Below are 1,153,433 nucleotides of genomic sequence, written 5' to 3'. Positions count from 1 at the left end.
CATATCCTGAAGACTTGGTTAAAGGACAAAAATATTTTGTCTTTGAATAGGAAGTTTCGATAGTATCTACAGGTTAATTTAGTGCAAATTGTAATATTTTAATGCAATCTGAGTAACAATCCTAATGAATTTTTTTCCAATTAGAAAAAAAAAATTAAATCTACTGGAAGAGTTGGATGCAATGGCACAGGCCTGTGATCTCAGTGGCTCAGGAGGCTAAGGCAGGAGGATCACAAGTCAGAAGCCAGATGCAGCAATTTAGCGAAGTCCTAAGCAACTTAGTGAGATTGTGTCTCAAAATAAAAAATAAAAAGGGCTGGGGATGTGGTTCAGCAGTTGAGAGCCCCTGGGTTCAATCCCTGGTACAAAAGACAAAAACAAAAACAATCTACCTGGAAGAATATGCATGTAAATAAAATAAAATAGAATAAGACATTTTTGAATAGGAGTTATGAAAAGGATTACCCTATCAGATATGAAAACATTTTAATTTATCATTTTTTTAATTTTTACAGACTGCATTTTGATTCACTGTACAAGCTTTAGAAATGAGAACTGAAATCTTCAATTAGAATATCAATAAAATTAAGCAAGTCACCCAGAAATGGGTTGGTATAGTTCATTTACATAACTTCTGTGCATCTGACTCTCCTCATCTGCAGACATTTGAGAGATGCCTCTCTCACTGGCTTTTTATGAAGTACCCACTGCATACAAAGTTTTTAGATCCATGCCTGGCTTTTAGTAGGTGCTCTGAAATTGCTTGCTCTTTTGTTTTGTTACATAGTGATAACTTACCAGTCAAAACTAATTTGGTTTAATATTGAATCCTATTTCCTAGAACATTTACTTACTGTAGTTACTCTTTTGTAATATTATGTTGGAACAATTCCCTAGTGTCTATGAGACCTCTTTGTTCTTGATAACTGTGGTTCTTTCAACCATGGTAAGTTTCAAGAATATAAATTTGGTATTATAAATACCATGTCTGATGAAAAATTATTCTATGTAGGGTACTTTCTAATCAGTGTTGGGAAAAGTAAATAACTATTGGAAAAAAAGTTAACATGATTACAAAATAAATTTCAGATACATTTAGAAATTGAAATGTATGAAAAAGACAAAATCCATACCAAAACAATATAAAATCTAAAAGAAAACATAAACTTTTAATAAAACACTTCAGTGTTTACAAAATGAGTAATATAACATTTTCATATACTGTTAGTTGGAGAATAAATTGAAATAATGTTTTTGGCAGGAAATTCGACAAATACGTATCAAGGAAAAATTGGAAGAGTTTTCATAACATACAAAATAAAGAGAAACTTTCTAACTCACTCTATACTACCATTGCCCCAAGAGCAAAACCATGCAATGAAAAGGGCAAAAGGCTATAATCTGTTATTATATATGAGAGAAGTACTTTTAGATAAAATTTTAGAAAACAGAATCCAAATAGGATGTTAAAATAATAACTTGTGACTTAGTAGGATCCATCACAGGATGCCTGGGAGTTTGAACATTGATTTATCTATAAATATAGAAAAGAATATGATTATCTGAATATCTAAAAATACCCAAAACATTTGTTTGTTGATTGCTTGTAGATCTTCTTCTGTGAAGTGTCTATTCATTTCCTTAGCCCATTTGTCGACTGGATTATTTGAATTCTTGGAGTAGAGTTTTTTGAGTTCTTTATAGATTCTGGAGATTAGTGCTCTATCTGAAGTATGATTGGCAAAGATATTCTCCCACTCTGTAGGCTCTTTCTTTCCATTGCTGATAGTTTCCTTTGCTGAGAGAAAGCTCTTTAGTTTGAATCTATCCCAGTGGTTGATTCTAGCTTTTATTTCTTGTGCTATGGGAGTCCTGTTAAGGAAGTCTGATCCTAGACCAACAAGGTGAAGATTTGGACCTACTTTTTCTTCTATAATCTGCAGGGTCTCTGGTCTGATTCCGAGCTCCTTAATCAACAAACATATGGAAAAATGCTCAACATCTCTAGTAATAAGAGAAATGCAAATCAAAACCACCCTAAGATTCCATCTCACCCCAATTAGAATGGCAATTATCAAGAATACGAGCAACAACAGGTGTTGGCGAGGATGTGGGGAGAAAGGTACATTCATACATTGCTGGTGAGGCTGCAAATTAGTGCAGCCACTCTGGAAAGCAGTATGGAGATTCCTTAGAAAACTTGGAATGGACCCTCCATTTGACCCAGCTATCCCACTCCTTGGCCTATATCCAAAGGACTTAAAATCAGCATACTACAGAGATACAGCCACATCAATGTTCATAGCTGCTCAATTCACAATAGCCAGACTGTGGAACCAACCTAGATGCCCTTCAATTGATGAGTGGATAAAGAAACTGTGGTATATTTATACAATGGAATATTACTCAGCCATAAAGAATGATAAAATTATGGCATTTGCAGGCAAATGGATGAAATTGGAGAATATCATGCTAAGTGAGATAAGCCAATCTCAAAAAGCCAAAGGACGAATGATATCGCTAATAAGTAGAGGATGACACATAATGGGGGGGAGGGAAGGGTTAGTGTTAGGGTTAGAGTTAGGGTTAGGGAGGGGGGCAAGTATGGAGGAAGGAACTACTGTATAGAGGGTAAAGGGGTGGGAAGGGTGGGGGAAGGGAAAAAAATAACAATGAATCAAACAACATTGTTCTATGTAAATTTATGATTACACAAATGGAATGCCTCTACGCCATGTACAAACAGAGAAACAACATGTATTCCATTTGTTTACAATAAAAAAAAGATTAAAAAAATTATGTAACAATCTCTGATAAAAAAAAAAAATACCCAAAACATTTGAAATACTTAGGATTCATTTATAGTAGCACTTACAACAACAATAAAAATGTCTAGTTGTAAACCAGGAATATAAAGAAATTTCTCAATCTGGTAAATATTGTACACTAGAAATTTGCTGTGAATTAATCTTCCTGGTGAAACACAGATTCATTTCTATTAGAGTCACAACAAACTTGCTATCTACTTCTAGTTAGCATTTTGTTGGGCTTCTTAGTGTCATGAAACACAGAAAGGAGGAACAATATTGAAAAGAAAGAATCTCATGGTCACTATTTGCAAGTGATATTTTCTTATCCAGAAAATTCAAGACATGATAAAGCTATTGGAATTTAATATAAAAGTTCAAAGTAGGGGAGCAATGTGCAAAACTCAATTAGAAATTAACAATTAGAAAAACATGATGGAAAAATGATATTACTTACAATGGCATCAAGCCTCATAAATGACCTCAAAATAAATTTAATAAGAAATATGCAAGACTTTTATGAAGAGAAATATAAAACTTGCCAGGATTATATATGTGTGTGGGGAAACTGGAATAAATGGAGAGATATAACCATGTTCCCAGATGGGAAGACCCAATGTTGTATAGCTGTCCAGTATCTCAGATTAATCTGTTAAATCAAAGTAATCTCAGTAAAGTAGCAGGTTACAAGATCAATGCTCATAAATCCAAGGCATTTTTATACATAAGTGATGAATCTTCAGAAAGAGAAATTAGGAAAACTACCCCATTCACCATAGCATCAAAAAAAATAAAATACCTGGGAATCAATCTCACAAAAGAGGTGAAAGACCTCTACAATGAGAACTACAGAACACTAAAGAAGGAAATTAAAGAAAACCTTAGAAGATGGAAAGATCTCCCATGTTCATGGATAGGCAGAATTAATATTGTCAAAATGGCCATACTACCAAAAGTGCTATACAGATTCAATGCAATTCCAATTAAAATCCCAGTGATGTACCTTACAGAAATAGAGCAAGCAATTATGAAATTCATCTGGAAGAATAAGAAACCCAGAATAGCTAAAGCAATCCTCAGTAGAAAGAGCAAAGCAGGGGGTATCACAATACCAGATCTCCAACTCTATTACAAAGCAATAGTAACAAAAACGGCATGATATTGGTACCAAAATAGACAGGTAGATCAATGGTACAGAATAGAGGACATGGACACAAACCCAAATAAATACAATTTTCTCATACTAGACAAAGGTGCCAAAAATATGCAATGGAGAAAAGATAGCCTCTTCAACAAATGGTGCTGGGAAAACTGGAAATCTATATGCAACAGAATGAAACTAAATCCCTATCTCTCACCCTGCACAAAACCCAACTCAAAATGGATCAAGGACCTCGGAATCAGACCAGACACCCTGCATCTTATAGAAGAAAAAGTAGGTTCAAACCTTCAACTTGTTGGCTTAGGATCAGACTTCCTTAACAGGACTCCCATAACATAAGAAATAAAAACTAGAATCAACAACTGGGATAGATTCAAACTAAAAAGCTTTCTCTCAGCAAAGGAAACTATCAGTAATATGAAGAGAGAGCCTACAGAGTGGAAGAATATCTTTGCCACTCATACTTCAGATAGAGCGCTAATATCCATAATCTATAAAGAACTCAAAAAACTCTACTCCAAGAATACAAACAATCCAATCAACAAATGGGCTAAGGAAATGAACAGACACTTCATAGAAGAAGATCTACAAGCAATCAACAGATATATGAAAAAAGGTTCAACTTCTCTAGTAATAAGAGAAATGCAAATCAAAACTACCCTAAGATTTCATCTCACACCAATTAGAATGGTGATTATCAAGAACACAAGCAACAATAGGTGTTGGCGAGGATGTGTGGAAAAAGGTACACTCATACATTGTTGGTGGGGTTGCAAATTAGTGCAGCCACTCTGGAAAGCAGTATGGAGATTCCTCAGAAAGCTTGGAATGGAATCACCATTTGACCCAGCTCTCCCACTCCTTGGCCTATATCCAAAGGACTTAAAATCAGCATACTACTGAGATACAGCTACATCAATGTTCATAGCTGCTCAATTCACTATAGCCAGATTGTGGAACCAACCTAGATGCCCTTCAGTTGATGAATGGATAAAGAAGCTGTGGCATATATACACAATGGAATATTACTCCGCCATGAAGAATGATAAAATCATGGCATTTGTAGGCAAATGGATGAAATTGGAGGATATCATGCTAAGTGAGATAAGCCAATCTCAAAAACCTAAAGGACGAATGATCTCGCTGATAAGCGGATGAGGACATATAAGGGGGGGTAGGAGGGGTTAGCGTTAGGGTTAGGGTTAGGTTTAGGGTTAGGGATAAGGTGGGTGGTAAGAATGGAGAAAGGAAGGACTGTATTGAGGGAAAAGAGGGGTTGAGGGGTGGGGGGGAAGGGAAAAAACAACAGAATGAATCAAACAACATTGCCCTATGTAAATTTATGATTTTTAATTAAAATAAAATTTAAAAAAAGCAAAAAAAATTATAAAAATGAAAAAAAAAAAAGTAATCTCAGTTCTAATCCCACTGAAGTTCTTTATGGAATTTGAAAAGTGTCTTTTGACAGTCATAAAGAAGGGCAGAAATGGCCATGAAAATGTTGGGGGCAAATTAGTTTTAATGGAGATTTGCTTTATTAAATGGCAAAAATGCACTATAAAACAATGTGTATTAGTTATCTATTGCTGTGTAACAAAGCTCCTCCAAATTTGGCCTCTGAAAACAAATGCTTATTGTCTCACACAGTTTCTGAAAATCAGGAATCTGGAGTGGCTTCCTGATTCCGAGTATCCCATGATGTTTCAGTCAAAATGTTGACCAGGACTGTTGTCATCTGAAGGATTTGGAGATTCTACTTCTTAGCTCAAGCAGCTAGATGTTAGCAGAAGGCTTCTGTTTCTTGCTGCTCAGTGCACATGACACCTGCTTTGGCCCAGAGCAAATGATTTTGTTATTTCAAAATGGAGGTGACATACAATCACTTCTGCATATGCTGTTAGTCACACAAACCAACACTAGTACAATAAGAGAGGGGATTACAGAGGCGTGAATAACAGGAGCCACAAATTACTGGGAGCCATCATAGAAGCTCCCACCATGCATAGTTCCATCAACAGTGTGGTATTAGCACAGAAGAGATCAATGGACCAATAGAATAGCATAGAGATTCAGAAATTGACCATGTGTATATGGGAATTTGGTTTATTTTAAAGATACAAATTCAAATCAGTGAGGAGAACTCACATTTTAATTCATTATGAAATTCACTGATTATAGATTTTACCCGTACTTTATACCATACCCCCAAGTAAATTTCAGAAATGTTAAAGAGGTAAAAAGCATATACACATGTATTTAAAATATAGGAATATTTTAAACCAGCTTCTAGTAGGGGTGATTTTTCTGAGTAATGTGTAAAAATCAATAGCATTGAAGTAAAATATTGACATAGTTTATTATAGTAACAAAACAAACTTCTACAGAAGCGAATAAACACATATAAAGGCAAGTGAAAACCTTGCCTTAAGATACATTTTATAGAAAACATATGTTCTCCAGATTGTATAAAGAACTCCCATAATCCATAAAGTACAGGGACAATATCAGTAGTAAAAAGGACAAAGAATGTAAACAAAACGATTCATGAAAGGAGAAATACAAATGTCAAATGAACACAGGACATAAATTTCATTAGGAATCAGAGCAACACAACTTTGACAGGAGATTGCTTGATCTATTAGAATGGCAGAAAATAAAAATACAGCTATGACCAAAGGATGGCAGAATAAAAGCAAATGAGCACATTTTAGTTATTGGAGGAATGTGTGTTTGGTTGGACCTATCAAAATTTTAAATGTGAGTAACTCTGAGGTAACATTACATATCTAGGAATCTATGATATGAAAATAGATGTGTACAAAGATGCAAAATCTATTCACTGCAACATTGTTTTAATTTGAGAACAAACTAATTGGAAGGTCAATTGATATAAATTGACTTTTTAAAATTTTAATTTTTAAATTTAGATTCATTGTACACAAATGGGGTACAACTTTCATTTCTCTGGTGGTACATGAAGTAGAGTCACACCTTTGTGTACTCATACATGGACACAGGGTAATGATGTTTGACTCATTCTATTATCTTTCCTGCCCCCCACCCCCTTCTCACCCCTCATCTTCCTCTATACAATCCATCCTTCCTCCATTCTTGCTTTCCCTCCCTATTATGTATCATCATCCACTTATCAGAGAAATCATTCAACCTTTGGTTTCTTGGGGATTGGCTTATATCACTCAGCATGATATTCTCCAACTCCATCCATTTACCTGCAAATGCCATAATTTTATTCTTCTTTATGGCTGAATAATATTCCATTGTATATATATACCACAGTTTCTTTATCCATTCATCTATTGAAGGCCATCTAGGTTGGTTCCACAATCTGGCTATTGTGAATTGAGCTGCTATTAACATTGATGTGGCTGTGTCACTGTAGTATGCTGATTTTAAGTCTTTTTAGTATAGGCCAAGGAGTGGGATAACTGGGTCAAATGGTGGTTCCATTCTAAAGAATCTCCACACTGCTTTCCAGAGTGGCTGCACCAATTTGCAACCCACCAGCAACGTATGAGTGTACCCTTTTCCCCACATCCTCGCCAACACCTATTGTTGCTTGTATTCTTGATAACAGACATTCTAATTGGGGTGAAATAAAATCTTATGGTAGTTTTGATTTGCATTTCTCTTATTACTAGAGATGTTGAACATTTTTTTTCATATATTTGTTGATTGCTTGCAGATCTTCTTTTGTGAAGTGTCTGCTCACTTCCTTAGCCCATTTGTTGATTGGGTTATTTGTATTCTTGGTGTAGTGTTTTTTGAGTTCGTTATAAATTCTGGAGATTAGTGCTCTATCTGAGGTGCATGTGGCAAAGATTTTCTCCTACTCTGTAGGCTCTCTCTTCAACACTCATAAATCTAATGCATTTCTATTCATAAATGATGAATCCTCTGAAAGAGAAATTAGGAAAATTACCCCATTCACAATAGCCTCAAAAATAAAAATAAAATACTTGGGAATCAATCTCACAAAAGAGGTGAAAGACCTCTACAATGAGAACTACAGAACACTGAAGAAGGAAATTAAAGAAAACCTTAGAAGATGGAAAGATCTCCCATGTTCTTGGATAGGCAGAATTAATATTGTCAACATGGTCATACTACCAAAAGTCCTATACAAATTCAATGCAATTCCAATTAAAATCCCAATGAGGTACCTCATAGAAATAGATAAAGCAATCATGAAATTCATCTGGAAGAATAAGAAACCCAGAATAGCTAAAGCAATCCTTAGCAGGAAGGGCGAAGCAGAGGGTATCAAAATAACAGATCTTCAACTATACTACAGAGCAATAGTAACAAGAATGGCAGGGTATTGGCACCAAAATAGACAGGTAGATCAATGGTACAGAATAGAGGACATAGAGACAAACCCACATAAATACAGTTATCTCATACTAAAGAAAGGGCCAAAAATATACAATGGAGAAAAGACAGTCTCTTCAACAAACGGTGCTGGGAAAACTGGAAATCCATATGCAGAAAAATGAAACTGAACCCTTATCGCCCACCATGCACAAAACTCAACTCAAAATGGATCAAGGACCTCGGAATCAGACCAGAGACCTTGCACCTAACAGAAGAAAAAGTAGGCTCAAATCTTCATCCTGTTGGCTTAGGACCAGACTTCCTTAACAGGACTCCCATAGCACAAGAAATAAAAGCAGGAATCAATAAATGCGATAGATTCAAACTAAAAAGTTTTTCTCAGCAAAGGAAACAATTAACAATGTGACTTTTAATAAATTATAGAACATTTATGTTATATAATACTATGTAGCCATTAAAAAACGAAATAAATTATATCCATGGAATGGGTATGACTATAAGAAGTACAGAAAAAAAGTCACAGAACAGTACTTATAGTATGATTACACTTACCACATATATGTATGTGTAGAGAAAAATAACTAAAACACTGCCCACGGAACTTTAAAAGTAGTAATCTCCTGTGAAGAGTTTGGGAGGGAATGGTTATGTTCATGTTTTAGTCTGTATATTTATACAATTTTTACAATAAGAAGATTCATATATTGTTTATAAATTTTTAAATCAAAAGTTTATACTTAATCAGATTCAAGATGACAGAAAGTATTCATTGACTGCCTGTTTTAAGTTTTTTTTAAAAATTATAGCTGATATATAATAATCATACATATTTAAAGGAGACAGTGTGATATGTCATACATGTAAACAATGATCAAATTGGAGGTACATTTAATTAGCATTTCCATCACTTCAAACTTTTATCACTTTCATGTTGAGAAGATTCAAAGTTCTCTCTTCTAGCTATCTTGAACATATAATAAATGACTGTGGGACACTAGAACTTATTTCTCCTTTTTAAAAGCATTTTGGTACCTGTTATCCAACTTCTGTGTATGTCCCCTGCTCCCTACCCTCCCTAGCCTCAGGTAAACACTATTCACTAACTTTATTGAGACCAGATTGTTTTTAGCTTCCACAATATGGAAAAATTCATTTTTTAAAAGGAATAGAATCATAGTAGCATGACAAAACAAGTAGACCAGACAATTTGAGGAAGTCCTAGGAGATAGAAATCAGATAGGTTCAATATATAAATTGGCAGAGAAACCAGAACAATAACAAAAACCAGAACCAAACCTCTGAGATAACATATGTTCTTTCCAAGATACACCCCAGGGGGGCTCTAAAGTCAGAATCTGTGAATATGAATAGCAGGGATGGCCTGTAAAGTTGTCACTGGGGCAATAAACTGGTATCAACAGGGCATTCAGAACATGGGGTCAGCCAGATTCCAGACCCTCCCCAAACAGTGCATATGGAATGGCTACTACTGTGTCCAAACCCTAAGTACTGCACTCTGAAGGAGAGGGCAAGGGCTGGGATAGATGTTGGGCCTGATGAATAAGTAGAACTGAGTTTGAGCTAATACCAGATGTTCACGACAGACACTAAAGAAAAGAGCAATTAGAATGAATGTGTGTTTTACTCAAAGTTTTCTCAGCTTTGTTATTCCTTGACTATGAACCTACAGGAGAGTCAGCCTAACAAGTACCCTAACAGGAAGCCTGTGATCAGTCTTCCAGTAAAGCATGCTGGTCTACCTTGCTGCAGGGAAATCCAGACCACCGGCATGGGTGAATCTACCTGGCTCTTCACTGATGAACAGTTACAGACAAATGGGACCTCTGGAGCAGCTGCATCCTTGTGTAACAGTAAAAAAGGAATGGGTGGATGAATGAGTCAAGTACACAACCAGAATCTGCATCAACAGGGAGTGCTTGGATGGGATATAGTATGCCCTTATGAACTCTATAGTCATTAAAACCCAGACATTTCTGTATGTACTGATACAGAAAGATATCTGTACTATTTTACTAAGTGAAGGCAGGTTGTGGGATACTATGCATATGCGATGCTGTTTTTATTTTAGTTTTTGAGGAGCCCATCTGAAAAGGACTGAAAGAATATGCCACAAACCATGCACGATAGTTACCCCTAGGGTGCAGGAGTTTGGGGAGAGGGTATCAAAGGGCGAAGATGGGTTTGTAATTTTTACTTCAAACACTGATATTGTTCAAATTTATTCTATTAACAAATATGTTATTTTGTTTTGTAAATAAACATAAAAATAATTGCATTAGGAAACCGTGGTTACACACACACACACACACACACACACACACACACACACATCCACATGCAATGTCTGGAAAAATATGTATAAAAATACCAGCAGTGTTGATCTCTAAGGCAGTAGATCTGCATTTGTCATAATTTTTTAATATTATCTAGATCATGCTTTTGGAAATAGCTTTTAGGGCATGATGGAGGTTATTCCTGGGCCGAGGATCTGGTGGACTTCTTTTTTTTTTTACATTTTAGAAAATATGAGTTGGGACTTCTTGATTCAGACTCCTTGACTTGATTTTCAACTCTAGCACCTTCTTCGTGGTCACATGGAAAGCCAGCCTAGAGAAGAGGTGAAGGTGGGAGGCACAGCCGCCAGATGAACGTGGAAGGGGTGACAGGCAGCTGCACCTGCTGGCCTCGCAGATGGAGCTGGTCCCGGCAGGGTGCAGACAGGAGCCTCCATTTTGGTTTTTGTTAACAGAACATTAGACTGATTGATCCTTCTCTCCACAACCCTGGTTCTGGACGGCAGCGCCTTGAGGGTCTGGTTAGAGTGAAGGTGCTTAGGAAGTGGAGCTGTGGATGTGAGGGGAAGACAGGTGAAAGGAATAAAAGCTAACTTGCGGCCCACCTGTACTCAATTCCAGCAAAGGCAGGTGGTCTGCTCAGGTAGAGGTCTCAGTCACCCCTCTTTTATTATGACCACAAGCCTCCTGTACTCCCTGGCTACATTCTGGTCATGCTTAGCTCATGGTGTTGCCTTTTGTTTAAAAGGAAAAGGAAAATGAAGTAAGCTGAAAAGTCAGACTGTCTGTGCCTTTCAAAAGTATAAAAGCAGGAAAGAGAACTTGGCCACAATTCCCTTCCCTGTGTGACTGTTTACTGCCAGCCACCCCCAACTAGTGGAAATCTCTGAATTTCTGTTGACTTTGTGCCTCGGGTGACATGCACACAGAACCACTCACCATGATGTATTCCCTCGCCTCAACGGAATATCATAATCAGTGTCTTCATTGCTCCTGTACATTCTTCAATGTAGCCAAAGACGTGAGAGAAGATGATCCCTGACCATAAAGCAGAGGTAGGGAGAAGTGGTTAGGACCTTGATTATTTCCATAGAAGAAAACCACAAGGTAAAACAATGGCTGTGGTTGACTTCTGGGGAGTTGTAGCTCTAGTTTAAAATAAGCAAAAAAAAAAAAAAAAAAACTTTGCATTTTTCAACATGTAGATTACATGTAAAAATCATTGAGATCAATAACAATTTTTACAGCTTTGTTACTTTTTAAAGGGAAGCATGGATGCAAAGTCAATGGGTTGATAAATGTATGTATGCATTTATATAAATAGAAACATTTTTATCTATATACACATTATATAGATATGAATATGTTTATATATAAATGTGATTTTTGCCCCTAATTTTAATTTAGATTCAAGTAAATTCATCATCAGTGAATGATGGAGGGAGTCAAAATGCTTTTTGCAGTTTAAAAATAGATTTCTACAGAGCAGCTGCATTTCTTTGATAGAAATGGTAGACCATTTCCAAAATGTGATGGTGATAGCAAGAGTTCTGAATCAGTAGTTTTCGTCTTATTTTCCTCCCGAGCACGTAGGAAAAGTATGACCTCCAGAATGGAGGGTCCACCCTCATAAGAGATTCTCAGGAGGTGGTGCATGGGGTCTGGCATGAGAAATTCTTGTTTAAGGTAGCTTAATAGATTAAGGTGAGTGAGGCTGAGGAGAAAGGGGAATATTAAAACTCAATTTCATCCTAAAATAGAGAAAAGCTTATTAATGTATATGTGGGTTGACTGGCATGCATGAAAATATTTTACATGTTAGTTTAAGACATTTTTATTCAGATCCTACTATTATTCTCACATAAGTAATAAGCAACTGATGTAAAAAGGAAAAACAAATCTAATGCAGTCTCTTATTTCTTATGTGGATGGGTCACTGAATCTGGCCAGGGAGGATCCAGGCAGGTTTCCTGGCTTGGCTGCCAGTAATAGTGTGTGGCAGGTGGTAGGATACAATAGTGGACAAACCAGGAGAAACTATCATGGAGTTTCTGTGCTGGTTGTGTGGAGGTGAGGAAAGAGAGAAATTTATCTGATGGGAATAAGATCAGGAAGACAAAATAGCTGGTTAAAGGGGGATCCTTATTTTTTGTGGAAGGGTTGGGAAGCAGCCTCCTGACCATAGAATGAATTTGAGCAGAGATTTCAAGAAAGGGAGCAAACAAACCATGCAGGTATCTGGAGGAGGTACTTTTTAGATATGGGAATCAGCAAAATCAAAGATCTTCCTGTGGCATAAACTTGATATATTTTAGGAATAGCCATGAGGCTGTGTAGCCCAGGAGGGTTGGAGTGGTGTAGCAGAACTGAAGTTGGAGAAGGAACTGGTCTCCAGATCATGTCCTGAGCTCATTGCCATGACTTTAGCTTTTATAAAAAAAATTATTTTAACAAATACATAAAAACATAAATAAATATATAAAATAAGTATATTTACATATATAAACATATTTGTTTATATCTCTATATATGAATAAATGGGGTAACAAGATGTTTTGACACGTGTATACATTATGTAATGTTTAAACCAGGTTAAATGTAGCTCCTCAAATATTTATCATCTCTTTATGGTGAAAACTTTTAAAATTCTTTATTCTATTTTTTTCTTAGCTTTCTAAAATACACAGTACATTATTATTACCATCTAGAGTTACCCTACTGTGCACTAGCACTCCAGAACTTCCTGCTCCTATCTGACTATAACTTAGGACCTATTGATCAACTTCCCCCACCCATCTCTCATCACCAGCTTTTGCTTTGAGCTGAGGAAAAGTCAGGGAGGGATTATGGTTTGTACATCAGGGGTCCCCACTAAGCTCAAGTGATAGACAATGCACGAATGTTCATATTGCAAGAACTATAACCTAATCTTGATGGATTAGTAATTTGAATGGGTTACTAGATGGTAACAGTAGGCAAGTGGGGTGTGTGGCTGGAGGAAGTAGATCCCTGGGCACATGCCCTTAGGGATCTATTTTGTCCCTGACTCTCCTCTCTCTTCTTCCTAGCTGCCATGAGCTGAGCAGCTTTCCTTCACTGTGTCCTGTCCCCACTATATTCTGCCCTACATCAGGCCCAGAACAAAGGTATCTCTGGCCATGGACTCAATCTCCAAAACTGTGAGCCAAAATAAACTTTTTCTCCTCTAAGTTGTCCTTATCAGATGTGTAAAACACAGTGACAAAACACTAATTCAGGAGGGTTTTGAGTAAAGAGTGGTCTGATCTGACTTATATTTGAAAAGGTTTGGCTCAATTGTGTTGCAATGAGACAGTGAGACAGTGATGTAGAAAGACAAGCTAGTAATCCATTAGCCATGGGAGTGATCATTCTCATTGAAACCAGGTCTGCAGCAATAGAGATGGTGAGAAGTGGTCAGATGCTTCTAATTTTTTTTTAAAGTTGTGCCAATAATTAGAGTCAGAATTTGGTGAGGCAATGGAGGCACGTAAGGTACATAACTTAAGGAACTCACCTGGAGATGTCATTGAGTAGGTGAGAGAGGACAAGATTTAGTGCACTGTCTTATCAGAGCACAATTACTTGATTCATAGCAGAGTATATGAACACAGCTGGTAGCTTGGTTGAGGCAGGTGTCAGAGGAAGTGGAGGTTCTTTTCTGATTACTTTTCCGTGAATTAGAAAGCAGCCAAGTGAGCTGGAGAGAAGTAGAGGTTTGAGGATAGGGAAGAAGGGGTGGTGAAAACATCTAGGAAAGTGGAACTTAATGACCCAAGGTCATGTAGCAGGATTTCTGGATGTTACTAAGGGTTGCCTGGAGTCAGCAGTCAGGACCTGACATTGCAGCTTCATGCTCAGAACTGTTAGGGCTGCTTGTTCAGAGTTACTTAGCTATTTGTTTGTTTTAACCCATAGAGAAGCAGATGTAAGATGTATCTAACTAAATGGTAAATATAGGATCTCTAGATATAAAATCTGCTAAATTGGCTTTAAAATGCACACTTGGAAACTAAAGGGTCCATGTATTCTCTCATATGGAAGCTAGAAGAAAGTTCAAAAAAATAGGGGGCACCTCATGAAAATAGGAGACCAGCAGAAAAGAGAAAGGGGCTTAGGGAAAGCAGGTAGGGGAGGGAAAGGGGTGGCACTTCAAATTTTATAGTTCTAAATTGATCAAATTATCTTATGTGCATGTGTGAATGTGTCACAATGAGACCCACTTATGTATAATCATAATGTACCAATGAAAAACCAACTATGGCTGCCACTCTTGTGAACAATCATATTTCAGGATAATCATTTAACAATAATTAGTCTGAAAAACAAATCATGAACGTAACCCCATTTACAATAGAATCAAAAAGAAGAAGTACTTAGGAATACATTTAACCAAGAAAGTGAAAAAAAATCTGTATATTGAAAACTGTAAAAACAATGGTGAAAGAAACTGAGGACAAAAATGAATGGAAAGATATTCATAGTGTTTGTGGGCTGGAGGAATTAATATTGTTAAAATGTTCACAGTACCAAAAGCAATATGCAGATTCAGTACAACCCCTATCAAAATTGCAATGGCTTTTTTTCACAGAAATTGAAACGACAATTATAAAATTCATATGGAAGTACAAAAGACCCCAAATAGCTAAAACAAAGTTGGAGAAAGAAAAACAAAGTTGAAAACATCACACTTCTTAATTTCAAATTACATTACAAAGTTATAGTAACCAAAACAGCATGGAAATGGCATAAAAACACATAGATCAGTAGAACAGAATGGAGTGCCCAGAAATAAGCCCAAACATATATTCAACTCATTTTCAATAAGACTGTGAGGAAGACACATGAGTTCTATATTTTACAACTAATAACACTGACATACAATATGTAGAGGAAAATGCAAATAGACTCAAACTCAGTTTCTCCTACTGTAAAATCACAAATATCAGCATAATACATCATCAGCCAAATGCAAGAAGGGAGAAGGATAGTCACTTCAATAAATGGTGCTTGAAAAACTGGATATTCACAATTAAAAGATTGAAACTGGACACTTATACCATATGAAAACATAATTAAAAATGATCTGAATACCCAAATGTAAGACTATAAAACTTGTAGAAGAAAACATGGGGAAAATCTCCTTGATATTGATATTGGCAATGATCTTTTGGATATCACACCAAAAAATAGGCAGTAAAAGCAAGAATAAATATGAGGGAATATCTCAAAGAGCTTTTTCAAGGCAAAGGAAATAATCAACAAAATGAAAAGTCAGTGTGTGATTGGGAGAAAATATTTGCAAATCATATACTTGTTAAGGAGCTGATATCCAAAATACATAAGGAAATCATACAGCTCAGTGTCAAAACAAATAACGCCACCAACAAAAAATAACTCGATTTAAAAATTAGCAAATGAGGTTGGAGCTTAGTGGTAGAGCATGTGCCAAGCCTGGTCTTGGATTTAATCCCTAATACCAATTAATAAAAAAAAAAAGCAAATGACTTCAATAGCCATTTCCTCCAAGAAGACAAAAGTAGCCAACAGGTATAGGGGAGAAAAATGATCAGCACCACTAATTTTCAAGGAAATGCAAATCAAAAACCACAGTAAGATGACTTTTATAAAAAAGACAAGATAACAAGTGCTGGTGAGGATGTGGAGAAAAGAAAGCTTTGCACACTGTTGATGGGATATAAAGTAGAATAGCTGTTATGGAAAACAGTATGGAGGTTCCTCGGAAAATTAAAGCTAGAACTACCATATGCTATAGCAATCCATGTGCTGGACGTATGACCAAAGGAAATGAAATCAACAACTTGTATATTTATCTGTGCTGTCATGTTCATTGTAGTATCATTCATAATGGCTAAGAAATGAAAACAACATAAGGGAGGAGATACTGCCATTTGCAATAACATGGATGAATCCGGGGGATATTATGCTTAAGTTAAATAAGTCAAACAGTAAGAAAAATATTTCAGGATCTCACTTATATGTGGAATCTTGAGAAGAAGGTGGGGGGAAATGAATACATAGAAAAAGAGCAGTATGGTAGTGACCAGGGGAAGGGAGGGGAGGAAATGAGGAGAAGTAGGTCAAAGGGAACAAACTTGTAGTTATGTAGGATGAATAAACCTAGGGATTTAATGACAGTATGAGGGCTATAGTTAATAATATAGTGTTGTGCTTTGGATCTGAAATGTCGGCCAAAGACCATGTGCCAAAAGCTAGGTTGCCAGTTTGTGATGCTCTAGGAGATGGTGCAAACTTTAGGAGGTGGGACCTAGAGCAGGTCTTTGAAGGGTATATTTTGTCTCCAGCTCTCACTCTTCCCCCACCCCATGTGATAAGCAGCTTTACCACATGCTTTATACCATGTTTTACTATTTTGCCTCAGGCCCAAAGGGATAGAGTCAAACAAACATTAAAAACTCTGAAATCATGAGCCAAAATAAATCTTACCTCCTTTAAATTGATTTTCTCAGGTATTTTGTCACAGCAATGAAAATATAACACAATTGTATATTAAAAAACTTACTGAGAAGATTTTAAGTGCTCTTACCACATGGAACACCAAGTAACTATAGAAGATGATGGATAGGTCAATTTGTTTGACTTAGTACTCATTATACTATATTTATAGCAAAATATTATGTTGTACACTTCATAAAACAACAAAAAATCATTGTTCAGTACCAGGGTATCTGTATACATGTTTGGGCTTCAGATATAAATAAAACCACAGGATTGTATTAGGGTTCTTTAGAGGAACAGAATCAAATGTCTCTATATACATACACACACACATATGTATGCATTTAAGGTATATACATATATACACATATATGTATACATAATTATAAAAGGGGATTCACTGAATTGGCTTACGCAGTCAGGCTGGATGGCTCCACAATGATCATCTGCATGCTGGAAAACCAGAGAAACCAGTAGCTCCTCAGTCCAAGAAGCTGGGAGCCTCAGAACAAGAGGAACCAATAATGCAGCCCAAGTCCAAGGATGAAGACTTGGAAGATCCCTGGAGAGTTACTGGTGTGAGTTCATGTTGAAAGACTGAGAAAGCTGAAGTCTGATGTTCACAGGCAGTGGCAGTGGACACGCACGCTCAAGGAGAATCAAGCTTGCCTGGGCTGGTGGGCTTTCTCTTTCTGCTTTCGTCCTCCCTGGGCCCCCAGCCTGCTTGTTGGTGTCACACACATTCAGGGAGCACCTCCCCTCTCAGTTTGCTGTTTCATATGCCAACTGTCTTTGGAACACCTTTACAGACATCCCAGAAATGTGTTTTGCTAATTTCCTGGGCATCTCTCAATCCATTCAAGTTGACAAACACGATTAACCATCACAGAATCCCTGAATATACTGTTACATCACTGAGATGGTCTTCTAAAACCTTACAAAAATTCATAGAGGTTCTCACTCTCCCTTAGGACCTAGACTTGCCTAGATAACCTCTGCCTGTACTTTGCCACCAAGTCTTCCAAAAAGTCCATCATAGTGTGGGCATACAATTGAGAATCATCACCTTATTACTGAATGTATGAGATTCATGACTTTTCTTAGATTCTTGTGTATCAATTAAGAATGTTTGTAGTCTGCTAATTTCAGGCCTGCGAATTTCCCCCTTAACGATAAATTTAATCTTACCTTAAACCTCCATTTCTGCTGATGGCAAATGACTAGGAAATAACCTAATCTTTTCCAATTAGATTCAGTCACTAGGGGTTTCTCAGTTAATTCAGGAAACCACCCTTCTACTTCTCCCTGGAGTCCTGCCCATATGGGGAGATGGGAGTAGGCAGGTGCTTTAAGGCATCACTGGGAGGGAGCATCGGATACTTGGTGGTTGTCTGTCCACTCCAGTCTCTGCAGAGATGTGTAACTTGTCTATTTTCAGTCAGTAGCATCAATTGTACTGCAGAAACCAGAGGTCCTGATGGACTATAGCCTGTATCACCCAAGCCACTCACTCTGATGGAATCCCATCCTCAGGGCCACAAAGTCCTTCTTCATACTCCCTCTTTTTGTCACTTCCAAAGCCTATCTGGAGCTGTGGGAAACCTTGGAAAGTCTACATACCTTGAGTCCAAGATAAACTATTTGTAGACACACTGCTATTTCTGTCACTCAGGTACTGTGCTGCTATGGGAAGCCTGTCACCTTCCTGGGCTTTACCAGGATATTGACTTAAACCTGTCTCAAGTTTCTCTTGGGTCTCCTCCCATGGCTGTGCAGATAAGTTGCAGCATAATATCCTTTCTTGTAGACCCAGCAGTTCCATCTTCTCCATCCCTTGTTGCCAGACTAACTAGCTCCTTTTAGGTGGAAACATTGGCTCTTCAGGGATTGAACCCAGGGGCATTTAACCTCTGAGTCACATCTCCAGCCCTTTGTTATATTTTACTTAGAGACAGGGTCTCATTGAGTTGCTTAGGGCCCCGCTAAATTGCTGAGGCTTACTTTGAACTCACAATCCTCCTGCCTCAGCCCTGTGGCCCTTTTAAAGGAAACACTCCCAAGCCCCACTTTGAGAACTGCTAATTCAGAAAATAACATATTGCTTTAAAACTTCAAATATTGACCCTTCTGATTTTGATGTGTAGATACCACTGGAAGACATGGGTTAGGAAGTTGCTGCAGCCTGAAGACCAGTCATAAAAGCATTATCTAGAGCAGGATCTAGAAGTGTCTAGAGTCAGGTAATTTGGACTTGGGGTTCATCCATCACCACTGCTTATAGCAGAACACACAACTAGTCCCATGTATAGGATTAGGAGACAGAGGGAACACTTAGCAGAGAATCTTCCAGAACAAGGAACAGGTGCCAGCAAAATCATGAGACACAGGAGAGTACAGAGGACTTGGTAGGCTAGAGCATCAAAGCAAAACAAAACAAAATATCAGAACCAAGGAATCCAGAACAAGGAGCAATTGATTCTCTGTTGTTCTGCTCCACAGCAAGGAAGATTTTTTTTTTTTCCTGCTAAATCAGGGACCAGTTCCAGGAAATTTTAGTCAAAAATTTACCACTTCAGAGGGTCACTAGCATGAAGTTATTCAAATGCCTAGTGTCCCATACCTGGTGTGCTTTTGGATAAAAGGGAGAAAGAACAGTTGGGATTAAGGAAATGGGGAGATGTGAAGCTGACCTAGATTTGAGTAGGTTGACAGGTAAAGGAAATCATTTCAAGCTATAGGAATTCTATATTCAATGCCTGGCTGATATAACCAAGCACTGCACCCCCTGCCTTCTGCATATACCACAGAGTGAAAGTACTCATTATGAGTATATTTTTTTGACATTTTTTTTGGAGTATGAGTGGTATTGCAAGGTCTTCTTTTTTTTTTTTTGTAGCTTTATTGAGATAAAATTTAAGTACAATAAAATGACTTATTTGAAGTATACAATTTGATCAGTTTTGATATGAATGTAACCAATACAATCTCTATAAAAAGAATTTCCTTTTTTTAAAAAATTTGAAATCATGCAGACTGTATTTCTTGAATGAGTTATTACATTTGAAATCAGTCACCTTAAGATATGTAGAGCCCCACCCGCACATGCCAACTATTTCAAAATTAACTGGCACACTTACAACTATCTCTTAGGTCAAGGAAGAAAGCACAAGAAAAGTAAACTTTTGAACTGAATGATAATAAAAGCTTAAAATATCAGGGTCTCTGGAATGAACCAGTACTCAGATGAGCATTTATAACTTAAAGTACGTATATCAGAAAGAAGCTAAAATGACAATCAAATTATTTTCAAATTTTGTAATAGGAAGGAAAAGTAAGAGTAGGTGCAGAAATATATGAAATGGAGAAGAAATAATACAGCTAAAATTTGATAAAAAGTAAACAAGTCTAATAAGAAAAAAGCAGGAACAATATCAATGGAAAGGGAGCTATAAAATAACCCTTCAGATACTAAAAATATATTAAGGTAATATTACAATTGTATGCCAACATGTGATAGCTTACATAGCATGGTATACATTAGAGAAGCACCCATGCGCTGCTGAGAAAAAGGTGTATTTAGTCATTGGTGGATGAAGTAGTCTATATATGTCTGTTAAGTCTAAATTATCAATTGTATTTTTACTTCTATAGCTTCTTTATTTAGTTTTTGTTTAGAGGATCTATCTAGTGATGACAGATGTTAAAGGTATCCAGTATTATTGTGGTGTTGTCTATTTAATTCTTGAAATTGGAAAGGGTTTGTTTAATGTACATAACTGCTCCATTGTTTGGGGCATAAATGTTTATGATTGTTATATCTTGTTGATGTATAAATCCCTTGAGCAGTATAAAATGTCCTTCTATGTCCCTATTCATTAACTTTGGCTTAAAGTCCACCTTATCTGATATGAGGCTAGAAACCCCAACTTGTTTATATGATCCATGTGAGTGATATGATTTTTCCCATCCTTTCACCTTCAGTCTGTGGATGTCTTTGCCTATAAGGTGAGTCTCTGGTAGACAGCATATTGTTGGGTCCTGTTTTTTAACCCAACCTGCCAGTCTGTGTCTTTTGATTTATGAATTTAGGCCATTAATGTTCAAGGTTATTATTCAGATATGATTTGTATTCCTGGTCATTTTATTTCTAGTTTTAAAGTTGAATTAGTTTCTCCTTTGATTGACTATTCCTATAATGTAATTCCTCCCTTTGCTGGTTTTTACCTTTTTTTTTTTTTCATTTCATCTTCATGGAATATGTAGTTGAGAATGTTTGGAAGTACTGGCTTTCTAGTTGCAAATTCTTTTTAACTTTTGTTTATCATGAAAGGTTTTTATTTCATCTTCAAATCTGAAGCTTAATTTTGCTGGATATAGGATTCTTGGTTAGCATTCATTTTTGTTTTTTCAGAGCTTGGTATATGTTATCCTAAGACCTTCTAGCTTTGAGGGTCTGGGTTGATAAATCAGCTGAGATCCAAATTGGTTTCCCCTTATGTATAGTCTGATATGTAATCTGATATTTTTATCTCATAGACTTTAAAATTCTATCCATATTCTGTATGTTAGGTATTTTCATTATGATGTGCCTTGGTGTGGGTCTGTTGTAATTTTGTACATTTGGGGTCCTCTAAGCCTCTTGTATTTCATTTTCCATTTCATTAAGTTTGGGAAATTTTCTGGTATTATTTCACTGAAAAGATTGTGCATTCCTTTGGTTTGTATCTCAGTACCTTGATCTATCCTAAAAAATCTTAAATTTGGTCTTTTCATATTATCCCATTATTCTTGGAAGTTCTGTTCATGGTTTCTTAACATCTTCTCTCCATGGTGAACTCTATTTTCAAGATTATATATTTGGTCTTCATTGCCTGAGGTTCTGTCTTCTACGTGGTCTAGTCTGTTGGTGATGCTTCCTATTGAATTTTAAATTTGGTTTATTGTTTCCTTCATTTTGAAGATTTCTGCTTGTTCCTTTTTTTCAGGATCTCTGCCTCTTTATTGAAGTGATATTTTACTTCCTATATTTTTTCTCTGGTTTCATTTCTTACACTATACTTTAGTTCACAATTCAGTTTAACTATGTACATTCTAAATTTCTTCTCTAACATTTCTTCCACTGTGGTGTTGATGGATTTTGTTATTGAAATATCTTGGTTTGTTTGGAGCAATTTGTTTCCTTGCTTTTTCATGTTGTTTGTGTGTCTACCCATCTAACAGTATGGATCTGAGGCAGTAGAATTTCTAGCCTGTGGATTTAATAGTGTCCCTGAAGGTTTCTAATACCTCACTATAGAGGGGGAGACAAATAAAGATACAAACAATATACAGTTTTAAACCAAGTATTTCCTACTATGATGTCTACAGTGTTAATTATCACACTAAACAGAAGTGATATGGTCAGTTATTGCTGACAATAAAAACAGCAAGTTTGCCAAAGGGTTTACATTTTCAAATGGTGAACAGTGAGAGAACAGAAGTGATACGAGATGTGATGATTATGAGGGAGGAGGAGAGAAGAAGAAGTAAAAAAATTAAAGGAAGACTGAAAGAGAACAAGAGTGGTTATCAGTCGAAGAAAATAGAGAAGGGAAACAGTTAGGAGAAAAATATGTATAAAGTAAAAATTAAATAAAAATTACAAATAAAATAAAAGACTACAAAACTAAAATGTACTAATCAAACATCCTCATTCACAAAAAACTCATCCATGAAAAATAACTGGCTTCAAAAATGCTAGAAATGAGAAAAAAACAAATCTGAATATGTATAAGTGTCCATGTACCATTAAGGTCATAATTAAATGGAGAAAATGAATAAAAAAAAAATGATGAAAAATTAAAAAAAAAATTTCATTGGAGTTCGAACTATCCCCAACAGTATTAGGTGGGATCATCAGAGTGAGAGGCTCCACCCGGCGGATTGCTGGAGTGAGTGGTAATTCCATAAGTAGATTTCCTGGAGGCAGGGTTTAGGCTTAAGTGGGCTCCAGGCTCTTTGCTGAATGCCAGTTGGTCTGGAGATTTTAAATCAGCACACCTCTCTCTGGTGCCCAGTATTTGCTGGTACATGCTGGAAGCCCAGAGATCTCCCCTGGGTTCCACTCATGTGTTGGGGGAGCCAATTCTTAGTCCCCTAGGCCACCTTTGGAACCCAAGTTTCCTGTCTTTTTGAATTCGGTCTCCAAGCAATTTCTCCTTCCCCCACCCTTCCAAATTCCTGGCCAGACATGTCTCTTCCAGCTGGTCCTGCAGGCAATTGGGTTGGAGGGGGAGGGTTAGAGCCAGGTGGGCTTCCATGATCAGTTGTCTCTCCTGGTCCCTTAAGCACACTCTTTGTCTGTAGTGTGTGTTTACTGGGCCTGTATTTCAGGCCAAACTCGGGTTTGCCAGGAATCAGCCCCCTCAGCTGATTTTTGCAGCAGCTGCAAAATTGTTCCTTCGTTTGTCCTTGGCATGCCGCCTGGAGAGATGGTGGCTTCCTTCCCTGCACACACATAGTGTGCAGCGCATCTTTCAGGTTTGCTGGGCAACATCCTGGATCTCTAAACGTTTGGTACCCAGACACGCCCTGGGCCTCCACAAAATGTGGGTTCCTTTAATTCCCTTATCCCTCCGCTATGCACATGCAGAGACTGCGCTGGCTGATGCTTCCCGCCAGGCAGATGCAGTGGCTTCACTGCTGGGGATTTCTCCTTGTTTTATTATATCCAAACTTTCAGTGTCCCAGTTTTAAATTTCAGTAATATTCCTCTGCTTTTTTTGTTCACCCATCCTCTGAGGAGCTGCCTGTCTGCTTTCTTGGTTTCACTCCATGGAGCAGCCAGGAAAGCGCCCTCTTTTATTTCGCCATCTTGAAAACCAACGTAAGGTCTTTATTTATGTTAAGTGTAGCATATACTGTTCCGTTTAAAAAGTACTACACAGAGCTACTTTGAAAGGGTAGAAGAATCTGCTCAATGTAAGCCAACTCACTTCCTTGTTTTTTAAGTAACAGTTAAGCCAGTGAATGATGAATCTCTTACCCCAACTCTAACCAGCACATATGGATTTGGGTTTTTTTAAATTTTTAAATTTTTAGTTTTTTAGTTGTTGATGGACCTGTATTTCATTCATTTATTTATATGTGGTGCTGAGAATTGAACCCAGTGCCTCACACATATGAGGCAAGTGCTCTACCACTGAGCCACAACCTCAACCCCATGGATTTACTTTTGATGTTATTTTTAATTGTGGTAAAATAAACACAACAAAATTTATCATATTAATCCTTTTAAGTGTATTGTTCAGTAGTGTGAAGTATATTTTCATTGTGCAATCAACCTCTCATTTTCATTTTATAAAACTGGAACTTTATACAAATTAAAGAATTCCCAATAATCTCCTATCCCAAGTCCTCGGAAAGTACCTACTTTCTGTCTCGTGGAATGTAACTATTCTAGGAACCACATACGAATGGAGTCATATGGTTTTTGCTTTTGTGGCTGACTTATTTCACTTAGTATTATGTCTTCAAGATTCATCAATGTTGTAGCATATTTCAGAATATCCTTTTCAAGGGTGAATGATATTCCACTTTGTGTATAAATATCATGTTTTGTTTAATATGTATACATAGATGTACCTTTTACCTGCATGATTAGTGCTGCTCTGCACAGATGTGCAAATATCTCTTTGACACTCTGCTTTCAATTCTTTTGTGTACATAGCCAGAAGTGGTGCTAGATCCTATGATAATTCTATTTTTACTTTTTCTGCAGAATCATCATATTGTTTTCCAATGCTGTAACTCAGCATTTTGCATTCCCATCAACACACAAGGGTTCAATTTCTCCACATGTTGGCCAACCCTTGCTATTTTGTGTTTTCTTTCTTTCTTTTTTTTTCTGATAATAGTTATCTTAATAGATATGAGGTGATATCTGCCTGTGGTTTTGATTTGAAATCCTCTAATGATTAGTGATGTTAAGCTTCTTTTCATATGCTTGTTAGCCATTTGTATATCTTTTTTGAAGAAGTATCTATTCAAGGCCTTGGCCCATTTTAAAATCTGGTTGTTATTTGTTGTTAAGTTGTAAGAATTCTTAATACATTCTGGATATTAACCACTTATGAGACATATGATATGCAGATATTTTCCTCTGTTGTGTAGATTGTTTTCACTTTGTGAATTGCCTTTTGATATATATAAAATTTTAGTTTTAATGTAGTCCAGTTTATCTGTTTGTACTTTTCTTGCTTGTACTTTTGGTGTTGTACCTACACAATCATTTCCAAATTCAATACTATTAAGCTTTTCTTCTATATTTTCTTCTAAGGGTTTTATAGTTTTAGGTTTAGATCTGTGCTCCATTTTAAGTTTTTTTTTTTTTTTTTTTTGGTTTGGTATTTATCATAAGGTAATGGTCCAACTTCATTCTTTTGCATATAGGTGTCTAATTTTCCCAGTACCATTTGTTGAGGAGACTGTACTTTCCTCATTGAATGGTCTTGGCATTTTTGTCAAAAATCATTTGTATATGTGAGTGTTCATATATGATTTAAAAAATAGCTTTGTTGAAGTATCATTTATGTGTCACAGTCCACCTGTTAAAGTGTTAATTCACTGGCTCTTATTATATTCAAAAAGTTATGCATCCATCACCACAATCAATTTTAGAATATTTTCGGACCCGCCCCTCCAAAAACAAACAAACTCTATACCTCTTAGCTATAAAAATCGTCTAACCCCACTTTTACCCTTTGACCCTGGGAAAGCATTAATATACTTCCTGTATTTACAGATTTGCCTATTCTGGACATTTCATATATATATAATCAGATAGTATGGGTCCCTTTGTAACTGACTTCTTTCACATACCATAATGTTTTCAAGCTTCACCTACATTGTAACATACATTAGTACTTTATATTACTTTTGTGGATGAATAATATTCCATGACATGGATATACATGGATGTTTTGTTCATCTATTCATCTGTTGATGGATTTTTGATTAGTGTTTGGCTACTATGAATAATGTTTGTTTTAACTGTGCACGATAATGTGTTTTTATGTGGGCAAATATTTTTGTTACTCTTATATTTGTTACTCTTATATTTTGTTACTCTTGGAATATATACCTAGGACTGAAATTGTTGGGCCTTATGGTAACTGTGTTTCTTATGTGGATTTTAAATATGAGAGAAGATCTTATTTCCAGGAAAAGGAAGCAAAATCTAAAAAAGTATAGAGAACAAAATATTGATGGGTCTCATAAATTTTAACAATGTATGAAATTGAGTAAGGAGCCAGGAATGATTAGTTCTCAAACTATTTTAAAATTCATACCCAGTAGTACTAGTTTATCAGGTTGCATTCCTAGGACATGGTGTAATACAAAGGAGCTAGGCTAGAGATGATGTAATATGAGAAATTTTTAGTGAAAAAGGAAATAACTGATGTGGGGAATCCCATAGTAAAAACGAAAGAATTTTTTAAAAAAAGGGATTGGTCACTGGCAGTACTTTGATATCCTTTAAAGTAGGGGATTATAAACTCTTTAATCCTGAAGTTCTTCCATAGCTGGAAGAAAAAGGAACATGGGTTGATTCACAGGCTCAGATGCCCATAAAGGCCAGGGAAATAATGTTAATTTATTCACTAATTTGTGAATCATGCTGGGCTTGGTGCAAGACAGTAGGGAGTGGTGGGGAATTTGTGGTGTGAGAGAGGACATGTCTATCTAAAGCCATTTGAATTCAGATATTCTTGAAAATACAATGCCAGCCAATTGAAACATGCCTGCAGGTGAACCTAGCCCTGAGCAGCGTAACCCCTGCACTAAAGGAATGAAGAAGGAAGAGAGAAGAGATCAAGAAAAGAAAGGGCAGGGGGAAAGAAAGGAGCCAGAGGAGAAAAATGAAGTGATTCTATTGGATAAAAATTAGAGAAAGGAGTAGGACAAACACAGAACAGGACTGGAACTGAACACAAGCAACCTCCAGTGATGACTCATTTCTTGTTTGTTTTCTTTCTTTTCCTCCTCCTCTTCTTCTTTTCTTCCTCCTCTTCCTCTTCCCTCTGCCTTTTTCCCTCCTTTCCTCTTTCTCCTCCTATTCCTCCTCCTCCTTCTTTTGAATTCTGCTGAGCTACATCCCCAGCCCTTCTACTTTTTAATTTGGAGACAGGGTCTTTCTGCGTTGCCCAAGCCAGGATCAAGGTTGGGTCGTCCTGCCTCAGCTTCCTGGATAGCTGGACCACAGGTGTGTACCGCCATGCCCAGGGACGCCTCCTTTTTCTCACTCGGCTCTTATTACCACAAGGTTTTATGTTTTCCCCAGAAACCACTGCTACCCTGAAGCCCTCTTTTCTAAAGCATGGATTGAATGGGTGAGGGTAGGAGGGCGGCTGCTGCTTCTACTTCAGGACCTGAAGGTAGATCTCTGACTTCCAAACCACTACTTCTTGTTTAACATGTAGATTAATATAGATTTTAGTTCAGTGGGTCTGAAGTTGGTCCTAACCTGCTGTTTTTTTCCAACAAGCTGTCTTGGTGGCTGTCTTGTGGATCCTCATAGATCACACTTTGAGTAGCAAGGCATTAACTTCTGGTTAGAAGAAGAAATGAAAACTACAATCTCATTGTATTTAGAAATAAGTAGTAAGGGATATAGCATACTCAGGGATGTTTCCCCTTTTAGGCCAGACCATTCTCTGAGTTTTGTAATCATGGTAAGGTATTTCAAGCTATCAAGAGGCGAGGACTAGTCAAAAAGGGGTGGGTATTCCTGGCAGTCAAGTGTGACCATGTGACTCAGTTCTGGCCAATGGGATGAGATCATTAGAAAGGTGAATTTGGGTTATGCCTTCTAAAAAGAATGTTCTTCCTCTTTCTCTCCCTTCTCTGTGGCTGGAATTCAGACAGTGGTGAGCTATTTTGGACCACATAGATACAAAAATCAACCTATGGATGACTAAACAAAAAGATAGAAAGGACCTAAACTTTCTGTGTTTGTGTGGTACTAGAAATTGAACCCAGGGACACTCAACCACCAATCTATATCCTTGTCCCCCTTTTTTCTCCCTGGGGATTGAACTCAGGGGCATTTGGCCACTGAGCCACATCCCCAGCCCAATTTTGTATTTTTTTTAGAGACAGCATCTCACCGAGTTACTTAGTGCCCCACTTTTGCTGAGGCTGACTTTGAACTCTTGATCCTCCTACCTCAGCCTCTCAAGCTACTGGGATTATAGGCATGTGCCTCAGTGCCCAGCTCCCTGGATCTTTTTATTTTTCATTTTGAGACAGGGTCTCACTAAACTGCTGAGGCTGGCTCTTGAACTTGTGATCCTCTTACTTCAGCCTCCCGAGTCCCTGGGATCACAGGCATGTGTGATAGGCCCAGCTAGAAAGGACCTAAACTTTGTGGAGCAGGACAGCCTTTTTAATGCCTGCTCATACATTTCTTCCAGAGAGAAAGTTCTAACATTTTGGAGATGATACAATTTTGGGTCTAGCAAATACAATCAGTTCTATATCATCAGCAGTATAGAACCACACAGCTAATTTTATTTATTATAATAATCAAGTTCAGTCACAGAGAATAGAATTCACTCTGGTCAGTTTAGGAAGATTATTATGGGGAATTAAATCGCTTATAGAAATGTTGAGAGTGCGCTGGAGACCAGATGCTAGGAGGAGCTTTCAGAAATGACTCAGAAAACCACATTCAAAATGGTGTCCCCAAGGCAGCTGCTGTGTCTTCTGCATCAGAAAGCCACTGCTACAGAGAAATATAGTCCTACTGAGGATGCCACCGTGATCAGGCATTACTGATGCAGTTACAGCCTCTGCTATGATCTCCATGAGTAAAGTGATTCCCTATGCCTGCCTTACCATATCCACAAACCTGGTGACTGGCACTGAGACCTCTGCTAATTCAGCTGCAGAGAAATTAATGATTTCAACTGTGCCTGCCAGAAAACGTACAACAAGCCCTGCCTCTGCCTTTCCTCTGCCATCCAAAACTTGCATGCATGCATCTGATTGGGTAAATCTAAATCTCCTTTAAAACCCTGTCTGCTAGGGAGTCTGGGAAATATAGTTTTTAGTTTTCTGGGCCCTACAGGAAGGCGAACAAGAAGAAGGGGAGAATGAATGTTGAGCACCAGTCTACCATCAGTATTTACACACACACACACACACACACACACACACACACACACACACACAAGAGTGATGTACTTCAGTGCAGTTTTGAGTACTAAAAGTGTACTCAAGCGGAAATTCATAGCTGTAAGTGCTTTAATTAGCAACCAGAAAGTGAATTGAACACTCAATTCAAGGAGCTGGAGAAAGAACAACAAAATTGACCTCTTTAAAAAAAAATTCAGCAGGGCTCAAGACAAAAGAAATGAGACACACAGCACTCATCTGCTGCTCCATGGGATGGAAACAAAGGTGAGCGACTGTGTGTGAACACTAGAAATCGACAGCATAGAAGATGAAACTAGATAAATTTCAGAGATTAGGGAGAATAAAAGAAAAAGAAGAGGAATGCCCTAGCACCTGGTACCTGGCACCTAAGTTGGGGGACAGGGATCTCCCTTCTGAGGGGTAAGGGTGAAAAAGAAAAGCGTCAGTGTGGTGCAGAAGGCGGCGCCCTGCTGACACACTGCCATTAAATGAATGGATGACGTGAGGTCTGCACAACAAGCTAGCTTCAGAGAGGAAATTCACTGCATCTCTCAGCAAACTCCCAGAATGCCAAAGCCAAGAACTATCTTTAGACGGGTCCTATCATCAGGGACCGAGCTGCTCTGAGGGGGGATGTGTGAGCATAATCCCACCTCAGGATCCCACCAGACACCCACCGCATTGACTGGGCAGGTAGTAGCCACACAAGGCAGTCCTGGCTTGGGTGAGTGGAGTGTCTCTGACACACACCTGAGGAGAGACTTGTGCCTCAGGAACGTGGACTGTGATAGGGAGGAGAGTGGGAACATGGCAAGTCAGTGACTCTGCCCCCTGTGACATGGAATGACATTAGTCACATGTGGTTTCTTGCAGGGGCCAGGTCTGAAGGCACCAGGATTGAGGCTAACTAGTCACTGAGTCCCTGCACCCTCCTCCAGCACAGAACTTGGTAATTCAATTGCTCCTCCCCATTGGACATATTCCAGGGACCCATGTATGCAGACTGAAAACAGCTGGAGAGAATGTACCTTGGTATGATCAACATTCTGCTTCAACCTGTTCTGTGAGAAACTTGAGTCACAGCTTGAATACTGCCCGAACTCATTTGGAAGAGGAGTTACAACAAGCCGAAGTTGTGATCAATTCCCTCCTCCCATTCTTGGGTAGTTCCAACCTTAGGAAACATGGAAAGAGCCCCTTGGTTTGGAGGTATTTCTGCCTTTTTTCCCCTCTCTCTCTTCTTTTGTCATTACTATTATTTCCTTTAATTTTTTTCTTTCCTTTTTATTTTTATTTTTAAAAATTTCTGCTTTCTCATTTTCCCCCTTCTTAATTTTTTGTCTTCCTTCTCCTTTTTGTTTTTTTTTTTTTATTTATCTATTTTTATTTGTTATTTTCTTCTTCTTATTATTTTTTCTTTCCTGGTGCTAGAGATCAAGCCCAAAGCCTCATACACATTGAGCAGAAGCTCTGTCTCTGAGCTGCACTTCCAGCTCAGTTGGAAGAAATTAGTCCAGCTCTGGCTACAACTCATTCCTGTTCAAAACCTAGTGAACACTTCTATTTAAATAAAAGGTGTAACATAAGCTCCCAGCTGTTGATGAATCCCCTGGTGAGCACAGATGGGGGCAGTTGAAGTCCAGCTCCTGGGCAGATAGCCCCACAGTAGAAGAAGAGAGAAAAACACAATGATTTATGACATCACATCTACATGGTCCTCTGTAGCTATTGCAGCCACACCTGGTCAGATCTCATAGTGCTGATAAGTCTGAAGTTGAGTCCCACAGAGGGGGAGATATATGCTGGCCCCCACCCCTTCTGTGAAGCACCTGGATCTCTATCAGTATATAATCAGAGGACAAGAACTTCAGGCCCTTCTTCATGACTGGAACAACCAGCATCAGAATTGCTTTCAAGTTACAGAGATCATTAATAGTGCCTATGGAAATCCCCAGCTCCTGATGGGGGCTACCACTCCTAGAACAGGAGTAACCACAAAAGATGTATCCCACATAACTCTGCTGCCTACACTACATCTGTCTGAAGTATGAGAGTACAAGCCTACAGAGACGGTGGGTTTTTCCAACCTTGGTATAATACACTTTGTGCTTAGATCCATGTATCACAACCAAAGAAACTACAGGGAGATTACACTATGAGGTCCAGTTTGAAATAAACTAAACATTACACAACAAACTGGTACCCCAAGTCACACTGGCAAAAGACAGCTATATACCCAGAGTCTACTGCATAAAAATCAAATAGCTCTCCATCCCAACATATGCATAACAATTCTCAACATAGACACAAGATGTATGAAAAAAAGGCAGATGACACTTTCTAAAATTCAGAATTTCATAATAACAGATTCAAAAATGAAAGGCCAAAGAATTAAAAAGAATGATTTTTCAAAAAACTCAATGAACTCCAAGAGAATACAAATAAACAGTTGTATGAATTAAGGAAGACAATGCAGGATATGAATGAACAATTCAATAAACAAATTTTTGAAAAAGAAATAAGTGAATCTTGGATATGGAATGCTCAATAAGTCAGATAAAAATCTCAGTTTAAAGCCTCAAAAACCAGACTACATCAAGAAGAAGTAAGAATATTAGAATTTAAAGATGACTGCCAAAATATTATATTCACACAGCAATAAAGAAAAAAAATGAGAACATACATCTTCAAGATCAGAGCTTGATTCTGATAAAAATGATTCTGCCAAATATTACATTCAAACAGTATAAGAAAAGAAAGAAAGAATGAAGAAAACATAGAAGATCTCTGGGACATCATCAAAAGATCAAACACCCATACATTCAGCATACAGAAGGAAGAGCGGTACATATTGAGGGCATAGAAAATGTATTCAGTAGGGAAATCAAAACCTTCCTACATTTCCTACATGTACTTCCAGGTATGGGAGGTATTTAGAACTCCAAATAAACATGACCAGAAAATAATCTCTCTATGATACAGTTAAACTGCCAAAACCACAGCAGCAAGAAAGAATATTAAAAGCTGTAAGATAGAAGCACCAAGATTGCATTTAAGGGCAATTCCAGTAGACTAACAGCAGTTTTCTCAGTAGAAACTGTGAAGTCCAGGAGGGCATGGGATTGCATATTTCAAATCTTGAAAGAAAACAACTGCCAAACAAGGTAACTGCATCCAGCAAATCTATCCTTCAGAATTGAAAAATAAAGACCTTCCAAGATAAGCATAAACTTAGGGCATTCATAACCCCACAATATTACAGAAGCTGCTTTAGGAATTCTCCACCCAGAAAGGGAAGGAAGACAAACAATCATAAGAGTGCATGAAAGAAAAAAATCTCATTAGAAGAACAGAAAGGCAAATGGGAAGTAGGAAAAAAATCAAATAGTGATACAATAAACCATCAAAACTCTTAATATGAATAAGAGGAAAAATGAAGATAATATTCAAAACAACCAATAAAATGATAGGAACAAGCACATACTTTTCAATAATAATTCTGAATGCAAATGGTCATAATTCTCTGATTAAAATACAGACTGAATGGATTTTTTAAAAAAAACCCAACAGCATGCTTTGTACAAGAAACTCACCTCACCTGCAAAGACACACACAAACTGAAAGTGAAAGTCAGAAAAAAGCGATTCCAAGCAAATGGAATCAAAGCAAACAGGAGTAGTTGTATTTATATTACAAAAGAGACTTAAAGACACAGTCAATTAGAACAGACAAAGAAGGTCACTGTAAATTGATCAATGGAACAACATATCAGTAAAATGTAACAGTTATATGTTCAGTGAATGTTGAAGCATCAAATTTTATTTAAATCCTCGATATAAAGGACGAGATGGGCACCAGTACAACAGTAGCAGTTGACTTCACTACCCCACTATCACCAATAGATAAATCATCCAGACAGGAAACAAATAAAGAGCCATCAGAGTTAAATCACTTTGTAGATCAAATGATCTCAACAGATATCTATGGAATATTCCATTCAACAGCTGCAGGATACACTCTCTTTTCATCCCAAAATAGACCAAATATCATGCTACAAAGCAAGTCTTAAACAAACACAAAACAATTATCTCTTGCATCTTAATTGATCATAATGGAATGAAACTAGGAATAAGCAGCAAGAGGAACTATAGAAAATAAAACAATGCATGAAGATTGAACAACACACTATTGAATAAACATGGGTTCTTTGAAGAAATCAGAGGGTGTTTTAGTCAGCCTTTTCACTGCTGTGACCAGAAGACCTGACAAGAACAATTTTAGGTGAGGAAAAGTTAATTTGGCATTCATGTTTTCAAACGTCTCAGTCCAAAGATGGCCAACTGCACTGCTTTGGGCCTGAGGTAAGATAGGATATCATGGTGGAAGGAGGAAAGAAGCTCAGGACACGGAAAGAAGGAAGAAGAAAGAGTGAACTTCACCCATCAGGGACAAAATAAATATCTCAAAGGCATGCATCTAGTGACCTACCTCCTCCAGCCACAGCCTACCTAGCTACAATTACCATGAAGTTAATCTATTCAAGTGAATTAATGCACTGATTAGCTTCTCATAACAAAATCATTTCACCTCTAAACTTTCTTGCATTATCTCACGAGCTTTTGGGGAACACCTCATATCTAAGCCATAACAGATGGAAACTTTTAAAATTTATTAAATCAAAAGAAAATGAAAACATAACATACCAAAACCTATAGGATACATCAGAAGTAATACTAAAATGAGAACTTATAGCCCTACATTAGCTCGAGAGAGAGAGAGAAAGATATCTCAAATAAATAGCCTAATGGTTCACCTCAAGGTATTAGAAAAACAAAAACAAACCAAACCCCAAACTAGAAGAAGAAAAGAAATTATACATGTCAGAGCAAAATAAATGAAATAGAGACTAAAAGAATACAAAGCAACATAGAAACTAAGAGTTGGTTCACTGAAAAAAATAAATAAAATTGACAAACCTTTATCTAAACTAACCGAAATAAAGAGAAGATCCAAATAAATAAAATTAGAGGTGAAAAAGAGACATTAAAACAGATGCCACTGAAATTCAAAGGATTATTAGGAAATATTTTGAGAAATTTGTGTGATAGAAAATCAGAAAATATAGAAAATTTTGGACATATCTAACCTACCAAAATGGAACCAAGAGGATATAAAAAAACCTAAGTAGATCAAGACTTTTTCTTCATCTATTATCATGTGATTTCTATCCAAGCAAGTAATGAGACTTGGCTCCCAATAATGGGAAGTCCAAGACCAGATGGATTCATTGCTGAATTATATCAAACTTTTAAAGAAGGACTAAACTAAGAGTTTGCTCCTCAAAGTCTTCTACAAAATAGAAAGGGAAGAAACCATTCCAAACTCATTCTGAGAAACCAATATGACCCTGTTATTGAAACCTGCAAGGTCACACACATGCACACACTGTAGACCAACATGACTGATGAACATTGGTGCAAAAATCCTCAATAAAATACTTGCGAATTGAATTCAACAGCACATTAAAAACCATACACCATCATCAAGTTGATTTCATTCCAGGGATACAGATGTTATATCATATGCAAATAAATAAACATGATATGGCACAAATAGAAACAAAAATAGAAATCATAATAGCATAAAAAATACTTGGAAATCAATCTAACAAAAGAGGTGAAAACTCTACAATAAAAATATAGAACCCTAAAGAAAAAAATTGAAGAAGACCTTAGAAGATGGAAAGGTCTCCCATGCTCTTATATAGGCAGAATATTGTCAAAATGGCCATACTGCCAAAAGCACTATGCAGATTTAATGCTTCCTTAAAATCCAAATGATGTTCTTTATAGAAATAGAAAAAGCAGTCATGATAATTCATTTGGAAAAGTAAGAGGTCCAGAATAGCTAAAGCAATGCTTAGAAAGAAGAATGAAGCAGGAGGCATCAAAATACAGACCTTAAATTATATCACAGAGCTCTAGTAAGAAAAACAGCATGGTATTGGCATCAAAACAGAAATGGAGACCAATGGAACAGAATAGAAGACACAGAGACAAACCCACATGAATGCAGTTATCTCATACTAGCCAAAGGTGCAACAAACATACATTAGAGAATAGATAGCCTTTTCAACAAATGGTGCTGGCAAAACTGTACATCCACTAGAATGAAACTGAACACCTAAGTCTCACCCTACACAAAACTCAACTCATAGTGGATTAAGGATGTAGGTATTAGATCAGAGACCCTGTGCTTACTAGAAGAAAATGTTGTTCTAATTCTCCATCATTTTGGCTTAGGAACTGACTCCCTCAATAAGACTTCTAAAGCACAAGAAGTAAAATCAAGAATCAATAAATGGTATGGTATCAAACTAAAAAGTTTCTTCACAGAAAAGGAAACAATCAATAATGTAAAGAAAGAGCCTACAGAATGGGAGAAAATCTTTGCCACCTGCACCTCAGATAGAGCATTAATCTCCAGGAATATCAGACACAACAAATAATCAGAAAAACAAATAACCCAATCAATAAATGGGCAAAGGAACTGAACAGGTACTTCACAGAAGAAAAAATATGAATAGTCAACAATTATATGAAATGATATTCAACATCTCTAGAAATTAGAGAAATGCAAATTAAAGCATCACTGAGATTTCATCTCTCTCCAGTCAGAACGTCAATTATTAAGAATACAAGTAACAATAAATGTTGTTGAGGATGTAGGGGAAAGGTTCACTCATACATTGCTGGTGTGATTGCAAATTGGTGTAACCACTCTGGAAAGCAGTATGAGATTCCTCAGGAAACTTGGAATGGAACCACCATTTGACTCAGTTATCCCACTTCTTGGCATATACCCGAAGAATTTAAAATCAACGTACTATAGTGACATGGCCACAACAATGTTCATAGCATCTCAATTCACAATAGCTAAGCTATGGAATCAGCCTAGGTGCCCTTCAACAGATGACTGGACAGAGAAAATGTGGTATACATATATATACACATAGTGGAGTATTACTCAGCCACAAAGAAGAATGAAATTATATAATTTGCTGGTAAATGGATGGAACTAGAAACTATCATGCTAAGTGAAATAAGTCAATCTCAAAAAACCAAAGGCTGAATGTTCTTTGATATGCAGATGCTAACACACAGTAAAGAAGCAGGAAGGAAAGAATAGAAGTTCATTGGATTAGACAAAGGAGATTGAAGGGAGGAATACACAACCAGTGTAACTCCATGTCATGTACAACTGCTAGAATGGGATCCTAATTAGATCAAGTTATACTCCATGTATGCAAACTACACTCTACTGTCATGTATATCTAAAACAAACAAACAAAAGAAATCACATGACAAATGCAGAAAAAGTCTTTAATAAAATTCAACATTCCTTCATGACGAAAGCCCTGAATGAATTATATATAGAATTATTATATATTACAACATAATAAAGGTCATGTATATGACAAATCATAGCCAAAATTGTACCAAATGGGGAAAACCTGAAAGCATTTCTTGTAAGATCAAGAACAAGATAGGGGTGTCTACTTAATATAGTCTTTGAAATTTTAGGGATAGCAGCAAGACAACAAGCATCTTCAGCCAAATGATTTCCAACAGGGTTGGGAAAACATACATTGGAGAAAGGATAGCCTCTTCAACAAACGGTGCTGAGAAACCTGGATATTCACAAGGAGAAGACTGAAATTAGGCCTTTGTTAAAAATGACTTCAAATTATACCAGTGACCTTAATATAAGACCTGAAACTCTGAAACTGCTAGAAGAAAACATACAGTAAACACTTGAAGATACTGGCAAAGAATGATTTCCTGAATAGGTCTCCAATAAGCCCAGGAAACATAGGCAAGAATTGAAAAATGGAATCATATCAAATCAAAAAACCTTCTTCCCATCAGAGGAAACAATCAAAAGAGTTAAGGGCCGACCTATAGAATGGGGTAAATCTTTGGCAGTTAATCATCTGACAGAGGATTAATATCCTGAATATATAAATGACTCCTTAATCTTAACAACAAAAATAATTTGATCAAAAAATGAGCAAATGATCTGAGTAGACACTTCTCAAAAAGAGGAAGTAGAAATGACCAGTAAATATACGAAAAAATGCTCGATGTCTTAGCCATCATGGAAATGCAGCTCAAAACTGCACTTACAGTCCATCTCACTCAGTTAGAATAGCTCTTATCAGAATCAAAACAAAGCAAAAAGACATGTTGATGAGAATGCGGAAAAAAAGAAATTCATATGCTCTTGGTGGAAATGTAAATTAGTATGGACACTATGAAAAACAGTATGAAGTTCCCTCAAAAAGCTTAAAAAAGAAATGCTGTATGATCCAGCTATACTGCTCCTGGGTATATATCCAAAGAACATGAAGTCAGCATATAAAAGATCCCCTACATACCTGTGTTTATCATGGCAGTACGCATAGTAACCAAGATATGGAATCAATATAGGTGAATAAATCTAGATGGGTAAAGAAAATATATATTTACCCCAATGACCTATTATTCATCCATAAAGAAGAATTAAATTCTGCCATTTGTAAAGTAATGAATGGAAATGGAAGACACTATGTTCAGTGAAAGAAGCAAGACACAAAAAGACAAATATCATGTTCTTTTTGAAATAATTTTTTAGTCGTCAATGGATCTTTTATTTTATTTCTCTACATGTGGTGCTGAATCTCAAAACCATTGCCTCACACATGCCAGGCACATGCTCGACCACTGAGCTACAACTCCAGCCCCTCTTCATTTTTATATGTGGAAATTAAAACGAAACAAGACAAAAGATGACCTGAGTGTAGAAGAGGAACTATTAGGGTCTGGAAAGGTGTTCCTGTCTTCAGGGGAAAATATAAATATAGCACTTTATTTTTCCCTTTAGACCCCATTACTGGATTCCATTCCCTGCCATCCAAAAGACACATCTCTGTTCCCTTCACCTGGGAGATTATTTTCCCACCTTTTTGTACTGTTAGCTAATTTATTGTTCCCCTGTAAAACTTTGTCTCTAATTCATGACTTATATGAAGTTCTTGACACATTGTAAGTTTCCCTATCTTTCTTCTTCTATTTTATCATTTTAGTGTTAATGATTAGCTAGTACAGGGTAGTAACATGAGTGAGAAAAGATATGATCGAGTTCCTTGATAATTTGTCTTATTTAGAATGTCTTCTTTCTGTATTTGAAACAAGTTCTGATCTGAATGGAAAATGACATCTTATAACCCACCTGCTTTGCACTTTCTTTGAGTCTTACCAAACTAGGCACTGAGGATCCCTCAGAATTCTGGGATCATGGAGTATGGTGAATGCTGTATGCAAATGGAGCAGCAATGATAGACACATGTATTGTGCCTCTTCTCTTTGCTTATGTACATGTGCATCAGTCCCACTGAACTTCACTTACAAAAGTTCAAAAATAAGTTTATTAAAAATGTTAAGACAGTGATAGCAGACAATTAAGCCAAATGTGGGGTCCATCTAAGTGCAGGGGCACGTCACAGGTCACATATCCATGAAGCTGGCTCTGAGACTAGCTAAGCATTTTTTAAAGGAAGAGTAATGATGGAGAGGATTTGCTATGCAAATTTTAAAATAATACTATGTAATAAAGATTTTGTCCACTATTGGTCTGAACTATGTAATAAAGATTTTGTCCACTATTGGTCTGAACTTTTTCCTTGGTTCTGGAAGGTTCTGTATATCTGTTAGGAATGTCTGTGTTGAGGGTGAGAGTAACCACTCTTGTCTTGGGGATGGGATGGCAATGCCAGAGACACCAACCATATGATTTAGGGTGGGGGTTTTCGGGTCACGTAGTATCAGTCCATCTAGAGACTGAGTTCAGTCACATAGGGAATCAGTCAATCAATCATGCCTACATAATGACCCATATAAACTATGGATGCTGATCTTTTCTGACTGGCAATATTCCATACATATTCCTGGCATTGATGCCAAGAGAGTAAAATGTCCTGTCCCCATGAAGAGGACAATAAAGTTTTACTTTTCTGTGGGGAGGAGGATCACTGGGGATTGAACCCAGGGGTCCTTAACCACTGAGACACATCCCTATTACTTTTTTTTTTTTTTAATTTTGAGACAAGTTCTTATTAAGTTGCTTAGGGCCTTGCCATGTTGCTGAGGCTGGCTTTGAACTTGCAATCCTCCTGCCTCAGCCTCCTGAGCTGATGAGATTACAGGATTGAGTCATCATTCTTGGGTTTGAAAGTTTTACATTTGGAACACTTCCAGACACTGCCCTTTGTGTTTCTTTCTTTGACTAAATTTAGTGTGTATTCTTTTTGTTTAACCAACTAAAACCATTAACGCAATACTTTGAGTGAATTTTACTGCACTCCAAAATTAGCACAAATTAAATTCAGCTATAGTGAAATGGTATGAAGATAAATTTCACTTTATCTCATTAGCTCTTTGCCCAATCCAGCACAGCTCAGTGACTCTAACATTATGGGTAGTGGAGGGATTGTGGGGAGAATGCCCAATGTCCTTGGCCTTTCAGTAGGCTCCCTATGGTACTGCATTACCCCAAACAAAGTGCTGAAAGAATTATCTTATCCCAGACACCTGGGGAAGCCCAGGAAAATAGGCACTTTACGTGAATGGAATGGTTCTATGAGCCGTGCAGAAGGTGTAGGACTGAGACCTCTCCTCCAGAAGGAAGTAAGGAACAGAGCGTGGCTCCCACATTCTTGACATTTCAGTGTGCTTCCCAAGGGACTGGATTTTGCTCTGTATCACACAGAGTGCCAGAGAAACTGGAGTTGTCCAGATGAATGAGGAAGCTCCAGTTGGCATGGCTTTGCAAGGTTGGAGTAATGCAGGTAACTGAGGCTTCTCTCTCAGGAGAGAGGCAACAGGGGGGGCATGCCCCCAACTAGTCTGGTGGAGGATCCAGTTTCTATCTTTCCCCACACAGTGCTGGTATAATGAATATCATTAAATACCAGGGAGAGCGAGATTTCTGTGGGGGCAGGGGGGAAGACTGAATTCCTAGAACAGCTAGGGACAAATGCCCAGAATCTCTAGGTACATTGATTGGGTGAAGGTATTTCCTAGTGAAATCCATTCCATAAAGACTGGGAGACAGGGCTATTTCTTCAGATGTGTAAATACCTGTGCAAAACTCTAAGGAACATAAAGAATGAGGAGAACATGACACAATTAAAAGAACACAATAATCTTCAATTATCAGTCTTAGGGCAAAAGGAAATCTATGAACTACATGGTAAAGAATTACAACTCTTTTAAAGAAATTCAGTAAGTTGCAAAACAACAAAAACAACTAAACAAAATCAAGAATATGATAGGTGAACAAAATGAAAATATGAATAAGAGAAATGGTAATAAAGAAGAATCAAAAAGAAATTCTGAAACCGAAGCAGACAATGACTAAAAAATAACTGAAGGCATTCAACAGCAGACTTAATCAAGCAGAAGAAAGAGTATGATTCAGATTGTTAAAAGTCAAAGATGAAGAGAATTTTAAAAGCAGCAATAGAATGGTAATCTATTAGAAACAAGAGACCCTCCATAAGATCATCAGTAGATTTCACAGAAGAAACCTTGCAAGTAAGAGAGATGATGATCTATTCAAAGTATTGAGAGAAAAAAACCTGCCAGGTAGAAAATTTTACCCAGCAAAACTTCCCTTTAGAAACAGAGAAGAAATGAATACCTTCCCAGACAGACAAAAACTGAAGTTCACCACCACTAGACCTGAGATACAAGAAATGTTAAAGGGAATTCTTCAAGTTTTTAAAATGAAAGGACACTACAGAGCAATGTGAAAACATATGAAAGATTTAACTCATTGATTAAGGTACATATGTAGACAAATTTCTGAAAACCATAATAATGTAATGTAAATCACTTTCACTTTAGTATAAAAGTAAAAAGAAATATTTTAAAAATGACTATAAATACAAAACTTTGTTAATCAATACACGATATAAGATGATGTAAAATGTGATAAAATGTGTTTGTGAGAGGAGAGGTAAAAATGTAGTTTCTGTATGCAGTTAAAGGTTATCAGCTTACAATAGACTGTTATAATTGTAAGATGTTTTATCTGGGCATGGTGACCACAAACAAAATATCTATCCACACACTACACACACATACATACACAGAGAAATCAGAGCATTTCATTATAAAACTCAGCACATCACAGGAAGATAGCAAGAGAAGAAAAAAGACCAAAGAACTATAAGACAGAAAACAACAAAACAGCAATAGTAAGTTCTTACCTATCAATAATTACTTTACATGAATGGATTAACATCTACAATGAAAAGTGATTGGGTGAACAACACAGACAACAAAAAATGAGATCCAATTATATGCTGAATACAAGAGACTCATTTTAGAATAAGAGATATATTTAGGCTAAAAGAGAATGAATGGAAAAAGATATTCCTTTTGAATGGTAATCAGAAGAAAGCAGGGATAGCTATCCTTATATCAGACAAAGTAGACTAAGTAAAATACTGTCACAAGAGACAAAGTCATTATATAATGATAAACGGGACCATTTTTCAGTAAGCTATAGCAATTATATTTGCATCCAACATCAGAGCTCCTAAACATAAAAAGCAAATGTTGGCATATATGAAAGGAGAAATAGACTACAACGCAATAATAGTGTGTGACTTTGATACCTCATTTTCAATAATATCTAGAATATACAGGCAAAAAAATCAATAAGGAAACAGTGGACTTAATAATATAGACCAACGGACCTAATATATATATTTTTAAATATATATATTTATATATATACTGATATATACTTATATATGCGTATATATGTGTATATATGCATATATATGTGTATATGTACATATATACATACTTATATATGTGTGTATATATATATATATACAGATCTAAAATATATATACATATATATTTCCACCCAGCAACAGCAGAATACACATTCTTTTCAAGTGTACATGAACCATTTTCTAGAATAGATAACATATTAGGCCACAAAACAAGTCTTAACAAATTTAAGAAGACTGAAATCATACCAAGTGTCTTTTCTAACCACAGTGGAATCAAACTAGGAATCATTAACAGAAGGAAAACTGGAAATTCTTAAATATGTGAATTTCCTTTAATCCTACAAGATTAAATTTAGGGGACAGCTTCTATGGGTTATTTATCTTCATCTTCCATGCCTGTACTGTGTGTTTCCATAACCTTCCCTTCTTGAGGAGGTTCTGGATAGCCAGCACAACCCCTGAACACATTTTTTAGAATGTAAAATATTTGAAGGCAGGAACTGAGATTATCAGTTTTGTGTTCACGGTGCGTCACAAGTACTAGATGCTTGATTCTGTGAATGTTTGCTGAAGAAAAGAAGCATTCTTATTGTTAAATACCACATTCCTATGTAAGAACTTTTAAGTTCAACTTCATCTTATCTTCTCTGAAAAATTCTACCATTATTCCAAACTCAAAATTAATGCCTAAGGGGCCTAGCAGTTTATTTAAACACGTCAATCAGGCTATAGTAAAGAGTGTTGGGCCTGCGGTGAGCTAGTGAGTCCCTCAAAAGACAAATTTTAAAATAAAAAAAAAATTTTCAAGTGTGTTAAAGGTGGGGCATGGTGGTGCATGTCTGTATTCCAATGGCTCAGAGGCTGAGGTGGGAGGATTGCAAGTTCAAGGCCAGCCCCGGCCATGTAGTGAGGCCCTAAGCAACTTAATGAGAACTTGTCTCAAAATTAAAAAAAAGTAAAAAGGGCTGGGGTGTGGCTCAGTGGTTAAGCAACCCTGGATTTAATCCCTGGTACCAAAAAAAAAAAAAAAAAAAAAAAGCAGGAGTTGGTGGGTTGGAAACCCCACATGATGATATAAAATTGACCATCTTAACACTTTGAAGTCTTAAATTTAGTAGAATTGAGTGCATTCACATTCTTGTACAACAGATACCCAGAGCCTTTTCATTTTGCAAAACTGAAACTGTATGGTTAAACTATTCTGTATTTCCCCTCTCCCATCAGCTCATGGTAATCAGTATTCTACTTCTACTTTCTGTGATACTATTTTAAATACCTCAAATGAGTGGAATTAGATGGTCTTTTTCTTATGACTGGCTCAGTGCAGTCATTATAATGTCCTCAAGCTTCATTCATGGTGTAGGATGTGACCAGATTTCCTTCTTTTTAAAGGGTACATAATATTCTGTATACATATATAATACATTTTGGTCATCCATTGATCTGGGGATGAACATTTGGGTCGCTTCCATGTCTTGCCTTTTGTGAGTACTGTTGCAATGAACATGGTGCATGCAAATGTCTCTTTGAGATTCTGTTTTGAATTCTTTGGGGGAAAAAGTGGTTTTTAAAAACCTTCTGAAAGCCAAATAAAATATAGCTTCTAGCCAGAGTCAAACTGTAAGCTGCCAATTTGCAATCCTTGTTATTTTTTGCATTTTTTTTTCTAATGGGGGACGATGGAAAACCAATGATTGAGCTGACAAAGAAGGAAAGGCTCTGAGCTGTGTCTAGTAAGATGAGAAAGAGATGAGAAGTTACCCAAATGAAGATGTCTAAGGGCAGTTTATTCTGGGCAAAATGAGCAGTATTAGGAAGAAACTGTGGGGAAAGATGGGTGCCTAGAGATATCCGAATTTGGGCTGGCAGTGGAAACAGTAACGAGAGGCAGGAGGGTGCTACTGTCTTGGAAGGTAATTATCATCAATGTTACGTGTCTTTGGAATTTGAGGGTATCATCACTCAGATTCCTAGGCTAAAGGACTCTTGGGGTAAGGTGCAGGTGTTAGAGCCAGGCATGGAAGCTCCCAAAGAGTGTAGCGGACAGAACAGCAGACACAAATAACAGAAGCAAGTGACTGGATAAAATGATCAGACAGCGTTTCACATAGATGGAGGTGGGGAGAAGGGTGACTGGTCTCCAGGGGGCAGTACTCTTGGAGGATCATTTGTGCACCACGCAGACCTCTGGTGAATGGAGCTTCAGCAGATCTTGTCTTGCAGAGATGCCCACTCTTCACATAGAACAAAGAGACATCATTGATGGTACCCTGCAGGTAGGGAACAGGAGCCATCAGAGAGGGAAAATGGGTTCATCAACGTCTGATGTGTGAGGGTCAAGACTGCAGGGGTTGGTATGGAGTTATCTTGTGGGCATCCCTCACGGGCAAAATGGACCTCCCAAACAAAATTTAGTTCAGATGTCAAGACCAATGATGCCACACATTCACGAGAAGGTATATAGAAGTCTTTCATTATGAGACTTTCTGGGTGAGCAGGGTAGGCTCCCAGAGAGGTCTGAAAGTGCCCTCAGAAGGCAGGGAGGGGAGGCTGGTGTGGGGTTTTCTAATGACTAGGAAGTGGGGCTTGGGTGAGTGCTCCCTCATACTGACCAAGGGTTGCATGGGCTGGATGTCACATCAGTGCCAAAGGAGGGAACACCCAGACTTTCTTGTTAGCTAGTTCAGATGTGGGCCACAAAGGGAAGGGGGAGGACAGGACTTGAAATCTGTCAGCCCTCATGCGGCAAACATGGACCTGACTTTAACAGAATTAAAGCATAGGGCTGCCTATTGGACATCCACTTAATTCCTCAGAGGAAGCCAGTAACCAGGGACTTTTGAGGCCATGACTGTACAGCTGCTGTGAAATTTTAGAGTGTTTTTAAGTTTTCCGTGCTTCTCATTTATATTATTTCTGGTCTGTTTCCTGTTTGGATTATCAGAAATATTTTATATAACAAAAAGGACCAGTAATATTGTCATCTGGGGTAGCGTGTGTGCCCGTTTGTGTATGTGTGTGTTTGGGTTTTGGGTACAGCTGAGTGGTACTCAGTAGCTATTCTAACCCCACCCCCCCTTTTTTTTGGTGTCATCCTGTACTGTAGAGGCTGGCAAGCTGGTAACCACATTTCCCCAACTCTCCTGGATGAATTTATTATACACACTCTGATTTTAGCCTACAAAATAGAAGTGAAACAGAAACCACCTTCCTTCCAATTTTTTACTTTTCCTTCTGGCAAACAAGATCTTGGACCATTTCCAAAATCTTGAGGTTTCTCTGAAGTGGTCTGGTATCCAGTCACTGGCTTTATGGGTGTTGGGAGGCAGTTGTGGTGTGGCAGTGGTTGCTTCCTGGTCCTGACTTTCTGATTCCAGGATCACAGCTATGCTTGTAGGTTCATGAACTCAACAGATGCAGTGTTAGCCAACGAATTGCTCACCATCCTGTCTGCTGCACAGCCAGTAGCTTGCCTGGACCGTCAGTTCTGCACTGCTCTGGGACTATTCTTGTAGCCACTACCTAGAGCCAGTTCTCCTTAGGAAATCACTCAGTGCTTAATATAACTACACAGGATTCTATATCCTGCCTTGAACTCTTACTGTGTGTCTTAGTGTGGGGACAATGCAACTGAAGAAATGATACTCGAATCCAAACCATATTTGGAGACTGGAGAATGTAGGGACCCCACAGGTGAGAGTGAATGGTGGCTTCTAAGAAAAATCATTTGGGACCTGAGAAAATCTTCTGGGTCTGAGTGGTGAGGGGGAAAAGTCAATGGGGGTTCCCAGAAACTCTCCCTCTGACTCTACTAATCTTGAGGCTACAAAAGGAAGATGATCTTATGTGAATTTCTTGAATCAGTTGATAAAGGTGCTCAGTATTTTATTTATTGTCTTGTGTATTCATTGCTTTTTTTTTTTGCTTATCAGTTAAATTTTTTTAATTAAAATTTTTATTTTTACAGACTGCATTTTGATTCTTTGTACACAAATGGGGTACAACTTTTCATTTCTATGGTTGTACACAATGTAGATTCACACCATTCATGTAATCATACATATACATAGGGTAATACTGTCTGTTTCATTCTACTATCTTTCCGTCCCCCACCCACTCCCACTCCCACTCCATTTTCCTTTATACCATCCACTTCTCTCTGCCACTACTCTCCTTGTTATATATCATTATCCACTTATCAGAGAAAACATTCGGCCTTTGGTTTTGGGGGCTTGGCCTATTTCACTTAGCACGATATTTTCCAACTTCATCCATTTACCAGCAAATGCCATAATTTTATTCTTCTTTATGGCTGAGTAATATTCCATTGTGTATATATACCAGTCTCTTTATCCATTCATCAATTGAAGGCGTCTTGGTTGGTTCCACAAGCTAGTTATTGTGAATTGAGCTGCTATGAACATTGATGTGGCTGCATCCCTCTAGTATGCTGATTTTAAGTCCTTTGGGTATAAACCAAGGAGTGCGATAACTGGGTGAAATGGTGGGTCCATTCCAAGTTTTCTGAGGAATCTCCATACTGCTTTCCAGAGTGGCCGCAAAACTTTGCAACTCCACCAGCAATGTATGAGTGTGCCTTTTTCCCCACATCCACAACAACACTGTTTTGCTTCTAAATTTCTGGAAGCTTATTCTAAATATATTTTTTTAAACATTCTTAGTGTAATTATAGAGTACTTGGAAAAATCTCATTTTTGTTTCCTTTCCTTTTTTCTACCACAGGTAAGAAGTAACTTGAGTATGGTCTTCTTTCAAATTCATACAACTATCCCTGAATTCAGTAGAATGAAAATAAAATTTGCCTAAGGAAAACATAGTGATTATTTTTAAGACTTTAAAAGTTAATTGATGTTTTAATACTGCCTGATACAGTACTAATGAAGAAGCAATTCCTTGATTCAATCGAGCAAATACTTCTGGTTATATTAAGCTCCGTGACTTTCCTGGCCCCTGGTGACTTCCTCCACTCCACCTCAGCCACCCACTCTTAAGCCACACCTGGGAGCTCGTCCTTACCTGGAATTGTACCACCTCTGCAGTATTTGTGTCTGACACATCATTTTCTGATAGATGGCAGTGCTAGAAAGGCTATTTCAGTGAGAAAGTAGACATTTTTAGTCGGGAATTTCCTCAACTATTTTAGTTAGATGAGTGGACTCATTTTTATTCACAACCTTTTCCACTTCTTTTACTGTTTTAGAAGTTCTTCATTTAAAAGAACACATCTATTTTGGGATATAATTTACATATCATACAGTTCACCCTTCCCCCCTTTTTTGTGGTGCTGGGGATTGAACCCAGGACCTTGGGCATGTGAGGCAAACACACTACCAACTGAGCTACATCCCTAGCCCTAGTTCACCATTTTAAAGAACATGATTCAGTGGTTTTTAGTATGTTCAGAGTGGTGCAACCATTGCCACGATGAATTTAGAGCCATGGAAAGAAACCCCTTAGCCATCACACTCCATTCCCTCCTGGCCCCCAGCCCCAGAAAAACACAAATCTCTGTCCCTGCAGACCTGCCTGTTCTGGGCGTTTCATGTAATGGAATCATCCATGTGGCCTCTTGTGACTGGCTTCTCCCACATAGCATGATTTTTATGAGTGCATAATAACTACACAGGACAGTGAGTTCGGTTGTGGTGTATTTGTACACACACACTACATACTTGCTTCGTTCCATTCCTCAGCCCCTAACCTGCCCTTCCCTCATCCTTCTCCCATCCCCTTTCTCTACTCTATGGCTTTTTCTTCCATTTTCATGAGATTCCTTTCTTCTTCCCTTTTTTCTCTCACTTCCACATATCAGAGAAAGCATATAGCCCTTTACTTTCTTAGTTTGGTTTGTTTCACTTGAGATGATGTAAATTACATAATTTCATTCTTCTTTATGACTGAATGAGAGACTCCATTCAGTCATACATAAATGTGTATATATCCCACATTTTCGGTCCTTCACCTGCCTTTCACCTATTTCCATCACCCACCATCTGAAGTTCACCTCCCAATCATCCAACAGCAGTCAGCAAACTAACCACAGACCACAAGTGGAGCACCAGCTGCCTGCTGTTGCCTGGGAGTTCACTGTTACAGTACCTGCAGGTTTGATTACATGTGGCTGCCGCCATTTTGAGACAACAGCCAGGCCCCGTAGGACCCCTGGCCGAACTGACTGAGCCCCGTCTCCAGGACCCCTCAGCCTGACCCATCACTCCCTGCCTCCAGGGCCCTCACATTGACTGACTGCTCCCCGCCACCAGGACCCCCAGATCGACCGATTGCATCCCGCCTCCAGGAGCCCACAACCAGACCAACCACACTCCACCTCCAGGACCCCTGCCCGACCATCCACACCCCACTTCCAGGACCTCCAGCTGACCATGCCCACACCCCGAGCTGCAGCTCCCCCCATTTGCCAACACATTTGGAAGCCAGAGTGGCCATCTTGGATAATCCTGGAAGCTGTAGCTCCGATCTTTAGGTGGGACAAATCCCATCCTGAGACGCCTGCTGGAGGCTTGAAGCTCATTGTCAGGTACCTCTCATGCATCAGGCTACCGAAGACTGGGAGGTTTGAATACTATATGACTGTTACAGTGTAGATTTTCTTTTTTCTCCTTATTGAAAAATTTTAAGTTTTTATTTCTTTACTTTTCTTGCTCTCTTTTCCTTTTTTTAAAACCTGTTCCCTCAGAGTCTCTTTCTCCCTTTTCCCATGCTAACAACCAACTTCTTTTGATTACACTCTGAATCTTTCTATTATCTAGGATTTCTATATATTCTTTTCTTATCCCATTAACAGCTACATCCTACACCCCTCTGCATCCTCTTTGTCCTCCATTAGAAACTGTAGACCTTATGGTAAATCTATTTTTTATACTGAAGATAATAATTGAGCTCATTCTGTTTATTATGACAATATTGTTAACATCCTCATAGGGGCTATTTGGTTTTGGGTTGCATATTGTCTGAACTGGGCACTGCTAATATTGATCTCCCCCTTAAAGAAAAGGTTTTGGAAACCTATAGGGTCACTATAAGCCTATAGGGGGGAAACTGCAATACCCCAGATCTGCACTGCTAGAAGAGAAGATACATGAACAACATGAAAAAACAAAGGACAAAAATGATCCAAACAAATCTAGATTCTATATTAATAGAATCCAGTGACAGTATGGTAGAAGAAATGTCAGAAAAGGACTTCAGATTATACATGATTAAGATGATTCATGAAGCAAAGGATGAGATAAGAGAGCAAATGCAGGCAGTGAATGATCATACCAGTAAGCAGTTGAAAGAGTAACTGGAGGAAGCAAAAGGTCATTTCAACAGAGATAGAAATTCTGGAAAAAAAACAAAACAAAACAAAACAAATGGAAATCCTTGAAATTAAGGAAAAAATAAACCAAATAAAAAACTCAATGGAAAGCATCACCAAAAGATTAGACCACTTGGAAGACAGAACCTCAGACAATGAAGACAAAATATTTAATCTTGAAAATAAAGTTGCCCAAACAGAGAAGATGGTAAGAAATCATGAACAGAATCTCCAAGAACTATGGGACACCATGAAAAGACCAAATTTAAGAATTATCAGGATTGAGGAAGGCACAGAGATACAAACCAAAGGAATAAACAACCTATTCAATGAAATAATATCAGAAAATTTCCCAAGCCTGAAGAATGAAATGGAAAAATCAAATACAAGAGAACACCAAATGCACAAAATCACAACAGATCCACACCAAGGCACATTATAATGAAAATGCCTAACATACAAAATAAAGATAGGACTTTGAAGGCTGTGAGAGAAAAGCATCAGATTACATATAGGGGGAAACCAATACAGATATCAGCAGATTTCTCAGCCCAGACTCTAAAAGCTAGAAGGGCCTGGAACAACATATTTCAAGCTCTGAAAGAACATGGTTGCCATCCAAGAATCCTATACCCAGCAAAATTAACCTTCAGATTTGAAGATGAAATAAAATCCTTCCATGATAAACAAAAGTTAAAAGAATTTACAAATAGAAAGCCTGCGCTACAGAATGTTCTCAACAAAATATTCCATGAGAAGAAAATGAAAAACAACAATGGAGGTCAGCAAAGGGAGAAACTACCTTAAAGAAAAATCCATTCAAAGGAGAAACCAAGCCAAGTTAAAAACCAAAAATAAGTCCAAATGACTGGGAATATGAATTGTATCTCAATGATAACCCTGGATGTTAATGGCCTAAACTCATCAATCAAAAGACATAGACTGGCAGAATGGATTAAAAAGAAAGACCCAACAATATGCTGCTTTCAAGAGATGCATCTCATAGAAAAAGACATCCACAGACTAAAGGTGAAAGGATGGGAAAAAACCTACCATGCACATGAACTCAGTAAAAAAGCAGGCGTTTCCATTCTTATTTCAGATAAAGTGGACTTCGAGCCAAAGTTAGTCAGAAGGGATAAAGAAGAACATTTCATACTGCTTAAGGGAACCATAAGACATAATGATCGTAAATATTTATGCCCCAAACAATGGTGCTTCCATGTACATCAAACAATTCCTTCTCAACTTCAGGAATCAAATAGACCACAACACAATAATTCTGGGTGACTTTAATACACTGTTGTCACTACTGGATAGATCTTCCAAACAAAAGCTAAACAAAGAAACCACATTTTCTTTATCCATTCATCTGTTGATGGACACCTAGACTGTTTCCATAATTTGGCTATTGTGAATTGTAGCATGTTTTTAAGGTTCATACACATTGCAACATGTATCAGTTACTCATTCCTTTTTATGGTTAAATAATATTCCAGCATAAGAATATTCCAAATTTTATTGATCTGTTCTTCAGTTGATGGATGCTTTACTTGTATCTACCTTTTGACTATTATGAATAATGCTACTACAAATATTCACATACAAAGTTTTGTTGGGGGGCACATGTTTTATTTCCCTTGGGTTGTATATCTAAGAGTAGAAGAGCTGGGTCATATGGTAATGCTATATTTAAATCATTTGAGGAACTGTCAGACTATTTTCCAAAATAGTCATGCTATTTTACATTTCTGCTACCAGGGTCTAAGGGTTCCTATTTCTTTATGTTCTTGCTAATACTGGTTTACATGTGACTTTTTAAATTATTGCCATCATGATGGATGTGAAATTGCATCTTATTATGGTTTTGATTTGCATTTCTCTGATGGACAATGATGTTTTTTTCATGCACATATCAATCACTCATATGTCTTTGAAGTAACAATGTCTTTTCAGATCCTTTGCCCATTTGGAAATTGGTTTTCTTTTCATTGCTGAGTTGTAAGAGTTCTTTACATATTCTAGATCCAACTCATTTGCCAGATAAACGATATGCAAAAATTTTCTCCCATTCCATGAATTGCCTTTTTATTTTCATATCTTCTTGAAGCACAACAGTTTTTTCTTTTAGTTCTATATCTACTTACTTATTTTTTTTTCATTTGTGGATCATACTTTTGTTGTCATATTGAAAAAAAATTGCCTAATCCAAAGCCCATATATTTATATCTGTGTTTTCTTCTTTTCTTCTAAGACCTTTATAGTTTTAGATATATGTCTTTGATCCTATTTGAGTTGGGTTTTGAATGTAATATGAGGTAAGGTCCAACTTCATTTTTTTTTTTTTTTCAGATTTTATCAGTACCATTTTTTCCATTGAATTGTGTTGGTTCCCTTGTTGAAAATTGGTTGACTCTAAATGTGATGGTTTATTTCTAGATTCTCAATTTTATTCCACTGATCTATATGTCCAACCTCATACCACTACCACAGTGGTTTTGTTTGTTTGGTTATTCTTTTTTTGTTTCGGGCATAACTAAAATACATTTTGACATGTCATACAAACATGAATTATAACTTCCCAGTTTTTGTGGCTATACATGATTGTGGAATTACATTGGTTGTGTATTAATGTAAGAACATAGGAAAATTATGTCCAATTTTTTCTATTATCTTTCCTATTCCCATCTCCTCTCCCTTCCTTTCATTCCCCTTGTCTGATCCAGTAAACTTCTATTTTTCCTTCTCCCTTGTTTATTGTGAGTTAGCATCTGCATATCAGAGAGAACATTTGGCATTTGGTTTCTTGGGATTGGCTATTTCACCTAGCATGATAGTCTCCAGATTCATCCATTTGTGGGCAAATGCCATAATTTCATTCTTCTTTATGGCAGAGAAATATTCCATTGTGTGTATATATAATATAAATGTGGTATATATATATATCAGAGTTTCTTTACAAGGGCACCTAGGTTGGTTCTATAGCTTAACTATTGTGAATTGAGATGCTATAAACATTGATGTTGATGTATCACTATGGTATGCTGATTTTAAGTCCTTTAGGTATATACCAAGGAGTGGTATAACTGAGTCAAATGGTGGTTCCATTCCAAGTTTTCTGAGGAATCACCATACAGTTTTCCAGAGTCATTGCTCCAGTTTGCAGTTCTATCAGCAATGTATGAGTGTACCTTTTCCCCCACATCCTCACCAACATTTATGATTACTTGTATTCTTAGTAATTGCCATTCTGCCTGGAAGGAGATGAAATCTCAGTGTAGTTTTAATTTGCATTTCTCTAATTGCTAGAGATGTTGAACATTTTTTCATGTTTTTGTTGACCAGTCATATTTCTTCTGGGAAGTGACTTTTCAATTCCTTTGCCCCTCTATTGATTGGGTTATTATTATTCTTTTGGTGTTAAGTTTTTTGAGTTCTTTATATATCCTAAAGATTAATGTTTTATCTGTTTTATCTGAGGTGCAGGTGGTATTTTCTTCCATTCTATAGACTCTCTCTTCATATTCTTGATTTGTTTTAGTCAGCTTTTTTGCTACTGTGACTAAAAGACCCAACCAGAACAATTTTAGGGGAGGAAAGATTTATTTAAGGCTTAGTTTCAGGAGTCTCAATCCTTAGACAGCTGGTTCCATTCATTGGGACTCTAGCTGAGGCAGGAACAACATAGTGGAAGAGTGTGGCTGAAGGACAACATGGTGATCAGAAAGCAGACAGCAAGGTCTCCACTTGCCAGATACAAATACGTACCCCCAAACCACACCCCAATTCCCACCTCCTTCAGCTACATTCTATCACTTCAGTTATCACTCGGTTAATCCCTATCAGGGAATTCATTCACTGACTGGGTTAAGATTTACAATCCAATCATTTCTCCTAGGAACCTTCTTGCTCACATGTGAGCTTTTGGGGGATACCTCACATCCTAACCATAACATGATTGTTTCCTTTGTTGTGAAGAAACCTTTAAATTTGATAACATCCCATTTATTGATTTTTTATTTTACTTCTTGTGCTTAGGAGTCTAGTTGAGAAATTGTTTGCTTTTATTAGTACTGGGGATTGAACCTAAGGGCACTTTTCCACTAAGCTACATCCCCAACCCTTTTTACTTTAAAATTTTAAGACAGGGTCTTGCTATGTTGCCAAAGTTGGCCTCAAACTTGTGATCCTCCTGCTTCAGTCTCCTGAGTAACAGGGATTACAGGTGTGTGCCACCACACCCCACATATTGTCTTAATTACTGTAACTTTTGTAGTAAGTTTTTAAATTGAAAAACGTGAGCCTTCTTTTGAACTTTTTTCTTTGAATTCCCATATGAGTTTTAGGATCAGATGCCAATTTCTTCAAAGAGACTAGCTAGATTTTGATGGGCATTGTATTGAGTCTGTGGGTCAATTTGGGGAATATTGCTATCTTAATAATATTGAGTCTTCCAATCCATGAACATAAGATACCTCTCCATTTATTTAGGTCTTCTTTAATTTTTGTCAATAAGGTTTGTATTTTTCAGAGTATAAATTTTATATTCTTTCTTAAAATTTATTCCTAAGTATTTTATTTTGTTAATGTTATTGTAAATGGAATTGATTTATTAATTTCCTTTTCTGTGTGTTCATTGCAAATGCATAGAAATACAATGGATTTTTGTAAATTGATCTGATATCCTGCAACTTTGCTGAACTCATTTATTAGTTTAAATAGCATTTTAATATGTTCCTTAATTTTTCTCTAGGGATAAGACCATGTCATTTATAAATGGACATAATTGGATCTATTCACTTTTAAAAACAAACAAAAAGAATTAAAATTTAGTTATTATGACTCAGGCAGTATGGCAAAGAGATCAGTTATTGAAAACCCATACCATTTCTTTTGTGGTGTAGTTTGGCTCCAATAGGCTAGGAGATACAATCTTTTATTCCAGAGGGATGAGCAACACCATGCTGATAGGAAAATGATTATTTATCAGTATGAGATTAGATCATGTTTGACTCATCTGAATTGGGAGAGTTTTGATCTTAGGCAATGGTTAAGGTCAAAGGACAAGTCAGTTTTCCCTAGTGGAAATGACATGTGTTCAGAGTTCTCCTATTCACTGGTATTCACAGTTTGAACCCAAGCCTTTTTGTTCTGCTCTCTCACATGTTGGTGGTGACCAACAGAGGAGAGCCTTGACAAGTCTCTACCTGGAAGATTTACGTGTGGTAGCAGTATGGAATGTATCCAGCGGTGATATAGCCTTCTGTGGAATGGAAGGGATTATTTTTCTGAGGGAGATGAGTTGAGTCACCAAATTGATAGCCTTAAAACTGAGCCTGGGCAATGGGGGATACGAGATCAAATTAAGGTAGAGAGGTGGGGGAGCAGGTTTACTGGCAGAGTGGAAGGAGCCTCCTTATGAAAGTGGGTGTGGAAGACTTCCTCTTTGGGAAGGGAAAAGTCAATAGCTATGCTTACCATAAATTTAATCTTTATCTGCCCTACACTGTTGTTGGATGTGGGGTTCTCTGGAACCTGGTGAAGGGATGGAGTTTGGGATGAAAAAAAAAAAAAAAAACCTTTAGAGAGCAGCATCTATAAAATGAAGAGAGAGGAAGTAATATGAGGGGAAAGGTAATTTGCATAAAGGGCCCCAGGAAGGCCTCAGCAAACCTACAATAGAACAAACTGACATCTGACTAAAATGGCCAGGATAGTGTATCCCTTCTTTACTTAGTCACTGTATGGTGGCTCCTTGGGAATCATCTGAAGTCAGGTGGGGAAATGCTGAAGTTTAGGCAGACTATAAAACATGTCAGTTGGAGATGATGTGATGTTGGTACTTGTGCCTGTTGCTGACAAATCCTTTCTTAAAGTGGAATTTGGGTCCTTCTATATCTCTGTATCTACCATATTGTATCCTGATTGAAGATCGAATCTATTGAGTTACTAGTCTAGAAGGGCTAGTATGGCAAAGCCTGTTGGGTCAGGCTGCTTTCCCATTCCTCTCCTTGTGAGCTTTGGTGGCAAATGAAGAATATGCCAGAGGGAAGCCATTCACCACCATGTTGCCCTTCCACAACTGGGTTATAATGTAAAAGCCATCTTGTTTATGGGCCATGAGAGACCCTGGCCTTCGGTCAGGAAGAACCTCTCTCTTCTTCTATATGGTTTCTGGAAATACTTTTACAATCTGCAGGAATTATCATGGAGGAAAAAATCCATTGTTCTTTCCATTCCCTTCTTGGTTCCACCTATTTTCCTGCCAACCAGGGTGTTCTGCTTTATCTCTCAGCTCTGCTCCCTGGGTACCAGCACGAAAAATGAGTGAGGACTGGGCCCCTTCTCATATCTCTTTTCCCATGTACCAAGTAGGCTGGGAAGAATATCCCCTTCTATCTCTTCTGCCTGGCTGGGAGTTCCAGTTCTGTCCAGGGGAAAAACATTTTGACCTCAAGCCCAGACTGTTTTCTTCATTCCTGCTTTACCACTAGTAAAGCTGATACTTTGATATCCATCATTCTCATGAAGCTGTTCTCAATTTGGAAGAAATGGAAATGTGAGTTGGTGAATAACTGACCCCCACAAAACCCAGCTCCCAGGAGGTGAGTGGAGAGATCCCAGGTGCAAAAGTAAGGCTCATTCTTTTGATTTCTGCTGTGGTAGTGAAGGCTAGGTTATACTGACAGCAAACCTACAAGGTAGGTATATCAATCTGTGTACCAGATGAGGACATTCAGGTCTTTAGGTGTAATTTCACATTAAAGATGAGGATAAATTCCTTGAAATCACAGTCTTCATTTCCTACTCACCTTTTGACCTATTTCAAATGAACATCTTCCTTAAGTACTTGACTGAAATTGTTCTTGCCACTATCAAGGGGGGATTTGGGTTTCTGCTAACTCTACCAGATACTCCTCAGACCTTATCTGGTTGATTTTAATCACTTCTTAGAAGCTTCTGAGCACTGCGTCCTCTCCCCTCTCTGTTCTTCAGATCCCTTTTCCCACTCACTCCCCTGCTGTGGGCTCACTGGAGCGCTCACCGCTCTGACCAGGCCTCCTGCTACTAACGTCTCACACTTTCATTGCTCATCTTGCCCAAAGTTCTGTTTTTGGCTTTCGTGGTAAGCAATGTGGTTCAGTTCACGCCACATCTCAGTTCAACTTCCTCCTAACATGTAGAGTATAGAAAGCTCAACAAAGTTAAAACACACACACACACACACACACACACACACACACACACACGAGTATTTTTTTTTTTTCAGATGCCAGAGAATTCTGGATGTAGTCTATGTTTTACATTCAGACATTGTGAGAGACACATATTATATTTGGAGCTAATTTGGGAAGAGAAATTCAAGATATGGGGTCATTCGGATTTTGGGGTTTTCTTTTTTTTTGAATGTTTAGTTTTGGGGCAGGTAGTTGAACAGTAGTTTCTGCTGAGACAGGAGATGTCCTGATTTTATGGATCTTATTATTTTAGAGGCAGCAGCTCCTTAGGCAACCCACTTCTGCAGTGTAGCTTTGGGAGTTGTTTCTTGAAGCTTAGGATAGAGTTTTTTGTTTTTTTGTTCATTAGCTAACTATGTAACCCACTTAATATTCTATAATAAATTCCTTTCCTTTTAATCTAGCCACAGTAGCTTCTGTTCTTTTGAAATGAACACTGACCAATACAGTATTGCTTTTCTTGGAGTTTCTTGTTTTTGACTTAAATTCAATGTGTTGTCAACAGACAGTATCATGTGGTACCAGACTGAGATCTCCTTGTTTTATAGCAGATGAGGTAACTCTTTTAGGCTTCAGATTTATATATCCATGTGCCTACTGGACTTCTATATCTGGATGTCAAATAAAACCCAAAATTCAGTGTGCCTAAAACTGAACCAGTTTTGTCTCTTGACACTTTCTTTGTTCCCGATCCAGATGAATGACCTAGAAACTTTGGAGTCACCCTCTACTTCTTTGTTGCCCTTGCTCTCACCTTCCCATCGGTACCAACACCTGTGGGTACTAGTTTCTAAATATCCAACCCCTTTCTCCCTCCCCACCACTCATTCTTTAGTTCCTGTCTGGATTATTGGAGTAGCCTTTTCTTCTCCTTTCCCACATCGTTCCCCTTCTGTTCTTTTGATTTTGAAATACATATTGAAGATAACTGCTTTTTGTTTTTATATATGAACACATTCAAAAATAGGTGTGCATCTTGTAATTGATGGCGACTTCCACTTGCGGTCAGCTAGAATGCTCTCTTAGCATAGTGATTGTTATCTGCTTGTACAAACTTGATTGTAATTTAGAGTGACTTGAATGGATAACTACAACTTCTTGAGTTTTAGTCAACAATCATTGAAGGGCCATTTGAGGAAGGAATATGACTCCTGGCTCTTCTATACTAAACACCACTGGCTAAAATTCGTGAGCATCAAAAGCTGTAGAGTGGGTACCAGAAGCTTAGAAGAAAACCTGTATGCAATATTGGAGTTTTCTGTTAATAAGAGCTGTAAATCACTAGAGGTCTGGAGAGCAGTGGTTGATATCAGGCTGTGGAATGAGTGAGGTGAGGAAGAGGAGATAGAAGTCAAACAGTGAGCAAAAAGACCTTTTCTCTCAGACAGCTTAAGTCTATCCAACTCCAAACATTTATAAAACTTAATTTTTTAAACAAAATCATGACTTAGTTTTGTCTTTTGCTTGTGTGCTTTAAAATATTTTAAGAATGATCTCAAGTATTCAGAAAGGCAGGGTGTCTCCAGTTAGGTGAACATTCCCTTGTTTGAGAATTTTCAGTATTGATGGCCTCGTTCTCTTCATTTCTAGTAGACAGATGTGACAGCTTGGCTGCTTGAGTTGTAACATTTGGAAAATGAAAATGAAATGATATATAGTGTGCCTTGCACAACAAAAGTGGAGGATGTTAAATATTTTTAAATGGAGCAAAAGTATTTATCCCTAATTGCCAACAGTTGTGCATGGTAATTTCCTCCCTGCCCTTGCTCTGCTTGGATAACATTGACAGAATGCTCTAAACTTTTATAACTCATTATGAAGCTGAACATGTTACAGCATAAGAAAAACAGTGCTGCTTTCTAACCATGGGAAAGGGTATTTTTAAAATGTAATTCTTATAAACATTTGCTTATCTTTTTTCATCTTCTCCCTAGTTCTGCACCCTTCCCCCACAGGTGACTATTCACTAGCTCGAGTGAATCTTCCTCCCGCTTCCTGCTCAGCTGAATCAACACTTCCGGAGGTTGTGAGTAAGAAAAGCCGCAGCCCATGATTATGCTTGACTTCTGAAAATCCTGGTTAGTGTTAAGGACATAATTATAAGTACCCATGCTTATGAAATAAGTAAGTTGATTTTAGCTTTGTCTATAAATTACATCCCCCCAAAAGTACAAAAATAATTCAGACTTCATTAATGATAACTTACTTGGCTATTTTTAAAAAATTGTATTGACTAATTACTTAGATATTATGAGCTCATGATAATATAAATTCAAGAATTTGGTTTATAGAATCCTTAATGGTCCTTTGCTTTCCTCTTCCTGGCTCAAAGTCATGAGAACTATGAAAGAGGAAAGATATAACCTCAGAAAGGCAATGTGATAGATACTGTGTCTCTGACCATTATTTTGTCAGCTAATTACCATGGAGATCAATTAATCTCCAAGAAAAAGAGAAGTGCTTCATAACTCTAAAACCAAATAAGAATTTCCTCTAAGTGTCATTTTGTGGGGGTCACTGAACTATGAGTAGGCTTTTAATTTTTCCCAGAAAGAGGTTCCATCATGAGAAGGCAAACTGTATTACTTTGGGTCCTCCATCTTGATGTGTGTATTATTTTTAAAAATTTTAAATATTTTAACAGGTCTGAAATTTAGGATGGTGACTTCTAGTTGCTGTACCCATCAGGTTCATTTTCCTTGGCTTAGTGCCCATCCCTGTCCAACAAAGAGAACAAGGTCACTGGTAGACAGGCCACTCAGAGGAGACCATGGATCTAGCAGAGATGATATGCAGGTGTAAAGAATTTATCTTCTTCTTCCATTCACAGTCAAGTGTTCTGAAAACATCATCTTAGGCTTTCTGTTTTCAGTTTTCTGTATTCCCTTAGATTCTCTTTTGCTTTTGTTTCTGTCACTGACATTTAATTGAACCTGTCAAAAAACTTTACAGATGTCCTAATTGTCAAATATAACAGACTGTTCTCTGTTCTTGCTTTTGTTGAGGTTTTTTTTTTTTTTTTTTTTTTTTTTTTTTTTTTTAAAGCTGGTGGTTTAGTTGACAATCTCCTCTTCCATAAATATACCTATTGATTTTCCTTCTGATACTTCAGTTTTCTCTTTAGTTATCTCTCTTTCTTTTTTTTCAATTTATTACCTTTGGGATCTCAGGAGCATTTAACCTTGCTCTATCTTCTATCATATTAAAGGAATAGTCTTTCCTCCAATCTTGTAATCCACCTTAGAGATCACCCTGTGTTTTCTTCCTACTAAAAAGAATTGAAGCTTCTCTGCACCTCTTCATTGCTCATTTACTTTAAAGCACTTCATAATTAGGTTTATACCCCATCAATCTAGTGAAACAGCTCCTGCAAAGTCATTAATGACTTTCTAACACTTTAAAATCCTCACTGTTCTTAGCTTTTCAATCCTGCACTTGACCATCTTGATCATGTCCTTCATGCAACTCTCTCCTCTTTGGTTTGTGTGACATTTGCTTTTAACTGGCTCTCTTCTTGCTTTTCTAAACATTCTCTTTTGGACTTCTCTAGTTCTGTTGTTGATTCCTTAAACACTGATGTTTCTCATTACTAGATCCCTTTTCTCCTCTCACCCATAGGCAATCCTAAATCAAGCTCACCCTTTTTCATCGCTTTAACCATGCCACACATGCTGATGACCAGTTTGTAGTCTGCAGAAGTCAGCATATTTTATTTTTTTCTTTTCCTACACAGTATTGTCTTTGACAATTGACCTTGGGCCTGCTTTGGGGCATGGCTCTGGGAGAGATATAGAGATGTCCATCATAGAAACCCTCTTTGTTGATGCAAAATTTGCTTCAGGGCGAAGGTCATGACATTTTATGCTTAGTTCCTCTCTTAACTCCCAGGGATCCTTTTCTCACTTTGCCAAATATAACTCTGGTGCTTCAATGGACTGAACTTTGAAAACAACATCTTCCTAACTCTTTTCTAAGTCAAGGAAATATCAGACCTTTAAGACACCCTGCTTGTTTTCTTGGGTAGCTGTATGAGGTATATACTAAGAAATATATCTGTCTAATTGGATGTTCTACCACTACTTCCAGTTTGACAGGTCTGCCAGTTAGTAAATATTATCTCAGGCTAGAATCCTGGGTGCCATCTTATGCTCCTGAGTCTTCTGCTTTCCTTGTTCAGTCAATCCTGTTGATTCTGGTATTGAAATGTCCCTTAAGGTCACCTTCTCTCCATATCCTTGCTGTCATTGCCTCTAGTCACCTCTTTCCCCCATGTTTTCTCCAGGTTGCTTCCTTAAGATTGCCTTCTATACTGTTGTCAAAAGGATCATTTAGTCTTAGGTCTGGTTACATTTGTTTCTTACCTAAGTCAACTGGTGGTTTTATGAGCAGCTCCACCTTCTCAGGGTACGGGACACTTACACTCCTTTTGTACTCCTCTTGTGTTCTCTCTTGCACACCTTTCATCATCCTCTATGCCTACCATACACATTCTCTCTTAACTTCTGGGCCTTCTTGTTTTTGTTGGTTATTCTGTCTATGGTGCCTCTTCCTCCCTCCACCGTTCCCTACTTGTTGCCTTTATAAACATCTACTCATCAGGGAGATGCAAACTAAAGCCACAGTGAGGTACCATGACATATCTTCCAGGATGGCTAAAATTAAGAAGACTTATAGTGACAAGTGTTGACAAAGATCTGGAATAGCTAGCACTCTCATATCTTGCTGGTGAGAGAATAAGATGGCAAAACCACATTAGCAAACTGTCATCTATGAAAACTGAACATACTTTAAAGCATTTAAAAATTAGCTCCTGTTAGAAATAGTTGGCTTTAATGTTATGGTCCCATAGTATTAGGGTACTGTGGCATTTAGCTCATTTTTTGGTACTTGCTTCCTTTTTTGTTCTTTTGTGATGCTGAAAATTGAACTCAGGGGTATTTTGCCACTGAGCTACATCCCCAGACCTTTTACAGTTCTTTTTTTCTTTTTTTTTTTTTTAATTTTGAGACAGGGTCTTACTAATTTACTGAGGCTAGCCTTGAACTTGTGTTCCTTGTGCCTCAGCCTCCTGAGTTGCTGTGATTATGGGTGTGTGCCACTGCACCCAGCTGTACTTGCTTGTTTTCTTATTTGTTTTCCCCAGGAGATTGTTTCATCTTTAAAAACAAGATTTAGTTTTACATCTGTATTCTGACAGACTAGTAAATTCTGGCAGATGATGGGTATTCAATATATGCTTGCTGAATGAATTACATATGTACTTAGAAGACATAGAAATAAATTCTTGATGGCAATTCTTTGTCAAATTCACTGGTTTATGAACTTGTATGATTTCTTTTGATAGGAAATGAAAACTATATAGTTTGATGTGCTTCCTCTCCTGCATTAATTTCCAGAAAACTGTACAGCTTTAAAAATAAGACTTCCAAATGTCTGTACCAACCCACTTTTTTTCTATAGAAGGAGAAAATAAAATTAAATGAAGCCAGCACATCATGCCACTCACCTAGCAAAAAGTGTCAGAGATAGTGAAGGTGCTTTAAGAACCACCTAGAGACAAGTCAGCCTAGATTAGTAAAAGGAGCATCAGGGACACAAAAACTATTTTAGATTCATACTCTATGATTCTGTCTGGCTCCAAATCAAAACTAAAATACAAAATGAGACATTGACAATCAAACACAGTAAAGATCATCTAAGGAAACAAGGGGAGGAATTTTACCAGCTACCCCAATTGAGTCATCTGATATATACAATACAGTGCGGGATTTAGCTCCAAATTTTCTAAAAATGGTGACAAAGAAAGGGAGAAATTAACATATATTTTTCAGATTCTATTGAAAGGATGTGTAAATTCTCACACTCAAACAAAACCAACTGGTCTTGAATGGCAGGGCTGAAAGTTGAACTTCTCTGCCCCCATGGAGTTCCCTGGGGTGGGATGTGCTCTGTGCACCCTCACTGGCCAGCATGCTGCAGATCTGGGGAATGAGATGGCTTCCCCAAATAGCTATGCTGGTTATGCAAGTTTCAGACTTGATCAGTGATAGGAGTTTATTTTGAAAATTTTAAGGAAATCTTATAATTGATAAGAAAAGTCTATAAAGTTTACTTAACTACTTCCATAATGTCTGATGAAAGAATGGTCATGAAATTTTGTGGTCCCTTGAGTCTTTCTAACTTTTCTAAGGGTGAAGGAAGGACTTGGGTAAAACACCTTGTTTCATGATCCCACTGAGGAAGAGTGATTCTCTCTGGTCAGTGTTGAGGAAAGAGAAGGAACCATTTGTCCAGAGATGTATTTCTCATACAGTTCTTGCTTAAGAATTCTACTCAGGTCACTCATGTTTTGCCCATATTATTCTGCTGCTTCTGGAAGATTGTGATTAATAAGGAGGTTCAGACACTGAGTCAGAAAATCTCTCCCTCCTCTCTACTTCCTCCTTCTCCTTCTCAGGACCCTGGACCTGAAGGCAACGAGAGGGCTCTTCTGATGTAACCTTGGTAAAAGTATAGTGAGAAAAGGGTGTCAGTAAAGCACTGAAGCCCTTTCCTGACATAGAAAGTACACACAGACTGATGGCAAAGCGGTCTTTCAGATAAATGCATCAGAAACCTTTTTATTCTACTGTACTGTCATCGGTGTTCTCCTTCAGAAAAGTGCCCTGTTATGCTTGGGGCGTAAGTATGCTTGGGAACAGAGTGTCAGGCTATAGGCATGGGGAAGGAATGGGGAGGAAAGGAAGAACATACACTTCTGTGTAATCCTGCTTTCCTGTTATTGACCATTAAATGGAATTTTGTAGTTCAATTGGATTAAACTAATTCTGTAATGAATTAGGTTAAAGTACCATATTGATAATCTAGTTCCAAACTGGATTTTAAATTGGCATGTAAAAAACATGCCAATTTAAGCTCCTAATATTAGCTTCCCTAAATTTATTGCATGACTTTGAAAATAATGTATAAAACACTAAATTACATTTAGCCATTTAAAAAGCTCAGAAAACATGACATCCTTTAGCCCTTGCTAATTTCACTGAAATACCCATAAAGAATTTTAAAAGCACAAACTCAAAATACAAAGAGAATGCAAGTAAAAATTACAATAAAATTGAGAGAGTATAAAAGCAAATGGTGAGACAGAGAAAGCCAAAGACAAAGTGAACAGTGAGGAATGCCCAGGAGCAGAAAAAATTGTGCTGTAGAACCTTGAAAAGATCCAGAGGTTAGCTTTGAAAGTGGATTGTGTTACAAAACCAAATGAGAATCAGTTAGGTCCTTAGATCCTGTTCCCAAGTCTCTTCTAGGACAATGACTTCTTCCAAACTGGCAGAAGATAGAAGGTGATGCTCTGAATCAGCAGGGATCTCACCTTAGGACAGCAGACACAGCTATAGGTAGAGCATTGCCCTGAGAATAAAGTGATTCTTTGTAGTAAATGAACAGAATCTTTTCATCCTGCAGCCTATCTTCCTTTTCTTGGCACCAAGAAAATGTTGACAGACAGACTTACATACCCCAAGAAAGAATTTGGAGGATTCCTCTTCCAAGGAATGATTAAGTCATTAGAAAAACCAACAGATACTGACGGTTTGGGACTCCAAACAAATGACTGGGTCCTTGTCCAATCAAGGAAATTCAAAAGCCCCATCTGTTCATCTTCTTTTTTCAGTGCATCATCCTAAGCCATGAGCAAATAATCAAGGATTATCAGACAACTGAGGAAACTGAAAAAGAGTGTATAAAAGAAAAAAAAAATCATAAAAGTAACTTGGAGAGTATATAGATAACTCAGGAACAGAAAATATCAGAAAATTAGAGACATAAGAGAATATAATGCATCCATGAAAAGAAACATTCAGAAAACAACAATAAAAAATCTTAAATACATGATAGAAAAGGTGAAAATTTAATAGAAGAGTTAACAGATAAGGATGAGGAAATCTTTCAGACTACTGACAAATAATAGAGATAGGGAAAAAAACCTAAACAGATAAGAATGTTAGCCAAAGGAAATGAATACCTGAAGTGGGAGTAGGAAAACAAAAAGGAGAAAATTAACTAAGAAATAGTACCAAAGAAATTCCCAGAACTGAAAGACTTGGAACAGAGTGCCCATGTAAGATGTCCAGCACAATTTCCTGGGGGTGGGGAATTCAACATGACAAGTAGTTATTAATTTTTAGGCCTCTAAGAACAAAGTGAAAATGGTAAAGTTTCCAGTGGGGTAGGGGGTCGGGGAGGAATGAAACCAAAACAAAACAAAGAACCAAAACACATAGCTTAAAGTTTGGGAATCAGAATGGCATTAGGTTGCTCAATAGCAATATTGGAAGCTAAACAAACAAGCAAACAAACACAAAACTTGAGTAATCTCCTTAAGAATGCTGAGGGAAAGTGATGAGCAACTCAGGGTTCTGTATCTAGTTCAACATAATCAATTGTCAGCATCAGGTAAGAAAGCTCTCAAAATTTTAGCTCTTATACATCTTTTTCCAAGATAGTACTAGAGGAGATATTTCACTAAATGAAGGAGTAAACTGAGAAAGATGATGTTGTAAGATTTCAGGTATTCAAAGACACCCCAAACAGGAGAGAAATGAAGGGAATTCCCAGACTGGTTGCAGAGAAGCAATCCAGGATGACAGCAGAGAAGGTCAAGAGAGACACAAATTCAGATTGGCACAAGATGCTTAAGGAGGTCAAGTAGGAAGTCCCAAAAAGGAATGAAACTGGCATTTATCAAATACTTTGAAGGTTTTGAGTATTAATTGTTCTATTCAAAAGTCTGGATATGAATAAGAGATATATGTAGAAAACTGAAAAACTATCAAAAACTCTAGGGACAGAAAAAAATTAAGCAAGCAAGGAACTATAATCATATTATACTACATATTCAGCTGAAAATTATAATCATAAAATCATGAAATATAAGTAGATATTAAATCATAATTATAAAAGTAATGGGATTAGATATTGGATTAGGTGAAGTTTGTGTGTGTGTGTGTGTAACAGAAGAAGGTTAAATACTCATCTTTCATTGGAGAAACTCAATAGATAATATTTAAGGTGAAAACACCAAAAGTACCTATTTAGAAATAAGGTGATAACCACTAGAATAATAACTATGAAGTGGAAAACTAGTGTCTTTCACTTCAGAATTAATGTGAACATTTACTACTTTCCCTAGTGAGTAGAAATTTAGAAAAGGCAGCATTTGGAATTTTGATTTTTTAAGAAAGTATTCTGTTGAATTATTGAATTTAAAATTACATTCAGCATCCAGTTTTTGATCCATTATGGCAGAAGGTTGGAATTCATCACTGCATCCTAACAAGTAAAAAATTGAACACATTAAAAAACTAGTCTTAGATCCATAAGAAAAGTGAGGTCACAGGGAAAACCTCTGCTTCACAAACTGGAGAGACTGAAAGGAGAATACAGAAGCACTGACTGGAGAAAAATACCTCTGCAGGAACAGAACTGGGGTAGAAAAAAGGAATTGCAATCAAGGAATTGCTAGAGGCTTAGTGTGAACAAATCTGAGATAAAACCTCCAGGAGAACTCAGCCATCAGGGGATCCTGTACTTCTGTGAGTTAACCTCCTGGCATTCTACCAGTTTTTTTAAATGAATGTCAGAGAAATATCCCCTCACACTTTTACCAGAGGGAGGAAAACAATGGATAATTTTGAAATATGCCAGAGCATTCTATTCTTAACAAGATCTTCTTTCAGGAGAAACTGAACAGTGCCTAAAGTGATTTTATCAAAGCCTAACCAAGCTGAAGCCCAGCTCCAGCTGACTTTAGCTATACTGTCCCACCCAAGGGCGAAAAAACTGTGAAGACCTTGTAAAGTTCAGAGGCTCACTAAAAGACTGAAACTTAAATAATTGTGGGACTACAGAATGCTTCACCCTCACCATACTTAATTACAAATTATTAAGGCCTATTTGTAGCAGTTTCTTTCATCTAGTAAGTTTTGTCTGTTATCAACAAAAATTTGTAAGACACATGAAACCAACAAATAGAGTTTGAAGAAACAGAGCAAGCATCATAACCAGCCTCAGATATGGTAGTGTTGTTGGCATTCTTACACAAGAAATTTAAAAGAACTATGAATAAAGTAGTAAAAATTTTAATGGATAAAGTAGACAGAATGCAAGAAAGGGGCAATGGAGACAGAGAGATTGAAACTGTAAGAAAGAATAAAAAAGAAATGCTAGTGATCAAAAGTCCTGTAATAGAAATGATGAATGCTTTTGATGGACTTGTTAGTAGACTGGGCATGGCTGAAGAGAGAACTTATGAGCCTGAGTATATATCAATAGAAACCTCCAAACTGAAGAGAGAAAAAAAAAAAACCTGAAAAAAAAAGAGAATAGAATATCCAAGAAATCTGTGACAACTACAAAAGTTATGCATAATGGGAATACCACAAGAAGAAAGAGAGAGGAAATATTTGAAACAGTAATAACTTAGGATTTCCCCAAATTAATGTCAGTCATGAAACTTTAGAATTTAAAATCTCAGAGGACACAAGGAGGATAAATACCAGAAAAACTGAACCTAAGCATATTATTTTCAAACTACAAAAAAATCAAAGATTAAGAGGAAAAAAATTCTGAAAGTAACCAAAGAAGGAAAAATCATACCATTAAACTACAAAAGATAAGAACTACATCTAACTTCTCCAAAACCATGTATGAAATAAAAGATAAGAGTGAAATATTTTAAGTTTTAAGGGGAAGAAAAATCCCATTAACCTAAAATTCTGTATCCTGTGAAATAATCCTTCAAAATTGAATAAGAAATAAGACTGTCTCAAACAAAAATCAGGGATTGTTGCCATTAGATCTGCCTTTCAAGAGATGTTAAAAGAAGTTTTTTAGAAGGAAAGTGATACAGGATTTTAGAACCATCAAAGGAAGGAAGAACATTGAAGAATAAATAAGTGAAAGCAAAATAAAACCTTTTTCTTGATTGGTCCCCAGCTGGATGCCACCATCCTTAGTCCCAGTAGCTCCCTTTCTGGGGGACACCCCGTTACCAAGTACTTCTCATGCATCAGGCTACTGAAGAATAGGAGGTCGGAATAGTATATTATAGTTTTATTGTAGATTTTTAAATTAGTATTACTATTATTTCTACTTTTATATTTTTTATTATTTTTTTTCACTCTATTTTCCTCTTATCTCTCTGTTTCCTTGGAGACTCTTTTTCTCTTTTCTCATGCTAACAACCAATTTCTTCTCATTCCACTTTCACTTTTCCTGTGATCTAGTACCTCTATATAGTCACTTCTCATCTCATTAATGTTACATCCTACATCCCTCCCCATCCCCTTTATCTACCATTAGAAATTGTGGACCTTATTGCAAATGTATTGTTTATGCTGTAGATAATAATCAAACTCATCCTCTTGGTTTATTGTGACAATACTGTTAATGTCTTCATAGGGACTATTTGGTTTAAGGCTGCATATTGTTTGTATTGGGTACTGCTAATATTGATCTCCCACTTTAAGGTGAGGTATTACTAACCAGCAGGGACGCTATCAACCTACAGGAGGGAAACTGCAATACCTCAGATCCATACTGCTAGAGGGGAAGATACATGAACAACATGATAAAACAAGAGAAGAAAGGGCCCCAAACAAACCAAAATGTTATATTAATGGAATCCAAGAATGGCATGGTAGAAGACATGTGAGAAAATGAGTTCAGAATATACAAACTTAAAATGATTTGAGAAGCATAGGATTAGATAAGAGAGCAAATGCAAGCAATGAATGATTACTTCAGTAAACAGTTAAAAGAGCAACTCCAGGAAGCAAAATATCATTTCAATAAACAGATAGAGATTAAAAAAAAACCCAAACAGAAAACCTTGAGATGAAGGAAACAATAAACCAAATAAAAAACTCAATAGAAAATATCATCAACAGACTAGATTACTTGGAAGACAGAACCTCAAACATTGAAGACAAAATATTTAATCTTAAAAATGAAGTTGAGCAAACAGAAAAGATGGTAAGAAATTATATGCAGAATCTCCAAGAATTATAGGATATCATGAAAAGATCAAATTTAAGAATTAATGGAATTGCAGAAAGCACAGAGACAAACGAAAGGAATGAACACTCTATTCAGTTATATAATATCAAAAAATTTCCCAAAACTGAAGGATAAAATGGAAAATCAGATAAAAGAGGCTTACAGAACACCAAATGTACAAATTTCAGCAGATCTACTGAGGCACATTAAATGAAAATACCCAACATACAAAATAAAGATAGAATTATAAAGGCTGTGAGAAAAAGTATCAGATTACATCTACGGGGGAACCAATATATATATATATCAGCATATTTCTCAGCTCAGACCCTAAAAACTAGGAGAGATTGGAATAACATATTTCAGGCTCTGAAAGAACATGGATGCCAATCAAGAATTTTATATTGAGCAAAACTTACCTTCAGATTTGTGGGCAAAATGAAATCCTTCCATGACAAACAAAAGTTAAAAGAATTTACAAATAGAAAGTCTGCACTACAGAACATTCTCAGCAAAATATTCCATGAGGAGAAAATGAAAAACAACAATAAAAGTCAGAAAATGGAGGAACTACCCTAAAAGAAAAGCCAATCAAAGGAGAAACCAAGTCAAGTTAAAAACCAAAAATAAGCCAAATGACCAGGAATACAAATCATATCTCAATAATAACTCAATGTTAATGGCTTAAAATCATCAATCAAAAGGCATAGACTGGCAGAAAAGAACCCAACAATATGGTGCCTTCAAGAGACTCATCTCATAGAAAGAGACACTCACAGACTAAAGGTGAAAGGATGGGGAAAAACATACTGCACACATAGATTCAGTAAAAAAGCAGGAGTCTCCATCCTTATATCAGGTAAAGCGAAATTCAAGCCAAAGTTAGTCAGAAGGCATAAAGAAGGACATTTCATACTGCTTAAGGGAAGCATAAATCACCAAGACATAATGATCATTAATATTTATTCTCCAAACAATGATATATCCATGTACATCAAACAAATCCTTCTCAATTCCAGGAACAAAATAGACCACAACACAATAATACTAGGTGACTTTAACACACCTCTCTCACCACTGGATAGATCTTCCAAACAAAAACTGAACAAAGAAAGTATAGAACTCAATAATATAATCAATAATTTTGCCTTAACAGACATATATAGAAAATTCCATGCATCAAGGAGCAAATACACTTTCTTCTCAGCAGCACATGAATCCTTCTCTAAAATAGACCATATTTTACACCACAAAGCTATTCTTAGCAAATATAAAAAAATAGAGACACTACCTTGTATTCTATCAGATCCACAACAAAATGAAAGTAGAAATCAATGACAAGATAAAAAACAGAAACTATTCCAACACCTGGAGACTAAAAATATGCTACTGAATGATGCATGGATACCAGAAGACATCAGGGAGGAGTTAAAAAATTCTTAGAGGTAAATGAGAACAATGATAGGACATATCAAAATCTCTGGGACATTATGAAGACAGTAGCAAGAGGAAAATTCGTTGCACGGAGCACATTCAATAAAAGAAGAAAAAGTCAACAAATAAACGACCTAACAATATAGCTCAAAACCCTAGAAAAAGAAGAATAGATCAATACCAAAAGTAGAAGAAGAGAGGAAATAATTAAAATCAGAACTGAAATCAATGAAATTGAAACAAAAGAAACAATTCAAAAAATTGAACAAAACAAAAAGTTGGCGCTTTGAAAAAAATAAAAGTGATAAACCCTTAGCCATACTAACAAAGAAAAGGAGAGAGAAAACTCAAATTACTAAAATTCCTGATGAAAATGGAAATATCATGACAGACACTATTGAAATACAAAACATAATTAGAAGCTGTTTTGAAAATCTATACTCCAACAAAATAGAAAGTCTCGAAGATTTCTAGAGACAGGTTTCTAGAGACATAGGATCCACCCAAACTGAATCTGGATGACATATACAATGTAAACAAATCAATTTCAAGCAATGAAATAGAAGAAGCCATCAAAAGTCTACCAACAAAGAAAAGTCTGAGACCAGATGGATTCTCAGTTGAGTTCTACAAGAACTTCAAAGAACTCATTCCAATACTCCTCAAAGTATTCCATGAGATAGAAAAGGAGGGAACCCCCTTCCAAATTCATTCTATGAGGCTAGTATCACCCTGATACCAAAACCAGACAAAGACACATTAAGGAAAGAAAACTTCAGACCAATATCCCTGATGAACATAGATGCAAAAATCCTTAACAAAAGTGGCAAATCCCATACAAAAATATATTAAAAAGATAGTGCACTATGATCAAGTGGGGTTTATCCCAGGGATGCAAAGTTGGTTCAACATCTGGAAATCAATAAATGTAATTCACCACATCAACAGACTTAAAGTTAAGAATTATATGATAATTTCAATAGATGCAGAAAAAGCATTTTATAAAATATAGCACCCTTTTATGCTCAAAATCACTAGAAAAAATAGGGATAGTAGGATCATATCTCAACATTGTAAAGGCTATCTATGCTAAGCCCATGACCAACATCATTCTAAATGGAGAAAAATTGAAAGCATTCCCTCTAAAAACTGGAACAAGACAGGGATGCCCTTTTTCACCACTTCTGTTCAACATTGTCCTTGAAACTCTAGCCAAAGCAATTAGACAGAGCAAAGTAATTAAAAGGATATGAATAGGAAAAGAAGAACTCAAACTACCACCATTTGCCAACGACATGATTCTATATGTAGAGGATCCAAAAAACTCCACCAGAAAACTTCACGAACTCATAAATGAATTCAACAAAGTAGCAGGATATAAAATCAACACTCAAATCTAATGCATTTCTATTCATAAGTGATGAATCCTCTGAAAGAGAAATTAGGAAAACTACTCCATTCACAATATCTTCAAAGAAATAAAATACTTGGGAATCAATCTAACAAAAGAGGTGAAAGACCTGTACAATGAAAACTACAGAACACTAAAGAAAAAAATTAAAGAAAAACTTAGATGATGGAAAGATCTCCCATGTTCTTGGATAGGCAGAATTAATATTGTTACAATAGCCATACTACCAAAAGCACTCTACAAACTCAATGCAATTCCAATTAAAATTCCAATGATGTGCCTCATAGAATTAGAGAAAGCAATCATGAAATTCATCTAGAAGACTAAAAGACCCAGGATAGCCAAAGCAATCTTGGGCAGGAAGTGTGATGCAGGAGGCATCACAATAGAAGAGCTTAAACTCTACTATGGAGCATTAGTAACAAAAATAGGATGGTATTGGCAAAAAAAAAAAAAAAAAAAAAAAAAAAAGATAGGTAGACCAATGGTACAGAATAGAGGACACAGAGACAAACCTGCATAGAGTTATCTCATACTACACAAAGGTGCCAAAAACATACAATGGAGAAAAGATTGCCTGTTCAACAAATGGTGCTGGCAAAACTGGAAATCCATATGCAGCAAAATGATCAGGGACCTAGGAATTAGACCTGAGACCCTGCATCTAATAGGAGAAAAAGTAAGTTCGAATTTTCATCACGTTGACTTAGCACAAGACTTCCTTAAAATGACTCCTAAAGCACAAGAATTAAAAGCAGGAATCAACAAATGGGATGAATTCAAACTAAAAACTTTTTCTCAGCAAAGGAAACAATCAACTATGTGAAGAGAGAGCCTATAGAGTGGGAGAAAATCTTTGCCACATGAACTTCAGATACAGCACTAATCTCCAGAATTTATAAAGAATGCTTAAAACTTTACACCAAGAATACAAATAGCCCAATCAATAAATGGGCTAAGGAATTGAGCAGACACTTCACAGATCTACAAGCAATAAACAGATATATGAAAAAGTGTTCAACATCTGTAGTTAGTAGAGAAATGCAAATAAAAACTACCCTAAGATTTCATCTCAACCCAATTAGAATGGCGATTATCAAGAATACAAGCAATCATAGTTGTTGGCAAGATGTGGGGAAAGAGGTACACTCATACATTGCTGGTGGAGTTGCAAACTGATGTAGCCACTCTGGAAAGCATTATGGAGTTTCCTGAGAAAACTTGGAATGGAACCATCATTTGACCCACCTATCGCTCTCCTTGGCCTATACCCATGTAGTATGTAGACTTAAAATCAGCATACTACAGTGACGTGGCCACATCAATGTTTATAGTAGCTCAATTCGCAATAGCTAGATTGTGAAACCAACCTAGATGCCCTTTTTCAATAGATGAATGGATAAAGAAACTGTGGTATATATACACAATGGAATATCATTCAGTCATAAAGAACAATAAAATTATGGCATTTGCAGGTAAATGGATGGAGTTGAAGAATATCATGCTAAGTGAAATAAGCCAATCTCAACAATTCAAATGTCAAATGCTTTCTCTGATAAGTGGATGCTGATACATAATGGGGGTGTGGGTTAAGGCAAGAATGGAGGAAGGATGGATTGTGCAGAGGAAAATGAGGGGTGGGAAGGGGGCAGGGGAAGGAAAAGATAATAGAATCAGACAAACTTCATTATCCTATGTACATGTATGATTACACAAATGGTGTGACTCTACTTCATGTAAAACCAAAGAAACGAAGGCCATACCCCATTTGTATACAATGAATGAATGAATCAATCAATAAATAAAACTACAAAAGGCAGAAAAGAGTAAAATCCCAAAATAAAAAAAAAGAGAGCAACAACCACAAAACAGTAACAAATTCAGTAGATATAAATTCAAGTATATCAATGTAAATGATCTAAATGAACCAATTAAAAGACTGTCAAAATGGATAAAAAAATCAAGACCCAACTATATATTTTATATATGAAACCCACTTTGAAGGCACATGCACTGAAAGAAAATGGATGGAAAAAGCTATACTTTTATAAAACTAATAAAGAGAAAGCAGGGATGGATATATTACTTTCAGAGAGAGAAATTTCTACATTTTCTTCAGAGCAAGGAAATTTATCAGGGATAAAGGGGGGCACTATATAATAACAAATGAATCAATTCTCCAAGAAGACTAAACAATCTTTAAAGTATTCACAACTAGCAACAGAGCATCAAAATTTGTGAGGTAAAAATTGATAGATTACAAAGGAGAAAGAGGTGAATTCTCTTATGTATTATAATTGAAGACTTCAACACTCCCACCTCCATCAGAAACAAATGGATACAGCAGGCACAAAGTCAGTAAGGATATAATTGAACTGAAATCCACCATCAATTAGTTGTACATAATGGGAATCAATACAATGCTTCATCCAACAACAGAAAATATATATTCTTCTCAAGATAGTATGGAACATTCACCAAGATAGAACACATTCTGATCCATAAACCAAATTCCAAGAAATGTAAAAGAATAAAAATCATACAATGACTGCTGTCAGACACAATGGAATTAAATTAAAATTTGATTACAGAAAGATAGTTATATCAACTTTAAATACCTAGAAACTAAACAATGTACTTCTACATAACATATTTAGAGAAATATTTATAGTGCTGAATGTTTATATTAGAAAACAAAAGATCTGAAATCTGACATCCAAGTTTCACTTTAGGAAACTTGAAAAAGAAGTGCTAATTAAATCCAAGTTAAGCAGAAGAAAAGAAATAATAAATATTAAAGCAGAAATCAACGAGAATGAAAACAGACATGCAGAAAATAACAACCAAAAGTTGATTCTTTAAAAAGATAAGGAAAATGGATAAGCATTTAGCCAGTCTAAGGAAAAAAGGGATGTAAAACACGAATTACTAATATCAGGAGTAAAACAGAAACCATCACTATAGTTTCTGTACATATTAATAGTACCATAAAGAATACTATGATTAGATGCAGAAAAAGCATTTGACAAGATTCATCATCCATTCATGCTGAAAACACTAGAAAAACAGGAATAGTAGGAACACACCTCAACATTGTAAAAGCTATATATGCTAAACTCAAGGCCAACATCATTCTAAACGGAGAAAAATTGAAAGCATTCCCTCTAAGAACTGGAAGAAGACAGTGGTATCCTCTTTCACCAATTCTAGCCAACATGATTCTTGAAACCCTAGCAGAGAATTAGATGAAAGAAATTAAAGGGATAGGAATAGGAAGAGCTCAAAGTATCCCTATTTGCCTATGACATGATTCTATATTTAGATGACCCATAAAAAAACTCCACCAGAAATCTTCTAGAAGTTATAAACAAATTCAGCAAAGTATCAGGATATAAAATTAACACCCATAAATTAATTGTACTCATATACACCAATGAAGAATCAGCTGAAAGAGAAATTAGGAAAACTATCCAATTCACAATAGCCTCAACAAAAAAATATTTGGAACTCCATCTAACAAAAGTGGTGAAAGACCTCTACAATGAAAACTATAGAAGATCTAATAAAGAAGTTGAAGATGGAAAGAACTCCCATGTTCTTGGATAGGCAGAATTAATATTTTCAAAATGGCCAAAAGCATTATACAGATTTAATGCAATTCCTATTAACATCCCTGTGACAGTCTTCATAGCAAGAGAAAAAGCAGTAATGAAGTTCATTTGGAAAAATAAGAGGTCCAAAATAGCCCAGGAAATCCTTAGCAAGAAAAGTGAAGCAGAAGGCATCACAATACCAGAACTTGAATTATAACACAGAACTATAGGAACAAAAATGGCATGGTGTTGGTACCAAAACAGATATAAAGACCAATGGAACATAAGACACAGAGAGAAACCTACATATATATGGTTATATACAGTTATCTCACACTAGATAAAGGTACAACAAACATACGTTGGAGAATAGATAACCTCTTCAACAAATGGTGCTGGGCAAACTGGAAATCCATATGTACTAGAATGAAATTGCACACCTGTCTCTCACTTTGCACAAAATGCAACTCAAAGCAGTTTAAGGACCTAGGCATTGGATCAGAGACCCTGGGCTTACTAGGAGAAAATGTAGGCTCAACTCTCCATCATTTAAGCTTAGGGACTAACTTCCTCAAGACTCCTAGAGCTCAAAAAGTAAAATCGGGAATCAATAAATAGTATGGTATCAAATTAAAAAGCTTCTTCACAGCAAAGGATACAATCAATAACATGAAGAGAGAGCCTAAAGAATGGGAGAAAATCTTTGCCACCTGCACCTCAGTTAGAGCATTAATCTCTAGGATATACAAAGAACTCAAAAACCTTAACATGAAAAAACCAAGTAACACAATCAATAAATGGGCAAAGGAATTGAACAGGTACTTCACAAGAAGAAAAAATATGAATGGTCAACAATTATATGAGAAGATATTCAAGATCTCTAGCAATTAGAGAAGTGCAAATTAAAACTATAGTGAGATTTCATCTTGCTCGGTCAGAATGAAAATTATCAAGAATACAAGTAGGGGATTCTGGCCCACCTACCCAGAATTTCAGGACCCTGGCAAGCCCACCAGTGCAGATTCAGTGCCTGCCCCCACACACAAGTGGTGTACTATGGCTCCCCATCTACCAATACATTTGAAAATCTCTGCAGCCATCTTGGATTATGCCCAAGCTAAATCTGCCATGTTTAGTTGGGGCAACTCCCATCCTGAGATACCTACTGGAGACTAGAAATTCCTTGCAGTACCGCTCAACCATCAGGCTACTGAAGACTGGGAGGTTTGAAGAGCATATGACATTTACAGTGTAGATTTCTTTAAATTTAAATTTTTAATTTTTATTCTCACTCTGTATTTTCCTCTTATTTACCTGTTTCCTCAGTCTCTTTCTCCCTTTTCTCATGCTGATGACCAATTTCTTTTCATTCTGCTTTCACTTTTCCTGTGATCTAGTATCTCTGTGTACTCTCTTCTTGTCCCATTAACAATTACAAAATACAAAAAAATAGAGATACTACCCTGTGTCCTATCAGACCATAATGGAATGCAATTAGAAATGAACGATAAAATAACAAACAAAAACTACTAATACACCTGGAGACTAAATAATATGCTATCGAATGATGCAATGATAACAGAAGACATCAGGGAAGAAATAAAAAAATTCCTAGAGGTAAGTGAGGACAATAACACAACATATCAAAATCTCTGGGACACTATGAAAGCAGTACTAAAAGGAAAATTCATTGCATTGAGCTCACACATTAAAAAAAATAAAAAGTCAACAACTAAACGACCTAACATTACATCTCAAAGCCCTAGAAAAAGAACAGATCAACACCAAAAATAGTAGAAGACAGGAAATAATTAAAATCAGAGCTGAAATCAATGAAATTGAAACAAGAGAAACAAGTAAAAAAATTGACAAAACAAAAAGTTGGTTCTTTGAAAAAGTAAACAAAATTGATAAACCTTTAGCCACACTAACAAAGAGGAGAGAGAAATTCAAATTACTAGAATTTGTGATGAAAAAGGAAAGATCACAACAGATAACATAATTAGAAGTTACTTTGAAAATCTGTACTCCAACAAAATAGAAAATATCACAGACATTGACAAATTTTTAGAGACATATGATCCTCCCAAACTAAATCAGGAAGACATACACAATCTAAACAGATCAATTTAAAGCACCAAAATAGAAGAAGCCATCAAAAGCCTACCAACCAAGAAAAGCCCAGGTTCCAGGAAATAGAAAAGGAGGGAACCCTTCCAAATTCATTCTATGAGGCTAGTATCACTCTGATACCAAAACCAGACAAAGACTCATCAAGGAAAGAAAACTTCAGACCAATATCCCTGATGAACATAGATGCAAAAATCCTTAACAGAAGTGGCAAATCCCATACAAAAATATATTAAAAAGATAGTGCACCATGATCAAGTGGGGTTTATCCCAGGGATGCAAAGTTGGTTCAACATCTGGAAATCAATAAATGTAATTCATCACATAAATAGAATTAAATTTAAGAATCACATGATTATTTCAAGAGATGTTGAGAAAGCATTTGATAAAATATAGCACCCCTTCATGCTTAAAACCCTAGAAAAATAGGAATAGTAGGAACATACCCCAACATTGTAAAGGCTATCTATGCTAAGCCCATGGCCAACATCATTCTTAGGGGAGAAAAACTGAAAGCATTCCCTCTAAAAACTGGAACAAGACAGGGATGCCCTCTTTCACCACTTCTATTCAACATTGTCTTTGAAATACTTGCCAGAGCAATTAGACAGACCAAAGAAATTAAAGGGATACAAATAGGAAAAGAAGAACTAAAGCTGTCACTATTTGCTGATGACATGATCCTACATTTAGAAGATTCCAAAAACTCCACTAGAAAACTTTTAGAACTAATAAATGAATTCAGCAAAGTAGCAGGATATAAAATCAATATGCATAAATCTAATGCTTTTCTATTCATAAGTGATGAATCCTCTGAACGATAAATTAAGAAAACCATTCCATTCACAATAGCTTAAAAAAAATACTTGGGAATTAATCTAACAAAAGAGGTGAAAGTCCTCTACAATGAAAGCTACAGAACATTAAAAAAGAAATTGAAGAAAATCTTTGAAGATGGAAAGATCTCCCATGTTCTTGGATAGGCAGAATTAAGATTGTCAAAACGGCCATTCTACCAAAGGCACTATACAGACACAATGCAATTCCAATTAAAATCCCAATGACATTCCTCATAGAAATAGAGAAAGCAATCATGAACTTCATTTGGCAGAACAAGAGACCTCGAATATCCAAAGCAATCCTGAGTAGAAAAAGTGAAACAGGAGGTATCACAATACCAGACATTAACTATACTACAGAGCAATAGTAACAAAAACAGCATGGTATTGGCAGCAAAATAGACAGGCAGATCAATGGTATAGAATAGAAGACACAGAGACAAAACCACATAAATATAGTCACCTCATAGTAGACAAAGGAGCCAAAAACATACACAATGGATAAAAGATAGCCTGTTCAACAAATGGTGCTGTCAAAACTGGAAATCCATATGCAGTAAAATGAAATTAAACCTCTATCTCTCACCCTGCACAAGACTGAACTCAAAATGGATTAAGGATTTAAGAATTAGACCTGAGACCCTGCACCTAATAGAAGACAATTTAGGCCTGAATCTTCATCATGTTGGATCTAACTTCCTCAACAAGACTCCCAAAGCACAAGAAATCAAAGCAAGAATCAATAAATGGGATGGACTCAAACAAAACAGCTTTTTCTCACAAAGGATACAATCAAGAATGTGAAGAGAGAGCCAGCAGAGTGGGAGAATATCTTTTCCACACGCACTTCAGATAGAGCGCTTATCTCCAAAATTTATAAAGAACTTACAAAACTTTACACCAAAAATACAAAGAACCCAATCAATAAATGGGCCAAGGAACTTGACAGACACTTTACAGAACACATAGAGACAGTTAATAAATATATGAAAAAGTGTTCAACATCTCTAGTAGTTAGAGAAATGCAAATTAAAACAACTCTAAGATTTCATCTTACTCCAATTAGAATGGCTATTATCAAGAACACAAACTATAATAGATGTTGGTGTGGATGTGGGGGAAAAAGGCACACTTCTAACATTGCTGGTAGAGTTGCAAATTGGTGCAGCCACTCTGGAAAGCAGTATGGAGAATCCTCAGAAAATTTGAAATGGACCCACCTTTTGACCCAGTTATCCCACTCCTTGGTTTATACCCAAAGGACTTAAAATCAGCAAAATACAGTAGTAACACAGCCACATCAATGTTTATAGCAGCTCAGTTCACAATAGCTAGATTGTGGAACCAACCTAGATGCCTTTTAATGGCATCTAGGCATCTAGATGAATGGATAAACAAATTGTGGTATATATACACAATAGAATGTTATTCAGCTACAAAGAAGAATAATATTATGGCATTTGCAAATAAATGGACAGAATTGGAGAATAGCATACTAATTGAAATAAGCCAAACCCCAGAAAAACAAAGGCCAAATGTTTTCCCTGATAAGTAGAGAATGATATATAATGGGGGTGGTGGGGTTGGGAGTAAGAGAAGAATGAGGGAACTTTAGATTATGTAGAAGGAAATGAGAAGGGGGATATGAAAGATGGTGGAATGAGACAGACATCATTACCCTATGTACATGTATGATTACACAAATGGTGTGAATCTACCTTGTGTACAACCATAGAAATGAATTGATGTACCCCATTTGTGTACAATGAATCAAAATGCAGTCTGTAAAAAGTTAAAAGATAAACAAATAATTAATTTTAAAAAAAAGTTCTGGGGATGTGGCTCAGTGGTTAAGCACCCCTGAATTCAATCCCCTGTACAAAAAAAAAAAAAAAAAAGTGCTGGAAACTTGGATAGGTGGGGCATGTGCAAATTAATTGGGATGTTGGGTGCTCTACCTTTGGAATGGATTAATGAACCTCTAATGAAAGCAAGTTAAGTTAGTCCTTGTAGTGCTGGATTGTTTACCATGAATGTGGGTTGTTATAAATCAAGTTTGGTTTTCTTGGGTCACTTTCTTGCTTCTTCTCTCACCCTATGACTTGTCTTCTGTACTTGCTGCTTTCGCATGCGTTCCAGCCATGAGAATCAGTTTTCATGTTGTGACATAGCATAAGGCCCTCATCAGATGCGGTTGCTCAATCTAGTCTTCAGGAAATGAACCAAAACACAAAGTGCATGGATAAATAAATTGGGGTACATCCAGACCAGGTATTATTATTCAGCACTAAACATCAAGGAACCATCCAGCCATGAAAAAACATGGAAGACTCTCAAGTACATACTGCTAATGGAAGAAGTCCATCTGGAAAGACTAGATAACGTGACCCCAACTATGTGACATTCTGGAAAAGACAAAACTGTGGAGATTGTAAAGAGGCATTAGGGAAGAGGGAGACATGAATAGCAAGAATAGAGATTTTTAGGGCAGCAAAACTACACTATATGTTATTATAATGGTGACTATATGTCACTATACATTTGTCCAAACCCATAAAATGTATATTACCAAGAGTGGAGCCCGAATATAAACTATGGACTCTGAGTGATAATGATATGTAGGCTCAGCAAAGGTAACAAATGTATCATTCTGGTGAGGGATGTGCATATTGGTGGAGGCTATGCTTGTGTGGGAGTCGAGAGCTTATGGGGAATCCCTGTATCTTCCAGTCAATTTTGTGAACCTAAAACTTAAAACTGTTCTAAAAAAATAAAGTCTATCTTTAAAAAACACATAAACAGACACACATATACACACACACACACAGATAACATAGAAATTCTTTTAAAAACACAAAAATAGAAAATTTTAGAACTGTGGGATCACTGTTGGAAAAATATTAGTAGATCATTCATTCAGCGGTTTTCAAACTTTTTGGACCACTACTCACCATCAGAATATATTTCATATAACAGCCTAGGCATGCCTTTATTCATCTCTCTCTCTCTCTCTCTCTCTCTCTCTCTCTCTCTCTCTCTCCCCCTCCCCCCTCTCCTCTTTTCAACTCTCCTTCCCAATTGTAATATGTATTCCATGAAACAATGATTAGACTTATTGTGTTGTGCTGATACTTTCTATGTTTACATGTTTCTTGTTATTTCAATTTGAGATATACTAAACTGGGTCTGTCATTTGATGTTTTGGACCCAAACTGTCACTGAAAACTTCCTGATTCTCAGTAGTAATCTTTGACCAGTAGCTCCAGTAGAACTTCCAAGGAGGTTTAGGGTGCTAGAGTCCAATGGGACAATCTCACATTGGACCAGAAAATCTCCTCAAGTCCTCCACGACTAAGCCTGGAGGCTAGAATATGTCTCAGCGAAGGGAATAGCTTTTTAGATCCTACAGTGATACACATTTTCATCAACCTTCTTGCTCTTGGAAGGAGCTCAGTAAATACTTTCTGATTCAGCTTGACTTGTTCATAAAAGTCCACTAAAACCTCATCATAAGCATGCACTTACTCGCTTTTTTGCATTTCTGGCCATTTAAATAGAGCAGGATGTGTTACATTTTGTGTTCGCATTTGACCTGGCGGAGCTTGCTTCATTGCATCTTCAAGGGTTCGATGTTCAGAATGACACTGAAGCGCTATCATGGACACTGTTCTTTTTAAGGGTCTTCATACATCATTGCCCACTGAAGTGCATTCAACTTCATTCACAGGGGATGGAGTCTGGCAGACCAGCCATGCAGGGCTTTTTGTTAAGCACACCCAAAGGATGCACGTTTCAGACATCTTAATGGACCAGATCCTCACAAAAGAATGAAAAGCATTTGAAAACAGGAAACAATGGAAGCATGAAAGAGTTGGGCTTAATGAAAATGTAGACTCCTCTAAACTCTACTTTGTTCTATTTCCTTTCATTCTTTTAATTCTCATACCTTAAACATAACAGATGAAGTCAGAACTCCTAATATTATAAAGATTAGACCTTGCCCTCAGAGAGGAGGAGTGTCTACAAAGACTTTGAAGATTTATTGGAAACTGAACTGTTGTATGATGGACGAAGGACAAAAAAGCTTATTCTTTGGTCTGTGAATTTTCTTGGAAATATTTTAGAGGAATACACTGATCATAGTTCTTAAGGTTTCTGTTAGTTTTGTTTTTAAAGTAAAGAAATATTCATAAACATTTATTCTAAGATTGTCACCCATTTTAGAGGCTTTTTATTTTGTTTATGTTGTTTTCAAGGTTTTAGAGATTGTACATATTTTTAGACCTCCAAATAAAACATGCATCAAAAGAAAAAATTCTTCCCCTGTGAACAACTTAAAATCCCTTTGAAAAGCTTTGTACAATCCTAAATTCCCATGGAACACACCATAAAAACTCTTGGTCAAGAGGAAAGCACACTGGAGACATTGAAAAACAGAAGGGTAGTGGTAATGGCTATTTTCTGTGCCTATTTTATATGGAAAATTGGTTACAACTAAAGAAACATACCTAAAGATTGTGTGGAGATCTGGGATGTGGAAGTGAAAGGTTGCCAGTGGATTGCTATCATTGAAAAGATGCATAATGAAGCATAATTCAGTTTCTGATGAAACAGCTCTCAACATCTCATCTGTGGGCTGGTTTCATCAGAAACCCATGAAGTGTTTGTTCCCATCTGAGGTAACTGACTCTATCCCAGACCCACTAAATTAGAATATCTGGACGTTGGGTCCAGATATGCCTGTTCAACAAGTTCTCCCAAGTGATTCCAATGAAAACTAAAAGAACCACTGCTCTGATAATGCGGGTGTGTGCATGGGAGGAAGATAGAGAGGTACAGAGGGAGAGGGAGAGAGAGGGAGGGGGAGGGAGAGAAAGAACCTGGACACTATTGATAAATGTAACTCAAATAAATATTTGGTATCACTCTGAAAACCTGAGAAGAAAAGTGATCATTGTTCAAGGTTTTCTAGTTAGAGGCTTGCCTGGCAGATTTATACACTGTATCCAAAATCTTCCCTGGAATCCTGGGCTTCTCAAAAAGCTACTAGAATTCTCTCCTGCTTTTTTTCATTGTCAGACCTCACTTGTATGCCATGTTCTTTGTTTTCTTCTTGGTCCTATGTGTCATAGTACTCACATAACTCTTCACACTCACATAACTCATCAGTATTCCTGAACATCTTTTCATATAATGAACAAACTCCTGAGAAGTGCAATTCTATTTTAAAAATTATTTTAATCTATACTATATATCATCATATAAGCCATATAACAATAAATGATAACATTACATATCAGAAGAGTTACAGGTCATATTCTTTATGGATTATGAATTACCCAAATCTACTGCAGAAATACTGTCTTATCCTAAAAGTGAAGTACTAATAGTTTAGAATAAAATCTTATCCCAAATACTCCACCTTGTGACTCACAGTATGGTTTGTAGACTGACAGGATTGTACCATCTGGGACATCATTAGAAATGCAGAATCTTAAGGTCCCCCCTCCAGACCTACTTAGTGTGACTCTGCATTTTAAAAAGATCCCCAGATGATTAATGTGCACTCTCAGTTCTAGAAGCACTGTTTAACATGCAGCTTAGTTTGAAAGAATGAAAAGTCCTGCCACCACACAACAGCACACTTTTCTCCTGGAATAAAGGCACAATTTTTAGACTTGTAGGATTTAACTGCAGCTGTATGAAATGTTAGACTGGGATGAATAATATAATTTCAAACTTGCAACTGGTGGCCCTGAACCTTTTGCAAGCTTTGGGTCAACATCAAATGATCAATTTGTCAAATCACCAATTCTCTAGACTTGTTGCAAATCATCCATATAGTTCAGAGAAATTCCCACTGATGGATCAGCAGGGAATCCAATCTTTTCTTAGATCTGAGGCCATCAGATTCTCTCTCCAGTCTTCAGGTTTTTCCTTTCTCTTCCTTTTTTTCTTTTTTCTTTGTGCCTCCCCTTGTTCTCTACAATAGTGGAAATTTGGAAAGAAGCAATTTAAACATTCTTTAAAATGCTGTAACTATTACAAAATAGAAACTTGTCAACCAAAACATTGCAGAAAATTTCAGAAGCTGTTAAAACCAGAAAGTTATTCTTTCACCAAAGTGACTTCTTTTTCCAGAGCAGTAGTCTTCTGGAATTGCAGTGAATGCTTCTCCACCTTGCTATAGGAATATGCTCTGGATGTGCTACCCAAATCCAGACCCTCCCTCGCCTTGCAGGAAAACGAATATCCACACACAGGTCACTGTTACAAATTCAACTGGCATAAGTTATGTCTGGTCACTTACTATTCAGCAGATAGATAATGTAGCAGGAAAGCCCTAGTAGCATTAGTAAGAAATGGTTGGACATCTAAATGGGAGGGCCAGTGAACTGCCTTGGGAAATGCAGCTTTCCCCTGAAACCATTTAAAGCAATTATACTGGAGTTTCAGAGTGACATGATTGGAGGATGTAAGAGGCTTGGTTAGGTCTCGGTGTTTTCTAAAGCTGGTAGGACCTCAACTGGGATAGGCAATTTGTCTTTGCCATTATGAAGTCTCCTGCTGTCAGGCACAAGAAACCACACTGCAGTCCTGGTGCTCTTGGCTAATAATCTACTTTTCATGCTTACTGCAGTGAACTGTAACCTCTATAAACTTCATGGGCATTTTGCCAAACCTAAGACGCAGTCTTCCATGGAATGACTTCAGCCACATAAATATGCCAAGCAAACAAAGACTTATTTATCTTCTCAAGATGGTAGAGAGAACACACACACACACACACACACACACACACACACAACTAAAGAAGAAATCAATTATTTTGATTATTTTAGGATCCAAGTTTTAAAAATTTGACCCCTTGAGTAGCAATAGTAATAAACCCTCAAATTGCCTATTACCTAGTTAGTGAATTGATATATTCATTCAATGGATATTTACTGTATGCATAAAAATCAAACGTTCTGTTAAGAACTGGTGATTCAAAGGAAATTGGACTTGAGTTATGATTTCAGACTCATAAGAAAGAAATTTGTAGACAACTACAAATGATGTGATACTGCAAGTATGGGTTTTAAAAAGTTACATGGGAGTCTTAATGAAACAAGATGATAGTTCCTTTTTTACTATAACTCCACCTACTTTAGGCAGGTAATAATGCTTAACTTTCTTTTTACCATTAAAAATGTATTGAGGAGAACCGTCGTCTATTCATTAGTTTTCAGATCGTTAGTTGTAGATACCTCAACTTTGAGGTTGGTCAAAAGGCATCTAAAAACTGTTATTAATAATACTCCATGTTATATTTACTAGATTTATATTTTCTAGGATTGACTGGTGTTCAAAATGAGACCTAGATGTTTATAGTGACTTATAAAGGTTCTCAGGGAATCAGGGAAACGGCATCCAGTGGTTTTAATCCTGTAATGTAGTGATCCTTTTTATAACATGAGTTAATCATTCACTCAATTTATTTCTCTTTGATATCCTACCAAAGAATATTTCCTCCACTGAGTCTGTCCTCCCTTTTGAAAGGAAAAGATGACTGAAGGGACTTTGACCTCATACTACTGATCAATATTGTTTGCAATGACAATAAACAAACAACAGAAGACCAGTTCCAAGATAAAAGACTAAAAAATGAAACATGCTACACATCACCACAAGAAAAGGTTATCTTCACTGAAGAGTGGAAAAGTATTCTGTTATTATTTCTAATATGTAATTGTTCTTCAAAGCTCTCAAATATAGCTTCAATTCTCTGAAGCTATCCAAAGTCAGATAAATAGCAAAGCGTGCGCGCGCATGTGTGTGTGTAAGGAGGGCGTCAAATTTTATTTATTTATTTTAGTACTGTCAGTACTAAAACCAAAACCTTTGATTTAAAAAATCTGAAATTTCACCGAGTCTAAGGACTGAAAGTTTAAATATGTTACTGGGGCTACACAGGTTCTTAAAACAAAACAAGTAACAACAACAAAAAAGAACTACTCAGCTGTAGACTGGGTGATCATCTTGGAATGAGAACCTACTGATGACCAAAGTAACAGTTTTTGAAGAAGAGCCAGAGATCCATAATTTCTTGTAAACTTTTATGATCATTAAAATTTTGTGCAAATTCAAACAAAGCATTTCTATGAGTGTTTAAACCTTAACCAAGGCCATCATCTTATATCAAAGCAGGGATTCCTCCTATTAAAAAATCTGGAAAATTCACGTTCTTTCACGAAGACCAATCCTGCAACTCAAATTCCAGAGTGTTTTGATTGGTTTTCCCTTGCTTTTCATGATGTAGTTCTTAAACTAATGTGGCAAAATATCCTACTCATTCTTTTACAGTGCTAAGTGAAAGATAACATTATTCTCTCCTTCTCCATTTTATATTATAGCAGAAATTGATGGACTGAAAAAATATAGTTTCAAATAAATAAAGGTCTCATTATATATAAAGAAAAGTGAAATAATAATTGAAATATAAGACTCCAGTAATAATTATTATCACAAAGATGATAATTTTACAAATCAAGGTGATATCCTTTTAGGTTGGTATACCTCTTAATTATATAAAATTTTATCTGATTCTACAAAGAATTCCATTTCCTACTCCACTCCTGTTGCTCCCTGTGGGGCAACAAGGTCCGATGTACCTACTCAGGGCCTACCTGAGACTACAGGCGAGCAGGATGATGAGTGTCTGTGGCAAAGGAAACACACCAGAGCCGGGAGGTCTGTCAGCGCAGGAGGCACAGCAGGAATCTCGTTTATTGAGGAAATTACACAGCTTTTATGTAGGGTGGGGGCTAGGCGGGAACCAATCAGCTTAAAGGTCAGCAAGGCATGGGGGTTCATGCAGGTCAGGTTTGGGGAACTGTTGTTAACCAATCCCTGACGGTGGTCCGATTTATTAACTATTCAAACCGCCTTTGAGGCCTTGATCTTGCTCACTCGCCAGGGAGTAAGGAGTCAGCCTGAGTCATTAGTCCCAACACACTCCTAATTTTTTCTGATTATTAAGTAACCTCTGTTATAATAATAATAGCAAACAACAAAAATCAACAGAAGTAAACATATCCTAAATTAGGATATTTTTCTCAATATTTATCATCTTGGAAAAGATTGAACCACCATGTTCTTATGCTGTGAAATATGTGTGCAAAACTCACCTATCAGGACCTCTAAATGCCCCTTTGGAAGTTGGAAGCACTGAAAAAGGTTCAATGCTTCTCCTCCTATTTACTACTGTCTATAAACTAAAATAGCGATAATACTAAGTTGCTTAATACGGTATAAGGAAATTAAATGAATTCTAGCTTTGATCCATCATGAGCACTTTGATGCTTTTTTGAGAAATATTAATGCCACACCTTTTATAATACATGCTCATATCATTTATGGGCCCCTCTCTGCATTGTCATAAGCAATGCTTAGTCTGTTATTCTGGATATGCTTTACTTTGTACTATACATGTCCCCAAAAATGTGGCTAAGCTGAAATATGAATTATATAGGATAACATGATGGTGAATTATTTTATAAAAAATAATTTTATAATACGGTATTTCCCAATTTTCAGTTTTTGAAGTTTGGATTTTAAAATGCCAGGTTTTCTCAAATGGATCTCACCTACACTGAGGTTGACCACAATCAAGCTATCAGTGGATGGATATAGCCATGGAATGGCACTGTAATGGAAGCCAGGGAATTCAGTAGAAGACACAGCCTTTTCCAGTCAAGTGATGAGAAATACATGTGTTCACATACACCCCTAACAAAACCAAGTTATTCACAGTGAGTGCCAGATGATTGACACATATCAATTTAGAGACGAGAGTGACCACTCAGTAGAGAGGAAGTCTAAGAACAATTTAACCATAGATCAAGACAGTAGTTGGCACCAAAATGTCTACAGGGAACTGACAAGTAATATATAAAATACACTGATTCCTTCATTAATCTACTTCTTAATGATTTATTGGATGAATGTCTACTCTTTACCATGTACTATATTTGATCCTAGGAATTCAAAGTTAAAAATGATATAGTCCTTCTGAGGACATGTCATAATAATATGAGGTAACTTAAAGTCATGGTTTTGATAGATCATAGAACTATAAAATTTTCAGATGTATGCAATCTAATCTCTCATCCAATGCAAAAATCCTCTATGATAGATTTCTTCAAAATAGTAATCAAGATCTATTTGAACACTTTTATTGACATACATTCATTCAATAAGCATTTAAAGATTACAGCACATATGCTGGCTTTGCAGAAGTTACTAGAGATATAAAGTAAACAAGATTAGACATTCATCCTCCAGAAATTTACAGTTTGAGGAACTTGCTAACCTTGCAAGACATTTTTCCACTTTTGGAAGACTTTGACTGTTAGAAAATTTACTTTATTTACATAACCATTGCAATGTAAATGCCAAATATAGATTTTGCAAAAATTATGTATCATCTTCCATAGTAAGAACTATATAAAATATCTGGGTTGGTGACACATGCCTATAATCCCAGCTAATCAGGATTCTGAGGTGGAAGGATCTCAAATTTGAGGCCAGCCTTGGCAACTTAGTATGACCCTGTCTCCAAATAAATAAATAAATAGGGCTTGGGGTGTATCTCAGTGGTAGAGCACCCCTGGGTATAATCTACTGAGAGAGAGAGAGAGAATAATAAGTATGTTACTTATAAACTTGAACAGAAGAAACGCTAGAAGAGTTGAAAATAGTTGCTTTTAGGAAATGAAAATCAAAGAGTAAGGTGCAATGGACAGGGGGCTACTTTTTCAATTTAAGCCTTATATAACTGGATGGATTTTAAAACTGTGTTAGTATGTAAACTCATAGATTAATTTTTGTCACAAAATGGAATAAAATACATTAGATGTTGTGTTAGCCAGTTTTTCAACATTATAGTGAAATACTTGAGGCAGTAAGTTATAAGGAAAAGAGATTTATTTGGGCTATAGTTCTGGAGGTTTAAAGTCCAAATAGCATGATACAGGCTCTTGCAACGTCTCCCCCAACCCCATTGGCTGCACCACATTGTAGCAGGAGAATATGTGTACGTGCTTTTGTTTTTATCCCTCTCCTTATAAAGTCACCAGAATGAAGAATGAACTGTACTCTAATGACCTTATTTAATCACTTCCCAAAGGCCCCTAAATATTATAGTGAGTAAATTTCCACCTTCTTAATACCATTAAAATATGATTTGGGGGATTCAACTCCTGCATAAGTTCCTTGGAAACAACCATATTCACACCATAGCAGAAGCACAGAAAAAAGCAGAAATAGGAAATGGAGATCAAAGAACTCTAGCCTAATTGCAAGTTTCAGTCCTTGCTGTACCTTTTCCATCGGATTCTCAGAGATACCAAGCTATCTTCTCAATATCCTCTTCCTATTTAATCAAAATCAAGTGAGTTCCGATATTCTCAAGCAGAAATTTTCTAATGCATACATCTCTAATAATGATGGAAGGTTAAAGGATAAACAAATAGTGTAATAATTGAAAAGTCAATTTTTTTCCAAAATTTTCTTTTTAAAAATGAGTACTCACCCTTCAAATCCCTAATGCCACTACCAATCCTGATATTTTCCAATGGGTTATTAAAATCATTATAGAGCAGGGGTTGGCAAACTTTTTCTGCAAAGGGTCAGGCACTAAATATTTTAGCCTTGTGGGTCATACAACCTCCGTTCCCACTACTCAGGTCTGCTATTATAGCTGGAAAGCAGACTAAACAGTTTGGATAAATGTGACTGTATTCCAACAAAAATTTATTTACAAAAGCAGGCAGTGGGTTGAATTTGTGTATGATGATAATTTATTGACCTTACTTTATAGCTAGGGCCACTGCATGCTGTTGAACAACTGCTGTACAAAAGTGAGTGACCAAGTGGGCGAGTGAGTACTGAAACAGAGCTCCACTCTCCTTGTCATACTCTGCTCTGGCGAGTGACACTGTGTTTACCCCCAAAGGAGAGAAATTTTCTCTTCATTCATTTTCCTTAGTGACAGTGCATTTTTCTAATTATAAAATAGCTATAACCAGTTACTGCTCTGCTTGGAACCGCAGAGAATGTGCAAAGATTAAAATGTTTGCAGGTTATTAATAAAATCCTATGTCCAGGCAAAACATCTGAAGCCCGCTATCCATTCTTCCCACGACCCAGTGTGGAGTCACTTCCTCTTCCCAGTCATTCCTCTGAGGAGGGCCTCCAGTGCACCAATGTCCAAGAACAATGGCCTAAGGAGTGCAGAGCACAGCAACTAGTAATAAGCTAGAAAGTCACATTCATTTGGGGGCTACTGAAGCCTACTGTGGATGCATATTAAGCTTGCTGCTGACTAAACCCCCTGGTTCTTTAAACATCTGCTGCTATCAAGATGTAGTTCTTTCATGTTATACTTCTACAACTGAGTTTTTGGACCCCAGGTTTAGACTTTATACTTGTTTCTATGAAATTACATTTTTAAGAATTGGTTCACTGTTCAAGGTAGTTCAGATGGAAATATTCCCTCTCTGCTATTGCTCCATAGGAGTTCTAAATTTGATAAGCCTGCTTAGCAAATTATCCATATCACCTATCATTTTATTCAAACCACAGAACAAAATGTTGAAAGTGGTAGAAACCAAAGAATGGGGAGAGATAATGAAAGTACAACTGAAATAATAAGTCAATAAAGCAGTATGGAGATTCCTCAGAAAACTTGGAATGGACCCACCATTTGACCCAGCTATCACACTCATTGGCCTATACCCAAAGGACTTAAAATCAGCATACTTCAGAGATACAGCCACATCAATGTTCATAGCTGCTCAATTCACAATAGCTAGATTGTGGAACCAACCTAGATGCCCTTCAACAGAGGAATGGATAAAGAAACTGTGGTATATATACACAATGGAATATTACTTAGCCATAAAGAAGAATAAAATTATGGCATTTGCTGGTAAATAGATGAAGTTGGAACATATCATGCTAAGTAAAATAGTCCAAGCCCCCAAAACCAAAGGCCAAATGTTTTCTCTGATAAGTGCGTGACGATATATAACGAGGGGGTGTGATGGAGGTAAGAGAAGAATGAAGGAAACTTTGGATGGTGTAAAGGAAAATGGGGTGGGAGGGGGATGGGATGGAAAGATAGTAGAATGAAGCAGACAGTATTACCCTATGTATGTGTATGATTTCATGAATGGTGTGAATCTACATTGTGTACAACCATAGAAATGAAAAGTTGTACCCCATTTGTGTACAATGAGTCAAAATGCAGTCTGTAAAAATAAAAAAGATTTTAATATTAAAAAAACAAAAAAAAGTTCACTTTCACTAGCAACAAAATGAATGCAAGTTAAAATGATAATTAATGACAATATGTTTAGTATATATACATACCTAGTGCTGAAAAGGTTAAGGTAAAACATACATGTACTCATATATTTGCTGATAATATTGTAAGTTGTTATCATTTCCTTAGAAATCACTATGGCAATGCATATTGAGGAGTTACATATTTTCATTTTATTTTTTGACCCAGGAAATTTATCCTAGGAAAGAAATTAAAAGAAGGAAAAAATGCTTTAAATGTGTATTTGAACATTCTTCCTAATCCTTAAAAGCCAAAAACAATGTCCTAGTGATACATATGTAATATATATATATACACATATATATGTAATTGTGTACGTAATTACATATATATGTAATAGTGTGTGTGTGTGTGTGTGTGTGTGTGTGTGTGTTTGTATAGGAGATCACCATTGACTTGCTGGCAGATATTTAGTGCCAGCACAGATTTGAGCTTAGATTGTAAGGTTCTTTGGTGGCTGTTTCAGAGGGCTACAACTTGGATCTAACTAACTTCCTCTTTTTTCTTTCCCTAGTCATACTACATGTTATTCCCAGAGACTTCCCCTCCAGTTGTGCACCCAGACCAGGATGTAGTTGCCACTGAGTGAAGGAAGCAAGGCTGAGGAAGCCCTTGGCCCAATTGGGTGGTGTGCACCTGCCACACTGGACACACTGTGAGGGGCCCCAAGGCACAGACCCTGGGCACTACACCATTTGCACTGGGTTGGTTTCATAACTGGTTGAGAACCACTGATCCATAATATTTTTCTTTCTATGTCTTCTCATACTTAAAAATTGTTTATTTTCTCCCCTTTTTGTTTGAAGAATTTTATAGTATGATGGTTCCTTAATTCAGCATTTAATTTGTTTGTGTCAGTCAAGACTGAGAAGATAAAAATGAAAAAGGTGAAGTTTTAAAGATAGACAAAGAAGATTCTACCATCTTCAATCTTAAAAGATTTACTTCAAAATAATTGTTAGTACTTTTACTATGAGCAAGGAGAAATAGGACTGAAAAGTATTCTGACATTTTAATAAGAAAACTTTGGTTTAGGAGCCAGCCTTTAACCTTCAACACACCAGTTAACCTTACTAGGCTTCAGTTCCTCATCCATGAATGAGAATTACATTTCCCCCTTAATTTCCCTTACCTGATTCTTTGAGGATCAAATAAGATGACATTTAAAAAAAAAAAAACTTTAAAGTACCCATATGCATATAAAATATCAAGACCTTATTGCTATATACAGTGACAATAAAAAGGTCAATAAGATACAGCATGCCGCAAAGAAATTTATAATCTAGATGGTTCACAATTTTTCTCCTGATGCAATACAACTGAGAGATACAACACATCCCCCTCAGTGATGGTGGTTTTCCTGAGGTAAGGATAAAGTCAGGACATGAGTGAGGGTAGGAAAACATGCTCTCAGGGAGATAAAAGCAAAATTATACAGCCTTTGTAGAATAAAAAAAGAGTATGGGGACCAATGGCTTTGGTGAGGGGCATCAAAGGGTGGGTAAAAAGATGGAAAGGGGAAAACAGGGGAAGAACAAAGATACGTAGGTGTGAAAAAGCAGTACTAATAGACTCATCTGTGAAGGGGAACATGCATACTGCATGGAACTGTTGAGAAGATTGAATGAACTATGTTAACTCGTTAGCTCATGGTTGGACATAAAACATGAGTCTTCAGTATATGTTAAGCCTGTGTTATCACTATCTACAGCTTTAATTCTGTAGGTAGAAATATGCCCCCCAGGGATGCTTATATCCGAATCTCTGGAACATGCAAATATGTTACTTGAAAAGAGGGAATTAAGGTTGCTAATCAGATAATTTAAAATAGGGAGATTATCCAGGTAAGCCTAATTTAATCACAAGGGCTTTCAAAGTGTAAGCGGGAAGCAGATGAACAGAGTCAGAGGGAGAGGTGACTGTTCAAGTGTGGTCAAAGAGATTTAATGATAGTGGCTTTCAGGATGGAGAAAGTGAACCATAAGCCAAGGAATGTGAGCAGTGCCTAGAAGATGAGGTGAGGCAATAGATTTACCCTTGAACTCCAGAAAAGAACAGCCCTGCCAACACCTTGATTTCAGTCCAGTGAGATACAAAGAGACCTCTGACTCCCAGAACTATAATATAATAAATCAGTATTATTTTGAGTCAAGGTTATGGTAATTTGTTACTGTAGCATTAAGTAAGTAATATAGTACTAGTCTGTAAGCATCATGGGGCAAATTATTGACATAGTTCTGTTCAGTTTCTTCCTAGCACTCAGCTTGATATATAGTAGATAAATTATTTCTCAGGTCTAGTGTGTTTGAGGCATTGGGTTCAAGTCTCAGCACCACATATAAATAAATGAATAAAATACAAAAGGTCTATCAACAACTAAAAATATGTAAAATTGTTTCTCAATAAATATTTGGATGATTGAATAAATGGAAATTCTAGGAACATGTTGTGGTGACATTTGGCAGAAAGTTTTGCTGTAGCCCAGGTATAAATGAGGTCTGAAGCTTGAGTAGGGCCATAATTTGAATATTTTGAACATTAAGTTGCAGAATTTGCCCTTATTTGTTAGCCAATAGAGATCCACTGGATATTTTTGAGCACTAGAAGAACAGGATTGAAGCTGTGTGCTAGAAGTTTAATCTTGGCAGCATTAAGTAAAAAAGTTTAAAAAGATTACCTCATGTTTCTGGAATTTTACATGCTTATGCATTCTACTAATGTGCCAAAAAAGCAACTTTTACAACTTTTGAAAAAATTAGACGAATTTGTTCTCATTCATCTGGTTATATATTATAATACTTAGCTCTCTTTTCCACATTTATAATTCTATGTGCTAATATTCTTCCAATATGGTACTAATGGTCGAACAGACTAATCAAGTAATTAGAGCTGAGTTCCAAATTACTAAGCAAATTATTCTTGCACAAGTGGGGTCTACACTTGACATCAGTCTGAGAGCTTATAAAAATACTAAATGGTGATTTCATCTGATTTTTGATAGGGATATCAGGTTTGGTAGATTAGGGAAAGGTCCATAGTCACAGTATATTTTGTATTTAATAAAAATGTGATGCTTCTTTTAATATATTCCCTGATAAGAGATTACAACTGGGTGATAACACCATAAAACAATCTTGAAACAGATGGGCCAGCAGTACCCAGAAAGTGGTTACAAGTGGTTGTGTACCAGGATGTTCAAGTCTCCGGAAGGCTGACCTAGGTCTTTGTCATCGAGTCTGTTCCAACTGGTAGTGGCATTGATGATTTAGTGTAAAGTGTAAGGATGCTTGTTTAATTTGATGAAAGAATTCATCAAAATCAGACATTACAGAATTCACATTCAAAACTGTGTAGGGCTGTTGGACTGAAACTAACAAAACTGAATTTAACAGGGATAAAGTGAAAGTCCTCCAAGTATGGCAAAGTGCAAGGCACACATAATTTTGGAGTAATTCATATGGGGAAGAAAAGAGCCTTTTGCTGACTTTAAATTTAATGTGCATTAACAACATGAAGAAGTTGTTTACACTGATATTTTGATATGATCTAAATTTAACATTTCAAGATTGGTTATATGAAGCATTAGAAGACAGGTCAATGGTTAAGAGAAAAAAAATGGAAGTAGATATTTGCTACACATGAGAAAAATCTTTTAACTAGACCAGCAGATCAAAGAATTTTGGTTAATTTTAGGTCTAGATAAATTTGTGATTTGGCCAATTTCTTGGTTCACTCCCAACTGGGCAATTTCTGATCTAACCAATCATTTGTCAATAAGTACTGGTACACATTACACTATAGATTTAGCTTTTGTTTATTTTACATTTGTTCTGTTTTTCTTTTATGTTTTCTTCCCTTTCTGTTCATTTATTTAAACAGTTTTTAGAAATTCTACTTTGAGCTATAATGTTTTTGAGTATCTCTCCTTATGGACAGCTTTTACAGTGGTTACTTTTTGTGTAAATAACACATTCCAGTCTAAGGGTGTCACTGTTACCATTTATAGTGAAATACAGAAATCTCATCTCCCTTTATGTCCCTTTATTCTGATAACCCCCTTGGGGAGTAGGGATTCAAAATATGAATTTTGTGGGGACACAAACATTCGGTTTATAGCAGTCATCAGACATAATTTAGAAAATTCAAAAGGAGAAGTATTTATACTCATTTTTTTGCCCATGGTGTTCTTTCTTCCCTCCCAATGTTCCTAAGAATACTTTTATTGTTTCCTTTCTATTTAGAGAACTTCCTTTGGCTATTCTTTAGAGTATATCTGCTGGTAACAAATTGTTTTCCTTCATGTGAGAATGTCTTGATCTCTTTTTCATTCTCAAAGGATGTTTTCACTGGATGTAGGAATTCAGGTTGACAGTTACATTTTCTTTTAGCAAATGAAAAAAGATGAAACCATTGTCTCCTGGCCTCTCTAGTTTCTGAGGAGGAACTTTTTGTCATTTAAATAGTTTTTCCTTTAAAAGTGTCATTTTTAATCAATCTGATTTCAATATTTTTCTTTGTCTTTAATGTTCGAAGTTTGACTATGATGTGCCTTGATGTAGAATTCATTGCATTTATTTTGTTTAGTTTTGTTCTTAAATCTGTGGATTTATGTTTTTGCAAATCTGAAACATTTTCAGCCATTATTTCAGTGTTTTTTTCAGCCCCATTTTCTTTTTTGAGAATCTCTTTCTAGATTTGCAATGACACAAATATTAGGTCTTATATTCTCACAGGTCCCTGAGACTCTTTCTTCCTCCTCCTCCTCCCCCTCTTCTTCTTCTTGCTCCTCCTCTTCTTCTTCTTATTCCTCCTTCTCTCCCCTCCTCCTCCCCTCCCCCTCCTTCTTTCTTCCTCCTCCTCCTCCCCCTCCCTCTTCCTCCTCCTCCTCCTCCTCCTCCTCCTCCTTCTTCTTCTTCTTCCTCCTCCTCCTCCTCCTCCTCCACTTCTTCCTTCCCCTTCTTCTTCCCCTCCTGATCCTTTTTTTTTCAGATAATTTCCCTCTGTTCAGATTGAATGATATCTATTTTCTATCTCCACGTTCACTGATTCTTTCCTTTTTTCCCTCCATTTTAATGTTGAACCCATCCACTGAGATTATTATTTTGGTGGTTATATTTTTCAAATCTAAAATTTCCATTCTGTTCTTCATTGTACCTCCTGTTTATTTTGTGAGATTTTTCTATATCTTTAGCTCATTTAAAAATATTATAATTGCTTATTTTTATGATGGTTACTTTAAAATATTTCTCATTCTCCTTTTTCTCATTCCTGTGTTGGCATCTATTGATTCTTTTTTCATTGAGTTTGAGATCTTCCTGTTACATGATTTTCAATGGAAAACTGACATTTGGGTACTACATTATAAAACTCTGGATCTTACTTAAATCTCTCTAGCTATTTTTCTCTGACACTGTTCCACTGGTACTGCTAGGAAGGAGTTCAGATTTCCCATTCTGCTTCCTATGACACCAAAGTTGGGGAGAGGAGCTCCTCATTACTGTTGGATGGGGGTAGGAATTCTGGCTTCCCAGTAGGGACAGGAGGAGGAGTAATGCTTTGTTACTGCTCTCCACTGTGAGTGAGGAATTGTCTCTTTACTGCCTAGCAGGGATAGAAGTCCTGATTCCAAAGCTAGTCTGGGGTGACACCACCCCTGCAGAGGTTTTGGGGTTACTTTTATAGGCTGGCAAGTGTAGAAGTCATAACTTTTAATCTGTGATGTTTTTCAGGAGGTGGACAATTATTTTCTAATAGGTTTCTATCTTTCTAGGCTGCCCTTACCTGGTCTCATGGTTATAGGAAACAAGATTTTCTTGGGGCTTTTTATATTTGCATCTGTTGGCATTTTTGGACTGCTCGCTTCTCTAGTACCCAGCCTCAAATGGATGTGGAAAGGAGTGAAAAGAAAACACAAGGAACTCACTGCAATGCCCTTCCTTGGATTCTGAGATTCCAAACCTGTTTGCCTTCTTTCCATTTTCAGTCTTCTCCTATTTACTTTATATATAATGTCCAGAGGTTTTACTTTCAGTTTGTGGGTATAGGGAAAGTACATGTATTTCATCTTTCTGTAAGTTCTATCCCCTCGGTTTATATGGTCCTCATGTATTTCACATTAAGCCTATAAAAGATTTGAGATAACATTTGTAGAAAAATCTCAGTTGATTTAGAATGGGTCTAATAAAAAGAATGAATTTTTCCTTAATGTATCATTTTGTATTTAATATCATTTATACTAACATTAACACTAATTTCTTGGGTTAAATACAAAATTTAGAATGTTAGAAACAACTGTGGACTAATAGAGACCTAGATTCTAGTTCAGTGTCTTCCACTCTCTAGATCTGTGACCTTGGGCAGATCTCTTGGCATCTCAGTATTCTCATCTGAATTAAAATTATTGGACTCATTAGATAATCTCTAAGTTTCCTTTAGCTCTTAACATTTTGATTTTCACCTCGTCGATTCTATCACTTTAAAAAAAATCTACTGTTATACAGTTTGAAATATATTGGTTAAATCAAATACAATCTTCAAAATTAGCTAAGATAAATAAGCAGAGCTATAATTTATTGAATGCTTACTGTGTTCCAGGCACTATAGAGTCTTACAGATATAATCTCATCTAATCCTTGAAGTAGAGGTTACACCTGTTTTGTAGATGAGATAACTGAGACTCAAACAGGTTAAAAAAAAGGTTAAAAGGTTTCCAAGAATATTTTATGTAAAGATGTATTGATTCTACATCTATTTGATTATAGAGCTGATGTTTGCAACATACTTTTAAAAACTTTTCTATTGAGGTACAACATTCACATAGTAAGTAACATGCAAAAATATTAAAGGTACAGTTTGATTGAACTTGATGTATGTATGCACAATTGTAACAAGATCAAGATATAGGTCAGACACGGTGCCACATGCCTGTAATACTAGCAGCTAGGGAGGCTGAGACAGGAGGATCATGAATTCAAAGCCAGCCTCAGAAACTTAGTGAAGACTTAAGCAACTTAGCACTTAGTTAGGGTCTAACTTACTTTAGACCCTGTCTCTAAAGTATAAAAAAAGGCTGGGGATGTGGCTGGGGATGTTAAACACCCTTGGGTTCAATCCCTGGTTCCAAACTAACAAACAAATTCAAAAAAAAAAAAAAAGAAAAAAATTTCCATTACTTTATAAGGTCACCTCATGCCCCTTCCCAGTTAATCCTCACCCCCACAGGTAACTACTAATCCGATCATTATAAATATTATTAATTTGCACTTGCTAGACAATTATGTAAATGGAATAATAAAGTATTGCATATACTTTTTATTGTTTTTGGTCTCAAGATGCAAATTATTTTTATAAAAATGAAATATCAAAGCAAAGGTCCTAGGTAGCTATGAGATACATTTTATGTTTAACTTTTTTTTTTTATTGTAAACAAATGGGATACATGTTGTTTGTCTGTTTGTACATGGGTTAAAGGCATACCATTTGTATAATCATAAATTTACATATGGTAATGTTGTTTGATTCGTTCTATTATTTTTCCCTTCCCCCCCACCCCTCCCACCCTTCTTTTCCCTCTAAACAGTCCTTTCTTCCTCCATTCTTGTCCCCCTCCCTAACTCTAACCCTAACCCTAACCCTAACACTAACTCCCCCCACCCTCCCCCTTATGTGTCATCATCCACTTATCAGCGAGATCATTCGTCCTTTAGTTTTTTGAGATTGGCTTATCTCACTTAGCATGATGGTCTCCAATTTCATCCATTTGTTTGCAAATGCCATAATTTTATCATTCTTTATGGCTGAGTAATATTCCATTGTATATATATATATCACAGTTTCTTTATCCACTCATCAATTGAAGGACATCTAGGTTGGTTCCACAATCTGGCTATTGTGAATTGAGCAGCTATGAACATTGATGTGGCTGTATCTCTGTAGTATGCTGATTTTAAGTCCTTTGGGTATAGACCAAGGAGTGGGATAGCTGGATCAAATGGTGGTTCCATTTCAAGTTTTCTAAGGAATCTCCACACTGCTTTCCAGAGTGGCTGCACTAATTTGCAGCCCCACCAGCAATGTATGAGTGTACCTTTCTCCCCACATCCTCGCCAACACCTGTTGCTTGTATTTTTGATAATTGCCATTCTAATTGGGGTGAGATGGAATCTTAGGGTGGTTTTGATTTGCATTTCTTTTATTACTAGAGATGTTGAACATTTTTTCATATGTTTGTTGATTGCTTGTAGATCTTCTTCTGTGAAGTGTCTGTTCATTTCCTTAGCCCATTTATCGATTGGATTATTTGTATTCTTGGAGTAGAGTTTTTTGAGTTCTTTATAGATTCTGGAGATTAGTGCTCTATCTGAAGTATGATTGGCAAAGATATTCTCCCACTCTGTAGGCTCTTTCTTCACATTACTGATAGTTTCCTTTGCTGAGAGAAAGCTTTTTAGTTTGAATCTATCCCAGTTATTGATTCTTGCTTTTATTTCTTGTGCTACGGGAGTCCTGTTGAGGAAGTCTGGTCCTACGCCGACATGTTGAAGATCAGGACCTACTTTTTCTTCTATAATCTGCAGAGTCTCTGGTCTGATTCCAAGGTCCTTAATCCATTTTGAGTTGAGTTTTGTGCAGGGTGAGAGATATGGGTGTAGTTTCATTCTGTTGCATATGGATTTCCAATTCTCCCAGCACCATTTGTTGAAGAGGCTATCTTTTCTCCATTGCATATTTTTGGCACCTTTGTCTAGTATTAGAAAGTTGTATTTATTTGGGTTTGTGTCCGTGTCTTCTATTCTGTACCATTGATCTATATTGGTACCAATACCATGCCGTCTTTGTTACTATTGCTTTGTAATAAAGTTGAAGTTTGGGTATTGCGATACCCCCTGCTTCATTTTTCCTGCGAAGGATTGCTTTAGCTATTCTGAGTTTCTTATTCTTCCAGATGAATTTCATGATTGCTTGCTCTATTTCTGTAAGGTACATCATTGGGATTTTAATTGGAATTGCATTGAATCTGTATAACACTTTTGGTAGTATGGCCATTTTGACAATAACTTTTCTAATCATTTTATTTTGCTTGGATTTGCTCCCCCCCCTTTGGTACTGGGGATCAAACCCTGAGGGGTTTAACCAATGAGCCATATCCCCAGCCCTTTTTGTATTTTATTTAGAGACTGGGTTTCATTAAGTCGCTTAAAGTCTTGTTAAGTTGCTGAGTCTGGCTTTTGACTTGAAATCCTCCTGCCTCAGCTTTTTGAGCCACTGGGGTTACAGGTGTGTACCACCATGCCCAGCTTGGATTCTCTTTAACAACATAAATTATAAATACAGAAAAGAGATGCACATAGGTTTTTGGCTTATCCATATTATCTGTCATTTATTTATCAGTTATAGGAAGCATTATCCTTGAGAGGTAAAGGGATAAACTGAGGATTGTAAACTATCATTCCTCAAGAATTAAAATTTCATTTGTCAACTTTAAACTTGATGTCTCAGGAACTAGAAGAAATATATTTTCTGTATAAATTTTACTATGAAGAATGAATAGGAACCATTTATAATACTTGAGCTAACCAAAATGTGGAACTCAAGAAGAAATTAAAAAAGGAAAAGGAATAGAGCAAATAGATAAATTTAAAAGTGTAAAATAGTGTAAGTAGTTTAACATAACGCTGGTTCCTAAAAGTATTTCACAAAAATATTGTTTAGTGTTAAGTAAATTCAATGAATGAACATCACAAAGTAAACTCAATATGCAACAATTTATTGTGATCTTATTTTCTTAGAATCAAAATTGTGTTGAAAAAATGTATTTAATTGATGAGAGTTCTGTAAGTCTTCATACATATTTATGTGGCAAAAGACCTAAAGAACTTATAATTAACATGGAAGGGTGAGAATAGCAATATAAGAAGCACAGACTATATTTAACCTAATTTTTTCTTTCATTTTGTTTACTTTCTTTTTATTTAGTTTACTTGTTTGCTCTGTGAGATTTTCTGTGTCAATCCAGGGATATTCCAATGGAAGTTATTTTAATTTCATATTACTATGTATTCTCAGAAATTCTAAGACAACTAATTGTGCAGTAAAGAGCTGTTGCAATATCACTTTTTATAAGGGGTTGGGAAGTTGGTAATTGGCTCTGAAATCAGAGTATGCTTTTCTAGGGAAATGATTTTCTCTTCAGAAAGTTATCATGATTTTGGTAGGTCGAGAACTGTTTTGAACTCAAAAGTTTTATTTTTGCTGTAAGCCCACTGTGTGGAGAAGGTGTTCTGGGGTAGAGAAGCAACTTTCAAATTATTTTGCTTTAGTTTTTATTGAACTAACAAAGTGTTATCTGCTCCAAACAAAATATTATCAAAATCCAATATAAGAGATAAAAACTGCTCAATTCTGGGTGGAGTAGAAGTAGGAATAGGGGTATAGTTCTGTCCCTTGGTCACCCTACTAGTGCATGAAGCATTTTCTATTGATCCCCCTTAAGTTACGACAGCATAATTTGAAAAACCACCAGTGAAATATAAAGATCACCAGATTAGGAATCGAAAGACCTAGAGTCCCAGTCCTGCTATCAGCAAGCTGTATTAATGAAACTCCATGGGTTTAAATTTCTTCATCTGTGAAATAAGGAGATTGAACTAGGTCTCTTTCTGCTCACATAGTCAAGGGAACCATCAGCAACTAGGGGTAAGTCACAAAAATTCTGTACTTTATTCATTGTCTACTGCAAAATAATATGCTTACTGAAGGGTAAAATTTAGCTAAAAACTCTGAGTATAAGGAGATTTTTTTTTTCTTTTTTTAACCTTAAAAACTTAAAAGAAATCTTGTGGGTTGCAGGGGTGGGGATGGGGTTGAGTGGAGGTGTTATATAGCTGGATTTTAGAACACTTGTCTTGCACCTGTGAGGCCCTGGATCTGATCCCCAGCATTGGAAGAAAAAAATTCTTAAGAGTTCTGAGAAAATAGTAATATAAATGCCAAATATGGAATTATCCTTTCAAAGCAATTTCAATACTTTCTTTCTCATTCCATTTCAAATAATCAGTGGTATTTCATTAAGTCATTCAACAAACTGAGTGCCCACTATTTGACAAGCACTGGGTTCAGTATGGAGATTATTAGAAAAGACAACAAAGGAACATCTACCATTCTCCCCTCAAATACAAAAGGAAATGAATTCTTAACAATGCGTTCCTTTCAACAAAATTTCATTGATTATATGTGATGATCCATTCTTTCCAAATGATAGGGATTGTGCTTTAAAGAGACATTTTAAAACCAAATGAAATATGAAGTGGTATTCTGACAACTATATTTTAAAAAATAAGGATATTTGCTTTAAGTAGAATGGCTTTATTGTAATTGATCTTTGATCAACTTGAATACAGTTCTTATTTTCATAAAGCGTGAGAGGCTTTGCTTTCCTGATTAGCAGAATCTCTTTCAAATACCAGAATGGTTCCATTGCCCGGAGGAGCCAATCCTGCCAATGCCACCCACATTACCTGAATGTTTACTGGTTTCTTGAGATGGATTGGATCAAGAAAGGGAAGAGTTTAGAATGAAGGTGCCAATAGAAGCCTTTGAAGATCTAGATGGAAATTGTGAAAGGTCCATCTTCTCTAGACTTAAGCCCAAATTCCCTAGCTGTGATACTAGTCATTCTTTGGGGACATCTTCCTTTGTTATTCAGACTGGTAGATCTTCGAGCTCAACCCACAACTGCACATCCACTCACTCCCCAAGATGTGGCTGACATCCACTCTTACTCTACCTATGGCAACTCTCATACGCCCACCCAACTGTTGACTGGCATTCAGGGGCCACCACCACCAGCCACCCCAGCACCATCTCCCAGCAACTGGCCTCTCCCCCCTCAGTCCCCGCCCCTCTTCTGAGCACCCAATGGGTGGAGTCGGGGCTGCGGTGGGAGGGGCCTGAGGCGGGCACATTTAAAGAAAGGCAGAGGGTGAAAGGAGGCAAGAGAGGAGAAGAAAGAGAAACCAGGGGGGCGAGGCGCCGTCCAATGACAAAGCCCAGGGGTGGGCGCCGGCCGCCATCTTGAACCGGGCGGCAGGATATCCACCCGCGTCCTCCGCCCTCGGAGGGGGAGGGGCGGCGGAGGCGAGAAAAGTAGCGAGAGACGCGCCGGGCGGGAGGCGCCAGCAGCGGCCGCCGCTGCCGAGCCAAGCCAGACGCGGGCGGGCACGGCGGCGACAGCGGGACCAGGCGAGCGCGGGCGGCCCCGAGTGGCCTCCGATGCGGCGCAGCGTGAAGAGGCGGCGGCGCCGGCCCCCGGCCGCGGCCGCCCAGGGCGGCGGCTTTAGAACGGGAGGAGGGGCCGGGCTGGAGGCGCGGGAGGAGAAGGTGGTGTACTCGCGGTCGCAACTGTCGCTGGCCGACAGCACCAAGGCGCTGGGCGATGCCTTCAAGCTGTTCATGCCCCGCAGCACGGAGTTCATGAGCTCGGACGCGGAGCTCTGGAGCTTCCTCTGCAGCCTCAAGCACCAGTTCTCCCCGCACATCCTGCGCAGCAAGGACGTCTACGGCTACGCCTCCTGCCGGGCCCTGGTGCCGGACCCCCCGGACCCCCCTACCGCCCGCGGCCTGACGCGCCGGCCGGCCCCGCGCGCGGCCGCCAGGAGGAGGCGCCGCGGAGCCCGGGCGGCCGCCGCGGGCAGGAGGCGGCCCCGGCTGCCCCCGCCGCCGCCGCCGCCGCCTCCGGCCCCCGAGGATTCCTGCCCGGTGAAGCCCGTGGCGCCGGGGCCCTGTTTCGGGGGCCGCACCCTGGAGGAGATCTGGAGGGCGGCCACCCCGACGCTGACCACCTTCCCCACCATCCGCGTCGGCGGCGACGTGTGGGGCGAGCGCAGCCTGGCGGCGGCGCGGCGCAAGGCGCGCCAAGTCCTGCGAGTGGACCTGGAACCCGTGGTGAGGCTCCGCCGCTTCCCGGTGCCCCGGGCTTGAGGCGCCGCCCCGAGGGCGCCTCCTGCCCGCCCCCGGCCCTGGACGGAGCTTCCGCCTGGAGAAATGAACAAGTGTCAGTCGAGTGTTTACAGACCCCGCCAGGACCGTCCCCTAGTGCACTTTACGCGCGAGGAAGTCCCCGGATGCTTTCCCTGCCCCGAGCCCCGGGGAGCGACCCCGCCGTCTGGAACTCCGGGACAGGTGTACCCCGTGCTGCCTCCCCGCATCGCGTCTGCGAAGGAGGAGACCGCTGGACCCGCAGGGGAGGTCCCTTTGCTTCCTAACCCCAGATTGAGACGTTTCCAGGACTACAGGGGCAGATTGGTTTTCTCCCTTTCGGACTCTACCTCACTGGTCTGGAAGTCCTCCGAAGAAGTCATTCTTTTCCAAAGGAATTTGTTTTCGTGCTTGTGTAATAAAGCCAGAATTTGCTTGCTCTTTAACCCCCGCCTCCATTTTTCTTTTTGACTGCCACCCCTCTTTCTGGACGGAAGATCAAACATGTTTTGTGGTGTTGCACTAGTTTGTGCTCAGGGTATTCTGAATCCCACTCGTTTCTGAATTTTTACTGAATTTCAAAGCTTTGACCAAGGATTTTTTTTTTTTTTTTTTGAGAGGATCAAGCTTGATTGTTAGTAGTGCAAGGATTTATATGGCTTTGATTTTTATGGGCTCAGTGATTACAAACAAAGAGATGTAAAGTCCAATTGGTTAAACATTTTAAAGATGTTTCTAAAGTTTAATGTTTTTATTTACTGAGCTCCTAAAGAAAATGGTATAATACACAAAGTTTTGTTTATGAAAAGTTGACTTGTTGAATTTTTTTTAATTGAATAAAATTTGAAGTGCATTGAAACCACATGGCTTGTGATTGGGAAAAAAAAAAACAGTGAAGAACTGGTGTTGGTTGCAGGAATGACTGGAATTCAATTGGAGATGATCTGGCCTCATGAAGTGGTCTAACATAAAAATCGAGGACTAATGAGAGGATAATATGTTTTAAAATTGCAGTTGCATAGAAGAGATGAATGTGTGTCAATGTTGTGAATAAAGTGACAGAATACCCATTAGAAACCTCAACATGATCTAGGAAAGGGTGGAGGCATTTCTTGGTATCAAGTAACTGGTTGAAGTTACTTTGGGCAAAATAGATTTCTTTCTTTGTTTTTGTTGTTGGATAACAAGAAATGTCAAGACTAATATTCATCAAATTTGTAAACATTATGACAATTAGTTGACTTTTTTTGTCCTGAGTTTTTTTTTGATCTTTTTTCCATTCATAATTATGTTTGCAGTCTTTGTTTGATAGCTGAAGGCCACAGAAATCAAACAGGCAAGCCACCCAGAGTACTGACCCTTCTTTTACACTTTTGTAATAGTGTGTATACCATATGGCCTAGTGTGGAATTCTTGATTATCCAAGTGCCTTTGGTCAATGGTGGCAGCAAGACTCAATGGTTATTAGACAGTGGTGCCACAGCCAGCTTTTACTGCAATACCTAAAGGGTCAAGTAGTGTTTTTATACCACAGTTATTTCAAATTCAAGTATTCTGCCATGGAACTAAGCATACAGGGCTGGAACTTGGCATGTGAAACCCCCAATACTAAGGTTTATCTCTGCTTGGCAGCTTATTAGGAAAATAATGAGAGTTGTGATTTTGACTCTTGTGTTCCTAGAATTCAAATGGCATAGCTTTCTGATGATTATTTTAAGTTTAATAGTTCATAGTAGGAATGTTGTGACTTTCACTTCTGTGTTCTTGTTTTGTAAAAAAAAAATTATATCTATACATATATATATATGACTTAATGCCAGTTTCCCAGTAAGCCTCATAGTCTTTTATTCACTACTCAATGATGATGCATTGTTTCAAATACTGTCACATGAGTAAATAAAAAAGTGAATAATTACTTAGAAGATGGAGAGTGTTAAATTATAGTTGTGTGATAGGAAGCTGAGACATATTTTGGGTCATTAGCTTCCATTGCCATTTGTATTTCAGATACATAGCAGTTTCTTTCCAAAAATATATTGTTAACTTTTATAGCTAAGTAGCACCTGAATAAAAGTATTTGTACCATTTCACTATTGTATATAGTTTTATAATGATTAAAAAAGAAAATCCAATGGCCATATTAGAATGTAATTTCAACATATAACTTATCTAGATAGTTTCCCAGAGGATTTTGAAATTAGCTGAGAGAATAACTTCTCAGCACACAACTGAAACATAACCAGTGACACCTTGCATTTATTTTAACTGATAATGGACATTTTTTCCTCTCATGCCTTGTTACTTTAGTGCACTTGAATGTGCATAAATGCTTTTTTGGCTTATTTGGGCTATCTGATTTCAGTTTGGATTTGATTGCCCATCTTGAATTCAATGTGGTTCATGTGGACGATTAAAAAAATCATGCTGTTTCTAGTTTATGAAGTAAGATGTAAGAAATATTTTTGCCAAGTTTTCTTTAGCAAAGCCTATCTTGCAACTTCTAAAATGTGGAAAACATCTGATAGTTGACTAGTATGTTAATAGGAAAGTGAAAGTATTTTATGGGTACCTACGGGCAGAGTGTGAAAAGAAAATTGGCATAGTGGCCTTTATGATGAGGCATCCATTAATTGTCTCTAAAGTGAGTCTGTAGCTTAGCTTGTGTATAGTTTTTTTAAAAAAGAAGTCCCATGATCTTTATTTGTTCTCTTGCCTTCACATATCTCATATGGCACAAGCAGAGGAAGCTAGGAGGAAATTTATCACCTTGCCATACTTCTGATTTTTGACTTTTGAGTGCCTAAATGTGACTGGCACATCAAATAACCTTTTGATTTTTTTTTTTATCCTCCTTCCTATCAACCAGTAACGCATTTTTATGTCACTAAAACCAGTAATGTCATGATTGTGAGGGCAAGCTTCATTGATAGTGCAAAGTGTTGCTGTTGTGGCGTGTATTTATTTTTTGTCTGTTTGAGTACTCTATTGGACAAATGTAACTTAAGCTGGTGGCACATACCTGTTGATTTGCCATGTGCAAATGTTAGTGCTATTTTTCAGAAATCTCTTCAATAAAATATCTTTAAAATAGTTGAATACAAAAAGTCTGAGCAACTTTGAACTCAAAAGGTTTTTTTTTTTTTTTTGGGGTTGTTTTAAGGGTTGCAACAGCACTCCTTAAATTGGTGATTTTTAATGATCATATATACCTAACATTTGCTTTATTGGTGTGTTTAAATATTTTTTGATAAACTGTTATGTCTTAATTGCATTAGAAAGCAATTGTTTGTAGTAGAACTGAAGTGTTTCCCTGGAAAGTTTAATGTGCATATGATTAAGATTTACAATTTGGTTGTACTTTGCTTTTTAACTTATTAACTGTAAATAAATTTTAGAGAATACACAATGTCTAGTTTTTCTAATTAGGTTGAAATTTTTTGAAATGGGATTTTGTGCTTAAAGTAAATCAGAAAACAATTTATAATTTGATAAACTTTGACTTTTATCAACTTAAAACTCCTAGAAATCTCAAGATTTTTGTTTTGTGCTGTCTTGGGAGTCTTATCTTCCATTGATTCATTGGTTATCTTGTGAATCTCTAGTATGGTGCTTCAATTGCAAGCCATTTACCCATTCAGCCAGCAATAGACCCCTTTAAGAATGCGTCATAATTCAGGGTTCTAAATCCTTTGTGGTGGTGATAAAAGATCTAAATCTCCTATTCTTTCATACTGTAAATGAAAGTAAGAGTGGTCTATATGAATAGCAGTAAAGACTTCCACAAATAAGGGTAGCGCCAGAATTTTCATTATAGTCTAGAAGGCAGATATGGAGTATTAGCAAACTCTACAGCAAGGTCAGGATTCATAGTACTGTGTAGGCTGAACTGCCTTCATACCCAAGTTCTTATCAGTAGATGGAGGTAGCAAAATGAATAGCTGTGGTGTCATAGTGCCAGGCCTGGAATTATCATGAGTGGTTTCATGGCTCACAAGTGTTGGGACTCTAGGTAAATAATTATTTGTGCCTTAGCCTCTTCATTAGCAAATGTAGTTAGTAAAATATTGAGTTATTGTAAGTATTGGAAGGGATGATAATTCTAGAGACCTAGGAAGTGCTTAATCAATGCTATTAACTGGAAGTATACATGCTGAGCATAAATATGTATACTGAGAGTGATCCCTTGGGAGTTTAGTTCTCCAGTTTTTTCAGCATACCAACCAAGAACAGATCACGGACTAGGAAAGCTGTGAGACAAATTAAGATAAGGTAATTCATGGGTGAATTAAATTGAAAACAAATTATATTTTTAGCCCTGCCAAAATGGTTTTTTAGCAGCAAAGTTTAGGTAAAATCAATTTATTATAATTTTTGCTCTTAGAATTTTTCTTTTAGAATTTTGATTTTTTTTATCATATCACTGAAAGACGTTTAAAATGTGCCATCATATATTTTAAAATGTCTGAGAATTAAGCCAGGCATGGTGGCATATACCTATAGTCCCAACACTCAGTAGGCTTAGGCTGGAAGATTGCTTGAGTCCATTAGTTCAAGACCAGCCTGGACAACATAGAAAGACCCTATATCAACAAAACAACAACAACAACAACAAAATGAAGTATCTGAACATGTATAAAAGCAATAGAACAAAGCTGCTGATCCAAGAAATTTTAAAACAAAATTTTAGAGTAAGTTCAGTAGGGAGTGTTCAATAACCTTGTTAATATTTCTGCATAGAACCAACATAGAATTTGTTTTTATGAAGTTAGTGTTCAGGTTTTAAAGGAAAAAAAATACAATAACTGTGCTTGAAACAGCAGAGAATTATTATTAAAAGTAAAAATATCCTCATTTTCAAAGCACTGGCACACTCAGTTTTAGATGTTGGATAAAAGCCAGTAATTTAGCTTTGATTCCTCCTAACACAAAGAATAACAGATCATGGTCTAAATTGGTGAGCAAGCCCAAGGTGCAGTATCTGAAGTTGACACAAAATAATTTCTTGGAAAAGCATAATATGGAAGTAGTGAAGGTACAAAAACCTCAAAATTGAGACTGATTGCAGATTTCACAAAAGCAGTGGGTTTTTGCTGTCAGTGCTCTTACATCTTAGTAAATATTCTAAGTCCTTATCTGTAACACAATAAACACACTCAAGGCCCGATTTGAAGGTGATGATCATGACCCCAAACAATATGATTAGCCCTGCACATCTGAATAAATATTCTATTGGACTGACTTAGCTTCTGAAAGTACTCATAGGAAAGTTAGATTCATTCAAGTTGTAAAATTAACTATGAAGTGTATATGTATTTCTCTCAAGATGTTTTTCAACTATTTATTCTTTCAATGTTTAAAGAGTATAGGAAAGAACGGATATAATTTATTATCCTGAGTCTCACAGATTCAAAGAAGTACTGAAGCAAAATATATGTGCAAAAGTACACATATTGTTAGTGTACAGTTTGGTGAATTTTCATAAATTTAATAGACTTGTGGAACCTGTACTCAGATTAGCACAAACATTACTAATACCCCAGAAGTACCTCCTAATGCCTCTGTCAGTCACTCTTGCTTCCTCCCTGCAACTCAATAATCATTATTCTGACTTCGTACAGCATAAATAACTTTTGACTATTTTTTGGCTTTATATAAATGGGATTATGTGTCATGTGCTTAGTTTCTTTCATTTAAAATTATGCTTGTGAGTTCCATCTGTATTGTTGCATGTAATTATAGATCAGTTATTGGCATGTAGAATTCTGTTGTGTGAATATTCCAAAATAAATGCATTAAACTCTCAATGGGCATTTGAGTAAATTCCAATTTGGGGGAATTGTGAATAAAGCTTCAGTGAATATTCTAGGACATGTCTTTTACATGTTCAAGTATCCACTCCCCTACTCTCTTCTCTCTTTCAGCATATATTATAGGAATGAATTTGTCAGATCACAGGATCATAGTAAGTGATCAGCTTTGTGAGATACATTTTCCAAAGTGATTGTAACAATTTATGTGAACTGTCTTAAAATTTGTCTTCTTTAAAAGTTTGCTTTTCAGCTGTTATTCTTTTTATGCTTCCTTTATTCTTCAAAGCTAAAGAAATTTTATTCCTTCTGGTTTTATCATGAAACGAAAGACATTCTCTCCACCCCACATTCTTTTCTCATCATTTTAAAACTGAAACTTTTAAAGAAATCTTTTATGTATTAGTAAAAGTAAAATCTCTTACTTTCTTTTCCATCCTCTGTGCAAAACCAACTCGGAGACTGGGAATCATGTTGACTTTTGTTAACCCAAGCCCCATGAATTTAAATGGCCATAAAACCATATATTTGAGGAAAGGGGCTTCACAGTGTTTCTTTTCTACTCTGTGGGCATAACTGCACTGAAATGATCTCTAACATAGTAAAGACCTTGCCTACAGAAAGAACTTGTTGATTATTCTAGAAAGCAAGGCATTGAAAGGATTGGGAGTTGGTGGCAGGAGAGGGAAAATTGGTAAAAGTACAGTGCATGAAGTCAACTGAGAAGAGGAAAGGTTATGTCTTGGGATGGCTCAGTGGGGCTCAATTCTTGTGGAATTAATGAAGAAATGTGCCCATGAGGGTCCACATGAGGGATACACCAGAACTTGAGAAGTGAATTGTTCTTTTTTCTTAAGTGAAGGAATTTGGAGGATATTTAATTCACCTATGCATGTTCACAATACTTCACACCAAGCTCACCTCTTTGGGTATCTCTTCCCTCCTGGATTGTGAACTGCTCACTGGCAGGACTTATCTGTCTTATCTTAGCATCACTACAACATTGTATATACACAGCAGCTCAGTGATACTGAGGGAGAGAATTGTGTTCGTGGAGTTCACACAAACTGGGAACACTTGTCTTCCAAATTTTATAGAAGTAGCTGTGTTGCTTTGTAGTCAAAGAAATTTGTAATAGAGATATGTTTTTTTACTAAAACTTATTAAATAAACTTTTGATGAATTCATGGCATTTTGCAATCCAATTAAGTGGCTGAAGAATTTGATGTCTCTTGTGATTGTATGTTGCAATACCACTTGACAATCATTACATCTGAGACCCTCAGCAAGAGGCATTGTAGTACAGTGGTTAAGAAGCTGGCCCTGGAGCCAGGCTGCCCGATTAAAATCCTTCCTTTCTCTCTGATTAGCAGCAGACCTTTCAACAAACTACTTACCCGCTCTGTTCCTCAGTTTACTCAGCTGTAAAAACAGGCACAATATAGCACCTACCTCATAGAGCCCTTATGAGAATTTAATGAGGTAACACATATACAACACTTAGAATAGTGCCTGGAACCTGGTTAGCCTCAGTCAATAAATATTAACTTTTATTAGTAGTAATGTAAAAAAAAAAACTTTATAAAGTCTCAGTTTGTTTACTTGAAATTTTTATATTGGCAGGTGTTGAAAGCAAAGACCAACAGCTGTAGTCCATAAAATGTCAATTAGGCAAACTGATGCAGGAGGATGAGGTCAGATTCACTAGAAGTAGCATGTGCAAAAGGATGCTGTGGGTCTTGTGAGGAGCGCCCAGTTGCCCAAGACCCAGTACAAACTGACAGCCAGAAGACCAGAAAGACCAAGTAATCCCATTCAAATCCAGCCATGTGTCTGTGTTGTTGGCATGGTACTGGCATAGCTACCTTCCAAATCCCATCATGCTCTGGGTACTCTATGTGCCTGTTTTTCTTTGAAGAAAACTCAACAATCCTATGAGCTATGTATTATAATTTGTACTTAATAAGTGCATAAACTAAAGCTTAGAGAGGTTAAGAAATGTACCAAATAACATAAGTCTAAGTAGCAGTAGCTTGGATTTGAAGTCTCCTCTGTCTTATCCCACATTCTCTACTAATCTTTTCAGAGGAAGTAAAATAAATTATCAACCCCTTGAGAAACCTACTTTAAGGACTATCAAATCCCAAGGTGGTAAATAAAGATTATTTTAAGAACCCTGCTTTGTTCACCTTTTGTAGTTCTCATGATGTACAGCATAGGTGTTTATTCCGTGTCTGGAAAATGAATAAGTATGAGTGAATGAGCAAAAGCAGGAACTCCTTTGCTCTTGTAATTAGATCATTTAATTTGATGGTGGATGTCAGGGCACTCTGGCTTATGGTCCAAAGACATTTCATATGTCTTCTCTTCTAATTGCCACAAATAGGTGTAAGCAGTTATTTAATATAACATTTTTCTCAAATTATTTGCAAGACAATAACAAGCAGACTTCATAAACCAAAACTGGAGGGGTCTTATGTAGTTTTCAGCCCTCATGCACTCTGGTTGCCAGCATATAACTTCTATATTGGAAGCTCCCACTCAAGATACCTCTTCCAATTTATGGTGGTATCCACTGTGTGGACAACTTCAAGACAAAGTTAACAAGATCCTCAAGATATTATAATTTCCTTTTTCCATCCTAAACATCTTTATAAAGTTCTCTTGTTTTATTTAGATATGCTACAGAACTGATAAACAAAAAAACAAAAACCAGAATAGTGGACACAGACTTAAATATATGCTGAAATAAGGTCAAGGTATGAAAGGAGTAAATGTGGTGAGACAGGTATGTGTGTGAGGAGCTCCAGGAATTGACATCCCAGCCCAGGTCAGGAATTGGCCCTTGAATTCCTTTGTGCCATAACTAAGTTCTTGTCTCTTGCCCATGGTATCCACTGATACGTGCTTCATAGTTGTAGGGTGGAGCAGGTGACCCTGGCTGGGAGAAAACACCACCAATAAAATTTGCTCATTCTACTGCCCTGTGATGTTTACCTGTTGGCTGAATTTGCAAAAAGCACCTATTTTCCTTAAAATGCTACCTAACAGGTACATTTACCTCAATCACACTTTACTTACTTTCTTTTTCTCAGTTCATGGATTGATTCAGTACTTCACAAAATTTGAGGCCTCCTGCTTTAACATTCATATGTTAACGCCCTAACCATCAAGGTGATGGTGTTTGGAAATGAGGAATTTGGAGGTTCAGATGAGATTATGAGGATGGGACTCTCATCATGAGATAAGTGCCCTCATGAGTCTGCTTGCTCTCACTCTCCAAGGTGTGAGGAGTGAGAAGTGGGCCATCTGCAAGCCAGGAAGAGAGCCTTTTCTGGGGCCCGACAATGCCAGCATTCTGCTCTTGGACTCCAACCTCCAAAACTGAGAATTAATTAATTAATTTGTTTGTTTGTTTATTTATTTATTACCGTATTGGGAATTAAACCCAGGGGCACTCTACCACTAAGCTACACCCCCATCCCTTTTTATTTTTTATTTTGAGATAGGGGTGTCTCCCTAAGTTGCTTAGGGCCTCCCTCTATTGCTGATTGTTTGCTTCAAACTTGCATTTCTTCTGCCTCCTGAGTCGCTGGGATTATAGGCAGGTGCTGCCACACCTGGCTTAATTTTTGTTGTTTAAACCACACAGCCTATGATGTTTTGTTACAGCAGCCTAAAACTAGGTCTCTAGAATGGGTTTTAGGAGGTAAGTGTTCCTGTCCCCATAGCTTTTACAGACTGGTAAGTTATTCTTCTTTATGTCCTATACTTGGCAGCTACTACACCAGATGGGTCACTCTGTGTCCTTCGTTTGCCTTTTCATTGGCATTTGGTGGATATCTGCCTCCTTTTCTCTATGTATAGTCTGTGGGATAGGGATGGTTAGAGTGAAAGGACTATTATCGTGGTTAATCAGACATATTTTCTTTTTTGATATCTAATTTATTCTTGGGATGGATATTTAAAACAAATCATCAAAATTGTATGTCTAAGTATTTGACAAACACTTTGGTGAAGAGTTTGGTTAAGGAACAAATAAGTTGGGTAAATACCTAAAACCATGGGACAATGCAGGTTGGTCTATAGGGCCTGAGTGTAGAGCCTGATGGTTGGCTGACAGCCCCATTGCATGTCCTCAAGATCAAGGCAGGAAGGACTGCTTCCAGGGTATACCTGCCACAGCCACCATACCCGAAGTGTCTCCATCACTCCTTGACTCCTTGTGCTTGAAGGCTCTTCATTCCACTTTAAAGTGTAACCTTCCTAGATCTTCAAAAGTGTGGCTCAGAACATCTCTAAAAACAGCTGATATAAGCCACACCTTCCTCTTCACTGTTAATGGTCCAGAGAACCACAGGACTTTGCCCAGGATTGCTTAGCTAAGGTGTAGATGGAAAGAACCCACATTATTCAAATCTCCAACCAGTCATTTATTTATTTTTGCTGATCCATTGCTTGGGAAGGATTAGATTTTTAAGAAATTTGTTGTGACAATCAAACATGAGGTAGGTTTCTCAGGTAGTCAGAGCTGATGGGAGAGGTAAGAGGTCAGGAGACTGGAGTGAGAGAGGACACTAGACACGAGGAGATAAGAGTAGGTTGACACTCTGCCTCCTTCAAATTTGCTTTGGGCTGATTTTATTAAAAATATCTGGGCAGCCTGGTCCTGAATGCATGGTAGGACATGACAGCCCTGGAAGGAAGGGCTTGGCTTCATACAAAATCCAACAGTTGACTGATGGAGATTTGTCTATCAGCAGTAGGATTACTGACACTGTTGGTAGGTCCCCTGGTGCTATGCCTGCCAATAGTTTATGGGAAATGAGGGTTTGTGTGTGTATACATGTGAGTGAGAGAGAGAGGGAGGGAAAGAGATGAGGAGAGAAGGAAGGAGTATTACTGTGGAGGGATGAGATGTTGATTGCTTATTCAAAAGGCAGCATTTTCCCTAAAAAATAAACCCTAAATAAAAACAATGATAATGAATAGAATTAAGTGTACAAATTGACATGCTATTGTGTGTGGTAGTAAAAAATCTTCAGTGTTTCTTTGATTTTGAAATTTGGCTTTGCCCTTCCTGAATCCTGGAAGATGGAATGGAATATTAAGGATGGTTTGGAAAAGCACTTTCATTTGTATGATTCTAATTCATTTCACAGATTGAGCATTCTGGCAGGAGAAATCTGACATGTACAGTCAAATGTGTTACCCCGGCCAAGGCAGAGCAGAGAGTGAGGCATAATGGGGTGAGCTGGAGAGTGTAAGGAACCCAATTTCACCATCCACAAAATTACCAACTAGCTGTGAGGTCTGGGGAATCATGGTCCTTCTGTGCTGAAGTTGTGTGATATGGGTTAAAGTTCTATATGGATCTGTACAGTCAAAAGTCTTGTCTACATGAATAATTCAGGAAAGATGGCATCAGATGGAAGGAGCTATTCAGATAGACAAGTGTTCATCTTTCTAGTCAATGATGAAAAGTGAAGATCAGAACCCCAGATCACATAAATCACATGATTTATTTATTTTCCATGAGTACTTTTAAAATGGAATTTAACTTTGTAAAGATTTTCTAGTATAGTCATTTTCTAGTTAAAATGTTAGATAAGCAACACGTTTATCTCAGTTATAGCAGAGCTAATGTGTGAATAGGGTCATTATCAGATAATTAATGAATAAATTTTTCTGTTTCTATTGTAAAGAAGAATCCTCTATTACTAGAAACTCTACCTTTTCTATAGATTCCAGTACATGAAAGAATATTGTGAGTCTAGGATTCTGTTGTGAGATACAGCATTTGCAACATTGAAAGATTCTTATGAAAATTTCAAATCTAATATCTTTTACTCATTGTGAACACTGATAGTTAAAATATGGGGGGACTTTTTGTTGAAATAAATGATTGCTCCTGAAAATAGAAGTATAAATAGGTTCCTGAAGAATTATTTCTTAAATTGTTCTTCATTATGCAAAGTAATATGCTATAAATGGAAAAACTCATCTCTCTTCTAGAGGAAAAATATTCAAAAATTTTGATTAGGGAGGCCCCTGGAAATTTCACAGAGGACTCTTCTTTCTGTAGATTTATTCATTTTCCCACTAACTCAGGCCTTTTTCTACTGTTTTAATTTGCTGTCCTAGTTCTAAGAGTTATGTTATGTTTATCTCAAATACTTGGAATAAATCTCTTCTTGTATTATTGCTTCATGTTAAAAAAGATAATATTTAAATTTTCTATCATAAGACCCACTCTTTTGATGATAGGTATGTAAGTTGTTTTGGGGAAGCAAGTTGGCAATAAATATTCAGACTTTAAACTGCTGCTCATGTACTACTGTCTCAGTAATTTCACATTTAGGTTTTTTTTTTTTTTTTTTTTTTAACTGGAGATTGAACCCAGGGGCACACTACCTCTGAACTACATCCTTAGCCCTTTTCATTCTGGGACAGGGTCTTGCTAAGTTGCTGAAGCTGGCCTCAAACTTGCAATCCTCCTGCCTGAGCCTCCCCAGTTGCTGGGTTTACAGGCATGTGCCACCACACCTGGATTTCACATCTAGAATCTTGTTCTAGTATGATAAAGAAATGAAAGGAAAAATTACTATACAAAGATGTTTATGTAAGAATATATGTAAAAACTGGACATAAACAATACTAATAGAATAGTTAAATGAATTACAATATGCCCACCCAGTAAAATGTGCCATCATTAAAGTCATGTTTTCCTGGCACATTTAGAACTCTGTTGTTAGAGGGAGGGAGGGAGAGAGAGAGAGAGAGAGAGAGAGAGAGAGAGAGAGAGAGAGAGAGAGAGAGTGTAACATAGTACAGAAGATATGAACCCAGTTTAATTTTTTAAAATTCTAGTTTAGATATACATTTGGATTCGTTTTTAACAAATGTGTGCATCATGTGACCATTACTACCATCAGCATGGAAACTCCATCACCCCAGAAAACTTCTTTGTGTCCTTTCTGTAGTCAGTATCTTTTCTCTACTCCCTGTTCCAGGCTGTTATAATAAAACGTCTTAGATTAGGTAACTTATAAACAACAGAAATTTATTTCTCTTAGTTCTGGAGGCTGGAAAATCCAAGATCAAGGTGCCAGCAGTTTTGGTGTCTGGTGAGAGCCAGTTCCTCAGACTACGTCCTTATATGGTGGAAGTGACGAGCTAGCTCGCTGGAGTGTCTTTTATAAAGGGGCTAATCATACTCATTAAAGTGGAGCCATCATGACCTGATCACCTTCCTAAGATCCCATCCTCTAATAATATCACTTTAGATATTAGATTTCAACATAAAGTAGGGGGAGTCGGTGGTCACGAACATTCAGACCATAATGATGGCAAAATGTAGTTCTGCATTGACCAGGATGTCAATCCTGGATGCCCTTTGCATCTGCATTTGTATACTTTTGAAGTTCGTTGATGTTGTTTGTATCAATACCCCAATCCTTTTATTGCTGAGTGGCATTGCATTGTATGGGTGTGTCACAATCTATTCATTCAGTTGATAGACATAGGGGTTGTTTATAGTTTCTGATGATCATGAGTATTTGTATACAGGACTTAATGTTTTTATTTCTTTTGAGTAAACACTTAACAACTGGAATTACTAGGTCATATAGCAAGTGTATGCTTAAAAAAACAGTTAAAATCTTTTTCAAAGTGTCTGTTCTATTTTGCATTCCTATCAGCAACACATGAGAATTCCAGGTGCTTTGTACTTATCTCAGCTAGCAATATTGTCTGTTTTTAAGTTCTGGCCTTTCTAACATTGCTGTGAAGTCATATTCATTTCCCTAATATCTAATATGAAGCATCTTTCCCTGTGCAACTTAGCTTCCTTATATCTTTTCTATTGAAACATCTATTAAAATCTTTTAAAATTGAAGTTGTTTTCTTATTATTGATTTTTGAGAGTTCTTTATGTATGCATCATATAATTCCTTTGTCAGGAATGTGATCTGCAAATATATGTTCCCTGAGTTATAACTTGTCTTCCTATTTTCATAGTAGTGTCTTTCAAAGAGCAAGTTTTAAAATTTACCAATTTATCGACTTTTATTTAAACGTTGGTACTTTTTAGAATAGTTTTAGATTTATATAAAACTTGCAAAAATAGCATAGAGGGTTCTCATATACTTCACACCCAGCTTTCCCTATTGTTAAGATGAGTATGGTATATTTGCCACAGTCAATAAATATGGTTTATGCTTTTAGTGAACTAAGAGGTCTTTGGCTATCCCAAAGTCAAAATGATAGTCTATGATCTTATATAGAAATTTTGCTCTTTTTGCTTTTAGGTATAGGTCTATGATACGTTTTAATCTATTTTTTGTATTATCTGAGATAATGTTGAAGTTTTTGTTGTTTTATCTTTCTGTGTGGAAATTCAGTTGTTCTAGCACCATTTACTGAATAAAAGAAATACTGGAGAAGATCCTTCAATGTTGGTTTTACTTTTCTTTTTTCTTTTCTTTTTTTTTGTCTTCTGTACTTCCATGTCATTACAATTAGCATGAGGAGGCACAAGTTTTGAATGAGCAGATACAACATAGTGAAGAATGTTAGGGGAAATAAATGCAGTAGAAGTAAAAACCAAGAAAGGCTGGCTGAAAGAAGAGCCAGCAGGTCAATAACTCCGTCACTCTTTGGCAATTTCTGAACTATACTGTGATATCTGGGAGGCATGACTCTGTTGCAATTTTTCTTTTTCTATGTCGTCTGGTCCAGTAGTTGAGAATCTTGTATTCTTCCACATCCTCCTGTTACTTAAGAGATACAGAAGAGAAGGCCATTCTTTATGCGGTGAGGAAAATGATTGAAGAGAAACATGTGCTGGTCCCCAAACTTCTCATCTATGATTTGGGCTCCTTGTGTGAAATTAGAGCTCTGACTTGCTATCATAACATTATTATTTCTGATGGTTGTAAATGAATTGCTAAGATCAGAGGATAACATATGAATACATTAACCCAATTATTTATTTTTCAAATAAAAAAAATTCAGGTTATTTTAACGCAGGGATCAGAGTTCTGAAAACAAAATTTGAATTCAGGGAGAAAGAGAGAGAGAGAGAGAGAGAGGGCTGTAATTAAGAAATTTCTGAACACAGGTCAAGACCTTCCTGTAAAAATGGTTAGCAGAGATGGCAGAAAGTTCTCCAACACTTGATTTTGCATACATGAGTGCTCTATAGTTGGATCTTGAATGTGCCCCTATGTGAATGCTTGGTTAACAGCCTGTGTCACTGTTAGGAGTTGATGAAACCCTTAAGAGGTGGGGCCTAGTGGGAGGAAGTTAGGTTGTTAGGGCATCAGGAAGGGATATTGGGACCCTGGACCCATTACTTCTCTCTTTGCTTCCTAGCTGCCTTTAAGCGAATAGGCTTCTTCTGTCACACGCTTCCACTATTAAGTATTGCCTTTAGTTCTTCAAGCCCCAAAGCAATGGAGCCTACCAACTACTGACTGAAATCTCTGAAACCATGAGCTACAATAAGCTTTTCCTCCTTATAAATTGTTTATATGAGATATTTTGACAAAGTTATGGAAAACTGACTAACACAATGGAGCATAGCACAGTTAAAGTCATGGACTTAAGGATTTACAGGCCATCTCCACAAGATGAACTGTGTGATGTTGGTAGATTACAAAGTCTTGTTAAGCTTCAATTCCTTCTTCTGAAACTGGTGATGATTCTGCCAAATAATAAACCTGGCATGGAGTCAGAACTTGTTGTGGTTTAGGTATGAGGTGTCCCCCAAAAGCTCAAGAGTGAGTCAGTGCAAGAAAGTTTAGAGGTGAAGTGACTAAGTTGGAAGAGCCTTAACCTAATCAGTGCCTTAATCTAATCAGCATGTTGCTCTACTGATAGGGATTAGCTAGGTGGTAATTAGGCAGGTAGAGTGTGGCTGAGGAGGTAGGTAGTCCCTGGAGGCACACTTTTAAGCTATATATTCTGTCCCTGGTGAGTCAAGCTTATTCTCTTCTCTGCTTCCTGGTGGCCATGTCCTGAGCTACTTTCCTTCACCACACTCTTCCACCATGATGTTCTGCTTCACTTGGTACTAGAGCAATGAAGCTAGTTGTCTATGAACTGAGACTTCTGAAACTATGAGTCCCAAATAAACTTTTCTTCCACTGAAATTGTTCTTTTAAGTATTTTGGTCACAGCAGTAGAAAAGCTGACTGAAATAGAACTTCATAACCATTAGCTCTTCCCATTGCTCCCTAATATTCCCCAGCATTAGTGCAGGGACCTGGAGGCCTGTTCTCCATCCTGAATTTTCAGGCTAATTGTTCACTCTGCAGCAAAGGCCTCCTGTTTCACTGAGCCCCTAAGCCACCCCATCTGTTCAGCCATCTTTCTCCCTATGTGATTTTCCTCCCCCTTTTTAATACCCTTAATTGGTTTTGGTGATAGAATGATCAGCACCACCTGAGCATCAGCTATTACAAATAAATGCAGCTCCTCCAAGTAGCTATGGCATGCTAATGACTTCCAAATAAAAATAGTGTTCTGCTGCAGCACTGATTATCTGCTACATTATACCAGTGCATATTTTACAATTGTTTTTGTTTTGTACTGAAATCGCTTGCCTCATGGCCAGCTAGTCAATTCAGGAGCACCTGCAATAACATTCAAATAAAATGTCTTTGTTTTGTTTTTCTTTCAATTTTTAACTGCAATGCATTTTTTTTAGCATCCCATTGGGAAGTTCTATTTCTTCTATTTTCTGGCTCATGTTTCCTAAATAGCCAATTAATTTTTTAATAGATGCTATCTCTGGGATGTTGTTGCTCTTTGCCAGGCATTAGTATTATCACGCCAAGCCTGGCATGATAATTCCTTCACTGTCTCTCCAGGTCCATGTGACAAAGGCAATGGGCCAAAGGAGCTACTGCACTGAAATTCAATTCAACTAGGATTAATTTAGCACCTTCTAGACAGCAGTAGGTATAGGGATTAGGTCAGGAGACATGGAAATGAAGCAGAATGAGTAAAGTGGGCTGGGTATAAGAAAAAAAAAAAAAAACACTCCATTTTCAGTACTATAATAAAGCTTGCTTTATTTTTGTTAAACTATGGTATAAGTGTATAACATAATACAAACACATATCCTTTGGATGCTTTTGTTAATTTTCACATTGAGTCTCAGTGTTGGGCTCTCATAGGGAGTGATATATATGCCCAGTCTCAAGGGGCAAAGCTATTTAGGTATTATTTTGTTTTTATCTATAACTTTTTTGCAATTGTTATAATTTTATAATTAATAAAAAAGACAGATTGGAAAATTGTAATTAGAGGGAAATCTAATCAGAAATCCACTGCAATACTCCAGAAGAGGTGACAATGACAGGGATTAGAATGAGGGGCAGGACCTGTAGAGATAAGGACAGATTTGAGATTTTTTTTTAAAATGCTTATTTGTTGTTTATTTTACTACAAAATTAACTCTTTGGTGGATAGTGCTATGAGTTTCAATAGGTGTACAGAGCCATGAAAGCATTGCCCTAACCCAAATATAGGGCAGTTCTATCACCCCTCCCTAAGCCCCTTAAGCTGCCAACTTTGTAGGCAACCCCAGCAGCCGCTGATTTCCCATGTACGGTTTTACACCTTCTGTGATATCATAGAACTTTGTTGTCATTTCACACAATGAAAGTTTTAATTTTAGTAAATTCCTGTCTATTGTTTTTCTTTTCTTTTAAATAAATCCAATTTACAAAGCTTAAAAACTTCAGACAGGAAATTTGTACTCTATGTCACATGACTTTCTAATTTTATACTCATATCAGATTGTTTTTAGGTTTTTGGCTTATAGTTGCACAAATGGTGCCCTGCACATATGATTTATACAGAGAGCAACCCCTAGAGTCGTAAAGGATACAGTTTGTACAACATACATTATCTCTCTGGTTTACTGGACAGATTGCTGTCATCACCATGGTTCTGATTTACGTCCTTTGTTATGTGGGATTTTATTTGTTATGTGGGATTTACAACGAAGATCTGTTTAGGAAGCTCCTGGATGTGAATGATTTAAAGTTAACTTGTTCCCACTGATGCTTGGGCTGGCTGATGGTCCATCCTTGAGGCTCCAGTGCCGTCATGACTTCAGGCTGCTGACATTGGCCGGCTCCATCAACTCGCATTTGTGAAAATTGGAAATTCTCCACACTCAGCCAATTTTAGCTCTCTAGACAGCCATGGTTTTGAAGTTTTTATCTAAACAAATGACTAAAAACTGAAGATTTGTGGCATTATCCCTTATATATGTATCTCTGTATTTAATCCTGATGAAACAAACAAACAAAAAAAATCAACAGAATATAAAGATGCAAATCCCATATACAATGAGGCATGGAGAGGCAAAAGAAACAAGTGTCCTATTCATGAGTTGTTTTTATAAAAAACCAGACTGTGTTCTTATGTAGTGATGACATAGAATCTGATTGTATCTTGGAAATGAGTGTAAGGTACTTGGGGAATTATTAAGAGGATAACTTGAAATGTATAGTCTTTGAAAGTTGAAGGTTTGGGAGGAATGAGTGTGTCCTATCACAGGTAGGTAAAAAGATTGCCCATGCATGCATCCATGCTTACAGAGCCCAAATAATTGTCTGAGGGGAGAGGGAAGGGAATGATTATTTTTATTTCTTATAATGTCTTTATTTGGTTTTGTTATCAGGGTCATTCTAGTCTCAGAATGAGTTGTAAGTGTTCTGCTTTTGTTTTCAGAAGCATGTTGTAGAGAATGGCATCATTTTTTACTTAAATGTTTGGAAAATTCCACCAGGGAAACCATTTGAGTCTGGTATTTTTTTTTAAAGATTGTTAATTCTTATTAACTAAATTTAATAAATATAGGCTTATCTAGATTATTGTCTTCCCTTGTGTGAATTTTAGTAGTCCCTGTCTTTTAAAGAAGTGATCCATTTCACATAAGTGATTGGATTTGTGGGCACCGAGTGGCATTCTTTTATGATTGGATTTGTGGGCAGCAAGTGGCATTCTTTTATTGTCCTTTTAAAGTTCATGGGATCAGTAGTGGTTGTGTGGTTGTCCCTTTTTCATTTCTGATAGTTGCAATTTGTACCTTTTATTTCTTCATTAACCTGGCTAAAAGCCTATCGATTTCATGGATCTTTTCAAAGAACCATCTTTTGGTTTTATTGATTTTTCTTTATTGAATTTCCTACTTTCAATATCATTGATTTTTGCTCTAGTTTTTATCATTTCTCTTCTTCTACAAGTTTCTCTTCATTTACACTCCTTTCTCTAGTCCTAAAATGCAAGTTTAAGCTACTAACCCTTCTCCTTTTCTATTATCTATGCATTCAGTGCTATAAGTTTCACTCTAAGAAATGCTTTTACTGCAACCAATACAATTTAATAGGTTATATTTTCATTTCTATTTAGTTCAAAGTTTCAATTTTTTTGGGACTTCTTCCTTGACCTGTGTGCCACTTAGAATTGTGTTGCTTAATCTGCAAGTATTTTGGAATTTTTCCAATTTTTTCTATTGTTGATTTCTAGTTTAATCCCATTGTGGTCTGAAAGCATACTTTGTATGATTTTTTCCTTTTAAATTTGTTAATATATGTTCTATAGCCCAGAATGTGGTCTGTGTTGATGAATATTCTATAAGTTTATGAGGAAATGTTTAATCTACTGTTATTGAAATATTCTATAAAATCAATTAGATTCAGTTGATTCTTGGTGCTGTTTACTTTAATTAATCCTTACAGATTTTCCACTTTTTGGATTTGTCAAATTCTCATAGAAGGATGTTGAAGTTTCCAACTATCATAGCAAATTTTCCCTTGATGCTCTGTTGTTGGATATGTTATATGTTAGGAATTGTTACGTTTTCTTGGAAAGTTGACCTCTGTATCATTTTTTTAAATTATTTTTTTATTTTTACAGACTGCATTTTGATTCATTGTACACAAATGGAGTACATCGTTTTGTTTCTATTGATGTGCATGATGTAGATTCATACCAATTGTGTAATCATATATGTACATAGAGTAATGATGTCTGTCTCATTCCACCATTTTTCATACCCCTGTTCCCTCTCATTTCCCTCTACGTATCTAAAGTTCCCCCATTCTTCTCTCACTCCTCACCCCACCCCAACCCCATTATATATCATCATCCACTTATCAGGGAAAACATTCGGTCTTTGGTTGTTTGGTATTGGTTTATTTCACTTAGTATGATATTATCCAATTCCATCAATTTATCTGCAAATGCCATAATATTACTCTTCTTTATTTCAGTGCCCCTTTATCCCTCATAATTTTTCTTGTTCTTAAGCTGGATTTGTCAGAAATTAATATAACTAGTACAGCTTTCTTTTGAATAGTGTTAGCATGGTCAATCTTTCTTCAGCTCTTTACTTTAAATCTATCTGTATCTTTATATTTAAAGTGGGTTTCTTAGAGACAACGTATAGTTGGGTCTGGTTTTCTTATCCTTTTTGACCATTTCAACTTTTACTTGATGTATTTAGACCCATCACATTTGAAATGACTATTTATATAATTAGATTAATATCTACTGTTTATAACTGTTTTCACTATGCCTTCTTTTCTCTGCCTTCTCTGGTTTTAATTTAATGTTTATATTGTTTCATTTTTCTCTCTCTTCTTAGCATATTAATTATAATTCTTTAAAAATTTTTTTTTGTGATTTTCCTAGAGTTTGCAACATGCATTTACAGCTAACCCAAGTCTACTTTTGAATAATAATCTGTAGGACTAGGGATGTTGCTCAGTGGCAGAGCACTTGCCAAGCATGAGCTCAGTCCTGGGTTCAATCAAAGCAAAACAGATTAATCAAATAATACGGCACTGCTTCACAGGTAATCCATCTAACTTAGGGCAGTGTGGTCCCAGTTCCTCCCTCCTATTTTTAATAATACTACTGACATTCATTTCACTTATCCATGTGTTCTAAACACCCAATATGTTGTTATTGCATTCACACTCTGTCATTGCTAATATTACTATCACTACTTTGAAATATTTGCTTAGCATTGAGTTTAGAAGACACTAAGATGTGACTCCATATCATCTATTAAAACTTCCCAAACAAATTGACATATGTTATAGTAATTTAGAAAAGTCTAGTTTTAAAACAGAGTGGTAAAAACCCTAGGACCAGCAGGAGCACTATAGAACTTCTCCACTCACCCCTCTATCCCTGCTTTGAGAATTAATTGTTCTCCTTAGGCTCAGACATCAGCTTTTAGTCTTTCATTTTATTCCTTCAATTTGTCTAGATTGGTGATTCTCAAACCATAGCATGCATTATAATTACTATAGCATTGGAGTTGATGGTGAAAAGGGGACTTGAACTTCATCTATAATATATTACTTTATCTTTAAAAATGAGGCAAATAAGATGAACTATTAACAGGACGATGAAAACAGGTGTTGATTATTTTAAATTTTTTTCAAAAGAAAGAATAGCATTTAAGTAATCTCAATTCAGGATGAACACACTAATGGGGACATTTAGAGATTTTCAGGGCGTAACTGTGACTCCCATAGTTTTGCCTAATGCATAGACTTTATGTCTTACTCCTAAATAAAATGCAACTGCACTCTTAAACATCCTTAATAAGGGGCTTGCGGGAGCACTGGCCAAAATGTCTGGGTTTTCCAAGAATTGGCATCTCTGCCTCCACCTCTGACTGGAGGACGACAGGGTCAATGTCTTCCTGCAGTAGTAGTAGATCAACCCCCAGATGGTCTATAACATGCACACTGATGGTTCTCTGGACCCGAACCCATTCCTGTGAAATTCCATCTGAATGCAACCTGCTCCTCACTATTTAAAAGAGGTCCCACTTTCATGAGATTGCCAGAGACAACAAAATGCTGAGGGTCTTCTGGAATGGGCGTGCTCTCTCCCGAAGCCACTGAGTTCTCTACAGTTTCACCTACTGCCACCTTGGAACAAGTCTTGCTCTATTGTTGATATAGGAGATTTGGTGCTATGTTGGAGAGTCCCTAGGCTATAACTTCCGGAATCATTAAAAGCCTTTTTCCCCCTCTCCGCTTATGTAAGACAGGAAGGCTAGAAGGGGCTTCAATTGTGAGGTTGCTATTTCCTCAAGTGGCTGCTGGTAAAGTAGTTTCCCTTGAGGAGAGGTCCTTGCGAAGAAGCTCTGAGTTCATTTCAGAATGTTTGCCTCTCTCCCTCTCCCCCTCCCCTCCTCTCTCTCTCCCCCCTCTTTCTCCCTTCTCTTTCTCTCTCTCTCTCTCCCCCACCCTCTCTTTTTCTCCCTTCTCTTTCTCTCTCTCTCCCCTCCTTCTCTCTCTCTTTCTCCCTTCTCTTTCTCTCTCTCTCTCTCCCCCACCCTCTCTTTTTCTCCCTTCTCTTTCTCTCTCTCTCCCCTCCTTCTCTCTCTCTTTCTCCCTTCTCTTTCTCTCTCTCTCTCTCCCCCCCCCCCTCTCTCTCTCTCCCCCCTCCTTCTCTCTCTCTTTCTCCCTTCTTTTTCTCTCTCTCTCCCCCTCCCTCTCTCTCTCTCTCTTTGTCCCTTTCTTTCTCTCTCTCTCTCCCCCCTCCTTCTCTCTCTCTTTGTCCCTTTCTTTCTCTCTCTCTCTCCCCCTCCCTCTCTCTCTCTCTTTGTCCCTTTCTCTCTCTCTCCCCCTCCCTCTCTCTCTCTCTTTGTCCCTTCTCTCTCTCTCTCTCTCCCTGCCCCTTTCTCCTTCTCCCTTCTCTTTCTGTCTCATTCTGTGCCAGAAGCATGGGGAGATAAGTTTTTATTTTCCGCAATCTTTACTTCGAGAACCTGGTAAAGCTCCTGGAGGTAAAAATTCATGAAAATGTAGAGTCCTCCTTTAAGACCAGGCCTCCAGGAATTTTTTAACTCTTAATCTGTACTCACAGGAATTCATTAATTATGGTTTCGATCATAATTCCCACTAGTTATTGACTCCATTGGCTTCTGCTCCCACTAAGCTATCAACTAACCGTGATTCTCTACACTCCCCTTTCTATGCAGTTTGTGGGGTGGCAGTTTGCCATATGACTTCAATTTTCTGATGTATCTAAGAAAAATCATTGGCTTCCATTTGTTTAGTTTTTATCTCGTTTGTGAGGACAGTAAGGATTATTTCCAAGTTCTTTATGTGTTGGAACTAACACTTAATGTCCTGCTGCATTTTTTTACTACTTACTTTTGAAATTTACATATAATCAAATTTACTCTTTTACTAAAATCAATGTGAGTTTTGGCAAACATATAACCTCTTATAGCCATCTCCACCACCAAAATATGGGTGAATCTGTTACTATCCCAGACCATTGGTGATACAACACTACAGCTCCCAACTCTGGACTTTTTTATAAATAATAATAAAAAAAAAAAAAACAGTAAACTATTAGTAAAGAGAAATAAATTAAAAATAAGACCAGCAATAGTAAATAAAAATAAATGAAATGTTAAAAAAAATCAATGTTCAAACAAACTATGTAGTCTTTTCTTTGAAAGATTCGGCTAACAGTAGTGTCCAGGTGCCCAAGGTCATGGCTAGAATGATACTCTCTCAAGGACATCATGTGACCACAGAGCTGGATGAGCTTTGTGACACAGGAGTCAGCAAACCATAGGTCCTCAGTCACATCTGGCATATCATCTGTTTTTGTATGGTCACAGGCTAAGAATTATTTTTATATTTATAGATGGGGGAAATAAAGATAGACTATTTCATGATACATGAAAATTTTTATTCAGATTTCACTGTCCACAAAGCAAGTTTCACTGGGGCCCAGCCATGCTCATTTCCCTTTCCTTTCCTTCCTTCCTTCTTTTTTTCCTTCTGTCTTTTCTTATTTTCTTTCTCCTCCTCCCTCTCCTCATTTATTTCTTATTAATTAAAAAAATTAATTATCCTTTAAGTCAAGACAAAAAAGGAAAATGAGACTTTGAATGCCACACTTTTAAGGCACAGTGGAATGTGGATTAGCTTGTTATATAATTTGATGAAAAAGCATTTTGCTTATTATGCAGTGACTTTAGAGTTGTGCTAAAAGCATACAATATAAGTTAACATAACCAGACTGAATAATCATCTCAATATCGCCAGTTCATGGAGAAAGTCGTGATCAGAAAAATTTAAAATAGCATTTCTCTTCATGGAGGAATTTCTTCACAAAAATAAATAATGAAAATAAGATTGCAACCAAAGAAAGTTTCTGAGTGGCTCATTTGTTAGCCAAGAAAGGAAAGCTGATTGCCATTGGTGAGTTAGTTAAGTAGTGATTGATTACAGCAGCCAAAGCGATGTGTCAAGAGAAAATGAACTTATTGAGACTTGTAGTCTTTCAGCAAAAACACTTGCTCAGAAATTTTAGGACATTGGAAGCAATATCAAGAATAATTAAAAATCAAGACAATTTAGAGCAATTTTCCTTGGCTCTTGATGAACTTACAGATATTGTTGAGATTGCTCGGTTGTTATTTATTCAAGAAGCCAGTGCCAGTTTGGAAGTAACTAGAAAATTGGTTTCTACAACTAGTCTTCATGGAACAACTGGAAGTGAGAATATTTCAAAGAATTTGAGAAAATGCTAATTTAGTACAACCTGAGGTGGAATCTGCTATGATATGTTACACTCAATGGTGGCAGAAATATATATGGAAAAGTAAAAGATTTAGTTGGGTAAATTTACAAAGCTGAAGAAAATGTAAGACATTTAAAGTCTGTGGTTATTTATTGTAACATTTATCCACAGATACTCTGTGGAAAATATTTGAATCTATCATGTGCCATAATAATTTCAATGGTGAGCTTATTCACCCTCATGGACATAACAATGGTCAGTTCCGTGAATTTTTGTCAGAAAATGAAGCTAAATGTCCTGATTTAGTACTTCAATAGCTTGGCAGTGATGAATTTTTATTGTGATTTTTTTGAGCTGAGGGCTGAGAATGAATATTTTTCTTTTAATGAGAAGAACTGTCCTTACTACTGAACACTGAATGGCTTTGGAAATGAGTTTTTGCTACAAATTTGATAGTGTTTGTTAATGAATTCCACATAAAATCACAAGGCCTGATATTGCTCATTTGAAAACTTACACTATGGTAAAGTCGTTTTGACAACAAACTAACATCATTTGAATATCAAGCTGCCTTATTCATTTCCAGTGCTGTTAAAAGATAAGAAGTGAGATCTGCATGCAATTTTTCATGCAGATTTTCAATGTACTGTATATATTTTCTGAGTTCAAACTTCAGTTCAAGCAGCATTTTTTGGATCTTACTGCAGAAGCAAGGGAAATTTCCATACTTCAAAATCCTTTGAACTGAGCAATTGAGGAGCTTTCACCTAACCTTCAATTGAAAGTGATTAATCTGCAATGTAATGATATGCTAAAAGACAAATATCAAGAGAACTCTGCAAATGCATTTCATATTATCAATATGCTCAATTAAAATCATATTCTCATGAATTGATAACAGTATTCAGTAGTACTTATCAGTGTGAAGACATTATCGAAGATGAAATGCTCTTTCATCATTGAATTGAAATATTCAATGAGAAAAAAATCTCATTAACAGATCTCAACATTAACAGATGAACATTAACGATCTATGATGGTGATAGACCAATCACATTTGAATCCCAATTAAGTGAAATATTATCACTCCAAAAAGAATTCCATTCTTCTCATTACTGTACCTGTGTTATTGTAGAAAAAATACCATATTGTTATTTTGAGTTTTGTCAGTGAAAAAATATGAAAATTTGTTTTCTTTTTTGTTTTGTAAGTACCTATAGAATATTTTTGCCTTTTGGTCTGAAAAACCTAAAATGTTTATTATCTGTCCCAAGCTGTTTTCCAGGTCCTGATTTAGACCATTCTCGATTTCCTATATGCTAGAAGACAGTCTGAGGTCCTCACTTAGTGAAGCCCTAGGCATTGAGCCAATAATCTGCAAGGATTCTTGCATGTTATAAATTGAATAAAGAAAGTTTTAGGGGCTAGTCAGCTGACATGTCAGTTAAATTTTTCCCTACATAAAATCTGGAACATGAACAAAATAGTGTCTCCTTACCAACATATTCTATTAGTCTCCTAGGGCTACTGCAGCAAAACACCACAAACTGGGGATAGTTGGGAATCTTGAGATGAGGAGATATTCCTGGATCATCTGGATGTATCAATGTAATCGCAAGGGGCCTGATATAGGAAGGCAAGAGGGTCAAAGAGAAAAGAATGAGATGGAATGATGGAAGCAGAAATCGGATAGGTGGCAATTTGAAGATGGAAGAAATAGCAATGAGCCAAGGAATGCTGACAGCCATTAGAACCTGGAAGACACAGGAAATAGATTGTTCCTTGGAGTTTCCAGAAGGAAGGCAGCCCTGTGGACACTTTGATTTTAGCTTCACAAGCATCACTTTGGACTTCTGATACCCAGAATCATATGAGAATATAATTTTGTTGTTTTAAACCATGGTATTCATGGTAATTTGTTACAGCAGCAACAGGAAGCTAATGCCTACCCTTTGGTATCTGCAGGGATTGGTTCTAAGACCCCCAGAGATACCATAATCTTTGGATCCCCAAGTCTCTTTATATTAAAAGGTGTGGTGTTTGCATATAACCTATGCAATCCTCCTGTATATTTCAAATCTTCTCTACATTACTTACAATACATATACAACACTGTGATAGCTGTTATGCTGTATTCATTAGGGAATAATGTCAGGAAAAAAGTATGTACCTGTTCCGTATAGATGCAATTTTTTTTTCAAACATTTTTGATCCTGGGTAGGTTGGATATGTAGATATGAAATCCATGCAAAGAATGGATCCACCAAAGTCAATTCCTACAGCTGATGCGAAGTTTCTGGCAAGTGCAGGGTGGAGACGTGGAGGAAGGAACTGTTATGAAAAAGATCGTAGGAGAATGGGTGCATGTCTCTGCCACAAATGAGAAATGAAAGAAGTCTTGTGCTTTTGCACTGTTACAGAATATGTTGTCTAGCAGATGATTGAAAGGGGCAGGCAAATTCTGTTTGGGGCATGGTATTTAAAAAAAATGAAGTTTGTAGAAAAAGAGGTGATATTTTCTTAAATTGATGAAAGTATTTAGCCTTTATGAGTAGTTGTTCAGATTCAAGACCCTCTCGAGTAACCTCATGATCATTGTTGCTCCCAGGTGGCACCCCAAGGATCCCTCTTTCACATTCCAAAACACAGGAAGGCACATAGACCTCTCAAAGTTTCACATTGGTGGGCAGTAAAAGGTACACTTTGGCCTGGGGAACTAAGAAATATTTGTAGCTAAATGAATGTTTAATAGGTGGGGTCTTCCCTCCAAAGAAGTATTTACCAAGATCATAGAAAAATGCCAGAGCAAGACAAAGAAGTTGTGCGTTACTTTTAGCTATTGGAATCTCTAGGATAAAAATAAACTCTTTGCTAGCCAGCTTTTTCCATCACAATCCACACTTCTTAGGAAACAGTAATGCAATAACTATTTCTCAAAGATGTAGTAAATTAAGAGAACATCTGCCAAACAGGGGATAAAAGAACAGATGCCCAGAAAAGGACTTGAAACCCATTTAAAAATCATAAAGATAATTTTTATTTGAAAAATAAATTATGATAGCTATGTTTCTTTTACCACTTGATTTTATTTATTTGTTTTGAAGCAGAAAACTACGCTTTAGAAAGGAAGGGAGATTCTAGAATGGTATTCCCAGAGATTCTTAAAAAAAAAAGTAAGAATAATGAGATGTCTATCTTCTTGGAATGGAGGTAGGAAGTTACTTGCAAGTGAGTAGACAAGATTGGATCTTGTCAACCTTGGCTGCTCTTGGTTTTTAAATTCTTTTCTACAGCCAGAGAACTTAAAAAAATTCCTACTGTTGTCCAGTAGGAATTACTAAATTCTGATACTTTGATACAATTGGCTGACAAATCGATCAAATGTTACCTGGGTTTCTTGAATTTTTTTTGAAAACACAAATTTATAAATTTATAATGATCAAAGCTTTAGTGGATGAATTCTTTAGCAGATTTCATGCAGCAAACATATATCATAAGCACTAAGTATGCAGTCCTACTCTAAAAATTTCCAATCACATAGGGAAATAGGCATTAAAAAAAAAAAAACAAAAAAAGAACTTTCATGTTGTGTAATGAGTACCAGCATAGAATTTTGTTTAAAGAGGTAGGAGACAGAGAGAGAAAAAGAGAGCGAAAGACAGAAAAGGTTAACTTAATTCAGGGGTGGGATATGATGTATGTAAAGATAAAAAAAAGTCTCTGGTCTCTGAGCTGAGATGGGAAAGCTAACTAGAGTTTGCCAGATTGGCAAGCCAAAAGAGTATTTCCCAACCTAGGGAAAGCGTACAAAAAAATTCACAGACATGAGACAGCATGTTCAGAAGAGTAATATTGCTGGAGAGTAACATCTGGGGATAAAGTAGGAGTTGGCTTTTATAGAAGCAGTCATACAGGACAGATATCTTAAGGCTTAGCTCAGTAGCATATAAAGTAAACTATGTTTTTTCAGGTCACCCCAGTCTTTGAATGTGTGGCTGGGGAGGTGGAGTGGGAGGGCATGTGTAAATGGTAATGAAGCATTGGCTCCTTATTTTAGATTCCATTAGCTAAAGCAATTGCAACCCTCAATTCATTCTATACGGTTAAGGGACCCATGACATTTTTCTAATGTACCCTCTAACTTGTGCTCTTCCCTTTGGTTTTTCCTGATCATCATTGGGATGTCCCTCCTAGACATGGATGATGCTTTAGTGGTGAGTCAGTGTCCAACAAGGCTGCACTAGCCAAGGATCGTGGCTCATTCTTGCTCTGCTCCAACAGCCATCCAGTCGAGTGGGGCAATGACCCACCTCACATCTGTCAATCAGCTCCCAACACAGCCTCACTCTCACAGCCTCTTCTCCGTTGCGGGACTTAATCAACCATTTAACTTTCATTTCATTCTGCTGCTGCCCTATCCCCAGCTACCTGATATAAGGGTGAGGGCCAGAAAATAAGGCAGAAGATACAAAAGGGGCTGCACTCCAACAGGTCCCCATTTCTGGAGGAAGCCAGATCCACTTCACTCTTCCCCAGGAGTAAGTTCCATCTGCATCCTATACATTGTCTTGGACCTGAAGGAAAGGCCCCTGGATTCTACCTACTCAGAGACTGAGCCCTGGAGGATGACTGCCAGCTCCCCAGGATCCAAACACTGTCCAGATAAGTCTTATTAGACTTTTCTGCAGATAAAACCCTGGTACCCTACTCGGGAATCCTGAATTCACCAATGGTATGAGTATAATCTTTGGCCCCTCACTGTAATTTCATAAAGATTTTAGGAAAGATTGCTAGAATTTAAGCATAGTTTTTCTAATATAGAATTACTCAGTTTCAAATGTTATGTAGGGCTTAGCCAAACAGGTTCCATAGTAGGGCAAAGTAATCATCTCTATAAGGTATTTTCTTTTTATTTCTATGCTCAGACTCAAGGCAGGGGGTTATATTGGTTTTCTGGATTTGCTACAACAAATTACCACAAACTGGGTGGATTAAAACAATAGCCATTTATTCTCTCACAATTCTGGAGGTCAGGTATGAAATCAAATTGTCAGGAGGATTAGTTCCTCCTGGAATCTCTGAGGAAGATTCTGTTCCATGCTCCTCTTCTAGCTGTGGTGGCTGCTGGTAGCCCTTGGCAACCTGAGCGTGTGGCTGCTAACACCAATGACTGTTCAAATTTCACACAGTCTTCTTTCCAATGTCTCTATGTTAAATCTCCTTCTCCTTTCCCTTAAAAGTGCAGCAATAATTGAACTTCAGCCCTGCCCTAAATCCAAGACAATCTCATTTTACAATCCTTAACTTAATTACATCTTTAAGATCCTATTTCCAAATAAGGTCACATTCACATGGGCAGGGGATTGAGACTTTGATGGATCTTTTTGGAGCTACTCTTCAACCCAACAACATCTCTGCATTGGTTGTTCTGTCAAGGTGGTGACCTAGAAAAAAGATTTACCTGATAAGTAATTGGTAGGATAAGCAGGAAGATTAACTCCATTCTTCCATTAGCTTAGGAAGATCATATTTGGTGTTCTGAAGAGTATTTATTATTAACAGGAGTATAGACACACACACACACACACACACACACACTCCAGAAATAGTATTATTTTTGTTTTACATTTTAAATAAACCTTCCATTTAGAGCTGAATTCCTCTTTCAGTTTTCCACATTATTCTTACACCTTCCCCCAAAACTTGACAAATGATTTACCTTTTCAAAGAGTGTCTCCTACTTGAATTCCTTAAGCACAAGCTGCTCTGGCATAGGAAATGCCCCTTATCAGCATTTTCTTTCCCTGATTTTGCTCTTGAAAGGATCCCTGACTATTCCCAGCCACTTGATAGCCATGGCCACGTGCTTCTGCTGCTCAGCAGGAAATGGAAGTTGGGATGCTGGAGCTATTTGGAGAGGTGTGGTTAGTTCTCGTGTCACTTAACTCACAGGCTTTGTCATTTGATGAGCTCATAGCATCATTTGTACATATCAGTTTTTCCTTAGTATCTAAGATGGATTATTACCCACACCATCCTGAATCAATGACTTAGGACCTCTTCAGACAAAAACTTGGAGATAAGATATATTGTCATTCTCAAGCACTTCCAGAGAGAAATCAAATACTCAGTCCTGGAAAAGTGTATGAAATAAGATACTCCTTGACGGGAAGAGAATAATCTAAAGTCTATAGAGATAAGACACTAATACCATAAGGAAGCAGAGACTTCTGGGAGAAGAGAGATAAGGCCACGTGGACAACAGAGACAATGGGCAGCAATGCCAGCTCTGTGTCCAAGGACACCTGTCCTGCTTACCCCAAGGGGACAGAACCAATATGAAGGTGATGTCCCTAGTTTCTTTCCTCCAGTTCTCTTATCTGTGCTAAGTGAGGCAACAGCAATGACTAGCACAAAGATATTGGGTCCCTTGGCTTCAGTGATGACACTAATATGAAGTTTGCTTCAAATAACTTCAGAATCAGTTGGGCAACTTGAGTCTGTGAGACTGAGTTGAATAGACATTGGAACTAGCTTCTCAGGACTAAGAGTCTATGGGACTTTGCCAAAAGGTGTGAGGTCACAAGGGGAGGTGGAACACCTTAAAGAGGCACGGTCCTTCCTCTAAGTACTGTATTGAAGCAACAGCAAGTGAATGAAGGTGGTGAGAAGCAGGTGAATATTTCTTATCTTCATAGGAACTAAATAACTACAATAACCTAAACGTGTATTTAATATGCCAGAAAAGTAGCTAAAAAAATTAGTGACAAATTGTTACAGAAACCTTTTCCCATTTTACCTACCTGAGTTTGCCTAGAGGAATGGAGCACAAACAATATCACACTATTGTGTTCTGTCTGCTGTCCTCTGAAATATGGTCTTTCAATATGGAAAAGACAGTCAGTCTGAAGAGCCTTGGGGTAGGGAATTCATCCATCCACCCACATGCCTATCCATATGTCTGTTCATCCATCATTCTATCAACACACTGGGTATCCATGATGTATTGGAGATGTAACGATGGTACGACATGGAGTTAAGAAAAATCACATCTTTCACTCTCAGGAAACTGTGATTCTGTCATTTTTTTCCCATTAGATGAGAAATCTACTAATCTTCTCTGGGCATGCTAAACAGTTTTCCACCAGAGAAAGAGAATCTGATGTCAAAACTTTTAGGTTCAAATCCCAGCCCCATCACAAGTTGTGTGATTGGGTAATCAGTTAAAGTTTCTGGACAATAGTTTCCTTATCTATAATCTTTCCAACTTTGGGAAATTATTATATAAATAAAATGTATATAACTCCTAGATAGAGTAGCTCTCTTCCTCCTAATTCTCATAGGAAGAACTTTCCCTCCAACAGAAATGTGGCATTCCTCTCTAAAACAGTCTGTGGTATTTATAACTTTAGTTTAAGGCTCATAAAGAAAGGAATTTAATGGTATACCCTATGCCAGGTTACCTGGCAGTTCTCCTAGGTTTTTTTTTTTTTTTTTTTTTTCCACAATAGCTGCCTTCCAGGGTTCTTAAAATGTTCAAGTTTGAAGAGGTTTCAGAATTCTCCTGCTTCATGCCAGTTCCACTTGGATTTCTCTTCTTAACAGTGCTGCATCTCCTTGAATACTTGTGGTTGAGAGCATGCTAGTGCATTGAGAATTTCCAAAGAAACCAATGCAGCTCTTATTCATACTCATATGCTTGCTTACTCAGCCTACAAGCTCAGTGACATGTACCATGGAGCTACATGCATCTCCCAAGTATTTGGGACAAAGACTTTGCTTATCATTTGGGTTGAACACATACTATTTATTAAACTTATTTTAAGTTATTTTTTTAAATTAAAAGACTAATCAAAACTTGAGAATCAGAAGACATTTACTTGTGAAAAATATTCTTTATTAATCACTTGTCTCATTTCACATTTATGGTTATTATGAAAAATAAGACAAACATTGACAAATATCATTTCAACCAAGATGGAAAATAGCAACAGAGATGGAAATTCCATCATTTGTTGATAATTTCACAGAGATTATATTCCGTAAATTGTAGATTCTTTAAAGAGCTTGCATCACCCTTTCTCCCCTCCACCTACTGGTGCTCTGTGATTGTGGAGCAAATACTCTCTCAGAGCTTTCATTTGTGAAATGGGCAATCATAGCAGGAAAACAACCAAGGAAAATTGTAAGATCACAGGTGTAACAGAAACAAACCCTGGTAAATCACTCTCAGTAAAACACTATATTATGATGATTTCTTTTCCAAACTGATTTTTCACTGCTTTTGTATATCACTGCCTCTTGAAGGTGGGGACTTTTGTGGTCACAATGTCATCTATGGGGGATGTAAGAATGTAATATTTTCCCTCTATCCTGGGGCTAAGTAACCCTTCTCTTTTTAAAATATATGCATAAAAGGCTTTATGCAAGTAACCAATCAAGAGAGTTACTAAATTTGTTGCTGAGATGACTGAGGACTGGAATCCCCGTGGCAGCACAGCACGCAGAGCTAGTTGTTGTTGTCAGAGTAGCTGCCTTCCAGCCTTCTTACAATGTCCAAGTGTAAAGATATATCCAAATATCATTAGCAAATGAGTTGGGAATTGAGTTTCAACTCATGAAACAGAAAGAATGAGGGTGCATGAAAACTGAGAAGGAAAACTGGGAGCCCAGATGGAAGGTGATGAGAACCGAGCTGACTTGGCCACGGGTGGTGGTGGGTGGGAAGCAGCAGACGGGGCACAGAGCTCTTGGTGGTGGATGGATAAGGAGGGAGGTTGACGAGGAAGGGATGTAGGATGCGTTCCAGATTTCCTATTTGAGCAACTGAGAAGAATGCCCTGTTAGCAGGACTTAGAGTGATCTTAATTTGGTTGTAGATTTTAATTATCCTTATGTTTGATATTGATTCATATATTCAGTCAAGTTTTCTTAAGATTTCTTTCTTGATTGTTTTGTTCATATCCAATTGCTTACTTGCTACTACCTTGATTGGTCAGCTCATCTTTAGTTCTTTGCTGTCACCAAGGTCTTTTCCCTCTGGAATATAGAACTGGTAGGTTATTTACATCATCTTTTTCTCTGCTTCTAGGTACAGTCACAAACCATTAATAAACATACTTTAGAAGATTCACTCCAGAAGAACTGGTCTCCCTGTTGCTCTCAGAGAACAACATCTTTACTCTTCTGTGAAAAGCCCTTCCCCTTCCTGCTTACCTAAGAAGGCTAACATCCCCTGAGAGTCAGCTCCTGCCCAGTGCTTATGAGAAGCCTTTGCCAATCACTCAGCCCACTGGGCTTTTTTTGTATTATGCTTGGCCTTCAAATCACCCCAAAAGATTGGAAGGCCCTCGAAGACAAGGGTAAGTCTTTATAGGCCCTACAGAACCTTGCAGGAAGACTACACAGTCAAAGTTCAAGTATTGTTTCTTGGTAAAATAGTTGAATTCATGTCAATTAGGAAGGAAAGTAGTGGAAGAATTATTACAGACCAGGTGGAACCTTAAGAGTCTCATTACACTGTAAGCTGAAGGCATTTGACTACCTGACTACAAATCAAATAAATCTGGAACATATTTTTCACCTATGTAAAAGAAATATTTATGGCCCACATTCTTGCCTACCTACCAATGCATTTGGGAAACTGAATTGGGAGAAAATGATTTTTAGAGCTTTGTGATGTTTCCATGCTATTTGTTGCTATATTTCTGGAACTACATTGTCCATTTTTGCTTTTCATTCTCTGAGATCCATTCATCAAGACAGCTCCTGGGCATGAATCCAAAAAAACAGTTTCAAGAAACCAGGAAATCAAACTGTACCAACCAAATTTTCAGCTGTAGCAGCAAAATGGATCTCATTTAATTCCAGGATATGATCTGGACCATAGAAAATAAACTCTTGCCCTTTTGAAGTCTTCTTCTTTATGAAGATACTAAACCAATGTCTGTCTAAATATTCTAATCCCCCACACAAAGTATGCTTAATCATAACATATATCTTTAAAACATGTCTAAAGTAACTTTCTTTGAGAATTTGTGGTATTCTCAAAATTCTCCAAAGATCACTTAAATTATCATAAAAACAGTACATATAATCTTTGGGTTTTGGAGTCTGATGTTAAAAAAAAAAGCAAAGACAAAGTCAATATGGACCCAACCTAATTTTTACATTGCATTTAAATGTCCTCTTTCTAGAAAACAGTTTATTGAGAATTTCTGGAATGGGATCACTCTTGTTTTTTTGTCTCAGGATCTTGACATCTAGCACAGTAGTTCTCAATTCCAGCTCAGATTAACTTTACCTGTGCCTCTGGAACCTAGGCAACCAGCATGATTCTTGAAGTACAGCCAGGTCTTAAAACCAAGGCAGCTCATGGAACAATAGATACACTAGCATGGGTAGGCTTCCATCTAAATACAATGGAACAGGAATGTTCATGGCAACCTTCATTATAACAGCTGCAGCTGAGAAACTGCTAGAATGTCTACCTCATGGAATGGAGAACTAAATTGTGGCATCCTTACACAAGGGAATAAATAGGAAGTAGCAATGAAAATAACAGAGTTACTGCTATTCTAAACAGTGTGGATGAGCCTCATCATGTTGCTTGCAAGGAGCAAGGCACAAGGGAATGCATACTGCTTCATTTTACTTCTAAACTTCAAACACTGGTAAATCTAATCATCAACTCGCGAAGTCAAGATATTGGTTAAGTTTGGGCAGGGAGGTGGTGGCAATGATTGGAAGCCAGTGAAAGGGAAAGATTCTATGGTGCTTGTGTTATTCTGTTTTTTTGATCCTTGTGGAAATTAGAATCCAAAGGCTATACGGAATAAAATAAATATTTGCTTTATCATTTCAGCATGTTCTAAAATCTATATGCTGAAGTAATTAAAGAGGCTCATCTATAATATCAAATAATATAATCTTTTGGCAGATGTTTGGTTAAAAAATAATAATGAGATTTTACAGTTACGTTTGTCATTGTGGGTCTTGATTTTCTACTAGTCCTTGGTCTTTTGATATAATATGATTTTTGAGATAGAGCTACTTAAGATAATATTTATGAAGTTAATATATTAATCCCAGTAAATGAGGTCCAAGATGAATCTGTTCATTTAATTCTGCTCTAAAGCAAGTAGCATATGTCATGAAGTCATTTATATAATTCTTAAAGGATTTTAGTATCTCATAGACTCAAATCACAATCTAGGCCTTAACAGTGCTAACACTGGACTATTTAAAACTTCCTTCATATCTTGAAGGTACCTAATAAATTTATGAGCTGAAATATTTCATTGAGGATGAAGTGACACTGGACTGAATTATTTAATTCACTTCTGAATGTTATTATTTTCTAATTTTAACAGTAATAAAGATTTATTGTAGAAAAGTTAGAAAATAATGAGAGAATTAAAATGCTAATAATTCAGCCACTTGGAGGTATAATTCTCTGGGGAGGAGAAAGGATGCATATATGAATGCTCTTAAACAAAGCAGCTTTGGTCCCTATTTTTTCCATTTAATGGTAGAAACATTTTCCTAAGTCAAAATGTTATGCATAGGTATGAATTTTAAAGGTTAATTGCTTTAAACTCTATATTTGGATATTTAGGTTATTTCCATTTTCTTGCTTCCATTAGATGCTAAGAATGGGTTCAGCATTGTTTGGTGGAGAAAACATGCCCCTGCCCCAAGACAGCAGGGAACGTGATGGGGAGGAGCCTGCGAGGCCAAGATGGCTATGGCTCTGTTGCTGGCAGTGTGCACAGCCTCTCCCCTTCACCTTCCTCTTCCTCTCCTCCTCCCCATCCTGCTCCCCCTCCTCTTCCTCCCACCCCTCCTCCTCCACTGCAGCTGCCCTGACTTCCTTGGTGTTTCTCAAAACACCAGGTTCTCTCCTGCCTTGGAGATTTGGGGCTCTTTCTGCCTAAATTACTTTTCTCTCCCGTCACCAGTGTCTCTGTCACTTCCTTGAGGTCTTCATTTAAATATCGCCTTTAGCGATATTCTCTTGTCACCCATTTTGCACCCAAAGTCCCAATTCCTCTATCCCCTTCCAAGATTTACTTTTCTCCCTCTAGCATTGATCGCAATCGTCAACCTAAAATAACAACAGAGAGTGACTCTCCAAAGAAACGAGATTACCCAGGAGTATTTAAAGGGATTATAATCCAGGATATGTGTGCTGGTGACATAGGCTATCCAGGGAGGTTGAAGTAAGAGGAATCTTAAAGGCAAAAAAAAAAAAGTAGATGTAGTTTGAAGTAATCTTTCATTTTTTCATTGGTTACAGGGCTTATCACAGGTGGGTGGCAAGGTGTGTGCTGCATATTGCTGTGAGAGAGTGCTTTGCTTTGGATCTGGTGTAAGCGTGCCCCCCAAAAGTTCATGTATAGGAGGCTTGGTCCCCAGGGTGGTGGTATTAGAAGGTGGTGAGACCTTTAAGGAATGGGGTCTGGTGGGAGTCCCCAGGTCCCTGGGGTATGCACCTCACAAGGGGTCCTGGGACCCCAGCCTCTGTGGCTTCCTGTTTCAAGATGTAATCTTTCTTTTCCATGCATGCTCCTACTTTGATGTGAGGCAGTCAAGGTGTCATCACTAGAGTTGAACTGATGCCAGGGCCATGCCCTTGAACTTCCAAAACTGAGCTAAGTAAACCTGCTTTCCTTATAAGTTAAATTGCCTCATAAATTTCATTAGACTATGTAGGGATGTCAGGCCAGTCAATGTACAGAGGAGCAAGGTCCTCGAGTAATAACACGTGGACTCATACAGAGGGTCTTCATAGAAGCAACCCTGACTATAAGGCTGTGGTTTAGTAAGGCTACTTGCAAGGTTCCTGTTAACTGTTACTGGATAGATGTCTTATAGAAGTTGCCTTAACTGCAAGGTGGTTGTTTTGGCAGAGCCTTTTGTAATAGTTCCTGTTATTGGACAAATATGCATGAAAACCCCTCTCTCCCAACACTTGAGATTAGTGATTTCATTTTGATTCTGCCAACTTTCACACTATCTACTGTAGCACAGGAATGTAGAGTTGGGTTCTTTGTCTCACAAATTGGAAGAGTGAAATTCATGGAGACAAGGATGAGAGCAAAGTAACAGGATTTATTGGAGTAATAGAAAGAAAGAAAGCAGAGCTCCCAAAGTGGAAGGGTCTCAAGAGAGGGACACCAAAGTGGCTGTTGTCTAGGGGTTTATGTGGATTTACAGGGTTAAAGGAGCTGGCCTCCTACCCAATCCTGGGTAAAGCACTCAGTGTCCATGAACTTTCAGGCACTCTTTGGTCTAATCAGGTTATCCTGCCCCCACCTCCCCTTTTTGATGGGGGTCCAAGTACAAGGCAGATGCCTCACTATCCATTTCTCCTGCTTACATGGGAGTCAGCCTGACCTGATTAAGCCTGTCTTATGTTTGCAGTTTCTCAACCTTGCTGAATAGAAACCTGACCTTGAAGGAACCCAAGTTTCCTGCCTGTTTATTTTAACCCTTTCTCCTGTCTCACTACAATACACAATGTGTATTTCACTTATTAGTATTATTATTAATTTATTTTTGGTGTCCTACACTGGAATGGGAGTACCAAGAGGGCATGGATTTTGCCTCTGCTGTCCAATGCTGGATCCTCAGTGTCAGGACAGGACCTGTGTTTTCTAAATGCTCAGTAAGTATTTGTTGGACAAATCAGTGCATCAATATCAGTGTTACCCCCATCATCAATAGCTCATCTTCATCAGGAATCCTTTGGTGAATATCCAAGCTGTAGAGAAATTTGTAATCTGGTCAGTCATCAGATAGATGCTTAACATACCCCATAATGTAAAGTGACCTAGGAATGTCTCAACAGAGACATATTGAACCATAAAGTCAATTAATTGGTCTCTATTTATGTCACTGAACATAACAACTGGATCATAATGAGATTGAAGGAAGCTGGGCATGGCCAGATGCAGTAGTGTACACCTGTGATCCAGAAGAATGGCAAGATCAAAGTCAGCTTCAGCAATTTAGCAATGCCCTAAGCAACTTAATGAGGTCCTGCCTCAAAACAAAAAAATAAAAAAATAAAAAGGTTGCAAATATATTTCAGTGGTAGAGTGCCCCTGGGTTCAGTCCCCCACAATTAAAAAAAAAAAAAAAAAAAAAAAAAAAGAAAGAAAAAAAAAGGAAAAAGAAAAAGAAAAATCCAGGCATAGTGACACACGCCTGAAATCCCAGGACTTGGGAGGTTGAGGCAAGAGGATTGCAAGTTGGACACCAGCCTCCACAATTTAGTGAGGTCCTGTTTCAAAATAAAATAAAAAGGACTGGGTATGTAACTCAAAAGTAGAATACTACTGGGTTTAATCCAGTATTGCAAAAAAAAAAAAAAAAAAAAAAAAAAAAAAAAAAAAAAAGAAAAGAAAAAAGAAAGGAAAAGTTGGAAAAACTATTTGAAGTCTGTGATTAAAATAATCCAAAGGGGATTTGTGAAGGAACAGGAAGTTCAGTATTAAAATACCTCATAATCTTCCCATACTTGCAAACTGTGAAGATTAATCTATTAAGGCGACACGTTTATCCTCCTTATCTGTAGGAATAAGACAGCTTGACCTATTCTAACCACAGCAATTTTGCCAAAACTCCAGTATTGGATCAACTGAATAATATATTTTCTTTGTTTTCCCTTCTTCTCCAAGGCAATAAATGCTGTTGAAGAAAACTGAGTTACCAGCTCCAGTGTGGATATGTGATGTCCAGCCTCAAGCATGCTGTCAGTTCTCCTAAATAAGCTTGGAATGCAGCGATTCTCAGTTTGGTCTCAGGGTCCCATTTTATAATTATTGAGGACCCTACAGAGCTTTTGTGAATGTACATCGCTTCTATAGATGTTGCATCAGACAACAAAATTAAGAAATTTTAAATAATTGTAAAATATTTTAAAATAGAAATAATAAAGTCATTACATATTAACATAAATAGCATCCTTTTATGAAAGCAAATATTTTCCAAAACAGAAAAAAAATGAAAAGAGGAGCACTGTTTCAGATTTTTGTCGATCTCTTTAATGACTGGCTTAATAAAAGACAGATGCTGGATTCTCACATTTGCTTCTGCATTCAATTCATTGAGATACACATGCCATGCAGTCTCTGGAAAACTCCACTGTCCACTCAAGAGAGAATGAAAAGGAAACAATGTCTTGGTATTATTTTGCAATTCACCATTCTTTCTGCTTGAGTGAATTTGTCTTCCCCAAAACCCTTGCTAACTTCTTCATTATTGTTAAATCTGAAGAGAATTGTCATTGGCTGGAGCAATTGGGGAAGGCTTCCTGAGAGCAAAACTGGGTATTGAAGAATGAACTTGAGTTTGCTGGCCTTGAAATTCTGATCCTCCTACCTCAGCCTCCCAAAGTTGCTGGGATTACAGGCATGTGACCACAGAGCCCAGCTTATCTATCTTTTTGATTATAGCCATCCTTGTGGATTTGATTTGAATTTCCTAATAACTCATGCTAGTAAGGTATAGAAAGGTATAGATCTAAACCTTTTCTTTGGTGATGTGTGTTCCCATTTTCTGTTAGGATTGTTTTTTTTTTTTTTTTACTGTTGAGTTTGGAGAGTTCTTAAGATATTCTGGATCTAAAGCTTTTTCAGATATGTGATGTTCCATAGTAATTTTCTTGTCTTTTCATTTTCTCTCTCTTTTATTTGTTCTTTTTAGATATGCATGACAGTAGAGTGTAATTAGACATATTATACATACATGGAGTGTAATTTTTTCTCATTGGAATCCCATTATTGCCGTTGAACATGATGTGGAGTTTCACTGGTCCTGTATTCATGTATGAACATAGGAAGATTATGTCCAACTCATTCTACTGTCTTTCCTATTCCCATTTCACTCCCTTCCCTTCATTCTCTTTGTCTAATCCAATCGACCTCTATTCCACCCCTTATTTTATTAGCATCCACATATCAGAGAGAACATTTGGCCTTTGGATTTTGGGGATTGGCTTATTTCACTTAGCAGGATAGTCTCCAGATCCATTTATTTACTGGCAAAAGTCTTAAAGTCATTCCTTTTAGGGCTGAGTAATATTCCATTGTGTATATATACCACATTTTCTTTATTCATTCATCTGTTGAAGGGCACCTAGGTTGGTTCCATAGCTTAGCTATTGTGAATTGAGATGCTATAAACATTGACGTGGCTGTGACACTGTAGTGTGTTGATTTTAAGTCCTTTGGATATAAACCAAGGAGCGGGATAGCTGAGTCAAATGGTGGTTCCATTCCAGGTTTTCTGAGGAATCTCAACTGCTTTCGAGAGTGGTTGCACCAATTTGCAGTCCCACCAGCAATGTATGAGTGTAAACTTTTTCCCTACATTCTCACCAACATTTGTTACTTGTATTCTTGATAACTGCCATTCTGACTGGAGTGAGTTGGAATCTCAGTGCAGTTTTAATTTGCATTTCTCTAATTGCTAAAGAAGTTGAACATTTCTTCATATATTTGTTGACCAATCATATTTCTTCTTCTGTGAAGTGCCTGTTCAGCTCCTTTGCCCATTTGATTTGGTTATTTGTGTGTGTGTGTGTGTGTTAAGTTTTTTTTAGTTCTTTATATATCCTAGAGATTAATGCTCTATCTGAGGTACAGGTAGCAAAGATTTTCTCCCATTTTGTAGGCTCTCTTTTCACATTCTTGTTTCCTTTGCTATAAAGAAGCTTTTTAGTTTGGTACCATTCCATTTATTGATTCTTGATTTTACTTTTTATGCTTTAGGAGTCTTACAGTGTCTTTTACTAAGCAGAAACTCAATTTTGTTGAAGCCTCAATTTTTTTTTATGTCAGATAGTGATCCCAGGGGTGCTTTATCACTGAGCCACATCCCCAGCCCTTTTTTTTTTCTTTTATTTTTATTTTGAGATAGTATCTCACTAAGCGCCTAGGGTTTCACTAAGTTGCTGAGGCTGGCCCAGAACTTGCAATCTTCTTGCCTCAGCCTCCCATGTCACTGGGATTATGGTCATGTACCACCACACCTGATTCAACTTTATGACTTTTTAAGAATGTATAGATCATGATTTTTCATGTCATGTCTAACTATTCATCACCTAACTCTAGTTTCTAAAGATTTCTTCCTAAAAGTTTTATAGTTTTATACTTTATGTCTACATCCATTTAAGTTAAGTTTTGTATCAGGTTTGAATTTAGGTCAAGGCTTATTTATTTATTTTTCTTTTAACTATGTAATTGTTCTAGTAACATTTATTGAAAACACTATTCTCTTTTCCATTGAATTGATTCTGCACCTTCATCAAAAATTGGTTGGAAAAACCAGGTATAATAGTATACACCTGAAATTTTAGCTCCTGCGGAGAAGGCAGGAGAATCACACATTCAAGGCCAGCCTGGGAAGGTTTTAGTGAGATCCTGTCTCCAAACAAGAAAATACAAGGGGCTGGGGATATAGCTCAGTGGTAAAGCACCCCTGGGTTCAATATCCAGTACTGCAAAAAAAAAAAAAAAAATGGTTGAATATATTTGTGTTCAATTTCTGGACTCTCTGTCATGTCTAATTGATCTTTCTTCCACCTTTACTTAATACCACATTGCCTTTATTGCTATAGCATTGTAGTACAAAATTGGGTTGTATGAGTTCCCCAACTTTATTCTGCTTCAAAACTATCTGGCTGTTCTAGTTCCTTTGTTTTTCCATATGCATTTTAGAATAAGCTTTTTGGTATCTATGAGAAAATTACTCTAGCATCTTGGTTGGAATTATGTTTAATCTGTAGATCAACTTAGAGAGAACTGGTATCTTAACAGTTTTGAATCTTCCATCCATGAACATGGTATCTCTCTCCATTTACTTAGGTCTTTTGTGATTTATTTCATCAGCCCTCTGTAGTTTGCAGCATACAGACCCTATACACATTTCATTGATTTACATCTAAGTTTTCCAGTTTTCAGTATTATTTTAAATGGTGCTTTTTTCTTCAAAATTTTGTGTTTTAATTGTTCATTGCTAGTAAATAGAAAAAAGTTGACCTTGTATCCTATGACTTTATTAAACTTGTTAGTTCTAGGAATGTTTCTTATATATTTTTTAGGATTTTTTAAATGTAGGGAATCATGCCATCTTTTAGTAGAGTTAGTTCTGCTTTTCTCCTTTCTGACACACAGGTCTTTTCTGTTCTGCATTGTGTTTATGTTTTGCATAAGAGACTGAGATTGGTGTGAATTAAGATGCAGAATCCGGGAATTTCCTTCTTTGGTTTTCTCCTTTTTTAGTTTTCTCCCAGACTCCACATTCAGAAGACCAGGGTTCCTGGTCCTTTGCTGAGACAACCAGGATTTTTTCCCTTTGGAACTTTGGCTGCTCTGCTCTTACACATTTCTGCTGGATACTTTCTTCAGGTCAAAACATCTAGAAAATAAAAAAAAATAACAGGGATTCCCCTCACACCATACGGGCCACAGGTTAGGATCTCTTTTCTTGGGTCTTCTGGCCATGAATGTGAATTTTTCTTGAGTTTCAGGGGCCTGTTCTCCTACAGTGTCACTCTGTAACTGAAACTTCTCTTGGAGCAGGACAAGAAGGAGACAAGAGAAAAATAGCAAGAAAACAAGTACAGACTCCTCCCACCTCTCTGGCTAACAGGAGCCCCCTTTGCCAGTCTTCCTGCCATTTTTGTTGCCCGTGCCCCTTCACAGTTCCATATAGGAGTCACTTCAGGTCATCCCTAGCAGATAAAAGGAGGAAAAACACAAACTTCAGCATATAAGCATACTTCTTCAAGTTTTGTTTTCCTTCCTTTATTTGTTTACCATTGTGCTCAGATAGTTGACTTTTGCATTTTGACCAGTTTCTAGTTGTCCTCAGGGAGACAGATGGGCTACAGTGGGCTTGCTCCCTTTTGACCTCCAGAAATCTGAGGTAGCTTTCTGAAGTGGGCCAAAGTCAAAGGAAGTTGACTTGAGTGTTAGGTAGATCATGAGTGAAGATGTTGAATTATCTAGATGATGACAGGAATCTGGGTGGTGAATGCCTGGGAGTCAGCTACCAGCATTTTAATGAGTAGAGAGGTGAGTGACTTAGTAGTGGGGAGATACCAGGAATGAGAATGGGTAGAGGGAGTCGCAGGGACAATTCACTCCTGAGCCTCCCCGGAGTTGTTCAAAGTGATTCAATAGGGTAGAGCCATAGTGGACCTGTGTCAACAGAATTCTAGATGAAAGGCCCCTCACTGTCAAAGGAATAAGAGACCGGCAGGTTATATGACAGTGATCAGGGTGGGAAGCAGTGTTGTATGGGGAGTGATGTTTCAGTTAATGTGGGAATTCAGTGGGCAAGGGAAGAGGAACTTAGCCTGACACTATGCCACATGCTACTTGATACTTAGCTCACGGAATACTTAAATGAAAATGAGAGAACTTCTATGCACCTAGGCATAGCAATAGAGTTGTTGCTCATCCCAGTCTTGCCACTTGAGTTGTGTGTGGCTTTACACAAGTTACTTAACCTTTCTGATTCGCAATTGCATTGTCTATAAAATAGAGATGATAATCATAAAGGGTTATGAGGATTAAATGACAGAGTGTTCAAAGGCATTAATGCAGTACCTGACAGTACAGAACACGTGCTAATAAAGGATAGCTGTTATTATTATAATTTGGACAGTTAAGAGGTGCTATAGAATCTTCCTAGGGTCAGGTATCTAAGTGGTGAGTCTCAGGGCAATAAGCTGGTCTTTGTCCTCCTTTTATCGGAGACATCTAGCTCTCACCCAAAAACTGTTCTCTGAGTGTCTTGAGATTGTCACGTAGCCAAGATTTTGGTGTTTGTCTCTCTAAGAAATGACAGATTTCCTAAATTTTGTCTTTGTTGGTCTACTGGGAGGACCAGTAATGATTAGTAAATCTCCCTGACAGATTAAGGTTACCTAGTTGAAGAGAATGGTTTAAATTCTTCTCTAGCCACATATTAGGCTTTTTATAAGTAGTGGCTGAGTAAAGTTTCCAGGCCATGGTGCAGAAAGGAGGAAACCAGGCAGGCCCCAGGAATTTCCCTGATCTGTAAAGATGGAGTCAGCAGTTCAGGAGGCTGCCAGATTGCACATCTCATGTGTAGAAAGAAATTGAGATCAGAAATATTAACACCCGAAAAGATTAGAAGTAATAACACCTAGGACCAGAAGTAGTGACACACACCTGTAATCCCAGCTACTTGGAAGGCTGAGGCAGGAGGATCAGAGCTCAAGCCAGCCTGGGCAACTTGGTGAGATCCTTTCTCAAAATAAATAAATAAATAAATAAAGGACTTGGGGGGGAGCGTAGAGAGCAGTTACCTAGCATGTGCAAAGTCCTGGGTTCAATCTGCAGCACCACAACAAAACATTTTAAAAAGTAAAAGTAAAAGATAGAATTTCAAATGACCTTGATAATCTTTACCAACTCATTTTCCTGGGACCTAACTACTTGTTCTCATTTCATCTCTAATTCTTTTTCCTTTTTTATAACCATTCTTTTTTTTTTTTTTTTAACCATTCTATCAATTCATTCTCTTCAGTTTCTCCCCATGTCTAGCAATTGTCATTCCCCATATGTCCACATAAAATTTACCATCTAAGAAGGAAAAAAAAATACCAGAAAACAAAACCAGATAAGTAACACTCAACATTTAAAACATTAAAAAATGTAATTTGGAGTTAACACTTCCATTTTTAACAAAAATATAATACTAGAGACCAGATTTACATTCTTGCTGGAAATAACTGAAAAGGCAGATGAAATATATCAAACAATTGTTTTCAAGATGTCAGACATTAGTCAATGTAGGCAATGATCTTCTAGATGTGGGAGATAAATGAATTAGTCCCTAGAATTGTTTTCACTTAGTGATTGAATAAAGTTTCCAGGCCATGGTGCAGAAAGGAGGAAACCAGGCAGGCCCCAGGAATTTCCCTGATCTATAAAGGTGGAGTCAGCAGTTCAGGAGGCTGCCAGATTGCACATCTCATGTGTTGAAAGAAATTGAGATTAAAAAATATTAACACTCAAAAAGATTGGAAGTAATAACACCTAGGGTAGGTCAGAACCAGTTATCAATAGCCTGTGTGGAAGACCTCATAACTCATATGCCATTTGGTAGAACACAAGAGTCTTGTCTCAGTGGGGACAAATTCTCCACTAACTACTGTTCTGTTCCTGCCTGAGAGAAGCTTAAGAGTAAGACATGAAAGGCAAACTATTTCCAAGTAATTCAACTGTGTCCCTGAACAAAGATCAAGGATGCAAAAATAGGTATGTGAAAATATTCACGACCCTACCACACAAAATTCATATTTGGTACCAGGTGGAAAATTACCAGGCACACAGAGAAGTACGAAAATAAAACATAATCAGGGAGAAATCAATCAAGTGAAACTGATCCAGAAATTATGCAGATGATGGAATTAGTAGATAAGAACATTAAAATGGCTATTATAATTCTACATGGTCAAGATGTTAGAGTGCAGAGGGAGCATGTTAACTAAAGACATGAAAAGAACAGACCCAAGTTCAACTTCCAGAGGTGAAAACTATAATGACTAAAATGAAAAATCCAGCATAAGAGTACTGAATGGGATTAACAGACTAGATATTTCAAAAGAAAAGACCAACAAATTTGAAGACATAGCAATGGAAAGCATCTAAAATGAAACACACAGAGATATGAGGATTTCAAATAGTCTAATATCCATGTAATTGGATCACCAAAGGCATGGAGCGTTCAGGAAAGATAACTGAATAAATAATAGGCAAGAATTGTTAAAGTTGATGAAAACTATAAACCCATAGAATTCCCCAAGTACAGGAAAATATGAAAAAGACTGTATCAAGGCACACTGTATCATATTGCTTAAATGCAAAGATAAAGAGAAGATTTTAAAAGAATCCAGAGGAAAAACACACAAATGAAAGTAGGTTTCTCTCAGAACTGATGCAATCCAGAATACACTGGAGCAACATCCTTAAAGTACTTGGAGAGATCATCTTTGTGACCTTGGATTAGACAAAGATTTCTTAACTACCTCCAAAAGCATAAATCATTAAAAGAAAAAAAATTGGAACTTCATAGCTGTTCATATCATAAGGTATTAGGTAGGGGAAATGAAAATAAAAACTTTAATAAGACAATACTAAACACTTATTTGAATGCCTAATATTAAAAGACTGGTCTGCTGGGCATGGTGGCACACATCTGTAATTACAATGACTTGGGAGACTGAAGAAGGAGGATCTCAAGTTTGAGGCCAGCCTCAGCAATTTATTGAGACCTGTCTCAAAATAAAAAATAAAGAGGGAAATGCAGCTCAGTGGTAACTCCTGGGTTCAATTCCCAATATCCAAAAGAGGAGGAGGAGGAGGAGGAGGAGGAGGAGGAGGAGGAGGAGGAGGAGGAGGAGGAGGGGAGGAGGAGGAGGAGGGGAGGAGGAGGAGGAGGAGGAGGAGGGGAGGAGGAGGAGGAGGAGGAGGGAGAAGGATGATGATGAGGAGAAAATAAGAAGAAGAAGAAGGAGGAGGAGGAGGAAGAGAAGAAGAACAGGATGAGGAGGAGGAGGAGGAGAAAGCAGGAGGAGGAGGAGAGGAAAGATTGGCCTATTAAGTGTTAGCAAGGTTGTGTATGAACTCTCATACATTGCTGACCGAAAGTAAAAAGGAACAACTGCTTTGAAGAATAGTCGGGGAGTGTTTTAAAAAGGTAAGCATCTGCCCAGTAAATGACCCAATCTATCTCCAGATAGTTTCATGAAAGAGATTAAAGCATATGTCCTTACAAAGAATTTTACACAAATGTTCATGGAAGCTCTATAATTGGCCAAATGTGGAAACAACCACAATGTCCATAGAACTATTCATGGATAAACAAGATCTAATGAGATATTCATGCATATAATATGAAATAATAGAGACAGGGAGAGAGACTATGTCTTCATGACTTAATTTATATAATATTCTAGAAAATATAAGATCATCCATGGTGACAGAAAACAGACTCGTAATTGCCTAGGAACAGGCTTTGAGAAGTTGTGGGATAGAGGGACAGCAAAGGGGCAAAGGGAAACTTTTAGAGGTGACAGATACATTCTTTACTTTGACATGGTGGTGTTTACATGGGTGCATACTGGTGTCAGAATTTATCAAATTTATAAAATATTAAAATATTTTATTTAAATATGTGCAGATCATCGTATGTCAATTATACTTTGACTAAGCTATTTCAAAAACAAAAGCTACACTATTAGATGTTCTGCCTCTCAACCCTCAGGGTTGCTAAGCTATTGGCTTAATTTTCAAAACTGGCTCCTGACCATCCACTAATTCTCTGAATTCCCACTATCCTTTCAGCAAATTATACTTTTTCTTTAAATATAAATGTAAATGGGAGAAAGGGGAAATCCTCTGGCACTTATGACATGTGGCAGCTGGAGGGATGTGTCATAGTTCTTGTAACTGTGATCCACAGATGAAATGTGGGTTAGAGTCTGGCAACAGGTCCCAGAGGCTGAATCCCACTGTGCCCTTTATCTTGTCCATCCACCGATGACCTGTTTACCAGTTGTCCTCTGCTTCCTGTTTCTAATTACTGAGTGGGACTTGGTCTCTTTTGATCACTTCTGCATTTATAGAACTATAAATATCATATTGCAGGGACTCATTAAGTCATTATTAAATGAATAAATGAGTGTAGAGCAAATATCCAGATAATTGACAGTCCTGATAATGAGTCCCCAAGCCATCACAGTTTCACTGATATCAAGATTTTTCTAGTCTTTAAACACTTTGTAGGTTTTATTACAATAACCACAAGTTAGCCCTAAAGCTTCACTTCCTGCATCTACAACACCCTGATTTCCCCTCATTTGCACTCTTAACATAACTAAATGAGGAAGACTCCATAATATGATTAGGGAAGCGAAACTCTCTACTTTTTTTCTCATACGGAATGAACACTGAGCATGTGACGCTCTGCCGTGATGTGGCAACAGAGATAAAGGATTAATTCAAGTTGAGCTCAGGACTGATCTTCCGGGCTGTCCAGAGCTTGAGTGCAGTTAAATGAAAAGGCTGCATTCATGAATATGTCCACTGTTTATTCAATAGTCCCAGCCAAGCATTTAAACAAGACATTTCACCTAAGAGCAGTTTTGTAACAGAGATTGGTGGAAACTTGATGACTTTACTAGTGCCTTTTCTTTTTGCAGAGACTCAGCTCACCGTCTGTAGAAAGTGGGGTGAGGGTGTGTGTGCAGAGGAGAGTAAGAGAAATCGGAAACCTGGGCAGTTGCTGAAAGGGCTGGGTTGTCTTAGTAACAACATTCTGAAACTGTGCTATAAGCATTGACTGGTGTTCAAAGTCAGTCATTAAACTCTTATTGTAAGTGGCTCCAAGCTGACAATTTTTACGTGCTTTGACACCTGTTTATGATATTTAATCATGTGTACACTTTGAACGTGAACGCCTCTTTGTAAATCACCACCCCCATAAGCGTGTGCCTATCTAGTGGATTTGCAAGCTTTACCTCCCTGAATGGGGTAAGGGAAAGGGCCAGCAAAAGGGCATCCCTTGAAGGCCATCTTTTATTTTATTAGACAGTTAGGGACCTACCTTCTAAAAGGATTCATATTTTTCTCAGTCTGTTTCCAGATTAAATTGAAAACTCATTGTGTATATGCAATTCAGCTGAACAAATGTTATTTTCCAGACATTGTAAGAAAATTTGCTGAAGAAAATTTGCTTCTCAAAGGTTGCTTAGAATGACTATAATAGATTTACCCTCCAAATCAGTCCACCTTGTTGTTTGAAAGATCATGAAACCATTAAGCGGATCTGGATCAGCATGGTTGAAAATTAAATAGAATTCATTTCACAATGCATACAAATATCAACACATCAAGTGTATACAGTACATTTATACAGTTCCTATTGATCATTATACCTCAATAAAACTGGAATTTTTTTCAAAGAACCATAAAGAAAATATCATAATATATTATACATATATATTATTATCATAATAAATTGCCACAAAAAATTTGTTTCATGTATTTTTCTGTATGTGCACTTACATTGGGCATGATGAAATAAGTTTCTTATAGTTGAGTGAAGTCAAATATTTGAAAGACTGTTCCAATGCAGTTTTCTGAACTACCTGACACCCTTGTTATTGAGGCTCTGGATGGATGTTATTGAGGCTCTTGCATGAGATTTAAAAGGTGTGCTGGTTAATTTATGTGTCCAGGTATTTGATCAGATATTATCCTGGGTATCTGGTGAGAGTGTTTTTTGGATGGTGTTAATATTTTAATTGGTGAACAGTGAAACAGATCATCTACCTAATGTGGATGGACCTCATCCAGCTAGTTAAAAATCTTATTGGAACAGAAAACTGATCCCCTCGCACCAAGGAAGAGAGAATTGCTCCTGTCTAGTTGCCCTGTCTAACCTTCAAACTGGGACACTGATTTTTGTCTGACTTTGGACCTAACTGAAACACTGGTAATTTCTGGTCTTTGAGACTGCTGAGCTTCAGACTAGAACTATGCCTTCAGCTCTCTTGGGTCTCTAGCTTGCTGACTCAAATGCAGACCTTGGGACTTCTCAGCCTCCATAATCCCGGGAGCCAATTCCTTTAATAACTCTCTTTCTATATAGATACACAGCTTATTGGTTTGGTTTCTCTGGAGAACCCTAACAGCAGTCTATTGGTTATCCTGCTTTTTCTGGCAAATGCAGTGTGGTAAGCAGAATTCTAAAAATAGCCTCCAAGCTTCCAGATCCTAATCCCGGAGCATGTTAAACATACCATTCCTGTGATCATGTTGTTATGTGGCACAGTTGATCTTAAACTAGAGTGATGAGCTGGGTGGTCCTAAATCTTGTCACTTGAGCCCATTTAAAAGCAGGAATTTTTCTCTGACTGAAGGGAATAAAGGAAGTCAGAAATATTTGTGTTGGGGATATGTGGATTCCACAAGAGATCTTGCTGACAGCTTCTATGTTGTGAGGGCCTGTGATAAGGCTCATGGAGGGAATTGTGAGTGGCCTCTAGAAGTTGAGAGCAACCCCTGGCCTACTACCAGGGAAGAAAACTCAAAATTCTGCCAAACCTGAATTCCAGCCTTAGAACCCAGCCCACTGACACCTAGACTTGTGCCTGGTGAGGCCCTAAGCATAGAAACCCGCTGAGTCCTCCTGGACTTTTGACCTACGGAATTGAAATAATAAATTTGTATTATTTTATCCCACTAAATTTGGGTGAATTGTTACACAGCAATAGAGACTGTAGTGTGCATGCATAGTTATGGGGAGAAGTGTTTTTCTGTGACATCATTAGCAGTGATCCTAGGGGACAGTCATTATATTAGGTGGCCACATGCGGGGCACCTGTTTTGGCTGGTGCACTTCTAAAAGATGCAGTGGCTCTGGAGTTGCTGACTCCAGTTATTGGTTCTGCCATCTTGTTTCCAGCTCTCCCTTATGGTTGAGGTTGGGGGGTCACTCTGGCAGGATAGTTGTTCAGTATTGTTCTAGGACTTCAGGAGGCACAGCCTAAAGTCCATTTATCAAGTCCTTGTAATGATGTTATGAGCACCTAATTCCCCATATTAAATCACTTTCTGCTTAAATAGAAAGTGATTTCTGTCATATGCTACTGAACCTGAATTACTGCATCTCTAAATCTCTCCTATCTGCAAAAAACAATGATACTGAGGTAGGAATTTGGGGATACAGAATAAGAAAGACACTGATTCTCCAAAGAGAAGGACTCATGAACTATTGGAATTCAGTAAATGACCATGCACCTTTGAAATGCAAAGCAAGTATTCTGTGAGCAACCAGTCCATGATGTCCTTAGTCCATGTCCTTGGCACTTACCCATGGTCCATGTTGTTGTCTGTAAAAAATTACATGACACAAAAGTAATGGGCAAGTGCTAGAAAAACTGGAATGAAATTGCATAACTCTACTCCGACTCCACCTCTAATTCAACCCCTAGCTACTGTCCCTCTATAAATATTAACATCTCATTCCCAGGGGTAGCTGTCTCTCTCTTTCAGAAGAATGGCTCATATTCTCTCTTGAATGTGTATCTCTTTCCTAAATAAGTCTGTCTGTGACTGGCATATATTGAAATTCTTTTCTGTCAAGGAAAGGGGGTCCTTGGCATATATGACAGTCAAGTTTCCCTTCTCTGGGAACTTTTCCAGTGACAATACCTGTCAGTTATTTAAAACTCTGAAGTATTGATCACCCCTTATTTCTTGAAAAATTCCTCCTCTTTTTAAAAAAATTAATTTAAAAAGTGATCATAAAAATATAAAAAATCATATTAACTCATGGGGTACCATGAGATGTTTTGCTTGTTGGTTTTGAATGACACCTCTCTCTCTGGTTTCTCTTACACATTTTAATCTACTATTTTTTATTTCATTTTGGTTGTTCCTTTTCATTCAAAAAACACATAGAGAGCATCTACTGGGTTGAAGATGCTGTGTGAGCAAATTGCAGGGGACCAACAAGAACTGATCATGAACCTTGTCCTCCAGGGACTTGCCTTGAAAAAATAATTATAGTGATATGATAAAATCTGTACTAGAAGTGGGTGAAATGTGCCTTGGAAGCCTGAAGAAGAAAACATGCAATTCAACCTCAGGGCGGTTAGGGAAGGTTCCAAGAACAAGATGGTACTTGAGGTAAGTCTAGAAAAACCAGTAGCCATGTTTCAGACAAAGTAGGAAAGGGCATTCCAGCCAGAGAAAAAGAATGGAAAAAGGCATAGAAGTTTGAAAATGTGGCACACCAAGAGAATAGCAAGGAGTTTCCTGTGGTTGAATTTCTGGGTACAAATGGAAGATTTATAGGGAAATGAAGTTGAGAATTTTATAGAAGTTAACAGGTGGGTTGGAGCCTAGAAATAGAATTTACTGGATTACTTAAATTCATAGAACTACTAAAATTCTTAAAATTACTGAATTCTTAGATTTTGATGACTATTGATTGTATGCAAAGTCTGAACTCCTTACTTGGCTAGAAATGTTGTCTAGCATCACTCTCATCTCAGCTTCCTCTCCCTTACCACCTCCTCACTTAGAGAGGAAGTGGAAGGGTAGATCATGTGAGATGTGCAGGTCATTGTAAAGACTTTGACTTTTACTCTGGATGAGATGGAAAATCAGTTAAGTGGCCTGACCTGATTTATACTTTAAAAGAATCATCCTGGCTACAATCTGGAGAGTAGAATAAACAAAGAGACAAATGAGGAGTGTATTATAATATTCCCGAAATGCTCACAGCTTGAATGAGGATGGATGTTGTCGAGATGGTAAGAGGGATTATAATCCTGCATATAGTTTAATTGGGAGGTTATGGGAAGTGCTGCTGGACTGAGGATGGGGAGAGAGAGAGAGCAGGGAGGAGGGAACCAAGGATGACACCAAAGGTTTTGCCTGAACCACAGATGGAAGTAGTTTCCACTTACTGATAGAATTCATGGAAAGAGTAGATTTTTTGAAAAAAACTTAGGTATTTTTAACATCTGATTTTTGAGATGCTATCATACATACAAGCTCCATTGTGAACTTGGTTGTAGGAGACTATAGTTCAGAGAGTGGGGATTTAAATGAGAGTCATCAGTTGCTCACTTGCTATTTAAAGCTATGAGACTGGATGAGATCATCTAGGGGATGAGAGTGGTGGATGAGGAAGAGAAAAATGCAAGGACTAAACCCTGGGAGCTCCAGTTCTTAAAGTTCTGGCACCTTCAGAGGAACCAACAAAGAAAAGTGGTAGGAGAGAACTCTCTGGAGGACATCAATTCCTGACATGAAATGAAGGACATATTTTAAAGAGGAAGTAATTAAATGTGTCTAGTGCTGGTGGTTGGTCAAGTAGGGTGAAGTCAAATGAAGAACCACTCTATTTTATAGTGTGGACATCATCAGCATATGACAACAGCAATGTCCCTCGCATTAGAAAGAAGCCTAATTGGAATGGGTTTGACAGAGAATTGGGGGTTAGGCATCATAGTAGTGGGTAAGACCATTTTTCAAGGAGATTTGTTATGAAATGAAGGAGAAAATAAGATAGTTGCAGGGGTTGGAGTTGGGAATAAGGTCAAGGGGATTTTTGGGTAAGATTTGAGAAATACCATTTTTGTCAGCTGGTATAAATGATATGGGAGAGAGTGGGGGACAATTGCTTGCAGCAATGTTGTTGAGAAGGCAAGAATATCTAAAGTGTAGTGTCCAAGGAAGAGTTATTCCAGAGAGGGATGAACAATTCTCCATGCTGCCTTGGTGAGTAGCGTACATGGGAATAGTAGATGGAATGGTAGATGTGGTGATGGGTGATTTTGCAACATCTCAGCTCACTGGTTTAATATTCTCAGTGAGATAGTAAGCAAACTTACCAGATGAGAGGCAAGAAGGATTGGGAAGACTTGGAGGTCCTCAGAGAAAAAAGGTGTGAAGTAGTAATCGATGGGCATGAGTAAGTGGCCTAGTGACCTCAGTGGCCTTAAAGTGTCTTTTTTTCTCCATCGCATTGGGTGTTAATACAGATACAGATGAGAGATGAATCAATTGAAGTTCTTACCCTCTCCCACTCCTTTACCTTTGCACACTATTCATCCTGTGTCAAATGCTCTGTCTACCTTGTTTACTCATCTTTCAACCTCAGGCCAAATGCTACGTAAGCCTATCAGGCAGAGTTAATTACTCCCTTCTTAGAGTTACTGGGGTTCTTGTGCATTCCTTTATTATAATAGTGGTTGTATTATGATAATTTACTTCCCTGTCTCCCCAGCTAGTCTGGTCACTTCTTGAAGGTGTCTATTAGGTAATCTCCATTTCTAGCATGGTGCTTGGCCGTGGTTGGCATTCATTAATTGCCTAAGGAATTGAATTGAATTCCATGGGGAGAATTGTCAGTAAGAGTTGGCTGGTGGGAAGTGGTAGGGTCTAAGAAAGAGTGGCGACAGTCAGTACCAGGCTCAGCAGTTCTACAAAGAGAGGAGCTCCTGTCCCCCAGGATGGATAATATAACTGCTTACTCTACTCTAGAGAAATGGGACCTGAACCTGAAGTGAGACCTGTGTAAATTAATAAGAAATACTCCTATGGAGTTTGCTTTGAAGATTAAAAAAAAATGTTCATACATCTGGAAGAATTTTGTAAAATTGTACTACACAAGGTAAATATAAGATATTAAAACACTCTACGGCAAGTGTTGAATTCAGGTATTTTACCAGAGCATAGACAGTATATCAAAGGAAGAGGAGGATGGGTTAAAGATAAAAAGAAAGATTATACCTGTAATCTTGTTGGGCCTTTCTACTCTTTAAAGTCTCTGTACAAGATTTTATCACATGTTCTTTCAGTTACAACCTGTTCAAGGGCCTCTCATTGTCTCTGAGCTAAGAGCCCTGATGTGACCTACTTTTTAAGCCAGGTGGTATCATGGACAGATAAAAGTGCCAGCAATTTTGCAGCAAGTGGAAGATGGAGTGCCTGCTGATCTGACCAGCAGGTGTCCTAATGCAGAGGTCTGGGAAATGTCTGTGTCAAGAAGCCAACCTTCTAAAACATCCCAGTACTGAAGGGAACTTTTTAACACATTGGTAATATTGACAATTCCAAAGCAATGTAGTGGCAGATCCTTGAGGTGGACAAGAAGTTGTATTGCTTTAACACAGGTTTCGATTGTTAGTTTATGATTCATATCTATTTGTCTTAGCTCTCCTTAAGTTTAAAGTTTCTTGAGGATGGGGGCCATGTTGTCCTCACTCCAAGTACTCACCCTCTAGACTCCAGTCATTATTCTTTGAATTCAATGGAACCCTGTTCCTACTCTTCTTCTAATGTGGGCAGCTTCAGAATCCTGGTACACTATTCCAATAACATAGATTCAAAGTTCTCTAACTTTTGAATTCCTACAACTTTCACTTCCAGATCCTTCTAGCAACCTGCTTCCAAGGTTATACTCTGGACTCTATAATCATCCAGAAGAAGAGAACCAACCCTATAATTTCAAACCTAACATCCTAGTTATTCAAAAGAGCCTCCATTGACCAGGTGCTCTACTACCTTACCCCTACCTTCTCTTCTTGAGCTTTTAAGAATGGTGGTCCCTAACTCCCTCATTTCTGTTGCTTTCAGACCATTTTCCCTCATGGCTCCATTCCCCTTCCCATTCCAGTCTGGACTCCACAGTATCTTTGTGCTCTGCTGAGTCTGGCTTACGGACCTTGAACCTTGGGGATGTCATCCTGTCATCAGCCCTCTCCTCACTCACATTCAGCCCACTGACCTGCTAGAGGGAAACATGCAACCATTGGGGGGTCCCTGCCACTCCAACTTTATTACCAATGCCCATGGGACCTTTAAGACTCCTGAATAGTCTTAAGCAATTCTTTTTATCTTCCATTTCTACTCCTCACAGCAGCTCTTCAAAACTTCTTTCCTCAACCTACTTTTCTCTTGAGAAACGGCTTTGACCTAAGATAAAACTTAGGCTACAGATACCTTCAAATTTTCACTGAGCCCCTAATACCTAATGACCATAACCTTCAAAACTCTCATCTAAGAGAAAGATGTTGCTTCTTCCACTCAAGACGTTCACTCATTCAACAATCACTGAGGTCTATTATATTCTAACACACACTGTGCTATATGTTGGGGATATTAGAGATAAAGGAGATGTAGACCCACCCACAAGAAGCTTAAAATCAAGTTAGGTGAGGTGAGGTGGACCTGAGAATGAATTATAATTCAATGTGCATGATGGTATAATGATAGAAATATGCACAAGACATTATAAGATCGTGGGAGTAAAAGCCACCTGACTCAGCCTTCATGGGAAGGAGATGAAATATCATGAGGAACAACATTCTTTTTGGGGGTGGGATGGATAGGTGATTGAACCCAGAGGCACTTTACCACTGAGCCACATCCCCAGCCCTTTTTATATTTTATTTTGAGACAGGATCTCACTAAGTTGCTTAGGGCCTCACTAAGTTGCTGAGGTTAGCCAGGAACTTGAAATCCTCCTGGCACACACCTGTAATCCCAAATCACTGGGATTACAGGTCTGTGCCACTGCACCCATCATGAGGAACATTCTGAATGGGGTGTTGTTTGAGCTAATACTTGAAAAGATATTAGGCATTAACTAGGCGAAGTTGAGGTGGGAAGGATACAAGAGTGCCAAGGATTGGCAGGTGGGGTAGAGAGAGAATATATGGGTATAAGTAAAAGCATGAAGTAAAGTCCACATCACAGGTAACTTCAAACTTTTTCAAAGCTTTTTCAAGTTTTTTTCTTTTTTAATTTTTATTCTAGTGTATTGCATTACAATCTGTTTGGTCTCCAGAAATGTAGCTTTCTTTGATGCCTCCCACTCCCTCATCCCCATCCTTCAACTACTAATCAACTTTCATTTTTTTCTACAGCATCAACATTTCCTAGGTGCCTCTTCTTTCTCCAGCTCTGCTCAGGATCAGGACAATGGTCTCATAATTGACTTTGTCCCAATACTCTTTCTAGAATGATCATTCTAACATGCATAACTACAACAGCCCAGCCCCAAACAGGCTGTTCCAACATGATAGGAAAGAACTTTGTCATACAACCTCTGCTCCCGCCTCTTATCTCTTATCATTCCCTGGCCATTCGGCATGCCCCTAGACTCCAGCATGACAAACTAGCAGCAGTTTCTTTAACATGCCTTTTTATTTCATGCCTGTCTTTCTGCCCACAGGTACAAGAACATTTTATGTAGCCTCTTAATATGGGCACATTTTCATACAGTCTAAAGCAAAATCAGACATTTAGCTGCTTTTTTTTTTTTCTTTCCCAAAGAATGACTATAATGATCCCTCTTAACCCATTCCTTTACCTTTCACTTTTGATTTTTCTGAAGGATGATGATGATACCAATGACCAACAGATTGACTCCCCACTTTAATCTCCTATCAAGAGTCTTAAGTTTCCTTATGTGTCTTGCTTCAAGCTGCTGTAATTCTGCAGCTTTAAATGCCCTTCTGGTTCATTTACCTGCCTAGGGCACACCTATTCACCTTTCATTATCACCCCCTCATCTCTCCTCTCTCAGGAAGTCTTTCCAGTCACCCATCTCAGTCAATGAATGAAAGAAGGAACAGAATACGAGGACAAGAACCTCAGCCAAAGACCCTGAGGCTTTTGAGTTCACCATAGAGCAAGATCCAAGTTTTTAAATTCAACTAGAAGGTCCTTTTGGCCAACCCTAGAAGAATCCACCATGTTTCAAGAGCCATGATCTGAGAAAAAAGATCTTGTCTAAACCTGAAAAGTGGTATAATTTACTAAAAGGCAAGACCTTGAAAGTGTTAAAATAATTCTTTGGGAGGCCATCTGACTGAGGTGGCTCCAGCCCTCCAAATTCCTACGTGAGCAAACTAAAACCCAACTCAGTGAAAAAAAAAAAAAAAAAAGGTCATATTCTGGGAAAATGAGTCTTAGGTTTGGCCAATCATAAGCAGCAAACGACAACAACAAAAACAGAGATTTCCCACTGGAGTGACTCAAATAAGGCTATGCCTCCACTTTAACCCTTCAGATATTTTCTTTCCTTTGCTCCCACATTCCTCTTAGAAGATCCTTCCCCTCCTGATCCTGAACCACTTCTGGTTTGGAGCTGCTGTCAAGGCATCGGAAGTGCCAAGTAAGGCCCTTGGGAACTCTGAAGGTGAAGTATCATTTGGGAGGAGTGGACATGGCGAGTAGGCAGAAGCTGTGAGGAGGAGAGATTAAAATCCCAATTACAGTAATGGAATCTCAAAGGAATGCTATTGTCTTGTTCCTGCACCTCCCTATATGTGTCCTAAGAAAAGGATATTTTTTCCCTAACTAAAATTTTTAAGTTACTATATACACAGTACAAATTCATATAGTTTAAAAGTGTATTGAATGTTCTACCCTAGTCCTCCATTATTCTTTTCCAGGGGTGACCACTGTTACCAGTTTCTAGTTTTTCTCCCCAAACCTCTAAGCATACAAGCATACATGCAAAATATATCTAAATGGATTGAAATCTTATATATATCTATGTCTTTTTTCTTTCAGAAATTTTTATATAATGCATATATATTATGATTTTTTTGAGCATAGCGCTAATGATGTACATAAACTTATTAGAGCATTTTTTCTGTTACAAATACTTCTATTTATATACAAAACTGTGTGTGCATTACCCAGTCAAGAATAGAAGGATGTTGACTATCTTATATAAGCATAAAAATTTAATATTAATAGATTTGTTACTAGCACCTATTATTATCTTTAAACATATGTCTATATTTCTAAACATAGTTTATAATATCCTATTAAGAGGCCTGTATTTTAGCTAATAGACATTATTATAATTTATCATTATTAATATTATTTTATTGTTTAAGAACACTTAAAATGAAATCTACTCTCTTAAAAATTTAAATATAGAGTACAGTGAGACATTATTTTGTAAACTGCTCCATAATATATCTACTCTATCTGCATGATATTTATTTAACCAGTCCCCACCAATGAATATTTAATTTGTTTTTTAGTCTATTGCTATTTCAAGCGATGCTGCAATGAAAATCCCTATACATATGTGATCAGCTAGAGTCCAGCAGAAGCAGATGGTACATCCAAAGCTTAACTGACGAGTTTAATAATGGAGGGACTATTTACACAGGTGCTGACAGGATTAATGAAAAGCAATAATAAATAGTTAAGCCCTCAGGAACTAGCAACAGTGAGAAGCCTTCAACACCCCTAGGCACAAGGGACAGAGAATGGAACAGTGTCACTAGAAGCCTGGAGACCATAACCATGGGAGAGAGGCCACACAAAAGGAGCTGTGGTCATAGACAGAGGAATTAGCCACTGCCATATCTGCAGCCATCAGAGTAGTAGCAAGAGAAATAAATAACTTAGTCACTGTTCTCTTGCCCTCTGGTTTCCTGCTGGCACTTCCCAACTCCAGAATATAAGTGGAAAACAGAGGAGGAAGGAGTCAAGTGATATAGTCCTTGGAGGTCAGTCTCCAAAGCACAGTGTAAGCACAGCAGGGTCAAAAATATATTTGGATAAGTGGTGAATAATTAGTCTAATTTTTTTTTTGCACAAATGTGCCATAACTCTGCTGTAAATTTTCCTAGAAATGGAATTTCAGTGTCAGTATGAAGGAAAGAGCTGACTGAACATCCCCTCAGCATCCATTCCCCATCTCTTCCATGGTAATGCAATGTTTAGTCCTGCTTGTGGCTACTCACAATTAAGACTACATTTCCCAGTCTCCTTTGCAGCCAAGGTGATGTAAGAGGAAGTGCCATGTGGCAGCTTCTGAAAAACTTCTCTGAGGACAGCTGACTTGTGCCTTTTGTCCTTTATGTTTATTCTTTCCTGTAATTTATGTGGTTCACAGGGTCACACCATTTGGATGGGCGGTTGTAAGATGAAAGAAGACAGGTTCCTGAGGATTTCATAGAGTTAGAAACTGCCCTATTGGTTTTGAATGAAATACCTCTAGATAGCATTTTTTGGGAGTTAAATTAACTTGTTCAATTCATAGTTATTTTCTTTTCTGTGTTGTATAGCTGAACCTAAACCTAACATATATAAGGGGTGTAAGCATTTTGAATTATTATGGGTGTTGTCATGTTTGGTGATTGATTTTTCAAATTTAAAATATTTAATCAATAAATAAAATATATTCAAGGTGTACAATGTGATGAGTTGATATACATAGATGTTGTGTTGATTACCATAATCAAATTAATTAATACATTCATTATTATGATAGTTAACATTTTGTGCCTGTGTGTGTGTGTGTGTGTGTGTGTGTGTTATTTTAAACTTAATTTTTCATACTCTCTGGGTTGGAATCCTAGTTTTTCCATTTACTAGACATGTGATCTTGAATAAATTTCTTAATTTTTTTTCTCTCTTCCAGTTCTGGGGATTGAACCTAGGGCCTCACACATAATAGGCAAGTGCTCAATCTACATCCCCAGCCCTTTTCTCCTGTTTTTTAAAAGCTCTTCAGTGTATTCTGGAAACTAGCCTTTTGTCAGCTATGAATAGTGCAAATATTTTCCCAAATTTTCATTTGCCTTTTGAATTTTTTTTTCCCATACCAAATATTTAAATTTTAATAAAGTAAAAATGATCCTTTTTTCCTATTATAACATCTGACCTTAATGTCCCATCTTAGAAAGATCTTTCTCACTTTGGAGTATAAAATATAATTCCCCTGTGTTTTCTTCTAGGAATTTATAGCTTGATTGTTATAAAAAAATATGTTTTCCATCTGGAATTTAACTTGGGGGTAGACAGTGAGGAATGAATTGAAGTAATTCTGCAGACAGGCTGGAGAGTTAACAAAAATGAGTCCTCTAACAATAAATCCTGTAGCAAAAGTTGACTATCATCCACATAATTGATATATTTTAAACACAGTACGCCAGGAATCATCAGGCATGAGATATCTGGGTATCCTGCCTCCTCAGCTTTTCCTTCTTCGTGGAAAACATGGGAGTAGTGTCTGATAGTACTTTGTGTTTCCGGGGTAGGATCCTGTCAGGTCTAGCAGGTTGCAGAACTGCCATTCATGATCATATTATTTGGTTCTTACAGGTGATAGTTACAGTTTATTCCTCTGTCACTAGGGCCATCTTGCTGTGTTCACAGATTAGATAATAAAGTCAGAGAATTTCATGCCTGTGCTAAGATAACTCATCTGTGGGCATGTGCAGTCGGGTACTGTTCATGTATCATGGCCAAGGAGAGACTGAACCATCAGGCTGGGGCATACCTACCATTATGCTCCACCTACATCTTTTATCCTGATGGTCTGTCAGTTAATTCAACAGGCAGTTTATCATAATGGTTAAAACCACAAAATCTAGAGTAAAATGTTTAGGATTTGTACTTCTACTCTACTCCTGAGCTCCTGGGCCAAGGGCCCAGTTTACTTAATCTCTATGTGCTTTGGATTCTCATCTATAAAACAGGGATTATGGTATAGTACAGAGAGTAAGTGAAAAATATATTGTAAGGTACTTAGAAGTTGCCTGGCAACAAGTGCTCAGTAAATATTAAAAAGGCCCTTTCCAAATCCAAAATATAAGATGATTCCCCTGTGTCTTCTTTTAGGACTTTACAGATTCATTTATATAAAAAATATAAAATTATGCTGGGTCTGGTGGCACACACCTATAATCCCAGTGACACAGGAGGCTGAGGAGGAAGATCACAGGTTCAAGGCCATCCTCAGAAAATTAGCTAAGCCCTAAGCAACTTACTGAGACCCTGTCTCAAAATTTAAAAAGTAAAAGGGCTGGGACTATAGCTCAGTGGTAAAGCATCCCTGGGCTCAATGAGTTAAAAAAAAAAAAGTATAAAATTATGACAAATTTTAAAATGTATAATATATGTATATCATTATTACAAAAATCAAAACATTTATATGAAAAGGTTTTATAATTTTATAAATAATATCCCAATTATTTGAAAAATGCATATATTTTGAAATGTCACCTTTATCATATACTAAATCTTCATATGTGTTTGAGTCTAGTTCTGGATTCTTTATCATGACTCATTCATCTAGTTTAAGTACATTTGCTTTATAATATGCTTTACTATCTGGTAGACCTTAGCTAGTTCATTAATTCATTTTTCTTCCTTTGCAGAAATTTTTTTTTCTGGCTAAACTTCAATTTTCATATTTATATAAAATCTTAGAAGGAACTACTCTGATTTTTAAAATTAATTAACATTTTATTGGGGTGGCAACAAATTTACATATTCATTTAGAGAGGAATTTCAGTCTTAACTTTTCTTACTCCAATAAAAGGAATAGCTTTCCATTTATATTCCAGATGTTTTTCTTTTTATCTCTCAGAAAACTTTTAAGGTTTTCTGAAAGTCTTTTTTTTTTAGGTAGTTTTGGACATTTCTGTTTCCTTTCTTTCCTTCAACTTTGTCTCCTTCCCATCCTTTTTCCTCCTTCTTCCTCTTCCTTCTCTCCCTCCTGTTGTGGTAAATGGCACCAATTATTTTATTATATTGCCTCTTCATAAGCCTAGATCCTGTAACTGGATCAGAGATACTGAAGAAAATCTAATCTCATGTCCCTTGTTGCAATTATAATCGCCATATGTTGGAAAAAGATAAACTGAATCAAGAGAATACCTGCTCTAGAAGAGAAGTCCAGAGGGAAAAGTAGCCTGAGATGGCAAATGGAGAGGGAATAACTGTGACTGAGAAGAAGGTTGACTGTCAATGAGGTGACTGGGGTGACACCCCCAAAGCAGGGTAATTACGAGTAGCACAAATAAAAAATGATTGAACATGGCTAAAACAGTGCACAGGCCAATTTACAGTGTTGGATGCTTTCCATTATTTTAAAAGATTGAATTAAAATTAGATGAATGAAACATTCTACTCAAGAAGATAGACATAAAAATCAGAGAATATTTATAAGATTGAACATTAATAGCATTTTATTTTTTATTTGTTTTCTTTCTTCTTTTTATTTTCTTTTAATTTTTTGATTTATACAAGCAGTTCAGAAACTTCATTTCTATTACAGAAATTTATCTCTTTGAACTTCATAGACATGGAGGTCAATTTTGTTAAAATATATTTTCCTAGAAAAATTTTCACTTCATCTAGTTTTTAAAATGTATTTTTTTTTATTGTAAACAAATGGGATACATGTTGCTTCTCTGTACGTGGCATAAAGGCATACCATTTGTGTAATCAAAAATTTACATAGGGTAATGTTGTTTGATTCATTCTCTTATTTTTTCCCTTCCCCCACCCCTCCCACCCCTCTTTTCCATCTATATAGTCCTTCCTTCCTCCATTCTTGCCCCCCTCCCTAACCCTAACTCTAACCCTAACACTAATCCCTCCCACACCCCACTATGCGTCATCATCCACTTATTAGCGATATCATTCGTCCTTTGGTTTTTTGAGATTGGCTTATCTCACTTAGCATGATATTCTCCAATTTCATCCATTTGCCTGCAAATGCCATAATTTTATCATTCTTTATGGCTGAGTAATATTCCATTGTATATCTATACCACAGTTTCTTTATCCATTCATCAACTGAAGGACATCTAGGTTGGTTCCACAGTCTGGCTATTGTGAATTGAGCAGCTATGAACATCGATGTGGCTGTATCTCTGTAGTATGCTGATTTTAAGTCCTTTGGGTATAGGCCAAGGGGTAGGATAGCTGGGTCAAATGGTGGTTCCATTCCAAGCTTTCAAAGAAATCTCCACACTGCTTTCCAGAGTGGCTGCACTAATTTGCAGCCCCACCAGTAATGTATGAGTGTGCCTTTCTGCCCACATCCTCGCCAACACCTGTTGTTGCTTGTATTCTTGATAATCGCCATTCTAATTGGGGTGAGATGGAATCTTAGGGTGGTTTTGATTTGCATTTTTCTTATTACTAGAGATGTTGAACATTTTTCCATATGTTTGTTGATTGCTTGTAGATCTTCTTCTGTGAAGTGTCTATTCATTTCCTTGGCCCATTTGTTGATTGGATTATTTGTATTCTTGGAGTAGAGTTTTTTGAGTTCTTTATAGATTCTGGAGATTAGTGCTCTATCTGAAGTATGATTGGCAAAGATATTCTCCCACTCTGTAGGCTCTTTCTTCGCATTGCCGATAGTTTCCTTTGCTGAGAGAAAGCTTTTTAGTTTGAAACTATCCCAGTTATTATTCTTGCTTTTCTTTCTGTGCTATGGGAGTCCTGTTAAGGAAGTCTGGTCCTAAGCCGACAAGTTGAAGGTTTTGACCTACTTTTTCTTCTATAAGATGCAGGGTCTCTGGTCTGATTCCGAGGTCCTTAATCCGTTTTGAGTTGAGTTTCGTGCATGGTGAGAGATATGGGTTTAGTTTCATTCTGTTGCATATGGATTTCCAATTCTCCCAGCACCATTTGTTGAAGAGGCTATCTTTTCTCCATTGCATATTTTTGGTACCTTTGTCTAATATGAGAAAATTGTATTATTTGGGTTTGTGTCCGTGTCCTCTATTCTGTATCATTGATCTACCTTTCTATTTTGGTACCAATACCATGCCGTTTTTGTTACTATTGCTTTGTAGTAGAGTTAAAGATCTGGTATTGCGATACTCCCTGCTTCACTCTTTCTGCTAAGGATTGCTTTAGCTATTCTGGGTTTCTTATTCTTCCAGATGAATTTCATAATTGCTTGCTCTATTTCTGTAAGGTACATCATTGGGATTTTAATTGGAATTGCATTGAATCTGTATAGCACTTTTGGTAGTATGGCCATTTTGACAATATTAATTCTTCCTATCCAAGAACATGGGAGATCTTTCCATCTTCTAAGGTTTTCTTTAATGTTCTGTAGTTCTCATTGTAGAGGACTTTCATCTCTTTTGTGAGATTGATTCCCAAGTATTTTATTTTTTTTTGATGCTATTGTGAATGGGGTAGTTTTCCTAATTATTCTTTCCAAAGATTCATTACTTATGTATAAAAATGCATTAGATTTATGTGCATTGATCTTATATCCTGCTACTTTACTGAATTCACTTATGAGTTCTAAAAGTTTTCTGGTGGAATTTCCTGGTTCCTCTAAGTATATAGTCATATCATCAGCAAATAGGGATAGTTTGAGTTCTTCTTTTTCTATTTGTATCCCTTTAATTTCTTTGGTCTGTCTAATTGCTCTGGCTAGAGTTTCAAGGACGATATTGAATAGAAGTGGTGAAAGAGGGCATCCCTGCCTTGTTCCAGTTTTTAGGGGGAATGCTTTCAGTTTTCCACCATTTAGAATGATATTAGCCATGGGCTTAGCATAGATGGCCTTTACAATGTTAAGGAATGTTCCCACTGTCCCTATTTTTTCTAGTGTTTTGGGCATGAAGGGGTGCTGTATTTTATCAAATGCTTTTTCTGCATCTATTGAAATAATCACGTGGTTCTTGACCTTAAGTCTATTGATATGGTGAATTACATTTATTGATTTCCTGATGTTGAACCAACCTTGCATCCCTGGGATGAAACCCACCTGATCATGGTGCACTATCTTTTTAATATGTTTTTGTATGCAATTTGCTAAAATTTTGTTGAGAATTTTTGCATCGATGTTCATTAAGGATATTGGTCTCAAATTTTCTTTCCTCCATGTGTCTCTGTCTGGGTTAGGTATCAGGGTGATATTGGCTTCATAGAATGAGTTTGGGAGAGTTCCCTCCTCTTCTATTTCATGGAATACTTTGAGGAGTATTGGAATGAGTTCTTCTTTAAAGGTTTTGTAGAACTCGGCTGAGAACCCATCTGGTCCCGGACTTTTCTTTGTTGGTAGGCTTTTGATGACCTCTTCTATTTCATTGCTTGAAATTGATTTATTTAAGTTGTGTATGTCCTCCTCGTTCAGTTTAGGTAATTCATAGGTCTCTAGAAACTTGTTGATGTCTTTGAGGTTTTCTGTTTTGTTGGAGTATAGATTTTCAAAATAGCTTCTAATTATGTTTTGTATTTCACTCATGTCTGTTGTGATATTTCCTTGTTCATTCCGAAATTTAGTAATATGTGTTTTCTCCCTCTTTCTCTTTGTTAGTGTGGCTAAAGGTTTATCAATTTTGTTTATTTTTTCAAAGAACCAACTATTTATTTTGTCAATTTTTTGTATTGTTTCTTTTGTTTCAATTTCGTTGATTTCAGCTCTGAGTTTAACTATTTCCTGTCTTCTACTACTTTTGGTGTTGGTCTGTTCTTCTTTTTCTAGGGCTTTGAGCTGCAGTGTTAGGTGGTTTATTTGTTGAGTTTTATTTCTTTTATTGAATGCGCTCCATGAAATAAATTTTCCTCTCAGTACTTCTTTCATAGTGTCCCAGAGATTTTGATATGGTGTTTCTTTGTTCTCATTTACCTCTAAGAATGTTTTTTAATTTCCTTCCTAATATCTTCTGTTATCCATTCATCATATAATAGCATATTGTTTAATCTCCAGGTGATGGTGTAGTTTCTGTTTTTTACTCTTTTATTTATTTCTAACTTCAACCCATTATGATCTGCTAGAATACAGGTAGTGTCTCTGTCTTCTTGTATTTGCTAACATTAGCTTTGTGGCATAATATATGGTCTATTTTAGAGAAGGATCCATGTGCTGCTGAGAAGAAAGTGTATTCGCTCTTGGTTGGATGGTATATTCTATAAATGTCTGTTAAGTCTAAATTATTGATTGTGTTATTGAGATCTATGGTTTCTTTGTTCAATTTTTGTTTGGAAGATCTGTCCAGTGGTGAGAGAGGCATGTTAAAATCACCTAGTATTATTGTGTTATGGTCTGTTTGTTTTCTGAAATTGAGAAGGATTTGTTTGACATACATGGATGAGCCACTGTTTGGGGCATTGATATTTATGATTGTTATATCTTGCTGATTTATGCTTCCCTGAAGCAGTATGAAATGTCCTTCTTTATCCCTTCTAACTTTGGCTTGAAGTCCACATTATCTGAAATGAGGATGGATACGCCACCTTTTTTGCTGAGTCCATGTCCATGGTATGTTTTTTCCCATCCTTTCACCTTTAGTCTACGGGTATCTTTTTCTATGAGGTGAGTCTCTTGCAGGCAACATATTGTTGGATCTTTCTTTTTAATCCAATCTGCCAGTCTATGTCTTTTGGTTGATGAATTCAGGCCATTAACATTCAGGGTTATTATTGAGATATGATTTGTATTCCCGGTCATTTGGCTCATTTTTGTTTTGACATGACTTGGTTTCTTCTTTATTTGGCTATTCCTTTAGGCTAGTTCCTCCCGTTGCTGATTTGCATTGTTGTTTTTCATCTCTTCCTCATGGAATATTTTGCTGACAATGTTCTGTAATGCTGGCTTTCTTTTTGTAAATTCTTTTAGCTTTTGTTTATCATGGAAGGATTTTATTTCATCGTCAAATTTGAAGGTAAGTTTTGTCGGGTATAAGATTCTTGGTTGGCATCCATTTTCTTTCACGGCCTGAAAAGTGTTGTTCCAGGCCCTTCTAGCTTTTAGGGTCTGGATTGAAAAATCTGCTGATATCTGTATTGGTTTCCCCTGAATGTAATTTGGTTCTTTTCTCTCACAGCCTTTAAATTTCTGTCTTTATTTTGTATGTTAGGTATTTTCATTATAATGTGCTTGGTGTGGGTCTGTTGTAATTTTGTGTATTTGGAGTCCTCTAAGCCTCTTGAACTTGATTTTCCATTTCATTGTTCAGATTTGGGAAATTTTCTGATTTTATTTCATTGAATAGTTTGTTCATTCCTTTGGTTTATTTCTCTGTGCCTTCCTCAATCCCAATAATTCTTAAATATGGCCTTTTCATGATATCCCATAGTTCTTGGAGATTTTGTTCATGATTTCTTACCATCTTCTCTGTTTGGTGAACTTTGTTTTCAAGGTTAAATATTTTGTCTTCAATATCTGAGGTTCTGTCTTCCAGGTGTTCTATCCTATTGGTTATGCTTTCTATGGTGTTCTTAATTTGGTTCATTGTTTCCTTCATTTCAAGGATTTCTGTTTGTTTGTTTTTTTCAATATCTCTAACTCTTTATTGAAATGATCTTTTGCTTCCTGTATTTGCTCTTTTAACTGTTGATTGGTGCTATCATTCAATGCTTGCATTTGCTCTTTCATCTCATCGTTTGCTTCTCTGATCATTTTAATAATGTACATTCTGAACTCCCTTTCAGTCATTTCTTCTGCCATGCTGTCATTGGATTTTATTAATGAACATCTACATTTGTTTGGGGCATTTTCTTCCCTTGTTTTCTCATATTTTCAGGTATCAGTGGACTGCTAAGATATTGCAGATTTCCTCCATTGACTTATAATGTCCCTGAAGATTTCTAGTATATCCCCTCTTATCCTTCAGTAGCCTGAAGTCTTGGAGGAAGTTGATAGTGCGGTGCTCCACAAGGAAGCTGCCTCTCTAGGGCTGGTGTCCTTCAGGTGGGGTATATTTCCTGCTAGTGGGCAGAGGTGCCTCCACTTGTTGACCAATGATCATCCAAAGGGGAACTAGGCTGTGGGCTGAGGCAAGGCCTATTTGGGCCTGTGTCTCTTTTTTTACCGTCCTTGTGGGAAAACCTCACCCAGCAGGGAAGACTCACCCAGTGGGGAGGTCTCGCTGGTCAGTTCCCCTCCTAGAGGTTCCCCTCAATCTACAACTACCACCTGGGCTGGTCTGCCTTCCTCTGCAACGTTCCCAGGGGCCTGGACCTACCTCCTGGGCCTGCAGCCCCACCCTTTGCAGATGAGTCTCCTTAGACTGCCCCTCCTCAGAGAATCTGCCCGCAGTCCTGGAACCTTCGCTCCACCCCTAAGCGTGTCTCTGTGCGGCTCTTCCACCAAGAAGCCTCCTAGGTCCTGGGACCCTGCTCTGCACCTAATCGCCTGGCTATGCAGCCCCTCCTCTGAGCAGCCGCCTGGAGCCCCGTACAGTCCTCCGAGTCCCAGTGACCCACCACACGCCTCTTCCTCTGGACAGCCGCCTGGTGTTCCCGTGCATTCACTATGAGTCCAAGCAACTCACTGCACACCTCATCCTCCCGCCAACCGCCCGTAGCCCTGGGCAGTCACTCCAAGTCCAGGTGACCCGCCCCGTTCCTCCTCCTCCTCCGGGCAGCCCCCCCCGGGTGTTCAGGAGTGGTCGCTCTGAGTCCAAGCGACCTGCTGCACGCCTCCTCCAGGCAGCCCCCCAGTGTTCAGGAGCAGTCGCTTTGACTCCAAACAACTTACCACTCGCCTCCTCCTCTGAGCAGCCGCCTGGAGCTCTGATGCAGTCACTCCGAGTCTAAGCGACCCGCCACGTTCCTCCTCCTCCTCCTCCGGGCAGCCCCCCCCCGCCCCCCTGGTGTTCAGGAGTGGTCACTCTGAGTCCAAACAGCTTGCCGTGCAGCTCCTCTTCTGGGCAGCCTCCCGGAGCCCCAGTGGTTGCTCCGAGTCCAAGCGCTGTGCTGAGCAGCCTCCTCTCCGATGCTCCCAGTTGTCCGAGTTCACTGCTTCAGCGGGGGAGGGGTGTCTTGTTGGGCAACTTTACTTCACAAAGTTCCCTGCGTTCCGGGACTACGGCCCATCCAGGACGCCTCCCCAATGGTAGAGACTCACCCGGTGGCTTTGAGTTTGTCCCAAGTCTCTCAATATCTCCTCTTTTGAATCCTGAGTCCTAGAGCAACATGAAATGCAGCCACCCTCTAGTCTGCCATCTTGAAACCCTCAGCATTTTAGATACTAGGTTATTGGGGGGGGAAATCCAAAATGAAATAAATAAAACCAAAACTAGTGTTTTGTAAACAGAGAAAAATCTAAATAAACTAGAGGACTAAAAAATAACAGTATAGAGCTTTTTATTTTAAAAAATCTTTGTACCTATACCAATAAAATTTAAAAATGAATGTTTTTTGAGAAAATGTAAATGGCTAAAATTGATTTAATAAATAATAGGAAGCTGACTTGCAAATAACTATGGAAGAGTTTATTGAAGTAATTAAGGAGTTTTCTCCAATAAAGATTCTGGGATCAGCAGTTAAGAAAGCTATTCAAGACACTTAAAAAAAATCTAGCATAACCCTGATATCAAAGAGGCAGTGATAAGATGCAGGAGCCAGATTGCCTGGCCAGGGTCTGTTTAACAAACACATACTTCATTCTTGTTCAATGCCAGGCAATATCCTGAGGTTTCACAAGTATTAACTCACATAATCCTCCTAAAATTCTGTGAGGGAGGGGTAACTATTATCCTCATTTTACAGGTGGGCAAATTGGAGAAGCAGGAGCTAAGGAACTTCTACCCAATGTCACACAAGTGGCATGTGATGGCATGGAGAGACATGAAATAGTGCCTAAAGCATGTCCTGTAGCATGGAACCACCCACGTTCAAATCTGGGCTCTCCCAGGTTCTAGCTGTATGACCTTGGCAAGACATTTTATCCTTTTTTTGTTTGATATTTTATCGTTTTATGATTCAGTTTCCTAAAGTAGGACAGAGACTACATAAAAAGGCATCATTCGAAATGATAACTATAAATGCAAACTGAACCAAACAATACAATAAAGGAATTAGCCCTGCATGACCAAATTGAGTTGAATTGAGGAATACAAGCATTTAACTTATTGTCTTAATATATCCAATAACAAATACATAAACTATATAATCCAGTCATCTCAGTAGATCATTGCAATACTATTTCTAAATAATCAAACTTTAGAAACTTAAGAATAACAAATTCTTCCTAAATATGATGAGGAGATTATTTATATTAAATAAGCAACCAACATCATACTGCATGGTAAATTACCTGGAACTGAGGGTCTCTACTCTCTGAACATAAAAACCACCTGGGGAGCTTTAAAAAACTACTGATGCCCGAGACCTATTGTAGGTCAATTAAATCAGAAAATCAGGGTGTTGGGATACCAGCAACAAAGTAGGAATTACTAGTCTAGAAGAAAGCTGATTAAAATCAAGAACAAATCAAGATATACACTAAGATCATTTTTATTAACATTATTTTGGAAGTTTTGGTGCATACACTAAAGCATGAAGCAAAATATTGACCAGGATCATCATTTGGAACCAATGAGATTATATACTTGGAAAATTCCAGGAGAATAAACTGAAAAACTTGAAGAATTTTTATGAGAATCTACTTATCTACAAAGGGAACTTTCCAATGTATCAACAACAATATAAGTTAGAAATGCAATGATAAGGATTTCATTTAGATTGCTAACAAAAAGGAAAGTAGAACAAAAAATAGGTGGAATGCAGATAAAGGATATCAGTTATGATAAATAGCCTAGCTCTGTGGTTTTAAAACTGTGTTCTGAAGTCCTAGGGCAAGGGTGACATGGTAGGCAATGATAAATAGTCCTGAGCTAGAGGATCACGGGAACCCCACCCTGCTTAATCTGAAGCAGTTCCATTTTTTCTTGTTTTCAGTGTTGACTTTATGCATAAATTTTACTCAAAGAAATGTTTTGACCACTAACAACAACTTAATGTTTAAAAATCTGTAGCCTGGACAAAATGTTGTTTAGGAATATCTGATTCCCTTTGTTCTCCAGGAAAAGTTTGTTCATTCTCATTTATTCTGTTTATTGAGTATCCACATTATACAAAATATACCAACACTTGTTGAGCACATACTAGGTGCTGTGTTGGGTTCTTTACATACTTTACCTCATTTTTTTTTTTTTTTTTGGTACTGAGAAGTTCAATCCTTAACCACTAAGGCACATACCTAGTCCTTTTTTTATATTTTATACAGAGACAGGGTCTCGCTAAGTTGCTGAGTACCTTGCTAAGTTACTGAGGCTGGCTTTGAACTCTCAGTCCTCCTGCCTCAGCCTCCCAAGCTGCTGGGATTTCAGACTTGCACCACTGTGCACGACTACTTTACCTCACTTAATGCTTGCAAATACCATTTCAGGAAGGTATTACTCCGATTTTACACATAAGGAATAATATTCAAAGTAAAACCTTACCCAAGTCTCTCACAAATGGTGAGAGCTACAGCTATAATTTGAGAGTTTTTTGGTTTAACTTCAGAGATCCTTTTCTTTTCCCAAATTACCACACCATTTCTTAGCACATGGGAAATTCTGATAAGGTTTGAGATCATAGCAATTATGTTGGTGTTCTTGACCCATTGAAATATTGCTGAGGATGCTGATGTTGGTGAACGTGGAAGAGAAAATGAAAAAGACATTGATACCGATGAAGCTGATACATGTGGTGGGTGTCTGACTCTTGTGGTAGAGGTAGAGCTCTTCTCTGTAAGACCTTATCATTCTGCCAATTAAGATGGAATGACAGTGGTCAGAACTGCCTGGGACACCCTGGGTTAAATACCTTCTGTCCAGAAGAGAAGTAGGCCTTCCTTTTGGGATGGGAGTAGAGGAGTTTTGAGTTTGGAGAGGAGGGAGGTGTTGAAGGACAGGAGATATGCAGTAAGGGGACTCAGGTCGAAACTGAATCACCAGCAAAGACTGATTGGGCATGCATACAGTATGCCTAGTCACGCTTTCTGGAAGTTCTCAGAATTACTTTGCTCCCACATCTTTTACATAGATAGACTATGCCCCTGTGCTTACATGGAAAGAACAGAAGCATGTGGTATCAAAGGCCATTCTGATCACCGATTGAATTAGTCTGGAACCTTGAAATGAGGCAAGACATACTTCATAGAGTAGACACTAAGGTTTTCACGGCTTGATGGTGTCTTTTGTTGTAAATAGCTACTGACATCTGGCTTGTGCCAGGGCCTGATCATTTTAAAAATAAACTATCTACAGAATTTCTAGGTCCATAAAATTGTACCAGCAACCTCAGTTGGTGGTACTGGAACCAATGCAAAAGACCAGAGTACGCTAAGATCCTGCTAAAGCAAAAAGTCCTCATATTTTCATTACATATGACACAGAAAAAGTACAGAATACAATATTTTCAGATTAATCAAAAATATGAAATAGAAAACATGATGTTGTAGACTCTGAATTAAATTTTGCAATTTTTAAGGAAAAATCTGCCCCCATTTCAGACCTGCATGAAGTTGAAATAAACACTATGAACAAATATTAAGAACTAACAACTTGGAGTATGAGGAATCAAATGTAATCAGATGATTTAGTCATATTCCAAGCAAAATTTCCTCATTACAAAATTACTTATGTACTCAAAGCAACAGAATAAATGCTCATTCTATTTCAGAGGTGGTGGTTCTTTCTACCCAAGTAAAATTGCAGCACACACACCAAATTTTGGACTGAAAATAGATAATTATTAGTATTATAATTTATGTAAATGGCCACCCTATTCAAGTGAAGGTAATTTGTATCTTAGTCTTATGCTAATTATTTTATAAATAGATTATAATCATGTGCGAGGATTCTAGTTGAAATCCTACTTGTTTAAAGGGCACTATTTTATCATATAAAACTTACAAAGAATGATGTCACATAAGTTCTAATACTTAAAAAATAAAAACTTTGGTGTTCTAAAAATTACGTTTTTAAGGTTCAGTAGGCTTAAGATAAAAATTAAAATTTAGTATGGTCATTCCTAGTCTTTTTTGAACTCACTGAATATGTTTGTCTTAGTGACAGTCCTTGGAAGGAAAAATGGGCATAGCTTTCTCCAACTGGAGGGCACAAGTGGGCCACCTGGAGATTTTGTCAGCACATCTGGACCACCTGGGGTTAAAGTGGGAGCTGAGTTCCACCTCCAGAGTTCCTGATTCAGTGGGTCTGAGAGAGTAGGAAGCAAGACCAATGAATTTGCATTTCTAACTCCCAGGTGATGCTTGAGCTGTTGGTTCTATCCCCACACTTTGAGAGGCAAGCACTGTAAGTGACTATAGGAGAAACTGGACTTGGCTATCTGGGTGCATCTTGTGATGGAGAGGTGAGTGGGCCCAGCCCAAGGATGTCCCTGTCTAAGGCTTTGTCTCTGCCCCTGCTGGGTGCAGCAGTGTCTTGTTAATCAGGTGCTTCGTTTATATTTATCAATTTGCTGTTGTCTGCTCACTCTAACAAAGCGAGGGGAGGCCTTTATTTATGAATCCCACAGGGACCTTTTGTTCTCAACCGAGAACCAGACCCAGACAGGCAGGTTTCTTTGTCTTTTTGCCAGTGGACAGAATTTTTTCTAGCTCCCTTTTACCAAGGAAGTTGTACATCATCAAGAGTTTTAGCATTAGGTGGCATGCATATGTTTTTGTTGTTGTTAATAACTGCTTTTTATTTCGTTCAACTCTCTTTGCATTTCAATGGTTGTTCTTTAATTTCTCAACATGGCTACTGAGCTCAGTGACTTTTCAATCTTGCTTCCTGTCTAATACATTTAAGTTAGTATTTAAGTTTCACCTTTCTACCTGGAGTGGGCTGAAGACTTAGTCTCTTTTCCCAACTGCCTATTAGAATTCAAACCCCTTGCAGTCAAATGTTTTCTCTTCTATGTGGACACTAGAGAGGAAGAAGGAAAAGAAAGGTTGGAGAAGGGGCTCTTAGAAAATCAAAAAGAGATCCATAGAGGAAAGGGACCAGAAGTGGGAGGAAGAAAGGGAGGGGGGAAGTGCTGGGGAGTGATGTTGGCCAAATAATATGGTCATATTGTGTGCATGTACATCATTATGTAGTATAATGCACAATAAAAAATGTGGGGGAATACAAAGAATTCAAATCCCTTGGTTGGGAAGAGCATTCAACACACTAGGGCAGTGAAACCATTGGGGCTTGCCGAACACCTTGGCTTTCAGCTTCCTAGTTGTCTTTTCTTTCTCACCAGCTCAGATTTGCATTTACAAATCTGCTTGTTATATTTGATGGATCAGTTCTCAGTGTTTTGTGGTAAGGCTTTTCAGGATCTTTTGTCATATTGCTAGAATTAGAAGTCAAGGGTAACATTGAGAGATTAAGAGAATAAAATGAAAATACCTGTAAAGCCCTTAGTTCAGTGCATGCCAGATAGGAACATTGGCTGCCATTGTTATTATTATAGTTGCATGCCTAGAAAAGAAGCTTATTAGTGACAGAAGTAAGAAATAGTGTGCACAGGAAACAAACCCTGCCAGAGGAATAGTGAGAAAAAGAGGAAGGATCATGATAAAGTCATATTTTAACAAAGACCATGATAACTGGTTGAGAATATATTGTATGTTCTCTGAAAAGACCCAGAAAACTAGGCCAATCAGGAAAAAATTCCTCACAGAGAGAGAAGTCCTGGAATCAAATACAGCTGCAGAGGCTTGGCAAGCACAACTTTGGGGCCATCATTCAATAGACCAAGCTGTCACAGTGGCTGTGACCAGATGGAGATACACTCCTCCAAGATATGCTTGGGTGTGCATCTTGGCAAAGTGAAACAGGAGGCCAAGATGTGCAAATGAGCAAGACATTTTTTAAGGCAATTATTAGAATAATCCTTGCTGTTCTACAAGTGGATACCCTATGCCATAAATAAAGTAGTAGCTGAGAAGCAACACCTGGTGTAGACACTGTCACATGAGAAAAGGTCTCTCTGAAAAGGGGTCCTGAGAATTCCTGGAGAGAAGGGGGAATTCAATGCAGAACCAACAAAGTTTTGTAATATGTGACAGAAAAGAATTTCAGCACATGCCAGTCTGGTATAGACAGAGATTTGTTTAGGAAAGTAGACACACATTCAAGGAAGAATGTAGGCAATTTCAAAAGAGAGACACCTTTGGGGGTAAAGCAAAGAATACACATTAAAGAAAGAATGTGGGCTCTCTTGAAAGGGAAAAATGGGTTCTAGGGTATCCCAACTCTTCTTTTAAAGGCAATGCAATGATGTGGAGACACGTTTAAGTGGCTCTAGGATGGCAGCTGGCGCATAATTAGTGTTAACGCGGCGTGACCTCTCATGACCTTTTGCCTGATTGGTTGATGGCTCTTCAGCACTCATGGTCGACACGTGTTCCTCATTCTTTCTTGATTGGTACCGTGGTGCGTGCTCTAATCGTGCTATTAATCCTAAGATGATTGGCTGCCTTAGTGTATATAAGAGATTCTCCTCACCTGGGAGAGGGACTAAGAACACACCTATAGGAAGCACCTCTGATAAGCAGCACCTCTGGTAGGATGTAGGACGCACCTCTAAGACGCACTTCTAAGAAGAAGCAGCAGACCTCTAAGAAGTAGCCTCTCCGAAAGCATAGGACCTCTAAAAGCAAGCAAGCCTCTCTTCCTCTATAAACTAGCGAACAAGCAAGCAAGCAAAAAAGCAGCCCAGAAAAAAGATAATAGAAGTAGTTCATTCCCAGTCCGCCTCCGATAAATTCCCGTGGGATTGTTGCTGCGGGTGGCAACACAATGAGGGGTGGGTATGGACAGTTGAATAAGGAATAAGCTCAGTTCAGTGATCTCAAGACAGTTTCTGGTGGTCTGGTCAGTCTAGGGATCCTCTGGCTGATGTTCTTTGTTATCAAGAGATAGTCCTGGAAAGTCCCCTAAATTATAGATTCCTTAAGCTATTTCTCTTTGGTTTTTCTATTTATTGGGGGGAGGGTTAATTACCATTATACAGGTAGATTTCTAGATTTCCCAGAAATTTGGGAATAACAGGCTTGGAAGAGAGACTGACTTGGGAAGTGAGACCTGGAAGAATATGCAGAGCTTCTGAATTAAAATTTTTATTTTTCTGTTCTTTCATGTCTCCTTTCTACCTATTTCCTGTTCCTTCTATGCTACCCCAATGCTACTTTATCTCAAAGCCCTGGGAGTACCCCCAATGAATCAGGTAGGTAAAATCACATTTGTATTCAGTCCCTCAAAGTGATTTGAGCTGTGTGATGGTGCAGGCCTAAAATCCCAGCAACTCAGGAGTCTGAGGCAGGAGGATCAGAAGTTAGAGGCTGTTCTGGGTAACTTAGTGAGACCCTGTGTCAAAATAAAAAATAAACAAGGGCTGGGGATGTAGATCAGTTTTGTAGATGTCCCCTGGGTTCAATTCCCAGTACCAAACAAACAATAACAAAAAAGCCAATTTAAGGCAGAAGAACCAAGTTCTAGATTTCCAACAGCAGTGCCATGTGGTTCTCCTAGCTTTTCATTTTTTCCGAATGTTCTTTTTCACTCTTTATTCCCCTTCTGTGCCTTTTCTCTCTTTTCTTGTTCCTTCTCTTCTGCCACATTTCCTCAATCTTCCAGTAGTGAACACCAGTCCCTTCCTGCCCTGTACCATGGCATTTGGCAGACGGTTCCTTGAGTAGCTATTCTCTCCAGTTCTGGTTGGGCTTTAAGATGGAGGGCATAGTCCTTTGAAGCAAGGTACCCTCCAACACACACCTTTATAACTGAAATATCAGGCAAAAAAATCAAGACAGTGGAAAAGTTGGGTCTATTTTCATCACCACGTGGGAGCCAGTTAGTAAAAAAGAGCACAATGTTAGGAAAAGCAAGAATGAGGAGTCATCTCTGCTACTGACAGGCTCCTAGGATTTGCCTAGCCTAGGTACCAGATGGGTCCACTGCTGAAACTGGCGATTGCAGGAGGAAGGGGGTCAGGAGTGAGATGTCTGTAGAGTGGGGATGCAGCCATGCCCACAGGTTTGTGGCTGGGGCAGCTTAAGCAAGAAGCACAGGTCTTGGTCTCCCTCACTGATCACCCGCTCCAACCAGAGCCAGAGAAAGCCTAGCAGGAGAGGGCACACTCTTATGTAAGCCTGCACTGTGGTTTCACCGTACCTGGGCATTGGATCATATTGGGCAATGTGGGTCTTCCTCTCTTCAAAGTAAAGCCTTTCAGAATGATAAAAGATACACCTCAGAATCAGAGAAGAGAGCTGTCACCAGGCCATTTCTGAAGTAGATGAGAGGAGAACCACTTGTTTCAATCCTATGAGCACTTGCTAAAGGATCAGGGAAGGGGGAACAGTAAGAGATTGACTTAAAAAAATGTTTTAAGATGCTGCCTGTTGGTATCTTTTTCTGTGTAGCACTCAGGAGAGTTAGCAGATGAGGGACTGAGGTGACCTAGACTTGGAGTTCCATGTGACCTTGTAGACTGGGGATCGATTCAGGAGCCATCTCACAGAGCAGCATAGTCATCCTGTGATGACCTCACCAACCAGGATGGTTTTACTGCAGTCTCTCAAGTTAAATCCCCTCCTAGCCCACCAGTCCAAGCATGGCTTCTTGAATGCCTCTTTGACTTTTTCAGGAGTTAGTGGGAATCAAAGAGAGAGGATGAGGCAGCCTCTGGGGTGCCCAGTGATTCCGTTCCAGTGTTTGAGGTTATAATCATGGCACATGGATAATGCAAGAAGGAAGAAAAAGGGAGGAAATAACAAGTAGATATATCCCACTCAGGATTCTGGTTGATACTAAAAGAGATTGAGGGCTTTTAAATGGGAAGAAAGGTATTCTTTAGCAAATTTAGCATCCAAAGATGATGTTCTTCCACAAAGCAATCAGATTGCAAATTAATTGTATTGTTAAGCTATGCACAGGGTAATTAAAATTAATTTATGTATTTTACAAAGTGAGCCACATACATCATATTTGGTGTTCATAGTAACTGCCATTTAGAAAGTGTTTACTGTGAACTTGGCTCTTTATGCAAATTATCTCATTTAATTCTCACAACTTCCCCATGAAGAAGGCATTGCTATTATCTCCAGTTTTATAGATGAGGAAATGGGGACTCAAAAAGGTCAAATAATTTCTCTGAACTCACATACAGTTAGAATTCAGAGCTGGAAGTCTAAGTCATTTCTGAGTTCACCACCCAAGGTTTTAACCATGATTTTAAAGCATCTTACAGTACACTTGGCAAGTGGACACTAACCTGCATTTCAAAGAGATTTTGTTTACACAATTATACTAGGTTGAAATGTGTGAAACCACTGATGTTCTATCATTACCAACTTACAAAATAACAATATCATATGCTGCAACTGAATAAATACCAGGTGAATTTAACCAAGATCAACCCAGTGAATGTGTCCTCCTAGGACCCTAAACTAGCATTCTTCTTACTACTCCACTCATCTGGAAATAAATGCCTACTTTATTTCCAAAGTTCTAAAGGTTACCACCCTTTGGGTCCTCACCGCTTTGTGGGGGTGGGTTAGAGGTATTGTAACAAAGAGGAGGTGCCATTTGTAAAGAGGACCTCAGAAGAAGTCTTTAGATGAGGTTCTAGAGATCAGAGGCATTAGAGAACAAGAAAGGCTTCCAGATCAAGGAGCATCATACACAAAGTTATTTGAGTGGAAGAGCTGTGCCTTCCAGGGATTCTTAGATAACTGGGCTTGGCTGGAGTGCAAGCCTTGGATTGGGAAGCAGGGGGAAGATCATGGGAGTGCATCACAAAGTGCCTGGGAATGTCAGAGTTTGAGTTTTATCACTGAAACAGCACCTTGATATGTTAAGCAGTGAAGTGACACAGTCAAATTTGTGCATAGAAGTCATCTCTGATTAGAAGCGCACACCTAGAAGCAGGGGGCCTTGACCTGAGAAATTCAAGCAAGTATGACAAGTGCTTGACTGAAATGGCAGAGGGGGCAGACGGCAGGGGAGTTTTAAGACTGTTTAGGAGGTGGAATGGACAGCTCTTGGAGACTGACTGGAAGCAGGCATTCTACAAGTGATGGATGTTTTTGGAATTTACAAATAGATTTTCCACCCACCAAATCTTAGAAAGACTGTCACTCAGACCTCCTGCTATAGTTTGAATCTGGAAAGTTCCCCCAACTGCCATGTGTGAAAGGATTGGAACTTTTAGGAGGTGGGGCCTACTTGAAAGAAGTTAGGTCATTGTGGATAGATCTGTGAAGGGGATATTTTGGGACTCCAAACCCCTTTCTCTCTTTTCTTGCTTTCCAGCTGCCTAAGGTAAACAGGTCTCTTTTGCCACAGTCTTCTGCCACCACGATATACTGTGCCACTATAGACCCAAAGCTACCAGGCCAAATGACTCTGGACTAAAACCTTTGAAATCATGAGCCAAAACAAACCTTGTCTCCTTTTAAGTTGATTATCTCAGGTATTTTGTCACAGTGATAGAAAGTTCACTGAAACAGAATCCAAAGAAAGAAGACTCCTATAAAAGAAAGAATGCCAGGCCACAAGGAGTTATAACTTCATTTTAAGTACAAGAAGAATAAAGAAATCTTCTAGTCTGCACTGTGATTACCAGGTGATTACCAGGTGAAGCCCTGACTCTGGACAAGGCCAATATTATGCACTATGTACTGAACTGACTTGCTGTCCAGCACCAATTTTTACTGATGACTGTCATGCTGTATGGGTTGTCAAATCCATCATCATCCCTTCTTTTTTATTATTGTCCCTGCTTTTTCATCAAGAGACAAACCAATTAACCAATTTCATTTATATAACAAAAGTGTATATTCTGAAGTCTTAGTTTCTTAATGGAAAACATATTTTTTAATATCCCTAAATCCTTAAGAGGAAATGAAGGTTAGACATCTAAGAACTGGTTTTGCTGGATGATATCAAATTCATGGGGAAAGAGGATGGTTCAGGAACAGCTTGGGCAGAGTCCTGGTGCTTATTTAATGTCTGGAAGAGAAGGCAAGCCTAGTTTTGCTGGAAACAGCCTGATTCTTACACCGTGTAACCCAGTTGCTCTGAGTCCTTTGCCCAGATTCATTGTCCTGAATCTGTGCAAATTGTTCCAAGTCCTTTAAGTGGTGTATACAGTATTGTAGCCTTTCCCCAGGAAATGGCAGGAAGGCTTATGGATGGGTTTGTCCCCATGACTGCCAATTAGGTAAAAAACAATAGAAAAAGACATTTTGTATATAACTAAGGAAAAATTCTGAGGACATTCCTTGAGGTAACTGAAATTGAGTCAAAACCAACCTCTTGAAAGAAACTTAGTCTGCTTATGACATGAAACACACACACACACACACACACACACACACACACACACACACACAGCCACCCAGCCCTTCCCTGTTGGAAAGTCCATTTAAAAGATGCTGTTATCATTAGGTGTGTCCTTTGGCCAGATTGGCAAAGAAAATTTCTGAAAAGAAGACCAAAAAGTCAAACCCATTTAAAATCTGTCCCTGGAAAGTTTTATCCCCCTGCATACAGTCTATCTAGCCTTGTATGGATTTTCACAGATCTTGAAAATAGGAAGAAAACTTTTAAATCAACTCTCTCCAGCAGTCTAGTGAAAGGTTTCCAAGGCTGGGAAGACAGATGCATTAATCAATAGCTTTCAAAGTAGCAAGGCTCCCAGTGATAATCAGGAAAGACATCTGTCAGCAATGGTGAACTGCTTGATGGGAGCAGAGAACAACAGTTCCTGCCAAATTGAATCATTCCAATAATCTCTGTGTTGGAAATGCCTCATGGTCCTTGTCCCTTATGATTTAGATATCTCAAAATGATATAATTTAACTGCTATTTTCAAATTTCACTTTGTTAGCTTTGTTTTGCTCTGTTCTTCTGTTTCTTGGTATCTGTTTCTGGGGTTGTTTGTCACAGAGTCAGGAACTTCTCAGAAGAGGTCAGTTGTTGACTTGGTCAAGGACTGGTCTTCATGGGAGGCTGAATGTTTGAGCCATTGCATTTAGTGAAAGATGGAACTGGGGTTGAGTGAGGTTGAGGTACTTCCCTTGGCTCAACACTGCCCTTTATGTGTTTTGTAAGTACACCTAGGGTCACAAGGACTTCAGGAGCACAGACCACCCCCCCCCAAAAAAAAAAACAAACAAACCAGGATGAGTCAGCTAGAATGTACAGAATATGATCTTGATATGTCTTTCTCCACTAGGGACCTGCATTCCCCAAGTCAGACCTTAGAGAATGACTAATGCCTTAGAAAGGAAAGTTTATTCTCTGATACAAATAAAGGGTATTCTCATGGCCCCAAAGGGTCTCCCTTACTCTTCAGCCTTTTCTGTGTTAGAAGTATCTTTAAAATTCCAGAGTTAGAGATAAACCTGCAATCACTTGGAATACATTTCTCCCCCTCAAAATTATGGAATAAGGGATTATTGAGTATAGATGAAAACCTATTTCAAGGACATAGTAGGCTAAAACAGGTTCTGTTTATTGAACTAAAAAAATAGAAATAAGAGTGTTTCTATGAGGAATTGCTTTCTGAGTTACAAACAACTATATAAACAATTCAGAACCCAACTAATTTGAAAGTTAGAGGATACCCTTACTGACCCATAGCAGACACTTAAAATGGATGGTATTAAGTATCCATGACAGAGACTGCTAGTCGTCTTCCTAATTCCACACTAATCCAGTGTAATCCAAGCATCTGGTCTTTCCAAGTAAGGATTCCCTTTGTGACCGTTCCGTAGCTTGGCATGGTAGACAGCTAATTTGCCAAGATGATGGCAAATTACCTCATGGTGTGTATATGTGGTATGTGTTAGGGGGTCTTGGGTGTGGGAGCCCTTTATCTTTTCCCTTGCTCCACCCTGCTGCTTGGACTGTACATATTGCCATTGTGGTCCACAGGGTCAAAGCCATCTATGGTGGCGCAGTCAGACAGAAGAAGCCTGGGCTCTTGGCACCATGAGTCATCCAGTCCTAAATGCCTTTGCTGGATGTTGGTATAAAAGCAATTAACTGCAATTCTGTTGAAACTACTGTAAATTTGGGAGTATCACTCACTGATGAACCTAATTCTAATTAATTGACATATATTAGCATTATAACTTAGTAGTGACACTTATTTCTGCTATTTTGTTATTAACTCAGAACCTAGATTAAGCTGTTTTTGTGAATTAGCTTTGCAAACATGCTTGAGTGTTTAGTATAAAGGAGCTCAGTTAGTGAAGTATTTGATTGGCATGCTGCTCTAACACCTATTTCTTTTATTAGTTGCTTCCAGTTGCTGGGAAGCCTAGAAGGAACCAATCAATTTGGCAAAGAGATGGATTCTTTTGAGCCCAGCCTCAAAGTCAGTGTGAAGAAAAATATGAAGACTTGATTATTTTTCCCTTTGGAGCTTTTAAAATATGAAAGTAATTGAGGGACTGGCCTGACTAAAAGTAGGATTTAACTATCAGAGTTAGTGACTAGGGCAGAAAAACAGCTTTAAAACATTCTACATGCATCAGATAGCTAGTTGTGGGCTGACTGATCTAGGATGGACTCACAAATCTGGCGGTTGGCTGACTGTCAGCTGAGTCAATGGGTGGCCAAGCCACGTGTCTTTCATTATCCAGCAGGCTAGCCTGGGTTTGTTTGTATAGTGGTGGCATGGTTCCAAGAGAGAAATATGCAAGATCTCCAGAGGCCCAAGCTTGGAACCAGCACACCGTCACTTCTCACATTCTGTGTCAAAGTGAGAGTCACAAGGCTACTCCAGATTCAAGGGGTGGGGAAGTGGACTCTACTGGGTAGAAGGAGCCAGAGTAGCATTGCAGTGGGTGTGTGGATGTAGGGAAGAGTGAAGAAGGAAACTCTTTCTGTAACCAGTCTAAAATATGATTCTTGCATAAAAACTCTGATAACGCTGATTAAAAAGGATAGGATACTCCCAAGAAGGCAGATCCATTCCTCCATGGATTAAAGAAGAGAATGGAGTAGTTGTGATTTCTTAGTTTATAATTGGGATATTTAAGTTTTAGTCTCTCAGGTACTGTTCCAAATCATTACAATTATTTTGTAACTCAGTTTCTAATTTAGTCTCTTTTTATCACAGACTATACCAGCCATGACAGTGGTGACAATTAAGAGATGTATGTAACAGGGGCTGGGGAGGTAGCTCAGTGGTAGAGTGCTTGCCCAGCATGTGTGAGGTCCTGGGTTCAATCCCTAGTACTGTGAATAAACAAACAGACATACATTTTTTTAAAAAAGGAGATGTATACAACAGTACAAGTGGTAATTGGTTTTTGCTTCTTAACCCCACTACTCATTAAACAAAAATTCATGAAAGTCTAGGCTCTCTACTAGATGGCAGGAATGCAAAATGAGTAAGACTACCTCAAACCCTCATGGAGCCATGGATGGGAAGCAGGGAGGAGTTGGAGTAAATAAAACATTGTGGTTGATACAGACAGCAAATGCATTACTAGGGACAAAAATGACACAGGAGGGTTCTTGCTTCAGCTGAGTCAGGAACTATTGCCTGATACACTTCTCTCTCTCTCTCATTCATATATATATATATATATATCTCACTGTGTTTTTGTATCCATTATTCAACCTCACTGTAACCCTTCTCCCCCATGACCTTCCCAATCCCTATTAATGACTATTCTGCATTCAGAATGACTCTTTAAACTTCCACTTATGAGAGGGAACACGTTGTATTTGTTTTTCTGCACCTCGAATTATTTTACTTACTATAATTTTATATTTTGCTACAAATGAAAAAATTCCATTCTTCTTTATGGCCAAATAATATTCTATTGTAAATATATTCCACATTTAGTTTATCTGTTCATCTATAGATGAACACTTAGGTTGATTGCATACATTAGTTCTTGTGAATAGTGCTGCAATAAATTTGAGAGTATGGGTATCTCTTTGGTATGCTGATTTCATTTCTATTGTATATATGCCCAGCAGTGAGGTAGCTATATTTAATGATAGTTCTACTTTTAGGTTTTTTGAAGAACTTCCATATTCTTCTCCATCATGGCTATACTAAGTTCCAGTCCCATAAACAATGTACAAGAAGTCCTTTTACTCCATATCTTCACCAGCATGTAATATTTTTGTCTTTTTGATAATAGCCATTCTAACTGAGATGATAGAGTATCTCATACTTGTAGTTTTGATTTTTATTCCCTTGATGGTTGATGATATTGAGCATTTTTTTCATGTATTTGTTGACCATTGGTATATCATTGTCTAGTCAGATAATTTGCCTATCTGCCCATTTTAAAATTTTTTGTTGGTGTTATTAAGTTTGAGTTCCTTATATATTCTGGATATTAATCCTTTGTCATATGGACAGTTGGCAAGTATTTTCTATCATCTGTAGGTGTCTCTTCATTCTGTTGGTTGTTTACTGTACAGATGCATCTTATTTTGGCACAATCCCATTTGTCTTTTTCTACTATTATGTCCTGTGCTTTTAGGAATATATAGATGTGTGTGTGTGTGTGTGTGTGTGTGTGTGTGTGTGTGTGTGTATACACACACACACATATCTCTCTCTATATATGTACATATTATATATAATCATATATATATACATATATTCTCATTATAAAATCATTGCCTACTTTGATGCCTTGAAGGGTATAGTATAGGGTATGCTTTGGTATAGTAGTTTCATGGTTTCAGGTTTTGCATCTAGGTCTTTGATCCATTGTGAGTTGATTTTTGTAATGGGTAAGAGGAGTAGCATTTCAATATTCTGTATATCTAGTTTTCCTAGCATCATTTATTGAAGAGACTGTTCTTTCTCCAGTGTATGTTCTTGGCACTTTCGTCAGGAATCAGTTGGTCATAGATTTGTGTGTTTATATCTGGGCTCCCTATTCTGTTTCATTGGTCTAGGTTTCTGTTTTTATGCCAGTACCATTCTACTTTGATTAATAGTGCTCTGGTGTGTGTCTTGAAATCAGGTACTGCAATACCTCCAGCTTTGTTCTTTTTGTTGTAAATTTCTTTGTCCATGTGGAGTTTTTTGTGATTCCATATAAACGGTAGGATTGTTTTATCTAGTTCCGTGAATAATGTCATTGGTATTTTTATTGAAATTGCATTGACTCTGTAAATCATTTTTGGGTAGCATAAACATTTTAACAATGTTAATTATTTCAATCTATGGACATATTTTTGATCTTCAATTTTCTTTTTGATCAGTAGTTTTATAACTTTCACTGCAGTGGTCTCCCACTTTCTTGATTAAATTCGTTCCTAGGTATTTTATTAAATTGTTTTGTAGCTTTTGCATATGGGATTGCTTTCATGATTTCTTTCTTGGCAAGTTTATTATGATATATGAAAAAATGCTGATTTTGTATGTTAATTTTGTTTTCTACAAGTTTTAAAACTCATTTTTCAGTTCTAATAGTCTTTTGGTGGAGTTTGTTTTTTTCTCTATATGGAATTATATATTCTGCAAACAGGGATAACTTGTATTCCTCCCTTTCTATTTGTATACCTTTTATTTCTTTCTCTTGCTAATTGATCTGGCTAAAACTTCCAGTACTGTACAGATCTTAGAAGAAACAGTTTCAGCTTTCCCCCATTCAACATGATATTGGCTGTGAATTTATCCAGTATAGCTTCTATTATATTGAGGTATGATCTGTCTATATTTAATTTATTCAGGTTTTTTCTTATGAAGTGATGTTGAATTTTCTCAAATGCTTTTTTCTGTATCTATTGAGATTTTTTTCTGTATCTATTGAGATGATCCTATGATTTGAATCTTTCATTCTATTGATGTAATATAGATCTTTCATTCTATACATGTTGACAAGGTTGATCTTGAATTTGCAATTGTGCTGCCTCAGCCTCCTGCAGAGCTAGAATTACAGGAACATGCCACTGTGTCAGCATGGTGAATGATATTTATGACATGCAGTTGAATTTGGTTTGTTAGTATTTGTGTATGTGTGTGTGTGTGTGTGTGTGAGAGAGAGAGAAAGAGAGAGAGAGAGAGAGAGAGAGAGAGAGAGAGAGAGAGAGAGAGAGAGAGAGAGAGAGAGAGAAAGAGAGAGAGAGAGAGAGATATTGGGGATTGAACCCAAGGCCTTGAGCATGCTAAGCAAGGAACTGACCTACATCCCTAGTCCTGATTTGCTAGTATTTTGTTGAGAGTTTTTGCATCTATGTTCATCAGGGATATTGGTCTATTGTTTTCTCTTATGTGTGTGTGATTTCTTTCCTTGTCTAATTTTGGCATGCGGGTAATGCTGACCTCACAGAATAAGTTTGGAAGGGTCCCATTTCTTTCAATTCTTTGAAATAGTTTAGGAACAGACATTAGTTCTTCTTTAAACTTTTGGTAAAAATTGATCAATGAAGTATTTAGTCCTGAACTTTTCTTTGTGGGGAGACTTTTTATTACTGATTCAATATTGTTATTTGTTATTAGTAGGGTCAGGTTTTCTGTGTCCTCATGGCTCAATTTTGGTAGGTTATATGTGCACAGAAATGTATCCATTTCTTCAAGATTTTTCAATTTGTTAGCATATAATTCATAATGATCCCTCACTATCCTTTGTATTTCTGTTATTATCAGTTTTAATATCACCTTTTTCATCTTTTTTGTTTTTTCTTGGTTAGTCAAAGTTTTGTCAGTTTTGTTTAGATTTTTTAAAAAATTCAACTCTTGCTGGGAGTGGCAGTATACATCTGTAATTCCAACTACTCAGAAAATTCAGGCAGGAGGACTGTGAGTTCAAGGCCAGGCTAGGCAACTTACAGAGACCCTGTCTCAAAAAGTGTTCCACATAGTTCATTGGTATGGCACTTGTCCAGCATATGTGAAGCCCTGGACTCAGTCTCCAGTAATGTGAAGAGGAACAAGCTCTTCATTTAACTGATTTTTCATATTGCCTTTGTCCCAATTTTATTTATTTCTATTCTGATCTTCATTATTTCCTTCTATTAATTTGGGGTTTGGTTTGTTCTTCTTTTTCCAGGTTCTTGAGATGCATTGTTAGGTTGTTTATTGGAAATATTCCTATTGTTTTGTTGTAGGCTCTTGTTATAAAATTCTTCTTTAGTACTGCTTTTGCTGTATCCCATACATTTTGGTATGCTCCATTTACATTTTTGTTTCAAGAAATTAAACTTCCTTTTTGTTTTCATCAATGACCCACTATTCATTTAAAGTCTGTTGCTCATTGTCCATGTTTTGTATAATTTCTAAAATTTATTTTGTTGTTGATTTCCAGATTTATTCCACGTGATCAATAAGGGTACATGACATGATTTCAACTTCTTAAAATTTGTCAAGATTTGTTTTATGACGTAATAGATGTTCTATTCTAGAGAATGTTCCACATATTAATGAAAAGAATGTGAATTCTATAGCTTTCACAAGAAATGCTCTGTAAAGGTCTATTGGATCTATAGTATTATTTGAAATGGGTTTTGTTAATAATTTTCATCTGGATTATCTGTCCACTGATGAAAGTAAAATGTTGAAATCCCCTAATGATTATTGTATTGGAGCCTATTTGTCCCTTTAGATCTATTAGTGTTTGTTTTCTAAAATCAGGTGCCCGTCAGTAGGTGTATATATATTCACAAACATTACGTCTTGTTGAACTGTTGCCTTGATCACTGTAGAGTGACTTTATCTCTTTTTATAGTTTTTGTCTTAAAGTCTATTTTGTTAATACAAGTATAGTTACTCCTGCTTGCTTTTGGCTTCCAATTGCGTGAAATATATTTTCTAACACTTCACTTTCAGTCTTGTGCCTTACTGGTTGAATGAGTTTCCTATATAGTATATTGTTGGGTCTCTCTCTCTCTTTTTTTTTTAATCCATTCAACAAGTTTATATCTTTTAATTGCTGAATTTAGTTTGTTTACATTCAAGGTTATTATTGATAGGTAAGGATGTCATTTTAAAATTTTTCTTCTAATTGTTTTGAATAATCTTTGTTCTTCCTCTCATGTTCATGTTTGTGGTTTGGTGGTTTACTCTATTGATAAGTTTTGATTCTTTCTATTTCTCTTTTGTGTATCTGTTCCTTTAGTGGGTTTTATACTTTCATGTGTTTTTATGATTATCTTTCGTTTTTATGATTTATCTTTCTTTTGCCTGTGGATGTAGGATTTCCTTAAGCATACTTTGTAAGACTGGTCTGGTATTGATGAATTTTCCCAATTTTTGCTTATCTTTGAAGGTCTTTTCTTTTCTGAAGAATAGCTTTGTTGGATAGGGTATTCTTGGTTAGCAGGCTTATTTTTCTTTCAGGACTTAGAGTATATAATTCCATTCCCTCCTGGCTTTTAATGTTTCCACTGAGAAATACACTGTTAGTCTAATGGAGGTACTCTTACATGTGACTGTGATTTTCTCTTGAAGATTCTTAGAATTCTCTCTTTGCCTGGGATGTTTTATAGTTTGACTATAATATGCCATGGTGAAAATCCTTTCTGGTGATATCTATGTGAGATCCCATAGCTTTTTATATCCATATCTTTCCCAAGGTTAGGGTAATATCACCAAATAGGCTTTCTATGCCTTTCCCCTTTTCTTTACCTTCAAGTGACTTCAAATGAGAATGTTTTTCATTTAATGGTATTCCAAAGTTCTAAGAGGTTCTCTTCATTCTTTAAAATGTTTATTTTTTTGCCTGACTGCAATATTTCTGAAGACCTGATTTCAAGTTTGTATGTCATTTCTCCTATTTGATCTAGTCTTTTGTTAAGGTTTTCAAACATATTTTTTCTTTCCCCTCCTTCCTCTTCTTCCTCCTCCCCCTTCCCCTCCTCCTCTCTTTCTTTCTCTCTCCTTCAGTGCTGTGGATTAAACCCAGAGCACTCTACCACTAAACTACATTTTAATGTCAATTTGGTACACATCTTTCTCCATAGCTTCTTTAGCTATAATTGATGAGTTTGTGGTGCAGTGTGTGTAGCAACGTGGTCAGAGAGCCATTCTGTCTCTAGGGGTCATATGAAGGAGGAACTTCTCTAGCAGCCCACCTACTATATTCCAGTATGAATAAGGGATGGCAGCATTTACAATACTGGTCATTGTCCTACAAGGTAATAAACATTTGATAAATCTATTGACTTGATCCAATGACTGGTGAGGCACATATTTCCTAAGGTGAAACGAACCCTCCCAAACCTGTTCAAGCCAACCGTTTTTAGATACCTGGGACATGTAATAAGAACTTATGAACTGGTTTGCCTAATACACTATTCCTATTAAAGCAAGAAATCAGAGAAGATAGGCTTCTGGACTATCTGAACTTTCTGGAGGCTTTCCTTGAGATAACTGTCAAGAAAGTCTTTAAAATCTGAAATATTAGCAGGATTGTACCATATGTTTGTGTAGTATACAACCCATGCAAACATACGTGCAGTGAAAATCAAAGGAAGACTGTAGAGTTGAGGAAGGGGACCAAGGGGAGGACAGAGGGTAGAAAATGGGGAAATATCAGGGGGAAATATTGGCTAAATTATATTTTTATATTGTGTGCATGTATGGATATGTTATAATAAATCCATTATAAGTAATTATAACACCAATAAAAATATGAAAAAAACCCACATTTTATGATCATTTTAATAAAGAAAGAAAAAAAATTGACAAAATTCAACTTCCAAAAAAAATTCTTATAGGTTTTGGTGATTCAAAATGACAAAAACTTTGGGGCTGGGATAATGGCTCAGTGGTAGAGCACTTGCCTTGAATGTGTGAGACACTGGGTTCATTCCTCAGTGCCACATACAATGAATAAAATAAAATAAGGGTATTGTGTCCATCTACAACTAAAAATATTTTTTAAAAAGAAAAAAAAAGGTCAAAAACTTCAAATCCAGAAATGCTAAACCATGTTACATAGAAGGAATCATTTCATTTTTGGTGTTCCTCATTCCTTTCTGGTAGATCCATATTCCCATGTGATATGATTGTCCATCTGCATGAAGCACATCTATTTATATCATTTCTTATAGTGTGGATATGCTGATGATAAATTTTTTTTCAAACTTACATGTCTGGAAGCATCTATTCTTTGTTTTAGAACAATATTGTCATAGGATGTAGAATTATAGGTTGACTTTTTTTTTTTTTACCCCAGTAACATAAAGATGTTATTTTACTGTTGTTTTGCTTGCATTGCTTCCTATGAGAACTCTCTCACATTTTGTTTCTGGCTGGTTTTAAGTTTTTCTCTTTATTAATGTTTTTGAGCAATTTGATTATTGTATACTTTGGTGTAGTCTCCTTCATGTTTTTTATACTAGGGTTTTCTTGAGATTCATGGATCTGTGGGTTTATAATTTTCATCAAATTTGGAAAACTTTGACCATTATTTATTCAAATATTTTTCTGTTCCTCCCCTTTTTTGGGAATGTTGAGTTATCCAATTATATGTATATTAGACCATTTGAAGTTGTCTCAAAATTCAGTGATATTTTTCCAATTTTTTTCTGTGTTTCATTTTGAATAATTTCTATTGCTGTATCTTCAAACTCATATCTCTTCTCTTTGGCAGTATCTAATCTGTCATTAATCTCATCAAGTGTATTTTTTTATCTTACATATTGTATTTTCTTCTCAGAAGTTCAATTTAGGTCTTTACTAGATATTTCATGTCCCTGTTTAACATGTCTAATCTTCCCTTTAGCTTTTAAGAACATGGAATATGGGTACAATACCTAATTTAATGTCCTTCATTCCTGTTTCTACCTCTATGACAATTCTGGCTCAGTTTTGATTGATTGGTTTTTCTCTTCTCTTTGGATCAGATTTTTCTGCTTATTTGGATACCTACTACTTTATTTATTAGCAGGCGCTGTGAACTTTACCTTCTTATGTAGCTAGATACTTTTGTATTCTTATAAGAATTTATCTTTGTTCTGGGATACAAAGTTCTTGGGAAACAGTTCTCTCTTAAGTGTCCCCCCCACCTCTGGTACTGGAGATTGAACACAGGGGCACTCTCACTGGGCTATATCCCAGCTCTTTTGTTTTTATTATTATTTTTTTAAATTTGAGACAGGGTCTGGCTGCGTTACCCAGGCTAGTCTCAAATTTGTGATCTTCCCACTTCAGCCTCCCAATAGCTGGAATTACAGGCAAGTGCGACCATACCTAGCCTCACTTTTAAGCTCTTTAAGGCAGGACCAAAGTAGCATTTGGTCTAGACCTGATTATTTCCTGTTAATGAGTCAAAACTCCTTGTGGGCTCTACCAGGTGGTCCACGTATTTTGAGACTTTCCAGTCTGGGTGATAGGAATAGGTACTCTTCCTTGTGTGAGTCCCTCTAATCATTTCCCCAGCTTCAGACATCCTTCTCACATGCATTCGAGTGGCCCACTGACTACTTAGGCTCCTGGCAATCTCTAGTATTTTCTCTTGCAACAGTCTTCTCTGCAGTTCTCTGTACTGCAGACTCCCTCTGACTTCCCAGACTCAGCTCTGTCTTTTCAACTCAGGTAGTCCACTGCGATTCCCCAATAAAGTCAAGGAAGTAAGGAGGGGCATTTGTAGGACTCACCTATTTTCCCCCTCTCTCTTTAGGTCACCATCTTTCATTGCCTGATGTCCAAGCAAATAAAGAGTCAGGTAAAATACGTAAAACAGTGGTTTTCAAGGCAACCACTAATTTACATATTTTGCCTGGCTTTTTATTTGTTTCACATGGGAGAGAAAATCTGGTCTCTGCTTCATGTTGTTCAGAGGCAGAAATTTCTTTAGTAACATTTTGAAACTTGGTTTGTACCCCTGGCTTACCCCTTTTGGGTCTTTTTTCCTTATTTTTAAAATGAAAGGATTGGGACAGAAGCAAGACTTAAAGCATTCCAGTTCTAAAATTCTTTGAGTACATGACATCATCATACTCCATACTTCCTACATCATAGCCTTGCAATTACATGAACTCAAACTGCTTCAGTGAATGGGGAGAAGTTACCACTCTGTTTCTCTTGCCCTCATCCATCTATTCAGTCTTCTCACAAGTATTTAATGAGCACTTACTCTGCTGGACACCGTGCTAGGCACTGGGGTACAGAAATGAATAGCTGGGCCAGTAAAACACATTCTGGTGCATGCTTATTAAGCATTTTTTTATGCCTCTGATAGCACCTGCCCACATTATCTCATTTAATCCTCACCTCAGTTCTATGATGTAGGAACCACCTACAGATAAGGAAGCTGAGGTCACAGAACCACTGAATGGTGAAGCAGGGATATGAACCTAGCCCAGTCTGGCTAAAGATCTCCTCCTTTTGTCTCTTGGTGGAAGATTCTAAATGGGGGCCAGCTTTGCAGGTGTATTTGCTTTGGCTCACACCAATGTTTCACAAAAAAATTAAATTTGAATTTCCTAAAACTTTCCAGTTCAACATAGGTACCACTATTTCCTCTCCTTTCAAATCCAACCTGCTCTTTATCTGTTTGGCCCTGAAAGACATTTGGATTTGGACTTCTGTTCACTTCTCATCTGCCTTCCTCCTAGGGTAACCTTGTGCATCCACCTTGTATCTCAGCTACATTAACCATACTTCAAGTAACTTCTTTATCATGAGCCCCCATACACTTTGACTCCTTTTCTTCCTTCCCATTCCTCTTTAATTTGCTCATAAGTTTTTTCACTTTATCTCAGACAGTTCTCATTCTTTTGTTTTTGATCCCTATCCCCCATTGGCTATGATTGTGCTAATAGTCCCTGAGATCATTGCCAATGATGATTTAGCATTAAGAACAAGGAAGGAAATGAAAATGAACATCAAAAAATAAACAAACTCCCTAAAAGTTAAAGCCTTTGGAAACCTAATAAACTTCTTTGGATCTCCAATAAAACTAAACAAAATAAAGCTATAGTTTTATGAGACTCTCCTTTCAATTAAAATGGCATTAAAGAGAAATACAAAATTTTGATGTCTGCGTGTGCCAAAGTTTGGGTCTGGAATGTCACCCAAAGTTCCATCCAAGCTTGGTTCCCAGCTTGACACTATTGGGAGTAGTGGAAAGTTTAAGAAGTGGCACCCTCTAGAGGTTTTAGGTCACTGGGGTTGTGCCCTCAAAGGAACCGTGGGACTCCAGCCACTTCCTCTTTCTCTTTTTTTGTGCCTCTGAGTTGCCACATGTGGCACTATGATGTTCTGTCACAGACCCAAAGCAATGGGGCCTATCAGTCATGGACAAAACCGCAAAGCTGTAAGCCAAAATAAACTTTTCCTTATGAGTTTATTTTTATTTTTTTCTATATAAACACTTCATAAGTTGAATTTGTTAGAGTAACAGAAAGCCGACTAACATATTTTGCCGTTTTATTTTAACCATAGTGTCTCTCAGCTTCCTTGGGATGCAAACTATGGCTTTTAATGTTGCTTTTAGGAAAAAAGAATGCATTTCATATTCCAATTTACTGAAAAATACAATTTTGAAATAACCCATTTTTAAGTTTTTCTGGGCAGAGTGTTTCAGAATTTGAATCTTCTTTCCAACTGAACTATGAATTCCTTGACACTTCCCATTGGATATTCTTGAATCTCTATGCCATATACAAATTAAGATAAACCTGTTAGAAATTGTTTGTGCTTATTGTACCCCTCCTTCCTTCTGCCATTTCTGTAACAGGAATCTCACTGAGGTGAACACGCTAAGTAGTTAATGATGACTCTATTTCTGAGCCATTCTGGTCAAATTAAAAAAAAAAAAAAAACTACTTTCTATTTGTTAGATAAAGCAATAGGAAACAAGATCAAGCAACCTCACTGAGTATATATCCAAAGGGTATAAAGTAATATGTCAAATAGAGATCTGCATCCCTTTATTCATTGCAGCATAATCAGAATAGCCAAGATATGGAATCAACTTAAATGTCTATCAGTGGATTCAGAGATGAAGGAAATGGGGTATATTATACACCAATGGAATGCTATTTGGTCTTTAAAAAAGAGGAGAATTTTGTCATTTGTGACAAAGATGAAGCTGAAGTACAGGGAAAGTGAAATTATCCTGGCATAGAAAGACAAATACTTCATGATCCCCCTTATATGTGGAATATAAAAAAATTAACCTCATAGCAGTAGAGAATAGAAGAGAAACTGCTGTCTGGGAAGTGTGGGTTTAGGGATACGTTGGTCAAAGTAACAGAATTTCTGTCATGTAGGAAGATTAAAAAAAGAACGTAAACTTTTAAATTTAAACTGTGTATTGTAATCCCAAAAGAAGGCAAGCAAGTACATTAATCATTAAGTTCCTTTTCTTTTTCTCAAATTTCCTTACCTGTTCTAAGTCCAGTAAAGAGTTAAAAATTTTTCACTTAAAAAATACATACTATTATTTCTTCTTTATTAGGAGGAAGGAAAACCAATAATGTGCACTTAAACTATCAATATCCAGACCTTGGGTTCTGTTAGGGAATAGGGGAGATTAAGAATCACAGAGGAAAATGATGTAATACTTTCTGTTCCTTGACTGTTTTTAGAAAAACAAACAAAATTTGTTAGCTGATTGGTCAATATAATGTTTTATCAGTTGCCTTCATAAATAACAATATCTCTGGTGCGCAAGAGAATCTTTCTAGGCCATTAGTCTTTTCTATCACTGCATCTATATGGCCAGTTCAGGTACCAAGGTCTGAGTTCTTCAATCCTCCTGAAGGTGTCTGTCTTACCCAAAGCAGGTGTGCCTTTTAAGTCTGCTGATTCTGTTCCCAGCAAGTTCAAGTCCCCAACTTGGCATTTTCCCATTCTGAGAGAATTTCCACCATAGAGAGAGAAAAGAGGTGGCCAGAAAGAATGTTGGGAATTATTCTTAATCCCTACCACCAGCAGAAATAGCCACGGCAATAGTCAGACTCAAATATATGATGCTGACAGGGCCACAAGCCACTACTAATCAATCATAGAACCTGAGATCTAGAGTGGAAATAGTCCTTGGAGACAGCGTGATGCCTCTTGATTTTTCAAAAAGAGAAGACCAAATGACATCAACCAACATATCCACAGTCCTATCACTGGTTGCTCTCACAGTTAAAGGCTGCAGGCTTCTTCTGATACCCAGCCTTGTGTTCTTGCTATCCAGTTAAAACTGAATGACAGCCATGGCTCAACCAGGTGCCACTAATATAGCAGAAACAAGTAAATCAAGCCTGGTGGTGAACAATCAGAAACAGTGGGGGCTACCATGGGCAGTGCCTGCCCTGCCTAAGCACATTCTAATCTATCTCCTTGTTATGGGTTGGCTGTGAGGTGTCCCGGAAAAGCGCCCATGTGAGATAATGCAAGAAGGTTCAGAGGAGATTGGGTTATGAGAGCCTTAATCCAATCAGCAAATCAATCACCTGATGGGATTAAATGAGTGGAACTGAAGGCTGGTGGGGTGTGGACATGGGGGCATGGCTTTGGGGTATATATTTGTATCTGGCCAGTGGAGTCTCTCTCTCTGCTTTCTGATCACCATGTGAGCTACTTCCCTCTGCCACACTCTTCTGCCCTGATGTTCTGCCTCACCTCAAGCCCTGAGGATTGAAGCTGGCCTTCTATGGACTAGGACGTCTAAAACTGTGAGCCCCCAAATAACACCCCCCACAATTGTGCTGATCAGATCATTTAGTCATACCAGCGAAAAAGTTGACTAAAACACCCCTGTATTAGTTTCCTGTTGCTGCTGTAACAAACTGCCATAGGTTTGGGGGCTTAAAATGACACAAATGTATTAAATTGCACTTCTGGAGGTCAGAAGCCTGAAAAGGGTTTTGCTGGGCTAAAGTCAAGGAATTGGCAGCTGTGTTCCTTCTGAAGGCTCTGGGGGAGGATTCGTTTTCAGCTTCTGGAGGCTATCTGCATTTCTTGGCCCAGGGCCCTCTTCCTCCATCTTCAACCAGTGAGTTGAGTCTTTCTCATGATGCAGTCCCTCACATCTTCTGTCTCTCTTTCCTGTTGTTAAAGGATCATGGTAATGATCTGTGCTCACCCAAATAATCCACAATAATCTCCCTATTTAAAAATACTTAATCATATATGTAAAATCCCCTTTGCCACATAAAGTAACATATTCTTAGGTTCTGGGGATTAGGGTATAGACATTTTTAGGAAGCTATTACTATTTTTATACTCTACAGAATAAGCCAAATAAATACCATTGCACAGCCAAACTAAATACCCCATGAGCTGCCAGTCTGTGATCCTCAATTTATTGCCATGCTGTCATGGAGGCACATAATAAACACGATAGTCTCTAACCTTATGGATGATCAGTCTGAACAATGAAGACTAACACACAAAGTAATGAGGCACTGTGAGCCAGAAAGTGAGGCACCTTCTGTTATGGAGGCTGTGAGTGCTGTCAAGGGCTCTCTCTGTCCATTAGATGCCTGTGAGCCAGATCCTGAATTTTTAGATGAGGAAGGAACCCAAACTATGATTTACTATGAGAAGAAACTAAAGCCTTCAATGGGAAGTGAAGGAGTGAATTAGTGGTTGAACTGGGCTCAGAGTTCTTGTATCTTAGTGTCCAGCTCAGTTCTCCTGCCCATGCACAGGCTATGTGCTACCAACACTCTTGCTTAACATTCAGGGCTGTTCATTATCTGACTCCACTGTAACCATTCACTGCCACCTTCACCTGTAACCCTAGGAGATCTTTCTCTTAAGATTCTCCCCTCATTATCCTAAGAATATTCCAAACTTGTTCCCACTGGTACCCTTGTCCATTTATCTCATTGTCTATCATTCATTACTCACATATTGTGCACCTACTATTGCCAGACTGAACCAAAACTCTGCAAACACAAGAGCAAATAAAACCCAACACCTCCCTTCAAGAGGCTTTGAGGACAGTGCAGTGACTGTAACCCTGGTTATGCAATGGAACACAAGATGCATAATTGCTTTACAATTTGTCAGCTTGCTGGCTTTAGTCCTGAGTACATCCAATTCTTCCCTTCTTAAGAAGAAGAGCAGAAGTCCAGTGGGTGAAAGTGCTAATATTCAAGGGAAATTTTCTATCTTTTCTAAGTTATTTAAAATTATTTTAAAAGTACATTACTTACAGGCATATAGATATGATAAAAGTACTCCAAAAGTACAACCAGTAAAAGGTATAGGTTAAGAGAGTCCAAAAGATGAATGGGATGCCAGCAGACACAGATCTATGTGGACTAGGTACAGGAAACTCCAGGGGAATCAACACTGGGAAATGGTAGCCAAAAAATGCAAGACCATTGCAGGCAGCTTTGACAAGGGAGTGAACAGCCACAGCACTCTAGGGTTCCAGTCACAGCTGGAATGCTGCACATGGTTTTGGGAGATATTCATTGAAAGAATGAAAGACAAATTTAATCCTGTTCAGAAGAACATGCACTGAGAACACAGCATAGGGCTGCAGAAAAGCATGAGCTCTGGAAGCTCCCAGAGGAGTTTGAGTCCATTTGTCAGTGACAGGGGTAGTGACCATGAAAAGGTTACTTAACTCTCTAGTGCACAATTTTCCCACCTATAAAATAGTATGATGTGAAGTTTGCATGAGTTTAAGTGCTTAGAATGGTGCTTTAGATAGAATGAGATGTGGGTAAAGGATACTTGAAAAGAAAGGTGAAAGACTCAACACTTATACTGTGAAAAGCATTTAGAGGATGAAAGTGTTAAAAGGGAAACTGATGGGAGTTGCCTGCCTGAAAGAAGAGATTCGTTTTGTTGGTTTCAAGGAGAAACAACAAGAGGAAGCCACAAGTAGGTGTGCTTCATCCCCAAATGGCCCAGCTCCCAAGGTGACATGTCAAAATACTGTTGAACCAACCATGGAACTTTCAGTTACAAGGATCAGAACCCCAGCACAAAGCAGCACATAAAAAAATAAAGAGGGAATTTCATACCACAACTGAATAAAGCCAGAGAGAGTGTGACTTGAATCACCCCTGGATTCACATCATGGTGCTAGAAATCTGTCTCCATCCCTGGCCTCTGTGCCTGATTGCTATACCATCCTGGGGAGTGGGTAAGTTTGAGAGTCTGTGTAGGGAAAATCCTGCTCACTGGAGTCCCAGACATTAGCCATTCACAGTCTCTCTACTAGACTCTACGGATCAGCTTTCATTGAACCAAACTCTAACCCCAGAAAATGGTGCTCATTGCCTGAGCTAATCATGAGCTCCTGGTCCAAACCAGAGTCTAAGGCAAAGGTGACTCCCCAAAAGAAAATTAGGTTGCTGGACTGAGGAAGAGAGAATTGGATGAGGGACAGGTAAAAAGAGCACGAGGCCACTAAGATATTATCTGTGCCACTGTAATAGGGGCTTAGAAGATGCTTTTGCTAAAAAGCACTATTCTGTAGATGTCTGATGGGTGACTAAAAGCAGGATAAAATTTTGGCATCCCTGTCTTTATTTTGTGTCTGTCTCCTTTACCATCTTAAACTTTGGGTTACATTCCTGTCCAACTCTGCAAACAGACATGTTAATCATTTAAGGAGTGTTTGTCTAAGGACAGTAATCCTCTGTCTTCAAGGCTGAAGGCAACTGGATAAGAGTGACTAAGATATTTTCATGGTTTTCAGGGACCTTGTCAACTACCAGTTTTCACAATGTCCTGTTCCAGATCACTGGAGCAGCACCTAAGAGTCTCCAGCCAGTTCCCTAAACCCAAAGGAACCAACTGCACCTTGCCTTTCTGACTTATTCTTTTCTTCTGAGTCATTCTCTCCCTCAGTCACCTTGGGTTTCAGGAACAGCGAGACCATGATAAGACTGTTCCCTAAGTGGGAGCACTTACCCCATGAGGGGAACGCAGGCTGCCCCTGGAGCATGATGAACCGGTCACCCCCTCAAGTGATAACTACTTCCCTGGAGCCAGCAGGACCTCAGAGGACCAGCCCTGAGATAATGACCGCCAGGCAACAGCTTGACCAAGGCTGGGGAACTATGCTCACTTTCTGCTCTCCACTTTTGTTGCTTCTGTTGAAACCTGAAGCTCTTGTTGATACCCCAGAAAATAAGGTTGAGGAAGCTAGTTCCCCTGCTCCCTGGCACAGTTATACTGAACAAATTCCTTTCCCACTTCACCATTACTTTTCCATTTGCTTTTTGGGGAAATGGCTGGACTGGTTCTGTTGGGACTCCCCAAAGTGAAGTCCCCCTCTGGTCTAGGAGTCTGAAGACACTTCCAGCACAGTTTAGGATAAATAAAACCTTATTTCTCTCATTCCACATGAGGACCATGCAGAAATCTTCAGCCATACTTCTTGAAGTGCCATGTTATTGGACCTAGTTCTGTACTCTCACATGCCATCCCTGCCTCAACACCACTCTGCCCTCCTCCTTTGTCTTCCTACCTGATTCTCTTACACAGAACAAGAGAACCGGTCTGACAGGTAGCACTGGGGAGAGGATGGGGCAAGTTCCATGGGGGAGGGAGTGGGAGCTGGGAACACATGCAACTTTAGCACACCAGGAAAGTCTGATTTCTCCCGAATTGGGAGGTCTGCTTGGTAAATACTCAGTTCCCAATCCTGGAGGACAGGACATTGGGGACCCAGAGGTTTTTAGGCTCGCTTTGCTGCCCCCATTTGAACTTTATGCAAGTTCACTTCCTATGACTTGAAGAAGAAGTTTCTAAACTGCTATTTTGGGTATCACAAATAATTTAAAGTAGTTTTCTAAGTTTTTCTGTGTTGTAGTCTGGCACATTCGAGACTCAAGCTTCAAGTGCTGGGTTTTATAAGACTGTTCTGTAGCAAACAAGTAGGAAAGGGGAAGAAATAGTAAGAAGCAAAAACCAATTCTAAACAAGTGGGAAAAAAAAAAAAAAAAAACAGCAAAAAACACCCAGTCGGCCTCATTAAGGGATTAAGACCTAAGATCGTTCTGATGCAGCCACCTAGAAGGGATAAAGCCCTTTTGAGTCTATCCTTTTCTGGACCTAAACATTGGATTCACTATGAGTAATTTTAAAATTCCAAAACTAAAGTTATAATTTTGGGATGATACCTCCAATATTTCACAAGATATTTTTTTCTACACAGTTTGCCTTGGACTGTACAACAGGAAGCTCTATTGTATCTCTCTAGGTCAAAAGACCTGAGGGAACTTTATTGTGATTTTATTGTTGGTTTAATGGCCAAGGTGGATATGTGAGAACACCTGTTTTAAAACGTTCAAGACTGAAATGACTAGACCCCCGATAAAGTAAAACCCTACAGGCTCAAATTCTGTTTGGTAATGGAGAACTCCAGAATTGCTCTATCCCAGCTTGCCTCCCACACCAGACATTCTTGGTCCTGATTCTAGCTGTCAACCAGTGCCCCCAGACCAGGAGGTATGGCCTTCCATTCAGACCTCATGAGATCCTCCAGCTGTCATTAGGAGAGGTCACCCTTCTGCAACTCAAATGTAGAGCTTTGGCTTTCACTGATTTTATAGATCATCTCAAACTCAGGGAGGATTCATAAAGTTTTCAGTTGGGAGGAATGCTGTTTCCAGGAAGATCACCTAAAGCACATGCAGTTCTGACACTCTAAAATGTACCTGTGGGTTTATAGCCCCTCAGAAGCAGCCTGTCTGCAACACTAAATTCAGGCCTCCCACTGAGGGAGTGTTATGGAGCCCAGTTTTGGCATTTTGCCATTTTGATACTCTGAGGGCAGTATGGGAAACCGGGCCAAGAAATGTGAGGCTGTCTTTACCTTAAGAAGGCTTGGTAAAACTATTCACCCCTGTTTTAGAGTTCTTCTTACCTAAGCTAGAATTGATTTACTGACAACCACCACTGAGTGGGGTAAAGGTGGTGGTGGACAGTGTAGAAGGTTTGGGTCCAACACACTAAGGTGATGCACCAGGTGGAGGAGGAGGACAGTGGGCCCAGGTTGGGGCTGCTGCTGCTGGGAACTCATCCAGCTATCTTTATTTTAGGTTGTAGGCAGCAGTGGATGTCACAGACTTACTACAGGAGCTTCATTGGGGCTGAGGATTGTTCTATGATTTTAAGACTTTAACCACCCTTGTCATTTAAGGACAGATGCTGTGGGCCCTGGGGTTACTTTTATGTAATTTGAATATGCTCTCTAATCATCAGTGTGAACTACTAGGTTAAGCATTGAAGTTCATGCCAGCAATTAAGCTGCTGTGGAACCACAGGCAATTATTGCATCACTTCACACGTTTCAAACAGTACACTCAACCATAGTAGTTATTGCATCAGCTCAGCAACCTGCTCTTCCAATCAATTAACCTCCTCGCCCTTGAATGAGCAGTGCCTGCCAATCACACTTTAAGTCACCACCACACACCCATTTCACAATGAGCTGTCTGAATGAAATGACTTCTTAAAACTTAATCAGCCCCACCCTGGACAAGCTGGCCTTTAAAGAGATTTTTTTCCCGTGGCTCCAGCTCTGGAACAGCCCTATTATGTTTCTCCCTGAGGGTGAAACCTTCTCACGTCTCCAAGAATAGTAGTGCTGCTTCCTAGTTACCCATTTGTTTTTGTCCTGGGACACTATGAATGGTGACACTAATTGTGTTCACTGATCCCTCAGTTTGTTTATTTTTGTTACACCAATAAATCATACTCACTAGAAAAATGTGGAATATATGACTGAACAAAGTGAAGAATAATTGACTTACCTAAATTCTCACCAACCAACAGCAATCATAGCTAAAATGTTGATTGTTCTTCCAGTCTTTTGTGTGTCCTTTTTGTAGTGGTTGCTGGAAAGTCAGATACAAATCCCAATATCAATGAAAACTTACAGCAACAGAGAAAAAAATGTAATATATAACAGATAGTACTGACACAGTTTTTTATTTGGAAAAAAAAATGACCACGAACACATGAAAATGGTCTATTTCCTACACAACATAGAAGAATCCATTTCAGATCAATTACATTTTTCAATGTAAAAAATATAACAATAAAGTTTTGTTTAACAATCTGGTAGGCTACCTGTACATTCTGAGGTGGGAGAGAAGTTTACAAACTGACACTAAAAACTAAAAAAGAAAAATACAGTTACATTGATTATTTTTTTTTTAACATGATCAAGTCAAAGGTAAATGGTACACAAGGAAAATGCATCACAATGCAACTGAAAAAGTTCACGTCGAAAATGCAAACTTAAATTGGGTGGGAAAAGGACAAAGTGGTGAGAAAAGAAAGATGCATGAAGCATACAGATAAAAATGTGGCAGAAAAACAAATTCAAACTGCCAGCAAACATGAGAAGATGCTCAAATTCACTAGTTGTCAGAAGAAAGCAAAATAAAATGGATGACAGAAAGCTGTTTATGCTTAGGCTGGTAAACTGATGGGGCAGAGGAGGGAGAGGGACAGGGGACTGGGTGACGATGCTTTGCTGTTGAACTGCAAGGTGCTGAACTCCTTTGGAAAAAAAAAAACGCTTAGCACATTTATTAAAATTAAAAGTACAGGTGTCCCTTGACCCAGAAATTCCCTCTCTAGGAGTGTAGTTCGAATAGAAATAAAAGCATCAGCTTTAAGGATATATGTACAAGGGGGTTCACTGTTGCTTTGTTCAGAGGGAATAAGCAGAAACAAAGGGAATGCCCATCAACCTAGGAGGAACTTGATAATTTATGTAATATCTCACACAAAGGAATGTTTTTGCTATCAATGAAAAATGAATTACAACTAAACCAGACAAGTTGCAGGTATTCCCATGAGATACTGTTGAATTAGAAAAGATAGAAAAAAGTTCACACAAATCCTATTTTTGAGGGACAATAAGCAATGACATAAAGATGTGTGCTTCTGTCCATCTCTATGGGATTCTACAAATATGGAAAATAGCATGAAGGATACATGCTAGCTTGTAAAAAATCGATTACCTTAGGGAAGGAAGGAGGAAAAGGGAGAAACAGAATTAAGTTTTTAAAAAGTAAAAAACACCACTAAAAATGAATGAAAATTTAAGCATATGGTCATATTTGTGCTTTTACATAAAATTATCTCTATGTGTGTTTTATGCATTGACTTGTATCCCCTTAAAGAATGTGTGTTGAAGTCCTAACTCTCTGTACCTCAGAATGTTACCATACTGGAAAACAGATTACAGAACTAATCAAGTTAAAATAAGGTCGTTAAGATGATTCCTAAAATAATAGGACTGCTAGTCCTATAAAAAGGGGGAAATTTGAACAGAGCCTGATACACAGAGGAAGATGATGTGAAGGCACACAGGGAAAGCACCCTGTGAGGATGGATGAGTGAAGTGATGTATCTACAAATCAAGGAATGCAAAAGGTTGTTGGAAGCCCAAGCCAGGAACAGGTAAATAGCACCCCTACAGGTTTTAAGAGGGAGCAGGGCCCTGCCAACACCTGGAGTTCAGACTTTGAGCTTCCAGAAAATTCTGTTGTTTTAAGATACAGCTTCTGATATCTTGTTATATCAGTCCTAGAAAATGAATTCATTCATATTCCCTATTTTTTAATATTTTTCCTTATCTAAGACAGAAAAAAGAATTCCTGTAAGTTCAGAACCATATTTTATACTTCAATTTGAAAGAATAGTGTTATCACATTTATTTTTACTCTCATTTTGTCTGTTTATCTAGCTATCTATCTATCTATCTATCAATCTATCTATCTATCTTTGGTACCAAGGATTGAACCCAGGGTTATTTAACCACTGAACAACACCCTCAGCCCCTTTTATTTTTTTATTTTGAGACAGGGCCTCAGTAAATTGCTGAGACTGGTTTTGAACTTGTATCCTGCTTCAGCCTCAGGAGTACAGGCATGCACCGCAGTGCCTGGCTGTCCCTTACTTATACAAACATCTTGATAACTCATTTTGAAAGACTAGCCAACCCCTCAGGAACTCAGAGTACAAGTTCAGGAGTCACTTACAAGTTCTAGTTCCAGTTCACCTGTAGCCAGCTCCTGTTAATTTCTTTGAGAGGTAATCATCTGAGACTCCTTCCTCTTCCTTAGCTAATTTAAGTAGATGTCTGATTCTGTAACCATAAGTTCATGCTGACTAAAGGAAAACCTCTGGATGGTGAATTCCAAATTAAAGAGTTCAGTTGTGGATCCCCTCTTCACAATACTGCCCTTGATAGTTTTGTGAGACTGCCCAATATTATGTGAGGATGAATTTTGATCTATCATTTGATGCAAAGATAATTGAAAGAGCAAAATAGTAAAAGAGAACCTAGAAGTAAAGTTATTTTCTGAGACTGAAATTTGGGAAGAACCCATGGGGAAGACATTACATCAAGGATTAGTAGAAGTAATTCTCCCTGAAGAAATTGCTCACTGGAAAGTCACAGGCTAAGGTCAAGTTGCACGAGCTAGAGTATCTCAATAGAGGTCAGGCATCCATGGAGTCTGGAAGAGAGAGCTCAGGACCTTTACCAAGGCACGGAGAAGCCTTGACTCTCTGGGTCCCTCATGTTCTTGTTGGATGTGTCCAGAGTGAAAATGTAGGTAACAGTCTGAGAAAACTTGAGGGCATCCATACTTAATCCCATCAAGACAACCCCTCAAGCTTAAACTCGATGGTTATCCATTAACCATCTGATTGTAAATCTTCTCTTCAAGTAGATTCCTCTATAGGGAGAATATTTTGAGTATTGATCAGCTCTCCTGGACATCCTGCTCACTGGGCAATTGTATTTTCTCTGATAAGGAATAAATGAAGGGCAACATTATAAGTTAACTTCTGGTGACCCCTGCCTGAGTTCACTCAGATATAGGTAAATTGACAGCACAGTTAATGACCAGCTGTTTTCCTATACTACAGATCCAGGCACTGTTGTTTTCTCTAGATGTATCATTTAGCAGATGAACAATTGGGGCTATAAGTACCAGAAGGAAAAGTCGGTAAACTGTGGGATTATCTTGATGTGCTGTGTGTATGTGTAGGCAGGGGAAAGTTGTTTAGGCTCACTTGCTCTGATGGTGGGTTGACTAATTTTGGAAACAATACTGGGGAAAAATCAACAAAATTCTATACATTTGTCTCAGAACTATTTCCACACAAACAGTAAATGATACAGTAAATAAATGTTACAACTTTCAGAATATGAATTTGGGGTTCCTAGGCAATACAAATAAATATTTGGGCCACCAAATAAAACTCTTCAATTAATTGCTGCCCTTAGCTAAAATAGGAAGACCTATGCAGGCCAGTCAAATAAAATGTATCCCTCCAGACTAATCCCCTCCCTATTGGCTAAGAATAGATTTATACATTGATTTATGTGAAAATCTCCTAAATAGATAAAACCCAAATCCCCTGAGCCATACACACTTCTGGAAAACACAAGGCCCAGTTATAGTTTAATTAAGTTCAATCATGTAATTAAGTTTAATTGGTTCATTCCTGTACCAATGATCGTGTGTCTTGTGGCATGCAGACTTGGCCCATATATCCAACAACTTTTGACCCCATAGTTCTTGGTCCCATTTAACTTGTAAAGTCAACTTTCTCTTGGATAACACCTCACTCTGGCTTTCTGTGCCTGGATCTTCCCAGTCCACTCTGTGGGTCATGGATATGCCAACCCAAAGGGAGGTCCTGCCCTTTCAATACTAGTTTTCTCCTTCACTTACCAGAATTTTGCTTTTGAGAACCATATGTAAGAAATCATCAAGCTGGACTTTCCTCTTTTTAGAAACTTCTGGAAGCCCCAGATAAGCCATGTGCTTTTCGCTCTTGGCTCTCTTTCTCTTATCTCAGGTGGGTTCTCTGCATCTCCCTAAGGATTTCAGGACCATGACTACTACTCTTTTGTTCCAAATATGTCAGATGTCATAATGAGGCCCAGACTCCACCTCAAAGGATACAGAGGAAGGTGGGCTAACAGCTCTTGTAAAAAGTAGTCTGGGCAAGTGTCCAAATTAAGTCAACCTGTCACCTTAGCTACACAAATGGTATGAAGAGGAGACTCGTTAGACTCAGTATCTGAAAGGCCTTAGGTTTGGTGTTGAGTCTCTGCATTTTGAGTGTTTGTGGTTTTGGGGAGATGCTGTGCCCACTGTTTTGACATTTAGGAAAGAGAATGATGTAATTTATTCATGATAAGTTCCAAGTGTACTAACATACAAGCATTCTGTAATTCTGGTCTGAAGCCAAAATTTCGATGTAATCTGAAAAGAGAAAAGAGAAAAGGTCTTTAATGCTCCTATATAATTGATTTTTCAGATTAAATTGCTTATTCTAACTTTCCGAGATCTGTCTAGGGAGGTAATATGACTGCTGTTTTCACTAACATTTTTCAAAAATTTGATTAAATTCTGGTTAACTGTTTGAAAGAGAGTGTTTAAACTAGACACAGCAATTGTGGCTGGATGCAATAATGCCAGCTTATACTTTATTATGGAAAAAGGAAAAAAGAGTTCTCTAAAAATGATGCAAAACTGACACAGATTTGTATTTTCCTTTTTCTGGGTGTTAGTGCCTTTCTGGAGAGGAAATAAAAGAGTCGAAGAGGAGGAGTAACCAACCCAGGATAGACAGAGGCCACTGAGAGTGGAGAAACACTTGGTAAATAGGTAGGACCCCTGGGCTGAATGGGTAGGACCTCACCAGCCTGCACTTGACCCACCCATGAGAGACATGCAGCCAGGTGGAGGAGGTGGGCAGACCCTCTTCTAAAGACTCCCTCATAACCTCAGTTGGAATGGTCCAAGCTGCCTGTCCCCCTCATCCTTCATATGGACATACACAAAGTGTCAGCATGTTGGTTAATGAGGGGGATAAGTTCTGAGTAATTCATCATTAGGCAATTTTGTTGTTGTGCAAATATCATGGTGTATTCTTATACAAGCTAGGTCAGCTATGACATCACTAGGCAATATAATCCTATGGGACAACTGCCATCTCTGAATTCCATAGTTGACCAAAACGTCGTTATGTGGCGCATAACTATATCTGTCCAATTGTCAATTTCTATGAAGCTGTCTCAGACTTTTTCCTTAGATATATGTTCCCTATCTTCTCCACTTATGTGCCCTCCCTAGAAGCGAGAGGAACCGTGCCTGGGGTGACAAAAGGAGAAGGAAAGAAGGTAAGATACGCAGAAAAGGAAGGAAAGAAATATCACCAAGCTGTTCTCTTCGCATTCTCCAGAGACTTGGCTCATTAGTTACTTAATTGAACAAACACTTTTATAGTCTTTATTATGTGCCAGCTGCTGTTTTAAATGCCATATGAATATTAACTTACTTAAATAAAGTGACAATGACACTGATAACAACCCTAGTATTGTCCTCAGTTTTAAAGAAAAGTAGAAATGAGTCCCTTGCTGGAGGTCTCAGCTAATAAGATTCAAACCCAGGTAGCCTGGGGCCTGGGACCTGCTCTTAACCACTGCATTCTGCTGTCCCATTTTTAGTATTTTATCTTTTGAGATTTTAACCTAAGTATTTTATGATTATGTGAACAATATAATCTAACTATAGGAAATCTGGAAAACAGTGAAACAGGAGGAAAATAGCTCCAGCAATTCCAAGCATCCGGAGACAACTGCTGTTAACAATTTCATATTTTAAGTCCCTTCCTATGAATTATTTTCCCCACATATGGAGATCAATCCATGTACACTGCAGTATCCTGGTTCTTTCCTTAACATCGTATAATACGCATTTGTCTAGGAGGATCTTAAGGTGCCTACATACTTTTTTAGATATAATTTCAAAGACATAATCCTAGGTATTCAAACTGATAATTTTTTGCTCATAATTCTAAACACATTTTATCTTATTTTTTCCTTTTTAAAAAGGGGAACTACTTGTGTTTTTAAAAATACTATTTGCCAGATTATAAAAAGGACATATAGAAAGAAAACTATTCAATCTTGAATTCCATTAAGGTTGGCTGAGTACCTTCTCCATGCCAGGCCCTCTAGAAAACCAGAGACGACAATGAGTGACACATGGTTCCTACCTCAGGGGGTTGTTCCTCTGGTTTAGACCACTGATGTTGCCTAAAGTATGGAAAAGAACAGAAAAAGAACCTCTGAGTTCACCACCCAGAGATAACCACCACTTAGAATTAGGCCTACAATCTCTCAAACATATGTTATGTTCACACAGAATTTTAAACAAAACTGAAATCACAATAATTATGGTTTTATATCCTGCTTTTCACTTGACAGTATCATGTCACTAAGTGAATGGTCAAAAAGTTTACTTTCAGAATAGGACCATGTAGTTTTCCATTTTATGAGAGGTACAGTCGTGCTTCCATTGTTAAATATTTGAACTGTTACCAGTGTTTTGAATTACAAACAGTACTTCAATAAATATACATAAGATTTCTTCACATCTTCCTATGAAATAATCTCTGAAAGTGGAATTTCCAGTTCACAGAGAATGAACTTGTTGAAAACCCTTATTTTTAACAAATTATATTTTAGCAGTTTCAAATATTTTTCACACCCAGTAGGAGTACAGGAAAATGAATCTTAACTAGGCCCTACCAACACTGTTTATTATTACAAAAATAAACCTTTACCAACGTGTTGCCTGCCTCTGGCCTCTGCAGGCTGCCAGCCATCCTTGGCTCCTGCTCTCTTTCCTCCCGCTTCAAAGCCAGGAATGCTGCCTCTCTCTGATCCTTTTTCTAAAGCTTCGTTCCCTCTGATTCTCCTCTTCTGCCCTTCTAGTCTACTTTTTAAGGACTTTGTGATAACACCGAGCCTACCTGGGTAATTCAGGCTGATCTTCCCAGCTCAAGGTCATTTGATTTAGCCAATCCAATTTCATCTGCAAACTCAGTTCCCTTTTTGCCATGTGATACAATGTTCACAGGTTCTGGGGATTGGGATGTAGACATTTTGGGCAGCCATTATTCTTTCCATCACAATATTTCACTGTGGTACTTGTCTCTGGTGGGGTGGGAGTAAGGGTTTTCTGGGAAGAAGCAAGAAGGATGATCTTAAGGTACCACTCTTTGGTATACCATTATGCTACACATCTTCTCTCTATATCTTTCTCTCTGTTCATCAATCCATCTTATTTTTGTGTATTCAAAGTACATTATAGTCATCAATTTTTTTAAAAAAATTTTAACTTGTTCTAATTAGTTGTACATGACAATAGAAAGCATTTATACATTTTGATCAGTCATACATAAATGGAGTATAAGTTCTCATTTTTCTGATTGTGTTGTAGGATCACGTGGGTCATGCAGTCATATATGTACATGAGGTAATAATGTCTGTCTCACTCTACTGTCCTTCCTACCCCCGTGCCCCTTTCCCTCCCTTTACTCCCCTCTACCTAAAGTAACTCTGTTCTTCCCTATTCCCCTATGCAGATGCTAATTCACCAGCATGACTCTTGCAGTCAATCCCCTCCCTAACCCACTCAACCACTGTGCTGATTTTCTTCATATGATTTATGAGTTTTACCTGTTCTAAAAAATTCATATAAATGGAATTATTCAGCATGTACTTTTTTTGTAGAAGGCTTCTTTTCATTCGAGCTCTTTTTTCCCCCCCTAGATTTAGCTACATTATTGCATGTATTGGTAATTCATTCCTTTTTATTGCTGATATTCCACTATTGAATATCACTGCCACTCAATTCATGAATACTTGGGTTGATTTTAGTTCTTGCTATTATCAGTGACGTGGCTATAGAAATTCTTGCATAAGTCTTTTTGTGGGCATATTAAATTCGATTATATATATTTATGATGTACAACTTATTTTGAGATATATATATATATATACATACACATTGTAGAATGGCCATATTAAGATAATTAACATATGCATTTCTTCATATTTATTTTTTGTGTGTCCGAGAAGAATTAAAATCTCTCAGCTATTTTCAAGTATACAATATGTTGCTATTAACTATAGTCAACACCTTGTATGAAAGAGCTCTTGAACTTATTCTTCCTAATTGAAATTTTGTATCCTTTAGCCAACATCCCCCAATCCATTGCTCTCTCCTCTTCAGCCCCTGGTAACTACCATATTCTGTTCTCTGCTTCTGAGTTTGACTTTTTTTAGACTCCACATGTAAATGAGATCACGAGGTATTTTTCTTCTAATGCTTGGTTTGTTTCACTTAAGATAATGTTCTCCATGTTCATCCATGTTGTCACAACACCAGAAGTTCTTTGTTTTTAAAGGTTGAATAGTATAAGAACCCAGGAAACCACGCCAGACACTGGAATTGACGTAAGAGGGTTTATTAAGCAAACAGAGTGTCTCCCTGCAGGGTGAGAGAGAAAATGAGAGGAAAAGAGAAAGGGTACGCGCAAGAGAGAGTGTGAAAAGTGAGGAGGAAAGAGAAAGAAAGTGAGTAGGAGAGAGAAAGCATGAGAAAAGATGGCAGGGAAGCTATCCTTAAGCAGTTGAATTCTGCTGGGCTAACAGGGGACCAATAATGGAGAGGGATACTTGCAAGCTGACTGATGAACCAATAGCTAGCTAGGATGTTCACAGACTGACAAGAAGTTGGGAGGCGGGGAAAATGACTGCAAAGTAAAGGGTAGGGGAGCAGCTTTATATTACATTATATTCCCCTGTTTATGTTTTTATAAGAAGATATTTTGATCTCCAGTTCTTTCCCCCCTTATCTCTCCTTCTTGCCTATGTGACTAGGCCTGGTTTTGCAGGTGAGATGTAAAAAGTCCATTCTCCCAGGGGCAGTCTTCAACTTTCAGACTTCCAGAAGCACATGGCTTTCATGGACTTCATTTCCTCGATTTGACTGCTCCTCTATTTCTACACTAACTGCCTGTCCCCAATTCTGGCTTCATTCCCCCTTCTAGTTTTAGGAACTCCTTTACTGCTGTAGGGAAAAGGGGATGATGACTGCTCTGGCTTCTTAGAGCTGGAAGAGGGCAGCGTGGGGCAAGCAGTTTGGTGTTCCCTTTTTAGAAATCGGGTCAATCGAGGGGTCCATGGTAGAAGTCTGGTTGGGGAAGAGCCGGTTGTAAAGGCATCTGGGCATGAGTGCTTCTATGAGAAAAGAACAAAAAGACATGAGTACTGAAATGAGATTGATACAATATAAATGTTGCAGAATCTGGAACATGCCAATGAATATCATAAAGATGACAGAAGTCAATAATTCCTCACCAGGGGGTGGAAGAACTGAGAAGTTGTTCCCATAACAAGGCCTGGCAAAGGCTAGAGAGGACAAGGCCTTTATTTGGGAACTTTAACATTGTCCAGGTTATCAGGAATGTAAACACAACATTTAGTAGAGATCTCTAGGCTTCTGTTAGTAGTAAACATAGATTAAGCCTACCTGTGTCTATAGGCCTTAAACTGACTAAAAACTTCTGACTCTGGCAGTTTCTCTTGATAGTTATTAGGCACATTTGCCTAAGAATATCTCTTTTGTAGCTTCCAGTCTTTATTCTAGTGGGCTAACACAAGTGTACATCTTAAGTTACATTTAACTATTATTTCTTTTAAATGCCCAAGAATGGCTATATTTTGGGCTTAACTGTTTTGCTATGTGTCTAAGATCAAGCTGGTCAAAGTGACCTGTTCCTGTCTGTTAAAGAGTCAGCTGAGTTCCCACAGGGGTCACTCATAGAGAACTTAAGAGCAGCTTCTTAGCTTTAGTGCCGTCTGTTAGGCAGGGTCTCCTCGATGTGGTGGCTTCCCTTGAAAACACTGGGGATGTCTCCCTTTTTCCTTGACCCTCCTCTGCAGCAGGTGCACTGATTGGCTTTTCAACCTCTAGTGACCTCATCAATCTCCGTGATCAAGAGGTTATGTGACCCAGAGTTTTAAAGCTCCTTAGAAAAGTCCTCTTATTCCCTGGAATCAGGCTGACTGAGGGCAAGATACTGGTTTTTCTTGGCCTCTGTATTTAATTTCAATCTCAAAGTTTTATCTTAACCATCCAGCAAGCCAGTCTCACCAGTCATAAAGTAAGAGTGCTGGGCTTTAATTTCAATGTCTATGACTTTATAGTTATTTACCCCCTTTTATCTAATGGGGTCTACATTATCTGTGATGGCTTACTATTTCAAGTTAATTTACGATGTTTGCTTTTGAAGTAGTACTTCTGCAAAACATTAATCAGGCAACAATTAGGGTTTACAAGGAAAATACAAAATGGAATCACCAACAGTAAAACATTCAGTTTGTGTAATAGCTATCTTGATTTTTGGCTGAGTTATTCATTATATCCCCTGTTTGAGATCACAGTAATCTTTACAACAAACATCAAACTTTTGAACACAACTTTAAATGAGTTAAAGTCTGGCTTACTTTGGAGCCATTCTAACGTGCAGCAAGGTTGTGAGGCAGAGCCTCATCTCAGGTAAGGCGGGGCTTTTCACAAATCTTAGGTAAAATGTTCTAATCCTGAAGTAATTTTTTCCTCTTTTGCCATGACCAGCATGACCAAATTCTCAAGTTCAATGAGGGGCAAAGCAGTATTAGAAAATAAAGTTTTATAAACACAGATTTTGAAGATTAAGCTGAGATCAGACGGAGCTCTGTTCTCTGATGGAGATGCAGATCTAAAGAGTTATGTCAGCAGTCTTTATATATGTATGTAAGCATTATTCTTTGTTTTCAGGAAATTTACAGAAACTAGGACATCTACGTAATGTTTTTCACAGCTGCAAAGTGCAATGTTAGGAGCTCTGTGTAGCTCTCGAGGAAGTCCACTGTCCAAAGTTACTGTAAGGTGGGCAGGAACCAGAGAAGGGAGCTGATGAAACACTTGTTATCTAGCAAAAGAATTCCTTCCTGCCCAAGAGCTGTGTGCCTGAGATCAATGTCAGAGCTGATAGGACTCCTATATAGAGCCTCCCCAGGCAGGGTACTGCCACAGCAGTTAGACATCTTGTGCCCTGCATAAGAACACTCCCAGGCACCAGGCACACCACAGTCATGAGTTCAGAGACCCCAATCTCAGTCACTGTTGTCCCATTTTTGCTACTGTGCATTACACTCTCTCCTAAATGTCATTTTAAGAAGTTTACATATATTGATTCCTGAGTATATATGAACATTAGCACAATTTAACATTATATGTAAAATATGAATTAAAGAAAGGCTGAGAGAGCTGTTAACTTTTCTTTTGTATGCCAAAGTAGCAAAATGCTTTCATGTTTCATATTAACCTTTAAACAAATCAGACTCTCACTAACTTTTAAAAGTACGTTTACATTTAAAAATTTTTTTATCTCACTTTAACAAATTTTACATATACCCTATTGATGACAGGTCTTATAATAGAACATTAAATGATAAGTTTATTTATTTTATTTATTTTTTTATTGTAAACAAATAGAACACATGTTGTTTCCCTATTTGTACATGGAGTTAAGGCATACCATTTTTGTAATTATAAAATTGTTTGATTCATTCTGTTATGTTTCCCTTTCCCCCACCACTCCCACCCCTCTTTTCCCTGTATACAGTTCTTCCTTCCTTCACTCTTGCCCCCTCCCTAACCCTAACACTAACCCTAACTCTAACCCTAACACTAATCAATCCCACACCCCATTATGTGTCATCATCCGCTTACCAGTGAGATCATTTGTTCTCCCGCTTTTTGAGATTGGCTTACCTCACTTAACATGATACTCCTCAATTTCATCCATTTGCCTGCAAATGCCATAATTTTATCATTCTTTATGGCTGAGTAATATTCCATTGTATATATATATATATACCACAGTTTCTTTATCCATTCATCAATTGAAGGGCATCTAGGTTGGTTCCACAATCTGGCTATTGTGAATTGAGCAGCTATGACCATTGATGTGGCTGTATCTCTGTAGCATGATGATTTTAAGTCCTTTGGGTATAGTCCAAGGAGTGGAATAGCTGGGTCAAATGGTGGTTCAATTCCAAGCTTTCTAAGGACTCTCCACACTGCTTTCCAGAGTGGCTGCACTAATTTGCAACCCCACCAGTAATGTATGAATGTATGTATGAATGTACTTTTTTCCCCACATCCTCACCAACACCTATTGTTGCTTGTGTTCTTGATAATCACCATTCTAATTGGGGTGAGATGGAATCTTAGGGTAGTTTTGATTTGCATTTCTCTTATTACTAGAGATGTTGAACATTTTTTCATGTCTGTCGATTGCTTGTAGATCTTCTTCTGTGAAGTGTCTGTTCATTTCCTTAGCCCATTTGTCGATTGGATTATTTGTATTCTTTTTGTAGATTTTTTTGAGTTCTTTATATATTCTGGAAATTAGCACTCCATCTGAAGTATGAGTGGCAAAGATTTTCTCCCACTCTGTAGGCTCTCTCTTCACATTGCTGATAGATTCCTTTGCTGAGAGAAAGCTTTTTAGTTTGAATCTATCCCAGTTATTGATTCTTGCTTTTATTTCTTGTGCTATGGGAGTCCTGTTAAGGATGTCTGATCCTAAGCAAACAAGTTGAAGATTCGGACCTACTTTTTTTCTGTAATCTGCAGGGTCTCTGGTCTGATTCTGAGGTCCTTGATCCATTTTGAGTTGAGTTTTGTGCAGGGTGAGAAATAGGGGTTTAGTTTCATTCTGTTGCATATGGATTTCCAGTTTTCCCAGCACCATTCGTTGAAGAGGCTATCTTTTCTCCATTGCATATTTTTGGCACCTTTGTCTAGTATGAGAAAATTGTATTTATTTGGGTTTGTGTCCATGTCCTCTATTCTGTACCATTAATCTACCTGTCTATTTTGGTGCCAATACCATGCCGTTGTTCTTACTATTGCTTTGTAGTATAGTTGAAGTTCTGGTATGGCGATACCCCGTTTCACTCTTCCTGCTAAGGATTGCTTAAGCTATTCTGGGTTTTTTATTCTTCCAGATGACTTTCATAATTGCTTGCTCTATTTCTGTAAGGTACATCATTGGGATTTTAATTGGAATTTCATTGAATCTGGATAGCACTTTAGGTAGTATGGCCATTTTGACAATATTAATTCTTCCTATCCAAGAACATGGGAGATCTTTCCATCTTCTAATGTTTTCTTTAATTTCTTTCTTTAGTGTTCTGTAGTTCTCATTGTAGAGGTCTTTCACCTCTTTTGTTAGATTGATTCCCAAGTTTTTTATTTTTTTCGAGGCTATTGTAAAAGGGGTAGTTTTCCTAAATTCTCTTTCTGAAGATTCATCACTTATGTATAAAAATGCATTGGATTTATGAGCATTGATCTTGTAACCTGTTACTTTACTGAATTCAGTTAGGAGTTCTAAAAGTTTTCTGGTGGAATATCCAGGTTCCTCTAAATATATAATCATGTCATCAGCGAACAGGGATAGTTTGAGTTCTTCTTTTCCTATTCGTACCTGTTTAATTTCTATGGTTTGTCTAATTTCTCTGGCTAGAGTCTAAAGAATGATATTGAATAGAAGTGGTGAAAGAGGGCATCCCTGCCTCGTTCCAGTTTTTAGGGGGAATGCTTTCAGTTTTTCACCATTTAGAATGATATTGGCCATGGGCTTAGCATAGATGGCCAATGTTAAGGAGTGTTCCCACTATCCCTATTTTTTCTAGTGTTTTGAGCATGAAGGGGTGCTGTATTTTATCAAATGCTTTTTCTGCATCTATTGAAATAATTATGTGATTCTTGACTTTAAGTCTATTGATTTGGTGAATGACATTTATTGATTTCCAGATGTTGAACCAACCTTGCATCCCTGGGATAAAACCCACTTAGTCATGGTGCACTATCTTTTTAATATATATATATATATATATATATATATATATATATATATATTTTATTATTTAAACAAATGGGATACATGTTGTTTCTCTATTTGTACATGGAGTCAAGGCATACCATTTGTGTAATCATAAATTTACATAGGGCATAGTTGTTTGATTCATTGTGTTATTTTTTCCTTCCCCCCCCCACCCATCCCACTCCTCTTTCCCCTCTGTACAGTGCTTCCTTCCTCCATTCTTACCACCCTCCTTATCCTTAACCCCAAACCTAACCCTAACCCTACCGCTACCCCCTCCTACCCCCCATTATATGTCCTCATCCGCTTATCAGCGAGATCATTCGTCCTTTAGTTTTTTGAGCTTGGCTTATATCACTTAGCATGATATTCTCCAATTTCATCCATTTTCCTGCAAATGCCATAATTTTATCATTCTTCATGGTGGAGTAATATTCCATTGTATATATATATATATATATATATATATATATATATATATATATATGCCACAGTTTCTTTATCCTTTCAACAACTGAAGGGCATCTAGGTTGGTTCCACAATCTGGCTATGGTGAATTGAGCAGCTATGAACATTGATGTGGCTGTATCCCTTTAGTATGCTGATTTTAAATCCTTTGGGAATAGGCCAAGGATTGGAATAGCTGGGTCAAATGGTGGTTCCATTCCAAGCTTTCTTAGGAATCTCCATACTGCTTTCCAGAGTGGCTGCACTAATTTGCAAACCCACCAGCAACGTATGAGTATACCTTTTCCCCCACATCCTCGCCAACACCTATTGTTGCTTGTGTTCTTGATAATTGCCAATCTAATTGGGGTAAGATGGAATCTTAGGGCAGTTTTGATTTGCATATCTCTTATTATTAGAGATGTTGAACAATTTTTCATATATTTGTTGATTGCTTGTAAATCTTCTTCTGTGAAGTGTCTGTTCATGTCCTTAGCCCATTTGTTGATTGGATTATTTGTATTCTTGGTGTAGAGCTTTTTGAGTTCTTTATATATTCTGGAAATTAGCGCTCTATCTGAAGTATGAGTGGCAAAGATTTTCTCCCACTCTGTAGGCTCTCTCTTCACATTACTGATAGTTTCCTTTGCTTAGAGAAAGATTTTTAGTTTGAATCTATCCCAGTTGTTGATTCTTGCTTTTATTTCTTGTGCTATGAGAGTCCTGTTAAGGAAGTGTGATCCTGAGCAAACAAGTTGAAGATTTGGACCTACTTTTTCTTCTATAAGAGGCAGGGTCTCTGGTCTGATTCCAAGGTCCTTGATCCATTCTGAGTTGAGTTTTGTGCAGGGTGAGAGATAGCGGTTTAATTTCATTCTGTTGCATATGGATTTCCAGTTTTCCCAGCACCATTTGTTGAAGAGGCTACTTTTTCTCCATTGCATATTTTTGGCACTTTTGTCTAGTATGAGAAAATTGTATTTATTTGGGTTTGTGTCCATGTCCTCTATTCTGTACCATTGATATACCTGTCTATTTTGGTACCAACATCATGCCGTTTTTGTTACTATTGCTTTGTAATAGAACTGAAGATCTGGTTTTGCAATACCCCCTGCTTTGCTCTTTCTACCGAGGATTGCTTAAGCTATTCTGGGTTTTTTATTCTTCCAGATGAATTTCATAATTGCTTGCTCTATTTCTGTAAGGTACACCATTGGGATTTTAATTGGAATTGCATTGAATCTGTATAGCACTTTAGGTAGTATGGCCATTTTGACAATATTAATTCTTCCTATCCAAGAACATGGGAGATCTTTCCATCTTCTAATGTTTTCTTTAATTTCTTTCTTTAGTGTTCTGTAGTTCTCACTGTAGATGTCTTTCACCTCTTTTGTTAGATTGATTCCCAAGTATTTTATTTTTTTCGAGGCTATTGTGAATGGTGTAGTTTTCCTAATTTCTGTTTCTGAAGATTCATCACTTATGTATAAAAATGCATTGGATTTATGAGCATTGATCTTATAACCTGTTACTTTACTGAATTCACTTATGAGTTCTAAGAGTTTTCTGGTGGGATTTCCAGGTTCCTCTTACGGAAAATGGTTGCTTCCAGCCCAGGTTGCTCCAAGTGGCTCACGCCTCTGCTTGCTCTTTCGGCCCGACCAGCGGGACAAAAGACATGTACTCTTCCGAAGTTCATCAAGCAGCTTTCCATTTATTCAGATAACACCCTCAATATATGAGAAGTCTCATGCATAAGCAATTGTAACCAGATATGTCCATCCAATCCTGTTAAAGGTCAAGCGATCACTCGCTCAAGCATACATGTAAAGTATATCTGTCCACGCGCTAGGCGGCTGAACTGATTATCATACAGCCAATTGTAAATGCTTCCTGCCTTTCTCCCGGCATAATCAGGATGCCGTTTGCTCTCTGCCAGTTACCATCATTAGATGCATGTGGCGTAACCCTGGGCCCCGGGTTTCGCCCCCCACAACTCCCCCTTTCTGTTTATAAAAGGGACTCTGCCTGTCTTAGGTTGTCCACGGCAGAGCAACATCCTTACCCGTCATTGGACAATGAGGCTCTAGCCTTCATTTCCTGTCTTAGGTTGGTATGAGCTCCCCATGAATCTTACCCGTCATTGGCTACCGGTCCAGCATATTTAACCAGACTTGGGGGGATGGGCCAGCATCAATTGCGATGAGAGCTTGGCGAATAATGGCTGTTTCTCTGTGTGGATGTATATGCATTTTGTATATGCACAGGACAGATACAGCACACAAAAGACCTCCCCTGGACAAAAACCCAAACCATTCTTTTCCCCATAGAACAGCGGACTGCAGAAATGTGGCCAAATGTTGTAAAAATAGGAGGATATAGAATAGAGGAGTTGGTAAGGGGTACAGGAGAGGGCCACATCTTCACTATCCCCCATAGTTCACACGAGTCTCCTCCATTAACTTGGCAAGAATTCGCCAGCACCATCAGCGGGAGAAGCCTCCTCATCTTCTTCCTGTTTTTGGGTCTCTGTTGACGCCTTGTCCAATCTCTCCGGCACCCAAATTGGCGATTGTGCGTCCTGTGGGAAAACACAAACAGACCCTCGGGCCCAGATTAATACCGGATCTGGGCCTTTCACTTCTCCTGATAGAATGTCCTTCCAGATGGCCTTTAAAATGTTAAGGAATGTTCCCACTTTCCCAATTTTTTCTAGTGTTTTGAGCATGAAGGGATTCTGTTTTTTTTTTTTTTCAAATGCTTTTTCTGCATCTATTGAAATAATCATGTGATTCTTATCTTTAAGTCTGTTGATATGGTGAATGACATTTATTGACTTCCAGATGTTGAACCAACTTTGCATCCCTGGGATAAAACCCACTTGATCGTGGTGCACTATCTTTTTAATATATTTTTGTATGCGATTTGCTAAGATTTTGTTGAGAATTTTTGCGTCGATGTTTATTAAAGATATTTGTCTGAAATTTTCTTTCCTCAATGTGCGTCTGTGTCTGGTTTAGGTATCAGGGTGATATTGGCTTCATAGAATGAGTTTGGGAGGGTTCCCTCCTCTTCTATTTTATGGAATACTTTGAGGAGTATTGGAATGAGCTCTTCTTTAAAGGTTTTGTAGAACTCAGCTGAGAACCCATCTGGTCCCGGACTTTTCTTTGTTGGTAGGCTTTTGATGACCTCTTCTATTTCATTGCTTGAAATTGATTTATTTAAGTTGTGTATGTCCTCCTCCTTCAGTTTAGGTAATTCATATGTCTCTAGAAACTTGTTGATGTCTTCGAGGTTTTCTGTTTTGTTCGAGTATAGATTTTCAAAATAGCTTCTAATTGTTTTGTATTTCACTCATGTCTTTTGTGATATTTCCTTGTTCATTCCGAATTTTAGTAATTTGAGTTTTCTCCCTTTTTCTCTTTGTTAGCGTGGCTAAGGGTTTATCAATTTTGTTTATTTTTTCAAAGAACCAACTATTTATTTTGTTAATTTTTCTGATTTTTTTTTGTGTCACTTTCTTTGATTTCGGCTCTGGTTTTAACTATTTCCTGTCTTCGACTACTTTTGGTGTTGGTCTGCTCTTCTTTGTCTAGGGCTTTGAGCTGTAGTGTTAAGTCATTTATTTGTTGATTTCTACTTCTTTTGTTGAATGCGCCCCATGAAATAAATCTTCCTCTACGTACTGCTTTCATAGTGTCCCAGAGATTTTGATATAATGTGTCTTTGTTCTCATTTACTTCTAATAATATTTTTATTTCCCTCCTGATGTCTTCTGTTATCCATTCATCATATAATAGTGTATTATTTAATCTCCAGGTATTGGAGAAATTTCTGTTTTTCATTCTGTCATTGATTTCTAATTTCAATCCATTATGATCTGATAGAATACAAGGTAGTATCTCTATCTTCTTGTATTTGCTAACAGTAGCTTTGTGGCATAAAATATGGTCTATTTTAGAGAAGGATCCATGTGCCTCTGAGAAGAAAGTGCATTCGTTCTTTGTTGGATGGTATATTCTATATATGTCAGTTAAGTCTAAATCGTTGATTGTGTTATTGAGATCTATGGTTTCTTTATTCAATTTTTGTTTGGAAAATCTATCCAGTGGTGAGAGAGATGTGTTAAAATTGCCTAGTATTATTGTGTTGTGGTCTATTTGATTTCTGGTATTGAGAAGGATTTGTTTGATATACATGGATGTGCCAATGTTCAGAGCATAGACATTTATGATTGTTATGTCTTGCTGATTTATGCTTCCCTTAAGCAGTATGTAATGTCCTTCTTTATCCCTTCTGACTAGTTTTGGCTTGAAGTCCACATTACCTGAAATGTGGATGGATACTCCAGCTTTTTTGCTGTGTCTGTGTGCATGGTATGTTTTTTCCCATCCTTTCACCTTTAGTCTGTGGGTATCTCTTTCTATGAGATGAGTCTCTTGCAGGCAGCATATTGTTGGATTTTTCTTTTTGATCCAATCTTCCAGTCTATATCTTTTGATTGATGAGTTCAGGCCATTAACATTCAGGGTTATTATTGTGATATGATTTGTATTCCCAGTCATTTGACTCATTTTTGTTTTTTGACATGATTTGGTTTCTCCTTTATTTGGCTATTTCTTTAGGCTAGTTCCTCCTGTTGCTGATTTGCATTGTTGTTTTTCATCTCTTCCTCATGGAATGTTTTGCTGAGAATGTTCTGTAGTGCCAGCTTTCTTTTTGTAAATTCTTTTAACTTTTGTTTATCATGGAAGGATTTTATTTCATTGTCAAATTTGAAGGTAAGTTTTGCTGGGTATAAGATTCTTGGTTGGCATCCGTTTTCTTTCAGGGCTTGGTAAATGTTGTTCCAGGCCCTTCTAGCTTTTAGGGTCTGGATTGAAAAATCTGCTGATATTCTTATTGGTTTCCCCCTGAATGTAATTTGATTCTTTTCTCTCGTGGCCTTTAAAATTCTGTCTTTATTTTGTACGGTAGGTATTTTCATACTAATGTGTGTGGGTCTGTTGTAATTTTGTATATTTGGAGTCCTATAAGCCTCTTTTGCCTGGTTTTCCATTTCATTCTTCAGATTTGAGAAATTTTCTGATATTATTTCATTGAATAGATTGTTCATTTCTTTGGTTTGTTTCTCTGTGCCTTCCTCATCTCAATAATTCTTAAATTTAGCCTTTTCATGATATCCCATAATTCTTGTATATTCTTTTCATGATTTCTTACCATCTTCTCTATTTGGTCAAGTTTGTTTTCAAGATTAAATATTTTGTCTTCAATATCTGAGGTTCTGTCTTCCAGGTGTTCTATTCTATTGGTTATGTTTTCTATGGAGTTTTTTACTTGGTTTATTATTTCCTTCATTTCAAGGATTTCTGTTTATTTATTTATTTTTTTAGTATCTCTAACTCTTTATTGAAATATCTTTTGCTTCCTGTATTTGCTCTTTTAACTGTTGATTGGTGTGATCATTTAATGCCTGCATTTGCTCTTTCGTCTCCTCGTTTGCTTCCCTGATTGTTTTTATTATGTTCATTCTGAATTCCCTTTCTGACATTTCTTCTGCTGTGCTGTCATTGGGTTTTATTGATATAGTATCTAGGTTTGTTTGGGACATTTTCTTTCCTTGTTTTCTCATATTGGTCAAATATCAATGGGACTCTGAGATATTGCAGATTTCCTCTATTGGTTTATAGTGTCCCTGTAGATTTCCAGTATATTACCTCCCAGCCTTCAGTAGCCTGAAGTTTTGGAGGAACTTGACAATGCAGTGCTTCTGAAGAAAGCTGCTCCTAGCTCGCTACTGGTTCCAGGGCTGGGGGCTGGTTCTGCGTTGAAATTCTCTCACTGTGCAGGACTGGTCCTACAAGCTGGCTATAGACATGTCCTGCGCCTGCGTGAGGGAGCCAGGCTGCTTGGGGAAAGCCTCTCCCTGTCCTGCCTTGGTCCCAGAAGTCACCTGGGGGCTGGGGCACGCCGCTGGGTCCGAGGCTTAGTGTTGGCTCTGTGTGGAAAAGCTCTCACTGGGTGGGTCTGCTCCCAGGAGCTGGCTGTGGATCGTGCCTGCCACCAGAGAGATCAGGGCTGCTTGGGGAATTCGCTCGCTGCCCTGCCCTGCTCGGAGAAGCTGCCCCTTGTCCAGGCCTGCCACCCGGGCTGAGCTTCACCCTGTGGGAGAGACTCACCCCACAGCTCTATGTTGGTCTGAGTATCAAAATACCTCCCCTTCTTGAATCCTGACTTCTGGAGCGACGGGTGATGCCGTCACCCTCTAGTCCACCATCTTGGATTTCAAATGATAAGTTTAAAATTACTGTTTTATTTGGAGAATAGAGCTTGATAAATTTTCTGCTTTAAAGGCTTATATACCTGGAAAATATGAACACATTTAATATACAAAGAATAATTTTTAAGTATGTTACTCCATGGAATAACTTTGTAAATTAATCAGATGTCTCTAACAAACACATTTGAGTAATCCCATACATGTCAATTTTAATTCACTCATCTTATTGTAAAAAACAACCAACATATCAGACAGTGTACCAACAGTATTTGCAGTCTCTTTCCTGTTGAAGAAAAGTCCTAGAAAAAAAAAAAAAATTGATGTTAGACATCTTATAAACGTCAACATTTTATGAGTTTGACCACCTAGAGACTTGTGAGTTAATTTTAAAGACATTTTACTTCTATTAGTTTACCCAATTTAAATTGAACCTTTTTATATTACGTGAATTAAAAGTATTTGGATCCATTTTTAAAATTTTAATTTTATGCGCACTTACATTTAACACAAAAGCAAAGGCCTTGTAATGTTTATCTCCATTGTAATGTAACAGATATTCAAAAATAACTCTAGAGTTGGATAAAAAGAACTGATCAAAAATCATTAACCTAGATATGTAGGATCAGAATTGTGAGCTCAAAAATATAGCATTTAAGAAAAACAAAAGTCCTAGAAGAAAAATGATAATGGCCATTAATTATAGTATGAGAGAATGAGAAAAAGAAGGACATAGAGAAGAGGTGAGAGGGAGAGATAAAGTTTTCTGTGCTGTAGCCTAGGAGAAATTTAAAATGGACACTTCTTTTTTGTCTTGGGTTTGAGACTGGTCTCCCATGGCTTCCTCCATTTACATTTCAATGTAAACTTTGACTGAGATCTGAAAGGGATTAACAGGTTCTAGCAGAAACTTGATGCCTTGGGCATTTTAGCCCTTTTTCCTGGTTAGTAATCAATTCAGGTTTGGATGTAGAAAATTGTGAAACATTATCTCCCACTACTTGTGGGGAATGGGACTGCTATATCATACTCCTTACTGGGACATGCCACTGATGGTTGGGCTGGTTACTCCCTCCACACCAGCATATGTGGGACCTCGTGGCAGGAGGACTAGGTGGGCTGGGCCAGGGAATGGATGCAGAAACAGAGCTGAGTCAAAGTTAGAGGAAAAGGAGGGATTAAGAGGAGAAGAAGAAGCCAAAAGGAAGTGTTCAAGTTTACAGGAAGAGCCAAGAAGCAAGAAAGAAGAGACTTGAAGATAAGGAACCCCTTTCCATCTGCCTGCTTGGTCACAGAAGCTGTGTGCTATTATGTGGCCATTTTGGATTGATTATCTAAAGGGTACACAAATGAATTTTGATGGCTTTAAGTCAGGGGTCAGGCGAAGGGTTCCCAGGGTTGAATCTGCTGGAATGGAGGACCCAGTTCCCATGGTGGAGACTGATACAGCTGAGTCTGTGGCCAGGGCGTCTTGAGGCCAGAGTAGTCAGCTGGAGACGAGGAGGCAGCACATTGATGGTGTCGTCACACAAGCATCAACGTGGGGCCAGGCAAAAGCCGAGAAGAGTTGAGGACCTGACATCAGGGTTTTCGAGTGTGAGTGCGAGCGTGAGCGTGAAGATGAGCCTCAACCCTGAGAAAGAATCTCCACCATAAAATCAGGAACCCACCCGGCAGATAAGGCCAACTAAGGGGGCCAGCTGTAACTATAAAAGTCATGACTGGGGGCACCCCCACCCCTCAGCTGCCTCGAGGGCCCAGGATACTCAACGGTTGCTTCTCAGGTTGGCAGAGGCATGTTTGAGTTGGCCTAGGGGAACCTGCCTAGGGGACTCACCAATCTGAAGTCCAGTGATGGATGCAGAGCAGAGCATCTGGGCGAATGGAAGGTGAGGCCATGTCTGGGGGGCACTGGGGCATCAGATGGGGTTCCACTTGCTTAAGAGACAGTGGAAGAGTCCATTCCAGTCATGGCACCAATGTAAGAACCCAGGAAACCACGCTGTACATGGGAATTGACATAAGAGGGTTTATTAAGCAAACAGAGTGTCTCCCTGCAGGGTAAGAGAGAAAATGAGAGGAAAAGAGAAAGGGCACATGCAAGAGAGAGTGTGAAAAGCGAGGAGGAGAGAGAAAGAAAGTGAGTAGGAGAGAGAAAGCATGAGAAAAGATGGCAGGGAAGCTATCCTTAGGCAGTTGAATTCCGCTGGGCTAACAGGGGACCAATAATGGAGAAGGATGCTTGCAAGCTGACTGAGAAACCAATAGCTAGCTAGGATGTTCACAGACTGACAAGAAGTTGGGAGGCAGGGAAATGACTGCAACATAAAGGGTAGGGGAGCAGCTTTATATTACATTACAAATAGTATTCCATTGTGTATGTGTCTATATACCACATTTTCTTTATTCACTCATCAGTGGATATATAAGTTGGTTCCAAATCATGACCATTATGAATAGTGCTTCAATAAACATGGAAGTACAATTTGAAATACTGATTTCATTTCCTTTAAATATATACCCAGTAGTAGGATTGCTGAATCATTTGGTACCACTGTTTTAAATTTTTTGAGGAAACTTCATGCTGTTTTCCATAATGGATGTACTAATATACATCTCACCAACAGTGTACAAGGGTTCCCTACCCCCATGCCCCTGCCATCGCTTACCTTTTGTCTTTTTGATCATAGTCATGCTAACAGGTGTGACATGAAATCTCATGGGGTGGTTTTTGTTTTGTTGTTCTTTTTAGGTATACATGACAGTACAGTGTATTTTGACATATGCACTCATGGAGTATAGCATTCTAATTAGGATCCCATTCTTGTGGTTGTACATGATATGAACTTTCACTGATCATTAAGTCATACATGATCACAGGAAAGTCATGTCTGATTCATTCTATTGTCTTTCCTATTCCTACCTTCCCCCCTCCCTTCCCTTCATTCCGCTTTGTCTAATCCAAATAAGTTTTTCTATTCTATGCTCCCCCACCCATTGTGTGTTAGCATCCACGTGTCAGAGAGAACATTTGGCCTTTGGATTTGGGGCATTGGCTTATTTCACTTAGCATGATAGTCTCTAGTTGCATCTATTTTCTGGCAAATGCCATAATTTCATTCTTCTTTATGCCTGAGTAATATTCCATTGTGTATACAGACCACATTTTTTTTTGTCCATTCACCTGTTGAAGGGCACCTAGGTTGGTTCTATAGCTTCATATTGTGAATTGAACTGCTATAAACATTGCTGTGGTCGTGTCATTGTAGTATGCTGATTTTGAGTCCTATGTGTATATACTGAGGAGTTGGATAACTGGGTCCAATGGTGGTTCCATTCCAAGTTTTCTAAGGAATCTCCATACTATATTCCAGTGTGGCTGCACCAATTTGCAGTCCCATCAGCAATGTATGAGTTAACCTTTTCCCCATATCTTCGTCCAACATTTATTGTCACTTTGCATTTCCCTGATGATAATGATGTTGAACATTTGATCACATGCTTATTTGCCCTTTGTGTATCTTCTTTTAAGAAATGTCTATTTAGATCCTTTGTCCCTTTTAAAATTAGCTTATCTGTTTTCTTGTTGTTGAGTTGCTTATATTCCTTATGGATGGGATTAATTTTTTTGATACTGAGGATTTAACCCAGGGGCACTTAACCACTGAGCTATATCCCCAGCCCTTTCTACTTTTTATTTTGAGACAGGGTCTCACTAAGTTGCTTAGGGCCTCACCAAGTTGCTGAGGCTGGCCTTGAACTTCCAACCTTCCTCCTCAACCTTCCGAGTCACTGGGATTACAGGTATGCACCACTGCACTCAATTCTTTGTGATTGGATATTAACCTCTTTTCAGGTGTATGGTTTGCATGTATTTTCTACCATTCCATAGGTTGTCTCTTCACTCTGTTGACTGCTTCTTTGGCTATGCAGAAGCTTCTTAGTTTGATATAATCCCATCTGTCTATTTCTGCTTTTGTTGCCTGTGCATATGAATTCATATCCAAACAATGGAACCAATGTCACGAAGCTTTCCCACTATGTTATCTCCGAGTAGTTTCAGACCTGACATTTAGTCTTTAATCCTCTTGAGTTCAGATAGTTGACACTATATAGTGTGAGAAAAGGGTCTAATTTCATTTTTCTCTGTGTGGATATCCAGTTTTCCCTGCACCATTTATTGAAGAGACTGTCCTTTCCCTTTTGTGTTCTTGGCATCTTTTACACTGTTAGCCATAAATGTGTAGGCTTATGCCTGCAGTCGGTCAGGATCTGTTTTTATACCAGAACCATGTTGCTTTGTTTCTGTAGCTTTGTGGGCGTATTTTTATTTCTCTTGGGCAAATACCTAGAAGTAGAATTGATGCATAATTGGATAAGTGTTTAGTTTTAGAAGAAATTGCCAGGGCTTTATAAAAAATGTCTCCATTATTTTATACTCTTCACCAAGTATGCATGGAAATCCAGTTTTCTCAGTTGTTTTCTTTTGCCATTTTTGGTGGGAGGTACTTCATGATGGTTTTAGCTTGTATTTCACTGATAACTGTTATCGAGCCCTTTTTCATGTACTTATTAGCCATTCTTTGGAGAATATATGCTAAAATTTCCTGCTCATTTTAATTTTATAATTTTATTTGAAGTATTAATTTTTTTAAAAATTAAATCACTGCAAGTAGTTTTATTTTAATCAAAACATTCTGGAACAAGATGAAAGAGTATATACATATTCATATAATTTTATATACAAATGTATACACATATAATCATTAATGAAGTAAGAAATCTAAGGGAGGGAGGGTCCAAATATTCAATTGTATAAAATCCAGCTTCCTGTTATTTGATGAAAATAACTACTTTATCACAAATAGTATAATTGCAAAAGCTTTTGAAAATAATACCTTTATTCTGTTCATAACAGTGATGCTACATCAATGTTTATAGCAGCTCAATTCACAATAGCTAGATTGTGAAATCAACCTAGATGTCCTTCAACGGAGGAGTGGATAAAGAAATTGTGGTATATTATACACAATGGAATATTATTCAGCCATAAATAAGAATAAAATTATGGCATTTGCAGGTGAATGGATGGAGTTGGAGAATATCATGCTAAGTGAAAGAAATCAATCCCCCAAAACCAAAGGCCAAATGATTTCTCTAATAAGTGGATGATGATACATTATGAGGGCGGGGAGGAGGTAAGGGAAGGATTGAGGAAGGATGAATTGTGTAGAGGGAAATGGGGGTGGGGAGGGGACGGAGGAAGGAAAGGTAATAGAATGAGACAAACATCATTACCCTGTGCACATGTAAGATTACACAAAGGGTGTGACTCTACTTTGTGTACAACCAGAGAAATGAAAGTTGTACCTCATTTGTGTACAATGAATCAAAATAAGAAAATGAAGCATTAAGTTATTCTGCATCTCCTTCATTTTTATTTTGGTGGCTGGTTTGAAATAAGAATTAAAATTGGTTTCTCAATATTGAACTAATTGTCCCAACATATTTAAAAAAATTATCCTTTACATTTTCGTCATGCTATTGGACACACTAAGTTTTGTTTTGCAGATTTCTTTTCTGTTTCATTCTAATACATAGCATTTTACTGTTACAATATATTTTTAAATTATCAATGCTTTACACTTCACTGGTACAATGTAATTTTAATTATTAAGGATTCAGAATACACATTAAAAGTTGGCAAAGTAAACCCACTCTCCTTTTTCCCTCTTTTTCAGTATTTTCTTAAATATTCTTTCTCATTCATTTTTCTTCAAACTTGATAATCACTTCGCAAAGCTGCATCCATTTGTATCTCGTTATGATTTGGACTAGAAACTCTTCAAAATTACAAGTTAATTTAAGGACACTCACCCCTTTTAACTATTTTGCTTTACCATCAAGGAACATAGTGTCTTTCTCCATTTCTTCATGTTTTCTTCAATTTTATTGAGTAAAATTTGGCTCATTCTTTGGTATTTTGTATTATTTTGATATTATGAAACTCTGGTATTTTGAATTTATATTTCTCTTTTTCTTTGTAAATATTTTCTGGTCCCTACAAGAAATAAACAACCACTAACCCAATAAAATACATTTTTTCTAACTAAGCACTAAACATTTTGGAATTTGTTTTTTATGGCTCGCTTAATTAGCTGTTGCCCCTCAGGAGAAGACTTTCCAGATAAATACAGCCACGGTTGCCAGAGAGTCTGGTCCACAGTATTCCATCGATAGGGATGTCCTGTCCCTTACAGACTCACTCCACCCCCAGAGATGAACAGTTCAACAGAACCCGTATTAGGTCACAGTCTTTAAATATTTGTAGTCTCACTTTGTGAGATTCCTTCCGACTCTAAAGACAAGGGTCCTAGCTTGGTGGTTTGCAGCCCTCGCTATACAAAAGACTCCTGCCTCTAGAGAGTCTGATTTAATTAACCTGGGTGGGACTGGAACATCTGTATTTTTAAGAAAATCTGCTGAAATAATTCTAACTTGCTGCCAGAGTTGAGAATCATCGTTCTAACTTCACATCCAAAGAGCCAGCTGGGTGGAAAGTTTTCTGTGGTATCTGTAACTGGACCTGTTTCCCAGAAGGCCGTCTGATGGACTCGGGTAAGGGAGGGTCATCCTCCTGTTTGTAGTGCCACATTCCCAGGGGTGAGACACGCAGATGGGTGTGCAGATTCGAGCAGGCTGGATGGGTATGGGGAACTGGGCACGAGAGGGGAAGACTGAGGACCAATCTGAGAACCCAGCAGAAAGACCAAAGTCACGGACCTTCTCTTTTCCACCAGTGAAAATCAGCCAGTGTTGGGTGGAGGCCTATCGATTGAGGGGCAGCAAAGTTTGGTATCAGGTCATCAGATCCATCACAAAGGTGACTCCAATTTGCTTTAAGAGAAGATAAGTTGCTGAGGTTGGGTGGTCACTCTTCACATCAATAAAACGGTCATTTGGGCCTTCTTAGTGCTTGGAATCATGTGGCAAATGCACGCTCTGTGGAGAGACCCGCCCCTCCGATGCTATTGGTGCTCAGGCCGCTTGCTACCTTGTCGTGGTTAATCAGCCTCCGGGCCCCTGTTGGAGCAGTGGATTGCAATGGGCATTGTCCTGGGAAGGCGGTTGACAGTATGTGGATCAGTATTCACTGGTTTATGCCAGAAGTTCAAATCACTATTTGCATTTGCTAGAGGCACACTTTGTGCTTCCAGTGACCACGTTTTGGCATGACACAAGCATCAGCTCAAGGTTCTTTACTGAACATGTGATTCCATATCACTCCTAAGAGGATATGTGGGAAGATAAAGAAAAAGTGGACTCACTTCCCTGCTCTGGGCAGAACTGGCCATGGCCTTGGTTTCTTCAACCCCTGAAGGAAAAACACCATAATATTCTGAGTGTCACCTGGGGCACATGAGGCCAAACTTAGAAGATGAAGCTGATGTGCTAGTTAAAATTGTAAAACATCATAAAGGTCAGTGAACACAGTTTATAGTGTGTATCAGGTTTTCTCTTTGTTGACAATTTGTTTCAAACACTAATGCTAAGAGGGATATAATAATATAAGAGCAACAGCAAAATTAAGTTCTATGACCACTTCTCTAACCCCTCACAAAGAGAGGCTTGACAGCAGAGTATCGAAGAGGCAAACCCTCAAGCAAGGTGACCTGGCTTCAGATCCTGCTCCATCATCTACTCTGTGTAACCTGAGCAGGTTTCTTAACCTCTCTGTGCCTTATTTATTTGAAATGGGAGATGACGATGGAGCCTACTTCATAGGATTATTGGAAGAGTAAATAAATTTGTTTCTAAAACACTTAGAGCCAGCACATAGAAAACATTATATAAGTGCCTGTCGCCTATGTCATCTGCAATTCATATTATTATAGGAAGAAAGGGATACAAAAAGGTTGATGACTGAGTATTATTTGAATTTTCTGTAGTAAAACTGAAGATGGGCCTGTTAATAGTATTATGGATCCAGCAACATATTACTGCACAAATGTTAGCAGCAGAGAGTGATTGGGAACCCAGATGGTGAACCAGCTTACCCAAGTTCAAATTTAAATTCTTACTCTTATAACGTGTATAACTTGTCCTAAGTAACTTATCCTTTCTGTGCTTCAGATTCCATGAGAATAAAATATCACTGATAATAACAATCATAGCTTCCAAACAGGATTACTGTGAGACTTACATGAAGTAATTCACATGAAATAGTTAGAGCAGGGCTTGAGATATGGTGAGTGCTATATAAATAACTATCATATGAGGAAAGGTATTTTAGACATTATTTTTTTTTCCTCTTACACACACTGCTTTCTTCTTTTTCTTTCCCCCTATATCAGCTAGTCCTCACACAACTATAAATCTGTGCCCAATGATGGTTAAAGAGGTCTCTTGGATTCAGCCTTTGTTAAGCAGTGTTCATACATAGAACATAATGTTCTGCCTCTGAAAACAAATACAAGTGTGGATTCTGCCTTCCCAGGGCTCCTGAGATCTTAGGAAAGACTGTGAATGAACATCTATGCTGGTTTGAATCTTGAATGTTCCCCCAAGGACCTTGTGTTAAAGGCTTGGTCCTCCAGATGGCGCTACTAGGAGGTGGTGCAACTTTAAAAGGTAGGACTTAGTAGGAGATCTGTAGGTCATTGGGGATGTGCCCTTGAGGGGCACTGTGGGCCCTGGCCCCTTCATCCCTCTTCCTTTTTGCTCCCTGGCTCATGATTTGAGTGGTTTTACTTTGCTCTGTTCTTCCATCATGATGGGCTGCCTCACCGCAGACCCAAAGCAGTGGGGTCACCTAATCACAAACAGTAAACTCCAAAACTGAGAGCCAAAATAAACCTTTTCTCTTTAAAGTCATTTATCTCAAATATTTTGTTGTAGCTGATTAACAGAATCTGATAAGAAGTCACACTGTGATAAACATTCTAAGAGATAAGGTACCATGATATGACAGGCTCATAGAGGCTAGCTGGGCACAGAGGTTCTGACTACAGAGGTTAGAAGCCTTACACAGAGACCATATTTATGCTGGACTTTGAAGTCTGCATGAGGTTTTCATCAGGTGGAAATTAAAGCTAGGTTAAGAAGACATTTTCAACCTTTGGCAATGCATCTGAATCATCTGGGAAGCTTATTATAAAATAGGCTACTGGGCCTCACCCATTGAAGTTCTGTTCAGTGGGACTGAGGTGGGGCTTGATTTCATCAAATCTATAGTTTGGTCAAGTAACAGAAAAGATGCTTCCTGAGTTCTTAGTGCACTGAGTTAGTGGGTCGACTGTGTCAATGAGTCTTGTTTCTGGTGGTACTAACTTCGATTACTTGGTTAACATCGCATCCATTTATATTTGCCATTTCCTCCTGTGTAGTTAATGATTATCTTGGATGAGGATATGTTAACACTATGTGAACATTCTGTTCCTTATCATACTCTTGCCCACCCTTTTGAGCATCTATGGACAGTTTTGCCTGTGGTATTATAGTGTTTGATGGTGATTTTTTATTTCCCTCATTCTAGAAGAAAGATTTTATACCTTCCACATTCTCTCTTTGAAGCACCAGAGGTGCTTTCTTTAATCGATTTTTTCCTTCCGTGGCTGTTCTGAACACACAGGTCCTGCCTAAAAAGAGTGAGTTTGTGTTCTTGTGCCATTGACATTTATCTCCCTTCAGTTGGCAGAGGACTCTGGATAATAACAACTGGGTTTCAAATAAGGAGCTGTCACGTTTCCAGCTGCTGTCCCAGCAGCCCTGTGTCTTGCTGTGTGTCAGTATGAACCGGAGTGTTCACAGGGGTTCTGAGTTCAATTAGGATGCTTCAGGATCCCAGGGGTGGAGATGGGGATGGCGAGCAGGTGGCGGTCTGCAGGTCAGGAGGGAAGTAGGAAAGGCTTCAGGCTTCAGGAAATGCTTTGTGGGTAGAGTAGAGGAGGACACTTGAATTTCCTCTGAGTTTTTAAGGGTCTATTTGGTAGCCAAAGTGGGAATTTAGTAAATGATGACCTGTCTTCCCACACCCTGAGACATGAAATTTGGAATGATTTGGGGGAACCAACTAGTCCCTGGCCTGGGGATAGTTCCTGTTTTAGTCAGAGTTCTCCAGAGAAAAAGAACCTATAGGAGATATCTATATATCTATAGCTATAAAGAGATTGATTACAAGAAATTGACTCACAATTATGGTGGCCAACATATCCCATAATCAGCTACCTGAATCTGGAGACCCAGGAAAGCCAGGGGTGTACTTTCTCTCTCAGTCCAGAGGACTAAGAACCAGGAGTGCCAATGTTACATGCAAGCTGTAGGGTAAGGGCAGGGAAAGACCAATGTTTCTACTCAAATGTCAGGCAGGGGGAGAGAATTCTCTCTTCTTTTGCCATTCTGTTCTGTTCCACCCCTCAGGGAATACAAACCCACATTAGTAATGACCATTTTCTTTATTTAATCTACCTACTCAACAACTCATGTCTTCCAGAAACACTCTCACAGACCCACACAGAAGTAAAGTCTTACCAGCTCTCTGGGTGCTCCGTGACCCAAACTAAATGACACATAAAATTAAACACCAAAGTTCGCAAGTTTGTGTGTTTTCCCTGTTACACCCTGACAATCAAATCACGTACACTTGTAGAAGGAACATAGCTAAAACAGGCCCATTACTCAGATGGGCACCAGAGAAAGACCTGCCCTGAGCCGGGCTTCTCAGGTAAGGTATGCTTCTCAATTTGAATCTGTCCAGGAATTACCTGGGGATTCTAGTAAAGTGAACATTTTGATTTACTAGATCTGGTTGAGGCCTGACATGGTATTTCTAAGAAACTCCCAGGGACTGGGGTCTATGCTACCAGTTTTGGGGCCACATTTGGAGTAGCAAGAATTAAGGGACATGAAAAGATCTGAATGTTCCAAACCATATTATCCATAAAGTCTCTGAAATACTACCATCTGGATTGTATCTTTCCTCTCTAGAATCCTTAGACCTGCAAGAACACAAAGAATCCTATTAATTTAAGATAAGAAGGAACTTTGGGACTGGGCCAAATGTAGCTTTTGATTTCACTGGAGAATGCGGCAAAATGGCTTAAGCCAGCAACCCAGGGTCCACTTGACTTCATCAGATCTTTTCAATCGATCTCATGAAGAACCTGCTTTGTGAAAGGTAATTTGAAAAGTTCTGGGATCCACTAGAAAGGCTTTGTCCTTGTTTGTCTGTTTTTTTTTTTCCTGAAACAAAATACAGATGACAATGTTCACATGAGTGACCCTGCTCCGTGGGCTTCTGAGGGGTTGTATACCATTTCCTGTGTAGTGGCCATGAATATACCCTTTTCTCTCCCCATTTAAAGAATGTCAGAACACAATGGTAGACACTCTTGGATCTCCTCTGCAGATTTTCTGCAATTGTTGGTACTTTAAACCATTAATTACAGTGTTTCTCATAGTGACATATCAGCTGCACTGTAAATATAATACTGGATTTTGAAGACAGTATAAAAAAGAACATAAAACAACCCATTAATAATTTTGCTCTTGGGTTACATGCTAAAATGATAATATTTTGATATATTGGTTAAATAAAATACATTTAAATTAATTTTACCTGTTTAACTTTTTTAATATGGTTACTAGAAAATGTAAATTTTCATATGTGGTTGCCATTTTGTTTTTACTGGATGGTGCTGGTCTTAGCATAGGTTTCCCTCCGTGTGCTCCAGTATCTTTTTCTGGTACACCTGTGTCCATCTGGGATTCTACCAAACCCTCAGCTCCTCTGTGAGGAGAGACCCTTGAGACATATCCCATCTATTTCTTCCATCAATTTCTGAATTTCATATGTATACTATTCTTGAAACTTCTAGTTTACTAGGGCTTAGGAAAGTGTTAACACATAACAGCATCCCGAACTCTGGGAGGCTTGAGAGCACAGTAATAACCAAGGACATGGAATTCAATACTTCTCATTTCCTCCAAATTTGCTTTGTCCCTATCCTAATATAAATGACTCAGGGAACAGGACACGCAGAATTCCTACCTAAGTAGGCTTTAGGGGATCTGTCTGGACTTTGAATTTGTCTAAACTATGTACTGAGCAGGATGACCTTGAAGTTCAGAGGCAGACGAAGTTCATTTGGTTCTAAGGTCTCCTTCATCTTTTCTCTTTGTCCCTTTTGGCGGTCCCCAAGTGTCGACTAACACCAGTGCTCTACCGCCGCAGACTTCTGCAGAGTGCTCGCCCTCCCCTTTCACACTCTGTCTGGTATGAAACACACCTGACCCTTCTGCATTTTTTCAGGGTCCTGCTCTCTCAGCGGATCTGATTCTTACGGGGACAAAAGAATAACTGACATTCTTAGCTAATATTCTAAAATTTATAGGTTCCATTTAGGTTGACCCAAATTATCCCTTTTTACTAGAAGGTGTTATTTGGCTGGATTTGGGGGATATCGGAGTTCAGGTTAGATGGTAGCACTTACTAAATGGTAGATTCCTCCAAAAGCAGCAGTGGAAAGGATTTAAAAACGAGACTAGCAAGAGGAGAAGGTTGCTTGGAATGATTTGAGAGTATAGAAAGGTTGTTCTGCTCAAAGCACTTCCACGTCCCCATGTTATCAAGGTGAAAGGAGGGGAGGGACTTCAGGAGCTGAGGGAACCACCTGCCCCCGGCAGGCGGGGTGAGGATGGCATCTCCCCACTCCAGACAGGGAAGAGCTATCTGACGGATAGATCCTCCCTCACCTATGGAGACTTTGGTCACCACAGGGGTCAGTGCCTACTGAAAGGTCCCTCAACTGGAAAACCATTAAATGAAGAGGAGCGTGACCAATTTTGCTGTCTATCACTAACTGCCATAATCTTAAGGGACTCACAGACCTTTAAATATATGGCATTTTGTGGCCAATGAACTTTCAACCATAATCTCAAAGGATTCACCTTGAAAAATGTCACCATGTGACCATCACTGTAATTACGCAGAACACTAAAAGCCTCCTGTGCACGTAACTGTTGAAGCGGGCTCTTCAGGAAGACCAGGGAAGTGTGTTAAACTGTGAAGCAGTAATGACAGGGGTGCTCTTGGCGTCCGTGAGGGCAGCGTGGCCACCGGCGTGGGCCTCAGGAAAGCCCTTTGCATTCTGGGTCTCAGGGAAGGGTCCCTTCTAAGTAGTTCTGTGCGTGGGCCACGGTGTGGGGCACCTCATGAAGTGAGGCACACAGCCATCCCTTTGGCAATTGCCCACTGAGAACTTACCCAGAAGAAAAGATCCAAATATAAGGAAAATCTGCCTCTCTCCAGAATGTCTTTTCTAATTTCTCTCTCCTACTCTTCCCTGTTTCTCCTCCTGCACTAGGCTCTAAAAATCTCTCTTCCTTTTTATCTCTTTGTTCTGGATCTTGAGTGGTCTTTCTGGAGTTTCTTCTTTTTCTCTCTCAGGGCAGAAGCAGGCTGAAATGTTTTTCCAAATCACTATGACCACATTACTATATATATATTTTTAGGTTTCCTTATTCTCTCACTAATTCCAGGCCTAGTATCTAACCTGGGATCACTCAAAAATCAAGCTCTCTCTTGTGTTCTTTCCTCTCCTTTCTACTACCACTCTCGTTTTTCCCTCCACTCTGGTTGATTGCATACACTTGTTTTCTGATGGGAATCCTCCTTTAGGTTACTTGGTTTGCTGCTAGAAGGACTTCAGAGAATTTGTCACATTATGACACTACTCCTAACTCTTCCCCCTCCACCCGGGCCTGGCTCAAGGGAAGCAGTAGGTGGCACTCTGTGCAAGTGGGTAGGGACCAAACCAGTAGTTGCTGCTAGTGTCTAGAGATCCTGTGTCAGGGATTGGACTGAACTAGCCAGGAAGGACAAGTCTTTGATAAAGTCTCCAAATACAGGAAAAACTGATTGTGGCTCAAGATGTGTCTGGATCAGTGTTAGAATGTGGTATGTCTTGGTCCAAAGCTCATGGTCTACCCACTACAACTAAATGGTATTAACTCCCCCACTCTGCTCCCCATGCCATTGACTCTGCTTCAGCAGTCATGGTGAAGTCAAGAGTCTTTAGGAAGACTAATCAGCAACAACAATCAATGCATGCTGCTCTACCATATTGAAAGAACTCCATATCAATTAATCAACAAGAGATATGTGGATATGAGATTTTATTATAGAAGTAGATGTAGATGGTCAGGACTTTGGATTATTATAGTACCATGCAAATAATAGTGTTCGTGGCTAAAAACAGAAGAGTAACATGAGGGGTAGACAGATCAGTGTCTAGAATGGCTTCTGTTTTGCCTGCAAATCATCAGTTCATTGATGGGAGAAGAAAAAGCAAAATCTCATATGTCAACACTGTAGTAATTCAACAGAACTGACTTTCTGAGTTCATACCTGGCTGAGTGATGAGAAGTGTACTCAACTCTTGTCCGCCCTCTACCCCAGGACATATTTAGTTTTTTCATGTGTCTTTGCCCACAAATGATGAGAGGCCGTGATTAGAGTCCTTGCTAGCCATAAGTAGCTTAGAAAGGACAGATGGCTGTGCAGAACCACTGTAAACCAATAGTGTCTGGCCACGTGTGTGCAAAACCATCCTTTCACTTTTCTATTTGATATCTATTTTCTGAGTATGTCTGAAACTGTGTTAGGAATTAGGGATATAGTGGTAACTGAAGTAAAGATGACCTTTGTTTCTATGTATTTTTATATTTAATTTTGTTTTTTTAAATCAACGTAAGTTCAATATATCATTGATCCATCTGGAATGATGGAATTTTTATTTTGACAAAGGAACAATATAGAAACACATGTTTTTCCCTAAAACACTGGCCAGTTTTCACAATGGCATTTATCAAATGGGCCATGTTTTTGCTACATATTTGAAACAGCACCCTTATCGTGCACTAAATTCTCATATGTCCCGGGATGGATGTACTGTACTCAGATACATTCATTTGTTCCCCCTTTTTTTGGCTCAGTGATGATTTTTAATTTCTGTAACTTTATACATTTTTGGTAATTGGCAGACAGGTTGTCTTCCTTCTTTGTTTCTTTCCCTCTTTTCCTACCCTTCTTCCTTTATAGGTAATCCCCAGACATGTATTTTTGCATATGACATTTAAAATAAAATTTTCAGTTCCTTTTTAAAAAGTCTGGGGATACATAGGCTAAATTAAGTCTATTGACAAGGCATCTACTACAGATGTTCTTCCACTAAAATAATTCTAGAAATTCAATATATCTGTTAAACTAAGATTCCTCCTTATTCCTTGTAGAGAAAAAAACTCTTTCAGTGGGTTATGTTGTGTACTAAAGCCTATAAAAGATATTCCTATGGAGTATTTTAAAATGTAAAAATCAATTCCAGATGCAGCTTACAGTCAATGGCTTCATGTGAACAATTCCTCAGTGTACTTTATATAATATGACTTAGGTAAATCATCAACTGCCTAGTGAAATTTAAAGAAAAAAATTATTTTAATACATAGCCTTTTTAAGAAGATAATTCATGCTGATAACTGGAGAACAATGTTATTTCTTTGAACATTTTCCTTGATGATCTTTCCTTTAACACACATGTAATAAATATTGATGTGGTATGGAATCAAAGAATATTCTTCAATCAACCCAAAATAGTTAATCAATTCAGTACAACATAAAAATTCTGGTGGAAGCAACACAATGTATTTTGTATCTGTAGTAGCAGCTAGTTTAGGACATTATACTAGGTCTTTCTCTCCCAAGTGTGTAGTCAAACATGTAATCCCAAGCAGGCAGCAGAACACACCTGACGACTGTATTATATAAGCTCTATGGTTCTTTGTGACCTACCAATAGAGACTGAAAAGTCAACATCTTCACAATGCTCTGGAGAGCACTTTTATATAGAAAGTCTAATACTAGTCAAGTAAAATTGATTAAAGAACTTACTGATTACTGTCTTTATGGAAGAAAAAATTAAGAAACATAACTATCCCTAAGAAAATATTTAAGATCATTCTTTTAAATCAGTTTTAATCCATTCAAACTGAAAGCTTTAAAAATCTTTGGGAAAAAGCAATTTCTGCTTAGGTTGTTCTGCATTGCCTTGGATGGAGTACACTAGTGCTAGGGTGTGGGATAGATTGTGCTATTGTTCCAATTATTTGAGAGATATGTATCTCCCGACCCTACTGAGATCAAGATGCTCCTGTCCCACATGGGGCCATCCAACTTGCTTTGGCATTTAGAACAAGGTGCTAAGAGCCTTCGTGGGTTCTGCCATTGCTCATTTCTTTTCCCTCTACCACTGGAAATTTATATCCTAAGACATGAAAGGTCTGCTACCCCAACTTAGTCCAAGACTGAAAACAAGGAGCAGAGTCACAGCCAAATGGTAGCTCACATCCACTGTGGCAGTCTGTCCCTCTGTTCATAACAAACCTCATTTTTCTTACCAACAACTGTGAAAGAAGTACATCTACTCCAATGCTATACGATTAATTCCATCTGTACTTGTCATTTGTGACTGAAAAACTTCAAGATTGTTTGATATGGACTAAAAACAATTGGATTATCTGATAATTCTGCTAAAGAACTGTCTAGAAACCACGTGTAAGTGGTCTCCACCAATACGGATTTTATGATTTATGTGAACAACACTTCTTTTTTCTGTAGTGATATGAAAACCCAATATTATCATCATAGTAGATAAATGGTTGTAGAATACCAGGAAAGAAAAAAAAATGTTTGCATCTTTTAACTGAGAACAACCAATGTCCAGGTAAATGACTGTATCAGGATTTCAACATATGTTAGTTCATCGAGTTTTCCAGAGCCCAAAATCAATTCATAAGAGAAAATATTGATTGTTAGTCAGTTTTCAAAAAACATCTGCTCTAATCAAAAGATAATTATTTGTTGTCTTAAGCCTTTGAGATTTAGGGACTATTTACTATTAGTCTAGACTCAGATGACTGATAAAATATATCATTCTAAAACAGTCATTTTAATGCCATATTTCTACTTCATTTAGATATCCAATTTCTAAAAGCAGTATAGCATACTTTATTATTTCCTAAATTTATCTTCTATTGATTCTGTAGTTAGGCTACCATTGAAAATGATGCCTACAAATTTTAGATAGCTGTTCATTGAAAAATTCCAAAGATAACACAGATTCACACGGGAAGGCATTCAACTCTGGTAATGAAGTTGAAGCATTTATGGTGAATTTGAAGCATTTAAAGTGGTTTTATAAATAATAAAATGTTGGTAAGTGTGTCAACTTTCCATCCCTGTGACAAAATACTTGAGAAAATCAAGTTGAAGGAGGAAAAACTTATTTTGGCTCATGGTTTCAGAGGTTTCAGTCCATGGTTGCTTGGTCTTGTTGTTTTTGGGCCTGCGGTGACATCATGCCGAAAGGGTGTGGCAGAGCAAAGCTACTCCTCTCAGTGTCTAGAAAGCAGAGTGAGAAGAAGAGACTGTATCTCCTTCAAGGACATGCTGCCAATGTCCTGACTTTCCACTACGTCCCATCTCCGAAAGGTTCCATCACCTCCCAGTGAGGCCTTTTAGGGTCAGTTAAGATCCAAACCATAATAGAAAGACTTTGTAAAAATAAATTTGAGAGGTTTCAGATAGCAGAATCCTGTGAGGGTTTCTAGAGGGTAGTGTGCCCAGAAAGGGCACAGAAGCTTCATGCCCATTCTCCCATACCTGTCCTATGCATCTCTTCATCTGTATCCTTTGTAACATTCTTTATAATAAACTGGTAACCCAGGGAACTGTCCAGAACTTCCCTTATGAATAATGGCATGTTTGCTGCAAAGGAAGTGGAAGGACAGACCAGGGGCGGGGGGAGGGAGAAGAGGGGGAAGCGACTTACTTTTGTATTAAGAGCTACCACCTGGTAGAAAAGAAAACATATTTTTGCAATGCCTCTAAAGAAGGTAATGCTCCATTACTAAGCGCCACTTATTCTGGAGAGCAGCAAGATCAATTCTTCAGGCCCTGTGAATTTAAATGACAAAATTGCAATGATCACTACCTCTTCAAAGGCAGCAATTGGAGCCAATGCCTGGAGGACCACACCTGGGCGCTACCTTTCCCATCTGTGAAAGAAAGGACTGTGGCCCTCCTAGAAATCCAGCTTCTTTCTCTTTCGAAGGAAGAAATTTTGTCTTAGGATATACTGTTACCTATTGCTGCGAAGAGAGGTACCACTTGGAGGGCCTGCAGGACCGGCCGTGCACATCCCACCTATGAGCTGATGGAGAAAGCTCCCAAACTTGCTTCACAGACTAAGTTTGACAAGGCCCCTTCTGACTTTCAGGAGAGTAAGGGTCTTTGTAAATCCACAGAGAACTGTATGCAATGCTTAAGGGAAAGGGACTTAACAGTGGAAGAACTACAGTGCTCTCTGGAGATAAACTGAGTTGGAGGCAAAAATATTGCATTAACATTGCAGTTGACCAGACAGGTAATAGACCTATAAATAAATTTTCCTCTTGGTTCTGAAATGTGTCAGGGAACAAAGGGTGGAAGCAGAAAGAGTAGCTTTCACTAGTACTTCTAATGACGGGCTCACAATTTTCTTCTTATTCCCATGACCTTAGCTTCTGCTGGTTTAGAGGCCTAAGTACCCAAGGAAGGAAAACTTCCACTCAGGCATAAATGCTGAGTTGAAGCTGAGACAGCTATCTGACATTTTGGCATCCTAATGCCATTGAATAACATGCAAAAAAGTAAAAAAAAATAAATAAAATAAAAAATAAAAAGTGATTGTCTAGGGTCAGCTTTTAATTTCTAAGAAAAAATAGGGTGCTTGAAACACAATGGGGGCAGGTCTGGTGTGGTCAGCTCTTCTGCTTTCTATAGTACCTCTATGATACCCTGTGGTATTCCACATCTTGCAGTTGAAGTTACTGGAAGGCCCTAGCAATCTGAAATAGACAGGACCATCCTTCAGGAAAGGTGATGTGAGTCAAGCTCCCAAGAACCCCAAACACCTAACGTGTGGACTGAAGACAAAGAGGACAGGGAATGGATTGTGAAGGATGAAAGTCAGAAGTATGAAGAAATGAGTATTCTGATGTCTACCCATATTTTCTTTCTTATATGTGCATGGAGTGTAAATTTTCCATTTTCCCCTCTCCTGTTTTTCTTTTCTTTTTTTTTTTTTTGTTCATAGAGGTATTGGTTAAATTCACGGTTTAGTATACTGGGCTCAGAATACCCAGAAACAATCATGACAGAATCTACCTATGGATCTTGGATTCAAAACCAGATTCAGTAATGATAAATCTTTGTCTTCTCTACTTTTAAAAAGATGAGTGTGCTCTTGTTTGTACAATGGAGAGTTGGTAGTGTTGACCTGGTCCTTTTGAGTTTAATGGCAGTAGTATGCTTATAATCTGCGAGTCTGAGTGTAGAAGAGTGGACTCACAGGCAGACTGTAGAGGATATGTGTCATGTTTTTACCTACCCGGCTTATTTGATCATCATTCACATTTTGGGTAATTTCCCACATTATAAACACAATCTCTCTAAGAAAGAAATCTCTGCCTCCTTTATCTGAGACCCACATGTGACCCAGTTTCTGACATCAGATCTAAATAGCACTCAGTTTGGAAGAATTATGTAAAGGGGAAGTCACCATCTAGAACCCATACTTTGGAGATAGTTGCTATACCTGTTCTCTGCTTTGGGAGACATGATCGTTAATTTTATGTGTCATCTTGATAGGGTAGACATTATTTCTGGGTGTGTCAGTGAGGGTGTTTCCAGAAGAGGTTAGCTTTTTTTTTTTTTTTTTTTTGGTAACTGGGATTGAATCCAGGGATACTTTACCACTGAACCACATCTCCTGCCCCCTTTATATTTTATTATGAGATGGGGTCTTGCTAAGTTGCTTAGGCCCTCACCAAGTTGCTGAGACTGGCTTTGAACTCACAAACCTCCTGCCTCAGCCTCCAGAGCTGCTGGAATTACAGGCATGTGCCACCGCACCCAGCAGAGGTTAGCATTTGAATCAACAGATTCCATACAGAAGGTTAACCAATATAGCTGGACATTATTCAATCTACTGAGGACCCAGATAAAACGAAAATGAAAGAAGGGAGGATTTACTCTGTTGACTGCAGTTGGGACATTCATCTCCTGTCCTTGGACATTGTTATTCCTGGTTCTTGGACCTTTGGACTCAACCCGAATTAAACCATTGATCTTCCTAGTTCTCTAGGTGGCAGCTAGATCGGGGTGGACACCATAACCACACAAACCAATTCCTATAATAAATAAATACAACACACACAAATATACATACATACATCTCCTATGGGAATGCTGATTCACAAATATTGGTCTAATTTTCTCTGAAAATAAGAAATTCTTACTGCATTGTAAATACCTCAAAAGCACCACCATCAGTATTAATATGTATAACTCACCAGGTATGCTGAAATAGTTAGAGAGCTTGGTGCCTTAGCTACTCAGTTCTTATTAGCTATAAAGTAAATTGTTATAATAGTTAGGCCCTGATTAAATGTCATTTTTCTTGTACATTCCCAAATACTTAAGATGACATCCCATCCTAGGGGCATGACTGCCTTCAACAATGAACACCGACTTTATGCCGAGCTCTGTGCTAAGTGCCAGAAAAATAAAGACAAATCCCGACTTTATGTAATTACCATATTCAATTTCTATCAATGTCAACCATTGCTGTCTTATAGAAAAGATAACTATTTTAAAAGCTTTAATAAAAAGCCCTAAAGAGAATTCCTCAAGATGCTTTCATTATCATTATTACATTAAAACAGGAGTTGATTTCTGTCTTGTTCTCAAATTCAACAAACTACATCCCAACTCACATTCAAAATCTCGGGAGTCTTTATTTTTACTAAATTCTCTTTGCTTCTCTTTCTACATGTACCACATCAGCAAGTGTCACGGATGTCACCTTTAAGTCTGTGTGGAGCCCAGCCTCTGTCACTGCCCTTTGCTACCACGGTCATTCAAGGGCCATCATCTCTCACACAGACTGCCATGGTGGTGCTGGTCTTCCTGTTTCGGGAGTGTGCTAGGAAATATTGACCAGCTGCCACTCTGGGGAAAGAAAACCCTGCTTTGTAATCGTCACCAAGTTCTGTTGTATAAAGACTCCACTGTGGGGCTGGGGAGATAGCTCAGTCGGTAGAGTGCTTGTCTTGCAAGCACAAGGCCCTGGGTTCGATCCCCAGCACCACCCCCCCCCCAAAAAAAAAAAAAGCTCAACTAAAGACTCCACTGTGGCCAGTTTCAATCTACCAACTTGATGTCCCTGAACAGAGTAGACAGCGTTGTATGGCATTTCCACCAGGCACCACGTGCATAAAAGGACATAAATGAACCCAAGAGCATAGATAATGCTAAAATATAATAAAATAACTAAAAAATGATATGTTTTCAATATTTGCAATATTTTCTTTCACTATCACTCATTGTGAGTTTATAAAAATTCAACCTTTCATAATGATTAACAAGTGTGATGTTCACTTGAAAACTTCCCAGAAGCTCTGTGGCTCCAGCACACTTCCTCTCTCAGGCCCTGGTAGTCAAAGTGTCCCCTACTACAGCCAGAGTAATCTTCCAAAAGCATCCATTGGACAACATTGTCACTTCTCCCTGCTTGAGTCAGAATCTGAAATCCTCATCACGACCTTCGAAGCCTAGCTCTGCTTCTCTCTGTTCTCACTTCCTAAATGTTCTTCCCATTGCTCAATCCTCTCTGGCCACATTGGCCATCTGCTGTGTCCTCCACCACACCCGATGTTTCATCCTTAGAAACTTTGCACTTGTTATCCCCTACGCCTGGAATGCTTTTCCCGGAGATATCGACATAGCTTGCTGAGGCCCTTCAAACCAGTCTCTTCTCTGACTAGCCAATAAAACAAGAGTCAGCCTTCTCCCTCAACACATCTATCCATCTCCTGGATTGTCACTGTGTGGGATTTATTATCTACTTGTCTGCTTACTTGTTATTACCCCACTAGGGTAACAAAATCTCATGAGGGCAGGGACTTTGGTTCAGTGCTAAATCCCTGGGGTGGAGAACAGCACCTGGTCCCTGGAAAGTACTAGAGTTTCCTCACGGGAAACATGCTCTCTGTGGATAGTGTCCCTGTGTGCAGCACTGTTCATCATGGATAAGTCAATATTAAACAAATATTCAATAAATGTTTACTGTCTGCCAGGCAATGCACTGTAACTCCTTGACTTGTATTTTGATCTCTAGCATTTCAGAAAATCTGCCAGAGTTTTGCATACCTGGGTTGGAAAAGATGAGAATTCTCCAAGATCAGAAATCACAAGACTGAGAATAACAGTTTGTTTTCTAAAGAGTCTTGCTCCCAGGCATATTTTTTAAATAATCATTTCATAAACTTCTGAGACCTGAAAGCTCTGACTATTCCTGCCTGGATCCTGAAATTCAATCCGGCACAGTCTGCAGCTCTCCCTCATTCTAGCTTTGGTTGTTGGGGTTCTGGATTAGAGCTGGCACGTGGGCCTGTTCTCTCTCTTCACTTTCCCACTGCGAACCATGCTCCCCAACTTCACCGTGTCTCTTTACTGTCTTTGGTAGCTGTTTTTGTGCCCTCTTAGTTTGGTGTTTGGGCAACTTCATTTCTCATTCTGGCCATGGCCCATCTCTGGCTGGCTTCAGCATTTCTTCTAGAACCTTGCCCAGTCTTATCCAGGTGCTTTCCTCTTTGGATAGGAATTTCCTTATACCCTGCTCACAAGCGCCCCCTTCTGGCAGCTATGATGTCACCAGACTGAACCTGACACTAGGTCTTAATCCAGGTATGGTACTGCATGGTAATGGGCATTTTAGAAAACTGTGTCTGAGGAGGAGGAGATGAGAGGAGATGAGAAGAGTCAGTGCTCTCTACAAAGAGGTGCACTTGCAGAGCTGAGAGGATCCCCTGAGATGCTGGGTTAGTGCATGATCCCCATTAGTGCAAATCAAAGCATCTTTATTGACAAGGATTATGATCAGAAAGGTTTAGAGACTACTATTCTAGATAATAATCCTACTTACATGTTAGGACCGCTAATGACTGTCATTCACACACGTGCACACACACACACACAGTGTGTGCATTGTGTAAAATAAATCCTGTTCGCCCCTACATTGAATCATTTTTATTGCTGCTGCCTGAACAGTCATCAAATTCTTTACGCCTCTCTAAAATTGTAGAGTTTAACTAGGCACAGTTCAATGAAGGTATGGTCAGGGCCAAGCGGAAAGGGAATACTACATCATATTGACTATGTGATCTTTCCAGAGATATTATTCTTTGTGAAAAATTCAGCCTGTTTTGAAAGTAAGCCTTTGCAACTGTTAAAATATTTGTAATGCTTCCAACAGAATATGCCAGATTTTTGAATCACTTTGAGTATGCTTCCTCTGAATCATACTTAAAATAATTTTGATACTGTGTGTTTTGAATTCTTATTACAGGTCACTTAATATTTATTAAGCACTTTCTATTTTTCTTTTGTGCTACGTTGTCAGTTGTCAACTTGTCATCATCTTTGTCTCTTGCCAGGGGTGTTTCTGGGTTAGATTCTGCCAATGAGAGGAATTTGTATGATACGTGGAAGGAGATAATCAGAAAAATCATCGTTAACTGGTAATGGCTGTGGACAGAAGTGGGGACAGTTGGCAGATGTGTGTGGTGGCCCTGGCAGGGCTCCTTGTTGGGTGCTGCAGGCAGCTGAGACTACCAGTAATGGGTTCCCTGAGTTTCCTGCAATTCCTAACGTTTCCTACCTCTTTGGAGTTTCTGGAAACAGTGAAGTTTTTGCTTGATAATCATTCTTCTTCCAAGTATTTTGTAGGCTTCTAATTCTCTGGCTTAAATCCCTTCCTACTTGAAACATCTGTTGCTCCCTGTTGAGCAACAAGGTCCGATGTATCTCCTTAGGGCCCGCCAAAAGGAGAATACCGCAGAGCAGGATGATGAGTGTCGTTGGCTAAGGAACCACACCAGAGCCGGGAGGTCTGTCAGCGCACGTGGAGAAGCAGGAACTTGTTTATTGAGGAGGTTACACAGGTTTTATGTAGGATGGGGCTAGGTGGGAGCTAATTAGCTTAAAAATTAACAAGGCACGGGGGATTCATGCAGGGGAGAGTTCCACAGGACTATATGGCAAACACGAGTTGGTCACCGTTCGCAGAACTGCTACTAACCAATCCCTGACAGTAGGAGGTGAAGATAAGCAGGCCAACCAGGGAGTCACACATAACTGGTTGCTGGGTAAGAACATACCTCCCAGGTTTCAGGGAAGGGCGGCAGTGCAAGGAGGTCTGAGTAAACTGTTAGTGAGTCAGGCAGTGCCACGTATGAGGAGGGGGTCGCCATGAGGGTGCAGTGGCCATTATAGGGTGTGTCCCCTATAAACTTCCACATTGGTATCTGCTTCAACTGAACCCAGATTGTTAGACTATTTGGTTCTGGGACTGCATCTAAAATAAAGACAAGAGAGATGCCAAATTTCATGGATGATGACTTAACATTTTCAACATATTAATTTAGCCTCCAAATTAATATAAAAATTCATGACAATCCCAACCAAAATTCCAGTAGATCTTTTTTACGGGGAGAGGGGAGCATGTGTTTGGGTGGGGTGGTGGGAGGGTGACCTGAAAACTCTCTCCAAAATATGTAGAGAGGAATGAAGTTCCACAGTTAGAAAAAGTAATTATGTAAAAGAGAAACATAGGAAGATATATGCTGCTAGGTATTAAAGCATTTTAAAGTCATAGTTAGAAAAATAATGTAACACTTATAAGTAAACCAGAGTAATGAAGTGATTGAGAAAGAAATTATGTCTATTTCTGTCCATCCATTTATCTATCTGCTTGGTACAGGCTGGTGGAGACATCCAAAAATAGTGGAAAGGATAAGGTCTTACATGACACAGAAATAATCTCCAGTGGATTAAGGACTTAAATGTGAAAAAGAATAAAATGATAAAGCTCACAAAGGTGGTAGTGGAGGGGCAGGCAGGATATTTGTGACTGCTGAAGGAGGAAATTTCCTTTAAAAACCTAAAAAGTATAAAATTTGACAGTATCAAATTCAGGAGTTAGGCTCAATGACAGTCACTATACACAGAGTTAGCAGGTGAGTGACAGTATGGGTGAAGATCTTTGGCAATGTGCCAAAATGCAAAAGGATTATCAACCAAGAAATTCCAAAAAGAGCAAGAAAAAGGTTAGAAACACATCCGAAGAAGTAGGCAAAGATAATTACGTAGGTTGGTCTCAGAAGGAGAAACTCAAACCCAAACATGTTCTGGCAGACCAGAACACAGAGAATTGCTAGAGAATGGCAAATTGAAACAGAAAGTCTCGACTTCACTCATCAGAGTGGTGGCTTTAAAGCCAAAACCAAAACCCAGCATCATTGACCATGTGGGGAGATGGGACCCCTGAGGCCCTGCAGGTAAGGTTCTAAGAAGGGCGCCGTGGGGAGCATCCTGACAGGGCCTCACCCAGGTGCAAAGGAGATGCTGTGAGAGTATCCTTCCAGAGTTCAGAGTCGCAGGGGACTGGACTCAGCAGCAGCCACCACTGAAGTGGTGAAGAAGGAAAATGTGGCAAACGCATCCTGCACCCGGGATCCTCACTTGCAGTTGGAAGAATGAGATACGTGGGTGCTACAGACCACAGATAAACTTGAAAACATCCTGGGAAGGGAAAAAGGGAAGCACAGAATAAACATCAGCACAGTACCATTCTAGAATCAGATGACCATTCTTTTATTTCTTTTAGTTGTCAATGGATCTTTTATTTATACGTGGGGCTGAGTATGGAACCCAGGACCTCACTCCCTGGTGTAGGATGTGGGGCAGACACTCCAGCGTTGAGCCACAACTCCAGTCCCTGACACGTTCTTCAATATGCCTCCTGTATGCAAGTTTAAAACACAGGTCTCACTCAAATTTCCAAGCAAATTGTATCTGACTGCCTATCTTTCTCAAAGGATTAAGACTATATTTTGATATATTGTATGTTTGTATTTAACATATTGTGTATGTTTTCTGATGGATTTTAAACTAAGTGTGCCCCTAGTTCTTGGCATTGTGCAAAGTACAGAGCAGGCCAGTAGCATTAAACACTGCCAGGACCTGACACGACCCTAAATTATCCCCTTATAACATTTAGGTGAGAAGTGACACCCCTTGTTCTGCAAAAGCAGGATTGGTAACTATCATGTTGCTCCCACTTTCATGTGATTGGCTGAGTTCCTGAAAGTTACCAGAAATGATTTGTGAGATTGAGGATAGTCAAAGGCTATTTTTCATTTTTGTTGAGTTGTAAACCTCCAGTTTAGGAGCTGGCGAACCATGGCTTGGCAGACCAGGGGTGGCCTCCTGCCTGTTTTTATATGGCCTGTGAACTGAGAATGATTTTCAGATATTTTGTTTTTCAGTGCTGGGGATTGAACACAGGGGCACTCTACCACTGAACTATATCCCCAGCCCTTTTTATGTATGCATTTATTTTTAAATTTTCGAATAGGGTTCCTCTAATTTGCTAAAGCTGGCATTGGACTTGTGATCCTCTTGCTTTCTGGTTTTCACATTTTTAATAGTTACGTAAGTATGTAAATAATATCCTTGATTTTGCCCCTTGACCAGCAATGTCTGAAATATTGACTATTGGATCCTCTACAGGAAACCTTACAAACCCTTTCTGCACTTAATTGGCTCACTGAACACATCTTGGCTGAGACCCATAGGAGCTCGCCCTGTGCTAGGTGAGAGAGAGCAATGAACAGACCAGCTCCCTTTTCTCATGGTTCTTAAATTCTAGCAGAGGGTGACAAATAATACAGAAAAAAATACATAGCATGTTAAGTAAGTCCTGTGAAGAAAAATAAAGCAGAGAGATCTGGATGAGATTATGATTACTTTTTAAAACATGGCTATTATTTAGAAAACATCACAATATAGTAGTCCCTTCTTATCTGTGGGATATATTTTAAGGCCTGCCAGTGGATGCCCGCAACCTCAAATAGTACTGAAACCTATATTACAAGCACTGTGATCCCTTGACAGTTGACCTGCTAACCTAAATAGCTGCTGAATGACTAACTGGTGGATGGTTTATACAGTGTGGATATGCTGGACCAAGAGATGATTCATATCCAAAGCTCAATCAAGTGGAACAGTGCAAGATCTCATCACACTTCCTAAAATGGCATGGAATTTAAAAACTAATGAATTGTTTACTTCTGGAATTTTCCATTTAACATTTTTAGATAACTGACTGTAAGTAACTGCAATTACAGATAAGAGGAGACTATTAAATTTAACTCTGACTAAATATCTTTTATTAATTGTTAATCCAACAGAAGCAGTTTGATTTCTGAGTCTTTTGTAGGTGCTCACCCTCTTTTATTCCTGAGACTCCACTAAGACAAAGATGTGAGTGCTCAGTCATCTCTTTCCTGGATTATTTCCATGCTTATTATAAACCTTGCTTTAGAATCATTGTGTATCTGTTTTCTTTTTCTACCTGCAGATAAACATCGATTTTTCACACGTTGCAGTTTAAATTTTTTTCACATGTTGCAGTTTAAATTTTTCTTTTTTTTTTTATTTGTTCTTTTTATATATATATATATATATATATATATGACAGTGGAGTGTATTTTGACATATGATACATACATGTAAGGCACCTTATTCTAATTAGGATCCCATGTTTGTGGTTGTATGTGATGTGGAGTTTCACTGGTCATTTATTCATATATGAACATAGGAAAGTTATGTCTGATCCATTCTGCTACCTTTCCCTTTCACATACCCCATCCCTTCCCTTCAGTTCACTGTGTCTGACCCAGTGAATTTCTATTCTCCACCCCACTTACTGTGTGTTAGCATTCCTGTATCAGACAGCATTTGGCCTTTGGTTTCTTGGAATTGACTTCATTTCACTTAGCTTGACAGTCTCCCATTCCCTTCACTCACAGGCAAATGCCATAATTTCATTCTGCTTTATGCCTGAGTAATATTCCATTGTGTATATATACCAGTTTTCTTTATCCATTCATATGCTGAAGGGCACCTAGGTTGGTTGCACAGCTTAGCTATTGTGAATTGAGATGCTATAAACATTGATGTGACTGTGTCACTGTAGTATGCTGATTTTGAGTCCTTTGGATATATACCAAGGAGGGGATAACTGGGTCAAATGGTGGTTCTAAACCAAGTTTTCTGAAGTATCTCCATACTGCTTTCCAGAGTGCACCAATTTTCAGCCCCATCTGTAATGTATGAATGTATCTTTTCCTCTAAATCCTTCCAACATTTGTTACTTGTATTCTTGATAATTGACATTCTGACTGAAATAAGATGGGATATCAATGTAGTTTTAATTTTCCTTTCTCTAATTGCTAAAGATATTGGCCAATTTTTCATATATTTGCTGGCCATTCATATTTCTTCTGTTAAGTACTTGTTCTGTTCCTTTGCCCATTTATAGATTGGGTTTTCTGTTTTTTCAGTGATACGATTTTTGAGTTCTTTGTACATCCTGGAGATTAATGCTCTATCTGAAGAGCAGCTGGCAAAGATTTTCTCCCACTTTGTATGTTCTCTCTTCACATTCTTGATTGTTTCCTTTGCTGAGAAGAAGCTTTTCAGTTTGATACCATCCCATTTGTTGATTTTTGATTTTACTTCTTGTGCTTTAGAAGTCTTGTTGAAGAAGTCAGTTCCTAAGCCAACATGATAGAGTTGGGTCTCCATTTTCTTCTAGTAGACACAGGGTCTCTGGTCTAATGCCTGGGTCCTTGGTCTACTTTGAGTTGAGTTTTGTGCAGGGTGAGAGACAGGGGTTCAATGTCATTTTGCCACATATAGTTTTCCAGTTTTTCCAGCACAATTTGTTGAAGAAGCTATCTTTCCTTCAATGTACATTTTTGGGAGTTTTGTCTAGTATGAGATAACTGTATTTACATGGACTTGTCTCTGTATCGTTTATTCTGTTCCATTGGTCTTCATGTCTGTTTTTGGTGCTAATACCATGCTGCTTTTGTGACTATAGCTCTGTAGTATAATTTAAGGTCTGGTATTGCGATACCTTCTGCTTCATTTTTCTCACTAAGGACTGCTTTTGCTATTCTAGGCCTCTTATTTTTCCAAATGAATTTCATGACTGCTTTTTCTATTTCTATGAAGAACATCATTGGAATTTTAATAGAAATTGCATTAAATATGTATATCATTTTTGGTAGTATGGCCATTTTGACAATATTAATTCTGCCTACCCAAAAACATGGGAGATTTTTCCATCTTCTAAGGTCTTCTTCAATTTCTTTCTTCAGTGTCCTATAGTTTTCACTGTAAAGGTCTTTCACCTCTTTTGTTAGATTGATTCCCCCAAGTGTTTTATTCTTTTGAGGCTTTGTGACTAGGATAGTTTTCCTAATTTCTCTTTCAGCTGATTCACCATTGGTGTATAGGGACACAATCGATTTATGTGTGTTATATCCCGCTACTTTGCTGAATGTGTGTATGAGTTCTGGAAGTTTTCTGATGGAGTTGTTTTGGGTCTTCTAAATGTAGCATCCCATCACTGGCAATAGGGATAGTTTCAGCTCTTTTCCTGTTCATATCCCTTTAATTTCAATCTTTTGTCTAATTTCTCTGGCTAGAGTTTCCAGGACCGTGTTGAATAGAAGTGGTGAAAGAGGGCATCCCTGCCTTGTTCCAGTTTTCAGAGGAAATGCTTTCAATTTTTCTCCATTTAGAATGATGTTGGCCTTGGGTTTAACATATATAGCTTTTACAATGTTGAGTTATGTTCCTATTATCCCTAGTTTTTCTCGTGTCTTTAGCATGAATGAATGCTCTATTTGTCAAATGCTATTTTTGCATGTATTGAGATAGTCATGTGATTCTTGTCTTTAAAAGTCTATTGATGTGATTCATGACATTTATTGATTTCCATATGAGGAATCAACTGTGCATTCCTGGAATGAAACCCACTTGATCATGGTGCACTATCTTTTTAATATGTTTTCATATGAGATTTGCCAGGGTATTATTAAGAATTTTTACCTCTATGTTCATCAGGGATATTGGCCTGAAATTTTCTTTCCTTGATATATCTTTGTCTGATTTTGGTGTCAGGGTGATACTAGCTTCATAGAATGAGTTTGGAAGTATTCCCTCCTTTTCTATGTAATGAAATAATTTGAGGAGAATCAGTGTTAGTTCTTTGTTTTTTTTTATTGTAAACAAATGGGATACATGTTGTTTCTCTGTTTGTACATGGCGTAAAGGCATACCATTTGTGTAATCATAAATTTACATAGAGTAATGTTGTTTGATTCATTCTGTTATTTTTTCCATTCCCCCCACCCCTCCCACCCGTCTTTTCCATCTATACAGTGCTTCCTTCCTCCATACTTGCCCCCCTCCCTAACCCTAACTCTAACCCTAACACTAACCCTTCCCTCCCCCCATTATGTGTCATCATCCACTTAATAGCGATATCATTCGTCCTTTGGCTTTTTGAGATTGGCTTATCTCACTTAGCATGATATTCTCCAATTTCATCCATTTGCCTGCAAATGCCATAATTTTATCATTCTTTATGGCTGAGTAATATTCCATTGTATATGTATACCACAGTTTCCTTATCCACTCATCAATTGAAGGGCATCTAGGTTGGTTCCACAGTCTGGCTATTGTGAATTGAGCAGCTATGAACATTGATGTGGCTGTATCTCTGTAGTATGCTGCTTTTAAGTCCTTTGGGTATAGGCCAAGGAGTGGGATAGCTGGGTCAAATGGAGGGTCCATTCCAAGTTTTCTAAGGAATCTCCACACTGCTTTCCAGAGTGGCTGCACTAATTTGCAGCCCCACCAGCAATGTATGAGTGTACCTTTCTCCCCACATCCTCGCCAACACCTGTTGCTTGTATTTTTGATAATCGCCATTCTAATTGGGGTGAGATGGAATCTTAGGGTGGTTTTGATTTGCATTTCTCTTATTACTAGAGATGTTGAACATTTTTTCATATGTTTATTGATTGCTTGTACATCTTCTTCTGTGAAGTGTCTGTTCATTTCCTTAGCCCATTTGTCGATTGGATTATTTGTATTCTTGGTGTAGAGTTTTTTGAGTTCTTTATAGATTCTGGAGATTAGTGCTCTATCTGAAGTATGATTGGCAAAGATATTCTCCCACTCTGTAGGCTCTTTCTTCACATTGCTGATAGTTTCCTTTGCTGAGAAAAAGCTTTTTAGTTTGAATCTATCCCAGTTGTTGATTCTTGCTTTTATTTCTTGTGCTATGGGAGTCCTGTTAAGGAAGTCTAGTCCTAAGCTGACATGTTGAAGATCTGGACCTACTTTTTCTTCTATAAGATGCAGGGTCTCTTGTCTGATTCCGAGGTCCTTAATCCATTTTGAGTTTAGTTTCATGCATGGTGAGAGATATGGGTTTAGTTTCATTCTGTTGCATATGGATTTCCAATTCTCCCAGCACCATTTATTGAAGAGGCTATCTTTTCTCCATTGCATATTTTTGGCACCTTTGTCTAGTATGAGAAAATTGTATTTATTTGGGTTTGTGTCTGTGTTCTCTATTCTGTACCATTGATCTACCTTTCTATTTTGGTACCAACATCATTCCGTTTTGGTTACTATTGCTTTGTAGTAGAGTTGAAGATCTGGTATTGCAATACCCCCTACTTCACTCTTTCTGCTAAGGATTGCTTTAGCTATTCTGGGTTTCTTATTCTTCCAGATGAATTTCATAATTGTTTGCTCTATTTCTGTAAGGTACATCATTGGGATTTTAATTGGAATTGCATTAAATTTGTATAGCACTTTAGGTAGTATGGCCATTTTGACAATATTAATTCTTCCTATCCAAGAACATGGAAGATCTTTCCATTTTCTAAGGTGTTCTTTAATTTCTTTCTTTAGTGTTATATAGTTCTCATTGTAGAGATCTTTCACCTCTTTTGTGAGATTGATTCCCAAGTATTTTATTTTTTTCGAGGCTATTGTGAATGGGGTAGTTTTCCTAATTTCTCTTTCTGAAGATTCATCATTTATGTATAAAAATGCATTGGATTTATGAGCATTGATCTTGTAACCTGCTACTTTACTAAATTCACTTATGAGTTCTAAGAGTTTTCTGGTGGAATTTCCAGGTTCCTCTAAATATATAATCAGCGAACAGGGATAGTTTGAGTTCTTCTTTTCCAATTTGTATCCCTTTAATTTCTTTGGTTTCTCTAATTGCTCTGGCTAGAGTCTCAAGAACGATGTTGAATAGAAGTGGTGAAAGAGGGCATCCCTGCCTTGTTCCAGTTTTCAGGGGGAATGCTTTCAGTTTTTCACCATTTAGAATGATATTAGCCATGGGCTTAGCATAAATGGCCTTTACAATGTTAAGGAATGTTCCCACTATCCCTATTTTTTCCAGTGTTTTGAGCATGCACGGATGCTCTATTTTATCAAATGCTTTTCCTGCATCTATTGAAATAATCATGTGATTCTTGACTTTAAGTCTATTGATATGGTGAATTACGTTTATTGATTTCCTAATGTTGAACCAACCTTGCATCCCTGGGATGAAACCCACTTGATCATGGTGCACTATCTTTTTAATATGTTTTTGTATGCGATTTGCTAAAATTTTGTTGAGAATTTTTGCGTCGATGTTCATTAAGGATATTGGTCTGAAATTTTCTTTCCTGGATGAGTCTCTGTCTGGTTTAGGTATCAGGGTGATATTGGCTTCATAGAATGATTTTGTGAGGGTTCCCTCCTCTTCTATTTTATGGAATACTTTGAGAAGTATTGGAATGAGCTCTTCTTTAACGGTTTTGTAGAACTCGGCTGAGAACCCATCTGGTCCCGGATTTTCTTTGTTGGTAGGCTTTTGATGACTTCTTCTATTTCAGTACTTGAAATTGGTCTATTTAAATTGTGTATGTCCTCCTCGTTCAGTTCAGGCAATTCATATGTCTCTAGAAACCTGTTGATGTCTTTGAAATTTTCTATTTTGTTGGAATATAGATTTTCAAAATAGCTTCTAATTATGTTTTGTATTTCAATCCTGTCTGTTGTGATATTTCCTTGTTCATTCCGAATTTTAGTGATTTGGGTTTTCTCTCGTCTTCTCTTTGTTAGTGTGGCTAAAGGTTTATCAATTTTGTTTATTTTTTTGAAGAACCAACTATTTATTTTATCAATTTTTTGAATTGTTTCTTTTGTTTCAATTTCATTGATTTCAGCTCTGAGTTTAACTATTTCCTGTCTTCTACTACTTTTGGTGCTGGTCTGTTCTCCTTTTCCTAGGGCTTTGAGCTGTAGTGTTAGGTCGTTTATTTGTTGAGTTTTACTTCTTTTATTAAATGCACTCCATGAAATAAATTTCCCTCTAAGTACTGCTTTCATAGTGTCCCAGAGATTTTGATATGATGTTTCTTTGTTCTCATTTACCTCTAAGAATTTTTTAATTTCCTTCCTAATATCTTCTGTTATCTATTCATCATATAATAGCATATTGTTTAATCTTCAGATGTTGGAATAGTTTCTGTGTTTTACTCTTTCATTTATTTCTAACTTCAATCCATTATGATCTGATAGAATACATGGTAGTGTCTCTATCTTCTTGTATTTGCTAACATTAGCTTTGTGGCATAATATATGGTCTGTTTTAGAGAAGGATCCATGTGCTGCTGAGAAGAAAGTGTATTCGCTCTTGGTTGGATGGTATATTCTATAAATGTCCATTAAGTCTAAATTATTGATTGTGTTATTGAGATCTATGGTTTCTTTGTTCAATTTTTGTCTGGAAGATCTGTCCAGTGGTGAGAGAGGCATGTTAAAATCACCTAGTATTATTGTGTTATGGTCTATTTGATTTCTGAAATTGAGAAGGATTTGTTTGGCATACATGGATGAGCCACTGTTTGGGGCATAGATGTTTATGATTGTTATATCTTGCTGATTTATGCTTCCCTTAAGCAGTATGAAATGACCTTCTTTATCCCTTCTGACTAACTTTGGCTTGAAGTCCACATTATCTGAAATGAGGATGGGTACTCCAGCTTTGTTGCTGAGTCCATGTGCATGGTATGTTTTTCCTCATCCTTTCACCTTTAGTCTATGGGTATCTTTTTCTATGAGGTGAGTCTCTTGTAGGCAACGTATTGTTGGATCTTTCTTTTTAATCCAATCTGCAAGTCTATGTCTTTTGATTGATGAATTCAGGCCATTAACATTCAGGGTTATTATTGAGATATGATTTGGTTTCCCGGTCATTTGGTTCATTTTTTAAATTTTATTTATTTATTTGTTTGACACAACTTGTTTCCTCCTTTATTTAACAATTCCTTTAGGATAATTCCTCCCTTTGCTGATTTGCTTCTTTGTTTTTCATCTCTTCCTTATGGAATATTTTGCTTAGAATGTTCTGTAATGCTGACTTTCTTTTTGTAAATTCTTTTAGCTTTTGTTTATCATGGAAGGATTTTATTTCATCGTCAAATTTGAAGGTAAGTTTTGCTGGGTATACGATTCTTGGTTGGCATCCATTTTCTTTCAGGGCTTGAAAAATGTTGTTCCAGGCCCTTCTAGCTTTTAGGGTCTGGATTGAAAAATCTGCTGATATCCGTATTGGTTTTCCCCTGAAGGTAATTTGGTTCTTTTCTCTCACAGCCCTTAAGATTCTGTTTTTATTTTGTATGTTAGGCATTTTCATTATAATGTGCCTTGGTGTGGGTCTGTTGTAATTTTGTGTATTTGGAGTCCTATAAGCCTCTTGAACTTGATTTTCCATTTCATTCTTCAGATTTGGGAAATTTTCTGATATTATTTCATTGAATAGATTGTTCATTCCTTTGGTTTGTTTCTCTAAGCCTTCCTCAATCCCAATAATTCTTAAATTTGGCCTTTTCATGATATCCCATAGTTCTTGTAGATTCTGTTCATGATTTCTTACCATCTTCTCTGTTTGTTCACCTTTGTTTTCAAGGTTAAATATTTTGTCTTCAATGTCTGAAGTTCTGTCTTCTAGGTGTTCTATCCTACTGGATATGCTTTCTATGGAGTTCTTAATTTGGCTTATTGTTTCCTTCATGTCAAGGATTTCTCTTTGGTTTTTTTTCAATATCTCTAACTCTTTATTGAAATGATCTTTTGCTTCCTGTATTTGCTCTTTTAACTGTCGATTGGTGCGATCATTCAATGCCTGCATTTGCTCTTTCATCTCATCATTCAGTGCATGCATTTGCTCTTTCATCTCATCGTTTGCTTCCCTGATCATTTTAATTATGTACATTCTGAACTCCTTTTCTGTCATTTCTTCTGCCATGCTGTCATTGGGTTTTATTGATGTAACATGTAGATTTGTTTGTACCTTTTTCTTTCCTTGTTTTCTCATATTGTTCAGGTATCAGTGGACCGCTGAGATATTGCAGATTTCCTCTATTGACTTACAATGTCCCTGAAGATTTCTATATATATCCCCTCTTAGCCTTCAGTAGGCTGAAGTCTTAGAGGAAGTTGATAATGTGGTGCTCCACAAGGAAGCTGCCTCTCTAGGAGTGGTGTCCTTCAGGTGGGGTATATTCCCTGCTAGTGGGCAGAGGTGCCTCCACTTGTTGACCGATGGTCATTCAAAGGGGAACTAGGCTGCGGGCTGAGGCAAGGCCTGTTTGGACCTGTGTCTCTGGTTTTACCGTCCTTGTGGGGAAACTTCACCCAGCAGGGAAGACTCACCCGGTGGGGAGGTCTCGCTGGTCAGTTCCCTCCTAGAGGTTCCCCTCAATTTACAGCTACCGCCTGGGCTGGACTGCCTTCCTCTGCAAAGTTCCCAGGGGCCCAGCCCTACCTCCTGGACCTGGGAGCCTCACCCTTCGCAGATGAATCTCCTTAGGCTGCCCCTCCTCAGAGAATCTGCCCACAGACCTGGAACCTTCGCTCCGCCCCTAAGCGTGTCTCTGTGGGGCTCTTCCACCAAGAAGCCTCCTAGAATAGGACCCTGCTCTGCACTTAATCGCCTGGCTATGAGGCCCCTCCTCTGAGCAGCCACCTGGGGCCGCGTATAATCACTCTGAGTCCCAGAGACCCGCCATACGCCTCTTCTTCCAGACAGCCACCCAGTATTCCAGTGCGGTCACTAGGAGTCCAAGCAACTCACTGCGTGCCTCCTCCTCCCACCAACCACCCATAGCCTGGGGCAATCAATCACTCCGAGTCGAAATGACCCTCCCTGTTCCTCCTCCTCCTCCAGGTAACCCCCCAGGTGTTCAGGAGCGGTCACTCTGATTGGCTCTGAATCCACGTGACCCACTGCACGCACCCTCTGGGCAACCGCCCGGAGCTCTGGTGCAGCCACTCGAGACCAAGCGACCCACCACGCTTCTCCTCCAGGCAGCCCCCCTGTGTTCAGGAGCTGTCGCTTTAAGTCCAAAGAACTCACCAATCGCCTCCTCCTCTGAGCAGCCGCCTGGAGCTCTAATGCAGTCACTGCGAGTCCAAACGACCCGCCACACTCCTCCTTCTCCTCCTCCTACTCCTCTGGGCAGGCCCCGGTGTTAAGAAGTGGTCTGAGTCCAAACAGCTCACCACGTGGCCCCTCCTCTGGCAACCGCCTGTAGCTCTGGTATAGCCACTCCGAATCCAAGCGGCCACGCTCCTCCTCCTCCTCCTCAGGGCAGGCCCCGGTGTTCTGAGCCCACACAGCTCTCCTCGCTGCTCCTCCCCTGGGCAGCCACCGGAGCCCCAGTGGTTGTTCCAAGTCCCAGCGCTGTGCTGAGCGGCCTCCTCTATGACGCTCCCAGTTGTCCAAGTTCACTGCTCCAGCGGGGGGAGGGGTGTCTCGCCGGCAGCTCTACTTCACAAAATTCCCTGCGTTCCGGGACTACCGTCACATTCGGGACGCCTCCCCAACGGGAGAGATTCACTTGGCTGCTTTGAGTTGGTCCCAAGTCTCTCAATATCTCCTCTTTTGAATCCTGAGTCCTGGAGCAACATGAAATGCAGCCACCCTCTAGGCCGCCATCTTGAAACTGTATCAGTGTTAGTTCTTTGAATGTCTGGTAGAACACACTGAAAATCTGTTGGTCTTGTACTTTTTCTTTGGTGAGCTTTTGATGGCATCTTCAATATCATTGCTTGAGATTGATCTGTTTTAAATTTTCAATATCCTCCTGATTCAAATTTGGTTGATCATATGTCTCTAGAAATTTTTCAGTGTCTTCAAGATTTTCCATTTTATTGGAATATACATTTTCAAAACAGTTTGTGATTATCATCTGTACTTCAGTAGTGTCTGTGGTGATATTTCCTTTTTCCATCATGAATTTGAGTAATTTGAGTTTTTTCTTTAATTCTTTTTCTTAGTTTGGCTAATGGTTTATCAATTTTATTTATTTCTTCAAAGAAGCAACTTTTTGTTTCATTAATTTTTTGAATTTTTGTTATTATTTCAATTTCATTGATTTTGGCTCTGATTTTAATTATTTCTTGTCTTCTGCTTTTGTTGTTGATTTGTTCTTTTTTTTTCTAGGGCTTTAAGGTGTAGTGTTAGGTTATTTATTTGTTGACTTACTATTCTTTTAGTAAATGAACTCAATGCAATGAACTTTCCTGTTAGAAACACATTCATAGTGTCCCAGAGATTTTGATATGTTGTGTCATTATTCTCATTTACTTCTAAGTATTTTTTTAAATTTCAGCCCTGATTTCTTTTTAACTATCCATTGGTCATTCAGTAGTGTATTATTTAGTGTCCAGATGTTAGAAGAGCTTCTATTTTTATTTTATCAATTATTTCTAATTGCATTTTATTATTATCTGATAGAATGCAAAGTAATATCTCTATTTTTTAATATTTTCTTAGAGTTGTTTTGTGGCCTAAGGTATGGTCTATTTAAAAGAAGGATCTGTGTGCTGCTGAGAAGAAAGTGTATTCAGTCATTGATGTATGCAATATTCTATATATGTCTATTAAATCTAAATTATTAATTGTATTTTTTTAGTTCTATAGCTTCTTTATTCAGTTTCTGTTTGGAGGATCTATCCAGTGATGAGAGAGCGGTGTTAAAGTCATTCAGTATTACTGTGTTGTGGTCTATTTGATTCTTGAAATTAGAAGGGTTTGATGTATGCAGATGACTCTGATTGATGAATTTAGGCCACTTACATTTAATGTTATTATTGAGAAATGAATTTTATTCCCTGTTTTTGATTTATTTTTGATTTTTAATTTGAATTAGTTTCTCCTTTGATTGATTATTCTTCTATATATTTCCTCCCTTTGCTAGTTTTTACTTTTATTTTTCATTTCTTCTTCACAAAATATTTCACAAGTATTTTTTGTAATGCAGGCTTTCTAGTTGTGATTTTTTTATTTTTGTTTATCATGGAAGGTTTTTATGTCAGTGTTAGTTCTGGAGCTTAATTTTCCTAGTATAGTATTCTTGGTTGGCATCCATTTTCTTTCACAGCTTGGTATATATTATTCCAAGACCTCCTAGCTTGGGGGGATCTCAGTTGAGAAATCAACTGAGATCCTAATTGGCTTCCCTCTAAATGTGACCTCTTGTTTTGCTCTGGCAAGTTTTAAAATTCTATCAATATTCTGTATATTCAGCATTTCCATAATAACGTGCCTTGCTGTGGGTCTGTTGTAATTTTGTATATTTGGGGTCCTGTATGCCTTCTGTGTTTTTTTTTTTTTTTTTTTCCCCACTTCATTCTTTAGGTTTGGGAAATTTCAGATATTATCTAATCAAAAATATTGTGCATTCCTTTGGTTTGTGTCTCTAAGCCTTCATCTATCCTGATACATCTTGGATTTGATCTTTTCATGTTATCCTATATTTCTTGCAAGTTCTGTTCATGGTCTCTTAACATCTTTCCTCTATGGTTAACTCTGTATTTAAAATTATATATTTTGTCTTCATTGTCTGAAACTGTGTCCTCTAAGAGGTTAGTCTGTTGGTGATGCGTTCAATTGACTTTTTTATTTTTTATTGATTCCTTCATTTTGAGGATTTATGATTGATTTTTTTTTCAGAATCTATGTCTTTATAGAAGCGATATTTCACTTCCTTTATTTTTCTCTCTGATGTCACTCTTTACATTGTCTTTCACCTCATAAATCAGTGTATGAACATTCCAAACTCCTTTTGTCTACTGTGGTGTCACTGGATTCTGAGATTGAAGTATTTTGGTTTGTTTGGGGTGATTTATTCCTTTGCTTCTTCATGTTGCTTGTGTGTCTACCCATCTAACAGTATGAATTTGAAGCAGTAGAGTTTCTACCCTGTGGACAGTGTTCCTGCAGTATTCTCTTACAGTTTAGGGGGAGACAGCATGAAACCAAATAGTTTCTGCTATGGCATCTACAATGTTAATTGACATATAAACAGAAATAACATGATCATTTATTGCACATGGTAAAAACAGTAAGTTTACAAAAGGGTCTACAATTTCAAGGTGCTGAAAAGGGATAGAACAGAAGTGATGTAGGATATGATCATTAGGAGGGAGGAGGAGAGAAAATAGAAGTAAAATATTAAAGGAAGAGTGAAAGAGATCAATAGAGATTGACTGTTAGTAGAAGAAAAAAAGAGAAAGAGAATCAAAGAGAACAGGTAAGTGAGAGAAAAAGGTATAAAATAAAAATTTTTTTGAATAAAAATCAGACATTTTAGTCCTCAAAATATTGGTCCATGAAAAAAAAAATCTTCCTTCAAACAATGAGGGAAAAGAAACATATATGAATATGTATTAAGTGTCCTTGAACCATTCAGGTCACAACTGAACAGAGGAAAGTAAAAAGAAAACAGAATCTTGATGAGAGTTAAAGAATCATTTCTCTTGGAGTTTAAAGGATTCTCAGCTTCCCTTCTCAGCAGAGATAGGTGGGGTGCACTGGAGCATGATGTTTGCTACACTCTCAGGGTGGGATTGCTGGAGTAGGAGGAAATCTGTAGGCCTAGCTCTTGAAGGTGGTGGGGTTTAGCCTAGGGAGCCTCCAAGTTCTTTATGGAATGGCGATTGATGTGAGGACTTTAGATCAGCTCACCTCCAGGTGTCCACACTAGAAGACTGCATCCCAGGGATCTCCCCTGCGTTCTGCTCATGTGGTGGAGGAGCCAATTCTTAGTCCCCTTTGTAATCCACCGACTCCACATTTTCGGGTCTCTTGGACCAGAAAAATCAATCTCTCCAGTCCCTGCTCTTTTGAATCCCTGGCCAGGTGTGCCTCTCCCAGCTGGTCCTTCAAGTGACCAGTCTGGCAGGGTAGTGGGTGAGCCAGTTTAGCTTCCCTGACCTGTATTCCCCTGTGTAAACCCCTCTCCATGTTTGACTTTTTTTCATGGTCACTTAGGCACACTCTACGTTATGCAGCGTGGGTTTGCCTGGCCTGTATTTTGGCCAAGCTCAGTTTGCCAGGAATTGGTTTTCCCAACTGCTAGCCCCCATGCCACAGCTGAAAAATTGTTCTTTCCTCAGTTTTTCTGGGCAGTCAGGAGAGATGCAGTTTCTTTCCTACACCATGATATTGTGTGCCACACCTTTCAGGTTAGTTAAGTCAAGTCTTTGATCCTGCTCTCTCTCTACCCAGACACACCTCAGGCCTCCTAAAAACATGGGATTCTTTAGTTGACTTATCCCTCCACTTTTTCTGCATGAGTGGAGAGATTGCTCTGGCAGGTGCCACTGGTGGCAGCACTGGGGATTTCTTCGTTTTATTATATCCAACCTCCTGAATCCCTGATCTACTTTGAATATCCAGAATTAATTCCCAGTGAAGTCCTGCCACCTTTTTATTTTCCACCTGTCTTGTTCAGAAACCCCCTATTTATTTTCTTGGTTTCACACCATGGAGCAAGCAGGAAGGCAACACTTTCTATCCTGACATTTTGTTACTAAACATCAATTCTTGCTTTCTTCTTCTTCCTCTTCCACTTCCATTTTATTTTGGTCCTGGGGATTGAACCCAGAGGTGCTTACCCACTGAGCCACATCCCCACCCCCTTTTATTTTTTATTTTGTGACAGGGTCTTGCTAAGTTGCTCAGGGCCTTGCCAATTTGCTAAGGCTGGCTTTGAACTTACAGTCCTCCTGCCTCAGCCTCCTGAGTCACTGGGATTACAGGTATGCACCATCGAACCTAGCTTTTGCTAACTTCTTATTCATCCTTGAACTACTTTTGGTGATGCTGTTTTTTCCTTTCTCTCTCTTGCTTAAAAATGTTAAAACCCCTTATTTTTATTACAAAAGTGAAATACAGCAGGGGGGTTAAATAATACCTACAAAAATATGATAAACTATAACATTTTGGAATATAATCTTAGAAATAGTTTTTATAAATCAATAAGCAATTATACATAGGATCATATTTCAGATAATTCATAGCCTATCTTTTTTTTTACTTAATGCATGTCATGAATATATTTCCATAGCAATCAACAGGTCTCTGCCACATAATTTTTTCAGCTACTGCTATAAGTAGGAAATGCTTTCAACAGTGAGGTGAAGCAGATGTGATTAAAGTAATGTAAGCATGTAATAATGCTTTTGTCTTATTTTTGTCTTGTTTCTTCATGAAGCAGTAGATCTGGAGATAGGCCATTGCTGGCATCAATGCAGTAGCTCAAAGATGTCAGGGCAAGTTCTCTGCATTTGTTGGCCTTTCCCCCTTACTCCCCAGGCAACTGCTGCAATTCCATCTTTATGAAAAGCAATGGTTTGACTCCCCAAGGTCCATGTGTTAAAGGCCTGGTCCTCAGGGTAATTCTCTTGGGAGGTAGTAGAACCTCAGAAGGTGGGCCTAATAGGAGGTCCTTAGGTATCTGAGGACATGCCTATGAAGGGGATTATGAGACACTAGTCTCAGTCTCTCTCTGCTTCCTAGCTCATGATGTGAGCTATTTTGCTCAGCCATGTGCTATCTGCCATTGCCCTCCGGCACCCTTGCCAGAGACCCAATGTGACAGGGTCACCCAATCTTATACTGACTGGAATCTTCAGAACTGTGAACTAAACAAAACTTTTCTCTTCATAAGTTAATTGTCTCAGATATTTCCTTGTAGTACTGTGAGGCTGACTTGTACAAAACAATATTAGTTTCCTGTCATTGCTATAACAAATTATCACAAATTTGGTGGTTTAAAAAGAACACATTTATTGTCTTACAGTTCTGGAAGTCAGACAAAATCATTTTCAATGTGGTCAAATCAAGGTGTTGGCAGGGCTGCGTTCCTTCTGGAGATTCTCTGGAAAATCTATTTTTGCTTTCTGCAGTTTCTAGGGGCTGTCCATTTTCCTGTGTTCAAAGTCCCTTCCTCCATCTTCAACCCAACACCTTAGATCTTCAAATCAGTTTCTCTCTCCTTCCTCTCTCTCTCCATATGATTAGTCTTTGCTACTCTCTGCTTCTGTCATTGCATCTCCTTCCCTGACTCTGACCCTCCTAAATCCCTCCTACAAGGACCAGGCCTTACACACATGGATCCTGGGGAGTCAAACCATAGCAAGTTTGCTTCTCATTTTCTCCTTCCTCTTATCTAGGCTGTGGATATGGATAGAATTGCAGTTGCTTGGGGACTAAGGGGATAAAGGTCAACAAATGCAGAGAACTTGCCTTGTGCTGATAAAGGACCTTCCTGAATAATCCAGGATAATATCCCCATCTCAAAGAGCCTTCAGTTTTACCATATGTACAAAGTCTTTTTTGCCATGTAATATTCACAAGTTCCAGAGGTTGGGACGTGAATGTCTTTGAAAGGGAGATGAGTTGGGGAATCATTATTCTACCTACAAAGAAGTCAATTAGAACAGGCAGTATTTCGTAAAGAAAATGGAAACTTCTCAGAAATTTCCATAAGATTTGTGCTGATATCTTTTTGCTCGGGGCTGTATCAGGTAGTCCTTTTTCAGTGACAGTTTCCACTAACTCAAGAGGGAGCTCTGGAGTTAAAATATCCTTTCAGAATTGTCCTGCATCAGGCCCAAATGACCTGGCTATTCGATCCTGCCTGGATCAGTCCCTGGATGTAGGTTAGTCCAGGAGGAGCATGACTGTGGGTGAGGCAGTGCTGTGTGATTTGAGCACGCCTTGAAGTGCTGACAGCAGGAGGTGGACTCCAGACCACACTCCTAGGACTGATGCGATAAATCTTTCCCTGAAGGGGAATCTGGAAGGCACATCACAGTATGTGCTACAATCATGCTTTAAAAAGCTGAGGGAACAACGTCCACATGTAGTACACAATGCCAGGGAAGTTTGCCAGAAATGAGTGACAACCACGGGACCGTGGGATGCTAAATGCCTTTCTCAGCCCTGCCACTTAATCTCTCTTTGAAGCTTAAAGGAGAGGACCTCAAGGAACAAATGCAACCTTACACTAGATATGGCCTTATTATCATCTGCTTATGATTCATCTCCTGGCAAAGAGATTTCTGCACGTTGGGGTACATTATGAGGTTTGGATTCAAGAGTGGGTGTGACCTCTCTCTCCCCAGAAGCCCAAATATTATCACTTCTGATCCCAGCAACAAACACATTGGAGCAAAAAAATTAGAAAAACAAAGAAAGAGAGAGTAAGACCCTTAACTTACTTCAGGAACTCAGCTTTAGGTTCATATTACCACACAAAGGGAGACAGCAAAAAGGGCTATCCAGACATCACACCTATGTGCATGACCTCTGACTCTGACCCTGATATGCCACAGAATTTGATATATTAGCCTTGCCTTTTCTTAGTTGAGTTGTGGAGAGGAGAAGCCAAGTCCACATATATAATATTATCCTTTGTTTTTATGTGTGCAAATTTACATAGCAATTGAACAAAAATCTGAATGAATATACATCAAACATTTCAAAGAGGAAATCTCTGTGGTGTAAGGCCATAGCTGGAGTAAGAATCAGACCAGATAGAACCACCAGAAAGAAGATCACTGGAATCAGCCATAAATATGGAGACTGTTAACTCAGTCCTCCACACAGGACTCATTAAGTAAGTGGAGAAACAGACCATGGTGCTCTCCCACCAGGTAGAATAGTAACTTTGGGAATAACAAAAGGAATACAATAAACACTGCCACTGTCATCAAGCTACCCCTGCCAGAAATGGTGCCAAAGCCAGGCATGGTGGCACATACCTGTAATCCCAGCAACTTGGGAGGCTGAGACAGGAGGATCACAAGTTCAAGGTGAGGTCCTAAGCAACCTAGGAAGACCCTGTTACAAAAAGGATGGGGGATGTTGCTCAGTGGTAAAATGCCCCTGGTTTCAATCCCTAGTACAAAAAGAAGAAGGAGAAGGAGGAAGAAGAAAGAGAAAGAGAAAGGAAGGTTCTTAAAGGTTACCGAGTACCCACATGTGAAAGGCCTGACCATGGCCTGACCAGGTACTTGGTTGGCTTACTCTGCCTTGGATGGAACCAGAATGGATTTTCCTTTATTATCTGTGTATTCTTTTATGTTGTTTGAATGTTTTACAGAAAACAAGTCTAATTTTCACATTCAGTCAAAAACAAAGTTATTTTCCTATGGGAGACAAACAATAACTACAGCAAAACCAAATTTTAAAACAAACAAAAAAACCCTACAGCAAAGCCTGGTTGGCCAGTTGCCTTTGTTAAGGGAACTCTTAGACCCACGCAATGTCTTTGAATCCTGAAAAGGCCTCCCGACCCTCCCCGCACCCGTGTCAGTCCCTGAGGGTGTAGCACATGAACTCACATGACAGTGTGCAGTGTGATGCTTGGGCCAGTGCCACCCCACAGGTCACCCTGCCCAGAACATGAACACTGTTTCTGGTTAACTTGGGTATCATGAGCCAGTAAAGCCTTTATGCCCCACCTCTGGGTTCTAGAGTTGCAGTGTTTATCATAGCCCAGTCTCCCTTTTGTTCTTTATGCTAAGTCAGCTCCCCTAAGCAATACCCTTGACAAAAAGAGGCCAATACAAGCAAGGAGACAGGCTATGACTGGCCCAGGTGCTGCAGACCTAGCAGAAATTCCAAATCCTGGTCTGTCACTGCTCCTTCTTGGTAGTCTGTCCTGCATGCACTCCTGCTTGACCTCACTGGGCAATAAAATAGGATGCAATTTTTATGGCTTGGTAAATGTTGGTGCCGATCTTAGCAGAGACAGGCACTTCATTCTGATGTCTTTGGTCTGGTGTCTCTCTGCGGCTCTACCAGGATTAAGCTCCTTGTTTGCCTTTAAACTTGGGCCTTTAAACCTTCGGTATTCTGAGAATGGCTGAGATGTTGATTAGTGTTGTGTTTTGTTCTGACTGACAAAGGAATAGGTATCTTTCCCTTGCTCTTTATTTTTTAATTTTTTTGGTTGTTGGTGACCCTTTATTTTACTCATTTATTTTATGTGGTGCTGAGGATCCAACCCAGTGCCTCACACATGCTAGGCAAGCGGTCTACCACTGAGCCACAGCCCCAGCCCCTCCCATGCTCTCTTGCTCACTCTCTTCCCTACATTCAAAGGGTTAGCCAAGGCTTTTAGGGGACTTTGGTTTTCAAAGAATTGACTCCAGGAAGAAAGAGACTTCTCCTGAGTTCTAAGGAATTCTGAGTAAGAAAAATCAGGAAGAGGACGTCAATAGACTTGGGGAACTTTGAGAGTTCAGTGGAAGAACAGGAAAGAGCAGCCCGTGTTTTGTTGGTTCTGGTTAGCAGCAATACACCCCCAAGTTCCCCAGACATCTCAGGAAATTGCAGGGTGCCCCTCCACAAACATTTTGATCTGTGTAACTTTCACATGAACCTGGAAGGAAGAGAGAAACCACAATAAGGACTGAGACAGAATTGTCTTCCAGCCTAATGGAATGGGGCCTCAGAGCAGATGAAATTGAATTAGAGACATGAAAGAAACATGAAAAACTTTAAAGTGAGAATGGGCAGCAAAGCTGATACTTGCTATGTAAAGACAGATTAATATCTTTGCAATGCTAAAGATCTTGGTGAACTTCATCCTCAATTATATCTTTTCCCACCTACTATTATTTTTTTCTGGTTTCCAGAAATTTATTGAAATCAAAAGATATTTAACCTTCTATCCCACAAGCATCCATCCAGCCCATTTCAAAGGGTGAACTGTGTTTCCAGCAATGCATTTTCCTGTGGAATGCATTACCTGTGGGGATAGGGAAGAGTACAGTTGTCCCCCTTAGCCATGGTTTCATTTTCCACAGTTTGAATTATCCATGGTATGAAAACACTAAATGAAAAATTCCAGAAATAAACAATTTTTGGCTCTTTAAATTGGATACTGTTCCTAGTAGTGTGATGAAATCTCAAGCTGTTCTGCTCCATCCTAGACTTGAATCATCCCTTTGTCCAGCCTATCCACACTACGTATACTACCTACGGTTGGTCACCTGGTAGATTTCTCAGTTATCAGATCAACGAGTTACAGTAAAGCTGTGCTTGTGTCCAAGTAACCCTTATTATTGCTTAATAATACAAAGTACAAGAGTACCGACACAAAGAAGGCACTGGAAGGACACCCTGACCTGCTCGGGGCTCAAGCGAGCCTCCTGGTGATAGGTGTAGCATGCCAAAGGCCAGTCTACCTGTTCACTGCAAGACCCCTACCGCACCCAAAACCAAGCACCTAAACAAAACTCCTCCCACTGAAACCTTGATGGACCCTCTCCTTAAATAAAGAATCGGGGCTTTTTTCAGTTATTCAGTTCTAGTTCCTATCAGGACTGGAAGACTCATCAGGCCCTCCACTTTTTAAATCCAACCTTTGGCTTTGTCTTTCATCTTTTATTTTAGTTTTTTTATTTGTTCTAATTAGTCATACATGACAGTAGAATGCATTTATGCATTTTGATGAATCATACGTAAATGGAGTCTAATTTATCATTTTTTTAATTTCTTTTTATTTAGCTTTTAAGATTTTACAGGTTGCATTTGGATTCATTGTACACAAATGGGGTACATCATTTCATTTCTATGGTTATACACAAGGTAGATTCATACCATTCATGTAATCATACATGTACATAGGGTAATGATGTCTGTCTCATTCTACCATCTTTCATACCCCCCATTTCCTTCTACATATTCTAAAGATCTCCCATTATTCTCTCATTCCCCACCCCCTCCCCCATTATATATCTTTCTCTATTTATCAGGGAAAATATTTGGCCTTTGGTTTTTTGGGTTTGGCTTATTTTACTTAGCATGATATTCTCTAATTTCCATCCATTTATTAGCAAATGCCATAATATTATTCTTCTTTATAGCTGAATAGTATTCTACTGTGTATATATACCAGAGTTTCTTTATCCATTCATCTGTTGAAGGGCATCTAGGTTGGCTCTACAATCTAGCTATTGTGAATTGAGCTGCTATAAATATTGATGTGGCTGTGTTACTGTAGTTTGCTGATTTTAGGTCCTTTGGGCATAAACTGAGGAGTGGGATAACTGGGTCAAAAGGTGGGTCCATTCCAAGTTTTCTGAGGAATCTCCACACTGCTTTCCAGAGTGGCTGCTCCAATTTGCAACTCCACCAGCAATGTTAAAGTGTGCCTTTCCTCCCACATCCACGCCAACATCTATTATTGCTTGTGTTCTTGGTAGTAGCCATTCTAATTGGAGTAAGATGAAATCTTAGAGTTGTTTTAATTTGCTTTTCTCTAATTACTAGAGATGTTGAACATTTCTTCATATATTTATTAATTGCCTGTGTGTCTTCTTCTGTAAAGTGTCTGTCCAGTTCCTTGGCCCATTTATTGATTGGGTTCTTTGTATTTTTGGTGTAAAGTTTTGTAAGTTCTTTATAAATTGTGGAGACAAGTGCTCTATCTGAAGTGTGTGTGCAAAAGATTTTCTCCAACTCTGTAGGCTCTCTCTTCACATTCTTGATTGTGAGAAAAAAAAGAAAAAGAGAAAAAGCTTTTTCGTTTGAGTCCATCCCATTTATTGATTCTTGCTTTGATTTCTTGTGCCTTGGGAGTCTTGTTGAGGAAGTCAGATCCTAAGCCAACATGATGAAGATTCAGGCCTACTTTGTCTTCTATTAGGTGCAGGGTCTCTGGTCTAATTCCTAAATCCTTGATCCATTTTGAGTTCTGTTTTGTGTAGGGTGAGAGATAGAGGTTTAATTTCATTTTACTGCATATGGATTTCCAGTTTTGCCATCACCATTTGTTGAACAGACTATCTTTTCTCCATTGTATGTTTTTGGCTCCTTTATCTACTATAAGGAGACTATATTTATGTGGTTTTGTCTCTGTTTCTTCTATTCTGTACCATTGGTCTGCCTGTCTATTTTGGTGCCAATATCATGCTGTTTTTGTTACTATTGCTCTGTAGTATAGTTTGATGTCTGGTATTGTGATACCTCCTGTTTCACTTTTTCTATTCAGGATTGTTTTGACTCTTCGAGATCTCTTGTTCTTCCAGATGAGTTCATGATTGCTTTCTCTATTTCTATGAGGAATGTCATTGGGATTTTAATTGGAATTGCATTGAATCTGTATAACACTTTTGGTAGAATGGCAATTTTGACAAAGTTAATTCTGCCTATCCAAGAACATGGGGGATCTTTCCATCTTCAAATTCTTTCTTTAATGTTCTGTAGTTTTCATTGTAGAGGTCTTTCACCTCTTTTGTTGGATTAATTCTCAAGTATTTTTTAGGCTATTGTGAATGGAGTGGTTTTCCTAATTTCTCTTTCAGAGAATTCATCATTTATGAATAGAAATGCAATAGACTTACACATATTGATTTTATATCCTGCTACTTTGCTATATTCATTTATTAGTACTACATGTTTTCTAGTGGAGTTTTTTGGATTTTCTAAATATAGGATCATGTCATCAGCAAATAGTGACAGCTTTAGTTCTTCTTTTCCTATTTGTATCCCTTTAATTTCTTTGATTTGTCTAATTGCTCTGGCAAGTGTTTCAAGGACAATGTTGAACAGAAGTGGTGTAAGAGGGCATCCCTGTCTTGTTCCAGTTTTTAGATGAAATGCTTTCAGTTTTTCTCCATTAAGAATGATGTTGGTTGTGGGCTTAGCCTAGATAGCCTTTACAATGTTGAGGTGTGTTCCTACTATTCCTATTTTTTCTAGTGTTTTAAGCATGAAGGGGTGCTATATTTTATCAAATGCTTTCTCAGCATCAATTGAAATCATCATGTGATTCTTAACTTTAAGAGTATTGATGTGGTCAATTATACTTATTGATTTCCAGATGTTGAACCAACCTTGCATTCCTGAGATAAACCCCACTTGATCATGGTGCACTATCTTTTTAATATATTTTTGTATGCGATTTGCCACTATTTTGTTAAGGATTTTTGCATCTATGTTCATCAGGAATATTGGTCTAAAGTTTTCTTTCCTTGATGAGTCTTTGTCTGGTTTTGGTATCAGAGTGATACTAGCCTCATAGAATGAATTTGGAAGGGTTCCCTCCTTTTCTATTTCCTGAAATATTTTGAGGAGTATTGGTATTAGTTCTTCTTTAAAGGTCTTGTAGAATTCGGCTGAGAATCCATCTGGTCCTGGGCTTTTCTTGGTTGGTAGGCTTTGATGGCTTCTTCTATTTCAGTGTTTAAATTTGATCTGTTTAGATTGTGTACGTCTTCCTGATTCAGTTTGAGAGGATCATATGTCTCTAAAAATTTGTCATTGTCTTGGATACTTTCTATTTTGTTGAGTATAGATTTTCAAAGTAGCTTCTAATTATGTTATGTATTTCAGTGTTGTCTGTCATGGTCTTTCCTTTTTCATCATGAATTCTAGTAATTTGAGTTTTCTCTCTCCTCTTTGTTAGGGTGGCTAGGGGTTTGTCAATTTTGTTTATTTTTTCAAAGAACCAACTTTTTTTTTTGTCAACTTTTTGAATTGTTTCTCTTGTTTCAATTTCATTGATTCCAGTTCTGATTTTAATTATTTCCTGTCTTCTACTATTTTTGATGTTGATCTGTTCTTTTTCTAGGGCTTTCAGGTGTAAGGTTAGGTCATTTAGTTGTTGACTTTTTATTTTTTTAATATATGAGCTCAATGCAATGAACTTTCCTCTTAGTACTACTTTCATAGTGTCCCAGAGATTTTGATATGTTGTGTCATTGTTCTCATTTACTTCTAAGAATTTTTTTATTTCTTCCCTGATGTCTTCTGTTATCATTGCATCATTAAATAGCATATTATTTAGTCTCCAGATGTATGAGCAGTTTTTGCTTGTTATTTTATCATTCATTTCTAATTGCATTCCATTATGGTCTGATGGGACACAGGGTAGGATCTCCATTTTTTTGTATTTACTAATGGCTTTTTTGTGGCATAGCGTATGGTCTATGTTGGAGAAGGTCCATGAGCTGCTGAGAAGAAAGTATATTCGCTGCATGATGGATGAAATAAAATTTAAATATCCATTAAGAATATATCATTGATTGTATTACTTAGTTCTCTCTTTGTTCAGTTTTTGTTTGGAGGATCTGTCCAGTGGTGAGAGCAATGTGTTAAAGTCCCCCACTATTAATGTGTTTTGATCTATTTGATTCTTAAAATTGAGAAGGTTTTGTTTGATATACATAGATTCTCCATTGTTTGGGGCACAAATGTTTAAAATTGTTATATCTTGCTGTTTTATGCTTCCCTTTAGCAGTATGAAATGTCCTTCTTTATCCCTAACTTAGGTTGAAGTCCACCTTATCTGATAAAAGGATGGAGACCCCTGCTTTTTTACTGGGTCCATGTGCATGGTATGTTTTTCCCCATCCTTCCACCTTTAGTCTGTGGATGTCTTTTTCTATGAGATGAGTCTCTTCAAGGCAACATATTGTTGGATCTTTCTTTTTAATCCAATCTGCTAGTCTATGTCTTCTGATTATTGAATTTAGGCCATTGACATTCAAGGTTATTATTGAGATATGATTTGTATTCCTGGTCATTTTGGCTTATTTTTGGTTTTTTACTTTTCCTTTAATTGACTTTTCCTTTAGGGTAGTTCCTCCCTTTGCTAACTTGTATTGTTGTTTTTCACTTCCTCCTCACGAAATATTTTGCTGAGAATATTCTGTAGGGCAGGCTTTCTATTTGTAAATTATTTTAACTTTTTTTCGTCATGGTAAGATTTTATTTCATTGTCAAATCTGAAGGTTAGTTTTGCTAGGTATAGTATTTTTGGTTGGCATGCATGTTCTTTCAGAGCTTGAAATATATTGTTCCAGGCCCTTCTTGCTTTTAGAGTCTGGGCTGAGAAATCTGTTGATATCCATGTTGGTCTCCCCGTATATGTAATCTGACACTTTTATCTCACAGTCTTTAAAATCCAATCTTTATTTTGAATGTGAGCTATTTTCATTATAATGTGTCTTGGTGTGGATCTGTTGTAGTTTTGTGCAACTGGTGTTCTGTAAGCCTCTTATATTTGATTTTCTATATCATTTTTCAGATTTGGGAAATTTTCTGATATTATTTCATTGAACAGGTTGTTCACGCCTTTGGTTTGTATCTCTGTGCCTTCCTCAATCCCAATAATTCTTAAATTTAGTCTTTTCATGATATCCCATAATTGGAGGTTCTGTTCATGACTTCTTAACATCTTCTCAGTTTGTTCAATGTTATTTTCAAGATTAAACATTTTGTCTTCATTGTCTGAGATTCTGTCTTCCATGAGATCTATTCTGTTGGTGATGCTTTCTATTGAGTTTTTAATTTGGTTTATCATTTCTTTCATTTCAAGTATTTCTGGTTCTTTTTTTTTTTTTTTTTCAGAATCTCTCTTTGTTGAAGTGTTCTTTTGCTTCCTGCATTTGCTCTTTTAACTGTTTACTGCAATGGTCATGTATTGCCTGCATTTTCTCTCTTATCTAGTCTTTTGTTTCATGGATCATTTTAATCATGCAGATTCTAAACTCTTTTTCTGTCATTTCTACCATGCTGTCATTGGAGTCTATCACAATAGCATCTTGGTTTGTTAGGGACATCTTCTTCCCCTGTTTTTTCATATTTTTTCTATATATTCCCCTCTAGCAGAGAAGATCAGAGATATTGAATTTCCCCCCCTGCAGGCTTATTATGACCCTGTAGTTTTCCACTACCTCTCCTTTGAAGGGGAGATCAATACCAATAGCACCCAATACAAAGAAAATGTAGCCCTGAACCAGATAGCCCCTATAATGACTTTAACATTTTTGAAATAAACAGGATGAGTTCAATTACTATTTACAGTATTTCTAGTTGTGAACTGGAGGATGGGAAAGGGTATAGGATGTAAGTGAGTAAATAGAAGTACTTGTCAAAGGTCCTCCAGTCTCCTGTAGGTGTCTCAGGAAGGGAGCCGTCCTTCCAATGATGATGGCCACGCCCTCAGGAATAATTCAAAATGCCTGCAGCAGCCTCCAAAGAAGCTGGGGAGCCCCAGCGAGGGTGTGCTGAGTCAGCATGAAGGCAGGCACAGTGTCCTTCAGCAGTAGGGGGGTCAGGCGGGCAGGCTTAGCTACCGTCCTCCATCCTCAGTGTCAGGGGGTGGGTGGGCTCAGCGATGGCATCCGACCAATTTCTCATTTTTCTAATTGTTCTTATCATAGGATCATATCAGTCATGCAGTCCTATAAGTATGTGAGGTAATAATGTCCCTTTCACTCTATCATCCTTCTTACCCTCATGTTCCTCCCCCTCCCTTCACTCTCCTCTACCTAATCTAAAGTAACTCTGTTCTTCCCTAGTGTCCCTCCACCCTGCCCTTATTGTGAATTAGCATCAGCATATCAAAAAAATATTTGGCCTTTTGGGTTTGACTTATTTTACTTAGCATGATATTCTCCAACTCCATCCATTTACTAGCAGGTGCCATAATTTCATTCTCCTTTAAAGCTGAGGAATATTCCATCATATATATATGATATATGATATATATGTATATGTATATATATGTGTGTGTGTATACATATCACATGTATATATGTGTGTGTGATATAAATGGATCACATTTTGTATATATGTGTGTATATATACATATCACATGTATATATGTGTGAGTGTGTATATATACATATCACATGTATATATGTGTGAGTGTGTATATATACATATCACATGTATATATGTGTGTGTGTATATCCATATCACATGTGATATATATATATATATATATATCACATTTTCTTTATCCATTTATCTGTTGAAGGACACCTAGGTTGGTTCCATAGTTTAGCTATTATGAGTTGAGCTGCTATAAACATTGATATGGCTGTGTTACTGTAGTATGTTGATTTTAAGTCCTTTGGGTATAAGCTAAGGATGGGATAACTGGGTCAAATGGTGGTTCCATTCCAGATTTTCTGAGGATTCTCTGTATTGTTTACCAGAGTGGTTGCACCAATTTGCAGTCCCACCAGAAATGTATAAATGTAAACTTTTTCCCACATCCTCACCATCATTTTTTACTTGTATTCTTGATAATTGACATTCTGACTGAAGGGAGATGAAATCTTAAAGTAATTTTGGTTTGCATTTCTCTAATTGCTAGTGATATTGAACACTTTTTCATATATTTGTTGATGGATCGTGTATCTTCTGTGAAGTGTCTGTTCAGTCCCTTAGCCCATTTATTGATTGGGTTAGTTGTTTTTTGGTGTTGAGATTTTTGAGTTCTTTATGTATCCTAGAGATTAATGATTTATTTGATGTGTATGTGGTAAAGATTTTCTCCCACTCTGTAGGCTCTCTCTTCACATTATTGATGGTTTCTTTTGCTGAGAAGTTTTTTAGTTTGAATCCGTTCCATTTATTGATTCCTGATTTAACTTCTTGTGCTTTAGGGGTCTTGTTAAGGAAGTCAGATCCTAGGCTGACATGGTGAAGATTTGGGTCTACTTTTTCTTCTTTTAGGCACAGGATCTCTGTTCTAGTCCCTACGTCTTTTATGTGCTCTGAGATTCATGCAGGGTGAGAGATTTAATTTCATTTTGTTACATGTGGGTTTTCATTTTTCCCAGCACCATTTGTTTAGGCTATCTTTTCTCCAGTGAATGTTTTTGGTGCCTTTGTCCAGTATGAGATAGCCATATTTATGTGGGTTTGTCTCTGTGTCTTCTCTTATGTACCATTGGTCTACATGTCTGTTTTGGTGCCAATACCATGTGTTTTTATTACTATAGGTTTATAGTATAGTTTGAGGTCTGGATTGATGCCTCTTGTTTCACTTTTCTTGCTAAGGATTGCCTTGGTTGTTAAGCGTCTCCTATTTTTCCATATAAGTTTCATATGCTTTTTCCAGTTCTATGAAGAATGACATTGATATTTTAATAAGAATTGCATTAAATATCTACAATGTTTTTGGTAATATAGCCATTTTAACAATATGAGATCCAGGGCATGGGAGAACTTTCTATCTTCTAAGGTCTTCTTCAATTTCTTTCTTTCTTTTTTTTTTGGATTTATTTTGTTTACAAAATAAATGGGATACATCTTGTTTCTCTGTTTGTATATGAAGAAGAGGCATACCATTTGTGTAATCATACATTTACCTAGGGTAATAGTTTTTGATTCATTCTGTTATTTTTTCCCCTTCCCACCACCCCTCCCACCCCTCTTTTCCCTCTATACAGTCCCTTCTCCCTCCATTCTTGCCCCACTCCCAACCCTCATTATGTGTCATCATCTGCTTATCAACGAGCTCATTCGTCCTTTGGTTTTTTGAGATTGGCTTATTTCGCTTAGCATGATATTCTCCAATTTCATCCATTTGCCTGCAAATGCAATAATTTTATTATTCACTATGGCAGAGTAATATTCCATTGTGTGTGTATATATATATATACCACAGTTTCTTTATCCATTCATCAATTGAAGGGCATCTACGTTGGTTCCACAATCTGGCTATTGTGAATTGAGCACCTATGAACATTGATGTGGCTGTATCTCTGTAGTATGCTGATTTTAAGTCGTTTGGGTATATGCAAAGGAGTGGGAGAGTTGGATCAAATAGTGGTTCCATTCCAAGTTTTCTAAGGAATCTCCATACTGCTTTCCAGAGTGGCTGCACTAATTTGCAACCCCACCAGCAATGCATGAGTGTACCTTTTCCCCCACATCCTCCCTAACACCTATTTTTGCTTGTATTCTTGATAATCGCCATTCTAATTGGGGTGAGATGGAATCTTAGGGTAGTTTTCATTTGCATTTCTCTAATTACTAGAGATGTTGAACATTTTTTCATGTATCTGTTGATTGCTTGTACATCTTCTTCTGTGAATTGTCTGCTCATTTTCTTAGCCCATTTATTGATTGGATCATTTGGATTCTTAGTGTAGAGTTTTTTGAGTTCCTTATATATTCTGGAAGTTAGTGTTCTATCTGAAGTATGAGTGGTAAAGATTTTCTCCCACTCTATAGGCTCTTTCATCACATTGCTGATAGTTTCCTTTGCTGAGAGAAAGTTATTTAGTGTGAATCTATCCCAGTTATTGATTCAGCTTTTTTTTCTTGTGCTATGGGAGTCCTGTTAAGGAAGTCTGATCCTAAGCCAACATGTTGAAGATTTGGACCTACTTTTTCTCTATAAGATGCAGGCTCTCTGGTCAGATTCCAAGGTCCTTGATCCATTTTGAGTTGATTTTTGTGCAGGGTGAGAGATAGAGGTTTAGTTTCATTCTGTTGCATATAGATTTCCAGTTTTCCCAGCACCATTTGTTGAACAGGCTATCTTTTCTCCAATGCATATTTTTGGCACCTTTGTCTAGTATGAGAAAATTGTATTTATTTGGGTTTGTGTCCATGTCCTCTATTCTGTACCATTGATCTACCTTTCTATTTTGGTGCCAATACCATGCCATTTTTGTTATTATTGCTTTGTAGTATAGTTGAAGATCTAGTATTGCGATACCTCCTGCTTCACTCTTCCTGCTAAGGATTGCTTTAGCTATTCTGGGTTTCTTATTCTTCCAGATGAATTTCATGATTGCTTGCTCTATTTCTGTGAGGTACATCATTGGGATCTTAATTGGAATTGCTTTGAATCTGTATAATCTTTTGTTAGTATGGCCATTTTGACAATATTAATTCTGCCTATCCAAGAACATGAGAGATGTTTCCATCTTCTAAGGTTTTCTTGAATTTCTTTCTTTAGTGTTCTGTTGTTCTCATTGTAGAGGTCTTTCACCACTTTTGTTAGATTGATTCCCAAGTATTTTTTTTTTTGAGTCTATTGTAAATGGAGTAGTTTTCTAACTTCTCTTTCTGAAGATTCATCACTTATGTATAAAAATGCATTAGATTTATGAGCATTGATCTTATATCCTGCTACTTTACTGAATTCACTTATGAGTTCTAAAAGTTTTCTGGAGGAATTTCCAGGTTCCTCTAAATATATAATCATGTCATCAGCAAATAGGGATAGTTTGATTCTTCTTTTCCTGTTCGTATCCCTTTAATTTCTTTGGTCTCTCTAATTGCTCCGGCTAGAGTTTCAAGGACAATGTTGAATGGAAGTGGAGAAAGAGGGCATCCCTGCCTTGTTCAAGTTTTTAGGGGGAATGCTTTCAGTTTTTTACCATTTAGAATGGTATTGGCCATGGGATTAGCATAGATGGTCTTTACAATGTTAAGGAATGTTCCCACTATCCCTATTTTTTCAGTGTTTTGAGCATGATGTGATGCTGTATTTTATCAAATGCTTTTTCTGCATCTATCAAAATAATCATGTGATTCTTGACTTTAAGTCTGTTGATATGGTGAATTACATTCATTGATTTCTGAATATTGAACCAACCTTGCATCCCTGGGATAAAACCCATTTGATCATGGTGCACTATCTTTTTAGTATATTTTTGTATGTGATTTGCTAAAATTTTGTTGAGAATTTTTGCATCGATGTTCATTAAGGATATTGGTCTGAAATTTTCTTTCCTCAATGTGTCTCTGTCTGGTTTAGGTAACAGGGTGATATTGGCTTCATAGAATGAGTTTGGAAGGGTTCCCTCCTCTTCTATTTCATGGAATACTTTGATGAATATTGGAATGAGCTCTTCTTTAAAGGTTTTGTAGAACTTGGCTGAGAACCCATCTGGTCCCGGACTTTTCTTTGTTGGTAGGCTTTTGATGACTTCTATTTCATTACTTGAAATTGATCTATTTAAATTCTGTATGTCCTCTTGGTTCAGTTTAGGTAATTCATATGTCTCTAGATACCTATTGATGTCTTCGAGATTTTCTGTTTTGTTGGAGTATAGATTTTCAAAATAGCTTCTAATTGTTTTGTATTTCACTCATGTCTATTGTGATGTTTCCTTGTTCATTCCGAATTTTAGTAATTTGAGTTTTCTCTCTCCTTCTCTTTGTTAGTGTGGCTAAGGGTTTATCAATTTTGTTTATTTTTTCAAAGAACCAACTATTTATTTTATCAATTTTTTCAATTGTTTCTTTTGTTTCAATTTCGTTGATGTCAGCTCTGTTTTTAATATTTCCTGTCTTCTACTAATTTTGGTGTTGCTGTTCTTCTTTTTCTAGGGCTTTGAGTTGTAGTGTTAGTTCATTTATTTGTTGATTTTTTTTCTTCTTCTATTGAATGCGCTCCATGAAATAAAATTTCCTCTAAGTACTGCTTTCATGGTGTCCCAGAGATTTTGATATGATGTTTCTTTTTCCCATTTACCTCAAAGAATTTTTTAATTTCCTTCCTGATGTCTTCTGTTATCCATTCATCATACAATAGCATATTACTTAGTATGTTGGAGTAGTTTCTGTTTTTTATTCTGTCATTGATTTCTAATTTCAATCCATTATGATCTGATGGAATACAAGGTAGTATCTCTATCTTCTTGTATTTGCTAACATTAGCTTTGTGGCATAAAATATGGTCTATTTTAGAGAAGGATCCATGTGCTGCTGAGAAGAAGGTGAATTCGCTCTTTGTTGGATGGTATATTCTATAAATGTCCATTAAGTCTAAATTATTGATTGTGTTATTGAGATCTATGGTTTCCTTGTTCAATTTTTGTTTGGAGGATCTGTCCAGTGGTGAGAAAGGTGTGTTAAAATCACCTAGTATTATTGTGTTGTGGTCTATTTGATTTCTGGAATTGAGAAGGATTTGTTTGACGTACATTGATGAGCCAATGTTCGGAGCACAGATATATATGATTGTTATGTCTTGCTGATTTATGCTTCCCTTCAGCCATATGAAATGTCCTTCTTTCTAATTAACTTTGGCTTGAAGTCCACATTATCTAACATGAGGATGGATACCCTGGCTTTTTTGCTGAGTCCATGTGCATGGTATGTTTTTTCCCATCCTTTTACCTTTAGTCTATGGGTATCTCTTTCTATGAGATGAGGATCTTGCAGGCAGCATATTGTTGGATCTTTCTTTTTAATACAATCTGCCAGTCTATGTCTTTTGATTGATGAGTTCAGGCCGTTAACATTCAGGGTTATTATTGAGATATGATTTGTATTCCCAGTCATTTGGCTCATTTTTGTTTTTGACATGATTTGGTTTCTCCTTTATTTGGCTATTCCTTTAGGCTTGTTCCTCCCTTTGTTGATTTGCATCATTGCTTTTCATCTCTTCCTCATGGAATATTTTGCTGAGAATGCTCTGTAATGTCTGCTTTCTTTTTGTAAATTCTTTTAGCTTTTTTTTTATCATGGAAGTATTTTATTTTATCATCAAATCTGAAGGTAAGTTTTGCTGGGTATAAGATTCTTGGTTGGCACCTATTTTCTTTCAGAGCTTGAAAGATGTTGTTCCAGGCCCTTCTAGCCTTTAGGATTTGGGTTGAAAAATCTGCTGATATTCTTATTGGTTTCCCCCTGAATGTAATTTGATTTTCTTCTCTCGCAGCCTTTAAAGTCCTGTCTTTATTTTGTATGTTAGGTATTTTCATTATGATGTGCCTTTGTGTGGGTCTATTATAATTTTGTATATGTGGAGTCCTATAAGCCTCTTGTACTTGATTTTCCATTTCATTCTTCAGATTTGGGAAATTTTTTGATATTATTTCTTTGAATAGATTGTTCATTCCTTTGGTTTGTTTCTCTGTGCCTTCCTCAATCCCAATAATTCTTAAATTTGGCCTTTTCATGATATCCCATAATTCTTGTAGATTCTGTTCATGATTTCTTACCATCTTCTCTGTTTGGTCAACTTTGTTTTCAAGTTTAAATATTTTTTCTTCAATGTTTGAGGTTCTGTCTTCCAGGTGTTCTATCTTATTGGTTATGCTTTCTATGGAGTTTTTAACTTGGTTTACTGTTTCCTTCATTTCATGTATCTGTCTGGTTTTTTTTTGTTTTTTTTTTTTTTCATTATCCTTAACTCTTTATTGAAATGTTCTTTTGCTTCCCGTATTTCCTCTTTTAATTGTTGAGTGGTGCCATCATTCAAATCCTGCATTTGCTCTTTCCTCTCATGGTTTGCTTCTCTGATCTTTTTAATTATGTACATTCTGAACTCCCTTTCTGACATTTCATCTGCCATGCTGTCATTGGGTTTTATTGAGGTAGCATCTAGGTTTGTTTGGGACATTTTCTTCTTTTGTTTTCTCATATTGCTCAGGTATGTAACCCTCTAGTAGTAAAACTAAGATATTGCAGATTTCCTCTATTGATTAATAGTGTCCCTGTAGATTTCCAATAACTCACCTCCTAGCCTTCAGTAGCCTGAAGTCTTGGAGGAACTTTATAATGCAGTGCTCCACAAGGAACCTGCCCCTCTAGGGGTTGTGACCTTCAGGTGGGGTATATTCCCTGTCAGTGGGCAGAGGCACCTCCACTTGTTGACCAATGGTCAGCCAAAGGGGATCTATATTGTGGACTCTCTGGTCTGGGCCTGTGTCTGTCGTTCTGTTGCCCGTTGGGAAAGCCTTGCCTAATGGGGAACTCACCTGGTGGGGAAGTTTCGTTGGGCAGCTCCCTGAGAATTTCCCTTCAGTCCAGAACTACCACCTGGACTGGGCAGCCCTCCTCTCCGTCTTTCCCAGGGGTCTGGACCTACCGCCTGATCTGGGGAGCCTAACCCTATGAGGGACTGTCTCGCTGAGTGGCCCTCCTCTGCTACATTCTCTGGGGGACGGAGTTACCGCCTGGGCCAGGGAGCCTCACCCTGTGCCAAAGCCTCTTATCTGTGGCCCTCCTCCAAGAAGCTGCCTGCAGTCCCATCCTGCCACCCAGTCCTGGGACCCTCACTCTGCATCGAAGCCTCTTGCTGTGGGGCCCTCCTCTGCAATGCTCCCAGTTGACAAGGTTCACAATTTCAGCAAGGGAGTCTCACTGGGTACTCTACTCCACAAAGTTCCCTGCATTCCAGGACTACTGCCCCGTCCAGGGAGACTGCCCAGTGGGAGAGACTCACCTGGTGGCTCTGAGTTGGTCCCCAGTCTGTCAATATCTCCTCTTCTTGAGTCCTGAGTCCTGTCATAGGTCCTCCAGTCTCTTGTAGGTGTCTCAGAAAGGGAGCCGCCCTTCCGACGATGATGGCCATGCCCTCAGAAATAATTCAAAATGCCTGTACCAGCCTATAAGGAAGCTGGGAAGCCCCAGCAAGGGTGTGCTGAGTCAGCACAGAGGCAATTGCAGTGTCCCTCAGCAGCAGGGGGTGCAGGCAGGCAGGCTCAGTGATGGTGTCCGACCTTGGTGTGGGGGTCGGGCGGGCTGGCTTGCCTGCCAGCTCCCTCTGCAATGGCAACTGACCTCAGCGTTGAGGTGGGGTAGGGACACTCAGTGATGGTGTCTGACTTCGGTGTGGAGATTGGGTGGGCTGGCTCACCTGCTGGCTCGCTCCACCTTCTTCAATTTCTTTCTTTAGTGTTCTGTACTATTCATTGTAGAAGTCTTTTACCTCTTTGGTTAGAGTGATTCCCAAGTATTTTATTTTTTCTCAAGGCTACTGTGAATTGAGTTGTTTTCTTATTCTCTCTTTCAGTAGATTCATTTCTGATGTATAGGAATGTGTTTGATTTATGGGTATTGATTTTTTTCCTGCTACTTTACTGAATTCATTTATTAGTTCTAGAAGTTTTTTGGCGAACTTTTTGGATCTTCTAAATATAGAATCATGTCATTGGCAAATAGTGATAGTTTGAGTTCTTTACCTATTTGTATACCTTTAATTTCTTTATTTAATCTGGCTAGAGTTTCAAGGACAATGTTGAATAAAAGTAGTGAAAGAGGGCATCCCTGTCTTTTCCCAGTTTTTAGAGGGAATGTTTTCAATTTTTCTCCATTTAGAATGATGTTGGCCTTGGTTTAGCATATATGGCTTTCATGATGTTGAGGTATGTTCCTACTATCCTTAGTTTTTCTAGTGGTTTGAACATGAAGGGATGCTGTATTTTGTCAAATGCTTTTTCTGCATCTATTGAGATGATCATATGATTCTTGTTTTTAAATCTATTGATGTGATGAATTTTGTTGATTTCTGTATGTTCAACCAACACTGCATCCCTGTGATGAACCCCAGTTTATCATGGTGAACTCTTTTTAATATGTTTTTGTGTACAGTATGCCAGTATTTTATTGAGAATTTTTGTATCTATGTTCATCAGGGATATTGGTCTGAAGTTTTCTCTCCTTGATGTCTTTGTCTGCTTTTGGTATCAGGGTGTATTAGCCTCATAGAATGATTTTGGAAGCATTCTCCTTTTTCTATTTCATGGAATAATTTGAGGCATATTGGTGTTAGTTCTTCTTTGAAGGTGTTGTAGAACTCAGCTGAGAATTTGTGAGGTCCTGGTGTTTTCTTAATTGGTAAGCTTTTTGGTGGTGTTTTCTATTTCATTACTTAAAATTGTTCTTTGTAAATCATGTATGACCTCCTGATTCAGTTAGGTAGGTCATATGCCTCTAGAAATTTGTTTATATCTTCAATATTTTCTATTTTATTGGAGTATAAATTTTCAAAATATTTTCTAATTTTCTTCTGTATTTCAGTGTTCATTGTGATATTTTCTGTCTCATGTCTTTTTCTCTTGATTAGTGTGGCTAGGGGAGTTTATCAGTTTTATTGATTTTTTAAATTTTTTTCAAAAAAAAGCAACTTCTGCTTTGTCAATTTTTTCAATTGTTTCTTTTAATTTCATTGATTTCAGATCTGATTTTAATCATTTCTCATTTTCTATTTTTTTGTGTTGATTTGTTCTTTTTCTAGGGTTTTAAAATGTAATGTTATGTCATTTATTTGTTGATTTTTTTATTCTTTTAATAAATGAGCTCTTTCCTCTTCGTGCTGCCTTCATATAGTTCCAGAAATTTTGGCACATTTTTCTCATTTACCTCTAAGTATTTTTTTATTTCACCTTTGATTTCTTCTATCCATTTGTCATTCAGTAGTGTATTATTTAGTCTCCATGTGATAGAGTAGCTTCTATTTTTTATTTTATCATTGATTTCTAATTTCAGTCCATTATGACCTGATAGAATGCAGGGTATTATCTCCTTTTTTTTTTTTTTTTTTTTTTTGTATTTACTAAGAGTTGCTTTGTGGTCTAAGAGATGTCTATTTCAAAAAAGAATCCATGTGCTACTGAGAAAAAAAAGTGTATTCACTCATTGATTAATGATACATTCTATGTATGTCTGTTAAATCTAAATTATTGATTTTATTATTTAGTTCTATAGTTTTAGTTTTATTGTTTGTTTTGTTTTGGAAGATCTGTTCAGTAGTGAGAGAGGTGTGTTAATGTCACCCAGTATTATTGTGTTATGGTTTATTCGATTCTTAGTACTCAGTGTAAGCCATATATAGTATTAAATCTAATAGCTTCCACCAGGGTATCCATTGTTTTCTTGCTAAAAACAGAAATAATGAATTCAATTACTGTCTACAATATAAACAGAAAATTTGCTAAAAGGGATTACAACTTCAGATAGTGGACAAAAAGAACAGCAATAGTGTAGGAGGTGATGTTCATGAGGAAGAAAGAGAGAAGCTAAAAGTAAAAATCCACAGGAAGGTGAAGGGGAAACCAACAGAGATTGGCTGTTAGATGTAGAAAAGGTAGAATGGGAATCCAGGAAGACAGACAAGTGAGAGGAAAAATACATGTAAAGAGAAAAAAAAATTAAAAATATAAGAATATACAACAGAACTATAAAACATCATGCCTATATCACGGTCCTCAAAAACTGATGCATGAAAAATACCTTGCTCTAAATATGGTGGATAGAGGTGTTAGAAAAGAAAAAAATATAAAAAATCTTGGTAGAAAATTGAACAACTGTCTCTGCCAGCATCTGAAATTTCCTCATCCCTGTCTCTAACTTCCCACAAGACTACCTGGCCCAGACTGGCCCTGGCAGACCCAGTCACTATCCCACCAATGAGGCCTACATCTATCCTGGGATCGCAGTGCCACCGGAATTTGGAGAATGACCACCAGGGATGAGTGATCCTGAGAGACAGCTACTAGATGGCAGCCACCAGCACTCCCAGGAGGAAGACCCCAAATGCAGTCAACCCCACAGGCACCCTGACATGACCTCCAGGTCCTGACCAGTATCCCCAGACAGCAGACTGCACCCCAAGATGGCAGTGGCAGCAAATCTGCTGGTACCCCAACCCCCTAGACCCTGGCAGGCATCTCAAGGTGGATGCAGCCACATGCAACCAAACCTGGAGTCTCCCTGGAAGCAGACCTCTGGGCAGTGGTAGAAGCGGTAGTGACTGGGGTCAGTGACAGCATGCAGTGTGGGTCAGCAACAGCTGCAGAGGGTCAGCGGCATTGATAGCAGGTGGGGGGGTCAGTGGCAGTGGCACCTAGAGAGATGGCCTCCAGGTGACCTCTGAGGGGCAGCAGCAGCCTTGGAAGCAGCAGTGTAGACCACAGCCGCACTTAGAGAAAAGACCTCCAGGGGCCTGCGACCGCGGCAGCAGCTGCACCAGGAGGAAAGACCTGGGCCTCTGCAACAGTGGCCACAGGGGCAGCTGTGCCCCAGAGAGACCTCCGGGCAGTGGCAGCAGCAGTCTTTAATCTTTTACTGATTATTTCAGACTTATTTTCTCAGGCAGCTCACACCGCTGGAGCAGGAACCTGCTCTGTTGCGGGCCTGGCCACCCCCTCATAATGGTGGTTTCCAAAGTTAGGTGTAAGAGGATATTTGGGAGTATGGAAAAATTGGTATTACTATTTCAACAGTCTAATGGACTAACTCAACATCTGTTTTTATATAATTCTTATGATGTTAACAACAAAATCTAGAGTGGTGCATAGGTGTAATTTATTAATAAATAAAGATACAATGTGGGCATTTTCTTAAAATTCTTTCCTTCAAGGATTATAACTTTATTTTTATTTTATTGGTATATAGGTTTTGAAGATCACTAGTCTCAAATCTTTAACCAAGGACAATTTACCTACAAATTATTTTATTTTAGTGAGAACACCAAATAAGATTTACCCTTTTAACAAAGGTTTGATACAATACATGATTGCTGGCTATGGGTGCAATGTTGTACAGCAGATCTCTAGAGTTTCTTCCTCCTGCTTGACTGAAACTTCATAACCTACAAGTCTTTATCATTCAACTGTGAATCACCAGCCAGGACTTGGTAGCCCACATGCTCACCAGGTCATTTCTTCTGCAGCAGCTGTAGGACTCTATTCTTACCATGACCCCACGCCCTTGGTTCATGCCCCAAGCCCTTGGTTTCCATCTTGGGTTCAGGATTCACAAAAATACATAAATAAGTAAATAAATAGGTAGTTGATGATCCTGGAGAACAGTGAATGTCAGGTGAGAGAGACTTGGGGCGTAGAATGCCAGGTGACCATTGCTCTCTTTCCCAGTTGGGCCATCCACAACCATCTCCACCATGAAGAAGATATCACTCCAGTCCATCCCAAAGCCTGCTAAGTGTTATGCTGTTTCCTATTTTCTATTTTCTGGTATTTACCACTTAATGACTGTGATGGTTAATCTGAATTGTCAACTTGATTGGATTAAGAGATATCTATGATTAAAGGGCTTCTGGGTATCAGTGAGGGCGTGTCTAGGAATGATTGGAATGTGAGACAGTGAACTGAAGTGGAGCTCCTCCCTAAGCATTGGCAGCACTGCCCAATAGTCTGGAATAAAAGCTGGAAGAACAAGGAAGCAGATGCACATGCAAGCTTGACTCTTCTTGAACGGGTTCTTGATTGCTGCTTCGATCATCTTAGGATCTCAGACTCTTGTTCTTTACACTTCCAAAGTGGACTCTGCCAGTGATTCTCCAGGTAGTGTCCAGAAGCCTTGGTCTTGAACTAGGGTAGAACCGTTGATCTTTCTTTCTCTGGGGCTTCTGCGTCTTGGACTGCGCAGCTGCTGGTTCTTTCTTCCAGCTCTCCACCTGCAGACAGCCATTTTGGGCTATCTAGCTTCTGGTCATATAAGCCAGTCTAATAAATCCCCTTTTTATAATCATACTTCCTGTTGATTCTGTTCTTCTAGAGAACCCTAATGAGATAGGCCCACGAGGTAGACAGAGCTCAACAGCTGACAGGAGGAAACAAATATTTGTCTTGATTTCTTTTTCTACTTATACAATTAGAAATATCTGCTACCTGCATTTCTAGATAAGATGTGAAACAGTGTGCCTCTTCTTCCAGGGAAAATGTTCAAAATGTGACTCTTTTACCAAGAAACCTGAAAAGATGCTAAAGGGACCTGAGTTGGAGCCCTTCCTTTCCTGACTGCTGGAAACCAAACTTGTATGTCAGTCTTTTTAAGCTTGCAGAAAAACAAGGTTGGACCCTAAGTTGCAAATTAAAAAAAAAAAAAAAAAAAAAAAAAAGAGGAGGATTATTTTCACTTTTAAAATTCAAATTGATATTCAGTAGTTACTTCTGTCTAAATCCTTGCCTTATTGTTTCAAATGTCATGTTAGAATACTGTTAGTTTACTGTTCCTTATGGTTTGAGGATCAACTCTATAGAAAGCCACACATACTTTTAGTATTTTCACTTTTGTTCCTATTTATTTATAGAAGAGAAAATGTAATTTTTATCTATAACATAGTTATTCTCCCGCTTAGAAGTAGGCTTTATTATAGAAGTCTTTTAAGCTGTTTAGGGTCAGAATACATTATCTCTTTGGGGTCTAGTCTGAACTACTGATGTGTTCATTCTCAAATTTAGTGTGTGCAAGAATAATATGATGATGCTTGCTAATAACAAAGATTCCTTGCCTTCACCCAGAGATGTGCAGACTCGTTAGTTCTCCAGAGGGTCTATATCTACATTTTCTAATAAAGCCCCTTGGAGATGCATGTACATTGAAAATATATCATAAAGGCAGTTTAACCCACAATGGATGGATATGCCAGACATTTTGGATGAAAAATAATGAAAGTTTTGAGTTGAGAGAAGTAATATTTAAAACAGATTTACAAGATGTATCTAGAATGTTGGTGTCCAGTGAAGAGTAGATCTAATTAGAGTAAAATACAGGAGTACCAATTCATTTACTCCTCAAAAATATCATTTGGGCTCCTACCCTGAGACAGACCAATCTAGATAGGAGAGAACTGTGGTTGGACAAAATTCCTCTCAAAGTTTATTGTCAGTGGGGGAGGCAGATATTAATCAAATAATTATGCTAAATGAATAAATAATCACAGATTGAGATGTGTGCTCTGAAGAAAAACACATATTCCCTAAAATTACCTAATAGAGTAACCAGAGGTAATCCAGAATTTGGGGTGGTTAGTGAGATTAAACTTCCCTGAGAAGGTGAAACTTGAACTGAGAACTGAAATGAGAGGTCTCAGTGATGACAATAGGTGGATTGAGTGGTACCTGGGGTACAGGGGGTCCTAAGAGGATTGCATGTACAAAGGTCTAAAGAGGAGGTGCTTCCCTGGTTGAGAAATGGGAAGAAGGCCAGTGTGGCTGAAACGCAGAAGTCAAAAAGGGCAGGCAGCAAAAAAGACCAGACACGGGTCAGTCACTGTGTTTATCATTGTCAATCATTGCGCTTTACTCTAAGAGCAAAGGAGTAACATGATTGTGGGGCCCCAGTCCCTTTCTTGTGTTCATGTGTGTGTGTGTGTGTATGTACGTGCACGTGTGCATATAAGTATTTGTTCTGGTAGCAATGTGGATTTTGGCAGGATAGTCAAAGTAGATGCAGATAAACAGTGGTATGAATGAGATTTTATAGGAAGCTTGAACTAGGGTAGGGAAGTAGAAATGGTGAGGAGAATACAGATTCTAGAGACACTTTGGCTGCTGGATGGAATGGGGGAGTGATATATCACAGAAGATTTCTTAGATGCCATGACTAGACAAAAGGTTATGCCTGTAACTGACTTTGGAAACGGTGCAGAAGGCCAGGCACTGGAGGGAGATCATGCATTTGCTCTTAGCGATGTTGAGTTTGGGTATTAAAATGGAGATATTTAGATAGGTGGTTGGAAAGCTGCATGGGTGGATAGCATTGTGGGATGACAGTTTAGAGCGAGGAGAGGAGGGATTCTCAGACCAATCCTTGGGGAATCCCAATAGTCCACAAATTAAGAGGATGAACTAGATACATCTGAGGAAGCTGTGGGAGGAAGGGTTTCAAGAAAGATGTAGTGATTGCAGGTGAACACTAGTGAGGGGGTCGAGCAAGATGGATGAAAAATGTCCTCTGACTTAGGAAAGCAGATGCCACTTCTGAGCCTTGCAAGAGCTTTTGGGGACATTGATGGGCACAGAAGCCAGACTGCAAGATGAAGATGAGAAAATGGAGTAATCCCATGGATTATTTCGGGTCTCTGTTAGGATTAATGGCATTAGTTTTGTTTGTTGTCTAATTTCTCTTTAATACGAGTTGCTTTCCTTTCCCTTGATGTCTTTGTGGAAGTGATTCTATTCTTTTCAGTCACCATTCATCTTATTTTTTAGTTTTTTACAGAGAATAATTAAAAGGGGGGAAAAAAGAACTGGAAAACAATGTATAAAACAAAATTAAAAAGTAGCTTCCTTAGAGGCTGGACAAGAATATGAAGTAAAAGGGAAAGAGACTGGGGCTAGTGACACAGGCCTATAATCCCAGCACCTCAGGAGGCTGAGGCAGGAGGTCACAAGTTCGAGGCCAGCCTGAGCAATTCCATGAGAACCTATCAGAATGTCAGAAAATGATGAGGGCTGGGGTATGGCTCAGTGGTTAAGTGCCCCTGGGTTCCATCCTCAGTACCAAGAAACCCCCAAAAAAAGAGTGGGTGGGAGGATGAAAGATTCATAAAGAGATGCCTATAGCTAGTAATGTTAATAAAAATAACAGAAGGCAGCGTATTAGGGAGCTATTGGGGACTGTTACTAGGTGTGAGGCACTTGGTAATTGGTGTTAAATATGATAACTCACTCAATCTCTGCCTCAACCCCAGGAAGTGGTTATTATTATTCCCATTCTTCCACTGAAGGAAATAGGTTCAGGAGAGAAAAGTTGGGTGAATTGTTGAAGATCATCTGGATAAATCTTGGTGGAGCTGGAGTGTATATTCAGTTGGTTCAGTTGTCAGTCTTGGTCACTAAATAAATTTGGGCTTGGCAAGAAGCTGTTGAGTTCAGGGTAGTGGGAAATACAGAAAAAGCAGGTGATGTGACATGAGTAGAATCTCACAGAGGTGACATGGATTACCATGGTAGAGATGAGCAAATGGAGATTAGACTACCCATTCCTTCTTTTGGCAGTTACATCCAGCTGTTTCTAGTGGTTCTCTTAGAGACTTTTCCCCAATAAGGTTTTCCAAAGCCCAATAAGATATGGAAATATTCACACCTTCCTATCCATTTGTATATTGATTATGTATGGGAAGTAAGGTAGATCTTGAACTGGCATCTCTAAGTTACATTGAGAGGCAGCTCACTGCCAACACCATTACTTCTTAAACGTAAAAGGGGAGAGATCCTTGGTATAGCTTGGCTTCAGCTTTGATGTCTTAGTCCCAGTTGTGGGATGATATGAAAAAAACATCATTTAATGACGTGTCCCAGAAATATTTTTCATTTTGGTACAATGGCTAGTATTCAATAAGATATGTTTATCATAATGTTTATTATTGTAATTTGACAACTGAGACCAGGACACCATTCTGAGGACAGAGTGATTAAATGATGTAGGAGCTTGTGATGGTTTGAACGTGATTTGAGGGTTCATGTATTAGAAGCTTTGTCCTCAATGTAGCAATAAGAAGTGGTGGAACCATTAAGAGGCAGAGCCTAGTGAGAGTTTGCAAGACTGGCCTCTCCCCACACTCTAGCTTTCTGTCTTGTGATCTGTTATCTCCCTCTCACACCTGCTCCTTCCATGATGCTGTCCACCATAATGTGATAATGTGCCAAGGAGCCCCTTGCCAGAGACGGTGTCCTGCTCTCTAGACTTTCAACCTTTAAAACTGTGAGATAAATAAACTTCTTTTCTTTATTAAGTTCCCAACCTTAAGTTATTTTGTTATAGTAAGAGAAAGTAGACCAATACAGATATACTTCTGTTATTCCATTTGATGGACAACTTGACCATATTTAAGGAATCATTTCTGTCTTCTCTGGTACTACATTTTAAGAGAGGTTAAGTTATGTTTAGATGAAGTTAAAAGAATTCATAGTTTTGTCATATGGAGGGGATAAGATATGGTTTACTTGGTGAAGAGATGACTTGAAGGAAGCCCTATAGCCATCTTCAAATATTTGAAGGGTTCCTCCGTGAAAAAGGAAGAACTAAGACTAATGTGGAGAAGCTTCTGGAAGATACGTTTTGCCTCATAAATAAGCAAATTCTAACAAAGCTTTCTAAAGTGTGACAAGATGCCTTAAGGAATAATGAGCTCCTCAGCCTTGGAGGTTGTCTTAGTTCATTTTCTGATGCTATAGCAGAAAACCACTGACTAGGTAATTTACAAAGAAAAGAAATTTTATTTCTCATAGTTCTGGAGGCTGAGGAGTTCAGTATCAGGTGCTGGCATCTGGTGAGACGTTTGTGTTGCCTCAGCCCATGGCAGAAAATGGTGGGGCAAGAGACGCATGAGACAGGATGAGGGCAGAACTCATCCTTTCCTCAGGAGCTCCCCCCCAGGATAACTCCTTCACTCCTGCCATCACAACAGCGATCTATTCACCAGGTAGGCGCACTCATGACCTAAGCACTCTTCAAAGTTCCAACTCCTCTTTTTCAGTACTAGACACTGAACCCAGGGCCTGAGGACTGTTAGGCAGGCACTCTATCACTGAGCCACACCCAAGCCTTAAAAACTCCAACTCTTACTACCATCACAATGACAATTAAATTTCATTGAGGGGACTCGATGAATGATAGGTAACTTGTAGGTAAGTAATAGATTTACAAGTTATACTGAGTATTTAAGCATGCGAATGATGTCTGATAAAATGGACATTGAAAATATATCCATTGAACAGAGGAAGACATTAGCTGAGCTAGAAACAATATTCAAAGAACTTCTTAGAATTCTTTAATTCTTGGGCCTCAGAAACATGTTTCAGTGAGAGGGAAGAGGAATGGTTTTGGATCCAGAAGGAGCATCAGTCAAGGGGGGCAAGCCAGAGAAGGGACACTGGGTTTGGGGTGGGTAGGTGCTATAGTTTGGATCTTGAATGTTGCCCAAAGCCTGCATCTTAAAGGCTTGTTCCCCTGGAGTGACACTATGAGCAGGTGGTGGAACCTGAGGAGGCGGGGCCTAGTGGGAGGTCCTTCAGTTATAGAGGATATGGAATTGTGGGGCTCCAGTCCCTTTCTCATCCTCTTTTGCTTCCTGGTCATGAGGTGAGCAGTTCACCCTGCCACATAGTCCCTACCATTGTCATCTGGCATTCACATCAGAAGCCTAAAGCAATACTTTTGCCTGATCTCAGAGGAGAAGCTCCAAAACTGAGTCAAAATGAAACTTTTCTTTTTAAAGTCAATTACCTCAAGTATTTTGTTCTAGTTACAGAAAGCTGAGTAACACAGGAGAAATGGTATTCAGAAGAAAATGAAGTATGAGAAATGTTGTGGAGAAAAGTTCCTTCAGGCAAACTATTGGCTACTGTTTTAACTTGAATTACCCTGAGCTTTTGGTAGCATAGTTACTGTAAGAACATCTGGAGACTATTCATGCCTTTATCTCCAAAGAAAATCTATCAAAGGACAGAAGACAGGGAAACTCAGGTAAACAGTTACCTGGGAACAGTAGAAAATACATCGTTAGGTAAGTTATCACTCATGTTAAAGAAAATAATTTAAGAACTCCAATATCTATTTTAGGATTTTTATAAATGAAGAATTCAGAAATCTAAATGTATCCTTAACATTAGCGATCCCACCCACCTGTGACTCTCAGCTGAAGGTGTCTTTCAACTTTTCTCTCCATTCTCTTATCAAACAATTCCAGGGCACCAGAGGAATTTATATATTGTGATGCTGTTGATTAAAAGTAGTTTTATAAAAGCCTTGTTGATATTAGTGTGATGGCTACTGGGTAAATAATTTTTCTGAACTGTCAAAATATGTCAGCACAACCTGCTATAATAATATGTTTTGAGTTGCAAAGCTGGTGGGTCAGCGTTTAGCATGTTAGATGGGTTCCCTTTTCTTCCCATGGATTTTCTTTGACATTAAATTGTCATGGTAACAGAATGCCAGCATTTCCAACTGTATTTTTTGTGGTTAGAAAAAACATCAACTGCAGGCAATAAAGCAAACCATGGAAACAGTTTAACCCCACATATCCAGAGATGACATTCAGATCTGACACAGCAGTTGACTTGCAGGGTGTATGTTTTGTAGAGCCAACTACCATAAATGGAGAACTATTAGGATCTGAATTTTCTTTCTTTGTTTATTTTTTCAAGATTAAGAGAGAGACTTCAGCAACAAGTCTTTTGGGTCTTATAATTCTAAAAAGGAAATAAGAACAATTCTTAAGCTAGAGTGAAGATGAAACTGAATATAGATGACAATAAAGGCCTCCTTGACCACTTTTGTTCCCTGGGAGCTGAGGATAGCATCCAGGAGTCTGTGTCTTATTGCCCTGTTCTGATGCACTCCACAGAAGCAGGCCTCAGCTCGTGGTTGTGTGTTCTTAGCATCCTTTACTCGGAATGCTGCGCGGAATTATTTCTGGCTGTTCACAGTTGCTTCATCAGACAGTAGTGATCAGAGAAGCCAAAAGACCTGTTAAGATTATATAACCCAACTTCTTCCTTCATTCATTTTATTCATTAGAAAAAAAGTATGCTTATGAAGATGGGGGGAAATGATACCAATATCCCAAAGATATATCTACATTCCCACTGAAGTATTGTTCACAAAAGTCAAGGTATGAAAAAAAAAAAATCTAAATGTCTATCAAAAAATAAATAGATAAAGAAAACATGGTATATATATCCACGTGTGTGTGTGTGTGTGTGTGTGTGTGTGTGTACACATGCAATGGGGCTGGGGATTTAGCCCAGTTGTAAACTGCTTGCCTAAGGCAACACAAAACCCTAGTGGTCCCCAACACTACAAAAACAAACAAACAAAAACTGCATGCATATGTGTGCATGCATGTGCACATACAAATGGGAAAATTATTCAGCCATTAAAAGAAAATTCTGCCATTTGCATCAACATGGACAAAACTGGAGGATATGCTGCTAAGTGAAACACAAAAAGACTCTGCATGATGTCACTTAAATGTTGAACTGTCAAACTCATAGAAACAGAGAAGCATGGTGGTTGCCAGGAGCTGGGGTTGGGGAAAATGGGAGCTGTTACTTAAAGGGCACAAGCTTTTGGTTATAAGATGAGCTAGCTGAGGGTCTAATGTGCACCATGGGTTGTGACAGACATGTTAATTAATTTGATAATCATTATTCCATCAAAGCCTATTCCATCAAAGCCTAATATTGTATATCTTGGATATATACAATCTTTGTCAATTAAATGTTGTAAGATAATAAATAAATATAATTAAGATGCTGGGCTTATCCTTGACACACAGGAAGCTCATGACATCAACTCTAATAACAGCTCATGCTTGTCACAAGAAAGTCACATTCAAGGTACTTTGAATGCATCAGGTTGTCTAACGCCCCTCTCATGAAGTCGACTCTAATGTCTTCTCATTTTAAAGAGAAGGAAGAGTTCCAATTACTTGCTCTAGGTAAAAGCCAGGAAGTAACTGAGCAAAGACTCAAACCCGGGCAGTTTATGATGGAGAAAGTCACAGGTCTACTGAAAATAAATTTGTGTTGCAATTCTTGCATCAGCACTTAGCAGCTGTGTGACCTTGGGCAGTTTGTAAAATATCCCAAAACCTCAGACCCCTCATCTATAAAAAAGGATAATAACTTCTATGTGGGATTGTCATAAAGATTAATTGAGGTTATATATATCCTACCAGAGTACCCAGTGCTTAGAAAATGCTCAGTAAACACTAGCCATTATTATTGATAGCATTTTATTATTTTATATCTTTGCTTTCAGAGTCTGAAACGCTCCAACTGTCTATCTTATCAAATATTTTCCAAATACTTCTATAAATGGAATACTTATAAAGCTTTGAACCATATATTTTAGAGTGCAGCCGCATTGGAGAAGAAAAATAAAACAACCTATCTAAAAAGGGTAATTAAAATGCTTTAACCTTTCCTCTTTTGTTCTAAGTTTTGAACATTATTAACATGTACAGAGTGCAATTTTCTTAAACTCACTTTATTGCTCTCCTATCTTCCCTCTGCACCTGAAAGCACCTCCTTTTACCAGTTCTCCCATCTCAACTCCTTTTATATACAATTAGAGTGTATTACACTATGAGCACCTTAGGTTAAAATGTAAATGTGCAATGGTAAAATGTCAGACTCCATAGTGTTCTTAGAAATCCTGTACTCCAATCATTTTTCAGGAGGATGTAAGTTGAGAGATATAAATGAGGACTTGTGGTCTTTTTAATTTGTTGTTTTTAGATGTACATGACAGTAGGGTGTATTTTGACATTTTATACATACATGGTGTGCAGCCCATTACAATTTGACCTACCCAAATTGAAAAAGAAGACATAGAAAATGTAAACCAGATCCATGATTTTAAGTTCTACTCCAAATCGCTGGTCATTCTAGCATGGCAGCATGATTTATCCTATATTTGAATTTCTTACTTTTTGTGAACAGCCTATAATTTTGTGTTGATCTAGTACCACCTAGGTTTAGAAATGTAATCTAGTTATTGGCCTATGGGAAATAGTAGCAGTAAGAGTTCATCTGGATGTGGACATCTATATTATAAATGATTTCCAGGCAAAGGTAGATTAAAGCTAGCAACATTTTTTTTTCTAGTATTGATTAACCTAAATTTTAGTTGACTCACTATTCCTGGGTTCTGAATCTCACTAAAGTGGTAACCATATCCAAAGTTGTTCCATAATAGATAAGTCTTTCTTATAGGAGCTCTTTGCTAAGGTTAGGATTAAAACTGGTTGAAGAGTTTGGAAGTGGATATAGAAGATAGTTGTGTGTTGAAGGGGATGGGGAATGATTGTTGAAAAACACCTGGAAATAACTTTAGATTTGATTTTCCTGAGGAAAGGAAGAGTTCATTATGCAACATTATGCCGATATTTCTTTCAACCCTATAATTGCATGGTGTTGATGAACAATGGCTTTCCATTGCTGCTTATACAAGAGGGTTGGTTAGTGAGTCAACAGCTCTTTAACCCTGGTCTAAATAAACCATCATCACATGGAATCAACAGTGATCATGAGTTTATCTTCCAAGATACACAGCTGAAGTTCATTTTTGCACTCATTCACTCAACACATATTTGCTAAGCACAAACTATGATCTACCAAGAAAGACAGTTGGAAAAGATGAGATAGGGAAGCATGACCTGGGAAAGGAAGATTTTCCTCTGTGCTAGCCCTTCTGTGAACAGGCACCATGGTCTTCTCAGTTCTCTGCTTCTCAAAAGAGCAGGGCTGGGTGTGAGCCCATTCTGGGAACCAAAGCTGAGAGTGGACATGGACATCAATGTGATTCTGGACTTTCCTAGTGAGAGGCAAACACTGGACCAAGGATGAAGCACACAGGTCCTGTTGACCTGAGCAAATAAAAGCATAAGGCTCGTATGGAAGACTCAAGAGAGGGAGGATATAAAAAATGAAATTGAAGATGGAAAGAAGGCAAAACATGTAACAGATTCAAAGTATCTTTTAGTATTTGTAGAGCAGAATGTTATATGATTAATAAGAATATAAAGTCATAACTATTAGTAAGAAAAATAGTTACAAAAGAGTATAGAATGTATGATTTCAAATTATCAGGGGAAAATGCGTGTGAGGATGGATGGTCGTAAGATGTTATTAGTGGTTTCCAATGAGTAATCAGATTATGGATGACTTAATTTCTTCTTCGTGCATGTTTGTATTTTCAGTAATACATATACATTGTATTTTTAAAAATGTTTAAAAGAGGTGGAACTTAAAGAAATAAGAAGTTCATAAGTGATTCTAAACTAAAAGTACCAAACAATTTATAGCCGTTAAAATTTGGCCACTGATGACGTGGGTTATTTTGGTTTCACTCACGACAGATGTTTATAGAACAGGGTGTCCCGGACTCTCAAGTTAGACCTGCTGACTCTGTGCTGAGCACCCTGCAGTCTATTACAAGCATGAGGAAAACCAAAGCTGCAAAGGATTTTAATGTCTCCCATTCCATCAGACCCAGGGAGGAGGCAGGGTGGGCAAGGGGCCAGTTTGGTTGTCAACATTGCCCCTGCATTTTCTCCAGCTCCCACACTGTCTACAGCCTTGGATTTCTGGAACATTCTTGTTTCCACCTATACCATACTTCCTGCCCATTGTGCTGTACTGAACACGGTCAACAGTGAAAGCTAATAGCAAGGAGAAGGCAGAATGTGTATTTGAAGAAAAAAAAAAAAAGACTCAAGACCTGTAACAGCACAGCAATCTGAGGCCATTTTAGCCTGATGAATGTTTGTGGCAAGCCTGCTGTGTGCCAGGAATTCTTTATACCTTAACAAAAGGCCTCGTTATAGTGTAGAAACATTCATTTTGGTAATCATAAGCCTGAGTTATTAATAATATTAACCAACTTATTGAAAACCTCCCATTTGTCAGGATGATTATCGGGGCTTTATATATTTATAATTTTTCTCAGTTAATGTCTGTATTTTCTTTCAAGAAGGCAGGGAGCCGTGAAATATATTTTTAGATAATTTCTATTGGAAACTTTTTTTTTCTCTGTCACTTAAAAGTGAACATCTCAGCCTTTTGCGCTAACAGCAAAAAATGAAGATCCTGTTCTCCTTTTCTCAATCTTTTTGTAGTGACGAGGAGAGAATTTAGCTAAGGATGGAGAGGTAAAATGAAATGGAATAGTAGCTCCACTCTTTTGCGGAGTGAAGAGATCGTTCCACCCACAAAGCCCTCAGGCGCTATGATTTTTTAAAATTTTTATTTTATTTTATTTTTTTCTAATTAGTTGTACATGAGAGTAGAATACATTTATACATTTTGGTGGCTCATACATACATGGAGTGTGATCTCTCATCTTTCTGGTTATATATTGCAGGATCGCACCGGTCATGCAGTCGTACCTGTACATGAGGTAATAATGTCTGTTTCCCTCTGCTATCATTCCTTCCCCCACACCCTTTCCCCTCCCTTCACTCCCCTCTACCTAATATAAATGACCTCTGTTCTTCCCTATCCCCCTCCTTATCAGACACTCTGATTTCTATCGCCCTTTCTTTCTTCTCTCCCCTTCCTGGTTCTCGGACGGCAATAACCCTGGTGCCAGCGACAGAAAGGCTGGGAAGGGGCGAGGCGAGGGCAACTTGCGCAGCTTTCGCCTGCCCTTCCCACCGCTTGGACCACCCTGCTCTCCCCACACAGTTCTAGCCTCACCCTTTCATCTCTCACCTCTCTCATTTCCTCACTCCCCGGGGTCTCCTCTCCCCCCAGTCCTCTTACCGCTCCCCAATCTCCTGTCCCATCAGCCATTTTTAAAAATGTTTTAAGTTTGTTCTTTATAGTTATACTTGACAGTAGAGTACATTTTGACGTAGCTACACACATGGAATGTAACTTCCCCTTATTGTGGTGGTCCACGATGTGGAGTTACACGGGTGGTACACAGGAAAGTCCCGTCTGATTCATTCCACTGTCTTTCCCATTCCCATCCCCCCGTCTCTTCCCCCATTACCATCAGCCATTTCGGTCATGTTTCTTTTAGTCAGGGTTATCAACGTGTAAAAGCACCCATTTTTAATTACTCTTCTTTACCAATGCCTGCCTATTCCTATTTAATCAGAGAGCCTCAGCTCAGTTCTGACTGTTTTGAGTTCTGTCTTCCTCACTCCTCGATCCGGACTAAATAACATCCTTCAGTGTGGCTCTTGGAGGAGCCGCTTCCTCCTCCATTGCTGCTCTGGCTCAGCCTTCAAACCATTGCTTTTCACGTCTATTGTCCTTTATTTCCTTGGCCTCAACCTCATTTCTCTATTCTTCGGCCAGAGTTTTCTTGGAAACAACTGCTCATGCTATGCATCCTACGAGTACCATGGAGCGTTATGGTGCTCCGTAGAATAGTCCAATTCCTATGCAGGACCTTAAGTTATATTCCCAATCTCTTTATCAATGCCAGCCCCTCCTCATAGGTTCATCCAAAATAGCCATGCCTGGTGTAAAAGGAACATGCCCCATTCCTCCGTGCCTGGGTTCAACTTGTTCCCTTTGCCTGAAATAATCCCTTGTCTTTTTTAGTCTGAAAACCCCTTAATCTCTGTTTAGTCATAACTTCATCCTTGAACCCATAACCTTGGCCATTGAATTTATCAAGTTTCCATCCTTTCTCTCAGAGCACTTTGCACATATCTCTGATGTAACTTTTATTATTATTGCATAATAATTTTGTGGACCTAATGTGTAAAAATGGGGATGATCATAGTATTTGCCTCAGCAGACTGCTTTGAGGATTCAAAGAATTAAAATCTATATAGCAGGAGGCCAGACACCAGCATAGAGTTTCTATACCACGTGCTAGTGATGGTTATTGGCATTGGCCCAGTCCTCATGGTGATGGCCTTGAGAGTTGAGGCAGATCTCATTCCCTAGCACCCAACCAAGTAGCTGCAGAAAAAATTGAATTGCAGTATTTAATTCCCTCTCCTCACCATCTCATGCACAAAGATATTTGAGGGAACAGAAATGTGTTGCAAATTGGTACAGACACTCTGGAAAGCAGTGTGGAGAATCCTCAGAAAACGTGGAATGGATCCACATTTTGATCCAATTATCCCACTCTTCGATTTATACCCAAAGGACTTAAAATCAGCATACTACAGAGATACAGCCACATCAATGTTTATAGCAGCTCAGTTCACAATAGCTAGATTGTGGAACCAAACTAGATGTCCTTCAACAGATGAATGGATAAAGAAACTCTGGTATATATACAAAATGGGATATTATTCAGCCACAAAGAATAATAATATTATGGCATTTGCAGAGAAATGGATGGAATTGAAAAATATCTTGCTAAGTGAAATAAGCCAATTCCAAAAAACCAAAGGCCAAATGTTTTCCCTGATAAGTGGATAATGATATATAATGGGGGTGGGGTGGGGGGTGAGAGAAGAATGGAGGAACTTTATGTAGAAGAAGATGAGAGGGAGGGAGTATGAAAAGTGGTGGAATGAGACAGAGATCATTACCCATGTACATGTATGATTACACGAATGATAGGAATCTACATTGTGCACAACCACAGAAATGAAAAGATGTACCCCATTTATGTACAATGAATCAAAATGCAGTCTGTAAAAAATAAGAAAGAAAGAAAGAAAGAGAGAGAGAGAGAGAGAGAGAGAGAGAGAAAGAAAGAAAGAAAGAAAGAAAGAAAGAAAGAAAGAAAGAAAGAAAGAAAGAAAGAAAGAAAGAAAGGGGTTAAATTTTAGGAGACTTTCATTGCTACAGCAAAGTGTTTTGAAGTTGGTTGGGTAGAAATAAAGTCAAGAGATTTGGAGAACTCCCAGGATGATGTAACACCAATTAGCTGGGACTTTTATACTCTATTGTCAAAGAAGTCATCTCTGAAGAGGCCCTAGAACCATGGGGATCAGTTCTTAGAAGCTTCCCTGTTATGGTTTAGATGTGAGGTGTCCCCCAAAAGCTCATGTGTGAGACAATGCAGGAAGGTTCAGAGGAGAAATGATTGAGTGGTAAGAGTCTTAACCCAATCGGTGAATTAATTCCAGGTGGGATTACTTGAAGTGGCAGGGTGTGGCTGGAGGAAATCAGAAGTGGGCGTGGTTTGGGGTTATATATTTTGTATCTGGAGAGTGGAGACTCTCTCTGCTCCCCTCTGCCACGCTCCTCCATCATGATGTTCTGCCTCACCTAGAGCCCCGAGGAATGCAGCCAACGTTCTATGGACTAAGACCTCTGAAACCGTGAGCCCTCAAATAAACCTTTCCTCCATATAATTGTGCTGGTGGGATCATTAAGTCACAGCAGCAAAAAAGCTGACTAAAACGCTCCAATGTCGTCAGCTCATTGAGTGTTTACAGGGAGGAGGCAGAGGAGCTTTAAGTCAAATTACACCTCTGTCCTGCCACCTGGTGGGAAACTTGTGTTTTTAGCACCCAGGGAAAAGCCAGGGAGAAGCAAAGGTAGATGAACCCTCAGGCTAGTGAACTTACTCCGTGGAAATCTGCAGACTGTTTTGCAGTAATTTTCCCAGAGGCAATGAACTATAAATGAACAAAACTTTCTCACTGTATTCCATCATTCAAATGTCAAATAGAATGCAACTTCCTTAACTGTGTATTCAAGGCCCACCATTCATTATACCCTGGGCCCCAGTCACCCTGGTCCCCCAGCTGTGCTTTCCTGCCTACAGCCTCAGGCCGCCCTTGAAATGCCCTTCCCCCATCTGCATGTATCGTTAATTGAACTTTGAAGTTCATCTAAAATGCGATCTCATTTTATCAGCTAGGCCAAGCTGCTGCACGCATCCCTACAGTCCCTTCTCCAGGCATTCCTGGCTATAACTCTGCTTCTAGTCACTCAGTTTCACCTCTCCAGCCTAGTAACCTGTGACCTGCTTCTCCCTCCACCACTCCTAACTGGACCAAAGGTAGATCATAGACCAGCAGGTTCTGAGGTGAACACACGGGAGCTTTGCCCTACAGAGATCTGACTAAGTTGAACCAATCAAATTCTCTTAGGTAGTTTTTATGTGAGCTAAAGGAAGAGCTGCACAGTTAGTAGAAGGCAGGTGGCAAAGAGGCCATTAGGTTCTTGAGAAATGAAGCAGACAGAGCCATATTTATGCAAATCCAACAGGGTATGTGTAGTAAGGGGTGAGGTCATTCATAGTGGTGGGAACAGTGGGTGTTCATGGAGGAGAAGGTCAAGACCCTGAGAGCCGTTACCTTGTTCTGGTAGACTCTGAACTTCTTCTCCCTTACCTATATTCCTGCAGGGTCCCAGTGAAATGTGAAAATGAAAGCTTTCTTGTTCAAATTATCAAGAACTTGAAGGATGGCAGCATTCCTAGACATGAACCCCAAGAGTCCCTAGTCTTTGCAATTGTAATAGTTTGAGTAAAATATTCCTCCATTCTGTCTTGATCTCCTTCATTTGCAAATAATCTCTTCGAAGTGAGAACAACTTGCGGTTTCTGCTGTGGTATTGTTTGTAACCCGAGGCCCTCAGCACTTTCTGCGGTGCCCTGGCGTTCCCAAGACTCCCATCTCATCTCCTCCACCTAGGGGCTGTCACTTTGAAAGCAGGTCTATACCAGATTAATCTTTGTAACCTCCAAGCCTGCTTGGCTCCAGCTTACTGGCAAAGGATTATTTTCTCCCTTGTATTGAAACTGATTACCACTATGACCAAGGATAAGACTGAACTGTCCAGTTGCTGAGATAATCCCTTAAATAAAATATGCCCCTTGATATTCTTAGAAAGATCACAGCAGGGAATGTACTCCCTGATTTTTAAGGGAGACATAATTATCATTCTAGTGATCAGAGAATCTCTGCTCATAGACATAGTTTCAGCTGTTTCAGACAGAGGCTTTTGAGGCCCTCTAGTTAAAGTAAGCATTATAGATTGTATCACATTTATTAAATACTTGACTTTGTGTTAAATACTTGGCCTATATTATCTTCCTTAACTTGGTTCTCACCACAAACAATAAAATAAGGCACCATGTTACCCACTGGGGTTAGAAAGAGCAAAGACAGCTTATGTTGACCGGGGGATGAAAACACAAGAGGGCAAGCTTAGTTCGATTGATACCAAATCCATGCCCTTAGGCCTTACTCTATTGCCTCATCTGTGCGGAATTTCTCCAGACTAGAGAGCGACTCTGGACAAGCTTCTCTCTCTGAGACAGTCATTCAGCTCCTTGGGGACAGCTGCTGCTCCTACAGGTATTCTTTGCCCAGAGCCTTCCCCACTACTCATGCATTCCAGGAGAAATACCCTCTGCCTAATTCAACAGGGTTTCCTAGTATATACATCTTTAAAAAGAGTCCAGAATCTCTATTTGATCTGAAGCATGACGCTTCTACTGTGATAGCCCTAAAGGGAGTAGAAGATGGCCAATCCGCCATCAAAAAGGAAATTTTCCTTGTCTTCTATTTTTATTTGTAAAATACATGAGAATTTTGTGTTATTCTCCATATCATATATATGTTAATATTAAAATAAAATACTATTTTAAAGTATTTTCATTAAATTTGATTAGAGTATTTTTATTTGTTCTGTCTAGATATATATGACAGTAGAATGTATATTCTACATGCCATGTTACACGTACATAGAATAACTGTAACTTGTTCCAGTTATTGTGGTCTCTTTAATGTGATCATACATGATGTGAAGTTACATTGGTCATGTATCCATTACAAGGCATTACAAGGATAGTTTTCTAATGCAATGAACTTCTATTCTTCTCCTCCCTTGCTGTGGGTTAGTATCCACATATCAGAGAGAACAATTAGCTTTTGTTTATGTGGTTTTTTTTTTTTTTTTTTTGGATCAGCTTATTTTATTTATGATAGTCTCCAGTACCATTCATTTAGCAGCAAATGCCATAATTTTGTTCTTCTTTATGGTTGATTAATATTCCATTGTGTATATATACCACAGTTTCTTTATTCATTCATCTGTTGAAGGACATCTAGATTGGTTCCTAGCTATTATGAATTGAGCTGCTGTAAACACTGATGTGGCTGCATCATTGTAGTATGCTGATTTTAAGTCCCTTGGGTATATACCAAGGAGTGGGATAACTGGGTCAAATGGTGGTTCCATTCCACGTTTTCTGAGGAATCTCCATACTGCTTTCCAGAGTGGTTGCACCAATTTTCAGTCCCACCAGCAATGTATAAGTGAAACTTATCTCCCAAATACTCACCAACATTTATTGCTACTTATATTCTTGATAATTGCCATTCTGACTGGAGTAAGATGAAATCTTAGTGTAGTTTTGATTTGCATTTCTCTAATTGCTAGAGATGTTGAACATTTTTATATACTTGGTGATCATTCATATTTCTTCTGTGAAGTGGCTGTTTAGTTCCTTAGCCCATTTATTGATTGGGTTATTTTTTTTTCTTTCCACAATGCTGGGGACCAAACCCAGGGCCTCACACATGCTAGTGAATACGTAGGATAATCAGATAGTAAGACAGGCACATAGTTAGGGCAACTCCCCACAGGGATTGCTCTGTAGAAACATTCTTTGAGTTGCTGAGATAAGAACCCAGAAAGGAATTTCTGATGGCTTGCTGATGAGTAGTAGTACTAGCAGGTGTGGCCTTCTGAGGAGTCAAAAGAGCTATAACACAAATAGGCTGTGCCCGTGGTGATCAAAACAGCAGAAAATCCATTTTCATGAGGCAAAAAGTACTCTACCACTGAGCTACACCCCTAACCCTGGAGTGTAGATCGTATTAAAATATTTAATTCTACATCCTCACCCATTTCAAACCTTATAGTAAAAATGGAGCTCTTGGGATATATACCAAATTTATCCTATGGATTCTTCAAATCACTGGCTGATCTCTCTCTGAACCTCACACCCCAAGGAATTTAAAAGCAGGAAATAGTTGAGCATGAGAGTGAGTGAGTGGTGAGGGGACTGTGTCTTCACTTTAGGTCTCAATGCATACCGTGCTGGTTCATCTCCCTGGTGATGGCCCCAGGTGTCAATCTACAGAGCAGCATGTGGAGGAGCCAGAGTGAGGTGGATGGGTACTAGTCTTGTAGTCCAGGCTGTTGGCCTGTGGATTGGGGTTGGCATGTCATCTTTAAAAGAATCATGCAACTGGAACATGTCTAAAAAGGAACTCAAAACTATAACAAATTAATAATGCTGGAGCACTAAAAATACACTAGACAACTGGTGTTTTTTTTTTTTTTAAAGTTGTTTTATTGAATCCACACACCATTGAAGCCTTTTGAGATACTATCTTCATTTAACCTTTACAAACAAGAAAGTTGTAGCTCAAAGAAGTGAAACAGCTTGCCCAAGCTCACATGCGAATGGCTGGTACACTCCTTGACAGCACCATTGATTGTCCACTCCATAGATGCCCCTTCTTCCTTGCTAATAAAGCCATGACTGAGCCAATTCTAAGAGGACATGTCTTTCAAAAGAGTCTGAGGCCTTTTCCAACCTCATTGGAGGTAAAGGGGACTGTGAACGTTAAGTGGTTTGATCCATTTATGGCCATCTCATTATCCTCTTCAAATGATTGGTTTAGGCATGAGTGAAGAGATGTGAGTAGAAGTTGGTAGGGGGCTTAGGCATAGGAAAGCTTCCTCTGTTCTTAAAGAGGGATGCTAAAGAGGAATGTGCCTTTTTATGATTCTGGACTTTGTCATCCTTATATGGTACTTAGACCTATGACATCCTTGGTGAAGGATCCAGATGATGGATCAGAGAGGATTTATCCTTTCTTCTAATTTTTCAGATGGAGGCATAGCTGATTGCCTTAAACCAATAGACAATGAGCAGTGTTGAGGTTGGTGGCAGTTGTTTTTTTTAATTCTTTTTAGTTATGTATGACTGTAGAGTCCATTTTGACACATTTATACTAACATGGAGTATATCTTATGCTAATTAGGATCCCAGTCCTGTGGGTGTACACCTGTTGAGATTCACCAGTGTATTCATGTATTTACACAGAAAGTTATGTCAGATTCACTGCCAGTTATCTCAGATTCCACTGTCTTTCGTATTCCTATTCCCCTCCACCCTTCATTCCCCTTTGTCTAATCCACTGAACTTCTATACTTCATCTCCCCCTGCTCCTTCTTGTATGTTAGCATTCACATATCAGAGAGAACATTCAACCTTTGGTTTTTGGGGATTGGCTTATTTCACTTAGCATGATAGTATCCAGATCCCTGCATTTTACTGGCAAAAGCCATAATTTCATTCTTCTTTATGACTGAATAATATTCCATTGTGTATATGTACCATATTTTCTTTTTCCATTCATCTGTTGAAGGGCACCCAGGTTGGTTCCATAGCTTAGCTATCGTGAACTGAGCTGCTATAAACATTTCTGTGGCTGCATCGTTGTCATATACTGATTTTAAGTCCTTTGGGCACACATCAATGAGTGGGATAACTAGGTCAAATGGTGGTATCATTTCAAGTTTTCTGAGGAATCTCCATACTGCTTTCCACAGCAGTTGCACCAATTTGCAGTCGCACCAGCAATGTACAACTGTACCCTTTTCCCTGCATCCTCATCAACATTTATTGTTACTTGTGTTCTTGATAATTACCATTCAGACTGGAGTGAGATGGAATCTCAGTGTAATTTTAACTTGCATTTCTCTAATTGCTAAAGATATGGAATATTTTTCCATATATTTGTTGATGGTTCATGTTTCTTCTGTAAGAAGTGCCTCGGTGGTGGTTTTTAAAAGGTTCTGCCCACCTCTGATCTACTTCTGTGCCTAAAGTATCATTTTCTAGAGCTTTTGACTGAAAGCCTGCTGTGTTTACTGGCACACTGAGCCATGGTAGTACTACTCTCTAACCTCCTCTGCATCACCATAAGGCTGCAGGAACCACCCAGTTTTTCAGAGGTCTTATCCTTAGCTGCTCAGCCTACAGCTCCACACAGCTTCAGAATTCCATAAATGTACTGGGGAGGAAATAGTCTGCATGTCGCCATATGCTCAGTTTTCTACCTTCCCTTCCCACCTGCTCATCACTCTCTCTCGACATTAGTTTTTCCTCTCAACTCCGAGGTCACACTAGGTCCCTGGTTTCTCTGTGCCCCTGCCTTGTACTCAGGCAAAGTCCAGGAGCTCAGCCTCTTCGCCTAAACCCAGATTTGGCAAATACCCCCAAGGACAAGGGTTGCAGAAGCTGGTAAACCTTTGCACAGTTCTCCCTGCTCTGGAATCATGCGTCTGCTAGTCTCTATTGCAAGAACAGTTTTTGGTGACTTTTAAAGAGGGTTTTAAAATTTTACCCTGTTTAAGTTTTCTGAGAGCATTGGTCAGCTGCAGGATATTCTGTGGTCTTACTGGGAAGTTAAAGGGACTCTGTTACATCTCAAAGAAAGCAGATGATATAAAATGACAAATCAGTCTTTTCTTATAATTTCTTCTTATACAAATTTTAGTAACACAGAAATGTTGAAATAATAATGTATCGATATCAAATACCCACCACCTATATTTTAAAAATCATTACTGGGCAAGGGATATAGCTCAGTTGGTAAAGTGCTTGCCTCACATGTATAAGGTCCTGGGTTCAATTCCCAGCACCACACACAAACACACACACACACACACACACACACACAAATTATCATGTTGCTGTATGGGCTTTATCATCTATCTAACTTCTGCTGAATGATTTCAAAATAATTTATAAATGTCATGATTCTTTCATCAGAAGCAATTCAGCCTGTCTCTTCTAAAAATAAGAAAATTCTCTTTTGCCATAACACTATGATTGCACCTAAAAATTCACAATAATTTCCCAGTCTAATAACTTTTCCATAATCAGAACTTGCTGGATAACCCCAGAATAATCATCTACAGCAGTATCTTCCAACTGAGATAAAATCACACATATTTCTTCTAACTGGGACTCTTACATTTTCTCATAACATGAGCAATTTGAAAATGCTGAACCAATACAGTCAGATTAAATATTTAATTGAACATGTTACCTACCACACAGGTCCTGCCAATAGCTCATACTGTGTCTTGTGTCCAATCAGCAGTCACATGTCTCATTGCTTCATTCCCAATGAAGATAAAGTTGGTCTGTAGGGCAAAGTGGTGACAGTCAGATTCTTCCACTGTAGAAATTGTTCTTCTTTCATCATTGCTAAGTCATTGGCACTGTGCAAATGTCCTGTTTATCCCCAACCCGTCACTTACTGGTTTTAGTATTTATTGATGATTTTTGACTGTACAAATTATTTTATTGGAGTTTATGAGAAATTTTCTAATTCTATTATTCCTCCTCCTTGGTTTAAAACAACTGTTAAAAAGCTGCCCCTCCTCAACTGAGGATGAACTATAATTCTTCCCCAAAGCAGAGGGTAAATTGTAGTTACCCTTCAATTACTCATTTTCTGAATAAGAAGATGCTATGCCACCCTTGATGGTGGCAAATAAGTTTGTTCCCTTTTTAAAATTTTTAATATAAACAGAGACTTACAAGGTTTTGTTTTTCAATGAGTCTAATAAATCATAGTCATTTTTTTTAAAATTTTATTGTGATTTTATTGTAGTCATTGATGCCTATTAATTTGTGACATTCCATAAACGCTCACATCATACTTTGATCATGCCCACCCTTCCTGTCCCCTCCCCGGCCCTCCTCTTTCTCCCCATGCCCTGGACCCTGACTCTGTCCCCTACCCTAATAGTCCCTCTTCTCCAGGTCTTTTTTTTTTTTTTTTAAGTTTCCACACATGAGAGAAAACATGTGATACTTGTTCTTCTGTGTCTGGCTGAATTTGGTTTTCATGATGTCCTCCAGTTTTATCCATTTTCCTATAGTCATTATCCTTTTTTGATGCTTAAATCACACCCAAATATAACCAACGTTAGCTCCTCTCAGTCTTTGAGATCTGGGCTTTTCTATGGTTTCTGGAACAATAAGTTGTTTTCTTCTGAACTTACGCTTATTCCAGTCATTTCTCCAAAAAGTCTGGTTCCTTCAAATTTTGAATTTTACTCATGATGTTCCATGATGCTAACTTCCCTCAGAAGGATTTATTCCTTCTTCTGATCCGCAGAGAAATCCGCAGTATGTGAAAACCAAGATAATTGGACCAGTAGTGTTCATCACTACAAGGCTGACGGAGCCTCACGGCCCCTTCGATGGACAGCACTACTGTATAGTGATACTACTGTACTGAGAATCATGAATTTTCATTGCTATTTCCAATTAAAATTTAATATTACAAATTTTCTTCTTTGATTTTTAATATTTGTATCTCTTTGTTCCCACTGAAATTCTTGGAAGCCAACGATGTGTTTTCTGACTTCCTCTATGCTAAAAATACATAAAATAACTCAAAATGATAGAACTAGTGCCATTAAATTCTAGAATATATTCCACTAAAAGGAATAGTCAAGAGTCAGTTGAAAATTTTTTTTTTCTGAGTGACTACCTTATTAAATTTCAGTTTGTTTTTAATTTTGTGGTTTGATTAGTTTGAAGTCCTATTTTGACTTTAACATGCAAAAATGCTTCAGTTACCTCGTTATTACCCCCTCAGTGAAAGAGAGTCCTGGTGGGAGATCAGCCCAGCACCTGACACTGGACAGTAGGACTGAGAGCAGTTTATTACACGCATGTTCTCAGTGTAGGAGAGCAGGACACAGCTCACCATGAAGGGCCACAGGGAAGAGTGAACTCAGGCACTTCGTAGACAGAACTTCTAATATCAGGAAGATAAAGTGACTCCAGGTTTCTGCAGGAAGATGGGTGTTTGAATAATTCTCTGTGCTGGGTGGGCACTAAAATCCTCTATTCAGAAACAAGCAGAATTGTGCCTGGACTCTTGGCTAAGGCGATCGCTTGACAATAGGAACTTAATGTGCAGAAGCACACCAGAGAGGGCCTTCCTGATTTTCCAGATGTGGAAGCAGCACATCACTAGTTGAGGTCTTTTACCACAGTAGGATATTTATGTCAAAACTATAAAAACAGAATCCTCAGAGAAGTATTGCTTCCCTCCTTATCCCTCCCGCCTTCTTTCCCACACAGTAGCCTTTTTCCTGGTTTCTTTTTCAAGTGTTTCTTTTGGAAAATAATAAGCAAATTCCTCTCTTTCCATGATTTGTCACTTATCTATCCCTCAATGAACCATTCACTTTTTCTTCCCTGTTAATGCACACCTTATTTTTATTCCACATCTTGTGGTTCTCAGCAAGAATATTCTATGTTAGTTTGGAAACATCATTTTCATTTTTCATAGCTACCAAGGACAGTGTTATGTGGAAGTAAACACACTTTATTTAACCAGTCCTTTATTAGTCAACATTTGTTTGAATTATTTATGATTTTTTGATATTACAAAATGCAGCATAATTACCAACATTGTGCATATGTTATTTTGTCTTTCTGGAGTTATAGTTTCCTGGTGGAGTGTAAAAGTTAGACTGTGGAGTTGAAGGGTAAATTCATGTTCAATTTTGTTAGATATTATCAAATTCCTCTTCATGTGGGAGTGCTGTTTCCCACTCTCAAAAGCAATGGACACCTTTGTTCTCTCACCAACAAAGTATATTTCCAAACTTTTGAATTTTTTATCAATCTGAAAAATGTTTTATTAGTGACATTTTATTTCGGGTTCTCCTCTGAATGAAGTTTGTAGATCTTTTTTGTGTACTTAACTGTTGTTTATGTTTATTTTTCTCTGACAGATTTATTCAAGGGGTTTTCTGGTCTTTTTCTTCTAGTTTTTTTTTTTTGGTTTTTTTTTTTTTTTTTTTTTGAGGGGGGTGCTGGTACCAGGAATTGAACCCGGGGTACTTAACCACTTGGCCGTGTCCCCAGCCCTTTTTTATATTTTATTTACAGACAGGGTCTCACTGGGTTGCTAAGTGCCTTGCTAATCTGCTGAGGCTGGCTTTGAATTCACAATCCTGCCTCAGTGGCCTAAATTGCTAGGATTACAGGAGTGTGCCACCAGGCCTGCTTTTCTGATAGACTTTTTTTTATTTTTAAATTTTATTTGTTCTAATTAGTTGTACATGACAGTAGAATGCATTTATACATTTTGTTAGATCATACATAAATGGAGTGTGATCTTTCATTTTTCTGATTATACAAATTACAGTCATGTATGTAGTCATACATATACATGAGGTAATATGTCTGTTTCACACTACTATCATTCCTTCCCCCATAATCCTTCCCCCATTTCACTCCCCTCTATCTAATATAAAGTCACTGTTCTTCCCTATCCCTTCACCTTATTGTGAATTAACTTGCGCATATCAGAGAAAACGTTCTGTCTTTGGTTTTGGGGTTTGGCTTATTTCACTTAGCATGGTATTTTCTAACTCCATCAATTTACCTGAAAATGCCATAATTTCATTCTTAAGATTGAATAATATTCCATTGTATATACATACTATATTTTTTTCATCCATTCATCTGTTGAAGGACCTAGGTGGTTTCCACAATCTAGCTATTTGAATTGAGTTGCTATAAACATTGATGTGACTATGACACTGTAGTATGCTGATTTTAAGTCCTTTGGGTATAAATCAAGGAGTGGGATAACTGGGTCAAATGGTGGTTCCATTTCAAGTTTTCTGAGGAATGTTCATACTGCTTTCCATAATGGTTGCACCAATTTGCAGTCCCACTAGCAATGTAAGAGTGTACCTTTTTCCCCACATCCTCGCCAACATTTATTGTTGCTTGTAATCTTGACAATTACCATTCTAGATTTTCAATAGTTCTTTACCTATTGGGAGATCAGTCCTTTTTTTGTAATGTAAGTAGCAAGTATTTACTACCAGTTGGACATAATTGAATTGTGATGTTCTTTGCTGAGCAAAATATTTTAATTTTAGTATATTCGCATTTAATAGTATAGTTTTTTTATTTTCCCCAGAAATAAAACTATATTATTAAATGGATAATGAATTTACCTATGTTTTCTTTGAGTTTTTGAATGGTTTCATTTTTTGCTGTTAAATCTCTGATTCAACTGTATCCTGGTGTACAATGTAAAATGTGGATTGAATCTTTATCTTTTCAAATGATTGATAATTGTCCCAGTACTTCTCAGGAAAGTTTATATTTTTCCCAAGTGACTGGAAATGTTACCCATATTGAATATTAAATTTCCACATATACTTCATCCTGTAATATGTATCAAGTTTAGCAATCAATGTTATATTCTTCTGATAAAAAGTATTGGAAGTTTTCCTTCTTTACCTCTGCTCTGGAAGAGTTCAAACAGCATTAGTGTATCTGGTCTCTGGAGGATTGTAGAATCCCTGTGAAATCATGTAGGCCTGATGCTTTTGGAGGATTATAACTCCTTGATAACTTTCCCTATTTATTTTCTATAATTTTTTTTAAATTTGACCTTTATTGTATTCAGTTTTGGCAAATTTGGTTTTCCTAGAAAATGATGCATTTATTCTAGGTTTTCTAATTTCTTTTCAAAGAATTGCTCAAAATTACCTTTTACAACTTTAAAGATATCCTACCATTCAATGGTAATTTTTTTTATCATTCTTTATTTGGGGTAATTGTTTTTTCTCCTTTTTTAGTAAGTTAACTAATAGTTTGTCTTACTGATTTTTACAAGAAATAATCTTTTTAAAAATTAATTCCACTAATTTTCTGTATTTTAACTTTGTAGTTTTTCAAGCCAGTCTTTATCAAAACAAACATGTCTGTAAGTAAGCATCCACAGGTAGTCTAGCCTTATTATAACTGAGACCTGTTCAGACCCCAGTAGACAGAACCCCTCCCTCAACACACACTCTTTCCCTGAGCTCAGTTTTTATGATTTTCTTCATCTTTGTCTTAGACTTCAAACACTTGCCACTCCATGGAGCAGAACCATAGATAGTCCCATTTTCCAAGTCTCCTTGAGATTTTGCTGACTTCTCCATGATAACAGGCACAGTTTAGTTCATTTGTTTGCTTCACAGGCCAATAAGATGGCATCTCCAGAAGTCCTGGTCTGAAGCAGAGGTTTCTTTGGTGATAGGGGCAAAAGTCACACACCAAGAATAGAATCTGCTTTCCACATAATGGTAGAATATTAACCTTCTCTTCCCAAATTTGGAGCAACTCACTGAGGGTTCTCAGTGGTGAACTTCCAATTCCTCTCTCTAGGCAAGCCCGTTCCCCTTTTGTTCACCTTCAGTACATAGGGTGTTTGAAATTCAAACCTAGGGAAGTCCTGTTTTTAGATTTCTTTTTCTTCTTCCTTTTTTTATCTGGGGGGTGGGGGGGCGGTTACTGAGGATTGAACCCAGAGGCACTGGCCCACATCCCTAATCCTTTTTATATTTTATTTTGCGACAGGGTCTCACTAAGTTCTTAGGGTCTTACTAAATTGCTAAGGCTGGCCTTGAACTTGTGACCCTGCTGCCTCAGCCTCCAGAGCCACTGAGACTACAGGCATGTGTAACTGTGCCTCATCTGTTTTGAGATATTTTTCTGGTAAAGCTTAGCTAGCTGTCCTTTTAATTTTTTATTATGAAAAATTTTACTTACATATGGAAGTAGGTGATAGAATAGATACTGTTGAACTGACCATCAATGTTCTGCCAGTCTTGTTTTATCTTCTGTCTTACGTCACATTATATCATCTGCAAATTCTTCAGAGGCAGCCCTAAAAACAAAAACAAATAAATGAAGCACACTACCCCAAACGCCATTTTCACATTTAACAATATAAAAATTCCTTAGCATTACATATTTCCCAATACAAGGTCATTGTTTAAAAGATGTCATTCTATGGTTGTTTTAATTGAATTATGATCCAAACACAACTTTTAATAATTCAGAAAAAGCAAAGTAGTTTAGAATATGGTCTAAAATAACTGAAAGTCTGAATAATTAAATCATTTACAAATTCGGTAACTTTCAGGTACATGCAGACATGCAAATCAAGTCAATAAATTATTACCTCTTTCACAAATAAATGCGAGCTTTTTATGATACTCTATTCATATCTTATGAATGGCTGCATTGAACGGGCTAGGGGTGCCTGAAAGCAATTTATTCTAAGCCCTAAAATAATAACATTTATTGTTTGTTTTTCTGGTTTTATAAGCAATATAATTTCATTGCTCAAATTTAAAAAATAATAAACCAAGAAAAGGAAATAAATCACTTAATTCTATCACTGAAAAAAATAATTAAATTTTTTTCCTAGTTTCTTGAGGTACCTCCTTATGTGCAGGTATTTTAAAATGAAATCATTCTTTATACACAGTTTTATATCCTATTTACTAACAATGCAGTTAATGATCATAATGTCTTTAAATATTCTTCAAAAGTATTACTTCTAATTGTTACATACCAATCCAGAGTTTAGATCTTTTAAATTTATTTATCTAATCTTATAAGATTGAATATTGACTGTATTTAATTTAACTATTAAAAAATTTACATAAATCTGAGCTTTCATTTTTATTTTCTCAGGAATAGAGTTTACTAAATTTAGGATGGATAGTGAAAGACTTAGGCTCATTGGTACAGATTTCTAAACCATTTTCAGGGAAGATGGTAACATTTAGCTTGTGATTCACAAACAGGGTTATGAACAACATGAGGGCATTTATGGGGTGGAAGTGTGGTATGAGTCATTAAAACTTAAAAGGAACAAACAATGAAGCCCTGGATTCCTTAGGATGGTTCTCACAAGCCCTCCAAACCGCAGAAATATGTGAGGCTTTGTCCTCTCTGATGGAGACATCCCAAGATACATACTCTGAGAAAATGCCTGACCTGGAAAAAGAATTGTATTGGGTTGAAAAGAATTGGATTCATCTTGATTCTTTTTTAGGTCTTCTCAGTGCATCTGTACCATGTGTAGGACCTGGCATTGGCTATGGTATTGTCTTAAGTAGAATTCTAAGACACCCTCTGTATTAGTTGGGGTTCTCCAGAGGAACAGAACCAATAGTATGTGTGTGTGTGTGCGCGCGCATGTGTGTGTGTGTGTGTGTATTTATAAGAGGGATTTATTAGACTGGTTCATGTTATTATCAGGGGCTGAATAGTCCCACAGTCGTCATCTGCAGATTGGAGAGTCAGAGAACCCAGTAACTAGGCTCAGAACAAGAGAAAGAAGCCAATGCTCTAGTCCCTGTCCAAGGATGAAGACTTGAAGGCCACCCAGAGAGCCAATGGTGCAACTTCATGTTCAAAAGCTAAAGAATCTGGAGTCTGATGTCAACAGGCAACATAGCAGCAAACACTGTACCAGTTCAAGAGGGGCTGAGTGCACCTGTATGTGAGCTTCCCTTCTGTTTTACTCAACTTTTTCATTGCTGTGACCAAGCAACTGGAATTAAAAATAATTGGAAATATACTGATGTATTTTTAGGTCTTCTCAGTGCATCTGAACCGTGTGTAGGAGCTGGCGAGAACAATTTTGGAGAAGGAGAAGTTTATTTGTCACTCATGGTTTCAGTGGTCTTAGTTCATAGATGGCCAATTCTGTTGGCCTGGGCCCAAAGTGATGCAAAATATCATGGCAGAAGAGTGTGATGGAGGAAAGCAGCTCATGACATGACAATCAGAAAGCAAAGAGAGACGAAGTTTGGCTCACCAGGGACAAAATATATACCCCTAAGACATGCCCTCAACAACCCACCTCTTCCAGTCACACCCTACCTGCCTTCAGTTACCACCCAGTTAATCCATTCAAGTGAATCAATGCATGGATTAAATTAAGACTCTCATAACCCAATCATTGTACCTTGGAACTTCCTTGCATTGTCTCACACATGAACATTTGGGAGACACCGCATATCTAAACCATAATACCCTTCCTTCACATTTTCATTCCATTGGGGCCACCTATTTGTTGGTGCTGCCCATGTTCCAGGCAGGTGTTACCCCATTTGTTTGACCACACACCAGTCTTTTCCAGAAATACCCTCACAGACACACCAGAAGTGTGCTTGACCAAATTCCTAGGCATCCCTCAATCCAGTCAAGCAGACAACCAAAATTAATCTTCACATCGTTCAAGATCCACACATGCTGATGCATAGTCTGTATATACTCTTTGGGATTGTGAATATGATGCATTCATATGGCACAACTGGATTTAGAAAAGGACAGTTATCAGAGTAAAGCCGACCCATTCACACAAACCTTTTCCTTAGAGCGATCTGAAATGTGAAGTGAATTTGACATGAAGTGTCTTCAGAGCTGTCTGTGGAGATAGAGGAGCCACATGAGCAGACATGTGGCCTCCCAGAGTCTAGAACAGCCCATGGGCAGCAAGCAAGCACACAGGGACCCCAGACCTACAACAGCAAGGAAGTAAATTCTCTCAACAACCTTAGGGAACTTAGCAGAAGATCTTCCCCAGTTAAGTCTCCAAAAGAGGATGAAGACAATCAGCCTCGTGATTTCTACTTCATCAGACTCTGAGCAGAAAACCTAGTTCGACTGGGCAGGGATCCTAACCCATAAAAACCATAGATAGTAAATGTATGTTGTCTTAAGTGCTAAGTTTATGGTAATACATTGTGTAATAATAGAAAAGTAATAGAGTTAAGCTACAGTAACAATCTCAAAATTGTAGTGACTTTTTAACCAAAGTTCATTTCTCAGTCGTGGAGTACGGCCTTTGGTCCTGGGCTTGGTTCTTTAGCCTCGAGGGTCACCTCTGTGGGCCATACACACAGGGGCTCTCTTTTATTTTCCTCATGACAGTCACTCAGAGACCCGACTGACAGATGCTCCACCTCAATGGGTACTCCTCACATCATCAGGGCAGGAAGAAAAGAAGCGGGGGAAGTGACAGATTTCACACTTGGTACCTGAAGTTTCTGTCTAGATGTGATGAATGTCATGCCTCTTCACATTTTGCTGGGCCACTCTTATTTCATAGTAGGGAAAAGCAATTGTGCAAAGAAGAAAAAAATGAACATTTTTGTTAACAGTAAATGAAAACCAAGCTATACTGGAGTGGCCTCTAGACCCCAGTCAAGTCTGCTGGGTGAGAAATGTCCCAGAGTAGGTCTGTAGGTGGTTCTGTATCTAGGTTCTATGCTGCCCAAGGTATTGTAAACTGACTTTCACATCCACTGTTTACCCCAAAGGGATTCTTTTCTTTTCTTTTCTTTTTATCTTTTTTTTTTTTTTTTTTTTTGTACCAAGGATTAAACCCAGGTGCTTTACCACTGACCCACATCCCCAATCCTTTTTATGTTTTACTTTGAGATAGGGTCTTGCTAAGTTGCTTAGGACCTCTATAAGTTTCTAAAGCTGGCTCTGAACTTGTGAACCTCCTGCCTTAGCCTCCCAAGCCACTGGGATTACAGGTGTGCACCACCATGCCCAGCTAGATTCTTTTCTTCTTACCACTTTGCCCATCCTCTGGAAGCACCACTTCTGTTTATTTACTCATAAGCTATTATACCTAAGATACTATGGATGATATGTTAACTCTAAGCAAGTCCTCCCATCTCTGTTTTTTGTTGCTCTACCCATCAAGACATGGGATCTCTCTCCTCTCCTTAAAACTGAACTGGTTTTGTGGCTTACATTAACCAAGAGAATGAGGCAGAAGTGACACTGTATCAGTTTGGGTCTACCCCTTAACAGCTTTCTTGGAAAGTCAGCTACCATGTAAGGAGGTCTCGGCCATCCTAACGGAGAAGCCACATGGAGGGACACACTGGAAAATGTCAGGGAGCTTGCACATTCAAGCCCTAACTGAGTGGTCACCTGAGTGCTGCCACACAAGTGATCCTACCCTATAGCACTTGATGAACTGGCCCTGCTGAACCCTGACCAAATTGCCAACTCGTAAACAAATAAATGATTTCTTTAAGCCACAAAGTTTGGGGGAGTTTTCTTATACAACAATATGTATTTGATCCACTACACATGAACCCCTGACCTTGCTCATTTATAATAAAATCCACTGAGTGATAACTGTTATTAAAAAAAAAAAAAAAAGATATGACAGACTACAGGAGATCAGAGCAAAGAGATTACTTACAGCCAGAAGCATTGGAAATGCATCACAGAGAGGTCGATGACTGAAATAGGCTTTAAAGACTTTCATCCCAGTTGTATGGGCATCTCTATTAACCTCTAGGCATCTATTTCCTTCAGAAGATTTTACACACATGCATACCCAGCCCCCCGCCCAAAAAAATCTTCCTTCATATTAAGATTTAAACAAGTAATACATCTTGGTGGTTCACTTGAACTCTCTGTGCCATCGTTTGCATTTTACAGGACTATGTTATAAAAGAGAGGAGGTTTCAGGAACAACCACATGGACAGTGCTTTGAGAGACCTGTGTAAGCACTAACCCACTTACTATACCTACGGGAGGCTGGCTCTGCTTTGCATTCATGAGAATGTGCTTTTTTCCTCTGCTATGTCCTCAGTATGAAATGAGGGGGGCCATGTCCCCATTGGAGGCTGCATGTGTTGATTCTCCCTCTGGAGTTTACCATAAGCCTCAATAAATAAGCCAACTCAATACAAAAACTTCTGTCTGTTTGCCATTCCAACTAGTGCTACCCATAAGCAAACAAATCCCAAACTCTGATACATTTTTCAGGACCAAACTCAGTGAAGTTAGAGGATCCGAAACTGACGTTGGAATTGAGAAAATTCAAAGATGTATATTCTATGTGACAGAGAAATAGGACTAGTATATATTCTCAATGAGTCTAATGTGACAGTATGCAAATATTCATGAAATAATACCTTAGAACCATTCTGCATGTCTATGGACAAAAAAGTATAAGAATAGATCAACATGTGGTGGTATATTCTTAAAATATATAGCAACAAAAGCAAACAAGAATACATATATTAATATCCATATATCTCCAAAATAGGTTGCAAAAAGCAAGGTGCAGTCTGGCATACAATATAACATCTCTTATAAAGCTTTAAAACATGCAGAATAATACTATGTATTATTTATGGATATACATATGTAGTAAAGTTTAAAATATTAATGGAAATTATAAACAGCAAATTCAGCTTCCTTTTTAGAAGGGATATAAAGGAAAGATTAAAAGGGGATATAGGAAGGGCTTTAATTTTGCCTATAATATTTTATTTATTTCTAAAGCTAGGTAATGGGTACCTGAGTGTCAATATATTATTCTTGGTACTTTTTGTATGCCTGAAGTATTTTTCTTAACAAAACAAAAGTAGATGAAAAACTTGTCTTAGAATGAATTGACTCATTGATCTTGAAGTAGTACGGATCATGAAGGCGATTTAGGTGATAAGTGCATTGAACTAGGAATGTGAAGATGCAAGTTCTGGCCCCAGCTCTGTCCGTCAATTAATTCAATGATTCTGAATAAATCATAAGTCACAGTAGTTCTCCATGTTGTGTTCTCCTCCTCTGAAAGGAAGATTTTGCACTAGGAGATCTCTAAAGGTCCCTCCCAACCCTCAAAAGCAATAACATTTTCTTTTAACTTCAAATTTATCCAAATACACACCCGATTTCTCAAGGGCAAGAACATGTCAACTACTTTACATTTTAAGTAAATTCTCAATACATTTCAAGGCCCCATACAATGATACAGTAAGTTATAGTGACTGAATAAACAAACAGCCACAATAAAAATGGCAAAACCTTTTCATCATTAACTCCTCCTAAGCCAAATAGCCGATTAGGAGTGACCAAGTTTGGGGTTCTGTGCACGAAATAGCATCCTGAAGAGAAGCTGTTCTTTTGCCCCATATCACACCTATAACTAACTGACCATGCTGTGTGCTTTTGAGTGTGTGTGTGTGTGTGTGTGTGTGTGTGTGTGTGTGTGTGTGAGAGAGAGAGAGAGAGAGAGACTCACATGTGTTAGCATGTTTAATTCCTGTAGTCAGAAAAGAATTCTCTGATGAGTTAGTGGTAATATCTTCTTACAGATGGGAAGTTCAAAGTGTCAATCATATTTCTCTTTCACATGGAGGAGGCAGATAATCTGGGTAGCATATACACATCTTCTATCTCATTTTTCATCTGCTTTGCTACCTTGCTCTTCCCCAAGCATTTCTTGAGAATCACTTTAGATATTTCTTGGTTCTGGACTCTCTTCAAGCATTTTCTGTTTATTTGCACTTTGGAAGCCTTATTAACAAATAGCAGGGAGCATTCATCAGGACCTGGAGGTGACAAAACAACTTATCCAATGATGAGAAAAATCAAAAGCTGAGTTCTTGTTTCATCTCCTGGTAAGAAGTGGATGAGCTTTCAAGCATAGGAAGTAATTATACTTGGAAAAGAAACCATTTTGGAAAAAAGTCATGATTCGCATACAGGCCACTCGTGCTAGACAGTACCTAGAGGTTATAGCTAAAAACTGCATTTGAGCTGTGGGGAAGGATTCAGTGGAATGGACAGAAATGCTAGAACATTTATTGCCTGATTTTCTCAATGTACATAGAGCACCAAAGGATGTAGCCACAAAAGAGTATTGAAATAATTAATCATTGAACTTTAAGAATGCATGTAAGGTGCCCGTAGATAAAGAATAGAAGCTGGTTTGCCCTGTGAAGCATAATATGGCTTAGTCTGAGATACAGTTGGTGGGGGCTGAGTTTATCAACTCCTCTCAGCATACAGTTAGGAGGAAGTGATTGAAAGGGGGGTTTGCTGGTCCAGGATGACTTTGTTTCTCTTGTTTGAGGAAATGATTTTCCATTTCCCTTAAAAGGCAGTAGATTTCTCATGTGATTGGAAGGGGCTGATAGGAAGACACTCTGTACAATAAGTTAGACTAAGTTTGATTCATGAGAAATAAAAAAGCAGTTATTTTGTGGGAGCAAAGTACCCGATAGTGTGAAATCTAGAGTTGAAGGTCAATTAATTTTCACTATTTCCCCTCATTTCACAATGAAATTTAGTTTAAAAAACAAAGCTGGATGGTTTCAACAAATATTTCATTACCGGTGAGCCTAAGTCTTTGTATAGACAAAGAACAGACTGCTATAAACAATGGAGGAAAGTTACTGAGCAACCAACCATAAATACAGGACTAAGCATACCCAGCAAGGGACAGATAGATGTAAGACAGTGCAACCCATCAGTGATGAAGTAGGGGAGGTAATGCCATAGGTCACTGGGGGTGGGGGAGCGTTGTGGGGCTAGTGACATTGGAGAGCACACTGGAAAATGTTGATTTTGGACAGAAATTGGTACAAGTTTGAGGTATGGTTGGAGACTCTGAGGGGGGATGACTTTAAATGGCAGTGTGGTGGACACAAGGGTGTGCTGCCCAAATCCCTGTCCCACGAGCAGAGGGCCATCTCCTCCTGGGCCACACCCTTCTGCAGGCCTACATCCAGTGACTGACTGGTGGGGGGACCTCAGTTAGCAAATGAGCTACCACATGACATAGGACCTTACAGGTGCAAAGGGCAGTTGCCACACTGCATTCCAGAGGTGGCTGAGGACCTCCACTGTGGCAAGAGCACGGAATTTTGGGTCTGAGATTTTTGGAGCTCAGGAGGAGGGTATGTGTCAGAGTCCACATCCACAGGCCCAGCAGAGAGTTAGGAGCTTTCTCAGTGACTTCCCATTTATAGTGGGAAGTGAGTTAGGATTACCCATGCTCAAGAGGGGACTCAGAGTGACAAGGTTAGGGCATTTATTTACTGGTCAACAGAACCTTAAATTTTGGAACAAATCAATATTTCAGGATATGATATTAACTTTAGCTTTATATATTTGCTCAGTGAATAAATATGGTCATTTGGTGCAACAGCATTAAAGAAAGGAACAGTGAGTCAGATGCCATCTAGGTGCATCCTGACCAATTAATTTCTTTGAAACCAGAGGCAGAAGAGGAGGGTTGTTTTAAAGTTTGCTCATGAACTTGTGAAGACACTGTTGTCTGGTTTACAATCACATCTGTGCCTAGCATCCCTAACCAGTAAATGTTGGCAACTTGTTCACTCTCTGGGGTGGCTGCAGACTTTGAGAGGAGGACCTCTTTATATTTCAACTCTTCTCTACCATATTATTGAAGAATCTAAGTTGCTTCTGCCCAGGCAGCCTGAATTCTGCCATCACTGCCTGGATACCTGCAGATACACTGTCCTCTCATTCATGACTCTGGGTCCTCAAAAACTTTTCTATTAGCACAGCCTCTTTTTTCAAACTTCATTCCCTCTCATGTGTAGATGTATTAAGTTTATGATAAATTGCAAAATTTGTTACTGGGAGGCTAACCACAACCAGCTCCAAATGACAGCTCTCTTTTCTATCACTTTCAGTTCCACCTTGTCTTCCTTTCTTCAGAGGAACAGTGATGAGATCAAAAGAGTCTACAGTCGCACCATTAGCATAATCATACATGCACATAGGGCAATGATGTTTGTCTCATTCTATTATTTTTCCTTCCCCAGCCCCTCCCCACCACTCATTTTCCTCTGTACTATCCATCCTTCCTCCATTCTTGCCTGCCTCCCACCCCCCATTATATATCATCATTCACTTATCAGAGAAAACATTTGGCCTTTGGTTTTTTGGGGATTGGTTTATTTCACTTAGCATGATATTTTCCAACTCCATCCGTTTGTCTGCAAATGTTATAATTTTATTCTTCTTTATGGCTGAATAATATTCCATGGTGTATATGTGCCACAGTTTCTTTATCCATTCTTCTATTAAAGGGCATCTGGGTTGGTTCCACAATCTAGCTATTGTGAATTGAGATGCTATAAACATTGATGTGGCTATGTCACTATTGTTTGCTGACTTTAAGTCCTTTGGGTATAGGCCAAGGAATGGGATAGCTGGGTCAAATGGTGGGTCCATTTCAAGTTTTCTAAGGAATCTCCACACTGCTTTCCAGAGTGTCTACACCAATTTGCAACCCCACCAGCAATGTATGAGTGTACCTTTTTCCCCACATCCACGCCAACACCTATTGTTGCTTGTATTCTTGATAACAGACTTTCTAATTGGGGTGAGATGAAATCTTAGGGTAGTTTTGATTTGCATTTCTCTTATTACTAGAGATGTTGAACATTGTTTCATAATATCTGTTGACTGCTTGTAGATCTTCTGTGAAGTGTCTATTCATTTCCCCTTAGCCCATTTATTGATTGGGTTATTTGTATTCTTGGTGTAAAGTTTTTTTGAGTTCTTTATAGATTCTGGAGATTAGTGCTCTATCTGAAGTGCATGTGGAAAAGATTTTCTCCCACTCTGTAGGCTCGCTCTTCACATTGTGGATTGTTTCCTTTGCTGAGAGAAAGCTTTTTAGTTTCAATCTATCCCAATTATTGATTCCTGCTTTTATTTCTTGTGCTTTGGGAGTCATGTTAAGTCATGTGGTTCTAAGACAACATGATGGAGATTCAGTACCCCATTTGTGTACAATGAATCAAAATTTAAAAATTAAAAAAAAATCCAAAGGAGCTGAAAGAAAGATCCATATGAATTTTATTTAATTTATTTTACTCAGGTAACCTGGGATAAGTTATTTAGCATCTCTGCATATCAATTATTCATCTCTGAAATGGAGATAATTATAATATTTACATCATAAGAAGCATTTAGCAAAACACTGGGCATACAATGCACACTTGGTAAAATTAGCTAAGATCATGTTTACTGTCAATTATTTTCCCTTATCTTGGCACTTCTCAGGTTTTGTGCTAAAGCTCAGAAACGGGAACATTAATGATTACACAGAACAAAAAGAACAGAAACAACTAGTCTGAAATATGATCAACTCTTTATTAATCTAATGCAACTTCTCAATTCCCTTTGAGTTTGTTTCATTTTTACTCTTTGCCCTTTTTTGTAGCGTATGTTCTTTCAGAAAATTTGTGAAATTCAAAAAAGTTTAAAGGGCAATATAAAGGAAATTAAAAACATACCACCTATTTAAAAAAAAGGGGGAACTAGAAAGATTCAAGATGATGGGAAAAGATGATGACACATAATGGGGGGTTGGAGGGGGGCAAGAAAGGAGGAAGGAGGGACTGTATGGAGGGAAAAGAGGGGTGGGAGGGGTGAGGGGAAGGGAAACATAACAGAATGAGTCAAACAACATTAAAAAAAAGAAATGTTATTGTTCTATGTATAAATCTAGAAAATGTCAACATTTTAGGGGGTCCTTTGAGTAATATTTTGTCCTATACACAAGTGTAAACATATTTGAACCTGAGATTAAAAACAATAAATATGTTTTAAAGTATTTAAAAAATAAATAAATAAAACTCAGGGCTTTTGGTTGCTTTCTAACTGCTTTGTAAGTTTAATAAACAGAAGATTTTTTTCTTTTATTGTCATCTAGCTTTTCTTGAGTTTGACTTGATTTTGTCAATATGTTTATTAATTAGAGGGAGGGAGGGTGACTTCCCCATATTTCACCAAGTAGATGTTGAGTGTATGAATAAGGAAGAATGAGGAAACCAAGAAGGTTTTAAGGGCTGAATCAGTCAGCTTGGTAAACATCGGTGCTTCTCTCCAGTGTTTCTGGTTCTGCTGTCCTTCTGGACACTTGGGAAGTGTCACTTTCCTACTCTGAAGTTTAGTGTGGCAATGGAATTTGCTTCAGGCAATAAAAAATAGAGTTCATATGTTTTCCTTCTGGGTAGTAGCATTCAGGAATCAACCTGCAATTTTCCATTCCTTCTTTCTCTTCTGCCATGACAAACAAGGTATGTGGATGAAATGACAGCATTATTATTTAGAGTAATTCTATGCCGAGAGCAGAGCCTACCACCAATAATCATTGGACATGCAGCAGGAAGGATAAACATTTATTTTGTAGCTAGGCAGGGTGGTGGATGCCTGTAAATACAGCGACTTAGGAGGCTACGGCAGGAGAATTGCAAGTTCAAAGCCAGCATCAGCAACTTAGTGAGAGGCTGGCGATATGGCTCAGTGGTCGAGTGCCCCTGGGTTCAATCCCCGGTACCAAAAAACAAACAAACAAAACACATTTATTTATTTATTTATTTTTGAGGTACCAGGGATTGAACTCAGGGGCACTCGACCACTGAGTCACATCCCCAGCCCTATTTTGTATTTTATTTAGAGACAGGGTCTCAGTGAGTTGCTTAGTGCCTCACCATTTCTGAGGCTGGCTTTGAACTTTGCAGCTTCCTGTCTCAGGCTCCTGAGCTGCTGGGATTACAGGCACCTGGCACAAAACACATTTATTTTGTTAAACTGCTGAGGGTCCTCCCCCCTGCACCTACTCCAGAGCAAACTTAGCTTATCCTAGTTAACAATTATAATACTTATTAGCCTCAAAGAAAAGTGCTATATTGATATTTTGGGATCATATAATGAAATTATCTTGCTATTCAGTAAACAATCCTCACTCTTACATGCCTCACTTTTCTACAAGAGAGACACTGAGATCACCAGATATTTAGGGAAGTCTCCAATTTGATAAGCCAAGTACAAAGCAAGGGGAAGGGTAGAGTAATGGGCGGGGGAGAGAGTACAATTCATGGAGCAGAAAGAAAATATTTCTATCATTTGCATCTTCAGAAAGATGAGAGCTCACATTCATGAAACAAAACAAAGGTATGTGAAGGGAGAGAAATCAGAAAAGGAGCTCTTGGAAATGAAGACATAATGGTAGAAATTTCAAAGTAATTCAATAGGAGTTTGGAGAAATCACCAGAATGATGAAAACATTAAAAGGAGGGACAATGCAAGTGGAACTATAATCTGATTAAAATAGTGCTATGGGTCAAATCATATCCCACCAAAAGTCAATGTGGAAGCCCTAACCTGCAATGCGACCTTGGGGAGCCAGGGCCTGTAAGAAAAAATAAGAGGTTAAATGAGATCATTTAACTGGAATCTGACAGATTCTGTGTCCTTATTAGAAGAGGACCAGACCCTGGAGCTGTCTGTGAGGACACACAAAGAAGAGGTCACCTGAGCACAGTGAGAAGTCGGCACCTACAGGATAAGACATTTTAGGATGAAACCTAACTGACCCATACCTTGACCTTGGAATTCCCTGCCCCCAGACGATGGAACATAAATTTCTGTTGTTCGAGCAGCTCAGTCTATGGCATCTGTTTCAACATCTCCCGCAGATGAAGGCAGGATTAATCTCAGGGATGTGCTCATTCATTAATATAAGTTCCAGGAAGGCTGAACAGAAAGAGAGAACAGGGAGGACATTACCAAAGAAATTGCACAAGAAAAATTCTTAGAGTAATGAGTCAACAGAGTAGCCAGCACAATAGATTAAAAAATAAGAATAATAAACCCTCAAAGGCACATAAGAATGAAATTTCAAAACATCAAGGATAAAGATTTTAAAAGTTTCCAGGATTAAAAGGAAAAAAGGACAGAAAAGGATGAAAATCAGTTTAACAGTGGAAGTGCTGGAAGTTATAAGAGAATTGCACAATGCCTTTAAAATTCTGAGGACAAATAATTGTCAACCAAGAATTCAATACCCAGATAATCAAGTGTGAGTAGAACTATTAGCTCTGTGAAGTCTCAAAAATTATACTCCTACATATTTCTCAAACAAACTCCAAATGTTCCAGCAGGACATCTTCCAACAAGACAATGGTAGTATTTATATATTAACTCATACCAGCTTCAGGACGATGGAATGAGACAAATGCACTTCTTTTCACCACTTCTTACCGATGGGAAAATCAAGTCACACGTAGGCAATGTCTCCAAGGTGGCAGGGTTGACCACAGGAGCTGGACTCTGGCTCAGGCAGGCTAAATCCAGATCCCACGTTCTGAGGCACTCTATGACGTGGCCTCCAGGACAACAACAGTGAATCCAAGAAACAATGCACCCAACATAGGACAGAGACAGGGGAAATTCTCAGAATAAAAACTGTTCAGAGAAGAACCCGCCAAATTGGAATAGAGGAAGGTAGATCTCCAAAAGAAATATCCCAAGGAAAAAACAAACAAAAAAGGAGTGATAGTGTATCTGATTGGTATAAATAAAGCAAAATAATCTTGAGATAATAGCCTGGAAAAATCTAATCTAAACAAATGAGAACATGTTCTCTTTAGATACAAATGGCCGTAGAGTATATTTGGATCTATTATACATACATGAGTGTAACTTTTTCAATTTAGGATGCCATTATTGCAGTTGATGTGGAGTTATACTGGTGGTATATTCATACATGAATATAGGAAAGTTATGTCTGATACAGTCTACTGTCTTTTCTATTCCCAAGTCTCCTCCCTTCCCTTCATTCCCCTGTGTCTAATTCAATGAACTTCTAGTCTTCCCTCCCTCTGCCTCCTAAATGTATGTTAGCATCCACATATCAGAGAACATTCAGCCTTTGGTTTCTTGAGATTGGCTTATTTTACTTAGCCAATCTTATTTCCAGTTCCATCCATTTACCAACTAATGCCATCATTTCATTCTTCTTTATGGTTGAGTAATATTCCTTTGTGTATATATGCCACACTTCCTTTATCCATTCATCTATTGTAGGCACCTAGGCTGATTCCATAACTTAGCTATTGTGAAATGAGATGCAATAAATATTGCATCACTGTGGTATGCTGATTTTAAGCCCTTTGTATATACACCAAGGAGTGGGATAACTGGGACAAATGATGGTATCATTCCAAATTTTCTGAGGAATCTCTATACTGCTTTCCAGAGGTTGCACTAATTTTTAGTCCACCAGCAATACATGAGTGTACCTTTTTCCCCACATCTTTGCCAACATTTGTTGTTGCTTGTATTCTTGATAATTGCCATTCTGACTGGGGTGAGATAGAATCTCAGTGTAGTTTTGATCTGCATTTCTCTAATTGCTAGAGATGTGAACATTTTTTCATATATTTGTTGGCCATTCGTATTTCTATTTCTGTAAAGTGCCTATTTGGTTTCTTTGCCCATTTATTGATTGGTCTATTGGTGAGGTTTTTTTTTTTGTTTGTTTTTTTGGTTTTTTTTTTGTTTTTTTTTGTGTGTGTGTGTGTGTTATGTTTTTTGAGTTCTTTATATATCTTAGAGATTAATGCTCTATCTGAGGTGCAAGTGGCAAAGATTTTTCTCCCATTCTGTAGGCTCTCTCTTCATGTTCTTGATTGTTTCCTTTGCTGTAAAGAAACTTTTTAGTTTGATACCATCCCAGTTGATTGTTTTACTTCTTGCACTTTAGGAGTCTTGTTAAAGAAGCCTGTTCCTAAGCTGACATGATGGAGATTGATCCTACTTTTTATTCTAGTAAGTACAGGGTCTCTGGTCTAATGCCTATGTCCCTGATCCACTTTGAGTTGAGTTTTGTGCAGGGTGAGAGATAGGGGTTCAATGTCATTCTGCCGTATATGGATTTCTAGTTCTCCCAGGACCAGTTGTTGAAGAGGCTATCTATTCTCCAATGAATGTTTATGGTGCCTTTGTCTAGTGTGGAAAAAAATTGTATTTATGTGGATCTTTCTCTGTGTCTTCTATTCTGTTTCATTGATCTTCACGTCCATTTTGGTGCTAATATCATGCTGTTTTTGTTACTATAGCTCTGTAGTATAATTTAACGTCTGGTATTGTGATGCCTTCTACTTCACTTTTCTCACTAAAGTTTGCTTTGACTATTCTGGGCCTCTTATTTTTCCAAATGAATTGACAGCTTTTTCTATTTCGATGAAGAACATCATTGGAATTTTAACAGAAATTGCATTGAATCTGTATACTGTTTTGGTAGTATGGCCATTTCGACAGTATTAATTCTGCCTATCCATGAACATAGGAGATATTTCCATCTTCTAAGGTCTTCTTCAATTTATTTCTTTAGTGTTACATGGTTTTCATTATAAAGGTCTTTCACCTTTTTTGTTTGGTAATTCCCAGGTATTTTATTCCTTCCTTCCTTCCTTTATTCCTTCCTTTCTTCCTTCCTTCATTTTTTTTTTCTTTCTTTTTATTGAGGCTATTTTGAACTGAATAGGTTTCCTAATTTCTCTTTCAGCTGATTCATTGTTGTTGTATAGGAATGCAATTGATTTATAGGTGTTAATTTTATATCCTGCTACTTTGCTGAGTTCATTTATGGGTTCTGGAAACTTTCTGATGGAGTTTTTGGGACTTCTAAATAGAATCATGTCATTGACATGTAGGGATAGTTTGAGCTCTTTTTATCCTATTCATGTTCCTTTAATTTCTTCCTTTGGCTAATTGCTCTGGCTAAATTTTCCAGACTCTGTTGAATAGACATGATGAAAGAGGGCACCTCTTCTTGTCCCAGTTTTTAGAGGAAATGCTTTCAATTTTTCTCCATTTAGAATGATGTTGACCTTGGGTTTAACATACATAGCTTTTACAATGTTGAGGTATGTTCCTACTATCCCTAGTTTTTCTAGTGTCTTAAGCATGAATGGAAGCTCTACTTTGTCAAATGCTTTTTCTGCATCTACTGAGATAATCAGGTGATTCTTGTCTTTAAGTCTATTGATGTGCTGAATTATGTTTATTGATTCCCACATGTTGAGCAAAACTTGCACCCCTGTAATGAATCCCACTTGATCATGGTGCACTATCTTTTTAATGTTGTTATATGCAATTTGCTAATATTTTATTAAGAATTTTTTCCTCTATGTTCATCAGGGATATTGACCTGAAGTTTTCTTTCCTTGATGGGTCTTTGTCTAATTTTGGTATCATAGTGATATTAACTTCATAAAATTATTTTGGAAAGATTTCCTACTTTTCTAATTCAATAACTGATTTGAGTAGTATTGGTGTCAGTCATTCTTTGAAGGTCTAGAAGAAACTAACTGAGAATTCACCTGGTCTAGGCTTTTCTCTGTTGATAGACTTTGATGGCATTATCAATTTCATTGCTTGAAATTGATCTGTTTAAATTTATATGTCCCCCTGATTCAATTTGGATAGGTCATATGTCTCTGGAAATTTGTTGATGTCTTCAGGATTTTCTATTTTATTGGAATATAAATTTTCAAAATAGTGTCTGATTATCATTGGTATTTCAGTAGCGTCCCTGGTGATATTTCCTTTTTCATCACGAATTTTAGTAATTTGTGTTTTTTCTCTTTTTCTCTTTCTTAGCTTGGCTAGGGGTTTATCAATTTCATTTATTTTTTGAAAGAACCAACTTTTGTTTCATCAAGTCTTTGAATTTTTTGTTTGTTTCAATTTTGTTGATACCAGCTCTGATTTTAATTATTTCCTGATTTCCATGCTTTGGGTGTTGGTTTGTTCTTTTTCTAAGGCTTTAAGATTTAATGGTAGGTTATTTGTTTGGTGACTTCCTGTTCTTTTAATGAATGTGCTCAATGAAATGAGCATTCCTCTTAGAACCACCTTCATAGTGTCCCAAAGATTTTGGTATGTTCTGTTGCTATTCTCATTTACCTCTAGGTACTTTTTTTATTTCATTCCCAATTTCTGTTATCCATTGATCATTCAATAGCACATTATTTAGTCTTCAGATGTTAGAGTAACTTCTATTTTTATTTAATCATTGATTTCTAATTTCAGTCCATTATGATCTGATAGAATGTAAAATATTATCTCTATTTTTTTGTATTTGCTAAGAGTTGCTTTGTGGCCTAAGGTATGGTCTATTTTAGAGAAGGACTCATATGGTCTGAAAAGAAAATGTATTCAGTCATTGATGGATGAAATACTCATAGATGTCTATTAAGTCTAAATTATTGATTTTATTGTTTAGTTCTATAGTTTCTTTGTTTAGTTATTGTTTAGAGGATCTATCCAGTAGTGAGAGAGGTGTGTCAGAGTCACCTGGTGTTATTGTTTTGGTGTCTATTTGATTCTTGTTTAATGTAGGTAGATGCTCAATTGTTTGGGATAGATATTTACAAATTTTTATGTATAATTCCCTTAAGCAGTATAAAATGTTCTTCTTTGTCCCTTGTGATTAACTTTAGCTTGAAGTCCTCTTTATCTGATATGAGAATAGAAACCCCTGCTTGTTTACGAGATCCATATGAGTAGTAAGTTTTTTCCCATCCTTTTACCTTTGGTCTCTGGATGTTTTAGCCTATGAGGTGAGTCTCTTGGGGATAGCATATTGTTGGGTCTTGTTTTATAATCAAATTTGGCAGTATATGACTTTTTTTTGTTGTTGTTTTTTGTTTTTTTGTTTTTTGATTGATGAGTTTAGGCCATTACATTCAATGTTATTATTGAGAAGTAATTTTTATACCCTGTAATTTTGATTTATTTCTGGTTTTAAATTTTAATTAGTGTCTCCTTTGACTCTTTGTTTAGCATTGTTCCTCCCTTTACTGGTTTTCAATGTATTTTTCATTTCTTCTTAGTGAAATCTTTTATTGAGCACTTTTTTTTTTTAGGGCAAGCTTTCTACTTGTGAATTCTTCTAATTTTGTTTATTATAGAAGGTTTTTATTTCATCATTAGTTCTGAAATTTAATTTTGCTTGGGATAGTATTCTTGCCTGGCATCCATTTGCATTTAGAGTATATATTATTTCAAGACCTAGGTTGAGAAATAAGCTGAGATCTAGATTCATTTCCCTCTAAATGTGACCTGTTGTTTTTCTCTGGCAGGCTTTAAAATGCTATCCTTATTCTATGTTAGGCATTTTAATAATAATATGCCTTGGTGTGGGTCTGTTGTAATTTTGTATATTTGGGGGTCCTGTATGACTCCTGTGTTTGAATTCCATTTTGTTTATAAGGTTTGGAAAAATTTTCTCATACTATTTCATCAAAAAGATAGTACATTCCTTTGGTTTATATCTCTGAGCTTTCATCTATCCCAATAAATCCTAAGTTTGGTTTTTTCATGTTATCCCATATTTCTTGACAGTTCTGTTCATGGTATCTTATCATGCTTTCTCCACGGTCAACTCTATTTTCAAGCTTATATATTTTGCCTTCATTGCCTAAAACTCTGTCTTCTAAGTGGATTAGTCTGCTGGTGATGCTTTCCATTGAATTTTTAATTTGGCTTATTAATGCCTTCATTTTGAGGATTTCTGCTTGATTCTTTTCAGAATCTCTATCTCTTTGTTGAAGTGATCTTTCACTTCCTGTATTTTCTCTCTGATGTCCCTCTTTACGTCATCATTTATCTTATTGATCAGTTTAACTATGAATATTCTAAACTCCTCTGACATTTCTTCTACTGTAGTATTGATGGATTCTGATACTGAAGTATTTTGGTTTGTTTGGGGTGATTTGTTCCCTTGCCTTTTCATGTTGTTTTTGGGTCTACCCACCTAACAGTGTGAATCCAAGGCAGTAGAGTTTCTAACCTGTAGACACTAGTGTTCCTGCAGGTTTCCGGTACCTCACAGTTTAAGGGGAGACAATGCAAACTTACAGTATTAAATCAAATAGTCCCCTCCGTCACTCATGGGCCCCATGTTTTCTGTTCTCTTGGATTTAGTCTCCAAACTCAATCACACCCCTGCCCTTTCAAATTCCTGGCCAGATGCATCTCTCTTACCTGTACCTTCAAGCAGCCAGTCTAGAAGGGGAGGTTGGGAGCCAGGTGGGTTTCCCCAAACTTATTCCCCTGCATAAACCCCTCTCCACTCTTGATTTTCTCCTGGTCACTTAGGCACACTCTCTGTCCAGTGGTGTGGGTTTTCCAGGCCTGTATTTTGGACCAAGTTCAGTTTGCCAGGAATAGGTTTCCCTAGCTGCTGAGTAGGAATGCCACAGTTGCAAAATGATTCCTTCCTTTGTCCCCTATGAGCAGCTGGGAAAGATGCAGAAGATGCAGCTTCTTTCATGCATGAGGACATTGTGCAGCACACTGTCAGGTTGGTCAGGCAGTGTCTTTGATCTCTGATTTCTCCATACTCAGACAACCTCAGGTCTCATAAAAATTCAGATTCCTGTTTAATGAATTTTTTCCCACTTTTTTTGCTGGATGGATGAAGTCACTTCAGCAGGTCCCTCCAGAGACATGGAGGTGCTGGGGCTTTCTACTTTATTTTATTTTATTCAAACTCCTGAGTCCCCAATATGCTTTAAATATCCAGAATAAATTTTCAGTAAAGTTCCCCTGACTTTTCTCCCACCAACATTGCTGAGAAACTACATGTCTCTTTTCTTGGCTTTATTTACACCAAGGAGCAACCACGAAAGCAACATTCTCTATTCTGCCATTTTGGTACCTCTATGAAGCATCTCTTGACTTAAAAAAAAAAAAAAAAAGCAAAGTGGACAGATAATCATGGTTTACTACTCACCTCCAGGTATAAAGTCACTTATGTACAGATAATATTTGCTGAAAATTGGTTTAATGAAAAATCATGGTAAAAAAAAATATTGGGAGACAGAACTTCCAATTATGATAGAATGAAGAGTTAAGAAGTTCTCTGCAAAAAAAAAAAATATATATATATATATATAAAACTGGACAAAATTGTCAAAAAAACAAGGGCTTTGGAAATATAAAAAGTAAACAAAAATTTAAGGACTACTTATTCATGAATTCCTACTAATAATTTGTGTAAGAATAAAGGGAATTCTCTTGCCTAGCACTTCTCCCCTTCCCTCTAACTCAGGTGGTGAGAAAAGTTGAGTTTTGCAGGGAGGAGCTAGCTGTGGAAGCCAGCAACTTCACAACCAGAGGGAACTAACTTGACTGAGAACAAAAAGCAAAAAAATCCATGACCTGTGTCAATATTAACAGAAGTAGCAAACTTGGTAGGAAACAAGCAGGAAAACCCCACAGTTTTGCTAGCCTAAGATTTGGTCTCATTGAGGTGAGTGGCAAACAAACCAGAAATGCATAGAGAGATACTGGAAATAGGAGGATCGTGAAAGGGTTAGACAAACTCTCTGTACCACTCTAGCTGACTGGGACACTGTGTGTTTGCTCACTGGAAATTCAGACCAGAGCAGCAGAAAGTAAACATTAGACTTAAAATGTCTGACTTGTAGAAGTACAGTCCAACCCAAGCCTAGCTCCATCAACAGGGGTAGATGCAGAGGGATGGGGGTGCTTGAATACAGTCTTCTTTCCTATCATTGGCTGACCACTAAGCTATGCACACACAGATGAGACTCCTGAAAAAGCCAGAATTTTAAAAAATTACCACAAGGATCAAAACATTGACATGGGACAGTTGCACATTGCAGGATGGAAAGTTTTCAAAGTAAGCCTAGACAGGTGACCAAGACAATAACACCTTACAGGTAAAAATAAGTGGAATCCATAATTGCTAGGGTATCATTTACATTATGCCTAGATCCAATACAAAATTCTAAGACATGCAAAGAAACAAAAAATATGACTTCAAAGTCATGGAAAAAATCAATCACCAGAAGCTGACTCTGATATTGAACTTAGAGGCAAAGTCTTCAAAGATATGAGTGTAAGTTTGTTTAAAGAATTAAATGAGACCATGTATAACGAATTGAAGGAAAATAAGGTAATGACTCCCACACAGGAAATCCCAATAAGAATGGCAACTATAAAGGAAAACTAAGTGGAAATCCCATAGTCCAAATTATAGTAACCTAAATGAAATAGTCACAAGGTGGTCTCAAAAATAGATCCAAGATAACGGGAGTAACAAGCTATATAAACGTGAAGACAGATCAATAGAAACTATGTTATCTGAAGAAGGAGGAAAAAATTGGGTAAAAAGATCAGAGCTTCAGAGACCCCTGGAAAAATATAGAGAATGGCCACCCATCTCTGTCCCAAGAGGAAAGGAAATACAGAGGTAGAAAAAAAATGTGAAGGATAATGGCAAAAAATTTATCAAAGTTGATTTTAAAATTGCTATATACATCCAAGAAGCTCAGAAGACCCCAAGTAAACTAAAACAGATGTTATGGTTATAACCATAAACATCCCAGTCAAAAGGTTAACAAAGAAATAAAAATGAACTCTTAAAAGCACCAAGAGAAAAGGATTTATCATGAGTAGGGGGGAATCAATGATTTGGGACTGACCTTTCATAATAAACATTGGAGACCAAAAAGCAATGAGAACAACACCTAACAACTATCAACAACGACAGTTTCTACATCAACAAAAGTATCCCTCAAATATTTAAGGTAAGTCAGGTATGCTGGAACACACCTGTAATCTCAGCAACTCAGGAGGCTGAGGTAGGAGGATTGCAAGTTCAAGGTCAATCTCAGCAATTTAGTAAGGTCCTTAGCAACATAGTGAGACCCTGTTTCAAAATTTAAAAAATAAAAAGGGTTAGGGATATGACTCAGTGGTAAAGCACTCCTGGGTTCAATCCCCAGTACCATAAAACACACACACACACACACACCCCTAAGGCAAAATAAAGACATTCTCAGATAAATCTCTTCATTTCTTTTAAAAACATATGGTTGCATGTAACAGTAATTATAATACTGTCTTATTGGTTTATAGCATATGAAGATCTACATGACAATATTAACATAAAGGAGAGGAAGGAAATAAATCTATAATGAAGCCGATCACTACAAGAATTACATCAATATAAGCCTGACATATATGTTATTAATATGCTTATAGTAATCTCAGCCACTGAGAAAATAATTCAGAATGTGTAGTTAAAAATTAATAGATAAAATGGTACCTAAAAAAATGTGTGTTAAACAGAAAAGGAGGAAATAAAGAAGACCTGATAGGTAGCAGATAGACATGAGTAACAGGAACATGAAGTTAAGAGGATAATTATATAGACTGGTCGAATGTGCTGCCCTCCCCCAAACACAAGCTTTCTTTTTTATTATTATTATTATTTTTTTATTGTAAACAAATGGGATACATGTTGTTTCTCTGTACGTGGCGTAATCATAAATTTACATAGGGTAATGTTGTTTGATTCATTCTGTTATTTTTCCCTTCCCCCCACCCCTCCCACCCCTCTTTTCCCTCTATACAGTCCTTCCTTCCTCCATTCTTGCCCCCCTCCCTAACCCTAACTCTAACCCTAACACTAACCCCTCCCACCCCCCCATTATGTGTCATCATTCACTTATTAGCGATATCATTCGTCCTTTGGGTTTTTGAGATTGACTTATCTCACTTAGCATAATATTCTCCAATTTCATCCATTTGCCTGCAAATGCCATAATTTTATCATTCTTTATGGCTGAGTAATATTCCATTGTATATATATACCACAGTTTCTTTATACATTCATCAATTGAAGGACATCTAGGTTGGTTCCACAATCTGGCTATTGTGAATTGAGCAGCTATGAACATTGATGTGGCTGTATCTCTGTAGTATGCTGCTTTTAAGTCCTTTGGGTATAGGCCAAGGAGTGGGATAGCTGGGTCAAATGGTGGTTCCATTCCAAGTTTTCTAAGGAATCTCCACACTGCTTTCCAGAGTGGCTGCACTAATTTGCAGCCCCACCAGCAAACAAGCTTTCTTTTTTAAAAAGCCATTCATCTGAGCCCACTCTGAGCCCACTCTGACCCCACCCAGGCTTAAGTCAACAGGGTATGTTAGATTCCTTGTCAAAAGATCTGTTATCTGCAGGTCCAAGAGTTTAAGACTCCTTTCTGCCATTAAGAACAGAAATTTCCCCTAAAGGAGGACGTTTGTGACCTTTATACAGACCAAAGATTCCAAGCCTGAGGAAGACAAGAAAATGAAAAGGAAAGGTCACCAACTATAAAAGCTGTTTAAAAAAATAAAAAAAAAAAAAAAAAAAAAGCTGAGTTTCAATGAGAATCAGTCAGAGTGTGCCAAGGTGACTGAGAATGACCTTTAGACCTTTAGTATATAATTTTAATCTCATTACAATAGTAAAATCCACCTCCAACCCCTTGGGTTTTTCTTGGATATCCGTGGTTAAGACCATGCACAAGCAAAATTAGGACTTAAAATCTGATGCAATCCTACTGTCAACCAGAAGTTGAGAAGTAGTAATGAGAAGAACTCTCTAGAAACCTCCCTAAGAGCAGCACCGCCCCCCTAGTAAAACTGTAGAACAAAGAGGTTATGGGATGCTCTCTCCTCTTAGAGAAGATCTACTTTCTCCTTCTCTCCTCTCAAGAGTGCTTTCATTCCTAATAGACTTTGCTAAACCTTTACCACTTTCTGTGGTTTGCCTGAAATTTTCTCTTCCAAGAACACAAGAGCCAAGAGACACAAGGTGACCCTGGATCCCTGCCATTAACAACCTTAGAGAACTGTAATATAAAGAGGTCATGAATAAGCCAGGAAGGAAAGGAGACAGAACAGGATGAGGGAAAACCAAGTGTGGAGACTTGGAAGCTAAGAAAAGAAAACTTAGGAAGGAGTAGGGAGCTTATGTCAAATTCTATTAGTAGATCACGTAGGTCAAAACCGTCTGACTAACAGTTAGATGAAACTCACATATGGGAGTGAAAAGAACAGTTTTAGTAGAGTTCTTAGTCAAAATTCTAATTGGAGTGAAGAGAAAATGAGGGAAAAGATTTTGAAATGAGCAAGTATAAACAACTCTAGAAATTTTATATAATGGAAAAAGAAAGTTGAGCATTAGTTGGAGGAGGTTCCAGGGTCAAGAGAGAATTTGTATATTTTTAGCAGAAGAAATAAAAGTTTCTTTATATGTTAATGTAAGAGTTCCAGTAAAAGGGAAGAATTCCAGGAAATGGAACACTGACTTCAAGAGTTGTCCTTGACCAGACGGATGGGGATGAGATCTAGTTCACAGATAGGGGTTGACATTTACTAGGATTTTTACTCCTGCTTATAGTTACTGTCTTGTCATTACAAAATAATCTTTTCATTTCTCAAAACTTTCCTTGTTCTGAACTCACTTTCTAAGGATAACAGAGCCACTTCAGCTTTCTTTTGATTAATGTTAGCACAGTTTATCATTTTCTATCCTTCTGCACTTAAGCTCTAAATGTCATTTTATTTAAAGTAGATTTCTTGGTAGACAGCATTAAGTAGAATCTTGTCTTCTTGTCTAGTCTGAAAAGTCTCAGCCTTTTAAATGAAATATGTAGACCATTCACACTTTAATGTGATTATCATTGAATTTAAATTACCATACTGCTATTTTTTTTTCTATCGGTCCCATCTGTTCTTTGTTCTCCCTTTTCTCTCTTTTTCCTGTCTGCTTTCAAATCTGTGTGTCTTTATGTTATCTGAGTCTATCTACCTTCAAATATTCTGTTATTTTGCATAAATTGTAAAAATCTTACAAAAGTAAGCTTTCACTTTCCCATCTTGTTCTTCGTGTTGTTTTCATTTACTTTTCTTCTACTTATGTATGAGCCCCTCAACATTTTATTTTTTGCTTTAGAGGATCATTATATTTCAAGTATTTTAAAATGAGAAAAATATATTTATTTATACACGTAGCATTTCTGTTACCTTTTTATTCCTTTGTATATGTTCAAATTTCCATCTGGGGTGCTTTTCTTCTAGGAAAGTAGAACTTCCTTTAATATTTCTTCTAGAATAGATCTCTTGGTAATGAACTCTTTTTGTTTAAAAATGCTGTGTTTTGCCTTACTTTTATAGAAAAATTTATTGAGTTATACTTGACATAAAGTGGCACAATTTTATATGATAAAGTTTGACATGTGTTTGTGTCTATGAAACCATTACCACAATCAAAAATAATGAATATAGCCATATCCCCAAAATTTAATTTTCCATTGTGACCCCCCTCATTTCTACTCCTCCTTGTCCTTGCTTCCTTAAGAACTGATCTACATTCTATGAAAACAAATTAGTTTGTATTTTGTAGAATTTTATTTACGTTAAATCATATAGTATGTACTCATTTTTGTTAGCCTTCTTTCACTCATAATAATTATTTTGAGTTTCATTCACATCGCATGTATTAACAATTGACTTTATGCCATAATTTGTACCTGTTCATCTGTTAATGGATGCATGTATCATTTCCAAGTTTCAGCAATTACCAATAAAGCTGCAGTGGGGAACCTTTGTATATATGACTTTGTTTGGAAATATGCTTTCATTTCTCTTGGGTTTTGATTAAGTTTCCAAAGGTATTTTTGGCCTGCATAGAATTCTAGATCGACAGTCTTTCTAGATTGACAGATGTCTCTTATAGATATCATCCTGCTTACAAGTCTGAAGCAAGTCCTCTCTGTATAAAATGTGTATTTATGTGAAGACAGAACCTGAAAATGGGAGAAATTCTTCACTACTTACTCTGATAGAGGATTAATATCCAGAATATATAAGTAACCCAAAAATTTTAAAACACATATAGTTTAATAGCCCAGTTAATAAATGGGCAAATGAACTAAGCAGACATTTCTCAAAGAAGAAATAAAAATGACCAACAAATATGAAAAAATGTCCAACATCATTAGCAATTGGGGAAATGCAAATCAAAACTGCACTGAAATTTCATCTCACTCCAGTCAGAATGGCAATCATCAAGAACTCAATAATAAATGCTGAGGAGGATGTGGGGTAAAAAAGAACACTTTTACACTGTTGATGGGATCATAAATTAGTACGACCACTATGGAAATCAGTACAGAGTTCCTCTAAAGACTAGGCATGGAACCATCATGTGACCCAGCTATATCACTCCTCAGTATTTATCCTAAAGAATTAAAAGTCATCATATAATAATAATACTTGCATACCATGTTTATTGCAGCACAATTCACAATTGTTAAACTATGGAACCAGCCTAGGTGTCCTTCAGTGAATGAATGGATAAAGAAAATGTGGGATACATAAGCAATGAAGTTTAATTCAGCCAAAAAGAATGCAACTGTGTCATTTGTAGAAAATGGATGGAACTTAAGAACATTATGTTAAGCAAAATAGTCAAACTCAGAAGGCCCTGAACAAAACTCAACTCAAAATTGATCAAGGACCTAGGAATTAGGCCAGAGACCCTGCACCTAATAGAAGAAAATGTAGGTCTGAATCTTCATCATGTTGGCTTAGAATCAGACTTCCTTAACACGACTCCCAAAGCACAAGAAATAAAAGCAGGAATCAATAAATGGGATAAATTCAAACTTAAAAGCTTTTACTCGGCAAAGGAAACAATCACCAATGTGAAGACAGAGCCAACAGAGTGGGAGAAAATCTTTTCCACATGCACTTCAGATAGAGCACTAATCTCCAGAATCTATAATGAACTCAAAACACTTTACAGCAAGAATACAAATAACCCAATCAATAAATGGGCTAAGGAAATGAGTAGACGCTCCACAGAAGATCTACAAGCAATCAACATATATATGAAAAAATGTTCAACATCTCTAGTAATAAGAGAAATGCAAATCAAAACTACCCTAAGATTCCATCTCACCCCAATTAGAATGGCTATTATCAAGAATACAAGCAACAATAGGTATTGGTGAGGATGTGGGGAAAAAGGTACACTTGCTTGCTGGTGGGATTGCAAATTGGTGCAGTCACTCTGGAAAGCAATATGGAGATTCCTTAGAAAACTTGAAATGGACCCACCATTTGACCCAGCTATCCCACTCCTTGTCCTAAACCTAAAGGACTAAAAATCAGCATACAATAGTGACACAGCCGCATCAATGTTTATAGCATCTCAATTCACAATAGCTAGATTGTGGAACCAACCTAGATTCCCTTCAATAGATAAATGGATAAAGAGACTGTGGTATATATACACAATGGAATATTATTCATTCATAAAGAAGGATAAAATAATGGCATTTGCAGGTAAATGGATGGAGTTGGAGAATATCATGCTAAGTGAAATAAGCCAATCCCCAAAAAAACAAAGACCAAACAATTTCTCTAATAAGTGAATGATGATACATAAGAGGGAGTAGGAGGGGGGCAAAAATGGAGGAAGGATGGAAGGATGGATTGTATAGAGGAAAGTGAGGGGTGGGGAGAGAGTGGGGGGAAGGAAAAATAATAGAATGAGACAAACATCATTACTCTATGTACATGTATGATTACACAAATGGTATGACTTTACTTCATGCAGAACCAGAGAAATGATAGTTGTACCCCATTTGTGTACAATGAATCAAAATTTTTAAAAAATAGAGTAAAGGGACCAATGCAAGGAGGAGAGAAGGGACGGGGGAAATACTGGGGACTATTGAACAAATTATATTGTTATATTGGTTGCATGTACATACATGTAACAATAAATCTCACCATTATATACAGCTATACTTCACCAGTATAAAAATATGGAAATAAACGTTCCTCTGTCTTGAATTTTTTTGTTCTCTTCTTTTTAATTGAGTTTTAGCAATTTGGTTAAGGTGTGCCTTGTGTAGTTTTTCTTCGTGTTTGGAATTTATTCAGTTTCTTGGAACTGTGGATTCATGGGTTCATAGTTTTCGTTGTTTGGAATTTTTTTTACCATTAATTATTCAACTTTTTTTCTCTATTTCTCTGCTTGAAGTTACCCTGTAGGTAATTGGTTATATTTAGTGCCTTAAGTCTTCTTTTTCTGTGTTGAATTTGGATAGTTTTTCATACTATGTCATTAGGTACACTGACATTTTTTCTGCTTTGTCTAATATACCATTAGTGCCATTCAGTATATTTCCATTTCAAATATTCTGCTTTTTCTTTCTGGAAAGTTCATGTGAGTCATTTAAATATTTTTTCCAGTGCTTGAGACTGAATTCAGGGTCTCATAATGCTAGGTAAGCTCTCAATATCACCAGCCCTAGTATCTTTTTTTTTTTCTTTCCTCATTCACCTGTGCATGCTTGGACTTTGTTTTTGAGGGTATGAAGTATATTTATAACAGATGTTTTAATTTCATCATAAGCTAATTCTAATATCTGTGATTCCTGAGTCTGTTGCTATTGATAGCTATTTTCCTGGTTACAGCTCATATTTTCCAGCTTCTGTGTATTACTGGTTGGTTTGTTTGTTTGTTAGATGCCAAACATTGTGAATTTTTACATTATTGGGTGTCATATTTAATCTAGTGCTTTTAATAACTTTGGGATTCATTCTTGGACATGTTGAGTTACTCAGAATTAGTTTGATCTTTTGAAGGCTATAATCTAGGGCTATTATGGTCCCATTACTAAGGTATTCCACTTCTGAGGACTTTGCCAGATGTTCTACATAGTAGACCTTTACCCTCTGTCCTGAAAACAAACAAACAAACAAACGATTTTATCAACTCTAGGGATTGTTCCACATTCTCTTTCCCTGTGGTTCTTTTCCCCATGTTTGGATAGTTAGCTCATACAATACACAGAGTAGCGTTCAGTCCAAGATTCAAGGAAATTTCTCTATAGATCACTAGAGCTATTTCTATCTACATTTCCTTACTATTATTTTACAACATGCCTTGGCCTCCACAGATTGCAGTCTGTGTCTCCTCAACCCAGCAGACTGCTAGACTCTGGTGTTCTCCTCCTGACACTGCGGCTTAGAAACTCCTCTGGGCTGTAAGCTGTGGCAATCAGAACTTCATCTCATTTGTTTCCCTTCTTTGAATATTGCTATCCTGGTGCTGCCTATTGTCAAATGACTGAAAACTGTTCCTGTATGTATTTTGTCTCATTTTCTAGTTATGGTAGAAAGGTAAGCTTATCTGTGTTCCTTTCATGTCCAGATGCCTGAAGTTCAGCCCTCAACCTTTTTCTTTTGTCATGTCTGGTTTTTTAAAAATTTTTTAGAGGTAGAAATTTTTTTTCTTTCTTTTTTATTAGAGCATTATAAGTATACATAATATTTGGGTTCCTTTTGATGAATTCATACATGCAAAGAATTTGATTTCAATGTCTATTCCCTGTACCTCTCCTCCCTCCTCCTTTCTCCCCCTCTACTGATTTTCCTTTCACATCTTTATTTATTTTTAATTGGTACTTTCTAAATATACTTAAAGGTAAAGTTCCCTTAGGTACATTTATATATGTTTATAACATGATTTTGTTAAATTCTTTCCATGTTTCCTTTCCTTTCCATCCTTCCTCCCTCTCTTTCTCAGATATCTACTTCACTAATCTTCCTTTACCTTGAAATCTTTATAAGTGTATGATATTCAACTCCCTTCCTTACTGCCTTCTTTCCCTTATGTTGTTCTGACTTCAACATATGAGAGAAAATATTCAGCCCTTGATTTTCTGAGTCTGACTTATTTCAATTAGCATGATTTTCTCCATTTCCATTCATTAACCAGCAAATGCCATTATTTCATTATTCTTTGTGGCTGAATAAAACTCCATTGTGTATATATACCACATTTTCTTGATCCATTCATCTATTTATGGGCCTCTGGGTTGATTTCATAATTTGTGAGTCTTTGACCTATTTTAGGTGTAAGGACAGCTCACTAATGGTAATAAAAAGATGGTAGAATATATGGACACAGATACAGATTGGTACCTATTTCTTCTTATTGCTTTTATGTATTCAGTAAAATAAAAGCAAAATCATCAACTTAGAGCATGATGGGAAAATAGATGTAGGAGGTTCAAGGAAGAAAAGGTTGGCATAATCACCAAAGAAAGTGAAACACAGGTAGGTGAAAAGGTGCATACAACATAGTTGCTACGCAGCAGTAAGAATTTCCTGAGGTAACTGGATTTATGTGGGTTTGTCTCTGTGTCTTCTATTCTGTGCCATTGGTCTGCCTGTCTATTTTGGTGCCAGTGCCCTGCCATTTTTGTTACTATTGCTTTGTAATATACTTTAAGATCTGATATTGTGATACCTCCTGCTTCACTCTTCCTGCCTTGGATTGCTTTGTTTATTTGAGGTCTCTTATTCTTCCAGATGAATTTCATGATTGCTTTCTCTATTTCTATGAGGAAAGTCATTGAGATTTTAATTGGAATTGCATTGAATCTGTATAGCCACCTTTAGTAGTATGGCCATTTTGACAATATTAATTCTGCCTATCCAAGAACATGGGAGATCTTTCCATCTTCTCAGGTTTTTATTAGTTTCTTTCTTTAGTGTTCTGTAGTTTTCATTGTAGAGGTCTTTCACCTCTTTTGTTAGATTAATTCCCAAATGTTCAACAAATGGTGCTAGGAAAACTGGAAATCCATATGCAGTAAAATGAAATTAAATCTTTATCTCTCACCCTGCACAAAACTCAACTCAAAATGCATCAAGGACCTTGGAATTAGACCAGAGACCCTGCAACAAACAGAAGAAAAAGTAGGTCTGAATCTTCATCATGTTGACTTAGAACCAGACTTCCTTAACATGACTCCCAAAGCACAAGAAATAAAAGCAAGAATCAATAAATGGGATGAATTCAAACTAAAACACTTTTTCTCCCCAAAGGAAACAATCAACAATGTGAAGAGAGAGCCTACAGATTGGGAGAAAATCTTTTCCACACACACTTCAGATACAGCACTAATCTCCAGAATCTGTAATGAACTAAAAAAATTTTACACCAAGAATACAAATAACCCAATCAATAAATGGACTAAGGAAATGAGCAGACACTTCACAGAAGATCTACAAGCAATCAACAGATATATGAAAAAATGTTCAACATCTCTAGTAATAAGAGAAATGCAAATCAAAACTACCTTAAGATTTCATCTCACCCCATTTAGAATGGCTATTATCAAGAATACAAGCAACAATAGATGTTGGTAAGGATGTGGGGGAAAAGGTACACTCATACACTGCTGGTGGGATTGCAAATTGGTGCAGTCACTCTGGAAAGCAGTATGGAGATTCCTTAGAAAACTTGGAATGGACCCTCCATTTGACCCAGCTATCCCATTCCTTGGCCTATACCCAAAGGACTTAAAATCAGCATACTACAGAGATGCAGCCACATCAATGTTCATAGCAGCTCAATTCACAATAGCAGATCGTGGATCCAACCTAGATTCCCTTCAATAGATGAATGGATAAAGAAACTGTGGTATATATACACAATGGAATATTATTCAGCCATAAAGAAGAATAGAATTATGGCATTTGCAGGTAAATGGATGGAGTTGGTTGGAGAATATCATGCTAAGTGAAATAAGCCAATCCCCCCAAAAAACAAAGGCCAAATGATTTCTCTGATAAGTGAATGATGACACATAATCAGGGTGGGGACTGGGGAGTAAGAGAAGAATGGAGGAACTTTGGATTATGTAAAGGGAAATGAGTGGGGGAGGGGACGGGGATATGAAAGATGGTAGAATGAGACAAACATCATTACCCTATGTACACATATGGTTACATGAATGGTATGAATCTACATTGTGTCAAACATAGAAACAAAATGTTGTACCCCTTTTGTGTACAATGCATCAAAATGCAGTCTGTTAAAATAATAATAAAAAGAGAGTCTCCTGAAACTAGTGATTGTGAATTCAAAGTCAGACATTGCTTTCATTGATCTCCAGACATGTTTATCTACAGTGCAAATGCAGAATAGAACATTGGATTTAACAGGTTTGTGATTTTACAAAATTCACTAAATTTCTGACACTTGGAAATAAGAATAACATATGAGGCTCAGACATCTTTGTCATGTGAGTTACTAAATGTAATGTTCCTACTCAAACTCACTGTTTACTATCAAAATAGTCCTGGATAATATGCAAAGTTGCATATGAAGTTATAATTCTTTTCCCAATAAAAGTGCAAAAAATTACTGCCTCATGGAACATATAGTTTATGGTCTTATTAAATTTTATCTTTTTTTTTTTAAATCTACTCTAGCAATCTTCATCCTGGTATAACCTAGTTTCTTAAATGCTATTTGAACCAGTCATAACTTCTTCCTAATTCTCTTTAATTAAAAGAGTTGAGTACAATATTCAATTTGTGTTCATTTCATATGTGCATTATTCGGGATTTAAATATTTTCAAATTATGCTTTATACAAAGGAGTACAACAAAATGAGAGAGGAGAGAGGAAATTGATACTGTATGCAAGGAAGTAAATATAATAATCGACCATACAATTTAATATGGGTCAGGAGTTAAATGAGAATAAGAATGAAGCAAGGGCATTTGCAACAAAACATAAACCTTGAGGGCATTGCTCCAAGTGAAAGAAGACAGAAAAGGACAAATACTGCATGATCTCACTTATCTCTGGAATCTAAGAATAGAGAAACAGAGTATTGGTGTTGCCAGGAGCAGCAGAGTAAGAGAAAAAGCAAGACATTGATCGAAGGGTATAAACTTCCAGTTATAAGATGAATAAATGTGGCAAATCTAATATATAGCTTGATAGCTATGATAATTACTTCACAAAATAAAGGGTATCAAATGACCACATTGTACACCTTCAAATCATACAGTTTTATTCAAGAATTACACCTCAATAAAGCTAGAACATATTTTTTAAAGGAAAGGAGCAAGAGTCAGTCAAAATGTGGTTAAAAACGATTTATTGTTAACAGGACTCCCATAGCACAAGAAATAAAAGCTAGAATCAACCACTGGGATAGATTCAAACTAAAAAGCTTTCTCTCAGCAAAGGAAACTATCAGCAATGCAAAGAAAGAGCCTACAGAGTGGGAGAAAATCTTTGTCAATCATACTTCAGATAGAGCACTAATCTCCAGAATCTATAAAGAACTCAAAAAACTCTACTCCAAGAATTCAAATAATCCAGTCGACAAATGGGCTAAGGAAATGAATAGACACTTCACAGAAGAAGATCTACAAGCAATCAACAAACATATGGAAAAATGTTCAACATCTCTAGTAATAAGAGAAATGCAAATCAAAACCACCCTAAGATTCCATCTCACCCCAATTAGAATGGCGATTATCAAGAATACGAGCAACAACAGGTGTTGGCGAGGATGTGGGGAGAAAGGTACACTCATACATTGCTGGTGGGGCTGCAAATTAGTGCAGCCACTCTGGAAAGCAGTGTGGAGATTCCTTAGAAAACTTGGAATGGACCCTCCTTTGACCCAGCTATCCCACTCCTTGGCCTATACCCAAAGGACTTAAAATCAGCATACTACAGAGATACAGCCACATCAATGTTCATAGCTGCTCAACTCACAATAGCCAGACTGTGGAACCAACCTAGATGCCCTTCAATTGATGAGTGGATAAAGAAACTGTGGTATATATATATAATGGAATATTACTCAGCCATAAAGAATGATAAAATTATGGCATTTGCAGGCAAATGGATGAAATTGGAGAATATCATGCTAAGTGAGATAAGCCAATCTCAAAAAGCCAAATGACGAATGATATCGCTAATAAGTGGAGGATGACACATAATGCGGGGGAGGGAAGGGTTAGTGTTAGGGTTAGAGTTAGGGTTAAGGAGGGGGGCAAGTATGGAGGAAGGAAGTACTGTATAGAGGGTAAAGAGGGGGGAAGTGAAAAAATAACAGAATGAATCAAACACCATTACTCTATGTAAATTTATGATTACACAAATGGTATGCCTTTACGCCATGTACAGAGAAACAACATGTATCCCATTTGTTTACAATAAAAAAAAAAAAAAAACGATTTATTGTAGGTTTTGGTGTTATGGAAGAGTTCAGGTGTTACAGGAAGTGATCTAGAAAGGTAGGATTGGAGATCAATGATATGGAAGGTTGAAGTTATTGCTAAGAATAAAAACTATGCTATGATCTTTGGAGGAGATGAGCTCAAGGAACCAAGGAATCAATGGGTTAGGTGACATCTTCAAGGGCCATAATAAAAGTAAACTGGAGAGGGTGACCATGAATCAGGAGTTAAAAGTCTTCAAGGAGTAATGGGATGTACAAATGGACTGACAGGAGACCATCACAGTAGTGGACAACATAATGTCATGAAAGGTAGATGCTTTTGAAAAGGAAGGAGGTAGAATGGCTCAGAGGGACATGGCAGAGGAAACAGCTGCCATCTGAGAAAGCTACAAGGGTAGCGTCATCCTCGGGAGAGTCAACTGCCAGAGAGAGGCCACCAGGGAGGCATGCAGAGAAGCTGAGCATAGAGACGGTAGGCACAGTCAGGTCATTTGGGGACCTGAAGAACAAGGGGCTGGGACCAGAAGAGGGATGGGTAGGGTCATATGAGGGAAGGGCCTGGGAGATAAGGGGCAAACAGGAAGACTTAGAATTTTTTAAGAAATAAACACAGACTGTGCTTAAAGGAAGAATGAAAATAATCCTGATATTACTGGTGGGGTGGGACAGGGGAGGTCCTGCTAGAAACACAGAGCTTTATGGTCTCACCTGAACGCCTCTTGGAAGCTGAAAGGCAAGCAGAAGGCCATTCGTACATCAAGCAAGTGACTCACTTTAGGTGGAAATGTGATTTTTTTTTTTTTTTGAGACTCTGATACTATTAGGAATTGACCAAAAATGATATTGATAGGAAATGAAGTGACTGGTTAAGGATTTGCATAGCAGCCCAGAGACTTTTAGACTTTGTATCTCTGCAGGAAAGTCCACTGGAGGTTGTTGAGTGGAGTCATGAAAAGATGAAATTTGAATATTAGGAATATTGGTCTGGCATGGAGGGAACTGCAGTTAGAGGATGAGTCAGCCAAAGGGGCTGCAGTAATTCAAGGGTAAAGCAATGCCAAGGACAAAAAGGTGAGTAATAGTGAGAGAGAAGGGAATAGATCTGGAGACATTCAATACCAGATGTTGGAAATTAAGAAGAAAGCAGCAGCAATGATGACTCGGAGGGTCCCTTCTTTTGGGAAAGTAGGAGAAGGGTAATAACTCTCAGGTGACAGGAAGACATCCAAGTGGGTATGTTTGGCCAATGGCAGGTGATCTGGGACCACCTTTCATCAGGAATGGAAGCCAGGCTGCACTCCTTAGATTTTAAAGGCATGGTAAAAACGTTTAATTGAATCCAACCTTCCCAGAACTGCATGCACTGAAAGCAATTTTTCAGCTTCAAGTGTTTTCCCTTTCTTTTTCTAAGGTTGGGTGAAATGTCAACTTTCTGTTCTTTTCCTGTGTTTTTGTTTGTCATGCTTTGGAACATTTGGTGCCTGCAGAACTTAAAGTATTTGCAGGGGTTGGAAAAGGAGCACAAATCAAATTCAAATAGGAACAAATGGCCACTCAGCATCAAGAGGTTTCCTGAATCATAAGACTCCCCAGTCACCTTTTCTGACCCTGGTCTTAACTTGGAGGGTTGCCCAGGGGGTCAGGAGGGACTTCCAGGCAGTCATGTGCATTCTTTCAATTCAGTAGCATGCCAGCCAATTTGGAAAAAAAGTTGGGAGGATTATGGGAGAGATTCTACCGAAGGGAAGTGGCACTGGGGAAACTGGGGAATGAGAGAGAAGAAAGAACTGTGCAAATGGGCATAATGAAGCAGAAAAGTATTGGCTCTCAATACCAGAAGACCTTGAAAAATAAGTTTACTACTATATAATGCAGGCTTCTACACATGGCTAGGTTGTTTTAGTGACCTAGGAAGAAGAAAGGTGCGTCCTCATTCAGTCTGGGATGGCTGACAGTTTTCAACTTGCATGATAACTCTGATTAGCAGCAATACCTGGAAAGCTATATCAAGATATTTTAAGGCACAGTCAGGGTGTGGTCAGCAGGAATATCCAATCGATGAGAGAGGTCAGCTGTCATGTTAGTCAACCTTTCATGACTCTGACCAAAATACCTGACAGAACTACTTGGAGGTAGAAAATTTATTTTGGTCTTGTGGTTGCAGAGGTTCAGTCCATGATCAGGCAGCTCCATTGTTCTGGGTCCTAACTGAAGAATGGTAGAAGTGTATAGAGGAGGAAAGCTACTCAACTCGTAGCAGCCAGGAAGCACAGAGAGTGAGGGAGGCACCAGGGACAAAATGTAAAACCCACAGGCACACCCCTAGTGACCTACTTCCTCCAGCTATGCCCCACCTGCCTGCAGTTACAAACTAATACAGTAGTCCTTTCAAATGGATTAATCCACAGATTAGGTTATAGTTCTCATAATCTAATCATTTCTCCTGTGAACCTTTGCCTGTCATGAGCTTTTCTGGGACACCTCATATCCAAACCATAACAGCTGTGCCTATGGACAGGTCTGCCAGTGCCTTGGTTGCCATGCACGTGACAATGTTGCTTTAAACAGCAGTCTAACAGAGCACCCCTCTTCCTGATATCTTCAAGTTGCATATCTTATTTACTCCCATCTTTTCTTTCCCTTGAGAGGCTTTTGGAAACTCCCAGTGATGGATTCATGAAGGAATACTGTGTGTTCTTCTAGAACCTTCTCACATCTCAGCCATCAAAACATCTGTACCTCCTGAGGACTGCTGATGGCACAACTTTGATTTAGCTATTTGATCTCTGACCATTTGGCCTCAGAGTTGAGGTAGGAGTGGGCCCATGGAAAAGGGGAGGCACCCAAGCAACCAAGATATATTCAGCCTCCAGAAAATAACCCAGTCACCGGACTGACCTCCAAGGGGAGAGACCAAAGGTGCAAATCCCCTTGTCCCTTTGGGTTCCATAACCTCAACTTTTTCCATGCTGAAATTGGTATCCAATCTAGTGAGCAGATGGTGAGAGACCATCAGGCTTCAGGCAGGCCCTCCACTAGTTGCCAGGGTCAAGGGGTCACTGTCCAGCTCTAGAGAGAAGGGAGGCCCAGTAAAATTGTTATTAATGGTTAGCATGATTACATTTCCAGCAGGTACAGAAATAAAACCCAGAACCTGAAAGCAGAAAGATCCTGGGAGAAGAAAATAGCTTGTAAGTCTCTGAGAATTGTATAGGTGAACAGGGATTGAGGGTGAAAAAAATTAATTCCAGCTCCCTACCAGTGGGTGAGAACTGAGCTCCTTAATATAGTCCTGGGCCTGGTCAGAATTAGATCAAGTACTACTGAAGCTGAGCCTGCAGATTAGAGAACCACTTTTTGAGGGCAATGGAAAAGGCAGGTCAACAGCTGTTTCTGCTGAGGAGTAGAGGTCTCATAAGTGTGTTTTCTATAGTGATGATTTTCAATGGTAGCCACACCTTGGAATTACCTGAGGAAGATTATAAAACACCATGTTTGGGTCCCACACCCACAGCAGGATGAAGGACCTGAATTTTAGGATTTTCAAAGTCCCCCAGGTAATTTTGATATGGAACTAAGGTAAAGACTACTGTTCTGCTCCACTTCCCAGGTCCCGACCCAACTTTACACTCCATTACATACTGCTGCGGGCAGAGGCTGGCTTCCTTCCTCCCTCACTAGCACACTCACCCTTATCCCCTATCCTCCCAATAGATTGTAGGCTGTAAGTGATGGGATCATATACTTACCCAGTGTCTTTCCCAGACACCTCTGCTTGACCCTGAGCTCCTCTCTGTTCTGGTTTTATACTACTCCTACTCTCTGAGTAACTTCGATTCTGGTTACTCATGGCAGTCCTCTCTGCCTTGGTCCCAGCATCCAGGACTCAGCTCCAATCTCTGCCATCTTGGTTGATTCAGAAGCCGTGCCTGCTGCCCTTGCTTTTCTCTCTGAGAAGAACCAAGTATAGTCTTTTTCGTTTGCGTGAGATAGTCATTTTTTGGTAGCCTTAGGGGATTGTTTCCAGGACCCCTCTCTTACCCACAGATAAAAAAAAAAAAATCCTCTGATGCTCAAGTTCTTTATGTAAAATGGTATAGTATTTGCATATAACCTACACACCTTCTCCCATATACTTTAAATCATCTTTAAATTGCTTGTAAGACCTAATAACAATGTAGATGCTATCAACAGTTGTTATAATGTATTGTTTAGGGAATGATGACAAGGATGAAATCAGACTGTGCATGTTCAGTATAGATGCAGTTCTTTTTTTTATTTTCCTAAATATTTTTTATCTATTATTGGCTGAGTCCATGAATGTGGAATCTGTGGATATGGAAGGCCATCTGTGCTTACTTTCCCTGTGAGTCCATACATGTTAGGTAGTGTCTTTTTCTGCTCCATCAATGTGTGTGACAGAAAGCATCACAATCAAACTCAATTTTTAGAACAGACACAAATTAACTCAGAGACCAGTGCTGTGGGCTTAGTTACCTTTCTGTAGTTCTCATATTCTTTTTTTTTTTTTTTTTTTTTTTTCTTGGTACCAGAGATTGAATCCAGGGGCACTTAACCACTCAGCCACCTCCCCAGCCCTTTTTTATTTGAGAAAGGGTCTTGCTAAGTCGATTAGGGCCTTGCTGAGTTGCTGAGGCTGGCTTTGAATTTGCAATCCTCCTGCCTCAGCCTCCCAAGCCACTGGGATGACAGGCATGTGCCACTACATCCTACTCTCACATTCTATGACATATTGCAAATAGAGGAAAAATAACAATTGTAGTAATTATAACAATTATTATAATAAAAATATGGACAGTGGGGAAAGCCAGTATTCTAAATTAGTGAAAAAATAAAGCTATCAGAAGCAAAAGTGTTTTAAACACATTGCATTTCTTTCATGTATTAAAGGGTAACTGAAACTTCTTAAAAAACTGTCACCAAGTAAATTCTGCTATAGTAAATAGCTATTCAGAAAGAAATTTATGTGCCAATTCCTTAAGATCTCTAACAAATTCAACATATAACTGTTAATGTATTTAGACCTAGAAAACTAGAGGATTGACTGATTTTTTTTGAATTAATGGCAATTGTATAGTCAGATTAAAATAAAGATAGGAAAATGGAAACGTAAGAGAATTACTAGTACCTAGATGGTTTAAATATCCATTTGGAATCCTATCTATGTTTCTAATTTGCTTTGCACACCTCTGCTTTACAAAAAAGCAAAACCAAACTTTGATCCTGTCTATTTTTTTATTTTCAAATATTATACTAGAAGAACATACTAAAGGACATCTTTATTTAGGTAACATTTCTGAGGCTGAGGACAGATTGAACTCTCAAACCAAGTCAAATTGCACTAGCCAGCCTCTGAGCTGCCTGCCGACCCTCCTTGCTACACTGTATTCCTGGCTAATGGCACTTAGTCTACTATGGAATGTTGCTTACTTGCTTTGTGCAGACTCTAAGAAGTGATCTGATGGAAAGGCACTCATGTCCTACCTAAGCAGCCCTCTCAGTTTTCTCAAGGAGATACTAAAGATTTACTAGTCTCTTAGGCACAGAAAAGAGATTCCATTAATCTGCTTATGTTCATTTTTAAATTTTATTTTATTGAGTGTTTATTCATTATTCTGCTTTTATTATGTTTGCAAATTCACCTTATTATTTTTAAACAATATTTTAGAGGTTGAAATTAATCTTATGAGGCTATGAGGCTTTTAGAGCAATTAATCTTGTAGAGTACAAGAATATATTCTAATTTTCATTTCATGAAGGTAAAAACATACAGATGTAGCAGCATCTGTGACTCAAGCGCTTCTTCATTACTCCATGAATTTCTATCATGAACTGCCTTTGATGGCGGATGTGAGAGGCATTATGTCATTAGAAGGGGAGCTCCTGCACCAGCAGATTCTTCTTGACAGTCAATACTGTGTTGATGTTTGTATTAACCAAAAGAACATTGACTTCCGCTTCATTAATCCTCCCTTTCCAATCTATGAAAATTGAAATTTCTCATTAGGCCACGAGGTGGCAGATTAATTGCAGGAGATTAAAAAAAAAAAAAAAAAAAAAAAAAAAAACTAGTACAAAAGCAATAGAGAAATTTCTTCAGCTGAGGTGAAACACAGAAGTGAATAAGGAAATATCCTGTCTCTGCTCTGCTTCTGTGGTGCAGCTAACTGATCAGAAATTACACTTGCTGGCTGGCTCAAGTCTTCTTGGCAAGGGTCTCTCATAAAAGCCCTGGAACCGACTCCCAGCACTCAGGAAATTTCAGTCTTTTGTCTTTGTCAATCAACTGAATGATTTACACTGGTGTCTTCCTTTCTGGTGTCCATACCCAGTCACTGTTGAGTCACTTCCTACCTTGGCTGGGACTAATGTTCCTTACAATTTCTGGCCCTACTCCAGGTGCTCCAAACTGTCCTTCATGTCTGCAGCCTCTCCCCTTCCCACCTCCTGCTACCAGAATTGCCTTCTAGATATCAGACCGACCACAACCTTCCTACTTAAAAGCCCATCCCATTGGTTATGGGATCAAATGGAAACTCCATGATATGGCACACAGGGACATTTCCACCTGGCCCATCCCCCCCTCAAACACACACGCGAAATGCACACTTATTAATTCAACAACAGACATTTCTGCTGTTTATCAAACATGCCACTTTTCCCTGAGTTTGCCTATGCTATTCCCTTCCTCTAAAATGTTCTTCCCTAACTGTGTTTGGCAAACATCTAACCCCATGTAAGGGCTTGCTTGATGCTCTCAAGTGGAAAGCACCCTGCCTGTCCTTGCCTGTCTACCCTTAGTACTCTGTGCTAAGCCTCCTTAGCACTGAAATTGTCCCATTGATGTACAGATAGTAGATTACATTTATCTGTCTTTCCCACTAAATATAATCTCTCCAAATGTTCAAGGAGTAGAATAAGTGGTGAGTAGGATGCTATTTTCCAAATAAATTTTCAGAAAATGTTGAAGGAGGACACTATAGTCTTATCTGGTACAGAGGCCAGGTATCCACAGGACTATAAGAAAATGGATGGAAAATAGGGGTTTTAGGTGTAGAAAATCATTGGTTGGATCGATACTATTGAACCCTCTCTCCATGTGGGGCCTGGAGCAGGCAGGGTGAGCAGATTAGCTCCAAGGCAGCTAGAGGGGGACCAGGCTGCAAGAGTGAAGAGAGCCATGGAAACCAGTACCTTGTTCTCTGCTCAAAAAGGAAACTGGAAATTGAATCTGTTCCAGAACAATTATTGCCCTGTGCACATCTTCTACACCCTCCTCCTTCCTGGTCCCTGTTCTGCCTTGGCCTTCCTAAGCTGTGTGTTTTGTTTTGTTTTGTTTTGTTTCTTTTGTTTTTTTGTTTTGTTTTAGTGAGGAGGACAATTCTTCCTGAGGGTTTTCAGCACCTTAACAGCCATCAATATTGCCACTTGAGCTTATTGCAGAAGTATTCTGGAATGTCCAAGGAAAAAAAACTAGAAAAATATGCTGAATTAAGCTAATGTGTCATTTAAATCTCAAACATGTCCTACCCTGGGCCCTTTACACACAGTTTTACGTGTATGATCATCAGTGGAGAATATGGGTGGTTTCATGCCCACCATCACAATTTAAATGGAAGGAAACATCAAAGTGAAAAATCTAACAAACTTAGGCTCTTTAGTAGACCTATGATCCCACTGAATTATTCACATCCTTAGTTTTTGTTTTATTTTCGCAGACTGCATTTTGATTCATTGCACACAAATGGGGTACAATTTTTCATTTCTATGGTTGTACATGATGTAGAGTCACCCCATTCTCATAATCATAGGGTAATGTACATAGGGTAATGGTATCTGTCTCTTTTCACCATCTTTCATACTCTCGCCCCCTCCCCCCTCTTATTTTCCTCTATATAATCCAAAGTTCCTCCATTCTTCTCTTATCCCCCCCACCCATTAAGTGTCATCATCCACTTATCAGAGAAAATATTTGACCTTTGTTTTTTGAGGATTGACTTATTTCACTTAGCATGATATTCCCCAATTCCATTCATTTACCTGCAAATGCTATAATTTTATTCTTCTTTATGACTGAGTAATATTATATATATATATATATATACATATATATATAGGTTTCTTTAGCCATTCATTTATTGAAGGGCATCTAGCTTGGTTCCACAATATAGCTATTATGAATTGAGCTGCTGTAAATATTGATGTGGCTGCATTACTGTAGTATGCTAATTATAAGTCCTTTGGGTATAAGCAAATATAGGAAAAAGTGTTGAACATCTCTAGTAATTAGACAAATGCAAATCAAAACCACCCTAAGATTTCATCTCACTCCAATTAGAATGACTATTGTACAAGAACACAAGCAATAGTAAGTGTTTGCACAGATGTGGGGAAAAAGTTACACTCATACATTGCTGGTGGAGTTGCAAATTGGTACAGCCATTCTGGAGAGCAGTGTGGAGATTCCTCAGAAAACGTGGAATGGACCCGCCATTTGACCCAGTTATCCCCCTCCTCAGTTCACACACATCCTTAGTTTTTGTCTATTTGCTGCTTATTTTAACAAAACAAATCTTCTTTTATAACCTTTTACTTATTTTTATTGTAAACAAATGGGATACATGTTGTTTCTCTGTTTGTACATGAAGTAAAGGCATACCATTTGTGTAATCATACATTTGTATAGCGTAATGGTGTTTGATTCATACTGTTATTTTTTTCCTTCCCCCCAACCCATCCACCCCCCTATTCCCTCTATACAGTATCTCCATCCTCCATTCATGCCCCCCTCCCACTCCCCATTATGTGTCATCATATGCTTATGAGTGAGATCATTCATCCTTTGATTTTTTGAGATTGGCTTATCTCACTTAGCATGATATTCTCCAATTTCATCCATTTGCCTGCAAATGCCATAATTTTATCATTCTTTATGGCTGAGTAATATTCCATTGTATATATATATATATATATATATATCCATTCATCAACTGAAGGGCATCTAGGTTGGTTCCACAATCTAGCTATTGTGAATTGAGCAGCTATGAACATTGATGTGGCTGTATCTCCGTAGTATGCTGATTTTAAGTCCTTTGGGTATAGGCCTAGGAGTGGGACAGCTGGGTCAAATGGTGGTTCCATTCCAAGCTTTCTGAGGAATCTCCATACTGCTTTCCAGAGTGGCTGCACTAATTTGCAACCCCACCAACAATGTATGAGTGTACCTTTTTCCCCACATCCTCGCCAACACCTATTGTTGCTTGTATTCTTGATAATCGCCATTCTAATTGGGGTGAGATGGAATCTTAGGGTGGTTTTGATTTGCATTTCTCTTATTACTAGAGATGTTGAACATTTTTCCATATGTTTGTTGATTGCTTGTACATCTTCTTCTGTGAAGTGTCTATTCATTTCCTTAGCCCATTTGTCGATTGGATCATTTGCATTCTTGGTGTAGACTTTTTTGAGTTCTTTATAGATTCTGGAAATTAGCACTCTATCTGAAGTATGAGTGGCAAAGATGTTCTTCCACTCTGTAGGCTCTCTCTTCGCATTGCTGATAGTTTCCTTTGCTGAGAGAAAGATTTTTAGTTTGATTCTATCCCAGTTATTGATTCTTGCTTTTATTTCTTGTGCTATGGGAATCCTGTTAAGGAAGTCTGATCCTAAGCTGACATGTTAAAGATTTGGACCTACTTTTTCTTCTAAAAGATGTAGGGTCTCTGGTCTGATTTTGAAGTCCTTGATCCATTTTGAATTGAGTTTTTTGCAGGGTGACACATAGGAGTTTAGTTTCATTCTGCTGCATATGGATTTCCAGTTTTCCCAGCACCATTTGTTGAATAGGCTATCTTTTCTCCAATGAATATTTTTGGCACCTTTGTCTAGTATGAGAAAATTGTATTTATTTGGGTTTGTGTCCATGTCCTCTATTCTGTACCATTGATCTACCTGTCTATTTTGGTGCCAATACCATGCTGTTGTTGTTACTATTGCTTTGTACTATAGTTGAAGATCTGGTATTGCGATACCCCCTGCTTCGCTCTTTCTGCTAAGGATTGCTTTAGCTATTCTGGGTTTCTTATTCTTCCAGATGAATTTCATGGTTCCTTGCTCTATTTCTGTGAGGTACATCATTGGGATTTTAATTGGAATTGCATTGAATTTGTATAGCACTTTTGGTAGTATGGTCATTTTGACAATATTAATTCTGCCTATCTAAGAACATGGGAGATCTTTCCATCTTCTAAGGTTTTCTTTAATTTCTTTCTTAGTGTTCTGTAGTTCTCATCATAGAGGTCTTTCACCTCTTTTGTTAGATTGATTCCTAAGTATTTTATTTTTTTCAAGGCTATTGTGAATGGGGTAGTTTTCCTAACTTCTCTTTCTGAAGATTCCATCACTTATGTATAAAAATGCATTAGATTTGTGATCATTGATATTATAACCTGCTATCTTACTGAATTCATTTATGAGTTCTAAAAGTTTCCTGGTTCCTCTAAATATATAATCATTTCATCAGCAAATAGGGATAGTTTGAATTTTTTTTTTCCTGTTTGTATCCCTTTAATTTCTTGGTCTATCTAATCGCTCTGGCTAGAGTTTCAAGGACAATGTTGAATGGAAGTGGAGCAAGAGGGCATCCCTGCCGTGTTCCAGTTTTTAGGGGGAATGCTTTCAGTTTTTCACCATTTAGAATGACATTGGCTGTGGGCTTAGCGTAGATGGCCTTTACAATGTTAAGGAATGTCCCCACTATTCCTATTTTTTTTTCTAGTGTTTTGAGCATGAAGGGATGCTGTATTTTATCAAATACTTTTTCTGCATCTATCGAAATAATCATGTGATTTTTTACTTTAAGTCTATTGATATGGTGAATTACATTCATCAATTTCCTGATGTTGAACCAACCTTGCATCCCTGGGATAAAACCCATTTAATCATGGTGCACTATCTTTTTAATATATTTTTGTATGTGATTTGGTAAGATTTTATTGAGAATTTTTGCATCAATGTGCATTAAGGATATTGGTCTGAATTTTTCTTTCCTCGATATGTGTCTATCTGGTTTGGGTATCAGGGTGATATTGGCTTCATAGAATGAGTTTGGGAGGGTTCCCTCCTCTTCTATTTCATGGAATACTTTGAGGAGTATTGGAATGAGCTCTTCTTTATAGGTTTTGTACAACTCGGCTGAGAACCCATCTGGTCCCGGACTTTTCTTTGTTGATAGGTTTTTGATGACTTCTTCTATTTCATTACTTGAAAATGAACTATTTAAATTGTGTATGTCTTCCTGGTTCAGTTTAGGTAATTCATATGTCTCTAGAAACCTGTTGATGTCTTCAAAATTTTTTATTTTGTTGGAGTATAGATTTTCAAAATAGCTTCTAATTTTGTTTTGTATTTCACTCATGTCTGTTGTGATATTTCCTTGTTCATTCAGAATTTTAGTAATTTGTGTTTTCTCTCTCCTTCTTTTTGTTAGTGTGGCTAAGGGTTTATCAATTGTGCTTATTTTTTCAAAGAACCAACTATTTATTTTGTCAATTTTTTCAATTGTTTTGTCTTTTGTTTCAATTTCATTGATTTCAGCTCTGATTTTAACTATTTCCTGTCTTCTACTACTTTTGGTGTTGCTCTGTTCTTTTTCTAGGGTTTTGAGCTGTAGTGTTAGGTCTTGTATTTCTCGATTTTTTTTTCTTTTATAGAATGTGCTCCATGAACTAAATTTTCCCCTAAGTACTGCTTTCATAGTGTCCCAGAGATTTTGATATGATGTATTTTTGTTCTCGTTTACCTCTAAGAATTTTTTTATTTCCCTCCTGATGTCTTCTGTTATCAATTCATCATACAATAGCACATTATTTAATCTCCAGGTATTAGAATAGTTTCTGTTTTTTATTGTCATTGATTTCTAATTTCAATCCATTATGATCTAATAGAATACAAGTAGTGTCTCTATCTTCTTGTATTTGCTAACATTAGCTTTGTGGCATAAAATATGGCCTATTTTAGAGAAGGATCCATGTGCTGCTGAGAAGAAAGTGTATTCGCTCTTTGTTGGATGGTATATTCTGTATATGTCCGTTAAGTCTAAATTATTGATGTGTTATTGAGATCCATGGTTTCCTTGTTCAATTTTTGTTTGGAAGATCTGTCCTGTGGTGAGAGAGGTGTGTTAAAACCACCTAGTATTATTGTGTTGTGATCTATTTGATTTCTGCAATTGAGAAGGATTTGTTTGACATACATGGATGAGCCACTGTTTGGGGCATAGATATTTATGATAGTTATGTCTTGCTGATTTATGCTTCCCTTAAGCAGTATGAAATGTCCTTCTTTATCCTTTGTGACTAGTTTTGGCTTAAAGTCCACATTATCTAACATGAGGATGGATACCCTGGCTTTTTTGCTGAGTCCATGTGCATGGTATGTTTTTTCCCATCTTTTCACCTTTAGTCTGTGGGTATCTCTTTCTGAGATGAGTCTCTTGCACGCAGCCTATTGTTGAATCTTTCTTTTTAATCCAATCTGCCAGTCTATGTCTTTTGATTGATGAGTTCAGGCCATTTATATTCAGGGTTATTATTGTGATATGATTTGTATTCCCGGTCATTTGGCTCATTTTTGTTTTTTGACATGACTTGGTTTCTCCTTTATTTGGCTATTCCTTTAGGTTAGTTCTTCCCTTTGCTGATTTGCATCATTGTATTTCATCTCTTTCTCATGGAATATTTTGCTGAGAATGTTCTGTAGTACCAGCTTTCTTTTTGTAAATTCTTTTAGCTTTTGTTTATCATGGAAGGATTTTATTTCATTGTCAAATCTGAAGGTAAGTTTTGCTGGGTATAAGATTCTTGGTTGGCATCTGTTTTCTTTCAGAGTTTGTAAAATGTTGTTCCACGTCCTTCTAGCTTTTAGGGTCTGGATTGAAAAATCTGCTGATATCCTTATTGGTTTCCCCCGAATGTAATTTGAATCTTTTCTCCCGCAGCCTTTAAAATTCTTTCTTTATTTTGTATGGCAGGTATTTTCATTATAATGTGCCTTGGTGTGGATCTCTTATAATTTTGTGTTATTTGGAGTCCTATAAGCCTTTTGTACTTGATTTTCCATTTCATTCTTCAGATGTGGGAAATTTTTTGATATTATTTTATTGAATAGATTGTTCATTCCTTTGGTTTGTTTCTCTGTGCCTTCCTCAATCCCAATAATTCTTAAATTTGGCCTTTTCATGATATCCCATAATTCTTGTTGGTTCTGTTCATGATTTCTTACAATCTTCTCTGTTTTGTCAATTTTGTTTTCAAGATTAAATATTTTGTCTTCAATGTCTGAGGTTCTGTCTTCCAGGTGTTCTATCCTATTGTTATGCTTTCTATGGAGTTTTTAATTTGGTTTATTGTGTCCTTCCTTTGAAGAATTTCTGGGTTTTTTTTTTTTCAGTATCTCTAAATCTTTATTGAAATGCTCTTTTGCTTCCTGTATTTGCTCTTTTAACTGTTGATTGGTGCGATCATTTAATGCCTACATTTGCTCTTTCATCTCCTCATTTGCTTCCCTGATTGTTTTAATTATGTACATTCTAAACTCCCTTTCTGACATTTCTTCTGCTGTGCTGTCATTGGGTTTTATTGATATAGCATCTAGGTTTGTTTGGGACATTTTCTTCCCTTGTTTTCTCATATTGGTCAGGTGTCAGTGGAACTCTGAAATATTGCGGATTTCCTCTATTGGCTTATAGTGTCCCTGTATAATTCCAGTATATCTCCTAGCCTTCAGTAGCCTGAAGTCTTGGAGGAAGTTGATAATGCGGTGCTCCACAAGAAAGCTTCCCCTCTAGGGTTGGTGACCTTCAGGTGGGGTATATTTCCTGCTAGTGGGCAGAGGCACCTCCACTTGTTGACCGATGGTGCGCCAAAGGGGAACTAGACTGTGGGCCAGGGCATGGCTTATCTGGGCCTGGGTCTGGCCTGCCGTCTAGGCCAGGGGAGCCTAGTTTTGTGCAGAAGCCTCTCTCTGGCCAGCCCTGCTTTGAGAAGCTGCCCCTGCTCCAGACCTACCACTGGGGCCGGCGGGAGTCTGGCTGTGTGCAAAAGCCTCTCACTGGATGGTACTGCTCTGAGAAGCTGCCCGTGGACCGGGCCTACCGCCGGAGGGAGCCTGGCTGTGTGTGGAATGGAGAGTCTGGCTGTTCGCAGAAGCCTCTCGCTGCCTGGCCCTGCTTGGAGAAGTTGCCTGCAGTCCACGCCTGCCGCCCAAGCAGAGCCTCGCCCAGTGGGAGAGACTCACCCAGCGCTCTGAGTTGGTCCCGAGTCTCTCAAAACCTCCTCTTCTTGAATCCTGAGTTCTGGAGCGACATGAGATGCAGTCACCCTCCAGTCTGCAATCTGGGTCTCCTCTGAACAAACCAAATCTTAATGATGGAATTTTTAAAAAATAGACTTTTGAGACCTGCTAAATCACACAACATCTCAGAGCCTCTGTTTCCTTATCTGAAAAATGAGGTCATCCCTGCCTAGCCCACCACAGGAGGACACTGTGAGCCCCATAATGAGAAACATGTTTTTTAAAGTGCTCCATAAAGTATTTAGTATCATACAACATAAGGTGGATTTTATTATTATATATAGTTTTGAAGTCCAATTTCCTGGCTTGTTAGTACTACCACCAGGGGAAGGGATAGAGATAGTGAGACAGGATAGAATTAAAGTTTCTACTTGATAGTTCACCTTGGTGAGAGAAGACTGGAATTACCATCCCCAGTGAGACACTGGTGTTGCCCATGGCTTTCCTATTCTCTTTTAAATGTATCCCATAAAAAGCAAAAACAAAGATGAGTTTCTAACACTGTAGGAAGCACAAAGACTTTGTGTTATGTAAGATTGACCACAGAGGAAGAAATGGTTTGTAAAACAAAGTCACTCTACTTTATCCTGAGGCTGGCTTCAACCTCTCTAAATAAGTCTCATGACCTCTAAAAACTCATTTTTATTCTGTAGAAAGCGTAAGTGCTTGTTTGAGTTGAGTAGGTATGTGTGCTTACACCAGCATATTAGGTAGGTCTATGGAAGTCGCTTTGTACCCTCTCTCCTGGGCATTCCTGTAGTTGGGACAGAACTGAAAGATGTCCTGAATCTAGTCACTTTAGGCCTGAGCCTCTATGCCCTGTGCCTCCCTATCCCACCAGAAGGCAATTCTCAGGTAAAGAACTCCAGGGACCTTAGGAGTCTGCCAAATGAAGAGAACAGACAAATCTCCAGTTCCCCAGAGGCCACACAGGTGGTTTCTTCCACTTGAACCTTTGGCAAAATTCTGCCAATTCATCTTTACATGGTAAAATTCTTACCCAGTCCTGAAAACAACCAGTGGCATGATGAAGAGGGAGTTTGGTAGAATACAGAGCAGGGCTTCAGCCTCTGGGCTGTTGGGGCCAAGGCCTAGATGCAGGCTTCCTCCACCTCCCGGCCTCTACCTTCTACCAAGGTGAGAAAGTTCCAGGGGCTTCAAACCATTCAACTGGGAAATAGATGAGGCATCAAAGGGTGATTCTGCTAGTTTTGTTACATTGTGCTGTTAGTTCATCCCCATTGAGAAATGATTTGACCTATTGGTTTTCATTTTAGAGAGAAAGAGACCCCTAGGGGTTATGTATAAACATAGTTTGGGGATTCTTGGCAGGTTCCAGGGCAAAAATAACATCCAGTTGTTCAAAGGAACATGTGGCTATATTCCGCACCCCCACACCTCCAAGACAATTCTCAGAGGGTTTCTGCCATCAGAGGTGCTTCCTGGGAGGTGCACTTCACTATGTATGCAACCTGACAAATGTGCTAATGCTGTATAGTTGGTTTCTCAGTTTCATTTTTCCTCATTAAGAAACTTATCTGAGAGATTAAATGCAGCTATAAGCATTGCTCAGCATCAAGTAATTGGCAGGTACCAACCTTACTTCATAATGCCTGCCCCTCTTTCAGGGCTGCTCTTCCCTATTTATCATAGTTGGCCCACCTTTAGCTCTTCCACAAGGTACTTCCCTTTTCCTGGACTTTGATCAATGAGAAGATGGTCTGCCTTGAGCAGGTGTATTGTTCAGTGGCCAACATAATATGACTGCAACATACATTTGTAGAATAAGCAAATGAGTGAATGACCAAATGGATTCCTAATAAATTATCATGTTTATAGTAATTACCCATTTTCTTATATATTTCCCAGAAATCAACTGTGCATCCGGGTATGGCAGGAACTATGTTTGCCTTATTCATCAGGTCTGGGTATCCCGTGTTACAAGTAGCATGTTTTTAAAGTATGGAAGGCAGAAAGGGACTGGGGGCATTCTGATCTCCTAAGAGTTTGTCATCTAGTCGAAGAGGCCAGGTTAATTCATGTGATTGATGAGTTTAAGTCATTAATGTCCAAGGTTATTACTGAGATATGATTTGTGTTCCCAGTCATTTTGATTTATTTCTTGTTTTTAGTTAGTTTCTCCTTTGATTGGCTATTCCTTTAATGTAGTTCCTCCCTTCACTGGTTTTCACTTTTTATTTTTTTTCCATGTCATCGTCATGGAGTATTTCACTGAGAATATTCTGAAGTGCAAAATTTCTGGTTGCAAATTCTTTTAATTTTTGTTTATCATGAAAGGTTTTTATTTCATCTTCAAATCTGAAGCTTAGTTTTGGTGGATTTAGGATTCTTGGTTGGCATCCGTTTTCTTTCAGAGCTTGGTATGTTATTTCAAGCCCTCTAGCTTTGAGGCTCTGGTTGAGAAATCAGCTGAGATCCATATTGGTTTCCCCCTAATGTAATCTGATATTTTTCTTTTACAGCATTCAAAATTTTATCCTTATTCCGTATGATAGGCATTTTCATTATGATGTGCCTTGGTGTGGGTCTGTTGTAATTTTGTTCATTTGGGACCCTGTAAGCCTCTTGTATTTGATTTTCCATTTCATTCTTTAGATTTGGGGAATTCCCCTATATTATTTCATTGAAATGATTGTGCAATCCTTGCTTTTTATCTCCATGCCTTCAATCTATCCTGATAAATCTCAAATTTGGTCTTTTCGTGTTATCCCATAATTCTTGAAAGTTCTGGTCATGGTTTCTTAACATCTCTCCATGGTCAACTCTATTTTTAAGATTATATATTTTGTCTTTATTGTGTGAGGTTCTGTCTTTCAAGTGGTCTAGTCTGTTGGCGAAGCTTCCTATTGAGTTTTTAATTTGGTTTATTGTTTCCTTCATTTCAAGGATTTCTGTGTTTTTTTTCAGAATCTCTCTTTATTGAAGTGATCATTTGCTACCTGTATTTGCTCTCTTATGTCATCCTTTACTTAACATATCAGTTTAACTATGTACATTCTAAACTCCTTCTCTGCATTTCTTCCACTGTGGTGTGTGGATGGATTCTGTTATTGGAGTATCTTGGTTTGCTTGGAACAACTTGTCCCCTTGCTTTTTCATGTTGTTTGTGTGTCTACCCATCTAACAGTGTGGATCTGAGGCAGCAGTTTCTATCCTCTGGACTGATAGTGTGTCCTTGATGGTTTCCAGTACCTCACTCTTTAGTGGGAGGCAAATAATAACAACCAATGAAAACAACTTACAGAATTAAACCAAATAGTTTCTACTATGATATCTACAATGTTAATTATCACAATAAACAGAAATAATATGATCAGTTATTGCTTATAATAAAAACAGCAAGTTAAAAAATGGGTTTATATTTTCAAATGGTAGACAGGGAGAGAACAGACATGATATAGGATATGACGGATGATTATTAGGAAGGAGGAGAGAAGACAGAAATAAAAGATTAAAGGAAGCATGAAAGATCAATAGAGATTGACTGTTAGCAGAAGAAAAGAGAGAATCAAGGGAAACAGGAGAAAAAGATGTATATAAAGCAAAACTTTTTAAAAATTAAAAATAAAAATATAAAATGAAATTAAAATGTATTAATCCAGGTTCTTTACTGAATGATAATTGGTCTGGAGGTTTTACATCAGTGCACCTCCAGGGTCCAGCAGTTACCAGTCCACACTGGAAGACTGCACCCCAGGAATTTCCTGAGTTCCACTCATGTGGTAGGGAACCCAATTCTGTGTCCCCTACGTCATCTGCAGACCCCACATTTCCTGGTCTTATGTTCAGTCTCCAAACAATTTCTCCCACCCAGTCCCTTCTGAGTCTCCCAACCCGTCCTGCAAGCAATCGGATTGGAGGGAGAGGGGAAGAGCCGGGTGGGTTTCCATGACCATTTGTCCCCTGTGTAAACCTCTCTGCACCTTGATTTTCTTCTGGTCACTTAAGCACACTCTATGTTGTGTAGTATGTGTTTACTGGAAATGCATTTTGGACCAAACTCAGGTTTGCCAGGAATCAACTTCCTCAGCTACCCACCCCCCGACTTGCACCCCTCACAGCTGCAAAATGTTTCCTTCCTTTGTCCTCCACATGCCATCTGAAGAGATGGTGGCTTCTTTCCCCACATGGATATCATGCAGTTGGGCAATGTCCTTGGTCTCTAATCACTCCATATCCAGACATGACTAGGGTCTCCCAAAAATGCAGATTCCTTTAATTCCTTTATCTTTCCACTGTGCTCAGGGAGGGACCTCTCTGGCTGGAGCTTCCAGCCTGACTGTGGCAGCAGTCATGCTACTGGGGATTTTTTCCTTATTTTATTATATCCAACCTCCTGTGTTCCCGATCTGCTTTGAATGTCAAGTAAAGTCCCCCCACTTTTTTTTTTGTTCACCTACCTTGCAGAGAAGCTGCCTGTCTGCTTTCTTGGTTTCATGCCATGGAGCAGTCAGGAATGCGACCTCCTCTATTCTGCCATCTTGGATCTCTCACATGTTTAACTTTTTAAGACAAAATTGCCAAATTATTTTCTAAGATACTTATGCCCTTTTACATTTTCTGCAGCCATGTGTGAGCATCCCACTACTCCACCTCTCCACTAACACTCGTGTGGTCAGTCTTTTAGATTCCACCCATTCTAACAGGTGTGCTGCATTGGTCTGTAAATACTGTCTTCTGGTCTGTGGCTTCTTTTTATATTTGTTCACAGATTCCATGATTATCTATGTAGAAAATCCCAAGGAATCTACAAAAAGTAAACTAAGTGAGCTTGCTAAGGTTTCAGAATACAAGGGTAATATACAAAACTCAATTGTATGTCTATATATAAGCAATGAACAATTGGAAATTGAATTAAAATCACAGAACCATTTACAGTAACACACAAAAAACAAAATTCTTGGATAAGTCTAACAAAATATATATATGAGTATTATACCCCTGATAAAAAAAAAAAAGAACTGAAAAAAAAAAAAGTGAAAAGATATTCTATGTTTGTGGCTGAGAAGACTTAACATTGTTAGGGTGTTAATTTTTCTGAAATTCATGCAATCCCCAATCAAAATCCCAGTAAGCTTTTTTGTAGATGCTGACAAACTGATCCCAAAACTTATACAGAAATCCAATAGTTCTATTGCCCAGCAATTTTTAACAAGAAGTAAAGCGTTGGAGGGCTCACACTACCTAATTTCAAGACTTATTATGAAGCTACAATAATGAAGACAGCAAGGCATTGTCTTAAGGATAAAGCAGCAGTTCAGTGGAGCAGAACAGGCTCTTAAATCCGTACTCAATTGATTTTGACAAATGTGGTGAGGTAGTTCAATGGAGAAGAAATAATCCTTTTCACAAATGGTACTAGAAACAATAGGACATCCATATGTCCAGTTAGATATTCATTATAGAAGTTTTATTCATAATCATCAAAACTTGAAAACAACTCAAATGAACCACAGTCAGTAAATGGATAAACAAACTAAAATCTACTCTCCAGTAAAAGGACTGAACTACTGATACACAGAACATGACTGAACTGAAAATCCACTATGGTAAAGTGAACTATGTCAGACTCAAAAAGTTATTAACTCTGTTACATTCTGGGAAAAAAGAACACAGATTTGTGGTTAGTAGAGGCCGATGGGTAAGGAAGGGGTTAACTACAAAAAGGCCCAAGGGAATTGGCCTTGTAGAGGAACAGTTCCACATCTTAACTGTGGTTAAGGTTACATGACTGAATACATCTGTTGAAACTCAGAACTATACACAAAAAGGATAAATTGTACTACATATAAATTATGCTTCAATACATTTTTTTAAATAGAATTTAAGAAATGATTCTTTCTAGTACTCACAAGATCTCAAAGCACTGTACTTAAACCCTTAATTCATTTTCAAAATACCTTTGGATTTGTTGCAGGTGCCCATTTGATGACAATTAGTTTGTTGGTGTTCTTTTGACCCTGGTTAGGAGAAAATGAAAATAGTCTCTTCCTTTCATTTTCTCTCTCTCCTTTCTTTTTGTGGTGCTAGGGATCAAACCCAGGGCCTCACAAGTGTTAGACAAATGCTCTACTACAGAGCTATACTCACAGCCCACCTGTCCCCTCCCTCCCTCACCCTCTCCCTTGCTCTCTCCCCCTTCCCCCTCTCCCTCCCTCCCTTCCCCCTTCCCCTTCTCTCTCTCTCTCTCTCTCTCTCTCTCTCTCTCTCTCTCTCCCTCTCTTCTCTCTCTCAGTAAAATACACTTTCTTATGTTACTATTAGCAGGTCTAGAGATGGATTTAAGTCACCATTGACAAAGGTGCTCTTTATGAACTTGATTCTATGCAGCCACAAGGTCATGTTGACATTGGAAACTGCAGAATAAACTTTAATTACTCAGGTATCTGTCCATTCCTAGAGGCTTCATAATTCATATAGAGGTTTCCAGATCTTACCCAGGATGCTGGCAAAGGCTGCCTTTTATCCTCTGGCAAACCTTTTCCTGTGCACCTGAGGTTTCTCTTACATGAAATTTGGAAATTAAAGCAGCCCTGAATATCAAGGATATGTCTGTGCAACTGCGTGCTTGAGGAACAGGGTTTGCAACCAAAAAATCCTTGTTAGTTAGATCAAGGGACAAGTTAGGATTTTGATATTCTTAGAGAGCACTGTGTGTTCCTCTTGGAACTGTAGTTGCTCAAGTTTCTCTCAATTTTTTGGCAAGGGACATTTTCAAACATTTACAAAAGTAGAACATTTTGATTAACCCTCATGTAAGCATCACCAAGCTCCAAAAGCTGTATATTCATGAGCTGTCAAAAACTTTGCTGATTTATTTTGAAGCCCATTGCAAATACTGTACCATTTCTTCTGCAAATATTTCAGTATGTATCTTAAAAATACAAAGATTCTAACTTGAAAATAACTGTAGTTCTATTACATCTCAAAATGTAATAATAAATTCCTTGATATAACTAAATATAAGTATTCAAATTTCCAATTGTCTCACAAATGACTATATATTGTTGTTCTGTTAGTGTGTGTTTAAAAAACATTTTTCTTGAACCACCATCCAAAAAGTCCACATTTTTTATTATTATTATTTTTATTTAGCTTTTAATTTTTTACAGACTGCATTTTGATTCATTGTACACAAACGGGGTACATCATTTCGTTGTACACAAGGTAGATTCATACCATTCATGTAATCATACATATACATATGGTAATGATGTCTGTCTCATTCAACCATTTTCATACCCCCCTCTGTCTCATTTCCTTCTACATATTCTAAAGTTCCCCCATTCTTCTCTCATTCCCCACCCTCCACCCCCATTATATATCATTCTACACTTATCAGGGAAAATATTTGGCCTTTGGTTTTCTGGCTTATTTCACTTAGCATGATATTCTCCAGTCCATCCATCTATTTGCAAATGCCATAATATTATTCTTCTTTATGCCTGAATAGTATTCCATTGTGTATATATACCAGGGTTTCTTTATCCATTCATCTGTTGAAGGGCATCTAGGTTGGTTCCACAATCTAGCTATTGTGAACTGAGTTGCTATAAACATTATGTTACTGTGGTACTGTAGTTTGCTGATTTTAGGTCCTTTGGGTATAAACCAAGGAGTGAGATAACTGGGTCAAAAGGTGGGTCCATTCCAAGTTTTCTTGAGATTCTCCATACTGCTTTCCAGAGTGGCTGCACCAATTTTCAACTCCACCAGCAATGTAAAAGTGTTCCTTTTTCCCCACATCCACACCAACATCTATTATAGTTTGTGTTCTTGATAATAGCCATTCTAATTGGAGTAAGATGAAATCTTAGAGTTGTTTTAATTTGCATTTCTCTAATTACTAGAGATGTTGAACACTTTTTCATATATTTATTAAATGCCTGTATGTCTTCTTCTGTGAAGTGCCTGTCCAGTTCCTTGGTCCATTTATTGATTGGGTTCTTTGTATTTTTGTTGTAAAGTTTTGTAAGTTCTTTATAAATTGTGGAGACAAGTGTTCTATCTGAAGTGCGTGTGCAAAAGATTCTCTCCCACTCTGTAGGCTCTCTCTTCACATTCTTGATTGTATCCTTTGTGAGAAAAATCTTTTTTGTTTGAGTCCATCCCATTTATTGATTCTTGCTTTAAATTCTTGTGTTTTGAGAGACTTGTTAAGAATCCTTATCCTAAGCCAACATGATGAAGATTCAGGCCTACTTTGTCTTCTATTAGGTGCAGAGACTCTGGTCTAATTCCTAAGTCCTTGATTCACTTTGAGCTCAGTTTTGTGCAGGGTGAGAGATAGAGGTTTAATTTCATTTTACTGCATATGGATTTTCAATTTTGACAGCACCATTTGTTGAACAGGCTATCTTTTCTCCATTGTATGTTTTTGGCTCCTTTGTCTAGTATGAGGTGACTGTATTATGTGGTTTTGTCTCTCTGTCCTCTGTTCTGTACCATTGGTCTGCCTGTCTATATTGGTGCCAAACCATACTGTTTTTGTTACTATTGCTCTGTAGTATAGTTTAATGTCTGGTATTGTGATATCTCCTGTTTCACTTTTTCTATTCAGGATTGTTTTGGCTATTTGAGGTCTCTTGTTCTTCCAGATGAAGTTCATGGTTGCTTTCTCTATTTCTATGAGGAATGTCATTGGGATTTTAATTGGAATTGCATTGAATCTGTATAGCGCCTTTGGTAGAATGGCCATTTTAACAATCTTAATTCTGCCTATCCAAGAACATGAGAGATCTTTCCATCTTTGAAGGTTTTCTTCAATTTCTTTTTTAATGTTCTGTAGTTTTCATTGTAGAGGTCTTTCACTTCTTTCATTAGATCAGTTCCCAAGTATTTTATTTTATTTTATTTTTTTTTGAGGCTACTGTAAATGGAGTGGCGTTCCTAATTTCTCTTTTAGAGGATTCATCCCTTATGAATAGAAATGCATTAGATTTATGCATATTGATTTTATATCCTGCTACTTTGCTGAATTCATTTATTAGTTCTACAAATTTTCTAGTGGAGTTTTTGCAATCTTCTAAATAAAGGATCATGTCATCAGCAAATAGTGACAGCTTTATTTCTTCTTTCTTGCTTGTATCCCTTTAATTTCTTTGGTCTGTCTAATTGCTCTGGCAAGTGTTTCAAGGACATGTAGAATAGAAGTGGTGAAAGAGGGCATCCCTGTCTTGTTCCAGGTTTTAGATGAAATGCTTTGAGTTTTTCTCCATTAAGAATGATGTTGGTTGTGGGCTTAGCCTAGATAGCCTTTACAATGTTGAGGTGTGTTCCTACTATTCCTATTTTTTCTAGTGTTTTAAGCTTGAAGGGGTGTTATATTTTATCAAATGCTTTTTCTGCATCTATCAAAATAATCATGTGATTCTTGACTTTAAGTCTTTTGATGTGGTGAATTATAATTATTGATTTCCGGATGTTGAACCCACCTTGCATCCCTGGATAAACCCCACTTGATCATGGTGCACTACCTTTTTAATATATTTTTGTATGCGATGTGCCAGTATTTTGTTAAGGGTTTTTGCATCTATGTTCATCAGGGATATTGGTCTAAAGTTTTCTTTCTTTGATGTGTCTTTGTCTGGTTTTGGTATCAGATGATACTAACCTCATAGAATGAATTTGGAAGGGTTCCCTCCTTTTCTATTTCCTGAAATACTTTGAGGAGTATTGGTATCAGTACTTCTTTAAAGGTCTTGTAGAATCCAGCTGAGATTCCATCTGGTCCTGGGTTTTTCTTGGTTGGTAGGCTTTTGATGGCTTCTTCTGTTTTGGTGCTTAAAATTGATCTGTTTAGATTGTGTACGTCTTCCTGATTCAGTTTGAGAGGATCATATGTCTCTGAAAATTTGTCAATGTCTTTGATATTTTGTATTTTGCTGGAGTATAGATTTTCAAAGTAGCTTCTAATTATGTTATGTATTTCAATGGTGTCTGTCATGATCTTTCCTTTTTCATCATGAATTCTAGTAATTTGAGTTTTCTTTTTGTTAGTGTGGCCAGGGGTTTGTCAATTTTGTTTACTTTTTCAAAGAACCAACTTTTTGTTTTATCAACTTTTTGAATTGTTTCTCTTGTTTCGATTTCATTGATTTCAGCTCTGATTTTAATTGTTTCCCATCTTCTACTATTTTTGGTGTTGATCTGTTCTTCTTTTTCTATGGTTTTGAGGTGTAATGTTAGGTCATTTAGTTGTTGACTTTTTATTTTTTTAATGTATGAGCTCAATGCAATGAACTTTCCTCTAAGTACTACTTTCAGAGTGTCCCAGAGATTTTGATATGTTGTGTCATTGTTCTCATTTGCTTCTAAGAATTTTTTTATTTCTTCCCTGATGTCTTCTGTTATCATTGCATCATTAAATAGCATATTATTTAGTCTCCAGGTATAGAAATAGTTTTTGTTTGTTGTTTTATTGTTCATTTCTAATTGCATTCCATTATGGTCTGATAGGATACAGGGTAGGATCTCTATTTTTTTGTATTTACTAATGGCTTTTTTGTGGCATAGCATATGGTCTATTTTGGAGAAGGATCCATGAGCTGCTGACAAGAAAGTATATTTGCTCAATGATGGATGAAATACTCTGTAAACATCCATTAAGTTTACATCATTGATTGTATTATTTAGTTCTACAGTTTCTTTGTTCAGTTTTTGTTTGGAGGATCTATCCAGTGATGAGAGTGGTGTGTTAAAGTCCCCCACTACTAATGTGTTTTGGTCTACTTGATTCTTAAAATTGAGAAGGGTTTGTTTGATATATGTAGATGCTCCATTGTTTGGGGTATAAATATTTAAAATTGTTATATCTTGCTGTTTTATGCTTCCCTTTAGCAGTATGAAATGTCTTTCTTTATCCCTTCTGACTAACTTAGGTTTGAAGTCCACTTCATCTGATATGAGGATGGAGACCCCTGCTTTTTTACTGGGTCCATGTGCATGGTATGTTTTTCCCCATCCTGTCACCTTTAGTCTATGGATGTCTTTTTCTATGAGATGAGTCTCTTGAAGGCAACATATTGTTGGATCTTTCTTTTTAATCCAATCTGCTAGTCTATGTCTTTTGATTATTGAATTTAGGCCATTGACATTCAAGGTTATTATTGAGATATGATTTGTATTCCTGGTCATTTTGGCTTATGTTTGGTTTTTTACTTGTCTTTGATTGGCTTTTCCTTTAGGGTAGTTCCTCCCTTTGCTGACTTGTATTGTTGTTTTTCACTTCCTCCTCACGAAATATTTTGCTGAGAATATTCTGTAGGGCAGGCTTTCTGTTTGTAAATTTTTTAAACTTTTGTTTATCGTGGAGAGACTTTATTTCATTGTCAAATTTGAAGGTTAGTTTTTCTGGGCATAGTATTCTTGGTTGGCATTCGTATTCTTTCAGAGCTTGAAATGTATTGTTCCATGCCCATCTTGCTTTTAGAGTCTGGGCTGAGAAATCTGCTGCTATCCATATTGGTTTCCCCTTATATGTAATCTGACACTTTTCTCTAGCAGCCTTTAAAATCCTATCTTTATTTTGAATGTGAGGTATTTTCACTATAATGTGTCTTGGTGTGGATCTGTTGTAGTTTTGTGCACCCGGTGTTCTGTAAGCCTTTGTATTTGATTTTCCATTTCATTTTTCAGATTTGGGAAATTTTCTGATATTATTTCATTGAACAGGTTATTCATGCCTTTGGTTTGTTTCTCTGTGCCTTCCTCAATCCCAATAATTCTTAAATTTGGTCTTTTCATGATATCCCATAATTCTTGGAGGTTTCGTTCATGACTTCTTAAGAGCTTCTCAGTTTGTTCAACTTTATTTTCAAGGTTGAATATTTTGTCTTCATTGTCTGAGATTCTATCTTCCACGAGGTCTAGTCTGTTAATGATGCTTTGAGATTTTGATTGGTTTATTGTTTCTTTCATTCCAAGTATTTCTGTTTAGTTTTTTTCAGAATCTCTATCTCTTTATTGAAGTGTTCTTTTGCTTTTTGCATTTGCTCTTTTAACTGTCTACTGGTATCGTCCTGCATTGCCTGCATTTGCTCTCTTATCTCATCTTTGGCTTCACAGATCATTTTAATCATGCAGATTCTAAACTCTTTTTCTGTCATTTCTACTGCCATGCTGTCATTGGAGTCTATCACAATAGCATCTTGGTTTGTTAGGAACACCTTCTTCCCCTGTGTTTGCATATTGATTCTTTATATTCCCCAGGTCAGAGATATTGAAGTTTACCCCTTGCAGACTTATTATGACCCTGTAGTTTTCCACTACCTCTCCTTTGAAGGGGAGATCAATACCAATAACAGCCAATACAAAGAAAATGTAGCCCTGAACCAGATAGCCCCTATAAAGACTTTAACATTTTTTAAATAAACAGGATGAGTTCAATTACTATTTACAGTATTTCAAGTTGTGAACAAGAGGGATGGGGAAGGGTGTAGGACATAAGTGAGTAAATAGAGGTTCCTGTCAAAGGGCCTCCAATCTCCTGTAGGTGTCTCAGGAACGGAGTCGCCCTTCCAATGATGATGGCCACATCCTCAGGAATAATTCAAAATGCCTGCACCAGCCTCCAAAGAAGCTGGTGAGCCCCAGCAAGGGTGTGCTGAGTCAGCACTGAGGCAGACGCAGTGTCCCTCAGCAATAGGGGGCACGCGGACAAGCTCAGCTACCAGTCTCTGACCTCAGTGTGGGAGTCAGATGGGTTCAGCAATGGTGTCGAACCTCTGTTTGGGGTCAGGCAGGATCAGTATTGGTCTGACCTTGGTGTCCACACTTTGATTTGGTTGCTATCTCTTGTGCCTGTTTCAATACATAGATTTCTTCTCCATTTTCTTTTTTGTTTTTAATAAGCTTTAATTTTTTTAGAATAGTTGTAGAATTTCAGAAAACTTTAGAAGGTAGTACAGAGTTTTCTCATGTACCCCTTATCTAATTCCCCTTTGTCAGTATCTACAGTAGTATTAATATCTGCCTATTATAATGAATAAGCCTAGATAAATCCATCATTGTTAAGTTCATACTTAATTCAGATTTTTTTTAGTTTTTAGCCTAATGTCCTTTTTCTGTTCCAGTATCTCTTCCAGGACACCACTATATACATGTACTTGTCATGTCCGCTTAGACTCTTGGCTGTGACAAATTTCTCAGATTTTGTCTTTGATGATCTTGACAGATTTGAGGAGTACTGGTCAGATATTTTATAGAACATCCCTAAACAGATTTATCTGACTTTTTTTTCATGTATACAAGGATTATACACCAGTTTTTGGTTTGGGGGTAAACACCAGAGAGGTAAAATGCTGTTTCCATCACATTTTATCAGACTTACAGTTGATGTGGACCTTGATCACCTGATTGAAGGATTTTGTCAGTGTTCTCCACTACAGAGTTACTCCTTTTCACCTTCCCCACTCTTTTGTAGGAAGTCACCATGTTCACCCCCACACTTAGGAAGATTATGAGTCACCTTCTTAAGGTAAGAGGATTTACATAATTTATTTGTAATTCTTTTACACAGAAGATTTCTCTCTTCCCAAGTTATTTACTCAATAATTTACTTAAAGTTTTATGAGTGTGGACTCATGGATATTTGTATTATTATTATTATTCAAAACTACTTTATCTTGTTGCTCAAATAATTTAAGGTTTGACCATTGAGAGCTTTTTCTGTTGTCTTGGCTCCCATCATTGTATTGTTTATGGTGGATTTTTTTCTTTTTGTCTTTCTTTTTCTTTTATGCTCTTCTCCTTTATCACCTTCCTTATTCTTTCCTCCTCCTCTTTCCCCTCCTTCTCACCCCTTTTCCTTCTCATTCTTAACTTGTGGGACTACAAGATGTCCAGTTTCATGTTTATATTTTCTACCCAGTCCTTCAATCAGCCATTTCTCTAGAGAACACTGGTTCCTTTGATTGCAGAATAGCATTGGAAAGGAAAACCTGGGCTCTAGGAAAACTCATTGTTCTAGCTCTCTGAGCCAGCGTAGTATAGTAATGTTCATACATTAACTCATGTATATATGGATGTCTATTAATATTTCTGTATGTAAACATCTATATCTATGTCTAGGTTAACATGATTCATTACTGCAATCATAGGTCTAGCTTTCTCTCTTGCTTATCTGCAAATTCCCACATCAACAGTGAAAAACTTGGCTCCCATTATCCATATCCATTTACTTCATTGTTCAGTTTCATTAAACATATATAACAGTATCAAAATTGTCAACCCAAGAAAATGACTATCAACTAGAATACATTTCTTACCTGCTGTTTCTTTTGCCCCTAGTCTTACAGAATCCACTCATTTCCGAAGTTACTTAGGTAGCTCTCCACATGAGTTAAACGTAACTACCATACAACCCTGTCATTCCATTCTTGGGCATTTACCCAAAGGAAATCTAACCATGTTCATACAAAGACTCATATACAAGTGTTCATGGCACCTTATTTGTAACAGCTCAAACCTGAAACAACCCAAAATGTCTATCAATAGGTGAATGGGTAAATAAATCTGATATATCCAAACAATTACATACTATTTAGCAATAAAAAGAAATTAACTGTTAATATGTGGAAAACTATAGGTGAATCTCAAAATGATTATGCTTAGTGAAAAAAGCAGGCACAAAAGAGTAAATATTGAAAAAAGAACACACACTGTATAAGTCCATTTACATCAAAATCTAGAAAATACAAACTGATTACAAAAGGTTGACCAGGGAATGCTTGAGAAATAAGAGGTTTCAGGAACAGCTGGATGAAGGGATTGTAAAGATATAAACTTTGTGAGTTGATGAATATGTTCACTCTCTTCATTGTGATGGTACTTTTATGATAAAATCATATATGTTTTAGGTTATGCAATAATGTAACTTAAATATGTAGAGTTTGCTATGTGTAATTTACTGTAAGTTCTGGAAACATTTTTATAATATATGCCAATAAAAAGTCTACGTTTCATATCTTTTACTAATTCATTCTAACACAGTGATTCACAAACTTTAATGTGTGCTTGAGTCCCCTGAAGGTCTTGTGAAGATGTAGATTCTCATCTACTGTGTCACAGAAGTGACCTGAGAGTTGACCTTTCTAGCAAGCAGCCAGGTGGTACCATTACTGCAGGATTGTGGCTCACATGTTGGATGGCAAGAGCCTTGGTAGATAAATTTTAGTATTTATCAGAGTTCTCAGTGGAGGTTTTGGAATTGCAGATACTTTGACTCGGGGATAAGATTCCATAAGAATGTGGTAGAGCACTTTACACAAAACCCTCCAAGATTATGATGCTTTGATGTTTGCTGACCACACCTGGAAAAGCATTGATCAGAGACCTGCACAGGAACTTGGTAATGTTCCCTAACATACTTGGTAATTTGTACCAGATTTCCAGATACCATTTTAAACTTCCAAGTTTTCCTCCTATCTTTGTATGCCTCTTCTTTTGTTTATATAAAATAAAGAAATGGAGTCCCCAACACAAAATTGGTAACACCTTAGCAGGAAAATTCAAAGAGTGAAGCAGGAACCTACAGGTGAGAGTCCAGAGGCATTCTTTCAGGAAGAAGAGGACAAACGTATTCCTATAACTATAATGAAATTGTCACTCTGACAATTTGAGAAAGGGCTCTTCCTTTTTTCAGTTTAACTTGGGAAACAAGGTTGTAGAAACTATTCCAGTTAAAGTTAGGCAAACTGGGATTCTCAGCTTCTTAACAAATAGTGTTCTAACTTAGGGAATTTCTTGACCCCGTGAACCCAGGAATAATAATACCTAATAATAATAACTACTTTGCAAGGTAGTTGATAAATTTGAATTGCTGCAAGGATATAACAAGCAAAGCCTAAGAGACAAACTTCATGTGGAAAAATCACAGATGGAGTGTACATCTGTGGAATAAGCCTTAACTTAAAAGTAAGAGAAACACGTATCAAACTACAATGAAGTATGTTTTCACACATCATTTTGGCCAAGCCAATTTTATACACTGTGTTGATGAGAATGTGAAAAATATACATTCCCTTCACTGATGGTAGGAATATGATTAGTTCATCACCTGTAGAGACCAATTTGACCAAATCAATAAAAATCAAAATCTTTATACATTTTAAACCAGAAATCTTAATTCCAGGAGTTTATACTATGAATGTATATCAGAAATGAAGCTTTTATGGAAGTATTGTTCATAATAGCAAAATACTAGAAATATCATATCAATTAATATTTAAATTAATATATGTGATACAGATTATATATATATATATATATATAGTACAGTCACTAAAATAATGATATGTAATTTCATTGGAGGATCTCTATTATATATATGCCTAAACACGTATGATGAATATACATGTATTTATTTGTATAGAAAAAAATCTATGGAAGGATATGTGAGAAACTGTTAAGAATTATGTGTTGTGAAGAAAACTGATTTCTGGAGAGTACATTGGTGAGGGCATTATGTACCCTTTTCTTCCTTTTAAAATTAATAAATTAATTAAATTAATTAAAATATTTTCAACTTTTCATTTTTAAAAAATTTCAGACTTAGAAATAAGACATTATATCTTTTCAAAGGCTAACACCTTATATCACCACATTATAGGAAGCTAAATTTAGTATACTATTAACTGTGTACAGACCTTCTCAAATATCTCTCATTGTACTACTAATTGTCCTTTTCCTGTTCCAAGATAAGGTTTTCATATCACTTTAGTATCTTCCAATCTGGGACATTCCTGTTTTTCTGGTCTTTCATGACCTGTTATGGCATGACCTGAGACGTATTCATTTGGGGCTCATCTGATGTTTCCTTCTGATGAGACTCAGGTAACACATTTTTGCCAAAGACCCCCACAGAAGCAGCACATCACATCAAGAGGGACCTGATGGCATGGTGTCTTCATATTGGTGACCTTAATTTTGATTGCCTGGTGAACATTGGGGTTTCTCTCCTATGAAGTTATTCTTTTTCTCTGTTGTGGGGAGATACTTAGAAGCCAAGCAAATGTTTTTTCTCAGCATATTTATAGTAGTCATTTTAACCCCTATAGGTGATTCTTACCTATAACATTTAATACTGTGGTCCTTCCCAATTATTAATTTCTATTTTCATCTCCTCTACCCTTGTGAATTGAATTCTACTATGAGCAAGAGCTTCCTCTCCTCCATTTCTATTATCAAGAGCTTTCTCTCCCCCACTTATTTAATTATATCAGTACAGACTCATGGATATTTATTTTATTCTGTTGATTATAATCTATTACTGTTGACAAATATTTTGTTAGTCAAATTTTCACACATTTGACCATTGGGAGCCCCTTGAACTTGGCCTGTATGTCCTTTTCATGTGTCCCAATCATATTTTGAGCACTTTCTCACTTTATGGCACCACAAGATGTTCCAGGCTCTTATATTCTCCCCGCCCAGACCTGGAATCTACCATTTCTCCAAGAATCCTTGGTTCTTGTTATCAGCAAAAGGTATTTAGAAACCAATATTTAATCAGTAAACGTGTTCATGGGCACTGGAACGTGATTGCTTTAAGTCCCTTAGAGCAGACAGAGCTAAGAATATAGACATACGTGCATGGAGACTCACACACACACACAAAGTTCATATTGATCACAAATTTATAGCAGCATCTCTAATCTTCTAATCTAATCCCACAACACAAATTGTTTTTCCCACTGTTCTTATCTATAATTCCTTTCTATTAGAGTGAGAAAATTGCTTTCATTATCCATACTATGTTACCTATTTGCTCTTTGTAATCTCCTATATATGAGCATTTTGGTTGTTATCCATACTTTGTATTTTAAAATAATAATGAGATGAATAAACTTGTGAAAATGTACTTTTCTATCCTTGGGAATATATCTTCAGGGTATATTCCTAGATGTGGGATTTCTGGATTGAAAATAGGTACATAGAGAACTTTGATCTTGCTTCACCTGGGTTCTACCAATTTGCCATCACTAAGTATAAAAATGCCTGTTTCCTACAGTCTCAGCAAGAGACTTTGTTGTCATACTTTTAAAAGTTTTACAAATTTTGTAGATGAGAAATGGTATCACATTTTTTAAGATGGTATTTTAAGTTTCATTTCCCTAATAATGAATTAGAGCATCTTTTAATATGTCTAAAGGCATAATTACATCGTTTTAAAAAAATTATCTTTTGCCCATTTTTTTTTCTGCAGGGTTTTTGCCTTTGTTACTCAATGCTTAAGAGTTTTTCAAACATTAGAAATATTTGTCCTTCAGATATGTCTTATTAATTTTTCCTTCCAAATTGTATACTAATATATATAGCACATACTTTAAAAAAAAATGTAAGTGCCCAGGAACATGTTTTGTAGGAACTGAAAGAGGGGAAAGATTGTGGGGTGAAAGTAATTTTTACCTGTATTTTATAAGCATTGCTCCCTCTTCTTTTGAGTTTTTTTGTTTTGTTTTGTTTTTATATTTTGTGCAGTGCTGGGGATTGAACCCAGGGACAGTAACACTGAGCTACATTCCCTGCCTTTTTATTTATTTAATTTTTCTTTGAGACACAGTCTTGCTAAGTTGCCCAGGCTGGCCTTGAACTTGCAATCTTCCTGCCTCAGCTTCCTAAGTAACTGAGATTATAGGTGTATGCCACCCTGCCAGGCTAACAAGCATCCTGTCTTCAGCCTCATAGTTTTCTACCTGTCCTTTCTCTTAGAAAACTTCCAAGTCCAGCAGCAGCCCTGTCCTAACTTGGAGGTGTTGGTGAATGGCCAGTTCTAAGCAACTGAAGGTCAACCCTGACCCCACTCTCCTTGTATGTTTGGTACATGTGCTTGTGCTGAGGTCACTGGTTCCAGGAAATAAATGGGGCATTACATGCATGACTAAATTTCCCTCCTCTTGGCCTCCCCGTGCTTCAGCAAAAATTGCAGGAATGATGATCCTGGAGGCATGACCAATCTTCCCTTCTAAATATAAATGCAGCACACTAAAAATAAACAGTGTTAAAGGTGAGTTTCATTGGTTCCTAAAATGCCAGTACACCAAGGGTACAAACTATCTCCCAAGGAGCCAAGAAGGAACAGGTGACTGCTTCTAACTGGGCTTCTGCAAATGAAAACAGTCTGAGAATTGCTGAATAGCTGGAATATGTTCATTTTTTTTTTTAATTTAGCTGAAGGCAGGACAGCAGGAACTAATTTTATCATCTAACATGTTTCAAGGTCCTTTAGCACATGTAGTCCATAGGAATGGAATTGGTCTTGATGAACTCACCTCAGCAAACTAGAGCTAAAAAAATGGAGGGATGAATCTCCCAATCATCAGAAGACAGCAAAGCATTTGAACAGTGCAGAGTTCATAGAACCACAAGTCAACCAGGAGAGGCCACAGGACAGCATTACCATATGTTTGGATAAATGAATAGAAAAGTATCTTACACCACCTTGTATGATTAGTAAGATCCTGAAAGCTGGTGCTATAGAAGTTCTCTTTTAGTCAGCTTTTTTGCTGCTGTCACTAAAGGACCTGACCAGACAACTGTAAAGGAGGAAAAGTTTATTTGAGGGCTCACAGCTTCAGAGGTCTTAGTCTATACAAGGCTGGCTCCATTCTTAGGGGCTCAAGGTGAGGCAAGACATCATGATGGAAGTGTGGTGGAGGGAAGCAGCTTACATGGTGGTCAGGAGGGAGAGGGGGAAAGAAGGGGGAGAGGGAGACTCCACTCTCCAGATAAAAATTATATTCCCAAAGCCACTCCCCCAATTCCCACCTCCTCCAGTCACACCCTACCACTTCAGTTACCACTCAGTTAATCCCTATTAGTGCATCAATTCGCTGCTTGGGTTAAGATTCTCATAACCCAATCATTTCTGTTCTGAATCTTCTTGCACTGTCTCATATGTGAACTTCTGGGGGACACCTCACATCCAAACCATAACAAGTTCAGATGAGAAAAGCAAGACAGAGAGCGCAGAACAGCAAGACTCCTAGACAGGTAACTCAGAAGCCGACAGAACCAGAAGAACAGTCAGTGGGGGAGACTTAGGACAGGATTCTGCCAACACCCAACTTTACAAAGTGGAGCAGGTAACAATGACAGGAAAAATCAAGCTTAAATCAGGCAAACCTTGAATTAAAAGGTTTAATATAATATAAATATAAACAAGGTCTGGTCCTGTTTCAACTGCCAGGTGGAGAAGAAAGCACACTTGAATGAAGGTAATAGCAGACATGTGAGAACCCAAGTTATATAACCAGTTACCGGGCAATCTTATTTTCAGTGCAAAGAATGGGGCTGTAATGCTTATCTGGCCTCAGTGTTACTGCAAGACGTATTTCTCCAGCCACTCCCTACGTCCCACTCTTTCCCCAGAAGTCATCCTACATAACCAGACGCAGACTTTCTATGAACAGGTTATATTTGTATATTCTTTCATTCTTGTATTTGCTATTCATTTTGCCTTTAATGTCATTTGTTTATTCATTATCAACAAAATTTTTTATTTGTGTAACAATTATGACCGATGTTTTGATTTGCCATCTATGTCCCAAGAACTGTGGTAGGTGCTGTGGATATTACTCATGTTGATATGGCTGTAAACAAACCTGACATGATCCTTACCCTCAGAGGACAGAGATAGTAAATAGAAAGAAATACATATGAACATATGGTGATAAATGCTAAAAGAAAATGATGATGCTGTGAGGAAAAAATGACAGTGTGGTTACGAGAGGCCTCTCTGTCACCTGCTCTGTGAGCACTTCCTGACCAGCCACACACAAGACTCGTTGCCATAGCTCCTGTTTTTGATTTGACACTTCCCTTTTGTAGTTAGTTGTTCGTGCATCCAGACACACAGACCATTAGTTCTCTCCATACAAGGAGAAGGAAGAGAAAGGCACATGGACTTTGGAGTCAGAGGGCCTGACTGTGAATCCTGGTGTTCCATTTAAACTCTGGTCTATTTGACCTTCTAATCTCTTGATTTTAGCCTCTGTTCCCTGGAAGCAGAGCCTGAGGTAGAAAGGCTGGCAAGGAGCTAACATGAGAAGAGATCCAGGAGTAGGAGCGAGGGATGGGAAGCAGAATGGGGAAGAGGAAGAACCACAGCAAGGGTGCACTGTTGAGTTGGCCTCCAGTATAGGCAGTGGGCCTCGGGGCCTCGGGGCCTCGGGAAGAGCCCATGGAAAGGGTCTCCGATGAGACAGAGAAGCATTTGTCTGTTGGTCCATCCCCCAGTGGTGAAGGGAGCCTGTGTGGATGTGGAGCTCCTCCATTTCTGAGCTGTGCAATATATGAGCTTCCAGTGGATGCCATGGGCCCTCCATCTTAGGTGAAGGGACATCCCAGGGCAGGAAGCAGGAGTGTGGCCAGACCTTGACCAGTCGTCCCAAGTGAAGCTGGGCAAGCCTGCCTGGAACAAACTGATGGCAGTGACTAGAGGAAAAGGTGGAAGGAAAGGGCTCAAACCTGAGATGTCTGATACTCTCATCTACAAACCAGAGACCAGAATGTTTGCCTCGTAAGCTTCTGAGTTCAATGAGATGCTTTGTGTGGGAATATCCTGAAACAAATACCGCTTGTTATGGCCATTAAACTAATCTTTGGTCTCTACAGCTAGAGAAGTACCCAGCATACAATTAAACAAACAAACAAACAAACAAAAAAAATGTGAGCTAAGTGGGTAAGTAAATAGGGAGCAAATAGAAGCTATTACTAGAGACCCCTACCAATGTGGTGATAATAAACAGTTCAGTCCTGGTGCCTGCCACATCCAGTTAGATTTGAATGCAGTAAAGTGAATGATGGCAGAAGAGATAAGTCCTTTTTTTAATCTTCCTTTTTTCCCCCCTCATTACTTGGGATTGAATCCAGGGGTGCTCTACTACTGAGCCATATCCCCAATCCTTTTTAATTTTATTTTGGGACAGGATCTAACTACATTGTCTAAGCTGGTCCCAAACTTGGGATCCTCCTGCCTCAGTCTCCCAGGAAGCTAGGATTATAGGGGCACAGCACCTCACCTAGTGATAATTTTTAAATGCTTACTTGAAGAATTTATTGAGTCCACGAGGTAAGAGAGGTTTATTTGGCTGTAAAATGCAACCCCTTAATGTCTTTAATTTCCTATGTCTTTTCCAGTGTTTAATAAGACACACAAACAGAAGTTGGGTGAGAAATCCTTCAGAACTAAAATATAGGGTTCTCTTTGTATTGAAAGGGTATAAACTAGGGAAAGCAAAGCAAGGCAAATTATATTCTGTCACAAATAATAAAGCAGGCATAGTGTGTTGACACAGTCAATGGTCACCTGTGATTAAAGATTAAAGTCAGGCAGTGCCAGCCCAGGAAGGTTTTATTTTGTTACAATTTATTTCGTTTCAACAGGCACTTACACTGATCTGATGATAAGCAGAGCCAGGCACTGGACTCAGAAGGTGAAGGAAAGGTCAAAGGAATTGCAAGTTTCAGTCTCAGGTGACCAGGTGCATGGATGTGCCATTTGATAATGGAAGGAAGAGATTTTTGGAGAAAATAGAGCCAAAGTGGAAGAAGAATAGAGATGTATTTGTAGAGGCATATTTGGTAGAGGCATCTGCTTAGAGTGTTTTGGTTTTCTGTATTTACTTTTGAGCCATGAGAGCCTTTTATAATATTCTCATGCACGAAAAGGCTGGGAAGGCACCCAGGGCTTTCACATGTTTGTTCTGTAAAAAGAAAGTGGTCCAGGAGATTGAGCAAAGCTGACGTGCAGTCCATGCTCTGCCCCCTGGAAGCACCTGGCCTAGACTTTCTTCCTGGAGAAAAGGCCACCTGACCTCTTTCTCTAGACCCACTCCCCACCCTACATCCTCCTCTATGCCCCAAACAGTTGACTTGTATGGGTTAAATCCCTCACCTTCCAGCTCACAGCTGGTCCACCAATGGCAGTGATGGGCAGAAGACCCAAGAGAAGAGTGTTTATTTCTCTTGGTTCCCTCCCTACTGGGTGGCCACTGATTGATTGCCATTACTGAGGATCACAACTTCCATAGTTATTGTTCCTGTTGGGTTCTGAATATAGGGCTATCTCCTTCAAGGTTGGAGGAGAGTAATGGCTCCCCACTATTGCTAACACCAACATACTATACCATTCTTTTTGGGTTCCCATAAATTGTGCCCACACCTTTGCAAATTGTACCTTCTGCTTATACTTTTCCTCAATTATCCATAATTATTAATATGTCATCTGTTTCCTGCCAGGATCAGGACTGATGCTGAATATTTTTCTCATTAACACAAAGCATCTTCATTCACTTATCATGTTCCTGTGGAGCTGTGACCCCTGTTTCTAATTCTTATGAAGGTGCTTTATTATCAAGGGGATAGGTTCTGGAATTCAGGCAGCCTTGAATCATCCAGGAAGTTAAGGCAGACTGAATTTTCAGTCTGATCCAAAAGTTAGTGGGAAGAAGATGTCAGAGAAGCCCTGTAGATTATCATTCTCAATATCCCTCCGTCAAGTCCTCCTTGGGTAATGACACTTGGGAATGTTTGATTTGGGATAGAATGACAGATGTCAACCCCCACCCCACAGGATGAACTTTTCCCCTTCTTTAAGGCTCTCCCTTTCTTACTGAACTATCCCCTTCCCCAACTCAGACCATATAAAACTCCTTCTCATTTTCTTTAACATTGGAATCAAGTACAATAGAATATTTTCCTTAAATTCTCAAGTTAAAAAATCTTGGGCAAGTCATTGATTTCTGCTCCCCCTTGCCGTAGAAGTAGAGAAATAGTTTTAAAACATGCAGATCTGAATTTCTAGACTCAGTTTGTTCATTTGTCCATTTATGCATTTGTTTATTCATCCATCAAACAGCTTTCAAATGCAACCTAATACTCCATTGCTGTTATCTGCCCATTACTAAACTAAGAGGGATGAAGCATGCAAGGGATCCCACGATATGAGCAAATGTAACACTAGAAGAAGCAAAGGCAGGTGAAGGAGAGGTGAAATGGGGCCTGCAACACCCCTCCCCTAACTATCTGCAACCGGGCAGAGGCCAGATGCAGGTGACCCCCAGCATGCTCAGGGTCTCAACAGCTGTCCACGTGCACTTTGCAGTTCCACAGGGGAAGCCTCTGTGCTCCCTTGTGGTTAACCCAGCCACAGGTGTGAAAGCCTTAGATTTTGGCCAACATAGCACAAAGGTCAAAGGGGACGAGAGCCCATGAACTTTCTCTTTTCCAGTCCTTCCCATACTCAGTAAAAAGGAGACCACTGTAGACTCACCAAGAGTGAACTTCCATTCTTCTCTGACCCTTGCCAGGGTTTGGATGTGGAGCTAAGTTCGAGTTGCCGAGCTACAGGGCAGTGTTAAGAGAGGCTCTGGCATGTCAACTTTACCACTTGAATATCTAAAAATCTTTTATTGACGGAAGTTATACAACTTCCAAGCAGTGTATATGAAATTAAGTTTTAAAAAATCATGATGGTTTGATGTTCTGGGGAAAGCACAACAGACCCTCCTGGCATCCCCAGACTTTGGTATGTATCCTAACGGGGAGGAGGAAGGCGGTACGGCTAGCTTCAGCTTGGGCTCCACATGCAAAGTAATGAGTGAATAATTGAATAAGTTCCTGAACAAAAGGGGTCAGGAGAAATAGGTGGGAAAGGAAAAAGAAAGGGAGGAAGATAGGCAAATTAAAAAAGAAAAAGGAAACATTTTAGAAAGCAGATCTTAGTTCAAGTTGTACTCCTTCCTCCTCATTTAATCATGGGGGGGGGGCTGGGGAGGGCTGAGGAAAAAGTTAGAGGAGATTCTGCCATTTGGGTACAAGTATCAATAGTGAGGTAGAGGGGAGAAATGAGTAAATGGGAGGGCTCAAGGTTTCGGGATGAGTAAGGGTGCATTGCTCACTCCTGGCTCTCTAGAAATGAGAAGCTTCTGCGGAAGGCAGGCAGACAGGGGCAGGATGTCAGCAGGACACTTTCTCATTCCAGCAAAGAGGCTGACATTTGTGCTTTCCCCAGAACATCAAACCATCATGGTTCCAAACACCTGAGTGATGGAGCCTCCTAGGAAGGACTTACTCCCCAGGGGGAGAAAGTGGAGGCACTTGGTTCAATTGTGATGGCCCAGGATCAGGGTGGAGGGCAGGGTGGTCCTGGCGACACTTGAAGAATAGCATAGTGGCTGTCTCTCTGATGTCTTCTGGCCTAGCCCCCTGGGATGTGTGCTTGAGTCCCAAGGTGAGGATGTTGGAATATACAAGCAAGTACAAACTAAAAGGGTTTGTGCTAAAACATTCCTAGGTTTCAGAAAGCAGTGAATAATAGCATCAGCTAACCTCAGAAGCCAGGTCAACGCCCTTGACCCTGGGCAACTGCAGCTTGGCAAAGGCAGCAGTGGGGCAGACAGGAAAGTCATGCCTTCCCAAGTCTACTTTTAGTGTCAGCAGCAATGGAGATGGAGACCTCATTCCTGTAAACAGAGGCAGGGAAGGGAGAAAGTAGCAGGTACACAAATAGCTGCAGGACAGTGGTGGTCAATATGTATGAGAAATTTCTGGAGAATTCCAGGCTTTGGGCATAATGCTGATGTGAACATCTGTGTGGTTAAGGCAGCCACAGTAGACTAGGGGAAATCCAGAGGTCACCCTTCTGTGTTTCTCACTGTGGCCTGTCTCACTGCAGGCAGCAGAATTTAGGGACACAGGCTGTTTGTTGCACATGCCTTAAATCCATCTGAGGTCCCAAAAAAGAATTTACAGGAACTTGACCTGGAAGTCTCGGCTATAAAAGGGCCACTCTTTAGGAAAACAAAGTGAAAGAACCATAATTAATGAATAAAGACTGAGAGGAAGGGGAGAGACCTGCCACAGAAGGAAGCTAGCCAAACAAATGTCCTTGCTTGGTTTGAAATCCTCTCTCTTCTGAGCTTAATTGGCCTAATCAAGACCTGGACAAAAATGAATTCAGTTGGAGATAACATTTTGTTTTATAAATGTATTCTTTTTTTGAATTTTATGATTCCTTTCTTTTATTATAATTATTAATTCATCTTAATTGTACTAGATAACGGGTTTTACTGTGACATTTCTACGCAGGCATAGATCATGCTTTGTTTATAGTCACCCTCCCTTCTGCCCTCTCTTACCCTCTGTGTCCCCCACTGCTCTGCCTCAATCTCCTTCCTTGATACTCTGTCTTCTATTTTTAGGTCTACTCCTCTTCCTCTTCCTTACTCCTTCTTCCTTCTTTTCTTCTTTTTCTTCTTCTTTCTCTCCTCTTTCTTCCTCTTCTTCCTCCTCTCTTCCTCCTTACTTTTCTCCTCCTCCCTTTCTCCTCCTCCTCCTTCTCTACCTTCCCCTTTCCCTTCCCAACCTACTCTTCCTCCTCTTCCACTCCACATAGAAAAACATACAATACTTGTCTTTCTGTGTCTGGCTTATTTTTCCTGATATGATAGTCTCAGTTCCATCCATTTTTCTGCAAACGACAGGATCTCATTCTTCTTTATGGCTGCATAATGCTCCATTATGTGTGTATATACAAACACATAATACTTTCTTGATTCATTCATCTGTTGACAGACATCTATGCTGATTCCATGTCTTGGTTATCATGAATAGTGCCTTAGTAAACACAGGATGCAAATATCTCTTTTGTATGCTGCCTTCATTTCCTTCATTTATACACTGAGAAATGGGATAGGTATATCATATGGTAGTTCTAATTTAAAATTTTTAAGAAACCTCCATACTGTGTTCTATAGTGGCTGTTACTAATTTACCTTTCCACCATCAATACATAAGTGTTCCTTTTTCCCCACATCCTTGCCAGCATTTGCTACTTTTTCTTTTCTTTTCTTTCTTTCTTTCTTTCTTTCTTTCTTTTTCTTTCTTTCTTTCTTTCTTTCTTTCTTTTTCTTGATGATAGCTATTCTAACTGGATACAATAGAATCTCATTGTTCAGCATTACCCTGATGGCCAAAGATATTTAGCATTTTTCATATATTTATTGGTCATTTGTACTTTTGTGAAGTGTCTACTCAGTATCTGTTTATTAATTAAATTGTTTGGTTCATTTGTTGTTGTTAGGTTCTTTGACTTTTTTATATATTCTGGGTATTAATCTTTTGTCAGTTGAATAGCTGCCAAAGATTTACCCCATTCTGTAGGCTGTCTTTTGGCTTTGTTGATTCCTTCCTTGGCTATGCAATTGCCTTTAGATGTATTCTCATTTGTCAATTCTTACATTTATTTCCTAATCTATTAAAGTCATATTCAGAAAATAATTACATATGCAAACATCTTGAAGTGTTTTTCCTAGGTGTTCTTCTAATAGTTCTACCATTTTGGGTGTTATATCAAAGTCTTTGATCCATTTTGAGTTGATTTTTTACATGATCAGGGATAGTGATAGTGATTTAGTTTTAATCTTTTACATGTGATTATTCAGTTTCTTAGCACTATTTGTTGAAGAGGCTGTGCTTTCTCCATTGTATGATTTTGGTACCATCGTAAAGAGTCAGACAGTCACAGATGTGTGGTTTTATTCCATTTCACTAGTGCACATGTCTGTTTTTATGCCAATACCATGGTGTTTCTGTAACTATGGCTTTGTAGTATATTTGAAATCAGGTAATGTTCCTTTTGCTTGGGATTGCTTTGGCTATTCAGGTCTTTTGTGCTTCCCTTATGAATTTTAAGATTGCTTCTTCTAGTTCTGAGAAGAATGTAATTGGCATTTTGATGAATATTGCATTGAATCTCTAGATTGCTTTTGAGAGCATAGCCATTATAAAAAGATTACTTCTTCTAATCCATGAACATGGTAAGTCTCCATCTTCTTGTGTCTTCTTCCATTTCCTCTTCAGTGTTTTATAATTTTCATTGTAGAGGTCTTTCACCTACTAGGTTGGGTCTCTTTCTAGTTACTTTATTTCAGTTCATTTTTTGAGGCTAATTTGAATGGGATTGTTTTCTTGATTGCTTTCTCAATGAGTTCACTATTGATATACAGAAAAGCTACTGAGTTTTATATGTTTATTTTGTTTCCTGTTTTTTTCTTGAAATTGTTTATCAGTTTTAAGAGTCTTTTGGTGGAGTCTTCAGGATCTTACAAGTATAGAATCATATCATTTGCAAACCAGGATGATTTTAATTCCTTTTTCCCTATTTGTACTCATTTTATTTCTCCCCCTTTCCCAAATTCTCTGGCTAAAATTTCTAGTACTGTATTGACTTACAGTGGTGAGAATGGATACCCTTGTCTTGTTAATGATTTTTAGAGGAAATGCTTATAGGTTTTCCCCATTCAGTATGATGTTGGCTATGGGTTTGCCCTATAATGTCTTTATTATTTTGAGGTATATTCCTTCTACACCTAATTTCTTCATGGATTTTATTATGAAGGGATGTTGAATTTTATCAAAATTTTTTCTACATCTATTGAGATGATCATGTGATTTTTATTCTTGATTCTTTTTATGTGTTGTATTGCATTTATTGATTTGCATATATGGAACCATACTTATATACCTGGAATAAAACCAACTTGACCATGGTGTATGATCTTTTTAATGTATCATAAGTACAGGATTTTTGTATCTGTGTTCATCAATATATTGGTCTATAGTTTCCTTATCAGGTTTTGATAGTAGGATAACACTGGCTTTTTTATCCTATGAGATCATAGGTCTTTTTTTTTTTTTCCTTTCTGTTTTTTGGAATAATTTGAGGAGCATGACTATTAGTTCTTCTTTAAAAGTCTGGTAAGTTCACTTGTGAATATTTCTGGATTGGGGCTTTTATTGGGACTTTTTAAACTTTTTATTTTATTTGTTCTAATTAGTTATACTTGACAGTAGAATGCATTTACACATTTTGATAGATCATACACAAATACAGTATAATGTCTCACTTTTCTGATTATACATATTGCAGGGGGAGACTTTTCATTACTATTTTAATCATATTACTTATTAATGATCTATTTAGGCTTTTATGTCCTCTTGGTTTAATTTTGGTAGGTCTTATATACCTAGAAATTTTTCCATTTCTTCTGGATTTTCTTATTTATCTACCTATCTCAAAATATTCCTTAATGATCCTATGGATTTCAGTGGTGTTTATAACAATATCCTCTTTTTGTCACAAAATGTATTTATTTGGGTCTTTTTTTATTTCTTTCTTTCTTTCAGCTGGTTTGGCTAAGAGTTTGTCAATTTTGTTTATCTTTTCAAATAACAAATGCTTTGTTTCACTGATGTTTTTTGTACCATTCTTTTAGTCTCTATTTCATTTATTTCTGCTCTGTTCTTTATTGTATCTTTCCTTCTACTGATTTTGGGACTGGCTTTTTCTTATCGTTCTAAGACCTTGAGATGTATCATTAGATTATGTGTCTGAGATCTCTGTTTTTGTAATGAACTGATACCTGTAAACGTCCCTCCTGATACTGCTCTCACTGTGTTCCACACGTTCTGATATGTTGTATTCCAATTTTCATTTACTCTAGGAATTATTTTATTGCCCACCTCAATTCTTCAATGAGCCGCTGGTGTACAAAAGTGCATTGTTCATGCTCCATGTGTTTCCTATAGTTTCTCTTGCTGTTTATTTCTAGTTTCACTCCATTATTATCTGGTCAGATACAAGAAATTATTTTATTTTTTTAAACTTACTGAGATTTGCTTTATTGGATTATCACTTAGTCTGATTTATTTTGGAAAGAGTTCCAAGAACTGATGAAAGGAATGTGTCCTATGCAACTTTGGGGTTGTATATTTTGTAGTTGTCTATTAAGGTCATTTGATGTATAGCACAATTAATGATGATGTTTTCTTTTTTTCTTTTTTTTTTCCCTTTGGTCTGGATGATACAGCTATTGGTAAGAGTCAGGTTCTAAGAGCCTCTTATACCAGGTATGGAAGCACATCACTGTTATCAAATTGGTTATCTATCTCTTCCTTTCTGCCAGGTAGTATGTGTTTTATAAAATTAGGTGCCCTTATTTTTGGTACATGTATATTTACAACTGTTATATATTCTGGATATATTATTCCCATGATGAGTAAGTAATGACCTTCTTTGTCTCTTTTGACTGATTTGACTTGAAGTCTGCTTTTTCACATTCCATTGCTTGGAACGTCAATTTCCATTCTTTCACTTTCGGTCTGTTTATGTCTTTGACCAATTAGTATATGTCTTTGGTCAATTTCTTGGGGGCAGCAATTGTTGGCTCTTGTTTTTAATCTTCCCAGTCAGTCTACATCTTTTAATTTTGGAAAAGTAAGATCACTTGCATTCAGGGTTATTATTGGAAGGTTTATACTAGTTCTTGTTTTTTGGTTGTTTTTCTTCTGATGTTTTGAATAATTTGTATTTCTCTCTCTTTATTCATCTTAGAGGTTTGCTACACATATGCTCTAATATGCTTTAAATGATCTTAAATTATACTTAATATAATATAAATGCTATGTAAATACTTGTCACATTGTATTGTTTAGGGAATAACGACAAGAATAATGTCTGTACATGTTCAATCCAGATGCAATTTGCCGCAGGGAGCATATTTTTGATCCATGGTTGGTTGAATCCATGGATGCAGAACAGCAGATAGGGAAGACCAACTTGATACCTTATGTCATTTCATTCTCTACTAGCTCCACAGATAGGTATTGTAGTTCTAGTTTACAAGAAAGGAAACTGAGGCTTAAAGAGTGCAGGTAATTTATCCAAAGTGACCCAGATAATAAAAAAGAATCAGGACTTGGAACTCAGGTCTTTGAGGACACAAAAGGTCATGCCCAGCCTGTTGTATACATGTACATTTATCTTACAAATGCAGCATCTAGGAAGTTCCAGGTTCTATTTTAAGTGCTTTCCAAATAGTAATTCACATAATGCTCACATCCACAGTAGGAAATAAGTAGCAGTACTATCCCCAGTTATCATGTGAGGGACATGTGAGCTATACAAGCAGGCAAAATCACATTTCTGATGGCAGAGTCAGCTGCCTGCTCAGAACCTACTCTTTTTCCCTTTTTCCCTCTATGTATAAAGGGGCATTTACTGAGCACTTATTCCATGCCAGGCTGGTACTCTTTTGAGGGCTTTAAAGTTATTAATTCATTCTGTTCATGTGGTCAGGGAGTCCTAGATATGAAAGGGGGCTCTGACGGTCAGGTAGCATGGTGGGGTGGCTGAAGTTTGTATGTAGGCTTCAGAGTCAGGCCCTGTCATTTGCTAGTTGCATGACCTTGAATAAGTCATTTAATCTCTTAGTGGCTGTTTCCTCTGTAAAGACATAGTTATAACTATTTCTACTTCATAAGTTTGTGGTAAAGATTGAGTTATACATAAAGTGCTGAGCATAGTATCTGGCAGGTAGAAAATGCTAGAGAATTTTTCTTTAAGTGAGAGGGACTTACGGTGCAGGAATGTGTAGTGTCCTACTTAGATTATGCAGCTGGCTCTTCATGGTGTCACAGTGAGACATCCATCCTCTGCAAGGTCCATACTAGCTCCAGGACTGGATGCTTGTGGGGAGCTATCATTTGGCAGGTCAGGCCTCATGAAGACACTGGCTGGACATTGTAATTTTAAAGTGGAAAGTTGGTTGACCCTAACCCTAAGAGACAAGCAGAAAAGAAGAAAGTATTAACTAGGAGGCTCTAACGCCAGAGAAAATATGTCCACCCAGGATCAAACAGCTCATCCTTGATAAGTAACTCTGACTTAGTTATCCTTAAAACAGAGCCTTGACTGCCTGGCCATTCATCAACTCCTCAAGGCTGTCAGACATGGAAAGAAATAATAAATGAGATGACTGCTCAGCCTCAAGGCCAAGGGCTGTGCTTAAGGGGTACCCCCCAGCTACCTGGAGGCAGGAGGCCAAGTAGAGAGAAGTTGATAAGCTCCTCCACCCTCCCTCCTCTTCAGGCAAGAGTCCTTGGCTGCCTGGGTTGCTGTCTCCATTTGGAAAACACTGAGGCCTGGGTCAGGGCAGGGGCTTCCTGGCTGCTGAAAGGAGACGAAGCAGAACATGGGAATCCACCTGAGGTGGTCAGAAGTAAAACCCAGAGGTTCAAAATTTGTAGGCCAGCTGTTATTCATGTGTGCCAGTCCTCAGCCCCCAGAGGCCTGGCTGCTTAGCTCAGAATAGGCACTGAGATGAGGAACTGCATGGAGTGAGGAAGGAGGCTGATGGAGTCCAGTTGTCACTACGCTACCTCCATCCTCAGTGATCTTCTTTTTCTTGTCCTTCCTCAGTCCTGCACATGTGATAAGTTTTTGCATACACTAACTTCTCTATTGAGAGATGTTATTATCCCCATCTTATAGCTAAAAGAAATGTGTCCCAGAGCAGTTGAGTAAATTGCCCAGGGTGGCACAGCAAGGAAATATGTCTGGAAGGGCAGAGAGGTGGGGAGGGCTGTAGGAGTTCAGTTTTCTCTTAATCATAGAAAAAAAGGAGCTAATGAAGGGCCTAAATATGGAAAAGTCAGACTTGCATTTTGAAGACAACACTCTGGTTGCTGAGTGGTTTCCAAAGCCACACAGCCAAGACAAAGGAAGAAGGCCAAAGTCCTATACTGACTGAAGAACAAATGTTCAAGTTCCTTAAGAATTATCAGAAAAGATGTGGTATCTTACTTGGAAGGTTTTCAGATTACAGTGGGCAACTAAGATTCTGAGAGCCTCAAAAGCTTCCAGATCTTCCCCCTTGTCCAGCATCCTTATAGCAGAGCTTCAGGGTCCTTGACCACAGAAGCCAGGTACCTCTTGAGGGGCCTGGGGGAGAGTTTGGAAGATCTGTCTTTAATCCCTTCTTTCTCCAGCATTTAATATAATCTTTGTCAAAGTAAATTGAACTGGCAATAATAATCGATTTATGAGGAAGGAGTGAGAAAGTTAAATAGAGACTGGCTCAGGGTCTGTCACGTGGGCAGCCTGGCTGTGAACTGGTGCCAGGAGCTAAAGTGCAAACCCAGACAGAGTCCTTCCTGGAAAGCAAGGGGTTATGCATAGAAGCTGAGCCAAGTCTGAACTCATTAGGTAGAGACTTCTCCTTGAGGAACTGGAAGATCTCAGATGGAACTCTGGGTATGACCATAGGCATTTTATGACTGAAGCTAAGAAGTTAGAAAAGAGTGGCTCCCCTAAACTTCCAGAGACAAATCAGACTCTGGGACTGGCTGGGGCCTCTGGTCATGCTCCCTGGATGAATGAATGAGGCCACTTGATCTTGGTTGGAGGCTCAGCTCAACCACATGCCTTTCTACCCCTGGGCATTTTTCTATCCCCGCTCACCTGGAATTCTCCCACAGGAGAGAACTAGCCTACCATGAACTTTCCATTACGTCATCTGACTCCATTTTTCCTGAAGCGTTTATCATTATTTGAGATATTCCTTTATAATTCACTTATCTACTTACCTACCATCAGTCTCTATTCCCAAGAATAAAAGCTTTTCCATTTGTGGGAAGCAATGTCCCAGAGTCTATCACAGTACTTGACCTGGCAGGCACTCAATTTTTCTTGAAAGAATGCCATAAGTGATGAATCAGGGAACTGAAATTTTGTAAATATGGTACAAAAGTCACCAGCTGGCAAGTGGAAAATCCAGGCAGATAGTTCATTCAGTGTTTAAATGAATCAACTAGGTACAGTGATTTAGAGGGGTGAGGGGAGTACCAGTATTGAACTCAGGGGTACTCTACCACTGAGCCCCAGCCCCAGCCTTATTTTGTATTTTATTTAGAGGCAGGTTCTCACTAAGTTGCTTAGTGCCTTGCTAAGTTGTTGAGGCTAGCTTTGAACTTTCAATCCTCCTTTCTCAGCCTCCAGAGCCACTGGGATTATAGGCATGTGCCACCACACCTGGCAGAGTGATTTTTTTTTTTGACACCAAATTATCTTAGAATCTCTTCAGTACTGAAGCCTGTAAATTATAAAGCAAATGTAGGAAACAATATATTAATGTCAATAAAGTAATGTGTACCCACAAATTCACTGACAAAATAAGCTGTTTAAAATACTTTCTTAGGAATATCATGGCAAAAATATCTCTAATATAAATGCTCAACCAAAAGTGTGAAACAAAGCAACTCAACATTTGTTGCTTCATTTTTAGAAATACAAATTTTAGCTTTTCCCTGATGTTACTATGTTTCCAAACAACTACTTGAAGTTTTCAGAATTCAAATAATTTCAGCTCAGTGTTTTTTGAGTACACAAACATTGTGAGATGTCAGAATTTAAGATTCAGACCCAGCCCTCCACCCAAACTTGCCCCCCAAGAAAAAGCCATAGCAGGAAGAATATTCCAATTAGTCACTTCTAGGGGATAATTGGATCAACCCAATTCATGGGAAAGAGGCCCAGGAGGTCTCAGTCCTTCTCCCTTCTGTGTTCATGGGCTCCTGCAATATAAACACAGCCCAGAGATGAAGACCCTCTAGAGATTTCAAGCTCCAGGTTACCACGGCCAATATGAACTTGACCTCATCACAGTTGTCCTCAGCAGAGACCCAAGGGCAAGGGGCCATGAAAATCTGCTGGATCAAGATGCAAGGGTAACTGCAGGTGCTTTCTGTTGGTCAAGCTGTAATTCAGCCAAGAAAAGACACATTAGGAGGAACCTGGCAAAACTGACAGCTCAGCATCCTTGACCTTTGTAACCCCATCAAGGTCCCTGAGTTACTTTACATGCACGCCTGCTTAAGTGTGTCCGAAAGGAATTTCAATATGCTAGTCTGTGCTTTCTTAATTTCTCATTAGCAATTTGCCCTTACCCTGAGGGAAATCAGGTTAGAACTGGAATTCAAAAGGGACAGAGGCTTGTGGCTCTCTCAATATTCCATTGCTTCTCCATCCTGCTGACTGTCTTTGACTAGAAGTTAGAATGGGCAAAAGTGAGGGTGAGATTATCTTGCTGCCCAAACAGGGCAAACAAAGGAGTTTCTTGACAAATGGACCAAGTTGTGGAAAACTTGGTCTTTGAATGAGAAACAAAGTCTCTCTATGCTATGTTGGTCTCTATGCTATGTTGGTCTCTATGCTATGTTGGTCTCTATGCTATGTTGGTCTCTATGCTATGTTGGTACAGAAGTGGCCTGTTCTAGTCTTTCATCAACTCCAGTAGATGTGGCTCCAGAGTAGAGCAGGGATGATCAGAGCTGTCCAAAACTCTGCCTACTGTTGGGTCCTGGCTTTCCATCTGTCTATGGGATGCCCTTCTCTCTTAAGGATTCTGCCTTGGCAGGTGAGTATGATGTACTATTAGAGAAATTTTTTTCTGAATGTACTTTAACCTTAAATTATTCTCAAGTTCACATATTTCAGAGTATTATTTTGCTAACATGGTCTCTCCTAGTGTGAAAGATTTATGAGGATGAACTTTCTTATTCACACAAAGCTATAGATCAACACTACTATTTTTCTACTTTGTAATCTTTCCAAACAATGGTGGGTCTGAGTGCAGGGGGATGGACCACAGTCATGAGTGGGTAGGACTAGACCAGTGTGGCATTCAACTTGTAGGACTTCTTCTCACCACATCTGATGGCTTTGGAACTGACCCTGGAACCAAAGAACATTGACTAATGGTTATTAATTAATACATTAATCCAGAACAAACTATGAAGGAGCAACTGCCAGAAAGCCCTTTAAAGTAACTGGTAGGAGTCTGTCTGGCTTTTGGTAATGATGAATTGAATTTGCTGGGCAAACCTTCCTGAAGATAATACATATAAAATCTGGACAAAGTATTTTATAAACTATTTCAAGGTACTGGAAAATGACCAGAAACAGATGGAAACCAGAGATTTACTCTTAAAAGATCACAAGTATAATGGATAAAAATAGCAGAGCTGTGGCTGTTTTTGTCTGAAGGCAGTACCCAATTCCCATAGTTTCAGTGGCAGAAAACCACAGTCATTGGCTTGAGGTGAGCTAGAAATTTAGAGGGAGAGGAAAAAATGCTGAAAGTAATGAACCATGGAAATGGTGAAACCCAAAATCTGAGTGTAAACTCTGACCAAATCTCTAGTGATTGCTAGACTATACACACACAGGGAAAAATCCCAAAACCTCTAGTAAAAAACAAAAAGACAGGCATAACCAGCCAGAAGTCTACACTCTAAATTTAAAAGACAACTGCCTGGGGTATAATTGTGAGTTTCCTGGGGTTTTTTGTTTTGTTTTTTGATTGAGCACTTTTCCAGCACACTTCCTATAAGAGAAAATAGAGTTCTAGACAGACAACAGCTTGAGAATTGTAAAATCAGAGTGCAGGTCCTGCCCAAATCTTAGGCTGACCACTAAACTACCAAGACTGAGAAAATATCTCTAGGAATCAGGCTAAGAGTTGAAAGAACTGAACAGAAAGATCAGGTGCTACAAAATATAGGGTGAAATAGTTTGAGTCAGACAAATTTATAACCTACTAGAACAACTACAACAAGAAGTAGGGTAACACTAACACTGGTCCTCAGAAGAGTATAACACTTAATTATAGGGTTGCAACAATGTATCATTCAGTTGTCCAGTTTTCAACCAAAAATCTTCAGACCTGCAAGTAACAAGAGAGTTTGACGCATAAAAAGGAAAAAGACAAAAAACAGAACTGACCCTAAGGGGACTGAGATATTGGATTTAGTAGAAAATCTTTCAAAGCAGCTGTGATAAATATGTTCAAAGAATTAAATGAAGGCATGATCTCAATGATTGAACACATAAGGAAGTTCAACATAAAAAAAAACTGAAAGTGTATAAAAGTAACTAAAGGATAAATACAGGGTTGAAAAATACAATAGCTGAAATGAAAACTTCACTAGATAAGCTCAATATCAGGTTGTAATTGACAAAAGTATCAGTGAACTTTAAGACAGACCAGTAAAAATTATCCAATCTAAATGTCAGAGAACAAAAATAATGAAGAAAAAGAAAAAGAAAAAAGCCCCAGCAACTTATAGAACTATGTTGGACTTATGCAGTCCAGTATAGGTGAAATTTGGGTCTTAGAAGGAAATAAGAGCAAGAATGAAGGGAATAAAGTATTTAAAGAAATAATAAAACCTTCCCCAAACTTGGTGAAAAAATATTAAATTTTAGGTCCAAGAATGTCAGCATATCCCAGTCAGGAAAAATATTAAGAAAAATACAGGTAAGCTATAAAAAATAAATAAATGAACCTGAAGATAAAGAGAAAATCTTAAAATCAAGGAGGAAAAAACAATTATATGCAGAGGAACAATGATTAATAACCACCATCTCATTAGAATAGTAGAAGCCAGAAATCACTGGGAAACATAATCAAAGTACTGGAAGAAAAAAATGTACCAATCCAGAATTTTATATTCAAAAAGCTATACTTCATAAATGACAAAATAAGACAAATATTTTGAACTAAATTAAAATGAAAATAGAACTTATCAAAATTTGTAGAATACAGTGAAAGCAGTGTTTAGATGGAAATTTATAGCATTAAATGCATGTTATGAAAGAAAAATTCTAAAATAAATAATTATATTTCTACCTTAGAAAATTAGGAAAAGAAGAAAAAATTAAACCTAACACTAGTGGAACAAAATAGTAAAAATTAGAATCAAAATTAATGACATTGAGAACTAGAAAATAGAAAACCAACAAAACTTGGTTGACTCTCTAGAAAGATCAATAAAATTCATAAATATCTAGCAGGATAAGCAAGGGGGGGAAAAAACAGGGAAGATGCAAATTGCTAATACCCCAAAGGAAATTCAGGGAGTTAGAAAGCAAAATTAAAGAGAGAAATACATAAATACACAATAGGAATTGGAGATTTTGACATCTTCTTTCAGTCATTGACAGGAAAATGGGTAGGCAAGCCAGAAAGGATATAGAATAACTGACTAACACTATTAACTACATTAACCTAACATCTCCAGAACACTATACTACCCATCAGTTGCAGACAGAATGCACATTCTTTTCAGGTTCACACAGAATGTCCTACAAGATAGACAATATGATGCTTTATAAGACTCTATTGAGGGGCTAGGGATATAGCTCAGTTCATAGAGTGCTCACCTATCAAGCACAAGGCCCTGGGTTCAATCCCCAGCATGAAACAGTATTGCCGCAGGGATTTGTATGAGTACATGAATAGTGTGAATGTACATTGTGTACAACCATAGAAATGAAAAGTACCCCATTTGTGTATAATAAATCAAAATGCAGTCTGTAAAAGTAAAAAATTTAATTAAAAAAAGACTTTATAGATTTTTAACATAGAATTAAAATACAGAATTAAACTACAAATCAATAACAATAAGATACCTTTAAAAGCCCCAAGTATTTGGAAGTGAAACAACACTCTTATAAATAACTTACAGATCATAAAATAACTTTCAAGAAAAATTAGGAAGACCTTTTAACTGAATGATAATAATAACAGTATGCCAAAATCTATGGTCTGTAACCAATGTAGTGTATATTCAAAATATATAGCCTATATTAGGAAAGATTAAAGGTCTGAACAAAGGTTACCTTAAGCTAGAAAGGAGAGCAAATGAAAACCAAGGTAAAATAAATGATAAATAGAATGAAGACTAACAAAATAGGAAACAGACAAACAGAAAGGGGGAAATCAGTGAAACTAAAAGCTGGTTTTTGGAGAAGATGAATAAAATTTATAAACCTGTTCCTACACTTACTGAGAAAAATGAGAAGATGTGAATTAACAACATTAGGAATCAAGGGGAATGTCTTTACAGTTTCTGTAGCCACTGAAAGGATCACAGGGGGGTAGTATGAAAAGTTCATGCTGACAAATCCAAAAACTTTAATAAAATAAAGCCCTTGAAATAAGCTTCCAAAGAAAAATCAAGAAGTGTAAAACCTGAACAGTCCTAGGGCTGAGGACAGCGTTGGCAAACTTCTCTGGTAAATGGCCAAAAAGCACACTTTAAACTTTATAGGTTACATAATCTCTGTCAACTCTGCTATTGGAGCGTGAATGCAACCATAGATAATATGTGAAGAAATTGACATGTCTGAGTTTCCGTAACACTTTATCTACAAAAACAGGTATGGGTTGGATTTGGCCCATGGCCTAGAATAACTAATAGTGGTTGTCATGTTCTACTTCTGTGATGCCAACCTGGGTTCCATTACCTCCCATGAGATTCTTTCTGCTAGCTTCTACAAGACTCTGTCCATTTTTTGAGTCAGTAAATCAGAAGGCTAACTACTACCCTTCTCGCTAACCTTCATGATAATGTTTATTATTATCTTTTGGTGAGGTATAAATTGATACTCTTTCTGGAAATTATTTTACAGTATTTGTCAAGTCTTGTCTCAGTTGGAATAGGTTAACTGTTATGCCCAAAAACTGTTCAAATTGATAATATCTCAAACAGCGAAAGTTCATTTCTTTCTTATTTATTTATCAGCTGATTATTATTAAACATAATAAATAATGGGCTTCATTGTGACATATTCATATATGCACATAACATAATTTGCTCACTTCATTCCCCAGAACCTCTTCTTTCTTTCCCCTCCTCCCTCCGCTGATCCCCTTCCTTTACTCCGCTGGTCTCCCTTCTGTTTGGAAGTTCATTTCTTGTACATGTAATAAATATGAAATGGGAGAAGGGCTGCTGCTGACTCCGCCATCTTTAACTTGGCTTCCAAGTTTACATGGACACGTGTCCACTGTGACCATCTGGAAAGGACAGAAATATGGAAGCCTTCTAGAGCCACTCCAGGAAGCGGAACCCATCTCTTCTGTTCAAATTCCATTCACCAAAATTCAGTAACTGACCACAGCTTAATATGAGAGACTGGGAAATACAATCTACTTGCCCAGAAAAAGAGAATGTCAACTGCAGTCAGTGTCTTGCCTTTTCAGCCATAAGCTTAATATACAGACATTTTAACTCCACAATCCAGGAATCTGTTTTAATGAAACATTTAGAGGTTTGGTCTATAGAAGACTCACTAATTGTCCCCCCAAATTCATTTCTTCCCTCTTCCTTAGTAACGGAAACTACATTTTTGCCAATGCATTCAGGAAAAAAAAAAAAAAAAATTCTATTTCTCAGCACTTCTTACAATTAAGAATGGCAAAGGACTAAATTCAAACTAACTAAATTCAAAGCACAATAGCTTCCAGGAACTTTTCGTAAAAGATAGTCTGATATGCATACTTTTATTTATTTCTTCTTCCACCCTTCTGTTGGAAAGCTGGTTACAAAAGCTGGAGCTGAAGATGTCATGTTAGTCCATAAGGAAAAAGCCACAACCTAGAGGTGGCAGAGTGATGAGCTGTGTGAAATCAGGGGTCTGTGGAATTCAAAGAGCAGAGGCCCCATTTTAGTCCTTAAAATACCCACTTCCAAATTTGTGGGTGAGAGAAAAATAAGCTTGCTTCATGTTCAAGTAAGTTCTTTTGGATCTCGTTATCTATAAACGAACCTTACCCTAACTTAGGTAGGCCACAGATTTTCCTTCCAAGACTTTAATCTTTTGTTTCTTTATTTCCCATGTATGGTACAATGCCAGTTTATTAAGATCAAGTCCTTATAATTCATGAGGAAATATTTTTATATAACGAAAGTGAAAACAAGAACTGTTTACTAAACTGCAAGTAATATTCCTCTTCAAAGAATGAGATTTACTATCACTTTTTGTGCAAGACCATTAATTTGTTTTACAAAACAATAATTCAAAAAGGGAAAAGTTCCTTATAGTACACAAAATTTAACAACAACAGAAAGAACCCATCCGTTATTTGTATGGAAACTGAAATAAGATGATATTTTGGAAAAGGAGGTAGAGAGTAAGGCTTTCAGGATGACATTAATGGAGACAGGACTGTGTACACAAGGTAATGTTCCTGTGCGAGGTGATGTTTGTAGGTGGCTTATTTTAGTTGGCCTAGTGAAAATGTGGCTACAGGAGAAAAAGTGGAAAGATGATTTTGTCAGGACTTTGGAAATAACCTGAACTATGGATGCTTCAGAAGTGTTGGGGGGGGGGGGGAAATTAGGTAATGTGATGATAGGGCATAAAGAGAAGTAGAAGAACCTACTAGGCGAGGATGGATCCCCATGATGTGAGCCTGAGGAAAAGGGGTTGGACTGAGGGAATAAAATATGCAAATTTCCATGGAAAGGAAGAAGATCCAGACCCTCACAGTAGCTACGTACTGGTGTCTCCATGCAGAAGCCCCAGGGGTAAGCTAGCCCCATGGGTGCCCAGAACTCTTGCTGGTGACATCTTCAACTGCTTTTCCCTTTTTGCCCCCACCCAAGCCCCACCAGTCCTGATGATTCTCCCACCTCCATATCATCAAGCTACCTGCTCCTTTGCATCCCATAACTTTTTAATGTCTCCTTTTTAGACCACCATAATCTCTTCTAGAAATTCAAGTAACAACTTCCTCCTTGATTCCACCCACCTCACCTCCAGTTTTCTCTCTCTCTAAGCTGTCCTCCTTATTTCATCCTAATTATCATCTTTAAATATATATATATATATGTTTATTTATATATATATTTATATATCAGATCAACAATGGAAGAAAATTCTTGGGAAAAGTTACACTTCATTTTCCAGAAAAGGCTCAAATTATGAGAAAATGTTGCCAAAACTCCTTTAAATTCTTCAATTGATAGATGCACCATTATTCCTAGTGACCCTTGTATTGAGTTATAATTGATGCTCTGTTCTTCAGTGCCCCAAATCAATATTATAAAAATGGTTTCAAGGCTTAATTTTTTTTAGTCTCCTTATGTTTTGTGCCAGCCCTTAAAGGTTACTGCCTTCTTTTCTTTCTTCTTAATCTTTTCACTTACATAAAAATGCTTTACTCAGATCAGCCCTTGAAACTCTATAAAATATATGGCATACAGTGCACATATTATTCTAAACACATTTCATGGAATTGATTGCAGTTCCCACTGGCCAGTCTTTAATAAAACTGTCGCTGTGGCTAATGCTTATCGCACCAGTTCTCCAAAGGATGCCTATTTGTGTGGAATTAAGCACATCCTCATCTTTCTAGAATTCATCAGTACCATGAAACCATCTAACCTACAACTGTGTTATAAACCATCTTAAAAAAAATAAATAAATAAAATAAAATACCCTTTAAACCCTGTCTGTTCACCTCCTGAGCACTAGACGGTTTTCTTTCTTTCAGTCCATCCAGAACATCTTTTCTCTTGATTTTCTCTGCTGCCAATTGCTTGCCTCATCTCCTATCCAGAACTTCTCAGACTTTATGCATGGAGTCTTTATTAACTTCCCTTTTCCCCTCAACTGCACCTCCTACTCAGTCTTATCCTATCCAGGTCTTTAAACTTTTGTGTATTAAATTTTGTAATATTTGTGATCTTTATATTTTTTTCTTTATTGCACCAACTACAACCTCCAATACAATGTTGAACAGAGGTGGTAAGTGTAGGGCAGGGAAGAGTGGTGGGAAACGAGAAATACTGGGGAATGATATTGGCCAAATTATGTCATGTACTACATACATATGAAAATGCAAACCCTATCGTTACGTACAATTATAATACACCAATAAAAATTGTGTGTGGGGGGGAAGAAGTGCAAAGAATGGACATTTTGCCTTTTTACTGACTTTAAGTACAAGACAATGAAACACTAAATGCTGAGTATGAATTTAGTTGCAGATATTTTATTTTTATTTTTGTTTCTATTTTTGCAGATAACCCTAAGCAGACTGAGGACATTTTCTTTATTTTTTTTAATTTATTTTTATTGTAAACAAATGGGATACATGTTGTTTCTCTGACATGAAGTAGAGTCATACCATTAGTGTAATCATACATTTACATAGGGTAATAGTTTTTAATTAATTCTGTTATTTTTTTCCTCCCCCCACCCCTCTTTTCCCTCAATACAGTCCCTCCTTCCTCCATTCTTGCCCCCCTCCCACCCCCTATCATGTGTCATCATCCACTTATAAGCAAGATCATTCATCCTTTGGTTTTTTAAGATTGACTTATCTCACTTAGCATGATATTCTCCAATTTCATCCATTTGCCTGCAAATGCCATAATTTTATCATTCTTTATGGCTGAATAATATTCCATTGTATATATATACCACAGTTTCTTTATCCATTCATCAATTGAAAGACATCTAGGTTGGTTCAACAATCTGGCTATTGTGAATTGAGCAGCTATGAACATTGATGTGGCTGTATCTCTGTCGTATGCTGATTTTAAGTCCTTTGGATAGGCCAAGAAGTGGGATAGCTGGGTCAAATGGTGGTTCCATTCCAAGTTTTCTAAGGAATCTCCACACTGCTTTCCAGAGTGGCTGCACTAATTTGCAGCCCCACCAGTAATGTATGAGTGTACCTTTCTGCCCACATCCTCGTCAACACCTGTTGTTGCTTGTATTCTTGATAATCGCCATTCTAATTGGGGTGAGATGGAATCTTAGGGTGGTTTTGACTTGCATTTCTCTTATTACTAGAGATGTTGAACATTTTTCCCATATGTTTGTTGATTGCTTGTAGATCTTCTTCTGTGAAGTGTCTATTCATTTCCTTAGCCCATTTGTCAACTGGATTATTTGTATTCTTGGAGTAGAGTTTTTTGAGTTCTTTATAGATTCTGGAGATTAGTGCTCTATCTGAAGTATGATTGGCAAAGATATTCTCCCACTCTGTAGGCTCTTTCTTCACATTGCTGATAGTTTCCTTTGCTGAGAGAAAGCTTTTTAGTTTGAATCTATCCCAATTATTGATTCAGCTTTTATTTCTTCTGCTATGGGAGTTCTGTTAAGGAAGTCTGATCCTAAACTGACATGTTGAAGATTTGGACCTACTTTTTCTTCTATAAGATGCAGGGTCTCTGGTCTGATTCAGAGGTCCTTAATCCATTTTGAGTTGAGTTTCGTGCATGGTGAGAGATATGGGTTTAGTTTCATTCTGTTGCATATGGATTTCCAATTCTCCCAGCACCATTTGTTGAAGAGGCTATCTTTTCTCCATTGCATATTTTTGGCACCTTTGTCTAGTATGAGAAAATTGTATTTATTTGGGTTTGTGTCCGTGTCCTCTATTCTTACCATTGATCTACCTTTCTATTTTGGTACCAATACCATGCCGTTTTTGTTACTATTGCTTTGTAGTAGTGTTGAAGATCTGGTATTGCAATACCCCCTGTTTCACTCTTCCTGCTAAGAATTGTTTTAGCTATTCTTGGTTCCTTATTCTTCCAGATGAATTTCATAATTGCTTGCTCTATTTCTGTAAGGTATGTCATTGGGATTTTAATTGGAATTGCATTGAATTTGTATAGCACTTTAGGTAGTAGAAGACAGGAAATAGTTAAACTCAGAGCTGAAATCAATGAAATTGAAACAAAAGAAACAATACAAAAAATTGACAAAATAAATAGTTGGTTCTTCGAAAAAATAAACAAAATTGATAAACCTTTAGCCACACTAATAAAGAGAAGACGAGAGAAAACCCAAATCACTAAAATTCAGAATGAACAAGGAAATATCACAACAGACAGGATTGAAATACAAAACATAACTAGAAGCTATTTTGAAAATCTATACTCCAACAAAATAGAAAATTTCAAAGACATCAACAGGTTTCTAGAGACATATGAATTGCCTAAACTGAATGAGGAGGACATACACAATTTAAATAGACCAATTTCAAGTACTGAAATAGAAGAAGTCATCAAAAACCTACCAACAAAGAAAAGTCCAGGACCAGATGGGTTCTCTGATGAGTTCTACAAAACCTTTAAAGAAGAGCTCATTCCAATACTTCTCAAAGTATTCCATAAAATAGAAGAGGAGGGAACCCTCCCAAACTTATTCTGTGAAGCCAATATCACACTGATACCTAAACCAGACAGAGACTCATCAAGGAAAGAAAATTTTAGACCAATATCCTTAATGAACATTGATGCAAAAATCTCAACAAAATTTTAGCAAATCGCATACAAAAACATATTAAAAAGATAGTGCACCATGATCAAGTGGGTTTCATCCCAGGGATGCAAGGTTGGTTCAACATCCAGAAATCAATAAATGTAATTCACCATATCAATAGACTTAAAGTCAAGAATCACATGGTTATTTCAATAGATGCAGAAAAGGCATTTGATAAAATACAGCACCCCTTCATGCCCAAAACACTAGAAAAAATAGGGATAGTGGGAACATTCCTTAGCATTGTAAAGGCCATTTATGCTAAGCCCATGGCTAATATCATTCTAAATGGTGAAAAACTGAAAGCATTCCCCCTAAAAACTGGAACAAGGCAGGGATGCCCTCTTTCACCACTTCTATTCAACATCGTTCTTGAGACTCTAGCCAGAGCAATTAGACAAACCAAAGAAATTAAAGGGATATGAATTGGAAAAGAAGAACTCAAACTATCCCTGTTCACTGATGACATGATTATATATTTAGAAGAACCTGGAAATTCCACCAGAAAACTCTTAGAACTCATAAGTGAATTCAGTAAAGTAGCAGGTTACAAGATCAATGCCCATAAATCCAACGCATTTTTATACATAAGTGATGAATCTTCAGAAAGAGAAATTAGGAAAACTACCCCATTCACAATAACCTCAAAAAATAAAATACTTGGGAATCAATCTCACAAAAGAGGTGAAAGACCTCTACAATGAGAACTACAGAACACTAAAGAAAGAAATTAAAGATCACCTTAGAAGATGGAAAGATCTTCCATGTTCTTGGATAGGAAGAATTAATATTGTCAACTTTGTTTTAAAGATTAAACATTTTGTCTACAATATCTGAGGTTCTGTCTTCCAGGTGTTCTATCCTATTGGTTATGCTTTCTATGAAGTTTTTAATTTGGTTTACTGTTTCCTTCCTTTGAAGAATCTGTTTGATTTTTTTCAGTATCTCTAACTCTATTGAAATGATCTTTTCCTTCCTGCATTTGCTCTTTTAACTGTTGATTGGTGTGATCATTTAATGCTTGCATTTGCTCTTTCATCTCCTCCTTCAATGCCTTTATTTGATCTTTCATCTCCTCATTTTCTTCTCTGATTTTTTAAATTATGTACATTCTAAAGTCTCTTTCTGACATTTCTTTTGCCATGCTGTCATTGGGTTTTATTGATATAGCATACAGGTTTGTTTGGTACATTTTCTTCCCTGTTTTCTCATAATGGTCAGATATCAATGGGACTCTGAGATACTGCAGATTTCCTCTATTGGCTTATAGTGTCCCTGTAGATTTCCAGCATATCACCTCCTAACCTTCAGTAGCCTGAAGTCTTGGAGGAAGTTGATAATGCAGGGCTTCAGCTGCCCGTGGCCCACTGCTGGGTGCGGGATTGGGGGATGGGTGTGCTTGGAAAGCCTCTCACTAAGCGGGCCTACTCGGAGAAGCCTGCTGTGGACTGGGCCTGCTACTGGATGGAGCCGGGCTATCTGTGAAAGCTTCAGGCCCCACTGCCCTGGTCTGAGAAGTTGCCTGTGGATCAGACCGGGGCTGCCGCTGGGGATTGGGTGTGCACGGAAAGCCTTTACTGGGTGGACCTGCTCTGAGAAGCTGGCTGTGGGCTGGGCCTGCCGCCGATGGAGACTGGCTGCTCAGGAAAGCCTCTCGCCGTCCCTATCCTGGTCCGAGAAGCTGTCCACTGCTCCAGCCTGCTGCCTAGTCTGAGCTTCACCCGGTGGGAGCGACTCACCCAGCGTCTCTGATTTCTTCTGAGTCTCTCAATACCTCCCCTTCTTGAATCCTGAGTTCTGGAGCACCAGGAGATGCAGTCACCCTCTACTCTGCCATCTTGAAACCAGTACCGGGCCTTAACTCTACAATTTTCTCTTACTAGACAAAGGTGCCAAAAATATGCATTGGAGAAAATAAGCCTCTTCAACAAATGGTGCTGGAAAACTGGAAATCCATATGCAACAGAATGAAACCAAACCCTATCTCTCACCAAGCACAAAACTCAACTCAAAATGGATCAAGGACTTTGGAATCAGACCAGAGACCCTGCATCTTATAGAAGAAAAAGTAGGTCCAAATCTTCAACATGTCGGTTTAGGATCAGACTTCCTTAACAGAACTCCCATAGCAGAAGAAATAAAAGCTGAATCAATAACTGGGATAGATTCAAACTAAAAAGCTTTCTCTCGGCAAAGGAAACTATCAGCAATGTGAAGAAAGAGCCTACAGAGTGGGAGAAAACCTTTGCCACTCATACTTCAGGTAGAACACTAATTTCCAGAATATATAAAGAACTCAAGAAACTCTACATCAAGAATACAAATGATTCAATCAACAAATGGGCTAAGGAAATGAATAGACACTTCACAGAAGAAGATCTACAAGCAGTCAATAGATATGTGAAAAAGTGTTCAACATCTCTAGTAATAAGAGAAATGCAAATCAAAACTACCCTAAGATTCCATCTCACCCCAATTAGAATGGTGATTATCAAGAATACAAGCAACAACAGGTGTTGGCGAGGATGTGGGGAAAAAGGTACACTGATACATTACTGGTGGGGCTGCAAATTAGTGCAGCCACTCTGGAAAGCAGTGTGGAGATTCCTTAGAAAGCTTGGAATGGAACCACCATTTGACCCAGCTATCCCACTCCTTTGCGTATACCCAAAGGACTTAAAATCAGCATACTACAGAGATACAGCCACATCGATGTTCATAGCTGCTCAATTCACAATAGCCAGACTGTGGAACCAACCTAGATGTCCTTCAGTTGATGAATGGATAAAGAAACTGTGGTATAGATATACAATGGAATATTACTCAGCCATAAAGAATGATAAAATTATGGCATTTGCAGGCAAATGGATGAAATTGGAGAATATCATGCTGAGTGAGATAAGCCAATCTCAAAAAGCCAAAGGACGAATGATATCGCTAATAAGTGGAGGATGACACATAATGGGGGGAGGGAAGGGTTAGTGTTAGGGTTAGAGTTAGGGTTAGGGAGGGGGGCAAGTATGGAGGAAGGAAGGACTGTATAGAGGGAAAAGAGGGGTGGAAGGGGTGGGGGGAAGGGAAAAGATAACAGAATGAATCAAACAACATTACTCTATGTAAATTTATGATTACACAAATGGTATGCCTTTATGCCATGTACAAACAGAGAAACAACATGTGTCCCATTTGTTTACAATAAAAAAAAAAAAACATGTTGACCAAACAGAGAAGATGGTAAAAAATCATGAACAGAATCATCAAGAATTATGGGATATCATGAAAAGGCTAAATTTGAGAATTATTGGGATAGAGCAGACACAGAGAAACAAACCAAAGGAATGAACAATCTATTCAATTAAATAATATCAGAAAATTTCCCACATCTGAAGAATGAAATAGAAAATCAGGTACAAGAGGCTTATAGGACTCCAAATACACAAAATTACAACACACCCACACCAAGTCACATTATAATGAAAATACCAAACATACAAAATAAAAGGCAGATTTTAAAGGCTGTGAGAGAAAAGAATCAAATTACATTCAGGGGGAAACCAATATGGATTTCAGCAGATTTTTCAACCCAGACCCTAAAAGCTAGAAGGGCTTGGAACAACATTATACAAGCTCTGAAAGAAAATGGATGCCAACCAAGAATCTTATACCCAGCAAAACTTACCTTCAGATCTGACAATGAAGTAAAATACTTCCATGATTAAAAAAAAAGCTAAAAGAATTTACAACAAGAAAGCCAGCGCTACAGAACATTGTCAGCAAAATATTCCATGAGAAAGAGATGAAATACAATGATGTAAATCAGCAAAGGGAAGAACTACCCTAAAGGAATAGCCAAATAAAGGAGAAACCAAGTCATGTCAAAAAACAAAAGTGAGCCAAATGACTGGGAATACAAATCATATCTCAATAATAACTCTGAATGTTAATGGCCTGAGCTCATCAATCAAAAGACATAGACTGGCAGATTAGATTAAAAAGAAAGATCCAACAATATGTTGCCTGCAAAAGACTCATCTCATAGAAAGAGATACCCGCAGACTATAGGTGAAAGGATGGGAAAAAACATACTGTGCACATGACACAGCAAAAAAGTTGGAATATCCATCCTCATATCAGATAATGTGGACTTCAAGCCGAAGTTAGTCAGAAGGGATAAAGAAGGACATTTCATATTGCTTAAGGGAAGCATAAGTCAGAAAGACATAACTATCATAAATATCTATGCACCAAACAGTGGCTCATCCATGTATGTCAAACAAATCCTTCTCAATTCCAGAAATCAAATAGATCACAACACAATAATACTAGGTGACTTTAACACACCACTCTCACCACTGGACAGATCTTCCAAGCAATAATTCAATAAAGAAAACATAGATCTCAATAACACAATCAATAATTTAGAATTAATGGACATATATAGAATATACCACCCAACAAAGAGCAAATATGCCTTCTTCTCAGCAGCACATGGATCATTCTCTAAAATAGACCATATTTTATGCCATAAAGCTAATGTTAGCAAATTCAAGAAGGCAGAGATACTACCTTGTACTCTATCAGATCATAATGGATTGAAATTAGAAATCAATGACAGAATAAAAAACAGAAACTACTCCAAAACCTGGAGACTAAATAACACGCTATTGTATGATGAATGGATAACAGCAGACATCAAGAGGGAAATAAAAAAATTCTTAAAGGTAAATGAAAACAAAGATACATCATATCAAAATCTCTGGGAAATTATGAAAGCAGTACTTAGAGGAAAATTTATTTCATGGAGCGCATTCAGTAAAAGAAGAAAAAATCAACAAATAAATGACCTAACACTACAGCTCAAAGCCCAAGAAAAAGAAGAACAGAACAACACCAAAAGTAGTAGAAGACAGGAAATAGTTAAAATCAGAGCTGAAATCAATGAAATTGAAACAAAAGAAACAATCAAAAAATTGACAAAATAAATAGTTGGTTCTTTGAAAAAAAATAAACAAAATTGATAAACCACACTAACAAAGCCACACTAACAAAGAGATGAAGAGAAAACTCAAGTTACTAAAATTCTGAATGAACAAGGAAATATCACGACAGACACAAGTAAAATACAAAACAAAATTAGAAGCCATTTTGAAAATCTATACTCCAACAAATCAGAAAATCTCAAAGACATCAACAGGTTTCTAGAGACATATGAATTACCTATACTGAACCAGAGGACATACACAACTTAAATAGATCAGTTTTAAGTAATGAAATAGAAGAAGTCATCAAAAGCCTACCAACAAAGAAAAGTCTGGGACCGGATGTGTTCTCAGCCGAGTTCTGCAAAACCTTTAAAGAAGAGCTCATTCCAATACTCCTCAAAGTATTCCATGAGATAGAAGAGGAGGGAACCCTCCCAAACTCATTCTATGAAGCCAATATCACCCTGATACCTAAACCAGACAGACACATATCGAGGAAAGAAAAATTCAGACAATACCCGTAATGCACATTGATGCAATCTCAACAAAATTTTAGCAAATTGTATACAAAAATATACGAAGAAGATAGTGCACCACGATCAAGTGGGTTTTATCCCGGGGATGCAATGTTGGTTCAACATCTGGAAATCAACAAACATAATTCATCATATCAACAAACTTAAAGTCAAGAATCATATGATTATTTTGATAATGCAGGAAAAGCATTTGATAAAATACAGCACCCATTTGCCCTCAAAACACTAGAAAAAATAGGGATACTGGGAACATTCCCTCACATTGTAAAAGTCATTTATGCTAAGCCCATGATCAATATCATTCTAAATGGTGAAAAACTGAAAGCATTCCCCCTAAAAACTGGAACAAGGCAGGGCTGCCCTCTTTCACCACTTCTATTCAACATTGTCCTTAAAACTCTAGCCTGAGCAAATAGATAGACCAAAGTAATTAAATAAGTACAAATAGGAAAAGAAGTACTCAAACTATCCCTATTTGCTGATGAGAGGATTATATATTTAGAGGAACCAGGAAGTTCCACCAGAAAACTTTTAGAACTCATAAGTGAATTCAGTAAAGTAGCAGGATATAAGATCAATGCTCATAAATCTAATGCATTTTCATACATAAGTGATAAATCTTCAGAAAGAGAAGTTAGGAAAACTACCCCATTCACAATAGCTTCGAAAAAAATAAAATACTTGGGAATCAATCTAACAAAAGAGGTGAAAGATTTCTACAATGAGAACAATGGAACACTAAAGAAAGAAATTAAAGAAAACCTTAGAAGATGGAAAGATCTCCCTTGTTCTTGGATAGGCAGGACTAATATTGTCAAAATGGCCATACTACCAAAAGTGCTATACAGAGTCAATGCAATTTCAACTAAAATCCCAATGATGTCCCTCACAGAAATAGAGCAAGAAACCAAGAAATTCAGCTGGAAGAACAAGAGACCCAGAATAGCAAAAGCAATCCTTAGCAGGAAGAGTGAAGCAGGGGGTAATGCAATACCAGATCTTCAACTATACCACAAAGCAATAGTAACAAAAAAGGTATGGTATTGGGACCAAAATAGACAGATCAATGGTACAGAATAGAGGACATGGACGCAAACCCAAATAAATACAATTTTCTCTTACTAGACAAAGGGGCCAAAAATATGCAATGGAGAAAAGATAGCCTCTTCAACAAATGGTGCTGGGAAAACTGGAAATCCATATGCAACAGAATGAAACTAAATCCCTATCTCTCACCGAGCACAAAACTCAACTCAAAATGGATCAAGAACCTCGGAATCAGACCAGAGACCCTGCAGATTATAGAAGAAAAAGTAGGTCCAAATCTTCAACATGTCAGTTTAGGATCAGACTTCCTTAACAGGATTCCCATAGCACAAGAAATAAAAGCAAGAATCAATAACTGGGATAGATTCAAACTAAAAAGCTTTCTCTTGGCAAAGGAAACTATCAGCAATGTGAAGAAAGAGCCTACAGAGTGGGAGAAAATCTTTGCCAATCATACTTCAGATAGAGCACTAATCTCCAGAATCTACAAAGAACTCAAAAACTCTACACCAAGAATATAAATGATTCAATCAACAAATGGGCTAAGGAAATGAACAGACACTTCACTGAAGAAGTTCTACAAGCAATCAATGGACAAATGAAAAAATATTCAACTTCTCTAATAATATTATAATAATAATAATAATAATAATTCAACTTCTCTAATAATCAAAAGAACTTTAAAATTCCATCTCACCCCAATTAGAATGGCAATTATCAAAAATACAAGCAGCAATAGTGTTGGCGAGGATGTGGGGAAAAAGGCACACTCATACATTGCTGGTGGGGTTGCAAATTAGTGCAGCCAATCTGGAAAGCAGTGTGGAGATTCCTCAGAAAGCTTAGAATGGACCTACCATTTGACCCAGCTATCCCACTACTCGGCCTATAACCAAAGGACTTAATAGCAGAATACTGCAAAGATGCAGCCACATCAATGTTCATAGCTGCTCAATTCACAATAGCCATATTGTGGAACCAACCTAGATGCCCTTCAATTGATGAATGGATAAAGATACTGTGGTATATTTACACAATGGAATATTACTCAGCCATAAAGAATAATAAAATTATGGCATTTGCAGGCAAATGGATGAAACTGGAGAATATCATGCTACGTGAGATAAGCCAATCTCAAAAAACCAAAGGAAGAATATCTTGCTGATAAGCGGATGATGACACAAAATGGGGGAGGAGGGGACAAGAATGGAGGAAGGAGGGACTGTATAGAGGGAAAAGAGTGGTGGGATGTGTGGTAGGGTAGAGAAAAAATAACAGAATGAATCAAACACCATTACCCTATGTAAATGTATGATTATACAAATGGTATGCCTTACTCCATGTACAGAGAATCAACATATATCACATTTGTTTACAATAAAAATAAATTAAAAAAAGAAAAGAAAATTGTATTCATTTGGGTTTGTGTCCGTGTTCTCTATTCTGTACCATTGATTTACCTGTCTATTTTGGTGCCAATACCATGCCATTTTTGTTACTATTGCTTTGTGGTATAGTTGAAGATCTGGTATTGCATTACCCCCTGCTTCACTCTTCCTGCTAAGGATTGCTTTTGCTATTCTGGGTCTCTTGTTCTTCCAGCTGAATTTCTTGGTTTCTTGCTCTATTTCTGTGAGGGACATCATTGGGATTTTAGTTGAAATTGCATTGACTCTGTATAGCACTTTTGGTAGTATGGCCATTTTGACAATATTAGTCCTGCCTATCCAAGAACAAGGGAGATCTTTCCATCTTCTAAGGTTTTCTTTAATTTCTTTCTTTAGTGTTCCATTGTTCTCATTGTAGAAATCTTTCACCTCTTTTGTTAGATTGATTCCCAAGCATTTTATTTTTTTCGAAGCTATTGTGAATGGGGTAGTTTTCCTAACTTCTCTTTCTGAAGATTTATCACTTATGTATGAAAATGCATTAGATTTATGAGCATTGATCTTATATCCTGCTACTTTACTGAATTCACTTATGAGTTCTAAAAGTTTTCTGGTGGAACTTCCTGGTTCCTCTAAATATATAATCCTCTCATCAGCAAATAGGGATAGTTTGAGTACTTCTTTTCCTATTTGTACTTATTTAATTACTTTGGTCTATCTATTTGCTCAGGCTAGAGTTTTAAGGACAATGTTGAATAGAAGTGGTGAAAGAGGGCAGCCCTGCCTTGTTCCAGTTTTTAGGGGGAATGCTTTCAGTTTTTCACCATTTAGAATGATATTGATCATGGGCTTAGCATAAATGACTTTTACAATGTGAGGGAATGTTCCCAGTATCCCTATTTTTTCTAGTGTTTTGAGGGCAAATGGGTGCTGTATTTTATCAAATGCTTTTCCTGCATTATCAAAATAATCATATGATTCTTGACTTTAAGTTTGTTGATATGATGAATTATGTTTGTTGATTTCCAGATGTTGAACCAACATTGCATCCCCGGGATAAAACCCACTTGATCGTGGTGCACTATCTTCTTCGTATATTTTTGTATACAATTTGCTAAAATTTTGTTGAGATTGCATCAATGTGCATTACGGGTATTGTCTGAATTTTTCTTTCCTCGATATGTGTCTGTCTGGTTTAGGTATCAGGGTGATATTGGCTTCATAGAATGAGTTTGGGAGGGTTCCCTCCTCTTCTATCTCATGGAATACTTTGAGGAGTATTGGAATGAGCTCTTCTTTAAAGGTTTTGCAGAACTCGGCTGAGAACACATCCGGTCCCAGACTTTTCTTTGTTGGTAGGCTTTTGATGACTTCTTCTATTTCATTACTTAAAACTGATCTATTTAAGTTGTGTATGTCCTCTGGTTCAGTATAGGTAATTCATATGTCTCTAGAAACCTGTTGATGTCTTTGAGATTTTCTGATTTGTTGGAGTATAGATTTTCAAAATGGCTTCTAATTTTGTTTTGTATTTTACTTGTGTCTGTCGTGATATTTCCTTGTTCATTCAGAATTTTAGTAACTTGAGTTTTCTCTTCATCTCTTTGTTAGTGTGGCTTTGTTAGTGTGGTTTATCAATTTTGTTTATTTTTTTTCAAAGAACCAACTATTTATTTTGTCAATTTTTTGATTGTTTCTTTTGTTTCAATTTCATTGATTTCAGCTCTGATTTTAACTATTTCCTGTCTTCTACTACTTTTGGTGTTGTTCTGTTCTTCTTTTTCTTGGGCTTTGAGCTGTAGTGTTAGGTCATTTATTTGTTGATTTTTTCTTCTTTTACTGAATGCGCTCCATGAAATAAATTTTCCTCTAAGTACTGCTTTCATAATTTCCCAGAGATTTTGATATGATGTATCTTTGTTTTCATTTACCTTTAAGAATTTTTTTATTTCCCTCTTGATGTCTGCTGTTATCCATTCATCATACAATAGCGTGTTATTTAGTCTCCAGGTTTTGGAGTAGTTTCTGTTTTTTATTCTGTCATTGATTTCTAATTTCAATCCATTATGATCTGATAGAGTACAAGGTAGTATCTCTGCCTTCTTGAATTTGCTAACATTAGCTTTATGGCATAAAATATGGTCTATTTTAGAGAATGATCCATGTGCTGCTGAGAAGAAGGCATATTTGCTCTTTGTTGGGTGGTATATTCTATATATGTCCATTAATTCTAAATTATTGATTGTGTTATTGAGATCTATGTTTTCTTTATTGAATTATTGCTTGGAAGATCTGTCCAGTGGTGAGAGTGGTGTGTTAAAGTCACCTAGTATTATTGTGTTGTGATCTATTTGATTTCTGGAATTGAGAAGGATTTGTTTGACATACATGGATGAGCCACTGTTTGGTGCATAGATATTTATGATAGTTATGTCTTTCTGACTTATGCTTCCCTTAAGCAATATGAAATGTCCTTCTTTATCCCTTCTGACTAACTTCGGCTTGAAGTCCACATTATCTGATATGAGGATGGATATTCCAACTTTTTTGCTGTGTCATGTGCACAGTATGTTTTTTCCCATCCTTTCACCTATAGTCTGCGGGTATCTCTTTCTATGAGATGAGTCTTTTGCAGGCAACATATTGTTGGATCTTTCTTTTTAATCTAATCTGCCAGTCTATGTCTTTTGATTGATGAGCTCAGGCCATTAACATTCAGAGTTATTATTGAGATATGATTTGTATTCCCAGTCATTTGGCTCACTTTTGTTTTTTGACATGACTTGGTTTCTCCTTTATTTGGCTATTCCTTTAGGGTAGTTCTTCCCTTTGCTGATTTACATCATTGTATTTCATCTCTTTCTCATGGAATATTTTGCTGACAATGTTCTGTAGCGCTGGCTTTCTTGTTGTAAATTCTTTTAGCTTTTTTTTTAATCATGGAAGTATTTTACTTCATTGTCAGATCTGAAGGTAAGTTTTGCTGGGTATAAGATTCTTGGTTGGCATCCATTTTCTTTCAGAGCTTGTATAATGTTGTTCCAAGCCCTTCTAGCTTTTAGGGTCTGGGTTGAAAAATCTGCTGAAATCCATATTGGTTTCCCCCTGAATGTAATTTGATTCTTTTCTCTCGCAGCCTTTAAAATCCTGTCTTTATTTTGTATGTTTGGTATTTTCAATATAATGTGACTTGGTGTGGGTGTGTTGTAATTTTGTGTATTTGGAGTCCTATAAGCCTCTTGTACTTGATTTTCTATTTCATTCTTCAGATGTGGGAAATTTTCTGATATTATTTAATTGAATAGATTGTTCATTCCTTTGGTTTGTTTCTCTGTGCCTTCCTCAATCCCAATAATTCTTAAATTTGGCCTTTTCATGATATCCCATAATTCTTGTCGATTCTGTTCATGATTTCTTACCATCTTTCTGTTTGGTCAACTTTGTTTTAAAGATTAAACATTTTGTCTACAATATCTGAGGTTCTGTCTTCCAGGTGTTCTATCCTATCGGTTATGCTTTCTATGGAGTATTTAACTTGGTTTATTGTTTCCTTCATTTCAAGGATTTCTATTTTGTTTTTTTTTTTCAGTATCTCTAACTCTTTATTGAGAAATGATCCTTTGCTTCCTGCATGTGCTCTTTAATTGTTGATTGGTGCGATCATTCAAGGTCTGTATTTGCTCTTTCGTCTTCTCGTTTGCTTCCCTGATCATTTTAATTATGTATATTCTGAACTTCCTTCCTCACATTTCTTCTGCCATGCTGTCATTGGATTTTATTGACGTAGCACCTAGGTTTGTTTGGGACATTTTCTTCCCTTGTTTTCTCATATTGGTGAGGTATCTACCCCTCTAGAAGGGAAACTCTATTGACTTATAGTATACCTGTACATTTCCAATAACTTGCCTCCTAGCCTTCAGTAGCCTGACGTCTTGGAGGAACTTGATAATGCAGTGATATACAAGGAAGCTGCCCCTCTAGGGTGGTGGCCTTCAGGTGGGGTACATTTCCTGCTTGTGTTAAGAGGCGCCTCCACTTGTTGACCGATGACCAGTCAAAAGGGGACTAGACTGTGGACTGGGGTATGGCTGGTCTGGGCCTGTGTCTCTGGTTCTACCACCCTGGTGGGAAAGCCTCGCCCAGTGGGGAAGACTCACCCAGTAGGGAAGTCTCGCTGGGCAGTTCTCCTCTGTGAAGTTCCCTTCAGTCCAAAACTACCACCTGGGCTGGGCAGCCCTCCTCTGTGATGTTCCTGGGGGTCTGGACTTACCTCCTGGGCCAGGGAGCCTGGGCAGCCCTCCCCTGTGACATTCCCTGGGGCCCGGAGCTATCACCTTGTTTGGGGGGCTTGGCCCTGCAAGGGACTCTCTCTCTCTGAGCAGCCCTCCTCTACGTCTTTCCCTGGGGACTGGACCTACTGCCCTAGCCTGGGACCCTCACTCTGTGCTGAAGCCTCTTGCTGGGTGGTCCTCCTCTACAATGCTCCTGGTTGTCTGGGTTCATGGCTCCAGCGGGGGAGTGTCACTGGGCACCTGTACTCCACAAAGTTCCCTGCATTCCAGGACTACTGACCATCCAGGGAAACTCACCCAGTGGGAGAGACTAACCTGGCTGCTCTGAGTTGGTCCCAAGTCTCTCAATACTTCCTCTTCTTGAATCCTGAGTCCTGTCAAAGGGCCTCCAGTCTCCTGTCAATGTCTCAGGAAGGGAGCCACCCTTCCGATGATGGTGGCCACATCCTCAGGAATACTTCAAAATGCCTGCACCAGTCTCCAAAGAAGCTGGGGAGCCCCATCCAGCACAGAGGCAAGTGCAGTGTCCCTCAGCAGTAGGGGGGCAGGCTGGCAGTCTCAGTGATGGCGTCCGACCTCGGTGTGGTGGGCCGGCTAGCTCAGCAATGGCATCACAGGACATTTTCTTTCACTTCAAGATACATGAAAAAATTTTTTTAATTAATGAGTGTATTAAAACTTCTTAACACATTTTCATCTATTTGGGTATATTTACCAAGTGAACTTAAAAAACATGTATTTATCCATTGTTTGATGTACTACTCAATAAATATCAATTAAGTCAAGATAATTGATAACATTATACAGATCTTTGCTGAGAGAGTACTAAAATCTCCAAATGTGATTGTGAAATTTGTCTATTTATCCTTGTTATTTTGTTAACTTTTGTCTCAAATTTTTGAAGCTTTTATGTGTGATACACACACATTTCTGATTATTTTTCCTTCCTAATGAACCAACATTTTTATCATCTGAAATGCCCCTCCTTACATCTGATAATTCTTGTAGTATAAAACTCTATTTTGTCTGATAGTGATGTAACCAATCCAGACTTTCCATGCTGACTGATTGTATTATTTTTCTTTTTTCATTTACTTATCTTCAACATATATGAGTCTTTATATTTAAAATGCATCTCTTATAAGCAGCATATCATTTAGTCATGCATTCTGACAGTTTCTACCTTGCGGTTGAACTGTTTTAGTACATTGCTATTTAACAGAATTATTGATATGATTGAGTTTCGGTCTATTTATTATTTGTTTTCTAATCATTGTCTCTGCTTTCTCTTCTGTCCTTTTCCTATCTTTTTATTGAAATTATAACAGTTTTTTTAGTGCATTCAAATTTTCATTATTGCCTGCTTGCTGTAGTTACATATTACATAAGCATTCTATATTATACTTATTATATGACCATTATATATTTTTAATAAGTGCTCTAGAGATTACAATATAGATCTTTAATTTGTCACAGTTTGTGATACAAATATTGTGCCATTTCATGTAATGTATATAGAAATTCTGAAGTTCTTTATGCCATAGCTATTATTATATGTGTTACTCTGTGTCTTTTAAGCTCCACATTTTTTGGTTAAGAGTTATATATATAAGAAAGAAATTAAGAGAAAGAAAATAAAAACCACGTAGCCTTTAATATTTATACAGATAGTTGCTGTTTCTGATGTGCTTCGTTCCTTCCTTAGGATCTGAGTTTTTATCTAACATGAATTTCCTTCAGCCTGAAATACTTCTTCTAGCATTTCATGAAATGCAGATCTACTTGCAACAAATTCTCATTGTTCTTTTATTTGAAAATTTCTTTACTTAATCTGCTGTCTTGGAGGCTATTTTCACTAAATGTAGAAGTCTGGGTACATGGGACTTTTTTTGCATTTTGTTCCTTTTTTCTTTCAGTCCTTTAAAGATGTTGTTCCATATTCTTCTTGTCTCCATAATTTCTCATGAATATTAGCCTTGAAATGCTCTCAGTTGCCAAGTTGTTGTTTTTTTTCCCATAGAAACTAGTTTCTATTCTCCTTTTCCAGAAAAACTAATTGACATAAGTAACTTTTTTTGTGTGAAAGATTTCAAGAAGATGTGAAGAGAATTTTTACCTTTTATCACTTTGCTCTTACAAATAAAGTGTTATTTAGAAAAAAGAAAAGGTTTCTATTAAGTCCTAAAGTCCCCAGCTTGACCTTGAATTAACAACCCATGCACCCTTGAGGTGGGGGAAGAAAGAAGGAGCATCCTTTTCTGGCCTCAGGACGTATATTCTCTGAATGACTTTGGAGCTGAGATGAGAGGGAACTGTGGTCTTTGAAGGCAAGCGTTTATTCCCAGGTGTATGGGAAAGCTGGTGTTGTGTACAGCTGACCTGGGGCTGGAATTAAACCTTTAATTACCAAGAATAAAACTTCAAGGGGCTAAGCCAGTCTCCGGAATCACTCTTTTTCTGCCCAGAGGAAAAGGGAAAGAGGCTGCACACCCACAGGTCTAAGTGTATGTATAAACACGAGGAGATTAACTTCTGAGAAAACAAAACAAAAAAATTAAAACGGAGGAAACAAAGCAGGCTGCTTTTAAATGAGTCCCTCCCTATGCCCTGCACAAACAGACCCAGTTGTTTGGGGTTCAACTGAATTGTCTTTGGCCTTCTCTAATAATCTTTTGAAGAGAACGCTTCCTGTTCCAACAGACAAGTGCGCTTGAGGCTACCAAGTGTCTACAAAGGCACACCACCCAGTTCCTCCTGGTGTATGCAGCTTGAGAAACCATATGGTATGGAGCATAGCAGATCACAGGCTTTGGAGCCACATGAACATGACTTCTAGCTCTTGCTGTGCCACTTAACAGCTATGTGACTTTGACCATCCACCTTACATGCTCTGTCTTAGATCTTAGAGGCAGAAAACCAATAATTAATATTTAACATCTGGCTTATCATTTTCTACTGCAGAGACATCTAATACTTGCCAGTATCCAGTCTTACTCTCCCCCTGGGCACAGAGTCAATATGTATTTCCAACCCACTCTTGAATCTGGATGGGTGCATGAAACTGAGCTCTATCCAATTGAGTGTGGATACAAATGACATACCCCAACTTCAGGCCTGGTGGTAATTACACCACACAATTCTCCTTGTTCCCTCTCAGTCTCCACGCCCCCCTTGATAGTACCAGGATAACCTCCCAAACAGAAACATTCACATTGGATTTTTGCCTAGGCAAGAAATAAACCTGTGTTATATTAAAATTCTGTGATGTGGGGTTTGCTTGGTATAGCAGTTAGCCTTCTAGATTAATACCCTTTCCCAAGTGTTCAATGGGAAAGATGATACCACTGGGTTGAATTCTAGTAAGGATTAAATGAAGAGAAGTAGGTAAAACACATCGGGGTTTGGCAACCTTTAAAGGAAACTTTGTCTTTTCTAGCACACAATCAACAAATTAGGCCACAGTCTCCTTCCCTTTTTTGCAAGGAAAAAAATAACACTGCATGACATCCTTATAAGTTACTGGGAAAATTGAATCTTTCACTCATCTACGGCCAGTCTGATCCTTCTAGATGACTGCATTACAAACAATCTAAATGTTTCTAATAGCTCCAGAACTTTATGCACCTTTTCCCTAAATCTGTGTCTGCTTTGTCCTTCCCTTATGATTTTTTTAATTTTTAAAAAGCTTCATATTTGATAAACAAAGCAAAACAAAACAATTAGATCCAAGGAGCTTGAAGCCCAATACCTGATCGCACCTGTTTTCGTAGGCTAAAAGTAAGCAAAATCCATTTTTCATCTTGGGGGAGATGAAATTATGCCATCTAGCTGCATGCTTTGGGCATTTTTTTCCAAGTCCCATGCATACCCTGAGATCACCGCTGTGTGTCTGGTAATAGGAAGAATCCAGAGCTTCATGCCTCCATATTTTCTCTGTTTCCCCAAACTGTGACCAGTTCAGAACTTTTCTTTGTTAAGCAAGTGGTTTTTTCCCTGGGCATTTTCTATCCTTCTTCCTCGAAGATGGTGAAACATGGGAAAGTCAGAGCAATGTTCAGAATAGGAAAATGTTTCCTAGTTTGTTGACAAAACATAGGAAACTCATTTGTGATGGACTACGCTAGATACTAACATCAGGTAGAAAGCCTCAGGAGAAACATCCTCTTTCATCTAAATCCACCTCTTTGATAACCCACAATATTTTCCTTGGTTCAGGTATGTAATAAATATAAATTGAGTAGGAGTGTGAATGTTATGGGTGATCACTAAAAAGTAGAAAGCTAATTACATTGCTCTTCATATAGGTAAGAAAGATAATTTCTTGGAAACCATCCAAGTTGATGGCAGATAGGGAGAAAGCTTTAAGTATTAAGTAAAAGATTGAGGACCAGGAAAATACCCAGAGGAAAATTCTCTGTGATATCCAGTGAAAAACCTTCTCCTAAAGCATGAGGGTATAGAGAAGATGGACAGGGTACCCCCTTAGGCATCTGGGGTGCCTCTCCCCACCCTCATCTCCCAGCCCAGGTGAGAATGTGAGAGAGTGCAGGCTTGCAGCTATCACGAAATCCAAATGACTGGACAAAGGTGTCTAGCAAGTTGTCTCAAGCTGGACAGCCTAGGGAACAGCTTTCAATGTGGAGATCCATGAGAGATCTATGAGGAATGTCCATGTCCACAAGAACCCAGACCTGTACTAGAAAGTTCTTCTATATGTGGATAGTAGGATCCACTTCCTTCCCTGAAGCTAAGTGGGCCCCTGGAGAGAGAATCTATGGTCAAATACGCATATCCTCCCGCCTCCTTCTGTTGTCAAGTCCAGAAGGAGAATGTCAAAAGGCAAGGGCAATTAGGATACTACCTGGGAAAGCCAAATGTCTTTGTCTTCACCTGCTGTTTCTGCCTTGCCTTGTACAATTGTCTGCCACCCAAGAAAGTTCATGGAGGTTGCTTAGGATTTTGGAATTCAAATTTGACGCAAAATTCCTGTGTAGCTATATTTTCTCCCTATCCCACCTCCACTGTTGGAGTTCATTTACCTTTTTTTTCACTTTTTACCCATTTCAAACCAATCAGTTATTTTCCAGCACACATATTCTGTAACAACTGTCAGACAAGGAAGAGTGCTCTTGATGTATGAAACTCTAGCTATCCTGACTTTGGTGTGAAGAGACCCATTAAAGACTACTACGTGAATAGTTTTGGGCTGTGGATACAGCTCAGTGGTAGAGTGCTTGCCTAGCATGTGTAAGAGCCTGCGTTCAATCCCAGTTTGCATGGGTAGGGGAGGCTAACAGGTAATAAAGAATCAAAAAACACAGTATCAAAGAAATTGTGCGTTTACCATCATGAATTTCTTATTCTAATAAAATAAGAACCCCCCCCTCCTCCACCCCATTTCTTTTTTCTTTTATTTCTTTGTTTCCTTTCTGGCTCAATTCTGTGAGGTTTTTGTTTACTCGTTTTGTTTTTGCACTGCTACAAATCAGACTCAGGATCTCCCACATGCTAGGCAAGCAACCCATCACTGAGTAATCCACCCCCAGCCCAAGGTTTTTATCTTAAATTATTCTGATTCTTAGCCTCAGGCACTTGGGGGTTGGTACAGATACCAAGCATTTTTGGCACCCAGTTTCAAGGATTCTGCTCTCTAGCTTGAACTTTTACATGCTATTAGATGCTGACCCAGCTAAGCTTCAGGGATCCAAAAGTGGATCTCCCTTCCATCTTACCAAATTTTCTTCCATGAAGCTCAATCCTTTAACTACTGTTTTAAACAATGTGCTAAACCCTTACAACAGAATTTTAACTCATTTCTGATTTGTCATTAATGTTTAAAAATAATTTCTCAAACTCAAATTTATTTTTAATTGTATTGATTTGTTTTATATAATTGCAAAACTCAAAGGACACAAAAGGACTTGTAGGTAAAAGTAAGTCCCCTCCTAGCCCTATCTTCTAGCCAAAGAATTTTGCATCCCAGAGTAAAAAGTTCTTACCTTCATAAATATTCTTTTGGAGATATTTTATACATATATCAGTTTATATGTGTATACATACACACACACACAAAAAATGTCTACAGACACATTATTTACATTGATTTTCATTTACATAAGCAATGCATAAACATTACTTCCTTATCAAATTAAAATAAAACAGGGTAGGCCTACATCCCCTTTGAATAAAACAGGGTAGGCCTACATCCCCTTTGACCATTTCTCTAATTCCAGTCTCTTCCCAAGTGTACCATTTAATAATCTAGCATCAGCTTCAATTAAATCCTTCCAAAATGTTTCTTTGCACTTACTACAAATATATATGCCTATAAAAGATATGTAGCATCATTTTATTGTTTTTTTTCCTAAATGAGGCCTCATTATGTTGCCTAGACTGGCCTCAAAATTGTGATCCTCCCGCCTCAGCCTCCTGAGTAGCTGAAAATATAAGAGTGCACTACCATGGTGGCTATTTTTTGTTTGTTTTGGTTTTGTTCTATATTAAAAGATATATTGCAAGAATCATTCTGCAGACTAGGTGCAATGGCACCCAACTGTAATCCTCGTTACTCGAGAGATTGTGGCAGGAGTATCACAAGTTCAAAGCCAGCCTCAGCAGCTTAGCAAGGCCCTAAGCAAATCAGTGAGACCCGGTCTCAGAATAAAAAATAAAAAGGCCTGAGGATGTAGCTCAGTAATAAAGTACCTTAAGTTCAATCTCCAGCACCAAAAAAAAAAAAAAAAAAAACCATAAAAAAAGAATCATTCTGCATCTAGCTTTTGGTCAATTTTTTAATAGGACAAATCTTTAAAGTGCCTCTTGACTCTGATAATAGGGCACTCTTCTTGACTGTGCCTGGTTTTTCTAAAAGCCAAATGTTGCCTTTCCTTCCAGGTTCCTGCCTCCTGTTGTTCTACTCACAAAGTTCCTATTTCATTTCCAAGAGAGCCCTTGGAGCTGAGATGAGGAAGAGAGAGGCTGCATTCAATGATTTCATCATGGAATAAAACTCTCACAGACACTAACAAAATGATTGTCCTCTCACCTGGTCATTAGCTAGAGAGCTCAAAATCGGTAAGATGTCATGCTGGGCTGCCTTTTACAGTAAACCATACAGTGAACTGTAATCGGTCCTGCCACTGCAACAGGAACCTTTGACGCATTGCCTAAAGAGAAAAGGCAAAATCCGACACATTTAAATGGCCAGATCCTGTGCGGAATCTGCTACTTGACAGTAATGACCATGTTGCTTTGATGCAATACCTCCCACTAAAGATCACACAGTCATCTGCATGGAAGATACTACTTCTGAGAAACAATCAAAGCTTTGCCACAGGTACATATGGCCAAAAGACAACTTACACACTTCACACAGAGTATCTAAAGACTTCAAGGAACCCAGAGCTCACTACAAAGCCACCTACTGCATTGTGAGTCAGCTTAACTGGCTCAGTACTTTTTTACTGAAACTCTGAATCCTATTCTGATTTCTGGAGTGATATCGAATGAATTTAATCCCTCTTACATATGGTCAGAGCAATTTTTCATGCACAGGAAAACATCCTAGTAAATCTGAAAAAAAAAAAAAAAAATACTGGAGTTATCTAGAACAGGATCAGAACTCCAAGACAATCTAGTTTACCTAAACACTGTACCTCTGAATTTAAAGTTGTCAGCTTTCTCTTCCTTATTGGAAAACTTTGTAACAATGCTGTTGATATTGCTGATTCTTATTTTAAAAATCCCCCATGCAGGCATGGTAGCACATGCCTGTAATCCCAGAGGCTCAGGAGAAGGCTGAGTCAGGAGCATCACAAGTTTGAGATCCGCCTCAGCAATTTAGCGATGCCCTAAGCAACTTGCCTCAAAAAATAAAAAGAACGAGGGATGTGGCTTAGTGGTAAAGCATCCCTGGGTTCAAACCCTGATACCAAAAATTAACAAAAATGAATAAATAAAAATAAGGTTCTCTGATATGCCATTTTGGGGGGAAAATATCTCCTTTTCTTTTTGTTATGTCATCTCTGAAAATGAGGATCAAGACCCTCCTTGGGTTTTATGATATGGTTGCCAAAGTGAGGATCCAAGAAATGGCCACTAATACTCTAGCTCTTTCTTCCCCACAACATTTAATGTTTTTGTTGCCTATGCTCACTTCAGTTACTTTAATCCCATCAGATCTGTGGTCGATGAAGTGGGGTTTGAAATGTTGGCTCATATTCTTTCCATAGTGTAGACATCAGTATAGTCAAAAAGAATGATTGCCTTATGCCTAAAATAGACTTGCTGTAATCTGTATTTATCATGTAAGCTGAAGAACATGTTTTCCTAAGCAAACCAAAATATTGGGTTCAATTCTTTTGATGAAATGCACATTTTTTAAGAGACACAATCTTCAATCAAGAATTTGAATAAGATGATGCTTTATAAAAGAATGTTATCTGGTGAACTTTAGGATGCTAAAAACTCATTTACGATTATGTTTTGGCTTTTGTCCCATGTCATTTTCACTTGATTGTGCGACTCTTCACTTATTTTGAGCCGCTTTTTGGGATGTTTTATTTTTCTTAGCTATGCAAACAGTTCTGGTAGCGGGATTGGCTTCAGCAAGACTGACTGACCAACTTGAGGCTTGATTACTGCCAACTCAGGATGGTTTAGGGCTTGTCACAATTCCCCCAGGAGGGGCAAGAAATGTTTCCTTCTTTCTTTTGTATCTGAAGTGAGCTCTGTCCCTTCCCCTCTCCTTTGCAAGCTTGTCTTCTTTCTTTCCTACATCAAATGTTATCAATTGATCATTCTCATTTCAATTATTTAATCCCATCAGATTTGTGGTTGACAAAAAGCTGTTTTGAAATATTAGCTCACATTTTTTTCTGAAGAAAAAATCCAGGGTACTTCAGAGGGAGGCATGGAGGGACCTCCAGGCTGATTTAGTTTGTATCTTTCCTTCAAAGTCACCAACAATCAGTCCTAGTCTTCTGTTTCCTTCTCCTGGCACTCAGTTTAGATTTTAAAGTATTTAGAAGGCCTTTTGCAAACTATGGGTAACTGGGGGGCAGGGTGCTCTGCTACCACGGTCCTGTCGTGATCTTCTCCATTTTGCCTGTGTTCCTCTGCACTCTCCTTACTGTGGTGCTTTGAACAGGGTAAACATTCCACAGTTATGCATGAAAAGACACATGCCAGTAGCTGAGTTCCAAAAAACTGCTCACACTTGATATGCCCCCACCAGCAGCCCAGACCAACCTGTTCCTCAAGGATGGGAGGGAGATAGTTCTGGATTGGTTTACTAGGTATAGTGGGGTCTAAATGTATGCACGACAATTCGAGCATGAAAAATAATGTACCATTCTCTATTTTCTTGAACTGATCAAGAACTCTAAAGACTCCTAGCAGCTGATTGCAGCATATGAGCTTAAAGAATGAGTTGTTCCATGTCACTGTGGCAGACAGCAGTGGTGGGTAGATTAAGGCTTGCCTATTCAAGGTAACCAGATCTGTTCTAGCTTTAGAGTTCAGTTCCAATCAATTTAATCCTATTTGAATAATTGCTTAGTTTTTCAGGCTATCTGCCTTCTCCTTACCTCTTTTTCCCCAGATGGCATATAGACACAGAAGGAGCTTACATGTTTTCAAGGTGACAGGGAGAGGGGTTTCTTGTCCTCTGTTGGTCCTTCTCTGCAGGCTCCTGCTGATCTTATTAAGATGTAGTTCAACTCTCCTCGTTTTCAAACATCAGTTACTGTCCTTGCACCTTCTTCTGAAATTTTAGCTGATACTCCAGTTTGTTTACTAATTAGACATGGGCACTAAATAGGGATTGCTTTCCCCCCACTGAGTAGGCACCCCATGTCAGCTTATATATCTATGCCTGTATATTTATATATCTTCTTATAAATATTTAAGGATATAATACTGTTCTGTTAACTACAGGTACAAAGTTGTACAGCAGAGCTCTGGAACTTAATCATCTTGCAAAACTGAACTTTTATACCTGCAACCCTCTCCCCCAGCCCCTGGAAACCACCATTCTACTCTCTGCTTCTCTGTTTGCCCATTTTATATATCTCATAGGAATCGTATCATGAAGTATGTGTCCTTTTGTGACTGCTTTATTTTACTTACATAATGTCCTCCAGGTCCATTAATGTTGTCATATATGGCAGGATTCTTTTTATTGTTGAATAATGTCCCATTGCATGAATATACCACATTTTCTTTTTCCATTCTTCCACTAATAACATTTAAGTTATTTCCACATCTTGGCTATTGCAATAAACCTGCAGTGAACATGGCAGTGCAGATGTCTCCTTGAGATCCTTATTTCAATTCTTTTGTATAGATGCCCAGAGCGATGTGAGGAAAACTGGATATCCACATACGAAAGAATGGAATTGGACCCTTACCTTACACTACGCACAAAAATCAACTCAAAATGGACTAAAGACTTGAACCTGAATCTACAAAATGCCTAGAAGAACCACAGTGGGAAAACCCCATGGCACAGGTTTTGTGGATGATTTCATGGAATGACATCAAAGCAAGGCCAACAAATGTAAAAATGGACAAGTGGGACTGCTTCAAACCAAAGAGTCGCTGCATAGCAAAGGTAACGATCGACAGAGTGAAAAGGCAACCTGCAGAAAATATCTGCCTACACTTCTGTTCTTAGAGACCCTACTGACCCCTGAAACTCTCCTCCATGATGTCCCTTCATCCCTCATTGGACCCCTCAGAGGGCCACGCAGGAACCTCTGCTTCTCTTCCCTACAGGAATCTCATGTCAACACTAATGGTCTTCTACCACACCCACCCATGTTGAATGTAGCAGGAGTAAATTAGTTTGATAGGGCTTTTGCAACAAAGTGCCACAGACTGCAGCTGGAAAGCATGGAAATTTGTTTTTCACAGTTCTGGAGTCCAAACATCCAAATCAAGGTGTCAGTGATGGATCTTTCTAGAAGCTCTGTGGAAGAGTCTGTGCCATGTTTCTCCCCTGGTTTCTAGTGCTTGGTAGCAAGCCTAGGCATTCTTTGACTCACATCTGTACCTGCCTTTCATCACGTGGTGCTCTCCTTATGTATCCCTGTGTCCAAAACTCCCTCTACTTTTAAGGATACCAGCCTTTGCATTAAGGCCCAACCTCATGCACTATGACATCAATTTAACTCGATTACATCTGCCAACATCCTACTTTTGAATAAACTCACACTTACAGGTGCCAGGGATATCAGGCTATCTTTTGGGGAAGCACAATTCAATCCGCAACAAAGGAAGCTCCTAGGGCACAAGTGCAGATGTTCTGGGACTCTCCCTCAACCAGCCTGCCATCTGCAATTCCTACCATCTGGTTCCATCCCACTAGTGTCCTTCATGACTGGTGAAAACTGTCCCTCCATCATGTCCTTTTTCCACAGACATGAGTCACACTCAACACTCAAACTTTGCTCTTGATACATCAATGTTGAAGATGATTGGAGAGATTCCCCAGTGCCCTTCGCTGGGGCTTAACCATGGCCTCCCACCCACTTGGTATTTAGAAACATGGGAGTTCTTCCAATGCTCTGAGGGGGCAACGACCCCTGATTACTCCTAAAGACTCTTCTTCCTCTCCTTAAAGATGAAGACACCTAGATTTTCATCAGCATAAATGGTCTCATCAAACCTCTGAATGAAGGGCTTAGGGGTAAAGAAATTATAACTGGTGGACCGAGCAATTTGCAGACCTCATGGAAGAAAGGAAAGGACCTAGTAGGAAACTTTAAAAATGAGATTAGCAGGTTCTGCACATGCAGGCTCCCCAATGTGACAATTACCTGTGTACCCCTTCTTTAAGACAGAAAGTCATCTGTTGTGCTCCCTCTGCAACATCATTCCAATGAACTCTGACCTGTTCAGAGTGGCTCATTTGCCTTGTCTGAGGTCACATGCCTTCAGGAATTAATACCAATTTTTATCTAAGCCTCCGTTTCCTTATACAAATTGTTCTTGACTTCCATTGACTTGACCTACGATTCTTTAACTTCACAATGATGCAAAATTGATGCACATATTCAGTAGAAGCCATACTTCAAGCTTTGAATGTATGGAACTCCAATGATGCTGGGTGGAGGCATGAGTAGCAACTACCATGTGATCACAAAGAAAAACATCCCAGACTCTAGTGTGTGCTGTGTTGCTAAGTTAGGATGTTCAATAGGTTAGGTGTATCACATGCGGTGTTTTTAATTTTTTTAATTTTTATTTTTTAATTTGTTGTAATTAGTTGCACATGACAGTAGAATGCATTTTGACACATTGTACACAAATGGAGCACAACTTCATTCCTCTAGCTGTACATGGTGCAATCACATGGATAGTGTAATTATACATACATAGGGTAATAGTGCCCATCTCATTCCACCATCATTCCCACCCCACACTCTTTCCCCTCCCTTCATTCCCCTCTGCCCAATACAAAGTTCCTTCATTCTTCCTTATCCACCCCCCATTATGGATCAGCATCCACTTTATCTGAGGAAACATTTGGCCTTTGGTTTTGGGGGTTTGGCTTATTTTGCTTAGCATCACATGCAGGTTTGACTTAATATATTTTCAACTTATATCCCTTCTCTGAAATTAACCCTCCTTTAAATACCCACCTATCCACCCCCCCCCAAACAAAATTAAGTAAGAAAGATGTATTACTTCCTTAAAGAGGGAACTTCTCCTAAAATTTCACATGAGATATCTGAGATCTCAAGCCAGAACTGATTTGGTTACCACTGAGCTTGACTGAACACAGTCCTAACTACAGAACTTTAGGACATGAATGCTAACCCACCATTTTGCATAATAATAATTATGCAGAGCACAAAATATGTTTGAATTTGGAAGGGAAAATGTCATTTGATCATCAGGCTAATCTCAGTTCACATGTGCTCATTTTTCATCATTCATTGCTTATAATGTTTTGGATAAAAGGAAATACTAGGCCATCACTGCCCTGAGTTATCTGAAAAGAAGAAGAGGAATGAGTTCCATGGCCCCTCCTACTTCGAGATGCCTTCTCTTCACAAGACCTGCAACCTGGTCACTGACCCTTACTGAAGAAGAGGGTGAAGGACTAGTATTTCATCTGGGCAAGAGGAGGTACGGATTGCACTATCAGGAAAAAGTCAAGACTCAGCTGGAAATGGCTAAGGGCTTTTTCTGTGTTTTGTTTTTTTCTCTTCACAAATAGAGTGAGTCCTCCAGTTGAAGTGACACTAGGTCAACCTGTCTTAGTTGTTGGTGACACCATTCACCCTGTCACCAAGGTCAAAATCTATTAATCCCATGTGACTTTCCTCTTTCCCTCACGCCCCAAATCTAACATATGAGCAATTTCTATCAGCTCTCTTTAAAACAGATGCCAAACCTAACTGCTCCTGCCATCTCCACTGTCGCTTCTCACCTAACCCACAGCTTCTGTTTGACCTCCCAATCCGTGCTCTGGTCTCTATGGTCCATTTGTTCATTTTTCCCTGGGGTTCCAGAGCAATCTTTAAAACATGTATAAGATAAATTTGTTCCTCCATTTGACTAGTATCCCATAATAAATGTAATAATTAAATTCCTCCTGCTGGTCCTGAAGGCCCTGTGGTGATATCTCAGAAAGTTTCTATCACTCTGCTTTCTTCTCAGTTTTCTCCGGGTACATTGCTGGCCTTCTTGCCATCTTATCCATCTCCCAGGCTTATTGCCATCCCTCTAGATATGACCTCCGTCTAAACAGTCTCACTCCCTTCCCTTCACTCACATGTGACCACCCCAGAGCTCAAAAATAGCTGTCAGCTGGTCATGGTTGCACACACCTGTAATACCAGTGACTCAGGAGGCAGGAGGACTGCAAGTTGAAAACCAGACTCAGTAACTTTGCAAGGCCCTAAGCAACTTAGAGAGATCCTGTCTCTAAATAAAATATTTTAAAAAGGCTAAGGATGTGGCTAAGTGATTAAGCACTCCTGGGTTTAATCCCTAGTACCAAAAAAAAAAAAAATTGTCAAATGAAAGGATGAATAAATGGTACCCTAAGAAGACTTCTTGGACTTCATTACCACACCTATGAGCCTCCATTTCTTCAATTAAGTTAGAGTCTCAGGATGGGGACAGGAGCTCAAGCTCCAAGAGTTTTAAAAACTAACTAACTACTCCGGTGAGTCCAAGAGGCAACCACTTGATCACCCTTATCTTGGAAACCACTGAGATAAATCAGGGATTTTTAAAGTTTAATGTGAACATATAAGTCATCTGGAGATCCTGTTAAAATGAAGATTCTGGTTGACTAGTAATAGCCGGTATAGGCATGTGACTGAGAGCCTTCTAATAAGTTCTAGGTGATACCACTGCTGCAGATCCATGAACAGTGCTTTGATAGCAAGGGCTGAGATGACGCCGGCAACCCCCACAGCTCTGCACTCTGCGTCTAAGATATAGATAACACCCTCCACCTCAACCACTGCCTAAAGAGCCACTAGTTTCTCCCATCCTAGAGGGTTCTGGAATCCTCTAGGGGCACTGAAGAGAAAGAGTCACTATAGAGGAAATGTTACTTTATTTAAAAATAATTTTCGAAATTTTTTAAGCTTTTGAAGTAATTTTAGACTTCCAAGAATGTTGCAAGAATAATAAAAACAAAATAGTACGAAGAATTCCTCCATATTGTTCACTGAGATTCCCCATGTTAAATCTTACTTGCCCTCTACTACAATGATCTAAATCATAAATTAATATTGATAGACTGCCAATAACTAATACCTACAGATTTTATTCAAACTTTGCCTGTTGCCCCACCAATGTCTTTCTTCTGATCTGTGATCCAATCCAGCATCATGAGTTGGATTTAGTTCTCATGTCTCATCAGTTCCTGTGGTCTGGAACAATTCCTCAGCCTTTATCTGATTTCATGACCTTGAAACATTCTCAGTGTATTGGCCAATTGTTTTGTAGAATGTCCCTCAATTTGGGTCCATCCGCTACTTCCTCATGATTAAATTGAGGTGGTAAATTTAGGGCAAGAGCATCATGGAACTGACATTCTTAGTGAGTTATACATTTATATTGAGAGGCACAAGATTGGAGTTTATCCCTTGCTAATGGTATTCTCTGTGCCCTCTTGGTTAAGGTGGTATCTTCCAGCACTACTTTCCTCCTTGTAATTAAGTACATTTGGGAGGGCATTTTGAGCTGTACGTATGCTGCATTTTATCACATTTTTCACCCACTAATTTAAGCATCCACTGATGATTTTTACTTGAAAGAATTGTTATTGTGATATTTGGTAAATAATTGTTTTCAATATCCATGATTCCTTCTACATTTATCAGTTGGAGTTGTGCTAAAAGGAAGAACTTTCTTCTCCACCATTTATTTTTTTTTAAATTATTTATATGGGTATTGATTTGTGAGTTCTTTTTTCCAATGCTAACCTGTAAGTAAAAGTAACCTGTTACTTTTTCTTTCTTTCTTTCCTTTGACTTTCCCAAATTGTCCACATGAGCTGGCTTCTACATCCTCTGACATGTCTGCATCATTTCATTCTTTTTTTTCCCAATCACTTTCTTACAATTTGGACCCACAAGATATCCTAGGCTCATCTTGCACTTTTGCTACCCTAGTGCAGAATTAGCTATTCTCCCAAAAAGTGCTGGTTCCTGTTTTTGGAAAATGGTATTTACATATCAAGATTTGAATATGAGATATACTCATCAGCATTGGGATATCATTGATTCTACATCTATGTACTTATAAATATATCTATTTCTATATTTATCTTAAGTCTGTATTGAAAGTCATCAGTTCATATTTGTAATTTGTCACCATTTGTATTATATTTTAGAATCCCTTCATTTTTGTACTTCATTCTGTCTTTTCTTTTCTTCCTTCATACCATTCTTCTCCCCCTCACCTCCCTTCTTCTTCCTCCTCCTCTCTCCCTTTCTTTCCTTCTTTTGGTCTCCTTCACCTACTCCTCCTCATCCTTCCTATAGTCTTTGTGTGTGTGTCTTTTTAAAATGTTTTTATTAGTGTATTATGCATGGGAGTGGAATTCCTTTTGACATATGCATACATGCATGGAAAATAATTTGCTCCATTTAAATCCCCAGTACTTCCAGTACTTTTCCTGCCCTCCTACCTGCCCCTATTCTGCTTCCTTTACTTGAGAGGTCATGACTCAACTTTGTACACATCTGGTGTAATGACAGGCAGCCCTGGGCGCCAAAGGACCTCAGTGTAGTTCCAGAACACCACTTTCCAGCTTTGTGACTGTGGGCAAGCATTTCTACCATAATAGATCCTCAAGGAAACAAAATCACTTCCAGGCTCAGTCCCTGAAATCAGGTTGAACCTGTTTCTTTTGAAATTCTCAGCCTGATGGGTTGGTTTATCTCTTTCCTTACTACAGTTTGCCTGCCTTTTACTAAGACACTCAGGTAAGCTACCTTCCTCGAGCTGTCCTTTCCAGCACTTCTGAGCAATGTAACTACTGTTTCTCTCTAATTTTTCTCTGTCACACAGGTACATCAATCCCCACTTGCCTTCCCACTATAGTTCTGAGTGATGTCACCTTCTGCTCTATTTTCATTTATCTTTTATATCCATTACATAATTCAGAATCTATTTATCTATCTTTTAGAGGCAAAATGATTGACACTCTATGTTAGCTTTTCATTGCTCTGATGAATATACCTGACATAAACAGCTTAAAGGAGGAAAGATGTATTTCAGATCATGACTTCAGAGATTGTAGTCCATAGTTGGAAGGTTCCATGACTTTGGGCTTGAGGTGAGGCAGAACATCATGATAAAAGGGTATGGCAGAGGAAAACTGCTCAGCTTGTGGTAGCCAGGAAGCAGAAAGAGAGAGAAGGGGCCAGGGAAAAGACAGAGTCCTCAAGGTCATGCCCCCAGTGACCTACTTCCTCTAACAATGCCCCTTGGCCTACCATTTCCATCTCCTCCAAGTGGTCCATTAAAATTATTAATCAACTAAATGAATTTATCCACTAATGAAGTTGGAGCCTCCATGATCCAAACACCCACCTCTGGACATTGCCACATTAGGGATCAAGTCTTCTACACATGACCTTTTGGGGGACAATTCAGATCCAAATCATAACAAGCTCTAAACCACCTATTTCGGAAGGGCACATCCCAATGAATGGATGCTATTTTTCTCTTGGAAACGATAATAGCATCATGGACAAAATCAATTGAATTCCCTGAGCATTCAATTTTTCTTTTTCCAAGAGTATCAGTAACTTCCTAACAGGCAGTTATGTTTAAAATTGTTTAAGAACAAAGACTTTGGCAAACTTGCAATGGCAGGAAGCTGGGTTCTTTTTAGAGCATTTGCATTTTAATAGCCTGAGAAATAAATTCCCATTTTAAAAGGAAGAACTATTTACCATCTGCAGTTCATGCATGTCTGAGGCAGGGAAAATCTGCCATCCACACACATTTGTGATGAAGTTGGCAGTTTCTAGGGAGGGTTTCACCAGCAGGGAGTGATATGGAAATGCTTGGCTTCTTAAAAACCCACTTGGTGTAATAGGGTAAACTGGCTATTCAGCTTTTGCTTGTGGCAAATTTTTAGGTATCTTAAGAGAATCTTCTCCTTTTTCTCTTGTAGCAAAATCTGAGTATCAGCAATAGAGGAGTTGGCATGGTCTTAGATAAAGTAGTGAGTAATGAATATATTCATCAGATGTCCAGGACTGTTAAAGCAGTTCAAGGGGGACAAGCATTCATTTTCCAAAGGGCCTTATATGGCAGGGAGGGCCACATGTAAAGTGTACAAAGAGGGGAGAGATAAGGCAGAAAGAGAGTATAAATTTTAAAAAGCCACCTCATAGAAAGGGAACTGTGTAGGGACAGCAAAAGTGAAAGAAGAAAATTTTGGCATTACCATGAGTGAAATATTATCATGGCAATGAGAACAGGAAAAGATTTTAAAGAGGATGCATTCAAAGGTCCAAGTAATTTGTGAGGTGAGCCTGCTAAGTTGCCTTTTCAAGGAAACCTAGCATAAATATTGACACTGTTTTTCAGTGTTTTGGGATTGGACTGGTGTTTCTTTAAAAAATAGTGATAAAAGAAACACACACACTAAGCAGCAACAGGCTATGGTGGTGATTTAGTATACCTGAATTATCAGCAAGAGTGGTGGTTATGTAAATAACAATCATGAAGCATGGTCACTGACCAGTGGAATGGATACTCGACCAAGCAGAATGGTTATCGGCTATGAATAGCAGTGTACCACACAGAAGGGTGCCTCCCTAGAGTCAGCTCTGGTTATCAGGGCTACCTATTCTGAAAGTGTTTTATCTAATATCTAATTATGCCTGAACAGAAGCACTTCCACCTTAGTGTTGGTGGTGAGGTTTTGCAAATGAATTTTAAAACTTTCGTGTTTGGAAAGGGCTTATTCAAGGTTTGGGACTTGAGCTATTGAGTGATTTTAAGCACTCTATCAGGTGCGAAGAAAATACTAAAGCTTCACAGATGAAGTTGTTGATGGCATAATGCAAAGTTCAAAATCCTTTGTTCCTGAGGCCTGTTTGAATTCAGTAACTCTGAGAGCCTAAAGAATGAGGAGGACTTGGCAGCACTATCTTCCCACTCCAAAGTTTTTCTTTTCTGTGTACCAAAACTATTGTTTGTTTTTACTTATAAATACATTTTATTATAGAATTTTGAAGAAAGAAAAAAGAAAGAAAGAAAATCCATAAGCTCATCATTTGGGTATAACCACTATTAACGGTTTGGCATTATTTACATATAGCCTTCTTTCCTATGCATTTATATATTTTCAACTTTGGCCTCACATATTACATACTTTGTTGTACCTTCTCAAATTTCTGAGCCTTTACATAAATCTGCACTCTATCTTCACCTTAGGTAATGTGCCAATGGAATTGTCTCCAATGGGAGTACCTTAAACTTCTCATGGAAATCTGGCCCAATAGGCCTCAAACACTTTCAAGCTCAAACGAAACCAGAAAATCAAGTGGAGGCAATATTGATATTGATATTTTAAAATTTATGCTTTAAGCCAAGAGTGGTGGCACATGCCTGCAATTCCAGCAGCTTGGGAGGCTGAGACAGGAGGATTGCAAGTTCAAGGCCAGCTTCAGCCACTTTACAAGGCTATAAGCACTTAGTGAGGACCTGTCTCAAAGTTTTAAAAAATACATTTTAAGAAAAGAGCTGTGAATGTGGCTCAGTGGTAAAGTGCCCTTGGATTAAATCTCCAATATCAAAAAAAAAAAAAAAAAAATTATGCTTTAAACTTCTTCAAAATCTAAATAAGATAGAGCTTTATGCCAAAGAGTTTTACTTTGATATCTCTGGACATTTAATCATAGACTAGAGATTATAACTTCAAAATATAAGCTATTTTACAAAATATACTTAGAAATATGTATTTTTAGAAGTGTTCAAAAAATAGGTCACTATAAGTTACAGACTATTCTGAGCACAATGATCTCAAAGACTCCACTGTAAAATATTTGAGAAAAGAAAAAACAGCTGTATTAGCAAAGATATCTATGCTTGAAGACTTAGAAAATTTTGTAAGTTTTAATATTTTTCCCAAACCTAACAGTCCAGAAAAAGTCAAGCCATTGGAATAGGATTTAGGATCTCTCTCCATTTTTTTCCCTGAGAATATTAAACAACATCCTCTAGATTCTTAGTTTCTTCAACATAAAATGGCGAGTTCTACTTGAATCTTAGTGACATTATCAGCAGCACATGGTCTCATAACTATCAGTGTCTTCAGAGTGTTATTGTTTGTCACCTTTTAATGTTTCTAGGCAGCTGTCAGCAGCCTGAAAGCCCATAAGCAAGTGACTGACCTTGATACAGAAGGCGCTTCTGCTTTGCTTATTTATAAAAATGTACAAAAAACAGATTCAACATTCGCATTAAACAATATCTTTTTTCAAAAGAACACCACAGTGTTCTTAAAAAGAGAGATAGATCATCTCCCAATAAATCATATGTAACAAAAGTCCCTTACCTTTGAGTATAATGAGTTTCTGAAAATACATTTGAAAGTCAAGTGTCTGAAAGTCAAACGGTAGGGATATAGAGGATTCTGCTTCCAGAGAGCTCAAAAAAATATAAAATCCATAACTGTAATTAAAGGCATAATTTTTGTTTGAGTTTACAATGTGTGCATGATTATTTAATTCCAAAAACAATGAACATTAAAGGTAGGTAATTTAAATAGATGTTTTGAAATAATTTTTTTTATTTCAACTGTCATATCTCAGCTTGGGGAAGAAACCTATTTAAAGCTGGGGGAAAGACTAACTGACAGAAATTCTGTTTAACAGAAATTCTATTTAATAGCATCAGATCAGTTTTCTTAAAATTGTTCTCAAGAGAAAGTTGGATGCCAGGTGTCTTCTCCTGTGAGGAGGGGTCCATGAGAAGTTGGGCCTTTACAGACTCGTGCATACTCCCCACAATTGGATCACTGCTAATTTTCAATTTATTCTTAGGCAGACACCCTATAGCCTCTATTGACAATATTTCAGAACATCATCTGTGGTCCCTGGCTGGGTCTCCCTCCATAACTAAACTCATAGCCAAGCTGGGCACCATGGTACACACCTGTAATCCCAGTAACTCCAAAGGCTGAGACAGGAGGATCAGGAGTTCAAAGCCAGCCTCAGCAATGGTGCGGTGCTAAGCAACTCAGTGAGACCCTGTTTCTAAAATAAATACACAATAGAGCTGGGGATGTGGCTCAGCGATTGAGTGCCCCTGAATTCAATTCACCTCCCCCACCAAAAAAAAAAACAACAACGGCCTCACATCCAAGCATGGATGTCCATGGAACATGTGACTACAGGTCAGTACTTGCCTTTGGCATACCTGTGTGTTATCACTAATATTGGCACTTTTCTTTTTCTACTCTCTGCTCATTTTTCACAAGATGATAATGGCAAAACGTTATAGACATTCAAGTAATTGGGAAACAACACATGAATGCTCATGGCCAGTGATAGAATGTTGGGTAGTCAGACTGAATTGCCACAAAATAACATTTGTTAGCTGGAGTACAAATGTCCTGACCAACAGAGTTCAGGAGACCTGATATTTAATAGTGGTGGAAACTTGAAGAAGTTCTGCAAAAGTCAAGGACTGCCTAACTCTCTTTGAGGAATAAGCACTGCTGATGTTAAGATTAAAAACAAGGAAAACCTTGCAAAATTCTAGATTTAACTCATGGGGAAATACTTATATTAAGAAAATTAATTTTTCCCAAAACTTTCCATAAAACTATACACTTGGACACTAAGTTACAAGAGAAATTTGAGTGGAGTCAAAGTGGGAAAAGAGTAAAATATCTGGCAACAGGACATGAGATAGCCCCCAAATTTCTAAACGCAGGTGTGGCTCCCCAGGAGGGAGGATGGTCCGGAGAGCCCTCCCGTGCTCCAGAATTGGATGTGGCAGGGGCGAAGGAAGGCTCAAGTTCACTCCTACCTCCCTTTCCCATGGCTTCTCACACTGACAGGTGTACACAATGTTTTCTGTGAGTGACAGGTGACCAATGGCCTCATTCTGACCCCTTGGAAATAAAACAGAATAAGGAAGGTCTTACTTTTGGAAAGAAAAATATGGTCCCAGAAATGCAAGTTTCCCTTTAAAAAGGGGATTGACTGTCACTAAAAAGAAAATCAGAAGTTTATCATTTGGCTTTAAAAGCACTTTACTTAGCTAGGTACTTTGCTTATAAATACCTTCTCTATGCTAATAACAACATGGAAAGGTATAAATCATTTTTAATCCAGGAATTGAAGATTTGATCTGCTGACTAATAAGTTTGATGTGAAGGTCCAAAGTAAAAATAATTTTATTTTACTAGGTACTGAATTGTGATGCCAGACATTTCTGGTGCCTTTTCAGGTACCACCTAGGTGAGGACAAAGTAGGGAAGGTGAGTAAGGAGGAAAGAAAAGGTATACTTTGGAATACAAGTCTCCTGCCACGGTTGCCACTGAGGTGAGGTGACTAGGCCCCAAATAAGAACAATGACCCAGTGTTCATTTTCCTCTTCAGTGGCTCCCCAAACCTCTACAAAACCCTCCTGTTTGGGGTTGACCAATGCCCTGAATGAATCTGGAAATTGCACCTGTAAAGTCATCTGGGGTCCCATATCTCCTGGTCTGTCTCCCAAGGGGAGAAAAGTGAGCTGATCACTCCCACTGACCCTACAGGATTTCTTTTGAGGTTGGTTCTCTGCAGTGGTATTGATATGCTGATTTGGGTGGTTTCATTCATGTTAGATAGAGGAAAAATTCCAGGTTTTGGGCTACTCACTCTCCAGTACTAAAGTTGTGGGCTTAAGCTACCCATGTGATTCCATGGGTCAGATCTTGCCCACTTATGTTCTGACCACAGTGCTGCTTCCAGTCTATAGTACCCAAGGAACAGGAGTGCCAGCAGTCAACCTTTACACTGTGCCCCCTCTGTCATCAGCACCCAAGATCACCCACAGCCTCTGCAGACTAAATGCCCATATCTGGAAGCACAGCTGTGGGGGTGACCACACCTATCTTCCCAAGGGCCTTTGAAACCATTGCCCAGCAGTGTCAGCATGCCCTTCTCATTCAAGTCCTCTCTTGCCTCCAGTTGATAACAAGTCCTCATTATGTCCAAGGTCTCTTTTAAGCATGACAGAAGGAAAGAGGTTCCTTGCATTGGCTAATAGAACTTCTCTGGTTTCCCTGCTCATGGGTCACTGGTCACAGTGTGGAAGTAGGGTTCAGCCAACACTGAAAGATCACATTCTAGGAATGCAGTAATTTGTGGTCTAAAGAGTTCAAGAGAATGTATACAACATGTACTTTTCTGTGTGTACCTTACACAATTACAGGCAATAAATTCAACATGTCCAAAAACCAAATTATCGTTCATCTTTCTGAACCTTCTGGTTAAGGCTTACATTTTGGGTCATCATCAACGAAGTACAATGAGAAAACTTGAGAACCAGTATTCGTAGGTTCCATACCACAAGTTTTGATGTATCAACATTAAATGGATGGCACTAGTGAACTGCAGAGCCAAATAAATCAGACTCTTCCAATATAAACAGGTTCCTGAAGAACAGGTCCTGGCATTGTGAGCAATAACAGTATGGTTACTTGTTCTCATGGTGGTAGGTATATGAAATTAGCTAAAAAGGGTACAGTGGAACTGCACAGAAAGAGAGAGTTCCCGGACATAATGAAGAATCACTAAAATACTAAAATATTAAAAAAATACTTAAGTAGTACTTCCCTGCCCATTATTTTAAAATATTATGAATAAATCATTATACCTCCCCTGGACCCATTAATTTTATGAACATTTTTAAATCAAATTGCTGATATCGATAGAGCCAGGGTAATATATTTGCCTGGAGAAATAGCACTGGTGCCAGTAGCCACCACAGAACTTGCCTTGCTCCAGTTTTGCCCTGGAACTCCACTATCACTTATCAGCCTTGTCATCGCAACCTGCCCTGGGAACCACCAGGTGCCATCTGTCATCCCTGTCCTGATTACTTCAGTCACCAGATGCAGCCCAGGAATCCAATGTCGTCTTCATCATCCTAACTCTCATCAGCAAGTTTGTAAGCTCCTTGACGGCAGGTACTGCTTGGGTTTGGTCATTGCTGTATTCCCAGTGCCTAGACTACAGCCTGGCACACAGTCAAGGCCCAATAAACACTTGCGGGAAACTTATTTTTTCTGACATTCAATATAAATAGAAAAAATTTGTTCATGAAATTTTATCACAGAACCTATCTTTTTCTAAAAATGTGAAGATTTGGAATAATGTGCTCTAGGTGATTTTAAAACATAAAAGGTCAAGTGAAAGAAATAATAAAAATTCATAAATTATGTCTATTACCAGTGACTTCAGAAATAGACCTTTCAATTAAATCACAGGATATTGTTAATTTCATTAAATTATTAAACATATTAATTATATAAGTATATAATTACAACATATATTATTACATATCCTACATAATTGTACATAAATTATTCGTATATATGAAAGAGCTGGGCAGCTCGTTTTTGCCCAGAGTTTATTCCTTTGTTTTTAAACTATATAAAAACCATACTGCAACTTCGAGATTTCAAAAGAGCGCTTTCTAATTGTACTCTCCCTGCAACACTTGCTTACAGTAAGCTTGAGCTAAATCAAATTACTTTTCACAAGTCTCAACTCCAAATGCAATGAAAAGCTTGAAAAGACTCAAGTCTCCCCTTATCCACCAATGGTGCCACAATGATGTAGGTCCTTATCTTCCCAGATGGTTATGCTCTCTCATCTCCAGCCCAGGGACATCTGCTTCCTCTGCCTGGAGTTCTCCTCCCACTCTCCACCTCTGCTTGCCCGTCTCTCTCTCCTCATCCTTCACCTTCTCTTAGAGCTGCCCTGGTGCTCCACGCCTGAGATACATTTTCCTCTGTGTGTTTCAAGACCCCTGTACTGCTCTCCTCACAGAACCCAGCACGCTGCATTGTCCCTGCTGTCGTTCTCCACCAGGAGACTGTTCCGTGAGACTGAAGTTCAGATCCAACTTCCCCACAGTTGTGGGTTCCAGGCTTGCCCTGCACCATTAATAGGTAATATGTGAACAATGACAATTTGTTAAATGAAACTAACGGTGATTTTCCTCATCAGTGAAAACAGAGGAAGGGATGAAATCAAAACCTCATCAATCCACTTGTAAGCCACAGGGTTGGTATGAAGCTTTAAATAGCTGAGAACAATATGGGGTCTGGTCTGTTAAGTGTTAATGCAGTGTGGTGGGCTGCATTTGTGGACATCTTCATATTTTTAAAGTCATGAGATTCATCTATTGTTTAATCTGAGGTGTGGAAATGGGGAGGCTTTGGAATGAGCAGACTAAGAGTCATGAGGTTTGCCTTTTGAATTTCTTGAGTCGTCTTTGGGAAACAGGAACTTTTAAGTCAGAGTAAGCTCTGTTTCTTCTCCCTGGCTCAGGTTCTTGCAGGCCTGAGTTCTGGACCCCCTATCAACCTCTGGGGCTGTGATTGTGTGGACACACAGGTCCCATGCTACCCCTTTGAAGACTCAAGACCTGAGTCATGCTGCCAGCCTTTTCTAGCATTTTTTTAACCTGATCCTGAGCAAACTGGTGTAGACAGCTTTGTTTATTTCACCAAAGACATCCTTAATGACATCATTAGACAATTCATTTGATAAGATACAGACTTTTACGTTCGGGATGAAGTTAATGTGAAATTTTGCCTTTGACTTTTAGTAATTCCTGTTTTTGCTTCTCCATTGCCAAGATAATGAAATAAGCCTTCTAAAACAAGAAACTGAAGTAGAACTGCTAAGTGGATGATCTAATCACTATCTGAAGGAAATAGCTTTTTAATCTCTAGATGTGTGAGACTAGGAAGGCTTTCAGTTCAGGTTCTTAATGGCTCATCTCCATCTGGTGTCCAACTTATGAGAGAGGAGTTATTTTCTCTCTTTGAACTTGGGAGATTTTTGGAGAGCACATGATATTGAAACAATCAGGAGTTCTTAGTAACTTTGTTCAATAAGCCCTCCCAAGTTGGGAGAAGCATCCCTCAGGTTGCAACACACTGACGTACCTGTTCAAGTTCAAGGCAAAGGTCTGTAGACTTCACTTTCATATGAGCAAGAGAAATCATAGCCCTTGGACCTAGAAAAGTGCAAACATAGTGGTAACCACATATGGAACTCTCCGTGGGAAGGGAGAATATCAGATTGGGGTGACACGAGAGTGAAGAGGGTGCCAGTCTCCCTGGCCCCCCATAGCACCGCCTTGTGTGCTAGTAGACCTTTCTCTGGCTGAACCTCTTAATGAGGTTTACATAACTTTAAGAACAAGGTCCACTTTTTTGAGGTGTCCAGAGAATAGCAATCTATTTCCTTTTCTCCCCATTAGCCTGCAGGCACTCTCTGGAAACCACTGGGAAATCTTGTCTCCTAGGATCATGAGAATATTCTGGGAAAGCACAGACCGAAGGTTTGCCTAGAACAATAATAACATAAATTCAAGCATAATACACAGGAACTATTTTAAATATTTCCTGAGAGTCAAAATGACTCTATGAAATAGGTGTTTTATACAAGAGAAAACCAAGGCTTACGAAGGTTAAGTAATTCACTAAGAGCACCTTGGTTTTGTGTGTGGAGGCCAAAATTTGAAGTCAGTCAACTTTCTACTCCACTCTCTTAACCAAGACACACTACTCTGCCTCCCCAAATCTTACTCTATCAGGCCTATTTGCATCCAAAAGCCCTACTGCAAGATGCCAACTAATATATATAGTGTGTGATGGAAAGGTGAGATGCACAATTTTTATAAAACTTTCCAGGCCCTGTTCACCAAGTCCCAAATACCTGCCAAGTCAACTCTCTAGCCCTCAAATGCCTCCAAATACTCTTCTAGACTCCTATATTACTAGACTCAGGAAATAAGCATTTATCTTCAGCAGATTCTCTAACTTCTCTGGAAATACACATGTGACCATTAAATAAGAAAGGCAAAGAAACAAAATAAGTTTGGGCTCAATTCTGTGTGAGAATACACAGTTTCCTGGCCAGGAGTAAACATTTAACCTCCAGTGTCTCCAGAGGACATTAATAGGGTTCCAGATTGGAATGACAGAGTGAGGTGACTTCTCCTCCTTCAAAGAAAGACCACAGACACTTGTAGAGCACCACAAGCAGAACAATAATACCTTTCAGATTCATTAAGGGGAAAAAGAAAGGAGGAAAGTCAGGCAAGTCCAGGGCTTAAGCCAGCACCAGACACAAGAGTGACCAGCAGAGTGGACAGCTGGGAAGAGAAAAGACCAATTTCAGGGAGGAGAATTCAAAAGGAGAACTGAGAACCCTGAGGATAATTTTCACCTGCTTCAGGTTTTTACCTGGGCCTGAATTTGAGGATGGTAGGAAGATGTTTATGGGACAGAGAGCACATTAAAGTGCTATGTGGTGATTACACATCTTTGTTTTTTTTAAAGAATGCTCTCAATTTGTAAAATTTTACACAGGCTCCAGAAATCTCCAAATGATTCCTGAATTCCAGTATTTCAGCATCTAAATGATGTCTCCCAAACTTCCTTTCACATCTGGAAGTAGTGCAGAGCTCTCTGTGGGCAACACGAACTGACCATTAGCTTTGAAAATATAATTCTTATAAAAATTCATAATTGCCATCAACTCATTTATCCAACACACATATAGAAGAACCTTCATGTGCAAAAACCTTCATGTACTCTTCCTGAGGACAGAAAAATCAGGGCCCAGGACCCATAATTAGTAGATAGGACCATAGCCTCCAACTGAAGTTCCAGTGCTCAACACTGGAAAAGGCCTCTGCACTGGGAAGTCACCATTCCCACTGCTCTGCCTGCTGTGACGTGTCATCCCCACAAAGCTTTTGAGCTCGTTTTCCCCTAAGACATCAAGCCTGGATTTGGGTAACCAGACCAAAAAACATGGCTCCACGGTGGCACTTGCCAATTTTGACTGTCAGATGCTGTAATGAGAGTTGCTCAAAGTAGAATCCCTAGAAAGATCTGAGTGGGAAGCAAAGACTAGAGAGGAGGAATATCAACCTGCTGCATGGTGGCAGCAGATCTGCTTAGTGAGGGAACACAGAGGAAGACACCAGAAGCATCCTAAGTAAACAAACCACTCACTGTTGGAAAACTGAAGTCTAGAAGAACATAAGGGACTGCACCCCCTTTGTGGGTTAAGATGCTTGTCTCTGATGTTCTCCCTACTATACACTTCACTGGTTGTAGCACCAGCGATGTCTCTTATTTCCTCTGCCCACACACTCATCCTCATCTTCTCTGCAGTACCAGCTTGTTCTCTGAGTGCTTATCACTGCTCGTAGCATCCTTTCTTCCAACCAACACAGGCCCCGCGGGTCTTTGCCCTTTGTCATTCTAGGTCCCACACAGACATTAGATAAATGTCCCATTTGTATGCTGACTCATTGTGCCCCACCAGCATAAATATAGTAGGTCCTGGCATCCCTGTTTGAAGATCCCCTCTCTTCTAGTGTATTTGGGGGTGTGGTTATCTCACGACAGTCACTTCATTAACCTGAAATCCCAGTGATGCCTCCAACATTTACTCCATCCATATTTTTAACCTCAGCTCCCATTCACCTTGTCACCAGTCCCTCTTAGAGTTGTCACATGAACTGATGTTGTGATTATCCTGATCTTCAATTCCCCCAACAGCATTGGTAAACCCAAGCTTTAGTGAGGAATAAGAATTTAATAAAGTTAGAAACAACAGAGACAGGAATTATAACTCAGAGAGTTAAAACCGGCACTAGAAATGAGGAATGGTGAGGTTCACAGTCAAACCTCTCCACGTACACCCTCTCCTGGGCCCCTCCTAGCCAGATCACAGCCCCTTTACCAGTCCTGAACTCTGCATTTCCTCTACCAGAGAGAGGGAGAGAAGGAAACCTCTGGTTCTCCTCATTTCCGTGGAGTCCTTGCCCACAAGCCCTGTCTCAAGATTCCCCGAGTCCTCTCTGGGTTTTCTCCCACTGGCCATGTCCCAGCATGATTAATAGTTGAATGTCCTCACCATTCAGAGAGGGTTGGTCTTACCCTAGACAGTGAACTAAAAGGCAATTAAGTTAACAGCAGTCTCTTTCCCAAAGTCTAGGTTAGGAAGTCTGGAATATTGCAAAGACTGAGGCTCCAAGCAAACCTACCCAGATGTGCCTTGAGATGCCCAATCCAGACTCCTTCCACCAGCTTAAGTGAAGATAGGTCTCCAATACCCCCACCCCCAGGAGCTTCCAACCTTCTCTCCGACAAGAACGTCCACATATTTTCTAACAGGAAACAATTTTTGTACTTTGCAGACTAAACCTTCCTTAAAGATGAAACATTTCCCTACAGAAAACCATTTAGAGAGCTGCCACACCATCCATGATGAAAACACCTTTTTATGTGATTGTACATGACACAGGAACCCCTTGGAAAGGCAGGGTCTGAATTTCTGTATTCAGAAATATTTGCTTTTCCTTTAATAACCAAATAACTATTGTAGTATCTTCTCAGAACAACAACAAAAAAAATTGCCTTCAGAGGAGAATATTTGTCCACTCAGTGATAATACATCAAACAAGGAACAATTTCAAAGTACAGATCTTTTTTTTTTTTTATTTTCCCTTTTCCTCCAAGATTCAAAGATCCCAAGACAAATTCTTTGTTAGGGATCAAGATCAAAGAGTTATGTCTTTCCTTTCCCCCAGGAGTCCCGGCAAGAAGGATTTTATCCTGAGCATATGGTCTGAAGTGGGCAGTCTTCGTCATGTTTTGGCAGCAAGATTACAGGGATCAGTGTTGCGGGGAAGCATGGGAAGCTCTCAGAAAGGTCTCTCACCCAGGCATTCTGGTACCAGGGCTTGGTATGAAGGAAGGCACTATTACTTAAGGCAGAGGCCCCAGTTCCTGTGCCACCACCCTGAGAGCTCTGGAAGACCCTCACCCCTTCCGATCCCCATTTTCTTTTTCATCAGTCCTTAGAGCTGCTACTGCAGAGCAGAAGAGTGTGACTGTGTCCATGTTATCACTTTTAGCTTCATAAATTCAGATGAAGCAGGAACCATGTCCTATAACCTGCTGTCTCTGCAAAACACCTCACATACAGAGAGAGTTCTAGAATGTTAAACCCAGAAGGGACCTTAGAGTTTCTCTGATTCAACCTTGTCATTCATCCAAATAAATAAAATGGAGGTCTAAACTGGACACAACGGTGCATACGGCTGAGGTAGGAGAATTACAAGTTTGAGGCCAGCTTCAGCAATTTAGCAAGACCCTGTCTCAAAATAAAAAAATAAAAGGAATGAGGTTGTAACTTAGTTGTAAAGGGCCCCTGAGTTCAGTCTCCAGTGTCAAAAAAAAAAAAAAAAAAAAAAAAGGCAGTCCAGAAGTAAATTTGTATGCCCAGGAAGCACAGCTGGTTCATCTCAGAACGAAGATATACCAACAAGGCTCCTGTGCCTTATCAGGTATCCTTCCCATATAACAAGACAATATGATGGAAGATCAAGAGAAAGTCCTACAGACCTTATCTTTCAGAAAGTAGTTCCTAAATGATGCCTACACTCCAGGCCCTGTACTAGGTGTTTAGAACCTTAAAACATAGTTCTGCCCTAAAAGAGCTCACAGTCTAGCCTTTGAAAAAGAAGATGGTGACTTAATAATAAAGAGCTCTGACAGAGAACATCTGAGTACTTGAGGGACACTAAGGAGGTGCCTTCCTTAGGACAAGCTGAAAACTGTCCTCTCTTTTAAACCTGACTATATCCAGATAGCTTTCTGGAAGGAGTAATTGCTTTAGGACATTTAAATATCACCTGCTGATTCAGGTAAGACAGAAGAAAATGTTCTGAGAGTTGGGGAATGGGGTCCCCTGCTCTGGCTCCCTGAAGTGCTGAATTAGCATACATTCCAGCAGCTCTAGAGAGAGGACTAGGTGTGCCCAAGCCTGGTGGCCCACACCCAGGCACTGTGCCCAGCCTGAGGATAAGCCTGCAGATCTCCCCTTCTGTAAAGAACCTGTTTGTGCAGCTCTGGTGGGGCAGTGTCTCATATTAGCAGCAGCCAGTCAGTGCTTAGTAAGGTGACATTGCATTTTCACAGCCCAGCCTTGGCACCAGGACTCAGGCAAGTGAGGACAACCTGAGCGTTTATGCAAAGGGACAGCCCAAGAGGTGTACACTTCATTGAGGTGAGTGGAGGCACAGAGGAAAGCACAAGCCAGACCATAAGCCAGGTGCACCCTAAAGAAGGGACTCCACCCAACTCACACATCTTGTCAGCCAATCTCAAAAAGCATTTGGCCTCCCAAGGAGCTCTTTGTCCCTGAAACCAACTGCTCAAAGAGAGGCCCTTGGGTGCCTACTGAGTTAGGTTCTGAGAATGAGGGCCAACTGGGGGAATAGGATACAAGAAGCATATCATAGTGACATTAAGAATGTGGTGGTTAGAGCACGGCTCTGGAGCCAGATTGCCTGAGTTCAAACCCTGTGCCCTTCTGACTTTGTGCAAGCTGATGAGTACCTGGGTTATAGTCTTCTTGTGCACAAGATAAGAATAATAGAGGCAGCTAATTTACAGTGTTATTGTGAGTACTAAAACAGGTAAAGGCCTATGGGGTATAACAATAAGTATTTAATAATGTTAGCTATTATTGTAGCATAAGACATGATACTTGGTTCCCAAATTCCTTACCATCTAATGAAAGAGGTGAAAAGAAATCACACATGAAGCAATAGCAAAAGCATAAGACAATGTGCAACTCAATTCTAAACTGTGTGGTTCAAACTCTTAAGATCAATGAAATTAACAGACTCTATCTTAGATCATCTCTGGATGAAGCCCACCTGTAAAATGAAAGATGGTGTGGAGCTTTGTAGGAGAGTGGATTTGAGAGTCAGAGGCCCAGGATTTGAATTTTATTTCCTCCAGTGACCAGCTGTGGGATCTTGGGGGAAATGCTATGATGGTTAATTTAATGTGTCAATTTGATTGGGCCATGGGGCACACTGATATTTGGTCAAACATTATTCTGGGTGTTCTGGATGTTTTTGGGTGAGATGAGGTGTTTTTGGATGAGACTAACATTTAAACTGGTGAACAGAGTAAAGAAGATGGCTTCCCCTAATACAGGTAGGTCTTCTCCAATCAGTTGAAGGCCATGCTGGCATAAAAGGGTCGCTTAAAGGAGAACTTATGCTCTCTGCCTCTGCACTGGAATATCGACTTTTTTTCTGACCTCCAGACTCAAATGGAAGCATCAGTTCTCTCTGAGACTGCCAGTCTTCAGACTCACACTGTACTGTCAGCTCTCCTGGTTCTCAGGCCTTCATACCCAGAATGGAACTGAACCATGAACTCTCCTGGGTCTCCAGCTTGCAAATTCACCCTGTAGATCTTGGAACTTGCCAGGCTCCATAATTACATGAACCAGTTCCTCACAATAAACGTCTTTGTGTGTGTGTGTGTGTGTGTGTGTGTGTGTGTGTGTGTGAGTGTGTGTGTGTGTGTGTGTATACACACAAAATTTATTCCATTTCTCTGAAGAATCTTAATGTGGAACTAGAAACTAACATACATTTATTTATTCATTCCTTTCTTTTTTGGGCTGGGAAATGAACTCATAGCCTCATGTATACTAGGCAAGCACTGTACCACTGAGCTGTACCTCCAGCCCTGGGCACTACCATTGCTAAGACTCAATTTTTTTCATCTGTAAAATGAGGATTAATAGTATTTATTCATAGGATTGCTGCAAAGATTCAGTGAATTCTCGCATATGAGCATTGACACAAAAATGTTCATAATAGCCCCATAGCCAAAGACCACCAGGGACACTACTAGAGTTGAACAAGTTGGATTTATGATTCACTGTACTGAAGGAAAATGCACATCATTGTGGGTCATCTCAGGTATTAGAAAAGATTGATTATAGGATTGGGGTTTGTGTTAAATACTTTCAAGAGGGTTTAAGAAAGTGAGGCTTTGCTTTGGATTGAATGTTGTCAGGAAACTGAGACAACTCTGTGTTTAGTTATCTTTCATGGGTCAAATTGTGGCTCTCAAGAAAATATGTACAAGTCCTAAACTCAATACCTGTGAATGTGACATTTTGGGAAAAGGTCTTTGTAGATATAAGTAAATGAAGAATCTCAAAATAAATCCATCCTAGGTGAAGCAGATGAGCCCTAAATCCATTGACAATGAATGCCCTTAGAAGACACAGAGACAAAGAGGAGAACAGGAGATGGTGATGTGAAGATGGAAGCCAAGAGTGGAGTGATGGGTCTCCAAGCCAAAGAAAGCCAAGAATTGCCAAAAATCAACAGAAGTTGGAGAGAGTCTTATAGCAGAATCTCCCTCAGAACCTCCTGCTGACACTTTAATTTTAGAATTCTGACCCCCAGAACTGTGAGAAAATAAGTAACTGTAGCATAAAGTCCCTTACTTTGTGAAGATGTGTCACACTAATACAGCATCTCCACAACTCTTACCTGGAGGGAGGGTAAGCTGGGTGAGACGGAGGCCATCAGTCCCACTAGCTGGGATGGGGAGATGCTTGGTATTCTGTGGCTTGGACAGTGTTCATATTTTATCTGAGTTCAGATGTGATTATGAAATAGTCTTGCTTCTCTTTTGATTCATCATGATCACACAGTGGCCTTGTCTCATGTTGATGCATGAAATTGTTCAATGGAAGAACACCAAGGTCCAGCAAGGAATGCTAGGCCAACTCTGCATGTCAAGAGCTGCCTTTTCCTCCCTCGGGAGCTTCTAAGAGAAGTCAACTGAAGTCCTCTAGCATATCCAGTTTGCCTACTGGGAGTGGCAAGAAGTGGTTAATCTTCCATGTTCACCTTTTTTTTTTTTTTTTTTTTTTTTGTCCTCTCTGCTTATTAAGTTGTTATTATCAATCAGATTTTTTAAATTTATGTTTTCTTCATCCCAAGAAACACATCAGGATGTGGTTCGGAGCACACAGGCAACACATTTATCTTCTGACAAATGAATTAAAATGTGCTCAGTTCTAAGTGTGGAGTGTTTTCATCACTCTGGGAGTTGTCAAAGGAGATGATGGCAGAGTGTGTCTCAGACATACCAGTTGTTCGTGCATATCCAAGAAGCCTATGGCATGTGACAATTCTTTGGGGGCAGCCAGCTGGAACTGGACAGCTCTGTCTGCCATGCCGAGCTGTTGTACAGATTCCCTTTACTCCCTCAGATGAGCGAGGTACACACTGCTTCATCATGACTAGGCACTGTAGTGAGGGAAACCCTACTTTCCTTACCATATTGTATCTTTGCCAAGGCTCACCATGTCTTCCCAGGTGCTGTGGCAACTTCACCTAGATTTTCAGATCTTTCACAAACTAATTTTCCTTGTGGGCTAATGAAGCCTTAAAGAAATGATGCACAACACTGGCTTTTGGCTCTTGATTCCTTAGTTTGAGTTTTTCAAAAGTGAGATCAGTTCAGATGATCCAGGGACCTCCCTTTACTATTCAAATCTACATGAACCTCCTCAATGGTAACTCACAGCCTCACACATGTTTAACCTCATCTGTCCAACAGCTTGCAGCACCTTGCCTCCCCAGTACAAAGGGTGACTTCTTGTCTCTAGTATACAAGGAATCATTTGTTATTTATTATTCTTAATTACTATACTAGGATGTTATCAGAAGCAAGTGAAAGAAAACACAACTAAGAGTAGCTTAAACAAGGAAAAAATGTATTCTTCTACAAAGCCAGATGACCAATTAAGACACTTCCAGGGTAGATTAATTTGGCATTTCACTAGTACAATGGAAAGCGCAGGTTGTTTTCTCTCTTCACTCTGTTTAGCACGCTGATTTTTCCCACTGGACTGGCTCACCTCATGATGGCCAAGGTGATAACTCCAAGGCATCACACCCTTGCAACCAAAAGCCAACCAAATGACAGAAGGCAGGAATAAAGAATACCTCCCCTTGGGCACCCACTTGCAAGATAAGAGAACTTGTCCCAATGGTTTAGAGCTAACTTCCTATCTGTGTCATGGCCAGAATTGTGTTGGTTGTCCATTCCTGAACCTAACACTGACAAAAGAGATGGAATTTGGATTGTTGATTTATTAAAATTCACTTCCTTCTGCTAAACAATGGCCTGACAGTCCCAAAAAGTAATGATCACCCAATACTTTTTAACAGTCAGGATCTGTTAACAAAAAATGAAGCTGAGGGATGATTTTTGACAAGAGACAGAACTCACCATACCCAGATATTTCCACACTCAGGCCTGATGGTGCACAGAGTATGTGATGTAGGGTCCCTTTGTGGTGTTATCAGCTTCCAAGTAAACTCAGAAACACTTGGAGATTTTACCTGGAAATTATTACCAAAACCAACACAAAGGAGGTCATATAAAAGACAAAATAAAAAACAATCTTTGCTTTTAATACAGGGTATAGAGTGTGTTTCTGTGAGAAATAAAAGTAAGGCATAGAGAACTCACGATTATTTGAATTGTGCTTCCCTGAGAATCTAACATACAATGCTGTAGAATTTTAACTTTGTTCTATAAAATGCAACATAATGCATGTGCTTGTTATAAGTGATGCTTTATTGAAATCTTATTTTCCCAAGCTTGAGATAAATACAGATTTAGAGGAGAATGAAATAGGACACAATGTGGTTTCTCCACCGGCAAGAAGTAGAAAGATTCCGGGAACTGATTCCATTAGGTGTAGGAAGCTGAGAGATGATAAGCATTAGCTGTGCCTCTCCAAATGCTGAAGGGTTTTATTTGTTTTGATAATGATCTGAATTCTCTTCCTCCATGCCAGACCTTCCCTGAAATTGCTAGCATCTGACTGTGAGATTCTTTTCAATCTTAAGTACATGCTTCCTCTTGTTGAAGTCTGGCTTTTCCAAAGGGTGCTGAGTATACTCAGCAGACTGAAGTATCTGCTCCAGTGTTCTTATCACCCAAGGCTCTTTCCACACTTGCATAAAGCACTCCACCACTGCACCCGGTGCTCAGAAGCATTATGCGTATATGGGTCCTTATCTTCTGCAAAGCCCTAACACCAGCTGAGAAAAACCATTCGAAGTGAGTCCATCCAGCTCTTCATTCTCTGCCTGCAGGTGCTGTCCTCAGAGACTCTTGGAAACAGTGGAGAGATTTTGCAATGGACACAGATCAGCAAACAAGATGGCAAATCATGGACAGTATCATATGGATTGGTATTTTGCCCAGAAACCTGATCCACAAGACGTTTTCATTCTTATAGCCAACTTGGTCCCTAAATGAAATGTGGGAAGGGAACAGCTTTCATTCAAAAATTTTTTTTTATTTGTAGTTTTGGTTCTTTACATTTAATCTGATTTGTTTTTGTAAACAGTAGAAATGGTGGGGAAGACTTTCTTAAAGTCTATAGAATTAGAGTTATTTCTGTGCATGTCTTTCTTATCATACTCTAAGCTCAAAATGGTCCCATGCCCCAAACAGTTTGTATTCCCCTCTCTGAACTATTATCCTGCCTGACACCTAGCAGAGATACAATAAATATCTGCAAAATGAATGAGCATAAAAAAGACCAATAAGCTGGGTGTGGTGGAGGCTGAGGCAGGAGGATCACGAGTTCAAAGCCAGCCTCGGCAAAAGGGAGGCACTAAGCATCTCAGTGAGACCTTGTCTCTAAATAAAAAAATACAAAATAGGGCTGGGGATGTGGCTCAGTGGTCAAGTGCCTCTGAGTTCAATCCCCAGTAGCCCGTCCCCCAAAAAAATACCAATAATAACTGCCATGTCCACAAAGGTGGGACAATCATAGGCAAGAAGTTATTAAGAAAGACTGCCTGTAAAACAGCATTTCCCATATTTTGAAGAAGATAACTTCGTGAAATACTCTTTTCTAAAAGAATTCTTTGGTGAAATCAACTTGGCCGACAAGGCAATCTGAAGTTCGAGAAAGTAAAAGTAAAGACATATTAGCATCAAAGAGACACTAAGATGACCTGCTGTTGATAAACCTAGAATTTCTCAAAGCTGCTTGAGCACAGTACCTTGTGTTGTTGAATACTAGTAATATCTACAGAACTCCTGCTTTGTGGAACACAGTGTTAGAAAATGCTTTTGAAACATGTGGTCCCATTCAGCACACAGGGAGCCTGGGCATCATCACTTCGGTACTTGCAGCAACAACAGAAGAGCCAAAGAAACCAAGAACCAACAAATCTTAGATGCATCAGGGAATTGCAGCCATAGGCAAACACTGCTCCCCTAATTAGAGAGAAGACAAGTGGACCGACAGCAGGAGTCACATTTTTCAGGAGCAGAACCTCTGTGGGAAGTGGTACCATACTGCACCATAATGGATGCATTGCTGGAGGCTCAGTGTGAACACATTTGAGAGAGGAGAACCCCAGGAGAGCTGGTCTTCAGGAGGTCCTCTCTTTTTTATGAGCATTACCTCAAGGAGCTCTACCAGGTTCTCACAATGAAGAGGGAAGAAAAACCCCTTTGTGCTTCATGGAGAGGGTAGCCTTTTGAACTATGCCACAGCATTCTGTTCTGCTTCTTAAGGCCTGCTGTTTTCCAGAGCCATATCAACTCCAGCCCATTCTCACCTTCCTATCTGCCTGATGGGGAAAAAAAATTGAGAGGCACTTGTGAAGGGCACAGCCCTTTGTCACAGGACCACAGAATGCTCTCTGTCCCCTCACACCTTGCCACTACAACATTAAGCCCCTTGTACCATGACAGGAAAACAGGAGGATACCTTGTGGAGAGGTCCAACTGGAAAGGTTGCAACTAGGGAGTGCCTGGAGGAGGAAGGGTGGTAAGGCTCACAGAGATGCTGTCTTCTCCACTCACCATGCTTTCTCCTGCCCTCCCACACCCCATGTTTGCTTCCCTCAGCCATCATGCCTTCCCACCCAGTCTAATCCAAGCATTCCTCTAAGTTTCTCCTCGTGTGTGAAGTGTCCTGAAGACTCCAGCCCACAATGCTCCCTGCTGCACTGTGGTCTTTGCCTTATATGTTAACACTTATATCCTCAGATTCCAACCCTAGCTGGGGTTTTTTGGCTTTTTTGATACACATCACCCCATGAGCAATGTTTTCTTGAGAAAAGGGGTTTGAATTATTTGGTGCCCTCATCTCCTTCCAGCATGAGGCATCTTGGTTTGTATTCACTTGTAGGATCAATACAGCCTCAGCTGCCAGCAGGGCTCGTGCAAGTGTTGCATGGAAAATACAAAAATAAATCAAACATCAAGTGTCCTCCAGGAGTTTATCTATTAATATACTAGGGCAGTAAGGGTGTGGGAGCTGGTTGTTGGATGAGTTGGCTCTTTTTGTACAAGGTGAAGGAGCAAGACTGTATAGTGTCAGGAAATACCCCTGAAAAAGAGGAGACACTCTGTGGAGATTTCACCCACCAGACACTTCAAGGCATGTTAACTGAGTGGACTGGGTACTAGTCTCAACAGGGTTTGCTTAAGATTTCCTCACAAATGGCAGGTGCTTCTATGCCTGACCTGCTCTGATTGTTTGCACTACAGCAAGAGGACACAAAAATAAAACATCTAAAAACATGAAACTTTGACCCTTAAAGAAAGTGTGATTTCATCACAAAAATACTTACCCTTTAGCAAAGGGTTAGGTTAAATTGCTAATGAAGGTTTGAATCTGATCTAAATTATGTAAGCCAGAAAACACCCTCCCTCTAGGACAATCTCCTTTCTTCAGGGATAGACATCACGGTACAATGAGAAAAACTGAATAGTTGGTGTTTTGAGGTAGCAAGCATGCTCCCCTACCCCTCCCTCCCCTTCTAGCCAAAGTAACCTCTATGAACCCAGGTTTCCTCATCCCTATAGTGAATTGATAATAGCTACCTTGCAGGACTATTGTGGAAATTATCAATGCCAGGGACAATATGTGACATAAATAAAAATTCTCATGAAGATCTAATCTACCTGTTCAACATGGCTCCTTCCATTAAAATTACAAAAGCAAAAATGGAGTTTTTATTTGTCTTCTTGATGTGTCTTAAATTCAGTTTCTCTTTTGAATGCAATGTCAAAAATAGCATTTATTCTGATAAATTCCCTAAAGAATTCCCTAACGCCCAGAATTTTAGGTCATCTACTAGAAGCAAGGTTCATTCAGTCCCAAAGCCAGTTTCATCTGAGCAGGAGGACTCAGAAAAACAGAAATCCTAGATGTCATAGAACTAATTAGTCTTTTTCCTCCAGATGCTGCGGGTGGTATGACAGTCCTGTGATTTGCTCCTGAACTCCAGAATGAAAAATGAATGCGACGTTTGTGCCAAAAGCATTGGTAAATTTTTAGTTTCGTCAGGCATAGGAAGATAGATCCAGCTAGAAAGCTGATCTTTATCTTTTCTTGGCTTGGGTTATTCTTTCCTTTAGGAAATTTAGACCTTTGTTACGCAAACTGTTCTTTGTAGGTGAAAGTACTACATGCAGCTACTCTTAATTGTGAGCACTGGGAAAGGCTCGGGAGGAAGCTTCATTCTTTATGACCTGACATTTAACTGAAGGCCATCATCATCAGAACCTCTAGAAAATTGTTTTTGAGGGTTCTGTGGGTTCCACTGGATCAAGATGATTCTGGACTCAAGATTTCCCCAAGCATGCTGGGACAGAATTGGAAACACCATGGGTCTGTAAGTCTGCTTGGATCCAACCACATATCTTCCAGGGTTTCCTCTAAGTCAGAATAGAGTCAACCTGCCATTGCATTGGTCTGCACTTTGTCCCATGGCCAAAGTTTGGATCACACCAAACTGTCTGAATACCTTGAAGCCTTTTTCTGGGGGTGAAGGGTTGGCAAAGAACCAAGCCCTGGGTAGGGTGCCAAAGCCCTTGTTATGTAAGGAACCTGTTTGTCTTGCTCATGCTGGAGTGGAAGTTTCATTTTGCTGTGTCATTCCTCTGGTGGAAGTGACTTGTGATTTGGTAGTTTCTGAAAGTAAAACCAGAATATGCAGAAGATATGGTCTCAGTCAGATCTGCAGAAATAATTTTCTTAATTTCGTCAAAATGCCTAGAACATTGTCTTCAACTCTATGCTGTACTGTCTCACCTTAGGAGTGGTTGTAACTGTACTTGGGTTGGTTTATATTTCTCCACTATAGAGATATAACCAATAAGCCCTAACTGCTACAGATCATTCTGTTTTCTTAGATCAGTCTCTTCAAGGGGAGTAGAGGACCGCAAACTCATTGAATTCATTGCAGTAATAATAGCTAACAATAGTAACATTTATTGAGAGCCTAGTGGTGTCGGGTATCATTTGAAGTGCTTTACATGTACACATTCGATCAACCTGACAACCACCCTTTGAGACAGATATTATTACTACCTCTGTTTTACAGTTGATGAAGCAGGAACACAGAGTGGTTAAGTCCATTCAGAATCATACTGCTGAGAAGTATTCAATTAGGCATTGGACCAAAGAAGACTGTCTCTTCTACCATACTGCCTGACCTAGAGTTTAAGAGACTAGGTTCCAGTCCCTCTCCTCCCATTGACAAGAGGACAGATAAGGTTAAGGGAGATATTAACATGACTTTACCTCTCCATGGTATTTTTATGAGGATCAACAGCAAAGCCAGAAATATGAGAGTAGTTCTAGCATTCCCTCTCTCCCTTCCTTCCTTTCCTCAATCCAATAACTTATCAAGCTCTACCTTTCTGGGTTCAAATGGAACTTTAGATCAGGCCCCACCTCTTTTTCACATTTTAGAATCCATCCTTTGAGTTTCTTGCTGAGATGCACATGGATCATGTTACTTCCTCTCTTAACTATAGAGGATACTGGTCTTCCCCACCTCTCTATCTGAACTCCCTTCTTTGTTGAAGACATTCCTATGGTGTGAATCCTGGTGAGAGTCCATTCACTTTCTCTCTTGGCTTCCTGGAATCCTTGGGCACCACACCTGGATTTGGCCAGTCAGCTACTCCTTCCTGAGATTTTCAGTCTCCATGATATGAAGAAACAGGTGAAGTAAGGATGTATACCTGTGGTGACAGTGGTAGCCAGGAGCTAAGAGGTGTGAGATCTACTTGTGTTGGCATTAGAAACAGATTCTGCTTATTGAAACTACGCAGCTTCTATTCCTATCCATTTGCTGAACCTTGTTCACTAGTTTTTTTCATGAGTTCAGGAGCTAAGTGAGAGAGCACTTGCCTAGCATGCAGGTGACCTTAGATTCAATCCCTAGTACTGCAAAATAAATAAGTAACTATCCAAAACTGGTTATCTGTCTTAGTTGTTAAATACAATTATAAATCTCATCACTAATCAGAGATGGGTAGCTTGCAGCCTGTGGCATGTAGGGGAGGAAATGTTAGTTGAAGCATTACATGTAGACACCAGGCAAAATTGTCCATTGAAGGCATAGTTTTGGGGAAACCAGACTGCTGCTGCCATAAAATGGCTTGAAAGTCAAGAGAAATTTGAGGATGATGGAATTATTTCTTGAAGGACTGTACAGCTTAAAGAAAGCAAATGCCAATCCTAGTTGACTAAACATTGAGTCTATGATGTAGATTGAAGCCAGAGACTTTCTATGACTGCAAAAAAGGAATTATCTCTTGCAACTACAGTAAACAAGGAACCAAAAACTAAAAGCATAATTTGATCCTGTAGACTGCCGAATTACCTTGCCAGTTGAATTCACAGTCGTGTCTTTCTTGTGGGTAAAATTTAGGGCATTAAGTTTCATTTTTGTATCGGCAACATTTAGCAAAGAACCTAGCTTTCACCCAATGAATCTTTGTGAAATTAATGAATAAATCATTAAATTAAAACAATTTGTGTGGGGGAAGTGCTGGGGAGTAATATTGACCAAATTATATGATCATAGTGTGTGCATGTATGAAAATGTAACAACAAATCCCATGATTATACACAACTATAATGCACCAATAAAAACGTGAAAGGAAGAAAATGAAAGAATTTATGTTAGAATTCTTGTTTTAAATTAGCAAAGCAGCAATTAAGCAATGCCTGCTACAATCACACACTGCCTGTTTTGCCTTCAACGACATTAAAAATTAGTGACTCTTCCATTTCTATCACAGGTATCTTCAAGACAGAAAACAAATCCAGGCATGTGGAAATATTTCACTGTGTTGTGGAAGCAGAGATTCATCCTGCTGTCATTGACTCCTCTTTAAGAATTGTAAGAATTTAGTAAAATATCTCAGAATGATTCATCATGGCCATGATTTTTAAGAAATTAACAGTGGGGACTGAAACAAATCAAAAGAAAATGGGTCTGTCCGTGGTGAGACACAGACGGCTTGCCTGGAGAAGGTGGTGTTGTGATCATGTGCTCTTCAGAGAGAATGAGTCCTGGATGAGCAGCAGAGACAAGGTCAAACCCTCTTTTATTGATGGAAATAAAACCCTGTCTCTTTACTACTTGCTCAATCCCTCCTCTTGAGCAATAATATGGTTTATATGGCACCTTTACTTCAATGACCTAGGCAGGTTCGACACAGATAACTTCTTAATTCTGTGAATGCTAGGAAAGAATCTTAGACTTCCTACTCTTACCAGGTTGCTGTAGTGTACTCCAAAGACTTCATACTGTCGAAAGTTCTACTCTAATCTGATCCCTGGCTCCTCTAATCTGAAAGTCTCAATATCTTATTCAAAACTAAGAGATATCTTCTTTGAGCCAGGTCTGGATTTGAATTCCAGACTGACCATTTCAGCTGTGTGATTCATGGCAAATTACCTGACTTTTCTGTTCCTCTGGTTTCTCATATGTAATATGAGTATAATGATACTTCCTTCCAAAAGTATGGCAAGAGTTAAACATATTCATGTACAAAAAATACATAGCACAGTAACCTGATCACAGTCAGACCTCTGGTATTATTTTTGCCACTGGGTGACCAGCTTTGGCTCAGTGTGTGGCTAACTTCATCTTTATTCTCTTACACTTCCCTGATTTCCTACATATGCAAAAAGCCCATGTAATCCCAAAGTCTTTCAGCAGTGTTTGTTACAGGACTGGTAGATAAGCAGAAATCTTCCACACTTCAGTACTTGGCTCCAGTTCTTTCCAGAAAACTGCAACTGATGTTCCAGAAAGATAGGAAAGCAGCCAGGTGTGTTCTTTGTAACAGGTCATCTCTCACCTGAGCTGACTGGGCTGTGCTCCTCTTTGGTGCTTATTCTCCTGGTCCTGCCCAAAGATCTCTCCTTTAGGATAGTGAATCCTGTGGAGGGTTGTTTCCTCCTTTACTGCAGCTGCTACCAAGAACAGGGACACCTCCGGGAAGTGGTCAGAACTTGGGGCTCTCTGCCTTTTGCTTAAGGGTTTACCCTTAACTTGTTTTTAAATACCTTGAAACTTTATCATCCAGAAATACACAGAGAACTACAAGAATATGTATGTATAAGAATGCTTCACTGAAGCATAGTTAATAAGAGGGGGAAAAGAAACTATCCAAATGCCTATTTATATGATAGATTAATAATCACCCATTAAAGCAATACATTTGGCCTACACCTACTGCCATGGAAAGCGTGCAGTACATTCCAAACCAGAAACAGTGATTTCCCAAGGGAATGGACTCAAAAAGAGGAAATGGGGCCTTTCACCTATTACTCCTATTTCCATGACATCTGAATTCTGTATTACTTTCACAATAATTTCAAAAGAGAACTTTAAGACACCACAACTTTTAACCTCTTGCTTTATATGATTTTATTATATTTGAACTCTTATGATAAATGTGTATTACTTTTGGAATAATTTTCAAGAACAATCTTAAGAGTTCTCAATTATATTTCAACAAAATTTCCTGTTCCTATTCACACCTGTACTACCTCTAGATCAGAGGTCAGCTCTGAACGTTCCCTGCAGCAGGAGGGTTTATCCTGTGAGACACATGGAATCAGTAGGAAAACAATGGTTGGATAATGAGCTAAAACTCAACAAATCTTCATCCTGTTAACTTAGAGGACAGTCACTCATTCATTCATTCAAAAAATATGTCTGTTGTATTTTCATTTTTATTCAACTCAATGTACTTCCTAATTTTCCTTTAGATTTTTCTCTTATTTTTTTACTTTTTAAAAATTTGTTCTTGATTTCTCTTTTGTCCCACAAGTTATTTATGTTATTTATTTAGTTTTCAAATATTTGGATATTTTCCAAAGACTTTTCTGTTAATTTCTAATCTATTTCCAGTATGGTCAGAGTACATATTTAGTATGATATTAATTATTTTAAAATTACAGGGATTTTTCATGATATAGAATATGTTCTATTTTGATAAATGTCCTGTGTGAACTTGAAAGCAATGTACAATCTCTTGGTGTTGGGTGACATGTTTTGTAAAGGACATTTACTTGAGGTAATTAGGGTGTTAATGTTCTATCAGGTTTTTTTTTATAAATGGGAACATTGAAAAATCATACTATGTAATGTAGGTTTGTCTATAGCACTTGTGGTCCTATCAACCTTTAGTTTTGTATTTTGGAGCTTAATGTTTGGGAACATAAGAATTAACTATTATTAGGTCTTCTCAATGTACTAAAATCTTTGTCATGAAATGACCCATTTATCCCTAGTACTAGTCCCTTCTTCAGACATCAACTTTATATAATGTTAATATAGCCACTTTAGCTTAAAATTAATTCATGTTAGCATTCATCAATGGCTTATCAAATCCCATCCTTATCCTTCTAATCAATTTTTGTTTTTTTTCTTAAAGACAGTTTCCTTTAGGCAATATATAGATAGGTCTCACTTTTTTGTTTAATCCAATATGACCATCTCAACCTTTTAATTAGAATGTTTAGACCATTTACATTTAATTTCATTGTCAATATGATTGGCTTCAAATATGTCATCTTGCTATTTGTTTTATAATTTAACTAGAAATTCCATTTCTAAAATATAGCCTATAGAAATATACACAGAAGTATAAATATTTGCCATCGGTTATTTGTTATCTTTTTCCAGTTTTTCTGGGTTTTGTTTTGTTTTGTTTTGTTTTGCTTTTGCAGTACCAGGAATTGAACTCAAGGGCACTGAACCACTGAGCCACATCCCCGGCCCTATTTCTTTTTCTTTTCTTTTTTTTTCTTTTCTTTTCTTTTTTTTTTTTTTTTTTTTTAATTTAGAGACAGGGTTTCACTGAGTTGCTTTGCACCTCACCATTGCTGAGGCTGACTTTAAACTAGAGATCTTCCTATATCAGCCTCCTGAGCCCCAGGGATTACAGGCATGTGCCACTGCACCTGACTTCTGTGTTGTTTTTAACTGAGAATTTTATTAATCTATTTATCTCCTTTGTTTTGTGACTATAATTATTCATCATATTACTTTTTGCTCTTATTATTTAAGAGCTTATAGTATTAGTGTGGTTTTGAGTACAATTCCCTAGTGTGGATTCAGATTTTCATTTGATTTTTTGTTTGTTTTGGTTTTTCTCCTTTAAAACATCCTCTTGTAAAACACTGTGGAGATAAATTATTTCACTCTTATATGTCTGAAAAAGTATTTTGCTCTCATTTTTGAAAAGTATTTTTGCTGATGTAGAAGTTTAATTCATTAAAATATTTTTCTTTTAGTACTTTAAAAACATTTCTTCCCTATCTCCTCCCTTGAATTATTTTCAGTGAGAAATATGATGTTATTCTTGCCCTTGTTCTCCTATATATGTTTTTCATTCTAGGTGCTTTTAAGATATATCTCTGTATCACTGAATTTAATAGTTTAATTTTGAAGTGTCTTGGTTTAATTTTTTCTTGTTTCTTAAGCTTGAGGATCATGGTGCATCCTTGAATCCATGGATTTATAGTTTTTATCAAATGGGTAGCCTTATTTCCTTAAATATTTTATCTAATCATCATAACCACCAAATTTGAAACTCTAAATTTGATTTTAGTCCTCTTAGAGTTTCTTATTTTGCTGCTTATTCTTTCATCTCTCTTTTTTATTTTGGATAATTTATATAAAACTGTCTTCAAGTTCACTAGTCTCTTCTTCTGCAATATCTAATCTACCATTAATTTCATCCAGTGAACTTTTTCTCTCAGATACTGTAATTTGCATCGCTTAAAAAAATAAATCTTTTTATGTCTTCCCAGTCCCTATTTAACATATTCAATCTTTCCTCTAGTTTCTTTAACTCACAGAATACAGCTACAATAATGTTAATGTCCCTATTTATCAATATTATCATTTGTATCATTTATAGGTTGGTTTCTACCTAATTGTTTTTCTTATCTTTTCTTATAAAATCCCAAAATTGTGGGTCATAATATCTCTGCTTCTGTATCTATCTAGCGTGGTTGGCAAAATTTTGCGGATGAAATTAAAAGTCCCAAATTAATAGAGAGAAATTGTCATTGGTGACCTGGCAGTCGGGTAACTTTTTAACAAGGAGGCTAGAGGATGAGACAAAGGAAATCAAAGAAATGTGGTCCTGATGGCTTCAAAGAAGACACAACCTCCGTGAGTACTGCAGTTGCCAAAAATCACATGACCTTATAAAAGAACCCTAAACCTCAAATGAGATTACATCTTCAGGAGACCCTGAGCAGAGAAGCTAATTGAGTTTTGTCTGGACTTCTGACCTACAGAACTATGAGATGATAAGTAGTGTCTTAAGCTATTGCCTTAGCCAATTTGGGCTGCTATAAGAACAAACTAAAGACCATGTGTCTTATAAATAACAGAAATCTATTCTGGAGGCTGGAAGTCAGATCAGAGTGCCAGCATGGTGGACTTCTAGTGAGAACTCTCCTTCTCATTACAAAATGCAGCTTCTTATTGTATCCTCACATGGTGGAACAAAAGCAAGAAAACTCGGAGTCCCTTTTACAAGGGCACTAACCCCATTCATAACCAATTACCTCCCCAAAATTTCAAATTCCTAGTGCCATTATATTAGGGTTAGGATTTCAACATATGAATTTTAGAGGGACACAAAAATTTAGTTTATAATGATGATAATTACTTAAGCACCAATATTTTATTTATTTTAGTAATTTTTCTATGAATGCAAAATACATCCATAATTTTTCATGGTACACTTACATTTAATATTGTGTCATTCAAGTAAAATATAGAAACCTTTAAGTCATTTGTTCTATATGCCTTTCCATGATTCATGTTATGATTACTATATATATTACATTTATTATACTTATTACATGTCACGAGATACTGCTATAATTTTTAGATTTATATGATTCATGTAGAAACGTAAGAGGAAAATATCAAAATTATTCTTTTTGCATTAACAATTTTTTACATTTGTCATTGTTTTTTGGCAATACCACTATCATTTAGTATAATTTGCCTTCAGATTAAGGAACTTCCTCTAGCATTTATTGTAGTGCAGGTATGCTGATAATTAATACTTTTAGTCTTCTTTCATCTGAAAATGCCTTTATTTTGTCTTCATTTTTAAGGTCATTTTCTCTATATGTGGAATCTGTGTTGATGCATTATCTTTTTTCAGCATTTTAAAGATGTTTTCCCACTGTCTTAATCAATCTTCCATAATGTGTGATTACAACTCAGCTATTAATGAATTCATTGTTTTCTTGTGCAATGTAGTACATTTCTTCTGGTGATTTGATCTTTGATTTTCAACAGTTGGACCATGATGTATCTTGATATTAAATTGTTTATGCTTATTTTACCTGATGTCCTTTGAGCATAATATCCATATTTCTCAAATTTGAGAGTTTTTCTTTTTTACAATTTTATCAAACTTTTTTACTATTCCTTCTTTTCCTTTCCTCTTATTCTTTAATTCTAATTACATATTTTGGAACACTTAATGTTTATGTAACAGATCCCTGAAACTGTTGTTTTTCCTCTGATCTTTTTTCCCATCTGTTCTTCATGATGGACAATTATGATTGATCTGTCTTTGAGTTCACTTACATTTTCTTCTGTCATTTTTACTTAGCCGCTAAGTCCATCGAGTGATTTTTTTTTTTAACTTCAGACATTGTATTTTTTAGTCCTGAAATTTTAGTTTAGTTTTGTCAGTTTTTATTTTTTTTTGTTTTCTCATTTATTTATTTATAATTCATGTAGCTCACATTTTGGTTTATTTCATTGGGAATCATTATATAGTTATTTTACATCCTTTTCTTTGACATCTAACATCTAGTTTATCTCAAGGTCTCACTCACCATCTTTTCTTGAGGATATGTGCCATTTTTTTATGACTCTTTTGTGTTGAGAACTTTGGGATTTGTCCTGGAATTTATGAATTATGAGCTTTATGCTTTCTTGATTTTGTTATTTTTCTCTAACAAATGATTTTTCTTTTGCTTATGTACCTGTTTCTGGCATGGCAACTCCAATCTCAGATCAAATCATTTGTCTTTAGTTGAGCTGCCTTGAATCTGTTTCATGAATATGTTTCAGGGATCAGTCAGAGAAATTAGTAGAAAACATCTGGGTTTGCCTTTTCTCTCTTTCCCTTTGTGGTTCTCCAGTCTCTCCATCAGCTATGGATCCCCCTTCCAGAAAGATAGTGGTTTTTCTATCAAAACCACCTCACACTGCCACATCTTAAAAAGCCACATGGTCTGTCTGCCTCTATTCTGTCTCAGTGCTTTTAGGGAGTTGCTTTTTGATTTATGTCCAGTTTTTATTCTTGTTTACAGATGAGGAACTTTCTAGAAGGTCTTATTCCATCACCACCTGTATCAGAATTTCTTCTCAGTTGTCTTTCAAATTTGAGATTCTTGTCACTTAAAGTCAAAACATATTCTCCAGGGCCTTGCAGGGACTTGTTTCACTAGTTTTCATGATGAAAGATATCTGCCAAGAAGGCTACACTCTGCAGCCATTGTTCATCAACAAAGGACATAGCAAAATTTGGCCAGTATTATCTTGAAAGTACTTCTGAATGCAGTACTCTAATAAAAACTCTTTCTCAGCTAAAGCACAAAATTTCTATGGGCAGCAGGATATTTACATGGTCTCTGTCCATATTTTTCTACAGATTTAAAAATATTCCTAGTTAGTCTTTTATATCACATTCATTTCATAGCATTATCCAAAATTTTCTTTCATCTCTAAGAGTGACAACAGTGCCTTTCTGTGAAGAAGGCAATGTGTTGTGACAAGGTGAGCAAATTTTCCTCTTGAACTGCACAAACTCTCAGAAGCAGCCATGAACAAGGCTTTCCTGGTATGGAAGCCAATGTGATTCTGCAAGACACACCTTTTGTTTATAGGTATGAAGGCCAAATATTAGTTTTATCTTGGTTTGTTTTCTTTTTGAGCAATTCTTTGTTCTCTTGAATTTCACAATCATAAAAAAGTCTTGCAAATGGCTCATAGTATTTATTGGTGAAATCTGAGGACATATCTTTCTAAATAATGAAGCTGTGGTTTTTCAGTTTATTTCACAAAACCTTTCAAGGTCGTATACCATGCCATCAATACTTCAACTTGTCACACTGTTTGAGGGAATGGAAACTTTTTAATTTCCCCTTTTTTTCCTGCATTTTGTTCTCAATAATTTTATATGATCACATTGTTAGACTCTTCTCAACTGTGTGACTTTTGCTATTTGGCAATAAGTTCTGCTACTACTGACATTTTTCCTGGTTCTTTTTATTGAATGTGTCTTTTTGTTGTTGGTGGTGGTGGTGGTTTTTTAAGATTTACTGCTTGTTTTCAGAATCAGTTGTTTCAAGCAATCAGCACCTTTTCTTCTAAAATGGTTGACTTATTTTTTTAAATTTATTTTTATTGTAAACAAATGGGATACATCTTGTTTCTCTGTTTGTACATGAAGTAGAGGCATACCATTTGTGTAATCACACATTTACCTAGGGTAATAGTTTTTGACTCATTCTGTTATTTTTTTCTTCCCCCCACCCATCCCACCCCTTTTTTCCCTCTATACAGTCCATCCTTCCTCCATTCTTGTTCCCCTCCAACCCCGCATTATGTGTCATCATCCACTTATAAGTGAGATCATTTGTCCTTTGCGTTTTTGAGATTGGCTTATCTCACTTAGCATGATATTCTCCAATTTCATCCATTTGCCTACAAATGCCATAATTTTATTATTCTTTATGGCTGAGTAATATTCCATTATATATGTATATGAATATTATAATGGATATATATATATATATATATATATATCACAGTTTCTTTATCCATTAGTCAATTGAGGGGCCTCTAGGTTGGTTCCACAATCTGGCTATTGTGAATTGAGCAGCTATGAACATTGATGTGGCTGTATCTCTGTAGTATGCTGATTTTAAGTCCTTTGGGTATAGGCCAAGGAGTGGGATAGCTGGGTCAAATGGTGGTTCCATTCCAAGTTTTCTAAGGAATCTCCATACTGCTTTCCAGAGTGGCTGCACTAATTTGAAGCCCCACCAGCAATGTACCTTTTTCCCCACATCCTCACCAACTATTGTTGCTTCTATTCTTGATAATCGCCATTCTAATTGGGGCGAGATGGAATCTTAGGGTAGTTTTGATTTGCGTTTCTCTTATTACTAGAGATGTTGAACATTTTTTCATGTATCCGTTGATTGCTTGTAGATCTTCTTCTGTGAAGTGTCTGTTCATTTCCTTAGCCCATTTGTTGATTGGGTTATTTGTATTCTTGGTGTAGAGTTTTTTGAGTTCTTTATATATTCTGGAAATTAGTGCCCTATCTGAAGTATGAGTGGCAAAGATTTTCTCCCACTCTGTAGGCTCTCTCTTCACATTGCTGATAGTTTCCTTTGCTTAGATAAAGCTATTTAGTTTGAATCTATCCCAGTTATTGATGCTTGCTTTTATTTCTTGTGCTATGGGAGTCCTGTTAAGGAAGTCTGATCCTAAGCCAACATGTTGAAGATTTGGACCTACTTTTTCTTCTATACCTCTACAATGAGAACTACAGAACACTAAAGAAAGAAATTAAAGAAAACCTTAGAAGATGGAAAGAGCTCCCATGTTCTTGGATAGGCAGAATTAATATTGTCAAAATGGCCATACTACCAAAAGTGCTATGCAGATTCAATGCAATTCCAATTAAAATCCCAATGATGTACCTCACAGAAATAGAGCAAGCAATCATGAAATTCATGTGGAAGAATAAGAAACCCAGAAGAGCTAAAGCAATCCTTAGCAGGAAGAGTGAAGCAGGGGGTATCGTAATACCAGAACTTCAACTATACTACAAAGCAGTAGTGACTTATATTTAAGCTTTTTGTTTGTCCCAATTTTATTGAAGGTATCACTACATTAATAAATTATTGGACATAGCAGGATTTGGCAAACAATAGCCCACAAGGCAAATCCCCCCAAGAGGCCTTTGTTTGGACAGCCCTCAGAGCTAAAATTGACTTTTACAATTTTGGAGTTGTAAACAATCAAAAACAAATAAGTGGGAAAGGCCTTAAATGACCTGCACAGCCTAGAACATCTACATCTGGCTCTTTACAGAAAAGGTTTGTTGTCCCCTCCATGTATGATTCTCAATGGAATAAGGCAATTTAGATAAGCAGTCCCTGCAAACCTCTTGATAAGTGTCTTTCATCATAAAGATGGACTTTTTCTATATCCTGTATTCTAACAGTGCAATAAAATGACTCAGAAAATAATAATTCTTCATCATTAACCTTATCACTGTTATCCCCAGACAAGAATCTCCTTTTCCATCTTTAATTTCCATAAACTACTACATTGGATCATCAGAGGTGTTTTTAAAATACTAAGCACTAATTAAGCACAAAACATAAAGTCATAATAAAAGAAGAAAATCACCAAAAACTCATTATCAAGTACACAATTCTCTTTTAGCCTTTGCAGTCTACATTTTTGCAACATACGTAACAGCAAAACAGGGAGGAGAAGATGGGGAGCAGCTCAGTCTTTAAAATGAAAAATTAAGTTTCCTCCATATTTTTTATTATACTAGTACAGCTTGTTTGGTCCTTTAAGTCAGCCTGCAGTGTGTAAGGGAGTTTGGTAAATATAATTAAGAGAGTGTAGCCCTCTTGTGATTAGTGTAAAACTTCCCCCTCCCTACAGTATAGTACTCATCAGTTACCAGTGGCCTCCAGTATATTGCGTAAATACCAAGACTGGACTCAACTAAATGAATTCAGTCCTATCGCACCCTGTCATCATGGGTTTAAAATACTTGCATTAAACTTGAAAATTGGTTTGTTTGATTACTACCTATCCTCATATTGTGCAAATTTCAAAAATAGTTTTTTGAATTTTTAAATCACCTCTCAAATTCTTAGTGATGCCATATTGGATCATAGGGTTCTGTGGATCCCAATATGAGAAACCTTAGACCAGGGTCTCTCTATTCCAAAACACATTACCTGTCCTTTGCATAATCCAAAAGTTATTGTCCCTTTACCCTTGAAATCAAAGAGCTGTCTTTCTCCAAAGATAAATTTAACAACCACTGGCAGAATTAAAGCAAAAGTCTGTCCTCTTAGCCATTAGTGTTTTAGACAACCTCAGATACATAGAAACACAACATACCAAAACCTGTGGGATACTGCAAAGGCAACTGTAAGAAGTAAGTCTGTAGCAATGAGTACCTGCAGCAAAATAGTAGAGAAATCTCAAATGAATAATCTAGAAATCACAGTTATCTCGGTAGATGCCAAAAAAGATGAATAAAATCCAATATCCCTTCATGATAAAAGGTCTGAGTAAATTAGATACAGAAGAAACATACCTCAATATGATGAATACTGTATATGATAAGCCCACAGCCAATATCATACTGAATGGGAGAAACATAAATCATTTTCTATAAAACCAGGAATAAGACAAGGGTGTACATTCTCACAGCTCTTATTCGATATAGTACTAGAAAGTTTAGCTAGAGCAATTAGCTCTGAGAAAGAAATAAAAGACATACAAATAGAGGGGTTGGGAGTTTGACTGAGTGGCTGAGTACTTGCCTAGCATGCATAAGGCCCTGGGTTTGGTCCTCAGTCCCAAAAAGAAAAAAGTGAGGAAAAAGACATACAATAAGAAAGGAGAAAATCAAATTATTCCTGTTTGCAGATTACACAATTTTATATATGGAAAACCCTAAAAACTCCACCAAAAGACTTTTAGAGCTGATACAAATTCATTAAAGTAGCAGGAAACACAAACAACATATAAAACCAGTTGTTTTCCTATACACCAATAATGAACTCCCTAAGAAATTAGAAAGCAATCACATTCAGAATAGTCTCTCTCTCTCTCTCTCTCTCTCTCTCTCTCTCTCTCTCTCTCTCTCTCTCTCATCCATGCACACAACTAGGGAAAGACTTCTATAATGAAAATTACAAAACATTGAAGAAAGAAATCGAAAAGGCGAAAAGGACACAAAAAGATGAAAAGACAGCCCATGTTCACGAATTGGAAGAATAAATATTATCAATAGGCAATACTAACCAAAGCAAACTACAAATTCATTGCGATTCACTCCAAAATACCAATTATGTTCTTCCCAGAACTAGAAAAAACAATCCCAAAATTTGTATGGAAGTACAAAAGATCCTAAATAGTCAAAACAATCTTGAGCCATAGAGCAAAGCTGAAGACATCACTCTACCTGATTTCAAGGCATACTACAAAGTCATGGTGACCACAATAGCATGGTCTTGGCATAAAAATAGACATATAGGCCAATGGAGCAGAATAGAGGACCCAGAAATAAATCCATACATCTTCAGCCCACTGTTTCTCCACAAGGCTGCCAAAAATATACATTGGAGAAAAGATAGCCTCTTTAACAATGATGTTTGGAAAACTGTATGTTCACAATAAGAAGATTGAAAATCAATCCCAATCTCTCACCCTGAACAAAAATTAACTCAAAATGGGTCAAAGATCTTAATATAAGCCCTGAAACTATGAAATGACAGGAGGAGAACATTTGGGAAATGATTGAAGATATTGATACACACAACAGTTCCCTCAAGAGAACTCCAAAAGCACAAGAAAGAAAAACATGAATTGACAAAAAGGATTACATCAAATTGGAACACAACAAAGAGGAAACAATCAACAGAATGAAAACATACGAAATGGGAGAAACTCATTGCCAGTTCTTCATCTAACAGGGAGTTAATATCCTGAATATATAAAGAACTCAAAAAACAACCGAAAAAAAAAAAATTAGGTAATCTAATTTTAAAATGGGCAAATAATCATAATAGACATCTCAAAAGAAGAAATGCTACTGACCAATAAACGTATGAAAAATGCTCAATATCTTCAGCCATCAGGGAAACGTGAATTAAAACAACAATAAGATTCCATGTCCCCCCAGTTAGGATGGCTATTAACAATCACAAAAACAACCAGAACAAATAGTTGGTGAGAAGGTAGAGAAAAAGGAACCCTTAAACACTATTGGAGGGAATGTAAATTGTACAGCAGTATGGAGTTTTCTTTAAAAAGTAAAACTAGTGAGATGATATCCATCCAGGAATGAATGAGGCCAGAATGACAGATTCGTGGTGGCAGCTTTTTAAAATTTTATTTTAAGGTCTGGAAATTGCATCCCAGAGCCTCAGGTTGCAGATATTTTAAGGCAAATTTCTTCCCAGAAAATGGCTCTAACCCAACCAGCAAATATTTGCATTTAACCTTGCATATAAGGTCATTTCAGTTTACGGATTGTGTATACCTATATATTATTCATGAATGAAAATAGTATAATGGCAGTTACTGTAAAATTTCACGTAATTTTTCTGTTTTCGGTTTTGTGAGGAAACAGATTGAACTTTGAATTGGGAAGCAAACCCCTAAAGCAAGAATGTCCAATGAAAACAATATGCGAGCCTGATGCATAAAGATGGCAGAGTAGAGAAGGTTACTTTCCAAGCTACTCTATGGCATGGAACCAGGAAAGAGGACAAACAGCTTCTCTTTGAGGTCAGTTAAAAAGAAAGAAAGAAAGAAGAGAGAGAGAGAGAGAGAGAGAGAGAGAGAGAGAGAGAGAGAGAGAGAGAAGGAAGGAAGGAAGGAAGGAAAGAAGGAAAGAAAGAAAGAAAGAAAAAAAGAAATTCTAGTGGGATTTAGTGGGATTTAATACTGGACTCTCAGACATATTAGGGACACAGAAGTTTTGATAGAATAATTTTTTTTTAAATAAATGAAAGGGAAAAAAAAACCCACAGCATCTGCAGCTGCCAATGAAGATCCACTGCAAGCAGATTGGAGAGAGGCTAAGTCTGCATTTTGGGTGGCACCAAGTCATGTCTTGAAAAAGAAAGAACAGTGATCAGAAACATTGTCAAGCTGATCCAGTGGGTGAGCTGCACTTTGCTTTCATGTGAGTGGGACACTGCCCATTTCCCAGGAACCTGCAGAGAGTAGGATCAGCTACCATCTTTTCCCACTATGCTATGGCAGCCAGAAAGTGTGGGTCCAAACCCAAGTGCCCAGACCTGTAAAATTTCAGCTAGTTCTGAAAAACCCGACATGACAGAGGCCCACCAAGTGACGCACAGTGTGACTAGAAAACCAGGTGAAATTCTGGCATGGAGAGTGTTCTACTCAGGGAAATTCGAGACACTCAATTTGACACCAGAGAGATCCTGGGTATCTCTCACACTTTGAGTTTCAAGGTTCACAGGACAAGAGGGGACAACCAGGGACTTGACATATTGGGGGGGGGGGGTGTGAATGCATGCTTTGGGGCTAAGCCCAAAGCCCAGGGGTGAATGTATGCTTTGGGGCTGAGCCCAAAGCCCAGGTGGCTGAGATATAGGGGCAGTGGGAGGCAGAGTGGGGCAAAGGACTCCTCTCAAGTGGAACCCAGAAAAGATTCAAGCAGTAGGGACCCCAAGTGCAGACCAGTAGTAGCCAGGCTCTGGAAGTGTGCTGATTTAAAAGCTTCACCAAAGATCACTCCACGAAGCACTAGGGATCTAGTTAGACCCATACTCCACCTCTAGGATCTCTGCCTCTGGGAACCCCTTTCACAGAACTCTATAGTGACCCCTGCTGTGAGTGGAGTACCTAACACCCTCCAACCCAACTCACCTCATACTTCTGAGAAGGGAAGCTGAGAATAGACAACAATGACAAGCTCCACAAAAAGAAGGAACTGACAGCCCCCAATTTCTACTGTTGTGTGCAATATATTCCCCATGAAAAAAATGGTAAGATAATTGATTACTGAAATCCAACATATTATAGACAATGTTTCAACCATTGCAATGGAAATAATCTCTTACTCTTCCATTAAGGACCTTTTTTTGGAGGGGTATTTTATTTAGAGACAGGGTCTTACTGAGTTTCTTAGTGCCTTGCTGTTGCTGAGGCTGACTTTAAACTTTCAATTCTCCTACCTCAGCCTTCCAAGTCACTGAAATTGCAGGCATGTGCCACCACATCCATCTAAGAAACTTTTGGTTATTTTTAACTTCATTTGCTAAATGGTCCATGGACATTTAAACATATACATATTTGTCTCACTCTTCTTACTTCAAGTATTTCTTGAAGGTAGTTATTTTCTTAACTGTCTTTTGAGAACTAGGGTTTTTGATTAGTATACCTTGGTTTTGTTTCATATTGTTTTGTGTTTGTTTTATGTTGTTTTTCTATTTCCCTCGATTTTTCATCTCTTTTCTTTTGCTAACAGCCAAATTCTATTGTTTTCTCACTCTTCCTTTAACTCTTTACTACTACTCTCTCTCAACCTCCTCTCAATTATCACCTTATCTCCTCTGCATTCTCCTTCTTCACCTTTTTGAAATAGCAAACCTTTTTATAGACAAAATATATCTACTGTTAGCAATTGTCCACCATAACACTTCTGTTAATAATGGCAATTAACATTGTAGGTGCCAAAATAGGAACTAAGTATTTCATTTAATGAAGAACATTGATTGCACTAGTTGTTACTTTTTGTCTCCCTTTAAAACATGTGGTAATATAAATCATCAGGAACACTATAAATTCATAGAGTAGAAGCTCTGCCACTTCAGATTCTTACTGATAAAAGTGTAGACATACAAACAACATAAAAAAGCAAGGGAACTAATCAAAATACCTCATTAACAGATTCCAATGATATCACAGTGGAGTAAATGTCAGAGAACAAATTTGAAAGTTCACAGTTAAACCAATCTGTGAGTTAAAAGGTGATATAAGGTGTGAAATCAGAAAGAATATCCAAAAAAAAATAAAAGGTCACTTCAAAGGAGATAGAAATCTTAAAGAAGAATCCATTGAAAATTCTCAAAGTGAAGGAATCAATAAACCAAATTAAAAACTCAATGAAAAGCATCACCAACAGACTAGACCAATTGAAGATAGCATTCCAGGCAATGAAGACAAAATATACAATCTGGAAAATAAATTTGAACATGGAGAAAAGATGTTAAGAGAACATGAACATAACTTTCAAAAAATTGGGATAACATGAAGTATCACAGTTAAGATTTAGCATGACAGATGAAGGCTTGGAGATACAAACCAAAGGAATTCACAATCTTTTCAATGAAATAATATAAAAAAATTTCCAAACCTTAGGAATAAAATGGAAAATCAACTATGGGAGGCTTACAAAACTCAAAATATACAAAATTACAACAGACCTACGCCAAGGCACATCATTATGAAAATGCCCAACATATAGAATAAGATAAAATTTTAAGGGCTGCCAAAGAAAAATGACAGATCACATTTAGAGGGAAACAAATCTGGATCTCAGCTGATTTCTCAACCCAGACCCCCAAAGCTAGGAGGTCTTGGAATAATATATACTGATCCCTGAAAGAAAATGGATACCAATCAAGAATACTGTATTTGGCAAAATTAAACTTAAGATTTAATGATGAAATAAAAACCTTCCACAATAAGCAAAAGTTAAAAGAATTCACAACTAGAAAATCTGCACTACAAAACATAATCAATGAAGTATTTCATGAAGAAGAAATGAAAAATAAAAGTGAAAACCAGCAAAGGGAGAAACTGCACAAGAAGAATAGCTAATCAAAGGATAAACTAATTAAAATTAAAAAACAGAAATTAATGAAAATTACAGAATATAAAAATAATTTCTCAATAACAACATTGAATGTAAATGGCCTAAACTCATCAATCAAAAGACAGACTGGCAAATTGAATTTTTTTTTTTTTCTTTTTTTTTCTTTTTTTTTATTTTTTTTTTTTTTTTTTATTTTTTTATTGTAAACAAATGGGATACATGTTGTTTCTCTGTTTGTACATGGCACAAAGGCATACCATTTGTGTAATCATAAATTTACATAGAGTAATGTTGTTTGATTCATTCTGTTATTTTTTCCCTTCCCCCCACCCCTCCCACCCCTCTTTACCCTCTATACAGTCCTTCCTTCCTCCATACTTGCCCCCCTCCCTAACCCTAACTCTAACCCTAACACTAACCCTTCCCTCCCCCCCATTATGTGTTATCCTCCACTTATTAGCGATATCATTCGTCCCTTGGCTTTTTGAGATTGGCTTATCTCACTTAGCATGATATTCTCCAATTTCATCCATTTGCCGGCAAATGCCATAATTTTATCATTCTTTATGGCTGAGTAATATTCCATTGTATATATATACCACAGTTTCTTTATCCACTCATCAATTGAAGGGCATCTAGGTTGGTTCCACAGTCTGGCTATTGTGAATTGAGCAGCTATGAACATTGATGTGGCTGTATCTCTGTAGTATGCTGATTTTAAGTCCTTTGGGTATAGGCCAAGGAGTGGGACAGCTGGGTCAAATGGAGGGTCCATTCCAAGTTTTCTAAGGAATCTCCACACTGCTTTCCAGAGTGGCTGCACTAATTTGCAGCCCCACCAGCAATGTAAGAGTGTACCTTTCTCCCCACATCCTCGCCAACACCTGTTGTTGCTTGTATTCTTGATAATCGCCATTCTAATTGGGGTGAGATGGAATCTTAGGGTAGTTTTGATTTGCATTTCTCTTATTACTAGAGATGTTGAACATTTTTCCATATGTTTGTTGATTGCTTGTAGATCTTCTTCTGTGAAGTGTCTATTCATTTCCTTAGCCCATTTGTTGATTGGGTTATTTGTATTCTTCGTGTAGAGTTTTTTGAGTTCTTTATAGATTCTGGAGATTAGTGCTCTATCTGAAGTATGATTGGCAAAGATATTCTCCCACTCTGTAGGCTCTTTCTTCGCATTGCTGATAGTTTCCTTTGCTGAGAGAAAGCTTTTTAGTTTGAATCTATCCCAGTGGTTGATTCTAGCTTTTATTTCTTGTGCTATGGGAGTCCTGTTAAGGAAGTCTGATCCTAGACCAATAAGGTGAAGATTTGGACCTACTTTTTCTTCTATAAGATGCAGGGTCTCTGGTCTGATTCCGAGGTCCTTAATCCATTTTGAGTTTAGTTTCGTGCATGGTGAGAGATATGGGTTTAGTTTCATTCTGTTGCATATGGATTTCCAATTCTCCCAGCACCATTTGTTGAAGAGGCTATCTTTTCTCCATTGCATATTTTTGGCACCTTTGTCTAGTATGAGAAAATTGTATTTATTTGGGTTTGTGTCCGTGTCCTCTATTCTGTACCATTGATCTACCTTTCTATTTTGGTACCAATACCATGCCGTTTTTGTTACTATTGCTTTGTAGTAGAGTTGAAGATCTGGTATTGCAATACCCCCTGTTTCACTCTTCCTGCTAAGGATTGCTTTAGCTATTCTGGGTTTCTTATTCTTCCAGATGAATTTCATGATTGCCTGCTCTATTTCTGTAAGGTACGTCATTGGGATTTTAATTGGAATTGCATTGAATTTGTATAGCACTTTAGGTAGTATGGCCATTTTGACAATATTAATTCTTCCTATCCAAGAACATGGAAGATCTTTCCATCTTCTAAGGTGTTCTTTAATTTCTTTCTTTAGTGTTGTATAGTTCTCATTGTAGAGGTCTTTCACCTCTTTTGTGAGATTGATTCCCAAGTATTTTATTTTTTTCGAGGCTATAGTAAATGGGGTAGTTTTCCTAATTTCTCTTTCTGAAGATTCATCACTTATGTATAAAAATGCGTTGGATTTATGGGCATTGATCTTGTAACCTGCTACTTTACTGAATTCACTTATGAGTTCTAAGAGTTTTCTGGTGGAATTTCCAGGTTCCTCTAAATATATAATCATGTCATCAGTGAACAGGGATAGTTTGAGTTCTTCTTTTCCAATTCGTATCCCTTTAATTTCTTTGGTTTGTCTAATTGCTCTGGCCAGAGTCTCAAGAACGATGTTGAATAGAAGTGGTGAAAGAGGGCATCCCTGCCTTGTTCCAGTTTTTAGGGGGAATGCTTTCAGTTTTTCACCATTTAGAATGATATTAGCCATGGGCTTAGCATAAATGGCCTTAACAATGTTAAGGAATGTTCCCACTATCCCTATTTTTTCTAGTGTTTTGAGCATGAAGGGGTGCTGTATTTATCAAATGCTTTTTTCTGCATCTATTGAAATAATCATGTGATTCTTGACTTTAAGTCTATTAATATGGTGAATTACGTTTATTGATTTCCTGATGTTGAACCAACCTTGCATACCTGGGATGAAGCCCACTTGATCATGGTGCACTATCTTTTTAATATGTTTTTGTATGCGATTTGCTAAAATTTTGTTGAGAATTTTTGCGTCGATGTTCATTAAGGATATTGGTCTGAAATTTTCTTTCCTTGATGAGTCTCTGTCTGGTTTAGGTATCAGGGTGATATTGGCTTCATAGAATGAGTTTGGGAGGGTTCCCTCCTCTTCTATTTTATGGAATACTTTGAGAAGTATTGGAATGAGCTCTTCTTTAAAGGTTTTGTAGAACTCGGCTGAGAACCCATCTGGTCCCGGACTTTTCTTTGTTGGAAGGCTTTTGATGACTTCTTCTATTTCAGTACTTGAAATTGGTCTATTTAAATTGTTTATGTCCTCCTCGTTCAGTTTAGGCAATTCATATGTCTCTAGAAACCTGTTGATGTCTTCGAAATTTTCTATTTTGTTGGAGTATAGATTTTCAAAATAGCTTCTAATTATGTTTGTATTTCAATCCTGTCTGTTGTGATATTTCCTTGTTCATTCCGAATTTTAGTGATTTGGGTTTTCTCTCGTCTTCTCTTTGTTAGTGTGGCTAAAGGTTTATCAATTTTGTTTATTTTTTCGAAGAACCAACTATTTATTTCGTCAATTTTTTGTATTGTTTCTTTTGTTTCAATTTCATTGATTTCAGCTCTGAGTTTAACTATTTCCTGTCTTCTACTACTTTTGGTGTTGGTCTGTTCTTCTTTTTCTAGGGCTTTGAGCTGTAGCGTTAGGTCGTTTATTTGTTGAGTTTTACTTCTTTTATTAAATGCGCTCCATGAAATAAATTTCCCTCTAAGTACTGCTTTCATAGTGTCCCAGAGATTTTGATATGATGTTTCTTTGTTCTCATTTACCTCTAAGAATTTTTTAATTTCCTTCCTAATATCTTCTGTTATCCATTCATCATATAATAGCATATTGTTTAGTCTCCAGATGTTGGAATAGTTTCTGTGTTTTACTCTTTCATTTATTTCTAACTTCAATCCATTATGATCTGATAGAATACATGCTAGTGTCTCTATCTTCTTGTATTTGCTAACATTAGCTTTGTGGCATAATATATGGTCTATTTTAGAGAAGGATCCATGTGCTGCTGAGAAGAAAGTGTATTCGCTCTTGGTTGGATGGTATATTCTATAAATGTCCGTTAAGTCTAAATTATTGATTGTGTTATTGAGATCTATGGTTTCTTTGTTCAATTTTTGTCTGGAAGATCTGTCCAGTGGTGAGAGAGGCGTGTTAAAATCACCTAGTATTATTGTGTTATGGTCTATTTGGTTTCTGAAATTGAGAAGGATTTGTTTGACATACATGGATGAGCCACTGTTTGGGGCATAGATGTTTATGATTGTTATATCTTGCTGATTTATGCTTCCCTTAAGCAGTATGAAATGACCTTCTTTATCCCTTCTGACTAACTTTGGCTTGAAGTCCACACTATCGGAAATGAGGATGGATACTCCAGCTTTTTTGCTGAGTCCATGCGCATGGTATGTTTTTCCCCATCCTTTCACCTTTAGTCTATGGGTATCTTTTTCTATGAGGTGAGTCTCTTGCAGGCAACATATTGTTGGATCTTTCTTTTTAATCCAATCTGCCAGTCTATGTCTTTTGATTGATGAATTCAGGCCATTAACATTCAGGGTTATTATAGAGATATGATTTGGTTTCCCGGTCATTTGGTTCATTTTTTAAATTCTATTTATTTATTTCTTTGACACAACTTGTTTCCTCCTTTATTTGACAATTCCTTTAGGATAATTCCTCCCTTTGCTGATTTGCTGCTTTGTTTTTCATCTCTTCCTCATGGAATATTTTGCTGAGAATGTTTTGTAATGCTGGCTTTCTTTTTGTAAATTCTTTTAGCTTTTGTTTATCATGGAAGGATTTTATTTCATCGTCAAATTTGAAGGTAAGTTTTGCTGGGTATAAGATTCTTGGTTGGCATCCATTTTCTTTCAGGGCTTGAAAAATGTTGTTCCAGGCCCTTCTAGCTTTTAGGGTCTGGATTGAAAAGTCTGCTGATATCCGTATTGGTTTCCCCCTGAATGTAATTTGGTTCTTTTCTCTCACAGCTTTTAAAATTCTGTCTTTATTTTGTATGTTAGGTATTTTCATTATAATGTGCCTTGGTGTGGGTCTGTTGTAATTTTGTGTATTTGGAGTCCTATAAGCCTCTTGAACTTGATTTTCCATTTCATTCTTCAGATTTGGGAAATTTTCTGATATTATTTCATTGAATAAATTGTTCATTCCTTTGGCTTGTTTCTCTAGGCCTTCCTCAATCCCAATAATTCTTAAATTTGGCCTTTTCATGATATCCCATAGTTCTTGTAGATTCTGTTCATGATTTCTTACCATCTTCTCTGTTTGTTCAACTTTGTTTTCAAGGTTAAATATTTTGTCTTCAATGTCTGAGGTTCTGTCTTCCAGGTGTTCTATCCTATTGGATATGCTTTCTATGGAGTTCTTAATTTGGTTTATTGTTTCTTTCATGTCAAGGATTTCTGTTTGGTTTTTTTTCAATATCTCTAACTCTTTATTGAAATGATCTTTTGCTTCCTGTATTTGCTCTTTTAACTGTCGATTGGTGCGATCATTCAATGCTTGCATTTGCTCTTTCATCTCATCGTTTGCTTCTCTGATCATTTTAATTATGTACATTCTGAACTCCTTTTCTGTCATTTCTTCTGCCATGCTGTCATTGGGTTTTATTGATGTAACATCTAGATTTGTTTGCAGCATTTTCTTTCCTTGTTTTCTCATATTGTTCAGGTATCAGTTGACCGCTGAGATATTGCAGATTTCCTCTATTGACTTACAATGTCCCTGAAGATTTCTATATATATCCCCCCTTAGCCTTCAGTAGGCTGAAGTCTTGGAGGAAGTTGATAATGCGGAGCTCCACAAGGAAGCTGCCTCTCTAGGAGTGGTGGCCTTCAGGAGGGGTATAATCCCTGCTAGTGGGCAGAGGTGCCTCCACTTGTTGACCAATGGTCATCCAAAGGGGACCTAGGCTGCGGGCTGAGGCAAGGCCTGTTTGGGCCTGAGTCTCTAGTTTTACCGTCCTTGTGGGGAAACCTCACCCGGCAGGGAAGACTCACCCGGTGGGGAGGTCTTGCTGGTCAGTACCCTCCTAGAGGTTCCCCTCAATTACAGCTACCACCTGGGCTGGGCTGCCTTCCTCTGCAAAGTTCTCAGGGGCCCGGCCCTACCTCCTGGGCCTGGGAGCCTCACCCTTCGCAGATGAATCTCCTTAGGCTGCCCCTCCTCAGAGAATATGCCCTCAGGCCTGGAACCTTTGCTCCGCCCTAAGCCTGTCTCTGTGCGGCTCTTCCACCCAGAAGCCTCCTAGATCCTGGGACCCTGCTCTGCCCCTAATTGCCTGGCTATGCGGCCCCTCCTCTGAGCAGCCACCTGGGGCCCCGTACAATCTCTCTGAGTCCCAGAGACCCGCCACACGCCTCTTCCTCCAGACAGCTGCCCAGTATTCCGGTGCGGTCACTAGGAGTCCAAGAAACTCACTGCGTGCCTCCACCTCCCACCAACCACCCGTAGCCCTGGGCAATCAATCACTCCGAGTCGAAGTGACCCTCCCCGTTCCTCCTCTTCCTCCAGATAACCCCCCGAGTGTTCAGGAGTGGTCGCTCTGGGTGGCTCTGAATCCACGTGACCCGCTGCACGGGTCCTATGGGCAACCGCCCGGAGCTCTTGGTGCGGCCACTCAAGACCAAGCAACCCACCACGCTTCCTCTCCAGGCAGCCCCCCTGTGTTCAGGCGCTGTCCCTTTAAGTCCAAACAACTCACCACTCGCCTTCTCCTCTGAGCAGCCGCCTGGAGCGCCAATGCAGTCACTGCGAGTCCAAAGGACCCGCCGCGCTTCTCCTCCTCCTCCGAGCAGGCCCCGGGGTTCAGAAGTGGTCCGAGTCCAAACAGCCCGCCACGCAGCCTCTCCTCTGGCAACCGCCTGAAGCTCTGGTGTAGTCACCCCGAATCCAAGCGGCCGCGTTCCTCTTCCTCCTCCTCGTCCTCAGGGCAGGCCCCGGGGTTCAGAAGCGTCAGTTCTGAGTCCAAACAGCTCGCCGCGGAGTTTCTCTTCTGGCAACCGCCTGTAGCTCTGGTGGCAAATTGAATTTAAAAAGAAGACCCAATGATATGCTGGCTCCAAGTGATTCACCTCATAGGCAAAGACATGAATAGACTGATGATAAAAGGATGGAAAAAATCATATCATTCACATGAATCTCATAAGCAAGCAGGGCTTTCTATCCTCATATCAGATAAAGTGAACTTCAAATCGAGTTAATCAGAAGGGAAAAAGAAGGATTTTTCAAACTGCTTAAGGGAATTATACATCAAAAAGATATAACAATTGTAAATATTAAGCCCCAAAGAATGGGACACCTACATGCATCAAACAAACACTTCTCAATTATACACAATATACTGGGTGAATTTAACATGCCTCTCTCATCACTGGATAGTGCATCCACACAAAAACTTAACAAAGAAGCTATAGAACTAAGAAATACAGGACCCCTGCACCTTGGTCGGTGCCATCACTGGTTGGTGGCAGTCGCAGAGCGAGCTGACAGGCAAGTCAGGCCACTTGCATCATGGAGGTAGCAGGCGGGCACCCAACTCGCCTGCCTTGCGGAGCGGGGTGGTGGGTATCCAACCCACCCAACCACCAGGCCAAATACAGATGCCATCATTGAACAACCCCTCCCAACCACCACACTGAGATTTGTCGCCATCACGGAGTTAGCCACAGGCTTCTTTATAGGCTGCTCCAGGCATTTTGAATTACTCCTGAGGGCGTGGCCATCATCATTAGAAGGGCAACTCCCTTCCTGAGACACCTGCAGGAAGCCTTTCATAAGACCCAAGAGCCAAGAAGAGGAGGTATTGAGCGACTCGGGACCAACTCAGAGCGACCAGGGAATATACCCCACCTGAAGGCCACCACCCATAGAAGGCCAGCTTCCTAGTGGAGCACTGCATTATAAGTTCCTCCAACACTTCAGGCTCCTGAAGGCTAAGAGGTGAGTTATTGGAAACCAACAGAGACAATATTAGCCAATAGAGGAAATATGCAATATCCCAGACTTTCACTACTAGAGGGGTAGATACCTGAACAATATGAGAAAACAAGGGAATAAAATGTCCCAAACAAACCTAGATAGTATAACAATAATATCCAATGAGAGCAAGGCAGCAGAAATGTCAGAAAGAGAGATCAGAATGTACATAATTAAAACGATCAGGGAAGCAAACGAAGAGATGAAAGAGCAAATGCAGGCATTGAAGGATGAGATGAAAGGGCAAATGCAGGCATTGAATGATCACACCAATCGACAGTTAAAAGAGCAAATACAGGAAGCAAAAGATAATTTCAATAAAGACTTAGAGATACTGAAAAAAAAAAAGAAACAGAAATCCTTGAAATTAAGGAAACAATAAACCAAATTAAAAACGCCATAGAAAGCATAACCAATAGGATAGAACACCTGGAAGACAGAACCTCAGATATTGAAGACAAAATATTTAATCTTGAAAACAAAGTAGACCAAACAGAGAAGATGGTAAGAAATCATGAACAGAATCTCCAAGAACTATGGGATGAAACGGCCAAATTTAAGAAGAATTATTGGGATTGAGGAAGGCACAGAGAAACAAACCAAAGGAATGAACAATCTATTCAATGAAATAATATCAGAAAATTTCCCACATCTGAAGAATGAAATGGAAAATCCAGTACAAGAGGCTTATAGGACTCCAAATACACAAAATTACAACAGACCCACACCAAGGCACATTATAATGAAAATACCTAACATACAAAATAAAGACAGAATTATAAAGGCTGCGAGAGAAAAGAATCAAATTATATTCAGAAGGAAACCAATAAGGATATCAGCAGATTTTTTCAATCCAGACCCTAAAAGCTAGAAGGGCCTGGAACAACATTTACCAAGCCCTGAAAGAAAATGGATGCCAACCAAGAATCTTATACCCAGCAAAACTTACCTTCAGATTTGATGATAAAATAAAATCCTTCCATGATAAACAAAAGCTAAAAGAATTTACAACAAGAAAGCCAGCGCTACAGAACATTCTCAGCAAAATATTCCATGAGGAAAGATGAAATACAATGATGTAACCAGCAAAGGGAGGAACTACTGTAAAGGAATAGCCAAATAAAGGAGAAACCAAGTTGTGTCAAAAAAAAAAAAAAAAAAAAAGAAATGAGCCAAATGACCAGGAATACAAATCATATCTCAATATTAACCCTGAATGTTAATGGCCTGAACTCATCAATCAAAAGACATAGACTGGCAGATTGGATTAAAAAGAAAGATCCAACAATTTGCTGCCGGCAAGACTCATCTCATAGAAAGACATTCCCACAGACTAAAGGTGAAAGGATGGGGAAAAACATACCATGCACATGGACACAGCAAAAAAGCCAGAGTATCCATCCTCATATCAGATAATGTGGACTTCAAGCCAAAGTTAGTCAGAAGGGATAAAGAAGGACATTACATACTGCTTAAGGGAAGCATAAATCAGCAAGATATAACAATCATAAACATCTATGCCCCAAACAGTTGCTCATCCATGTATGTCAAACAAATCCTTCTCAATTCCAGAAATCAAATAGACCACAACACAATAATACTAAATGACTTTAACACACCTCTCTCACCACTGGACAGATCTTCCAAAAAGGATTGAACAAAGAAACCATAGATCTCAATAACAAAATCAATAATTTAGACTTAACAGACATTTATAGAATATACCATCCAACAAAGAGCAAATACACTTTCTTCTCAGAGGCACATGGATCCTTCTCTAAAATAGACCATATTTTCTGCCACAAAGCTATAGTTAGCAAATACAAAAAGATAGAGATAGTACCTTGTATTTTATCAGATCATAATGGATTGAAATTAGAAATCAATGACAGAGTAAAAAACAGAAACTACTCCAAAACCTGGAGATTAAATAATGTGCTATTGTATGATGAATAGCTAACAGAGGATATCAGGAAGGAAATTTAAAAATTCTTAAAGGTAAATGAAAACAAAGAAAAAGCATATCAAAATCTCTGGGACACTATGAATGCTTTCTTAGAGGAAAATCTATTCATGGAGCACATTCAATAAAAGAAGAAAAAATCGACAAATAAACGACCTAACACTATGGCTCAAAGCCCAAGAAAAAGAAGAACAGAGCAACACCAAAAGTAGTAGAAGACAGGAAATAGTTAAAATCAGAGCTGAAATCAATGAAATTGAAACAAAAGAAACAATCAAAAAATTGACAAAATAAATAGTTGGTTCTACGAAAAAATAAAAAAATTGTTAAACCCTTAGCCACACTAACAAAGAGAAGAAGAGAGAAAACCAAATTACTAAAATTCAGAATGAACAAGAAAATATCACAAGAGACATGATTGAAATATAAAAAAAAATTAGAAGCTATTTTAAAAATCTATACTCCAACAAAACAGAAAATCTCAAAGACATCAACAGGTTTCTCTCTAGATATTACCTAAATTGAACCAGGAGGACATACACAATTTACATAGATTAATTTCAAGTAATGAAATAGAAGAGGTCATCAAACGCCTACCAACAAAGAAAAGTCCGGGACCAGATGGGTTCTCAGCTGAGTTCTACAAAACCTTTAAAGAGCTCATTCCAATACTTCTCAAAGAATTCCATAAAATAGAAGAGGAGGAAACCCTCGCAAACTCATTCTATGAAGCCAGTATCACCGTGATACCTAAACCAGACAGAGACACATCAAGGAAAGAAAATTTCAGACCAATATCCTTAATGAACATCGACGCAAAAATTCTCAACAAAATCTTAGCAAATCGCATACAAAAATAAATCAAAAAGATAGTGCACCATGATCAAGTGGGTTTTATCCCAGGGATGCAAGGTTGGTTCAACATCCAGAAATCAATAAATGTAATCACCACATCAATAGAATTAAAGTCAAGAATCACATGATTATTGTGATAGATGCAGAAAAAGCATTTGATAAAATACAGCCTCCCTTTGTGCTAAAAACGCTGGAAAAAATAGGGATAGTGGGAACATTCCTTAACATTGTAAAGGCCATCTATGCTAATCCCATGGCCAATATCATTCTAAATGGTGAAAACTGAAAGCATTTCCCCTAAAAACTGGAACAAGGCAGGAATGGCCTCTTTCACCACTTCTATTCAACATTGTCCTCAAAACTCTAGCCAGAGCAATTAGACAGACCAAAGTAATTAAAGATGTATAAATAGGAAAAGAAGAATTCAAACTATCCCTATTTGCTGATGACATGATTATATATTTAGAGGAACCAGAAAATTCCACAAGAAAACTTTTAGAACTCATAAGTGAATTCAGTAAAGTAGCAGGATATAAGATTAATGCTCATAAATCCAATGCATTTTTATACATAAGTGATGAATCTTCAGAAAGAGAAGTTAGGAAAACTACCCCATTCATTCATTCAGCTTCGAAAAAAATAAAATACTTGGGAATCAATCTAACAAAGAGGTGAAAGACCTCTACGATGAGAACTACAGAACACTAAAGATAGAAATTCAAGAAAACCTTAGAAGATGGAAAGATCTCCCATGTTCTTGTACAGGCAGAACTAATATTGTCAAAATGGCCATACTACCAAAAGTGCTTTGCAGAGTCAATGCAATTCCAATTAAAGTCCCAATGATGTACCTTACAGAAATAGAGCAAGCAATCATGAAATTCATGTGGAAGAATAAGAAACCCAGAAGAGCTAAAGCAATCCTCAGCAGGAAGAGTGAAGGAAGGGGTATCACAATACCAGATCTTCAACTATACTACAAAGCAATAGTAACAAAAACGGCATGGTATTGGCACCAAAATAGACAGGTAGATCAATGATACGGAATAGAGTACACAGACACAAACCCAAATGAATACAATTTTCTCATACTTGACAAAGGGGCCAAAAATATGAATGGAGAAAAGATAGCCTCTTCAACAAATGATGCTGGGAAAATTGGAAATCCATATGCAACAGAATGAAACTAAACCCATATCTCTCACCCTGCACAAAAATCAACTCAAAATGGATCAAGGACCTTGGAATCAGACCAGAGACCCTGCATCTTATAGAAGAAAAAGTAGGTCCAAATCTTCAACTTGTTGGCTTAGGATCAGACTTCCTTAACACGACTCCCATAGCACAAGAAATAAAAGCAAGCATCAATAACTGGAAAAAGCTTTCTCTCAGCAAAGGAAACTATCAACAATGCAAAGAGAGAGCCTACAGAGTGGGAGAAAATCTTTGCCACTCATACTTCAGATAGAGCACTGATTTCCAGAATATATAAAGAACTCAAAAAACTCTACACCAAGAATACAAATAACCCAATCAAAAAATGGGCTAAGGATGTGAACACACACCTCACTAAAGAAGATCTATAAGCAATCAAAAAACATATGAAAAAATGTTTAACATCTCTAGTAATAAGAGAAATTCAAATCAAAACTACCCTAAGATTCCATTTCACCCCAATTAGAATGGTGATTATCAAGAATACAAGCAACAATAGGTGTTGGCGAGGATGTGGGGAAAAAGGTACACTCATACATTGCTGGTGGGGCTGCAAATTAGTGCAGCCACTCTGGAAAGCAGTATGGAGATTCCTTAGAAAACTTGGAATGGACCCATCATTTGACCCAGCTATCCCACTCCTTGGCCTATACCCAAAGGACTTAAAATCAGCATACTACAGAGATACGGCCACAACAATGTTCATAGCTGCTCAATTCACAATAGCCAGATTGTGGAACCAACCTAAATGCCCCTCAATTGATGAATGGATAAAGAAACTGTGGTATATATATATATACCATGGAATATTACTCAGTCATAAAGAATGGTAAAATTATGGCATTTGTAGGCAAACGGATGCAGTTGGAGAATAGCATGCTAAGTGAGATAAGCCAATCTCAAAAAACCAAAAGACAAATGATCTCACTGATAAGCCGATGATGACACATATAGGGGGTGGTAAGGGGGCAGAAATGGAGGAAGGAGGGACTCTATAGAGGGATAAGAGGGGTGGGAGGGGTGGGGGGGAGAAAAACAACAGAATGACTCAAAAACTATTACCCTAGTTAAATATATGATTATACAAATGGTATGCCTCTACTTCATGTACAGAGAAACAAGATGTATCCCATTTGTTTACAATAAAAATGAATTTTAAAAAAAAAAGTACAAGTGATAATAACTTAGACTAAACAGACATATATAACAGACATCCATCAATGACTGAATTCACCTTCTTCTCAGCAGTGCTTGAATCATTTTCTAAAATAGACCACATCTTAGGCCATAAAGCAATACTTAGCGAATACAAAAAATATATAGAGAGAAAGATAAAACCTTGCATTCTATCAATTCATAATGGAATGAAATTAGAAATCGAAAATATAATAAAAAATAGAAGCTACTCTAATACCTGGAGACTACATAATATACTACTGAATGATCAATGGATAGTGGAAGAAATCGGGAAAAAATAAAAAATACTTATAGGTATATGAGAATAAAAACACAACATATCAAAATCTCTGGGACACTATGAAGTCAGTTCTAAGAGGGAATTTTATAGCTCTGAGCTCATTCACTAAAATAGAAAGTCACCAAATAAACAACCTAACATTACATCTCAAGGCTCTGGAAAAAGAAGAACTAAAAGCAGCAGAATACAGGAAATAATTAAAATCAGAACTGAAATCATTGAAATTGAAATGAAAAAAAAAAACATTCAAAAAAATCAATTTTAATGATTAAAAAATCAGCAAAATTGATAAACCCTTAGCCATGCTAACCAAGAGAAAAAGAGAAAAACTCAAATTACTAAAATTTGTGATGAAAAGGTAAATATCACTAAAATACAGAGGATAATCAGAAACTATTTTGAAAACTTGTACTCCAATAAAATAAAAATCTTGAAGACATCAACAAATTTATAGAGAAATATGACCTACCCAAATTGAATGAAGAGGACATAGGAAAAAAATTTTTTTGCTTTTTTTATTTATTTTTATATGTACAGACTGCATTTTGAGTCATTGTACACAAATGGGGTACAACTTTTCATTTCTATGGTTGTGCACAATGTAGATTCACACCATTCGTGATCATACATATACATAGGGTAATGATGTGTGTCTCATTCCACTATCTTTCCTTCCCCCATCCCAACCCCTCCCCTCATTTCCCTCTACACAATCCAACATTCCTTCATTCTTCTCTTATCCCCCTTCTCCCCACCTATTATGTATCAGCATCCACTTATCAGAGAAAATATTTGGCCTTTGGTTGTGGGGGATTGGCTTATTTTACTTAGCATGATATTCTCCAACTCCATCCATTTACCTGCAAATGCCATGATTCTATTCTTTATGGCTGAATAATATTCCATTGTGTATATACACCACAGTTTCTTTATCCATTCATCTATTGAAGGGAATCTAGGTTGGTTCCACAATCTGGCTATGGTGAATTGAGCAGCTATGAACATTGTTGTGGCCGTATCTCTGTAGTATGCTGATTTTAAGTCCTTTGGGTATAGGCCAAGGAGTGGGATAACTGGGTCAAATGGTGGGTCCATTCCAAGTTTTCTAAGTAATCTCCATACTGCTTTCCAGAGTGTCAGCACTAATTTGTAACCCCACCAGCAATGTATGAGTGTACCTTTTTCCCACATCCTCACCAACAACTATTGTTGCTTGTATTCTTGATAATCGCCATTCTAATTGGAGTAGATGAAATCTCAGTGTAGTTTTAATTTGCATTTCTCTAATTGCTAGAGAGGTTGAACATTTTTTCATACATTTGTTGATCCCTTGTACATCTTCTTCTTTGAACTATTGGCCCAGTTCCTTAGCCCATTTATTGATTGGGTTCTTTGTATCTTTGGTGTAAAGTTTTTTAAGTTCCTTATAAATTTTGGAGATTAAATTGAATGAGGAGGACATAGAAAATTTAAAAATATCAATTTCAAGCAATGAAAATGAAGATGCCATCGAAGGTCTAAACAATAGAGAAAAGCCTCAGACCAGGTAGATTCTCAGCCAAGTTCTACCAGAACTTAAAAGCAAAACTAACACTAATCTTCAAATTATCTCATGAAACAGAAAAGGAGGGAACTCTTCTAAACTCCTTCTGTGAAACTTGTCTCACCCTGATTCCAAAACCAGACAAAGACACATCAAGGAAATAAAACTTCAGACCAATATTCCTGATGAACATAGATGCAAAAATTCTTGATAAAATACTGGCAAATTGCATACAAAAACATTAAAAAGATAGTGCACCATGATCAAGTTGGGTTCATTTCAGGATGCAAGGTTGGTTCAACATACAGAAATTAATAAATGTAATTCCCCACATCAATAGATTTAAAGACAAGAATCACATGATTATCTCAATAGATGCAGATAAAGCATTTGACAAAATACAGCATTCATTCATGTTCATGTTCAAAACACTATAAAATCTAGGGATAGTAGGAAAATACCTCAACATTGTAAAAGCTATATACACAAAGTTCACTGCCAACATCATTCTAAATGAAGAAAAACTGAAAGCATCCCTCTAAAAACTGGAACAAGACAGAGATGCCCTCTTCCACCACTTCTATTCAACATAGGCCTTGAAACTCTTGCCAGAGCAATTAGGCAAAAGAAAGAAAGGGATGTGAATAGGAAAGAAGAGTTCAAACTATCCCTATTTACATACAATAAGATCCTATATTTAGAAGACCCAGAAAATTCCACCACAAAACTACTAGAAGTCATAAACACCTTCAATCAAATAGCAGGACATAAAATTAACACCCATAAATCAATTGTGTTCCTGTATACCAATGATGAATCCACTGAAAGAGAAATTAGGAAAACTATCTGATTCACAATAGCCTCAAAAAAATAAATAAATAAAACACCTGGAAACCAATCTAACAAAAGAGGTGAAAGGTCTCTAAATAAAAACTATTGAACACTAAAAAAAGAAATTGAAGGAAGATCTTAGAAGATGGAAATATCTCGCATGTTCTTGAATAGGCAGAATAAATATTGTCAAAATGGCCATACTACCAAAAGTGCTATACATATTTAATTCAATTCCTATTAAAATTCCAATGATGTTTCTTCATAGAAACAGAAAAAGAAATCTTGAAATTCATTTGTAAAAATAAGAGGCCTAGAATAGCCAAAGCAATCCTTAGTGAGAAAAGCAAAGTAGGAGGCATCACAATACCAGACCTTAAATTATACTACAGAATTATAGTAACAAAAAAAAACAGACATGAAGACCAATGGAACAGAATGGAAGGCACAGTGACAAACCCACATAAATGCAGTTATCTCCTCCTGGACAAAGGCACCATAAACATACACTGGGGAAAAGATAGCCTCTTCAACAAATGGTGCTGGGAAAACTGGGAAACCATATGTAGCAGAATGAAATTTAATCCCTATCTCTCACCCTGCACAAAATCAACTCAAAGTAAATCAAAGACCCAGGTATTAGATAAGAAATTCTACATCCCTACATCAAGTAGAAGACATGATAGGCCCAACATTCCATCATTTCAGCTTAGGAACTGAGTTCCTCAACAAGACTCCTAAAGCATAAGAAATAAAATCAAGAATTAATAAATGGGATGGTATCAAACTAAAAAGCTTCTTCACAGCAAAGGAAACAAACAAGAGTGTGATGAGAGATCCTACAGAATGGGAGAAAATCTTTGCCATCTGCACTTCAGATAGAGCATTAATCTCCAGGATATATAAAGAACTCAAAAAACTTAACACCAAAAAAAAAAAAAAACCCTACAAATAACCCAATTAATAAATGGGCAAAGGAACTGAACAGGCACTTCACAGAAGAAGAAATACAAATGGTCAATAAATATATGAAAAAATGTTCAACATCTCTAGCAATTAGAGAAATGAAAATTAAAATACACTGAGATTCCTTCTCACTTCAGTCATAGTGGCAAAAATCAGGAATACAAAAATAAATGTTGGCGAGGATGTGGGGAACAGAGTACTCTCATACACTGATGTGGGACTGCAAACTGGTGCAACCACTCTGGAAAGCAGTATGGAGATTCCTCTGAAAACTTGGAATGGAACCACCATTTGACCCAGTTGCCCTACTCCTTGGCAAAGGGCTTAAAAACTGCACGATACAGTGATGCAGCCACATCAATGTTTATAGCAGCTTAATTCTCAGTAACTAAGATATGGAACCAAACTACGTGCCCTAGAAGAGATGAATGGATAAAGAAAAGGTGGTATATATACAGTATGGAAAATTACTCTACCATAAAAAAATGACTATGACATTTACTGGAAAATGGATGAATCTGGAGACTATTATGCTAACCAAAATAAGCCAATCCCAAAAAACAACAGTTGAATGTTCTCTCTGATATGTGGATGCTAACAGCAGGTGGGGAAGGGGGAGAATACACGTTTAGTAAATTAGACAAAGGGGAATGAAGGGAAGGGAGGAAGAAAGGAATAGGAAAGACAGTTATGATTCTAATATAACTTTCTTATGTACATCTATGAATACACCACAGTGAATCTCCACATCATGTACAACCTCAAGACTGGGATACTAATTAGAATAAGATGTCCTCCGTGTTTGTATAAATAAATCAAATTATACTCTACTGTCATGTATAAAAAGAACAAAACAGGAAACAGTATGTGAGGCACAAAGGTAACTTAAACTTTTTTAGTATTTACATTAAAAAATGAAAGAAACAATGAAATTGATTTTAGTAACAACCAAATATATCCAGAATATTACCTTTATTATGAAAAAATATTAATAAATAAATCTTAATAAAATATTAATAATAAAAAAGTAAAACTAGCATTACCATATGATCCAGCTGTCCCATTCATTCCTGGGTATACACTCAAAGGAAATGAAGTCAGCATATAAGAGAGATAAATAAAGAAAAAGTGGTATATGTATAGTGTATATACATAATTGGGTATTATTTAGCCTTAAATAAGAATGAAATCCTGTTAGTTGCAGGAAAATGGATGGAACTAAAGGACATCACGTTAAGTGAAATAAGTCAGACACAGAAAGACAAGTATCACATGTTGTATTTCATATGTAGAAACTAAGAAAAAAAGTAGACCTGACAATAGAAGAGGGTCCATTAGGAACTAGGAAAAAGGGAAGGCAGAGGGGAAAGAGAGGGGAGCAGGACATAGGGTAGAAGAAGGGTGAATGGACATGATCAATGTATGATGCATGCACATATGGAAATATCTCAGTGAATTCCATTAATCTGTACAATTAATGTGTGTTAATAATTACAATAATAAAAACAGAATGTGGAGTCATCTACAAGCTGGAGATCAGAATGAAGCCATAAATTAAGTGTATGGGAATAAAGTCTTATTGAATTAAAAGAATTGTTCCAAGATTTATCCTGGAGTTAGGACCCAATTTATGGCAATGGAATTGGTGACTTAAGAGAAATGCAAGTGATAATTGTTGATAGTAAAATTAACATATTCAAATCTCAAGGTCTTTTATAAGCAGATCAAATGAACCACTGCAAAAGTCTTTACTAAATGTGCCACCAATGCTTTCCAAATTCAATTTTTAAAATTCTTCCAAAAAAGTAAACCTCAGGTGCAGACCCAGCACAGTGACTTTTATATCAATAGTTCTAATACCCGGATGTCTCATACCTGGAAGAATGTGGCAAACGCATTAATAAGTTACCACTGAAGTGCTCTTGAAGACTGTGGGAGAGTGAGATCATCTCCAGGAGGAGGGAGTCAGGAGAACATCATGAATGAGCTAGCACTTGTGATGGATCTCAGATGAGGGAAGCATGTCCACAGTCACATATAATAGGAGAACATTTAGGGGGAGAGAACACAGTCTCCTTGTGCACATGGATAGAAAACTGTGGAGTAGGTTCGGACCACAGTGAGTAATCCAGTTTGACCCAAGTATAGGTGACAAGTAAGGAGGAAGGAGATGGGTTATTATTTTAATAAGGTCTTTGGGGGCCTGGATGAAAGCTTTAAAAACTAGGACAAGGCAGTTGAGTTTTATTTGATTAGGTAACGAGAGCTTTAGAGATGTCTGAGCAGTTAGATGACATAACCTCATGTAAAGTATGAAAGATGATTAATATGAAGTCCTTCCCCTGTGTGCTCCTTTGTAAGCCAGCCATAAGGAAGAATATGAATTGTTTCTAGTAGGATTTGTTTTAAATCATTTATAGTCAGCTCTGCATATCTGTGGGTTCTACATTCATGGAATCAACCAAGTGAGGATCAAAAATATTTGGAAAGAAATTTTGTCTGTAATGGATAGTAATACTTTTTTCTTGTCATTATTCCCTAAATAACATAGCATGACAATAATTTATATAACATTTACATTATATTAGGTATTATAAGTAATCTGGAGATGATTTAAAGTACACAGGAGGATATGCATAAGTTATATGCAAATATTATGCCATTTTCTATCAAGACCTTGAGCATCCACAGATTCTGGTATCCACTGGGGGTATTCCTAGAAGTAACCCCCCTTGGATACCAAGGGACACTATATACTCTTTCTTCTGTTTCCTCCAGGAGCCAACACATATTTAAAAGAGCTGATAATGTTAAGAGTTTTGCCCATGTCAGTGGGAAGAATTTTTCCAACTGTCTCAGAACAAATGAAAAGCATCGAAGAAATAGAGAAGGGGACCCACAGATTGCAGAGTGGTCAGGTCTAGTCAAATTCTCATATATGTCTCAAACCTCCAAGCAGAGAGTTTTATATAACATTTGTATGGTTCTTATGTCCTGACAGTCAAAAGAAAGAAATACTATGAAATAAACCTAAGCACTGCGAAAGCAAAAATCAATCTCCCATGACATTGCATAAGGTAAGTTTTGGTCAAAAGCCTTGGTTTTTCAAATGTTAGGCCCCTCTGGGGCCTGGTTTTAGCTTTTCCCTGCCACTCTGCCAAATTTTACAATTCCAGCTAAGTCTCAAACACAACTACATCTCAGTGTTGCCACCGTGGCAGAAAGAGATTCCATTTTGTTATCTTTGTAGCTGAGTAGATAAAGTACGAGTAAGGATAGAAGACGTCCCAGGGCGAGAACAGAAGGCAGCTACAGGAGGGCAGCCCTGCTTTATACATAAGGACTCCCCAGGGAGAGAGGAAGGCTGGGGTCAGGGATAAAGAACATTGTATAACCATGAAGATTAGAGTGAAGAGACCAAGGACTGGCCACCAGCTTTGGGTATGTGACTCAATTCAAGTCTTCAGAAATACCACGAATACATAATGAAGAACTTCTGAGTATGGTGATAAGGGGCCATGATACTTTTGCCAAACAGGCACAGTATGAAGACAGAAAATTTTTTCCATATTTTTATTGGTGCATTATAGTTGTACATAATGGTGGGATTTATTGTTATAAACTCATACGTGCATGTAATATAACAATATAATTTATTAAATATCGTTCCACAGTAAGTCCCCTTTCCCTTCCATCCTCCATCCCTCTGGTCCCTTTCCTCTGCTCTACTGATCTCCCTCCAATTTTCATGAAATTCTTTCACCTTTTTTTATTCTTCCCTCTCTAGCTTCCACATATGAGAGAAAACATATGACCCCTGACCTTCTGACTGTTTTATTTCACTTAAGGGTCTCAAGTTCTATCCATTTTCCTACAAATGACATAATTTCATTTTTTTATGATTGAATAAAACTCTATTGTGTGTATATATCATGTTTTCTTTATCCATTCATCCATTGATGAATACCTAGACTGGTTCCATAGTTTGGCTATTGTGAATTGTGCTGCTATAAACATGGGTATGTATGTATCACTATGGTATGATAACTTTAATTCTTTATGGTTAAATACCAGGAGTAGTATATTTGGGTTATATGGTGGTTTCATATCTAGTCTTTTGAGGAACCTCTATACTGATTTCCATAGTGGCTGTACAAATTTACAATCCCACCAACAGTGCAAAAGTGTTCTTTTTTTTCCCACATCCTCTTAAGCATTTATTATTGTTTGTATTCTTGATGAAAGGGCAGAAAAACGTTGAGGGTAAATACAGGAATATACTGTCCTGTGGTAACCACCCTCCCTGATATGCCTTAGTGATCCTCGCCTGTTGCTATTTGACTATCTCGTGCAGTCTCCTCTTACATTGAATCAGAGCTGGTCTGTGCCCCAGCTGATGAAGACGACAATTTGTAATATCTATGCATAGGTCATAAAACTCATTGTGGCTTTGCCTTGTTCTCTTGGCTCACTCTAGGGAAACTAGCTGCCATGCTGGGAGGACACTCAAGCTGTATTGTAGAGAAGATTATTTGGGGAGGAATGTAGGTATTATACTAAGAGCCAGCACCAACTTGCCAGTCATGTGACAAGGCCACCTTTGAAGCAATACTCCATTGCCAATTAAGCTTTCAAATGATTTTAGCCAATATCTGAATAAAACTCATTTAAAAGGGTGGGGGAAATAAAGAAAAAAACCCCTCAGCCAACACAACCCAGCTAAGTCCACAGAAACTTAAGAAAATGAAAGTGTATTGTTTTAAGCTACCAAATTTTGAGACAATTTCTTATACAGAAATGGATAATTAATACACTGCCCTATCAGAGCTAAGTTAGGTGGTGAGTAAAAACTCCAATCAATAAAGAGTTAGTGAACTAAGAAAAGATGAAGAGGGTTCAAGTTTTGAGGATGTGAGGGGAAATTTTGAGATTTAAACATGGGGAATCCAGGTTTCAGATACATGGATCAGGGTATTGGGGAATGGAATGCCAAGAGTTGGCTTTTTTTCTGAACTCAGAAGAGTGTAATATATATCTTTTAGGTTCTTTCAAGGAAGCTAAGCTGAGGTCAAAAGAATAAAAAGGAGCTGTCATGTTGGCCCTCACCTGTAATCCCATCTACTCAGAGTCTGAGACAGGAGAACTGCAATTTAAAGGCCAGCCTCAGCAATTTAGTGAGACCCTGTCTCAAACTACAATAAAAAGAGCTGGAGATGAAGCTCAATGGCAGAGTACTCCGAGGTTTAATTCCCAGTACACTTCCCCGCCAGCCTCCCCACACACACAAAAGAAAAAGAGAAGCCGGATTCACTCCAGAGAATTACTGTGTTGCTCCCTCATCCAGAAGTGGCTGGGAGGTTCCACTTCCCCCCAGGGCAACCTGTGGCCATTAATTGATTTATACAGAGATACAGAAAGCTCCACTAGCTGTAATATTTGACAATTCTGAGGTACCGTTCTTGCTCTGTAGCTCTTCATCAGATCAGACTAAGGCTGATTTCCATTAAAATCACACCTTGCTTGGTTCTTTTTCTCTGTGGTATCCTACTGCCTTCACTCCCTTATAGAATTCACCTAAAATCATTCCCTCAATAAAGACAGGTACAAGAATCCCCACTGCAGGCTCTGCTACTTGAAACCCACCCTATGACACCAGGTTTAAAGACAATACCTACATCTAGAACATCTTTTATGCTGAACTTCTCAGAAACCATGACGCCTCAGGTAGGGTTCAAAGGTGAGAACTCCCTTTGGTACTGATTGATGCCATGGATGTTAACTATGTAGATCATCTTAACACTAAGAGGAAAGCTTAGGGAAAGTTAAGAGGATTTGGGGGCAAATCATGGGTCCATAACAATTATAAAGAAAAAAGGGGGTTGTATAGGTGATTTCCTCCTCGTTTTTCAAGCCTAGTGTCTGGAGAATTACCCAGTCCACTTTCAGATAAAACACTGATCTATTTGCATCATTAGTCTGATCCCGTGGGATAATTTTATGGTTCATTTATATCACAGTCCTATTTACATTATATTAGGTATTTTAAGTAATCTGAAGATGATTTAAAGTACACAGAAGGACATGCATAAGTTATATGCAAATATTATGCCATTTTATATAAAAACCTTGAGCATCCACAGATTTGGGTATCCACTCGGAGGAGGGGGGTACCTAGAAGTAATCCCCCATGGATACCAAGGGACAACTATATACTTTTTCTTCTCTTTCCTCCAGGAAACAACATATACTTAAAAGACAACTGACAGGGTAAGAGAGCATTGAGTCAAATGACTTAATAAATTAGATATTAAAACCTATGTTTGATGTTTCTGTTGTAGAAGAAAATAGGAACAAGGTTATATGATGTTAAATATCATAGGATCATCAAAGAGTTCTCAGGAAGATTAATTGTGAAGATTATAATTCATCTAAGAAATTTGCACATCTGGGGAATGTCTATTCTTACAGGAGAATAGACATTGACATAAAACAAATTTGAAATTACAACTTCCAAATCCTCTACCTGAGCCAATAGTAAAGGGAAAAGGATCAATATGAAAATGTTTTTGACTCTTCTTGAAAGGAATTTCAGAGATATTCCTGTATTGATTTTAACACTGATAACTTTCCCTTTGACTGATAGGCCATCATCAGTTCATAACCTTTCTGCTGATGACGTTTTCAACTAGCCAGGAATTCCTACCAACCTCAACCTCAAGTAGATATATGGAGCTAATTGCCCTCAAACCCCAAGACTGAACCACTCAACCACTCCTCCCACCACCCTCTGCTAGCAATGGGCTGTCACTCAGAGAAATTGGACCCAGGGATGAAGAAGATTGTTCTGACATCTGGTTAATTACACACACAACCATCATCAAAACAAAGCCTATGTAACTGTAAATTTTTCATTTGGAAAGAACCCTGGAGTCAGTAACTGCCACCACCTCTCTGGGACCAAGCTCCTTACCTCACTTTGACTCAGTTTCCTCAACTGCAAAGTAGATTTATTTGGATCAGCAAGTCTCCATCAAGAAGCACTGCTTCCAGATTGTGGAACCAACCTAGATGTCCTTCGATTGATGAATGGATAAAGAAACTGTGGTATATATATGCAATAGAATATTACTCAGCCATAAAGAATGATAAAATTATGGCATTTGCAGGCAAAGGGATGAAATTGGAGAATATCATGCTAAGTGAGATAAGCCAATCTCAAAAAACCAAAGGACAAATGATCTTGCTGATAAGCGGATGATGACACATAATGGGGGGTGGGAGGGGTTAGTGTTAGGGTTAGGGTTAGGGTTAGGGAGGGGGGCAAGAATGGAGGAAGGAAGGACTATATAGAGGAAAAAGAGGGGTGGGAGGGGTCGGGGGGAAGGGAAAAATAATAGAATGAATCAAACAACATTACCCTATGTAAATTTATGATTACACAAATGGTATGCCTTTACTCCATGTACAAACAGAGAAACAACACGTATCCCATTTGTTTACAATAAAAAAAAAAGAAGCACTGATTCAGAGAGATGATCCTTACAAAAAAAGATCATTAAATTATGTAAACGAGGAACCACTGTAATCTATGGTTCCCACTGGACGATGTCCAGTATATTGTGCATAATCAAGACTTTCTATAATAAGTAAACATACCTGATATGGTTTAAACAAAAAAACAGTGCCATAGAAACTTTTATGGTGAAATATGTAATAAAATTTCATGCAATCTGTCTTTGGTAGACCCTGAACTGAAGGAGCCTTTCCAGCTTCCTGGGTCAGGGATTATAGTTGCCCTGCTCAAACACCAGTCTACCTGTTACCACTTGAAGCTATTTTTTAAATGAGATTAATATTTAAACTAACAGAATTCAAGTAAAGCAAATCAACTTCCATTATGTGATTGGGCCTCATCCAATCCATCGAAGGTCTTAAGAGCGAAGTCTGAGATTTCCCAAGGAAGAAGGGGCTCAACCTCAAGACTGTAATATAGGAACATCACCTATGGATTTTGGATTCAAAGTTGCAACATCAGCTCTTACCTGAATTTCTAGTCCACTGACCTGCCCTATCGATTTTAGACTTGCTAGCTCTACAGTCATAGAAGCCAATTCATTAAAATCAATCTCTCTCATTCCCTGTCTCTTTTTCTTTATATATATCATACCTGATATAAATGTGTAAATATATGATACATGATACACATATTGATTTATACATACATTTATATATATTTGATGTATACACCTGCAAATGTATATTTATTTTACTAGTTTTCTGGAAAAAACCTAATACACTGGTTTTTTTTTTTTTTTTTTTTTTTTTTAGATTAAACCAAATTGCCATACAGGGTAGTATAATCTTCCATTTCCTGATTTTTGTTATTTCATGGAGCCCAAATCCTCTTTAGAATTTTTCATAAAAGAAACAATTCTTTTTGGAGAAAATGTAAAATATTGTACTGGGGAAAGAGTTCCATATTAATAAACAAGATACTTAGTCTGCAGTCTACCATTTGCTCAGTCAGGGTAATGATTGTGGCATCAAGAGAAGTACAATCAAGATGTCCTGGTCGTCTGAGGCGATGGCTTGCTGAACCGATTTGAAGGGTTCTTTCAAGTTCTTCACACTATGGCTTTTTGACTTACTGGCTAGTGGGTGTGGGTGTGTAAAGTTAATACAAATTTTCTCTTGACAACAAACTTCTGAACAACTTCACCATGGTCAGAGGATGCCACTGTTAACCCAAGATCCTGACACATTTTCTGATTCAAATTGGCACTCAGTGAATGCCTTTCCATGCCAACAAACAATTTATAGAAGCTACTTAATGATGATCTTGGTTTTATATACTGGGTAGTTACTTTGGAATTCCCAAGAGAACTCTTAATCTGGCATAGATAGCCCATCTAAAAAGTCCCTTGAAAGAAGTGATCACCACAAAGAATAGAGTCCTTTATAATGCCTGTTATGGGCAAATTTTATCCTCTCAAAGATTCACTTTTCTCATCCACAAATGAGAGTATCTCATACTGATATGGAGTTTCTACCCTTTTGGGGGTTGCTATGAATGTTGGCTAGAATCACAAATATAAGTTCTTAGCACAATGCTTGGAATAATGGACATGCTCAATATTTACTAGTTCTTATGAACAAAACAACATTTCTTGGACATCATTACAGATTTTATGGATATCATAACTGAATATAGTTGTGTTTGAGGGTAAATTGTTTAGCCTAAATGTAAAATAAAATAGTGTAATAACAAGTATCCATGTAAGAATCTCAGTCCAGAAACTCAAGTAAGCATAAAATACAGGTTTATCTTTCTTTCATTCCACTTGATTTCTTTCTGACTTACATTTTACTAGGATAGTAGAGATTCATGCTCAGTCATTTTGGGTTCTCCATTTCCCAAGGTTTGTCTTAAGTTCCAGGAGTCCCCAGTGAAGCTAAGACCCTGGGCTGGATGGTGGAGGTAATGGCATCTTGTCCTCCAGTTCTCATTCTCCATGTGTGTCCACTGAGACATACTGAGCATGGCTCCCACAAATCAGAGCTGAGATTCATCCTCAAGAACCCATTAAGCTCATCCTTCTATCCTTCTTCTCTGACACAAGTGGGACATGAGCATTTTCCTACAACTTTAGTGCCTCTCTGGAGCATGAAAATCTCATCAAAACATAGCAGCCTGTCCACCCAAACATAACAATATTTTTTCCCGGGTTTTGCTGCCTGCTAAGGAGCTCTGCTTGTTTAAATTAAGTTTCCTTTATTCCTGGATCACTGGTGTGGGCAAGGAGGGACAGGGCAGGTTTCTCAGAATCACAGAGTGTAACCTCCTTTCTGAGTTTAGGTGTTTGTACTCAAAGAAGTCAGAAGACTCCAAAGAGTTTCTCTGAATACTATTGAAGGTTTGCTTGTATAGGAGAAGGGGACATGCCTATAGAAAGCAAGTATAGACTGAAAATCTCAAACATTTTTTCCTCCCATAAGTATTGTTGTGGATAGTCTATTATAATTCAACATTTATGAAAAAAATTTCAGAGAAATATTTTAGTTAGAAACATGATCTGAGGTTAGTTTTTAAGAGCCCAAATTTATAATTGGCAGAGGGGATCAACACCCTAGGGAATGGTGCTGGATCTCACACTCTTACTTGGTACTCAGGGTTGTTGCTGCCATGCTCCTCTGCATTGTTAGAGGCTGGTTTGTAATAAACAGAAAACCAGCCTGAGGCAGCTGACACTAAAAGATTGAGGTGTCTCATGGAAGGTAAGAGCAGCAACAGCGAGAGTCAGCAACTGGAATATAGTCAACAGCTCTCAATCTCATCTCTGACTCTTTCTTTCCTTTCTCAGACCATCTGTTCCCATTTTTTTTTTTTTTTTTTTCTCCCTGGTAACAGCAAACCTAGCCCAAAGCTCCTGAATTTTACATGACTGGTAGGCTCATCCAACTGGAAAAAAACTGCTTTCCATATCAGATCAAAGTCCAAATTTCTTAAGAAGGAACTCTATTGACGCAAATTGGATCTGGTGTCCATTCCTGGACTAATAAATTGTGGCCAAAGTCTAAACTACATTTGAACTAACGAATCAGTTCCCACATTAACCACACGGATAAAACCAAAAGAAAGGATAGCTACTAGAAGGAGAAGGAAATTAGTAAATTCTGGACACATAATATAATGGAATCCATCCAAAAACCTGCCCTCAAACCCATTCGAGGACTTTCCTGCAACCTTGAGTACAAGGACTAGAGATAAATATAGAATAGAAAATTATCTTCATAGAAAGTTTTAAGGGACACATTGGCGCATGCCTGTAATTCCAGTGACACGGGAGGCTGAGGCAGGAGGATTGCGAATTCAAAGCCAGCCTCAGCGACTTAGTGAGGACCTCAGCAACTCAGTGAGACCCTGTCTATAAATAAAATATAAAAAAAGACTGGGGACATGACTCAGTGATTAAGTGCCCCTGGGTTCAATCCTTGGTACAAAAGGAAAGAAGGAAGGAAGGAAGGAAGGAAGGAAGGAAGGAAGGAAGGAAGGAAGGAAGGAAGGAAGGAAGGAAGGAAGGAAGGAAGGAAGGAAGGAAGGAAGGAAGGAAGGAAGGAAGGAAGGAAGGAAGGAAGGAAGGAAGGAAGGAAGGAAGGAAGGAAGTTTTAAGAGCCCTGAATTATATTTTCCTAGTGTATTTTTAAAAAGCTAACATTCTTTCAGATTACAAAGAAGAGAGAAATAGTACGGACACAGATCCCACTAACTAGAATGAGGGACTGAGCTTAGAGGTACAGGTCAGAGAAATTGTTGGCCAGAGTAACTTTGAACATAAATAATAGCAGAGAGGGATAGAAAATAGCTTTAAGGGGCCCTGCCCCACTACAACAATAGTTGCTTTATTGTGGCTTCATGAAAAGACTTTGAGACTTTGCTAACTATGCTCTCTGGGGACAGAAGGACAGAAAGTGTGTGAGAATGGATCACTGGCTGCCCAGGGATAATTTTACTAGTCTGAAGAAGGGAACTCAAAACAGAAAACCATGAGGGAAGACAAGACTAGGTCCCTACCCTCCTCCCACCCAGTCAGCCCCCCAAATAAATGAACCATTCTCAATGAAATGGAGATGAATTGAGATTTAACACTTCAGGCGTACACAAAAGATTAATAATGGATATACAAGAAACTGATAATGCCAGTTACCTGTGGGGAAACCGGATGTCCAGGGTACGATGGTGAGAGATTTTTCACTGTATACCTGTTTAGATTTTTTTATACATTTTGACATATATAATACCTAAAAAATAAAATAAAATTAATTAAAGCAACTAAAAATGATGAAATCATTAATATATAGCTAGAAAGAAGAGTAAATAGGAAACAAGTTATTGACCAGATCTTCTGTATGTAAATTTTATATAGAAAGGGAATCATTACAAAAAACTTCATCATCTGAATGTAAGCATAGTGCAATTTAAAACACTAGTTTGAATTTATATTCCCAGAAACACTGTCAATGAGCATATTAACAGTAGGATTTGCCTTTCTCTTTGTAATGAGGATTCTGTAGAAAGAAAACAATCACCGCTAGTGCTGTCTCAGTGACAACCTCCCAGCTCTCTGGCCTGCAAAGCCTCCCACTTTGTCAACACTAACACACATTGAAATGAGCTAGTCGGTGCGTGGTAGTCAGGACTGGTCCCTCCACCTCCATCTGAATACTGAGAACCACGTTTGCACACCCATGTCTTAGGAAGGCCATTCTTCCAGATGCAGAAACATACACTATAGAAGCAAACATTTATTGACAGCTTTTTGTGTGCTACACACTATATACCAGAGTATACAGATGAATAAAATATAAGTCCTTCCCCTAGAAGGTCACATTCTGTCAGGATGTGTAATAAGCAAACATATTTTGTCATGGCAATTCTAAACCCTATTTATATGAGCTATTTTCTTGTTTCACATACTTATTTAAAATTAAAAACCTGGAAAATAACCCAAAAATCAGCAATTTCCTTGCCAGAAAAAAGTAGGTTTGTTCCACAGCACCACTAATTTCAAAATGAAAGCAACTTTCATAAGCATTGTTCATACATTTGGGGATTTTTTTTATGATGCAAACAAGACCCAGGCTTGTTTCTATTTCAGGAGGACGAAGCTTGCTCTTCTTAACTTTTTCCTAACATTTCATCTGGGGGATTAGTCCTAATTTTATTTGCTTTGTGTATTTGGCTTTTTCAGATGATCTTTCATCTCATGTGAGCTTACTATGGCCTTTCACTTTCCTTGAACCAATCAAACATTAATAAATTCTTTGACTTATTAAGTTCCTTCAATGGGGGAATGGTGACTAACTTCAAATACACAAAACACTCTTCTATGGAAAGAAACTTATCACAAAACACCCAGAAAGCTATGATCAATAGGTGTCACTATAAAGAGGTAGTTTCCAGCCCAGCATAAGAACAAATTTCCTAAGCATTTGGTCTGCCTAGGATGAATGTGGACTGCCTTGGAAAGTGTCAAGTTCCTCTTTGCCCTCTGAGTTCTCACTTAGAAGGGACTGGCTGCCATTTATCGGGATCGTGAACTAGGAAGGTCAAGACACAGAGGGTGGCCAGAGCAGAACAAGCTACGTCATTTGTGGGTCCTTTGTCCAACAATAATTTAGAATGTCAATCTGATGACAGCAGAGCATTAAACTAAGTGTGAGACTCTCTGAGTACAGGGTGTTACACAATCGCACAGCAAACATCTCCAGAAACTGGCCCCGAGTCAAAGCCTAGGTTGTGAACCCAGGGAGGTCCCTTCTAAAACTATGTGAATGTGAAATTTGTACTCCAGATCACAGAATTTAGAATAAGAGAGAGAGTGAAGGATCCAGGAGTTTTAAATCTGAAGTCAAGAGACTATATGGGTTCCTTATCTTGAGCCTTTCCTGTCATATGGAAAATGTTTTGTACCTGAGCATTTTCTCAGGGAAACTTCTTATGAAAGAAGTTTAACCCCTTCCCCCCAAAAAAGTCAAGAACCTCTAAGTTTAACCCCTTCCCCCCAAAAAAGTCAAGAACCTCTAATCCAACTCCCTCATTTTGCCCAGAAAGAAACTGAAGTCATAGAGGGGATAAAATGACTCTAACTAAGCTGGAGAGCTAGTGCCTTTATATTGTTTTGAATTTTTCTTTTTTTTTTTTTTTTTTTTTTTTTTTGTGGTGCTGGGGATCGAACCCAGGGCCTTGAGCTTGCAAGGCAAGCATTCTACCAAATGAGCTATCTCCCCAGCCCTTGTTTTGAATTTTTAATCTTTTAATCTTAAAGGGTTTTTTTTTTTTTTTAATTACTGTAACTTAGTTGGCGAATTCAATTGCCTCACGAGTAAATTTCTAATAGTCTTGACCTTAGTCATTTTACCATTCTTTTTTCATGTTCCTCAGTAATCTGGTTCATATTTTATGTGAATATACATCATTTTGTAACTTTGCAACTTTAACTGTATGGTGTTATCTTCCAAAATACTTATACTGACTTCTCAAAGTATATATACATATATATTGACGATTCGTTTTAGAAACATTGGTGTGGTAGTCTGCTTCAGTTGTGGGATTAATAGAGTAAAACTTGGGTCAGGAATTTTGAACCAGAAGAGACTGCATCATTTTCACCTCCCCTTACTGTTCAGGCATGACCACAAAAATAAGTAACTGTCAACAAAAACACCAACACACATATATTCAAGTAGCAACAGATTCGTGAAATCAGTGTTAGTCTTACACATGCTTTATCAAGCTTCTTGGAGTTTTTGTTTTTGTTTTTGTGTTTGTTTTGACTCTTAAAGTTCAACATGATAAAACTTGGATAGTTACTCTCCCCACTCAACTTCCTCTTTGATTTCTCTTCACAAACATTTTCCTGTCTTGCCCAGAAAGTTATTGCCAGTTCACTCTGGTCTCCTTAGGATCCCTCAGTCCATTCGGGTGTTCAGTCCTATACTATATTTTGTGATTTAGTCTTTTGCCAATTTTCTTATTTTATCTTTTACAAATAACCCCTAACATGTATCCAAATATGTAAGTTCTTCACATGGTATGATGCTTTAGCAAGTTCTGATGTAACTTTTGCCTGAGTCTCATCCAGGATGTTTTCTCAGGTAAGATGTTGTCTGAGTTATAATCAAAATCCTGTTTAAATTCTGTTCATCAATTTCATAATGTAAACTGTTTTCAGACAGTTAGCAAACATGCTTTGTTGTCCTTCTATATGTTGCATGTCTTTATCAAGTGAAAAATCAAGTTTTTCTTATTCTTCCTCTCTGGAAGATATAGTTGATTTGATGTCCCATCAGGTTCAAGTTCACTGGAGATAGACAATGACTCTTAATCCACTTTCATCCAAGGATCTGAGTCCAAGTCAGGAAAACTTGTTTGAAGACTGTTTCGGTGCTTTTCTTTGGATTCAGTGGCCCGAGTTCTTAGAGAATGGGCCAGACTCTCTCTGTGAGTCAAAGGCTTAGTCTTATATGAACTCAGAAAAAAAAAAAAATTATGTAAGTTTTTCACTCAAAAGTTAAGTTCTGTTGCAGTGTGTGGAATTACTATTGATTATTATAGCATGCATCTTGGCTCAACCCTAGGTGAATTTCACAACTTGTCCCAGAAATTCTTCACCCACTGCTTGCTAAACCAGAGGCCAATGCATCAACTGGCAGGTATTGCTGTACATAGATGTATTTCTAACCCAGGAAGTGGAAGCTTCTGGAGTGGAGGCTCTCAATCAGTGGAGGGACAAGATTATAACTGGAAAAATCATATGTAGAGCTTTGTAAAAAAAAATAAAATAAAATAAAAGGTCTATTTTTCACCCTTTAGAACCATCCCACTCCCAGGATATCAGGATAGAGATAGAAGCAGTTGGAAAATCAGACATATCTATTTGGGAGAATTCTCTAGGTCAATGTGATAACCATTGTTCTGAAATCACACAGGAAGAAGCAGGGTACTATAAGCCAAAAGGAGCCTACCTCCAACCTTGGAAGGAAAAGGGAATCAGGCTTAAAATTAACCCTTTCTTTAATCTGGATCATATGGAAAACAAGAAGTGGAAATGGTCTATTCAGTCTACCAACCAAAGGATCAGAAAAAATTACAACACTAGAAGATTACAACAAAATATTGGGAAAAATTAAACACATGACAAAGACAATTGGTGACATGAAAAAAATGGTATCGATAAAAGAGAAAGTAAAGAGCTTGTTCTAGGAAGTCAGAATCAGCTATGGGAACTTACCTAAGACGCTGAGAATTCTAAAATGCCATTAAGGCGCAGGATCAGAGAGGGATCTTGGGGGGAATATCGCCTAGAACATTTTTGAGGAAGTGAACAAAGATTTGAGAAGCAGAAAGAACTGAGTAGCAAGTTCGAGGAACTTTATAAGAAAAGAAACTTTGAAAAAAGAGAAATAAAAAGAACAGTATAACCCAACATGAGAAGACAAGGACTTGGAAGTTTGGGCTGGGGTTGCTAAGGAAAGATCAGCATTTTATTCCCTCAGTCCATAAATCTCAAGGCTGAATGTTTTCTCAGTGAGTCCAAAAAAGCAGCTTTCCCTCCAGTGTAGTCAGGCAGGGTGACAGTGTGTGATGGTGGGGGCTGTCCCTGCCTGCACCAGCATTCCAGGCCAGGGTGAGTGGGGATGGATTTGACCGGCTCTGTTTGTCAAGATGGAAGAGAGGAGCTTTTAGTAACTTTCATCACAGTCCTAAGTGCATGGACAGTGATTGTGGGGATTTATTTCTGTTTACTCACTGAAGCCCAAGGCAGTATGTTTACACCTAGGAGACATTTTACCTAAAAACAAACACTGGAATGATACTCAGCACAGCAAAACAAGCACACGATGAGTAGCGCGCTCAGAACAGAGATGCCTGTCTCTCATCTCACATCATGTCTCCACCTGCAATCATTACTGGGTGGAATTTAAGGTACTGTCTCATTCTCTTTCTCTCCATACCAGGGAAGTAATAGATTCTTTCAGAAGGCATACGTGAAGAGAGGCTAATAAAGAACTGTTTGCAAAAGTGTGAGCAGGATTAAGGGAAACCAGTAAGGGAAGGTAATTCATCCCATAGTTGGCGACACCTGGGTCAAAGGTGACAACAGAGGCAGGAGTTCAAGACCTCCAGGAAGAGCTGTGACTGAGGGCAGTACCCTTCAGGAGAGGTAACCTTTTATCCAGAAGGTGTGTCTTCTTGTGTATAGGGCCTTCACTACAAACCTGTGCCACTCAAAGAATATTCTGGAGTTCAGGTCAAACAATTTTTCTTTCTTCCTGTCCACTAATTATTGAAAATCATTATACATTTTAGATCACATATTTGATTTTCTTGTAATCACTTTTTATTTTACCTAGTATTCCTGATTGCCCTAATTTTTATCTTATTAGAAGAAATACCTCTCTTCCATTGTTATAAATGGATTTCAGTTTCTTACTCAAGCTATTACTTGGAATTCATTCCATTTTTTTTCTTAAAGAATACTGACCTTCTCGTTTAATTTGAATTTATTGCCTTCCAGGTCTGCTGAACAAATGACATTCTTGATCTCTTTTGTAAAAAAATGATTATAAAAATTGTAAGTAATTTTATTACTGGGTTAGTTTATCTTTTCTTAAATCTCATTGTGTGTGTGTGTGTATGTGTGTGTGTGTGCGTGTGTGTGTTCACCCTTGGTGAAATGATATCACTGAATAACATGCGAAAACTCATAATAGTGACAATAAGTGCTAAATTTTTCTACTTAATTCTAGGATATCTTATCCTGTTGATAAGCAATGGGCCCTTATATTTCTTACTGGCTGATAAAAGGTGGAATACCAATCTTCAGTTACAGATTGGCTCGCCTTTAGTTGTAATCTATTCTGAAAACCATGTCTTCCATCACCTTGAAGTAAGATACACCCTTGACTATAGTGCGTGTTATTCCAACCACTGATGTGCTGTTGGTTTTCACCATTTGGACCCATGCGGAAACCACTGCTTGCGAGATGACAGAGAAGTACTGGTAGTGCCAGATGAGCCAGTAGCAAAGATGAAAAGTGAGAACTGCCTGTACCTCATCTTCCCCACTTATCTGCAATCTGAACCAGACTGCAGCCAAAACGCTGAATCCCACAAAGAGAGCTAGGGGAGATATAAAACGGCATTGGCAAGGAGTCCTTGACTTGAAGGACTTCATCCCATAAAAAGCACACGCCACAAATGTATTTTAAAAAGACAAAGGCCATGTGCATAATGTTAGTACAATGATGTCAAGAGCAAATGACCTAGATGGTCCTGCTCCATTTCATTTTCATAAACTGGGCCAAAAACAATAAACAAAAAACAGCCATCAACAGACATCACCTGAACAAGATATCAGAAGACAGAACTTTACCAAGCACAGAAAGGACATTGAGATGTGAGACGTCAAGGGCTTTTCAAAGCAGAATGAGGAGAGGCAGATAGAGGCTTGACCCAGACTTTGCCAAAAGCATTAAGACTAGCAGGTGACACATATTTACTAGGTCCTACCCTCAACCTAATGTTGTACTGGGAGCTTTGTGACACATAAGAAGTAAAAGGGACTCTTCTGTCACTGCCAGGCAGCTTTCCCTTTCAAGATGCTTACACTCAGTCAGCAGAGGGCTGCTTGAGAAAATTGTGAAAAAAGGATATTAATGCTCCTTTGGGTTTCTGATAAGTGACTTTCACTGGGCCTTCAGCACAGTCCCAAATCCAGCATTCCTCTGGCCGCCTTCCTTTCCTGTGTTCTGCAACTATTCCAAATCTTCCTTCTCCTCCATCTTTGCCCTTGCACTCTGAGCAGGTAACGTTGATTCACACATCATCAGTAAAGCAGAGGTCATTGAGTCAGGAATGTCATCCATTTTCTGAATCACCACTCCAAAAGTGCCTGCCTGTACCTGCTCTCTGCTCTCCCTGGTGTGTACAGCAGAGGGGTCGCTCTTCCTTCTAAGGTTCACTGTTCTGGAGCTCACACTCTGCTCTTTGCTATAATATTTTGATTATTTCTTGTCTAGCCAGACTCTTTAGCTTACTAATTTTTTTAGAATCCTTCTAACATACTTAGTTTTCTCCCATTTAAAATAAAAAATGAAAGCAAGAAAGGAAAGGAAGAACATTTTAAACTTACTTCCCTTTCTAGGGACTCCGCTTTACTGCCAGACTCATAAAAGGGATTGGTTGCATTTTCTGGCAGCATTTTGTCACCTCCCACCAATTTCTCAACATATTCCCATCGGGGTTCTGCCCCTCCCAAACTATGAAACTGTTTTCATGAAGATCACTAAGAATCTCCGTGGGGCCAAATCCAACAGACCTTTTGGTCCCTATTTTAACTCAGTAGCACAGTGATGGTCAATGCCTTCCTTCTGGCTTCTCTCTTGGCTTCCATGGGACTATGTTCTTTTGGTTCGTAGTCCTCTCAGCTAGTTCTTAGTCCTCTTAGCACATCCTCTTCTATCCATCCTGTGAGTTCCTAAGGTGACTGCAGGTCCTCTAGACTAACTCTTGAGGCAATGTAGACACACCTGCAGTTTTTGCATAGGCCATCTATCTGAGCCTCTTCTTTGAGCTCTCAGAACCAAGACAGAGATATGACATCCATACTTATGTATACATATCACACTAAGATATCCTAAATTGAATACTCAATCTATCCCTCTATTAGTTCATCTATATGTTTTTAACTTCAGTAAATGGCCCTAAAATTCATTCAACTAAGCAAACCAGCAGCTTGGGAGTCATTGCCAACTGCTACTCTCTCATATCCCATATCCAAACCATCACAAAGAGTTCTCCATGTTACCTTTTGAGTATCTCTTGAAGCAATTAATTTCCTTTGTCTCCTCACTTACCCTGACTCTCACCTAGACCACTGCATCAGCTTTTTAAATTTTTATTTATTTATTTATCCATTCATTATTTATTTATTTATTTTCAGACAGAATCTTGTCATGTTGCCCCAGTTGGCCTCTGACTGGAGATCCTCCAACCTCAGCCTCCTGAGTGGCTGGAATGACAGGTGTGCACCACTGCACCCTGCTGCTTCCATCTCTCAAAAGTTCACCTCAAAACCTACATCCAGTTTTCTACTTCAGGGATAAACTTTTTTTTTAATCCAATCTAAATATGATCATGTCATTTTCCATTTTAAAAGCCTGTCAATGGGAGCTAGGGTGGTAGCTCAGGGGTACAGCGCTCACCTAGTGCTCATGGGACCCTAGGTTAGACCCTCAGCACCACATAAAAATAAAATTGTATTGTGTCCACCTACAACTGAAAAATATACATTTTTTTAAAAGTTTAAAAAATAAAAGTTTGTCAATGGATTCCAATTGCTATTAAGATCAGGAACCAGAATTCACATCATGTATAGTATGTGGCCCCCTTTTCCCAGGCTTGTTTTCTCCATTCCTTCCCTCATGGGAATGACTGTCAGCCCTCCATCATTTAAGCTTTCTTCCAGTTCTTAGGATGTACCATGTTCTGTCCAGCCTCAGGGCATTTGCCTGAATTATCCTTTTTCCCTCAATACTCTTTTCTTCCCACAGTTTCACCTAGTAAATCCCTATTCTCCCTGCATTTCAGCTCAGTCATCACTTTCTCAAAGAAGCATTCCTGGAACTACCAGTCTGAGTCTCGTCCACCTCTAGAGAGTATTGTGGCCTCCTGTGTCTTTCTTTCACACCACTGACCATGGCTTGTAATTCAATATGTAACCAATCTCCATCTCCTGCTCCAGACCTGAAATCACGTGAGAGCAGGAAAAGTGTCAGTTTTCTCACTGTTACAGCCCCCCTGCCCAGCACAGCACTGGCACAAAGTAGATGCTGAATAAATAACATGTCAGTAATGGCTTTATTGTGCAAAGCAGCCAATAAAAGGTAAAGGAAGATATTAATTCTATGCTGCAGGCAATAAATATAAAAGGATGTAGAGAAGGAAAAAATCAATATGAATAAAATTTCTAGTGACATATTTATGAACCTTTTAGGAATTGAACAAAAAAAGTAGTTGGGAACTCTATTCCACGTCCTCTGTAGCACAGTCAGATTTATTTTGAAAATATAAAACTCCCAATAATAGATTCTGTAAGAAAACTAGAGGGGGAAAGTGAAACAAAAGAAGAATGACAGTTTATATTAAAATGTTATATTTTAGTCTAAATTGTCATTAGATTTCTTTGTAAAATAGATCCATCTCCTCTCCTTCCCCAAATACCTAGGGAAAATGTACTTTAAAAAGATGAATCACAAAATAAAAATCATGTCTCATCAGATTGGAAGCAAAATGTAGATAACTACATGAGAACAAGAGAAACTGTCCCAGAAATAAACAAACAATTTCAGAGATGCTTTAAGCCAGGTGCTGGGGAACAATTTCTATGAAGAGCCACATAGTAAATATCTAGGCAGAGTAGGGACCAGGGTGAGGCTAGAGAATGGGTTAATGAGTAAAATTTAGGACAGGGCTCATGTTCAAGGTCATTTGAGTGCAAAGTCAGCTTTAAAAAGGAGCACCTCCTACATACTGCACCTCAAGTGCCTCTATTTCCTCCTCTAGTCCTACCCTGGACTTTAGGCTTTCAAGCTGCTGGGGGAAAACAGCCATGGATATGCAAATGAATGAGCACGACTGTGTTTCCATCAAATCCGACAGCAGGGTGGATTGGGTCCAAAGACCATAGTTTGCTGACCATACTCCCAACTTCAAGGAGTAGGATTGGGCAAGAATAAAAAACTGCAGAGCAGGGAGCTGGACCAGAGGAGACCTTTGACCTTCGGCATGGATTCCCCACTCCAGATTCAGCAGTGGTCAGCAGTGGTGTTTCCCAAGTCCTGAAGAATCACGTTCAAAAATTTCTTTTTTTCCCTTAGCAAGTTTGGCTGACTATCAAATTCTAGTTTAAAAATAATGTGCTCTTCCAGTGTCCTGTGCTGCCAATGCAAAGCCCATTGACATTCTGCTTCTTATTCTTTTTTAAATAGCCTGGGATTATATGGGATTTTCTCGGGGTTGGGGGGAGGATTGGGGGAGGGAATCAACAACAAATTTTTAAAAATAGTAAATGTGAAAAATAAAAAGAAAATGTCAGAATGTGACCCAAAAATAGGAATGGATTAAGATTCTCTAGACAGAAAAAGACAAGAAAAATTGAAATAAAGTTTTGGAAAAAAAAGAGATCTGAGATAATGCTGATAAAAAAGAAAGCAAAACTGCAACATTAATTTAACATGCATTCAATTCAAGATGAAAAACAATTAAATGGAAAAAGGAAAACATTTTATACTGAAAAAAAGAAACTAGAAAAAAAATAGTCAAAAACTTTAGGCTAATATAATTTTTTTTTTTTAAATTGAACTCAGGGCACTTAACCACTTGAGCCACATCCCCAGCCCTTTCTTAGATTTTATTTAGAGACAGGTTCTGAGTTGGTTAGTACCTCCCTAAGTTGCTGAGGCTGGCTTTGAATTGTGACATTCCTGCCTCAGCCTCCAGGGTCACTGGAGTTACAGGCTTGTACCACTGCACCCAGCTCCAATAAGAATACAATTGAAAATATTAATACAAAAAGAATTGACAATTGCATTAACATAAAAGAGAAATTTTAACATAAGCGTATCAGAAGGTGATAGACCGAGTGAATATATCTTAAAAATGTAAAGAATGCTAAAGAACGTAAAGAATTTGAAAAATACAATTAACAGATTTATCTTTGTTAATTTTTATGATTTATATTCCTCCTCTTGTTTTAAAAAGAGCATGTACATTGTTTTCCAATACCAATGGGATTGTTATGAAAACTGAACATAAGTCAAAGAAAAATCTCAAATTCTAAGAAATTCTTGAAAGCAGAAAACACCTAGTCTTCTCTGATCTCAGTTATGTAAAATTAGAAATTAGCAAGAGAATAAAAAAAAATTGCCATGTTTCTAAACAACTCTCAAACTGTTCAGAAATTAAAACTAAAATTAGAAGCTATTTTAAAAGAAACTAAAAATGAGAAGTAATTGCCTAAATAAAAGTAATATAGTCAAAGTAGTGTTCAGGGCCCAGTGTATCAGCTTAAATAATATATCTAAAAACAAGAAAGATTAACAGAAAATTAACTCAAGAAAGAAAAACAAAATAACTCTTAAAAAGTAAAATAATAATAACAAAGCATTAAGAGTAAAATTTAATAGAATAGATGACATGTTCAGCAATGTTAAAAGTTCTTTCCTTGAAAATAATAATGAAATAAAGAGAATTTCAGCAAGCCTGATTATGATAATGAGAAATAACAATTTAAAAATATCGGGAAGGGACACATTCTAGAGATGGAAGAGATTTATTTGAACTTTTGAAGATCCTTAAAGACCAATATATCTATAAAGTGAATGAACTTTTAAAGAGAGAGAGAAACATAACTTGAACAGATTAAAAACCACAGAAATTTGAAAAATTTCAAAAAATCTGCTGCAATTATAATTGGTACAACCACTCTGGAAAGCAGTATGAAGATTTCTCAGAAAACTTGGAATGGACCCACCATTTGACCCAGCTATCCCACTCCTCGTTTTAAACCCAAAGAACTTAAAAACAGCATACTACAGAGATGCAACCACAGCAATGTTCATAGCTGCTCAATTCATAATAGCCAGATTGTGGAACCAACCTACATGCCCTTCAAAAGATAAATGGATAAAGAAACTGTGGTGTATATACACAATGGAATATTATTCAGCCTCAAAGAAGAATAAAATTATGGCATTTGCAGGTAAATGGATGGAGTTGGAAAATATCATGCTAAGTGAAATAAGCCAATCCCACAAAAACCAAAGGCCAAATGTTTTCTCTGATAAGTGGTTGATGATACATAACAGGGGGTGGTGAGGTAGAAGGGAAGAATGGAGAAACTTTGGATTGTGTACAGGGAAATGAGGGGAGGGAAGGGGGCAGGGGAAAGGAAAAATGGTAGAATGAGACAAACATTACCCTATGTATATGTATGATTACACGAATGGTGTGACTACCTCATGTACAATCAGAAATGAAAAGTTTTTGCTACTATTGCTTTGTAGTAGAGTTGAAGATCTGGTATTGCAATACCCCCTGTTTCACTCTTCCTGCTAAGGATTGCTTTAGCTATTCTGGGTTTCTTATTCTTCCAGATGAATTTCATAATTGCTTGCTCTATTTCTGTAAGGTACACAATTGGGATTTTAATTGGAATTGCATTGAATTTGTATAGCACTTTAGGTAGTATGGCCATTTTGACAATATTAATTCTTCCTATCCAAGAACAGGGAAGATCTTTCCATCTTCTAAGGTGTTCTTTAATTTCTTTCTTTAGTGTTGTATAGTTCTCATTGTAGAGGTCTTTCACCTCTTTTGTGAGATTGATTCCCAAGTATTTTATTTTTTTCGAGGCTATTGTGAATGGGGTAGTTTTCCTAATTTCTCTTTCTGAAGATTCATCACTTATGTATAAAAATGCGTTGGATTTATGGGCATTGATCTTGTAACCTGCTACTTTACTGAATTCACTTATGAGTTCTAAGAGTTTTCTGGTGGAATTTCCTGGTTCCTCTAAATATATAATCATGTCATCAGCGAACAGGGATAGTTTGAGTTCCTCTTTTCCAATTCGTATGCCTTTAATTTCTTTGGTTTGTCTAATTGCTCTGGCCAGAGTCTCAAGAACGATGTTGAATAGAAGTGGTGAAAGAGGGCATCCCTGCCTTGTTCCAGTTTTTAGGGGGAATGCTTTCAGTTTTTCACCATTTAGAATGATATTAGCCATGGGCTTAGCATAAATGGCCTTTACAATGTTAAGGAATGTTCCCACTATCCCTATTTTTTCTAGTGTTTTGAGCATGAAGGGGTGCTGTATTTTATCAAATGCTTTTTCTGCATCTATTGAAATAATCATGTGATTCTTGACTTGGTACCAAAATAGAAAGGTAGATCAATGGTACAGAATAGAGGACACGGACACAAACCCAAATAAATACAATTTTCTCATACTAGACAAAGGGGCCAAAAATATGCAATGGAGAAAAGATAGCCTCTTCAACAAATGGTGCTGGGAGAATTGGAAATCCATATGCAACAGAATGAAACTAAACCCATATCTCTCACCATGCACGAAACTAAACTCAAAATGGATTAAGGACCTCGGAATCAGACCAGAGACCCTGCAGATTATAGAAGAAAAAGTAGGTCCAAATCTTCACCTTGTTGGTCTAGGACCAGACTTCCTTAACAGGACTCCCATAGCACAAGAAATAAAAGCTAGAATCAACCACTGGGATAGATTCAAACTAAAAAACTTTCTCTCAGCAAAGGAAACTATCAGCAATGCGAAGAAAGAGCCTACAGAGTGGGAGAATATCTTTGCCAATCATACTTCAGATAGAGCACTAATCTCCAGAATCTATAAAGAACTCAAAAAACTCTACTCCAAGAATTCAAATAGTCCAGTCAACAAATGGGCTAAGGAAATGAATAGACACTTCACAGAAGAAGATCTACAAGCAATCAACAAACATATGGAAAAATGTTCAACATCTCTAGTAATAAGAGAAATGCAAATCAAAACCACCCTAAGATTCCATCTCACCCCAATTAGAATGGCGATTATCAAGAATACGAGCAACAACAGGTGTTGGCGAGGATGTGGGGAAAAAGGTACACTCATACACTGCTGGTGGGGCTGCAAATTAGTGCAGCCACTATGGAAAGCAGTGTGGAGATTCCTTAGAAAACTTGGAATGGAACCACCATTTGACCCAGCTATCCCACTCCTTGGCCTATACCCAAAGGACTTAAAATCTGCATACTACAGAAATACAGCCACATCAATGTTCATAGCTGCTCAATTCACAATAGCCAGACTGTGGAACCAACCTAGATGCCCTTCAATTGATGAGTGGATAAAGAAACTGTGGTATATATATACAATGGAATATTACTCAGCCATAAAGAATGATAAAATTATGACATTTGCAGGCAAATGGATGAAATTGGAGAATATCATGCTAAGTGAGATAGGCCGATCTCAAAAAGCCAAAGGACGAATGATATCGCTGATAAGTGGAGGATGACACATAATGGGGGGGAGGGAAGGGTTAGAGTTAGGGTTAGGGAGGGGGGCAAGTATGGAGGAAGGAACTACTGTATAGAGGGTAAAGAGGGGTGGGAGGGGTGGGGGGAAGGGAAAAAATAACAGAATGAATCAAACAACATTGCTCTATGTAAATTTATGATTACACAAATGGTATGCCTTTACGCCATGTACAAACAGAGAAACAACATGTATCCCATTTGTTTACAATAAAAAAATATATATATAAAAAAAAAAAGAAATGAAAAGTTGTTCTCCATTTGTGTACAATGAAGCAAAATGCGTTCTACTGTCATGTATAACTAAACAGAACAAACAATTTTTTAAAAATCTACTGCTAAAAAAATGCTCTAGAGGAAGTGAACCGTAACAACAGTTTTAAACTTCCACAATTCCTTTCCAAGAAATCGTGAAGTTCTTCTACTAAAGTAGAAGTGATCTTCCTTTCCCTTGTTTCAGCTGCCTTAAACAACAGAACATCAGTACTGACCTGTTTTTTATTTAGCATCTACTTTGTGCCAAGTGCTGTGGCACAAAGGTGCTGGGGCTTCGATGACGATGCAGAAATGGACACTATTCCTGCTCTCATGGAGTGTATGGACTAGGGAGAAAGATGGAGAGTGGTCAAACGCTGAATGACAAGCCATGGTCGGTGGCGTGAAAGAAGGCCACAAGAGGCTGTCACAGTACCTAAACACTGTTCGGCTCTGGGCTGATAGTTCTGAGACTGCTTGCCTGTTTAAATTAAAATCTAAAGGAGTAAAGAATTACCTAGGTAAACTTGGGGAGAAAGAAATGAGCATTTAGGGAAGAATAATTTATGCCAATGACCTGAGGCAGAAAAGAATGTGGCACATTCCAGGAATTAAAAGAAAACCAAGTGTCCTGTGGGATCATCAGCCCTTAGCTCATGTGGAACCAGAGGTCATTTCTGACCAACAGGATATGGCAAAGAGGACATGATGTATGTGGGTACGTGTGCAGGATCATGTGACATACGATGTCAGAAGACTCTTTCCCTTACTGGCTTTGGGAAAAGTGTTAGCATACTGGGACAGTCTACGTTTGAAAAATAAAGGTGGTTCTATGCTGTGGATGTTCCAGTCAGCTTTTTTGCTGCTGTGACAAAATGACCAGATCAGCACAACTATAAAAGAGGAATTTGAGGGCTCACAGTTTCAGAGGTCTTAGTCCATAGAAGGCCAGCTCCATTCCTCCGAGCTCTAGGTGAGGAGGAGGGGGTGGTGAAGGAAAGCAGCTTACATCATCACAGTAATCCGAAAGCAGAGAGGGAGACTCTACACTCCAGACACAAAATATTACCCCATAACCTCTCCCCCATGAAACACTTCCTCCAGCCACACCCCTCCTGCCTCCAGTTACCACTCAGTTAATCCCACCAGGGATTAATTGACTGATTTGGTTAAGACTCTCACAAACCAATAATTTCTCCTCTGAACCTTCTTGCGTTGTCTCACATGTGAGTGTTTGGGGGACGCTTTACATCCACATCATAACAGATGTGGTTTGTCCCCATAGGTTCCTGTGCCGGAGGTTTGTAGTGTGGCAGGGTTGAGGTGATGTGTCCTTTAAGTGGTGGGGCCTAGTGAATGGTCATTACTGGGTCCTCCTCTAACTCTGGCTTCCTTCCTAATAAGTTCAAATAATTTCATTGTGAAAAACTTGTGAATCTTAGTTTAATGGTTCTGGTACAAAGCTTTAAAGTCAGGCGTGAAACATGAATAGTATTGGTACAAGAAGGACTATACCTTGACCCAGCTATCCCACTCCTTGGCCTATACCCAAAGGACTTAAAATCAGCATACTACAGAGATACAGCCACATCAATGTTCATAGCTGCTCAATTCACAATAGCCAGACTGTGGAACCAACCTAGATTCCCTTCAATTGATGAGTGGATAAAGAAACTGCGGTATATATATACAATGGAATATTACTCAGCCATAAAGAATGATAAAATTATGGCATTTGCAGGCAAATGGATGAAATTGGAGAATATCATGCTAAGTGAGATAAGCCAATCTCAAAAAGCCAAAGGACGAATGATATCGCTAATAAGTGGAGGATGACACATAATGTGGGGGAGGGAAGGGTTAGTGTTAGGGTTAGAGTTAGGGTTAGGGAGGGGGGCAAGTATGGAGGAAGGAAGTACTGTATAGAGGGTATAGAGGGGTGGGAGGGGTGGGGGGAAGGGAAAAAATAACAGAATGAATCAAACAACATTACTCTATGTAAATTTATGATTACACAAATGGTATGCCTTTACGCCATGTACAAACAGAGAAACAACATGTATCCCATTTGTTTACAATAAAAAAAAAAAAAAGGACTATACCAGTGTATCCAGAATGTGGGAATAGAAGAAGAAAAAGATCATTTTCTGAAAGTGAAAACAGAAAACAATATAATCACAACACAAAAAACTAAAGAAACAGTTTATAAATTTGTTGGCAGTCTGTAAAAATAAAACAAAATACTTAAATAAAAATTTTAATTTTAATTTTAAAAAAAGATGTTTCCAAGTTGTAATTTACTTTTCTTTAGTTGCTTTAAACCCTTGGTTTTCTTTCTACCATGTCTGTAAGAGGCCAACTTCAGTTTTGAATTCTTAACACAATCTTTAGTAAAGAGTGAATCAAAATAAATCACAGAAAGCTCCCCCCCAAAAACAATTTGTCAGTAGAGTTGGAAAATGACCTATACTTGTATCAAGACACATGGTTCAAATGTCCGTAAAATGAAAGAATGCTCCCTCTCCAACTGCATTTTGTAACTTGTACCATTGATATGGTATCTGTGAAATTTGTCAGTGTTTATCTGATGCTGTCCACGAGGAGGCTACTCTAATTCTAGAAGACTAATAGCAATAATGTTGACAGAAATTTCCCTAGGGTAAAGGAAGATAATTTCCCAGACCTGAATGGCTTAACCAAGATATCTTTTAAGGACATCTAACACTCTATGTCAAGAACCTGCCAAGAAAATTAGTGATATGCAAACTGGTTTTCAGAGGAAAACTGCTGTATAGATAACAGAATCTCATTGTCAAGTCTGGTTTATTTCATATTGCAATTTATTAAATTTTCCCACAAAAAGACCAATTAGTGGATTGCCAGTTTAGTTAGTGTTTCTCAGTCTTCTACAGCCTGATTGTTTTTGAGCAGCTGACTAGAATTTCTTCTGGATCTACTAAGCTAAGCATTAGCTCAAAGACCATGAAGATGCTCTGAGGTCTTTTTTTTTTTTTTTCCTCAAATTGGTGCATTTTAACTACACAAAATAGTGGGATTTATTGTAATGCATTAATTCATGTACATAACCTAATTTGGTTAATTTCATTGCTCAGTACCTCCTTTCTCTGTCCACTTTTCCCCTCCTCTGCACTACTGCTCTTTCTTTCATTTTCATAAAAATCCCTTTCCCCCCTATTTCTCTGTAGCTTCAACATATGAGAAGAAACATATCACTTTTGGCTTTCTGAGTCTGGCTTATTGCACTAACATGATGTTCTCCAATTCTGTCCACTTACCTGCAAATGATGTTTCATTCTTCTTTATTGCTGCATAATATGCCACATTTCTTTATCCATTCATCCATTGATGGGCACCTGGACTCATTCCATATCTTGGTTATTGTGATTGTGCTGCTATAAATATGGGTATGCAAGTGTCAATATAGTATGCAGACTTATAGTTCCTCAAGATACATAATGAGGAATGGTGTAGCTGGGTCATATGAGCTTTCCATTCCTGGCCTTTGAGGAAATTCCATACTGATCTCCATAGTGGTGTACTAATTTCTAATCCCACCAACAGTGTGTAAGTGTTCCTTTTCCCCCACATCCTGGTCAGCATTTATTATTTGTATCCTTGATGATTGCCATTCTAATTAGAGATGAAATCTCAGTATAGTTTTGATTTGTGTTTCCCTGTTTGCTAAGGATATTGAACACTTTACCATATATTTGTTGATCATTAATATTTCCTCTTTTGAGAAGTGTCTGCTTGGTTCATATGCACATCTATTAACTCTATTAACTTATTTGTGTGAACTTCTTTTATGTTCTGAATATTAATCCTCTGTCAGAAGAGTAGCTGGCAAAGATTTTCTCTCATTCTGTTGGCTCTCTCTTCACATTCTTAATTGTTTTCTTTGCTGTGTAGAAACTTTTTGATTTGATGTCATTCTATTTATTACTTCTTGGTTTTATTTCCTGAGCTTTAAGAGTCTGATTAAGAAAATATATTCCTGCGTCCATGTGTTGGAATGTGTTTTCTTCCAGTATCTGCAAAGTTTTTGGCCTAATTCCTAAGTTTCTGATGCACTTCAAGTTGACTTTTTTGCAGGGTAAGAGATAGGGATCTAGGTTCATTCTTCTACATACAATGTTCAATTTTCCAAGCCCCATTTGTTTGAAAAGCTGTCTTTTCCTTAAAAAATAAAAATAAATAAAATAAAAGATGTTTGGGCACCTTTATCAAGGACCAGATGACCATATCTGTTACATCTGTTTGGATTTGTCTCTGTGTCTTATATTCATCTTTTTTTCCCCTACCAGTACTGTGCTGGTTTATAACATAGCTCTGTAGTATAATTCGGGATTAGGTATCATGATGCCTCTAGCATTGCTCTTTTTGCTCAGAATCACTTTGGCCATTCTTCCATATGAATATTAAGTCTGCTTTTTCTAATTCTGTGAAGCATCTCATTGGTATTTTGATGGGGATTGCATTGAGTCTGTAGGTTCTTTTGGTGATATGGCCCTTTTAACAATATGAATTCCGCCTATTCATGAATATGGCAGGTCTTTTCATCTCTGGTGTTTTCTTCAGTTTATATCTCTAGCGTTCTAGTTTTCACTGTAGAAGTCTTTGACCTCCTTGGTTAGATTTATTCCTGGGTTGGTTGTCGTTGTCGTTATTGTTGCTTTTTAAGGCTATTTTTAATGAAATTGTTTTCCTAATTTTCAGCAGATTCAGTGTTGGTATATGGAAAATCTATTGATTTGTGTGTGAGTGGATTTTGAGTACTGCTACTTTGTTGAATTTATCAGTTCTACAAGTTTTCTGGTGCAGTTTATTGAATCTGCTCTGTATACAATCTTATTGTCTGCAAACTGAAAATTTGACTTCTTCCTTTCCTACTGCACCCTTTTTAGATCCTTCTCTTGCCTAATTGCTCTAAAATTTTGAGTACTATATTGAATACAAGTGGTAAGAGTGGATATCCACATCTTATTCCTAATTTTAGAGGAAATGCTTTCCATTTTTTCTCATTAATTATGATTTTGTCTTTGGGTTTGTCATATATAACCTTTTTAATATTGAGGTTCAGCTCCCTGTTTTTTACATGAAGAATATAGTCACTTTTTTTGTTTTTACTTCTGTCTTCATTTGGAATAAATATTTATTCTCAAAATGGGAAAATGGCAGTAATAAATACCCAACTCGTTAATATTTATTTACTGTCTGGTCATTTTCCAAATAAATAAAATGTATTTTATTTATTTGCATATACCTAATAAATGGATAACAAAAAAGAAGAAACTTATAGAGACAAAAATTTCCAACATCATTTCATGATCTTCTTTCATGTGAAAAAAAAAATATTCCCAAAAGCTTTATTTGTATAGACTTTGTCCTAAGGCATCCTGTGATTGCAGAAACACAGAATTGGGTTAGAGGGGAATAGGAAACCAGCACAGGAAGAAAGGACTTGCGGAAATTGAGATCTACAAAGATTACTAAAAACAAATGGCCAAGAATTTCATAAATGAAACTGAAGAATGGATAGGGGTACAGACTTATTCTGAAGTATGTAAGCATTTGGGACCGGGCATCCATTTAGACATCAATACAGAGAAAGGAGAAATCCAGAGAGTAGTCAGAAATTCAGCAGAGAAGCAGGGAGTCTCAGACCTGCTGGAAGTCTAACTGAAGCCTCCAGATTAAACTGCCCAACATGAATTCTTGATTTGATTTCCTAAATGTTTCCTTCCCTAGTGTCCGCAACTCATTTAGTGGAACCATCTGATAGTTAAAGATATAGACCAAGAATCACCATTAATCCTACTCTTCCCTCACAAAACCCTCATGATTATTCCCCACTCCAATCTCTTGCGCTCTCTCTCCCTCCCTCTCTCTCTCTCTCTCTCTCTCTCTCTCACACACACACACACGTGTACACACACACACACACACACACACACACACACCACTTATTCCTCAACAAGTTCTCTGTACTATGCTTCTAGATATCTCAGATGCACTCATATCCCTCCCTTCACCCTTCTCTCTCTCTCTCTCCATACCTGCTCTCTTACTCTGAGCCACCATCAGCTCTCTCACAGACTACAGTGACCACTTAACTGGATCCTGTGTTTGCACACTGACCCACTATGTTCTATTCTGCACACAGCAGCCATAAATGAGGGGGCAGCTTTAGAGCATCCAGTTTAGGTCAGAGCATCAGAGTCTCAAGAATACAGAAAGAGCATGGATTCCTGAATCATCTTATTATTCCTGCAGGGGAATTGTGGCCATTAATATGTCTAACTGCATCCTAATACATACTTCATGAGAGTTCCTTCAAAGGAGGGAAGCTAATTCTTGGGTATTATATGTACGTTTTCCCTACAACATGATTTGACCCTAGAAGGCAAAGATTGTATTGCATCATTCCTTATAGATCCAACAAGATCTGGAGCACAGTAGGTATGCTTGTCAACTTTCCCTTACTATAACAAAGTACCTGATATAATAAACTTAAAAAGATGAAAGATTTGTTTTGGCTCACAGTTTCAGAGGTTTTCGTCCATGGTCAGTTAGCTCATGGCTTTGGACTATGGTGAGGCAGAATATCTTGGTAAGAGGGCATGGTAGAGAAAGACTATACCTTATGACCAGAAGTAAAAGAGAGGAAGAGACTGGGGTCCCACTGTCCCCTTGGGTATGCTCCAGCTGTTCCACATGGCTCCCACAAAGCTCTACCTCTTAAAGGTTCTACCAACTCTCAATAGTACCATAGGCTGGGGACCCATTCTTTAACACATGGGCCTTTGGGGATCACTTATCCAAACCACAGCAGTAAATTAAGTGTTAATGGAAATGAATAAAGGCCTTTCTGAGAATGCAGCCATCCCTTTGAGCCCAACCTAAGCCTGACTTTCCTCTTCATCAATGGTAATTGTGAATATTTTATTCAATCAATTACTGTCCTTACATTTTAATTCCAAATCTCTAGACAAAATGTGTTTCTTTGCTGTGTTTATATACCAGCTAGACAGCACTGCATGAAATTAAGTGTCCAATAAATGCTTTCAGATGATAGTGATGACAATTTATTTTCAAAATACTCACATTAATTTTTAAAAGTCTAAACCCAATACACTAAAAAGTCTCTAGATTGTACCTAAGAACTATTATTGACAATCTGAGTACCAATGCTCTGTTAGAATCAGTATAATAATATCATGAGCACAGTAATGTAAGGTTATAAAGAAATGAGATTAGTTCAATAAGCATATATGAGAATAAGTCATTGTGTGTTTACTCCTTAGAGGTACTAACAATCACTCCGGAAAAAAGTACAAACACTTACTAGCCCATACACAATTTTTGGATCTTGCAGAGGGAGTAAATATGGCCTTTTGTTTGCTTTAAAGTAGCAAAAATTGTTTGGGGTAGGAATAGGAGGGAGGGAAGGAATGAAATATTCATCTACATCTTCTGCCTAGGTTGATTCTAGGATATCAGGAAGACCATTGGCGTTTTATTAGCGTTAAGACAGCTTTGGGCTATTGGAAAAAACCATTACAAAATCTCTGTGAATGATGGAGTTACTGGAATGGTGAGATTATTATTCCCTAACAAAAGAAACAGAGTATGCCAAATCCAAGTGCAGGTTCCTCCATGTAGACAATTCACTCTGAGACAGCCGGGCTCCTAGTTGGCAGTGATAGGTGATCATTGTGGTTGCCTTTCCTGTCGCCCTTTCTCCTTGCTGGAGGAGCTGACCTCCCCTTGTGGACACCAAATGTGCCAGCATTCTCACTTTCTCAGTCTCTTTTGCAGCTAAAGTGTGGGCATGCCATCAACTCTGGACAGAAGGACCAAGGAAAGTCTGTCACGATCTTCTTGGAAGAGTTTTCCCATCTAATAAAAGGAGAGATATGTGTACAAAATAAAACCCCATTTTCCCTTCCACTTCTGTGTTTTTATCTGAGGGCACTATATTTGGAGCAGTGGCAGGCAACTTGCAACCCCACAGGTTTGAATCTTCACAATACATTAAAGATAATGCGGAGGAGTGAGGACTTTTGATATTTTTCAATTACTCAACTCACCCTAGAAAAGCCTACTTAAGACTTTCTTTTGTGGATGAAATTAAACCCCTATTTCTTAAGCTCCCCCTTTTTCCTTTCAAATTATTAAAAAATTTTTTGCTTTTTTTCCATATTTTCATTGGTGCATTATAATTGTGCATAATGATGGGATTTGTTATTACATAGTCATACATGCACACAATATAATGATATAATTTGGCCAATATATGCCACTTTTAATTAGGCTACATTGTTACTTGCAACCAAAAGCATCCTGAGAAAAGTGAAGAGAGTTTTTTTTTTTTTTTTTTTAAATTAAAACAGAATGGGGGCTGGGGAGATAGCTCAGTCAGTAGAGTGCTTGCCTTGTAAGCACAAGGCCCTGGGTTCGATCCCCAGGACCCCCCAAAAAAAAAAAAAATCTGAGGAAAGATCTTATAAGTGTCTGAATGAGAAAAGCTTGTCAGGGGGCTCACACAGGTGAAAAACCCACAAATACCTGAGTCTGGAAAAGCCTTGCTAGTAGCTTCTATTTTATCAGGCTCAAAGAACCCATTCTGCAGAGAAGCTTGCCTCATTAAGAAGTCTAATTGTTAATTGTGGGTGAGAATCTGTGTATATATAGTACTTGTAAGAACTGGTCTCAAACTCAATCGACCCATGTGGTAGAACTTTAAGCGAAGTCAGTATGGAAATCATTTTTTAGATACCCAGAAGCTTGTTCTAGGAAGAGCTGGGGCAGGTCATAATAGACCTGATGGGTAACTCAGGTAAAGATACTTTTCTTTTATCTGAACCACTTAATGATTGCTTTATTTTCACTTTTTAAAATTCAGAAATCCAATAAAGGAAAGGACTGTTAAAAAAAAAAAAAAAAAAAAAAAACAGAATGGGGACTGGGAAGATAGTTCAGTCGGTAGAGTGCTTGCCTTGTAAGTACAAGGCCCTGGGTTCGATCCCCAGCACCCAAAAAAAAAAAAAAAAAAAAAAAACCAGAATAATGCCATTCAAATACAAGATAAGGTCTCAGAAAGCTGTCCTAAGTATTTTAGATGAGAGAACTATGGAAGCCAGAATATTTTTGAAAGGTGTGCTAAAAGTTAAAATTACCATTGGGCCAAGAGCCTTACCTAGCACTACAAGTGACAAAGCATGAAGTCACCAAAGGAGCACAGCTATAGGACATGTGACTGCAGAGGATGCCCAGAAGGCTAGAAAAGGCCACCATGCATCAGAGCAAAGAGCAGTGAGAATGGCCCCAAGAGTACCCGAAGTGTTGAAATTGGTCTGTTAAAGACCTTGGGAAGGTAGGAGCTGGGATAATTTGGAAGAAGAGAAGACTCTAAGCCCTAAACCATTTTGTTTGTTTCAGTATTTTGATTAGCCCCAAAAGTTGCTATGACCTGGAGAAAAAAAAAAAAAATCTAGAATGATGATTTATTATGTGAGTGTCTAAAGTATCATAGGTGTGATTCAGTAGAACAATACGTTTTAAAACCTTGATAAGGACCATGGACTTTAATTATATTAGAGTTCTGTAGTTTCTGTTTGGTTTGGTTTTGGTTTTGGTTTTTCAGACCTAGGACTTTGCACCTGCTAGGAAGCACTGTACCACTTATCTTCACTTCAGTTCAATTTTATTGGATTATTTTAACTAAATAGTATGTACAGACATGCTGCCCAGTTTTCAAAGTAGTGGCCATTTTCATTCTTATTGAGTTTGGATGAATCTGAAGACCAGGTCAAATGAAGTATCTGAGTGGAACCTAGTCCATGTATTCAGACTATAATCCTGAATTTCAGATCAGGTCACAAGGTTCCCTCTTTGCAGGAGGAAACCTTACCATCCTATGAAAACTAAAGAAAAGTTCTTTCAGACTGATAGTGGGCCCCCAGGACAGTATGATTGACACCCTGGATAAAGATGGGATACACAAGGTTCCCAAGCTTCTGACTAACAAGTGCCACAGTGAATAGCAAACTCACCATTAGCAAAGAGCTACCTGATGAGCTAGACCTGGAACTCTTCCTTGGGTGTGTAGGGAATCTTCCTCTGGGACCTAGTGCAAAGCTCTGTGGCAGAAGGAATAGTGAATTAATAGTTCCAGCCTTCATTTGGAGAAAACACTCTCACCCTGGTTTCTGACGGGTAGAGGAGAGATAGTCTCTAGAAGAAGCAAAGACAAGCCAGGCACGGTGGCACACACCTGTAACCCCAGCAGCTCCGGAGACTGAGTTAGGAGGATCTATGGTTCAAAGTTACCTCAGCAACGGTAAGGTACTAGGAAACTTCGTGAGACCCTGTCTCTAAATAAAATGCAATATAGGGCTGGGGCTGGGGCTCGGTGGTTGAATACCCCTGAGTTCAATCCCTGGTACCAAAAAAAAAAAAAAAAAAAAAAAAACAGCAGCAAAGACTACAAACTTTTCTTCTTTTCATTTACGCTACTAGCCAATATCTGTGAAATACAACCATTGGTTCTGCCAGCTTATATGGCCAAAGTAGGTAAAATGAGAAAAGAAAATAGAGATTGGAGGCAGAAGCCCCTTTTTCTGGAAAAGGAAAGAGAAGTCGTGATGACCGAAAGGAAGGGACCAAGTTCTACAATAGAACTTTGCATGCGGGCAACAACACAATCTACCACAGGGCCACCCTGCTTTCACTGGTGATGAAAGTTGTTTGGCTTTGATTTCTAAGATGCAAGAGATTAAAAAATGTTTATATGTCAAGGAGATATCAGCCCAAAGGGAGGGTTTGAAGGTTCAGAGAAGAAGAGAATGACAGATGCGAGGGATCTAAAGAGACTGGTGGGATGAGAAAACCCGGGACACAAGGAAAGACATCTCTTTCCGAGGTTGGCAAAGAAAGCATGTGTGGAGGCCTGTACCTATCAGGATTAACCAGGGCACACTGTGGTAACAACTCTGAAATCTCCATGGCTTTCAATAAGAAAGATTTATTTCTCACTCACACCACATGTCCCATGCCCCTTGGTTCTGTGCTGTTTTGCATTTCACAATTTAGAGGACTATATCAGCCCCTATCTGAATACTGCAGTCTATGAGAGAAGGAAAAAGGAGAAAGGCAAACCATGTACCCACTCTTAATATTGCTCTTGGAAAGCAATGTACATCATCTCAGACCGCATTTTGTGGCTAAAGCAACTCACATGACCATGTCATGAGTTCAGCAGATCAGGAAGTTAAGGTGGGGCTGTGCACACATGTGAACAGTACAATAGCACTCTGAATAGGGGCAAACAACACAACCCACAGAGGACCATCCTGCCTTTTTGTTTTTTTTTTGTTTTTTTTTTTGTGGTGCTGGGGATCGAACCCAGGGCCTTGTGCTTGCAAGATAAGCACTCTACCAACTGAGCTATCTCCCCAGCCCAAAAACCAACACAAGGGAGGGAGGGCGGGCTTTTGGCTTATTGGGGCCGGGGATTCAAACCCAGGTCCGTGCACACGCTCAGCAAGGGCTCTCCAGGATCAGCTATTCGCACACTGCCCCATCCTGCTTTTGATGGCGATGAATGCTCCTGTATTCATTCAATAAACATTTACTAAGCCCCTACTTACGAGCCTGCCACTACACTTTCTTCTAAGACTAAACTTCCACATAAGTCAGACCTCTGCTCTCGCAGATATTATGGTTTACAGAGTTCCTATCTGCCAGCTTTGGTTTTTCTTACTGGCATACATGTCCTTCTGTGGATGGCTGACTCGTGGCTGAGTGGTGTTCCCCAGCAGTACACAGTAGCTCCGATATGCTAAGAGCTAAGAAAAGGTGAGGAACTTAGGACTAGAGGGCTAGGAGACAAGAGACCAGAGCTGATTTGGGCAATATGGAGGAGTAGGGTCCAGGCAAGGTCATAAGGAAGTCAAGTCATATGAGAAAATGCTGGGCCCGACCACAAAGGTCTTGAGGGTTAAGGTTAGGAGAACTGGGAGGAGAGTAAGCGAAACAGAAAGGCAGGATGTACAGATCAGGGAATGTACTGCTGCCCTTTTAAGCTTTACAGGTGGAGCAGCTCTTAGTCTAGAAGAATGGAGGGTGTGGAAACTGGGTGAAGTCTGACTGAACTTTATCCAAATTTTAATTGTTCCTCAGAAGTTGTACTTGGAAACAAGGGTTCTATCCACATGCAGTTTTATATTGATCTCACAATCATTGCTAACTTACTGGAGATAATGAATTACCTCTGTTGTTCCGTCTACTCCCACTCCAGATCCCAGTCATTTCATAGCTACTTTGAGAAAGAACCAAGGATAGGACATTTCTTCTTAAAGTCCTCAGAGCTTCTTTGTACAGCACTGTGTGTGCTAAGTGTTTATACATACCTTCTGAATAGAATCATATTGGGATTGATTCTTTTTCCTGCTTTCTACTCACTAGCAGGAATATTCAGATTCTTTGTCATTGGAGTTTTATAAACATTCAGCAACTTTAAGAACATCTTTCTCTGAACAGGACAAAATGGTGTTCATACCCAATCATTCAAAGCAAGGTGGAAACAATCAGATGTGGAAAAGGAAACATAAGTAAACAGGATGGGAGAAAATTTTTAAATCATTTCAGAAGAAAGGTCTTTTTAGTTCAATTTTATTGAAGTAGAATTTATATACAATTCACCAATTTTAAGTATAGAATTCAATGAATGTTGACAAATGTACTCCATATCATTTCCATTGCCCCATAAATTCCCCTAATACCCCTTTTTGGGTCAATCTTCCTCCCTCAGTCTGAGCTCCTCTTTGGGTCTGCTTTCTTTCACAATAGATTCATCTTTTCTCAAATTTCCTATCAGTGAAATCATACAGCATGTTGTCGTTCATGTTCAGTTTCTTTTAGGAAAACCAGTCATACGTGAAGTATTTGAAAACAATTTATAGGCTAAGGAAAGGAAAGGAAAATAGTAAGGTTCACCAGTCAGTGTCCACCTACTTTGGTTTCAGGCGAAATAAAAATGTCCAAGAAAAATCATTTTGTGTTGCCTACATTTTTCTGAAATTCAGCAAAAATACATAAACATTAAAACTAAAAATGTATACCTAGGTGCCATTGAATACTTATTTAATATACTCGCACTGATTAGCATACCTCGTTTTGAGAAAACACTGAATTAAAAGATCCTGACATCTTTTTATAGTTCTAACAGTCATTGTTTCAGTCTTTGATTTGGGTTAAACAAGAGGCCATCTGCAAAATTTGTAAGTGATGATGGCAACCAAATCCCCACATATAACATCACAACATGCACATTTACTTACTTTTAAAGATGAATTTAAACCTTTTATTTTTGCTTTCTGACCTTATTTTCCATGTTATTTGATTGGAATTGAAAAAAATTAGTTTAGATATACTGGAAAACAAAAATACAACTAATAGAGATGGGAAAATTGAGACTTGTCATGTAGCATACATAGGATAGGAAGATATCCTGCAGGATATGAGATTTGCTGAAGAGTTTAACATCAGATTGCTGATCACCTCAGCACTGCCCAGAAAATAGTGGGTGAGGAGAGTACAGCATAGCTAGATGTCGAACACTCCATAAAAAGGTACAAAACCACTTTGCAATAGAAAGCCTGTGGAAAATCTATACATCTGTACCAATTTTTATTGTCTGTGGATTATTGTTACTCTACACCTTTTGTACTTTTAAACTAAGACTCAGTAGTTTTCTGTATCTCTGTGGTTGTAGAAGTCTCAGCAGACTGAGTCATTTTAGAGTGCTATGCTGAAAAATAATTAGATCTATGAAGATAACCTGTGTCTTTCTGTAGACAAGGCCTTTTCCTAGGAAATTAGAGCTCTAGGAGGTCCCGAGAGGACCTTGGAAGTTTGAGTAAGAAAAAGAACTAAGTTTAATTTTTAATAGCTTATCTTTTACATCTGTCTTTGTGACAACTGTTGCTAAATGGTATTTCTAGAGGTAAGTAAAAAGGGAGATAGATAGGACCACTGTCAGGGGTTGCAAGTGGGTGAATTCCACACCTACCTGAGTCTTTGGTTTTGGTTTGGTGTTTTGTTATTGTTTCGTTTTTACTGAAGTGAAATTAGATTGGAATATCTAAGACAACTTTGAAATACCAAAGTGCACCACAGGCTGTCTAGTAGGGTGTGTAGAAAACAGGATTGTAGCAGTTAATACCCACTTCAGTCAAATGTAAGTCTCAGGTCTTTCACAGCACTCTGGAGATTAGAAACAAGGAATTGGTAGACCAATTTGCTGTGCTTGATTGGCTGTTTGGTAAAAATGGTAGAAAAATCCAGAGTTTTGAATTATATGGGGAGGGGCATTTGACTCTATACATTAGTTATTACTAATGTTATTATTAGTTATTATTAGTGATGTGGTGACCAGAGAGAAACAGATTCTCAGATCTTTTACATGCCACCAAAGATACTAAATACTAGTGTTATGGTTTGGACATGAGGTCTCTCCCAAAAGCACTGTGTTAATACAGGAATGTTTGGAGGTGAAATGATTAGATTTTGAGAACTGTAACCAGCAGTCCATCCTAGTTTGAATGGACTGGGTGGTAACTGTAGGCAGAAGGGATGTGGCTGGAGGAGGGAAGTCACTGGGGTGTGCCCTGGAAGAGTTCATCTTCCCTGTGGTCCCTTCTCCTCCCTCCTGTGTACTTCCTGGCTGCCGTGAATGGAGCAGTTCTCCTCCACCACTGCCCTTCTGCCATGATGTTCAGTCTCACCTTGAGCCCAGAGCAATGGATGTGGCTGACCATGAATCAAACCTCTCCAACCATGAGCCAAAATAAGCTTTCCCTCCTTTAAGTCGTTCTGGTCAGGTATTTGGTCACAGCAACATAAAGTTGATTAACACAACTGATCTTAAATTGCCTTTCAGGAGAGGTCATTTCAAAATGAAATCCTGGCTTCATATTTGGTGATAAGTTTTCAGTTCTAAACCCTGATTAATTCAAAATTGTTATGGTGCAACCATGTAGCTACCTAAGAATGTGCCTAATTCTATCTTCGGCAAATGTGATTTTCTATTGGTAATATGACTTCTGTGTTGCTCAGCTTTCTGTTGCTGTAGCAATACCTGATATAATCAACTCTGGAGGAAAGGTTTATTTTGATCTATGGTTACAGAGATTTCAGTCAATGGTCGCTTTGGGCCAACAGGACCAATAGTTTATCATGGCAGAAGTATATGGTAGAGGCAGCAGCTCACTTCAGGAGGCCAGAAAACAGAGTGGAGAGAGGTCAGAATCCCAAAAGCCCTTTCAAGGGCACTCCCCAGTGACCTAACTTCCTCCAAGGAGGTCCCACATCTTAAATGTTCCACTTCCCAATAACACCACAGGTTGGTGACCAAGTCTTTAGCATACCGGTCTTTGGGAGACATTTAAGATCCACTTAACAACTTTATTGCCATGTTTTCCTCTAGAGATTGCTATGGGGATTGAGATCAACATACTTGTGTAGACCTTATTCCTGCATTTAACAAGTTATGTCAGCACACATGCAAGGTTAACCTTTTTTTGCTTGTACTGATATTTGTCTTTTCCATTTTCAAACTGCAAATTCAACTCAAAGATTACAAGATCAAATTTGTGTTTTTAGAAAGAAGTGCTACCATAAACAAAGACCACTTTGTAATCAGAATCCTATTTTTTTCTGCATAGAACAATGCTCAGTTGTAGATACTTGGATTCCAGAAAACTCAACAAATAAGAATTTGTCCTGTAAGTAAAGTAGGTTATGTAAATTTTAAGTGAATGAAGAAAAAAAACACCAAATTAAGAGGGGCAAAAGGATCTTTTTCTTTCTTTGAACCACTGCTTGAACTATTATAAAAAAATCTCTCCAAATCGTTTTTAACAATTACAATTTTTTAAAATTAACTTTCCCCAGCAGAGAATTTAGATTGTTTTTAACAATAAAGCATTAATAACAAAAAAATTAAATAACTTTCCCCCAGTAAACATGGGGTCAACCAAAATAGTAAGAAAAAAAAACGGGGGGGAACCTCATTTCAAACCTTGTTACTGAAAATAATCGAAATGTATTTGCAGTATTTACTACCTTGGTAAGTGCCTGAGGATATCTTCCAATTCTATCTTTGCCCTATATTCTACCTACCTAAATAAATAAAGGCAAGAATATGTATTGACTTCAAGACAGTCTGGACCTAAAGTCTTTGAAGAAGTATCTATCACCCATGCTCCTAGTTTCCCTGAGCTGAATGTTCCATTCAAAAGTTCCACCATCCCCTTCCCCAGGGAGAAAAAAGGGGGAGGGGCTTCTATTGATTTTTATTAAGCTGTTTTTCTTTGCTTAAAGGCTATAAACCTAAATCGTTGAATGTTTTTAATGAGCATGTAAAGGGACTCAATATGCCAAAATGCGACTACGAAAGAGAAGTGAGTGGATGGTCTCATGGTATTTGGGTGAAGTCATCAGACGTCATTTCACTTATTTGGGGGGGTCGCCGACTCGTTTTCCAGGATTTACCAAGTATAAGGGTAATAAAGTCAGTTTCGCACCCTGTCAAAGCCGTGGCCGGTGGCCTTTTACTTCCTGGCAATATTTGATTCAATTAGGTCACGTCCCTTCAAAATCTGTGAGGGCTGAATTCCTCCTCCGCCTTACGAAATGGGCTCTTTTCTCCAGGAAAGTCAAAGCATCCTTCACAGGATCAAAGACCTCAGTCATGGACGAGTCGACGAAAGTGGAGTCCACGCGTCAAATTAAAGGGGGCCCTCAGACCTCCTTCCTCACCGCAGCTCCTCGGATTTTAAACAGAGAGCTAGGAGGATCAGGAGGGATGGGGTCAAGGGCTCCATCCTTGATCCAAGAGGGAGACAAAAGTAACTGAGCGCGTGCGGAGACCCGGCGGGAGCAGTGGCAGGGCGCCCCCCAGACTTCAGGAGAACCGGCCAGGACTGGGTAGCAAGGCAGGAAGGTCCCACGCCGCGCGGGCCGACGGGCTCCCTGCAGGAGGAGCCAGCCTGGGAACGCCCCACAGGCCCCGCCCCTTCGCGCTGGCCGAGAAATGAAAACGAGGCGAGCGCTCAGGTCACGCGCCGCGGCGGCAGACCGCTCGGGCTTCCCGGGCCGGGCGTCTAGGAGGAAGAGCGCGTGCCTCACGTCCTCCCCGCCGCCCCGCCCCCTGCACCCTGCGCACGCGCGGCAGCGCCCCACCCCTCGTCCCCGCTGGGGTGGGCGGGGCGGGGAGTCGAGAGGGGAGGTCGCTGGACCTCGCCGACCCTAGCGTGCTAGCCGCCGTCGCCCCCGCCCCCGTCGCGTCACGACTCCCGGCCCGCCCTTCCCTGGCCCCTCCCCAAGCTCGGTTCCCCCCCTTTCCCTCCTCCTCAGACCGAGTGGTGACTTAAGCAACGGAGCGCGGTGAAGCCCATTTTTCTCCTTCCTCGCAACCGCGCCGGGGAGCTCGCGGCGCGCTCCCCCTCTGCTCCGGCCCGAGATGAATGCTGCCGCAGAAGCCGAGTTCAACATCCTCCTGGCCACAGACTCCTACAAGGTAGAGTTCGGGGCGGGGGCAGGGGAGGACTGGGGGCACGTCAAAGACGAGCGCTAGGCTGCGGCGGCCGGGTCTGGGGGCGCAGCGCGAGGCGGCCCCGCGGGAAAGCTCGGCGGCGGCGGCAGCGGCAGCGGGATGGGGCAGGTGGAGCTGGCGCCGCAGTGGAGTAGAGGTGGGTGGAGGAGGGATGGAGGGATGGACGGCTGGAGGCGGGGCCTGGGGCTGTGCGGTGGGGGGGGCGCGGCCGGGGTCTGGGCTCCCGGCTTCGGGGCTCCCAAGGAGCGCGCCGGCGTGCCGGAGCCCACAGCCGCCCCTGGAGCGGGCCTCTTGGCCCCGGGCTGGGTTGGCCTGGGCGAGGGCTCGCCGGAGGACCCGACCAGTTAGGTAACGGCCCCTGGAGCACGGCGGTGGAGGGAGGAGCGGGCTTTTCCCCGCCGAGCCGGATCCCGCGCTCTCGCCCTGTGCTGTGCAGGTAAGTCCTTTTCCAGAGTAAGAGGTGGGAGAGGTCCTGCTAGGGCAGCTGGAGCAGCCGTGTTCCCCACCCTTTGGCTCCGGTGCGGGAGACACGTTTGGGTCCGGTAGCCTTGCTGGATTCTCCCCATCCCACTCCACTGGGCTGCGTTTCAAACTCCTTTGCACCTAGTGATCGCTCACGCTCCTGATCCCTTGTGGCAGAAGCCAGTGTGCTCTTGCACCTTTGAGGTCACTACGATTTCTGTAAAAAGGAAAGTGAAAACACGAGGAGATTCTAGAGGAACTGGAGTTTTAACACTGGAGAACTTGTGGAGAGGGAAATGACACAACATTGCTTTGGTATGCCTATTGGACACTTGCATGTGTAACTGTCTCATTAATTTTTTTTTAATTTGAAAACGACTAGGGAAAAATCTAGCAAATACTCCTTCTCTTAGTTTCCAAATTATATCAAATACATTGGACTATACTTTGACCAGCTTTTGTTAGCCAAGACACCTAAAAGATGAGATGTCAGACCAGAAAACCCACTTTTACAAAATAAATTTTAGTTTTAAATTTTAGTATGTACTTTTTAACCTGGGGGTTGGAATGTAGTGATAAAACATTATACTTTCGTGTTTTTGTTTTCTTTTTGTTTTTAACACCTCAATATTCTGAGAGTATTTTAGAGAATTCCATTTTACTTCAGTTCTGTTTTGTCCATTTCTCTGCAGTTGCCTTAAGATTATGTTAATAGTACTTAGATACGTTTTCATTTAAATAGAGCTAAGATTCAACATGGTAATCTTTCAAATGAAATTTTAAAGTGAAAGTATACACTTGTAAGATCATTGTAATATCCAGTATGGTCCTTCACTTGACCCTAAAACCTTCTTGAGTTCTCTTAGTTCAAATGTAATGTTTTTAGTATCCTGAGTAATGATTTCAGAGTGGTCTCATTCATGGTTCTGTAGAATAATTATTGTCTTAACTAAATCTTTAAAATAATTTTCAGATTTTTTTGTTACATTTTGGCTTATGCAGTGATTGAATTGTAAATGAGAAATGTACATGGAAGCTAAGTCTATCCTAAAAACAAAAGGGAGTGCTGTTCCTCTAGGCATTATACATGAAGAATGTAAAACTGGTTTAACATCAGTTTTCTGGGATGCATTCAATTAGAATAATGAATTACCTTAAAGCTTTCTAATCTTTTGCCAAGTCATACTTATCTACACTATTAGAATTTACACTCATTAAATAAATTTCAATCCTGCCTATTTTCAAGTCAGGTTGCTATATCTTTTCCCATCTTATATGAAGTCTTTCCAGAAGACTTTCTTCTTAGTATTAACTTTCATTCCCCACCCCACCCCCCAAAAAAAAATCCCTCAAGAGAATCAGATTGATTTGTTTTATATCAGGAAGTTCTAGCTGTACACTAAAATAGATAGTGTGTTCCACAGTAACAATTAGTCTTTAAGTTTCATTTTCCTTACATTTTTAGTGGTCCTTGTAGCCTGTTTTCTGTTTTTTGCTTTTTACCTTAGGTAAAGAAGAAACAAAAATAATAATGAGGTTAAAAGTAATAAAACTTTTAGTTGGAAATTATATAAGAATGTTACATGTCCATATCCGTTTCTTATAAACTGTTGGCCAATTAAAGTAGGGAATTAAGTAGCTAAATGTGTTGACAAAGACAGCAAAATATGTTGATTTTCTTCTAGTTTCTTTTCTGGTTTATCCCCACTCCTGGTAATTGTTTGTAAAAAAAACTATAGCAGAAAATAGCTTTAACATTTCTGAACATTTTTCCTATAGCAAATTAATGGAATAGTTGGTCAATTGTACTGTAGTTGGAAAAGACAGATAGTACACAAAACTAATCCTTAGGCATTGTACACTTTAAATCACATCTCACAATGGTTATAAAATGTGCTATCCAGTGTAGCTTGCTTCTCAGAAGACCATGTATAAGCTGTTTATCTAGAACTGAGCACATTTTCAATTATTCCTTTATTAAATGCTGGAAATTTAGAGAATTTTCAGGAGTTGAATAAACAAACATTCAGGAAGATTTTACTTCCTCTAATGACTGAATTAACAAACCTTAGAAGTTTGAGCTTTTTTGAGGAAAAGATTTGGAGACAGATGAGAATTATCATACAGGCAAATTAGTTCTGCCTGGAACTTAAGCTTCCCACTGTCTTCCGCTCAGATGTACCTGTTTTTCATAGTTGCCTCTGTCTCGCTGTTTCTGAACTGATACTAAGCATTGGCATAGCAGCACCCATGACAGCCTGAGCTTCATGTGGAAGGGGCACCTGCTTCAGTTTGAAAACTATCTGTGCATTCTTATGATGGATTCTTAAAGATATTTGTGTTATTTGCATATATTTCAGTTTTCCCAGTAAGTTTTATAAGGGAAAATTGGGCAACAAAAATGATACAAATAAGGATTTACTTTATAGTAAATAAATCGGTTAGTAAATAATTTACGAAAGTACAAGAAGCTGGTGTCCTCCATTATGAACTGATGAAATTTGATTTGAAGGAGTGGCACAGGAGGTACAATTGGTTAGAAATTTTGCATCAGGGTTAAGAAAAGCAATATAATGATCATATGTAGACGTCTTTGGAATTTCATTCTTTCCCTCAAATAATATAACCCCCAAATCCTTAAACCATACTTATGGTTAGTGCTTCAGAGCTGAAGAGCAATGAATTATTTTCAGGGGCTACAGACAGATTTCCAGAACTTGAGAAATCATAAATAGTACTGAAAAGAAGAATCATTTATGACTTTTGCTGTTTCAAGCATGTTAGTCTTTTGTTTGTTTTGCTTTTTATTTATTTTTTGGAGCAAATTAACGGAAGATTGTCAGTTGAGACAGGGTCTCACTAAGTTGCTGCAGTTGACCTCACACTTGTGATCTTCCTCTCTCAGCCTCCCTGAGTCTCTGGGATTACAGATGTGAGCCACTGTGCCTGGCAAGCACATTAGGTTTGGAGAGACACAATGTAGGGCTGGTACATTCTCTTCTGATACCTTTAGATGTTGTATAGGTAACGTAACTTGTTCTGTGACCTTAGATATGTCACCTCTTCTGCTTTTGTATATATAACTTTTTTAAAAAATGTTGGTTCTTTGTTATAACTTCTCAAAAATACAAGAATAATTGAACCACAGGTTAGTAGTAGTTGACTTTGATCTTATGATCCTGTTGTGGGAAGAAAGATCTTGGAATGACATCTTATAGAAAGATAACCTCGTGAGACATCTAGAGAAACATCTAGAAAAATTACACCTTTCGGAAAGATTGTATGCAACTTAAATATGCCTCATAATTTTTTTCAACTGTCATACTTGGAGCATGGATATTTACCCTTGAGAAAACCATTTTTTAATTTAATTGCTTGGCCAGCACTTCCTAGTGGAAAAACTGCCACTTATTATAAATACAGGGCTAGAACCTTTTAATTCTAGACATTGAAATAAGATCAGTTATTTTTACCAAGTATAGTAAATTTTAGAAGCTTAACGTTTATTAGGTAAATCAGTCACATAACTGTGAAATTAAGTTCTGTTAAAAAGCTACATCTTCCTGTGTGCCTGCATTTACCATACGTGTATTATATAAGCAGCACTCTATTACCTACAGGAGGACCATGTCAGTTTAGGAGATTTTGTTAATGGTAAGGTCAGATGAGGATATTATTAGATATCTTCTGTTTTGTCTATATAGTGAAGAATGTTATGTTTATTGTAGAACCTTCTCTAATGATAGAAGTTAAAGCAGTACTAAAAAGTTAACACACTTTAAGGGCTTCCTTTTTGTCTTTCTGAATAAACTTCTTGTTAGGATTACTCAGTATATAAAACTGAGCTCTCAATTTCCCCACCCATTCCTCCAGTCTTGTCTTCCCTGACTCAGTAAATGGCACCATTATTAACCTAGTTGCTTAAGCCAAAAATCTAAAAAAATCTTTAATTCTTCCCTACCTTTATTTTTCATATCCAACCCCTCAGCCTAGTTCTTTTTCCTTCAAAAATACTGGTTCACTTCTTTCATCTTGTCTAGTATTGGGCAGTAGTCTCTTAACTCCTGTTTTCACTCTGAGCATCCTGTAATCCATTGTGTGTGTACCACCAAGCTGATTGATCCTTTTAAAATGTGAATCACAGACTGGTGATGTAATTCAGTGTTAGAGCATGTACGTGGCATGGGCAAGGCCCTGGGTTCAATCCCCAACATCAAAAAGTTAAATAAAATGTGAACCAGATCATATTCACCCCAGCTTAATATAAAATCAAAACTCCTTATGGTAGCCTCTTTAGCCTATGATCTTATCTCTATCTCTGCCTACCTCTGATCTTACTATACTCTAAGAACCCAGCACACCAGCCTTCCTTTTGTTCTGTCCCTTATACCAAAGCATTTTCTGTCTTGTTACTTAGGCCTTGCTCCTGTCACCTCAGAGAAGACTTATCAAGTCCCCCGGCTCATCATTCTTTTTACTTTCTCAAAACCTCTATCTTGATCTGAAATTATTCTCTTTGTATATTATTTTTCTCTTCCCCCAGTTAAACCTTCATTAGCCCTGTGACAATTGAGACCATGTCTATTTCACTTCCCAATCCTCTGCATCTGAAACATACTAATGGCTGATACATAGTAGGTACAGGGTATATATTTGTGAATGTATTAACTGTTCATAACAATTTCTTGATTTATGTCATATCATCCCATTTTCTGGTGACAATTAAGTGTCTAGCTTAGCAGAAAATAAAATGAAGAGGTTAGTAAATTAGCAAAACTAGAGGTGCCATCTACTAATTTTATTCTTTGAATATTTACCAAAAAACTGCTTAAAAAAATTTTTTTCCCTTAAAACAATGTGTATATACCATATAAATACATCTAAATATGCTCTTTAGTCTTAAGGACTTTAGAGGTGTTAGCAGATGGTTAATAGTAAATAATGCTTCAGTTTGTGACTTTGCCTAAACAGTTTAAATTCTTTACATTCTCTGAAACAGTTCTCCTAAGTTTCTTTAAGGTTTTAGAACATACTGCATTTCTAATTAAGCAGCCTAGAAACTAATTTTGTACTTTAAATGATAATTTGTTTTCATACTTAAGCAAAGGTGGGATTTTAAAACCTAAGTTAAGACTTTAAAATTATAAACATAATTATTGTCCAGAACTGTATTTGTCTGATGGAACATTTTTAGTATAATTTTAGATCCTGACAGAGTTAGTTTAAAGATATTTTCATTGAATTTTTGACTGCTCGATCTTCTCAAAAGAGGCAAATAATTAGCCTTGTAATGCTTTTAAATCCATGATAAGATGCACTGTTAAGTATCTGAACAATAAAGAAGGTCAAACTATTAAGAAATCACACTTGTGGATCTGACTTTTATAAACTTGCACTATATCATCCAGACCTTGCTTTCAAATTTGACTTTATCATGGGTGACTTTTCTTCTGTCTCACTACTTACCTCCACTAAAAGAGTTGGAGTTATTAGATTGTAAGCTGTACATTTCATTTTTACATACACCTTGGGTATATTTTTAGATAGAGGTTTTTCTGATCAGTAGTTTAAGTAGTTGAAGTAATGTCCTTGCAGTATTTATTTCTAAAATGTCACTCATATTTATCTCATTTCAGAATTTGATTTAATTGCTGTGGTTTCTGTATTAACTCTCTCACTTAACTACTTAAACTGACAGTGATAACATTCCCTGGGTTCTGACCTTAAAAAGCCCAAACATACATGTTTAAGTTTTGCTGAGACCCAGATATCTCTCACTATATAGGTATCTCTTATAGCTAGCAAGACAGGGTTCTAAGTCTCCTGCAGAACCTAAGCTCTCAGATCACATATTATTATAAAGATTTGGCCCAAGATTACCTGTGTGCAACAGAAAGGAAGCTGTAAGTAGACTACACTGGAGAGGAAACAGAGGATTGCCATTCCGAAAGTGGCCATGGACATGGATTCATTTTGGAATGCTTATGCCAAGCTATCTACAAGATAGAGCCAAGATTTACTGAGATTGAGATCATGCAACCACATAAAACGTTGGCCTTCCTAAACTTGGGACCAGAGCTAAATAAGAAAAATGGTTTCTATTTACAGTGGTCATCTGTGAAACTTGGTCCACAGAAATTTATTCCACCATTGCCAGGATTCACCCTATACCGTAAACTTTAAAGCTTTATTATTCATATTCTTTCAACCAAGCAAAAACATGTTATTCTTCCACTTATTTGCTTTTTATTAGTTACATGTTTTAATGTGGTAAAAACTGAAACAAACTTAAATTATGACACTTTTTATTTTCTTTAAACAAAAACAGATAAATTTTCAATGTGGCACTTACCCAAGTTCTTAGAAATTTGTGCTGAGATCTCTTCATATTTTTAAACTCATGAAGATTTGATGTTACATTGTATAGGAATTTATTTTTCAATTTAGTAATTGAAGATAAAGATTACAAAGCAGGATTTTATGTATTTATTTATTTATTGCTGCTGCTTTCATACAGGTTTTCATAGTGTTGCTGTGAAACCTGGATGGGATCATCCTCAGTACCTCATTATGTATCAATGAAGAGGTGGTCATAAGAAGTCACTGACTTAACAACATACCACATTTAGATAGTAGCAGTACAGATTGAGCATTCCTAATCTGGAAATCCAAAATGCTCCAAAATCTACAACTTCTGAATATGAACATGACATCACAAAGAAAAAATGCCACACCTGACCTCATGTGACAGGTTGCACTCAAAACATGGGTGTGCAGTATAAGGTATATATGAAATACAAATGAATTTTGTGTTAAGATTTTGTTTCTGTCTACAGGATCTCATAATTATATATAAATATTCAAAAATACTAAATCCGAAGTACCTCTGGTCCCAGGTGCTTCAAATAAGAAATACAAATACATTATCTGTCCAAATCTGCTAAGTTTCAGTTCATTCTTTTGTATTGATGGTTTGCTCCCCCGGCAGCTGCTTCTGTTTTCTGATTAAACAGCTGGCTGTTCCCCAGAACAACTGAAATCCTTTTCCAACTTAGAAGCCTTGTACCTACTTGAATTCAGACTCATTGTTTATAAAATTTAGTGGTCTATTTGGGTTTTGATTTTAAGATACTGAACTATTAAAATTATCTTAACATACTTATTTTAATTCTATATGGCCAGGAAAAGAAGCTGATCAAGAGCAAGTACGGAGTCGTTTCTCTGGTTTTGAAATAACTCCAAGCCTTTTCTGTTATAATTTATGTTCTATTCTTCTGATGGTTTTGTTTTGTTTTGGTGGAGCGGGGGATTGAACCCAAGGCCTCACATGCTAGGCCAGCACTTTACCATGCAGCTACATCCTTAGCCTTTTTCTGGTATTTTCTAACTTAAGTGTTTTTCTTTATATAGGTTACTCACTACAAACAGTACCCACCCAATACAAGCAAAGTTTATTCCTACTTTGAATGCCGTGAAAAGAAGACTGAAAACTCCAAAGTAAGGAAGGTGAAATACGAAGAAACAGTATTTTATGGGTTGCAGTACATTCTTAATAAGTACTTAAAAGGTATTACTTTTCCTAGTACTTTAAAATACTGCTTTTATGTAGTATATTTTTTCTGTTATGTTATTTGAAGTAATTTTTAATAGTCGAATTTTTATATTTAATTATTTTATTTTTGTTTTGTGGTGCTGAGAATTGAACCCAGGGCATGCACATGCTAGGCAAAGCTTTATTTCTGAGCTATATCCCCAGTCCTTAATTACTTTAAACAAGTATTTTAGGGGTTCTTTTAGAATTTTTTTTAAGTGTTAATTTGAATGCATTAGATCTTAGAATTTAGCATTTATGCTTGGTGTCCTCAGTATGAGAAAAGTTTTCTGAAATGGATAAGTTTTGGAATAAAATTTGAAAGTAATGTTCAGAGGCTAATCTGGTCTGCTAATAGTCTTTATTCATTAATTCACAGTATAGAATTTATTGACTTGAAAACTCATTTTGAATTATGGTAGCAATTATAACTGGAATATACTGCTCAGTTTTACCTATAAGACTTATTTTTCAAAACTGCCTATAATTGTGTACTTAATTTCAAATGCATTTTAAAGCCAGGAAATCCCCCAAGAATTTCTGTGCCTTATTATTTGAAAGATTATTTCTTATCTATTTTATAATGGGAGAAAACAGTTCCCAAAGACCTTATATATCTTGCAAATTTTGTAATTAAAAATAATCTCAAAATTAAATATAGATTGTTTTAATTTTATACAAATGATCAGTCTTTTCCATTATCTTGGTTATTTGAAGATTAGACAGTTCAGATGTGCTATGCTATTGAAAACCTAGCTAGGTATCAGAAGTACTTCTTTGTGGCAAGGTTATTTGAAGATCAAACAGTTCAGATGCGCTCTGCTATTGAAAACCTAGCTAGGTGTCAGAAGTACTTCTTTGTGGCAAGGTTGCCCAAGGTATATTAAATGAGTTTAGTAGTTAATTTGTATAGTTTTCAAAGATCAATGGTATACTCAATTCAGTTCTTTAGTTTGAAAACTTTGTAGAATATATATCTATGATTAATTCTAGACCAACCTTATTGTAAATCGTTCTATGTCTTTTTTAGCTCCCAATCATCCTATAAGTAGGTACTCTGCTATTATTAGCATTACATTGTAGCCAAGAGAAGAAATGTATATAGGGGTGGGCAAAAATTACTAGGTTATTGGTCCTGAAGATATCACATTCTTTATGAATAAAGTGAGAATGTTCACCTGGAAAAACATAAGAAATGTTTGAACCATCTCAAAAAGTATCTAAAATAATAGTTAATTTATTGTGATTTTTTAAAAAGTACAGTGTAAGTAGTAATTTTTTTCTGTTGCCCATCTGCTTTTAAAATAAATTAAACTTTATGCTTTGAGTGATTAGAATTACAAATTTGTTTACCATAAAAAAAGTATTACAAATTTCTTTCTGACTGCTGTTGACAAGGCATGAGTCATTTAACCTGTTGTTCTTTTTAATCCACGAAATGGGTGAAATAGCTAAAGACATTAATTCAGTGACAATTCAGCAACTCACAGAATGTGTTTAGAAATATAAACAGGACATGTGTATCCTTTTAGGTAAAGTAGTGACCAAAGAGAAAATCCAGGAAGCCAAAGAGGTATACAAAGAACATTTCCAAGATGATGTATTTAATGAAAAGGGATGGAACTACATTCTTGAGGTAAAAAAGTGGTTTTGTATTTTGATCTGTTTTTGTTTTGTATGTAGTTCAAAATTTCTTACAAAGGAATTTGAATAGAAGATTAGAGTGTGATTAGAGTTCTGTTTGAGATCTGAATATAATTGCTGTATTGGACATTCTTGTTAAAAGATACTCCTAACATTATGATTCCCCCCCATGTAAATCATTAGCATATAGTCTATAGTAGGTCTAGGTAATTCATTATATTAAATGAATTATAATTTAAATAACTTTTTTGAAAATGTAATTTAATCCATTCTTGAAACTATACCTAAGAACATGTAATTATTTGTGAAAGTAAATTAATAAGAAAGGCATGACTATTTGGCAATTTCAAATTTTATATTCTGTTTTTTGACTGAAAATAGGTGCTCTATCACTACATGATAATTCTGGGAAATTTCTCTGGCTGAACGTTTAGAATGGTTTAGTATAGATTCACTAAATTGGTTTTTATTCTTTATTATACTTCAATATTAATATCTACTATGTTTGAATTTATTGCTTAAAATTCTGAAATTCTAAGAAATGGGAATTGAATTGTAAGAACTGAATGTCTTCTGATGATTTTTGTATTACACAGATAGTCTGGGAATAGAATCTGTTGGCATCTCACAATGTTGTGTTAATTTACATCTCAAAAATGAAAATTTTCTTACATTATACCAGACTGTCAAACACACAATAATCAGAAATACTTTAACTTTGCATGCCTGTTAAAATACATAGTTTTATTCTTTGATAATTATGAGTCTTCGTAAAAGTTAGGGAAGCACACTGTGCTGTTTATCTTAAGTAAGGTCAATAAAGTCTTTGGGCAAGCTCCTGCACAAAATACAGCAATCAGTTAGGTCCTGTGTTTACTACTATAACTTTCATAGTGATACATCCCCTCTGTGTTATGTGTTCAGGAAATCTTAGAGAATCATAGGTTCTCTAGAGAGACTCAGTCTTGAGACGTAAGCTGTTGAATGACTTGCCTAAGGTCTCCCATTTGCTTTTGAGTCCAAGGCAGGACTTGTAAGACAGTTTACTTTCTACTATGTCATGTGCTTCTTATTATGAATATTTTCTCTTTCATTCAATTACCTTGTTCCAAATCACATAGATTAATAGGACTTCTGAAATAACTTGCCTTCCTTGCCAAAAGTTAACCACAACCTTGAGCATAAAGCTGGGGAGGTATATAGTTTAATACCTAGTAACATACCATGTAGCACACTAACCCTCAGCATAATTTTGGAGGGAATTATTGTAGTAATAAGAAGTTCCTTAAGTCACATGTGGGTATTGATCACCAAGTGCTGAAATTAGCCATCTCTTGATTTCAGGTCTTTTAGAATAAAGAATTTATTTAAAGTTCTTTTGCAGAAATCTGCCTCCTTTCCCTCTCTCTCACCCTCACAGCTTCTTCTTTTATCCTTTAGTAGCAGTCCTTTATTTTGTCTTTTGCCTTTCTTTTATGAAAATGACCCATATAAAATAAAGTTATTGTCCTTGGAATATTTTTCAAATGTTAGAATAAACCCTTCCTTTTGGTTTTTTGTTTGTTTGTTTTCAGAAAGAGTAGGGGGGAAACAGGTTTTGATTAGTTTGGAAATACCTACCTCTTTTAGTGGTAGGTGTCAAGAAATACTTGACAGCATAAACTTAAAAATAGTGTCTGTGCTTAAGTTGTTAATAATTTTAACCAATTTTATTTCAGAAGGCTAGAAATTGTCAAACGGGATTATTGCTAACAATATAACAGCATCTATGATTGCAATTTCCATGACAATAAATTTAGCTTCTGTAAAATGTAAAGAACATTAATAAAACAGGCAGTTGAGCGTCATCTGTTGAATGAATGAATGCATTATGTCTCCTACCAGAAGTACGATGGCCATCTTCCAATAGAAGTAAAGGCTGTTCCTGAAGGGTCTGTCATTCCCAGAGGAAACGTTCTTTTCACAGTGGAAAACACAGATCCAGAGTGCTACTGGCTTACAAATTGGATTGAGGTGAATTGCTTTTAGTTTTTTAAAAAATTCTTACTTAATAGTAATTGAAGATAAGGACTATTGGGATTCTAGTTGAGAATATGCTACTAATAAAGTTATATAATTTCCTACAATTCATTTAACTTTTCCAGGCCTCAGTTTCCTCATCTGTAAAATGACAGTTGGATTAAGTGCTTTCTAAGGTTCTTTCCATTGAATTCTAATGTGCTGAGATTTTATGTAAATAAAATCATAGATAATTATTATTTTTAAAGCTCAGTTGGCTTCCATTTTATTTATCATAATTCTAAATGTATAGTAGAGCAAAATCAGAAAAGGAGCACAGGTATACCTAAGACATTTTATAGATATTGTGTTCCATTCAGACTAGTGGAATTTTATTTCAGCTTTTAATAATTACTTTATTTTCTCTGATGTTTATATACCAGGTTCTACTCTCTGATATTTTTCAGCTTCTCATCTAAATACAAATAAGATTCACTGTTCATATGGTTTAATTTCCAAAACTAATAGGCACATTATGAACTATTAGTCTACATTATAAGGCTTTTTTTGTTTTCTTTGCATGTATACCTAAGTAGTCATGTTTTCACATAGTTGCAGTTACAATGATGGTCGGTTCATAACATTTTAATATGAATTTTATCTATAAATGGAAATACTGTAGCAAGTAACTATAGAAGTACCACCTTACCAAGAGACGTTTTACTTCATTGTTACAACTAACTCTAGTTATCTTATTGCTTAAAATAATTGGTTATATTGTAAAATAATATATTTGAAGTTTACTTTTTAAAGACTGAAGAAAATTTGGAGAAGAAAGAAATCCAAGAATGTGTTTGAAATAACATTTTTTACTAAGTTGATAGTAAATTTAAAACACTGTTAGAATCTTGATGGACTCATTAAAAGTCAATAGTCAAAATATACAATTAACTAACTTTGAGTTAACTATGAAAAGAAATTGTATCTTACTAGTTTTTTACTGTCAAATTTTGATTTTGTAAGAATAGTATTATAAAAACACGAGTAGAAGAGGGGTTTTTTGGTGAGTTTTTGTCGTTTGGTTTGGGTTTTTTTGTTTTGTTTTGTTTTGTTTTTGGTAATGCTGGGGATCAAACTCAGGGCCTTTCACATGCTAAACACACACATCATGCTATTGACTATCAGGGTAGAAGAGTTCTTAACTATATATCACATAGACTAGCTTTCTATCTTAAAAGCCCAAGGATCCCAGACAGGAAGAAAATTCATCATCTGTGGATAGACTTTTTTTTCTTTCTAGTTTTTCTGACCAAGAATTTCATCAATAGATAGTTCTTTATGTCTAATTAAACTTCCCTAAAGCAAGTATCTATGAAAGTAATGAATTAGTTACCATTCTACCTTGCTTCATGTACAGTTTCCTGTGTCTTTTTCTGAAAGTGAAAAATATGCCTTAAAAAGAAATGCTGAATAACTATTATTATTTTGGGCACTGGAAAGCCATAAAGTAAAAAGTTTTATGTTAGACGTCTTAGAGTGGTAGTTTGTTAACAAATACATAAATATCCTTTTTAATAAAAGAAATTATTAAATATAAGCCCAACATATTAAATTTTTGTTAAGAAATATATATAACCCCTAGCTTTTAGTAGCTTATAACCTGAAACAATTTTTATTGAGCCTACCTATAATATATGTTATTTTAAATCATTTGAGTCACAGGCAAATACTTTTATCTAAGGCACAAGAATTATGGTCTAATTCTATTCCTTGTAGTTTCTGATAAGTTCTTTTTTTAAAATTTTTTTTAAAGTTTACTCTGAATGCTCTATCTCCAGAATAGACTTCTTCATAGTCACTTTGCATCCTTTGTGGGGTGTTTTTGTGTGAGGATAGAGGAAATTCATCCTATCCTTATCAATCTCTAACCCTCTTTTTATCATGTGGTATTTGAAATCTGTTATCAAACCCAACAAACTTGAAGATGACGTAGATTTAAAACATTTTAAATTATAATACCAAGTAGTATTTCTTTCATTTCCCTTTCCCAGTGCATGTTCTAGGTATTTAATAACTATTCATTGATTGTTATTCACCTGATAATAGTACAATGAATTTTAATTTTAAAATACACTGAAATTACTGAATGGCCTGATTAGTTTCAGTATTGGTGCTAAAAGAAATCTTAATCCTCTCATCAGATTTCAAAACAAATTTAAGCACACCTAGGAATTCTGCAAAGTGTCTCAGACATATAAGGGAGCTAAGGGGCAAGCACATTGGGTTAAATTTACCCCTTTCAGCCACCAAAAATCAAAACCAAATATTCCTTGTATTAAAAGTAAAAAAAGATTTAAAAATGATTCAGTAATGAAATGTCATTTTACAGATGGGGAAACTGAGGCCTGGGAGGTGAGCAGACGGGTGAACAGCGAAAGTGCCACCTTGTTCTGTACCACACCATTTCTCACTCTGTGAAGTTCTTATCCTGCACAGTGATATTGTAGCGGACAGTTCTGAAAGGAAATTTATAGGTTCATTTACCTTAGTCTTAGTTTTCATCTAAAAATTTTATCTTGATTTGTGTGGGCACATTGCTATTTGGAAAGTTCCAACAAGGCCTACTTCATTAGACCTCAGATTAACCCAACTAACTTGCCTTTTTTTCCCTTGCTTACACCTACAGTGATCTTTTTAAAAGGGGAGTGATTTTATTAAGAGTATAATTTAAGCTGATTTTGTTGGACTATGGAAAGGAAATGGTGATGTGAAGGATCACTGTGTCTGATAGTTATTTCTCTCCTTCCCTGGCATTTTTCGAGGGGTAAGGTCAATCTTCTACCTTTATAACTCAACTAGAGTTTTTTTCACATTGTGTTTTATATCTTCTCATACTCCTAGATAATATTGTGATATCTGAGTTGAATTAAAATGAGAGTTGATTGAGTTAAACTCAACAGATAAATATCAATTAAGTACCAGCTATGTGCCCCCCCCCCAAAAAAACAAAAAAATGCTGGACACAGAAATTAGAGTAAGATACATCTTATTAATGGCCTTTTAGGAAGAGAGGTAATTCATTAACTAACCACTAATATGAAGAAGTAATGCTGGGGTAATACAAGAAAAATAGGTAATTCTGTTTAAGGAATCATGAAATGGGAGGGGTAGCTTTTAATAAGTGTGAAGTAGGGTTGAGGGAATGGACCAATGTTTTTAGAACAAACAGTTCATTGAGGACTGTATTGTAAAGGTACAACTTATATTAGGAGATAAACTTTTATATGATAAATACTGTAAGATTACAGAAAACATAATTCTATAGATTTGGCTTTTCTTCCTTATGGACAGTAGATGGCCATTAAAATTGTTTGTTTTTAAAAGAATGATTTAACATGAATAAAACTTGCTTTAGAATGATAGATAACCAGAGGTAATATGAAGAATAAATCACAGAGACCAAGGATTAGAGGTAGAAGAATGATGGACACTGGCAGTAGAATCAAAAGAGGAATTTCAGGAACAATATGATCAGAGATTAGAGGTGATTGATTATAGAATATAAGTTAGGAGTTGCAGCAGCTTTCTGTTTTGTAATAAACTCCCCAAAACATAGTAGCTTAACAAAAATATTGTTTGCAGTGATTCTGTGGTTCACTGGATGGTCCTTTGCTGATCTTGCTTGGACTTAGGCATTTTCATGTAGCTTGAGGGTTCAGCTGGGGCTAGGCATTCTAAAATTGCTTCACTACCACGTTTGGGACCTTAGCACAGACAGCTGAACACTACTAGGCTTCCATAACCTAGGCTTCTTCACAGCGTGATAGATAGTTCTAAGGGAAAGAGTAGAAATTTCAAAACCTAACAGGTGCTTGGAAGTCACACAAATGACTTTTGCTACACTCTTTTGGTCAAAAGCATACTGAATCTAGGGATAAGGAAATAGACTATTTCTTTAGGAGAAGAGCTGCAAGTGCTATATTTAATCAAGTCTAATACTATAATATTTTACTTGTTAGATGGCTAAATTGACAAGTCTAAGATTAAATCATCTTTTTGTTTTTACTTATTTACTGATCACTTAGCTGGTATTTAGTAAAAGCTTGGTTTGCAAAATTTAAGAAATTAAGTATCTTTTTGGTTCAGCTTAGGCATTGTCATTTTAGCAGCTCTTTCTAAAATAGATTTGAAGCTGCTTCAAATAACATGCTATCAAGTTTATATGATAAAAATAGAAATTATCCTAGAATGGCAAAGAAGTAATTCCCTACCCAAAATAATTAATGTTATTGCTGTGATTAAGCATCAGACTTTGTTTGACGTTTCCTGACAGCTAAGAAAAAAGAAGAAACTAAGGAACAGTTCTTTTAAGGACCTAGCAATTTTTCCATTTTCTAATTTGAGAACTTATAGTCACCCTATTACAAAATAAGTCAGTGACCTTGCAATTGTACAGCATATACAGAAATGTTTTATATAGCTTTCTTATAAAAATTTTTGATAAAAGCTAAGTATATAAAGCACAACAGAATTCTTTAGTGCTAAAGTATCTCAAGTACATGAACTACCTTGTCTTGTTAGATCCAGAGAAACTTAAATACTATCCTACCTAGAAGGGTAAATGAGTAACTTTTTTAAACTGGTACTGTTCAAGATGTAGTCTGTAGTAAACCAGTACTGGTTCATGACCTATTTGTTGCAGGCCCACGTTAAATGCAGAATTAAAAAATAAGCATGTAGAAACTTTACAATAATTTGACATTCCCTTGACCTCTGAGTATGAGTGTAATTTATAAAACTATCAGTCCATGACAGATTGAAAATTGGTCCTTCACCATGGTCTTTCAAAATATTTTCTTCTTTGGAGCTCTGGATAGAAATTTGGTAACTTGAAATTCTCTGCTGTTAAGGGCTTGGTGCACTTCTCTTCTTTGCTGTTGATTTGAGAGCTGAGCTTTGTATTATATCTGAAATGCACATGGTAGGCATCCTGCTGTTCAGTTGAAATGTCTAATTAATATTCCTGATAGTGTGGAAGTCCAGAACATTCCTCCAGAGAAAGCTAGGATTTTCCTCAGGAAGAACCCAGTATTTTATGTGTTAATGTTTATGGTTAATTTTGTTACTACAGACTATTCTTGTGCAGTCCTGGTATCCAATCACAGTGGCCACAAATTCTAGAGAGCAGAAGAAAATATTGGCCAAATATTTGTTAGAAACTTCTGGTAATTTAGATGGTCTGGAATACAAGTTACATGATTTTGGCTACAGAGGAGTCTCCTCCCAAGAGGTAAGAAACTGAAATAAATCTTATTTAATAAAATGTAGATTGTCCAGTGGAGTACTACTATAAATTTTGCTGGACGTTAGTTGGATTAGTATAGACTACCTTTTGAAATTCCAAAGATTCAGTCAACAGATAACATATATTAAGTACCCACTATGTGTCCCCCTCTGTTCAAGGCATATGGGCTGTTGCCTTCCAACAAGTGTCCCAGGCCTTGATATATTAAGTGGGGGGATGGATGGACAGACAAACAGATACAATAAATGCATCACATATCAAATAATGCTGCAGAGAAGCACAAGGCAGGATACAGGAAGAAAGAAGGATGGCAAGTAAAGGTGGGGAACTAATAAAAATAGGTCTTTTTGAGAAGGTAACAGTTGAATCCTTGAATGTTTAGGAAAAACAGAATCTTTGTACTGTCTGTTTAAGAATAGCTAAAGACAGTAATTCCCTTGGGAGCTATGCTAAATGTGGGCTTAGATATGGGTTTTCTTTTTGAATTTTTGGTTTTTTGATTTTCCAGACTGCTGGCATAGGGGCATCTGCTCATCTGGTTAACTTCAAAGGAACAGATACAGTAGCAGGAATTGCTCTAATTAAAAAATATTATGGAACAAAAGATCCTGTTCCAGGCTATTCTGTTCCAGCTGCAGAACACAGGTAAAATTTTGTTTTCATCTTCCTATTAAACATTTGTTTTCTAAAACTAACTTTCAGTTTGGTATTTGTAACTCAATGATGTTTTGCCTAACTATAGAATATGGATGGTGTTATACTAAACCTTCATGAACGTAAGCAATAAAAATTCAGTGTTTATACTTTGTATAAATTAGTATCAGGGAGATTCAGAACTTTTAACCACCCTAGTAAAACAATTTAAGATCTTTTTCCCAACACTTATATTGCCATATAGATTTTATGTAAGGAGTGCTTTCGCTTGCTATATTTCCATGTGCAGAGTTTCTTCACTAAATGAATACTGATCACTCTTTTTCCCTTATCTTTGTTCTTACAATTGCCATCCAGATCCAGTAACTTCAGTTGTAGATGAACAAAGAAGAGTATTCACATTCTTAGGATTTTTTTGCTCTCAAGCCATTTCCAGTTAAACTAGGAAGAAATTATAATCTAGGCTACTGCTACTTTAATCGTAGAGTTAACTTTATTGAAAGTAAATGGAAGTTTTAAAATGTATATCAAGGGGTGTTTATGATAATTTTAGTCATTTGGAAATGTTTATTAAGTCCTAGTACTTGAAAATTGCAGGATGTTAAAACTAGCAGTGAGTTTAGAATAAAATTGAACTTTATTTGTTTATTTTTATAATTATTATTATCTGATGCATAACTGATCAGCTTTCATGTGCAAAGCAGTCTGCTGGGTGCTACAAAGGATGGAAAGATAACAAAACTCTGACCATATCCTTAGGATAAAAATAGTATACTAGTAACAGTCTGCTCTGTTGGTAAAATACTTCTAAAGAGGTACAATTAAGGGGCTATTGTGGTGCAAGGCAAGGAGAAGAAGAATCTATTCCACTGGTAGGATCAAGATGACTTTTTTATAAAGAGGTAAGATCTTGATTTTTGAAGGAATGATAAAATCTGCGGCAGATATTGGATGATATTCTCTGAGAAATAGTTATTGCTTGTTTACTATGTGTCAAGCCTTGTCATTTAAGAGGAGAGTATAGATGTGATCTGGGAATAAAGGCTGAAACAGATTTTGCAGAGAACATAAGAGTATATTGAGAACATAGATTAAAGTTCATAAGAACCTTCAAATTCATTTTGACATTGAATGTTAACTGTGTGCACATCATGCTAGTTTATCCTTAATTAGGCCTTTTCTAATGAGAGCAGTCCCTGAAGTTTTTGAGCAAAGAAACAATGTTATCAGAGACATACTTTAGGAAATTATTTTGAAAGCAGGATATCCTATGGATTTAAAATAGGAAAAACCAGAAGCTAGATTTTAAAGGAAACTTACAACAGTCTTGAGGTGATGAGGTCCAGAACCACGTGCCTAAAAGACTGAAAAGGAGTAGGTAAACGTAAGCAGTGACTTAAGAGAGAAAATTGTTAACACTTGGTGATAATGCGTTGAGGTTCAATAGAGAGTAGATTCAGCCAACATATTTGAACACTGCTGTATTGGTGAAGACTTATTGAACACTTTCATATATGTTTCAAGACACCACTAATTAATGGGAAATTAAGGATGTTTGTGACAGATAATTTTAGGGTTAGAGCATTTTTATTTGAACTTATATATACAAACATCTTTTAAATTTTTAATGTAGTAATCATATAGTAGACTCTTCACTGATGATTTTGTTTCATAATGGTAACATCATAAACACACCATAGATCTGAGAATAAATATAATATCTACTTTAGGGCATTTGTGTTAAAGTGAAAAGGACACTATATGAGTGAAAATCCAGTTTTCTTTTACGGTCCTATAATGCTTACTTTATTTGACTTCTTGATATATAGGAATAGTTCAGATATTCTTAAATAGAAATATCTTTTAAACAACATAGTGCAGTGAAAAGAGCATTGGACTGAAAGTTGGGAAACCGCCCCCCCGCTTACAGCTGACAGTGGGTGGCCTTGGGCAAGTCATTTATCTCTCTGTTCTTTTTTACCTCATCTAACCAAACAAAAGGAGGAACTAAAATATTATATCTTTAGCATCAGAATTTCATCAAGAATAAACACATGTAAAATAACCTTAAGAGAACTCAACATTACTATTATTATTATAAATAGTTTTTTGAGAGTATGAGAATCCAAACAGAAATAATTTAGTCACATGACTTTTCTCTGCCAGCTTTGGAAAGGTATTGATTTTAATTTGATGCGTGAAATTTGGGGTAGTAAAATGGGTAGAATTCATGAAACAAACACCAAACATTTACAATCTTCATAGAGAAATACTGACTAGAAGAGGAGGTGTCATGATGGGATTGTGCAGAAGGGGCCATTGGACATGTCTGTGGGGTGATGAGATGAAGATACTCAAGCTCCTACCTCACACAGTAGATCTGGAGCCAGAAGAAAAGCATGGGCTACCATACAAATATTGGAAACCCTCAACACTAGGGTATTTTTGAACCCTTTAAGTGTTTCACTCAGATGTTACAGAGGATGACAACTGCCCAACTCAGAACCTTGAAAAGTACTAACATTTTGACAAGTCAGGTGGAAGGAGAGCACAACATCTGGGAGAGATTAAAAAGGAACCATAGACGTGGGAAAAATTAAATGTGGGAGACGTCATTGAACTCGGGAAAGAATGCTTCTGAGTTCACATACCATGGAGAAAGCAAGTAACATGAGGACTGCAATTGTCAGTTATTTGTTAGATGTGATACACATCATGAGTAGCAGAGTTAGATGACCTTATTGATGTAACTTTAGAGAACAGTAGCTGTATAAGCAATGACCTCTAACTGTAGGAGTTTATTCTTACATTGTAAAACTCTCTAGAGTTGGTGTTTATTGAGCTGAATTATCTCAGAAAGAGGACAGTAGCATTCTGAATATGAAAAGGGGTTTCTCTTCATCCATATTGTACTTTTCTCTTCAGCCTGTAGATGGTTGCATGAAGTAGACAGCTAACATCATAGCAAGTGGCAGCCTCTGTAGTTCTGAGAGTTTTTATATAAATGGACTCTTAATTAACTTCAGACAAGACTAGTTTCTGGGTAGCTAGGCCTTTATAGTCCTGACATGGACCTGCACTTAGCTACTCCCTACCACTAACAGTATGATAAAAAATGCTTATTTCTAGTCCTTTAGAAAAAGAATTACATAAACTGGTAATTGCAAATTTAAATTAGTATAGCTCTTTAAACAGTTTTAAGGTAAATTTACACTTACATGGGCTTTATAATGAATGAGCTTTTACACTTTCCATTATTTCACTGAAGAGAACAGGTAGAGGTCCCAAGACTAGAAAATTAGGGAGAGAAAAAAATTGACATAAGAAACTGGTAATAATTTTCAAATTCATTATTAAATTCTGTTTAAAAATTCTTAAAATTATATATTAACCAACAAATGTTTATAATTATATATGAGCTATTAAATCTATTCAATAAGAAGAACTATTACTGAGGACATTGCAAAAAATCATGCTAGTCATTCTTGCCCAATAGTTTGAAACTCTCATACTTTATTTCCCATCTTATGTTTTGCCCCCAAATAAACATTAAAATTCTTATTCTTTGGGCATGTATTAATTAGTAGATAATCTGTAAGTGAAATAAATGACTGCCTCTTACTGACCATTTGAAGATACAAGACAGAGTTAATTGACTATATGTATGAATGTTCTAGTATAAGTGCCTCTAACTATAAATTTTTGAGAGGTTAAAAAAATGTTCCTACTATCATTGGTAGTTTCAAAAATTCGTGGAAGAGAGCCAAGTGCTTGCATTGCCTAGCAAAATAATGGAAGTATGTATTCATTCTTTGTACTGACTTGGCATAAAGTATGGAGGGCATTTAGCAAGAACTTTTTAGCTTAATGATTTTAAAAGAATAGATTCCGGAATACCACACACACACGCACAAACACAAACATGTTTTTTAAGTCGAATATGACTTAACAGCTAAATAACTTAATAACTTCTGAAACCAAATAAGGTTACTTAAAGTGCTGAAAACAAATTGGCCAAGAGAAAGTTTGTCCCAAATATTATATTTACCTTATGACATGCATTTATTAAATTAAATCCCTCACCTTCTCTGTGACGTTGATGATACAGATAGTAAACATAAGCTATAACAGTGCTTTAGGAATAGATGATGTGTCTGCTAAGTAAATCTGTATTTTCGTTTTGTTTTCTAGTACCATAACAGCTTGGGGGAAAGACCATGAAAAAGATGCTTTTGAACATATAGTAACACAGTTTTCATCAGTGCCTGTATCTGTGGTCAGCGATAGCTATGACATTTATAATGCGTGTGAAAAAATATGGGGTGAAGATCTAAGACATTTAATAGTATCAAGAAGTACAGAGGCACCACTAATAATCAGACCTGATTCTGGAAATCCTCTTGACACTGTATTAAAGGTAAATTTTAATATGTAACTTGATTATTAAAATGCTTGTAGACCAACTGCATCAACACTACTCTTAATTTGATTAGTATACACATCATTTCAGATCTTTATGGACCAATCTCCTTTTTTTCTTTTAAGAGTTACAGTCCAGAGAGAGTAATAGATTTGCCCAAGGTCACACATTAATTACAGAGAAAGGATACTAAGAATAATGGGTTACTTATACACTGTCAAGTAGATAGTTTCTGCTCAATTGTTTATTTTTTTCCTGTGTACCTTCAAAATCAGTTAATAGCATTACCATTTTAATCCATATTGTAGTCACCAAGTATATGGTATCTTTCTTTTATCACAAGTTATTGTTTTTTTGAAGACAACTTTGAAGTTGTTAGTACAGAAATATGTACAGGGTGATGTGGAATAAGTATAATTAAAAATTACTTTTCCATTTGTGGTTCTTTTGCAATACTGCTGATTATTAACATAGCGATATTGCATTTTTTTTCAGTGTTTAAGACTTGTCTTCAAAAAGCACTAAGAGCAGTATTACTAAATGCCTCCTACTAGAAAAATATTGTGTGAGGTGCCTTACATTAAGATGTGTCATTTAAACTCAGCAAAAACCATATAATAAACATTATTCTTTCTGTTACCAGAGAAGAAACAGAGCCTTATAGTTAAAGTGACTTGCTCAAGGTCACATAACATGAAAAATAAGGATCCCAATTATCCATTGTAGTCTTTTGACTGCCGCCTTCCTACTTGCCCGTTGTTTCTCAGCTAATGAACAGAAGATAAATTAACCCTTGTGAAGAGGAGACTGATACAAGGAGGCCTTTTCTAATTCTATTAAATGATAAACCATTCTGAAAGTCTTGTCTTAACCTGAGATATTTGGTTTTAGCAAGCCAAATGGGTTTGACATTTTTATTAATAAAAATGTACACAACTAGTTAGAAAAACAGACTGAGCTGGCCGAGGTGCATGTCTATAATCCCAGCAGCTCAGAAGGCTGAGGTGGGAGAATCGAGAGTTCAAAGCCAGCCTCAGCAAAAGTGAGGTGCTAAGCAACTCAGTGAGACCCTGTCTCTGAATAAAATACAAAATAGGACTGGGGATGTGGCTCAGTGGTCAGGTACGCCCGAGTTCAATCCCAGGTACACACACACACACAGACTGTGTCACCTATTTTGAATTTTTTTATTATAGAATATTAAAATCAGTTTATTTAGGAAGAAGACGTGATTTTGGAGGGTGAGGAGGCTGCTTTGTATGTCTTTTCTATCTCTGACCAAGTTTTCCAAGAAATTTTCAATCTCATTTTAAGTATTTCGTTTGCTACAAAACTTTGAATAATTAATGAATGAGTTAGGATGGTTTGCCTATTATGTGATTTGGCTTTAATAGAGGAAACTATGCATTTATATGCTTCATTTCCAACTTTGTCTACCACAATTTCTTTGCACTTTTTAATTCAAATGGATTTTTTATTCAAGTTACATCAGACAAGATTAAACCAAACAAAACTATTGGGTTCAAGCAGAATAAAAAATACATATGTGTCCCTACTCTCATTGGTATATGATTTCTAAAATTCATAGAAAACACCCAAATGTTTGCATTGCCTAGCCAAATATGGAAGTATGTATATTCATTCTCTTTAACATCTTGGCATAATATGGAGGACAAGGGCTGAATCAAATATATAGTCGTAAGTTTGTTAAATCTTGCTTTACATACTTAAAAATATTTGTTTTAATTTAATATTAAGGATTTTCTTCTTTGAATCTCTGTAATTTGAAAAGATACAAAGGAAAAATCTTGTTTTAAACACTTTATGGTGCTGGCGAAATAGCCTATCATGTAGAATGCCTGCCTCCCATGCTGGAGGCCCAGGTTCGTGTCCCCAGCGCTGTGGGATTGCACAAATAACAAACAAACACTTTATGATGGAAATAAGCATACCTATTTCTAATGTGATTAAAAGGAATTGGAACCAAATTTTTATAAAGCTTTGTAAAAATTTTTAAGTGATTGAATTAATTTTATATTCTCAAGATTATCTAACAAAGTAAAATCATTTTAACTTTGGGAAGTTTTCAAACTTTTTTTCAGTTTCAGTTATTTGTGTTCCATTTGTGTTTTTTCATACAGGTTTTGGATATTTTAGGTAAGAAGTTTCCTGTTACTGAAAACTCGAAGGGCTATAAGTTGCTGCCACCTTATCTTAGAGTTATTCAAGGGGATGGAGTAGATATTAATACCTTACAAGAGGTATGTGTTCCAATAAGGAAATCCTTACAATTAAACTTTATTAGTTTGTTTGATAAACATGTTAATTTAAATATAATTGTGAGTGTTTATGGTGGTGTATGTCTTTGCTGCGCATTTCCTAAAGTTTAGAAGTAACAGTAGCTTAAAATATAGAAATACCATTCAAAGCATACTTATTCCTTTAGTCCTCATTGGCAACCCCAGATAATGATTCTAAAGACTTGATCACTGTCAGTCAAGGAATATTCCTTGTAATATAAAATAGAAGTTTTTGATTGCTTTCATAAAGTGTGCATTTTTCATAGAATGGAGTCACACCTGCCCTAACAATATTAATAGGTGCTTTTTTCATAAATTATAAAATGGTTTGTCATCTCTTCTAAATTAAGGATTGACTGTCATCACTGTTGTTATTGAATGCAGCCAACTACTGTTATTTAGCTTAACTTTTGCCTCTTTTGTTTCCCAAATAAGCTTAAGAGTTATAATTTCACCCTAGTACTCCATAAAAAATAAGGCTATCACTGAGTATATCATGTGGACTATATACTATCAAAATTCTGACATTTCGATGTCTTCCAGTCTCAGGTTGTATGCAGCTGTGTAGCATAAGTTATTAGAGAATTTTCTGTTGGAAAAAATTGATGTGGGTAGAGTAGGGTCAGAATACAAATTATAAAGTTTTCCAAAGATTGATTTGAAAAATGAGAACTGTGATGTGTAGCAAACTGTTTCTAGGGCGGTGTGTGTTGAGAGTTCCAAAGTGAGGAGTCTGGAATCAATCTTTCTTGCAATAACAGAAATGAAGTTTCTTCCACTACCTCTTCCAAAATTGCTTAAGAAAAGTGGGACTCCCTCAGCTTTCCTAAAACATTGACAATTAAGACATTAGAAGTTTCCATGTGAAAAGGTTGGGGGAGATGTGTAAGAAAGTCTGCAGTGGAAAGGTAGAAAACCTTGAATATAGAGATCCCAACCAGCCATTCAATCGCTATTATACCTCTTCCCTCAGTTGAACTGACAGGTACTTCTCAGAATAACTACTGTTAATCATACCTGCCTTTGAGACACCCTAGCAGATACCTTCACACATGCTTCTCCCCTTTCCAGTGAAGGAACATGGGCAATGTTCTATACCCATCTCAAAAACCTGTTAGCTAGTGGCTCTTCCCATTGCCTACGCCTTCCCCTCCTCCTTATGATAGTCATCTGTTTAAGCTAAGTTATACAGTCAGTTACCCTGAACTTCCCTCTAAAAACCAAAGTTCTTTGACTTTCCCTTCTTTTTTTTCCTTAAATGTTTTTTAAACAAAGTAGAGAATCATCTTAAAACTTTTATCTTATTTTTTAACTAGATGATCAAGAATACTGAGACCAATACTCTAGCATCATTGAAACCTTAAACAGAATAGTCAGAATTGAATAGTTTTGTGTTAATACAAAAGCGTGCATGGGATATAAGAAAAATTAAAAAAAAAACTGGGCCTGTGGCATAACCTAAAAGTAATACTTGATTTCTTCATATTGGAGGTGTATCAAAATGTTTTTAGAAGCAAGAAAAGGAATTCATCTAGCAGTTTTGCTTTGTACATATGCTGATTTAGATACCTTAATTTTGACAAATGAAAAATCTGCTTTATTTGAAACAACTCCCTTTTGTTCTTGACCATCTGCCTCACCCTTAGACTTTGCTATTTACTCCCGTGACGTCCGTCCCACTGTACCCCTATTTTAGATCTTTATGTTCCACTGTGTACCAAAATGAATCTGCTTATTTAGGAAAAGAGGCAAAATCTCTTTTGTTTCTTACAGAGTACTGTCCATCTTCTCTGTCTCTGGTTTCAGTTAGGGATTCATTCTCTTCAGGTATTATTGGAATCTCTCCATTGGAGTGGTTCATTAATGATATTAAAATAGTGTTGAATTCTGAGTTAGCAAGAGGAATATTTCTCTAAAGTTGAACATGTTTTAAACATTTTCCTTCCCAGGCTCAATGATGTCTTATGCATAGGTCACATTTTTTTCTTTGTTTCCCTTTAGCTATCCTATTATTCTTCTCTTGGAACTCTTTTCTCTACATTTATTGGAATTTCCAAGCCTTACAGTTTTGGTTCAGAGATTTAATAGAAGACATTGGTTTTATGTAAATCTTAAAAACAAATTAACTTTTGAATTATATTTAAAAAAATATATAGTATATATTTCAAATATACACACACATAAAATATTGCAAAAGCACTTGCAGATTGTAACACATGATTCAGATGCATGGTTGTGATGAGAAAAAATTAAATCTTAATGGCATAATATGACTTTGGTTAGATACCTTGTGTATGAAATAAGAAAATGTATTCAACAAAAGATTAGTATCTAAGAGTAGTATCTTGTCAGTTCATTTCTAATCAGGTTTCCTGATTTGTTTTTGTAAATTGTTTCAAATGGTAATTTTTCCCCAGTTATAATTTCACATTAACAGAAAAATTCACTTTAGCTCCAAATCATATAACTTTTTTTGGTGACGAAACCTGGCCTGAAATATAGTGATATGACATTAGATGATACTATTTTTTGTCATTTCCTTACCATTGTGCTTCTGAAACATATTTAAAATCAGGTGACAGATCTGAAAGTATTTTCTTTATATTTTACTCAAACCATTTTACCTATTATCTGCTTATTCCTTCTCTTTTCTGCCCTCTTTAGACTCTACTCTTTGCATTTCTTCCATATTGAAATTCTCTTTTTTCACAGTCATCTCAGTGAAAATTAAATATGAATTCAGGGGCCTCAAGTACTTTTGGATTTGTGTACTATAATAAAGACATGAGACTAGATTTGTGCACAGCCAAAAGAATCACTTTAATTTGTATGTATTTCCATCTTGATTCTTCTAGTTGAAAACTACATTCTTCTAGAATATAAAAAGTGGAGAATTTAGATGGTTGGAATTTTTAAATGAAATGGTATTTCTCCATGTGGGTTTGTTAAAGGTGCTTGGGTTTTTTGATTGTTTTTTCCTTTGCAGTGTCAAAAACAAGCAAGGTCGATTTCAGATTTGGTTATTCATGGGAATGTGGTAAATTCATTTTAATGTTTCACATAAAGTTTTAAACTTGTTTCTGATTTTCTAATCACTTTTGAAAGTTATTTTTAAGTAAAACAACTAGCCCTTCCATTTACTACTATTTAGCTATTTTCATGAAATTAAAGGAATGGTTACTAAGTTTCACTGCCTTCTATTATAAAAGTGATGGGATTTGTTAAATAAGAGGGCAGATGCTATGTAAATAAACCCTACTCAGAAGAGAAAAATACAGATGACATTAACAAGAAAGTTTTAATGCAATTTTAAAATTTGTCTCTTGAAAGAACTATTTTAACCACCAGAACCGAAGGTCTTACTTGGTCTTTCTAGCTGATAATCATTCTCCCCAAAATGATCCAATAATGAGTCATAATAGCTAGAGCATCAGTCCATAATTTTGTTTATGGTACTGGAGCTTCAGCCAGGGTAAATGATTCTAGTACTATCACAACCATTTATGCTCTTTTGCCACCAGTAACTCTTGACTTACATGCAATACAAGATTCAGTAACATGATGTTATGATCAGAGTCATTCCAGGGTTAGTAATTTGGCAAATGCTTTTTGGTACCATTGCCTTTGTGGCTGGCATCTAGGCAGTAACTTGAGGTGGTTGAGATATGATCATTCAGTTAACGTTAGATATTTATAGTAAGTTTTCCTACCCCCACAATGACAGCAGCAACACAAATTCATGAACTATAAATGAAATCTCCACCTGATAACTCATACTGATCTCAGGCAGCCTTGGCAGCCTTTTGGGAGGGTAGGCAGGTCTTTGAAGAGAATGTGGAGAATAACTGTTTAGGCCTTAATCCTACCTAATTGTTGATTTTCAAAATAGCTCTAGGATGCTTCATTCATTAACATGGGTCTTTGGAAATAACCTCTTCCAAATTGCTTAGGTTTTTGTTTGTTTTTAATCTTCTAGATCGTAGAAGGCATGAAACAAAAAAAGTGGAGTATTGAAAATGTTTCTTTTGGTTCTGGTGGAGCTTTGCTGCAGAAGTTAACAAGAGATCTCTTGAATTGTTCCTTCAAGTGTAGCTATGTTGTAACCAATGGCCTTGGGGTATGTTCATCTTTTATTCCTGTGTTAGCACCTTTTTATGTACCTAGGCAGAGAATAGTTTTTGATGGACTAGTCCAAAAGGATAATATGGTCCTGAACTATTAATACGTTGTCAGGGACTATTGACCTTGACTAATAAACAAGGAAGAAAGAAAACATTAGGTAATAACATGACAAAGGAGGGAAAAAGAGACTTGGAAAAAGAAGGAACAATAAAATGAAAGATTGTTTAAGAGAAAATACAGATCAGTCATTTCTCTGCTACAGTATATACTTTTGGATCAGGAAGTGGACTATATTTGATTCGGGATGTCACTAACCTGGCCATGACATATTAAGGATAAGCAAGTATATAATCACGGTCAACACTCTTTTAGGAGGTTCCATTTGTGACATAATCACGTTTGGTAGCCATAGAATAGCTAGGCAACTGAACAACTGTCCCCCTAGTCTTCTATATTTTCTTGAGGGCTGGGGAATCTGTGGAGCAATGGGTGGGGAAAGCTAAAAACTCTGAAGAAGACCTGAGTTGGTTTCCTGTGTACTCTGTTCCATCAGAGTTCTGGGGTTGGCTCATCCATTGCTTCTCATTCTACTGCCATTATTGTTTACATCTATTATATTTTGCCTCCTACCTTTCCGGTCCCAAAATAAACATTCTGCTCTCCTAAGACTTTTGCTTTTGACATTAACCAGATAACAGTAAAAAGTAACAATGGAAAGCCTATAAAGTAGGAAAGTCTTTACCTTAGTAATATTATAGATCCTTCTCCAAAAAACTTAGAGTACATAAATATGTGTGTGTGGTGGGGTAGGGAGTGACATAGTTGCATATTTTTCAATAGCATATGTATGCTATACTTAGCATCAGTTTAAAAGTGATTTGTAATGTAAGGGTCACATGTTAAGGATTCTCAAAGATGTATTAGGTATTCCTTCTAGTGGTAAGAAAGGATATATTAGATTTGGACTCTTTCATACCTTTTTTCCTAACAGAAGACTATCCTTCAGAACAGGCTAACAAGCTGTATCTTTAAAAGCCAGATATGGATTGGCTCAGTTATACCTATAAACTGCCTTAAAATTTACATATAAATTAATATATACTTTTTTTAAGTGAGAGTTTGTTGGACGTTTCTGATTAGTCGTCTTTTTCTTAATGTGAATTTCAGATTAATGTTTTCAAGGACCCAGTTGCTGATCCCAACAAAAGGTCCAAAAAGGGCAGATTATCTTTACATAGGACACCAGCAGGAAACTTTGTTACACTTGAGGAAGGAAAAGGAGATCTTGAGGAATATGGTCACGTATGTATCCATACTGATTTATTTTTTTTAACATTAGTCAATTGGCTCTCCAAATCAATAACATTAATTTTTGTTAAATTGTTTTCACAGCAGTTTTATGACATTTAAGTAATTTGAAAGGTTTTTTTTTTTTTTTTTTTTTTCCACATAGTGGCCAGCGTCATGGTAGTGATTGATGACCTTCACCAACCTTGTGTGTATTTGATCTTATTCTTACTGTCAATTAACAGTGAATCATTTCTGAATAATATTTAAAAGGATGTTCTTGACTTATCAAAATTATCTGCATTGTAGTAAAGCGTTGGTAATTTTAAATAGATAATGGAGGGGCAAGCCAAACTCCAAAATGTTTTTAAAAGTAATTTTTTTTAACTTAATAGTATCCAGCTCATATGATTTTCTTTAGTCTGATTTGATTCACATAGCAACTCTGGGAACTGAAAAAGGCAAACTGTATTACCTTAATATTATGTAAGATGTGAAAGCAATGAGTTGATTCAGACTGCATAGCTAATTAATGGTGAATCCTTAAACCAAGTTTTCTGATAGTTTTCTGATACCATTTCAAATGGGAAAAAATTTATAGTGTGCTAAAGTAGTCTACATGATCTGATGGCTTTTAGCATACAAAAGCACATTTATATTTACATATTCAAAAGTTATAAATGTTCTAGTTTTTAAGCCACTAGATTTTTTCAAACCTCATTTTTAGAAGGAAACTACTTGGGAATATTCATATTCTCAGAATAGTTTACACTAAATATAAATATGCTGCTGCTGTGATTTTTTTTATATTATGTCAAGTTTGCTTCTTATAACATGATATTTTTATTATATTTTTAAAAGTTTTAAGCCAGAACTATGAAATAGCTTTAAATTTTAAAATATAGATTTATATATCAAACTTAGAATTAGATTCCTTTATATATAGCCTGATAGTCAGTTCTTTGAGTGGGTTTTACTATTATAGCTACCAATATTTTGCTTAATTAGCGTATCTCAGATGAACTCGTCACTTGAGACCAACTAAAAGTAAAGCCATGAGTATGTGAATGATATACTAGAACATCTAAAGTAGTGATCTATTTATAATCATCCCCGGGCATTTTGATTAAAGAATAGGAATCAGCATTCCCTGATAAGTTCTATTTAAATTTATGGAAGAAAATGCCATAGCTACAGCAGTATAATTTGAAGCAACAAATGTCATATGTACCTTCAGACTAGATAGGAAAATAGATTAGAGACAGATAACTCCTTAGGGCAGGAGTGGTTTTATCAGAGCCAAAAAAATTTAGTCATCACTTTCACCTGTGTCTGTGTCCAGTGAATGGCCTTTGTCAGTGACTTGAGAGTACCCAAAACTCAGTCACCTGTACATGAGATCAAAAAAAATCAATATCTGATTTTGTTTTTGTTTTTGTTTTGGGTTTGGTTTTTATTTTTTTGCAGTTTTTTTTTCAGGCTAGAATTCAGTGACTAACCAATTGATTGAACTTCTGGATTGCCCAGTTTAATCAATGTTGGGTCTGTTGGCCAGGAACCAGGGAAGGTTTGGCAGTGTCAGGCTTTCCTTGCTGCACTGTCAGTAATGATTGTCAGTGACAGTCATGGCTCTCCTAGGCAGCTAGACTTCCTCAGCATCAGAAGGAAAAAAACCAGGGTTTTTTTTTTTTTCCTTTTAAGAAAACTGGCTTAGGAATGTAACATTGTAACAATCTTTAAATTGTAATTTGAACACCATCAACATTTCTGCGTGTTAGGTAAATTCATCACAGCATGAATCATATTTTACAAGATGGTCTCATTAATAAAATTCTTAAACTGCTGTTTCTTCAGGATCTTCTCCATACTGTCTTCAAGAACGGGAAGGTGACAAAAAGCTATTCATTTGATGAAGTACGAAAAAATGCACAGCTGAATATTGAACTGGAAGCAGCACCTCATTAAGCTTTGTTTTACGACTGTGTGTGTGTGTGTGTGTGTGTGTGTGTGTGTACATGCGTGCATGCATGTATGCACCTGTGTGTATGTAATACATAATGTTTATTGTACAGATGTGTGGGGTTTCTTTGTGTTTTATGATACATTATAGCCAAATTATTTGTTGGTTTATGGACATACTGCCCTTTTTTTTTTCTTCTTCTTTTTTTTTTTTTCTTTTTCCAGTGTTTAGGTGATCTCAAATTAGGAAACACACATAACCATGTAAAAGATTAATGCTAAAGTAAGCTTTTTAGGGCCCTTTGCCAATAGATAGTAACTCAATCTGGTATTGATCTTTTCACAGATAACAGAACCGAGACTTTTATATATAACTAAAGATCACATAAAACAGATTTGCATAAAATTATCATGATTGCTTTATGTTTATATTTAACTTGTATTTTTGTACAAACAAGATTGTGTAAGATATATTTAAAGTTTCAGTGATTTAACAGTCTTTCCAACTTTTCATGATTTTTATGAGCACAGACTTTCAAGAAAATACTTGAAAATAAATTACATTGCCTTTTGTCCATTAATCAGCAAATAAAACATGGCCTTAACAAAGTTGTTTGTGTTATTATACAATTTGAAAATTATGTCAGGACATACCCTATAGAATTACTAACCTCATTGCCCCTTGTAGAATATGAATTAATCATTCTACATTAAAGAAAATAATGGCTCTTACTGGAATGTCTAGGCACTGTACAGTTAGCTATATACCTTGGTCATTGTATTGTACCAGTGAAATGCCAAATTTGAAAGGCCTGTACTGCAATTTTATATGTCAGATATTGCCTGTGGCTCTAATATGCATCTCAAGATTTTAAGGAGATAATGTTTTTAGAGAGAATTTCTGCTTCCACTATAGAATATATACATAAATGTAAAATATTGACAAAAGTGGAAGTAGTGTATTTTAAAGTAATTATACTTCTGAATTTATTTTTCATATTCTATAGTTGGTATGTCTTAAATGAATTACTGGAATGGGTAGTGCGTATACTTTAAATTTTTTATTCTATTTTTCATTGTTTTTAAAAAATTAAATTGGATATTAAATTATATGGACATCATTTATTAATTTTAAACTAAGTCCTCAGTAATTAATACTCAAGCAAAGTCTTAAATGAGGCTAAATTATCCCCAATGAAAAGCAGATGACCCAAGTTTAAAGAATTTTGCCTAAATGCAGAGTTGGCTAAATTCAAAGTGTGAACATGAAAATTTTCAGAGTGATTAGCCACTGGGTTCTGAGTTAGTCATTGCATCTGACTAGAGGCCAGTTTCTTCCAAATAACTCTCTTATATTTAAGTTTGTTCCAAGGGGAGTGGCCAACTCTGTCCCAGAGGCCAGATTTGGTAGACTGCCCCCTTTTTTGGAATTCTGTATTGATGGACAGCTTTCCCACTACAACACAGAACTGAGTAGTTGTGATAGATACCAAATGGTTCACAAAGCCAGAGATGTTTGTGATGTGGTGCTTTACGCAAAATGACAAAGTTTGCTGGCCCATGTCCTAAGAAAAGGAAGGGTGCCTTGTATTTTAAGAGAAATACTGATTTTCAAGGAAAGGAGACTAAATAATTGATTATGGAGTTTATCTCTCTTGTCCTTTCTGATTTAAGAATCTGATACTAGAAGACTGATATAGAAAAGCTTTAACACCATAATATTAAGTGTAAAATCTTAAAAATTGAAAAGCCATAAATCATCTATCTTAAACAGTTAAATGAGAAAATGTTTATCACTAGAAAAAATCTAATGAAAGGTGAGTTCTCTTTTTATTCAATGTCCTATAAGTGGCATTAGAAAGAACATAGCTTTTTGCTGCTGATTCTAAGGAAAAACAAAAGCATTCACTTTTAATAAGAGTATTCATTCTATAATCCATGATATAATATTAAGACAACATTTTAAAAATGTACTTAAGTAAAGATTAATAGTATTAGAGACCCCACACACTTTTCTTTAGAAATGTGCTAAGGGGCTAAGAGAGAATTGAAAGAAACTGAATTTATAACCAGTAACTTCAGTAACCACCATAATTTTGTCTCTGTTGAACATTGGAATTATACTACAGGCAGTATTCTGTGTTCTTTGAATTTCCGTAGCTCAAAATATCTAGAGTTTTGTCTTTTCAGTGAATGCTAAAGGCTGTATGTCTGTACACAACTGTAGAGCGGAAGGTGGAATAATTAATTCTCTTATCTCTGAGCCACTTGAAACCGATTGATTCTGAATTTCCATCACTAAGCACTTAGTATTTGGCCATCCCCATTCTGTGCACCAAATGGCTAACATGAATGTCAAATAGGACTGTGCTTGGTGTCACTCTTAAATTAGCCTCTCTGACAAAAGCAAAATACATACATGGGTTTAAGTCATTAGATTTGCCGCTGACATTAACAAATACCCCTCAATTTCATAATTTTAAATAGGAGGTAGAAGTTCTATGTTAAGACTCTTTAATTTATTTGTACCCTATACTTAAAATGGTTTTTATGATTATCCCTTATTTTCTTTCTTGAGCTAAATTGTTATGAAAAATTTTTATAATGAAATCCATCTTGGAAAACTAGAAAGAAAAAACTAGCAAAGTATTTATTGTTCTGTTTGCCATAATTTAGAACTCACACTTAAACAAGTATTTTGTAGTTTTACATTCCTTTTTAACCCATTCAGAGGAGAATGTCAAATTTTCTCCTAAGTTGTATGTTAAATCAATTCTAATATGTATTCAGCATCAAAGATAAACATGTAATAACATGGAAATAAAGTTTAGCTCTATTAGTGAAATGTTAAATTGGACTGTGTGCTTCAAGTAGTGCCATCTACAGACCTGCCTTTTTTAGCTTTTCTTCCAGTTCAGAGAATTAGAGGATGGAAGAGGAGGAAGTGTGAAGGGTGATTGCTGTTTCCTACCTTACGCAGCTGTGGGGATGGCTGAGCCTCTTGCTAGGAGAATACACTGGGGGAGGATACCACATTTAGGAGACAAGCACAATTCCTCTGTTAAGATATGAGATGCCTTGAAGACATAAGTCTAGGTAGTTAAGTAGGTGATTGGAGATAAAGGATTGGGGGCCAGAAAGGTCTCAAGGTATATCTTTGCACAGGTGCTCATTAGAGGCATACTAGAGAAGACTTTGCTGGGGAGATGTAGAGCAGGAGTTGCCAGACCACGGGCCAAATCCAGTCCACTGTCTATTTTTGTAAATATTTTTTATTGGAACATAGCCACAAGCCATTCATTTTGTTATGGTCATTGGCTGCTTTCATGCTACACTGGCAGAGTTGAGTAGCTGCAACACAAAAGTATGGCCTGCAAAGCCTAAAATAATTACTCTCTGGTGCAGAAAAAGCCTGCCAATCTGCAATAAAGAAAAGAGGACCTCGGACCAAACCATGGGTAACTCTGGAAGGTTAAGTGATAGAGCGTGAGCGGGCAATGGAAACTGAAGAGCAATAGCTAATGAGGTGAAAGGAAAACCAGGAGTAATGCCACAGGAAGAGTTTTTCAGCTCAGGCATTGAATGCTACTGAGAGATCAGATAGACTGAAGAATTTAAAACAGCTACTGGATTTAGCCACCTGGAAATAGTGTCTTAGAGACAATTCAGGTAGTAGAGGAGGCAGATGTCAGAAAGAAGCTCTCTTCCACAACAGAGTCTGGGGTGTAAAAGGAGGCAAGGAGAAGAGTACATTCCTGAAGTTGCTGCTTTTATCTTTGGAAAGGGTCCAGGGAAGAGGGAGTTGTTGAGAATAAGAGCAAAAGGGGACCTGTGATGGTTTGGGTTCCACACAAGGTGGAGAAAGCCAGGATCCAAAGCACTGGAGAGGGAGGGACTGGCCTTAAATGGGAGGAGGTGCATCTTCTGTTGTAGAATTAAGAGGATGGGTGCAGTTTTCTCTATGACTCAGAGGCCAGATCTCACCTGAAGGTGGTTTATATTGATTTATGCTCAATCAGAGAAAAGCAAGTCATTCTTCAGAAAAAAATAGTTTTCCTAATCTGCTTTATTTTTTTCTATAATGTGCTACTGAGCTGCCATTTCTTTGACAAATTGGGGAATACGTTTTGTAGTTTGTATTTAAATGGATTAGCTACTAAGCTCTCAGTGAATCGACTACAAGTTTAATTTTGATCAGACCTTCCTAAATAGCTGGAAGAGTTCTACCAGATCTCTCAGGCTGGAAGAAAACTCTATCTTCAACCCCTCCCTTTCTAGTCTTTCCTTCTTGACCAATAAATATATTCCTGTTTCTTGCATTCTTAAAAAATACTAACTCCCTTTATAGTACCAGCTCTTGTCTCCTCCAATTTGGGCTTCTTTCCATTTATTGCCTCGCCTCGTGTTTACTCATTTCCCACCTAGTTTTCGACCCTTATTAAGACAAAACATTGACCTCCTGATTGCCAAATGGGATAAACTTAGTTCTCATCTTTCCTGAGGCCTCTTGCATTTGCCACTACTAATAATTTATTCCTTGAAACTACTTGTCTTCAACAATGCTGCTGTATTTTCTGATCTCTGCAGTTCGTTGTCTGGTCTTAAATGGCATGTTCCACTTGTCTCCATGTTTTTCTTGGCTGATGTTGGCCATTCACATTCAGCCTTGAGCTATCTGCTAAAGCCTCAGTGCATTCATATCTCCAGTCTGGCCCTCTGACCCTCAACCTTTATGATTTAGATACGAAGTGCCCCCCAAGAGCTCATACATGAGACAAAGCAAGGAAGTTTAGAGGTGAAATGATTGGGTTATTAGGCCTTAACATAATCAGTGCATGAATCCCCGAATGGAATTAACTGGTAACTGTAGGCAGGTAGGATGTGGCTGAAGGAGATGGATCACAGGGTTTTTCCTCTGGAGTATATATTTTGTCCCTGGGGAGCTGAGCTTAGTCTGTGCTTCTGGATGGCCATGTCCTGACCTGCTTTCCTCTACCACACACTTTTGCCATGATGTTCTGCCTCACCTTGGACCCAGCTGGGGCAATGGAGCCATCTGAGACCTCTGAAACCATGAGCCCAAATACTTTTCCTTCTCTAAAACTTCTTGTCGGGTCTTTTGGTCAAAGCGATGAAATCTGAATAAAACACCACCTGTCTATGATGCATTTCTACTTAACTATCTACTCTAGTTCAAACTTATCAAATCACCCTACCATTTTTAACTCATTTTCTGCCTTATTTGGACCTGCTATGCAAGTTAAACTACCTTTTTCTTAACCCCACACATTTAATAAGGCATGTAGTCCTATTGAGTTACCTACTAAATAGTGTTATAATCTGTGTCTTCTCTCCAACTATTATTTCGGGATTTCAAATTTGTCTACTTTTTCTGTCTTCAGTGCAGCTTCCTTCACTCTGCTGCCAAAGTAATCTAAGAAAATGGGTCTCCTGCTTAAAACATCTCTGTGCCCTTTATCCTACCGGATAAGCCCAGAATCTAGCCTAACACAAACCCCGCCATGACCTTGCCCATGCTGCTGTGTAGCTCCAGTCCTTGTCCTCTGCTCTGTGCCAGCATCACACCTGCTGTCCCTGTACACGCGTGTACACACACACCATGCAGTGTCCTCCATTCCTCTGCCTTTACAGTCTGATCACCAAGGCAGTGTGTTTCCTTTAAGTGAACTCATTTTAGGTGATGACACCAAGAAGCCTTCATTGACATTGGTCTACCATCCCCACCTCATACTCTAGGTATTGAGTGTGTTCCTACAATAGCACTGCTGTAATCCATAGGCTTGTCCTATATGAGACAATCATCTATGTCCCCTGCATCAGCACAGAGTAGATGTTATTTAAATGTCTCTTGAATAAATAAATGACATTAAGATAAATATTTTTAAGTGTTTTTTAAATTTTCTTTTTTTTTTAACTGGGAATTGAACCCTGGGGACTGAGCTTCAGTTTTTAGGGCCTGACTGGACATGTTGAACAGAAAGACCCTCCTGCCATAAGGCAGACCCCCCCCCAAAAGGGTACCCTTAAACCAGTAGTAAGTTCTTCCTTAGGAATCTATAAGAAAAATTGCTCAGGCACTGACTAGTTAAGAAAAATCTAACAAGTTATCACTGAAAACTAGTCCTTGCAGTTCAAGTTCACATCCCCTGCATATTACAAAAACCTTAAACTATGAACTTAGACAAGACAGGCAGGGTTCCCTGTGTGCACAAGGAAATAAGACACCATGAGTGAGAATAGAAAAAAAAAAAAAAAAGATTCACAAATGGTCCAGATAATGACAGTGAAATGCTGCAAAATAACATATTCTTTAACTCATACAGGGAATAGGAAATATTTTAATGACAGATTTGAAAAAGTGGTCATAAAGAATTTGAGGAAATAAAACACTGACTGAAATTAACAATCAGGTATATAGGGAACCAGCAACTTAGACAGACAGAAGGAAGTGCTCTGAATGCAGCACGAAACAAATGGAAAGTGGAAAAAAAAGGCCTAATTTCAGTCTCCGTAGAGCTTTTGAAAAAAGAAGAGAAAATGAGACAGGGGATGTAGTTCAAGAAATAAGGGCTCAGGATTTAACCTGAATAATGAGAAGCAATAATCTAAAAGTTAAGCACACTGAATCCCAAGCAAGATAAATTCAACTCTTATACCCAGACACATAATAGTGAAACTGCAAATTAGGAATCACAAAGATCTTAAAAGCCAAAGAAAAAGATTGCACTACAAGGAAAATCACAATTTTCAACAGCAACAATGGAAACCAGAAGACAAGGCAGTGTCCCAAAAGGAAGCTACTGCCAGCACAGAACTGTTGAAATCCATTTATGTATATTAATTATTTATTCATACATATATACACATACATATGTATGCACACATATGTAAATATGAATATATAAATAAAAAGCTTGAGGCAGGAGGATCCCAAGTTTGAAGCTGTCTCAAAAAATGAAAAAGGACAGGGATGTGGCTCAATAGTAAAGTGCCCTTGCGTTCAAGCCCCAGCACAAAAACAAAACAAAATTAAAAAAAAAAAATCTAAAGCACTTAAATTATCAGAAAGAGATTAAAGTTATCAAATTTAGACTGTGATAAATATTCTTATATCTAAAGCACTTAAATTATAAGATTAAAGTTATCAATTTTAGACTATGATAAATATATATTGAACTAATAGAGAAAATATGTTACTTTCAAACAGGAAAAGGTAAGATGCTCAATTTTTTTCAAGAAACAGAAAAACAGGAGACAAATAGTGAAAAAATAAGACTAAACATAAATTCTATATGCATACTGTGAATTACATGTACAGATACCTGTACACAATAAAGCCAGTTGAAAGGTAAAAATTCTTAAATCTATTTGCTACTTAACAGAGCCATATCTAAAATACAAGATTAAAAAGGTTGAAAATATTTTTAAAGGAGCAGCTTACTGAAAATAATTGCGGCGAAGTGCCTTTTGCTCAAGGTTTCTGACGTCATTAGCCTCCAGAACAGCGTGCCAACCAAGTGTGGTGCTCAAAAGGAACAGAGCATTCCAACATGGGGCTGTGGCTTTATTTACCAAGCTTTGGTGATAATAATTGCCTCAGGCAAAGATCTCGCTCTCAGTCTCCCCCCAGATGATCATGATGCACAGGAAGCCACATTTAGAAATGTCAGCGGACAGTTTAGTGCAGGAAAAGATGCATTCTGAGAAATGGTGCCTGCTGTGGATTATTTTCTGGATGCTTCTTGCTTTCAATTTTTACGTTTTTTCACATCCATCTCTGTATCTTTATCAGGGTTTAGGCACATAATCATTTGTGTCATTAGATGGAAGAGGGAAGGAGAGGATCAGAATTACCTGTGGACTTTTCTGAATTACAGCCATTCATTTACATCTGAAAATCTGACATATGCCAGGGTATGGCAGTGGAGAGGGGGTTTGTCATTGGGATTCACTACCAGAGAAACGCCTATCATCTCTGGTTGAGAGCTACTCTGTGTAAACCACTACCCAAACACTGATGCGAGACTCACCCCACATCTTTATAACACAAGTTACCCCCATTCTAACCCTGCATTAGTGTTTTTCTCCTGCTTAGGAAGGCATAGAAAAAGATGACCAAGAATGGTTCTGTGAGGTTTATAAAACTTGTCATCACTGTAGCCTGTCTGAGGAAGGAAAGGTCACTGTATTTTTCCTACCAAGAGCAAAGAGGAAAATGATTTAGTTCCGGGAAAAAGGCAGATTTCGTGTCATTCTCAGACTAACTGTATTAACCTGTTCTAACACATCCCTTCTCTTCAAACATGATAATGCAAAATAATAAACCTGCAAGGAAGTTTCAACCAATAATTTCTTTGCATAAAAATTCTAGGAATACACTTTTGTGTGTTGTCTATATTCTCTACAGTGTTGTAAGTATCACTTTTATGATCAAGGAATGTCAGTGAGCATTTTTGATAAAATCACAAGTGCTGATCACATGACCACACAGTCGGTGTCCAGGGCTCCTCTGGGAATGCGAGTTTTTCCATTTGCTGGAGGTAGGTGAAGAGGACATTCTGCCATCAAGGGTCAGTGGCCCACTGAAAAAAACCAAAGGCCCGAACTGAAAGGCAACTGAATTGTGTATTTATCTAAGTGTGTGTGTGTGTGTGTGTGTGTGTGCGCACGCGCGCACGACTGTGTGTGTAGAAAGAGAAATAACTCATTCCTCTCCCTCTCAACTAGTTTTGATTTAAGAGAACAGAGCAATCAACAACTAGTTCAAAAGTGTATTTCAGACCCATATCACACCCAGGGACACTTTAAATTTTGATAGGCAAGAATATTAACTCCTTGAATAAAATTATTTCTTTGTCAAGTTCTTATCTGTTTCTGCCAGTAGATAACATGCTCCGTGAGACTGGAAAAATGCCTGACCTATTTGAATGTGTATTCCAGGGCCTAAGCCAGGTTGAGCTCAATTATCACAGGTTGAGCTAAGGAAGTTTCATAACCCAAAACTCTTTAACTTCTGCCTCACTGGCCCCCTCCCCACACCACCGTGGAGCCATGAGGTAGTCTCCACCCACTTCTACTCAATATCCCCCACATCTCCCTTTCATCAAGACAAATGCCGGTGTTTTTTAAGGCCAAAAAATGATCAGTATCAACTGGTCAACCATTTAAGTGCTCCTCAGTCATCTGCATCTATGGGGAATTCCAGACTAGCATTTCCATCTGTTATACCCAGAAAAGGTCAAACAAATCATTAAAACCTCCAAGACCACAATCAGCAGCATGCAGCTCTCTTCAAGAATCACCATTCACAAGGCTTGAGCTTCCAGTGTAGTCAGAATGCCCTGAACAAAAGTTCAAGTTCTACAGACCATGATTTTTGTTTGCTCCTTTTTACTTATTTGACCACATCTCAGAAACACTTTCACCTGACTTGGCAGTCCACACACTTACTGCTACTTTGCTGCACCTGTTCTGTGTGGTTCTATAAGCTATAATGGTTTGTTTTTTGTTTTGTTTTGTTTTGTTTTTGATGATAATTTTACCCTACAACACTGATCTCTTGACTCACTAATGGTTGTAACCTGCAGTTGAAAAACTCTAACCTTAACAGACTCAGTACAACATCACCCACCTCAATCTCCCAAGATCATAGCTCTCCAGGAAGCCCCAACTCAAAAAGGTTCCTTTGCCACATTTAGGAGCTCCAACTAAGACCAGATAAGCAAAAGAAACCCAGTGAATATTCTCTGACTTGCTCACTGTGTCATACCCTATGTAAAGACAGATAGGTTGGAAGGGGAAAATATTAACATTAATGCTCATCAAATCTCTGCTAGGTCACTTGACATGAATGAACTCCCTCGCCCTACCCTTAACTCCTTCAACAACTCTCTGGTAGACACCATCATCAATTTTTTAAATTATTTTTTTCTAATTTTTTTTGGTACTATTGGGGATTGAACTCTGGGGTTTTCTACCACTGAGCTACATCCCAGTCATTTTTATTTTTTATTTTGAGATAAGTTCTCACTAAGTTGCTAAAACTGGCCTAGAACTTGAGATCCTCCTGCCTGAGCCTCCCAAGACAGGATTATAGGTACGTGCCACCATGCCCAGCACTATTGCCATTTTACAGATGGAAAAATTCCTTGATGTACACAAATATAAAGTAACAGCCTGAGACCACACGTTAGTAAGAAACAAAGGGAGATTTACAGCCAGGGCTGTCTGACTCTGTCCCACCATCGCATCTTCCTGAACGTATTGTATCGGTGAGGTGAAAAAGAGTGCTTTCCTCTTGCCCTGTTCATGTCTGTCCACATACAGCATCTCACTCCAGAGCTGTTTTCTAGTCACCTTTTCCAGTGAGGCCCCTCAAGAAACCTGTGTGTCACCCTCTAGATGTTCGTTAGCACATTGTTTTCCCAGGAGGGTTCACAGCGCTTGGCCGCTGTCTGTGCAGGACATGCACAGTATCAGGTGGGTATGAGCGTGTGACTGGACGTGTCTTTTGCTCTTCTGCTGCCAAAAATCACTCACAGAGTTTCAGTAAATAGGCACATGCAGTTCTTGGAGCTGTTCATCCAGCTCCATGATTCCCTTTTCTGGAGCCTCAGCTGACCCAGTCCCTGGAGACTGACTAGCTAGAGCATTTCCAGCTATTTTTAGTTCCTTCATCCCCTGACCAGGACTGTGTGTGGAGGAGGCAGTCTGAGCTGGGAAGGGCCCTATCGGCCTCACCCAAGCAGCTGATGGCCTACAGCTTCCTGGCAAGGGCAGAGCTTTCCAGGTGAGGAAGCAAAGAGCAGGATACAGACCAGCCTGCCACCTCGGCCATCTGAGGCTGTGGGAAAGGAGAGCTAAGACAAATTATTAGTTACTAAAATTTTAAGTTTTCTGAATCAAGGAAGTATGCATCTAGTGGATTATCTTTGTTTGATCAAATTAACATGCTGCTCCTACTTCCCCTTCATTTTTAACTGCCTGTTGGTCCTTGCTTACTCCTTTTTCAACTTTTCTTTATCACTGTCTTTGACATCTGCATATATAGTACATAGCTGGACTTATTAAGATGAGGCACACCTTTGCGGCTCCAGGAGACCTTGTATACCTGTCTTTGCCTTCGTTTCAGCCTGTGCAAAGCCTCAAGGTCACCCAAAGGTAAGAGATTAGGACCTTCTCTGTTCTTTCCTAGGCATACACATAGTCCCGGACAAATACAGGGTCTTCTGTATTATATGGAACATGCTGGAGTCTTTCAAAGTCCTTTATGTAAATCTTATTTTCCAGTTTTTCTTCTTAAGTTTTAATCAGTTGTATATCAGCCCCAAGTAGTAATGCTGCCTTGGGCAGCTGCACTGTTAAACAATTGATCAATTTCCACAAACTTCCTGCAGACCGGGCTGATCACAGTATGAGCTCTAAGTTAAGTCAAATAATGTTCTGAGAATGGAGTTCCAGTGACCAGACAGGTGAAATGTGACAGTGCTCTAGGAGTGGATTTCTGGAGAGCTCCAAACACATCCCCTCTCCTCCAGCACAAGCCAAGCTGCTAGTTTTCACAGCTATGGTAGTTGGGAGGCTGTTGCAGGCGGAAAAGGGGATGTGGGGACAGGATTTAGGCAAGTTAAACCACCACAAAGCTTGTTCTTACCATTTTTGTTGAATAAACACCCCTCAAATTGTTTGAAGCCTTTCAATCCAGAATTTTAAAAACATGTATTTTGACAGCTTTTTCCACTATTCTCCACCATTCTAGAAGTTGGGATCCTTAAAAACTTTGTAGTGATAAACTATTTCACATATTCATGCTAACATGAGATTTTTATTTAACCTTGCTGTTATCAACCTCATTGACTTAATCTCCTTTTTCCTTTGTCCAAAGTCTTGCTTACAATGATATCACCAAAACTATTATTTTGCTTTATTTCTCCATATATGCACAACAGACCTACAATACCAGTATCACTGGCAACAATGATATGATTGCTAGAAATCAATCATATTGGCTGATATGATCAATCATATGAATTATTGATGGTTCTTTTTGTCTTAGATTTATCACACTGAGAGAACAGAACCAAGTTGATGTGATTTAGAGTCAATTTGAAAATTTTCTCTATTGGTTTGCCTCTGGATAGATAGGGATGTTGACTTAATTTTAGTTTTGTTTTTTAGAAACTGATTTTATTTTATTTATAATTAGATAAAATATTTACTCAGTTGCAAATTTAATTCTAAAAAACAAGGTATTCTCAAAGAACTGTAGTGACTTCCATTATACATAATGTTTGGACTTCTTCACATATTTTCTAAAGCTATCACTGTATCTCACATTCTATCTCCTCATTTCCTTTTTCTTTCTAAAATTTTTCTCCTTTTAGTCTCCTTTTTAAAAATGAATATATGGGGCTGGAGTAAAGCATAGTGGTAGAGCCTAGGTTTAATTCCCAGCACACATAAAAGATTTTATATTTATTTGTTCTTTTATTCTGTATAATTTAACCTTTGTTTCTGAAATGATTTTTTTTAATTTCTAATTCTTTTCTGAGGTAATTCTGTTACACCTATATTTTCAAATATTCCTAGTTTTCAAACACCTCATTTTTCATTTCTTCCACCTTTGATTTGTGTTGCTTTTTTATAGCTTATATCATTTTCTTGCTTTATTTTATCTTGTCTTAAAATGTTAGGTTGTGGTGTCCGTCTCTTCCATGGGCATGTCTTCTTATGGCTCTCACTATCTGAAGGATTTTTTTTTTAACTCCTTATGATTTTTTTTTCTGAGAAGAATTTTGATGAATTTTAACCTTGGTCTTTTTCCTGTGGCTCAGGTTTAAGGGAAAGTAACTTCCCTTTTGTTTTGGGGAAAAAAAAAAAAAGTGGATGATCAAGGATAGCTTTTTCCATTTTTGCCTCTTTAGGGCTCCTTTAGTTTTATAGTTTTGTGATTAGAAACGTGGCCTTAATAACATGCTCCTGCCACCCTTCCCCATTTTTCTTCATTCCCTCTTTCCTTTGCCCCTACTGTCCTTTTTTCCTCAGTTTTGATTCAACCCCATACTTCTGCCTCACTGCAGTATTGAGAAAGCTGAGGAGAATATGCCGCAGAGATGATACGAAGCCCATAAAGCCAGAAAGAATTACTATCTGACCCGTTACAGAAAAGTTTGCCAACCCCTGTTCCAGAGGCAAGTCCACCCCTTTTCTGGAGAGCCCTGCCTCCTCCCACATGCTCCAGGTGGGGCCATCAATCTCTGCCCCAGCACCAGCCTCAAAATATGACCCAAATCATAGATAAAAAGTGGAGGCTTCCACAGCCCATAAGAGATAGCAGAAGCGAGGTCCTGCGTTTGTGCATCCTGAGCTCTTGGTGACCATTTCTCTTGACCATATGGATGAAGTCAATTTGCAAGAGGAGAAAAGGGGGCTCAGGTTATGAAGGAAGTTGGGATTAATGAAATCCTTGAGTCTAGCTGAAGCAGCCACATCTTGACTTCATCACTACATGAGCCAATAAATTCATTTTTTTGCTTAGCAGGTTTGAGGTGAATTGTGATGTTGCAACCCCCAAAACCTAGGTAACACAGTTGTGAACATGACAACACATGTACACAGACATTAAAAAGATTTTTCTCACATTATTCCTTACTAAATTTACTTTTTTTAAAAACTCTAAGAGGATTTAAAACTAAGAGAAAAGAAAAAATAAACAAGGATTGTAACAGAAAGAACTTTGCCTGTGACCAAAACTTTGTAAATTAGCGTAGATTGTAGAAAAGCATGCACCAAATAAGTTTACCAATTAGTTTATAAATAAAATAGAGAGATTTTAGCGAGTTAGGGAGCACCAAATAGCATCATTTTGATGGACCAGAACTGGTAGAGTTTGAATTAGAAAACTGTAAATTACTATTAGAGTGGAGTCTATCAGAATCATCAGTAGAACATTTTCAAAAACCAGTTTGACTCAAGTCATTTTAGTTTTGTTATTTTTCTTCAATCATTTCAGAATGATCTCCCCAACTTCCAATCTGATGTAACTAAATCTTTCTTGTACTTTCTGACTCAGCTAAAACTCACTTCAATCATCTCTCAATATCTTCTATTTAATTTACTTCTCCCATCAATGGTACAGAATAGAGGACATGGACACAAACCCAAACAAATACAATTTTCTCATACTATACAAAGGGGTCAAAAATACGCAACGGAGAGAAGATAGCCTCTTCAACAAATGGTGCTGGAAAACTGGAAAGCCATATGCAACAGAATGAAATTAAACCCCTATCTCTCACCCTGCACAAAACTCAACTGGAAATGGATCAAGTACCTCGGAATCAGACCAGAGACCATTCATCTTATAGAAGAAAAAGTAGGTCCAAATCTTCAACATGTCGGCTTAGGATCAGACTTCCTTAACAGGACTCCCATAGCCCAAGAAATAAAAGCAAGAATCAATAACTGGGATAGATTCAAACTAAATAGCTTTATCAAAGCAAAGAAAACTATCAGCAATGTGAAGAGAAAGCCTACAGAGTTGGAGAAAATCTTTGCCACTCATACTTCAGATAGAGCACTAATTTCCAGAATGTATAAAGAACTCAAGAAACTCTACACCAGGACTGAGGAGATAGCTCAGCTGGTAGAGTGCTTGCCTCATAAGCAAAAGGCCCTGAGTTCAATCCCCAGTGCTGAAAAAAAAAAAAAAAAAAAACTCTAAACCAAGAATACAAATAATCCAATCAACAAATGGGCTAAGGAAATGAATAGACACTTCACAGAAGAAGATGTACAAGCAATAAACAGATATATGAAAAAATGTTCAACATCTCTAGTAATAAGAGAAATGCAAATCAAAACTACCCTAAGATTCCATCTCACCCCAATTAGATGGCAATTATCAAGAACACAAGCAACAATAGGTGTTGGCGAGGATGTGGGGAAAAAGGTACATACATTGCTGGTGGGGATGCCAATTAGTGCAGCCACTCTGGAAAGCAGTATGGAGATTCCTCAGAAAGCTTGGAATGGAACCACCATTTGACCCAGCTGTCCCACTCCTTGGCCTGTACCCAAAGGACTTAAAATCAGCATACTACAGAGATACAGCCACATCAATGTTCATAGCTGCTCAATTCACCATAGCCAGATTGTGGAACCAACCTAGATGTCCTTCAATTGATGAATGGATAAAGAAACCATGGTATATATATGTATATATAATGGAATATTACTCAGCCATAAAGAATAATAAAATTATGCCATTTGCAGGCAAATGGATGAAATTGGAGAATATCATGCTAAGTGAGATAAGCCAATCTCAAAAAAACCAAAGGACGAATGATCTCGCTGATAAGCGGATGATGACATATAATGCGGGGTGGGAGGGGTTAGTGTTAGGGTTAGGGTTAGGGTTAGGGTTAGGGTTAGGGTTAGGGTTAGGGAGGGAGGCAAGAATGGAGGAAGGAAGGACTGTATAGAGGGAAAAGAGGGGTGGGAGGGATGGGGGGAAGGGGGAAAAAATAACAGAATGAACCAAACAACATTACCCTATGTAAATTTATGATTACACAAATGGTATGTCTTTACTCCATGTACAAACAGAGAAACAACATGTATCCCATTTGTTTACAATAAAACAAAATTTAAAAAAATTCACTCCTCCCTTCAATGGCTTTCTACAATTATTCATGCATATCTGCGTTGCATTAGTTTTATTTCCCCTAAATCAAATCCTACAATAAATATTCTTAGAGGTAAAAGTACAAACAATCAAACAACCCAGAGTTTGAGCTGTATATGGTGGCCCACACCTGTAATCCAAGTTATCAGTGAGACTCAGGCAGTAGGATAGCAAGTTCCAGGTCAGCCTCAGCGACTTACCAAGATCCTGTCTCAAAATTTTAAAAAGGGGACCTGGGGATGTGGCTCAGTGGTAGAGAGTTTGCCTAGCTTGCAGGAGGCCCTGGGTTCAATCCCCAATACCAGAAAAACAGAAAATAAAAATGAGAGTTTGAATGGCCACACCAAGGGCCTCCTGAGGTAACAGATTAATACAAAAGCTTGAAAACTGCTACTCTAATTATGAGCAACTGGACCTTTTAAAAATTATTTGTAGTTTATATTTTACTTGCTTTTGAGTGTTTTTCAATGCTAAAGTTTCAAAGTCCTTTCTGTTATCCCTAAGTATACATTCAGACCATTACCAGATGGTTTTATCAGTGCTACAGAACATTTTCTCAGCTGATTACACCTCATAGTAACAAGAACTGGAGAAATCTTGTAGCTAGCTCTTTTATAAACCAAGGTTAGAGGCAAAACAAATCCTAAGAATGACAAGTATACCACAGAGGCACAAAAGCAAACATTTGTGATTCATTAAGATGGTTTATAATATCAGAGAAATAGCATTTTTATTTTGAATAAGAGAGTGAACAGAAATCTGACCCAGATAAATAATTTAGGATTGACTTTAATTAGCTCCTGATGTGAGTCTCTGGATACTAAAATCACTCATGTGTAAGCAGCACAGATGCCAGACCCTCGGGCTCCTGAAAGCAGTCTCCTTTCTCTGTGCGCTAGACTGGTTCAAAGGGCCACAGAACACTCTCTTAGACAAAAACAGGACAAGAGAACGGGAAGGCCATAACTCACCTGGCATATGCCGGGAACGGAATGGGCATGTGTGGATCTTTGAAGACCCCGACTGACGGCTGGTGCTGCTGAGAAGTGGCCCTGGGTCACTGGGCCACACTTGGGGGGTCTCAGGTCCACATCCAGGAGGGAAAGACCTTTCCAGTTCTGTTAGTGATTTCATCTGTGAGTCGCACGCAGAATTCTGCTGTTCTGCTTAAAGCTGCAAGAGAGGTGTGAGGAGAGGTGGCCAGGAAGGAACTGCCCGGTATTTTATTTTCTTGTGATTCTTTAAAAAAGAACTCTTTTCTGTCCACTTTTCTCCTAAAGTCTCTGAAGTCAAGAGGAGCTAGTTCTTGACTTGAATGAGGGAGGGGATCAAAAGAATGGTTGTCATCCTGTGTTTTGCTTAATTTGTTCCAGAACAGTACATGCACTTCTCCCTGATTTGATCATCTGAGAGCTGAACTTGGCTCTTTCCCAGGCACCTCTAGAAACTGGCTAAGACTCAGAACTTGAGCCAGAGATTAGGAAAATAATTCTTTGAATAATCCCTCCTGGTTTTCCTACACATTCTGATCCCAATCACTTCCTAATTGTTTAGGGTGACTTGTAGCAAAAGTATTCTTTTGTTGTTGTTTGGTTGTTGTTTTTTTTAAATGCATTTCCTGTCTTATCCCAGTCTAGAAAGAGAGCCTCCTGCCACGCCCTTAAGAATGGCGGCAGTGGGCTGGGGATGTAGCTCAGTCAGTAGAGTGCCTGCCTTGCAAGCACAAGGCCCTGGGTTAAACCCCCAGCACCACAAAAAAAAAAAGAATGGTGGCAGCAGCAGCAACAGAGGTAACAGGTGACAAATCACTTTTACAAACCCTGTAGCATGTGTTCTCACATCAATTCTATGAGGAATGGAGGTACTGTAGTCCTCACCTGTGCATTAACAGACTGAGCATCATTAAAGTTAAGCTACTGAGAGGGCAGGCACTTGAAACCCAAAATCCTTCACTGTAACTCAGTTCAAGGATGTGGATCCTGATATTCAAAGAGGTTATATCACCTTCCCAAGTTATCTCAACTAGTTAGTCACAGACCCTGACTTTGGCTAATTAACTAGTGGGACCAGAGAAATCTGTGTCTCAATTTTAATAAGAATCTGAGACTGAGTAGCTAGTGTTGCTTCCCAGAGCTGCCCCCATGGAACATGGGCTTGGAACACAGAATGGCTTGGCTCTGTCCTGATGACAGAATGAGGACATGGATTTCAGCCTAACATAGATACGTCTAATGCTTACAGTCATTATCACGTACTTCAGAAGTAGAGAGATGGTCCTGCAAAGACGCCTAAGGGGGCTTAGAGAACATATAAGGTCCCTTCAACCCCAGATTTCTATGAGACCCTGGAAAAGTGGAGGGGAAAAAAGAGGCTTTGAAAGCAGAATTGTGATTCCATGAGGATGTTGGTTGCATTCTTTTCTGGAAGGTGAAGCAGAGAATAAAGAACATATTTTTTCTTTATTTTCCAAGATCCAATTAGGAAGAATGAGGGAAATGAAATAAACTTTTCTATAAATTGGAGTCAGAGACACAACAAAGGGAACAAGCAAGAACAGAGATAAACTTAACTCTGAGTATTACATAAAAATAAGAGAAACACATTGCCTAATTGAAAAAAATTCCCAAATCTACTTTTGGTCTCTTTCTTCCATGAAGAAATATTTAACCAGGCTTTACACCTGGTATTATAGGTCAAATTGTGTCTTCCAGAAAAGATATATGGAGGTACTAACTCCTACTACCTCAGAATGTGGCCTTATTGAGAAATAGGGTCTTTACAGAAATAATGGAATTAAAATGAGACCATTAATAAAGAACTAAACACATTTGTTGACAAATGGTCAACAAATATATGGGGAAAAGTTCAATATTTTCAGCAATTAGAGAAAGGTAAATCAAAACTACACTAAGATTTCATCTCATTCCAATTAGAATGTCAATTAATCAAGAAAACAAATAATAACAAATGTTATCCAGGATGTGGGGGAAAGGTACACCTGCACATTGTTGGTAGGACTACAGACTAGTACAACCACCCTGGAGAGCAATGTGGAGATTCCTCAAACACCTAGGAATGGAACCACCATAAAACCCAGTTCTCCCACTCCTTGCTACACATCCAAAAGATCTAAAATCAGCATACTATAGGGATGCAGCCACATCAATGTTTCTAGCAGCACAATTCACAATGGCCAAATTATGTAATCAGCCCTAATGCCCATCAATAGATGAATGGATCAAGGAAATGTGGCATTTATACACAATGGAGTTTTACTCAACCATAAAGAAGAATGCAATTATGGCATTTGCTGGTGAATGGATGGAAATGGAGAACATCATGCTGACTGAAACAAACCTGACTCAGTAAATCAAGGGTGGAATATTTTCTCTCCTATGTGGAAGCTAGAGCAAAATAAAGGAAGAAGGAGGGGAGGAGGGGATATCATAAAGATATAGGGAAGATCAGTGGAGTAGAAAATCGAAAGGGAGGGAGGAGGGATGAGAAAGGAGAAGAAATGTAGAATGAATTTAACAAAATCACGTTATGTGCATCTATAAATATACCACAGGGAATTTCACCTTTATTGTGTACATGGATCCAATCAAAAATAAATGAGCAAAAGGAAGATCGGTAGAGAGGAAGAGAAGAATAGGGAGAGAAAGGAGGAAAGGGAATAGAGGGTAATGGGGACTGAAACCAAATTCCATGCGTGTTGATTTTGTCAAAATGAGCCAATTACTATGTCTAATGATAATGCTCTAATAAAAATAAATAAATAAGTGAGGCCATTAGAGCAGACCCTAATCCAGTGTGACTGCTGCCCTTTGTATGTGTGTGTGAGAGAGTTGCTGGGATTGGGCGTGTGCCACTCTACCTGGCCTGGTGTCCTTTTTTTTTTAATGGGAGCATAAGAGACACACATGCACAGGGAGAATCTCACATGGAGATGAAAACAAAGATTAGATGATGCATCCATAAGTCAAGGAACACCAGAGATTGCCAGCAACCCTCCCGAAAACAGGGGGCAGGCCTGGGACAGACTCCCTCACGGCCCAGTGGAGATACCTCAATGTTGGGCTTGGAGGCTCCAGAACTGTGATGAGCTTCATAGTGAGTTTCTCTGTGTAAGCCACCCAGTCTGTGGTGATTCGCCCTAGCAAACCGATGCAGCTGGCTACTCTGGTTTCACCTTTCCCAGACGCGTACTTTGTGGTAAAGATCTGGAATGCTCTGGAACCGAGAAGCTCAAAAGGCAAGGAGAATCTTAGCAAGTTCGAGCAGAAAGTAATGATAGAAATCATTGAGTACAACTCTCGTTTTACAGATAAGAACATCAAAGTTCAAGAAGAGTGAGTGATGTACCCACGTTTTCAGTGGCCATGATTCAAACCCAGGTGTCCTGCCTACTAGTCCACAGTTCCTTCTACCAAGGCCTGGTTTTACTGAAACTGCAGACATCTCTTCAGTAACTACATTCTCAGTTCTTGCATCTCACAGGTGATACCTTGAGCTGGGGTTACTTAGGTTTTGATGGCAGCGTGATTGGCAAGTAAGGCTAGGCGGTGTGATTTTACTCCTCAGAAAATCTGACCAAGGGCTGAAAACAGGGGCCACAGCTCCTACTGTTGCTGGTCCTTTCCTCACCTTCCTCCTCTGTAACATTTCCCAGGTGGATAGGATCAGAAACATCTCTCCTCCCTGCCTGACCATCTGCCCAATCACTTTGTACATTTTTGGCTTTAAAGAGGACTGTTATGGGTCTAAAACTGTACTAGTCAGCTTTTTATCACTATAACCAGACACCTGAGATAAGCTACTTATGAAGAAAAGGAGGTTTATTTAGCTCATAGTGTTCAAAAGTCCAAATGGCATATGGCCAGCATGGTGAGGACCACCCCTTGACTGCCTCATCTTATGGTGCATACATGGCAGATGGCAATGGTTGGAGTGTCCTTGGGGAGCAGGCAAGAGATGACATCCTAAGCCACCTGTAGAGAAAGGACTGGGACAGGCCAGGCTTGGGCTTTCATTAACAACCCTCTCAAAGAACTGCTTTCCAAGGGCAGCCCCCAGTGATCAACAACCTCCCTCTAGACCTCACCTCCCAAAGGTTCCGTCACTTCCCGACAGTGCCACCCTGGGGACCAAGCTTTCATATATGGACCTTGGGGGATATTCAACATCTAAACCATACTGTTACTATCACCACCATGTCTTTTGAGTAGCTTACACAAACACCACACACGTGCGCGTGCGCGTGCACACACACACACACACACTTGGTTTCTTTCATATTCTACCCTTCATTATTTTTACTCCCACAACATTCTACCAGGAGTTACCTATCCCTTCCCCACATACAAAGTTACTGAGGTGGAGGTCATGTTGGGCAAAGTGATCTTGTCCCTGCACACTGCCACACCCCTTAGCCACTTAAATCATTTTGAACAATAATAATTAATTACATCCATCACTCATCCCCTCAGCTTAAATTAAATGTTCATGAGAGGCATCTTTAGCTCCTGTCTCCCCTTCTTTACATTCACTGTACCACTACTTCGACCCTGCTGTCCTTGTACTTGCTCAAAATGATCATCAATGATCTTTCTGCTGAGTTTGATGGTCACTTTTTATCTTGTGCATTTTGCATAGTGTTAAAAACTGCTGAGAGTTCTCTTGGATGAATTAGGCATAAAAGAATTAAATAATCCTGCCCAACTATAGTGTCTGAGTTCTTCCTTCATGACATTTCTTCTCTCTGGGAATGAGAAAGTTTATTCCAATGTCCTTCTTCCTGGGGAGTTTCAAATTTGGACTCAGAAGTCCAACCCTGTCAGACTGTGCTCATAAGTGGAGAAGATGTGACTTGGGGCTGCTGACAGTGGTCATTTTCTAAAGAGTGAATTACAAAGTAGAGGAACCTACTCTGCAGCCAGATGCATGGATGGAGTGGATTTGCATGCAGTAGGAAAGAGAGACAGAGTGCAGGAGTTCTTAAATTTCCATGGTGCTTTTATCTCTGGTTCCAGAACATCCCTAAGGCTTAGCTGCCTCTGGTCCTTGGGTTCCTTGAGAATCCTTTGGCTTGAGCTAGCTCATGTAGACTTCTGCTGCTTGCACCCAAGAGTCCCCATTTACCAGAAATCATCTATGAAACTAATGGCTGTGGATGCTCCACAGTTCCCTGAGGAGCACTCCCACAAGGCCTTGCAAATCCCCCTAACAATATATTTGAGCCACATTTTGCCATCTCACCCACTATGGTGAGATGTGTGTTTGGGGGATGACTCTTTGACATCCAAGCACCTTCCTTACTCCCATGGTATTTTGAGCTAGTACAATGATCACAACTGAAGTCTTGCTTTCTTGCTGCCATGTTTTAAGGACAGTACTGTTTAACAGTTTGCCCCTTATCTGAAATCCTTGAGGCCCAATAATTTTTGGAATTCAGAATTATTCGGATTTTAAGAAGTATGATCCATAGGTTATAAATTTCATAACTCCCCCAGCAAAGCCTAGGGCTGTCCCCTAATCAAATACATTAATATTTCTGCAATAAAATAGAGTAATACAAAAAGTGGAATAAATAAAATTAGAGTCACATGTCCAGTTTCCCTGCCGAATTGCTTTAGATCACCTGAGGCCAGGTTTTACTTTCAACTGAGTTACTAAGAATCCTCATTTCAGATCTTTTGGGATTGCAATCATGGACAATTCTTATCTACTATTTACCAGATAAGTAAACTGAAGACCAAAAGGGTTAAGTACCTAACTCAGGGTGACCCAGATAATAACTGGCCAAACTGGGTTTGAAACCTATCAACCAAAGGAAGTTGCAGCATGAAAGTGGTAGAGCCCAGAGTTCACCCAAGCCCACATGAAGAAAACTCAAATTCTAGTTGCCCAGAATAAGTGCTCCTAAGATGGCATCTGGGGGAGAGGGATAAGTCTGGGCATTTATAAATTATTTTAAAAAGAACAAAAAGAAGGTGATAGCAAACTGGTTGTTACAACTGCTCTGGTCAAAAACAACAGCACAGTGCGGGACATGGTCATGCAGTCATTTACACTATACGTTCCAGATAAGAACTGTCACAAGCAGAAAAAGGCTATTCCTTGGGTTATTTATTATCTTTATGGTGTCAGGGAGTCCGCAGAAACTTGCTGTGCTAAGCCAGGATGACCTGGCTGGCTTCAGGCTCATGCCTTATGTTTCCCTGAGCTAAAGAATTTTGTGACCTCATTTTGGTGACATTTTAAGTCCTTTCTCAAACCTACGAAGTCTGGTTCTAAAGGCTACTGCCTGAACTACCATCCCATCCTGTCACTCACTGTTATTTTGCCTCCTCCAATTTGACCCTAATCAAGGGTGGTAGGCAGGTTCCAGATTTGCAAAACCACAGGATAAGGAATTAAGAGGACTGGAGCTGTTTAACAGAGCAGAGAAAGTCAAAGAGCAGATGTGATCACTTTATTCAGATACCTGTCTCCTTCCCAAGTTCCTTCCCAAAGGTCATTTTTAACAAGGGGACATCCACTATCAAAGGCACAAAGCAATCTTGTAAGAGGTTTCTGAGAAACAGGAGAGAGAGGTGCGTACAGGAAGAACAGAGAACAATCCTAATCTTCGTGGAGCAGAGGAGATCTGTAAATGTCAATAGCCTCAGGTCTTTATCTCTTGGTTTATTCACCCATCACTCATTTGGGCTCCTACCTTGAAACAATGTGCACAGTGCTGGGAAATGCCAAAGAACAAGCTTCCCCAGCCTCCAAAGCCTGCTCCTGGCTGCCTTCTGGTCCCCTCTGTGTCCTCTCTCCCATCTCCCACTGAATCCAGCCACACGGGTCCTTCCATACCACAAACTCTGCAAGATCTTTACACCATCAGGACTTTGACCACGCATTTCCCTCAACTGGTATTTGCGGCTTCATGCTCTTCAGATGCCAGGCAGCTCCGTCATGTCTGGTTTTCACGTACACATCATTTCCTCAGGAAGAGCCACCCTAAGCACTCAACCAAAGCAGCCACGGAGTCGCCTGCCCCTGTGCCACCTTCATTTCCACCTTTGCACTTACTGGTATCGCATGTTTTCTCTGATTTGCATTGTTTGCTTTCTCCCACTGCCAAACGTAGCTTTCTCAGGAGCCTCATCTGTGTTGCAGTGTGCTGTATTTGCAACGAGTTGAAAGGTGCCCAGCACTTAGCAAGGCATCTGCAAGTATTTATTGACTACATTAGTAAGCAGGAAACTGGGCTTCCATTCGAGGGATTATGTTGGCTGCACTCCTTTGAAAGCCTGTGGTTGTAGACTAGAGAAATGTGGGTCATGACAGGGATGGCTCTTTTTCCAGCAACATGTTCTGCCCACCTTGAATAACAGAATCCTGAAACCCAGCTGAAGTCATGCCTACCCGGCTGGGGTTCACTTCTCCCACTTTCCTTTCCTACATAGATTGGGTGGAAATGAGGTGACTTAGGCCATTTCTGAGTTATGCCCTTAAATGCCCATGCTTCCCCGCCTCCCTGCTACCCAGATGAGGTCAGATCTACAGTAACACATTGGACCCAAAGACAAAAATCTTGTGTTGAGGGTGGAGGAGGCACCTTGCTGACTTTGCGGTTTATTTCTGAACTCTTATACAGAGGAGAACTGACTTCTGTCTTGCCAGAGTCATGGTATCCAAGGATTTCTTAATTACAACAGTTAGGCCAGTACCCTACAGCTGGTATTTTTAAATCTTTTTCAATAATTTAGTGTTCTTGCTATACCTGGTCTGTCTTTGCCAGAAGCTACTACCCCCAAACTGTTTCTGTATTTTTTTGTTTTTGTATTTTATCCTTACAGTTTTCCAAGTTAGTTTCTGTGTCCCACAAAATATTGCATTTGTAAACTTTTAATGCAGAAACAGGAAGAAAACACATGAGGAGAGGGTCTACTAGGAGCCGGTGATGATGCTAAATGTCTGTGATACCTTGTTTAATTCTTAAAATAAATCTGTGAATCTGATGTCGCTGCTTTCATTTTATACATAAGGAAACAGGTTCAGAGAGCTTAGGTGTCTTATCCAAGGTGACACAGCTAGTAAGTGGCACAGTTGGGCTTTGAACCCAGGGGATATCTGAGATTGCTCTTTCCATTACTCTGAACTTGTATCAGGGTATATACCATGTGTGAGAGCTTGCATTTGGATTTTAAGATTTGTTTTTCATTTGCCTGTAATTTATTTCATTAATCATGTGACTTTTACTTCATAGCTTGCTACTTTCTATCTATAATGTCTTTAGCTCTCCATCCCTTAAGGCTGTGTTTCTTTACTTTTAAAGTAAAAACTGTGGTAAAGCATATGTAACATAAGATTTACCATTTTAGGCATTTTAAGTGTACAATTCAGTGGCCTCAAATACAGTCTCATTGTGCAATTATCATTGCTATGAATCAAAAATAAGGAATGCATCCCAAATTTCCATGTCATCCTTGCACAGGGGCCACACTACTGTCTGCATAGTTGCAATTTTAGTATATATGCTGCAAAATGAAAAACTCTAACCTACAGATTGTGATTAGGAGTCCTTGTGATTAAGCTGTCGGTTTTCCAATTTGGGGCTCTGCTCCCCCTTTTCTCTTTCCTTCTGAGAGTTGCTGCCCGCAGCTTAGTAATGAAGTACAGCGTCCTAGTCATAATCATGCCTGCACAGGGTTGTGAGAGAGGGGAAGGAGAAATAGGTATGATCTTTTTATAAAATTGGCCTGTCTTGGATCTTATCTTTGCTCTCTGTCCCCACCAATAATCAGAACACGAAGCAAAGAAACAGGAGAAAATTCATAGACGGCTTAATGGAAATCCAAAAAGTTTTGGAACTCACTTCCAACAGAGTTGTGACCCTAATTTGCTACACTTTGGAGCCACTGAGATGAGCCTCAAAGTGCCACAGAGGGTCACTAAAATGGCTAAACTGAGCCCTAAGGCTGGAGGGAGAGATGGCTGTCACCAGGCCTTGCACCCTTCCCAGGATTCACAAGTGAGGTCATGACCTACCAGTCAGGGACGTAAACTTGACCCTCTCCCCCTTAGGAGGTGGAGAAACAGGTGGGATTTCTGGCTTCTTTACAGTAGTGCTCTTTGACATCTACCGGTGAGCCTCACCTCGCCCAGCACCCTCCTGTTCCCTCCAGAGGTTACCTGAAAGCCTTTCCCTTCATAACTGATGCCACAAGTCCCGTCAGCTCCTCACAGCAGGGCTTTGATCTCTTGGCTCCTTTAGATTCAGTGCTGAGAGGCTAGCAGAAACTTAAAAAAAAAAAAAAAAAATAGGCAGCAATTGTGGATGCTGTGCTTTGCCCTCCAGATCCCCACAGTAGGACTGAAAGATCTATTCCCCCAGCTGCTGGGAGTGTCGTTGGTTAACAGCCCTCCCTGGAATTCCTCTCACCTACACACAGCCACCTCACCCAAGCTTGCACCCCTTCCCAGGGCAGCCTGCCTCAGGGACCACATGAAGGACCATCCTAGAGCTGAGCCTTCTGTGGAGCTGCAGGGGACAGTGAGGAGGTGCCAGGCCACGCCTCCCTCCCGGCCCAGGGGCTAACCCAGGTAGCTCCCCAATAAACCGCCAGCAAGCGGATCTGTCTCAGAGACTGCTGCCTGGGAAGCCAACTTACAGCAGCTCCAAAATGAAAACAACTCAGAGAGCCCAGTGAATAAATGTTTACCGCGATGTTTATAGATGCCACATTATGTCAACTCCGTTAATTTGTAAATGTTGTAGTAGTCATGAACCTTTACAATGTCATTATCTCTAATCACGATCTGTAGGTTAGAGTTTTTCATTTCATGTAAATTCCTTAACGATTGCGAGAAAGCACAGCAAATTGTAAATTAAATGCAGCACTTACAGCCAAACAAATTTCAAAAGCAAAGTCATTAGATTGAACAATATGAAATTGCTAATATCAGACCATTTTTCGACCTTGCTAAATGGCAACTGCATATGATTCAATATAACATCCCCTCAAAAAATTTTACTTAATTTGGGAAGTAGGTGCAATCTAATGCATTTGCCTTCCCGGGGTAAGCATGCCGGGGCCTATGAAAATGTTTTTAAAAGTCTTGTTTCTTTGGAATAAAGATGCTGAAGCAGGACCTGGAGATCAAGTCAAGGATAAGGTCAAGATTCTGGGGCAGAGAAAGCAGCCTGAAGCACTTACTTACTGACTTACTCTGCACTGACAGCACTCCCTGCCCCTCAGGTTTCAACCTCTTTGAAAACAAAATCCTTCCTCCATTTCTATCCGTATTAGTGGGTTTTCCAACACCGTGATGAAATACCTGAGACAAGTAATTTATTAGAGAAAAGCTTTCTTTGGGTTCACAATTTTGGGGGATGGAGTACATCATCAATCCACCCCATTGCTTTAGGCCAGGAGCATAGTGGCAGGAACCACAAAGCAGAGACTACTTACTTTGCACTGGAAGAGGCTCTGAGTTTATTTCGGCTGTTTGATTATTTTTGTGATTGGACTAAGTACTCAGGCCTTTCATTTTTACTTGATGCAACTTCAGAAATCTAATAGTTGGTATAGAGAACTTTAAGTTTCTGTTGTGGGTTCTCAACACCATGCTTAACCAAGCTTAGACCTGCTATTGTCCCTTGTCCCTTACTCCATATGAGATGTCTGTGAAAGGGTATGGGAAGCAAAGGGGTGCTGAATCTGCCCCAGGTGCCCTCTTGATCCAGGTAGGGGCAGCTGCAGATTGGGCCGAGATGGACCAAGAGAACAAAAGTGATGGAGACACTCAGTCTTGTCCCAGAGAAACTAAAAATTCTATAGGTAGGTGCATCCAAAATGCAAAGCTCTGCAGGCTATCAGAAAAGGATGTTTCCTTTAAAACCAAATTTACAAAGGGATTGGTGACACACAATCCCAGCAGCTCAGAGACTGAGGCAGGAGGATCCCAAGTTTAAAGCTAGACTCACCAATTTAGTGAGGCCCTAAGCAACTTAGCAAGACCCTGTCTGAAAATAAAAAATAAAAAGGGTCGAGGATGCGGCTTAGCAGTTAAGTGTCTGTGTTCAGTCCCTAGTACCCCCCAAAATTATTCCAGTTAGCCAGAAACACTGCACACCCTGTAATCCCGACAATGGTTCAGTAGTTGAGTGCCCCCAGCCTCAATCTCCAGCACTACAAAGAAATCAGACAAATGCACTCAACACAGAGAAATGTGTATGACAAGTACCCAATATAAACTCAAACAGATTTTATCTAATTCAGAAGATTCAGCACTATTTCTTATGCACAAATAACTGCTCAAAATCTAACTCACTTCATATTTAGAACTTGATTTTCTTGTACTTTGATGCCCCTGAATATCTACTGACCATTCTCTTCCTGTTGAAAAAAAATTTTTTTACACCACTATCTTATTGGTAGCAGATGGTAGACAGATGAGATCCTTATCTCATGATTCATGTGATGCCACTCACTGTCTTCCTGAGTAGCGTTTCCATGGAGCCCTCTGACTTCCTTTCTAATTTGGACTCGGTCCTACTGAGGACTCGGAGGAACTGTCATCTTGGTGCGTCTTGTTATTGTCTTCCTGGGTTAGGGTCTTAGGTCCCCAGTTTTCTGAACATGTCGGGATATTCTTTTTCTCTTTACGTGTGGATCTCACCAATATGTCTCTGTGTGAGCCCTGTCAATCTCAAGACTGTCATTCTTCGGTTTTGTAAGACATGATGTCCTCTTTCTATATTCTTTCCAGCCTTGTGTGAGAGGATGAACTCTCCAGGCCTTTTCTCACTTTTGCCTCTCCTTACATCATGTCTCTGCCTTTCAGAAGATTGCTTTTTTTCTGTTTTTTTCAACTTTCTCTTCCCCAGCACTAGTTCAATCCTTGCTGCATCTATTCTATTTGTTAGATTTCCTGGAATTTTGTAATTAATTTAGATAAATTAAATTGTCAAGATTTCACTTCCAGGAAATTAAATTTTCTGATTATTCTTTTCAGTGTCAATTTGCTTTTGATTTATGGACAAGATATCCTCTTGAATCTTCCCAAGAGTTCCACTGAGAACTTCCCCAAAGTGCTCTTCCTCCTGGCGTTCTTAGGGTTTCCCATAGGAAACCCAACTCCTCTTTTGTTTGTTCATAACTTAACTCCTCTTTGGCACTGGTGATTCTCCTCAATCACCTGGTTACCTGTGTGCTTTTGTGTTGACCATTGGAGGGTCAGTTTGCCCTGGGCTTCCTCTGAGTAGCTGTTGGAGCAGTATTTTGAAAGCACCAAGGACAGGGATTAGGAAAGCCAGGGTGGGCATCCCAGGTTGACCTTGTGCCTGTGTTTAGTGTGGAAGCAAAAATAAGCAAACTGCATTCACGGTAAAGCAGTAACTGACTGAGGAGTGGGGGCAAAGGGCCATGGCTTTTTTCCCCATTCTCTTCAGAGAGAAATGGAATTGGAAGATTTGGGATACGTATATGAAGATGATTGATAAAGGATTTTTTTATCTTTCTACATTTTTTATTGGTGCATTATAGTTGTACATAACGATGAGATTTTTTTGTTGCACATTCATATATGCATACCATGTAACAATATAATTTGACCAAATCACTTCCCAACCCTTCACCCCTCCCTCCCCTCCTTTCCTCCTCTGGTCCCTTTCTTCTACTCATCTCCCTTTGATTTTCATGAGAACTCCAAGCCCCCCACCTTTCTTTACCTTCTTCCTCTCTAGCTTCCACATATGAGAGAAAATATACAACTTCCTGACCTTCTGAGTTTGACATATTTCACTTAGCATAACGGCCTCTGGTTCCATCCATTTTCCTGCAAATGACATAAGTTCATTTTTCTTTATGGCTGAATAAAACTCCATTGTGTGTATATACCACATTTTCTTTATCCACTCATCCATTGATGGATACCTAGGCTGGTTCCATAGTTTGGCTATTGTTAATTATGTTGATATAAACATGGGTATATGTCTGAAGCTTTAATGTAATCCTGACTTTAATTCTTCAGGATAAACACCGAGGAGAGGTGCAGCTGGATCATATGGAGGTTTCATGCCTAATCTTTCAAGGAAACTCCATGCTGATTTCTACAGTCTTTGTACTAATTTACGGCCCCACCTACACGGTAAAAGTGCTCCTTTTTCTCCACATCCTCTTCAGCATTGATTTTTGCTTGTATTCTTGATGACTGACATTCTGACTGGTGTGATAAAATCTTAGTGTAGTCTTGATTTTCCATTTCCCTAATTACTAATGGTGTTGAACTTTTTTCATATATATTTGTTGGCCATTTATATTTCTTCTTTTGTGTAATGTCTGTTTAATTCATTTGTTCATTTTTATTTGATCTTTTTAGATATACGTGACTGTGGAGTGTATTTTGACATATTATACATACATGGAGTATAATTTATTCTAATTAGGATTCCATTCTTGTGGTTGTACATAATGTGGAGTTTCACTGGTGATGTAGTCATATATGAACATAGGAAAGTTATATCTGATTCATTCTACTGCCTTTGCTATTCCCATCCCCCACCCTTCCCTTCATTCCCCTTTGTCTAATCAAATGAACTTCTATTCTCCTCCACCCTACCCTCCCTTGTCGTGGGTTAGCATCCACATATCACAGAGAACATTCAGTCTTTGGTTTTTTGGGACTGGCTTATTTCATTTAGCATAATATTCTCCAGTTCCATCTATTTACCAGCAAATGCCATAATTTCATTCTTCTTTATGGCTGACTAATATTCTATTGTATATACACATCACTTTTCTTTATCCATTCATCTGTTGTAGGACACCTAGGTTGGTTCCATAGCTTGGATATTGTGAATTGAGCTGCTATAAACATTGATGTGCCTGTGTCACTGCAGTATGATGATTTTAAGTCCTTTGGGTTTATATCAAGGAGTGGGATAACTGGGTCAAATGGTGGTTCCATTCCAAGTTTTATAAAGCACCTCCATATTGCTTTCCATTGTGGTTGCACCAATTTTCATTTGCGCATTTATTAATTCGGTTTTTTTTGGTTTTGTGATGTTAAGTTTTTTGAATTCTTTATATATTCTAGATACTAATCCTCTGACAGAAGAGTAGCTAGCAAAGATTTTCTCCCATTCTGTAGGTTCTCTCTCTTCTCATTCCTAATTGTTTTCTTTGCTCTGCAAAAATTTTTTTCTAATTTGATGCCATTCCATTTATTAACTTTTGCCATTATTTCCTGAGCCATAGGTGTTCTATTGAGAAAGTTGTTGCCTGTGCCTATATGTTGGAGTGTTGACTATATATTTTCTTCTAGGAGTTGCATAGTTTTTGGTCTAATTCCTAGGTCTTGGATCCATTTTGAGTTGATTTTGTGCAGGGTGAGAGTTAAGGGTGCAGTTTCGTTCTTCTATATAACATAAACAGTTTTCCTAGAACCATTTGTTTAAAAGACTGTCTTTTCTCTAATGTATGCTTTTGGCACATTTGTCAAGGATCAGGTGACTGGATCTGTGTGGGCTTGTCTCTGTGTCTTCTATTCTATTTTTTCCAATCCCACGGTGCTGGGGATTTGAACTCTGGCCTTTCTGCTTGCAAAGCCAGCGCCCTACAGGATGGGCTATACCGTCAGCACTGTGACTTCTATTCTGTACCATGGGTCTAAGTGTCTCTTTTCACATCAGTACCAAGTAGTTTTTGTTACTATGGCTCTGTAGTATGATTTGAAATAAGGTATTATGGTGCCTCCAATATTGCTTTTTGGCTTACTATTGCTTTGGTTATTCTGGGTTGTTTATTCTTCCAAATGAATTTTAGGACTGTTTTTTTTTCTAATTCTGTGAGGAATGTCATTGGTATTTTGATGGAGATTACATTGAATCTGTATATTGATTTTGGTAATATAGCCATTTTAACAATATTAATTCTGCCTATGCAAGGTCTTTCCATCTTCTGAGGTCTTCTTCAATTTCTTTCTTCAGTGTTCTTTATTAATCCTTTATTAAGAATTTTTCCCAAAAAAAAAAAAAAAATTTCCCTCTAAGTTTATCAGGCATATTGATCTATAGTTTTCTTTCTTTGCTGTGTCCTTATCCAGTATTGGTATGAATGTTATACTTGCTTCATAGAATTAATTTGCAAGTATTCCATCCCTTTTTATTTCATGGAATAATTTAAGGAGTATTGGAATTAGTTCTTTTTAAAGGCCTGATAAAATTCAGCTGAGAATCCATCTGGTTCTGGGTTTTTCTTTATTGGAAGGTTTTTTGTTGCTGCTTATATTCCATTACAAGTTATTGGTCTTTTTAGGTTTTGTACGTGTCCTTGATTAAATTTTGGCAGATTTCATGTGCCTAAAAATGTATCTATTTCTTCTAGGTTTTCCAATTTATTGAAGCGTAAATTTTCAAAATGGTCCCTAATGAGCTGCTGGATTTCTGTGATGTCTGTACTGATTTCCCCTTTTTCATCTCTAATTTGTTAATTTCTTTTTTTAATCTCTAATTTATTAATTTTATTAATTTAGGTCCTCTCTCTTTTTCTTTTGGTTAGTTTGACTTATGCTTTAATCAGCATTTTTGCCACTGTAACTAAAAGACTCACAGTTTCAGAGGTTTCAGTTCATAGACAGCAGGCCCCATAGACAGCAGCCTCCATTCCTCAGGGCTCAAAGTGAGGCAGGACATCATGGTGGAAGATCGTGTAGAGGAAAGCAGTTCACAATGATCAGGAAGTAGAGAGAGAGATCGCCACTTTCCAAATACAAATAAATATCCCCAATGCCAAACCTTCTCTAGCCACACCCTACCTGCTTTCAATTACCACTCAATTAATCCCATCAGGCAATTAATTCACTGATTACATTAAGGCTCTCACAGCCCAACAATTTCTCCTCTAAATCTTCTTGCATTGTCCTTTGGGGGATACTTCACATTCAAACCATAACAACTTATCAATCTTCCTTATCTTTTCAAAGAACCAACTTTAGTTCATTGATCCTTTGTTCTTTTTTTATTTTCAATTTCATTGATTTCAGCTCTGATCTTCATTATTTCCTTCCTTCTACTGGTTTTGGAACTGGTTTGTTCTTATTTTTCAAGGGCCTTGAGATGCATCATTAGCTTGTTTATTTGAGATCTCTCTGATTTTCTTATGTAGACACTCATAGTTATAAACTTTCCTCTTAGAACTGCCTTCATAGATACCAACATAGGTTCTGGTATGTTGTAACACTTTTCTCATTTGAGTCTAAGAATTTTTTAAATTTCTTACCCTATTTCTTCTATCACTCATTCATCCATTCAAAGGTGTATTGTTCAATTTTCATGTGCTTGTATATTTTCTGTAGGGTTTTGCCATGTTGATTTCTAATTTCATTCCATTAGGATCTGATAAGATGCAAAGAATTTTATCAATTTTTTGTATTTGCTAAGAGTTGCTTTATTACCTAGAATCTGGTATATTTCGGAGAAGATTTCATGAGCCACTGAGAAGAAAGTGTATTTGGCTCTTGGATGAAATATTCTACAGATGTCTGCTAAGTCCATTTGACTTATAATATTTTTCAGGTCCACAGAGTCTTTACCAAGTTTTTGTCTGGATGTCTAACAGTGAGAGAGGTATGTTCAAATCACCCAGTATTATTACTGGGGCTATCTGAGGCTTGAATTTGAGTAGTGTCTTTTTTATGTAATTAGTTGCATCCATGTTTGGGGCACAAATGTTTATTATTGTTATATCTCCTTATTGGAATGTTCCCTTTACCATTATGAAGTGACCTTCTCTGTCTCTTAGGATTAATTTTGGTTTGAAGTCTACTTTATTGGATATGAGAGTGGGCACTCCTTCTTGCTTCCAGGCTCTATTCACATGGTACATCAATTTCAATCCTTTCACTTTCAATCTTTGGCTATCTTTGCCTGTAAGGTACTTCTATTGCAAACAACATATAGTTGGGTCTTGTTCTTTAATCCATTCTGCCAGCCTATGTCTTTTAGTTGGAGAATTGAGACTGTTTACACTCAGTGTTATTATAGATTGATTTTTTTTAATTCCTGTCATTTTGATGTATTGATAATCTTTAATTAGGTCCTGTTTCTCATTTGCTTAGCTACTCTTCAAATGAGATTTCTTTTGTGAACTGGGATTTATTTCTTCTGTGTGGATGCTTCTTTTTTAAAAATATTTTTAGTTGTAGATGGTCACAGTATCTCTATTTTACTTATTTTTATGTGGTGCTGAGGATTGAATCCAATGCCTCACACATGCTATGCAAGTACTCTACCACTGAGCTATTACCCCAGCCTGCATGTGGATAATTCTTTAGGTAAGTTCAGTAGTGCCAGGTTAGCAGTCATGAATTCTTTTAGTTTGCTTATTTTGGAGGTATTTTGTTTTTGTTTTTGTTTCTGTTTGTTTCCTTTGTTTTGTTTTTGGTACTGGGGTTTAACTGAACCACATCCCCAGTCCTTTTTATTTTTATTTTGAAACAGGGTCTCACTAAGTTGCTTAGGGCCTTGCTAAATTGCTGAGGCCTGTTTTGGACTTGTGATCCTCCTACCTCAGCCTCCCAAGCCACTGGGATTACAGGCATGCACCACCATGCCTGACTATCTTAGAAAATTTTTATTTCTTCTTCAATTTTTAAAGAATAGATTTGCCAAATATAGCAATCTTTGTTGACAGTTATTTTCTTTCATGACTTGGAACACATCATTGCAAGACTTCCTTTCTCAGAGTTTGTGCTGAGAAATCACAAGTGATTCTGATTGGCTTCCCTCTAAATGTGACCTGACATTTTTCTCTCAAGGCTGTTACAATTTTATCCTTATTCTGTATGTTAGGCATTTTAATTATAACTTGTCATGGACAGGTTCTTTTTTGATCTTGTCTATTTGGGGTTCTCAGTGCCTCCTGTATCCCTATGTCCATCATGGAAATTTTTTCAATTTTTATTTCCCTGAAGAGAAGCCCTCAATTCCAATGATTCTTAAATTTAGTCTCCTAATGTCCTAGAATTCTTGTATATTCTAATCATGGTGATTTATTGTCTTTTCTTTAATATTGTCTGAATGTTCAAGGGTAGCCATTCTGCCTTCCAGTTCTGACATTCTGTCTTCAGCATGGTCTACTCAATTAGAGAGACTTTCAAGTGAACATTTTATTTGATTGTATCTTTCATTTCCAAGATGTCTGTTTGGTTCTTTTTCAACATCTTTATCCCTTATTGAATGTATCATTCACTTCCTCTACTGACTTTCTTAATTTATTCAGTTGTCTTTCTGTGTTCTCTTAGTATTCACTGGTTTTTATAATCATTCTTTTGAATTCTTTATCTGGTATTTCATTAACTTCTATGTTTGGGGGATCGATTGCTGATGAATTATAAACTTTGGGAGATGCTGTGCTGCCCTGTTTTTTCATATTTCTTGTATTCCTGTGTTGGGTTTTATGTCTATTGGAATGGATTACTCTTTCACTCTGATGTGTGGGTCTTTTTAGGGCACAGCCTTAACTTGCCAAGGTGTCCTAGAGTGATCTAGATTGAGAGCCCCTCATTGATGTGGTATCCACAGCCTTTGTGTTAATTCTGATTTTGCTGTAGCAGTGGATGTCTGTGAGTGGGACTGAGGACCCACCCCCAGCTATTTCTACTCTGGACCTGGTTGTTAGTTTGAGTTTTTGTCTCTTTTGTTCTTTGTATTAAAGTATTGCTGAAGTTTTAGTGTCTTAATTTGTGTGTGGAGCAAGGTGTGCTCTCTCCTAGTTGATTTGAGTTCAGCAGAAGAGTCTCTCCCCTGTGAACTTGTAGTGTCCCTGAGGGTTTCCAGCATCTCACAGAATAGGGGGAAACAAACAATAGAAACAACCACTACACAGCAATAAAATAAGTACCTTGTTCCTACCATGATATCTATAATGTTAATTACTACAAAAAATAAGAAATAGGAATAGTGAGATCAGCAATTGCCAACAGCAAAAACCATAAGTAACCATGAACTAGATCTGGCACTACAGCAAAAAAACAGGTATCAGCTATGTCATCCACTGCAATATTAATTGTAATAGCACGAATGCTGGGGGCAGGAATATATAAACCAATTAGTCCTTAAAAATACAATTCATTAAGAGAGAAGAGAATGTATTATGGCATTTGCCAGTAAATGGATGGAGTTGGAGACTATCATAGTAAGGGAAATCAGCCAATCCCAAAAACCAAAGGCCCAATGTTTTCTCTGATATGCAGATGCTAACTCACAATAAGGGGCAGGGGCAATAGGGAAGAATAGAGATACTTTGGATTAGATAGAGGGGAGTGAAGGGAGGGTAGGGAGGATAATACTTGCTACTAATTAAACAGACATTCTTGTCTTTTGTACATATGTGACTGCATGACTAATGTAATCCTACATGTATAATCAGAAAAATGAGAAATTTTACTCCATTAATGTATGATTTATCAAAATACATAAATGCATACTACTGTCATGTAGAACAAATTTTAATTTTTTTTAAAAAAAGAAGAGAATGTGATCCGAAGGTAGAAGAGAGTTTACAATTTAAAAAAGTGAACAGAGAGAATGCAGAAGAGATATAGCAGGTGATGCTTATCAGGAAGGAGAAGAAAAATAGTAAAAACAAGGGAAAGGGAGAGAAAGAGAAAAATTGGTCGCAGAAGAAAAGAGAAATAGAAACAAGTGAAACAAACAAATGAAAACAAAACAAAACCAAATAAATGAACCAAAAATCAAAAACCTTAACCCTCAAAAGATTGGGAAAGGCAAAAAACCCGCATTTTTTAAAAAACGAAAGAAAGGAAAAAGAAAAAAATGATTCTTGATGAAAAATGAAGAAATTGTCTCCACTGAGGTGGTCAAAACAATTGATGAGAATGGATGGTCACTGCCTAAGCCCAACTGTCCTTCTTTCCATGGACTATGTACTGAGAGAGAGAGAGAGAGAGAGAGAGAGAGAGAGAGAGAGAGAGAGAGAGAGAGAGAGAGAGAGAGAGAGAGAGAAAAGGTACTTGCACTCAAGGACTGAGGGTTGTTAACCCCTTCCTCTTTTTGTGTTACTCACCAAGTTGCCAGTTGGAGTGGCCTCAGACTGAAGCTGGTTGAAATGACTCCCAGCTTCCCTTCCCAGCAGCGCAAGGTAGGATGCAGTGAGAAATACTGTCAGTTGTAGCTCTGCACAGGCCAAGTGGGTGCACTTCCAGGTGGGGCTGCTGCAGAGTTCTATGCGAGAAGTTTTGACCAGCAGGGCTTAGGTCTTATTGGGCCTTAGGGGGTTTTTTTGGGGGTGATATCTGCTCTAGGGAAATTAAATCAACACACCCCTAAGCCAGCAGTTGCTGACTCTGGCAGGAGTTTGAATCTCAAGAGCTTCCCAAGAATTCTACCTGTGGGGCAGGGGAGCCAATCCTCTACCCACTCCGCTGCCCACAAGCACAGTCTTCCCGGGCTTAGCACCTGAGTGTATTCACAACCCATTTCAGCTGGTCACATGAGCTGCCAGACTCAAAGGGAAAGTTAGTTGGGCTCCCCTTCACTTATCCAACTTGAATCTACCTGGATACAATCTTCCCTGTGCCTGTTTCACTCACGTTCTGCTAGGTACACCCTAGGCCGCGTGGTAGGTGCTTGCCAGGACAGTGTGCCAGAGTTTGCTACAACCTCCCCACTGCCACAGCAGCAGCTGCAGCTGACCTCCTCAAGATGGCAGCCACCTCCACTCTCCATGGGCATCTGGGGAACAGAGCACTTTTCAACATAGTTCACAATGTAGCCTCCAGATCAGCTAAGTTCAGGCTGCTTTCCTGATCGCAGGTTTTTCTGTGCCAAATCCGTCCATTGTATTTCTCCCTCCCCTCTGAGGTGAACCAAAACCGCTGCCACCTTCACTGGTGCAATGTCAACTTGCCTCCAATGTACTCTTTCTTCTTTGTTCAACGTACCCAAATTCCTGAGTCTCTAAGACATTCTGACTGTCCAATATTGAAGTTTAGTGAAATCTCTCTTTTCACCCAACTCGCTGAGAAGAAGTAAGTATTCCTGCGGCTTGAATCCCAAGCCATGGAGCAACTAGGAATGCAGCCTTCCTCTAATCTGCCATCTTTCTCTCTTCTCTCAACAAAGGATTTCTTTTTTAAGCATATGAAGCAGGCTTTATTTAAAGGTAGTAACACAGATTTCTCCAGGAGGGAGAAGCAGGGCATGGCTAGTATTCTACAAGAAGTGAGAGTGCCCTGCCCTTTTTATAGACTAAAGTTTCCTTTGTTCTCCTGCTCTCTTTCCCCTTACCCTTCTTCTTCCTGCCTATGTGACTAGGCCCAGGAGATGCTGATGGGATGGCCAAAAGGGGGGAAGCAGATGGGCAAGGGGCAGGGCCAAATGGAGTGATCAAGGCAGGTAGGAGCCCAGGGAGCATTCATTAGGAATTTCCTGTCTGCAACCTTTTGGGAGGGGTAGTAAAGGCAGGTAATCTTGGTGGTCAAAGGGTTCTCTAGACATTGACAGTCCAATCTCCCAGGGACGGTCTCCATCTTTCCGGACTCAAATTGGCCTCCACTTTCTCGATTCGACTGGATTAGCTATTCTATACTAACGAAAGGCCAATACAATGGGAAACAGGATCACTTCTAATTTACTGACCACCAAAACCCCCACCTCTGCCGCCATCTGCTGTTGTCTTCAGGAGTCAAACTTGAAGGCTGACTTCCCTTTTTGACTTGTCCCCTCAACTAACAGAAACCCAGGGACCCGCCTCTCCACGGAGTCCTACAGAACCGAGGGGAGCCGTGAAGCCACTGGGAGGAGAACTGGGCCAGGGTCCAGGGTGGTGCTGGTCTTGGTGGGCTCCCTAGGCTCCGGCCCGGCACTGGCAAGGGGCGGCCTGCCTCCTTGCCCAACGCCTCCAGCATGAGGCGTGCACCTTGCACATGGATTTAACGACACCTCTGCTTCTTAGCCAGCTCTGCCTACGGAAGCAAACCTGATTTGCTCTTCATGCTCTCAGGAACTTTGATTTTTCAACTGATTCTGGCAATTCTCAAACATATAAAAGTGGGGAGAACAATAGAAATAGTACAGAGAATCCTGTGCCGCAGCCAAGCTCTGACGATTATCAATGTGTTGTCCAGCTAAGAATTTCTTTTAAAGAGAACTTATTTTTTTCCAAAATGAGACTCACTTTTTCCAAGTACATAAGTCTAAACCCCACTTCTAGATATTCTGTGACTGGGTCCAAGAAAACAGTGTTGGAAAGTTTCACAAGCGATTCTGGTCCCACAGGGAATTGAGACATGATCAGTTCACCTCGTCTCCAGCACTGTGTCTAGCAAATACTTAGCTCTCAAAGTGTTTGATAAATAACAGGACGCCCAGAAAACATAAAGGAAAAAGCAGTTACATCCATCTATATGGAAGATGCAAATGATAATACAGCCAAAGATCACAACAGAAAGGGAAGAATTAGAATGAGAGAACATAGATGATATCCTTAATTCATAGAGAGCTCTTATAAATTAGTAATATTTATTAAAAATAGCAATATTTACAAAATCCCATTGATAAAGGCTATAAACAGGCTTGGCTTTTTAAGACAGAGAATCTGAAAATGGTCACTTATCTATGTATACATGCTCAATCACCTTAGATGCCAAGAAAAGGCAAATAAAATGATGGGAAACAATTTCTGCCCATCACACTGGCTAATACTGGAATGATCCTTACCCTCCACAGTGGTGAGGAAGATGGCTACACTTGTACCCTGACAGTAGACTGTGAAGCACTACAAACTCTTGTGAGAAAAATCTGTTAGCATATATTAAAGTACATAACACACACATACTCTTGAACCTAGAAATCCTACTTCAGGACATCCACACCAGGAAAATAAAAGTATAAGTATATTAAGACATGTTTCACAATAACATCAGTAACTAACATTCACTGTGAAGGTGCACTCCCACCAAGTGCCAAGTGCCACACTAGGGGCTGTGCAGCAACATCTGAACTAATCCTCACAATAACTTTATGAGGTAGTTACTAGTAGCTCATAGCTAAAGACTAAAATTCAGCAAAGTTAAATATGTTGTCTAAGGTTTTAAAATGTGCTAGTGAATGTTGGAGTTGGGACTTAAAACTGTCGATGTGACTGCAGAGCTCACACTCTTACCAAATTAGATTTTTTTTTTTTTTTAAATAATACAGGTGCCCTTGATAGAGGCAGGGTCTTCACAGTGACCTTAACCACTGGGAACCCCAGGTGCCCAGTCTTGTTTGGTTTCAGACTTAAACTCACTTTGACAAAGAATAGGGAGGTTGAGACAAATGTTTTCCATAGAAGCAGAAAAAAGAAGTTGTGAGGAGGAAAAAGAGATAAGTCAGAAAGCTTTTGCCAGACTTGGTTTGGGAAGAGAATGTTCTCCAAGGCAATCTGAGCTCCTCCCTATGACTAAGCCTCCAGGCTGTGGCAGGATTTCCCCCCAGGCCATGGGCAAGGTGCAATTCCCAAGTGTCCCCTCAGAGGCAGCCCTGCTGCCCTCACCCCAGCCGGCCCTGCCAAGGAGAAGGGGCGAGAATGGGAGCAGCTTCTTCAGTTGATAGAGTAATGATGACTGTGAAGGTCCTCAGGCACTGGAAACACGGCCTCGGTTTTCCTGGAAAAGGATCAGTTGTTTATCTCCTGGGAACTTGGATAGGATGTCGTGAATACTATGTTCTCACCAAACCCATCACTGACTCTGCCTTGAAGACTTAGCCTCCTGTCCTTGGCAGGATCATGTGCCACCATATTCTGGGTATAGGAACCACTCCTGCTAGGTTTTATGTCCAGAATGTGGGTAAAGACTCCACTTACCATCAAGCCGGAGTACCCAGGAGTGTGTTCTCAATTATGCTTTACAATAAAATTACTTAGAACAATAATCAGCATAAACAAGGAGCAAGGACCAATGTAGACAATGTGTTACAAGCCAAGGATATGACTGATTTCATTTGGTGCACACAAAGCCAATAATAATAATAATAATATAAAATAAACCAGTAGCAAGTATTAGCTGGATATCTATTCAAGAGACTAAGGCAATGCCAGTCCCATTTGCTTTTTCTCTTTCTCAACGTCAACTGTTATTAATAGCTATTTAACCTAACCTTGGTCTTTTTTCAGACTCATGGGAGTAAACAAACTTCTGACTTGTGCAAACCCCTGCCTTAGAGTGAAAAATCTTTGATCCAGTGTATTGCTCAAGCTCCAATAATGTAGGTTTCCAGGCAGACTCTCCCCGTGACAAAGTGCTCATAGGAAGTTCCTATTAAATTCTTCCTTTCCTTGTAGGAAAAATTTGCGCGTTACTTGCTTGCCCAGAAAGGCTTGACATTGCTCCTTTGACAAGGAGGCCCGGCATCCTGAACCATCCCACACCTTCCAAGACTCACCAAAACAAAACTAGGGAAGACCTGGCACATCTGATTGATGGTAAGTGCCCAATTCTGGGAGAACTGTTATTTGGGTTCACATCCCCGATGTGCCACTTAATAATCCTGCCGACTTGGGCAAGACACTTCACATTTTTGTATGACTAACATCTTTAGTGGGCACAGGAATGATGATTATGAGGACCCTGTCTATGGAAAGGAGCAATAATTGTTCCTCCTTCACAGGGCTGCTATAAGGAGGAACAGAAAATGAATGTACAACAGACATCTCTAAGTCTGCACAGAGGAAGCACCCAATAAACGCTTATTGCTGCTCTGTGTCAGGCAAAAACAACCTCTGCTAGACTCTCCTCGAGAGTCAAAAGAGTGGTAATCCCTTATCTAGGTTACCTAACCAACTTGGGTTGAACACAGTTTTGCTAGTCACTAGCTCCATAATCTTTAATCTTTTTGTTAACTCGTAAAAGTTCTTTTCTCATCTATATAATTGGAAGTGAACATAATGTTCCATCTCTTAGGGTCATCAGGAAAATTTAAAAGGGTAACACATGCACTTCTTAATGCCTAGCACATAGTAAGTGTTCAATAAATGTTAACTGCCTTTTTATTTCAATTTGTACTATTAATTTCTACTTGAATCAAGTATTTAGAAATTAGAACACAATTGGATGGCATTTTCAGGCAAATGGATGAAGTTGGAGAATATCATGCTAAGTGAGATAAGCCAATCTCAAAAATCCAAAGGACGAATGATCTCACTGATAAGCGGATGATGACAGATAATGGGGGGTGGGGGAGGGCAAGAATGGAGGAAGGAAGGAGTGTATAGAGGGAAAAGAGGGGTGGGAGGGGTGGGGGGAAGGAAAAAATAACAGAATGAATCAAACATTATTACCCTATGTAAATGTATGATTACGCAAATGGTATGCTGTTACTCCATGTATAAACAGAAACAACATGTATCCCATTTGTTTACAATAAAAATAAATTTAAAAAAAAAGAAATTAGAACATAATTGGTTTCCCTACGAAGATTTGCAGCTTTGCTGCAGGTTTTATAATTGAAACATTTTGGGGAGCAAATCCTGATCTAAGAGTTAGTATATAAAGATACTGGAAATTATTCTGTAAGGTGCTAGCCAAGAGACTTCAGGAAAATATCAGAAGCTTGGATTTCTTCACCAAGGAGGAAGTCTGCCATGGGTTAATGGATGAAAGGCACCTTTTCAATTATGAAACAATACAAAAATGTAAGAGTTCATCGTTTTCCCAGGAAAAATAAGGACTCAATAGAATAAATGTATGTAGAGCATAATGTAGACCTATAGTTTCTCTATTGACTAGAGTGAATTCTTAATTCTGAATAAGTTTAAAATGATTAAGACTCTTGAATTGAGGCTAGATATGACAGTTCCAACCACAATCACCGGTCATCACCGGTTCTTTAGCCTGTGGACTTTGGGAAAATGGTATCAACAGAACTGAAACATAGATCAGTTTTCACCATACGGAGAACTGAACTCGACTTGGGGCTAAGTGCCAGGTCAAGTCTTTTTGGCCAGGGAATATGTTTTGCACTTGGTGGATAATATTTGCTTCTTGCTAATTTTAGTTCTATTTCTTAATTACCAATTAATTACCAATGCAGAAAAATAGCAAAACGCCTCAGGGCTTTTCTCTCCCTTCTTCGCTCCCTGTCTCTCTCTCTCTCTCATTTAGTTTCTCTGAAGATAAGTCCATTAACATATCAACAGAATGAAACATGCATTGTTCAAATTTCTACTAAAAACAGATTGTAACTAAGGCAAGCAAAAGAAAATTCATAATTATTTCCATTCCTCCAAATTGTTAATGGTAGATTATTTTTCTAGTTTTTTGTTTTCATTATTTTTTAAAGACTATACATCTTTTCTATTTGATTTTTTTTTTTTTTTTTTTTTTTTTTTTTTTTTTTTTTTTTTTGGTACCAGAGATTGAACCTAGGGTTGCTTAATCCACTGAGCCACATCCCCAACCCTTCTTATTTTTCATTAGAGACAGGGCCTCACTAAGTTGCTGAGGCTAGATTTAAACTTGCCATCTTCCTGGCTCAGCCCCCAAGCCTCTGGGATTATAAGAGTGTGCCACCACACCCAGGTTCTATTTGAATTTATAAATTGACTATGACTGAAAAAAGTAAAAGACCCAGGATTCAAGAAAATCTCTCTGTTTTGTGATATCCCTTTTGCTTCTATGGGCAGTAAGTAGCCTTTATCACCTAAATACCTGACCATTCTGACCTTGAATGATTCTAGTCCTACAGTCCTGTACCAATTCCTATTATTAGTCCTGTACCAAATGTGTTTCTCCTAACCAGGAAGATGCCCAGAGCAGTAAACACTTTGTAAAAAACTTCTTGAAAGAGGAATAAGAGGATTATTTTTTAATCTTATAGTGAATGAATCACTGTGCAAAGAAACTGAAGCACGTGGCCCACAATTGCCAGCCAACACTGAGTCAGTGGGAGATCAGAGAACTTTTCTGGAGTCTTCTCCTAGCCCCAAATGTTCTACTTCAAAGAAAAATCTCCCTCAAAAAAAGAAAAACCGGGGTTTTCAAGATGGCGGCCTAGAGGGTGGCTGCATTACGTGTTGCTCCAGAACTCAGTATTCAAGAGAGGAGATATTGAGACGCTTGGGACCAACTCAAAGTAGCCGGGTGACTCTCACCCCCTGGGGGGGCATCCCGGATGGGACGGGGGTCCCGGAACGCAGGAAACTTTGTGAAGTAGAACTGCCGGCGAGACGCCCCTCCCCCCGCTGGAGCGCCATAGAGGAGGCCGCTCGGCACAGCGCTGGAACTCGGAGCAGCCACTGGGACTCCGGCGGCTGCCTGGGGGAGGAGTGGCGAGGAGAGCTGTGTGGACTCAGGACACCGGGGCCTGCCCTGAGGAGGAGGAGAGGAGCGTGGCCACGTGGATTCGGAGAGACTGCGCCAGAGCTGCAGGCGGTTGCCAGAGGAGAAGCCGCCGGCGAGCTGTTTGGAATCAGAACGACGCTTCTGAACCCCGGGGCCTGCCCTGAGGACGAGGAGGAAGAGGAGCGGCCGCTTGGATTCGGGTGACTATACGGGAACTACAGGCGGTTGCCAGAGAAGGGGCTGCGTGGCGAGCTGTTTGGACTCTGACCACTTCTGAACCCCGGGGCCTGCCCGGAGGAGTAGGAGAAGGAGGAGAAGGAGCGCGGCGGGTCCTTTGGACTCGCAGTGACTGCATTAGCGCTCCAGGCGGCTGCTCAGAGGAGAAGGCGAGTGGTGAGTTGTTTGGTCTTAAAGTGACAGCTCCTGAACACAGGGGGGCTGCCTGGAGGAGAAGCGTGGTGGGACGCTTGGTCTTGAGAGACCACACCAGAGCTCCGGGCGGTTGCCCAGAGGACCCGTGCAGCGGGTCACGTGGATTCAGAGCCACTCAGAGGGACTGCTCCTGAACACCCGGGGGGTTATCTGGAGAAGGAGGAGGAACGGGCAGGGTCACTTCGACTCGGAGTGATTGATTGCCCCGGGCTACGGGTAGTTGGTGGGAGGAGGAGGCACGAAGTGAGTTTCTTGGACTCCTAGTGACCGCACCGGCATACTGGGCGGCTGTCTGGAGGAAGAGGCCTGTGGCGGGTCTCTGGGACTCAGAGCGATTGTTCGGGGCCACAGGTGGCTGCTCAGAGGAGGGGCCACGCAGCCAGGCGATTAGGTGCAGAACAGGGTCCCAGGATCTAGGAGGCTTCTGGGTGGAAGAGCCGCACAGAGACAGGCTTAGGGCGGAGCGAAGGTTCCAGGCCTATGGGCAAATTCTCTGAGGAGGGGCAGCCTAAGGAGATTCATCTGCGAAGGGTGAGGCTCCCAGGCCCAGGAGGTAGGGCCGGGCCCCTGGAAACTTTGCAGAGGAAGGCAGCCCAGCCCAGGCAGTAGCTGTAAATTGAGGGGAACCTCTAGGAGGAAACTGACCAGCGAGACCTCCCCACCGGGTGAGTCTTCCCTGCTGGGTGAGGTTTCCCAAAAGGACGGTAAAACCAGAGACTCAGGCCCAAACAGGCCTTGCCTCAGCCCACAGCCTAGGTCCCCTTTGGATGACCATTGGTCAACAAGTGGAGGCACCTCTGCCCACTAGCAGGGAATATACCCCACCTGAAGGCCACCACTCCTAGAGAGGCAGCTTCCTTGTGGAGCACCGCATTATCAACCTCCTCCAAGACTTCAGCCTACTGAAGGTTAAGAGGGGATATATATAGAAATCTTCAGGGTCATTGTAAATCAACAGAGGAAATCTGCAATATCTCAGCGGTCCACTGATATCTGAACAACATGAGAAAACAAGGAAAGAAAATGCTGCAAACAAATCTAGATGTTACATCAATAAAACCCAATGACAGCATGGCAGAAGAAATGACAGAAAAGGAGTTCAGAATGTACATAATTAAAATGATCAGAGAAGCAAACGAGGAGATGAAAGAGCAAATGCAAGCATTGAATGATGAGATGAAAGAGCAAATGCAAGCATTGATTGATCGCACCAATCGACAGTTAAAAGAGCAAATACAGGAAGCAAAAGATCATTTCAATAAAGAGTTAGAGATATTGAAAAAAAACCAAACAGAAATCCTTGACATGAAGGAAACAATAAACCAAATTAAGAACTCCATAGAAAGCATATCCAATAGGATAGAACACCTGGAAGACAGAACCTCAGACATGGAAGACAAAATATTTAACCTTGAAAACAAAGCTGAACAAACAGAGAAGATGGTAAGAAATCATGAACAGAATCTACAAGAACTATGGGATATCATGAAAAGGCCAAATTTAAGAATTATTGGGATTGAGGAAGGCCTAGAGAAACAAGCCAAAGGAATGAACAACCTATTCAATGAAATAATATCAGAAAATTTCCCAAATCTGAAGAATGAAATGGAAAATCAAGTTCAAGAGGCTTACAGGACTCCAAATACACAAAATTACAACAGACCCACACCAAGGCACATTATAATGAAAATACCTAACATACAAAATAAAGACAGAATTTTAAAGGCTGTGAGAGAAAAGAACCAAATTACATTCAGGGGGAAACCAATACGCATATCAGCAGATTTTTCAATCCAGACCCTAAAAGCTAGAAGGGCCTGGAACAACATTTTTCAAGCCCTGAAAGAAAATGGATGCCAACCAAGAATCTTATACCCAGCAAAACTTACCTTCAAATTTGACGATGAAATAAAATCCTTCCATGATAAACAAAAGCTAAAAGAATTTACAAAAAGAAAGCCAGCATTACAGAACATTCTCAACAAAATATTCCATGAGGAAGAGATGAAAAACAAAGAAGCAAATCAGCAAAGGGAGGAATTATCCTAAAGGAATTGTCAAATAAAGGAGGAAACAAGTTGTGTCAAACAAATAAATAAACAAAATTTTAAAAATGAACCAAATGACCGGGAAACCAAATCATTTCTCTATAATAACCCTGAATGTTAATGGCCTGAATTCATCAATCAAAAGACATAGACTGGCAGACTGGATTAAAAAGAAAGATCCAACAATATGTTGCCTGCAAGAGACTCACCTCATAGAAAAAGATACCCATAGATTAAAGGTGAAAGGATGGGGAAAAACATACCATGCACATGGACTCAGCAAAAAAGCTGGAGTATCCATCCTCATTTCCGATAATGTGGACTTCAAGCCAAAGTTAGTCAGAAGGGATAAAGAAGGTCATTTCATACTGCTTAAGGGAAGCATAAATCAGCAAGATATAACAATCATAAACATCTATGCCCCAAACAGTGGCTCATCCATGTATGTCAAACAAATCCTTCTCAATTTCAGAAACCAAATAGACCACAACACAATAATACTAGGTGATTTTAACACGCCGCTCTCACCACTGGACAGGTCTTCCAGACAAAAATTGAGCAAAGAAACCATAGATCTCAACAACACAATCAATAATTTAGACTTAACGGACATTTATAGAATATTCCATCCAACCAAGAGTGAATACACTTTCTTCTCAGCAGCACATGGATCCTTCTCTAAAATAGACCATATATTATGCCACAAAGCTAATGTTAGCAAATACAAGAAGATAGAGACACTAGCATGTATTCTATCAGATCATAATGGATTGAAGTTAGAAATAAATGAAAGAGTAAAACACAGAAACTATTCCAACATCTGGAGATTAAACAATATGCTATTATATGATGAATAGATAACAGAAGATATTAGGAAGGAAATTAAAAAATTCTTAGAGGTAAATGAGAACAAAGAAACATCATATCAAAATCTCTGGGACACTATGAAAGCAGTACTTAGAGGGAAATTTATTTCATGGAGCGCATTTAATAAAAGAAGTAAAACTCAACAAATAAACAACCTAACACTACAGCTCAAAGCCTTAGAAAAAGAAGAACAGAACAGCACCAAAAGTAGTAGAAGACAGGAAATAGTTAAACTCAGAGCTGAAATCAATGAAATTGAAACAAAAGAAACAATACAAAAAATTGACAAAATAAATAGTTGGTTCTTCGAAAAAATAAACAAAATTGATAAACCTTTAGCCACACTAACAAAGAGAAGACGAGAGAAAACCCAAATCACTAAAATTCGGAATGAACAAGGAAATATCACAACAGACAGGATGGAAATACAAAACATAATTAGAAACTATTTTGAAAATCTATACTCCAACAAAATAGAAAATTTCGAAGACATCAACAGGTTTCTAGAGACATATGAATTGCCTAAACTGAATGAGGAGGACATAAACAATTTAAATAGACCAATTTCAAGTACTGAAATAGAAGAAGTCATCAAAAGCCTACCAACAAAGAAAAGTCCGGGACCAGATGGGTTCTCAGCCGAGTTCTACAAAACCTTGAAGGAAGAGCTCATTCCAATACTTCTCAAAGTATTCCATAAAATAGAAGAGGAGGGAACCCTCCCAAACTCATTCTATGAAGCCAATATCACACTGATACCTAAACCAGACAGAGACTCATCAAGGAAAGAAAATTTCAGACCCATATCCTTAATGAACATCGACGCAAAAATTCTCAACAAAATTTTAGCAAATCGCATACAAAAACATATTAAAAAGATAGTGCACCATGATCAAGTGGGTTTCATCCCAGGGATGCAAGGTTGGTTCAACATCAGGAAATCAATAAACGTAATTCACCATATTAATAGACTTAAAGTCAAGAATCACATGATTATTTCAATAGATGCAGAAAAAGCATTTGATAAAATACAGCACCCCTTCATGCTCAAAACACTAGAAAAAATAGGGATAGTGGGAACATTCCTTAATATTGTAAAGGCCATTTATGCTAAGCCCATGGCTAATATCATTCTAAATGGTGAAAAACTGAAAGCATTCCCCCTGAAAACTGGAACAAGGCAGGGATGCCCTCTTTCACCACTTCTATTCAACATCATTCTTGAGACTCTGGCCAGAGCAATTAGACAAACCAAAGAAATTAAAGGGATACGAATTGGAAAAGAAGAACTCAAACTATCCCTGTTCGCTGAGGACATGATTATATATTTAGAGGAACCTGGAAATTCCACCAGAAAACTCTTAGAACTCATAAGTGATTTCAGTAAAGTAGCAGGTTACAAGATCAATGCCCATAAATCCAACGCATTTTTATACATAAGTGATGAATCTTCAGAAAGAGAAATTAGGAAAACTACCCCATTCACAATAGCCTCGAAAAAAATAAAATACTTGGGAATCAATCTCACAAAAGAGGTGAAAGACCTCTGCAATGAGAACTATACAACACTAAAGAAAGAAATTAAAGAACACCTTAGAAGATGGAAAGATCTTCCATGTTCTTGGATAGGAAGAATTAATATTGTCAAAATGGCCATACTACCTAAAGTGCTATACAAATTCAATGCAATTCCAATTAAAATCCCAATGACGTACCTTACAGAAATAGAGCAGGCAATCATGAAATTCATCTGGAAGAATAAGAAACCCAGAATAGCTAAAGCAATCCTTAGCAGGAAGAGTGAAACAGGGGGTATTGCAATACCAGATCTTCAACTCTACTACAAAGCAATAGTAACAAAAACGGCATGGTATTGGTACCAAAATAGAAAGGTAGATCAATGGTACAGAATAGAGGACACGGACACAAACCCAAATAAATACAATTTTCTCATACTAGACAAAGGGGCCAAAAATATGCAATGGAGAAAAGATAGCCTCTTCAACAAATGGTGCTGGGAGAATTGGAAATCCATATGCAACAGAATGAAACTAAACCCATATCTCTCACCATGCACGAAACTAAACTCAAAATGGATTAAGGGCCTCGGAATCAGACCAGAGACCCTGCAGATTATAGAAGAAAAAGTAGGTCCAAATCTGCACCTTGTTGGTCTAGGACCAGACTTCCTTAACAGGACTCCCATAGCACAAGAAATAAAAGCTAGAATCAACCACTGGGATAGATTCAAACTAAAAAGCTTTCTCTCAGCAAAGGAAACTATCAGCAATGCGAAGAAAGAGCCTACAGAGTGGGAGAATATCTTTGCCACTCATACTTCAGATAGAGCACTAATCTCCAGAATCTATAAAGAACTCAAAAAACTCTACTCCAAGAATTCAAACAGTCCAGTCAACAAATGGGCTAAGGAAATGAATAGACACTTCACAGAAGAAGATCTACAAGCAATCAACAAACATATGGAAAAATGTTCAACATCTCTAGTAATAAGAGAAATGCAAATCAAAACCACCCTAAGATTCCATCTCACCCCAATTAGAATGGCGATTATCAAGAATACGAGCAACAACAGGTGTTGGCGAGGATGTGGGGAGAAAGGTACACTCATACACTGCTGGTGGGGCTGCAAATTAGTGCAGCCACTATGGAAAGCAGTGTGGAGATTCCTTAGAAAACTTGGAATGGAACCACCATTTGACCCAGCTATCCCACTCCTTGGCCTATACCCAAAGGACTTAAAATCTGCATACTACAGAAATACAGCCACATCAATGTTCATAGCTGCTCAATTCACAATAGCCAGACTGTGGAACCAACCTAGATGCCCTTCAATTGATGAGTGAATAAAGAAACTGTGGTATATATATACTATGGAATATTACTCAGCCATAAAGAATGATAAAATTATGACATTTGCAGGCAAATGGATGAAATTGGAGAATATCATGCTAAGTGAGATAAGCCAATCTCAAAAAGCCAAAGGACGAATGATATCGCTAATAAGTGGAGGTTGACACATAATGGGGGGGAGGGAAGGGTTAGAGTTAGGGTTAGGGAGGGGGGCAAGTATGGAGGAAGGAACTACTGTATAGAGGGTAAAGAGGGGTGGGAGGGGTGGGGGGAAGGGAAAAAAATAACAGAATGAATCAAACAACATTGCTCTATGTAAATTTATGATTACACAAACGGTATGCCTTTACGCCATGTACAAACAGAGAAACAACATGTATCCCATTTGTTTACAATAAAAAAAAAAAATAAATAAATAAATAAATAAATAAAAAAAGAAAAACCTACAGAAATAATGAGTTGGATGGAGGTAAACATATCCTTATTCAGTATGTATTCGCTGAGTGTCTGCTCTAAACCCAGCCCTTCAGGGCACAGTAAGAAATAGTCTGCCTGGGAATGACAATCATGAAGAACACAAGTAAAAATAAATACTGGTGAAGATGAGGAGAAAAGGAAATCCGCATACATCATTGATGAGAAGGTAAATTAATCCGGCCACAACAGAAACCAATATGGAGAGTCCTCAAAAAATTAAAGCTAGCACTACCATATGATCCAGCAACTATTCCACTCCTTGGTACTTACCCCAAAGAATCAAAGTCATCATAGTTTAGAGTATATGCAAAGCCTTGTTTATCTCAGTGCAACTTAAAATAGCCAGGCTATGGAATCAGCCCATGTGTCCATCCACAGATGAGTGAATGAAGAAAACTGAGGTGTATATAACAATGCAGTTTTATTCGGCCATAAAGAAGAATGAATCTATAGCATTTGCAGGAAAATGGAGGGAACTGGAGACCATCATGCTAAGTGAAGGAAGCCAGACTTCGAAAGAGAAGTAGCCTATGCTTCTCTCATCTGTGGAAGCCAGTGGCTGGGGAGCAGGGGCATCACGAAAGTAGAAAGGAGACCAACAGGGTGGAAGAAGGGGATATGGGGGGAGTAGATGGAAGGAGGGTGCCACACCGAAACCCAACATTCTGTAAAATTAACATGCACCATAAAACTTAATTTTTTTTGGGGGGGGGGGGTGCTGGGGATCGAACCCAGGGCCTTGTGCTTACAAGGCAAGCACTTTACCAACTGAGCTATCTCCCCAGCTCCCTTCATTTTTAAGTTAAAAAAAAAAAAATAGAGAAATGCTCTTCCCTGGGCAGGGGTTTCCTCTGAAACGGGGATTCACGCTCACTGTGGGTCATGATTCCCACCCACCCCACACTATTGCAGAACCATAGTCTCAAACAGGTCATGCACCCCCACTTCAAAACCCTCCACAAGGGTCACAGACTCCTCACGCCTGCACCCCCAGCTCTGCACAGCTTCCCTCCCACCTTTCACTCGGCACTGCCTACTCCACACCAAGTTCACGGGGTGCCCCCAACACACCCCAGGTCACTGCACCCTGCATGCGGCTCAGGCTGTCTTTGCTGCTGGGATGGCCTTTCCCTCCCGCTGCCTCCCCAGCCCTGCACTTCCTCAAGCCTGTCTCAGTTTCTCCTCCCGAGGACAAGCTGTCCCCTACCCCTGCACCAGACAAGCTCACGCCCTGGTTCAGCCAGGCTTGGTTCCTGTGCGGGGGAGGAGTGTCTCCGCTCCTTGTGGTTCCACAGGGTCCCCGTTATTCTCTCTGGCTCCACCAAGAGCCTTTGGGGGCAAGAACCAGGCATCCTTCATTTCCTGTCTGCAGAACCTATAGCAGCCTATTTTCTTGGGATGCTTAAGAAACCTGTTGCCTTGAATTCAGTAGAAAAAATACAATAAGGCAGCCTGTGATGAATGCCCTCAGAGGGCCCCTAGCGAGATCTAAAAAGTCCAACAGGAGCAAGCCGGAGTCTTTGAAGTTACAGGACTCCTTTGAGCAGCCTTAGGAACTGGCAAAGCTAAGGTTCCCAGCTTAGATTTTAGAACTTGTGGATCTAAGAAGGGCAAGGGAACAGTAGCACATGTCCTACAAATGCAACAGAAACACTTAGCTAAATAAGTAACAAAGTAAAGTTAGTATAATCAAAACAAATCTTCAAAAGTGTATGAAGCTGGGAACCTTAAAGAGGCATGCCACAGAGGCTAGGCACCATGAAGACGGTCTACACTGTGAGGCAGCTGTGTACTTACAGGCTAAACACAAAAGCTTGGACTCTCCCGGTTTAGGTTCAAATTCTCATTTCATGGCTTACTAGCTATATCCTTGAGCAAGTTCTCAACTTGTCTGAGCCTCAACTTTCCCAGTCGTGAAATAAGGATAAAAGTTGACCCCCATCGCAGGGTTGACTCATGGAATAAAATTATAATGCTGGTAAAAATGCTTGAGATAGCTTCTAGAACCACAGTACACACTGGATAAGTGTCCTGCTAGCTATTTTGAAATGATTTGTGTGTTCCTGTGGGTGATCTAGGCCAGTAGGATATTTTTTTTATCTAGATATGGCAAATTGTCTATGAGGAATCATTTTGCGAAAGCACGTGCCAGGCTACGGTCACTCCCTTAGCAGACATTTACAGAGGATCCCTCATGTGCTACACATAGTTCTAGATCCTGAGATACAGCAGTGAATAAAACGAACAAAATTTTCTGCCTATGCAGAGCTTACCTTCTATTGGGAAGAGATAGGAAATAAACATAATAAATGAATAAATTATATAGCACATTAGATTATGCTAAGTGCTATGAAAAAAAATTGAGAGAGGGAAAGGGAATGCAGAATGTGAAAGGCTGCAATTTTAAATAGTGTGGGCCACTGAGAAGGTAACATTTAAATAAAGGAGATGAGGAAGAGAGCCATTCAGACATCGCAGGGAAGAGTGGTCCAGGAAGAACACTCAGTGCAAAGGTCCTGGGGCAGGGTCATGCTCAGTGTGCTCCAGGATAGCAGGGAGGCCAGTGTAGCTCGGGCAGAGGAAATACTGGAGAAAGTTGGAGAAGATAAGGAATAGCTAGGGTCCCGATCAAGGCACTCTAAGGACTTTGGGGTGTCTAGTTGAAGAGAGATTGGGAGTTGATGGATAACTTTGAGCAGACAGTCCCTCTGACTGCTGAGGGTAGCCTTGCAGCGGTTGTAGAGGGAGAGAGTGCCAGGGCAGAGGCAGGGAGACCGATAGGAGGCATTGTAGAAAGGAGCGTGAAGGTCCTGGCCGCTAGGACAGCCGAGAGTGGAGAACTGCGTTGAGATGACTCGGGCTCTGTTTCGAAGCAGAGATAATTGGATAAATATGGGGAGAGATAAAGAAAGGGGAATGGAGAGAAGGCAGGTGTGCCTGGTCTGGGCAAGCCAAAAGCACGGAGTGGTCTTTCGCCATGGGGGGAAGGCCGCTGGAGAAGTCAGCAGTGACCAGGTGACAAGGCATTTGGCGGGGGACGGGTTGAGTTTGGAATTTCCAGGACAGGGTTAGAAGTGGAGGCTGGCGTCTGGAGTTCTGAGGAGAAGACGCACCTTGATGCGGGTTAGAGCTCGGCTCCCCGCTGTGATCTTCGTGTCCTGCGGCTCGCTGTGGTTATCCTTGAGCCAGGGGTTCTCGAACTCTAGTCTTCACGAAAGTCACCAGAAATACTTGTCAAAGTTGCTGATTTGCCGATTCCTGGCTTCGACGTTCTGGGTCGGCAGGTCTGCAGCGGCCGGGGGAGGAGGAGCAGCACCTCGGGATTCTGATGCAGCGGGCTCAGGATCACCTGCGGAGAACCCTGGGGACCCCTTGCTCCCTTTCTCCGCTCAGATAGGCCAGCCACTTAGACAAGGTTTGCTTCAGTTCTCAAACCTCCCAGAAAGATACAATCCCCCTTCAAAAACTTCAGGTCATAGGGAAAAGTGACTCCAAGTAGATACTTCATTGGAAGTACGTTTGTCACTTGCCATTTCACCGCCGCCTGGATGCCGGTTTCCTTCCCTCTCCAGCAGGAGGCGCCATCAGCACAACCGAAGGTTTGCGTGTGTGTGTGTGTGTGTGTGTGTGTGTGTGTGTGTGTGTGTGTGTGTGTGTGTGTGTGGTCTCTGGTGCCTCATATCTGGTGTGGGGTATGGAATGGGGAAGAGTAGAATAACTCTCCTATGTTCATGTATGAATACTCGACCAGTGAAACTCCACATCATGTACAACCGCAATAAGGGGAAGCTATACTTCACGTATGTATGATATGTCAAAATGCACTCTACTGTCAGGTATACCTAAAAGGAACAATTTTTATTTATTTATATATATATATATTTTTTTTTTTTTTTGTTTTTTTGCAGTGCTGGGGATTGAACCCAAGGCCTTGTGCTTGCAAGGCAAGCACTCTACCAACTGAGCTATCTCCCCAGCCCAAGAACAAACAATTAAAAAAAAAAAAAAAAAAAAACTCCATTTGAAAGATTGTTCATACTAAAGTATTAGTGACTCCACATATTATTTCTGGCAGAGTTGACCTGGAAGCGAGGGCAACAATGAAACACAGGATTTAGTACCTTGTGGGGGAATTTCAGACAATGTGGCAGAAAGAAAAAGGAGCTCTCTAGATGATCTCAGAGTAAATGAGTCTGCTTCCCCCCAGTACACACCTGTGGTAGCTACCTGAGCTGTCCGTGAAACACTCCCTGTGGCGACCCTGAGAATTGTGCCTTTCCCACCTGTACGTGAGGGAGGGTAACTGCCCAACTAAACCCTGGCATTGGGAGCCAGTGTGTGCAGGTCTCCCACACATCTGGAGGATAATGCTGGGTGGCCTGGTGGCCCTCTAAAGAGGTCCCAGAGGAATCAAGTCCACAGTGGCTGGAGCAGCAACCCCCATACTGGCTCTTCTTCCTTCCCTGCCTCAGCATCCCTAATCCCTCCCGCCTACTTCCAAATAAACTCCTGGTACCCAAGACTTTGTTTCAGGTTCTTCTTCAAGAAAGCCCACTCCTCAGTTTATACCCAAAGGACTTAAAAATCAGGATACTACAGTGAGGCAGTCACACCAATATTCATAGTAGCTCAATTCACAATAGCTAGATTGTGGAACCAACCTAGATGCCCTTCAACAGATGAATGGATAAAGAAACTGTGGTATAGATACACAATGGAATATTATTCAGCCATAAAGAAGAATAAAATTATGGTATTTGCTGGTAAATGGATGGAGTTGGAGAATATTATGCTAAGTGAAATAAGCCGATCCCAAAAAACCAAAGGCCAAATGTTTTCTCTGATAAGTAGATGATGATACATAATTGGGGTGGGAGTGAAGGTAAGAGAAAAAGGGAGGAACTTTGGATTATGTAGAGGGAAATGAGGGGGGGAGAGGGAGGGGTATGAAAAATGGTGGAATGAGACATACATCATTACCTATGTACACGTATGTTTACACGAATGTTGTAAATCTGCATCACGTACAACCACAGAAACAAAAAGTTGTACCCCATTTGTGTACAATGAATCAAAATGCAATCTGTAAAAATAAAAAAAAAATTTTTTAAAAGCCCAAACCAAAGCATCTGATAGGTGATTTATAGCAATGGAGTTCTATTACAAAACTCTCCTTCTAGAAAACAATGCTGAGTCTGCAGAATTTTACAATATTCTTTATTAAAGTGTCCTTTACCAAAAGTCAGTCACATAATAGGACACAGTACCTCCTTGTAGGCTGTAGTAGCCAGCCTCCAAAGTGACCCCCACTGATGGCCACCTCCTCACATCATGCCCTCCAGGAGTCCCCTCCCACACTGAACAGAAGAGGGATAAAGGAGAAGAGACAGTGTGTGACTCCCAAACTTAGGTCATAAAAGGCATTGCCATTCCACCTTGGCCTCTTAGATCTCTGACTCTACAGGCAGTTGGTTGCCATGGTGTGAGGTGCCCCACCACCCTACTGAGACCACCCTGCAAAGGTGAACCGAGGCTTCCTACCAACAGAGGGGCCAGCTCACCAGCCACGTGAGAGCTGCCTTGGAGATGGAGCCTCCAGTCCAGGTGAGCCTCCAGCTGACTCAGCACCAGCAGAGAACCAACTGCAACATTATGAAAATTCTCCAGCAGCTAAGCTGCTTCTGAAGTCCAGAAATGGCAAAGACAACAGATGATGACAATAAATGGCAATTTGTTATATAGCAATAAATAAATAATAAAAAGGGATTTCCTAAGTGTTCTGTTTTTGTCCAGAAACCTGTTACCCCTCATGCCAAGCCTATGAAGTCACACTATTTAGTACCCCATATTTTTTAAATTAAAAAGAAAGGAAGACAGAAAAGATAGGTAGGCAGGAAGGAAGGAAGAAAGGAAAGGAGACCCTGAGGAATGAAGAAATTAAGCCAGGGTCAATCACTCAATAATTAGAAGAACAAAGAAACAAGATGGCCTCCCTGCAGCACCTGTGCTCTTGCCCACCACGCTGACCTGCCTCAAATGTGAGAGCTGCCTTGAGAAGAAAGTATTTGTATCCCTTAATTTATTCTGAAGAATACTTTGTACTCTGAAAAAAACAACAACAGAAAAAAGACTGATTCACTCTGTCTTGGCATTTAAACACACGGCTTTTTGTAGAGGTTAACTCCAGTTTGCAACATGATTTCTGACTTGGAGTAAACATTACCTTCTAGAAAACACATCTCTAATTTTATGAAACATCACTGGGGAAAGCATCCCAGGATCAAACGTGCACTTTGCTGCCAGGCTATTTGGGAGCACATCGACTCTTCAGGCAAGGCCCCCCCTTTTAGCCCATGGGCAGGGCTTACTCATCCTCAGGGGATGCATGAGATTCCACGGAAGAAAGATAAAGACGGCTAGCAGCCAATCTTCCTTTTATTCCTACAGCTCTCCTTAATCTTCGTAGTTTGACATTGGGTGATGCTGTCTTGTAATTTTGGCCTTTTCAGTTAACACCTCCCTAATTCAACAATTAGTTCTTTGAGAGAAAGATGAATGCTCATATTCTGTCTATCTTCTGTAGTGCCTTGCACCTAATTGCTCTCAAATGTTCAAGACATCTCAAACCTCAAAAATAAAAATCATTCATTTATTCTCTGAACTGCTCCAAATTCCTCAAGTCTCTTAATATCCATCATTTCTGTACCGAGGATTGATTAACTGTCCCTGTCGGGGTGGAAATAAAGGGACAAAAGGAGTGTTGGGCTGGGGTGGTGGATCGGTGGTAGAGGGCTTGCCTCATGTGCTGAGGCACTGGGTTCGATCCTCAGCACCACATAAATAAATAAAATAAAGGTATGTCCATCTACAAGTAATTTTTTTTAATTAAAAAAAAAAAAAGAGAGAGAGAGAGAGTGTGTCCCCACCGTTCCTAAGGTGTCCATTAGAATTAATCCAAAGACCCCTGGATGGCTGCTGTCCTCAGTTCTGAACCCCACAGATTAGGAGGAACCCTGTCACAGCAGAACCAAGAGGGGTGAGCAGAGGAGGTGAGGCCCTCGCTGTAGAGAAGGCTGGAAGACACGGACCGTAAGAAGACTATCCCTGAAGCCCAGGCACAGGCATTTGGAAATCCAGCCTCATTATAACTGTGGGACACCTGAGCTTCCCCAGCCATTCCAGTGCAGTGTCATGACCTGGCTATCAAGAAAAAAAGCCGTCCATGGTGGCCCACGCCTGTCATGCCAGCTACTCAGAAGGCTGAGGCAGCAGAATCAGAAGTTCCATGCCAGCCTGGGCAACTTCATGAGATCCTGTGGCAAAGTGAAAAGTGGAAAAATAAAAATAAAAAGGGCTGGGAATGTAGCTCAGTGGTATGCGCCCCTGGGTTTAATCCCCAGAACAAGACAAAACAAAACAAAAAGAATTGAGTGGGTAAAAAAAACTTGGAAAATGCCAAATAGCAGTGCCCCCCTGAGATTCATAAAACACATTAGCATACAAAATATCCTGAGAAAATTCTCCAATAAAGAAGCCTTGTTAAAGTTTATTCACCAAGTTTTTTAAAACATGATCCCCTTTTATTTCTCCATATACTGGCAATTAATGTCCCAAACACAGAACATTAAAAGCTGTCCTAAGAAACAGAACTAAGCAAAATATTGCATTGTTTATTGTAATATATTCAAATTTTATTTGTCCACTATGCCTCAGTAAAGCTGGGGTGAAAAGAGACATAGACCTAGAACTTGTTTTCGGAAATGGTCAGGAGGTGAATTCTGGTGCATTATATAATATTCCCTACCATTCAGCTTGGCCAAAGACAGATAGGATGCGGTGAGCTGAGGGGTGCTTCAGTGCTGACATTGTTCAGAATGGGTCAAATGTTGTGAAAAGTCACTGTTAGGCACAGATTCTGTGATTCTGTGATGATAAGCAGGAAGGGAAGACATGTCCACATTGGGGCTTATAAACTCTGTGGGTCTTTTACCTGGAATCAGGGGTCTCCATTGCCTTAGAAATAGTCCCACAGTTCTTACCCTTCTATCACGGTGTTATAATTTGTTGTTTTAGTTTTCATTTTCGTGGTCTGGGGATCAGACCCAGGGCCTTAAGCATGCTGGGAAAGCACTCGACCGCTGAGCCACACCCCAGCCCTCACAGTGCTTCCAGTTTCTATAAACCAGTCTGTCCCGCTCTCCACCTGGAGAGCACATCCACCTGCTCAGTGACTGTGTGAGGCGGGTGACAGCAGCATCTACCTTCAGAGAGGAGTTAGGAAGATTAAGTGAGCTATTTCATGTAAATCACTTGGAACCAAGTCTGGTCTGGTGCTGCTTAAGAAATTCTTTGAATTATATATGTTGGGGCCAGAAGAACTTGGAGAATTCCTGCAGTAGACATTAATTCCTTGAGAACACAGTCTGTCTCTTTTCCGTTACTAATGCTGTCATCTCTTACAATCTTTGATGCGGAGCAGGCATTTGAAAAATGCTTCAAAGATGGATGGACAGGCAGATGGACGGATGAGTGTGTGTGATGGTCCTGCTCCAGCCTCCCGAGGACGTCTGTCTGGGCTTGGCCTATCAACATCTCTCTCCGAGCCCACTATACAGGTGCAGGCCATCCATAAGAAACTAGCTCCCTCTCTTTTTAGGGGGGTACCTGATTTTAAAGCAAGGTTTCTCACTCTTTTTATTGAAGGAACAGCATCCTTGTGGAAGAAAGGTCAGAACCCTCTCTGCCCCTAGAGGGAATGGCCTAAAGGAACCCAAGGCTCAGTGTTTCTACTAAATATTTAATCTTTGGCTGGAGGTGTGGCTCAGTGATAGAATGCTTTCCAAGCATGTGCAAGGCCCTGGGTTCAATCCCCAATACCCCAAAAAATTAAAAAGTAAAAAAAAAAAATAAAAATATACCAAGTATGTAAGCAAACCTCGAAATATTTTATCTTAAAGATCTGCAAATTTTTCATTTTATACCATAATGCATCTGTTTGTTTTAACCAGTGTTTGAAAACATTACCAAGAGGTAAAACTTATGCTCCAAAACATGTTGTGTTCATCCTGCGGCTTCCAGCCCCTGACATTCTCAGGTGTCCCTTCAATCTCCAGAGCAAAGCCTGAGAAACCCAAGCCCCTCACCCAGTTTGCATGTTGTCTGGTTCTGTGTGAACCCTTACACCTGGCTTGGATGCTTCCGATCCATTTCCACTCCTGTCAATAGCAAATCCCTGGCAACATTCTGGATGGTAAGAAATTCATCACATTTCCTGATACATTTGCCTTGAGGCATACAGGGGCATAGAAAATGATCATTCACATAACTCTGAAGTAACAATTTTCAATTTCAATGCGACTACTCTTGAAGATTAATTGGCATTAAAGGTCTTTAGTGGTTTTAGAGGCCATATTACACAGGAGATAAATGCTTGAGATCTAATTGATTTTTTTTTCCAGCACTGAGGATTGAACCCAGGGGCACTGTGCCACTGAACTACACCACCCAGCTCTTTGCTTATTTTTTATTTTGAGACAGGGTCTCACTAAATTGTCCAGGCTGGCTTTGAACTTGTAATCCTTCTGCCTCAGCCTCTGAGGAGCTTAGATTATAGGCCTGAGCCACCACTTCAGGCTCTAATTGACTTTTCAAAAGGAGTTTTGTTTTTCTTTTACACACAATCATACCGAGATAGGTTCCAATTTCTAATACAGAGCAAGATTTCATTCTGGTAAATATTTTCCACTTTCAAATTTATGGACCCAGACGCTAGAATTAGCAGGAAAGGATACTAAAACAGTTACAACTATATTCTGCATGTTCTGAAAATTAGAGGAAATATTGACCATGTTAAGTAGAAATACGCAAGATATTTTTAAAAGACCCAAATTGAACTTCCTGAGCTGAGAATTACCATATCTGGAGTTAAAAATACACTAGAGATGGATTAAAAGCAGATTTGATGCTTCAGAAAAGACTAGTAAATATAAAGATGTGACAATGGAAGCTAACCAAAATAAAGTATAGGGAAAAGATACACTCAAAAATAAATCAATAGAACATAACTGAACTTAGAAAAACATCGAACTTCCTAACATAGGGGTAATTAAAATCTTAAAAGAGAGGAGAAGGAGGGAGGAACAGAATAAAAATTCATGAATCTATCACAGCAGAAATTTTTTTCAAAATTTGGTAAAAAATATAAGCAGATCCAAGAAGTTCAACAAACCCTGAGCACAGGAAACATGAAAAAAAAAATTATATCAAGACTTTTGATAAACAAATTTGTGAAAATCCATGTTAAAGAGAAAAATCTTAAAACCAGCCAGAGGGATAAAAAAGACACTTTTACCTTCAGAGGAACAAAGATAAGCATTTTGACATGTTTTTGTTATAAGCAATGTGAGTAAAACACATTGAAGCAATATCTTTGAAGTACTGAAAGAAAATACATTGTCTACGCTCTGCAAAAATATCTGTCAAAAATGAAAGTGAAGTAAATACATCTTGAGACATAAAGTTGAAAGAACTTGTCTTCAGCAGATCCATACTGCAATAAATGATAAAGGAAACCCTTGAAATCCTTCAGGAAGGTAAGAACAAGGAAGGAAAAGGACACCCAGTGGAAGTACGGATCTGCAAATGAGCTTGAAGACCTCTGGAAACAGAAACTTACATAACTCAAAACCCATCACAGACCCGAATGTGAAACCTAAGGCTGTAACATGTAAACCTAGGAGAAAATCTTTGAGACCCTGTGTTAGGTGAAGATTTCTGGGTTTTGGGTTTTTTTTTTTTTTTTTTTTTCTTTTCACTTTTTAAAAATTATTTGTTTTTTTTTTAGATATACATGACAGTAGAATGTATTTTAGCATATATTACATACATGGAGTATAACTTCCCATTCTTGTGCTTGTACCTGATGTGGAGTTACACTGGTCAGGTATTCATATCTGAACATAGGAAAGTGATGTCCAATTCATTCTATTGTCTTTCCTATTCCCAGCCTCCCTCCCTTCCCTTCATTCCCCTGTTGAATCCAATAAACATCTATTCTTTCCTCCCCAGGTGAAGAATTATTAACCGTAATACACAATATTCAGTCCATAAAATGGGAATATTTTTATTCACTAAAAATAAAAATTTCTGCTTTTGAAAGATACTCTTAAGAATGTAAAGATAACTAATTAACAGAAGATATTTACAAGTTATATATGTAAGAAAGGACTTCTATATTCAGAATATATAAGGAATTCTCAAAACTAATAAGAATACAAACAACCATTTTAAAAAATGGGCAGAATATCCAAACAGGTCAGAGTTACATATGGCAAATAAATATTTTTTAAAAGATGTTCAACGTGATCAATGGTTAGGGCAGTGATAGCATTATAGGCCTAGAGAAGTGACTAAAATTAAAGACTTAACATACTAGGGTTGGTGAAGTGTAAAGGAACTGGATTTGCATATCTTGATAGTAAGTTATAAAATGGAACTACTTTAGAAAACACTATGAAGATTCCCTGAAATGTTAACCATACTACTACCATTCTACTCCTACATAAATAGCCACGAGAAATGGAAGCATACATTCACCCTAAGACCTGCACATTAACGTTCATGAAAACTTTATTTGTGATATACAAAATCAGTGAACAACCCAAATATCCAATAGGCTAATGGATACACCAACTGTGGTCCACTGCTGGAATACTACTCAGCACTAAAAAGGAATAAGCTGTTGTTACACATGACACCATTGTTGAATTTCAAAAATAAAGATGAGGGGCTGGGGATTTAGCTCAGTTTATAGAGTGCTTGCCTGTCAAGCACAAGGCCCTGGGTTCAATCCCCAGCACCACAAAAAAAAAAAAAAAAAAAAAAAAAGATGATGATGATAACAACAATGACTGAAAGAAGCCAAAGAAAAACAAAATTATATGATTCCATTTATATAAACTTCAAACCATAGTAAAAAAGTTAATCATTAATTGCCTGGGGATGAAGTGAGGGTGGTATAGAGGAAAAAAATTACAAAAGGGACCTAGGAAATTCTTTAAGGGGGGTAGATATATTTATTATCTTGATTTTAGTAGTCAGGCCATATACATAGGTCAAAACTTAAGAACTCTTACACTACAAAATGCATTGCTTATTGTATGCCAATTAAATTAACAAAAAGGAAAAGGGAATGAATGGTAACTTGATAAAACAAGTAAAGGTAAGAAAGGATGAAGAGGAAACAGCACTATAAAATAAATAATAAACACACAATAAAAAGTAGATTACCAATTATAATTAAATGTAAATAAACTGAATTAATCCATTAAAAGACACAGACTGAGCTAGATGCTGTGATGCACACCCATAATCCAGACACTTGGGAGGCTAAGGCAAGAGGATCACAAGTTCAAAGACAGACTCAGCAACTTAGCAAGGCCTTGTCTCAGAATTAAAAATAAAAGGTGCTGGGAATGTAGTTCGGTACCAGATTCAATCCCCAAAATTTAAAAAAAGAAAGAAAGGAAGAAGAAAAAACCATCAGGGTGGCTTATAAACAAACCCAACTATGTACCACATACAAAAAAAAATAAAATAAAAACAACCCACAGACATAAAACAAAGTGATAAAGAAAAACTGAAAAATAAATGGATAAGTAGGGGATACCTAGCAAAGGGAAAGTAAAAGAGCATGTTAAGAGGTCTGGGGTTGTGGCTCAGTGGTGGAGCACTTGCCTAGCACATGGGAGGGCCTGGGTTTCATCCTCAGCACCACAATAAATAAATAAATAAATAAAAGGTATTGTGTCCATCTAGAACTTAAAAAAAAAAGGTTGTTTTTTTTTTTTAAAAAAAGAGCATATTAATTAGAAAAAACACACGAAAAAGACACACTAGGTGCAAACTTCCCTGATTAAGAAAAATTAAAATTTTAGTAAATTAATAATTTGTCTTGAATAGTCAGGCATTAAAACTTGGAACACACAGTTTTACATAAATGATCCAAAAGAGGGACCTATGTTGATCTTTAAATTATCAATCTATCTAAATTAAAACTTTTTTTTTTCACATGTGTGGTCTTACTTGGAGCTTCTTTGAATAACACTATTTGCATGGAGGGTGTAGCTAAATGATACTGTGCTGTTTTACTCTTTAATTTCTAAGGCTAATTGTTGCCTCTCTAAGCAGCTATATGTATTCAGTGTGTGTGGTTGCAAATCGAGATTTCTAATTTAATCCCCTGGTTAAATGAACATGTTATAATTTGTAAAAACTGAAGGCTACCAGTCTAATATTATTTTCTCATCAGCAGTTGTGACAAACCTTGGATAAGAAACATATCTTCTGATTCTCTTTTCTTATAAAAGCAGGAGTTCTGGACACTGCAGTGATTGGCTCGGGGTGATTTGTTGTTCTTTAATACTCTCATACTTTGTCCAGAGTTTCCATCTGGGTGGGAAAGAAGACAAGGATAGTGTTCAATCTGTAGTAGGTCTCCCCCACCCCTCCCCATCAGGTATGGAACCCAGGGGTACTTAACCATTGAGCCACATCCCCAGCCCTTGTTTTATTATTTTTTTTATTTATCTTTTAATTTTTTACAGACTGCATTTTGATTCATTGAACACAAATGGGTTGCATCATTTCGTTTCCATGGTTGTGCATGATGCAGATTCATACCATTGGTGCAGTCATACATGTACATAGGGTAATGACGTCTGTCTCACTCCACCATTTTTCATACTTCCCTCCCTCTCATTTACCTCTACATAATACAAAATTCCTCCATTCTTCTCTCGCTCCCCGTTATTTTTATTTCGAGATAGGGTCTTGCTAAATAGATTAGGACCTTGCTAAATTGCTGAGGCTGGCTTTGGTTTTGAACTTGCCATCCTCCTGCCTCAGCCTTCAGAGCCGCTGGAATTACAGGCACGTGCCACCTCCTGTAATCACGTATCAGAATTCAACAAATACTTATTGAAGGCTTTAGTCCTGCCAAAGGGATAGTCTGGAACAGTGGTTCTCAAACTCTAATTTGCATCAGAATCACCCAGAGGGCTTTTTAACAGATTCCAGGGCCCTGTTCCCACAGCTGACTCAGTAGGTCTGGGGTGGACTGAGAGAGTTCATTTCTAAAAAGTTCCCCGGTGCTGCTGGTGGCAGTGATGACCACCACACTGAGGACCATTCTGTTTCACGTGGTTCTACTTCTTTCTTTGGCTTTTGGCTGCTTCCCTCGCCATCTTCGGGGTGAATGTGCCTGGCAGTAAGTGGGTGCTGTGGTGCCTACTCCAGGTCCTTCTTGAAAACCCGGCACTCATTTCCCAGCTGTGGGTGCGCTGCTTGCTGACGGCTCACAAAACCTCCTTCCTGGGAATTGCGTCTACAAAGCGAACTGGTTGCCAAGGTCATGCCCTTATCCCTGGGCAGCCAATATGTTATGTAACCGTGACTGGTCGACATTGAGGATATAAAGACTCAGCCTCATGGTCTCAATTCCAGACTATTCCAGAAGGCTATCAGCTTCTCTCCGATCCCTCCAGCTTTTTCCGATTGCGCGCTCCAGGAAGCCCCCTGCAGGCTGACCTCCCAACTCAGACCCAGCCGGAGCCGCGCCTCCTCCGAAGCGCTGGCCGGCCCCACCTCACCCACGCCGACACCTGGGTCCCTCCAGCTGCCTCCGCCGAGGCCGGGACCCCAAGAACACCGCGGCTGAGGCACACAGAAGCGGGGAGCTTTCGCTGCCCTCCCGGCCTCTGGCACCGCGCGAGGGTGACGCCGCCGCCCCTGCCACGGGAGTCAGTTGGATGCCCTGCGTGCTAGGCAGCCTGAGGGACAGTCGCCAGAACAATCAGTCGGGGCACTTGCTCTGCAGTGCTGCGGATGCAGGACCACACAGGCGGGATAGGGAGGTGGGGAAGGAGCCAGGGGGGTTCCCACCAAGGGAAGAGATGGAATCACCCCGTCCTGCTGTCCCCAGGAGCCAGAATGGCCCACTCTGTAATCACAACCCCTGGGAGACATCAGTCCTGATGAGGAACAGTGGCTTAACGGGCACTTTTCTTTTTTCCTTTATGCACGCATAAAGGTTTCAGGAAACATTTGCTTGATCTTTTGCTGTGATGAGCTCTGGGATAAATCCTGAGTCCCAAAGGAGAGCAAAATACAATCCTTATCATCCAGTTGTTCTCATTCAAGAAGGTACACAAGAGACAAGCAGGTCCAGTGAAGTGTTGTGAGAGGCTGGATGCATAGTGATTTGGAGAATGGACTTTGGAGATCCAGATCCAAATTCTGTGTGTCCTTGGGTAAGTTACCTCTCTGAGTCACAGTGTCCTCATCTGTAAAATGGAGATGATAGCAGTGCCTGTCTAATATAGGATTGGTACAGATGTAAATGAGTTAATGTGTGAAAAGCATTTAAGAGAGTGCCTGGTACAAAGTCCTGGTTCTTAGTCATTTTTAACATTAATGTGACAGAGAAGAGGATGCTCAGGGCCCCGAAGAGATGGTCAGAGACCCATACATAAAACTAACCACTCCTGGGAGTGAGTTGCACCGTGTCTCCTACATGACCAGGTCCGGACAGGATTCCTGAGGTCCTTCTGTTGTGGGAGCCGAGGAATGGAGGTGCCATCCAGTGGGCACCCGCTAAGCATCACAAGAGGTCAGGAGGACTTCTGCCCTGGATACAAAGGATCTAGAGAGGCAAGACCTCGGATTCACAGGAAGTCTGATGCTATCTGACAGCCTGTTGCCAAGGCCATCAGTTGACACAAGCCAGGGTGGTTCCCACAGGCCGGCAAGCCCCACCTCCACCGCACAGTGGGGGACCTCGGGCAGCCTCCCCCTCTCTGTGCCTCTCCTCTCCCTACTCCCCTCAATGCCATCCACCCCATCTCTGGGTCTATTTTTCTCTTCTGTCTCTAAATGTCACCAAGAGCCGGTGGCTTCACATATACATTTGCTCCTCTAACCGGAGGGACTGTCAACAACCCAGCATATGCCAGTGGGGAACTTTCAGAGAACAACGCCCTGCCCGTGAATGCCCAGGTCAAGAAAGGACACTGATGACACATGAGGCACGCTGGAGCTCAGAGCAGAGCTGGCAGCTCCCCTGGACAGTGAGTGACTCAGGGACCAGCAAGCTGGGCAGGAACACACCAGCTGGCAGCTCATCGCTGTGCAATGCCTCCCATACCCTCCCCTCTGCCACCGACCAGGGAGTGGTCCTGGCTGCCTATGGAGAAGGGAAGGATGACTGGAAATTCAGAGGGTCCCCAGGGTCTGTCTTCTGTCGTCTCCTCCCTTCTCCTCAGGTCCAATTAAGAAAAAGGAAGGGAGAGGAAAGACCAAGATCTTGGAACAACCCGGATGCTAATTTCAATCCAGAACACTGGGTGTGAGCCCTGGCAGCAGCCCCCAGCCACTTCCAGCTCAGCCACCCTCGGCTCCTCGGCTGAAAATACCCAAGCATCTGATGGAGCAGCTGCAGGATAAATTTAGCCCTGGCAAACCCAGGGCAGCAGAGTGGATGGACCAATGTGCCCTCACAGGTGTGAGGGCCTCTGGCTATAGCAGCCAGTGTGATGGTGACAAAGACACCTGGGAGGGAAGAGGGCCAGGGAAGCAGGTGTGTGGCGGGGCGAGGGCGGTCCTCATCTTGCAGCAGTTTCGATGGGCCCATCATCCGGTGCTGACCTCAACAAATCTAGGCAGGTGCATCAATGAATGAAGAATGAAGAAGTGGGCACTGTGGTAAGCTGCTGAGCAAATGTCCCACTGAAAATCGGGGTTTTTAAAATCATGAAGCCAGGCACGGTGACACACGCCTGTAATCCCAGCAGCTCAGGAGGCCAAGGCAGGAGGAAAGAGAGCTCAAGGTCAGTCTTAGCAACTTAGTGAGGTCCTAAGCAACTCAGTGACACCCTGTCTCTAAATAAAATACAAAAAAGAGCTGGGAATGTGGTTCAGTGGTTGAGTGCCCCTGGGTTCAATCCCCACTACCAAAAAATGAAAATAAAAATAAATAAATAAAAATCATCATGTTAGCCATATAAAATCCTGCAGGTGGTCCACAAACTTTCAGTGTGACCCGTTGGCCTAGTTGTGTGGCATAGGCAACCCCATGACCATTATGTCACCATCAGCCATTCAGTGTCTGATTCATTGTCTTCAGAGTCCTGTTAAAATGCAAACCAACCTGGGGCTCAAAGCTCTCTGAATAACTCAATTATTCTTATTGGTCCCCTATGTAAAGCAGCATGGAGATTCCTCAGAAAACCTGGAATGAACCCACCATTTGACCCAGCTATCCCACTCCTTGGATTATACCCAAAGGACTTAAAATCAACATCCTACAGTGACACAGCCACATCAATGTTTACAGCAGTTCAATTCACAATAGCTAAACTATGGAACCAACCTAGATACCCTTCAACAGATGAATGGATAACGAAAATGTGATATATATATATATCTATAGATATATAGATATATATATATAAATATTATGTGATATATAGAATATATGTGTATATATGGAATATACTCAGCTTTAAAGAAGAATGAAATTCTAGCATTTTCTGGTAAATGGATGGAGTTAAAGAATATCATGCTAAGTAAAATAAGCCAAACCCAAAAAACTAAAGGCCAAATGTTTTCTCTGATATGCGGATGCTAATTCACAGTAAACGGCAGGGGGTGGGGGCAGGGAGGCAGGAGGAGATATGGAAGAATAGAGTTACTTTATATTAGGTAGAGGGGAGTGAGGGGAGGGGAAGGGGTATGGGGAAATGAATGATGGCAGAGTGAAACAGACATTATTACTTCAAGTACATATGACTGCATGACCGATGCGATCCTGCAATATGTATAATCAGAAAAATGAGATTACACTCTATTTATGTATGATCTATTAAAATGTATAAATGCATTCTACTGTCATGTACAACTAATTAGAACAAATAAAATAATCTTTAAAATTAAAAAAAAAAAGGAGGAAGGAGTAATCAACATGCATAAATTAACGGGTATATTAGCACTTAATATGTCCAGAATCAACTAAGTGATACCTGTATGAAGCAGCAGTTGTCGGATGTAAGGAACACTTGGCTCAGCGTCATACAGGCTTAGGTCTAAATTCTGGCTCTGCTACCACTTCCTCTTTAGTAGAATGGAAATAATATCCTAACTTGGATTGCCATGGAGATGAATTGAAGTAACCCAAGACAGTGCTCCACATGAGATAATTCATGCACAATGCATGATGAACTTCAGTCATCTGGGAGCCAGGTTCCGGGGAACCGGGAGGGAAGGAGTTGGGGTCACCTCGCAGTTTGCCGGGAGCCAGGGTCCTGCCTGGATGGGGCCTGATTTACACGCCGAGTGGTCTGAGCCATGCGTAGCCACACTGCCCCGCTGTGGCCATTTGTCACACTGCAGCCGCAGGTAAGCTGAGCGGTTAGTAGAAGTAAACATCAGTCCTGCAGAGGACATTGTTTCAGCTGTGCCGCAAGCACTCCTGCTGACTTCCGCTGAGCTAGGTGGTTGTTGAAATTAGTTATCTGAGACTACAACGACCTGACTTGTCCAATCGCCCAAGCCATCTCCCCATACTCCTGAGCCCTTGTCCAACTCCCCTGACCCAGGTTAAGTCAGATTGCCAGCCTTTGTAGTACACTGGAGTCACCTGGAGGGATTTTAAAGTAAGGACTCATTTACACCCCACTCCAGACCTATGGAATCAGACTCTCTGAAGGTAGGTATGAAGGATCCATGTTAAAAGAAAAGCTTCCCAAGGGATCTCAAACTCAGTCAGTTTTTGAAAACTTATCAGTTTAATCATTCCCTGGGCTTTGTAAGTGACACAAGCAGAAAAAGCAGTGCTTTCTGTGCCTAAAATTAGTGCATGGAGCGGGGAAGTGAGGGGGATAGAAGCAAGTGGCAGGAAAAAGAGACACCAAAGGATATAGAAAGAGGGGAAGGAAAACAGGAACACAAAATATAGAGGGGAAAAGATGGGAAAGCAAGGAAAAGGGAGAGGAGGAGGAAGGGAGAGATGTAGAGAAAGATGAGAGGGCACGTGCTTGTCTTGGAATGTCAAGCGATAACCTGAATCAAATCAATGGCAAAATTAAGAAAAAGGTTCTTTTTCTATATAGTCAACGATTAATATCTACGCTATGCAAAAAAAAAAAAAAAAATGTTTTACATGTTGACAAGGCTGCAAACAACATCACAGAGAAATGAGCAAAGATATAAAGAGAAGGTCCAAACAACCAGCACGTGAAAAGGCATTCAAGTCCACTCATGGCTTGGGAAATGCAGATAATTACCTTATACCTATTAGGTAGGCAATTCAGAAAGCCACTTACTTGCCCCTGGGTGAGCTGTAGAGGAAAAGGTATCTTTAAATTCTGATGATACGAATGTAAATTGTCACAGAACTTTGAAAAGCAGTTTGACATCGTCTTTCAGGTCCCCTGTTCCATTCCTGGAGATCAAAGCAGCAGTACCGATCGATACACGTACAGGAATATTACAGCCTTGTGCACAGTAACAGAAACACTGGTACAAAGGGAAAGCCCATTAACAGGATACTGTTGAATAAATGTCAATATACCTGGCTCTTCAAAATGAATGAGACCTATTGCAGTTGGAATTTAAGAAGTTTTGTTGTGTACATACAGTAATAAGGCAAAAATGTTCATAATACTGTTCCGTTTTTATTATTATTTTTTAAATGACAGAACCTCCTCTTGCCTGCATGCATGCACACAGCGCTGACGCTCAGGCGGCACTCTGACGCAGTGGTGGCGGACGCTTCAGTTGGTGTTCATTCTGACTGGCTGAGACTATGCCCTACTGGCTGCTGCCTGTTTCGAATGCCACCCCTGCCTGTGTGTCCGTGGTATTGTATGAGTATACGGGAAAATGGAGGGAAAAAAAAGATGGGGACACAGGAGGCTATTAACTTGGGTTACCTGGGGAAGGAAAGGGAGCTCCTGTGAGTAGGAGGGGAAGCAAAGAAGCAGAAACCAATCCAACAGGGAAACGAAAACACAAAGGCTTTGAGAACCTACATAGCATGATTTTGTAAAATGATACATTTACATGTATACAGCATTTTTTTTTATACCAGGATTGAACCCATCCCCACTCCCTTCTACATTTTTTTTTACTTAGAGACAGGGTCTTGCTAAGTTGCTCAGGGCCTTCCTAAGTTGCTGAGGCTGGCTTTGAAGCTGGGATCCTCCTGCCTCAGCCTCCCACACGGTATTCTAAAGACATAATAAAGAGCTTTTATTAGTCAGTGGTTGTTGCAGTCATGCTGTGTAACAAACCAAACCCAAACACTTCATAATATTTTTATTTTAATTAATTTATTTATTTTGACTTAAAAGGGCATTTATTTCTTGCTCATGACTCTGTGGATCAGCTGGTGTGACTACTCCGGGCTGTAGGTCAAGTTCCAGACAGCTCACTGGTCTTTTGTTCTGAAACCAGAACACACCTGGACACACTCTTGTCGTCGGGAGAGGCAGAGACCCAGGTCAGGCTAAACTCATTTAAAACCTTTGTGCATATCTCCTCCTTCATTCACATGTCTTGTCCAAAGGAAGTCATGTGGTTAACTTAACATCTGCAGGATAAGAAAAACACACACTTCCCATGAAAGCGGTGACAGAAAGGGAGGTCAAATACTTGCCAAGTATGTTAGTCAGCTGTTGCATCACTGTGACCAAAACATCTGACAATTAAAACTTAGAGGAGGAAAAATGTATTCTGTTTCTCAGGTTCAGAGGTTCAGACCACAGACAAATGAGTTCATTGCTCTGGACTAAGGTAGGCAGAACATCATGGCGGAAGGGCTCAGCAGAGGAAATCTGCTCAGTTCATGGCAGCCAGGAAGCAGAGGCAAGGCAGGGGGCTGTGAAGGACCTGCAGGGAAGATGAACCCTTCCACTGGCACATCCCCAGTGGCCCAGCTCCTCCAGTCACACCCCACCTTGCCTGCTGTCACCACCAGTCAGTCCTTTAAAACTAGGATGGACTGATTAGGTTACGGCTCTCACAATCCAATCACTTTACCTCCAAATATTCCCTAACACAGGAGCTTTTAAGAGATGCCTCATATCCATACCACAACATCAAATAAAAATACAACCTTGGGCTGAGGATTTAGCTCAGTTGGTAGAGTGCTTGCCTTGCAAGCATGAGATCCTGGGTTCAATCCCCAGCACCGCTAAATAAATAAATAAATAAATAAATAAATAAATAAATAAATAAATAAATAAATAAATAAATAAATAAATAAATAAATAAATAAATAAAAAATACAGCCTTCTCCAGAGTTCTGTGGAAAGCTGGGCATAAGAGGAGAATCTCCCCATAAAGAACACTGGTGAAAAATGAGAAAGATACAAGTGGTGATAATGCTGTGGGAAATCCTATGATTTGAATAAGGTTTCAAGAGTGTCACTCTAAGGTTCATGTGCTGGAAGCTTTGTCTCCAGTATGGCAGTGTTGAGGTGGTTCAAACTTTGGAGGCAGGACCTAAAGGAATATGGTCAGTAGTCTTCATGGGACCCTGGTGAGTTCCTGCCAGAGTAAGTTGCTATAAAAAGGGAGCACTTAGCCCTTGAATCTCTCTGGATCTTGTCTCATTATGTGACCTCTTCCACAAGTGTTCCTACCATGGTGATGTCATTAGCAATGAGGCCCTCACTAGAGGCTGAACAAATGCCACTTCCCAATCTTGGACTTCAAGCCTCCAAAACCATCAACTGAAAAAAAAAATTTCTTTATAAATTACTCAGCTTCAGTCATTTTGTTATAGTAACAGAAAACAGACTAGCAGAGGCATGTTGTACAAATAGCCTAGTTAGTTGCAGAGTACAAATAGCTCTTTTCTGACACATAATCACAACAGGTGAGATGCTTATTGGGGGAAGAATGTAAATTGGTACAACACTTTTAGAAAACTGTTCAACTTTATCTAATGAAATATAAAATGCACATACTTTTTGATCTACAATTTCTCTCCTAGAATGAAATCTGTCCATGAATATACTCAACAAATTACATCAAGTAAAGCAATGTTTATATAGGGAAAAAAAACTATCGAAACATGGTTAAGTACATCATTCTATATCCATAAAATGGAACATTTTGCACTTGTTAAAAAACAAAATACAGCCAGGTATTACACACCTGTAATCCCAGCTGCTCAGGAGGCTGAAGAAGGAGGATAGTAAGTTCAAAACCAGACTCAGAAAAAGCAAGGTGCTAAGCAACCCAGTGAGATTCTGTCTCTAAATAAAATACAGAATAGGACTGGGGATGTGACTCAGTTGGTCAAGTGCCCCTAAGTTCAATCCTTGGTACCCCCAAAAAGCACAAAAACAAAAAACTCTCTATTGGGCACATATATAAAAATATCTTCAAAGATATATTATTAAAATCTAAAAAAAAAAAGTTTGAGAGCATTAGTTAAGTGAAATAAGTCAAACTCAGAAGGTCAAGGGTCATATGTTTTCTCTCATATGAGGAAGAGGGGGAAAAAGGCATGGGGGTGGGGGAATTTCATGAACATAGAAGGCAAACCAGTAGAATAGAAGAAAGAGACCAGGGGAAGGGAAGAGGGAACAGAAAGGGAAATACTGGGGAATGCTGTTGACCAAATTATAATGTTACATCATATGCATGTATGAATATGCAACAATGAATCCCACTGTTATGTATAATTATAATGTACCAAAAATATTTTTAAATACAATAAATAAAAAATTAAGGAGGAGAATTGTAAGAGGTGGCTTTCTAAATGAATGATTGAATCAATAATTATAGTTTGACTTGAATTAAGTGGAGTTACATTTTTTTGAAAATTGTACTATAGAATCAATGAATTTGAAAAAAATTGAAGATTCAGGAGGAAAAATGAGTTAAGAAGACAAATAGGCAAGGCATAGAAAAGAAAACCCAAACTGTCAATAAATATGAAAATATGCTCTACTTCACTAGTAATTAAGGATCTGTAATTAAAACAACAGAAAGATGCCTTTCACCCTCAAATTGACAAAAACTACTTCTGGTAAGACCAAGCGTTGGCAAAAATGTTGACTAGCCGGAACCCTTACACACCAGCAATGGTATCATTCACAAGTGACAAAGCAGACTGCCTCATGTAACTTCTGCCCAAGCAAGAAACAGCTGATGACTGGTAAATGACAAGAACTTTCTCTTTTTTTTCCAATAGTTATAATAATGTATATCAGATATATGCTGTGTATTTTAACAAGCTCTCAAAAAAATAGGCTTTCATGGCAACCAGGTGGAGAATATGAAGAATATGAACTGAATATTAGAATAAATAGGAACATCCATAGCTGACCACACAGGGTGCAGACTGCCAGCCAAAGGGTAGGCTGTAAGTCTGTAAACTAGGCTTTTCTGGTGTCTTGAGTGACAAATGGATCGCCTGCTCTTCACGTGGGCAAATTCTTCATCCAACGTAGTACATGCACATTCTGCCGATTTACTGGACATGGGGGAAGGTTCATAAAGACTGGGCAGAGAAAATAATGTGTCCACAAACACCAAAGATACATAGGCCTACATGAGAAACCAAGTATTCAGGTACGAGCATTCAGAGGGACAAGTGCAGAACAGGGGAGAAGAGATCTATCACAGTCCATGTGAAAAGAACGGGCCGGGTGTTCTGTTGGTTATAAGATCGATAGGTCAAAGGTGTGCTATGGCTGCCCCTTCCCCCGAAGGAGCCCCACAGATCTACTAGAGACAAAGAAGAGTCCAGGAGAGGCCGAATTAACATGTCATCGTTATCTAAAGTGCCATGGTCAGATTTGGCTTCTACATTTGAAGAGGGACAATAAAACATTACTTCTATTGACAATTTATGAAACATTTACTGCACTTTGTGGATACACATGTTAAAGTATGTTTTGCGTCATTTAAAAATTATAACAGCTCTATAAGGCAAGCACTAAAACCCCCACTTTACATAAGAAACAACAGCTCAGAGAGGCCAAGGCAGGCAGCACAGCTGGTGAATGGCCAAGCCAGAGTTCAAACCTGGGTCTCCAAATCTGACCTGTGGCCTTTGACATTCTACCCCTCCCAACTGGAAGCTGGCCAGAGAAAGGCCAAGCTCAGGGGGAGCATCCAAACATGAACACCACTGAGAACAGACCCACTGCAGAAGCCATCGATACCTGGTGCTCGCCTATGTAGCATATCAGAAGCGGAGCCAGTCACCAGCCCCAGAGACTGACAAAAACAATCAAAAACTGGTTGTGAAGAAACAAAGCAAAAATTAAAGCTATAAACATTTTAGTAGTCATTTAATGACTATTAATAATTATCATTAAAACTATTAAATTATTAAAACTATTAATACTAAATAATTAATTTTAATAATTATAATAATAGTAAATAAATCGACGAGGCTACTCTGTCAGGACCTTGGCACCTACTGCTGCCTCATGTAAGTCCTCTGTGCTCCCCCTGTCCCACTGCCTGGATTCTAATTGAGCTTCGCTGCCATGGTTTCGATCTGGAATGTCCCCTGAAGGCCTGAGTGCTAAAGGGCTGGTCCCCACAGTGGTGTCCTTGGGAGGTGATGGAACCTTTAAGAGCTGGGGCCTCGTGGTAGGTCCTCAGGTCTTCGGGCACGCCCTTGAAGCGGTGCTAGGGCTCCGGCCTCTTCCTCTTTATCTCTATCACAGCCCAGGCATGAGGTGATTCGCCCTGCCACCCACTCCCACCGTGATGTACCACCAGAGGCCAAAGCAATGGGACCCACCAATCATGGACTGAAACCTCGAACACGATGGGCCAAAATAAATCTTTCCTCTTTCTAGGCTGATTACCTCAAGCATTTGTTGGAGTAACAGAAGGCGGGCTGACACTTTCACCTGTGTTTTAACACAAGCAGTTGAAATGCCGGGTGATTCTGGCCTAAGCTGGAACGCAGAGACGCTCTAGGTGGGGAGGTCGTGTGGTTGTCCTTGACTCCCCAGTTATAATGTCTCGCAGATTCCCAAGCCCCCAGAGGGCACAGCATGGAGAAATGAATGCTAAGTGCCCTGGTAGGAAGAGACCCAAGTCCATCTCACGAGACTCAGTCCCAGGAATTTCTCTTTGTTTATTGCAAAAGAGAAGGCCATTACTCTGTGAGGGAGGGAGGCCCAGAGTTGGGGTCATCAGCTGCCATTATGCCACTTCCTGGACAGTCTGCCTGGCAGTGAAGGCACACAGAAGAAAGCCCTGGGGGAGCAGGGGGCCACCCCGGGCGGACACTGTGGGTGCTGATGTCTAGTGCTTCGTAAAGCATTACCCCAGAACAGCAGCTCAGGACAGCACCTATCCATCACCTCATCCCTGCTGTGGCTCAGGAACTCAGGGACAGCTTAGCAGAGTGGGTCTGACTCAGGGTCTCTCAAGAGGCCATGGCAGAGGCATTGGCCGGGACTGTGGTCATCTCAAGGCTCCAGCAGGGTAACAGCTGCCCTTGCGTGGCTGTCGCAGGCCTCAAAGGAACCGCTTCTGAGCTCACCTGACCTCTGACAGGCCTTGGGTCCTGCTGCTTTGGCCAGAAACATTAGTTTCATGCCACCTGGCCCTCTCCCTAGGGCTACGCACAACATGGCAGCTTGAATCCAAGATGTAGGATTCTGTGAGAGACAGAGCCAGCAAAGGCAAGCAAAGCGGAACTCACAATTATTTTGCAACCTAATCTTGCAAAAGACATCCCTTTGTTTTTGCCATATTTGTTAGAAACAAATATCTAGGTCCAATTATGCTCAGGGGAAAAGGATTACACAGAGCATAAAGGCAAAGATCATTGAGAGTCATTTAGTGACCTCCTAACATAACACAATCAGCCCCTGGAGCCAGCCATGCCTGAAGCCTCTTTGTCTCTTCAGTTAGGAGAGGTCATGCCTCCCCTCTTTACTAAAATCAGTTCATGTTGAGTTTCTGCCATGTCGTATGTAGCCCAAAGAGCCCTTTACTAATATATTAATACACACACTGGAGGCAAACACCAGCATCAATAAAACCAGACTGGTGAGGGTAAAGTCTTCCAGACAAGCTCTCCCTGGAGTGGAAGCATAAACCGAGCAAAATTCTTAATGTCCTTTGTGATCCTTGATGATATTTTTAGATGTATTCTGCCTGGTTATAAAAATCCAGCATTCTGGGATTCTTCTCAGCTAATTTAGCATGCCTGTGTCAGTGTGAGAGGATGCCAAACTCAGAATTTTACTGCCAGAAATGACAGTGAATAGAATTAGACCATCAGGAGTGCAATTAGTTTAGACATGCCATTAACACCCCAACCATGAACGCAGAAGGAAAAGCTGGAAGAGCGGAAAGTTAAAAGAAAAATAACTTCAGTTTGGTTAATGGCAAACAATAAAAAAAATTTCTACCCCAAATTTGATTTTTTTTGCATTGTCAATTAAATGAAAATAATATATCTATGTACAGATGATGCAAATTTTCATAATCACTTGCATTATATTAGCAGAAAGGCAACCTGCCATATGTCTCCCACTATTAAACTAGACTCGACGATGCTGGGATTTGAGAATTTTCCCTTCTTCCATCCTGAAAGTGTATTCTCTTCAGCACTCAATCATGGCAGCCAGTTTCAATGTCTCCCCGAGACTTAGACCTTCCAGAAAGCTTTGTAAATATATCATCTGTGTATTTACTGCCTGAAATATTTTATTTTTAAAGAACATCTTAAGTAATTAAGATGTTAATATATTTTTAGCTGTAGACGGACACAATACCTTTATTTTATTTATTTATTTTTATGTGGTGCTGAGAATCGAACCTAAAGTGCCTCACACGTGCCTGGCAAGTACTCCACCACTGACCCGACCCCAGCGCAGTAATTGTTTTTAACAGAACATGCCCACGGGCTCCATGGTGTTCCACTTTCCTCTAGGTCAGCAGCTGTCAAACGTGGGAGCACTTCTGCAGAACCTGGTGCCCCCACCAGAGTTTCTAACTGGGTTGGTTTGGGGCCCAGAATCTGCATTTCTAACAGGATTCCAGGTGATACCGCTGCCAGTCAGGACCACGCTCCAAGCACCACGGTGCCTCACAGGTCTGAACAACTGCTCTCACGGCCCCCTCACGCCCCTTGCTCAGCTCCTGGGCCCCCAGAACTCTCACCTTTCTCTGGTGTTGCTCGCTTTCCTCCCAGCATCTCTCTCTCTCAATTTCAACGTTTGTCCTAGCTGCCATGAAAGGTTCGTGCTTCTAAGTTCCCCAAGAGATTTCCAATTTCCCAGTCACTGCTTGAGGTGTTTTCAGTTTCATTTACAAAGTGGGAATACAGGTGTCACCAAAGCTCCCGCTTAAAGCATTCATAATAGGAACTGGAATACTTATAGAGGTTAAAATATTAGCAAAAGAGAATTTTAATTGATCTAGTACATAACCTAAGGGAATTTTATTGCCTAGATGATGTTCAGGCCCAACAAAACCTGCATCTGTTAGCCTCCATGGGAAGGGCCTTGGGAGAGGAATAGGGTGGTGGAAGCCCTGCATGGCCTGGGATTCCCTCCCTTTCGTCTTTCTCCCAGATAGGCAAAGGGAAACCCACTGAAGATTCTGTGCTTCCATGTTGGTCAGGATCACAAGTTCAAGCCCAGCCTGAGCAACTCAGCAAGACCTCTCTCAAAATTAAAAAAAAAAAAAATCAAAAGAGCTGGGGATGTAGCTCAGTGGTAGAGTGTCTTGGGCTCAGTTCCCAGTGCTGAAATAATAACAACAACAACAGTAGCAGCAATAATAATAATAAAGATTCTGTGCTTCCAGAAGTGCCTTGTTCCAAGCACTGACCCCTCACAGGAGGTTGCTGTGTGTTTTCAGGCATGGCAGGAGGAAGTAGCTGTCTACTAGCACTGGCCATGAGTTCATTTCCAATCCCTCCAGGACACAGGGCTGGGTGAAGCCAGCCAGGATCAGTAGATGCCTGTAGGACATACTGGTTGGTGTCAGCAGGACAAGTAGTGACTATTCTTCTTGGAAGCCCCAGGAGCTAGGGGTGAAGCAGAGAGAACGGCGAGGTTCTGTCCAGTCTGACTGCTATGTCTGTGGAGGTAATGACTGACTGTCACCCAAGCATTGTGCCCCTGAGTGTCTTTATCCATATGCTGATCAGTTGTCTTCCTACAAGAATGTAATCTCCTTAAGTTTTTGAACTTTGGCCAACTGTGTTACATCTATGTGAAAACAAATGATTATAAACTTCAGAACTTTGGGTTGTGGTTAGGGTTCTTGTTGAAATCAGAGGCTGCATGTTCCAAAAATGGCTATTAAGAAACAGTAAGAAAATAAAAATACTATTATCACAGATACTTTGAGTATACCAATTCCAGGACTAATCTCAAAGATACCAAAAATATACATCTTAGCCACATTTGAGTGAAAGGCCTGTCAAGCCAGATCATCAACCAGGCCTTTGTTTGCCATAAGATACCTTGTGAAATTCTATTTTAGCTACAATGATTTACTGTTACATAGTCCTCAACCTAGACACTGACACTTGTTTTAGATGTTGCTGTCAAAAATTGAATTTCCTCATTGTACATTTTGGGGGCTTCCATATTTTTATTGGTGCATTGCAATTGTACATAATGGTGGGATTTATTGCTGCCTATTTGCATGTGCATACAAGATAACTATAATTTGGCCCATATCACTCCCCAGAATTTCCTCTTTCTCTCCCTGCCTCCTTTCTCCCTTTTTCTACTCTATTGATCTCCCTTTGATTTTCATGAGCTCCCCCAACCCTGGCCTTTCTTTTCTTTTTTCCTCTCTAGCTTCCACTTGACCGTCTGTGTTTGCCTTATTTAATTTAACATAGTTCTCAAGGTCTATCCATTTTCTTGCAAATGACATACTTTCATCTCCTTTATGACTGAATAAAAATCCATTGTGTATATATACCACATTTTCTTTATCCACTCATCCATTGATGAATACCTAAGCTAGTTCCATATCGGCTATTGTAAATTGTGCTGCTATAAACTTGGGTATGCATGTATCACTGTACTATGATTATTTTAATTCTTCAGGATAAATATTGAGGAGTGGTATATGGCAGGGTCATATGGTAATTTCATGCCTCGTCTCTTGAGGAACCTCCACAGTGGTTTCCACGGTGCTCGTACTAACTTAGAACCCCACCAACAGTGTAAAAGTGTTCCTTTTTCTCCATATCCTTTCCAGCATTTATTATTGTTTGTAGTCTTGCTGACTGCGATTCTGACTGGAGAGAGATGACATCCCGGTGCAGTTTTGATTTGTATTTCCCTAATTACTAACCATCCTGAACACTTTTTCATATCTTTGTTGGCCATCCGTATTCTTCTTTTGAGAAGTATGTTTAATTCACATGCCTACTTTTTATTTAGGTTGTTTGGTTTTTTTGGTGTTGTGTTTCCTCTGTCAGAAGGGTAGTTACCAAGATTCTCTTCCATTCTGTAGTTTCTCTCTTCACACTCCTAATGGTTTACTTTGCTGTGCAGAAGCTTTTTAATTTGATGTCATCCCATTTATTAACTCTCAGCATTACTTCCTGAGCTTTAGGGGTCCTAACAAGAAAACCATGACCTGTGCCTGTGTGTTGGAGTGTTGACTCTATGCTGTCTTCTAGGAGTTGCAAAGTCTCTGGTCTAATTCCTAGGTGTTTGATTCATTTTGAGTTGACCTTTGTGCAAGGTGAGAAATAGGGTCTAGTCTCATTCCTCTACACATGGATAACCAGTTTTCCCAGCACCATTTGTTTAAAAGCCTGTCTTTTCTCCAATGTATGCTTTTGGCACTTTTTCAAGGATTAGATGACTGTATCTGTGTAGGTTTGTCTGTCTTCTATTCTTTTGATCTATGTGTCTGTTTCTATGTCACATCAGGCAATTTTTGTTACTACAGCTCTGCAATATTGTGTGATGTACACTTGTTATGGAAAATGCTGTTACCATAAATCTTGCTCTACTTAACTCATCTATGACTTCTTATCTGACTACAGCTAAACAAACCAGGGCTCTAAAAGTGGTGCAGATTCACTTGAGGTTAGAAAGGGCAACAGAAAGTCTCTGTTCCCACAAATGATGTGAATAGGGTTGGTTTTTTTTAATGATTACAAAAGTAGAAAAAAATTTTAAATACAACATAAGGACTTGGCAACCCTAGCACACAGATCCCATCATATAGAAAAGTGTGTAGTACTTGGTGGGTGCTCAGTAAATTTTTGTTAGCTTATTCATTGGCTTCTCATTAACCCTAAAAGGAAAAGTACCTATTCGAACAGGATTCAACTAAAGGTCAAAAGGTTCTTTGAGTTCTCTGTAATAATTTTCATTAACCTGCCTCAAATCTTTCATTTAAGTGTTGATGCATTCTTCCAACATATAATTTAATATTATGAGGTAGACCGAAATCAGAGATGATATACAGTCATTAACCACGCACAACAGATGCTTCCAGCATAGAGTTAAACATGGTCATCTAGATGAAGCAGTAAGTCAGGCAGCCATTAGAGGGAGACAAAGGGCCAGGAATTGACTGCAGAGCCAGAAAGTCTAGCAAAGAGCTGAGAGTGATCCAGTCTTCACTTAGGCCTAGTTTGTGTGAGCCAAAGGACAAAGTGGAGAACATTGTTGCAAAGAACTGATGCAGACAAAGCTAGGGAGTTTAAAGAGAGATAGGTAAAAGAAAGAAAGAAACGAAAAAAGAATAAAATTTAATCCAAAGTGGCAAAGTAAATAGTTAAGGTAGGAAGCACAGAGTTACGGAGAAAATGCCAAACTGAGGTCCTAAATCACTGGAAATTCAAGAATCTTGAGTACAGAGAGCAGAGGGAACATGATTCACAACACCTAGGCTGACCCTCCCAACTTGAAAAAAGAAATGACTGGAATCACCTGGAGTGACTACAGATTCCTGAACTGTGTCCTCTGGAGGAGACAAAAAAAAAAAAAAAAAAATTCAGGCATTTGAGGTTCCTTTAGCTTCTCACATTGCCCAACATCCCAGAAGGCAATAGCAACTTACCAACCATGTGACCTTAATCTCTCTACATCTGATTTTCATCATCTGTTAATTGGAGATCATAATGACAGTGCAAGTAGTTGCTTTTTATATAAGAAGTCAATAATAACTTTCACCTTCAGCAGAACTCAGTAATTGAGGACAATACAGAAAAAGTGTCAAGGACTTCTGTTTACAAAGTACTCAACCAGTCAGCCTGCAGTCATGTAACCTTGAACCTATGTGATTCTTGACAAGATTTTGGTGGGGGTGGGGGGAAGTAAAAATGTGCCTTATTTCAAATTTTGCAAAGTAAGACTTTATTAATATTTTATTGTACTATATCCAGTTTCCACTCATTAAATTTTCATGAAGTATATATGCCCTGTACCTACCTCTAGACTACTGTGAGGATTAAATGTGTTGTGGGCACACAAGACCTAGAGTAGAACTTAATCAACAGTCACCCGGAGCTCAATAGCTTAAAACAACAACTATTTGTTAATTCTCTATGCATCTGCTAATCAATTGAGGAGTTGGTTAATTTAGGCTGCTCCTGGTCTCAGCTGGGCTCACTCATACATCTGCAGCCAGCAAGAGACTGAATAATCTAGGCTGAATTTAGCTGGGCTCCCCCTATCTTTTCACTCTACAGGGATTAACTACCTAGTCATGACAATAGCCAAAGTGCAAGAAAGCAAACAACCTTGAGGCCCAGACTCAGAACTGGAGCATCACAGTTTCTGCCTTATTCTATCAGCCAAATCAATTCACATGGTCAAACCAGCTCAAGGGTAAGTGAGGAAATAGAATCTACTATCTGAAATATACTATGTGTCCTTTTTTTTTTTTTAAATGGTCTGTTTCCCATAGAGTATGAGTGCCTTTACAATGGGTATTCTGTCAATCTTATTCCCATTTAACCATTGAGAAAACAAAGTATGGAGAGCCACAGGCTATGAAGTGCTAGAGACAAGATATGAAGTGGGACAGTCTGGCTCCAAAGACCAGGCTATGAATCATTACACCTTATTACCTCTCCTAATAAAAGATGTGCAAGTAATTGGAGATTGTGGAAGATTCTGGGCCCTAAATGGGGCATAAATTATCATAATGCTTTTTTCCTGAAATCAGAGCATCTAGAAACCTTGAATCCCTGCACTTATTATTGGATCAGGTGGCAACACAGAAGCTATGTATTAAGAAAAATGCTTTTAAAAGCACAGGACACAAAAGTAAAAATAGACAAATGGGATTTCATCAAACAAATGACTTCTGCATAGCAAACAAAACAATCTACAGAGTGAAGAGACAACCTAGACTATGAGAGAAAATACTTGCAAACCATATCTCTGACAAGAGGTTAATAAGTAGGGTCTAAAAGGAATTCAAACAAATCAATAGGAAAAAAACAAGTAATTCAATTAAAAATGGGCAATAGATCTAAATAGACATTTTTCAATGGAAGACATACAAATGGCCAAGAGGTACATGAAAAAAAAAAAGTGTGACATCACTAATCATCTGCAGAATACAAATCAAAACCACAATGAACTATCACCTGCCTTTAGTTTGAATGGCTGTTATCAAAAAGACAAAAGACAACAACTGCAGGAGAAAAGGAAACCCTCGCACACTGTTGGTGGGAACATAGAGTAGTGCAGCCACTGTGGAAAACAGCACCGAGGTGCTTCGAAAGATTAAAAATGGAACTACCATGTGATCCAGCCATGTTTAGTGAAATAGGCCAGGCACAGACAGGCAAGTTCTGCACGGCCTCTTCACTCCGCTGGGCGTTCCCTGTGCCATACAGAAGTCATTTGTTTGGGTATATAGCCAAAGGAAATGAAATCAGTATATTGAAGAGATGTCTGCACTCCAGTGTTTACTGTAGCTCTATTCACAATGGCTAAGAAATAGAAAGAACCGAGGGGGCCACGAACTGGCAAATGGATGAAGAAAATTCGGTGTATGAAGTCATAAAAGGAGAATGAAATCCTATCATTTCCAACAACTTGTATGGAACTGAAGGTCTTTAGTAAAATAAGTCAGGCACAAAGAAACAAGTATTGCATGATATCACTCACACATGAAATCTAAAAAAGTTGGCCTCATAAAAGTCGCAAGTAAAATGGAGGTTATGAGAGGATGAGGAAAGAGAGAGAGGTGGGGAAGGATTGATCAGCAGGTATTAAATTATATTTAGATGAGAAAAAGAAGTTCTGGTATGCTATGGCACAATAGGGTGACCATAGATTATAATAATGTACTGTATTTTTTTAAGGCTCAAAGAAAGGATTTTTAATGTCTTCACCATAAATAAATAATAATTGAGGAAACAGATACATTTACCCTTATTTGAACATTGTAAAATGTATAGGTGCATGAAAACATCACATGGCACCCCATAAATATGTATAATTTTTGTGTGTCTGTTTTATAAAAAGGTCACTATATAGGCTAATGAATGTGTTAGTTTAATTGCGATAATTATTTTACAATATATACATACAGTAAATCATGTTTAATACCTTAAATACATCCAATTTTTATTTGTCAATTATATCTCAATAAAATGCAAATACCAATAACTTTTTAAAAAAGAAGAAAATGGTATTTATTAGAAAGACTGAAAGAATCCAGGAGACAATTCAGAAAGGATACCTGGTCTATCCCTCTGCCTCCAACCAGGGCTGTGCCTCAGCCCTATCAGGAGCTGTCAGCTAGGATACTTAGGCTTCAGAGACTGCTTCCACAACCCCTCCTGCAAATGCATGTGAGCATCTCATGTTCCATCAGCAAGTTCTGTTCAAGTTAGACTTGAATCATTGGATTTAATTGCACTGTGACTCGGAGCAGTGCTCCCTTGTAAAGCTTACTTTGCAGTCTGTCTGCAAACTGTCAGACTGTGGGCCGAAACCAGCCTGCAGACATGTTGTGTTTTGCCTGCACTGACAAAAATGTTTAAAAAGTTGCCAACATTTAAAAATAGAGTTCTATTAAAAATTCAGCTCTTCTGGAACTAAGTTCCCTGAAAAGGTTTGCTTATGATCAGAACTATCTACTCTGTGGAAGTTACTATAAAGCCTCCGAATTTGGAGTTTTCCTTAAGGGATAATATTAATAACTAATCTAATTGGGGATTATATATTCATTTTTCTATTATTATTGCCTTAATTTCAGTAAGTTTTATTTTTAAGGATGCAATTGTTTACTCGGAGTCTTCAAATTTATTAGCAAAAAGTTATTCCTAAGTTCTTTTATTGTCATCATCTCTTCAACACTTACAGTTCTACTTCCCTTTTCATTTATACCATTGTTATTTATATATTTTTCTCCTTTTTAAATAAGATATTGCCTACAGTTTATTTTATTGCTTTTTTTCAGTATTGTTTTTCTTATCTAACATATCTATATTGCCTATATTTATAATAATGGTCTTATTATTCTAAACTGCTATTTTTCTTTGTGTCTGACCTGCTAGATTTATTCCTAAATTTTTGAAATTGGAATCTAAGATTATCAACATTGTTTTTGTTTTTGGTTTTTTGTTTTTTTTTTTTTTTTTGCACTAGTGATTGAACCCAGGGCACTCTAACATTGAGCCACATCCTCAGCCCTCTTTATTGTTTACTTCAAGACAGGGTCTCACTAAGTTTGCTAAGTTGCCCAGGATGGTCTTGAACTTGCGGTTGTCCTACCTCAACCTCCTCGTTATTGATATTACAGGCGTGTGCCACCACACCTGGCTTGATCCTTTCTCTTTTTATATAAACACTTAAGTAACCATTTTTGGCTGCACCTCACAAGATTTGACATGTAGTATTTATCAATCAATATTTTTCTAGTTTTTAAAATTTACATTAGGATTTTTTCTTTGATTCGTGAGTTGTGGATTTGGTAAATTAGCATTTTCATCCACACCAAACCTCTCTGTTTACCAAGAAGCACTGCAGAGCCCGAAATGCTAGGGACCTCATTTGTGAGACTCCCTTGTAGCTACAGTTCTGAATGTGATTTAGATTCCTCCACCAGAGGCATCTGCACAAGATTCGAAAGGTAGAAGTCAACATCTTTCTGCTGGAAAGCAAAGTCATGGTATTCTTTACTTTTTCTTCAGCAGTATTCATCTCTCTTTCTCCCTCCCTCCCTCCCTCTCCTGTTAGTTGAGTGGTGTCACACTGAACTCTCATGTCCAGGCACTGCCTTGGTGATTATGGTGAGACACTGGGGACAGCAGCAGTCACTCTTTCCTGATCCCTGGTGTCATGCACTTCCTCTTTCAAGCTCATATCTTGAAACCTAGTCCCCAATGCAAGAGAACACTCATAAATGGAATTCGTGCCTGTATATAAAGGCCTGAGGGAGCCTGTTTGTTCCTTCTATGACACAGCTAGAAGGTACCATCTATGAAAAACCAACCATCGCCAGACACTGAATCTGATGGTGTCTTGATCTTGGACTTCCCAGCCTCCAGAACTGTGAGCAACAAATTTCTATTGTTTATAAACTACTCATTCTAAGATATTTTTGTTATAGGAGCTTAACACCAGGATCTCAGCTTGTTGGTCTTTTCTTCAACTTCACAGTTCCCATTGCCACAACAGATTGCCATAGCTACCCCCTTCCCCACCTCCACCACAGTTCCATGGTCTCCATCCTACGGCCTGGGCAAAGGCCCAGGTATCTCCTCAGGGATTTTGTTCTGGGCATGATTCCCAGAAGCCCCATCTAAAGTTCAATTCTCTGTCCCTTCTAAAGTTTTGTAATCACCTAATTCGCTGTGTTAAGTTCCTTCCTGCCTAAAATTACTAGAGGAAGTTTTGTTTCTGAATGCTAAATGATACAGATTTAAGTTTGATCTATTTATAACTCACAATAGGATTGTTATCAGAGATGTGTTGTATGTAACACCACATTTTCAAAATTTATAGAAGCTAGATTTGTGATCCAGCATGTGGGCAATTTTGTTAGTATTCTGAGTTCTAAAAAAAATGTATATTCTATAATTGTTTTATATGTCCTTTATATAATGCCTCCTAATTGAGCTACTCAAATCTCCTGTATCCCAATGATTGTTGTCTGCATTATCCAAAACTTATTGTGAGTAAAAATGTGGTAAAAATCTTGCTGGGCACAGTAGCACATGCTTGTAATCCCAGCAATTTAGGAGGTTGAGGCAGGAGGATCACAAGTTCAAAGCTAACCTAGGAAACTTGGAAAGAACTTGCCTCAAAAAAATAAAAAGGGCCAGTGATGTAGCTCAGTGGTAGAGTGACCCCGGGTTTGAAAGAAAATTTGTGTTTGGCCTCCACAAATAAGACTTAGTAGTATCATTATTTTTAATGTGTGTGTATATTTACCAGCATATTTGCTCACAATTCTTTTTGTGTCTCTCTGAAAACATCTTTTTTTCCCCTTTAGTTCAATTTTGAATTTTCTTCTGGTGAAGGTCTGTTGGTAAACTCTCAAATTCGATTCCTCTGAAAATATCTTTATCATGTCCTAACACTTAACAAATATTTTGTGAGTATAGCATTTTAGTTTGAAAGTTACTTCCTATTAGCAAATTGAAGTTATTATGCCATTGTTTTCTGGCTTCATTTTAGTCATTAAGAATCAGTCTTATTGGACCCAGGGGTGCATGTAAAAGGATCATAAGTTCAAAGCCAGCCTCAGTATCTTGGCCCTAAGCCACTTAGCAAGACACTGTCTCAAAAACAAAAAATAAAAAGGCTAGGGGATGTGCCTAGTGGTTAAGGACCCCTGGGATTCAGTTCCCAGTATCAAAGAAAAAAAAAAAAAAAAAAAAAAAAAAATATATATATATATATATAAATCAGTCTTCTCTAATTGCTATTCCTTTCTAATATGACTGGGTTTTAATATCTCCTCTTGTACTGCTGTTCTATGGTTTGTTTGTGATGTGTCTTTGTAGATTTTTTTTAAGTTCTTATTTTCTAATCTTGGGATTTCTTGGGCTTCCTGAATCTGCAGGTTGATTGCTTTCAGTGAATTTGAAAAATTCTCAACCATCATCTTAAATATTGCCTCATCAACAACATTGTCTCTTCCTGGAACTCTGACTGGTTTTCTGAGAAATTTCGCACCCTCATTCTCCATATCTAATTAGCTTTCTCCTTTCCTGTGCCTTTGCCCTTCTGATCTGTCTTATGAATTATTTCTTTTCATTTATTTTCCAATTCACAAGTTCTCTCTTCAGCTTCATCTAATATCTGATTATCCAAATCTAATAGCTTCATCTAAAATCTGCTATTGGAATTTATATTTTCAATTATTATTTTGTCTTGTTAAAAATCCTATTTCTTTTTCAAATTTGCTTGGTCATTCCTTGCAGTCTCTTCTTCAATGATACTTTCAAACACCTTTTGTTTATTTAAACACATTAAATATGGCTCCTTTATACTTTACATTTGAAAATCTAATATTCAAAGCCTTTAAAGACTGTTTCTGATATGTATATTTTTCAATTGGTCTTTAGTCAAGTAGCTCATTTCTACCTACCTATCCCCCCTACTCCGCCCACCCTTTGTTTTTATATTGTTGACCTTGTTGTGCTCACTTAGTTGGAAGTAAATAAATTCTCTGTAGAAAATCTCTGTAATTGCCATTGAGGTTACATTCCACCAGAAGTTTTATGTTTGCCTCTGTCACCTCCCAAGGGGCACTATCAACCCAGAAACATTCTAAATTTAACTGTTTCAGGTTTTTTAAAACTGCACAAAGTACATAAATTTGAACCACGACTCTAAGAAAGTCAGCTTGTCATTAAGAATTCTTATGAGAGATTTTTTAATTCTTTTCACAAAAGGTGTCAAGGTTGCAATGCATACATCTCCTTATTGTCCTCTTTGGCATGTCAGATTTATTTCCTGCTCACTTATCCCTTAAGATTAGCCTATTGGGTTCTCATTCTTATACTGAAGGGTCCCCTAACATATAACCCTTCTTGGGTATGCCCTGACCTTGTGTCCTATCCCCCAACCACTTTCCTGCATCTATCAAAAAGGAACATCAAAGTCTCCAATCTTTAGTAGAATCCCTCTATAATATCCCACAAAAAAAATCCTTTGAATTTTTTGACCTCTGAAGATCTACATCAGAGAAACCCAACAATACTTTTTTTCAAAGTTATTTGTTTAGCTAACATTTCATTTGTTTTTTTGTTTGTTTGAGTTTTTTCATTTGTTTGTTTGTTTGATTTGGGTTTTTTGTCCCAGGGATTGAACCAAGGGCCTCACAAAGCTGTTGAGGGTGGCCTTGAACTTGTGATCCTCCTGCCTCAGCTTCCTGAGTTGCTGGGATTAGAGACATGCATCCCCATGCCCAGTTTTGGTTTGGTTTTGTTTTCAATTTGGAGAGAATTTAGAGGCTAATTCCCCATATGGCCAAAGACAACAATCTCACCCCACAGAGAGTGGTTCACCATAGAGTCCTATGATTTTAGATCTACAAGTGATCAGTGGCAGAACAATTTCTGGGTCAGTGTTTCTGGGTTCAGTTTGGGCTCTGCAAGGTCCTAAAAGACCTGACTGCTAAGGGGTCAGGCTTAGGGGGACGTTCTATATCCCAGGACTGTGTAAGATGCTTAGAATTATCTTTCTCTAAAGAACCATTACATTGAGGAAGAATTTCCTCCCAGATGTATTATAAGTAATAAATGAAACAAAGAAAGACATTGTTGTTTCAGAATATCACTATTTTGCAATAGCCAAGTAGTCAGTGAGTGGCCACTGATATGTGCACATCCATGTGCACACACACACACATGCAAGACAGTCAGGTCATGAGACGAAAGAAATCTAGAGTCTTAAGAAACCTAGAGCCTTAAGAAAGCCCCAGCCCTCAGCATGAGCCAACCCCAGATCAGCTGCCAATATGCAGGAAGCACAGAGGACAGAGGAACACTGGGAATGAAAAGCACAGTCACAAGATCCAGACTATCTGATAAATTTCAAGGAAAATAAAAGGATGGAGAGGGACTCTGTAGATTAAAAGTGACTTGAGGACACATCAAGTAATTTTCAAAAGGAAGAGAAATGTTAAAGTACTTTTTGACAACAAACTAGAAAGAAATGGAAGAAATGTAAGGAAGTAATTGCTATAAAGTCAGAACAGTGGTTACTTAAGGGGAACAAAGCAGTTGTGTTTATATTCACATTAAAATCATTCTTAGGCTATACTTCAGTGATGTTTTCTCCATTGGACTGTATTTCACAGTACAAAGGGTGTTTTTTTTTTTTATTCCTATCTCCAAAATATTATTTCATTGCCCAATCTTTATTGGCAATAAAGGATTATGAAGGATTCAACAGATTTTAGGATTAGACTCTCAGGAACCAAGGAAACCTGAAAACATTCTTTAATAAACGTACAGGTGCAGATATAGTTTATTATGTACTCGTACACACCTGTCATTCTTCCCTCCCTGGGACCTCTTCCCTGCTATTCCCTGGCTAGAGTGTTCACGCCATTTCACCGTGTAGTTGCATTTGCTGCTCTTCCATGACCTCCTCTGATCTCTAATTAAATTTGAGCTCTCTCTCATCTAAGTCCCCTCACTGTCCTGTGCTCTCATGGGATTGATGGATAGATTGATTGATTTTTGGTACTAGGGATTGAACCCAGGGTCACTTAAACATTGATCCACATCCCCAGCCCTATTTATTTTAAGACAGGGTCTCGCTAAATTGCTAAGGCTGGCCTCAAACTTGCAATCCTCCTGCCTCAGCCTCCTGAGCTGCTGGGATTACTTGCATGTACCATCATACCCAGCAGTATTTAGGTATAAGAAATTTATCAGCTCTTCTTTTTTAGCTGGTAAATAAGTTGAAATGAAACCACCTCCATTCGTTGCTCATTCTGTGTTAATGTAGCATTGATTTTATTTAGTCACAAATGTCTGTAGCTTGATGTTACTATTATAGGCCAAAAAGAAGTGCAATACTATTAAGAATTGGCAACCAGATGGGGTGGTACACGCCTGCAATCACAGTAAGGCAGAGGCAGAAGGATAGAAAGTTCAAGGCCAGCCTCAGCAGTTTAGCAAGAGCCGTACCAACTTAGCAATACTCTGCCTCATAATTAAAAGGGCTGGGAATGTAGCACACTTGTGAAGCGTCCAGTACCAAATGTAGCTCAGTAGTTCATCCCCAGTACCAAAAAAAAGAAAGAAAGGAAGGAAGGAAAGAAGGAGGTAGGGAAGGAAGGAAGGAAGGAAGGAAGGAAGGAAGGAAGGAAGGAAGGAAAGGAAGGAAGGAAGGAAAGGAAGGAAGGAAGGAAGGAAGGAAGGAAGGAAGGAAGGAAGGAAGGAAGGAAGGGAGGGAGGGAGGGAGGGAGAGAGAGAGAGAGAAGGAAAGAAAGAAGAGAGAGAAAGAAAGAAAGAAAGAAAGGAAGAAAGGAAGAAAGAAGAAAGAAGAAAAGAAAGAAAGAAAGAAGAAAGAAAGAAAGAAAGAAAGAAAAAAGAAAGAAAGAAAGAAAGAAAGAAAGAAAGAAAGAAAGAAAGAAAGAAAGAAAGAAAGAAAGAAAGAAAGAAAGAAAAGAAAGAAAGAAAGAAAGAAAGAAAATTGGCCAGAGCTTTGAGCACGACGAACTCTGATAGTGCTGGCAATAAAATTCCAGCAGAGGGCAGCAGAGGGCCGAATGCGAGGCGGCAATCCTCTGCCAGCGCCTAGCTCCAGAGATTGATGAGCTGAGGCAGGGAACCTGGATCCAAGGAAGTTTCCATTTCAAAACACAGGATCTGCAGAATTGGAGAATAAGCTAAGCTAGACTGTACGAAGATCTGTACTAGTACAAAGTTCACTTTGCTGGCGGTAGGGGGTGGATCAGAGGGCTCCGTTTCTTTTTCTGTGCGATCATGAAGCAACCTTCCTCCTACACTCAAAATTTCCTGCTGGAAAGCCTCCTTCCTTCTGAATACTGGGTCTCCCCGAATTCCTCTGTAGAGCAGCGTCCCCTCTGTTCTCCAGTGGGGGGCTAGTTTGGGAAGTCCTTTTGTTTTCATCCGTAGACTGTCTCCCATTTCACCTAATTCCAACCAGCAGGTTCTTAAGAGTGAAGACTCACCTGCCTTTTGAAAGAGATCACTTATTTTCAGGCCCAGGTAACACATGTTAGCACAAAATTTACTTCAAACTTTATGGAGTTAGAAAGGAAATTTTGTCAGTTTTACTCTAAGCATTTGCCTTACAAGAAGCCCATCCCCAGCCATTGGGGTCCTTTGGGTCTCACTGCTCAAGGATCTGCCCCACAGTACACACACCCTTTTTAAAAGTACAAGTTCTCACCTGAATACTGCAAGGTCAAGCTGTCTGTGACTTTAGTGACTCAAAAGAACACCAGTGGGCTCAACCCCAGGGGGTTAGAGGGAAATATGGGAAGTGACAAACCAGAAGTATCTGCTAGAGTGTATGTGTGTGTGGTGTGTGTGGTGTGGTGTGTGTGTGTGTGTGTGTGTGTGTGTGTGGTGTGTGTGTGTGCTCGCTTTCCATGGATCATTTGGCCTGAGACAACTGTGTGCGTGCCCATGTCAGCCCAATGGCAGATCCATCACACATACCACATAGGGTGAACTTAGAGTGAGACCCAGACTAGTCATAGCAAAAGAGCCATCTTCCTGATCCAACTTTCCCTGGGGATACTGGTATTTTGACTTCTCAATTTTTCAGAAGTTCACTTAGATCCTGAAATCTCTGCAGCACTTACAAATTACAAACTTTTCTGTTAAAAGGAGAGATTTAGATCATGTGAGACTATTTGTTGCCTGTCCAAGGTCTATTCTGCTCCCTCTGGGCAATGTGCCAGCTTATAAAAGAAAAAAGTAACTACATTTCAAGCCTCTTGTGCAGATGGGTGTTACTGAATATGAAAGCAAGCTGTGACATGAGGCCTCTTGGGAGTCACATCTGTCCCATCCCTGTGAAATACTGACTGAAACCAGGACACCAGGGCTGAAGGTCCAGCAGTTGTCTTGTGAGCTCAATACAAGGGGCCACCAAGAGTGGTGGGGTAGCAACAGGAGGAGATGGAACAAAATTTACGTCAAACTTTATAATATTTTGGAGCCAGTGTGGACATCCCCAGCGCCTCCCTCCTGTTACTTGAAAGAATAAATGAAACACGTATACTTTAATTTTACTAAGTTATTGGTGATTAACCACTGTCATCAGTAAGAGGCACTGATTCTCTTGAGCATCTTCATGGTCCTCTATGTCCAAAGGAAAATCAGACAGAAAAAAGACACCCTCTTACCTTTCCCCAGTCCAAACAGACAACTTCTGATTTCACTTTTTCTTCCATATGGCCATGGAGATAACAATTAGGATCTTCAAATGAGAGTCTAGGGGAATCTGGAAGGAGTTTCACAGTTAGGAGCTGTTCAGTCATCAAGCTGTGTAGGGGAAAGAGTGAGGGTTGATCATACATGAAGGGAATACTATCATTATCCCCCATTTCACTGATGAGGAAACTGAGGCCAGAGAAGTTAACTAGTGTGCTCAGATCACACGGTTAGTAGGTGATCTGGAAACTGAACACAAAAATTTGATTCTAGAAATCCTTCTCTGTACTATATGTATTCCCCAAAGGGAGGATCAAAATAGACTCTCAGTCATAAATTTCCAAAGATCAGGTGATTTGTCTTTAAAAGATCACCAGTGGGGCTTGGGTTGTAGCTCAGTGATAGAGCACTCACCTTGCATGTGTGAGGCACTGGGTACAATCCTCAGCACCACATAAAAATAGATAAATAAAAATAAAGGTATTATGCCCATCTACAACTAAAATAAATACATTAAAAAAAAAAAAAAGATCACCAGTTGTTTCAGATTTAGTTCCTCTATTTCAGCCTGTTCTAGTAAGTACAACCTCGCAGATAACAGGGATTCCCAAGATTGGACTTGAACCAGTTCAAATCAAATCTTTAAGTCATGGCAAAATCTCTGTAAAGGACCAACTGAGAATTAGATAAGTCACTTTCCAGAACATAACCCGGGAAAGAATAATATCTTCATGATACTATTACAAAAGGGAAGCTCCAGGTTTGAGCCAATTCTTGTGTCAAATGTCAAAATTGTAGCCAATCCACTCCTGAAGTAATATAGAGAGAGAACTTGCACATTTGGGTGTAAAGACTTACAAAGCTACAAAGAAAGTATACATCAGTGCAAGGACAGAACCATAGACCAATGCATAGAATGGAGCCCTCCAAAACTGATCCATGCACATAAGGACCCTAGGCTTAAGGCAAAGGTAGCACTACAAAGTACTGGGCAAACCATGTTTTTAATAAATGATGTCAGGGAGAAAATGAAGCCTAACCCCAATCTCACACCAAACACCAAAGACATTTGTGGGAAGACCTTAGGCCCAATTATAAAAAGTGATTGAGGAGATAACTTATGATGATATCTTCGTAACCCCAGATTAGAGAAGATTTCTTAAACGGGTCACAGAAATGCTGATAAGTTGAACGTTGAAAACTTTTATTCATCAGAAGATGTCCTTACAAAAGCAGAAAGGCAAACCACAGAGTAGAAGACAATATTTTCAGATTATATGTCAAATGAAGAACTCCTGTAGTCAATAAGAAAAATGAGAATTAATCTCACACCAGTCAGAATAGCTAGCAGTCATCAAGCATGCAAATAATAATAAATGCTGGAGAGGATGTGGAGAAAAAGGAACACTTACAAGGTTGGTGGAATTGTAAATTTTTTTAGTTAAAAATTTTTATTCATTTTTTTCTTAGTTATACATGACAGTAGAATCCATTTTGATAAAATTATACAAGCATGGGATATATCTTATTCTAATTAGGACCCCATTCTTGAGGGTGGAGTAGAGTTGTAAATTAGTACAACCACAATGGAAATTGGTATGGAGGTCTCTCATAAGACTAGGTATGAAGCCACCACATGCTCCAGCTATACCTCCTCAGTATTTATCCTCAAGAATTAAAGTCATCAGGCCATGGCCCCACCCAGCAACCCGGCCCAACACCCTCAGTCTCCAGTGCCACCCCAGCTCAGCCCGCATTGTCTAGCACCCACACTGCAGCTGACCATCTACCAATAGGTGGGGACACTCTGCCCGCTATCATGGATTATTCCTGACCTGGAGGCCACTATCCTTAGTCGGGCAGCTTCCTTCTTAGGGTACTGGGTACAATCCTCAGCACCTCATTATCAAGAACCTCTCAGGCATCAGGCTACTGAAGACTAGGAGGTCTGAACAGTACAGTATAGTTTTACTGTAGAATTTTTTATTAGTAGTATTATTACAATTATTCCTACTATACCTACTATTATTCCTACTTTTCTTTTATTATTTTTCTCACTCTATTTTCCTCTAATCTGTTTCCTTGGAGACTCTTTCTCCCTTTTCTCATGCCAACAACCAATTTCTTTTAATTCCACTTTCACTATTCCTATATTGTAGTACCTCTATAGACTCACTTCTTATCTCATTAACATTACATCTTACACCCCTCCCCATCCTCTTTGTCCACCATTAGAAATTCTGGTTGTTATTGCAAACCTTTTGTTTACACTGTAGATAGTAATCAAACTCATTATCTCTGTTTATTAAGACAATACTGTTAAGATCTTAATAGGCACTATTTGGGTTAAGGATTCATATTGTTTATATTGTGTGCTGCTAATATTGATCTCCCACTTTAAGGTGAGGTATTGGAAACCTACAGAGTCACTATAAGTCTGTAGGGGGGAACTGCAATACCTCGAATTCCCACTACTAGAGGGGAAGATACATGAACAACATGAAAATACAAGGGAAGAAAGTGTCCCAAACAAACCTAGATGCTATATCAATAGAATTCAATGACAGCATGGTAGAAGAAATGTCAGAAAGAGAGTTCAGAATGTACATAATTAAAATGATCTGAGAAGCAAACAATGAGATAGGAGAGCAAATGCAGGCAATGAATGATCACACCAATAAACAGTTAAAACAGCAAATGCAGGAAGCAAAAGATTGTTTTAATAAAGAGATAGAGATTCTGAAAAAAACTAAACAGAAATCCTTGAAATGAAGGAAGCAATAAACCAAATTAAAAATTCAATAGAAAACATAACCAACAGACTAGATCACTTGGAAGACAGAACCTCAGACAATGAAGACAAAATCTTTAATCTTGGAAATAAAGTTGACCAAACAGAAAAGATGGTAAGAAATCATGAATGGAACCTCTAACAGTTATGGGATATCATGAAAAGACCAAATTTAAGAATTATTGGGGGCTGGGGATATAGCTCAGTTGGTTGAGTGCTTGCCTCACAAGCACAAGGCCCTGGGTTCAAATCCCCAGTACCACAAAAAAAGAAAAAAAAAGAATTATTGGGAGTGAGGAAGGTACAGAGATACAAACCAAAGGAATGAATAATCTATTCAATGAAATAGTATCAAAAAATTTCCCAACTCTGAAGAATGAAATGGAAAATCAAATATAAGAGGTTTACAGGACACCAAATATACAAAATTACAACAGATCCAAACCAAGTCACATTCCAATGAAAACACCTAACATACAAACAAAGATAGAATTTTAAAGGCTGTAAGAGAAAAGTATCAGATTACATACAGGGGGAAACCAATACGGATATCAGCAGATTCCTCAGCCCAGGCCCTAAAAGCTAGAAGAGCCTAGAACAACATTTTTCAAGCTCTGAAAGAAAATGGATGCCTACCAACAATCTTATACCCAGCAAAATTTACCTTCAGATTTGATGATGAAATAAAATCCTTCCATGATAAATAAAATCTAAAAAAATTTACAAATAGAAAGCCTGTACTACAGAACATTCTCAGCAAAATATTTCATGAGGAAGAAATGAAAAACAACAATGTAAGTTAGCAAAGCAAGGAACTACCCTAAAGGAAAAGCAAATTAAAGGAGAAACCTAGTGAAGTTTAAAACCAAAAATAAGCCAAAATGCCCAGGAATACAAATCATATCTCAATAATAACCCTGAATGTTAATGGCCTGAACTCATCAATCAAAAGACATATTCTGGCAGACTGGATTAAAAAGAAAGACCCAACAATATGCCACCTTCAAGAGACTCATCTCATAGAAAAAGATACCCACAGACTAAAGGCAAAAGGATGGGAAAAAAACATACCATGCACACGGACTCAATAAGAAAGTGGGGGTTTCCACCCTCATATCAGATAAAGCAGACTTAAAGCCAAAGTTAGTCAGAAGGGATAAAGAGGGGCATTTCATACTGCTTAAGAGAAGCATAAATCAGCATAAATATTTATGCCCCAAACAATGGTACTTCCATGTACATCAAACAATTCCTTCTCAATTCCAGGAACCAAATAGACCACAACACACCTCTCTCACCATTGGACAGATCTTCCAAACAAAAATTGAACAAATAAACCATAGAACTCAATAACAATTAGTAATTTAGACTTAACAGACATATATAGAATATTCCATTCATCAATAAGCAAATATACTTTCTTCACAGCAGCACATGGATCATTCTCTAAAGTAGACCATATGTTATGCCCCATAGCTACTCTTAGCAAATACAAAAAAAAAATAGAGATACTACCTTATATTCTATCAGATCATAATGGAATGAAATTAGAAATCAATGATAAAATAAAAAACAGATACTACTCCAACACCTGGAGAATAAATAATATGCAATTGAATGATGCATGGATAACAGAAGACATCAGGAGGGAAATAAAAAAAATTCTTAGAGGAAAACAAGAACAATACAACATATCAAAATCTCTGGGATGCTGTGAAAGCAGTACTAAGAGGAAAATTCATTGCATGAAGCATATTCAATAAAAGAAAAAAGGTCAACAAATAAATGACCTAATATTACAGCTCAAAGCCCTAGAAAAAGAATAGATCACCATCAAAAAGTAGTAGAAGACAGGAAATAATTAAAATCAGAGCTGAAATCAATGACATTGAAACAAGAAACAATTCAAAATTTGACAAAACAAAAAGTTGGTTCTTTGAAAAAATAAACAAAATTGATAAACCCTTAGACACACTAGAGAAGAGAAGGAGAGAGAAAACTCAAATTACTAAAATTCGTGATGAAAAAGGAAATATCACAACAGACACTATTGAAATACAAAACATAATTAGAAGCTATTTTGAAAATCTACACTCTAACAAAATAGAAAATCTCAAAGACATCAACAGGTTTCTAGAGGCATATGATCCACCCAAACTGAATCTGGAGGACATACACAATTTAAACAGATCAATTTCAAGCAATAAAATAGAAGAAGCCATCAAAATCTTACCAACCAAGAAAAGTCTGGGACCAGATGGATTCTCAACCAAGTTCTACAAGACCTTCAACAAAGAACTCATTCCAATACTCCTCAAAGTATTCTATGAAACAGAAAAGGGGGGAACCATTCCAAACTCACTCTATGAAACTAGTATCACCCTGATATCAAAACCAGACAAAGATACATCAAGAAAATAAAACTTAAGACCAATATCCCTAATGAACATAGATGTAAATTTTGCAACAAAATTTTAGCAAATTGCATATAAAAACATATTAAAAAGATAGAGTACCACATGCACCATGATCAAGTGGGGTTCATCCCAGGGATGCAAAGTTGGCTCAACATCCAGAAATCAATAAATGTTATTCACCACATCGACAGGCTTAAAGTTAAGAATCACGTGATTATTTCAATAGACATAGAAAAAGCATTTTATAAAATACAGCACTCCTTCATGCTCAAAACACTAGAAAAAGTACGGATAGTAGGAACATACCTCAACATTGTAAAGGCCATCTATGCTAAGCCCATGGCCAATATCATTCTGAATGGTGAGAAACTGAAAGCATTCCCCCTAAAAACTGGAACAAGGCAGGAATGCCCTCTTTCACCACTTCTATTCAACATTGTTCTTGAGACTCTGGCCAGAGCAATTAGACCAAAGAAATTAAAGGGATACGAATAGGAAAAGGAGAACTCAAACTATCACTATTTGCCAATGACATGATTCTATATTTAGAGAAGCTAAAAAATTCCACCAGAAAACTTCTAGAACTCATAAATAACTCAGCAAAGTAGCAGGATATAAAATCAACACTCAAAAATCTAATGCATTTCATTTTCTCTGAAAGAGAAATTAAGAAAACTAACCCATTCACAATAGCCTCAAAAAAATAAAATACTTGGGAAGCAATCTAACAAAGGAGGTGAAAGAGAACTACAGTGAGAACTACAAAACACTAAAGAAATTAAAGAAAACCTTAGAAGATGGAAAGATCTCCCATGTTCTTGGATAGGCAGAATTAATATTGTCAACATGGTCACACTACCAAAAGCCCGATACAATCAATGCAATTCCAATTAAAATTCCAATGAGGTACTTTGTAGAAATAGATAAAGCAATCACGAAATTCATTTGGAAGAATAAGAGACCCAGAATAGCTAAAGCAATCCTTAGCAGGAAGAGCAAAGCAGAGGGCATCAAAATACCAGTTCTTCAACTATACTACAGAGCAATAGTAACAAGAATGGCAGGTATTGGCACCAAAATAGACAGGTAGATCAGTGGTACAAAACAGAGGACATAGAGACAAACCCACATATATAGTTATCTCATATTAGACAAAGGTGCCAAAAACATACAATGGAGAAAAGATAGCCTCTTCAACAAATGGTGCTAGGAAAACTGGAAATCCATATACAATAATATGAAATTGAACCCCTATCTCTCACCCTGCACAAAACTCAAGGACCTCATGGATCAAGGACCTCAGAATCAGACCAGAGACTCTCCACCTAATAGAAGAAAAAGTAGGTACAAATCTTCATCATGTTGGCTTAGGACCAGACTTCCTTAACATGACTGCCAAAGCATAAGAAATAAAAGCAGGAATCAATATATGGAATAGATTCAAACTTAAAAGCTTTTTCTCAACAAAGGAAACAATCAACAATGTGAAGAGAGAACCTACAGAGTGGGAGAAAATCTTTTCCACGTGCACTTCAGATAGAGCACTAATCTCCAGAATCTATAAAGAACTCAAAAAACATTACACCAAGATTACAAATAACCCAATCATTAAATGGGCTAAAGAAATGAGCAGACACTTCACAGAAGATCTACAAGCAATCAACAGACATATGAAATAATGTTCAACATTATGTAGTAATAAGAGAAATACAAATCAAAACTACCCTAAGATTTCATCTCACCCCAATTAAAATGTCTATTATCAAGAATACAAGCAACAATAGGTGTTGGCGAGGATGTGGGGAAAAAGGCATACTCATACATTGCTGGTGGAGTTGCAAATTGGTGTAGACACTCTGGAAAGCAGTGTGGAGATTCCTTAGAAAACTGGGGAATTCCTTAGAGACACTTAGAGACATTTGACCCAGCTATCCCACTCCTTGGCCTATACCCAAAGGACTTTAAATCAGCATACTACAGTGACACAACTACATCAATGTTATAGCAGATCAATTCACAATAGCTAGCTTGTGGAATCAACCTAGATGCCCTTCAATAGATGAATGGATAAAGAAACTGTGGTATATATACACAATGAAATATTATTCAGCCAAAAAGAAGAATTATAGCATTTGCAGGTAAATGGATGGAGCTGGAGAATATCATGCTAAATGAAATAAGCCAATCCCAAAAAAACCAAAGGCTGAAGGATTTCTCTGGTAAGTGGATGATGATACAGAACGGGGGGTTGGGGAGGCAAAAATGAAGGAAGGATGGATTGTATAGAGGAAAATGAGCAGTGGGGAGGGGTGGGGGAAAGGAAAGATAATAGAATGAGACAAACATTATAACCCTATGTACATGTATGATTATGCAAACAGTGTGACTCTACTTCATGTGCAACCAGAGAAACGACAGTTGTACCCCATTTGTGTATAATGAATCAAAAAAAAAAAAAAAAAAACAAGTCATCATACTATAGTGATATATACACATCCATGTTTATAGCAGCACAATTCACAGTAGCCAAACTACGGAACCAGCCTAAGTGTCCATCAACAAATAAATGGATAAAGAAAATGTGGTATATGTACACAAGGGAGTTTTGTTTTGTTTTGTTTTTTTTTTTCCTGCCATAACACAAAATGAACTTATATAACTTGCAGGAAAATGGACAGAACTAGAGACACTTATGTTAAGTGAAATCAAACTCAGAAAATCATGTTTTCGCTCATAACATGGAAGCTAGAGAGGAAAAAGTAAAAGATAGGTAGCGGGCAGGGTGCTCATGAAAATTAAAGGGAAAGCAGTTATTAAAGGAAAGTGACCAGAGAGTGGGAAGTGGGGAGATGCTAGGGAGTGATATTGGTCAAATTGTATTGTTTCACTGTGTGCATACAAGACTATGTAACAACGATCCCATCATTGTGTACAACTACGATGTGCCAATAAAAAATCCGGAAAGAGAAAAAATAATAAAGAGACAGTGAATAGAAGGAACAAGACACTTGATTAGGCAAATGATTAGTAAATATATGAACTGATGATCTGTCTCATTAGAAGTTCAGCAGATATGAATTTCTAAAGTCTCAGTCAGGTTAATCTTGCCAAGCCTTAAGATTTATTTCTAGATCATAGGAAATACCAAAGAAGAATGGGTGAGACCCCAAGAGGAAAGAAACATCAGACAAATGCAGAATGTAGTACTTCCTCAACACAAGTGGCCTGGACTTTTAAAAAACTCTATGTGATAAAAACAACAACAAAACTCAAGAGAGTAAAAGTGAAAAAAGATAAATAGAGAATGACCAAATGCAATAGCATAAGCTTTGCGTGGATCCTGTTTTTAAAAATTAACTATAAAAAATATTTTTTGGGTTAACTGGGAAAATTTTAATGTGGACTAAATATTATATGATATTAAGAAATTATGTTTAATTTTCTTGAACATTGTGATGATGAAATAGTAGAATGCCATTCTTGGGAGAATCATGCTGAAATATTTAAGACTAAGTGCCATAATAACTTTCCATTTTCATCTGATTCACACCCAAAATAATAGCTGAAGATAGGGCAGAAAAGACGAGACATAGGACTGAACTAGAGGTGGGCATATGTTATTCTCTTCCTTGTCCCTGTGCTCCCAAAAGGAAAACTTCTCTCCTAGTTCTTGGTCATGTCAAGATTTTCCTGAATTTTTCATGATTCAGCTGTGTACTCACCAGACCAAAAAATGGTGTGGTTTTGCTTTTTTCTCACTGTATGATGACTCTCAAGGTAGATGGGTGCTGGTGTGGGTTCAGCGACTGAAGTGGCAGTGGGTCAAGACTGCTGCAATTCTCTTGGCCTCTCCCTGGTGGCTCAAAGTCGGAGAGAGCACTAGGACACGTGGAGCCTTGGGCAAAGGACAGATGGCATTCTTCTGAACAGATGAAGTGCAATAGGTCTCCCCACTGCCAGGTGAACAATCTCCTAAAGGACACCCTCTAACGAAATCAGGTCCTCAGAGGGCGAAGAGCTGTTAGGCCAGGAGCCAGTAGTCCCCACCATACTCCCCAGTGGAACTTGGCATATCTCAAAGGAACCTCAGGAATTTCTCAGAGAGTACTGAAATCTGCATTCTATAAAGCCGAGGACCTGAGTTCTGAAATAAAAATCACTATCACCCCAAGCTCACCTGATGGCTGGAAATTAGAATAGGTAGAAACTGAACTAGTGCAGTTCCCAAAAGAGGAGTGCAGGGATAAACAGAAACAAAGGTGTTGCCGGGTGTGGTGACGCACGCCTGTAATCCCAGCAGCTTGGGAGGCTGAGGCAGGATTGCGAGTTCAAAGCCAGCCTCAGCAACTTAGCAAGGCCCTAAGCAACTCAGTGAGACCCTGTCTCTTAATAAAATATAGAAAGGACTGGGGATGTGGCTCAGTGGTGGAAGGAAGGAAGGAAGGAAGGAAGGAAGGAAGGAAGGAAGGAAGGAAGGAAGGAAGGAAGGAAGGAAGGAAGGAAGGAAGGAAGGAAGGAAGGAAGGAAGGAAGGAAGGAAGGAAGGAAGTGCTGTCTCGTTCTCTTGGTGCTAAGAGATCTGGATACTAATTAATGAAAAATAGCTACCTAAGAGTAAGAGAAGATTTGCTCTAAAGGAAACAACCATTTTTCTGACTTTACCTGAAATGCCATTGCTGGCCATGCATCCATCACTGCAGGACACCACCTACCCACTCCCAAGGAGAAGGTTATTTGCATCAGACAATCAGAAGAAAATCCTGTGCCAAACCCTTTGCTCCCGCTAAGCTGTGAAAATGCTCCTTGCTGCTATGTCCTGGGGCTACCAAGGAGCAGCTACCAAAGGAAACTTGGAGGTGCTCAACAGATACTATGAAGTCACATGATACCCACACAGAAAGCAGAGGGAATGTTACCAGAGATTGGATCTTTTAGCATGGGATGTTGAAGGCATTCTTTAATTGGGGATTTAGCTAAAGGGAGACAGCCCTGATTGAAAGGAGGACCAGGCTACTCTTCAAGCAAAGCACAAGTAGGCTTTTATTGATTTTTCTAAGGTGAGGTAAAGTCTGGTAGTTTTTCACTGGCCAAGGGTATAATTTTAAAAGATGTATTTCTTTTTTGTGCAAGACTTGGGTCACCAGGCAGTCAAGGTTAACTTGTCCTAGTAACTGTTCAGTTCTTCCTGCCATGGGTGCCATCATCCCATTAGACATTCTGACCTTGTGCTTCTGTCTGGATCTTATGATTGGACGGAAGGACTTTAGGTGCTTTGGCTACTATAGCTGTTCAAAGAGTGCATGGGTTGGGTAGGAGAAAACACATATCAGCTCCAATGACCAATCAGCATGTCTGCCTGCAGAGCTGAGTAGAATGTGACCCGAAGGTTAAGGTAGCAAAAAGGACAGACGTAATATGAAGATGGAGATGCCACACCTTTTTATCTCATCCAAGTCAACCATCAGACATCTGCAGGCCCATGTAAAGAGTCAGTGTTTTCAGCAAAAGTGTCCTTCAAGTCTCAGAGAAATACCCTAGATAACCATTATCAACATAACCCACATATCAATGTTATCTACAGCAAAGCTGGTAGGAAATTAATAATGTATTACCCATCTGTGTGACCTCCAAAATTAGTGATTTTTTTAAAAGCTGACTAAGAAAAGTGAAGTTCAAGGGTTTATGAAGGCTTTCCTCATTAACAATTTCATCATCTTGTACAAACATTCTGCCTATGTGGTTTTAGCAGGATCTCATGATGCATCTGTTGAGAAAGGAGAGAAGTAACATGCCACACTACAAAGGGTTAAATAGTTTGTTGCACCCAGGGGGTTATTTTTTGACCCAGCCTTCCTTTGACCCATGATGGTGGTCCCTGACTGTCTCAGGAACACCTGTTTTTTTGTTTGAGTTACAGCCCATTCGATATGACCAAAACAGTATTCTTATTATCCAGTATCTGATGACCTTCAATGAGCAGATTTTTCCATTTTTACTTATGGTCTTGGGCACTCTTTGCCTCTCCAAACAGATATTTTGCGTGACAATGGGGGTGAAAGGAAAGGGACAAGGGAGGCACAGCCAGATAACAAATAGCAGGTTGCCCAGGTGCCGGTTGGCTTGTATTAGTCCATGCAAACTACAATAAAATACCTTAAGTTGGGTGGCTTATAAACAGCAAGAAGTTGTTTCTCCCAGTTGTGGAGACTGGAAAGTCCAAGGCCAAGGTGCTGGCAGACTTGGTGTCTGTGAAAGATCTATTCTCTGACTCCAATGGGGCTTTCTCTCTGTGTCCTCATATAGTGGAAGGGACAGGGCAACTCTTAGGGATCTCTTTATTTTGTTGAAATTCAACAACTCAATATATATAAACACTCTCAATATTTATAGAACATAATGTTCCCTGCCTCTCTGCCTTCCTTTTATCTCCTTTTTCAACTCTGTGTCTTGGTAAAACTTTATTTATAAAAACAGGCAGCCATCATAGGGCCATAGTTGAACAACCCCTAGAAAACACAGATATTGTCATGGAGCGTGAGGATGCCTCTAGGCTCAGAGAAAGTGTAATTAATTAATTAACCTTGTCTGACCAGGTGTTGTAAGGGGAGTAACAGTAAACAGGTAGTAGATGAGCGGAACAGAGAAAGCTATGCCTACCCTGGGTAGGTATACACTGTGATCCAGTGGAATATGGGGAAAAATACAGTTTCTGAATAGATTTTTATCTGTTTTCATTTTGATCTCCTCTACCCCCTCATGGATGCATGGAACAAGCAGTGAGTCATTTCATCTAAGGTACTAATCAGAAGTCAGGCTTCCAAACCTCCGAAGAGGATCTCACAGCACATGTACCTTGGGTAGCAGCAACTTCCCTTGCCACGCCCTGTTGGTCTGGTCTGAACTATGCCTGTCTACCACCGGAATTCCCCCAAGAGGAGCACAGAGTCCCTAATTCCTTCCTCAGGTGCACTTGCCACACTGTAGGAGTCTTAGACTTACCGTTCTGTTTTCAATCTAATCAGTGGGTTCAGTTATTGTTCACAACCCAAAGAAAGGACATACACACACACACATTTACAAGAGCACTGAACAAAGAGTGCTTTCCTTCACCTGCTTTTCTTGTGGTCTCCCTTTCCCTCAGTAGTTCAGGCCTGCTGTGTACAGTTGGACAGACTATGCAGTGCACATGGGTGCCATATAAAAGGGGGCGTCGCTCATATTGTAAATGTGGTAGAGTTATATCTATTGTGATGATGATTTTCTAGTGTAGCAGCTTCTGGTTCTAACAAAATTAGTACATTACAAAACTCTGTGGCTCTTCTAGAATGTAAAGAATAGAAAAGAGGAAAAATGCATAGAGCACACAGATCTGAACTCTTCTGGGGCATGGGTGTCATGTGAATGAGCTTTCCAGTTGAGGTGTGGAATCTTTCAGAGTGGGCCAGTATTTGAGTGCTGAATCATTTACACAGACCTCTCAGAACAAGGGCTTGGATTTCCAGTTTTCCAAGCATCATTTGTTAAAGAGACTTTCTTTTCTCCAATGTATGTTTATGGTGTCTAGAAGAGATAACTGTATTTAAGTGGGTTTGTCTCTGTCTTCTATTCTGTTCCATTGGTCTTCATGTCTGTTTTTGTGCCAATATCATGCTGTTTTTGTTACTATAGCTCTGCAGTATAATTTAAGATCTGGTATTATGATAGTGCCTCCTGATTCACTCTTCTTGCTAAGGATTTGCTTTGGCTATTCTGGGTCTCTTATTTTTCCAAATGAATTTCATGATTGCTTTTTCTATTTCTATGAAGAATGTCATTGGAATTTTAATAGAATTGTATTAAATCTGTATAACACCTTTGGTAGTAAGGCTATTCTGCCTATCCAATATCATGGGAGATCTTTCCATCTTCTAAGGTCTTCTTCAATTTCCTAGTGTTCTATAGTTTTCATTGTAGAATTCTTTCACCTCTTTTGTTAGATAGATTCCCAAATATTTTATTTTCTTTGAAGCTATTGTGAATGGGATAGTTTTCCTAATTTTGCTTTCAGTTGATTCATCATTGATGTATAGGAGTACAATTGATTTATGGGTATTAATTTTATATCCTGCTACTTTGCTGAATTCATTTATAAGTTCAAGAAGCTTTTTGGGTCTTCTAAATATAGAATCATGTCATCAGTAAATGGGGATAGTTTGAGTTCTTCTTTTCCTATTTGTATCCCTTTAATTTCTTTCTTTTGTCTAATTGCTCTGACTAGAATTTCCAGGACTATGTTGAATAGAAGTGGTGAAAGAAAGCATCTCTGTCTTGTTCCTGCTTTTAGAGGAATGCCTTCAGTTTTTCTCTAATTAGAATGATGTTGGCCTTCAGTTTAGCTTTTACAAAGTTGATGTATGTTCCCATTATCCCTAATATTTCTAGTGTTTTGAGCATGAATGGATGCTGTATTTTGTCAAATGCTTTTTCTGCATCTATTGAGATAATAATGTGATTCTTGTCTTTAAGTCTATTGATGTGATGAATTATGTTTATTGATTTCCTTATGTAGAACCAACCTTGCATCCCTGAGATGAATCCCACTTGATCATGGTGCACTTGGTGCATTATCTTTTTAACATGTTTTTGTATGTGATTTGCCAGTATTTTATTAAGAATTTTTACATCTATGTCCATCAGAGTTATTAATCTGAAGTTTTCATTCCTTGATGTGTTTTTGTCTGGTTTTGGTATCAGAGTGATACTAGCTTCATAGTAGAATGAAATTTAAATGCTATCTCTCACCCTGCACAAAACTCAACTCAAAGTGGACCAAGGACCTAGGCATTAGACCAGATATCCTGGGCCTACTAGAAAATGTAGGCCAAACTCTCTATCATGTCAGCTTAGGAACCAACTTCCTCAACAATACTCCTAAAGCACAAGAAGTATGGGACAACAAATTTGGTGTAACCACTCTGCAAGGCAGTATGGAGATTCCTCAGAAAACTTGGAATGGGACCACCATTTGACCCAGCTATCCCACGTCTCAGTTTATAGCCAAAGGACTTAAAATCAGCATACTACAGTGACACGGCCACATCAATGCTCAATTCACAATAACTAAGCTATGGAACCAACCTAGGTACCATTCAACAGATGAATCAATAAGGAAAATGTGGTATACATACACAGTGGAATATTACTCAGCCTAAAAGAAGAATGAAATTATGGCATTTGCCAGTAAATGGATCGAACTGGAGACTATAATGCTAAGTGAAATAAGCCAATTCCAAAGAACCAAAGGCTAAATGTTTTCTCTGATATGTAGATGCTAATTCACAATGGGGGAGGCTAGGAAAGAATAGAGGTACTTTGGATTAGACAGAGGGGAATGAAGGGAGAGGAGGGGGTATAGGGATAGGAATGATAGTAAAATGAATCCGTCACTTTTACCCTATGTGCATATATGATTACACAATGGGTGTAACTCTACATCATGTACAACCAGAAGAATAAGAAGTTATACTCTATTCATGTATGATGCATCAAAATGTATCCTATTATCACGTATAACTTCTTAGAACAAAATAAATAAATGAAAAAAAGAATGAATAAATAGAATGGTATAAAACTAAAAACTTCTTGACCGCAAAGGAAACAATCAATAACATGAAGAGAGAGCCTACAGAATGGGAGAAAATCTTTGCCACCTGCATCTCAGATAGAGCATTAATATCCAGGATACACAAGGAACTCAAAAAACTTAACACCAAAAAAAAAAAAAACAAAAAAACCAAATAACCTGGGCTGTGGTTTTGGTTCAGTGGTAGAGCACTTGCCTAGCATGTGTGAAGCACTGGGTTCAATCCTCAGTATAACATAAAAATAAATGAATAAAATAAAGGCATTGTGTCAATATACAACTAAAAAATTTTTTTTAAATACCAAAAAACAAAAAAGCAAATACCCCAATTAATAAATGTGCAGAGGAACTGAACAGGCACTTCAGAGAAGAAGAAATACGAATGGTCAACAAATATATGAAAAAATGTTCAACATCTCTAGCAATTAGAGAAAGGCAAATTAAAACTCCACTGAGATTCCATCTCACTCCAGTCAGAATGGCAATGATCAAGAATACAAGTAATAGTAAATGTTGGTAAGGATGTGGGAGAAAAGGTTCACTCATACATTGCTGGTGGGACCGCAAATTGGTGCAACCACTCTGAAAAGCAGTATGGAGATTCCTCAGAAAACTTGGAATGGAACCACCATTTGACCCAGTTATCCCACTCCTTGGCCTATACCCAAAGGACTGAAAATCAGCACACTACAGTGATGCAGCCACATCAAGGTTTGTAGCAGCTCAATTCACAATATGAACCAATTCACAATATGAAATGCCCTTCAACAGATGAATGGATAAAGAAAATGTGATATATATACAATATGTAATGTTACTCAGTCTTAAAGAAGAATGAAATTAAGATATTTGCCAGTAAATGGATGGAACTGGAGAATATCATGCTAAGTAAAATAAGCCAATTCCAAAGAACTGAAGGTTAAATGTTCTCTCTGATATGCAGATACTAACACATAATAAGGGGCAGGGGAGGAAGAATAGAAGTTCATTGGATTACACAAAGGAAAATGAAGGGAGCGGAGCTGGGTGGAAATAGCAAAGACAGTAGAATTAATCGGACATAACTTTCCTGTGTTCCTATATGAATACACAACCACTGTAACTCCACAGCACGCACAACCACGAGAATGGGAAATTATACTCCATGTAGGTATAATATGTCAAAATACAGTCTACTGTCATATATGACTGGAAAGAACAAATAAAAATTTTTTTAAAAACCAAAAATCCAAAGGCTGAATGTTCTCTGTTATGTGGATGCTAACACACAACAAGGGGCAGGGGAGGGAAGAATAGAAGTTCAGTGGATTAGACAAAGGGGAGGGGGGAACGGGATTAGGAAAGACAGTAGAATGAATTGGACATAACTTTCCTTGTTCACATACATGACTAGTGAAACTCCACATCATGTACTACCACAAGAATGGAAACTAATTACATAGACTCTACTCCATGTATGTATAATATGTCAAAGTACACTCTACTGTCATGTACATCTAAAAAGAACAATTTTTTAAATAAAAAATAATTAAAAAGAAATGACAAGGGCTCAGAGGTGATAGTCTGCTCACAACAGTCACCTCTCTCTACTCAGGGTCAGAGGTGAAGGGAGAAAGACAGAAATCGCTCTCCCCATCCCAGCTGTTCTTTTACATAGGAGGAGGAGTGAGAAGAAGGCAAGCAAAACAGAGAGCTGTGTTGCTATGGTAGCAAGCACAGTAGCCACCCTCCTCAGGGAAGACCTTCCCAGGATCCATTCCCCTTTCTCCTGGTAACAGTTCCCCACTTTCCCTTTGCAAAATCAGTTCTGCTCTGCTGTGTCTGGAATTGCCAAACAAAATAACCAGCTCTCTACTGGTTAAAGAGGTGGTCAGCAGAGCCAGCTGCACTCTCCTCCCTCTCTGTGCTGGTTAATTTCATGTGTTGACTGAACAATGGAGTGCTCAGAGATTTGGTCAAACATTCTGGGTGTTTCTGTAAGGGTGTTTTTGGATAAGATTTGTGTTTTAAGCAGTGAAGCTGGTGGTCTTCATCTAATTAGTTGAAGTCTGAATAGAACAAAAAGACCAACCATCCCCAAATAAAGAATTATCTGACAGTCTCCATCATCTGCAATGTCTGTTCTTTCTGCCCGATGACAGACAGGAATGTCATTCCTCTGGGTCTCCAATCTGACAGCCCACTGGCCCGCCCTACAAACTGGAATTTCCAGCCCCTAAAGTCATGTAAGCCAATTGCCTGGTTCCATTTCTCTAGAGAATACTAACGAATACATTCTCACTTTCTCGCATTCTCTATATTTTGAAGCACAAAGCCTGAGTAGAGACACTCAAAAATATAAACATAGACACCATTCATTCAGCAGTGGTGTCCTGATGAGACTCAGGGACCGAGCTCCTACTGCCTTCGCTCCTGCAGAGATACCTCACTCTTCTAAATAGATTTTCAGTCTTCCTAACAATTCTTGGAGCCTCCCTGTATCTTCTATCCACAGACATTTATCAAGTGCTATGAATTTTGGTTTACTCAAAATGTTTGTGTTGGAACTTAATTTTCAGTGTGATAGTATTAAGAGGCCAGGCCTTTAGAAGGTGATTAGGTGATTTGTCTATTATAAAAAGGTCTGAGGGAACCCGTTTACCCCTTCCATCAAATGAAGACACATAGAAGGTACCAACTATGAGGAAAGGGTCCTTACCAGATGCCAGATCTTTGATACCTTGATCTTAAACTTCTCAGCCTTCCGAGCTGTGGAATTCAAAATTTCTGTTGTCTGTAAATTACAGTATAGGGTATTTTGTTATAGCAGCTGGAATGGACTAAGACACTGAGTACTTACTAATTCCACGGTACCATTCTGTTGAGAAAATAGCAGTGAACAAAGTATCCCCTGCTTTCATGGAACTTATTTTCTAAAAAGTCCTTTTCAGTTTAAGTAGATTCTTATTAAGAGTTTATTTCTTTTTCTTGCCACCAAAGAATTCTGGCCAATACTAAAATTCTCCCTTCAGAGACTTCAGGCTCTGGCCCTTCTCTAGATCATCTAGAATAAAGCAGATGTCCATCTCCATGAGGAATCAAGGAAGAGAACCATAGCACTGTACAATTCTTGAGAGCCACTTCTCTATGATCACCCCAAGGAAAAGAACCTGTGAACCTGTCAGTGGACTTGTGTAGAGTATTCACTTTTGGATAACAAATGGCTCCCCAGGAATACCTACATTAGAGGGGTTTGTCAACAGGATGACCTCAGTCTACCCATCTTTTCTCCTACCCTGCGTAGGACATGAGAAAATACCTTGCAATGAGCAACACACTCCTGCCTCATTACAACTTGTTTCACATTTCATCTTCTTCACCAGGAGCCTTTTTAGTGTCTTCACCCAAAGCCCAGAGGATTTATTCTTGGATTAGGCAGGAGTTGAGATGAGAAAAGCTGATTGAAACGGCCAGACACGGCTTTCTCATCAGGCAGTACAGGCAGTTATTTAACACAACTGAAACACTATCTTGCAGCAAGTAAGCGTGCTGTTGGATTCACTGTGGGGCTTTCAATGCCTACGGCTGGGAATTGTCACAGTTTAGCACTCCTGGCAAACTCTAGAGCCAGTTTGCATAATGCAGTGTCTAAAGAACATGATTCTAGTTGAACAGAGTGTGTTTGCGGTTAAAAATAGAACTCAGTCACATAACAACTCATATATAAACCATGAGGGTGGGGGAGGAACAAAATTAAATAATAGTCACTGGGGGTTCTTGAACACCTGTCTCCATCACTCAGAGCATGCGCTATCCGGCAATGGCCAGCACAGTGAAATTTTCAGCCCTGTCCTGAAATCAAATGGCAAAAATAAACAACCCAACTGACCCAGTTAAATCAGGAAACATGACCACACCTTTAAGCAGGCCACAATTCAGGTGGCCTTTCCAGCCCAGGTCTCCTTGGGAATTTAGCTCTGTGTTTGTAAGAATTAACCACTGTAGATCCCATGCCAGACATGCTGGATTTACAGCTGAACTGAAAGCTGAGGCTGAGTTTGGTCTGAATTTCACCCTCACTGGTGTATATTCATCACAGGCACATGTGCTGTGTGCTCTATATAGAGGGCATAAAATGTGGTCTCTGGCTCCTTCTAAATAGATGCGGAAGTCTAATGACCCCACTGCTCAGACTTACAATTAGAATTAGAAAGAAAATATTTGGGTTTCCAAAGCAGGAAATATTTTCAAACAGTAGCACAGGTCTGTTTGGAAAGGTTGCCCCAATAAAATAGAAATTTCCTGCCTGGGTACATACAAAGCTCAGCCATCAGAACAATTAAGACTATAAATATGCTACCACAAGAAAAGGGTGTGAGAGACCCAAAAGAAAAGCAGCGGGTCTCTTACCACACCTGTTGCTGCTAGGCAAAACATTTCTCCTCTCTGTGTCTCACTTCTCATTCAAATCAGTGTACCATACCCATTCCCTTCCAACCTTCCCTTTCAAAATAGTGGGAAGAGTAACTGGATACTTGTGCCAGTTATTTGTTTCTTGTTCTGAAACTCTACAGCAGTAATACTTTCCATGAATCACAATGACTTGGTAGGTTTAAAAAACTATAGTATCTGATCAGCACCTTCAGATTCTAGGGTGGGTGTCAGGCATGAGTAGGTAAGTTCTGGGGTGATTCTAATGTGCATCTAAAGCTAAAACCTATGAGCCACACAGGGAGAAAAGTCTCCCCACTGCTTCCCCAGGGAGTGTTGGGAGATGAAAGAGACTCAGATATTCCCACTTCCTCCAAATTTTCAAGGGTTTTTCTTTTTTGGAGTTAGATGAATTGTCTAATTCCCAGACCTTCTCTCACCAACTCCCCCCTCTTCCTCTGCATCTTCAATCTGCAAGAGAATGAGCTAAATATCTTTTAAGGGTGGCTGGTTACTTTTTATTGAGACAAAACCCTATGTAGCACTGAGGTGTTATGGCCTTTATCTCAAAAATGTTCTAGTTTTTAGGATTTACTTAGTGCCAGAGCGTTTGCAACCAGCCAGAGGGGCTTGCCATTCTCAGCCTGGGCTGCCGTGTTCAGAACAGGCTGCTGCCTTCACGATGTGTAGCCTGCTTGCTACAATGAGCCCTCCACTAGTAAGGGATGCTGTGGTAGTCAGCGCTCCATCACTGTAACAAACACTCGAGATCACCAACTTAGAGAGAGTTTATTTTGGTTCACGATTTATAGAGGTTTTAGACCAAGATCAGTTGGCCCCATTGCTTTTAGGCCTGTGGCAAGGCAGCACATCATGGTATGGCACGTGGCTTGTGGCAGAGCAAAACACTTACCTCGTGACCAGGGTATGAGAACAGAAGAAGAAGGGACTAGGGTCCTACAATCCCCTTCAAGGATACATGCCCAGTGACCTGAAGACCTCTGACTAGGCACTGCCCCATTTTAAAGTTTTCACCACCTCCCAGTAGCATCGCTCTAGGGACCAAGCCATGGGACCAATACATGGCCCTTCAGAAGACACTTAAGACCCAAACTGTAGCAGATGCCTTGGCTACACACTGGCTTCCTGTGGCCAATTCAGGGCAGAGGATCCATAGTAAGTCCCTGATGTCTTGGTATGCCTTTCCTTTTGCTTTTCTCCCTATCCTCTCACTAGGCCAAATGTCCCTTCTTACTAATGCATTTGTTATTCTAAAAGAGGAAAAATGGCTTTTTCTCATTCTTCCTAGGTTTGTGGCTGAAGCCCCTATAACAAAAGAGATATTAACAAGAGAAAAATCACATAAATTTATTTAATGTAAGTTTTGTGGGACATGAGAACCTTCATAAGGAAATAAAGACTTGAAGAAACAGTTATTTTTTCTTTAATAGTAGGTTTGATGAAAACTGGGCAGTCATAGAGAAAGATAAGGGACAAAAAATGTGATCTAATAGTAATAAACTGAAGGAAATTTAGCAAAGCCTGTTTGTTCAGGTTCCTCTCGGTGACCTTTTGTCTTCAGCCACAAGGATGATCCTTTCCTCAGGTATAGGAGGGCACCTCTCACATGAGCATCTTATGACTTGCCTGGGGAAGAAGGAAGGAAGGAAGTCAGAGAGACGTTCCTGCTTCTGCAGTTTTCTCAAATTCCTTCAGTGTAAACTATTCCATCTGCCAACATACCAAATTTTGAGACAGCCTGTCTTGAGCCTATTAATACTGTTTCTCAGTTCCCATCTGTAGGATGAGTGTGTTCTCACTCTTATCAATCCTGGAGGACCCTTTACTGTCCATCTGTGTCCTCCCTGCTTCCTATAATTCTGTTCTTTGCCTTTCAAAGTACTCTTGTGCTTCTGCTATGTTGAATCTAATATGTGAGAAGGAGCTGGAAACCTTGAAACACCAGAGGACACAGCAAGTTTGCAGAATTGAGTGTTGAAGAGTAAAGGGACCAAATAGGCTTTGATCTGACTCCTGACTCCATCATTTATTAGCTCTGTATTTCTTGAACAGCATAACTATTCTCTCTGGCATTTACCCAACTTGAGACTCAGTTTACTCAATTGTGAGATAAGATTTGTTACAAAGCCTATTATCATAAGATTGCTATGAGGACTAAAGGGGATCATGCAAACACCCCCAAAATGTTAGCCACTATTATCATTGTTATTATTAATGAGTAAGAGGAGCATGGTAGACAACTGGCATCTCCTCAGAATTAGCGTGAATTGTAGAGCAACAGAACTTGGGGACAGAAAAACTAAGCTTAGAGTGATGCCCTCTCTCTGTGAACTAAGGCAAATCATCAACTCTTGAAGCTTTGGTTTCTACAAGTTGAAAACTGTGACAATAGTAATAAAAAATAATAATGCCCACTTCACAGGATTATTGGAGGACTAAGTGCAATCATGTGTATAAGTGTGGTTTGCAAACTACAAAGAACCATATAATATCAGTAATTATTGCCTGCACCCCATTCTCAACATTTTCTAAGACTGGTTCTGACAAACTGAAAAGGAATAAATGGATTCTCTTAAGATTAGCAATGAAAGAAAATGAGGCTCAATTCTCATGCCCTTAATCTGTAGCTCAACAAAACTCAGGTCTTTGGGCGAACCCCGAGAGGGTGTGAAAAATCTGACTGAAAGAAATCCATGGACACTGAAACACCTAGGCACTGGGACACATGGGAACACAATTAAGCCAATCCTTTGATTCAGTATGTGTCTACTGTTGACCTACCACATAATCTCATATTGCTTCAGGAAAACATTAAAGTTACTGACTTTCTTAAAAGATAGACCAATATCCCAGAGGAAGGGAGGGAAAGAAAGAAAGAAAGAAAGAAAGAAAGAAAGAAAGAAAGAAAGAAAGAAAGAAAGAAAGAAAGAAAGAAAGAAAGAAAGAAAGAAAGAAAGAAAGAAAGAAAGAAAGAAAGAAAGAAAGAAAGAAAGAAAGAAAGAAAGAAAGAAAGAAAGAGAGAGAGAGAGAAAGAGAGAGAGAAAGAAAAAGAAAGAAAGAGAGAAAGAGAGAAAGAAAGAAAGAGAGAAAGAGAGAAAGAAAGAAAGAGAAAGAAAGAAAGAAAGGAGAAGAGAAGAGATGAGAAGAAAAAAAAAAAGGAAAGGAAAAGGAAAAAAAAAAAAAAAAAAAAAAGAAAGAAAGAAAGAAGGGAGGGAGGAAAAAGTCCCTTAAGGACTTTTAATTCTTAGCTCATGAGATTATTTTTAATGTTGAAACTTTTTCAGTATTTCATCTTTGGTGACACTTTTCTGGTACTGACTTGGCTATCCTATACCACATTTTTCATTGCTAACATAAACATTAGTAATTTCAAAGTTAAGGGCAAGGAGCAGCTAAACCTGCAAGGGGAATAGAGCAGGATTCATGATCAAAATGTTCCTAACCACTTGGAAGCAGGCCCAGGATGACTCCTACGGAAGTTCTCTCTGGGTCCTGAGCTACCTAAACACAGGCTGTCTTCCCACTCCATCCCTCAGCTGTCCTTAGAGCCACTGCTAAGGCAAGCTGCCAGACATTCTCATAAAGTCTTAAGTCAGATTAAAGCACCAGTCCTCTAGAATATTGATCTTTTAAGAACAATCAAAATTTAGTCAAAGGAAAGCGGTTCCAGTAGTAGAGTTCTGGGCTTTGCTCAAGAGGTGTTAGAGGAAACAGGCAGAAGGTAATTTCTATAGGAGTAGTTTGCACATCTGCACAAAATCTTTAAACCACTTCCTACTCCACTGAGTAGAAGGAAATTGAGGCCAACTGTATCTTCAGTCATAGGAAAAAAGCCAGGAAGGGGAGGCCAAAGAAAACTTGTGAAGAACGTGAAGAGTGCCACTCCTCCAAAATTTTCTGTTTTTGTGGAGATCATGAGATTGACTCAAAGGAACAGAAGTAATCTAGCATTAGGAATGTTTGTCTTCCAAATGGCTCTGTGCATGTAAAACAGGCATAGTGATAAGGAAAGCCCCTTTGGAGAGCTTAACCCCTATCTCCACCTAGCTTAATTTGATCCCCAAATCAGAAAACCAACTGAGAACAGGAAAAAAACTATAAATCATTCATTTAAATCTATAAAATTAAAAACTCCATTTACATGCTACCACATTTCATTAGCAAAATAGCAGTATGGATTTATTTTACGTGATAAGTATTCAATTACAGGAAACTATGTGGCAGTGTTAGGAAAGATACAGACATATAGATGTATAAGACTGGCAAATTTGGAAACAGATTTTTTTTTTCAGCACTGGGAGCAAATTCAGGGGCTTGCACGTGCCAGGCAAGCGTTCTCCCACTGAGCCACATCCACAGCCATGAAACGGATAGTGTCCACTGACCAAGATTGTAAAGCAATCCTGAATTAAAGTGAAGTCTGTCAGATAGCAAGATATCTGACTGGTGTTGCCACCCTTCGTGGGGCTCTAGAAACAAGCAGGTGAACACATGGCCAGGGTAGCAAGTCATAAGGGGGTGAACACATCTCTGAAATAAACTATCAGAGGGCTCGGGTCTGATATACTGGGGAAAGGTACCTTTTCCTGCTGGACCAGCTCTGCCCCCAACCAAAATAAATACTGGAAAAACTTGAAGAATATTCTTTCAAGGAGACAGTAAATTATTTGCCTGCTCAGAGAACTTAGCTTTTCAAATCAAGAGCATAAAGGAGAGCCTGATGTTAGCAAGAGGGTAAAAAATGTTTTTATTCATCCTGTAACACAGGCCTGGTGCCCTCGCACAGCTCAGGGTTAGGAAAAGAGTGGGGTAGGATAAGGCAAAAGGAAGGATGAATGACGCCAGCCTGCTCACTCCCACTCCATGACAGGGTCTCAGTTATGGTTCATGGCAGGGGTAGAGTGAAGGGGAACAACCACTTTTCTTATTAGGTGCTTAATATTCTGCTGGTTGCATTTGTATATTTTCTTCTTAATTCTCATGACAACACTTAGAGTTAGTTATCACTTATTTCCATATCCAATATGAGGTTCAAAGGACATTAAAGAATTTATCCAAGTTCATACAGGAATTTAGACCTGGGTCTGACTCTCCAGCTCCTGCTGTAAGGGATACATTTTATCACCCGTTATCATTCTGGCTGGATGCTCAGTGGATAGCCCTGGCTCCATTGCCTCCCCGGCAACCTACTCTCTCTGGGGCCAGCTAGAGTCTTTTTTTTTTTTTTAATTGTAAACAAATGGGATACATGTTGTTTCTCTGTTTGTACATGGAGTAAAGGCATACCATTTGTTTAATCATAAATTTACATAGGGTAATGTTGTCTGATTCATTCTGTTATTTTTTTCCCTTCCCCCCACCCCTCCCACCCCTCTTTTCCCTCTATACAGTCCTTCCTTCCTCCATTCTTTTCCCCCTCTCACCCCCATTATGTGTCATCATCTGCTTATCAGGGAGATCATTCGTCCTTTGGTTTTTTGAGATTGGCTTGTCTCACTTAGCATGATATTCTCCAATTTCATCCATTTGCCTGCAAATGCCATTATTTTATTATTCTTTATGGCTGATAACATTCCATTGTGTGTGTGTGTGTGTGTATATATATATATATATATACACACACACACACAGTTTCTTTATTCATTCCTCAATTGAAGGACATCTAAGTTGGTTCCACAATCTGGCTATTGTGAATTGAGCAGCAATGAACATTGATGTGGCTGCATCTCTGTAGTATGCTGATTTTAAGTCCTTTGGGTATAGGCTGAGGAGTGGGATAGCTGGGTCAAATGGTGGTTCCATTCCAAGCTTTCTGAGGAATCTCCATACTGCTTTCCAGAGTGGCTGCACTAATTTGCATCCCCAACAGCAATGTATGAATGTACCTTTTCCCCACATCCTCGCCAACACCTATTGTTGCTTGTGTTCTTGATAATCGCCATTCTAATTGTGGTGAGATGGAATCTTAGGGTAATTTTGATTTGCATTTCTCTTATTACTAGAGATGTTGAACATTTTTTCATATATCTGTTGATTGCTTATACATCTTCTTCTGTGAAGTGCCTGTTCATTTCCTTAGCCCATTTGTTGATGGATTATTTGTATTCTTGGTGTAGAGTTTTTTGAGTTCTTTATATATTCTGGAAATCAGTGCTCTATCTGAAGTATGAATGGCAAAGATTTTCTCCCACTCTGTAGGCTCTCTCTTCACATTGCTGATAGTTTCCTTTGCTGACAGAAAGTTTTTTAGTTTGAATCTATCCCAGTTGTTGATTCTTGCTTTTATTTCTTGTGCTATGGAAGTCCTGTTAAGGAAGTCTGATCCTAGGCTGACATGTTGAAGATTAGGACCTACTTTTTCTTCTATAAGATGAAGGGTGTCTGGTCTGATTCTGAGGTCCTTGATCCATTTCGAGTTGAGTTTTGTGCAGGGTGAGAGATAGGGGTTTAGTTTCATTCTGCGGCATATGGATTTCCAGTTTTCCCAGCACCATTTATTGAAGAGGCTATCCTTTCTCCATTGCATATTTTTGGCACCTTTGTCTAGTATGAGAAAATTGTATTTATTTGGTTTTGTGTCCATGTCCTCTATTCTGTACCATTGATCAACCTATTTTGGTACCAATACCATGCCGTTTTTGTTACTATTGCTCTGTAGTATAGTTGAAGTTCTGGTATTGCAATACCTCCTGCTTCACTCTTCCTGCTAAGGATTGCTTTAGCTATTCTGGGTTTCTTATTCTTCCAGATGAATTTCATGATTGCCTGCTCTATTTCTGTAAGGTTCGTCAGCTAGAGTCTTGTTTAGGAGAGCCAGGACCTTCCCCTTGTTTCTGTTGGGGAGCAGGCTGATAAGACTCATACTCTGAGGTTCCAGCATTTTCCACCACTTTCACACTTAGCTAAAACATAAGATGGGAGATCTGTTTCCCCAACTGCTACCAAAAGGGTACATATAAGTAACCCAGACATGGTTCCCAGGGAAAGCTACCTTCCCATTAGAGATTCAGGATGACAATTTCCTCTATCTCCTCCCATCCAAAGACTGCTCCAAAGCAATCTTGTTTGATCCAGAGTCCCATGGGGCTGCGCATACATCCTGCCCACTTACCAGCCCATCCCTTCAGAGCTCTTTGTGAAGCAATGCTAAGCCTCCCTTGGCATTGCTTTCCAGCCTTCCCTCCCTCCCTGTCATATATCTGATTACCATGCATCTGAGTTTACATGGTCTCAACAAAGGATTGAGTAACCTAGACTTTCTAGTTATGTTTGTATTTAGTTTTTTTTATTTCATTATTCTGAACAAATGTGATGTGTCTGCAAGCCTATCATCCAAAACATGAGCTAGAATCTTGACATACCTTCATCTAACCACATGATCCCCACATCCTATTCTCCACCACTTCCTGCCCAAGATAACCATCATTCAGAATTCCTTTACTTTTAGAAATATATACTTTTATTGTATGTATAAGCATTTCTATGAAATGCATGTTAATGGTCATTTGTTTTTAACTATAAAATATATGGACTTTTTTTTCACTTCATGATTTATTGTCAGGACTTATCCACATTGTTATGAATTAGTGTAGTTCATTCCTTTTCTTTTCTTTCAGTGCTATGGATCAAACCCAGGGCCTCACGCATGCTAGGCAAGTGCTCTGCCACTGAGTTACTTCCCCAACCCAGTTCATTTATTTTTATTGCCATACAATAGTCAGTTGTGTCAATATATCACCAATTTATCCATCCACCCTTCTTGATGGGCATTTCCATTATTTCCAATTTTTTGCATCATGAACAGTGTAGTTGTGAATGTTCTTGCACATATCTCCAGTTTTACATCTTACTTTCCTTTGGGTCCCTCCCTAGGAGTGAAATTGTTGGGTCATATGTAAATTAATGTTCTGCTTTAGGAGATAATGCCAAGCTGTTTTCCAAAATTGCTTACACAAATCTATAACCTTTCTATCACACTGAGAATGTTCACTACAATCCAATTTTTATAGTCTCCCTTGTTCTGATAACTGCCAAAAATGAGAATTGTTGGTCGACAACTAAATTCATTATGTCTTCTCGGGGCATTTGCATTTTTTAAAGAGGATGCTAGAAGAGGCAGTGCTTTAATCCAAAGAAATGAATTTCTCAAGATGAATATTTCAGAGTCTCTATCTCTATATGCCACATCAAACTCAATTGCTTCATTGAAATTCTTTCTGCATTCAAAATCTGTGCTAGGCCTGAAGATATAAGAGTGGGAGATACAGGCCCTTCTTTCAAATATTGAAAAGTCTGATGCCAGAGAAAAACAAGAAAACCATTATGTTGGACTTGAACATATCAGACTTTCTATTTCTTCTTTATACCTTTCCCCAGGGGAATCTGGTAACAGGCTAACATCAGAACCACAGGAAGGCTTCAGGAAAATGGGCAGGTATACATCAATCCTGCCCAAAGGCACAAAACTTCAAGAAGTCCCAGCCTAGTTACTTGCTGTCATCACTTCCATACCACTGTAAACTTCCTGGGATTGCTGACAAGGACAGTCAGTTGCATGGTGAGTTAGAGCTCTATTTGCCCTGTTCCAAGAGGCTGGTAAACTGTCCTTCCCCCCAGCTCCATCCACATAAGGATCTCTTAAAATAGATAAAGTATCTCTTTGGACTCTTTCTTACCCCATTCCCTATCCTTTTCAGCATTGTTTGCCTCTGCTTGCCTGTGCTTGCTTCATCTTCAAGTTCACTCCCTCCATCTGAGAGCAAGATGGATCCCAATTGCTTCAGACATATAGAGGTTTTATAGACTATGATTCTTAGAAAAAGGGTATATTTCTGGATAGCTGATAAAATACCCAAACAGACTTCTGCTGGTCCAACTTCTATCATATACTCTCTCAGGAAGTAATGACTGTGCCTAGGGGAATAAAATACTGATCGACAGAGCCTCCTTAGTTCAGGACTGTGCTGAAGTCTACTATAGTGCATATTTACAGTCCCTCTAACACTGAGCAACTGTACCTCAAGGGCTTATTTTGCACTGTTTGTGCATAAATTCACTTAAGTTTAGGAGGTATTATGTTCCTCATTCTTCCTGAATTACTGCTTCACCCAAGTTACCGCTTGAACCAGTGTGAATTCACTCTCCTAGGTGGAACATTTCTCATTAGTGTTCTTGTTGCCTTTGTTTCCAGGACTCTGGGTATTTTCCTTAAGCTTCTCTTTCTTGCCACCAGCTGCTTCATGACCAACCATGTTCCTTTTTTCTTCTCCTTAGGTCAGCCTATTAAAATTCTCAACCCTGGAATTTCTGAAAAGGTAGCAGGAAGGTGGGCATTGTGTCAGGGGTAGAAATAGCAAATAGAAGGTAGGTCTTAAAATCAAACCACATGGGCAGCAGTTAACCTTACCTATTTAGTTATTAGAATCAGTTCCAAGGAACTCCTCAGTGTTCAGAATGTGGAGTCTACAGAATTTCAGAGTCCCAAGAATGTTGTAGGAGTTGCTCTAAAAACTTGCTTACATAGCACCTGAGTCAACAGCAGTTGATTATGCAGATTATAAAGACTGCAGCCCTTGCCAATTTATCTTTTTACCAGATTTTGCAGGGTAGTCAAATTACAAAACAGAAAATAAAAAAATATAAAAACTGTATGTCTTATGTTCTTCATTGCACTTAATCACAACTTGAAAACATATTTCCATGTATTTATTTAGCCTGTCTCTTCATTGAGAATGCAAACTCTGAGAACAAGAATATCATGTTACTCTTTTTATGATCGGCACTTAGGAAAGTGTCTGGTACATAGAGGTGGTCAATAAATGATGAAAGGAGGTATAGTGTTCAGGTCTCTCTTCTCAGATGATAGGCAACCATACTAAACATGGTTTAATACATTTGTGGTTTAGTACAAGGGTTTGCCTTACATTTGTTCTCAATTTTTCTTTTCTTCAGTACTGGGCAGCTTCTCCATCATACTTCCCAGGCATTCAGTATCCCTCTTGCAACTTCTTGACTGCCCAGAGTTTGCCCTTTAGTTAAACTTCTCCTGGGATTGTGCCCCAGATTTCAAGATTATCTCTCCCTAGACTTCCATTAAAACTACCATTATTCTCACTCCCAGGAAAAAATATTCAGGGAACTTCATATTAAAGTGCTATGCTGTAATCAACCATTTAATACAATAATTCTCCAGAGCTGTTAGCCTACAATAGAGAAGGTATTATGAGGGCATTTCAGGGTCAGCGGGACAGTGCAGTGGTATATGTGTATATTTTCACAGTGGGTGGTGGGGTGGTCAGGGCTTTCTTCATTCTTCCAAACCTCATCATAAAGGTAGTCACCTATACCTTAATTTCAAAGTCAGAGTCAAAAACTCCTAACTACTCATCATTGGTCATTTTTGAAGAAGAAACAAGCAATACAAAGAAATAAGAAAGCAGAGGGGTTTAAATATAAACAAAAAATAACCCTTACTTTTCCTCAAGGAAAATAACATGAATAACTAAAGAAACTGCTTCCGAAATCAAAGATCAATTTATTTAGTTGTAAGACAGTTACAAATAATTGTTGCTTAAATTTTTTGTATGGGTGAAGAGTATAAAAGATACAAACCTAAGAAACAAAAGAGAATGATCATGAGCAGGTTCTCCAAAAGATTCCTTTAAGTGGCCAACTCCTAAGGTATACGAAAAGTAAAATTCCATTTGCAAAAGTTACATTTACAGTTAACTTTATAGAAACCTGGCTACTGTGTAAAGTACATTCTTCTGCTTCCTAGAGAAACTACAAACACCCATTGCATCATTTCATGGACAGCCTCCACTGATTCCTTTATTTCCCCACTCCACATCATGTTAGATGATGATTTTTGTTGTTAATAAGGTTATAGATTTCCTGGGCCTGTGGCTAGCCAATATTGGTAGTGATTACCTTTGGGGACCTGTGCTATCTTAGTAAATGCTACAATGTTACTCAGATTATGGTGGTTCCCACACAAATTCTGCAAGGCCAGAATCAGGAGAGAGGGCTACCATGCTTTTTTCAGGGCTTTCAAAAGGCTTAGATCTGGCATGCTTAAACAAAGCACTTCGTCCACCCAGTTTACTGTCCCAGAAGATCTATCACATGCTGTTTTCTCCCTGGCAGGAACTCAGTTCTCTGTGTGATTACAAGTAGGATAAACAAACCATTCATACAGAACTAGTGGACGTTTTGTTTTGCTTCCCACCTGATTTCAAGAAAGAGCCTTGGGTATAATACAATATTAAGCTTGAAAACACTGTATAAATCTTTAGGAATACTTTACTTCCAGGGAGACAAGGTGGAAATTCTTTGAACAATTGCTTCTGCTAGAAGCTGCTCAAAACTGGATCCTAAAATCTCCAGATTGATGCTGCTTATATGGCTTAGGTCGTCTACTGAACCCTCCATCCTTGGGTATGATTCTGGCACCTGTCTGTGATATCTTCACATTTGTCTTCATTCTCAAATTCTGATTTGTTGTCAAAAGTATTCTATTGATATTAACATACAAAACTGATGCCATACAAATGCTCTTATTACAGATGAGGTAAGTAAGCCAATTACATGGTAACACTCCAGGAAAATGTGTCAATCTGACAAATCTAGGGCAGCAGCCAGTGGTTTCTGTCTAAATCTCATGCTTTTGTCACAGGCAGTATTGTGCTGCCAGTGCCAACCCAGCTGCCTACTCTTGCTCATTGTCATCATTTCTGAGGCCTGAGAGCCCTTGACCAATAGATTTAGAAAATATCATCTATCATGACTCGACTAACAATTTTTCCAGTTTGTCTTCTAACACTACTGCCATAGTGATCTTCCCAAATTAGAAATCTGATGTTACTCTCCTTTGCCTCAAAGTTACTTGCTACTCAGAAAAAAAGTCTGGACTCCTACTCTGGGTTTGGGGGAAATCCCTGCCTCTACATTGCTCCCATTACCCAAAGTATAAAGATCTGATCCCTTTAAAGAACTCTCTTCCTCTCTATCTATATGTCCTACCCTCTGTAGCACCTTACATGGGAGAACCATCTCTCAAGCTTCAGTGTTGGGTTACTTCCTCTATGAAGCCTATCCTGACATGCTTTCTTCCCTGTGAGTTTCAGTTTCCTAAAGATTAAGGTGTGGATCATAACTCCTACACTTCCTTTATTTCACAGATTATATGGAAAAATGACTATGAAAGTTCTCTGAAAAACGCAAATCACTATGCTAAGGCCAAGTTATGTTATTATACAGTATGCCTTTCTTCTTTTCTTTGATACTGAGTATTGAACCCAGGGGTCCTTAAATACAGAGCCACATCCCCAGCCCTTTTTAAATTTTTAATTTTGAGACAGGATCTCACTAAGTTGCTTAGAGTCTCCCTAAATTGCTGAGCCTGCCCTTGAACTTGTGATCCTCCTGCCTCACCCTCCTGAGTCTCTGAGATTACAGGCATGTGCCACCACATCTGGTACCTTTTTTCTTTTCTTGCAGTAGGGATTATACTCAGGGCCTCTCAAATGACAGGTAAGGGCTCTACCACCAAGTTATACCCCCAGCCCATTTTTTAAATGTCTCACTTTGAAACAGGGTCTTGTTAAATTGCCTAGGCTGCTCTTGAACTTTTGATACTCCTGACTTAGCTTCCTGAGTAGCTTGGATTACAGGCATGCGCTGCTATGCCCAGCAAGCCTGTTTTCTCTAGAAATCAATTACAGTACTTGTGACGATTATTCTAAAATTAACTTCTACAAATTAGAACACTTCCTGTTTATTGTGTAAATATGAGCTAAACTTGAAGTGGTACTGAAAACTGCTCATTTCAGAAGTAGATTAAAATTGGACCCACAGATCATTAGAGGATTAGAATGATCTTTGTCCCATGATTTTGGCATGCAAATTGCATTTTCATTGTTTTCTAAAATTCTATTCTCAAGTTTCACTTTTTTTTTTTTTTTTAATCAATGGAGTAGTCTTCCTTATAACACCAATTCTCTCTAACCAATTAATAAAAGTTTGATTTCCTTATATGGCTTTAGCTCTAGCACTAAGTTCTTTGTTGCTTCTTGACCAATTGGTAAATTGATGTACCCACTCCTGGAACAGTGACAATAACAATTAACATTTACTTAGTTCTTAGTCTTTTCCAGGCACTCTTCTAAGTGATCTCTGATGATTATAAAATTTAAACCGCACTACAACTCTCTGCAAAAGGGGGATGAAAAAATGAAAACAAGGAGGTTAAGTCTCTTGCTAAAAATCACAGGTAGAGGCAGGGTTTAACCCAGGAGTCTTACAACACAGCTGGGCTGTTAACTTCTAAGGGACTGAAGAAGCTTTAAAGGACCCTCTAGAAGCTCAAAATTAATGTAATAGTGGGACCATGAGAGTAGATGCCAGGTTTTAGGTATACACCTCAAGCTCTATTAGCAATAGGTAACAATCATAATTTTGGATACCAGGACTCAGGGGCAGGTGCTGATACCCCAGCAGCAGTCACAAAGCAGGCAGCTTCTGAGATTAGTGCAATCTGTCATTTACTGAATTCTTTTTGTGTATTTTTTCTATATCCAACAGAATGGGAAATAATTTTGTCTTACAGGTTTCCCTCCACTTCTGAATACCCGTCAAAAAGAACCTCATGACATTAAACATGGTTTCCTGGATTGGATCCTGGAACAGTAAAATAAAATTAAATTAAATTAATAGACAATTGATGAAGCTTGAAATATTCAAATATTCTGTAGTTTAGGGTCGGGGATGTAGCTTAATGGCAAAAAGCCTGCCTAGCATGTGCAAAGCCCTGAGGTCAATCCTCAGCACTAGAAAAAAGAAAAGAAAATTTTGTAGTTTAGTCAATAGCATACTAAATTTCTTTGTTTTGACAAATGTGTGGTGGTTAAAGAAGATGTTAACATTGGGGAAAATTGGGTGAAGCGTAATCAGAACTGTACATTACAACTTTTCTGTAAGCCCCAAAAATTTTGAAATTGTTTATTTTTTAAAGGTCTTTAACTATTTTGAGATTAATTTACAAGGCTATTAAATCAATCCATTTGACAATGAAGTAAAGGTGGAAGTGTTATAAATTTTAAAATAATCGTTGAATTCATTCATACAAACAAAAAACATGATGTATGTGTATAAACAAAACTCAAGTTTTGAACTTGGTATTAAACACTATCTTTTCAGAAAAAACATTAGTTGGGAATGAGTTACAAAGCTCCACTTATCTTGCCAATAATTTGACTGAAATTTTGCACTTCCACTAAGAAAAGCAGAATATAGTTAGCCAATGGCATGATTCGCTTAAGTATAGCTTTGTTTCTGGTCTTCTAAACATCCCTAACCCCCCAAAGTTTCATTCTGGCACATGTGTTATGAACAGCAAAGAGAGAGTAAAACAATGAAAAATTATGTAGCTAATTTAGTCATATAAATACATGGGTATACCACAGATAGAATACAATACTACCTCAGATGATTTTACATTATAGTAAATCACTGGGCAAAATGTTGTATACCTGTAATCCCAGTGACCCAGTGATTTGGAGATAGAAGGAGTGTAAGTTCAAGGTCAGCCTCAGCAATTTAGTAAGACCAACAACTTAGCAAGACTGTCACTAAAAAAAAAAAAACAAAAAACAAAAAACAAAAAAAACAAGAAAAAAAGGACTGGGGATATAACTTGATGGTTCACTCCCTGTACCAAAAATAAATATAAATAAATAAATAAAAAGTCTAATTTTCTCTACCCGTCCTGGTAGAGTAGACCTGCAACATACTGTGCCCAGAACTCCTGGTTCTTTCCTCAGACTTGAGGAATAAACAGAAAATGTCCAGGGGTATAGCCAATGCAATACAGTCATCTGAATATCTTTCCCAGATTTTGAACAGTTATGCCTTTAATGAAATGATTGTTTAAACACTCTTGTTATGATAAGATTTTAAAAATTCATATCTTGTCTAACCAGATGTCATGATTAGCCAGCCACTGCCAGCTCCTTCTCAGAAAATTAGATCCTCCCCTGAGCCCAGATGACTGGCAGCAGCAGTGCTGTACTATATGTGACTGAAGGTCACAGCACTGGCTTACTTGCTTGGTTCTGCTCAGTAGGATCCTGTGAATGATCCTGTGAATGAGTGACCTCCTGTGGTTCTGCTTACCGTAAGTGGTCTTCATCTGCTTAAAAACAAGTGGCCCAAAGCCCAGGAAGGAGACTTATTAAAGTTCAAGGAGTGTACTCCAGCATTAAAGTTTTCCTAAGGAGTAGCAACAATCAGATCTCCCACTGATGGACTTGAACTTAAGCAGAAGAAATGAAGAAAAGCCAAAACTAATGTACTAACTTATGGCATGTTTTATAACTTTTTTTTTAAGAGACAGAAGCTCATTATGCAGTCCAGCCTGGCCTAAAACTCCTGGATTTAAGTTATACTCCCAGTAGCTGAAACTGCTGGTCCAAGCCACCACACCCAGTTTGTTTCAGATTTTATTTGAACTTAGTAGTGAAAAGTTGCCAAAGTGTACGTCTTTCTAATCTGTTAGTATCTGTCTCATTTTGAAATAACTTTCAGACTGTAATTTGAATTTTTTTGAATATGAAGCTCAAGCTAAACAATCCTATCAGCAGCTCCACCACAAGGTGACTACCCAATATGCCACAACAGAATGGGAGTAAAAGTTTGGAAAATGAGTTAAAGAAAATAGAAGGAGTAGTACTGAATGGAAAATACAGAAATAGAGGAGAGGCTCAGGGTTTAAGGAGGAAGGGAGGGGGAGGAAGACAGAGCAGGAGCAGTGGCTCCCGAAAGAGCTGAAATATCTCAGTGTGCCCATGGCAGTCTCTGGGGTGCTGGATATCAATGCATGGACACTTTCCACTGACTAGCCCCCAGGGGCATCTAGCATGCCTTCTTGCTTAGTAAGAGAAATCTACAATCATCTTTAGGTGCTACTGAGCAACAGGTACTATGCTGGGTACCAAGGAATTCGGGCCAGAAAAAAAAAAATTGTCTCTATCAGGAAACTTAAAAACACTTTTGCATTCTCTGGGAAACAAACATGGAGGTAAATAGGTCACAAAAGAGGAAAGGTTAGGGTCGGAGTATAACTCAGGGAGATGGCTTGCCAGGTCCTGGGTTCAATTCCCAGCACGTGCCTCCCACACCCCCTACACCCGCCTCGCAAAAAAAAAAAAAAAAAAGAGAGAGAGAGAAATGGAGAGAACGTGTTAGCTCACTAGAAAAGACGTTCGGCTACAGCTGTAACTGTGATGGAACGGAATAACTTCAATGGCACCTGGCATCCACAGTTAAGTACCTGGAAGCTGGGACCCGGATCCTCTTGTGCTAAAGTCCTTGCTTCCTCATTTGGACTAAGTGTTACGCGTGTTGACCATCCTATCACACACGCGAACTGGCCGTTATTCCAGCTCCCCAAGAACTTTCAAGGTATTGAGGAAGCCACACAAGAGGTCACTAGGTTGAGGCTTCCACACTGGGTGCCGAGAGGAAGTGTCACCCAAAGCGAATCTTGGAGGAGTTAGCCTTCTGAAGAAAGACGTCAAGAATGGCCCCAAGGAAGGGCCTCCCCAGACAGGGGAGAGTTGGGTGGGTGGGTCACCAAAGGTCCGTTCTGCAACTTCTGCTAATAGGTGTAACTGTCCTTCCTCCTTCAACCCTGGCTCCAGTAACTTTGGAAAATAAACGTAATTCCCGTAGGAATGTTAGGTGAATGGCGCTTGCGAAGTACCCCACGTGGAGTCGGTCGCTGAAGTCCGTTGTTCTGCAATAACTAACTTTCCACCATTTTAATGAAAGAGACTGTTAACACAGCTTTGAAATGCGGCTTTATCTGCGTCCTTACTTCATAAATTCATCTAAAAGTTGGGCTCTGTGAAGAGAAACGGGGTCAGAAGGTAGAGGTGCAGGGGGGAGGCGAACGCCTGGAAAGCCGAGAGCCTGAAGAGCCGCGGAGGGCTGTAGGCAGCAAGGGCTCGCTCCACGGAAGGCGTCCCAGGTGCGCAGGCGCCGGCGCGGGGGCCAGGGGGCCGGAAGCGGAGCGAGTGCCTGGGGGGGCGCGCGTGCGCGCGGGAGAGACTGGGGTGCTGGGGGCTGGGCTTCAGGGAAGGGGGCGCGGCGCACGCAGCATGGCGTCCAACATCTATTTGGTTCGACAGCGGATCAGCCGGCTTGGCCAGGTGCGGCCTGGGGAGGAGCATCTCCTTTCCAGCCCCTGCCCGGCCCTCGCCTTCTGGGCCGCCCTCTCCGTCTCTGCCCCAGCGCTCTCCCGCGGCTCAACTGCCATCGCCCCGCCCCGCGGTAGCCCGGGCCCGCCTCCGAGCCCGGCCGGCCCGCCCCGCCCGCCCCGCCCGCCCCGCCCGCCCCGCCTGCCCTTCCTCGCCGCCCGGCCGCTCGGGTCTTGCCGATCCCCTCCTCCTTCGCCCCGCCGTCCTAACTTTTTTCCCTCCTTCCCTCAGAGGATGTCCTCCTTCCAGATCAACCTCAACCCGCTCAAGGAGCCGCTCGGCTTCATCAAGGTCCTGGAGTGGGTGAGTGCCGCCCGCTCCAGCGGGAACGCTCCAGATCCGGCTCCCGCCTGGCTCGGGAGCAGGGAGCAGCCCTGCTCCGGTGGCCCGAGGCCGCCGCCGCCCGGGACGGGAGTGGACGGCGGGCAGGGCGGGAGACCGCGGCCCTTGGCCCGCGCGGGGCGGGGACGCGGCGGCCAGTGTCGAATCACGAGTCGGGGCGGCCGCGTCGCGCCGTCCCTCGGCTGCCCGGCTCGCAGGCGGAGCCGCCCTCCCGCGCCGGAGCTCACCTCCGGGTGCCCCGGTGGGAGTGAGAGCTTCCCTCTGGCTCCGCCGCCTCCCGCCAAGGAAGGGAAGACTTCCTGCTGCGGTCCAACCGAAACCCGGCGGCCCGGTGCGCGTGCAGTCACGGGCTGCGCGCGCGTTCCCGCGGCCTGCCGGGAGAGAGGTTGCCCGGCTTAGTTCTTAATGTACTTTTAAGATTGGCTCGGGGTTAAAAATAGTTAAACTGTGGATCGGGGGAGTGGACTTTTCACAAGACCGTCGAGTCAGTTCGGTTCATCTAGTAACGTGCCAGCAATGGTGGTCGAGCCTGTTTTAGGTACTTCGAAGCAACATCCTGCTGGGAAAGTTAGCTTTTAGCCCTTTCCTGGGAACACTCAACAATTATTAACATCAAAGGAGACTTATTAATTCGACTCTGGCGATGATCAGTCTACTTGGAGAAGTAGTGAATTTACCAGGCGCTGCAGATTTTCTCCAAACTTCGTGGCCCAGTACATATTTCCGTGATTTTTCAGAGCCGTATTTTAATAGGTTGTCTGCCCGGCGTATTTATATACAGCAACATTTTCATCCTTAACTTCTTCACCCTTTATTTTGGTGACAAAGTGGTAAAAAAGAGTAAGAACTTCCAGTTTCCTGCGAGGATGGTTTCGAGGATGTTTTTAAAAGTAACAAAAACTCAGATTCTCTGATGAGTACTTAACCTAGTTTTCCACATGTACCGTTCCCCCAAAGGTTTGCTTGATCACATAGTGCTGATGTCTAAAGACACAAATCAGGTTCCAGATTTAAATATAAAGAAAGTTATTTTTGAGCTTATAAAAATTAAAAATTGCAGGAGGGAAAAATCACGTTTAACTAGGCCAAGCAAATGTAAATGTTAAGAAAAAGTTTTACACTTAACAGTCTTACTGGAGATTATTATTAAATTTATAATTAATGATTTGGATTTCCACTTAAATGAAAACACAGTTTATATTTGTTACAGTTTGTCAGTTACCTAAAAAACTGTAGATAGCGTTTTTTCTTAATGTTTTAAAGGACTGCTGTTAAGTTCCTTCATTTTCTGATGTATCTTGAAATATCCGTTCTAAACTTCTTAAGGAAATCCTACTTTCAGTCAGGGCACCTTGTTATTATGCAGCTGATAATTTTGTGATTAAACTATACATTGTTAATGTGTAGTGTATATATCCTCAACAGATATTTGAGTATACACCAGCCCTGTGCTGAACACTAGCATACAAACATGAATAAAAAAGATCTTTTCTTCATGATCTTTTAAGGATGAAGAATATGAAATAAAATATGAAAGTGCCATATAAGTGCTATTATAAAGGTATACGCAGTGTAGGAAGGAGGGATCAAAGTAAGGAGGTCTACTTGGATGAAAGAATACTTGAAGGATGAGTATTTGTTCCCTTGGGGAATCCATGTGGAGTGACTTTCCAGGCAAAGGGAAGCTTGTGTTCAGAGGGGTGAAAAATTGAAGCAGCATAGATATGTGTGAGAACTTAATGTAACTAACGGTTGACTGAAACCTGGAAGTACCAGGAAAGATCATTATGGCGTGGTTTGAAATTATTTTGACAGGTTAGATTTCAAAGGGTTTGTCCCTCTGGGGTTAATCTTGAACATGTAGGCCTTTTTCTTGGAAAAATGCCTACCTGTAGAATTTAGAATTTTGGAGTGTTTGTTGGGTAGTTCCCACCTAAGCCCGGAATCCCAAGTGAATAATATAATTAGATATTCCTTTTAGAAATTTCCATTTTGTCAGCTGTGTAGAGAATGAATTGAAAAGGTCAGAAGTGGAAGATGGGAGATCTGTTGCTTGAGAAATTATGAGGGCCTAAAATTAGTTGCAGTGAAGATAGAGAGGCTTATAAAATAGAATACATTTGGAGAGTGAAGAATAAGGAAGACTTTAAGAAAGCTGCTGTATTTCTGGCTTGGGTTAGCAATGGTCTCATTATCCGAACTAGGTCATTAAGAGGAGGAGGAGCAAAATTTTGTAGAAGGCCAATAAGAATGCATTGCATTTCTGATCTCTTTAGATCATATAGATTGTGGTATCCTATAGGCAGTTGTATGTATGGACCTAGATTTAAAATACAAGTATGGACTGGAGACTAAGCAGATATCTGCCAGCAAAGGAAAGAAGTAATGGTTAAGAAGATGGAGAGAAAAAAACATCTTGACATCGCTATTAGAATTTTAAGAAGAGTGCTCAGTAATGTTAGGTACAATACAGAGGTTAAGTAAAATAGGGACTATATGGTGTCCCTTGGCTTGAGTGAGTAGTCAAGCTTTTGGTGGCTTTAGCGATTTAGCTAGAGCAGTTTCAGTAAAATCAGAAGCCAGATTGTAATAGGCTGAATGGATGTCTGGTAAGAGAATAAAAATGGTGAGAGTAAACCACCATTTGATTGTTAGAATGGGAGAGATTTGGTAATGTTACCAAAAAAAAAGGGACTAATTCAGCGTACAACTCTTGCTTAAATGTTCTTATCTGGAGACGGCTATTGTATTTTAGTATGTAGCAAAAGTATTTGCACTGGTGCATTTCATCACACAAAATGTTAAGACTTAAGGGTCAGGATATAATAAAAATAATTTGTACTCTTTCATTCAAGACTTTCTCAAGGTAAACTTAGGTTTGGGCAGGGGGAGAGTTGTTTAAATATAAGTTATGTGGTTGTGAAATAGAGTTTGGCACTATGACTGCTTCTTACCTAAGCACAGCAGTTCTACTTACCAGTGCTTTTGCTTAATCAGTGCAAATATCAAGATGGTGAAAAATGCAAATAATGTCTTAGTATTGTTATGATAATATTTTTAACCTTTGAATACATGTCTGGTAATTTAGTGGAGGTGATGAGAGTAAGCCTCTATTTGACTGAGGATGGGAGAGATTTGGTATTGTTACCTGAAAAACAAAAAGAAGGTGACTTCATGGACTCCTGAAAGAGTCTTAGGAACAGGGTTCCTGGTTTGAGAATTGGGTTTTAATATAAGGTAAACATTGAGGATCAGAAATAGAACAGAAGCTTCATCCTGAAGTTAACAACTTAACAAGAGCTGAGTACTTAAAAGGGCAGGAAAAAGAGATATAACCACTAAATATATATAACCACTAGATATAACAACTAAAGCCTGGACCAGTCTACCTACTGGCTTAAGGTCTGGATTTTGTGATAATTTGAATATTTTCATATCTGAATGATTTGGAGGTTCTCTCATAAGGTGCAGTGAAGTAGAAAACTCAGAAGGCCAAGTAAAAATGACCATAAAACTACTAGACAGGGATGGGTGGGGGAGCAAGTTTAGCCTGCCTCACAGATTCTAAAACATGAAGAAAACTAATTTTTGCTCGAAAGTTCAAGTTTAATCAGTGGCAACAAATAAATCAGTTTTCCATGAAATGACAAAACTCACTTCAAGATTGCCAGCTGATCAACAGTCAAGATACTGATTCATTCCAGAGAACATGAAAATAATTGAACAGTCCAAAAATGATTTTAAAAAATAAATATATTTAGGTTTCTGAGTTAGTTTCATATTCAGCTTAAGTGTTTAAGAATAAAGATGATATAAATATTTTCAACACATAAGGATTAATAGTTAGAAAAAACTTCTAGCAGTTTATTTCAGCAGAAACACTGAAGTTTACTTTTCCTAATCCAAATTTTTAAGGGCTATGGAACCATACTAGCAGATCTTTAGAATATTCTATGATTGTACTATAGAAGCTGAAGGAGATAGAAGAGTGAAAAAGGCACTTTGTAATTGACTTCATTACTGATTGTGTAGTGGGAATAAACCATAATATCAGCATTAATAAAACATTTTAAAAATTAGTATTGTTAATAAATGCTTCAGACTTTTTGATTCATAAAAATCAGTCATTGGCTCTACACATCTAATCTTATGATTATGAAGGTAAACATGCTTTGAAAGTTTATTTCATACTCCCAGTGATGATGGGATTTAGTGAAAACAGGATATATTTGGTTTTGCTCATGACATACTTTTACGTCTATTTCTAAAGATTTCAATTATATATTATTTTCATAAACTAAACATTGGACAGAAAGAAATTTAAGTAGTTGACTTCAGCTTAATGATGAAACCAAATAGCAGTGAGGATCCTGCAGCTAGAAACATGTGAAGAACATTTATAAATTATATGCATTTTAGTGGTCCCCAGTAGAATCCTCAGTATGAATAGAATCTGGGAATATGAGTTGGATCAGGACTCTGTAAGATAGATAACTCATTGAAAATACCAGTGATCTGCAAAATTTTTTTCATCATGAACTGCTATTGAGTATAAATTTTTTTGCACAGAGCCCCAATATGCATCTGTAATTAAGCCAGGCACACTCACGAACACTTCTAATACATGAACACTTAAATGAAAGAAAAAGTAAGATTATTTCTGTTTGTCCTTCCATGTACAGGTTTCTCCTTACCTTCAGGATACCCAGTATTGACATGTGACCCTCTGAAATCCCTGTTCAGCATGTGTCTTATTTATATTTATTGCAATAAAACTTGAATTACATAAGTCTAAAAGTGTATATAGTGTAAATATTCTTGTATATGAGTTATTTTAGTATTCTCTACTAAATTAGTGGTTCTAGAAAAATGGGCTATAATATTAACCCTGAGGTTATAGATCTCTCAATAAGTGAGGAATCATCTGTGATGGTCTTATAGTGTGGAAATGATGGGCAAATATACGTGGGGCTGTTTCTCTGGTGAGTTGGGGCTGTTATGATGAATATGAGACCTTTTAAGCCTGAAAAGAAGCTTGTCACTCTGCCCTTGAGTTCTTCATATTTATTTTAAAGATAGAATTCTGTGTCCATAGTTTCAGTAATTTCTTTATGCAGTAAGGAGGGATGGGAAGATGAATTTCAAACTTGGCAAAGAAACATTATCAACATACCAGGATTTCTCATTTTGCAATAGGTATATAAACTTGAAGTGCTCATGGTACCACCCTTATAAATAAATGAATGAACCAGACTGTTTGGAAGAAAAATGCATCCTATTGGTAGTTAAGACAATAGAGAGGAGGCAATCTGCAAAGTACATGCCCTCTCTTAAGTGATACCTGTCACCTCAGTTCCATCTGAGTGTTGTTTTATGAGAATGTGGACGTGATATTGCTGTGCCATCAGTTTTCCCACACATGCTTAGGAAAAGCAGGAAATCCTAATTTTTAAGTGCAGTGTCCTGATATTGAAATACTGACAATAAGTTCACATTTAAAAAATAAATACTGGAAAGACTACACAAATATATCTACAGGCCAGGTTTTACTGATCAGTCACCAGCATAAAACTTCCAATCTAGATCAAAATGGCAGTAGAATGTAGGGAGAAGTAAAATGGTTGAATATTTGACTCATAGATTATTTTTATACTTCATTTAATATAAATCTATGCTTTTTAAATTAAAATCTTTTTATAAAGATCAGAATTGCTAACATGACATTTCTTTGTAACAAAGACTAAAATTTGAAATATGGTTTTATGTCTTAAGTTTTTAGACATTAATATTTCCTGAATTAAGAAGATATTTAGTCAGCATTTGCTGCGTGCCAGATGTTCTGCTAGGTAGGCACTGAAAATCCTGAACAAGGTCAGGTGCAAACATGACAGCCTGGCAGGAGAGCAGTAGAGGTGATGGTCTTAAAGACTACACTGCATAGTGTAGAGCAGTCTGCTCCTTACTAGCTGATTATTATATTAGTTAGGAAACTAGTTTATATATATTGTTTTATTATATATATATATATTATATATTTATATATTGTTTTTCAAATAGCAAGATACAAAAAAAAAAAAAAATGCCCGCAGTAGAGTTAATATATAATGTTGATGGCAGCCCAAGAGAATCATAAGTTTTGTCACAAAGTGTTAGGACCATAAAAGGTGTGCAGATTAGAGAAGCAGGACATTCCCAGCAGAAGAAACATACACATCTAAGACAAACAGATGCTGTGATTCAAAAATAATAAATAGTGTGATGAGACAGAATCATACAGTATCTGGCAGGGAATATAGTGCAGATAAAATCCAGAAAGATAAAATTGTGGCTAGATCAGCCTTGCCATTTATGACAAATTAAGGAGTTTTGCATTTTTTTGTTTTTGTTTAGTATATGCCTGGAAAACTGGTGAGGAAATCCTTTAAAGGGGAGTAACATCAGATTTTTTTATTTCAGATCAATGTGCTATCACTCTAAGGTAGCTTTGTCCAATAAAAATTTAATGCAAGTTAAAAGACATAAGCCATGTAGTAATTTTAAGTATTCTGTTAACCACACTACAAAAATTTAGAAAAGAGGTGAAATTAATTTTGATATATTTTGCTTAATCCAATATACCATGTTATTGTTTTAATATAATTAAATAAAAGTTAATATAAAAATGGTCTTATTTTACATTTTTCATACTAAATCTTCAAAATTTGGTGTGTATTTTACACTTAGAGCACATTGTAATTTATACAGCTACATTTAAAGTATTCAGTAACCACAAGTAGGTGGTGGCTTACTGTACTGCACATTGCAGCTTTATAATCCACACTTTAAAAGATGAGTGGTGACTAGAATGAAATTATCAATGAGAGGAATAGTCTCTTGGGTTAGTCCCAGAGAAATATGTTGAGGGCTTGAGGGCTAGAACAAAAATAGTCACAGATGTGATGTAGAAAACGGCTTTTTAAAAATGGTTTCATTCTTATGTAGTCTTATACAACATGTTTTATTTTGTTTTTAAACTCAGCATTAAGTTTCTACAACTCATCTGTGTTGATGTGGGTAGCCAATACAGCAAGTTTTTGCTATATAACTTTCTACCATAAGAACATAGCATTGGGTGCTGGGGGTGTAGCTAAATAGTAGATTACTTCCCTATCATGTTCAAAGCCCTGGATTCTATCTGAGCATCCCCCCAACACACACACACACAAAGAATATACTACTGTGTTTTGTCAACTTCTTGTTGCTTTAACCCTCATTTCTTGATATTAAAACAATGTCACTGTGAACATTAATTTGTGTCTCTTAGTATATATGAGCAAGGGTTTCTGTTAGATCAGTGAACTAGTAGATTCTTTGTGACATGTCTATTACGAATGTTTTAACCTAACTTATAGTTTGTTTTACATTCAAAAGCTAACTTTTGGTTCCAAGACTTTTTAATAATTGAAATTAAGAACTCTTTTGACTAGTGCTTTTCCTTTTAAAAAAAACTTGAATTTCTCCTTCTCTATGGAACAGATTTTCATTTTTAAGGACTTACTTTTACATTTAAACCTGCAATTTATTCCAACCATTTGTTGAACAGCCCTTCCTTATATTAGTTATCTATTAATGCATAACAAATTGCCCCAGCTTAGTGACTGAAAACAACAGACATTTATTATCTCACAGTTTCTGTGGGGGCAGTAATCTGGGAGTCGTAAAGCTGTGTGGTTTGGTCCAGGGTTTCCATTGAGGTTGCAGTCATCTTAAGCCCTCCAGCTCGCTCACATGACTATTAGCAGGCCTCAGAAATTCCACTTCCAAGTTAAATCTGACTACTGCAGGTAGTCAGTCCTTGGTTCTGTGCCCCATGAGTCTCTCAAAAAGTTGCCTGAATAGCCTCCCAACATAGCAGTTGGTTTCTCCCAGATAATAAGAAAGTTCAAGAGACTAAGAAAGGAAGACAGTGGCTGGGGTTATAGCTCAGTGGTGGAGCACTTGCCTAGCATGTATGAGGCACTAGGTTTGATTCTCAGCACCACATAAAAATAGATTAAGTGAAGGTATGGTGTCCATGCACAACTAAAAAAAATTTAGAAAGGAAGACAGAAGTTGTAGTCTTTTTGTAACCTAATATTAAAAGGTATTCCTTTTCTTGCCCCATTTTCTATTCTAGAAGTAAGTCGCTATGTGTAGTCCACACTTAAGAGAAATTTAAGCTCTACCTCTTGATGAGAGTTGTATCAGGGTTTGTGAACATTTCTTTAAAATCAACGCCCTCCTTTCTTCAGTGTTCAATACCACTGTTAGGTATAATTTTTCTATATGTACTAGTTTATTTTTGGCCCGTTTTGTTACACTGGTTTATTTTGTTTATCTCATTTATTTTTTTTTTATCCTAGATGTGGGTTTATGCCCAAGACTCACTTCCTAGCCTTGTTTTTTCACTCTGTATATTCATGCATATTTATTCTGAGAGAATAGCCATTCTTTTATCATTACCTTTTTAAATATCCATTCTTTTATCATTACCTTCTTAACAGAAGACTCCAAACTATGTGCTAGACATCACTTCAAACTCGTGTCTATAACCAGATTCTCTTTCATATATCTCTTCTTCATAAGGGAAAAAAAATCCCTCAATAGTTATTATGATACTGATTATGACCTATAATATTTAAAACCCTGGAATAATTCATGGGAGATTTAATATCAAGTATGGTAGTTTTCTCTTACTGTAACAAAATACCTGAGATAATCAACTTAAAAGAGGAAAGTTATATTTTAATTAACAGTTTCAGAGGTTTCAGTTTATGGTTGATTGACCCAGTTGCTTTGGGGCCTGTGGTGAGGCAGCATGTCATGGTGGATAGCAAATGATAGAGCAGAGCTGCTCACCTCATGACAACCAAGAACTAGGATGGGGGTGGGGGGTCCTAGCATCTCCATCAAGGGCATGCCCCAAGTGATCTAACTTCCTTTCATTAGACCCTCCCTCCTAAAGAATCCACCACTTCCCAATAGCACCATAGACTGGCAACCCTTTTATCACATGGGCTTCTGGAGAATGCTTGTCCAAACTATAGTATCTAGCATTCAGCAGTGTAAACTCAATATCAGATCCATATTGAATTTTTATGTACCACTTGCTGGATGTGCGTGATCTCCAGCAAAGTCCTGCCCTCTTCAAGTTTCAATAATAATAAGTTTCAACAAATAATAAGTGCAGAGGAGAAATACAGCAGCATACATAGAGGGATTAGGTAGTGTAGTCTTGGGGGCACTGTTAATTAATATAGTGTGGCAAGGGAAAGCCTTCCCTGATAGATCATATGGGGATAGGGAACTGTGTAAGTGAGAAAGTAACCATGTATTCCAGGCAGAGGAAATAAAGGAGAAGTGTTAGGAATAGCAAGGAGATCATTTTGTGTAGATATCATATTAAGGAAAAAGTAGGAACATGAGGTTAGAAATACTATGTTAAGGAAGAGAGGATCTCAGAGAACTTTATATGAAATTTGGTTTTTATTCAGAGAGACCTCAGAAACCATTGGAGGGTTTTGAGCAAAAGAGAAAGGTTTCTGCCTTATATTTTAAAAAGATCCCCTGTTATGTTGATAGTAGACTGCAGTTGGGGCAAGGACAGAAACAGCAAGATCATTTACAAGCTGATGGCACAAAATCCAGGCAAGAGATGATGGTGATTTAAGTAGGACGGGGTGGTAAAAAGTTGTCAGATTCAGAATATATTTTAAATGTAGAGAAATGTAGAGCCATAAGCATTCGTTAAAGGATTTGAGTTCTCAGTCATTACAACATATCTGGAGTTGTTTATTTTGTTTTGGAGGAAATTTAGAAGACAAATAGAAGAGGAATTAAATCTTTTCTCGCAAAATGTTATGTATAACAGGAAAAAAATCAACAACGAAGTATCCTAAATGTTGATAGGGATCAAACTATAATTCCTTCATACAATGGAAGATACAGGCATTGAAATGTTGAGGCTTATTTAATAAGAGGAAAATGTTTATGACGTATAAGGTTTGCTTAAACAATGTACATATATTATCTACATCTTTTCATATACACAGAATAAAATCTAAAAAGGTTATGAATAAAAATTTTAACAGTGGCACTTAAAACATGAAAGATTCATAGTGATATTTAATATTTACATTGAAGTATGAGCAAATGTTATATGTGTTGTCATACTAATTTATTATACTCAAGAAAATAAAATCATATTTGTTAAAACTTGCAAATAAATTTTTAAATTTTCTCATTAGCTACATTTCATTTATGATTAGTAATTTTTAGAACGCTAATGAGCCAGTTTTTGATAATCAGTGTACTTACTATTTTAATGACCCTTGTTTTTGGGTACAGTAATGCTTCTGTTTTTCTTTTCTTGGTCTCACTTTTTGTAGATTGCTTCCATCTTTGCTTTTGCCACCTGTGGAGGTTTTAAGGGCAAAACAGAAATTCTGGTGACTTGTCCTCCAAAAGTTCATGAAAATCATACTGTTGCAGCTGCTTTTGGTTATCCATTCAGGTGAGTTTTGTCTTTTATTATGATTCAACAACTCTTTACTTTCATATTGAATCAAGATTAACAACAATTTATTGATGGGGGTAGGAAATATTAGATTGCATGCTCATTTGTGATTATTGCTGCTTACACTTCATGCACAGACCAATACCTTTCTGCAAACTTTTCTTAGACTGTGATGAATAAATACAGAAAGTGAGAATAAGCGTTTAGAAACTTCTATGGCAACTTGACATTGTTTATTCTGTCATCTCACAGTGAATTGGAAATAAAAAATACAAAATAGAGATTGCTCTGTCACCTGAATGTAAGAAGTCCTGTTGTCAAGAAGCAAACACGATTTATAAAAATCTAGATTTCTCATGTATTTGCAATTACTGAATAATAATGTTCTTTAGTTTTAAGATATGCATTAAGTGAAGAATCCCTCTGTGTCTGTAGCGTAAAACCATATCTTTTTACTCTTGAATGAAAAAGAACATTTAGTGAAGTCTTCTTTGTGACTTCAGTATTCATTGAAAAGTTCATTGAATTTTCCAGTGTTTAAGCCAGGGTGTGAATCTTTTTCCACTTGTCTAACATTACTTATTTGATCAAAGACTCAGTTTTTTGTCCAGTAAATTGAAAACGTTATCTTTTAAGGATGTCTCGATGATTAAATAAAGTCTTATATTAAGGATATGTCAGATACTATCATCAAAGCCATGTTATCTCTTTTCCCTATTGTATAGTTTCTGTACAAGGAACTTACTAGCATCTTTAGTAATAAACATTTTTGCAATTTATCAATGGGGAAAATTAATGGCAATGTGAATTTCAGTTAACAGCTATTAATCCAGTGTTAAAATGTGAATTGTTATTATAATTGGCTCTCCTAGGCTAGTGACGTGGGCTGTACCCTCCTAGAATACAGTATGTTTCAAATTGTAAACTATTTGGTATAATCCCTACTACTCTGCTAACTTTTTTATTGAAGGGAGATAGTATCTAGGTATGAAAGTGTTTAATTCAGTCTGTATACTATCATAAGTCAGTTATCATGCATAATTTATATAAATGTATTATGAAAATTTTAGTTTAATTAAATATTTGAGTTCCCCCCCAGAGGAAATATTTTTAATATATTTCAGGAGAATTTTTTGAAATGCCATTTCAATATTCTGCTCAAGTATTTCTGTGTCTGTTAGAAGAATCCAGTAATTCATACATTTATTTGAGCCTCTTTTTAATAGGTTGAATCAAGCATCATTTCATCCACATTCTATTGTAAATGTGTGCGATGTAGATTGGAAAAGTCATGTCCTCATAGGAGATTACTCTTCTTCTGCACAATTCTATGTTACATTTGCAGTCTTTGTATTCTTGTACTGCATTGCTGCCCTTCTGCTTTATGTTGGTTACACGAACCTATACCGGGATAGTCGTAAACTTCCCATGATTGTAAGTAATCACTTTATTTTTTTATATGAAAATGATTATATTTGAAGTTATATATAAGGGGTTTTTTTTGTTAGAAATAAAATATTTTGACATAAAGTTCAACACTGGTGAACCAAAATTGGTGGGTATTTGCCACAAGGTTGAGCTTTCTCATTAAATTTAACTCGATTCTGTTAGCCTATTTATACTCCAGGGAAGGTTTATTTTTAGCCTTATTTTAAAACGGAAAAAAACTCAAATAAGTAGTAAGGATTGTTAAGTTGCTAATGGCAAAAAAAAAAAAAAAAAAAAAATTAAGCAGTAATTAATGCCTTTGATTTGAAGAATTGCAGATCATATCTTTATTAGTGTTACTACTTATTACCTTTTTTCTCTTTCCTTAAAGACCCCCTCTGTGTTTCTACAATATCTTATTGAGCTTAATTTTCTGTACCAGGGATCAGCAGATTATGACCCACAGGTTACATCAGACTCACTGTTTTTTAAAATAAAATGTTTTTGGAATATGACCACATCTAATCCTTTACATATCATCTGTGGCTGCTTTCATGCTTATCTCCTTAATTCAAACTCACTTATATCGTTCTTATGTTCAGCATTAATGGAATTCATTAACTAATTTCAAATCTTTGAGAAGGCAACAATTTGGATTTAAAGTTCTGATACCTTTCTTGACTTCACAGTTTACTGAGCTAGAAATAAAATAAATCTGAGATTTAGGGAATAAACTCTACTCTGAATTATTAGTGGCACATTCAGACATAAACCATAGTTTTGCACTGGATCTCTACTATAAAAGAATAACTTCAAAGTCAGTATTAGTGCTGTTGACTTGAAGGGAAAAGAGGTGTTGTGTGATTAGTCATTTGGGTCTATGAAAAAACACCGACATCTGCTAATTATTTGTGAATTTACCGTTAAGGAAAGACTAAACACAAAGGAATTATTAAATAAGTTATATGTATTTATTTTTAATTTTTGCTGCCTGGATCATAAGAATGCAAATGGTAAGTAAGGAATAAAATCATACAGATTTATTCTGTCTCAGATGTCTGAAAAGACTCAAGAAAACCAGGTGTCTTCATAAATTAGTTCTGGGTTATTAAGTACCTTTCAAAGAGATAGACTTCAACTATTTTCATTTCAACAGAAGTTACATGTTAGGAATCTGTAGCTTCAGTAGACTTTTTAAGCTTTGTTTTTAAAAGGAAGTAGGATGATAATGTAGATAATTATATTTTGTCCAAATTTTTTATAATTAGAAGTTATTTTTTGCCTTGTCATTATTCTAAGTTTTCATTGAATCTAGCTAGTGATTCCTTTCTTACATTTTATGTTTAATAAACTTTATATTAACACTTCTTAAAGTAGCATTCCTATTTGTTTTGTACATATATTTTCTGTCTAATAAAATTATAAAATGGACGTAGTTGTGTGATTCAGGAAGTCAAAAGGAATTTTCTACCTTAAAATGAATAATTTAGTGATCATATGAAGAAATACTTCAGAATTGGTTTCATAAATGTTTTTTGTTGTTGTTGTAACATAATGTTCTGGTCTGTTTCTAAATTAAATTTTGAATTCTTTTTAATTTAAAAGGTTTTTTGGAGATACCCACATTTTTAAATGTAGCCAAATATGACATTGATTTTCAGGTACTGTTTATTAACATGGGCAAGCTTTTTTAGCAGTATCTTCAATTCTGTGGTAATGTACTCCTGGAAGCATTTCAATTGTGAAATTTTAAATCTACTTTTAGTTCTCTTTTTAGGCACTGTTTTGTGTTAAGTAACAGGTATTTAAGGGTTCTAGGCAGTGTAGACAATCCAGAATACCAGAAAATGAAACTAAATAAAAATAGGGTATCTCGAATTCTAAAAATCTGTTACAAATCATGTCCTAATTGATTAGTACAAGCAGAGCAGCCTCAGGCAACTGTATTGTACAGTGCAGAATTCCAAGCGGCATAGTTCACTTAGATTGCAGTGTGACCAGAGCCCTGAATAGGACAAATAGAATCTGCAGGAGCCAGAATAAACCCCCACTTTCCTTCATCCTGTTTACTTTGCATCATTTTCATAAAAGTTCCAGCCTTTGAAATAAAAGGATGTCATGCCTTAAGCCATCAGCAAAGTAGATTTAAAGAGAGGATAACCATACACCTTGTAGTACTGTATCAGTGTAAAGAAAAAGAATTCAGTTGCAGTGCATTGAATAAATTTCAATTTAAAAAAAAATAAAGAGCATAACCAGAAAAGGAAAAAAAAAACAAAAAGTGTTATTTTAGTTAAGAATTTAGAAGGAGGAAAATTCCTGAAAATTAGGGGCATTTGACATATATTGGTCAAAACTATAAATTTAACCTATAGAGAACTTGTTTAACATGTATTATCAGTTCTCTAAAAGATTTTTGTTTAGCAAGTACTTAGAAAATATCTCTGGCAGATCATATGGCAAAGTACAGAGGTCAAAAGGAGCAACTACTCCGCTCCCACAGTATAGAGAATGTCAGCTATGATATGTCTGTACACTTCTCTTTGGTCTACTTTCTTTTTTTTTTTTTTTTTTTTTAAGAGGATCAAAGCTGTAGAGAGCTCAAATGCAAAATGCTAATACCTCCATGTTTGTGCAGTTAGTCCTTGATTTTTATCCTCTAATCCCAAGGTGTTTATTCAGTGCTATCTGGATCATGTGGGCAACCTATATATGGCCTGGCTTCTGTATCTCATAAGAGATTACTGATATTTATCCTAAATAAATGACTAAAAGGAAGCTGGTAAAATAATAAACATCTAATCCAGTTTATTAAAAAAAAAACACTGATGATAAACCTTAAAACTTATTTCTGAACTTGGAGAGATTTCTGCTGCTAAAATATGAGCTCATAGTGTATCCATATGCTTAGGGTAGCATCAGATCTATAAATTTCATATTATCCCCACTTTGCTCATTAATTTGCAGGAAGGCCAAACAAAGGAATACTTATGCTTCATATTTTTCAAATTCATACTTAAAATGTTATTTAGATCCTTGTAACCAGTACAACCAGACAAAATTTTACTTCCTCAGCAGAAATTGATTGGGTATGGAGAATAATTTTTTCCCTTTCTTCATCTTGTTCAATGAGAAACTATCTAAAATATTAAAACCCTCAATTATATTCTTGGAAATGTAGTAAATACTAAAGGATTCAGTAGAAAGTTATTAACAGTAAAGTGTCTTGGGAGTTTTTTTTATTAATATAATGAGCATTTTTCAAATTCATGACTATGAATTCTTTGACTGGATTTTAAAAGACCTTGTTGTGTTCTTTTTACCATTTCATTATCCATTTCATGGAGAATTAGATTTAGCCGGGGGTAAAATTAGTATAAGAAAGCAGGAGAAGGATAAGGGAGTTGAGTATGTTCAAGGGATTATAACAACCTTAGAATATAAATTATTAAGGAAAATGAGAACATGAGTGAACTTGAGAAAGTTAAAAAGTGGTTGGGTCAGACTTCTTAGTGGATCAAAAGACTTTTGAGGTTGGAAAGCCAGACAGGTGATATCCAAGAGTAGAATGATTGAAGGAAATGATGGAGTAATGCAGATATTGATGATAACAGGGTCAAAGGTGTGATCCTGGGAGCAAGTAGTTGAGATAAAATGGTGGTGAGAGCTTTGGAAAACTTTGGTTTCTGCTGTAAAAATTTCATACTCCTGAGGAGAGTGATAGAGTCTTGTTAACTGTTGTACCTCAGGTTCTGTGCTAGTGACCAGTGTTCACTGAATTAAGTGTGACCTTTTTAATAAAAGTATATCATGAAGGCCATTTCTTAGTATCATAGGATTAAATGTAATCTCAGTCTTATGATAGATTTGAAATGTGGTATTTTTAAATTGACTTTTCATTATTAACTCCTACTTATTTTTGCTTCAGGACTTTGTTGTTACTCTAGTTGCCACTTTTCTGTGGTTGGTGAGCACATCGGCCTGGGCTAAAGCTCTTACAGATATTAAAATAGCTACCGGTCATAATATTCTTCAGGAACTTCTACCTTGTAAACAGCTAGATGTGACATGTTATTTTTATTCTGTGACTAGTATGGGATCCCTGAATGTATCTGTGGTATGTATGCATTATTTATGCATTTTTTAATTTTTCTTGATAGAAAAACCTTACTAGTAATTTAAGAAAACAATAACTTTCAGTAAACCTCTGAATGAATATATTAGTTTTTATTTGTACCAAGCTACCAGGACCCTAGTTTTAATATAGTGTTTACCTATATAACGGTGAAGAAAAGTTAAGAAAATTATTTCTTGTGAGCCAGTTTGAACAAGAACCTAATTAAGTCTTAGCTTTATTAAAATTGACAAGGCAGGACTTCAGCCTCAAAGGCACTTATGATAGTCTCTAGCTTTTGTTGAAATTATGTGCCAGGCGTTGTACTTTCATATCACAAGTTATCCACCTATCCTAAAAGGAATGTGAAAGGTAGTATTATACCCATTTACAATTAGGAAAAGTGTAGCTCATATGTTAACTGACCTAAATGAACATGAGTAAATGACACCAAGGTTTGAACCACAACTAAGTTTAGAGCCTCCTGTCTAAATCAGAGTTACTCAGGGTACATAAAAATGATACTTCTATGGTTTCTTAAATAATCTATAAAATTTAGCCCATATAATGTGTTAAATGTTATTTTGTCTGCTGTTTTACCAGGTAAGTGTATTATTTAAAATATTATTAATATATTGAGCATATTGCGTTTAGAGAGGTCTCATGTGAGTCATTTTTTTAAGAAACTGTTGTTCTCCTGGGTGCTGTGGTACATAGCTGTAATAACTAGCTGCTCAGGAGGTTGAGGCAAGATGATTGCAAGTTTGAGGCCGGCCTCAACAACTTAGTGAAACTCTGTCTCAAAGTTTAAAACATTTTTTTTTTAATTTTTAAAAGGGCTTGGGGTGTTGCTCAGTGGTAGAGTCCCCCTGGATGCCCCAGTACCACCAAAAAAAAAGAAAAGAAAATATTTTTCCAGTAGATGAAGTAAGTTCTGCATTATAAAGCAATTTACCAAATATTTATTTTATAACTGTGATTTTGAAGTTAGTACTTTGCACTTACATCAACAGTACTTTGAACTGAACAATTTCAGAAAACTTTATTGTATGAATACACAAAAAGAAGTATATGCTCTTCAGTAACATGGAAATACTGTTACCTCAAGCTTCTTATCCCACTCTTGGTAATTCACTTATTATATTTATAAAGGACTGTTAAACAAGGTAGCTTCTGTTTATTCATCTCTGAGGCTTTATCTGATCAGATGTGTATCTGGGAAGATTAATGTATTTTGGCTTGATCCATGCAAGATGTTAAGTAAAGTTCTTCTGACTATAACTGTTGGATTGGAGTTAAAGAGATAGCAGCAGAGGGAGAGACAAGGGAAGTAGGAAAAAGGAATACAAGGACAGTTCAGAATCATTCTGGACAGGAGAAAAAGGAAAGCCCAATAGATGGAAACCCAGATTCCTATTGCAGCTCTTTACCCTGAAGTAACAAAAGTCTAAACACAAAGTAATAAAAGGAGAATTTCTGTTTTCTCAAATCTAATCCCATCTTTTTTGTAATAAATTTTTAGTTGTGATTTTTGTATTAATACAGTTAGAGATTTAGCTTTATTTCTGTTTTATTTCTCTCTCTCTCTCTCTCTCTCTCTCTCTCTCTCTATATATATATATATAATATATACACAAAATTTGTACTTTGAAATAGTTTTTATTTTTTAATCTCACTTTGTATGTAGTATTAGACATTAAATGAAATGATAATACTTCCTGAAAATGTTAAATATTTAAAGAAAAAAAATTTAAATCTTTCATACTTATTTTTCTCTTTCATAGATCTTTGGCTTTCTGAATATGATACTTTGGGGAGGAAATGCCTGGTTTGTGTACAAGGAGACAAGTTTACATAGTCCATCAAGTACTTCTACTTCCCATACCCAAGGAGGTGTGCCACCTCCTGCTGGAATATAATTGAAGGGAGAGGTACACTGTGTGAAATACATGTCTATACTATGACTTGTTGCCAACATCTTCAGAAGCGCTTGTTTCTAATAAAAGTAATGGCTTTTTCAATAAATTGGTGGGTTTTAAATTTTGCTGCTTTTTTTTTTTTTTTTTTTTTCCATAAAAAACTGTGCCTTTCCTAAAAATTTAAGATGTAAATGTATTCTGACATGAAAATCTGAAAGTTCAGGGGCCTATTATGAGATGATACACATTTTTAAATGAATAATAATTTCTTCATTGTTTGCCTTCCAACATGTTTACACCTTAAGCCTTAATAGTTCATTCAGAAAATGGTTATATCATCATATCATAATAGGAAGAAAATCTTTATTTGGAATAAACACTACTGTAAGTTTGTATAGATCAAATACCTAAGACCTGTGTTTAACAAAGCCTTGATTATATAAATCATATTTAGAAAAAAAAACATTTAGTTCACATTTCGTATCTGAACATTCTTCATATTCTAAAATAATTTTTACTTGTAAGATTAGGTATATGTTTTATTCCTCTTTTTCTAAATGACCTGCTGAACTTTATAGATGTACTAAAATTGTGTTAGGAGCAGGGATTTGGAAATTTATAACATTGTGTGGTTAAGTACTTCTGTTGCATGATGTATAAGCTTCCATTATGCTGGTGCTTTAATAGGCTTGGCATATAAGTAGAACATGGTTCAATTAGGTGTTGTTATGTGTGCAGGCATTACTCTTAATGATATTTGTTTGCTATGTTTTGTTACTCATACCATCTAAGTGCAGGTTGAGACCCAGTCTCCTTGCAAGTAGAGTAAATGGTGTACCCTTTATTGCAGACCCTATTCAGAGGGTTAAAAATATTAAGATTGCCTTATACTTTGGAAACATTTAACATTTAGAGTCAATGAAGTTGCCACTTTGAGTTTAGCATTGATATTGTGAAGATAAATGTGATTCAAATTTTGTGTTTTTTAATAGTCATTCTTTTTTCACAAGTGGATGATTAAGGAATTATGCATCATAAAAGAACCTAAGTGAGCTATATTATGAGTGCACTGTTTTTGCACATACATTTTAAGTTTATTCCAAATACAGTACTTATTCATATTTTGTTTCCTGATCTTTTTGTTGTACAGGGATCCAGATTTCCTATTCTTAAAACATGATTGTTTATATGTGAAGCATATCTTGCTATTGCCTTATTTTTGTTGCTTTTATTCATGGCAAAAATTGTCAATATGAGAATGTATATGTTTTATGCAACAAACTTAATAAAGAAGTTAAAAGAATGCATTGATTGTTATGTTACAAAGAAATGTTCATCTTAAAGGCATCAGCAATGCAAAATGAAACGGATTTTAAAGTACGAAATAGAATTATAATTAGTACTTTTAGGTGTTCGGCAAGGAATAAAACTTAAAATACTTTGGACACTCTGATTCTATCCCTTTTTCTTTCAATCTCATTTTTAAAATACCTATAACTCTCAGACTAAGTTTTCCTGATAACTTAATATCCTTTTTTAGTTGACTATTCAATTAGGTAGAAAAGATTCCTGATTAAGAGTTCTGGAGATATGTTCTGGAGCCAAACTACCTGGATTGGAATCTTGACTTTACCACTTAAACGAACTAGTTAACTTGAGGCAAATTACCCTCTGTCTGCCTCTGTTTGTCTGAGTAAAGGAAATAGTAAAAGTACTGACCTCAAAAAGTGTTTCTGAAAAGGAAATGAGTAAATAATTGTAAAGGCCATAAAACAGTAGGCACTCTGTGTTATAGCTATGATTACTCATTTGGTGGTATTTAATGTAGAGATTCTTAACGTAGTTCATGGAGTTTAGTGGGGAGGGTGGTTTGTGATTGAGAAGCAGGATAAGCTTTATGTGTACAGGCTTCTTCCTTTATTGTATTTCTTAAAGGAGTCCTGGATGTTTAGGTGTATTTTTCTGCTGGTTGTAGATGTTCATGATATTAATGAAACTAAAAGTTAATAGGCTGGGTATGGTGGTGCTCATCTGTAATCCTGAGGCTGAGGCAGGAGGATCATAAGTTCAGGACCAGCCTCAGCAACTTAGCAAGATCCCACCTCAAAAAAAAAAAAAGGGCTCAAGATGTAGCTGGTGTTAAAGCGCTCTTGGTACAATCCCCAGTAAAAAAAAAAAAAAAAATTAATGAGCTATTGAGATTAGAGTAGACTTACTTAGAAGTTCTGTTACTTTTTTACTCCCTGCTTTTGAGTCAACAATACAGGGTTATAGAGAATTATTTATAGACAATCTTTACTAATGTTTTTATGAATAGAGTTCATGTGGACAAAGATACTTAACAGCAATATTGTTTTTTCTTTATGATTTTATATGTAACAAATTTTTTGTTCTATATCAGGTGAGTGTACAAAACAATTATAACAAGTGCTTTATTTGCATCATTTTTTAAAAATTTTACTTATTTATATGTGGTGCTGAGAATTGAACCTAGGCATCACACATGCCAGGCAAGCACTCTTACCATTAAGCCCCAACTCCAGCCCCTGCATCATATTTTTAAGGAAATAAAATGTTACAAATAGAGCCTTTTCCTGCCTTTCATTAATACAAATAGAAATGAATATTGTGTTGAAATCAGTGTGAAGGCTTCTCTAGAACGCATCACAAGAAATGGGAACCATTAGAAAGCAAGATACCTAGTCATTTGTAACCTAGGTATTACAAAATTATTTAGCAAAATGCTTGTGCCAATTCATTCCCTCACCACCAATCTGTAAGAGTTCCTCTTGCTCCATGTTTTTGCTAGTACTTGATACTGTTGGATTATTGCCAATCTGATGAGCATGAAATATCTTTGATGTTTTTAACTTAGTGTTTCTAATTGCTAGTGAGCTTGGTCTTTTCCTATATTTATTGGACATTTTGTTTTCCTTTTATGATTTCTTTCATATAATTTTTATTTTAATATTTATCTTCCTCATGATTTGTACTTTGTCTTAAATCCTCTCCTTAGTGTGATACTTTTTATACTTTTCAATACATACCCAATTTTCATAGTGCCCTTTATTTAAAAATTCATTTTTTATTTACCTGTGTCATATATTTCCATATTATTTTGGAGCCCCTTTTTTGTATCTTGTACCAGTTCTGTACCTAGCCCTATCACCCTTTTAAGTTATATTTAGCTATATGGAAAAAATTGCTGACCCAGGGAGCACCATCTTGGTTCTTACTGTTATTCACAATTGTTTTAGCTCTCATGAAGCCACATACTCTTGTCTAAATTTTAGGATGAGCTTGTCAAGTTTCTAAAAATTTTGTGAGATTTCATTTGGAAAGAATTACATGGAATTTCTAAAGCGATTTGAGGAGAATTGTCATTTATAATGCTGAGGCTTGTATTTACAAACATGGTGTATCTCTTCATTTATATCTTTTTTCCCTTCAATAAAGCTTTATAATTTTCTACATAAAGAGTTAAGATTTGTATCTGTTGGTCTTGTAGCTCTTGTTGCTATTGTGCATAGTAAATTTAAATTATATTTTAAATATAATTGTTTATTGCTTCTATACAAGGATTTCTGTGGATTTTATTGACTGATAAATATGAGACAGACTTTCATTATTTTAATAAAATGTGGATTCTCCTTTTTATGTGGATAATTATATCACCTGCAGATATTGATAGTTTTGTTTCTTTATTGTGTTTGGAAATTAGATGAACCCTCCCTTTCTCTAATATATAACTATCTTGAAATCTATGAAAATAAGAAATATATGCTTATTTGGTAATGGAATTGCTATAAACTTTGTTTAGGTGTAGTACATGTAATCAAATTTATACTGCATTGGCTCGGTCATTTTAGTAACAAAATTTGATCAATATCACTTCTTACATTGTGGACAAATAAATGGAAATTTACCAAATAAACTGATCAAAATAAGATCATACCAAGTATATTTCTTGTTACAGTTTTTTTGGATTTTGCTTGTATAAGAATAATATTTACAAGTGAAGCCATGCTTGCTATTGGAATTATAAAGAATGTGGTTAGATTCTTTAAGCCAGTTTTTAGGTTACAACTGATATACAGTAAACATAATAAATCTTGAAATATATGTGCAGAAATTTACCATATCAAGACAATGAACGTATTATCAATCCCCTCCCCACATTTCTTCCTACCTCTCACCCACCCATCCCACTTATTTCCCAGCAACCACATTAGTTTGCATTTTCTGGAGTTCAGTGTAAACACGTTATAACCAGCATGCGTTCTTTTTGTTAGACATCTTTTACTCCACGTAAGCATGTGAGATTCATCCATGTTGAGCATATCAACAGCTCATTCCTTTTTTATTGCTGAGTGTTCTTCCATTGTGTAGATTATTACAATTTGTTTATACATTCACCTGCTGGTGGATATTTGGGCTGTTTCAAGCTTTGGGCTAATACAAATAAAGCTGCTGTGAACATATGAGTCTTTATAAAGACATATGCTTGCTGTTGTCTTGCATAAATACCTAGGAGTAGAATAGCCAATTCATATGTTAAGAATATATTTAACTTAAAAGAAGCTGCCAAATTGGTTGTGCCATTTTAACATTCCCACCAGTAGTGTATGATAGGCTAGTTATTTTATATCTTCATTGAACACTTGGTATGGTCAGAATTTTTAATTGGAGCCATTTTAATAAGTATGTAGTGGTATTGTGGTTCTAGTTAGGCAATTAAGTCCATTATTGGATTTGTCTTTTATATTCTGGAAGAGCAGAGATTTTTAACTTTGGTAAAGTAAATTTTATTGTTTTTCTTCTGGATTTCAATTTTGGTGTTTTGTCTATGAAATTTTGTGTAATCCAAGGTCACAAATATATTATGGTGTTTTTGTTTTGTTCCCCTCGTCCCTCTGAAAGTTTTATGATTTGGAGTTTTACAGTTAGAGCTATGGTCCTTTTTGATTTGATTCTCATGTATGTTTCAAGATGGTGATCAGAGGTTTTTGTCTTGGGTTTTTCATGGGAGGGGTGTTTGTTGTTGTTGTTTGTGACATGGATAGCCGGTTCCAGCACCATTTATTAATAAACAACCCTTTCTCCATTGACTTGCCTTTTGTGCCTTGGTCCATCCATGTGTAAGTCAGTTTTTGTACTCTAATTTTCGTTTGCTGAACTATTTGTCTTATTTGATGCCAATACCACATTATCTTGATTACTGTAACTTTGTACTGAGTCTCAAAATCAGGCAGTGATTAGCACTTTTTTTTTAAGTAGTTTTAGCTATTAGAGGTCTTCAGTATTTCCATATGAATTTTATGTTTTTAGAACCAACTTGCCAGTTTCTACCAAAAAAAAAAAAAAACCCTACTGTGCTTTCAATTCAAATAGTGTTGACTCTATATAACAATTTGGGAGGATTTGGCATCATAATATTATCTTCTGACTCATGAACATGGTAGAGCTCTCCACTTACATAGGTCTTTATTTTTCTCAGCAATATTTTGTGGCTTACTGTATACATACATTCCGAATGTTTTGTGACTTATCCCTAAGTAGTTCATATTTTTATGTCATTGTAAATAATAGTTTAATTTCAATTTCCACCTGTCCTTTGATAGTATATAGAAATATGCTATCAATTTATTTTTGTATATTGACCTCAAATACTTCAACCTTGCTAAATTTACTTATTCTAATAGGTAAGAATTATCTCATATTTCCCATTCAAGGTACATTCTGATCCCTTGGCATGACCTGACGGTCTGGGTATTCACCGTACTCCATTAACCATTGTCATAAGCCAAGGAGGTAGAAAGGACAAATTAAGCATTGGTTTTCTCAAAATGGGAATATCACTTCCATGTGGGCCTTTTTTAAAGAGGAATATATTTAATCTGATTGACTAGCAGTCATCCACATTGAAACAGAGAGCTCCCAGAATTCCTCATGCTAAGGATGGGCACCAAGGAAGCTAAAACTGACACATTTGCTGTCTAACCACAGCCTAGCTAAATCTGCATAAAATTCATTTCTCCTTTTTACATTGCTCACCTATTTCTTATGCAGCTGGGCAGGGGTTGGGGAACCATATCAGGCCAGCAGATAACAATATCACTTTGAATCCAGCAGAAATTCAGAGCACACATCAGACCTGCTGAGCCAGACTGCACATGAACAGCTTTCCCTGGGTGATTTGCGTGCACGAATTTGATTAGCATTGGTTCCTGTTGACAAAAAGCACCATGTAGATTCTTTACTTCTGGGCACCTTATGAACTAGCTTTGTCTGTAATTTACAGAAAGGACTCTCCAGGCTTTTTCTCATAATGAGGAATATAAGGGCATTCTGAGCATTGTTGGGTTGTTTCTTGAAATAAATTGATCAACATCAGTTTAAATCTTCAACCAGCATTCATTGAACTGGGAGGAAGGCTATATGACTTTAGGAGACATCTCAGATGAGTAACTAGGGTCTTTATCACAGTATCATTCTCTAGAACCCTTGTTGAACTCCATTCGCCCACTTTCATAACCACTCTAGACCTCTTTACCCTAATTTCCTCTGAATTCTTTCTGACCTCAACCAGCCATCTTTTCAGTTTTTTTTTTTTTTTTTTTTTTTGGAGGAGGGGGACTGATAACCCAGATTGAATTCAGGAGCACTCGACCACTGAGCCACATCCCCAGCCCTATTTTGTATTTTATTTAGAGACAGGGTCTCACTGAGTTGCTTACCACCTTGTTTTTTCTGAGGCTGGCTTTGAACTCGCCATCCTCCTGCCTCAGCCTCAACGAGCAGCTGGGATTACAGGCCCATGACAACGCACCCAGCTTTTCCAGTTGTTCTCACTGCATCTCTTTCAGGATTGCTGGTTAATTTCCTTACATTCTCCTCATCTCTTCTGGTCATCTCTTTTACTCTCTGCCTAGCTACTACTCTCTCATGTCAGTATTCTCTACCTCCTGGCCTAGCAAAAGCCCAACCACAGATCTTTCTGTGAACGCTCACTGAGTCTACATTCAGGTTGCTGAACATTGCTGGGAAAATTCAGCTGTGCAAATTGGTGCTCCTACAAATGTATAGAGTTTTGCTAGGTCTCCCTAGCCATCCTAAAGACCGCTCTTACCCATTCTTCATTTGTAAGAATTTTTTGAAACTGCTGCAACAAATCCCTACAAACTTGGTGACTTAAAAATAAATTTATTCTCTTACATAAGTTCCAGAGGTCGGAAGTTCAAAATCTGTTTTCTTCTGTAAATAAAGATGTTAGCAAGGTAACAGTCCTTTCAGAGGCTATAAGAACATTCACTACTTGCCTCTCAGCTTCTGGTGGTTGCTGACTTCCTTGACTTACAGCCACAACATTCCAATCTCTACCTGACCACAAGTCACCTTTTGTGTTTGTACAAAACATTCATAAGACAGTTGCTTCTCTTGGGGACAACTGTAGTGGAATCTAGGGCCCACTGGATAATCCAGAACAATCTCAAGATCCTTAATCACATCTGCACATCTGCAAAAACCTTTTCGAAATAAATTACCGTTTACAAATTCCAAGAATGAGAACTTGGTATTTTGGAGTATCCAAATGTATCTACAGTACTATATTCAACAATTTTATTATTTAAAATAGTATATATACAGAAATACATGAAAATGTACCATGTAGTTCTCAAACCAAGGAACATTACCAGGTTCCCTCAAAGTCTCCTCAACTGCCTTCCCTGATGCACCTCAAATCTAAATCTTGTGCTAATTTCTTTTTTGTAGCTTTTACATCTTAAGTAGCCCATGATTGTGATTGTTGACTTTTGAAATTTAGAAAAGTAAAATCATGTTTCTTTGCTTATTCCCTTGCTGTTTTTTTTTTTAATTATCCATGTTGATGGATTTACTTTTAGTTTATTAATCCTTACAGATGTAGTTTCATTGTGTAACTGTATCTTAATTTACGTACTTATTTTATTGATGGGCATTTGGATCATTCAGAGCTTTTGCTGTTATGAAATGATAGCAGTGGAATTGATAGACTGTAGAGTATATGCATGTCCAACTTCAATAATGTCAAACCAAAATAGTTATACCAATTTACACTCCCTGCAGTCACCACTGTGGGAGCCCATTGTTCACAGTCCTATCAACACCTAGCATTGTTTCACTATTTAACTTGTGCCAGTCTGGCAAACGTGAAAGGTTTCATACTGGTCTTAGTTTTCCAAACTGTAAATGAGCTTGTCATTTCTCAGTGTTCATATTCTTTCTGTGAAATTGCCAATTATTGTTTTCTACTTTTTTCTCAGTGATTTGCTGTAATTATAGATATTAGTCCTCTGGTTATGCATGTCACAGTTATCATCTCCCAGACTAGTACAATGAGCGAGTCAAGACTACTCTGAAATAATTTGTGTAAGATTGAAAAATTTCATTCCTTGAATATTTAATAGAATTTGCCTGGATAGCCAGGCATGGTGGTGTACACCTATAATCCCAGCAACTCAGGGATCTGAGGCAGGAGGATCCCAAGTTTGAGTCTAGCCTTAGCAACTTAGAAAGACCCTGAGCACCTTGCAAGACCCTGTCACAAAATTTTAAAAATCAAAAGATCCGGGGCTATAGCTCAGTAGCTCAGTGGTTAAAAAAAAAAACAAAAAAACAAAAAAAAACAAAAAAAAACAACTTCTGGGTTCAATCCCCAGTACCAAAAAAAAAAAAAAAAAAAAAAAAAAATTAGAATTTGCTTTGTGGGAGGATTGCTTTTGAATTACCAGTTCAGTCTTGTTTGTGATTATAGGATTGTTCAGCTATTTACTCTTCTTGAGTCAGTTATATTCTTCCTTAACTTTTCACCCGAATGTTCAAATTTATTAGCATGCAGTTCATAATAACCTATTAATTTTGCTTCTAATGTCTGCACTGCAGTTGCAGTTGTTCCTTCTCTCACTCCTATTTTGTGCCTTCCAACTTTTTTGTGATTCATGTCACCAGAGGTTTGTCAGTTTGACCCATCTTTTCAAAGGATCTCCTTGACTGGCTTTATCTTTACTATTTTATGTTTATTGTCTTTGTGCAATGTCTACTCTAACCTTCATTAGCTCTTTCCTTCTACTTTGTTTAGGTTAGCTTTGTGCTTTCTCCCCCCCTAATTAAGATGGTACTTATTAGCTCATTAATCTTTTCAATCTTCTAATATATGTATTTGATATCTTAAAATTTCTACTTTATTCCACAAGTTTTTGATATGCAATATTTTTTCATAGTTGTAAATATATTCAAACTTCCCATGATAATTTTTCTTTGCTCCACTGGTTGTTTAGTAATGTGTTTCCAAACATACAGAGTTTATACTTCTAAAAGAGGTTTTTTCTGCTAAGATACATTGTCATCTCTGCAATGTTCAATCCCTTGAAATTTCCAAAGACTTAATTTTGGCCCAGTTTATAATCACAACTTAACTACAGTCATGTACCTTGTAGACTTAAGTGAATGACAGAGCACATATGATGCTTCATACCATATAGTCTAAGTGCGTGGAAGGCTACGTCATCTGGATCTGCATAAATACACTCTATGATGTTTGTTGAATGAGGAAATCACATGACAATCAATGCATTTCTCCGAACATGTTCCTGTCGTGAAGTGATGCATGACTGTTCATGTGCTTGAATGTGTATTCTCTTGAATGTGGTGTTCTGTTTGACTTACGTACGGGGTTATTAATTTTATTGTTTAAACTTTCTGTATTTTAACTGAAACAACTGTAAAATGTGGCTACAATAATTTGAAAATTAACAGTGAGAACAAAGTATATCAGACAAAATGGGATCATCTGGTCAGGGTTTTCTCAGCTTCCTGAATATGGAGTTTGTCTCTTGACAAATTTGGGAAGTTTTCAGGTATTGTTTCTTCCTGCTTTTCTGCCCCATCTTCTCTCTCTTCTCCTAGGACTTTAATGACATGAATGTTAGATTTTTGTGTTTGTGTTAGATTTTTGTGTTTTATTTTTTAATAATCAATTTTCTCTCTAGAAATCAGACAGTTTCTATTCTACGAGTTCACTGATTCTTTCCTCTGATTTTTCTTCTGCTTTGAGTCCATCCACTGAGTTTTTGGTTACTGTATTTTTTATTTCCAAAATTTCCATTTGGTTCTTCTATTTATTTAGACTCTGTATTTCTTTGCTGAGCTATTTTTCATTTGCTTCAAGTGTGATTGTCATTACTTGTTGGAGCATTTTTACACGACTACTTCAAAGCTCTATCAGATAATTCTGACATCTCTGGTATCTCAGTATTGTCATCCCTTGTCCTTTTCTCCTTTGGTTGGAGACCTAACTGGCTCTTGACATGATAAGTGATTTCATTGGAGACTGAACATTTGGGATATTATGAGACTGGGTCTTACTCCTTCTGTTCTAGCAGGCTTCTTCTGTCACCTCTCCTGCAGTGAGCATGAGGGCCCCTCCCTGCAGCCTCACACGGGTGGAAGTGTCAGGCGTTCATTTGGCCTTTGCTCATGTGAGTACGAATGAGAGCGCAGTTTTTTCCTGTGATGTTTGGCTGGAGTACAGCAGTTTATTGTCTAAATCTTCTGTTTGTATTAGGCTGCCTCTTTCCTCGTCCTTTGACTAGAAAGAGCCATCTTTTGTTGGGTGGTGCTTTTTTTTCCCTGTCTACACTCACTGCTGTTTACAGGTCACCAGTTTCTCTACTCCAAGTCTGGGATTTATGAAGCAAAAGGAAAATCCACACAATTCACCTGTGTTGTTTCTTGGGTCCCAAGGTCCCTAGAGCCAATTGTCCTTCGTCTTTTCACCTTGGCAGAGACTTTGTTTTATATATAATACCCCATGTTTCTCATTGCATTTAGCAAGAGAAATAAGGAACAGCACACCTACTCCAACTTGTGGGAAGCTGAAGTCCTCCCTTTTACTTTTTTAATTGCCAAACTATGCATTTAATCAGTGGGGTAGAAGGAAGGAAGACTCAGGAAAGAGAACGTGCTATAGCCTGTCTCTCTATCTTCCTTCCCTCCTGCTTAGCACAGTAGCCAAAGGTGCTGGAGTAATCATCAAAGTATGGAAATAGTTTTGATACAAACTTTCCCTTTTTCAGAATCTCAGTCCAAAATATTCAATGTGCAGTTTCATTTTAAATCACAAGTTGTGCTCATGCTCCTGATGTTATGCATGACCTGAGAGGAAAGAAGTGGAACTTTTTTAAAGTATAGAATGTCAGTATCAGAGATACAACACCCTCACTTTATAAATAGGATCTGAAGTGCAATAAGCTTGAGAGTGAAAGTAACACCCAAGCTAGTCCTAAAGGGAAAGTACACCTGGACTTGCAATTCACTTTCTTCCCTACTACACCATATTACTTCTAATAGCAGTTTTTTGGGGGTTGGGATTTTTTTAAAGACAACAAGGAATGCATTTGATTGCTAATAACAAATAACCCTGGTGGTGTAAATAGAGGTTTATCTGTATAATATATCCAAATGCTTTACCTCTTTGAAAAATTAAATGAATTAAGTACACCCAAGGTGTTTTCACCCACCACACATTTCATCTGCAGCTGAGAGATTTAAGCAAGATGAGGAGTGAGAACCATTGCATTTGACAAGGTAGTGGTTATTGTCCTTGGCAAGTACTATTTTTAAAATGGAATTCTAGGAACAATAGCCTAATCAGAGTGGTCCAACAGACAGCGATTTAAGGTGAGAGGGCAAAAACTAGCAAATATGGATGATTCTTTTGAGGTACTTTGCGATATAAAGGAGAACAGAGAATTGAAATAGCTGAAGAAGGACGTTGAATTCAAGGAAGGCATTTTTGTATGCTTAAGATCTAAACTATCACAGCATAGTGTTAAGCTGGTGCCAGGAGGGGAGGAAGGCTGATTGTAGAATCCTATCCTTGAGGAGGGAAGAGGGGAAGAAACCTGAGGCCCAAAAGGAGGAGTTGACCTTGGTGACAGCAAACACGCTTCATTCATTGTATTAGTAGGGAAAAGCAGGATTCAAAAGGCTGTTTCGTAGATTTGGTGGCAATTAAATTAAGAAAGTCTTCTCTGATAGCAGCTGTTCTCTCAGTGAAATAAACAAAGTTATCACCTGAGAATGAATAGAGGGGCAATTCAAAGATTTAAGTGAACCAGAGATCAAGTGAAATGGAACACTGTACATAAAAATGAAATAAAAGTTATATTAGGGATTCTAGGACAGGGAAGAAAGTAAATATGAGAAATAAAAAAAAATTAATGTAATGTGCTCCATATAGAAAACCCAAGATGATCTACCAGCAGCAATTGTAAAGCATAATGTAAGACAATATATCATTTAACAAGGTCAGGAAGCTAAAGATAACAAAATACAAAGATTTTTGCTAAGAAAACGGAAGTCTCTGATCTATATGATTTCAATCAAAATTCCAAAATTTTTGGAAAATCTTGACGAGATGAATCTAAAATTGTTACAGAATCACATAAGTCTCCAGATAGCCAAGACACTCCTGGAGAAGGTGGTGAAAGGATTTGTTCTACTAAATAGTAGCACTTACTATGAAGCTATTGAAATAAATATGTGTAAAGGAGAGATGAATTGACCATGAATAAAACAAATATTCAAGAGAGGAATATATATGTAAATTTGATATTGCGTAGATGATATTGTGGATTAGTGCCTAGAAAATGCCCCACACATAATAAGTGATTGGAGTGTAATTTCTAAGTGTTTGGATAAATGAATGAGTAGAAAAAAATAATGAGCTCTTTAAATATTTGATGCTGGGATGATGGTCTACCATTTAAAAAAAATTAGATCCTTTCTATAGACCATAATTAAAATCAATTTCAGATAATTAAAAACAAATATGAGAGGCAAAACTTTAAAATTAAAAATGTTTAATACAGACTGGAACAGTATCTTGACCTTGCATGGGGAAGGATTTCTTAAACAGACATATTCACTACAAACAATATGATTATTGATATATTCAACTACATTAAAACTAGGAACTTCACTGCTCTGAAAAGAAATGTCACATCTGCGTGCAACAATGGAGAATATACCTCAGATTGGCAAGTGAAAAGAGAAAATTATAGAAGACTAAATACATGCAGCGTGATGCTACTAAGCTCGAAAAAAGCACAAAGGAAACTGTAGGTATACACTCATATTTGTTTTTTTAAAAAGCCAGGGGATGCTAGAAATAAAGTTCAAAATGTGCTTACCTTGGATGAGTTCCAGATGGAGCACAGGGGACTTCAAAAGCACTCTAGTGGGCTGGGGATATAGCTCAGTTGGTAGAGTGCTTGCCTTGCAAGCACAAGGCCCTGAGTTCAATCCCCAGCACCACAAAAAAAAAAAAAAAAAAAAGGCACTCTAGTGTTCTAGGTTACAAATTGGTGGATTTATGTGTGCTTGACTTGTACTTCATAAGGAAAGATGATATATAAATTTAGTTATGTATCAAATATGACATAATAAAAACTTGCATTAAAATATGGTAGCAGTTGCCAAATAAGACTATTAAGTGGAGGCAGCACCAGCCGTGACTCTTCTTGTCCCCTCGTCCACTGCCTGGTTAGTCTTCTGCTGGTCAGGCCCTTCTGCTCCTTTCTGTGCTCACTGTCCTGTGGAAGGCAAGGTACCCCCCTTCTTTCTGCCGCCTTCCTGCCTCTTCTCTGCTACTCTCTCCATCTCAACCCCCACAACTGTACAACCAAACCCACTTCCATCCCTGTCACAAGGGTTGAGTTACAGTGTTATTCTCTGCCTGCCCTAGAGATAACAGAAACTGTTCTGCCGTTTTCCACTTCATATAGACACATTCCCCTCCCCAAAGCTGAATTCTGCTTTCCAGAGAGAAGTATCACAACACTCTGTCCCACTGCGTACTTACCCCTTCATCAAAACAACCTCACACACACTAATTTACTTTGGAGAAAAAGGAAAATTGCTTATTTATACGTATGGTAGAGCTCTCAGCCCTGACATGTATCCAGAAGGAAGTCAACCAAACCAGCTACTTCTACTACCTGGCTGGGAAGGTTAGATGACAAACCAGAGACATATACAGAGAGAAAAGTCCTTTATTTAAGTATTTACTTTGTGCCAGGGATACATCAATGAACAAAACAGACAAAGTACCTGGAGGTGCTTATTCTCTGGAGGAAGAAGAAAACAAAGACTAAACAATCTCAGTACATTTTTTAAAAATGTGTTGCCAAAAAATTATGTAATGTTTTGTGGCAGGAACAAAAGAGGAGCAAAAGCAGATTCAAAAGTCTGAGGGAAGTTGGGAGAAGAGAGATTGAAATTTTAAATACAGGTTATACTTAAGTTTCCCTATGCAAAATGCTTAGGATTGGGTTTTTTTTTTTTGTTTTGTTTTGTTTTTTTGTTTTGTTTTGTTTTGTTTTGATTAGATGGTCAGGGTAGGCCTCTTTGAAAAGGTGGAGTCAGTCTTGAAGAATGAGGGTGTTGATCTCGAGCTCACCTAAGAGCTGAGCATCTGGACAGAGGGAGAAGCAGGGCAAAGGTACAGACTGGGAGCACATCTCTCGTGTGTGTGTGTGTGTGTGTGTAAGTGTGTAAGTGCATCAGAGTCCTGACAGCAAATCAGAAAACCATGAGTGATAGGAAATATTTATTCAAAGGCATTTATTAAAAGGATTAGGCTTGATGCCATGGTGGGAGCTGTGAAGAAGCAATAGAAGGAGATGCCTCTGCATTTGGTGATGGACCTGAAGTCACAGTAGATGAGCAGGAACAGTAGTCAGTCAGCAAGCAAAGCTGAACATGGAACAGCAGAATCAGAAACCAGAGAACAAACTGCAATCTTTGGAGCAAGTTGACAACAAATGGAAACAAACCCAGAAGGACAAACTGGAACACCCTTGGTCTCTGCTTCTGCCATCGACTGCACAGGTGAATTGCAGAAACCATCTGTGCCCTTCACTGGAGAGCTGCCTATACCAGGCTCAGGATTCAGGAAAGACGAAGGAGCACTGGCAGCAGCTGCAGGGGCTGTCCCACATCAACAGAGTGAACCATCCCAGCAGCAAAAACACACGTGTGCCACGGCAAAACCTGGCACCTGGAACTCACCGGCACAGCGTCCTTGCTGCTGTTTTGCTGCTACCTCTCAACTCACACTAAGTTCTCTTGTTGCCAAAAGCCAGAGTCAGGAATTCTGGGAAATGTAGTTCAAGCTGAACCAAATCAGCACAACTTAAAATGGCAATCAAAACAGCAAGGATGCCAGGGTGGATAAAGTATGGAGGAAAGCAGGGATGAGGACTGCAGAAGTATATTTTGAACAAACCATACCTGGGCATTAACTCATGATTCCCTCTACATTGTCCAGAAACAACCCACCAATATAGTGTCTTAACTACCTGGGCTGAGGAAGTACCTTCAAAATACAATAAGTGGGCCAGCTGTGGTGGCACATGCCTTTAATCCCAGTGACTTGGGAGGCTGAAGCAGGAAAATTGCAAGTTCAAGGCCAGCCTGTCTCAAAGTAAATATGCATATATAAAATCTGGGGATGTAACTCAGTAATAGAGCACTTGTCTGGCATGTATGAGACCCTGTGTTCAATCCCCAGTACCACAAAAATACAAAGAAGTAATAGTGGAATGGTAACAAATGACAGTGGCAACTAAAATTAGATTTTCCTTTGAGTATCTAACTGAAATGAAGTGATCAATGATGTGGTTTCTGACAAGCTGGGAGTCTTGGGTTTGTCCTGACTGAAACTCAGAGTGCAGGAGAGGTAGGAGCAACCCGTGCAGCTTTTTTGCAATGTTATTGTTTGTTTTTATAATTTCATGGAAATGCCTAGGACATTACTATATCTTGCAAAGTATTCCTGTGATACCAGCCTGATTGCCTATCTTGGTGTTGGGGCAACAGCCACAGGATAAAGTAGAAACTCCCTACTCCTTAGCAATGAAATATCCACTGTCCTTTCTATCTCAAATTAACAGAACTCTACTTGTTTGGTGCCACCCAGTTAAAAAACTGCTGTATATTTTCAAGCCTCCCTTGCAGCTATCTGTGGTATTGTGACATAGTACTGGGCAAAGGAATGGAAATGTTGCTGTGAGTGACTTCAGATATCTCAATCTTAAATAAAGCCCAACAACAAAAACCATGGTGGGTAGGAACACATGGGAAGTTTTTCTTTAAAAATCAGGACCAAAGTAAAAAGCCTGCCCTCGCCATTTGCAGTCAGCACTTTGAAGTGATCCTGTATAGTACATTAAGTCAAGAAATTAAACACATGAGGATTGAAAAGAAGATCAAAATGCATTATTTATGGATAGAAATCCCTGAAGACTCTACAAATAAATTATTAGACAAAAGAAGATTTTGGTAAGATCAATATAAAGCACCATTTCATTTCCATATACCAGACTATGATAAAAAGCATAATTTATTTTTTAAAATAAATATCAGTATTATTGACTTAGAAAATCACAGAACTATAAAAGTTCTAGGGATAAATCTAACAAAAGATTTGAAAAATCCATACATTTAAAAATTACAGGGCTTGGGTTGTGTCTCAGTGGTAGAGTGCTCGTTTAGCATATGTGGGGCACTGGGTTTGATTTCAGCACTGCATATAAATAAATTAATAAAATAAAGGTCTATCAACATCTAAAAAAATTTTTTTAATTACAGAATTTTAGCAAAAGAGATTAAAGAACATCTAAATGGAGAAATATCCTGTCATTTTTAAAACCTAAGTCTTCATAAGCAAGACAATCTTCAAATTGATCTACAAGATGCAATTACAGTCAAAATTCCAAAAAGGTTCTTTCATAGACCATGAGTTGATTCTAATATGTATGGAGGAGCAAAGGGGAACCAAGAGATTTTTGAAGAAGAAAATTAATTTATCCTAGCAGATCTAATTTTTTGTTGTTGTTTTTTGTTTTGTTTCATGGTGCTAGGGATTGAACAGGCAAGCACTCTACAAACTGAGCTATATCCCCAGCCCCCAATGATTTTTTTGTGAAGTTATAGTAATTAAGACATGATGATATCAGTGCAGGAGTAAACGAACTGCCCAGTAGAATAGAGCCCAATTATACCCATATATATTTAAAATTTTAAGATAGGCTAGAAGTAGTGAACTCAGGAAGGAAAGACTTAGTAATAAATGGGGCAGAAATATTGGTTATCCATGTGGAAAAATGAAATCAGATCTTACTTCACACCATATACAAAAATCAAACATAGACTCAGGCTAAATGCGGAAAGCAGAATTTTAAACTTTAAAGAAAACATAAATAAATATTTTCCTCATCTTTGGATAGGGAGGAATTTTTTAAATGAGACACAGAAATACTCTAAACATTTAGAGGCGATAGTCACAATTTCATATACATTAATATTAGTCATCAAAATATACTGTAAAGAAAACAGAAAAATTAAAACAAATTATTATAGCACAAAGAGCATGAAGAATATGTTAGGTTTCCACATGCCAATAAGAAAAATAATGGAAAATGGCAAAAAGTTCAAACAGGCATTTCATAGAGGAGGAAATACATCTAACTAATATACATGAAGCAGTGTTCTTCGGCCTCATTATCAGGGAAATGTAAATCAAAACCATTCAAAGATACCAGTTTACATCTGTTTATAAAAATTAAGGTTGACAATAAAAGTTTGGAGGGTAATGGAAATCAATGTAATTGAAGTTGCTGGCAAGAGTGTGAATTAGTGTAAGCACTTTGGAAAATCATTTGTCATTATCTTGGAAGTTTGTTCATGCTTTAAGACCCGGTAATTCCACATCTAGCTATTTAATAGAAATGTTGGCACCTGAATAATATGAAAAAGAAGAATGTTCATAATAGGAAATATTTTCTTAGGCAAAGAAATACTTATTGGCAGAAGAAAATATACATACATTTTAGTAGAGTCACACAGTGGACTCAACAGGTGAAGATGAATGAGCTACAGCTTTCCTGACAACTTGGATGTCTCAGCAATGGTGTCAAGTGAGAAGCAGCTACAGAATACTGGAGAGTGTGATGCTACTTTTATTAACTGAGAAAATCCTATGTGCTATGTAGATGTTCAAGTTTATTTGGTAAATATATTTTTAAAGAACAATGGAATTATAAACACCAAATTTAGGAAGAGTGACCAGTGCAAGAGAGACAATGGGGTTGAGTAGGACCTTTGCCTTCTCCTTAGGTCAAGGTAAAAGGTGATCATCCAGTTCTTAGTTGGACAATGGTCTCACCAGGTGTTTGTTATTAAAAAAAATTAAATTAAATTAAAAAAAAGTAACAAAGTAAAAATGACATACATGGACTTATGATGAAGGTGTGCCATGAATCAAAGATTTAATTAATTGCAGTCTGTGCACTTGAAATCCATTTTAAAAACAATAGCAACAAAACCCTGACAACTGAAATAAAAGTTTTTTTGGTTGTTTTTTTTTTTTTTTCTTAATCCCACTACCTGAATGTAGCAAGCAGCTCCTCTTAAAAGTCTTAGTTAATGACCTGGAACATGCTTTTATGGTTTTCCAATGAAGTGTGAAGAATTGCAGATCTTGTCAACAAAGTGTCATGCAAGCTCTGTGCTGCTTCAGGCAGTTCTGAGGTCCAGGAAAGATTTTGAAACCTCAGCTGGGAACTTCAAAAAGAAACTAAAAAGGTGACAGCTAAGGCTCCTTAGGGACGATCTTTCATTTGTTTATTTTAAAAATCTGGTTCTAAAAGACTCATTTAAATTCTAGGAGAAAAAAAAAAAACCAAATAACAGTATTGCATGTTTATTCTAAGTGCCAGCATTTGCTTTGGGTGAGTTTGTATCGTAAAGTGCTTTATACTTTTCTTCTGTGTGATTCCTTATTGAAGGTTTCTTTATACCTTTACATAGCCCTACAGCCCTCAGTTTCCACATAGTAACATAGGCATTTGTTTTGATTTAAAACAGGCATTTTGATTTAGAAATAGCAAGAAGAAGAAAGAGGAGGCAGAGGAGGAGGAGAAGTTGTTATGTGGGAGATTAGAGTGTATGTGCTTTTACAACAGCATCTCTTTAGACAAGCAAAAATTCAATGCCCACCATTTCACAGGCAGCGTTTCACAAGTGGTCACTGTGGTGCTGTGAAAAGTGACCAGAGTTAAGAATTGGCACAGTGGCACATGCCTGTAATCCCAGCAACTCTGGAGGCTGAGGCAGGAGAATCACAAGTTCAAAGCCATCCTCAGCAACTGAGGCCCTGAGCAACTCAACAAGACCCTGTCTCTAAATAAAATATAGAAAGGGCTGGGGATGTGGCTCAGTGGTTAAGGGCCTCTGGGTTCAATCCCCAGTCTCAAAAATGAAAATAAATAAATAAAAATAAAAGAAAACTCACTATGTAAATCTCTGATGTGCTTCCAACGAGCTATGCATTCATGAGCCTCAGTTTCCTTATCTGATGGACTCAGACACCAAGACCCGCCTTTCTTACCTCAGGGTTAGTGTAGTGACATAGATGCCAACAGTCAGCAGTCAATAGTGAAGCAAGCCAGCAATTGCAGGTACTAACAGGAGACCCCAGGGATGCATACAACACTTTCACCCCTGCTTTATAGCACTTGGATGGGTTTACTATTTGTGATAAGCATGGAGTTTAGAGTTCTTTTATTTTTGCATTTCTGGCAGAAATCATCAACTCATATCTGATATGTTTGATGTCAAGTCCCTAATCAGAAATGTAACTCCAAATTTGTACCTTTGTTCTCATGATAAAAAATATAATTTATTTTGCAGAAACCTGTTTTATGATGATCCAACTTATGTGGCAGTTTCTAGAAAAATTTTATGGTGATGACTAAAGATTGCCAGTCACTGAAATATTAACTAGTCAGTGAAAAGCAAGTGACATGCACATCTGGGCTTTACCTTACACAGTGGATATTTTCTAAAATGGTACCTATCAAATGAAATACTGTCCCCATTACTTCACATTACCATTTCAAAGGCTCTTTATCTTTATTTCTGGTTGATCACCCTTTGAGGGTGCACTCCCAAAATGTCAGCTCAAAATTTCTCTGCTCTTCAGGTTCTTTGACAAGCAAGTTAACAATCTGTAAATAAGTCCTTAAATGTCCTTAGGAATCCAACATTTGAAGAAATCCTATCAGAATTGTTCTGAAATGCAAACAGCTCTTGTTATTGAGCTGACCTGAAGTTGTACACTGGGCTTTCTGGGGTCAGCAAACCCCTACAAATCTAGTTCCAGGCTCTCCTTAAATTCCTCTTTCAAATGCGGGGAAGTAGCATCCCCCCAAATCTTAACTTATATTTTTTCAAGAGGAGTAGGAGGAAGATCTAAAATAGTTAGGTCTGGCAGCTTAATCTGGGTTGGCTGCGTTTGCCAGCAATCTGTAAAATGTGTTTTTCAAGGATAAGAAGTTTGGGACTTGGGCCAGAGCTCATGTCTGTCATCAGCAAGAAGATAAACGATCCCTTTAACCCACTGCTATGCTCTGTTTTCCTTTGTACTTGAACATGAAACCATGCCTTCCACAGGCCCAGAACCGCTCAGAGTTGCTCCTTTCCTTTTCCAAACAGAGCCTTCCTGAGTCCACCATTTGGGAGAGCATGTCAGGGCCAGCTTTTTGTGAGGTGAAACTCCAAACCAGCATCCATTCTTGGTGTCATGGTTTAATCTTTTCAGGTTGCTGAGAGGCTCAAGAAGGGGGCTTGAAGTAGTCTTGCCTTTAACACCTACAAATGTCATTTCCTAAGAGGTCAGAAGACTATATACATGCCAACAAGGTACCCATGGCTGCCAACCACAGACTCTCAGGGGTGAGAACTCTTTGATAGAATGTGGTTTTTATTCATTATGCAAAACTTCATTCTAGCATTTATGGGCTAGAGCCAAGCTACTCTGAGCTACTCTGTGTCCTTAAGGGGATATCTGCTAAACCATGTTTCCTGTTTCCTGTCGACCTTACTACAGTAGCACTGAAAGCGTCAGCACTCAGAGTAGAGTTAAGGTGAGAAAAGGGGACAGGATTTGCAATGTGGCAAGTGATCTGACCTCTTCTGCCCTCATTTCCCTTTCCCTGCCTCTCCAGGAAAGCGATTTCCTCAAGGGTGGAAAAGTAGATGGTCCTAGTTTCTTTCATAAGGGCACCAGCAATGCCACACAGGAGGCTGGGTACATGCCAGGGTCACCATCCCGCCTGTTCCCACTCTGCCTCAAGACAAAATAGACAGGCCCAGCCAAGTCAGAGGGAATAACTGCTCAGCCCAGCTTCCCCAAGCCCACTTCTCAAATCAGTACAGTCTCTAGGAGGACAGCACTGTGGAACTGGGGTGGGCAGAGAAGGGTAAGAAGTCACAGAATCAAAATGGCATGATCTCCTTCATTCTACTCCAAGATTTATGAAGAGAAGATTTAGTTCTTTAACTTGTAAGGTTTAACAGTGCTGTTTATAGTAAGATGAAACTTTCTTTCCTGAAGTTGGGTCCAGCAAAGCCCATGTTGCTTGTGTTTAAGAAGCAGGGACCATAAAGAGTGCAAGCCATTCCTGCCCAGGCTTACGGCATTCAGCTCTTGGATCTTGCTCCACCAGTTCTCCTTGAACTCCTACCACACAGCAGATGAAGAAGACATGCTCCCTCCCGAATAGACTGGGAGGTAGTAGGGGCCTTTGATGTGAAAGTCTGCAAATCTGACAGGGATTACCACGAGTTGTTAGGGGACCTCAGAAAAGGCTCCTGACCCAGTCTCAGGTGAAGCTAGAAAGAGATGGTAGAGCACTGGGTTGGGGTGAGGAGAGGGTTCATCTTCTGAGCAGTTCCCACCCCCTAGTCTCATCCCTGCCTTCTCCAGGCCTGTGTCTTCACCTGGTAGGTGAAGGAGTTAGAGGAGATGACTCAGCCTTTGCCAGCTCAATATGTCTGTGGCTCCTTCACCCATATCCTGGCAGAGCTTGATGCTCCCAAAAGACAGAGCCCAGCCTCAGGGTGGAACAGGTGGCGTGGGGGGTTGGGTTGTGTCAAGCTCCTTCTGACTCCAGGAAGCAAGGACAGCCACTGCTGGCCTCAGGTTTCAGAAACTGTTTTGCAGGTGGGAAGTAGTGGGTTGGCAACATTGATCCTGACATCCTGCCAACGTGGCATGAGAAGCAAGCCAGGTGGGACTCGTGGCACGTTCTCACCGGAGGAACGAGAGTGGATTCCAGCTGTGACAAAGGTGCTGAAGATCATCTCCCTCCATCTTCAGCCACTACCCCATCCTGGACAACATTTCCCCAGTAGCAACCCCAGCACCCAGGCCAGCATCCCTCTCTTTCCTGTCCATGCTTACTTAGATAGTACCTGAGAGAACAGTTTCCTCATCTGGGCAGCTAGCCAGGGCTCTTCTGTCGGGAATTTCACTTCCTCCTCCGGACCAAATAACACACATCGTTTTGTGTGATGTGAACCTTCAGGGTCTCCTGCCTCATAAATGCACTTGTCTCCTGTGCAGTGCTGCTATCAAGATCAAGATGACTTTCTGAAGAATTCCTGCCCATCTTCAAGGGTTAGCCTCTGTGGCTTCCTACCTGCCCTGTGGGTTTCCACGATCCTTTATTACACCTCTTCTACAGATTTGGAGCACAGCTTTGCAATTATCTATGGGCTTTTTCATTTCCTACCAGGCCCTGAGCAGATTCTCAAGGCAGGTACAGGGTGGGGCTTTCATCACCGAATACAAGACCTCAACCAAAGCTCTGTAAATGCTGCAATCGATTCAAGTTCCTTTTTCTCAACTAGTCTTATCTTAATTTTTATGGTCTCAAGTCTCATGTTTACATCTCATCTGTCTTCCTAAACGGTGGCGTTGGGTCATCTGGTGGTCAGAAAAGCAGAGTCAAAATGTTGATGCCCTGGCTACTACTATTTATAGACTAGCAAACTGCCCTCCATTGACTCAGCAGTCATGTATCTTCTATCAACATCCATGAAATTTGACAGGCTAACATTGAAGCCTGTAAGTCAGGTAAAATCTCAGCCCCTTTACAGTTCTTGATGGTCTGGAGCATTGCAGGTCCAGCACGCAGTGCGTGCAAAGGCCCAGAGGCCCTCAGGAGTATGCCTGCTCTGGAACCTGCCAGGAGAGAAGGACAACTATGGTGCACACTTGGTGTGTGAGGTGGCAAGCTCTCATCCTCCCAGCTTCTGCTCAGATATCATCTCATGAGAGTGGCCTCCCCGAACAGCCTGATGAGGGCATCCCCATCCCACCCTTTGTCCCTTTATCTTGATTTTTCTGTCCTTCACATTAATACCACTTGTCAACTCATGTATTCATTTGTTACCTGTACTTCCCTACACAATTGCAAAGCCTGTCACAGGAGGAAGGAACTTTGGTTCGCTGCTGTAACTCTACTACTGAGGACAGGGCCCAGCACATCAGGACAGACAGGGATGGTTCACATCAGGGGTGAGAGAGTGTCAGCTCTGCAAGGAGCTTGGGCTGATCCTGGAGGTTGTGGAGGTCCTTTAAGGTATTCAGTGATTTGTGTTTTAGGGCAATGATTCCTTCAGCAGTGTTAATGGAAGGCAGGTAAGACCACCTGAGTCTGGAAAACCAGGTGGGGAGCTGGTGTCATCTAGGAGGGGGCTGTAGTCTGGATTTAGGACATTTGGGGTAGAAGAAGTGGGTGAGTGTTAAAGCTATTGAGGATGCTAGTAAGAGCTTAGGGACCAATTGGGTATGGGGTGCAGGTGAGTGGGGTCATATGGGTGATTGGGGGAAAATAGGAACATACTTCAAGGTAGGGATTCATTGAGGTTCAGATGGAGCAAAATTTTGGCTTAGTATTACCCGTAAAACTGAAAGGCCATTCTCCTGTACCATCCAAAAGCAAGTGGTCTGTTGCTGGGGCCAGGGTCCAAATATGGATCACAAAGGATGTGTCTCAATCCTGTACTCCACAGACCCCAAAGGAGAAAGTCACAGGGCTTTGTGGTGCTCATTTCCAAGGCCAGCTCCTGGTTGGACGGCCCCCCTTTAACCTGACTTTTTCACATCTCTTCAGCTTCTCTTTAAATAGTTTATCTGTTTACTTTTTGTGCACTAAGGTGCATAATCCTCGAGTGTACATACTTGTGAATGTTTATGGATACCCCCATGTCAACATCACCCATATCAAGATGTAGGACATTCTCCCCCAGAAAGTTCTCTGTGCCTCTTCTAAGTCCTCACCACTATTCTGAATTCTGTCATCTAGAATAATTTTTGCTGCTCAAGAACGTCATGAAAATGGGACCATGACATATGTATTTGTCAGATATGTCTTCTTTCTGTCAGCATTATGTGAGTTCCATTTGTCATGTGTTTCAGGAACTTTCTTTTTTATAGCTGTAGTATTTCATGGAACAGCTTGTTCTCCCATTCATGGGCTTCGGGTTGTTTGGAATAAAACTGCAACTTTCCTTGAACTTTCTTGTACAAGTCTTGTTTCCACTCACTTTTGACAGTTCCGGGGAAACCTTGTTTTGTGTGTTTGTTATTCAAGGAAAACCTTGACAAGGCCTTGAATTTGCTGCTGGTCAGCTGTGAGGATTGGCAGGTCCAAGGAGCATAGGACAGGAACTCAATTCCCAGTGACCCAGGGTAACATCATCTCAACTGTTCAGGTTTTATTGGAGAAAAGAGGATTTGGTAGAAAGACACAAATGATTTTGAGCAATTATTTTTATGCACTTTCAAAGCTCTTTACATTCTTGACAAGGACTGGGGCTGGGGGAGGACATAGAACAGGATGTAAGTACATGGAGCTTAGAGAATGGCATTGAGCCACCTACAGCATGCAGCCCCAAGTTTAAGAGATGGTTTTTCTCAATTGCAAATGGAAAAATTTTCACTTCTGTGTAATCATACTCATATCATAAAGCATCTTTCACTAAGATTCACATGAAAGAGGTTAGTCTCCTAATTTCTGCTCAAGAACTTCAAATGTCCTTGGGTACTGAGGGCCACATGATATTTTTATAGACCCACACTTCCCGCTGACTCCCTTCCCAAATGCATCTGCTGTCCCAAGCAGCTCTACTTGGTGAATATTCAGACTCCCTGCCAGACCCCTTCTCAGGTTTCCCAGGTTTTAGAAGAGAAAGAATTCTTACTAAGAACTTGACATGTGCCAGGTACTATGTGAGATAGTTGACATTTCTTTTATTTAACTTTTACAATCACACAGTGAATTAGGTTTTATAATTCCTTTTGGACAGATGAAGAAAGAGAAGTACAGAGAGGTTGATGAATTTGCCCAGTCACACAGCAGAGTCAAGACTTGATCTCAGGTATGTCTGGCCCTTTTGCCTATAGCAGTGAGTGTGTCTGAGCAGCTGCCCACTGGGAAGGGGCTGAGGAGCACAATGCCAGCACAGGACCAGGGTACCTGCTTACAAGGAGTGTTTGGAAGCAATAGCCTCATTCCCTACCTCCAAAATCCTCCTCCCCAGGTCCTGCCCTAGCAGCCACATGCCAAGCCCCTGGGTTCATTGTCCTCCGGTGGCAAAGCCAGAATAATTTCATGCATTCTAATTTCTGAGGATAGCAGATCAGTTTCCCTTCCGGTTTGCCTAAAAAAGGAGCTTATTTAGATAAAAGCCTCCAGGGAAACAGTCATAGAAAATCATGTAAGAAAACAAGAGGCTTGTAACTGAGTGTCCTGTGGAACCCTCTGCAGTTACAAGGGCACTCTGAGGTAGGGAGAAGCTGTCGAGAGCAGTGAACAAGCATGCCACACATCATTCTGGAAAGGAACTCCACTCGTCTTGGAACACTGGATTTCAAGTACAAATAGCTAACCCTGGAGGCAGGGAAGGGGCCCCAGGAACAAGGGTAAATGAAGCCTGCCCCCCTCAACCTCCCTCAACTACTCCCCGACCCCAGCTTCAGACTTGGCAGGCTCTTAGACATCTCTCAGAACACCTTAAGTCAAGTTGTACCAAAGTCACTGTCAAACTGCACATCTTAAGGGGGTTCAAGGCAGCACTATGGCTGCAGGACCCTCTCCTGAGACAATATACCAGAAGGCTCCCCTCCCTCATCCCTGGAAATTTGGATGAACAGCAAGCTGATCTGTTTTAGGGGCAAAGTGCAGGAAAAAGTCCCATGGAAAGAGTGGACCCCGGAAGGTTGATTCCAGCTGATACAGCAGAGGGGAAGGCTCAACAGGGCCACCCCCAGGGAATAGGAGCTCCCAGGGTCTGTGCCTTCTAGGCTAGCAGAATGTGGTCGGTGCGCCCAAGCAAGCTTCTAGCATCTGGCAGCCCTGAGCAGTTTTCTCTTTTACAGAAAGGCAAAGGCTATGAATGCTGGCACGGTTCCCAGAATGGAGGCTGGAGGGAAAATGGAAACAGCTGCTCACCCGGACCAGTGGGCTTGGCATGGGCGGTCCTCACAGAACCTGTGGGCTTGGCACAGGCGTGTCCGCACAGACACACAGGGAGAGGTGGAGCCCAGGCTCTGCTCCTTGGGATCTGACCCTTAGATGGCCAGAACAGCCCCTTCCTCACTCCTTCATGGCTCAAAAGAGAACTGGATGGGAGCTCCAGTCCTGATTGGGCTTCTTTATATGTGCATGAATAACTGACGTCCTGAGTCCATCTTGGGCTGGGGTGACTCACACATCCTTCTGTCCCTCCCATCCTCAGTGGCTGCCAGGCCAATGAAATCCTCATGGCCTTTCCTCCAAACTCCCTACTGGGCTTGGAGTGTGATGGAAGAGTGGAGAACACCTGCTGCACGTCTCCTCATATAACTCCAGGTTTGCCCCAATCCCTGGAGCCCAGGACCTTACCTCCTGTGCCTTTCATATCCCCAGCAGTTCTAGGGACAGAACAAGTACTTAGGAAGTTTATGGCCTGGTTAATAACGAGACTTGTCAAAGCCTATGATTTAGGGTCCAACAAATCTGGGTTCCAATTTGAGCTGTGCTGCCTGCGAATGCAAGGCTGAGATGAACGCCACAGCCTCTCGAAGGCTCAGCTTTCCTGGATCCAGAATGTGGCTAATACCTCACCAGCTGATGGGAGGATTAAACGAAGTAGCATATGGCAAGCAGGAGGGGGCCCCATAAGCCAGAGCTCTCTTTATCTAAGCAACCGGAATCCTAGCTCACTCCTTCTCCAGAGAGGAAGACAAGTCAGTTGAGCCTGTCAGGACAGGGACCTTGTTGGTTTTAGGTGCACATCTGTCGCTGTGGAGGGCGAATGGCCCATCTGCTGGGATTGCACTTGTCATGGGGAGAGGCCTTATGCTTCGGCTGTTGTCGCGACCAATGGGGGCAATGTGGGCAACGGGTCCCTCTTTAAACCCGGCATGGCACAAGCCCTGGCTCTGCAGCCCAGATCCTTAAGACACCTGCTCTCTCTGACACTGGCTCACCCAGCTCCTCCTGGCTTCCCAGCCTCTCACCAACTGGAGAGAGTGGAGGAGCCGTGGGAAGGGTCACCACAGAAATCTTTCATGGAACAAATTAACCTTAGAGGATATTTCTGGAACAAGGGGGTGTTTAATACATGTGGTCTTTTCTGATGAGCAGGAATTTGCCTTCTGCTTGTCTTAAGTCTCAATAAGCCCACAACGATTCCTTCTGAGGGACCCCACGTTTCAGATACCACAGGATGCTGGATGTGCATAGTGCACTAGGTCACCTGATAGTTTACAAAGCACACTTTCCTGTGGTCCTCACCACAAATCCTACAGGCAGGCAGGAAGGGAGCCCCATTTTACAGGCAAAGACACTGAGTCTGAGAGAGGTTGGGCAACCTGCCCCAGGGAACATGGCTAATTACTGAAAAGATGGGGACTCCTTCCCCCAGTGATGATGTGGTGTTCTTGCCACTGCAAGCCAGCGGGGAGCAAGCCTCAGTGTTTGGCCTCATATTTGAGCTTTGGTAAGGCATTTTGCATACAGGCAAACTCACATTCTGTTTCTCTCCTGGGTTCAGATTCCTGCCACTATGAGCAGATAAAGGACTTGGACACCACGACCCCTCCCTGGGCTGTAGACCCTACTTTGGGAGAACGGTATTCAGGCAAAGGCTGCATTCTGAGACCACCTTAAATCTTGGCCCAGCACATTCAGGCTGCCCCAACAGATCCAGGGATTGTCTTTAGGCCCTGCTTTGTTGAGATCGTAGGCAGTGAAGCCACAGTAGCCCCCTCTGACTCAGTGACCTACCTCACACCAGAGTCTGAGTCTGGGCAAGGTAGCACCATGCCCTGTTAACCACACACCTGCCAGGGGCTAAATTAGGGCTAAATGGCCACTTCCAGGCAGTTGTTGCCAGGACTTAGACAGGGACATGCAGGGCAGGCAAAGCCTTCTGCACAGGAAGGGGACCCAAAAGACTCCTTTCATCACCCCTGTGTGCTGTGGCTATGACCTCCTGTCCTACTGTAGTGCATGCAGTACAGAGGAGCCCAGGAAGTGTTGAGAAGGGTCAGAGAAGAAGTTAGGAGGTATACTGCATAATATCTTCACTCATTTTCTGTTGCTGTAACTGAATATCATAGAGTGGGTAATTTATAAAGAATAAAAGTAATTTTGCTCATAGTTTTGGAGGTCCAAGGTCAAGGGGCCACATCCAGTAAGGATCTTCTGCAAAATATTTTGCAGAGTCCCTAGGTAGCACAAGGCACACATGTTGGTACAGAACATCCGAGTTTAGGTCCCTCCTTTTCCTCTTAAAAAGCCACAATCTCACTAGATTAAGGCCTCACCCTTATGGCTTCACTTAACCTTAATCATCTCCCAAAGTTCTTGCCTCCAAATACCACAGTCAAATTAAGTTTCCATTCTCTATCTCAGCATGAGAGGACTATCTCACAGTGGTGATTAAATTTGAACCTGAGTTTTGGTGGAGCATTCGAACTACAGCACACCTTGACTAAGAATGAAAAGTTCATAGTTCCATTGTTTTAGATAAAAACCCAACTCCATTTTTAAGCAGCTGATCTTGGGAAGTCACTGAACTTGGCCCTGTGTGCCACTTTCATCTGTAACCTGGGGATAAGAATAGCACCTACCACATGGGTTATCATGGAATTTAAATGAGTCACTGAGAAGCTGGGGGTATAGCTCAATGGTAGAGTGCATGCCTGGCATACACAAGATTCTGGGCTTGATCTTCAGCATCAGAAATAATAAACAAATAAAGTCACTGAATGCAATGCCTGGCCTAAGAGATTGCTTCACCCATGTTCATTATTAGTAAGTGGTCGGTAAAACTACCTATTTTTATAGCTGTAGTGCCGTGCAAATATATAAAAGCTATTCTTGGGACTGCTGGCCACTCTCAGCATATCATAGGTTTCACTTTTTATTCTGCTTATTTCCTTTCTCCCCAGTTGGAGTGCAATCTCCATGAGGGCAAGGATTTGAGACTTTTTTGTTCACTGATGTATCTCAGTGCCTACAAGACTATTCCGTGTATAATGAGAGCTTGATTTGCAGAGTAAACACTGGAAACAAAGAGAGAGAGAGAGAGACTGAGAGGAAGAAAATGTGAAATCTCCTTGGATGTACAGTTGACAAGAACTACCCAGCCTGCTGTTTTTATAAAGGTCATGGAGGAAAAACGGTGATCATTGTGCCTAAACTGACTTAGAATCCAAAGAGGGTGGTTCATAGGGAAGGAGAGGACCTGAGCTCTGGCAGGAGAGCAGTGCAGCAAGGACACAGACCCTGACTGATGTGTCCCTCAGCTGTGCTGAAGCAAGGGGTTCACCAGTAGCCAAGAGCAGTGAGAACAGAAGTGGCACCCAAACCCCTCTGCTTAGCATTGGTCTTTGTTGGACGCAGAACGATGCAGAAGTTCACCATCTGCTCAGTGGTTTCTAGTTGTCATTTCAATCACGGGTTCGCTCATTTCAGTATATGCTTTCAGCTGCCCGCCTAGTATCTAAAGGATAATCAGAAGAGGTTTCTGAACCTGGTACGCTCCAAACGAAAAGTGCCAGCATGATTCTGAGAAGCAGCCTGAGTGTGCTAGCAGCACATAGGCACGGAGCCTCCACTGGGCTGCCTCCCGCCTGCATGTGTGCCGTGTTAGGATGAGGTTCCTTCCCAGACCAATGACCAGACCCTGCTACCCATGAGAGGGACAGGTTGGCTCTGCAGTCAGCCAAGGGAGCCCCTTGCTTATCTAAAATTGATTTAGAGATGCTAATTGATGACCATGTACCCTGTCATTACTCTGCTCTGAAGTCAGCTTGGAACTCAGTCCTAAAGTGGACTACTTTTCTGTTTGAAAATGTGCATCCTAGGGCCCAGTTTGGGGAGAACATGTGAGGAAGACTGAGGATGGGCATTGACCCTGGAGGATCTACCATGTCCGCCATTGGTGGAGACAGGAAGGGAACAAACTGGAGTCAGACTCAGGCCCCGGCTGGGAAGAGAGCTATGGGAAGGAAAAGACAGGAGCTCTGCAGAGCCCCGCAGGCCAGGCATCCCAGACAGAAGTCTGAGACGGGCTCCTAGAGGTAGGGCCCAGGGAGATAGAGGCAGGCTGCCTGGATTCAGGAAATGTGTCTCCCTGGGGCCCTGTCATACATTTTACTGGATACTCACAGAGTCAGCATCTTCTTATGTTGACTGATCCTATGTGTTTTTCCTTCTGTAAAATGCTTGTCCTTATTTTTTGTCCATTTTCACACTTAACTATTTCCCAGCCCCTCTACCCCATCAGGAAAGCAGGACTCCAATGTTCTTGATTCTAACCCTTTGTCATTTGTGTGTTACACATATCTATTTTTTTCTAGCTTGTGGTTTATCTTTTAAGTTTCTTCAAAGTACTTGCAATGAACCAAGGTTCTTAAATTTAATGTAACTGAAATTATTCATCTTTTATGAGTTGACAGGTTTTTGTGCCTTATTTAAGAAATTCCCTATCCCAAGATAAAAGAGATATTTACTTTCATTACTTGTTTCTGACTGGATATTTACTTCTTTCATTATTTACTTCTGACTGGATATCCCGCCCACAAGGATGCTGCTCTTGCTGCTACTGGTTAGGGACCTGTGCTCTGAGTAGGAGTAGGCAGGTTCCATACATGCTATGTTGTCCCTTGATATTAAGAGAGCCACTATGTAGACTCTGCACAACTTTCGGAGTACCATCCCTGGAAACTGACATAACCTTATGCTACAGACTGGATGCTGGGCTCTGGTTCCAGGCGACAATCACCAGGCAAAAACTACGGCTCCTAATCTCCCTGGTACCTGGTTCCAGGTCAGTGCTCAATGAACCCAAGGCCATCGAGCTCCACAGGGAGACAGAGGCAGCTCATCCTAGAGAGACTTCAGGGTCCAGGAAGCACCATCCAATGGGAGGTACTTTGAATACTGTGACCAGCACAGAGCTGTCTGCTCACCACATGCCAGGATCTGCCAGGGACCATCTCCCAGCTAGTGACAAATCTTCCAGTCAGGGCCACAAAGCAAGGCTTTGTGACAGGGCGTTAGTCTGCATCCTGCCAGGATAGGGCTCTAGGCCGAGATGGTCAGCCCAGGCCACTGTGTACAATGGAGCAATGGAAGTCAGCAACAAGAAACCAACTCCCTGGCAGCCACCAGGTCCACACCCACATCTCAAGGGAGCAGGGCAGGGCAAGATTCTGCAGAATAAACTAGGCAGCTTGAAGCTGGCAAAGTCTGGCCAACTCCCAGGCAGGCTCCTCAGATACCCGCCTGGGCCTGATTTTCCTGTTCTCAGGCTCCCACGTCTGTCAGGAGGCACTTGATAAATATTCAAGAGCTCTGGCCTCTGAGCCCACGTCTGGAGGACATTCTTAGGCAGTGAACTGAAGAAAAGCTGGGAGGAGACCTGTAAAGGAACCTAAACCTCAGCCTCTGCTTTCTGCTGGTGGTTTGCTTTTAAGGGGTCCCTAGGAAACCGTCTGCTTGCAGATTTAAATACCTGAGGCAGACGCTTGGGTTCTCGAGACCAGTTAGTTCTTAGGGAAGAAGGAGGGGGAAGTCAAGCAGCCCGGTGGAGAGAAGAGACAGTGGCAAGTGTGGCATTTAATGGGTATTTCAAAACACCAATAGTAAGCAGTATTGTTTCAGAGGCTTCTCTCTCTGTCTCTCTCTCTCTCTCTCTCTCTCTCTCTCTCTCTCTCTCTCTCCCCCCCCCCCCCCCCGATAAATTGTAAATTTGCATCTTCGCTCATTGGAGGAGCTGGCCTTGGTCTGCTGTGGTTCCACTTGAGCAGCCCCACTGGCTCTCACTTCTGCCTTTATGCCCCACCGGCTGCCCAGCTTAGCTTCCTGCCCTGCCTGTTCACCTGTAGGTAATCACACTTCTCCATGCCGGGTTCTCCCATTCCCTCTCACCACAGACAGTGGTTCCAGCCATTTCGAGTATAAAGTTTTCCATTGAGCTCAAAATATTTGAAAGACTCCCCATCCCATCCGTTACACTAGACTTACGTAGAGTCTAATATATATTAGATTTATAGACTAATTATATATTAGATTTACATAGAACATCCTGTGGGTGAGAAACTAATGATCAAAGTGAACGTGAATTTAGTACCCACACTAAATGTGACTATATTTTACATCAGCCCATTTTGACATCTTTGAAAACTATGTGCAGGGTATGTTAGTTGCTCAGTCTGAAAACCGTGGAGAGTGTACATATGAGTTTGCAGGCTTCTCACCAAAGTTCCCATTTCTTAAAGGACGGCCCCAGTGTCCTCGGGCCCAGCAGTTCAGGGCATTCTCTGGGTTCCTCCACTGAGGGGACACAAGTCCCAGATCTAGGTCTCTAGGGCATCTAGTAATAATGTGAATGTGACCCAGGCTGTCTGTTGCTGAGGAAGTTCTTGTCAAATGTGGCCTTAATAAGAGAACTGATTAAAATCAGAAGTTATTTATTCCTTTCAAGTCATAGACCAACCCCTTGGAATGAAATGAAAACTTTGGTCGTTTCCCCTCAAAAGTACATTTTATAATTCAGAATTCAGGGGATTCCAGAGTCCTGGAGTTGATACACAGAGATCAATGACCACACATGGTCATTCTTGGGTTGAGATCTTCAAAGTTCTTCCAGTTCTAAAAGTCCATGGTTTATGATTTTCCCCAAGTTTGACGGGTTTTGATCCCCTGGAATAGGCGTTTGGAGTGTAAGAAAATGTGTCTCCTTTTCCACCACCAGAAGGGTGGTCAACAGTGACGGTGAAGAGTGCCATGGCGCCACCTTGTGCTTCCCTCCTGAAATTGCACCTCCTCTGGAGCCCACACTGGGTGGCTGGCTGCCCACACTCTGACCTCCCTTCCTACCCCTCCTGGGTGGCTTACTCTGATTCAGCTACCCCAGGCTCCTATATTCCTGCACTGACTGTTCCCTCTGCCTGGAAGTTGGCTTTGAAGTCATGTACACAAGGGCAGTTCGTACAGTCATATTATGAGTCAAGAAAAAAACAATTTTTTGTGAAGGTGCTTTTCTTTTTGTTTGGACTAAGATTGAGAAAAATATCACAGGAGTACACTAATTTTTTTTTAATTTTGAGGCAACTTTTGGGACATGTTGATGAAGATTAGAGAGTACATTAGTCAGTTCTCATTAAGTTTTGCTGCAATAAAAGATAGTCTTGGAATCTCAGTGACACACAACAACAACAAAAGTATTTGTCATTCCAGTTACTTACTGCTATTGGTCAGCTGTGGATCTGCTTCATTGAAGGACAGAGGACTAATGAATTGCCAGGAAGTCTTCTTACTTCTCTTTCCTTAAACAAGAAAGTGACACTAAAGGAATATAGCCAAGAGCCTCTGCTTCCATAATATAATAAGGGCCTTTTTGAAGAAGCTTCTGAAGCTACAGAAATGTTAGGATCTCTGGCCTTCCCAGATCAGGACTGAAGCTGTCACTGTCTGGAGCGGGAGTGGGGTGTAGCCACTGGAGAGGAATCAGAGGCTTTCCCCTGGGCACTGAGCCACCCAACCAACACACACACACACACACACACACACACACACACACCAAAGTCCCCCCAAAACTTTGGAGGATAGCATACCCCAAAGCCTTCCTACTCCAAATGCTATAAAGAGTAAGAAGTTCTCTGGATGCCATTTGAAGACTTCAGACAAAGGCAAAGAGAAGGAGGAAACAAATCAGGACTGCAGAAACCAGCAGGAAAGAGGACAGATGCTCACTGGCACACATGAGATTGGGGCTCCCTCCAAGCCACTGACCCAGAGTTAACCCTAAACCTCTTTCACAGCCTCTTCCCCAAGCCCCTTCCACAACAAAACACAGTTGAACATCTACCTGGGAAACTGATGGGTAATCTGTTCCCTTCGCTTCCAAGATCTCTTTTCTCAGCCCCAGGAAAACAAGTTTCCAAGTTGATTGGGAAAGGGGAGGGTGGGGTTCAGATATGGAAAGAATGAGGAGGGAACAGATGGTGCCTGCTAAGGCGACCAGATTTTTTCCCCCAGTTAATCTGGGAATGACCTAATTTACATAGTATTTGCATAAATTTCCATTTCAAATTAAAGCTGTCCTAACTTCAAGTATATGGGAGAAAATAAATGAGATCAAGCAGCCTACTGTAATGGAGCTGAAACTGGTGGTGCCGACTTCTGTGACATGCAGGTCAGGATTCTAAGCTCTGGCACCAGAGTGAAGGAAGTGGGCCCAGTGTCCCTTAGCAAGAGGGAGGCTGCAGAAAACTTCTCAAGTCAGAAAAGTCTCCCAAGGGTCCTAAGCCAGAGTGCAGAGATGAGGGAACTCACCTTGCCTCCATCCCCTCCTCCTTCCCTTGTGGGACCTCCTCTAAAAAGAACCAAAGCTAGGAAAGGAGCAGAAAAGGCAGGGACTATCTCCCAGAGTCAGAGGGACATGTCTGACACATCACAAATGGACCAAGAGGAAGTCTAGGCATCGGGTGCTGCCTACCCCAGGCACAGCAGACTGGGCACTTGTATGGAAGGTGGTCAGTGGGAACAAAGGGGGGGTCATAAGATCAAGTCACATGGGGACATGTGTGATGTAAAGGATATCTGCCTGGCTACTTAGCTCTCCTTCCTTTTATTCTCATCCTCCACCAAACCCCAAACCCCATCACACAGTCTCAAACACGCAGGTGCACAGGAGTACCACCACACTCTGGGGGTTACCACCAGCCTGGCTGTCCATTCTGATCTAGTGATGTTCGGAAAGCATGGAAATCTGGGATAGGCTAGTCATCGTGTTCATGAAATGTCCAGCCCTTCTCTGTTTCTTGAACTGACTCAGATCTGGGGACACTGTGAGGGTAGTGATTCCTAGCCACATCAGAGGCGGACAGAGCCAATGCTCAGATGGTATTGTGCCTGATGTGGAGTCACCCAGGGAAGCCCTGCCAGCCTGTAGCCCTGGGTGAATTTGCTTCAGTGCAGGTTGACCCAACCAGGTGGCTTGAGTCTGCCTCTCCTGTGTCCTCTGCTGAGGTGTCCTCCTGAGTGCTGGCCTCCGTGTCTCCAGGGTCTGCATCTCCTCCCTTACCTACTGATTCCTCTTCATTTGTCACCCCTCACAGTTTCCCATCCACTTCAGCCCAGACATCCAGGTGGGGGAAGTCTTGTTCTCTCCTTTAATGTTCTCCTGGAACCGTTTCTGTTGAGAGTCCTCAAGGCCTCTTGTCCCTACAGTTAGAGATTTAAGAGCTTTCTGCTCCCCATCCACCCCATACTTCCCTGGAACAAGAGCCCAGGATAGTCTCCTGCTTTACTGGGATGGGAAGGAATCTGAGAAGAGGAAGGGAAATGACAAAAAAGGTGTTCATTAATGGTTCAATATCTTAATTTGTCACCTACTTTGCTAGAAAACACTGACCCAGAATTCATGTAAGCATACAGAAAGAGAGAAAAAAGAAGAGAGACAGTGTTACTATCAAAACAAGGAAGAGAGAGAAAATGAAATGGAGAATCCAGAGCCCAATGTGGGGGAGTATTTCAAGGGCTATGCCCTCTGGGCCCGCAGCCCCACCACTACCCCAGAGGCCAGGCCAACCAGTGCCTGATGGCCAGCAGAGGTCTCTGGAGAGCATTTGGCCAGCTGCTTGCAAATTCCTGTATTTAGGTCAGCACCGCATGGACGTTCCTGCGGACCACAGAGAAGACAGGAAAGCCAGAGGTTCTCCTTCAGCCAGCCCTTTGAAGGCCCCCTACCAGCAAAACCATTTATTTTGGGGTCACCCCATCCCAACATGAGAAATACCACACATAAAATCAGGGGACGACAAACTCTTTCTGTCTGGGGCCAGACAGTAAATATTTTAGGCTTTGAGGACCATATGGTCTCAAATGCAGCAACTCAACTGGGCCCTTTAGCGCAAAAGCAGCCACAGATAATATGCAAATGAACAAGCATGGCTGTGATCCAATATGTATAGACCCAGAAATTTGAATTTCATATGATTTTCATGTGTTGTAAATTATTCTTCTTTGAATTTTTTTTTTTTTTTTTTTTTTTTTTCCATTTAGAACCATTCTTAGTTCATAGGCTACAGAAAAACAGGCAGCAGGCTGGACTTGGCTTTAAGCACACCCAAAAGCAGAAGGTTGGGTCTTCTTAAATGCAAATAAAAGCAGAAGAATTTGCTTTGTGGGAGAATTTTCCTTGGTGGTCTCAACAGAGGGTTCTCTGAATGCAGTTAAGGGGAGATGTGATGGTAACTTCTTTCCATGGTGCTTCCTTCCTTCATTTCTACATGTTTTTCAAAGTGACATTTGCACTTTTTTATTGGGCTATAAAATTCATGAACATCATTTTGGATAGATCAAAACAGAATAGACTAGAATAGAATAGAATTTCAGAGTCATCACACATAATAAAGGTTGGTGATGTCTCAAAATTTTGCTAGGTCTGTGTATTTTTGTATGGATACACATACATCTGTGTATATGCTGGATTCTAATGTGAAACCTATTTTTTATAGTGTAGCATAGTCAAAAAGTTTCAGAGGCACTGCTCTGGCGAATTTTGGGAAAGGAAGGGCAGCCCTTCTATTGCTCCTATATTGTCCCCAGTCTCATATTGCTCTCTTCACTCCTGTTCCCCATAAGTTTCTTTGCTGTTCACCTTTGAGAACCACTGGTTAGATGTCCTCATAGTGATGCTCTCTGGCAGATGGAGTACCAATGAGAAATGAACATGGGCCCAACCATACCTCACCTTTAATTGCTATGCTCCATATCCACGTCTTACCCAGCACCTGCAGGGTGAACAGATGTACAACAGATGATCAGCCAAATATGTGCTGAATGAATGAAAGAACAAATTCCAGAAAGCAAGGTTGCAGGAGAAAAGGCCCTGAGATGGGAAGAAGCATTGCACAACTGTGGAACTGAAAGAAATTCCGTGAAAGACATCTTACTGCTTGTTCTCCCGACTACACAACATGGTCTAAGGTTACACATTAAGGATTCAGTCCAGTTTTTAGAAAAAGCATTCTCCTCCCCTTTATTAGATGGCAAAGGAGCTTATTTTCCCATGTACGTGAGCTAATGCAAATGTTTGGAAGAGCTCACTTGGCATAGAGGAAGGGACATCTCTATTAAAGAGAGGAAAATACCCGTTATTCTGCAAGGCTGCTGGCTCCAGTAAGATATGGAACTGCATTCCAGGAAGGCAGCAGAATGATCCATTTTCAAGAAGTAAAGCAGATAGTGGTGAACTGAGAACTGAAGTCTCACATGTGTTGGGCCTGGGCTGGTAGGTGGCTCATGGAAGCAGGAAATGAGAGGGACTGTTCCCAGGGCACTGACATGCACAGATCTGGTCCCTTTCCTTGCAGAAGTCTTCCATGGAATGTGCTTTCTTGGCCCCAGAGCTCTTTCAAGATCCCTGCCTTCCCCTTGGCCTTGTGCCTCTAGGTTTTATGGTGGCATAAAAGGCACTACTCATAGTCACTAGCAGTTTACTGGCCCAGAGGCGATGGTTTCAGAAACGCTCTGTGTCGGGTTTCCTCCATTCATGAACCACACTTGAGACAATTTCATACGATCTCTTGACATGGGTTAAGGTGTAGACTTTGGTAGGGAGGTGCACAAGACCTGAAGAGAACAGAAATAAAGCAGGCCATTGTCTCCCATTCCATTGCATTCCCAGAGCCAGGGAGAGCTGAGTCTACAGTGTGGGTCTGGTTTCCAATGGTGGAAGCTTTTCCCAGTCCAGGAAGGATACACAGGCTACTCCGGTGCAGGCTGAGGAGATATTCAGGCATTATTCAGACATATACCTAGGATCGGGTGAGGGTGGAGAGGAAGCCTCAGAACAGCCCCTTCTGCTGGGAGGGGGCCTGGACACACTGGCTCATTGGCTAGGCAATCCAGAGAACTCCCAGGGTCTCACTCAGGACTTCCTGTCCTTTGCTCTGCTGGCCCAGGGGGACTATACACCCCTTAGCACTAAGGTCTGCCTCTGACACAGTTCTCAGAACAGTGAGCTCATCATCTGAGACCCTCCTTGTGCGAGGTCCCCAAGTTGCTTAAGATTTTGAAGGGTCTATTGTGTGGGGGCTAATTGCCTCCGTCACTACCATCCAACTGCAGTGCACTGGGACTCCACGGCTGTCTAGCACCCACCACAAGACTGTTGGCGACCTTCCAATGTGACCTTGGGGTAAAATCTGAGAAAGAAAGAGATGAGAGACACTGAGCTTTCCCCTTGTTCTCAGAGAGTGTTTTTGGTGTCGCGTTTTGTTCTGTGTTGTTTTATTATTTTATTTTAGTGAGACAAACATCTGGTACACAGATCTTCATACATTTTAAATGCCTCTCTAACCCTCTTTGGGGATTGTAACCCCTCCTCTTTCTCCTCCTGCATGTTAATTTCAATATGAACTTAATGGACGCTAAGTAAGTCAGCAAAGATTTGTTTGTAGTGGGGCTGAGCAGATGTGTTCCTGAGGAATTGTGCATGCATGGCCAATGTCCCCTAAGAAGCACTTCCAGCAGTGCCCTCCCACCTTGAGGAACCTCAAGAATAACCCCAATCACGGTCAGCCTGGCACCATGCCCAGAGGAGAGCCCAGGGCAGCAGCCCTTTCAGCGGGGATTTCACACATAATGCCACTGAGGTTCCCCTCAGGACCCAGCACTTCATGATGTGTCCCCCTCCATTGCTTATGGAGCACCACCGGGCATTGGGCTAAGGACAAGGAAGAGTTAGCCTCTGACCTCGAGGCACACCTGCAATCCAATGCTGGGAGCATAGTCTGTGTGCCACCATCCTAATGGATTAAAACCAGAGAGAAGGATTTCCACCCTCGCTTTTCAGCACTTTGGCAAATTCTGGAGAAAATAGGACAAGCCAAGGAATGCTCAGCTGAGCCCATGGTGACTCATCCCCAGGGTTGCAGAATTGCCCATCAGAGTGCTGAGATTCTCAACTGGGACTTGCAAAAGGCTCAGACTGGTTCCTCAGGGCAGCTGAAAGCTGGAGCTGCCACCCAGGCTGGCTTTATTCCCTCTCCTCAGTCCAGGACTGATCCAGAAGCAGTGAGAGTAATGGGAACATTACTAAGAAACACACCCGCCTAAAACTGCATGTTGGGCTTCCCAAGCAAGCTCAAGTTCCCCTGTGTAGATATACTGTGCGAGGCAGAAGAACAAAGGTCCCAGATCCTGGCTCTGGTGCTGCTCCTCATTAGTGAGGTGACCTGGGTTTCTAGGGCTTTCCTTTCCTTGTCTGCAGAACAAGGGGGTGAAGCAGATGACCTCAACATTCTTCACAGATTTTAGACTCCGTGGGGAGTTTTCTCTCTCTACACTCTGCCCAACCTACAGGATTATTTTGAGGATTAAATTAGATGAAGTCTGTGAACCCCTTGCAAACTGAAAAGCATGTGCATATCAGTTCTCACAATGACACGGAGACTGTAAGCCCTGGATCTGCCTGGGCTGTCACCTCCCAGACACTGTTCTTAAGGGATTTGCCAGCTTCTTAGATCACTGATTTAACAAAAGCCTGGCTGAGCTTAGATTAGCTGTCCCAGAGCTTGGACTTGAGGACCTGTCCTGTCAAGCCAGTTAACATTTATAGATCAGGATAAATGGACAGAGCCGGGGGCTTCTTCTCCATGCCCAACCCCTGTGCTGAAAGTCCTGTGCCCAGGGACATCAAGCCACAAGACATACTAAAGGAAAACTCCGAACTGGTCATTTCTGCCCGTCAGTGATCCGCTCACTTTCCACTTGGCGAATGGCCCAGATCCAGACTTGCACATTCCAAGCCGGCTGTTGCCTTGGCTGTCTTTTCTGGAACCAGTGATGTTTGGCCTGAGGTACCTAGAGGCAGGAGGAACAGAGCTGGAGGAGATTCACATCTGTGATGTTTGTCACCCTCCCCTGGAAGCGTTCCAAAGTCTGACAATTCCATGAGGACTCTAGAAAAAGGTCTGATGGTTCCCCTGGGAAATCCCACGAGCCAAAAAAAAAATAGTGGCTAGTCCCTAAGCACTTACCATGTATGCAAACTCATGTAATATACACACGATGTAGAATTGCTGTCATTACTGTGGTTCCCATTTTATATGAAGCTCAAAATATTAAATAACCCATGGTCACAAAGTTAATAATGATGTAGTCAATATTTGAACCCAAGTACATTAAAGAATAATAAAGTCCACGCCCTTAACCATTAAGCCATGTCTTCTCCAGAATCAGACCAAGTCACTTTGGTGTCATTCTTTTTTTTGGGGGGTGGGGTCAGTTACCAGGAATTGAACTCAGAAACACTCAACCACTGAGTCACATCCCCAGTCCTATTTTATATTTTATTTAGAGACAGGGTCTCACTGAGTTGCTTAGCACCTTGCTTTTGCTGAGCCTGGCTTTGAACTCGAGATCTTCCTGCCTCAGCCTCCTGAGCAGTGGGGATTACAGGTGTGTGCCACCACGCCTGGCATGTTATTCTATTTTTGTGTTAGACTAGATACCACTTTTTGTTTGAGACACCCCTTTAATATAGAAAGTCAAACAATTCACCAGAACCTGGTGGATTAAATAAATTAGCTCCAAAGACCCTTCCACTTTGGAGAAATGAACTATCAATGTTTCAGAAGTTATAATTCTAAGATTCTATGACCCTTTACATACAAAAAGGGATTAAACTTTAGGATAGTACTCTGGGCCTTGGCAGAAGATGACCCAGGGAAGACATGTCTGCCTCAGTCACTCTGACCCAACTAAGGACATTCAAAGGGGACTTTTGGTACAACCCAACCCACCCTCCTCACCAGATTTCCTCCCTCTGGTGGTTAGGGATTTGATTTTATTAAGAAAGAAGGTGTCCTGATGTCTTTCACTTTGCTAGATCAAACAGTTAGCTAACGGCAGAACTTCCAACACTTCCACAGGGGCTGGTGTGAGAAAGGCCTCCGAGGTAGTCTCCTGGTTGTTTTGAAAGGAATTTGATTTGAAGCTAGAAGTCCTGGAGTCAGCTGAGAGGACTGACCCAACACTATGGAATAAAGTAGAAATAAACTAGAGGGCCCACACATCCATATCCACAGCCCTGCTCCCAGTTTCAGGAGAAAGTTACAGGGCACATGTGCCCTTGTCTGGCTTGGAGAAAGGAGGTGAGAATGCTCAACTCTCAACGCTATGCCCAATGCTCAACCTATCTAAAGACCCCTCGTCTCACAGGGAGGGTGGAAGATGCATGCTCCAAGTCAGGGAAAAGAGTATTCAGTGCTTAGAATTTCCTCTTCCCGCACAGTCCCTCAGAGACCCTAAAACAAGTCAGCCCTTTGGCTTCTGGAAGGCAAAAATTGGTAACATTTTCAGAGACAGCCAATAAGTATGATTCAGGAAGAAGACAGTGTTGAAGGTGAAGCCAAGCTTGACATTTATCATCTTCCCCACCCCATCATCATCATGATTTTATCCTATTATTTATAAGTCAGGAGAATGTACCAGAGACATCAATCATGGGAGTTATCATACTCGCCATTCCTAGCTAAGAAAACCTGCCCTAGGCATAGTCCCCCGTTACAGAAATGTCCCCAAGCTGTTCCTCATCCAGCATTGGCTGCGTTTTTACCATGTGACCCACACCCTATCTTGGCATGTGTGAATGAATAGGAGTGGATCTCTCACCCAGGACCTCCTGTCCAGTGACTTGCTGGTATTGACTGATGTGGTTCAGCTCAACCAAGTCTTCCCAAAGGAGAATTAGAGGTAGCAATTAGATCAATCTGATTATCTTCCTGCTCAGGAAACTGATTTTAGAAATTAAGAGGAAATAAGCCAACTGGTAGCAGATAAGAATCATAAAGATACACTCAGACGGGTTTGAGCGAAGACTGCAGACACTGAGCATATTGATGCCGGAGCTCCAGGACCAGTGGTTCTGAGCCCAGATGCCTCTGCACGCTGGCTGGCAGCATTCCCTGCACAGGTGGGTACCACATTGTGCTCAAGGTGGAAAATGTACCTTTCGTTGCCACTGAGGATATATATTGTACAACAGTGTTTGTCAGACAGAATGTTGAGAGGAAGGCTTCAAGTAGAGTAGGAGGATCCCAAGCATGCACATTGGAGAGAAGAGGCAGAGCACAAGGACAAATGTGTGCCAACATGACCACATGTCCCCTGGGATATGTGGAAACTGCCTCAGTACAGAAGAGAATGCAGTTGGGGCCCAACTTAGTCTGTTTTCTGTTGCTATAACAGAATATTGAAACCAGGAAATTTTTAAAGGAAAGAAGTTCATTGAGCTTACCATCTGTAGGCTGGAAAGTTCAAGATAGGGTACCAGCTGCTTGGCATCTGGTGAGAGCCTCATGCTGCTTCAACTTATGGCAGAAAGCAGATGGGCATGTGGGTGCATGCAGAAGACAGAAAAAGTCTGGGCCAAATCCCATGACAGTTAACCCATTCCTGTAAGAACAGCATTCATCCTTTCATGAGGTCTCTGGGTCTCTGAGACCCAAACACCTCCCCAGAGGCCCCACCTCCCAGCACCGCCACAAAGGCCATCACATTTCAATGTGAATTTCAGAGGGGACAAACTGTATTGTAACCATAAATAAACACATGGGCTCAAGGGGTAGCCAAGAGGATGTTAAGTAAGGATGTGATTTAATCCCTTAAAAGGTTTGCCAAAAATTCTAGTATTTGAAGGTGTGCCAGTGTATTAGTCAGACCCTTCTCCTTTCAAGTAACAGAAATCCAACTCAAATGAACTTACAAAGGAATTTGATGATTCACATAATAGAAAAATTTAAGGATAGACTTTAATTATGGCTGGATACAAATGCTGAATATCATCAGCAATTAGTATTTATCTCTCACTCTGCTCTCCTCCAATTGGTGTTTTCTTTCATTGGCAAGGTTCTTCCCACAGTCAATAAGGTAGCCAATGTTGGCTTCAATCTTCATGCTTACCTCCTTCCAGCATAGTAGCCTCAGTAGAAAAAGGGTCATTTCCTAGCTTACAGCATGAGTCCCAGGAATAGCTCTTATTCATCCACTTTGGGACGTACATCCATCCCAGAGTCAATCACCAGAGCCAGAGAGAAGCAGCAATCTGATTGGCCTGGCTTGGGTCATGTACCTAGTTCTAGATCCAGGGCCTGATGTCAATCCCACTAGAATACAGAGCCTAACCACGGAAGATGGTTGATGCTGGAGGGATATTGAACAGATAGTAACAATAGCCATAGCCCCAAACAAAATAGCTGAGTACAAGCTCTCTGGAGCAAAGACCCTTAAACTGACTTTAACTTCTTATAACTTACTTGAATGCCAAATAACCTTGTAAAAAAACTCCCCCCCCCACCCCTTTGGCAGTGCTTGATATCAAACCCAGGGCCTTGCATTTGTTAGGCAAGTGCTCATGGCTGAGCTACAGCCCCAACCCCTGAATGGCTTTTGCAATGAGCACTTTATGATACATTTAACCTACCCTGGTTTGTTTAAACACAAAAAAGAATTTCTTAAAGCCTATTAGTGGCTCACAGAATCTCTATCACGGTCAGAGCAAAAGAGAAATCAGGGCTCTGCAGCTATGAACAATATCTAACTTTCCACCTGCCTGGTCACAGTGTTGATCACACTGTCCTTGGTGCATGCTACTCTGCACATCTCTGCTCATCCTTTGTCCCGCCACCCTGCCCCACCTCCCATCACCAACATGCAATCTCATGTCACATCTGTCCTTCGCTTTTCACTCTTCTAGACTGAGGTCTCAAGATGCCATTTCATTTAGCAGAGTCTGGGTCATACGCCCATATCCTTGCTGCAACAGAGCCCAGCAACTGAATTCTGACCTTCCCCTGGTGAGGTGGTACCCTTAACATGCTACATTTATCAGTTTTCTGTCACTATTATGAAATACCTACAATACTGAACTTATATAGATAAAAGCCTTATTTTGGCTGACAGTTCTGGAGGGTCCAGTTCAGCATCAGACAGATCCATTGCTTTGAGCCTGTGGTGGGGGTGCCAAAGGACAATGGCAAGGAGCACTTGGCATAGCAAACTGCTCACCTTATGGCTAGAAAGTTAAGAAAAAAAAAAAAAAAAAAGAGGATGACTTTGGGGTCCCACAATGCCCTTCAAAGGTACATACCCAATACCTAAAGACTTACCACTAGACCACCACCTCCCAATAGGGCCACCCTGAGAGCCAAGACTTTATTTAATACATGGACCTTAGAATAAAACTTATCCAAACCATTCTGATGGCATGTTTCTCAAATTTATGGAAATTATTCAAATGATACTGGGATGGCACCCATAGATCTGCATCAACTGTACTACGCCTCGAATAGGTGGTATGCCTCTTCTGGGTTCCGAAGAGCCCAGCCTCTTTATTTCTGCATATGACCTCCCAACAAAGCTGTAGGTCTCCACTCTTTACAACAAACAGAACTAGTTAACGCAAGGCCATTTGGCCAACATAATTTAGATAGAATTTAGTGTGGGGGTAGTCGCTTTCTTCCCAGAAAAATGAGTTCATAGGAGCTTGTGGATTCTTCAAATGAAAAAATCCCAGGGGGTACATGAGGGGGTCTGCAAAGTGTGACCAAGGGAATCCTCCCAGGAGTGCCAGTTTATTACAGAACTCCACGAATGCCACGCTGGTCTACTATTTCACCACAAATCACCACCCCACCCCACCACGAATAAGAAGTTTGGTGGTGGAGTGGGGCCTTCTGTCAATCGCCTCCCTGGTCTGATACATTCCCTTCAAAGTCTGTAATCCTTTAGCAGCTATTCCCAGGGAGTTGAATGACCTGATTTTCCTCCTGTGGCTATCTGCTGCTCAATCAGGAGCTGAAGTCATTCGGCAAAAGCATAGTTTTGACCTACTCTGTCCCAGGCATAGGGCTAACGCTGGACACACTCTGCCCCCAGGAAACCTTCAGATAAGTAAATTAGCCATAGCTTAAGTGGAGTGAGGGGAGGTAAGGAAGGGAATAGAAATGTTAATGTACCATTTCCCTGAAAGAGATGTGGTTTTCACTTTTAAGCAGACTTACTGGTCAGGGTCACTACAGAAGCTGAGGTCTCTGACCTAATATAGAAGTAGTCATTATAGTTTCTGAACACGTAGTTCAACAAAGAAATGTCTCTCACTGGAGAATCCGTTTGTGTTAAAAAAGTCAGGTAAAGATGTCACCCTTAAATACATTAGCTACATTTAGTAAATGAAAAGAATAAGGTAAAAGGAAATAATGACCAATTCAGAATATCTGGATGGTGCAGTTGGATATATACAATTGGCTACCTGGGGGTAAACTTTGGGAAGTCTTGTCTTTGACCAGTGGTGCCCCACCCCTATCCCAGAGGTGGGTGGTGCTCTCCTTAGAATATTGACATATCCCACAAAGTGGGAGGGTGGACCCCGTGAAAAATATAAGCTTTGACACAACAGAAAGAAGGAAACGTCTGCTCTAGACTCTAAATCTTCTCAAGACCAAGATGGCCTTGTGGCCCACAGTCTTCACAATTTCTGCAAGGTAGCAGGTGCCCCAAGAGACCACTAGGTGTCGCTGTGAACCTGTGAGAGCAAGGCCATCCACCATGAGCAGGCACAACAGCTCAGTCTGTTTTCAATCAACACGTTGTCAGTTTTTCTCCCCGAGGCCCCAGGGGTGTGCTAGGAATTTTTATTTCTTGAGAAATTCTGTGATTCAGCTGCCCTTTGTTGGCCCTGCTAGAGAGAATGCAGGCTGTGCTTGTTCCTGCCAGTGCCCCAGGCAGGGGGCTCCCCAGTAAGAGGCTTCAGGCCACCAAACCCTCCCCTACCTCTTCTTCTCCCTCCTCCTCCCTTTCTTCCTCTTTCCTCTCTTTTATCTCTCTCTCCTGGCGCCCAGTGACACCAATGAGCGAGTCAGTGGCACAGTGCCCATCCTGGATACCTTTTTTAGGCTACAGGATTTCAAGGCACCCACTCCAGCCTGGCACAAAGTGGCTTCAAAGTCAGACCTGCTACTTACTAGTTGTGAGGCCTTTGGCAGGTCACTTCTTTCTGAGACCCAATGCTCCATATGTAAATTAAATAATACTCACAGAGGCGTACATCAAATATAAACATAAAGAACTCCAGGTGGTCCGGTGCACAGCAGGCATTCTATAAATGAAAAAGATTTTATTACTACAGGATCCTGACACAGGCACACTCACACACTCACAAACACTCAACCAGACAAGGACATAGAATTTGGGACCTTCATTCTCCTGAACCTGTAACAAGATAGTGTGGCAAGGAAACAAAGTTCAGGGGAATTCTTCAGAGATGCCAAACACCACTGGTTATTCTAACTCTATTTATGTCAGCAGTGATAAACTCTTTCAGAGCCCAGCTGGGAGCTGTCTTGGTCAATAGCTGTAGCTCGCTTGGCCAAATGCCATGGTAACTGTCCTAGGGCCTCATGGGAAAAGCCCACTTGTGGGCGGGGCTGGCCACACACTCCTTCCTCCAGAAGGTTTGTTATGGCCCTGCCTGGTTTCCAGCTACCACATTGCTGCTGTGGTTTTGAGGGGATGGCCACCAGCCAGAATCCTGACCTTGGGTGCCCTGTAGCTGCTCTGTGCATTGAGGCATTGAAGTCACATACCCTGGAAAGCATGGGCGAAGGTGGAAAGAAGGAAGAGCCAGTCTTTTCCCAGAGGCCTGTCTGGACCATTTTTGGAGAATTAAACGGCAGAGCCCCTGCTGGCCAGCATGAGTAACTGCAGCCTCTTGGGTCTTCAGGAAGAGGCTATTTCTAAATAATCCAGATTTGGGTCTGGAAGGTACTTGTATACTCATAACCAATATAAGACTGTTTTTGCTGAACAGCAGATAGGAAATGCACGTATAATATTCCCTTCCCATGCCCAAAACTTTCCCTTTTCACTCCTAAAGTTGTGGCTATTTCAAGTCCCCACCTCTCACCTCTCAGGAGAGGATGCTCTCAGAGCAGCATATTGCTTGTCCAGAAGCTGTACTTGCTCTGCACCTGTGAATGTTTGATTTCTGCAGTCATGAGAAGACTTGTACTGTCAAAGCCGAGAGCTATTCAGTCAGAGGATCCATTTGGGGTTTTAGTCATTGGATACCTTTTCCATCAGAACACAAAGTAAAGAATACAACTGAGGGCTGGGGTTGTGGCTCAGTAGTAGAGCACTTGCCTTGCATGTGTGAGGCACTGTGTTAGAGTCTCAGCACTACATATAAATGAATGAATAAAATAAAGGTCTATCAACATCTAAAAAATATTTTTAAAAAAAGAATACAGCTGAGCCCTCCTCACATAGTCTTAGAAGAGACACACCCAGGTTGGCCTGGCTCTGTGTTCCCTGGGCATGTTCTCTAATCTCTCCAGCCTTCAATTTTCTCATCTGTAAAGTGCAGATAATCCTCAAGATACAGACCATCCTCAGAAGAGGCTGTGAGGATCAGCAGTCATGTGGGTAGAGTGCCCAGCTCAAATTAGGCATGCCACCACACTGATGTGGTACACAGAGGCCCATCTGCAGACTGCTCAGGTACATCAGAGCTTTCACTGTGCATCTCAGTGAGGTTGACCAGCAGTCTAGACTATGTCCAGCTTCCTCAGGCCACAGTGGATGGGATCTAGGAAGGGCTAAATGCCTTACTCTGCAACTTTGGCTCACAGTGCCTCACTTGCGCTTTCAAAAATCTTATGAAATCCTCATGCACTGCTGATGAGAATGTAAAACTTTGCAGCCACTGTGGGAAACGGGCCGTTTCTCAGTTACCACATGACCCAGCAATTCCATTCCTAGGTATATACCCAAGCTAAATGAGAACATATGTCCATGTGGGAACTTGTATGTGAATGTTCACTGTAGCACCGCTCATTGCAGAATTATTCACAATAGACAAAAAATGGACACAAGCCAGTACCCATCAACTGATGAACGGGTCAACGAAACGTGTGCATTTGTACAATGGACTATTCTGCAGCTATAAAAGGGACAAAATACTGATGTGGATGAATCTTGAAAACATGCTAAGTGAAATAAGCGAGACACAAAAGGATAAATACCATGTGACTCCATTTATGTAAACCATTCAGAATAGGCAAATCCATACACACAGAAAGTAGATTAGCAGGTGACAGTGGCTGGGGGTGGCAATGACTGTTAATGGGTGTGAGGTTTATTTTGGGAGTTGAGGAAAATGTTTGGGAATTATATTGTGGTGATGGTTGCATAACTGTGAATCTACTAAAAACCACTGAATTCTACTGTATGTGAATTACATCATAATAAAACCGTTAGTTTGTTTGTTTTTTTTTAAATACCCTCAGCATGCCAGCTGGAGTGTGGACAAACAAATGGGGCGGGCAGTGCGGGAGTGGAACTCTCATGAGCTTTGCCTATAAATCAGGGAGGTTTCCTCCCTCAGCTACACTGGTTCTGAAGGAGCTACAGCAGCCATAGGCTGGAAACCCAAGGAATTTAAAGACTTCCGAGTATACTGGGTTCCAGAACTTGAGTAGCGGGATGCTCACTCCACACCCTGGGCTCGCCGCATCAGGAAGTGCCACAAGAAGAAGCTCGAGCTCATGAATACACCCTGCCTAAGTCTCAAGACTTGCAGGAACCACGTTTTCCAAACCCCAAACCAGGACTGATCGTTAGGATTTGCACTCACAACGGTGGGAGGAGATACTCTTTGAAGTAGGGAGTGTCTCCAAAACTTTGAGTATAAGGCTCTGGTTTTCTAAGAAACACTCAGCTCCCTTTGTCCCGCCAAACAGACAAGTTTCCAAAAAACTCAGACTCTTTGGGAGTCATTGGCAAAAGACATGAGTTTCCTATAACTAAGGTGTCCAAATGAAAGGCATTTAATCAGAACGGTTCTTTTCCAGAGGGAGCCAATCTAATGCACTGCTCAGGTTAGGCGAGGTGCCTATAGCCTTCTTCACAGAAGGGCACAGAACCCACACCAAGAAAACCCTGTCCAGGCCTACTGCCTCTGGGTCCTAGCATTGTTGTTTAGAGTATTGGCAGGAAGTTCGGTTGGGAGAAACACTCAGGGGCTCTCTTCTCTGCCAACGCACCTTCCAATAGCAACAGGTATCTCAGACTAGGCACAGGGCAGCCACTATCAGCAAGAGCTGGTCCTGTTATCTAAAACAACCGGATCTGGTAGCTTCCACAAAGGAGTGATTAACCCTTCCAGGGAACCTGTATCTGACACACAAATAGGGCCCAAGAGAACTCAGGACTTCTTTCATATCTGAGACCTTGCTTCAAAGAGGGACCCCAAAGTTTCAACTTCCCCCACATTTGGGGCCCAAGCCACCACAGCCTCCTCTCTGGGTTAGCTAGCTACCTCATCGGTCTCTCTCTCAATCCACCCTTGTCCCCTGCCTTCCTTAAGTCTAGTCTCACATTAGCAATCAGAGAGATGCTTTCATAAATTGTCACTCCTCTGCTCAAGAGCCTTTGACGGCCCCATCACACTTGGAGTAAAAGCTAAGGTCCTGACAATGGGTCATGGGTAAACCCCTCATCCCACACACCCTGAAGACCACATACCCTCAACACCCCCATGTACAGACATGAACCTGTCTCCCCGCACATCCTTCTCTGAAGTCATCTCCCTTGGTCCTCAGCTCATTGCTGTATCTCCTGCTGTTCCTCAACTTGCCCGTGTCCTTCCTTTCTCCGCCTGGAAGGCTCTCTCCAGGTATCTGCATGGCTCCTTTCCACACTTCCAGGCTTGCTTCTCACCTCCCAGTGGGGCCTTCCTTGACAACCTCTTTAAATGACCATCCTGATCTCTATGACCCTCAACCCCATTTATTTGGTCAATGGTATTTACCTCAATTAGCACACGATATATCATATATGTAGCATGCATTTTTATATATCATGTTTCTATATCGAATCTGTTTTCTCTGTCATCCAAGTAGAAATAAACAAAGACCAACCACAGGAGAAAAGCAAAGGCTGTTTATTCTAATTTGCTATAGCAAGGGAGTCAGCCTGGGTGGTGTTTTGGTAAAGACAAAAAGGCAGGCAGAGGAGAGGGAAGACTTCACAGTGGAAAAGCGAGAACGTTTCAGGTATACCCTGAGGCCAAGCCATTGACCTGGGCTAAATGGAGGTAGGGCAGCCTAGGTGATTGGTCTATCTTTGGTTTCTCTCTGGTTGGTCCTAAGTAGGAAATAGGAAGAAAACATAGGGAAGCTTTCAATTATTCAAGTCCGGGCCATTTGGGATCCATTGTTACAGGGGTTATTGTTGGGCTTCCTGATTGTTTTTAGAGATAGAGATCTGGCTTCTTGCAAGTCTAAATCACAGCTGGCTGACTTTCTGGGTTGTTGATTGTAGATAAGCAAGGTAGTTTCCTGGGCAGGTTGCTGCAGGCTAGGAGTTGGAGTTCTATTTTTATACGTGACCCAGCCAAAATCCAGTTGAATATTGAGTCTCTCATTCCTCCCTAGAATATAAACAAGAACGTTGTTGTATTTATGGCTGTATCCCCAGAGCCTAGAATAGTGTGGGGTGGGCCCGTACCATTTTTTGTGAAGGATGGTAATGTTGATCTAAATCTAATTAAACAAGATTTGACTCTACTACACCTGGGCAGAAAACTAACTGCAAGCCTGCTTGATTCAATCTGATTCTACAAATGTTTGTTGAGTGCTTGCTACATACCCTGGAGGCCAGTTCAGGTTACACAAGACAAATACTGGCTGAAAATGGACTGAAGACAGGATTCTGAATGCTTTAGTTCATAATGGCTCATAATGGCTCTTCCACTTTGATTTCATCTCCACCTGTAAGACCCCTTCAGGTTCTAGATCTTTGTTATATTTTCAGAGACTGTTCCTCTACTTTCTCCAGCTCTCATTTAGATCTCAAAAAGGGTCTGTGTGGTAACGGATGGGTTTATTTGTTTGTTTGGTTTGGTTTGTTTGTTTTTGTTTGATAGAGGCATTCACTGTGTTGTCTGGGTCTTGAACTCCTGACACAAGCGATCCTCCTGCCTCAGCCTCCTGAATAGCTGGGGCTACAGGCATGCACCACTGTGATGGCTCTTGATTGCCTCTTCAATGAGCTGGTTATCTTCTTAGCTGGATGATTTGCTTGGAACCAGAGTCCCATCTTGCCCCTGATACAGGTAAAACACAGGAAGGTCTCCTGTGAGCTGAGTCTCCTGACATTGGACCTTTTGCCTGGTTTCCAGATTAACTATCTCGCTGACCTCAGGACTCTCCCACCTTCCACACAGAAGTCACACCTGGCTCTGGGCTGCCATCTAGAGGTGGAGGAACAGTCCTCCGGCTCTATCACCACTACTTGCAGACAAGGGCTCTCCACTAAGTTCTGCTTCTGCTGTTGTTGGGTTCCAGGCAGAGGTTAATTTATCTTTCAGATAGAAACTCAAGGAACCAAGAAAGAAGTGGAACTGGAAATAGAATCTGTCAGGCTGGCTCTTTAGCAACCTACCTTAGCTGTGGCAGATGGAAGGTAAGCTCCACAAGGGCAGGGATCTGGGGCTGTCCCGTTTGCTAATGAAACCACACCTGTCATGCCGTAGCTGCTCCTGAAGTGTCACTGAATGAATGGAAGGTCGCACCCCCACCCCACCACACTCTAAGTTTCGAATGAGAAATACATGTTGCGATAGTGATCATTTTCAGTGTTCACTCATTTTGTCATTTAATTCTCTCAGCCATCGCTAGACACATTAAATAAAAAGGCAAATGATCCAGACAGAGACATGAAAGAGGGCTCAGAGGCACCCAAGCGCCACCTCGCAGTTTGTTTGTGAACCCCGTGCGTTTCCACTCAGGCCTGCTGAGATGTGGACTTTGCTTTCTGCAGCGCACAAAATATCTCCAACCTCAGACTCCACCAGCGTTCAGCCCCTCAACAATGATGAATCCCCAGTCCTCTGCTCCCTGAAGATATCCGCCCCCAAATTAAGACGAATCGGGATGGGGAAAATAAACACCAGCTATAGTTGATTCGTAGGCCTTGAGAGAGAAATGGAAGCAAACACAGATTGCTGCTTCATTTCATTCAGGTAACTTCGTTTTCTTTTTTTTTTCAAAGCTGGTAAATGTTAGAAACCGATGGTCTCCACCCTGAACGTCAGACTCCTGGATTTCCCTTCTGTTACTTAGCCAAATATGCACAAAATAAGGGGGAGAGTGGAAGTTCTCTCTGCCAAGCCTCCTGAGGCCACTCTTACTTTCTCTAGATCCTCTGGGCTCAGCCTAGGGCCTGGAAGACAATCAACTCTAGGAAGAGCTCAGTCTTTGGGAAGTCCCTCCCAGAACCTGACTTCAATCTCTCCTTTTGACTGTTAAGCACAATTCCCTCTTGTCCTGCCATCGCTGGAGAAGGAAGGACAGCTGCTCCCCGCCTCCTGCTAATCTTCTTTAATGGGCTTATAAACAGTTATTAAGGCCCCTTTAGCCTTCTCTGAGCCTCATTTTACTTGCATGGAAGCTGAGTGCTTCTGAGGAAGGGGCCCCACAGACTTGCAAAGTCTTAAATGGGTAATCGGCCACTTCACCCACTTTAACCTCCACGGATGAACAGCTCAGCCTTCTTTTGCAAAACTTAAACCCCATTCAAGGGAGTTCCCTGGCAACCCACCCTTATTAATAAATCAGGCCTGGTCTAGGCCAGAGCAGGGCATTTTACAAACGTCTCTCTTCTTCAGTCATGCTGTGGCCCAGGCACACGGTTAACAAGCCCCAGCGCTCTCCAAGGTCTTCACTTGCTGGGGGTCCTGCTACCTCCCTCAGGCTGCTGCAGGCCTGTGGGTTCCCACCTGATGTCCCAGCCACAAGTGGGTGTGACTCTCACTGGGTCTTATAGTTACTGGACTCAGGCCCCAGCAGCCAGGGAGCAGGACACAGAGGTCTCTGCTTAGGTCCATGCTGGACAGTATCATTTTCTATTCTGTCACAATACCATTTACTCTCAGTTCAATGCCCAGGCCAACAGGGAATGTCTGAGGTGTATGGCTGGATAGAGCTCCCAGTGTGGCTCCCCTCAAATCCTGCGGTGCCCTCCAGTCACAGGAAGTGGGGAGCAGCAGGGTAGTTGATTCAGCTTTGAAAAGAATGACTTCCTTTCAAGACACTTTTTTTTTTTTAAAGGTTTTGAGGATTGAACCCAGGACCCCTCTGTCACTAAGCCCTTTTTATTTTTTTATTTTGAGCTAGGGTCTCACTAAATTGCTTAGGGCAATGCTAAGTTGCTAAGGCTGGCTTTTGTACCTCCTGCCTCAGCCTTTCAAGCCTCTGGGATTACAGGCATGTACCACCACACCTGTCTTCCCCAGCCCTTTTTATTTTTCATTTTGAGACAAGTTCTTGATAATTTGCTGAAGCTGGCCTCAAACTTGTGATCCTCCTGCCTCAGTCTCCTAAGTTGCTGTATTACAGGTATGCACCACTGTGCCTGGCTCAAGAATGGCTAAAATTAAAACACCTGACAATCCTAAGTGTTGACAAGGATGCAGAGCAATTGGAACTCTCTATCAAAGAGTAGAACTCTTTGATAGAATTCAGCAATTGCTCTAGCAATCCCCCTCCCAGGTATCTGTTCAGAAGCAATGAGTTCTAGAAAGTTCATAGTGCTGATTCACAATAGTTAAAAAATAAATAAAAAATTAAAAAAGCTATTGGGTGCTGAAGCAACCACCCAAGCATAGAATAGATAAATGAACTGTGGCATAATCATACAAAGGCATCAGACACAATGGAGAAAACTGGACTACTGCTACACAGCACCACGTGGGTGCACCTTGCAGACATGAGACTGAGCCATGGGAGTCAGACAGGAAAGTGTGTGTTCTGTGTGATCCTATTGGTATGAGATTTAAAAATTGAAAAACTATTCTATGATAATAAAGATCAGAATGGTGGTTGCCTCTGGAAAAAAATCTATATATGATCAAATTGAACCCCTTAGATCTCTGTCAAATGTAACTTACATCTCAATAAAAAAATACAATAATAGAAGGCATCTATTGTGTTTTATTCTTCCCAGGTGAATAACTCATTATTTACTCACCTTTTTTTTTTCATTGCTCTACTTTTGGAAAAAAAATGAAGTGACTTACAAAAGCATATGGTGTTGAACTACATTTGTAAGTGAAGATGGGCATATTAGGTGAAACCAGATGTTTGTGCCAGGAATATGTGTCAGGAAGTCCTCTGCACTTCCTCGAGTAAATTGAATAGAGTTTCCTATTGGGCAATGCAAAGAAGAAACACAGCCAGTTTTGCATTCAAAAATTAGCAGGCATGTGTGGTGGTGACACACGCCTGTAATCCCAGCAACTCAGGAGGTTGAAGCAGGAGGATCTCAAGTTCAAAGCCAGATTCGGCAAAAGAGAGGCACTAAGCAACTCAGTGACACCCTATCTCTAAATAAAATACAAAATAGGGCTGGGGATGTGGCTCAGAAGTGAAGTACTCCTGAGTTCAATCCCTAGTACTCTGCTCCCAAAAAAATTAGCAGTCCCCACTGATCAGAAGCACACGTAGTTCAAAGCCCTGAGAGAAATTTCTCCTGTGCCACTTCAAAAAAAGGCAACTTTGTGATCAAAACTTATCTTTTAAACTTTTGTCAGTCTTCCCATGTGGGACCCTCAAAATCTGAATCCCTAAAGCCTACATGTCCACACCTGGGCCAGCCCCATGTTTCCATACCTGAGCCTTGCCCACCCCTGCCCCTGTGGGATTTAGGGTGAGGCAGCCCCCCTGAGGGTCACGCCCCTCCCTGTCCTCCTGCTAGGTGGTCCAGGTAACTACACACCGTTTACTTTTCTGCTTGCGATTTGAAGGATGTCCTGCTTGTGAGGGCTGGGTCTCTGTTCTTTGGGGTGCCCGGCCTGACGTCCTCACTTCTGGAACTCAGGCCAACGTCCTTGCGGGGGGCTTTGCCACTAGGCCCACTTCCTTCCTTGCTGATGCTCCTCCATGCCTCCCAGTCTTCTGCTGCAGCAACTCTGCCTGGGGCCACTGCAGCTCCCTGAGGGCTGGTCTCCGTCCATTCTGGCATTTGGTTGAATGAATCCTTCCACTTCCTGGCTCCGGTTTTTGAGTTGAATTGATAGATTTTCCTGGTCACTAGAGGGGAAAACCACAATCAGATAAACCAAGGAATTAAAATAATTCTGTCTTGCCCCACCTCTCCCCCACTTGGTTCTGACAGCCAAGAAACAATGAGGCATGCTGGAAGGTGTGAACCGCTGAGAGAAAGCAGGCTGGTGAGCAGCACACAGTCTTCACCAGCCTGCGCTTTCCCCAAACCAGCAGCTCAAACCAGAAGGGCAGAACCTGCCACACCTCATGGATAGGAAGGATAAGAAGGCTCAGAAGAACCTCAAGTTCTTATCAATTGCAATGTTCAAGTAAGTCTTGAACTCCCGTGGGCATCAGATAAATGAGGTTTGGTTTCTAATGGGCTTACCCATTATGTTCTGATTTATGTGGTATGTTTTTAAAGACCCCTGGATGCCTGCTGTAAAAAAGGAATTCACTGGAACTGGGGTTGTGGCTCAGTGGTACAGCGCTTGCTTAACACATGTGAAGCACTGGGTTTGATTCTCAGAACCACATAAAAATAAAATAAAGATATAGCGTCCGTCTACAACTAAAAATTTTTAAAGAAAACAAAAAGGAATTCATAAAGTAAGGAGGAGCAAGACTTTGATTTTTTGTTTATGCTAGGTTAGTAGAGATTCGTGGACATACACACACAGATATGGCCTCATAGGAAACAAGGCAAGGGAACCATTTTTATTGTGTCAGAGCCCATAGACACTAATTGATGTGTTTGTTCACATTAAGTCCGTTGGCAGATTTCTTCTTCTTTTTCTTCTTCTTCTTCTTTTTTAAGCTTCTTTCAAACACACAAAAACTGCAAAGGCCCCCCGGCTTTGAGTTAGGGTTTAAGTCAAGCCCCAGCGCCTGCCATTTCTGTACAGCACGAGTGGCCCCTCCGCTCGGAATCCCACCAGCACTTATGCTAATGTGGGCACATTATGGTAACAAGTACCTAATAATAGAGGGAAATTTAATTCCAACAGCAGCAGCTTCTCACTGGAGAGGAGCCATCCTCCTTCCGAGGAGGACCAGAGCGGTTTGCATGTGAGGGTGGCAGAGAGCCAGCACACTTGCTTCCTGGATTTGGTTTCCTTCCCTTTATTCACGTCTATAATTGAGCCTTTGTAAGTGGAGGGATGTGTGTAAAGGAGCTAAATTTGGAGCTGATTTTGTGGGGGTGATGAGAGTCTGCAGGCCAGCTTTACCTTATGTTCGTCTTGCCAACCAAGAAGAAATTCTTGGCCCTGATCTAGGTGGAAAAAAAAGCCAAACTTGCCATTTCTTCCCCTACTAATAGGATGGTACTAGAAGCTTTCAGGAAGGATGAGGGGAGAGGAGGGAGTTCCAATGAGCAGGAAAATTAAAAAAAAAAAAATTAAAAAAAAAAAAAATATATATATATAGTGGGTTCTTGAATTCACCAGTTTCCTAAACTGGTTTGTGAATTCGGCCAGGAGGCAAGAGAGGCATGTCCTTGAGTATCAGCCCTTAGGTGGAAACCCGCAGGGGATCACGCCTGCCAGCCTGCACACCAGCTGTGCTCAGAGTGGATCTCCTGTTGTATTTTAGCCAAGAGTGTCAGCGCTGCACTGCAGGCAACGTGATCAGATGGATTAACTGAGTGAAGAGCAGGAAACGGGACAAGGTCATACACCAGCCTCGCATAGGCAGAGCATTCTTACGGGTGGCCTTGCCATTTGATTACCTGGGTCTACAGCTTCTCCATCAAAGACCGTGCTCATCTGGACAGTTTCCTACAGAGAAAAGAGACAGTTTCAAGCACAACCCTACACAGCTGCACTGCCCCCAGACCAGGGGGCTCATCCTCACAGCCCGGTTCCTCACCCAAAGCATCTTGACATTTATTTGTGCGATAGGCACTGTGCCAGGTGCTGGGGACACCATGGTGAAAAAGACAAGTGTGGGTGCTGCCCGCACAAAGCTGGCCACTGACAACCAGGGGCTACAGTGCAGTCAAAAGACTATGGGAGGAGACATGTGGGATGCTATGGGACACAGATGGGAGTGGGGTGGACATTTAATCTAGACTTGGTGGTTAAGAGAGCGTCCTCAGTAAGTGACATCTAAGTTGCATCAAAGAGGAAGCGTAGAAACATCAGGCAGTGTGTCGCCTTGGTGAGATCATCGTAAGGCAGACCTGCAAAGCAGGCACAGAGGAGCCCCCAGGAGCTCCTGCCTCTGGCTCTGGCACACCAGCCTGGCACTCCTGCCTCTTCCTGCTGCCCGCCTTGAGTAGGCCAATGCACGGTCACATGCAGGCCTTCCCTAAGCCCTGTGCTCCACGATCGGTACTTTGTGCCATCCTCGAGGACCTGGCCTCTGCCCAGTGCACCTGTCCCCGACCCCGAGGCACCCTCTTCCTTCACATGAGGCCCTGTAAAGGTGCCACAGGCAGGGTCTTTAGCACACTAATGAAGACAGCATTTAGGCAGAGAGGGCCTCTCAGCCCTCTGGTTTCATCACATTTGTGCAACTCTGAAGAGAGGAAATAGGGATTTACCCGGGTTTCATCCATTGGATCAGGTAAGCAGCCCCACTTTTTATAGTCATGAGGATCTATTTATTTAGAGGATTAATGTAGCACTGCATAGTTCTAAGACCATCTCTGAGTGGCACACCCAAAGGGACCTGCCTTAGGCAATGAGACCTCAGAGACCACTGATGGCCTCTTCCCCCATTTGTAGACCAACGAGAGGGTACAAGCTCCAAGGAGATGGGCCTACAGCAAAACTTCCAGGGCACTGCCTTGACCTCCTCATTGTCCTTAATCACCAAGTACACGTGCGTGAGATCACAACAAAGTCTTGTTATGGGGGATAAGCGGGAGAATCCCCGTCCAGTTCCATCAATTCTCAGTGAGGACAGCAGGCTTGGGAGAGGCGGCAGGGTAACTCTCCAGCAACCCCCTAAACTGCATTTGTGTGACTCCCAACAATTTTCACCCTATTTCCCCACCTGTTATCTCAGGGCAGGTGACCTTGCTCCCATTCACTGACGAGGAATCTAACGCTCAAAGAGGCGGAGGGGTTCCCAAGGCCCTATGGCTACGTAATAAAACCACGCCTGGACCATAGCAGTGCGCTCTCTCTATCACTTTTCTGCAAGGTTGTGGAAAAAGTAAAGACAATGAAATTTCATTGGGAACTGACGTGCCAGTCAGGATCTTTAAGCTCCACTCCTCAATGCACTCTGCTGGAGAGCTGGTGTAGACAAAATACCACGACTCAATATTTATGAAAGTCAGGGCCTCTGCTACTGCATCAGCAGACATGCTCAGTCGGGGGAAGGAATTCTATCAGGAACTTTGTCACACAGCAAGCTGTTCCAGTGGCCAAATGCACACACCTCCCTGAATGACAAATACCCCCAGAAGGCCACCACCCAGCAACCAAGTCAGGTGCCTGTGGCTGACCAAACTTACCACCACAGTGTCTCTTTTTGCTTTCTTCACATCTGCAGGGAAGAGAACAGGTAGAAGTTAAGCTTCTTGGGTGCTAAGTTGTCCTTAAAATCCCACCCCCATAATGAAATTTACCCTAAACAGGCTTTGGACTCAGTCTTACACATAAAGCAAAGAATTTCTCCAACTGCAGACATGCTGGTTGACAGCTTCCCATCTTCTTGAAAAAAATTCACACGCACACACATGCACATATACTTTCAATACACACACTTCAATTTTTTTGAACTTTTTTTCTAGCTTATTGTTATTTGTGGGACCTACAAAATTAATTAGCTTTCAAATAGCCCTAGAGATCAGAAAGAAAGATTGAGTTGATACACTTGCTCATAATGTGGGATTTTTTTTTTCCTCTCCATTTCACCTACGCCCGTCTTAAAAAATAACTGGGATTGGAAACAGTTTGTAAAATTTCATTTATTAAGATCCTCTCACTTAATATGATCAATAACCATTATGATCAAATTTTGAACACCATTAGACATCCTTCGAGTACGTCAAACACATGCCTGTGGATGGAGTGACTAACACAAACTTTTTTTTTTAGGATTTTTTTAAAATTTTATTGTAAACAAATGTGATACATGTTGTTTCTCTGTACATGGCGTAAAGGCATACCATTTGTGTAATCATAAATTTACATAGAGCAATGTTGTTTGATTCATTCTGTTATTTTTTCCCTTCCCCCCACCCCTCCCACCCCTCTTTACCCTCTATACAGTCCTTCCTTCCTCCATACTTGCCCCCCTCCCTAACCCTAACTCTAACCCTAACACTAACCCTTCCCTCCCCCCCATTATGTATCATCCTCCACTTATTAGCGATATCATTCGTCCTTTGGCTTTTTGAGATTGGCTTATCTCACTTAGCATGATATTCTCCAATTTCATCCATTTGCCTGCAAATGCCATAATTTTATCATTCTTTATGGCTGAGTAATATTCCATTGTATATATATACCACAGCTTCTTTATCCACTCATCAATTGAAGGGCATCTAGGTTGGTTCCACAGTCTGGCTATTGTGAATTGAGCAGCTATGAACATTGATGTGGCTGTATCTCTGTAGTATGCTGATTTTAAGTCCTTTGGGTATAGGCCAAGGAGTGGGATAGCTGGGTCAAATGGAGGGTCCATTCCAAGTTTTCTAAGGAATCTCCACACTGCTTTCCAGAGTGGCTGCACTAATTTGCAACCCCACCAGCAATGTATGAGTGTACCTTTCTCCCCACATCCTCGCCAACACCTGTTGTTGCTCGTATTCTTGATAATCGCCATTCTAATTGGGGTGAGATGGAATCTTAGGGTGGTTTTGATTTGCATTTCTCTTATTACTAGAGATGTGGAACATTTTTCCATATGTTTGTTGATTGCTTGTAGATCTTCTTCGTGAAGTGTCTATTCATTTCCTTAGCCCATTTGTCGACTGGATTATTTGAATTCTTGGAGTAGAGTTTTTTGAGTTCTTTATAGATTCTGGAGATTAGTGCTCTATCTGAAGTATGATTGGCAAAGATATTCTCCCACTCTGTAGGCTCTTTCTTCGCATTGCTGATAGTTTCCTTTGCTGAGAGAAAGCTTTTTAGTTTGAATCTATCCCAGTTATTGATTCTTGCTTTTATTTCTTGTGCTATGGAAGTCCTGTTAAGGAAGTCTGGTCCTAAGCCGACATGTTGAAGATCTGGACCTACTTTTTCTTCTATAAGATGCAGGGTCTCTGGTCTGATTCCGAGGTCCTTAATCCATTTTGAGTTTAGTTTCGTGCATGGTAAGAGATATGGGTTTAGTTTCATTCTGTTGCATATGGATTTCCAATTCTCCCAGCACCATTTGTTGAAGAGGCTATCTTTTCTCCATTGCATATTTTGGGCACCTTTGTCTAGTATGAGAAAATTGTATTTATTTGGGTTTGTGTCCGTGTCCTCTATTCTGTACCATTGATCTACCTTTCTATTTTGGTACCAATACCATGCCGTTTTTGTTACTATTGCTTTGTAGTAGAGTTGAAGATCTGGTATTGCAATACCCCCTGTTTCACTCTTCCTGCTAAGGATTGCTTTAGCTATTCTGGGTTTCTTATTCTTCCAGATGAATTTCATAATTGCTTGCTCTATTTCTGTAAGGTACGTCATTGGGATTTTAATTGGAATTGCATTGAATTTGTATAGCACTTTAGGTAGTATGGCCATTTTGACAATATTAATTCTTCCTATCCAAGAACATGGAAGATTTTTCCATCTTCTAAGGTGTTCTTTAATTTCTTTCTTTAGTGTTGTATAGTTCTCATTGTAGAGGTCTTTCACCTCTTTTGTGAGATTGATTCCCAAGTATTTTTTTTTTTTTTTGAGGTTATTGTGATGGGGTAGTTTTCCTAATTTCTCTTTCTGAAGATTCATCACTTATGTATAAAAATGCATTGGATTTATGAGCATTGATCTTGTAACCTGCTACTTTACTGAATTCACTTATGAGTTCTAAGAGTTTTCTGGTGGAATTTCCAGGTTCCTCTGAATATATAATCATGTCATCAGTGAACAGGGATAGTTTGAGTTCTTCTTTTCCAATTCGTATCCCTTTAATTTCTTTGGTTTGTCTAATTGCTCTAGCTAGAGTCTCAAGAACGATGTTGAATAGAAGTGGTGAAAGAGGGCATCCCTGCCTTGTTCCAGTTTTTAGGGGGAATGCTTTCAGTTTTTCACCATTTAGAATGATATTAGCCATGGGCTTAGCATAAATGGCCTTTACAATGTTAAGGAATGTTCCCACTATCCCTATTTTTTCTAGTGTTTTGAGCATGAAGGGGTGCTGTATTTTATCAAATGCTTTTTCTGCATCTATTGAAATAATCATGTGATTCTTGACTTTAAGTCTATTGATATGGTGAATTACGTTTATTGATTTCCTGATGTTGAACCAACCTTGCATCCCTGGGATGAAACCCACTTGATCATGGTGCACACTATCTTTTTAATATGTTTTTGTATGCGATTTGCTAAAATTTTGTTGAGAATTTTTGCATCAATGTTCATTAAGGATATTGGTCTGAAATTTTCTTTCCTTGATGAGTCTCTGTCTGGTTTAGGTATCAGTGTGATATTGGCTTCATAGAATGCGTTTGGGAGGGTTCCCTCCTCTTCTATTTTATGGAATACTTTGAGAAGTATTGGAATGAGCTCTTCTTTAAAGGTTTTGTAGAACTCGGCTGAGAACCCATCTGGTCCCGGACTTTTCTTTGTTGGTAGGCTTTTGATGACTTCTTCTATTTCAGTACTTGAAATTGGTCTATTTAAATTGTGTATGTCCTCCTCATTTAGTTTAGGCAATTTATATGTCTCTAGACCTGTTGATGTCTTTGAAATTTTCTATTTTGTTGGAGTATAGATTTTCAAAATAGCTTCTAATTATGTTTTGTATTTCAATCCTGTCTGTTGTGATATTTCCTTGTTCATTCCGAATTTTAGTGATTTGGGTTTTCTCTCATCTTCTCTTTGTTAGTGTGGCTAAAGGTTTATCAATTTTGTTTATTTTTTGAAGAACCAACTATTTATTTTGTCAATTTTTTGTATTGTTTCTTTTGTTTCAATTTCATTGATTTCAGCTCTGAGTTTAACTATTTCCTGTCTTCTACTACTTTTGGTGCTGGTCTGTTCTTCTTTAGGAAGAGATGAAAAACAAAGAAGCAAATCAGCAAATGGAGGAATTATCCTAAAGGAATTGTCAAATAAAGGAGGAAACAAGTTGTGTCAAACAAATAAATAAATAAAATTTAAAAAATGAACCAAATGACCGGGAAACCAAATCATATCTCTATAATAACCCTGAATGTTAATGGCCTGAATTCATCAATCAAAAGACATAGACTGGCAGATTGGATTAAAAAGAAAGATCCAACAATACGTTGCCTACAAGAGACTCACCTCATAGAAAAAGATACCCATAGACTAAAGGTGAAAGGATGGGGAAAAACATACCATGCACATGGACTCAGCAAAAAAGCTGGAGTATCCATCCTCATTTCCGATAATGTGGACTTCAAGCCAAAGTTAGTCAGAAGGGATAAAGAAGGTCATTTCATACTGCTTAAGGGAAGCATAAATCAGCAAGATATAACAATCATAAATATCTATGCCCCAAACAGTGGCTCATCCATGTATGTCAAACAAATCCTTCTCAATTTCAGAAACTGAATAGACCATAACACAATAATACTAGGTGATTTTAACACGCCTCTCTCACCACTGGACAGATCTTCCAGACAAAAATTGAACAAAGAAACCATAGATCTCAATAACACAATCAATAATTTAGACTTAACGGACATTTATAGAATATACCATCCAACCAAGAGCGAATACACTTTCTTCTCAGCAGCACATGGATCCTTCTCTAAAATAGACCATATATTATGCCACAAAGCTAATGTTAGCAAATACAAGAAGATAGAGACACTACCATGTATTCTGTCAGATCATAATGGATTGAAGTTAGAAATAAATGAAAGAGTAAAACACAGAAACTATTCCAACATCTGGAGATTAAACAATATGCTATTATATGATGAATGGATAACAGAAGATATTAGGAAGGAAATTAAAAAATTCTTAGAGGTAAATGAGAACAAAGAAACATCATATCAAAATCTCTGGGACATTATGAAAGCAGTACTTAGAGGGAAATTTATTTCATGGAGCGCATTTAATAAAAGAAGTAAAACTCAACAAATAAACAACCTAACACTACAGCTCAAAGCTTTAGGATATTTTTATAACTCTTTTATTTTTTTGTTTCATGTGGTGCTGAGGATCGAACCCAATGCCTCACACGTTAGGCAAGCTCTTTACCACTGAGTCACAACCGCAGCTGAAAAGCAAACATTTCTTTTAACACACTTTTCAATGTTATGTCCTGTCTCTCCCCATAGCCTGGGGTCACCTTCAGGCAACAACTTGTTGACCTGGGGTGGGACAAAACACTTCCTCAGGCCTAGAGCTTTCAGATGGACCTTGCTCAATTTACAAACTTTCCTGAAATTGTTCAGTTATCCTGGCTGATCTGGCAGCCCTTGGCCCCCGTTTATAACTAGTCTGGCCTAAATAGTTTGTGGTGATCAAATCCATTGCGGTCTGAGAATAAAATCTCACTTGTTCTTTCAAAAGGGGAAAGAACATGTTCTGTACTGAGTAGATACTGTGTTTAACACATGGAGAATTCTTTATTCCTGCCCCACTCAGTGGGGAACAAGCCCAGGTGTGGGAGGTGAAATGACTGGAGATGACCTTGGGTGGGAGCAGGCAGGACCCATGTGAGTTACCCCAGGAGGCCAGGCACCCAGGCACCCGGCCCTTCCTGTGCTCCAGCAACATCTGCCTCTGCTTCATTCCACCAACAAGGATGCTGCTGAAAACACCAACACACGATTGTGTCACTTGGCTCTGTGTTGGGTCCTTTTTTTATGTAGTACAACAGAGCAAGCAAGCAAGCAAACAAAAAAAAAAAAACTCAAAGGAAATAAGCACTTTACATACCTTCTTTCTTTGCCCTGTGGAAGAGAAAAGAAATGAGCATTAATTAACCTGAAAGTGGTCCACACAGGTGAACACAAGATAATATAGGGTCCTTTGGGCAACTGTGTTCCTTGGGGTTCAGAGGCTGATTTGCAAAAGGGGCCAGGGATGGGGGCCTGGCTACTTCCCCTGCTCCAAACAAAGTGACTCTGTCACCGGCGCCTTTGGCCTTGGGAGGTTTTGGGAGTTTGAAATTTTGACTACTATTGCCTTATAGAATTCAGGAAATATGATGACTCAGTTGAGGGCATCTGGTAAGGACATGATCAACCAGGTCAGATGGCCAGGCAGTTCTTTCTGTTCCTTTTTCTCCTGCAGAGTCAGTTGAGCAGGAGGCTTGGCTCATAGTTGGCAGTTTGAGGGCTGACAGTTAAATTTGGTTTCCTGTAACATGAAGAGCTGGACCTGGACTCTGAGACCCCTCTCATGATAACCTTGGTGTAATAATTAATTTGAATTGCCAACTTGATTGGATTAAGAGATGCCAAAGATTAAGAGGCTTCTGGGTGTCAGTGAGGGTGTGTCTAGGAATGACTGACATGTGGGACAGCTAACTGAAGTGGAGACCCTCCCTAAGTATGAGCAGCACCATCCAATAGGATGGTAGCTTGGATGTATTAAAAGTTGGAAGAACAAGGAAGCAGCAGCAGATGTAAGCTCAATTCTTCTTGAATAGGTTCTTGATTGCTGCTACAATCACTGAGGATATCAGATTCTCACTCCCTCACTCTTCCAAAGTGGACTCTGCCAGTGATTCTCCAGGCAGTTTCCAGAAGCCTTTTGGTCTCAGACTCGGGTAGCATCATTGATCCCTCTTGTTCTGAGGTTTTAGCCTCTTGGACTGTGCAGCTACTGGTTCCTCCAACTCTCCAGCCTGCAGATGGTCATTGTGGACTATTCAGCCTCTGATTGTGTAAGTCAAGCTAATAAATAAACCTTTTTATAATCATACTTCTTGTTGATTCTGTCCCTCTAGAGAAACCTGACTAATACACTTGGATTCTATAATTCTGTGATTCTAATTTTATTCTTTGCTATTTAACAAATGCTGGTGGTCACATGGTACAACTAACTTCTAAAGAGACCAGGTCTGAGTATGAATTTCTAGCAAGTCTTTCTTTCTTAAGTCAACCATGCTGGAAACACTATTTAGAATGTAAGTCAAAACCACCAGGTTCGAGGTGCATATTTAATATTTAGCCTTAATTTACATGTGAGTTGCAGTGTCTATTGGATTACTTCCTTCAAGAACTTCTACCCAAATCCCACCACAGGACAACACCATCCTTACAAGCTCAAGTGTCACTCTTTTAGAATCTTTTTTTTTTTTTTTTTTTTCTTTTTGGTACTGGGGATTTAACCCAGGAGAGCTTTACCACTTAGCTACATCCCTAGCCCTTTTTAATTTTTTCTTTTGAAATGGTCTCACTAAGTTGCTGAGGTTGGCCTCAAACTTGTGATCCTCCTCTCACAGCCTCCCAAGCCTCCGTGATTACACACATGCACCACTGCAACAGGCCTAGAATAATTTTTAAAGTCAAGTTGTGAGTACAATCCAAACAAAAATGCCTCTTTTGATTTCAGCAGATGCTCAAGGATTTCTTACCTTGAAGTCAAGCTTGCCAATAGCAACTTCCCAAATAAATATGGCAAAATGCAATGCACATCTATAGGCTAATCCCTTTTACTTGTATATAATCTTTCATCCATAGATTTTAAATTATTTGAAAGTCAATAGGTAACCTTAAAATGCCTTTAAGTTGGCTACGGTGGTACATGCCCATAATCCCAATGACTCTCCAGGCTGAGACAGAAGGGTTACAAGTTCAAAAAAAAAAAAAACCTCAGCCAAAGCAGGGCACTAAGCAACTCAGTGAGAACCTGTCTCTAAGTAAAATACAAAATAGGGCTGGGGATGTGGCTCAGTGATTGAGTGCCCCTGAGTTCCATCCCTAGCACCCAAAACAAAACAATCTTTAAAAAACAGATAAGTGTTATCACACCTTTTTTTTTTTTTTTTTTTTTTTTTTTTTTTTTTTTTTGCAATTGAGAAATCCTGAGACTCAGAGTCCCCAGTATTCTAAGATACTTGGGTGCAAAGCTAAACTTGGAATCTAGAATCTAAACTGTTAGATCTTAGTTGTGAAAGGTCTTAGTTGTGAAAAATAATGCAATAAAAATTTTAAAATGTGGCTATGATGTTTTAAACATTTGCTACATATGAGAAAACAGTGCAAGTGCATTCTTTGAATTTGCTGATTTAATTGGTTATCACTTGCCCAATGCCATAAACTTAGAATGGTAGCGTTAAGGTTTGAACCCAGCTCAGACCCACTAAGCTCAAACTGTAAGAGTTACCAAGAATCAAGAAAACTGGCTCTGGGAGAAGTCTGTGACAATTCAGTGTCCTGCTCACACCACTACCTCACTTTAGCCAGGAAAGGACACTCCACAGGTTGTTGTCACAGGTAATAAGAGGCCCATGTGTCAACAGATGAGAACAGCAAGGAGAGAAAACTGGCCTGTGTGTATAGTTCCTAAGAGCCAGAGATGGGGCCACATGCAAAGAACAACGATGGTTTAGTTACACACAAGCCCAACTGCATCACGAGAGTCAAAAGTTTAATTCCCTTATCTGCTCTGTGTTTCCTTTACTTCCATCACCTCCTGTTAATATTCCACAAACATGAACACAGTTTATTCTGTTACTACTCACAATAGGGCTTTTCCAAGGCTTTTATCCGGGACAAGGTCACCAAAAGGCTGACAGCCCAATTTTTCTGAAATCCCATCAGTGAAATTGGGATTGGGACAGGGCAGGTTGCCAGAGAAAGTCCAGGGAATGGTTTCCTGGTCCTGCCTATGACAAGGAGGGTACACCAGGCCCAAGATCAGCTGGGATTCCTCCTTCCTGTCTCCTTTTCCCTCTGTCACACCAGGAATCCTACTCTGTCAAGAAATCCTGAGGAAATCCCAGCCCACAGCAACTTACAGAGATTTCTTGTCCTTCCCGGTCTTGCAGGAACAGTGTCTGCGGATGGCGTTGACCAACAGGATGATCAGAGACACCAGGAGACCCAGAAACAATATGGAGCTGGTGGTGATGACGAAAGGCACGTACCACGCGGATGGGGAGTAAACGTTTTCCCTGAAGATCTGGTAAGTGATCCTGGGCTTGAAAGACGACAGAGAACAGAGTGTGGATAGAGGGTGGTCGCGTCTTTGAGGTGGAGCACTCTGTGTGGAGCGTTCATTCCACTCTGTTCCTGCTCTTAAATTGACATCTATCTGCCATTGTTCTTTTTGCTTCCACCCATCCCTTATTTATAGTCTTTGAAAACATAGACCAAAACCCAGAAAAATTAGAGAACTGAAAAGCAATTCCAGGCCTAAATTCATTTTGTCTCTTGTCCCCTTCCCCAAAGCTAAAACATACATTGGCTGATTTTCTGCAATGACAGCATAATCCAGGGATGAATATAGTCCTTGTCTCTCACTGAGAAGGCATGAACCACAAAAGCTGTTTTTCTAACACCTCATAGGCTTTTCAGTGTTCATGGGAGACAGCTGCGGCTGCCAGGTGAGTGGGCTGCTATCCCAGAGAAGCCTCGAGTTCCGCATCTGCTTCCTAGAGCAGGAGACACAGCAAACGAGCTATGGAGATGCCACACCTGGGTCATGCTGTAAGCCCAGGAATGGTGGCAATTTCTTTCTCAAGATAGCCTACAAGTTCCCACCACACAAAAAGTCCTTAGGCTTGCTGTTTGTCTCCACTCACGGGGGGATCATACCCACTTGAGCACAGGAGAGAGAAACAGCACCCAGCTCTCAGGAAGACTGACAGGTGCAGGTTGGCCACTTTGGTAGGTAATTTTCTAAGGTTCCAATCACCTTCCTTTGGCATGCTATGAATATGGCGAGGCTGCTGACCAGGGGACAGCTTTTACTAGGAAAAGAAGGAAAGGGGACAAAAGAAGATACCAGTTCCTCCAAGGGGCAGGGGAGATAAACTTATCAGATTCCAAGGCTCTCTCTTCCTTCTCTACACTGATTCTGTTATGGCACCTGCTATTTTTTTCCCCCTAACAATGACTACAATCTATAATTATTTTATTAATTTGTGTACTTTCTTGTAATCTGTCTCCCCTTCTAAGTGGTTCTCAACCTTTCAAGCACATCAGAATTCCCTGGAAGGCTCCTTACAAGCATAGATTGCTGGGCCCCACCATCAAGTTTCTGATTCAATAGGTCTAAAGATGGGATTAAGGATTCTAGGTTCCATCATCCTTCCCTGGAGGTCATGGTTGGGTGAGATATGAGTAATAATCTGGGTGTGGTGGCTCAGGAAGCTGAGACAGGAGAATTGCAAGTTCAAGGCCATATAATGAGACCCTGTCTCAAAATAAAAAGTAAAAAAAACAAAAAATGGCTGGGAATGTAGCTTAGTAGCAGAGCATTCCTGGGTTCAATCCCCATTACCACAAAATAATATCAATAACAATGATAATGGTAATCATCATAATAATCTGGAGTGGGTATGAAAATTTGCATTTCTAACAAGCTTCCAGATGATGCTGAGGCTGCTGGTCTGGGGATTACACTGTGATGCTCTGATGTGCTCTATAAGCTCCTGGAGAGCAGTGTTTGTCACTGAAGTGATTGGTACTTATAAGCATCAGATCAATATTGATAGATTGAATAAACTTTTTTGGAGTGGAGGTGGGGAATAGGATACAGTTTGGTACTCAGGAACTCTTCAAAAGAAGTGAAGAGCACCTGGCAGCTAGCTACCTGTTTTCATGGACATTGACTCCCAACGGCTCATCTGAATAAGCTATGAAGTTTCCAAGGCAGCACCTGGCCATATGTCCATGAAAAGTCGCTCCTGTGTCATCAGTACCATCGATGGTCAGAATCTGTTTTATCACAGGTCTTTGCACAAACACACACTCTTTTTTTAATCAGAATGTAACATTAACAGTTCTAGGGGTCCAAGTTCTCACCCAGGGCTTACCTGGGTCACTGTGATCCAGCCTAATACCTCAACTCGAAACCCATCCCACTCTTCTCCTGGGTCAAATGGCTCTATTGATTTAAACCACAGGGTTCAGGATTCCAGGTCCCCAAGTGCTTACCCTGGGGGTGGTGGTGATGATCGTGGTCGGGTGGGGAAGGACTTTAATACTCAGCGTCACCGTCCCTGTTTCAACAAGAGCCTCCGCTTTCCTCCTGCTGGACAGCAAGTTGTCATCGGTTATGTAGACAAGTAGTGTGTAGTCCCAAATCTTATCAAGGCCACCCGCATAGTCGAAGCGGGATGCAAGCAGCAGGCGTGTGACATTGGAGCCAGCATTGGGAGAGAAGGTGAAGTGATTGTTGACATTGCCTAAATTAGATGTGATGCCAGGGTGTTGATAAAAGGAAGAAAAGAGTGCAGATAGAGGTTTAGAAGAAAACGGCATTGAGCGTCCACACTGGAAGATAGACCTCATTTCCAGTGCACCAGAGCTGGGTCAGTGATATGCTAAAGGCCTTGGCTGTGCTGGAGTTTCATTAGTATAAAGAAACTCTCACAACCAGAGTGGCTTCAACGAGGATGAGTCGAGAAGGACCACAGCACACATCCCAGGTGTCATCAGGTGGAGGAAATTTAATAACATAGTGCAGCCCCCAGACCCCCGCTAGCTTATAATCCAATATTTATTTAGCAATAACATGTAACTCACACTCAGACTGTTACAGAACTGGGGCATTCTGAGAAACTGAGGCAGCACAAAGACCCCCCTCTTCAAACCCCAATTCTTGTGATCAAGTCAGAGATTTCAGACATGTCACTTAGAGTAACAGGAATAAGTTTATTGAAGGGATAGGAAAAGGGTAAGGGGAACTCTCAAGGGAGAGAGTGGGTCCTCTCAGAGAGGAGAGAGACAATGTGCCTCTCCTTCACTCTAGTTTTACTGGAGAGCCCAGAGAAGTTTTTAGAGAGTCCTGCCCAGGTCCACCTCTTGACTTTTGACTGACAGCAGGGTGACATCAGACTTTCAAGTCCCTGCTTGGCAACTCTAGGTCACCTTGGCCCATGCTGACCAGTTCTAATAGGATTCTTAACCATACATTCTTAACAGATTTTATGACTCAGAGGAACTATCCTCCTCTCCCAGAGTTTTAGAATCTGGTCATAAAAGTCTCCTTCAGAGTAACCTGGGTTCCTCCTATCAATATTATTTGAGGCCTGAATTTCTCCTGCAGTAAGCAGGTAGCATGCTGAGGAAGGTGACATATCCTGTCCACTCGGCCAGGCAGGGCTCCAGGTGATTGCTTCTTGGAAAAGAAAGCATGTGGGGGTCAGCACAGTGGGCCCACCTTATAGAATTTTTCTTTTAACCTCGTGTCCCCACCATTCACATCTGTCTCCCCTAACATACCACAAGTGGGCCACAGGAGGTGGAGCAGTCACATTCCTAGCACAGGCCAAGTTCTCCCCAGGCCTTTCATGGAACCTGACTGGTCATACCAGTTACAGATGTCCCTGGAGCAAAGGAAGGTGCCTCCTGGTTTTGTATGGATTGTGGCCACAGGTCCTTCTGAACTCACTCCATCTCCTCCCTAAACACGCACACGGCTCTGGTGGGACTCACAGCACACAGCTCAGTGAGCCTGGGGCAGGACAGCTGCCAGCCCAGGCATGGCTCCTGCTCATTCCTCTGGTGGCTCCAGACTCATTACTGAGTGAAAACCAGTAAATGGAGCAGGAGATGATGCAATTTCTACTCCCTGAGCAGCAAAGTGCTCCATAAAGGCCTTAGGGTTCTCAGTATGGATTATTTCCATCTTCGGCAACTGCAGTCTCAAGGCAGTGTCTGCCCCTGGGTTTTGTGACACAGCCGGCTCAGAGGCTTCCTACTGTTCAAGTTCCTGCTCTGCCAGGGCTCAGCAGGCAGCCGAGATGGATTTTTGCTCTTTCCTGTGCAATTGCTCTGCTTGTTTGGGTTTAAATCTCTGGCCCCAGCACTTCATTAGATGAGCTATTTTGGTCTAATTTCCATTGAGAGGTGCTCTTTTTTTTCCCCCACAAGAGTATATTTTTAAAGAGAGAAAATGAATGGCGCAAAAGAGAATTGCTGAGGACACAGTTTCAAAATGCATTCAATCTATTTAATCTATTGTTATCCAGAGAGAGGCCTAGGATTCCCTGCCTCCCATGAAAAGCTTTTAGGAAAAGGGGTGGTCGAAGAGTTAGACTAAATTTTTTAAAAATTACACCAATATGGTATGGGACTCACAGTTTGGGAATTTGGGGGATGGGATTCACTATCAATGAGATTCACCCTTCCTGAGACCTTTGTGCAGCTGGGTACATGGATGTGGGAGAATTAGGTGAGACGGGGAAGCCAAGAGGAGCGCTAGGAAGCACATTCCTCCTTCCTCGTTCAACCCCCCAACCCCACCCCACACCAAGCCCAGGCCAGTGTGTGGGCAGACCCCATGGTCCTCCCTCCAAGACAGGTTCAGGGCTATCAACGCCAAGTATGGTACCTGGGCCAATGGAGTAACGAAAAGATGTGGGGCTGGAATCAAGGTCAGTACATGTCAGCTTGAAATTCTGAATATTTGTGCCAACTTTCAGATCCACCGGGATGGTTAGGAAATAAGAGTTTGGGGTACACATTGGCTTTTCATCATTTTGTCCAATGATGTTCACAGTGACCTAGAGCAACAAGAAGGGGATCGTTATTAAGAGGTAAGATGGTACTTACTGTATTGTATGCCTAGTGCTTTATCATGGATTAAGCTCACGAAACCTCACACAAGGGGGATAACATGATTATTCACTTTTTTTGTAGTCCTGGGGATTAGAACCCAGGACCTCATGCTTGCTAGGCGAGTACTCTATCACCAAGCTGCAGCCCCAGTTTGTTCCAAATTATGACTGAGGAAAAGAAGACTTAGAGAGATGAGGTAATTGACCTAACACCATTCAGCTGGTGAGTGGCCAAACTGGGATTTGAATTCATTTCTCTTCTACCTTAAACCCCAGGTTGTTAACATCTTTGCCATATGCACACACATGCACATGTGTGGGCAGGTAGCCTATGCAGACTTTCACAAGCCTCCTGATACACACACGCACCTTGATGTGCAGGCTCCCCAAGGATGATGCTGAGTTTCCAGGGGTGGTTATAGATTTACAGGGACCCCGCACACTTCCTTGTCACTGTCCCTTGTGAATTGGAAGCTCAGCCTCTGACTTTGGTGTACACAGCAATTTGGTTCTCAACCCTGGCTCCGCTTTCTTGGGCCAGCTTCAGACCAAACGAATTGGAGTCCCAGGAGCCAGACACTGTCTTTCATGTTCTCCAGCAAATTCCAACATGCAGCCATGGCTGAGGAGCACTGGGCTAGAATGATTGGGCCTGGTGGAGCTCCGATCTCATCTGCAACCTGGGCTATTAGCACCACCCTGAGCCCAGGAGCTGACCTGCCACAAGCAGGGGCCAGTCTATTCTCTTTCATCACTGTCCTTTGTGCCTGGTGAATTGGCATATGGACTGGGATGCCTGCCAGCAAGAATCATAGAACGTCAGCTAAAAGGGACTTATATGATCATTTAGTTCACCACCCTTTTAAAAAGCTTATGAATTTTGAGTCATATTCATTCTACTTTTGAAATTTAGGGATTTCAGTTCTTTCTGAGCCTGGGAATAAATTGAAATGTGCACTCTAGTGAGCTTCCAAAGTGAAGTCCTTTCATTTTTCTCAAAAAACCCCAGCCTAACAAACACCGCAATTATCTCCAACTTCCCTCAGCTATCAATGCCCAGCCTCACTCATCACTGTAAACATCATCCCATTAATTCAAAGCAAGTCATCAGAGGAACTGGACTATTTGGGTATTGGAGTTATCAGGGGACTTTCCACTGAAGAAGTACAGAAATCAGGACATAGAGATAAGCCTTGTTCAGACCCCCTTGGAAAAATAAGATCAACATTAATAAATGAACTGTTCTCCTGACTCCGAGCCAGTCATTGTCTATATCACGCAGGACTGCTGCTGCTAGCTGGCAGTCCATTTGCCTTCATGCTTTTTTACTTTACTAGTGGGAAATAACAAGAAATAGTTGTGTCTTCGTGGTCATAATGTTGCCCTCAGATCATTCTAACCACTGGCCCACAGACCTATTAGACCCTTGTGTGACCCTTGTGTGATACTCCAAGTGTGGCCATGGACCAGTGGTATTGGCACCACTGGGAAGCATGGCCCCACTCCTGCTCACTAAGAAGCTGCATTTCCCAAGATTCTTAGCATCAAGGGATGGGAAGTAGGGCATCAGTAGACTTCAGCTATGGTTTGGAGGAGTGTCCCCTAAAGGTCCATGTTGAAGGCTTGGTCTCCAAGGAGGTACGATTGGAAAATGGTGGAACATGTGGGAGGTGGGGCCTTGTGGGAGGTCCTTAGGTTGAGGGTGTGCTCCCCAGGGAATTGTGAGACCCTGGCCCATCTTCTCTCTCTCTCTGCTTTCTGGTCAAAACGTGAGCATTCTCTGAGACACACACTCACTTCCACCATGATGTGCCACCCTCACTAGAATTTCAAACAAATGGGGTTAATCCATTTGTCCACCCGATCATAGACTTTAACTTCCTGAACTGTGAGAATAGCCTGCGTCAGGTATTTCATTGTAGTGACATGAAGCTGACTAATTCAGCGGCCTTGTAAGATCTACCCAATTTGGTGTATATGACAAAACAGTTCTTAGAGAGGAGATGGGTAACTATAAGACAGCAAAGTGCATCCCACTGCAAGCCCATGCGGAAGGCAAAGTGAGATTTAGAGGACCTCAGAAGGAACCTTGTCCCACAAAGTGGCTTTATGGGTTGAACAGATAACCAGTGCCTGGTCATCCATCTCAGTGCTCCTCCCAGTCACTCACAAACTTGGTCCTCAAATACAAGTGTGGATCTTTATGTCCTGGACACTACTGCTCAGTTCTCATCACCTCTGCAAGATGTGCCCTGTGAAGATCCCTCTTTGTAGCAGAGAGACCCTGGTCAACCAGCTGTATGAGTAAATGTACGGGATAGCCCCACTCACAGTGACTGAGCCCGTGTCCTCGCCATTGGTGGCCTGGATGCTGAGAATGTAGATGGGGTTTGTCTCATAGTCGGCTTTCCTTATTAGCTGGAGTTCTCCCATCTTGGGATGAATCCAGAATATGTTTGGTAACTGGGGGCTGGCCCCTCCAGAGGAAATGGAGTAGATGATGCTGCTCTGGGGGAAGTCTCCATCAGTTGCTCGCACCTGTCCAACACGGGTTCTAGCTGGAGGAATAAAGCACCTGTGATTAGTCCTTACTGGGTTGAGGGCAGGATGACCCTGGAACAGTATCTTCTCTGCCAGAGGCAGAAAGACTTTTGGAGGACTCTTTGCTGTTCAAACCCTGCATGTTTTATATCTTCAATTCTAATTAAATTCAAATAATGCTAATGAGCACCCACTAGGTTATTGGCCCTATGATCCAAAGAGTCCTGTGAGGTGTGAAAGGCAATTCATGCCTTTAAAGAGACTTCGAGGGCACCAATTATTTTGTTATCATAAACAACAGTGCAAAGAACATCTGTCCTCGCACATCCTTTGTCAGCAGTGCTGTCTAAAAGTCTCTTCTGTTGTTCAGATTTTCTATAATGAGCATGAATTGCTCTTATAAACATGATGAAAAGTACTTTTTAAAAAAGAATTTAGCAACTGATGATTACAGAGTGTAGATTTTAAAATGCGGTTCCATTCTGCCTATTTCACAAATATTGTTGGTGGGGAGGCTGGAGTTCTGACTTGCCTGTTTTATAGAGGTTCTTTCTTATGAATTACACTACTCAAGGGCAGAAAGCTTCTCTTATTCTGTTCTATAACCCCAGCACCTAATGTGTGACCCAGAGCAGGTGGTCAAAAATAATTGCAGTGAATTCATAAAAAGCCTATGCCTGCTGAATGTTTTTCACTGGGTAAGGAATAAGGAATTAAAAGCATTTTCTTTGGACTTTCTTTTTAAGTGTTTCGTTTTAAGATTTAATGTCAGGAAATGGAGACCATCATAAAGAAAGAACACAGTGGAGAGGAGATCATTTTAGAGGGAGTGCTCTGGATTTGGTTTAGTTTTCAAATATGGAAGAAATGTCCATGTTCTCAAGATCAAAGGCTGTGGGGAAATTGATTACACTTCAGAGTTTATATACTAGATTATACAGGAGAGCTAACAAACAGTATTACCTTCAAACCCAGAGAGATGGGCAGAAACTAAAGCTGGGGGTGGGAGACTTTTCTTATTGGGAAAAGCCTATGAAAATCAAAGTGTCACAAAGGACAGAAAAGGAGGTCTCCAGTGAATCTGAGCAGAGAGAGAGAAAATGTCTTTATTTTGTTTTTAAATGAAGGAAATAGAGAAATGGGAAAGTTCTACTTTTAAATTTCAATTCTCTTAGTGAATTGTCAAAAAAAAAAAAATCACAGTGAAAACCAAGAGAAAATTTAGGTTACAAAAAGGGAGGATGAGCAGAATCAGGCAAATCAACAAGAAAACAACTAGGGGTTTCAGGGAAATGCGGTTCAATCCACAGCTCCAATCCACAGTTTCACCTGAAGGATGCAGCAGCAGCAAGGACAATTTAAAAAACATAAGAGGTGCAATAAACACTAATCAGCTGTGAATCACTGAGAAAAACTCTGCTGGGGGCCTCCGGAAAGAGCTTTCCCCTGGCAGAAGGCAGAATGTGCATTTGGGCAAGAGCTCTGCAGCGTGTGTCTTGACTGACTCACCTGGTCTTATTTCGGACACATTAAATACATAGGATGGCCTATCAAAGATGAGAGGAAACTCATTTTCTGGGCTTGTTAGGATAGAAATGTAGATGTTATCTAAAAATGGAAAGAGAAACAAATTTAAATCAGAATTCTTATTTGTTTGTTCAACATTTTTAAAGCATCTTCTGTGCAGGTTCTGGAATACAGGTGGATAAGTCTGAGGTTCCTGCCTCGAAGATGCTTAGGGTAGTCACTTCCTAATAAACACAGGTACAGATCCCTGTGAAACCTTACACAGATCAAGTTATACAAATGAACACGGAGGAATGGGGCAATGTTCTAGGCATATGCAAAAATACCAAGGTGTAAAACCACATGATTCACTCAGGACAACAGCAAACTGGTCTAGTTGAAAAAAGTGGGGGTCAGGGCCTTGGAGTCGAGGGACAGGAGCGCTACATTTAGTGAGTTAAAAAGCAGCAGAGCAGTGATGAAAATCCTTATATGCCAAGCCAAAGTTTGAACTTGAACTTGACAGTGAGAAACACACTCAAGGAAATTATATGATGGCCTGTGCATTTCTTGAAAAATCACTGACAGAAAGGAAGATACACTAGAAAGGAGCAAGACTAAAGACTGAGAAACCCTTCAAAACCCTTAAGTCAGTAATTCAGTCAAAAAAGAGGAAGGCCCTGCATCAGAGCCCAGCTTGAGGGCTGGGAGACCTAAGTCAAATCCTTCAGTTACTTAGCACAGTTTAGTCATTGATGCTCAAGTACCACACAAGAAATAAATCAAAATGATACTTGCTTTTATAGTAAGGAGGGGCAATGTCCTGCACTTGGATTATCATGATGTATTTATTGCCAGCTGCTAGATTACTTGGATTTTCATAATCTAGATCACCAATCAACTAGAGTAAAACAGAGACATTAGATTAAACAGAATAAACAATCCTATTCAACAAACTGACAAAGACATTTTCATATACTGCTACAGGATATGTAAATTTGCATAATCCTTTTGGAAAGAGCTTTTCACATGTATTTGAGGAACTTTAAAAAGTTACAACCATACCTTTGTGCACTGCTAGAGAACTTAGTCAAAAGAATTTACCAACAGGCAGGTGTGGTGGCATGTATCTGTAATCCCACAAATTTGGGAGGCCTAGGCAAGGAGGGTTGCAAGTTCGAGGCCAGCCTCAACAATTTAGCAAAGACCCTAAGCAATTTAGTGAGACCCTGTCTCAAAAAGAGCTGTGAATATAGCTGAGTGGTAAAGTACCCCTGGGTTCAATCTCCAATATCAAAAACAAAACAAAAACAAACGAACAAAAAAAAAAAAAAACCCCAGAAGACTCTACCAACAAACACAGGCCCATGACTTCAGATTAGTTGAAGAAAAGCATGATACTGAGCCTTTTATGCAAGGGTAGTTCCGTTATTTAATGTGCTTAAACATATATGTATTAATTTATATAAAATACATCCATAGAAAAGTCAAGAAAGAAATATATCAAAATATGAACCGGTTCTCATTGAACAGCAAGGCTTTTCTGTGCTTTCTACCTTTTCTACAGTGAATATGGATTAATTTCCTAAACAGAAAAATAATAGAAATTATTTTTAGATGACAGTATGAGTAAAGTTGGTAAGACTTTCTTGAGGACTGAAGACTAGTTGGAACGAGAAGGAGGTGGAGTGAGTGGTAGGGAGCTGTTTGCTGTTCCCGAATGGCAAAGCCCTGAGGCTTCACCCCTGCGGCAGCGCCTCCACCACCCCATGCACCTGCCCCTGCCCTGCCCTTCTTCTGTCTAGCATCCTCTGACAGGAGCCCAGCAGGTAAAGGTCTCTCATGGCCTTGTTGAGACCTCCCTCTAATGCTCCGATTCTGCTTTTGCTCTTCCCACCCTCCCTGTCTCATTCTCCTTCGGGTCTCCAGCGGTTCTACAATGCGATGCGGAACCCATCAGGACGCATTCACCGCCCAGGCGCTGCTTTCTCTCCCTCGCACCTTATCTGAGGAATGAGCACTCCAATGAACAGAACAGCGTGAGCACAGAGGGCAGGGCCCTGATGCGCCCGGCCCTGAAGCGCCGGTAAAGGCGCGCTGAACGGGCATGCGCACCGGGAGCTATGTGAGGCCCAACCCAGCCTCAGCACCCCAGCCCAGCCAGGCGGAACAAACGATTCCCAGTACCTGGGTAAAATAAAGAGCAAACAGGACGCAAGCTTGCTATTAAGTTTGTCTGTTACAGCGGCTCTGAGAGGGGGTTACCTTGGAAATTTCTCTCTGTGGGGCAGCAAATGCACTATGCGTGTTGGACCAGCTTCCCCAATGCCCTTTTAATGATGCAATGACCATAAACTGACCACAATTTTCCCAGAGCCAGCTGGATCCTGTAAAAATCTGCGGTTGCTCCCCACTCCAGATGGCTCGGTGAAGTTGAATTTGTTGTTTGGTGCTTTGCTGTCCTCATCAAAGCAGAATTTGTTCAGGTCCAGAAGCGACGTCCCGTTGGCTGCTCTTTCAGACACCATAATGCTGGCAAAAACACAGGAGTCAGTATTTTCCCCAACAAATGGTGATTGAGAGATCCTTCTAACCTAGGCCCTGGGCTCACACCTCGGCTTTATTTTCAGTTCAAAGCAAGTCCTTCGTTATTGCAGTAAGAGCTCCTCACAGATCTCCCTTTTTCTGTCCTTGCCTCCTTTCCGATTATTTTTAACATAGCAACCGGAGGCATCCTGTTAAAGTGTTGTCAGATTGTGGCACTCCTCTGCTTCTAAGTCCCAAGTGGCTCCTCATTGCACCTGAAGTTCTAACTTTGATCTGAAGGACCCTTATGACATGTTCCACCGTCCCCCTCTGGACTCACCTCCTGCTAGCTCCTCTGCATGCTCCTTCTGCATGCTCCTGCTGCTGCTCTGGCCTCCTGACATTCTTGCACACTGCACCATGCTCTGGTCTTGGGTCATTGCACTTGCTGTGGAATGTTGCTCCCACAATACCCAGAAGATTCCTTGCTATAATGTAGATACTGAATGTCCTCCAAAGGCCCATGTATTAAAGGTTTGGCTCCCAGGGTGGCACTATTGAGATGTGGTGGAATCTATAAGAGGTGCCGCCTAGTTGGAGATCCTTAGGTCATAGGGGACATGCCCTTGAAGGGGATTGTGGGACCTTGGCCCTTTCCCCTCTCTCTTTTGTTTTGTAGCCATGAAATGAGTGGTTTTGTTTCACTGCAGAATACTGTCATGATGTGCTGCCTCACCGAAGAAAGGAGGCCAACTGATCGTGAACTGAAACCTCCAAAATCGTGAACCAAAATAAACCTTTTCTCTTTATAAGTTTATTGCCTCAGGCATTTGTTATAGTAACACAGAGATGACTAAGTCCCTCCCTCTTTCCCTTTCTTTAGCCTCTAATCAAACGTCACCTCAGTGAGGCTACCCCAACTAAAATATCAGTGACCCCTGCCCATTACTTCCTCTCTTGCTCCCCTCTTTATTTCTAATTCTTAGGACTTAATGCTATTCAGCATACTACACATTTTACTTATTTATCCTGTTTATTGCCTGTTTTCTCCCCCAGAATGTAAACACCAGGAGGCAGATTTATTTGCTTTATTTTGGGCACTCAATAAATAGTTGTTGAATGAATGAATGATAACAGCAGTTGAAAGCACAGTCATAAAGAAGACAACAAGAAAAATGTAAACTTTATCCCCTACCTGCAGGAGTTTATAATCTGTTGGAGAAAATCCCTGTACCCTTGCACCCACATCATCTCCCACGTTTGAGGGTTGGGAATTCCTCGACTAGTGCCTCAGTGGCATCCGTGTCATAGAGAGGCCTCCCAATGACCTAGTGTCATTCATTCAAGAGAGATTTGTTAAGGGCTGAATTTGGGGGTCCTAATCTCAGTTGAACCAGGGTCTAGACAAATAACACAAATGAGCAAAGCTATCTCCAAACTCAGAGCCTCTGATCAGGCCCAGCTTGGTGTGGAAGACTCTGAGACTCTGTAGGCTTCAATTCATAGAGAGTTTTTATCATGTCTCTAAGTTTCAGTTTCTCCATCTATGATTTATGCATTATGATTTATGCATAAATGTGCATAAATCATGTCAGCTTTTGCTACATAACACACCAGCCCAAAACTTGGTAGCTTAAAACAACAAGCACTTATATTTTTTTTTATCCTATAGTCGTTTTTGTTCTTGTTGGACTTGGCTGGCTTCTGTGGTCACTGGCAGCTCAGCTGGGACTGGAGGTCTAGGATGGCCTTGCTCACACAGCTGGTGGTGAGAAGGGGGCTGGTCTCTGCTTCTTGTTGCTCTCATCCTTCAGGAGGCTACCAGGCTCTTCACATGGAGATCTCTGGGTTCCAAAAGCAGCAAGAGAGAGCAAGCCCAGTGCCCAAGCACTTTGTAAGGCTCCATTGTGCTGTTGGATTTATGAATGTTCCAGTAGCCAAAGCAATTTGCATGATCAAGCCCAGATTCAAACAGAGAGGTCCATCTCTTGATGGGAGAAATAGTAAAACCACAATGCAAAGGACTATCACACAGACCGGGGGGAATTTGTGACTGGTTGTGTTTGTTCTTTGGGTATCAATCATATTTTGCCTTGGCAAAAGTTCTTACCAAAACATATATGGCTGCCATGAGAAGGTGCCTGGAAGACCTTCAACCATGGAATTGTAACTGACCACAGGCCCCAGCAGCTGTGCTTTGAAATCCATCCCTGGGTTTGTGGTGAGGCCATGTACCAATGACTGAGTGTGACAGATATACTAAGATAGGCTCATTCTGTCCTTTGACAGCTGACTTTGGCTTCAGAAGTCCTGATGCCCTTGTCAAACATTCCTTAGTCTAGAACATTTAAAACCACATTCCCTCCTCTTTCCTTCACTCGGGTCAGACTGGCATCATGGTCTAAAGACTCCCTCAGCCTCACCCAGCTCTCTCCCTGTTTTCTCCCACAGGCATTTCCCCCAGTGAAAGCCCTGCACATTTAATCCTGTCTTGGCATCTGGTTTTCAGAACACCCAGACTAACATGTGTTAGTTTTATTCTCTGTATCTCTCTCTGCAACCAAAGTGTGCCCTTTTTACATTCCACAACCTCTCTTAATGGCAGATAAAATGGGTTCTGGGCTCAGCAACTATGGAGCAAGGATGGCCTTGGGCTGCAGAGGATAACTGGGTTTGTCTGCTACAGAGGAAGCAGGCATGCCTGAGTCTCTACCATGCTTCACTGGCAAAACCCCACCTGTGTTTCAGCAGGAGTGGAGGCTGAGCATTGTCATCCCTGCCTCAATCACACAGTGCCGTGATACGAGTCACAACTACTAGAAGAGACACCACTTATTAAACGGCAGCCGCATGCTCTCAACACGAAGCACTTTTAAAACACCAACTCTAATTCCTTCATCTCCAAGAGGTTTGTACTCTTGCCCTCATTTTACAGGTGAAGAAAGAGCAGTTCAGAGCGGCTTCAGGACTTGTCCAAGAAAGTTAGTGCCTCTAGTTTTAGAGTCATTGTAAACTTTAAGTTCCATCAGTGAATATCCAGGCTCAGGGAGCAACATTCGGAGATCTGAGTCTTGATAACTACTCTGCAGAAGAGAGCTCATCATCCAAAGAATTCAGATGCCATATCTTTCGAATCTTTCAAACCTTCCAAATGTCTCGGGATTTTAATTTATTTTTATTTTTTAAAAAGTATTATTATTATTATTATCATCATCATCATCATCATCATCACCGTTTGTGGCATTGTTTGAGGTCGAACCTGGACATTATTTCATTCTTCCCTGACTCTTGGTATTTTTCCCCTAAACGCGTGACTTGGAAAGCCACTTCCCTTCACTCATCAATCCCTGCTTCAAAGGCCAGTCGCCCTACCTCCCACCCGTCTGATCACACAGGTCCTTCCCAATGCGGAGGTGGCTGCGCCCAGGCGCACTCTGGATGTGCCTGCATTCTCCACCTCCTGCTCACAAACAGCTTGCGAAGCGCTTTCAGGCAAGCTCCGGACGATTTACAACGGGAACGGGGACCGCCTCGGTGCCTTTGATGCCTCAGTGGGGCCTTGGGCTCATTCATCACCAGCCTGGGAACGCCGCAAAGGCTTTAGTGCTACCGGCCAGGGCCTGGAGCCCACAGGGACCGCGATGGGCAGCAGAGGGCGCCCGCTGCCTCCAGGCCACCCTCTGCCCTGGGTGCACAGCCTCCAACCACCCAGCTGCTGCCACCAGGTGCTGGCGCCCCGCCTACCCACTCTTCTGCCTGCTTACAGAAACTTCAAAAATCACAGTATTCAGAGACAAGTGTCAGAGACCGGCTGCTCCATTTCTGTTCTTTCTTTTTGTTCTGCTTGTGTGCTTGGCTTTGCCATGATTGGGATGGAAAAAGGCTTAAGCAAAGGAGGAGGTGGTGATGCAGGCTCAGGGTTTCTCAGCACTAACCAACCCACCTGAACATGGGATGCACAGACTGAGCTCCTGAAGGGAAGACTTGCACCCCAGGGCCTCAGAGGAAGGGGCTCTCTTATTGTCTCTCCTCACATGTTGGCTTTCATAGCATGGCTGGGAATTACCCTCTCTCATAAGCCCAGAGCGGAGACTTGAGCATTGTTTAGAATTAGCTTCAGTAATAAATACAGTTAGTCCAGTTACTGACTTAGTGTTGGCCTTCAGGCCTAATTTGAAGAGATCAAGAGCAAGACTCTGTATGGACTTGCCTGGATGGTCTAGGGCATTCAAAATGTGATTTCACCAGCTAATTTGGAACACAGTCTGCAAACTGTTCTTCCACCTCAGGGGACTCAGGACCACAGGAAAGCAGAATATGCAATGAATAGAATCCATTAAAGGGAGGAAACAGGGGAGGCTCAGGGGGACACAGGCATTGGTATATCCAGAGTTCTCATTCCTTACCGGAAACCCCTACCTACCTCTCTGGGCAGGGGAACAAAGAAAAGAGGAGGGTCTAGGTGGGTGGGGCATGAAAAGAGGAATTTCCCAAGATGTTCTGAGACCACCCAAGTGCTGGCATAGATTTAGATTTTTAAGGAAAGTGTAAGTGTGACTCTACAAATCATCTTTACTCAATCTCTAGGCCCAGACTTCTCTTAACTGAAGTTGGGTTCAATTTATGTATGAAGTAGGGTAGAAGACAAAATCCTAACTACCCATGGCAACTATTTCTATTCATCTAAGAGACTCTGAGGTGCAGGAATGCTTTGGTTGGGGTAGGAACCTATCATATGGTCTGGGCCTGTGACTGAGTTTAAAAGGTCTCAGCAGGAAGCAGATGGCAAAATAGGAGAATTTTAGGAGGCTTAGTGCAGGGGTTGTTACCAAGGTACACAGAGGGGCATGTGAACTGGAGGGTGGTGCAATGCCTCCACATCCTTACCACCCTAGGCCCAGAGAAGCCAGTCTGGGGAGCAGTTCCTGAAACCAGAACCCAGGCATGGAGAGTGCTATATGCAGGCAGCTGCCTTATAGGAACTGAACCCTTCAGAAGGCAGAGGGATGCACTCAGCAGACAGAGAGCCAGGGCACTGTACTGACTTCATGCTCTCCCTCTTTCCAGGCTCCCGGTTGGTCAACAGAAGATGGGAGGCAAGGAAACCAGTTGGCCAACCTCCTGCCACACAGGAGTGGAGACTGGATCTGAATGAGCAGATCAAACAAGTATTCAGACCAGAAAAGAACTGTTTTGATATCAAGGTCACACTGACTCTCTAGCAGTATGCTGGGTATATCAACTGAGGGAATAGGGAAATATTCATTAGCATAATAAAGGAATTTATATTTCTATTGCTTACCCGAGACAATCTTTATCTAGAGTCACTTGTCATTTGCATGACCATACTTATATATTGGCTCTGTGTCCAAAGTCACCGGGAGCAAACTGGCAAAACTTGTCAAAGACAAACTAAAGAGATTGTCCCCATGGTGACATCTGAAACAGAGACTCGCTCTGGCCAGAGTTTGTCTAGATGCAGGGTGCTCCCTCTGCAAGGGTCACTGCTTGGGATGTCCTGAGAATGGCCCTCTTCAGACTCCCAAGAAGCCAGTGACTTGCTGGTACGGAGATAAAGCTAACCCAGGGAATTACTAATCTTGTGGGTTTTTTTTTTTTTTTTTTTTTTTTTTTTGACAAAGTAGCTAGTAGAAAAACAATACTGTCCTCAAAAAGGCATATTGACCCAGAATCACAAGGGACTTTATTTTAAAATAATTGTGAATAGAATGTGAACCAAAGAACAAATCAAACTATACAAAATAACTCATCTTCCACTTGTATCTGCATTTTCCCCTTTGTTCATATGCAATTAAGTGGTGTAAGGTAAATTAGATGCTTTGTTTTGTTTTACATAGTACTTGGTTTGATTTATTTAAATTACTAGTAGTACATTTCTCTGGGAGTTCCTAGTTACTAATCCTTAGTCTCCAGCATCTATTATAGCTGCTAACTAACAGCACTGTCTTACCACTGGTGGCAATAAATAAAGAAAAGGCACAGTCCAGAGAGGGTCTAACAAGTCCCTCTGGTACTTTCTACGAACAGAGCAAAATAAAAAATAACTCTTAACAGAGTTGGAAAGTGGAGAAGGGAAATAACAAATAGGAAAGAAAATGAAAGAGAGGGAAGGAACAGGAACGATGAAAAGAGCCCTATAAGAAAATCAGACAGTACAAATGTACTTATTGTTATGGGCCATTTCCCCAAATGCCCATGATTCTTTGCTTCCTCCTGAGAACAAGGCAGAGAAGCCAAAGGGTCAAGGACCACCCAAGAGGCAAAAATGCCAAGCCTGAGTTTCAAAATGTGAATACCTGAAGGTGAGCTTTCTGCACGTAGCAGGGTTGTCATTAATGTCTTCCACAATGAAGGTTATCTGGATGCGGTTCTCCTGGCCCCCGAAGGGTCTGTCCCTCACCATTACTTCCAGAGAAATGGCGGGATTCTGTCTTAATTCACCTGCATCTCGGTCCATCCTCTGGGCCACATGTATTGTGCCAGTAACTGAGGAGGCAAGGATTAGAACATGACCCTTTGAAGAAGCAAAGGTGTATGGGGACTTGGAGAACATTGGAAAAGACCATCTTAATATGAGGACTGACTTAAATAGAGAATATTCGCTATTCATTTTTAAATAAAACTTATGTAAGTCCCTGTATTAGATATTTATTGGAGTATCTGGCCTGGTCCTTCTAGAATTTTTCAGGTTGGGCCCCAGGTTGCAATCCTTTCCCACAGATGACTCCAGTTTGACCCAGTGGGTTCTCTTATTGAATAATTTGTATCTGAGAGACATACCTTGGGGAATCCGTCAAGTTAACTGTAGAGCTACAGGTAAAAGCCAGAACTCTAGCTGCTGAGGTCTCTGGAGCAGAAATGACTCACACTTTTCTAAGCCCTGTGTCCTGCTTAGTCAACTCCTTTTTCTGAAATACCCAGTATCTATCTATCTATCTATCTCTCTCTCTCTCTCTCTCTCTCTCTCTCTCTCTCTCTCTCTCTCTCTCTCTCTCTCTCTCTCTCTCTCTTTTTCCTTTTCACTGGGGATTTATCACTGAGCTGCATCCCAGTTCTTTAATTTTTTTTATTTTGAGACAGGGTCTTGCTAAGTTGCTAAGGGTCTCACTGAGTTGTTGATGCTGCTCTCAAAGTTAATCATCCTCTTGCCTCAGTTGCCTGAGTCACTGGGATCACAGGTGTGCACCACCATATCCCGGCTCCCAGGATCTTTTTTTTTTTTTTTGAACCCAGGGCCTTGTGCATGCAAGGCAAGCACTCTACCAACTGAGCTATATCCCCAGCCCTCCCAGGATCCTTTTGATAGATGCCCCTACCAGTTTCCTTTTCTCGTGCTTAGTTTGGTTTGCCTTAGTTTCTGTGACTTGCAACCAGAGTTTTAACAAATATGCTCAAAACAAAACAAAACCTGAAAGCGTGTTTGTTAAAAGTTCAATTTTGCAGTACTAAATACTAAAGAGAACAGAATTCTTAACCATGGTTGTCCATCTCTACACTGTCAGTCGAGTGAGGTCTTCAATTCCAGGGCAGTGGGAGTGTTCAGTGGTTCAGCCTAATTATTACCTGTCCACCTTGGAAATAGGTATATTTTGCCCTAAAGTATATGTATTGTATGTGGTCAACAATACATTGTTTTTCTGGGATTGTTCAAGGCTGGTCTCCACAAAATCATTATGTAAAGTGAAATACTTTTGGGTAATGTGGTCTGGACTTATGGAGGTGGTACAATTTTCTAGTGACTAAGAGGGCAGGCTCTGGAGTCAGCTGGCTTGGACTGGTATTCTGCTTCACAACCTATTGGTGGTAAGACCTTGGACAAGTCACTTCACCTGTGTGGATTTCTCCCAAGCCTCAGTTTCCTCTTCTGTAAAGTGTGAATTATGATAGTTTATTGAGTTTATGTTGAGTATTTGGGATGGAATGCATGTAGATCACTCAATATACTGCCTAATATATATGAAGTCTCCAGAGAACACAGCCTTTACAGAAAGGAGAAACTCTTTTTCTCTGCACTGAGACACTCAGATTGGAAAATAACTCCCAGCAGTCTAGCAGATTGATCAAGAGAGACACTATTCAATATGTCACCACTGACCGCATGTAGCTATCTAGCATTTGATGTAAGGCTGGTCCTCACTGAGATATACTTTAAGTATAAAATATACAACAAACTTTTAAGATGTGATACCAAAGAAAATAACACAAATTATCTCATTAATAGCTTCTAAATATTGATTACATGTTAAAATGATAATATTGTGGATCTACTGAATTAAATAAAATGTATATTTAAAATTAATTTCACTTGCTTTCTTTTACTTCTTCAAAATGTGACTACTAGGGACTTTGAAATTACATATTTGATTTCATTCTATTTCAGTGCTGTAAAGATCCTCTTTTCCAAAGACTTCAGGGTACTTCCGGGTAGGTAACCCATCTATCCTCACATACAAACCTTCCTCATGGAGCTTGGTGAACACTACCTCACAATACAGCACCTTGGCATCTGAGAAAACAGCAGGAGCCTGAAGGCCTTTCTGACCCTCTCCTGCCTTCCCCTAAAGTAGGTCCTCAGAAGTGACCATAATAGCTGGATACGGTGGCGCATGCCTGTAATCCCAGCTGCTAGGGAGGATGATGCAGGAGGATTGTGAGTTCCAAGCCAGTCTCAGCAACTTAGCAAGGCCCTAAGCAACTCAGTGAAACCCTCTCTCTAAATAAAATATGAAAAAGGACTGGGGATGTTGCTCAGTGGTTAAGACACTTGGATTCAATTCCAGGTACCAAAAAGGGGGAAAAAAAAAAAAACTGAAACAGTCATAAGACCTTCATTCCATAGATTCTCTATCCATGCTCAGAGAAAAGAAGCATCCTTATGCTGGAAGACACAGACAGGTGAAAAAGGATCTGAACCCAGGCCTTGCTCATACCCCTCTGGTTTATTGTTAGATCTACACATTTTGCCCTTTGCCCTAACTTAGAACTGTCCACTTCTTCATGAAACTTTGCATACAGGTACAGTTTTCCCTGTATCTTTAAGTCTACATTTTTTAAGGTTCCTGCATTATATTTCTGAAGGTTCCTGCATTATATAAACTCACATTAAATAAATGCGCATGCCCTTTTTCCTTGTTAATCTGCCTTGAATAGATATAGACAGATTATCGGGGTTTCAATCATGAACCTACTGATGGGTCAGAAAAGGAATCTCCTCACCCCTACTAAGGTGAAGGGTGACATAATTGTCAACACTAGGGTCTGTTTGGTTTCCACAACTCCTGTGTCGGCTATTTTTAAGACCTCTATTCCTTGGTCACTAAGAATGACCCTAGGCAGAAAGGCATGCCCCACACCAGAACACAGAGAAAATATTGTAAGAAAATCCACATGACTGAATTATAGGATGCCCTTAGGGATGGTTGTTTGTGACTCACACTGGTTTATCAAAAAGTAGTCGCTAACAGTAGTAATGCTATAGAGAAGGTGGCCGGAAAAGCCTTCGTCATCAGGATCCTCCGCTGTAACATTGGCCACGATGGTTCCTAGACTCAGTTCCTCCGGGACTGAGTACACTCTTGTGGGGCTGGAACAGAAATACAGCAGACACAGCTAATCTTCAGGGGCATGGGAGGGTGCTGTCTGGGCGGTGGGTATTTTGGTTCATGCTAAATATAGCACCACGCTGTTGAAGTCGCATCAAGGAGCTTGGAAGGAGAACACAGCGCTGAAAGGAGGGGTGACTGGCTTTTGTATTTCCAAAGATCACATCCCTGCGGATGCAAAGAAAGTGCCACACTGTTATTGCAACAATTTACACAGGCCACAGTCTCTGACTCTGCACACGCCTCTCTGATGCCATTTCAGATCAGCCTTGGCATTAACATCTTTTAAAATAGAGACACTCGGCTTATCCAGCCCTCTTCTCTCCTTCTACCAATTTTTTTTGTGCAGAAGTTGTCTGGATTCTTTTAAAAATCCATCTGGACACAGCGTCTAGTACTGCTGGTTTCCTTCCTAGTGCCTGATTCCCACCCTGTGGATACCACCAGAAGCTGGAAAACTGTAAGGCTTCTGTGTTCTAGCACTTTTGCTCACTTTTTTCTTCCTTGTTTTTCTTTCTTTCTTTCTTTCTTTCTTTTTTTTTTTTTTTTTTTTTTTCCTTTTTTGACTGAGGATGTAGAATTTACACCTAGCACCTTTCCGAGTTGCATTAATCATGAGGTCATCTCTCTGAACTGAGAAGTAAGTCCCCCTGGCAGGAGACAAGTTCAGAGCACTGCTCTCCAAGGGTCACTTCTTACAAGATAACCCCAAATCACCAATTTACCCACCTTCCTCAGACCTAAGACACAGAGGTTGGAAGTTTTAACTCTACAACAGAGGTAAACTGAGTAGTTTTGAATGCGGGAAGTTCCTTTGCTGGGGCAAAATATTTCAGTGGGGCAAATGGTCACCTCTAATTTCCCAGTGTCCTAAGTTGGCATTTCCCCACCTAGGCTCTTCTTTAGGAAGGGCACACTTTAACCTCAGATCTAAGTGACCGAATTCACGTCCAGGGGCTCAGAATGTTTCTGCAGACCTGCCTCACCATTTCCGTCAAGGGGGTAGAGCCTGGGAAGGAGATACAAGGGAACAGGGGCAGGCACTCACCCAGTCCTTCCCGCGAGGGGCCTCCCTGGGTTCTGGGTCTCCACCCTCATCAGTGAGGGGCCTCCTGTGGATGCCCCCCATCCCTGGGGAGGAGTACTCTCATTCAGTCCAAGAGGTTATCCAAGGTCTGGGCTTCCCTTCCCAGTGTCCCCTAAGCAGACCTATCGGTCTTCTCACTTACCTGCCATACCCCTTCTCAGGAGCATCTGTGACACTGACAAAAGTTGGGTCCAGAAATAAGCAAAATGGGGGGTGGGGGCATGCTGAGGAGGTTGGGGTGGTGGTGGTGGTGGTGTAGGAAACAAAACCAGAGCCAGAGGACAGAAGCAGTCACCCTACCTCCTGTGACCACCTGAGCCCTTTGTTCATTCAGTGAGAACACCGTTTTTCACCTGGGATGCTTCCTCTTTTGTCACTGAGTGGTTCTGTCAATTTCCACCAAAGGGGTCACTAAGATACCTTGCTACCTAGACTTGCCTTGCTTTCCAGGTCACTCCCAGGACCAGCAGAGCCAGGGCCAAAGGGGAGTACATTAGAAATGCAGATTCCAGGCCCATTCACCACAAACTGCTGAAGGACTATCAGAATGTTCACAGAATGTCCAGGGGGTATGCATACACTTTCCAGTTTGAGAAGGACCACTATTATTGGTGTTGCCAGAGGTGACCGCCACAGGGCCCCCACCTGTCCTTGGACACAGAGAGGACAGGTTGGGAGGAAAACTCCCTTCCTTCTGCCCTTCCTTCTAGGCAGTGGTTCTAACTGGGGGCAGTTCTAGCTGGACACATTTTGGGTTGTCACAATTTGGTGAGGGAGCTGCACATAATATCTAGAGGGTAGACACCAGATTCTGTGAAATAGTATACTGTACACAGGACAGGCCTGCCATAAAGAGGTATATGGCCAGTGGCACACTGTTTAAATTCCACTAGGAAGGTTCCTTTGGTCCATGCTGGGACAGCAGGCCCCGGGAAGGGGCTGGTTAGGCTACAAACAGCCTGTCCTTGGCTGCCCTGATAGTCAGTTTGAAAGAAGACAAAATATTTGATCTATTTGATTTTGGGATCCAAGATCCAGGTCTATTCAAAATATCATTCAACATCAAGGTCTGTGCAAGGTCTGTGCAAGATCTACACAAAAGAGACTGGGTAAAGCTCTGGTACCAATTCAATTCTCATACCCTTTTCCCCTTACTCCTGATCACCAGAGCCTGGACAAGGGGTAGGTGGGTGCCTGCAGTCACATCGACAAGAAAGGGTAGGAATTCTGGGTGATAAAGGATGGCTTCATCCCTATGAGTCAGTACTCATTAAGTGTTCATGACATGGCCAGGCACCAGATAAAAGAAGATCCAGAGTAAATATGAAAGAAATGGGCAGGGGGTGAGATGGGGGAAGACGTACCTGCTGACACCTAAAATAAAGTGCTCTGCAAAAATAGCAAGCACTGTGCATCTGTAAAGAGTAAATATGTCAAGTACTTTTACAATAAAGTGCTCAGCTTTAATAATGACAGACTTCTGGAGTGCACATCATGAGTCCACAAAGCATTCAGAAGACATTTGTCACCACCCAGGGATGAAATGGTGAGACATTTTCAACAACAGAAACAGTACTCGTTTTTGATGCAATTAATAAATTGCAGGTGCTCAACCAATAGGGAAGGTAGAAGGGCTGTTTCTACATTTTAAGTCTCTGTGTCACACTCAAACTCAGTGCACCTGGGTCAGTTGAAGATTTAGTTTTATTAATCCTGAATTAAATAATTTATGGTTAGTGCTAGTGCTAATATGGGGGACGAAGAAAATCAGGAGTTCAAGGGAATCCTCTGAGCTCCTGGGTCAGCACCTAGTCTTATACCAAGCAGATCCTTTGACATCGAAGATGGCTGAGGGACAAGGTTGCTAGTAATTGAACATCTTGGGCAGAGTTGGGCAGCAATCTGGTCCAGATCCCTTTTTAAGAGGGCAGGCTGCTACAGACCTGCCTTTGCCACCCTCCATTGAACACTGAAATAAATGGGACTAGTTAAAGAAAATTACAGAGTCACACAGGTAACACTTTCCCACCCAGGGACTGAAACTAATAGGTTCATCTCTCAAACCAAATGCAAGAACCAGGGAGATTCAGGCTGACCACTTGGTGGCCCCTAAACCAGCCAAGGTCAATTTCTCCCCCTGCTAAGGCCAAGTGCTGCATTTTAGAAGGCAGTACAAATCAGATGATTTATAAACTCTGCCCCTGGGAAGAATTTATTTTCCCTTTTGAAACCCTATTAATCTGCTCCTCCATCTCAGACTAGACATGTGGGGAGGTATCAAAGAAAGCATCAGATCCTGCCCCATAGCCTTCACCCTCCTCTGGGGGTCACTGAGGAATTCATAGAACTGTGCTGGCCAGTATCTTAACCTGAGGCCCAGCTGGGATGTCACTACTTACACACTGCCTGGTCTGTGCTTCTAGAACAACCCGTCAGTGGAAGTGCACTGTGCTCTCCTGAGCCTAACCTGGCAACAGGCGCTGAGGCAAAGTATTACATGGGCATTTGTCTGCTGCGGTTGTCTCTGTGTTGACACCCATACGCTGGGCTGCGGACAGTGGTTAACATCCAGAAGGTTCACAATGGTGGTGTGTTTAAAGTGGCACCAGGTTAGCCTGGAAATGGGGTGGCCTCAACACCTCACAATTTTAGAATATTTTTACAAGCATGCCTACTTTTTTAAATAAACTTTTACTTAATTTTATTTTTAATTGACAAATCCTAATTGTATCCTAATCACTTTTTGTTGGTAGAGTATCCTGTGCTGAATTTATTCTCAGCCATTCATGCTATGAATCCCCAGGCAGGTGATTTTGCTATTTTCCTTGAAGTTGGCTTCTGTACCTACCTCAGGTACTGGGGCAGGCAGAATCTCTATAATTAAAAAAGTCAGATTCAAAATCCCATCTTCCCCTTCTGCATTCCCAACTACCACAGGCTAGGCTGTGGCTTTGGGCCTGGGATGGTGCCAGACCCACTGCCGCAGGCTGCCCTGCTGGAAGCTCTTACCTGCCCTACCTCTGCTGCAGACAGCCAGAAGTCTTTCTGGATTGACGGGGGCAGGAAGAAACTTCACAGTGCCCTAAGGAGACAGACTTCTTACTGAGGACACCCGCTAAGAGTGGGCTTTATGAAATCCTGACTGATGATATGTGCTCCAGGATTCTGCTATGATTATCATGAAACACTTACTGCACAAGTTATCTGCCTTATATTGATCTTCTACATGTGCACAGTGACAAGCCTAACTAAAGTCATTGCGCCCAGCCCCCACTCCTCTCTCTACCATGTCCACGATCCCACAGTGCAAGTGAGTGTGGGGTACTGGAGGCACAGGGAGCCATGGTGGAGAATGGAAGTCCAGATGCCCAGATAAAAGACACTGAAGATCCCGTGCCTCTCGTCTCTCTTCCAGGCCAGAGCAAAGGGCATCCCTCTATCTTGTCATAAATGTGTCTGAGGAGACTTGAAAGTCAGTGCCTGTTGCCTGGGGAACCCTGCATGCCCTCAGGCCTACCTGGTAAAGCGAGGGATCTCATCATTGATGTTCACAATGGTCAGTCGGAGCACCGTGGAGGCTTTGAGGCCTCCACTATCCCTCACTTCCACGATGAGGTGGCAACTGTCAGGGAAACATTCCAAGTAAGAGACAAGCTCTGCTGACACTACTCACAGAGGGGTGGAAGAGAATGGAATGGGTCTTACACTACCGCAGACCATTAGACCTGCTATGCTCGCCTTCTCTACCCAGCCCTGAAAGCTCACTCCCCGATTTCTCCTTCTGTAGTTGTTCTTCACAGCTACCACCTCCCAGGATGGCCCGCTCAAGCCAGCCAAATTGTACCCTCTGTCTCCTGATTCTTCACACTGTCCCTGCCAAGTGTCTATCCTGCTTGAAAGGAGCCAGGCTTCCATGGCATAAGTGACTATCTTAGTTCTCATGACAGGTACAGGGTCAGGAGCCTTACCTGGCTCACCCAGAACCTGTGGCTATCATCCCAAAGCCTGGCCTCTCCTCTGAGCTTGCTCCTTCCATCCTGTGGTCTCCTGCTTGCCAGCCCCTTCCCGGACAACGGCCTCTCAAATGGCACTGGACTCTGAGCATTCTTCCTGATATGTGGCCTCCCATGCTGCCATTCCTACTATGTAGAGAGGATGGTTCTGGACAGGAAGGACACCTTCAGACAATCCCCTCCTCCGCTGTTCCCCGTTCCCCCTTGGGTTCAATGTTCACTGAACTGAGTGAGGTAGCGGCCACGCAGGGCCCCAGCTGCCCTCAGGTCACACGTGGCTGCTTTCTCACTTTTCCTTTGCCCCTCAGATAAACGGTACTTGAAGGAAGGTCATTGACATGGCTACCAGTTTTTTGTTTGTTTGTTTTTTGTTTTTTGTGTGTGTGGTACTGGGGATGGCTACCTGTTTTGTCCTGCTTCAAAGTCCAATTCTGTTGTGGAGAAGACGGTGCCATTAGCAGACATTCCAAAGTTATTTGAGGAAGAAATCAGGAAATACTAAAAAACAAGGGGAAAAGTAGAATTAAATCAGCACATGGATACACCCTTCCCCAGAAGCGTTTGTTTGGTTCCCATTTTATATTCTAGGCCCTCGGAGCATTGTTGATGAGTCAGGATGAGCCCAAATGGACAGTTCTTGGACTTGGCTGCTGAACATAAGAGCTTCCATGGGCTGGGGATATAGCTCAGTTGGTAGAGTGCTTGCCTTGCAAGCACAATGCCCTGGGTTCCATCCCCAGCACCGCAAAAAAAAAAAAAAAAAAAAAAAAAGGACTTCCAGATTTGCTGGCCTGAGCCTCTGGCTGTGACTGACCACACCCGGAGATGCTGGCCATTGGAAACTGCTCCAGCTCCCGCAAGTATACAAAGGGCCCTGGCTGCTGGTTCCTGTCTCCTTATCCCTGTCACTGTCTTCTCACTTCTGCTTCCAGACAATGTCTGGCTTTGAGTCTTTCTTGACTTTAACCAGCTAAGTACACCTATCATATATGAAATAACTGGACTATGCCAAAGTAAATAAGATCTTCTCTCCACCCCTAAAAGAGCTGACAATATAAAAGGGTGCAAAAATGTATTCAAGTGGCAGTCATTGAAATGATGGCGGGGACATGGAAAAGACAAGTGTGACCTGAGAATGAAATTGAGCAGGGCTTCGAGTCCAGGTTGGAACCTGGGTTGGGGATGTAGAAAAACTATTTTTAAATCTCATCCTGGTAGGTGGCCACTGGTAAAGTCCTTGTCACATCTGTAGGTAGTGAGAACCTTTGTCAACCATGACCCCCAGAGTCCAATCAGCTCTCCTAACGATTCCCTGCCCAGAACCCTTTTGTCTAATGAAACACGTGGCTCGTATGCACAGCCCACAAGGGCCATCCCACAGGAGGACCATGGCTGTGCTACCCCTGGATGCTCATCGAGATGGCTTCCTTGCCCAGACAATGGAGTCAAGGAAAGAGGGAAAGAACTTGGATCAGAAGAGCTGAGTCCAAATTCTGGTTGTTGCCACAATATCTGGGACAAGTCCCTTCCTTACTTATAACTTAAGGACAATACCACCAATTGCTCCTTTGTGTTTTTGGCAGGATTAAATGAGGTTGCAACTGTAAAATATGAAGGGCTGCAGCAACATTTGAGACTTACATGTTTATATCCATTTGTTCCAAAGGGCTTTAAGGTTAGAAGGGTTCATTAATTCCTGCTAGGATGAGAGATGATCTATCCTCAAGGCCTTAGATCTCTGGAACAGATAATCAGTGGAGGTTTTGTAACCGGAGCCATAGCCCCTGAAGTCTAGAATCAAAGGAAATCCTGGCCAAGGTTTCCAACCCAACGATTTTCTGTGTGATTGCTGCTGAGCTCCCAGTATGAGAAGAGAGAACACAGAAAATAGATTAAAAGTCTCCTTTGGGGCCAGTATAAGGCTTTTAAACCATCTTTTAAAAGTATTTACTTTCTGTTTATTATTTAATAATCTCTTTGTAGTTTTAATGAATGTACTTTTTATACAAAAATTGGAAAAGATGGAGAAGTATTAAAAAGGAACTAAGTATAAAGTCACCTATAAAATCTCAGCATTTTGATGAATAATCTTCTGTTCTTTTCTGTGCAAACATAAACCCTCCAAAATTTTGAGATGATGTTCTAATCAAAATGGTAATGTCTTTTTCTTTGCACTGATGTATCAAGCATTTCCTCCTATGCCCGATTCTTATTTTATAACTTAATGATGGCACAGCATTGTCCTCTAAGGGTTTATTTTACTAAGACTTTCTAGCTAATCATTTAGGTGTTTCCTGCCTGTTTTTATGAGGGAACATTTGGGCAATACCAAGGGGAACCCATTTCCCCAAACCCTCAGATTGTATAAACCCCTTGGCAGCACTCTGATGCAGGGTATTTAAATCCCAAGGTCCCCACCAACTGACCAATTGTCTCTCTGGGCAGCTATTCCTGAGTCTGCAGCTGTCCACATGCAGAACATTTCTGTGTCTTTGAGCTGAGTCTTCTCTGCAGAGAATCCTCACATATTCACAAATCAGAGGACCAAGCTCAATGTGATAGAAGGACAAAGCTTTAGAGACCATTTACTATAGGAGGCCATTTATTATATGCCCCTGAATCAGGATGTCTTTCCACATGTACTTGGCATGCTCTAGGAAATGGGTTGGTCCCAAGCAGTGAACGGTCTTGAGATACAGAGATGATAGGCCCTAACCTCCAAACTCTATGGTCAACTGAGGGAATAGAGTAGATGTGGGAGAGGGACTCCACGTTGAATAAATACAGGATATAATGGGAAAAGAGGAAAAGTTCTCAGACTTGTCTGAAATTTGAGTCGCAAATTGGAGTAGTAAGATAAATTCAGTGATTTGGAGCCAGACTTCCTGGATTGAATCCTAGTTCCACCACTTTCCAGCTCTGTGAGTTCGTACAAAGAGTAATGGTAATAGGGCCTACCCTAAGGGGGTAGCCCACAACTAACATTAACTACTGCTGTCCCAGGTGAGCTGAAGTTCTCTGAAGAAGCTGCCTCTGCATTGAAGAGTTTGAAGACTGATGTCATTGTACGAGGACTTCGTGAGAAACGGAATGTTGCAGGTCAGGAGCCAAAGGCCAAAGTTATCCTGGTTCACCTTCAGTCCCTTTTTTTTTTTTTTTTTTTTTTTTTTTTTTTTTTTTGGTACTAGAGATTGAACCCAGCCACATCCTCAGCCCTTTTTCATTTTCTCTTTTGAGACAGGTCCCATTAAGTTGGTTACAGTCTCACTAAATTGCTGAGGCTAGCCTCAAACTTGCTATCCTCCTGCCTTAGCTTCCTGAGTCGATGGGATTCCAGGCATATGCCACAACACCCAGCCTTTAGTCCATTTTAATAGCCATTCACTATCAACCTTGTATCTGAGTTAGCATCCTTGTGACTACTTGATAAAGCTCCTGGGATATGTTTGGTAGACCTCTGGCCTCCACCAACTCTAAAGCCAAGAATGCCATCACATCTGAATCCTGTAAAAGATTTTTCCACCTTGTTAAAGACAACATCTGAATCTTATGAAAGATTTCCCTGCCTCTGTAGTCCCCAGCTTGGTGACCCCACCTATTTTCTTTTGTGATTATAAGTTCAGTAACTTCTTCTGCAGAAGAACCATACATATCATTCTGGCTAGGTTGAATCTATGTTCCGAAGTTGAATCAATGTTCCTGGTCCAAAGTTACTCATATATGACCGAATAAATTATTTTCTTATTTTCTCAAAGCAGAGTTATTTTCTGTTGACACAAATTATAATGTAAACTCTTGGGCTGGGGATGTAGCTTAGAGGTAAAGCCCTGGAGAGCCTCCTATGTTTGATCCCCAGACGGGGGTAGGGGTGGGGTGGTGGCAGAGGGACAAAAAAAGACCCTGAGTGAAAGGGCTTCCTTGTTCATTGTACTCATAGCTATATTCCCTGTATATGATGGAGGCTGGCACATAGCAGTTCCTTAGTAAGTATTTACTAAGTGTTAAATGTTGGGGTTTTCTTCTGTAGGAGACCAACATTCCTCCACCACTCTTAAAATAACAATGAAAAACCATCCTGCCAAACACCATATAAAAATCTATTTGAGAGGTTACAAGATGGCAGCCTAGAGGGTGGCTGCATTTCATGTTGCTCCAGGACTCAGGATTCAAAAGAGGAGATATTGAGACACTTGGCACCAACTCAAAGCAGCCGGGTGACTCTCACCCGTTGGGAAGGCATCCCGGATGGGACGGTGGTCCCGGGACGCAGGAAACTTTGTGAAGTAGAGCTGCCGGCGAGACACCCCTCCCCCCGCTGGAGCAGTGAACTCGGACAACTGGGAGCGCCGTAAAGGAGGCCGCTCAGCACAGCGCTAGGACTCGGAGCAACCACTGGGGCTCCGGCAGCTGCCCAGGGGAGGAGTGGCGAGGAGAGCTGTGTGGACTCAGGACACCGGGGCCTGCCCTGAGGAGGAGGAGGAGGAACGTGGCCGCTTGGATTCGGAGTGACTGCACCAGAGCTACAGGCGGTTGCCAGTGGAGAAGCTCCGCGGCGAGCTGTTTGGACTCAGAATGACTGCTTCTGAACACCGGGGCCTGCCCTGAGGACGCAGAGGAGGAGGAGGAGCGTGGCCGCTTGGATTCAGAGTGACTACACCAGAGCTACAGGCGGTTGCCAGAGGAGGGGCTGCGTGGCGAGCTGTTTGGACTCAGACCACTTCTGAAAACCGGGGCCTGCCCGGAGGAGTAGGAGGAGGAGGAGGAGGAGCGCGGCGGGTCCTGTGGACTCGCAGTGACTGCATTAGCGCTCCAGGCGGCTGCTCAGAGGAGAAGGCGAGTGGTGAGTTGTTTGGACTTAAAGCGACAGCTCCTGAACACAGGGGGGCTGCCTGGAGGAGAAGCGTGGTGGGTCGCTTGGTCTTGAGTGGCCACTCCAGAGCTCCGGGCGGTTGCCCAGAGGACCCGTGCAGCGGGTCACATGGATTCAGAGCCACTCAGAGCGACCGCTCCTGAACACCCAGGGGGTTATCTGGAGAAGGAGGAGGAACGGGGAGGGTCACTTCGACTCGGAGTGTTTGATTGCCCAGGGCTACGGGTGGTTGGTGGGAGGTGGAGGCACGCAGTGAGTTTCTTGGACTCCTAGTGACCGCACCGGAATACTGGGCGGCTGTCTGGAGGAAGAGGCGTGTGGCGGGTCTCTGGGACTCAGAGCAATTGTACGGGGCCCCAGGTGGCTGCTCAGAGGAGGGGCCGCATAGCCAGGCGATTAGGTGCAGAGCAGGGTCCCAGGATCTAGGAGGCTTCTGGGTGGAAGAGCCGCACAGAGACAGGCTTAGGGCGGAGCGAAGGTTCCAGGCCTGTGGGCAGATTCTCTGAGGAGGGGCAGCCTAAGGAGATTCATCTGCAAAGGGTGAGGCTCCCAGGCTCAGGAGGTAGGGCCAGGCCCCTGGGAACTTTGCAGAGGAAGGCAGCTCAGCCCAGGCGGTAGCTGTAAATTGACGGGAACCTCTAGGAGGGAACTGGCCAGCGAGACCTCCCCACCGGGTGAGTCTTCCCTGCCGGGTGAGGTTTCCCCACAAGGACGGTAAAACCAGAGACTCAGGCCCAAACAGGCCTTGCCTCAGCCCGCAGCCTAGGTCCCCTTTGGATGACCATTGGTCAACAAGTGGAGGCACCTCTGCCCACTAGCAGGGATTATACCCCACCTGAAGGCCACCACTCCTAGAGAGGCAGCTTCCTTGTGGAGCACCGCATTATCAACTTCCTCCAAGACTTCAGCCTACTGAAGGCTAAGGGGGGATATATATAGAAATCTTCAGGGACATTGTAAGTCAATAGAGGAAATCTGCAATATCTCAGCGGTCCACTGATACCTGAACAATATGAGAAAACAAGGAAAGAAAATGCTGCAAACAAATCTAGATGTTACATCAATAAAACCCAATGACAGCATGGCAGAAGAAATGACAGAAAAGGAGTTCAGAATGTACATAATTAAAATGATCAGAGAAGCAAACGATGAGATGAAAGAGCAAATGCATGCACTGAATGATGAGATGAAAGAGCAAATGCAAGCATTGAATGATCGCACCAATCGACAATTAAAAGAGCAAATACAGGAAGCAAAAGATCATTTCAATAAAGAGTTAGAAATATTGAAAAAAAAAAACAAACAGAAATCCTTGACATGAAGGAAACAATAAACCAAATTAAGAACTCCATAGAAAGCATATCCAATAGGATAGAACACCTGGAAGACAGAACCTCAGACATTGAAGACAAAATATTTAACCTTGAAAACAAAGTTGAACAAACAGAGAAGATGGTAAGAAATCATGAACAGAATCTACAAGAACTATGGGATATCATGAAAAGGCCAAATTTAAGAATTATTGGGATTGAGGAAGGCTTAGAGAAATAAGCCAAAGGAATGAACAATTTATTCAATGAAATAATATCAGAAAATTTCCCAAATCTGAAGAATGAAATGGAAAATCAAGTTCAAGAGGCTTATAGGACTCCAAATACACAAAATTACAACAGACCCACACCAAGGCACATTATAATGAAAATACCTAACATACAAAATAAACACAGAATTTTAAAGGCTGTGAGAGAAAAGAACCAAATTACATTCAGGGGGAAACCAATACGCATATCAGCAGATTTTTCAATCCAGACCCTAAAAGCTAGAAGGGCCTGGAACAACATTTTTCAAGCCCTGAAAGAAAATGGATGCCAACCAAGAATCTTATACCCAGCAAAACTTACCTTCAAATTTGACGATGAAATAAAATCCTTCCATGATAAACAAAAGCTAATTTACAAAAAGAAAGCCAGCATTACAGAACATTCTCAACAAAATATTCCATGAGGAAGAGATGAAAAACAAAGAAACAAATCAGCAAAGGGAGGAATTATCCTAAAGGAATTGTCAAATAAAGGAGGAAACAAGTTGTGTCAAACAAATAAATAAATGAAATTTTAAAAAATGAACCAAATGACCGGGAAACCAAATCATATCTCTATAATAACCCTGAATGTTAATGGCCTGAATTCATCAATCAAAAGACATAGACTGGCAGATTGGATTAAAAAGAAAGATCCAACAATATGTTGCCTGCAAGAGACTCACCTCATAGAAAAAGATACCCATAGACTAAAGGTGAAAGGATGGGGAAAAACATACCATGCACATGGACTCAGCAAAAAAGCTGGAGTATCCATCCTCATTTCCGATAATGTGGACTTCAAGCCAAAGTTAGTCAGAAGGGATAAAGAAGGTCATTTCATACTGCTTAAGGGAAGCATAAATCAGCAAGATATAACAATCATAAACATCTATGCCCCAACAGTGGCTCATCCATGTATGTCAAACAAATCCTTCTCAATTTCAGAAACCAAATAGACCATAACACAATAATACTAGGTGATTTTAACACGCCTCTCTCACCACTGGACAGATCTTCCAGACAAAAATTGAACAAAGAATCCATAGATCTCAATAACACAATCAATAATTTAGACTTAACAGACATTTATAGAATATACCATCCAACCAAGAGCGAATACACTTTCTTCTCAGCAGCACATGGATCCTTCTCTAAAATAGACCATATATTATGCCACAAAGCTAATGTTAGCAAATACAAGAAGATAGAGACACTACCATGTATTCTATCAGATCATAATGGATTGAAGTTAGAAATAAATGAAAGAGTAAAACACAGAAACTATTCCAACATCTGGAGATTAAACAATATGCTATTATATGATGAATGGATAACAGAAGATATTAGGAAGGAAATTAAAAAATTCTTAGAGGTAAATGAGAACAAAGAAACATCATATCAAAATCTCTGGGACACTATGAAAGCAGTACTTAGAAGGAAATTTATTTCATGGAGCGCATTTAATAAAAGAAGTAAAACTCAACAAATAAACGACCTAACACTACAGCTCAAAGCCCTAGAAAAGAAGAACAGAACAGCACCAAAAGTAGTAGAAGACAGGAAATAGTTAAACTCAGAGCTGAAATCAATGAAATTGAAACAAAAGAAACAATACAAAAAATTGACAAAATAAATAGTTGGTTCTTCGAAAAAATAAACAAAATTGATAAACCTTTAGCCACACTAACAAAGAGAAGACGAGAGAAAACCAAATCACTAAAATTCAGAATGAACAAGGAAATATCACAACAGACAGGATTGAAATACAAAACATAATTAGAAGCTATTTTGAAAATCTATACTCCAACAAAATAGAAAATTTCAAAGACATCAACAGGTTTCTCGAGACATATGAATTGCCTAAACTGAACGAGGAGGACATAAACAATTTAAATAGACCAATTTCAAGTACTGAAATAGAAGAAGTCATCAAAAGCCTACCAACAAAGAAAAGTCCGGGACCAGATGGGTTCTCAGCCGAGTTCTACAAAACCTTTAAAGAATAGCTCATTCCAATACTTCTCAAAGTATTCCATAAAATAGAAGAGGAGGGAACCCTCCCAAACTCATTCTATGAAGCCAATATCACACTGATACCTAAACCAGACAGAGACTCATCAAGGAAAGAAAAGTTCAGACCAATATCCTTAATGAACATCGATGCAAAAATTCTCAACAAAATTTTAGCAAATCGCATACAAAAACATATTAAAAAGATAGTGCACCATGATCAAGTGGGTTTCATCCCAGGGATGCAAGGTTGGTTCAACATCAGGAAATCAATAAACGTAATTCACCATATTAATAGACTTAAAGTCAAGAATCACATGATTATTTCAATAGATGCAGAAAAAGCATTTGATAAAATACAGCACCCCTTCATGCTCAAAACACTAGAAAAAATAGGGATAGTGGGAACATTCCTTAACATTGTAAAGGCCATTTATGCTAAGCCCATGGCTAATATCATTCTAAATGGTGAAAAACTGAAAGCATTCCCCCTAAAAACTGGAACAAGGCAGGGATGCCCTCTTTCACCACTTCTATTTAACATTGTTCTTGAGACTCTAGCCAGAGCAATTAGACAAACCAAAGAAATTAAAGGGATACGAATTGGAAAAGAAGAACTCAAACTATCCCTGTTCGCTGATGACATGATTATATATTTAGAGGAACCTGGAAATTCCACCAGAAAACTCTTAGAACTCATAAGTGAATTCAGTAAAGTAGCAGGTTACAAGATCAATGCTCATAAATCCAACGAATTTTATACATAAGTGATGAATCTTCAGAAAGAGAAATTAGGAAAACTACCCCATTCACAATAGCCTCGAAAAAAATAAAATACTTGGGAATCAATCTCACAAAAGAGGTGAAAGACCTCTACAATGAGAACTATACAACACTAAAGAAAGAAATTAAAGATCACCTTAGAAGATGGAAAAATCTTCCATGTTCTTGGATAGGAAGAATTAATATTGTCAAAATGGCCATACTACCTAAAGTGCTATACAAATTCAATGCAATTCCAATTAAAATCCCAATTGTGTACCTTACAGAAATAGAGCAAGCAATTATGAAATTCATCTGGAAGAATAAGAAACCCAGAATAGCTAAAGCAATCCTTAGCAGGAAGAGTGAAACAGGGGGTATTGCAATACCAGATCTTCAACTCTACTACCAAGCAATAGTAACAAAAACGGCATGGTATTGGTACCAAAATAGAAAGGTAGATCAATGGTACAGAATAGAGGACACGGACACAAACCCAAATAAATACAATTTTCTCATACTAGACAAAGGTGCCAAAAATATGCAATGGAGAAAAGATAGCCTCTTCAACAAATGGTGCTGGGAGAATTGGAAATCCATATGCAACAGAATGAAACTAAACCCATATCTCTTACCATGCACGAAACTAAACTCAAAATGGATTAAGGACCTCGGAATCAGACCAGAGACCCTGCAGATTATAGAAGAAAAAGTAGGTCCAAATCTTCACCTTGTTGGTCTAGGATCAGACTTCCTTAACAGGACTCCCATAGCACAAGAAATAAAAGCTAGAATCAACCACTGGGATAGATTCAAACTAAAGAGCTTTCTCTCAGCAAAGGAAACTATCAGTAATGCGAAGAAAGAGCCTACAGAGTGGGAGAATATCTTTGCCAATCATACTTCAGATAGAGCACTAATCTCCAGAATCTATAAAGAACTCAAAAAACTCTACTCCAAGAATTCAAATAATCCAGTCGACAAATGGGCTAAGGAAATGAATAGACACTTCACAGAAGAAGATCTACAAGCAATCAACAAACATATGGAAAAATGTTCAAACTCTCTAGTAATAAGAGAAATGCAAATCAAAACCACCCTAAGATTCCATCTCACCCCAATTAGAATGGTGATTATCAAGAATACAAGCAACAACAGGTGTTGGCGAGGATGTGGGGAGAATGGTACACTCATACATTGCTGGTGGGGCTGCAAATTAGTGCAGCCACTCTGGAAAGCAGTGTGGAGATTCCTTAGAAAACTTGGAATGGACCCTCCATTTGACCCAGCTATCCCACTCCTTGGCCTATACCCAAAGGACTTAAAATCAGCATACTACAGAGATACAGCCACATCAATGTTCATAGCTGCTCAATTCACAATAGCCAGACTGTGGAACCAACCTAGATGCCCTTCAATTGATGAGTGGATAAAGAAGCTGTGGTATATATATACAATGGAATATTACTCAGCCATAAAGAATGATAAAATTATGGCATTTGCAGGCAAATGGATGAAATTGGAGAATATCATGCTAAGTGAGATAAGCCAATCTCAAAAAGCCAAAGGACGAATGATATCGCTAATAAGTGGAGGATGACAACATAATGGGGGGGAGGGAAGGGTTAGTGTTAGGGTTAGAGTTAGGGTTAGGGAGGGGGGCAAGAATGGAGGAAGGAAGGACTGTATAGAGGGTAAAGAGGGGTGGGAGGGGTGGGTGGAAGGGAAAAAATAACAGAATGAATCAAACAACATTACTCTATGTAAATTTATGATTGCACAAGTGGTATGCCTTTATGCCATGTACAAACAGAGAAACAACATGTATCCCATTTGTTTATAATAAAAAAATAAAAATAAAAAAAATAAAATAAAATCTAGAAATTAAAAAAAAAAAAAGAACAATAAAAAAAAATCTATTTGAATACGGTAATGCTAGATTTGGCTATGAAATCGCTTCCAGTTCAGCCTACAATCTTAACAACTTACGTGGAAAGGAGAGAGGAAAAAGCAGAAAAGAAACAGCAACAGGTAGAAAGGGTCATAGAGAAGCATAGAACCGGGGACGAGGAATATTCTTCTTAATTTCTGTTAAGAGGCGGATTCCTGGAATCTTGATTTTTTTTCACCTTTTTTGTATGAGTGCCAGGCTACTTTCTTTTCTCCCTGAACCTTCACGCTTTGTTCGTGGGAATGGCAGTTTTGTACTTAGAAAGGAGATAATATCCATAGACTAAAAATATTGTGTCATGTGGCCATTTGCCAGCAACTCAGTAAGGCTTTCTGTAAAACCTGGCATTCTCTCCCCCTTTTTAAAGGCTTGTTTAATCAAAGCTACTCCCTTGATATTCATTCTTGGAAAACAGAAATTAAATAGAATGAAAAGCAAACGCAGCCCCTCTCTGCCCCAGTACTGACTGAGAAAAGTCCTGAGTAATCAGATCAATTCAGTTAACAAATGCTTGTCAGACAAGCTTTCTGGTCTCCCCGCTGGGACTATTCCTTTCCCACCTCCCAGGTTCCTTTATTTGCAGTCCCTCTGCAGCTACTGATTGCTCTCAGACACAAAAGCTTCTGTTTAGAAGACCGGGAGCCCATCCTTTCTGCCCTGTTCTCTCTTCAGTGTGCCTTTGGTGTGGGGAGAGAGGAAGGTGAGAGGGAGTTGGCCCAGTTTCCTGAAATGTCAGCTCCCTGGGGGGGAGGCCACCTCCAGGCTCCCCCACTGCAGTTGAAGTCACAAGCCAGCAATTCAACCTGTGCCAGGTTTACAGCACAGTCAGTTGCTTTGGGGGCCAGTAGTGCAAACAAATAAGAAATGAGCCTCCTGTCTTCCAGAGAACAGAGCCTTCTACTTCCAGGCCGCCTTAAGCCACATTTCCAGTGGGAAGGAAGGATCTGCTCAGCCCATGGCCCCAAACACACCTCAGAGGGTCGACAACACCTGGCTTAATCTTCCAGCTGGCCTGTGGCAAATTACAAAATATGATGCCTCAATCCTGGCACATTTCTCAGTTTAAGCTGAATATTTTTCAAAACCCTCAGTTCCTCTCTTTCTTTTCTCCTATTCTACCCTCATCCCTGCTCAGAGGTGGCACGTGCGGGAGGAGAGAGGGAAGGAAGCCTTGGAGGAAGAAAAAACGACCATTAAAAAACTCCCTGCTGCCAGCCCTTAGCCAGGCTCCTGCCTGTGTTGTGTTGTTCTAAGGGTGAGCTTGGTGGGTTGTAAAGATGTCCTTGTTTTTAAGAGAAACCTTGGCAAAAGGAGAATGCTTTTAATATGTGATCTTTTACTGATAAAGCTGCAGACCCTTACCCCTCACATTGTCATTCCTTTGCCTTAGGAGCTGGTCCTGTGCTACGTGATTCAGGCTTCCCTGGTGTCAAGGACAGTAAGTGCATCCATCTTAGAGTGTCCCTCCCAAAGTAGGCGCAGTTGGCAGTGGCCATGTTTTTGGAATGTGAATTGTCTAATGCCACTGCTTTTTCCTTTTATGAGCATTTAACAAGGACCTGGAGTAGAATGTCTTTTGCCTAAGACTTTTGGTTGTGACTCCAGACTTCGCAGGCAGACGCCTGGGGAGCTGAATGAGTGGGGTGTGTGGGTGTGTGTGGTGGGGGTGCTGTCACTCATGAAAGAAAGGGGTGGGACACCAATGGCAGAACTGCCAGAAGAGGTTAAAAAGGGATGAGTGGGAGTTCAGTCAGGAGACCTCGGTTCTCTCTGCAGTTACCTGGCCCAGGCAAAAGCTCAGGTTCCTCCCTTTTCTGGAAATATGGGGCTGTTTTATGGACTAAAAAATCCTGTCCAGCCAGGACTAGGTTTAGCATATGGCGATCACAGGAAGACCAAAAGGCGTAACTGGCTGTCACTTCTCAGAGACAGGAGCAAGATGGAAGTGGAGAGTCGGAATGCTGCCCTCCCAGTAGCCCAGCTAATAGCAAGGTTATTGCTCTTTTAATTTAATCCTTTGTCCGCCTTGGTGAAGACAAAGCACACTTCATTTTATGCAAAAGTCCTTCTTTAATGGAAGGGCCAAGAAAAAGCCCCTTAATGGAGGGACTGCTGCACTAGATCACTTTGCCTCCAGCTGCGAAACCGATTAACATCTTCAGAGTCTCCAAGGAGGCTCTTCACGCAGGCAGTCACGGGGCCATTTCCAAGGAGGGTGGGGGAGTGTGAGAGTCGGGTGGGAGGGGGCGGGTCTCAAGGCACCTCCTTCAGGAGGTAGAGAAGGAGTTGGGCTGGGTACCCCAGAAGAAATGCCAGGAAATGTGATTATTCACACACGGATCGTCCTTCTCTGTATTTTGAGGCATACCTCTGAGCCCTGTGCTACCTGCAATCTCATAACCACACACAGAGGGGGCAACAAATGACAGGCCTAAGCTTGTGTGTCCTGTACGAGCCACTAGCCTCATGAGCATGTGACCACTGAGCAGTCGAAAGTAGCTACTCTGAATGGAGAGGGGCCGTAAGTGTAGTACACGTCCCAGGTTGTAAGACGGTGTGGAAAAGCATGTAAAATATCTCATTAATCATTTTACATTGAGTTAAATAAGCTATATGATAATTAATGTCACCCATTTTCTTGTACTTTTATTGTAGCTACTAGAATATTTAAAAGTCCACATGCACACTCATTTCTGGCTCACATTCTAGCTCAATGGAACAGTGCTGGTCCCCAGTGAATATTGTATAGGCTTTTCAAATTTCTTTTAAAAGGAGGGAGCGGATACCTGTGGTTTCTGGACACACCCCTGTTTCACATTATCTATGACACAATTTCACTTCATTAAGCTGGATAAGGGTGTTAAGAGTTGTATTTTAAAGAAGTTGGGGTTTCAGGATGAATTCAAGTGCTGTTTTTAAAATGTATCCTTCATTCTCTATATGCTGCCACCAGCAAGGGGACTGGTGGAGCCCACCAGGTAAGATGACAGGCACGAACTAAGCCTTAGATGCTTCCAGCACATGCTTTGGTGTTTTATTAAAGCCTGTTCTTACTTGCTCAGGTCAGTGGTTCTAAACTATTGTGTATGTCAGAATCACCAGGAAGTTTGCATTCTAACTCAGCATTCACCTGCAGAGTCTAGAAATCTGTATTTTTAAAAAGCAGCCTAAGTAGGTTTGCATACCCAACACACTAAGAAATACTCATAAACCAGTGTTCCCAGCTTTTCTGATCAGAGGAGTCTCCAGGGGTATTTGGCAACTATGCAAATCCCAGACTCAACCCAGACCCACAGAATCCAAAACCCCAAGACAGGGACTCAGGAAATCTGGGAGGCAGTGTCTTAAAGTAGAGGTTATCAATCTTTGCAAGGCAGGATTATAGAGTCAAAGTGTAAACTGGTGTCAGAAAAGCACTACATGCTTTATGATAGGGACAATGGTAAAAAGACCTCCCCCAATTGCATACGTTGTTCAAAATAAATCAAAAGAAAACTTGAGACTGATAAAAGCAAATCTGACCACTACTCCTTGACTGGAAGTAACTCAGGACCCTGATTTCAGTGTATTTCTATGTTAAAAGAAAAGCCCGGGGTAGGGGTGGGGAACCTAAAACCATTTTTAGATATATTTTTGGCACAGGTGCATAAGAGCTTGCAATGTCATGAATATTGCTTCACAACTGTATGAATGTTGTTCACCCTTTGACTTTCTGGTCACTCTAAGGAGTGATCACTTTGCTGCCTGACTTCTCTACCTATGGGATAGCATCTTGCTATACGCAATAAATTAATGCAATAAACAAATTTTTTTCTAACCCATTTTTTGTTAGCCATGTTTTATATCTATGGGGCATGAGTTAAGGGGCTCACTGGGCTGATGACCCTACCATGCATTATATCACCTGGGGCTTTATGTTCCTGATGCCTACACTATACCTCAAGTCAATCACATCAGACTTTCCCAGGGTGCATGGGACCCAGACATCTGTGTGTGTTTAAAGTTTCCTGGTAGTGACAATTTATGGCCAACGTTGAGAAGCACAGGTTTGGTCAATAGCAAATTAACCCATCTCCTTTCTACTTCTACTGAGCAAACTATGTCAATTAGTACCCCCAAGTGCCCAGAGTAAAATGTCTGAGAACAAAGACCATAATGTGTTACTTCCTGAAGTGTTACTACTTTTCTCTAGTCTAAGAAGTTTCCTTCCAGATTGTGTTGCTGCTCCTGCAGGCTGGCTGTCAACTTGGTGTGCAGCTGTTAGTTCCAGCACAGGTGTTAAACACTTCATTAGTGCAACTCTGAGGCCCCTCTCCAGACGACCCCCGACCTCGCTGCAGGAGCCACCTTGCCACTACCAGCTCCAGGCCCCACAGCTGCTCTCAGAAACCTTTTGCCAGTCACATTTTTAAAGGAAGCAATACCACTGCAGTTGCCTCCCAACTATGCAACTTCCCCTCATCTGGAAGGGTAACAACCTGCCTGTGGGGTATTCCCACAGGGGCCGGGACCTTATGCTGCCTGCATAATTTGGAGATATATTAAATGGAGATTTAAAAATAAATATTTGTCTTCACTACTGGGATTGCATCCACCTGCCCCCTCCCTGCCATTGGATCTTGTACTAACTTCACAGTAGTTATATTGAATTATAACTATTTGGTATATGCATGTGTCAGGGCTCAGAACACAATACCCCAAAATATGGCATCTTGGCAATTGAGAAACCTATACAAGGAGGAAGGTCACTGTGATCTCTCTGCTTGCCTCTGAAGCAAGGTCATAAAGGAATTCTCTGGCTTACCTGAAGTAGGGATCCAGAGGGATCCTGCATGATCTCAGAGGTCAAGAAGAATCTGAACAAACAGCCCTTACTAACGTCTCCCTAATTTATTATCATTAGGTAGTACCCCCTCACTCTGACTCCTTGCTTCCTTCTTTCTTCTTCCTGCATGGAATTCAGAGATAAAACCTGGAGATGCAGCAGCCATCTTATAATCAGGAGGTGAGAAAAAGAGGACCAAGTTAACAAACATGCTCTGGATGGAAGAGCAGAAAAACCAGGCTCCTGATGGCCGCAATTGCACCAGCCCTGGACTGCCTGCCTGCCTGCTCTAGGCTTCTTATTATGAGAGTGAATGCAAACAACAAAAAAAAGAGCCCCATTTCCCACTATCGTCAAGTTTTCTCTTATTTGCAGACAAATGTATTCTTACCTGGCATAACTAGCATGTCATTGTCATAGTATGTCATTAAAGCATCTAATATTGCTTTTAGCACATGGCAGAGTTCACATTCAGTGTTTGCATATTCATTCACTTATCTATGCAAATGTTGACATGAATGAATCTTGAATAAGTGAATGAATTAATGGAGGAGCTTTTTTTTTTGGACCTAAGGATCATCTTCAAATAAAAACAGATTATCCCCTAACTTTAAGCTATGTCTTATAATCTTTTAACAGCTTTGTTTCAGATCCTGTGAACTGTATTATATTGGTCCTGGAATTTGTTCCCAACAGACATTGTTTGTAGTGCTGGGAATTGAACTCAGGGATGCTTAACCACTGAGTCACATCCCCACACCCCCTTTAAAAAATTTTTTTTATTTAAAGACAGGGTCTCTCTAAGTTGCTTAGGACCTTCCTAAACTGCTGAGGCTGGCTTTGAACTTGTGATACTCCTGCCTCAGCCTCTGGAGCCGCTGGGATTACAGATATGTGCCATTGCACCCAACTGGAGTTTATTCCCAAGGCTCACTTCCTCCTGCTAGAAAAAGTGGTCCAGCTGAAGCTACAAATCATGCAGCAAACAGTGGAAGCAGCTTCCTGGTGTTATCAATTCCCTGAGAGTCATATTTCAAGTATGCTCTTCTCTGCAAGGCCAGGTTGCCAGGAGTATATGGCCTGTGCAAAGATTGGTCAGGTGGAATTAGCTCCTTTTTTTCTCTCTGACTTGAGCTACCTGGCTGCTGTGTATGCACAGGGCATGTTAGTGGGCAGAGTTAAGAACTGAGGCGCTGACCCAGGAACAAGCTAAGAGTCTTCACCTAAGCATAGGGGAGCCCTGCAGGTAGTTCCATAGAGAAACTGATTGAAAAAAGAGAGGAGAGACATCTGCCATCTCAGACTGAACTGTAAGGCAGACCTTCAGGCCCAGTCTCCTATTCCACACCCAAGAATTCCTGGTACTCTTAAGAAAAAAAAATCTGGGCCTGGGGAGATAGCTCAGTCGGTAGAGTGCTTGCCTTGTAAGCACAAGGCCCTGGGTTCGATCCCTAGCACCAAAAAAAAAAAAAAAAAAAAAAAAAAAATTCTTTCTAATTTGGTCCAAGCAGCTTGGCTTCATCTCTTGAAAATGCCTGGCTTTGGGATATATATATTTATGCTTACTTTTAAAATAGTATAGGTAGATTTTTAACAGCTTAGATTTTTAAAATATATAGAGCAGTTTTGACATGTCAGGCACTGCTAAATGGCTTTACATGCATTATCTAACACACCCAATTCTCCTTCTGTGGTAGGTGCTATTATTTTCCTTGTGTTACACATGAAGAAACTGAAGCTCAGAGAGGTTAATCACTTGTCCAAGATCACACAGAGCCCTTTATCCAGGCTGGGGTATTTGTTTCCAGAGCCCCTTACCCATTCCAACCATTCCTGTACTCTGTGATTTGGAAGTGGACAGTATGTTCCCCTGACTGCCTTGCCCTGACCCTCCCTGCCCTGCCAAGGCTCAGGACACCAGGCTCTTGGCCAAAACCCATGGACATAAGGGCCTCTTCGGTTTGACAAGGAGACTTACACTGAGGGGAATGTTTCGCCTTGTATCTTCTGGATCGAAGGCCTCGACCTGATAAATAAATCCAGGTCTTTCTCTTTCTGCTATGTAGAGATCTATACCTGTGCCGGTGTCCAAAGTGAAAGAAGAAACATTTTATTAGATAAAGCAAATGGGGGACTCCAACACCAGGGCAGCCACATTATGTCAAAGGGAACCAGGTATGTTGGCATCATGGGACAGAGGGCAGCAACAGAACACGCCATGGGGAAGACCACCAGCCAGCATGCATGTGCAGATCCATCTCTGGGAACTGACAACATGCTGTGGTGTCACATCTTCATCTCCTCCTGAGAGGTGACTAGGTGCTGTTTGCAGAGCAGTTGGGAAGAACCACAGGTAGGAGCATGTGGCTGCTCCAGGTTCCGTATCCACCATAATGTGCAAATTGTTCCTCAGCTGTACTAAGTGGCCCATGGAGTGCACTTGACATCTCAGCAGAGGTGAGTGTCACAACAAGGGGCCTTCAGTGGGTCTGAGAAGAGGTGGCGGGTACAGAGGCTCAGGGAAGGGACCGAGTAGCTTATTTTGTTTGCCTGCTATTATTAAAAATAATGCTCATTTGGGGTGCACTGCGCTAAGGACCTAACATAGATTTTTATCTTTATAACAGCCCTATGAAGAAGATATTGTAATTATTCTTTCAGTGTGCTTAACACTTTACAAATGAGTCTCAGACAAGCTATGAATTTATCTCGACTAGTCAGTGGTAGCATCAAAATTCAGACCCAGCTCATCATATCTGAGCTTGAGCTTTCCTTCACTTTGGTCACTGTTCTTGCTTTTGTTAAAATAAATAAAATAAAATAAAATAGCACTCCATATGTCCCAAATGCTGATCTAGACATCGGAAAGACAGCTGTTCATAAAGCCCTGCTTTCATAGAGCTTGCATTCCAGTGGGAAGAGGTGAGTAATCAAATCTGTGCCAAAAATAGGTGTATGTTAGAGAGAACCGATATGGAAGAAGGCCAGGAAGGGAGCGCTGGGAGGTGACTTCCAGTTTCAAACAGAGCAGCTCTCACAGGCTCACTGAGGAGGTGACAGGCAAGTCAAGATCCCTGAGGAAATGGGGAAGAGCCCTGGAGATACCGAGAGAGGGGAGGACAAGGAAGAGACAGACAGAGGAAGCAGCACGTGCGAAGATGCTGGCCTGAGGCTGCCTGAGCACTCACAGATCAGTCCAGAGCTGGTGCAGCTGGGCGGAAGGAGTGAGGAGGAGAGGCTGAGGAGGGCGGGGGATGGGCGGGGGCTGGAAGGGGAGCGGATCAGTTGTGTGGGGTGTTAGGGGGCTTTCCAGCTTGGACAGGAGGGCCTTGAGACTGGCTGTTCGTTTGAATGAGATGGGAAGTTCTTACAGGATTGTCAGGCTTGATGTAACTGATATTTTAACAGAATCCCTCTGGCTGCTGTCTGGAGAATCCACTGGGATGAGAGCAGATAGGGGGAAAAGGGCAAAAGCCAGAAGGCCAGCTGGGGGACCATGGCAATCATCCAGGTGAGACACAACTGTGACCTGGATCGTGGTAGTGGGGTGCAGATGCTGGGAAGGGTTGGATTCTGGACGTATGTGGAAGCTGGGAAGATTTCCTGGTGGACTTGATGTTGGACATGAAAGCCGGGGAGGGGTCAAGGATGATGGAAGATGTTGGTCCAAGCAACTGGAAGGATGGAGTGCTATTAACTAAGCTGGGAAAGACACAGGGGAAGCAGACTGGGGTGGGTGGGGTGGAATGGGAGTCAGGAGTTTGGTTTGGGGGCACGCTAAGTTGGGGAAGTCCATTAGATGTCTGAATGATGATGGATAAGACAGGTAGACATTTCAGTGGGAAGTTCAGGAAGAACCTATTAAACAGTAGACTCAGGGGTTGTCAGAATATGAGTGGTGATCAGAGCCAGGAGCTTGGCAGGATGAGGTAGGAGGTTCCCCTCTTCCAGCCCCTTATGTTGTCCCCACTTTGTGGTAGATCCTGGACACTCGGTGTGCACTCTAGGAGTCAGAGTCCTTGGGAAGAAAGGGCAAGTCAGTCACCGACTGCAGCACAGTGACAGATCTGTGATGGGCCTGGCCCAGGGTCCTCCAGAATGACACTCTTGAGGTCCCTGAGCCTCAGTTTCCTCCACAGGACAGGGAAAGGGCCAAGAGAACCATGACTGTGGAGGGCTTGGTACTGCTGCATATTGTGATTGGGCATGCTGAGCTGGAGGACATTTCATTTATTCCCTGCTCGTTAAGCAGCTGCTTCTTCCAAGGAAACAGCTGCTTGTTTATTTATTTTTTCTGTTTTTCTCTGTCCTCCAGGGTCCTCCCTGATGCCTCCGTCTGGGCTGCATTGCACACTCCCATGTATCTTACCTTCTGCCAACCTGCCTTGAAACTGAGGCGGCTCATTCACATCTGTTACCTGAACAGTCAGGATCTGCAAGTCTGTGACACCAACCTCATCCTTAACATAAATCTGCAAGTCATATATGTTTGGTCCTATTTCAAAATCTAGCTGTTCCTTCCCAGTGGTGACAACCTAAAACAAAATGAAAAATTCTTAGTGACCATGTGAAAGAAGGACTGTTTTTTGTACACATACGTTTGCTACATTTGCAAAGGGTTCTTACTAGCAAGAAGCAACCATCATCCTGAAGACCATTTTTCATTCACTGCCAGAGGAACAGGTTGTTTTGCCTTAGTGCTCTCAATGTAAGTCCCATGACACTTCACACAGGAGGCTCCTGTGCATGCTGCTGCTTTTCAGAGGAAAGAAAAAATATCCAGGAGACATCCTGGTGCAATTCACTAGAGACAGAAAGCCTGAGAATTAAACACCTACCGCAATTTGGGAGTAGGCTTCTAGAAAAGTCCTGTAGCTGCTTAATACAGTCGGATTTTCTTGTCTTTAAGAAAGGATGCTGCCCTTCCCTGGGGTTGCTGCTAAGCTGAATCTTGACTCATCCCTCTACTCTAAGGCCACATCCAAGGTCACATCCAAGAATAAATAAGAGGAGAAGGATGCATCTGCACACACAAGTGATACTTACTTCAACAGACTGTTCCCTTTTCTTGTGACTTCCCCCACATTCTTCCATTGTCAGGAAGTTTTATCCTCTGCACCATTAATATTTTGGAGATGGGGGAGGAATATCAAGAGCCAGGGCCAGAGACACATCACCACAATCTAGAGCTGTTGCCAACAGGATCGCTTGGGGTCCGTGTTGGGAGGGTCCAGCTGAGGCTAACTGGAGCCCGTCTGTGACCTCTTACATCTAGAGGCACACCCTGCCACCAGCTTAGTCCCTGGAACTCCTAGAAAGCTCAGAGCCCTTTGGGACATTGCTATGGGTTTGAATGTCCCTCATTTGAAATTTAATCGCTACTATATTGGGAGGTGAGTCCTGTAAGAAATTTCAAGGGCTCCACCTCTTGAACGGATTGATGCCCTTGTTGCCATGGCTTCCTGGGCTTCCTGTTCCCATCCTCTTGCTCTCCTGAGTGCTCTCTGGCCATGCGGGTGCTTTTGCCATGTCACGTCCCAGTAAGAAGGTCCTCACCAGATGCCAGCATCTTAACATTGCCTTGCAAGCCTCCAGAACTGTGAGAAATAAATTTATTTTCTTCATCGATTATCCAGTCTGTGCTATTCTGTTATAGCCACAGAAATCAGATGAAGGCAGATATCAATGACTTAGTTCCTTACATATCCTTGATATGTCCTAACAGAACTTTTGGCTACCAATATAACTGGGGTCAGGTGGTAAGACATTCAGCATCCTGCAGTGAGAGAGCACCTGGCTGCAATTCCATTCCCAGTACCAAACTTCCAGGTGACCTTGGGAGAGTTGCTTTCCCTTTCCCTGATTTTGCTTCCACATGATGATAATTAGGGAAATATCCCTTACCCTAGTTAGACATCTGAAGTATAATACATAGTATTATAATAAAGAGTCAGGCTAGGGTCCTGTAGAGAATTGGGGAAATACTTGTCATGAGCTGTGTGTAGTCAGAGAAGGCTGCATGGAGAAGGTGGTGGATATTGTGTTTGCAAGATCTAGACTTGTTAAGAGTGGCGAAGACAACCACAAATGTGAATGAGTTCATCAGTGGAGGAAGAATACACAGAGAAGAGGTGAGAGAGAAGAGAGGTTGTGTCCATAGTGTGCAGGGTCAATCTGGTAGCCACTTAAATGGAGGTGAGTTGGTCTCTCTGTTCTACATATAGAAGGTCAGGCAGTGTGACACAGGGGTCACAAGCATAGACTCTGGAGCCAGATTCACTGATTTTAAAGTTCAGTCTTCCCATTATTTAACCTTCCCATGCCTCAGTTTCCCTATTTATAAAACGGGGGTTAAAATAACACCTATTATATAGGGCTTTTGTGAGGATGAATGAGCTAATCCATGAGAAGTGCATAGAACATTGTCTGGCACTGAGCGAATATTTTGCAAATCCTGACTTTTAAAATCATTAGGCCATCAAAAATGTCTGTTCCCCAGAGCAGGCCCCTCTGTTGAGATGAACCCAGTTTCTTGATTGATACCCTAGCTTCCTGCATCCCACATTTGGATAGATCTGTTCCCTAAATATTATCTATTTCCACCCCTTCTCTTTGGGAATCAACTCTAACAATTAGAGGAAGCAAATAAACCACTCAAAAAAGGATCCAAAAACATTTTATCTTGGAACCAAAATCATCGTCTTGCTATCAATACAAAGGGAAAATTATTTTTGTTCTTGTTAGTGTCTTGTCAGGCCATTTTGTGGAGCATTTCATTTATCACAACAACTGTGAATGGTAACAACCCCCTCTTCACATATAAAGACACTTAGACAGGGGAAGGAACTCTCCTAAGTTCACATCTGGCAGTGGTAAAGGCTTAATTTGTTGCAGGCAAGCCACTAGAGTTTTGGTGTTAAGCATGTTAAATCTGAAGTCATCCTGAACAAGGCTGAGCAAATTTTTGGTCCAACAAGATTTAGCTCAGTGGTAGAATGCTTGCCTAGCATGCACCACAAAATAAATAAGTAAGTGTTTAAAATTCAGGTCTACAGTGCTCACAAGAGTAGATGGGGAAAGAGATGGGCGGATGAAAGAGTAGCAGGTGCAGGACCTTGGAGAGCTCCTGTCTTCCCTGCTGCAGTGGCTCCTCCCTGGCTTCTCGGAGCTGTCCTTCAGGGAGCTGCTGCAGGATGATAACCCCTTGACCCATGATCAGCCACTTGTGGCTGAAAGACTGATCGCTCTCCTGCTGGGCAATAGTGAGCCAGCACAGTGTGGGGCTAGGAACAAGGATTCTTGGAGTTGGCCATACCTCAGTTTTCCCACCCTTAACTTGCAAATAAAACAGCAAACTACTCCATGGCATTATTATGAAGAGTAAATGAATGAAACCACAAAACATTCCCGGGAATTCCTGACATATGGTAAATGCTCCATCAACATGAGTTGTTAATCAGCATCCTCATTAATCACCTTGCGTTCCCCCCACCCAAGGAGTCTTGCAGCTGTGTCCCAAAGCAGGGAGACCTGACTTCTGGCACAATTCAGAGTTTTCCCTCAGAAGCATGACTGAGTCTCAAAGACCAAACCTCTGACCCAGAGGTCCAACAACCTCCTTGCTAGACTCATCACCCTCCAAAGTGAGGAGAGTACCCAAGGAGGAGCCAGCTTCCGCCACTGAGATGACATTACCATGCTTGGAAGGAGGCAGGAGTGACTTTTGTGAGCAGTTTAAGTGGGAGAGGAGCCACCAATTTTTAAGAACAGCTTCAGGACTTGTGAGTCTGTGTCCAGTCACATTCTAAAGTGGGGGTCCGGGCAGCTTCAGGGCACGGTGCCCAGAGAGCACAGGACTGGGAAAATACACCAAATGCTTGAGCCTAAATTAATCAAGGGACTAAGAAATTGCCATTTCAAGAGGTTGGGGACAAGATGGAATTCTTCGTTGATTGACAGCCCTGCTTAAATCACATGAAATGTGGGAGAGCATGCCCCATGAGGAAGGATTTGGGAGCTCACCAACGTGGCCATTGATATGCACAGCAATATAGGAGAAAGAGCCTGGGGCTGGGAATCAGGGGACCTTAGCTAAGCTCTTATTTCATCTTTTATGGCTATGTGTCTTGGAAAAATCATTTAAACTTGCTGTCTCTTCATTATATCTAAAATAAGAATTAAAAATTTGAAATACTGGTAATATCATTAATTGTAAAAATCAGGAGATCAGGAATGTGAATATTCTTTGGAAGCTTTATGCAAATGTGAAGGAATAGAGTTATCATTAAAGGCAGCAGACCACAGGGCTCAGAATGAGAACTCTCAAGGGGCAACAACCCAAATGTCTGTTAACAGAAGAATGGATAAACAAAACATGGCATATACATGGAAAATGGAATATTATTCAGCCATAAAAGGAGGGAAGCACTGGTACATGCTACAACACAGATGAACCTTGAAACTTTATGCTAAGCAATAGAAGCCACATGCATTCTGTTCATATGGAATGTCCAGAACAAACAAATCTGTAAAGACAGAACGTAGATTAGTGGTTGCCAGCAACTGGGAATAGGAGCATACAGAGCGACTGCTAATGAGGATAGGGTTTTATGTTGGGATAATGACAATTTTCTAAAATTAGAGTGTGGTGATGGTTGGACAACTCTGTAAGTATACTAAAGACCACTGAATTGTACAATTTAAATAAGTGGATAATATGCTGTGTGAATTGTATCTCGACAAAGCTGTTTTAAAAAATAATGTGAGCTCTAAAGCCTGACGGCCTGGTTTTCAATCTCAGCTCAGCTACTTACTAGTTGTGCCACCCAGGGGAAATTATTTAAACTCTCTGTGCTTCGTTTTCCTCATCTGAAAAAAGGGACTAATCCTACAGATACAGTCACTGGATTGTTTTGAGGATCACGAGGCCAAGCATGTATAAAACACTTTCAACAGTGTCCGGCATGTGTGACGTGCTCAGCAAGTGTGAGCGCTTGGCAAGACTGCTAGGAACAGAGGCAGCAGCTGTGAAGACAAGCCAACCTGCAAGGGAGTAGGTAGGCAGGCTGTTAAGTCACAGAACTGACACCTGGGGCCTGGCAATGCAGGCTGGATGCCGAGGTGAAGACTGGCCACGAGTGTGCTTCCTGCATACCAGAGGGACCTGTCCTGGGGTGCTGAGAGTTCTGCAGGTCTGCTCTAGAGCAGATCAACACACTTCTTGAAAGCGCTGCTAGTGACTAATGATAGGCTGCATTTGAGAACATCTCATATGTGTCTCACCAGGCAGGCCGAAGCCCACTGGGTCCCACAAAGACCCCAAGGACCAAGGGCAGGGCTGATGATAGAATCTCAGGAGGTTCCTAGGCCAGTTGAGGAAGGGATAAGTGTGGGGAGTATCAAAGCATAGGTAAGTCCAGACACCTGGATCCTGAAGACATGCTGAGAAGACCTCTGGGTGTAAAAAATGCAACCAGGAGGTTGGTCCTCCCTATGCGGAAGTGACAACTTTGGGAAAGACTCAAATGACAAACTGAAAAACAGAAACAGAGCTGGGGTTACAGTTCAGTGGTAGAGCACTTGCATAGCATGAGCAAGGCCCTGGGTTCAATCTCCAGCACTTAAAAACAAAAAAAGAGTAAGAAAGCAGCAACAGTGGCATAGCTCTTGAATGAGAATCATTATGTCTCAGTTATCCCAGGGGAAAGTCACACATTAAAGGTCGACATCTAGACTTTCATTTTATGAAAGCATATATGTCTTACATATTCAATAAACTTACTCTTAGATTTCCTTCTAAAACTCACAGAATCACAGAAAAGCAGAATCAGTTCATCAGAGCCTGGTTTTTAAGGAGATCAGTACACAAATATCTAACCCAAAGAATTTAGTGTAGCACAGCTAATCTCTGATGTCATGTGGATCATTGGTAGTAAGAAACAAGCCTTCGACAGGCATGGTGGTGCACATCTGTAAGCCCAGTGGCTCGGGAGGCTGAGGCAGGAGGATCTCAAGTTCAAAGCTAACTGCAGCAACCTAGCAAGGACCTGAGCATCTCAGCAAGACCCTGTCTCTAAATAAAATATTAAAAAGGGTCAGGGATGTGGTTCAGTGGTTAAGCCCCTGGGTTTAATCCCCAGTACCAAGGGGTGGCAGGGGGAACAGAAAGAAACAAGCCTTCCTTTCTTAACAAATTGCCCAGTGCTCATGGGGACTGCATTTAATGGAGAAAGAAGGTCCAAAGACTACAGAGCCATCAGACTACAGAGCAGGGGGCTCTGGCTAGGAGACCCCAAACGGGACAACCGGATCTTATAGAGGAAAGTTTATATAAGGGAAAGAGGAGGAAAGGATCGCTGATCTAGACTGCCACCCGCCCCCATCTTCAGGACCACCCCTTTGCAGATGGCTCCCTGAGAGTGGGGCTGGTGAAAGGTAGCTCACCTCAAAGTTGGTGCCTGATAGCCAGTTCACCCTGAAGGCTTCAGTAAGGGGACTGGAGTTGATTATCAGGGGAAATCCTGGGATCACGGGTGACAACGATGCTGATAAATTCACAGAAAACTTGTGCACCAAAGTCTCAGGTGGAGAATTCTCTGCCACATTGCTTGTGGCAGGTAAGTGGATCAGACGTAAGGCCCCTCCTCCTGTGGATTTAAAAAGGATGCAAAACGACATGAGCCCAAAGCTGGGAACAACTTGGTCTGTGACTGACTTTAGTTCATGACAACCACGAAACCTGGTCACTCCCCAAGAACAAATGCTCCTGCCAAGGGCTAGAAATGGAAATGTGAGATCTTCTGGGAACCCAGGAAACAACCCCAGCCAACAACCATGGAATCTGCCATTCAGAAAGCAAAGTTGCTGCTTTTTCTCTTGTCTCCCTACTTTTCTTCTCCTTCCTCCCACCAGTTTTTATGAAGAGGTAGGGAAAGAAAAATGTGATGCTTCAAGAGAGACACTGCCCGCCCCCCGCCCCCCACACTTGAAGGCACTAGTCTGGTAAGGACACCCTCTCTCTTTCAGTTTATAATTGTGTTTTCCTTCTCTGCAGCAGTGTTTAATTAATGAGGCCATCTGAGAATTGAGTGTGTATGACTAACAACTCCAAAATCATAGATGACCTCTCCATATCCACTAGCCATCTCAACAACGATTTTTTGGTTATTGTTGGTGCCATGTTGCTGGACATCATGTAGAGGGTCAATCCACACTTCCTGGGTGATTGATTAATCCCCTTTCACAGAGGAGAAAATGAGACTAAAGTGAGGGCATGTGAATTGCCTCAGGCTGCATGACATGCAAGTAATTTTTCAATTTAAGAGAAATTGTATATCTTTCAGGAAAGGCTTGGGACCATTCTAAGATACCCATGATACTCTGCAAGACTTGACCAGTACAGAGAGAGTCACTGGAGACTACATTCTTTCATGCTTTCATAGTTCCAATCATGGACTGAGTAGTTTCCCCCAAAGATTCATATCCACCTAGAACCTCAGAATGTACCCTATTTGGAATTAGTCTTCACCCATGTAATTAGTACAGTGAAGAGGCAGTCATACTGGATTAGTGTAATCTAAGGACTAATACAAGGACATCGTAGAGACTGGTGTCCTTATAAGAAGGCAGAACACAGAGACACAGAAAGGTCATGAAATAACAGAGGCAGAGACTGGAAAGACACAAACACAAGCCAAGGCATAAAATACAATCACCCGAAACGAGGAGGAGGTGGGCACAGAAAAGATTTTTCCTCAAATCTTCCGGAAGGGATCAACCCTGCTAATAACTTGATTTTGGATTGTTGGTCTCCTGAACTGTGTGAGAGAATAAATTAAGGTTTTCAGCCACCCAGTTTGAGGTGATTTCTCACAGCAGGCCTAGGAAATGAATACAACTACCATTTTTCCAATGTTCCAAATAAGTGTATAATGAAAAACTCTTTACTTCATTTAGTTCTCAAAACTCCCCTCTCAGATAGGTATTAATGTCATCATTTTACAGATGAGGAAGCTGAGCTGAAAGACACATAGTAAATAACAAATAGCAAAGCCAAGAGTTATACTGAGGTGTTACTCTCTCATCTTGGCCACCATCTGCCACTGAGACCCAAACTCCCAGAATGATAGGAGACACAGGGATAAGGAGGGACAGTAGAAAGATCTGTCCTACTGAATGGTGTAAAATTCCTAGAAACAAACAAGTCCTGGGAAAAAGGCTTGGTTGTATAACAGGATGCTTTTATTTCACCAAGGGAGGGATACAGAGGAATAAATGGAAGTGTGAGAAAATTTGAAATATAAGCACATCATTAATACTAACTCTCAGTTTAGAAATTAAAACATATACTTCTTAAGTTATTTTTGCTCACAGAATTCTCAAGTTTTACACACAGGGTCTGTGTAAGGACTCATATATGTAAACAGCTGAGGTTTTGGGTGATGTGACTGAGTAGCTTTTTAAATCTATTTAAATTGACTCAAATATAATAGCATTTTTGTAATAAAAACCAGGAGCTAAAAAGTATGGCTGGAGTATCTAGGGTCCAAATGCTTCCAGAAAGAGTTTTTCTAAATGAGCAGAATAATGAATTACTATGGTTGAACAAAGATTTTAGGCCTAATTCCCTCACATTCTTTTTTCCACAAGCAAAACTCACCAGGGCACACCTCAAGCTGTTCACTACAGTTTCCTCACAACTCAGCAAGACGAAGGCTGCCACAGCAGAATCAGAGGTTGGCACTTTGTCTCATAGGCCTCCATCTTCCTGCCCATACTCCTCCCTTGGCCTTTCCACCAGTGACTTGTGCCCGTCAGTCAAAGAGCAAAGACATAACTTGCAACTTTTTTTTTTTTCTCAAGAGTAGGGTAAGGTCATGCCCAAAGCAAATGAACAGACTGAAGCAAGTAACCAGTATTTACCAAACCTCACCTCACCAGGCACTGTGCCAGGGGCTTACCTGCTTAATGTCTTTCACTCCCAGCATACCTGAGGTCACACATGACGCTCAGTAAGGGACTGGTGGGCTTGGTTTCCTGCCTCTGGATCTTGTAGATAACTGACAGAACATGCCTACTACAGACACCGTTGCTCTATGTCTGCGACACAACCATGTACCTGTGACACATGGTAGTTATTCTGTGACTTAGAACACTGCAGCAACATGGCTCTGGGGCTTGAAAAGAAATTGGACCTTCCAGCAGGATGCTAAATCAGAACAATGAGATATATAAGAGGCTGATTTTAGAATAACCTAAAGAACTGTGCTGGAAAATGAGCTTGACAGGGGCTCAGGTATGACTAGCTTGCTAAGCTCCAGTTCCACAGCCTCACCCCAAATAGGCAGACTCTCATGGCTACCAAACTGAATGCAATTCCTTTGGGAAGCTGGGGAAGCTAGAGAAGCTGTGATTCCCAAATATTTCCTGCTGACAGCTCTGGTTTGCTCTACTGGGAGTGCATCCATTGGTTTTGTTGCATTGATCATGACTTTGGCATTACTGTGTCTGAGAGACTGATTCCATGAAAGAATCAGCATTCCAGCCCAAGGCATCTGACTCAAGGACAGCTCTATACTGCCTCCTTGTATTTACAAGACTTTCCATAGTCTTCTTGAGATGGTCATATTTTGCAGAGAGGAAGACATTTTGGAAGGAGAAGTGGATAGATCCATTGACCTCAAGCAATTGGTATTGGAAACTATTTGCTCTACATGTAGACATAACCAGACTGTCCTTGGATATACCTGTTCTGTGGACATTCTTGCTGGTAATGTACTTGTCTGGTGACCTCTCTTCCCAGAATAAAGTCATGTGTTCCTGGATTGTGCAATTGAATCCAAAAACGTTAAGGCAGATACTCTGAATACTTATAAGAAAGATAGACATGCTGAAATCTAAATACCCAGTTTCTCCAGCTCCTTTGCTATAAAAAAAAGTAGTAGTAATAGCAATAATTTAAAAAGTGACTAGTGCTAAAAATAGAGCAATTAGTAAAATACAATGTTCAAAATGCTCGACCCATTCATTACACAGGTAAGTTTCAGCCATGTCCCCAACACACCCAACTGAGCAGTGGCAGAGGGCAGGTTAGAGGCTGGGGGCCAGCTCTTTGGAAGACACTACACTTTTCTTCCAAGGCTGGTCTTCCAGAGGCTTTCTTTTGTGGTCTGAATGCTGGAGAGCCAGAAAGAGAGTTTAATGGAATTTGACTTACACATGAATCTTAATTAACACTCAAATTAGAATTGCTTGAAGGTTACACTTTGAAAAAGAAAAGACTTGCAGAAGATCTATTATCAGTCCCTGAGCCCACTGCAGCATCTCTCTTGTGGTTGAGGTCTGGATGCACGACATGTTCACTTGTTTCCCTGGAATCACTACCTTTCCAAAAACAAACTACTGAGGCCTCCTCCCAGAAGTCTGTGTTGAGGCAAGGCCTCTTCAGCCTCAGTTACAGGGGAGAATGTGACTGCCCTGGGTCCCCAACCCCAAAAGTGGCGACATGGGTCCAGGATGTGGGGCAATTGCTTATTCTAGGTACATGATTGCTCTAACTAATAGCTCCACTTTCAATATACAGAAAGAGTAGTACGTGTCTGAGACGCCACTCAATAAAAACTCCTCCATTCTCTCTAGTAGCTAATCAAAATGGCAATGAAAAAAATCTTTGTGAAAAGAGCAAGGGATTTGAAATCAGCCCTTGCTGCACATGAACTTGCACAGAACCCAACTGATAATGCTTGCAAATCTACTGATTTATTATAGAAAAAATATACAACATAGCAAGAACATTAAAGTGAGGATACTTGTCACCTCAGAAGGCTGCCTCATAGCAGGAGATCCAGAGAGGCCAGGAGCAAGCTCCTGTTGTCCCTTTTTCTCTAAGGACCATGCAGGATACACTTTGTCAGATCAGGAATCACAGATGTAAGCACAAATGCTCTCTTAGTCTGTTTGTGTTGCAGTCACAGAATAGCATGGACTGGGTAATTTATAAACAATAGAAGTTTATTTGGCTCACAGTTCCGGAGGCTGGAAAGTTCAAATCGAGGGACCCTCCTGCTTTTTTCATAACATGGCAGGAGGCACAATTCTGTGAGAGAAGTCCAGCCCCCTCTCATAGCATCGAACCCACTCCCACCATAATGGTATTTATCTCCCTCAATAATGACCTGATCCCATCTCTTGCTGCTGTAGTAATGGGAACTGCTTTAAGACCTGAATTTTGGGAGACACATTGGAACCACAGCAAATACCTAGGAAACACAGTAATCAAAATGGAGCCTCTCCTGGAATTTTTTCTCTTTTGCTATAGGCATATTTTTGCTACCTAACAAGCCTCAACAGCAGAGCCTTGTGAGGTCCTAGGTGAGACCAGGTGCAAGTCATCAATCTCACTGTTATCAATTAAACAATGTTCACAAGCTGGTACAAACCATGCAGAAACTCCCAGGACCCATGGTTACAAATAAACATTACTAATCAGCAGTGCTTCATGCCTTGACCAGGATCAGCCTGGTGCAGGAACTTTAGCAAAACAGCTCAGGCTCATACTAGACCTGCTAAGACTCACTTACAGTCCAGGTACCATATTTAAAAATCCATATGCTCAGTAAACTGAAGGGTTACAGAATGTTTGTTTCAGTATGTGCAGCTTATTTCTATTGCTCTGATTTCTGAATGGGATGCTCGCCCTCCCTTTTGCAGGAGCTGATCCATGCAGAAAAGGTTGGTAGAAGGAAGGCTTTAAGAGGACACACAAGAAAAAAAGGGAACGCTAGCAATGATTCTTAACATGCCACTATATTATAATTGGCAAAAGAAAGATATGCTTGCTTGGAACCTCTCTCCAGTTCTGGCCTCAGAAAGGTTGGTTTCTTTCAAACCTTTCCAACTCCATAAAGGTGAAAAGCAGATAGATTCCAGGGACTTGGACTCAAGTGTTTGAGCTGGGAGAAAGAAGCAGGTAGCCATGGGCAAGGAGGGCGAGGAGAGTTGTCACTGCTCTTCTGAGATCATCTCTAAACAGGGAAGTGACATGATAGAGTAGAAACCTTCTGCAACATTATTTAGTTGCCATTTAAGGTTAATTGGCCAACAGAAAGACTTTCTGAAAATAGACTGCATCTTCCTGCCTTTTCCAATGATGAGAGCATTAAGAAGCAGTTATACCTATTTTCTCCAGGGGCATAAGAATCGAATCGTGGGCCTTTTCTGACTTCCTGACATTGCCTGGCAGAGCACCAAGCCCAGATGATGGGCTCAGGGACTTCCTGAAGAGACCTGGCATACAGCTATCCCAGTGCTGGTAGATAAAAGTCAGGCAGGTGGCTTGGTACCTTTGTAAGTTCATGTAGATCTCATCACCAAGAATCCCTTCTCTCAGTAAAGACCCTGGCGTGTTCTATTTCTAAGAGCAATACAAACGCTAGTTCCCTGGAGGCTTTCTCAAAATACAGGCAGCTCCTGTGTGCAGGGGGCTCAAATACACCAAGGCTTCTTTGCCAGGTCCTTCCTCTGGGAATTACAAGTGGTCCTTCCGTGTTGAGGGAGCCTGAAGGCTGTTTTGTGTCAACCCTTTCCCCCGAATACAGTTGAGTTTTATCTAGTTTATGTTTTGTTTTGTTTTGTTTGCAGTGTGGAGGAGGGGGGACTTGCTTTGTAAGCCGTTGTAGGAATATGAAATGATCTCTTTCCAAACAGAAACTTTCATGTCCCCCATCAAAATAGGAGACGAAAAGGACAGAAGCTAATTTAAATGCCAATATGAAGCAGACAGTTAAAAAAAATCTAGAACTCTGCATTTGGGGAAGGGGTAATCAGTAAGTGTGGAAAAAATAAATAAACCCACACTAGACTCAGAAGGCATGATGGTTGATGAAACAACAAATATTTATTGGATATCCTGTGTGGCACTCAGGACCCACAAAGTAATAGGAAACAAGGCTGGATTTGTAACTCAGTAGTAAAGCACTTGGCTAGCACCTGTGAGGCACTGGGTTCAGTCCTCAGCACCGCATATACATAAATAAAATGAAAGTCCATTGACAACTTAAGAAAAGGAAGAGAGGAATAATAACTTAAATAAAAAGTAATAGGAAACATAAAACCTGGTATGGCAGGGGCAGCAATGTAGTTGAGGAGTCAGGACAGGCACATACAAGATGGATTGCAGAATGACAGCTCCTGCTAACTTTGCTGAGTGCCATCGAGTGTGGGGGGCACTGTGCCAAGCTGCTGGCACACAGGCAAGAGGAGCTCCAGGCTTGGTGGGAAGAGGGCTCTCCAAGAGCAAGCCAAGGCAGCTCCACAGGCCCGTGGGGCTGAGCTGGGCCTTGAAGGAAGCACAGGGCCCCATGAAAGGGAAGAGAACCCCGTGAGGATATTGGTTTATTTGAGTCTGTACGGAGGTGCCTACTTCAGCATGCTGAAGGCAGGTGCAGATGTGTCTGCCCTCGCCCCCAAACCCCCTGTCACTCTGGTGTTCCAGCACTAGAAATAGCCACAATCAGAATGTGCAACATCAAGAGGGTCATGATCAGGTACTCAGACTCACAAAACTTGAGAAATAAACAGTTTGAGTCCTGGCAGCCCTTCCAAAAACTAGGACTTGACCTGTAGAAGTAAAAGCATGTTAAAGTTCATGGTCTTTGGGGACCCACTATGCGCAGAAAATGTCAACATTTTGAGAAAGGCTCCAGGGAATTAGCTTTTTAAATGTGATATATATATGAAATCTCCAGTATTTTTTGCAAACCTTTGTGATCTGCTCCTTTCACACATCTGATGATAAAGTTCCAAATGACAGTGTTCAGGTAGGAGACACTGGGTCCTTCCTAAGCTCACTCTTTCCCCCAATGACAATAAATGTCACCTCTTAACTCAAAGGATTACGACCCTAAAAGCCCACATTTCTGGGAAAATTGCAAATGTTTACTTCAAGCAAGAGACTGAACTGCTCAAGGACAGCTTCTACCTGCAGGGCCTGAAAGCCCAAGATGAAGGAAGCCTCAACATTAGGAAACCCAGGCATTTATTTATTCTATTAGCAGATCAAAGAGGAAAATCAAATGGTCATTTCCATAGCTCTTAAAAAACCATTTGACTTAAAAATTCATTTTTATTTAGAAAAACTCCAAATAAAATAAGAACAAAAGCTATCTCCTTAGTGAGTCAAACCTTTCTCTCACACTGAGAGCTAGCATCATGCTTAGTGTGGAACAAGACAGAAATGTACACTCTTTTTATTTAACAATGGTCTGGAGGCACAGGCCTGGCAATTAGTTGAGAGGGAGAAATAGAGGGCATAAAAATAGGAGAGGAAGAATATAAATGTTCATCCTTTGCAAACCTGGAAAATGCATGAGCATCAACTGAAAAAAAGCATAAATAGGGAGATAATTCATTAATAGACTTCTACATATCATACAATAATAAGTTAAGAGACAAGGGGAAAAAAGATTCCATTTTCAAATGTAAAAAGAGAAAAAAGAAAGCACTAGAAATAGCCATGATCAGAATGTGCAATATCTATATGAAGGAAACCTTAAAATATTCCTGAGGAAAACAAAGAAAGACTTGAACAAGTATCTAGAACACTGTTCACTGTTCTTCAGTCAGGAAGACTCAGTTGCACAAATAATAATCACTAACATTCACCAAGCATTTACTATGTTCCAGACACTCCTCTAAGTATTTTACTACATAACTTATCCAAGATGTAAATTATTCCTAAAGTAATCTGCAAATTAACATGATTGAATTCCATACATTATGCATAAACTACCTATTCAAAAATAAAAAAATTAATTTAAAAAGCTCAATTTCAATAATCCAAACTGACAACTTAAAAAAGATCATCTAATTTTTTAAGCTCTTGATTAAGGAAGAGGGAGTATAAGAAGCATCAGGTTGAATCTTTGATTCTTCTATAAGAAGGTGTATTCTTTGTTCCATATAAAGACAATAACCTCTCAGTATCTCAGTTTCCCCAGACTTGCCAACCTCAAGTTGTCCCCCAAGGCTCCAGAGAGGGGCCATTATCTCCATAAAGACTGACTTGACATGCACACAAAGCTCTGCTATAAATTCCAACGCACAGCCCTTAACACAAGAGGGAGAGCGAAGTCTATACAGACATAGGCTGGACGGTGGTCCTTTGAGCATCTCTCTTTTGCATCCCCTGCACCCGCCCCCCAGGCCTCCCGAAGTTCCTGCATCTCATTCATCATTGCAGAGAAGCCCACCATGGAACAAGGCCTCCCAGAGGAAACTTCCTCTTTGAAGACATGATCACACTATGGTATTCTGCAAACCAAGCAGGCCCAGCAAGTTTCCAAAGCAAAAACGGAGTTCCCACCTGAGGAGGCACCCAGGAGGACCAGGAGAAGGATGGCTTCCCACATACTGGATGGCTTATGTCTATGTGAGCCTCCAGCACGTATCCAGGACCCGACACCCAAGGTGTATCCCAGACACAGCTTATCTTCCCCTCCTGGCTTTGTTGCCATGCAAGAAATCAAACAGAGACTTTGGTGGTAACTTAGGGAGACTCTAAACAGCACAGGACTGTTTGTTCTTTGATCACCTGCTTCTGTGACGGCATGGTATACATGGGGCCTGGCAAGCAGCCCTAGTCAGCCCAGAGTCCATCTTAAAAGTCCTCATTCACCATGTGGCTCTGCAGAGAGCTGCTACACTCATGAGGGCCTCAGCTGTCCTGTAACCAGGCTTATCATTCCCACAAGCAGGTGTCTTCAGAGGTGGGGATTTTTCCACCATCCTGAATTGATGGGGAGGACTCAGACCTGGGAACTAACTGGAGTTCATTCTGAAGACAGGAGCCGAGAGCTGGCTTCTCTTCAAGGCAGATGCGTGTTGGTAGACACGGCCCTGGACTCCATCCATCTCCCAGCCCCTTCAGACCCTAAGAAGTATGTGGGTGAAGACTGCTAGGGTCGTGAGACTTCGGCCCACTGGGGAGTGAGGGGGCCTGTCCCTCAGGGGTAGTTCTGTCCCTTTACCATATTATTATGCACAAAGCAGCTCTGCTCCAGGGCATAAGGAGTGACAAATGAGTGGACTCCAGTTGGGTTCCAGCCTCTGTTCAGAAAAGGGGCAACAGCAGGCAGAGGAAGGATGGCAGAAGGGCAGCCTGTGCTCTACTGGGGCAGTAAGAGTAGTAGTGGACAGTGGAAGGAACCATCTCTCCTGTTTCTTACATGGGACCACTGCCCCCTCAGAAAGGGGGATCCAGCAGCCCAAGCTGCCATCAGGAATGGAGTAGGGGGCATTGAGCCAGGACCCCTCTGTCCCCAACAGGAGCTCTAAGAACCTCACACCCACCCCACTGGCAAACCAGCCCCAAACACCTGCCAGTGAGTCCATCTGAGCAAGAGGAGCTCCCATAGCAACTGAGAGGGTCAATAACAAGGGCCAGCTGAGTAGAGACCCCTGTCCCCTTCCTCTTCCCCTCTCCACCCTTTCAGGCTTCCACCCAAGGCAGAGAGGGAGCCCCACCACACTTTCAGAGTCTCGGTCCCAGCTGAGCCAGCCTGAGCCCAGGGCAGTGGCAGGAAGTGAGATTTAAGTCCAGTCGGAGAGGGAAGCTTCAAATTGCAGTGGACGGTGAGTACCTGAAGGAGACCAGGAAGCAAGATGTTAGTTACTTATGTATATTTATGGTACCGGGGAGTGACCCCATGGCACTCTACCACTGAGCCACACCCCTAGCCCTTTGGTTTTGTTTTTTTATTGAGATAGTATCTTGCTAGGTTGCTGAGAATCTTGCTAAGTTACTGAGGCTGTCCTCAAACTTGTGATCCTCCTGCCTCAGCCTCCTGAGTAGCTGGGCCATCACAAAGCAAGATGTTAGAGAGGCAAGAAAGGGAGATTTAACAGAGGTCAATTGAAAAAGTGAGTAGAGGAAAAAGAAAGCCATTTCAGTTTACACTCCCTGAGCTGGGGTTGGTGGTAGCCTTTTCTGTGCAGAAACTAAGGCTCAGGGAGACGCCAATCTGCCCCAGGGGCACTGCCAGCCAGTGCTCCCTGAGGAGCCTTGCTGCCCTCCTCCCCTCCCACAATGTCCAGACACTCATCAGGCCCCTTCTAGCATCCTGGTGTCACCACCCTGGCTTAAAGTCCTTGCCTCTGACCTGGACAGTCTCCATAGCCTCCAGGGTCTCCCGCCAGATCTCTCAGGCTAATTTCCAAAAGTACAATTTTGATCATTTGCTTTCCTACTTAAAACAACAGACAACCTTTCCCTTAAGAAAAGTTGTATAAAGCAGGAAGGGTAGTAAGATTTGGAATGTTAAACCACAGGCTTCTGTCTGAAGTAGGTTGATGGCAAAAAACATAGGTTTTGCTGTGGGACCATAGGCAAATTAGCAAATCTTTCTGAATCTCAGCTCTGCCTACTTCTATAAATCAGGAGAAATAAGGCTAGCTCTGTAGTACTATGGCAAGCAGTGGATGAGATAACAAAGTGAAAGAAACTGGCGCACATTTTGTCCTTTAATAATACTATTTTTCCCAACAGGATGTCTGCCGTAACACGCAAGGGCTGAAACATAGTAGGTATTCAATATGCATGGCTCAATCAAAAGAGGAATAGACAACAGTTGCCAAGTTACCAATTCTCACCCCTCAGTTTTTCCTGTCATATTAGTTACTGTAAATAATCCATTTCATTATGCATAATTAAAGCTGAAGTGATGGCTCAGATTAAGTTATGGAAAACGTCAGAATCATTAAGCCTCTGAATTAAAGAAACTCACATCTGTTTAATTTTCAGCCTGACTACACAGCATTTTTCATGTTGCCCTGTTCCCACCAGGATCTCGTGGGTCTCTCCTCCCTTTTCCTCCCTGGTTCCAGGGAGCAGAAGGGTCCTATTTTGAAGTGTGTGTGTGTGTGTGTGTGTGTGTGTGTGTGTGTGTGTGTGTGTATGTGTGTGTGTGTGTTTTCTCTTGTAATCACAGCTTCTGTTTCCAGCCCCAAGGCTGTAACTGCCATTGGGGTGGACCATGACCTTTTGTCAGTTCCCATTGCCTTCTGATCCCGTGGCCCTGATGCCAGGTGCCCTGACTGGGTCAGGATCACAAAGAGACCGAAGGAACCCCGGGACCCCTTGCTTTCCCGGCTCCTGACTTCAGCACACCGAGCTGTCCCAATTCCACCTGCTCTCAGCTGGGTGGGGTGAATGGGGCTGTCACACCCAGGCCAGAACCTTTGGGGCAGGCCCCCTCCAGCTCTGACCAAGGACCTGGGAGTCTTCTCCTAAGTCCTGCCTGGCCCAGCTGGGGTCAGCCCTGAAAGTATTTCAAGGGACCCCCTGGGAACCAGCTACTGCAAGTGCCTAGTGTGCGGGCAAAGGAGTGGCGTTCCAAACGTGTTGACTTAGAACTTGGAACACACTTTCCAATGGATGGATTGTCGGCAGCCCACAAACCCTTGCACAGTCTGCAGTGTACTTGGAACAGCCCAGCTTACCACGACGAACAGAAGCTTTGCTGCGGAGGCTCAGCAGCTGGGCTCCTTTAGTTGTTCCACGGGCGCTATCGGGCGGGCCAGAGACCCTTTTCGCCTTTGTGTCTGTGGGGAAGTTCTGTCCCTGGTTCCTCTTCATCCAGCCTGGAAACAGAGGCTTCCAGGGACCTAAACCCTGGGGCAGGACATCCAGGCTCCTCCATTCTGGCAGCCCTACGTCCTGTGTCCCCTGAAGACCAGGCCCACACTCAGAGCGATGGAAACCCTGCCAATGGCCTGAAGATTCTCAGAGGAGTGGAAATGCTTCCCTCTCCCTAAGAAGGACACTAGAGTCCCTGCCACATGAGCTGCGTGCCCGAGGTCCTCTCACACACGTGCTTCCAGCCAGTGTCCTTCATGGGCCTTCCCAGAGTCCCATGCAACAGGCCAGGCGACAGGCCTCCTACTTAACCTCCCTGCCACCTTTTGAATATCTTTATGGCAACCTTCACGTCTTCCCTCGCCCTGCATTAGCACAAGAAGACGCGGCAGGATACAAACCTCACGCGTCCCTTCAGCTCTTTATTCAGGGGGATGGAACAGTGCCCGAGGACGCCCTATGGAAAATGAGCCACTGAACAAAGATAGGGACTGGGTTTATATAATTTTGAGGGGTGGTCTAGTGAACATATGTCAGTTTTGCTCAGTCAGGAATGTGAGCCTTTCGGTCAAGGTCTGTGGACGGGCCTAGAAAGGGCTTTGCTTTGGAGGAGACAACGCCTCCTAGAGACCATTTTCTTTGGAGGATGATAAAACGTCCTCTTTGCCTGCAGCCAGCGTCTGGAGAACATTGGTCTTGGAAGATGAAAGCCCTCGGTGCGCGGCCTTCATGTTTACTCCCTTCTCTTTTTCTCAGGCCTCGTTATTTGGGGAATCTCTTATTCTCCTATCCATTACTCTCTGTGGCATGTGTTTGTTCATTCAGCAAATACCGACGACTTACTGCGGGCGAGCCTGCTGCACAGGCGCAATCTACAGCAAAGACCACGACAGACGGAAACTCCGGCCCCCTGCCGGGTCCAGAAGCATCGCTCCTCCAGCCACCCAGGCGGCCGGCCGTCACCGCCGTGCAGCCCACCGCGGGCCAGGCCTGAGCTGGGTGCCAGGATCGTCGGGTCCACCACAACACAGCTCTGCCGCCCAGGACCTCGAGCCCGTCTAGAGACCAGGAGGTAAGCCCAGGGTCTGTGCTGGAGGCACGCAGGCGCTCGGGGGCTGAGAGCACGCTTGCATCCACGCCAGACCCAGAGTGGAGCTGTCTGAGAAGCAGCAGGCGGGGCTGAGCGGGAGAAACGCACAATGAAGGCCACCTGGATAAGGAAGGGCTAGCGCAGAGGGTGGAAATAGCGCGGGTCACCCCAGATGGAGCCCTGGGGAGCTCAATGTTTAAGAAAAAAACATTTTTTTCCAACTAGGTAAAATATGCACACACACAAAAATTCCAAGGGTTCAAAGGAGCAAACAATAAAAAGTTAGTCTTCCTGCTCCGACCCATTCCTCAGAGACCACCCTGATAGTGGTCCTCCCAAGACCCTCTACGCAAATCAGCACATGTCATCTGCATAGCCACTGCTGCAGTACAGATGGGCCACTCAGGATTTTTGTCTTAATATGTCTTGGAAATGCTAACATATCAGTACATAAAAGCAGCTCATTCTTATCAATAATGGCATTGTATCCATTCTATAGTAGTGTCACTATACAATCCCCTGTTGATAGATGTTTACTTTGTTTCCAAACTTTTTCCCTTACCAATAATGTTGCAATCAACATATGTAATGAACTTATAAGAGTATGCTTATGAATTAAATTTCTAAAAATTGTCAAATAGAAGAAAATATGCATTTGACTTTTTGATAGATGCTGCCAAAATATTCCTCAAAGAGGTTGTTCCACAAACAGGCACTTTACAGAAGAAATATGATTGGTCAACAAATATATGAAAAAATGTTCAACATCTCTAGCAATTAGAGAAATGCAAATTAAAACTACACTGAGATTTCATCTCACTCCAGTCAGAATGGCAATGATCAAGACAGAAGTAACAATAAGTGTTGACGAGGATATGGGGAAAAAGGTTCACTCATACATTGCTGATGGGACTGCAAATTGGTGCAACCACTCTGAAAAGCAGTATGGAGATTCCTTAGGAAGCTTGGAATGGAACCACCATTTGTCCCAGTTATCCCACTCCTTGGCCTATACCCAAAGGACTTAAAATCAGCATACTACAGTGATGCAGCCACATCAATATTTATAGCAGCTCAATTCACAATAACTAAGCTATGGAACCAGCCTAGGTGCTCTTCAACACATGAATGGATAAAGAAAATGTGGTATATATATATATATATATATATATATATATATATATACAACGGAATATTAGGCATAAAGAAGAATGAAATTATGGAATTTTGTGGTAAATGAGTAAAGCTGGAAAATATCATGCTAAGTGGAATAAGGCAATCTCAAATTCTCTCTGATATGCAAATGCTAACTCACAATAAGGGACAGGGTAGGGAAGAATAGAAGTACTTTGGATTAGACAAAGGGGAATGAAGGAAAGGGAGGGAGAATGGGAATAGAAAGACAGTAAAATGAATTGGACATTAGTTTCCTATGTGCATATATGATTACACAACGAGTGTAATTCTACATCATACAACCAGAAGAATGAGAAGTTATATTCCATATATGTATAATATGTCAAAATACATTCTACTGTCATGTGTAACTAATAAGAACAAATAAAAAAGAAAAAAGTAAATAAAATGTAGTAAAACTTTGCGGTAGAATAATATACAGCAGTTAAAAAGAATGAAATTGTTCTAGATGTACTAATATTCAGTTAATTCTAAGATATATTGTTTCGTAAAAAGGAAAGAAAATATGAAAAACAATTTTAAAAAAGGAGGTATTCCAATTTATACACTCATTTTCTTCTAGTATTGTTATGCTCTTATTTTCAAATATAGGCCTGTGATTTCTTTGGAATAGGCTGTTCAGGGATGAGGTAGGGTCCAGAGGGAACTTTCCACCAGCTGTCCTGGAGTTCTCTTTAAACCAAAGTGCCAGAGCCCTCCTGATCTGTCCAAAGACTTGGGAACATTGGGATACTTTTTTCTTCATGTTCAAAAAGTGACTCAGTTTAGGATTGAACTATTATGATTAAAAAAAAAAAAAAACACAACTCTGGCTCTTGACACGATGTACCTGGAAGAGAAGAGAAGGAAAGCTCCCTTCAGATCAGAGCAGGCCATTCTAAAGAGAGCAGGGACTTTCCCCCAGCATGAAAGAATCAAGCTAAGACCTGCGTTTCCTGGCCTCAGTCCCCTCATTTGCATGGATAATGGGTCACTGGATGTTCTGGACAGGTCAGTCACTGCTTTACACATAACCCATCCTTTACAAAGCCTCGGACTGAACAGGTGGATAACTAGGACGTCAGTCACTATGGCTCACAGGGCTCCCAGGAATTAGTCTGACTCTTCAGGACGTGTTGGGTGATCTCCTTCCTGCACTGCCTTGCCTAAGTTATGTCCTCACTCACCCGGCCTCGTGCAACAAGACCAGAGACAGCCCCAAGGCAGGCCGGATCCTTTTGACACCCCAAACCCTCTAGTTAGCAATTCTAGCTGGTTTTTTAAATTTTATTTTTCTTCCTCTCAAACAAAGATGTTAGAAAATTTTTAATTTTTCTCTTAAACTGTCCTCCCATTTTCTGTTTTCTACTAGAATTAAGTACCTCCTTGACTTTTATACACAACAAGATGTGCTTTTTAAATTTCTTTCTTTCTTTCTTTCTTTCTTTCTTTCTTTCTTTCTTTCTTTCTTTCTTTCTTTCTTTCTTTCTTTTCAGTACTGGGAATTGAACCCAGGAGACTCTACCACTGAGCTATATCCCCAGTCCTTTTTATTTTATTTTATTTTATTTTTTATTTTTAAAATTTTGGGACAGGGTCTCTCTCACCAAGTTACCCAGGCTGGCTTGGAACTTGCAATCCTCCTGCCTGGCTGAAATGGAATTTTGGGGGGTGAGGGGATACTGGGGATTGAATTCAGGGGCACTCAACCACTGAGCCACATCCCCAGCCCTATTTTATATTTTATTTAGAGACAGTCTCACTGAGTTGCTTAGTGCCTTGCTTTTGCTGAGGCTGGCTTTTGAACTCTTGATCCCCAAGCCTCAGCCTCCAGAGCTGCTGGGATTACAGGCATACACCTTTAAGATGTACTTTTTAGGTATCAATATGTGTCAGTACTTATGTGTATCAAGATATTTTACAGATTTCTCCTCTTCCTCCTCTTCCTTCTTTTCTTGGTGGGGTACTGGGGATTGAACCTAGGGGCACTGTACCACAGTTCTTTTTAATATATATATTTTTGAAACAGGGTCTTGCTAAGTTACTGAGGCTGGCCTCCTACCTCAGCCTCCCAAATTACTGAGATTACAGGTGTGTGCCACCACACCTGGCTCTTTTTGGTTTCTTGTATCTCAATCATTTTCTCTAGATTTATTTTCCTTCTTAGTTACATTGTTTAGTAATTCAGCAAGAGTCTATATAGATAAGTGCTTTTAGTTCATGTGTGTGTGGAAATATCTTTATTGTATACTCAGTTTAAATAATAGTTTAAGTATAAAAGTTTAGATTAACAGTTATTTTTTTTCTCTTCACTCCTTGTTACGGTTTGGATGTGAGGTGTCCACCAAAAGCTCACGTGTGAGACAAAGCAAGAAGGTTCAGAGGAGAAACGATGGGGTTGTGAGAGAATTAATGTCCTGATAGGGATTAACTGAGTGATAACTGAAGGAGAGTAAGGCGTGGCTGGAGGAGGTGGGTCCCTGGGGGCGTGGATTTGGGGTATATATTTTGTATCTGGAGAGTGGAGTCTCTTTCTGCTTCCTTCTGCCACACTCTTCTGCCCTGAGGTCCTGCCTTACCCCGAGCCCTAAGGAGTGGAGCCTGCTGTCTATGGATTGATACCTCTGAAACTTTGAGCCCTCAAATAAACTTTTCCTCCCCTGCAATTGTTCTGGTCAGATCCTTTTAGTCAAAGCAACCAAAAAGCTGACCAAGACACTCCTTAAAGGTATTTTCTCTTTGTTTTTTGGATCTTTTCCAGTACCTGAGTAGTTTGCTGTTAGTCTGAAATTGGTTTTGATTTTTGTTTTGAGACATCTGTCTTTCTGGTAACTTTTAAGGTTTTTGTTTTATCTTTCAAGTCCCACAATTGCAGATTCTATTTTGCTTTTAGTCTACAAAATTAACTATTCTTGAAAGCCTATTGTAAACTTCTGTTTTTGAAGGTATAACAAGTTAATAACTGTTTTTAAAGCTCAAATGGTCAATTGCCAATTGAGAAACATATTCATTGAGTAGATAATATTTTTTATCAAACTTTTTTTGGTATGTTGTATTTTCAAAGTCATAGATCGATTTCATGGAAGTGCCTATAAATCAAGCTCCTGCTGAGTATTGTCATATAACTCAGGTTTCCTATATATAAAATATACCTTTTGAAATTTCACAACTAACATGGAAATAATCTTTATTATTTTTATCTTTGTAGGCATGTTTATTTTAAAAACTTCAATGACAAATAATCTTAATTTTCAAAGCAAGTAAATAATGTGTGCTCCTCCAATAGAAACAATTTAGTTATATTTGCTTGATTTGATTTTGCTTAGTTTGAGAACTTGTGATTTTCTTCCTTTTTAATGTGCATCCTCTCTGTGTGTAATTGAAATGTTTCAATTTACAAAAAAAAATTTAATTTAATATGCATTGTGTTAGCTTTGTGTCACTGTGACAAATACCTGAGAAAAACAACTTAAAGGAGGAAAAATTTATTTTAGCTCATGGTTTCAGAGATTTCAGTCCATGGCCGCTGACTCCAAGGCAGAAACATCATGGCGGAAGGATGCGATGGAGGGAAGAGTTCAGTTCTGGGCAGCTGGGAAGGAGAGAGGAGTAGGGGCAGGGGCCAGGGACCGGAAATGCCCTTTGGGGGCTTGCCCCTGGTGACCTACTTCCTTTATCCATATCCCACCTGCCTCTAGTTTCTCCCACCTTCTAGAAGTCCATCCATGTTATTAATTCATCAGATGGATTAATCCACTGATGAGGGAAGAGGTCCCATGATCCAGTCACTTCTCACGGTTCCACCTCTGAACATTGCTACACGGGGGACCAAGCCTGCAACACATGAGATATCAGGGGACAGTCCAGATCCAAATCATAACATGCACCTTATCAGAAGCACATTAGCCCTTAGCACAGAATTATTCTGTCTGGATGGATGTGTATCTGCAGGTGCCCTTACACATTGGTATGGTGGGTGACCACATTCCAAAACAAGTTTCCATTTGCTCTGTTGGGTTCTCAGCAGCTCTTCGTGTTCCTGTGGGCTCTCCCTGCCTGAATCCAATGTCTCCACTGCATGGAAGCCTCCCCCAAGTGAGGAGTTCTCCCGGAGGCTGCCTTTGGACCTGAGCTGCAACACTGGCTTTTCCCCAGGTCTCCAGCCTCTGGGCTCACCCTGCAGATTGCCAAGCCTCCACAGTCATGTGGGCCAGTTCCTTACAACAAATGTCTGTCTGTCTGTCCCTTTAATCCTCTGCGGTTCTGTTTCCCCTAAGAGTTGCATTCTGAGGTGAGGGATGTGGACCAGGCTCTCCACATATCTCTGGCAGAGACACATTTGAACCTGTAACAGAAATCATTCTGTGTACAAAAATGATGTATTTGAAGACAGTGGGAGCAACAGTCATGTCCATTAATAAAACGCTACTGCCCACACTCCGAGGTTGCTGTCCAGGCCAATAAGCACCATTTCCCATTCCCGCCAGCAGTGTACGAGGGCCCCAGTTTCTCCACATCTATAGTAAGACTGTTCAACTTTCAGTGGATGTTTCCCCTCTACCTTTTCTTCCTTTACAAGTATTTGCTATTTGTTGTTTAACTGGGTCATTTTTCTTGTGACTATTTTTACAGTCCAAATTTAATAATTACATCCCATGTGTTGTTTAGCATGTTTCTATTTTCCCTATATTTCCTATTAACTACCTCATTCCAAGCAACTCGCCCCCCCACCTCTCCCTCTAGTCACACTGGCCCATATGACCCCAGAACACCAAGCTCTTCCTGCCCCAGTGCCTTTGCACAGTACTGTTTACCCCTTCTGAATTTCCTGGCCCCCACTCACTTCCCATGACTGGTTCTTTTCAACTTGCAGGTCCTTTCTCAGGCAGGCCTTCCTTGACTACCCCTCCTGATCCCTCTCCCTCTGAGCTCCCTCCTTCCCTTCATTTCTGGTTCTTGCCTCAACTTTTCACGATGAGTTTCTTCGTGAGTTAACCTGTCTTCAGCCTATCAGACTGCGAGCACTGTGAAGGCAGGTTCACGTATGCTTTGTTCATGTGTGTAACCCAGTGTCAACAATTAACATGTTAAATAAATGCAGGAAGGTTGTCCCTGAGCTCAACCAGTGGCAGAGCGTCCAGTAGCTGCCCAGGCCCTAATCCCAGATGGAGACTATTATAGAGAAGACAATAACAAACGAAACACCAATTGTGAGCACATGAATCAATTGGAGCTGTGTTTACATTTCTTTGTCAAACATAATCACTTCGTGTTGGAATTAAGGTCAGGTTCATTGTTTACAGTCTCTGCTGCTTGTTAAAAATTGATATGAACTCCACATGCTTAGATGGCTTGACGTCTGGGTTCGTTATCCAGGCAAGGGGCCTGTCCTTCCTCATCCAGATGTGAAGAGGCAGAAGGTCCCACTTACTTTAAGTTTTCTCCTGCAAAACCCAAGGCTCTGGTGGTCTGGAGAAGGTGCTCCCTGGTTTGCCCAGTCACAGGTGGGTGGCAGCAGAGCAGGAAGAGGGTCTAGCCGTGAGCCCTCTGCCCCGAGCATGGGCTTCGTGACCATAGGCAGGTTGGTTGCTTAACATCCCTCATCCTTCTTCCTCAAAAAAAAAGTGGGAATAACTGAATCTGTGTTGCAGAACTGACGGCGAGGACTAAAGGGGACCATCTCCATGAAGGTCTATCACAGGGAAGGTGCTCCAGACAGTACTTACAGTCCAAAAGGGTCACTGAACCGCGCAGTGTTACCCAAACTGCCACCTGGCCTCCCTGCGTGTGGCTCCTTTCCATTACACCACAGGTGTCAGCACACAGAAAAAGGGCAGTTTTCCCTTTAAGCTGAAAAAACGTTTATCCCTTATAAAGGAACTGCAGACAGGGGGCTGGTGGATGAGTTTTCCAGTTCCTGTCATTGTTGCGTCACTTTAAATCCTTTTGGGAAGTAGCTGGGGATTCATACACATCAGACTTGCTCCCTACCTGTCATCTAGTGACAAAGGCAGATACTACGCCATCCATCGCTCTACAAAAACCAGAGCGAGCCCGATCCGGTGCTTTCTGCCAGCCAGTCGCTGTAGTCCACGCTTGATCTAGACTAACCCCTTCAGCCCCACAACACCGCGGGAGGCAGTCCTGCTGACGTCAACTACCATCCCTCATCTCACCGATGGGACAACCAATGACTGGCCCCAGATTACAAATCTAGCCATTGGTAGAGCCAGGATGCAAACCCAGGGATGTGGCTCTGGAGTCTCCATTCCAAACCACTCCACTCTCAGCCACTCCATCCCTAATGGTGGTGCCATCCAGGCGGCCTACCTTACCTCAAGAGCACACCAGCCTTCCTCAATAGAAGGGTGTCCCATCACCCCCCATCCGTTCTCTCATTCCTACTCCCATGATCACTGGACAGAAAGGTAACAGAAAGAGTGGAGGGTGGGCAACAGGGGTAAGGGAAAGAGCCCACAGAACCAGGAATTAAATCTGGGTCTGTTTGGTTTTTCTTTCGTTCAGTCATTTGCTGCTGTGTCCCTCTGTCTGTCCTTGAGCAGGTAGGTTGGGAAGGTTTGGTCCTCAGGATATAAGGGAAGGTGTTTCTGGGGTCGGGGTGCTCCTCACCCTTGGGGGGCCAGGCTCTTGGGTGTTTTCAGCTCAGGGATCTCGCTACTGGGCCATGAGGCACTTGCAGCTGAACCACCCCGTTTTACTATGAAAGGGGATAGAAGGAATAAACGCTTGGTAGGTTTTTGTCTGGGGAGATAATAAGAACCTCAACCCCTGGTAGATCCTAAGAGAAAGGACTGGAAAGACGGATGGCAAAGGCAGACAACTGAATCAGCCTCTACCAGGTCCTCTGGGGTAAAATGGCTGACCTGAAGGAAAATGGCTGACCTGAGCTTTGGGCCCCTCTCCTCTCCCACAGCCTGCATGAGGGACTCTGGTAAAGCTGATGTGTGCGGTCACCCCCACACAGGGAGGTACTGGCAGCAGAGCAGCAGCCGAGAGCCCTGACACCTCATGGCAGAGCACAGCTCTGGCAGGCCTCCTTCCCTGCCCTGCTCTGGTGCCTCCATGGGATCCTCAGCCGATGGATGGAGGTGGGGATGAGCAGCAAGGATGTGGCCATCTCGCCCGTCTTGGAAGAGCTGGCTCTAGACAGCTCTAGGAACTTTCATCACTGCATCCTATGTGTCGTGAAGGCCCTCATGTCTGGAACACAAGTGACCCCTCCTTCCTGCTTGTCCACCCTCATTCTTCAAAGAAGGGCCAAACCAAGAACCCACGTCACCCCAGCCCTGTGTGCCTTATCGGCTGAGGGCTGCCTCTAAACTCCCTGTGGAATGCGTCAGGTCAAGGAGCCATCAACAGGCACTGCCACAAAGCAGGGCTGCCCGTTGTCTCCCTCGTGAAAAAACAAGTGCAGCCGTGTTTCGTTGTCCTGACCTACATGAGAGAGCAGAAAGCCCTGGAGTCAAACTCTCACCGCAGAGCTGCCTGGTTCCACAGCCAAGGAGCTGGATGGAGACAAGAATATCCACTGCTTACAAAATTGGCTACAGTTCCTCTTTTCTACCACATTGGAGTATGGTTCTCGTTCCAATTTGCTTCTGTGTGTGTGTGTGCACGTATCTCCCGATCTAATCTGAGGGTCAGGGTTGCCAGTAACAGTCCTGACCCGGGGTGGAGCTCCAGGAGCAAGATGAGGCTGGGGAAATGGAGTAGGGCACGTCAAGAGTGAGACTGTCAATCTGAACTAAGGAGCAGAGGCAAGCTTGGAGCTGGAGAGATCTTCAAATGTGCAGGAGGAAGTGAAGCTATAAATAACAGGTGACTGGGCTCAGGACTCAGGAAATCAGAGGCAGGTGAGGAAAAGGAGTGAGTCAGAGCAAGAGTTTGGGTGGAGGCTGTGAACAGAGTGTAGGTGTCTGGGACTCAGTTGTCAGGGCTGGCTGTGTGACCAGGGGCAGGACAACTGGCCTGAAGGGCAGTTTGAGTGAGGTAAACTCAAAGAAAGTTTTTATGTCATGTCTTTAGTTTTGGCCATTTCTCCAACAGGCTTTCAGGAGGACTATTCTAGCAAACATGATTGTTACTCATGGAAGTCAGTGAGGTCTTTAGGCATGTGAACTTGAGAAAGGATGAGAGAGGGAAAATAGGCAAATGCAGATTTTTCACCCAGGTCTTTGCTATTCCTGCCCCTAACAAAGGAGGATCTGGGGAGGAACCACAAGCATGGTCTCTTTGAGCATTTCTGAGGTTTTCCACTTGGCAAGGTCCTCTTGTCCTGAGGCACCTTTGTTCACTGCATTCACTTTGTTCATCTTACCAGAGATAAAAGTTCTGCCCCTGCTAACAGGACACAAGGCAGGGGCACAGGATTCTGGGGACAGAGAAACCCTCCTCGGGCCTGAGCCGGGGTTGCCCTGTCTCTGCCCTGGGCAGCAGTGACTATCTCCAGCAAAGCCACACACAGGAGTATTTGCTCCATTGCCACATGGGCTTAAAGATGCCCAGCTGGATGCCAGGCACAGTGGCACACTCCTGTAATCCCAGCAGCTCTGGAGGCTGAGGCAGGAGGATCTTGAGTTCAAGGTCAACCACAGCAGTTTAGGGAGGACCTAAGAAACTCAGTGAGACTCTGTCTCTAAATAAAATATAGAAAAGGGCTAGGGATATGGCTCAGTGGTTAAGGGCCCCTGGGTTTAATCCCCGGTACAAAAAAAAAAAAAAAAAAGCCTGGCTGGTAAAATCAGTTGACACACCAGTGTCCCTGGGAAATTCTAAGTGATGCAAGCAAGTGTGGATGGAAACACTGAGAACAATATGAGGTTTCTATGTACCTGGGCTGGAGGATGGTTTGCTTTTATTAATCAGATCCCCACTGATAGCTACACTGAGGGCTCATTGCTAGGTAGGATGGAGGCCAATTCCCTTGTAGAGTATGTCCTGTTGTGAGCTACTGGACCCACAGAAGTTGGCTGTGTGTGGTCTGTGGAGACACACTGGGCCGTCCGAGCTACTGGGTTGTACCCAAATTTGGGAAGTGGCCATCATGGAGGAAGTCAATTCAGAACTCTTTGAGTTATAACTGAAAAGATGGAATATTTAACAGATGAAGTCTTCAAGAAAGCTAATAAGAAGACCTTTTTTTTTTTAGGGATTTTTTTAGGGATTATAGGCGTGCTCCACTGCGCCTAGCTAAGAAGAGCTTTCTTTATGAACTGAACCAGGGAAGCACCTTTTTGTGTACATTTTAATATCATAATGTCAAAGCGTGACTGTGTTAGTCGACTTTCCATCACTGCAATAAAAACACTCAACAAGAACAACTTAGAGGAGGAAAAGTTTATTTTGGCTCATGGTTCCAGAGGTTTAGTCCATGGTCACCCAAGTCCATTGCCTGGGGCCCCGGCCAGGCAGAACATTATGGCAGAAGGGCTAGGTGGAGGGAAGGTACTCAAGTCATGGCAGCCAGGAAGCAGAGAGAGAAAGAGGACTGGGCTACAGGGCAAACAAACCCTTCCAGAGCACGCTCCAGGGACCCACAGGCTCCAGCCATGCCCCATCTGTCTAGTTACCACCCAGTCAGTGTGTTTGAACAATGATGGACAGATTAGGTTATGGCTCTTGTAGTCTAATCATTTTACCTCTGAGCTTTCCTGCATTAACACAGGAGCTTTGGGGGACATCTCATATCCAGACCATAACAATCGCCTTGGCCACTCTGGGATAAGCTTACTCAGCTACATGTGATGTGCATGCATATACCAGTTCACAGAAGGGTATGTTCATCAGGGAATTTTCTGGCAAGATACTGTACTACCAGTAAGTAGGGCTGAGGTATGAGGCTGATCAGAGCCTCCCATCTTCATCCTCTTCCTGGAGGCACCTCATTTACCCTGCTCGTGCTACACCCTTGACCACACACCACACAACCTTGGTGCTCGAGTAACCCAGGGGACCTCAGGCCTCTGGCCATCATCAATTCCTCTTTCAAGGGATTGACCCTCGAGTGGTGGGTGCTTCTGCTCAATATTATGTAGAATCAGAACTGGAGAAGTATACAATAAGAAAGGGGGAAACAGAGAAGAGGGCGACAGGAGAAAAATGAAGAAGAACAGCGCCTGAGGTCCCAGGAGAGCAGCAGGCGAAGTTGGAGACCTAAACACACAGCTCTACCCTGAGTGGTCCCAAGATCCTCCCTTGCCAACCTGGGGCCTGGGGGTTGCCCATCGAATCCCTGGATACCCACAGTGACCCCCATGAAACCCAAACGAGTTTGTACAGCTTTCTGTCCAAGCAACCAAATAACCCCCAAGACAGTGTGATTGGACAAGATCAGAGAATAAACCTCAAAGATCCCAAAGATAAGCATATCTAATGAGGTATTGGAAGTCTGAGATTTACTCTAAAATTCTTCAGTGAGGTTGAGACAGTGATTGGATGGGCATGCTGGCACATTCAAGCTTCTACTTTGAGGGTTCTCATGGAAAATTCTACTCCAGGGTAGTGAGCTAGTTGTTTCTCAAAGGCCCCACTCTAGGTAGCCAGACAAGTGCTTCTTTGATCAAGGTCTCACTGAATACCTGAGGCTTTCTTAATCAGCATAATGAAGGTCAAAATGGATTTTTATCGTCAAAATTAGTTGTTAAGAAGTACAGTGGACATTAGAAATGAACTTTTGTGGTGAAATTAAAGGCATTCAAGATATGTGAACTGGCTAAAATATTTTAGACATGTTCCGTTCTTTGCTATTCACTATTCATGAGCAGTGTGGCAGACACACAGATGCTTGGCCCAGATTCCCACTTCACAGGAGGACTTCTGGCCTCGCTGTGGGGAGCCTCACCCATCTGCAGTTACCTGAACCTTCAGGTTCTGCTTCGGGTGTAGAGAGCAACTTGCCCACAACTTACCCAGTGACTGAGTCAGGTAAATCTCACACACACACACACACACACCATTACAACATCCCTGTTTGCATTCTGCTTCACTTTTTATTGGCACTTATCAAACCTGGATTATATTTAGTAATTTGCATATCAATCTTTCCCCTTCATCCTATTTTTGTCCAACGCATGACGACCCCGATGTGCCATGTTCGCTGTAGAGGTCAGCGCTGGGTTGGCTGGGCTTGTTGGTGTGCAATATTGTTCCATTTTTCTCTCTGCCTAATTCAGATTCTTTCCTTCTCCCTTTCTTTAAATTTACCTTAAATTCTACTGAACTTAAATTCATATAGAAAAAGCAGATTCAAATAAACCAATTACTTACCATTAATAATTCTCTTCAATTCATTTAATAGGTTATAAAAGCTCTATTGATAAAGAAATCAATGGATTCCTAATCCCATCATGCTCTGGCAAGAGAAAACAAGTGTAATGAGCATAAATGAAGTTTAAAGATCATCCCTACTCTTTATGATGTTCTATTATTTTGAGCTTTCTTTTCTTTTTTCTTCTTTTTTAAAGCAGCACTAGCCATGTATATTAACTGGTTTCATGTCATTTGCATTTGTTTCTTTTTTAAATATTTTTTAGATGTTGATAGACCTTTATGTTATTCATTTATTTATGAATACACACACACTGATTAGCTGAGAATCGAACCCAGTGCCTCACACATGCTAGGCAAGTGCTCTACCACTGAGCCACAATCCCAGCCCAGCATTTGTTTCTGATGTTTCTTTCCCTTTCCAATCACAGGGTCTGATTCCTAATAAACATGTTTCACCCTGAGCTCTGTCTCAGCACCCACTTCTGAAAAGCTGACTGGCTAGAAAGTCCAAGAACAAGGCACTGGTGGATTCCATGTCTAGTGAGGACTGCTCTTGCTTCTAAGATGGTGCCTCTTGTTGGGCCCTCACATGGTAGAAGGGATGGAAGCACCAGGTAGCCTTCCGAAGCCTGTTAAAAAGATATTAATGCTAATCAGAAAGGTAAAGCCCTTCTGAGTTAATCACTTGCCAAAAGTCCCACCTCTTATTACCATCACCTTGAGGCTTACATTCCAACATATGAATTTTGGAGGCACATTCATTGAAACCCTAGCACTTATGTGTCTCAGTCTTCTTTCAAAAACTGTTGTCAACTAAAAAGAACCTGAGTGGAGCTAGGGGTGTAGCTTGGTTGCTTGTGCTTAGTGAGCTCAGGCCTCGCTTCTGTTCATCAGAGCTGTGCATTCTATGACTAGGGTTAGTTCACAACAGTGATGATTTGTGGTTCAGTTCTAGCTCAGAAATGCTCAAATAACTCAGCCCTCATTTCATTTAAGTCTGCCTTTTCAAATGTCATCTCTTCCAAGTAGCCTTCTTTGATGAATGTAACAAAAATAGCCAAAGGAAACACACACACATGCCCCATTACTATGTGTAAATTCTGCTTCATTTTTTATTGGCACTTATCAAACCTGAATTACATTTAGTAATTTGCATGTCAATTTTGCTCCTTCATCAGTATGTAAGCATCCTTAGGGCACATACTTTGCTTACTGTTGTATCCATAGAGCCTGGAAGTATGCTGGGCAATGCTAGAAGTCAATTGTTATTTATCGATTGAACACATGAACAGAACTCTATGAAAGACTACCAGTCCAGGGGCCACTGTGGAACACAGGGCCTTAAGGCACACACACACACACACACACACACACACACACACACACACAAAGTTGTCTTTTAAGACTAGCAACCAGCAGTCAACTTTGGGTCCTGTCCTTCTGCCTTGGCATAATCTTGAGAGTCTTCATTCTATCCTTTCACATAAGTTTGATTTCTTGTCCCTGAGAAAAAAACTCATTGACCAGCCCAATTAAATGAGAAGTTTAGCAAATATTTGTTCTGTGTCAAGTGCTTTGCCTTGGCTCTCCACAGGTCAGTTGGTGTACCTCAATAGGAAGACTGAAATACAGTGACAGGTGACTCATTAAAAGGACAGAGCCCAGGGAGTGGGGGTGGTTGCTAAGCAGAAAGTGTGCCAAATAAATACTGCATACACAACTCCAGAGGATATTTTCAGTCTACATAGAACACTCTGTTTTCAAATATTGTTTAAGTAGATAAGAAGCAAAAAAAATGATATGCAAATATAAATCATATCTATTCATTAAAGCAATTCTCCTAAGTTTCTATATCAGGCGGCTGTCAATCTAATTGTAGCATATATTGGCAAAAAAATTAAAAAGATATGCACCTTTATCTAGATTCCTCTTCCTAGAATTAGTCTGAATTAAATTTTCATTTTAACCAACAAAAACATTATGGGTGACTCATTTAGTACCGGTGGTATTGGTAGTGTTAATAACCATGGTGGAGATGGTGGTGATGGTGGTAGTGATAATAGTGGTAGTGGTAATGGTGGAGGTGGTAACGGTGGAGGTGGTAATGGTGGAGGTGGTAACGGTGGAGGTGGTAACGGTGGAGGTGGTAACGGTGGAGGTGGTAACGGTGGAGGTGGTAATGGTGGAGGTGGTAATGGTGGAGGTGGTAATGGTGGTGATGGTGGTGGGAGAGCTAACAGCACTGTCCTTATCATGGACCAGGCTTTGAGCAGTGAACTGGTAGGCACCTCTTTCCATCAGATCCAGCTTCAGCCTTCTCTTCCTAAGCTTGGGTCTCACGGATTGTGTTAGGACTGGCAGCTGTGCCAGGTGGCCTGACCACAGGCCCTTGCCTCTGCTACGTTTAGATTTGGGGAAATGTTGCCATCTAGTGCCCCATAGGAGCCTTAACTCTTGAAGCGGATAAGTAGGTCTCCTTCTGCCTCGCTCCCCACCCCCACCCCCACCTCTCTTCCCTCCCAGCTAGAAGCCAGGCATCCTAGGCCAGCATCACTCCTACCTACCATAGGAACCAGGGAAATGTCTCCAGGAATTGTTTTTGGTTTTGTTATCTCTTTCAAAATGTACATGAAGAGAAAAAGTTAGAAGCAAAGAGGTAGTAATAGGATTAAGTTATAGTAATGGGTTAACGTGTAGAGCATATAGTGGAGGCTGAGAAACCAGAATTAAGAACAACTCCGGATTTAATGGTGAAATAAGTAAGGGGGGGGGTCATTGGTGTGGCAACTGCTCTTGGGATCACCTCTTCCTGGCTCTTTCATGTCTTGCCAGGTGATCTACCTGACTTTTCTCCTCATCCCACCAAGCTGCATAGGTCCCAACATTCACCCTTTTACAGCCCCAGTCAGGTCACTGGAGCCCGTCCCCTGCTCTCTGTCACAACTAGCTAGTTAACACTAAGCTAGCTGGTGCTCTAGGTTTCTTGACCCTCTCCTGTCAGGTAAATGAGGTGTGACACCTTCAGCGACTTGACAAGGATTAGCCAGTCTATATGGTGGCAAGTAGCGAGCCCAGCTGGGACAGGGAGCAGCAAGCCTGCCAGCATCTGCCTCCATCTCCAGGCCTGCTCACCATCAGAGGCAGTCTCGACTTTCAGGGTGCACGTATCCTGGTTTGGATTCACATATTCATTTGTTTAATGCTGACCTTCTCCCTTCATCTCTAGCTCCACAGGGTGGGCACTACGTCTGTTTTGGACACTGCCGGGCACATGGAAGCCCTCTGACGAGCGCAGGAGAGAAGAATCAGTGCACAACGCTGGGGTCACTTGGCTTAGTGAGTGGAGGCGCAGCAGTTAGGCAGACAACACCGGCACTGGTGAGTCAGAAGGAACATTAGACTTCACCCAGACTCATGCTTTCCAAATTGCCTAACCCCAGAATCCTCTGATCACTCAAAATCTTATGCTAGAGTCCCCTTCTGCTTTTCAAAGGCAGTTCTTCACTCTGTTCCCTGGCCTGCACCTTCCACTGGGCCCAGCTAGGCCCTTAAGGCTCCAGATTGAATCCCTTCATTTTTACAGAAAAAAGAAACCCATGGAAGGCAGAGCACAGTGGAAGGTAACAAAGGAAAGGGATAGAAAGGCAGAGTGTACATCTGAGAAGGAAATTGCTTTGTCACGTCTTCCCATAATGTCTCCAGAGTAATTCAAGAACACCCATCAAGATTTGCTCTCTTCATCCAGGAATCCACTGTGAGCAACATCCCACCTGGCCCAGAAACAAGAGGCCTGGAGAGCATGACCCAGGCTCCGTCTAGATGGGAGCCAGGTCAGGTTTTGAGGCCTCCAATGATTGAGAGGATGTGCGTGCTGTAAAGGGTCCATCAGAGAAATAACCATGTTGAGATGTTGGGGACAAAGGCTTTTTTGTCCTCTGCCACCGTGAGGCAGTACTTTTCTGAGTGACTCTAATTATAAATCCCTGTCCCACTAAGATGGATAAACTTGGCAGCATCGGAGATCTGCCTTGCGTCTTAACTATTTCTCAGTTGGCTTAGGCTTGGCAAAACCCCAAATGCGTTTTGCCAAGCACTCTTTCCCTTAATTTCTAATCCCCTGAGTGGCTTCAGGGAAATTTCATCCATATGTTTCTGAGTCATTTACTGTGAACTCATCTTTTTGGTAAGAGAAATACGTTCTCCAGCCAGCAGAGTCCAGGGAACAGCACATTTGGGGACTCAACTAGGTCACGCTTTCTTGGGGAAGAATTTCCTATTCTCTAATTACAACCCGGGAAAAGGAGCAATATTTCCTGTTCCCATGCTCCTTCCCCTTTCTGAATGTGTTTTCTTGAGGCTTGTTTGAAAACTTTATTGTTTATAAAGCAAGTGAATGTCATATTTGTGTTTGGCTCTCAACAAACTGTGGATTTGTGGTTTTTTGACAATTCTCATTTTTAACCTAAGCTGGAAAAGAAGTAGGCAATTATTGAACTCACACTATATGGCAGGTGCAGCTCAGCAGCCAGGTGAAATAGACATTGTCTTTGTACACATAAGGAATCAGGGACTTAAAGATATTAAGTAACTAGAAAAGGTGTGTACCTATTTGAAAGGGGAATTTGGATTAAAATCAAGAGTGGTCTGACTCCCTCACTTGTGTTTTTTCCACCTGTCCCTGTCTATTCCCACAATCAGAGGGGAGACTCAGCACATTCTAGTTCACAGCAGGCGGGAATGATGGACAGACATTTTTTTGTAAAGTGAACAGAGACTAGACATGACCACCAAAGAGGTCATCATTTATGTTGTTACCTCAGGAGAGTTTGGGACCCTGCCTTACTCGCCATAGTCAGATGTCATATGCAGAAATTGTCAGTCTTAAAAGTAAGGTCTTTGATATTAATAGAAATAATAAGTTTCTAGGTACAATTATCAGTTGACAGAAATTACAGGCAAGAGAGGAGGATGTTAAACAATATGGTAAGGATGCAATCAGCAAAATCCAGAAGGTTGACAATTCTGTAAGACATAGGGCACAGTTTCCTCAATAAGTAAATGGCCAGAAAAGAAAAGAGGTCAGGGAAGCCTAGAAAAGATAATAGATAAGAACCATTTCAACTGAATGCAATGCGTGGACCTTACTTAGATCTTGTTTTGATTAAAACAAGAATAAACAGAAACTGTGAGATAATGAGAAGTTTGAGAACTCACTGAATATAATTATAATATTAACGAATCATTGTTATTTTTAGATGTGATGATGCCATTATGATTATACTTTCAAAAGATGGATATCTTTTAGAATCCTATGAATCGGGCTGGGTATGGCTCTGTGGCAGAGCACTGGCTTAGCATACCTGAGGCCCTGGCTTCAATTCCCAGCACCCCCCCCCCCACACACACACACACAGAGTCAGGAAAACACAACTGAATTATTCATAGACAAAATAATATGATCCTTGGACTTGTTTGAAAGTAACATGGGGTGGGGTGAGGAAGAGGGTGGGAGTGGGGGGCAGGCAGAAGAAATTGGCCATGTAGGAGCATCCACTGAAGATGAGCGAGGGGTACCCAGGGTTCATTTACTAGTAAGGTGGATGTTCATATGTTCAAAGTGTCCATAACCATTGTTTTAATTTTGATGATAAAAATTATTCTAATTAATTAAAGTTTTTCTCCCACACTTGTATCTTCATGTGGACAACAGCTCTGTGAGATTCTCACACGCGCCTACCATGGCTTTTTGTAGGAAAAGGAAGATAAGGAAGGAGGGAAAGGGAAAGGAGAAAACTTGAGCCAACAGAAAAAAGGGAAGTCATTTCTGATCAGAGAGCCATGTTCCTGAAGAATCAAGTCTGAAAATTCAGAGTTCACGAGGTTCAGGCGTGGCCGCTCGCCTCCCTGACATCCAGATTGCAGGACTGGCTATGGCGTGAGCCTAGGTGCCAGGACTCTTCCAAGGTAAAGCATGTCTTGGCTTCTGTCAGGTCCCCGTGGAGTGGCACTCAACACTGACACTTTTAATCTGCACTGAATAATCTGTGCCCTAACCTACATTAGGCAGAAAGAGGTGAACACACTAGTGAGATTCTTTTTTAAAAAAATAATTCCTGGCAAGGCACAGTGGTGCACACCTGTAACCCTCTGGTTTGGGAGGCTGAGGTAGGAGGATTGTGAGTTCAAAGCAGGCCTCAGCAATTTATTGAGGCCCTAAGCAACTCAGTGAGACCCTGTCTCAAAATAAAATAAAAAAGGACTGAGGATGTGGCTCAGTGGCTAACGGTTCCTAGTTTCAATCCTCAGTTCCAAAAAAAATTAAAAAATAATTCCTGGATGTTTTATTTTCTGGATGAAGTTATTGAGAGTACACTTTTAAGTGTTCATAGGTTAATGATTAAATAAATGTACACTCTCTGTCCAGCCTCCCATGAAAATAAGAAGTACTTTAGGTTATATGACATTATATCACAGTTTTCACATTTTCTTGTAGCTTTTTTTTTTTTTGGTAGTGGGGATTGAACCCAGGGGCACTTTACCACTGAGCCACATCTCCAGTCCTTTTAATTTTAATTTTTTTAAAGTTTTTTTGTATTTATAGATGGACAGCATGCCTTTATTTTATTTATTTATTTTTATGTGGTGTTAAGGATCAAATCCAGTGCCTCACACATGCTGTGCAAGCACTCTACCACTGAGCTACAGCCCCAGCCCTCTTTTTATTTTTTCAAGACAGGGGCTCACTAAGTTGCTGAGGTTAGTCTCAAACTTGTGATCCTCCTGCCTCAGCCTCCTGAGCTTCTGGGATTATAGGTATGTTCCTCCATGTCTGTCATCTTTGTAACTTCTTTATTGGACATTTTCTAATGTACAGGAGAGAATGTATAGTTTGCACTCACCCAACTCCACAATGGTTAGTGGCCCTCTTGTTCTGTCTATGCCTTTCCATTTCCACCCCTGCTGAATGATTTTAAAAACCAATTCCGAACATCACTAACATTTCATCTGTAGAACTTCCATGTGTATTGCTTCTTTTTATTTCATAGTAGCAGAATTCAGAGATGAGCCTCCAATGGATTTGTAAAGTGAAGAGTCCATGTAGAGATAACCAGAGTCAGAATTGGAGGCACTAGGAGATGAGAAAGCCAAGGGTGGCCATCACAGAGGTTTCGAGGAAGAAAGGCAGCAAGTACTATGTAATAAAAGGGAGGGTCCAAGGCCCAGAACACGCACAAGTGGCTGCAGTTGCAGGTGAGGACTACCCCATTCAAAGGGGACAAGGGTCAGTCATGGAATGGAGCAGAGAGGGCCTGGTCCTGCCCCCACGATTGCCACAGGGGCGTCATTACCCCAGAGTTGTCCTCAAGGGCACGGCACCAGACAGTCAAGGTTTGAGGTACTGCAGCTTACTCACTGGAACTGTCAAAACTTTTATTTCCACCCAATTTGACAGATACCTTTCTAAACCGTATTGTACACCTCTCTGCTCTCTTAAGGAGAGTCTTGCATGGAACATTCAGTCTCTCTCAATGGCTTAAAGGCATTGCCATCAATGGCAGTTTTGTGTTGATCTCAAAGGTGATTGTGCCTCTGGAGATTATTGGGGAAATGATTTTATGTGCATGCTCCCAAAGCAAACAGCCACTAGATTTTTAAAAATTTCTTTATATTTTAATAAGGTGACAGTGGAAAGGATTGTCTCTTCTCTCCTGTCAGCTGCCCCTTTTTATAGCTATCAATTTATCTGTAAGGTCCACCTCTGTTCTGTCTTCTGTCTTGGTGCTTCTGGTCAAGCTGTGAAGACATTATGCCTGTGTACTAGGTGAGAGGAAATTGCCTCTAAGTAAGAATCCACAGGCTCACCTCTGAGTCAGGTGCATGGATTTTATGATATCTATTTTGTTTCTTCAGAGTTTCTCTGTGGTTCACTTTTGTGTGTGTGTGTGTGTGGTGCTTGGGATCAAACCCAGGGCCTTGTACATGTGAGGCACGCACTCTACCAGCTGAGCTATATCACCAACCCTGTGGCTCAATTTTCAGTTTTCATTTGAATCCTAGACAGTTAAAGCTGCTGAGTCAGGGACACATCACTTTGTATTGTTCACAGGTATTTGATGTGGGCTTTTAAAAACAGAAGCTAAATCACATCTAAGCACCTCCCTCAGATAAGAAAGTAAGACATGGCATGGGAATTGGTGTTAAGTAGCCTAAAAATCCAGACACATCATGGTTAAACATTCCCCGAGATATCCCTGGGTCTTGGCAAGAGAGAATTTAGATGGAAATAGTAACTTTTAAAAGCATGTTTTATTCAAAAGAAGTATGTCTAACAAAAAGCAACACAGAACTTTACTTTAAATAAGAACACACTCAACTACATCCAAATCAGTAAGTGTAGAAGCAAAAAGATGCTCATCGGATAAGTGGATGAAAGACACCTTCCCAAAAAGTCATGTGGAAACATCAGCTCTGCATGGAGGGAAGAGGGCCTCAGATTCCCAGGCCTCTGCCACCAACCTCATCCCTCCACCAGAAGAGCTGTGGTCACTTTTCCAGTTATCTTTCTGATTACTCCCCTGTCCAGAAAGGAGACCTGGTGTGGTTTCCTTTATTGTGCCCAGCAGAGAAGCGTGGGTGGTATGCTGGAAATGAGACATCTTCCTTGAGTGCTCAGGATGTTCTGGAGTTCCTCATGGCGAGAGGCTGGAAGACTGGGTGCTGACAGACTCGGTACCTGGATGGCAGGACAGGTCTTCAAACTGGAAGGTCAAGACAGGAGACAGTTTTTATGAACTGGACAGCATAGTGTTGACTCTCAGCCCTTACTGTGCAGCAAAATTGTCCGGGGAACTTCTTTCAAATTCAAATTTTCTTTTTGCTATATAATTTACATAAATTGAATATATGGATATCAAATATACAACAACTGAGATCCAAGTCTGAAAATAAGTTTCAACACATGCCTATGCTTTGTAACCCACACCACCATCAAGATGGAGGATCTATCCATCATTCCAGAAAGTTCTCCCCTGAGCTTCCCAGTCGCTCACAGTCATTCCTACCTTAGAGGCAAACTTCTGTTCTGATTCTGTTCTGTTCTGTTCTGATTCCTCTCTCCATATTTTAGATTGCCTGTTGTAGAACTTCATATGAATGGGATCACACAGTAGGTACTTTTGTGTGTATGTGGGCTCTTTTACTCGACATCGTGTCTTCAAGATTTGTCCATGTTGTCATGTGAATCATTGGTTTCCTCCATTCCTATTACTGAGTAGTGTTTTAGTGTAGAGATATACAACAATTTTTAAAATACATTTATTGTTTCTTTATTCTTTTTAGATATACATGACAATAGAGTGTATTTTGACATACATACATGGAGTATGACCTACTTTAATTAGGATTCCATTCTTGTGCTTATATGAACAACAACTGTTGTATATCACAATTTGTGTATCCATTCTCTGAGGGACATTTGGACAGTTTCCAGTTTTAACTATCATTAATAAAGTTGTTAAGTCTTTTAATATGTTTATTTTCATTTATCTTAGGCAAAAAAAAAAAAACCCTAGAAATAGTGATTTTGGTCATTGGTAGGCATATATTTCTCTTTATAAATAATTTCCAGACGAATTTCCAAAGTGGTTGTACCATATTATCCTTCTATCAGACATAAATGAGAGTTCTAATTGTTCTGCATCCTTGCCATTTCTGCTAAATTTTTTTTTTTAATTTTAGTCATTTTAGCAGACATCTCAATTTGGTTTTGATTTTATTTACCTTATGATTAATGGTGGTAGGGCACTTTTTGGCCATTTATAATTGGGCTAATTGTCATTTTATTACTGAGTTACAAGAAATCCTAAGAGTCAGGTGCAGAGGTGCATTCTTGTAATTCTAGTGACTCAGGAGGCTGAGGCGGGAGGATTACAAGCTTGAGGCCAGCCTCAGCAACTTAGCAAGACCCTCACTTAGTGAGACCCTGTCTCAAAACAGAAGCTAAAAAGAGTCTGGGAGTGTAGCTCAGTGGTGAACAGCCCCTAGGTTCAACTCCCAGTAACAAAAGAAAAACAATAAAAAAGAATTGCTAAGATAGGCTGATAAACTGGTTTTAAGCCCTTTGTCAGATATATGCATGGCAAATCATTTTTTCCAGTCTGTGACTTGTTTCTTATTTTCTTAACAGTAGCTTCTGATAAGCGGTTTTTAATTTTGCTGGAGTTATAACTTAGTGGTAGAGCATGTGCTTAGTATGCATGGGGCCCTGGGTTCCATCCTCAGCTTTAAAACAAAAAAAAAAATTTTAATTTTAATGAAGTCCATTTAACACTTTTTTTTTCTTTTATGATTATCTGGGGAAACTAATCCCAAAGATTTGGTTGTTTAGTCATTCTAATATGCAGCCAGGGTTGAGAACCCTTGCATTAAGAGGAAGTAGGACTTCAAAAACAGAGCACCTTAGAAAATGAAAGCCTGAAAATACAGTAAGGTCTGATCCAATTAACATGAGGACCTGCTTAAAATCCCTGCTTGTCCACACAGAGAACATTTCAATGTGTAGGTAGAAGAGGGAGCAGAGAGGGACCGCACAAAAAAGGCTGTGACGCCAGGACAGCTCTGACCTGAGCAAGGCTCACAAGCACGTGGACCTGTAAATTATATTCAGGGCAAAGAGATGGACAAAAGAAAGGCAAGGGGTTGGGGTTGATGGTGCGACAGATCCGGGCACTGCCCAGATGAGATCTCACCCTGCCCTCACATCTGGAAGCAGAATCTCCAATGCCAACAAAGCAGACCACAGATGGTTAAGAGGGAACACAAGCTAAAGATGGGTGGAGAGATAGTCAGGGAGCCCCAAGCCGCTCGGAATGAGCTCAGGTCTCCAGGCTCCATGAATTACAGCCCTTGGAAACAGGAAGACCTTGCAGAGGTAATTGAGGAATCACACTGTAATCTCTGAAAATTACAGAGCAATGGAACCGTCTCAGAAAACCTAAGATGGGAAAATGTTTCAAGTTCCAAAAATGGGACTGTCAAAAATTGTCAGGTCACCAGTGCCCAAAACCTGCCCTGGCGATGTGCCCTAGAAGACTGGGCACAGACTAGACAGCTTCCCAAGAAGCTCAAGCACACCCTGCCCACAAAAGTAGCTTTCACTACAAATCCACTTGACATGACTGTCCTCTCTGGGATAAATCCCATGAACACAGGCCCCAGCACAGCCTTGCTTCACTATATTTTCGCTTCTCTTTCATTAGTCATAATTTTGTCACTAATTATTGCATTTACTGAGCATCTACTCTGTGCTAGAATGTGTTTCTCAAATTGCAAAACTCTTGAATACTCAAAAATACATGTTCAGCTGACACAAAGATCCAAAAACCCCAGTTTGAAAAGCACCAAATTAAAAGTTAAGACCTGGTAAATGCAGGAACAAATGTGGTACATCCAGACAATGGAATATTATTCAGGGCTAAAAAGAAAAGAGCTGCCAAGCCATGAAAAGACGTGGAAAGAGTTTGAATGCATATTACTAAGTGAAAGAAGCCACTATGAAAAGGCTACATATAGTATAGTTCCAACTATGTGACATTCTGAAAAAGGCAAAACCATGCAGACAATAAAAAGCTCTGGTTGCCAAGAGTTAGGGGGAGGGTGGGATGAATAGGCAGAGCACAGCAGATTTTTAGGGCAATGAAACTATTCTGTCCGATACTATAATAGTGGACACATGTCATCATGCATTTGTTAAAACGCATAGGATGTACAACATCAAGAGAGGACTCTCATGTAACCTGGACTCTGGGTGATGATGTGTCAAGGTAGGTTTGTCAGTTGTACAAATGTATCAGTTTGGTGGAAGATGTCAACAGTGGGAAAGGTTGTACCAGGGGTGGGGATGATTATATGGTGACTATGTACTTTCTACTCAATTTTGTTGTGAACCTAAAAACTGCTCTGAAAAATAAAATCTATGTTAAGTAAAAAAGTTAAGATCTTAAGACTTTTATAGAGAATGTTTGAACTCCTCAGAGTGCATCCATGAGACCAATTAGAGAAACAGTATATAAAGTGTATCAAATACATTATTGCAAAAGTTTATGATCACCTAAGGATCATGATTATCATCCTAATTTTAGGATATTGTATTTTTTGGGGGGACACAGGGGATTGAACTCAAAGGGCACTCAACCACTGAGTCACATCCCCGGTCCCATTTTGTATTTTATTTAGAGACAGGGTCTCCTTGAGTTGCTTAGCACCTCCCTTTTGCTGAGACTGGCTTTGAACTTGCAATCCTCCTGCCTCAGTCTTCCAAGCTACTGGGATTACAGGTGTGCACCACTGCACCCGGATAGGATATTGTATTTTTATGGTGTTTGGGATCAAACCCTGGGTCTCATGCATACTAAGCATGCATTCTACCTCTGAACTATACCCATAGCCCCAGGATAATGATTTTATGATAATTTTTAAAAATTGCATATCAAAAGATACTTATCAGAGTAAAAAAGCAACCCACAAAATGGGAGAAAATATTTGTAAATCATACATCTGATAAGGGGTTAATACCAAGAACAAAGAGAAGTTCTAAAATTTAACAACAAAACTCTACCCATTTTTTTTTTTTTTTTTTGTATAAAACATTTAATTTATTGATCTTTTGGGGGGAATTCCATGCATCTCCATTGTATTACAACTGAGCCATCAATCTTGTAGCTTTGTCAACATTAACTGGTTCATTTTCATGATGCTGAGAACTCAGTTCTTTCTGCAGAGTTTCCAGAGAAAGGCCTTTTGAGAAGTGTGCAAGTTCCTTCTGTATGTTCACAAAAGCTTTATTCACTCGGTTAACCTTTTCATCATTCACAATGTTTATCTTCTTAAGATTAGTAGTAACTGGTTTTGCTTTGTTTTTGCCTTAAAGTTTTTTTGGCTGGCTATGTGAAGTACATTCCTGGACTTCTGCCCTCTTAATTTATTCTTGGCCATTGTCTCTCACCAGATCCTCAATATCGCATGCAGCTGCTCAATTTCCAAGTGACGCCATCTGCAGGCACACGGTACCTACCCATTTTTAAATTTGCCAATTAAAACTGGGCAAAGGACTTAAATAGACATTTCTCCAAAGAAGATATACAAATGGCCAATAAGCACATTAAAGATACTCAACATTACCAATCATGAAGGAAATACAAAACAAAACTACAGTAAGAGACCACCTCACACCCAGTAGGACGACTACCATCCCAAAACAAAGAAACAAATAAGAAGGGTTGGTGTGGGCTGGGAGAGATTGAAACCTTTATGCACTATTGGTGGAAATGTAAAAATGGCACAATCACTGTGGAGAACAGCATGGTGATTCCTCAGAATATTAAAAATAGAGGGTTGGGGAGATAGCTCAGTTGGTAGAGTGCTTGCCTCGCATGCACAGGCCCTGGGTTCAATCCCCAGCACTGCAAAAAAAAAAAAAAAAAAAAAAAAAAAAAATTGAATTACTAGACAATTCCAGAAATCCCACGTCTTGAAGCAATAGGTCTTGAATCGGTGTCCATAGCAGTATTTTATTCATAATAGTTAAAAGAAAGAAACGATCCCAGTATTCATCAACAGCTCTGTGGGTGAGCAAAATGTGAAATTTATATACAATGAAACATTATTCAACCTTGAGAAGAAAGGAAATTTTTACATATGTTGCAACAGGGCAGAAACTTAAGGACATTACTGCTAAGTGAAATAAGTTTGTTAGAAAAAGGCAAATATTGTATGATTCCACGTATATGGTGATCGTAGACAGAGTCATGAGGCAGAAAGGAGAATGCTGGTTACCAGAGACCAGGGAGGATGGGGAATCATCGTTTAATGGGTACAGAACTTCACTTTTACAGGATGGAAAGCATTCTAGAAATGGATGGTAGTGAAAGTCGCATAACACTGTGGCTGTGTTTACTGCATAGAACTGTGCACTTAAAATGATTAAGATGGTAAGTTTTATATCATGTATCAATTTTACTACAATTTTTAGAAATAAGAAAAAAAAACAAGATGGCAATGGTTAGGGTAATGACAGCAATGGAGAAAAATGGACGATTTTTAGAACTATTAGAGATGGAAACATTAGCAGTAGAAATGACAGGGCTTGATAGTTAAATTGCCTAGAGGGAAACTGAGGAAGCAGGACTCAGGACTCCAGATTTCTGGTTGGAATGGTTGGTGCTGTTTGTGAGATAAAGTGACTGAAGCATAACATACCAGTTTAAGAACACAGAATTTGGAGTCAGAGTTCAGATTTCAATCTGGCTACTTAACTGTAGGAAATGTGCAGGTCACATCACTTGACTAGCCTTTATAACCTCATCTCAACACTGGGAAGAAATTGACCTATAAAATTCTTACAGTAGCTGATCTAAAAGACTTGGCTAAAGGATCTGGAGGAAAGGTATTGAAACCAAAAGAGAAATCCTGGGAAGGAAACAACAGCTGTCTTCAAGTGTTTGAAAAAGGTTGTTAGGGGAAGAAGAATAACTTTTTTTCTGTATTGCTTTAAAACGTAGAATTGAGCCCAATAGGTAAAACATTTTCAGGTAGAAATGCCTTTCCAGTCACCACATAAAGACCATCTCACTTTAGGCCAGTCACCATGAGTAGTGAGTGCCCTATGACTAGTGGCATTCCCATGGAGGCTGCTATGACCACCCGCCAGAGATGATAGCCAAGGAAGTCTTCCCCTGGGGGTTCCCTTGGCTTAGCAGTTCTGAAACTGAGTTTATCATCTGAAACACGAGGAGAGCGTCTCAAAATGAGGGTTTCATGGCCTCACACAGTCCTAAGGAATCAGCAGGCATGGGGGTGAGAATATGTGTTTTTAGAGAAATTCTTCAAGAGACTCTACTGAAAAGCCATTCTTGGCAGCCACTGGGTTATAACCTCTTTGCTTCCTTGGGTTTAAGAATTTATAACAATACATGCTGAGTTGAGTTTCGAAAAGTGGCACATGCCTATAATCCCAGCAGCTTGGGAGGCTGAGGCAAGAGGATCCTGAGTTTAAAGCCAACCTCAGCAAAAGTGAGGCACTAAGCAACTCAATGAGACCCTGTCTCTAAATAAAATACAAAAGAGGGCTGGGGATGTGGCTCAGTGGTTGAGTGCCCCTGAGTTCAATCCCCAGTATCAAAAAAAAAAAAAAAAAAAAAAAAAGGAAGCTGGAATAAACAAGGGCTAGAGTGTCTTTGAGGGGAAGGGGAAAGAGTATGAATAAGTGGGTGACCCCATCCCTTTAGCAACCCATACATGACTGGGGTACAATGACACTTTGTCCAGACATGGACCCCAGGAACTCTGCAGTCCTCTGACAAAGGAACCCTTGAGTAGTCAACTTTCTGCAAACCATAAATTTCCCTTGGAAACAGAAGTCACAAACAATCTGTCCCCAATAGAAACACATGACCTATTCCATTTTGAGATAAACTTGGTCTTACACAAAGCTGGCAACAGAGGCAGATGTCAAAATGTTATGGCCAGTGAAGGGAACAGAGCAGAGATGTAGGTTTTGTTATTTTTTAATTGGAAAAAAGATGTTATTTCAGGCAGTAAGACATTCAAGAAATACCATTAATTGTTTGCTGCTGTCATGGATGAGAAGAAGGTGAACAGGTAGGAAGGAGATGTAAAATTAGTCATCTTTAAAAGTCAAGGTGGAGGAGTAGCCATATCTGGGAGTGGGGGGTGGTGATCAGGCATAGTATTAGATATTAGCAAAGTACTAGTTATGATGACCTGCATTTCCCTACTCCTTTTAACTGGTTAAGCACCCATCAGTGATAAAAGGATATCAGTTTATTCTCAGAGCAGCATTTCCCAACCTTTAGACAGAAAAGGCTACTGAAGAAATCTGAGAAGGCAAATGTATACCAAATAGGAACAGCCAGACAAATCGATCTCACACGTATTTTCACTACTGTTTTGGAAATTTACATAGACACTTGAAAACAATATAATGAAATGCATAGTTGTTTAAAAGCATTACTGAATTTATCGCAGCCTTTCATGGCCACAAACTGTCCCAATCAATGGGTATCAATACGCCAGTTCAATCACCTGGACACACATAACCTTTCTCCTACCGAAAAGAGCGAGAGCTGAGCTCAATAGCTTAGGAAGGTCCTATTTGCATTCATTTTTCCTCCCCTGCACACTACAAATAGCTTTCCCTTCATTCCTGTCGAGTTGGCTCTTCAGGAGTAGACAGGAAACGAGATGGGAGTGCAGAGCCATGATTTAGCCTCTCGCTGTTGTGGTGTGGGGGAGATCTACTCCCCACCAAGGGAAAACCATCAGACCTTTTTTTTCTGCCAATAGATCTCTCTGCAGCTGCCAACATAAGTGAACTAAAGTACAATTTAATTTATTTTGAAAACAAACAAACAAACAAAAGAACCTCAACTGCTATTAGAACAACCAAAAAATTATTGGGAGGCAGGATTGCCTGAATTATTCATTGCTTCAAAAAGTAATTATTGATTTTCTAAGATGTGCCCTCCAGCAGTTTACAAAATGGTGGGGAATGCCACCAGAAAAGGAAATGGGGAAGGGATGTTATATGTACCCCAAAGTTGGACACGGTCACTTATGAGCCTATATAGTTAGCTTATGTAAAATTTACAAATCTTTTTCAAATGATGAAACTCAGTACTGGCAAGTTGTTGGAAATTACACCCTCGCACCCTGCTGGTACAATCTTTTACCAAAGCAAATTGACAGTGAATTCAAGATCCTTAAAATGTTCACGTCTTTGACCCAGTAACTCGGGAGAATTTTATTTTAAGGAAGTAAGTCAAAGGAAGTTAAAAGTTATATGCAGAAACATTTTCATGGAGCATGGTTTCTAATCTTGAAAACTTGGAAGCTGTTATGGTTTAGATGTGGTGTCCCCCAAAAGCTCACATGTGAGACAATACAAGAAGGCTTGGAGGAGAAATGATTGGGTTATAGCATTAACATAATGAGAGAATTAATCCCTGATGGGATTAACTGAGCCACAACTGGAGGCAGGTGGGGTGTGGCTGGAGGAAGTGGTTCATTGGGGTTGTGACTATGGGGTGTATATGTATCTTGAGAGTGGAGTCTCTCTCTGCTTCCTAATCCTCGTGTGAGCTGCTTCCCTCTGCCACACCCTTCCACCATTATGTCTTGCCTCATCTTGAGCCCCACGGAATGGAGTCTGCGGTATATGGATTGAGACCTCTGAAACTGTAAGCCCTCAAATAAACTCTTCCTCCTCTACAATTGTTCTGGTTGGGTCCTTTAATCCCAGCAGCAAGAAATAGCTGATTAAAAGAGAAGCAATCAAAGGCTTAACAAGAGGAGTAGTAAAGGAAATTATAGTAAGGCTATTCAATGAAATATTAGGTAACCATTAAAGTGTCAAAAATGAACCATAGACATGTGATAAATGCATAAGATGAAGGACTGAAAGAAAAAATAATAAAATAAAATAAAAATATATTAGCCCAGCAGCATGGTAGTGCACACTTGTAATCCCAGTGACTTGGAAGGCTGAGGCAGGAGAAGCACAAGTTCAAGGCCAGCCTCAATAATTTAGCAAAGCTCTAAACAATAGCAAGACTCTATTTCAAAATAAAAACTAAAAAGTGCTGGGGATATGGCTCAGTGATTAAGTATCTCTGGGTTCAATTCCTGGTTACCCCTCCCCCCACAAAAATTGCCTATATTACCTATGAATAAGGGCTGCACCAAAATATGAAAAATCCAAATATTTGTTGTTAAAAATTGAGGGTGAATTTTATTTGGTTTTATTATAGCATATGTTTACATCATTATAAATCTTGGTACACAAAAGTAAGTATGAGCTTGAGTGCTGGCTAATGCTCCCCCCAGGGTTATGAAGTCCTTTGATCCTACCAGCAGAGGAAGAGAATTGAACTTAGCAAGATACCACATTGCTAGAACTTTTACACAAATAAGATTAGAAGGGGATGAAGGGCTGGATGACGAGAGAACAGGGTCTGACTTGCTATTGCTGGGAACTGGGCCTATTTTGTGCATGCTTCAAACACTCCTTTGGAATAGTGTCCTTTACGTGGAAGAAAACATACTCAGGAGGGTATTGAGGTTGATCCAATGCTCGTTGGTAGTGGAGCTGATTTTCAAATCCCAGGTAGATCTGATTCCAAGTCTCCTGCTTCTACTCTGCACTCCAATGCCAAGCACACATAGGAGGAGGTAACGGAGCTATTGTTTGTGATGGAGGTCAAGTTGGGGTTCAGGGAGGTCAGCAATGTAGTGTTCTCCATCCTGGCTGTTCGTTGCAACCATCTAGAGGTAGATCTTTACTTTTTGTTGCCTGGGCCTCACCTCAGAGACTGAGCTAGTTTGGGGAGTAGCTAAGAGGAGGGTATGTTGTAAACCTCTCCAGATGACTGACTCTTCAGCCAATCAGGGCTGAGAAATACCTGTTTAGGCCCTTTGCATTTCCAAACATTGTTCTGTAAACATTTCAGTGGTCAATAATTTAAATGACACTCACTCCATTCACTCTTTTAATTTTTTATTATGGCAAAATACACACAGCATAAAATTGACCTTTTTAGCCATCTTTAAAATGTGCCATTTGGTGGTACAAAGTACATTCACAGTGTGGCCATCACCACTATGTAGTTCAATGTTTTTATCATCACATTGGGAAGCACAATAAGCAGTCACTCCCCATTTCAACTCTGCTTCCATTTCCTGGCAACTATAAACTGCTTTCTGTCTCTATGATTTTGCCTATTCCGGACATATCATCTAAATTGATTCATATAATATGTGGCCCTTTGTAACTGGCTTCTTTCACTTAGCACAATGTCTTCAAAGATCATTCACACATTGTAAGGTGTATTAGTATTTCATTCCTTTTTATGACTCAATACTATTTCATTGTATGGATATTCCTTAATTTATCCACTCATCAGTTGATGGACTTGTGGGTTGTTTGTTTTTTTACTTCCATTCATTGGTCCATCAAATCTGATATTTCTTTGTAAAAAGAACTAAAAAGAATATTTTATAAGTTGACAATGTGACCCTGAAGCAGACCTATGATTCCCCAAATGTGATCTCCCAAGCAGCAGCATCCACAACACTAGGGACTTATTAGAAATGCATAGTCCCAGGTCTCATCCCAGACCTGCTGAGTCAGAAACTGGGAGGCCCAGCACCCTGTGTTTTAACAAGCCCTCCAGGTGACTCAGACACAAGTTCAACTTTGAAAACCACTGGTGTAACGGACAACCAGTATAGGGTTCCAAATCGGGGCATGTCCGCTGCCTTGTCTGAGGTCAAATCTGCCCATACCGCAAAGGAAGCACCTCCAGAGCAGAGCAGCCTCCAGGACTGAGCAGCCACCTTGGTGATTCAGTAAGAACACTGCCGTCTGTCAGGAACCAAGAAGCTAGTGTCACTGAGTTCAGCTGGTGCATGAGACAAGGTTGACACGACACCCTCAAGTTATCACAGTTCTCTGTAATAAACAAACAACATGTTGTAAGAAAACCGACTTCATTAGGGAACTGCATTCTAGCAGTTTACATTGTTGATTGTCTCATATGCTGGGAACTGCAGCTGACATGTTCACTACTAGAAAGCAATAGGCCGGAGTTCCCCGTCCTGGTTTCTGCTTCCCCTTCCAGCCTGGCGAGGCTCCCTGCCCGTCCCCACTGGTCAGGACTGCTCCTGCTCATCCCTCCAGTCCTGTGGGTCATGGGCCAGCTTTCGGCCTTTGTTCACGCTCTTTCCCATCCCCGGGATGACCTTGGACTCTCTCCCCCCCTCATCACGCCTGCCCATCCCATCCTTCCCTCACACTCAGCCCAACTTTGTCTTTCTGGTGAAAGCCCACCAGGGACCCCCAGCAGCAGCCTGTCCTCTTCCTTGCCCTTCTTTCTGGCCCAGCAGTCCTTGCTTAATCGTAGTTTGGCCATCTCTTGTTTGGGGTCAATTTTTGTTAGACTATTATTTCATCCTTACTTTATGAAAAGTAATTGCCAACTATTCCATAATTCTTGATACCTAGGATGTTGTTTAGAACCGTGACTGTGACCACTTTGACATGCTAGGATGTAAGTTATAGGAAAAACGCATATCATGTGAAGTTTGATGGGTGGGAAAAGCAAGTTCCAGGCCTTAGGAAGCAACAGGGCAAATGAGGGCTGAGCTAAATTTGCTCTCTAGGAAAATTACTGGAGGTTGGGGGCTTGGGGGACTAGTTTGTTGAGCAAACAGTGACTCCTGGGGAAGAGCAAAGTCCCAGAAGTTAATGGGAAGCCAGGGACTTAAGGGAACCTGGCAAGTAATTTAGATAAGGAACAGAGAGCATTTGGCTTTCTGTTGTTGCCTGTGCTATGTTGTGGTCTCTGCAGTAGACCAAACTCGGATTTAAAGCCGGCCATCCATGCAACCAAAGGCAGAAAAGGTAAAGGAAGTAAGAGCAACATAGGCAGGGGAAGGATGGTCATTGCCAGAATGCTGACCACCCTGAACCAGGAGACCACAAGCCCCCAGGGACATTCTCAGGAAATCCTGAGGAAGCCCCACTCTCACAGAGGAGAAGGGACCTGGCCAAGGCATCTGGATGAGCCCAGAAGGCTGGATGATAGATTCTGCTCTTTCTCTTGCAGCTGTCCCTCAGCCCCCCAAAAGGGGATTGGCTTTAGGACCCATGTGGGTACCAAACCTGGGATGTTTGAGTCCCTTATGTAAAATGACATAGTGTTTGCATATAACCTATGTGCACCCTACCATGTACTTCTCTAGATTACTTATATACCAAGTGCAATGTAAATGCCAAGTAATTAGTTGTTACACTGTATTTGTTAAAGGATAATTAACAAGGAAAAAAGCCTGTTCATGTACAGTATGGACACATTTTTTTCCCAAAATATTTTCATTCCACAATTGTTTGAATGCACAGATATGGAACCCACGGATATGAAGGGCTGACTGTGTATCTGTCCAATATCTGCCACACAGAAACCAGACAATGCTACATTCAGCCTTTCTGGAGCATGCTGCTGAAATGGTCAGATATAAGGTAGAGGAGACTTTGGGGGTGTTTCTCCTCAGATAGTTTAGGAGGTCCAATATATTTGAGCAAAAAGCTCACAATGAGAGGGATGTGCCTATCTTATGAATTCCATGTGTTCATTTCTTTTTTTAAACAGAACAAGAACTTTGCTGCCTTGACACTGCTTCAGACTAGAATTATTGCCGCTATGATATGTGGAGAGCCTTGGGTCTTCAATCATTCTTCTCGGGCATTGGAGTGGGTTAAAGTTTGCTCTCTGAGATGGATCTTGGCCCTGCTCCCCTATTTGCTACCTCCTTTCCTGGGCCAAGGTCATAGATGGGCTTTAGTTCCAGGGGGTCCTGGAACATGAGTGTGTGTGTGTACCTGCCCATCTCAGCTGATAGGCAGGACACAAGCTCCTCACTGGCCCCTCAGGGACTTATCCAGGTTTACGCGTTAGCTTGACCTCAATGCTGCCAAGTTCTCTCCAGGCTCTGCTGACCAGGGTGACCTTATGAAGAACTGTCACAAAGCTCTTCAGCCCCACCAGTTTTCCAGAGTGGATAGGAGCACAGACTCGGGAGCCAGCCTACCTGAGTTTGAAGCCTAGCTAGGGATTATGAGCTCAGTGTCTTTGGGCAGCTTTCTTAACTTCTCTGGGCCTCATTTTACTAATCTATAAAATGGGGATGACCATACTGCCAATCTCACTGAAGTGTTTTAAGCTTTAAAATAGGTGATGCATGCAGAGGGCTCAGAGCTCGCACTCAGGATGCTTGGTAAACCTGCGGCTGGCCTTGGTCAAGTCGTGCCTGCTAGAGCACTGTGCCTGGACTCTATTATGCTGGCTCAGTGGAATGACTCCTGTGAGCTTATGCTGTGGCTCACATTAGCCTCAATTAAGGGACGGTCAGTGGATCTTGTCATTGGGCTTACACCACGAAGTCATTGTGGACACTGTTACCACACTGCACAGTGTCCTCAGGACTCCAGAGAGACCTGTCCTCCTCCCACCTTAGCCTGGGCAGTTGCCTCTGCTGGGCCTACTGCTTTCCCCTTAGAAAAGCTGAGAAGGATTTAACAACCAAGGTTCTCTTGTCACACCAGCCCTGAGAAAGCCAGGATGGCTTCCCAGTAGGTATTTTTGTACAGACTTCATTCTTGGCTCCATGTACAGCCTTTCCCCTGGTTTTCCTCTGTGAAGTCAGTCTTCACCTTGCAACTGCCGAGGCCACCGTCCTCCTCGCCCTCCTCACACTCCTCGCCCTCCTCGCCCTCCTCCTCATCCACCAGACACCTCTGTGGTCCTGGCTTGGGACAGGAGCTTTACAGGAACTGTTAGTAACGATCACTCCAATTCTCCAAGGAAGGCACCATCCCGAACTGACAGATCAAGAAACCTGTGTCAGGAGGACGATGGGACTTGTTGACAGCCCCTGGGAAGGAGAGCAGGCAGGCTGGGATGGCAGCCACTGTCACATAATCATATAGGAGACTTTACTGTGTACTGTCATAAATCCTTTGGGGAACAAAACACAGTATAAATAAATAAATGAAACTCTCCTGGCTAGTTCCCTTATTTAACTGGTGGCACTGACTGTGGTGTCTGATGTTTCAAAACCCCAGTGGATCCCAGGATGCCTTGACCAATGACCCTTAGATAAAGTGAGGAAGAGATCAGGTTACCAATAAATAAATAAATAAATAAATAAATAAGGCACAAGTGAATTTTGCTCCTGTGGCCAAAAAAAAAAGTGACTTTCTGATCATTGGCTGCCTCCCTCCATCCCACCAAACACTGGCCTTCCTCTCTCTCCTCTGTGCTCCAGAAGCAATACCAGGATTGGCAGGGCTAGGGAGCACCTCCACCACAGCTCTGCACCCTGTGCCATGCCACTGGTAGCTCCAATAGTTATGTTACCCTACGTGGCTTTCAGCATGCTCCCCATGTGATGTGTTGAATGTGGAGATGTCCCTACCTGCCCCTGGCATAGTGACACTGCAAATAAGATCCAGGCTCTGGAGTCTCCTGCCTGCATTTGAATCAAATCAGGATTACATCCTTTCTGTGTGCCTCAGTCTCAACTGTAAAATGGGTATGATGATAGTACTAAAATCTCCTCCTAGAAAGATGGCATAGTACACTACTGAAGAGCACAGAGCCAAACAAGTTGCTTGAATTCTGACTCTGATACCAGTGGGTCAACCCTGAACTAGTTATATAACTTTTCTGAGTCCAGTTCTTCATCTGTAAAATGGGAGCAATGGTAGTTCCTATTTCAGATAAGTATGAGGGAATGAAACAAATTCATAGGTATAAAATAATTGAAACTATACCATGTACCAAGTAAGTACCATATTAATTATTAGCTATTGTTATTTACTATTATTAAATATGCAAAGCGCTTATAGTGGTGGACAATTCATGTAAGCTATTATCTCCTCCTTGGTTTCTAAGACAGAACTGCAAGCAGTACTCTGGGAAACCTTGGTCTCCTCTGAGATGAGCAAGGGCAGGAGTTCCATGAGTAGTTCTTTGCATAGGAACTGAATACAAATCCTCCCACCCGCTCCATCCTATGGAAGCAACAGGAAAGGCAGGAAGGGAGAAGACAGTCAGTGAAAACAATCTTAGATCAGCTGGGCAGATTTTGTAGCCCATGAAGCCTGAGAACAAACTGAATACACTCTCCAGCTCAATTCTAAGCTGTATGTAGGTAAACTCGCTCCACAGCCTCCTGATCAAGGGTGTATTTCCTCATATAAATTCACATGAATAAATAGAAAACATTCTTCTATGGGGGATGGGAATAGGAAGGACAGTAAAATAAATAGAACATAGCTTTCCTATGTTCGTATGTGAATACACCACCAGTGAAACTCCACATCATGTTCAACCACAAGAACGGGATCCTAATTAGAATAAGTTATACTCCATGTATGTAGAATATGTCAAAATACACTACTGTCATGTATATCTAAAAAGAACAACAAAAAAGATCACACGAAGAAGCAATCAAATACAAATTAATAGATGAACAAAAGGAAGTTTAGCAAAGGCGAGAGAAGAGGAGGGGGGACGGAAGGGAAAAGGGGGATCATGAACTGAAATCGATTTCCATGCATGTACGAGTTTGTCAGGATGAACCCAACTACTGTGTATAACCATTAAGCTCTATGTGAACAAACCACACACACACACACACACACACACACACACACCCACACCCAAGAAAACATTCTTCCTCCTTGTGCACAGGGAGACTGGGCTCGGCTCCCAGGGTGGGCCACACTACCCTACTCCCTGCAACTCCTTTTCCTCTTAGCCCTCCTGAAACATTTTCTCTTATCATCATACCTTTGGGCACTGAAAACTACCTTGGAAAATCAGAGATGAGGTCAGAATAGATTCAGGGGCATTTATTAAGAAGAATTTCTAAAAGAGGGGAAAAAACACAAACAGAAGCTGGGAGAGCAAGAAGGAGGATTCCAAGACTTCAGGTAAAGAAAGAAAGAAGCAGGACCCAGGAAAGTTAAAACAGAAGTAGGATTCACGAATCAGGAAGTATTGTTACACCAATGACTTGAGTTTTGTTAATACTGTGTCAAGCATTCGTGCATCATCTCATTTAATCTTAGGAGAAGAAGGTCGTTACTATGATCCTGACCATTTTGCAGATGGAGGAAATAAATTTTAGCCATGTTTAGGGATTTGCTGCTATCATGACTGCTCCCAATCAGGAAAGATCAAATATTCAGGAAGCATCCACCCAGATAAGGGATCTTTTATCAAGAATTTTAAATCTTAACATGGGAAAGACAGCTAGGTACTTGCCCCGTCATGGAGTTTTCTATAGGAAACTTTATTAAAGATTTTTTAAATTTTGCTGTCCTTTTATCCATTCATTAGCATAATAAAAAGAAGTCTGGAGATGGGAAAGGGAACTTTGTATTGATATCCATTGCCCCCTTCTATCATCCTGCAGATCCTCAAAGGACCCAGGGAAGTGCCTAGGGGAACCAATCCCACTCTCCACCCAGGAGAGGGCTCTTAAGTGCAAGGCCAATCTTCGTTCACCATCTCCTACGTGCTCATGACCACGGGTTTAGGGATGCAGTACAAGACGCCATTTGAGCCAATCAGATATAAATGTATTTACTGGATTTGTTTCTTTATTTGTCTGTATGCTTTGAAAAACATTCTTCCCTTCCATGGGAGCTCCCCCCAAAAGACTATTTTTGTCCACAGAGCCTGAATAAGGAAACACCTGGTTCTGAGTGGCAACAACAACTTCAAATGTTCTATCTTCTAGGGAATAAGAATAATTCAATTTCTAACTGGGCAATTTGAGTCTAGCAAAAGATTCTGTTTCTCAGCCTCCCTTGCAACTACCCCATGTGACTAAGTACCAGCCAATGAGATGTCAGATGCAAGATTGGTACACAGCGAGTCTCCTTAAAAGAGAGGAAGTGAGCCTTTCTTCTGCCCCTTCCTCCTGAACAGAATGTAGACATAATAGCTGGAACTCCAGCAGTCATTTGGACTTGGAGGTGACCTTGAGAAAGGGAGAAGATATAGAGCATCATGTTAAACATCTGAGTCCATAACAGGGTGAAGATGCTATACTAGCCCTAGGCCACCTATCTCTGGATTTCTTTTATATAAGGAGAAAAATACTTCTGTCTTGTTATAGCCACTATCATAGTGGGTTTTCTGTCACACAGAGTAAACTAAATTCTAACAGATGGACCCAGACATCTGCTGACAACCATCTTGCAACAACAAAGGAAGCCAGACTTGGAATAAAGCTGATACCATTGTAGCAGAGCATAAACCAAAAGAAACCAGGTCTGAGCCAGGCATGGTGGTGCCTATTGTCCCAGTTATTTGGGAGGCTGAGGCAGGAGGATCTCTTGAGCCTAGAAGTTTGAGACTAATCAGGGTAATAGAATAAGACCCCATCCCTTAAACGAAAGAAAGAAAAACGAAAAGAGAAGAGAAACCGGGTCTATCGATACATCATGAACCTGCTGGATCAAGCTTCTCCTAAAACTGACTTTTTCATGGGACTTTCCAGTTATGTGAACCAATAAATCTACTTTATTTTTAAAGCTAGTTTGAGTTGGCAGTTTGGGTACTTGCAACTGAAAGCATCCTAGTTGACGCAGTATTTCATTTCCAACAAAAGCAGCATAAGCAGAAGTGTATAGAGAGTGCACCTGGGCTTTCTTATAGCAGAGTCATTAAATGCATAAATAAAGTCTGAAGGATTTTTGAAAAATTACTTAACATTTATTGAGTTCCTACTACAGGCCAAGTATTTGATGTAAATGATCCCTCATCTCTGCCACAGAACTAAGGAGCAGAAATTATGATTCCAGTTTTACAAATGAAAAAACCAAGGTTCACATGTTCAAATAAGTGGCCCAAGGTCATATAACTAAAATCACCAATGGGACGAACCCCAGGCTTGCGGAGGTCCTATAACCAAGATCTTCACACCGTGCAGAGCCCCGTCCCTGCCCCGCCCCAGTCCCTACACTCTGCAGCTCCTACTTCCTCCCACTTTGTTTGGGAACCTTGAAACTGGGGCAATTCTGAAGAACATTTGTATCAATCTCACCAAGAACAAGGACCTGCTGTTGGTCCAGTGAACATATCTTTCCGGATGAAGACCAATTTGTGCCCTCTTTCTGGCCTCTGCCTGTTGTCTCTCAGAGTTCTGTGGCCCTGAGGAATGGAACTTTGGAGGGCCTTGACCATTTCCTCCTCTTTGGACACAGCATCGGGCGTGCATGGCCTTGGTATTGGATCCGGCTCATTGTCAGTCTTAACAATACTGTCTCGCTAGTGTTTGCTCTTCTGCTCAGCTAAGTGTTTGAGCTTCCCTTTCATTTCAGATTCAAGGTCGAACCTTACACTCCAACATGACTCCTAGCACTTGCCGATGAGTGTGGATGTAGCACATCCAAACTGGAGAGAGCAGGCATTCAATTCACACTGGGTTTTAGGGCCCTGTTTTTTAATCTATGAGTAGACACACTGAAAGAGCTCTGTTTAAGGTTATTAAGTATAAGATGTCATGTTGATAATATGCTGATATGTACTCTGTACCAGCAAATGCTGTAGATTCCAAAAAGTGAAGTCACGTGAGTTTTACTCCCTGTGATTCTATGCTACTTAGACATGAGGCCTTTCTATTAAGTGTTTCTCAATATTTAAAAATATAAAAAGCCAAATAAATATAATGATATGGTTTAGATATTGGGTGTTCCCTAAAAGTTCATGTGCAAGAAAATTTAGAGGTGAAGTGATTGGGTCATGAGAGCATTAATCTAGTCAGTGCATTAATCCCCCTGATAGGGATTAACTGGGTGGTAACTGAAGGCAGGTGGGTGTGGTTGGAGGAGGTGGGTCACTGGAGGCATGCCTGTGGGGGTATGTATTTTGTCCCTAGAGAATGGAGCTGTCTCCCTCTGCTTCCTGGTGCCGTGTTCCTACCTGTTTCCTCCTCCACACCCTTCTGCCATGATGTTCTGCCTCACCTCAGGCGCAGAGCAATGGAGTTGACCTTCGAAGGACTGAGACCTCTGAAGTGGTGAGTGACAAACTTTTCCTCCTCAAAACTTTTCTTGTCAGCTCTTTTGGTCACAGACGCCCAAAAGCTGCCTAAAACATAGAATAAAACTTATTTTCTCTTGGCCAAATTGTCATAGCCCCTCATACTTGGGTACGTTGTCACTAACTCACAACTGTCAAATGAGGTAAAGCCAGTGGACATGGAATGTGAGGGATTATAAACATCAGTGGTTGATATTTCTTAGGATACCCATGATGCTTTGTCAGAGTTTCAATATGTAAGCCACCAGTCTATGGTTTATTGGGAAACTCTCCTCACATAAAACCATATCCAAGCCAGTTTCCCAAATGTACCAATTCTCTGGAGTGTTTATTACTCCATGATCCATTTAGGAGCTTCAATGGCAGTCAATAAAAAGAATCCTGGTATTCTTTCTGCATCCAGGAAATAAGTTTTTTTTTTTCCAAATAAGAATGAAAGCAACTTCAAAGGGAGCAATTGTCTCATCTACGTCCCTATTACATGGAACAGAACATTGTTGTATGTTCAAGTGAACAATGCAAGCCACAGGCTGGAAGAAAACACTGGCGAGAGACATGTCTGATAAGGGACTGTTACGCAAACTATACAAGGAACTCTTAAAACTCAACAACAAAAACACAAACAACCTAATTTGAAAATGGGCAAAAGATCTCAACAGATCCAAGCAGATGCCTCAACAAAGAAAAAATGTAGATGACCAAAAAAGCACATGAGAAGATGCTCAACATCATATGTCATTAGGAAATGCAAATTAAAATAACAACGAGATACCTGGTAGAATTTAAAAAAAAAAAAAAAACAAAACAAAAAAACACAGCAACAAGTTCTGGGGAGGTGTAGGGGAACAGGAGCTCTGGTTCATCTCTGGTGGGAATGCAGAATGGTTCAGTCACTTCAAAAGACCATCAGCAGTTTCTCACAAAACTCAACATATTTTTACCATCTGATCCAGTAATGATGCTCCTTGGTATTTACTCATAAGAGCTGAAAATATGTCCACAGAAAAACCTACCTGCACAAGAATGTTTATAGCAGCTTTGTTTATAATTGCCAAAACCTGGAAGCAACCAAGATGGCCTTCAGTGGGAGAATGGATTAAAAAGAAACAACCACCATGGAGGTACATCCAGACAGTGGAGTATTATTCAGCACTGAAAAGAAAAGAGCTGTTAAGTCATGGAAAGACAAGGAAGAATCTTAAATGAATGTCACTAAGTGAAAGAGCCAATCTGAAAAGGCTACATTGCTGTGTAATTCCAACTATGTCATACTCCAGAAAAGGTGAAACCATGGAGAAGCCACAGGACATACAACATCAAAAGTGGACCCTGATGTAAACTACAGATGATGGGAAGTAATGGTGTGTTTGTGTAGGCCCATCACTTGCCACTTTGGTAGGGGACGTCAGCAGGGGAGGCTATGTGTATTGGGGGCCAAGTGATATATGGAAATGTACTTTGTGCTCATTTTGCTTCAGACTTAAAATTGCTCTGAAAACTAAAGTCTATTAAAAATACTATATGTTCAATAAACTCAATTTAATTAACATGTATCATGAACTACTTAACCATATGTGCAAGGATAAATTAAATTGTACATAGGCAATTCTTTAGCTTCTACATAGTTAATTTAAATAGTTATTATCCAAAGATCTTAAAAGCCATGATATGTAATCCAGCTTAATATTCTGCCCATGGAAAAATGACAGGGTCTACTTTCCATGAGGCCAAATAACCACAATTCATTCTGGTTTTCCAGGTGACAGCAAAGACTCCAACCAGAGACACCATCACATTTCTCCCTTATCCTGGAGGGTGGTCGCGGAGGCTCAGAAAACCAGAAAGTAGTGACATAGTCATGGAAATAGACCAAAGAAGTTTCTGTAACCCGGGAAACAAAGCCAGACGTATCATTTCAGCATGAAGGGCAGATTCTAAACAACCCAAACACTACGGAATGCCATTGGCAATTCTGTACACGGGGCGTTCACAATACACATGCGAATCGTGGAAGATGTGGCAGGAAAATACGTTCGAAAAGATCAGTGCTTCTGGTCTGAAATTAAAGAAATAAATGTGGGAGAATGCCTTATGCAAATTGTTTCTCTTCTGAAGCTTAGGAAGGTATTTCATCAGCAGTTAGAAAGGCGCTCAGTAACTGCTGTCAGCTAAAAGACTAAACGAAAACAACCCCATAGGGAAAATGATTTTACTGTGTCTCCGGAGTTCTGAGGTTGGTTCATGAACACCAGCATGAAAGAGTACTCAAATGGAATATGCATCAGGGCATGCAGTGAAATTTGGAGGTTTTTTTTTTTGTTGTTGTTGTTGTTGTTGTTTTGCTTTGTTTTATTTTATTTTATTTTTAGTATACAGTCCATTCCCCTCTCAGAAGCTCTACCAAGACTCAAATTTTTAATCTTGGCTTCTTTGGAAGGACCCTGAAAGGTATGTAGTCTAACCTGCTGCTCAGTTGCAGGAATCTTTTCTAAAACATATTTGACAGTCACGCTGCTTAAAGGAAGATCATTTGCTCTTTTCCAAAACTTCCCACTATTGAGTTGGCTTTGGGGGATAATTTTGCTTATTGTTAGCAAAACCTGCCTCCATCTAATTCCCAAACCCTGGGCCCTTCCTCTGGAACCAGACACTAAGATGGATCCCTCTTCTTGGCTCTAGCACTTGACAGCTGTGTGATCTTCAGCAGGTTACTGCACTCCTCTGTGCTTCAGCTGTGTCTGCTAAAATGGAAACAGTAATGGCACCTACCTGCTAGGGTGGAGGTAAGAACGAAACGGTAGCACTGTGCCCAGCTTATGATGAGCACTGCCAGTGATCAGCTGGTCTTACAGTTAACCATTGTCCACAGTACCCCTCTGTAACTGTGGAATGGAGATTCCCTCATCCTTACTCCTTTAGGCAAGCAAGGACCAGAGACATTCTCAGAGTACCTTGCCAGTGCAATTTCCCAATATGGATCACACTCTTGAAGGGCTTAAATTGGCAATCACAGTTATCCTGGGAGTCATCTGGTCCCCTTCTGCATCACCATTGTTTGGGTGTGTCTTTCCTTTCACAACAGACCCTGCCTTTCAAATTCAGAGGGTCCCTTTTCTTTGGCACCAGCTTATCATAGGGTTTTACCCCTGAAATCTGACCTGCAGCAGGCTGGACACTGGTTCTGTCATAGATCATGTAATGCTCAGCTAAGCAAACGAGCTTTCTGGAACTGCATAATGAAGATACTCCAAAAAAGAGAAGAGAAGAGAAGAGAGGAGAGGAGAGGAGAGGAGAGGAGAGGAGAGGAGAGGAGAGGAGAGGAGAGCAGAGGAGGAAGGAAAGGAGAGGAAAGGGGGAGGGAGGAAGAGAAAGGGAAGAAGGAAGAAGAAGGAAAGGAGGGAGGGATGAAGGGAGGGAGGAAGGAGAGTGAGGAGGGAAGAGAGAAGAAAACAAAGAAAGAAAAAGAAGAAAGTTTCACACATTGCAAACTTTGGTGGCACCCTTGGGGAGCATTGGAGGCAGTAGAGTAAACAGCCACCTGTCGGTTGAGAAGTGCTGTTGAGTTACAGGATTTTGGGGGGCTATCCTGGGAAACAGAGCAGTCCAGAATCTGAACCTCAAAGCCAGGCCTCATGGAGACGAGAGCTCAGCCCAGGAGCTGGAAGGTTGCTTAGGAGACAAGGCAGCTCTAACAACTGGGTTATAACAGTAAATAAAATTGCCATCTGTTGAGCTCTTAATACGGGCCAGGCACCATGCCAAGCATTTTACAAGTGTTAGCTATCTTCTTTTTAAACCTGTTTAAATTGTGGAATAAAATACTCTTGGATTAAAGTGTTCAAAACAAATGTACAGTATAATGAACAATCACAAAGCAAACACTTGTGTAACTACCTCCTGGGTCAGGAAATAGAATACCCCCAAGCACCACGGAGTCCCCCTGCTCTGAGGGCTCCCTGCAGGCTGGCACTCTCCTCCTCTACAAGCACTGCCACCCTGGCTTGCATAATAATTGCTTTCTTTCCTTTCTTTACGGCTTTCTCAAAAACATGTATTATAAACTGGGTACAGTGGTTCATGCCTGTAATTCCAGTGACTCAGGAGGCTGAGGTAGGAGGATTGTAAGTTCAAGGCCAGCCTCAGAAATTTAGGAAGACCCTGTCACAAAATTTAAAAAATAAAAAGAGCTGGGGATGTAGCTCAGTAGTTCAATTCCCCAGTACTAAAAAAGAAAAGGACTATAAAAACTAAACTCTATGTTATAATTTAGTTTTGCTCACTTTTTAATTATTAAGAATTATTTCTTGTGTTCAACACTGTATTTATATAATTTATTCATGTCATTTCCCTATAGCATGGTTTGTTCCTTCTCAGTACTGTATAGTACTCCACTATGTGAACACATCACAATCTATATTTCATAGTTGGTTGATAGTTGATTGTTTCTAGCCTGAGGCAATGAGGAACAAGAAAGTTATGGATTAGCATGTGTGTATATCCCAGTACACATGAGAAGTTCCTCTTAGATATGCATACCCAAGAACAGAATTGAGTTGTAGAATGTGCACGTTTTCAGTCTTAATAGATAATGCCAAAGTGTTTTCCAAAACAGTTATACTACTCTACGTTCCCACCAGGAGCAAATAGATTTCCTATTGCTCTACATCTTCACAATCAATTGGTATTATCGGATTTTTCAAATTTTGTAACTCTGATGAATGTGTGTGGCATTTAATTACAATTTTAATGCTTGGTTTTGGAACTTGAAATACACTGAACTACATTTCATACATTCATCTTTATTTTGCTTCTCTGTTCTGGAGTCTAGGAAAAGAACAATTTGAGAGACGTTCATTGACTTGTCGAAGGTCACCCAACCAGAGCTGTGGGATCAAACTCATCTGCTCTGTTTGAAAGCCTGGCTCTTGGCTGCTCAGCCGCCCTCAGGGACAGCGGTCCATCTGCCCCTGTCTCGTGCTCTGTGATCCTCAGCCCCCAGCCAGCTCTGCCCAGGCTCCTCTCTGCCCGGTGTCCTCCTTCCTGGTGACTGGCTTACCCACGACTTCCCTTTCCTGCTTCTCCTTGTGCAGCCCTTCTGATGACCTCAAGTTCGAAATATCAACCCTCACTTGGGTTCTCCTTCACACCACACGAGGGCGGGCTCATCTCCATGTGGCATGGTCCCCTTCACAGGTGGGTCTTCATTCCAGACCCCAGGGCCGTGGCTCAAACCCTCTCCCAGTCCAGCTGGCAGTGCCGGGAGGCCGATTCCCAGGGTCAGCTTGCCTTAGAGAGGGCTGTGGGTTCAGGCATGCGGAGCAGGGCTGCCCTGGAGGCACATCTCTCCTCTGGAGCTTCGCTTTTGGCCAGTCCTCGCCTGCCCCTTGGACACCTCATCACCCCTGTGACCTCAGGCCTCCAGCTCTCTACCTTCTTCCTCATCTCACTCAAGCCTCCTCCTGTTGTTCTGAGGCCTAAATACTCTTAAATTCAGCTACTCCTCTCCAAGACTAGCTGACACCACCCTTGCCTGGACCCCCACAGTAGGTACTTCTTGCTCTTTGTATCCACGCCCCCCGCTGCCCAGCCTTCCCAGCCCCCTTTCTGCACAGCAGCCAGAGGGGGCTGTTTGAAATGCCCACCTGATTGTGCCAGGTTGTATGAAATTTCCCCTGGCTTCTCTTCTCTCTTGGAATAAAAACTAAAACTTTTAAGGGGAACTGCCAGGTTGGGCTCTGCCTCCCTCTCCATTCTTTCTTGCCCTCTGCCCCTTGGGAGTTTGCCCATCCTCTTGCCAGGCAGGCCGCTCTCCCCCGCAGAGCCCTGCGCTGCGGCCTGCGCTGCCTGGGAAGCCCGGGCCACCCTCACCCCCACCTCCGCTATCTTCAGAGCTCAGCAGTTCTGGCCTCTTTGACTAGGTCACCTGTTAAACCTCCTGCATGTTCGCACTTAACTGTTATCTCAGTTGTAGGTCAAAAATGGTTCATTCAAACAACAAGATATCATCTCTCGCCCATCAGACAGGCGAAGATTAAAATTATTGATAATATCCAGCGTTGCCGAGGCTGCGAGAAAACACGCTGTCTCCTTGGCGTCCTATTCGAGTACACCCTGAACGGAAAGAAATCAGGCCGTATCTGTTATTTAAATCATTCCTACCCTTTGACCCTGCATTTCCACTTCTATGAATTCATTCCTCCATATTCATGTAGGAGGATATTCAAGATACATTAAGCTAAAAAAACTCAGAAGAGTATTACTCTATTTTTATGCTTTTAAAGTACATCACATGTATACTTTTAAAAGTTGGAGAAACAAGCGAAAACCTGTTGGCAGTGACTATCTCTGGGGAGGGAGTATGAGTAGACGGGGCGTTTTTCTTTTCCGTGTTATGTATTTCTGTAATGTTTGATTTTGCTATTTTAGTACTATAGAACAATTTTATAATCTGAAAAAATCTAAACAGTGAGAAGAGGTGATAATTGCACAATTGAGCCTCTCATGTCTATCTAGAGGAAGCTCAATGGGGTCAGCAAATGTTTCTGCCCTAATTGCTGCTCTTTTCCTAAGGCCTTGTCAGTGCCAGACACATAATATGTGCTCATTAAACATTTATTAACTAAGGAAATAAACAGATGAACTGTTTACATGACTCCACAGAATATGGACCCATCAGTACTCCAGGAGTCGACCCCTAGCCACCTCCTCCCCATCTTGAGTTGAACCTCACACTCTAAAACCATGTAGAAGTGCTTCCCCTCCCGCTGCCTTTTTTTCCAGTCTCATTGAACTAACTGCTGTCATTGAGTTCAGGGCCTTTGCATAAGTAGGGACACTCTCTGCTTTATTCACAGCTCCTATGTCTGGTATATGGTAGTCACTCAATAAACATCTCCTAAGTGAATGGATGAGTGGATAGAGTTGGTCAGAGATCTACAACTTTACTTACCAGGTTTCTATTTCATCTGCAAAGCTCTGGGGCTACTGTAACAAATTACCACATAGTTGGAGACTTTAAGTAACACACATTTATTCCTTGACAGTTCTAGAGGTCAGAAATCAAACCTTGGTTTAACTGTGCCAAAATCAAGGCCACACTCTCTCCAGAGATTCTAGGGGAGAATTTGCTTCTGGCCTCTTCGGCTTCTGGTGGCTTCCCGTGCTTCTTGGTTTGTGCAGGCTACATCACACGCATCCTCAGGGCCAGTATCCAGTATCTTCAAACCTTCCCGTGCTCCATCTTTACGGTGACTTCCCTCCTGTGAGTGCCACTATAAAACCTCCCTTGGCCTAGCTATTAAGTCAGGATATGTGCGATGGCATTTCGGGCCCAGCTGGATAATCCAGGATAATGCCTCCAGCTCAAGATCCTTACCCTAATCACCTCTGCTAAGACCTTACGGTATCACGTAACACTCATAGGTTTCAGGGATCAGGACCCAGTGTCTTTTGGGGCCACCAGTTTCCTGCAGATATCATTAGTGCCTTTGTGAAACACCTTTGCAAAATCCAGACATGTCATGTGTCTAAAATTTCTCTTTCCAGTCCCTCTGTTAGGATGTTCCATGAAGAAGGGTCTGGCAAATGCTCTACCACTGTGAAACGCAGACCTCAGAAAAGGAAAACAAGGGGCCTAGAATTCCTTTACCACTACTGGCTTCCCTGGCTCACGAATTCTTGAGAAGCAGAGGAACTTGAGGAAGGGGAAGCTCCTCCTTAGTGGTCTCCATCTGACATGCAGCCAGCACCCACTGGGAGGAACAGACAATTACTGAATGGGTAACAAGACAAAGTTCATTTAACAGTGAGCTTTGCCTGCGGAGGGTCTGGGCTTTGCTCATATCTGGTTTCTCTCCCTCCCTGGTAGTCCGAAGAGGGTTGTATTTTGACTAAAAATACTCTTTGACTTTTTTGTGATACTAAGATGGGGATAGGGAGAGCAAATGGCACTGAATAGGCAAAAGAAAGATGAGTTCATCTAATTTTTTATGCAATCCATAAAAGCATCGCAACTGGAGAGGGCCGCTCAAACCCGTTAATAGGGTCATTCCACATAACTATTTCCAAACCCCTGGTATGGACCACAGAGTCGCACCATCAGCCTGGGTCCCTGCCAATAGGAGCAGGCTATTCTACAATTCCTACGTTTATTAATCTTTCATAGTTCCTTGTCAAGATGACACTCATGTGGGACTTTGGTCCCCATCTCCAGACCCCCACCAAAGAGTTCTCTTGTGAAGGCATCAGCAGCGGGGTTTGGCATTCTGAGATTGCACCTGGGCTGGACCCTGGAGTCTCCACTGTTGGGTGGAAGCTCTGAAAGGTAACGCAACCGGCCTCTGCACCAGGGTGGTGGTGCTCACTGGCTCTGTGTGGTGCTCACCCTGCCAGGAGAGACTCTGGTGAAAGGCTGGGCGGGAGTATAGTGACCACCAAGTGGATCATTACCAGGTCTGAAAGTGGAGAGAGGGTTCTCTTCTCGCTCTCACCCCTGAGGGTGAACACCGGCAGGGCCAAGCAGGCACAGTGGAGGACCAGAGAGAAGCGGGATGCTCAGGTCTAACTTTAAAGACAGAGAGGGGAGTCTTTGAGGCTCACGTGTGCTTCAAGCCAACATAAGCAGAGTCAGAGCCCAGCTACAAGCTCACCCACCTGGTCCTCGCCAGAACTGGATGCCCAGCAGGCCCTCCTCCATGGTGTAGAGGATCTGCCATGAAGCCGGGAGACTCCGTTCCGTGAAAACTGTTGCTCTGGGGGAGCTACAACAGACTGACGTTTTTTGACGATGTATTAGATTCTTGGGTTGGTGCCACAATTTTTTTTTTTTTTTTGAGAATGCATCAGTGTAATTATAAAACACATCAATGGGACAACATGATTCATCCTGCAAAAAATCTAAACAAACTAGTCCCTTCCAATTCCCGTGATAGCCTTCCATGAATGGAGGCTCACATTTTGTGGATGAGAAAAAGAACGCATATCACGAGCTCTTACTTGCAGTGTCTTATCTGTGAATTTGTAAAGTAACTAAACCCCTTCTGAGAGGTTTACTGAAACCTCGTTCTATAGAAATAGAAGCAAAAATTACACCTCATCTATGATGCTCGGACTGCAAAGTTTGAAACAAGGAGCTCAAGGGTTTGAGAGCTTCGGATGAGACTGAAAATTTCACAGTATTTTACTGAAAACTTGGTCATTTTAAAAAGTACATAACTAAAGGAGAAGACTGATAGATAAGATTACATACAAAATAAGGACTTCTGAATCTACACATACACATGCACACACAAAAGTCTATATAAAAAGTTAAAGGACAAAGAGCAAATCAGAAAAAAACTTCTCAACATAACATAAAGGGTCATTTTACTATTCAGTAGGAAAAAGATGGACGGTCTAATGGAAAAGTGGGCAATAATTTAAAAATAAAAAAATATAAATCATCAATAATCAAAGATACAACTGAAAATAACCAGGAGATAAAATTCTTTCAGATTGAAAGATGGAAAAGAGTGACATGTTCTGTACAGTCAAGGCCACGAGGGAGTGGGATTCGCACACTGCCCAGCAAAGTCTGGCAATTCCAAATTTTTAAATGCATATCCTTTCCCCTTTGACTTGGCGGTTTCATTTACAGAAAAGCATCTTTAAAACAATCATGGATATACAAAAGAATTTCGCTACACAACATATTCGTTACAGCATTGTTAATAATAATATTTAATAGAAAGGAGAGCAACAGAGTAGAAGAAGGAGATGGGGAGGGAGGGAGAGAGGAAGGGCATGGGGAAGTACTGGAGAACGAGACTTACCAAATTACGCTACATTCATGCGCAAAGGTACCACAATGAATCCCGCTTACATATACAACCATAATGTGCTGATTAAAATAATAATATTATTTATTACAATTATGGTTTACTAGTTAAAATAAATGATAATTTATAATAATATAGCATATGGAGGGGCAGGAGGAGGGAAGGGAAAGAGAAGGTGCTGGAGAATGAGACTGATCAAAGTGTTATGTGCGTGTATGAATCTGGCATAAAGATTCCCACTATTATGTATAATTATAATGTATTAATAAAAATAATATATTTAAGGGTTGGGATTATGGCTCAGGGGAAGAGCACTCACCTTACATGTGTGAGGCACTGGGTTCAATTCTCAGCATCACATATAAATAAATAAAAATAAAGCTCTATCACCAACTAAAAAAAGTTAAATAATAATAATAATATATTTATTATATAATAATAACCTGCCAGTTCAGGTAAAAGCTGAAACAACCTAAATGCCCCAAATTGGGGATTCATTAAATATTTCAGAGTTTAAGAATAAACATTCACTAGAATATTATATAGTCCTTAAAAGTGATTGTTAAAAAGTGATTATATTGATCCATCTTAACTAATTATCCTATAGTTCTAAATACATGGAATTATGTGGTAGCTTTGTATCCATATCCACATAGTATATGTGGAATGTCCCTCCAAGTAAAGTGGCTTAGGTCACAAGTTTATAAGTATATGCTTGATTAATAAATAGATAAATAATGTATGGATAGTATATACAGATATACATGCATATAAATCATTTCCAGGTTATGATAATTCTTACTTATGTCTTTCTTCATTGCTAAGTTTTTTGCAATGGTTATTTTAAACCATTTCAAAAAGATAGAATGCATATGTGGGCAAATATCTGTAAGCTGGGAGTATCTCTGTTGGCCACTGAGAATTCACAGAATAATCAAGAAGAGCAAAGTACATCACTTAGAGTTAGGGTAACCATATAATTTATCTTCCAATCCTGGACATTTTGGGTCCAAAGGAGGAAGCTATCACTAATTTTTACTGGTATGACCAGCATAATCCAGGACTCCCAGACAAACGTGGCCATTTGGTCAGCCTGATTAAAAGGAAAGTTTTGTTTTCCTTGCCTCTGACAATGACTCAGTGTTGGAGTGTGACAGGGTAAACCACAAACATAGAAACTACCCTTTTCTCAGTAGAACAGACTGCAATTTCTAAACATGCCAACAAGAGGTTAAAGCATCCTTAAAAGTTCATTTTCTCACCTAATTAGCTCATTCATATCAATAGAGGTCTAATTTTAGAGATCTGTTCTTGATAAAATTATTTCTCAAAGAAATAATACCACTTGGCTGAGAACACACTGTATTATTACCCACGTGCTCGTACACTGTGGATTTGAATCTTGGAAACACCATGTAACCCTCTCAAATGCCTCTTGATTCCAGACCCCCTGAGACTCACCTGTGGCCAGGGCTTTGTCTGAGGGAAGTGTTATCTCTGACCCCGGCTCCTCCTGAAGATGGCTGTGCCCCCACCAGGCAGCACTGGGTCACTCTGCCCACCAGCTTTTTTTTTTTTTTTTAGTTGTAGATGGACACGATACCCCCATTTACATGTGTGGTGCTAAGGATCGACCCCGCGCCCCACGCAGGCGAGGCAAGTGATCTACCACTGGGCCACAACCCCGGCCCCGCCGCCAGCTTTGACTGTCCTCCCACCTGTGGCAGTCCAGCTCAGGTTTCTTTCTCTGCGAGGCCTTTGCTATCCCCACCCAACCTGTCCTGCTCAGCTCCTGTGGCATTTATTATCTGCAATCAGGTCAGCGCCTGCTCATAGGCTATCCTGTTCTCTAGGTCTTGATTGCATATCCATCTCCCTCAACCAAAGGAGGCTCCTGGCGAGAAAAGACTCTCAAGCCGTCCCACGCGGCACTTAGTATACCGCCAGTTCAGGTAAATCTGTCAACCTCTCTTATTCCAATTATAAAATGGGGATTGTAATTCCTTAATATGGTCCATCTCAACCCAACCAGGGTAGTTACTAGGCATTATATGAGACACTTTTATTAGTCCAATACCCTCAATGCCAGGATATTTGCATAAATAGAAAAATAAAGACTTTTTCAAGGGCAGTAACTGCTGAGGCCTTCCTCCTCTAAAACACTATGAGATGACTCACACCAAAAACTCAGAACAAACTTAGAACAGAACAATCCCATCGGCAGCGCAGTGTGAGCCCATGTGTTAAGGAGAGTTGCGTAGGTACTTAGGACAAATGCTTGGGCAGGCTATTTTAACACTCACAATACTATCACTCCCATCTTACAACGTTTCACTTTCTTTTTAATTCTCCCAGTATCAAAAGGCCAACGTGAAGTTTATCAGTCCATTGATTCTCCAACATTTGCACCCCGCCAAGAGTCCAGCACCTGCCGTTACTTGGCATTGATTGTAACCTAAGCAACACACGTTGCTCAATCAATCGTGGGTCAATCTATAATTGAAACGATACTCTTTGCACCTCCCCAACTGTCAAATTTATGAAACTGATACACATGTCAATGTCTCTTTCTCCAAGGCAAGCTCAGAGACTTAAGGGTGACTTAAGCTCTAACTGCAGTGTGAACATCCAAAATTAGATTCCCAGGTCATTTTACTTATCCATGACGCAAGGCAATGTGTTTCTCATGCACAGGAGATTTCATGGGAAATCTGCTGACTCAAGTGTGTTCCTTGTAACTGGCATTGCTCCACAGCACCAACACAGATCATGCAAGGGAGGGGATGCCTATTCAAGCACAAAGTAAGACTCACAGTTGAACTGGAGAGTCACCAATAGCACCATTCCTTCTGCTATTTCAGCTAGCATCATACTGAGGATTAGGAAAAGACACATCTTCTCCAAGAAACTTTACTTCCATCTGATAGGTAACAGTCTTATACTACTGATTGTCTTAGAATAAGCCACTTTATAGCCATCTGCTAAGTAAGCCATTGTAATAAATCTATGACATCTGTAATGTGAATATCAATCCTTTAGAAGCAGATCGAATGTGCAGTGTACAACCTATACGTCAGTGCTGGCCAGGTGTTTATAACTTGAGAATATAGGAGATCAGTGGGAGGGAGCCATTCGTTATTTTACTTCCACCCCCCCACCAGCCCCAATTTCATCATCTATAAATTGGGAATAATAAGAGCTATGTAGAATGGGTGTCTTAGCACTGATCAGCCTTCCCATTGGAATAGTAAAGCAATGGTCTGTAAATGACTCCAACAATAAGAAAGAGAAGACATTACTTGATTACATTACATAACGATAGCCGTAAGATAGAGTTCGCATTCCCTTCACTTCTTCCAAGTATCATTCACCCGATAACCAAATCTGGGTTTTGAAATATTGAACATGAAAAGACTTTGGGTTTTTCTAGTAGCCATGATGGGTCTCACAGCCCCACCACACATTCTGGCTAGATTTTGGGGTGATCAGAGAAGCCCACAGTGGCAAAGTTGTTAATAAAGGCTAGGCTTTCATTACCCGAAAAATAAAAAGAGAAGAAGAAAACCCGAAGTTCACTAGCCTGCACCAGGATTTCCCAGTCTCATCCCCAGCACATTGACTGGAGGAACCTTTGCCGTGGGAGGCTGCTCTGTGCCTCACATGGTAGCGAGTACAACAGCATCCCTGGCTTCCACCCACTGGATGGCCGTAGTACCCTCGACCCCAGGCATGGCAACCAAAACTGCCTCCAGACATTGCTAAATATCCTCTGGGAGGAGGGATGGCAAAATGGTCCTTGGCTGAGAAACACTGGTCTACATGGGAATTTAAATTTACAGCCCTCGCATCATTCTCGCCAACGATGACCTCCAACCAAAGGGGACCTGGACTTCAAGATCCGCTATGACTGTTTTGTGACCTTAAAGACAATAGGCTTCTGTTTCCTGTCATATAAATGAAACCTCTCATTTCCAGAACCTCCTCTCTGAAAAGGAGTTGAGCTAGGACTGAGGGAAAGGTGTCCGAGCATCACAGCTTAGGCGTCCCCCAAGCTCACTGGGTGCAGGGCCACCTTCTGAGGTCCCAGCACTGTCCCCTTCCCTGAAAAACAGTGCTGTTACCACCCAGGGCTGGCACGAAGTAAAGCTAGATCACTTCAGCCTTCCTACTATGGCTCCCATTAAGCATAAACTCTCAACTTTCCATCGCACAGCCATCTGAGGCCAGGTCACTTAATTAAGAACTTGGGTGAAAAAAAAGAAATGACAACCCAGAAAACCTTACAACTGGATACGGGTTTGAAGGAATCCAGAGTCACACTGAGGTCATCCAGACAAATGCCCCTACTAGATGCTGCCAGGCCCAGCCCTCAGCCAGAGTCCACCTGCCTCTTTCCCATTCCCTGGAGAGATGTCAGTCCTGGCCTCTCTGGGAGGCTCCAGGGCCCCAGCCCCAGCTCAGGCCTGCTTCTTCCCTTTCCTCCAGTCTTCATTTCCATGGCTCCATTTTCTTCCTTCTAGGATGATTGACAGATGGGAGTGTTCACATCATTCAGGAAAATTCCCAGCTACTATGACAGGCATTGGCAATGCGTTTCCCTAAGCCTGAGATACTAGGTTTGGAAAATCACTTTGGGGGAAGCATCGCCAAGACCTAAGCTAGCTGTAGCCATTGAGCCCATCTTCAGAGGATCCTGTGGATAAGAAGTGAAGTTAGGTTTCCTATAACTCTCCTGACAAGGTCCAGTCTCCATCATGATCTGTCCTATGGAAAATGTCACGTGTAACACACTTCTTGGGAATTATAACCACCTTTTTAGAAAATCTTTTAAATCCATAGTGGAATAAAAAATTATTTTTCTAATAGGGAAGCATATTTTTAAACAGGAGTAATTAAAACAGTGTGGAATCGGTGCAGGAATAAACAGCTCAAGCCATGGAACAGAAAAGAGAATTGAGGAACAGATCCATGTATTTAGAAGACAACAAGTGGCAGATCTCTATAGACAGAAAAGACTATTTAATACACAGTGCTGAAGGCAACTGGAAATTGGAAAAAAAATTAAAAATTAAATTTTTATGTCATATCATCAGCTAAAACAACTTGGAAAGGTAAATATAAAACAAAAACCTATACAGCATAAAAAGAAAATATAAGAAACTATTTTATGACCTTGAGGAAGAGGAGGTCTTAAGAAGACACAAAGTCTGGTATATCTGACTACATCCAAAATGGAAAAAAAAAAAATGTGTATGGAAAAAACACCATCAACAAGATTAAAAGAAGAAAAGCAACAAGCTGGAAAATTACCTTATTTTCAAACAAAAGATCTAAATTTAGAACGTATAGACAAGTCCTACGAATCAATACAAAGACCTAAAACTACCAATAACAAAATCATCAAAAGATACCAATGGCAATGTACAGAGTGAAAATTCAATGATCATAAGAAAAATGCTTCAAAAATACCCTAGAAACAAGGGAAAAACAAGTTAAATATTTTTTACTCACGATATTGGCAAAAATTAAAACATTTGAAAATGTTGAGCACTAATTAGGGTGTGAAGAAAAGGGCACATGCCTATGCTATGTGTGGGAGTATATAGTCAGTTGTCTCAGAAGACAATTTGGCAGAACTATTAATGTGGAAAATGCACATACCCAGCAATTCTACTTCTGTGCAGAAATACTCCCTCAGGTACGCAGAAAGCAGATATAAAAATAAAGATGATGACTAACCTATTTTTTGTAAAACCAGAAACCTAAATGTCTATCAATAAGATAGTAAATAAATAGACCCTAGATCATTTTATGGAATACTATGCAGCAGTTAAAAAGAGTGAGGCGTTCTACATGTAAGGACATGTAATAGTATGTATGAGAAAAAAATTGCAGAAAAATGTCCACAAAATAAAGCCATTCATATTTAAACACATGCACATGTACACATACACTCACATGCATGCAGCAGTATTATCTACACCTGTAATCATAGATATTTAATTTAGATAAATGTAAAGAAATGGCATGACCTGTGAGTAGGGGAGGGAATAATAGAAGGAAATTTCCCCCTTACCTCTGTTGTTTTAATATTTTTGGAAGAAAACCTGTCCTTGTAGGATTTTTAGAATTTAATATTGCTTCTTTTAGAAAAGAAAAGAAAGAAATGTTTCTAAGATGAAAAACATTAGCAGAGACTCCCATTCTGCTTACACCGTCATGCAAAGGCAGCACTATCCCCAAACAGACTGAATTTTTCAGATCCTTTGCATAACAAAAAGGTCTTCCAGGATCTTTCCTGAACAAAGGGCTATTTACTGTACCACGATGTACATGTCAAGATCAAGTTTTGGGCAGAAGTTTCAGAGAGGGGTCTCCACATCATTGTTGCAAGGACAGCACGCCGTGCAAAGGTAAGAGCAGAGCTTCGGTCTCCAGTTTCCTTTCTAAGCCAAAGGATGTCTGCCAGGAGCAACCACAGGTATCCCTCCCCACATCAAAGTGCCAGCCTGTTTCCAGCTGGCCACTGCTGTCTACAGTGTCTAATGCATTGTAACTACAAATTACACAGTGAACATTTGTGACTGTCTACTACCTACCAGGCCTTATGCCCAAGGCTCAGTAGCTCAGTACCCAGAATCTTACCTGACCCTCACAATAATCTCAAGAGAAGTACTCACTTAATAGCTGAGGAAACTGAGGTTCCAATGGATTAAGAAGCAAATGGATCTCAAGCAAATAACTGTAGGGCAACTGTAACCTTCACCACTGATCTCCAGCTCTTGCTCTGGCCTCCAACCTGCATTGTCTCCCCAACTGTGAGTTTAGATGGTGAGTTTGGAAAGGTAGATGGGCTTGGCTCCAATTAATATGTATATATGAATGTTAAATTTTTTCATATTTAGGTTAAGGGACAAAAGTGATATCTAGTGAAAAGAGAGAGAGGAATTACCATTCCTCCTGACCTTGAGAATGGGGCTGGATCTGCCATACTCAGTGAGCAGAGTCCTCCACCATGGGAGTGGTTCCAGGGATTCCTAAGGGTTCAAAGTCATGATGATTCTGCTAAGGGGTTAAGGCACTCCCACTGAAGCTTTTCTGCCCCAGTCGGAATGCCAATTTCACATTTTTACAATCACATTTTTTAATGGCGTCCATGTTTATCCAGACCTGCTCATGCTGGGGCCCAGTGGAAACCAATAAGCAAAAGCCTGGAATTCCTCACTTCCTTCCTACTCCTATTGCTACTGGGGGTCTTTTAGCCCAGTCCTGTTTTTAATCCATCAGCATATGAGGGGCAGGAAAGAGGGAGGTAAAGTTGTCTGACAAGCAAGGTAGAGGGCACATGTGCCCTCCAGATGCTAAGGGACTTTAGAAAAAGTAACAAAGCATGTAACACTCCCCCGCCCACCCCCCAAATTACAATTCTCCGGGAGAGCAGGTTAGGAAAATACATTTAGAGAGAAGAGTAGCAGATGGGATGGATGGATTCGATCAAGGCAAAGAACATCAAACAACTCCAGGGATATCTCACTTCAATGGAACATGCCTTTTTCTCCTTGCTGCCTCCAGGTAACTCGTGACAACCAACTGTCTAGGTAGGAAGCAGGGACATTTCAACCCCAGCAGGCATTTAATAGCCCCAAATGAGAGAGCACATACCCCTCTTCTCTTCTGTTCAATACTCTGATGAATCTGCACATAAATCATGATAAGTGAATGCAGGATATATATAAGGTGCACATTTCTACAGAACCATGTGTTATTCAAATTAAATAGGTATTTTCCATTGTCATCTCCATAGAATGGATTTCTTTATTTGATCTATGGGAGAGTCTCCTTTTTAATTAAACCAACCATTCTGTCATTTTTCTAAGAAAGATAATAAAACAATAAAAATATTTATATCCTCTTTATCTCCCTAAACATTAATCATGAGAGGAAGCAAGTGTTGGGCCTTTGCTAGAGAGTTTATCACACAAACATTATACTAACATGCTTTAAATTACTGTTTTGCAGGTCACTTTATTCCTATTAAGAGTGTGTAAGATTCTTATTGCCTCTGACAGTATGTGCAATCATTTACTACCAAAAGGAATTCAGATCTGCAGTAAATTTGCCATAAGCATGGTTGATATATGAATATAAATGTATATTTGACAATACATATGCACCATATTGACCTGAACACTAAACACACTGACCTCAATTTTCATCCAAAGTGAAATGTAAACACCTAGTTTGATGAGCAATGCTTTCTTTATTCTTTGACTCCCAGCTATGCAATTTAATTGACAGCTGTGTTATCCAACAAAGTCATAGGTGGTTTTATAGTTTCACCAATTTGAGATTATAATCTCTAGTTAGTGGAGAAACTGGGGAATGTTTAGACTACAAACCACAAGTACACATTACTCTAACAATATATATGTATTTGCATTATCAGTTAAACATGACAATGTATCCAATATCTGTAGAGATGCTAAATCACTATTAGATTTCAGCCCACACTTTACTATGTTACAAAGTAAAATCCTCCCAGCTAGAAGGGAACAACTTCTAGGCTGTCATACCATCTTCAGGGTTCTGGGTAACAGCCTCCACCTGAGAGACTCCACACGGGAAGTAAGCTAATGTTAAAATATGAAACCACTGACATTTTTCTCTATGACTGAGGGACCCTGATGTCTGATGATAAGCCATCTTTGATCTTTTTGAGTGATATAAAGTGTCTTCCAGGGGAGAATACAGAATTCTGAAAGTTTAAGTCACTGATTCCCAGAAAGTGGACTTACATGGCTATGGACAGGATTCAGGTCCTCCCAGCCTGTTGGACTAGGGACCTCATATCTTCACTGGCCAGAGCCTTCTGGGTACAAGGTACAGAGGTTTCCTGCCACACAGAGCTCTCCATAGGGCAGCTCACAACATGGCCTGGGGCTTCCCTTAGAGCAAGAGAACAAGCAAGACAGAAGTCATAGCCGTTTTGTAATCTAAGCCAGAGGTGACATCCCATTACTTTTGTTATATTCCATTTGTTAGTATTCGGTTTGTTAAAATCAAGTCACCAGGTCCAGCCCACACTAAAGGAGTGGGAGCTGGGGATGCAGCTCAGTGGTAGAGTGCTTGCCTAGCATGTAGGAGGCCCTGGGTTCAATCCAAATGTAAAGGGGAGGGAATCACACAAAGTGTGAAGCCCAGAAGATAGGGATCACTGGGACCATCTTAGAGGCTCTTGCACTTCATTGCATGCACTATAATAAAGGAATAAACACCATAATAGATAATGAATAGTGGGGAAATAAGAAAGCAGAATGGAAGGGAAATGTTCTAGTGATGTACTGACTATTTATACCTCTGCCGGTGCTTGTGCTCATGTGCTCTCTCTCTCCAAAATCCAGCTAAACATTCTACCCTGTGACAGGTGCTTTGTCTGGATGTTCTCTAACCCTGTCTCTTCTTCACCAGTAAGCACCCCCAGAGTTCAAGTTTCAGCTCTTCATACCATGAACATTTCAGCACTATTTTTCTAACCAGCTCTCATACTCCAATATGTCCAGGACACCAAAGTCAGAATAATCTAAGTCACACTTAACTTATCTTTAGAGTGCAGAAAGCCCTCAGTGCCTCCCTAATGTCAAACAAAATCTAGATGCTATAGGCAGCCATTCAGCACATCATTTGACCCAGGCCTGGCTAGTAAAACTCATCATCCCCGGTAACAACTCGGCATCCCAGGCAAACCAGCAGAGACTTGAAGCCTCTGCTGATATCATCGCTCCCCCTTCCTTGGCAAGACCAGTCTTTGCCTCATCATTATAAATCCTTCCCAATTTCCAGGACTCAAAACAGATCCCATCTTCTCTGGGACACATTTTCTGATCACTCCTAACTATTTCAATTCCTCCTATGAACAAGTGAAGCTGCAAGAGACCACAGCACTCACTGCACTGGTCAGTCACTGTGCATGTGTCATGTTTCTCCAAGGAGTGGATAAGGTTCTCTCCTCCCTTCTTCCAGAGACCACCGATCTGCACCTCTGTGAGGGCCAGGAGAGATCTCACATGTCTTCCCTTCCTGAGGGTGGCGGGTCCATGAGAGGTAAGGTTGGCTGGAAAGATGGATGGAAGGAAGGAAGGAAGGAAGGAAGGAAGGAAGGAAGGAAGGAAGGAAGGGAGGGAGGGAGGGAGGGAGGGAGGGAGGGAGGGAGGAAGGAAGGAAGGAAGGGAGGGAGGGAGGGAGGGAGGGAGGAAGGAAGGAAATGTCAAGCACAGTGCTTAGAATATCATAAGAGGTCAATGCATCACGAATATTTGTTATCACCACCTATCCTTAAAATGCGAAATCCACACCTTAGTTTTGTGTAGGGACCCTACCGAAGAGAGCAAAGGCAAGTGAGATTTATTCACCGCAAACATCACGGCTGAGGACACATTTGTAACTGCTTCTTCATCACCCATCCTAACACTGGCTTTCAGTTACAGGAGGCCAAGTGCCAGAGCATTAGATGACACAACTAGGACAGAACTCAGGAAGTATAAAGCAACTTCAAATCAATATTTCAGCAGTGGGACAGATGAGCACTTGGGAAACAGCACTGGTGAAAACTAAAGAGTGCTGGGGAAATAGAGAAAAAATTGTTGATTGTGGGGCACATCGTTTGGGCAATTCCAAAAAAAAAAATTTTTTTTTTAAAGAAATGACAAGACATTTTAAGGTCTTTGTTACCCACCTCTAGGGACTGAGGGATATCCCGATTAAAGCACAGAACGTCCAAACGAAGGGTAAATCTAGCCATCCCTTTTAGTTGGAGCAATTAAGCTTGAAGTGAACCCTCCCAGGAATCAGATTCCTGGCGGTAGCATGCCTGCGCTATTCCTGGCCACCCTCATCTCACCATAGGGAGCGCAGGAAACTGCTAGAGGAATAGGCCCGCTAGCATCATTTCCCAAGAACAGAAAATTAGTTCTCCTGCTCTGGTGATCCCGGAGCAAAGTCTCCGCGGTGGTGCTGAGAGCCAGGAGCACGCATCGTGCAGGGAACCTGGGGGCACCGCAGCTCAGACTGAGTTTTGAGTTTTGCATGCCCCGCAGCCTGAGATAGGAAGGCATAACTTCTCTCGCCCCCAACTCACCTGCATTTAAGGACCATCTACCCATTGGTTTCAGCTCCCAGAGGCATCCGCTGAATCTCCATAGTTCGCGGTCCATCAGAGAGCTGACAGGATGAAGGGGACGGTGGCCAGGACGCGAGGTCACCAGGATCCCCTCCCTACTTGGGGTGGGGGAGTGAAACCTACTCGGCTCCCTCCCATTAAGCCGTCAGGATCTCCGCAGGGGCGCCTCACCGTGGGCGACAGGGACCCGAGAAGGGAGGGACAGGCTGCAAGCAAAACTTTGGGTCCTCCAGCCGCAACTCTGCACGGAAGAACCCCTTCTTCGGCCGGGAGTCAGGTCTGCCGCTCCGACCCGGGCTCTGGGACTCGGGGTGGCGGGGGCGGGCGGAGCCGCAGCATTTCGGAGCCCCGGCGCGCTGCAGCCTCCGCGCTCCGGCAAGCGGCGCTGGCCGGGCCGCACGGCCCCTCCCTGGGCGTGCGGGCTGGCGGCCGGGCGGGCGGGCGGGCTGCAGGGCGCCTCTCTGCTGCCCCTGGCGGCCGCGCGCGCCGCGAGCGGAGCCGAGCCGGGCCGGGCGCCCGAGCGCCGGCCCCTCCTCCTTTCTCCTCCTCCTCCGCCTCCCTCCTCCCATCCCTCCCTCCCTCCCCCTTTCAGAACACTCAATGTCGGAACGTTCCGAAGATGACGTCGGAGCGTTCTCGAATCCCGTGTCTCTCGGCTGCTGCTGCCGAAGGAACAGGGAAAAAGCAACAAGAAGGAAGAGCAATGGCGACACTGGATCGCAAAGTGCCCAGTCCGGAGGCGTTTCTGGGCAAACCCTGGTCCTCCTGGATCGACGCCGCCAAATTACACTGCTCCGACAGTAAGAACCCCACCGCCTCCTCCTCCTTTTATTATCCTGTAACCTTTCCATTCACCTAGAGCCACTGGGAAAAAGTGTGTGTGTGAGAGAGAGAGTGGCCCCCGGTGTCCTCCATGCTTCTCCCTCTCTCTCTAAATAAATACACACAGAGACAGATCATCAGTGCACTGAGAGAGGCCCGGCTGCCAGGGCTGTCTGTCTGTCTGTCTGTGCCCCGCTCCCCGTGGCAGCCCGCGGGGTGGGCTTTCGCAGCCCCACGGTGTTATCTGTTTAAAAGGCTACTCTGTTGCTGCTTGCATAGTTTTTTTGGTACCTATCTGGGCCAGGTAGATGGAAACCCAGACTTGGGAGAAAATGTTGCATTGTCAATTTTGGAAATATTTTCATATACAGTATTTATATCGATCTGTTTGCAAATAAACACTCTCCCTCCCCCCTTGACTTTGGCTTTTTCCCCCCTTTTTTTCCTCATTTTCTTTTTTCCTTTTCTTTTTCATCTGCAGATGTAGATTTAGAAGAGGCTGGAAAAGAGGGTGGAAAAAGCAGGGAGGTTATGAGGCTTAATAAAGAAGGTAAGTGGAGCTACTGGCATTTTAGTGTTAGCATGTGTGGCAGAATCTTCACAGGATTTGGAATATAATGTGAATTGTTCTGCTGGGTACAGAGTGACTAAGGCTTGTCAAAAATTGAGCACGCCCAGGTGACTACTGCTTCATCTTAACTTCTTTCAAAGTATAAATACAACTGGGGGGTACAGGGGGGTAGACTGTGGAAGGCAGAAGTTTACTGCACTTCAGTTGGAGTCCACGTTTGCACCTTCTGATGCATATCTACCATTCTCCTTTGGAGCACCATTGCCAAATGGTGGGGGATCAAAATCCCTGAAATGAGAAGTAGGGCTTCCTTCACAAGCATTCCAGCCTTCCTTGTGGGTAAATGCACAACAGTTTAATGAACCCCACATGGTCAGTCATTCCAGTAACCTCTTCTCTGAAAAAAATCATTGTACATGGTAAACCTTTGCAGCAAGTGACATTTGGCCCACTTTGTGTTCGGTCACAGATTGTTAGGTGATGACCAGAGTTAGAGGCATCTGTATGTGCAGCACCCCCCACCAAGTTGGTTCCCCATCTGTTTTCACAGCGTGGAAGTATGGCACCTGAAATGGAACACAATGAGTAGATAGGTCATCTCAGACCGAGACATGTGAGTGAAATCACAGTGCTGGAGCTGGGTGTCAAACACACATGGTTGTCATAAATAAATCATATATCCTGGTTGTGTTTGCAAGCCTACTGTGTGTAACTCTAGCCTTTGGGCTTCAAATGGAACAACTTCAGAGGTAACTTACTGCTGAAGAAGTGGATAGATTCACGTGAATTGTAACTCGCTAACTAAAGTCTTGTAAACATAATTGACTATAATGTGGGGGAGTGCAAAGGGGCAGAAGAGATTGGTGTGGGGAGGTGTTTAAAAAGTTCAGACGTAACTAGGCCACAGGAGCATTTCTCATCCAAAATGAACAGAGAAAAGGCCATTAAACTCCAAAATGGTACCACTCATGAAAGGGGACATTTGAAAAGGTAGCTGAAACCTGCTTAGAAAGAGGGAACTCATTTTGCAGATTGATACCTAAGACACTTGGTTTTCTGTTCCCAATCACTTCCTGACCATCCAGTGAGATGAAAATTTGTGTTTCAGAAAAAAATAACATGGAGGTTAAAATGCTTGCACATTCAAGGACAGCTCTCTAGCAGTGTTTCTGCTAATTAAGCACTTTGGGAACAAAACATTATTCTAAAGATGTTTGCCTCTAAATATCTTAGTGTGATCTTGACATGTGTGTTTAGGATGCACGAGGGAATGATGTCAAGTGGACTTCTTATAAGTGGTAGCTTATTTGTGCTAAATGTCTATGCGTGTTGCCAATGGAAAGAATCCCTAGAGATTATTTTCTTTGCAAACTCTTGAGGTCTTTAAAAGCTTATAGGACTGAGTTATCAGACCACCGGCAAGGTTTCCACAAAAGATGATGAGACTGTGAAAACCTTTAAATTAGAGTTGAGTAGAGGTCACGATATGGCACAGGATTGGCACTTCTCAGGTCTGAGTGATGGATTATGACTATAATATACAAAACTCATGTTCTTTTCCCTCCTCCCCCCACTTCTGTTTCAAAAGATTCTTGTTCTCAGATTTCTTTGCCTCATGAGAAATGAATTCTTTTAAGGAAAAAATGAAAAGCTCTCCTTTCCTCAGAAGTCACAATGGTACATCCTGCTTATTATGTCCTTTGTCCTGTAAAGGTACAGAGATTTAACTCCTAATTATATGCATTTGCATTAAGGACACCCACTGTTCAGTGCAACATACAATTGCTGACTTCACCAAAATAGCCATGCACAGGCTTGATCTCTTTGTTCATGGGCCTGGTGGAGCAGATTTGGGTGAGTATTTCCTGATGGTCTTTCTGATATATACACACAGTTTTCTTTGTAGATAAATATACATACACTGCATACCTATTTGCTCCAACCACCCTGCAATGAAGAACATAAGGGTTGAGCTGAGACTCTATCAGGGTGTTTGGTGACCTGGATCTCCGTAACATTGGCTGGGTCAGTCTTGCCCTGGGCCTACTTGTTGGAGTTATCCTATGGCAGCTCTTGGACTGGACACGTTTGTGGATGGGTGTCTGTAGGACACAAGGTGGTCTGTTGTGACTCTGTTCATCTATGTGTATAAACATATAGATTGACCATGATGCTGTTGGCAGCTAGCAGGTCTTGAGAAGATATTTGGGCTTTAATGACAATGAGTGAATAAAATAAAGTTTAGGAATTACAACTGAGAAATGAAGGAATATGATTTTTTGTGGTAAAATATATATAACGTAAAATTTACCATTTCAGCTGTTTCTCAGTGTACAGTTCAGTACATTAAGTACAATCATAGTCTTGTACAAGGATCACCACTATCCATTTCCCAACTTTTTCACCATCTTAACCAGAAACTTTGTACCCATTGAACAATAATTTCCCATTTCTCCCTTCCCCTCCACCTGGTATCCATGTTCTTTCTTTCTCTATAAAGTCGCCCATTCTAGATGCCTCATGTAAGTGAAAGCTTACAGTAATTGCCCTTTTGTGTTGGCTTCTTTCACTTAGCTTAGTGTTTTCAAGGTTCATCCTTGGTGTAGCAGGTATCAGTATTTCATTCCTTTTTCAGGCTGATTCCATTGTATATATACTACATTTTATTTACCACCCATCTGCTGATGGACATTTGGATTGTTTCCACCTTTTGGCTTTTATGAATAATGTTGCTGTGAACATTGATGTGATGTGATTTTTTTTTTTTAAATACGCTAAGCTCAGACGGGAAATTGGGCTGGAAATGTGAAATAAGAATCATTTTGCTTTCTGCCTCCGTGGCCACAGTTTTGGAAGACATAGCAAGCTTTTGCAGACTTTTTGAATAACCTGGTTATTGTAATATAGTTTCTTTCCCATTCATGTTCTTTTAACCTTTCTTTGTTTCAATTCTCCACCTTTATGGAGTAGGAAATGTTAATGGAATGCTTTGAAATCTCCATATTTAAGTCTTCACATCAATGTTATTATTTCATCCAAAATTAGCTAAAATTATGGTCAAGTGGAATTCTGCAAATAGGTTTGAATCTTGCCAGGTCATCACCTGGGTGCAGAAGTTGTCGCTAATTCCATGCTTGGTTGTGTTTATATGGGGTTCTATCCAGAGCAGCCTGGCAGGGGAGAGAGAGGGGAGAGAGCGAGAAAGAGAATGCTCAAAGTTAGCTTCCTGAGTTCTGATATATGCCCTGGGGAACATTTCCTTCTCTGGGCATGTTCTCTCATCTTTAAAGTAAGAGGGTGGGACTAAATGTCCTCCACAGTTCCCCTGAGACCTCTGAACCTGAGCTTCTGTATTGAATGCACCTGCCTTTGAGATGTGATTATAGCAGACAGGCTGTTTCTAAATAAACTTTAAAATAAGTAAAATAAGCCCTCACATTAAAAATACCTGTAACTCCTTCAGAAGTACTGAGAGTAATTGGGTATATTTTCTCAGCTTTTTACTTCTTGGTGGCAAAAATCACTGCATCTACATAAGCATGGTTTACTGCAAATAGTTGTGAATGGCAATAGTTGTGAATGGTCTGTGACCTTCAGTACTCTAAAAAAGTGAGGGTCTGAGTCCAAAACCCAGTGGAACATGTCTCCCCTAGTGAGCAGTGCCTTGGCCTCAGGCAGCTTGGATCAATGAAGCTGTCAGCTTTCCTAGGAGCAGGGGTCCCAGAAACATTATTAGTCTAATCCACCACATGAACTGTGTTTATGATAGAACATTCCAAGGAAGGCCATTCCTCTATGCTAACCTTTTAAAATAATTTTCTCTCCTCAACTTGGTGGATTTATTTGAGGACTTTTTTTTCCCCAAGCTAATTGGGAAAAAAGCTCTTAGTGACTTAGAAAGATGTTCCCAATTTCTAATTGCTTCACCTAAACTTTTTTCTTTGAAGAATGCCAGTTTTGGGAAAGCGGAGGCAGGACAATCACAAGTTTGAGGGCAGCCTGGGCCACTTAGTGAGATATGCCTCACAATAAATAGGACTTGGAATGTATCTCAGTTGTAGAGCACCTCTAGGTTCAATCCCCGATACTGGGTCAAGGGAGGGAGCCAATTCATAGATAAGGAGCAGGCTCTTAAGTGTCCTCAACTATAAAACTGAGAAAAAAACAGGGTCATTGTGAGGATTGAGATGATATGAAAGGGCTTAACACATAGTATGTGCTTTTATCCTTTTTATTGTTGTTATGATTATCACCATTTATTAATGAAGCTAGTTCTAGAAAATTATTCTAATGGACTTGGATTTTTAACTATTCTGATGAAGGGAAAAGAGACTTCATTTATAGAGTAATAGCAACATTTTTAACGGAGTACCACTAATAAGTGGTCATTGATAAGTTTTATCAAGAGCTAAAAAAAATAGTCATTTTAAGTCTTACGGCTTAAGAAGAGTCTATTTTTTTTTTTCCTTAGGGATGGAGAGATCTAAAAAAAATTTTTTTAATGAGTTATAAGTTGTTTCATCACTGAAAAAAGTAAGACCTCAATAGATCCTTGTTTGGGTGTTTCAGAAGCCCACGCTTGTGACTCTGGGCATTTGTCTGTTTTAGTGTTCCCACATGTTTCGGTTTGATGCAAGTAAACTAGTGCCATGCTTCCAATTGAAAACTGTGCTGCTGGGCCCATAAGATCTTACTGTGACTATAAGAGTTTGCTGTTCTCCTGAGATGCTGGTGGAATCGGACTGCAATACCGGAGGGAGCAGGGAACAAGGGAACAGGTTTAGGATCCCGTAGTTATGGCTGGATGGGAGCAAATTGGAGGAAAAATGGCGGCTGACCTGGTAAGATGGAAGTGTTCCTTGAGCCAGAGAAACCAGGGACAAGCTGTGGAGATTTATGGGCAGCTGCATCCAGCTTCTCTTTTTCATCATTCAGACAATTCTAGATCTAAGTTAACAGGAGGTGGGAAAACATGGATTCCACAGCTCGACCTCATTGCCACCAATCATTTCGACTTCATTCTGCCGTGAGCCTGCCTTCCTACCCTTTTGCTTGGGTGGCAACATGTCCACTTTAGCATTTCATTATCATTTCTCTTCTCTTGCCCTGGGTTTGGGATGGAAGGAACGGAGAGATGGGGAGACTTAACGGTGGCAGGGAGGAAAGGTAAAAAGGAGCCCAAAATAAGGGCCTGGCAAACTAATAAGCTTTATGGTCGCATCCAGCTAGTGGAGTGGAGGGCAAGCAGAGCTGAGAAAGGACAGCCCCACCATCGAGTTTGAAAAACACAAAGCTTTTGAAATGAGTCTCTTTATACGCACAAGCATTTCCATGTGTCTGTGTTCCCATGTGGAGGAAATGTGGCTCTGAGTCCTTTCAGAACAGAAAGTCAGACAGGGTGGGCACACTCTGCATACAGCACTGCCGTCAACACACCTTAGACCCTGCCAGGGTCTCAGCATGTGTCATTCATTCTCTGAGAATGAAATTTTACCTCTGCAGATGTAGACTGTTACATACGTTCACTAAAACTACATTAAAAAAATAATGTTCACATGTTAACAAAATTCAAAAGGGTATAGTTACAGTGGAAAGTAAGTCTCCTCACCCCACCCCCATTAGTTTGTGTATCCTCGGAAAGGTAATCTGTGTGCATTCGAGTAGATACATATGTAGTTTTGTCTTGTTCCTACATGAATGACGGAAAACCACAAGGACTGTCTAGTATCCTGCCTTTCATTCGCCTTAGAGGGCAGTCCATGTTGGTTCATAAGGAATTGCCACATTCTCTTTTTGGTGCCTACACGTACTAAGCCTCTGGGTATTTGGCTTAATTTTAAATACCCTCTATTGCCTTCTTGGCTTCCTTCATGCATGGCGTGAGCTGGCCCAATGGGAGAGAGCTTGCTGTGCTAGATGTGGAACAAGGCAGTGGAAAGCACCTTCTTGCCCTCAGGGTGCTTCCCTCCTAACAGCAAAAGCCATGCTGACTTGGATCAGTGCTCCAAAAGAGAAAGTTGGGATGCTGTTGGAGAGCATGGCAAGGGGACCCAGTTTAGGTTAGGGGCTCAATAAAGCCCTCCCTGAAGAAATTTTATTTTATTTAAGTAGAAAGGATGGAATATGAATGGAAGTTACCAATGTGTGGAGATGGACAGGGTGGAGTTAGACAAAACAATGCATGCGAAGTGCAAGAGAATACAGAATGTTCTAGAAAAACTAAAAAATCTGTTGTTAGAATGAAGATAGCAGAGTAGTGTAAGTTTTCTCACCAGTGGCACGACTGATATTTTAAGTCAGGGACAACTTTGTGGAGGGGACTATCCTTGCATTGTAGGGTGTTTAGCAGTATCTTCTACCCACTAGGTTCCAGTGGTGACTCCTTCCTCCCCTCCAAGTTTGGACAACCAAAAATATCTGCAGACATTGCCAAATGTCTTCTAGGGAGGCAGAATCACCCTGGTAGAGAATCACTGGTGAAGCTGGAAAGGTAAGGACACAAGTAAAATAGGGAAAAATATGGGAATATTCCACTAATATTGTGTCTTGGGTCTGCAGCCTATATAAGTCCACCTCAGCAAATGCTCAGCAGTGTGGACTGTGACTGTTCTGTAACTGGTGCTGGGTGCAGAGAGGCCTCCGGGAACTCTCCTCCGAAGGTTTACAAGAGGACTGCTCCAAAGCTTTGGGCCCTCTGTAGTCAACGGCGACAGTGGGAAGATGCAAGTTCTCATTCTGTGTGGCCCAGCCCTCTCTCGCTGTGGGGAGAGGAGACCCCCAAAGCGCCGATTCTGATAATGATGGTGTTTATTATCTGCTGGTGCCTGATGTCAGAAGCACCACGGTGAAGAATTAAAGATTTCAGTTTATATTGAAAGTCAGGCTGGAAGTACCACTGGCATCCTCTGCAGTTTGATTACCCGTGGGATTTGTCTGAAATGGGGATGCACATGGCTGAGAGCAAGCAGCTGGCTTTAAGACTTCCATGTTAAGGACTGGAAAATAGGAAGGACAGGCAAGGTCTGCTTCTGAGGGCCTCTGGTCTGGGCCATGTGGCCTACAGTGTCGTTTAAGACCGTGGGGCCTCGCTGATTCTTCAACCAATGGTTCTCAGGAGCCTGTGGTCTCTGCTGCAGAATTGATTTAGAAAAGTTAGGCAGATTCATTTCTGCATGCTTTTCTGTGTAGGTTGCTTTTATGTCCTCTGAGTAACCTTTCATTTATGACGTTTTGTTTCATTCATGATGTCCTGAAGTGGACATGAAATGGTACTAGCCAACACAGAGAGACCCCATCCTAGTCAAATGCCTCCTATCCAAGGACCTCACCCTCTGAAGAGGCCCAGTGTTCACATCTGGGAACAATGATTATTAAGTGACTGCAGTGATCAAACATAGCAATAATGGAAAGGGAGAGCATTGTTAGTCACTGGGTTGGATTTTTTTTTTTTTTTTTTTTCAAATATTGTAGAAACAGAATTGTGGAAGGACTATCCTTGCACTCTTCTAAAACTTGGCTCAGTGTTCTGCCAATGTTGGGCTCCCAACTAATGCTGTTTGACTGGCTTTCTCTTTGTCTTCTGTGGCAGGGCTCAGACTGACCACTTCTGCCAAAGGGACCTGCACTTGGACCCTAAGGCACTTGAGCTAATGATGAGAGGTCTTGAGTTCCTTCCTTTGAGACATCTGAGGCTAAGGCATGGTATCCTAAACATTCCAAGGCCAGACCTGGCTGGCCCAGTTGCCTATAGGTAAAGCTAGAATCCCTCTGTGGATAAAGCATTTGTTTTTATGGAGATACTTTATCCTTGTGGTTTCATAACACAATTTTACTTGTCGATTTTAAGGGACAGGTTGTTTAAGGAGAAAAAGGAAACCAAATAAATTCTCCCCAGAATGAACTACCATCAGGTCACTGTAAGGGGGAAGATAAAAGTGAGTCAATGGTGGGCTTTTTGAACACAGCAGCAGTTAGCAGTCTCCCTGCTTCTGTGAAGCCAGTTGTAATCTGTGAACATTAAGTGCAAGGACACCCTCAGCCAGGAGCAGTGTGGCCTGCTCCAAGACACCAGTACACCCTACACCTGAGGTGGGGTGGGGAGACAGGACTGACCAGGTCAGTTCAGCATTGTAGAAATATGCCACGCAGTTGAGACCCATTCCCAGTTTGGTCATGTCAGATCAAGGTGATATCCAGCTTTTTTTTTTTTTTTTTTTTTTAGAGTGAGCTGACCACAAAAGGACAAATACTGTCTGAGTCCTCTTAAATGAGGTTCCTAGAGAGTCACATTCAGAGAGAGAATAGAATGGCAGATGCTGGGGCTGGGCTGGGGAGGGAGATGGGGAGTTAATATTTAGTGGACACACTTTCAGCTAAAAAAGCTGAAAAAGTTCTGGAGATAGATGGTAGTGACAGCTGGACAACATTGTGTAAGTACTTCATGCCACAGAACTGTGCTCTTAAAAATGGCTAAGATGGTAAATGTTAATGTGTATTTTACTACACACACACACACACACAAAGTTCATTGGCATTGCAGGCTGCAGAGTCTCCTGCAGCATTATTTAAATCTTGACTCTGCCATTTCCTAGCTGTGTCTTAAATTCAGCCTTAATTTCCTCATTTTCAGGATCGGAATGACATTCCTTCTCAGAGTTGTAACAATAAACGAGTTACTTCTGGAATACAGTAGGCACTAAATAATATAAGCTCTTGTTATGATAATTGTTATTTTGATGAGGCTCTTGGGTCTTCTTTGCTATACCTGTCACTTTGCTGGAGCTGTCACTTTCAGAGGAACACACTGTCCCAGCTGCCCCGGGAGTGTGCCCAGGGTCACTAGGTATCTTTTGTCTTTTATGTCCCTGGTTCTTAAAGGATCCCAGGAGTGAAAGCAAAAGGAGTTGAACCTGGGTCCCCGTATTATTTGTTTCCAAGAGTGAATCTGTGTCTTGCGAAGTGTGGTCATTCTGGGACCCTGTGGTATCCCCCAGGCACCTGGAATCCCAGCCCCTGGGCCATAGTCATGCTGACCCAAGACTACTGACAGAGGGAAGTACGGGAACCAGGGACTCACATTTCAACCTGGCTGCTCTGGGGATTCTGGTAACTGAAGGTTGAGATTTGCTCATTGATTGGAAAAGTGGCTCTTAACCCTGCCCACCTTGAATCCCTTGGGAAGCTTTTTGATAGCAAAGACACCAGGCCTGCTTGCAGAGAATCTGTTTGTATAGGTCCAGGAAAAGGGGTTCTAGGCAAGCAGTGTATGTGTTTTTAAGAATAACAATCCTAGCTTCCACTCCTTGGGCATTGACTAGTACCAGGCACAGGGCTAAATGTGTGCTTTCCATACAATCCTTATGAGCACCCTGTGAAGCAAATCCTATTCTCAACCCCATCTTAGAGATTACAAAGCTGAAGCTCAGAGAGGTTAAGTGATTTATGTAAGGTGATACAGCTGGAAAGTACCAGAGTCAGAATTTGAACCCAGAGGCAGGGTAATTCCAGAGGCTATACTCTAATCACAGTGTCATATAATGTCTGTCATCCTGGAGTGGAGTTAGGACTTAAATGAAGCAAACAGGCACCTAGAAGCAAACAGGCACACATGCTTAAGGAGACACTAACATGCAACCTTACCTGTTGCACCTGAGCACCTGGTTTGCCTCATCCAACCCAGCCCTGCCTGGGAGAGCATGTCCTGTAAGCAGAATGGTACAGACAGACCAGCTGTCTTTCCCCCTGTGTATTTGAGCTGGTGGCCAGCTGAGGGGGCCCTGGGTGTCCCTGTCAATGAAATGCTTTCCCATCCCAGGGTCCCAGCTTTGGGGCCTCTGTGGCCAGAGTGCTGGCCTCAGGGAAATCATGGGAGCTGATGCAAACTGTTCCTTTTCGGAAGAAGGTGTTAGCAAAGATGGTTGCCAGGCAACTCCAGGGACATCTATCTACAGTGATGATTTCTCTCTTTTTTCCCCCTTTTGAACATCTTCTAGGCTGCTGTTCAGTTTGCCTCTTGGCGTTGGGATTGTTAGTATTTTCATGAAGGGTGCACTCTCCTTTGGATGATGGAGTGGAGATAGCTTTTCAATACCCGCCACGTTCAAGGTGTCCTTTTGATGGTGATATGCCTGTTAAGTGGGTGTGAAAGTCCTTTGCCTTCTTCAGCCACAGCATGCCCTAGTTGTCACTGGCTCTGAGGGGTAGTGATAAAGAAAATTCTTTAGAGTGGCTGAGAAAGACACAGAATGCGTCTCACGTGAAGACAGGGAGATGTGGCAGTGATCAGCTCTGTGGCTCCGGGTTTCACCTGCTCTTCGTTAACCAGAGTCCTTGAGCATTTTATGTGTGATGGCCTTGCTGGTCCCAAAGGAGCTGGTATCTCCCTCTCCCTTTCCCTCTCCCTCTCTCTCTATGTGCAGAGACCAGGGGACTCCTCCACATGTGTTCCCTCTTTATTCTTCCCCCTCTCCTACTTAGTCATTTCCTCTGTGTGGGGTTTCAGGTGACGCCTGCTGGCTGGTGATTTGATTCTTCCTGCCCAAGACTAGCAGGAAGAAAATGAGACATTGGGAAAGTGGCCCTGGTCACTTTTGGGTAAAGTTGGCTCTATGTAGCCGACCCACGAACAAGAACCCTATTAGCTATGTTCCCAGACTCAGGCCCTGTCCTCTTGAGCTCCTCCTCCTCCTCCCCATGCCACTGTGTCCTTTCTCATCTTTCGCAGAAGCAGGGCAAGACCCAAAGAGAACTCAAATGCAACTAAGAGTGCTGCCACTTTCCATGGATGAGACAAAAGACTAAAAGGCAAAGACAAACCCCACTTAAAATAATCAGGTTTAAGCAGATGAAGGGGCTCTCTGCTTTCCAAATGGAATTATTGGGGGCTTCTTTAAATACTAGACAGCCCTAGAACTTTCTGAAACCTGTATTTCCTTTTTTTGGGTATGGATTATTGAACTCAGGGGCACTTGACCACTGAGCCCTATTTTGTATTTTATTTAGAGACAGGATCTCGCTAAGTTACTTAGTGCCGTGCTTTTGCTGAGGCTGGCTTTGAACTCACAATCCTCCTGCCTCGGCCTCCCAAGCTGCTGGGATTACAGGTGTGCGCCACCACGCCCAGCAGGTATTTCATTTAGGGAAGTTTTAGTGGTGTCTTTTCTATGCTTTTCAGCTGGCTCCTCGTGTCCTCCCCCTCCCTTGTCTGTGCACACCTGCGGCTTGCTCACACCCTGTCATGCCCTCTGTGGTGAGTCTGGGGTGACTGCCGCCAGCCCTGACCTCTCCTTGCCGAGAGCTCCTCTGCCTTCTCTGGGGTCCGCACTGGAGCCATCCACCTGGGTGTCTGTGTGCACCCCACGCTCCCCAGCCCAAGCGCCAGGCAAAGTCCGTGTGTTTTTCCTTCTCTGTCTTTAGAAAGCCCTCCACCATTTAAAGAAGCTCCAGTACTTCTCCATTCCCTTCCCCTTTCCAGCGCCCCCCGCCACCGTCTTCTGGCCTACCTGGGCTTTTGTACTGCCACTTCATTGGTCTCCCTGTCTCCTCCTTCTCTGCATATCATTTCAAAATTAATGTCCCAGAAATTCACGTTTATTAGCCTGTTTTGTAAATAAACACCCTCCATCACTTCCTGGTCAACCACAGTTAGTGCATCCCTTCACATCTCAGCAGGCGGACTGCCCCTCACAGCTGGCCTGGTCGTGTGCCCTGCCTCTAGTGCCTTGTCCACTCAGCCCACGGCCCTCACTCTGTCGGGCCCAGCCCATACTCCAGGGATTCCTTCCCCACCTCTCAGGCCACACAGCCTGGACCTGCCCTGGAGCTTGTGCTGCAGGCTGTCCCCACTATGCACTTTGGGGTTACTAAATCTTACAGTTCCTTGAGCTGCCACAGTCTACTTGTGTCTTGTCTTACATAACTACATGCGAATCTTCTGGAAGGGAGGTCAGGGAGGAGGGACCATATCTTCCCGCTGTGTTTCCTGAGTTATTTTTCAACCAGCAGAGTACCACAGTTTGACTAAACATCAGATTTATTTTTCAGGCATGTTTCTTGATATTGCTTGTACTTTCATATGTTTTCCTTTAAAAAAAAATTGGTAAAATAACATAACTGACCATCTTAACCATTTTTAAGTGTACAGTTCATTTGCGTAACCAAGCTCCAGAACTCTTTCATTTTGAAAACTGAAACTGTATCCACTGAAAAAGTCCCCTTTTTGTATTTTCATCTTAAAAACAGTCTGAAGATGGCCTTCACGTTTCTTTGATTCACCACCTGCTATTTTGAGGTTGTTGGGGTTCTAACAACGACAGGACCTGAAGTTTCTATTCAGGTGGATATTTGGAGCCACAATGCAAAAGAGTTCAACTCAGCTAAGGTGTGAACCCAGCATAGGTCTGGGTTCCTAGGTCTGCAAAGAAAATTGAGCAGAAAAGTGCAGTCATAGGACCCAGATTCACAGATGCCTTGGAGCAAACTGAAGTTCCCTATTTAATACTCAGGAGCAATCCTCACCTGCACCCTTGTTTGTTTGGGACCCTTCCAACGAGGTCCCAAAGAAACATTGTTAACATTTTTCACACACATATAAAGTTGAAATAGTAATATCCTGATCATAGCTACTTATATATAAGGATATATAGCCAAATGTTTCTTAAGAAGAAATACATATATATTTATGCAGCATTTAAAAATAAGTTGTAGACATCATGATATTTCACCTCTAAATATTTATCATTTTGCCACATCATGATTGTTTCCTTGAGCTGTTCACTTAAGTTTTCAGATCCTCACCTTATATAAATATACATGTATATGTTTGCTGAACTATTTGGTGTGTTGCAGACAACTTGACACTTGACCCCTAAATACTGTGGTCTGCATCTTCTTAAAATTAAAGGCATTTTCCTAATTGTAGTCATACTATGAGGGTCACAGTTAGAAAACTAACAGTAATTCCCTAATAGCATCAAATATCAATTCACTTTCAAATTTTTCCTATTGCCTCCTCCTTCCCCCAAAATTTTATAGATGCTTTCTTCAAGCTAGTATTTTGTCAGAATTCATGCATTGCATTTATTTGTTATGCCTGTTTAGTCACTTTTAATCTAGAATAGTGCCTCCACCCCATATGTGGTATATGAATATATGTATAGATTTCTCTCAATACATATATAAAACATTGCCAGTTAGAATGCTTCACATTCTGGTCTGTCAGATCACTTCCTTGTGGTGTCATTTACCTTGTTTTGTCTGTGCCCTGTTCTTCCCCCCAAACCCCGACCCCACATGGGAAGTTAGAACTAAAATCTCACTTAGATTTGGGCCCAGCATTTTGGCAAGAATACATCCCAGGTGATTCTGAGTACTTCATTACACATCTCATCAGGAACACTTGATGTCAGGGTGCCCTGTTGTTAGATATTGATCACCACTTGAAAGTGGTGGCCACTTCTCCATTACAAAGATTTGTTTTCCTTCTGCAATTAGTATGTCATTCTGTAGGTGATGCTTTAGCACTAAGCAAATATCCTGTTTCCCAGCAGGGAAGTTCAGGGAATCCTGGAGGCATCCATTGATGATCCTTGCCTGGATCAGTTATTTCTTTAGGGATGGTCACTTTTAAATTTTGTTTTTCTGACCTACATTTATTGTACAACATTCTTCTATAAAGACCCCTTTCTCACCAACAGGGGATGAACTACTGTTTTAAATTCCTTCTAAAAGGCAGAGTGAAGTTTTCCCCTTTAATTACCAACTTTCAGAGGAAGGAGCTGAACACCATGATTCTTAAGCTAAGGAGGAGCAAAACACACAAAAACATTACCCCACACACTCAAGGGACCCTCACTTTAATTTGAGGAAGGAAAAAGATAATTACACTTAAAATAATCTGGCTCCTATCTTCCAACCAGAGCCTGGTATTTAGCCTGGGTCAGATGAACCACTGAAGTTAAATTGCAGACCAGGATGAGTAGTGGCCTGTGTGTTGTGAAGCCAGGGTGGTGCCCCCTCATCACTGACTCAGTAGAAAGTAACTGGTCACTTTAAGCTGGATGTGGAAGGCACATGGCTGAGCTCTGGGGAGTGTGAGAGTGGGATGGCTGTGGCCACTACCCTCCAGGAACCCACCACACAGCTCACTGGAGTCTGTGATGCTGCATAGAGAACAAAATGGAGCTTAACCAGGGGAAGCAGGGATTGTGGTCTGTGGTCAGCGAGACCTTTGACTTGAGGGCAGGGACTGTTGGTTTGGGTTCTATCTGGGGCACTGGGAAGGGCGTGTGCTAGAAGCCAAGTTGATGTTTGAAGAGTGAAGGAATGGATGCTCCACACAGGGCCAACAAAGATGGCTAGGAAGTGGACATCCAGGGCGTTCCATAGGGAAGAGCATAAGCAAAGTCTATGTGGGAAACTATGAGGAGGTTGCCTTTGGAAATGGGAATTATGTGAGATTCCATTAACGTCAATGAATTACACTTCATGATTAGTCCACTTGGAGACTCACTGACACCTAACCCATTGCAGCGCTTTATGCAACAGGGTTTTCAGGAAACAGGCTCCCTTTCTTTTTACAGTAATATTTGTATATGCTTTGATTTTTCTGTTCAGGGTTCATGGGGGAGAGTTCTTCTTCTTCTCTCTCAAACACACATGTTTAAAGTCTTGCTACCCAATTGATTTGTAAGGTTTTTTCTTTTACAATCATGTTGTGCTAGTAAATATTTAACAATCTGCTCTCCAAAAAATTTGCACATATATGTGCTTATTATAAATTTTAAAATGCTGCTTAGCATACAACTTACAAATAGTGACATACTTAAAACTATCATAAATTCCACATAACAAATAGATTCTCATCAAATGCTTTTGTTGAGTTTTGCTGAATTCTTGTATCCTGTGGCCAACTGAGACTTTAGTTGACAAGTAGAGTAGCTTCCTCATGAGCGTTGGCTGCTAGGGTCAGTAAGATTCAAGTGAAAGAACAAAGATGAATGGCAGAACTTGATTGTTGGTAACTTGAGTCACTTCTTTGTTAATTGGAAAATCATTTTCAGGTAGACTGAAGAGCATATCTTCATTTTTTTTAAAAAAATGATTCACAATATAGTTATGGCCATGATATACTTTTTAAATTTAATTTGCATTATTAAAATTTCCTCCCTCACCTCAAATCTGTAAAAAGTAATCAAAGCTTTGATTTGTAGGATTTGGTGATTTCCATGGTACAAAGTCACCACTGCATTTTTTTTAGGGGGGGTGCTGGGGATTGAACTCAGGGGCACTCAACCACTGAGCCATATCCCAGCCCTATTTTGTAATTTATTTAGATCTCACTGAGTTGGTTAGCGCCTCTGAGTTGCTTAGCCAGCTGAGGCTGGCTTTGAACTCTTCATCCTCCTGCCTCAGACTCCTGAGATGCTGCGATTTCAGGCGTGCACCACCGTGCCCAGCACCACCCCTGCATTTTAAGCTCAGCTCAGAGTCGGGTAGAGATATACATTAGCACACCATCATACAGATTCCATCATAGAGGTACAGTTAATATATGTACCTCCAAGAGCAGGAGTCAGCAACCCATGGCCCACTGGCAAAATCTAGCCTGCAGCCTATTTTTATAAAGTTTTATTAGAACACAACCACACTCACTTATTTACATATTGCCTGTGGTTGCTTTTGGACTGCAGTTGCAGAGCAAAGTAGTTGAGACAATGACAGGAGGGCCCCCAAAGCCTAAAATATTTACTGCCTGTTCTTTCTAGAAAAAGTTACCAATCCCTGCTCAAAGCATTGATAACAGTAAACTGTCGCAAGAGAAATACAAAGTAATGTGTTTTGAGAAATTATTTTTATATTTAATATATTTAATTATGGGCTTATATAACTTTTAATAATTGGCTCGCCAAATTCCTGAAAATTTAACAATCAGCTCTTGTGAGCCTGTAGGCTGGCTTCAGCTTACCACTAGGGCCTCAGTGTTTAGTGCCAAAAAAATGAAGCTGTCACTATTAGGGAGAAGCAGCTGACAACTATCACATTGGAGGAGGAGCTGCAATAAGAAAGATTTGAACTACTTGAAATTGTGGTCTAATTGTCCATAGAAATTAGAAGACAGCAATTGTGAGGTTAGTTTTCATATGATGGTATTTTCTCTCTCTCAGGGTCTAGGGTTTGTTTTGGTTTTTCAAATGAGTTTTCTTTAGAGCTAATTTAAAAATTCAATACAGCATGCTTTTCTTACCAAATTCCGTGAGCATCTGTCTCGAGCCCATTGAGCCCTTGACGGATGGCCAGCCGCTTCCAGAACTCCCACAGATGTTCCGTGTCCTAAGAAAGGCCGGATTCCTGTTGCTGGCCCTGAGCTGGAGGAGAGGTGGTCCCACCAGTTGCGTTTTGCTGGGGTTTTCCTTGCCGCCATTTCCTGCCGGTTGCCTTTGAATGGATTACAGATGGTCAGAAAAAGACTTCTTGGCACAGTGAGAGGACGAGTCTCCAGTGCTTTGTGGGAAAGGATTTATAACAGGATGGCAGTTTATGCCTACCAAGAATGGGTCTGGCTGCTGCAGCCTCATAGGAGAATCTGGCTGCGTGTGGAGATGGGGGCTGAGTGGAGGGAACTGGCAGGAAGAAGGCAGTGTTTGTACTTATGGGCACCTTTCATTCTGGGCTCTCAGATTGCCACCTTTTTAAAGGTGTTAGGCCCTGTAGAGATGCTGGCACCGGGGGAATTAGGTCCCAAGGTAATATTCTTGCTGTGTCAAACTCTTATGGGAAGTAGAATAAATCCTCATGTCCTCACATCTTTCCATAAATAGAAAGGTACTGCCCCCCTACACCCCCCCATGCTTTTTAAGCCATAGTGTAGAGCACACTTAGCTTTTAAACTTTCAAGTATATTAAATTTAGCATTTAACCATTTTGAAGTTTACACTTCAGTGGCAGTGGCCCCAAATACATTCACCATGGTGTGTGACCATCACCACCGTCCATTTCTAGTACTTCTGCCAAGTGCCAACTGGAAACTCTGCATCTGTAAACAACAGTTATATCCATTCCTCCCCACCCCTGCCCAGCCGGGAAACCTGAGTTCTACTTTCTGTCTCTATGAACTGGCCTATTCCAGGCACCTCACATAAAAGGAGAAATCAGATAGTCGTTCTTCCTTTGTGTCTGTGTATGAAGGACCATGATCCCGGGTGCCACCCAAATCAAGTCGACATGTCGCTTAGCAAGCTGTGCACCTTGTGGGCTGCATTGGACCAGAGGGGATGTCTTTTCTAACTTGCACAAAGGAGCTTTATTGTCCAGAGGAGCCTAGCCAGTGCTGAACATCTCAGCAGCCAGGATTGCCTGTGGCCTGTGGTGCTCTTGCTTTCTAGGGAGAAGGAGGCTAAGAAGGTGGAACTCACTGGGTCAAGATTCCTGGGATTGGGTCTCCCCGTATCAGAAAGCAGGATGGCCATGGCCTGTGATCCTCATCTGTGAGGTGAGGGGTAGGACACTGAGGTCCTTGCCACAGGACGGCCACCTGTCAGGAGGATGTCACCCAGAGCCAGCAGAGTTCTGGGGGGAGAGGAGCAAGGCAGGGGCAGGGCTCTGGGGACGGGGTGTGATGACAGGGGTTCAAGGCCCAGAATAAGAAGGTGGGAGAACTTCCCCGAACAAGGGAGGCTGATGATACAGAGACCTTAGCAGGAGAAACACCTCACGGAAAGTGTGACCAAGGGAGCGGCAGTGGCCTTTCTGACCAAGGATGATGAGGAAAGGAACAGGAAGAAAAGAAGGTGCCATTTTTTCCTTAATAAGCTTATTGAGCACTTACTGTGTGCAAAGCCCCATGTTAGGAGTGGGAGGGACGCAGCCTGGGGACTCTTGACTTGCAGTCTGTGAAACCCTGCAGCTGCGCAGCGTGAGGCTGTTTCTCATGTGCACACTTTTTCTGGGCAGAGGGTCTGTGGCTTTTCCTTTGCCTGGGCTCCTTGCGGGTATATGACTCCCTCACCCCTTCGAGAAAAGGCATTTTAAGAAATTCACAGCGTTTAGGGAAGCCATACACAGGTACAGACGTAAGGAGAGCGAATCACACGGGAAGTAGCTTGAGACCAGCAAGGAATACATGTGCTGCTCTCACAGTTGAATGCTGGTGTTAGGGTTTGTGATACTTGTAAATCTCCTTTAATGAAGAGTCTCCCCAGTGTGGGATGGAAGATTAAGGAAACCACTTGAAATTCCACTGACATGCTTGTCATTTAGGATTTTCACCTGGAAGCGGACAGATGGACCAATAGAGAAAGATGGATAATATAGTATGCTAGATGGAAAAGTCCCCTTTGAATCTCATGCCTGGGATATACAGGCTTTGCAGTCAGATCTACAAAAGAAACTGTTTACTGGACTATTTTTAAATGGCTAAGATGCCCTGTTGCCTGCTGGCTGTGTGACTTTGGGCAAGCTCCCTCGCCTCTCTGTGCCTCAGCTTGCTCATCAGCTGTCACATCACTGATGTTCAGGAAATGGCAGCTGTTGTTCTTGCCTAGCGGAGAGGGCAGATCTGAAGTCCGGTGGTTTCTGCAGGATAGCTGCTAGGTTGTGCTTCAACTGAGGGATGAGCAAAAACAGGACCAGAATTTGAGAGCACAGGGAGGGAGGGTTGGGGGAGTTGATTCGGAAGCTGTGAGTGAAGGCATTGATCATCAGGAAGAGGGCAAGAGGAAAGGGGGAAAGTCAAAGTGGTGCTGGAGTGGAGACCCGCTTCTGCTTCTTTTGACATCGACCTTCATGCTCTCTGGGCTGGTCTCAGTCCTGTCTTCCAGCTCACCCTACACACCAAGGCTCCTCGTGAGGGCATCTACAGGGATCTGCCTGGGATGGTGCAGGGGAAAGTCACATAACCCCCCAGAGCCTCATTCTTCCCATCTGTAAAATGGGATAATCACAGGTACATCAGAGGGTAGATGGGAAGATTAAATGATGTGGACATGTAGGTCTTAGCTCCATGCACGGCCATAATAACTGCTCAGTGAGCGCATCCTTTCACTGGCATTGAGCGTGCCTCAGAAGGGAAGCCTGGAGGACACTGTTCAGAAGGAGGTCTACTCTTCATCCTCTCTTGCTCTCTTTCTTTTTTTTTTTTTTTTTTTTTTTTCATCCTCTCTTGTGGGTACAATACTTGTGTGAGGGCCATGTTCTGGATGCCAGAGGATGTGACATTTCCTTAGGAAACACCATCTAGATGGTCCTTAAACTGAGGCTCTAAGAAGGGAGTGAGGAGTGTAATGTTCAGAACATCGTTATATCATATTTTAACAGCTCTAAGATACCATTCATTGTAAGATACATTGTTGTTTTATGAAACATTGAGAAAAAACACTGCAGTTTAAACTACAGTCACTGTTCATTCTAAGACTCATCCTGATTTTAAAGATGTCAATGTGTGTGTTGGGGGGGGGGGGGGTTACAGTTTAGATTAGTAAAATATAGCTGGATATACAGTGGTACACACCTGTAACCCAGCTACTCAGGAGGCTGAAGCAGGAGGATCACAAATTTGATAGACAGCCTCAGAAAGTTAGTGAGACTATCTCAAAAAAATTTTTAAAAGGGCTGGGGATATAGTTCAGTAGTAGAGCACTTGCCTAGCATGCATGAAGTCCTAGGTTCGATTCCCAGCACCACAAAAAAAGAAGACAAAGAATCAATAAAATACAGTAGGGGGGAAAATGGACTGTAAAGCAAAATCAGCAATAACTTTTAAGATAAAGTACGAATTTTACCAAACAGAGAAAGCCCTTGGTATAGCCACAGAATGTGAAGGTGTATGTGAACCTCACCATCAGGCGGACTCTGTTTAGAGTTCAGAGGGAGGAGGAAGGAGCAGCTATGCTTGATCTGCCTGTAAATCCAGATGGGAAGCAGGAGGGAAGGAAGTGGCCCAGACTTCAGAGGACCCTTTGTCATCCAGGGGCTGAATGTCCTCAGGGAGCTCCAGCAATCTCGAGGCCCATGACAAATCATCTGTGTTCACTTCACTTAGGAGGAGTATCTACGTACAGCACTTTCAGGAGGGAGGCGGCCTGACACCCTGTGAGCTATGGCCACACCTCCCAAAGCATGGGAAACCAGGACTCTCCACTGCCCAGAAGAGACGCTGCCTCCTATGACGTGGTGCCTTTCGGTACTGCCTGTGAAACCCTCAAACCAGCACACCTCCCGGCAGAGCACCAGCCTTGGGCTTTTCAGGGTTTAGTGGAGACTTTGGTAGACAACCAACCTAACCCTTAACAATTGCTGGCACAGCTCAAGTCTGTCAGAAGGGATCTGACAGAGGTACTACCTCTCCCTTCCAGGGCCCTGCCCCTCCCAGCCCCCCGTTCCCCCACCCTATGCCAGCACATGGAGATAGGCCTCTGGCAGTTGTGTTGTCGTTGGGACCATGCCATGGCCTGGGAACCAACCTTCTGCCACCTCCTTGGCAAAGAAGTGGAATCACATTTCCAGGCCCTGTTGAGACTGCTCAGCTTCTCTCAGGGGCTAGTGGTGATAGTTTGTCCCCTCCGATGAACTGGAAAGAAAACTGACAGTAGGTTGGTAATAATGGCGTCAGGCCACTTCTGTGGAGTGTTTTTATTTGTCGGAATGCTGTTTCCTGGTGATTGGGGGTGGGCAGGCATCAAGGGGTGGGGTCTGCAGATAGAGGGATGGAGGTAAAGAACAGCTGGATTCACTGGGGTGTGTGATCATTCAAGCCAGAGCTGGTCCTGGGCCTGGGTCCTCATAAGCACAAGGAGGACCCAGTGAGGAGCAGAAAGCAGAGACCTGGCTAAGGACATATTCTTCCCTGGAAGGAGGAGGGGATTTGGAGCAGGGAGAGTATATATTCATCAAGCAGAGGAGCAACGTGCTCTAGCCTGGGTAAAATAGGCTACCATTCAGGGAGGGTTTAGGTTTCCGTGAATAAATTAATTTAATTTTTTTTAATTAATTTAATTTTTTTCTAAATGCAAAATAGATATATAAGCACTAAAGAAAATTTACATCCACAAAAGAAGAAAAAAAAACTAACCTATAGATCCTTTAAATAGATTTAACAAGTGCTGATCTTTTAAAATACCTTTAATATATGTAATATATGTTTTAATATATAAGTATATATATAATTTTTAAAATGAAATAATCATTTTGCTGTGGTGAGTACCTTCCTAAGTTATTAAGTATTCCATCATATATAGGTTCCACAATTTATTTAACTAACCCTCTGTCATTGAATCTAATGATTGCTTTGATTTTCATAATTAAAAATAATATTGCAATCAAATGAATGTCCTTTGTAGCTAAATTTTTACACACATCCATGATTATTTCTAGAGTATACTTTTTTAGAAGTGGCATGCCAAGTCCAGAAGTATGCTCTTTTTGAGGTTTTTGATATTCATTGCTAAATTGCCCTCTAGAAATATTGTTCCAATTAATACTCTGATCAGAAGTATAGGAGAGTGGCTGTTTCCTGAACTCTGTCCAATACCACACCAAAGATTTTCAAATGTTTGATGACTTAATAGGTTTTCAAATGTTACTTTATTTTAATTTGCACTCCCATAGTCACTAAAACACCCCTAGCCCAGTTTTTAGGAAATCTTAACCCTCAAAAATTTTCTGACTATCTGATCTTGGCTGGAGGACCCAAGTACCTAGGGAAATAGAAATTCCCAGATGATTTTCAAACCATGTGACAGCTATTACCGGATGCCAGCAAGGGCCAGTAGTGTAGTAATTATGCTGATAAGACAGTACCAATAATAAAAGATACCATTTATTGAACAACGTTTTCTATCAGGAACTTCACATGTATTAGCCATTCAACCCTGACACCACGCTAACAGCTGAGCAAACTGAGGCAGACAAAAATTAAGTAGCTCACTTAAGAATACACAGCTCATCAGTGGCTGAGCCAAGATTGGATCCTGGATCTTTCCATCTCCCGCCCATGTGCTTTCCACTGTACCAAGCTGACTCTCGTTCTTGGGATAAACAGTGATTTTACGAGTCACATCCAGACCTGTGAACTGGCTCTAGGAGAATTACCCTGTCCCTGATTTTATCTGCCCTGACCACTTTTCCTTGTTTCTCAACTGGACTTATTCTCTAGGCATTCCAACTTGCTGGCTTTCTTCTTGGTCCTAGAGGTCCTCTTGGCCTGTTCTGCTACAAAGAAGCCCAAAGGATACCAGAAATGTGATTTCTCTCCCTAACTTGAGAATCAGAAGCCAAAACACAGATACCTGCAATCCTTGATCTAGTGGCCAGATCCCCATTATCTCACCCATGAAGACAAGGGGCAAGTGGGAGAGCGTGAGCTAAGCAGTCTCCAACAATGCCCTTCCCTCCCATGATACCCCTGGGATGCTTAGCTGACCCCAGGACTCATATGTGTGGATATGTGTGTGTGAGTTAATAATAGCTTTGATGAGACAATTCATATACCATAACATTCACCCCTTTAAAGCTATATATGTGGGTTTGGGGTATATTCCCAAAGTTGAGCAACAAACACCATTATCTAAGTTTAGAACATTTTTATTACTCCAAAAAGAAACCACTTACCCACTAGCAGTTTCTCACCATTCCATCCTCCCCCCCAGGCCCTGGCAACCACTAACCTACTTTTCTGTCTCTATGGATTGCCCAGTTCTGAACATTTCATATAAATAGAATCATACAGTATGTGGCCTTTTACATGTGGTTTCTTTCACACACATAATGTTTCCAAGGTTTGTCCATGTTGTCATAAGCATCAGTACTTCATGCCCTTCTACGACTGAATAGTAAGTATCCCGTTGTAGGACATACCACCTTCTGCTTATCCATTCATCAGTTGGTGGTCATTTGGGCTATTTCCACCTTTGGGCTGTTGTGGGTTATGCTGTGAACAGAGTTTCATGTGAACATATATTTTCAGTTCTCTTGAGTATCTGCCTGGGAGTGGAATTGCTGGATGATATGGCAACTCTGTGCTTAATTGTTTAGGAACTACCAAACTGTTTTCCAAAGCAACAGCACCATTTCACATTCCTACCCACAACGTGTTCTCCACATCCTTGCCAATATTTGTTGTTGCCCAATATTTATTATAGCCCTCCTAGTGGTTGTGAAATGGTATTTCATTTGCATATGCCAATCGAAACCACAATGATGGCTACTGATTTTGGCCATCTTTCAGTGTGTTTATCAGCACATACTGGCAATCTTCTTTGGAGAAATTCTTTTCCAATTCTTTGCCCAAATTTTTATTAGATTATTTGTCTTTTTAAGTTGGAAATGTTCTTTACGTATTCTGGATATGATCTTTTTATAAAATGTATGATCTGCAATTTTTTCCCCATTCTGTACATTGTCTTTTTGCTCTCTTGAGGGTATTCTTTAAAGCACAAAGGCTTTTAATTTTGGCAATATCCTGTTTATTATTTCTTTTGTTGCTTGTGCATTTGGTGTTATATGTAAGGAACTATTCTTTTTAAACTTTTTTGTAGTTGTATATGGACATAATGCCTTTATTTTGTTTATTTTTATGCGGTGCTAAGGATCAAACCCAGTGTCTCACACACACTAGGCATACGCTCTGCCACTAAGCTACAGCCCCAACCCTGTAAGGAACTATTGTCACAAAGATTTATATCTGTTTTCTTCTAAGATTTTAATCATTTTAGTTGCTACGTTTGGTGCTCTAATACATTTTGAGATTTTATTTTATTTTATTTTTATTTGTGTGTGTGTGTGTGTGTGTGTGATGCAAATTCCAGGTTCAAATTCATTCTTTTTCATGTGGCTGTCCAGTTGTCTCAGCAACATTTGTTCAAAAGACTAATCTTTTCCCCACTGAATTGCCTTGGAACCCTTGTTGAAAATCAATTGGCCATAAGCATAAAGATTTATTTTTGGACTCTCAATTCTATTCCATTGATCTACATATCTATCCTTATGCCAGTAATACATTTGTCTTGGTTATTGTAGCTTCATAGAAAGTTTTGAAGCTGGGAAGTATGAGACTTCCAACTTTGTGCCTTTTCTCTTTTTCAGTACTGAGAATTAAACCCAGGGATGCTTTGCCACTGAGCTACATCCTCAGCCCTTTATATTTTTAATTTTGAAACACTCTCACTGAGTTGCCCAGACTGGCCTCAAACTTGCAATCCTCTTGCTTCAGCCTCCTAAGTTGCTGGGAGATTATAAGCATGTGCCACTGTGCCTGGCTACTTTGTGTGTTTCCAAGATTGCTTTGGCTTGAAACAACAGAGACTCCTTGAATTTCTATATGAATTTTAGGATAACTTTGTCAATTTTGAGTGGAAAAAAAAAAAAAGGCATTTGGGATTTTTATATGGATTACATTGGATCCATAGATCAATTTTGGGAACATGGCCATTGTTTTAGTCAACTTTCCATTACTATAACAAAATAATCTACTTATAAGATAATCAACTTATAAGAAGGAAAGATTTATTTTCACTCGTGGTATCAGACCATGATCAGTTAAGCCTGTCACTTGTAACCCTGTGGCAAGACAGTACATCATGGCAGGGAGTGAGGGGCAGCTAGGAAGCAAAGAGAAAGAGACAGGAAGGGGCCAGGGTTCCACTCTCTCCTTGGTTAGGATCACACCCCAATGATCTGACTTCCTTCCACTAGCCCCACCTCCTAAAGGTTCCACTACCTCCTAACGCACCACAGACTGGAGTCCATGCCTCCCTCTCACTGGCCTTTGGAGGACAGTCAAGTCCAAGCTCTAGCCGTCATTTTAACAACGCTAGATCTTCCAGCACAGGAGCACAGGCTGACTTTCCTTTTATTTAGATCAGTTTCTGTCAACTGTGAATGTAGTTCCCTTGTACAACTCTTGCACTTCTTGAACTAAATACAAATATCTTATTTTTGCAATGCTATGATAAATGGAATTTTCATCTTAATTTCATTTTCTAATTGTTCATTGCCAGTACATAGAAATACAAGTAATTCTTGTATATATTCCTCTCTTTTTATTCAATTCTACCACCTTGCTACACTTGTTCACTAGCTCTAATCTGTTTTATTTATTTTTTAAGGATTTCCTACATATAAGATCAGGTCATTTGCAAATAGAGGTAGTTTTGCTTTTTCCTTTCTAATCTGGATGCCTTGTATTTCTTTTTCTTGCCCAGTTGCCCAGGCTAGAATCTCTTTCTAGTACAATATGGAACAGAAGTCATGGGAATGGACATCCTTGTATTTATTCCTGATCTTGGGGAGAAAGCTTTAAGTCTTTCCCCACTAAATATAATATTAGCTATGGAATTTTCATAAATAAGCTTTATCGAGTTGAGAAAGTTCCCTTCTATTCCCCGTTTGTCAAGTGTTTTTTTATCAAAAAGGGTGTTGGATTGTGTCCAGTGCATTTTCTGCAACCATTGAGATGACCGTGGAGTTTTGATCTATATTCTATTAATATGGTGTATTACCTGAATTGATTTTCATGTTTCATGTTGAAACACTCTTCATTGCTGGCACGTCCACAGTACGTAATCTTTTTTTTATATATTGCTGAATTTGGTGTGCTAGAATTTTGCTGAGGATTTTTTATATCTGTATTTCTAAGGGACTTGGTCTCAAGTTTTCTTATGATATCTTCATCAGGTAGAGTCATACTGACTTACAGAATTGGGGAGAGTATTCTCTGTGACTCATTCTTGACCGATAGGATGTGGCAGAAGTGGTACCAGGTGACACCTCAAGCTTGGTCATAGAGCCTTGCAACTTCTTCCTATTTCCTGGATCATTCACTGTTGGACATTCCGTCTTGGAATCCAGCTGCTATGCTGTCAGAAGTCCAAGCCACTAAGGAGTGGGCATTCCAGTCAGCTGCCCTTGCTGAACTTCCAGCTAAGAGTGTCATGTGCCAGCCGTGTGAGCGGGCCATCTTGGACATCCATCCTAGGAGAACTTTCAGATGACTACATCCCTAGCTGACATCTGATCCTGAGAGAGAACTGCCCAGTGGAGTCTGCTGAATCTATAGAACTATAAGAGAAATAGCAAGTTGTCATGTTAAGCCACAAAGCTCAAGACTAGTCTGTTATACAAGAAGAGAGCCCACGTCCATGGGCTTCAGCCACACCTTTGCTGTGCCTTTCTACAGGAACTGTGAGAGCATGCGGTGATTTTTTTTCCTTCTCTCCTGTCTCTGATGAGGGCTCTGAAAAATTAGGAAATGACCAGAAGGCAGCAATGAAAGGAAGGATCCTGAGGTCCTGGGACACCCGTAGCTAGGGTGACCACCGTTCAATGGTGCAAGAGGTCTGTTTTTGGAAGGGCACTCTTCCAAAGCACAGGAGGGTGTGCTTCAGTGAGTGCCCAACCCGGACGTTGCCTCGTATTTTGTTCTATATGCTTCCTAGGTGAATCTGTCATGTATCATTTATCCTCAGATCCCCACCTCTTCTCCGGCCTGCAGTTGGTTTACTGAGGAAACCCACGAAGGCCCACAAAAGACAGCTGTAACCCAATAAATAGCAACAGGAGCAGAGCAGGGTGAGTCCCAGGTACTTGTGAGAGCTTTCTGTGCAGCCTTCCCAAGTCCCACCTCAACCTTAGGGGCCACCATTTTCTTGAGCACATAGGGACTAACCAAAGGAACTTGTCTCTTAGGTATTAGCTTTGCCTGCTGTGATCTGCATGTGTAGTAGCCCACTCCTTCATGTTAAACAAAGGGATCCAATTCATAGATATCTCAGTTTCTGTAATACCAAGAACATAAAGAAGCACCTACATGATAAGACGCTCAACATTGTTGATCAATTAGGAAATGTAAGTTAAACCACAATGAGATACCACTTTGTATCCACTCGGATGTCTATAATAATATATACATATTTTTAAAAGATGAAAAGTATGCAAAAGGATGTAGAGAAATTAAAATACCTTGCTGATGATAATGTAAAGTGGCACAGCTACTGTGGAAAGCAATTTGGTAGTTCTTCCAAAGGTTAAACAAACTTACCATATGATCCCAATAATTCCATTCCTACCTATATACCTAAGTTCATGCCATGAGATGTATACCAGTATTCATAGTAGCACTGTTCACAATAGCCCACAGGTAGAAACAACCCAAATGTCCATCAACTGGTGCATTAATAAACAAGAGCTCAGTATATCCTACAATGGAATGTTATGCAGCCTTGAAAAGGCTTGAAGTAAAAACTTGCTACAACATGGATGAGCCTTGAAAACATTATGCTGAGTGAAAGAAAGCAAAGAACTACATGCAATCTGATTCCATTCTATGAAATTTCCAAAAGAGGTCAATTTATGTAGACAGAAAATAGAATCATGGTTGGACTGAAGGTAGAGGGTGGCTGGGTAGTACAGAACTTCTTTGGGAGATTGTAAAAATAATCTAAAATTAGATTGTGGTAATGTTTATACCACATTGTGAATTTCATACCAAACTGTATGCCTCAAATGGTTAAAATGATGAATTTTATGTTACGTGAATCTTACCTTAAAAATTTCCAAAGAAAATCTTGCTCCGCTTTATTGGTTACTGCTGTAGTGTGTACCTTGTATACATTGTTTCCCTGTAAAGTCCCTTTCCCAGGCAGCATTAGGGACTGGCCAGGGAATAGGTGCTTCCCAGAGAAGCTTGATGTGGCATGAAGAGTCTGGCCTGGGAGCCAAAGCATTCTCATTTGTCTCACATTCCAGCTGGGCAACCTCAGGCAAGCAGCGCTTGCCAGCACTCTGACATCTCTGCACTGGAGCGCTTTCTTCAGTAAACACTTGTAAAGTACTCACTATGTGCGAGCCATTCGTGTTAGTCCCATTTTAAAGCTGGAGAAACTGAGGCACAAGGAAGTAGAGAATTTGTCCGTGGTGAAGTGCCAGTCATCAGCAGAGCAGGATTCCACCCCGGGATTGTGGCCACGGTGCTGGCCTCTCCTGCTGTGCCCCATGTGCCCCAGGAGTGCTGACTCCTGCCTCTGGTGTTGCTGTGGAGGATCCAAGGCAGTCTGACACCGTGAAGCCCCTGCCAACACTGTCTGGTGCACACGAGGCCCCGTGTTGCCCCTGCCAACACTGTCTGGTGCACACGAGGCCCCGTGTTGCCCCTGCCTCGGGTATCAGCAATTAGATTGACAGGAAAAACACCTGGAGCTCATCTGCCCAAGTCTTTCCTAGCCCCTTCTGGAGTTCACTAAGGAAATTAGGATTGTTCTCTTTTGTCCAGATTTCTCTGGATACTGAAAAAAATGTTCCTGTGAAGATTCTGAGATTGCCATCCTCCATGAGCCAAGGCTTGGGGGCAACGGTAGAACAGATCCTGGAATTCCTGCTACTAGCTAGGGCAGGTACACCTGGAAGGGTGACCTCATATCCAGTAAGTGATTTCTTGCTTTGTGTTTGGAAAGGAGCCTGTGAATAGAATCAGGCAGGAAGTACATTCCATTTCTTTCTGGGACTCCTGATCCTGGAGCTGGTGGAAATGCAGAGGAGGACAGGAGGCCCCACGCCCCAGCCCTTAGCAGTTGGTTTGTGGGTAGGGGTTTGAGAAGGGCAAGATGCATGATCTGGAGCAGATAAAAAAGGTAGAGGTATTGAGGTACACCTAGGCTGGTTTCATAACTTGGCTCTTACAAACTGCGCTGCTGTAAACTTTGGTATGCATGCATCACTGTAGTATGCTGATTTTAATTCTTTTGGATAAACACCAAGGAGTGGGATAGCTGGGTCCATTCCTTTTGAGGAATCTCCACACTGCTTTCCAAAATGGACATACTGATTTGCAGTCGCACCAACGATGCAGGAGAGTACCTTCCTCCCACCCCATCCTCATCAGCATTTATTGTTATTTGTGTATAACTATAATGTACCAATAAAAAATAAATGAATTAATAGAAGGAAGACCAGTAGAGTAGAGAAAGGGAATCAGGAGGGGAGGGGATACTACTGGGAATTGAAATGGAGCAAATTATGTTGTGTGTATTGAGGAATATGTCAAAAAGAACTATAACTATCGTGCACTAATAAAAATAAATTTAAATGACTCCTAAAGTTAAAAAATTCAATAGAGCTAAAAGCCAGGATGTTGCTTAGATTCTCTCAGGGTGAATCCGGGTATAGGAAAGTTCAGAAAATGTGACAGGGCTGATCAGTGCTGGCTGGGCTCTGAGACATTAAAGGTACCGGGTCTCAACCCTGGCAGTGTGCAGGGGGCCCAGGCAGGCATGGCTTCCCTCCTGTCTACAGTCAAGCCCTTCTACTCTAGCCCCTCCTCTTCCCACGGTGATGGGCTCTCCATACCCCCATTCTCTAGAACCTTCTCAGCAACCTTCTGACTGGTCTCCCTCCTTCCAGCCACTCCCTCTCCAATCTAGCTTTATCACCACCACAGCGGTTTTTCCGAAACTCACGTCAGATCATCACTCCAATCCTTAGATCTTGTCCATGGCTCCCCAGTGACTACTGAATGAAGGACAGTCCCTGCCCTCCCTACAGACCTCTTTCCCTCACCTCCTGTTCCTCTGTTTCTTGCCGTCCTTTGGGTTCACCTGGCCCCTTCCTGCTCATCCACTAAGGCCCAGTTCAAATGAGGTTTCCCTGACACTGCCCCCACCCTCAGTCCCCTGCAAACTAATCAAGTCCTCCTCTGTCTCAGGGGCACCCTTCAAGTGTCTCTGTATTGCCATCTATCATAGCATATTATCATTTCGTATTTCACTTGTCTTCCTGGTGGCTCTGGGATCCTTTGGCATGGAGCCTGTGTCTCACATATATTCTGCTTTCCCATGCCTGGTATATAGTAGGTGCTTAATCAGTGTATTTTCCCCGGGCATTCATGGGGTGTTTAAGCGCTTCCCTCTCTTCTGGATATTCTGAGCAGGGATGCAGGAGAAGGAAGGATGACTCCTCCTCTCTGACCTTGTGCCCCAGTTGCCTAACAGCTGCATTCAGATGCCCCAGGTGGGCCATGCAGCATAGGCCACACGGCCCATCGGCTCATTCGTGCTGATCAGATACCGTCTGGAAGCCAGTCCAAACGGGGAAGCTGCCAGCGCTCACACCCTGGGCCCTCACAGCATGAGTGAGGTCCAGTAGTGTGCTGGGCTGAGGTGTGGCAATCTCCATGTGAGATTTAAAGTGCTCAGGCCTGGGAAAGGTGCCAAACCATCAGGCAACCATCTTCCACTTTCAAGTTTTGATTTTCATTTTCAGTGCACAAAATCCACAAGCTTTTTTTTTTTTTTTTGTTCCCCTTGCAGCAGCAACAGCTTCCTAAAAACTCTCTCTGCTGAGCCGTTGCCCATAACAGCATGCCATTTGGCCTTTGTAAAAGGAAAAACCTCTGTATTTATATCTAGAACACCCACAGCCGAATGTGTCAGATGTTGTTGGCTAGTTTGGTTGGTGGCTTTGCCTGGGTGGCTTCCCTCAAGGGCTGGCTTCCCTGAAGTCGAGTGGGCAATTCAAAGAGTTCTTCAGTGATTTTTGTCTAAATGGAGGAATGCTTGATTTTAGCAGAGATTGTGCTTCAGAGAGGAACGGATTCCTTTGCTTTCCTGTTGTGAGTGACAGAATATCCTGAGTGTCTCTTAAGTGAAAAGGAAGCAGAGGTGTGATCCAGCCAGCTCTTCACAAGTGGATTGATATCAGCTCATTCCTAGATTCTCAGAGACCTGGCAGGCGTGCTGACCAGTGATCTGGGAGTTCAGGTCAGCTAGCTCCACGTTGCCCTGGTGCCAGACTGAGAGTAATTAGAAGGGAGTGGAACAATCATGCAAAAGGATGTTCGCCAGCCACAGGCCCTTTTTATTGTCTCTGCAGGTTGGGCATGGACTGAACCAGGTAGGATGGAGATCAGTTTTATTACCCAGTCTTCCCAGGCTCCTCTTCTTCTGACTGGAATTTCACAGACTCTAACAAATCTCTGCACGCGACTCCCCTTGTATCAAAAGGCTGAAATCCCTGGGGGTGTGGCCTGTGCTGCAGCTGTTCCTCTCCTGATTTCCAAGGATAATGTCAAGTGCCTCCAGTGTGTGAAATTCTGGCTGAATGTGAATGATTGAAATGCTTTTTCCATTAAACTGTTTCCCTCCTGGTATAGGTATTTTCCTAACAACTCTTATGCAAATAGCAATGGAAGGTAGGAAGTGGTAAAAAAAAATGTGGAGTGAGTGTCTTTGGTTCCTGGCAGCACGCTGATTTTCCACCAAAATAAAATAAAGACAGACAGATAGCCACCAACCCTCAGTGTGGCTCTGGCAGATGCAGCCAGGAGGCCTGTGTCGTTTTCTGTCTGCTTCTTGGAGGGCAGGATTATGTTAGAACACTGGGCCATTATGGGTCTCCGGGATCACATATTGCACTTTATTGTCCACACAGCCAATGGAAGTTATTGATTTGCAAATGGACAGCATTCCTTTCCAGCTCCCTTGAAGAGGCTGGAGGGAAGCTATTTTTCAAGAGACAAGACTGGGTTCATTCTTTGCAAAACATTTCCTGTGCAGCCCGACTCTCGCTTTTAGGACCTACGCCATGGTGAGCGAACGCATATGTGTGGTGTTCATTCAGGAGGGAGGCAGGCACTTGGCAAATGTCCCCAGGTCCAGCATGCCATTTGTCACATGGAGGCTGACGCAGTTGGCAGGGGGGCTCACCATGTGAGCAGAGAAGAGTGGCGAGAGACGCTCCCTGAGAGTCCACCCACTGTGAGTCTGTAAATAGATCAGCGGCAGAGATGACGTCCCTGGACCTGCTTTCTTGGGTTCCCCCCACCTTTTTTTCCCAGTTCTGGGGATCAAACCCAGAGCCTTGCATACACTAGATAAGCACTCTACCGCCAAGTTACATCCCCAGCCCTAAAACGCTTCTCTTGATTGTAAACTACCAACCAACCCTTTTCATTCATCCATCTACTTCTCAGTGCCCCCCCCCCATCCCCACCATCTGGGGATGATGCATCTTTGCCACTCGCACTGGTGCAAGGTGAGGGTAGTGTCATGGGCCCAGGCATGGTAGTGTCCCTATAATCCTCCATGAGTCATTGATTCTAAGATGCCCGCTTTTCTCACATTTTAACATCTCTAAAGTTGGGATGTATCTTAAAATCAGTGCCAGGTCATAGTTTAACTAAAAGTCAGCTGATTTCTTCTTTCTTACTAGTACAGATGGTCCCTGACTTATGACAGTTTGATTTAACAATTTTTCCACTTTACAATGCTGCAAAAGTGATACCCATGCATTAGAGATTGCTTTGAATTTTGAATTTTGATCTTTTCCCCAGGCTAATAATATGTGGCCCAGAGCTGTCTGGTGATCCTGAAGGGCAGCAGCAAGCCACAGCTCCCAGTCAGCTGTGCTATCACAACCAACAACTGCAATGTACTGTGCTTACAGGGATCTAAGCAGAAGTACTACCATGCTCTAAGCTAGGGTGTTAGGTAGGTTAAGGGTGTTGACTGCATTTGACGTACAGTTTGTTCAGTTTACGGTGGGTCTATTGGGATGTCACCCCCATCGTAAGTGGAGAAACAGCTGTCCATAAAATAACATGAATATTAGAGTGTTATAATTCAAAGAGGTGGAAAGTAATCAGAGGGCCAGTGGTCTGATGAACTCCTTCAAGATGGCATCAAATCCTCCCTTATCCTTCCAGAATCTATTGAGAACCAGGTGCTGTGGAGGAGGCAGAGAGGTGGAGGGCACCACCTGCCCTCATGTCTCTTAATTCCAGCACTTTCTTTTGGGGACCCTCATACCACCTGATCCTGTTCACCATCTTCCCTGGCAATTCATTTTCCTTCCCCTGATCTCTGGAAACATCACCCTCCACTGGACTTTGTTGCCCTGACATTTAAACACCAGCATCCCCTTTCCTCCCCAGCTGCTCTCTCCCATGCTTTTCACACCTTCATCTCATTGCTTAGATCATTTTCCTGGTCCTTGAGTCATTTGGGTTGTTTGGGTGACCCTGCTGCTTTGGTGTGATTTGAAGACCAAAGTTCTCTAATCTCCAGGCACAGTAGGGCCTTCAGCTGAATAGACAGTGTCCCTTCAACTTGACAGAAACATATTATTTCCTGGCAATCATTTGCTCCTGTTGTCGCTGTGATGTGCAAACTAATGAATCTGAATCATCTGAGCGTACTGCTGGGGTGGTTGTGCCTCCTGAAATCCTGAACCTGCATCTCCATTGCTGCTCCTCTCTGTTCTGTTCAAAATACACATCCCCTTCACCGGGAAAGTTCGGTTCCCTGTGGGTTCTACCTTTGGTCCCACCATGACACCCCCTCTCCTCCACCCACAGCCCTCCAGGTCTGGGGCACCGCCCCGCTGGGGTGTCGCCACCACCCTTGTCTTGTCCCCCTCCCCAGGGAGAAAGCAGATGTTCCACCTCAGAGTGAGCTGTTCTCAGGAATTTCCTTACAACCCCTCTCCCCTCTTCCTTTCATCTCTTAGCAGTTCCCTCAGGAAAGTCCTGAGGGCTTTTTTTTCCTGCTATTCTTCTTCCCTCTTGGAAAAAAAAAAAAAAAAAAAAAAAAAGTTAAGAAAAAAGGGTGCCACTAACCAAACTTTCCTAGAAAGATTTTTCTTCTTTTTAGAAGAATTACAGCCTCTGTTACCAGTCCTGTGAAAGTCTCCATCAGTATCTTTGTTAATCAGATTTATCTGTCCTTTTTGAAATTTGAATCTATTTTGATTTCATGAAGGTCAGAAACATTCTTGCCAGCCAGAATAGAAACTGCCTCCATTGTATAGGGAATACAATAACTTCCTAATGGACTTCCGGAATAAAACCCAGGTATAAGGTGAGGAGTATTTCTCCAGGGAATTCTAGAACAGAGATGCTAGCATACTGGGATCTAAGCAGAAGTACTACCATGCTCAAAGATTGACTCACCAACCCTGTCCCTTTGACCTTGGGGAACTTTTTTTTTATTATGTAGTTAAATTACAATTTGAAAAAGAGAAAACACAAGGAGTCTGGAGGAGCATGGAGTAAAGAAAGGAGAGCCCCCTCCCTCTGCCTGCACCTCCCTCTCATCTGCATCTGGATGCTCACTTCCCTAAGTACCCATCTAAGCATCTTTCCATTTTTGCTCATTTAGTTTGACCTCATTCTTTGCAAGGGACATAAAGATGTTCCATTGTTTTGGTTGAACCAGAATCAGTTCAGTGAGCCCTGTCTTGTCCCCTGGGCAAAGCCGGTCACAGGTTCTGAGTGGCATGGTAGGCATCTGGAAGACCTCAGTCCTGGCTGCTGCCCATCGCCTCCTGTCTGCAGCCCATCGCCTCCTGTCTGCAGCCTTTCCACTCTGCTTGGTCATGAAGAGGCAGCCTCAAATTTCCCATCTAGTCCCTTGCACCACTTTTCTCATTGATATGGCAAGAGTCATTCTGTTAAATGTTCACTTAACATGATTCAAAATATTTTTCCAAGAGTGTCCGGTGTACTTGGCAGTGCACTAAGCTCAGTGGCAGGGATGGAGGAAAGGGGTTACTCTCTGTTAAGAACTGCAAAGACTCACCAGATAGTAAGAATAAACCATTTGATCACCGTGTTTTAAGACGGCATCTGGCAGTATACACACATCAGGATTCTACAGCGTTAGGACATTGGGCCTCATAATTGTTCTTCTGGAAATGTAAACTAAGGAGCTGAACATATGTGTACACACAGATTTATATATAAAGATTTCCATTATTGTATTGTTGGTAGGAAATTGAAGATGGCCTGCAGGTCTGAAGATAGGAGACAGGTTAAATAAGTTTTGATATACCCCTCCAAGAGCATACTGTACAGCCACAACATTTAAAATTATGTTTTCAGAGACAATAATAATATGGGAAAATACAATAAAATATTCAGTAAACCATGGGATACTAACTGTAATCAAGATGATCTCAAATTATTTTTCTCAACATCTTATTATGAAGATTTTCAAACATATAGCATAGTTGAAAGGATTTTTGCAGTGAATTCTCCCTTATTACAATCACTAGATTTACTGCTAGTGTTCGATTACATTTGCTTTATCACATATCTATTGTCAATGCTCACTCTGTCCATCCAATAATATTTTTTTGCTGCTCTTCAGAGTACGTTGCCAACATCAGTACTCTTTCCCTTAAATACTTGAGCATGCATATCATTAACTAATGGTCAATATTTGTTTATAGATTTTTTTCCTTTGAGGGAAAAATCACCAACAATGAAATATGCAAACCTTGAATATATGTTCTCTGGGTTTTGACAAATGAATTTTCTGTGAAACCCAACTCCTTATCAAGAAATAGAACATTATCAATTACTCTTATTATTAAGCACACACACCATTATTTGTGTATGTTTTCCTCTGTGCAGTGGGATTCTAGGGATGATTTTATTTTCTTCATTCTGTTATTCCTTGTTTTCTGAATGGTGTACAAGGAGCACAGTTATTCATTCTTTTATTTAGCAAGTGCTTATTGATTGTGTAGTAGTTGTCACGCTCTGCTCTAAATACGGGGGCTCCGGTGGTGAACAAAACTGCAAAATTCCCTATCTTTATGGTACCTTCAGTCCAGTAGGGGTAAGAATGAGTGCACAAAAGATGATACCACCCAGAAATGATGGGCTGTGGGTGTGGGGAAGCCTCTCCAAGGTGGTGATATTGAGCAAAGAACTGCTCAAATGAGGAGAGAACCAGGGGAGAGTCAGGAGGGTCTTGGGAAGAGGGATCAGCAGGTGCAAGGGTCCTGAAGCAGGAAGGGGAACAGCTGCTGTAGCCAAAAGAAACAGCTGGCGGAGTGTGACCAGAGGCAGAGGCAGGAACAAACTGTCCGGGGCCTTGCAGGTTATGTAAGAAGTTAGGAATCCAATGTCCAGAGAAGCCATTGGAGGGTTTTAATCAGTGAGTGGCTGGAGACACTGTTTTAAAAGCTCCATTGAGCATGGGGGTGAGGGAGAGGGAGACTTGTACAAGGGATGGTAATACACGTGTGAGTAGTGGGCGGTGCAGGACATCCGGGACAGTGAACCCGATGCTGCTTCCTGAGATGGGACCGTGGGGAGGTGGGCAGTGTCAAGGACGGTTCTCTTGCAGTGCTGGAAATCAAACCCGTGGCTCCCACATGCGAGGCCAGCGCTCCGCCACTGAGCTATACCCCCAGCCCATAAGGACGGCTCTCAGTTCCTTGGTCCAAACCCCCGGATGAGTGACGGTGGCGAAACTGGATGGGCGGTCCTGTGTGAGGACTAGGCTCCAGGGAGGGGAGGAGTCAGGGGCTCCGTTTGGCACAAGCTGAGTCCAGTACAAATTTCAGACATCGCCTTTTAAACCCTGAGTGGAGAAGTCAAGCAGGCAGAGGCTGGATGAGCACCGGGGAGAGGACAGGGCCAGAGCTACTTCAGTGGGAGCATTTGGTGCACTTCCGGGCGGGTATCTTTGGGAATTCAGAATTATTCGGATTCTAGAAAGGTAATCAATGAACACTCGTATCAAGGCCTAGTGACACTCGTATCACTGTCATCAAACTATCCTCAATTTCTACTCTCCAGGTGCAAATACTTCTGACTCTTTTTTTTTTTTTTCTACTTATCTTTATAATTTCAAACAACCGCCTCCCCCTGCTCTTCCTAGAGCTTTTAAAGCTTTATGTTCTCTAATAACTTCCTAGCATGAAAACTAAGTTTTCTTTCTCTAAGAAGTCCTCCCACACTCCCACTTCTTTTCTGTCCTTCCTTCCAATATAGTTTCATGAAAATTTTTCACCAAATCAGTATCCAGGGCTTATGCTATTATGACCATGTGCACATTACAGTCGAATTACCTAGGGTTCTGTCCTTATATGTCCTTTTTTTTTTTTTTTTTTCTTTTTAACTGAGGATTGAACCCAGGGGTGCTTAACCACTGAGCCACCTCCCCAACCCTTTTTTATATTTTCTTTAGAGATAGGGTCTCACTAAGTTGCTTAGGACCTTGCAAAGTTGCTGAGACTGGTTTTGAACTCACCATCCTCCTGCCTCAGCCTCCCAAGCTACTGGAATTACAGGTGTGCCCCATGGCACCTGGCATTACATGTCCTTTCTGAAACAACTTCTTTCTCCAGGCTTCTGCTGAGGTGCAGCAGGGGTTTGAGTTATGCAGATTTTCCAACAAGCCTCCTGTGCTTACCCCACCCCTCGCCCCTATTTTCAAGGGTAGACTGTGCCTCCAATCCTGGGCCTTCCAGGGCTTTAGGGGCTCCCGTCAGCCTGTGCCCCTCCCCTCACTTCACCACCCAGTGGCTGCGGCTTGATAAGTCATTTGCTCTTTGTCCAACTGCTCTCCAGCAGCATCCAAAATGTTATTGGTGCCTTGGGTCTACTCTCATCTCCAATCTTGTGCACACTGTTCTTGTAGTTTATGCCTTTTTAAAATTCAATTTACTCCATTTAGTGGGGCTTTAGGAGACAGTAGAGATGAGCGTAGTTTATCATCTGCCACGTTTAACCCAAAGTGCCCCCAGCACTTTCGATAGTTCCTGGGCCACAGTCCTCTCACCATGGTATCAGCAGGTGTTCCTTACGTGGTGATTTTGTCTACCTGTTGCCCAGCTCAGTCCATAGAGTTGGAAATTGGAAATTTGGAAGCTCTGCTACCACAACAAATTGCTTTCTAGGCATTTTTAAATCCCCCAGGTTTTCCCAGAGCAATTAGGAGACCTCCCGAATGCACCCAGCATGCTCTCAGCTTTCTCACCGCAGCGGGGAGACCACACGGAGCTCACATTGACTCAGCATCTTGAAGCAGAATCTTTCATGCAGCCAGGGTTGGGTCAGGGGCAGGCATACTGGAACTTGGTCACTAATGAGCTGTGTGACAATACATGACTCTCTCTCCCTCTCTGGGCTTTAGTCACCTCGTGTGTGATATGATAAAGGTGGACGAGAGCACCTCATTCTGTATTTGTACTTTACACAGAGCTTCAGGAACACAGAGGACTAGTTCTGATTGGGTGACATGGGACAGGTGGCCCTGGAGAAGCCCCTGAGATACTTCTGAGGTGCCCAGAGCTCCCGAGAATCTGGATTTAGAAACTAGCCTCTAAGTTGTCTCTGAAATCTCACTAGGAAAGCCCTGTGAACCTTGCCCATTAAAATGTTCACTGCTCTGCAGACCAAAACTCTGTTTGCAGGTGGGGTCCCAGGACGGTTAGACATGGCACATCAGGGAAAGCCCAGTCCTAGGCCCCTTTCCAGGTGCAGAAATGGGAATGGTGGGTCTAGCTTTCTGTTGAGAAGGGATATGGAGCTGCTGGGTTTGGGGTTAAGAGCCCTGGAATGGGAATCCTCCCAACATGGACCCTGTAAAACTATAGGAATTTGTTTTCCCACACTGTTTGCTTTTGATTTACCGTGTTGATGTGGAGCTGCATTATGACTCAGATGTTATCTTTCGCTGCCAAGTCAGACGTTAGGTATGTATAACATCCCACACAGCGGCATCCTATCCTCTTCCTCAGTCACCACCGGCCACACCCCACACCCCTGAGGGAGCATAAAAAAATCAAGTCCTGCCTTCTAGTCACAAATCAAGTCATGCCACAGGTGCAGGACATCAAAGTTGTCGTCTTCACAAGGACTATTTTCCAAAGAAAACCTGAAGCAAAAACCCCAATCTGTAAAACATAAACACAGAACCCCTGCCCAAGCCAAGGTGTGGGATGAGGTGGGCCGAAGACCCTCTGGAAATCCTTACAGTCCCTCTTCCAGCTCTGCCAGAGAGGCTCCAGTGATGGGGACAGACGCCACCCGCCCTGGCCATTTCTGGCTCCACCTCCCATGCTTGGCATGACCTGGGACAAGTGACTGAACCTCACAGAACCTCCTTTTCCTCATCTGTAAAATGAGGTTGTTGGAAAAGCTGGGGTGACATCCACACCTGCTGACTTTGGGTGCGGTACTTGGAGCCTGCTCCGTGGCGAGGACCCCTCTTACTGCCTCGTGCACTGCAGGGGCGCCTCCAGCGTTGCCACAGCCTCTGCATGGAGCGTGTTTTGGAAAACTGACTCTCCTCCAACTTTATGGCGCAGTGCATGATAATTGCTTTTTTCTTGTCAACGCCTTCTTTTCCAGAGAAGGTCCCTGTAAGGTCATTGTAACATCCAGTTGTTAAGTGCTTGTGATTTTGCTTGGAATGTAAACAGACTTCCTGTCTTTGACCGGTTCTGAAAGGAAGTTTTCATGTTTTCCCCTCAAGCGGAAATAGCCTCACTTTAGTAAATGAGTTTTGATCATACGCCCCAAAATCTGTGATTTTGGTAAATGTTGAAGAGGGGGACGCTGGCAATAGTGTGCATCTTCTCAGTAATTGTGTATTTGTGGGTGTTTTGTGACTGTTAATTAACTTAATTAAATTACCATAAAATTGCAACCAGTGTTTCTCCCCCCCTCCTCCATGGTGGCCCACAGGAGCTTTATCTTTGTGGGAAACAGCTGTACTTTCTTGTTGCTATTTGAGGATGGAGCCTGTCAAAGGTATTGATTGACTTCTTCAAGTTGCAGATCGGAAGCTACATATTTTCTCATCTTCCCTAGTGAAAAAGCAAATAAGGGTGCTTATCTAGTATTTAAATTCTCTTTTCATTTACTCTGTCAAAGGCATTATCCCACGAAGACATAATGTGAAAAGTATCTTCATAGAAAATAGGTCTCACTGCATCAGCCATGAATGCCTTACTGGCGGAGTCCATGTATTTCTCCTTAGAAATCAGGGATGCTCACCACCTTTCATCTCCAGCTCCTTCTAAACCCCCTGCTTCTCCTCCTACCAGCTCTTCTTTTGGTTTGGGCTCTGCTTCTGTGAACTATGTAAGTTTTACTTCCAGCCTCTTTGATTAAATTTGAGAATAATGATGGTTCTCCTCTTGAATGTTGGTAGGAATAAAATACGATGTTGCACGTAAAGTACTTTGCATGGTATTTGGCACATAGTATGTGCTTGGTAAACAGTAGCTGTTGCAATTTTCTCTATCATCTCATCAGTTCTTATGTTCATATTCATCAGTGTTATAGCCATGCTTGCCTGGTTTTTCTGGGAGTTTGCTGCCGTCTCCTCATCCCCAACAGTTCACGGAACTGGGTGAGCACAGCCTCTCCAGCGTACTCTGTGAGCTCAGGGTCTTCCTCAGGATCTGTTGTGGGTAACTCCAAGCCTGGGTCTTCCTTCAAACCGTCCTCCCTGCTCCTCAGGAACAGGGAGCATTGATGTTGCCTGGCTCTCTTACGTTCAGCAGAACTCTGCAGGGACCTGGATAGGCGTCCTTGACAACTCGTGTAATGAAGACATGACCTACGCCCTCCATACCCCAGGTGCTGAGCTGTAAGCACCATGTAAGGAAGCAGTGAGACAGGGCAGTGAAGGACCTCGGCTGGGGCCACACTGCCCAGGGTCAACTCCTGACCCCACCACTTACCACTAGAGGTTTGATCTTGGGAAAAGTTACATAAATTTTTTTGTGTCTTGGTTTCCTTGTGTATAAGGCAGGGATAATAATGTTGATCTGCATTTCTGAAATCCAAACACTCTGAAAACGAAATTATTCCTAGATGTTTCCCTGTAGGAATATTAATGATTTCAATGTTAGGATGCAGCTCCAGACGGCTGGGGTGTGATGTCATGTACACCATATATATTATCTATTAAAATCTGATAAATTTGATTTGGTTTGGAAAACCCACTGAGCAAGAGGGCTTTGGATAGGGGGTAGGGGATTGTGGATCCATAGTAACCACTTCATAGGGTTGTTGGAAAGATTAAACAAGACATTTTACAGAAAGCTCTTAGAACGATTGCTAGACTGTAAGTACTCCATAATACTATTCTCTATTATTATCCTAAAGCCATGAAAGAGTACTGTGTCCATAAGAATGATTGGTTTATTTTACCTCCATAGAAACAGTTATTTTTTTTTAATGACTAGTTTAAATGTTTAATGAATGATATAATAATGAGTTTTACTGCCTGGACACGAAGGAAGTATGCTGTTTATATTGGAAAGAGGTTCAGAATCCAACAAGAGAATCAGTTTAAACAAATACGGGTGCCACTATGACTGTCAGATTTTTTTTCTGTACTCTTAATGACCAGGGCTTCCTTCTGCTAATTGAAACAGAGGCCCCAGCCTTGCCTGTCCAACCTCACCTTCTGTTCTGCATGTGTTGGATACTGGTTGGAGGGGTCACCAAGGCCACCTCACTCTGAGATGTGCTCCTGGACTCTGTGTCCACATGGTCCCTCTTACCTTTCATCTCTTCCACAAACTCTATCCATTCTTTGCGATTTCATCTTACTTCTGTACCCCCAAAGGTAAAATATTCATAAATCTCTTGGTAAAACATTGTAGCTGTCATGGCTCTCATTTCTTCTCATCTCCAGCCTCATACTATTGTCAAAATCCCCACCACTGAGATGTCTCTGCCCACCTGTGTAGATCCCCTGGGGAGGCCCAAGCCCCTAGGCCTGGGGTCTTCTGCTGTCCACCTGATTATGGCTGCTCTCATTTTCTCTCCGTGGTCAGGTGTGTTCTCTTCTTGGACCTTCCTGTCTTTCCTTCCACACTGCACTCTTCTTGCCACAGCTAACGTTCTTCTGTCTGGCAAATCGCAAGCCTCTCATGTGGCACGTTCTTTCCCAATGCCTCTATTTTTGGTATGTGTCTATATTTTTTAATGTAATAAAATGCTATTTTATTAACACATGGTAAATAGTATTGCAGTCCAGGATTTCAAATTTGGAGGACGTCCACAACATTGGCAAAGAACCCAAATTTTCACATTAGAATCAGGCAGTCATCAACTGGTAGAGTTGGGAAGGACCCCAACTCCCTGTTTTGTAGCGAGGCCACCAAGGCCTGGAGATCAAAGTGTCTCGCTCAACACACCACTGGGTAGTGACATATGGAGCCAGGCGCAGGTTTCCAGGTCTCTGTTTAATAAGTGTTCTTATTAAAATTTTAATTTGCTTTTTTTCTCTTTTCAAATATCTAGTTTAAACCCTAATTATACTTAAAGCCAGAAAACAAACAAAACCCATCATCAGTGTGTTGCCCGGTCTATACCCACTCGTAGTCTGTCCTCTACGAACCACCGTTTTTTTATTCTTCTAGCTATTTTTTCTAGTATTTGCCCATATTTCTATGAAACATGCCTGTGTGCGATTTCTTCATTTATCAGCCATGGCCTTTTCAGAGGTGGTCTGTGAACCACCGTGACGACGGTGGAGGGGGTTTGGCTCTTACCTCACTTTCCTTCCCTTCCCCAGGGCTGGCCCCAGTTCTCGGTCAAGGGTCTGTGGTTACACTGAGCCTTTGTAAATATCAAGGGTCAGAATCTCTTCAGTCCAAGTCAGGCCACGTGTGCGGGAAGCGAGACACCATGCAAACCAAACGGACTCGGTGTCTGGGTTTCAGACCTGAGTGCTGGGAGTTCAGGGAGGAAGGGACAGCTGGAGTGTCAGGTGTGGACAGTGTGGGACCTCTGTTGTTCACAGTGGAGCCGAGGCGTATTATGCCTGTTGTTTTTAAAAAATATGCTTATTGACAATGTCTTCATCTCTCAATTTCAGACATTGATTTTTACACTTCCTCTTATTTATGTTTGTGCTTGTTATCGCCTCTTGGTTTGTTCCTGGTTTTCTCTCTACAGACATATCCTCAATTCTGCCCATTAGGTCGGGCATATCCCGTCGGTACTTTTTCTGCAGCTGATCAGACTTAGCAGATAAGAGTCCATCAGTTCCCCTGTATTTTCTGGAATCCCATTAGACCCAGGTCAGTTCTTCTCCTGCCTCCTGGGCCTCCCTCCCCATGAACCTGGGAGGCCCGCTCACTGCTGGCCTTCCTCCTGCTTCCTTCACTCCCTCACGGCTAGGACACAGCCTTCAGATGCATCCTACATAAAACATAAGCTTTTAAGTCCCTAAGGGACAGAAATGTCTTTGCTCTGTCCCCATGGCTTGAGGGATGATTTGATGGCTATGGAATATTCAAAATTGGAAATGAACTTCTTTCAGGACTTGAAAGTTGTGTTGTCTTCCAGCCTTAGCGTCCCTCTTCATGTGAGATCCCAGCCCTTCCTGTGACCCATTTTACCCCTAAAAAGCTTTTAAGATCCTCTCAGTGTCACTGTTGATCCGAGATTTCCAGAGAGTGTGCTTCAGAGGTCTTTTTCTTTCTTTGAGTTGAGCACTTCACAGGTGGGCCCTTATAATTTGGAAATGCATATTCCTCAACTCTGTAAAATGTTCTGATATTTTTTTTTTCTTTCTCATTTCCTCCTCCCTGTTTACTTTGTTTCCTCTGAAATTCCTATTCCTCAGATATTGGACCTTATGGATCCTAAGACTCAGTTTCTATTTTTGGCGTGCCCTCTGTTTTCTTTTAGGAAGCCTTACTATACTTCATCTTGCATACCTTCTTTTGAATTTTCCCTTCACCTTTCATATTTCTGCTTTCCAGAAGCTTCTGATGGTTCCCACTTGCTCCCTCACCACAGCATCCTGAGATGCAATCCAAGCATTGTCCCTCTGAGGATGTTAATAACAGTGTTTTGAAGTTTTCTCCGACTCATTATATAGCTTCCACTGTCTTCCATTCTGAGTAATTGCTGTCTCAGTCTCTTTCAGGTCTGGGTTTTCTTCCCATGTCAGGGGATCCTCAGCCATTCATACCTAAGCGTGCGGCTCTTCCAGTGGCCTGGCCATTGTAGGTGTTTCAGTGGAACTTGTGGCAGGTAGCCAGTCGTGTAGGGAGGTGGCATTGCAAACTCACCATTTCTTTGGAGAAGTTTCATCTTTCAGCATATGGAGCTCATTTCTAGAAGAGCCTTCTGTCTTTTCGTAGATAAATTCCCTTCTTTCCTGCCTGGAGTGAACCCTGAGAACAGATGGGGGTAGGAAGCAAGAGAAGTGACCACTTTTCTTAGCCTGCCCATCCCCCATTCCTTTAGGGTGCCACCTGTCTCCTGGTCTGGAGCCTCTTTAAGTCTGATCTCAAAAAAAACAAACCTTCAGATCTTCAGATAGTGCCCCCTCAGATGGTTCTTGCCCTGAGTCCACAGTGCCTCTGATTCCCCACCTCCCAAGGGTTGTATCTCAGGCAAATACGCTCACAAAGAAATATGTACCTTTTTTGGATATGAAGGTGCCTCTCTTCTCCCCTCTGCCTGGCCAGCCAACATTCCTCGCCTATTTTCCAAAACTGTGTACTTGTTTCCCGATCTCTCCATTCCCACTGTCTTTACGTTCATCCCATTTTCATTCCTTTCCTGTCATTTTAAGGGTGTCTCAGTCAAGAGAAAAAATAAAGTTGAGGGGTAATCCATCCACCCTTCAGCCAGCCAGTCACCAAATAGAAATCATGTGCCCTGCTGGGAAAAAAGCTGTGAACAACTCAGACAACAGCTCCTTCTGCTTAAAACTTCCAATACGGTGTTTACCCCAAGTGCCGTGCTCTTAAATGCCACAGAGTGGCCATTGTAGTGACATAAACCTATAATTGCAGTTTGGACTTGCTATGATTCAAGAATCATTGTGCAAACCCTGCATGCCCCTGTATTTACTGGAACTTCTGCTGTTTGTAAGTGGTCACAAATGGTGCCGGGATCTTGGGGGTGCCTCTGCTGTACAAGTTGGGAACCACTGTATTTGCACGGCACTGGTATCCTTTTACAAAGGACTGATTCATGTCAGCCTTAGACTTTGTAGGAGATGGAAAACACCTTTCATTCTGTAAGATCAGAGTTATTGCTTTCCCACATTGTGCAGTAATCTGAAGAATACACACCAATAAAATTACTGACCAAAGTCTCTAGTAACAGTAAAAGGAAGAGAAGGGAGCAGAATGAGCTATTCAGCTCCAGGGTTGGTGAGACTACTAGAGCAAGCCACCCTTCTCTGTGAAATATTTTGGGGGCTAGCACCCCAGTAAACATGTATTTCACATTATATGCACACACTATTCTACTAACTACATTAGGAATAAGATGAAATAAATTTTAAAAGTTAAAAGGCTAGCCAGGCACAGTGATCCATGCCTGTGATCCCAGCAACTTGGGAGTCTGAGGCAGGAGAATCACAAGTTCAAGACCAGCCTCAGCAACTTAGCCAGACCCTGTCTCAAATTTTTAAAAATAAAAAAGGGAGGGGGCAGGGGGAGAGACTTGGGATGTATCTCACTGATAAAGCACCTCTGGCTTCAATCCCCAGTACCAAAAAAAAAAAAAAAAAAAAAAATATATATATATATATATATATATATTTAGAAGGGTGAACTAAAAATACATAGAATTAGAAGTTTTGATATTTTTCTTCTTGGGTAAATAATACTCAGTTGGAGACAACTTGCCAGGAGAATGGAAATGAGGTCTTGATCCTATGTCCTATCATACTTACCAGGGGTTATTAGGCAGACTCCTTGACGCTAAGCCTCAGTTTCCTCATCCATGAAGTATAATAAAAATACTGCAGTTTCCCTGCTTTCCTTATAGGATGATGTGTGGGTGCAATGCACTGACATATCTGAGAGTGTTTTATAAATTGGAAAGCATGCAGCACCCAACACACAAACCCAGTGGTATGACCAGGTAGCCACTTCCTTGTCCCAGCAGCTGCTCCTTGGGTTTATCCCATCACCCAAATATCCCTCCTGATGTTCCTAAGAAGTCATGGTGTACAGGTGGGCAAGTGAAGCCATGAAAGTCCCCTGCCCTTGCTAAAAGAGAGAAACATAATCAAAAAGCAGCCCAAACCCAATTCGTGTAGCTCATGGGCAGGTAGCATTCTCTCCATTCACAGAAGAGCACGTTTTCCCCTCCAAGGCTCTAAGGCTGTTATACTTTCCTCACTATAAACATTACAAATTTTTCGAAAGTAAGTCTGTTGTTGAGAGTTAGCAGCATTGTCCAGGAGACTTGAAGAATTTTGCTGTGAACAACTCAAGAACAGGGAAGGGCACCCTGGCCTCAATGAGACTATTATTTAGGCTTATGGTGGGGAATCGCTGAGCAGTGTCACTGGAAGCCATCTGGGACTTACACATTTTGGGTATGTACAATGTCATCAGGTAGCAAACTGGTTTCTGGCATCAACCAAGGCAGAGGAATAATTATGCAGGGGGTTGGGGGGGATGTTCCAAGTACCTGTTAACATAAGTGCTATGAGGACGACAGCAATAATCACAGTTAACTGAGCACTTGCCGTATGCCAGCCTGTGCAAGGTGTACCCGCATGACCTCATTTCATCCTCACTGTTTTCAGTTCCACTTTACATTTAAGAAACCTGAAGGTGAGAGATGAAGTAACTGCTCATGGTCATGGTGGAGCCACAGTTTGAAGTCAGATCCCTCTGTCTCCAAAACTCTGTTTATAACAAACATCTCTACTCTTCTGCCTATAAAAGTAGTTCTGCGTTTTCCTTGTATATATAACCAGTCCTTTAAGGTGTTATAAGAGGACAAAACTGGAAGGAGAGTAAAGGTCTTCTCTGCCAGCCACTCTCCTGAGTTAGGCACTCACTGCACTATGTGTGTGGGACCTGACGGCAGATCAGGGTCAAGTCTGCCCAGGACCCAAGGAATTGTGCAGTAACCCCAAAACCCTAACTTTAACCCAACCCTGCCCTTTTACCAGAAGTTGGAGTGCAAGTGAGAAAATGTGTCTTTTCCATCCTCAGCCCTGAAGAAGGCAGCAACGTGTCTGATCTTTGTAGTCTTGAGAACCACGTTTGTCTGTCCATCCACGCTCCTGCTTCTTCAGGGGACCAGCAGGCCTTGGAGAGCCCATGCCCAGGGCATCTCTCACCTCACATACTTCCCCTGTGTTCTTTCTTCATTTTTTCCAAGAAGCTTTGATCTCTTCAAAGACATGGAGCTGTCCCAATATTCTTATCCCAATATTCAGTTTAAGTCTGTTACTATATTACTTCCTGGCAGTATGTACATTTTGATGGTTTTCTGGATATGAGTTTGAAAAGGTTTTGTTTCTATTTCTGTGATCTTTAATCATCTGTATCAGATGGAGTAGAGGATATTTGAAAGGGACATTTTTTTTCAATTCCACACACAGGTTCCTGCATTTTGCTTTTCTCTAAATTTAAATTTTTTGTTGTTAAATAGCCTACTTACACAGATTTTTTAAAAATAGCCAACCCAAAAGCAGAAAACTTCATTAAGAAAGTATACAAGTTCATGAGGTGGGGTCACCTAGTTGCCTTATATTACCTCCTCCCACTGACCAGCCTCCTTCCCCCCAAAATTATTTTAATCCTAACATTTTAAAAACAAGTTAAATTCATTATGAAAGATTAACTGCCCTCCTGGGTTCAGGAATAAGCATAGTCTTTTCCAGATGCAATGTTTTGGAGTCCTGTGTGGTTCTGATGCCCCAGTTTTTAGTGAAAGTGTGTCCACTGCATGCAGTGTTACATTATTTTCTGCAGTTTTACCATAACACAGGCTGGTCTCACTGCATGCTGCATGTTTGAAAGTGAAGACTTACTTACCAGTGCCCAAACTTTTGGAGACCCCCTTCCTTAATTATCTTGAAATTGGCAAGACAGCTAGATGGTTCCTTTGTTTTAACTGAAGCTGTGTTTTGCACACTGACCATTCAGCCTTGATTTTGGGCTACTGAGAGTCAGACCTTGAAAGAGAGTAGTTTTCTTTCACCTTGAGCATTCTGGGACTCTTTTACTGATTCTGAATCTATTCCAGAAGACAAAGATTTTTAGCACCAGTAGCTTGTTAGATTCAGTCTGGTATCCACCACTCACAAAGAATGTTCCTAAAACATCAGCCATTTTCTTACAGCTTTACCTGGAAATACCAAGTATTCATTCTGTTTTGTATTTTTAAAACTTTTTCTTTACAAAAGAGCTTCAAGAATAAGGATATTATATATATATTTTGGAGGGGGTACTGGAGATTAAACCCAGGGGTGCTTAACCACTGAGCCACATCCCCAGCCCTTTTATAGTTTATTTAAACACAGGGTCTCTCTGAGTTGCTTAGGGCCTTGCGAAGTTGGTAAGGCTGGCCTAGAACTTGCAATCCTCCTGCCTCAGCCTCTCCAGCCACTGGGATTACAGGTGTGTGCCACCATGCCCGGTCAGATATATTTTTGAATAATCAAACATAATATTTTCCTGGACCATTTGAGGGCAAGTTACATTTTTCATGCTATTTTACCAATTACTTCAATGTGTATATCCTAAGAATAGGAATGCACTCTTACATAACCTTGTACAATGTTCAACTTCAGAAAATATAACATCCAAGCATTTACTTTAATATAATCAGAAGAAATTACTAACAAACTGTGGTTTCTCCTACACACTGAGCGATAGGCTTCCATTTCCATGTGGTTTGCATTCAGCAGTCTTCGAGTCTGATTGTTTTGGTCTTATTGAAACTACCTTCAACTGTATCAACAACAGGTAGAGGGCGCATATTGACATCTCTGTTTTTAATCAAATCTTTGTTTATTTTTGGCTCTCATTAGGGTCTCCGACTACCTCAGAGACATGACAAAAATAAATACCCCACCTGCTCTTAGGCCCTGGAAATGAAAGAGTAAACACCAGTGTAATTTAACACTTTCCTAGTCGGCATTCTTTATGTCCACAGCCCTTAAAAAGAAGCTCTTCCTTATATAAAAATATCCTTTTGCTCCCTCTTTGCCCTGAGGGTTTCCTAAAATTCTTGGCTTCTTCTGCCTAGGAATCAAACATTCCAGAACATTCCAGCCAGGGCAAGTCTCAACCCATGTAGTTCCCAATGGAGGCCTCCACTTGTATGGGAGCAGAGGAGGGCGGCAGTGATGCTCTCAATGGCTGGACCCCCTCCCCAAGGGGTGTTCAGGGAGTGTTGTGCTTGGAAATTTGCGGCAGCAGGGAAATGACATTAATAGTCTCTGAATCAGAATCACTTCCTAAGAATTTCGTAATATTTTTTTCCTTCTCCTCCTTTGCCTTAGTCTCCCTTGTATAGAGTTATTTGGACCCCCGTTTCCCTTATGAAAAGCTTTTTAGTATAAAAATTTCAAGACAATGCATTATTTTTTAAAGCAAGCTTTATTTTTGTCAGAATTTTATGAAAACACAGTTTAAAAATCAGACAGCCTTTCTTGGTCCCTGCCCAGCCCAGAACCACTCCCCAGGGCCACCTCTTTCCAGGCTTTTAGCGATTTCTTCTGGATTAACTCCCTAGATCAGGTGCCTATGGTTTGACACGTTGCCTACTGACTTCCTGTGAGACGAACGCATCCCCTTCGGCACCCACCCTCGAGTCTGCTCCCCAGCCTCAGTAGAGCTGTGCTGACAAGGCCAGCCCTGTGGCTCCGTGTTCCCGGTGTGCTGATCACTTAAATTTTATTCACTGGAGACACTACTGTTGTACTGGGATTGTGTTTCCTTTCCTGTACAGCTGTTTTTCCTGAGTTAATAATCTCCTTTAAAAGATTGCTTCATTTACCTTTGCACGTTCTTTCCAAATGCTCCCATAGATCTATCAAATACCTACTGCTGCCATTTGCCAAATCCTCTCAGGCATCACATCATCCATCCTTCTGCACCACCCCCACTCCTGAAGCTCCTGTCTTTCTGCTTCAGCCGAGACTTGGCATCCTCCAGGCAATGCTGCTGAGCAGCAGCCAGGCCCTCCCTTCACTCTAACTCAGTGGCTTAGAGCCCTGCTTTTCCTGTTGACTCCATGTCTTCCTCTTTTTCAGTTTACCCCTTTATTTGGGAAAGCACATCATTCAGCAGTTTTTTGTTTGTTTGTTGTTTGTTTGTTTGTTGTGTGTGTGTTTTAACCACTGAGCTACAGCCCCAGTCGTTTAAATGGCCCAGTCTGGCCTCAAACTTGTGATCCTCAGCCTCCCAAGTCACTGGTATATAGGCCTGCACCACTGCACCTGGCCTTCCAGCAGTTTCTTAAGAAAGTGTGCATGAGAGGCAAATTTTCTGAGGCCACGTGGGTCTGAAAGTACTTTGATCTGACAGAATTTCCAGTCAAAAATCATTTCTGCTCCAGATTTTGAAGTTGGCCCTCCTCTGCCTTCTAGATTCTGGTGTGGCTCATGAAAAGTTCAGTGACATTCTGAGTCCTTGATGTGACCTGCTTTTCTCCCTGGAAATTTATGTGATCCATTGCTTCTCTCCTTTCTTCTTCTTTTAAATAAAGCTAAATGATGTTAACATAGAATATTTAGGGGGAAACTATACGACTCTTAATGAGGTAGAAAGTCACCCAGCAGTGCGTATTCCTTTTCCTAGCGCCCCCATGAAGTGCACACGTGAGATGGCAGTGACTTCTGACTCTCAGATGACCTCGCACCTGCTACTTCTCTCCCTCTTCACTCCGTAATATCTGGGTCTCCAAACACAAGTCGGCAGTGTTCAGAATGTCTGAGAGACACACACACTGTTCTTATGTTTAAGAAAGATTTCACACCTTTCTCCTGCAGAGACCAAAGTGAGCTGGGGACAGAGGTAAGGAGAGCACCCTGAGGGCCTGCTCTGGAGAGGACCAGTCCCCTCCCAACCCCCCTGCTCCCTATAGCAGCAATCCTGTTCCTTGTATGTTCTCAGTAAATGATCTTTTGTAACAGGCCTGTGAACTGATTGTTCTCGACTGGCAATTTCTGTGAAACAGAGTAATAAATACAAAGCCCCAGGAAGAAGCTGTTCAGAACATTCACTTCTTATTTAAAGAAGAATTTATTTTTACATCAAACTTTCTGTATCTTTTCTGAATGTCTAGCCATGAGGAGGTGAGAGACAAATTAGAATGTCATCTTTTAAACTATGCAAGTAATCTGCAACTCTGCCAGTCCCCTTTCTGACCCTTTCGTCCTCTGTCCTCCTCTCTCATACTTTTTAAAAATTCTTAGGGCTGGGAAGATAGCTCAGCTGGTAGAGTGCTTGCCTCACAAGCACAAGGCCCTGAGTTCCATCCCCAGTACTGCAAAAAGAAAAAAAAATAAATAAATTCTTCATACATATATTTTAAATGATTTTTCAGCATTGGAGTCAATGACCCTCTAAAATGAGGTAGAATTGAGAACAGAGAGAAAACAAAAACAAACAAAAATATAAAGGTAAAGTAATAATAAAACACCTATTAATAACCCAAAATATTTGCACATATAATCCAGGCATTATTCTAATGTAAATGGGCATGCTAGCTTTCCAATTCATCATATAGAGACCCTGAAAAAACCCCTTACTAGACTGAAAACACACTGACTTGATGATTTCTCCTCCCTAACATCTTCTTCTTCAGCAGTATGTTAGTCCCTTTTCTGTTGCTTTAATAAAATATCCATGACCAGGTAATTTATAACTAACTCACCGTTCTGGAGGCCAGGAAGTCCAGGTGCAGGTGCTGGCATCTGCTCGGCCTCTGGTAAGGGCCTTCTTGCTGCATCATAACATGGTGGAGGGCATCATGTGGTGAGACAGAACAAGCTCGGATCTCTTTGACCTCTTATTAGGCCACTAATGTCATCTTGAGGCCTCACCTTCATGACCTCATCTACCCTAATTGCCTCCCAGAGTCCCACCTCCAATTGTATTAACATGTGATTTGGGGGATTACGTTTCCCACACCTTAATTTTCATGGGACACATTTAAACTATGTAACATTATCATCATCATAGATACAATTGTATTAAAACCTCAAGGGGTAGGGAGGCGAAAGTAAAGTTTATTAGAGTTTTTAAATTTTGAATAGAGTAAGAACAGTGAACTGCCAAGTCGGTTTCAGGTAGGCTATTAGCATGGTCATTCTCACTGCTGTGGGTAATGGTCAGCTGGGGGCCAAGTGACAGCAAACACTAGACAGACAGCAAACCAGGTCAGGCAGAGGAGGCAGCTCCTGAAAGGCGGTATCTGAGTACTCAGGGCATGTGGGAAGCTGCAGAGTGTGGAGACCACCGCAGTGTTTGTCAGGAAGATTTCCTAAGGACAACGTGTTCCCTGGGAAGGGCATTTTAACCCACGTCAGTGAAGTTGACACAGGTGCATTAAAATAGGTCAAAGATCATAATCTAGATCTTATATAGTGTTATATTAGTTAATGTTAGTATAATTATATTTAAATTCTTACTCATATAATTATATATGATAAACTATTTAAGTTTTTATAAGGTGTTCCATATCTGGGGCGATGGGACAAAATGGGTTAATGTAAGGTGAAAATGAGGTGCTCTATGGCTTAGAGGTTGAATGTCTCCTGAAGTCCTGAGTTACAGGCTTGGTCCCCAGGCTAACACCGCTGGGAGATGGTGGAATCTTTAGATTTAGATGGGCCATTGGGTGTGCCTTTGAAGGGGACAGTGGGACCCCTCCCTCTCCTTTCCCAGGTGAGGCCCTTTTCTGTGGCTTTTTTTTTTTTTTTTTTTTTTGCGGTACTGGGGATCGAACTCAGGGCCTTGTGCTTGTGAGGCAAGCAGTCTACCAGCTGAGCTATCTCCCCAGCCCTGTGGCTCTTACCTGTAGACATCAGACTTGAATTCAGACCTGCCCCACTGGCCCTCCTGGGGTTTTTCAAGCCTTTGGCCTCAGACCAGGACAGTGTCACGGGTTTCCCTCTCATTCTGAGGCTTCCAGCTTCTTGGACTGAGCAGCCAGCCACCAGCTCTCCTGGCTCCTGCAGACGGTCATAGTGGAACTTTTCAATCTGATAAATTGCCTCTTACGATTACATATATTCTATTGGTTCTGTTTCTCTAGAGAACCCTACTGATAAGTGGAGGAAGAGGTAAAGAGAAGACTAAGGCCAGAGGGCCTTAAGAAGAAGGATTTGCACTTTGGAGGGTGGGACCCCTACCAGTAAGAGAAAATGGGAGCCTAGGCCCAAAGGAAAAATGACCAGAGAACACCTCAGCTATTTTGAACTCAGATTTCAGGTCTAGGTGATGGTATCCTAGAATACTGGAATAAAACTGAGAGATGAAATGTTTCAATGAGAGTCACAGAATCATAGAGAAAAGGAGAAGACTCAGAAGACTGAAATTGACCAAATGATTTTCTAGTTTCCAGAAAAGAAAAGAAAATTAATTTCAGAATTTATAGGTAAGGGAGAGTCTGGACTGTGCTACTAAAATGATAGGCTATGACGACTAGAAAAGAAGGGGGTGACCCACAGGAGCCAGCCTGGGTCTACGAGGAACTACTCATGCCAGAGAAATACCACTTCCACTTCCCACAGACTCCTGGGTGGGGAGCTCAGGGAACATGACATAGTGTCTCTGGTTTTAACAAGATATTTGGCCAGATTCTCTCAGGAAATGTCTGTGAATAAGATGGACTCCCCATAAAATCACACAAGTAGGTCAATTTGCAACAGACTGGAAGGCCGTCCCCAACTCTGATTCAGTGAGGACAGAGAGCTTTGTTTTTTTCAGGGATGAATCCCTAACACCTAGAACAACCTCAGGCACACAGTGGACACTTAATGCTTATCTCTTGGGTGAGTAGGTCATTACTCAGCCATGTTTTGGGAACATTCAGGACTCTTTCCTGCCCCTGTGCTGCTTAGTGTTGTATTAATGACTTCAGTAACAGCATTAATGATGTGTTCATTACAGTTTGTGGACAATGGAGAATGAGGCCTGAAATCTAGTCTAGAAACTGACAGAATCGAGTCCCCAAATGTCCCACTAATCAGAGTTATATAGAAGTTACATAGAAGAAGGTTCACAGCAGTGGATGTTAAATTCTGTTCTTGAGACTTAAAAACTCAACTCAAGAAAGGGAGATATAGCTTACTTAAGTAACTTCGTATGTTTTAGTTGACTCTACACTTTGTGTTAATGCTGAGTTTACTAACATGATATAGCCACCAGAAGAGGCCCCTTTCAACTTTCCATTTATTGATTCATTAATTTCAGCAAATATTTATTGAGAGCCTGCTCCATGCCACGCCCTGTGCCAAGGAGCCGGCTGCATGCAAAACTAGGCCTTCCCACAAACTCCCCCACAGTGTTAGATGAGCCCAAGAATAGAGGAGAGGATAACCTACTGGGGGCTTGAGAGGGGGACAGAGTACCTCCTTCCACCTGGGATGGGGGGTGCGTTTTGGGGAAAGGAGGCTGTAAGTGAGACACAGCAAACAAGGAAGGAAAGGGGTAGCTAGCAGAGGAGACGGTTTGCCCAAAGACATGGGGTTGGGGGCAGTGGACAGTAAGGGGTTCGTTGGTCCAGCTGGAGATCTCTCCTGTCAGGGGGAGCAGGAGAGGAGGCTGCAGGAAGACCTTGGCCCCCAGGAGCGGTGGGAGCCCCTGAAGGAATTCAAGCCCAGGATTCTGCTCTCTTGGTTTCCCTCCCACCTTACTAGGGGCTCCATCTCAGACTCCTTTGCTCTTTGGTTCTCAATTCTCCCCAGTCTCCACTTTGGGGTGCCCCAGGCTCAGTCCATGGCCCTCTTCTCTTCCCTCCTCCTTTCATCAAAACCTTGCCAATATCATCAACTCTCAAGGACTTAAATAGGTTCTGTTGGTAAATGTGTGCCAACTATCAACAACCTGGGCTTCTTTCCTGAACTCAGGATTCCTGTGTCCCATTGCCTATTTGACAGTTCCCACGTGTGACATTGAAAACCTAGCTTACCCCCGTATGAGTTTGTCAGGGCTCTGTAACAAAGTACCACAAATGGGTAACTTGAAATAGCAGAAATTTATTCTCTCACCGTTCTGAAGGGTACAAGTTTAAAATCAAGGTGTTGGCAGGGCCATGCTTTCCCTGAAGGCTCTAGGGGAGACTGTTCCCTGCCTCTCTTAGGTGGAATTGCTGGCAGTCCTCGTTTTCCTCTATGTAATAGATCACTCTAGCATCTGCCTCCTTCATTCCTTGGTATCCCCTATAAGTTTTCATATCATCTGTCCTGTGTCTCTTCTCCTCTTCTTACAAGGACACTCACTGTTCAAGTCAGATTAGGCCTAACCTTAACTGATTACTTCTACAAAGACCTTATTTACAAATGAGGTTACATTTACAGGTATTGGGGACAGGACTTCAACAGATCTTTTGCGGGGATATGGTTGAACTCATATCACCTGTAACCGGCTTTATCTACAACCTTTCCATGTCAGCCAAGAGCCACTCTGTTCTTCCAGTTTCTCTGGACAAAGTCTTGGGCACTATCCTTGACTCAGATCCTTTTCTCCCACCCCATGTCCCAGGCTCCAGAAAACACTGCTGACTGTACCATAGGACCAGGTCCAGAACCAACCACTTCCCCACATCCACTTCTGCTGCCCTGGTTTGAGCCACCATCACCCAAATAACTGCCAGAGCCAGACAGCAGATCATGTCACGCCTCTGCACAAGACCCGTGTGTCTTCCTGTGTCACCCAGAGTTCCTGCCCACATCCTTAGTTCACACCCTCCCTGGCTGCCTTGCCTTCTTCTCTGACTTCTGTGAGCCCTCTGCAGCCACACCAGCTTCTTGCTCTTCCCTGGACATCCTAAGCTCTCCCTGCAGGACCTTCACACTAGCTTGTCCCTTCCCGCAGCACCATGCCCCCCCATATGCTGCTGCCCCCTCACTGACTCCCTTGCCTTCTCCATGTCTCTGCTCAAATACCATCTTCTTAGTGACACCTTTTAAAATTCCAACTCACCTTCAGTGTCAGTCAGTTTTTTGTCACTATGACCAAAATAATTGACAAGAACAACTTCCAGGAGGAAAGTTTTCTTTTGGCTCACTGTTTTAGCAATTTCAGTCCATGGTCAGGTGGCTCCATAGGCCTGGAGGTGAGGCAGAAGGGTGTAGTGGACAAAAGATGCTCAATTCATGGCATCCAGGAAGCAGAGAGCAAGAGAAAGAGAGTAAGGAAGGGGCCCCAACAAGAAACAGTCCCCAAGGGCATGCCCCCAGTGGCCTGCTTCCTCCAGCCATGCCCCTCCTGCCTGCAGTTTCCACCTCCTCCCAGTCGTCCATTCAAATCATTAATCCATCAAATGGTTTAATCCACTGATGAGATTATATTCCTCATGATCCAGTCACTTCTCAAAAGCCCCACTTCTGATTGTTGCTGCGTTGGGGACCAAGTCTTCATCACATGAGCTTTGGGGAGACATTTCATGTCCAAACCATAATCTCCGCTCCTGCTCAAATTTTTTCCTTTCCCCTTGTCTGTACTGTTTCATGTCAGAACTATTTGTTGAATGTTTTGTCTCCCTGCTAAAATATAATCTCCATGAAGCAGGGTCTTTGTCACTTTTGTTTGTAAGGCCAGGATTGGACCCAGGTCTCTGTTCTACTAGGAAAGACCACTTGGTGTCTCATCCAGCCAGTACAATGAAGACTCGGCTCTCAGATGGAGTTTTAAGGTCTTTATTTTTATGGGAGAGCTTCTGAGCCGAGTGCCCGGTTCTTCTTCCTCCACCGCCACCGTCTTCTTCTTCTCGCCGCGCAGCTCTCTCTCTTCTTCTCTCTCGCGCAGCTACTGCTGCTCTCCGCCGCGAAAAGTGGGCAGCTTTATGGGATGTAACAGCCAATCACCTAACAGGTCAGGCATTTGGCTCGTGGAGACTTAATGGTGGGTAATGAGGACATGTACTGATCACGAGCTAAGCACGGACGCGGAGGAGATCAGTCAGCCAATAGAAAGCACTTCCTTTAAGTTGTTTTTCTTTGCGGTTGGGCTTCTTGGCGCCATCTTAGGGCGAGGCCAGCTACCACTGTGGGCCCTACAGGGCAGCGGCCTCCAACACTTGGGACCTCACAAAGGCATCTCTCAGACACTGTCCCTCATTCATTTTCCCTACCCTATCTTTTGCCATGGTGTTCAGTGACTTCTTTATCTCTGTGAACTTATTTGCTTAAAATACAAATTTTAAACTGTACAGAAAGAGTAATGCAGTGTCATGTTCCAGGGGATGGATCTAGAGCCTCTCATGTGCCAGGTAAGCTTGAGCACATTACTTCACCTCCTTGTGCCTCAGTTTCCTCATCTATCAAAAAAGAGATAATAATGACACTTACCTTGCAGGAGTTCTGTGAGGACTGAATGAGTTATATATGGAAGCACCATGTCAACAGGGAGAACTATATATATGTAGTCTGAGGATATAATATGTTTGAACCTGGAGGACATTAAATGAATCAAGCCAATCACAGGACAAATGCTGCATGATTCCAGTTACATGCCGTACCTAAAGAACTCAGACTCACAGAAAGTAGAATGGGGGTTGCCAGGGACTGGGAGGCGAGGGGAGTTGGGATTTGCTTTTCATTGGGCATAGTTTCAATTATGCAAGATGGAAAGTTCTAGAGATCTATTCTAGAACATTGTGATTATAGTTAACAATACTGTACAAGAATTTGTTAAGAGTTCTGTTATGTGGGTTTTTTAACTACAATTTTTTTTTTAAAAAAAGGAGAAATTTTAATAAGTTAGTCACTAACCCCTTTGTTGTGTTGAATTTTCTCAAGGTTAAGGGACTTACTCAAGATCTCACAGTCAGTAAATGTCAAGGGGTGACAAGAATCAAGCCTTTGATTTTCAGGGCTCTTTGCCCAACTCAAAGCCAGACATCAATACTGTCTGTCAAAATCCAAATCATAAAAGGGCTCTGCCATGCGGGGAAGTGCCTCCATGCTTCCTGGGGAAAAATGCCTCACATGTGGCTTCATAAAATTCTTCTGTGCCCCATAGGTCGGGCAATGAGAAATAAATAATCCAGACCTTGGTGTTATTGATGGGTGACTAGGGCTTCACAAACAGGGGGAGTAAACAAAAGAACTGTCTTAATTTCAAGCTTCATTAGAACTAGCAAAGACTAAAAGTAATTTTTCAAAATAGTGGTGGCTTCGGGGATCTGGCCCCACCTGGAAGGGGCACTTGGTCTGTACAAGCAGTAAAAATAATTGTGTCTTTTATGTCACTTGGGTAGAAACTCCTGTCCTAATTAATTCTTATCTCCTCCTCCATGTATAAATGTGCTTGGGAAAGCGACATCCTAGCAGTTTTTTGTTTTCTCTCTTCTTAACGAGGAATTCTTTCTGCTCAGGCATTTTAGGTGCTGATTTTTCTCATGTCCTGGAGATGCTTCTAATTAGTCAATGCTTCCTTCCATAATAATCCATCACAGAGAGTGGGTTTGGACTGAAAGAGGGAGTGATTTTTGTCACCTTTTAAAAGTGCCACTGATCAGGTTGACTTTCTTGAGTACTCATTCATTTGTATGCCCCTTTGAAAACAGAAACAACAAGCTCCTTGCTAAGTGAGGCTGGAAGGTGGCTGGATCTTGCAATCTCCCAAAAACTCCTCCACACCCTTTGGTGACATGCTGCCTCAAAGCCTTTGCAGTAGCTCACTAGAGAGAGATCTCCTTCCCCATCAGTGGAAAAACTCTGATCTGGTAACAGTATGGCAGAAGTGAGCTCCTTTCACCTTGTCCCCAAATAACCAGGCACCCACCAGGGCTGCCTGCTGGCTAGGGGCAAGCCCACTCTGCATCCTGGGGAGAAGGCATGGCAAAGCCTCTTGATGCTCAGGAGCACAGTGTATTCTGGGAGTGGTTCTGCCATTGCTGAAGGAGTGTGTTGACATCGAGATCTAAGAGTCCTCCACTGCTCCAGAGCTAGAAGGAGAGTCTGGCTTATGCTTCCTTTCAGGTCTTGTATTAGTTAGTTTTTGCTTTGCAATAAACTCCATCCCAAAAATTGATGGTTTAAGACATCAAACATTATCGGTCACAATCCTGGGGGTCAGCCGAGTGGTGCTTTCGGTACAGACAGCCAAGATGGGCTCCCCCACCTGTCTGGTTGTGGTTGGGAGGATGGCTGGTCTGAAGAAGCCTGGAAAGGACCAGCTAGTCCCCACCCCATGTGGTTTTTCCATTCTACTGTGGGCCAGCCCAGGCTTCTTCATGTGAGTTGTCAGCAGAACAAGAGAGCACAAATACTCAACTCCAATACACAAGTATACAAGTACACTTGCTGATTTCATTTGTGTCACATTTGGTGATATTCTGTTGACCAAAGCAGGTCCTGTGACCATGCCCAAAATGAGTGTGAGAAAGAAACTGCCAAGGACATGTGAAGAGGGAGGAGTAAATGCAGTGGGACATTCCTGCAACCGTCTCCCCAGGAAGGCTGTGTCAGAAGGCCTGCCTGTTCCATCTCTACATGGGCATGTGTCAGCAGGGTCAGTATGGGAGACTCTTTCAAGAAAACATGAAAAGGAAATGTTCTTTTGAGGCAAGGAAACATAATGGGGTCTGATACATGTGGGTCCCAACTTTACACACCATTGGCTAGCAGCATGACTCTGGGCAGGTAACTGCTTCTCTAAGGCCTGGTTTCTTCACCCATTCACTGGGCCTGGCCACGCCTCCCTCGCTGTCCTTGGAAGGCTGGCTGATGTGGATCATGGTGTTTGGCATGTGGTCTGCACCCTATGTGGCCAGCATCGTTGTGGGCGGTGGAAGAGCCCTTGTGGTGGGAAGGTGGACAGTACCAAATCTGGGATAAGAAGATGGTTCTTCATGCACAAGAAGCTTGGCTGGAGCCTGGTCTACAGCGCTCCCAGACAGGAAGCCAGGCGAAGACCCCACAAGGGAAGCCAGCAAGGCTCTCCTGGCCTTTTGCAGCTAAAGTCTTATTCAGTTTTTTTGTTGTTTAAAATTGAAACAAACAACTCCCCCATCCTTGGTTGTACATCCCCCAACAGCAACTGCCAATTAACTTCTATATCCTACCATTTCCCCAAAACAGCGTCTGCTCCTTATTGTCGGAGGCCCTGGCTGCTTTGCAGCGTCCTCCTTCTTGAGCTCCCGTACCTTGCCCTCTTTGGCATCTTCTCCTGCTTTTCCTCTGCCCTCTCCAGGCGTTCCTCCTCCGCTTTCCTCACTGCCCCTTCTCTCTTCTGTCCTTTACTTGTTGCTATTCCCCAAATCCTGTCCTTAACCCTGTTGCAGGGCAGCATCTTTTCAGAGGGTGATTCCTGCCATGGTCAAGTCATGCATGCTTATGGCCTCCCGACATCCTGCCCCGCAACTTTCCTCTTGAACTTCATATCAGTTGCTTGAACCCAATAGTTGCAAAGTAAATTCATCTTCCCAATACATCTTATTCTTCTCAGGCTATTATGAAATCCAACAGACTATGACGCTTAAGTGATAGAGTGTTATTTCTCACAGTTCTGGAGTCTGGAAGGTCAAGATCAGGGTGCCAGCAGGGTGAGCACCCTCTCTCTTCCTGGCTTGCCTCATGCCCTCTTTTCACCATGCTCACGGGTGAGAGTCTGGTGTCGCTGCTCCTTCTCATAAGGGCACTAATCCATCAGAGGGCCCCACTCTTCATGACCTCTCCTCGCCTGAACCTCATTACCTCCTGAAGGCCCCACCTGCTCACACCATTGCTTTGGGGGCTGCAACTTCCACAAATGAATTGGGAGGGGCACAGTTTAGTCCCTCACGCTCTACAACTCGTCCTCCTCTTATGCCCATCCACCCTCCCCTTTTCTAGTACCCCAGCCAGAAAGCAATAGCATTTCCCACAGTGGTCAGTACCACTTTCCTCTTGGGTCCTTTGTTCTCTCTGTTCCTGCAACCACTACCCCAGGTCAAACATCCATAGTCAGTGCACAGGCCCTGCAGCTGCCCAATGACACTCAGCGTTGCTTCCAGAACCAACGCCCAATCACTGTTCTGTTTCTCATATACTCAGCACAGTAAAACCCTGCCTCTTTCCCTCTCTGGCCCCATCTGCTGCCCTTATTCCCATCCTCCTCCTTCTCTGCTATGCTCACTACCCTGTACAGGCCAAATGCATCTCACTAGTCTTGCTATCCCTGTTACCTGGGACTCCGCCCTTCCCTGGACTGCCTACAGGATCTCCTACTCACCTGCAGAACCCACTCTGGGGTCTACCTGGCAAAGCCTCCCTTGCCCCTGATGCACAGTAAGCTCTTTGAACATCTCTATTTACCACTCCCCATGGTGTGTTATGGGCACGTATGTCTAGGTTTGTCTCCCCTAATGGTCTGTTATCCCCATGAGGACAGACACCAGCTCATTCATTTCTCCATACCCCAGTGCCTGGTATATAGTTAATGGCAGCAAATAACTGTTCACTGGATGGATGAACAAGTGGGTGAGCAAATGAATGAATGAATAGTGAGTGGATGAGGGCAGTGGGGTAGAACCAGTGACTTCCTCTTTCCTGCACTGAACCATCTCCAGTGCCCTGTTGGCACAAGTACTATCAGCTGCCAGCTCCCTCTACTTCCTGCACACACATTTCCCAAACGCTGGAACCATGAGTGTTCCATTTCCCACCTGCCACCCCACAGCACTAAGGGCCCCTGCCAAGACCCTAACTGCCCACATGAACCACCTTCATAAAGAAGGCCCCTCCCACCTCAGCTGGAGCACAGGGCCCCCCCCAGCTTTTTTTGCCCTTTCTGCCTGTTCTACTCAATTCTCACATCCTTTTATGCTGTGCCATTCTCTTACTGTCTGGCACAATTTAGCCCTTTATTATATCAGGCATTCTGCTGTCTGGCTCGTTCATGGCTGTAAGTGTACAAGTGCTTGTTGTAGACAGGGACTCTGGTTTATGCTTCTGCACTTTCTTGGTCCTTGGACATTTGGTCAGTGCTACTCCAAAGGTATTTATTCATAACTAACCTCAGGATTCTGGTTACTTCCCCACCTGTCTCCCCTTTTCTGGGCTGCCATCTTTGGAAAGGCAGCATGGCCTGGGAGTCAAGAGTCAGCATATTTGGGTTCAAACTTGGACTTCACCATCCCCAAACTGTGACACTGGGAACAAATAGATTAACCCCTGAGTTTCAGTTTCCCTATCTATAAAGTAGAGAAAAGATCACCTCTGCAGGACTGTTGGGAGGATTAAATGGAACAATCTGTAAAGTGCTTAGCCAGTGCCTAGCATGGAGTAAATACTCAATAAAGCTTGGTTGCTGTGATTGATGTTGTTTTCAATAATATTATTTTATCAATAAATCTTCCCCTAAAAGATCTGTCGCAGACCTGCTCCTGGCTGGCACCTAACACATAGAATAGCTGTTGTAGAAATATCAGACTAGCATGCAAAGGGCTTTGTAGGACTGTCCCTGAAATTCTCCCCCTTACTTGTTTGTGGGAATGAGAGGCTAATTTTCCCTGAGATGGGAGGGGAAGTAGGGAGGGGGTGCTGGGGAGGCATTTCCATTCATCACCAACAAGGGCTTCCCTCTTCTCTGTGGACATAACCCATGTTCTGAATCTTATCTTGGTACAGGGTGGGTTATGCTGGCTCTTTACCCATACATGCCAGTGCCTGGGACAGCCAGGCACAGGACTCCCTTTAATCAGTCTCTTTTGGAAGCAAGCAGGCCCTACCCATCTATTCACTTCAGGGCTTAGGGTTTGCTTTTCCTGGTTTGAGTGGGGTCTCAGTATGGCTGTTGCTTGTGTTAAAAGGTATTTCCTGCATCTGGGGACATCTACCCCTAGGCCTTAAAAGGAAGTTGGGCAATATGTGTCCTGCCTCAGGGGCATGGCCAAATGAGGCACCATGGCTGAGGGCTGCCCATTTCTCTTCCTTCAGCCAGCCAGAACAGGTGAGAGTCCTGTCCTTCAAGGGTCAGAATAGGTGCAACTCCTGGTCCCTGGCCTGTGGAGTTCTCCTCCTGGCTGCCTCCAGTGATTGGCTAATGGCTGCCCAGCTGCATCACAGAAGGGACAGTATTATAGTCCCATCTCTGTTGACTGGATGGACAAATACAGCAGATGTCTCTCACCATGTGCTTCCCTCTTCCTATCGCAGTTCATCATGGGATGAAAATATTTAAAGGAGTGAACTGTTTCTATGAGAAGGGACTTCTGGGGGAGTCTAGCCCCATGTACGGTTAAAGATTTGCATCAGAACCACCTGGAAAGTTTTATTCCCAAATGCGGATTCCTGGAACTCAATTCCAATTCTGTCAGTCTGGCTGGAACCGAGGAACCTGTCCTTTGAAAGCTCCTGACAGATTCTCATGCTCAGTTAGGTATGGAACCACAAACCTGATATGCTACCTTAATTCTCCAGTGAGGGCAGAATGCTCTGGGACCCCAGAGATATTAGTGACAGAGGCCAAAGCATGGCGGTTTCCATGCATCCCTTGCCTTCCCTCATAATGGCAGGGCCAAAACTGTTTGTTCCCTATATGGAATTGGGGCATCAGTATGGGGTCCCCAGGGGAGCATTGACTCAAGAGTCCCAGAGAAGGTGAGAAGAAACCAGGGCAGAGAAGAAGGCTCTGCAGCCATGAATGGCCTGTGCTTTGAATGCATGCCTGCCTCTGTCCTGGCCATGGCATCCATCGCAATGGAGGGCCACTCTACAGCCTACCATGGCTGGCAGGTAGGGAGTGAAGTGTGCAACTCACTTTTGGTGCTGCTGTGAGTCCAAGATGAAGTTGGCTGGGTAACAACCTGGCATATGGCTTTGATGCAGAGGTAGAAAGTTGGGACGAGGTCTGGATTCACCAGTACAAACAGCTCCAAGTGCTGAATAGATTGAAGGGGGTTTGTTTTCTTCTCTGAGCATTCAGTCCTAAGAGAAATTTAAGACAGTAGTGTCCTCACCCACCCCAGCCCCCCAACACACACAGTTTACTCTGTGAAGCTGCTAGAATAGCAGGCACAAGCCCCACAGAGACAGGCTGTGTTTCTGGATCAAAAACAGCATTTAAACCAGGAAAAGCAAAATGAGTGAGCTCTGGGCAGCCCTGGAAGGGGAAAGCCACATGCTGGAGCCACGCTGCTATGCAGAGTGCTGGAAGGAACCTCCTGCCAGGGAGAATTAGGGGTCCTCAGCACAGTTCCTATGGACTCTGTGGCTGGGCTATTGCTGGTGGTATTACAGGAAAAGATCTTTTTTCTTTTTCTGTTTTTTTTTTTTTTTTTTTTCCTGGTAAGCGAGAAGCAGTTTGATGGCACTATGAAAAAGCTCCCCAGGCATGCAGACCTTAAGTAAATAAAAGCACAAAAATAGATTTTTCAGACCATGTCCTTCCAGAGCATAGTAGGATTTACTGAGAAATTGGATTGAATTCTCTTTGACTCACCTGACTGCTGAGCAGAGAAATTCAAAGGAAAGGTCTGTTTCTTTCCTCAGCGGTATCTGCTGAAGCAGTGCCCACTGCAGGGCTTAGGGCTCTTAATGGGTGACCTTTTGAAAGGCAGTTAGGAGTGTCTGAACTTCAGGCTGGTAATGGGGGCTGAAACTTAGCTAGAGTACCCCACCCCTGAACCCAGAGGCGAGAGATTTATTGTAGAACCTCTGCCCTGCCCAGGCATTATAGGTTGGTTTCCTGAGGTATGAAGGCCACTAGGCAGCCCTCAGAAGAACAGGGTTGTTTTTCTAGTGGCACTGAGAGGCAGGCCTGAAGCATCCACACCCTGACTCCCTTCTGCTTGAGTATTGAGACTGTGGTTTACCAGATGGCCCACCCAGCGCTGGGTGTTAGGCTATGACTCAGAGCATAAAGGAGGTTTTTTTCTTGAGTCTTGCCACTAGGGTTAAAGTGTCAGGACATCTCTGGAATTCTATTTTAGGTAGGTTTTTTTATTTTTCTTTCTTTCTTTCTTCTTCTCTTCCCCCCCCCCCCGCCCCCCGGAATCCAGGCTTTAACTAATCCTAAACCATCCAAGGTTTCAAATGTCCTAGACCTTATAGGGCAACTCCTTAGAGTTGGATTCCAGCACAGAACTTTATTATGGGTGAGAACAAAAGGTATGCTCGTATACTGGCTTTCTGGAAAAATAATTTTAAAGTTCTGATTGTAGTGTTTGCCAGTTTCCAAGGTGTAAACACTGCCACCATGCCAATTTCAAACTTCCAATGTGAGGGCACTAAATATGGAGTTGGGAAGAGATACACAGTTGGCTCATGAGAATGACTCAAGCCAGCTGTAGCACATCATTGAACTATGGGTCTCTAATGCATGTATCTAAAGAATAGAGGTACTTAAGAGGGGCAAACCAAGCCATGTTGCTAAGGTTACCCCCAAAGATAACCTGGCATGTACAGGACACCTCCCCATTGGCTAACAGAATCTTAAGAAGTCTAGATTGTCAGACGAACACTGGATGTACCAGTGCATGTCCAACAACCAGGTGTCTCCATTTTAATAACTGTCATGACAGAACAATGATTAGACAGCTTTGGAGGTTATCACATCCTTTGAAGGGTTTGTTAAAAATGCATCCTACTAGACCTTACCCTGCAAAGAATCTGATGTTGTAGATCTGGGATGGGGTCCAGGCATTTACATTTGGCAAGCAAATTGCAGGTAGTAATCACACTCATCTACTGTTTACTTACTCTGTGGCTTGGATGACTGAGAGCTTGAGGTCTAGTGACTTTTAACACAGTGACTTTATACTCAATACTCCTTGTTTTGCCCTAGGCAGACAGGGCTATTTTTTTAAAGTCCCGCTATGCAAATTATGATCCTAATTCATATCTATTGAGAGCATCCCAAACACCAGACAACAGACACGTTACCCCAGCTCATCCTAACAGTGGCTCTGTTATTACCATCCCCATTTTGCACATGATGAAACTGAGGCCCACAGAAATTTCCCAAGGAGGTGGTGCCAGGATTCAAATCCAGTCTGTCTGACTCCAGGAGCTGCATTCTAAGCATGACACTCTGCTGCTTCTATAAAATAGTGTTCCTCTGAGGGTCTTTGGCTTTTGGCCAAGCTATTTCAGGCTGAAGTTCAGTTCAATTTCATGGGCATTTAATTGAGTGTCTGTGAAATGCCGGCACTGGCATAAAGTGTCTTATTTAATCCTAGCAGCAACCTTATGGAGAAAGTGTGCCTGCTGTTTTCCAGAAGAGGAAAAGTAGGTGCAGAGAGGTCCTGTGGCTTGCCCTGTGCTGCAGAGGCAGCTAGAGACAGAGTGGGAGTTTGTCACTCCTTCCTTCACCCACACCTGCCCAGCTGAGGCTCCTGGACAGTTCATTAGGTAACATAAGGCAGCTTTGATTCACTGACACTCTTGAACATTTGAGCATGTTTCTGGCAGTCTTCATTTTTGACTGTTAAATGTCTGAGTCTGTAAATAAAACATTAGTGTACAAATGGGGAAGACAGACGTAGCCACCACAGTCTTTAAACACCACATAGAGTGGGCTAAGAGTGGCGGCAAGGTGGAAGGACCGGGCGAGTGCAGGGAAAGGGTTAGTAGTCTCTGTAGGATCACAGGCTCCCTGGAGGAGGATGCACAGGAGTAGGCCCTTGAAGCCTGTGTAGGATTTCAGCAGCCCAGAGGGAAGGCCAAAGGAGGGGCCATAGCAGGGAGAGATTTGGTAGGTGCTGAACCTGAGGTCCCAGGGCCTGAGGCCAGATCCCAGAGCTCGTGAACCCCGCTAAGAATCTCCCTTCTCTCCTTGGCAGGTAACTAGTTTCATGCTTGATTTGTGACTGAAGATGTTGTGATTTTTCTCCTCCAGCTGATCGATCTTCTTTTCCATTACCTTAAAACAGCTTTTTGTAACCTTCTTTCTCCATAGTGGCTTTTTCTTCCCGGGCCTCTGTGCTCAGAAGGTGGCAGCTGTAAGCACCGGCGCCATCAGACTGGGGGTTGAGGAGCCTGGATGTGACCAGATGCTCAAGCGCCTCTTTTTGTTCTCTTCGAGCTGAGGTTTGTTTCTGTCCTTCATAACCACTGGCAAGAAGCCTGGTCCAACTGGAGTGGCTCTGGCTCACCTTGTGAGCACCCTGTTCCTGGGAGAAAGCTTGGGATAGCTATCAACAGCTTCCTGTCATCTGGCTCTCCCAGTGGCCTGAGTGCTTTGCACCCTGATTCAGGGACATTATGTAGTCCCTTTCCACTGTCCTCTGGCTCTAAGAATGGACACACTTCTTTTGATGGAGCCAAATGAATGGCACTTTTACTTCTGAGCCCTGGCAGCCTGTTCTGGTGATCATCGTAATCTTGAAGGGCACTTGTGGGGTTCCAGGGCCCCTGGCTAATGGCCCTCTGCTGGGGAAATTCTGCAGTCCTTTTGTGGGTTATGGATAAATCACAGCCAGAGCCAACTTCTGCTTTATGCTCAGAGACACTCTCAAGTGCCATGGCGTCAGTGGTCTCTTGCCCTGAACCTTCTATTAGAAAATCAACTCACCACTGCCATGGGACTCAAAGACTGTGTGAGGGCCCATCATTCCTGGCTATCAGTTTCATGGATTCTGATCAGAGTACCTTTTCTTCATCTTTCCCTTACAGACAGAACCCTGATATAAATCTACCACTGAACAGGGATTGGTGTATATGAAATATGGCAGGGGTCAGGGACAGGATTTTCTGAGTAGCACATTTTCTTATCAGGTGGCTACCAATCTCCTTCACATGGTCTGGATGGCATCACCAGCAATCGCTTGATAGCTGAGGCTTGCTGTGAAAGTGTCACTGTGATGGCCACTTCTCAGACCTTTATATACTTGAGGCACTCAGGAGAGGCTTCTTCACGGACTCTGTTTTTACCACGTTCCTGCAGCATATCATCCGAGAAATCTCTCAAATTGCTATGTTGGAACAAGTGTTGCATCTGTCTGTGTGGTGGATGGATATTGTCTGGTTCCTCCTGAGGCCATGCAGCCCCTTTCTAAATTAAAATCTCTAAGCAGTGTCAGAAGACTTGTTTAGGACTACTTCTTTCATAATTGTTCTAGTCTTAGCAGGACTTTGAAAGTTCTCAAAATGACATGAGTTTGACTCTCCCAAACAACCAACCACACAATCCCTCCTTTGCCCTGGACACACTCTGGTTGGAATACAAGCCTCTCAGCATATGAATTGAAAGAAGCAATATGGCAGACACAAAGTTCTTTAGTATACCCTGGAGCAGACTTTTTTTTTTTTTTTTTTAAGTGAAAAATCTATTCAGGTGTCAGAACTCTGGATTTAGTTGCCTACAAGGAAAACTTCAGTTCATACTCCACTTAGCATCTAATGCATAGATGGAGCTGTGGTACACTAGAGGAAATGAAGACACACTTGAGGCTCAGTGCTTGCTCTCGTGCAGCTTATAATGCAGCCCTTGAAAACCAACTGACACTTCTTGCTGTTGGGTAAGCTTCTTTTTTCCCTCTTGTTTCAAAATATTTATTCATTTATTTATGCCATCACTCGTCACCCAGAAATGTAGCATTTAGTGTAACAGCAAAACAGAGACCAAGCTCAATCTTCAGAACCAGGGTGTTTAAATGATATGAGACTTTCTGTACTAGAACAATGGTAGGATGGACAGATAGGTAGTCTTCACTAACTCCTCTTAAGAGTGGGCCACTCCAGTGTTCTGTTCATTTGCTTTTTCCAGTGATTTCCTCTGCAGCATGGATGTGGCATCTTCCTTTCCCCATCTTCTTCCTCCCTCATCTTCTCCTGACACACTTTCTGTTGAACCAGTCACCTAACTGCAGAGCTGGAAAGGAACTTGAAGGTTCAATCAGTCCATCCTCAAGTCTCAGTCAGGATGCCACAGTAAGAAGTTGGACTGTCCTATGTGAAAAGATATGAAAGGAGATGTTTCCATTGATTTCCCCTTAGCCCACTTAAGGTGTTCTAAATGCACTTTCATGTTCAGCCTGAAAATTCTCTTTGACCATATCTTAGTGCATTTCCTGCTATTATATCACAGACAGGGTGATTTATAAAATAAAGAAATTTATTTCTTAGAGTTATGAGGACTGGGAAATCCCAAGGATGAGGGAGAATCTTGCTGGGTAATAACATGGTAGAAGGGTGAAAGGACAGCAGAGCCCATGCAGTTGAGGGGTGAGGAGGAGTATTAGTTAACTTTTCATCACTACAACAAAAATACCTGAGAAAATCAACTTAGAGGAGGAAAGAATCATTTTTGGCTCACAATCTCAGGGGTTTCTGTCCGTGGTCAACTGGCTCCATTGCTCTGGGCCTGAGGTGAGGCAGAACATCATAGCAGAAGGGCATGGCAGAGCAAAGCTGCTTGCCTCATGACAGCAAGGGAACAGAGAATGAGAGAGAGGTAAGGGGGTCTGGGGACAAGATATAATTCCCAAGGGCACTCCCTTCAAGTAGGTCCCACATCCTACAGTTTCCATGACCTCCCAATAGTCCATTCAGCTAAGAATCCATCAATGGATTAATCCATTGATGAGCAGACCTTGATTTAATCACTTCCTAAAGCCCCACCTCTGAACATTGCTGCATTGGGGACCAAGTCTTCAACACATGAGCCTTGGGGAATATTCCAGATCCAAACCATAACAACAGGGAAGGAGAGAGGGATGTGATGGGGCCAAACTCATCCTTTTATCAGGAACTTACTCTTGCAATAACTAACCCACTCCTGTGATAACATTCATTCTCTTCCCTCATGACCTAATCACCTCTTAAAGAAGGCCCCACTTCACAACACGTGTGTTGAGGATTAAGTTTCCAACACCTGAACTTTAAGTGACACATTCAAACTATAAGAGACCATAGTCTATCTTGTTATGTAAGGAAAAATATCATATGAGGATCATCACTTCCATGTTCTCAGACCAATGCTTTCCTTCCTGAATACGGCTCCCACCTCTACCTCATCAAGATCTTTCTTGGGGCTGGGCACAGTGATGCACGCCTGTAATCCCAGCATGTTGGGAGGCTGAGGCAGGAGGATCACAAGTTCAAAGCCAGCCTTGCCAAAAGAGAGGTGCTAAGCAACTCAGTGAGAGCCTATCTCTAAATAAAATACAAAATAGAACTGGGGTTGTGGCTCAGTGGTCGAGTACCCCTGAGTTCAATTCCTGGTACCAAAAGAAAAAAAAAAATCTTTCTTGGGGAGGGTAGAGTAGGAGAAGAAATGGCATCAAAGACTATGCCAGGAGACCCAACCTGAACCCAAGAGATGCCCCAGGATGGATGTGGAAAGGGTCACCTGGAATCAACTGGAAACTGGCCTTATATAGACAAGCACTTAAATTTCTCTGACAAGGGAGGATTATGGCAGGAAAAGGCAAAAAAAAAAAAAAAAAAAAAAAAAAAAAAAAAAAGACAAAGCAATACTTATGGAAGAAGAGTTGAGAAAAAATGACCAGAGGAGGCCTAGTGATTTTGTGGAAATACAGGTCTCAACTGGTATCTTCAAGTTAAAAGAAATATGAGCATAAAGGTTTAAATGAATATTTAAACATTTAAATGAGTCAGGTAGAAGAACCTGGGAGGGAAGGGAGTCTGGTGCTGACATATAACCATTCCTAAGCTTTCATAGTCCTCTCTTCTGATCTTCTCTTGAAGTGCCACTCAGCCTAAAAGCAAGGAGCAAGGGACTAGAACTTCCCCCAATAGATGGATGCTTCTTTCTCTAACTGAGTCAGAGTGAACTGTACAGTATTTGTTGACAGATCCTTGGTTGAATGTGCTGTGCCCATCCTTGTCCTTCACACTGTACCCAGACCCTAGGGCCCAATTGATAAGGGGGAAATTGAGCTGTCCTGTTCACAGCTGATCTCTAAACCCAAGCAACCCTTGCAATAACACTAGCTTTGGCCAGAATACCTTACCAGGACTCAGCAACCTGCCAAAGTGGTGACATGCGCTTCATCTGTCCTGAGATGTCAAGCCAGGACTTACCAGCCAGCAGGACCTACCAGCCAGCCTGGCTGTCATGATAGACAAGGGTGGGTGTGAGTAGGTGGGGAGAAGCCTGGGTGTACCTGCAGCTATTGAGAGTCAGGGTCAGTTTTATATCCACAGGCACATTTTTAGGAACAAATTATTGACGTTGTTACCTAAGCCAGGCATAGGAAAAGGGAAACCCTTTGCAAAATTATTTTCTTTGCTACCAAGGTCATTGCTGTCCAGCCAGCCATTCATATCCTCTGCGAGGCTGGGCTCAGGTTGCCACCGTATGCCCTGGACTGAGCTCACTGTGTGCTGACCCAGTGTGAGTTGGGAAGAAGCTGAGGAGAGAAGGGTGGGAGAAGTCTAGATCTCCCAGGCCCTGGAAGACACACAGCCTTGATGTAAAGGAGCCCAGAACAAGTAAATAGGAAATGAAATCAGAGGGAGAGCATCCCAAATGCCACCCCAAATGCCAACTCTGAGGGGCCTATCCTGGTGTTGGGAGCAGGGAGTAGCTGTCTTTGCCATTGGAGGAAGGAGCCGGCCTCCACACACTTGGCATGGTGGGGAAAGGAAGAAGACGCTTCTTCACTAGCATGGCCCACCTGGAACTTGCCTCCTACTTAGATCCACATAGCACTTGTCTTCTAAGCAACTCAAAAAGTGAATAAACAGATACAACTATTGACCTCATAATTTAGATAACAGGATGGATATCAGGGCAGTTTATTATCATTTACTGCTTCCCTCTTTGAGAGAAGAGAAAATGAAGGAGTGTGGAAAATAAATCAACTTCTTAGAAATTCGGCCCAGTTAGTGTATTGACATTATCAAGCAGCTACCGTGTGCCAGACTGTTTGGCTAGGGAGACATGAAGGGTGATAGGTCATAATTCCTGTCCAGGAGATCCCAGTCTGGTGAGAGCCGAGGCGTGCACCAGGCACTCAGGAAAGCCACATCCACTGTGCTGAGTGAGGGTGCATCAGGAGGGAAGAAGGGGAGGGCTTCTCAGAGGGCGGTCAGCCGAGTTCAAGAGACAAAAAGGACATTGATGCTATGTTCTATTTTTTACATCCTTATTATATGCCAGTCCTTTCACAAATATGTTGTTCAAGTCCAGATGAGGAAACAGGCTTCAAGAGGATTATCATGCCAAGTGGCAGGGTCAGGACTTGAACTCAGTGCCGCCAACTCCATGGCCCAACAATCAGGCATTGCATTTTTAAGGCCCGTCTCTCAAAAGGTTTTGTTCTAAACTCTGGCCTATGACTGATTGAGGGCTGAGGCCTGGGAAGCATCCTAGAGACCCAGCGCAGCCCCCTGGCCTCCTTACACCTTGAGTCTCTAAAAATCCTTTGGAAGAAGGGGAGCATTAGGCTGTCTTGTGTGGTTGAATTGGATGGTTGGGGGTCCAGAAGAGCAGTTCGTGCAGCCTTACGGAGAACTTCCACCTGTCTCCTTTGTTTGCCAGGACCTGCCTGCCAGCCAGGCAAGAGGTACCTCCCAGCCCAGCCATAGCAAGGAGAGGAGGGCAACTTTGGCTTGTAAAGAGGAGCCTGGCTCCCCAACCTGTGTCTGCAAGAGGCCCTTCCTGAGGCTACAGAGCCACTGCTGCTGTTTGCTTTCTGGTCCTGGTTCCAGGTTCCCTTTCCACATTTCACCATTTTGAAGCCCAGTCGGTCCCTTGGTTTTCAGAGATCTGAAAACTAGAAAGCAGCCATATCTTTCTAGAGGGGAGTTGGACATTCTGCTGGGGTAATGGGAGATGCCAAGTCCAAGGTCATTTTAAGATCCTGATTTGTTTTATGACTTTAAGGAGATTTGGGAGTTGGGAAACAAACAAAATCATTCTGTCACAGCAAAGGAGAAACATTTTTGTATATCCCTTCCAGCTTTTCATGTGGCATAAATGATTAAAATACAACCAGAAATTCCACTAGCAAAAGAAAATTAATAAAAATTGTATGATGAGCATATGAAGATGGATGGGGGAAAGAAAGTCTCTTAGGCTCAGAAGCTCTGTGTCCTGATTTGAATCAGCTTATAGTCAGTCATATGTGTCCTTGAACCACAGTGACTGTTCTTCCGAATAAGTTGGCCTGTCTGAGTCCATGTAAGTGGAAGCCCACAAATCGAACACTGTCAGCTATCAGCATGTCTTTCTGATAGTTTTCCAAGGAAGTCCAGTGGCACCCAGCCCTCTGGCCATATCACGTGGCTGTCATCCTTGGGTCCTATGAAGATCTGTGTGAGTGTAGTTGTCTCCCAAGGAGCTTTTTAGGCAGGGTCACATCTGCCTAAAAAGGCCTTGGTGTGTTGAAATTAACATAATACAATTCCATTTTTTAAATCACAATTTTAAAGAATACATTAAAAAGAAAAGCATACTTTTAAAATGAAATGAATTTATATTTTCAAAATGCACAATATTATAGCATATGCTGCCTTAAGATTTTTTCTGATTCCTGAAGTGATGGAGGTGGTCTCACAACCCTGGAAGAGACTTTTGGGGAAAGCTAATGTCATTTTTCAAGACCTTGCTATTTTTTTCCAAGAAGTGAAAAGCCAGGGTTGTCTGTTTTGCTGTCTTCTGTGTCCCGCTGCGGGACTTTCTCTGGCGAGCACAGGTAGCTTCGATTGCCGATAAGCTGTTCGACCGCCTTCAAAGCGCAGTCGGCTTCATCCCGCTTCTCTGTGCCGCTCTCAGGATTCCCACTTGCAGGAGGAAGGGATCAACCCTTCCCCGCACTTTCTTGAGGTTTTCATCTTTCAAGCTCTCTCCAGTTGTTGCTTCATAATGTCAAAGTCTCAAGCTTTGGAAGGTGTCCAGGGGCAAATTCAAAAGTGCACAGTGTCTAGTTTGATCATGAATCCACAAAACCAGCTGTCTTCCCATTTTGGAAACAAGTCCTGTACAAATAGCGAATTGGAGCTGTCGCCCTGCCCTTTCCTGAACTGCACCCTTGTCAAGAGGGAACGCTGGATATAAACAAAATTTACACGCACATGACTTTGCTGGGCAAAATAATTCTCCTTAGAAAGCTGTTTATCTTGAATAAAATGTTACTCCCATCCTGCCAATTTCTTTTTTAGTATCAACTTTAGAGTTTATCAACTACATTGGGAAATCAGAGTTATTACTGCACTTTCATAAAAACCATTCTATTGTCCCAAACTTTGTGTCTCTTTACATCATCACTGCTGAGTTCTGTCCCCTCCTTCCATCCTCTGCCATCTGGGAGGGTGGGGTCCGGGGGAGGGGAGGCAGGGAGAGCCAGACAGAGGCTTGGGGGACCTTAAGTGTGTTGGGAAGCAGGCCAGGTGTGCCAGGCTACTGTGATAACATGAATGTAGTCAACTCCCCCACAAGTGAGAACTGTCCCAGAAGCTAGATTAGGGAAGTAACGGGCTACTTGCTTTAATAAAGAGACATGGAGAGAATATCCTGTAGGTGATACATTTGTAAACAGCATTGATCTCATACCATGAGCTTTATCTGTGACTCTTTTCCATGAAAACCCCATAACAAGTAAGTGTTAAGTCAGCAGACATTGGAAAGAACTCCAGTAACTTTACCACCCCACGCTTCCCCTATGAAAAACTTGTAGCTGTGTGTGCTCATTTGACACAAGAAATGATCAACATGTTTACCTGGGTCTGCTGTGTATGAGTTCTTGAGTTAATTATTGATGCCATAACCATAATTTTATATGAATATAATGATTTGCTCTCAAGTTCACAAAAACCTGTCCATGTCCTTGTGTGGTGGATGATGTATATAATGTAAACATATCCATTGTGTAGTCTGGGGAAATAGCCAGGGAAAAGCAATACCAGGGTGAGTGCTGGACACTAGTGTCCTGGCAAAAGTCTTAGACCAGTTAGTTCTCCAAGGATAGAAGTCCTATTTGTAGTGGATGCTGATTTCTGTAGTATAAATACAGTAGTCCTCCTTTTCTAAGGTTTTTTTCTTTCCAGGGTTTCAGTTATCTACAGTCAACTATAGTTGGAAATGGAAAATTCCAGAAATAAACAACTGATACATTTTAAATTGCATGCCATCCTGCATATTGTGATGAAATCTTGTGCTGTCCTGCCCAGGACATGAATCAGCCCTTATTCAGAGTATCGACTCTGTATATGCTGCCCACTCATTAGTCTTAGGAGCCTTAGGATAACCCATTAATCATTCCAACAATCCTTTTGCCTGAGTCCATCTTCTGTTGCTAAAACAGACTACCTGAGACTAATTTATAATGGAAATTTTATTTCAGCTCACAGTTCTAGGCTGGCAGTCCAACTGGCATGAGCCTCCTATGACATCATAACAGTGTAAAAGTGGAAAGGCAAGGTGTAGCACGTGGAAAAGGGAAAGCATGAGGGCAGACTCAGTTTAAAACAACTTTCTTTTACTAGAAGGAATCCACTCCCATGAGAAAGGCATTAATCCTTCTTAAAGATTTAATCACCTATTAAAGGCCCACCTCCCAACATGGCCGCAGTGGCAATCAAATTTCAATGAGTTTCAGAGAGGACAAACATATTCAACTCCCAGCACCTTTCAAACTGGCTTCTTCACCTGTGAAAAGGGATCTTGCTCTGTGATTAAAGAAACAGCATTTTGCCAAGGAAGGAACACTAACTTTGGAGTTGATGCCCTGTAATCTCATCCTGCAGTACAAATCACTACCACAGGATCTCTTGCAAATGACTTTACCTTCACTCTCGTACCTGGAAAGCAGAGGTGTTGACATCATAGGTTAATTAGAAAGAGTAACCAAGGTTAATTAGGAAGAGTAACCAAGGTGGTATCATATCACAAACCCCAGCCTATGGTAACATGTCCACTGTGGTTATGGCCAGGTTGTGGCATTACAGGTGGTTTCACTTTTCTTCACTTTTTGCCCATCTGTGTTTCGTGTTGCACTGGTAAAAATTTAACCACCAGCTCTCCAAAGAAAAGACTCATAGTGCTTGCCCATTTCCATGGTGTAAATACTCCCACCATGGCTGATTTCAAGGCACCACCATGACAACACTGAATGTGGAGTTGGGAAGACATATGCACAAGTGGCTCCCACAGGCTGGTAGAAGCCCACTTCAGCACACTGCTGTACACTCAGTGTTTTACTTAGGGGACAACTTAAGGAAGAGGGACAATATTGAGTGCCAGCATTGTGCCTGGCATATTCATTTTCATCTCTCTTTCATCCCCAGCCCATAATAATCTAATGGAACAGCGCAATGATCTTGAACAGCCAACCATGTGAGGTGGGGGTCTTCCGGGAGCCAAGAGCCCTTACCTTGCTCCCCATCTGCTGGGCTCCCAGACCTTGGGGAACCTGTAGAGGAGATTCTAAGATCAGTTCACCCAGCAAGAATCAAGCAGACAAGTGTAAGGTTGAAACTGCCTTAGAGGTAAACAGGAAAAGTCCCAGTAAGCAAAGGGCTTGAGGGGAACACAGGCCCAGGTGGCCACATCTCCAACTAGCCTAACCTTGACCTAGAACCCGGTAACACAGCAACTGGGTGTGCATGTGGGGACACATGGGCTCTGCAGATCTCTGGAGAATACAGAAGAATGGGACATTAGATGGCTCCTGACAGGCCCCCAGTGGATCATCAGGCACATACAACCAAGGGGCAGAGACCCAATCCCACACCTTGTAGCATCTGGTTTCAGCCTCCCGGCACTCAGTTCAGACTCTGGCCCACAAGTAGGTGCTCAAGCTAGGGTGGAGCTTGTGGTGGAGTCCTTGCCTAGCATGCCCAAGGCCCTGGGTTTGATCCCCAGCACTGAAACAAAACAAAACAAACAAACAAACAAAAAAAAAAAATGATGCTTAAGACATTTGTGATAATGCTTGGTTTGGGTGGATTCTTTAAATTTTTAATCAATGAATTTTATTCCTTCATAGCTTACCTCTTGCAGAAGGGATACAAGACAGCTCAATAAATTCCTATTGAACAAATAAGTAAGTCTTAGCCCTAGCCAGTTCCTGGTTTTGCATGTTCCTGAGTAGAAAATGTGACTTTAAATCTAAATGGGATGTAAAGTGTTAATACAGGTTGCCAGTAATTTTTTTAAAAGTCTTCTGACTTTTCTGTATTTTTCAAATGTATCTTCAAAGAGCATGGATTGTTTCTGTTATTTAAAAAATGAATATATTTTGTAAAAATAACTTGCAAAGAAAAGTGAAGCCAGAGTGTTACCAGCAGTTAAGGCTCCAGAGGGGTCGTGTCCCTGCTATGAGGCTCTAAAGTAAGGGTCCTGGCTCCCCCAGGGCTTCTAGAGCTCTGGCCTGCACCTGGTGGGCCCAGTGCCCACATCCTCACCATTATCACAGTTCTGGGTATTTCAGCCTCTCTTCCTATGGGCCTCCCACCTCCCGGGGACTGACTAATAATGCTCCCCTGCATAACGCCCAGGCAGACGGTGGAAACATAAGTACAAGTGGAAACAGATGAGCCCTCAAGAGGAGTAAGTAACGGGCCACACTCACCTGGGATGACCCGCAATGTAGAAATCGTTTGAGCCTGCATCCCTACCCCTCTCCCTCCACCTGCTCCCCAAACCGGAGGAACACACTGGTAGAGAAGTCCCCAGCCTGGCCAGCCAGTCCCACACTCCCATTTGCTGACCTCCTTCCAGAGAGCTGGGTCTCTGCTCCTCACTGTGTGATAAGTGGACCAATTCCATTTCCTCCAAAGTGCTAGGGCTTCCCTGAGAAGGGAATGCAGAGCCATGGGTCCTCCATTAAAGTATTCTGGGGTTGTCAGTGAGCCTTCCCACCTCCTGAGAACCTTGACTCTTCCTTCTAGCCTGAGATCACAGTTTGGGAACTCCCTGTGTTCAGGGTTTTCATTAAAGACACAGGTGGAACCTGGCGGGGAACTTCCACTCTCAACCTGAGAAAGTCCAGGAGGTTTGGGACAGAGACACCTTCGTGCCTCCAGTGTCATGAATTCTTCCATCAACCCCATGAGGTTGTGGTTACCCTATCCTCAGGGTGGCTCACCCGGAGGCAGGCGAACGTTTGCTCCAGGGTCCTGCTGCCACACAGTGGTACCCAAGGAGATGTGACCATGGTTCCTCAGAACTGACCTTTTTTGTGTGTGACAACTTTATTGAGATATAATTTGTATATCACACAGTTTGCACAGTTAAAGTATACAGTTCATTGTTTTCAGTGTAGTCACAAAGTTGTACAACCGCTACTGTCCATCTCAGAATATTTTCATCACCCCTCCAAATAGACCTTCACCCTTTAGTTCTCACCCCCAGACCCTCCAGGCCTCCCTGCCCAATGCAGCTTAACTGCTTTTTGTCTGTGCAGATTTGCCTGTTCCGAACACTTCATATAAATGGAAGCGTACAGTATGTGGCTTTGTGTGTGGCTCCTTTCTCTTAGCGTCATGTTTTCAGGGTTCATCCATGTCGTGGCATTTGTCAGTATTTGATTTCTTTTTATGGATGGGTAGTAGTATACTCTTATATATATGATACATTTTGTTTATCCATTATCAGTTGATAGGCACTCGGATTGTTTCCAATTATTGGTTATTTTGAATAATAGCCAAGGAACATTGATGTGGACGTATGCATTCATATCTCATTGGTATGTTCCACATATCTTCACTTAAAATCCCTCAGTGGCTTCCCACTCTTCCTAAAATCAGGTTCGAATTCCTTACCTTGGTCGATAATGTTTTTCCTCCTGCTACTGAGACTCCAGGAGACCAGGGACCTCATTCATGTTCCCAATTCTCCCTGGCACCTAGCACGATGCCTGGCACTCATAGGCACTCATTAAATATTTACCAAATGAATCATGGATAATGATGGCAACAAGTGAGTCACTTGTTCACAGGATTCCTTTAGCCTGGGTGTCTCCCTCAGGTGATGGGGAAAATCAGGCGACTGCTGAGGCCGCGTTGACTCCGCTTGCTAGCTCCTGCCGCGTTCTCCCCTCTCACTCACCTAAGGGACCACTGCTGAAATAGGAAAAGGCTTGGGGAAGTCCCCACAGTCCTGAAATAAAGAGCCTCATTGGGTTCCAGCTACGACCTGGGTTCTGTCTCCCACCAGCTTCATCCCCCAGCGTGTAATGGGGCAGCCTCTGACACTGCCGACCAGACCAACAGCCATCTCGGCCCGTTTCCAGGGGTGCCATGAGGGCTTCTCTGAGGCGGTTGCTTCCCTGAGAGTTGGGGAGCCACACTGTGACAAACTGCATTTCCTTTAGTAAAGATGATTGCCTTTCTGCGTGTGTTGTTTGAAAAACTGTCCTTGAAGAAATTCCAAGAGGAAACTGTATGCCTTCTGAGACTTAATTGCTTTTTTCAAAAAACACTGTTTTCATTTCCCCACAGATATGCACTTATTTGGCCATTATCCAGCACATGACGACTTCTATCTCGTAGTGTGCAGTGCCTGTAATCAGGTCGTCAAGCCACAGGTTTTCCAGTCACACTGCGGTAAGTGGACTCCTGCACCCAGCGGGGGCATGGGCAGCCACCGCTCCGGGCACAGTCGCCTGTCCCTGGCCCCCCCAGCAGGGTCGCCCTGTGTCTGTCTTTGCCCAAGGCTGTGGGTAGACTCTTCCTGGGGCTGCTGCCTCTGCTTGTAGGGTAACTGTTTTAGGAACTGTAGTCCTGCTGAAATGCTCAGTCCAGTGGGGAAGAAATGAGAGAAAATCTGTAACTTGTCATGGTAGAAGAGGCCAGGTTGAAACCATTGGCCCAACCTGGTGGTCTCTGCAGGTAACCAAGGGGAAGGGAGAGCAGTGGCTTTAGGACACGCTCCTGCATTGTCTCCTCTTGAAAGAGGAACTGGAGAGAGGCTTCCCAGACTTACAAAGGGGACTGGAGCCAAAGGTGGCCCAGTGCATAGGTCATTGGATGCTGCCCCCAGGAAATGGCAGATGAAACCTCAGTTCCCACTTATCTTTTTCTAATGATCCCCCCTTTAAAAAAAAAAAAAAAAAAAAAAAAAAAAAAAAGAAAAAAAGGAAAGAGAAAAAAAAAAAAAAAAAAAAAAGGAAAAATAAATCCAGCTATGTCTGGGAACTCGCTTTCCCTTTGCATCATAGCATCCTTGATGTAATAAATTCCTTCAGTCGGTCAGCAGCAACCCCTGGACTCCACACGGCCACTGCCCTCAGGCAAGAATAAGCAGCCAGCTTGCCTTAGACAAGAATCCCTCTAATCTCACTGGGAGGAAGTCTCCTTGTCTTTAACAGGGAGCTGGACCAGATGATTGCCAAAGCTGTCATTTACTGTAAGCCCAAAGCAGTATTTCCCAAACATTTTATGAATTCCTTAGCCCCTTTTGATGAACATAAGCTTTACTGTTAAGGTTTTGAAGCACATTCAATATTGTACCTTAAAAAAACCAAAGCAATTATAATATTGAATGAACTTTTGCAAATGACACATTTCCCCTTTCTTACACTGGGGATTTCTGATTTTCCCCCACCCCTTTAATTATCTTGCTGTAATAAACAGGCATAAGATAAAAGAATTAAATGTGTTTGGGACTATAGAATAGTTCATGTATGTACTAATACCATTTATGAACACATGTATATGATCCATATATATCTGCATATATACAAACTCTCTGTGTATATGCCGTAGGTGTATTTCGGCTTGTAACATGTAGAAAGAGAACCAGGCTCAAGGGGCACTTTTGTGGGTTAGTGGAAGACTGACAGGCCAAAGCAGAGAAAGAGCCCTAGAAAGTGCTGTGCAAAGAGCTCTGTTGAGAGACAGAGTCCAGCTCTGTCCTTGGGCTGCTTAGTTAATGTCTCCAGACTTTGGTTTCCTTGTCTCTTCCATGAGGAGGTACCTCCTGTGGACATACCCATTTCTAACATTTTCACTTCTGGCAGTGGGATTGTGGAAGGAGCAGGCATGTTCTGAGCATGCGTTGACCTTCTTGCTCAATGTTCTGTGGCCCATGGCCCTGTCTGCCTCCTGGAAGAGAGAGGGTCAAACCTTTCTGAAGGGAAATGGTCAGGGGGCCCGGTGGTGGTGCCTCCAGCTGAAGTGGCAAGTGGGGTATCAAAACCTGAGCAGTGGGGAAAAGTTCCCACCCCACCAGTGGCTCTGTGAATGGCCTGGGAGCTCCTGATCAGTTGCCTCTTTATGCCTCATGGTGCAGCCAGGACCTCATCCTGAACATGGTCACAGTGCACTCACTCACAGGACGGTGCTGCCACTCCAGGCCCTGGGGTGCAGCAGTGAACAAAACAAGTGAAAACCCTGGCCCTAGCTTGCCATCTACTGGAAGCCTTCCAAACCTTCCCTGGGAACTTAGTTTGCCAGCAGTCTTTGATAGAAGGATCCTAAAAGGGACCTGGGATCCCCCTGCCCTGCAGAACTGCCTATGGGCAAAACCCCATCTGGCTAGCAGAGGAGTCTCTAGGACTTGGTGTGGCTGATTCACGTGCCTCCTTCTGTCCTAGGGCTTTTGGTGCAAGAACCAAGACTCAGCTTAGGGGACAGCAAATGGCATTGTGGCCCCCTGCTCTGAGCAGTGGCAGAAAATTAGTTTGGGGCTTTGGGGTTACTAACTTCATCACTAGAAGCCTGGTCTCCATTGAGTTTCTTGCTGAGCCAGCTGACAGGCAGCAATGGGGACATAACCACAGCTCAGCAAATTGAGGCACTGAAGCCTCTCTCATCTTCCAGGTGTGTGTACCAATAATCCAAGACCCATATTTATCAGGACTGTAAGAGAATGCAAGGCAGAGCTCAGAACCATGGCAACTCTTCAGGGGAGTATTTTTTAGTTTGTCTAAGAAATGCTCCTATAATTTCATGATTACTCTAGGCTGCTATGACAGAATATCACAGGTGGATGCTTATAAACAACAGAAATTTGTTTCTTGCAGCTGTGGAGGCTGGAAATCTGAGGTCAGGGTGCCCACATGATAGGATTCTGGTGAGGGCCATTTTCTGAGTTGCAGATGGCCACCTACTTACTGAATCCTCATGTAGCAGAAAGAAGATGAGAGAGCTCTCTGGGACCCGAGTTTTAAAGACAATGACCCCTTTCATTACATAACTGCCTCTCAAGCCCACCTCCATCACATTGGGGGACAAAATTTCAACATACGAATTTGGGGGGATGAAAGCTTTCACTCCATAACAGTCTTTTTCTGCCGTTTTGCCTTATATGATGTACCTTGCTCTTTTCTTCGAGTTAGTAAGAATTCTAGTGTGATAAGGGCCAGGCACTATGCCAAGTACTTTCCATATCTCTGAGCATGTAGCAGCCCCATGAAGTAGATATGAATTGATACCCATTTTGAAGTTGAGGAAGCTCGGGCTCAGGATATTTGGTGTCTTGTCCCGGGGCCTGAAATCTGGATGGGTGCAGGGCCTGATTTCTTTCATATGCAGCTTCACAACAGCGGCTTGGTCGTCATCCTCACCGCCAATCTCTATACACAAATATGGAAAGCAGAGGTGTGGGCAGTTTAACTGGGGCAGGGGCTCAAGCCCAACCCACCTCACCTTCCTCCCACTTCCCCCAAGCCCCACTGTCAGGGCTCTATAGAGCATCTCTTGACGTTTGTTGATGTCATGGAGATGACAGGCTTTGGAGTCAGACAGAGTGCTCACAGGACTGCCCCTCTTTGTGACCTTAGACAGGTCGCCTCATCTTCTCCACCTTGGTTTGCTCATCTGTAAAATGGGCTAGCCAGCCTGCCTGGCAAGGTTGTTGGAACAGCCGGACTGATGGGAGGCCTGCTCACATCACCCCCAACTGGATGGGATTCTTCTCTCTTGATATCCATAGAGCTCTGACCTCCTGTGCCACTTGCTGCCTTCTGCCACGCGATTGTCTATGGACTGTCTCTGCTTTCAGCACCAGGATATTCCATTTCAGTTCTGTACTCCCAGCACCCTGAGAATGAGTTCATCACAGGGGCATGACAGCGTTCAGGATCTCGGTGCTCTGGCCATTCGAGCTAAATTGAGGTGGGGGAGGTGGCAGTTGTGCGGTTAAAGAAAAATTGTTTCTTGCTCCACACTTCTGACACCAAATATGTGGGCTTTCCACACCAAGCCATTCTCTGTGGACACCAACTGGGTGTCCTACAATGTAATTCGATTCTGACACTAACTACCCAGAGTTAGTGCAGATGCTACAGGTTAAAGGCTCAGTCCCACAAAACTGCCTCCTGCTTCAGATGCCAGTTACAACAGATGAGTCACAGATTACCCACACTGCTGTCTAACTTGACCATTGCTAGGGATTCCCACAAACCCCTTGGCAGGTTTAATAGCTTTCTATAATTACTCACAGAACTCAGGGAAACATTTTCCTTACATTTACCGGTTTATTATAAAGGATGCAAATGAAGAGTCAGAGACACATAAGGCAAGGAACAAAAGGGTCCCATAGAGTTGAGGTGCTCCCCCCACAACACGTGGATGCATTCACCAAACTGGAATCTCTCTGAACTCTGTTGTTGAGGGGCTTTTTGAAGGTTACATAGGCATAATTGATTAAAATACTGGCCACTGGTGATAAACTCAATCTCCAACCTCACCTTAAAACTCTCTGGGGACCTAACCACCCGTCTTCTCACTGTCCTACGGAAACTCACTCCAGAGATTCCAAAGGTCCTCAAAGCTCAGTGTCCAGAAACTGGGAACCAAAACCAAATACAAAAACAGATGCACCCCTCAGGCCAAGACTCATGAAATTATAAGGGTTTAGCTGTTCTTTGTCAGGAACTGGGGACAAAGACCAAATGTATATTTCTTCTTCTATCACAAGTCATGGTAGCATTGTGAAAAACAGGATACCATCACAGAGAAATCATGAATTTTGGAGTCAAACAGACCCGGGTTAGGATCCTGACGGAAATTTTCTAGTGATGTAAACTTGGGCTGATGCTGTGACCTTTCTGAGCCTCCTCTTGCTCATCCATAACATGAGCATGCCGGTGCCTGCCTTGTGGAGTTACTTGAGAAGAAGCATGTATAGTTTTCTGGCACATGGTAAGGAAATAAAGAAAGAGGAGCTATTATTGTCAATAAACTGTGGCTATTTTTTATTAAGTCGAAAGTCTCTTATGAAAAATGGGAAAACCAATTTAGTCCAGTGCCTCCTGTGTTCGTTCCTTGCCCATCTCAGGGGATGTGCACTCAGGTCAACCTGCGGACTTTCACGGCTGATTCATCTTTAGCTTCCCACACTCTTAGAGGCAAGAATTGTCAGCCTGAACGTGATCACATCTGCCGGGAGCCCCAAGGATTTGGCCTAGCAGATAGTGGTTTACATTAGAGAATGTCAGCTCCTTCGGAAATGCCATGAAGCTTGAGTGTCTCTCTGGGTTCTCTGCCAAGGTCCATCCAGCCTCTGTCATGGTGCTTTACAGGGGTGCTGTGACACCCCCTACCAGCTCTGGCCACAGTCCTACTCCTGACACTGCCAAAGCTGATGTCCCAGACAGAAAGCAAACATAGCCACTGCTTGGAAGCCCTGTTGTTGGCATGGGGTGGAGGCTCTCTGAGAGCCATGCCCCTGGCACCCCACCTGTGTAGCCTTCTTGAGTCTGCTTCTAAGTCTGTGCCAAGGGCCTTTTAGATACTTTTCAAACCCCCACCCAGAAAATCTAGGCTCTAGAGGGATCCCTTTGTTACTAGATTTCCTTAGGTGAATTGATAGGGTCAGGATAGTTTTAGGAAAAAAGAAAATTAAAAGCATCCCCTTGGAAGGCTGATGCCATTCAGCAGGCATCTCTCTCTATCCCAGATTGTCCTCCCAAGATGTAGAAGGGTCTATTGGTTGAGTGCAGCCACTCTAGGCTCAATCTGCTTCATTTCAAATTCCAGTTCTATCCCTGATTAGCTGTGTGTCCTGGGAGAGGTTACTTTGTCTTTCTGTGCTTTCATTTCTTAATTCTTAAAACAGGGTCATAGTTTATCTCCTAAGGTCTTCAGGATAATTAAAGGATCTTGCTTGCATATGGAAAGCACAATGGTAGAACAAGGTTTACTTTAAGAAAAAATGCTATCATTAACCAAGTGATGAGTTTTAGAGATTCATACTAAAATCTCTTCCAAAGAATTTTCACCTGCAGTACTATGGAGTGAGAGGAGTCCTTTGTGACTGTCCCTCTGGTGGTCAGTGCTGTGGTGGGTCCTAACCTCTGCCTAGACAGAGTGCTATGGCCCTTTCCCCAAAAAGGAATACTGGGGAGGGGTACCCTCTTCATGTGTGTTCAAAGGCAAGGAGGTGTGAGGTGCCCATGATGGAAAACAATATTTCGTTCCTGCTAGTAATAGTGTTCTTTTAATCAAATTGGAATATTGTAATTTGTTTTTAGTCAACTTTTTTGTCACTGTGACCAAAGACTCATCAAGAACAGTTTTAGGGGAGGAAACGTTTACTTGGGGGGTTTACAGTTCCAGAGGTCTCAGTCCACAGACAGGCTCCATTGCTCTGGGTTTGGGTAAAGCAGAACTTCATAGTGGAAGAATGTGATGGAGGAAAGCAGCTCAGGACCATCACACTAGGAAGCAGAGAGCTCTGCTCACCAAGAACAAAATATATACACCAAAGGCATGCCCGCCCATGGTTCACCCCCTCCAGCCACACCCTGCCTACCTATAGTTACCACTTGGTTCACCTCTATCAGGGAATGAATGCATGGATTAGGTGAAGACTCTCGTAACTCAATTATTTCACCTCTAAATTTTCTTGCATTATCTCACGCATGAGCTTTTGGGGGACCCCTCATATCTAAACGTAAATGAATGAAAAGTAAATAGATCAGTTCCAGTTACAGTTTTAGAATTAGGTTAAGCATTTATGATATTGTATGATTTTCCTAAGTGAAAGGAAGATGATTTTTTTGTCCTTAATTTCTAATGTATCAGCTCAGCATGGATTCTTAACAGTGGCTCTATTGATGTTTTGGAATGTGTGATGCTTTGTTGTGGGGTCATCCTGTATGTTATCATAGTGTCAAGCAGCTTCCCTGTCTATGGCCTCCCAGATATGAGTAGCAGTCATTGCCCTATCCCTAATCTTTATTTATTTTTTTAGATTTATTATTTATTTTTAGTGCAGAGGATCTTCACACATGCTAGGCTCTACCACTGAACCAAATCCCTAGACTCCATCCCTAATCTGGTCAACCAAAAACATCTTCAGACATTACTCATATCCTCTAGGAGACAAAAGAACCCTCATTTGAGAACCACCTCAAAACATGACGTGCCCCATTTGTCATATCATATTCTGTGCTTTTCTGTATTTAGTTTTTTTTTTTTTTCCCCAAAGAAAAAAAAAGTGTGTGTGCATGTGTACACTAAGCCCAGAAGTAACTTCTATGGGATCACAGCCACGTAGAGGAAGTTGACTATTTCAACTAACACAGAGCAGGTCCTCAGAATCATTTCCCCATCACAGGCATATTCAGAAGTGTAAATTTTTTTTAAAATGGAGAAAAGAGGGTTGGGGATAGAGCTCAGTTGGTAGAGTGCTGCCTCACCTGCATAAGGCCCTGGGTTCAATCCCCAGCACCACACAAAAAAAAAAAAAAAAAAAAAGAAAAGAAAAGAAAAAAGAAAAGATAGAGAGAGAGAGAGAAAAGAAAAGGCAAAAGAAATTATACAGAGCCTACAGAATTTTTCAACCACATGTGGCAGTCATTCTCTAAGCAGAGAACCACACAGCCCCACACCCCACCCCTCAGAGATAATCCTTGGATGTCACTGCAAATTTATTTTAAAAAAAAAAATGGTTTAGAACCAAGGAACCAACAAGTCTTTCAACAGACAAGAGAGGATTCAATTTTTCCCCGAGAGGGTTTTTCATTCCCTCTTCTGATTGTATTTTTGAATGCCCTTCAAGTAGCTGTTTTGCATGTTGATGGTAATGCAGTAGAATTTAATGAACTGTGAGCTACAGCAGAGAGGCTGAGCAGCAGAATGAATGAGTGACGGTGACTTGCTCCTGGAGTGCAGCATGGCACATCCTGGCTGGCACCTGCTCCTTCTGTGTGCATCCAGATGCCGATGCTGACTGGGTACTGGCAGCCGCCCACCCAGCAGTGCTACACATGGGAGCCTAATTAATGAGATTCCAAGCCTTCCTGCTATTGTTCTTTTTATTCTCTCTATTTCCAGGTGACCTCTGGTTGAGAAAGTGACAAGACATTTGTGCTTCTGAGCCCTAGAGAAAGTTAGTCCCAGTCAGTGTCAGTGCCCCTGGGCTTCCTGGGGCATCAGGGGCCCCATCACCAGCTAATTAGCCTGCCAGGACCTCCTTTCTGAAGGTGTTGACTGCCATAGCACAGGTCTTAGGGATCTTTGTCAGTTAAGTTGGATTTGCTTTTTGAGATGAAGTTTTTGTTGTCGCTCTTGTCAGTTGTCTTTAGGAGACTAAATTTTTGACACCAGAGAAGTATAAAATCACTAAAAGAAAACGGTCTTATTGAATCTATTCTTTATCATGTCTGACAGCATTATTAATTAATAAGCCACCACAAGGGCACGCAAATCTGTGCAAACTATATTGTTAGGATTTTTTAAACTTTAATATGATCAATGTATCACAGATCCAGAATTAACTCCTGGTATTGACATATTTTTGAGACTCTTAAAGACCAGAAACAGTCATGTTTTCTTCTTCCTTCATCTTTCCATGGTCCCTCATAAAGTGCAATCATACAATACATCTTAAAGAAATCCCCATCATAGAGCCGAAGGTGATTTCTAAGGAAAGAAGTGATAACTGATTAAACCTTAAATCAAACATTACAACTAAAAGAATCTACAATTAAGTAGGACTATGTGGAATTTTTTTTTTTTTTTTTTTTTTTTTTTTGTGCTAGGTATTTAACCCAGAGCCTCATGCTTGGTAGGCAACTGCTCTATCACTGAGCTAATTTTCAGTCCCAAATACTTTCTCCACTTCAAATTTTTGTATTTTGAACTTGCTACTACTCAAATTAGAGTTAATATTAGCCCCAAAACATAGCAGTTTGACCTGGTCCCAAGCCTTTTTTTTTTTTTTTTTTTTTTTTTAATTCCACTTATAGAAGATAAAAACAGTAGAAATAAAGATAATGTAGTTCTTGAGTACTTACTATATGCTGGAACTTTTAATGCAGTATCTAGACCTGTCATTGCCCTAAGGTGCTATGATTGTGTAATCCTTATTTCACAGCTAAACAAGAGAGACTTAGAGCATGTAAGAAATTTATTCAAGATCAGGGTACATGGCAGAACTAGGATTCCAACCTAGACCCCAGAGTGCATTCACCACTGTATTGGTTGAATGCTCAGGATCTCAGCCTCCCTGCAATACCACAGCTTTGATGCAGGAAGGTTATTTTCATCCTACAAAGGATGCTGGAGAAATGGCAGGTGCTTTGTTTCTGTTTCACACTCTCCTAATCTGTGACATTGATCTTATCTGATTACTTCCCTGGATGAAGAACTTGGCCACAGTTTTGATAAAAGGAGGAATAAATTGATAATCACAAATATGTTTTGAGTCCTAACCACAACAAAAGACATAGACCTAAATATTAGAGAGTTAAAAATAAAGAACACTTGTAAGAGGTGACATGGATACCATATGTGTTCTCCCATCCATTCTGTCTGCAGTTTCTTGCTTATCTATAACAAATAAGTAGATTCATGAAACCCACTATGGCAGATAATTTCCTTGACATACAACGAAATTCCCTTTTTTGCATAGTTCTATGAGTTGAGTAGAAATGTTGTAGATAAACTTACCACATATATAATGGCTCAGCTCAAATTTAGAGATAGATTAATAGGATCTTAATAACTTTAGTAATGTTAAATTCATTTTTAATTTTTTTAAATTCTACTTCTTCTCATCAAAGTCTATTTCTTAAAGACTGATTCTCTTGGATTTCCTTCTTCAGAGGCTTATGATTTTAATTCATTTGTTTTGAAAAAGATATATTGAACACCTATTATATGCCAGTCATTTTTCTAGTGCTATAGATACTATGGTAAACAAGACAGAGAAGGGGCTTGCCTTCTTGAAGTTGATATTCTGATATGTTAAATACCATAAATACTCAGTCAAACCATATGAAGAGCTGGTACAAGAGGGTTAGTCCAGCAGAGAACATAGCAAGAACAAAAACAAGCAAGGCATGTTTGAGGGCTTCAGATCATTCAGCAAGGACCACAAGTACAGAGTCTTGCAGGCCAGAGTCTAGAGTTGGGGTTTTATTTTGAGTGTGAGTGAAGACCCTGGAAGGTGTTGAGTAAGGGAGACATAATCTGGTTTATGTTTTTCCAAGTTCATTCTGACTGCAATGCAGCCTGGGAAACCTCTTAGAGGCTAATGCATGGTTAGTGATAACAGATCATGGCATATCATGAAGGTGGACAGAAAAGGGTGAACTTGGGATCCATTTTAGAAACTTAGCTGATGGAATTTTCTGACAGGTTGGGTTGGGTTGGGTTGGATAAGGGAGGAGTCAACATTTATTTAGAGATAGGTTGAGAGGAAATGGCCAGCAATTTGGCAAGAAAAGGAGCACAGGATGAAGACGTTCAACTTGAGAAGAAAGTGTTTTGTAGACCATGTCTAGTACAAGAGGTTGGGGGCCAGGGGAAGTGTCACTAGATTGGTCACCTGAAGGTTGCTGATTTTGACAGTAGCCATTTTAGTTGTGTCTTGGGATTTTTTCCCCCCCAAGGGCAGGTGACTTCATTTTTATACCACCAGTAGTCACCTTTTTAGGTTGGCAGCACCATGAGCATTTGATCTGTGTTTATGCTGAGCTCAGCTGCCACCAAACCAGATTGTGCCATCCCGCATCTTATAGCTTCATCCTTGCATCCTGTCGGAGGACAATTACTATTCAGTGGAATTACCTATTCTATCAGGGAGCTGCTGAGGACTAGGACTGCGCCTCGTGCATCCCTGAGTCCAACCAATGTAGCATATTTCCTGACTTCCTATAGACACCCACAGTATTTAGGACAGACAGACAGAAGGAAGGATCCTCTGATCCTCAATTCAAGTGCCCTTGGCATTTTCTACTTCACCAATATTAGCAAATATGATGGCCAGTGCAAATACTTACTTATCCATCCCCTACCCACACACACATACCAGACTAGGAGTTTCAAGGTACCAGGATCTGTGTCATGCTCACCATTAGATTCCCCAATTTAGTGCCGTGAATGCTGGATCTAAAACATTGGCGTTCAGTTTACTTTTTAGAAAAATGAATCTTGGAGAACAGAAAAGAAGAAACCACCAGCAAGGAAGGAAAAAGTAGCTTGCCAGTTGTGAATAAGCCAATAGCCACATGTAAGGGAGTACTTTCATTTGCAAGATCTGGCTACTTGAAAGAGAATGACCGTCTCTGTTCAGATGCAGTTGGAAAGGCTGATGGCAGGGTGAACACCCTTCCTCAGCGAATGCTGCTTTGATCCAGCCACAGCTGATTTCTGGAGGGCTCTTGCTGTAACATGACTCCAGTTTCCGACTCATCACTGGCTTATCCTCGCTGCACAGGCTGCTCCATTCCATTCCTCAGAGCTGTATCAACCGAAAAGAACTAGGGTAACAGTCACTGCTTTATTTAAATCCAAGAAAAGAATGTTGCCAGTGCTGATTCAAAGGTCACTCTGGAATTCTCCCCATCCTCAGCAACAAGTAGAACAGCATTGCCCAAAGTGTTCCTTCTCTGGAAGAGCAAGTCAGTACCCAGACAACAAGAGTTTAGGTAGGTGCATATCCTTGGGAAAAGGTGCCAACACCCCCTGCCTGGAGCCACATAGCAGCTATTAATGCATCAAGAAGTCTTACAGTCAAAACCAAAATGTATCTATTTCACATTGGAGTCCAGTCTTTCTTAACTGAATTCATCCACATACACTTGGCAACAGTAATGATAATAATAATGCATCTTTGTCCTGCGGCCCCAAACACAAGCCCACTTCTTCATTTGGTGTTTGAGCAGAGAAATAAAGATCTGCTCAAGCCAGGCACGATAGTGCATGCCTATATCCCAGGGGCTCGGGAGGCTGAGACAGGATTACAAGTTCAAAGCCAACCTCAGCAGAAAAAGTGAGGTCCTAAGCAACTCAGTAAGACCCCCATCTCTAAATAAAATACAAAATAGGGCTGAGCATGTGACTTGGTGGTCAGGTGCCCCTGAGTTCAATACCCAGTACCAAAAAAAAAAAAAAAAAGAGAGAGTAGAAACTGGCTGTGCAAAGAGTCCACCATCCCCCAAGCCATGTACACTGTACTTTATAATCAGATGGATTTTCAGGGGTGGTTTATACACAATTGTTACTTCACACCCTGATGCTGGAACCTCACTCTTCTAAGCTGCAATATTCCAACACTCCACCGTCAAAGTTTTCCTTTGGGAAGGTCACAAAGAGTTACATGCTAGGGACCCAATGCAGACTTGCCCTGGGTTGCACAGGTCTTTGAAGAAGCGTCTGAGTCCTCTTATTTCCAAAGCCCAATTGCTCCTTCCCATCATGTGTACTCTTCCTAGGACAGGTTTCTTTGCTTTTCCCCTAGAAAAGGGAGCTGTGAAGTAGATGTGGCATCCCACAGTGAATGGCATCCTGGAATCGGGACAATACTGGTGTTCATAGTTGTGTGGGACCTTTCCACTGCTCTTTCCCAGGTCAGGCACTTCTGAAGTATGAGTGCAAACTGGGGAATGCCACATAGGAGACACGCTGGAAGCACATGGGTCCAGGGGGAAATGTAAATTGGGAATAAATGATGAAAGAGTAAGTCAACAATTTCACTGATGAATCGTAATCGTAATCTTTTCCAGAGAAAGCAGCCATAGTCTTTGTTTTACAAAACTAGGATTCCAGATTTCTAAAGTTAGATGTGGGTTTTTTTGTTGTTTGTTGTTGTTGTTGTTACTAACCCTGTGATTTATTTATTAGCATCGCAAATACTTTGCTTTTCTCCACCTGAATTATTTTTTCAAATTCCTGAGCCTTCTCCAGAGGCGAATATTTCTGAGACAAGCAAGGCTTAGTTTACATCCTGCCCGTGGTTTTCTGCTCATCTCTGTAACATTCATAACCTTCTTAAACAAGTACCTTCTTACAAAAGGTAGCCTTCTTAACCAAAGAGCAGTACAGCATTTCCATTAATATGAAGGTTGCATTGACACTGACCCTGACGGACCCCTAACTCAGTGACCTGCTTGGCTGACAGTTCGGAAGTGACATCTGGTGATGGAACTGTCTCCAAGTACCTGTTCATGTAGTTTACCTGTGCATTTAGGGAGGCAGGGGCTGGACTTACTGTCCATAAAAATCCTACCACTTTCCCAGCCTTGCTTCCTCTGGGTCACTAGGGTGTTTGATGATGAGGAACCTCCAGCTTTTACAACCACCCTTTGCCTCAGCTGCTGTCCAAGGGGGAGGAGGTAATAGTGGCAAAGATAGTGCAAAGTCCGGCTGGGAGATCAGTGGGAAGGCCTAGAGGTGAAGGGGGTGCCCCTGAAAGCCTCCCTACTCCCTGGCTTGTTATGTTCGTGACAGCCAAGAAACCACTGGACTGTTTTGATCTCCGTGGTACCCAGTGCACAAGTTAAAGAGCTGCGGTCTTTTCTCTTTTTCACTTTTGCCCTCAGCCCTACTTTTCCAGAGAACTAGCAGACCTGTCATCAGTGCAATTCAATCAATATTAACATGATCCAGCGTTCTATCCTTCTTTAGGTTGTTTGGTGCGTGTGTGTGTGTGTGTGTGTGTTTAGCTAAAGATTGAACCCAGACCTCGTGATACATGCTAGATAAGGACTCTACCACTGAGCTACACCCCCAGGCCTAAGATTTTCTTTGTAATATTTGATTTTTCATATAGCCAGCACTGGAATTATATTGAGCTAGCAGCACAGACCAGGGAAGACCCATCCAGCTGGTTTTGGTTTTGCTTGGGAGAATTTCTTGGGGAAGTGTTCTCTTCTTGCAAGGTATAGGGGAACCTCCATTTTTCCCATGTATCCCCTATGCAACTGTTCCCAGTCATTTTTCAGAAGTCCTTGGCCCTGTGGAAGAACAAACAGAAGGTCCCATACACACTATTAACTCTAGTACTTTCTCAATTCCAGGATGCCATTAATTGAATAACATCACATTAATTAATTGATGTGACATTAATTGTCACATCAATTGAATAGCACCTTTTCCCAGGTGCCAGGAGCACTTCAAGGAGAGTCTATTAGTCCAGCCAGGCTTGGCAAGTGGGAAGAGATGGGTACAGTGTGGCACAACAGGGCTTGGGCTGGGGAACATGCCAACAGCAGCTTCTAGTGCTACAGGCCTAGGTTGTAACTAACCTATACATGTCCCTTCAAAATAATGAAGCTATAATGTTCTGAGAGTTTCCTGTATCTTGCTATACTCCTGATAAATGTCATGTAAATTAACCTGATTCCATAGCAACTGGGCCACAAGGAATAAAATCACAACGTCTGCCAAGTGTTTTTAAATTTCGATATGTGGTTTTAGATTCCAAATATAGAGGGTGGTAAAAGGGTGGACTTACTATTGTCTTATTTTTTATTTCTAGTTGAATTTGTGGTGGTCAGAGAATGTTAGCTGTGTTATCCATTTTATAACTTAGATACTTCCTTTATGACTAGTTAGCATATAGTTTTTGTAAATATCACCTGCCCAATTGGAAATTTTACATAATCTCTTTTGGGGGACAGGTTTCCCTATATATTATTTTGTTCAAATCTTGTATATTCTAGTCATTTTTGTCTGCTTGCTCTGTTCTTTCTGAGCAGGGAGTTTTAAATATCCCGTGATGGTTGTGAGATGCTAGTCTCTCCTGTAACTCTGACGCCTTTGCTTTACAATCTTTGGGACTTTGCAACCAAGCGCATAAAAGTTTAACAGGTGGTGTTTTCATGCCTATCAGTGCTTTGCCTCAGGTCGTATTTTTATCTGATTAACACTGCTACTCAATTTTCTTTTGGTCAGTATGTATTTGCCTCATATTTCTTTTCCAGTCTTTTATTTTCAACTTTTCTGTGTCCTTTCGTTTTAGGTGTCTCTCTTGTAAGCAGTATATATCTGGCTTTTTTAAAAGTCCAATCTGATAGTGTCTTTTAATAGGTGAGTTTTATCCATTTATATTTATTGTGATTACCTGATGTACATGGACTTACTTTCTTTTAATTTACATTTCTATTTGCCTTGCTTTGTCTTTTCATCTTTGTTCTTTCTCCTGCCTCCATTAGATTAGTGAAACTATCCTTACCCTTTCCCTGTTTTTCCTTTTGCTCACTTGACCACAGTAGATTTTACTTCTAAAATTATATCTATTTAGTAATTGCCATTACATTTTTATCATGAATACTGAACTATAATTCATTTTCTAATAAAGACTTAAGTTATCTACGATCTCTGTCTTCTCAAATAACCCAAAGACCTTTGCATATTTCACCTACTTGAAATCAACTGGTAATTACAAGAATTGAAGTCATGGTCCAGAACACACTGGCCAAGCATTCTCAACCTACTGACTCACAGTGGTTAGTTTAAAGAACATGAACTTTTTCTAGTTCACTGTTTAATAACACCCTGAAGTGCTTTGGGAAATCTCTCAAGTTCAGAGCTACAGTTCCATTCCCAGCTCATAAAAATCTATCTTTCAATTCCTTTTAAAGTGTTCTGAAGTAGGTTTGGACAAAAGAGAACTCAGAATCCTGTGGTCCACCATTAGGGCCTGTTTTCACAAATCAGATTTGTCACTTGTCATGAATTACAGTGGGGACCTGGGGTGGAATCCTCCCTACTAATGCTTGCTTACCTATCTTTGATTGTCAAACCTGAATGTGCAGGCAGAGCCCCTGGGAATCTGGTTGGAAAGGAGACACAGATTCACGGGTCTGTATTTCTAACACCTCCCTTTGGGGATACTGCTGCTTTGAGTCCAGAGAACTCACTTAGAGGAGCAAGCACTTGGAGAATACAATTAGGTAGAGAAACTAGGGGTTCAGCTCTTGATGGGGGCTCCTTGATACTTTCCAAGACAGCAGATACCAGAAGAAACTTTCTCTCTGCAGTGGTTTGGGGTTCAAGATTATCTTGTTTCTGAAGTTCTCCTTGAGGCCTGGCAGAGTCCTCGCAGTCTCTCTGTAGCCCCACTCGGCCTGTCTGAAAGTGAGTGCTCATTCAGTGCTCTGTGAAGGCCCTCTGCCTCCATTCCAATTTCCCTCCTAAGTTCAAATCTCAGGCCTGTCACTGTGTCGTTCTGATGTGCCTCATGTAATTCAGCGCCCTGTGGAAGAGCCAGCCCAAGGCTGGGGCAGGCTTCCTGGTAATTTATGTTTAAAGCAAGCTTTTAATAGCGATACACTTTTAAATAGTAACCAGGAAAAGATTCTCTCCTCTTAACGGGTATCCATTTATAGGACTCAGCTGTTGAAGCTCAAGGGTAGCATTAGGCTTAAGTTTAATCTTCTATATACCGTAATTTACAGCACCAAGTAAAGCATTGTACGTACAACTATTTCAGTCATTTGCCGTGATAAATAGCTATTGCTCTTGGCGGAACAGAAACGCCATCTCTGCTTTCCATTTATGAATATTGAATTGGCTCAGGCAGGCTTTTGCTGTACGTTTTTAAAGGGGAAATCCCCCACAGATCACATCTCCCTAGCCCAACTGTCATTCCCCTGCCACGTGCACCAGTCAGAGCTTGATCCAGACCGCAGTGCTTCAGTGCATGTGCGTTTCTGGTGACTTCTGCACAAAGCGCTTATGACAACTCCAAGTGCAAGTCCTGCTAAAGACTACAGTTTTATACCCAGTGCCACAAGCTGTTAGGGAGAAGATTTAGCTGGTGGCAGGGAGCCACCAGCAGGGACCAGGGAAATATCTGAGAGGCGATAATCTGATGCAGGGAAAATAGAAGAGGTGTGATTCTGTTGGATTCCTGATAGTGAATGATGTCATCAAGGGAAATGGAATCGAATGGGGGCATAAAGGGGTAAGAAGGGGAAGTGTGAGAGAGAGAGAGAGAAAGGCAGGCTAGCCCAGGCTCTAAAGCTCTAGGGATCCACTTGGAAGGAACTCAGACACACATGCCTTCCACCAGACTTAGCTCAGATATTTATTCTCTGTCTACCGGGAGAAAGAAAAATGGATACTGAGACAGGACTTTCAGGTAGAGTGCCCATCTTGTCCAGGTCCCTTATATCTGAGTCAGCTGGTCATCCTACACTCAGGCTTCCAGAAATCCCCTCCCTCAGCCCCCACCAAAGAGCTTTCTGTGCCAGAGGGGCTAAGATCCTTAGGTTGGCATCTTTGACTTGCCTCACATTTATGAGGACCCGAGATGTGCCAGGCATCCCTTTAGGTGGCAGGACCAGGACTCCAGGACAAACATGAGTAGAGGTGGTGACCTGCGAACAAGGGTGCTCTCTTCCCTGGCCGCAGTCCCCAGCGTCACTTCTCAGCAGTGTCTCTCTGGGAAATGTTCCCTTTGAAAAGTGTTGAAAGGTTTCTGTTCTCACTGCTGCCTGTTGATGTCGATCATCTACCTGCAGAATTGCCACGTACTTGAGCAACGTCTTGCGGTTTATGCTGCGCTCTCAAAGTGCGCTCGCTCATTCAGACTCGCAGAAGAACTCAGTGAGGTGCCCAGTGAGTGCTGGCTTCACTGAGGGGCCTGGCGAGCGCTAGCTTCAGTGAGGTACATGGGTAGCTTCACTAATTAGAAAACTCAAATTCAGTGACTAAGGTCACACCACTGACTGATAAAGGCAGAGCTGGGACAAGAATTCAAGACTCCTCACTCTCCCTGCAGCCCTTTTTCCAATGAACAGAGACCCCAGGGGGGAAAATGCACAGCATCAGCAAGAAGCCGCCCACTACAGAAGACAAATGTACCTTCAAGAAAGTTTTCACATATGCGGTTTCTAATTCCAAACTTAGGTGCAGCAACCACATTCTCTAGCTTTCTGCTGTCTCCTTCCCAGAGAATCTGAGCTTTCTGTTGGAAAAACACTCTTACAATTTTAGGTCAAAAGGAAGATTATTCAATCTGCTTATGGGTTTTGATCCACCCTTTCATTTCCTGGCCAAAAGACTCCATCAGAACAAAAGTTACAGTCACTCCGGCCGGCACTGAAGGCAGTTGGTTGCGGTCTGCATGAGCATGCTGATTAGTTACAACGGGTGTTGAGAGAATGATGTAGACCAAAACCTCCAAGTATGTGCTTCGTGCATCCAAACCTGCTGATGAGAATAGGGTTTGGCAGAAAGCTAAGCATTAACGTCCCTGCCACCAGAGCTTGGAGTTGCTCGTTAGTATTCTGAGAGGCGGAACACAGACAGATGCAACTTGATCTTGATAACATCTCTCATTCCCAGGCCCCAGATAAGTTTGTTAAAGAGGAAGTTGAGTGGAAGCAATTTGGGGAGAGAATGGTATATAAGTGACTCAAGAGACCTGGCACCTTGGGACTCCTCTGTAACCCTGCCGTGACCTCCCGCCTCTGTTTGCCCACTTGTGGAATAGGTATGGTGATTATTCTCCAAGGGTATTATTGGAAACGGTGAATTTGAAAATGCCTTGGCGGGTAGCTCATGCCTGTAAATGTGCCTTGCTGCCATGTGAAAAATAGGCGTTTTTAAGCTGAAATTTATAATGAGGTTAGGCAGGGAACATCAGTCACTGGCAGCAGGAACATTGCCAGAGACTGGAGGTGTGAAGGGAGGGCCAGGTGCTCTGCTGGGGAAGAACAGACACCATCTATGAGGCTGTCTTGGGCAACACAGTGGAATGTTCAACACAAACAAACACAGAGAACATTTGGCCATTTGGCTTGAATTTAGGAGCAAATTGGGAGATTGGAGATGAGTGTCCATCTTTTCACGCTGCAGCCTCTGTACCCAGCCCCAGGCACCCACTGGATTCCAGAGGGTTGCACCAGAGGAAGAGGAAGACCCCCAGTGAGCCAGTGCCCACATGGGCTTTGGCTGCTGTGTTTGAAAGGTCCTTGTGTTTGTGAGTTAGGAAAGAGCCCAACCCTGGAGCCATGCTGCCTGGCCTTGACTTTGACTCTGACACTCCCTATGTGACCTTCAACCAGCCCTTCATTCCTTTGTGCCTCAGTTTCCTCACCTATAAATAGAGATAATAATAATAATAATAATAATAATAATAATAATACCTGTCTGGTAGAGGTTGTCACAAGAATAGAATAAGTCAATGGGACCACAGCACCTGGAAGAGCTCTGGTGTCCAAGACCAGCACAGTGAGACACATGTGCCTTGTAGATTCCAGCACAAGGCAGAATAGAATCAGACTGGATTGACTGAGGAAAGCTCATCTCCAGAGGACTGAGGAGGTTGAGCATGAATTACTTGGTTATTCCCAGAGATGAAGCATCCATTGGAAAAAAGGAGCAAGGGCCATAGCCAGAATGATAAGCAGCCTCAGCTGACCCCCAGCTGGTAAACAGAGGAGGTGTGCAGGCCTGTTTTGTTAAGGTGGGCCATATAGAAACTCCCCATGTGCCTCCTTCCTACCAAAGCTCGGGGGTGAGGGGATCTGTGTCCCTGAAAGCAGATTCCAGGGATCAGCGTCCTAGACATATGTGTCTGCTTGTCTCACAGGAGTCAGATTTTCCCAGAGTCAATGATTCTGTACCTCTGTCTATTCTGGAATCCTGCAGAATCACTCCCTGTTATCTGTCTGCTTCCACCAAAGGGGAGAAAATCTCTGTCATCTGGAACTCTTGTTCATGCCTGCCATCCGTCCTCACTGCAGCGTGCGGGCAGGTCTGTCCTCTGCGGCACATGTCATCATCACAAAGACTGCATTTCAGCCTTTCAGAGCAAGTGTCTTGCAGTCCCCTGGTGAAAGGAGACAACAGTCATCTGCTGGTCAGTGTTCGTCAAAGTGTGGCCTTAGAACGGAAGGAAGCAATGGTTCCTGGCACAAAACCTGGTTCCCCTGGGCATGCACCCAGCCTGAGCAGCTCCTTTAGAACCAGAAGCAATTTGTCACCTTTTGATTCTCTTCCAACACTGTCCCTGTCACAGGTAGATAAATGAGGCGGCATATGGGTGTCCAAATGCAGGATTGTCTAATCCCAGCGGTTTCCCATAGAGCCGTCACTTCTCTGGGGTGGAGAGCACAGTGGGGTGGTCCCTGGCTTCAGAAATGTAACCATAAGCAAATTTTTTCATCACTTGTCCCATTTGTATGCAGGAAATGCTTTCTTAGAATCTCCCAGCCTCCCGTGTGCCACTGATAGGTAGGTTTCTCATTTCAGAATCCTGAAATGAATCATACATTTGTGAGCTCAACATCTCATGTCTGTAGTTTCCACAGAATGCTACTAATCAAATCAATGTCTCAGCAAAAGCCAACAAGCATCCCTGAATTAAAAATAGCGAGGGGTTGGACTTTTTGTTCTAAAAAGACTTGATTACAGAAAGTCAATGGAAAAGGCAGATGCGTTTCCGTTCCCCTCGAGTTACAAGCTCTGCGTGTGGCTTGAGAAACACCCACAAGGCTTTCTACGCAGTCCACATGAACTTTGGAAATAATGGCTACATCTAAGTAAAAGCACGAGGTCATTCCCAAGGAAGTAAAGAAGGCTTCCTGATATAGTTACCAAAACACATGAGACCATGACTCTCCTCTGAATGTGTGTTGGATGAGCTCAGCTATCCAGGGCAAGGAGCTGAGCATGTTGCTGATCCAGCCACACATCTTTGATTATTTTTGTGGCAACATCCTTCACCCCCACAGCTGCTGGATAACTGGGCATCCACAGCCACAAGGGCATAGACTTAGCTGGATCAACTCAAGTTCATCCTAACCACAGGTAAATTGGCTTCCCTGATAGTATTGTAGTAAGTCATTAAGCAGCACTAAGCCACCCTGAGAAAGGAGAAAATGTATAGTATCTTCTCATAGCAGGATCCATTGAGCATGGGCTAGATTTTTACACAGGACACTAAAGCCAGTGACCATAGGACATCTATAGCCAGCTCTTCATTATCTTTGGGATTGAAGAAGAAAACTAGCATGAACTTTGAAATTGAGAAATAGATCCCCCAAATGAAGAATTAGCCAAAGTTGACATACTAGAAACCTTTTAGAGGAGGGTAGTGTTTCCTTTAATGTTTTCCCAATTAATCAGTAGTTTGGGTGAGCAGTTGAAGGATCAAATGGAGCTGAGAGAACAGGACAGAAGTATAATTTACTGGGGTTAAGAGCTAGGTCTTCCAGCCTCTGTTCTTCATAGACAGACTGTATTTTCTACATTCACTTCGTAGAATCAGGGAAGGGTGGAGAGAGTGAATGAGCCCAGAGCCATCCCAAATCTCAACCTTAGGAAGCACGCCATACCTCTAGACTTGTTTAGACTTAGAGAAAAAGAAGAGTCTCCTACTTCCTGCAAGGTGAGGAGACAACAGAACAGGTAGTTTATTAAAAGACAGACACATTCCTAAGTGAATCTTTGAAGTGACCTTGCATTTCATTCATGGTGGAATCACATACTTTTGTTGATTTGCTTAGGGGCTTTTATTTGTTTTGTTTTTTAACTTAAAAGCCTGAACTAGTTGTACATGGTAAATTAAACCCGCCTATTTACTGACTTTAGAGGGGTTTGGGGAATAGTTTTGGTGCCTCTCCTATCCATTGAAAAAGAGTTACATGCAAAGTATAATCGATTCCGGCTGCTTGCATTTTCATCCTCGGATTTCTGCGGTCTTGTCAAGCTTTTTCATAAAGCAGGGGAAGGGAAGAGAGTGACCCCTCAGGGAAGGCATCTCTTATCATTGCCTCAGAGCTCAGTGTCTGGCAAATAGTAGGCACTCAATCAGTGTCTTATGAATGAATGAGCCAGTGAGTGAATAATTTAGACTTTTGATCCTTGAAGTCAGTGCTACTCAACCTGCAACCATGTATCAGAATCCCCCGGAGGGTGGTTAAAGCACAGATGGGGGCGAGGGGTGCACCCTGAGTTTCCGATTCCCTAAGGCTGGGCTGGAGCCCAAGTACACACACGTCTAGCAAGCCCCCAAGGGGTGCCAACACTGCTGACCTGGGACTGTGCTGGAAGAACCACTGCCGTTTGACCTTTTCCAAGTCGTTCCAGAGATTGATATCTCTGACTGTTTGACTTCGCCCCATAGAATTAAAGTGTTTTGTAAAACTTACTAGGGTTTAACCAAATGGGAAATCGATCTGCTTTTTTTTTTTAATGATTCTGAGAGACGTGAGGATCAATCGCCACCTCCCTCGTGATGGAGACCGCTCGGGCAGGACCTGGCTGTGGGTGGAGTGGAGCGCTGGGTTGTGCAACACTGAAGCCCAGTTGCATTCCCAGCCGATTCTGGAACCCCTGCCTAGTGTCAGATGCACTTAACTGCGACGTTGAAACAAGACATGACCTTTTTCAGAAACTGCAGATGAGCAAAAAGGGCATAGGAGATGAGCCTGTATGACAAAAGGGAACATGTTTGCAAAGTCCTTTCATCTGGCTGTGGGCCTGACGATGTCATTAGGCCCCAGGATTCAGAAACAAGAGGAGCTTCATGGCCCGGGAAGGCCGCCCTCTGCAAGAGTCTTTTCTCCTGATGCCAGCTGTCACTCTGGACGGCAGACCAGGAGCTGCAATTCCAAACCCACGCCTCAGAGAGCTCCTCCCCTTCCCCCTTCTGCAGGGAGTCCTTGAGACCTTGAGGACAAAAGGACACACAGTAGAAGCCAGGGACAGTCAGTGGAGGAACTCCCTGAAAAGAGATGAAATGGAACCTAAGAAGGAACTTAAAGGGGAGAAGGGGACCCTCTCCTGAGATAGAAGAGTGTATTAGTGACCTGTTGCTATGTAACACATGACGCCAACATTTGGCAGCTTAAAATGACAAATATATACTGCCTTGCACAGTTTCTGAGGGTCAAGGGTCTGTGAGTGGCTTAGTCTCGAGCTCTGAGTCTCCTGAGGTCGCAGCCACACTGTCACCTGAGCATAGTTGGAGGACCTGCTTCCAAGATGACTCACTCCTGGGCTGGAATGGGAGGCCTTGGTTCCTCGCTCTCAGGGCCTCAGGCCTCTCCACAGGGCTGCTCATAGCACCGTGGTTACACCATGGTTAGCTTCCCTCCTCCAGCAACCGGAGGGAATAGGGAAAGAAGTCAAATTGCCCTTTTTGACCTGGTCTCAGGAATGTCATACTGTCATTTCTGCTTTATTCTGTTCATTAGGAATGAATCTCTAAGTCTCTTAGGCTCCACCTCATATAAGAAAGGGTGTCAACACAAAGAGTGAGCCTTTTCTTCCCCATCTTGCCAAACCCCCAAAATCACGAGATTAACTGACAGAGCCTCTGGTGTCAAGATGAAGGGGCTGGGCTGAGGTCAAGGCTCAGTGGTAGAGTGCTTGCCTGGCACCTGGCACGTGTGAGGCACTGGGTTTGAGCCTCAGCACCACATATAAATAAATAAATTAAATAAATGTCCATTGACAACTAAAAAAAAAATTTTTTAAAGATGAAGGGGGCTGAGGTTCTTGGGACACACAGGGCTTTGGCCTGCTTGGGCCAAGGAGGCGTGGTTGGGTAGAGGAAGGGGCACCCGAAACTCAATGTGGTGGACTTTGAGTCCTCTGTCCTGTGAGAGACTTGAGGCCTCTCCCCTCCTTCAGTCTGGGGTAACCTTGCTTAGATGAGACTGAGGCACAGACCTGGCTCCAGAACAGTGGACAATGGGGCCAGCTGCTGGGAGCCAGCGTTGAGCCAGAGAGCGTGCAGTAACCAGCACTGCGCACCTCCTCCTCCATAATCTTGCCGGCCAGCTCCCCAGTCGGGCAAGAAAAGGGACTGAAGACAGAAGTAATGTCCTGGAATGAGGGGAGCTTCTGGGCTATGCCCTTAGGACGTGGGTGGGGAGGAGGCCTGTGGGAAAGTGGGAGGGTGGGACCCACCCTGTTGTATTAAATCATCCCACTTGGGAGAATGCCTCAGCCCCACTAGGAACAGCAGTTGGCCCTGTGTAGCGGAGGCTCCAAGGTCCCACAGAGAGAGCAGGCGTTCGCTGTGGCCCCTGTCGATGGCTTCCACGCTGTTAGTCTTCTTTGGAGAACTCTGCTGTTATCTCCCCTATCATCCCCAGGGAATAAGCTAATCAAACTTGCTGATGATTTCACACCGAGAAGGAGATAGCTAATAACTTGGATGACAAGTATTAGAATACAATGTGATGTGGATAAATTGGGTCCAAGTATTAAGAGCTATAAAATGAGATTCCATCAAGGCATGAATAATGGTGCCTGTGGAAAGGATTAATCAAATGCCCCATTAAAAGGTGTAGGAATTCTGGTCAGACAGCCCCTATTTAATTACACTTCTGCCCCCCACCCCACCCCCACTCCACTCCGTTCCCCCCTGGAACTGCTTCCTGCTAAGAGAAATATGGAAGAGTGTAGAGGAAATAATGGAAAAAACTGGGACATACGTTTTTGATAGAACAAGATCGTGAAGACAGATTTTAGCAAGCAGTGTTTAATTTAAGGGGGGAAAGGCAATTGGCATGAGTAATCATTTACAAATGTAATTTCCAAAGGAGCCCTGTTGATACCATTCAGCAAATGCCAACAAAGCATTTACTTTCCAAAGGGAGAAAGCAAGACAACAAGAGAAATGCAAGCATCTCCCGGAGTGGACGCAGAGCAGCCAAGCCCTAGAGAAGCATGAGGTGTGAGAATGGGCAATGAAGAAGCTATGCACAACCTCTGAAAGACCACGGAGACTGGCCTTGCCTGGAGAAGGCTTCCTGGAAGAGGAGACTCCAGCAGAGCCTGAAGTGTGGACAAGCTTCCATGTACTGCAAATTCGTGAGCACACTCTGGTGACAGGGTCTAGTGAGGAAGTGGGCTTGCAGAGCAGGGGGCATCTGTGGGGTTCTTCTCTCCATTTCCACCACCACCACCTGGTCCAAGCTGCCATCACTTCTCACCTGGACAACTGCAAAAGCCTTCCAGCTGTTTTCCCTGCTTCCACTCTTGCTCCTCTACAATCCATTCTGCACACCAAAGTCAGAATCAGAATCAAAATTAATCATGTCATTCTCTTGACTTGTGGCTTCCCATTGCTCTTAAGCTAAAAGTAAAAATCATTATCATGGCTTCAAAGTCATGTGTGGTCTGGACCACATCCTGTGCCAGGCTCCCTTTCACTCTCTATATGCCAGTTAAGCTGGCCTTCAAATTTTCAGCACATTGGGTCTTCTTGTCACAGGGCCTTTGCACATGCTTTGCCCTCTCTATATGTGATTTTCTTTCATCCTCTCTTCCCAAAGCTATCTCTGATTCATCCTTCAGAATGCATCTTAATGAATACTTCCTCCTGGAAAACTTCCTAATTTTCATAACTAGATTAACTCTCCCTCATGTGTTGAAAACAAATATTGATTGTATGATTATGTGTTTAATGTCTGTCTCCCCAACTGTGTCACAAGCTCTGTGAGGGTAAAGATTCAGAGCATCTCTCAGAGCATAGCACAGTCTCAATTAATATGTGTTGATTGAATCATGGCAATTGGGAACATAGACACTAGTAGAAAGAGTCTACTTGACCAGTATGTAGGAAGGTACCATTATGAATTGTTATGGGAATGAAAACCTGAGTTCATGTCCAGACCCTGCCACCTACTTTCTGTGCTATTTGAATAAATCACAGATCCTCTTAGAGTCTGTTTCCTCATCTATAAAATGGGGATACTAACAGCCATTTTTTTTGGTTATAACAAGAATTTAATGAAATAGTATATATAAAAGTATTTCTTAAACTGTAAAACCAAGCATAAATATACCTTATTGTTTTTCCCTGTACCTAGTACATTGAGTTATTGAACATGTGTGGATGGATGGATGGATAGATGGAGGGTAGATGGATGGATGGATGGATGGATGGAGGGTAGATGGATGGATGGGTGGATGAATGGATGGATGGATGGATGGATGGATGGATGGATGGATGGACAGACCAACAGCCTAACAGTTAGAGAGCCAGAACAGTGAGAGGAGTCCTGGGCCTGGGGGTAGCATGATGGAAGCCAACAGAGGAGAGAATTTCAGGAAGGAGGAGGCTTGTTGTTCCGCCCACAGCAACACATCCATACAGCAGGCAGGGAGGAGGGGGAACTCAATTATCAGGGCCAGAAGGAAGTCACTGGTGACCTCAGGGCAATTCCTTCTCAGCCTTTTCATGTTGTCTGTGCTTTCAATGACATGCCTTAACTGTAACTTAATCACTTTACTGATTTTTATCTTTTGGGGGGAAATCAAATTGATTTGCACATACGGCAAAATTGGTGAGATGACTCCAGCTGCTACCAGCAGGTGCTGACAAGTGAAGAAGAGAACCTCTGAGCATAGAAAACACACTGAACATTTATTTTAATAAGGCCCAGAAACCTTCGTTATTTAATAAATTGCCATGGATAATTGGTTTCAGTTTCGAGGGTGGTTTCATCTTTAACTCCCTGTGTTCCGGCAGCAGCAGGGCTGAGTGTGCACAGGGACCTGTGTAAGACCCTTCTGAGAGCTTTCACGTTTCTATGAGCATTGTTCTGTCTCTCTGATCACACCCCACTTCCTACCACCATCTACATACACCTGGGGTAAGTCACACACATGCACACACACATACGCTGAGCGTCTAGTCCCTTTGATCAGTCACTTCTCCATTGTGGGAACTCAGGCCTCATCTCCCTTCTGAGATCTGATCTAGATAGTCAGATTTTATATGGGCCTAGGAATTGAGTAACTGGACATAAGCCCCACACTTACTGTCTCCTGGCTGACTCTCTTTGAGCAAGAAAGACACAATGAAAAATAAAACCTCTTGGCTATTTGAATACTCATCTTCACCCCTCTACTCCAAATGTAGCTAATATAATTAAATATTCAGTTGGATAAAACGTAAGAACAGGCTAGGGGGGAAAAGGCCACCAAATATTTTATTTCCACATAGTAGTAGATGGTGTGGAATATGGATTTATGGGTATCTTAGTTCTTTTTCTGTTGCTGTAACAAAATACCTGAGGCTGTGTACCTTATAAAGAAAAGAGATTCATTTAGCTCTTAGTTTTAGAGGCTGCTGAAAGCCCAAGGTCACATAGCCCCATCTGATTAGGGTTTCCAAAGTGTATCACAACTTAGTGGAGGAGCAGAAAGAAAAACAGCCATGTGCAGAAGAGGCCAAGCATGGGGCTGGCCTTACTGTATAACAGCCCGCTCTCACAAGAACTAACTCCCTCCGCGAGACCAGCATTAATCTCTCCTGAGAGAAGTGACCTCATGACCTAATAACCTTGCACCAGGCTCCTCCTTGCACCCTGGGGGCCAAGCTTGCAGCACATGAATCTTTGGGGGACACACCCAAACTGTCTCCAAGCCATGGCAAGGGGGAAAGAGGACAGTGTTCAAGAGAACTTTCAGATGGGTTGAAGAGAGGGCTTGAAGCCTGTCACCCCGTGGCCCCCCTTCAAGCATGGCTCAAGAAGATGTTGCTGATGCAAAGACAGAATCATATATGTCTCCGCCCTCTTCCCCACATCTTGCAGATCAAGGACTGTCTTTGACAGTGCTGGGTTCAAGTGTGTAGTCCCATCAGTAGAGTGGTTTCCTCTGAAGTGATGCACACAGTTTGCTGAGAAAGAATCTTGAGGCCCTGGTCCATTTACAAGCGGCACAACCCCAGGAAGAACCAGAACCTTCCAGGCTGGGAAGTGTAGGGATGTACAAAATAAAGAGCCACATGTCCCTCACAGGAATGAGACCCTCAGAGGAAGCTGAGTGGTCAGTAGCAGGGCCCAGGCAGGGCAGTTCCTCCCTCAGGGTGATATGGCTGGGGGCAGCAGAGCTGGAAATGTGACCGCTGATCTGTCCTCCCACTGGTCCACCACAGGAGCCAGCCACAGAGCTCCGGAGTCCTTCTGTGGTCCAGAAACACAAGAACAAAATCTGCTTCAGTGGGAAGAGCGTGATCATTCAGAACCAGGCTTGGAGCTGCTTCCCAGCTCAGCCACTTTGGCTAGCTCCCTCCCTGTCTGAGCTTAAATCTTCTCATGTGTGGAAAATGAGTATGAGCAGGCTTTTTTCAGAAGTGGTATAAGGATTCAACAGCATAATGCATGGGACATGCTTAGACCCAGCCCGGCCCAGCCTGGGACGTGAGCTGAGAGAAGCTCGGGAGCCGTAGCAGGTTCACCCTGCTGTCTTCATTCTGGTTTCCCTCAAAGCAGCACTGCTGGGACCCAGCCCAGCCTGCCTTCCAGAAACTTCATTCCTCCAAAAGCTTAGAGGCAGGGATCAGAAATCTCCTGAGGAGAGAAGCCTATGAGGGGTTTGGAGCTGGGGCTGGGATGGGGGTGAGGGAGGAGGAAAGACTCTGGGAAGAACTGCAGAATCCCTGTGATCCAGAGGTGGGGACTGGAGGAGGCCCCCACACACACTCAGAGATCAGACAGCAGAATGACAGAGTCTCCGGGAGCCCCAGCAGGGGGAATTCCAAGAAGCGTTATCAAATCTTTCAGAAAGGTGGACTAGGATGATAAGTGAAGAAGAAAAAGAAAAAAAAAAAAAAGACTTTTGAATTATATTTGTGTTTTTTTTAATTGAAAAGAAATTTAAATTAATTTGACTTTGAGAATTTTAAAGGCACACATTGTAGTAATCGGATATACCCTAGAGCGTTGTAAAATTCAGGGTTGGAAATCTCTTACCATCAATGTTGTAAGAGCAGGAACCCAATCTCGCAAGCAAATTTTTAAAACTCTGCAGCCCAGGAGAGAAAGAATCTGCCTGTCGAATTTGCATTAAATCCTCCCAACCTCTTCCTGCCCTCACCTTTTCTTCAATATGAACAAGAAATAGCCTCACAAATCTGATTTCCTCTCACGAATACAGTCCTTAGGAGAACCGAAGAAAGAAATAAGAACAGAGAACAATGGATGATCACTTATGCTCTCTGCCTAATTTCTTTTATTCCCCCCTGATGTTTTCAGGCCCTTTCCATGGCTGTACTGCTAATGCCGAAGAAGTAAGATTTTGAAGATGTCAGTAGCCTATTGGATATAAAAATTACCTTGTATTTCGAGTCTGTTTTTTTCTTTTAATCATATTCCCCTGTTTTGGAGCTTTTTTCTGCCCTCTGAAAATTAAAATAGACACCACACATATTTAAAGTACTTAAAAGTTCCCATCTCCTAACATGACACCAGTCATTTCTTTTGTCCATTGTGTGGCTATGACAGCTCTGGAGCATATAATTTAGGTCCCTGGACTTATTGGGGGGTGTCTGGAGGTTACTGTTAAGTGGATTGGCTCTTTATTAAGTCAATATTTGATAAGGTTTTTTGAACATGCTAATAATTGTGTTCCTGAGACAGTCTGCCAAGACTGGAGAAAGAAAAAATGTTAAAGCTTACTTTTCTTGCTCCAAACCATAAGTAAATGGCCAGATTTAATCTTCCTTTGTCTATAATTTATATTTATTACATTTGGTGAGTCTGGTTAGTGGTTTAGATTCCTTAGGTTTTCACTACATCCAGCCTCCTATTATGTAATCATCTTTGATAAAAACCTATTATATACAACCCTGGACCCTGGAGCATAACATGATGCCAAATCTCATCCCAAATGTGTTTCCTACTAAAGCAAACCATATTGAAAGACATTAAGGAGAAGCATTCCCTGGTCACTTCCAAATGGATGGATATATATATATATATGACCACAAATCACTAGTTCCACAGAGAATCCCCTGATCACTCCTTCCTTGCTGTCTCGTTATCTCTGTTGTGAGGGCTCCCTTCGCCCACACACTCATGAGAAAATGATGGTGGTAGGTTGTACCCTCCTTAAGAGCATGGCTGGCAAACGGTGATTTTAAATGAGCGATTATTTACATTGAAAATGAGTGCTTAAGGATATATTGGCATGCACCAAGAGCAAAATCCAGACTGTGGGAACCTGCAGGGTAGACAGCCTCAGCCTTCAACAGATAACTTGTAAGGAAAAGAACTAGATGGAGGGGGAACTGGTTGCTTAAAAGAAGCTTAAAAGATGAATGAAAACGGGAAGACTACAGGCCCACACCTGTAATGGCAGCTACTCAGGAAGCTGAGATGGAAGGATCTCAAGTTCAAGACCAGCCTATGCAATTTAGCACAGTGGTAGAGTGCTTGCCCCAGCATATGTGAGGGCCTGGGTTCAGTTCCCCACGGAGGGAGGGAGGGAGGGAGGGAGGGAGGGAGGGAGGGAGGGAGGAAGGAAGGAAGGAAGGAAGGAAGGAAGGAAGGAAGGAAGGAAGGAAGGAAGGAAGGAAGGAAGGAAGGACCTTCTCAGGATATACACCTGGTGTCATGAGTAAATACACAGAAGTGAGGACTGTAAACCTGGGAGTCTGGATCCTTTGGGAGAAGAAAGGTGCTACTCATGGATTAGACTCACATAAGGGCCTGGGGGTGCACATTGGCACAGTACTGTCCCTTGGCCAGGGTGGTGGTCACTTCTGCTATTCATTCCTAATACTTTTGTTTTGTTGGACTATTATCCAACTCTTGGTGCATATGCCTAAACCCAAGCCTGTTTGGGAATAAACAATGACCTCCTCCTTTTTCCTCATCATTCAATTCTTAATTCCTGGCATAGCCCTCAGTGTAGAGTAGGTGCTCAATAAACATTTAATGGGGAAAAAAAATGAGCCTATAAATCAAAGACTCTTCTCCTCTGAAGCAAAAGAGAAAGTTCAGAGCCCTCCCATGGTGGATAGTGAGGAAGCCATCTCCTGTCACTCTGAAGGTTCCTGGGCATTTCACCTCTCCCCTACCTCCATCCCATTGGTTTCCGCATTGGTAATCTAGAGCAGACCATTTCTGCCCTCTGCTTCCGTCGTCACCAAGAAAACCAGCTAGCCTGTTATTTTTGAGAAGTAGCAGCTCTTACACATTTTACCTGCAGGCACAGCACTTTGGGGGCTCTAGACTATTTTCCGACACATTGTCTAATTTGCAGCACCCAATAATCCTACGAAGTGTGGAGGAGGCAGTTGAGGCTGCCTTTTGAAGGGCAGAGCTGTGACTAGAACCTACAGCTTGGATCCCTATGTCCAGTACATTTTCTACTCTACTGTCCTGGTGAAAATGCAAAGAAAGGGGGATCCAGATTCAGCCCTTGTTCTCAGAAAGCCTAAAATCTATTTCAGGCAGAGTAAGCAACCATGAATACTAAGCACAGTCCAATGAGCTTAACGTGGCACTGCCTGAGCCTGCCCGATTTACTCCACAGAGATGCTGTGAAAGACACTTGCTGTTGTGGTTTCTTAGAAGGCTTCTTTCTGTACAAACAGAGTGTAGAATGGGTGGCTCTGCTGCACTTCAGCTGTCAGCTGTCGGCGGGGGGCGGGGGAGGGTTGGAGGACGAGCATAGACAACAGAAACCCCAGCTTAATCCCAGAGACCTTGTTTTAATCAGTCATGTCATTAGACTCATTAGAAATGACCACAGCAAGCCGGGCGTGGTGGCACGCGCCTGTAATCCCAGCAACTTGGGAGGCTGAGGCAGGAGGATCAAGAGTTCAGCCTCAGCAACTTAGCAAGGCCCTAAGCAACTCAGGGAGACCCCGTCCCAAAATAAAATACAAAAGAGGGTTCGGGGTGTGGCTCAGTGGTTAGATGCCCCTGAGTTTAACCTCTGGTACCAAAAAAGAAAAAAGAAACAACCACAGCATAGATAGGAAAAAGAAAATGGGATCTGTAGTAACCTGTCATCTCTCGAGCCTTGACTTGTACCAGTGTTGTCTGTAACAGAGACAGAACTCCTGCCTTGCCATTGAGGTCCAAGCTTGTAGACTCTCTTCCCCTCAGGCCATTTCACACCTGTTCTTTGTTGATGTTCTCAATGGCCCCATGCAGGAGCTAGGACTGACTGAATCTGAGAAAAACATGTGACTTGCCCAAGACCCCACTGCCAGTTAGTGGCAGTGCTATAACTTGAACCAGTGCTCTTCCTAGCCCCAGCTCCCCTCCTGCTTCCTGTCCTATGACAGCTCTGCCCGGCTTCTCTTCCAGCCATCTTTGAGGACTCAGCAGTGGCAGCTCAGCCACCTGCAAGCCTGCAGCTCCCGCCAACTCTGTTGCTCATATCACAGTGGTTAAGTGTTCACTGACCACTTTGCTGTGTATAATCACTTAATTAGTTTGTGCCTAGGAGGAAGAGATGCTTTATTTAGAAGCTTAATAGTGAAAACGTCCGAGTCTTCAGTTTGCCATGAGCTTGATGGCATTAGGATGATCACGGTCTTTCCGTCTGTGCTCCTAATCCACTTAGCACCAGGATAACCAGGGATGGCTTCATTCAACGTGCAGCCACTGTGCTGAGGACTGCAGGAGGGTTGTGGCTGTCTCAGCTAAGAAACGACAGATGGAAGAAAGGCAGGATAATGAGAAAAACAACATTAGGACTTAGAAAAAGGTCACCAGGCCTTTTTACACTCTTCTTGGGGCAAGAGAGAAAACAGAATTTACCTTCTTGGGACCCAGGTTGGGGACAGTATTAAGGTTCACATCAGTTGTCAGCTGATGGCCAGTGCTTCTCAGCCTTGACGGCGCTTTAGAGCAACCTGGGAAGCCAAATGCCACGTGTGGTCGCTGTGTGCAGCCCTGCTAGAGGCCTGGTGGTCAGATGGGGCTGTTGTGGCTTTGTCAGGGTTCCACTTGGGTAGGCCGACTCCATTTCCCAGAATTCCCTGCCCTGGAGGTTGCTAACTGGGACAGACTACAAGGGAAGTTCTTAGGAGATTTAGAGGATGGAGAAAAGCAACAACCATTTTCCAACACATATTCCATCACTTAGCAACCAACTGGGCCTGCAGCTGCTCCACCTTCCAGATTCTCCTTTAACTTCAACTCCTAACCAGGTGTCTGTGTTTAACTCCGTGGTGAAAAGCTTTGACTTCCACATGATATCCATGCCAACAAGGTCAAAGGCAACAAGCAGTGACAGGTTTGGATCCGTCCTCATGGGGTTCCCCATGGCTCCCATCTCCCTCACCTGGCATGCCGCTGTCCCACCCTATGGACTTCACACTTGAGCACCAGCCACAAAAGCTTACAGAGCCTACGGAACCAGCTCTTACTACTGTGAAAGGCCACATGCCCACGACAAGTCCATACGTGTACAGATGTATCTCCATCTCTACATCCTGCCTGGTAGTTCTGCTTCTTCAGTTGAATCCTGACTGGTTCGTGGTATAGAACTGTGGGTTGTTTGAAGGATTGTTTTTATCCCCAGATGGAGGACCAAGTGATTCTGGTCTAACAGCTCACTGTCTCCACCCTCACCTCCCCAGATGACACATGTGGTAGACCAGTAGTCTTCAAGTTGTGGGCAGAGGAAAACCCCAGAGTGTATTTTTTTTTTTTTTTTTTTTTTTTTTCCGGGGACTGAACCCAGGGGCCCTCAATCACTGAGCAATACCCCCAACCCTTTTTTGTATTTTATTTAGAAACAGAGTCTCACTAAGTTGCTTAAGGCCTCACTAAGTTGCTGAGGCTGGCTTTGAAATCACCATCCTCCTCCCTCAGCCTCCTGAGCCACTGCAATTATAGGCACGCACAGCCACGCCCAGCCAGAGTACATCTTAATGCAAATACCTGGTCTTTATCTCAGATCCAGGAATCAGAATCTCAAGTGACTAGATCCCAAAGTAAGGATTGGTGAAAGCCTCCCTCACTTCCAGCCTTTCAGGTCTTGTTTTTTTTAAATTTATTTTATTTTATTTGTTCTAATTAGTTGTACATGACAGTAGAATACATTTATACATTTTGACAGATCATACATGAGTAGAATATAATCTCTCATTTTTCTGATTATACATATTGCAGGATCACATCAATTTTGTTTGTCAGAAGTCATCAGGTGGCACACAGGTAACCAATGTCTTCTGCTCTATGCATATTATAACATATTCAGTGGAAAGGGTCTAAGACCCTCACCTCCTGCCTTCCCTATTGTCCCATATATAGTCTAGCAACTGGCCACTGTCAGGAGCCCCTGGACTAGATAACTCCTTACACCCTTCCTGGCAAAATACAGAGAAGGGAAGTAGAAAAATGTTCGGCAATTGGGGAATAGTTAAGTCAAGATTCATCTGTGACCCCAATGACACAGTCTTATACAGTTATTACAGCATTAAGAGGAATGTGACACAGGAGACAGCCAGCCAACTGAAGTGACAGGATCAGGTAGCAAGATGAGAGGAGCCAGTGTGGGAGACCACAGATCATGGGAGGCCTGTATGCCAAACCACTTGCCAGGCTGGGGTTGTGGCTCAGTGGTAGAGCACTCACCCAGCATGTGTGAGGCACTGGGTTTGATTCTCAGCAATGCATATAAATTAATAAAAATAAAGGTCCATCAACAACCAAAAAATTATTTTTAAAAAAATTAAGAAAGAAAAGCCTTTCGTTAGGCTAGGGCTCTCTTCTGAGGTGAAAGAAACTGTCTCTCAAAAGAGTGATTGATAAAAATGTCATCTTAAAAAATGCCATCGTAACTATGAAATCATAGTATCCGTCATATTTAACTGTTCACAAAATACGTTGTTTGAAATGCTGATGGGTTAACAACAGAAGAGGCCTTGGGGCTGGAAATGGGGACTTAACCTTCCTTTGGTGTTAAAACACAGTTTTCAACCTCAACCTCTTTCTAAGTGTCTGCAGTTTATACACACTGTTCTGGGTGCTGTTTCAGTGAGAGGAGGAAGAAAAGCAAGGCCCCCACTTCTCCTGTCTTGAAGGCCTACTAGGCTCCTCTGGGAACAGCTGAAGTACTTGAAGGTTTTCTATTCAAGTGCAGGGAGAAACCTCGGGGACTGGTCCCATTTTCTAGGCAGCACATATGCAGAACTCAGCCAACAGTGGCTTTCTACAGGTGTCCTGGGGAGGAGGTGTCAAGGGTGACAGCACACAATTGGACTGAATTACAATGTGTCTGGGGCTTTTTAATTAAAAAAAAAAAAAAAGTGCAAGCTTTACCCAGACCTGCCAAAAAAAAAAACCTTCATATGATCAAATCCACCAGCCTAAATGTGGCTTCCTCTCTTCCTTACTCTCCAGCTAGAGTTTTCACAACCTCTCCTGGTGGCCTTTTTTCTGAGTGTGACAACTGTGAACTTCCTGTCCCCGGCCCTCACCCCCCCAAATGACATCTCCAAAGGCTAGAACTCTCAAGCTTTCAAAATAAAGACAGAACAGGCATAAAAACATTGGTTAAGAAACCCAAACCACAGGTATCGTCCAGTCTCTTTTGAAAGTTTCTCATTCCTATTTACTTGCAGCATGATGGTGTACCCTTCCTTACTCTTCTGCACTGACTGTATCTTTTATTTTTTTCTTTTTTTAATTTTCCAGTACTTTGCATCCTTTTCCCCCACATGTTTTATTGGTGCATCATAGTTGTACATAATGATGGGATTTGTTGTTACATATTCATACATGCACACTGTACCCTATTTTGAACTAAATTTATTTTATTAATTGATGCCACAAAAAATCTGTAAGATAATGGGATACTATGCAATGTTTTGATACACCTTGTACGTTGTGTAATCATGCTAAACATATCTGTCTCTTCAAACTTGAATCACTTCTGTATAGCAAAAACATTTAAAAATCTTCTAGCTTTCTGAGATATGCAGTACATAATCGCTCTCTGCAATCACCCTTCTGTGCATAAAAGCACACTAGAAAGTCTTATTCCTACCTAACTGTAACTTGGGATCCATTAATTGACCTCTGCCCCTCCCTCTCTCCCCCTCCCTCCCCCACCCAGCCTCTGGTAACCACTATTCTAGACTCTCAACTTTTGTGAGATCAGCTTTTTTAGATTCCATGTGTGAGATCATGTGGTACTTGTCTTTCTGTGCCTGGCTTATTTCATTTAACATAATGATCTCCAACTCCAACCAGGTTGTCCCAAATGACAGGGTCTCATTCTTTTTATGGTAGAAGAGAATTCCATTGTGTACATGTACCATATTTTCTTTATACATTCATAGGTTGATGGACACTTGGGTTGTTTCCATTTCCTGGCTGTTGTAAACAGTGCAACAATAAACAAGGGAATGCAGATTTTTGGCGGGTAGACAGGTAGGGGGGATTGAACCCAGAGGCACTTAACCACTGAGCCACATCCCCAGCCCTATTTTGTATTTTATTTAGAGACAGGGTCTCACTGAGTTGCTTAGCACCCTGCTTTTGCTGAGGCTGACTTTGAACCCTGGATCCTCCTGCCTCAGCCTCCTGAGTCTCTAGGATTACAGGCATGTGCCACCATGCCCAGCTCACAGATGTCTTTTTGACATACTGATTTCATTTCCTTTGGATATATATGCTCAGGAGTGGAACCACTGGATCACATGGTAGTTCTAGGTTTAGTTCTTTGAGGAACCTCCATGCTGCTTTCCATAATGGCTGCACCAATTTACCTTTCCACCAACAGTGTGCAAGGGTTCCCTTTCTCCGCATCCTCGCCAGCACTTGTTATCTTTAGTCTTTTGATAATAACCGTTCTTACTGGGATGAGATGATATCTCAATGAGATTTTGATTTGCATTTCTCTTATGACTAGTGATGTAAGCATTTTCTCATGTACCCTAAACTCTATTTGGGGACTATCTAGAGAGGACTCTTTGATCCTGCAGGGAATTTCTCTGGAATCCAAAACACATGTGCAGACAGAACTTAAAATGATCTTAACATTAGTCTCAGTCTAACATAGTCAGCAAGACAAATCTAATACCGAAAAACAATAATGTGGGACATTCCAAAGTGAGAGGCAAATTCCCTATGCCTCTAGACCATTTCCTTCCTTCACTTCATGCACATAATTTGAGAATTGATGCCCAAGCATTGTCTCCCCACCCCCACCCACAACATACACACACCTGCCAACACTGGACCTGTTCCCAAACATGCTAAAAGCTCTTGTCGTTCATAATATTTTTCTTGCCAGCATTTTTCAGGCAAAGAAAGTGTGCTCTAATTAGTCTACCCTGCTGGCTCATAAAACTACCTAACATTTTCCTTGATCTTGAGGGTGGGCCTGGCTCTGGGGACATAGAGGCAGCCCTGTCCATGCCTGGTTCTGAGAGTCATTTTTGCTCAGCTCATGTGTAGCAGCTTCTCAGAATGCTTCACTTAGCCAACAAAAAAATTTGCAGTGGACTGGGGTTGTGGCTCAATGGTAGTGTGCTGTAGCACATGCATGGAGCACTGGGTTTGATCCTGAGCACCACATAAATAAGTCAAATAAAGGTATAGTGTTCATCTACAACTAAAAATAAAAATAAAAAAAATTTTTAAAAGTTCGCAGAGCCAGGATGCACGCCTGTAATCCCAGCACCTTGGGAGGCTGAGGCAAGAGGGTTATAAGTTTAAGGCCAGCTTCAGCAACTTATCAAGGCCCTAAGCAACTTAATGAGAGCCTGTCTTAAAATTTAAAAAAAAAAAAAAAAATTTAAAGAAGAAAGAAAAGAAAAAGTGCTGCAGATATAGCTCAATGGTACAGTGTCTCTGGGTTCAATCCCCAATACCCACCACCCTTCCGGCAAAAGTTAGCAGAGACATAAAGGGTAAAAGTCTTAAGATCCAGACTTGAGTTGGAAGCCTCTAGAATTGGGAGGGTGAATCTCAGCTTCCTGGCTCAGTTATACCCTGGCTTAGGTGACCAGGAGGGCACATGGTTGTGTCACTGTTGGGCCAGAAGATTTCTGCCACATCAGGGCTATGTCTGCATGGATCTCAGAAAGAATAGCATAGGACCTATCCTTTTGTGTGATCCAACAGCAACATCTAATCAAACAAAACTGTAGAATGCTAGAGCTAGGAAAAAACCTCCAGATTGACCAGATTTGACCTCCTCACCCCCTAACTACAGTAGAAGAACCTGAGACCCACTGAGATCAGACGGTGACTTGCCCAGAGTCCTGCAGGTGAAGAGGGAGCTGGACCACTCTCCCAGGCTTCCAAAGTCCAAGTCCATCATTCTGCTGTTGCTCTTCGACCCTTCTCACAAATGCAAACTAAGTCTACTGTGAATATGGCTTCTCACAGTCATTTTACCATAAGGATTATGAACATCCAGCAACATTAACAGGTCCAGCAGAGAGAGTTACAAGGCCCTCAAACCTGACTTGCCTGAACTAGTCATGGGTCCCACAGGCCAGGCGTCAAGTTGGATGGAGAGGTGTTTTTATATTTGAAATGTATTAAATAGGTAATACATGCCCCTATACAAAATTCGAAAGGTTCTAAAAACATATATAGTGAAATGTCCCCCTGCTACTCCCTCTATCCACCATTCACCCTCCCAGAAATCCGAAACAGATGTATAGACAGTTGGCTCTCCATGTACTCAAGTCCTGTATTTATGAATTCAATCAACTGCAGCTTAGAAATATTATTTTAATTGTGTCTACAGAAAGAAACAGGGAGCAGGGTGCCGGGGGTATACCTCAGTGGTTGAGCACTAGCCTAGCATGTGCAAAGCCCTGGGTTCAATCCTCAGCACCACAAAAAAAAAAAAAAAAAAAAAAAAAAAAAGAATATGCAATATAGTATAATATCTATTTGCATAGTAATAGGTTTTATATGTAACCTATAGATGCTTTAAAGAATGCAGGAGAATATACATAGATTATATGAAAATATTACACCATTTTATATAAAGAACACACGTCCTCTGATCCTGATGTCTTCAGGGATCCTGGAACCATTCCCCACATTGGTTCCGAAGCAATCACTGGATTTCTTTCTTTCTTTCTTTCTTTTTTTTTTTTTAATAAATTGCTGTATTATATATATTGTTCCACTTGTTTGACTTAACAATGCTTGCATTCATTAATTTAACAACTAGATATTGAGCTTCTATTTTAGTTCAAATATGGCTGGGTTCAAAGGGAACCATGTAGATTCCCTGTCTCTAGGAGCTTCACAGGGGATGCAGATGATAAACTAAAAAGTGTGTAAGGTCAGGTGAAGAAAAGTCTGTGCTTTTCCATAAGATAATCAGGTGAGGCTGCAGAGTGCCATGAATGAGTGGACCTGTGCACACCTGGCCAGAGTAGAGGGAGCAGCGGGGAAAAGCCCCGGAAGCTGGGGCATCCCAGGTCCATCCTCCTGGAGCAACAAGGGATGAGGTGCCTGGACTCTTCCAAAGTGAAGCGTGGTGAGAAAGGGGGTCGACCCCCAGGGAGGGACCCAAGCAGGGAAAGCCTTGTACGGATTTAGATTTTATTCTAAGTGACACCGAAGCCTTGGGACATTTCTGAGCCAGGGAGGAACAGTCTCGCTCCAGGTGCTGGTTGGGAATGCAGTAGACAGGGGAAGATGGAATAGGACACCTGAGAGGTGCTTAGTGAAGACCAGACAAGAAGCAATGGAGACCTGCATGGAGCAGATTCCAGACAGGACTGGGAGGCAGGGCCTGCAAGACTTGCTGAGGGTTTGGATGCAAGGAGTGCCAGAACAGCAGGAAGCCAGGATGATCCTTAGGTGTGGGCCTGAACAGCTGAGCAAATGGTAATGCTGACTGTGCCTGAGAAAGGAAAAAGCAGGGTCTGGGAGAAATCCAGCACTTGGTTTTGAACATATTCTGTAAGAGGCATTGATTCAATGACCAAGAGTCAGCAGTTGGGTGGAGAATTGTGGAGTTCAGGCAGAGGTCAGGGTTGGAGAGACAAATTTGAGACTGTTTAGCATATAGGTGTTACTCACAGCCATGAGAACAGATGGGATGAGAGCAGCTTCCTGACATTTTTCATATTATAGCCCAGACTGGAGTCAACAGACACTGACTCCCAAAGACAGAGGGGATCCATATCCTGTCACATCTGTCACTCCTTTGCAGGCTGATGGGTTGCATAGCCATGCAGTGTGAAGCAGAGGAAAGGGCACCTAGAACCCAGGACCAGCTCAGGGGCCACTCAGGGAGGTGGCAGCAGCCATAGGCTCCTCCAGGCCTGCGTGCACCTCCTGGAAGGCTCCGATTAGGTGATCTCGGAGGACCCCCACTGTAATGCTACTTGCCTGTAAGTCAAGTGGAATGGAAACACAAAAGGAATTCTTATACACAGCCCACAACAAAAACCCCAAGCCTGAGCACAAAGGGAAAAGGAAAGAACATGAATTGTGGAGTGTTTTTCTGGGGGCACGAAAGTAATTTCATATTTACAGAAAACATCGCCTCTCCCCTATGTAATATGCACATATATATATATATATATATACATACATGTATTTTATATTTTGTATATTTTTCTGAACTGTTTGAGAGTAAGTTCCAATATTATGTCTTATTACCACTTAATATTTCAGTGTATACTTTCTAAAAATAAAGACATCCTCTTACCATAGTACAGTTATCAAAATCAGGAAACTCGCATCATTAATATGACCTTATTTGATTTTTGCCCCTTATCCTTTGTAGGGAAAAAAACAAGGTCTAAATACAGAATTGCACGTTGTGTTGAGCTGTATCTCTTTAGTCTCCTTTGCTGTTCGTGGTCTTAACACTTTTGAAGATTACAAGCCACATATTCTGTAAAATGTCCTCGTTTCCGTTTGCATGACGTTGCCTTGTGATTGGATTCGGATTGCACATTTGAGGATGGAAGGCTTTTTAAGGGGTAAGATCTGAGGCTGGGAAGATAGGATCAACACAAAGGAAGTCAGGCAATTCTGCAAAAGGAGCAGAACAAGCCCTCTTGGTGGGAACCAGGCAGCTCATAAACCTGAATGGGAATGAAAACAGAACAGTCCCCTGGTGTAGTCCCCTGGTGTGGACCCTGTGCATCTAAATACATTCTGAGCTAACAGTTGGGCAGGAGAGGGGACCCTCTTCCCAGTGGATTCCTTCTCCCCAGTTATTGTATGTGTGTTTGACAGTTCATTGCTCCTGGGCGGGGCCCACATGGGCTGTGCTCTTTGTGTGTCCTCGCACTTGGTTCTTCGGTGACCTGAGAGGAGACCACATTTCTCTTGCCAGGCCAGCACAGCCCTCTCAGGAAGGAGCGGGGACTGAAGCAGGCCTCAGCCTCCCCGCTCTCTTTCCACCCGCTGTGCTGTTTCAGACCCATTAAGGGGTTTCCTCCGCAATCAGCCCTCGCTTTGCTTTGCTCAAAACAAGACTTGAATAAAGACGCCAGCTCTATTTTCCACTCATGTCAGTGATTGATACTTGATTAATGTTCGGGATTGCTGTCATCGAGAGCATAATTTTCACAGATGCAAAGACCAATTTTGTTGTTACTGAGGCGGAAAGATCTATTTCCTCATAAGTTAGCAAGCAGATTTGGAAGGAGTCAGGAACCACCAGGGCGTCTCGCCGGAGGATTCTGAAAGGAAGCTGGATCCCCTTTGGCACTGCTAGTATCAACAGCAGGTGGGTCCAAAGGCCCAAGTATCAGAACGTGGTCACTGCCTGGCCACTGTGCAACAGCTGTGTGACATTTGGCACAACCACAGCCCCTCAAGGACACTTGGGACCTTGGAGGGCTCACTCCCTTGGTGGTGCCAGAAATGATGATCAGAGCAGCCCACCCTACCTCCTTACCCTACCAAGAATCCACACTGAGAAGGTCTCTTCTGTCAGAACTGTTGAGCAAGGGAGCAGCCCCCATGTCCCTCATGCAGTCGCAGCAGAAGGAACACAGGCTTCAACCCTGACTTTGTGCAGTGCGCTGCCTAACCTTAAGTCACTGGCAACAGGAATAATAAAGCTGAGTGGCTGCTACGGTTCTTGGCACAGGCAGGCAATCGTTTTCAGGTTTTCCTCTCCTTCCTTTATTCCCTTTTCATTCTCCTGCTCCTCCTCCGTGTGGCTCTTTCTCTCCTCCTTTGCTTTCTCTCCTAGGAAAACCGAGTTTTTATTTTACACCAAAATACCAGTCACATACAGATGCTCCCACTCATCTCTGACCAGGAAAGTAAAAGACTCTTCAGATTCTAATGTGGAAAGCAATGAGCTTGACCTGAGGAGGTTTGGCTAGCCTCAAAGGATCATTCACTTCATAATTTTAGCTGGGACTATAAAGACCAGAAGTCAAGGTGGGCGTAAGTGTATTGAGAGGGGAGGAGCAAGTAGCTGGACCCTGTGAGATACCTACTAGGTGCAGCTGTAGGATCACCAGCCTGTGACCTGTGAGTAGGAGGGACCAGACTGTGCCGGTGTGTATGTATATGGAAAGTGTGTGGAGGGGGTTGTTATCCAGTCAAAATTAAAATAACTTCTTGGAAGTGTGAATATGGAAAAAAAAAAAAAAAAAACAATAGTTTCAGAGCTTAAAATGGATTAATCATGTAAGTGTTTGAAACAGTACCCTCCCCAGGGTATCCTCATCAGGCAGTAGTCATTTTTTTGCATTCTAGAGCCAAATTGTCTGGGCCCACATCCCACCTCCTAATATCTGGTAGAGAAGCCTTGGGAAAGTTTCTTTACCTCTCTGTGCCTCCATTTTCTCCTCTCTACAGTGGGACACAAGCATAGAACGTATGTGAGAGGGTTGTGAAGATAAAATGAATTCACTTAGGAAAGTACCTGGCAAACATGAAGCCACGGTAAGGGTTATCACCTAACATAGTGATGAGCAGATCCGCGTAGAAATTGCCACTGGTTTTGCTCCAATGCAGGTATATTCAAGAACATCAGTAAGAAGCTGATCATCTTGAAATTGGGTCACAAGCTGTATTTCAAGGCCAAGTCCCTGCAGCAACATCGAGAATCTCCACTGTGGATTAGGAGCCACATGCAGAACACAACACACTTACTCCTCCGAAGTTCTAGCTTCTTGAAGGAGACATTTGTGTCTCCTCTGCCTTGATACATGACAATGTGTCCTTTGAGCAAGGATGTGACACTCCCTGTATAACTCCGCCGGGGGTACAGTAACAAAGTGTTATACTCAGGATATCTTAAACAGAAATTTGTATCATGGTTCTGGAGGTTAGAAGTCCAGATTAAGGTGTCAGTAGGCTTGGTTCCTTCTGAGGCTGGGGTGAGAATCTGTCCTCTGCCCTCTTAGCTTTTGGAGGTTGCTGGCTGTCTTGTTGCTCCTTGGTGCTGCATTATCCCAGTCTCTACCTTCATCTTTCTCATGATGTTATCCTGGTGTGTCCGCCTCTTTTATAAGGACACATTCATATTAGATTAGGGCCCACCCTAATGACTGTCTGTGATCATCTATGAAGACCCTATTTCTGAGTAAGTTCACATCCACAGGTACTAGAGGTTAGGACTTCGACATCTTTTGAGGAGGGTGCTCAACCCATAACACCCACATCCCTCAACCCCTCAACCCTGAACTGCTGAAACCTCCTTCCAGCTAACCATCCCTCAGCCTCTCCCCGCCTCCTCACTCCCCTTCTTCGGGGGATGAAAAGTTGTTCTCTGACTGCACTTCCACCACAGGGGTGAAGCGACGAGGGGAACCCACTTCATGACTCAGATGGGTTGAAATCAGACACTGCCAGCAACATGTTGAGATGTTCCCATTATTGTAGGGACTAGATGTGACATGTGACCTGACTATTGGAAAAAGAAAATTAAGGATGTATTGTGTGCAAGGATCTCTGTTAGATCCAGTGCTCTTGAAGTGTGGTTTGAGAAGGAGGGACGTGGCCATTGAGGGTCCAGTTGGATGCAGATTAGTCCTACACACACGACCTTCCTTGGGCTTTGTTCCTGTGCCCAGAGGAAGCCTCACCTCAGCATCTGCAGCTGAGCATCTTTGTCATTGTCCCACTCTGCTGCTGCCCGGCTCCATGGGCTTAGTGCTCTCATTGGTCCGCCGAGGAAGAATTTGCAGTGGAGCCGCCTTTGACTGAGCAGCTGCTGTGTACACGAACCTTTATCTTACTTCATCCTCCCAGTATGCGGCTAAGGTGGGTGTTGTTATCCCCAGTTCACCCATAGGAAACTTCAGAGAAAGTTACCTTAAGAGACCCCCAAGCCCACATTTTTTGTTACACGACTCGCTTGTTTAACTCCTGGATCAGTGTCAGTGCAATCCCAGCTGCACAGCATAATCACTGAGGAGAGCTTTGGTTGGAGGCTTATTAGCATCATTGGGAGCACATACTGATATTTTATGAAAGTTCTCCAAGTGATTCTGCTGTATTTCCACGCTGAGAACCACTGCACTAATGTTCTGTGGCTCTTCCCAGTTCAGAATCCTCTAGTAATTGCCAAACTCCTCAGCCTAGAGTCTTGGGCCTTCCACTGACCTCTTTTCTCATTTCCAATTTACCCAACCAGTGCCTCTGGATTCACATTTTGTAATCAGCTACCCCAGGTCCTTCACAAGCGAGGCTGGCCAGCATGGAGCTGTGTGCCCTCTGCCAAACAACACTTACAGATTTTGGTTTCTGGCCCTAACAAAGGCATGGTTCTTGATTCAGGGATTGTCTACATACAGTTTTTTCAAATTATCTCAACCCACTAGTGGATCATGAAATCAAAAAAAGTTGTGTATTTAAAAAGAGGAGAAAATAGACTGGATCACCCAGTAAGGAAAAAGCAATGTCCTATGAAATTTCTGTTTCATATGTTTATATGTACATAAAATATGGTCTCTGGACCAGTAGCAGGAACAGGAAGCCTGTTAGAAATGCAGAATCTCAGGCAGTCTCTCCCTCCCTTGCCCGCTCTGTCTGTCTATCCCATTTCTTATATTTCTTTTGACGTATTACAATGCAGTTTAAAATGTTAGAGCTGTTCTATATTAACATATATTTATCAATGCTCTTAGAACCTGGAAAGCAAAATTCTCCTCCCCGAAGGTCACAGAATATTAGAGCAGGAGACCTAGAGGTCATCTAACCCACCAATGCCCATAACCACCAGCAGCTTTATGAAGAGCCTCTAGGGAATTTGTTAAAAATGCCAATTCCTCAGGCCCAGCTCTGGGAACTTGACTCAGGAATGTGTATATCTTCTGATTCTGGGTTTTATGAACCATTGATCTAACCCATGTTCTTCATTTGGCATTGAGATGTGTCCAAGGTCTCAAAGCTCATGTAGTGGTGGAGCTGAGTTCTCTATCCCTTGTCTTCCTTCATCTTTTTGTTCCACAGTTCTCCTGAGGAGACCAAGGCAATGGTTCTGACCCAGACTACAAGGTAAAGTTACCTGTAAAGGTTTTTAGAAATATGCATGTCCTGGCCCACACCAAACCAATTAAGTTACCGTCTGTGGAGGTGGGCCTGAAGGGCCCTTATGGGAGTGCTTTTCAAACTTTAGTGTGTATTCGACTGTCCTGAGAATCTTGCTGAAGTATGAGTTCTGCTTCCTTAGGTCTGAGTGGGCCTACATTCTGCATTTCTAACAGGTTCCCTGTGGACACTATTACTGGACCATACTTTGTGTAGGAAGGCCTTAAGATAGGATCCCAGGTCCCAAAGAGCCTACAGACTTCCACGCCTCTGCCGGCATCTCCTTTGTCTGACTATTGGTACTCTCTGGATTTGCGCTTCATTTTACTTTGGCAGTGATTTTCCACTGCATTGTGTGTTGAAAGTCAGTCTACCTACACACATTTTGAATATCTTGACAGCAGGGACTTTGGTTTCCAATTCTTCACCCTTGCCCTCCCCAACCCATCCACCTAATATGCTGATTTTCTCTACTAGTTTCCTAATAAAGGTAGGAAAAAGGGCATTTCTGGTGGTGGGAAACAGCACAGGCAAAGGCACAGAGGCCAACATACAAGGACACACCAAGCTGATGCTTAGGCACTGTAGCCCTGACTGAAAGGAGTGGCAACCAGAGGACATGGGCTGTCCATGGACTCACCAGTAATACCAGGGACTCTGGTGAGGTGGGAGGCAGGTGGAGTACAAGTTATCCAGTTAAGAGAACCGATTAAGTTCCAGCCTGGGCCACTTAACAAGGCCCTGTCTCAAATAAAACGTGAAAAGGGCTGGACTGTGACTCAGTGGCAGAGCACCCCTGGGTTCAATCCTAAGTACAGAAGGGGAGGGGGGAAGAAGAGTAAAGGCTGCTGATGTCAGGTGAAGGAATTCCTTAAAGGTCAAACTAAACAGAGTTTGGGTTTCATTCCAAAAGCAACAGAACACCAGACCTGTAAGAGCTTTTAAATGTACCTTTTCATACAAAGTGTGCACATGTGTTGTTGCTATGCGTGGATAGTAATAACCACTCTCCTCTTTTAGATAATTGCGGTTTTCTTCACCACAATTCATGCCCACTTTGTGGTGTTTATCCAGGCTTCTCTCATTGTCTGAGTGAACATTCAAAGGAGTTCGGTGATTTTGAGCCAGGTCGCCAAAGGGATCACAAAGCATGGAATCCATCTAATCACTGGAGCTCAGCCCCAAGTCTCTGGGCCACTCTTCATCAGCAAAGTCACCTTTCAGCCATGGAAGTCTTAAAGACCATGCGCCCTAGTTAAGAACTTGGAGCAGGAATCTGCAGCTCCAACACTGGTGTTCATTTTTCCCCTTAATTCTTAACCCTAGAATAATATAGATAAACAGTAAGCTAAGTCATCTCTCTCACTCTCTCTCTTAAACACAGACACACAGATACACACAAGTTTAGAGGCAGCATATTGGAGCCACATGCTACCATGTGACCTAGTGGCAAATTTCTTTTTCTCTCTGCTCAGGCAAAGGTGAGAAATTTACCTGTAATGTGAAGATTATAAAAATACCTACTTCATTGAATTGAATGAGTTAGTCCTGGTAAAGCACTCAGAACCATAAGCATAGCTCATGGTCAGTGATCAATAAGTATTCACTATTACTATTACAATGGAGAACATTTTTTAAAAAATTATTGGCCTGGAACATGAAAATGAAAAATAAGATGCAATCACAAAGTGAGAAAAGAGCACAAGGTGGCAGACCTCTGTTATCCCAGTGACTTGTGAGTCTGAGGCAGGAGGATCACAAGTTTGAGGCCAACCTCAGCAACTTAGTGAGATCCTATCTCAAAATAAAAAATAAAAAGGGCTGGGTTGTAGCTCCAAGGTAGAATGCTCCTGGTTTCAGTCCACAGTACCACAAAAGAATTTTTTAAAGGAAGGAGTACAAAAATGTGTAAAAGAATTGTATGCAAAAACCTATGGCAATGAATTTGAAAATCTAGAGAAAATAATGGAGAGTCACCTAGCAAAATATAAATTCTCAAAATTATCCCCAAGAGACCAATAACCATCAACTACATTAGAAAGTTTATTAAAGAGATGCCCATTTTAAAAGGCCTTCATGGTCTTATAACTGGATACTAGGTATCTTCAAAAACCAGGTATATATCCTTTATTATTCAAACGATTTGAAACTAGAGAATAAGGTGGAAATTTCCCTCAGTTCATTTTATGAAACCAGCATGACCTGAATACTCAAACCTAAAAAGAACATGTCTCTTCTATCTCAAAAACTTTGAAGGAAAAAAAATGATCCTAACAAAGAAAGATGGAGAAGAAAGTAAGACAAAATGGGCAAAACACGGGCTTGCCTTTGAGCCGTGGGCCTCTGCGGGGCTGTGCATTAGAACCACCTGGGGAGAGCCACACCCCCACTCCAGAGATCCTGATTTATCTAGTCTGGGAAGGACCAGGCCTGGGTTCCCTTTAACCACTGCTTTAAGGTACCCAAACATTATAGAAATCCGCAACCTGCTGTACAGTTCCAGAACATCCCAATTCAACAGCAGTTCCAGGAGAGACTTTTTGCCAAAGCTTTGCATGATCAGAGCTAGAAAAGCCATTCTTTGGCTACAGATGTGCCAAATCCCCCATCAGAGCCTAAGGAGGTCTCACAAAGCTTCACAAGCCCTGTCTTCAGAGACCAGATCCAGCCAGGGACAAACCACTTCTAGTGTTAAGTTCTGAGCCAGCAACCCTGCCTACTTCAGAAGATGTCCAGGAAAGCCCAGAGAGTTTTCATCTCTGGAATCCAGTGGGATTTTCATGACAGACCTGTTCATTCTCATGCTGCAAGATAATTAAGCGCACATGGCAAGTAGTTCACATAAATAATTAATTAGCTGTGTGTGCACAGTCAAACCACATTTCCAGCCTCCTCATTCTTCCTGTGTTCCCCAGCTTCTGAATTGAGCAGCAATGTGGACAGCACTGTAACCTCATGGCTAGACACAGTCCTGGTCAGCTCTACAGAAGAGGAAGGGATGGCCTAGATCCCATTTCTCCAGTAGTTGGGATTCCCTGCCAAGTGACTCTGGAGTTCCTTTTGACCACCCATCCTCTTCAGAACCCAGAAAAATTATTGGCTTTACTATTTGTCTTCAGCCTCAATTTTAGGTGTTTATCTAGTTCCTATCCCTTGTTTCATTAAATAATAATGATGATGACTAAGGCAAACTGAACAGTTCTCACCATAAAACAATATCAAGAATGTGTAAATGAGTAGATTGCTGGCTTGGGTTTGATTCATGAGTATAGGAGCAATACAAACTCCCTGCCTGTGTACACACACCATCCCACCTCCCAGCTGCGACAAAGCAACCAGTAGGACATCTGATGCCACTGCATCATTCAACACAGTGAAAGAAAAGATAGAAAATACCAAGGATGCTGGTGAAAGAGTCTGATGTCCAGTGTTGGCTTTAAAATATTGCCTAGAAAGAACAGTTGAGGGGATAGAAATATGTGGAACAGAATTGGCAAAATATAAAATTGTCAAAAGTGAGTGGGTGGTGTATGTTATACTATTCTTTTTTTGTATGTGTTCGAAAATTTTCCATAAGAAAAAAGAAAAGAATATAAAGGAGAGAGTTAGATTGTTTCTCTCCCCCACAGCAAAATTCCGTGGACAAAGTCTGCCTTACCATATTGTAAAAAGAAGACGACAGAGAGACAACCCTTGGTTGGGAAGAGATTCTGTTGACAGAAGGGCCTGGACCTAAATGTCTAAATGTCTCAGTGCAAGTGAGCTTCCCTCTGCCTGCAGTTGGCGGCTTTTTTTCCCCAGCACCGGGCACATGCTGTGTAAAAGACAGTTGGCACGAGGCACAGGGGCACACACCTATAATTCCAGCCACTTGAGAGGCTGAAGCAGAAGGATCACTAGTTGAAGGGCAGGCTGAGCAACTTAATGAGATCCTGGCTCAAAATAAAAAATAAAAATGACTGGAGGTGTAGCTCAGTGGTAGAGTGCCCTGGATTCAATCCCCACTACCTATATAAATGAATAAAGGCATAAATAAATAAATACATAAATAGGTAACCAGCAGATGCCATCACTATTTTTTTTTAATTTTTTTGCTTGTTCTAATTAGTTATTCATGACAGTAGAATGCACATTGATACCTTATATGTAAATGGAGCATAATTTCTCATTCTTCTGGTTGTCCATGATGTAGAGTCCCACCAGTCATATAGTTATATATGTACATAAGGTAATAATGTCTGATTCATTCTCCTACCCTTCCTATCCTGAGACCCCCTCCTCTCCCTTCACTCCCCTCTACCTAAAGTAACGCTACTCTTCCCCAGCCACTGCTCCCTTTGTGAATTAGCATCCACATATCAGAAAACATTCAGCCTTTGGTTTTGGAGGATAATGCCATCACTATTACAGATGTTGTTATTAGAGCCCAGGACATGTGGATCTAGTGATAAAGAAATTGAGAGGGGAAAGTGTCTTAGAGGTATTTAATTTGCCACTATTTTAGCCCTTATAAGTGAGAATGCCTTGAGTAAGGGTGAGTCTTTATTTCCATGGAATGAATTCACCAGTTCTGATAGCCTCCACCTTTTCAGTCAATGCTGAAAATGTCATACACCTCATCAGGAAGACAGCACATGAATACAGAAACTAGAAGCCTCCAGAGCTTAGATCCAATCATGGCTCTAGAAAAGCTATTCTAATATGGTACACTCCCTTTGCCACTCAGTGTCCTTTGCCGTGTGTGCACGTGTGTCTCCCTCTCTCTCCCCCACGCCCATCCACCCACCCTGATTCACTTTGATTACAGTTTGGAAGACCTAGAATATCCTCACGGCATCTTCCTTTTGAAGAGGTCCTGGCCTGGTCAATAATGTATACATATCGACATTTGAGGAATCACTTTCATTTACTATCAAACTCCATCTCACAAAAAAGTCCAAAGCCAGCCAAGCCAAGGGGCTTTGTTTTGGGGTTTGGTTTGTTTGTTTGTTTTGTTTTGTTTTTGTATATATAAAAGGATACTCTGAGGGCTGCTAAGACTTCAAAACAGCACACCGTGCACAATAGCTAACAGATCCTCATCTGGAGGGCCTGGGAGAGTGGGAAGAGCCGGTATGCTCTTGACTTAAATACGAACCAAAAATTATTGATGGTCTACTTAATCTGCAGAGGATTACCTTGACAGGAATTGGGCTGCCTGTCCTGATTTTGATCCAGCTGTGGAATTTCTGAGTGATGGCAGATCAGCCTGACCACAGCAGCAGCTGCCTGGCTCTGAGGCCCACTGAGAAGTGGTCTAAGGAAAGGGTTTGAGTTTTGTTTTGTTTTATTTATTTGGGTTTTGATTTTGTTTTAAGCACTTACTGGCAGAGAATCTCTTCCATGTGTTTTGGACTTCCTGGAGTAGAAAGCACATTTATTTTTGGATCATCTCATTGGACATTCCTAGCAGCACTGTGAGGCAGGTTGGCCAGAGGGCTCAAACCTGTGTTTACACATGAGGAAACAAATACTCAGAATTTAGTGATTTTTTTTTTTTCAGGGTCAAGAAAATTAGTCAGTGGCACCAAATTCTTGAGTTCCCTGCCATTAGAAGGATTAACAATCCAGAGAGAAAAAGAAAAGGTGATATATCAAATGCAGTGTCTGCCACTTGGCAGGGGCTCAAAAGGATTGGATGGATGGATGAATGGATGTATGGATGGATGAATGGGTGGATGGATGGATGGATGGATGGGTGGGTGGATGAATGAATGGAGTTCAAAAAGCAGCTCTTACCTTTGTGCCCCTGATACCCACCATAATGCTTTGACATATAGGACCCATCAATAAATACTTATTGCATGAATAATCCACTTATCTGTGCATATGCTTTAGTACTGAGACACACAAGAATTTGTGAAGAAGATAATTTTCTAAACTTTTTTTTTTTTTTTTTTAAGAACCCAGGTCTCACTGGCCCTTAACTCCTGTTGAGGCTGGCCCCAAACTACCAGGCTCAAACTATCCTCCTGCCTCTGCCTCCCAGGGAACTGGGACTATCAGTGGATACCACCACACCAGCTCCAATCTTTAAATAATAGAAGGGTCTGTTGGAGATGATGTGGGTGCAGTTATTATTATCACCATACATTATTCACCAAACTGCAATGTCAAAAATTACTAATTCGTTTGTTCATATATTCCTTCAACAGATATCAAGTGCCCTCTGTGCACTAGATTCTCTTCTAGGTATTGGTGATACCACTGACTAAAAACAGGTGAAGTCCCTGCTCTCACGGAAATCACCTTGTACTTGGGGACAACAAATAATATATAACTTAGTGCTCAAAAAGAAAAATGAAGCTGTCAAGGGAAAAAGTGATGTAGGGGTTGCTGTTTTAGTCTGAAAAACGCTGATGAGACAGTGTTATTTTAGCAGAGGTCCAAAAGAAGTGGGGGCAGGTGGCAAGGGGAAGAGCATTGCAGGCAAAGGGCAGAGCAGGTGCAGAGGCACTGCAGCTGGAGCAGGCTCGTGGGTTTGAGGAACAGCTAAGAGGCTGATGGGATTAGAGGGGAGGAGACGAGGCAGACAGCTACCAGAGACTAAGAGATTTTGAGCAGAAGAGCAATGAATCTCCCCAACGATTGGCACTGTCTAAACCAACTCCTGAGAGTTACACTCAAGACTGAGAGTGACCCACCCCCCAACATAGGTACCATTTTGCTTTGTATTGACCTACAAATGCTCACTCCAGGGCAGCTGTGGACTTGGATCACCAAGTCAGCACCCATCACTGCACACTGCAAGGGCTTTGGCCCAAACTGCTAAATCAAACTACAAATTCATTTCAGCTCTAATCTCAAACATTTGGCCTCTAAGCCCTAAAATAACTCCCCAAGGAAAAAATACATAATCTATCCTTTTTTTTTTTTTTTTCAGTAAGAAGTAAAAGATAATATATCAGTTAAGAGGATACCTTTAAAAAAAAATAAACCGTATGTACTAGATTCTGCTCTAGGTATTAGTGATATGATAGTGAATAAAAACAGTTAGATGAAAAGATACTACAGAATTCCCCTATATATCCCATGTCTAGTTTCCCACATTATCAATGTCTTACATCAACATAAGGCATTTGTTATATTCACTGAACTAGTACTGATACATCATTATTAACCAGAGTCATGGTTTACTCAGATTTCCTCAGTTTCGTCTGATGACCTCTTTCTGTTCCAGGAGCTCCTCTAGGGCACCACCTTACATTTAGTCATATGTCCCTTTAGACCTCTTTTGGGTCTGCCAGTTTCTCAGATTTCCCTTGTTTTTGATACCCTTGACAGCTTTGAGGAGTCTGGTCAAGTGTACTGTAGGGTACGTCTCTGTTGCAGTTTGCCTGATGTGTTTTCTTGTGATTAGACTTGGGTCATATGTTTTAGAAACTTAGACCACAGAGGTCAAGTGCCATTTTCCTCGCGTGACCATACTGAGCATAACACACTCTCCTCTTGGTTTTTCACTGTTACTGTTGACCTTGGTCATCTGCCCAAGGTAGTGTTTGAGGCAGTATTTGTCAGTTTCTCCACTGTAAAGGTAGTCTCTTCCCCCGCTCCCTTTCCTTTCCAGACTATACTTTTTGGAGGGAAGTTGCTCTGTGCAACCCAAACTTATGAAGGGTAGAAAGTCTGTATAAGTGATTTGGAATTTTTCTGCAAGGAAAAATTGTATCTTACCCCCATGTATTTCTTTATTCAGTCATCAATTTATAGCAATATGGACTCTTTGTCTTTGTTTTACACTTGGGGTATTAATCCAATAACACTTTATTTTATTGCTCAAGTTGTTCCAGTTTTAGCCATTGGAAGCTTGTTATGGTTCAGGAATGAGATGTACCTCAAAAACTCTGTGTGCTAGGCGCCATGGCACACACCTGTAATCCCAGTCACTCAGGAGGCTGAGGCAGGAGGATGGCGAGTTCAAAGCCAGCCTCAGCAATGGCAAAGCACTAAGCAACTCAGTGAGACCCTGTCTCTAAATAAAAATACAAAAATGGGCTGGGTATGTGGCTCAGTGGTTGAATGCCCCTGAGTTTAATCCCTGGTACCCAAGAGGGTAGGGAGCTCTAGTGTGAGACAATGCAAAAAAGAAAATTACAGGAGAAATTTTTGGATCTGAGAACTTTAATTTAATCAGCCTGTTAATCCTCTTGAATGGATTAGCTGTGTGGTAACTATAGGCAGGTAGGGTGGGGTGGGAGGAGATGGGTTACTGTAATCATGCATTTGGGGTATATATTTTGTAACTGATGAGCAGAGTCTCCCTCTGCTGTCTGATTGCCATGTCCTGAGCTGTTTTTGTTCACCAATCTCTTCTGCCATGATATTCTACCTCACCTCAGGCCCAGAGCAACACAGCTGGCCATCTATGGACTGATACCTCTGAAATTGTGAGCACCACATAAACTTTTCCTTCTCTAAAATTGTCCTTGTCAGGTCTTTTATCACAGCAGTGAAAAAGCTGACTAAAACAAAGCTCTTTCAATTGGCTCCTGTGTTCCCTTTTGACGTACACCTATCATGGTGAGGTTTTATTTACTATTACTATTTTGTTATTTTACTTCCTAACTGTCTGGCACTACAAAATGTTCCAGACTCACCTTGTATATTTCTTGCCCTGTCATTTCTACAAGGAGTCCTGGTTCCTTTCATTGAAGAATCGTCTGAGAAACCAAGATCTGGGAACTAGGTGTGCTCATTGGTACTGGGGTGCTGCTGATGCTTATAATTCCTTTGGACTGACAGAGCAAAGAAATAAGTGTGTATGTGTTAACCTGCTTATCAGATGTATCTTTAAATGTCTTATACCTGTAAATATTTCTATATGTTACCATCTGTACCTTATTAAGTTAAATAGGATTCATACTGATATGTCCAACTCTAACCCATTCCCATATGGATCATTTTAGCCCCTCCCCTTGCATATCTGTAAATTTCCACTTCAATGGTAAGAAAACTGACTTCCACCAGGGGAAATTTTCTTAATTGTTCTGTTCCAATATACATGTATAATAGTATCCAAATTGTAACTCATGGGGAACATTTTATCAACTAGAGTATAGTGTTTGTGTGCAGTTTGTCTTGCCTGTAGTCTTACAGAGGATCCATTTCCAAAGTCACCTAAGTCAGCACTTTCCCCCAGCCCTGTTCAGTGAGCTTCTTTTATACATTTGTAATATACTTAGATTCTCTTGTCACAGTCTGCATTTCTTCCTGAGATCTAACAGGACACTTTAATTTTAACATTCTTCTCCAGCTAGGTAATAAATTCACAAAGAACAGTTAAAGTGAAAAGCAAAGGGGTACAATCATACTTTTTGTTATCTTCTTGGGTTTTTAAAAGTAATTCTTACATCACACAGGTAAATCATGAAGACAAGTTGAAGTCCTCTTTAATACTGCTCCAAGCCCAGTCCCTGCCCCAGATAGAAAACTATTGTTAGTCTAGGATGTGTTTGTCCAAACATTTTTCTTGCATTGGTATCCACAGATATGTATAGCCACAGAAAATGTTTGGTACTGCTATTTATTTTTTAACATAATGTTAGCATATATAACTTCTACAACTCTACTTTTCTCTAAGCCATTCAACTATTGATACCTTTCAAGTCTCTGCCTCATAAACAATATTCCGTAAAATGAATGGTTTGATAATGTTTTCCCACCATTGATAATAGCAATGCTGCAGTGAACACTCTTGTACATATTTTTTCTCCAAGAACCCCTGGGTCATGGAGATACACATTTTAATTTTAATAGCTTCTGTCAAATTGCCCATCAGTATACTTTAATTGAAAAAAAAAAAAAATCTTGTTCCATATTATGTGACTGCGTGGGACAGGGAATCAGATTACTAGTTTTTAATTTGTCTTAATGTTTCTCTCTAGAGAATAGTAATGAGGGGTGTAAGACTCATTCTCTGTTATTTAAAAGAACCTCATGCTGTGATGATTTCAAGTGCTTTTAAAATGTTAATAGTTAAATTGTTAGAAGAGGGACAGTGTGGTATAATGGTCTACTCAATTTTCAGGCACTGATTCTAAGTAGATGCTGCCACAGTTGTAGGAATCTTCTTATTTACTTGATGGGGGTCCATAAAGCCACAAAAACAAGTAGATGCAGGCAGGACTCATTCCTAGTCTCTCACGTGCTCCTGTTGAGTAAGAAGCTCATGATCCATTCATCCATCAGTCATAGCTAGGACCATGACACTGTCTGCTAAGGACTGGGCCTTGGCATGACCTTGTGTCATTCAGTTATTCAGACAGGCTGGACATTCCCAGAATGCATTTCTGAATGGTCACTTGCCATTTGTTTAAGTCCATGTTGGGCACCAGGCATGAAAACCAGCCCTGAGGAGAGAGATGAGGATAACAGTGGGACTGTCCCAGCTTTGCTCACTCCTGACCCTGCCAGCCATCTCAGCCTTGCTTCCTTCATATTGAGGGACATGTGAGGCACCTGCTGTGCTACCTGGGGGGGTGAGGGTATGTTAAGCTTCCTAAAATAATGTGAGTGGTAGATCAGGCCCCTCCATTGGCTAGAGATGCTCCATCCCCAGCTTCACTCTCACCGCCTTCTTTGTACTCCTAGAATTGTTTCCTAGCTGTTTGGGAATTTGGATGGATGTGTGAAAGCTGTAACTTGCTATGTTAGTTTAATCACAGATGGAAACTAAAGTGTCTCACAACACTCCTGTTCTGATCAGTCAGAACCAGGTGTGTGTTTCACATTCAAAGAGCAGATTGCTTCCACAGAGGACTCTACTTGTCATCCCACCCACATTGGGAAGTCATAGATCACGCCATTTGAGGAGGAGGTGGGGAAGGATTCCGATGGACTTTTTTAAAGGTTTATGAAGCAGCTTTCATTGCAACACTAATTAATGGGGAGTTTATCCTCCCTATCACTCTATACTTTGTCACAACTAGCTCCAGAGGAGGAGTGCAGAGATAGAAGAGTCTGGCTGCTTTCACTTATTATTTTGTAGCTTTTCTTAGAACTTCTCTCTCTGTCTCCTTCATTCATATTCTCCCCCCTCCCTTTCTCTCTCTCCCAGTAGCTACATTGTAAACTCTTTCTTCCTTCTCTCCTCAACTTGGTACTTTGGACCTGTTGGTCTGTGTAATGAATGAGTTGCAGTGGGTCCCACAAAAAAAAAAAAAGCTCAAATCCCACCCACTCCTACCTGTATAGATGACCTTATTTGGAAATAGGGTCTGCCGATGTAATCAAGTGAAAATGAAGTTTTACAAAATGTGGGTGGTCCCTAAATCTGATGACTGATACCTTTGCAAAAGAATGGAAAAGAAAGTTCTGTCACAGAGACACACAGGAAAGGCGGCCATGTGAAGACAGAGCCAAACATTGGAGCAGTACAGCCACAAGCACAGGAGTAGCAGGAATTGACAGTGACACCAGATGCTAGGAGTGAGGCAGCAACAGATTCCCCCTCAGAAACCCCAGAAAGAACCAACCCTGCTAACACCTCAATCTCAGACTTCTGGCCTCTTAAATTATGAGAGAATAAATTTCCATTGCTCTGAGCCACCCAATGTGTGGTACTTTGTTATAGCAGCCCTATGAAACTGATACATCCTGTTTTTTTGTTTTTGAAAACGAAGACTTTAAACCAAATATCCTGTTTCCATCAAAGATTAAATCCTACATCTAGCAATGTCTTTCAAAATCTAGTCTTGCAGCAAGCTTTCCTTCTCCTTTTCCTCCCTGCTCTGCAGCAACGTCCAGTACCATTACAGTGTCTCAGTGGCCACGTGGACACTCGAGGCTTGTTAGCTCTGACCCTGGCAGCCCAGCTAAATAGCCCAGCATAATGGAGCAGCAGCTTAGGAGGTGGAGCTAGAATCCTCCCCGAGACAGGCTAAACAGAAAGGGTTTTGACCTCCATGCTCTAAAGTATTCACAAAGGGAGAGTCTACAGAGTGGTGCTGCCTTGGTTTATGCCAACCCAAAACACACAGCTTTGCCCCAAAATGCACCTACAGAGTCCAGAATTTAGCCTTTTCTAAATTCTCTGTGGCCTCTTTCCTTTGGTTGGTATTTTTCTTTAAAGAATCCATTCACAATTCATTCAGTCTTTTATGACCTCATAAAATTGTGGTGTTTTAAAGCTGCAAAAGACCTAAGGGATGATTTAGTCCAACTTCCCACCCCATTTTATTTGTAATAATAACATCTGTGATTTGTTGAATAATAACTTGAATAATACCAAATAGTTATTGAATACATACTATGTGCTAGGAAAGTCTCTAAGCACTTTGTATGTATTAACTCATTTAGTCATCTCAGCACTGCTTTGCAATAGGACTTTTATAGTCCCAATTTGTAGATGAGGAAACTGAGGCATAGAGAGATAAGGTACTTGTCCAGAGACCAACAGAAGTGGCAAAATCAGAATTCAAATGCAGGTTGTCTAACCCTGCGCCTTCTTTGCTCCTCTGCTCTGCAGAGACCCAAGTGTGAAATGATACAGTGTCTTACAGCCAAAGAGCAAAAGCATCAAGACCTGGAACCACATTGCCTGGAGATTGGAAGAAGTGCAGAGTCTTCTTAATATGGACCCAACTCTAATTACAAGGGTGCACATACACACCGACTCATGCACAATCCCAGCTCTGCCTTTATAACATCTAAGGGCAAGGTAGGATCTGCAACTGAGTCAAAGTGCATTTTAGAGTCAATAAAGATGAGCTCATGTGATGAAGAATTTCCACCACAGTGAACAGTACAATTGGGATATGCAGATAAATCAAAGCAGACTGGTAACTCCCAGGTCTGGCACATTCCAGTAATCACAGCTACTCAGGAGGTTGACACAGGAGAATCACAAGTTCAAGGCCAGTGTGGGCAACTAAGCAAGACCCTGTCTCAAAATTAAAAATAAAAAGTACTGGGATGTAGTGCAGTGGAAGAGCACTCCTGGGTTCAGTCCCCAATACCACAAAACAAACTAGTAACCTGTGTGTTTGTGTGCTGAGGCATGTGTACATGTATGTGTGTATGCACACACACACAAACCTCTTTAAAAAGAAGGAGCTCTAGCCAGGTACAGTGGTGCACATCTGTAATCCCAGCAACTTGGAAGGCTGATGAAAGAGGATGGCAAATTCAAGGCCAACATCAGCAACTTAGCAAGACTCTCTCAAAATAAAAAAGGATTGGAGATACAGCTCAGTGTTAAAGTGCTCCTGGGTTCAATTCCTAGTACACACAGAAAAAAAAAAAAAGAAAGGAAGGAAGGAAAGAAAGAAAGAAGGGAGGGAGGGAAGAAAAGAGAGAGAGAGGAGCATGAGTCCCTTCCAAGAGATCTCAACCGTAGGGGTAGGCTGTCTGATGTGATTCTCATTAATGTGCAAAGTTCCTCAGAAGCCATTTGGGTCTAAGAAGGGCAGTCACAGGAAGGCCACAGCCTATCTGGCTGGGCAGAGCCATGAGGCTGAGGCTGCACTAGCCCCAGGGAATTCTTCCCAACTTTCCTCCGGAATGTTCCTTCCCTCTGGGCTAGGGTGTTCACAATATCTGCAAAAGGAGGTTCCAAAGGAACGGCACCCAAGTCAGTGACAGCTGTGTCCTGCATCCATTTTTCCCTACTCTCAGTGTCAGACAAGACTGCTTTGCACACAGTGAGGCCTCTAGGAGTGGTTGTGGTCAATGCGTCATGTAAGGGAGAGCAGGATGCAGAGCCATTTGGTGGCTTCAGAGTAGTTATCATCGTGAGCTGCTTAATGGCAGGCAGCAGTAGATGTTCCAGCAGCTCAGCGCAGCACCCTCTTGTCCCCTGCCCACTCCCTTATGGACATCTGAGTTGGGCCTTCAGTTCTTCCCCTTTTTCTGCTTCCCTCATAGAAACTGGTGGCATCAACAGAGCAGTGATTGGGGGCAGCTTCTGTGCCCTGATTGTCATCCTGTGGCTCTCTCTTAAGTGCCCTCTCTCCTTCAGCAGCTGACCACCAATTCACCAGGCAGTGAGAGAGGTGGCGGGAAGGCCCCCAGCCACAACCCTGTGAACACAGCCTTCCATCAGTGGTCTAGCAACTCAGCAGCGGCTTTTGGTGATTGTCGTGGCTGCTGCTGCCCAGACTGTTTGGGTGGGGGAAGGGTCTCCTTGCTAGAATTTCTGTGGGTTCAGAGGAAGGACAAGGGAGAAATGTGCATGGAACTGAGGAAAACTTCCTATAGCCCGAGGTCTGATGAGAATGAAAAGGCCATAGGAAGGAAGTCGAACAGTGACTTGGCCTGAGTGGAGGGAGGTAGGGCTGCCTGTGGGAGCCTCGTCAGGTCTTCACAAGGTTTGCTTTGGCTCCGCCAGACAGGTGGAGCACTCTGGAATTTTCCAGTGGATCTCCAAAAGGCACCAACTCCACTGAGGTAAAGAGAAGGTACTAGATGGCTAAATCAGACAGGAGCCAGTGTCAGCTGTGTCTATTCAAGTCTGCACTCTGCAGGGATTAGTGAAGTAGCCACTTTCCCTGAGGAAAAACTCCACAGAGAAGTAACGGGTTTCAGGCTTCCTACGCAGTATTCAGACTGCGTAAAGAAGCAAGAAGCAGACACCAGGTTGCATTCCAGCCCTTGCCTCCAAGCTTCTTATGACTTAAGACGAAATTGGACTTTGTTAGGAATAGAGCCAAAAGACAGCTAAGGGATTATACAATCATCCTGGGTTTTGGAAGAATCCAAAGTCTGGGGCACAGCTGAAAAGAGGTCTCCTTTCTAGCTCTGACAGTGCAATCTTTAAACGCACTCTGAGCTGGGCCTTTCACCATAGGTTTTTCTTATCCCTACAATTTGCTGAAAAGCAGAAATCTACTCCAGAAGGAAAGCTCACTCACTTTGTCATTGCTTTCCTCTGTAAGCTCTGGGCTTTCATCTATCTTCTGCATATGGGGCTGCCAGATCCTAACCCTTCCCATCTCTGCTGTGGACTCCAGGCACACCCCTATTGGAACAGGTATCAGCTTTACCCAAAATGTAATCCAGTCATCCCTAGGCCTATTCCTCTCTAAGAAGGCCAGAATTCCTGCACTTGCTCCTGCCTCAGTTCAGAAGGAAGTCCTAATGTACCTTCCTGAGGGTACAGTGAGCACCACAGGGATCTTTTTGTTTGTTTATTGCGGTGCTAGGGATCAAACCCATGCCTTGCATATGCGAGGCAAGTGCTCTACCACTAAGCTACATGCCAACACAGGGTCTTTGGAATACCAACCCAGTGAAGCAAGGTCATGCATAAAATTTAGGAAAATAGAAAGATTCAAAGCACAGTGTAGGAAACCCTTTAACCGTCTGGGACAATCATTTTAACATAGAGAGGACATTATGAGTGCCCCCCAACCCTCAGAGAGGTTGGGCATCTCTACTAGATGGTAGTCTCGCTGACTGAGTGTGGAGAAGAGTGTGCCCCAAGAGGAAAATCAAGCTGCTACTATTAGGAGGAAAGAAGGGAGGATGAATACCTAGCAGACCAGAATCACAAAGACTCACCTTACCCATCCACCCCTCTTTCTCTTTCCTTTGCTTCCCTCTGCTTATCTGTCCCTCAGCTTCTGGATACAAACAGAGAAAAATTTCCATTTTAGTGAGTAAAGTCTGTGGATCTGGGGACCATTGTAAATTGGTCTGTTTCCTGGTCTTGCTCTTCGTGGAATCCGTATGTAACTTGGAAATAGCAGGCAGTGGGATACCTGGCTTCCTTCATCACCTTCTATAATATCTTCCTGTGCCTGGAGCTGAGACTGCTCCCCTCAACTCAGAGCCCCCCCCACAACACGAATCCTCTCTACCCAGCCTGCACTCCTGTGCAGCTGCCTTCTCGTGCCTTGTTTTGTTCTGGACTTCCTGTTTTATTTTTGAACAATCGCAGCCGGAACCCAGACCGGCAGACAGAGCCTGTGTGATTGGTAGGCATCCGACCCAAATGCCGGACCTGCAACTATTAACCTGGGTTGGCCCCAACTGGAAGGTGGTTCCCTGTTGCCATCAGTCATCACCCTCCGCCCTCGCAACCTGGCTGGCCACATTTTCTGCTCCTGCTGTCAACTACGGAAATGCAAACTGTGTGTGAAGAGGTGTTTCCTGCCCCAGGAGATCTGAGTTTATGCATCTGTGCCCACCTCTCCGGGAAACCCTTGGGCATCCACACCAAAAGGTGGATTCGACTCTGCCTCTTAGGAACAGTGAGTAGAGAAATCAGACTGCATTCTGGCATCCTTAAATCTTCTTTAATCCTGTCCATCCAGAGGATGGAGGCGGATCTGATGTTTATGGTTTCTCATGATCACTCAGATCATTCCAAGTAGCACCCAGGAACTCAGAATTCAGGCCTCTGACTTGCTAACTCCAATTCAAATAAGAAAGCCTGCAAAATGCTCTATCCTTCCTGTGGCCACTGGGCTGGACAGTGCCGCACACATTCTCTTGCCCACCCAGATGTCTGTCTATAGCTAATAAACCAGGAAAGTATAGGAGTTACCTAGCAAAGGTACAGGACTCTTCCTAAGATGCCATCCTGTCATTATTTTTTTGTCTGGCATTTTGTTATTACTGCAGTTGATTTAAAAGGGCGGAGGGTTAAAAACCAGAGTTCTAGGTTCGGGTGTAGTAATAAAGATTTTGTAAAATCTGTTTCAACCTTCACTGCCCCACGAGGCCTCTTTCCCACCAAAAGAACTTTCTAATTCTTCATGATATCAGCATTTCACAGTTGTAAATCTTATTAAGAAACAGTTATGGTTCTCAGCTTCTGATTTTAAAGCACTACTATTCTTACTCTTTACAAAATTCTTATAGATTAATGAGAAAAAGAAATATACTAAAAATGGTTATGAACAGGCAATTCACAAGAGATAAAATCAAGCGGCCAATTAACATGAAAAGTGTTCAGCCTCACTAGTAATCAAAAACAAACATTAAAACAAGCAGAAAGTATTTTTCACCTATCAAAATGGCAAAGATTTCAAATTAACAATAATACCCAGTGTTAGTGAGGAAAAAGTAAACCAGACTCTGTCTGAAGCTGGTGCATATCAGGGCTCCCTGTCCGTTTGGCCATTTAACTACATGGTTCAAGGGCCTGGAACCAAAAATTCTACTTCTAGGAATTTACATAAGAAAAAAACCAGGACTGTGGGTCTTGTGTAGATCAATGGCAACATCCTTACCTGTCATGCACGTGGCCCAGGGTTTAATCCCCAGCACCACCACAAAAAAAAAAAAAAAAGAAAGAAAGAAAAATATGAATATGTACAAAAATGTATTCAAAGAATATTCACTCCAGAATGACCCATAATAGCAAAAAAATTGCAATGGCAAACAGTAGGAGTTATTAGTACTAAGTAGTTTCTATAACAGTCTTAAAAAAAAAATTTCACAACATAAAGAGATGTTCATGATGTGAAAGGAGGAAAGTAGCATTTAAAGGAAAATATTTGGTATGGTCATATTTTTAAAATTATGCACATATATATGTTTATTTTTAAATTGAAATAGTGTAGAGACTGGATAATTTTTATTTTCTTCCTCATTCATATTTGAATTTTCTAAGATCTTTATTATACACATTATTTTTATAATTAGGTTTTTAAAAGGCTTTATAAACATCAAATAATTCAATAATAGTACCAGAGTTAAGGTTCATGGGAACCCACTTTAATTTGATTTTGTATTATTTTTTTCCTGGGCCAGAATCTAAAAAGATCAAAAATCAGCTGGGCCCATATAAAATTATCTATCTTTTCAGAGGTCTCCAAACACTGAAGGGAATACTAAAAAAAATGAAATCTGCTCAGATTTTCATTTTACCACCTACACCTTTTTATTGAAATTTCTCCTTACAGATAGGAAGAGCAACTACTGACACGTCCCAGTGGGATTTTAATTTATATAATGAAGCTAGCATTACATTTTTTTCTCTACCTTTTAAAAAAATTCTTTAAATTTTTCTTGAACCCCCTCCTTCTGATTGAAAAGCAGACTTGATGATGGCTCAGGACAGAGTTGGCCTGATATGACTTTAGTGATGACATAAATATCCCCTGAGGCTTCTTTCTTCCTCTCCCACATCCCTTTATTCTCTTCCCACCCTCCTTTTTTTTGCGGGGGGGCATAGGCATAGGGTCTTTTCTTTGTCTGTGTTTAGGTGACTGGTGTCTAATTGGGATGTCCCAGTCACAGGGAGTAGGAAGATTTGCTTCCTCTGAAGTATCTGTATGGCTGGAGGTGGGAAGATTTATTTGGCACAGAAGCAACTGAGATGTCACTGCAGAATTTGGTCTGTGTTTGAAGCCAGTTTACCACCACCATTATGCTTTCTCCACTTCTAGGGTGTGCAGTGGGGTTGCTTTTTTTAAAGGCATGCCACTAGTAACACTTTTACCAGCTGTGGTTAGGTAAGAGAGATGAGGATCAAGCTGTTGCTTAAATGTGAATTTCCTTGGTTCATGAATGAGCAGCTCTACCCCTCAGTTCAGGGTTGAAACTTTTGATGACATTTGGGGATACGCTCCATGTGGATGCCCAGTAATGTCTTTAGGCACTGTTTTGGTAGCTCACAATTCTAGTTATCCAAGAGTATAGCTTCCTTATTCTTTTTGAAAGCAATTTTCTTGGTTTGGCAACCAAAGGAATTCAGGTTCACACTATTGTAAAGTGTGATAGGAAAGGACATGAATTTTAGAAAACAGGGAAGCTCTGAGGAACTAATACCACTTACAGAGCATTTCCTGGGTGCTGAAAACAGAGCATAGTACTTTACAGGATTGATTCATTTGATGCTCACCGTAGACTCTAGGAAGTAGATATTGCACTCCCATTCTCCATTTGAGGAAGATGAAGCTCCAAAAGTTAAGCGCTTTGTCCAAAGTTTCCAAGCTTGTAACTTCTGCTGGAGATGGATCTTGAACCTATGCTGCTGTACCTTCTAGTTCACCAGGCCACCTTCCAAGGTGTTCTTCTCAGCAGTGACGTCTATGCTTATTAAACTTATGCGGTTACTATTGATCTGGCCTGGGACATGAGTTTCCATCAGGGGTGCCTCTGATACAGGTATGTTCAGCCTACAGCAGAATCACCCAGAGAGCTTATAAAGCACAGATTCCTGGCCCCATTCATAGGCTCCTGATTCAGCAGGTCTGGGATGGGCAGGGCAATTTGCTCCTGTCTGGTACTGATACTATGGATGCAGATGTGGGGCCTTCACCTGAATCGCACGGCCCTAACACTCTAAGGGTGCCATGGAGAGTGAAGGCTCAGTGGAGCAGCATGTAGACTGAAATTCTGACCCTGCCAATTAGTGGGGAACTTGGGCAAGCTACTTAGCCTCTCTGGCTTGCTTACTCATCTTGAAAATAAGGATTTGCAAAGCAACTACTATATAGGGTTTGCAGGGATTAGACAAGCTAAGCCACATGAAGTACTTAAAATTGATAGTTCTTAATCAGGGTTTGCTTTAATTAGTGGCACATGGAACTAGGATGCAGAGCGAGGGGTGGATGCTCTGGCTTTAGAGTTAGTAAGTCTGAGATCCTGTCTAGGCTTCTTCTCTAAGTCCTGGGTGCCCTGAGGGAGGGACTGGTAATCAGAGGCCTCTGGGCAGAAGGGCTGATGGATACCTGAAGAGCTTCTTGCTCCGGGGACAGGTAATTTGCTTAGATTCTAAGGCTTACTCCCTGAAGCCTCCTTCCTGTGGCTGGTTGAGGATGTGGTGTGGCATCAAGGTCCCATATCCACATTAGTTCATGAAGGGAGCATGTAGCAAGCGCTCGATGCCAGCTGACCTGCAGAGTCCTAAGCATTCCTCTTTGGGCCTTCAGTCACCTTTATTGCCACAGTGCCTACTGGAGTTTAAAGACCTCAGACCTAGCTTCCTTTCCTTGGCAGCTTTTTATTTAATTTCTATCTAGTAAAGCTCCATGAACCCACAGTCTTAGAAAGTAAGACAGAAGCACTGGCAGTTTTCCACGGGGCCTGTCTGCAGGAGCTTTGGTCCCTCCGCCTTTCAATTTCTGCAGCAAACTGGGCTCCAGTGCAGGTCAGGCATGCAGAAGCACAGTCCATCCCCTCAGCTGTGGCATCTTATTCTGTGACAGCATAGTAATTGAGAACCTTGCCACACAAAGTGTGGTTCTTAGATCAGCAGCATCGACATCACCAGGCCCATCCCTGGCTGTTTTAGGATCTAAGTTTTGTCATTTGTTCAGGTGTAGGGGAGCCAACAGGTCAGGAGTCGATGGCCATTATAAAGATAGTTCATTACACACAGTTTCCAAGAGGAGAGCGACACCATGCATCCAGGGCCACAAGGGGAAGTATCAGGCCCAGTCTGGAGGCATGGGGAGGAAAGAGAATATGTAGGCCAAAGCCTTTATTGGGGCTTCCACAGAAAAGAACCGGCAAGGAGAGGGTTTCAGACTGACTAGTATGATCATACCAGTACCCTTCCTGGAGTGATTAGGGTAGGGAATAGTGGTCCAGAGTGTAATCACTGGATGAAGGACACAGTTGAGGTAGGACTTTAGACAGATGTGCTTGTGTATCAGACTTGCAGGCAAGTCCCAAGGTCTGCTAGCCCTGGGAAGGAGAATCTGTCTATAAAACCCTAAAGTGTCAAAGCATTAGAAACAAACAAACAAAAAAAAGACTCGATAAAATACATTGATGGACTAAATCCAAATCTATCTTTCAACAAGCTCCTCAGGTAATTTATGAGCCCACTAACGTGTGAGGGGCTCTGCTCCAGAGCATTCCGCTGGGATGTTTTGAATTGGGTCTGCTAAAAGCAAGAGGTGTCCTAAGCCAGTCTCTTATAAATAGGGACAGTGACTCTTTGGGAGTGCAAGACTAGGTACACCAAAACAGGACTGAACTCTTAAATGGAAAGCAAAAAGAATGTTCCAGAACATAGCAGTGCTTTCCATCTCTTGGTTGTTGCAAATGATGGGTACAGCAGTGATACTTTGCATCCTGTGCAAATGGATGTTACTACACTGTAACAGAACTTATTTAGGGAGGAACTTACCTGCTTATCAGGAAATAAAGATAAAATCAGTGTTTTTATCTCATTTCACAATGGGAAAATTGGTCAGTAAATTACCCAATAAACCCCTACATTCCCAAGTGAGTAGCACTCCAATTTCTTTAAATGGACCAAAAATATCTCCTTCGGTGACCAGTTTGATATATGTTTATCACAGAAAGACTTCTCTAACAGGGGCCCTGACTGGCCCTCTCCACTTGGACAAGGGGCAGTTAGCTGTATTGAGAAAGAATATAGAGGGGGAAGGAGCAAGCTTGGTGGTTAGGGTTCAATCCCTGGTACCAAAAAAAAAAAAAGAAATATCCAAGCATGGGTGCCTCAGAATCCCAGTGCTTGGGAATAAGGGGACCTTTGAGACTATTCCATCACATCCTGCATTTAAAGATGGGGGCAAGAAGGCCTGGGAGGTTAGTGACTTGTACGAAGGTTCTGTGACTCTGATGTAGAGACAGGATGGAACCCAAGGCCAGCTCTTCTTCAAGACTGGAGTTTTCTCCCCCCTCTGCCCTCCCATTTCTGCAGATCACCTCTTTCTTCTCAGGCAAGAGCCAAAACATTCGAGCCCAATTTGGCAGTGCTGACAACAGCAGCAGTGGGTTTTATTTCTTTGCTTTATTTATTTATACCGACTTATTGTAAAAGGATTTAAAGCCCCTTGAAAAGTTGCAAACAGAGCAAGATAAAATAAATTTAAAATAAGTGAGAAAGATGAGACAGAGGAATCAGTAGCTTCCCAGCAACTTCACCCATTGCCCTCCTGCTGGGAGCTCCTAGCCACTAAATCAGAGGGACTGGTGATCACATCTGTGCTCCTGTCCCCTCCTCTCAGGACTTCAGCTCATTTTTGTCCTTGACTGGTTTTAGATCCTCTCCCCATTGGTGACACAAATGCCCTTTAATGCCACTTTGAGAAACTTAGAAATTCTCTGCAGGAGGCCATATTTGCAGGGCGTGACTGTGGTGATAGGGCAATGATAGGTTGTTGTGTTGATTTAGTTGTTGCTATTTTTAGGCCAAGCAAGAGAGCAAAGCTGGGTCTTTCCTAGAACCTTCACGTGGGCAGTGTTGTCCAGAATTGATGACCTTGACCCTTTGTTGTTGGTGGGTTTTGTTGTTGTTGTTGTTGTTTTGGGGGTTTTTTGGTGGTGCTGGGAATTGAACCCAGGTCCTCTGAAATACTAAGCAAGAGCTGTACCACTGAGCCACACCCCCCCACACACACTCTTGGTTCCTTTGGTATGCCCCTGAGGTCTGTGAGGAGGGTTCAGGCACAGCCAGTTTTAGAACCATTGTCCAGGTCAGGTGCCGTGGCACACGCCTATAATCCCAGCAGCTCAGGAGGCTGAGGCAGGAGGATTGGGAGTTCAAAGCTAGCCTCAGCAACTTACCAAGACCCTGTCTCTAAATAAAATATGAAAACAGGCTGGGAATGTGCCTTAGTGGAATAAGCACCCCTGAGTTCAATCTCTGGTGCAAAAAAAAATATATATATATATTTCACAGGCCCTTCCCTACCCTCTGTTCATTCTTTACTCCATCTGCACCATTTTGACCTCTGTTGTGGCTCTACTCTGGTATCTTTGCTTCCATGAGCCCAGCTTTCTTGCTATCTGACTTCTGTACTCAAGGAAAAGATATGTCCATCCTCTCCCAAGGCCTCTGCCTCCCCTATGGACAGGACTTGGTTAATTGTCCCAGTGCCTCTGGTATGCTCACTGACTCCCTAAGTCTTGTGCCTTTAGAACCCAACCTGTGAGCTGGGCAGCCTCTTTGGTCCCATCCTAAATTCTTAGGTTGCAAAAGAAATCCAAGTTAACCCCACCTGCAATCCCAGGATTCGAGATGGAAATGTGCCTCTGGGAGCCATCATAGTAACTGGCGTCCAAGGTGCTAAATGCTCTGAAGTACATGGGACAGTTTTACCCAGTGAAGAATTATCCCACCTAAAATGCCAGATACATTCCTGCAGATAAACACTGATAAGAATGCAAGAAAAAACTAAACATTTACAATTATACAGTAGCATCCTAACAGCTATTCTGCAGATTTCTTGGTTTATGCCCAAGAGTTTAGTGGGAGGAAATCACTAAATTATTTTTATCTACACAGTGTGGTCAGAAAGAATTACATTCTGCAGGGTCAGGCTCTGCTGGGAATAGTTTATTTCATTAGGCCAAAGTCCCACAGTCAGATCAAGCTGTAGCTTTTCTCAGGTCATGTGTTGGTCTGCATCTGGGACCTGGAAACATCTTAGCTCAGCCGCCCAGAGTTGGTGAGAACTCCATGAAATGCCAGTGCAGCCTGTCCTGTGGCCATTCAGAACACCTCAAACCCTGGAGGGGATGCCAGCAGCTGGCACAGTGTCCTCCAGCAGGAGCTGGCTGCATTTGGAAACTCTCCAGAGGTGGTGTTTTTTTGTTTGTTTGTTTGTTTCTATAACAGACAAAGGAGCAGAGCACTTAGAGTTAATTAGTCTATTACCTCTCGTAAAAACAAACCAACAACTCTGATGTTCTTAGGCTTTAAAAATCATTTTAAACAGCTAAGAGAAATATTTCAGGCTAGCTAGCCCTCAGACCATAGAGACTGCTGCTGCTGCTGCCGCTGATTCCTGGGTTTTCTCTTGCTCTACTGTGACCTGGCTAATTATTTCCTGATTTATTCATTTGTTATCTAACACACTCCGAGTGCCTGTTATATGCCAGTACTGAGACAAAGTTCCTGGCTTGGTTTCTTCATGGTGGAGCAGAGAACAGGGGTGAATCTACAGGTCATTACGGAGCCACGTGCCAGACATCAAGGCAACAGTTTGCTCAGTATGTCCTAGGAGCAGCGAGAAGGGGACTAGTGTGAGATCAGGCAGCAGTGCAGGGGTGGCAGGGATCACCTGGGAATCCCAAGCCTGCTACTGTTTGGACTAGGATTTGAAAAAGAAAACAAGGAGTTAACTAAGGTGAAGAACACAAGAATGGACAAACATTCCAGGGAAAGGACACTGTACCAAGTCACAGAGACTTGAAACAAAAGTTGGTAGTGTGGGGAGGGTGTCGGAATGAGCAAGAGCGGATGGTGCCCTGGAGATGGGAAGCTGCAACAGATTCCCAAGGACCAATTGTGCAGCTCAAAGACTCTACAGACTATTAGATAACCCTCAAGGCCACATGTCAATCAAAATAATTTGAAGTAAAAGAATGGAAAGCTGAGTTGTATATTCCAGCATGCTTCTAGTTTCTCCACAAAAAAAAAAAAAAAACAGCTTTTGCTAAAATATGATGAAGCACCAAAAAGATGTGTATGCTCAATGGCATGTTATAAAGTAAGAAGAATATAAGTAGTAAAGAAAATACCCACCCAGGGAATAGCAGCACACACCTATTATCCCAGCTATTCTGAAGGCTAAAGCAGGAGGATCACAAGTTCGACTCCAACCTGAGCAACTTAGTGAGACCCTGTCTCAAATTTTTTAAAAAAATTTAAAGGGCTGTGAATGTAGCTCAATTGTAGAAGCACTCTTGGTTTTAATCCCCACCACAGGAAAAAAAGAAAGACAATACTTAGTTTGTGCAAAACTAAGTTTTTGCTAATTCTGGGTAGCACGGCTTCAGAGAACATGATCAGGTTTGGACTTAGACAGATCTGACTTTCTAATTAAGTTTTAACCTCTCTGGACTGTGGTCTCCTCTAAACAAAGGGTAATACCAATCTGATTGCAATATTATGGGGATGAAATGATACAATCCCAGTATTTTTTAATACTATCTTACTATTTATTGCCTTTTAAAGTAAAGTCATTCCAAGGCAAGCAATAGATTATGATCTATGAGGATCAGTGATTACTAATTAAAGAATAATCATAACAGTTAATAAATTGGATTCTAGAAATGACATTTCTTACTAAGTTATTTTATCCACTGGACAAACATACACTATGTCCTTTTTTAGTACCAGGTATTAAACTTAGGGGCACTCAACCACTGAGCCACATCCCCAGCCCTATTTTGTATTTTATTTAGAGACAGGGCCTCTCCGAATTGCTTAGCACCTCACCATTGCTGAGGCTGGCTTTGAACTCATGATCCTCCTGCCTCAGCCTCTTGAGCCAGAGGGATTACAGGTGTGCGCCATCATGCCTGGCCACCACATACTTTCTTGAGGCTTAGGGATTATCACAATGAACACAACCCCCTGACTCTGTTTTCAAGAGGCTCATCACTGGTGAAGAGTAAAATGTATTCCCTGAAACCGGCCCATTTCAGATTCACCCAGTTACCTGTTCATTGTGGACTGACCTATGATGGTTTGGCCATTTGGAACTCTTTCTGGTAGAAAGCAGTTGCCAGCGTAGAGGACCAAGGTGGTGAGGGTAGGGTTCTTCCCCACCATCTCCCTACCGGGTCATGTGAATGTGACTGGTAGACTGAATTTTGCCACAGATGCAGACATTTATCAAACAAACCCTGACTAACAAGTAGTTCCAAAACAGTTGATTCAACCATTCTGTAAACTTGATGAGAGCCAAACTCTGTCACTTTCAAGGTGTTCCAACCATACTTTGCACAAAATGTTCACTTGAGGCAGCTGCAAGAACACTGCAGAAATACTGTCCCAAATCAGTCCTGATTCAGTAGGTAGACCCTGGAACGCCTTGATTGTCATCCCCAGAGCAAAGGAACAGGCCTCACTGGATTCTAACACCTTGTTAATTCCAGGTTGGGGACTGACTCTCAGGACTTTAGGCTAGGCCACATATCTTGACTACCTTTAATTCAACAATAAAACCCCATTTTTAACATTCATTATACTATATCACAAATTTCAACAATAAAACCCATTTTTTGAGTTCAGAATGTTGATCAAAATATAGATAGCAGAAAAACTTAAAGAAGTCAGTTTTGGATTGTGGCCCTCTTTGATCAATAGCAGTTACCCAATCTAGACTTTGTATTTCTGATAGCATGAGAGCTGATGACCCTGTGAGGTAAAGCATAGACTCACTGGTCCACACGCAACGGAACACAAGTTGTATTCAAGTACTTTTTTCTTTTTATCTATGTTTATTTTTTATACTCCATTATCTTAAAATAGATTATAGACACTGTAACTCTGTTCCATTTCTTTTTCTTATTCAAAAGGTGTGTTTGCGTGTGTATGTGTGTTTGTGTGTGTGACATCTAAAATGCCCATATGACGTAGTTTGCATGGTGTAGTCACAATTCATGCATGCTGCCCTGGGGCCCGTCCACATAGTACCTCCTTTTATTTTCAAAGGTATTCAATTTGGACAATGAATTATGTGATTTCTCTATTTCTAGAAAGAATGCAATGGCATAGAATAAAGAGTGGGAAAAACCAGTCAGGCACAATGGTACACACCTGGACCCCAGAGTCTCAGGAGGCTAAGGCAGAAAGATCACAGGTTCAAGGCCAGCCTGGGCAATTTAGCAAGATCCTAAGCAACTTAGCAAGACTCTGTCTCAAAATAAAAATGACTGGGGATATAGCTCAGTGGTGAAGCACCCCAGGGTTCAATCCCTGGTACCAAAAAATAAAATAAACCACACACACAAAAACAGGAAAACTGGGTTTGGATCCTGCCTCTAGCATTTTCTATATGGTGGCTTGGGCAAGTCGCCTCACTTCCCCATTGTAGACTGAGAAAAATGCCCAGTTTGCTCCCTCTCCCTCCCCGGTTGGCTTTTGGTGAGGTAACACTTATCTCATGAATGTGAATGAACTTTGGAAAGACAACAGGACTTACTAGAGTTAGAGATTATTCCTATCCGTAAACCAAAATTGTTTTATGCTTGAATTGACTGGTTTGGAGACAGCTAGCTTCAGAATATAGATCATGTGAGCTCCTTAGTTTGTTTTTCTCTAGACTAGAAAGGCCCATACCCTGCTTATTCCAAGGGAGTAACTAGCAAAGCAATCTGCCTGGGATATATGTGACTCCTTAAGTTCATCAGAGAAAAGAACTTGACACCAAAAGTAAAACCAGAAGCTAGTCCTTTGCCTTAAAATGCTTGAATGGAAACATTTTTCAATAAAGATTTAATTTATGCCTGGTAATGCCAGCTATTCAAAGGCTGAAGCAGGAGGATTGCAAATTCAAGGCCAACCTGGGCAACCTGTCTCAAAAATAAATTAAATTTGAAAGAGGGACTGGTGGTGTAGCTCAATGGTAAAGCACTTGGCTAGCAATGCATGAGACCATGAGTTTGATACCCAGTACTTCCAAAAAGGAAAAAAAAAATTTTTCAATTTACCTTTCCTCATATGAGTAGAACTCATGGAAGGTTAAGAAGACATGAGAATGGGGTGTGATACAAGAGCTATTTCCCAAACAAAGGAACTAGTTTGCATAATAATACAGAATTTTATTTTTTCAAAGTGAAAATTGCTCTTGTTTTTCTATTAAAAAGGGATGTCCAGGGCTGGGGAGATAGCTCAGCTGGTAGAGTGCTTGCCTTGCAAGCACAAGGCCCTGAGTTCGATCCCCAGTACCGCAAAAAAAAAAAAAAAAGGGATGTCCAGCATGTTGTACATATTCAATATATACAATCTTTATCAATTAAACATTGAAAATGAAATTTTTTAAATTTTAAAATGAAAGTATCAACAGAATTCCAAAAACAAAAAAAATTAAAAAGGAATGCACTGTGAAAACTGCTAAAATGTCAGAAAATCTAAGATAATAAAATAAGAAAAAAATATTTCAGTGTGAAACTGTCAAACTTTCTTCTATAGGTATGTAACTGTGTGTTGTACATATGTATCTATATGCATCTTTTTATATTTTAAAAAATAAAAGTAGAATTCTATTATACACATTTCTTTGAAATCTGCTTTTTTCATCTAGAATCATTGTGAACAAATTTAAGTGTATATAGATCTGCATCATCATTTTTTTTTTTTTAGGTTTCCAGCATTCCAGTGAATAAATGTGCCAATAATTTACTTAGCCAGTACCTGATTGCTTGCTATTTAGATTATTTAGGAGCATGGTATCTGCACCTTTTGCTGTGATTTTTTTAAAAAATCAATTTATCTACCACACACACTCTTGACACACATTTGAAAATGCTACCAGAAATTTCATATATTAATTAGTTGGTTTTTTGTTTTTTGTTTTTTGTTTTTTTTAACTTCTAGATGAAAGGATCCATGACAGTGGGAGTCGGGGAAACAGGGCAAAGGGCAGCTCAGGGTGGAAAGCCAAAAAAATACTGCATCCTTGCAAACTGCCTAAAGCAGGTTAAATTACTTAGGGAATAGCCTCCTCACACACAGGGACCCAGATATTGTCATTCATGAAGCAACATGGTTTCAAGAGCATTTGTCATTTTATAGCCAAACCAGCCAGAGCCCCAATCATCTGAATACTCCATTCAAAAAAGAAAAACTCTGAGCACACAGGCTCACGTTCTCATGGGGCACGTTCAATAACACTTCAGTATCATGACCTCTGCCACTGAGTAAAGCTCCTTGGGAATCCAGCCAAGAGCCCTGTGCATCTTGGAACAGGACCAAATCACTGCACCTTAACTCCACACCACAGTCACAGGGGTGCCTTCGGGTTCATTGAGAAACAGCTTGCCCTCAGTCACACAGCACGCTAGCTGGCTTACAGTCTGACTTCAAGTTGGGGAAGTAGAACTCTTTTTTTTTTTTTTTGTGGTTCTGGGGATTGAACCCAGGGCCTTGTGCATACTAGGCAAGCACTCTACCAACTGAGCCACATCCTCAGTACCCTGAAGTAGAACTCTTAAGGAGAAGGGTGTAGAGGCAGGCCCTGACAGCAAAAAGGAGTGGCACGGACCGCAGGAAAATAAAAGGAAAAGTGGGGATGCTGAGGCCCATTTTTGTGCAGGGCAACGAGCTCTGAATACTTTCTCAGTGTTTGCAAACCACAGGTATCACCCATGAAGTTGGGGTAGTCAGTTTACTGAGTCTGACCGATATTTCAAATAATGAAGGAGAAGAGATAGAGAAGGGAGAAGGAGGGATGGACAGGGGAGGGGAAATATCAAAGTGCTTTCTAGGTAATAAAGATAAGTATGATCCTTTGGAGTTTTTGTCTTATATACCTATGTGCATCCTAGGTTGCAGAGTAAAATTTATTTCCAAAAGTGGATCAGAGTCAAAAAGTTTGAAAGCTACAGTTTTAGACCCTTCATAGTTTTACATCTTTGAATGCCCTTAACACCACCTTTAATTACCAAAAAGGAATCAGGAATGTTCAAAAGTCATCCCTCAACATCCCTGTGGCATTGGTTCCAGGACAACCCCTACCTGTACCCCAGAATCAGCAGGTGCTCAAGTTCCTTACATGAAATGGCATAGTTAGGGAGCTGGAGTTGTATCTCGGAGGTAGAGTACTTGCCTAGCACGCGGGAGGCCTTATTCAATTCCTAGGACCACAAAAACAACAGAAATGATGTAGTGTTTACATATAACCTACACACATTCTCCCATACATTTTATGTCTACTCCCGATTACTTGTAATACCTAATACAATGTAAATGCTATGAAAATAGTTGTTGTACTCTATTGTTTAGGGAATAATGACAAGAAAAAGTCTGTACATGTTCAATATGGACACAATTTTTTTCCTTATATATTCTCCACCCATGGTGGTTAAATCATTATGTGGAACTCTCTGATAGAAAATACCAGCTATACACCCATCAAGAAAACAAAGTACAGTGGCATGAAGAGCTTTTGAAAAGATTCCTGTTCCATGGTGGCTATGTTACTGTTGGGATGTCCAGGTGAAGTCCAGGTCCTTGGTGTCCGGAACAAAGAATTGAGCAAGATACCAAGATGCACAGAAGTAACAGATAGAATACAGATTTAGTGAAGGTGAAGCTAGCACTCCATGAGGTAGAATGGAGTGGGCTGAGGGAGAGAGAGAGGCTCAAGGCCCAAATATAGGGAAATTAGGGCCTTACATCCTGAATTATGAGGTGGTCTGATTGAGGACCTGATTGAGGACTTATTCCATTTTATCCCATTGATTATCTTCTGATACCCAATTAGAATATTTTCCAATTTCTCCCCCACTGGTTACTTTAGAAAACCTAATTAAAAACTGCCCTCATTACTTCCATTGGTCAGTTTAAAATTTGAACCTGTGGCAAGAGTTGCCATGGTAATAAGTCCCCAGTGGCGGGAGTTGTCATGGTAATGGGATTTTTTTGTAAACAAGGACAGGATTCATCTCTTTGTCTCATTCTCCAGCGGCTTCTTTTTAATACCCTGTCTCCACCATCTTGGTGTCCACGAACTCCTACTTAACATCTATAACTTTTTTTTTTTAAAACAAAGGGTTGGCATTATGAATTTTAAAGAGAAAGGCTTTCTACCTTCTCCCTAACTTGAATCACAAACATCTTTGTGTGTGTGTGTGTGTGTGTGTGTGTGTGTGTGTGTGACGTTAGGGACTGAACCCAGGGGCACTCTACCACAGCCATTTTGTTTTTTAATATGGCACTGGGGATTGAACCCAAGAGGGCTCTACCAATGAGTTACATCCCCGGCCCTTTTCTTTTCTATGTTGAGACAGGGTCTCTAAAGTGCTGAGGCTGACCTTGATCTTGTGATCCTCCCACCTTAGCCTTTGGAGTTCCTGAAATTGCAGGAGTGCACCACCATGTACAGGTCCCAGTCTTGTCTTGGTTTTTTGGTTGTTGTTTGTTTGTTTGTTGTTTTTCTTCATTTTAATTTGATATAGGGTCCCACTAAGTTGCCCAGGCTGTCCTTGAACTTTTAACCTAACTGCCTCAACTACCTGAGTGTCTGGGACTACAGGCATGCACCACCACACCCAGCAGAAAACTTTTTAAAAACACCAAATTTAATATGCTTTTAATATAAAGATATTCACTTGACCTAGTAAGCTATACATATATCTTTGTAATTAAGTTGAGAGGCATTAGGTCGTTCATGCTATATGAAAAACGCACAGCGATGCCTCTGTGCTCTGGCTAGGCCTTGGCCCACAGGAATGGAGGAGATTCAGACCTGGTCCTCAAGGAACTTCAGTCTAGTGGTCTAGGTTACAGTCTCTCCATATTCATTTACCTTCACTCTAAGGACAGTTTTCAAACTGCAGTGTAATACTGGCTGAGGCTGGTTGAAATTTGTATTTTCCTGAAAAATTTAGGGTATGTGGTCCCATGTGTGCCAAACTAATGTGAGCTAATGTAACCCTTGGGTTGTGGGTCCACATCACAAAATTTAAATGATCAGGAGACTACAGATAGGACAGACATGCAGAGTATCATCAAGCCGAGTGCAGATACTGACTGGGAAGTCTGCAGGTAAATACCAGGGACTAGATTCCAAGGGTGCAGACCAAGCTGCAGCCTGTAGTAGCCACTGCTGCTAACGTGTGTCTGACCGTTCCGTCTCCACCCCCACTCAGACCTCTGAACTGTGTTGATTCTACCCGCTTTTTGACCAGCTTTCCACACATCCAGACATGTTGAAAACACTGCACTAGTCCTCCGCCAACTTCCTCCTCTATGAAGGCTCTAACGCAGCTCCCTTGACTCATGAGATATCCAGAGCATGGGTACAGGGCCCCCAGCTTCATCTCCATCAATGCTGCCATCCACAGACTAGATACACTGGCTCACCAGCACTTCCCACACAACCCTCATCTCTCAACAGCAGCAAAGCAGTATTTTTCTGGTGTGGAGTAGAGCTGCCTTTGCTGAGCACACGAATCATAACTGCAGCAAATTTCTGCTAATATTGCATATCCCTCTGTCCACCCACTTTTACTAACTAGGTATCACAAATTTGGTGGCCATACCTCTTGAACTTTCAGAAGTTCCCATTTTAAACAACCTACATTGTCTTCCCTACATATGCCAGAGCTTATCAAATCGTGTGTCTGATATTTGAGGTTTTTTTTTAAATGGTCTCTATGCTCAGAAGAGTCACAAGTTACCTAGAAATATTCTACTCACTTATAGCTCATAAGCAAACAAGTTTTCCTGCCAAGCTTCTGATTTACCCAGTTCTTATATTCTTGCAGGCAGCATGGATGCAAATGTCATGTGGTAACCAAAGCAACCTTAAAGTGAGTGTTCACAAGCCAGAGAGGTACCACATATATATCCCCTCTAACCACAAAGCTTTTCCAGTCAGTGGAAGCATGTGGATTTGATTAGTCTTCATGGTCCAGGCTGCTTATTTGCATTCAATGTAAAGTCCATCTTGACACCCAATTTTTCTAGCTTTTGGTTCTGTGATTTCTTCATGTTTTCAGGGAGAGATGGATTCATGCGGGAGTGGCAGAACATTCTAAAACTTTCTAATCATCACCTTCTCACCAGCTCCCTTCCTGTCTTCAACATTCAGCATCTCTGGCCCTAGCCCTAAGTCTTGATTTCAGGACAAACGTTCATTATCCCCAAACCCCCTGGCCATTGACAATAACCCACTGCCAGGCCCCCTCCAAGGAAATGACCAAACCCTGCAATGAACCTACTTGAGTGTATCCTATAATAGTAATATCACCCCTGCTTAAGCAGTGAATGTGTCCACATGGCACAGAGGAGGGAGACAGAGGGACATGACAGAGGGAACCTTCCTTTGTGTAGTCTGGTGTTTTCAGAGGCCTCTGTTGCAGAACTTGGCAAAGGCTGAACTCCACAACACATGTTGTGGAAAAGATCCACCTCACTGCATGCTCAGCCTCATCCCTTCTGCATGTGAGACAGCACACCTGGATGCCCAAGCTTCTTAATGAACAAAGTGGCAGATCTATTGAGACATTCAACTCCATACTTTCTTAGACTAGGAGTGGATGAGGAGCCAGGGGTTAGCGTGTGGGTAAACGATTCAAATCAGAGAGGGTGCAAACGATGGAGAGGGTTATTTTCCATTGAAATAGTAGCTCAGGAGTGTGTCTGAAGCTCACTCCAGCATGGAAAGGAGCCCTTCTTTCTGAGGTACTGGCTGTCTGGTAACTGCTACAGAAAAGTCATGAAGATAGGAAGTGAGAAAATCAAGGATATCTTGTGCTTGTTTGTTTATTTGTTTTTGTTTTTGGTACCAGGGATTGAACCCAGGGTATTTAACCCCTGAGCCACATCTCAACCCTTTTTATTTTTTTTTATTTTGAGGCAGGATCTCACAAAGTTGCTTAGGGCCTTGCTAAGTTACTGAGACTGGCCTTGAACTTACGATCCCCCTACCTCAGCTTCTTGAGTCACTAGCATTAGAGGTGTGTGCCACCGTGCCCAACGATTTTGTGACTTTATAATCAAACAACTTTATTAATCTTTTTATTGTTTTCTGAACACATGATAGAGGCAAGCAAGGATGATTGTGCTAGGAGCTGGAAGATCTGGCACTGTTCATTATTTGCAGTTTGGTTTTTGCTAAATCATGTACTCTCTCTGAATCTCAGTTTACTTGTCTATAGAATGGGAGTGATAAAGCATCCAACTGTTAAAAGTGTTTTGCAAGAGGTTGGGGTTGTATCAGTGGGAGATCATGTGCTTAGCATGCACAAGGTCCAAGGAAGGAAGGAAGGGAGGGAGAGAGGAGGGAGGGAGGGAGAAGAGGGAGAAGAAATGAAAAGAAAAAGATGAGAAAGTGTCAGATCTAAAGCACCTCACCAGCAAGTCCATGTACCTGTGACTGAGGCCTGGGAATTGGACCTCGGAATGCCTTCCTGGGTGCAGAACCCTGGGAACATCACAGGTTTTGCTGAGCCCCATTTCCCTTCTTTGTAAAATGCAATGATAATAGTAGCTCTTTCCAGGCGACTCGCAGGATGTTTCTGAGGATCAGGTAATATACTATGCAAGAAGATATGTCAACGGTGGAGCTTTATGTGAGAGACTGGCTCACAGCAGTTCTGGGGCCATGTTAATGGATCATTCACCCACCCTGAGGCCAGGGCTGGGTGAAGACTCCGGTCGGGGCCTACCTGCATCTTCTCCTTGGCTGGGTCCTCTTCTCCACCCCCCACCCCACCCCACCCCCGCCAGCCTGCTTCCTTCAGGCCTTCCTTTGCAGGGATGTTCTCAGGTGCCTTTGCAATTCCCCCTAAGCTGTCAGCTGACTGCTGAACTTCACTGCAGGGTGGCTCCTTTTCAGATCCTTTCTGTATATAGTCATAATGAAATGTGGGATCCTTTGGGAGGAAGGGGCAGCCATCCTGTGGGCTCCTGTTCACCCCCACGGCTCAGGTGACCCCAGATCCAGAGAAACATTTACTCTCCAGAGTAAACATGAATCTGGCCCACAGTTACAGTGGCGTTTACAAACAACCTATATCTACTTTCTAATTACTTCCCCCTAAATCAGATGATAGAAAGATGTGGGGCAGGGGGAGATAGGGGCATTAAGTATAAATCCACTCAGCAATTTAAAATACCTCACTCTTATATGCATACCCCAATTCTCTTAGAATTTAGTTTTCTCAAATTCCCAGGTAACTCTAAAATTTAATCTGGTTATTTGTCTTGGTCCTCAAATTAAATACTGCTTGATGCGTTCTTGGGAAGTAATGGAAAAACTTGTTGAGCAACTTAAGTGTTGTTCCTTTTTATCTTATTTTGTCAGGTGAAAAGACTATTCACAATCATAATCAGACAGTGTAGGCTCCAGTCTTGATTAGAGAAAAAGGTGGTCCCCAGAAGTCCTCATTCAAAAGAAGACAGTGAAGCTGTTCCCAGGGGCACCATTTCCTACACCCTAGCCAGCACCCGTTAGCTGCCTGTGTCAATGGCCTCATCACACACAGCACGAACTTGACCATCCCCTCCTTGCATCTTGAAAAATTTCATTCAGCATGTCCCTTTCTTCTCCTATGGGATTTACCAACTTCCAAATTTCAGCAGTGCTGCCAGTGCCCTCGGATGTGAACCAAGGCCTCAGCATTTGCAAAATCTCTAAAATTAATCTCCAAGTAAAAGATGCTTGAAGGAAGCACCCAGTTCCTTCTGCTAATAACCACAGTGTGTCATGTGACACCTGCCCCTCCCCCACACACACACCGTTTCTCTCTGAAAAACCACCCACCCACCCCACGGATAAAGTAGCTTGACGTCTGTCCTTTATCTGCCAGCATCTACATTTCCTTTAAGGTGGTAATCTTTTGCTTTTGTTATTTAAGTTCTTCTTTATTCTTAATTGTTACCCAGTTGCTTTGGGGCTTGCATAAACAGTTAACAAAAACACGCACGAGGCAGCCGTTTCGCTTTCTGTGCTTGTTGTTCTTGGCACTGGGTCAGTTCTATGAACTTCTGGTGTCCAACTGGTAGGACCTGAAACTCTGTGTTTAACAAGTGCCTGTAGTCAAAACAGTTGGCGTGTGCAAGCGAGGGTAGCTGGTATTGACTGCAGCTGGTCAGCCGTCGGGTCGTGCACCGTGCAGAATACGGAATTGCGTTGCTCTGTTTTGGTGTTGAGCTTTTGTTGTTGTTGCGATTTTTTTTTTTTTTTTCTTTTCTTTGCGATGGCATCCGTGCTAATGTGGATCGCTTCAGGTTCCAAAAGTACAACATGTTTACAGTCGTCGTAGCATCAGATTAAGCTGGCAGCCTGAGTCTCTCTGTAAGTGGTTTTAGTTTACATTTCTTCCTCTAGCAGGATGTTTTGCATAATTTTGCTGATCCTGGGTTATTTATAGACTTTTTTTTTTTTTTTTTTTTTTTTTTGAAGAAACGGGGATGCATGAAGGTTTCTGTTCCAACTGTGGAAAGTGAAATGCGTTTCTGCACTTAGAGAAACGCCAGCGAGCTCATGTGCAGCATAGGGTGATTTTCACTCTTGAAAATTAGTTTCTATGAGAGGTCACTTGATGACATTCCGGAGCACACTCTCCAGCTGCAGATATCAGATGCCCTGAGAATTTTCACGGGACATGTTATTTTCCTTTGGTGGGTCAGAAACAGTAAAATGAAAGTGATGATGCCATTTCCTCTGGGTCGCTCTGCTAGGGTGGGTGCAGTGATTGGGTATTGTTTCAAACATCCAAAATGAGCTTGCAGTGGTTGTTTTGTCAAACTCGCAGGAGCAGTGTCTTCTAGTGACCTGAAGCCTGCCCAGGAGCCCGCTGGCAGGACTCAGGGGTGTGGGGGAAGGGACAGAAGAAGAATGGCCCCAGGGAAGTTAGTGGATTTTAAAGTTTGTCCCCACTGGAATGACCGTAATACAGAGGTGTTGATAATATTTTTTAACTGCTCATCGACTGCAGGATGGCTTACCAGCTAATGCATTGTCTGTGATTTTTCTGGGCTGTCGGTAGCATCTTTGGGGGCCCCTGTGCGTGTTTGAATGAGAACTTAAAACCGAGCACATATGAAAACACCAAGCCAAAATTAGCACTCTATAAAAGGGTTTCCCATAATATTTACTAGAATGTTTGGCTAAAAATTGCTGTGCTTTGCCCACTGAATGGCTGTGTAATTAAATCAGCCCTTGATAGCGTACCTTCAGCACCTCCCGTCTCCTCTCTGTCTTGGAGGCTGCTGCTCCTGGAATTTACATGGGTAAGTAGCACGTTCATCAGCATAATGAGCACGGAGTCCCAGTCTAATGGTCCGGGAGAGCGTTGTAAATGAAACACTTCATTGTGCCTCAGGTTAAATATTTTAAACCAAACAAATCGAAAAAGGGGGAGAAAACGATCAACACCGTTTGGGCCTCATGGAGACCTTCTGAGAAGGCAGTCAGCTTTGATCCGGGTCCTTGGGTCCTACACAGATGGGTCCAAATCCCCCTCACCCCAGCACACACAAATGAGAACAGACAGTTGAAACGGAAATTTCCAAGGTAGTAAACGTGAGCATTAGGCCAAAGCTTGTCGTCGTTATATCTACTTGAGTGCTGCCAGGAGCGGATTTCTTTTTCTCCACCACATAGAAGTGTAATTCTTTTGTCTCCTCTAACCTTGCAGAGAATAATGATGAGGCTGGCTCGATTTGGGTCTTTTACAGTTGACAGTGTACTGTGCTTTCTCACGCCATTCCCACGGAGCTGGCGGAGGACAAGTCAAGCCCTTTGGTCCCAGTAGAAAAGGGCTGGAGGGGCTTGGCTTGCAGATAGGGGCTAGGGATCTGGAACTCGGGCTGATATTATCCATCAGACCTGCATCTACTAGTTGCTCCATCGGCACTGGGCAAACTGGCTACAATGGAATGTAAAGGAACTCCTGGTTCTAATTAGATTCCATCTGTCCCTGTGAGAGTCCTTCCTTCCCCTTCCTTTGTCAGTCTGACAGGTTGGAACAGGGAGGATCTAGCGCCCACTTCTGAAGGCCTCAGGTTTACGGTGTGCATGTTTGGGGTGCATCTCATCTAGCAATGATTGTGGAGGTGCCTACCTTGCTGTGTGAATAACCTATGGCCAGAGTGAATGGAGAGATGGGAAGGAAGCCCATGGGACTTTTATGGATTTTTTAATTTAAATTGGTCACACCCCCACAATCTGCCGTCCTTGGGAAATTGAAGGTGATTCTCAGCTCATTTCTGACAACATATCATCCCTCCAGCCCCTCCAGACATGGGCCTGCCAATACCTTCCTTCCCCACCTTGGTTCTTTCTCTGGGAGACAGCTCTGTGACACATCTGCTATTTGATTGTAATTGATCGGGTGTCTGGCCCCTTAGTGGCCATAAGCATTTGTGAGTCCACCTCCTCTCTTTGCCCCAAGGAAAGGGTTCTGCCCATCCCGCACTCCATGGGAAACCCAGGAGCACCAGGACATCGGGCAGAATCAGGAAATGGGGTGAATTCCCAGCCAAAGGCAGCACTGGCCAAGTGGTCAGGGTTGATCCACCAAAACCTTGGGAGTGTGCTGGAGGTTACCTCACTTGGACATTCACCTACTCACCCCCCAGGTCTTACCTTTTTCTGGAATTTCAGCAGTGGCATATAGGTTAGTCAGGACCCATAAGGGTTAGAAGCCAAACAAAAAACTGCCAAACAAGAAACTAAACCGATTAAAAAAAAAAAAAAAAAAAAAAAAGGATTGGTTACCCCAGGTTGTGGCCTGGAGTCACACTGCTTCAAGCCAGCTACTTAAATGTGCTCTGTGTCCTCAACCTTTGGACTCCAGGGTGGCAGGATTTGCTGGTTGTCAGGGGGATCAGGAGATTGTCTTCACCTTGCTACTCCTGAGACCAAGGAGACAATGCATTTGAGCTGTGATCCTGTCAGAGGCCAGTAGTCCTCTGTCCTCTGAACTATATATATATATATATTTTTTTTTTTCTCTGATATGGTAAATATGAGTGAATTTCAAGTAAACCATGTGTATTAGTTTTCGAGGCCTATCATAACACATAAAACAGACCAGAGAGCTAAAACAACCAACCCTTATTTCCTCACAGTTTTGGAGACTGCGAGAGTCAGGTACCAACAGGGTTGGTTTCCCCTGTGGCCTCTCCTTGGCCTGCAAAGGGCCACACTCTAGCCACCTCCTCACATGGTCATCTGTAGTGTTCTTGTGTTTTTGGGGTTTCTTCCTCGTATATGGACACCAGTCATATTGGATTAGGGCTCCATTCTAATGGCCTCATTTTAATTTCATCGCCTCTTAAAAGACCTCATCTTAGGCACTAGGAATCAGGACTTCAGATGGGCATGGGGCAGGGGTGGGGAGTGGAGAGTTCTGCCTATAACCCCTGTCAGCCAAGCCTGGTCCCGTCTGAGTCCATTCAGTAGCCACATCAGAACACTGCCTGACTGCCACAGAGAAGACTTACCTGTGAGTTCATTCCTGTGTCCCTGCGTGTATAAAATCAGATGCCACCTCTTTGTGGTCAAAGGATACAATGAGAGAAAAACAGGAATATGCTTACCAGTCACCGGAATAAGTTGACGGTGGCTGTGAAAGCCTGAGTTAACTTCCACCTGTTCTGTGATGATTCTGAGGTGACTGCAGCCAGCCTACCTGTCTGAGGAAGACCGTGGTAGAAGTAGGTTGAGTGAGGGTAGCTTGTGGACTAGCAGGCTCCAGAAATCATCTGGCAGGAATTGTTATCTTCCCTTCCCAGCCTCTTCCTCCTAGCACCTTTCTGGGCAAACTCCCTGATCTGTTAATAGATTTATTGGCATAATCCTCTCCATGTATTGCCAACAGTTACATATACGTGTGTGTAGGTAATCTGCCCTCAGTATTCATTACCCCAGGAAGTTGGGAAACCAACCTTCAGTGGACTGGGAGAGGCAAGCTTTTTTATGCCAGTTCTCGCCTCCCATTTTAACCACTGCTCTTTTCCCAGGGGCATGTGGTTGGCCAAGCCTGTTCCTCTCTCCCTCTTTTCCTACCGTGGGATACTTTGACCCTGAGATGCTGCTGCTAGGAGCCAACAAGTGACTTCTGACAGCCCTTTGCAAATATTTCTGAGGTCTTTTTTTTTTTTAATGAAAATCATTTCTTCACCAAAGCTGAGAAGGCAGCAGGATTTCTGGGGGCCTTCCCTGAGAATGTCAGAACCCCAAGTCCAGTGTTCTTAGAGATCACCATCCAGTAGGGAAGCCCCAGGATTAGTTGGGGTCAAGCCAGAGGGGAGCTAAAAGCAACCCAGTCTGTCCTGGGCCACCTGCTGCTTACTCAGGTCCTGGTCTCTGGGGATGAAGCAGGAACAGTGACTGACAGCCCCTTCTTGAGTGTGGGAGGAGGACCCATCATCCTTTCTTCATAAGCCAGCTTCAGCTCTGGTCTGAGAGGAGAGGAGGTTGCTGCCAAGAGAGGAGATGAGGAATCTGTTCCCGTGCAGCAGTCCAGTTGCCCTGTGCTGAAAGCCCTGTTCCCTCTGGCAGCTTGAGAACATCTATAGGTTCCTTCTTGCTCATCAGGCAGGTTTCTGCTGATGAAAATGGTATCTTTGAGTTATTTGTAAGTTATTTAGTAATAATCATAATACTGACTTTTTAATATTTATATCAAAGAACAGTATTATGGTTACATAGCCTGACCCAGCTTTAAGCCTCTGATCTTGCATGTCTGATCTCACTGACTCCTCCCTGTACCCCTGTAAAGGCTGGTTCTGTTTCCCTCAGAGGATGGGAATTCTGGAGGGAGCTAGGATTCAGGCTTTAGCTCTGGTATGCCAGTGCTCCCTCTGTCGATTTCAGCTGCCTGGTATCTGCATCAGGCTGCCAAGGAGGAGGATTGGGAAACCATTTTTATTGTCAGTACTACCATCTTTCTTGTCCATAGGAAAGGCAGTGTCTGAAAGCTCACTATGTGTAACTCCCTGCTGTGTACCTTCTTATGCTTAATGTTCACCACCACCATTAAGAGAGCTATCATGGGGCTGGAGTTGTGGCTCAGTGGTAGAGCACCTGCCTAGCACATGTGAGGCATGGGGTTTGATCCTCAGCACCACATAAAAATAAATAAGTTAAAGGCATCGTGTCCATCTACTACTAAAAAAAAAAAAAAGAAAAAAATGTAAAAAGGGCTGAGGAGGTACTCAGTGGTAAAGTGTCCATGGGTTTACTCTCCAGTACCAAAACAAACAAACAAACAAGCAAACAAAAAAGAGGGCTATCATTAGCCTCATGTATCAAGGTCACCCAGAGATCCTTACCAGAAAATGAAGAAATGTGGGCCAGTGGCACACCTACCCTGAATGGAGGGAGGGTAGGTTCAAGCACACCTCAAAAGTGCTGTTCACAGGTCACTGTCACACTGGGGCCTAGACCAAGTTGCACGCTTCCACATGATAAACAAGGATTTGGAAGAAGAATGGCATTGATGGCAGGCTTATCAAGTCTCCAGGTGTTAGATTTGGGAGAGAGAATGGATATGTTAATGGATCAGGGACCAAAAAGATCCCAATAGGCTGGAGCAATAGGCAATCCAACAAGAAAGTGTTTTTAATGGATACCTGTGGATCTATGCATCTTGGCAACAAAATGGGTGAAGTAAGATTTAAGCATGAGGCAGCTATAAGAAATAAAGGGGGCTGGGGAGATAGCTCAGTCGGTAGAGTGCTTGCCTTGCATGCACATGGCCCTGGGTTCGATCCCCAGCACCGCCAAAAAAAAAAAAAAAAAAAAAAAAAACTTAAAGAAATAAAGCATCTACACTGATTTCTGGCTGCATTAGTAGGAGATTAACGTCCTGAATGAAGAGGCAAGAGCTGAGAAGACTCTGTACGTAATGTCCTCCCTTCTGAGTTCCAGCAAGAACCCAGGTCAGCAGGGAGTGGAAATGATGTTTTGTGAGTAATGGCTTAAAAAAGCAGCTGGGGGTGTTTAGACAGGAGAAATTCTGGGGAGCACAGATTTAGCAGTGTCCTGTGGATGGGAATTAGACCATTCTTGGCAACCCCATAGGGCTGAAGTGTGATTAACATGTGATCATCACCAAGAAGCTCAGCATAGGGGAGAACTGTCCAACAGTCAGTTGGTGCTGCCTACCCTGCACCATTAGGTGCACTGCGGTGGAGTGCCACCCAGCCAAGCCTGCAGAAAGTCAAGCCTATGCTCCTGCAAGGTACTGGAGAGACAATGGCAGGCCCCCTGGAAGAGGACCAGCAGGGGCACCTTCTTGCCTGTGGACATTGTTAGTCTCAACCTCAGGGTCGAAGAAGTGTTGATCCCTTTGATGAAGTGGTGGCTGTATCAGGGATGACAGGGCTGGTGGAGGGCAGCTGTGCCTCAGGGTCTCATTTGTAAATAGCTAGTTGCACTTGCCTATGGTGTATGTGTGTGTTATTAGGATTCACACTGATTTATTTTATCAAGTAAATACATTAAAAACAAAACAGTAAAGCAGTCCAACTACCATCTATTATCACTATCAATACATAATGAAAGAAGATCCTAACACAGAAACATAGGGAGAACACAGTCTGGGAGCAATCTATGGGAGCATGTATCTGTCTATATGTATGTGTGATTGTGTGTGTGAGTGTGTGTGTGTGTGTATCATATTATTTCAAACAAATTAATACTTCTCCATGAACCCAGATTGGTCGTGCATGAGAGCTTCTGTCTTAGAGTGCCAGTTTGTTCTCTCCTGCCAGTTGTCTTAATTACCTTAACTTGAAAATCATCTCAACTAAAAAATTACTTCTTTACGTAGTTCCAAGCAGGGTTTGGAGATAACTCCCAGTCATCTTAAAACTGATTGTTCTGTTTATGGATTGTTCTGGCCTTGCAGGCCTCTCCTGACCTGGGTTTTCTCTGCCTTCTACAATTCAACCAAACTAGAACTCAGAAGCAAGGATATTACATGTGGGGTCTGCCAGCTTCTGTGTGTCATTCAGGACATTATTCTCCCACTGATGCGGCCAGAAATCAGACTAGATATCCATTAACCAGTTATTCTTCTTTCCTTCCACCCACCACCCTTGGTAACTGACAATCTGCTTTCTGTCTCTATAAATTTGACTCTTCTGGACATTGCATATGGGTGGAATCACACAATGAATGTAAGACCTTTTGTGTCTGACTTCTTTCCTTTAATATAATATCTTTGAGATATAGCTGTGTTGTAGCACATGTCATGCTTCATTCTTCTTTGTGACTAAATAATACATCCTCATATGTATAAGCCACAGTTTTCTGGTTCTTTGTTTTTGGGTTTTTTTTTTTTTTTTTTTGGGGGGGGGGGGGATGGGTACCAGGCTCTCAACCACTGAGCCACATCCCCAGCCCTATTTTGTATTTTATTTAGAGACAGAGTCTCCCTAAGTTGCTTAGTGCCTTGCCATTGCTGAAGCTGGCTTTGAACTCACAATCCTCCTGTCTCAGCCTCCTGAGTTGCTGAGATTACAGGCATGTGCCACTGCTCCTGGTTTAAGCCACAGTTTTTGATCCATTGATGAGGATTTGAATATTTCCACCTTTGTGTGTGTATATGTATGTGTCTGGTACTGGGGATTGAACCCAGAGTTGTTCTGCCACTGACCTACATCCCCAACTCTTTTTATTTATTTATTTTTAAATTTTCTTTAGTTGTAGATGGACACAGTGCCTTTATTTATTTATTTGTTTTTATGTGGTGCTGAGGATCAAACCCAGTGCCTCACAAGTGCAAGGTGGGCACTCCATCACTGAGCCACAACCCCAGCCCTTATTTTTTATTTTGAAACAAGGTTTCATAGAGTTTCCCAGCCTCACTATGAACTTGCTATCCTGCCTCAACCTTCCAGGGCAGGCCTGCCCCACCGTGCCCAGCGCATCTTAATGATTTTTAACAGACAATTCAGTGACATGCGTGCATTCACATTGTTATACCACCATTGCTCTAGAATTCTGCAGCCTGCAAAACTGAAACACTGCCCCTATTAAAAAATAATTCCCCACTCCTTCTTCTTCCAACTCCTCGAACCACCCTTCTATTTTCCATTTATGAATTTGACTACTCTACGTACCTCATATCAGTGGAATAAAGCAGCATTTGTCCATTTGTGACTGGCTTTTTTCACTTAGTAAAACATCCTCAAGATTCATCCATAGTGTAGCATGTATTAGAAATTCTTCATTTTTAAGGCCGAATAATACACACAAACTTGCACACACCCCATCTTTTGTATATCCATTCACCCATTGATGGATCCTTGGTTTGCTTCTATCTGTTGGCTATTGTGAATAATGCCACTATGATCATGCGTACACAAATATCTGTTTAAGACCCTGCTTTTAATTCTTTTCAGTATACATGCAGAAGTGGAATTGGCAGATCATGTGGTAATTCTAAGATTTTTTAAAATTTTTTGAGGAACGACCATACTGTTTTTCATAGAGGCTGTACCATTTTTCATTCCAAGATAGATGCACAAGTGTTCCAGTTTCTGCACATTCTCATCATCCACTCTTGTTATTTTCCTTTTTTTTTTTTTAATTACTGGAGGTTGAACCCAGGGGCATTTTACCACGGAGCTACATCTGCAGTCCTATTCACAGTCTTTTTTTTTTTTTTTTTTTTTTTGGTGGGGGGCAGGGGGACAGTGTCTTACTAAGTTGCTGAGACTGGCCTGGAACTTATGATCCTACTGCCTCTATCTCCCAAGTTGCTGGGATTATGGGTGTGTACTATTCTAGTGTGGTACCTCCATTCCTAATGAAATGGAACATCTATTCATATGCTCTTGCTGCCCATTTTTGTATCTTCTTTGGAGAAATTTCTATTCAAGTTCTTTGTGCAATTTTTAATTGGGTTACCCCTGCCTGTTTTTGTATTTAGAGTTATGCTTCTAAATTTGTTGTTCCTCAGAAACTAGAAGTGTATGCATCTTATTATCTTAAACCACCTGTTTGCTGAGAACTTAAGCCACCTACTTATTCCATGGGCACCTGAGGTAAGGAGAGAGAGAACAGGTGCCAAAAAAGGCAGGGCCAGAGAACTCTGGCAGAGCTGGCCCAAGGGAAATATGCCCATCTCTGTCCTCCAGGTCCTCCTGGAACTTTCAGTAGAGATACTAGAAAAGCTATTCATGTTTGACTCTGGAAAGACAGGCTCCCAGGACACAAGGCCTGCCCTTTCATCTGTGTTTTTTCTAAGCATTGCAACATCCACCAGGCCTCTACTTGACAGTCCCCTGGGTTGGGAAAATGTGCCCAGTAGCCCTGGCTGGCCTAGGGTCTAGAGGACAAGGCTCACAATCTAATCCTTATGAGCAGACTATCTCCAGTCAAAGCTGCAAATGACCAAGAAAGCAGTGCTGGACACTGTGTCCAGTGAGGCTCACACCCACTCACCCACACTGACTCAGTTCCAGGAAATGGGATGGTGGACACTGACCAGCACGGCTCCCTCCCAGTCAGAAATTGATTAATTCTCCCTAATTCTGGGAAGAAGCTTTCTCTAAAAGAGTGGGAAAAGAAGCCAAGAACCCGGAGGTCCAAAATCATAATTCTCCCGTGGGAGACACCATCTCTGGCTTTGGTTACATTGTCCTGCTGCTGAGAGGACAGTCCCTCAGGGCCTGCCTCACAAGGCAGGAGGCACTGCCTAGCTTGTGTGGCATCATATGAGATGATACCATCTTCTCCAGGACAGTCATCCTGTGGGTCTCAGAAGCCTTTTGTCTCACAGGTTTTGCTTTTAGTTTGACTCAGGTTTACCAGGTAACAGCCAGGCTTTACAAAGTAATGGATGAAGCACAGGAAAGATCTAGTAGAAGATAAAGATGCCCAAAACACACTTGACGGTTGTTTTCTGTTTTTTATTTAAGATAAACAAATTCACATAACAGAAAATTAACTTTTTTTTTTCTTTTTTGGTACCAGGCGCTTAACCACTGAGCCACATCCCCAGCCCTTTTTTGTATTTTATTTAGAGACGGGTCTCACCAAGTTGCTTAGGGCCTCGCTAAGTTGCTGAGGCTTGTTTTGAACTAGCGATTCTCCTGCCTCAGCCTACAGAGCCCTGGATTACAGGCATGCACCACCATGCCCGGCGAAAATAAACTATTTTCAAGTGTTCAAGGCTACAGGTATAGCTCAATGACAGTGTGAGCTTTGCATGCCTGAAAACCTAGATTCAATTCCCTGCACCAAAAAAATAATAATAATAATAAATTAAAAATTAAATGTACAGTTCATTGGAATTGAGTACATTTGCATTGTTGGGCAACCATCACCCCCAAAAGAGACCTTATACCCATTAAGCAGTTACTCCCTGCTGTTTGTGCTCTTTTTGTTATTATTGTTTTTGGTGGTGATGGCAGTATTATTGTTGTTTCTTTCCTCAGCCAGTTCCCGACAGCCAATAATCTGCTTTCTGTCTCTATAGATTTACCTATTCAGGATATTTCATATAAAGGAAATCATACATAACGTGATGAACCATTGTTTTTATAGGAGCCCACCCCCAACACACACACACACACACACACAAAGCCTGCTGCTGCTGTCTTTTGCCAAGATCAGGAAACAAAGTTTCTAAATAACCAGAAGAAATGAAAACTCGCTGCTTAAATTAATAGTGAAAATATCCCACAAAAGTATTTTCCAGGCCCTATGTGACCTCCCTACTCTCTCCAGAGCATAGTGCTAGGTATTGAAGTGGATACTGCCCTTCAGCATGGACAGGCCCCCAGGTGAGTGGGCATGGAAAGGCCAGAGGCCTCCACAAGTCACTGGGGACCCAGGCCCAGGTGGACAGCAGCTCCAAGAGCTGGGTCCCCTGCAAGTCAAGTGTAGCCACCATTTGGGGGTTGCCAGAAGTCCCTGGCCCTTCATGCACAGTGCCAGCTCTCATGAGCATCTAAGGAGCTCACTGTGTGGTTCAGGAAAACCCAAGTTCATCTGCCTAATTCAGGAGACAGCCCTTGCTGTTCCGGGCTTTTCTTTCTGCCTTTCCCTAATCTCATATGGGCGTGCTCTCTAAAAGGGGAAGTGATGCATTCTGACTGGCCAGGGCCCACAACCGGGAGCCAGGAAATGTCTACTAGCACGAGTAGCGCTGCCCAGCGTGTCACTGGCTCAGCCTCCTTACCCAAGGCTGCTTCCCCGGGATGTGTAAGTGTGAGCTCAGGGCATGATCGCCACCCAGGATGGCATGGGGCTGGGCACAGGTCACAGAAGAGAGAGCCTGGCAGGCGGAGTGTGCCGGTAGCCCACGATGCAGTTAACGAGCTGAGTTCAGCATAGCACTCTTATTCTGTGGGCAGGAACTGGAGCGGAGACAGGGTTGAGGCGTGCAATGGGGAGAGCAGCCACCTCAGAAAGAGGTCAGGAGTAGGAGGTGGGGCTGGGGACCAGTCTATTTTGGACAGCCCTTCTGGAGGCACAAGCCTTGGGTCTGGGAAGAAGCAGAGTGGAAAATTTCGTAGCACACCTTTCAGGACTGGGAAGCCAGCTACAATGAACCCTACCAACTTGTCACCCCACCTCACCTTTTATGTGCAACTCAAATGACACTTTATATACTTAGCAATTGCTTTTCTTTGTCATTTTATATGTAATTTGTGCTAAGAAATGTTTCAGGTCCTTTCTATTCAAATTGTACAAGTGGCTTGAAACTAGTGGCCTGTGTCTTTCCTTCTTTCCTATTCATGGATGGTTTGGGATCCCGTGTGTGCACACCGTGGGTCCCGAACACAACCATGGTGGCTGGCCCACTAGCGTACTGACTGGCTCACTAGGATGATTGGCAGTGCATCTGGCCTGGTTTCTAACTAGAGTTATATTTCCTGTGTGCCCACAGAGAAATAAAGGGGAAAAGTCACACACACTCACACACATGCACACACACACATAGTTCTTCACTGAGTGCCACAAGGGAGTGACTGATTGTACAATGATAGATCTTTGCTATGTTTTCGGCCCTCTTTCTCCTCTACATTTTTTGTTTGTGTAGTAGTGATGGTTGATCTTAAATCATGTAAAAAGTTTTGTTTTCACTAAAATAACTGAGAACTTTTGCTTCTAAAAGAAGGGACCGTGGGGGGAGTGTGTCTCTGCACGCGTATGTTAACAGGGTACAACCACACCCTACTTCAAGACAACTTCCTGTTTGCCACTGCCAACTGCCACTCCAAGGAGAACAGAAATGGTTCCGTTAGTGGCTGCTGCAGGACCACAGCGGCCTGTGGGGTGAGCGCCTCTGAGTGACGCCATGAGCTTAGCAATGAGCGGAGACTTTGTACCTTCTATTGTGGTGACCAGGGCCCTGTGCTGACCAAATTGAAAGTTGGTCCAGACAGAAATAAGGTGGTGATGGCCTCTCCTCCTCAACACGTGTTCCTCAGCACTGTGCCCACAGGATTCTTGTAAATGAAAAATTTTTAATTCAGGGGCAAAGAGAAGGCTGCATACTGCTTACTTGGGAGAGCTACTACCTGCGATTTTTTTTTTCTTTACCTTTTCATGATTTGGGCAACTTATGTTAAGTACTCTGAGTTGGCACTGTGGTGGCCACCTTCCATGTGTCATCGATGCTCCCAACATTGATTTAGCTAGCAAGGAATGTGGTGAGGCCCGTCAGAGTGAGACCCCGTGCTAAATGCCAGGGATAAAAGTGTTCTCAGAGCTTCTGCCCTCAAGGGGCGTCCAGGTGTAGGACACCTAGGCAAGTAAACCAACAGTTACAGCATGGGATGTGTGCTAAGAGTGGGGAACTCAATGCGCCCGAGGGGCCCTACCCAGTTGGTAAGTTATGGTTATGCCCAGTGGATATTGTTGCTCCCCTTAGGTAAAGAGACTTGGAGCTCAGGGGGTTAAGTTGCTTGCCAAAGTCACAGAGCTAATGAGTGACAGAGCTGGGATCTGAGCCCAGAGCTTTCTGAGTCCAGAAACAGTGGTGTTTGGTCCATGTTTCCAGTGATTCCCAAAGCTAGTGGAACATGAAACAGAACCTTTTTAAAAGAATACAGATTTGGGAGCTGTGGCCCTCCTGTCACAAGAGTGAGAGTCCCTACTGCCCCAGGTGGGCTGTGTACATGTGGCCTGGGCACTTCCCCACCTACTGTACCAGGAAGTTCTCTCCACAAGGTGTGGAGAGGGCATACCTGTGCCAGAGATGGAGCTTTTGTGTGTAGCACAAGGACCTGGGTAAAGGCCCCAAGACAGTGTAGGGAAGAGTGAGACGGCTGTGCAGGTGTTTTAGATACCAAGAATGCCAGGTCACGAATTGCCTCCCCAAAGGTACCCAGGCCCATGCTTCCCAGTGTCCAGTTGTAACTGTTCCTTCAGTGACCATAGGGTAGGGATGATGTCAGCTATGCCATCTTAAGGTAGATTCCAACCGTTTACTGGAAAACTGGAAGTCACCAATTTTCACTGAAGCTGTGGTGACACCTGTGTAAACTCACATGACCTGTGCAGCATACGTGTTGGGCAGTTGCAGAGAGGGGTGACTCCAGCACAAAGGTTGCTCTGCAGGTGGAGCTCCTTGCCAACCCCGGTGAGCCCAAATGGGAACAGCTGAGGCAATGTTCTGAAGTGAATCGCAGCTCTGGCCGCAGGGGAAGCCAGCAGACCCTGGAGGGCTGTGCGCTCCCCTCTGGTCCTTTAGGCAGCAACTGTCTTCCGCGGGGCAAGTCTGTGCTTCAGCCCGTCGGAGTATGAATGTGATGGCCAGCCTAGGACCTCGAGTGCTGTCCTGACCCTGAGGGAACCCTCTGGTTCCAAAGGTCCAGCAGTGACGGAGTCTATCTCATCACAGCTGTGACAACCCACTGCTCATATTCCAGGGCCTGGCACATGGCAGGTGCCAAGGAAATACTTTTTTTTTTTAAATCAGTATAGGAATGAATGAAGTTTGACTTTCATGTTTTGCTCTCCTTCCAGCCTTTCTAGCTGCACCTGTTTTCTCTCCTTTGCTTCTGCTGCTGGTGGTGTTGGTCTGTATTTATCTTTTTCCTTGCGTAGACTGGAATGGCTTTAACAAAAGTGAAGCCTATTGAGTAACCCATCCTATACTTCCTTTCTTTCCTCATCCTCCTACTTATGTTAATTTTTATAAAGTAATTAGTGTTTACATCGTATCTGTGGCATTTTTTCATTTTCTTGTGAATTGGGTGTGTTGTTTGGCTTAACGTTTCCTTAGGTCAAGATAACCCTCTTGTCTCTCATTTTCAGATGCCTTATCATAGATCATTCAGGTCATTTGTAGTATTTTTTATTACTGTAAACAGTAGTACTCAAAATAGCTTTGAACTTCTTTTTTCTTTTAGGATATTTCCTTTAGGTCTATTTTTCAAACTAACGTTACCAGATTACCAGATCAAAGGCTGCAAATGCTTTTTAGCTCCTATTATCATCACCAGGGTACTCTCCAGAAAAAAATGTAATCCCTTAAAAGTACCCAGGCAATGTGTACACGTGCTTTTTTCTTGTGGGTTTTCCTTCTAGCTGTGCTTGGTGTCTGATGAAGGTATCCCAAGGGGTTCTGAGAAATATTTTAGGCCCTGGAAAATCCCTGGGACTCTCCAGATCCTACCCAAGAGTGATGAGTGCCAAAATGTTGCACCTTGGTGTAAATGACAAGCAGAGAGCAAGGAGGAGGAGCAATGCTCTCCAGGAGGTAGGAGATAAAGAGGATCCTACAGTTATCAGACTGCACAGATGCATCCGAGGGCAGTTTTGAAATGGGAAAGTCTTTTTGCAGACCTGTCTGGAGGAGCTGGCTTTCTAAAGTGCAGAGAGAAGGGAACATTCCAGGGGGAGTAGCACGGTAAAAAGGGCATTCACCTCGGAGCTGGGCAATCTTGGGCTTTCCTCCCAGTTGCTGAGGGCTGTTAACCTTGGTCTTGTTTCATAATCTTGCTAAGCTTCAGTTTCCCCATCTGTAATGCGGAGGCTGGCATTATCAGACCACCTCGTGCAGTCGTTGGGTAGATTACATGAGCCAGTGGGTGGAAAGGAACTTGCACACATGGTAGGCACTCAAGAACCTGGGCACTGGGTGACCAGATGACCAAGAAACCAATCTGTAACCTGGGTGTTTGGGGAACCAAGTGGGCATGAGCAGTAAGAGCCACTCACTCTCACTGGCTCTTTTCAAAGAACTTAGTACCCCAAATAGCTCATGTTGCCCCAAAAGAGATCTAATATAAGTCCCTCAGTGACAGGCTCCGATTGTTTGTTTGTTAGTTAGTTTTGTGGGACTGTGGATTGAACCCAGAGGCCCTCTACCACTGAGCTACATCCCCCAGTCCTTTTTATGTTTTATTTTGAGAGAAAGTCTCACTAAGTTTCCCAGGCTGGCCTTCAATTTGTGATCCTCTTGCCTCAACCTCCTGAGCAGTTAGGATTAAAGGTGTGCATCACCACAGCCAACCAGGTACCCGTTCTTTGAGGAACACCTCCCCTGCTGTTCAGGTCCTGACATCTTTTAAGGAAGAACTCCAAGTCTGAAGGGGGAGCAGAAACTCCAGACACCTCACAGGCATCCCTGGCTCAGGAACTGCTTGGTTCTGCCTGCCACTCATTGCCCACTTCAGTCCCTTGATTTTCCTGTGTCGTCTCCCCCTCTGCTGAGGCAAGCCAATTCCATATCACCCCTCCAGCTACCACGGGGCTATATTTAGTGCCTAACTAGGATTGTAGCAAGTGGGACCATTGGCCCAGATTCGAGCCCCAACTCTCCGCTGAGCAGCCTTGAGACTTTGGCAAGTCTCTCAAAAGCAGTCTGCCTGTTTCCGCAGCTGCCAACAGAGGGAACGTCTGCCTTGCCAAGCAGTTGTGAGGTACAGCTAGCATGGCTCCCTCTCTCCCCTCCAATTCCAGTCTACTTTTGGAAGAAGGGCCCTTGGAACTCAAGGGTTACCCTTTGTGGGAAGCATCCTGACTGGGGTTACTAAAGCAGATAGAATCCACTGATGAAGTGGAACTTGGCTCATGACTTGCCAAGCACCTGCCCTGGGGCAGGGGCTCAAGGAGACTTGGCACTGTCAAATGAGCAAGCCAGCTGCTGGCCCTAGCCCCAGTTTGCTTCCACAACCATGGCAGGCCAAGGCAATGGTGGTGCCCAAAGTCTATTAGGAGGGGAGGGGTTCCTTAAAAACCATATTAGAAAATTCCCAACAAGTTGTTTCTAAAAATGGTGCAGGGAGCCACACGGGTGCCTGTGGCCAACTCAACTATTCATGAGGCGTCTATGCTGGGGACTGAATGCAGGAGATTGATGAAAATACCTGAGTGAAGAAGCGCTAGGGGAAGTGGGGGGTTCTGAAGTTTTGCTGAAGTGGAACTGCCCACTATCCTGATGGATTTTATCTTCAGAGAGGAAGGGGAGAGAACTGTGAAGACAGCAGGGCTCCCATGCCTGTAACCCCAGCTGCTCGGGAGGCTGAGGCAGGAAGATGGCGAGTCCAAAGCCAGCCTCAGCAAAAGTGAGGCACTAAGTAACTCAGTGAGACCCCGTCTCTAAATAAAATATAAAATAGGGGTGGGGAAGGGGCCCAGTGGTCAGGTGCACATAGAAAATACTTTTAGTAAATTGTTATTACTATTAGCTAAAGGAAAGAAAGGGTGGGACTAGAGCTTGCTGGTCCAGGATCATTCACGGAGGTTGTTAATTGACATATCAGACACTTAAAGCTGCACAGGTGTTCTGAAAGTGATTTTCTGTTTTCTCTTCAGTAGATGAGTGGTGCTTATATTCAATATAACACAGTTGCTTGGTTTGGTCTTTCTATCTCATGGTCTGAAATGAAATGTGTAGCAAAAGCTAAGAGCAGTTTCCAGCTCTCACATTGGGAACTATACCTTGCCTCAAGGAAATAATCCTAAATCACTTTATAAATAAATTAGTGTTTAAGTGCCAGACAGTAAGAGAGTAGCTCAGTAATCTACAGCATGTTAATGACGATTACCTGTTTAAAATGGCAAGCATGTGGGAATTAGATGTGTAAATAGAATAATTTTAGTTGACAAAGAATAGTCTGAAATATCAATTGATTACAGTTTTGTTAATACAGCCATGGACATTAACAAAAATTGAGAAATTTTAGAGGGAAGTGCTTTCTTCCTCTAAAATTGCTTAAGTCTATAAAATAGTTTTGCAGTGAGCGAGGAAAATAATGTCCTATAAATGCTTCCTGGGCAGAACAAGAGGAATTAGAAAGACCATAGGCTTCTACCTAAGGCATTCCCTTGACCAAACCGTAGAAAGAAAATGCTTAAGCCTAAGGAGGGTGAGGGCCTGTATCAGAATGATTATAATATACACCTGGAAATCTTTAGCCAGAGAAATTCCACCTGCACAGCAATATTCTTTTACAAGAAATAAAGACCCCACTTTCTCCCATTAGTTGCCCATCCACCTCTCTACCAAAGACTAAACTGTGTTTAAGTCATCTATAGGCAGGACTTCACAGACTGGAGAATACTGGATGGATAGGATGGAATGTTCCCGTAAAATCTACTCAGTCCTCATGCTGCACTACTTGGAACACCAACCAGTTCTACCAATTTCTTTTCTTTTTTGGCAGGGCAGGGAGCGGGTACTAGAGATGGAATTCAGGGGCACTCGATCACTGAGCCACATCCCCAGCCCCATTTCGTATATTGTTTAGAGACAGGGTCTCACGGAGTCGCTTAGCACTTCCGTTTTGCTGAGGCTGGCTTTGAACTTGCACTCCTCCTGCCTCAGCCTCCCAAGACACTGGGGTTACAAGCGCACACCAGTGCACCCGGCTCAGTTCTACTCATTTTCAAAACCTGAGTTGAACTGGACATGGTGGTCCACACCTATAATCCCAGCAAGTCAGGAGGCCAAGACAGGAGGATCACAAGTTCGAGACCAGCCTCAGCAACTTGGCAAGAAAGACTCTATCTCAAAATAAGATTTTTTAAAATGTACTGGGGATGTAGCATAGTGGTAGAGCTCTTGCCTAGCACTCAAGAGACCCTGGGTTCAAAGTACTGGATTTTTTAAAAAGCTGAGCTGCAGCTCACCACCTAACTGAAGTCCCAAAATTCTGGACCTGTTGGTTCCGCCATTTTTAATCCTTACATAGCCTTTCTCACCTGCACCATTAGGAGGCAAGTTTGTTCCCACCATTCTGGGGACAGAAATACCAACTTCTTTGTGGGATTTCTTAAAATAGTGATAGATTTAATTCATTCAGAACACCAAGGAGTAGTTTCACAAGAAATACAATACTATGTACTGCAATATGAAATCATACATTAATCAATCAAGGAACTTATATTAAGGGCAAAGGACTATCTTCAGGCTTCAGTGATTATTCTCTCATATGCAACTTATTCTTTCCACTGGAAGTTTAAGAATTTATGAGGTTAAAATATTAAACCAAAAATGAAGGTTTGTCATTGATTTAATTTTTTTCTATGAGCTTAGCAGTAGAAGATGTCAGCCAGGACTACAAACCACAGTTCTCTGAGAAGGTGGTTTTAGACCTTTCATTTTGTCCTCAAGGGGGCTCTTTTTATGGCTTATCTTTGTTTACATGTACACGCACACATTTTTTTTTTCCAAGACAGTGTCTCACTGTGTTTTCCAAGATGGTCTCAAACTCCTAAGCTCAAATGATCGTCCAACCTCAGCCTCCCGAGTGCCATGGCTCTGGCCTCTCTGGGTCTCCTTTGGCCAGTCAGCTGTGAGGAGGGTGGAGATGCCCAGGGTTGCTTCCTGCCTGTCTTATGGGCATTGTAAAGGCTAAAAATTTTACAAAGGATGAATTCCTCCAAGAAAGATACTGTCCCAGTAAAATATCTCAAAACCTACACTGTTGATGATTGCTACCACATCCCAACATACAGGTGTGTGCCAGGGCTCCCAGCTTCAGTTTTTTTAACCCTTAGTTTAGCAAACTAAAGTTTATCTTTGTTATTCAGGCTATTAAGTAATATTTCTGTACACCCCACCCCTCACTTTGAGCAAGTGCTAGCAGTTCAGTGAATGAAAACTATAGAAATATCTGAAGCAGTAGTGGTAAAAAAATCAAAGTTTTATTTTGGAATTGGAAACCTCTGCCATTTAAAAAAAAAAAAAAAAGCTTAAGAAATTTCTGAAGGACAAAAAGTACTAAGTATTTAAAAGTAAGGAGACTTGGTTCTAATCCCAGCCAGTTTTGCCCTGAAGGCTGGCAACTGATAACAGCCCCCTCTATGGGGGAGAAGATTAGACTAGGTGACTTTTAAGACCCAGTTCTAACCTTTAGTGATCGTAAGTTCCTCATTTCCTAATTTCCTGGCTTCAAATATTGTTCATAATACACCACATTTCCTGCCTTCCTGAGAGGCAGCTGGGCCCATGCCCAAGGTCCCATACCTCAAGTAGCCATTGGCCCTGACCTTGGCAATGACCTTGGTAATCATCTGGCCTCTCTGGGTCTCCTTTGGCCAGTCAGCTGTGAGGAGGGTGGAGATGCCCAGGGTTGCTTCCTGCCTGTCTTACGGGAATTGTAAAGGCTAAAAAATTTTCAAAGGATGAATTCCTCCAAGAAAGATACTGTCCCAGTAAAATATCTCAAAACCTGCACTGTTGATGATTGCTACAACATCCCAGAGTTATGAGGATGAGCAGAGAAGGAGCAGATACAAGCATGTCTTATATTTATGGTAATGGAATGGAAAGAGGCCTTAGAAGCCACCGAGGAACCCGCTTCATTTATAATTGAGCCATGAAAAGCAAGAAAGCTTACATGGTGAACTCAGGGTCATCAGGCTACCCTATGGGTGACTGGAGCTGGACACTTGATCTCTACAGCATCTAAACCTTGGGACCCTTGGGACCCTCATTGGGATGACTTCTGGGAACTAAGCATGTATACAAGGTCTATTCTATCAGTGGAGAAAAATTATCCCATATTCTGTGTAGACATGGTGTGAACACTGATCAGACACAAATACCAAATCATTAGATGATTCTCAAAAAGCCACCCCACACCCACCAAATATAATTCCATCAGAAGATTAGAATCAGTCTGTGTTTTGAGACAGCCTAGTAGCCGATTGGTAAGAAAGAGTACAGAGTAACTCCAAACTCCCCTCTCGATAGACCAGGGTGGTTAGGTTTTCTCCCCCAGGTTAGATGTCTGGATTAGCAACCAGAAATATCTTGCCAAGGAGAAAAGCCTGAGGAGCTCTGGCTGGAAGGAGAATGTGATCTGCCATCTGTGCTTCTCACCTTTTTCCTTATCACATTCAATCCAGATTTACAGATTCGTGATCTCTAGTTCTTCCCATCGGCATATCCATTATAATTTGTCAACACATACTCATTGAGCCAGGTGTGGTGGTGCACACGCTCCTATAATCCCAGAGACTCGAGGCTGAGGCAGGAGGATTCCAAGTTTGAGGCCAGCCTCAACAACTTAGTGAAGCCCTAAGCAACTTAGCAAGACCCTGTCTCAAAAAATAAAAAGAGTTGGGGGTTTAGCTTAGGTCAAGCACCCCAATACCCCAGGCAAACAAAAACATCACATATTCATTGAGCACTAATTATATGTGGCACAAGGGTCATAGAGGACTTAGAATTTCAGGAGCGGTTGTTTTAGAGTTTGGGATTCTTATGTATAAGCATGCATTTTTCTGAGGTCCTTAACTTTCATCAAATCTGTAACCCTAAAAGTGTTAAGGACCACCATAGCAGGTATGCACTAGAACTTGATTTCATAGTCTGTCCAGATCAGTGTCCTCATCCTGTCCACTGAGTTGAGATGGGGGTTGGCAGAGCATGAGTAAGTAAGGCATCCCTGCCTGCAGCTCTGGGGCTCTTGTATTTTCTACAGAACCTCAGGCAGCAGTGCTGCCCCACATCTGTGGATTCTGTCTCAAGTGTTAACATTCTCCTGCAGTTTGTGGCCTCGATCTTCAGTGGACCCTAAAGAGGCCACCACTGGGGTGTGTCAACAGACTGTCCCTGCATCCCAAGAAGGGACAGATGCTGAGCCACTTCCGGCTCTTAAAGACCTGCAGGTCTCTGTGACTTTCATGTCCTGCAGAGGGTCAGGTTGGCAAATTTCCCATTCTTTTCTGAAAGTCCTGCCCTGCCCTCTGTCCTGGGCAATCTTGTGGCCTCTAAGAAGCTGTCTGGGGATCACATAGGCTATGTATGTGGTTGTCCCACTGTCAGGTGATAAAGCCATCGCACTGCTATCCCATGGAAGTGGTTTGCAGGAGGATGGTAATGGCTCCCTTGAGAACCTTGGGGTCAGCCTAGCATGTGCCATGTAATACAGAAATCCAGAATGTACTCCTTGCTAGTTGGGGAGAGAGGAGCCAATGTCAGGATGAGCCATCATCAGAACCGAGCTTAGGGACTGCGGATCCTACCAGGAAAGCACTGCTTTGTGCCCATTGTGTACAAGAATGTGTGCGAGCATGGGAGAGCTGCTTGCCACAGATGCTGTGCTGAGTTCTGTCGTTTCTCCCCCTGTAGAGAGAAGACACGGTTCAATGTGTAGACCTTCTCCCTCTCCAGCGTCTCCAGCCTCCAACCCCAGGACATCACTAGCACAGGTGAAAACGAAAGCCTGTCTCAGCGGCCATAACTCTGCCAGCAGCACCTCAAAGCCATTCAAAACGCCCAAAGACAATCTACTTACCTCCAGCAGCAAACAGCACACAGTCTTTTCTGCAAAAGGATCAAGGGATAAACCATGGTGAGTGTCGGGTACTGGCAGCCAGCAGCTGTCTGCCCTCACTGCCTGTCCCTGTCACCATGGGAAACAGTGTTTACTCTCTGGCTTTGTTCCTGGGCATCGTGTCTAAGGAATCTGAGGGACTGAGGAGGGAACCCAGAATAATGGCATGAGAAACCTAAATTCCAAAGGGAATGGGGGACCTGAAAAGTGCCTGTGCCTGACGGGAATTTTTCATCTCTTGAAAGCTGAGCCAAGTTGTGTCTAAGAAAAGGGTAACAGGGAAATATTCCTCAGTTATACGGTTACCTCTCAATTTTCCACCCCACTGAAGAGAAGCACTGGTGTGAGTAATCAAAGGCTCAGGCAGTCTGCCCAACAAGGGGCGAGACCTCCATCCTGCCCCAGACCCAGAGGCAGGCTTCGTGCAGGGTTCCGGCTCCTGGCTCCTGAGGAGTAGCAGGTATCTGGGGGCTGCCAGAGGAAGAAGAGAACAAAACATGGGGAAGGAAAGCGCCAGTTACAGGTGATTGAGAAAAACCAGAGGCTTTTCTTTCAGTTATGAATCCCAGTCTTTACCGAAAAGCTCTGCTTCCTTGTGAAATGGACGGATAGGAAACCAAACTGGAAAGGAGGAGGAGAGTCTCTGAGCCAGTGTGGAGTGCTCAGACCTGACTTATTATAGCCCCTCCAGCCTCAGCCTTCGGGCCTCACAATGGCAAAGAAGGGACAGCCTAGAGTCTGTCTAATTGACATCTTTAAAGAGAAACAGTGTTCCTTTAATTAATGATAGTTAATTACACTTCATACCTAGGAAAGCTGTGGAATAAAATCATCCATCAATGGGTTTATCGCTGTACGCTAAAAATTGTGATGACTTAGTAAAAGAGCTAATTATGCCAGATCGATGAAGGAGCCTCTTGTGATAGCCTGGAGAGGTTAGATGTGGCTGTGGAGGAGGGAGTCACCTGCCATCTCACCCAGCCTCACCGACTAGCTTGCTTTCTGTGCCTTGTTGGGTCTGCGGCCCATCCTGTGGGAGGAGGTAGCTAATCAGGGAAGACCCAGCCTGAGAGTAACAGCTGGTAAGCTCTGACCAGCACGCAAGCAGGGCAAGTCTCCAGCACTGGAAGAGCTAAGTTTTTGTCCAGCTGCATGACATCCCCATGTAAGTACAAGCTTCAGAGTCACTGCCTGTGTACAAATTTCAGCTGGGTGACATTGGGCAAGTCATTTGATCTCATGCCTCCGTTTCCTCACCTGAAAAATGGGGCTCTCCCCCAAGGGATTGTTGTGAAGATAAAGTGAACTAATTTTGATAAAGCAGCAAACGCAACATCTGAATCATAGTACATGTTCAGTACATCTTTAAGGATAATGTTATCATTATTGTTAATCATGCATGCCAAAGGACAGAGCTCCCATAACTTGGGATAAAGGTTGAGAATTTCAATCTGCCTAATTAATAAGGGAAATGGCTCTTCCGAGTCACAGTAAGATGAAAATGGAGAATGATAAAAAATAATTTATTTGGGGCTGGAGGTGTCTCCCAGTGGTACAGCATTTGCCTAGCATGTGCAAGACCTTGGATTTGGTCCCCACCACTGAAAAAAAAAAATTATATGTACAAAGTCCAGAAGTGAGCTGAGAGAAATGAACTAAGGAAAGGTAGACAAGGGCTTAAAAGTGAGCAAGAGATGCAGCAGGCTCATGATGATCATAATCTGAGTTTGCCTTGTGAAAGAGCAACCAGGGTTCTTGGGGGGTCCCATGGTGCTCAAAAGTGTCTCCCAGGAAGGTGGGCTTAAGGGAGACCTGTAGGGTCAGATCAGTCTCCACACACGATGAGACTCTCTCACACTTCACATGCATACTCATTAAGACCTGCACTGGCAAGGCACCTCCAGCTAGGACCAGAAGAAAGTGTGACTGAGTCTGAAGGAACTAGTTGGCCCCAGAGATGAGCAGCCAGAGATGGCCAGGAGTGAAATAGCTCTTAATGAAAACGGCCCTCAGAGCTAGGGTGGAGAAGAAAGCTAATGGCCCATTGAGGGCACTCCAGTTGAATGTGAATGAAGACAGTACAGGGGTGCACCAGGAAGGACATGGGCTGGCCACAGTGGTATTCTAGCTGGCCTTGGCTCCAGCTGCCCACTGTCATCCTTCCACCTGCTGTAGCCAAGAACATGTGTCAGGAAGAAACAGGGTCCCTGAGGCTAGGAAGGTATGGCTTGGAGCTCAGAGGGTCCAACCCGAGTTCTGAGCAGCCTCCCCAGAGTGTAGTGTGGAAAGACAAGCCCGGCGCTGGGGGCAGGAAAGTGAGCTCAAGCCTAGCCTCTGCCACTCCACTTTCTGTGCATCCTTGAACAAGTCACTTCATGGCTCCGAGTCTCATTTTCAAGCCTGTATTTTGTGATCCTAAATCACAAGCCTCTCAAAAATTCTCAGAGTTCCTCACTGCCCACTGAATTGAGTTAGCCCCTCAGCCCAACATCAGGAGCCCTCTGCAATGTGGCTCCAAACACCCTAATGGAATCCTAATCACACTGTTACACTGGATCTCCCCCAAACCCCCTGGTATTTGTCTAGAATATCCACCTATCTTTATTCAACTAACTTTTTATTTTGGTAGCGCACGCAAATTGAACCCAGGTGCACTCTACCACTAAGCTACATCCCCAGCCTTTTTATTTTTTATTCCAAGACAGAGTCTCACTAAATTGCACAGGCTGGCCTCAAACCTGCAATCCTCCTGCCTCAGCCTCCCAAGTCTCTGGGATTACAGACTTGCACTGCCACTCCTGACTCAACATTTCAAGAACATCTACTATCATACTATATGCCAACTTGATAATTAGCACTGGGAATACCCTGCCCCTGATGTCACATACATACATTTGTGCAAATTAGAAAAAGGGTAGATGCAGCCCTGAACCAAGTGTACAATGGACTGATGATCTTCATCCCCTAATGTCTTCTTCTGTCAATTGTCCTAGTACAGTGCATAACCTGTACAACTGTATACTGCAGCCTTGGGAATACAAAGTTAAATAAGACAGAAGCTGTCTTCAGGGATCTGCAAGAAGAGACATAAGCTGACAAAGAGTGTAATGTGATAAAGGCTCTGATATTGGTAGCCCAGAAGAAGGACATCCAACCCATGCTGAGTACTCAAAAAGTTTCTCTGAAGAGGTCGCACTTCAGATTAATTTGAAGGACAAGTACACATGCACGTCAGCTTATAATGGGGTTATGTAATTTTGAATTTACAATGGTTAGTTGAAAATATCATAAGTCAAATGCTTTTAATTCACCCAACCTGCTGATGGTCATAGCTGGACCTGGCCTACCTTAAATGTGCTCATCTTACATTAGCCTACAGTCAGACAAAGTCATCTAACAAAAACCCTGTTTTATATGGTTGACCCTGTAATCATGAGGCTGACTGGGAGCTGCAGCCCACTGCCCAGCATCACAAGAGAATATCATATCATGGCTAGCCTGGAAAAAAGATCAAAATTCTAGGTACATTTTCTAGATTGGGGATGTAGCTCAGTAGTAGAGCATCTGCCTAGCATGCATGAGGCTCTGGGTCCATCCCCAGCACCACAACAAAACAAAATAAAACAAGGTATGGTTTCTACTGAATACTTACCATTTTCACACCATCATAACGAAAAAAAATCATAAGTCGAACCAGGCACTATGGTACACACCTTTAATCCCAGCTACTTGGGAGTCTGAGATAGGAAGAGCTCAAGTTCAAGACCAGTCTGGGCAACTTAGTGAGACCCTCAGCAGTTCACTGAGACCCTGTCCCAAAATAAAAGACAAAAAGTACTGGAGATATGGCTCAGGGGTAAAACGCCTCTGGGTTCAATCTACAGTGCCAAAAATAAACAAACAAATAATGAATCAAATCATCAAAAGTCAGATGTTGGGCAGGGGATATAGCTCAGTTGGTAGAGTGCTTGCCTCGCAAGCACAAGGCCCTGGGTTCAAATCCCCCAGCACTGAAAAAAAAAAAAAAAAAAAAAAAAAAAAAGTCAGATGTCTATAGTAAGCAGCTTGACAAAGAAAATGGGATTTGGATTTGGATGGTAAATTTTATGTTATCTATTTTACCATAATTAAAAAATTATTTTTAAGACAGTGGGAAAGATGAGCCAGGCACAGTGGTACTGACCTATAATCTCAGCAACTTGGGCTGACTTCCAGGCCAGCCTGAGCAACTTAGTGAAACCCTGTCTCAAAAATAAAAATAAAAAGGGGTCCAGATGCAGTAGTGCATGCCTGTAATCCCACTGGCTCAGGAGACTGAGGCAGGAGAATTGCAAGATCAAAGCCAGCCTCAGCAACTTAGCAAGGCCCTGAACAACTTAGCAAGACCCTGTGTCTAAATAACATGTAAAAAGGGCTGGGGTGTGGCTCAGTGGTAAAGTGCCCTGGGTCCAATCCCCAGTACCACAAAAAGAATAAAGAGGGAAAGACGAGCCAGGCAAAAGAAACAGTAGGTGTGAGAGTGTTTGCCCAAGGGGAGAGGCAGGATATGAAGCTGAGTGGGTAGGCTTCAAATCTTAAAGTTTCACTGTCCATGGAAAATTCAGGAAGTCAGACTTCACCTGAAAATGGCACAGAGCTGATAAAGGGACAGTTTTCAGCTGTGGTAAGTTCAGCCTGATGGGTCTAAAGGACAGCTTCAGGGACACCCAGGAAGCCACCAGAATAATGAGATGTTGTTGCATAATCCAAGTGATGGCAGCCAGGCCCCAGGCAGGGATAATGGACACATGCATCAGTGGGAGAAGCAAGGAGGAACCTTCACAGGACTTTGGGGGTGGTTACATGTTGGAATATAAGGAAGAGTTTTGGATAATATCTAGGTTCCTGGCTTGGACAATGAGGTGACTGGTCCTGAGAAGAGCCAGAGTCTAGGGAGGGAAGGAGAGGATGAGTTCCACTGGGGACTTGGTAGATGGTGAATTATTTAATAAATTCCTACTAGGAGACATCCAGTGGGCATTTAATGTTTGGATCCAGAGGTCAGGAGAGAGGTACTGGTGAGAGAATCCAGATTTGAGAAATGGGGGTTGAAGCCACGGATACAGATGAGGCCTCCCAGGAAGATATGTGGTGTGAAAAGAGTAGGCCTTGGGCAGGGCCCTGGAAAATGGGACAGGGGGAAGAAGGGCCCAAGGAAGCAGGGACAACTAAGCCTCGTGGGTTTTGTTTGTCTGTTTTTAGCAATAGAGATTCAACCCAGGGATGCTCTACCAGTGAACTACATCCCCAGCCCTTTATTATTATTATTATTATTATTATTATTATTATTATTATTGTTTGTTTCTTTGTTTGTTTGTTTGTTTGTTTCAAGACAGGGTCTCACTAAATTGCCAAGACTGGCCTCAAACTTGCCATCCTCCTACCTCTGCCTCCCTAGTGACAGGGACTATGAGAGTGCACCCATGTTCCCTAGCAGTCTACTCCTTCTTTCCTGGCCAATAATATCTTTCCCATTCTTTTTGTGCATTTTGCTGTGTCCCCCTCCTTAAAGGTTCTTTTCTCACTCACTTCCTCCTTGCCAAAATCCTGATATGATATCATCTTCCTTTCAGTCCCCACATCACGTAGTTTTTGCCTCACCTGTGACACTCTTTGTGACCTGCCACAGATTTAATATTCCTGTGCTCTTCCTCCTCAGAGATAGCTGCAGGGTCTCCCACATGGTAGCGTCTCACCAGCTGAGCAAACGTGGCGCCCTTGTTGGTCTTTTTGTTGTTGTTGTTAGTTTGGACCTCTCCCCCGACCCCCACCCCATGATGTGGGAATTGAACCAGGATCTCACACCTGCTAGGCAGGCGCCCTACTGCTGTGAGCCACGTCCCTATCAGTCAGCATTTGCTGAAATGAAAGAAATGGATCTGATTATTGAAGGGGTAGGTAAGGTTTTGTAAGATTTTCTGGAGATGGTGAGCCTTTTGTCTAGCAGTGCTGAGATTAGCACTGTCCAATGGAAATATAATATATGCTTCCCCGTGTAAAAAAAGTGAAAAGTAACAGATGAATTAATCTTTAACAATATATTTTCTTCAACCTGACATATGCAAAATGTTATTTCTCAACATATAACCAGTGAAATAGTTTACATTCTTTATTTTTTTTTTCACACTGCTTTTGAAATCCTATGTGTATTTTACCCTTATGGCACATCTTAATTTGGACCCTAAATTGTCATCAGCAATATTTTCTTCATTGTTAGATTTCATAAAAACTAGAGATTGTAAAATAGATTCACATGTGCAAGTTGTTCCAAACATACTTAAACATTTCCTAATAATAGAATCAAGTATCTCTTTATAAATTGTACTGAATTAAATTTAGAATTTTGTTCCTCACTCACCCATGGCAGCCACGTTGTAAGTGCTCAGTAGCCACAAGTGGCTGGTGGCTGCTGTCTCTGACACCACAGGTCTTAACATGTACCAGGGGATCCTAGGTGGGTCCCTCCATTTCTTGGGTTCAGAGGTATATTAACTGGGCTCCATGGGGCTCTCATGAATTGGCAGGAACTCACTCTCATCCTGCCTTAGCCTGGTGCTACTGAGTCTGTGGCAGGAACAGACCTAGAAGATCTAGTCAGGTCATGCAGAGAATCCCTGTCCAGAGTTCCTTTCCATTGCTCTGGATGAGCTCCACATTGACCCTTACAGGCCAAGAAAACATAAGCAGTGTCTGCCCACACGAGGTATGCGGCCTTTATGTGCCGTTTAACAACAGGCCTGGGGTGCCTCTTCCAAGTAGCTCAGATTCACGTGGACGGCAGTAAAACACCACCCCTGAGGTCAGGCCGTCCTCCTGGAATTCTTACACTGTTAAATACTCTGTTTCATTACTTTGTTCCTTTTGTGTCTGGGTGGGTTAAAAAATAACTCTGGATGAGAAGAAAGGAGAAAAACAGAGAGGGTATCTCCATGTGACCAGACTTACCCCGAGTGCTCTCACAGGCTACCCCGCCTCCTCACCCAGCACCCAGGCTCCAATAGCCCCTCTCCACTAGTTCTGCCCACCCCCCGCCCCCATCACTGCAGGAGACCACTCCCAAGGGAACCAGAGGCCAGAGAGTACCTGGCCGGTGAACACAGTCCATAATGACAGAGGGAGAGGAACAAGGTGATTGGGTCAAGAGGGCATCGTGGGGCCAGTTGCAGGGGCACACACTGTAGTCCCACTTAGGAGAGGGAGGCAAGAGGATCCCTTGAGCCCAGGAGTTTGAGTCCAACCTGGGCAACATAGCAAGACCTTGTCTCAAAAAGGAGGAAGGGAGGGAGGGAGGGAGGGAAGAAAGAAAGGGAAGGAAAGGAAATCGTGGCTGTTTGGCTCTCTTGAGCTACAATGAGCATTTCAGCTTCCACTTATGAGTCCCCACTCCACCAGGGACCAGGCCTGGCACAGTGAACCTTTCCCAGCTGCTATCACGTCCCACCCGGGCCCAGCATGGTAAGCTGATGGGGAACTCAAACCCACTGAGGGAGGCAGATGTGGGCAGGAGGCAGGGAGTAGGTAGGAGTCATTCCTCCCCTGGATGGCTTGTTGCCTTCTCTTTGGGCCTTATCAACCCGCACATGTGTGTTGAATGCTAAATATGCTCAGCTATTAAAAATGCAGGAGAAGAGCCGGCTGCTCCAGAAGGAAAATCAGCCAAAGCAAAAGAAAAATCAGCAAGCTCCCTGGACTCCACGTGCATGCCCTACAGCACAGTGGGGGAGGGCTGCCTCTCCCCAGGTAGGCAGAGCTCTTTTCAAAATGCTCAGAAATGCAAGGTGGGTCCTCCGCAGCGAAGTGGGTCAGAGGAGCCCAGGTATTCTGGAAGTCTTTCCAGCGCTTTGAGGGAAAGGGTAACTGAGTGGTTGTCAGTGCTGGTGCTAGTGAGCTGGAAGCAGAACCATGGCTCAGGATTGATGGCACCCAGAAAACATGGGAGGTCATCTCAGGGGCTCCAGTCAGGCTGTGAAACCCTAGCCCCAAAGTGCCGCAGAGCCCCAGCAGACCGAATGACTCTGCCCTCCCTAGATTCTCCCACAGGATTCCTGTAGCCACCTCCACCTTGCCTCCTCTTCCCGTCCACCCTTCCTGCCCCACCAGGGTGAGACGTGCCTCTGATCTGCTCAGAACTCTTCAGTGACCCTTGGTTGTTTTGTCTTCAGAATGGAAATCTAGCCCCTTTGTGATGAACTGCAGAAGGAAGAGGTGGAAAGGCCAGGTGGGCCAGAAAGGATGGAAGGCAGACAGGCCCGAAGTTCAAGCATGGGGTGGGGAGATAAGGTCCCTTCCTAGATGGGGACGCATTGGGAACTGAAATGTGTAAGTGCTGTGTTAAATCTGCAGATGAGCAAAGATAAGGACAATGGACAGCTCCTTGGGAGTAAACTCCAGTGACCTCCTGAAGTCACAGAAGTGCTCAGAAAGAATGGGACCTCAGGAGGGAATAATAAGACTAGGACATCTGGGAAAGGGGAAAATGGCAGGACAGAGAGAAGGTATATGAGCCACAAGGATGGGTAGCCCTGACCTTTCATGGCTGCACAGCACTTTATAATTTTCAGACACTTTTATAGCCCTGATCCCATCCACCACTCTGTGAGGAAGTTAAGAAAACAGGCCCAAAGAAATGAAGTGTCAGGTCTGAGTCCAGTGGCAAATCTGGACTCGAACCCTGGTCTCTGACTCCCAGGGCTGCATGTGGAGCAGCACTCCTAGAGTGACCTGAGGTCACACCCCATGTCTGCCTTCATTTTACTGAATGACCTGGGCACCTTTTCTGTGTCTATTCTGTAAAATCAGTGGAGATTAAACATGTTATTCCATGTGAGAGCATGACCTACTGTCCAGCACACATGGGCTCCCAGAGGGGGCCACTACAAGCTCACGCCTTTCCTTTTTCATTCTCTGTCTCTTCTGCCAAGAAATAGAGAGCGCTGTAGGGTGGGCCTCTCCTAAAGCATTTGTTCTTACCAAGCACTGGTGGAGAACAGTTCATTTATTATGATGTTATACGATTTAATCTTTGCTGAGAAGATTAATTCACATATCAAACATTTATTTTTTTAAATATTTTTAGTTGTAGATGGATACCATACCTTTATTTTATTTATTTATTTTAAATTTTGGTGAGGATCAAAACCAGTGCCTCACACATACTAGGCAAGTGCTCTACCACTGAACCACAACCCCAGCCCCTGAAACATTTATGGAGCCTTTCCATATGCTAGATATTGTATATGTTGCTAGGACAGGTTTCCTCTCCTCAGATAGCTCTCAATCTGGTCAAAACACATAACTGTAGAAATAAAACATTGCCTTTAGACATGGTAAATGCAGCAGAAACACCTGGGAAGGAACAGCTATCCATGAGAAAAAGCTGTGCTTCCTCAGGATGTGGACAGATGGAGGGAGATGTTCACAGGAGAGGGGAGGGCACCAAGCACAAGACCCCAGCGCACATGAAGGCACAGAACCAGGCCCCAGCACCTGGTCCAAGGATTCAGGAGAAGTCTAGCAGAGATGTTGGAGAAGGTGACTGGGCAGGAGAGGTGGAGTGAGCCGGACTGTCAGAGTTAAACTTGGTACTCTGATCAGTGGGGAGCTCCTTGAATCTTTAATGGTCACCTTCACACTGGTGGCCAAGTGCAAGACAGCTTAGAACACACAGAGAGGTCAAGACATGAACATTAGTAGTGGAATTTTCTTTTCATTCTTTTTTGCAGTGCTGGGATTAAATCTAAGCCCGTGTATGTGCTAGACCAGCACCCTACAACTAGTGGTGGGAATTTTCAACAAGGATCAGACGAGCCATGCTAAGACTTGCATTCATAATGCAGAAAGGGACTTTTTTTTTTTTTTTTGGGGGGGGGTGTAGTACTAAACCCAGGGGTGCTCTACTATGAGCCACATCCCCAACCCTTTTTATTTTTTATTTTGAGACAGGGTCTAAATTGCTGAAGCTGTCCTTGAACTGGCAATCCTCCTGCCTCAACCTATCAAGTTACTGGGATTACTGACATGTGCCACCATGCCAACTCCAGATTTATTTTTAATTGATACATTATAATCATACACAATCGTGGGATTCATTGTGATATATACACATATCATAATGTGGCCAATTTTATTGCCCAATACCTCCCTATTCGCTCTCCTCCCCTGGTCCCCCACCCCCATCCTCTATTAGTCTCACTTCTATTTTCATCAAAATCTGGGTTTTCCCCCTTCTTGCTCTCTAGCTTCTACATATGAGAAAAAAATATATGATCTTTGACTTTCTGAGTCTGACTTATTTCTCTCAACATGATGGTGAACAAAGTGTATTTTGTTATTTAAGATATAAAGAATTTCCTGAAGCTGGGGCCCTTCCTGTAACTTCAGCAACTCAGGAGGATGAGACAGGAGGACCACAAGTTTTAGGCCAATCTGGGTAACTAAGCAAGACCCTGTCTCAAAATAAAAAATAAAAAGAGCTCCCCAGCCCTTTGTAGTTCAGTGGTAGAGTGCCTCTGGGTTCATTCCCTAGTTCTAAAAAATAAAAATTGAAAAAGCATTTCCTTAGTTTGCTGTAGGACAAGATGAAGATGAAACTCTTGAAGATTTTTTAAAATAATGTGCTTTTTTTTTCTGGATAAAAGTGGTTTAGGTGCAGGGTTGCTTACCTGGGAGTGGATTCCAATACTGAAAAGGAAAATATTGAGTGAGTGAGTGAGTGAGTGAGTGAGTGAGTGTCACACCTGGGAAAGGGAGAAGCTTCTATGAATGCTTCTGTGACCATTCCTCTCTGTAGGAAATGAGTGCAGCTGGTGTTAGTGTCCCTGGCAGAGCCTGGGGCACTGAGAATAGCCAGACTCTGCCCTTTACTCATTTCCAACATCTCATAAGGACTTTTCAGTCCTGGCGAGAAAGCTCAGGGTCTCTGCTCAGGTGCCGCTCGCTCCTAGCCTAGCAGGGGGATGAAGATGTCCTGTAAGGCATCCCTGTCTCTCCCTTGTCACTGTTGGCTGCAGGGTTCCAGGGCGACAGTAAGGATTCTGACCCTGGTAGGCTAGTTGCAGGCCCAGCAGGGCAGCTTGCAGCTGCAACAGTGGGAGCCAATGACCCCTGGTGGCTGCAGAAGGGAGCGCACCCAGTTGCTGCTCTGGATCGTCGCCTGTCCTGGTCCAGTGCTGGAGACCAGGGTGCTCAGGGATCTGTCCCTGTCTGCACCAGCACACCCTCCAGAATCCACTTGCCTCCTGATCCCTACCTTCTCAAATCTGTCCTTCAAAGGCTCTGATATCATTTCTGCACTGATGTGAATTTCAGAGGCCATTCATTTGAATTGTGCAGCTTGTAGTTCTCAGTCATGAGGGAAGACCTTGAGCAGCAGCAGTTGTTTTGGTCTAGGGCTGTCCTTTCCTTAAACCTTTTGGTCTAGGGCTGTCCTTAAACCTTTCCTGAACTTGAGACTATAGTACTACAGAAACAGCTGAACGCAAAGGCAACCTGTGCAGCATTGTATGCCTTCCTGCCTCAGGACTCCGTTCTCCTGCTTTACCTTCTCCTCTTCTCAAGGTTGCTGGGTTTTCCACAATCCTGGTGCACTAGGACTCCCCAGGAACATCAGGATATTTATCACTGCTTGTTCTTCTAGTGGGTTTGGAGACTGTCTTCTGAGCTCTGGGTGTTGGGAAGCCCTAACATCAGAAAACCAGAGAGACTTTAACAGACCAGCAGAGAGGCTGATGCTGGGGTCTCCTGCTTCCTCTGAATGATGTCCTAGAGTAGCAGAGGCCCCTGTGGCCTACGATAGGTGCAGGACTGCAGGAAACAACACATTTGTGTGAGAGGAGGCTGGTGAACCCACTCACTCTCCTTCTAGAATGTGCCATCCAGATATGAGCTTTAGTCACTTAGCCCAGGCTTGGTAGTGCTAGAAACTAATAATCAGGATCGTGGAGCTGGGCTGCAGAGTCCTGGAAAGAAGTCATCAGGGGGCCGAGGTTGTGGCTCAGTAGTAGAGCATTTGCCTGGCATGTGTGAGGCCCTGGGTTCGATCCTCAGCACCACATATATATAAATAAAATGAAGGTCCATCGACAACTAAAAAAAATATTTTTTTTAAAAAAAGAGGTGATCAGTTCTGGAAAGACTTCCTCCCCTATTCTGTTCGCCTCTTCACTGAACTCCCAGAAGTGGTCCTGTTCTGTGGGTAAGTGGAGGCCACCTGCCCATCTGCTCTCACTGCCTCCTCCCACCTTGTCCATCTTTGTGGGCCAGAAAAGACAAAGAAGATAGGAGGTTTCTGATGGCATCCATGCCCTGCTTCCCAGAGGTTCAATCCAAAGTGTCAGGGTTAGTGGGGACAGTGCATGGTATGATCCTCTGCCCCCTGTTTGTTTCACCACATCTTGTTGAGGTTCTGCTATGTGCCTGGCACCATGCTAAGCTCTTCATCTTTATTACCTCATGTAATCTCTTCAAATTGTCATCACCTTCATTTTGTTGATAAGGAAACAGGCACAGAGCCATGAAGGCCTGAGAGAAGTTAGGAAGGGCACCGCCGTGTGGGCTTTGTGCTGTACCAGAGACCACCCCACCAGGGAAGGAGGGAAGGGCTAGAGCCAGTGCTTACCCCACCTGCCAGCTGCTGCCCTTTTTCTTGTTCTCACAGAAGTCCTATGGGCTTGCTGAGGTCCTGAAGCCAGGAAGCCACATACTATACTACCATAATGCATCCAGCAATAGAAAAGGCAGGATTTGAACATAGGTTTGTCTGATTTCTTTTTTTCTTTTTTTTTTGGGGGGGGGGAGGGTGGGGGTGGGAGGGGGAGTGCAGTAGGGGACCAGGGATTAAACTCAGGGGCGCTTTACCACTGAGCCACATCCCCAACCCTTTTTATTTTTTTATTTTGAGACAGGATCTCACTAAGTTGCTTTGGGCCTTGCTAAGTTGCTGAGGCTGGCCTCGAACTTGCAATCCTCCTACTTCAGCCTCCCAAGCTGCTGGGATTACAGGTGTGCACCACCGTGCCCCTGTTTGTCTGATTTCAAAGTCTGTGCTAACTCTTGTCCTAATCTCTTTTGCAACACCTTCCATAATTAATGAATTTGCTAGAACATTGAGAAGTCACAGACCCTCAATTCAGCCCAACTTGTCCTCCCAGATTTTTATTTCATTCATTTCTGGCCATTTTTGCATTTTATCAAAGTCAGATTGTTCATCACCCACCCACACACACACTTCTATCTAACTTGCCTAAGCAGGAAGCCCCAGACCATTCTTCTCAGCAGCTTATCACCTCTGCTGGGGTGAGGAGGGAGCCTTGACCCATTGTCACAGAAGACGCTGCATGCTGTACCCTTCTCGGCCAGCAGGGAGCGCCTGCCGAGCTCCCCTTGGTGCAGTCTGGGCTGGAATGAGAACCTGGCAACCCAACTCATACCCACCCGACCTGCCCTGCCAATGCTGCCACGATCACTCACCCCACAATAGTTGTGTGTGGTCTGACCACATTTCCCCAGTTTACTGAGGGTATGTTTTGCGGGAGAGAATCCAAAATGTGCAAAGGTCAAGAGAGATTATACACTGTGCTTCCTCTCTCACCACCAGGCCTGACACTTAGCCACAGAATATTAAATTAACCTGGTAGATTTTCTTATTTACAGGCCCTATGGTTGTTTTCTGTTTGCTGTTTGCTAAAGATACTTACAAATACAGTTTCTGAAAGTTTTCCAGTATTTTACTAGATACCAAAATGTGTGTTTAAAAAAATGTATACATATATATATATACATACACACATACATATATATACCATTTATTCATTCATCAGGATTTATGTGGTACTACTAGATCGGACTCCATGACTCTGTTATTTACACTGGTTCTTAGTGATTGCCCAACTCCCAGTCTTCCAGAATGCCCCAAGTATTTCTTCAACTTAAAGAATTTAAATTCGATATAAATAATTTTCTAGTAGCAACCCCCAAAAGACATCTGAGAGATCCAAATAGAATTTCTTCTCTAAGAGATTTTAAAAGAGGGTGAATTCCTTTTTATTTGGGATGACTTAATGCTGTCACTGCTTGGAAGGCAAAAGGCTGGGTGAGATGGCTCTCCCGGGGACCTGCCAGTAAATCAGAGATTCTCAAAATTCTGCCAGACCATGGCACAGGCACATGGGCCTTTGTGGAAGGAAGGGGTGGGAGAAATCAGGCAGCTGAGAACTCGCATCAGACATGTAACCCACAGCACAGATACCATATGTCCTCTCATTCCTGCCTGTCAAATCCATCTTTATCCTGCTCTGGTAAGTGGAGAGAGAGGTTGGCAATAATTTTTTGCAAACCTAAAGACTTTGTGAACCATTCTCTTAAGGCGTATCTGTTGATGATAGGAGAATAAATCCTGCTCACCAGAAAAGCGTAGCTGGCAGGAGGGCAGTTAGCCCTGCAGCACGTTGGTGGCTCTCGCAATGACACCATCATGATTCTCCACCTCTGCTCTTTTGCAGACATCACTGGGCAGGGAGGGAATCTACTTGCTGCCAAGAGAACCATTTTTCTTAAAGCCAGAAGACCTGCCTTGGTCTAGAAAGATAAATTCAGACAGGCCAAGCACACAGGAAGAAGACATGGGCAGCCAAAGCAGGACACAGAAGGTAGACACCTTCCCATGGTGCAGGGGGGATGAGGGAGGGCCCCTTCCAAGGACCAACAAGATGGAGCTAGAGAGATCAAGGAGGAACAGAGATAACAAGGAGATAAATACTCCCAGTAGATTAGACAGCAAACTAGCTGCAGTCCTGGGATCCCTGAAGGAGTTCATGCTAAGCAAACAAAACAGGCATTTTGAAAGCAGCAGAAGCAGAGTGGGGACTCCTCTTTCCTTTTCAAACCCTGCCCCTCAAAGGAAGGACAGTAACTGATCAATGCAACAGATTGCAAATTGAGAGTCCTAGGGCAGTATGAAAATGCATTCCTTTAGACTGAAGGGGAAGGAAATTTAGGGGGCTTTGCCAACCTCAGGGGTAACTGCCTGGCTTGTTTATCACCAACACAAACAGAATAATACATTTCTCAGTCAGTCTTCGGAGTGTTACCACCCCCTCCCAGCTCCTCACCACACGTGGAGATGTTTGAGTTATTGTGATGGATATAGAAAAGATGAGCAATGCCCATCCTGTAAAAGAGGGGGTCAGAATCTTTGGCTTCTTTCCAGTGGAAAAAAATTGAACCTGTCATTCAGTTTCCACTGCCATCTGGAAGGAGCCTTTGCCTTCCAAAGCTGGGACACTTCACTGACTGGGAAAGGCAATGGCAGAGGAAGTGAGGGGATTGAGAAAAGGGACCAGAGGAGCATGCAGAAGGCAATTCTGAGATAGTAGTATATTAACTTTCTATGGCTGTGACAAAATACCTGAGAAAATTATCTTAGAGGAGGAAAGATTTATTTTGGATCACAGTTTCAGAGGTTTCAGTCCATGGTTGACTGATTCCATTGTTTCTAGGCTTGTAATGAGGCAGAACATTGTGGTAGAGCAAAGCCACTTACCTCATGGAAGCCAGGAAGCAGAGAGAGAGAGAGAGAGAGAGAGAGAGAGAGAGAATGGAAGGGACCAGGGATAAGAGGTAGTCCCCAAAGGTATGCCCCCAAGGACCCACTCCCTTCCACTACCTCCCAGTAGTCCATTCAGCTATGAATCCACCAATGATTGATGAAACTAGAGCCCTCGTGATTCAATCTCCTCCCAAAGCCCCTCTGAATATTGCTACATTGAGGACCAAGCCTTCAACACAGCCTTAGGGGGGCTTTCAAAATCTAAACCATAACAGGTGGCTTCCCATGGCCACACTACCCACTGCTGGATTACAGACACATGCAGGGAGCAGTATGTAAGTGAAGTGGGGTTGTGGGGGCTCTCAAAGATTTTTTTTTTAATATTTTTAGTTGTAGACGGACACAATACCTTTATTTTATTTATTTTTATGTGGTACTGAGGATCAAATCCAGTGCCTTATATGTGAGGGGCAAGTACGCTACCACTGAGCTATAACCCCAGCCCCCACAACAGGGTCTTATGTCAGCCAGATCTCTCACCTTGAAAAAGATCAAATCTCTGAGACTGGTTTTCCATGTTGTGTGGCTCCATCTTATGACCATTTCCTCCTTTGTCCTTGTCCTTCTTGAAGAAAGGAGACCGACTGCTTAGATAGTCTGTCTAATTCCATGATGGCTAGAATTTATACTGGGGGAATAGGGATGGCAAGATCAAATACAGATGATTTTCCTCTCTCTCTCTCTCTCTCTCTCTCTCTCTCTTCATCTGGGGACACATTTGGTTCTTACTACTGCCATGGAGCTGGAGCTATCTGCTTCTCTACCTTCTCTTGCCTCTCAAGCCAAAGGCAGATTACCTTAGAGAGGAACCCCAATGTTTTTGAGACAGAGAAGGTACACCAGAGAAAACTGTATCAGGGACAACCCAGGTTCTCCTCCTCAGTATGGAGGGATTGATAGCCCTTCTCCAGAAGCTAATGACCATCTCAGAGTTCCCACCTGAAAGCATTCAGTCGCCCTCCCTTCCAACATGAAGACTGCATACCCAGCAGCCAGGGTGTTTACTCAGTGGCTAGCTGCCCACTGACTCTCATGGTCTTTAGGGCGCTGTAAAACATTCTTGACTGGATCCCCACCCGCACCCCCAACACTTCCCATTCTTCAGTCCTAGAGGACTACACTTCAGCCTTTTCTGTTTCTAATGAGCTCTGCATCCTGCACGTGGGCAGTCCAACTGGAGTTCTGGAAGGGTTATCGGTACAGAAAATGAATGGGCCATACTTGTTATGTAGTGGGAAAAATTCCAAATTAGGAGATCAGTCACAGACTTTAGCTGGCCTGGTTCAAGCTCAGTCACACATAGTTGAGAGATGCATCACCTGAGAGATGAGACAACTGGTGCACCAATCCAGATGTCTGGGCCTAGTTCTGCTGTGCTCATGCGGCTACCTTACAGAGTTCATCTGGAGCTGGATGTTCTGGAGGAGGAACACAACTGCACTGCGAGCATTTGAGGAGCAATTTGTACATTTGTTCTGGATTATTCTGTCCCAGGCATCAGACCTTTGTCCTTAGGATTCAGCCTGTAGGAGGTTATTCTTCACGGAAACTGGAGAACTTACCTTTCCTCATCCTTGCTCATGCAAAAAGAGCTAAATCTGGAGCTGGAAGGTCTTCATTTCCTTTCCTGAACTAAATTGACTTCACAAAGAAGTGTTACCAGAGAAGGTGGCTCAGGTGTGGAGGCCTTCTTAGCTGAGTGGTATCAACATTTGAAGTTTGGTTAATTTTTGTACTAAAGAGACAAAAGTCAATAGCTCTGATCAAGAGTGAGAAATTAAAAAGCTTTTTGAGCAGTTTCTTAAATATATATGTTGTATACACACACACATATATGTACATGTATTTCAGGTTTACATTGAGTTTTGTAATTTGGCTTGTTGGGGTTTTTTTTTTTTTTTTAGTTCTTTTAAAATTTTCAAATTAAGGTAAAATACACATAACTTAAAATTTGACATCTTAACCATTTTTAATGGACAGTTCAGTAGTGTTAAGTACATTCACATTGCTGGGTAACCAATCTCCAGAATTCTCTTCATCTTATAAGAATGAAACTCTAGGCTAGGTGCTGTGGAATCTCAGCAACTCAAGAGGTTGAGGCAGGAGGATAGTGAGTTTGAGACCAGTTGGGCAGCTTAGTGAGACCCTGTCTTAGAAAATGAAAAGGGATAAAGATGTCACTCAGTAGTAGGGTGCTCCTGGGTTCAATCCCCAATACCAAAAAAAAAAAAAAAAAGAAAGAAAAACATGAAACTCTACAGCCATTCTCCTCTCACCTCAACCTCTGGCAACCATGGCTCTACTTTCCCATCTCCATGAATTGACTACTCTGGGTTCTTCATGGAAGTGGAATCATATATTATTTGTCTTTTTGTCACTGGCTTATTTTATTTAGCACACTGTCCTCAAAGTTAATCCATAGGTCAGAATTGCCTTCCTTTTAAAGTCAACCTGTACCACATTTTGTCCATTCACCTGTTGATGGACACTGGATTGCTTCTGTCCTCTGGTTGTCACAAATAAAGCTGCTATGAACATGAGCGTGCAAATATCTCTTTGAGACCCTGGTTTTGGTAGCTTGTGTTTTTAAAAATAGAGTCTCATGCTTGTTCCTGATGCTAAAAAAAAAAAAAAAAAAATAGAGTGAAAGAATGGGCCTGGAAGAATTCACACACCTTCATGTTTTTTATCATTTGGAAAAAATTAGGGATGCAGTGTTATCTTAGTTTGTTTTCTGCTGCTTTAACAGAATACCACAGACTGGGTGATTTATGAAGAAAAATGGTAGGTACATTGTGGCAATGGTGCATGCTTATAATCCCAGCGACAGAGGAGGCTGAGGCAGGAAGATTGCAAGTTGGAGGCCAGGCTCAGCAACTTAGCAAGACCCTGTCTCAAAATTAAAAATAAAAAGGGCTGGATTTGTAACTCAGGGGTGGAGATTTTAACTCAGTGGTGGAGCACCCCTGGGTTCAACCCTTGGACTGCCAAAGAAATGAGGGAGGGAGAGAAGGAGAGAAGGAGGGAAGGAAGGGAATTTGTTTCACATGTTCTGGAGGCTAGGAAATCCAAGATCAAGGTGTCAGCATCTGGGAGGACCTTCTTGCTGTCACGACATGGTGGAGGGCATCACATGGTGAGGCTGAGGAAGTGCACAGGCTTAGGTCTCTTTTCCTCTTATTATAAAGCCACTAATCCCAACAGGGGGCCCTACCCTCCCAATTTCATCGGACCCTAATTACCTCTCAAAGACACCACTTCCAAATACCATGGACATTTGAAATTTGGGGGATGAGTTTCCAAAATATGAACTTTGGAGGACACATTCAAACCATTGCAAGTGCTAATGTGCCCGAGGAGCGTGTGTAACTTCTGAGCACCGTCACTCCTCAGGGGCTTCTGATGCAGTTCTTTGGCAAGCAACACGGAAGTGCTTAGAGAATCACCATTAAATAAACAGGCAGCCATGCATCAATGACTGAGACTCTGGTCCAGAGCAGAACTGGCAGTTACACCAAGTATTACTAAAAGCCACCATTCCAATCTCCTCTCACACACAGTCCCAAACTCTTCCCCAGCCAAGAAGGCACATGGCTCAAGGGGAGAGTCTGTAATGTCCAGCCACAATCTGTTCCACCACTGTGTGCCCTTCTCACTGGCAAAGATCTGTAACATCTGTGATCCTGTTTCTAAGTCAAAACAGGGGCAGGAGCTACAGGGTTGCTGAAATAATTTCATGAATAAGTTGATCAAAGAAATGATCTGTGAATGTATCTTAGAGAAGAGGGAGACAGCCAGCTTTGTGGACAGATAGGATTCCTCCCATGCCAAAAACAGCCTCTCTTTTATGCCCTACATTGTCTGCAGGCATGTAAAAGCTATATTCTCCATCATTTGGCATTCAAATAGCTAAGTCGGCTGCACTCTCAGCTCAAAGATGATTGGGGAACTGAAGTGTTAGCATTCTACCCTCCTGCCAGGAGGAAAGGGAATCTGGTTCAGGGACCAAAGTAAAGCGTATTCATCTCATCTTTCAAGACCCTGAGACGGAGTCCTCCACAGCCCCCCAGACACAGGGTCCTCCAGCATTAAAGAGCTGCAGAAATCAAATGCACATCCGTCACAGGAGAAATAGCAGGGAAGTGGGGCAAAGGTGACAGATTCTGAAGAGTGAATGCACACCTTTGTGCTCTTGCCTTCTTAAAATTCATTCTCTCACCTGCCAGCCTTGAGAATTGCCTATTTACATAACTAGCTGCCTAAAATGGAATATTGGATAATGGTACATGGCGGCTCACTCAATTTGAGCCCATCCCCAGGATATGAGAGCGATCCAGAAGCCCTCCAACAGCATGGAGTGCGGCGTGCTGGCCTGAAGCCATGCCTCCGTGTGGTGTGATCCTGTCAGCTCTCCGGAGCTAAGCAGATGTCAGGTTGATCGGCCAGGGTGGGAGACTAGTGAACAGAGGGGAGGGGACCTGATTCAGCTGTGGCACACTGTCTGCAGGGGACAGACAGTATCTCTTCCTGGGCTTCACAGCGGATGCCTTGTTCTGCCCAAGGTGCTATGTCAGAGACCCACACATAGGACCTGAGAAAGGGGAGAATCACAGGATCCATGGGGACAAGCCAGCACGGGAGGTAATCAGTCAGCTCTGATGCTATCCTGGGCACTGTGCCAGCCTCACACCCCCTGTTGGTCCTTTCCACAGCACAAATCTCTCTCCCATCAAAACTGGAATCATGCTGCTCGCTTATAGGAGGAGTATAAATAAGTGATAAGGAAGTGTTCTGATAATGATAAGCGGCTATAGCTCTTCAGCAGACCAGATGTATCAAAGAAGGCAATTGTGTATGTTTGTTCATTTATTTTTCAGCGTTCCGGTTCCTGTAGTCAGTTTAGAGAAAATTCCTAACCTAGTGAAGGCAGATGGTGCCAATGTCAAAATGAACTCTACAACCACTACTGCAGTCACCTCCTCCTCCACCTCCTCCTCTGCCGTCTCCACCCCTCCTTTAATTAAGCCCATCTTGATGTCCAAGTCAGTGCCACCTTCACCAGAGAAAATCCTAAATGGCAAAGGAATTCTGTCAGCCACAATAGACAAGAAACACCAAAATGGCACCAAAAACAGCAACAAGCCTTACCGGAGACTTTCAGGTATGTGTCAGCGTCATTAGAGTCTGGCTCATGATAAGACTGCAGTTGAGTCCCATCTGTAACCAAGGGGTGTTCTTATAATTAAGCAGCTCTGTTTTATTTTAAGGGAGACATGGAGCTATCTGCAAACAGGACCTCTACCTAAAAGTGCAAGGAGAACAGCTTCTTATTCCTGGGGCAAAGTCCCTTTGCTTGGTTAATTGCTTAGCAGGAGTTACCCCAGCCACCCAGGAGGCAAGATGCTCTGCACTAACCGACAGTCTGTGGACTTGGAAAGTCTCGTTAGCAGGTGGCTCTGTGCAGCCATATCATGCTGACAGTTTGAAGGTCCCCTGGCTCCCATAGAAGCTTCACCGCTGTGAAGTTGGACAGTCTGCAGGGATATTTCACAGTGGCTCCAGGCATGCTGGGACAGTCACATCAGGAAGAGTGCTACACAGAGAGATACACCACTGTCCTTTGGCCTTGTGGGTTTCCAGGTTGATTCTGCAGCTGGGACTTTTGCAAATGCCCTTTCCCCATAAGCATGTTGGAGTTCCCAGTTGGGAGTGCGCAGGCTGGCACAGCAGATGGGCCGTTGGGAGGTCTCTCTTGGGCCTACTCCTCAGTTGTTCAAGCAGACACATGGCCACTCTCTGAGTGGCCTGCAACAGGCCCCATGTGGATGATGTTTGCTTTGGATCTGTTGTAGAACTAAGTCAGGCAGTTCTGCTCTTCCTAAATGACCAGGAAAAGCTATAAACTTTATAATTTCTCCATATACCATCAGCTCTATCTAATGGTAGCCAGAAAAAAAAATAAAATACAGTGAAAGCCATCCCTTGAGAGAGAAACCTTCTTCTGGTTGTGAGCAAGGTTTGGTTCTTTTTCGTTTTTGTTTGCTTGTTTGCTTTGGTACCAGGAATTGAACCCAGGGGAACTTAACCACTGAGCCACATCCCCAGCCCTTTTTTATATTTTATTTAGAGACAGGGTCTCACTAAGTTGCTTAGGGCCTTGCTAAGTTGCTGAGGCTGGCTTTGAACTAGTGATCCTCCTGCCTCAGCCTCCTGAACAGCTGGGATTACAGGCCTGTGCCACCATGCCCAGCTGTGAGCAAGCCAAAGACATGTGGGTAACTTATTTTCTACTTTATGTTTATCTGTATTTCTGGTTTTTCTATCTTACATTTGAAACTCTTTAAAAAATGAAATATTACAAATACCTCAGGCCCACAGCATTCAAATAGAAATAGGTGCCCTGCACCCGTCTCCATGTCCCAGTCACCCACTATCAGGGGAAAGGTAGAGTCTGGTATTTGAGAGCACTGTGGGGCCTTGCTCTGTGGCTGAGCCCCAACTTCCATTCTCTCCCTGAATGGAAAATGTAGCCTCAGTCTGCAGAGGTGGGTGGCAACATCACCTGGGGGGTATGGGGACGGGGGTAGACACAGTGTCCAGAGGCCAAGGGTCCCTTGTTGCAGCAGAAGCATGATCTTGATTTGCAGCCTGTATCACAATCTGAGCTTGTCTGGGGCTTTCCTGAGGTTTGTTGTTTTTGCACTTGGTTGGTTTTCTTGTCTCACTGGGTCTTTTGCTTCTTTCTACCTCGCTCTCACATTTGGCATCCAGTTCCATCCCCCAGCCAATAACCCACTTGGCTCTAGGCCAGCATGGGGTGCTGGAGTGGGTCTGGGCATTGGCCGGACTCTGACAGACCCAGGGAAAGACCTCCACAGTGAAGCCTGGGACCTGGCACCCAGGCACTCGCTGCCTGCTGGTCAGAGGGCTCCAAGGAAACCAGTGTCTCCAGGCCTAGCAGTTTTCTCTTCTTAAAATGAAGATTTTAAAAAAGGAAGACAAAAGTACGAAGCAGAGAGGGAGGTGCTTGGACAGCCTTGGGTCTGAGAATGGTTTCATGCCCACAGAGTTACTGTTGCAACCTCCTCCTGACCCCCAAACCTTCTTTGAAAATAGAACACATTCATGCATTAGGTTCTGAGTTTACTCTACCAATGGCGGTTTTCGACTAGGTAACCTTTCTCGAATTTGAAGCCATTCAAATTGCCAGCAGCAATACTGCCACACATGCCCAGAGAACTGTGGACTTCCTCTCTGCATGACTTGGGTATTCACTGGGTACCTTCCAGAAATAGCACAGGCCCATCCTAAAACCTATAGGGTCCTTGAAAGATTGCCTCATGTCCCCACATTTTCCAGGTGTGGAAAACATTTTTGTTATCCCAGAAGGGAGGAAGGATCCCTGATGGGCATAAAAAGAAACTAATTCCTTAGAAGTAACCTCTACACAGTCAGATGGAGGACCTGGGGAAAGCCCGGCCTCCCCACACAGTGGCCCTTCCTCCCTTACTCTCCTGGGCCAGGGCTAGGGACAGAGCACAGGTTCACCCACGCAAAGGCACACACCCAAACTTTTCCCTGCCCCTACCTGTATCTAGAATGTTCCTGAATCAGGTAAATGATTTTGCTGGTCTGGGCCGGAAAGCCTCTGCTGAGTGCTGTGTGAAGTGTGAGAGAGGCAGGTCACACTGACACGTCAAGGAACAATCTCCCACTTAAATGGCTCAACTAGCAGGAAGGCAGGGGTGAAGGCTGAGGTGTATGGACTCCTGCAGCAGCCCAGGAAGAAGAGACCCTTGGGTCTCAGGTGGCTCTCCCTGCGCCTGCTGCAGCCACTATGCCCAAAGTGCCAACGACCTGTGGGACCTTTAAAATAAAATAAAGTGTTGCAAGCAGCACAGCTCCTTTCCTTCTGGTGCCTTCTCCCACCCTATTCCCTGTGCCCTGTGCTGGGCTTGGAAACTCTGGGTTCAGAGGGGAGTGCCATTTTCCCCTAAGCGGGTCTTGAGGCATTTTAGCAGCCGGTTGGAAAAAGAAAAAGAAAAAACAGATTGCCTGACAATGTCTCACTTGTTGGTGCAAATGTGCATTTTTTTAAAACTGTAGTCTTAATGCCAAATCCTATTTAGTCTCCTTTTTTCTTATATTTTTTGTTTGTTTCTTAAACCAGAGAGAGAATTTGACCCAAATAAACACTGTGGAGTATTGGATCCCGAGACAAAGAAACCTTGCACAAGATCCCTCACCTGCAAGGTATTTCTCTTTCCATAAAAAATACTTCCTGCTCTCGCTGGGGCCTTTGTCGAAATGTTTGCATGCCACTCTCTGCACACGGCAGGGTGTGGAACCTCGACATGACCTCCAGCTGTTCTTTGTAAGGGAAATGCTTTCTTCTCGTCCATGGTAGCAGAGTGCCTGCCTCAAGCTGGCTGGCTTTTTAAGGAGAGAAAGAAAAAAAAAAAAAAAAAAAAAAAAAAAATCTAGGCTTCCCCTGTTACTTGGGAGGCCAGACAGTAAATTGTATTTATAGGCACTCACAGGCGGTTCTAAAGCCTGCTACGTTTTAATGTATGCAGGAACGGCGGCGGCGGCGGCGGCAGCGCCCTGAAAGGCAGCCCTGAAGGGGAGGATGAGATGCCGCGCCCCTGATCCAGCCACACGGGGTGGCCAGGGGAACAGCGGACCCAAGGCAGCCGCCATTGGGTAGCCCAAAGCCCCACATTTCCTCCTGAACTGCTAGTGCTTCTTGGGATCGAGGCTATGGCCCGCTCTGCTTGGTGGCTCCGTCTGTCTGGGCCGACTGGAGCCTCCCACCTGCACCTGGATTAACCGCATTCCCTCGCGGTTGCCTTTCCTGAGAGAGGTTTTCCTGGGTTCTGCGCTGAAGCTCATCATCTCAGGCCATGTTTTTGGAGGAAGCTTCGGCTTCTTAGCACCAGGAGTGTAGGGCATGGTTGCGTCCGTGTGGTCTCTGCCTCTTCCCAGCCACAGAGCAGGAGCTGTTGCCTTGAAGTTGACTTTTCAAGCACCTCTAAATTCCCATGATTGCTATTTCTGAAATGCAGGGCCTGGGGAAGCAGGTTTATGTGCTGATCAAAGAGGCTGTGCTTCTCATCTCTCTTCTCCTTAGACACACTCGCTAAGCCATCGGAGGGCAGTCCCGGGCCGGAAAAAGCAATTTGACCTCCTCCTGGCAGAACACAAAGCCAAGTCCCGGGAGAAAGAAGTTAAAGAGCACCTCCTGACTTCCACAAGGGAAATACTTCCAAACCAACCTGGGCCGGTGCAGGACTCTCTGCTGGGATCTTCAGGGAGCTCTGGGCCAGAACCAAAAGTTGCATCCCCTGCAAAATCCAGGCCACCTAACTCTGTACTTCCCAGGTAAGTCCTGCATTGGTGATAGAAGACCTGAGTCCTTAGTCAAGGCATTTTACCTGGCTGGGTGTTCAGTGTGTGGTCTGATCGTGCATCAAATGGAAATTATAATAGCACCTCATAAGGTGCTTCTAAGTTTAAATGAGATCATGTGCATAAGGGGCTCAGCCCAGTGCCTGCCACGTAGTGTTCAACAGATTTTACTGCTGTCATTATCATCATCTTTGTCATATGCAGCGGCAGTCTTCCTAGCAAACCTTTTATCAGACAATAAGTGTTTTTACAGAGCAAGAAATAAAAACCTGGACTGGTAACATGCCAAGAAAGCTACTTTTCTGAGCCACCTGTTTGGGGTTTTATTTGGTTGTCCTGAACAGAAAACAGAACTAAAACCCATGTAGATTAAAACAATTTAAAATCTACCAATGTCTGTTCTGATGGGCAGTGGACCAACTTCCAGGTAATGGAGCAAGGAAATATAATATTTATTTTAAAATATTATCATCAAATACTATTCATAAGCAAGGTACCAGGTTAGTTTCTCTCAGGCAGGGGTATAGAGAAAAATGAAACTAGACTCTGCTTTTCAAAAATTTAGAGTTTAGGAAATGAGATGAAACTCAAATATCCATACTTTGCATAAAAAGGAAACATTAATAATACTCAATGAGAAGTAGAGATAATGACATTATCTGATGGTTTTTTTCATGTATGCAATGTGTCTCGGAGAGTAATTGTCCAATCAGCAAGTAGGCTTTAAGAGAACATCATCAGAAAGGAAGGGCAGGGAGTTGATTTTTAAAGCAGAAATAAATCTTTGGTGGCAGTTGATCCTGACTCCCAGCTTCTCACCCTCTCTCGCTTTGCACTTTGGTACAATTCTGACAGCAGAATCCCTCTGTCATTATGGCCATGCTCAGCTTCAGGCATTCAGGAGGGACCAGGCAGGTGGAATTGCCACCCCTGTACATGTACATCGTCACCGCCCCTGTTGTGTCATCGCCATCCCTCACTGTGCAAGATCATTTTATAATTACTTCTCACTGTAATGCCGGGTATTAGTTAAGGATATTACCCTTGTTTTAGAGTTGAAGAAACAACCCATTCCAAACTTCTAGAAAGGTCTCTACATACAGTAATTCCCCATTATCTAAGACCCCAGTAGTTATTTGACTACAGATAGTATCTAACCCTATCTATTCTGTTTATTCCAATACATACACACCTATGATAAAATTTAACTTATAAATTAGTAACTAATAGTAAAATAAAATAAAATAATAGAACAATTATAACACATACTATAATAGAATTGCCAGCATTGCTACTCTTGCACTATGGGGCCCTGATTAAATAAAATAAGGGTTATTTGAACACAAACACTGCTATACTGTAGTAGTTGATCTGACAACCAAAACAGCTGCTAACTGACTAATGGGAGGGTAGTATATACTGCATGGATACACTGGACAGATGAATCATGCCCCAGGTGAAACAGAATAGGACAGTATAATATTCCATCACACTACTCATAATCATGTGTAATTTAAAACTTATAATTTGCTTATTTCTAGAACTTCTCATTTAACAATTTTGAATATCATTTGACCATGGGTAACTGAAACTATAAAGTGAAACCACTGATAAGTTGGGGGGACTCTGTTTAGGAACTTTCAAATTCTTCATACCCATTGAACATTTTCATTCAAATACAACTTTCTATGGTACCCAATATAGAAACTGGCTTGCCTCAACTGAAGACAGTTAGTCCTCATCTCATTACACACGTGACCAGAACCACTGTCCCAGCCCTCCAAGGGATCAACTCAGATTCCCCAAGGACTCTAGGGAACCCAGTTTGAAATCCTTTTATTAAACATTTCTCCATTGATTTTCAGCTGATGGAGGTACTTCTCCCAGCAGTGGTGCCTGGGTTAACAGAGAAAAAAGGGAGTGGCTCTTAAAAAATAAGACAGGCAGTGGAGCCTTAAGGATCTTCTTTGTTCTGTTCCTTTTTGCACTTACTTTATGTTTCAATCTTGTGCAATCAGAGATTGAAAAAGCATGATCAGAGATTAATGTAGTAATCACACTAAACTTACAAAGATGTTTATTTACTGATATTAATGATACATAAACAACAGATATTTCAGGCTGGGTATGTGACTCAGGATTAGAGCACTTGCCTAGAAGCATGTGCAAGGTCCTAGGTTTGATCCCCAGCACCACATAAGGAAAAAAAGAAGAAGAAACATATTTCATCTGCACTATCTATGATTGGCAAAAAGAAAGAAAACTATCACATATGAATGAAATCATTGTAATCCTTTCCAGTTATGAATTCCCTTTATAGGAAATGCTAATGTGTGTCAATTTATTTCTTACCTATCTTTTTAATAACGTTGAAAATATTTTAGTTCTCATATTCTTGAATTGCATCCCATTCTTGTCAGGGATTGCTAAAAAAGGAACTTGGGTCTAGAATTAGAAAAGTGTGAGTTAGATAACAAGGGTTGGAACAGGATTTGAAGTGAAAATCTCACCTCCATGCTTGGTAACTATATAAACTTGGACATGATTCTTAGCCTCTCTAGCCTCAGATTGCTCATCTGTAAAATGGAGCTAATAAGAGTTAAGTGAGCCCAGCACAGTGGCGCATGCCTATAATCCCAGAAGCTCAGGAGACTGAGGCAGGATTGTGAATTCAAAGCTAGACTCAGCAACTTAGTGAGGCACTTAGCAACTCAACAAGACCCTGTTTCTAAATAAAATATAAAAAAAGACTGAGGATGTGGCCCAGTGGCTGAGCACCCCTGGGTTCAATCCTCAGTACCAAAAAAAAAAAAAAAAGAATTAAGTGAAAAGGTAGGAAACATGTAATATGTATTCAACTGGTAGCTCTAAGTGGTAGTAGTATTTCCAGAGGAAGCAATGGGAGTAAACGAAGGCCTTGGTGCTACCTGATTTTATATGCCTGTCTTTTGGGCTGCTGCCTCCAAACTTAAGGCCCTTGAATAACACTTAGTCCATCTGTGATGCTATAACAGAATACCTAGTTCTGGGAATGTATAAGGGAAAAAGGTTTATTTGACTTCTGATTCTGGTTGAGTGGAAAATGGAAACAGCCTGGCACTGGCTTCTGGTGAGGGACCCTTAGCTGCATTATATATGGCAGAGAAGCAGAAAGTGAAAATTTCATACCCAGAAGCAACATGTGTGAGCAAAGAAGCAAGAGAGCAGGGAGAAGACAGACTCATTCTTCTAACAACGCAACCTAAAGGAACTAACCCACCCTGAGAGACCCAACATACTCCAGGAGACCAGCACTCAACCCTTCAGGCCCATGCCCCCACAATCTCTTAGGCCCCACCTTTTAAAGGTTCCATCCCCTCAACAGCACTTCACTGGTAGCTAAGCTTCCAGCATATGAACCTTTGGAAGATAATCATCATCAGAATTGTAGCACACAAACACATGCTCTATTTCTTTGTCCCCAACTCTAAGAAAACAAACATTGCTTGCCCTGAAGAGCCCAAGGATGAGAGATGACTAGCCCAGCCAAACTCACCAGAGATCTGTTAGAAAGAAAGAGTAGGGCAGAGGGTCAGGCTGGGCTCTGACCAGCCAGGCTGTAACCCCCAGGAGGAAGGAAGAAGAGTCGGCTGGGAAAGCCTGGGCCAACACCATCTGGGCCCACCCCCACGCCCTGGGTTGTGGATGCTCACATATCCGATCTAAAGTGTAAAATGACAAAGCCTCATGAATCTTAGACTCACCCGGGGAATGTGGAGAGTGGCAGAGGGCCCCAGGTCCCTGAGTAAGGGCAGGGATGCACCTGGAGTGGAAGGACTCAGTTCTTTAGGACTGTGTTCTTGCCACACGGCTGCAAGCTTTTCTCTCCTTGACGTAGGTCTGCCTATGCCTCAGTCTGGGGGATGTTGCAATCAATCAGACAGGCACAGCAAATTTCATTTCTTATTAGTCTTGCCACTGATTTCTTCATCTGAGAAAGGCAGTGTGTAGCCAGCTGGGATGAGGAGATGTATGTGACGTGACTGGAGAGGACACAGTTAAGGTAACTGCCTTCCACTCTATGCCCCAGAACCCTGGGACAGATGGATGCTACACTTCCTCAAAGTGCTGGGGCAAGACTGTCCATCCACCATCACAGACTTTATCTGTAGGCTCGACTGGTAGGTGGAGAGGGGCCAAGTGATGCAGAGGAAGAAAGGGCAGCTGGCAAGTCACAACCTCCAGCGACTTTGTCAACACTTTCTTGTGATTAGCAGCCCCAATCCCCATCACTTTCTGCCCATGCCTGTGTTTTCTGAGACAGCTGGTTCCAGCAAACTCCCTCCCTCTGGGTTCCATCCTGGGGTTCAGCAATCTTAGAGGAAGGTCCTGAAAGCCTCTACATCTCCAGGAGGCTCCCCACATCCTGAGGAAAGCAGCCTAAAAAGGAACCCAGGCAGAGTGCCTTCTTCTTTTCTGCAGTGTGCATACCATCCCTCTCCTCTCCTCTCCTCCCTTCTCCTCTCCTCTCCTCCTCTCCCTTCTCCTCTCCTCTCCTCTCCTCTTCTTTCTCTCCCTCTCCTCTCCTCTCCTCTTCTTTCTCTCTCTCTCTCTCTCCCTCCCTCCCCCCCCCTCTCTCTCTCTCTCTCTCTCTCTCTCTCTCTCTCTCTCTCTCCAGTGTCCATTCTGCACAAGAACACCTGTCTCACCTTTACTCCTCAGAAATCTCTTTTGCTCATCTCCTTCCCTCTTTTATCTGGCAACTGGAGCTTACTTGTGTTCCCACCATATTCTCCTTAATTAGATTTCACTTTTTAACCAAAGTAATATAGGTACATAGTTCAAAAATCCAATGGTACTGACTTAGAAGGAAAAGCAGTGGTTCCTGCCAACCTGGAGTATCTCTCCACTCTGTTAGAACATGTTTCCTGGGTCCTGCTGTACTCCTCTTTCTTAGTTTGCTCCTTGATTTTGATGGAGTTGCTCCTATAGTATCTTTCTCTGAAGAGATGCGCAGATCAGTTTTTAGAATCTTAATACACCTGAGAAAGTTTTTGTTTCCCCCACACACTTATTGATGATCTGCCTAATAACTTGATTGAAAATCATTTCCCTGCAGAAATTTCAAGACACTTTTCCATTGGCTTCTAGCATAAAAGTTTTATCATGAAGTCCAATATCACTCTGATTCCCATTTCTTTGCATCTCTGAAGTCCAGGGCTCTTGAAGTTCTCAGTGGTCACTGTTTTTTGTATTTTGATTTTTATTTTTTGTTCCAGGGATTGAACCCAGGGGTGTTTAACCACTGAACCACATCCCTAGTCTTTTCTTGTGTTTTATTTTGACACGAAGTCACACTAAGTTGCTTAGGGCCACACTAAGTTGCTTAGGGCCTCGCTAAGTTACTGAGGCTAGCTTTGAACTGCGATCCTCTGCCTCAGCCGCCCATGTCACTGGGATTACAGGTGTGCACCACTGTGCCCAACTCAGGGGTCACTCTTGATATAGTTCTTTTTTCATTCATTGTACTGAATACTCACTCAGTAGATCCCTTCAGTCTGGAAGTCACTGTCCTATTCTCTCTGGGGTGTTTTCTTGTGTTGCATCTTGGATACCTTTCTCTGCACTATTGTATTTATTCTTGATTTCTTGACCTCTTCTTAGTTGCATAATGGACCTTTTGCTCTGATTTTTTAATTCACTTCCCTTTTTAAATGCCTTGTTCTACTTTCTAAAAGTTTTTTTTTTTACTTTACCTTCAAAATTGTATATTCAATAATGAATTTATGATACATTTAAAATTTTTTATGATCCAGTTCTTTTTAATCTGATTGTTCCTTAGGATATTTCGCAAGATACTATCAATTCTTGGAAGCAGAACCATTCTTTGGTTGTTGTTGCTAAGGCAGCACTCCGCCACTGAGCTGCACCTCCAGCCTGGTAGTACCGTCAGGATATCTTTGAAGACAGGTTTTCAGTTTTTCCTCTTTCCCTCATTGCGTTTGCTTCCTCTCGGTTTGCTCCACTTATGTGTATGCACATTTGACGTTCGACCAGTCAGTCTCATATTGGGCTGGTCCAGGAAGGTTGGGCGATCCCTGACTGTTCATATTTAGAAGAAGCTGATGGAAATCTGTATGTGGGACTATCAACCAAAAGATCATCTGGTCAGCAACCAGCCCTTTGTTTGAGGGCTCACAGCAGCAAGATCTAAGCCTCTTCTCCAGGACACTTGGTTTCTCAAGTGGGAAGCCCTGCCTGGCAAGGTGCCTGGAGATAGGTCCCCCGTTGCCCTGACTAAGGACAGCCCACAGCCCCGTGCCTCGCTGCTGCCCTGGATGAGCCTGGTGGCCCCATGTCTAGAGGCTCTCTAGTTCCTTTTTCTCTGGAAAACCTTTGTTTTCTTTTAGAAAGTTGACTGAAGCCAGGCGCAGTTACGCACACTTCTAATCCCAGCGGCTTAGGAGGCTGAGGCAGGAGGATCACGAGTTCAAAACCAGCGTTAGCAATTTAGCGAGGAGCTAAGCAACTCAGTGAGACCCTGTCTCTAAATAAAATACAAAAAAAGGGCTGGGGATGTGGCTCAGTATTGGAGTGCCCCTGAGTTCAATCCTGGGTACCAGAAAAAAAAAGAAAAAAAGAGAGTTGACAGAGGTGGGGAGGAGGTGTCCTGGCCAGAGCAGGCATCTGGTGGTGTGTCGTAGTAGAGACGACCTGCATGTTGGTCCAGCTGCCGTGAACTCTGTCAGCTCTCCACCTGTTTAGGTCCTGATCAAGTCCAGATCACTTTTCCTTATGTATCTCTCTCTCTTTTTGAAAAAAAAAAAAATTCTTACATAATTAGAGTAGTTTCAGGTTCACAGCAAGACTGACCTGAAAGTAACAGATTTCCCATATACCTCCTGCCCCCACACATGCACAGCCTGTCCAGTGATCGACATCTTCCCCCAAAGCCTGTGTCTCTTTTTAAAAGTATGAAGTCTTTCCAAAAGCCCCCACCCAAAAAAATAAATGTTATTTTATTTCTTGTGCCCTTTTCTGAACCAATCATTAGTAAGCAAGGTTAGAGAGATTGCTATTGGTTTAGTGCTAAATGGATGTTGGGACATCATCACCATAACTACCACAATATCCCTGCTGGTCTCTTTGTTCTTTAGGGCTAATACCTTTTTATCCCTTTGCTGTCATTTTAGTTGGCTTTGGGGGACCAGGAAATAAATGTGTGCAATATTTCTGCCCTGATTAACACTTCCATGTTCAGTATTATTCACTGTAGCCAAGATATGGAAGAAACCTAAGTGTCTGCTGATGAATGAAAATATAAAGAAGTGTGGGTACATATAGCACAATGGAATATTATTCAGCCATAAAAAAGGAACTCTGACATTTTCAATAACATAGATGAACTTTGAAGGTATTATGCTAAGTGAAATAGAGGAAGACAAATACCATATGATTCCACTTACCTGTGGAATCTAAAAAAAAAAAAAACAAACTCATAGAAACAGAGAGTATAATGCTAGTTTCCAGAGGCTGAGGGATGGGGGGATGTGTAGATGCTGGGCAACTTTCAGTTATAAGATGAATGAGTTCTGGGAAACCTAGTAACTATAGTTAATAATAGTATGTTATATACTTAAAATTTGCTAAGAAAGTAGATCTTGAGTGTTCTCACCATGAAGGAAGAAATGGAACCAGACACAGTAGCACACACCTGTAATCCAGCTCCTCAGAAGGCTGAGATTGTAAATTTGAGGCCAGCCTGGGCAATGTAGGGATAATCGATCTTAAAATTAAAAAGCACCCCTGAGGGGCTGGGGATATGGCTCAGTTGGTAGAGTGCTTGCCTTGCATGCACAAGGCCCTGGGTTCAATCCCCAGCATCACCAAAAAAAAAAAAAAAGCACCCCTGAGTGCAATCCCCATACCACGCACACCCACTCATACACAGGGCCAGAGTTGCAGCTCAGCAGTAGAGCCTGGCATGCACAAAGCCCTGGGTTTAATCCTCAGAACCAAGGGAAAAAATGGTAATTACAGGAAGGGATATGTTAACTAAATTGATTAGAGTAACCGTTTCACAAGATATGCATGTATCACATCACATTGTACACCTTAAATATATGTAACTATTTGTATATTATATAAAGTGTAACATATTATACCTCATTACAGCTGGGAAAAAATTATAATAAAAAAGTCTAGTAGCCAGGCATGGTAGTGCATGCCTGTAACCCCAGCAGTTCAGGGGGCTGAGGCAGAAGAATTACAAGCTCAAAGCCAGCCTCAGTAACTTAGAAAGTCCCTAAGCAACTTAGCAAGACTTGTTTCAAAATAAAATATAAAAGGGCTGGAGATGCAGCTCAGTAGTTAAGCATCCCTGGGTTCAAACCCTGGCACCAAAAAAAACCACACACACACACACACACATCACGCAGTCTCAAAGGACATAAATCAAAAAACTAATAGCACTTTATCTTGGGCAGCAGGACTGTGGGTGCTTTTTTCTGCCCTTCTGTTTGAGCATCATCTAAATTGTTTCATGTTTAGGTCTTCAGCTATAAGCAGTGTTTATAGCAGCTCAATTCACAATAGCCAAGCTATGGAATCAACCTAGGTGCCCTTCAGTAGATGAATGGATAAAGAAAATGTGGTATATATGCACATTGGAATATTACTCAGCTGTAAAGAAGAATTAAATTATGCCATTTGCCAGTAAATGGATGGAACTGGAGAATATTGTGCTACGTGGAATAAGCCAGTCCCAAAAACCAAAGGTCAGATGTTCTCTCTGATTATGTAGATGCTAACCCATAACAAGGAAGTGTAGGGAGGGAAGTATAGAAGTTCATTGGATTAGACAAACAGAAATGAAGGTAAGGGAGGAGGGAGGGAAGTAGGAAGGACAGTAGAATGAATCCGACATAACTTGCCTTGCTCATATCTGAATATGTGACCAATATAACTCCACATCAGTTCAACCACAAGAATGGGATCAAAATTGTAATGGGTTGTAGCCCATGTATGTCTAATATATCAGAATACACCCTACTGCCATGTATATCTAAAAACAACAAATTAAATAAATAAATAAAACCTAAAAAAAAAAAGAATTTTATGTGTTTTTCAGGCCTGAATAATATTCCATTGCATGTATACACCACGTTTAGTTCATCCATTCAACTATTGGTGGACACTTGGGTTCTTTTAAATGATTGTGCTTTGGGATTTGGTCGCATTCAGGTATTTGAGATCTGAGATTTCAAAGCAACAAAGAACCCAGGGTGGAAATGAGAGAAAAGGGTGACAAATCAAAAATGCTACTTCATATGACTCGGCCGTGGTTGAGGGGTAAGGGGAGGCTTTCAAAGCAGAAAGCAGAAAATAATTTCCTTTAAAAAAAAAAAAAAATGCTGATTTTCCCCAAACTTTTTTCTCCAGGATCAATCAATTGATGAAAATGTTGACGTAGTAAAAACTGCTAACGACTATTTCTCTTTTAACTTTTCACTAATATGGATGTGTTTGTTTCTGGTTTTGCTTTGTTTTGTCTTGCTTTTCACTGCTTAGGAAGTATATAACGCTGCATGTTATTGTGACATTGCTTTTTTATAAGCTTTGTCATAATTGAGATGACATCTGTTAGATTTTCTTATACTTGTGGAATTCATTCATTACTTCATTGAGAAAAATCTCTCGACACCTACGAGGAGCCAACCATGCCAGGCGGTAGGAAAGTGGCTTGTCAAAAATCAAACTGAAGCACTCATTCTTACAAGGTATTACTTAACGACAGGCAGCTCAGGACTGAGACACTGGCATGGCTGTGGGGTCAGGAAAGAGTGGCCTATTGCTGGGACAAAACCTTTTTTGATGCTGATATGATCACGGTTTCACAAAGTCGTAGCTGAATAGCAGGGAACGTATTCTCGGGACTGTTTCTTAGTTACTGGTATTTTGTGATTTGCTCTGATCCTGTTCACCTGGTTGGAAGATCACTTTCTAAGGGAAGCACCCAGGTGGTGAGTACAAATCACTTACATGCAGGTGAGTGAATTCATAAAAGATAGTTTTGGTTAAATTAATTCGTTCACAGCTTTTTGGTCACACCTGGGCTTTTCCCGCAGGCCTGGATCGTGCCCTACAGGCATCAGGCAGGGGAGAACCTAACTCCTCTGGCTCACTGTAGAGAGCTGGTCACCTAAAGCTTCAGCCTTAACTTTTTTTTCTTTTGCAAAATTGCTTTCTGCCGGTCCTCCCTGACACAGTAGCAAGGCTAATCAGGCTGCTCTCTGGGCACCATGAGACTGAATGGCTCTTTCACCCCAGAAAAGTTCATTCTGCCTATTCTCCACTCTTGCCCATAGACCATCATCTGCAAATAGCATAAGCAGCAGTACATCTTCAAATCACAGCAGCTACGCACCAGAGCCCCCTCTGCCCCCGGTTGGAGGTGACCTCACCGGCCGACTATCCAGTGATGAAGGGGAGATGGACGGAGCCGACGAATCTGAGAGGCTGGACTGTCAGTTCTCCGTGCACCACCCCAGACCCCTTGCGGTAGGCCTCCTCCTGTCCCCTTGCACGCGGCTTTCCCCAGCCCTTTGCCGGCACTTTGATGGTCAGGGCAGAGGCTTGAATTACTAAGGAAAGGGTGTGAGCACAGGGTGTTACCAAAGGCTTGCCCTGAGGTTAAGTGATGGCATAGCAAATGCCCTTGAACATCACAGAAGGAAAGGAAAGGGCTCCTGCCTGATTGTGATCCTGGAAGCACCTGAGTACCTGCAGCCCACCTGGAAGTGAGAATGTTTGAGAAATGACACTTATGTAAATGAACTCGGGAGCTAACCTTTTGGCCTTGTCCATCTAAAAATGAAATGTCTGATGTCCAAAGTTAGCAGGGCTCCTCTGCTCTGGAAGCCACCCGTCTTAGCTGTGTGTCAGGTACCAGCCCTCGCTGGTGTTCTCCCTACTGGTTCTGTGTTTTACTGTTATTCGTAAGTGCAACCCTGTGGCACTGGCACTGAGAGAGAGGGTGGGCTGGGGCTGTGGCTCAGTGGTAGAGCGCTTGCCTTGCTTGTGTGAGGCCCTGGGTTCGATTGTCAGCACCACATATTAATAAATCAATTAAGGGTCCATCTACCAAAAAAAAAAAAGTGCATCCAGTGTATTTAAAAAAAAAAAAAAAAAATACCAAGAAAGAGAAATGGAGGTGGGGGGAGTTGAGGAATGGATGGAAGTAGTTTGTGTCAGCATGATTACTTATTAACAAACAGGGCACTTTCTTTCCAATTCCTTAATAGTTCACTTAACCATTCAGGTCATTGAAACCAAAGTGGAAAATCAAGGCATCAGCTAGAGGCTAGTTTACATTTGCCTTCTGAGCACCTGAGAAGGGAAGTCTCTGGTGCCATCATCACAGAGCCAAATGCAGGGAGCCTGAAACATAGGACACCGTGGTGGTTTGCTCTGCTGCCAGTCAGAGCCCTTCAGGATTGGCTTTGACTATCTCTAGATCTCAGGGACCAGTAAGTTCAATGAATCCTCCACCATGTTAAAGCACTCATGCGATGAGTGAAGGCCGTATCCACTTTGTCTTTCTGGGGATGATGGTTACCTGTGGCTCACCTACAGCCTGAGACTGCCTCCTGACTAGTACAGAAATAGTTAGGGATGACTTGGAATCCTTTGCCTGCCAGTAGTAAAAACTCAACTCATATGCATACACATGAGGGACGTTTAATTATCTCATAGGGCAAGAAGGCTAGAGGTATGTGCTTCCATGCTTGATTCGGCTCTTCCACAATGTGATGGAGCTAGAGAACAACCTCTGCAGCCATCACTGCCTTTTGTGCATAGTCCCAATGCAGCCACTGCAGCTCTAATGTCACATCCTCCCTCGGTGGCATTCTGTACAGAATGGAAAAGAACACACAGAAAATGGACCTTCCAAGATGACATGTTCTCTTAGTTAAAAATAATCATCCCCCAGGTGTGGCGGTGCTCACCTGTTGTCCCAGCAACTCAGGAGACTGAGGCAGGAGGATCACAAGTTAAAAGCCAGCCTCAGCAACTTAGGCACTGAGCAACTCAGAGAGACCCTGTTTCTAAATAAAATATTAAAAGGGTTGGGGATGTGACTCAGTGGTTAAGCACCCCTGGGTTCAATCCCCCGTACCAAAAAATAACAACAATAATAATAATCTTCCTATGAAGCCCCTGACTTCTCCTTATATCTATCAGAAACGGATCACATGCCCAGCCCTACACTGATCAGTGGCAGAGAAAGAAAGAATTACAGTGACCTCAGATGAAACCGGCCATGATTCATCCCTAGGTTCTGGGAAAGGAAACACCTTCCCTGTTACTATTCCATGTCAGAGATCAGAACAGAGGTGTGGTGCTCCTAGCAAGGAGAAGACGGGGCCTGGTGAGAGTGGATGCAGTGGGCGAGGTTGGCAGCCTGCAGGGCCCACCACAGTGGCCACAGGGAAGATCTGCTCTCTACTGAGGGCACACTATGCCAATCAGGAACAGCTGTCTGTCTTTTATCTGTGGAATTAGGTAGGGAACTAAGACCAAGAGCTCCTAAGTCTGTAAGAGAGATGTGCTCTCCCAGAACACCAGACTCTGGAGGACATCAAGATATTTGTCCAAAGGACAAACTGCTGTAGTAGATTAGCTGAACTCTGGACATGGTACATTTGTCTGACATTAATGCTTTGCTGATTTAAATGGAAAAGCCAGAGATTTGTTTCTTTAGTTTGTCCTCTCTCATGGCCTATTGATACATTAAATCATTTTTGTAATAAACACTCACTCAATGTGTCCTTCGCAATTGGGATGAAGGAAGAAATGATGTCTAGACCTGGAACAGCTCCCACATACAGCTGGAGACCAGCTTCTGCGTTGGAAAATTCCCTGGTATATTTTCCTGCTTAGCCAATAAGAATTTGAGGGGCAAAAAAGTGGTATCAGTGATACCAGATATGGTGGGCACCAAGATTTTGATGCAAAACCCCCAAACACAAGCAAAAACAGAACAAAGGGACAGCCTTACATTTTCTCCCCAAAGGCTGGTTCCAGGACAGGTTTGTGGAGTGGGTGCCAATCAGCACTATGTCTGGGACAGAGGCCAGGGAGCTGCTGCAGGGCTGAGGAGCAGGGGAAGCCGCCTTTGAGTTATGGAGTCATTTGCAGACTTGCTTGGGCTCTAGACCAGCCTAATGTCACCTTCTCAGAGGCCAGTTCTTACATTCTGCCTACTGGCTTTTCAGTTGTCCTAACATCGTGATCAAGTGGTATTTGCTAAACATTTGAATGACCATATTTCAGCCATCTATTTTAAATGCAATGGCTTGCTTTAAACATGTTGGTGGGACTTTGTCTCCCCGATCCATTCTTTATCACAAATCTGTATGGTTCTTGTACAGAGGAGGAAGAGAATGGAGTCCCTGCCATTTACACACTGATAGTCATCAGGTACATAAACATCATATATGTAAAATGAAGTAGCCATGTAGTGATTCCAAGGTGAAGTGTAATAGAGTGTACAATAGATGTGCCAGGGGAGCTTACAGGGGGATGATCAATCAAATGAGCCCATGGGAAATGAGAATCTTGATTAGTGCACCGAGAGGGGGGGACTGTCAAAGAGAAGAGAGGAGGAGGCAGCAGAAGGGCAGTGTGAGCAAAAGCCTGGAGGCATGATGTGGCCTCAGTAGCCTGCAAGGGCTGACACAAGGTGGAGACGAGGTCTGCACTAGGAAAGGAAGGCATTTAGCCTGATTGGAAGTGAAGTGTCTCTGTGACATCAGTAGGAAGGTATGCCATCGCACCAGCACCAGCATTTCCCATTACCGGATTGGGAGGCAGGGAGCCCCAACTTCTTTGAGAAGATGAACAGTGTGATGAGCAGATGGAGCTCTGTAAAAGTCTCCCTGGCTGCTTGTGGTGGTTGTTTGCTTTTTAACCTAAATGTTGGCTCAATCCCAGGAGTAGAGATTGTGGCCCTTGGTGCCAAGGAAGATTGGATATAGCTGTTGTTGAGACAGAACGTGAAGTTCTGCAGAGCATCCAGAGCTCAAACTATAGCACCACAGAAATATTATTGGCTTCAGTACTATTTGCTTCTTTGAGTAAAATGGTACCCCTGTGTGTTTTTATGCAAATGTTATTTTTCTCTGTGTGGTTTATATTAGCTTATTAACCTGTAATCAAAATCAAAATTTTGTTTCCTCACAGTTTTGCTCATTCGGGAGTCGCCTCATGGGACGAGGGTACTATGTGTTTGATAGAAGATGGGATCGTTTTCGATTCGCACTAAACTCCATGGTAGAGAAACACTTGAATTCACAGATGTGGAAGTAAGTGAGCAGTTTCTGGGCAGTGTAAGGTCAGAGCTGCCCCACAGTCACCCAAACCCTAACTTGTACGTAAACATCAGCAATTGGCTTTTTAGAGCAAAAAGAGTCTGAAATCAGGATTCGTGATTAATTCTTAAATGTCAGCTCTTAAATGGTTTGCCTGAAGATTTCTAGAAATGTATATGATGTGCTATATATACTTTTTATCTTCTTTGAAGATCATTTTGGTGTTGGTAATATTCTAAACTAAACAAAAAGGATATTAGATAAGATCTTATTCCTTTGACAGGGCCTTTTTACTACTGCTAAGAGCATCTAAGGATATTAAAAATATGCTTCTAGTAATGTGAATGATACACTAGCAATACTAAAGCTTTCATAATTGGTTATAGACCAATTTCTAGTTGTTTTCTGTCCTGTAAAAAAAATGTGTGTGGTTGCCAACAGGGCAGACCCTGAGCAATGTTGTGAGGTTGGTTAAGTTTGTCTTTGGCCCTTCCCACTTCTTTGGGCCCCCTCCTCCTCTGCTTGTCCTTTTTCTCCCTTAAATTCCAACCTGTGCTCCATTTCTCTAAGGACCTTTATTCTCCAACACTTCCTGGTGTGCTTACATCTTAATAGGGGATTCACAAAAGGAAGAAACCTCAATTGGATAGAATGCTATTATAAAGGAATAACAGGTCTAGACCCCCACAAACCATGACACACACAAAGAGCTGCCTTTTGGCCACTTGATAATGTAAGGACAGCCTCTGGGTGTCCCCCCGACCCTGCTCCTACAAAGGGAGCTCTGAAGATATCATAATCCCATGAAGCATGAGTCACGTAAGTCTGGGCCCAGAGGTCCAGGAAGGCCAATGGCTGAGACTCCTACCCCAGCCAGGGCAGCCCTAGAGAGGCAGAAAAGGCATTCCTGAGAAGTGGGAGGGAACTGAATCCACGGCTTGCCCACTCCTGGGTTTCCTCCTCTCCCAGCAGCTCTGGTCCCTTGGCCCTTTTACACAATGAGCTTGTAGATGAGCCCACCGTGTGCGCACTGAGCTCCCACAGGGGACCTGGGACTAAGTGTTGACCTTTCATATAAACTAGGAAAGGGCCACAGAGAAGCTTGTTTTTCTTCTCACATAAGTAACCGCCAAGTGTGGCTAAAGGGCACCTTGACATCTGCTTGTGTCCACTCACAACGGCAACCAGGGGGTGCTGCTACATGTGGGATCCATGACCTTGTTCTCAGCTGCTGGGTGATTTATCCTTCTGGGCTTGTTCCCCCCAAGATGGCAGCCAGCCCTGGTGATTCTCTCAGCTCTTGGCTGCCCTGTGTTATGGAAGTGTAAATCCCGGACACGTGGAAGGAATGTGTTGATCTGTCTTTCGCTCCCTGGTGTCCTATCAGCTCAAGCTCCATATTCCTTTCCTCCTCAGGCACAGAAGCCCGAGCCACAGGGCATCAGGTCCCTCCCCCCTGTTCAGGACTTGCCTAACCAATCTGCTGTCACTGAGCAACATTGGGGCTGCCTGGGTGTCAACTCTGGAGAGCGTAGCACCCCGCTGCCCTCTCAACCTCGCTGCCCAAACCCCAGGCCCCGACGGGCCCGAACCTGGAGGGATGGCAGCCGATGGGGGCATGGAAGACATTAGGAAGAAAAGGAACGGCCAAGACACTTTTTTCTTTAACAAGCATTTAACTCTGCATCAGGAGACGCCAACACAGTATTCTCTTTCAGCCAGGTCAGCATCTGGATCTCCACGCCAGCTGGCAGGGGAGGATGGGCTCTGTCAGGAATTCATTCGCATCTATGGGCTTTCGTACAGGACTTCCCTAGGCCAGTGTGCAAGGCTTACACCAGGACACAGCCCCGCAAAGCTGGAGTCCGCTGCCATTGGGCACCCAGAAAACACACAAACTGTTCAGTGTGGGAGATGGGGTTCCTGGGACAGCCCCTTGCACCACTTCTCCCCTGGTGGCTCCCTCCTGCCCCAGCTGTCCACTGAGGATTAGTGGGGAGAGGAAAGAAAGGAATAGAAAGTATGCCAAAAGTAACACCAATTACCATCCTGAGTGAGGGCCGGGTATGATTTAGGACCTCAACTCTGCTTCTTAGCCCAAGTTGAAGCATGAATTTTTACAATTTAATGGGAAAAATATAAATTGAGGTATTAAAAGTAGATCCCATTTAAGGTCATTAAGTGGGGTCCTCCCTAAATGAGCCATCTGATATTCGTAAATAACCTTTTAATTGCCAAACTTCTGCCACTATGTACTGCTATCTCTACTTTAGTTGGTAAGGAGACCTGAGCCAAGGAAAGATTTGAGTGGGATGCCTGTAGTACCACAGTAAGGCAACAAAGACAGCAAGAAAGTTTGCTGATGCCTCACACTCAAAGTTCCCCAGCCCTGTAAGGCAGGGACTGTGGCCAGGCATGGTGGCACACTCCTATAATCCTAGCTACCTGAGAAACTGAGATGGGAGGATTACAACGTAGTGAGACCCTGTCTCAAAATTAAAATACAAAGGGCTGGGGAACTCAGCCAGGGGTAAAGCTCCCTGAGTTCAGTTCCCAGTACTGCAAAAAAAAAAAAAAGAAAGGGACTGTGCAGAGGCAGTGCCAGAGCCAGACGATTCTAAGTATGTCTGTAGATCTTTCCAATCTGATTCTATGGGAGTCCTTGCCCAGCATGCATAGTCCCTGACAATATGGTTATGTTGCTGCCAAGAATTCACCTGCTCACCCATCCACCTACCCATCTATCCATCCATTCATTCACTCATTCATTCATTGCAAAAAGTATTTATGGAGCACCCAGCTTAGTGCCAAAAGGAGCTTTTACATTCTTCAGGCCACCAAATGCCAATATGGCCTCTGTGAGTTTGCCAATACTTTATTCTTATATTTGATCCTCCTGGGTCTGACATTTCAAGCACACTATGCTTCTGTATTCAAGGTGGGAGCCACAGGCTCCTCCAAGTATAGGCAGAGAAAGGAACTGTCAGAAAGAAATGTGAGGAGAGGTGCTTACTTCTCAGTGGGGCCTCTGTCCAGAGTTCCCTAGCACCTGGGTCTGGTGCCACAGCTGGGGGGTGACCTCCAGAGAGAGGGGTGGGGTGAGGCATTGTCCAGAGGTGCAGGCCCTAGGCTGGGCCTGCCTTCAAGTGCTGCTTTTGGAGAAGGAAAGCTAGTTCCTGATTTCTGGTCAGCCCAGGAGAACAAACTCACTGGGAACAGGGAAAGGAGCAATGTGAGAAATAGGAAAGAGCTGACTTGAAAACATTCACTGCACTCCCGAAGTCAGTGTTCTTTCCAGCAAAATGAGGAACATGTGTTGACCCCATAGCTGCTATACCCGCTTCTGACCCTGAAGTAGCAAGAGCATCCACCCAGGCTGTAGATTGGAAGTAGAAGCCATTTCTAGCACAAGTCAAAAGACAGAGTTTACAGAGAGGCCCCAAGAATGACCCCCTGCCTGGTGCTAGCCCTGGCTCCAGGGAGTTTGCTTTTAGGCACCTCCACCCCTACCCTAGCTCCAGGAAGAATGAAGAAGAAAACAGTGGTTTTCCCCTTTCCTACCCATATAACCATATCCTGCATTTATCTTCAGAACAAACTAGATAGTTCTGGTCCTCTTCTCTGTACACACAAGTATCCCCATATTCTCACCTTTTCCTGACAGGGACCAGGAAGACCTGTTGAAGGGCAGCCCAATAGCAACCCTTGGTAAGAGCTGAGGTAGGGTGGAGTAAAGAGGGAAAAAGTGTCAGTCCTGGATATGGGTATGGGTAACTTGACAGCTGTGTCATTTCCCAAGATCCTGACCACCATGGCCATCTGGAGCCAATGGCCATGAGCTAACATTGAAGTGCCTCTCTCCAGAATAACCAGAGACTGTAGATAGCAGGAGGGTGCTGGCTCATGGAGAGAGGGCTGTTCCCAGAGTGCCTCCAGCCAAGCATCGGGTGGAGAACAGGGAAAGAGGTTGCACTGGATAGAAGTAGAAGCTCTGGGCCAAAGGTCCAGGTGGCCAAGCCCTGTGTTCCCATTTCTTACTTCAGATTGGGACCTAAAAGTGAAATGACCACTTCTCATTAACGGCCACCTTCATCGCTACCAAGAAAAGAAAGAGAGGAGGGAAAGCTGCTGGAAATATTTATGTTCTAAATGTCATTGCCTTTTATTCATGGACCCAAATCAGCCATTCTCCAGCAGCCAGGCACAGAGAGTAGGATCTGAAAACCCGCAAGGGATTGCAGTAGTTGCTGGATGTGGCAGTGGGACAGCATAAGGAAGGGCCATCCTTCAGTTCTTGCCATTCACCAAGGCTTCATTCTCCATAGTCTGGTCCTGCCGGGGTGTTCTCTGTGGCCCTGATGCTCAGACTTCATCGCGCCTCCCGAGCGATGCCAACCCGATGTCTCACTGTTTCTCTTTGGCTCTTCTCTCGTGTTTAGGAAGATCCCTCCTGCGGCAGATAGCCCCATGCCCTCGCCAGCAGCCCACATCACCACCCCCGTTCCAGCATCCGTTTTGCAGCCTTTCAGCAACCCCAGTGCTGTGTATCTTCCTTCAGCTCCCATCAGCTCGAGACTCACCTCTTCTTACATAATGACATCAGCCATGCTCTCAGACGCAGCTTTTGTGGCATCGCCGGACCCGCGCGTCCTCATGTCCCACACCACAGCTTTCCCCCATGTGGCCGCAACCCTCAGCATCATGGACTCAACCTTCAAGGCCCCATCTGCCGTGTCCCCGATACCAGCCGTCATCCCTTCCCCATCCCACAAGCCATCCAAAACCAAAACCAGCAAATCCTCAAAAGTCAAAGACCTGTCCACCCGTAGCGACGAGTCTCCAAGTAACAAAAAGAGGAAGCCCCAGTCTTCGACTTCCTCCTCCTCCTCCTCCTCCTCCTCTTCCTCCTTGTCCCTGCAGCCTTCCCTTTCGTCTCCATTGTCAGGGCCCCACAGAAAGAACTGTGTTCTGAATGCCAGTTCCGCTTTGAACTCCTATCAGGCGGCCCCTCCCTATACCAGTCTGTCTGTGCACAACTCAAACAATGGGGTGAGCCCACTCAGTGCCAAGCTGGAGCCCTCAGGACGGACCTCGCTGCCCGGCGGCCCCGCGGACATAGTGAGACAGGTGGGCACGGTGGGCGGCAGCAGTGACTCCTGTCCCCTCTCTGTGCCCTCCCTTGCGCTCCATACAGGGGACCTCTCTCTGGCCTCACACAATGCCGTGTCTTCTCTGCCCCTCTCTTTTGACAAATCAGAAGGAAAAAAGCGTAAGAACTCGAGCACTAGTAGCAAAGCCTGTAAAATCACTAAAATGCCTGGTATGAATAGCGTTCACAAAAAGAACCCGCCCGGCCTTCTTGCACCGGTGCCCGAGCCCGTTAACAGCACCTCCTCTCGGCAGGTAAGGGACCTCCTGGCACAGCCTTCATCGGCTCTGGGGGGCAGGGGGAGCTGGGCCGTGCCCCTGCTTGGCCAGGTGGCTCAGACAGGTAACGCAAGCGTGGCTCCTTTCCTCGTTTTCCCCGTAGGTGATCTTCACCCTCTGCTTTGAGAGTGGTTTATTTAACAAATGCTTTATAGACTCACGGTTAGCTAAGGCACTGTGCTAAGCACATTATGACTAAATCACCCCATTTAGTCCTCACAGCAACCCAGTGCAGTTGATAGACTCGTTGCCACTTTACAGATGGGTAAACCGAGGCACGGAGATTTTAAGTTCGCCACTCCACTTTTGTTGATTTGCTGTCTTGAGTTTCTGAGGATGATTTCATTAAAGAGTTCTGGTGCTAAGAAGTTTGATTTGATCTATTGGAATCCCCTCAGGAAGAGCCCAAGGTCCAAGCAGGTTCAGTGGCCATGGGGTCCCACCTAGGGAGTGGTAACCTGGTTTTCTGGCTCCCAGGAGATTGTTCTCAGTTCACCAGGCTGCCTGGATCCCTGCCACCTCCTAATGTAACTCTTTCCTTCCTAAAGGAAAACTGCAGCTCAGGCCAAATGTCAAATAAGTGCCACACACTGACAGGAGTGTGTACCATGAGGATACTGGGAAAATGTGGGTGGCCCAGCTGGGCACGGTGGCACACACTTGTGATCCCAGCAACTTGGGAGGCTGAGGCAAGAGGATCACAAGCTCAAAGCCAGCCTTAGCAACTTAGTGAGACCCAGTCTCTAAATAAAAGATTAAAAGGGCTGGGGATGTGGCTCAGTAGTTAATCACCCCTGGGTTCAATCCCCAGTCCAAAAACAAAACAAAAATGTGGTGATCGAAGAAGAATGTGTGTTTCTGTCCCTTGGGCTCTGTTTCCATCCCCAAATCCAGTCTGTCTTCTTGGGCTGGGGGAGCTACTTGGGAAAGGCTGCCACCACCCACTCAGCCCAGCTGAGGCCTATGACCCAGAATTCATGGGCTGAACCATAAGGCTAGTCCCATATAGGGATGAGGACTTTGGAGAGATGGGAGGCAGTGGTTAAAAGATGTTTTAATGTTTTATGTCGCCATGTATGAGACTTATTAAACCCCATGAAGAGCACCTCCTGAGGGAGGGAGAGTCACAAGTCACAACTGCACACTTCACACTTGAACAACAGCAAGTTTGGAACCCAAAGGCCAGACAGCTGCAACAGGCCAAGGTGAGAGGAGTGCGAGACGCAGGTCCTCTGTTAACATCGGGGTCCATTCTGACTCCCCAGTTCCAAGCGTAGGGACAGAGGCAGAATCCTCAGGCCCTACCTGCAGACTAAACTGTTGGCCAGTGCTACCACTGGTCTCAGGATGGAGGGCACAGCCAAGGCTTCTCAAGCTGGACTGTGCACATGAATTGAAAATGCAAATTCTGCTAGGCACAATGGTACATGCCTATAACCCCAGTGACTCGAGAGGCTGAGGTAGCTGGATGGCAAGTTCAAGGCTGGCCTCAGCTACTTAGCAAAGCCCTAAGCAACTTAGCAAGACTTTTTCTCAAAATATAAAAAAAAAAAAAGGACTGAGGATGTAGCTCAGTGGTACAGCATCCCTGGGTTCAGTTCCCAGTACCAAAAACACGTTTGCAGTGAGCAGGCTTGAGGTGGGACTGAAATTGCATTTCCAACACAGCCCACTGCATACCAAAGACAGAGGAAGGAACACACCCACGTGTCTTAGTACTGCCATCCCAGGGACCCAGCTGGGCACAGCACCCTGACCTCCAGGCAGGGCCACTACACTGGTTTGCTGACTAGGCCTTGGACAGCAAAACCATGGTATCACATGCATTTTAGATAGTTCCAGCAGCTGACACACATGATAGTCTCTGTTCTAAGCACTTCAGATATATTAACTCGATAATCACCTGTTATTGCCCCCATTTTACAGATGAGTCAACCAAGGCACAGGAAGGTGACCAAGTTCACACAGCAAATAAACAACAGGGCTGGAATTTAAAGCCAGGCATTTGGCTCTGGAGTCAGGCTTTTGGCCTCCATGCTGTTAAAGGGCTCTCTTCATATTGAGTGCTGCTCTGTTGGTTCTGGGGTGTGCAGGACTATGAAATGCTTGGGTGACACAATGAGTCAGCCAAAAGCAGTGGCAAAAAGAGCAGATGAGTCTCTACCAGAGTGCTTGTCAGGAGGAAAATCAACACCGGTGTTCACCTCCAGGAATTTCCAAGTGTTGGGAAAAGGCCAGGGCCTGTGGAGTGTGCACTGATGGTCTTACAAGGTTGGGAAAGTCAAAGCATGAAGTTGAAAAATCCAGGATAAGCTTTGGAGACAACTTGAGGATCCATTTAATTGTATCTGATAGATGTAAAACCACAATTTACCACCAAGGTTTAAAACTGGCATGAACTGAGACTGTGCGTGGCAGGCAGATATCTTTAGGCAAAGGCGGATTAATGTAGAGGAGGATCTGTGTACAGGCTGAGAGCAAGAGTTGCCTTTGCCGCCCGGCACAGAGGCCCACACCTGTAATCCCATTGGCTCAAGAGTCTGAGACAAGAGGACCGCAAGTTTCAAGCCAGCCTCAGCAATTTAGCGAAGCCCTAAGCAATTTAGTAAGAGTCTGTCTCAAAATGAAAAATAGAAAAGAGCTGGGGATGTGGTTAAGCACTCCTGGGTTCAACCCCTGATTGGGGCGGGGGAGTTGTCTTTGCAAACAAGTTGGGGACAGGGCACTAATCACTGATATCAGCTCCCATGATGATCCAGCCCACCACATGCCAAGGACAGTCACAGAGGAAGGAACACACTCACATGTCTCCCAGTACTGCCATCCCAGGGACCTGCAGAGCCCAGTGCCCTGCCCTTCCTGCACTTGCAGGGGCAGCCCAGCACCATCTTTCCGAAGACCTGGCTGTCTTCTGGCAGGAAACCTGACACAGAAACAGGCCTTGGTGTTTTAGCTATAGATAGTCCAAGGGAATCTGGGCTGGAAACAAGATGGTCTGTAGTGTGGTCAGAGGTGGATGAACTTGTGCGACCCACAGGTGGACACGCTAGGGCTCCCAGGAGAGGTCCGCTTCTCACCAGATACCTCACCCTGATATTTGCAGTCTGTCTATCTGGGGAGCAAAATTAAGAGTTCTCCACCATCATACTTTTCCTCTGGGAAGGAGAGGGGCCTTCTCAAGACAACCTCTGAACCATGTCACTTTCTCTGCCACTGAAGATGGAAAGCTCATTCCAAAGCAGCATGAGAGGATGAGGCCCGCTACGTAGCCCTTCTCCCCCCTAGCAGTGTGGTGTCGGAGGGAATTTCCAAGCTGCCTCCGGTATCTGAGTGGGCTTCACTGGTGTCTTTCAGGTTGGGAAAAATAGCAGCCTAGCTTTGTCACAATCCAGTCCTTCAAGCATATCCAGCCCAGGACACAGCCGACAGGTAAGTTACCGGGGGTCAAAATCCACAGAGTTCACATCAGGGCAGAAAGAGTGGGCTGGGTATCGGGGTCAGAGGTCAGACCCTCGTTCAACTCTCACCTCGAGTTGAGTGTGATTACCTGGCTCCCAAACCTAGGCCTTCTAGTTATTAACTTTACTCCTTGAACAAGTTACTTAACTTCTCTGTGCTTCCACTTCCTCATGTATAAAGTGGAGCTCATCAAGGCCACTAACCCCAGAAGGCTTTTGTAAGCATTAAAGTAGTTTATTCACATAAAATCTCTGGAAAAGGCCTAGCACACAGCAATCACAAAAGTGTTAGCTGTTATTCTTATTATCCGATGTATGATCTTAGGCAGATCACTTCTGTGGGTCTCAGTTTTTTCACCTCTTAAGTGCCGCAATTGGGCTGGGAATGTAGCCTAGGGGTAGAACACTTGCCTAGTACATATGAGGTCCTGGGTTCAGTCCCTAGTGCTGCAAAAAAAGAAAAGACAAAGGCAAAGTTGATGTTTACCTCCTAATGGCATTGTGAAATTTAAATAAGATGATATTGATTAAAGGGCTTGCTCGTGACTTTTATCAGTCAGTGCTTTCTCGAAGGCCTGGTGAACTGCAGTTGTCTTTCAAGAGGTGGTTTCATGCTAGGAATATTCAGGATAGATTTAGTAGTTTTTATGAACTTGAAGTGTGAGAGTAGTCAACAGATAAGCTCAGGGATGTGATTTTTCTCCAGTCGAGTGCGTGCGTGTGTAGGAAAGCAAGGAGGATAAGGGGTGGCATTGTGCCTCTTCATCGTCTGGGACATGAGGGTACATTTTATAGATACTAAAGAGTGGTGTGTTGTGTTCTGTCCTTTGGGATTTCCCCACAGATCTTGGGTAGAGTTTAGGCAAAGATCATGGGGAAACTTTTCATATCCCCAGATGCTGAGGGTCCCAGCCATTTTGAGTGGCCGTGGCCCTCTTTGCGCCTGAGCACTGCAGCCGGTCTTCTGTGCTTAGTCAGCCTGCGTGGGGGGCTCTGGCAGAGGTCACCGAGTGTGCCTGCAGACCACATTTTCCCCCTCAGCAAGCGCGCGTCCACAAATCCAGGTTCCTTGCTGGGAAGACAAATGCTGGCAGTGAGACTTCATCGATATGTAATAATACCAACAGCTACTATTGTTGAGCCCTGTCTGCAGCTGTGCTGAGTCCCTTACACACTGTACATACACACTCGTAACAACCCCATGAAGGACAGGATTATACTTTGTGATAGATGGAGATGGCTGTCCTAAGAAGCTAAGTAACTAGAACCCCAAATCTCGTTTCTTCAAAGCCTCTGTGTTTAACCCAACACTATACTCCTTCCTTAGATAATCTTTTGGGTTCTCTGTAGGTTATGTAGGAAAAGGTGAACCAGTAGAGGGAAAAAAAAAAAAAATGAAGACATCATTTATTTCAGTCCTCTCTCCAAGAGAGGAGTTACAGGAATGTCCACTGCATTTGTCCCTGTTTTCCTTCAGTCCTAGGATCATGGTGACTGTATAACATATCTGAAGTCCTTTATAGCCATCACCTCATTTACTTATTACAGCTGTCCTTTGACACGTAGTGGAGGTAGGATGTTATCCTTTCTGTTATAGTTGAGAAAACTGAGGCTTCATCCCTTGAATTTTCATGGGCTTTCCCAAATGTCTGATTTTGAAACAAGTTTTTCTTTTCTTTCCTAGAAGAACACAAACAGAATGGGCAGGATAAGGACTCTTCCATAACAAGACTATGAAGCCACTTCCAAAACAATTCCTGGTTGTGATCCCACCCCAGGAGGCCATGGCAGGAGGAGGAGGGAGAGGAGTGGGCTGTGGGGGAGTCTGTTTCCTGTGCCCTGCCTGTGGCTCTGGCCTTTCTTCTTCTACTTTTTTTTTTTTTTAAATGACCAGTTTTTTTGTTTTGAAAAAAACAGAAAAAGGCAAAAGAATGTGGATTTGAAGTTTTCAGAAAACAATACCAGTGTTTTCTTTCCATTTTTCATTTGCCACGTGTATACATCTTCCAAATTTGGGGTCACTCCCCTCACTCCTGATGCTGCTACCCCACCATAATTTTGCTCCTACCCTGAGAGCAGACGTCGCAGAATGTCAGTTCTGGGTTGGCGCCATCTGAAGCTCTTGAACTTTAGCGCATGCAGAGCTCTCCTTCCGTGTGCTCTCCCACCCCATCCCTCTCATCCCCAACCTGCCACTCACAGGGCAGGGGAGCCCACTGGCCATCAGAAGTTGCTGGCTCCCATCAGTACCCCCTGAACAGCAGCTAGGGAGGATCCTGAGAGGAAAGAGCTGGAGGGTACGTGGGTCTCCTCAACACCTTTCTGCAGCCCAGCAGGCAAAATTGAGAACATGGGCTGCTTAATGACATAGTTTACCAGTACCAGTGTCAGCTGTCCAGCTCAGAAAAGACATACAAAGGTAGAGGCAGAGGGGACCTGAAGGGTGGCAGAGAGCAGAACATGGCCAGTTGGAGACAATGTCCCTTAAAAGATGGTGGGGACCAAGTGACTGTAGTGGGCTGAGCTTGTTAGGAATCCATTCTGCAGAATCCCTTCCAGGGCACAGTGTGCACATTCCCAAAGTTGGGTGAGTCAGAGATGGAGGAATCCAAGGGGAAAGACCACAGAACCAAAAAAGTCATTCCATCAGAAAGCATGGTGATCGTACAGCTAAAGGTTCTCAAGCTGCCCTCTGGGGACGAGAAGGATCCTCAAGGGGAAAGCCTCCATGGAGGATCATATATCATACCCCTTGTGAGAATAAATACTAGCATTGCCCACCCACGCCCAGAGGTGAGCTCGCACTCTGTTCTCAGATGCCCCCACTCAGAGACAGCCACCCCTGAGATGGAATAGTAAGGATGAGTCATCACTTAGTGAAGAGCCATTCGGAAGAGCTGAAGAGAGACATTGGACCATCGCAGCTATGAAGTTTTTCACACTGGAGTTTTGAAAGAAACAGCAATATCATAAACTCTGATAGGGAATCATCATCAGGAACAGAATTCCTAATGTGAAATAGGAATCTTGTAAGTTTGCATACAACAGAGATGCTAGGAGGTTCTCTTTCATCCTGAAATCAAAAGTGAATGCTAGTTTTGCAGCTGGGCGCAACCCTCATCCCCATCCCAAGATTTTCCTTTATTTTCCCATTCCCCAACCCAAAGATCAGACTACTGTTAAGTTTCACCACACGATTGGAATCTGCAAAGACGGGAGGCCAATGGAGTGATCTGCATCAATGGAATTGCACTGACAGTGTTTCTTATAGGATTACTAAATTTTTTAATATAAAAAGATTTTTTTAAAAATCAGGAGTTGATATTAAGTACCAGGACATTAGTTCAGATGATTTCATTTTTATTTCAACAGTGTTAAAAGTGCACTTATATGCTGGTTTATTTGAGTCTTCGAAAAAAAAGAGACTGCAAATTGAAGGGACAATTGTTACTTTTTCTTTTTAAAAAAAGGTTAAGGCAGATTTTAAGACTTATAAATGTTTAAGAAATTATAAACAAGGTTAGACCCTTTGAAAAAAAATTTAGAAGATATTCTTAAAGTAAATTTTTATAGTGTTAATTTTGTAATAATTTATGTTTTACTATATTACAGAGCTAACTGACCAGAATAGTTTCAGAAACAATATGAAACTTAGGAAAGTTTAAGCAATGTTTATATTTTTAAAATGTTCTTTGAATTATGTTTTTATTGTATGTTTCTTCAGACCGAAAAGTATGTACATATCTTTGTTATTTTTGCACAATTTTTGTCTTGTTCGGTTTTAGAAGTCTGTTGTTTTTATAATTTATTTTGAGTTGTAAAACTTGCAGGAGTAGAAACAAAACCAATCTCAGCAACAAAATAACCCTCTGATTTATAAACTCTTACACTTGAAGAGGGAACACAAAGGTTGAGAGATGAAGTGGCTGCTTCTGAGAAATAACGTCTCAACAGGGACTGAAGGAGCGGGTTAAACATTTTAGCTCCCTGCGTCTTGAAATGGAAGCTGGAATAAAGAGGTTCCTCACCGAATGCTGCTTACTTTCTTGAAAAACTGGCTTTGACCAAGGTGAGGACATTTATGGATAACTGAGCAAAAAGGGAAAATCCACGGTATTTCTTCTTTCGCAATCAACCACAGGTTTACTTTGTAATGATGTATTAAAAACTTGCAGCTTGAAAAGTGGAATGCAAATAAAGGTTTTCTTTGGGTTTGTTTTCATGGAATTCAACTGGACCAGCCTATAAAGCATCTTTAGGGTGGTATCCTTTGGGTCCTTCTGCACACCCCAAAACAGCCTTCTCTCCCAGCCCCTTGACTGCACACACCCCTATTTGCCTGAAGATCTCCTGACTTGTCGCCAGCCATAGAGGCTCGAAAGCTCTGGTTGTTAAGCATAACGCAATGCATAGACCTGTCAGCCATAAAAAAAAAAAAGAAAAAAAAAAAAAAAAAAAAACAAGAAAAAAAAAAGCGACTTGGATAACTTGTATGCCTTCTTTTGTATCAATGTACCAATTGTAAATAATGCTGATCAACCTTTGTAGAGAATAGTTTATACAGCATATTCTATTATTGCTGATTCTCAGTGAACTCTTGTTTTAAAAAAGGAAAAAAAAAAAAGAAATTTTCTATTTACACCTTATATTTTGTTATGCTGTCAGCCCATGGCACTTTAACAAAACTCTGTGGGTTTTAGGTAGCTGGTCAGTCATGGGGCATATTAAATAACTGTTGTTGCACAGACAAAAATTTGCACCTGCTCATTTGTCCTTTCCTACTACCGATTTTAGAACCTTTTCCAGAAGAATTTTGAAGAAAGCATGTCCAATCATTCTAAACAAATGCCACACTTGTGGAGTGGGATTTCTTTTCTACGATCCATATTTTATAACACTAAGTATTTTCCTTCTTTGTCCCGCAACTTTATGTATTAGCACTATCAAATAGAATTCATTCCATGCCTGTGATATTGTAAGCAGAATAAATGTCTGAAGTAGGTGTAAATAGTAAATTTTATGGCTTACAGTTTTAAAAAGAAAGAACAAATATGTATCTATTCAGCATCAGGCCTGGAAATATTCTCCAGTAAGCGATTGTAATTTTTTTTTTTTTTTTTCTTTTTTTTTTTTTGTAACATGGCTTTGTAAATAAAATAATTTATATGTTTGTAAAAAAAAAAAAAAAGAAAGAAAGAAAGAAAGAAAGAAAGTCTCGGGGTTTTCCTAAATTCTAAACTTTTGGTCTGCCTTTCTTTCCTTGTGGGTGACAGCATGGTCACCAGAAGAGCCTTCTCCCTAGAACATACGTTTGCTGCAGGAGATGTCGGGGACAGTGAATTCACTGAGCAAATATTTATGGAGCCTCCTCTCTGTGCCTGCCCCTGAGCTAGGCGCTCTGTGCTCAGTGAGGAGAAACAGACACAATCCCAGCTGCTCTCTGGAAGCTACCCAGTCGGGGAGAGAGCAAATAAACACACGATCAAATGTGTAATTACAGCTTGCAGCCAACACTCTGTGGAAAGAACTGAGTTTTGTGGGAGAGAAAATAACAAGAGAAACTGGTGTCAAGTAGAGGGGGCAGGAAGCGGGTGTCGGGAAGTCTCTGAAGAAAGGAGCAGAAGGCAGAGATCACTCAAGGTAGGAAAAGCTTGGTAGCCTAAGGAAGGATCCATTGTGAACACAGCAGGGGCAGAGAGGTGGACAGAAGGTAGGGATAAGTCCTTGTAGAGTTTGGATTTTGTGCTAAATTCAGTGAGAATTCTTTGAAAGGCTTTAAATAAGGCTATGACATGATCTATTAAAAGAGCATTCTAGCAGGGCTTGGGGTTGTGGCTCAGTGGTAGAGCTCTTGCCTAGCACATGTGAGGCACTGGGTTCCATCCTCAGCACCACCTAAAAATAAATAAAGGTATTATGTCCATCTAAAATTTTAAAAGATTTAAATTAAAAAAAAAAAAAAAAAGCACTGTAGCACCTGTGTAGAGAATCAGTTGGAAGCTATTACAAGACACCAGGTGAGAGAATGTCCATGTGGTCCCGGGATGAAGACAAGCTATAAAATAAGGGAACGGACAGAGCA

The 1,153,433-nt window shown here is 40.5% G+C and overlaps 6 protein-coding genes, 4 long non-coding RNA genes and 1 pseudogene across 32 annotated transcripts; 6 read left to right on the top strand and 5 right to left on the bottom strand.

Moving 5' to 3' along the window:
- The first annotated feature begins 103,719 nt into the window (after window positions 1-103,719).
- On the top strand, window positions 103,720-110,375 carry CCDC71L (coiled-coil domain containing 71 like). Its single transcript, XM_079149859.1, has one exon. The coding sequence runs from the start codon at window positions 103,867-103,869 to the stop codon at window positions 104,572-104,574; it is 708 nt and encodes a 235-aa protein (XP_079005985.1). The 5' UTR covers window positions 103,720-103,866; the 3' UTR covers window positions 104,575-110,375.
- A 103,057-nt stretch (window positions 110,376-213,432) lies between these two features.
- LOC306667408 (cadherin-related family member 3-like) lies at window positions 213,433-851,310 on the bottom strand. 3 transcript variants are annotated; one of them, XM_079150011.1, is made up of 16 exons: window positions 851,157-851,310; window positions 842,240-842,442; window positions 836,166-836,331; window positions 833,775-833,872; window positions 816,200-816,294; window positions 815,301-815,405; window positions 810,529-810,677; window positions 807,391-807,580; window positions 800,908-801,079; window positions 799,346-799,448; window positions 798,551-798,649; window positions 796,832-797,058; window positions 794,275-794,446; window positions 791,874-792,124; window positions 789,721-789,912; window positions 213,433-213,446 (listed from the first exon to the last, which is right to left on the bottom strand). In XM_079150011.1, exons 1-15 carry the CDS (start codon window positions 851,305-851,307, stop codon window positions 789,727-789,729), a joined length of 2,367 nt encoding a protein of 788 aa, XP_079006137.1. In that variant the 5' UTR covers window positions 851,308-851,310; the 3' UTR covers window positions 213,433-213,446; window positions 789,721-789,726. The 3 variants fall into 3 exon arrangements, 2 of the variants coding, with proteins under 2 accessions (XP_079006137.1, XP_079006138.1); XR_013765536.1 differs by lacking the exon at window positions 213,433-213,446 and having other exon boundaries at window positions 789,775-789,912; window positions 791,874-791,967; XM_079150012.1 differs by lacking the exons at window positions 833,775-833,872; window positions 836,166-836,331.
- Window positions 515,133-518,592, top strand: LOC306667433. Its single transcript, XR_013765547.1, has 3 exons — window positions 515,133-515,309; window positions 515,902-515,958; window positions 518,329-518,592. It is a non-coding gene; the product is annotated as an uncharacterized lncRNA (long non-coding RNA).
- Window positions 542,161-576,972, top strand: NAMPT (nicotinamide phosphoribosyltransferase). Of its 2 annotated transcripts, XM_079150026.1 has the most exons (12): window positions 542,161-542,355; window positions 550,264-550,420; window positions 551,977-552,080; window positions 553,973-554,101; window positions 559,218-559,376; window positions 559,900-560,036; window positions 562,311-562,484; window positions 564,237-564,462; window positions 566,607-566,726; window positions 570,742-570,882; window positions 572,055-572,189; window positions 574,029-576,972. In XM_079150026.1, exons 1-12 carry the CDS (start codon window positions 542,299-542,301, stop codon window positions 574,137-574,139), a joined length of 1,650 nt encoding a protein of 549 aa, XP_079006152.1. In that variant the 5' UTR covers window positions 542,161-542,298; the 3' UTR covers window positions 574,140-576,972. The 2 variants fall into 2 exon arrangements, with proteins under 2 accessions (XP_079006152.1, XP_079006153.1); XM_079150027.1 differs by lacking the exon at window positions 562,311-562,484 and having other exon boundaries at window positions 542,167-542,355.
- LOC306667911 lies at window positions 615,117-630,561 on the top strand. Its single transcript, XR_013765676.1, has 3 exons — window positions 615,117-615,323; window positions 624,929-625,041; window positions 630,324-630,561. It is a non-coding gene; the product is annotated as an uncharacterized lncRNA (long non-coding RNA).
- SYPL1 (synaptophysin like 1) lies at window positions 703,891-722,253 on the top strand. Its single transcript, XM_079150033.1, has 5 exons — window positions 703,891-704,069; window positions 714,515-714,639; window positions 715,869-716,076; window positions 719,999-720,187; window positions 721,969-722,253. The coding sequence occupies exons 1-5, from the start codon at window positions 704,001-704,003 to the stop codon at window positions 722,101-722,103; spliced, it is 726 nt and encodes a 241-aa protein (XP_079006159.1). The 5' UTR covers window positions 703,891-704,000; the 3' UTR covers window positions 722,104-722,253.
- LOC306668278 lies at window positions 761,700-769,342 on the bottom strand. Of its 4 annotated transcripts, none has more exons than XR_013765807.1 (4): window positions 768,837-769,342; window positions 768,663-768,723; window positions 762,279-766,641; window positions 761,700-761,829 (listed from the first exon to the last, which is right to left on the bottom strand). It is a non-coding gene; the product is annotated as an uncharacterized lncRNA (long non-coding RNA). The 4 variants fall into 4 exon arrangements; XR_013765809.1 differs by having other exon boundaries at window positions 761,706-761,829; window positions 762,329-766,641; XR_013765810.1 differs by having other exon boundaries at window positions 761,706-765,747; window positions 766,528-766,641.
- On the bottom strand, window positions 772,551-786,763 carry LOC306667424 (cadherin-related family member 3-like). The gene is made up of 5 exons (XM_079150043.1): window positions 786,700-786,763; window positions 781,137-781,168; window positions 779,400-779,448; window positions 777,402-777,715; window positions 772,551-773,055 (listed from the first exon to the last, which is right to left on the bottom strand). The coding sequence occupies exons 1-4, from the start codon at window positions 786,737-786,739 to the stop codon at window positions 777,405-777,407; spliced, it is 432 nt and encodes a 143-aa protein (XP_079006169.1). The 5' UTR covers window positions 786,740-786,763; the 3' UTR covers window positions 772,551-773,055; window positions 777,402-777,404.
- A 29,303-nt stretch (window positions 851,311-880,613) lies between the features above and the next one.
- On the bottom strand, window positions 880,614-880,989 carry LOC306667125 (ribosomal biogenesis factor-like; annotated as a pseudogene). The gene has a single exon. The product of its transcript is annotated as a ribosomal biogenesis factor-like (transcript).
- Window positions 880,990-901,438: 20,449 nt separating this feature from the next.
- Window positions 901,439-905,843, bottom strand: LOC306668409. Its single transcript, XR_013765864.1, has 3 exons — window positions 905,808-905,843; window positions 904,326-904,442; window positions 901,439-903,283 (listed from the first exon to the last, which is right to left on the bottom strand). It is a non-coding gene; the product is annotated as an uncharacterized lncRNA (long non-coding RNA).
- An 11,413-nt stretch (window positions 905,844-917,256) lies between these two features.
- ATXN7L1 (ataxin 7 like 1) lies at window positions 917,257-1,153,157 on the top strand. Of its 16 annotated transcripts, none has more exons than XM_079150001.1 (13): window positions 917,257-917,464; window positions 917,968-918,036; window positions 997,086-997,190; window positions 1,098,860-1,099,082; window positions 1,119,585-1,119,868; window positions 1,122,878-1,122,960; window positions 1,123,838-1,124,088; window positions 1,134,462-1,134,654; window positions 1,138,339-1,138,460; window positions 1,139,883-1,140,188; window positions 1,142,906-1,143,593; window positions 1,147,248-1,147,322; window positions 1,149,039-1,153,152. In XM_079150001.1, exons 1-13 carry the CDS (start codon window positions 917,284-917,286, stop codon window positions 1,149,075-1,149,077), a joined length of 2,619 nt encoding a protein of 872 aa, XP_079006127.1. In that variant the 5' UTR covers window positions 917,257-917,283; the 3' UTR covers window positions 1,149,078-1,153,152. The 16 variants fall into 16 exon arrangements, 7 of the variants coding, with proteins under 7 accessions (XP_079006127.1, XP_079006126.1, XP_079006125.1 ...); XM_079150000.1 differs by having other exon boundaries at window positions 1,149,036-1,153,152; XM_079149999.1 differs by having other exon boundaries at window positions 1,142,906-1,143,869.
- The last annotated feature ends 276 nt before the right edge of the window (window positions 1,153,158-1,153,433 follow it).

Source organism: Sciurus vulgaris (genome assembly GCF_902686455.1).
Source record: "Sciurus vulgaris genome assembly, chromosome: 8".
Lineage (NCBI taxonomy): Eukaryota > Metazoa > Chordata > Mammalia > Rodentia > Sciuridae > Sciurus > Sciurus vulgaris.
This window is presented reverse-complemented; position numbering and strand designations above follow the sequence as displayed.

Bases quoted from the DNA above. Each gene is read 5' to 3' on its own strand.
- NAMPT (XM_079150026.1), top strand. From the start codon at position 542,299: ATGAATGCTGCCGCAGAAGCCGAGTTCAACATCCTCCTGGCCACAGAC. The intron at 542,356-550,263 runs GTAGAGTTCGGG...TTCTTTATATAG, and splicing joins TGGCCACAGACTCCTACAAG to GTTACTCACTACAAACAGTA. The intron at 570,883-572,054 runs GTATGTTCATCT...TGTGAATTTCAG, and splicing joins TTGTAACCAATGGCCTTGGG to ATTAATGTTTTCAAGGACCC.
- CCDC71L (XM_079149859.1), top strand. From the start codon at position 103,867: ATGCGGCGCAGCGTGAAGAGGCGGCGGCGCCGGCCCCCGGCCGCGGCC.
- LOC306667408 (XM_079150011.1), bottom strand. From the start codon at position 851,307: ATGGCAACAAAGCCAGGAGGGGAAGATAAGCTGTGTCTGGGATACACC. The intron at 797,059-798,550 runs GTGAGTCAGTCA...TTATTCCTCCAG, and splicing joins TGTGTCCGAAATAAGACCAG to CTAGAACCCGTGTTGGACAG. The intron at 792,125-794,274 runs GTACCATACTTG...CATCTAATTTAG, and splicing joins TCGTTACTCCATTGGCCCAG to GCAATGTCAACAATCACTTC.
- ATXN7L1 (XM_079149998.1), top strand. From the start codon at position 917,284: ATGACGTCGGAGCGTTCTCGAATCCCGTGTCTCTCGGCTGCTGCTGCC. The intron at 1,119,869-1,122,877 runs GTATGTGTCAGC...TTCTTAAACCAG, and splicing joins GCCTTACCGGAGACTTTCAG to AGAGAGAATTTGACCCAAAT. The intron at 1,140,189-1,142,905 runs GTCAGCATCTGG...TCTCGTGTTTAG, and splicing joins CAGTATTCTCTTTCAGCCAG to GAAGATCCCTCCTGCGGCAG.
- LOC306667424 (XM_079150043.1), bottom strand. From the start codon at position 786,739: ATGCTCATTTCTTTTCTCTTCCACAGGGCAAAGAAAGAAG. The intron at 781,169-786,699 runs GTATGTAAAGTG...TCTTCCCTGCAG, and splicing joins CCACAGGGCAAAGAAAGAAG to ATGTGAAGAAAGCAAAAAGA. The intron at 777,716-779,399 runs GTAATCAAATGG...TTTCCCCTCTAG, and splicing joins TGGAGAAGCTGTAGACCCAG to TGACCAGGAAAATCTATCAA.
- SYPL1 (XM_079150033.1), top strand. From the start codon at position 704,001: ATGTCCTCCTTCCAGATCAACCTCAACCCGCTCAAGGAGCCGCTCGGC. The intron at 716,077-719,998 runs GTAAGTAATCAC...TTTTTGCTTCAG, and splicing joins GTCGTAAACTTCCCATGATT to GACTTTGTTGTTACTCTAGT. The intron at 720,188-721,968 runs GTATGTATGCAT...TCTCTTTCATAG, and splicing joins GATCCCTGAATGTATCTGTG to ATCTTTGGCTTTCTGAATAT.